This window comes from Equus caballus, chromosome 2 (assembly GCF_041296265.1).
Source record: "Equus caballus isolate H_3958 breed thoroughbred chromosome 2, TB-T2T, whole genome shotgun sequence".
NCBI lineage: Eukaryota > Metazoa > Chordata > Mammalia > Perissodactyla > Equidae > Equus > Equus caballus.
In genome coordinates this window covers 76,467,584-77,545,031 of record NC_091685.1, presented here as the reverse complement: position 1 = coordinate 77,545,031, position 1,077,448 = coordinate 76,467,584, and the positions used below count along the sequence as shown (strand labels likewise).

The window sequence follows — 1,077,448 nt, the reverse complement described above, 5'->3', positions numbered from 1 at the left end:
ATCTAGAAAGATTTTGCTACTTGGTTGAAACTTTAGAAATTATCATTATTAACATATAAAAATGTTTGAATAGTGACAATCTCACGTTTAACCTCATAACAAAATAGTAGAATGCCAATGTAGTTGAGTAATTTATTGAGTACACACTGCGTGTTAGGTTTTTTACTAGAAGTTGCAAATACACAGGTAAGCAAAACAGATCTGGACCTTAATTTAAAAGTTAATTAAATTATCAAAAAATTGAATACACAATTGTGAAATGGGCTAGGTGCTAAGAGTGAAGAAAAGCTGGTGCTGAGACTATGTAACAAAGAGACCTGATTTATTCTGGGGTGGGAGTAGGAAAATTTGCCCGAGGGGATGAAACTTGAATTGAAATCTAAAGGCTCAATAAGAATGAATAAAGCAGGGGAGGTGGGCAGGATGGAACGGAACAAAGCGAAGGGAATGAAAGAGAGGGAAGGAAAGGCAGGAAGATAGGAAGGAATAAAAGGGAGAGTTGTAGGTGGCAGAGAAAGGCTTTCCAGGCAGAACCAACAGCATGTGCAAGGATTCTGAATTCAGGAATATACCTATTGTATTTGAGAGACTGAAAAATACCAGTATCTTTGTGGAAAGTGCTGTAGAGTGTGGAAAACTTCCAGAAGAGAGAGAGTGGGGCCAGTTAAGGATGTGGGGATTTATGACAAGAGTAATGGGAAATTACTAAAAAGATTTAGGGAAGCAAGTGATAGGATTAAATGTACATCGTTACTGCATTAAGGATGGACCTTGTAAAACAGACTCTGCCCTCCATCGGGATAGTAGCATAAAGGTCAATTCCATTCCTGATGGAAAACCCAAAATACATCATTAAAATGACTAAAAAAGTATCTTAAATCAAAGTTTGAATACTCATAAATCCTTGAATCCATTTAAATAGTAAATTTGTTCTGGCTTCTGTAAATAGGCATATATATGATACATAATATGTAATCAAAGTATTATTAAATTATGTTGAAGAATAGATTTTTAAAAAAGGTAAAATTATGACTCCAATACAAATGTATAATGAGCACATCAAAGATTTTATTTTTAACTCATCAACTGATGATTAAATCAATAAAAGGCTATATAAAAAAATTTTCGGGGGCCGACCTGGTGGCGCAGCGGTTAAGTTCGTGTGTTCTGCTTCTTGGCGGCCCGGGGTTCGCCGGTTCGGATCCCGGGTGCAGACATGGCACCACTTGGCATGCCATGCTGGGGTAGGCGTCCTACATAGAAAGTAGAGGAAGATGGGCACGGATGATAGCTCAGGGCCAGGCTTCCTCAGCAAAAAAGAGGAGGATTGGCAGTAGTTAACTCAGGGCTAATCTTCCTTAAAAAAAAACAATTTTTCAAAGAACTGTACTTATATAGGCAAATAAGGAATGCTGAAATAAATTTACCAATAGATGCACAATGGGTCTATCCACAAGCAATAATCAATTCCATTGCACCTCACACAACCAATTTGCATTTCTATGGATAAGAATCTTTGCATTTTTATTAGTTACTCACAATGTATAGGGCTGTAAATAGTGCAAAGACAATGAAAGAATAAGAAAATCTGGAAGGGTGTGTCAGAGGAACACATTTTTGATCAAAGTCTTTCAGAATTTTCCCTACAATTATATAAATATTATAAATTTTATGGCTTATAAAAAGGCTGCTCTGATACTGGTCTAAAAAATACTGCCCTACCCTGTGGTAATTTGACCTAAAATCGATGCTTTTCTTTCTGGCAAAGCGCAATGGGCTCCTGGAGCGCTTCTCTTTTAATCTTGATGTAGGTCAGCTTCAGAACCTATGAATCCAGACAGATTTCAGTCACATGAGACCCTGATCAGAGAATCCAGCCAAATGACGCAGGACTCCTGACCCATGGAAACTGCGACATGATCAATGTGTTGTTTTAAGCCACTAAGTTTGTGGTAAATTTTTACACAGAACACAAAACTAATTTAAATACATTCAGTACGATTCCATTTATATACAGTTCAAAACAACGCAAAACTGAACTGTGGTGTTAGATGTTAAGACAGAGCTACCTCTGGGAAGAAAGGAGGGGTAAAAATTGAGCGGGGGCAGGAGGGGGCTTCTGGAATCTGATAACACTGTATTTCTTGATCTGGGCAGGTGTGCTCACTTTGTGAAAATTCATTAAGCTGTCCACTCAGGATTTGTGTACTTTTCTGCATGTATAGTTCAATTAAATATTGACGAAAGAAACAATTTAGCTTTCCTATGAGTTTATATTTCTGAGTCCATTGCCCAAAAATACCAGATAATATTAACAGCTATTGAGCCCTTAACGACATACCAGGCATGTTTCCAAGAGCTTCACATGAATCAACAGGTTTTATATTTTAATTTTAGTTTTGGTACCTTTTTTCACATAGAAGTTTCTTAATTTGGTACAGAAAATGTAAAAATACTTGCCCTTTGGGCTATATTTGTATCTTGTTTAAGAATCTTCCCTAGCCTGCAATGTTTTTAGAGTTAAATCAACACAGAATTGATTATACAGCTTTTAGGAACAAACAAAGCATTTCCTATATATGATATTTAATATACTCCATTTAAAAAAAATAAGTATAAAGTCTTTGGTGTGTATGAAAGGCAGTATCCTGTCCCACGCAGACACCCATCATTAAAGGACATTTCATCGACTATACTGAACCTATTTTTTCCATCTGCTTTTGATAAGTGACTTCACTTATCAGTCCTCACATTTATTATAAGACCAATCTTGGCCACAAGAAGAATGGAATATTTTTACATCTAGACCTAGTAGAAAGATTTCATTTACAATTCTCTAACAAGCCTCAAGTATAAAGTCATGGCCATCTAAGCCAATCATTCTTGCTGTGTGGTTCCTGGTTTTTACTATTCTTAAATAAAAACAAAATCTGACTTACCCTTTAAAAATATTAAGTGATATTGTCCTGAAATTATCTTTAAATAATCACTTGTAGATGCCCAGTACATGTCAGAGAAAACACGAAGTGGTGATTTCTGAGTGGACTCTGATCCTGGACTCTGTAATAACTAATTCTGTATTCATAAATACCTTAAGAATCGATGTCATTCTCAATCACACGGGACAGAAGGAATAGTTCTTATGCGTGAATAGTCTTTGTCAACTTTCACTAGTTAAATGTTAATGTTCACTTAAATATAAATTATTCAAGAAATAGTATGATAAAGATGAAGTGTATGAGCATTTCCAAAGATGTTTATTGCGTGAAAATATGAAGGCTATTCCTACTAGAGGATGAAGAGGTGAAAATAAAACCTACAAACATAAAAGGAAGACATTTTTTGTTTTGTTTGTTATATTTTCCACAGAAATATGCTAACAATTTTTATTTTCCCATAAGAGACCACTGTCCACAATCATTGAGTGTCTTTTTGCATGATGACAAATAATGTTCTTTTAAAAGGTTTTTTTTTTTTTTTTGGTGGGGAAAGATTCGCCCTAAGCTAACATCTGTTGCCAATCTTCCTCTTTTTTTTTTTTTTCTCCCCAAAGCCCCAGTAGCCAGCTGTATATTCTAGTTGTAAGTATCACCAGATTCCCACATGAGCCGCTGCCACAGGCAGTGACCAAACCCAGGCCACCAAAGCAGAGCATGCCGAACTCTAACCATCGGGCAATCGGGGCTGGCTCAAATAATTTTTTAGTAATTGTTATTTTCTCATTATAGTCTTGGTTTAAATGCTTTTTCCAGTTTGACATTCCAAACAATTTTAATTATATTTATTTATGTTTTGAATAAGTAATATATTCTTTTGACTCAAAATTCAAAAGCAACAAGAGTGAATACAAAGAAAAATCACCCTCCTACTTTTGTCTCCAAGACCCCAATTCTCCCCACAGGCAACAAACGAGGTCGTTTTCTTGTGTGTCTTTACAGAAATATTTTATGCACATACAAGCAAATATGTACCAATTAAACACACACATATATAATATATTTCCTGTTACTCAGAAATGATCAGGCTGTTTTTAACACACACAATAAGCTCCTTACGATGAGAGTCTGTGTCTGATTCACATACGTGATCTCCGTAGCATGTTGAGAGATATATATACATGTACGATTTCCTCTCTTTCTTTTTTGCTCATGGTGGCATACATACCTACTCTGCACTATACTTTGCTTTTTAGATAACAGCATTTCTTTTTTTTTTTAAAGATTGGCCCTGATCTACATCTGTTGCCAATCTTTTTTTTCTCTTCTTTGCCCCAAAGCCCCCCAGTACATAGTTGTATATTCTAGTTGTAGGTCCCTCTAGTTCTGCTATGTGGGATGCCGCTTCAGCATGGCTTGATGAGCGGTGCTAGGTCTGCACCCAGAACCCGAACTGGCAAAACCCTGGGCCACTGAAGCAGAGCGTGCAAACTTACCCGCTTGGCCGTGGGGCCAGCCCCATAACAGCGTTTCTTGTAGTGAATTCCGTATCAGTACATAAAGCACTTATCTCTTTTCATGATGGTATAATGTTCCATTATATGTAATATTCCATATACATATATAATTTTCTTCAATAAATCTCCTCTAGATGCATATTTAGGTTATTTCCAATTGCTTGTCTTTATAATGTACATGTGACCATCAAAGAATATTTCCTTATCTTTCCGTCATTTATTAATAGCTAAGTTCAGTTGAGCACTTAGTATGATTCTGGAATCATGTGTATACATCATCTCATTCGATTCTCAAGCTGACGCTATGAAGGCAGTGCTTTTTTTATTCCTACTTTGCAGATGAAAAAAACGAGAGATTGACTAATTTGCTTAAAGTGAGAAAATGAGTAAGAGGAAGATTCAGAATCTGATTGCTGGTGTGTATCCAAAAATCTTATAAAAGAAAATAATTACATAGATAATTGTTGACAACCTGAACGTATGCAATGTGCTGGGGAGATCACACAGATGAAGCAGACACAGTCGCTCATCTTAAAGAGCTTATTGTCTGTCAGTTTTAAAAACAGCCTGATCACTTCTGAGTAACAGTAAGTCAATTAATTATAGTAGATTTCAATAAAGTGATTTGACAGCTCAGTAACAAAGATGCTCCGTATACACAGAAATTACCGTTTAAAGTCATATTCTCAATTTCAAGTTCTATGATTTAACTGAAGAGTACTAGATTTATCAAGAAGTAATTACAATTTTAATAAAACTCCAAATCTGCTTCTGATGTAATCACAGTAGGGTATAAACTTAAGAATTAAATTTCAAAGACAATCACTTTTTTAGAGGTGAACTAGGAAACATTTCTAAATCATTAATTACAGCTAGAAATAAATCTTCCAACAGAGGAGAAATTGAAACAAATATTAAGACAACGAATGGCTTGGGAAGAATTCTGCAAATGGCTTGCCTGTTTCTAGGACAGAAGTTAAACTTAATTTGATTATTGGATTTTGAAGAGTTTCATCTTATTCTTTTTCACTGCCAATTTTCTTCAGGGACAAAGATTAGAAGTGTCGAAAATAACATGTAACAGACATTTCTTCCAAATGTTGGGGTTTGTGTAGGGATGGAAAATGTAATGAAGAAAACTGCTTTCAAATTTCCAGCCCAGTTTGGAATGTCAAGAAAGAAAAAGGAAAAATACAGTATAGTAAGAAGAGAAAACATAGTTTGTAGAGAGGTACTTACATCCAAAATGTAGTCTTGACAATTAAATTACTCCTCTCACCCTCATTCTGCAGCTCCCCTTGAATTTACTCCTAAGACTTCAATGTTTGGCCATCATATTCTTATCTGATGACTTCTATAATTTACATACATAAAATCAAAACATTAAAGTAGAATTAGGATACCGGGGAAGTTTCAATTTTTTGAACTGACAATGGAATCAATAGATATTCCTATCAAAATGGAGATTCCTTGACTCTGATCTTGAATTTTTTTTTTTGAGGAAGATTAGCCCTGAGCTAACTGCTGCCAATCTTCCTCTTTTTGCTGAGGAAGACTGGCCCTGAGCTAACACCCATGCCCGTCTTTCTCTACTTTATATGTGGGATGCCTACCACAGCGTGGCATGCCAAGTGGTGCCACGTCCGCACCTGGGATCCAAACTGGCGAACCCTGGGCCTACGAAGTGGAACGTGCGCACTTAACCACTGCACCACTGGGTCGGCCCCACAATCGTGACTTTTTTAAACAAAGTACCCAGGAATCTGCATTTTGGTAATTCTCATGCACTCAAGCTTTCGAACCACTGCATTGAGAGCAAGGAGACTACATAGATCACCTACGACTACTCTCTTCCCTCATGCACTTAGATGAGGGAAGTACAATGATAGAAAGTGATAGAAAGTGCACCAATTTAAGAGGCTGGAGAAGTATGTTCTGTCTTTAGTTCTGCTACTTCCTTGCGGACTGACTTTGTATGAGTCCCTGAGCATTGATGAACCTGAGTCTTCCTATTCCTCTGGGTTATTGTGGGCTTAAGATAACATATATGCTGGCTCTTTATCTTCTGCCATAAAAATGCATGATAGGGGCCAGCCCTGTGGCGTAGTGGTTAAGTTCGGGTGCCGCTTCGGTTGACTGGGGCTCACAGGTTCGGATCCTGGGTGCGGACATAGCACCGCCCATCAAGCCATGCTGTGGTGGCATCCCACATAAAATAGAGGAAGATTGACACAGATGGTAGCTCAGTGACAATCTTCCTCACCCAAAAAAGTGGAAGATTGGCAACAGATATTAGCTCAGGGCCAGTCTTCCTCATGCACACACGCACAAAATGTATGATATTAATAGTTTTATTTCCATAGTCTCAGAATGGGGTAAATAATAATATATTTTAAATATATCCATTTCTATTTCCAACAATAAAAGAAAAGAATTAATACCGAAAAAGGAAACAGATACATGTTAACTATTTGTAAATTTATGGTAGTATTAAATACCATTTTTTTCATGATTATTACAATTGTTAATTTAATAGCTCTCCCTGTGTTACTTTTTCCCATGGAAGCAAAAGACACTTTGCTTCCATTGATTAAAAATGGACAAGTTTCACAGTATAAAACATTGCCTACTTTTTGCTATAATTGAGTTTCCATCAAGCCCCTGGAAATCTTTTCTTGTCGTTGAACCATGTATGCCTTGGGGATTATAGTATCTCTTGGTTTTTATTTTAGAGAAGAAGCATGACTTAGTCTGACATGTGTGACTAATACTATCACAACCCTTGGGAAATTAGATGGTTTTCTGGAGACACCACTAAAGAACACTGACTCAAACTATTCCTGTCTGACAGATGAATTGCTCTATACACCAAGGCTACAAACTGTCAGAATGAACAAATACTCAGATGAGAATTTTGAACTAGTTGCTCAAACTGGTCATATCACTGATGAGTCAGTAGACACATCTGCCTCTCACCATTTTGGTGCCTCAGGAATCTCGTGACAAATGCAGGGACAGGCTTGGATAATGAAGGCACCATCCAGGATCAGGGCTCTGGGATGTATCTGATATCAACGTGACTTGAAAATAGCGATGCTTCAGCCAACAACAAAAGGTTGAGAAGAAAAACAGAAAGGAAAAGTCTAAAAGTATAAAGAAATGAAAGAAAATTATAAAGTCAAAGTGCTGTATATTGCTATAACAGCAGAGAGAGTTGGGGGTGGGGGTGAATGGCCTAGGGGTGAATCATGAGGTCTTCAGAGCCAGGTTGCCTCTTTTAGAATCTAGTTTTTGCATTTCTAGCTGTGTGGCCTTGGGCAAGGGACCTAGCCTCTCTGTGTTTCAGTTTCCTTATCTGTAAAATAGGAATAGTGCTAGGTAGTGCCTGCCACATAGAAGCACTCAAATATGAATTCTATCAATATTGTTAAATGGATCATACAGTTAATATTTAAAGTTACCCATGAATGATATCGATTTGACAAATGATTGTTGATTTAATTAGTGAGAAAATAAACTATTACTTTTAATTTGAAGTCTCAGGCTCTCCTAAGCTTTGTTCTAGAAGTGAGTTTACAACAAGTTTGAAAATAAACATACATTTGATTTTTCAATATACTTAGAATAGGAAGAAAGAGAAGGTATTTTCCCCTTATTAACCTGCCGTGTTCTTACTCAGAATTAAATTATGTATATATTTTAATATAATTACTCTCAACCTTATTCTAGGATGGCACAAATAAAAATTAAAGGTATCAAGGACATATTTTAAAATTCTGGATAGGGTGGTTGATTTTATCATTTCATTTAGTTTAGCTTTCTTAAGGCTAAACTCGTAACTCAAAGCCCTCTGGGTGGCTATATGACATTTAAAAAGTAGCTAATTAAATTAATCAATGTGAGATATGTAGACTTGCGATTAACCAGGCAGATTTTTTTTTAAAAAAATAAATGAGACTATATTGTGAGACCTACATTGTAATTTTGCAGCTGAAATATTTCATCAAGCTGATGCATTCAGAGAATTCTTAACGGAAGCCTAGGAGAGGATGAGTGTAATCACTCTTGGCTTGATTATAGAGATGTGATGTGCAATTTAGAAGAGAAACAAGGAAAACCAGAGCTTGCTGCCATCTGATCCACATTTTTAGTTTTCTGGCCACAGTTTTGTGAACATTGCAGTAACTCCACTTTCACATGCCTCAGGGTTATTTAACGACTGTGGGCTGAATTCAACAGCATTAAGGGGTGAGACTGACAGGGATTCAAAACACAATCTCTTTGGCATTAAAAGAATATGAAAGGAACATTGGCATTGCACCTACCGCTTCTCTCCAAGGACAAAATCAAGAGATAGTTGGACAACCCACACCACCCACGGTTCCCAGGTGGCTAACAAATCAATGGATCATTATTGGATAGGCTTTCAGAGTTTCATGATATGTGAAACAAATTTTCCATGACTATTTTTCAAGTTTAGAAACATCTAGGAGCTCGTTCTTTGACATTTAAAAGAAAACTTTAGTTAAATTATTTTCAAAGGAAGAAAGTAACCTAATGTGAAATGCATGTAAAACCATTTCTTTTGTTTTTGCTGCTGTTGATTTTCTCTTGGTCTTGGAAAAGCAAATGGTTTATTTTGAAATTTAGAGTGACTGAATTCTACTTTACATCTTACACAATTTGGTTAGTATACTTCTAAGCTGAACAGAATTGTGGTTCCATTAATTAATAGGAATTTGTTGCACTTTTTGTTAAAGTTAATATATTTCAATCTGTTTACACAAGTTTTTGGTCATGGTTTGACAAATTTGACAGGTATGATTGTCAAACAGAATTAAGAGAATAAACTTTGATTTATTTTAAAATCACTTAGACATAATTATATGGACAAAGTGGCTGGAATAATCTGCAATGGGTAAATGTATGGCAGTTTAAAAGTTAAAAAGCACGGTGTTAGGCAAAAAAAAATTTACATGGTTATAAAAGTTTTCCTTCCTCTTTAGCTCTAGTCTACATTCTACAATTCAATTGTTTTTTAAATAACAGCTTTATTGTAGCATATATCATATGAGTACTTAATTCCTTTTTATTGCCAAATGATTCCTTTATTGACAAATAATGTTCTCATGCATGGATACACCACATTTTGTTTATCCATTCATCAGTTGATGGATGTTTGGTTGTTTCTACCATTTGGCCATTATGAATAATGCTGCCATAAACATTGTATATAAGTTTTTGTCTGGGCATATGTTTCCATTCTCTTGGCATATACCTAGGAGTGGGTCTTGCTGGATCTTATGGTATCTCTATGTTTAACATTTTGTGGAACCTGTAAAGTATTTTTTAAAGTGGGCACGCTATTTTACATTTCTACCAGCAATGTATGAGAGTTCCATTTTTCCATATCCTTGTCAACACTTGTTATTGTTTGTCTTTTTTATTTTAGCCATCCTAGGGGTATGGAGTGGTATTTCATCTTGGGTTTGATTTGCATTTCCCTAATTATTAATAATGTTGAGCATGTTTTTGTGTGCTTATTGACATATGTATATCTTTTTTTGGTAAAAATACATTTTCAATTCCTTTGCCAATTTTTTAATTGGTTTGTCTTTTTTTTAACTTATTTTTTTTTAGAGCAGTTATAAATTTACAGGAAAATTGAGGGGAAGGTACAGGGATTTCTCATATATCCCTTGCCCCAACACAAGCATCACTTCTCCCATTATCAACATCCCCCAGCAGAGTGGTACACTTGTTAAAATTGATGAGCCTTCATTGACACATCATAATCACCCAAAGTTCATAATTTACATTAGGGTTCACTCTTGGTATTATATATTCTATGGATTTGGACAAATGTGTAATGACATGTGTCCATCAGTACGGTTTCATACAGAGTATTTTCACTGCCCTTAAATCCTTTGTGCTCCACCTACGCCTCCCTCCTCACCACGCTAGCGATCACTGATCTTTTTATTGTCTCCATAGTTTTTGCCTTTTCCACTACGTCGTATAGGTGGAATCACACAGTATGTAGCATTTTCAGATTGACTTCTTCACTTAGTAATATGTATTTAGGGTTCTCTCATATCTTTTCAACGCTTAATAGCTTACTTCTTTTTAGCACTAAATAATATTCCATTGTGTGAATGTATCACAGTTCATTTATCCATTCACCTACTGAAGGACATCTTAGTTGCTTCCAAGTTTTGGCAGTTATGAGTAAAGCTGCTATACACATCCATGTGCAAGTGTTTGTGTGGGCATAAGTTTTCAGTTATTTGTCTTTTTATTTTTGAGTTTTGTGTTCTTTATGTATTCTAGATACAAGTTCTTTATCAGATATATGATTTGCAGTTACTGTCTCTAATTCCATGGGTGTCTTTTTGCTTTCTTGATAGTATCTTTTAAAAAGCTTTTGAACTTGATGAACTCCAATTTATTTGTGTTTTATTTTGTCTTTTGTGCTTTTGGTGTTATATCTAAGAAAGTGTTGTCTAACCCAAGGTCACAAAAATTTACTCCAATGTTTTCTTCTAAGAGTTTCACAGCTTTAGCTCTTACATTTAGATCTATGATCCATTTTGAGCTAATTTTTATATGTAGTTGAGGTAAGGGTCCAACTCCTTTCTTTTGCATGTGGATAGCCAGTTATCCCAGGACAATTTGTTAAAAAGACTCTTCTTCCCACATTCAATTACCTTGGCAGCCTTGTAAAAAAATAATTGAAAATAACTGAAGATTATAATTCAGGATGCTCAATTCTATTCCATTGATCTATACGTCTAGACTTATGACAATGTCACGCTGTCTTGACTCTGTTGCTTTGTATTAAATTTTGAAATCTGAAAGTATGAATCCTCTAACTTTGCTTCCTTTTCAATATTTTTTGTTTTTTCTGGACCCTTACATTTATGTCCAGGTATATTTTAGGATCAGTGTTTAAATTTCTGGAAAAGTGCACCAGTGATTTTGATAGGGATTGCATTGACTCTATAGATCAGTTTGGGAAGTACTGTCATCTTAACAATATTAAATCTTCTCTTCTGTGATCATAGGACGTCTTTTCATTTATGTAGATCTTCTTTTAATTTCTTTCAATAATGTTTTATAGTTTTCAGTGTTTAATTCTTGCACTTCTTTTGTTAAATTAATTCCTAAGTATTTTATTCTTTGTTGCTATTATAAACGGAATTGTTTCCTTAATTTCATTTTTGTATTGTTCATTGCCGGTATATAGAAATCAATAGATTTTTATGTATTAATCTTTTATTCTACAAGCTTGCTGAACTCATTTATTAGTTCTAATGGTTTTTTAGTAGATAAGATTTTCTATATAAAGTTAATGTCATCTGCAAGTAGACATAGTTTTGCTTCTTCCTTTCCAATCTGGATAGCTTTGATTGAGATTTATCGGCTAATTGACCTCCAATACAATGCTGAATAGAAGAAGTGGGAGCAGACATCTTGTCTTGTTCTAAAACTTAGGATGAATGGATTCAGTCTTTTACTATACAGTGCGATTTTAGCTGAGTTTTTCCATAGATGCCCTTTACAAGGTTGAGGACATTCCCCTCTATTCCTAGCTTGTTATGAAAGGTTGTTGGATTTTGTCAAATGTTTTCTCTGCATCTCTTGAGGTGATCATGTGGTCTTTGTCCTTTATTCTATTATTATGTGTATTGCATTGACTGAGTTTTGTATATTAACAAAATTTGCATTCCTGGGATAAATCTCACTCAGTCATGGTGTTAATTCTTTTTATATCCTACTGGGCTTGGTTTGTTCATATTTTGTTGAGTATTTTTACATCTATATCCATAAGGGATATTTGTGTATAGCTTTCTTTTTTTGTGACGTCGTTTTCTAGCTTTGATATCAGGGTAATATTGGCTTCATAGAATGTGATGTGAAGTGTTTTTTCTTCTTCTTTTTTTTCTGAGGGGGTGGGAGAGCTTGTGAAAGGTTGGTGTTAATTCTTCTTTAAATACTTTGTAGAATTTACCTGGGAAGCCATCTGGTCCTAGGTTTTTCTTTGTGGAAAATTTTTTCATTACTATTTGAATCTCTCACTATATAAGCCTAGTTAAGAGACTAGAATAAATTTTTAATCTTTAAATTTCAAGGGCAATATTACATTGGAAATGAAGAATATGTGATAGTATAGAGAAATACCATATTTAAAATTAATAAGATAAAATGAAGATTTGTTATTTTTGGCTGACTGGCATCCAACCCCTTTTCTATTTAAGGGAAATCGAATAGATGGGAGGCAGAATCTCACATCCCAGCACTGAAGTCTTAGACTACAGACTTGAGCTTTGTCAGTTGAATTCTCCTGCCTGGGACTGAATCTGGAGGTAATAAGGCAAAGACACAGACACTCTGATATGTCTACTTTGGGAGTGGTGAGATATGGAAATAGTGATGAGAGAGGGTGCAAGATGTCTCTAGACACTTGGGGTAAGGGGGAAAGTTGGGTAAGTACACAGAAATGTGACGGGGAATGGCTCACTTTGTCTATTTCACAGTTTTGAGTTTTGGTCCAAATTACTCCTGTTATAAGCTTTATAAACTTTTCATGAAACATGACAAGAATAAGAGTTCAAATCTTCCAGTTTGTAAAGGAGTTTGAGTTATTCAATATCTCATAAGAACTTTGCAGACACAGGAATTTAGCAAATAGGTATCATAATTTGGAATAAAGTATCAACCATGAGATGCTACTTTTTATAAATCTTATCTTCTCCTATGGCAATTGTCAGGCTAATTCCTTATATCTTATTCAACTTACCCAGTCCCATGATTCTTTCTAACACTCTCTTTGATTTATCTGATCAATAACAAAATTCTAGACCAAAGTCTAATTTTCGGTTCAAACAAATGAGTCTTTATGGAACTTGTAGCCATTGCAGAGACACCATCATTAACAATAGAATCCCCAACACCAAATAATTTGTTATCTTGTAGGTAGAGAAATGCACAATTATAAATATAACGTTATACAGAAAATTACCACTTGTATAAATTAAGTATGGATGCATAGTGGAAAAGAACAGATTTATAACTATTGGGACTTAGAAATAAACCTTAGAAAAGGTATTATTTGAGCAGACCTTGATGGATAGTAAGGTTTTTCTAAATTAGATTTGAGGAGAGTGGCAAACTTGATGAAGTTACCTGCATAATCAAAGAAAGGAGGCTGTGAGTATGGCCAAAGATTTGGGTTGATTTAAGTTTATGACACATGAGCAACAATAAAAATAATTTTTACTGAGTTCTATAATATGTACAGGCACATTTCTATAAACATATATTAGCTAATTAGCTGATTTAATCTTCACAAATCTGTGAGGTAGGTACTATCGTTATCTTCATTCATCCTTCCATTTTATATATTTAAAAAGAAAGATACGCAAATAAGTTGTGATTTATTTTGGTAGACAGACTCTTAGATGATCTCTTGTTATCCTTACCACTTGTTATGAGTGTCGTAGGGCCTGTGACTTGCTTTTTATCAATAGACTTTGGCAAAGATGATAAGATATCACTTCTGTGATTATGTTTCTTAAGATTATAACTTTCCTCTTCCTAGCAGATTCTATTAGTTGTTTCTTATACTGGCTCTGATGAAGCAAGCTGCCAGAGGGAGAAGTCCATGTGGCAAGGAACTGAGGGTGGCCTTCAGCTAACAACTATCAAGAAATTGATGTCCTCAGTCCAATAACCTGTAAAGAATTGTACCCTACTGACAACCATGTGAACTTGGAAGAGCATCCTTCCCCAGTCTAGCCTATATGAGACCCTAGGCCTGGTTGAGACCTTGAGCTTCAGCCTAGTAAAACACCCTGAAGCAGAGAACCAGTTAAATCATATCCAGATTTCTGACCCAGAGAAACTGTGAGATAATAAATATGTGGTGTTTTAAGCTGCTAATTTTGTGGTTATTTTTCACATGGCAACAGATAACTAACACATTCACCCAAGGTCATACAAGTGGTAAGTTAATGAGTAAGGATATGAAACTTGGCAGTCTGGCTTTGATTTAGGAAGTTTATGTTGACAGCTGCAATTTTAGAAGCTTTTTACATTAGGATGTTTTTCTTTTCTACACTTCAGTGGTCATTCCTGTAATAGCAATTATAATTATGAAATTTCTGATGATAAAACCAAAGTTAATGGGTGAGATCTGGGACTCAGATGCTTCTATATGGTGGAGTCATTGGCTATCTATTTGCCTCCACTGATAAATAGATTTTGAAGATTGTCCTGGGTGGGAGCAATACTTGGGCTTTCCTCATAACCAGTATTCATACAAACCCAAGTTTAATAGAGGCCCTGGCAGCAGTCAATGAGCACAGGACCTGACGGGGCTTCTGATATTGGACACGCGTTAAGAGAGAATAGCATCCCACACAACCATCCACATTTCAAACATGGCTTCAGAGTTGAAGTAAAGTGGTAATTCAGGGGCCAGCTCAGGGGCAGGTACCAGTTCTGATGGCATCTGTGTGTTCTTTGACGAAAAGGACTTTGTGGGAGTTGAAAGAGCTATTGTCCTTGACTCTGCAGCATTCTGGCACTTAAGCAAACTTGCCATGGGACCCAACTGAGTGTAAGACAAAGGATAGGATTTTTTTCACTTGACAAGTGATAAGAGAGAGCCAGAGCACAAATTATGCTGCCCCCAGTGGCATCTTTACTGGCATCAGGAGCAGACGTCCCACTTCTGGTGGTGTCTGCGGACCTGACTGTGCCTGAGGCAGGAGAGTCCAGTCGAGTGAGCTGTGGCAAGAATCAGCAAGCAGTACTCAGGAACATTCGACTGGAGGGAAAGATGGGGAACTTTGCAGTCAAGCAGAAGAGAGTTTAGGGATTTGAGTGTTAATGTAGATGTAAGGACATTTTCTGTGTAGGCCGATGAAGCTAGGACATGTAGGCTACATAAACATTAAAGAAAATAAATAAGCTATGAAATGCCACAGCACAATCACTCACTTGCCTGTGCGTAATCTCTCCTGTGTACAATTGGTGATCGCTTTCTGAAGAGACTTGTTTTTGAATATTTTATGCTGCCGTGGAGTTATCTAAGAATACTAAATAAAACCATGTAAATTATTTTTGAAAATGAATGTGTTTATGTCAGTCTACAGTCACTACTGACTAAGTGCCTCTTTGGAGGAGAAAAAGAAAGAGAGAGAGACAGACAGACAGAGAGAGAGAGAGAGTGAGAGACAGAGAGAGAGAGGAGAATATTGAAGGCTGAGTAGATATGTAAATATCCCCATTAAGAAGTTTCAAACTGAACCAGACTGAAACTTATGACTTGATCATGATATTTGTCAAGTTAATGTCTAAAGACTGTAGTCTGTGAAAGACAGCAAAGCAGTTATGCAAATTTATGCATAAAAATAAAAATCCCATATGTGCCTAGAGGGAAAGGTTTCCAGCCAAAATGCTGACAATATGAGATAACCATACTTAACATCTCTACAGATTTGAATTCAAAGAGCTCAAAATGTATTACAAATTTATTATCTGCTAAATGAGTGAAGGTAATGTTATTTTCCTCTGTTGTAAATTTTGAAAGTGACTACATTTTAATTGAACAAAAATATATACATAATAATAAAATCTTTGACACAGAAAACACCTAAAATGAACTTTTTAGGATTTAAAAACATCTCAGTGACCCATCTGAAGCAAATTCATGATCAAAACTGCATGCAGGATTTTGGATCAAGATGGTAGAGTAGGAAGATCCTTTAGCTCATCTCCTCCCACGACAGCGAAACTAAAACTATATGGAGAACAACTATCACAGAGAACGACCTGAAGGCTAGCAGAACAGATTTTCCACAGCTAAGAATATAAAGAAAAACCACACTGAGATGAGTAGAAGGAGTGGAGACTCAGTCTAGTCAGGACTCACACCCCCAGTGTGGTGACCCACAATGGGAGGATATCACAACCACGAAGGAACTTTCTGATGAGCAAGGGATCCAAGCCCCACTTGAGGCTCCCCAGCCCAGGGGAAGATAAGCACTGGGAAGACAAGCCCCCAGCAGACCTGGCTTTGAAGACCAGTGGGACTTATATCAGTGAGAGCTAGAGGGCTGTAGGAAACTGAGACCCTGCTCCTAAAGGATGAGCATGCAAACTCACTCCCTCTGAGTCCCAGTGCAGAGGCAGCAGTTTGAAGGTGAAGGAGATTCATTGACTAATTATAGAGCATATGTCAGAGGGGAGAGGATCTGTTGGAACTTTTTCCAGGGACAGAAGCAGTGGCAGGGCACTATGTTTTTTTCACTTTCCTTCTACCTAGCTGGCCTATCTCTGGCAGGTGCCTTTTCTGACACTCCCTATCTAACTTGCTAGTACTGCTTGCCCCTCCCCAGCATTCCCCTGTGGACCTGGCCTGGTTGACCTCCCACCAAAGCAGCTCCTGCCCTACCCCACTCAGCAGATGGCCCTGGCCAGCACCAGAGACTCTCCAGAGTGGCTTCTGCCCCAGGAGGTCAGCCTCACACACCAGTGCGCCTACAGCAATTGTGGCCCAGTCACACAAGGAGAGCACGTCTAGCCTACACAGGAGACACACCTGGAGTACCTGGTTCTGGTGACCACAGGGGATTGTGCTACTAGGCTGCACAGACCAAATTTTACATAAGGCCACCCCTTCAAGACAGGAGATGTAGCTGATCTACCTAATACATAAACACAAGCACAGAAAGTTAGGTAAAATGAGCAGACAGAGGAATATGTTCCAAACGAAAGAATAAGGCAAAAATCTCAGAAAAAGAACTAAATGAAATGGAGATAAGCAATCTACCAGAAAAAGAGTTCAAAGTAATGGTCATAAAGATGCTCATCGAACACGGGCGAAGAATGGATGAACACAATAAGAACTTCAACAAAGAGGTAGAAGATATTAAAAAAGACCTAATCAGAGCAGAAGAATACAATAACCGAAATGAAAAATGCACTAGAAGGAATCAACAGCAGATTAGAAGAGTGGATCAGCAATCCAGAAGACAGAGAGGGTAGTGGAAATCACCCAATCAGAACAGCAAAAAGAAAAAAGAATTTTAAAAAAATGAGGATAGCTTTAGGGACTTTTGAGACAGTATCCAGTATACTAACATTTGTAGGATAGGGGTCCCAAGAGGAGAAGAGAAATAAAATGGGACAAAAAACCTATTAGAAGAAATAATAGCTGAAAACAGTCTCAATCTGGCAAAGAAAATAGACATCCAAGTTCAGAAACCACAGAGAGTCTCAAATAAGATGAACCCAAAGAGAGTCATACCAAGACACATCATAATTAAAATGTCAGAAATTCAAAAGGGAATCTCGAGGCCATCCCAGTGGCATAGTGGTTAAGTTTGAGCACTCTGCTTTGGCAGCTTGGAGTTCACAGTTTCGGATCCCAGGTGTGGAACTAGCACTGCTAGTCAAGCCATGCTGTGGCAGCACCCCACATAAAATATAGGAAAACTGTCACAGATGTTAGCTCAGCAACAATCTTCCTCAGAGGAAGATTGGCAACAGATGTTAGCTCAGGGCCAATCTTCCTCACAAAACAAAAAAGAAAACAAGAGGGAATCTTAAAAGCAGCAAGACAAAAGTAAATAATTATGTACAAGGGAACCCTGACAAGACTATCAGCTTACTATTCAGCAGAAACTTTACAGGCCAGAACAGAGTGGCATGATATATTCAAAGTGCTGAAAGGAAAAAACTTACAACCAAGAATACCTTACCCAGCAAGGTTATCATTCAGAATTGAAAGAGAGATAAAAAGTTTCCCAGACAAGTAAAAGCTAACAGAGTTCATCACCACTAAACTGGCCTTACAAGAAGTGTTAAAAGAACTTCTTTAAATGGAAAAGAAAAAGCCATAACTAGAAATAAGAAAATTATGAAAGAAAAAATCTCACTGGTAATGGCAACTGATAGTAAAGGTAGTAGGTGAACCATCTGTATAGCTAGTTTGAAGGTTAAAAGACAAAATTAGTAAAATTATCTATATCTGCAGTAATTAGTTAAGGGATAGACAAAATAAAAAGATGTAAAATATGACATCAAAAACACAAAACATTGGAGGGAGTGACAAATGTAGTGCTTTTAGAACATGCTCAAACTTAAGTTATCATCAACTTAAAATAGTTGCAATATACATAGGTTGTTATATATGACCTCATGGTAACCACAAACTAAAAACCTATATAGATAGACAAAAAGTAAAGAGAAAGGTATACAAACATAACACTAAGAAAGTCATCGGATTACAAGGGAAGAGAGCAACAGAAAAAGAAAGAAACGGAGAAGAATTACAAAAACAACTGGAAACCAATTAACAAAATGGCAATAAGTATATATCTATTAATAATTATTTTAAATGTAAATGAGCTAAATGCTTCAATAAAAAGATATAGAGTGGGGCCGGCCCCATGGCTGAGAAGTTAAGTTCTCACGCTCTGCTTTGGGGGCCCAGGGCTTCGCCGGTTTGGATCCTGGGAGCAGACGTGGCACTGCTCATCAAGCCATGCTGAGGTGGCATCCCACATGCCACAACTAGAAGGATCCACAAATAAAAAATATATATATACAACTATGTACCAGGGAGCTTTGGGGAAAAAAGGGAAAAATAAAATCTTTAAAAAAAAAGATATAGGGTGGCTGAATGAATCAGAAAAGAAGACCCCTATATATGCTGCCTACAAGAGACTCATTTCAGATCTAAAGATACACACAGACTGAAAATGAAGGGATGGAAAAAGATATTCGATGAAAATGGAAACCAAAAGAAAGCTGGGCTAGCAATACTTACACCAAACAAAACAGACTTTAAACAAATAGTGTATCAAGAGTCAAAGAAGGGCATTACATAATGATAAAGGGACCAACCCAACAAGACTTATAAATATCTGTGCACTCAACATAGGAGCACCTAAATATATAAAGCAATATTAAGAGACATAAAGGGAGAAATTGACAGTAATACAATAATAGTAGGGGCCTTTAACATCTCACTTACATCAATGGATAGATCATCCAGAGAGAATATCAACGAGAAAACATTGGCCTTGTACGATGTATTGCACTAGATGGACTTAATAGATAGACACAGAATGTTCCATCCCCAAACAGCAGAATAAACATTCCTTTCAAGTGCACATGGGATATTCTCCAGTGTAGTCACATGTAGTCACAAAACAAGTCTCAATAAATTAAAGAAGATTGAAATCCATCAAGCGTCTTTTTTGACCACAGCAGCATGAAAGTAGAAATCACTTACAAGAATAAAACTGGAAAAAAACACAAATACATGGAGGCTAAACAACATGCTGCTAAAGAACCAATGGTTCCAAAAGAAATCAAAGAGGAAATCAAAAAATACCTTGAAACAAATGAAAATACAGTGTTGCTAAATCTATGGGATGCGGCAAAAGCAGTTCTAAGAGGGAAGTTTGTAGCAATACAGGCAATAACCATCTGATTTTACACTTAAAGGAACTAGGGAAAGAAGGACAAACAAAGCACAAAGTTAATAGAAGGAAGAAAATAATAAAGATCAGAGTGGAAATAAATGAAATACAGACAAAAATCCCCAAAAACAAAAGATCAATAGAAACTAAGAGTTGGTTCTTTGAAAAGATAAACAAAATTGATAAACCTCTAGCCAGACTCAATCAGAAAAAAAAGAGAGAGGGCCCAAGTAAATAAAATCAGAAATGAAAGAGAATATGCTATAATCTACACCACAGATATACATAGGATTGTAAGAGATTACTACAATTTTGCTCCAACAAATTGGACAACCTAGAAGAAATGAATAAATTCCTAGAAACATACAATCTTCCAAGACTGAATCAGGAAGAATTAGAAAATCTGAACATATCAACTACTAGTAAGGAAATTAAATCAGCAATCAAAAATTCTCAGCAAAAAAACTTCAGGACCAGACGGCTTCACAGGTGAATTCTACCAAACATTCTAACAAGAGTTAATAGCTACTCTTCTCAAACTATTACAAAAAATGGAAGAGGAAGAAATGTTTCCAAACTCATTCTATGAGGCCAGCATTAATTACCCTAATATCAAAACCAGACAAAGACATTACAAAAAAAGAAAATTACAAGCAAAAATCCCTGCTGAACACAGATGCAAAAATTCTCAACAAAATATTAGCAAACCAAATTCAACAATACGTTAAAAGGATAATACACCATGATCAAGTGGATTTATCTCAGGGATGCAAGGATGGTTCAACCTCTGCAAATCAATCAACATGATGTACCACGTTAACAAAATGAAGGATAAAAATCATATGATCATTTCAACAGACGCAGAAAAGCATCTGACAAAAATTCAACATCCATTTATGCTATAAACTCTCAACAAAGTAGGTATAGAGGGAACATATCTCAACATAATGAAAGTCATTTATGAGAAACCCTGAGCTAACATTACACTCAAAAATGAAAAACAGAAAGCATTTCCTTTAAGATCAGGAACAAGACAAGGATGCTTGCTCTTACCGCTTTTATTCAACAAAATATTGAAAGTCCTAGAGAAAGCAGTCAGAAAACAAAAAGAAAAAAAATTCATCCAAATTGGAAAGGAAGAAGTAAAGCTGTCACCATTTGCAGATGACATGATATATACATAGAAAACCCTAAAGATTCCACCAAAAAATATTAGAACTAATAAATGAATTCAGGATACAAAATCGATATACAGAAACCTGTTGTGTTTCTATACACAAATAATGAACAATCAGAGAAATAAATAAAACAATCCTGTTTACAATTGCATCAAAAAGAATAAAATATCTAGGAATAAATTTAACCACAGAGGTGAAAGACCTGTACTCTGAAAACTGTAGGACATTCATGAAGGTAACTGAAGACGACACGAGTAAATGGAAAGATACACTGTGCCCATGGTCTGGAAGAATTAATATTGTTAAAATGTCCATGCTACCCAAAGCAGTCTACACATTCAATGCAATCCCTATCAAAACACCAAGGGCATTTTTCACAGAAGTAGAACAAAGAATCCTAAACTTTGTATAGAACCATAAAAGACCCTAAGTAGACAAAGCCATCTTGAGAAAGAAGAAGAAAGCTGAAGGTATCACGCTTCTCGATTTCGAACTATATGAGAAAGCTATATTAATCCAAACTGTATGGTACTGGCACAAAAACAGACACATAGATCAATGTAACAGAATAGATAACCCGGAAATAAACTCACACTTATATGGTCAATTAATCTATGACAACGGAGGCAAGAATATACATCGAGAAAAGATAGTCTCGTCAATAAATGGTGTAGGGAAACTGGACAGCTACAAGCAAAAGAATGATACTGCACCACTTAATTACGCCACATACCAAAATAAACTAAAAGTGGATTAAAGACTTGACTGTAAGAACTGAAAGCATAAAAATCCCAGAAGAAAACATAGGCAGTCAGTTCTTTTCCATCGATCTTAGCAATACATTTGGATCTGTCTCCTTCGACAAAGGCAACAAAGGCAAAAATAAACAAATGGGACTACATGAAAAATAAGAAACTTTTCACAGTGAAAGAAACCAGCAAGACACAAAAAGCAACCTACTGAATGGGAGAAGACAGTTGCCAATGATATATCTGAGAAGGGGTTAGTGTCTAAGATATATAAAATCTCACACAACTCAATAGCAAAAAACCAACCAATCTGACTGAAAAATGGGCAGAAAATCTGTATAGAGATTTTTCCAAAGAAGACATAGAGATTGCCAACAGACATGTGAAAAAATGCTCAACATCACTAATCATCAGGGAAATGTACATCAAAACCACAATGAGGTATCATCTCACATCTGTTAGAATAGATATTATCAAAAAGACAAGAAATAACAAGCGTTGGCTAGGATATGCAGAAAAGTTAACCCTTGTGCAGTGTTGGTGGGAATGTAAATTCGTGCAACCCCTGTGGAAAATAGTATGGAGATTCCTCAAAAAAATGAAAAAATAGAACTACAATATGATCCAGCAATTCTACTTCTGGGTGTTTATGTGAAGAAAACAAAAACACTAACTGGAAAAGATATATGCACCCCCATGTTCACTGAAGCATTATTTACAACGGACAAGATATGGAAAAAAATGGATAAAGAAGATGTGGTACATATATAAACAATGAAATATTTCTCAGCCATAAAAAAGAGTGAAATCTTGCCATCTGTGACAACATGAATGGACCTAGAGGGTATTTTGCTAAGTAAAATAAGTCAGACAAAGACAAATACCGTATGATTTCGTTTATATGTGGAATCTAAAAAACAGAACAAAACAAATGAACAAACAAAACAAAACAGAAATAAACTCATAGATACAGAGAACAAACTGGTGGTTGCCAGAGGGGAGGGGACGGGGGGCATAAGTGAAACAGGTGAAAGGAATCAAGAGGTACAAACTTCCAGTTATAAAATAAGTAAGTCATGGAGATGTAATGTACAGCATAGGAAATATAGTCAATAATATTGTAATAACTTTGTATGGTTACTAGACTTATTATGATGATCATTTCATAATATATATAAATGTCAAATCACTATGTTGTACACCTGAAACTAATATATTATTGTCTGTCAACTATATTTCAATTTTTCTTTTTAAGATTGACACCTGAGCTAACAACTGTTGCCAATCTTCTTTTTTTTTCCTGCTTTTTCTCCCCAAATCCCCCTAGTATTAGTTGTATATTTTTTTTAGTTGTGGGTCCTTCTAGTTGTGGCATGTGGGACACCACGTCAGCACAGCCTGGTGAGCGGTGCCGTGTCCACGCCCAGGATCCGAACTGGTGAAACCCTGGGCCGCTGAAGCAGAGGGCACAAACTTAACCACTCAGCCATGGGGCCAGCCCCTATATTTCAATTTAAAAAAATAAATAAATAAAACTCTATTGAGAAAAAAACTGCGTGCAAATTTGAACACTGTAAACATTTTAAAGACTATTCTATTCCACAGCATTTACGTTTTTACCATATAAGCTATAACAAAAATTTTTTAAATAGTGTGAATTCTAGGTCATGTGGACAAAATATGGCTGATGCCTTAAGGAGTTTCCAAATCTAATGGGAGAAATAAAACTTGTGAATTGTTCTAACATTAGCCAATGTTATGTGCTAAAGAGCTCAGAAGGAGACACCTTGAGGAAACTGAAGAGGAAATAATTATCTATGATTCACACCGCAAAGGGCAATTGAGCCAGATTTTGAAGTATATGTAGAATTTCTCAAGTCTGTATTGGAGGAAGTAAATTTCGGGGGTAATAAAATAATGTTTATGAACTGCCAGAATGTGAAGTGTGGTAATCGGAATGGTGGGGCCATACTGAAAAAGCAGATGAAGGTCAGACTAAGGTGGGATTGTTTTCTTCAGGTAATGAGGAACAATGAAAATGCTTTAAGTATGACAGTGACAAAATTATGTTTGATTTTTGAATCTGTTCTCATAGAACCAATGTTATACATCTTAGATAGGAAAGACAGGAACAAAAGCAATGTGTGAGAGGTGGAGGGGTGATAATTTTTGTTTTGGATGTGGAGTAAAAAAAATGTTAGTACAAAGTCCTGTAAGTTATTTTCTTAAACCACGCTTACCACCCTTAATCTGTTTTCTTTTTTATTTTAACTGCAGAAACTGAGAACTCCAGATATATCTAGTGTTAAAAAGGAGACAACAGACCCAAAATGGAGTCACTGATGTTAAGCTCCACCAAAACTTAATACCTAACCTAATTACAGTTTCAACCTTCCCAGGGATGTGACCTTTAACCAGTCAACCTGGAATTTCCTGGTCAGCACTGGGAGGTAATCCATAGACAGAACTTTTCTTCTTTCCCCAAGAGGGCAAGCTTGCCTGAAGCAATGCATTGTTCCTTAATAATTTCCTCTTATCTACTCCCTCTCTGCCTTTAAAAACTTTTTCTTCTCTGCAGCTTAACAGAGCTCCCCTCTGTTTGCTAGATGGGATGCTGCCCAATTCATGAATCATTTAAGAAAGCCAATTAGATCTTCAAATTTACTTGGTTGAATTTTATTTTTTAACAGTAGTTATTCACATGCCTAAATCCACATTGTAAATCAATTGTGTTCTGAGGTGCTCATGGGATGTTCCTGTGGAGACTTCTATCAGGAGGCTGGAAATGTGAATATAGACATCATAAAAGAGTTGAGAGTTACACCTACAGATTTGGAACTCTTTCTCAGAGTTTAAAACACACTCTGTTGGTGGGCAGGGGGGAGGCAAGAATAAAGGATAAAGATAAAAGATCAATTCTACCATGAAAAGTAGCCACACAAGGCAAGTAAAAAGGTATGATTTTAATCAGTGGAAAGCTACTTTGAGCTAGAAGCCCTGAGGCTGCATCGGGAGATCCCAATTCTGAACTCAGGTGCTTCATGCTTCCTGTCGTTTAGTCTTTGAGTTCTTTGAGACAAACAACTCCTTATTTGGAGTTTTCTAAGTATACTACATGGATTTTCTTTTTTAGTGCTCACAAGGATTCTATGAGGTAGCTACTTTTATTATTCTTATTTTATAGATGAGTAAACTGAGGGATAGAAGTTTGAGGAGCTTGCCTAAAATCACAAAGTTCGTGAATTGAATAGCTGGGATTGCTTTGCTCCCTGTTCGTTCTGATCACTGGGGCCCATCCTTTTAAATACCAAGTTCCTCTTCCCATCACCACCTCTGTTCTTTTGTTTTCTCCTGGGATTCACTATATTTATGCTTATACCAAAAGACAAAAATCTTACGTATATAAAAGATATAAGAGGGAAAAAAATCAGTCACTTAACAAAACTTATTTTGTTTTCTTTTTCCCTATAGAGACATATATAACAATCAATTCATCTACTTTTTAATATAAATAACCCAAAACTTTGATTACATTAAAAAATTAATATGTTCTATTTTTGTATGTCAATGAAAATAATCCATAACCAATCTATAAATGAAAATTTGGGTGACTTCATTCTGAGCTGAAATCTGAGGATTATAACCCGGGAGAGTCTTTCCACAAAGGAACAGAGCACTCCAAAGAAGTGGGGGTACACAGGGTGGTCATATACCCTCAAAGAGGGTGTTTCACATATGATTGAAATGTCCCTCCCACAATAGTCACAAGATTGCCCTGTGGGCACCGCACTAGATGGGCACAGCAGGTAGTGGTCTGCTATCTCGGAGGGTGTAGCAGGAGGCAAATCTATTGTCTTGAGCTGGGTGGTTACAGGCAATGGGCGTACCACGAGGCAAGTCTATTGTCTTGAGCTGGGTGGTCACAGGCAGGCATCGCAAGCAATCAGTTCCTAGCCTAAAGAAAGATGGTTAATCCTTAAAGAAATGCCAATGTTGGGAGGGAAAGAGAAGTTGCACCTTTATCTCAAGGGCCTTTGTTCTTGCCATGGGGAATCTCTAAAGCAGATATACAATGCATGCTCAATGCCACCGTCAGGCCCTTTTGAAAAGACAAGGTCAGGCCGAATTAGGTTTACACAAAATGGCTTCCTCGTATACTCCAATATATCCTATTACTTGCCACTTTTATTTGTCATGTATTATGAGCAGAAAATAAACAGGTTTAATGAAGAAGGGAGGAAGTAAAGACAAAAGAAAAACAGAAACAAGAAAATCAGTTGAGAGAGAAAGAAACAGACATAACGGGAATTTGAAAGCTAAAATTTATTGAACTCCTACTATGTATCAGGTATACTGCATATTACGGTAGCACCTATTGGTTTCCCATTCAGAATCAACCCCCACTTTCCCTGATGCCACAGCTCACCCCCTACAAAAGAGGCTAAAATTGCCAGATACTGTTACTGAACCAAAGTGGGTTCCCTCCTGGTGAGTTAAATCAGACTCTACACCAGAAGCAGTTGTCTTATTAAGTAAGGTATATTTGCAGCAAATAGGAGACCATGAGGAGTCATTTCCAAAGTCATGGCGTCCCCGGACAAAGGGAAGCAGGGTCTTTTATTTTGGATGGGGAATGAATATTCAAGAGGGAGAGGTGGGTATTTGATTGCGCAGGCTCAGCTGGAAAACATGCTTCCACATCCACTGCAGGTTATGGTAATAAGGCCTAAGCTCCTCCTAGAGAGATCTTAGCATTAAAAATAGGGCAAAGGTCATAAGCAGAGCTCTCGTGGTGAGGCTTGGTCAGGTTCAGGGTGGTTGGTGACTGCATCTCCTTAACATAGCAAAAGGAGAAAGAACAATTTGGAAAAACAGCTAAAATATCCAAAGCCTCCCTTGAGTTCCTCAGGGTAACTAGTCGGTGACCATGCTAACTTTTCCAAGTACCCTGACAGTTGTGGCATGGTTATGTAACCCAACCTTGGCTAGAAGGCTAAGACAGAAAGAGATAGAAGGGGAGAACTGACCTTCCTGCTTAGTTGCTATTGTGAAGACCATGCTTGGCATTTTGACAGCCATATTGCAACCACAAAGGTTCAAATCTGAGGATTAAAGCAGAGAGAAATATGAAAAACCTTCAGTTCTTCATGACATTAGGGAGCCGCTGAGTTAACCAATTCAATAGCCATCTAACCCCTAGGATCCTTGTCTAATAAGATAATGTATAGTATATTCATTGCTTTAGACTCTTTTAATTAAGTATTCTGTTAGTTGCAGCTGAAAGGTTCTTAATCATCTTAATCTCACTGACGTTCACTGAATTCGTATTCACTGAATAGGAAAACACATATTCATAGCAAATCTGCACGATTCCCCCAGTTCTGGGAATGTTCCTCCTCTGCATTACCCATAGGCAGCTTGCTGCTGCTCCATATGGGGGTGGGGAGGGATGAGGTCGGCCCTGAGGTCACTCACTTAAGCCCCTCTTTCTTGATTTTGATGGATAGTGCTGTAGTCACAGACTGAGAGGGCCAAAGACCCCTCAGTGATGAGAATCTGTGTCACAACAACAGGCTACTTACCCCTGAGATGAGCAGAGGCGAGAGCTTGGGGTGAGAAAATCTCAAATAAATTGTACAGGAGGAAGACAACGAAGAGCAGATGTGGTCCTGAGACGTGCTGCAGCAGCAGGGACTATGGCTTGCCCGCTGATCTTCCTCTTATGAGTTTACTTCCGGAAAAAGGGCCCACCAGAACTTATATTAATAACTGGATGTGAGTGGTCCAAGGGGTAGACTTGTGAGTGCTTTGTGTGCTGCCCAAATCCCTCTTCAGGACTGGAGGACTTGGTTGTAGCAATGGCTGCTGAAACACACCCCAGCTCTCAGCCTTCTCAGCAAATTGCCTCCGCTAAAGATAGTTGCCAAGCCCGAGGTCACGCCCCTTCCCAGCACAGCCTGCAGCCCATGACTAGTCATGTTAGAGGTGAGAAGGCCCTGCTCCCTCACTCCAATATAGGACCATCTCGGCCTCAGTAGGGTCAAGTGAGGCCTTTGCTGAGTTAGCACTGCAGCCAATGTCTCCTGTCCACTCCTGTTCCATCCTCAGATGTTTATCCCCCAGGGCACTCTATAATAAACTGCTTGCACAGTGATTTCAACCCGGGAGTCTGCTTCCTGGGGGAACCCATCTGTAACATCTGGTCTGAAATCAGAGAAGGCTTTTCTGAGGAAGTGACTGTGGCTGCTGAGTTTTGCAGAGTGAAGAAGAATAAACCAAAAGAGGAGGCCAGAGCGTTTAAATCTAAGGCAATGGTTCTCAATAGGAGTGACTCTCACACCACTCCTTGCCCCCAGGGGGCATTTGGCAATGTCAGGAGACATTTTTGTTTGTTAAAACTAGGGGTTGCTACTGTCGTCTATTTGAGTAGAAAGGCCAGGAATGCTGCTAAACATTTTCCAATGCACAGAAAAGCCCTCCACAACATCGAAATATCCAGTCCAAAATGTTGATAATGCTGAGGTTAAGAAACTGGCCTAAGGGAATGGTATATGAAAAGGCTGTGAAGTGGGAAGGAGCACAGAGCATTTGAGAAATTAGACGCCTAATGTATCCGGAACACAGAGAGTGACAGGGAGGGGAGAGGACGGAAGCTGCAATGTAGGCAATGTAAAAGAGGTTGATTTCTATATTAATGGAAAGCCACCAAAAGTTTCTACACCAGGGACTAAAGTGATCAGATTTATGTTTTTAGGAAATCACACTGTCTGGTAATGGGTAATAGACTGGAGGGAAAAAGAGGATGTCTGAATATCCTGTGAAAAATGGTGGTGGCTTCAATTAGCGTGATGGCAGGGGAGAAAGAGAAAGGATTTGAGAAATATTTATGGGGAAGAAGTAACAAAACTTAGTCACTGTTTGGAGAGGCAACACGATGTCATGTTTAAGTGCATAGACTCTGGAGCCAGAGGACATGGGTTCAAATTCCAGCTTTGCCATTTACTAGCTTTGCACCCTTGAACAGTTTATATTTAATGTCTCTATGCCTTGGTTTTTGACCTGTGTTATGACTATCAAATGAGTTAACTCTTGTAAAGTGCCCAGGAGTGCCTGGCACATGATAAATGCTATATAAATCTTCTTAATTAAATCAAATAAATACAAAGACACAAGGTGTCTCCAAGAGTTCACACTTTTCTGATTCATGTGGCTGATGAACAATTATGCCATTTACTGAGCTCAAGAACCAGAATGAGAGTCTTTAGGTTTTGCTTTTGCTTGCGAGTTGGAGGGGTGGGACAGGAGAGTGTTGCATCACAGAAACATTAGAAAAATGGAGTTGCTAATGTAGTCAAAACTGCTGAGAAGTCGAATAAGATGACAGGGGACATAAAGGACAATTTTTAAAAGTACATCTTGAACGTATTCCTCCAAAATAAGATTTGTACTAAACAAATCACTTTGCTGTAAACCAGGAACTTCAAGTAAATATTGCCTCCCCAACCTTGCAGTGCAACAAATAAGATGTTCTAGGCTTGGTTTCCCTTCTTCCCAAGAGGTAATTCAGCAGTGAGCTACCGCACTTTGTGACATCAACTGTTATTAGTGTGGATTATCAAACAAACTAAAGAAATTCTACCAACAATATATCGAGAATTCCATGAACTCTGAAGACAGTTTGAAGTTTCCATGTTAATAATTATCTTATTCTTGTTAAAAAACAATGGTTTTAATTTTTCCTTTCCTGCAGATGTATTGCCACCTTACACTCTGCAGCACCAGGATTGTAACAGAGTAAATACAAAAAAAATAGTATTTGCAAATATTATTGCACCTGGGTGTTTGGAGGCAAGTCTAAATTTGCAAATGTATCTGTCCATGTGGAGACATGAAAGAAAGATACATTTGAAGCACAATTATCCAAAATAGTGATGCTAAGGACTAAATAAATCAGCTCGAAATTTCTTAGCACAATGAGCTAAGAGTCTTTGTTTTTTCCAACCGGTTATTTAAAGCATGATTTTTTGAAACAAGGGAAAAGATTTGCAAAAGCATTGTCTTTGGCAACATTGTTTATTTCTCTACTTTCACAAACACATTGGATTAATTGCATGGACCGTTCATATGAACTGTTTTTAAAAAAGAAAGTCACACAGCTTGGAGAGCTTGTTTTATGTACTGCAATCCTAAAATAGAAAAAAAGAAGGCCCAGTGGTAAATTTGAAGTGTTAATTGCATAGAGGAAAATAGAAAATGTTTTACTTGTATAAGGAGTCTAACTCTGGAATTTTGTGAATTTGCACAAGGTGAAAAAAAAAGAAAATTGCTTCCTATATTCCCTTGAGCATAAGGTGGATCATTATTGCACAAGCTACTATATTTACATCCTTATATTTTACATAGATTTTTGAAGTTTAACAAGTGTTTTGTAAATATTATCTTACTTGGTTTTCAAAAAAACCCAATGATGCAGATATGGCAAGGCATTATGGCTATTTTACAGGTGCAGTAACCGTGAATTAGATGTGAAGGTCACAGAGCAAATAATAGATACAGCACACATGTGAACTTAAGTTTTCTGACTCCAGGGCCAGAGATATTTTATTCCACCCTGATTTTCATTATGCACGTTTTCTTCATTTGATTCATGGAGCTGGGACCTTCTAAGAGAAGCCCAAGGACCTGGTTAGGTCACCAAAAACATCTGTATTTATATTTTTGGAAACATCTCAGAACTAAATGTGCAGTCCAGGGCCAGTTCAAATTCAAATCCTTGTCGCTCTATTTTCTGATAATTTTTTTTTTCAAAGTAGCAAATCTTTTTTTTTGACATTTTAATTAATCTTCCAGAAAGAGCTACCTGTACTGTGTATGGGTACATTTAGCCTACCTTGCAGTTCGTGAGGCATGGTGGTAAAATGTTTCCTCACAAACTGCATGAGTTGAAACACCTGTGCCTCAGGCGTGGTCAGGTTACGAGCCTACCTCTTACAGCCTCAAATCTCAATGATGAGACAGCTATTACGCAGGACTGAAGTCATTCTTGTTTTAAGGGTCCTTTGAAAACCTGCCTATTGAGGTCAGGGGCCATATCTGGTTCAACATTGCATATCCTGACTGAGTACAGTGTCTGGGGCATAACATGTACTTAGTAAATATTTGTTGACCAAATGAATAAATTGGTTTAATCATTCTCAGCAGGCCTCCAACAACCATAAAAGACTATGTACCCTTTAACGTCCAATTCAGCAATCACCCATGCAGCCAGTCAAAAGGTGATGAGTATCTTTACATGTCAGACTGTTTTAGATACTGAGGGCACATGAGTGAAAAAAAACAAAAAAACTCATTGAATTTATATTCCAGTGGCAAGAGGCAGAAATAAACAAGATAAAAAATCAAAGTATAAAACAGATGGTGATAAGAGCTAAGGAAAAAATGAGTCAAAATATGGGCATGGGGATTGCTGGATTGGTTGACATATTTTAGGCATGATAGTCAAGAATGTCTTTAATCTATGGAAACTGTTGTTTTCATTTCACATTTTCAGCCACTAAACTGGGTATTTTGAAATTCACATCCTTTTCTATTTTGCAGGCTTGTAATTGAATGCTGATCTTGTACCAGGCACTGTGTACGTATATAAATGTCATAGAATTTGTCATCTAAGAACTTCCATTTTAAAGGCTGCCCCCTAATAATGGTGACAGCTTTGTAGCCACCTCGTACCCGTTAGAAAACTCCTGATGTTGGGGTGGGGTCCAGATTAAAGCTTTGGAAGCTCACAGTTGCAAACAGACAAACCAAACCCTCTGACGATAAAGACCTTAGATTTTAACTTTAAACAATTCATTTGATTCTGTTGAAGAATTAAAAAACATAAAATAATTCAGAATGTAAATTTCTGAAGGTTCTTCCTCACCATTATATTCATGATTGCCATTCCGTTTATTGCTTCCCTTCTCATTCTTCAGTGTCTTAGCTCAGGTTGCCATAACAAAATATCATAGACTGGGTAGCTTAACCAACCGAAATTAACTTCCTCACGACGCTGGAGGCTGGAAAGTCCAAGATCAAGGTGCTGACAGGGTCAGTGTTTGGTGAAGACTCTCTCCATCGGTTGCACATGGCCACCTTCTTGCCATGTCCTCACATGGCCTTTGCTCAGTACATGCTCGTGGAGAGAGAGCCAGAGCCCTTTCTTCCTATTCTTATAAGACCACCAATACCTGTGGATTAAGATCCCACTCTTATGATCCTCATTTAGGCTTAGTTATATCCAAAACTCTATCTCCAAATGCAGTTACACTGGATGTAAGGCTTCAACATACGAATTTTGGGAGGACACGATTCAGTCCATAGCAATACGAGAACAACTTTTGAACATATTGCTTTTAAAGGGAATGTATACGATGTATTCAACCAATTTTTATTGAGCATCTCATTCGCCAAACTCTATTCCATGCATTCGTATTATACAGATGGACAAAGCAAAGATCCCTGCCCTCCTGGGGATGTACGTTTTGGCAGGCAATATTTTTAAGTGGATTTTAGTAATCTGAATTATTTAAAGCCAGATGACATTTTTCATAATCTCTTACTGAAGTCTTGCCTGATAATAAATAATTTTTTAAATGTCAGCAGAAGGGAAAAATGAGACACCTTGCAAAAGTCAAACATTACTAAAAGTACCGATGACAAGAGATAAGGAAAATTTGCTAAATATCAAAACGTGTCACAGAACGTCAACAAAATAAACTGGGTTTTTGGAGCCACGAATTAAGAAAAAAAAGTTTTCCTTAGTCATGAACTGGACAGTATTTTAGAGCATTTTTCCAACAGGCACAAATAGTATTCGAAAGTTCTTGGGAGGAAGGAGAAATAAATAGCAATGAAATGTTACATTTGGAAATCAGGGGACCAGCCCAAGAATAACAGTGAAATAGCAAGGGAACTTTTAAAGTTTTATTTATTAGGGATTAAAAACATTTGAAATGCTTATTTTGTTATGTCACAAAGACTCTAACAAGGCATTTAATCCGAGAGAAGTAAAAGCAGAAAGAACACATTTTTTAAGAGGAGGTTTTCTTTAAAATCAAGCTATATTGCTAATAAATTGCATAACACTTAACAAACAATATTTTACAACAATATATATTTAAATGTCATAATACTGTTCCAAATCCATTTCTAAACATGATTGGTTAAACAAGAGGAAAACAACGAGTTTTGTCAAATGTATTCTTAGGTAGTAGTGTGATTTAAAATTTTAAGAGTTCAACTGATAACCAGTCATATTTCTTTACTGGAAAAGCTCCTTCCTAGAGCCAGGATCTGTTCCTGAGTGCCTGAAGAGCTAACTTAGCTCTGAAGACCCATGGCACTAGGTAAAACCCACTGAGAAAGAAAAAGGAAGGAAGGGAGGAAGGAAGGAAGGAAGGAAGAAAGGAAGGAAGGAAAGTAGAAAGGAAAGATGGAAGGCAGGCAGAATATAAAAACAAAGAAGCAAAGAAAGGGTCTATAGTATCCCCTAAGTCATATTTCTTGAGATTTCCCTTACTCCCATGGCTTTGATACCATCATCACTATCCCAAGATACCTAATACTTAACCAGCAGTATTGCACACTGTGAAACAAATGTTTTCATATATGTTTCCACACTAAGGAGGACTGTAGGGATGGTGGTGTTTATCTCATACACCTTGTACACAATGGTTCTCTTATTTTATTTGGACGATTAAAGCCACCTCTTCTTCCTTTCCAACTCGCAGTATTTTGACTTTAGGGTAAATATTCCAGGGTCTATAACTCTCCATCATTTAGAGAATTTAAAAAAATGGTTGTAGTTCATTGCCTTTTCTGTATTTTCTCTTGAATCATCCCATATCACTCACATTATGGTCCATCTTCTGAATAAAAAAAAAACTTGAAGTGTTGTAAAAAAAACTTAGAACATGCTATGTTTACTTTGTATTCTTTCAATTATGCCTCCCTAAATAGAATTTAAACTGCAGATTTGGAATGATTGAGACATTTTGTCCAATGAAATTTAACTTACTTTTGAAACCATTTCTCCCCTCCCCCAGCTTTATTGAGATATATTTGGCATATAATGATGTTGTGTAAGTTTAAGGTGTACAATGTGATGATTTGATACAGTATATATTGTGAAATGATTACCACAATAAGGTTAGTTAATACATCCATCACCTTACATAATTATAATTTTTTGAAACTATTCCTTTAGTACATCTTTTCAATATGAAACCAAATACGAAAATTATGTTGCACAAAAGTAACTCAATTCCCTCTAATTAAAAATAAATCCCTTGAGAATCCAATTGACAAAAAGAAAAATCACAGTCTCTTATGTATCTGTTAATCAGTTGCTGTGATATTTTCTAGCGAGCGACTATTTTGATCTCAGATCATGAAAAGCAGAGAATTATAAATGAATTAATGGAGGACCTTTGAAAGAAAAGGTTGTACTTACTAAAAACTGAATTTTCCCTAAAACTTCAGCCAAGATGGTGCCTAGGTGCCTACTCACATGTTAGATGACATTTGGCTCCTAGAAGTGCCCTCTGGTGGTATTAGGACTACATCCACTAATGACTTCATTGTTACAGCTCAAAAGAAATACTGGAATGTTCTGAGTGTGCTGTGTTATCTTCCTTTATAAATTTACTCTGAATTTACTGTTTAATAGCATTGACTCAACAAATTTTATTTGTATCATTATAGACCTTATATATTTTAATTGAATTGTTTTGCTTAGAAATATCACCCACGCCTTTTCACTGGATAGGGTGTTATTAAACTGCAAACACAGCTGCTTAAATGGAGTAGGATGATTTGAGTTGATTCTGCGGAGAACCATGCTCTCTAAAGTTCCTTCACGTTTTTCCTAAAATTTTGTTTTTACCAATAATCCCTCTAGGTTCTCATTTCTAAAGGTAATAAAGTGAATTCACAAACACTGGAAATACTTGGGTGATTGATGGAGTTTAATTACACCAATGGAACGAAAAATCAACCTGAAGCAATAGGAGCTGGTGGCTGGTATGGAACACCCGGTCAGAGCATGCAGCATTCTGGAACATGCTGATTTAACAGTGGGGAAAACTGTAGGCACACTACGCAGGGAGAAGGGACCCAGCTGCAAAGAGCAACAACACTCAAAAAAGATGGCCTCAGAGCCTGTGCTGTGAGGAGGAAAAGTTACCGGCCATCCAGGAGATCCTTCTTCCCACATGGCGGCAATTTCAATCAGTAGGGTTATTTCTACATTGAAAAAAAAAAGTAGCAAAAGGGATAAATTGCATACACTTAATTTTTATTTGCTGCCTAGTCAATAGCAGGGGTTTTTTTTTTCCTGAGAAAATCAAAGCTGAGTTTCTTTTCCTTTTTGTTTGTTTTTAAAGAAAGTGGGGGAAGTGAACAGTGTGTCATTTAGTTGGATTGTTGACTAGAACCATGACCTTCTACCCTGATCACTTTCGGATTCACATTTTATGATATTTATCAATTTAGCCTCGTCATAACCTCTGCTACTCTGTGCCTAGTTATAAAAAGAGCAGTCAATTGTCCTTACAAATATTGCAGGCCGCTCTAAGGCAACTTATCCTAAAAACTAATCTCTAGCATTTAACAAAATAGAACAATACTGGGAAAATATAGCCCCCCAAATAAAATTCCTAAACACTGACTGCTTCCTCTCTTCTCTATTTTTCCATATTTTCATTTTCCTATTCAAATTCTTAACTCAAATCGTTCTTCCTCCTTGTAGTCTTCCCTAATTTCCCACGTCAGCATTTATTCCTCTCTCCTCAGTGTTCCTGGAACACTTAGTTTACAGTTCTATTATGATATTTATTTAATTCTGTCTTAACTCTATCATATTATAAAAAATCGACTCTTACAAAAGTAACCAATGACTTATCTATGATAATACCCAAGGCCGTCTTCATCCTCATCTAACTCAAAAATATTTTTTCAGGACTCAATCCTGTTTATCACTTTTGCTCTGTATTTTTCACTGTCATTTTCTTTTCTCTCATTCTAATCTACCTGATTATAGTATCTAATACATAAACATTTGTAATAAATGGTTCTGGGGGCCATTATGTGGTAATTCTATAATATAACATTCAAAATACAAAATTAGGAGTCTTGAGGTGTAAAATTGCCCTTGGCTAAATGAGGACTATACAAAATAAAGCATTGAGTGTCTAGTGGAATTTCACAGTCTCCTAAAAGCATAAAGCTATAAAATCAATATCAGATTCTAGAGGAACTGAATTGAAAACTCAAGTAATAGTGGTCAGCAAACAATTCTCTGGTCTGTAAGAGCGAAAAAAAGAAAGAAAAATGAAGACTTTAAGGGAAGTCAATACTTCCAAATCCTCTCATCTGTGTATAATGTTAGTGAAACCATAGAAGCTGCTTTTTCATATTGTAACAGTGTCTAACCCTGAGAGGCAGTGCTGACCCCGAAAGATATAAACAAGAAAGAAAGACCTCTGATATTATTCCAGTTGGCGTAGATATTGACTAAGGAAAGATTCACGTGTTGATATATGTTTTGATTCTACCTCTCACCATGAATATCATAGGTTATGGTTTTATATTTTGACGCCAATGGGATCATCTGGAAATGATGGCACTCCATACTTGAATGGTCTGTATGTAATTACAACTCAAGTGATTTGCAGAAGTATTATGGTTATAGCTAACACATCCCTGTGCACCTTGTTACTCATTCATCAAACGTTTATTGTTTCCTTTGTATGTAGGACCTCGGGGCACCAGGTTACACAGGATGAAAACAAACAGATCAATACACGTGTTCATAGGAGGAGTAGCAGAAGTGATTGATTTTGTTTCGAAGAAAGGCTGGGAAAAGTAGGAACAGCCTGACAGTTTCAGAAATGGTTAGTTTATCAAGTAGGTGGAGATGGGTGGGGAAAGAGATTTTCCAGACTGAGGCAATGAGTACAAAGGCCCAGAGGTGTGAAAGGATCGGTATGGCCAGAGAGCTGTAAGTCGAAATATTTTGCTGGAGCACAAAGTTCAACGGAGGCAAGTGTAATTAAGGGAAGTTTGAAGATGTAGGCAGGAGGCGTGCATACATGGAGGGCCTTTTATTTGAAGCTAAGGAACTGGACTTTATCCTGCTGGCTAGTGGTTCTGTCTAGTGTATGTAAGGGTCACCTGGGCAGCTTGTCAAACTGTCCCACTCCTGAAAATTCTGATTCAGTCAGTGTAAGGTGAGGTCCGGAAAACCATTTTTAGCAAAACTTAGTTACATTTTTGAAGGTGGTTTTTGTTCATACCTTGAGGAAACAGCTACAGTAATTTGGGGATGTTGAGGCATTCTAACCAAAGCACAGCCTTCTGCAGGATAACTTAGCATGGGGAAAAGAAGGAAATTGGGTGCACTTGATTTGATCTGACGGCACAATTTTTTGTAAAATCCTCGGTCTGCAATCAAGGAGACGTAGACCTCTAGTTTCACTTCCTCACTGACTAGCTGTGTTTCTTTAGAGTAGTTATCTAATTTATCTGACTCTCACTTGCATCTTTTGTTGAAGAGTGTAGTATTATGAACCTTCCGTCTAAGTAGATAAGTAATAAAGCTAAAAATGCTTTAAAAATGTTTATGCAACTCAAATGGAAGTTTTATGACTATAAACTGTGCAAATGTTACAGGCTGACTAACTCAAGGATAGGACCCAAATTAGAGAAGAGGCAGTATTAAGAAATGCCAGCTAACACTTGCTTATGTTTTTGAAAAAATTATGTCATTCTTTTCTACTCCTACACATCAATGTAGACTTTAAGAAAAAGAGTGCATAATAGCTTGTTCTAGTTAAAAATCAAGGTAATCTTTTCTCCTTGTTTATTTTATTATCTTTATTTCATTTATCTATTGTAAAAGGTATTCATTTTAATTATTTGTAATAATTTTTTAAATGCTCCAATAGTTTTGCTGCAGTAGCTCTTAATGATTTATCAATAATGTGTAGGCATATAAAGACTATCTTCACACCATTATCAATATTGCTTACTCTTTCTGAACGTTTGGTTCATTTTATAGATTTCCTAGTAGTCTGCAGAATAATGTTTGATTTCAGGCCTTGTGAATATATATGAAAATATCAAGAGACTGCCTCTTTCATGCCTAAATAAAAAGCAGAGAATTCAGACTTTTCACTGAAAATTCCTGTTAACACGTTGATGTAGCAAAACTGATGACTAGGTCTTTTTACTTAGAATAAGTGGTTTAACTTCTCAGGACCTCAGTGTCTATTTTCACTTATTTGTAATTGAATAAGCTTCCCGTGTTTCTTTCTTAACTGTCTGATTTAGTTATTTGAACATCACGTTAATGGGGTTGAAGTCACAATTTCTTAAATCCTATGAAAGGTGTTTTGGTCATTTTTTCTCTTTCTTTCAAGGCCACAGATTGCAACCTGGTTAGCCATCTTGCAAATACATCTATTGTTTATCAGAAGAATTAAGACAAAAAAACTCCACTGGGGAAATGAGCGAAAATCCTTTGCCATTATTTTTGCAACAGCCTCTGAGTGTACCCTTAATAATAAAGCTGGATGCTTAGTATTTGAATATAGATTCTCAAACCAAAAGAGGAAAGATGTGGTTAAACTTACCCTTAGTCTCCTCCTAATAATTTCCTTACCATTACAAATTCAAACAGCTAGCAGATTTTTATGTGCTATTTTTCAGGAACTGTTGTAAGCATTTTGAATACATTACCTCATTTAATTATCTCAAAACCGCTATAAATATGAATATATCTCCAACATTTTAGTTGGAGACACTGATGCACAGAGCTGTCAGGGGACTTTCCTAAGGTAATGTTAGTAGTTAGAGAGCAGAGCTGGGGTTCATACTAAAGAAGTCTGACTCTAGAGGCAGCGCTTGTAACAACATCTCACTAAACTCAATGAGTCTCTCTTCATTTGGACATGCACAAGCAAATAGATTTCGTCATTGATCACCAACAGTTGCTCAGATTTTTACTAACGTGAAGTTCTCTGTTTCAGTGATCTCTGCAAGGTGATAATAGTGGGCTGTGAATTATGTAAAATGAAATTATCATCTCTTTATTTTTTGCACAAAAAAAGAAAAGCTTCTTCAAATCTGTATTCATACATGTTGAAAGCTTTCAGAAGCCCATTTCAAAAGAAGGAATTTAAATGGATCCACATAAAGACCAACTACTGTTCTCATACATCAGTTACCGGAATTACTCGACTGGATGTCGGGAAACCTGATTTCTCGAACCAACCCCGCCACTAACCACATGCGTGCTCTGAAGAAAGCGAGTTATCCTTCTTTTCCTTAGTTTTCATTTTCTCCCATTAGAGTAGCACAAGACTGGACGAGGCAGCCTCCAGTATCCTTATCAGCTCTGAAATTTTATGATTCTATAATTAGAATAAAAAATGTTACCCATCATTTGAGTTAAACATGAATAATGGACCATCTCAGGTCTGAAAAATATGCCTTTAATTTCATGTAACACCTTAGGCTCGCGGTATCACAGGAGGGCCAAACCAATCACATTTAGCAGCCTTGCTTATATGGTTTATGGCCAGAATTGGTTTGCTTTAGATAACACACTCTTGTGCTGTGTCATTGTTGCTAAGATACAATTTTGTAAACAAAAGTTATTTTAAATATATATCCCGCTGTGGGGAGGAAAAGAACATAGAAAGTGGTTGGCCAAAGATTTAAACTATCTTTTGAGAGGACTGCTTTAGAGAAATCTTTAAAAGGCCCACTTTTAAGTGCATCCTACAATTATTTTGGTTTACACTGAAACCGAGTGAAGAGAGGGTAAGGACTCAGAGAGAGAGTGAGCAAGTCTAAGGTTAATAACAATGATGAGATGTTTTGCAGCTAAGGGATTTGGCCAGTTTGAAAACATACTGATATTGTTGCTACATGGCTCTGTAAGGATATTTTGTCCTTGTCATTAGTGTCTCAGTCTTTTCACCAAAAAGAAGGAGAGGATTTGATTGTCATCATCCACAATAGATCAAAAAAGATCTTATCTTAGGAATCACTATTGAAGGCTGAAGGTATTCCAACTGGACAGCTCTGCCCCCAAGAGCAGCTGGCACACAGGCTACCTGATGGAGAAGATAGAGTAAGTCGTTCCCCATGTGCTGGACACTGACAGGCAGAAAAGCCTATGTTCTTCAGATAAGTCCTCCACCACAACCTGAAGCCCCGCCATTAGATATCCATGTCTTCAAGCCCCAGTGACTTTCATTCTTCCGAAACCCCTCAGAAATGTGCAGGAGTGAGGCACAATACCTCTTCAGCTTCTGCATTTGAGGGAGGGGGATTTCTGGGCAACTAGCTGTCAATGGGATAAGAGGGTGATAAAGAGACAAGTGGTCTGGAGGGTACCTTGGCTGCCAGGCGAGGGAGAAAAGGAGCTGGAAGCTTATTGCAGGGTTTCAAAGTCAGATTTTGCTTGGTTCAACCATTTTACCAAGGGCCAGCCCAGCTTATATTATATTATTTTATATATATATATAAGCCATATATATAAGTTATATGCCATAACTTATATTTGGCTTTGTGAGTGAGGCCTGTTCCATTAGCCTAGTTCATGTTACTTTTATGATTCTAGGCAAAATTCTTATTAGCCACATTTAAATTATTAGGCTTTACCTAATGTACCTCCTTTCTTCATTCCCATTCTGAGCAGACTTGTCCTGTCTCCCAGCCTGTGTATATTCCAGAACTGGAAGTCGATTTTATGTTTATTAATCAAAAGTCCTTTAGCATCCCATGAGCTTCTGAGAGGGACTTAGAGCATCACCCCTGCCACTAGGCCTTGTTAGGTCTTTGTAATATTGACTGACTCAGAAGGGCCACACTGAGAAAATGTTCTGTCACCCGTTCCCTCACTCACAGCAGCCCAAATCAGGAGCTCTTTTATCATCAGGGCACCACAAGCAACTCTTTCCTTCCACCCCTGGGATCACTGCCTTCTGTTACCATTATCACTATTACTATTATTATGATTACATGCCTAAGTCCATCACCAGACTCTGGACATCATTTGTCTTAGTACCCCCCACCTGCCCCCACCACAGTGTCAGTCTCAGTACTCGGTACAGGGTTAGCTTTTAGTAAACATTTCTTAAATAAATGAAAATAATAAGAGCAGCAGATCATTTCACCATATTTGAAATAATATCTGAAAGTAATGGATATTCTTAGTACTTCTCTCAGTTTCTTAGAGGGGAGAACAGGGCTGAGAACTTTGACCACAGTCTGGCTGGTTTTGTAAGTGCTGTTCTGAGTAATGAGGAGCATGGACCCCTCTCCCAGGAGATGGAGCTCAACAATGGTAGCGATGAGCATTATTCAACCCAGAGGGTTTGACTTACCTTTGCTGCCCTGGTTTTGCCCCAGTAGATCCTTTACTTTCTTTTCCTTTTGTCTGTCTCAGGGTCACTTACCCTCTTGTCTTTCTGGGTATCTCCCTTGTCCAGGTCATAAAAATAAATGAATAAAAGAGAACAGTAAAGAAATTACCCCGCTAGTAAATAAAAGGTTAACTTGGAAATTACTCATGTCTGAACTGCTTGGCTAATAAAAGGACACAAATCATATACTTCTCCTGTATGTGCCCCTGGGAAAATCCTAGAAGGGAGTGTTGGACTGTGGGATTCAGACTGTTTCACAGAAATGGAACTAAAACCAAAACAAGTGGCCCTTGCTGCCAAAGAAAAATGAAGAATAGAAAGCTTGCCCAAGAGGGACACCAAAAAAGTATGCGAATGCAATAACAAACTCAGGAGTTCAAACTTATTATCTTCAAATAATTCTATGATTCTAAAGATTCAGATATGTTACGTACAACCATTTCCTAGAATTTTCAATAAGCTACACTTTATGGTATGCATACTTAAAATACAAGGTATTTGCAGTCAGCCATACCTGTGGTTGAGATGTTGTTCTACAACTTGCTAGTCTTATGGCTTTGGGTTTCTGAGCTCTCTAGCATCTAATGAACATGCAATAAAGGGTAGTTGTTTTATGTATAATAGAATTAAATGCTGATTGAGCCCTACATGTGCCAGGCATTTTCCTAGTCACTATACACTATACATATTGCCCCATTTAATCCTCGTATAACCTTAGGAGATCAGGACCACCATTTTCACCCAAGGTGACACAGATGGTAAGTGGAAGAATTGGGATTTAAGCCCAAGATAAGGACTTGAGAACCCACACTCTTAACCACTATTCTTTAAATCAATGTTTGTAAAATCTTAGAAATGGTAGGCACTTTAGAAAGAGTTTGGTACAACTCATCACTTGCATATGAGGACCCTGGGCCTCAGAGATTGGGTCAGAGTTGCCAGAGAGTGACAGATCCAGGAAGAGGAGCCAGGTGTCCTGAGTCTTCATTTGCATCCACACCTCGAGCCTCACTCTGCATCGAAGGGCTTCCTCCACACATGAGAGACGCTCACTGGGCTGTCTGAGCATTTTCAAGAGAGCAAACAAAAGAATATTTATTTTGAGAAAATGTCTTTATATAGTATAGTTTATATAAACTAATAAAATAAATTAAATTTGGCCTGCAGGAATTTCATTTCATCTTAACCATCAGTATAAAAGAGCCAATAAAGCAGAAGGGAATAGACAAGAGCGAAATGAACAGAATTAAAGCTGGTTTTGATTACTCACTGGATCTCCAAATATGAGAAAGTATGGCCATTGGATTTTTCATCCTCAATCCACCATTTACTGGGACTTCCCTCTAAAAAGTCACTCCCTCTAAAGAGGAACTTTTGAGGTTACGGATTGGAATGCATAGTTACTGTGGACCTTGTCACTACAAGTGCTATCAACGTCTATATATACCCACAAACTCAAAGGAAAACTCAGAGGCAATAGGTGAATTATTTAATGACTGTAAAAATATGTACCAGCTCGAGATAAAGATTAACAGGAAAGTTTTCAATCACAAATTTATTAGGTAGGTATACATCATAAACTAGACTTAAACTTAATTCACCCTGAGACCTCCGAACAGCGTTATCAAGGAAAGGAAAGAAGATACACGTATGAATGGCATCAGTGCAACAAATCAGACAAACTCCCATGATACAATATCGGAGGGTAAATTTCAGAGCAGTCTCCATTTTTCTCTAGAAATCTTAACAGTTTTTGACAGAATTCCCCTAACGTACTGGTTACTTAAGTACAGGAAAACAGTTGTATCTGACATAACTAATTAACATTCAAGATTGTGTTGGGTCCTTAGAATAGTCTTGTTTTGGTTTGACACATTAATTACTTAAATAATTTTTAATATGGCATTGGCGTTATTTTGGGCACAGGCGAGGTTGCTTTAATAAGAACACCCCAAAATACTTAGAGCACTTCACTACACTCATAGATACTGTGGGTCAGGAATTGGGATAGGACAGAGCAAAGATGGCTTGCTTTGGCCCCAGATGTTTGGGGCCCCACCTTGTAAGATGTGAAGGTCTGAAGGAGGTTCAAATGATGACAGGCAGGATTGTCTGGAAGCTTCTTTGCTGCCATGTCTGTACCTGGTCTGGGAGGACTTCAAGGCTGTGCTCAGCTGGGGCTATCGACCTGGCAGTACACACAGCCTCTCCATGGGGCTTGGGTCTAACGCAGCAGGGCAGCTGGGTTGCAACAGGCATCCTGGGACTGAGCATTCTGAGAGAACTAGGTGGAAGTCACATGGCCTCTTCTGGCCAAGCCTTGGAAGTTACATAGGGTCATTTTTGCCATTCTTCCTACCTCATAGTTGAAGTCACAAGTCCTTGAAAGGGAGTGCACATATACTCCACTTCTTTATGTCATGTTTTAAAAACTGTCACAAGGTGCCTACATAAATAAACACTCCAAAAGTGAGCATTGCAGGGCTAGGGGTGGCTCATTTGTCTTCAACTTATGGTTTCCAAGATTTCTCCAATTGTCATCATTTTCTAGGCAACAGAAAGGGTAAAGCGCAGAGTCAGCATCTGTAGAGATGACCTGGAAATGGCACACCTCAGATTCTTTCATATCTCACGGGTTTGAACTTAGTCAAATGGCCTCACAAGACTGGAAGAGAGCCTGAGGGGATAGTGTATAGCCTGCAGATGTGAGGGGACACATGTGCCCAGGTAAAGGTTGGGGATGCCATTACTAAACAGAAGGAGAGAAGGCTGCCTCAGTCTGCCCCTCTGTCCTTCCCTCTTCCCCAAACTCCACACACTCTCTTCTTTCTATTAATACAAGTCTCCCTCTCCCCTCAAAAAGACAACTCGAACTTTCATCCTGTTTCTTCATGCAGCACAAAGTTAAGATTGCTGGGTGATATTCTGTCTTCTCCATCAGATTTGCCTATGGCGCGTCTTGGTTTGGCAGACATCAGACAAGAACCAAGCAAAATGTGTGGACACAAAGCCTCAGATCCAGCTCTAAGCAACTTATCTCTGGCTATTACATGATTGAGAAATAAAGGATCTCTTTTTGTTTTAATTCACTGCATCTTTTTTGTTTGTGTCTGTCACAGCAGCTTAGCTTCTACCCAAACTAATATAGCATATATCACAAAACCACTTGAATTTTCTACACTTATTTTCAACACGACTACGTATTTTAGCAATTTAGGATTCAGTGAAGTGGAGGGTAGTTTGCTTATTCTCAGTTATCTTGTTCAATGATCTCAACAGACGCTACAATACCGAGCACAAAGAGAAGAGCAGATGGCCTAGAAAAAGAATCAAAGCAAATTTGGCACTCATTGTTACTATCATTGTCACTTCTTTTGCATTTAAACAAGAAAAATCATTATCGCTAGTTTTTGGAAATTTCCCTACAGACTCAGTGAAACCCAGGGATGTTCTGAGATAAAGATCAGAAGGAAATCCTCTCATCCTTGTGCACTCCTCGTCCAATCAACTGAATGAGGCCACCTGAAAACGACATGTAGAATAGTTAGGTGGGAACTATATATTTGTTAATTGACTTCTGCAGCTCCTACTCAACCCCTGACTATCTAGGGACAATTCAGACACAGGAAACATGTGACACGTGTTGAAAGAAATTTCTAGGCCCAAGATGGAGCCACTTCCACCAGAGTGCTGTGTCAGCAAATAGAAACTGTCATGTTCCTGTAAATGCTCCGCTTAACCAGAAATTCAGTACATCCAGTCAGCCCAACCCCAAACACCAAGCCACTCCGAGCTCTATATTTACCTCTTTTTCCTTATTCATTTTCTGATTTTCTCTTCCTTGTTCCTTATTCTTTATCCTACAAAGGTTTCGTGCCTTCTGCCCCATTTTGCAGTTCTCTGGGCCCTTGGGAATGGTCTCCTGCTTCATGAAGTGCTGAATAAAGTTTGTTTGTATCCCCTAAATTGTCTCCTTTAATCATTTTCAGTACAAGTTATGTTTGTTTTTTTGGAAGGGTTTTGTGTTTCTTGTTCTTTTTAAAGTCCTCCAATGTTTATTTTAGAATTCTGAGATCAAAATGATACAGGAACACTTCAGTTAATCAGCTTGTTTGGGTAAGGGATAGTCCTGGAAACTAGAGTTTGAGAAAATAAAACACATTATTTTCATTTCAAAAATAGTCAGTCAAAGATATTTAGAAATTTGTTAGTGACTCAGGGTTCCCATATAGGACCTATTTCCAGTGAGCCTTTGCTCTAAACCTACCTGGGGTGGTGGGGGGGTCTATCCAGGGTCCAGTTACAGAAAGCACCAAGATTCCGCACCATAAGCAACTTATCCCAAGAGGAAGAGACCATCAAGAGCATAGGCCAAAGTCTGAAAAGAAGGGTGTTTCTGAATACAGTTCTCAGAGTTCTGTCTCCGTGAACTCACACCTGAGTCCTACAGCAAAGGAGTTGCAATAAAAATAGAACAGAAAGAAAACAAGATCTGAGAAATGTCAGGCACATGTTTGGGCTTCGGTAAGAAATGGGGCCAGCATCACTAACATCAGCACCCTTCACAGTGGGCACCTACAGGTGCTGCCTGGGCATGAGGGGACATTAGTGTCAATGAGGGCTGCCTTAAGGTTTCTAGAGGCCTTGAGACTGAAAAGATCATGATGATTCTCCCAAACAGACATTCAAAAACCATAATAATTCCAGGGGGCCGGCCCCGTGGCCGAGTGGTGAAGTCTGTGCGCTCCGCTGCGGCAGCCCAGGGTTTCACGGGTTTGTATCCTGGGCGCAGACATGGCAATGCTTGTCAGGCTACGTTGAGGTGGTGTCCCACATGACACAACTAGAAGGATGTGCAGCTAAGATCTACAACAATGTACCAGGGGGATTTGGGAAGATAAAGCAGGAAAAAAAAAAAAGATTGGCAGCAGTTGTTAGCTCAGGTGCCAATCTTTAAAAAAAAAAGAAATAAAAAAAAAATCATAATAATTCCAAACTGTTAAAAACAAGTAAGAAAGCGTCAATAATTGTGTTTTGCTATAAAAACTAAATCAATGAAGTTTTTGATTAGCAAATAAATTATTTATAAAAGTTTTTCTGATGTGTATCTTTTGTTAAAGCCCTAAGCTGGTGTTTACCCTGCCTATTGGGTAATCCAGGCTGGCTTCAACGGCAGTCTCTTTGGAGGGGAGAGGGCTGGTCATTAGTGTTCTTGGCACAGATACCATCTTGCTCAACGCAAAGACCCTCGTTACACAGAAGGCTTCAGCAGAGATAGAAGGCACAGCCAGGGCAAGCTGGCGCAGGAAAAGAGAAGCATGGCAGGTACCACAGGTGGGCCAAAGCACTAGTTTATCCAGCACACACTTGGGAATCTGCTTGAGGTCTCCCAGAACTATTCGGGGGGAATTTGTGAGAAGTCTAGAGGTTCTGCAGGGCAATTTAGAGAAGACTGAAATATGAGTTTATAATAATAATTGTGATTCTGTTTCTACTTCCAGGCTGATGTGATCTAGGTTGCATTTACAAATACATATATGTGCACATAATATCTGTGTGTGACAGAAGATAAAGTGTACTGTCAATAATTGAATCTTGGTGGTTCAGAGTCTTGAGGTATCATAATCAAAACTCTTTGAATATTGCTTGTGTTATAAATCAGCATGGATACATAAAAAGAACATGGAGGCCACTGGATCTAATGTGCTAAATGCCTCAACACGCCTTAAAAGTTGTTTCTGTTATTTCAATATTCCATCATTTCGCTTTTGTTCTTATTCCTCAGGGAAGCCAACAATATTTCTGTTTATTGTTAATCACAATTTTAGGGCATGTATTAAAATTTCAGTTCAATTCAACAAACATGTATCGAGGGCTTAGAATGTGTCAGGCATCATTAAGGTGGTGGGCTACAGAGATGATGAACACAAAGTCTCTCTCTTCGAAAGCCTCACACTGAGAAGATACACCAGAAAAACCAACAACAATAATTAGACTGTATGATTAAATTCCATCGTATACAAACAGAGTAAATAGAAGTGCAGAAGTAAAGTATCAGCACATGGAAACAATTTAGTCAGGGGATGTGGGTTGGAGGATGAGACACTGCTAAAAGGAGCTAGTGGTTGATCTGTCCAGGGGGAAAAATAGAAGTTAGCGAGGAAATTAAGTGGGAGATGGGGACCACGGGACTGTAACAAAGTCGTGGTTCATTTGACTTAGTGAGAGACCCAGTATGTCTTGGTGTGATTCAAGTGAAAGGCGTGTATGGACATTTGGGGAGGTAAGCCTGGAAGGGTTGCAGGAGTTTGAACTTAATTCTGAAAGTATGAGGAGTTGCTAAGAAATGACGCAAATGAGTAGGATGACAGGATTCGCTGTTAGGAAGTTCATCTGCAGCTGTCCAGAAGGTAGACTGCAAATGATAACTAAGACACTATGAGAGAAGGCTAATCGAGAAATGTCAGAGTTTCAAGTAAGGCTTTGGCCTTGACGTAGAAAGAGAGGAAAGAAAGTATGTCAGAGGTAATGTTTGGAGTAAAGGAACATGAAAATAAAGATAATTATCATTTTGTCTCGTAATTGGTGGTTCCACTACCTGAGACAGGGAAACTTAAAAGAAAAAACAGATTTGGGTTTGTGTGCAAGATGGAAGCTGGTGGGAGCAGTCATGGAAGGAGATCTGCAATGCTTGTGAGCGATCCATGGGGAGATAACAAAGAGGCATTTAGAAATGGGGATTTAAAGAGAAGTCTGGGATGGAGAGAGATCTATTATAATTGATCTCATTGCATCTCACGTAGATCATCTTACACACGACATTTAGTCATCTATTATCAAAATGTAACATTTCCTTACTTCCTGTTCTGTTGACTATGAAACACCCTATCATGTTTTTAAAATATGAGTAAGAACCAAATACCCAGGATCATAATAAAAGACTCAATTTTACTTTTTTTTTTTTGAGGAAGATTAGCCCTGAGCTAACATCTGTCAAGCCTCCTTTTTTTTTTTTTTTTTTTGCTGAGGAAGACTGACCCTGAGCTAACATCCGTGCCCATCTTCCCTCTACTTTCTATGTGGGATGCCTACCATAGCATGGCTTGCCAACGGTGCCACATCTGCACCTGGGATCCAAACCGGCAAACCCCAGGCTGCCAAAGTGGAATGTGCAAACTTAACCACTGTGCCACCAGGCTGGCCCCTAAAAGAGTCAATTTTAGAAGTCAAAAGTGCAAAGGCAATGGTGAGAATGAATCCTCTAGGAGTTGTATTTAAACACAATATTTCCTTAAAAGAGATATTTTCAATTATTCTATGCATTCCTCTCGTTGCTGAAGAGGCAGTGTGGGATTGCAGTTAAGGGCACGCTTTCTGGAATGAACTGTATGTTAAACTCCCAGTTCTGCCCGTCTTGGGCTGTGTAACCTTGAACACCTCACTTAAGCTCTCTGTTCTTTAGCAATCTCATGAGCAAAATGAAGATGATAATTTGAGGATAACAAACCACCCAGGACTTTTGTAAGAATTAAATGAGATCTGACAGGCCAAGCATTTAAAAGAGAGTCGGGCATGTAGAAAGTGTTCCATAAGCATTATCTGTTAGTATCTTAAATGAACGTAGTTTTTTTTATTCTTCTGACATATTTACCCACAATGGTGAAGAATGGTCTCAAATTTCTGTATATATTTATATTAAGTGAACCCAAAATTGGTACATCACCTAAGTAGAAGCTGTGTTTGATACTACTTTCAAAAGAAGTTTGATACAAGGGGAATACCTACATTTTTCTTCTAGAGAAATGGAGATCTTTTCTACATTAAGGAAAATAAAAGCATATTCAATATTTTAAAAAATATATGCCGTTTGGGGAAATTTAACTGTTTGGCATTGTTTACAATAATCCACCAGTTAATAATTGCAGTTTTTCCTAATAATGCAAATGCAATCCTAGTCTTAGTAAACCAACTGTGTGAAGGACAAAAGGGAGAGATTATAAGAGCTGGAAACCCAAACAAATGCAATTAATAAGACTTAATTGCAGAAAACTGAGGGTGATGTATTTTCTTGGGTGTTCTTGTGATGCATTCCGAAGCGGAGCAAATTAGCATGGAAAGCCAGTTCCCCATGCAGAGGCGAGGGTGTGGGCGAAATCTGCAGACCAGAGGGAGGGGAGGGAAATTTTAGAAAATGAGAAGAGTAAAACATAAAGAGCATCAAATCAACATTTTCAAATCAAAAACAGAGAAAGAGTACCCTACCTCCTTCCCCTCCGAAAATCCCGAACCATATATCTTGAGTTAAAGGAAAGAAGAGCTGCGAGAAGATAATTTAGGAGCAGTGTCAAGCTCTGCTACGTGGCACTCGATTCAGCTTCTGGACTATAAAGATGACCTAATTCTTTCTCTTAACTTTCTACATATTTGTATGCCTTTCTCTGAATAGTCAACAGTTCTTTTTTAAAGCTTTGTTTATGTCTTAGATTATAGTTTTTCGAAATAAGCACTGTGTTGTATATGATGCATATTAAAATGCAACAAGGCAGCCTCTCTCACCATTTTCTTTTCTACATGCATATATAGTGTGCATTTGGTAGATTCATTCCTGATTGAAGCTTTACTAAAAAAAATATGAAACCTAAAAGTGACAAGTTACGACATGGAGGATGTGGAAGGGTGAAAACAGAAGAGGACACTAAAAGCATATTTCAATCTATTTAACGCAGCTTCCTATATAAGGCACAACAATTAGATACATCTTTTGGAGAAAACAGATTAAAAACAAAGAAAAATCCCACCACGTAGTACATTTTGCTCCCAGGAAACCACCCACACTTCTCGGTTTGGAAATATATCTTTAGGCTATTTTTGCCAGAAATAACTTATCCTTTTCCATATTCACATGTTCAAAGAAGCCTTTCTCTTTTTTCCCTCTATTTTAGAAACAAATTTATACTTATGAGACATACCCTTGATTTAGCCTGTGTTCTAATGTGTTTTTCCATTGGCAAAATACAAACTCAGTATTCGTTATCTTTGGCTTCACAGAAAATTGGTCTAAGTGGATTCCAGGAGTGTTGGCTAAAGATGACTTCCACACAGTGACAGATTTGGCTGCCAGGTTGCTATGCCCCCAGGATGACTAAAATGTTCTAATTCAGATTCCAAACTCCTGGGAAAGACAATAGATTAGGAAGAGCTAAGGTCACACATCCATCTCTGGTCCATCCACCTACGGCCAGGTTTGAGGTTGGGAGTGGGAGGAATAGGGTTGCATACTGAAAACATGGCAGCTTTCAGGGAAGTGTGACAGTGGGCTAAGAGCAAACCACCAAAATTATCTACTACGGGCTCCAAGCAGAGTTTATTCATCCATGAGATTAAAAGCAATCAGGGAAAGAAATTGTTTGGAAAAGATATACTTGGGTTGTCAAATTGCTTTCCAGGTTTGAGGACAGAGCACTGAGACAATGACAAAACAGAAAACCCAAAGGTATTCCTCTCAGCCACAGGCCAGATAGCTGATTCTTTATCTAAGTTCAAGGAATGGCAGGACAGCTTAGATGAGACCATTCCTCTCAAAAGGCCACTGAAATAGAAAACAGCACTTTCAGATAACTATGTTTTTCTACCGAGTTTTGCTGTGCTTTTCTATGATGTATGTCCACATGGCCAAAGCTAGATTCCATGATTAACCTTTTCTGTACCCAATCTTTCACAGACAAGTGGCACCATATGTGAGATGCTACTGAAATTTTACATATTCCTAAGTGCTTTATTCTTAATGGCAGATCTACAGAAATAATAGCACAAATTTTGTTTTTAATAAGGGTGATTGCTATATTTAGTTGCAATATTATCTTCTATTTAGTAATAATAACTATAAAAAAAGAAAGGGAATGTTTTATGCTTAATCATTAATTTTAAATAAACATTCTCAGCAAGTAAAAATCTATAATAAGATAGACAAGCTTATTCTAAAATATATATTTAGTGGTACAAACTAGCAAAGCTAATCCAATCTTGAAAAAGAAGAATAAAATGGAAGGAATCTCTCTACCTTATATTAAGACTTACTATATAACTACAGTAATCAAGACAACGTGGCGTTGTTGAACAGATAGATGTCTCAATCAATGAAACAGAATAGAGAACTTATAAATAAACCCACACAAATGTGCCTAACTTATCTTTCAGAAAGCATTCAGGGGAGAATGATAGTCTTTTTAAAAAAACATTGCTGGAAAAACTATACATTCATAAGCAAAAAAAAGGAAAAAAGGATATGACTGCACCTCATACTTTATACAAAAACTAACTCAAAGTAGATCACAGACATAAATGTAAAACATAAATATAAATCTTTCAGGAAAAATAGGAGAAAATCTTCAAATTCTAGGCAAAGAATTCTTAGACTTGACACCAAAAGCATAATCTATAAAAGGAAAAATTAGTGTATTGAACCTCATCAAAATCGAAAACTTTTACTTTGCAAAAGACCTTCTCAGGAGGATGAAAAGACAAACTACAGACTGGCAAAAATTATTTGCAGACCACGTATCTGACAAAAGACTAATATCTAGAATACAGAAAGAGCCCTCAAAAATCAACAGTAAAAAATACCCCAAATGATGCAGTTAAAAAACAGGCAAAAGGCATGAACCGACATTTCGCTGAAGAGGATATCCAGGTGGCAAGTAAGCATGTGAAAAGATGTGCAACTTCAGTAACCATTGGGGAAGTGCAAATTAAAACCAGGATATCATTATACTCATATCAGGACGACTAAAATAAAAAATAGTGACAACACCAAATGCTGGGGAGGATATAAAGAAACGGGATCACTCACACAATGCTAGTGTTAATGTAATATCAGACAGCCAATCTGGAGAAGAGTTTGGCAATTTTTATAAAACTAAACATTGAATTACCGTGAGACCCACCAATTGCACTCTTAGACATTTACTCCAGAGAAGGAAATTTAGTTTCACATGGAAAACCTATACACAAATGTTCATGATATGTTATATTAACCCAAAACAAGAAACAATTCGTATCCTAAAATAGATGAATGGTTAAAGAAACTGTGATACATCATACTAGAAAATACTACTCTGTAACAAAAAGTAGTAAATAAATGATACACAAAACTTCCTGGATGAATCTCCAGGAAATTATGCTCAAAGAAAAAAACTAATCCCCAAAGGCTTCCATTTATATAATATTCTTGAAATGAAAAAATTATAGCAATGGAGAACAGATCAGTGGCTGTCAGGGGCTAGGGATGGGGTGGGGAGAGCAGAAGGAAGTGAATGAGGTTTTAAAAAGAGACACAAGAAGCATTGTGTGACGGAACTGTTTAGTATCTTGACAGAAGTGGTGGTCACTCAAATCTACACACGTGATAAAATTGTATAGAACTAAACACCCATACACACACACACAAACAAATGCATGTAAAACTGCTAAAATCTGAATAAGGTGGGTGGATTCCTGCAATGCCAATTTCCTGGTCGTGATATTGTACTACAGTTATGATGGATGCTACGATAAGGGGAAATTGGATAAAAGTTTTGTAAGCTATCTCTGTATCATTTCTTATAGCTGCATGTAAATCTCAATTATCTCAAAATACGTAAAATTAAGAAAAAAAGATAAAACCCATTTCCTCGCAGGAGAATCTATAGCAATGTTCTAGCAGAAGAACACAGAAATTCTCAATTTGCAGATATGTGACTTAAGGCACATTTATGTGAAACTCAATTATAGATTTATAAACTGGATGTTTGGTACTTAAAGTAAAAGAAAATTGTATCTTTGGAGATACTTAAGTTTTATTTCAATTCAGTAGACTTCCTGGCCAAACACTGGATTCTATGGACCTCTATCATTCATTACCACTTGTTCTGTTCACAATGAATGGACAGACATTTTGGACACTGGTGGTCTCTCATAGAGTTCCAGAACCTCACACTGGATCAGAGAGCTGGCAGTAGAATTATTTGTTCATTGGTGGGCCTGCTTCTTCATTTGCCCAGGCACTAGCTAAGGACAGACCATGCGGTTGGTGATTTTCGTTTTGTTCTTTTAGGTCCTGAAGCATTTCCTTAAGTCTTCTAAGTTGATGTACCTCTCAAAGCTTCTTCCTAATTATTAGAAAATTATTTTAATCTAGGCTGGGGGTGGGGGAGACCATCTTAAAATCTCCATTTTCTTGGTTCAAAGTGAACCAAGGAAAAGAAGTGGAGATTTCAAAGCTCAAGGTAGAGCTTCATTCATCTAATTATTCTTCATTAGAAACTGAGGAAATCAGGTGAATGAGCACCCAAGGCATGGTGTCTGAGAGACGAGACTGGAGGAGCCAGTGAAAGGAGTGACGCAGGAAGGGACTGGTTTCTTAGAGCATGAATTTACCCCAGAGTCATGGGATTCCATTGGACAGTTTTGGCCAGGGGGTTGACACTATTAGATATGCATTTTAAAAGGTCACTCTGCCTGAAGCTTGGACAGTGACTGGAAGAAGTCCGAGAGTGGATGTGGAGGTTTTTGCGGTAGTCCTAAGAAAACAATGAGACAGAAAGTGAGCTAGACTTCTGTACAGTTTTTAAAAACCTAGAGACATTTGGAAATAATAAAACTTAACATTTTTGCAAATCTAACCCTGTATGGTTAATACTCAAATAGAAACAAATCCTTCATTTCACTTCTTTAGGATTTTTGCAGACTTACGTTTGCTCCTGCTTTTTATAAAATTGTACTTACATGGTGCATTTGGCTTAATTTTAAGAACGTTTAAAATAAGCAGTCCTTTGGAAGATCGTTCTCAAAAATAGTATTGGTAGAATATTTTGGAGGCATGTGCATTTCATTTGTTACTCTAGGGAATCTTTATCCTCGTACACCACACCAGCAAAGACATGTGTGCCTGCACCACAAAATTAATAGCATTTGTGGAAGCGCCCTTATTCACGTGAACGTTTGCATTATGGCAATGTTCTACACTGACGAACATTGTAAGAAACCATTTTATGAAGCTCATTGCTAAGCTTATTGTGAGGATGTTGTTGCAATTATTGTTTCTTATGATGTGCAATGTCCTTTTTAAGAGGACTGTAAGAGAAATTTCTCGTTGGTCTCAGCACAATAAATGAGTTTCTCTTAAAAACTAGTTGCTTTTGTTTTATGGACCTTAAATCACAACCTAACTATTTTTACTGCTGGACACTTTCCTACCTTTTCTATCAAAGGTACAGAAACTTATGGAATAATTATAATACGTTTACCACTCTCTACTAAGGAAGTGAATTTGAGTCTGGGCAGGGATTCCAGGGTCCTGAGAACCTGGAGAGTGGTATAGAAGGAGGGGCATGGACTCGATGTGGGCGTGTCCTTTTGGCCTATAGACTCCTTGCACTATGGGTAGTGCACGGCTGGGTTTTCTTCAGTGAGGGCAAGACCTGTCAGCACCCAGCTCCTATGAGCTGAGGGAAATGAGAAGAGTCGTGCAGGAGAGACCATCTGATTGGCATACCAGAGCACGCACTTCAAGAACAGATCAATACCAACATCTCTAAAATACGTCCTCAGTGACTGAGAAAACAGGCTTCGTGGCTAACACCCACACCTCAGAAAACCATGGAAAGATACCATTACTAATTCAAATCCCCTTTGTGAAAAATAAACAATTCCTGAAAATCGGCAGGAGTTAAATAAACTTCAGAACAGAAATCTGAAGCAGTTCGCTTCTTTGTTTATAAACCAGCTATTTGGATTCATTGATCCAGGTATTAGGAAAATAATCTGGATGTATCGCTGGAGTATTTGTAGATGCCTTTTAAGAGGCAATTTGTGTTAGAGGTATAGAACAAAATTTATGAATCTCTGTAACATCAAATGAAGTTTAGTTTAAAAGGCTAAGTGGGTATATTTAATCCACTGAATGTGAATGCTTAGCCTTTGATTCAAAAGCTAAGATCAGTGAGAAGGAGAAAAATACTTTCTTCTGAAGGGAAAAGAATACATATAAATGGTATACATTAGAACTGTGTTCAATGTGGTTTTTTTTAAGTGTAACTAATTTGAAGTGAGTGTGTTACTCTACCAAGTGGTTCAGACAAAGCTGGAAAAACTAAAGCCACAGATAAGTATTCCCAATTAGCCCCAGAAAAGAAAACTAGGGTCAAGTAAGCCAGCCTCCTTAAAATTTTGAGATTAGAGACTCCATTGAGATTTCTGGTAAAAGCTATGAACTCTCTCTTAAAAAATACACCTACACTAAAATATTTACATGTAACATGCCAGGGGCTTCTGCATCACTGGAGATATTTCCATGGACTCTACCATTTCAAGAAGGCCAGATTGGAACTTCTGGTCATTTGTTATTTTCTATTCCCAGTGTCACTCCTATTCACAGGGTCACACAGTGAATTAAGCTTGGACTAATTCAAGCCAGTTGTAACACTCCTGCTCTATGTTATCCTCTGCCAATCTCTCCTGTTGAGTTTATACTTCCTGTTGAATATGTCACTATCCAGCTTAAAATTTTAAATGGTTTTCCCTTACCACTGAACAAACTGTAAACCCCTCAACTATTATTCAGATCTCTCTATGATTTGATCACTGTTTATTTTATCTCCATATAAATTATACTCTCCTACCTGCTTTATTTCCTGGATATACCTAATTGAACTTTTCCATATCCATGTTTTTACTTGTAATGTTCTGACTTTTAATGCCTTCCTGTCTGACTCTGCCTATCAAACTTAAGGTTCAATTCAAACATCAAGTACTCTTTAATGTTGCCCTCACATCTTTCCATGCTCTCTCTATATTCCCATGGCATTCAGTTTACCTCTTTCATGTGGCATTTGGCAGCTATTTATTTATATTGCAATCATTTATATACCTGATTTATCTCCTTTTCAGACAGTCAATGCTTTGGGTTTGGGATGTGTGTTGTATATCTTTTTTACCCACATTTACTTATTTAATAAAATTTTATTGATATCAATTATGCACTTGGGATCCAATATCAAGTCATTAGCGAAACATACATGCTCCTTGCTATTATAGGACATACAGATAAAGGGACAAAAACACAGATAATAAATTAGCAAAGAAATAAATAATTTAAAAATGTAAAATTCTACAAATGCACCAAACAGAAAGCTTAGTCAAAAATTAACAGAATGGGAACCCTCTTAGAATAGTAAGGAAAGGCTTTCCCAAGTAAAAGACACTGAAGTGAGAGCTACAGAATAAGAGGGAAGCTGCAGTAAGGAAAGCCTAGGAGAGAGCATTCCAGATCAAAGGAACAGCATGAGCAAAAACCTTAAGATGAGAAAAAGAAACCCCTTGGAATGCTCTCAAGACTGAATTAGTGTCTACGTGACTGAAACATAGTGAGTGAGAGGAGAGATTGCATTAGATGTGGTTGTAGAGATAAACAGAGGTCAGATTATTTAGAGTTTTACAGTCCATGACAAAAACTATGGATTTTATACTACATGTCGGGAGCAGAGGGGAGACGTAATTCAATTTGTATATGAAAGCTCTCGTGAGCTCTTGTGTGGAGAACAAACTGAAGGTGCAGGGAAAACAAAGAATCAGGAAAACCAGTTAGAAGGCCAGTGCTCTAGTGAAGTAGTAGAGAGAGATGGTGGCAGCAATGGAGAAAGTGCATGGTTTTGAGATGATTTATGAAGGTAAAATTAATGGACCTTAGGGATGGATTTGAAATGGGGGTGAGAGAAAGAGAAGAACCAAGGATGATTTCTAAGCAACTGGATGATTAAGGATTAATTCCAGTCTTCTGGAGGAGAAATGGATTTGAGGAATTAATAATTTAGTTTCTGACTTCTTCAAAAATCAGTAGAAGATTCTAGGAAGATTATGGCTTGAAGATGACTGCTGATTTCCCATCCTGCTCCAGTCCAGCTACTAATTGAAACCTGAAAGAAGCAGCTGTTGGGGCCTGAGTACAGGAGAGGCCTGAGTACATGGAAAGTGAGAGCCATGTCCAGGCACTGGTGGGTCCTGATGGAGAGTGAGGGTATGGACTTATGCCCTCGGGGCTGGGCAAGAATTATGAGATGGGAAGCTCTTGGAGAAGACCAAAATGCTGAAGAAAAGCTACGAACGGCTGCCAAAACAGGGGGAAGATTGTTTCTGAGCGGACTTGTGACTCTCCCTAACTTCAGCAGAGAGAAGCAGAATTTTGGCCAGAGTCATCGTTAAACCTCCGAATCTGGATGAAGAAGAGTGGATGTTAGACACAGAAACAGTGGTGTCTGCTATGGCAATGAATCTTGCAGTACACATATTCAATTTTGAGGTGATAATGTGTCACATGATAAATAATGGTTCTTAGAAAAGACGTACAAGAGGCATACTGATAAAAATCAAGAATATCTAGAATTACTAGTATAAAATCACCTCAGCTAAAATCTAGCATATTTAGAATCGAAAGTATCAAACTGCCTTGGAAAGACCTCAACAACTGCACTATCAGTATCCCCATGCTACAGATACAGAAACTGAGACACAGAGAGAGTAAATAACTTGGCCAAAGTCACAAAGCTATAAGGTGATGGACGTGATTTTTGAACTCAGGCAAACAAAACCTGGCAACAAATGGTTTACAGTGGTGAAGACAGGCCGGGTCTTTCAGTTATAAGTGCTGGCCTTAGCTAGCAAGTCATTTGATCTTACTAAGCCTGAGGTTCATCATCTATAAAATGTGGCGTATGGATTAGACGACTCTTACGGTCATTTCCAACCCCATTCCGTGAGAAGCACGTAAAATATCCTTAAATAAATGAACATTATGGATTTGACGTAGGAATCATGATCCATTTAGGCTAAATTTAATAAAATTAAAAATTTCTTAGATCAGGCTTTTTGCCTGCTCAATCAAGAACAAAATTTTAGTACAATGTGAGCATTGAAAAGGATACTATCAACACTGACAATCTTTAAATAACCAATACGGAGCCCTTTCTGCTGTGACTTGAGATGAATGAACTTTTCTTCTTGAATGAATAGTATCAGGCAAAGTAAAAGATAACCAATGTGAAGGTTTAGGTACCTAAATAGTGCAAATAATGGCCTGGATTAATGGAAAAATATATTTGGCATTTAGTGAATGGCTTGTGATGCTGATATTAGAAATGAGTCTCGCGTGGATTCCTGATAGTGCTTAACTTAGGCTAAAAACTAAGCTTGTAACAGTAGAAGCAAAAGACCAAGGGCACACTAGCATAATAACGAGTGATCAAGATACTAATAGGTCATGAAATGATGTGTAATGAGTTTGCGTTATTTTTTATTAATTAACTTCCTCAAGAGTCAGTGGCTTTTTAAAACTTTTTATTTGGAAATATAATGCATAGGAAACTGCCTTTCACCAAGTTTTGTCCAACGGTTACATCTTATATGACTATTATACTATATCAAAATTAGAAATTTGACATTGGAACAATGTGTGTGTCTAGTTCAATGTCATAAGAGTTTGTTTTAAACCTTAGAAAACATGCCATCACTTCTTCAAAACCAAGATGCCGTTCCACCTATGCGGTTGGCTGAAATTTTCACTTTGGGCTGAAATTTTAACAGGATAAAGCCTGTTCTTGAAGAATGGGCTTACTTCTTGCTTTTGTTGCCATATTCAGTACTGCTTAAAATATTTTCAGCATTAGCGAAATTATATCCTCATTTGTTCAACAGCCAGATTTTATCCTATTTTTATAGGTAAAGTTGCTGAAAAGAAAAGAAGTATTTGAGTAGTCTATTAAAACATATTTTTAAATGGTAGAATTAGTCCCTGAGAGTGGTTCTACCTGAAGTCAGGTGTTTCAAATTCCATATGCTCTAAATTTACAATTTTCTTTTCCTCTAGCTGCCCTACCATCTTATCTGCTTTAGGATTGTTTGGAGCACTTTTCTTTGTACACCCTAATCTTGTGACAAGTCTATTATAAGCTCATTTTATTGTTAGCATTGGTCTTTGACTCTGGTGGAAAAGGCAGTGCCTGAGTTCCCTCCTATAAACAGAGGGGGTTACCAACTCTCGGCTCCCTCCATGCGTGGTGTGGAAGGACTGTGTTGCAAAAAGGGCGGACTAGAGTCCAAGGGAAAACTGTTGGGTAGACTAAGCCCAACAACAGCATCAGCTAAATTGTACTACTTAGACTGCCGAGCTCCGTTTCCCCCCCTCTAAACCGTAAGCTATAAATTCAAGGACTTCTAAGATGCTGTCTACATTTAAGTCAATAATTCTGTGATTTCTCCAATTCAGTGGGGGCATTTAAATTCAATTCTGTAGCCAGCATTTCCTAATGTAGGATGTTATCATCAGGAACATAGTTTCATTTCTTTGAAAGGATATAGTTGATAGGCTGGACGCAGCAATGTTAGCTTGGATGATGGGCCAGAGAATCTTTTCACCTATGACAGTCTGGCTCGGCCACAGCCCTGACCTTTGCACACTCCAGGCTAGGCAGTCTTTGCCAGGCTGCGAGCTGTACCAAGACAGAGCAGCAACAAACTGAAATTCCACTGCTCAGTTGCCAAAAATCTAGGATGATGGATGATGTGTGGTGTAACAGGAACGTGAGATTTGGAGCCAGACCTTGATTTGACTCCCAACCCACCTCTCATTGGCGGTATTAATAGAGAGATAGGTGAATCAGCCCCTGGTGGTAGTGGGTAAGATTCGGCGCACTAACCACTTCCACCTGGGTTTGTTTTCTGGTCAGGGAACCATACCACCAGTCTGTCAGTTCTCATACTGTGGCGGCTGCATGTTGCTGGGATGCTGAAAGCTATGCCACCCGTATTTCAAATACCAGCAGAATTGGCCGTGAAAACCCTGTGAATAGCTGCAGAGCATCGTCTGATAGAGCGCCGGAAGGTGAGAGGATAGTGCAAAAGACTCAGAGGGTTCCACTCTGCTGTACCCAGGGTCACTAGGAGTCGGAATCAACTCAACGGCACAACCAAAAAAGGCAGATCAGGACTGAAGGAGAACCAGGGTGGGTGAACTCTGGACAGAATTCTATAAACAAGGACGGAAATCGTTTTGCTCTCTGCCTCATTTTAAACTGCCTTCTGGACAGAGATGCTCCTGGATCCAGAGGTGTGATCTCCAGCCAGGCAGGAGTGAAAGCTTGAGTGCGCATCGTGCCCTTCAAAAGTAAAGTCAAGAGAGGGTAAGACGACCTCACAGCAGGTAAGTAAGAGCCATGAGCACAATGAGTACATGAACGTTGGAATCATAGACCTTAAGATTTGGAAAAAGACTGTAATCAAGGCCTAGTCCTCACTGTCCTACTGTATCCTGACCAGTGGTAGTGAACTCTGCTTCAGTGTCTCCAATCGTGGGTAACTCACCATCTCCCGAACAAGCCATTTAGTATTCTGCCTTCCTAATTCAGTCCTTCCTAATTAAGTACTATCCTTAATTTTCCTATGTTTTTCTTGTGTAATGGGTTGAGCAGAAAGTAAAAGGGAGAATGGAAGAAAAAACAATAGCTGTTCTTGCTAAATCTTGGCCTAAAGATTTGACAGTATCACAATTTCATTGATTTCTTTTGCAGGAATAATTTAACCTCAGAATCCATGAATTGCAATGGATAGGCAATTCTTGGTGAGCATCTATTTTGGACTTAATTTGAATTTTCTCACTTTAGAGAGAACTATTTTATGTTTCTCAAAATTTCACATTATTGTGACCAAGTTTTAGAAAAATGCCAGAACAAGTGGTTTCTTTTTTTATATCTATTTCAAATATATGGTTTGATGTTTTCCCCAAGCTCTTGCTTGAAGTGTGAAATTGTTCCCACTGCTCTGGTAATGCTCCTTGAATTTCTCATTAAAAACAAAATACAGAAGCTTACTGTATAGAAAAAAATCAACGTTGATAAAAACAGCTGATCTTAGATGGAACCAGACCTACAATGTCTATATCACATTTGTAGCCTCCCAAATGGTTAATGGGAATCATTTTCTTCTTTCCTCAAACTAGAGTGTTCTTTTGCATCATTCTCTGTTTCATTAAAAGACAGGGATTATATTTGAGGACAATCAGAACTATTAAAATACAGTGACTATATCTCAGAAGAATAATTCGTGTTTTCTGTAACCCCATTACCATTATATTTTAAAGTCTAATACACAATCAGCAGGAACTTGATTTCACTACTCAGCACTTCAGTCTTTGAACTCAGAAAGAACAAGCATTACTAATTTCTTCATGTATGCAGTCACAGAATAGGGTTATAATGAGGTTGAAGGGTCTAACTCTTAAGGAATCATCCATCTAGGAAATTAAAGATATTTCAAGAGGACTATTTATATATACTAGCCTAAACTGTGAAGATTATAATAAAGTCATACAAAAAAGAGAGCCTACTAGACTAAATTTTTCTAATAAAAGTTACCAATTTTAACACATGAGAACAGAGCAGTGCAGAGTTTGAGAGGAAAGATTCCAGAATTAGACAGTCCCGAATGTGGATTCTGGCTTCACCATTATTACCTATGTGACCCTGAGCAAATGATTTGTATTTAAACCTAAGCCTATAATTATATGCTTAATGATAAGGCTAACGAGTGTTTCACCTCATTAAATTCGAGTGAGGAATAAATGAGATAATACACAAAAACTATCTCCTATAGCGCCTAGCACACAGTAGTGCTTAAGAAATAATAGAGACTGTTACACTATTGCTTAATTTTGAATTCTAGAAATATTTATCATGTCTGTTATATTCCAGATCCTGTGTGAGGTCCTGGGAATATAAAAGTTTGAAGGCGCTTGCTTTATTGTGTTCTCAAAATCTGGTGGAAAGGAGAGGAACAGACACAAATGGCAGTAAAATGTGAAAAGTGCAGGGATGGAGGGACATGGGAACACAGCCTGGGGGGTTAAGGCAGACATCACAGCTAAGACAACATTAAGCTCTTAGATGCTTTATAGTTAAAAGTCTTTCCGTTGATGTAGACTTCTAGAAATGCTTCTGATCCTTTATCAGCTATGCTGGATTCTCCAGGGATAAGATTTCTGGGAGTAAATTATGTGCTTCTAAAATCTGCCATAATTTCTTCAGACTGTTAAGGATGCTGTCCAGGCACTATTCTAGTGGTTATCATTAAAGCAGAGCATTCAGTGCATTTCCAGAAGCATCAGGAAGGTCTATGAGGTTGTTCAGGACCCTTAGCTGATGGAGGAAACATGTCATCTCCTCTGATGGAATGGTTTAAAGTGTGGCCACTGGAATGATGCTCCTGAGGTTGAAGTCTGACTCTTTTGCCAGCACAGGTTTGCTGTGTGCAAAATACTGTTTCTCTAAGCCTCAGTTACTTCCCCTATCGAATGAGGAGCATAATATTGCTTATTTTATGAATTTTGGTGAGGATTAAAGGAAATAATATATGTAAGGCACTTGACAGATGTTAAGTGATAAATGGACGTTAGCTGTTGCACTTGGTTGAAGAGCTAAAAACTACTTTCATTTCAGAAAAGTCATCATTTTGTATTTGATTTGTTAGGACTGTGACCTATTAATCAGAATAAAAAGGGAGTATATCTTTTGGAAAAAAAGGAAAAATCTAGAGATGCTGGAAAGAAGACCTCTGTTTGTAATTCAGTTCTTTTCTATTTCCCTGGATGGTGAAGGGTGAAGGATTCTCTAAGTGTCAAATTAGATAAGGGCTGGTTTCCATTTACATTGTTGTGATGGCTCCATTTTCCGTGTGCTTGTTCATAATGTTCTCATTTAATGTGTAAATATGCTTTAGTCCCGACATAGTGTGCTCCTGGTTTTATGACCAAATCTGTTGCCATGCTCCCATAGTTTTATTTTCTATATTTGAGTAAGAATTCACTGGTCCATCCTTTTTCTCAGATTCTTCTCATGAAAAGATTCATGTGAGAATCAGCTAAATAACAACGTTTTCCTAAATACTAAAGACAATCAAAAAGAGAAAAGCAGGGTCTTGGAAAGGAAGACTGTCGCTCACAGAAATATGAAGAATAGACTCTGGACACAGGAAGTGGTGGGAGTGTCATTCATACTAAAATAAGCATGCTGATTAATTAAAATCGCACTCACCATGCCTTGCCTGCGGGCGCTTCATTGTTAGTGTCACCAGCAGCAAAGCTGTGTTGTGATTCTCTGATTTCTACAGTTTTTAGTCTGAAATGCTTTATTGTAACTGAAAAAGCAGCTCCAGAATCGTCAACTGCTCCCTGCCACATGACAATAAAAAAATAACCATTCGATAGGTTCTAACAATTATCCGTATGTATAGCGTTTCAGCAGTAAGCCAAGCTTTTTTCTTTTTCAATTCCTAACCCCAAATACTTATTGCATTCAAATTTATGGTATTTATGTGAGGTGTTCTGCTTAAGCAAGCTTTTTTAAGCCTTTTCAAAACTGTGAAATATAACACTCATACAGAAAAGTCCATAAAGCATAATTGAAGAGTTTAATGAATGATTACAAGAGAACATCCGGCATGAGAAATCAAAGATGCCCCTCTCTGAGAAGTCCTCCACCTCACTGTGCGTCTCTTTCAGATGCCGCTCCTTTCCTTTCCCGCTGGAGGTAGCCATTGCCTAGATTTTATAGTAACATCTTCTCTATAGTTTTCCCAAATATGTGTGTGTCCCTAAAAATGTAGTTTAAATTTGTGCTTGTTTGAAATTCATATAAGTGGAATCACACAAAATGTACTAATTTTTATTAACCTTTTTTATTGAGGTTATGATAGTTTAAGACCTTGTGAAATTTCAGTTGTACATTATTATTTATCAGTCCTATTATAGGTGTGCCACTTCACCCTTTGTGCCCACCCCCCTTTCCCCTGGTAATCACTAATCTATTCTCTTTGTCCATGTGTTTGTTTATCTCCCACATATGAGTGGAGTCATACAGAGTTTGTCTTTATCTGGCTCGTTTCACTTAACATAATACCCTCAAGGTCCATCCATGTTGTTGTGAATGGGACGATTTTATTCTTTTTTATGGTTGAGTAGTATTCCATTGTGTGTGTACATACATATATATACACCATTTCATCTTTATCCAGTCATGAGTCAATGGGCATTTAGGTTGCTTCCACGTCTTGGCTATTGTGAATAATGCTGTAATGAACATAGGGGTGCATGGGTCTCTTTGAATTGCTGGTTTCAAGTTCTTTGGATAGATACCTAGTACTGGGATGGCTGGGTCATATGGTATTTCTATTTTTAATTTTTTGAGAAATCTCCGTACTGTTTTCCATAGTGGCTGCACCAGTTTGCATTCCCACCAGCAGTGTATGAGGGTTCCTTTTGCTCCACGACCTCTCCAACATTTTTATTTTTTGTCTTGGTTATTTTTGTCATTCTAACGGGTGTAATGTGGTATCTTAGTGTAGTTTTGATTTGCATTTCCCTGATGATCAGTGGTGATGAGAATCTTTTCATGTGCCTATTGGCCATCCATATATCTTCTTTGGAGACATGTCTGTTCATATCCCCTGCCCATTTTTTGATCATGTTGTTTGATTTTTTGTTGTTGAGCTGTATGACTTCTTTATATATTATGGAGATTAAACCTTTGTTGGATATACGATTTACAAATATTTTTTTCAGTTGATGCATTGTGTTTTTCTTTCAATCTTGTTTCCCCTTGCCTTGTAGAACCTCTTTAGTCTGATGAAGTACCATTTGTTTATTCTATCCATTGTTTCCCTTGTCTGAGAAGACATGGTGTCCGAAAAGATCCTTTTAAGACTGACATCAAAGAGTGTACTGCCTGTATTTTCTTCTAGAAGTCTCATGGTTTAAGATGTTACCTTTAAGTCTTTGATCCATTTTGAGTTTATTTTTGTGAATGGCATAAAGGAATGGTCTATTTTCATTCTTTTACACGTGGCTGTCCAGTTTTCCCAACACCATTTGTTGAAGAGACTTTCTTTTTTTTAGGAAGGTTAGCCCTGAGCTAACATCTGCTACCAATCCTCCTCTTTTTGCTGAGGAAGACTGGCCCTGAGCTAACATCCATGCCCATCTTCCTCTACTTTATATGTGGGATGCCTGCCACAGCATGGCTTGCCAAGCAGTGCCATGTACGCACCCGGGATCCGAACTGATGAACCCTGGGACACCTAAGCAGAACGTGCACACTTAACCGCTGCACCACTGGGCCAGCCCCTGAAGAGACTTTCTTTTCTCCATTGTATGTTCTCAGCTCCTTTGTTGAAGATTAGCTTTCTGTAGATGTGCGGTTTTATTTCTGGACTTTCAATTCCGTTCCATTGATCTGTGTGTCTGTTTTTGTACCAGTACCATGCTGGTTTGATTACTATAGCTTTGTAGTATATTTTGAAGTCAGGGATTGTGATGCCTCCAGCTTTGTTCTTTTTTCTCAGGATTGCTTTAGCAATTCAGGGTCTTTTCTTGCCCCACATGAATTTTATGATTCTTTGTTCTATTTCTGTGAAGAATGTCATTGGGATCCTGATTGGGATTGCATTGAATCTATAGATTGCTTTAAGTAGTATGGACATTTTAACTATGTTTATTCTTCCAATCCATGGGTATGGAATGTCTTTCCATCTCTTTAAGTTGTCATTGATTTCTTTCAGGAATGTCTTGTAGTTTTCATTGTATAAGTCTTTCATGTGCTTGGTTAAATTCATTCCAATATATTTTATTCTTTCTGTTGCAATTGTGAGTGGGATTGTGTTCTTGAGTTCTCTTTCTGTTAGTTCGTTATTAGAGTATAGAAATACTACTGATTTATGTAAGTTGATTTTGTACCCTGAAACTTTGCTTTAATTGTTGATTACTTCTAGATTTCTGTTGAAATTTTTAGGGTTTTCTATATATAAGATCATGTCATCTGCAAACAGTGAGAGTTTCACTTCTTCATTGCTTATTTGGATTCCTTTTCTTTCTTTCTACTGCCTAATTGCTCTGGCCAAAATCTCCAGTACTATGTAGAATAAGAGTGGTGAGAGTGGGCATGCTTGTCTTATTTCTGTTCTCAGAGGGATAGCTTTCAGTTTTTCCCCATTGAATATGATGTTGGCTGTGGGTTTGTCATATGTGGCTTTTATTATGTTGAGGTACTTTCCTTCTATACCCATTTTATTGAGAGTTTTTATCATAAATGGATGTTGGATCTTGTCGAATGCTTTCTCTGCGTCTATTGAGATGATCAGGTGGTTTTTGTTCCTCATGTTGGTAATGTGGTGTATCACCTTGATTGACTTGCGAATGTTGAACCGTCCCTGTGTCCCTGGTAAAAATCCCACTTGATCATGGTGTATGATCTTTTCAATGTATTGCTGTATTCGGTTTGCCAATATTTTGTTGAGGACTTTTGCATCTATGTTCATCAGTGATATTGGCCTCTAGTTTTCCTTCTTCATGTTGTCCTTGTCTGGTTTTGGGATCAGGGTGATGTTAGCCTTGTAGAATGTGTTAGGAAGTGCTCCATCTTCCTCAATTTTCTGGAATAGTTTGAGAAGGATAGGCATTAAATCTTCTTTGAATGTTTGGTAGAATGCTCCAGAGAAGACATCTGGTCCTGGACTTTTATTTTTGGGGAAGCTTTTGATTACTGTTTCAATCTCTTTACTTGTGATTGGTCTATTCAGATTCTCTATTTCTTCTTGATTCGGTTTTGGGAGGTTGTAAGAGTCAAAATGTACTATTTTTGTCTAATTTCATTTATTCAATATTGTCTGTGGAAGATTTGGAATAGTGCCAGAATTTGTTTTGTTTTGTTGCTAAAAAATATTCCAATCTATGAATATATTATGATTATTTATCCATTCTACTGTCTTTGGACATTCAGATTGTTTCTAGCTTGAGACAATTAAGGACCATGATGATATAGACATTCTTTTACATATAATGTGTCCTAGTCCATATGGGCAGGAGTACTATCCTAGGGTTGAAATTGAAATTATAGGATGTTAAGATAGGCAGTTCTACAATTTTACTAGCTAATTTCAAATTGTTTTCCAAAACCGTTGTTCCCCTTTACATTCCTACCAGCAGTGTATGCAACTCACACAATTCCCATTTTGGCCAGTCTTATGGGTGTCTAGTGGTATTTTAGCGTAGTTTTAATTTGCCTTTTCCTGATTAATAATGACACTGAACACCTATTATATGTTTAGCAAAAACTTGAATTTCCTTATTTGTAAAATTCAAATATTTTGCCTATTATTCTACTTAGTTTTCTTTCTTTTTCTTAACAATATTTTTTATAAAATCTGGATACTAGTACTTTGAGATGGTTTTTTCCCAGCTTTATTGAGGTATAATTGACAAAATTGTAAAATGTTTAAAAGTGTACAGTGTGGTGATTTGATATACATATACATTGGGATAGAACTTACCCCCATCGAATTATTTAAGATATCCATCACCTCATATATTTACCTTTCTATTATTTTTTGTCAGACATTTGAGTTCTACTTTCTTAGCTAATTTCAATTATACAATACAGTGTTACCAACTATAGTCACCATGTTATACATTAGATCCTCAGACTTAATTCAACTTATAACTGAAAGTTTGTACCCTTTTACTAGCCTCTTCCTGAATTTCCCCCCACCCTCAGCCCCCAGGAAGCACTGTTCTATTCTCTGTTTATATGAGTTTGACAATTTTTTTTAGATTCCACATATAAGTGGTACCATGAAGAATGTGTCTTTCTTTGTCTGACTTATTTCACTTAGAATATAATGCCCTCCAGATTTATCCATGTTGGTGCAAATAACAGGATTTCCTTCTTTTTCAAGGATGAATAACATTCCTTTGTATTTATACCACATTTTTTTATCCATTCATCCATTGATGGAACTTGGGTTGTTCCATACCTTGGCTATTACGAATAATGCTGTAATGAACAAGGAGGTGCAGATTTTATTCCCTTCAAGACACTGATTTCATTTCCTTTGGATATATATTCAGAAGTGGGATTGCTGGATCAGATGGCAGTTTTATTTTTAAATTTTTTGAAGAACCTCCATATTGTTTTCCATAGTGGCTGTACCAATTTACTGTCCCACCAACAGTGTACAAGAGTTCTCTTTTCTCCACATCTTTGCACTTTTGTCTTTTTGACAATAGACATCCTAACAGATATGAGGTGATATCTCATTGTGGTTTTGATTTGCATTTCCCTGAGGATTAGTGATATCAAGCATCTTTTCATGAGTTAACTGTTGGCCATTTGAATTTCCTCTTTGGAAAAATGTCTATTTAAGTCCTTTGCCCCCCGCCCCCTTTTTTTTGGTGAGGAAGATTGACCTAATTTCTGTTGTCTATCTTCCTCTTTTGCTTGAGGAAGATTGTTGGTGAGCTAACATCTGTGACAATCTTCCTCTACTTTGTATTGTCACAGCATGGCTTGATGAGTGGTATGTATGTCTGCACCCAAGATTCAAACCCATGAACCCCAGGCTGCTGAATCACAGTGCATGAACTTAACCAACTATGCCACCGGGCTGGCCCCCCTGCCCATTTTTTAATTGAGCCATTTGGATTTTTGAGTTGTATAAGTTCCTTGTATATTTTGGATATTAACCCCTTATGAGATATGTTGTTTGCAAATTTTCTCCCATTCAGTAGGTAGGCTTTTCATTTTATTGATCATTTCCTTTGCTGTGAAGAAGCTTTTTAGTTTGATGTAGTCCCACTTGTTTTTTTGTTTTTGTTTTTGTTTTGTTTGCTTTTGTTGCCTTTGCTTTTGGTGTCAAATCCAAAAAATCATTGCTAATGTCAAGGAGCTTACCCCCTACATTTCCTTCTAGGAGTTTTATAGTTCCAGGTCTTATATTCAAATCTTTAATCTGTTTTAAATTAATTTTTGTGTATGGTGTAAGATAGTGGTCCAGTTTCATTCTTTTGCACTTGGCTGGCCAGTTTTCCCAACTGGATGCCAGTACTTTGGTATATATTTTGCTAACATTTGTTTTCAATTCTGTGACTTATATTTTTAGTCTATTAATTATGTCTTTTGGTCGACAAGAGTTCTCATTTTAATGTGGTCAAACTTACCAATTTATTTCTTAAATATGCTTTCTTCTGTCTCATTTAAGAAGGAAATCTTTTCCTAACCTCAAGGTTATGAAGATAGTCTCCTAAAGTGTCTTCTAAAAGCTTTATAATTTTGTCTTTTACATCTAGTCTATTATATACCTGGAGCTGTTGCTCTTTGTATAGTCTGAGGTGGGAGTACAATTTCTTTTCTGAGGGAGAGGACACCATTTTTTCATACATGTGACTATATTGAAAGACTATGCCTCACTCATTGCTCTGTAGAATAACTTCTGTCAATAACAGTACTAACAACAACAATAATAGTAATAATAGTCATGGCTAATATGGTGCTCATTTTATATACTCAAATATATACTCATTTAATAAAAACGTGGTTCTCTGTAGACTCTCTCTTTAGTTCTATTGGTGTATTTGTCTATTTATCTATTTCTGCACCAATTTTGTCTTAATTGCTATAACTTTGTAGCGATTAAGACTTTTTAAGTAATTACAGTGTAAAACTATATTGCGGGTATTACAGGATAGTAAAAACTACACATCTCTTAGTCAAGTTTCATAGTTATTAGTGGTCAAATTGATGATCAGAATCTATGTAAGATGTTTAAACGTAGTTAAATCCAGTTTAACTTGATTTAGTTAAAGTTTAACTTTAAATCAAGTTAAATCAAGTCGTTTTTAAAACATGTTGATTGATTCTTGATGATCTAAATCTAGTTTTAGAAGATAATTTATAATGAAGCAAATGGGGAAGCAATGGGTCTTAAACAGGGGAACCCATCAGAATAAGTTGTGGAAGTTTTCAAATTCATGTGTGGTCGCTTAGTCCCAAGGAAGTCTGGGATATAGGGTGGATGTGTATTTTGATAAAAACTATGTGACTTCAATCATCATTGATGGTGATAATTACTCCAAAGAGTCAAAAATTTGACTTCAAGTGTCAAATCCACCACTCACGAGCTTTATGGTCTTGAATATATTACTTAAACTATGCTTCCTCAACTGTAAAGTGGGGACACCTACCTAAAAGGATTTTAAAGGCTAGTAGGCATCAATAAATCTTATTTCTCTTCCTCTTTTAATCTTCATTTCCTGATCTGTAAAGCGGAGCTAATAATTGTTGAATACAAAGAGTTGTTGAAAGTATCTAAATAAAGCAAACTGTATAGAAGTGGTTTGTGAACTGGAAAACATGATTTAAATATGAAGTATTTTCATCTAAAAAGCTATCAGGTCAAGGAAGGGCTCAGGAACAAGTGTAGTGATTTACTTAGTACAAGGTCCGATGCAAACTTTAAGGGATTTAGTATCAGGCTTTAAGCGACACTGAAAATAGCTTTTTGTGCTTCTTCTGAGGCACCATCTTCTTGTGCATGTGGTCCTTTGTCAGGTAATATAAAATAGCAGGGGGAGGAGTGGGCAATGGTGTTCCCTTAGCCCAGATACCACGTCAACCATATTGCTGGGTCTCCCTAGTGCCACTCACTTACAGGCCATGCCCACTTGAGCTCCCCTTACTTTACTTGGTTATTGTTCGGCAGCCAAAGTAACTTGGACAGCAAACTGGAATGTAATAACATTATCAAACAAAAGTTAGGAGCAAGTCAAGACAGCCAGAAATAATAACCTGCTGCATACCCACAGACATCCCCAAGAGAGCCTCTTCATCCTGACTAATAAAACGGCTTCTGTTTCCAAAGCTGATTGCTTGAATAGCAAAGAGTTTCTGCTTAAAATAAATGAGAGTGCACTTGGGTGTCACATGTGTCTATCACCTTCAAATTTCTCACTTATACCATAGATAAATCCACAATAAAACCACACCTTCCTCAGTAAGCTTAAATACCTTTAACAAACTTCTGAATCTCCAGGACTATCAAAGATGCTACCCGTGTGCCAACAGCTGCATTCAAGGAAGAAACATCCCATAAACAATGAGATTTGGAACCAAGAAGTTAAAGAGAAGCCTGGTTCTTAGCTATGTTAATTATTTTTCCAGCACTGTGAACATCAACTGACATTTTGTTTACACTTATCTTTGATTATCTCCTTTCTCAGATAAAATACGTCTTGTTCTTATTAAATGTTTAAAAGTGACTTTTGTTTTGAATGCATAAATTATGTATAACATAGGCAAAGGGAAAAAAAAGCAAAGGAATTCTAATAATTTTGTTGTATGCTATCTGACCCGGCCAGATGGAGTTTCTCTGTAATTCTTCCTGTCAAGTAGCAGCCTGCCTTAAAGCCTGTAACGCTAGCTCTCACTTTCAAAGCTTGCTTCAGGTGTCTTCAAGAAACTCCCTTCAGTCTTGTCTGAGTCAGGTATCTCACAGAAACCTGAATATACAATAAGGGTTACAGTCACCATCTGCTGTATGTTAAAATAATACATTTCTGAATATGTCTCCCATTGAACTTAACGTCTGTCAAGGGTAAGGACAGTCTTGTTTTCCTGCCAGCATTTTCCACAGGACTTCGCACCATTTGAGTTACTCATTAAATGTTAGTTGAATGGAACTGAATGGATACTACCTTTTGCTGAGACCCATTCTTCCCTTACACAGATAAACTGATACTGAGATGATCGTATTCTGCTAAACAAAGCGTGGATATGAATTCTTAACTATGGAGTCTGCTGTTTCTCTCTTACCCACTCTCCAGCCGAGAACACTGTGTTTTAACAAAGCTGGCTGGGAAAGGAATATTATGTCCAAACTATAGGAAGCACAAAAAGTAAATAAAAGAATTTATTTAGAAGTGTTAATATGACTTGGAAACCAGGAGCTATTGAAATATTTTCCAAGTGCAAAGTGTGTGATTCCCTCAAAAGTAACATATTTGAATGCTTAGCTGTATACTATTATATGGTTTCTACTTTATCAGCTTACTTTACTTTTACTCCATTCTTATTTGAGTGACTTTTTTTTTTTTTTTTAAGATTTTATTTTTCTCCTTTTTCTCCCCAAAGCCCCCCGGTACATAGTTGTATATTTCGTTGTGGGTCCTTCTAGCTGTGGCATGTGGGACGCTGCCTCAGCGTGGTCTGATGAGCAGCGCCGTGTCCGCGCCCAGGATTCAAACCAACGAAACACTGGGCCGCCTGCAGCGGAGCGCGCAAACTTAACCACTCGGCCACGGGGCCAGCCCATTGAGTGACTTTTTTGAAGACTCTCTAGTAATGCTGAGGTATTTAGAGTACTATCATGGCTATTTAATTATAAATTATAATTATTTTCAAGATATGACTTTTAAAGTTTCAAGATGTGACATTATTTAATTATATTCAGGTACAATTTTCCCCTAAAAAATACTTAAATGGTAAAATATTTCCTTGAAAAATGCACTTTTTTTCAAAATTATCTTGGGTTCTTATTTAGCATTAAACATAGGCTAATCATAGTATCTTGAGATTGGAAAAAAAAAAAAGACTAGCTGCATTGCTGTGCTCAAGCTGCAAGCCATGTACGTATTTTTTAAAACTCCTGTTTGGCTGCTGGTGGGAACTGTAATAATCCAGTGTTTAAGTGGACATGCTTTGGAGTCACCCAGATACGGGATTAAATTCAACTTTTGCAAATTACTGTGATTTGGAAGATACTGTGTAATCTCTGTGAGCTGCACTTTTCTCATCTGTGAAATAAGACTGTCTAACTTATGACGTTCTGAGGTACTCAGTGCTCAGTCGGTAACTTAGTATAGCCTCTGTGAATAATTTTTATTACCAGTCACGTCACTTGATTCAAAGGATTTCTTTGTCTTTAGCCCCTTTCCTTCGTTCAGAAGGAGGTTGTTTTATTGCTGTTGTTATTGTTGCTTGCTGTCATTTTGCATTAGTACTTTCTAATCGAATGTTTTCCAATTTCAAAATTTTTATTGGAAAGACAGGTCACTGTCTTCCTTTGAATACTTACTAATTGCTAATTTTCTCTAGTTCCTTGAACCTCCCCACAATCTCAGGGTCTCTCTGATCCTATGCTTAGTGTAGTCTGTATCGCATCTGAAGTCCATCTTGCATGTGGTCTGTTAGTTTGGCCAATTTGCTTTCCTCTCCCCAGCTGTATTTCTAAACGTCTTGTTCTCATCCCAACTGCAAAATGTCTTTTATAGGACCTTTAAAAATATTGTCCACTTTGAAAATTTGGTGCATCCCCCCGGTCGGCTCCTCCATACCCCCTACTCCCCCAGTCTGCCTCAGTCTTATATTCTGTTCCAGCCAAACTCATCTGCCTTTGGCCACATGCTTCAGCTTCTACATCTTTCCCCAGTCTGTCCTTATGTGCAGCACAGGCTTCTCTCTGACTTTGCTGTACCATGTCTCTCCTTCTTTTTCAGGGTACTTCCTCTTAGAGGATGTATTATAGATAGAACATTTTATCTACAAATAGCCCCTGACCAGATCTCCCCTTTCTATTAGCGCATTCCTAGACTTACTTAAATGGAATCACGTAATTCTGGAGCTGATATCTATCTTAGGTTTTATTTAGTCTAATTTCCTCATTTTGCAAATGAGGGTGCTGAGGCCCAGAGAGACTGGTACATAACAAGCACTGCCTGTCTTTTCTGTCCAATTAAAATCACTCTGTGAAAGTAAAGATTAGATTTTATGCACATTCCTGAGTGTCTATAAAATCTAAGTATGCTTTGGTGCTGAGAAAATAATTTAACATTATAAAAGATTTTGATAAAATTTTACCGCCTTATTATCAAAACACTGTGTCTGTAACAGGTGATGCTTGTAGTCAGTGCTTAATGGCAATGGCAGAGGGTGAACGGGAACTCTCGCCTCTGCTGTGGTTCTCTGGTTGTCCCCTGCCATCCATTAGGCCTTTGGATAAACTCAATGCCTATAAAGGGCAGGGTGTTGTGTGTAGCAAAGAGTTCATGGGCTTTGGGGCTGGACAGATCTGGATCAGAATTTACTACTTACTAGCTCATGGCCTTGGCTAAGTCTCAGAACATCTCTGGGCCTTAATGGGAACAATAATACAAACCTGAAGCGAGAACTGGAGATAGATGATGATAAGCACCCAACACATAAATATTCTGTGTTTGGCCGCTATTATTATTAAAGTCAATTCCTTATTGTCTAGAGGGAATGCGTGTGTAAGATAGATGCAACAGTCTCCAAAGTAGTCTTCCAAAAGACAATAAGCAATAAAACAAAAGGAATGAACTAGAGAAAATGTTTGAAAGGGATGCTCATTCATTTCATTAATTTTTTAAAAGCTGTAAAATACTAAGGCTCAAGAAGAAAAAGAAATAAAAGCGTGGGGGCCAGAAAAACTAGTAAAATTTAGTTAAAAAAAAACAAGAAAAACAAGTCACACTTTTTTTTTTAAGCACAGTCTTTTGCTTAATTGCCTTTACTCCCTTTTCGACCAGCAGTGTGGGTTACATGAAGCACAGGCAAAATGAGTAAACCGTATGGTGTCATCCACTTGCTCACTGGTGAAGACGTATAGAAGAAACAGCCATGGATTTTGCAATCACACTGATCTAGGTGTGAATCCTATCACCTCTTATGGACATCAACCTACTCATTTATAATATCATGAAATAATGTAGAAATAAAAGCATCTGACAAAACACCATGAGTCAAACACATATTTTAATGCAATATTCCCAACACACAATTTTAATCAACAAATCTTTCTCTTCTATCTTCCTTAGTAGAATAAAATGCAAATGAAAAGCCTGACATCAGTATAAGTCTGAAGATCTGTGGGTGACATTGTCTCTAGGGGATGTTTAGTGCGTATCCAGTGAATACATATGGGCACTAATGCAGCAGCTCTCAGTGGAAGACGTTGAAATATTGCACAGAATTTTCTCATTAAAGGCAAACAGTAATCATCTGAATAATTTTGTTCTGACCAAGTTGAGGAATGTTTAGAAAATGAGGGACGTAATCAGATAGACTGGAACTGGCACAAGTGTTAGAGTCAGACATCAATTAAATGCCTTCTTTGCCCTTTATGGACTCAAGTGAGTTTGGAATGCCCTTTAATCTGTCTGAGCCTCAGTTTCCTTATTTGTGAAATGAGGGTAAAAGAGGCTACTTTGCAGATATTTTTATAAAGACCAAATGAGATAACATATATCAAATTTCTGGCACATAGTAGGTGCTCAGATATCATTTCTCTTCTGGTTTTCTGTACCTTTTCCTCCCCTTTAGAAACCACTGTGGAGGTGGGCCCGGTGGTGTAGTATTTAAGTTCCCATGCTCTGCTTCAGGGCGCCCAGGTTCGCTGGTTTGGATCCTGGGCGTGGACCTACACACCCATCAAGCCATACTGTGGAGGCATCCCGCATAGAAGAACTGGAAGGACTTACAACTAAGATATACAACTATGTACTGGGACTTTGGGGAAAAAAAGAAAGAGAAAGATTGGCAATAGATGTTAGCTCAGGGCCGATCTTCCTCACAAAACAAAAAAGAAATCACTGTGAAAATGAAACTAAAGTTTGATAGTCATTCAAATGCTTCTAATGTCAGTTTTCCTCCTAGGAATTTACTTTTTAAAAAAATTATTTTATTGAGGTCATATTGGTTTACAACATTGTGCAATTTCAGGTGTGCATTATTATATTTCAGTTCCCATACAGACTGCATTGTGTTCGTCACCAACAGTCCAGTTTGTATCCATCACCATACATATGTGCTCATTTATCCCTTTCACCCATCCCCAGCCCCTTTCCCCTGTGGTAACCACCGATCTGTTATCTGTATCTATTTGTTTGTTTATCTCCCACGTATGAGTGAAATCTCTCTGTCTGACTTATTTTACTTAGCATAATTCCCTCAAGGTCCATCCATGCTGTTGCAAATGGCACTATTTTGTCTTTTTTGTGTGTTTGAGTAGTATTCCACCATATACATACACCACATCTTTTTTATCCCTTCCTTTGTTGGTGGGCACTTGGGTTCCTTCCAAGTATTGGCTATTGTGAATAATGCTGTGATGAACATGGGGTGCATGTATCTTTTTGAATTGTTGATTTCATGTTCTTAGGATAAATAGTAGTGGAATAGCTGGGTCGTATGGTATTTCTATTTTTAATTTTTTGAGAAATCTCCACACTGTTTTCCATAGTCGTTGCACCCGTTTGCACTCTCACCAGCAGTGTATGAAGCTTCCCTTTTCTCCACATCTTCTCCAGCACTTTTTATTTCTTGCTAGGAACTTACATTTTAAAATTAAATTTAGAAAGGCAACTCATAGAATGAAAGAAAATATTTACAAACATATATCTGATGAGGGACTGAAATCCAGAATATATAAAGAACTCTTTCAATTCAAAAAGAAAAAGAAATAACCCAATTTAAAAAATGGACAAAAGACTTAAATAGACAGTTCTTCAAAGAAAATATGTAAATCCCCATTAAGCACATGAAATCGTACTCAACAAGGTTAGTCATTAGGGAGATGCAAATCAAAATCATGGATGTCACTTTGCAAACTCTAGGATGAGCATAATCAACATGACAGACAAGAGTGGAGAATCTGGAAACTTCGTACATTGCTGGTAGGAATGTGCAACGTGCAGCTGCTTTGGAAAACAGTTTGGCAGTTCCCCAAACGCTAAACATAGAGAGAGCAGATAATCCAGCAATTTCACTCTTCGCTATATATCCAAGAGAAATGGAAACATATGTCCACACAAAAATTTTGTGCACAAATGTCCAAGCAGCATTATCCATAATAACCAAAAAAGTGGAGACAACCCAAATATCCATCAACATATGAATGGATAAGAAAAATATGCTATATCCATCTATTGGAATACTGCTTGCAGTAAAAAAAATACATAGTATTGATACATGTTACAACATGGGTGAACCTTGAAAACAGTATACTAAGTGAGAGTCAACTCACAAAAGGTCACATATTCTATGATTCCATTTAATGATGTGCCCAGAATTGGCAAATTCCTAGAGACAGAAAATGGACTAGTGGTTGCCAGGGAGGAGGAGGATAAAGGAATGAGCGGTCCTAGCGGGTATGGAGTTTTTTTCTTCTTCTTTTTTAAAAAAGATTTTAATTTTTAGACCAGTTTTGGTTCACAGCAAAACTGGGTGAAAGATGTAGAGATTACCTGTATACCCCTTGCCCCACATATGCACAGCCTTCCCCACTATCAAAATCCCACACCAGAGTGGTACATTTGTTACAGTCAGTCTACGCTGACACATCATTATCACCCAAAGTCCATAGTCTGCCTTAGAGTTCACTCTTGGTGTTGCACCACCTATGGATTTGGAGAAATGTATAATGACATGAATCCATCAGTATAGTATCATACAGAGTAATTTCACTGCTGTAAAAATCCTCTGTGCTCTGCCTATCCATCCCTTTCCCCTTCCTAGTCCCTGGCAACCACTAATCTTTGCTGTCTCCAAAGTTTTGCCTTTTCTAGAATGTCGTTTAGCAGGAATTATACAGTAGGTAACTTTCTCAGATGCTTCGTTCACTTAGTAATATTCATTTGTTTCCTCCATGTCTTTTCAGGGCTTGATATGTCATTTCTTTTTAGTGATAAATGATATTCCATTGTCTGGATGTATCACCGTTTATTTCTCCATTCCCTTCCCAAAGGACATTTTGGCTGCTTCCAAGTTTTGGCAATTATGAATAAAGCTGCTAAACATTCATATGCAGATTTTAGTGTGGACATAAGTTTTCAATTCTTTTGGGTAAATACGAAGGATTGTGATGGCTGGATCACATGATTAGAGTATATTTACTTATGTAAGAAACAACCAAAACGTCTTCCAAAGTGGCTGTGCACCTTTGCATTCCCAGAGCAATGAACGAGAGAGTTTCTGTTGTTCCACGTCATCAGCATTTTTGTGGTGTTAGTCTTTTGGATTTTGGCCACTCTAATAGAGTGTAGTGGTTGATATCTCTTTGTTGTTTTAATTTGCAATTTCCTAGATATATTATGTTAGACATCTTTTTTTTTTTTTTTTAGGAAGATTAACCCTGAGCTAACATCTACCACAATCCTCCTCTTTTTGGTGAGGTAGACTGGTCCTGAGCTAACATCTGTGCCCATCTTCCCTTACTTTATATGTGGGATGCCTGCCACAGCATGGCTTGACAAGCGGTGCATAGATTCACATCTGGGATCTGAACCGGAGAATCCCGGGCCACCAAAGCGGAACGTGCTCACTTAACTGCTGTGCCACTGGGCTGGCCCTGATGTTAGGCAACTTTTCATGTGCTTGTTTGCCATTTGGTGACTATTCAGGTCTTTGGCCCATTTTTAATCAGGTTGTTCATTTCTTATTGTTGAGTTTTAAAGGTTCTTTGTATATTATGGATAACAGTCCTTCATCAGATATGTCTTTTGCAAATGTTTTCTCCCAGTCTTCGGCTTGTGTTGTCATTTTCTTGGCAGTATCTTTCACAGAGAAGAAGTTTTTAATTTTTAATGAAGTTCAGCTTCTCCATTATTTCTTTCAAGGATTGTGCTTTTTGTATTGTATCTCAAAGGTCATCACCAAATAAAAGGTCATGTGGATTTTTCTCCTATGTTATCTTCTAGGAGTTTTTTAGTTTTGTGTTTTACACTTAGGTATTTAATCCATTTTGAGTTAATTTTTATGAGTGATGTCAGATCTGTATCTAGATACACTTTTTGCATGTGGAGGTCCAGTTGTTCCAGCACCATTTTTTGAAATGACTGTCTTTTGTTCATTGTATTGTCTTTGGTACTTTGTCAGATATCAATCAACTATATTTATGTGAGTCTGTTTCTTGACTCTCATTCTGTTCCATTGATTTCTCTGATTTTTCACCGATACCACACTGTCTTAATTACTGCAGATTTATAGTATGTCTCAAAGTAGGGTAGTGTCAGTCCTCTCACTTTTGTTCTTCTGCTTTAATATTGTACTAGCTATTATGGGTCGTTTGTGTCTCCATATAAACTTTAGGTAATCAGTTTGTCGATATTCACACAATAACTTGCTGGAATTCTGATTGGGATTATGTTGAATCTGTAGACAAAGGTGGAAAAAACTGACATCTTGATAGTATCGAGTCCTCCTCCTGAGGAACATGGAATATTTCTCTGTTTATTTAGCCGTTTTTTGATTTCTTTGATCAAAGTTTTGTAGTTTTCCTCATATAGATATTGTACATATTTTCTTAGATTTATACTTAAGTATTTCATTTTAGGGGGGGTGCTAATGTAAATGGCATCGTGTTTTTAACTTCAAATTCCATTTGTTTGTTGCTGGTATATAGGAAAGCAGTTGACTTTTGTATACTTACCGTGTATCCTGCAAACTTACTATAATTGTTTATTGGATTCACTAGTTTTTTTGTTGGTTCTTCTATGTTTCTACATAGACGATAATATCGTCTACAAACAAAAAACAGTTTTGTTTCTTCCTTCCCAACCAGTATACTTTATATTTCCTTTTCTTGTCTTAGTGCACTTGCTAGGATTTCCTTTATGACGTTGAAAAGGAGTGGTGAGAGGGGTCATCCTTGCCTTGTTCCTGACCTAATGGGAAAACTTCAAGTTTCTCACCATTAAGTATGATTTTAGCTGTGGGTTTTATGTACATAGTCTTTATTAAATTGAGGCAATCCCCTCTATTCCTAGTTTGCTGAGAGTTTTCATTATGAATGACCCTTGGATTTTGTCAAATGCCCCTTTTTACGTCTGTTGATATGATATTTTTCTTTTGTCAACTGTTGATGTGATGGATTACATTAATTTTTGAATGTTGAACAAGCCTTGCATACCTGGGATAAATTCCACTTGGTCGTGGTGTATGATTCTTTTTATATATTGTTGGATTCAATTTACTAATATTTTATTGAGGACTTCTGCATGTATGTTCATGAGAGCTATTCATCTTTAGTTTTTTTTTTTTCTTCTAATGACTTTGCCTCATTTTTATATGAAAGTAAGGCTAGTTTCATAGAACGAATTAGGAAATATTCACTCTGTTTCTATCTTATGAAAGATATTGTAGAGATTTAGTGTAATTTCTTTCTTAAATGTTTGGTAGAATTGACCAGTGAACCCCTCTGGGCATGGTGCTTTCTGTTTTGGAAGGTTATTAATTGTTTATTCAATTTCTTTAATAGATGTAGACATAGTCATATTGTCTATTTCTTGTTGTGTGAGTTTTGGCAGATTTTGTGTTTCAAGGAATTCGTCCATTTCATTTAGGTTATCAAATTTGTGAGATAGGGCTGTGCATAGTATTCCTTTATTACTCTTTTTAAAGTCTACGGGATCTGTAGTGATTGTACCTCTTTCTTTCTTTCTTTCTTTTTTTTTTTTTTTTTGCTGAGGAAGATTAGCCCTGAGCAAAATATCTGTGCCAATCTTCCTTTTCTTTATATTTGGGCCGCCAGCACAGCATGGCTGAAGAGTGGTGTGAAAAATGTTGTAGATCTACACCTGGGATCTGAGCCTGCAAACCCCGGCCATCAAAGTGGAGCATGCCAAACTTAACCACTAGGCCATGGGGCTGGCCCCAACCTTCTTTCACTGTTAACATTAGTAATTTGTGTCCTCTCTCTTTTTTTGCTAGTTAGCCTGTCTAGAGGCTTATTGATTTTATTGATCTCTTCAAAGAATCAGCTTTTGGTTTCATTCATTTTCTTTCTGATTTTCAATTTTATTGATTTCTGTCTGATTTTCATTATTTCTTTTCTCCTACTTACTTGGGATTTCATTTGCTCTTCTTTTCTAGTCCTAGGATGGAAGCTTGGATTACTGGTTTTAGATCTTTCTTCTTTTCTAATATGTACATTCAATGCTGTAAATTTCCCTATAACCATTGGTTTTATTGCATCCCACAAATTTTGATAGGTTGTATTTTCGTTGCCACTTAGATCAAAATATATTTTAGTTCTCTTGAGATGTCTTCTTTGACTTCTGTGTTCCTTGGAACTGTGTTGTTTAATCTCCAAGAATTTTGAAACTTTCTAGCTATCTTTCTGTTATTGACCTATAGTTCAATTCTATTGTGTCTCAGAGCAGACATTGTATGATTTCTGTTGTTTCAAATTTGTTAAGGTGTGTTTTATGGCCCAGAATGTGGACTCTATTGGTGAATGTTTCATGTGAGCTTGAGAAGAATGTGTACTCTATTGTTGTTGGATAAAGTAGTCAACAGAAGTCATTGTTTCCAGTTGATTGATGGTGCTGTTGAGTTCATTTATATCCTTACTGATTTTTGCCTACTGAATCTCTTCATTCCAGATAGAGGAGTCTTGAAGTATCCAACTTTAATAATGTATTCATTTATTTTTCCTTGTAGTTCTATAATTTTTTACCTCATATATTTTGTTAGGTGCATACACTTTAAGGATTGTTATGTCTTCTTGGAGAATTGACCCTTTATTATTATGTGGTGCCTCTCTTTATCCGTGATAACTTTCTTTGCTCTGATGTCTGCCCTGTCTGAAATTAACATAGTTACCCCTGCTTTCTTTTGATTAGTGTTAACATGATATATGGTACACACATTTCTCTATCTCTTAATTTTTTCCAGTTTTTTTATTGTAGTGAAATACACATACCATAAAATTTACCATCTTAACCATTTATAAATGTACAGTTCAGTGGCATTAAGTACATTCTTATTGTTGGGCAACCATCACCACCATCCATTCCAGAATTCTTTTCATCTTGCAAAACTGAAACTCTATACCCATTAAACAATAACTCCCAACTGCCCTCTCCCATAGCCCCAGGCAACCACCATTCTACTTTCTGTATCTATGATTTGGACTCCTCTAAGTACCTCATATATGTGGAATCATGCAGTATTTGTGTTTTTATGACTAGCTTATTTCACTTAGCATAATGTCCTCAAGGCTCATCCATGTTGCAGCATATGTCATAATTTCTCTCCTTTTTAAGGCTGAATAATATTCCATTGTATGTATCTACCACATTTTATATATCTATTCATCTGTCAATGGACGCTTGGGTTGCTTCCATATTTTAGTTATTGTGAATGTTGCTGCTGTGAACATGGGTGTACAAATATTTCTTTCAGACCCTGCTTTCAATTATTTTGAGTATATACCTACAAGTAGAATCCTGGATCATACGATAATTCTATTTTTAATTTTTTAGGAACCACCTTACTGTTTTCCACCTCAGATGTACTATTTTACATTCCCACCAAAAGTGCATAAGTGTTCCAATTTCTTCACATTCTCATCAACACTTGTTAGTTTTTCTATAGTAGCCATCCTAATGTTATGAAGTGGTACCTTATTGTACTTTTGATTTGCATTTCTCTAATAATTAATAATGTTAAGTATCTTTTCATGTGTTTATTGGAAATTTACATATCTTCTTTGGAGAAATGTCTATTCTAGTCCTTTGCTCACTTTTGAGTTGGGCTTTTATTGCCATCCCCTTACTTTCTATTTAATGTTGGTTTCTTATAGACAACATATATTTGGGTCTTTTTTCTTTTAGTCACTCTGATGATCTGTGTGTTTTAATTGGTGTATTTAGACCATTGACATTTAAAGTGATTATTGATATAGTTGAATTAATATTCACCATATTTTTTACTCTTTTCTATTTGTTGCCCTTGTTCTTTGTTTCTATTTTAGTCTTCGACTCTTTTACTGTCATTTGTGGTTTTAATTGAGCTTTTACTATGATTCCATTTTCTGATCTTTCTTACCATATCATTTATACTTCCTTTTTTTCACTTTTTTTAGTCATTACCCTAGAATTTGTATGTTTACAACTAATCCAAGTCCACACTCAAGTAACACTATGTCACTTCATAGGTACTGCAAGTACATTATAATAACAAAATAATCTTAGGGCCGGCCTGGTGGTGCAGGGGTTAAGTGCGTACGTTCCGCTTCGGAGGCCCTGGGTTCGCCAGTTCAGATCCCAGGTGTGGACATGGCACCACTTGGCAAGCAAGGCTGTGGTAGGTATCCCACATATAAAGTGGAGGAAGATGGTCACGGATGTTAGCTCAGGGCCAGTCTTCCTCAGCAAAAAGAGGAGGACTGGCAGCAGATGTTAGCTCAGAGCTAATCTTCCTCAAAAAAAAAATAAATTAAAAAAATAAATAAATAATTTTAATTCCTCCCTTCTGTCCCTTGTATCATTGCTGTCATTCATTGTGCTTATATATAAGCATATATATGTATATGTATATATATCCATATATGTTAAATTATGTGTTTATATATGTAAATTAATAGTAGCAACAATGTATTCAATTAATGTCTGTTTATTATGTATTTTTTGTTATTATTATCCCTATTATAATTTTGAACAAATTGCCATCTATTAGGTCAATTAAGAAAATGAAAAATAAAAGCTTTTATTTTATCTTGACTTATTCCTTCTTTGATGCTCCTCTTTTCTTTACATAGATCTGAGTTTCTGACATATCATTTTTCTTCTGTCTGAAGAACTTCTTTTAATATTTCTTGCAAGGCAGGTATACTAGCAATAAATTCCCTCAATGTCTGTCTGAGAGAGTCTTTTTATTTCTCCTCCACTTTTGAAGGATAACCTCACAGTGTATATAATTCTATGTTTTTTTCTCCCAATACTTTAAATATTTAACTCCCCTCTCTTCTTGGTTTCTGAGAAGTCTGACATAATTCTTATCTTTGCTCCTCTATAAGTAAGCTGATTTTTGCCTCTAGCATCTTTCAAACTTTATCTTTGATTTTTTGAAGTTTGACCATAATATGTCTAGGTGTAGGTTTCTTTGTGAGGTTTTTTTTTTCTTTAATTTCATTTGTCCTCCTTGGTGTTCTCTGATCTTCCTGGATCTATGGTTTGGAGTCTGACATTAATTTGGGAAAATTCTCCCTCATTATTGCTTCAAATATTTCTTCTGTTCCTTTCTTTCTTTACTCTCCTTCTGTTATTCCCATTACAACTAAGTTACACCTTTTATAGTCGTTCTACAGTTCTTGGATATTCTGTTCTGTTTTCTTCAGTCTATTTCTTTGCTTTTCAATTTTGGATGTTTCTGTTGATGTATTCTCAAGCTCAGAGATTCTTTCCTCAGTGGTGTCTAGTCTACTAATGAGCCCATCAAAGCCCATTCATTTCTGTTACAGTTTTTTTGACCTCTGGCATTTTTTAATTGTTTCTTATAATTCCCATTTCTCTGCTTGCATTGCTCATCTATTGGTGCATGCTGTCTACTTTATCCATTAGAACCCTTAGCATATTATTATAGTTATTTTGAATTCCTGGCCTGATAACTCCAACATCTCTGCCATATCTGAATCTGATTCTGTTACTTGCTCTGTCTCCTCAGACTCTGTTTCTTGCCTTTTAGTATGCCTTGTAATTTTTTCTTACTAGCTGGACGTGATGGTCTGGGTAAAAGAAATTGTGTGAATAGGTCTTTAGTGATGTAAAGGTAAAGTGTGGGAGGAAGAGGATGCATTCTAGGTCCTTAGATTAGGTCTCAGTGTTTTAGTGAGCCTCTTAACTGTGAATTTCGCAAGTGCTTCTCAGTTGGTTCCCTCCTCCCTGCCTTTCCCCGCCCCCCGCCCCCAGCTGTAGTAGGATAGGAAGGCTAGAGTGGGCTGGATTTGAGTATTTCCCTTCTCCCATATGGAGGCCTAGAGGTGGCTAGAGTTGGGTATTTCCATTCTCCAAGGTCAATTAAGTTTTGATAAAACCCCAGTAGATTATGCTTTGATAAAATCGTTTCTCTTAAGGGAAGGACTTGTTATGAAGAAGAGAATGCTCTGGTATATTTCAAAATGGTTCCTTTTCCCCTCCTCCGGCTGGGCGCAGGAGGGGATTTTTCTCTGATATTCACTGTGAGAACCTGGCCAAGCTCTTGGAGGTAAAACACACAAAAGTGTGGGGGCCCCACTATAATGGGTCCCTTTGGAGTCTCTAACTCTTGGACTAGCCTACTCTAAGTCTCCATCAGGTCAGCAATTCCAGTTCAGGTGTTTCTACCCCAGAAGGAGTTCCCATGGACGTTTCTGCTTAGTGGTTTCTGCTCTAGTTAGTTGTGATTTTCTGTATCTGCCTATCTGTCTCTCCAGTTTTGGGGGTATCAGTCTTCCTCGTGACCTCACTTTTCTGAAGGATCTAAGAGGAGTTATTGATTTTTCAGTTTGTTCAGCTTTTTACTTGTTAGGACTGAGTGACATCTTCCAAGCTCCTTACTTCCCAGACTGGAAACTGGAAGTTGGGGTTTCTTTTTGGAGTGATGAAAATCCTCTGGAGTTAGATAGTGATGAGGATTTCACAACTCTGTGAATATATTAAAAACCCCTGAAAAACACTTTTAAAAAGTGACTTTTATGGTATGTCAATTATATCTCAATAAAACAGTGAAGGAAAAGATTGGCCAGAAATCCAAACGACCGTCACAATTTTCATTCCTGATGTGAAAGTAAACAGAACCTTAGGCAAGGCTGTTTTTGACAAAGGTACTCCTGTAATAAAATATAGTTTTTGTTTAAAATATGTCAAAAAACACAGCCCATAACATAACGCTGCTAAATGAAGAGGCAGTTTTGTAATTCCATCAATAAACTTTGCTTCAGTATATTTTTTGGCTTCAATGAAACACTGTTCACCTTTAGTCAACAATTTTAATTGATAGCCCTTTGTGTTCTCTCCTAGGCAAGATTCAAGAAGTAGAAGTCAAGCCGTCCTTGTTCTAAGACTTTATTCAATGGCAGTTCCCCAGCCTGTGGGCCAGAGAATGAGACCATAAGGTAATGCTTCAGGCTCCAAAGAGGAAGCTTGAGAGAAACTACTCAGGTTTCAAACCTGAGCCCCTAACTAGGAAAATGATCCTAGAAGATGACCCATGCACTGACTGGGAGACTGGAAAGACTAGGGATTGTATAAACCAGGAGGGCAGAGGAGACAGAGACCTGGAGAAATGGAAAACTGATTTGCGCTGATAATCCTTGGGGGGGAACAGATCTGTGTCTCAATCCTGCAACTGCACCCTTGAAAAATATCTATTTTCTATCTTTCTGAGGTCATTTAGGGTTGGGGCAGGCCTGGTCTGTAGATAGAGGTCATGAGTAGATCCAATAATGGGAAGATAGGAGAGACAGAGGTAGGGGATTTCAGGCAAAGTCTGATATGTGGGCAAAGTTTTCACTGTATGTTAAAGACTCACCATCACTTTGAGACTCAGGAACCAAATTGCCTGGATTTGAATCCTGGCTACATCACTTGCTAGCTGTGTGACATTGGACAGGTCACATAACCTCTCTAAGCCTCGGTTTCTTTGTGAAATGAGGAAAGCAATAGTTCTACTTTATTAGGGTAGTTTGTGATAACTGTTATATAGGTGATAGTCTTTATAAGAAATTAAGAAATAAATAGCAATGAAAATAAACCCACTGAAGAATTATACAAGTTTTAAAAATATAGATTCATACCCATGCAATGTGTGACATTTATAAACACACTTACACACACACACATTAAGAGAGAAATCATTAAATAACAGAAATTTGGGAAATCTTATTAATTTGCCCTAGAAAGCTGTGCTCTCAGTCTCACCGGCTCAGACTCTTAAGTCCAACATGCCGTTTGATAGGCCTCAGGGATAAGTAGATAAAGAAAATCAGGAGACTGTGAAAGAATCCATGTTCACTGAGAACCTACATTTTCTAGCAGAATCCTTGATTGTTAAGGAAAGCAATCATGGCTGTGACAAAAGACCTAGCAGTGCCCCAAAACTCACTGAATTGCATTGAGAGAATGAGACCAGCGTTATTCCTGAAACCCAAGCTTAAATTTGTCTCTTTCCACCAGTTTTACTGTGCACGTGGAGCGATACTTTCATTTCTAAAATATACATTTTTTTGGCTGTCAAATTTTGAAATTATAGTATGATATGGATTTATATTTCCTTGGAAATTTGTGTAATAGCAAAGGGGATGAGAATATCCAGTTAACAAAAAAGAAACAAAGCTAATATGAATAATCAAATTCTATTTTTAAGTAGAATTCTCTAAGTCAGAAGGTAACTATGGATACATTACGTAATCACAGTGGCCATTTTATCCCCAAATCTTCCACTTCACACCCTTCCTAACTGCAGCTAAAATCAGGAGGAAGGTGAATGGTATTGTTATGCTCTAATAACTAACTTGTAAAGGGAGAAAAACAAATTATTTTCTAAAACTCTGTCATACGTTCAGCTCATTGATTAGTTTAGTAGCTCTTGACAGACCTTGGTCTGATTCCTGCTGCACCTGTTACTCAGTGTGGGGCTCAAACTTTTCAACTTGAGCTTCAGTTTCCTCTTATATGAACTAGTCATAATATTAGTCACACATCCTCACAGGTATTCAAGTTCTTGACATAGTATTTGGCACACGCCAAGTGTTTAAAAACTCTAGCTATTATCATTTGATTCTAAATTTATATAAGCTACATTATAATTATGCTCCTGTAATAAACCAATTAATTGGCTTTTGTTCTTGGCTTGAAGAAAACCCAATGGTTCCATAGTTTGCATTTAACATAAATGTTTCTTCTTGAATTAGAATGGATCTGTTGTTGACCCTAGACCTTACCAGCATTAGTTCATCAACATCTTTGGATAAAAGAGAAGAATTTGGTATCAGTTCATTATTTATGTAAAGTTAAGGAATCAGCAGCCTACACAGCTGAATGAGAAGCTCCGAAATGGCCATCTCAGCAAATGCACTAACAAAAAGCACCTACGTATTAAGGCTGTTCTCAAGTAGCAATTTGTTTCCATAGCACCTAAGTAGAGAAAGACAAAATTTCCCAATATTCCCCCAAAACAGAAAAACATCAAGTAGTTTAAAAAATTTCAGGTTTTGGTAAGGAAAGATGATGATAATTTCCAATGTACATTAAAAGTTGATTTTAGAATTTTTTTTCTTTGTTCACTTAACAGAAAGTCATTCTTAGGATCTAATTTGAATTCATATTATATTCAATGTAAAAAAATTTGATATTTGTTTGACTTACAAGACTAATCATGCAAGTTTCTAAAATCTAAAGTGTCATTTTTGCTTAATTTAGAAGGGAAAAGCATAATAAATACCTCCTTGGTAAAGATGAACTTAGGAGGAATCCAAGAAAGATTCAGGATGTGAAGTCAATATGATCATAAATGAGAAGAAAGGAAATTTGGTCATTATTTATTCATTCATTTGTTTTAGAAATATTTTTTGAAAATCTTCTAAGTACCTGGCACTGTGCAAATGCACTGGGGACAGAGAGTCACATAAAACAGTCCCCACCTTCAAGAAGCTTAAAGAATCACAGGAGGGAGACTGGGCCATCCATGGTTGTACCACACTGTAGAAAATGTTCTATTATCAAGCAGACATAGGATTCTGTGGGAACATCATGGGAGGGAAGGCATGGGACCATAAAAAACCAGAAATGAAGCTGAAGAGACACAAAAGGGACTCCTTAGAAAAAGCAAAAACAATTTTAATAAAGAAAATGTCTGCTCTTCTAAAATCAAACACATTTAATACTTTGACTGTATAATACATCGAAGATACATCTTGTTCTTTAAGTTATCTTTTCTCCAAATGATTCTGAGGCTCGATCATGATTACAGGATACATGAAATTAAGTATATCAACGTGACACAACTACTCACTGCTCTATGTAGTGCATTACTTATAAGACTCCACAAGGCACACAGTTTATACACGTTAACACGGGCTATATGAAGTGTTCTCAGCTTTCAGGTATTTAGCCCTGCTAGCCAGGGTGAACATTCTTTTAACATTGTACCTTGGTGTCCTTCTTTGAAAGATGGACACTGAAAGTTAAAAATAAGTTTTACTATATAGGCACTGATGTATGGAAAATACACTTTGTGTTTTTATATACTGTAAGCTGGAAACGCTTTTTGAATTACGTGTGTATTATGCTAGAAAGCTTGACAAACACTGAACAGTCTGTGAAGAATGGAAAACCTCTTGACGATCAATTCAAAGGCCTACAATTCAACTATTTGCAGCAATAATAATTTACTTGTTAAACCAATTATTCTGAAATCCTTTGGTTGTCAGGTACCAAAATAATTTTGAAGTTAGGGAGCTGCTTTGCCACTTAATTCTTGTGGGTGGCCCAATTCCCCATGTTATTCACAGCTGAGAAGTATTTTTTTAATGCATTTTTATCTTAAGTGATAATCAATTAGGAGCAAATTAAATCCTGTCTTAAAATTTAAAAGAAAATTGTGAATCACACCTGAATGACTTCAGACTGCAGGGATGCAAAACATAGACTCTCTTTTAGCTCCACATCCTGAATGTTGCTTTTGCATGCTGTCGCCTCTGTAACAGATTGAAATGATGCCTATCATTAGGTCAGGATTGCCCAATCTATTGACAGTCTAATCTAATCAGGATGGCCCAAACTAATGAGAGTACCAGATGTAGGGCTTCTAAAGTCAGTTAATAGTAATACTTTAAAGAAATTTCATTCCAATAAATACAATATAAAAGCCTTTATATTATATGCATAAGTTTACAAAAAGCACTTCAAGGCTGTCTGGTCAAAACTATTACCAGAAGATTTCAAAACCCATAAATTTTGTTCCAAATGTAATTATGACAGCTACAACAGAAGCAGTAAAAAGAAAACAAGAAAATCCTGGTCTTTCTTTAATGATTTCAATCCCATTCCTTGGGAGAACAGGTTATGAAAGCATGTTCCAGGTTGTGCTTGTTTTCAAACGGATGTCATCTGTGACCATCTACTACAGCAGATTCAGATTTTGTCATTATCATCGTTGTTGATTTTTTTAAATGCGACTGGGCTTGCTTGCTTTAAAGAAGTCTTGGAAACATCTGTGTGCATGGTAGACATGGCTATCGTCTCATAGTCATCATCCCGAGACCGGAAATCACAAAAGTTAAAGAAGAATTGCAAGTCTCTCTGAAAATTTTTGTTCAGGAATCCGTAAAATATGGGGTTGACACAGGTGGATATCATTGCTGTGAGGTGGCAGAGCAGGAATAACAGATTGTGGTTGCAGGTAGCAATGATCTGATGATTCCAATCGAACACAGTGTTAAAGATGGTGAGTGGCAGCCAGCAGACTGCAAATGCCACCACGATGGAGAGCAGCATGATGTTGACTCTTTTGGTTTCACTGGACCTGTACTTACTGTCTCTCATCTTGTCCATCATGTTGTTTCTCCTTTTTAAGCGTATATATATCTATAGAAGAAAAAACAAAAAGTTCAAATAGAACCACTCGTTTAATGAGGAATTCTGTGGAAAAAGGTAAAAACAGAAATGGTAAGGGGAAAAAAGCTTTCTTACCTTGAAGTAGCAAATAAATATAAAACAGAGTGGGCCAAAATACTGCAGCACCAAGAGCAGAGTGGTATAGGACAACCTATGAGAGTCCGATGGAAATTTATCAAAGCACACGTATTTGTCCTTGTACGTTTCGAGTGTTAGATTTTGGAACGGTTCATCAGTCAGTACTTGATAGATTAGGAAGGGTAGAGAAGAAGCCACAGCAAGGACCCAAATGACAGCAATACCTATGTAAGCATGTCGATTATTTGGTCTCCACCCTCGTGGGTTGATTATTAGCTGATGTCGTTCCACAGCAATGAGAACCAGAGAGAAAATGGATACAGTGATTGAAACACATTGCACAAAAGGATTCAACTTGCACATTGTCTCACCAAAAACCCAATGGTCCATTAATGTGTAGACAAATGTAAAGGGGAGACACATGATGGCAACAAGCAAGTCTGAGAAGGAAAGATTCACAATTAAGATGTTGGTAACATTTCTCATCTCCTTTTGTTTCAAGATGATTACGATCAAGGCCAGGTTTCCAGAGACCCCAAGAATGATCACAGCTCCATAAGCAAGAGCTAATGTAAATATCATGGCCAAAGGCAGATGACAATCATCATTTTCAAAAGCCAAAAACTGAGAATTCTTGTCTGAAAAATTATAGTATATTGAATGATTTTCAACCTGCGAAAATAATGTTGAATTCATTTTGATTGGTTTGGTTGTTATAGATTACTTTAGACAAGTGGACAGTAGGTTTCTTCAAAGCAGGTCAAATATTCAGCTTATTCTTATTCCCCATATTGGAATCCATTTATCAAAGTTATCCTGAATTCTTCATTCCCTTGAACTGAACAATCTGTAAAGAGAAAATGACCAATTGCATTACTAATTTTATTGAGGGCAGTTGAAATGAATTCTGACTCATAAAACTATTTAAAGTGAAGACATTGAAATAAATAAAATGTAATCTGTATAAACATCTTTTTAAAATAGCAGAAACGGTACAACATTTTGAAAAAAAGTCATAATGTTTTTAATTGGACTTGCTTACACATGAGTTTTGGCAAAACAGAGTGGTCTGTAAAGTAGTAAGGTGTGTGTAAACCTCACGCCCCAAATCTTGTATAAGCAGTCTATCGGTATATTTTCTAAAAACTGTAAGAATACAAAGATGTAATCAAATCTTAATGCACAGCTTAAAAAATATATGAAACAAGCAAAGCAAAACAAAAAAATTACCTAATTCTTCCTCTTACTGTAGAAATGAAAGAATTCATTGCAAGGTCAAGTTGTGGTAATAGTTCCACCATACACTGAACTGCTCCTTAAGGGAGACATTATTTAGTACAAGTATATTCAAAAGGACATGATCAATAAAGCGAAACATCAAAAAACTTTGTCATGTGAAGTACTATTGAAGGAACAGAAGATGTTTAGTCCAGAAAAGACATAATAGGCATGGTAGAGACATCTTCTCATATTTGAATGGGTAGCACGTGGCCTAGGGCGCTGGGCTTAGAATAGTATGTCAAACTACACAAGTTTGAAGTAGGACCAAGGAAAGTCTATTATATTAAAAAAAACAAAACAAATTTCACATCATTATGAGAAAGAAAAGTTTAATCAAATGAAATGAACTGCCAGCAAAATTAGCAAGTACTCCATACACAAAAGATGATGACTACTCGTTGAAGGACTTTCTCGGAGTTCTTGCATCGCGGAGGAGAGTCAACCGGATAACTCCGAAGTTCTCCTCTAACATTAAGATTCTATGATTTTATTAACATGTCAGAAGCTTCCAAAGGATTTCTAAAGTTTTATTCACGTACACATCTTCCCTCTCCACCAGACTGTATACAGATAAAATGCAGGGCTCTAAATTAGAGTCATAATTTTAATTTTTCACAGCATTTTGTGATATAATCTTTTCTTACCAACAAGACAAATGACAATAGCGTTGTGGAGATTAAAAGCTCCTTTTTAAAAGATCTCTGATTTCCCCTACATTACTAAGTCAATTTATAAGACAGGATATCTCGTGTTAATTAACAGGCCATTGTGTCTGTGTTACGAAAGAGAATTGCGTTGCTTTCTTTCTTGTGTGAGAACAATACGGAAAATCATGCAGATTTTCTTCCATTGAAAAGGAGATAAGAAATTTAATGAGAAAAAAATGCACTTGCCTTTTAAGTGGTGCCTCTAATGAACCTTTCCTTGAGTGTTTTTGCTTTCTAGAATATGGAGTGTTTTTTTATTATAAAACCACAACTCGGCTTCATAGCACTGAATAAGAATAAAAAGAAAGCTTGCTAACATTAAGTGAGAATGAAAGTATTAAGAATAGGAAGGGTAGTGGAAAGATTTCAAGGGTGAACATTGTATGAAATATGGTTCTCCCCTCCTCTATGCAACGACCTCTAATGATTCCTTAACTTATGCGGCAATCAACTTTTTCTCTCAAGAATACCAAAGGCAGAGAGAATGACCTGTGTCTCAGTGTCTGAGAACAAACCTTGAAGAAGCAATTAATAATTTAAAAATTCTTCGGAAATTTCTCACTGAATTCAAGAAAATTTTGCATCATACTTCACATTCAGGTTGCCATCAGGATATTTAACATTACTTTTCAGTTAACTGTGAGTTTTTCTTCATTATTTAAAGGAAAACTAGCATGATGGGAAAGTGCATCTTCTTTAACTTACAACTTCTCGTGGCTCCCTGTTACCACCACCACCTCCCTGTACCATCAGCCGAATAAGCATCCCCGTATGTAACAGAGGAGGTATGGACCATTGAGTACATTCCTCAGCCTGCCACTTGAAGACCTCTACATTGTGCCTTCCTTCTGCCTTTCACTTCCTGCTTTAATAATCCCATTGTGAATGCTCTGTTCCAGGCAGGCCAGTCTCTTCACAGTCCAGCAAGTGTGCCTGACCTGTTTTAGCATCTCCATCTGCGCCACTGCCATTCCTATTGCTGGGTGTTTTGTCTCATCACCATTCCAAATTCTACCCATTTTCAAAGCACTATTTAGTCCCTAGAATCCTTGATTGGCTCCTCTCAATTATAACACACCCTCTTCAAGGTAGGTACTGTGTATACCTCACAGTACCTCGCAAATATTAGATTTAGAATAAGAATGCGTTGACTGACATAGTAGATGCACGGTTGGAATAGTAGGCTCTTGTGTGACTTCACCTTAACATCAATATTTCAATTCCATCACAGTCCTTTTGCATGCAAAATGGATGCTAACTGCAATAGTCATTTTATTAGGTCAGGTAAATAGGGAGAAATGTTCCACTTTGTGTAAAAAAACAAAAAGGAATCGTCTCTGGAGGAAAAGTCATTCATTAAATAAATATTTATTGAACCCTTATTTTGTGTCAGGTGTGGTTTTAATGGAGACAGCAGCAACCTTTTCATTGAGTTTTGTCTTGGGGGCAGAGAAAGACAAGAAAAAATAAACTAGTAAAAGAGATAGTATGCCAGATGATAATAAGTGCTATGGAGAAAAATAAAGCAGGAAGGGGGAACTGGGATTACTGGGAGTTGCAGTTTATTCCTGGGTGGTGGGGAAGGCCTGAGAAGATGGCATGTGAGTTAAGACCTGAAAGGAGGGAGTGAGGGAGCCATGCGGTTATCTCGGGGAACCACATCTCACACGGAAAGAACAAATGTAAAATGCTTAAGGCTGGAGTGTATCTGGTGTGCTAAACAGTAATGAGAAGTGGAATAAATAAGGGAGAGGCTAGTAGGAAATTAACTGGAAGGGGTAAACAGAGGAAGAACCCACTGTGTAGGGCCTTATTCCACGGGACAGTCTGACTTTTACTCTGAGAGAGAGAGGAGTCGCTGGAGAGTCTTTGGTGAGGGCATGAAGGTACAGACTTGTTTGAATATTATTACTCTAGCTGCTGTTCTTAACAAATTAAGACAGGAAAGAGAAGAAGTAGGGAGAGTCATTAAGAGGCTAGGGAAATAATCCAGGTGAGACATAATGGAAGAACAGACCAAGGTGTTAGCAGTGGAAAGGAGGAAAAACAGAAATTTTACATCCACTGACTGACTTTGGCAAAATTCAATACATATGTGAATTAATGTAAACATTTACTAAATCATTATAATGTATCGGGTACAGAGACGGCTTTCACGCAGATGAGTTAGATAATATACTGACACTCTATTCTGATACCTTTGAAATTATATTTGATAAACACGCCTTGTGAGAAACAGCAGTTTTCCTACTAAGTAGAAGTTAACTTAGCTCCACAGAAAATGCAAACTTTATCTTTTTTAAGTGTTTGCAAGCTTCCTGCTAAGTGCACATTCGGTAGCCCTTCCAGTTGGATGAAATAGTTCTGCCTTGGATAAAATGTGTATTTTCAGCCTACGTTAGTATAATTTCAAGAAAGAAGAACTGTCAGAAAATAACAATACTAAGAGAGGAAGAATTTACATACATTATCTCTGCAAGAGAAAATAATTTGATATTTACAATTCCAATATATATTTCTAAAATAGGGTATGCAGCTACAGACACTGAAAAGTTACACGTTGCTAAATCTCAATATAGTTGTCGCGCATTTAGAGACAAATTAGAGACACTACATACATCACCACTTGGCAAATAAGCCCCCTTCCCATGGGAAATTTTCTTGTTCTTTCCAATTAGCATGTTGGCCTTTCACTGCTTGCTGTTGTTAGCATGTTACTAACTGAAAATATAGCTTTCTGGTCATAACCTGCTGCAGATAAATTTTTTCATATACTCAGAATGGCTGGTCACCTCACTTGTTTTGGAAAAGAAATGTCAGCCTTGTGACACGCAGCCTCCCAAAGTTACTGTTAGTTTATCTACAGGAGTTACATAATTCTCTGTTCCTTCCTGTCCGGGGAGGGCTTGTTCAACAGACAGCCGCCTTAAAACAATAAGGAAAGACTAATAAAGCAGTAGCCACCCACCGAACAGCACTCAGTCTTTCGTCATGGGTGGGGAACTGGGCCAGACAGCTTTCTGCTCTCTCTTGCTTCACCGGGGAAGCAGCCTAGAGTCTTGGGATTGACAGCTCCTGTTTCTCCGTTTCTGTCCGGTCAGAGACAGGCATAGTCTGCGCTTCCCCCGCCCCGCCTGTGTGTGCCACCTAGCAAGTTATGCTTTCTCGTAGCCAAATTCGAGACCAATGGGGGGAAAAAAGAGTGGAATGTTAAAACACACGCCTTCTCTCTTCCCTCTCAGGTTTTTCCCGTGCTCCAGGAGTTACCAAAGAATGAAATGGGGTGTGTTAAACAAATGGGCATGCTTACGCGCCCACCTTTTTCATGTTGTGTAGCTAGGTGAATCGTCCCCAATTTTCCCCATTCCTAACCTCGCGCCCCCCTCCCCCATTCGCCTTCCATCTATTCGGCAACGTCTCTACCCAAGATGATGAGAGACTGGCAAAACAGAACACATCCAAACCAACCAAGCACAGCGAGCAGAGCCCAAACTCAGTCAATTCTCTATCCCTAGCCCAACATCAGTCCTTAAAACATCCGCCTCTCTCTCGTCTACCTGGGGACCAATGGAACACTCTTAAACCACCTCCGCCTCCTGTCTATCCCTAATAGCCAAACCTTGCCAGGCTCCATCATCAATCTTCTAAAAGGAGCTAAAGAGTTCGATGATTAAAACTCAGAAATAAGACGGTGTCTACCAGGGCGCAGCGACAGACTGGGAAGGCCCTGCACAGGGGGAGCAGGGCTCGATTCCAGCCCAGTCGCGGGGAAGCCACAAGGGTCCCGGGGGCCACGCCTGCTGGGGTCCGCGGCCCCCGGGGCGAGCCAGCGCCTCCGCCCGCTCCCCGCCGGACACGTGCCGCGCGAGGAGGACGAAGGCGGACGATCCTCCAAACCCACCCTTCCCAGCCCATGCCAGCGCTAGTTCCTCCGCGAAAACTCCAGCGCAGCCGTCCCCAGCAGAGGCTCCAGCCAGCTCCAGAAAAATGCGAAAGATGAGAGAGATGAGGGCAAGACCAACTAAGGGCACCTTCCTAGCCCACCGGCTTTCTTACCAGAGAACCCGACGAGAGAACTCGGATCCCGTCCAGAAATCCTCCGGGGGAAGCGTTTGCGGATGCCGCGAACTCCCGGTTACCAACATCGGCCCCACACCCTTGGGCAGGAGCCCTGGAGTTATCCGATCAGTCGGAGCATCCTGCGACCTGAGCTCTCGGGGAATGAAACCTTTTGAAAGGCTGACTCCACACCCCACCTCAGTTCCCCGGAGTCAATTTCGGGCACTCGTCTGCTTTTTCTTCTTCTCTCATCCTTCACCTCATCAATAAGAGATTTCTCAAAAGTCCCTTCAAAGGTGTAAACTTGAAACTTACCCTCTGTTGGATTTGTCTTTTTCGCCCCTGTTGATTAAAGCGAGAGGGGTAGTAATGGAAGGGAGCAGAGACGGGAGAAAACATCTGCTAGTATTTCTCCTGCTCAAATCCCAGAGATTGATGAAGATAGGAAGAGACGCCCCCTTAAAGCCTAACTCCACCTCATCCCGGGATCACGTGAGGGCGCCTCGCGAGTAGCGCCTAAAGCTCCCCCACAAACTCCTCACCTTGGATGTACACCTCGGGAGTGCGTTGCCTAGGAATTCTGGAAAGAAAACCAATGAAACATATCCACACATTGTTAGACATATACGCACGGTGCAGAAGGAAAGTACGCCTCATCCCCATACAGTCCTTGACTCCGGGAGGGCTAGGCAATTTTTCAAGGCTTTTAAAAAGTCAATGCCACTGTATCTTCCTTTGTTTGCAGGTCAGTGCCATCTTGTGGCCGAAGCCGTACCCGGCTGAAAAACTGGAGAGTAAACCCAACTCAAGAATTGAAAGGGGTTATTGACGGGAAGAGGAAACGTGAAATTCACCGCAACAATGCCACTAATATGTTTTTTATTTTCTTTTGTGACGTTCAAATATTTCTCATGCCAGTACCGAGAAATTTTTTCCCTCATTTTAAAAGTGAACAAAGAGAAGATCTTAAAAAAAGTAGAAGTATAGCCTGGCCTTTTAGTCCTCCTTTCTTTCCACTGAGAACATGCTTTGAGTCAGATTTGTTCCCAGCGCCCAGCTGCTTTTTTTAGGGGAGCACGACGAACCGAGCATTTGCCTGGCGGTCAAAAAGAGTCAATGCCATTTCCTCGGTGCTTAATCTACTACAGTACTGAACGTTTTGAAGAAGAGAATAGAATGTACAGGGAGTACATTGATGGTGGCAAAACCATCATGGTGCCCGATGATTCAGGCTAATTACTGAAACAGTGATCTCAGATGTTTTACATACGTAGCTCTGCTCTGCTTTGAAAAGTCAAGGTTGTGTAATTCACATGCACACACAAATTATTTACTGAAGTAGATGGACAAAACTTCTGCCAAATCAAACCATCAGAAAATAAAGTCTTCCTAGTACAGCTATAGGACACCACCTAGGCTATGCATAAAAGTTTTATTACATAACAACTGTGATTGTATTCTGTCCTCAAACTAAAAACAAAACAAAATCCCAAGACCTATGGAATCGCCTAAACTTTATACTGTTAAGAAATGTTTTCTTTTTTCTGGTTGTTAGGCTGAATAAACACTATTTAAAGCTCAGTATAAGCCAGAGCTCATTTATTTACATAGATAGGGATGTACACTATCTCTGATTTATTTTTTCCTTAGGAAAGCTTTCTAAAATATTTGTCATTAGACATATTTTTATATAGTTGGAAAGGGATTATGATCAAGAACTAAAATATCATGGTCATGTAAGAAATGTACTATAAGAATATATATGATCATACATTAAAAAATCCTGTAATAGAGTAAAATGACATATATATTTTCTTTTTTTTTTTTTTTACCAGCGATGAAAATACAAGGCATAGTTCAGCATTTCAGTTCTTTTAAAGAGCAATAACTCGTTTAGGTTTCTATTGACCCTCCGCTACTCCAACCCTCAAGTCACATTCTGTTCCTAGAAGCAAGTTAACCCTAAGGGCTTGATCATCGAATTGGCTACTTTTAGCCTGCTGCAAAAACTACAAATGAAGTAATTTAATTCTTTACTCAGAGTACATTTTTACATAAGCATTTTTGCTATATCAGCAAGTATTTTGGGCTTGAGAATATAATTTGGACTCATTAGACACTTTCCTTTCTGTGTTTTCAAAGGATGCTAACAAAGGCATGTCAGCAACAATGCCTGAACTACTGGGGCCATTGAATTTTGTCATCTTATTAACTTAATTTTTATAAAGTGATCCCGTAAGGCAAAATTATAAAGCTACCTTCTGGAGATATTAATATCAGTTATCAGTCTTCGAAAGATCACTGGCCTCAAAAGACTTTTTTCTATGCCAAATTTTATGGTACAAGGGCAAGTTTTGAAATGTTCAAGAAAAACAGCAAAATTATATAATTCTCTAGGAATATCATTTACTAAGGACTCTTTGCAATGTGTGAACTAGAAAAAATAAGCATAGTATAATAACCAAATACAACATAAGATCCTCTTATAACGTAATCTTATGGAAGGTTTCGAATAAAGTAATCTGAGTTCCTCAGAAGACGCGTTAAAGAGAAGATATGTGTTAAATACAGATCATTTCTTTTTCCACTCTTGAGCAGTCAGTTGCATACTTTCGTACTTGGGATACAAAGTAGATAAAATCTCACCTTTGCTGAGGAGAGAGAACTTTTTTGCATTCTGTGTATTTCCTCCTAGAACTTCATAGCAGCCTGACCTATAAACCATGACTAGGAGAATTAAATTAATGACCTCTTCTCATATTCTCTTCAGCAGCAGTCTTGTTCTGTCATTTAAACAAGGAGATAAATCTACTCATTAAATCTCTGTAGATCTTATCATCTAAAAATTAGAACATGATTGTAGTCTGGCCCTTCAAATTCCATGATTCAATAACTGTCTAGATAAAAATGCGTCACTATACTTGCTACTAGAATTTATCCACTGTAATTACTTTATCGGTCTCCTGATGAATTTCTGCTGCAAGGGTTAAAGCTCCTGAAATGCTCTTAGACCTTGATACAGGTGAAGCATCCTAAATTATCATTCAGAAAAATCTTGATAGGCATTAATACTATATGTGAAAACTTGAATGGACATAATATTGATAAGGGGGAAATTGCATCGAGGTAGAATTTACTATGAAACATGTTGGTAAATCAGTTCCTATTCTATGAATTAATTATACACCAGTTTTTCCTTTTTTCTATGACTTAGCTACTGCATTTCTTTGAATCTATAAAGCCGCAGAACGTTAGTTGTGACATTATTTTATGAACCACCAAGAAAGAAAAAAAATATTTCCAGTAAAGCAGTGACATACAATCAATTGTAAATGAATCTCAAAGTTGGAGTATCAAAATGTTAAAAAAAAAAAAATCTCCATCTTGGAACCAATGAAATATAGTAGGTTAAGAGTTTTGACTAAGGGCCGGCCCCGTGGCCGAGTGGTTAAGTTTGCGCACTCAGCTTCGGTGGCCCAGGGTTTCGAGGGTTTGATCCTGGGCGCGGACATGGCACTGCTCATCAGGCCATGTTGAGGCAGCATCCCACATGCCACAACTAGAAGGACCCACAACTGAAAAAAAAAAACAACTATATACTGGGGGAATTTGGGGAGAAAAAGCAGAAAAAAAGAAAAGATTGGCAACAGTTAGTTCAGGTGCCAATCTTTAAAAAAAAAGTTTTGACTAAATTGGTTCGTACAGTTAGTCAATACAATCACTTTATTCAGTTGTCTTTTTGAGAGAATTAACTAGCAGAAAACAATAACAATTTACTTAAAACGTTAGTATACAATTATATAGACAAACAACTCAATTATCTTCCTTGTGTAGAAGAAGACAAATACTATTTGTGGATTTACTCTTGATTTTAAATGGGAATGCACTTCAAGAAAGTCTTCACCTGATTACATAAGCTACAAATTTAGGGCATTAAAAAAAACTGTCAGAAGAAGACTCTAGAAGACTAGGATCTTAAAATTATTTAGTAAATATCCAAATATTTTCCCACAGATCTCATATTGTCAGACACCCTTTAGACATTCAAGGAAGTGTAATGTTAGGTTATAAAAGTATAACATTATGCATTTATTGCATGGTATAATAAAAAGAGCATTGTGATTATTACTATTACTGTTTTTGATTATAATTCTTATTATTTCTCTCATATCTCCTTTCAAGGAGATGGAATAGGAATAGCTGGTAAGAAGGGCAAGTATGAATGCCACCACTGAACCTTCCATCATCTATGACACTCTCTCTGACTGTTCATCTTGCCTCATCCCACCCTCAAAATCTCAGGCTTGGCATTAGACCCTTTCACAACACAGTGCTTCAGGTAGCCAACATCAGTAGATCAGACTTGGTCCCATGATGTACAGCTATTTCACACTCCTGAGATAGGGCAATTTTTCCCAAAGATAGGATAAAAATTCCTTATGCGCAGCTACATAATATCACAAATGGGCACACAGGTGGTATGAAGGGTTCCCAGGTACACTTTGCTTAGGTTAAGTATCCTTTCTTTATGCCTTTGTTTCAGCTCTAGCTGTTGCTTTTCTTTCCCCAGATACATATAAATCTAGAAAGTGGGTAAATATCCAAGGATGAGCTGTGGTATAATCTGACTATTCTCAACCTAGGAAATTGCTCAGCTACCACTTTCTGCTAGCATAGCAGCTAGTTGAAAATAACGCAACCAAACAGACTTGCAGCTACAAATTCAAGCCTTGAACATTACCCAGAAATTCTTGGGCTTGGGTGACAATCAATTCTTCTCCTGTTAGAAGTTATGTCAAATTATCACCCCTTTCCCCCAGCCACCTACCTCATATTCTGTCTCAGTGGACTCATTCTTCCTTCTAAGATGAGTAAAAGCCATAGGGCGTTCACTCCCTAACTTTCATATCCCTCATTTTAGCAATAGATCCCCCTGCTCAGCTGTTTCAGCACCCAGGCTTTGAGTGACCCTAGCCCACTGAGTTTTCCCAGCTGATGCCCCAAACATCATGTGACAGAGACAAGCCATCACTGTTGTGCTCTCTCGATGTGCTGATCCGCTCAATCCATCAGCACAATATCTGAGTTGTTTTATTCCCCTGAGTTTTGTGAGGTCTGTTACATAATAAGATGACTATAATACCTGTTTATTCAATGATTCACTTTTTTTGGCTCAAGAATAAAATCAAAACAAAACAAAATTGTTCAAGTCTTTCTCATTGTAACTCTTTCACCCATGTCATCTTCTCTAGCTGACTTCTCTTTCCTGGCTAGCTTCTCCAAGAATAAGGTACATTTATTGTCTTCTCATTTGCTCCTCAAATAAGGCCCACCTGAGACTGCTTCTGCTCAGGACACCAATGGCCAAGGTCAGCAGATACAATTCAGACTTGACTTTATTCTTTCTGTTGCATTTGACTCTCTTGACCATCCTCTCCTCCTGGAATCTTCTTTTCCTTTGACTTTCCTAATTCTACACTTTAGGCTTTTCTTTCCTAACCGGCTGTTCCTCATTCTTCTCCCCCAGGATCTATGGTCTCCATCTACTTCTTAGGTGTTTTTTCTCCCTAGGATCCTGTTATATAAATGGGCCAGTGATGGCTTTTGTATACTAGCCTAAAATGGTCCCCATATTCCTTCTTCATGGCAGGCTAGGACTATTAGCACAAAGCCGGACAGCACCAAACTCAAATTCACTCACATCTAATTGCTTTAAATGTAGTCCAAATAAGTATATTTTTAGCCATTTAGAGCCTGCCTACTTTACATATCCTGAGAGACGGCACCCGTCACCTGCCAACCATAGATAAGACAAATGCTGTAGCCACAGCAGACACCAAACCACTGCTTTCCTTCAGAGCTCTCTGATCCAAGTCTCTCCACCGTGCTGCTGAGTTATGTCACCTAGACAGGTAAGCTACCTCTCTATTTTCTCCTTCTCCCCTGAGAGTCCCCTTGTCCTACCCCCCTTCTGTGTGGCAGCTCCACACTGTTGTCACTGGAAGCTCTCGCTGGGAGAGTTCCCTGTCATGCAACCTGGTCCAAGACCACCAGAATGAAGCTCACGTGTCCTGCTTTTTGTACTCCTGTCTCTTCCTTGCTCAGCCCTGAAATCCTCCAATTTACCAGAGATCTCATTCTTAACCTTCACCTTTTTTTCATTTTTAATGCATAATTAAACCCTCTGCCATCAATTGCATGATTGTATGCTCATAAGCCTAAATTTCTATGTCAATTACAGAACTCCCTCAGATTTCCTTGGCAAATATGCTTTTCAGCTGGTGGACCTAATCTCAATCAATGACATCATCTCTATCACTCAAGCCAGACCTAAGAATCGTCCCCAGTATTTCCCTCTTTCACACGCTCAAATTCGATTGGTCACAAATTCAATTGGTCCATTGGGAACCGATCACAGATTCTTGTTGATTTTACCCCCCTAAATATCTCTCAAATGTGTTCTTTCAGATCTACCAAGCTCTACTTATTTCTCTACTAAATGATCTCTCTGCCACCAGCTGCTTTCACAGCAGTCCAGTTATATCCTTCCCCAGCTTACATCATCTAGTCGCTCTCCAGATCCTTCAAGTAAAGTGCAAACAATGTTTTTTTTAACCGACATTTTCAGTATCATCCTCTACCACTTCCACTTCCCACACACTTTCGGTCATACTGAACTATCTGCACTTCTCTGAATGCTACACTCTCTCTCACCTTCATGCTATTCCCCCACTTATTTCCTATCCTCTCCATCTGCTGGTTTAACTCACCATATCCTCAAATTTCAGTTCAAGTACCTTCTCAACTCTGAAGCTCTCCCTTCTATCTCCCCAGCTCCCCAAACCCCTGCGTAGGCTGAGTCCGCATTCTTATTTATATTCCTACAACATTCCAAGTTTATTCTAACACAGAATTTATCCCACTATATTGCAATTAATTATTTATTTGGACAGATTGACAACTACACTGTGATCTCTGGAAGGCAGTGACACTTTTTTTCACTTGTTAAACTTAGAGCTTAGAATAATATCTGGCATATCATAAGATACTGAAAAGAGTTTTGTTGAAGAATTGAAGAACAAGAAATAGAGAGGATTACATAAATTGGGAACATCACATATGAAGCCCATTTGTTCAACTCAAACAATAAAAAAAATGTCTTGAGCAAAGTTGTGATGGATTATTATTTTTATACACACACATAATGCATGTATACATTTTAGACATGTATATGCTTACTACTATACTCCTCTTGATAATTCTCATATTTTTAGATTTTCTTACGTGTTGATTCTGCTTTCCCCATTAGGTGTAACCTTGAAAAATGTGCCCTACTGCCTTTGAAAATGTGTATAATGTCTAGTAAAGGAAATGTCTCATATCTTTTCTACCTGCTGAATAATATACTTTTAAAAGCTGAATTACCTGTGAGGATGATAAGAGTAAGAATACGGTAACACATGCACTTTTGAGGACCATATTATTCAATCATATCGACTTTTGATTCTGGGCTTATGCTTTGAACAGTTCTCTAAACATTGTTTTCAAAGACTATTCAAAACAAACCAACATACCAAAATTAAATAAATAAACTGTTCCTCTTTCATTTCCACTTAGCTATATTTAGACTTATAACCAGATTTAAAATATTAACCACGAAAAATTAGCTAAGAAATGGAAATTTACTTTAAACAAGCAATATTGGGGGGATACTTCCTGACAATACCACTTTTTGTGAGGAGTTTTAACGTACAAAAGGGAAGAATATGTGGCCTACATATGGATTTACATGGTAGAATATTTTGCCTCCAAAGGAATCCATGTTCTCTTCTTTTATATTTTTTTGCTGAAATTTTAAACATAATATAATGAGATAAAGAATGATTTGTTGATATGTATGACACTCACAACTTTTTAAAAGAATGAATCAAATATCACTATACAGTTATTAAAGCTGCAGGGAGGAGAATGTGCCAGTAATAATGGGAAGCTATCAACAGTATTTCTTTCTTCTCTTTTTTCTCTAATACGGAGGGGAGACAAACAATTTATGTGACTATTAAATTTTTCTGAAGATCAAAAAAGGTTCTTTTTCTACAAGTATGTCTGCCATGCATGCTTGTTAATGGCATAAAGTCATAGGTATTCAGAGCTGAAAGGAGGCTCCAGATCTGCCAGTCAAAACATTTCATTTTACAGACAAAGAAAGTGAAGACTAAAAAGATTAAGTGCTTTGCCTAAAGCCGCACCATTAATTTGGGATAAAATCTGGCTGCAATCCAGGTGTTCTAACAAGTGTCCATTATACACATACGTATGCGATATGTGATTGTATAACTATATCTGTGTGTATCACCTATGAGGGTATGCATTTTTAGCATGGAAAATTTACTTTAAAAAATGAAGTGTAGGGGCCGGCCCCGGGGCCGAGTGGTTAAGTTCCGGCGCTCTGCTTCGGCGGCCCAGGGTTTCGCCGGTTCGTATCCTGGGCGTGGACGTGGCACCGCTCATCAGGCCACATCGAGGCGGCATCCCACATGCTACCACTAGAAGTACCCACAACTAAAATATACAACTATATACTCGAGGGATTTGGGGAGAAAAAGCATAAAAAACAAAAAAGATTGGCAACAGTTGTTAGCTCAGGTGCCAATCTTTAAAGAAAAAAAAAGAACTGTACATTTTTTCTCTGAATCAGTCATTGCTTTATATTTAATGATTTAATCATTAGGGAATCAAAAGGAGAGAGAAAATTTTGCTAAAGTAGCACTGCGCTTGTCAGAAGAAGGTAATGAAATGCTTATAGCTCCCCCTTAGGACCTCAAACTTATCATTGAATTGTCTGGGAAAATAACTCTATGCACACAATACTTTGGTTTAACTATTTAAAAAAAAAATAGGTTTTGTTCCTTAAAAAAAGAATTTCATGTATCTCACAATTATAAGTTAGTTCCTTGTTTTAAGTCCTAAATATTGATTATATGACAAACTACTACTATTCCAAATAAATCAATGCAGCAAGGAACATCATAAAAATATTTTTGATGACACACAGAAATGGCCCTTTCCACATCTTTTAAAAATTAAGAATTTAAATTTACCACGATAGAAACACTGGATAAAGAAATGTTTACTCTTAATGAATATAACAAAAATTGTCACAGAAAAAAAAATACGTCAAATAAAATGATATTATTTTCTCTAGTTTATTTATCCTCACTGTTCCTATAATTAATATATCAAGATCACAAATCATTTGAGATTATATCAAAACACTTCAGTAGCTGTCCTTCACAAATGGTAGCTGTTATTAAAATGCAGCAATAACTTTGGCAAAAACAACAGGCATGTTGCTCAGAGAAACGTTACCCACGGCACTGTTTGGAGATTGTTTTATTATTCTAGAATTTGTCTTAGGAGCCTCTAGTGATTTTAACTTTCACCTTCGTAGATAGCGCTTTCTTTCATAACTGATAAAGAACCATAAGAAGTGGGAAATAGCCAGTTTAATTTTGTAACACACATAAAACCCAACTTAATTTCCCAAATGCGTATTTTATAAATACTGAGTAGGGACAGCACACAGAGCAGAGGCGGACATTACTATTTCTGTTACTAGGAGGAGGAGCCCTCCTGCCTCAGAGTTACTCCATAAAATAGGAACAAAATTACTCTTAGGTTCTACAAAGAGTGATGAAGATCGGTCTGGAATCTCTCCTGGGAAATTTGAAGATAAAAGCACACTTATTCTCATATCTCCCTCTTTGTGTAGCGTATTGTTGGAATTTTCAAATTGACAGTATCTTCAAAAAAAGGATTCTTAATAATTTTTGCCATGTATATCGAATGTGTACTTAAAGAAGAAATTCTGCCTGTCTTTTTGAGGCTTGCATGTATGTGTGAGGGGTGGGAAGAGAAACGCTGGCTTAATAAAAATTTTCATCTCCATGACATGCTGGCCTTTTATACTTAATACTCTAATAAAAAGTTACTTCAACCTAAAAGTTCATATTATCAAAAGAAAAAATAAATTTGTGGAAAAGAAAAAATGAAATTCATCTTGAATTTTAAATATCTGAAAGCCCGTACCATAGACTGGTTGTTTGGAAGACAATCGCAATGGGGTTCATTTGGAAGTCGTTTTAGAGCCAATGGTATTCCAAGTAGGTGTGTATTATAACTGTGCATGGGATGAAGGATAGAAATTTATGTGGCAATGTGTAGTACATTGACTGCACAGAGGTTGGAGTTAAGAAAGTCTAAGAACCAAGCTTTACTTTCTCTCTGGCAACCCCTTCTTGACACTCCCATCCCTGCCCTCACCCAGGCAGAATCCCATGGGCCTGCTCACATTGGCTATCTGTTAAGCTTTGGGAGAGAAGACACTACTATTCCAGAAGGAAAACAGAAAAGAATGAAATAGGAACTGGACTGACTTGAGGTATTTAAAAGCTCTTGGATGACTCTCCGGCAGATACAATGACAATCTATACAGACCACCTGAGGATCAAATGGTAAAATTCAGCAGAAAAAGGGCACAAGAAACTTTGTCTGACTTCTGGGATAACAGCTAATGTTTGCTGTCCCCAGAAATCAGATTGACAAATTGCACTGCCCCCAAAGGATACAGCTCTCTCCAGTTTACAGAGTGCCGGTCCCACAGAATTGCACTCATCACCGGACACACGAGGTTGTGACTGTCACTTAGTGTCCAGCTTGAAAGTGTGCAATAAATATACGCTTTCCCTGGCATGGCTATGGTCAAAGATATACGAACCCCTCCCCAATCTCTCTCTCTTTCTCTCTCTCACACACACACTCACTCACACAAACACACACACTACAAAGAAGCCTAAAGTACCTGCCAACTAATGACTAGCTAAAAGAAGGCAAACCTGCGCAATACATTTTTGGAAACACTGGGAATGGAAATCACGTTGAGGAGAAACAGGAGCACAAGTTTTGTTGTTTATTTTTTAACCTATGACAACTCTTTTTACCCCCTCATCTTTTCTCTCACTGAATATAGACTTGAGACGCGCTGATTCCATTTCACCCTCACTCCTGGGCTCCACGCCGCTGGCCATGCCCACCACTCCTGCTCCTTAGCACTGGGAAGAAATCCTTTTCGCCTTCGCGGTGCATCACCCCGGACTCTCTTGCATCCCCGACACGTTCAGGTCCATCTCTCTGCCTACACTTCTCCCTTCCTCCCTCCAAAGAAGGTGGAGAATAGAGCAGTCTTCGATTTTGGTGTTGTTTTTAATTCTTTTCCGAACAAAGAGAAAACCTGGGCTTTCAAGCTTGTTCTCAGGGAGTCTAAGCTCTTAGAGATACCCCCGTAGCCGCACACCAGCCCAAGCCTCCTCCGAGTTCTTCACGGGCTGGGGGCAGAGCGGGCAAAAATCCCACTGTCGAGTTAACTTGGCCTCTGCGGGGACCAGAGGCCGGGGAGACGGGGTGCCATCCCGGGGGCCTGCAGCTTCTCCCTAGGGTCCCCAACAGCAAGGCAGGGGCAGAGACGCTCCAGCCCCGGGCTTTGGGAGAGGCTGGTGCGGAGCAAGCGCTCTGGAGCAGGGGCTCGGGGGTCGCGGGAGCAGTCACGTGCTCCCGAGGCGCCTCTAAAACCCCCGCGGCTCCCCACCCCCTCCTCCCCGCCGCCAACTCCAGGTCCACCTCCTGCAGCTGCCGCCGCCCAGGCGAAAAAGCCACCGCACTCGGCCGCGTCCCCCGGAGCCGATGCGCCGGCAGCGGCCAGGGCACCCCGAGGTACTGGGATAGGACTCTCTCCGCCGATCCCCACTGCGCGGGGGTGGGCCCGCAGGGAGGGATCGTGGCCGATCCCGGCGCGGGCGGTGAGTCCGCGCGGGGCCCCGGGAGCCGCACTCCTGTCCCCTATCCCCGGGCGCTGTCCGTGCTCTCGAGAGGGTGGGGTGGGGAAGCCAAACTGGAAAAGTGGGGGTTTGAGTGGCGGATGAGGCAGTTGTTTGGCGTGAAGGGAGATGGGGGGAAGGGAGCGGGCAGCATCCTTTGGTGCGGGGCAGGTACTCACCCAGGGTGGAGCAGGCACAGGCCGAACCCGGGAGGAGAGTCCGGGATCCGCGTGGGAGCCTGGGCGCAAGGCGCTGGAATGGGGTAGGGGGGCTCGGGGAGGACGAAGCGCGCCCCCTTCGGCGGAGCGAGCCCCGGGTGCGCCAGGCTGGCGTCCGAGACTGGGGAACGGCTGCCCGCTGGGGGCCCTGGCCGGTGCTCGGCCGTGGCCGGGCTCCGGCGTGGGCCCGGGCGCAGTCCACCGGACGCCTCTCGGGCCATCCAGCTGCCGCGCCGTCCCGCAGCTGGCCGGAGAGCCGGAGGCAGCTGCGCCTCAGGGGCTACGCTCTTCTTTGGAAGGTGGCCTCATTTGACAAATGCGGGCAATAACACACGTCCATAAACCTCGAATTTCAGAAACAGGGAATTTCTATTTCCAAGTTTACCGACCTTTAGTTATCTTTTAAAGGAACGGAACCATCGTGTTGGATCGAAGCCAAGAGACTTTACAGTAGACTACGGAAATAGCTTAAGGTTCTTTCAACAAAATTTTGCAGCCCTATGCGATTTGAAATTGCGGATTTCTTAAGGGAAGAGAAACTCGGCACTTAGAATTGATGAGAAGGTGGCGCGTGCCTGTGTGTCTGCTGCAGAGCTGTATTTATCTTTCCAACTCAAATTTTGCCAGATTCTAGCTTTAAAAGTAAATCGTGGGAATATTTGAGAACGTGGAATCTTGCCATTGTTCCAGGATCACAACAGTTGATAGTTTTATCATTGCAAAAAAATTACATGTGTTTTATTCTTTTGTGTGATTGGCATCCTTTGTGAGAAGAAAGAAGTGCATTTTCATAAGGCAGGAAATTATCCTAACAAAGAAACCTTATTCAAATGTATAAGCTCAGTCTTTTAGTGTCCAGCTCCCTGCAGTTCCTCCTATTATTCTTTTTAAGGACTGTCTACTTAAAATACTGAAAATCTATTCAGAAAATTTCGTTTGTCTTGGTGTCAGATATAGATCAATTTTTTTTTTTTTAAAGATTTTATTTTTTCCTTTTTCTCCCCAAAGCCCCTCCAGTACATAGTTGTATATTCTTCGTTGTGGGTCCTTCTAGTTGTGGTATGTGGGACGCTGCCTCAGCGTGGTCTGATGAGCAGTGTCATGTCCACGCCCAGGATTCGAACCAACGAAACACTGGACCGCCTGCAGCGGAGCGCGCGAACTTAACCACTCGGCCACGGGGCCAGCCCCAGATATAGATCAATTTTTATAAGAAAGTTGCAATATAAGGAAATTACAATGCTTTTACAAAGACCTTACCTTTAATTTAAAGTCGCCACAGTTTGACCAAGAACTTTTATTTTTTCCACTTTTTCTGGGAATTCTGATTGTGGGAGATAAAACGATGCAAAAGAAAAGAAGGGAATCTGTTAATAGGCACAACATGGGTTTCACAGAATCGGTATCGGATTTCTTGTCAAATAATATTTCATATTTAAAACATTCTTTCTGGTTATATATCATAATTTCTCTAATAATCTGAGATGAAGTAAAGTGTATGAAATTACTATTATGTATAAAATATTTATGTTGTATAAAATAGTGCAGCATCCATTATAACACTTGTTGAAAAGCAGAGAATTATTCAACAGATTTACATTCCCATTATAGGTTTGCTTATTGTGCTTTTCAGGAAAAAGGAAGTGAAGACATAAGTTTAGGAAAGAAATCCTTTGTGCTTTTTTTCTTGCATTTTAAGGTAGTTTCTCTACCTTAATTTTTCAATTTAGAAAACAGAAGACAAATCTTATTGGGTAGAATTTTCCTAATGTTTAAAATATCTTCTAGCTATAAGGAGGCACTTTCATCCCCACCCAACCCATTTGCAGTATCTGTTATTTAGTTGTGAGAGATCATTCATTGGAGCAGAGATTCATGGAATGCTCATTTTGTGCAGAGCACGATATTGGGTGTTAGGTGTCTATATGTTTGCAGTAGATGGGGTGGGGTGAGGTAGAGGGAAAAGAGATTGACTATGTAGTCACACCAAAATAAAATGAATAAATGAATCTTAGAACAGAGAAAAAGCATGTGAAAAAATGATAATTTATCAATCTATCAATAGGTACAAATTAGTATCCATTATATTCAGCAACAGGGCAAGTGTCCAGGCTCTAATGAAAAGAGCACATCACTGGCAGTCAGGAGAATGCCAATCATTTATTCATACATCATCCATTTAGGGCCTTTTATATCTCTGGCACTTGCAGTCTGCAGTTACTCACTGTGTAACCTTGAATTAATCTCTCATAGAATATTCCTCACATAGCACATTTTATTGGTTATCTCTATGCCCCCAGAGCCTAGCAGAGTACCTAACATATTAGGTTTCAATAAATACTAGTTGAATGAATAAAGAAAAGAACAACTCATCTTTCTTAGCTATTCATTAATGAGAAGGGTCTCCCCTCTTTAAAATTATATATAAATTAGTGGTTTTTAGGGAGGGAAAGAAATGTTGCTCTGTTTTTCCTATGTCTGATGAATATTCAGGATGGCATTTCTTTCACTTTCTTACTAATGATACAGTAGATTTTATAATTTAATGAATTCAATATTTTATGTGCATATATTATAATAGAAAAGTTTTAGTGACAAACTGTGAAATCTGATGTACTTTTTCATTTAAATAAAAACATGTTGTAAATATTTTTTATTTTAGTTTTATGTTGCTTATGTGATAGCCTTTATCAATGAAGATAATCTAATTTAAAAATTTAAAGTGCTAAACTATCACATTTGTCTTGTCAACTTAAAAAGTAAATTTGCCTATTTTATCTCCAAATGAGTTTATTCGGGAATAGCCAAAAGAAGTTCAATTCAGGATGTTCATACTTCGACAAACCATAAGCAAATCCAGAAAAGAAAGAAGGGGGGAGTTACTTTTATAGAGGAAAAGAGGGAGTAGGGAGGGGCTGTTCTAAAGGAAAGTACTTTGGGAGAAAGTACCAGTTCAGGGCACAAAGGCTTCTCATTAGCTGAGCTGCACCATTGCTCTTTGGCTGGGCTGTTGCCAGGTGGGGAGAGAAGTCTTCCCTCAGTAGAAAAGTAGTTTTACTTCCTGTCCAAGATGCAAGCTTCCCTCTTTTCCTGTTTGGCATAATTGACACGTGTGATAGGGCATGGGAGCTCCCCCTATTAGTTAATGTTTCTTTTATTAGTTTCCACAGTCTGTGTGGGTATCTCTTCATTTCATTTTGGGCCCTTTGGAAACTTGTCTAATTTCAGTGGTTCCAATGTATATGTATATATAAATAGACATACACATTATATATTCCAATATATATGGATATGTGTATATATGTATATGTCTGTTTACTCAGACATATACATATATATACATACATACACACATAGTGATACTCTATCCTGAATTTGCCCATAGTTCCAGGATGATTAATTTCTATTATTTTAAAGCTGGGAAAATTAAACTACTTTTCTAAAATGATTAGTAACAAATATTTATTTAGCATCCACTATGTACAACATACTCTATTAGGCACCATTATTACCATGAAAAGAATTAAGACATCTTCCCTTATCTCCATTAGAGTCCACTGGAGAGGACTGACCACATACATTGGAGGCAATCTGAGATTTAGACTCAAAACCACATTGTTTCTATTACCACAAATTGTGCTGCATTTCCTCTTCAAAAAGTTCTGTACGGTAATGTTTTACTCCAAATGAGTGTCATCCTAGAGTTCCATGCCCCAAGAAAGCACAAAGTCCTTGTAAGATCAACTATCCAATGTCTCTCTTGTCCTTGCCTTTGTAGCAGAAATGGCAATCGGTAATTACTGATCTACAACAGAAAAGGATACTTTGAAGAAAGTAAGTCAAAAGAAGAATAGCTAAGCAGGGTCACAGTAATGAATGGCCTGGGCACGTTGTAAATATAAATGGGATCATGAACAAGCTGCACGGAGCCAGGTGGCCATCAGAACTCAGGAAATCAGGCAGAAAGGCCAGGCAAGGCTGCTTTGATTAGAAGCTCACTGACCTATCCAGGGAAGTTGCAGGGGAGCCATTGACTAGTAATATGATGAATAAGATGATCCAGTAGGCCACATGAGTCACTTGTACAAGTTATGCTTTCTAACTTGAGATGCTATCAACGTAAACTGTTGGTTAAGGTCTAAGAAAGAATGAATGAGATGCTGAGCTTTTTGAATTAATTTATCTTTAAAGGGATGAAATTAGCTTCCAGAAAGTAATTCCATTAACAAAGAATCAGTTGTAGAAGTGTGAAAAACTTAAACTTTCAGATTTTCTCATAGCACGATGATGTCTGTATCATCCTGTTTGAAACTTACTGTGCATAAAACTGAAGTTAAAGTTATTTATAATGAATGTATGTATACAATAGGATTTCCTGTTTGGAAATTTATTGGACCACGACCTATAAGTCCCTTATAAATTGAAGATAATAGTATTTACTATTAATTTAAATATATATTTTTTTATAGTTTTAAGTCTAATTACCCAACTATAGATCTAGAAATAGGTAGATAAATATATATTGCTCTTAGTGAAAATGCTTTTTTAAGCTACATATGTATCAAGATCTCTATAGCAATGTGTATTCATAAGAATTAACTATTGCTGTGCTGGTAATTCTGTAAGAAATTCTTACTAAAAAGGTGACAGGGATTACTTTTTTAAAGAGGAGAAGGGATTCCTTTTGCCTCATTGAAATTTAGGCGTTTTTGTGCTTCATGAGATGGTACTGTCAAATTTCTAATATGTAGAGGTAAATAAGTAATACCATTGTGTTATTAATAATATTATGTTATTAATTTCCTTTGAAATAAGAAAACTTATTATGGGGTGTTATATTAGTATCACTTCTACCTTTATTTATTTATTTTAAAGATTTTATTTTTTCCTTTTTCTCCCCAAAGCCCCCCGGTACATAGTTGTATATTCTTCGTTGTGGGTCCTTCTAGTTGTGGTATGTGGGACGCTGCCTCAGCGTGGTTTGATGAGCAGTGCCATGTCCGCGCCCAGGATTCGAACTGATGAAATACTGGGCCGCCTGCAACAGAGCACGTGAATTTAACCACTCGGCCACGGGGCCAGCCCCTACCTTTAATCTTAAGATACAATATTTTCCTTAAACAATGTGAGTACATTGAATCTTTTTTAAGCTGAGATCTATTTTCAGTTTTTTTTTTTAAGGAAGATTAGCCCTGAGCTAACTACTGCCAATCCTCCTCTTTTTGCTGAGGAAGACTGGGCCTGAGCTAACATCCATGCCCATCTTCCTCTACTTTATACGTGGGATGCCTACCACAGCATGGCTTTTGCCAACCAGTGCCGTGTCCGCACCTGGGATCTGAACCTGTGAACCCCAGGCCGCCGAGAAGTGGAACATGTGAACTTAACCCCTGCACCACCGGGCTGGCCCCTCAGTTTTTAAGTTAAAAAATAAACAGGTAAATTTTGTTGATCATGGAATGATTTTGCCGTCCAGCATTACATTCACATACTCATACAGCTTGATAAACTGAGTGCCTATTATATACATTTAGGTCCTGGGATAGTGTTTCTCCCCTTGAGAGGCTTAACTTTGAACACTGCGTGAACTGGATAGTATTTAGAATACTAGGTTTTTGTTGAATTTTTCATTTTCTTATCAATATTTTTTTAACACCTGCAATGGTGAAGTTACTGTGTCCTGTATTGTGGTAGATACCATGGTGAATGAGGGACAGTTTCTGCTTTTGCCGTTACATTTAAATTGATAAGGCAGACGGGTATGCGTTGTCATTGCAGTGCAAAGCAGACTGTGACATGTAGCATCAGATCACTATAAACAGAAGAGTATGGGCTTCTGAAGAGGAGCTTGCATCCGGCAGAATAGACAAAGGAATAGTTTAGGACAGGTGACTTTTAAGTTAGGCCTGATTCAAGTAGGAAAGGAAGGAATGTTTAAGGCAAGATTAAGCGACTATACCATGTATCAGGTACCTTGACTAGAAAATAACATTAATGAGCTATTGTAAATTAGGTATCTTGAAGTTCTTATGTACATTTACCTTTTCCGTCCCTTATGTTATTTCCTACACAAATTTAACAGAAGTTAACACACCGTAGAAATGATAGACTTAAACTTACTGTAATTGTTATTGGCTGATACTTGCACTCCACTTGGAACCAATTAAAACCTCAGGAAAGGGGCTGGCCCATGCCGAGTGGTTAAAGTTCCGTGTGCTCCACTTCGGCGGCCTGGGGTTTGCAGATCCTGGGTGTGGACCTTCTCCACTCGTCAGCCGTGCTGTGGAGGCATCCCACATACAAAGTAGAGGAAGACTGGCACAGATGATAGCTCAGGGCTAATCCTTCTCAAGTGAAAAAAAGAGGAGGATTGGCAATGGATGTTAGCTCAGGGCGAGCCTTCCTCACACACACACACACACACACGCACGCACACGAAAAATCACTACACTCTCTTCAGAGATTAATAAGGTAATGGGAGCAAATTGTCAAATTTAGTTTCCCTCTCCGTGGATTAAATTATAGTAGTCATGTAATTTTTTTCAAGTTGTTAACTAATGTCTTTTTATTCCAAGCAGGATTATAATATGGATTTAGAGCTCAAGGACTATTACAACAAGACTCTTGCCACAGAGAACAGTACTGCTGCCACTCGGAATGCTGATTTCCCGGTCTGGGATGACTATAAAAGCAGCGTAGATGACTTGCAGTATTTTCTGATTGGACTCTATACATTTGTAAGTCTTCTTGGTTTTATGGGAAATCTACTTATTTTAATGGCTCTGATGAGAAAGCGTAATCAGAAGACTACAGTAAACTTCCTCATAGGAAATTTGGCCTTCTCTGATATCTTGGTCGTGCTGTTTTGCTCACCTTTCACACTGACCTCTGTCTTGCTGGATCAGTGGATGTTTGGCAGAGTCATGTGTCATATTATGCCTTTCCTTCAATGCGTGTCAGTTCTGGTTTCAACTTTAATTTTAATATCAATTGCCATTGTCAGGTATCATATGATCAAACATCCTATATCTAATAATTTAACAGCAAACCATGGCTACTTCCTGATAGCTACTGTCTGGACACTAGGTTTTGCGATTTGCTCTCCCCTTCCAGTGTTTCACAGTCTTGTGGAACTTCAGGAAACATTTGGCTCCGCATTGCTTAGCAGCAGGTATTTATGTGTTGAGTCGTGGCCGTCTGATTCATACAGAATTGCTTTTACTATCTCTTTATTGCTTGTTCAGTATATTCTGCCCTTAGTTTGTCTAACTGTAAGTCATACCAGTGTCTGCAGGAGTGTAAGCTGTGGATTGTCCAACAAAGAAAACAAACTAGAAGAAAATGAGATGATCAACTTAACTCTTCATCCATCCAAAAAGAGGGGGCCTCAGGAGAAACTCTCTAACAGCCAGAAATGGAGCTACTCATTCATCAGAAAACACAGAAGAAGATACAGCAAGAAGACAGCATGCGTGTTACCTGCTCCAGCAAGACCTCTTCAAGAGAATCATTCAAGAACACTTCCAGAAAACTTTGGCTCTGTGAAAACTCAGCTCTCTTCATCCAGTAAGTTCATACCAGGGGTCCCCACCTGCTTTGAAATGAAACCTGAAGAAAATTCAGATGGTCATGAAATGAGAGTAAACCGTTCTATCATGAGAATAAAAAAGAGATCTCGAAGTGTTTTCTATAGACTGACCATATTGATATTAGTGTTTGCTGTCAGCTGGATGCCACTACACCTTTTCCATGTGGTAACTGATTTTAATGATAACCTTATTTCAAACAGGCATTTCAAGTTGGTGTATTGCATTTGTCATTTGTTAGGCATGATGTCCTGTTGTCTTAATCCAATATTATATGGATTTCTTAATAATGGGATCAAAGCTGATTTAATGTCTCTTATACACTGTCTTCATATGTCATAATTCTCATTGTTAACCAAGGAAAGAAAAAATGGGATCATTTAAAAATATATTTATGATAACTATGTATGTATAATAAACAAATTTTGTTAACATATGGAATTTAATTTATGTAAGCGTTCTGGATTTGAATGTCAGTTCATGATATATGGAAGATAATTTTAGTGTGTTATAATACAAAGAATTCATTTGGTTGTATTAAGTCAGTGTCAATCCAACCTGTAAGGTTAATTTAAAAAGTAGTTATATTACCTTTCATTTCATCTTGTCTTGTAAACAAATGAATTATAATTTTTTGTTTAAAATAAAAGCTATGCCTAACCAACTCAGTATTTTTTGTTCAAAATTATAAGCAAACTATATCTTTCCTGAGGAACATTTAACTTCAAATCTGAAGAATATTTATCTTTATTTCTATAGGCTTCTTACTGTTCAGTTTGTGAAAATACAGAAAATGTTTAGTATGCCCCAAAAATCTTAACTAAATGACACATGTATTCCCAAGCCATGATTATAATTGTAAATATTGAGGACAGTTTTGGAACTCCTACAGGAAAATTCTTATCTTCTTTTATGGATAATTGATCAAATTGTCAACTTAGCCCCACTGTCTTAGTAATATACAATTAATTTACCAAATAAAAATGGATATTAAATCTTTTCGAGGCTTATACACATTAACACTATCAAATAAAGATTGTTTTCATATACATCTTTTACATTCTAAAATGTGAAGTATAGATGGTATCTGTGTTTCCAAGTATTAAATAATTTTAAAGAATACTTAAGAGTGTCCACAGTGGGGAAAGAAAAGATAGTTAATTTTTTGGGCCAAGATAGAGAATGATTAATGTGCTTTAAGCTATTTCGGTACTGAGATCTCAGTTGCTATCTTACTAAATTGAGGTCAGTCTTTTCCCTTGGAAATTTTTGTTTGTTTTAGCCAGTTATCTAAAGAACAAAGTCCCCGAAAATAATTGAATATTTTCACATAATGCTCAGATGTGTAATATAACATTGCTGGCTTAAGTTCCTATAACTGATTTAACCATCCCTGGTATTGATTCTTTCATAAGGGGAAACAACAAAACAAAACAAGAAACTTTTTAAGTTTGCAAATAATTCGTAATTTTTGTAGTTAATGAATTGAAAGTCCAAAATCTCTTTCCATTCCCTTGTTCCCATCCTCCTTCCCTAGCTGATGTCCACACACAGGGGAAGCTGAAAATGGTGCCGGTCCACACAGGGCCCTCTGCTGGCTCCTGCTTAACTCCAGTTAAGGAGTAATCATCTTGCCTGGTCTCCATGTGACATCAGCCTCTGCCTGTGCTGTATCATGTATGATCTGAGAGTCTAGCCTCAGAATCCTCCACTGCCGCTGACATTGTCCGATGTAAATTCTCGTTGACTATGTGGTTACTCTGAGTCTCAGCCACATCCTCCATTTTGTTCTGAGCCTAGGCTGTCTACTCCATGGGATCTTGCCCTTGCCAACTCTGGGGACTATTCTGGAACTTTAAATTCATCTGCAGGAACTTAGGAAATTCTACTCCTCACATAGGTCCTGCAGAATTGAGACAGGCAGCAAGGCCCTACGCAGGCCTTCTCTGTTCAGACACTGTGAGCTGCCACATCTCCGCTGTTGTGTTCACCTCATGTGCTACAATAGCGCTCTGCTTTTTAATGCCTTTCTAGATTTTCAAATATGAAATGGTACAAGCCCTCTTGGCTTCTAGCTTCCCTCTGATCTCTCTGGTGCTATATGAGTGTCCTCCCCCAGTTTTTATACTATAGCAGAAAGAAAAAGTGAAAAAACTTGGTTCACTTTTGCTTTTCTCTTTCTTTCCCTCTCCTTTTTATTCTAAAGGCTTCTATTATTTCTGTCTACTAGGAATGTCCCCTACTAATAATGTCATCATTTTTCTCTGCACTATGGCTTACAGTAAAACTATGTTCAGAACATCAAGGTTTGCTTTTGGAAAAGGAAGCTTTCATGATTTAAGACTTTCTCCCCTTTCAATGCTTGGATTCGAGACTATTGTCTCACCATGGACCAAAACCAAATAAGTCTTAAACTGAGGAAAGATCTCTTATTTAAAAGCAATAGGTTATTTTCACTTTCACTGGGCAATCAACTTCAAGGTTTAACTTTAGTGGCTCAAGGGGACAAAACTCACTGATAAGGGCAAATGTAACCACATAGGGAGGTATTTTATCCTGTCAGAGTAACTTACATTAGCAAATGTACAATAACTGTCAAACTTCACCATTTTATGGTTGCTGATAGATGAGTTTAGTTACACTGGATAAACCAATTTGGGGCTCTTCAACTATTGAACTCCAAGGAAGCAATTTATCTTCCCTAACTAGAAATGACTGAATGTTCTTAATAATTGAAAGTTGAAAAGTTTGAATGGATCGGTGGATAGACGTCATTAAGATGAGGATTAATGGTTTTAGAAGATTATTATGAAGAATAATTTCTTTCATGTAGACTTGCTTAGTGTGTTAAACAATTTATGTTTGATCAACTGGCTATTATTCAAGAGCTAATTATCTACCTTTTTTTCCCATTCTCTCCTGGTGTCTGACTTGATTACTTGTTCCATTGCACCTTTGCAAAGCACGGTTAGGGGAAATAAATGGAGATAAAATTATAAACAGTCAACCTCATTCCTTTTTAACAATTATTTTAAAATATTTTATTCAGGAAGAGATTTAAATTGAGTTTTAGTGGTTATTTAAATTATTCCTGCTAGCCACGTTGCCCATTACTGTGAATAATAAATACTGTAAATAATAGAAAACTAAATGGAAAAAAAAACTAGGAAAAGCAGAAAGCGTAACTAACATGATTAAATGATGAAGAAATGTATATGAGGATTATTTTATTCAGATATCAATTCAATACTTGTCGTGTACCAGGAACTCCTCTAGGTGCTTGGGATATAGCAATGCAAAGATCCCTATTCCTTTGATGTTTGCCTTCTGGGAGGGGGCTGGTGGGGGTGGGGGTGTCAGTGGCAGGAGGTGGACAAACAATAAGCGATAAGAACAATAAAAAGTGAATTCCATAGGAATGATTTGGTGGTCCTTGCAGGCGCATAACTAATCTCTGCGTTTGTCATCAGGTGACCTTCCCCCTGTGTCTGTGTGTCCAAACTTCCCTCTTCTTATAGGGACACCTGCCGTGTTGGAGTAGTTCCCCCCATCCCAATAGTATCTTGTCTTAATTCAACTAATTATATCTGCAACTACCCTATTTCCAAATAAAGTCACATTCTGAGTGCCGGGGGTTAGGATATTAGCATATCTTTTGTGGGGGGCAGTGGGGATACACAACTCAACCCATAAGAATATACTAGTGATAATTAGTAATGATAAGAGCCTGAGTGCAATACAGAGCAGAGTCAGGGTGTGTGTGTACATGTGGCAGGAGAGGGAAGAACGCTGGATGTAAGTTCTAATGGGATGGTTCCATAATCCTCATTGAGAAGACAGCTTTTGTGTGAAGATGTGAAAGAGGTGAGGGAGTTAGCTGTGCAGCAATCAGAGAAAAGAGCATTCCAGGAAGAAGAAAGAGCCAATGCAAAGGCCCTGAAGCTGGAGCACACTTTGAGCGTCAGAGACCAGGAAGGAAATCACTGTAGCAGGAGTGCAGTCAAGAGAGAGAAATTAGATAAGGAGCCAACTCAAGGACAGTTCTTACATGTCCTTATAGGCATTTGTAAGGATGTCAGCTTTCACTCTTGGGAAAATGGAGAGCTATTGTGGATTTTTGATCAGAGATGGGATATAATCTGATTTATACTTTAAAAGGATCACTCTAGCTATGAGAAGAGACTATGTTCCTCTCTTTTCTTTTATGATGTTAGCAAACATGAATGCTTAATGCTTCTCTCTCTCTCTCTCTATATATATATACACACACACGAAAATACACATGCTTAGTGCCATTTTATTCCTATAAATACGAAATTAAACATATCTAGGCATTAAGCATATATATGTGTATATATACATACACATGTATATAGGCATTAAGCGTATATGTATGTGTGTATAGAGATAGACATTAATCATTCATTTTTGCTAACATTTTGACTGTATATGTATACGTATATGCATTAAGGGGGTTGTAAAATGGTGATGTTTTAATTCTATCATTTCTTTTACATTTATTAGATTAAATACATTAATGAAAAGATACTCTCCTTTATCCGTTATTTGGTTACCCAGTTGTACAGTTCTTTCAGAAAAGACAGGGTGAATGTTTGATACTATTTATTTATTTACTGGTTGTCAGAAAGTGATCAACTCATGGATTTAAACACATTTATTGGGTTTTGACTCATTGCTTTTATTGTCATTATTGAAGAAACTCAAATAGTTTCACCTTCGGCCAGTGGAAGTCTTTTGAAGTTTGCTCTGGGTCATTTTCATTTTTTTTCTGACCTAGTATTTATAATTGTTATCTATGGGAGGGTCAGGTCCAGTAGACGCTGCTCATCCACATTAGAAGTGGAACTCCATTATGTACATTCTAAATCATGAATGATAAACAGAAAATTTGAAAGAATGAGAGTTTCTTAACCATGAGATTTCAAATCTCTCTCTCTCTTACCAAGGGATTGAATATCAAGCACTGGGCAGTATAACATAGAACCCAGATAATCTTGAACACTTAATGACTTTATTGTACCCATTTAATTTGTTCATAAGTCAGGCATGGGACTGCTACTGACACAGTCCAATGTAGATTAGACACATTCTCAAAAGAGTTAAAAGCCAGAACTTTATTGTGGTGGATATTCAGGAAGTAATTTAAGAGGTAACCTTTTTGCACAGTATGGTGGCCAGAGTCCTGCGTTGCTCTCAGATTTACTATAGAAGTGTTTTGAGGACAGTGATTAAAGGAAAACTGTTTCTCTACCACAGAACACTTTGACACCAAATATGTGGTGTTTTCCCTCACACCAACAAGAAATTCTCCAACTCCAGCTGGGTGTCCTACAATTTAATTCAATTCTAACACTATCTAGAGCTAGCAGACCCCACAGGCAAGGACTCAGACCCACAACACTGCCCCTACTTCAGATATCAGTCGTTAAGTCCCAATGTGTCAACCAACTGGCTGTAAATCTGGGGTTCCCACAACCTCTCCTCAGGTTTAATAATTTGCTGTAATGGCTCACAGAACTCAGGGAAACTCTTTACTTACATTTACCAGTTTACTATAAAGGATATAGATGAATAACCAGATGAAGAAGTACATAAGGAAAGGTCCAGAACTGTCCCAAGCACAAGAGCTTCTGTCCCTGTGGAACTGGGTGTGTCACCCTCCCAGCATGTTGATGTGCTCACCAACCCAGAAGCTCTTCAAATGCCATAATTTAGGGATTTTTGTGGAGGCTTCCTCACATAGGCGTGATCAACTATTAACTTAATTCTCAGCTCCTCTCCCCTTCCCAGAGGATGGGAGGTGAAGCTGAAAGTTCCAGGCTTCTAATCATGGTTTGGTCTTTCTGGTGACCAGCCCCCCTCCTGATGCTATCTGGGAACCTACCAAGAATCATCTCATTTGAACAAAAGACATTTCTATCATCCAGGAAATTCCAAGAGATTTAGGAGCTCTGTGTAAGACACTCCTATGACCCCATCACTCAAAAAATTACAAGGGTTTTAGGAGCTCTGTGTCAGGAACCAACAGCAGAAACCAAATGTATATTTCTTAGTATTTCACAGTGATAACAGGATGCCAAGATATTACAATTGTACTCCTGTAAATTATACATTAAAATTCTTCTTGTTCCTAGTATTCCCTCATAAATGCAGGCCAATAAACCCTTATCTCTAATTACTGACCTGAGATGATCTAAACTCACGTGAAGCTAATTATGGACTTTATTTATACCACTTAGGAGATATAGTCAGGATTTTGCTGCAGAAATATTAATGTTTTTGATTATAGAATACTACTCCAGACCATACTTGGGGTAGTAAATAATATATGGTATAGATATCCTGACAGTAATATTTTTTACACATCTGACCCAAGTTTTGGATAACGGCTTGTGTATATAATCTATAATTTGTATATCTACTACTTACTTATTCCCCATCAACCACATTTTAGTAAATATTTTCCTTCAGTAATCTTTCTATGCCTTATGCATGTATGTATGTATCTAAAAGGAGTCACAGTAGATCCATCACACAATTCTAAATTTCCTAGTTCTAAACTTTATGCTTCCCTTGGATGCTAGTTTGGGTAATCTACTACTATTCAAACTCCCTAATCCTTCAGAGAAGACCTTTAGAACAGCAATAGTTTTTGTCAGGCATAGCAACTCTGATTAGTCTTGGATGCTTGGACACCATGTAGCGTGGGTTGTAAGGTTCCTCTGGTCTCTGGACAGAGGGGTGCTATGACTGAAGTTCAGTGTCTTCCCTGGAGGGAGAGAAGCCAGAACAGAGAGCAGCATAATTATGGACCACACTCCAGTCCATTCTCTAATCCAGGCACAATCTGTAGTCACTCTCTAAGAAAAAAAAAAAATTGAATTGACACATGATACCAAGAAAGCACTATACTTGTCATTAATGTGATTAAAAAGTACAGTATTCATGTATCGTCAACATCATCGGCATCATCGTCAACAACAGATGCTTTTTATTTTCCAGACATACTGGAGGCGCTCTACATGAATGATCTCATTTGCAGCCTCCTCTTCAAGGACAGTGCTATCTAGCACTGCTTTGGAGCATTGTTTCCTTACTGTGTTCTATAAACCTTCACGGAGCTCATGGAAGTGTTTTGGGATATTAAAATCCCAAAGGCACAAACAGATGCTGTTTAAATGTCTATTAAAATAATACTTATTATTTAATCTCCTTTCTTTGAACAGAAGAGTTTTGAGAGTTCCCATGTGCATTTGGGTAATGAGTATAGGCCAGAAGCGCATGCTGGTGACACAAGCTGAACTTAAATAAAGCACATAGCTGTACACTTAAACCGCAGCGGTACTTTTGACCATTATAAAGTTCATAATTGTTTTTAGTCATGAACTTCTGCTGTTTAATACAGACCGCTGTTTCATAAGAGACATAAGGAACACTGTGTTAAACTACAAGTTCATGAGGAGGATGAACATGATGATAAGTTTGCAAATTTGTCTCAAGATGCTGTCAACGAAAATAATCCATATCCAATCTATAAGTGAAAATTTGGGTGAGTTTATTCTGAGCTTAAATCTGAGGATTATAACCCGGGAGAGTCTTTCCACAAAGGAACAGAGCACTCCAAAGAAGTGGGGGTATAAGGGTGGTTATATACCCTCAAAGAGGATGTTTACATAGGATTGAAATGTCCCTTTTACAATAGTCGCGAGACTACTCTGTCGGCACAGCGATTGATGGAAATAGCAGGTAGGTCTTCTGTCTCAGTGAACACAGCAGGGTGGCAGTCTGTTGTCTCCAGCTGGGTGGTCACAGGTGAGCTGGGAGGTGAGTGCAGCAATCAGTTCCTAGCCTAAGGAAAAATGCTAATGTCAGGGGGAAGTTGCATCTTTATCTCAAGGGCCTTTGTTCTGGCCATAGGAAATGTCTAAGCAGATATGCAATGCGTGCTCAATAGCCAGTCAGGCCCTTTTGGAGGAAAAAAAAGAGAAGTCAGGCCGAATTAGGTTTATACCAAATGGCTTCCTCATATACTCCAATATATCCTATTGCTTGCCATTTTTATTTGTCAATGCTATTCAGCAGCTTTAGAACCTGCATTATCTAATTAAAAACTTTATATAGCATATTAAGATGTCTTTATACCTAATAAAAACATTGTTGGGGCCGGCCTGGTGGCATAGTGGTTAAGTTTGCACGCTCTGCTTCAGTGGCCTGGGGTTTGCAGGTTCAGATCCCGGATGTGGACCTAGCACCATTGGTCAAGACTCTGTGGCAGCATCCCACATAAAACAGAGGAAGATTGGTACAGATGTTAGCTCAGGGCCGATCTTCCTTACACACACAAAAAAACGTTGTTAAAATGAGAAAATAGCTGGACTTCTTTGGTGTTTGATTTATTGGTAATAAAGATTATGCAAATTTATGATAAAACTTTGGAGTGAAGTGCTTTATAAATAGAAGTCTAATTTCCTTTTTTTTTTTTTTTTGAGGAAGATTAGCCCTGAGCTAACATCTGCCGCCAATCCTCCTCTTTTTGCTGAGGAAGACTGACCCTTAGCTGACATTCGTGCCCATCTTCCTTTAATTTATATGTGGGATGCCTGCCACGGCATGGCTTGACAAGCAGTGCATAGGTCCACATCCAGTATCTGAACCTGAGAACTGGGGGCCGCCAAAGTGGAATGTGCGAACTTAACCACTATGCAACCAGGCCAGCCCAAGAAGTCTAATTTCTAATATATTTAACAATTTAGAATCAAAACACACAAAATATTTTTATCAAAAAGTTGAATTTGTGAAGTGCTAATTGAAACAATTCCTAGCATCAAGTTATGAAAGCAGGATTTTCTTTTTATATTATTGACTTCAAAAACATTTAGTTGCATCTAACTCTATAGTTTGATATACTACCTATCATAAAACATATAATTTTCATTTGTAAATTTGTGAAGTTATTCCAACTTATTTTAAAATAAGTGAAAATATTAGGTGTTAGATGTAAAAAAATCAAAATCTCTCTAGAGATATAGTGAACATTGTTAAAGTTCATTTAAAATAATATCTTTCCTCTCCTAACATAAAATAAAACATGTTAAGCAGCAGCTTCAGCAGTCTCTAGAAATACTTTAGTTGTGAATACGTACGCAGTACTGAGCTAAGAGTTTTGGTGGCAATTCAGGAGATAGGAAAGAAAGGGGCTCGTAGGGTGACTGTAATCTCAGGTTTTTTGATTATTTGCTCTTTTCTCTGTTCAGGTCTGCTGCCTCAGGCTCCCACACTCAATAATACCAATTTGAAGTCCTCTTCCCCAATTAATCTGTCTCACCTGTTTTCTCCTCAAGTTAACCAAGCATCTGTCACGTTTGTTTTTTTCTCTTGCTTTTTCTACGTCTTTTCCTCTTAGTCTATTACGCATGCTGATTAAAACTGTGACAGATCGCTCTCTGCCCTCATTTTGATGATTTTCTATAAAGAATAATAAGATTCTTATCAGAAAGTTTCCTTCTTTGACTTATTAGAACAAGATAATGAAAAGAGCAGTTTCTTATTTGAATCTAACTCTGTTTTCATAGATCTCTGTCAGAAACAGTGACATTTTTCAGGTTACCATATTGGTGATCTCAGAATTTAGACAGTAGATACCTGAATTTAGATCTTTCTTTAATTCCTAAATCCTTTAAGGAATGTATGTACACTCTTTACGCCTCTGTTATACCAAAACCCAAGTTTCTTTGCTTCTTGTTTTCCCATAAGACAAGAAGTCCCATTTCAGACACCCATAGATAGCTGGAATTTTTCCCATCCTACTTGTAAATATTTTAGAAGCTGTAGTAAGTTGATATGTAATCAAAAGGAATAAGGATGGGGAGAGATGACATAGAGACACAGATAATCCAAAGAGAATACCTTCTTGACTTTGTTATGCCTTTTTCGCTTTGGAAAACTTTTTTTTTAACATATTCTCTTAAACTGTTGATGAAATAGGTGTGTTTATTAGCCTGAGTACACTATGCTAGGTAACAGTAAGGAGTGGCAAAAAAAAGGTCCCCTACTGCTTAGATGGGTATGAGGGGTTTATTATGGTGGTCAACACCAGAAACTGGTATTTCCATTGTATCATTTTCAGGAAGCTACAGAAAGCTTTGAATTACCTATTAGAAAAAAGTCAACTCACCGGCATTATACTCCTTTTACTCCTATTCCAGCAATCTGATTAAGATCTATTTTTTATAACAGCTTTATTGAGATATAATTAACATACTATGAAATTCACCCTTTTAAAGTGTACCGTTCACTGGATTTTAGTATATTCACAGAGTTCGGCAACCATCACCACTATCTAATTGTAGAACATTTTCATCACCCTAAAAGTCTCTGTACCCATTAAGAGTACTCCCTGATGCGGGATCGGTGAGCCGAGGAGTCGAAAGAAAGATTTCTTAGACTCTCAAGATCTGGCAGTAGTGCTCTTTTATTTAGAAAATAGTGTGGAATAGCATGGGGACAGGACCCATGGGCAGTCAGAGCTTCTGCTGCTGCCTCTGCTGCCCCCGCTGGCATGGGGACAGGACCCATGGGCAGGCAGAGCTGGTGCGTGGGGACAGGACCCACGGGCAGTCAGAGCTTCTGCTGCTGCCAGTTGAGGGTTAGAGCTAAATTTAAGGCATGGGCATGTGAGTTATCTCTTTACAAGACAAAGAATATGTAAAAAGCTAAAATGGTAGATAAGAATCAAACTGGATTGAGTAAATGGCAGAAGTCACCGCTTGAATTTTATCCTCAGCTAAAGACAAAGGAGGATTTGTCTGGGGGAGGGTCAGTTACACGAGGTTGCCAGACAGTAAACAACTTAAGTTCTTGCCTTCCCCATTAAGAGTTTCCAGAGATAAGGCCATCCCCCCTTCCTCCTGGCTCAGAGAGGGAGGCATCTTCACAGATAGAGGTTTCCCGTAGAAATGTAAATGTTTCCCAACAAAGGAGCAAACAAATTCCAGAGAGGGAGGCATGGAGATTTCCTTCACAAATGCAATTGTCTCTGATCAAAGGGCAAACAAATTCCACTCCTTGGAGCCTGCTTCTTATCTGTAGTTTTAAAACTAACCAGCCTAAAAATCCTCATCATAAGCCATTTTAAAATTAAGCAGCCTAAAAATCCTCATCACTCCCCACAACCACCCTCATCCCTTCCTCTGGCAGCCACTAATTTACTTTCTCTTTCTATGGATTCGTCTTTTCCGGACATTTCATATAAACGGAATCATACAATCTGTGGTCTGCTGTGATTGGCTTCATTCATTAGTATATGTTTTCAAGGTTATCCATGTGGTAGCATGTATCAGTACTTCATTCATTTTTAAGGACAGTTAATATTCCCTTGTGTTGATGTACTAAACTTTATTTATCCATTCATCTGTTGATGGACATTCAGGTTGTCGGCATGAAGCAGTATCACCTGTAGTTTGGATTTGCATTGTCCTAATGACAAATGATGTTGAGCAACTTTTTATGTGCTCATAGGACATCTGTATATCTTCTTTGGAGAAATGTTTATTCAAATTCTTTGTTCATTTTTTTTTTTTTGAGGAAGATTAGCCCTGAGCTAACATCTGCTGCCACTTGTCCTCTTTTTGCTGAGGAAGACTGGGCCTGAGCTAACGTCCATGCCCATCTTCCTCTACTTTATATGTGGTACCCTTTGAAGCACAAAGCTTTCTAATTTTTATGAAGTGCAATTTATCTTGTTTTTCTTTGTTACTTGAGCTTTTGGTGTCATATCTAAGAAACCATTGCCCAACCCATAGTCACAGATTTACTTCTAAGTTTTCTTTTAAGAGTAGTTGTAGTATTTACGTTTTGTTCTCTGATTCATTTTGAGTTAGTTTTTGTATATGGATGAGGCAGGTGTCCAACTTTATTATTTTGCCCGTGGATATCCAGTTGTCCCAGCAACATTTCTTAAAAGACTTCTTTCCTCATCGAACTGTTAAAAATCAATTGAACATAAATGTAAGCTTTATTTCCGGACTCTGAATTCTATCCCAATGATCTATATTTCTGAATAGGTCAATACTACACCATCTTGATGACTGTAGCATTGTAGTAAGTTTAGAAATCAGAAAGTGAGTTGTCCAACTTTGTTATTTTTCAAGATTGCTTTTGCAGGGTTGGCCCCATGGCCGAGTGGTTCAGTTCATGTGCTCTGCTTCAGTGGCCCAGGGTTCTCTGGTTTGGATCCTGGGCATGGACCTATATACCACTCATCAAGCCATGCTGTGGTGGCATCCCACATACATGAGCTAGGATGACTTGCAACTAGGATATACAACTATGTACTGGGGCTTTGGGGAGGAAAAAAAAAGAGGAAGATTGGCAACAGATGGTAGCTGGGGGTCAATCTTCCTCACCAAAAACAAGATTGTTTTGGATCCTTGTATTTACATGTAAATTTTTTGCCCTCTCTTCTCTTTCTGGAACTGTCATTACACCTCTATTGGTCTCATAGTAAATTAAGTTTCTTTTAGAAAATTTTCTATATTTTAATGCATTTATCATTTTCCCCATGCTGTTTTTTGCTATTTCATTTATTATGAAAAATATTCTTGTTTTATCCTTATGCTTATAAGTATTGCTCCTTTTGAAATCTTTTGTGTATTTTCTTTGATTTACACTTTAGATAAGTTAGGTATTACAGAAGCATACAATTTCTCTTTTGTGGTAATCACAAACAATTTTCGTGATCACTTGCTGCTCAGGGTAAGCCCAACTCTCAGGTATGAGGACAAGGGTAGGAAAGGCAAGCTAAATAACAGACACCCAACCCTGGGCATCGTGCCCAGAGCACTAGGAGAATGAGCCTCTGCCTTTTCCCACACCACAGTTGCATCGAAATATCAGTGCCAACTACATCATGAAACAGGTATAGTGGTCGTAACTGTCTTGAACTGAAGAGAGCTGATGAGAAGGAGGAATTGTCCAGGACCTGGAAATGCACATTGAGTTTAGTTTTATTGTTATTGTTCCTGTTTTGACTCTGACCTTCCTTGAGGGGTTTTCTTCTGCCCTATGGGTGCAGCCTATTTCAATGCTCAAATTTGGACTTAGAGATCCACCACTTATAATGCAATGCCATTAGATATAGAGAGTAGCAGAATCGCTAATACCAGTTTATTTTCTTCTAAGTGTGAACAAACTACATAACCAAAGACAAGATGTTTGTTTTCATCATTATATAGAAACCTACTGAAGTGTTATATTGCTCCGTCTAATTTTTCAGTGTCCTTTAATTTTTTGATGCTATCCTTTCCCCCTAAGATCAAGTTAATTTTTCTAAAATGTTATTTGAACATATTTTTATACTATAGTGTCAATTTGCATTCACCACATTTTATTCCTCAACAGTAGGAATTTATTATTTCATACTCTTTCCTTTCAAAAGTGCTTCTCTCAGGTAATTTTGATTTCATTCAAGTATTTTTATTATTTAGCCACTAGCATGTAATCATATTGAAAATGAATTTTAATGTTAAGAGTTTTAAAGAGGAAATTTCTTCTTATAGTAATCTGCAGATATAAAGAAAATATATTAAGTTTAACACTATGGAATGGCCAGTATTCAATCATTTTGATCTATAAAAAATGGTAATACCATAAGCTTCAACCTACAAATAAAAGCCTGGGAGCTGTCCAACACTGGCAAGGTATAGAGCTTTAAGACTATTCCAAGAAGGAGATTTATTTTTTTCTATTTGTTTATCTTTGTATAATGTTTGATTTAGGTTTATTAGTTATAAAAAACCTAGTTATATTAAATAAATGGGGTTCGCTGTAAGGGTAAATGTGACAAGAAGGAGGTGAAGAATCTCTTGAGAACATTCTCTGTGAAGATAAATCCCATGAGGGCAGAGATTTGCCTGAGGTATTCATCAGTATATCCTCAGAGTGTATTACAGAGCCTGACACAGAGTGTATTACAGAGCCTGACACAGAGCAGGTGATACATAAATCTGTGTTGTAAGACCAAATCTATGAACAGATGTATAGCAAGTCCTCACAAAGGATTAAATATATTTTGCGAATTGAGTGTGTCCATGAAGCACTGGGGTTCTCAATCACAAGACACCATGAATCTTCAACCTAAGGTTCTGCTCCTGAGGTGATTCAACTATGTGTCTGCTTCTCTCTGTGTCACTATCAACTCTTTAGGCACTCAGTCTCCTCCGTATATCATTCCCTCTGATCATTTCTTGCTTTCTCCAAAATTCAGCTTGCTATGACTTTCTCCTCTTCCCAACCTCAATTTCACCTGAGGATCCTAAATGTAATATCTAGCATCTCATAATTGCACTCTCTTAAATTTGCTTACATTGCTAACTGCTTTATATTTTCATAATTGGGAACAAGCTTAGTAGCTGCCTAGATACATGGTATTTTTAGACACTGTGGGGACTAACAAAATAGCCACAAACACATACTCAAAGATGTTTTGGACATCCTTTATTACTCTTGGTCTAGAGGTAAGAGCTCCAAAGTGGCAAGTCGAGAGATGAGGAGAGAAAAAATTTGATAGTGACACAGTCCCCGTGGCAAGGGTAAGGAGAAACTTTAGGCTAATGAGTGCCATGTTCAGTTTTCTACTGCCAGCTCTGCTGTGCTGTGATCCTGCCTTCTTCCTCATTATCCTGCCCCATTTCCTCAGGAAAATCTACAAAACATAATAATCTTGCTTAAAGCCTTGTTGAGGGGATGAATGAAATGGCATTGGAATGATATTCCATGTGAGGGGAGTCCTGGATGAGAGAGAGGGCAGAAGCTATAGGAGCAGAGCACAATAGCTTGAAGACAGATAATAATGAGAACTAATGTTCAGCATGTATTAACTCAGGAGCAGACGTGAGGGGGAAAAAGAAAACATGTCCCCCCAAAATATTAGACAAGTTGGCTGTTGAAAGGGTTTATGTTAAGACTAAATGCTTCTTGTGTTTCTCTCTGATGGTGACACAATTTTCATCACTCCTTTGTCCTATTTTGCTTCAGCTTTCTCTGTTCCTCCTCACCCCTGATGTTGTTCTAATTGGGGAAAACAAAAATAAAATCTCCCACCAAGCCAGCAAATTCTTTCTACAAAAGCAGTAAAGAATTTAGCAGTTTTATTACTGAACAAGCATTAAACTAGACTTGCTGTGCATCACAGGGAATTTGCTAAAGAGATTGTAAAGATGGAAAGAAATTATTTGAAAAAAATACTGATAAATATTTGATAAAAATAGCCAGGCAGGCGCAATCCGTTACCCACACATTCTCAGATAAATGCTAACTAGCCCACTGGTAAGAGAACTTAACAGAACCATTTACTCTGCATAGTTCATCCTAAATTCACTTGGTACTGGTGTGTTAGCTAGTTATCTTTATCTGACAGAAAATCTCTGCAACAAGCAGATAGTGACTACTTGGAGCCAGCCACCCAGGATAAACTCCCACAGACATGGGAGACAGGATGTTGGCTCCTTTGATGTTTTCAATTCAAAGAGAAGGCTCAAAGTTGCTTAAGAAAAACTTTCCTGGATTGTAAAATTGGCAAAAGGCTTTTTTTTAGCTTTTTAAAAGACTTATAAATCAAAGGGACAGAGAAGGAATTTACAATGGCATTTTTAAAGGAAAGAATCTAAGAAAAGAGGAGACCTCTTTCTCTTTTGGCACCAGAGAAAATTCCACTTTTCTTTCTTTTGGAACTGTTTTTACCCTTATACTGTATGGCAGTGGTTCTCAGAAGGGGGGTAGTTTTGCCCCCCAGGGTCATTTTACAGCACCTGCAGGCATTTTTGGTTCTCATAAATTGGAGAAGGGGGCTACAGACCTCTAGTGCGTAGAGGCTGCAGATGCTGCTAAACCTTCTGCAATATGCAGGACAGTCCCCCAAAACAAAGAATTATCCAGCCCAATGTATCAATAGTGAGAGGATGAGCAAGCCTGCTCTGTAAGGAGAGTGACCACAGAATCTACCATCGAAACTGGGACACTTTCTAGAATGAAAAGCCAGTACTGTTAATTAGGCTGGGAGAGCAGATATATAAATATGATATATAGTACTTTGTCTGTAAATCGATTTCTAATGATTTGACTGTCGAGAATTATGCTCAGAACACTTTTATCATTGACAGAGTCTCTCAGGATACGCTGTTAAACTGAAACGGAGTGGGAAGGCCCTGATTTGTAGGGCTCGTGATTTATGGAGTGTGAATGCCACCAACATGGTCGATTTCAAGCTATCAACATGACCTCACTAACTGTGGAGCTGGGAAGAGACGTGCAACAGCACACCATTGAATAGCATTTACACCATACAGATACAAAAGATGTAGATAACCTCAAGAGCAAAGAAGATAGCAAAGAACATTAGGAAGTGATGAATTTGGAATACTTGTCTTTGTTTTTAATATGATTTACAGTAGTGCGCTAAATAACGACATTTCAATGACCGATTGCATCTACGACGGTGGTCCCCTAAGATTAGTACCATATAACCCAGGTATGTAATATAGGCCAATACCATCTAGGTTTGTGTAAACACATCCTATCATGTTCACATAATGACAAAATTGCCTAACAGCGCATTTTTCAGAATGGTATCCTTGTCGTTAAGTGATGCATACCGTATTTAATTTTAAGTTTATGTATTTTTAAATAATGGCTGTTTTTAACAACTGACTTGCAAATTCCCTGCAAATTTGACAATAAGCTTTCATGAGATGATACAGACTGGCTCCAACCCACTTCTATTCCTTGCTTTATGATATAACTTGAAATAAGAATTCACTTCTCAGCTCTTAGAGTTTGTAAAATAAATACAAAGGGTGAGGATTTGCTTTTGTTCCTTTTCTTACTGCAAGCACCCTGCTGCCCAGATCCTTCCCTTTCTCCCCTTTCCCCTCAAAAGAGAAGAATCCATTAATTTCATGGTTTAGAGCTCAGGGTGTTTGTTGAACCATACTTTCTCAGTGAAAAGGGTACCTCAAAAGCAGGAATCTAGGCTCCACGTCGTCTCTGATGCATCTAGCCTCTATTCACCAGTTAAACCCTGGTCTAGACAAACTGGCAAGTTCAGAGATAAGGAGAGAAAAAGTGGGAAAGTGTCTGTGGCAGGATCTGAATTTCACTTTAGTTGGAAAAAGTCTTCATAGACTGTAATTGAGATTGTGGCACTAGGGTTCTTCCAAGTCTTGGCTGTTGTGAATAATGCTGCAACGAACGTAGGGGGTGCATATATATTTTAGAATTAGTGTTTTCATGTTCTTTTGAAGAATACTCTGAAGTGGAATATCTGAGTCATATGGTATTTCTATGTTTAATTTTTTGAGAAACGTCCATACTGTTTTCCGCAGTGGCTGCACCAGTTTGCATTCCCATCAGCAGTGTAGGAAGGTTTCCTTTTCTCCACAACCTCTCCAACACTTGTTATTTCTCATCTTTTTAATAATAGCCATTCTAACAGGTGTCAGGTGATATCTCATTGTGGTTTTCATTTGCATTTCTCTAATAATTAGTGATGTTGAACATCTTTTGATGTGCCCATTGGCCATCTGTAAATCTTTGGAAAAATGTCTGTTCATATGCTGTGTCCATTTTTTGATCAGGTTGTTTTTGTTGTTGTTGTTGAGTTGTATGAGTTCTTTCATGGATAAAGAAGATACGGTATATACATACAATGGAATACTACTCAGCGGCAAAAAGACGAAATCACGTCATTTGCGACAATATGGATGGAGCTTGTGGGCATTATGCTAAACAAAATAAGTCAGACAGAGAAAGACAAATACCATATTATTTCACACATATGTGGAAGTTAAATAAACAAACAAATGTGTACATACAGAAAACAGATTGGTGATTACCAGAAGGGAAATGAGCTGAGGGTGAGCAAAAGGGACACATATGTTTGGTGACGGATGGAAACTAGACTTTTGGTGGTGAACATAAGGCAGTCTAAACAGAAGCTGAAATATAATGATGTACACCTGAAATTTACAATGTTATAACCCAATATGACCTCAATAAAATAAAAAATGTAAAACAAAGACTGTCAACTTCCTGGTTTCATCATAGGACAAGCCCAGCATTACTATGGTGTGTTAATATCGTCAAACATGATTTGCTTACGTTTCATTAGTACCCTTGTATTTCATCATCACACCTGTATTCTGTTAGTTCCATTTTAATTATATTTTTATTTCAATAATTATTATGTTTGGCAAAAGAATTATGAAAAAATATTTAAAAGATAAAAATATCTTATGATTTAAACTATATTATTACTATATTGATTAAAATCAATTCCTTATAATACTTTCCATAATTTTCTGTAATGTGCTCCTTTAGACTGTATAAAACCATACATCCATCTAGACCACGCCCCATTGAAGGGGTTGATTTTCTTTTTTTTTAAAGATTGGCACCTGAGCTAGCAAGTGTTGCCAATCTTCTTCTTTCTTTTTTTTCCTGCTTTATCTCCCCAAATCCCCCCCTATGTAGTTGTATTTTAGTTGCAGGTCCTTCTAGTTGTGGCATGTGGGATGCCCCCTCAACATGGCCTGACGAGCAGTGCCATGTCGGGGCCCAGGATCAAACCGGGGAAACGCTGGGCCTCTACAGCGGAGCGCGAGAACTTAACCACTCGGCCACGGCGCCAGCCCCTGGGGTTGAATTTTTGAACACTTGAAGGAGTTGATTTTTTACAAACTTTTATATTTTTTTTGGTTGTAGACTATTTAGATTTTCTCTCAAGCACATTTTTTAAAAAGACTAGTTTTAAAAATATATATTTATGTGAATTTATATATTTTTTCTTACAATTAAAATTTTTTCTGTACATGATTATACTAACTCCTTGCCTAATATTGTATATATGTCTTATCTAGTTTATTCTATGTCAAACACTCTGGAGAATTTTCCATCTTAAAGGACCAAATTCTTGGTTTTCTTTCTTTAAATTGACTTGAGACTTGTTGCTGAAGTCTGACATCCATACACAAATCATGGGTGTACAGTTCATTAATTTTCACAAAAGGAGTACATCCATGTAATCACCACTCAGATCAAGCTAGAGTACATTTCCGGCACCTAGAAGCTTACCTTGTTCTAGTTACCACATCTGTCTCCTCCTCTAAGGCAAGCGCTGTTCTGGCTCCTCAGACTACAGATTAATTTTATCATTTTTTTGAACTTTATATAATCGGAATCATATAGTATTACTTTTTTGTGTCTACCTCTTTTTTCACGCTATATATCTGAAATTCATTCATTTCACTGTGTATTAGGAGTTTATTTATTTTCATTGCTATTGTATTCCATTGGATAAACATAGGGAAATTTATTCATTTTGGAATTGATGGACATTTAGGTTGTTTCCAGTTTGGGCTATTCCAAATAGTGCCGCTGTGAACACTTGTGCACCTGTTTTTTTGATGACTATATTGTGCACATTTTGGTTGAGTTCATACCTGGGAATGGAATTGCTGGCGTAGGCTGTGCGCATGATCAGTTTGAGCTGATATTGCTCAAGAGTTTTCCAAAGCGATTGTACAAGTGTATGTTCCCACCAGTCCAGCAGTGTATGCGAGTTCTATTTGCTCCAGATTCTTGATTGCACTGGATGTTAGAGGCTTTCTAGTTTTATGATTTTATTTTTAAATTTTAGCTATTCCTGAGGGTGTTTAGTGGTATCACATTGTGGTTTCAATTTGCTCTTTTGTGATGATTAAAAGAGTAGCATATTTTTTCATATATCTATTAGTTATGTGGATATTCTTCTTTGTGAAAAAACCGTCCACATTTTTTCCACTTATATATTGGGTTGTCTGTCTTTATTTATTGATCGGTTGTTCTTTATATATTCCTCATACGAGTATATATCTTCTTTGTTCTCCCACTTTGTGGTTTGTCTTTTCACTCTTTTATTTAATAGACATTCTTAATTTACTGTTTTGAATTGATCAATCTTCTCCTTTATGGTAGGTTGCTTTCTATGGTCTGATGGAGAAATTTTGCCTCAAGGTCACAAGGATTTTATATATGTTTTCATCTAGGAGCTTTATTGATTTTCCTTTCACATGAAGAACTACAATTCACCTGGAATTGTTTTTGACTATAGTGTGAGATTTTTTTTCCCCATATGGATATCCTATTGTCCCAACATCACATATTGAAAAGACCATACTTTCCTCACAGCTCTGGTAAGAGTTGATGTTTAGTAGGTAAGTTCTTCAGATCTGTTCTTCACCTTGATTCTTCTTTGCATTTCTCTAATAAATTTTACAATTTCCACACCAGAATACAATAACATATTTTATTATGCTATTATGAATAATGAATAGGATTCCTATAAATCAGTTCAGATTGAATCGATATCATTACAATATTAAATTTTCAAATTCATATATATTTACTTAAGTAGTCTTTAAATTCCCTCAACTATGTGTTGTAGTTTTCTTTTCTTTTCTTTTCTTTTTTTTTTTTTAAGGAAGATTAGCCCTGAGCTAACATCTGCTGCCAATCCTCCTCTTTTTGCTGAGGAAGACTGGGCCTGAGCTAACATCCATGCCCATCTTCCTCTACTTTATACGTGGGATGCCTTCCACAGCATGGCGTGCCAAGCTGTGCCATGTCCGCACCCAGGATCCGAACTGGTGAACCCCAGGCCGCCAAAGCGGAACGTGGACCCTTAACCGCTGACCACCTGGCTGGCCCCTGTAGTTTTCAATACAGCAGTTTTGCACATCTTTCAGATACATTCCTAAGTATTTGTTGCTTTTGAATGTCATCTTAAATGTTAATTGTAAAATTATAGACATTTCATTTTTGAATTGTTTATTGCTAAAATATAAAGATATTATTTTTATGTTGACTTTCTAACTAGTAAATGTACTAATTTCGTTTATAAATTCTAGTGATCTGTATGTGGATTATTTTGGATTTTCTGTAGACACCAATGTATTGTCTGCAATACTGACAATTTTATTTCTTCCTTTTCCATCCTTATATGATTTACTGTCTTTGACTCATTGCCCTGGCTAAGCTCTCCAGTATAATGTTAATAGATCGTGTGATTGCAAGAATCTTTGTCTTGCTGTCAATGTTGGGGGAAAAGTATTCATGTTTATTTTCTATGCACACAGCAAAACCTATGCTTGGCATACAAAATCTAAAATTAGGTGAATAAAAGAAGACTTGTCACTTACTCCTGTAACGCTACAGACCAGTGTCCAAGGTATCATTCTGGTAAAATACACTTTACGTGCTATTCACTTCACCTGAATTTGCGAGGTGAAATTTGAGGGGTATTTTAATCATAATCAAGCAGGTTTTAATGACTAGCAGCAACTAAATAAGGCGAGATTAAAGTGTCAGCACCAGCACTTTGGTATTTTGTCTTTGAATGTCAGTGCAGCTTATTTCACTATTAACATGATTATCTTATTAGTCTTAGTTACAGATTAATCTAACTCTTATTTTAACTGTGGTACTAGATATCTGTATACCTAAAAATGATGCAGTCACCATTATTATTATTTTTTTTTCCCCTGCGTGAATTCAGCAGTCGAGTTTAATGGAAAGACCATAGACTTTGGATCAATACAGGCCTGGATCAGTATGTCACCAGAGTCGTTTGATTGATGTGTAACCTTGGTCCAAGGGACCCAATTCTCTGAAACCCAGTATCTTCGTCTATTAAATAGGGATAAGATCAATAATATAGGTAAACATGAGCATTAATCAAGATACTATAATAAAGTGTCCAGTATAACGCTTCATACAATGAATAGACCCCAAATACAAATGATCTATTATTAACGGCAAAGGCAATAATGAAATATGTCTGAATAAAACAATATCATATAATGATAAAAACCAGGCTAGGGTGTGGAATCGCATAGTTGTTCATCCAAATCTTAGCTGCACCAATTGCAAACTATATAAATACCAGAATACATTCATACTTCTGCTAAGTTACTTAAGTTAACACCTCTGGAAATAAGTTCCCACATCTATAAAGTATAAAATAATACAAACCTTATAGAATTAAAATAACAGTTAAAGGAGATTGTGTATTTAGGAAACTTAGCACTTAGTTTCTATACCTGAGAAGCCTGCAATCAATGGTGGCTACTGTACTAGCACTGCTGTTAAACACCGTGCAGATGAAGTGAGCTAAGGCATGGAAAGCGCCTAGGAGGGTGCCTGCGCTAGGAAGCATTAAGACTGTACCCTATTACGATGACCACCATTACTACCTCCACCACTACCGCTGAAGATTGACTCTGCAATCCCAAGCTTTCAAAGGCCAGAAATGAACAGAAGAGTACAACGAGTGGAGGATGCGTATAGGACAAAAGAATTCCGGAAATTTCCCAGTCTCTGCACACTCACCTTTATCCTGTGGATTAACATCTCATTAATAAACTTACCCTCTCAAAATACACTTACTTTTTGTTTTTAAGTCAATGCGCAGAACCCAGATCTCATATATGTTTTGTCATCTCAGAAATACTACTTGGACTTTTCTACAAAAAGCTGCTCAAATCTGGCTGCATGAGTGTTCTCACCACCCCCCAGCAAGGCTAAGACTACTACTGTTCAGAAATCTGAAAGCCTCTGCATTTTCTTCTCTTCAGCATCTTTAATCTGCTGGTAATCATATTGTCTGGACTCCAGTAAGCTTCCCTGCCTCTTATTTAATGATCTAGGACCTTTGTTTCCTGAACAGGAGGAGAGGCACATGAATCAATTTTGCCCATTAAGACACATTGCATTATTTTCCTAAGAAACAGCTAGATTCGGTATCTGAGAGAACCATAAAAGACTTCTTCCTCTTTTGTGCTGTGAAACTAAATGCAGCCTTTTTTACTATTAAGTTAGGAGAAGACTTACTCTTAAGAGTGACTAAAGGAGAGCATATTGGCCTTCAAAGAAATAATCTGTCCCAGAGGACACAGAAATGGACTGGGAGGTGGGAAACACAGTTTACTTTTCTGGATCCTACCTGACCATCTCGGTAATCTGATTTAAGTTTCTCACTGGAGATATGTCATATTATTTTCTTATGAGTATAATGGGATTAATCAGAAACCTGAAGAAAAGGGAGATTAAGATGAATTAGGAATTTCAACACTTGTTCAAATTATATTTAATTTTAACATTTGTTGCCCAGGTTAATTGTTGCAACAACTTAATGTGGTGTTAACTGATGTGGATTAAGGCTGCCTCAGCTAGAGAAGCCCAAGGTGACCTGGCCTACATGCCAAACTATACGACCCAGTGGACTTTTTTTATGGTATGAATTAGGACCGCTCCAGGGAGAGAAGCCCAGGGCATCCTCACCTACATGCCGATCTATATGGCCAGATTCGTATCTAAAGTTATATGACCGCACAATAACCAGACCCCATCTGCACTGAAATCGTTTAATGACTTTTTACATCATCTTTTTCTTTTTCTTTTTTTTTCCAGTAAAAATAAGTCACGTACCCATGCCTTATAAAATTAGCCCTAACCCTCAACTCAGGGCAGCAGCAGCAGCTCTGCCTGCCCATGGGTCCTGTCCCCATGCTATTCCACACTATTCTCTAAATAAAAGAGCACTACTGCCAGATCTTGAGAGTCTAAGAAATCTTTCTTTCGACTCCTTGGCTCACCGACCCCGCATCATTAACCTCATTTCAGAGACGAGGAAACAAGATTATAAAACTAAGTTACTTATACATGTCAACAGCTGGGTCAATTGTCTGAGTTCGAGGTCACTGCTCTCTCTTTGCTCCACCCTATATTGCCTCTTTTTTTTAAAACCTGGCATCTCTTATCCTAAATAAAACCACTGACCTTATCCACCTCTGCCTCTACAGGAGGTAATTAAATTCCGTAAGGATTACAGGCAGCTAGTGAATAATCTACAACCACCCTAACCCACTCACGTACCGGAGAGAACATGTTGGAACAAATAAATAGAAAATCATGCAGATGGGTTTAGATGAACATGGTGGGGGGTGGGGGGGTGCAGTTAACACTTAGGCCCAAGAGCCCCAACTCAAGCTCCATTTTAAAAGGGTTGCAGTTAAGCCGACATGCTGATTGCTGGGCATGAGAATGTTGATTGCTATTACCAGTTGGAACCTATGCTTGTTCTTCATACCTGGAAGGGTTTCTTATTTTTCAGTTTTATATAAACAACATGGAAGATTTATTGAGATGCTCTGGGCAGCAGACTATTTAGATCCCTTTGTTTTAGTTTTATTTGATGTTCACACGGAAAGAATGGCAATTCTTAAGATGACAATCAATGATGGAAGCTTATTACCTTGTGGGCTAGGTAAGATTTACTAGGCTACATCTATGTATGAGGATGTTCTCTAAAAAATATTTTATTTGAAGTGCAAAGTCATATGTATTGGGTAGGGAAAGTATGGGATAGTGTTCATTCAATGTTCACACAAGTTGTGTGTAGTTGATAAGATTTTGGTGAAGTTTTTATTTTCTTATTGTGGTTTTCCGTACTATGTGAATTCTTTATAATAAGCATGTATTGCTTAAATAACCAATATAAGGTGAATCTTACCATAAAAATATAAATGAGGTCCACAAAATTCGGTTTCTTAAAGTTTATGTTGTGTTCCAGAAATAAGTAAAAATATGCTATTTTTCAGATACTGTATTGTCATAAATGTACAAAGATAAAGATGGCGAAACTTATAGTGTACACATATGGCCTTACATTGATCTGAGAAATCTCATCTCAAATAACCACAAGGCAGTAACTTCCAAACAACCCCTCACACATTAGCCTATCCCCATTTAAGCAAAGATGCTGGGTACACGATGTGAACAAAATGACAGTCACATCATATCCAACCTTGCATTACAGCAAATCATGCTATAAAGTGTTGTACTGTATTTATTATGCTAAAACAATAATTTTTAGATGAATGAGGATGTGATGTCTGTTAATTTAATTTAGAGACTCCCCACATCCTAAAGAGAATGTTTTTACTAACTTGTACGTGTGCTCTAATCTCTACCTCAAGTAATGTTATGTATTTGCCTGCTTTTTTGTGTATGTGTGATGCAGAACGTGTAAAATGAATAGAGCTGAAAGATAATTAAGAAGCAAGTCTAACAGGCTAAGTTGACCTTCACAGCAAAGAGGGAGAAGAAAGACAGACAGAAAACCATACAGGTGGGTTTAGATGATCATTTGGGGGGTTTAACATCTAAAAGGCTCCAAAGGACATATATATGTTATATACATATGTGTGTGTGTGTATATACATATGTATAATACAGAGTAGAAACAAATGAGATTTGAAAAGTATTATTGGTCGTGAATTAATTGCCTTTTGTGTTCTTTAAGGAACTTGAGTAAATGATAGTATTTCCTTCTTAATATTTTTGGATGTCTGGACTGTGCCTCTTACATTCTCGCTTTGTGAAAGCCTGAGTTATGTGCATGCCTAGCTTATATGCCATTTTAAATTCAATAGCAATAAAAATACTTTGCTGATATTAGCGATAAACCTTATTTAAAAGAGAAATAGTGATATGGTTAGGCGTGTAAAACTAGGAAGCATTTCTATTCCGGTTTCCTTTGGATCCTCTTATTTATTCATCTATTTTGCTAAAATTCTATGATGACTGCAATTCTTCATTAGGAGAGTCATTTCCTTTATTAGGATTTTCAGCTGAATTCCAGAAGCTCTGAAATTTCTCTCTGCATCTCTTACGGTAGACAATATTTTTCTCCTGCCTTTCTGTAACTCTAATTATTGTTGACAATTAGCTGTTGCAATGATCAAAAGCCTTCAAGATGGAGAAGGCCTTTCAGCTTTAAAGAGGACAGAAACTTTGAGGAGAAAAACAATACTAGTGACTACTAACCAAGACTACAAAAGCACGGCACTATCAAAACACGACAGCTGGGCCTCGCGTCGGGACAGAGATGAGAGAAGAGGGCGTCCCAAACAGCTTCCATTAAAAACTAAAATAAATACACAACTAAATTATTTACTTACTGGTCTTTTTCAAAGAACCACTCTTAATGCTGTGTTTCTCTAGAGTCATGAACTTTTCTCTCCAATTAATTTCCAAGTCCAGATGGCCATGTAGAAATTTTGGACTGAAAATCTGCATTTTATATTCATTTGGACATTGTCATGTTTGTTGTTAAGAGAATAAATATAACTATTTTAATAGATGGTTCTTTCTGTAAGAAACAGAGAAAATACAGATCTATTGAATTCTATTGCTTTTATAAGAATTTGACTTGGAGAACATACACTGTTCATTAAAAAATAAATAAATTTCTCAGGGCTGGCCCCGTGGCATAATGATTAAGTTCGGCCTACTCCGCTTTGGCAGCCCAGATTTGCAGGTTTGGATCTTGGGCACAGACCTACATTACTCATCAGCCAAGGTGTGGCAGCGACGCACATATAAAGTGGAGGATAATTGGCACAGATATTAGCTCAGGGCTAATCTTCCTCAGCAAAAATAAAAACAAATAAAAAAAATTTTTAAATAATACATTTCTCAGTTCCTTCACTATTGTTATCAAGTGATTTTCCCAGCAACTTCATTTTAACGTTTCAAAATAATAATTGCTTCACCCTTATTATATTATTTTTATTATTTTTCTTTTGAGACAAATGAATTCCCAATAGGGTTTTGAAAGTGTGTATCTACAAATGAGTAACATGTCTAACATTTCAATTGGATATATAATGGTTGAAAATTAAGTATCTAGTTCAAAAGTTCAACTGGACAGGGGCTGGCCCCGTGGCCAAGTGGTTAAGTTTGCGCGCTCCGCTGCAGGCGGCCCAGTGTTTCGTTGGTTCGAATTCTGGGCGCGGACATGGCACTGCTCATTAAGCCGCGCTGAGGCAGCATCCCACATGCCACAACTAGAAAGACCCACAACAAAGAATATACAACTATGTACTGGGGGGCTTTGGGGAGAAAAAGGAAAAAATAAAATCTTTAAAAAAAAAAAAAAGTTCAACTGGACATAAATCAGTTGCTTCTCACAAGCTCTCTTGTTCAGTGTGGATGTTTTTGTCTATTTGGAAACATAAAGCATCAACTATTACTCCAAGCTTGTTGTTTTTCTTGCACCTTTCATCTCAAATTGTTCTTATGCTTTAAAAACAGTCCTGCTGGCTTTAGTTCACTTCTTTGGCTTCACAGCTTAAAGGAAGTTTTTAAAGAAAAAGGTCACATATCACCCTAGCAACCTGGTTTGAGGGAAGTGAAGTATCTTAAAACATAATAAAGCAAAACCAGCATCTGGCAGGTTTATTATTGCTAGCCACTTCTTTTTAACTGGTCGTTATCCTGGTGAAAAGTGAGCCATGCCAGGACTTAAAGAAAGGTGTTAGAAGTGTTTCCTAAAAGCACTGTGTGCAATGACAAGATCTTCTAATTATCTCAGTGTATTGCAATCTCAGTGTATATGCATTGTCTGTTTTTGTTCATTATTAAAGAAAATGAGCTCACATAAAGTAGCTACACACAGACGTACTCACAAATAATACAAAGACATTGTGTTCTCCTCTGTCTTGTGCTTCATTTGCAGTACTGTGTCCCAGATATGTGTGAGTTTTCCCATCAGTGAAGGATTTCCAATAGTGGATTAACACTTTCTTCCTTTATCTTTCTTCTGCAATTTCCAGAGCAAAGCTGAAGCCAAAAATATTTACACACTTCTGCATCAAACATGTAGCAGAAAAATCAGGAAGATTAAAAAGAGCTATTAATTCAAAGGCAGAAACATTTCTTAACATTGTATACTATTCCTGTTAGTATTTTTTTCCTCTTTTATCATAGGATTTCAGCCTGGTCCAAGAGGAAAAAAAAAAAAAGAAAAACAAACAAAGAAAATTTCATGTAGATGAAAGAGGCATTTTGGGCTTGTGACAGGCATATTATTGCAAAGCTAGCAGGCACCAGCTCTCTGGTAGTTTTCTATATAAATCATCCCAAAGTGATAATTGTCCAATTTTCCCCACACTAAGGAAAGGATTATGTTATAGCAGAATCTCCACTGAATTCCAACAGCAAATTACTTTTGGCCAAAAGCTAAATGGACTCTTAGCCACCATCTTATCTAAATAGCTTCAGTACTGACGGAATAGCTTAGAAAAGAGGACTAAGGGAGGCTCGTGGAGTCTGGTTTCTTAAGAATAAAATTTAAGAGTGAGTGCTCACATCCTTGCTTCCAGGACAATTACATTTTGATTATTATAATGTTATAAGGTAGGACTATTAAGAGAAAAAGATTTTCACAAGAATTCAAGAACACAATAAATTCATAAACAGTATGCTCAGCCTGTGTTCTCTGCAATTGGAAGACCAATTACACGTCTTATCAATGTAAGGCTTAGTACTCACTGCCCACCTTCCCTCCAACTCCGTTTTCTTTCTCCCATATGTTGGTATCTTTCCTTTGTCTGACCGATTAATCCTTAAACACTACTAAGTGATGGTTTAAATATTATCTGATAACTTCCATGCACTACTCAAAGGACTATAAATCCATGCAGCCTTTCGGAAGTATAATTTGGAAATATATTTCAAAAGGCTTAAAATGTGTGTACTTTTTGATCCAGAAATTTTATTCCAAGAAATTGTCTAGTAAGGCAATAATCAGGAATGTACACAAAATTAGTAAGAGGATATTCATGGAAAGTTTATATAATAAAAAATGCAAATGACCGAAATGTTTACTATCAGGGGATTGTTAAAATTAATTTTGGGGAGGAGATGACATCAGCAATATGACAGAACAGGAAACCCTGGACTTCCCTCCCTGCCCACGACTCCCCAGTACACACCTCAATTCGACAACAATCTAAGTACCAATCCCCTTTGTGCAAAATCCAGAAACCAGTTGAAAGGCTCCTGCACCCCAGGTGAGTGGGAAAACTGAGATGATAGGAAAATCTGAGACACTTCTTCATCATAATCCCTCCCCTTGGCACAGAGTCATAAGATTTGGAGAAAAACCCCAGCTCCCAGATTCTCCCTGGGGAGGGAAGCAAAGGATTGGACCACACATTCAACATTTGGATTTTTCAGAGTGCTACCCAAGAGACTGGTTTCTGTCTTGGCTGAATCTGATCAATGGCAGGAACTCTAAGGTTGGGAGTCACTGAGAACAAAGATGGTGATTTGGACTAGTGTGCAAGCACTCACCATGGCTCCTCCTCACAGCTCAGCACAGAGTAAGAAGGTGATGAACTCCAAATCCAAGCTTCACCCTGGGGAGAAAAAGAATGAGACAATGCATCAAAAATTCATTTTCCAAGGGCTGCCCAAGGGACTGGCCTCATCTTGCCTGTCTCAGAGCACTTCCAGGATCCAGTATACTCTAGACACCTGAGAGCTACTGAATAAAAAGATGACAGTCTGGACCAGCACATAAGTACTTACCATTGCCCATCTCCTAGGCTCAGCACAGAGCAAGTTCGTGAAAAATCCCAGATCCTAGCTTCTCCCTGGGGAATGAAAGATTTGGACCATGGGTTCAACATTCCACCTTTTCCTGGGGTTGCCCAAGGGACTGGCTTCTGTCTTGCCCATCTCACAGCACTGATGGGATGTGGCATACTCTGAATGCCTGGAAGTCACTGAGAACAAAAGCAGTTTGGACTACTATGCAGTCATCTACCAGAGCTCCTCCCCTATCAAGACTCCAAGCCCTTGGTTCATCTCTGGGGAGGAAAAGAGAAGATTGAATCGTACATCCACTGTTTAAACTTCTCAGGTGACCACCCAAGGCACTGGCTTCAGTCCCTCCAGAGCATGGATAGGACCTAGCATACTCTAGATGCCTGGGAGCCAGTGAGAACACAAAAGGAGCTCGGAGAGTGCTGCTGCCTCAGAAGACGTGTGGTAGAGCAGACAGGCACAAGAGGAAGCAAGAGATCACAAACTATTGAGAAAACCAGTTCAGATCATGGGTGCAGACCTATGCACTGCTTATCAAGTCATGATGTAGCAGGTGTCCCACATATAAGATAGAGGAAGATGGGCACGGATGTTAGCTCAGGGCCAATCTTCCTCAGCAAAACGAGGAGGTTTGGCAGCAGATGTTAGCTCAGGGATAATCTTCCTCAAAAGAAAAGAAGAAGAATTACCAATTCTTCTGAAACTATTCAAAAATTTGGAATCTTTTGCAAACTCATTTCATGAGGTCAGTATTACCCTGATACCAAAGACAGGCAAAGAAACTATAAAAAAAGAAAATTACAGGCTAATATCCCTGATGAATAAACATGCAAAAGTTCTCAACAAAATACTAGGAAACTGATCCCCTTAAAAGGATCATACACTATGACTTCATGAGCTTTATTCCTGAGATGCAAGGATGCTTCAACATATGAAAACCTACTAATGCAATACACTACCTTGACAGAACAAAAGAAAAAAATCATATGATCAACTCAATAGATGCAGAAAAAGTATTTGAAAAAATTCAATATCCTTTTGTGTTAAAACTCTTAAAAAGCTAAGACTAGAAGGAAATTACCTCAAAATATGAAAGGCCATTTACAAAAAGCCCAGAATTAGTATCACACTCAAGGGTGAAAAATTAAAAGCTTTTCTTCTAAGATCAGGGACAAAGCAGACATTTTACCTCTTGCTCTTTCTATTCAACAAAGTACTAGAAGTCCTAGCAAAAGCAATCAGGCAAAAAAAATATATATATATAGAAGACATCCAAATCAGAAATAAATAAGTAAAATTATTACCGTTTGTAGATTAAATATTCATACCCTAAAGACTCCACACACACACACACACCTACCTGTAAGAATTAGTAAATACTTTCAGTAAAGTTGCAGGACACAAAGTACAAAAATCAGTTGCTTTTCTATACATTAACAATAAACTAAACTACCAGAAAAACAAATTTAAAAAGTCCCATTTATAATAGCATCCAAAAGAATAAAATACTTAGAAATCAACTTAAGAAGCTAAAAGACTTGTACCCTAAAAACTAGAAAATATTGATTGAAGAAATTAAAGAAGACACAAATAAATGGAAAGATAGCCCATGTTCATGGATTGGAAGACTTAATATTATTAAAATATCCATGCTATAAAAAGCATTCTACAGAATCAGTGCAATTCCTATCAAAATCCCAAGGGTACTCTTTTTTTACAGAAATTGAAAAAACAATCCTATAATTCATATGGAACCACAAAGGACCCCAAATAGTCAAAATAATCTTTGGGAAATAGAACAAAGCAGGAGGCATGACGCTTCTTGATTTCAAGATATAGTGCAAATCTTCAGCTATTAAAACAGTATGGTACTGGCATAAAGATAGACATACAGACATTTGGAACAGAATGGAGAACCTAGAAATAAACCCATGCAATCTTTGACAAGGGTACCAAGAATACACATTGGAAAAAGGGCAGTGTCTTCAACAAAGTTGGAAAAACTGGATATCCACATGCAAAAGAACGAAATTGGACTCTTACACACACACCAAAAGCAACTTAAAATGGACTAAAATCTTAAATGTAAGACCTGAAACTAAAACATTCTTAGAAGAAAACACAGGAGAAAGCATCACGACATTGGTCTTGGCAACAATTTCTTGGGTATAACACAAAAAGCACAGGCAACAAAAGCAAAAATAGGCAAGTGGGACTACATTAAACTAAAAAGCTTTTGCTCAGCAAAGGAAATAATCAACAGAGTGAAGAATGAGACAATATATGTGTAAACTGTTTGTCTGATAAATAGTTGCTCTCCAAAATACATAAGGAACTCATACAAGCCAATAATAAAAAAAACCCTGATTTTAAAAATGGGCAAAGAACTTGCACAGACATTTCTCCAAAGAAGACATACAAATGGCCAATAGGCATATGAAAACATGTTCAACCTTTAATCATCAGGAAAATGCAAATCAAAACCACAATGAGATAATTCATACCTGTTAGAATAGCTATTATCAAAAACAAACAAACAACAAAACCAGAGATAAGTGTTGGTGAGAATTTGGAGAAATTATAACACTTGTACATTGTTGAAGGCAATGTAAAATGATGCTGCTATGAAGTTTACCCCCAAAACTAAAAACAGAGCTACCATATAATCTAGCAATCCTACTTAGAGTTATTTACCCAAAAGTATTGAAGTCAGGATTTTGAAGAGATAGTTGCACTCCCAAGTTTATTGCAGTATTATTCACAATATCCAGGATGTGGAAACAACCTAAATGTCCATCATCAGACAAGTAGAGAAAGGAAATGTGGTATATAAATACAATGGGATATTATTCAGCCTTTTAAAAGAAGGCAATCCTGCACCATGAGTGACAACATGGATAAACTTTAAGAACATCATGCTAAGTGAAATAAGCCCGTCGCAGAAGGACAAATATGATATATTTCCACTTATCTGAGGTATCTAAAATAGTCAAACTCACTTAAGCAGAAAAAGGTGATTGCTAGATGCTAGGGGAAGGGAAAAATGGGGAGTTGCTATTTGACAGGTATGAAGTTTATGTTATGCAAGGTGAATAAGTCCAAAAGATGTGCTGTACAACATTGTGCCTATAGCTAATATTGTATTGTACACTTAAAAATTTTTTAAGAGGGTAGATGTCATGTTGCATTCTTATAACAATAAAAAAATTAATTATGATATGTCAACACAGTGGAATATGATGTAGATAATAAAAGGATATTGTACTGATTATATAAGATTCTCATATAATTGCATGAACAAAGCATGTCACAAAAAGCAATACACAGTATGTTTTTTTGGAATAATAAAATCTATGTATATAAATGCAAAGATAAGGAGCAATAACTAAATGAATACACACCCCAAGGCCAATAGTGGTCAAATATTTGGTAAGATTATGACATACATATATATATATATAGTATGTATATAGCATATTATATACATACAATATGTGTATATATACACATATATAATATACATATATAAGCATATGTATATTATATACTGTTCTTTAATTTTCCTGATTGAATAAACATTACTTAAGTAATTAATAAGTTGCTGTTTTAAAGTTAGCTGATAAACACAAGTTAAATCTCTCATAGACCACTTAAATTTAAAAAGAATCTGAGTCTAGAGTGGCATCATCATCATGACAGAGTGAGTTGGTCCCTTTGTCTCTTGCCCTCTAAGTTACAACCAGTAGGACATCAATAGTCCAATAAAGAATCCTCTGCACAGCAAAGCAGAACACCTGAGAGATCCATACATCTGTACCTCTGAAGGGTGGACTGGACCTCTGGGAGGCGGTGGAACTAAGAGAGAAACAGCAGCAGCTTTCTACCAGAGGCTCCATGAACTGTGGCCATGCTTGTGATCAGAGGCTCCAGGAACTGTGGTAATGTCTGTGAGCAGAGGACCCAGGAACCAGGACAGTCCATGCTCCCAAAGGTTCCAGGAACCATGGCAGCACTTGCAACTCAGCTTGTTCCCCTCCCCCTGCAGTGGTGGTAGTGCCCACAACCTGAGGCTCCAGGAACTGCTGCAATGCCCAAGATCAGAGGCTCCAGGAACCAAAGTGGTGCCTGCAACCCAGTCTCCTCCTGCTTCCCCAATGGTGGTACCTTCGACACTGACCCTCCAAGCAGCAAGGGCTGCATTGAAGACCACAATACCCCCAGCAATGGTGGTGGTGCCTATAACCAGGGGTTTCATGAACCACACCGGTGCCCAAGACCAGAGTCTCCAGCCACAGTGGCACCTGTGACCCAGGTACTGCTCCCCCTGTGCTGGTGGCAGTAGTGCTTATAACCCTGGCACCCTTGGTGGCAGTAGTGACACCTGAAAACCCAGTGCCCCCAGCAGTGGAGGTGCCAGCACCCCCAGAAAACCTGGGAGTAGCAGCTCTGTGGTGCACATGGTAGCTGCACCCAAGCCTGCAGAGATCCCAAGAACAGTGACCCTGCTCCCCCACCAGCTGCAGTGGCATCTGCAGCTCTGGCCCTCCTACCCATGGAAGTTGCACCTACAGACCAAATAAACTTTGCAGTGGCATAGGTGCCAGTGACCCCAGTTCCTGCCCCACCATCCCCTTCCCTTCCCCTGACTGCAGTGGGGGAACCCACAGCTTCAGCAACCGTGGAAGTAGCAGAGGTACTCACCAGCTCAGTGACCCTGGTGGCGGTGCAATGACTGCAGTATACTTTAAGCAGCAAGGCACCAGCAATCTTGGAGGACAAGCAGCACAGTGAGGGCACTGATGATACCTCTGGCAGAGGCAGTAGAGGGTGGAAAGCCCTGGCTCTGAAATACAAGCAGAAGTAGCTCAAAATCAAAGTCAATGAAGACTTACCTAATCAAGAAAGTGTTTTGCTACCACTAACGCACCAGCAAAGGAACTACTCATCAAGCACCATGAAAAGCTAAGGTAGCGTGGTATCACAAAAAGAAAATGACAATTCTCCAGAAACTAGACTTAAAGTCATGGGAGATTGTGATCTAACTGACAGAGAATTAAAATAGCTGTCATGAAGAAGCTCAACAAGCTACAAGAATACTCAGAAAGACAATTCAATGAGCTCAGGAATAAAATTAATGAACAGAAGGAGTATTTCACCAAAGAGATAGAAATTCTAAATAACAATTAAGCAGAAATTCTGGAGCTGAAGAACTCAATAAATAAGATGAAGACTAAAGTAGAAAGCTTTGGAAACAGAGCAGACCACATGGAAGAGAGAATCTAAGTTTAAAAGATAAAAACTTAGAAATGATTCAAGTGGAAGAGGAGAGAGAATTAAGATTGTTAAAAAGAGGAGAAATTCTATGAGAAATATCCCATGCAATTAGGAAAAGCAACATAAGGATAATGAGTATCCCAGAAGGAGAAGACAGGGAGAAGGGAGGAGAGAGCTTATTCAAAGAAACAATAGCTGAGAACTTCCTAAACCTGTGGAAAGAAATGGACATACAAGCTAATAGAACTCCTAATTACCTCAATGCAAAAAGAGCTTCTTGAAGACATATAATATTAAAACTGTCAAGTCAATGACAAAGAAAAAATATTAAGGGCAGAAATAGAGAACAAAATAACATACACAGGAACTACCACCAGGCTTTCAGTGGATTTCTCAGCAAAAACCCTACAGGCTAGGAGAGAGTGGAATGAAATATTAAAAATATTGAAAGACAAAAACTATGAACCAAGAGTACTCTATCCAGTGAAATATTATCCTTCAGATATGACAGAGAAATAAAGCCTTTCCCAGACAAACAAAAGCTGAGGGAGTTTATCAACACTAGTTCTGCCTTATAAGTAATGTTGAAACAAAAAAAGCAAAGTTCTATAAAGCTTTGAGCAAGGAGATAAATAGAATCAGAAAATTTTAGCTCTATATAAGAATAGGTTGGTAAATAATTATAACATAAAGGTTAACAGAAAAGAAAGCATTAAGAATAATTATAATCACTTCAATTTAGTAACAAACTCACAAGACAAAAAGGGATAATTTGTGACAACAAAAATGTAGAGACAGAGAGGAAAAGAATGGAACCTCCATAGGCAAATGGAGATAAGATGCTATCAGCAGAAAAAGGACTATACCGTCTATGAGATCTTTTATGAAAACCCCATGGTAATCACAAAACAAAAATTCAGAGCAGAGTCACAAAACATTAAAAAAGAGGAAAGTGAGAAACACATCCCAGAAAATCACCCAAATGAAAGGCAGACAGAAACACAAGAAGAAAGAATGGAAATATAGAACAACCAGAAAACAAAAGCTAAAATAGCAGAATTAAGTCATCATATAACAATAATCACCCTAAATGTAAACAGATTGAATTCACCAATCAAAAGGCATAAAGTGGCCAAATGGATTAAAAAACAAGACCCATCAATCTGCTATCTCTAGAAAACATGTCTCACCTCCAAAGACAAACATAGACTCAAAGTGAAGGGATGGAAGATAATATTCCACGCAAATGACAACCAAAAAAAAGCAAGTGTAGCTATACTTATATTGGAAAAAATAGACTTCAAGACAAAAAAGATAGCAAGAGACAAAAATGGGCATTATATAACAATAAAGGGAACAATCCATCAGGAATACATAACCTTTATTAATATATACGTACCTAACGCAGGAGCACCAAGGTATATAAAGCAACTATTAACAGACATAAAGGGAGAAATTAAATGCAACACAATAATAGTAGGGCACTTTAATACCTCACTTATATCAATAGATATACTATCCACACAGGAAGTCAACAAGGAAACATTGTCCTTAAGTGAAACACCAGGCCAAATGGACTTAATAGATATATAGAGAACATTCTATCCAAAAGTAGAATACATATTCTTCTCAGGTGCACGTGGAACATTCTCAAGGATAGACCATATGTTCGAAAATGAAACAAGTATCAATAGATTTAAGAAGATTGAAATCACATAAAACATCTTTTCCAACCACAATGGTATGAAACTAGAAATAAACGACAAGAAGAAAGGTGGAAAAGTCACAAATATGTGGAGAATAAACAACATACTACTGAACAACTATTGGATTAATAAGAAATCAAAGGAGAAATCAAAAAAATACCAGGAGACAAATGAAAATGAAATCACAACATCCCAAAATCTATGAGATGTAGCAAAAGTGATACTAAGAGGAAAGTATATAGCAATGCAGGCCTACCTCAAAAAACAGGAAAAATATCAAGTAAACAATCTAACACTATACCTGAAAGAAGTAGAAAAGGAACAGACATAGCCCAAAGTCAGTAGAAGGAAGGAAATAATAAACATCAGAAGAGAAATAAGTGAAATAAAGACTGATATGACAATAGAAAAGACCGATGAAGCTAAACGTTGGTTCTTTGAAAAATAAACAAAATTGAGAAACTCTTACCTAGATTCACTAAGAAAAAAAGAAAGAAGCCTCAAATAAATTAAATCAGAAATTAAAGAGGAGAAATTACAACAACAGATACTTTAGAAATACCAAGGATTATGAGAGAATATCATGGAAAGAAATATGCCAACAAATTGGATAACCTAGAAGAAATGGATAAATTCTTAGAATCATACAACCTCCAAAAACTGAATCAAGAAGAAATAGGGACTCTGAATAGATAAAGCACTAGTAAAGAGATCAAAACAGTAATTAAAACCTCCCAAAAAACAAAAGTCCAAGAACAGATGGCTTCTCTGGTGAAATCTACCAAATATTAATACCTATCCTCCTCAAATTCTTCCCCAAAAATTGAAGAAAAATAAACAATTCCTAACTCATTTTATGAAGCCAGCATTACCCTGATACAAAAATCAGACAAGGACAACATAAAAAATGAAAATTACAGACCAATATCATTGATGAACATGGATGCAAAAATTCTCAGCAAAATACCAGCAAATCAAATACAACAATACATTCAAAGGATCATACACCACAATCAAGGGGGATTTATTCCAGGGATGCAAGGGTGGTTCAATATCTGCAAATCAATCAATGTGATACACCACATTAACAAAATGAAGAATAAAAATCACATGATTATCTCAACAGATACAGAGAAAGCATTTGAAAAGATTTAGCATCCATTTATGATAAAAACTCTCAATAAAATGAGTTATAGAAAGAAAGTACCACAATGTAATAAAGGCCATATATGACAAACCCACGGCCAATATCATACTCAGCACTGAAAAACTGAAAGCTATTCTTCTGAGAACGGGAACTAGACTGGTATGCCCCCTCTCATCACTTTTATTCAACATAGTGCTAGAAGTCCTAGTCAGAGCAAGCAGACAAGAAAAAGTAATAAACTGTATCCAAGTTGGAAAGAAAGAAGTGAAACTGTCACTATTTGTGGATGATATGAATTTATATATATGAAATCCTAAGAATCCACCAGAAAACTATTAGAAATAACTAACAAATACAGTAAAGTTGCAGGGTACAAAATCAACATACAAAAATTATTTGCATTTCTATATACTAACAACAAAATAGCAGAAAGAGAAATCAAGACTACAATCTTGTTTACAATTTCAACAAAAAGAATAAAATACCTAGGTGTAAATTTAACCAAGGAGGTGAAAGACCTGCATGCTGAAAAAGATAAGACAGTGTTATCAAAGAAGACAAAAAGAAAATGGAAGACGTTCCATGCTCATGGATTAGAAGAATTAACATAGTTAAAACGTGCATATTACCTAAAGCAATCTACAGATTCAATGCAATCCTTGTCAGAATCTGAATAACATTTTTCACGGAAATGGAATAAAGAATCCAAAAATTCATATAGACTAACAAAAGGCCCTGGATAGCCAAAGCATTCCCGAGAAAAAAGAACAAAACTGGAGATATCGCACTCTCTGATTTCAAAATGTACTAAAAGCTATGGTAATCAAAACAGCTTGGTACTGGCAACAAAAACAGACACATAGGACAATGGATCAGAATTGAGAGCCCAGAAATAAACCGACATTTATGGACAGTTAATTTTCAAAAGAGTAGCCAAGAACATACAATAGAGAAAGAAAAATCTCTTCAATAAATAGTTTTGGGAAAACTGGGCAGCCACATTCAAAAAAATGAAAGTAGATCCTCATCTTAAACCATATACAAAAATTAACTCAAAATGGATTAAAGATTTGAATGTAAGACCTGAAACCATAAAACTCCTAGAAGAAAACATAGTATGCCCTCTGACAACCATCTTAGAGGTATGATTTTGAATATCTTGTCTCCTCAGACAAGGGAAACAAAAGAAAAAATAAACAAATGGGACTACCTCAAACTAAAAAGCTTCTGTACAGAGAAAGAAACCATCAACACAACAAAAAAACAACCTAGCAATTGGGAGAAGATATTTGCAAATCAGATATCTGATAAGTGGTTAACATCCAAAAGACATAAAGAACTCATACAACTCAACAACAAAAAAAGAAACAACCCAATCAAAAAATGAGCAGAGGATTTGAACAGACATTTTTTCCAAAGAAGATATACAGATGGCCAACATGCACATGAAAAGATGTTCAACATCACTAATTATTATGGAAAGGCAAATTAAAACTACAATGTGACATCACCTCACACCTGTGAGAATGGCTATTCCTAAAAAGACAAGAAATAGCAAGTGTTGGAGAGGATGTGGAGAAAAGGGAACCCTCATTCACTGTTAGTGAGAATGTAAATTAATGCAGCCACTATGGAAAACCGTATGGAGATTCCTCAAAAAACTAAAAGTAGATACACCATATAATCCATCTTTCCACTTGTATTTATCCAACAAACATGAAAACATTAATTCAAAAAGATATACGCACCCCTATGTTCATTGCAGCGTTATCACAATAGCAAAGACTTGAAAGCAACCTAAGTGCCCGCCAACAAATGAACAGATAAAAAAGATGACATATATATATACCATAGAATACTACTCAGCCATAAGAAAGATGAAATCTTGCCATTTGCAACAGTATGGATGGACCTTGAGGGTATATGCTAAGTGAAATAAGTCAGAGAAAGACACTTACCATATAACTTCATTCATATGTGGAAGATAAACAGACAAACACATAGATAAAGAGAACAGATTGGTGGTTATCAGAGGGGAAGGGGGTGGGGAGGGCAAAAGTGGTAAAGGGGCACATGTGTCCCATGGCAACGAGGTTTTTTGTGGTGAACACCAAATGTAGTCTATACAGAAGTTGAAATATAATGATGCACACCTGAAATTTATACAATGTTATAAACCAGTCTTACCTGAATAAATAAATAAACAAAAAGAATCTTAGCACCAGCAAATTGCTACTCTTTGTTTAAAAATAAAAGCAATTGTTAAGAGAGAACTTAGATCCTATTCACCTTTGCCTCAGGAAATAAAGAGAAAATTTGACATATGAAAGTACTTCAGAGAAATCGCCAAATCTAACTTAGAACATGCAGATGGGATAAGCTACATCCTCAGCTAGTGATCATATTTGTTACATCCGTGTCAATGTCAGAGTATGTTTTTACTTATTTACTTACTTATTTTCGTGGGCGAAGATAGTTATATTTGGAGGAAAAGAAGGTCCAAATAAAGAAGAAAAATGGAGTGAGAAAGAGATCAAACCTGAGCAATTAAACTTTTTCTATTCCCAAGAGGCAAACACAAAATACCCACAAATTAAATTATAAAAATATAAAGAGTGAACTACACACCTATTAGAATTGTGAAAACCCAAAAGAGCCACAACATCAAATACTGACAAGCATGTGGAGCAACAGGAACTCTCATTTTACTGGTGGGAATGCAAAATGGCACAGCCACGTTGGAAGGCAGTTTGGCAAGTTCTCACAAAACTAAACATACTCATTCCATATAATCCAGCAGTCGTACTCCTTGTTATTTGCCAAAATGAACTGAAAGCTTATGTCCACGCAAAAACTTGCACATGGATGCTTACAGCAGTTTTATTCATAACTGCCAAAATTTGGAAGCAACCAAGATGTCCTTTAGTCGGTGAATGGGGAAACTGGGGTACATTCTGACAATAGAATATTATTTAGTACTAAAAAGAAATGAGTTACCAAGCTCATTTGTGGCCCAAATGAAAAATGAAAATGCAAGGCCCTGGACAAGGGTGCAGAAGTCAATCTCCCCTTCCCCGGAGCTGACAGCTCCGACCTATGGTGGATAAGTATATTAGTCAGGGCTCTCCAGAGAAACAGAACCAATAGAACATTTATATGTATGAGTGTGTATCCATAGATATATAAAGAGATTTATTTTTAAGGAATAGGCCCACACGATTCTGGAGACTGGCAAGTCCAAAATCTGTAGAAAGCCCAGCTGGGAGCCTGAAGACCCAGGAAGAGCTGATGTTGTTGTTCAAGTCTGTGATGGGTAATTTAATCTGTTGACTTAACTGGGTTAAGGGACACTCAGACAGCTGGTAAAACCTTATTTCTGGGTGTGTCTGTGAGGTGTCTCAGGAAGAGATTAGCAACTGAATCAGTCAAATGGGTAAACAAGAACACTGTCACCTTTGTGGACCAGTAGCATCCAATCCGTTGAGGATTCTAATAGAACAAAAAGGCAGAGGAAGGGTAAATACTCTTTTTCTTCTTGAGCTGGGACTTGCATCTTCTCCTGCCCTTAGACATTAGACGTTGGATCTGGTTCTTGGGTCTTCAGTTTCCAGGACTTACACAGCAGCCCCCTGGTTCTCAGGCCTTGGAAACTGGACTTCAGCCCACCGGCTTTCATGGTTCTCCAGCTTACAGACAGCATATCATGGCACTTCTCAACCTCCATAATTGTATGAGCCAATTCCCACAATAAATCTCCTCTTTTATATCTTTATATGTCCTATTCATTCTATTCCTCTGTAGAATCCTGACTAATTCAAAGTCTGAAGGCCATCTGCTGGCAGAATTCCCTCTTGCTCAGAAAAGGCCAGTCGTATGTTCTATTCAGGCCTTCAACTGATGGAAAGAGGCCCATCCACATTTTAGAAAGCAATCTGCTTTATTCACAGTCCACCAATTTAAATGTTAATCTCATCTAAGAACACCCTCACAGAAACACCCAGAATAATTTGACTGCACCGTGGCGCAGTCATGTTGACATATAAAATAAACCATCACAATGGGTGACCCCTCAAGAGATCACTGTCTCCCCAAGATGTGCCTAGGTCTGGGATCAGGAATGGGCTGGAGGCCTCCTGCCTAGTTGCCTGTCAAATGAGCTGTGGGGCTGCCAGATCAGCCACTGCCTTTCCTTGCCCCAAGATGTCATGGGGCGTGGACCCAGCCCTGACCCACATTGCACCTGTTCCCAGGTGTTCTGCCTTGGGTGAAGGCTGACAGTGGAATGTGGACAGCCAGCCCAATGCTACTTGCAGTCCTAGGTGGAGAATGGCAGGTGTGGTGGAGTGGAGGATCATAGAAGAGCAAGAGTGGGAAGGAAAGGCTGGAGTCAGAAACTTAATGATCAAGAACTCATTGGGAGGAGGTGGAGTGGCAATGTGGAGCAGGGCCTGTGTTCCAAGCCTCTGAGCCATGCTTCATTATCTTTTTGGATATCACTTACAAAACACAAATTCAAAGATAAAATTAAGAACTATATTGTAAGACAGGGACCACAGAGCATTAAACTCCAAGAGCGAGGTCTTTCTGTTGTGAGTCCCTGTGTGCCTGCATGAGCCCCACACCCAGGAAGCATGTTCCCACCCAGATGGAAATAGATGAGCAGATGTCTTAGTGGAGTTTGTGGGATTCTTCTGATTGCTTTCATTTTCTCAATAGAATGAGGTTATCAACTGAGAGTCAGAAGGGAGAAGAGATGGTGGTGGTTTCAGGAGAGAGAAGAAGAAATTAAAAACTCATTTAGGAAGAGCGGAAGAGACAGAAAATGAGCCTGGTAAATGTGCTTGGATTGCTGGGCAGCTCAAGGGCCCTATGTGAGTTTAACGGTCATGAATCTAAAGAGAGACCTAGCAGCACTGTGGTGTGATTTTCTCTATCAGCATTCGGCTGTGTGGGTGCAACAGGGCATATGAAAATAGTTGGATTAACCAGTGCTGGAAGTTTTCCAGGCAGACATGATGAAGCAAAAAAGGGTAAAGGAGTTGAGTTTCTAAGTAAAGGAGTGATTAGAATGTCGGGACATATCAATCAATAAAGAAACAAACAAATAAATAAATAGTTTAGTAAATTCCAGACACTTTGTGCCAGATAGATTGCTTTCATTATCTCATTTAATCTCCAAAACATTATGTGATATCATATTCATTTATTTTACCCAAGAAGTATTTGTTGAGCATTATTATGCACAAGACACTTTTCTGCAGCTGTGGCTCATTCGCAGAGAAGATATGTGCTCTAATGGAGCAGGAAAATGAAAATAACTATAAATAAACGAACAGGATAATTTCAGGTAGTGGACAGTGCTTTGAAGGCAATATAATTGGGTAAGAAAGTGGAGCTTGCCTGAAGCCAGAGAGGATATTAAATCAAGTAGTGAAGGAAAGTCTTTCTGAGATGACCACTGAGTTGAAACAAGGATAAGGAGACACGCATAACACACACACACAAAGCTAGTATGAACAGAGGATAAAGAGATATAAGTCTTACATTTACAAGAGCAGCTGAAATGCAGTTAAGCAAGTGTACTCACAAGTTAGTTTCTGTCTAGCATAGTCTATGTGAATGGCGCCCCCTAGAGATATGCACACAACCAGCACATACAATCCTGAAGGGAGAGTACGTCTTCTGCTGAAGTCTCCCTCCCAACTGAGAACACATAATTAGTATAGATGTTGAAATCACTACAATATATATACATATAATTACCATGAGATGCTGATTTCTGGTTCTCTAAGAATTTGATAAAACTCTTGACCAAGTGAGGTTACAATAATTGCTTCTGATCTGTCTGGCACTTATTTTTCTCTTCTTTTGTTGCAGAGCTCTGCTGATTCTTGTGTGTGTTCTCCACTGTTCTTCTCCCACACCTGTCTGTGCTTGAGTGTAATTTACTTTTAAGAGAGCTTATTTAACTCTGTAGAAAATGACTGGTTTCTACTTCTGCAACTACACAAAGTTCATTTAAAGTATAGAGTCATTACTTATTGTATTGTCTAGAGTCTCCTGTTTTCCTCTCTACGCTCTGCAAAACACCTCTTGCCAGCTTTACATGTGAGCTCTCTATTTGCGAGCTGCTGTGACTGGTTAGTTTTCTCTACTCTGAGTACCTTCTGTTCTTTGGCCAGATGCCCCAGTGTTCTCTGTTCTTTCTGTGCTGCTGCCATAAGAAGACATTCTATTCTCCCTTCCATTATGTCAAAGTTTGGCATAAAGAATAATTTTCTGGGGCCGGCCCTGTGGCCCAGTAAGTTCGCCCGCTCCACTTCGGTGGCCCAGGGTTTCACCAGTTAGGATCCTGGTAGCAGACCATCACTGCTCATCAGGCCATGCCAAGGAAGCATCCCACATAGCAGAGCCAGAAAGACCTACAACTAGGATGTGCAACTAAGTACTGGGTGCTTTAGGGAGAAGAAGAAAAAAAAAGAAGATTGGCAACATGTCAGCTCAGGTGCTAATCTTTAAAAAAAAAGAATAATTTTCTGATTGGGTATGAATTGAAAAGGAATCTCCATTGGGTAAAAACATGGATGCCATAATAGTTACAATGTAATACAGTTTATATCCTAAATTGTTACATCATCACGTGGATTTTTTTGGCTAACCATTTAAAGGCCATTGTATCACAAAGTACAAAGAAGAATGAACCAAGAATCATAAGGTCTGGGCTCCAGTTCTATTGCTGATACTTACTAGGAAGCTATTAATCATTGTTGATCCTTATTTCTCCTCACTAAACGGGCATGGTGATTTGGGTCTAGCTTACAGTGTTCTTCTGAACATCAAAGAGAATGTCAGTAAAAATGATTTGTATATCAAAAAAATGCTTTATAAACCTAAGGCATTATTATATAGATAATTTTTCTGTTTGCTTCTCTATAGTACACTTGTTTTAAGATTATAATCAAGGTAGGTCATAAAAAGATACAAATGAAATGATATCTCTGCATGAAGAGAATATTATGAAATATTTAAATACAACAGTGTCACACGTCAGCAAAAAGATTTGCCCTGGAAAACTTACTGTCTAGGAGACAGGGTTAAAGATGTTCACAGTAATTGATTTTTTTTTGAATGTGAGTCTGAGAAATTGAATTGTCCTAATGTACTAATGGCTTAAAAGCCTATTAACTGACCAAAATACACACTTGCACATGGGAAAGAACATTATGACCTTGTAAAATACTGAGGCCACATAGCTACCTTAAAAAACACCAAAGTGGAAGAAATCCTACAGTCTTTTTTTTTCTATTCATTGGAAGTTTCACTAAGAAATTATTTCTAAAATTAAAAACTACAATGAAAAATTGACATGGAGAAAGAGGTTTATAAGGATCGTAGATATGACAAGAGTTCAAGAAAAACAAATAAGAAGAAGAGATGATTTTAGAAATGAAATGACCCCTTTAAGTAAAATGAAGCTGAGAACTTTCAACAGCGGCCATTGATTGGAGAATCAACAGATGGAAAAGAGTAGCTGAACCAAGTGACACCAATTCTGTCCCCTTGATTTTCACCTCTCTTGAGTTCTCTATGATTGTCTATGATTCTGCAAAGAATATGCTAGTTCCCAGGGCTTCCCCTTAGAAAACAGTCTTGCCTTGATTCTTTCAGCTTGAATCTAAATCTGTGGAGCTTTGGTCAAAACTGATATCTGAGTTAACTTTGGAATCTCAGAAGTAACTATCCCCACCATTCACATTCTTGACATCATTGCTCACAATGCAAGCACAAGCTCCTAATTTATTCTTCCATCCATCTATCCTTCCTACTCTGCCTGAGGAATCATTCATTCATATCCTAAACCTCTTCACAAAATACTTCTTTTATTGTCTAGAAAAATTTCCTCTCCAAGAGCACCACTTGCCCTGTAACCATCTCAAGTGGAGGTGGTTCATTTTTTCAGAGTCAATATAACAAATATGTCAAAATACCAAAGCGTGGGGAATTTGTGATCTGAGTAAGATTATAAGCCAGAGGGTTTGGGCCAGAGAAGTGATATGATCTGTTAAACATTTGGGAAAGACCACTCTGGATTATGTAAGGGAGTAAGAGTGAAAGCAAAAGGAAGCTATTGTAATAATCCAATTGATTGATAACGGTGTCTTAGACTAGAATGATAATGATAGAGGTGGTGAAAAGTGGTGAGATGCTGAATATTTTTCAAAAGTAGAGCTGTCAGTATTAATATTGAATTGGGTGAGGATGTAAGAGAAGAGTCAACTATGTCTCCAAGTTTGTGTGTGTGTGTGTGTGTGTGTATGTGTGTTTCTCCAAGATTAGATGGGTATCATTTATTGAGATGGGGAAGACTGGGGAGGGGGGAAGATTGGTAGGGTTGTTGGATAGGAATTCAAAAGTTTCACTTTGGACACTGAAGTTATACAATGTTATAAACCAATATGACTTCAATAAAATAATTAAAGAAAAAAAAAGGGAAAATAAAAAGCTGCTGAATTTTTAAGCCTGGAATTAAGGAGAGAGGTTGAAGATGGATACATAAACTTGGGACTTTCCTACTTGTGGGTGGTATAAAGCCATGAGACCAGAGATATCCAGAGAGTGAATAAATACTTCTAGAGAATATTAGCAATGTAAGAACTGTACAGACACATGTAGAGCGGATGTGGCAAAATGACAAAGGAGGCTGGGAATGAGCAGTTAGTGAAGTAAGAAACCCAAGACAGAATGGCATTTTTGAGGACAAGTGAAAAAAGCATTTGAAGCAGGAAGTAATAATCCATTAACGCTGATGGAGCAATATGAAGATGGAGTGATAGATATTTCCAGAAAATATTTCTTTGGATTTGAGGAGCTTTCAGTGCAGACAGCTCATTTCTTGCATTTAACTGAGGATCTTTAGGGAACCCAGTCATTGAATAAGGTAAATATTTTCCTAGTTACTGAAGAACCCACGTTAGATAGCAATCTAAGTATAAACAATAGTCAGCAACAAAAATGACAAAGATAACATAATTAAGAATAAACAAAATAAGAAAAGTATGGAATCTGAATGAAAGGAACTTAAAAACTTTACTTACGGTAGGCAGAATAAGGGCCCTCTAAAGATGTCTCTGTCCTGTTCCTGAAGCCTATGAACAAATTATCTTACATGGCAAGAGGGACTTTGTAGACATGATTATGGTAAGGATCTTGAGATGGGAAGATTATCCTCGATTGTCCGAATAGGCTCCATATAACTATAGGATCTTTATGAGACGGAAGCACGGGCATCAGAGTCAGAGAAGATATGACGACAGAGGCAGAGATCAGAGGGATACAGGGCCACTAAGCAAGGAATGCAGGCGGCCTCTAGAAGCTGGGAAAGGTAAGGAAACAATTTGTCCTCTAAAGCTTATAGAAGGAACACAGCCTTGCCAATCCCTTTTAGACTTCTGATCTCAAAAGCTATAAGATAATAAATTTATATTGCTTTAAGCCACTACGTCTGTGGTAACCAATACAGATTTTAAAAGACTTGAACCAATGAGAAGAAATCCCTTATCATATATACATAGAGATAAATCTGTATATGCCTGGAAAAGTTTCTAGAAGGATTCCCAAGACTTGGAATAGCTATAGGGAAGAACATTTTACTTCATCTTTGCCCTCCTGTGCTTTTGGAATTTTTTTTAAATTAACCAAATGCATGTAATACTTTCCATAAATTTTTCAAACATGTCACAGATAGGATGAAATTGAACCAATTCCTTTTCAGTTACTGCAGAAGGCAGCTTCTCTCACCATTGGTGGGTCAGATTGTCTCTGCCACTGGGAGGATAAGAAGGCTTAAGCAAGAAATGTATGCACAGTTGGTTTGTTCTTAAAGATAAGCAGCCCAGTGGCCTAGTGGTTAAGTTCAACGTACTCTGCTTCAGCGGCCCAGCTTTGCATGTTTGGATCCCAGGCATGGACCTACACCACTCATCAAGCCATGGTGTGGTGGTGTCCCACATGCAAAATAGGGGAAGATGAGCACAAATGTTAGCTCAGGGCCACTCTTCCTCAAGCAAAAAAAAAGAGGAAGTTTGGCAACAGGTGTTTGCTCAGAGCCAATCTTCCTCACCAAAAAATAGATAAGCGGTCATGCCTTACATCTTAGCATAGAAATATACAGAACATAGACTCACAGAGAAAAAATATAGCTAAGGTTTTCAAGCTTTTGCCACATACTCTGTAGTCCAAATAATAAGGAATCACCAAATAATAGTGTTCTCTTACACTCAGAAATGATAATGGCTTTCAGGCAAATTTCATATGTCTGTTTGTTATTATTTCTTTCATCCTAGAAAAAGAATTGAAATCAAGAACACAAAAAGAATGATGTAAAGATTCACGAATAACAGCTCAACAGCTTTGATAAAATTGGATTTTCAGAGAGACTTGCTATTATTCAGTTTGTTAGATTTTGCCTGAATGATAGTGGTGATATGTGAAAGGGCACAAATGTGGTTGTTTAGCAAGCGACACGTTTTGCTTAATGCAAATTACTAAGACGTAAATCCTTCCTGTAAATCTTTGCAAGTCCATTTTATTATAAAATGACGTCACTACAATGATCAAAGCAATAACCATGTGTGCGACTAAGAGGAAGAAGGTACAATCAACAGGGCTTTGCTATTTTGGGACAATGAAATCATTTGCAAAACTAATATTTGGTTGTTCTGATCAACAGTTGTTTCTTGCTTTTCTTAACCACAACTCTTCCGATTGCCGCTCATTCACTATTAGGCTAAACACCGCCATCCTTTCTCAGAAGGTCACACGTATATGACATCCTTTGCTGTTGTACCCTTCTGTTTTCCTCTGGTTACCTCAGTTTGGTTCCATATAATACATTATATCAGATGATATAAGACTTTAGTTTTATTTGAGATTATAAACATATACAATACAACAACTTGTATTCTCTAATCACTATTTCTTTAAAATTCCAAAGCCTAACAATGTTTCTAGCAAACAAACATAATTTTGGCATTTTACCCTTACACACTAAAGTAAACCTTTTTGTCTGGACAAAAAATTTTTAGCGTATTTCATAAAATTGGCCTAAAAACTAGAAATACTTACTTTTAAATATGGAGAGTTCATTTGTCTAAAAAGTGTGTACTTCTCTGTTCTTTCACAGAATTTGAGTGTAAGTATATTTTTTTGAAACTTAGAGTGTTTATCACAACAAAAGAATATCTTCATTTTTTCCTATTGATAGTAATCTTTTTTTAATATTCTCAGAAGTTTTAATCTAAAGTTAGGAGTTTTAAAAACTATGAAATAGCATTTAAGTGTTATTAGATAGTAATAGAAGCTGGGAATGTGAATTCAGAAGATAATTATTGCATAAAGATAGTGTTTGAGCCCTTAAAAGAATGCATTTTCTACTCTTTCTGCAGTGTAATTCCAAGAGAAGGTAAATAATGCAGCTGGTGCCATGCTCACATGGCGGGTTTTTTTCCATGATACTCGTTTTACTTTATGAATTTGCCTTGGCAAAACAGGCACTTAGTGCTTTGCTAGTGATTAAGATGTGCTGCCGCCAGGGGGATGGAGCCTGTACCTTCGTTATAATCCACCGCCAGCATCTACCATAAGAATCTTACATGCTTTCCACGCAACAATGTTAAACAGAAACATGGATCATTTAACAATAGCCAAATATATTATTTTTCAGAAAATTATACTAAAATGTGGAAATTTTTAAACAAATGTGATTTCAAATTTAATGTTTTTCTCAACATTACCAATCTTCGCTAATGGGATATTTAGTTTTTCGAGGCAGAAATAAATCTTATTAATGCGGCATTCTGCAAAGAGTGATCTTTTCTTGCTCTGCCCACTTGAAACAACACAACATTGACTGCAATAGCCATCTGGGCTTCTCCTCGTCTCTGTATTTATGAATGAGAACCCCGTGTTCTGTATAGGATAATTCACTTAGTGGAACTGAATATCAAACAACATAGAGTGGGGCTGACTTTGGTTTAGAGTTCTCCACACTAAGGAAATGGTGAAACCTTGAAGATAGATATAATGCCTTCCATGCTGGCCTAGGTTCATTGTCTATGTTTTCTACTCAATTTTGCCTGTCTCCTAATTTCTGGGTATAACCTGCTTTTTTGACAGTTCTCAAAAGGAGATGGGGAAATTCCCAATCTAAAGAGAGAGCAGGTGTTACTGTGGCCTAGGTACATTCAATCAGCTTTCTGGGATGGAAAGTCTGTCCTTCAATGTGAAAAGGAGAGAAAAATAAGTCTTGCAATAAAGGTCCAAATATGTGATCCTGAATGAAACATGTCATTTCCTCTCTCAATCAGAGGAAACCTTTGAAGCTACCTGACTATTTTTTTTAACCTGAGATCTTTGTCTTAAAGCTTTTTAAAAACTGTTGTTTCCAGTCTATATTTACTAAATGCAGAATTTTGTTATATTTCAGTCTTTTTATAAAAATTTAGCCATATTGATATTTATTAATGAATTTCTTCACGCAATATTGTGCTAGGCACTAGGGATACAGAGTAGAAGGCTGACCTGGTTCCTGCTCTGTGGAGCTTTTTCTTCTAATCATCTTTAAATATGAAACAACTGCTTTACTGGCCTTAGTGATTCTGTCTGCTAAAGACTGCCCTGAGCTCTTGAGATGCAGAATTTTACAACTAGGAGCAAAGAAAAACCTCTTTTTTCCTCTTTGCATTTCTCTTTGTTAGAAGGGTCCCCAAGTAGTGTTGCTTGGGCCTCAATGTATTATACGAATTAAGCAGATATTTTAGTACTGGCAGTCTTCTCTTTGCATGGTTCTGTTACATGTAAATTTCAGTTATCATGGTTTAGTTACATAATACTCATTCCCCAACAACACAGTTCAAATTTCAACTACCATGGTATATTAACTTTGAGTAATTGCATAAAATACAAACGTCGCTGCTAGCTCTCTAGTCCACAAACCACAATGTAAATGACAGACGTGCATGATGACTAGTGAGCAATCACATCGCTTCTTGGAAAGTCTATTGGCGAGGGGTCGCTGCGCATCTGTTATTCACTTGGTGGCCAGACAGCAAAGCATTTAGTTGCTTTGCCTCCTTGTCGCCTGGTGATAAATCCACCTGACATTGTACAAACATGGATAATTGAAAAAGGAAACCGGCCAATACAGATGCAAGTACAACAAAGAAACGAAAAATGATAAAGCTGAAAGAGAATATGAAATCAAACCTAAATGGAGTCATAGAAGAAACAGCTAATGATAGAAATGCTACCACTGCGCCTGTTTGAGAGACTCTAGATACAGAACTAGGAAGACTAATTAAGGTGAACTTACTGACATAAATGAGGAAAGGGATTGTGAGGAAAATTCCCAGTGGGAGTGACAATAGCAACAAAATTCACATTAAAGAGACAATCAGAGATATCTCATGACATTGAAAGTAGTAAGGATAAAATGCTGGAAGCTGATCAAAATTTAGAAAGAAGTATGAAAACTTGCAAGGCATGGAAAAGATGCCCCGTTTGTATCATTACGCAGTAAGAAGTTATACGAGAAAAAGACAGCAAGCACTTTTCAAACTACTCTTTATAGGTTTTTTCCAAAGAAATAAAACACATTCATTCTCAATGTTTCTAATGTTTTACATTACAGTGTATTAAATACATACATATGCCCTACACATTTAAAACCAATGGTAAAAGAAAAATCTTTTTAATGTTTTAACAATTTTTTTTTTGAGGAGGAGGATTAGCCCTGAGCTAACATCTGCCAGAAATTCACCTCTTTTTGCTGAGGAAGATTGGCCCTGAGCTAACATCTTTGCCCATCTTCCTCTATTTCATATGTGGGACGCCTGCCACAGCGTGGCTTGATAAGCAGTGCTAGGTCTGCACCCAGCATCCAAACTGGTGAACCCCAGGCCGCTAAGGCAGAGTGCATGAACTTAACCACTAAGCCACTGGGCTGGCCCCAAGAAAAATTTTTAAAGATCACAAAACAATTGTAATTTTTACCATTAATTTCTAAGAATTCTTTGCATGATTTCAGCTTAAAGTTTTTTTACGGTCCTGCACAACCGTGCAAAGCAGAGACTGCCTGTACGTATTATATCTTATTCTCTTCATAAGATCCTGGGTACATGTGAGGTTGGTCCAGGAATGGTCTAAGTACTGGCCGTCAAACTCAGAACTCATACTCTTCTTCAAGGACAAAACGCCGACAATGCTTCTTAGCCCTTCTGCAAGGATAGTTTCAATTGGCAATCTCACCATTTTGGTAATCATGACAAAATGTGCCTGAAATGTGGAAGGATGTAGAGTTTAAATGATTCTTCCAGGCAATACCTCAGCCCCTATGTACATATAATCGATTCTTAGAGTCTCTGAGATAATAGGACCCATCTCAGTTAGCCTCTAAACATTTCAAGTTATGACGAAATCCACCAATCCACCATGGTGACACTGCCCCAGTTGAGATCCTTGCTCCACAAGAAAAATTAACATAAAAGAAGAAAGTATTCAATACCGTAAAAATATGTTAGAATCCCAGCTATCATTGCAGAATAGTTCCAGTCATATTATTTTCAGAACAGTGGAAAAATATGTTTATTTCTATGACCTAGGGCAAAATAATTTTGATTTTTTAAATGTAGTATAATTAAATAGAAAATATTGTCTCTTGGAAAGAGATAGTCTATTCATATCTTCTCCTGACTCAAAAACACATTTGTATCACACTGAATAGATTTTTATCTTCTTGGTCAGCACTTGAATACAGTTTATTTCCCATTTCTCAATGTCAAAGCACAAAAATAAACTCTAAAAAAGAGAGATTGTAATTTCTTTCCTTTTTTTTGGTTTGCCTTTCATAAAATGGAGCAAAAGCAATGTTTTCTTTTCTCTAGCTAAGAGATGCTCGCACAATTCAGTTTCTGACATTTCCAGAGAGATACCACTAGTCACTGTCTTACTGAAACAGTGACATTTATTTGCTTGATTTTGAATGAGTGTTTGGATGTGCAGCCTTGAAAAAGATTACATATAAAACAATTTCCAATTGTGATTTGATGATGGAGGCCACATATTTTGACTTCTGAGTTTTGAGGCTCATTGCTACAGTCGGAGGGACTGGAAATGAGTTGCACCAGCTGATGGCTGCGTAAGTGGATAAACAAGGCTGGATCAGTTCATCAGACACCAAAACACGAGCAAAAGGACAACAAAAACAGCCTCAGCCATCCAGCTCCTATTTAGCAGCTGGAAGGAGCACAAGACCTCAGGTTCGCTCTCATCTGTGGTGGCATAAAGTCCTTTTTTATAGGAAGTATTCTTACCCTGCATCATAGGTAATAAAACATGAATCCAAATAAGCGAGCTGTTCTTTAGATAATCTTTTTAATTTTAATACTCTTCTAGAATTGAAGCGTAAAAGGCATTTTGGATTAAACTATTAAACATCAGCTGAAGCACATGCACATTAAAAGAAAAAAATCTGTCTAAAATTTGGAGCCCATATGTACATTGAATAAACTCACTAAATTTTTAAAATGAAAATTAAGCTAAATTAAAACACATAAAAGTCTTTCTTTAGCCAAATTCATTACATTTTGGAACTCCCTTTATTAATAACATATATAGCTTAAACTAGAGGAAGGATCTTGGAACAAGGGAGCGATGAGAAGATTCCAAGTCTAGCCCACCTTTGCCACTAATTGGAATTCTGGAACAGAAAAAAAGAAATATCTGTTGCTGAGGACTTAACCCATATCAGGCAGTCAGACCCTTTGCTCATACATCTCACTGAGTTCTCACAATAATCCTGTGAGATAGGTATCTTTATCTCATGTTACAACGATCAGGCAGAAATCCAGGGCTTCCCAAAGCAAAGGGTAAACCCAGAATTAAAACTCAGCTTCGTTACACTCTAAAATCCACGCCCTTCCCAATAGGTTAAATGTCATTCCCTCTCAAACAGTCCAAAATATAGTGGCTTCATTTTTCCTCTCAAAGCAGTTTCAAAGATACATCCAGAGTTTCTCTTTCGGCTTTGAAACAGCTCCCCATTCTCATTCATGATCTTTCCACTGCACTGTGCCATCGTCATTTTATGATCTTAGTTACATTTAAATCATTGCATTTTGTATTTTATATTTTATTTTCACCCTAAGTAGCAAAGAGTATCTTAATATTTGCTTCTGAGTAGTAATAAGAAGGTCAATTAAAATAATCAGTGTAAAAGTCTTTCAAAAATTTAAAGGTAGTAGACAAACTGAGGTCGCGATTATGCTTCCGTTATGGAACAGCAAAAAAATTTGCCTCCCAAACCTAAAAATACTTCAGAAGAGTGTGTAGCCATAACTTTTATTCAATACCAAGAAAAACCGTTAAAAAGACCATATTCATACGGGAAGAAACAGAAAGTCAGCTACTGAGAGTGTATGGGCAAATACAAACTAAAAATAAGAGGCTTAATCCTTCCTGTTGAAAACAAGGGAAGAAATTTTCCCCTCTCTTGAAGCATTTACTTTAGAAAACCTGTCATTGTGAGTTCTTGCTTTGTCCCTTTAAAATGTATGAAAATCTCTTCAAAGCTAAATAAAACTCTTGCCAGCTTTATGACCCAGAAAAGTCTTTCTTAAGGACCTAGGAAACATCTCTTTGAAATGTAACAGCCACGGAAGAGAGAGTCCACATCTCCTTTCCGTGGGAGGGGCGGAGCCTAACTTCAGCAGGCTCCTCCATCCAAATTCCAAAACTACATCCCGTCACACTTTTTCTTTGGATAAAGCCAATTAGCTCACATAGATGGTCACCCAATTACCGCGTGAATTTAGATTGAGCTATGTGTGACAAATGGTGCTGTGAAGTCCTCTTACTTGAAGACTAGTTGTTGTTTCTTTTGGGAACATGTGTATAATGAGTTGTATCTGCTTGGCTATATACAAGGGCAATATTTCTTTCTATCTTTGTAATCCCTTAGCTGATTGTCTGTGATGTATGTCACATTCTGGTTTAATGTTTATTCAATAATAAAATTGTTTTCTTTCTCTTCTACCTTTCTGGAGAGGGTTCCTGAATTGGCAGGAATTTTTTCCCAATTATTTTTTATTATTTTTTTAATTGCATTTCCCAACAAGAGAAAATAAGTCTTCAGAGAATCATGCATCCTTATAAAACTTGAATCTTGAGCATAATCAGAAAATGAGAAATACAAGGGCAATAAGCAATGAAAATTTCATCGGTGGACATTAGAAAAGATGTATGTGACTGACTGGTAAGAGAAATTCATACTGAATTATTCTTTTGGGATTAAAGAGATGTGCTTTGTGCCTTTTCAGAGGAATATCAGCTAGTCTAATTTTTCTATAAAAGATTTGAATTGTATTAATGGATGTATTGGGTATGGGAATATGAAGGATTACATATTTAAGTGCAAAATTGGGGAGAAAAGTGATAGTTGGCAGATACTATATTAAACTATGGCAGTGTTCACCAATGTTCATTCTCCTGAATCCCAGCCCATAGGATGTTCTGTTAAAAAAATAGGGAGAGAGTCGCCGGTTGGGGGGCGGGAGCCGGGGAAGAGACGGTCCTGTGAAAAAAGAGTTGAGTTCACGTACTCCACTTTGGCAGCCCAGGGTTTGCTGGTTCAGATCCTGGGCATGGATCTACGCACCACTTATCAAGCCATGCCGTGGCAGGTGTCCCACATATAAAATAGAGGAAGATGGGTGTGGATGTTAGCTCAGGGCCAATCTTCCTCAGCAAAAAGAGGATTGGTGGTAGATATTAGCTCAGGGCTAATCTTCCTTAAAAAAAAAAAAAAAAAACAGGGCGAGAGGGAGGGAAAAGTTTTGGAGATTGCATACTATATTCTGTTTTAAAGGTTCATAACAGTCCATTAGCATATTAAAAGGTCTGAGATATCTTGCAGTCAAGAAATTTGTCTCATTTTGTTTGATCTAATTTCTCTAAATTTATGTGACCTCTGAGAACATTTGATAAATTACTTGTTAATATCCCTAGTGATGCTCATGTTCCACAGAACTAAGCTCTAAACTGTGAAGAGTCACTGAGGACTTTTTTAAATATTGAAACTGACTACATCAGTGGAACATATTTTGGGAAGTGCTGATTTAAGGCCAGCACTGAAAATTCAGATCTTCCCATTCCCATTTTATCATTTGAACAGAGAAAAGAGACACACATTTGATCAATCATGAAATGATGCTATAAAGCAGTTAGCTTCAGAGTTTAGCAAATGGCAACAGCCATAATTCAAGGTTTTCGGTTAATGAGGATTAACAAACACAGCTGGAAGCCTCTGTTAATCATTCAGAAAAAGGAATCTGGGGAAGGAGCTTTAAAAGTGCTTTTCTTTTCTTGAATGTTTGGATCGTGCCTCCTTTAATGGAAATGGATTTCACATTAATCCTTGGGAAGTAAAATTGACATAATCCTTTCCTATAATTAAATGAATTATTTTAAATCGAATCTACTGCTGATGCAAGCATTTTCCCAAGCTAAACAGTGAAAAAAATTCCTTTTGTGCTCAGATGGTTGTTTCCCTAAGTTTAGTTTTCAGAATGAGAACCGAAACCATCTCCCCCTATATTCAACCTGGACACTGAGGACTGAAACATCTGTGCCAGAAACACCTACAATAACGTGATTTGACTACTTCACTGTCTTCATTAACGTTACTTTTATTTTCTTGCCCAACCTTAGGGTTTGATTGTTCTTTACAGGAACTTCCGGAGAGACCCATCAACTTTTCAATGGAGAGTATCAACAGTCACACCTCAAGATCCTGGCCTTGATCTTTCTTCCAATCCTGGATGGTTGTATCATGGTCCTATCCAATTCCAATCTAGTTCCCTGCATTGAAACACTCACCTTAAGTGAGACTTTCTAATTCTCAATAAATTTTGACCTTACTTTTTGTTATGGATTGAATTGTGTTTCTCCTCAATTCATGTTAAAGTTCTAACCCTTAGTACGTCAGAATTTAACTGTATTTGGAGATACCATCTTTACAGAGGTAATCAAGTTAAGATGAGCTCATTAGGGTGGGCTCTAGTCCAATATGATGAGTGCCTTGACAAAAAGAGGAAATTCAGAGACAGATGCACATAAGGAGAATGCCACGTGAACAAGAAGGCAGAGATCAGGATCCTATGTCTACAAGCTAAGAAACTCCGAAGATTGTCAGCAAACCACCAGAAACTAGGACACAGGAGTGGGGCAGATTCTTCCTCACAGCCTTCGGAAGGAACCAACCCTGCTCTGACACCTTGATGGCAGACTTCTAGCCTCCAGGACTGAGAAAATAAATGTCTGTTGTTTAAGCCTCCCAGCTTGTGGTACCTCGTTATCCTAGCAAACTCATGCACATTCCCCACTGTGAGACTCTCCCAATGCTCTACAGAGCTGGTGTTCTTTCCTGTAGTAAGCAATAAATTCAGCCTTGTCTTATCAATAGGTTGTATTAGTTATTTTTGAGGTGCCAGCATTCAACAATAGCTGGCTACTGGCTACAGTTGGTATTTATTCTGATTCTCTTAGATTGAGGCTTCCTCAAATCCAAGAACTTTTGACTCAGCTGTTATGTTGTGAATCATTAGTATTGAGGGGTATATCCATGATTCTTAGGAATGCCCACAAGTGACGACAAAGGTGTGCCAGGAGATGACACCAGAGAAATAATTGGCAGCCAAATATCAGATGCGCTTGAGGCATGTTATGAAGTTTGGAATTTATCCTAATAGCAATGAGAAATAATTAACGGATTTAAATGAGAGGAGAAAACATAAATTACACATAACCCATCAACTCAGGGATAATAACTATTAATTTCATTTTGGGACTTCTTTGTGGTCTACCATATATACCTGAATATATGAAGAAAAAAAATTAACCTAAACTTTGTTCTCAGAAAAACAGAGTATATGTATGCTCTTGCAACACAGGTGAAGTAAAAATGAGATGTATTAGATGATTTAAAATATAGCACTAGTGAAAATGAAGATACTAAAGTCAAAGAAGCATGTGAGTAGCATGAAAACATTGTGAAATGTAAGACTGCAAAAAGAACTATTTAGAAATTATTGTTTTATATAAAAATGTGGCTTTAGGGGCCAGCTCAGTGGTGCAGTGGTGTAGTAGTTAAGCTCACGCATTCCACATCAGTGGCCCTGGGCTCACCAGTTTAGATCCCGGGTTCGGATCCTATGGTGACATCCCACATACAAAATAGAGGAAGATGGCCACAGATGTTAGCTCAGCGACAGTCTTCCTTGAGCAAAAAGAGGAAGATTGGCAACAGATGTTAGCTCAGGGCCAATATTCCTCACACACACACACACACAAAAGTGACTTAAGCATACATGGATAAATTAATAAATTACATAGAATAATAATCGAATAGTTCTTCTACATCTGGAAAAGATTATATAGTAAGGTTGGCCAGAAATTTACTTGGAAGGATCTTATCTTTGGGAAAATAGGGGACCACCTTAAATCCAGATAAAAACTGTTGGTAATAGATAGGTAAATGGAGAGACAGACAGATATTAATCACATATTCTAGCATGTTCACAAAGTGTTCACTCTACAAATTACGTCTATATTGCATGTGATCTTCCTCCCTCAAATACAGAGTAGCAGGGAAAAAAATTAAATTTAATCCAATCCAGCTAAAAGTTAGCCTATTTAGATTTAACTTAGGTTCTTCACAGTAACTGCCAAGCCTTGCTGGTTTTCATACCTCCCACCTCTTTCTCCTCAATAAGTGGAACCTGATATTTGCTTTGGGCGGAGATGTACATGACACCATGGCACTGAGAGAGAGGAGGACCCTGGCTTTCTGCTGATACTCCAGGGTGCCCTCACTGGTGTCTATGGAAGTACGAGTGACCCAATCCTTTCCTTGAGGGTTTTGCTAGAATCTGCTATTGGTGGAATTAATGGTCTATACTTCCTCCATCTGGTCACTGACCTCTAGTCCCTCCCTAATGTTTGGCCTCACCTTGGATGCTACTGACACTGCAGATCCGGGTTGGACAGGGTGAGCATTTTCACAGATGCAGCAGATTGATACGGATTGGTCAGCAATTTAGTACATGGCTTTAGCCTGGAGTCTCACTGAACCAGAGATTAAGAATTGCCAGTTGTCTAATAAGCAGTGAAATACCCAAAAGATGGGCACCAAGAGGAGAGGGCCAGGTCCAAAAATAAACCATATTTAATTACACCTTTAATTTCATAATAATAGCAAATCTATTCTCAGTAAATAGAAAAGAGATACTCTTAGTAAATGTGATAATAGATATGAATAACCAGAGTGAATCTTTTCATGAAGGGAAATTCACATTAACAAAATGTCACTAAAGGTCATACTGCTGACTGTTAGAATGGCTATTACCAAAAAGACAAGAAATAACAATTGTCGGTGAGGAGGTGTAGAAAAGGGAACCCTTGTGTACTGTCAGCAGGAATGTAAATTGGTGCAGCCATTATGGAAAACAGTATGGCGGGTCCTTAAAAACTTAAAGAGGAATTACCATGCAATCCAGCAATCCCACATCCAGGTATATATCCAAAGGAAATGAATCACTATCTTAAAGAGATATCTTCCCTCCCGTGTTCACCAGAGTATTATTTACAATAGCCAAGATATGGAAACAACCTAAGTGTCCACTGGTGGATAAAGAAAATGTGATATATATATACAGTGGAATATCATTCAGCCATAAAAAAGAAGGAAATTCTGTCATTTGGAATAACATGGATGAACCTTGAGGTCATTATGCTCAACTAAGTCAAAGACTGTATGATCTCATTTGTATGTGTAATCTAAAAAAAGTCAAACTCATAGAAATAGAGAGTAGACTGGTGGTTGCCAGGGGCTGAGGGGTGGGAAAAATGGGGAAAGTTGAGTAAAAGGGTACGAAGTTTCAGTTATAAGATGATTCAGTTCTGGGGATCTGATGTATAGCATGGTGAATATTGTTAACAATACTGTATTGTACATTTAAAGTTTGCTAGGAGAGTAGACCTGAAATGTTCTAACCACACACACACAAAATGGTAACTATGTGAGGTGATGGATGTGTTAACTGAGCTTATCGTGGTAATCATTTTACACTATATATGTATATCAAAACATCACGTTGTACACTTCAAACTTACACAATATTATTTGTCACTTCTATCTCAATAAAACTGGGAAAAAAGAACTGGGTGGAGGATGGCCCACCCGGGTCCCGCATGGTGTCCCAGACCCCCACGGCTGAAGCTACAAGTCACAAAGCAGGGTACGAGAGGTGGGCCTGGCAAAGGAGTGTTACTTGGGACTTTGGAGGGTACTGGGCAGAGCTTCTGGTAGGCAAGCCCCAGGCAACTGGGCCTGTCGTAAGGGGGCAGCATTAGAAAACAAATAGCCCAGCCCCAGAATATGGAATGACTCTAGCATCGTTTACTTAATATTCAGTTTAGTTGCAGAGAGGTTTACTGAGGAATGAACGATCAGGAGAGCATCAGCTTGACCACTGATAACTTTACAGCAGCTGAACCAAGATGGTTACTTGAGACTTTTTTGCTTGAGCTGCAGACGTGTACATTTTAAAATGAAAGAGTTCGTGGTTTCATTTAAAAGACTAAAATTATATGCAAATTAAAAATATTCTGAGAAAATATTATGTAAAACAGTGTCCTCGCAAGCATGCTTTAAAGGAACATGATGAGGCACTTTCCTTGACTTCGGGAGGTTTAAGAAGAATGTTTTCATACCCTATGGCTAATTCTTCTGAAATTGGAGGCCAAACATAGTCTAAAGTAGAACATTTCAATGGATAACTTTCTTTCGTAATAGGTTTTGGTTTCCCCAGTTTTCGTAGTATTTCAGCACATGAAATACTATTAAATTTATATCACAAGAAGTCTTCAAAATTGTTTCAAAAACGTGTTTGACAATTTTCAACGTGACTGAATATTATCTCCTGATGATATAAAATTTTCTGATGACTTCATGATGTGAAAGCACATAATTAGGTTCAAAATCTGAGTGACCACTTTAAAATTGATTCTTAAAGTGGATGAGAGTCTGGCTTTAGGAGGGGCCCAAATCAAAGGATGAAACTTTTCAGATGAGGTCCAACATTTCTTTATCCTGATCTATATATCCAGTTTAAGCTTCTTCAAAATATGGCCTTATCATCTTTCCCCCAAATCCCCAGGTTTGTTTCTTGCTTTTAAATAAGGTAGGAATAGAATAGGGAGAAAGACATATCCTAGGTTAATGTAATTACAAAGCTGAAAAGTCTACTGAGGTGGTAAGATTGAAATTACATTTATCCACTAAATTTTTTTCACATTCTGATATTTCAGAACATAAAATTCACAAGTGAATGCTTGGCAAGAAAAAAGTGACAACATATACTTCATGCCCAAACATTTGAGTATATAACAAATCTTTTGTGGGAAAAAAATTCCTGGCACATAGAATGTTAAATCAATCAATGAATGAATGAACACACGGGGAATTGGGGGATGGGGCATTGTCTATGTAAGTTTATCCTAACTTGTGGAAAGAATATACTAATGAATTCTACTGTCTCTTGGCATGTTTATATCGCTGAATATGATCTTGGGAAAATACTAATGGAACCTACCCTCTAATTTAATAAAATGATCAATCTTTAAGTGGATTACTCTTCTAAATCTAGCACAGTTATGACATCACACAATCAACGAGATCTTTTCTTAGTTTTTATTCCTTGAGAATCGAATAATCATCTGGTGTGGAAAGAATTACTGATCCTTAATCTAAAAGAAAGAGAAATCAGATTTGGCAATTTTCAAATTCAGCTTCTTAAAAACTTTAATGGAAATATGGATTTGGTGAAAGCTAAAAATTAAAGTTCACAGCCACTTTCCAAACAGCTTATTCCATCTCTTCAACTCAGTGGAAGCAATAAAGCTTGCAAAGTAAATATTAAACTTTGTAATTGAATCCAAAAATGACTACATGGTATGTGTGTGGGAACTACAGCCATGCTTCTACAAAACAAACTGCTCCTGTCAAATTTCACTGAAGACAGATTCACCCTAATTCAGGAGAATATTGAATTAACATGACTGCATGCTTTATTCAGGGCACTAAGGAGACTGAATTTATGTGCTTAGTGGAAAGGTCAACTGGAAGTTAATTAATTAAGGAGTGTTGGAAATGACTTACACTGTAGGCTTCTGGTTAAACCATAGTAGAAAAGAAGGATCCATAAAGTAGACATAAATAGTTAAGAGAAAGAATGCATGAGGCTAGAATTGATTAAACACAAATTTTAGTGAAAGAAGGAAAAAATACATTTTCTGAGATAGATATATCCAGTATAGTAGGAGAGGAGCTTAAGTTGAGACCTAGCTTCAGGAGCAAGATAGATCACTGCCTGGTGTCCAAAAGAACTGTAGTTGTGAATTTGACCATTGGTTCTTGTACTTTTCCATTCACAAGAGTCAGGTGACGGCAAGCTATCCATGTCCTCACAAAAGGACAAAAGGATATAGAAGTAAATTAAAACGTTTAGTTTTAATTTAATCATAAGCAAGGCAGACTCTAATCTGACATTTAACTCCATCAGAGTCTTAGCAACTGTCTAAACAGATGAAACTGTGCAAAAATTTTCCATTTCCTGATTTTGATAAATTGCCTATTGTAAATGTTGGAAAATTTGGTTTGCACTAATGTTTTAAAATTATTCTTTTATAATTTTTTTGCCTCTAATATGAATCAATAGTTGATACTAAGATCAACTGATTAATTATCCAGTTAATATCAATTAATAGTCTAACAACTACTAATAAATGAATATCACAAACTAAACAGCTGTTTATCATTGGTAATTTTATTCCAAATTAAATTATTTAAAGAATGAAGCCTGAGCAACAAGGCTCGGAGAACTAATTTAATACTAATAGTCTGTTGTTAAAATTTTGACGTTTAATTGTTTTGCTGCCCTCATTTTTCTGTTTAATGCAGTGTTCTTTTCCCTATTTTTAATGAAAAAAGAAATTAGTGAAAAGGAGTGAGCTTAGACATGATACAAATCTGCCAAGAACTTGAATATTTGAAATACTTTGGAATTAATCTCACATTCAGAAAGGAAGTTCAAAAAATTTTTCTTATGAAATTATGAAAACATGTTATATCATAGGCTTTAGAATCAAATACAGGTTTGAATCCTTTTTCCACCACTTAATCACTAGCAAATTTATGTGATTTACTTATTTTCACCGAGTCCCACTTGTAAAATAGGATGCTGATACCTCATTGTGTTGTTGGGTGGCTAAATATGGAGAAAATGTATTTAAAATCACCACTGTAAACCTAGCCTCAGTCATATGTGGTAGCTATTATGTTTCTATATTTTAATAGAGAGAAAGCTTTAGTCATTTTTTAAAAAACTAAATTCACGTAAAGTTACAAAAATAACCAAAAGGGAGAAACATATTGTATACTTAACACTAGAAAATTATTTAGATCCCTTTTGTGCAAATTCTTTTTTCAGCTAAGCTGATAGCCTTTTGGAAATATTAATAGGTATATTTCCAAAAGAAATTCCCCATTTTAGAAACAACAGTTGCTAGCATGTTTTGGAACTTTAGAGTACCAAGGAAAACAGTTCAGGAAAAGCTAATTTAGAATATTTGGAATTCTATTAGCCAAGTACTACAAAAATATTTAATCATTTTAATATGTATTTAAATTATATAACTACTGCATTATTGTGTCGGTCAGACTCCTAGAAGGAAAAAGATGGTGGATTACAAGCTAGCACATGAGGATATTTTAATAAGCGGAGTTTCTACAAAGACACGAGCAAGATTTAGAGAAGTCACTTAGAGATAATGCAGTGCCCCACGGCCAGTAATGGCAAGGAGCTGTTATCACATCTAGGCTTGAAGGTAGGGGGAATAGAAATGGGAGAGTACCACTGTGAACAGAGCTACCTAAGAGAAGCTTTTGGTGAAGGAACACTACCAACCTGCAGCAGTCCCACAGAGAAAGAGCCACAGCGATAAGTATCCAGACTTTAATCGCATCAAACCCTCCAGTCTCCTGCAGTGTGTGCCATTAGCTGAATCCAACTAGAAGCTAGAGATGCCATTAACGCTGTCCACACCAGTCAGTGTCCCAGGTACTAAGTGAAGTAAAAACAAGTAAAGAGTGGATCTAGAAAAGCATGAATAATATTCACTGTAATTGTAATATTTCTGTTTTATAAGGTTTAAAGTTTCTTTTGATGGAAGGACACAACTTAATGACACTTGGATAGAGAAAAGGCAGAATGTTTAGTTACAGCTCCAAATGAGATAAGACTGCCAGGCAGAACCACACAGAGGGTTGTACTTGGGGCAGTGTAAAAGCAAGCTGCAGCTGCAGCTGCAAGAGGCACTTTATGTGTGGCAAGTAGGGTTGGGTTAGCTAGGTTTCTGGGGCTTCCCATGGATTGGCTAGTTAGAATAATTTCATGGGCTGTTAGGCATAAAGCGTGTCTCTAGCTGACTTTTTAAATATTTTTAAGTGATTTAATTACTTAAATCCCAATTTATTCTATAAAAATAGATTGAGATAACTAAAATGGAATAAAACAGATCATGAATAAGAAACTGAGCATATTTTTTGAGAATATAAATTTACATTTGCAATTTAAAAGATGTTAAATAATACCGTAGAATTATTTTGTAAACTTTCTCATTTATAAGTCTGAACATTTTTCTGTAACATTAAATATACTTTCAAAAAACTCTTTGATGGTTGCACATATTATTTTGTATGACTGCCCCCTAATTTATCTAATTTATCATTGGACATTAAGGTTATTGGATTCCTTCCTTTCTTTTTTTTTTAAATATGATGCTATGGTGATATTCTTTGTATATGAATCTTTTAAATGTCTCAATGCTCTCTTAGGATAAATTTCTAAAAGTTACCATTTTTGATGTTTTTTATTCATTCAGTAATCCATATTACCATCTAATGTCATTTTCTTTCTGCCTGAAGTATTTCCTTTAACATTTCTTGTAACGAAAGTTTGTTGGTGATTAATTTTTTTAATTTCTGTGTGTCTGAAAAGATCTTTATTTCACTTTCATTTTTGAAAGATATTTTGACTGAATATAGTGTTCTAGATTGACAGGTTTTTTCCCTTTCGGTTCTTTAGAAATGTCGCTCCATTTTCTTCTTGCTGGCATCATTTCTGAAGAGAAATCCGCTGTCATAGCTATCTTTGTTTCTCTGTAAGCAGGACGTTGTTTTTCTCTGATTGCTTTTAAGGTTTTCTCTTTACACTATTTTGAGGAATTTACAATGAGTCCTGATGATGTTTGCTTCATGTTTAGGTCTTGATTTTACCATTTATTAGGCAGAAACAGAGCAGCATTTAATCTAGGGATAATTATTCCCCACTACTGAGGCAAGACCTTCATGAATAATCTACTCAATGCTCCATGAATTATAAGGATTTCAAGCTGACTGGTGGCACCATTTCCAGCTCTACGTGAATGCTGAGCATTGGTTCTCCAATCCTCTGATGCTTCTTTCCCCAGCCATGGGAACTTTCCTCATGTGCACACACTGATCAGTACTATGCTGAATACTCAAGGAGGAGGAGGTCTACTCAGCTCAATAATTCACTCTCTGTGCAGCTCTCTCCTCTCCCATACTTTGTGCCGTAAACTCTAGCCTCTTTGATTCCTCTGGATTCTTGACTCTGTCTCCTCAACTCAGAGAGTCTGACACATTCTACCTGGCTTCACTCTCACTGGAACTCAGACTGGAGATTCTGTAAAGACAGCAAGCTGGCCCAATTATTGGGCTCATTTCATTTGTTTCCTGTCTCTGAGGGTTGCTATCCTTCTTTGACTGATGTCCATTATCAGGAAAACCATAATTTCATATAATTTGTCTAAATTTTTATCATTTCAGGTGGGAGGGTAAATCCAGTTACTGTTACTCCATATTGCCAGAAGCTAAAGTCTCTCATAGGGTTTTTTTTTAAATTTTAATTTATTTTTATTTTTATTTATTTATTTTTATTTTTTGAGGAAAATTAGCCCTGAGCTAACATCTGCTGCCAATCCTCCTCTTTTTGCTGAGGAAGATTAGCCCTGAGCTAACATCTGCTGCCAATCCTCCTCTTTTTGCTGAGGAAGACTGGTCCCGAGCTCACATCTGTGCCGATCTTCCTCTACTTTATATGTGGGACGCCTACCACAGCATGGCTTGACAAGCGGTGCCATGTCCAAACCCAGGATCTGAACCGGCAAACCCCAGGCCACTGAAGCAGAATGTACACACTTAACCACTGCATCACCTGGCTGGTCTCTGATAGCTTTCTAAAAACTATGATTTTGTCACTTATCTGATATTTTCCATTGTTACAGTGGGAGGGATTATGTCTTATGCTCTCCTCATTCCAATTGACAGAGAAACTAGGGCATCTTTGTTTTTTTTCTTTATTTTTCCTGTTCCACTTTTCCATTAATTCTCAACTTTTTACCCCCCTCCTTTTTCTCTCTTTCCTGTTTACCTGGTGATAAGACACAAAAGAAGCATACAAATCATTATTTTAAAGTTTATAGAAGTTAATGATGTTACATAAGTAGTTAACCATTAGCACTAAATTATGAAAAATGAGTATAGATGGATACTTTCACATTGTGATCTAATAAAAAAATCCATAAAATTTAGCAAGTGAGTATCATGATGTTATTATGCTACATAGTAATAATCCTGGAATGAAAAAGTGCTCAAATAACTTAGTTACTTTTATTTGGTCATAGTTTTTCCAGTTTGCTATATTTTTTCTTTAATATTTCTTAGCAGTGTTATTGTGGAAATTTCCTTTAATGCCACAGTCAATGCAGTTCCTGTTGTGAATATCCCTTGTACACATGCTTGATCCTTGTCTCAACACCAGAGTTTTCTATAGCCATTCTTTCCCAACTTGGCCTGAAGCACTTCTTTCTCTGTTATGTATGGGTCAGCTCAGACTATCTTCAAATGCGGATAAAATAAATCAAATGAGGCAGCCTATTTAACATCATGTACATCTCGGTAAAAAATTTAAGGATATTTTTATTATGTCACTGATAAACATTTATGTTCTATAGTTTTAAATAAATAGTAAGCTAATATTCAATATTTCTCTTTAAAAACCTAATCAACATTAGTAGCAGTTTTTTTTACATGCAGCTGGATCCTTGGTTAACTAATTTTATGAGTTTTAGCCTTTGAAAGGAAGAAACCTATTTCCCATTCCGCATGGTAAAGTAATCCTCCTTCTGATCACATTCTATAGAGAAAGAGTGACTCATTTTTATCTCGACACTGTCGTATGGCATCATTCTACTTCAGTTATAAATACTACTTTGGAGGGTTTACATCTTGAGTAGGCTCTCTGATATCTCCTTTCCTTTTTGGAATTTCCATTTGTATAATTTGCTTTCTCTCTCTGTGTATCTGGTCATTTGTATCATTTTCATCATTAAGTTATTTTCGTTAACAAGTCTGATAGAACATTCTGTGCCACTTGCTAAATACCAAAGTACACATAAATCGTTGTTTCCTAACAGATAAAGAAAAGCTTCAAGCATGCTAATATGTTTTATCAAATCTTACATTTGCTTGTTCAGCTCCCTCCCTAATGAAACAGGGATGGGGTACTATGAAAATGACTTTGACTTAAGTATGAAAATGGCCCTGCCGGGGTTGAAAAGTAAAGTTTTTTAGCACGTTGATTGCTGTCAACTAGGCACAGTAAGTAGCAATGCTGCTAGATGGGAACAGAGGAGAGTTTCATAGAATCAAAGAACGTTTCCTCACAGCCATTCAGATTTGATTCTGCTGATAGAAATCCTTATCTTTCCAGTTCTCTTCTTCTTACTAAATCAAACCAGTAACCTGGAGTCAAGAGGATCAATCTTACTTACTACCATCAGCAGGGAGCTGGAGAACCAGCATTAGAGAGGGAAGAATAAGATCACTTTTCAATGCTCTGAAAGTAGGGTTCTCACTGTGACATTTCTTTTTTTTTTCTTCTTTTTCTCCCCAAATACCCCCAGTACATAGTTGTATATTTTAGTTGTGGGTCCTTCTGGTTGTGGCATGTGGGGCGCCGCCTCAACATGGCCTGACAAGCAGTGCCATGTCCGTGCCCAGGATCCAAACCAGTGAAAGCCTGGGCTGCCAAAGTGGAGCATGCGAACTTAACCACTCAGCCACAGGGCCAGCCCCTCACTGTGACATTTCCTCCAACTTACGGTACAGTCTGGAGGTGAGGCTGAAGGAGCAAAGTACCTGGATAAGGAGGGGGCGATGATTATCATTGTGTACATATAATATATATATGATATGTGTGTATATATATCTCAATTATTTTTTCAAAGAAAGAATTTCCTTTTTTTGCTTGAGGAAGATTGTCACTGTGCTAACACCTATGCCAATCTTCCTCCATTTTGTTTGTGGGACACCACCACAGTATGGCTTGATGAGCAGTGTGTAGGTCTGCACCTGGGATCTGAACGTGTGAACCCCAGGCCACCAAAGCTGAGCATGCAAACTTAACCACTATGCTACCAGGCTGGCCCCAAGAATTTCCTTTTTAAAAAAATGTTAATTCTATTTTGTAGCAACCAAAACACTAGATTTGGTAATTACAGTCATTGACGTTTGAGGGAATTCTAAAGTATACTTTTAAGATTTAAGCTAAGTGTTTTACCTAAGCTTCAAGATTTATTAATTTCAATTCTAAGAAGCTGACAGTTATTTATAGTTAATGATTGGTTTGTAAATCTGAGCATAACATTCTCTTCACAGTATTTCTTCATTTACAATTGTCTTCCTCAGAACCTTCAGGAAATAATTATTTTAAAAATATATATTCCTGGGTCCCAATCCACATCCTGAGAAGAGTGGGTGGGATGGAGGAGGATGTAAAAATCCGTCTTTCTAAAGTACCACAAGTTGTTCTTATTCATCTTAAATTTTGAGAATTTGTCTCTGACATTATAATACAAATATTAATTTCATAGGAGAAATGTAACTTTTAAATTATTTTAAAAACCAGAAAATAAGAATTGTTTCTTATAACCAATTAAATAACAGTAAATTCAACATGAATGTTTGCTAAACTCAGAAAAAGACACAGTTCTTTCCAGTTTTGAAATCTACTCTTAGAAAGTAGCTTATTGGGTCTCTGAAGCTCAACCATTAGCATTGCATATATTCACTAATAGGAATTTGCTTCCCCAGTCTATCCTTAATTAACTGGACCAAGTTAGCCATTATTTATATGGGTCTGGCTCACTTATTTCTTCCTTCTAGAAGCCATCATTGTCAGCCTGAGAGTCTGTCTGTAACCTTCATCAAACTCACTCACTTTGGCTAAAAAAACAGGCTTAAATAAAGATTCTCTTAAAAGCCTATAAACATATATTTCCCACTAAAATAAACAGCTTAATAATTTTCAGTAGCACAGATTTTCATTTAAAAAATAAAATACATTGGTTCAGTCAAGCATAAATCACTGGTTTAGGAGCAAAGAGTGATTTTAAAAAGTTAACGATGGATTTTCATTATACTAATTTGAAAGCCTCTCTCAACTTATAAGTTTCTTCTCAACAAACCTTTCAAAAATGAGCTCTGCCCTCATCTCTATCACAAGCAAGAATGTCTCTAGGCAACCTACTCAAGCTGTCTAGCTCACTTTCTTCATTGTTACATTGGGAACAAAAGAATTTCACATTGTAGTGACTGTGTGATACATGCTCCCCCCAGATACCCCCACTTTAGGTCAAGCCACTCACTCATTCCCCAGCCGCTGAGGGCTCATGGCTGAGTCCTTTCTCTGGAATTGCCCTTGCCTTATCCAAGCTTGTACCCCTTCCCAAGGACAGCCCTCATTCAATGATGGGTAACGCTGGGAACAAAGTCCTCACCTTCATTCCTCAATTGGCGAGAAATCTGAAGGTCCATCCCTGTCTACGGAATTTATTGAAAGCTTTATGCACTGCAGTTTAATTTCTTTGTCCTTGGCCCCATCCCCTGTCACCACTCACTCACACACAGGTTTTGTTTCTGAGAGCACTTCCCAATAAACCTGCTACACACAAATTGTCATCTGTTCTGTGGGAAACTTGATTAAGACAGATATTATGTAACATCTGTAAAGAGTTTCAAAATAATTGCGTCTTTGAATGGTTGATAATTTTAAACGTGAAAATGGCATATTTATAACTGAAAATAGATCATAAACCTAAATGTAACATCTGAAGTTCTAAGACTTTTAGAATAAAATCTCTGTGATCATGAGTTAAGCAAATATATTTTAGATACAACACCAAAAGTACAATCCATAAAAGAACAAATTAATAAATTGGGCTTTATCAAGTTTTAAAACTTCTGTTCTTCAAAAGACACTGTTAAGGGGCAGGCCCTGTGGTGTAGTGGTTAAGTTTGGCATACTCTGCTTCAGTGGCCTGAGTTCACAGGTTCAGATCCTGGGAATGGATCTACACCACATGTCAGCCATGCTGTGGTGGTGACTCACATATAAAGTAGAGGAAGATTGTCACAGTTGTTAGCTCAGGGGTAATCTTCTTCAAGCAAAATAAAAAAGAGGAAGATTGGCAACAGATGTTAGCTCAGGGTGAATCTTCCTCAAAAACAAAAAAACACTGTTGGGGGGCTGGTTTGTTGGCAGAGCAGTTGGGTTCCCACATTCCACTTTGGCAGTCTGGGGTTTGATGGTTTGGCTCCAGGTGTGGACCTATGTACTGCTTATCAAGCCATCCTGTGGCAGGTGTCCCACATATAAAATAGAGGAAGATGGGCACGGATATTAGGCAGGGCCAATCTTCCTCAGCAAAAAGAGGAGGATTGGCAGCAGATGTTAGCTCAGGGCTAATCTTCCTCAAAAAAAATATACTGTTAAGAAAATGCAATGAAAAGCTGCAGACTGGAAAATAATCTTTTGCAAAGCGTATATCCAAGTGTATGTATCTAGAGTATGTGAAGAACTCTGAAAGTCAATAATGAGAAAACAAAGGACCCAATTTAAAAGTGGGCAAAAGATCTGAATAGACATTTCGTCAAAGATATACAGATGGCAAATAAGCACAAAAAAATGTTAAACATCATTAGCATTAAGGGAATGAAAAACTCCAGTGGGATATCACTGCCCACTTATTAAAATGGCTAACATTAAAACGACTGATCATTCCAAGTGTTGGTGAGAATTTGGAGGAAGTGGAGCTGTCATACACTATTGGTAGGAATGCAAAATAGTGCAAACACTTTAGAAAACAGTTTGGCAGCTTCTTAAAAATTTAAACATAAACCTACCATATAACCTAGCCATTTCACTGTAAGTACCTATTTAGGAGAAAAAGAAAATATGTCTGTATAAATACTTGTACATATGTATTTATAGCATTTTTAGTTCTAATAGCCAAAAGCTGGAAACAACCCAAATATCCATCAGCCGATAAACGGTTAAACAAATTGTGGTATATCCATGAAATGGAATACTATCCAGCAATAAAAAGCATTTGTTATTGATATACATGATAGCATGGATGAATATCAAATTAATGATACTAAATGAAAGAAGGAAGACAAAAAATATATTTATATACTGTATGATTCCATCTATAAAACTCTGGAAAATGAAAACAAATTTATAGTAACATAAAACAGATCAGTTTTTGATTGACTATTGGGGAGCAACCAGGAGAGGGAATTACAAAGGGGCACAGGAAAGTTTTTTCTGCTGATGGATACATTTTTTTCTTTTTGCATATTTATTTTCCATCTTTATTGAGATATAAATGACAAATAGAAATTGTATGTATTTTAAGGTATACAACTTGATGTTTTGATACATGTTTATACTGTGAAAGAATCACCAAAGTCAGGATAATTAACATATCCATGACCTCACATAGTTACCATTTTCTACAAGACATTAATGAAAGAAATTGAAGAAGACACAAATAAGTGGAAAAATGTTCTGTGCTCATGGATTGGAAGAATTAATATAGTTAAAATATCCATACTACCCAAAGCAAGCTACAGATTCAGTGCAATTCCTATCAAAATTCCAATGATATTTTTCAAAGAAATAGAAGGATTAGGATTTCACAGAAATCTTGAAATTTATATGGAACGACAAAAGACCCTGCATAGCCAAAGGATTCCTGAGAAAAAAGAACAAAGCTGGAGGCATTACACTCCCTGATTTCAAAATATACTACAAAGCCATAGTAACCAAAACAGCATGGTACTGGCACAAAAACAGACACACAGATCAATGGAACAGAATCCAGAGCCCAGAAATAAACCCACACTTTTATGGACAGCTAATATTCGATAAGGGAGCCAAGAACATACGATGGTGAAAGGAGAGTCTATTCAATAAATGGTGTTGGGAAAACTGGACAGCCACATGCAAAAGAATGAAAGTAGACCATTATCTTACACCATGCACAAAAATAACTCAAAATGGATTAAAGACTTGAACGTAAGACCCAAAACCATGAGACTTCTAGAAGAAAACATAGTCAGTACACTCTTTGACATCAGTCTTAGCAGCATATTTTCAAGTACCATATCTGACTGGGCAAGGGAAACAAAAGAAAAATGAACAAATGGGACTACATCAAACTAAAAAGCTTCTTCACAGCAAAGGAAACCATCAACAAAGCAAAAAAGACAACCTACCAATTGGGAGAAGATATTTGGAAACCATATATCAGATAAGGGGTTAATATCCAAAATATACAAAGAACTCATACAGCTCAACAACAAAAATCCAACAATCCAATTAAAAACTGGGCAAAGGAATTGAACAGAGATTTTGCCAAAGAAGATATATGGATGGCCAGTAGACACATGAAAAGATGTTCAATGTCATTAGCTATCAGGGAAATGCAAATCAAAACTACAATGAGGTATCACCTCACTCCCGTCAGAATGGCTATAATTAACAAGACAGGAAACAACAAATGTTGGAGAAGATGTGGAGAGGTGGGAACTCTTGTACACTGCTGGTGGGAGTGCAAACTGGTGCAGCCACTATGGAAAGCAGTATGGAGTATCTTCAGAAATTTAAGAATAGATCTACCATATGATCCAGCTACCCCACGGCTGGGTATTTATCCAAAGAACTTGAAAACTCAATGGCATAAAGACACATGCACCCCTGTGTTCATCGCAGCATTATTCACAATAGTCAAGACTTGGAAGCAACCTAGGTGCCCATCAAGGGAAGAATAGATAAAGAAGACATGGTATTTATACACAACGGAATACTTCTTAGCCATAAGAAATGATGAAATCCGGCCATTTGTGATGACATCACGGATGGACCTTGAGGGTATTACGCTAAGTGAAATAAGTCAGAGGGAGAAAGTCAAATACCATATGATCTCACTCATAAGGAAAAGATAAAAACAATGATAAACAAACACATTGCAACGGAGATTGGATTGGTGGCTACCATAGGGGAAGTGGGGGAGGGCAAAAGGGGTGATTGGGCTCACATGTGAGGGGATGGACTGTAATTAGTTTTTGGGTGGTGAACATGATGTAATCTACACAGAATTTGAAATATATTTATTATGATGTACATCTGAAAGCTATCTAATGTTATAATTCAATGTTGCTGCAGTTAAAAAAATAAAAAATAAAAAAAAGAAATAATCACCAAAAACAGGATAATTAACATATCCATGACCTCACATAGTTACCATTTTCTTTTTCTTTTTTTTTGTGGTGAGAACACCCAAGATCTACCCTCTTAGTAAATCTTAAAGGCATAATGCAGTATTGTTAATTATGGTCACACTGCTATATATTAGATCTCCAGAACTTATTCATCTTGCGTAACTGAAACTTTGTACCCTTTAACCAAAATCTCCCCATTTCCTCCTCCCCCCATATATTCATTCTTTTCATTGTGGTGATGGTCTCACGGGTGTATATATATATACGTCAAAACTTACCAAATTGTACATTTTAAATATGTACAACTTATTTTATGTCAATTTTGCCTCATTAAAACTGACTCTCTTTTAAAAGTGTTATGTAGCCCTACTGTCTGCTTCATGAGATGGACAGTGAGTGCTGAAAAACCACAAAGGAAACATCCTGCAGCTCTGTGTTATATATTGTTAATGCTGGAAGAAGTTCAGAGAGGCAACTGGGGAGAAAGATTCACAAAATATTGGAATCTCAAGGAACAAAACCTTGTGGTAGGCAAAAAATGACTTTAGTAACTACTGCACAAAGAATGATAAAAATTCCTAATCCTGGAAAAATATTGGCGATAAAATAAGCTATGAAATCAAAATGCTTCTGCAAAAGAGGATCTGAATTCTCAGATAAAGGATTATCAAAATCAGTAACAAGTTAATTCAGAGTCTCTTATGGGGAAGAAATTGGATACAAATTTGCCTGTCTGAAAAATCTTAGAAGTAATAAAGGATAGATGGAGTCTATTGCTTGTTTTCTCAGAACATGACAGCTAACTGGAGTAAGCTAGGACAGCGGACCTGGCTCCCAAACTTGATTTTGGCCCTTTTTAGCTGTATAAACATGAGACAGTCAGCACCTCCCTAAACCACAGGTTTCTCATCTATTAAAAAAATGAGATTAGTGACACCTAACTCAAAATTTGTTGTGGATATATCTTTACGTAAATGGAGGTTCTGTTTCACAGTAGGCACGAAACAAATGTTGAAATAATCCTACTGCAAATTTTTACCCTGGAAAGTTGATATGTGGTATTATTTTTATATAATATTTATATTTTTCTGACTATATGTATTAGTCAATGTAACTAATATTTAGCTATGATGCAGTAGCCAATTAATCTTAAATCTCAGCAGCTTAAAACAACTAACATTTATTTTTCAGTCTTATGTTAAGACTTTGAGGGACCCAGTCTACTTCCATCTCGTGATGACTGATATCTTAACACATGCCAACCAAAAAGAGAGAAGGCAAAGCTAGAAGACTACATTTAAATGCTCAGCTCAAAAATAATTCACGTTAGTTTCTGTCAGTTTTTGCAGGCCAGAATTAGTCACGTGACCCAACTAACTGAAGAGACCAGGAAATGGTTTCCACCTGTGTGCTTCAGAAGCAGAGAACCCGGTGTAGCCGAGCACGAATGGTCCATATCACAGAATATCACTGGGTTTATTTTTAGATGCCTGAAATGCTGTTTTAATTACTTAGGACCATGCTTCTTGGCATGAACAAAAACGTGCACTGCTTATATCCTCTAGCACTTAAGAAATCACTGGACACTTCAACAGAAAATGGTTACTTGATTAAAATATGACTTTAAAATAATCTATTCCTTGTAGAAAGAGATGCTGCTTTACTTTACCACTTTTTGCCTGAATAATGCGGTCATCTTCAGGAGACACATGAATCCATCTGCTTCATTCTGTCTCCATGGATCACACCCAAGTCCGTGGCATCTGCATCACGTCTCATGAGGAATTCTGTAAGTGTGTCCTAACTGATCACGCTGCTGCCACTTTTGTCCTCTAACGTACACTGTGCACTGAAGTCATGGTGACCTTTTAAAAATCTAAATCAGATCATGTCACTCCTCTGCTTAAAACCCTCCAGTCCCATCATACTTAGATTAAAATTCAAATTTTTTAATTTGGTAAGAAGAGTTAACATGAGGTCACTCCTCCTAACAGATTTTTAACTGTCCTAACAGATTTTTAACTATAGGCACAATGTTGCACATCGGATCTCTAGAACTTATTCATTTTGCATCACTGAAATATTATACACATTGATTAGAAACTCCCCATTTCCTCTTGACCCCCAGCTCCTGGAAACCACCATACTGTTCTTAGCTCCTATGAGTCTGATTATTTAGACACCTCTCATAACTGGAATCATGCAGTATTTGTCCTTTTGTAACTGTCTTATTTCATTTAACATAGTATCCTCAAGGTTCACCCATGTTTCACATATTGCAGGATTTCCTTCCTTTTAAAGGCTGAATAGTATTCCATTGTATGTGTGCACCACATTTTCTTTATCCTTCATCTGGCAATGGATACTTAAGTTGTTTCCAAATCTTGGCCATTGTGAAGAGAACTGCAATGAATCAAATTTTTTACTTTGGCTCATAGAATCCTGCATATATTTCAATCGTATCACCTTGTACTCCTGCCCAGTCTACCCCCAACTCTAGACCTGATAGGCATGTGTGCACACACACACATAAATATACCCCTCAAAATCAGCTCTTTATCCACAGGCCAAGGTTAGAGAAATTAGAAAATTAAATAAATGGATTGCATGTCTAAAATAGATAATATTGGGGTCCTGGAATCTCTACTGTCACTGAAGTTTTAACACAGAGAAAAGGCTTATGTATAACTAATTAATTCATTAAGCATGAAATGTATTGGTAAAGGTCAGACAATATATTTTCATATTGTTACTTATAAAAAAGAAAGAATGTGATGTCACTGTAGAGTTACCTTGGGCCAGTTATTCCGATATGCCTCCTTTATCCTCTATAGACATTTTATCACTAAATAAATAGCAATGGTTTTCCTTGTGCCCCTTATATTGTCTTACAAAGTAGTATACTATTTATTGGTAAATTCTAGAGAGTTCCTTAGCACCTCTCTCTCATGTAAAACTTCTGCTTAAAATGCACCTGTTTTGTTTGGGTTCTGTGATATCTATTGTAATCTGAAGCGTATTTTCCTGTTGGCAAGTTTACTGGACGTCGTTAGAAGGAATTCTCATGAGGGCTGTTTGATGCATTTGGAACTCTTTCCCAAAACATTACAAACTCTCTAAAATAAACTTTCTTTGGCATAATCAGGCATCTTTTTATAAAGGGGAACACAAAATGGAGTTTAAACAAATCAGATTTACTTTAATTGTAGTGGGACATAAATATATTTTAGATCTCAGTAAATTCACTTTCTCCGTGTAGCTTTCCCTTACTCCTGCAAATTTGGTAACCCTCCTTATCATATGCTACAATTTTCAAATCATAACACTTGTCACATTTTATTGTAACTGCCTACTTACTGTTTATCTCCTCACCAGACTATAAGGGTCAAGAAATATGTCTTGCTCATTGCTGTTTGGTGTTACGCTAAATACATACATGTGGAGGGTGACCGAGGTGAATCATTTAGTAAGTAGTGGAATGTACACAACAAAAGGCCATTTTACATGCCATTGGCAAGAATGACATCAAGGTAAATTCAAAGTCTTTGCCTTTTATCATATATTTCAGTGACCTTTCCCTTTTTAAAACAACATCTGACGAGCAATTTCTCTCTTTTCACTTAGTAATTTATTTTTAATTACTTTTTGTGGTCTATACTCCCCCATAGATTCTAAGTCCCTTCAGAACAGGAATCTTGTTTTGTCTTGTATTTGTTTGTAACCCATAAAGGATCTATTTATAATGAACATTATACATAATAGTTTCTTAATAGATATTAGGTGATTGCTAGTTTGAATGGGTACTAACCATGCAAAACTGATTTAGAAGAAAGTATAGTCTCAGACAGAATTTAGAGAGGAGCAAGAAAGCAAACTGATAAACTATCAGAGCTTTTAGCCAAAACTTCATCTGAAAATAGAAAACAAATTGTCATTTTCTGTGGCATTCAAGGTCCAAACCCCAGGGCTACTGAATTAGATAGAATATTTTGGCCTAAATTAATTCATATTTTTCTTTCATGTATTAATTTATTTTGCTTCTGGGTCTAGGAAAAACAAGAGGAGGAGAATCTTTTATATGAATTTTCGGCAAACACAAGTGTAAACACTGAAATGACCTGATTCACTCCCCATTGTATATAATTGCAACACCATTCACTGAAAACACAGTACCAACACTGCAGATAAAGGGTTAAAATTAGAACACTCATTTTGTAAAAACAAACATGAAAACTAAAGAAAATTATTGCCAATACGAATGATATATTTGAAGTACAGATTTCGTCTCATGAAAAGCTGATTCATTTCCATTACCATGGTGACCTAGGAGAACATGAAATTGCCATGGATTAATGGTTTCAGTTAGGGGTCAATTTTCAAACTAATAGACATGTGTCCCTTTTTGTCCCTATTCTTGTTAACATTTACCAATGGTCTGACATCAAGTTTTAGGACATATCGTCTCATTTTTTATCAGATGACATGTCCAGGAAACTGAAACAGAGCAAGTTGTATGCCTCTGCCAAATCTCCCAAAAGTAACTAGTGAATACAGAAACCATTTTAACTAAGTGTATTTGTCTTAACATTGACAAATGGAGCAGAGATTTCATTAAAATCTATTGTCCTCTTCCTTCTTGGCACAGAACAAAACTCCATTTCCCCGCAGTCGGGTTTGGCTATGTGACCTGGATTTTACCCAATGGTCACATGTTTCACGTGCAGAGATGACTCATAAAGTCTACCACATGTGTTCCTCCATGGTCCTTTCCCCTGCTGACTGATTAGGATGGCAATTCCCTCAGTGAGCTTGGATGCAACATATCAAATATAACGGAGAGGCTGTCAACCTGGTCAATAAATAATTACATAAAAGAAAGCTATTCTGCTGACTTAGATACCTGCCTTGTACTTTTATAGAGCAAAGTAATCATCTTCTTATTCTTTAAACCACTGAATTTTAAGGGTCTGTTTGTCATTGCAGCTTAGCCTACCCTAATTTTGACTTCAGACTTAGTGTGGGATAAATGTACGTATGTGTGACTCTTACAGTCATCATAATAAATTGAGAAGAAATTTAATTATCAGGAACTTAAATTATAAGATCCAAAAGAGGGAAATAGTACATCTTTACAAATGACTTGGCCTTGCAAAAAAATTAGACATAGCAAAAAGTGTGTTTTATAGTTACATCTTTTGCTTAGCATAAATTAATCTTACAAACTTCCAAATGAAGGGCTTTAGGAATTTAACCATAAATTCTCTAAATTGTATCCATACATTTTCCTGAAATTTAGGATTTTTGTCATTATTTTGGGTTTTCTATTTTCTTATTAATGTGGATCCATCAGAATTTGACAACTGGCCAATATTTGGTTACCATAGCTATAACTTACAAGGCTCAAATAACATCATTTTGAAATACTCATAATTCCATTGCCATTTTGGTAATAATAATAAATTTGCCACTAGGTAATAGCGATAATGATAATGTTAAGGGCAACTCTCATAATACTCATTACTTACTACAGTATAAATTTAATCTTCACACCAAATTTGAGGTTGATATTATTATCCACATGTTACAGATGAGAAGCTAAGGCTCAGAGAGTTAAATGACTTGTCCAAAGCTCTAGAAAACATAAGTTGCTGGATCTAGGATTTGGACCCAGACTTTGACTCTAATGTCTGTGCTTTTAGTTCCCCACTACACCATCTCAGAGAGCAGAATACTCAGCACAATCACTTCGCCAATTTTCCTTGGGTGTTACTGTCTTATGAACAATCACACGTACCAGCAAGACCCTGAGACAGCTCTGTATGGTTAAGACACAACTAGACCCTTAAGTCTTTAGCTTTGTAGACGATCCCTTCTGAATCAAGCATAGAGTAACATAATTTAAAAATGATGGAAAAATAGTCTTCAAAACTAAAATAATTACATCTTTCAAAATGTTAGAATTGTAAAGTAACATCTTTGATTTTTCAGTATCTACAATGGAAGCCACGTCTGATATCACATCCATTATTGTTTGTGCAACAACTATCTGAAACTTTATCTTTGACTTCTACTTCTGACCTGGGTTTCATAATGTAATTTTGAGTATTCACAAGACAGTTCCACCTGGACTTTATATTGAAAACTTTAACTCAACAGCTCTGCAAATAAAACACACAATTCCCCTCAGAACTTGATTGCTCATCCTGACAATCCCATTCATGTCCCCAAAGAAAAAATTAATTTCTTGCTGATTTCTGCCTTCATGTTACTTAGTTTATACTGTACGTATACCACTTATCAAATTTAAAGATTGTAACTATTTTTATACATAATCTACCTCCCCTATTTGCTTGTAATACATGTTGTTTATGCATGTATCTTTTGTTTAGAAGAAATTGACTTTAACATTTCAAAGTTTAGTGATTTCTTTAACTACAAATTTACTTCAAGAAATGGTCTCCTTAGAACTAGATAGGAACCATAGCTTAGTATTCATCTTTTTGTTTCCAAAAGGATCTGGTGCAGGGCCCTGATTTTAACTGGATCATGACAAATATCTGTTGAGTAAGAAATCAGATATAAATACATTAATAAGGAACTTTAGTACTAATGGGTAAGATGAATTCTGAAACAAGAAAGGGCAATTATATGAAACTAAAGTGCACACGAATCAATTCCCAGTGGGCATGGAGCGGGCAAAATCCATCTTATGTTATGATTTGGAGAAATCTTACTTATAAAATTAGGGTGGTGAATAAGCACCTACCAAAAATATAGCTGATGTACAAAAAGCTGCAATCTTGGAAACTGTAACATTTTACAAACATGATATTTTGTAATGATAAGAGTTTTTGGAGATTAGTAAGGAAAAGTAAAAATGAGGACAACTGAATCAGTATTTGTCAATGTTGATCTAGAAGTATGCAGATGACACTCTTACTTATTTGACAGACCTAAATATTCAAGTCATTTTTTTGGAAACATATTCTTTAAAGAGGAGCCAGAGCAGTCTCCAGACTCAAACAGGTAAGAATATTCATAACCATTTGCTAAACCTTCTCACATCTTCTTTCATTTATCAGGTACATTAATGCTGAGAATTAGGTATTGTAGCTATTGGATTTGAGTATCAGAATTACTGGAAGCATTACAGTTATTATCTTCCATTTAATAAATTTATTAGTATGAAAAAAGGCAGGTTGTTGCAGCATGTGCTGTGGAGTCAGAATTTATATGAAATCTTGGTTTTATCACTAAGAAACTATATAATCTTCAGTAAATCACTTAATCTCTCTGGTTTCCACTTACCCTATCCACCAAATGAAGAATTGGGACTAATGTCCTTCATTGGTTTAAAAAGAATCTGTGGGGGCTGGCCCCGTGGCCAAGTGGTTAAGTTCACGCACTCTGCTGCAGGCGGCCCAGTGTTTTGTTGCTTCGAATCCTGGGCGCGGACATGGCACTGCTCATCAAACCACGCTGAGGCAGCGTCCCACATGCCACACCTAGAAGGACCCACAACGAAGAATATACAACTATGTATTGGGGGGGGGGGGGCTTTGGGGAGAAAAAGGAAAGAATAAAATCTTTAAAAAAAAAAAGAATCTGTGATTACAAAAGAATGTATTATTAAGTAGGACTATTACTCTCACTAGTCAAGAATTTTCTGGCAAACCACATCTTTATTGTGATCAGGACATTCCAAGGGAAAACTAAAAATTTCTTAAGAGAAATTTGTTCTTAAAAGATTTGAACCCATTTGTCTCTTGTTTACATGGACTTAATTTGATGCTTGTAGTCAGGGAATATGTTCCTTCAAAATAAGTTTTTATTCAAAATATTAATCTATCCTATGGTTATTAGACTGATATTGCTTCTAATAACAGAGCAAATGTCCACCTGATGTTAAAGACAAATGATAGTTACAAGGAACTGTGACAACTGCCAAAATTGTGGTCTTGTCTTCTTTCTACAGACTTCTCTTAAAAAAAATCAGGATGATTCCGTTCATTTTAAATGGAATTCATTTGGTTCTGGATTTGAGTTAGTGTAAAACTGACCCTATTCTAGAATTTTCTTTGAGTTTAGGTGTATTCCAGAGTAAATTTTAGGACTTTTGAATCCATCATACTCTACAATAAAGCTGAATTTCCCAGGATTCCTAAACTGAGAACCAGATGAAAGAGAATTGCACCATATGAATTCTCATTACTTTAGACCACTTCTGACTCAAGGTTGGTTAATAGAAATATCATACCTGAATAGCTCATTTCACTAGGCTATAACATCAATTATCAGGGTAAAATAAGGAACAGAAGGAGGCAGCAAGCTTAAACGCAAATAAAGAGGAAGCCTGGGGCAATTACAAAAAACCTCCCAAAAAGTCCCCTAAAGAGGAGATTCCCTAATCAAATAGTTTCTTTTTGATGAGCAAAGGCAATTTGACTGTGTTCGTAACTATTATAACTGGCAAGCAGATTCCTCTACATCTTCAACTATTTTTTGGCTGAGATCAACATTATCTTTCATGTTAGTTTACCCTCAAAAATAATAACGTCATCATGAAACAAGCAGGTTTTAACCCCAATGTTTGAAGCCAAATATGCCTAATGCACTTGAGACCCAAAAGTCTGTTAGCTACACGTAGTTGGGTTTTCATGAGGCTGTGTAGACAAAAACGATGTATGTGAGTAACTTGAGAGATACATCCATCCATCAAAGAAGGTTAAGAATTGGTACTATTAAATTATTCCATTGTTAGTGAAGACTCTTTTAGGGGACATTTAATTTAGAATTTCCTGTAGTGAGTCAAAGGAAGAGTTTGAACAAAAATGTCCGTGCTTTAATATTTGTTAATCACAATTCAAAAAACATTTTATGAGTATATATATTGTAACTATCCTATATATATTTGATCTAAGCCAATTATAGCAAATCCTGTTAGAGAACATTTAATCAAAATTAACCTGGCCTAACAATTGGAGCCAATTATCTTAACAGGCTAGTTCATTCCTGATTATTCTGGAAAGTAAATTTTATAGAAAAACGTTGCTTATTGAGCTTGTTATTATAACCCACAAGGTAAGATCTTCCTAAGTCACATCTGCCAAGTTTTATACTCATAAAATTGATTTTCTGTATTTTAGAGATAGTTATATCTAAACAACGGAGACCAACTATCCAGAATTAGAGAACTCCTTCCTTGTCACACACCAATTTCCACTCTCCACACTGCCTTTCTGATATTCTTTATCAGTTACCAACATTTCTCTGATGACAACACTATCTCAGGAACAAATTAGAATTTCAAAGATTATACTTTATCTTCTTTGATTTCTGGGATCCGAGGCTTCCTGGCTTGTTAATTTAATCAGTGACCTATCTCAGGAGCATGATCCAGGATGATTTATTTCTGGGAAGTTTCCTAAAAATAATTAAATCTCTCTGCATTTTGTTGGCTCTGTTACCTTTTACTGAGAGTTCAATGTCTTTTCTTGACTTTTATTCATTCACTTCCTCCATCTGTGTGTTTAACCAATACTTTGGACTTTACAACATACAAAATAGGCTGAATCATACTTGTGAATGTGTATTATAAAATAACCATTCTATTATCCAATATTTTAGGAATTTTGGCATTAGCGTCTAATATAAGAGAAAAAGCCAAGCTTTTTCTATTGTGTTAGATGAAATAATTATCTTTAAGAATAAAATAATTTTGGCAGACCAATATTATTTGAATGAAGGATGAACATAGTTTGCTTTGAAAGTGACTATATTACATTCTTTCCTACCCAGCCCATTTACCCCTCAATGTAAAATATCATTAGAAAGTTTAATAGAAATTATGTAGAAAGTTAACAAAAGAAGCAAAATATTTCACTTCAACTACTGACTTCCTCTATACTATATCAGGAAAAAAGTACCTATTGACTGTGTTACATTGTCTAATATAGCTTTAAAATTGTATAACACCAAGAAGAAGGAAATATGGCATGGAGGAAATGCCAGAGACTTTGAAATCAGATCCTACTGCCTTGCAATAATAACTCCTGTCATTATTGGAGTAGATGTGGACAAATCCTTGATATCCTTGATATTTGGCTTCTGTATCTATAAGTAGTGGCTCTCTTGATAGGTTGTTTGGGCATTGTAGATGATGTGTATAAAATTATGAAGTAATTCCTATTTCTTTGGGGTTTTATGAGATTAGATTGGAATAATGTCTGGCATATTATGCATATTTCATGGGTTATATTGGCCATTATAATAGAGAAGCTTACTCTGAAAGGTTACAGACATGTAGACTCTTATTACTGGCCTACAGTCAACAATAAATATCATGCTTGGAAAGATAACTGAAAGCTAAGAAATCATTGCATAAAATAGTATCAGATAAAAAGAAACGAAAACCAAAATTTGGAAATAATATTAATATAGGCTTGTGTCATGTTTCTAACTTTTCAAATAATTTGCAGATAAATTTAAAAAAGGAATTTAGGGGGCCTGCCCCATGGCATAGTGGTTAAGTTTGGCATGCTCCGCTTCGACAGCCCAGTATGCAGGTTCAGATCCCACATGTGGACCTACACCACTTGTCAGCCATGCTGTGGCAGCAACCCACATATGAAGTGGAGGAAGATTGGCACAGATGTCAGCTCAGGGTGTATTTTCCTCAAGCAAAAGAAGAAGAGGATTGGCAATGGATGTTAGCTCAGGGATAATCTTTCTCAGCAAAAACAAAAATGAATTTAGTCAGTAGGAATTAAGCTTTTATTTCATGTCCAGCCTCAAAATAATGAAGGAGTGTGGTAAAAAGATACACATGGTATAATTCTTTCCATTAAGTTAATCACGGACACACCAGGAGATAATGGAAAAAAAACTCTTTTTAAATGGAGACACTTTAAACTCTAAAGGGAAAACACAATAAGGAAGCAAAATGATGGTAAAGGTAGTAGATCTGAAAAGAACTCAGGAAAGCAAGAGACTGCTGAGTAGTCAGAGGAAGAGGTAGAGAGAGACGGGTCATGAAGATAGGTGAGATATGGAGATGTGGATGTGAATAAAGAGGGTGGAGAAAAGAAAACAATCAGTAAAACCATTGTGGCAGGAAGGAGCACTGTAGGTGTAGGGAAGATGAGACGATGGAAGGTAGGAGTGAGAGGACATCAGGGTCAGAATTAATTGTCAGTGTGGGACCAGTTGGTGGAGCACTTCAGCGCTAAGTTGACATGCCTAGTTTAGATCTGCCAAGCAGTTAAAAACAACTCTTTTGCCATCAGATCTCAGTTCAAATGCTTGCTCTGATATTTCTTGGCTATGTGACTTTGGGGTTGTAGACAGACTTCTCTGGCCTTCTGTTTCTTCATCAGTTATATGTGGAAAAGAATTCTTAAGTCAGAGGATTACTGTGCAAACAGGGACAGTATAGTTCCCAGATTATGATTCATAAAAAAAGTTCTTAAAAGTAGGCCAAGGACTGAAAAGTTTAAATGGTATGCCTCATTTCACAAAGCAGACTTGAAAATCAAGAAAGCAAACGACTTTGAAGAAATTCCTTCTTTTTCTTTTAAGATTTTATTTTTCCTTTTTCTCCTCAAAGCCCCCCGCTACAAAGTTGTAAATTTTTTTAGTTGTGGGTCCTTCCTGTTGTGGCATGTGGGATGCCGCCTCAGCATGGCTTTGATGAGCAGTGCCATGTCTGCACCCAGGATCCGGACTGGTGATACCTGGGCTGCCCTATGCTACGTGAACGAACTTAACCACTCGGCCACAAGGCCTGCCCCAGAAGAAATTCTTAAAGCTGAGCTATTGCCACCGGCTCTCTTAACTCTCAGTCCTGTGTCCCTTCCATTAAATCACATTTATTTTGCCAATTTTGCAAAATCCCTACACACATGGAGAAATTTGGAAATCACTGAGCTAGTAGGAAACTGTAGAAAAAATAGAACTTTATATTGTATTTTATACACTCTGATTATATTACATATTATTGATAACATATATCAAGAATCACAAACCAAAATAAGGATTTGAGCATATGGATGGTAAGTTAGATGGATGGTATGTCAAAGTTAGATTTAGTGAAGTTGGAAACTGTCCTGTGGTTATATAAGAAAATACCTTATTCTTAGGACATCATACTGAAATATTTAGAGGTAAAGGAAGGCAATGACATCTGCAACTTACTCTCAAAAGATTCTGAGAAACTAATAAATATATATGTTAATTCTGTCTTTATATATACACATATGTGTGAGCGCGTAAACATACAAATAACTGTGAGTGTATCTAAGTATATGGGGATTCTTTGTACTGTACTTGAAACTTTTACATAATTTGAAATTATTTCAAAGTTAAAAGTTTAAGAGAAAAAGCAGAGAATAGTAAATACAAAATTCAGCTAATGTGTGAGAGGCAGAGAAATCAGGAAGGAAGGAGTACACAGATGGACGCAAGGTGTTCGTGCTCGCAGTGACAGATTCATGTCTGTTCCTCTTATTAAGATGCTTTTTAACTACAAATATGTTATAGATACTCTTGTGTGTATACAACAGTACATTCCAAAGGAGAATAAAGAAAAAATATTTCTCTGTATAAAAGTAAGGATTTAAGCAAGAAAAAGTACAAAATAATTCTGCCTATAATTTTGCTCAAATGATGTAATATATAAGCAATATATTTAGAAAAAGTGAGGCAATTGATGTAAGATAATTGAACATTTGAGAGAGAACTTTCAAGTCACCTGAGCTGTAATAAGACTTTCAAGGTTAAGGGTTACATTTATCGTGTTAGATGTCTGGAAAGTCTAAGGAAACCACGGAACTCGTTTGCTTCACAGTGACAAATTCCAGGACCTTGAAAGACATGCTTTACTATGTTGAGACGTGCACTGTTCAGAGAAAAATATCTTTCTGGAGTTAAAGACTTTTCGTGTTCATGTGATTTTCAAATTTTAAAAATCAAGATATAGATTCACCAGCACTCCTGTGAACTGTATTAGGAGATGCGGGGAATAAATAAATACTAAAAGCATGATTTTCACCTTAAGAAACTTACATCATGAACAGAAATAACTGTGTTATGATAGAGAACATGAGATGTCACAAAAGAATAAAGCATGAGGGACTTCTTAGGAGGAAAAAGTGTTTGGGGTCCTCAAAACAGTCAGTGGATTAAGAAAGGATTATGAGGGTTGCTTATGAGTAGACCCTGAAGTTTGAGTAGGATTGCAACAGGTACGTTTTCCTGGAAGAACCATGACAAGAAATTCACGCCAAGCAGCAGGGGCAGCAGGAGAAAGACGGAATTAACGCACAGATGGTGCATTGTTTAGACTGATGATGAATCGTTCAGTTGACTGGGGGTTTAGAAGAGCCACGTGAGTTAGGGAGACCAGGCTAGAGAAGGGAGTTAGAGCTGGACTTTGCCAGGCATTGCTGGTGGGCTGAAAAGAATATTTTCCAAATGTGGTTGGCACATACCCAGCAGGATGGGCAGACATCTCAGTGGTGTGGCGGTCAGTGCTCTCCTTCTCCCCTACCTACATCACACCCGCTCTGCAGTGAAGAAATCGATTCCAAGCGGAAGTTCTCCGTATTGCCCACATTTGAGTCACACCCCAAACCCTAAGGCCTTCAAGTCTGGCCATCAGTAGGATCTTTCTGAACTTCTTCATTTCTGGCATGTTTCTCTGGACTTAGAGATTTGTATATCTTGAAGTTGTTTTTCAATTTGGTCCTAATTGTTTTGTATGAGGCAGACATCATTTGTTTGTATGAAATTGTAGTTGTTCCGTGATTTCAGGATAGAAAATGTTTCTTGTCCAGTGTTTTTGTTTTATTTTATTTTTTTGCCTGTGGGCTTAGAGTTCAGGTGGGGGAGTTCATGCTCTACTTTGTCATCTTATCTGGAAGCCACGTATCTTCTTGGATGAAACTGCAGAGGAGACTGGGAAACATTCTTAGTAAGCCTGTGGCTAAAATTTAATTTTATCAGCTTCAGAGCATAAAAGAGAATTTCCTGCTCAGTGTGTTACTGGGTATGGAATGAAGCATTCCCAGAGTTTCTAAATTAAATTAAATCAAACTCTCCTTTCTCCCTCTCCGTCAGGTTAAAAGTTTTTAATAGATTGCCTAATGAGTCCAGGAAGGAATTATTCCGACAGTTACAGAGATCAGTCCAACAGCCCTAAGTCATCCAGTTCTTACCCACATCACAGTTTAGAATACACTAACTCTGTCAAAAGTACAAGTCTTAATAGAATGTCTCACTTCAGGGTAGCACTCTGTCTTCTAAAGAAAAAAGAAGTGATTTTCATTAGATCTGGTAGCATTTTCCTAAGTTGTCATGATTTCCCCTCTGTGAAAAACCTCTTGGTAGCAGCCTCACAACTGGGTAAAGAGAAAATATGACTAATCTGAACTATTTAAAGTAAATTTTTTGTTAGAGCAGACCCCAGACACCATTACTAAAAGTGTGTTGAGTTAAATGAGGAATCATAAAATGGTACACCTAAGAGGGTCCCTATGGGTAATCATCCAGTTTAATGTTTTTATTGTGTAACTTAAATCAGAGAAATTGAATAACTTGATCAACGTTGACCAGAGCTAAATTAAAGAGACAAGACCAAAACTCAGGCTTCCTGACTGTGCTCATTTTTACTTCACCATTCACAACTCCTGAGAGTAAAAGAATGCACTCAGCATTTGAACCTTCTCTTCCTTGGTGAATTCCCTAAATAGACTAAACATAAATTTTTTAAAAGCCAAACATTTTTAGATGCTTGAAGTAACCCCCAAAACGGGGTAAACAATATGAAAACGGAAACAGTGGCTGCCTCTAGAGAAGGAAATTTATTTGTTAGGGTAGGAAGGGATAGGAAGGAAATTCATGTTTGCTATATATTCATTTTATGTCTTTTAAATTTCACACTATATGAGCAAATTGTTTTTCCTGAAGTAGTTCTTCACTAGGATAGACACATTAAAACTGATACAGAGAGAAAATGTGTGTGTATGGATTAAGGAGATGCATATGGGTGCCAAGTTGACAAGTGTGAATTTACAATGGTTAATTTTATGTGTCAACCTCACTGGACCACGAGGTGCCCAGATATTTGGCTAAAACTTTATTTCTGGGTATGTCTGTGAGGATGTTTCCTGGTGAGACTAGTATTTGAATTGGTGGACTCAGTAGAGCAGATTGACCTCTCCGAGGTGGGGGGGCATCATCCCATCCATTGAGAACTGAATCGAAAGAACAAAAGATGGAGGAAGGGAGAATCCACCTCTTCTGTCTGGATGCTTGAGCTAGAACGTTATTTTTCTCCTGCCCTTGGACTGAGACTTACACCATCAGTTCCCCTGGTTCTCAGTTCTTCCAACTGGGACTAAATTACATCGCCAGCTTTCCTGGGTCTCTAGCTTGCAGACAGCATATTGTGGGGTTTCTCCACCTCCATAATTGTGTAGCTAATTCCTCATAATAAATCTCTTTTTCTCTTCTCTCTTTCTCTCTGTCTTTCTTTATATATACGTAGATAGATACATAGATACACAGATACATAGATAGACACATAGATTCTAATGGTTCTGTTTTTCTAGAAAACTCTGACTAAAACAGTGTACTTATTATGTGCCAGGCACATTATACATATTATTTCATTCACTCCTCATAGTAACACTGGAAGATTTCTGTGTGAGGTGGAAGAAATTAGAGCATTGGTCTGTGATTCTTTCCATTTCTCCCCTTAATTAACTGGAAACACTTCCAGAGAAAAGGAAAAATGTTATGAGACCCAGTGTAATCTCCTTGTAAATATGTTAACTGAACCTCTGAGTAAATAGACTAATAATATTTGCTAGGAGGGGGATATTTATCTATAGAATGTTTTTAACAGGATGTGTTAAGTATAATATGTAGTAAATGAACCCAAAATCTATGGTTTTATAGACATGGCTCTGTGGAAAATGTCACACACACTGGAATATAAAATGGAGATTGCTGTGTGTGGCAAACCCACAATACCTTACTCTGAAACCTCATATATTATTAGGGGTCAGAGAGTATGTGTCTGATGCAGGAGGCAAAAACTTGGGGAGACAACTCAGTGTTCCAGAACTCACTGTGCATTGACTTGGTTTGTCTGCCTCCAAGCCTTCTTGCCTCAGGGCCTCTCAGGAGAAACTCACTAACTCCTAAACAGATCTTTTATGATGATTTGCAGCTAGAAGTTTTGTTAGATAGACCTACCTACAAATGGGCACTCCTCTAACTGTGAAAGAGACAGAGAAGGCAGTAGAAAGAGGTGAGAGAAGTCTGAAAAAATATATATATAAATAGGCACCTAATGAAAGCTGACCATTCGCGTCATCAAAAGGTGACTTGGTCTTTTCTTTCAAAATATAAAAAGAGTAATATTTATTTGTGTATGGCTTGTGAAAGCCAAACGTTGAATTAAGATAGATGTATCATCATCATCATCGCTGGAAGCCACAGAGTCTAACAGTTGAGAACTTAGCTTCTGGAGCCAGGCTGACTAGATTTGAATCCTGCTCTGCCACATGTTAGCTATGAATTTGGCCAGGCTACTTAACTTCTCTGTTCCTCATTTTTCTCATCTGTGAAATGGGAACAATATTAATAGTGCTTAGTTCATAGGCTTGTTGTAAGGATTAAGTGAGATAATACATATAAAGGGTTTAGAACAATGAGTGGGACATAGTAAGTGCTTCATAGATATTAGCTATTGCTATTCTCAGTGTTACATCTGAGGTTCAAAAGAACAAACATCTTGCATGAGCTCAGTCAGTGATAGAGTTAAAATTCTAATCTTCCTTTTTCCAAAGCAATGTGCTTCAATAAAATACAATTCTATCTTGAAAGCTTTTGTGAATAGTTTTTAAATTAAAACTATGCTTCACTCTCTAGCCCCAGAGCATTTCATGTACATATCTATTATGCCACTTTATGGACGGTATTGTGGTTGGTTTTGTTCTTTTGCATCCTTCTCTACCAAACTATGATTTCAGAGCAGAATCATGGAGTGTTCATCTGCCTTACCAGTGCCCTCCCTAATGAATGCCTAATGAATGCAGTGCCTTTTAATAGATATTTGGTAAATAAACACTAAATGCAGCAAATAACAATAAGTATACTATTAGGTCTGCAATTTTCTAACTCTTCAACTCATGTTACTCGAATTTTTATGTTTTATTGTATGCAGTCACACTGGAGAATATCTTTGGCAAGTCATTGCCAAAAATTGTAATGATATTTAGTAGCAAATAATAAAAGACATTTCTCAAGTTGTATTTACTTCCTTTAATCTAACAATAACCTTCCACTTAACAAATGTCACTTATGACTCCCAGAGTAGTAACTCAGATTTATCTCATCACTTGATCAAGGGAACATATTATCCAGTGTCCAATAAATATAACTTCCCAACAGTTGAGCTCTTGGATGCCTTAGTTACGTTACAATAATTTAACTAAGGCTGTGACTCTCCTCAAAAATAAAGAAATAAAAATAAACATGCAGATTCCTTTCCTTATAGAAAGTGTCTTCAGTGGAGAAAAAATAGGACATTAATACAGCAGGTCTTATTAGCATGATTCAAATATTCTCAAACTTGTTCATCATGGCAGCTTTCTGTTTTATGGAAATTGCACAGGTACACACATATGCACACACAAACACAGATATCCCCCAAATTATATAGAATTTGAAACTACTAAAAATTAGAGAATGCTGACTCCCTGATTAATACAGGAAAACTTGCAGGAATGACGTGGTGACAATGTCAGCAAGGACAAGTCAACACGAAACATCTCAGGGCTGTGGCTCAGTGTTCCTATCATTGTTGCAGAACATGTCTTTTTTGTAACTCACCATGTCCACAAGTCCAGTAAAGCTGTAATAGCGCTCAGGGGCTTTGACATGCAAAATCCATTCCTGTGTGACTCTTACGCCTGAGTCTACTTTCTTGGATAAACAATCGCACTTAGCCTACAACTTCTCATTAGCGAAAAAGATGTGTTTATTGGATAATCAAAATACAAGCAGAATCCGTGATTAGAAGGTGTAAGCAGACTCCATGACTGAGTGGAACACACTGATATTTTTAAAGTAAGGCTGTAAAGAACTTTTAAAAGCACTAAAAAATCTAACGCCCAAATATCCCCACCTTGAGAGGCAACTTGCGCATCAAAGTAGAATATTTTTGCTTAAATTTCTGAGTTTTCAGGTACTGAACATAATAAAACATATTTCAATCTTTCTCTAATTAGTCAGACATATATGTTTAGTCTATGCATGTAGCTCTATAATTAATTACATTATACCTGCTTATTAAGGCTTACTGAAGATGGCTTTTAAGGAATAAAGTGAAAAAAGATGAAGAATTTATACTTTATTGTAAAATAAAAATTTTTTCCCTAAAGGATATTTTTATCCCCAAAGGATAAAAATATGTTTTGGAAGGTAGTCTTTCAGCCTCCCATAAGCCTTTATAGCATATAATTCTTTCCTTTTGTTTTGGATTTCAAGGACATAAGCCTGCATATTACATGAAAATGTAAAAACTATTTTATTTAACAAAAACCACAAATGATTAAACCACAACATATTCAAAACGCATTTAGATGTTTTTCATGTAACAGGATATGTACATCCTATTATGTAAATTGAATGCAACTCTTAGACAAGTGTTATATTATGTATCTATAAGAAGCCCATTGCTTAATAAATATTAAAATAAATCATGACAATATGTTGAAATTTGAAGGCACACAGAAGGATTTGTCATGTGTCTATGAATATCTTAGTGTCTAATGTTGAGCAAAGTGGCAAATCTCATAATATAGATTTCTGATAAAGAATGTCCATAATTCGTTTATTTCAGGTTTTTTTTTTTTTTTTGGTGAGAAAGATCAGTCGTGAGCTAACATCTATTGCCAATATTCCTCTTTTTGCTTGAGGAAGATTGTCCCTGAGCTAAGGTCTGTGCCAAGCTTCCTCTATTTTGTATGTGGGACTCCACCACAGCATGGCTTGATGAGTGGTGTGTAGGTCTGCACCTGAGATCTGAACCTGTGAACTCTGGACAGCTGAAGCAGAGTTCTCAAACTTAACCACTTCGTCACCAGGCTGGCCTTATTTTATTTTTTAGTTAGTAGCTGCATAATAGAAAAAAGCCAATACGGTTGTATAATTACAGAGTAATAGCAAGTTCCTTGACCCATATTGGTCAATGGGAATCATACACACACATGCACACACACACAAAAACACTAAAATCATAAATCATTTCTTTCTGCTATATGTATACAGCAGGAATTTTTAACCTGCAGTCCAAGATCATGGGTGAAAATAAAAATTATGATTTTTCTGCCTTAACCTTGAATTGAAGTTTAACATTTCCTCCAATTATTAATTTATATAAAAACCAAAAAAACCCAACACTATTAGCAGTACATAGAAATTATGGATATTTTCATATCATTAACAGTTGCAGAAAACACTGTTTATGATCTTTATTACTTTGAAATTATTATAGTTATTATTAGCCATTGCAACTATTATGTAATGCAACAATTTTAAAAGATACATATTACTATAGCACACATTTATTTTTAATTATTTTGATTATTGTATTTCAATATGAGTTTTTTCATTGTAATCTTATGTATTTTATTTTATGAATTTAAAAACATTATTCTGAGAAGGAAACCATAGACTTCACTAGACTACAAAGGGGTCTACGTATGAAAGACAGAATAACAGCCTCCCAAATATGTCCATGTTCTAATCCCCAGAACCTGTGAATATGTTACCTTAGATGGCAAAAGGGCCTTTGCAGATGTGATTAAGTTAAGGATATTGAGGTGAGGAGATTATCTTGCCTAAGTGAGCCCAGGATAATCACATGAAGGTCAGGAAAAGGAGATGCAATGAATGGAAGCAGAGGCTGGAGTGATCTGCTCTGAAGACGGAGGAAAGAGCCATGAGCCAAGGAGAAGCAGAGGAAACCAAGTTGTCCTCTGGAGCCTTCAGAAGGAGTGCAGCCTGATGACGCCTTGACTTTGGCTCAGTGAGACGCATTTTGGACTTCTGACCTCCACAATTCTATGATAATAAATTAGGGCTGTTTTAAGCCACTAGATGATAAGAATTTGTTATGGCAGCAATAGGAAACTGATACACTGTGGCATCAGAAAGTCAGGAACACCTGAGGGCGGTGTCGATCACTTGTCTCACCAATGACACCAATTTTCCTGTCACTTAGAAGAAGTGACTTTCCTGTTTTCTATATAGGAACATAGTGTTGGTGAAATGGACTAAGAACAAGTGCTTTGTTTTCCTGGAATGTATTTTAGTACCAACTCATTTTTAAGATTTTTAGCACATTTACATTGGCCTTACACCAAAATAAAAGGGTAGACATATTTTTCTGTTATTTGGGGAATAGTAATCACTTTTCAAATCTCAAACTGAATATGTCTAAGACCTAGTATTTGCACAAATGACATTCTTTACTCAAAGACAATTTATTTTTTACAAAAGTAATTTTAAAAGCCTTGATAGTCATTTGAATATAATTGTAGCAATTTTTTCAGCTGGGAAAATTCCATAGTGTTTTGATGCTTTATTCATGTTCACACAGAATTGCAACAATAGCTTATTAAGGGCAAAGACCGTGACCTGAACTGCCCTTGTCACTCTTCAGGGTATACTGACCAATACATACAATGCTATATAATTAATATAAGCTTGTGACACCTCCTTGGAATGACATATTCCTTGCCCTCACCACCCTGATATACACATTATAAATCCATAATGGTTGATAAAATTGAATATTATTTGTTATTTTTAGATTGCATAAAAATATACTATTGTTTTATCTACCTGCTAGTATCAAAAAAAATCACCTATCTCTTTTATAAAAGCAGCTTGAGGAAATAGCATAATTTTGATAATGGGAAGGTCCTTGTTTTATGAGTTAGTGCAGCTCTTTGTGGAAACAGTTCAGAGGCCATTCAATCATTTGTAAACATCATCTTTATACCACCATAGCTGCTGTTGCTGTTTAATTCATTTTAAATCACACTATTATGATATCTGGTTCTTGGCAGCCAAAGATTTTTTCTTTTTTAATACAAAATGTGGAAAGGAAATTATCCTTTAATGACACAAGATAATTGTATATGTGCAAGCTTTGAAATCATTCCAATAAATCACAGGTTCCAAACCGGCCTCGTGTTGTAAAAACCTTTTTATATTCAAGGTAATTCGATAGACCCCAAGTTCATTGTATGAATTCTACTTAGATAAAGCTTGATAAATTATACTCTTATTTGTTTTTAAGTCAGTGTGAGAGATCTGATCTCCTTGGGAAATATTTGTGTTCATAGCCAGATCTCCTAGTTAACCCTTAGTGCTTGAGCAAAAGCCTTAATATCAATGACCACTTTGATTTTCTGAGCCACGAATGCATCACTGCTCTTTATACAAATTATAAAAACTCAGCTAAAAAGGTCAAGCCTGAGGCATATCAATCTGAATCATTAGGTATTGATGCTGAAAGTGATGTTAGAGATCAACCAATACCTTCATTTTTACACATTAGGAAATGAAAATATACAGAGGTTAAGAGACTTGTACAAATGAATGTAGTTAGCATAGGTGAAGCTAGAAAGCTGGGTTTTCTGCCTTTTGATATCATATTCATTCCATTAGATCACATTAGCTTATCTTCAAATCAATTCAGCCCAAGATATTTGACTCAGTACAATCACACATCATCATGTGTCAGGTACTGTGCTGAGAGATGGACACAAAAAGAATAAAAGATATTATGTACTCTTAAGGAGAAAGAAATGTGTAAATACATAGACGGTATTGAGATGGTGCTGTAATAAAAATACTGGGAGTTCAAAGAGGGAGAAGTCAGTCAAGGCTTCACCAAAGAGTTAATTCCTGAGTTGAGTTTGAGGTGAGGTCGATTGTTTGTCAAACAAAGTGGGAGAGTATTCCTATCAGAGAGAAAGAGAACGAGCATGGGTGAAAGCAAGAAAGGAGACATTCTTTTGTGTGACCTTCCCCTGCCCACCACACCTCCAACAGTAGAAATTACAGAGGGAAAATAGGGACTTCCGTATGCCAAGTAAGGCTGCCCTACCCCTAGCCTCTGTGACTCAATTGGCAGGAATTAGGTAGGTGCCACAGAATGTCTCCTGTTCTGGAGGTAGGGGAGAGACTCACAGATACAGGGGTTCTATGGGAGACTGCCCTGCCCCTGGCCTTCACCTCGCTGACAGAGAGAGTGAACAGGGGGCCCAGGCTCAGCATGATCCTGGCAGAAGGCATCGCCAAATCCAGTAGCCTCACTGCCACATTCTGCTTGAGACAATTGGGTTTGAGGATATCGTAAATGTCATGTGTTTTATCCCTGATTACTTCAGTCAGTGCACGAAGCCCAAGACTTACAAATCCACCCTTATTCCCATAGAATTCTGTCCCTCTCTCTCCCAAACTTATGGTGAGTCTACAGCAAAATCTTTTTGAACCTCATGAGTAGCACAGCTGTCACACTATGCCACTATGCAATTTATCAAAGGTTCTCCTCTCTCCCAGTGTGAGAGTTCCAGGTCAGGGCACACAGTTGGCTAGTGGGATCTGGTCTGGATTTTTAGCTTCTCCTGCTCCCTGTGCGTAAGGCCTTGTGGCAGAACACAGCCTATACAACTGTAAGTGGTGGCTTGGATCCTCAGTTATTTTTCCTTTATCTTCACACTTTAAGTGAAACCTATCTCTGTCCTGGGGATATTGCCTCTCTTGTATCTCTTCTAAGAGAGTCTGTTTTTCTCTCCCTCACGCTGAGTAATGTTTAATATTTGCAATAAAGTAGTGTAGATGCTTACTAGCCAAAGACCACAAGAAACACCAGAGTCAATGTTGGGCTTACTACTTATTGGAAGGGAGACTGCATACCATGGGAAAATAATGAGATATCTCAGTAAGAAGACATTAGGAGGGGACTGTTATAGGATTGGGGCTTGGGTTAGCTCATTTTGGAGAGGAATCAAAACAGTGGGTTTTGCTCTAGAGTGGGTGTTGTCAGAAAGTGAGGGAAATTCAATGGATGTGTATCTTAATTTTTATCTCGAGGATAGGTGGAATGGAGTGGGACTAAAGCTTAATTGATAAAAGAAATAGCAGTAGCTCATATAGTGTGCAGAGGGGGATGCTTGGCTATTTTCGTGAAGGGCACAGTGATCTTCTATTTTTCTGTGCTCAGATTGATTGAGGAATAGGCTTGGTTTCATTCACTCTATCACGGGCATTCACAGAGTGACCTTGGCTGATGTGGATGTTCTCTGAAATTGTTTACATTGTGGAAGAAACAGCACAGCCTTGCTATGAGCGCTGGGTCAGCAATCAGCTGATAGCTGTCAGGTCTGCTTCTTTTCTTTCTCAGTAGGCATCCTTGTCGGATTTTTATTCTCCCATAATGGAAATACTTTTACATTTCATCACTAAGTATGATATTTGCTGCGATTTTTCATAGATACTTCTAATAAAGTTAAGAAAATTGATTTCTATTCTAAGAATTTTATCACAAATGGATATTAACTAACCCACTATAAACAATGATTAAATGAGGAATAGAAGCATGAGAGCAGCATGAAGACCTAGGTGACTCTCTCTAATTTGTACTATTTCCTAGGCTTCCCTTCCTTCAGGTTCTTCACCCTCTAACACTTTAATCATATTTCTAAAATATAAATCATCACATTACTTTAAAGCTTATTCAGTAATTCTCCACTACTTACATAATAGATTCCCAAATCCTCTGCATAAAAATGCCTTCAAGTTATGATCCCCTACTTGTATCTTTAACCATATCCCTTATAAATCCCTCATACATCTTTCAATTTATTTATATCTAAATATTCATTAACTCAACAAATATTTGATTAAGTGACAAGCAGGGTTCTAAGTATTGTAAATACAGCAGTGAATAAAATTAATTCTTTACCCTCACAGAACTTACAACCCCCAGAGAGGGAGAGACAACAAGAAATAACTCCTATCATCTTTCTCTTTAATGTTTCTTTTAGACAGTGTGAAAACTGAATGAATATTGAAATGAAAATTGATGAATATTGAAGAATGACAGTGGATTATAATAAATTTAATCTGATAGTCACATGCCAATTGCTGCTGCTGTCTTTACTGGGGCATATCATCAGAGCCCATCACAGCTTTTGCAAACAATTTTTTTCTCTTATCTGAGAAACAGACAACTCTAGAAGCAATTTGCTTTTACCTGGGAGGAATGGTAGGACATTGTAGCACTTTATGTCAGAATCATGTCAACTCTGCTTGCTGTCAATAACTAAACAGAAACTTGGGTCATCTCACCATCCCACAGGACATCTTACTATACCAGTGACATCATGCTAACTGAACCTGGAAAGGAGGAAATGTAAATATTCTAGATGTTTATTGAGATACAGAGAATGAAAGATCAATACCTGGAAAATACAGGTGTCTTGTTACTTTAGTGAAGTTTCTGGGGGAGGGGGTGGTAAAGTGGTCTTCAACGTATCACAATTTCACCTATCAAACGAAGTAACATGTTCCTGTACCTTGTAACCTTTATTAAAAGACCTCAATGCTCCGTATTTGGAAGCAACATATACCACATTTACTTAATGATCCAAAGACTTGTCAACTTTTAGTGGAGCCTAAAGAGAAAAGACTCTCTAGATAATACAGGCTGAAGTTTAAGCAGCTTCTGTCATCTAGGAGATTCAATGATGCTTAAATGCACTATGGAGACTGTGACCGGCTTTGACAGGAAAATCACAACAAAATCTCTGAATTCTGAAACATATTCAAACCATTTTTGAAAGTAATTCTCCTTTCTGAGATAGTGTTCTGGCTTGAACTTCTGATCACTGGACACTGGGAGACATTAAGAAATGAGATACTCATTAAGACCTCAGCATTATGAGATCAATTCAAAATGCAAATTATATACAGTAGCATTCCATGTTAACTGGAATATCCATTTGGACTATCTTCTGAAAGCCCAAGGAAGTTACGTAAACAGGATTTTCACGCTTCTGCTGGTCCTGCTCTTCCTTCAGCCCACATCTAAGCCTTCCTGAAAAGTTTCCTTCACCAATTTTTATAGAAGAGGAAATAATTAGAATCTGGCTTACAAATTATTTAGCATGATATGCTGGCATTAATTAGAAGTGAACTACTGTGGTAGTGAAGATATAGAAGATATGAATAACATCATCAACAAATTTGAGCTACTTGACATTTATAGAATGCTACACCCAACAACGATAGAAAATACATTCTTGAGACAGAGTTACAACTAGGATAGGAGTGTTCCAGAACCTACCTTTTCTATATTGCCAAGTGTCTAGGGTAAATGGATATATGTATCACAATCAAAGAAAAAAAAATACACTCTTTTCAAGTGCACATGCAACATTCATCTGGTTAGATCAAACGGTGGGTTATTCAAAATATCTTAATAAATATAAAAATAAAGAACTAAAATCAAACATGGTATATTTTTACTAATATGGTATTAAATTACAAATAAACAACAGGATATATCTGGAAAATCAAAAAATACTTGGAGATTTTCAAATACTTGATGTCAAATTTTGCATGATGTAGCTGAAGCACTTACTATAAAAATATTATAAAATATTCGAGATAGAGATGCAAAATTAATCATCTAAGCTCCACCTTAAGAAACCATAAAAGTAAGAGCAAGTTAAAAAAAAGTACAGAATAAGGAAAAAATAAAGAATATGAGCAGGAGAGCAATGGAAGTCACAAAGAATAGAAAAATAAATAAAATTAAAAGTTGGTTCTTTGAAAAGATTAGTATAATTGATATGGTTTTACCAAGATTGGTTAAGAAAACAGATAATACAAATACAAATGAAAGATGAAAGAGGAGACGTAATTATAGATTCTTTAGACATTAAAAGGATAATAAGACTATATTGGAAGAAGGGTAAAATTTAACACCAATAAATTTGACAAGTCAGATAACATGGACAAATTCTTTGAAAAAAATAAAATTGACACGAGAAAAAGTGGAAATCTGGAAAATAGTTCCATATCAATTATAGGAAGATAGTCCTATATCAATTAAAGAAATTGCATTCACAATTTAAAACCTTTCCACAAAGAAAATTTCAGGCCCAGACTACTTCATTGATTATTATCAAACATTTAAAGAATAAATAATATCAATCTTACACAAACCATTTCAGTAAACAGAAAATGGGGAAATATTTCCCCACTTATTTTGTGAGACCAGAATAATCATAACATGGAAATCTGACAGATATATTACACAAAAAATTAAAGACCAGTATCCCTAATGAAGACATGAAAAACTCCTTTGAAAGTATTAGCAAATTGGATTCAGTGATGTATAAAAAGTATAACACATCGTCACCAAGTTGGGTTTATCTCAAGAATGCAAAGTTGGTTTTGCCTTAGAAAATGAGTCCATGTAATTATTCACATTAACAGAACAAAAAATAAAAAATGATTATGTCTATGGATTTAGGAAAAAAATTTTTACAAAATTAAACATCCTTTCATAATAAAACCTCTCATCAAACTAGGAACTGAAAAGAACTTTTTTCATATAGTAAAGCCCATCTACAACAACCTGAAGCTAACATCATACTTAATGGTAAAATATTAAATCTTTCTTTTTTCCCCAAGGTTCAGAACAAGACTAAGATGTCCATTCTCACTACTTCTATTCAACATCATACTGGAGCTCATAGCCTGTGCAAGAAGAGTAGAAAAATGAATAAAATACATAAGTATTAGAAAAAGAAAGAAAACTCTATTTATCCTAAGATAATATGATTGTGTACACAGAAAACTCTTGGGAATCTACCCCTAAAAAATCTTATCAGAACTTGTTAGTAAATTTAGAAAGACTTCAGGATACATGGTAAACATAATAGCAATAAATAACCAGAAATCAAAATTTTTTAAAAATCTGTGTCATTTACAACAGCATCAAAAAAAATTCAAATGCCAAAAACTAAATCTAGCATATAGTTTCTAACTGGAAGTGATCTTGTCCCTGCAGGGACATTTGGCAAATGTCTGAAAATAATTTTGGTTTTTAGAACTCAGGGAGTACTTCTGGCATCTAGTGGGTAGAGACCAGAAAGCAGCTAAACATCCCACACTGCACAGACAGCACCCCACAACAAAGATTTATCTGCTCTAAAATGTCAGTCATGCCCAAGTTGAGAAACCCTGATCTGGCATAAGATGTGAAAGATCTCTCTGCAAAACCCATAAGGCTCAATTGAGAGAAACTTTAAAAGACTTCAATAAGTTGAACATTACAATAATTCATGGATTGTTGTGGTGAATATTCTCTCTAAATTAACTTATGGATTCAACATAATTTCTATTAAAATTGCATCAAGTATTTTTTAAAGAAACAGAGAAGTTCATTCTAAAAGTGTTATAGAATCATAAAGGATCTAAAATAGCTAAAACAATCTTGAAAAAAGAGAGCAAACTTAGAGCTCTTACACTACCTGATTTCAAGACTTACTACAAAGCTATAGCAGAGTACTGGCGTACAAATAGAGACGGGATCACTTGAGCTAGAATCACTGGATCACTAGAACAGAGGGTCTAGATACAGACCCACACACACACAGCCAATTCGTTTGCATCCAAAGTGCCAAGTTCATCCAGTGAGCAGAAGAAAGCCTTTTTAACAAATGTTGCTATATCACAGCTAGATATCTGTATGCGGAAAAGAAAACAAAACAAAGTAAAAAAAAAAAAACTTGTCTCCTACTTCACACCAAACACAAAAATTATTTTGAAATGTCTCATATATCTAAGCATAAAACCCAGAACTATAAATTTTCTAGAAGAAAAGAGGAGACTATCTTTGAGAAATTGGAAAGAGCAAAATTTATTGGACAGGACACAAACAGCACTAACCAAAAACTTGGAAATTAATTAATTAAATTCCATAAAAATTTAAAATGTATGCCCCTCAAAAGGTATCATTAATAAAATGAGTAAACAAGACACAGAATGAGGCAAAATATTTACAACACATATAACAAACGGTTTGCATCCATAATACATAAAGAAACCTACAAATCAATAGGAAAAAAACCAAACATCCCAATTTTTTAAATGAACCAAATATTTGGACACTTTACCACAGAAGATGTACTAATGCTCAACAGACACATGAAAGGGTGCTTAACGTGTTTAGTCATTGGGAGTCTGCAGATTAAAATCTGTATATATGAGATACCTTTTCACACCCACTAGAATGGCTAAAATCAAAAGGATTAACTCCACCGCCTATTGGTAAAGATACAGAGGAACTCACAATGGCACCTTAGATTTCCCTGAAGAACTGTTCCCCTCTACTTTCAGGCTAAATGTTTCAGGTGGAGTGGAATCTACCTGCAGACTTCAGGGACAGGCAGAAGCCTTGAGCCTGGCCAATTAGAATCATGGCAGATAATTAAGAAATATTACCTGATCCAAGCTGACTCAAGTAAAGTCAGCCCTGAGTCTTTTAATTCTTGGGAAAGATATGTTTCTATTTTGTGTTGGGACTTAAGTGGTAGAATATAAACCTGATACAGTTTGTGGTCATTGTGATCATCGCCCAGCAGAGCCTTTATGAAAAGGAAGCTACCACAGAGTTATACGGAGCCCAAAGATGGAAAGATGGATCATTTTGGCACTGAATCCAGCGATACATGAGCTTCCTCTAACTCTAGACTTGTCAGTTAGGAAAGGCAACAAATTCCCCTTTTCCTTAAGCCTGTTTGAATTCTATTTTTTACTTGCGCCTGAAAGAAAATTGATTAAAACAGAAGTAAATCAGATTCAATTTTTTCCTTGCCAGTAAACAAAATCAGTCTAGAATATATATGAGAATCCATCTGTGTACTATACTCTTTTTGATGCAAGACTGGTGAGGATTAATTTTTTTCTCCTTTATAAGTAAAATATTTCAAAAATCTTCTTCTAGAAAGATATGACATACTATAATAGGCTACATCAATTTTAAGCTGAGACTCACTTCCAGGGGAAAAACATCAGTATTTAAAATGAACATGCCTACTTGATTAAACTACAAAGGAACCAGCAGTGCCACAAGAAATGAAAATCCATTATCTAAAGTGATTGGGATGGAGAATGAACAGGAATATGGTGGTGTATACGTTCAGGCAGAAAACCAAAGTATAACCAAGCTATTCTTGCTACTGGTCAACTGAAATTGCTGGATTTAAAAAAATCCAATTCTATGAAAGTCTGAGAATGTCTGCAGATGGCAAACTAATATAGAAACTACTCAGAAATTTAAGAGAAATACTCATCAAGAAATATTTGCTTAAAAGCATGTAGTGGTTGTATCTACCATCTATCACAAAGACATTTCAAAGTGAGAATTATGCATGACATTCAGCATATCAACTTAAAGTCACCAATCAATTGACTGTAGTCCAAAAGTTTCAGAACTAAAATATAATAAATAAATAAATATCAATGGTATTATTTTTGGAGTAAATTTTAAAAGAAAAAAACAAATTAGGTTGAAATTTTAATATTAAAACACAGTGATACTTTTCAGTCCATTATATATCATCCTTGTAATAATCTGAAATTTCTTTTTTTTTGAGTTCTAAATCAAGCATACAGTCATTATCTATCTCAGATAATCAGAAAAATTTTTAATAGATTTTAATAATAGGTGCATTTGTTTAAAGCTTATTATTATTAAACACTATGCTATTTTCTTTAAATGCATTATTGTATTTAATCCTTACAATAACCCCATGTTATAGGTTTCATTTAGATCACTGTCATGGGGGTCGGCCCCGTGGCCCAGTGGTTAAGTTCGTGTGCTCTGCTGTGGCGGCCCAGAGTTTCGCTGGTTCGGATCCTGGGCTTGGACATGGTACCCCTCATCAGGCCACGTTGAGGCAGCGTCCCACATGCCACAACCAGAAAGACCCACAACTAAAAATATACAACTATGTACTTGAGGGATTTGGGGAGAAAAAGCAGAAAAAAAAAAAAGAACATTGGCAACAGTTGTTAGCTCAGGTGCCAATCTTTAAAAAAAAAAAGATCACTGTCATGATGAGGAAACTAAGAATTACCGAAGTCAAGTGAACACCTTGTCACAAGCTAAACAGCATATGTGGGCTCGGGTCTGGCTCACGTCAGATCCCATATATAAGTCAAAATAGCATAAAATTCTTTGGAAATAAATCTAGGCCCATGAGGTAAAAGATCCTCGAATTTAGGAATTACAGAAATAAAGATATACTGAATCAAAGAAAAGCCCAGTTCTCAAATTTCTGTAACTGGCTTTAGCTCAGTTTTAACAGATATCTCTCTTGGGGAGTGTAATCTGCATATGCGAAATCTTTAAAAAATAATTTTTTCAACTTCATTGGAAGAAAAAGCTCAACTTCCACTTGAAATAATATTTTTAGAAATCTCAATTAAGTCTGATATAAAAATGAAATAAAATTATTGGCGATCATCTCGGAGAATATTTGTATAGCCTTAGATTTGGGAATAGATGTGGAGAAAGGTAGATCTTCTTTACAAAGACAGCACACCAGAATCCATAGAGGACGAAATAAACATATTTGATTGCATTGTTAAATTCAACAATATTTACCATTTCTACGTGCCCAGTGCTACTAATGCTTTTACCATCATTTTCACTGTAATTTTTTACTGATTCTATTGTTTGTCTTTTAAATTTGTTTTAATATTTAATATTTCCAATATACAAAGGGCTCAATTAATATTAAGAAGGCAAAGAATTGAAGAAAATAAGAATCAAAGGATACAGACAATTCATAGAAGATAAAATTCAAACATTGACAAGCATATAAAACTAACTTCAACCTCCCTAATGGTAAGGGAAACACAAAATAAAGACATAATGAGATGCTATTTTTAACTCATCGGATTGGCAAAAATTAAAAGAGTGAAAGCATCCCCTGCTGAAAATGATTCAGAAAAACGAGAGGGAGACTTGCTGAAATGATTGTTGGAAAGTAATGTCAATAACTGTTAACATAAAAAGACACATAGCCCTTGAATCACCAACGCCATTTTTTAAAATCTTACCTACAGAAAGTTTTTAAAAAACCCTTTAGATAAAAATATGTATACAAAGCTGCTTACTGTAGCATGGAAGCACCTGAATGTCTACCAATTGGGGAGTGCTGAATAAATTGTTACACCCATGCCTTGAAGCTAGAAAAAGTATAAGTTATATCTATATCCACTGATCTGAAGAGATGTTTATAGTATACCATAAGTGAAAAAAGAAAGTTTGAATGTAATAGGTAGATAATGGTTTCATTTTAGTTAAAACAAAAAAATTTACAGGTGTTAGATATCCTAATAAGATTAGGCCTATTCTCAGAAAAGGCCGTTTGTCTGAGTATGAAGAAGGCAGACGAGATAAGAGATGAGTTGGAAAGTGCGAAATCAATAATGTTTTAGTAATAAAACTCTGTATTACTTTTTCCATTAAAATAAGTATGCATTGTCTTTTTTAATTTTAAAATCTCAAATAGAAAGACAAAAACATCGAAGCTGTTGTGTTGATATAAGGCCAATTTTAACATTGAAAAATTCAAGATGATATGAAGTCAGTATGATGAGTAAAATATTGTGACTACAGAATGAGTCACACAAGTGGCTCCAGGGGCCTTACAATTCTGCACTGTGGGTGGGCCTGTGGCAACTGCAAAGCACTCAGATTTGAAAATTTGGGAACACTTTGTCAGCTCACCTCCAGCTGAATTCAGTATGAGGTCTTATCTCAGTATGAGAAGAGAGTTTCAATATCCTTGGGGAGAGACAGAAGGCATTGGAAGAAGAGAAAATTGATGAAGCAAAATTGCCAAGGGTTAAGGCAGGAGATGATGCGATTAGACACTTCCTGAGAAGAGAGCCTTAGAAAGGGGGTGGGACAGATCTTCTTCAGGAACGCAAGTTAAGAAGATGAGGGCTGGGGCCAGCCCGGTGGCCGAGTGGTTAAGTTCAAGCGCTCCGCTTCGGCAGCCAAGGGTTTCATTGGTCCAGATCCCAGCCATCAGACATGGCACCGCTCATCAGGTCACGCTGAGGTGGTGTCCCACATAGCACAACCAGAGGCACTCACATCTAGAATATACAACTATGTACTGAGGGGCTTTAGGGAAAAGAAGAAAAAAAAAAGAAGAAGAAGATTGGCAACAGATGTTAGCTCAGTTGTCAATCTTTAAAAAAAACATGAGGGCTGTTGAACCTTTATTCTTCAACAATAAGGACTGACATTGACATAGTGCTTGCTTTTTGCCAGATATCATTCTGAGAGCCTTGTAACTCACTTAATCCTCCAACAAGCAAGTGAAGTTGATCCTGTTATTATCTTCATTTTACAGATGAAGTAACCAAGGGACAGAAATCTTAATAGCTTATGGTCTTACAGCAAGACTGTGGTGGAGTAAAATTTGAACCCAGACTGTCTACCTAAGACCTCTCAGCAAGAGGCTTCCTATACTTCCTAGAATATGTCAATTTACTTGACATCTTCAAGTCTAAAAGGTTTTCTCTTTGTATGAATTATACTCTTCTGCTTATCCAGTACAGATTTTCCTCAGCTTACATCGGGGTTACATCCCAGTAAACCATCATTAAGTTGAAAATATCATAAGCCAAAAATGTATTTAATACACTTAACATACGAAACATCATAGCTTAGCCCTAGCCTACCTTAAACGTGCTCAGAACACTTACATTAGCCTATAGTTGGGCAAAATCACCTAACACAAAGCCTATTTTATAATAAAACCTATTTTATAATTTTTAACACAAAGCCTATTACATGAATACCTCATGTAATTTATTGAATACTGTACTGAAAGTGAGAAACAGAATGGTTGTATGGATACAGAACGGTTGTAAGTGTATCAATTGTTTACTCTCATGATCTCATAGCTGACTGGGAGCTGTGGCTCTCTGCCACTGCCCAGTATCACGAGTGTATCAAGAAAAGATAGACGCAAAATTTGAAGTATGGTTTCTACTGAATGCATATTGCTTTTGCACTATCATACAATTGAAAACTTCTAAGTTGAACCATTGTAAGTTAGGGATGGTCTGGATTTATGTGGTTTACTTAACTGGACGGTCTATTCTGTTCCACTGATGTATGTATCTCTTTTTATGCCAATACCATACTATTTTAATTACTATAGCCTTGTAATATACTTTGAAATCAGGGAGTGTAATGCCTCCAGCTTTGTTGTTCTTTCTCAAGATTGCTTTTGCTATTGAGGGTTTTTTGTGCTTCCATATAAATTTTAGGATTTCTGTGAAATCCTAATCCTTCTATTTCTGTGAAAAATATCATTGGAATTTTGATAGGAATTGCGTTGAATCTGTAGATTGCTTTGGGTAGTATGGATATTTTAACAATACTAATTCTTCCAATCCATGAGCACAGAATACTTTTCCATTTATTTGTGTCTTCTTCAATTTCTTTCATTAATGTCTTATAGTTTTCAATATACAGGTCTTTCACCTCCTTGGTTAAATTTGTTCTTTTTTGATGCAATTGTAAATAGGATTTCTTCTCTATTTCTCTTTCTGATAGTTTGCTAATGTAAAGAAATGCAATAGATTTTTATGTGCTGATTTTGTATTCTGCAACTTTACTGAATTTGCGTATTAGTTCTAATAGTTCTTTGATGGAGTCTTTAGGGTTTTCTCTATACAATATCATGCCTTCTGCAAATAGTAACAGTTTTACTTCTTCCTTTCTAATTTAGATCTCTTTTCTTTCTTTTTCTTGCCTAATTGCTCTGGCTAGGACTTCCAATACTATGTTGAATAAAAGTGGTGAGAGCAGACATCATTGTCTTATTCCTGATCTTAGAGAAAAAGCATTTAGCTTTTCACTGTTGAGTATGATGTTAGCTGTGGGCTTGTCATATATGGCCTTTGTTATGTTGAGGTACTTTCCCTCCATACCTACTTTGTTGGGAGTTTTTATCATAAATGGATGTTGAATTTTGTCAAATGCCTTTTCTCTATTAAGATGATCATATGATTTTTATCCTTAATTTTGTTAATGTGGTGCGTCATGTTGACTGATTTGCAGATGTTGAGCCACCCTTGCATCCCTGGAATAAATCCCACTTGATCATGATGCATGATCCTTTTAATGTATTGTTGAATTTGGTTTGCTAACATGTTGTTGAGGATGTTTTACACTATGTTCATCTGAGATATTGGTCTGTAATTTTCTTTTTTTGTGGCATGCTTGTCTAGTAATGCTGGCCTCATACAACGTGTTTGGAAGAGTTTCCCCCTTTTCCATTTTTTTGGAAGAGTTTGAGGATTGGTATTAATTCTTTTTGAAGGTTTCGTAGAATTCACCAGTGAAGCTGCATGGTCCTGGACTTTTCTTTGTTGGGAGATTTTTGATTATTGATACAATCTCCTTGCTAGTAATTGGTCTGCTCAGATTTTCTATTTTATCATGATTCACACTTGGTAGTTATATGTTTCTAGAAATTTACCCATTTCTTCTAGGTTGTCCAATTTGTTAGCATACAATTTTTCATAGTAATGTCTTATGATCCTTTGTATTCCTGTGGTATCAGTCATAACATCTTCTCTTTCATTTCTGATTTTATTTATTTGAGTGGTTTTTTTTTGGTGAGTCTAGTTAAAGGTTTATCAATTTTGTCTTTTCAAAGAACCACTCTTAGTTTCATTGATCTTTTCTGTTATCTTTGTAGTCTCTATTTCATTTCTTTCTGCTCTAATCTTTGTTATTTCCTTCCTTCTACTAACTTTGAGCTTTGGATTTTCTTCTTTTTCTACTCCCTTGAGGTAAAAAGTTAGGTTATTTTAGACTTTTCTTGTTTCTTGATGTAGGTATTTATCACCATGAACTTGCCCCTTAGAACTATTTTACTGAATTCCATAAATTTTGGTATGTTACATTTCTATTTTGATTTGTCTCAAGGTATTTTTTTAATTTCTCTTTTGATTTCTTCTTTGACCCATTGGTTATTCAGTAGCATGTTATTTAATCTCCACATATTTGTAAATTTTCCAATTTTCTTTGTGTAATTAATTTCTAGTCATACCATAGTCGGAAAAGATACTTGATATAATTTCAAATTTTATATCATCTTTAAAACTTTATTGTATTCTTTCTCCATTGATTTCTAAGCCTAATACAGACCTCTGTCTCCACCAATCTTAAAAACTTATTTCCATAAACCTGTTACCTTTTCAAGCACTGCCCTATTAGTAGTGAAAATTCTCAAAAGGCTTGTCTTATATCCCTGGCTTAATTTCCTCACTACTTACCCACCCTTACCTGTAGTAATCCAGCTTTCATCTTCCTTTTGCTGCTGCATCTGCTCTCTTGAAGGTTTCAGAAAAAAAAGTAAGGATAGGTAACCAAGTAAGGTCCCAGAGAACATGAGAAGTAGTGCAAGTAAAGGGATAAGGTACAAGTAAGCCTGGAAATGGGGGAACACTGTCAAAATTATGGGAAATTGCCTGGAGAACAGAATGGAGAGAAAAGCTATGTCAAACCATGGCCAGGAAAGACTATTGCCAATCAACCTGTAATGAAACGGTATTTGGAAACAGTACTGTAGAAAAGATCAGATATTTGCTGGGCCCAGCAAAGGAAAGACTGAAGAGTCAATGTCTTGACTGGAAATTAATGAACTACTTTCATAAACAACCAAAAGAAGCCTTTATCACAGTAACTGAAGGTATGGTATCTTATATAATAAAGTATACACATGCTAGAGGACATCCTTTTACTGAATAATTTCAGATATTTCAGTTGTGGTGAGTGTGGAGGAAAGTAGAAAAGAGAGAAGAGGATAAGCACCACATGCAGTATGTAAACTGTGGATGAGAGATAGTATTCTAAAGATTCCATGTGTTTAAGAAGGCTCTATTATTTGCTGTCCTGAGGCTAGGAATCCAAGTCCGAAAAACTTTCTTTTCCAGGGGCTGGCCCCATGGCCGAGTGGCTAAGTTCGCGTGCTCTGCTGCAGGCAGCCCAGTGTTTCGTCAGTTCGAATCCTGGGTGCGGACATGGCACTGCTCGTCAGGCCACGCTGAGGCGGCATTCCACATGCCACAACTAGAAGGACCCACAACTAAGAATATGCAACTATGTACTGCAGGCCTTTGGGGAGAAAAAGGAAAAAAAATAAAATCTTTAAAAAAAAAAAACTCTCTTTTCCAGTTCTTACCATAGTATCTAAAAACTGGGAAGAATTCTTCTTTTCTCACAGGCTCCAAATTTATTAAGGTTCCTTAACTTCTTTACCACCTATATCAAGCCAGTTTTCCCAGAAGGACTTTGTAGACATTGGCCTCAGAACTGCATTAGTATTTGTTCTTTGAAATGGCTTATCACATCTGATTTGATGACCACCATTCTCACATAAGACACTCAAAATAAAGCTTTGGTTGCATAATATAACCAATTATGACTTGGTAAGAAAGAGGTTCGAAGATAACAAAGATACAAAAAGAGATTTAGTAAGAGTTTTCCAATTCTGGGGAGACCACAAATAACCACAATAAATTTTCCCTCATCAGTTCATTCAGTCATTAATTGTTGTCTCGCTGGATGTTGGGGTAGCAGTCACAGTAGGCCTTCTATTCTCAACTAAAACTGAGTTCTGGGCATCCTGATCCAGTCCACAGATATGGTCTAAAAGTTGTCTAAATGATGTCTGCTCAGAAACCTGTCCTCAGAATCTATTCTCTGAATTGTCAATATTAGTCCAAGGTTTTAAGTTACCTAGAGATCCTGAAAATTATCTTTAAGCTGACATACCACAAAATATGATTAGCTTCCAAACAGAGCTTATCAGAACAATGATTCAATTAAGGTGAGTAAGCTTTAATTTTTTATAATTATAAACACTATGTAACAGTAAAGTTGGCCTATCTGATCAGTAAACCTATTTAAGTTTAGAAAAAGCAAACTTCAATAGAATAAAATATAAGCTTGTTTTATACTTAACATTGATAAATCAGAAGACATAGCTATTTTTATTAAAGTAAAATTAATAAAGTGATCTTATTTCCTACAGAGTTATCTTAATTATGTCAGTTTGGAATCTTAAAATATTTCTGAATTGGTTTTTGTAAGAAAATAAGTTTTAGATTTATTCCAACCTCGGGTTCGAATAGGATGACTTTCGTGGGCTGGATTCATCCCTCAGGCCAGCAGTTTGTCTTGTCTATCTGGTACAAATGGGCCCCCAATAAACAAACCAGTGGTCTTGAAATCTTTTCCTCACATATTCCCAGAAAATTTAAGGTTGCATCTAAATTTTTATCATTATTTTAAGGATGCAATTTCTGTAATATTATTAATATTACCTTTTTAAATAAATTGTTGTACTACCTTTTTAACATATCCAATGGAATTAAAATGACACAGCATATCACTCTCAGATGACCACTTGCTGGCCTTTGCTAGCACAACCATAAGCAAGACAGCTGTAGTGGTCACAGCTGTCCCTGGAATGTCATCAGGCTCTCTTGATAATCTAGAAGACCTTTTTCTAGGCAAAACAATGAATAAAAGAGCAGAATTAAACCAGTGATCATGTTGTTTATCAAAGTCAAAACTGAATCTTCACAAGCTCTAGTGGTCAAGGTTTAGTATCAGTCAGAACGATTTCCATAGACACAAGACCTCCAGGCTGGAGAATATTCAATATAACAAAATGGGACTTGATTCCACCTTACTTGAAGAATTGTACACACAAGAAAGCTCACCTCTTATTTCTTCTTTCTGGAGCTGATGGCCACTGGTCAATGCCTCATGGAATAGAACCTTTCCAGGAAAGATTCTTAAGGGCTTCCCCATCCTCCTAAAAAAATATTTTTCGTGGCCTCTGAGATTCCGTTAGTCATAAAACAAACCCTGATCTACTTCATTATTAAAGATGTGTTTATGCATCTTTGGTTGGAAACAGACCATTTTTCACTCCACATTCATGCTACAAGCCATAGGAGTTGAAGCCTTGCCCAGTACGCACATTCAAATTACAACAAGCAATTTTGTGTCAGTATTTTATCTACTTTACCATGTGTGTGGTATCAATGTTATCTCTAAGGTTTGAAGAATCTGAGGATGGGGATTTATTATTCAATACTACCCCAGTCATGGATATATGTAATATTTGGTTGATGTTACTAGATGAGAATGACTGTTTTGGAAGATCTACCATTATAGGTCTTGTGCTAGCAAATACAATTAAATGGATATTTTGTGTGTGTGAGATAAGGTAGATTTTTTTGCCTATTTGCTTTTTCTAAATTTCTACAATGATCCTAACGCAACTGTTTTTATTTTGAAAAAATCATTTTTAAACCTTATGAAACAAACAATTACTATGCCCCATTTTCAAGAGAGGAAACCAGAACCAGCTCAGAGAAAAGAATGAGTGGGCCCCAGTTTCTCCAATTCACAGGTTAGTATTTTTTGGTCTCTATCACACTTTCTAGAACAATAATTCCTGACACAAATTGGTTATGCCTCCAAAGAACGCAATGAGGGTACTTAATGAAGGCAATAAAAATAAGGAACTAACTACCTGACATATCAGACATAGAATAATTTTAAATTTCGTTTTGAAACTTGGATCCATCTTGAATTTACCTGACTGGTACTTTTTTCTTGTATTTCAGCCATATAATTTATACAATCACAGGTAAAAATAAGGATTCTGCTTAAGAGATGGTTTTTCAGTCCGCACATTTTTCCCTGGTGATTTATCTCAAGCTCAGACCTTTTTTCAGGATTGCTGTTGGATGAGATGCTTCTTTCTGCTTCTGGTTTAGATAGAAGTTTCTTCCTTACCAGGCACAGACCAAATCACACATAGACGGTACAAACTAAACAAAGCTGCTGGTTTTTAAATGCTTTATTACATTGACTTGAGTATCCTTAGTAGATGAATATAATCATGTTAGCACTCTGGTTTGGTAACTGAGAAAAGGAAACATTTCTGAAACCTCACAAAACAGTGTAGTGTGCAGACTATAACTAGTCATGCTTTCATCTCTTTATAGAACAGTCACCACAAGTGGTATGGTCCACCGTAAGAGCTTTCACTGCCGCTCTATAGCTTCTAAACAGTAACTGAGAGAGGTAGGCAGACTTTAGAGGAAATTCCAACGCAATCGCACTCAAACATTACCCCAGAAGCCACAGGTAGGATGGCATTATATGAAAGCTGGAACTTGCTTCAAAACCTGGACTATTGAAATCTACAATTAGATACACATTTTCTTTACGTACAAACAAATTACACACACTTAAGAAACTGATACATCTACATTGACTTCCAACTCGTCAGTTATTTGTAGTCTTATCAGAAAACCTTGTATTAGGTGGTTGTTTTGTTTGTTATTATGGTGTGCGTGTGTGTGTGTCTGAAGAGATTGTCCCTGAGCTAACATCTGTGCCAATCTTCCTCTATTTTATACGTGGGACACTGCCACAGCATGGCTTGATGAGCAGTGTGTAGATCCGTGCTTGAGACCCAAACCTGTGAACTGAAGCAGAGCGCACAAACTTAACCACTACACCACCGGGTCGCTGCTTGTTTGTTATTCTGTTACTTAAAATGTTATAACCTACTTTAATGATTCAAAAATGAGAATGATATTTGTACACATATATAGTCATGGTTTATTAGAAACGTGGTTAACTTGAATTTCTGAATTAGGAATGAAGAAAGGTGTTAAATGGGTTCAAAAAAAACAAAGCACAACAGTACAGCTATAAACGATAGTTTTGTAATAACAAGTATAAATGTAATATAAAGATACCAGAGTTTTAAAACCAAAGCCAACAGACTGACTTTTTAAAGAAATCAGTTATTTTAGTTCATTAAAGTGTATTTCACAGCAGCTATGATGTGTCTGGCACTGATTCCAAACATATCCAGCAATTCACCAGGTTTCCCACTTTGGGGCACTCCTGACACTGCCAGCTGATGAACAAGGATGTCAGGCTCCCCAGAGACAGCTGTACACACAGCTTCTCCAAGGCCACCTTCTCGGTAGTGATCCTCTACTGTGATAACCCGACCACCTGTAGCTTTTGCACTGGAGATGATGGTGGCAGCATCCAGGGGTTTAATGGTAAACGGGTCAATGACACGGATAGAAATGCCTTGTTGAGAAAGATCAGCAGCAGCTGCTAAGGCTTCATGGAGAGTAACTCCTGCTCCAATAACTGTAACTTTGTCATTGACACTGTGGCGGATGACCCTGGCCTGTCCAATCACAAAATTTTCTTGTGGGGTATAAATAACGGCAGTTTCTTGTCGGCTGGTCCGAATGAAGCACATTCCTTTGGTACTGGCAGCCAGATAAACAGCATGCTCTGCCGAGATGGCATCACTTGGATAGAAAACGGTGCAATTGGGAATGCTTCGGAACATGGCGAGATCCTCCAGAGCCATCTGGGAGGATCCTTCTTCACCCATAGATACCCCGCAGTGGGAACCAATAAGATTGATATTGGTTTGAGATATGGCTCCCATCCGGATCTGATCAAATGCTCGGGTCAAACAGGCAGCAAGGGTACTAATAAAAGCAACAGTTCGATCACGTGTGGCGCAGCCCAGTGCCACACTTACCATGTTTTGCTCAGCCATAACACACTCAATGAAACGCTCAGGGTATTCTTTCTTGAATATCTCAGAAAAGGTGGAGTTCTTTGCGTCACCATCCAGCACAATAAGTCTGTCATTTGCACGTCCCAGTTTAACCAGAGCCAAACCATATGCTTTCTGAGTAGCTATCTTGTCACCAACTTCATAATCAGGCAGACAGGTCATTTTTATATTCCTGATGCTGACTTGCGGTGAGTCTTCAAGAGGGGGTTTCACTATGAAATTTCTATTGGTCTGTATCTGACTCTCAATTAATTTGATGATTGCATCTGCTCTTTCTTTTGGCATTGGCTTTCCATGCCAATTTTCTGCATCCTCAATGTCTGGAATACCCCGGCCCTTGAAGGTCTTGGCTACTATGGCAGTGGGCTTGTTCTTCACTTGAGTTGCTTGCCAGAACGCATGGCACAACCCCTCCACATCATGGCCATCCACTAAGTAAGTATTCCACCCAAAGGCTTCACAGCGATTCTGATAGACGTCTGTGCAGTGCTCAAGGGGCGTGACACCACTTTGTCCCAAACGGTTCACGTCAAAGACTGCCACGAGATTGTCCAAATTGTAGTGGGAAGCGAAGTCCAGAGCCTCCCAGACTGAACCTTCCGAGGATTCACCATCTCCCATAAGGCAGAACACTCGGTAGCTGGCCTTGTCAAAGTACTTGCCAGTATAAGCCATTCCGCAGGCGGCACCCAATCCTTGCCCAAGCGATCCGGTTGCCACATCAACGAACGACAGTCTTGGGGTGGGATGTCCCTCTAAGTCACAGTTAATTTTCCTCCAGTTCAGCAAGTCGGATTCACTGATGATGCCCAGCTCTGCCCAAGCCGCATAGAGGATGGGAGCAGCATGGCCCTTGGAGAGGATGAATCGGTCGTTGTCAGGGTGTTCCGGCTCTGTCTGTTTATACCGCATCGTGTGGAAGAACAGCACGGACATGATCTCAGCTGCGCTGCAGCACGACGTGGGGTGGCCGGAGCGGGAGGCACACGTGGCCCTGATGGAATGGATCCGCAGGCGGTTGGCCATGTGCCGCAGCACCTGCAACGTATTCGCACGGGGCTTGGCGTTGTCGGCCATGGTGGCTGTCCTGGTGGTTTCTGCGGAGCAATACCGCCTGCGCTTGCGCAGCCGGCGGCGGTTCCGTCACGTGACCACTGCGCCGTTGCTTGGCCCCCTGGTGGAAATCAGCTCAGCAACTGACAGGGGCAAGCGCGTGCGCCACTGGTTATCGCGAGAGTCGGGGAGGAAAAGATACGCCGTGCCTGCTCCCTCCGCGTGCGGCTGTGTCCTTCCTCGCCCAAGTGAATGGATTTTTAATATTTAGTTTGTCACTTGCATGTTCAACATTATTAAAAATAATTAAATTTCTTTATACTTCTCTTCATGTTGTAAATTCAAAAGGGTGCATTCTTATATCCATGTATTATAGGAAGCTATTTGTGACGTCGTGCTTTTTTTTTATGCATTAATGCTGTATCTAAGACATCTTTTACTCTTCACAGCATTTCTATTGATAGAAGTGATCCAAAGTTACTTTCAATCTAACCAACATGGCAGCGCTACGGCAGCCGAGCTTTCCTCGGAGCAACTGAAAATTCTTACTGTGCTGTAGAAAGAGAAATGCAAAGACTAATTTGACCAAAACTTGCAGTAAGAAATCTGAAACCACTCCATGGCAGAATATCTAGAACTGCAATTTTCCCAGTATACAGTAAAATACTATTACTGTTACTACAAATAATAATTTTTAAAACATAATTAATTTACTTACTTTAGTTGTAAAACTAAATTTGTACCACTGAGCTCTTCTTGTGGGCAAGAATTACAGCTTGTCATCGAGAAAACAAAAATAGAATGACAGTATGTCATCTCCCATGGTGCGATGTTACAAATCTTGATTCTTGAGCAGTAATTCTTAATGTTGACTTTACATTGAAATCATGATTCTGAAAAAACAAAAACAATGCGTGAGTTCCACTCTAGGCAAACTGAATTTGAATCTCTGAAAGTAGTGTCTAGGAAGCCATATTTTTTAAATGAATCTGTTGATTCTAATGTGTAGTCAAAGTTAAGAAGAGAGAATCTGCAGATAGACGAGTGGTTCTCAACATTGGTGGTACATTAGAATAATCTGGGGAGTTAAAAAGAAAAACAACTCATGTCCAGGCTGCACTCCTAACCAGTTAAATCAGAATTTCTGGGCGACGGATCTAGGCATTAGTAATTTAAAAAACTCCCCAATTTCAATGTTTACAACTCACAGGGTCTCGCTACTCTTACTGTCTTTATGTCTCTTACATTGCATCTCAGAAAAATATTTTAAATATTTGCCATTTAAACTAATTCCATCCTTTTAATTTTTAAAGGATACATATTAAACCATAATGGTATGACATTAACAAGATTTTAAGACTTGTTGAAGGAATGTTGGAGTTGGAAAAGTTTTTAAGAGGCCATCTTGTATTCATTATTCCCCTTGCCATTTGCGAAATAATGTTTGCTTATCCTTTTAGACAAAAGAAAGGAAAATAAAAACGGTCTAGACTAGGGCAAAGATGGGAATTAGAGAGAAGAAATATTCACAGCATCCTAGTAGTACACTTACTAGGGACTGACAGGAAAGCAGTTAATATAAGACACAGGTAGCTCATTATGATTTTGGCTGAGGAGAGCTCTAATAAATCCAAACAATTGGTAAAGATGATCATTTAAAATGATCTACGAGGCAGTGTTCACAAGAAAAAAAGATGGGACAAGTAAGAAGTACTTAACATTTCTTTTCAAGTCCCCAAATTCTTCCATTCATTTAAAGTATTGCACAACTATTTCCAAAAGTATTAAATAGAAAGTTTTTAACATTAGTAAAGGTCAGTTTTGTTAAGAAAAGAATGTAGTCTTGGAGATTTAATACTCTATATAGTGATTATGAATTTCTCTTTGTGATTCTCTGAGATGGTGTGGATTTTTCAATACTATGAAAAAATAATATTTTGTAAATTAAACTGTTGGCTCATCTGTTCCAATAAATCTGCGTCATATGTTTTTCAATTTTATTATTTATTTTAAAGTGTTCTGAGTTTTTTAAAGGGAAGTCTGAAGTTATGTGTAAATGCTTAATAATATTTCCTTAAAATGTTAGTATTTCAAAATAGATTTTAAAATATTCAATTGAAAATAACCATATAAGTATAAAGTATGCATAATTTGATAACACAAAATTACCCAGTGTGGCTTTAAACACAACTCAGTCAAATAAATCAAAGATGTGATATCACATTCTAGTTTCCCCATTTAGAAGAGGCTATTACTGACAAAAGCCCAGCCAAAAATTTTTAGGCCAACCTGCCAAAAATTTAATTGTCTTGGAGAAAAGTCCATTGCTCATTTGAGATCGTTTTGGAAGACAGTCAAAAGTTTTTTGCGAATAGGAAGAAATTATTTATTAATTTGGTTTATCCACATGAAGTAGGGAATGGCAAACTCAAGCGCCTGCTACTTGACTAGGGAGGTACCACAGGTACCTGACAGTCAGATGTAACATAGGAGGGTTGGAGGGGCCAATGACAAACTGGAGAACACAAGTACACTTAAAAGCATTCAGAATTTAAAAATGTGTAGTACCAACCCTGGCATTCAACTTGGTCCAGCATTTATTTTTATAATAAACTGAAAGAAAAAAATTTGAAAAATTTGTGAACATTTTATGCAACAAAAGCAAAAACAAAAAGCATATCTTCAGGCTGCCAGTTTTAACACCTGACTTAACACCTGTTAAAAATAAATAAATAAAAGTTTTCTTTTACCTTTGTTTGAATTTTTCACTATAACTTTTTTCTCATAGTATGGAAAAGTATTTATTGTAGTGTGCACTTCAAGTGAAAAAAAAAGAAAACCCTAGCAGCATCACTAAAACAAATAGCTACAGAGGGAAAAACATAAATCGCAGGAATTGTTAAGTGCAATTTCTACTGGGCTGCAGTACAGCAAACAGAGCACTCATATTGGTTACTCAGGAGATTTACACCAATTGGAGAAAATATATAATTTGCTATGTAAGGGTGAGTTATATTGGGAGGTTGGAACTTGTTTTATCTGAACTGTGTTGAATTTTGTTAAAACGGAATTATATAAAAGAAAGACACAAATGCTAAATTGGTCTTTTTTCTTCTATCATTTGAATTTGGTTAGTTCAGTAGGCTGAGTATGGAGCAAGTGAAGGTAAGATTCTTATCTAAGACAGTAAGTTTCTTGGGGAAAAAAATGCGCTCTACCTTCCTGCATTATTGCTTTGAAAATTACAGCAGGTGAAATGTGCTCTACCTTCCTGAATTACTGCTTTGAAAATTACAGCAGATGCTATTATTGCCTATCATATTTTCCCCATAGTTTATAGAGTCCTTATTTCTGGAAGGAAAGGGGTGAGCACTAACATATTTCGGAAACTCGGCCCACCTGCCAAGGTGCTCCTCAGATGAATAAGTTCTGGGGATCTGATCTGCAGCATTAGATAACAACAGTTATATAGTTAATAATACAATATTCCATATTTGAAAGTATCCAAGACAGTAGTTTTTAAAAGTTCTCAATACACATACACAAAATTGTAACTATGTGAGGTGATGGAAATACTAACTAACCTTATTGTGGAAAGCATTTCACAATATATATATGTATCAAATCATTATGTTGTATACCTTAAACTTACACAATGTTATATGTCAATTACATGTCAATAAAGTTGGGAAAAAAAATAAAGTGCCTCTCTGCTAAGCCCATTATCTCTGTCTCTTTTTGTCTGTTTCTATTGACAGATTTTTATTCTGGTAATGAGTTACACTGTTGTGTTTTTTGATATAGCTAGTAATTTTTTTATTATTAAATGCTGGACTTTATTTTGAGGTGCTGGATTGTATTTTTGTTAAATTCTTTTAAAGAGTGTTAGACTTTGTTTTAACAGGCAGCTTTGTGCTTTTATGAATTTTCACTTAGTTGAGGCAGATATAATGTATGCTTTACTCTGGGGGTAGCTTAGCTCCAATACCAAACATCCCCTCTCTGGGATCTCCCCTAAATGCCCTGAGAGTTCAACAAAGACCCTCCAGATTCTGGCTAGCCAAGACTCAACTGTGTCTCAGCCCTATGTGAGCTCTGAAACTGTTTGATGTACTGCTGCCAAGTTGTCATTCGCCTGGTCTTGTAGAGGTATACGTTATGCAAGGGCACCCCTTTGAAGACTTCTGGAAGTCTTTCTCCAGGCAATTCCCTCCTTGTAAGCATTATCCCTCCAAAATTCTAGCCAATTCAGTCCTTCTGAGCTCTGGTCTCTGTTCTGTTATCTCAACAAGAGACTGCCCTGCTCTGTGTAAGATACCCTTCCCTGTAGCAGCGTCTGGAAAAGTGTCCCCAGGAAGAAAGCCAGGATTATGATATGATTCATTTCATTTGTTTTTCTTCTTCAGGGGTCATAGTCCTGTGCTGCTTGTTTTCCAATGTACAAAAATGTTGCCTTGTATAGTTTGTCTGGTTTTCTAGTTGTTTATGGCTAAAGGGTAAGTCTCATTCCAGTTACTCTAGCACAGCCTCAGAACAGTATTTTAAAATATTTTGAATGTTAAGACCTTATATGGGGCGTATACTCTCCAGATAACTGTAGCCCATACTGCACTGTTCTCTATCGTCTTTCACACGTTTACATTACCACTCTGACCCAAGAAGACTCTCAGGAGCTTGGGATTTCTAACGACACCAATTATTGCTAACCTTTTTGGTGTCATTTTAAAAAAATGTCCAGGGCCAGCCCAGTGGTATAGTGATTAAGTTTGTGCGCTCCACTTCCATGGCCTGGGATTTGCAGGTTCGGATCCTGGGCACAGACCTACACCCCACTCATCAAGCCATGCTGTGGCAGCATCCCACATACAAAATAGAGAAAGATTGGCAACAGATGTTAGTTCAGAGCCAATCTTCCTCACTGAAAAAAAGAGTCCCCCAAAGTACAGTCTAATGAAATCTTTTTTTTTTTGAGGAAGATTAGCCCTGAGCTAACTACTGCCAATCCTCCTCTTTTTGCTGAGGAAGCCTGGCCCTGAGTTAACATCCATGCCCATCTTCCTCTACTTTATATGTGGGATGCCTACCACAGGGTGGCGTGCCAAGTGGCACCTGGGGTCTGAACCAGGGAATCCTAGGCCGCCAAGAAGCAGAACGTGCAAACTTAACCACTGTGCCACCGGGCTGGCCCCTAATGAAATCTTAATTGTTAAGAACAATTTAAAAAATCCCATTGTTATGGTTAGTTGAATTTTCCAGAGAGATTTAGTACTGCTCTAGTAAACACAAAACCCTTTTGCATTTGAATGATTTTAAATTAAACTCTCTAAAATGTACCAAATATCTGCCTTTCTTCTTATAAAGGGTAATGAAGCATTAACCTTTTCTTTGATGACTAATGCTTATCATTATAAACACTGGCTATTACATTCTATTGAAATTCAATCAAATAAATTAAAATAAGTATTGAGAATGATGCCTAAGGAAGGTTATTCCAGTATCTTTGTTCAGAATAAGTGTTCAGTTTTTATTACTGTATTGTAAAAGGACTTTTCAGGTTATATGGCTATGGTAATAAAATGACCAACGGGGGGAGGGGGGTAAAGAAGTGGCTCAAGCAAGATTTAAGTTCATTTCGTCGGAACGTAAATGTTCAGAAGATGGTGGAAAGTCCAGGCTTGCCAGGCAGCTCTGCTCAGCAGGACCTGACGGAGCCCCACTATGCTGTGCTTTCACTCTCCCCACAGGAAGGAAAATAAAGATGGAAGGGAGGTGATCAATTTCTTTTTCAGGAAATGACCTACACATTGTAAACTTCACTTCTCGTATTCCATTGGTGAGAACTTGCTTGCCTACCCACACCCAACAATAAGGGAGATTGGCAAATATAGCAATGTGGCCATTGCTCTGTTAAATTTTAGGGTGGGGGGACCTAAGACACAGGGAAGAATCAATACCAGTAGACAATTCACCATCTCCACCATGTATTATTTTAATATTTAACTTTGGTTGTACTGTGTAGACAAATAATCTTGTTACATTGTTTATTTATAGTGTTTTCAAGTTCAAAACAGTTCATCTTCAGAGCAATGTTTTGTATGTTTAACAACCACAGCAGATTTTTTAAAATAAAATAGTAATAATTTATTCATTTCTTCACTGTATACTTGATAGACAACAAACTTATGTAATGTTCTACAGTTGAATCAAAGATGGTTCTTGCCCTCCAGATACTGAACTGAAATCTAATAGGGAAGACAGGTAGGCAGACACATGATTACAGTAAATGCCCATTGGTGCCAAATGCAATACCAGGGCAGAAGAACAAATGCTTATGCTTAGCTAGTAACTAGGGAAGGAATCATTGAAGAGGTAATATTCAACCTATGCTTTGTAGAATGGGTAGAATTTTGGTTAGTGTAAACAGGAGAGGAAGCCCATGAGCAAAGTTATGAGAGCAGAAAAAGAGAATTTCTAATCTGACGGGAAGGGAAGATTCATGCTGAGAAACAGTGAGGGGGAAAGCAGGAAGCCAGATTTCAAAAAAGGCCTTGAAGCAGAGCCAAGGGTGTTGTTTGTGAGTTTTGTTTTGTTCTCTCGCTTTTGGGTTGAAGGTGAAGTGCAATGGAAAGATCTTCATCTGTGAATGTCTTGATTACAGTAGTGTTTTGGAGAATTGTTTTGATAGTGTTAGGCAAGATAGCTGGAGTTGGAGAAATAAATAAATGTAGAGAATGATGCGGGGTCGGTGAGCCGAGGAGTCAAAAGAAAGATTTCTTAGACTCTCAAGATCTGGCAGTAGTGCTCTTTTATTTAGAGAATAGTGTGGAATAGCATGGGGACAGGACCCATGGGCAGGCAGAGCTCCTGCTGCTGCCGCTTCTGCTACCCCCGCTGGCATGGGGACAGGGCCCATGGGCAGGCAGAGCAGCTGCTGCTGCCCCCGCTGGCATGGGGACAGGACCCATGGGCAGGCAGAGCTGGTGCGTGGGGACAGGACCCACAGGCGGTCAGAGCTCCTGCTGCTGCCTCGAGTTGAGGGTTAGGGCTAATTTTATAAGGCATGGGTATGTGACTTATTTTTACTGGAGAAAAGAAAAGATGATGTAAAAAGTCATTAAATGATTTCAGTGCAGATGGAGTCTGGTTATTGTGTGGTCATATAACTTTAGATACGAATCTGGCCATATAGATCGGCATGCAGGTGAGGATGCCCCGGGCTTCTCTCCCTGGGGCAGTCCTAATTCATACCATAAAAAAAGTCCACTGGGTCGTATAGTTTGGCATGTAGGCCAGGTCACCTTGGGCTTCTCTAACTGGGGCAGCATTAATCCACATCAGAGAAGGTGAGGCTATTGCAAGAGGGCAGAAGTCAGATAATAAAGGTCTTAACCAGGGAGTTCTTTGTCTTGTTAGCTCCATAAAAAAAATATAGGTATATATAGTGCTGAATATTAAATTTAATGCAAGCAAGTAGAATTATTTGACAAGCTTGAGAACAAGTGGAGAAGGCAGTGGATCTGCTTTGGTGAGTGTTTGATAGGTTTACTGTGACAGAGACCCACAGACTGGGTGGCTTAAACCACAGAAATTTATTGTCTCACAGTTTGGGAGGCTAGAAGTCCAAAATCACTGTGTGAGCAGGGTTGGTTCCTTCTGAGGCTGTGAGGGAAGGATCTATTCCAGGCCTCTCTCCTTGGCTTGTAGATGGCTGCCCTCTCCCTGTGGCTCTCCATATCCTCTTGCCTCTATGCATGTCTCTGTGTCCGAATTTCCCCTTTTAACAAGGACTTCAGTTACATTGGATTACAGCCCACCTTAATGACCTCCCTTTAACCTGATTACTTCTGGAAAGATTATTTCCAAATAAGGCCACACTCCAAGGTAGGGGTTAGGACTACAACATATCTTTTTGGGGGACACAATTCAACCCATAACGTTTGGCTTGTTGCAGTAGAACTCCAATATTCACATAACATTCTCCCTGTGTGCACGTCTGTGTCCAAATGTCTTCTTTTTGTCAGGACCCCAGTCATGTTGGATTAGGAACCCAGCCTCCCCCAGTAATGACTTCATCCTAACTAGTTACATCTGCAGTGACCTTATTTCCAAATAAGGTCACATTCTGAGGTACGAGGGCTTAGGACTTGCCCACTTGCAGCCCAAGCTTGATCACCAACCACTATATTGTTGTTTGCATTCACATATCTCTACTGACACCACAATCTCTGACCACTTGGATTATCAAATTCAGCTTTTCTCAGTCTTCCTTTATTTAAATTGGAAAAAAAGTTATAAATATACTATTTTGAAAAATTCAAACACTATAAATGAATAGAGTGAAAAGTTATTTTCTGAGCTCCCCCACCTCAACCTAATCTTGGAAACTATTAACAGTTTATTGTGTATCCTTCCAGATGTTTTCTATGCACAAATAAGCATACACATGTCTTCTTTCCACAATGTTTTATTCTAAGGGAGATTTATAATGCACGCTGTTTCATAGCTCATTTTTTCTACTTAACAAGTCTACAACATTTTCTCACATAGGTACATATAGATTTAAGTAATTTTTAAAAACAACAGCAAATAATTGTTTGTAACATTAACCAGTGTAGTGAGTTGGAGGATATAACCATGAGACGGTACTAGCATACAATGAAATTTATTTGGGAGGTGCGTTGAGATTTGCATGGGGTGGGTGTTGGGAGAGTGACTCAGAGCATGATACCTTCCAAAGGCACTGGTGGAGGCCAGTACCCAGAAGGTGGGGAGAGTGGGGGATTACAGAGGGAGTTTGGAGGGGGGCTGTGCGTCTAGGTGATGTCAATCAGCAGCATGTGGGGTGACTCTGGGCTGGAGAACTCTGAGATGCAGCAGTGGCTTGGGGTCTTTTATGGCCCCAGGGTTTATCTTACCCATGGCTAACAGATGCTGGGTGATGTTCCTAGGGTATGCAGAGAAGGGAGGCTCCAAATGGCTAAAATTACGCTTTTGGAGCTATATTTCAAACAACTGGATGTGTAAACTTTGAGTTGTGCCCCAGCAGGCTTTTGAGTTACCAGGTCCCAGCCTGCTGTGAAGAAGTAAACGACATTGGGCTTGTGTACAACTTTAGATGGGCCCATCTCTAACTCACTTACATAACAACTAGGTCCCTATTGAAAGACATTTTACAATTTCTCCCAGTAAAAATTGTCAGAAAAAGGTCAAAAGAAAAATTACCAAGCAGTTTACATCGTATATGACAAAAGGCTAATTTGACTAAAATAATCAGGACTTCTAAAAATAACTGGGATAAAATGTTAAAGTAACACAGGCTCCTCCAAAATCAACCCTGAAAAATGACAGAAACAGGAAGGAATTAGCAGTTGGACGTAAAATTACAAGTGTGAGAAACCCCTGGGAAGATGGGAACTAGCACGTGGTGGGGTGGGAGGCAGGCAAAGAACACAGCAGTCGACAGGGAGGAGGATGTCTGTGGCAGCTGAGGGAGGATGGGGAGAGGCTGTGATTTTAGCTCTTGTCTCTGTTGCTTCACCTTAGGAATGGGGAACGTCGCCAGCCTCCCAATATTGTGAGGAGTTCATGAAAACTGGTACCAGATGACAGCTGCTCTCAGACATTCACGCTGCCTGCTCTCCTTGTCAGCAGAGGTTCTGTAGGCCCTGGAGCTCTCTCCTCCCAGCCTGGACCCTCCTTGTTCTCAAATCTTCCAAGAACACAGTTGAGGGTGTGAGGTATTGAGCACTTCCCCAATACACATTACAGGACAAAACAGCTGACTCCATCAGTGAAATGCAATGCTACAAGGAAAATACATACATGAGGAGTACAGCTACTCTAAAAGAAAGTTTAAAAAATAATAATAAAATTGAAAAACATATGATGCAGATTTATTGGAACAGATGAGCCAACAGTTTAAAATAAGCACTATATATATTCAAAAGAGTTAAGGAAGAATATAGTAATAAAGCAAAGGGATGAGAAATTACTTTAAAAAACAAATGTAAATATTATATATTAAAAATAAGAGAGTTGAAATGAAGATGACAATAGATGGAATATACAGTGGGATGATTATGTCAAAGAATAAAATAGTAAACTGGAAGATCAAATTAGGAAGCGATAGAAAATATAAAAGAAGGACTAAAAGATAGAAAAACAGAATTATCAATATCCAGATAATTCAAATCCCAAAAAGAAATCGAAAGGGCCATAGAGTACCAAGACATACAAGGAAATATCAATACTTAGACACACTATAGTGAAATTGAAGAACAAGGCAATAGAAATTATTAAAAGATTCTATACAGAAAAGTAAACTACCGACAAAGGAACAAAAATTAGTGCAACATGAGACTTCTCAACAATAATACTGGATTCGAAAGATGATGGAGTAATATATTTGTGCTTAAATTTTTTTTAGCACTTCTTATTATGAAGTACAGCCTATAAACATACAGGTACATAAGACATAAATGTGACACATAAGGAAAAATTATAAGCAAACACCAAGATAACCACCACTCGAGTTAACAAATATTGCTGGCCACTTATGAAAGTATTGTAAAAAATGTAGTATAGCTCACTTTGCCTGTTTTTGAACTTTATATAAATGAAATTATACTGTATGCAGCCTTTCATCTATTACTTCTTTTACATTATGATTAAAAATTTATCCTTAGCATAGCTGGAGTTTGTTCATTTCATTGCTATATAGAATTTGCCACAATTTAGTTTTCTATTCTCTTGTTAACTAACAATTAGGTTTTTTTTCTCGTTTGGGCTATTATGAACAACAGTGCTATGAATATTTTTGTATATGGCTCCCGAGAGACATGTGCTGTAGTTCCTAAGGTATATGCCTGGGTTTGGAAGATGTACACATTTCGACTTTCTAGATAATGTCAAAGTGGTTTTCCAAAGTGGTTGAACAAAAGCTTGCTCTTTGAGGTCAGGAAGAAGACAATGATACCCCCTATCACTATTGCCAATCCACATTTTTATCATATGAAGGAAGTGCTGTTCTATTTCTATGTATTTATAAAATCTAAAAAAATCTGGACATGTAATTTTATCGTTAGAAGATATTTGAGTGACCGTTTATTAAAATGATTATGGGATTATTCAACTTTTCTAGTCTTCTGTGTCAGTTTTGATAGGTTATATATTTCTACAATTTGTTCTTATAGTTCAGCCCAAAATATTTTCTAATTTCTATTATGATTTCCTTTTTAACCATGACTTATCTGGAAAGATAATCCTTAATTTCTAAATACTTGGGAATTGTCTAGCTATCTTTTTGTTGTTGATTTCTAGTTTAATTTCATGGTGGTTAGACAGCATATTCTGTAGAATTTCAATCCTTTCAAATTTGTTTAGACTTGCTTTCTGGTCCAATATATGATCATTTTTGTTAACTATTCCATATATATTTGAAAGCACATGTATTCTTGAAAGCCGTATTCTAAATAGATATGTTAGGTCAAGTTGTGTTGTAGTCAAGTCTTCCAAATCATTTTTAATATTTTATCAGCTTGTTCTATTAATTACTAAAAAAGTTTCTATTAATCACTAAAAAACCACCAAGGCAGTTGGTTTTCCTACTTCTTGAAATTTTACCAGTTTTCTAATCTATATTTGGAGCCATATTACTAAGTGAACATATATTTAAAGTGGAAACCTTTTATTAGTTTCAAGTGATCTTTTGTATATACCATAATACTTCTTGACTTATAGCCTATTTTATATAACGTTAATAACTACTTAACCATTATACATGTAAACACACATCTCTGTATATTTCTTAATCTCTCTAAAGATGTCTCCAAACTATCTACTGTGGTTATTGGGTGGTGGGGGTGTTGGACTGGAGAGGTGGAGTGGGGCAATTCATTTTGCTTATCAAAGTGGTGCATGTACACATTAAATTACAACCAAATATTAGTAACCATTATTGTTATTTTTACTTTTACTTTGCATAACTCATTTGTGCATTTGCTACAGTGTATTTTGATTATGGCACCTTGCCCATAATCAATATTATTTAGGGGTTAAATATGAATGGGGAAAATATAAAGTCTTTTATTTTCAAAACCCAAACTAAAAAAAAAAAAAATTCAGGATATCAGTCTTGTTAAGTTATTGGCAATTCGAAATTTAGAAATAGGGTAGGAACAGGTAGAGATTCTGTGATCAGCAGAGCCATTAGTAACAGCTCAAACAGCCAGAATGAGGATTTAATATTTACTGGATTTGCAGTAACATAGAACACAGGAAGCTGACTTGCACTGGGCCAGACTCAGAGAATGGATTAGGGTGGATTTAAGTTGGCTTCCCAGGAAATGGTTAGAGTAGAGAAGTATGATGTAAAGATTCTGATTAATTGGAGTCATCAATAGAATAACGTCTCCACAGCATAGATTGCAAATGTGACCTTCACTGTGTAGATTCACACAGAAAGCACTTTCACACACTTAAAAGCCATGTGAAAATGCCTTGCCCCTAGATTCATGGATCTTCTGGTCACATGTTCCTGTTTACAATTTAATCTATTTTTAAAAATGGATATATTTGTTGATTAAATACATGTACCTGCACACACATATCTAGGCACACCTAACCTCACCCTGCCTGTAGCTTCTTCCCATGCCTAGTTTTCTCTCTTTTTTTTTTTTTTTGAGGAAGATTAGTCCTGAGCTAACTACTGCCAATCCTCCTCTTTTTTTGCTCAGGAATCCTGGCCCTGAGCTAACATCCGTGCCCATCTTCCTCCACTTTATATGTGGGACTCCTACCACAGCGTGGTGTGCCAAGCCATGCCATGTCCGCACCCGGGATCTGGGCTGGCGAACCCCGGGCCGCCCAGAGGCAGAACGTGTGAACTTAACCGATGCGCCACTGGCCAGCCCCTCCCTAGTTTTCTCTTATCACTTAGGTGACAAGATTCTCTCCTTGACCAAACTCTACTCAGGTTTCCCTGAACTCTTTTTCAAGTAGGCCTGTACTTTTGGATTTCGTGTTCTTTTCTGCATTGTCCAATTTTAACAAGAAGTCAATTTAGCCAGAATCCCCAGTTCTCCATAGCTCTTCAACCTCCATATCTATAGCCAATCAAGCTCCTGGTCCTCCACCATCTCCCAAGTGATATCTGATCACTCTGGCCTGTCTTCAGCAAAAATTTTGATTGCTTGATTTAGTCAGAATGTCCTCTTACCCCTGATGATTCCTCTCAGTAATTTTCCATCCACTAACCCCCACCCTGGTCCTTGGCTATAAATGCCCACTTGCCCGTGCTGCATTTAGAGTTGAGCCCTATTTCTCTCCCCTCTGCAAGACCCCATTGCAGTGATCCCTATACCTATGGTGACGGCCCCCCGCCCTGTGAATAAAGTCTGTCTTACCATTCTTTAACAAGTGTCTAGATAATTTTTTTCTTTAATATAGGTCTCCGGTTAACTATCATTTCCATAAGAGGGTTTCAGAAACTACCAAGTGTAAAAGCTTTCCTGCCAACCCACCAGTTTGATTTTATTCAGAGTACTTATACTATTTGAAATAATATTTATTTTTATTTATTTATTTTTTTGACATATCCTACTGGATTTTGGACAGCATAACAAAATGGAGTAACATGTCAAGGCTTCTAAAATGCAGTCAGGAGGCAATTAAGGAAATGAGGCTTGTGCAAGGACACCATTCTCTACCCTGATGGAATGTAACTTTTGAACTATGCTTCACTGCTGTCATCTTGACCTTCTTTCAAGAAATATGCTTGAGATTTCTTATTTCTCATAGATAAGAACTTTCTGCCTTAGAGATGGCCTTAGCAACCAATCACGCAGAGGCAAGAACTCACAGTTGTTGCCAGCACCAGTCACAATTTTTGCAAAACAACCTGTTTAGTTGTCTCTTTTTTTCTTTATAAACCCTTGTCTCCTTTTCTTCCTCGGAGCACATTTTGAGTTTCTGCCTAGATCTGTGTTTCTGGAATTGCAATTCTAATTGCCCAAATATATGCCTACTGTATACATTGTAGTGACTTTTTTCTTGGTGAACAGGATTATGAGCTGGGCGAGGGCCCGGATAGTGTCAGAATACCCCCAAAGCAGGGCACACAGTAGGTAATCAATAAATATTTGTTGAATGAATATATTGTCTATGGAATTCTAACAAGCAAAGGTGAGACAGACGCTCTTACACATTGTGAGAAGAAAACAAAAACCGAGTTGTAAGAGGGGCTTTAATATGTGGAAGCGGCCTTTAAGGATGAAGAACCTAAGACGCTAGGGGGAAAGCCTCGCTCAAGGTAACCTGGTGGAGGGAAGAGCAGAGGGTAGGGCCATTTGCCTCATTAGGACGCGAGCCTCCTCCGAGCAGCCCTCCCCGGAGGTAGCCAGCCTCTGCGAGGCACGATCCCCCAAAACGGGAGCTTTGTTCAGCTCTGGAGCAGATGCCCTACATCCGAGTCCAGGCCTGGGACGCCACTGGCCTGGAGCCCCGGGCGTCGGCAAGCCCGTCTCCAACCCCTCGCCGAGCACTGGCGCGGGGCCAAGCTCACCCTCCTGCCCCAAGCTCCCTCCCGCCATGCCTCGGCAGCACGCAGGGAGGCTGCCCGCTGGGATAGGGCTTAAAATCCAAGGCGGGCGAAAAAGACCCGGTCTCGCTTCCCGAGGACGTTTTAGAGAACTGGACTCGCCCCGCCCTTTCCGGTCGATCCGCCCCAGCTTTCCCGGCCCCACGTGTGTTCGGGCTGGAGTGGTGTGGTGAGCTGCTGTGGCTGCTTTTGGTGAGGTTGCCGGGGTCTGGAGTGCGGCGGTCCCCAGGAGCCACGAGGACGTCACCATGGTGGGCCCCCTCCCGCTCCCTTGAACAGTTCGGTTCCCTGGAAGCTCCTGTCGAGCAGAGAGGGAGGGAGGGGGCGGCTTTGGAAAGCTGGGAGAAGGGAGGCTGCGAAGTGGTGATGCTCGGCGGTCCACGGGGTGTTGGGGGGCAGGGCGAGGCAGCCTGGAGGTGGGCCCCGGGCCAGCATCCGGACGGTGAAGTTCTGCTTCTGAGTTCTGAAGTGCGCACGGGGCACCCTGCCGCTTCTCGCCTTGAGCCTCATTTCTTCCCGGCCACTGCGCCTCGGCGGGCGGCGGGGGGAATGCACCCCTTTATGTTCTTGCTACTCACCAGTGCATGGGGGTGGGGCGGTGAGCGGCAAAACTCGGAAGAGCTCTCCTTGCACACACCGGTGCCCCCTCCTGCCGCCGGTGTAGACTCAGTCGCCTTTGTCTCGATGTCTGTTCACCGCCTCCAGTGACCCACTCAGGCCCCACATCCTACCTTTACGCCCCTATTCCCGCCACGGCACTGAAACAGTTTTGTTGTTTTTTTTAGTGGATGCGAAAGAGTGTTTGTATAACACGCAAGTATAAAGGTTAGCAGTATAAGGAACTCTCGTTTATCCATTATCCAGTTTAAGGAATAAAACATAACATAGCTCTTGAAAGCGTCTATGTTCCCCTCCTTGAACTTAGACCCTTCAGGAGGATCTCAGAGGTAGACGGTATCTAAATTTTGTATTTATAATTGTCTTGCATTTGTATATATTACCGCTTATGTTTGTGTTCCAAAACTGTGTTGTTTCTTTTTGCTTTTTCACTTACCTTTATGTTCTTGAGAATAATCCTTGAATAGGAACATGTTTTATAAATATTCATTTTTGAACTAGTTTTTAATAAAAACAACGTAAAGTTTGTAAGGTGATAAAAAGTTATGTACTCTGGTCACAATGTCTGTTCTCCTCTTTGTTGCTTTTTCTTTTTTCTCCTATTCGTTATATGGCTGTCATTTTTGTCTTTCGTGTCTCTCTACAGTCTTTTTGCTGTAGATTATATATGTTTGTAAATTCGGTCTTTTTGCTTATTTTGTGCTATTTCTAACCCTTTATAATATAATTTTCTTTCATAACTTTTCAGAGTGGAATGTTCAGACATTAATGTGATTGTGCCTGAGTGATTGGGGGATTGATTGACATTTGACTGTAGTTGTCCTTGACTATTAACACTTCACTTTTGTCAGGCTGTGTAGTAGGAGTATATTGCCCTGTCGTAAGAGTCCAAAAAGTGTCATATAGATCTGTTCTCATTGGCACATTTCTTGTCCTGTTGTTTTTCTGGCACATGAACAGAGGCTCTGTTGCATCCTCTCTTAAATTTAAACTCAGCTTGGCACTGGAGGTTTTCCGTATAGACTTTGACATCAGTTACTCTAAACTTCTTTCAGTAAGCTCACACAGTGGGCTATGGAGTCCCAGAGGACTGAGTTTGGCACTTGTCTTTGCTAAATTATGATCTTGATGAAATTACTTAACTCCTTTCAGTCTTAGTTGCCCAATCAGATTGTAATAACCATAGTGCCTACCTTATAGAATTGTTGTGAAAATTAAATGTAAACCACTTAGCCCAATTTCTGGTACTTAGTAAATGTTAGTTGTTGTAATCGGCTTTAGTAATAGTAGTAAATAGTAACAGCACAGCTTAAGTTGTCCACTTTTGTTACTTTGTTCATCTATTTTCTCTTAATGTGGATCTTTCTTGGAGTGTCCCACCTTCATATGTTTTTCTTACAGCAAAACTTAATTCAACTAACGCGAAGAATGTTTTCACACTAATCCATCCCACTCAACACTTCTTTATTCTCTATTTTAAAAAGTTTTTAGTGCTTTTAAGTTTGGTGTGTACTGTACTATGAGGCACTCATGGGTATGCACCTGTTTTGTATAAGCCTGTTATTACAGCATTTGTTTGCTTGTTTTTCCCACTAGCTATATTATAAACCATTAAAAAGTGTGCCATCATCCCTCCCTTGTCTTATCCTTACGTATTACTGTAGACATTAACTGTTACTGACAACTGCATATTCCTTAATGACAAGAATTATGTGCTGTTGGCTTCACACCCATAAATGTGAGCAATAACAACAAATCAGCTTGTTTTTTTTTTAGCGAATCTTGTTTTTAACAACAAATAGTGTTTTTTTCCAGCTGTACTGAGATATAATTGACTTAGAACTTTGTGTATAATGTGATGATTTGATATACATAACACATTCTGAAATTATCACTACAGTAAGCTTAATTAACAATCCCTCACCTCTCATAGTTACCATTTTTTTTCCTGTCGTCAGAGCTTTTAAGATTTACTCTTTTAGCAACCTTCAGGTATACGATATTGTTGTCTATAGTCATCGTGCTGTACATTAGATCCCCAGAACTTACTCATCTCATAACCGGAAGTTTGCACCCATTGACCCACCTTCACTCATTTCACTCATATCCCTGCCTCCCCCCCCAACCCCCCCCCCGCCCCCCGCAACCGCCAGTCTACTCTCTATTTCTATGAGTATGGTGTTTTTACATTCCACATGTAAATGAGAACATACAGTATTTGTCTTTTTCTGTCTGACTTACTTCACTTAGTATAATACTTTCAGGGTTCATCCATATTGTTGCAAATGGCAGGATTTCCTTTTTTCTTACGGCTGAATAATATTCTATTATGTATGTGTGTGTGTATATATATATACACACACAGATATATATGTGTACACATATGTATGCATATACCACATTTTGTTTATCTGTTCATCCATCAGTGAACACTTAGATTGTTTCCATGTCTTCTCTATTGTAGATAATGCTGCAGTAAACATGGAGGTGTGGATAGCTCTTCAAAATAGTGATTTCATTTCTTTCAGATCTATCTAAAGTGGAATTGTTGGTAATATGGCTTATATGGTAATTCTGTTTTTAATTTTTTGAGGAACTTCCATATTGTTTTCCCTAGTGGCTGCACCATTTCACATCCCCACCAACAGTGCACAAGGGTTCTCTTTTCTCTACATCCTCTCCAGCATTTGTTACCTCTTGTCTTTTTGATAATAGCCATTCTAACAGACGTGAGGTGATATTTCATTGTGGTTTTGATTAGCATTTCCCTGATTAGTGATGTTGAACGCTTTTGCATGTACCTGTGGGCCATTTGTATATCTTCTTTGGAAAAATGTCTATTCTTTGGAAAAATGTCTATTCAGGTCTTCTGCCTATTTTTTAATTGGATGATTATTATTATTGCTGTTGTATGAATTCCTTATATATTTTGGGTATTAACTCCTTATGAGATATATGGTTTGCAGATATTTTTTCTCATTCTTTAGGTTGCCTTTTCATTTTGTTGTTTCCTTTGCTGTGCAGAGCTTTTTAGTTTGATGTAGTCTCACTTATTTGTTTTCGCTTTTGGTTTTAGATTCAAAAAATCATTGCCAAGGTCAATGTCAAGGAGCTTTTTCCCATGGTTTTTTCCAAGAGTTTTATGATTTTGGCCTTATATTTAAATCTTAATCCATTTTGAGTTGATTTTTGCAAGTGATATAAGATAGGGGTCCAGTTTGATTCTTATGAATTGTTTGGCCATATATGCATGGGTTTATTTCTGGACTCACAGTTCTGTTCCATTGGTCTATGTGTCTTGTTTTTATGTCCGTAAGCTTAATAAATATTAAGATGATTACTTGCTAGTAAAAACTTGCTCCTGAAAGTTAGTAAAACTGCACAAGACATTAATGAAAATGTACCTAGTGTACCAACCTTTTTTGGAATAATATTACATGTATATGGTTTTAAAAAAATCAAATAGTAAAAAATAGTTGTCTATGAAAGGTGTATTAATTTCCTATTACTGCTGTGAAAAATTAATACAAATTTGATGGCTTAAAACAATACAGATTTAATCTCTTACATTTCTGGAGATCGGAATTCCAAAAATGAGTCTTACTGAGCTTAAATCAAGGTGTAGGCAGGGCTGACTTCCTTCGAGAGGTTCTAGTGAAAAATCTCTTTCCTTGCTTTTTCCAGTATCTAGAGGTTGCCTATGTTCCTGGGGTCTTGGCCCCTTCCTCCATGTCCAAAGCTGGCAGTGTAGCATCCTCAAATCTTCTAGAGAAGGCCACATCTACTTCTCTTGACAGTGATCCTCCTGCCTCCCTCTTATAAGGACCCTTTTGATTATATTAGGCCCAGGTGGATAATCCACGATAATCTCCCCATCTCAAGATCTTTGATCCCATCTGCAAAGTCCCTTTTGCCGTGTTTAGTGATATATTCACAGGTTGAGGGAATTAGGGCATGGACATCTTTTGGGAGGGAGGGCGTTATTCTGCCTATCACAAAAAGTAAATGTTCCTCCAATTCTGTTACCTAATGCCCCACTTTACCTCAGAAACAAGCACTGTTGTCAGTTTCTTAGATACCTGTTCAGATATTTTATATGTGTGTACCAGCATGTGTATATGTCTTCTAACCTCCGTTTTTATGTAAATAGCGTAATAAACACACTCCTGCCCCTTGCTTTCTTTGTCATACCGGATCTTAGAGATCAATCTGTGTAAGTAGATACAGAGCTGCCTCTTGCTTTTTACAGCTGATATCCCATTGTTTGCTTTTACTGTAATTTGTTTAACCAGGCGTCTGATGGACACATAAGCTGTGTCCATTCTTTTACTACCACAAGCACTGCTGCATTGATCATTCTTACAGTTTTTGTACATGTATAAATATGTCTGTAGACTAAATGAATAGAGGTAGCATTCCTTGGTCAAAAGATGTGTAATTTTTATCTTGATAAGAACTATCAAATTGCCCTCCAGAAGCTTGTCCCAATTTACGCTCCACTTATTTATGAGACTGCTACCTCACCTACACTCACTAATGCAGTGTTCGTAATTTCTGTAAATCTTTTCAGTTTTATACGTTAAAAATTCTGTCTTATTGAAGTTTTAATTTACATTTCTTTTAAAGTAGACCACACATTGTTTCAAAATTTTAAAAACATTTGTGTTTACTCTTTCTATGACAAATTTGTATTCCTTTTCCCATTTTTATTTGAGGTTGTTGGTCTTTTTCTTACTGATTTTATAACTGTCCATTATGTTATAGGTGCTCATTACATGTCTGTACTTCATCTGAGCTTAGCCCTCGGCCCGTTTCTTTTCTTACTCTTTTACTGAATGGAATCTTGTTATCTCTGGTGGCTTTAAACTACCACCTATAACCCTAAGTCATTGCAAATTTGTATCTTCTGGCCAGACCTTTTTTCTAAGTGCTGGACTCATATTCATTTACTTGCTTCACATCTCTACTTAACTGTCACCCAGGCATCTTAGACTAATATCTAAAAGTGAATTCTTGATGCCCCTGTCTCCATGCCATTCCTGTCTTACTAAATGGTACTTCTGAACATGTGGTTGCTTGTGTGGCAAACCTGATGGTCATACTTGATTCCTCCCTTTCCCTCACTCTCCGTATTCAAGTTGTGTCATTCTCTCTTCAAAATACATTTCAAACTTTGCCATTTCTCTTCATCTTCACTGTCACCACCCTTAGGCCACTCAGCTGTCATCTCTTAATGACTTCAATACTTCCGGTTGTCTTGCTCCTTCTTACGCTACCTCCTTCCAAACTATTCTTTATACTGCAGCTCAGGTTGTCCTTTTAAAAAACAAATAGGTCTCAAGGCACTTCCTCAGGGAGGCCTTTCCTGATTTCCCAAAGTTAGGTCCATTTATATATGGTCTCAGGACCCTGTGCTTCTGGCCATTTTCTGGTCAGCACTTATTAAATGATGTAGTTATTCATGAGCTAACTAGATTGCAAGCTCCGTGAGGGCAGGTCCATATCTGTTTTTGATCCTGGAGCTTCACTGCCTATCCTAGTACATGGTAGTATGTACTCAGTAAATTTTTTTTTAAATAACGCTAGTATAAGGTAGAGGTGTAAAGGGTGATAGCAGAGAATGTGGAAAAAAAGGTTAATTTTGACTAGATATTGGTGGCTGAGTTGAGAATAACATAAAAGAAGAAGTTGAACTTGATGTTAGATTTTTGCATGAACAGTAACATTAAAGTCTACATTAGAGAATTATTAAGATATTTTCTTAATGTTAAGGAGAGCATTGTTTATGAGCTATTTTAAAAATTACTTTTATGTGAGATATTTCACACTGGTTTAAAGAACATTTTTAATATTTTTAATTCATAGTAGCTCAATATCCAGTATACAGAGGGTACTCAGTAAATGTTCCCTTATGGCCACATCCTACTTTTATTTCTTTCAAACTATTATTTTCAAACTCATAGGGCATATTTGCAGCCTTCAAGGAGCCGCTGTTGAGGAGACAGAACACAAGTGTACAATTAAGTGACTGGTCTATGCAGTATGTTATTCGGTGCTAAGTGGTAAATGCTACCAAGAGAGAAAGGTTACTAAAATCTGAGATGGTTATTTGTGGATAGTTCAAGGAAGAGGTGAACTTGAATGTGAAATGGCCCTTGCAAATTGGGCTTTAGAAAGGCTTACGTGGGGAACCATTAAGTTCCTACTGGAAGCCCTAACTAATTGTCATTGACACTTGTCATGGCATCATATTTATCTGTTGAGCAAGGAAAATGTACTGGAGTGCATTAAGATTCTCTTAATTAGTGCATCTCATTTCCATCATGTTACTGATGTTAAGTGACTTAGTATATTGTATTCTATAATTTATTTTGGTGTTTAAGGTATGATACTGTAAGCTTTCTCAGTTGTAGGCATGGCTTTAGGCTTATATTTTTTTTTCCTAAGTGTTCGTATGCCTTCGTGTACCTTGAGTATATTAGGTAGGATGATCATTCTTCTAGGTTTCTAGTTACACTGGATAGTCTAAATGGCATTTCTGTCTCTAGTTGAGCCTAGATTCTATGATGACTTTGATGGTCTTTTAGGAAAAGTTTCTTTCTGTTATTTATAATTTTAACAAAAATAGTTGAAGTATATTACCCCTTAAATACCTCTTTCTATCACTGTTGTTTGAATAAACTGTTTATGTGTTTACTTCTGTTACTCTCAATTATGAATCCAAGAATAGTTTAGAATGAATTTTCTGAATAATCACTAAAGATTGTAGGAAAGAGATACTTTTTCTTGATGAAGATTAGCCCTGAGCTAACATCTGCTGCCAATCCTCCTCTTTTTGCTGAGGAAGATTGGCCTTGAGCTAACATCCATGCCCATCTTCCTCTACTTTATATGTGGGATGCCTGCCACACCATGGCTTGATAAGCGATGTGTAGGTCCGTGTCGGGGATCTGAACTGGTGAACCCCAGGCTGCCGAAGTGGAGTGCGCAGCCTCAACCACTGCTCCACCAGACCGGCCCCAAGAGGTACTTTTAATACTAGTTTTCTGACTGGAATATTCCTGTGGTGCCAGAAACTTTTCAGAGTAGGCATAATTATTCAAAACAGTATATTAGTTATACCTGTGAAAAGAAATGCTGTTTTTGCTGTATCTTTGAAAGTTAAATTTGGTGCTTTTTAAAACATAAAATATTAATCTAGGGGCCGGCCCTGTGGCATAGTGGTTAAGTTCAATGTGCTTTGCTTCAGCAGCCTGCGTTTGCAGGTTTGGATCCCGGATGCAGACCTACACCACTTGTCAGCCATGCTGTGCTGGCCACCCACATACAAGATAGAGGAAGATTGGCAATAGATGTTAGCTCGGGGTGAATCTTCCTCAACAACAATAACAACAAAAACGGGGGGCCAGCCCCGTGGCCTAGTGGTTAAGTTCGGCACACTCTGCTTCGGTGGCCCGGGTTCGGTTCTGGGCACGGACCTACACCACTTGTCGGCAGCCGTACTGTGACAGTGACCCACATACAAAATAGAGGAAGATTGGCACAGATATTAGTTCAGGGTGAATCTTCCTCAAGCAAAACAAAATAATAATAAAATAAAATATTAACCTTCCATAGAACATACACTTTAGATCCTCTCCACAGTTTTGTTATTTGTTTATATTCTATACCATTCATAAACCATCAAATGCTCTACAAAATAAATTTGGAGAACCCCTGACTGATAGGGATTAATTTCTTTTTGTTTAAGAGATATTTAGCTTGAATATACTGCTTAATAGATTACCATTTTATTGATAGGGTTTTACTTAAATTTTCCCCTATTGAAGCATTTTTTTATTGTAATAAATTGAAAAACATGAAAATGTTTTGAAATTTAGTGTTATTGTCCATATTTCTGTGCCTTCTTATATATTCATATCCTGCCTTGAGGCAACCTTTTCATGAATAAATTATTATAAGGAATTGTAAACTACAGTTGAGTCAGAGTACAAGTTTAGTTTCTTTGTACCTTCTTTGTACTGAGAGCTTCTAAAGCTGTGAGAACATTTTCGTACTCCAAGGGTATCAGACTATTTCTTGTTCTAAAGAAAATTTTTAAATCTTTAAAGGAAATTTTTTATAGACTTGGACGTATTGCTGAAACAGTGTTTCAGAGCTGTGTAACTTTAGTTAAGTTTTAGCGGCTTCAGAGAGCATCTTTTTTTCTTGAAATTTTTGTGACCTCATTTTTATAAAGCATTTTATTTGCTAGGATATATCGAATAAAGATATGTTTTCAAAGAGCACACCTTCGCTTTGTTTTTCCGTCTTGCATTGGCTGTCTCTTGCTGTGTAATAAGCTATCCCAAAACTTACTGGCATAAAGCAACAGCATTTATCATCTCAGTTGCTGGGGTCAGAGATCAGGCATGGCTTACCAGGATCCTCTGCCTCAAGGTTTCTCTCTCACAAGGTTGTAATCAAGTTATAACCCGAGGCTGTTCTTTCATCTCAAGGCACAACTGAGGACGATCCACTTCCCAGCTCACTCATGTGGTTCTTGGTAGGATTCAGCTCCTCATGGACTATTGGATTGAGGGCTCAGTTCTTCGGTAGCTGTTGGCTGGAGGCCTCCCTGTGTTATTGGCCTCTCCTTAGGGCAGTTCATTTCATTGTGACAACTAGTTTCCATGAGAGTGAGCCAGGTAAGAGAGCGTAGTGAGGCTGGAAGCCAGAGTCTTCTCATAACCTAATCTCAGGATTGATAACTCATCGCTTTTGCCAAATGCTGTTCATTACAAGTGAGTCACTAGGTCCACACTCAGGATTACACATGGGCATGAACATCAGGAGGTAAGGCTCATTGGCGGCCATCTTAGAGACAGCCTACCACAAGTTCTGAAGTGTGTTTGCTGGGTAAACTTCATGCACAAAAGTCCCTATCACACCTTCCTTTCTTCCCCTTGCCTCCACGTGTGCGGAGAGAAACACAAAAGAATGCACATACTGTTATATGATGGTTTCACTCTTTATTCCTTTATATCTGTAACCAACTTCCAGTGCTATTCTGGGTTTCAGACTTGAAGCTATCTTTTCTGGTCAGGTTTATCAAGAAGTGAGCAGTAAATATTTGTTGAAGGAATGAATACATGTGTGAGTGAAGAATTGGTGGTCATTTTAATTAATTCTGCCTGGGGAGTTTTACAAAGGAAATGGCTGAGGTGTGTGTTGAGCTGTGTCTTTGAGGTCCTTCCTTGAGAACAAGTAAGGAAAAGGATTTTGCAGGCAGGGGTAACAAGTACAGTCTCAAGAAGTTATAAAGTGGCAAGATGTGTTCTGGAAATGATGGGAAGTTCATTAAAATGGCATGAAGGATGTTTTGAAGAGTGAGAAGGAATGCTGGAGAAGTAGGTTGGGGGTAGATTGTTTTCCATTTAAGGATCTAGGACCCAAGAACTCTTTATAGCAGGGGAGAGGGACTTTACTAGTGTTGTACAAAAATAAGCTCTGTGACTTCTGTGAAAAAAGGACTAGCAGTAACAGCCTAATGACCATACCTATCATGACAGATCATGAGGCTGAGTTAAGGCAGTGACAGTAGTTTTGAAGGGAAGATTCTAGAAACACTTGACCTTTTTAAGGGTTAGATATGTTAGAGACTGCCAGCTGTTCTCTAATAGACTCTTTTTCTTCTATAGTAATGTATTATTTTCTGAGAATAAAGATTATATTCCCTACTCTCCCTTATATAACCCTCTGATTACATTTTGGTCAATGGGATGCAAGCAGATGATTACAACTTCCCAGATCTTGCTCTTAAAGGAATGGGGTTTGCCTTTTGATTTTCTTTTCTACTGTTACTGGCTGGAGTTTGGACCTGCTATTAAGGTATCTTGGACTATATGGAGATATAGGAGGTTATAGTCTAAGGATAGTAGATAACAAGATGGAAGGAGCCTGGATTCCTGAGGGCTTTGTGGATAGGTCAAGTAAGATAGAGAATTATGTAGGAATAAAAAAGTTACTGAAATGTCTAGTTTTCTTTCCTTTCTTTTGGACTGAATGTTTGTGTCCCCCTAAAATCCATATGTTGAAGTCTAGTCACCAATGTGGTGGTGTTTGCGAGTGGGGCTTTTGGCAAGTGATTAGGTCATGAGCGTGGGGACCTCATGAGTGGGATTAGGGCTCTTAGAAGAGGAAGCCAGAGAGCTGACCAGCCCTGTCTTTCCACCATGTGAGGACACCAGGAGAGGTCCGGCTGTCTGCAGTCTGGAAGAGGACCCTCGCCAGAACCCACCCACTCTGCTCTCGGACTTCTAGCCTCCAGAACTGTGAGAAATACATTTTTATTGTTTAAGCCACTCACTCTATGGCAATTTGTTATATTAGCCCAAGCTAACTAAGACAAGGATGTCTGATCACCAGAATTATCCTACATATCAAGACATCTCTAGGCAAGGCAGTTCTAGAGTTAATTATGAGGATCAAAGACACTGAGGCTCTCCAAGTTTCAGTGGCTAACTTTTGTCCTTGTATTTTTCCCTTTGAGCTCAGAGATGGTTGTGACAGCTTCAAGCATCAAGACATCAACATTCGCAGAAAAAATAAGAGCAGGAATGTTATTTCTGAGAGCCCCTAGCAGACTTCCCATTATGTCCCTTGGTTAGAATTACGTTGACCAGTCACTAACACGGGCAATGACATTACTATGATTGGTTTTGACCAGTCGAGACTCACCCCTCCTTTGGGGCTGAGTCGGGGTACAGCCCCACATCACGCACTTGGTTATTAGGAGAGTGAGTAAGATTGGAGTTCTGTTGGGAAGGAGGAGGCAGTGAGTGGTTGTTGGGTAGACAGTAAGAGGGCCTGCTGCTTACCCACTCTGGCGGTATCTCCCATGTGGGATCAGTTGAGAGGCAGAGCAGGGAGGCAGACATTAATAATCAATAGAGTACATGAGCCATTTGCAAATAACCAAGGCCTTCTGGTATCTATACATGTGATTATTTAATGTTACAAAGATCCTTTGTGTCTTTTATCTCCCTAGATCCCCACAACAATCCTGTGAGATTGGCAGCACAGATATTAGGGTCCTCCGAAGCATCCAGCATCCAGAGGCTGAGATGCCAATGGCTGTATCCAGTGGGGAGGAAAACTGGGGCTGAGAGTGGTTAGTAACTTGCTGTTGATCCCAGAGCTGCTAAATGTTCAAGAAAAGGTTAGAACTCAGTTCTCTCTGACTCCATGCTATGCTATGCTGATTTCAAAAGTCAAGATTTTTTTTTGGGTGGAGGTCAAAGGGTATAGGAAGTAAAGGACAAACATCATTTATAATTGGGTTGGGAAGATGATACTGGTTGGGGCTGTGAACCATACCTGGAACTTTATATTCTTCCTCATGTAAGATAGGATTTTGGAATGTAAGTGCCAGAGAGTGATATTATTAGAAAAACAACTTGAATCTATGTTTTTTTCTTCTTTTTGCCTTTTGACTTCCTTCACCCATTTCTTCCACCCTCCATGCCCTGCCTCTGACAACCACTAATCTGTTCTCTGTATTTATGAGCTTTTTTTTTTTTCAAAGATTCCACATGTAAGAGACATCATACAGTATTTCTCTTTCTCTGACTGACTTCATTTAGCATAATGCCCTCAAGGTCCATCCATGTTGTTGCAAATGACAAGATCTCATTCTTTTTTGTGGCTAAATAATATTCCATTTCTGTTTGTATTTCTGTGTATGTGTGTGTGTGTATGTGTGTTTCTTTATCCATTCATCCATCAGTGGACACTTAGGTTGTTTCCATATCTTGGCTATTGTAAATAATACTGCAGTGAACATGGGGGTGCATGTATCTTTTCGAGTTAGTGCTTTGTTTTCTTGGATAAATACCTAAAAGTGGAATTGCTGGATATATCGTAGTTCTATTTTTAATTTTTTGAGGAACCTCCATACTGTTTTCAATTGTAGTTGCACCAATTTACATTCCCACCAACAGTGCCCAAGAGTTCCCTTTTCTTCACATCCTTGCCAAAACTTATTTCTTTATTTTTATAATAACCATTCTAACAGGTGTGAGGTGATATCTCATTGTGGTTTTGATGTGCATTTTCCTGATGATCAAGGATGTTGAGCATCTTTTCTTATACTTGTTGGCCATCTGTATTTCTTCTTTGGAAAAATTTCCATTCAGATGTTCTGCCCATTTTTGAATTGGATTGTTTATTTTTTGCTGTTGAGTTTGAATTCTTTATATGTTTTGTGTACTAGCCACTTATCAGATTTATGATTCACAAATATTTTCTCCCATTCAATTGGTTGCCTTTTCATTTTGTTGATGGTTTCCATTGCTGTGCAGGAGCTTTTTAGTTTGATGTAGTCCCGCTTATTTATTTTTGCTTTTGCTTTGGTGTCAGATTAAAAAAATCATCACCAAGACCTATGTCAAAGAGCTTACTATCTCTCTTTTCTTCTAGGAGTTTTAGGAGTTCACGTCTTATATTCAAGTGTAATCCATTTTGCGTTAACTTTTGTATATGGTGTAAGATAGTGGTCAAGTTTCATTCTTTTTTTTTTTTTCCCCCAGGAAGATTAGCCCTGAGCTAACATCTGCCAATCTTCCTCTTTTTTCTGAGGAAGACTGGCCCTGAGCTAATATCCATGCCCATCTTCCTCTACTTTATACGTGGGACGCCTGCCACAGCATGACTTGCCACGCAGTGCTATGTCTGCACCCGGGATCCAAACAGCAGAACCCCGGGCAGCTGAAGTGGAATGTGTGCACCTAACCACTGCACCACCGGGCTGGCCCCAAGTTTCATTCTTTTGCATTTGGCTGTCCAGTTTTCCTAACACCATTTATTGAAGAGACTGTCCTTTCCCCGTTGTATGTTCTTGGCTCCTTTGTCATAAATTAATTGACGGTACATGCATGGATTTATTTCTGGGCTGTCTATTTTGTTCCACTGATATATGTGTCTGTTTTTATGCCATTAACATGCTGTTTTAATTACTATAGCTTTGTAATATAGTTTGAAATCAGGCAGTATGATGCCTCCAGCTTTGTTGTTCTTTCTCAAGATTGCTTTGCCTATTCGGGGTCTTTTGTGGTTCCATACAAATTTTAGGATTATTCTGCTTCTATGAAAAATCTCATTGGAATTTTGATAGGGATTGCATGGAATCTGGAGATTGTCTTGGGTAGTATGGACATTTTAACAATATTGATTCTTCCAATCCTTGAGCATGTAATCTCTTTCCATTTATTTGTGTCTTCAATTTCTTTCATTAATGTCTTGTGGTTTTCAATATACAAGTCTGTCATCTCCTTCGTTAGATTTATTCCTAGGCATTTTATTCTTTTTTGATGCAATTGTAAATGGGATTTTTTTAAAATTTCTCTTTCTGGTAGTTTGTCATTAGTGCATAGAAATGCAACAGACTTTTGTGTATTGATTTTCTAACCTGCGACTTTACTACATTTGTTTTTTGGTGGGGTCTTTAGGGTTTTTGCATATTATATCAAGTCATCTCCAAATGGTGGCAGTTTTACTTCTTCCTTTCCATTTTGGATGCCTTTATTTCTTTTTCTTCACTAATTGCTGACTAGGACTTCTAATACTATGTTCAATAAAAGTGGGGAGAGTGAGCGTCTTTGTCTTGTTCATGTTCTTAGAGGAGAGGCTTGCAGCTTTACACTGTTGAGTATGATGTTAGCTCTGGGCTTCTCATATATGGCCTTTATTATATTGAGGTACGTCCCCTCTGTACCCACTTTGTTGGGTGTTTTTTTCATAAATAGATGTTGAATTTTGTCATGCTTTTTCTGCGTCTATTGAGATGATCATATGATTTTTATCCTTCTTTTTTTTTTTTTTTTTTTGAGGAAGATTAGCCCTGAACTAACTACTGCCAGTCCTCCTCTTTTTGCTGAGGAAGCCTGGCCCTGAGCTAACATTGTGCCCATCTTCCTCTACTTTATATGTGGGATGCCTACCACAGCATGGCGTGCCAAGCAGTGCCATGTCCGCACCCAGGATTGGAACCGGTGAACCCTGGGCCGCCGAGAAGCAGAACATGTGAACTTAACCGCCGCGCCACTGGGCCGGCCCCTATCCTTCATTTTGTTAATGTTGTGTGTCATGTTGATTGATTTGCAAATGTTGAACCATCATTGCATCCTTGGAGTAAATCCTACTTGATCATGGTATATGATCCTTTTAATGTATTGTTGAATTCCATTTGCTAATATTTTGTGGAGGATTTTTGCATGTGTGTTCATCGGGGATATTGGCCTATAATTTTCTTTTCTTGTGGCATCCTTGTCTGGTTTTAGTCTCAGGGTAATGCTAGCTTCATAAAATGAATTTGGAAGAGTTCCCTCCTCTTATATTTTTTGTAAGAGTTTGAGAAGGATTGGTATTAATTCTTGGAACGTTTGGTAGAATTCACCAGTGAACTCTTCTAGTCCTGGACTTTTCTTTGTTGGGAGGTTTTTGATTACTGAGACAATCTCCTTACTAGTAATTGGTCTGCTCAGATTTTCTGTTTCATCCTGATTCAGTCTTGGTAGGTTGAATGTTTCTAGAAATTTGTCCGTTTCTCATAGGTTGACTAATTTGTTGGTGTATAATTGCTCATAGTAGTCTCTTATGATCCTTTGTATTTCTGTGGGATCGTTTATAACAATATATTGCTGTCTTCAAAGTTTCTTTCAAAGGAATCATTTTTGACAGAATTCACTTATGTATCTGACTATGTGTGTCATATTTTTTCCTACATTTTAGCCTAAAGCACCAAAGGGAAAAAGTGTGGGACGGGAAAAAAAAGTCATCCATCCATACAGTAGAAAAGCAGCTCAAATTACAAGAGAGGCTCACAAACAAGAGAAAAAGGAAAAGTAAGTATCTTTTCATTATTTGTATTATGCATTGGTGTAAAGCCCATTTATACATTTATCCTTCATCAATATTCCCTTCCTTTTATTTTAACAAGTATTTGTTAAGTGTGTTCTATGCACTGAAGGTAAAATGATGAACAAGGATTCAGCTCTTAATAGAGGTTACCTAAAACAGATACATAAATTTAGATAGGTTGTGATGAGTACAATGAAGAAAAACTAAAAAAGTTTATGGGATGGAGAGTAAGGGAGAGGTTCTGTTTTACATAGGATGGTTATGGAAGACTTCTCTGAAGAAGCTACATTTGAGCAGACTGCTAAAAGATGTGAGGGAGTGAGCTATGCAGATATATATTGGGCATATAGGTTAAAGTGCCTATTAGACATATAAAAGGAGGTATAGAATGGACAGTTGGATATGTGGGGTCTAGTGTTCAGTGAGTAGCTTAGGGATGTAGGCACAAACTTGGGAGCCATCAGCATCTAGGTGGGATTGCAAACCATGAGACTGGGTAAGATCACCTGATGGTTAATTAAATAAGTGTAGATAGGAAAGAAAAGGAAGCTAAGAATTGAGTCCAGAGGCCCTCTCCCATTTAGAGGTTGGAAAAAGGAAGAGGACCCAACAAGTGAGAATGAGGAGGAGGAAAAAGTAGATTTCAAAGAGAAGGTAGTGGTCAGCCTATGTCATTTGCTGTTGATTAATACGAGGACTGAGAATTGGTTTAGTAATTTGATTTAATAATGTGAGTATCATTTAGTAATGTAGAAATCATAGGGGGGGTTTTATTGGAGTAATAAAAAGTGAATATAGCCGCAAGATTGCATTTTTGTATACTGTTTTAATTCCCTTGTTGGTCCTTTAACTATATATTTTTTATGAGTTATTTTTGTAGTAGTTGCTCTGGAAATTACAACTAACAACTGAAAACAATCTAGTTCTGATTAATGTCAATTTACTTTCAATATTATACAAAAAGTTTGCTCCACTGTAACTCCATTCCAACCTTCTCCTTTGTATGATTATTGTCATATAAATTGCATCTTTTTTTTTGATGAGGAATATTAGCCCTGAGCTAACATCCACTGCCAATCTCTTCCTCTTTTTTAATAAATAAATTAATTAATTTTTAATTAATTATTTTATTTTAATTTTGAGGAAAATTAGCCCTGAGCTAACATCTGCCACCAATCCTCTTTTTTGCTGAGGAAGACTGGCCCTGAGTTAACATCTGTGCCCATCTTCCTCTACTTAGTATGTGGGATGCCTCCCACAGCATGGCTTAACAAGTGGTGGGTAGGTCCGTACCTGGGATCTGAACCAGTGAACCCTGGGCCACTGAAGCAGAATATGTGAACTTAACCACTTCGCCACTAGGCTGACCCCCCAGTCTTCCTGTTTTTGCTGAGGAAGATTGGCGCTGAGCTAACATCCGTGCCCATCTTCCTCTACTTTATATGTGGGGTGCCTGCTGCAGCATGGCTTGATGAGTGGTGCATAGATCCGTCCCACATCTGAACCTGCGAACCCTGGGCCACCAGAGCGGAGTACGTGAACTTAACTCCTGGGCCACCAGGCAGGCCCCAAATTACATCTTTATTTATTACATCTTTATACATTATAAACCCATAAACACAGTTTCATAATTATTATTTTTATGCACTTGTTTTTTAAATTAGCAGAAGAAAAGTGTTACAAACAAAAATATATTTGTACTGTCTTTTATATTTACCTATGTAATTACCTTTTTACTGGTGACCCTTATTCCATCATGTGGATTCAGACTAGTGTGCTACATTTCATCCTGAAGGACTCCCTTTAATATTTCTTTTAGGGCAGGTCTGAAAGCGACAAATTCTCTCAGTTTTGTTTATTTGAGAATGTCTTAATTTCTCCTTCATTTTTGAAGGACCGTCTTGCTGGATATACAATTCTTGGTTCAGTCTTTTTGTGTTCAGCACTTTGAATATGTCATCCCTTAGCTGGCTTTCTGGCCTCTGAGGTTTCTCATAAGTCAACTGTTAATCTTATTGAGGATCCTTGGTGTGCTATGAGTCACTTTTCTCTTGGTGCTTTTAGGATATGCTCTTTGTCTTTCAGTAGTTTGACTAAAATATGTCTAGGAGTGGACTTTGTTTCTGTGTATGTGGCATTCTAGATTCCCAGGAATATGTTGGAGCTAGTTTTTCAAAGCCCTCTATGGACCTCCATTCCTGAGTTTTTCCTTTTGAATTTTTTGGTTTTGCTAGCCCCCAACTGGTAATATCCCTCAGGCAGCTGCTGTGTTAAAAAGTTGCAGGTGATTGTTTTCTAAAAACACCCTGGGGGTAGGGCCCACCGAGAGAGCCCTGAGTCAGATCAAATAGAGACAAACTAACTCCCAGAATGGAGCTTTTCAGTATGCTGCCTGTCTGGTCAAATGGTGACAGTTCTCTGGGGGTGGAGCTTTTGAGGAATTCCAAACATGATCTGTTCTAGTGGTTGCTAAGAGGATGGTTTCTATAACTACCATGAGTTGCTAGTCTGTTAGCTTTCAAGAGTAGTGCAGAGCTGGCGAGAGGGAAATGGGATTAGGGCAAATTAAAACATTGCAAAGCTTGCTACTTTTAGTGAGACTGAGCCATTTTTCTGGAGTGAATGCTCCTCGAATTGTTACAAGCCTTTGGTTAATTTCCATACTTCTGAAAAAGTTGATTTTGATAAGTTTTGTTAGTGTTCTCTTTGCTTTTATGGAGGAGTGGATTCATAGGTCCTTATTCTGCCATTCTGAAAGTTGGTCTGTATTCTTGATGTGAAGAATTTATAGGAGAATTTGAAATATGTGTATAATGTCTCTTCTTTTCCCCTCTTCCTGTCCCTTAGTTGTCCTTTTCTGATCAGCAGCCCACACTGTATAATTTGCCAGTTCTCCCCTCCATCTTTCACCTGGGGGAGTCCCCAAGAACTGCTGTAGTAACAAATAGAAAAATTCTTAAAATGAAGTTATGAAGACAATAAAAATCATCATTTTGACTATTTTAGGATAGCCTTACCATTTTAATAATGCTAAATAAATTTGCATACTAGCTGATAGAAACCATCACTTTCATTGTTATTTATTGATTCCTTGCCTAAAACCTAAAGCTATGTTTAGTAAAGGTTAACTGTTTCACAGTGATTTGGTTGGAAGTTTTCAAGAAGAGAATAGTCAAGTTCTATGATAGTGTAGTTAATTTTTTTTCTCTTTTTTTAAGGAAGGGTCTTTTTTTTTAAATAAATGGTATGATGATGACAGCAGTGTTGCTTTGAAACAAATTTTCAAACTTCAAATATTTATGTATCACTTTTGTGAATTTTGCTATGTTCTTTTTTGACATAACATACTACTTCTATGATTTTGCAACTTCTACTATCACCTATACTAGTATTTTACAAACTTTAGTGTATATCAGAGACACGTGTAGGGTGTGTTAAAACAGTTTTTTGGGCTCCACCCCTAGAATTTTCCATTCCGAAGGTCTAGGACAGGGCCAAGATTTTCCATTTCTAATAAGTTTCCATGTAATGTTGATGCTGTTGCTGCTGTTTCAAAGACTACACTATAAGAACCACTGACCCTTAGTATTATTTATTTAATATTCTTTTAAAATCTTTTCCCCTTAAATATAATTTTTTTAAAGGAGGCATTTTATCTCTGTTAAAACCAAGTAAATCCTGTTGCATGTTTTCAAAAGATGATGACAAGGCACTCAGATTGTTGGAACAACTGTAAGATGACAGAAAAGGTACCAGGAGGACTTAACTTGAACTTCAGGTGCCTGTGGCTTTTTGGAATAAATAATAATGTAAATAATAAGTAAAGTAGTTATCAGATACTGCTTTAGTTATCTATTGCTGTGTAAGAAATTATACCACAACTTAACAGCTTGAAACAGTTTCTTGGTCATGAATCCCGTTGCCACTTAACTGGGTGCTTCTAGCTCAGGGTCTCTCATAAGGCTACAATCAAGATGTGGGCTGGGGCTGTGTTCATTTCAGAGCTTGATAGGGAGAGGTTCTGCTTCCAAGCTTACTCATGGCTATTGGCAGACCTCAAGTCATGGCTGGCTGTTGGCTGCAGACATCAGTTCCTTGCCACGTGAGCTCCTCCATAGGGTTACTCAAAACATGGCGGCTTGGTTCCCCCAGAACAAGGGCTCTCAGAGCCAGAGGGAGTGACCAAGTTGGAAGACAGTCTTTGTAACCTAATTTTGGAATGACATTCATCACTATTGCACTGTTTTTTGTTAGGAGCCAGTTACTAGGTCTAGCCGTACTCAAAGAGTTCAAGGACGTGAATATCAGAGGCAAGAATCAGTGGGGATCATCTTAGATACTACCACCTTTTTGTAGTATCTGCCTATCAAAGAATACTTGGTTTTCTCAGGAACAAAAGTAGCCAGGTAGTTTGGAATATCCACTTTCCATACTTTTCACCAGAACCCAGGATTCTTTGTACCACCTCCGAAGGTTTCTTATTAGGCAGAAAGAGAGGTTGGGGGAAGATCAGGGAGGGTGTCTGTTAGGGTGTAGTGCCTTTAACCAATGCTAGAGGATACAAAACTAGACCTGCTGAGTTGATCAGGTTGACTCTTAGTGATGGACTGTGTTACTTAAAGATACTTCAGGAGTCAGTGATAGCGTAGAGTAAGAGTTCGAACATGTTCTTCATCTTCAGCATTTGAAAGTTCTGATTCAGGACTATGAGAAATATTGCTTCTTTTCAAATTAAAAGAAACTATTATGGTTTGAAGACTAGCACATTTCAAGTGGTGCACAATTCAGAGGCAGCAACTGGCTATTCTCTATCATGATTTTAGCTTTATTTTGTGATTTCTCAGCATAGTGGTATTTTGTTGCTATGTACCTGTCATGTCTTGTCCTGTTGGGTATGTAGCCAAGAACTCTGGATACCAAATGAAAATGACTTTGTATGGAAAATTAATGAAGAGAAACTAAGCATAATGAGTAAGAATGTAGGAAACAACTACTTTTGATAATTAATCTCAAATCTCTCTACTTTTTTTCATCCCGACTGAGAACCACTCTAGTTCAATCCCCGTTGAGTTCATTCAGAATTATTGCAACTTGACCTCTAACTACATTCTTCCTTCTAGGCTTATTTGAAAGGAATGAATTCCTCTCAGAGCCATTCTTTACCTTGCAATGAAGTGTTCTGTATTTTTTTAAATCAGCTTTGAGGTGTAAATAACATACAATAAAATGAATGTATTTTAAGTGTGCAGATTTGGGATTTTGCCAATACATCGGTATAACCACCATGATCGGTATATATACTGCAATTTCAATCTCTCAAATGATTCACTTGTGCATCTTCCCAATCAATCCTCATTCTCCGCCCCTAGCCTCAGGCCACCCCTGGTTTGCGTTCTATTTTGATAGGTGAGATTTGTCTTTCCTAATGCTTTATATAAATGTAATCATACTATATATAATTTTTTGTGCCAGCTTTTCACTTAGCATAACGTTTGTGAAATTCATCCATGTTATTTCATATATTAGTTGCTTTTCTCCTTTATTACTGAATGGTATTCCATTGTATGGATATGCAATGCAGTTTTTTTATCCATTCAGCTGTTGCTGGTCATTTAGATTGTTTACAGTTTTTTGGCTTTTTTCGAGGTCTGCAAACTAAGGACCCAGCCACCTGTTTTTATCAAAAAGTTACATTGTAAAGCAGCTATACCCATTTCTTTCATATTGTCTGGCTGCTTTCAGGCTATAATGGCAGAAGTGAGTAGTTGTGACAGAGACTGACCACATGGCCCACAAAGCCTAGCATGTTACTGTCTGTCCATTTAAGAAAAAATTTGCCAACCTCTGCTGTTATGAATAAAGCTGCCATGAACATTCACACACAATGTTTGTATGGACATGTGTTTTCATTTTTCTTCCAGTTTCTAGAACTGGAATTGCTGGGTCATATGCTAGATATATGTTTAAGTATATAAGAAATTGAGTTTATAAGAAATTAAGATTTTAAAAATTGCTGATCATATGGTAGGTGTAATGTTTGAGTATGTAAGAAATTGCCTTATTCAAAGTGATAGTACCATTTTGTATTTTCACCACCAGTATATAAGAGTTACATTTGCTCCATATCCTCTCAAACATGTTGTAGTGTAGGTTTTTTAAAAAAATGTTAGCCAACCTAAGAGATGTATGGTGTATCTCAGTGTGGTTTCAGTTTGCACATCTTGATGACTGACGATGTTAGCTATCTTTTTGTGTGCTTATTGGTTATATGTATGTCTTTAATTTGATGAAAAATCTGTTAAAATCTTCTGCCCTTTTTGGTATTGAATTGTTTTTTTATTAAGTAGTAAGAACTGTTTACATATTCTGAATGCTAGTTATTTGTGTTGTGAATATCTACTCCCATTCTATGGCTAAAAAGTTTTTATTAGAAAGTCTTCATTTTATTTCTCCAGTTTTCTAGTTGTTTAAAGCAAGAGGGTAATTCTGGTCTGCTTTGTTAGGGCTGGGCCAGTGGATTTTTTGTTCATTGCTGTATCCCCAGTAGCCAGCATAAAGTGTAGCAAAAACTAGCTACCCAAAGATCTCTTCTGAAAGAATTAGTATTGAGGATATCAACAATAGGAGTCATATTTTACCTGGACTGTTTTCTGAGAATAAATGAGTTCTTTTTCTCTGGTATAGTTGTTTCCAAGTTTATGAAAAGTGAACGTTGTTTTGTTCTTGTGGAAGGTTAAGAGGTGACGGTAATGCGTTTTGGTCTTGGTGGCAGCACTCAGTCTTCTAGCAGGTATTCATTACTCTTTTATACACATGTATTCTGCATATTGCAAAACCGCCTGAATATTCATAACCCAATCAAGCTTTCACTGGTGTTTTCAAAACTGGTTTGTTGGGGCTGGCCCTGTGTCTGAGTGGTTAAGTTTGTATGCTCCGTTTCGGAGGCCCAGGGTTTCACTGGTTTGAATCCTGGGCACGGACATGACACCGCTCATCAGGTCATGTTGTGGTGGTGTCCCACACAGCACAACCGGAGGCACTCACAACTAGAGTATACAACTATGCACCAGAGGGCTTTAGGGAGAAGAAAAAAAAGAAAAAAAAAGATTGGCACCAGCTGTTAGTGCAGGTGCCAATCTTAAAAAAAAAGAAAAACTATTTGTTCTATAGGTGTCCTTTAGTCATTGAAGAGCTAAAAAAAAGTTTCTGACAACATTTTGTTCTAGTGATTTAAGAGAGAAGCATGGTGTTCAATGTTTCTCTGTTAACAAAATTAATTTCATGTGCATAAAAGAATATCCTTGAATGAAGGTTCTTTGGGCAACTTTTCTTCCTATTATTTTTGACAGATTTTTAAAACTTGCTTTGGAAATTTTCTAACACGTTATGCACCTTTTCCTCTAAGGCTGAAGAATGAAAAGGCGTTACGTCTCAACCTTGTCGGTAAGTAGATTTACTTATTTGAGATTCTGGGTACAGTACGGTGAAGTTTTGCGCTATACCTGTTTTTCTTTTGACTCTCCTAGTGAAATACTATTTTTATCTACATGAATTTTCTTTACCAGATTTGATTAAAACAAAACAAAATAAAATCAGTCATTAAACTCTTAGAGCAAATAGTGTTAATATCTAGCTCAGTTTTCCAGAAACTGTGTAGTTTATATTTATCTACCTACCTACCCGTCTACCTCTATCTGTCTATCACCTATCTGTCTACTCTGTCTACTTACCTACCTATATCTGAAGTTTAATTCTAGCTCCCTAACAATTAGAATTATGAAGGATTATGGTCTAAGTATTTTGGAAACGGCAATTCGTATTTAATGATGTGGATACATACATCCTCAGTCTGTATCTCAGTGTCACAATCTTTTTTTGGGAGGTGTCAAATTACTGTTAGCAAAAGTTTTATTGATAAGCCGGAGATTTCAAAATAGTGACTATTAGACTTTATTACTAAAATTAAAGGTATTTGAGCCCTGATCTTTAATGCTTCATCAGGTAATAGAATAATATTTCTAAATGGGTTATCAATATCTCGAGTAGGGCCATTTTTTGATCCGTAATATTGAGAAATCTAACTGAAAGTGACTTTGATGGTCAGATTATTCATGTCTTAGCTCTTTGGTAATAAATCTCGGTCACTCTTTGCACGGTATCTGGCAGATCTTGTCTGCTTAATGTATTTATTAATTTTGAGGCCCTGGGCAGGTTGCTTAACCTTTCTCATCTGTACATGGGGATAATAACAGTACTAATCCTCAGGATTGTAAAGCTCTTGACATCATGCCTGCTGCTTATTAAATGTTCAGCAAATACCATTTTCATCATTAATCTAATTAAATTTTCATTTTATTTTAGACAAGTTTTATCTCTTGCTTTTTAACTACTTAGAACTTCATGTTGTGTTAAAGTGTTCTTTTTAAAAAAAAAAATTTTGCCTTCTTATTGGGTAAGAAAATACATACAGAAAAGCATTTCTTTCACCCCTGTCTCTTTCCCAAGTTAAAATGTGACAATTTAGTTTCTGACAGACTGGTTTAATTAGCTTTGACCCCACACAAGGTTTTATATTTAACATTGAAATAAATTTTGATACTGTTAAACACATTGATGTTGAAAATTATAATGAATACCTCTTGCTTAAATGATGACTTGTGGTGTTAAACTATCTTGGTACTTGTTGTTACAGGTGAAAAACTGCAGTGGTTTCAAAATCATCTTGATCCCAAAAAAGTGGGATATTCAAAGAAAGATGCTTGTGAATTAATCGAAAGGTAAACACTGGGCATGTTAGGAACAAAGGGTCAGAAAAAGGAATTCTCCAGTCTGATTCTTCAAGAGACAGAGTTCTGTTCTGGATTTGTAGAAGAGCAAATGGGCTTTGTTATCAAAAAGGCTTTGGATTCCTATCGTAGCCTGGCCGCTGTAGTAGGTTTGTAACCTTTCTGGGCCTCAGAGTCGTACTTAAGCCAGTTTCTGGTGATCAGGAAAGGTTTCCTGGAGAGATATCCTCAAACTGATGCCTGAAGGATAGGGGTTAGCAGATTGAGGTAGGGTGGTTGGAAGAGCCTCTAGGCAGACAGAACAATATCTAAAAGGCCCAGAGGTGAGAGTGACACGTTTAGTGATGTGCCAGACATTTAATATGACCAAAAGAACAGGGAGGGAATTGTGACAGGTACGATAGGTGACAACCAGCTCATGAAAGACCTCAGGTATCACCGTAAGAGTTTGGACTTCATCAGAGGACATTGGGAACCACAGGAGGCCTTTACAGCAGGCGCTCGAGATGAGCACAGCTAAACGTTGGAAAGGTGACAGAGTGAGAATGAGGATAATGGCCTGAGGGGGCATGGCTTTGGCCAGGAGACTGTTGAGAGGCTGGTGAAGCACTCTAGGCAAGAGATGACGGTGACCTCTGCTTGGTTAGTAGCCGTGTGGTGAAGAAAATGAAGGATTACAGAGTTGTTAAGAAGGTAGAAGTTTCAATCTTTAGTGAAAGCTTAGATGTGGCATAAAAGGGTCAGAGAGGAGTCAAGGAGGACACCTGCATTCCTCTCTTGGGCAACTAGATGAATGATTGTACTGTTTCCTGAGACAGGGGAGCCAAAGAGATGGAGCAGGTTTGCTGGGGGTTGGATGGGGGCAGGCGTGAAGACAAGTTCAGTGTTGATGTGTTAAGCCTCTGCAGGACATCCAAACGGAGACATCCAGGGGATGGTGGAATGTGAGGACCTGGAGTTGAACAGATACTTTAATAGCAGGCAGTGATTTGGTCCCTGAAATTTTGGACAAGGGTGAATTATCCAGGGAAAGTCTGAGGTCTGAGGACTTGAGGAGCTTAGAGGAATGTAAGAATTTAAAGGACAAGCAAAGGCTGGGGATTATGTTTAAAATGAAGTACTAGAAGCCAAACATATAGACTTTGTTACTCCACTCATTGTCTTATTTTTCAGGTATTTAAATCGATTCAGCAGTGAGCTGGAGCAGATAGAATTACATAACAGCATCAAAGACAGGCAGGGGAGGCGGCACTGTTCCCGGGAGACAGTCATCAAGCAGACGATGGAGCGGGAGCGACAGCAGTATGAGGGATATGGCCTCGGTGTGTTCACTGTGATTTTCCTTTTTTCCTTCTAAAATACATAGCGATATCAGATTTGTAATTCATTTCAGTCGTTTAATTTTATTTATTCTATTCAGTTTAGTGTGATATTCTGTCTTTGATTTCTTTTGTGAGTGTATGAAATAATTTTTTAATTCATTCTCTTTTCCCCCTGCATTCCCGAACTTATCAATTGTGAGAGTGACATCATATCTTTCTGCTGTGACGCTAAAGTTATTCTCTCCCTCTGGCACATACCTGATTTGCTTTGTTATAGAGTTATTACCTGCCCATCTCCAACTAGGTGCTGTGTCCTCATCTTTGTAATTCTTGTAGTACCTACTTGTTGCAGTCATTCTTGAGAAACTATAAAAATTCAATACTCATTCTTAGATTTGTGGCATTTCTTACCATTCCTAAAGACAAGTATGTTATTAGTTTACCCACACCATCTGAAGAAAAGCACTTAGTAGGAGCAGGTACTTAAGGCTTGCAAAGCCCACAAACAGGTGACAACCCAAAAGCTACATATGGCCTACATGTAGTATTTGATTGGCTTATTAATTGTCATTATAAAAAATATCATTTCACATGAAAAATGTAGATTTCTGGCTTCTCTTAAAAAATCAGATGGTCTGGCAACATAATCTGCTAGAGTGGAGTAGCAGCTGTCCTGTTTGGACTTGCCCATATATTCTCAAGCTTGCCATAGTCCTGAACATTCCTTCATTCACATTCCCTGCCTGCTCCCTGTAGGCATTTCTATGATGTGGATTTGTTTGGAAAGTATAATAAATGAAATATTTAATAACAAAATTAAATTTTTAAATTTTAATAATAACAGTAAAGTATAAGACTCTAAAGGAAATAGCCTGTGGGTAACTGTTGTGTCGGTCTCAGCCTGTTGATGGTGATGCTGTCTGCTAGAAACGCCTGAGGCACTTGTCCAAGTCTGTACTACTTGTGGCGAGCCCCCACAGCCATTTCCTCAGTGGGAGCCACTGTTGTGGCTGGACCGGTCCTTGTCATTCTCTTTATTTTTACAGGACACACCTCGGTAACGACCAACAGGGAACTTTGGAAAAAGCAAGATTTATTACTCATAAGTCCTGGAGGGTACACAGCACACCAGAGGGCCACACAGCGAGGTCTTGGGTAGAGAAAGAGGGAGGGAGCACATACTGGGGGTCTGCCTTTATTACGGTCTAAGGATAGTGTGCCTAGGGTTTCGGGGGTTCACTCTTTATTGGCAAATTTAAAACATGAGAGTAGGAATTAGGGCTTGAGAAGGGAAGAGGGTCACTCAGGTGGTCAGTTATCTAGGTTACCTAGGGCTTTCTAAAAGGGGAACTTTAGGAGTGGGGGTGGCCTCATTCCTTACCTAGTCGTTTTCCTAGTAGCTATGTGATACAGCTGGAAATATGTTTATTTGAGATGGACGTCTTAAATGGATGTCTCAGCAATCAGAAGTTCAGAGTCAGGCACTTATATTACAATCAAAAAGCTTAATGTCAGGCACTTACACTATAGTAACCCTAGAAACCCTGAAGTAGATGGCAGTTCCTTTTCATCATTCCTAAGAAGTGAGTTTCTTAACTGAGAAAACAGAGGATAGCTTTAGACCTAGATAAATCTGGGCTTAAACCCTTAGAGTTTACTGTATAACAGGGTAAGTTACTTAACCCCCCAAGGCCTTGTTTTCATTAGCTTAAAAATTGAGATAAATAGGGGCTGGCCTGGTGGCATAGTGGTTAAATTCCCACACTCTGCTTCGGTGGCTCGGGGTTCACAGGTTCAGATCCTGGGTGTAGACCTGCACACTGCTCATCAAGCCATGCTGTGGTGATGTCCCACATACAAAATAGAGGAAGATTGGCACAGATGTTAGCTCAGCAGCAATCTTCCTCAGCAAAAAGAGGAAGCTTGGCAACAGACGTTAGCCCAGAGCCAATCTTCCTCACCAAAAAAAATAAATAAATAAAAATTGAGATATATAGCATATACCTCCTTCCCCCCAGGTCGTTTAAAAGTTAAATGAGATTTAATTTATCAAAGTGCCTGACATAGCACCTAATGCAGGAGGTTGAGGGAGTGATTCAGTCAGTCCCACGTCCTTTTCACCTAAGTAGTTACCTTCTAAGAGTGTAAAATTTGTCTGTACTAGTCTCTCTTTTCTCATTTTCCATTTTTTTAGGAACCCACTTTAATTAGGCTTTTGTCCCCACCACTCAACTAGAAGTACTCATCCTTGATGACCTTAAGTTGCTGAGACAAGTAGTTGCTATAATGGGCATTGATCACTTCATTTTCTTGTCACATTTTTTATTTGGTATAGAAGACCCCGACCTGTCCTACTTTTCTTCCTAGTTCACTGCCTATGACTTTTCAGTTTCCTAAGTTGAATCTTCCTTGTCTTCACAAACTAAATGTTGGCCCAGATCCCTCGCCTTGAGCCTCTTCTCTTTTCTTTTTACACCAATTCCTAAGTTGATTTCATTCAGTCCCTGTGGTTTTAAATACCATTTAAAGGCTGATAACTTCCAAATTTATATTGTCAACACTGACTTGTCTCTAGACCTCCACACTTGCATTGCCAAACTTGGGTTTCTCAAAATCTCTATTTGACTGTCTTATAGGCATCTCAAACTTGACATGTCCCAAAGCAAAGTCCAGCCTGCCTCCTAAAACTTGCTCCTCCTGCAAGATCTGTATTTCAGTCAGTGGCATCACCACTTGCCCAGTTGCTCAGGTCAGAAATCCTGCAGTCGCTTTCGCATTCCACATCCAACTCATCAGCAAAATATGTTTAGGATCTGATGACTTTGACTGCTACTACCACCGTCTCCTTAATTCCAGCCACTGTCATCTCACCTGTACCATTGTAACAGCCTCCAGTTGATCTCCATACTTCTGCTCTTTCCTCCTAAGGTCTATTCCACATGTAGCTGCCACATTAACTAACAGTAATTAACAGAGCACATCCAAGGTAAAACATTTATTGGTGATAGAGCCAGTACTAAAACTCAAATCTGGTGTTCTGCCAACTCTGCCACAGTGCTCCTTCCGCAGTCAGGGAATGTGGTGAAAGAAGGTTTGTGATCTCTAACAAGTTCAGAAGTGTGTAGAAATGTAGGCACATTGTTTGTCACCAAAATTCTATTTAGATAAGGTTCAGAAAAGACTAGATATTAACACCTCCTCCTCCTTGCCACATGGTGGTATAACTATTTCTGACCCATTTGATTAGGATTTCTTTTAAAAAAAAAACTTGTGCTTAATTTACACCCTTTAATCACCTGGCCAAACATTCTCTTATGTTCTGAAACTGTTGTAAAACAATGATGTCAAACATTTTTATTTTCTCTTTTTTATTAATTGATACTGGGTTTTAATTAATATTTTATTGCGTTGCCAGAATTTTTGCCACAGTGTTCCCATTTTTGTTACACATGCCTCTGTGTTCCTGCAATAAGTATGACTATGCATATTGAATTTTGATAAACTTTCTGATCATGGTAAGGAACTGTCGTATACCTAGTTTTTATTAAAAATGGGCCTAAAGTTTTTTAGCTTTTTTAAGCATCTATTGATTATAGTTTGTCTTTACATTTTTTTCACATTTTAAATAGTGTGATTTTTTAATACTAAATAATGTTTGCGTTCCTCAGATGAACTCTCCTTTGCCAAAGTGAAGTATATTCTTGAAAAAAGTGTACTTTTCACCAAGAAAATATGTAAAACAACCTAGCATGTTGTTTTAAGGGAATTGATAGTTAGAATTTGCCAGGTATCTTTTATGGTTTAAAAGGACAGGGTTTATTTTGTTAATAGGTTTGTTTTATTTTACAGATTCTGTGCTAGAATTTATTATTTAATAGCGTTCTTAAATCACCTTCTTTTGAACTGAAAAATGAAGAGCAAGCTAAGTTGAAAGTTAGCAGAATATGTATCTCTCTATTTTTTTTTTTTGAGGAAGATTAGCCCTGAGCTAACATCTGCTGCCAATCCTCCTCTTTTTGCTGAGGAAGACTGGCCTTGAGTTAACATCTGTGCCCATCTTCCTCTTCTTTATATGTGGGACGCCTGCCACAGCATGGCTTGATAAGCAGTGAATAGGTCCGCACCCAGGATCTGAACTAGTGAAGCCTGGGCCACCTAAGCAGAACATGCAACCTTAACCACTGCACCACTGGGCCGGCCCCCTAAATCACCTTAAACTAAGCGCTTTATACTTGCAAAACTTAACTTTTCATACAGCATTATAACAATGCTTTGAAATTTTGTCTTGCTTTGAATGTTCTTGCTGTCTGTCAATTATTATTTGTTGTATCTGAGATAATAAAAGAGGAACTATGAAATGTTGTAATTTAGAAAACATTGCCTAAAAGATATAAATTATTTTCTTTCCCAGAGATTCCAGACATTGTAGATATGGGTAATCTGAAAACTTTTAGGTGAGTCTGTCCTTTTTATTGTTCTTTGAAGCTGTGTGTGAAATACAGGAGACATAAACTTTCTTCCTTTTGAGTCTAGATATTAGAGCCAAAACCAAATTAGGGGTTTCTTTTGGACTTTTCTCTTTCATCAGTGGAGGAATTTTCCCAAGTTGTGTTTATTTGAACATCTTATATACACTGAAATGATAGTGATATGGTGCTTTTATTTGTTTTTCAGAGTATTTTAAAATACTTTAATGTAGTACTTAAAAGAACTTGATCTCACTGTTTCTCCCTGGTCTTATTTATTTATTTTTTTATAAATATATATATATATTTTTTAAAGATTTTATTTTTCCTTTTTCTCCCCAAAGCCCCCCGGTGCATAGTTGTATATTCTTCGTTGTGGGTCCTTCTAGTTGTGGCATGTGGGATGCTGCCTCAGAGTGGTATGATGAGCGGTGCCATGTCCGTGCCCAGGATTCGAACCAACGAAACACTGGGCCGCCTGCAGCAGAGTGCATGAACTTAACCACTCGGCCACGGGGCCAGACCCCCAGGTCTTATTTTTTATAAAGGTAAAATAACGGCAGCAGACTTGATGGTTCAGAGTCCCATCCCCAGGCTGTTCGCAGCACCCTTTTCTGGAGAAGATGCTTAATGGGAAGTGATACCAGGGAAAGGGCTAAGTCATCAAGAGCCAGTTGGTCCAGTGATCTCTCTACTGTACACTTTTGTGACCAGAGAGACTGCTGGGTAGGATTTCAATTTTTTAGTTTTCAAACATGGATTATCTTTTTTTTTTTTTTTTTTTTGCTTTTTCTCCCCAAATCCCCCCAGTACATAGTTGTATATTTTTTAGTTGTGGGTCCTTCTAGTTGTGGCATGTAGGACACCGTTGCAGCATGGTATGATGAGCGGTGCCATGTCTGCGCCCAGGATCCAAACTGGCAAAACCCTGGGACGCTGAAGCAGAGCATGTGAACTTAACCACTCAGCCACGGGGCTGGCCCAAACATGGGTTATCTTTAAAAAATGGTTTTTATTAATCATTTTAGTCTTAATTAGACTATGTTGATGGGTCTGAAATTTTATGTTAATTGAAATTAGATAAATTTAACTCCATTCATATTCTTTGAAACCTTTAAGCTTATTTTGTGCTTATACTTAGGAATTCATAGAAAAATATTTAATATTTAATCATAAAGGATTAGCTCTAATAGAATTCATTAATCATATATAAGATTTAGTTCATTTTGTGGCTCATGTACATGTATTTATAATGTAATTACATGGAATATAATATTCTTTTTATACCTTAATTTTTTTTTGCCTGTAATATTAATTAATCAGGTACATAAGCGTGCTCCTTATTTCTAAAACAATGTTTGTTCTGCCTGCCCCCAAAAAAGCCAGAAATGAGTGAAGAAATTAGCAGAAACTGTTAGTGTTGCTGGTTAGAGTTCTATCTTCAAACCAGTCTTCACACTGCTTCTAAAGTAAATGAACATAGGATTGTCACAGAAAAGGCTGAGGTTGAAAAAGTAAGTTTTCTATTATAAGCCTAAAAATTGTTTGATTACTGAAACTTAACTGTGGCTTCCACTGTGTGTGGAAAGAAAAGCTTATTCTGACTATGCATTTTTCAGATTTGCCAGGTCTGATTTAGTTCCTGCTTCTGAGATTCTTGATACCATATGGCCTGATAGAGAAGGTTCAGGTTAGGGAGAATGAAAGATTGCAACAGAGTCGCCTTCTGACTTCTGCCTAGTATTCCCTATATTGCTTGGGAAGTTTTGAATATGTCGGATTCTCTCTGTAGTTACTGCTGTTGTACCTTAGTGAGAAAATGCAGTAAGTATGGGAAAAGCAAGCCTCGGTTCTTGGGATTTTTTTTTTCTGATGCATTTATATTGTTTCTTTCTAGTGCATATGAATCTGCTATAAATTTATAAACTTTCTTCTGCTGCTTTCAGTTTTGAATGTTGACTTTCTCCTGCTTCCCCACCTCACCCTCTGCCAAACCTCTCTCTCTTTCTTTTGTCTAGGGAATGGGATTTTGATCTGAAGAAATTGCCAAACATTAAAATGAGAAAAATTTGTGCTAATGATGCACTTCCAAAGAAGTGCAAGAAGAAAACTATTACAGCCATAGACAAAGATTTAGGGGAATTGGAACTAAAAAATGACTCTGACTCAAATGACTCGGATGAGGAAATGACAGCAGTGGCATAATTGTCCTCTGCTTGACTTGAAAATAATGTGAAAAGGCTTCCAGTTACACCTGAATTGATTATGGTAAATAATTATCTGGCTGTAAGAATTTGTTATTTAACTTCTCTTACTTGATGAGAACCCCTTTTGCAGTTTCAAAAACAGTGTTATGATTTTATTTAAAAATGAATGTTGCTTTTCATTTACATTAAGTTGCTAAAATAGATATAGTGAAATAAAATATCTTTAAAATCCATTTAATCTGAATTTCCGGGGTGGAGGGAGCAATATGAATGAGGACAAAAAATGTCTTAATTTTTGCCCTCCTGTTTACTCAGGATCACCTGATCTCACTTGGGGGCAGGAACGGCAGCCAGCTTTCTAAGAGGGCCGGCCCTGTGGATACTTCTTGAGCAGTCGCGATAGCAGAGTTGTCTTTCAGTAATAATATTTTAGTAATCTTCCTCTTAAACATTAAACGTCTGTCCTTTCCTTATAAAATAGAGAAAATGTGATATGGAATGCATATACACTGTTGGATTGTACATTATTTTTATCTTTGAGCCGCAGATAAATGGTAAGAAAAATAAACAGTGACTTATGTTGCTCTCCCACACTTAATCTTGATCTTTTGATAGGGATAAATGATTTCAGGTTAGCTCTTTTTGTTTGCATCTTCTGCTTTCTCATTGTGCAAAGTGATAGGTTTTACTTGTGGAAACAGAGCTAAAGATTAATGAACCAGTTATTTCAACTGTGCTACTTTTTCTTCTAAGAGAGAAGTTAAATGACATATGACTCAGTATTTCAAGTATCGTGAAAAACACGGATGTGGTAGAATGTTGTTCTTCACAGAACTTGTTAAATGCAAGTATCTTTTAGTCTGTTTTCTAAAGGATGTCATTGCAAGTGTATTTGAGTATTTTCAAGAAAAGAAAAATAAAACGTTAATGCTGTGTAAGGGTAACTAGATATCTACTAAGTCTTGTTAACAATTTATTTTAAAGTCTTACAGGTTTTTACTTCTGAAAATTAAAATAAAATTTATTTCCATAATTTCACTTCTTATGGTTCTAATTCATTTTCAGTGATGCAACTGATGCTGATTTGCTTTTGCTTTAGTCATCTGTGCAAAAGTATGGTTTTTATGGTACCTAATAAGTTTCTTTCTCTTTAGTCATTGGAAAATTTCCTTCTTTTTTTTTTTTTGGTTCCTATTTAGTCTCAAAATGGCTATAAAAACTGAGTCATAAATTACAGTAAAGAGAATAAAAACTGGTTTATCTGGTCTGATATTTAAAAAGCCATACTGTTAGATGCGTAACTTGTGAAAATGGCAGATCTCCTCCCCCTCAAACATTTGTCCCTCGTTTTTCCCCCATGCTATCAAAGCATAAAATATAACAAGCCAAGTGCTTGGAACTAAAACAGATAAATTTTACTTTACCATTTAGGACCATAATTGTCCTGTCACTCCTGGCTGGACCACAGTAGCCTAAGAGAGAGTTTGTCTTTAGAGTAAGGCTTTTAAATGACATCTTTAATCACTGTCTGTAGAACGTGTTCTTCTTGCGGTGATAACTTGTGCTCCCTTAGCCAGAGCTCTTTCGGTCAGCAGTATATCTTTGTAAGATAACTTCTGCGGGCCGTGGCCATGGAACAGAGTAAAAGTAACTCACTTTCTTGGTACTTCTTCTCTGTAAACTAGGGACTGGCAAACTTTTTTTGTAAAGAGCCATAGCAAATATTTTAGCTGTTGCAGGCCAAATGCTGTTTCTTGTGCATTTTCGTGTGTGTGTGTGTGTGTGTGTGTGGTATTAACCACCCTTTAAAAATGTAAAAACCATTCTAAGTTCATGGCCATACGCAAATAGGCCACAGGCCGGATCTGGCCTGCTTGCCATAGTTTGCCAATCCCTGGTCTGAATCAGTGAGGTGAACTTCATGGACATAGGCTAGTGATATATTTCTAAGCTCAGAGCAGCTAACTCTACATTTGTGGCCTCTTTTCCTGATGTCCTAGTCACTTCCTTCCCTTACGGATATAGCTGTCCTTTTAGGACTCTGTTCACTTCAAACAGAAGCTTTTTCTACTCTGATGTCCCATGTATGTCAGGGGCAGGAGATTGGATAGGTGTCCTTTTTGCTCTACTGCCACTTGCAAATAATTTCTCCCTTAGTTCTTTGAGCTCTATCATTGTCTCCCTTTTCTATCTTCCCAGAAGAGCCTTCTCCTCATTCATTGAAGACTGTAGCTTAGCCAAGAGCTCAATCAGTTTTCTTCTCTCCTATTTCAGTCATTTTAGTGATTACAGTAGCCTTGTGGATAACGAATCTAACAGTATAAACTTTCATTTTCCCAGTCTTTTTCTCCATCCCCTCAGAGGCATCTGAATGACACCCAGATTCTTATTAACACTTGAAATTCCTTCTACAAACTTGATTTTGAGCATTCCACTCTCCATTGCTGATTTCTGCCCTTTGGCCTCATTTTCTTGTTATGCATCATCTGTCTCTTGTCTTCAGGTTATTTCTCATTCAGCTTAGATTCAGAGTTCATAGTTGCTTCCTTGCGGAACTCTCAATTGCTCTGCCCTGACTACATAGTATTCCTCTCTCAAAACTCAAACGAGGTGACGCTCAGTTATCTGTCTCCCTCATACCTCTTCCCAAGCAGCTTAAACCTTCATGTTTGTAAATCTGAAGTGAATTCTCAAAACTGCTCGGCAATTTTATTATGTTTCCCATTAAGTTCATTTTCCAACTTTGAGATAATTTTACTACTTTTTCATACTTTCTATCTTGACTTTTATACTAACTTCTTCAACAACTGTTAACTTTTTATACATCATTGAGAAAATAGAAACTTATCATCTTCCTTTCTTTCCACTTAACGGATGTAGTAACTTTTTTGCTTTCAAAGGCAAATACTCATACTTGTGATCTGGGTCCCACTTCCTGTTGTCTTCTCAGGAACCTTGATTCTCCCCAAGGTTTTCATATAACTTCTCAAGCCAGACAACTGCCTATAAGTCATCCTTGATTTTTCTCTTTCTCTCTTCCACACCCTCCCCCAGTCTAATTTAATTAGTGAGTATTTCTGGTTTCTATTTCCAAGAAGAAAGTCCATGTCAGGTCATCTCCGCTTTCATCCTCACCTAGGCTAACATGTCTTGCCTGTCCTGCTTGCAGCATCCCAACTGGCCTTCATGCCCCAGTTCTTGCTCCTCTTAATCCATTCTCCAGAATTGCTCATGAATTTTTAAAAATGCACACTAAAATATGTTACTTCTTTGTTCAGGTCCTTATAATAACATCCCATCACATTTTTTTATGGTATGTTTGTTTATTTGATGGGGTATAATTTTGTTTCCAATGATTTTTTTTTTTTAAGATTTTATTTTTTTAAAGCAGTTTTAGATTCACATCAAAATTGAGAGGAAGGTAAAGACATTTCCCATATACCCCCTACCTGCACACATGCATAGCCTCCCCATTATCAACATCACCCACCAAAGTTGTCCATTGGTAACATTTGATGAACACACATTGACATCCATCATATTTTGAATAAAATTCATATTCCATACCATAGCCAAAGAGGCCTGAAATGATTTGACTCCCGACTGCTTCTCCAACTTCAGTTTGGACCCACTCACCCTTGGCTTACTGTACTTCAGACACTTTGGCTTTCTGTCCATTCCTAGAATGGCCCAGCTATTTCCTATAACAGCTCTGTGCTGGCACCTTGATGACTCAGGTCTGTATCCACTTTAGGCTTGGTTGCATCTGACCCTGAGTCTTAGAGGAATGCCCCGTGATCTTCCTGGAACACAAGGATATGGGATACTTGTAAGGAATTACCAGAGGCCGCTTCCCATTTGCCTCCCTATCTTAAGATGTGAGGCATTTTTTTGTTGTCACCCAGGTTCTAATGAAGTATGAGACTTTCCACCTCATGCCTCTTTAGGGTGTAGCTGCAGGCTATGGAATGGCTTGGATACACCATGGAGTCAGCATCTCAGCAAGAAGGTGTTCCATCCCTTATGCTGCATTATCTTCTGACCCTTTTTCTTTTTGTGTTCTCCTATAGAGCAAGACTTGTGGGGAGCTGACACCTTTGTTCATCTTTCTTTTGCTGTCTCTATAGGTGATTCACTGCCTGATCCTAACAAGGCTTGTTTCTTTACTGGCTGAGTCTTGCTTGACATTTCCCATTCAGGACTTTGGTACCTACTGTGCCCTCTGCCTGCATTGCCTTTTCCCTCAGTGAAGGTATCTCTAGCCATACTCTTGCTGCCCTGGGTATCTCCATCACAGCTTCCAGGTTTAGAATCATTAGCTGAACACACAGTGCCAATGATTTGTGATCTAGGAGTGTTTGCTGTAATTTGGGAGGTGGGAGAAGACTATAAATTCAGATGTCCAATTGGGCAGAAGAATGAGCTTGTACAATAAACAGTTTAATAGAAAGGCCTGTGAACAGCCTGGGCCCGGCAGTCTGTCTATTCTGAATTCAGGTTCAGAAGTTGGGGCTTTGGAGAGGGACGTTTTCTTCACTAATCACCAGACCTCTTGGAATAGAAATAATTTCAAAATCTTCCTCTTTGTATTTATTACCTATGAAATTTATCTGAATCCACTCTTCTTATCTCTGAGAAATGCTGTTATAATCTTATGCATATCCAAGCTTTATTCGCAAGAAAATCCTTTCTCTGCATTGTGATTTTTCTTAAAGTTTTTTTCCCATTATTTTTTAAACTAAGTTTGAAAGTCTGTGTAGATTATTTCCAGTGGTTTCCTCTTATTAATGCACCTATTTATTTCCTTCTACAATGTCAGCCTATGTTGGCCTTAAAATTATAAGTATGTTCAGGCCCTGCTTAAAAACTCAGACCATTGTAAAATGTTAAGAACTCAAACCTGTTTGGATGTTGCAGATACTGATACCAGCTCAACACAAGGTTGCAAGATTGCCAGATTGTAGAAAAGAGACCATATTGTAACTTTGAATGACCTCTGATTAACCCACCCAGCTGGATATGCACCTTCCAGTAGATATACATGCTCTGTAGATTTTATGGCCTCTTCCCGATGCGGTAAGATAACTTTGTTCTTTTGAGTTCCCTAGGAATGTGATGACCCCTGGACACAGATTCTGTGCTGATATACATGACAACTGAAAGATCTGGTGTGGAGACTCCCAGTCTGTAACACCAGAGGGTTAACATTCCTAACCCCTCCCCTAAAACCCACTGGCCTATATAACTGCTTCAAGATTCTGTGCCCCCCTTGAGATGGTTCTTTTGGGCGTTAGTCGCCCCATCTTCCACCTTGCTAGCAAGCTGTAAGAAAACCCTTTCTCTCCAATGACCTTGCCTCTTGACTATTGGCTTGACTTGCAGCAAGTGGAAGAAACCCTTTTGGCAGTAACAGTAGAATTCTGCAGAAATCCTGGTAGGTTAAGACAAAAAGTATAGAAACAACAACAAAGGTTTGGGTCACTTGTTTAATATACAAAGTCTTTCTCTCACAGATAATTAGTTCCTTTTCCTTAATTTTTCTTAGTACACATTATTCACAAAACAGTAAATTGTTAATGCAAGAGAATTAGGTAAAACCAAAAAAGTACAAATACTCAGTCTCAAAAATTGCACACAGTTAAAATAGTTTTTCCTTGTTTGTTTTAATGCAATATCCAATTTCAAAATGGGCTTTCTTCAGACATAGAGGAAACACTGCAGCCCAAAATGACAGTACTTCCTTTCAGCTGTATTGATATGTAAAATAGCACCTTTGGGCTGACTTAGGAAAGAAAAAAGGTTTTCATCTTTCTTAATTAAAGTGTAAGTCCTACACAATTATATAACCTCTGCAATAATGATAGTAAGTTTTAAGAGCTCTGCTTTGTTCCAAAATGTTCATAGGCAAGGAAAGGTAAACTATGTCAGGCGGATGGATAATTTTCCCCACCTCACCCATGACACCTGTAATCTGTTAGTGATGTCATTGCTCTAAGGAGCTAAATTTCCAGCCAAAGAATAGATGTTTTAGGGGTACCCAAGGACTCTTTGCAAAACAAGATAAATGTAACTATGAGGCCATCTCTTAGGGGCTCTAATCACAGGTAACAGCAGCTCAGGGTGAGACTGAATCCTGGGGCATTTTTCAACACTCCTTCAGTATGGACCCTTTTTCCTTTAATTTCTCCATTACTATATCCCAGGTTGATAGGATCATTTTTGTTTTGATTTTTTTTTGTTTGTGCTTAAGCTTAATTGCCTTTTGGGCTCCACTTTTTCAGTATGTACCCTTTTTCCTTTAATTTCTCCATCGCTATATCCCAGGTTGTTAGGATCATTTTTGTTTTGAGTTTTGTTTTGTTTGTGCTTAAGCTTAATTGCCTTTTGGGCTTCCCTTTTAAAAAAATACTGGAACTTCATTGCTTTACAGTTTAATCTTTGATCCTATACAATAAAAGTGACAGTTCTTTAAAAAATTAACAGCATAAATGTCTGTGGTTTATAGTATTGATAATACCAGAGACTCATGATTATAAAAAGCCAAGGTTTTTAGCAGAACTGTAAGTTCATTCTTCAGTTTCCATCTTTTGTTTCCATTGCATTTTATTTCTTACTTGAGCAGGTAAACATGCTTCAAAAATTGTCTTTTTGGAGAGCAGTTTTTGTTTTCGAAGGTTATATCCAGTTCACGAAGTGTTGTCACAAAGCCAAATCCTTTCCTTGAAAAGGCAAATGTACTATTGCCACACAGAATATAAAAAGAAAATAATCAACATTAGGTTTAAATGCACATAATTATTTCAAATTGTTTGAACCATAAACAGCTATTATAAGAAAACTTTTTAAAAGACTTAAATTCAGGAGTTCAAGGTTTAAAAGAGCTCAGAAGGACAGCAGAATTAATTGTTGACTTTTAGCCTGCTAAGAAGCTATATTATATTCTCATTTCAAGAAAGTCAAAGCCTATACAAGTTAATTTTGAGAATTAAGGTATAGTTTTAAAACACCATGTCATCGTGTATTGTTAATACAGTAATGCTTATCTTTCCTTCTCATTCTAGACATGTTTTCTTAGTGTTCAGTGTAGCTCTTAATAAAGGATGCCTTATTTTAGCCAATCATCTCCCAGTGTGAAATGAGCTCTGCACTTAGCTATCTTGCTTAGGTTTGTACAGAATTTAAACAGTATTTTTGGTGGCAATTAAGGAAAATAATCCTTTTCCTTCCAGAGCAAACAAAAGAGAAATCAGTATTTCTTTGGCTGGTGACTAGATTTTCCCCCCAGTAATGTTTGTAGACAACACATTGCCATTGATAAACAACAAGAAAAATGGGTTAGTAGAAAGCTTAGGGAAATTAACAGAAAAATTTAATCAAGATTAATCCTTGGGGGAGGTGCCATGGTTAAATCACTCAAAGCTTTGTTATCCATGAATGTCTTTATCCTAAACCTTTAAACTGGAAATATAAGAGGAAGTTAATACAAAGTCTAGTTTGTTTAAGGTTCATGTGTTTTAAACACCACTTATGTCCTTATTTGTGCAGAAATTTTGGTCCAGCTTAGTCCCCTCAACTCTGTTTTCCCTATGCGTTTACTCCGTGCCCCTACAACAAGTTTGAAGAAAGATGTTATAAACCTTTTGTTTCCTGACTTACTGAAAACCTTAACATTTTTCTCGTGTATATACAGGAATACACACACACACACACCACACACACACAAAGTTGACATTGTTTACCTTTTCTTTATTTCTAGGAATTGGGACTATTTGGACTCACTGTCAGCCACTACCAATATTCATGTCATCTTTTTTCCTTGTTAAAAGATTCTTTCTTTTTCCTTTTACCTACACTATCTGTGAAGAACAAGCACACTGATAATTACAAGTGCATCAATGTGATACCCAGATTTGTGCGATGTGATACCCCTGCTTTGGTTCTTATGGCCATCATGGTTGCCTCTTCACGGTAATAAATATGACAGCTAACAAAAATAAATCACCTTTTTAATGTAAGACATCTTTCTTTGACAGCCTACTATATCTATAATCATTAATGTAGCTCACTGCAATATCATTCACGCTTCAGTTTTACATGAATATGCAAAGAACACAATAATCAACTCAACTGTCAAACCTAAACAACTCAAGTTATTACTTATCACAGAATCTGTTGAGTATTTTTGCTTGCCTGCTGAACAGGGGAAATACCGTCAGCTTTTTAAAATTGAGTCTAAATGCTTGATCATAACTACTCATCTTTCAAGGCGACACCTCATGTGGATTAAAAAAAAGTTACATGCTTGATTTAATAAAAATGTTAAATTTTTATTTTCCCTATCATAAGTGCTTCATAGTAGCAAACAAGTTAATTTCAGAACTTTTCCACAGGTAGATTGCTTTATCTTTCTGTACTTTTGTTTTTTCACCTTTTGAGAAATTATATCTTCATTTAAGACTTCAACTAGGATATTTAATTTGATTAATTTAGCGTTTTGTAAAATCATAACATTTGTGAGACTTCAAGTAAAAGGATGTATGAAGCTGCTGTTTGGAAATGATTCGACTGTTAAATGAAGCAGATTTTAGGGCTGCACTATCCAATATGGTTAATTCAGATTGAGATATTCCATAAGGATAAAGTACATACTGGATTTTGAAGACTTGGTTCATAAAAAAAGATGTAAATTATCTCAATTTTTTATGTTGACAAATTGAAATAACTTAGATATATAATGTTAAATAAAATATATTATCAAAATTAATTCTACTTATTTACTTTTACTTTTCCTAATGGGGCTACTACAAAATTTAAAGTTTACATATGTGGCCTGCATTTGGGGCTCATGTTATATTTCTGTTGGACAGCACTGTTTAAGAGGAGCCAGATAAAATATAGACTGATAGTTGATTGCAACTTCTGTGGGTATTGACCAAAGCGAATTAAACCCAAAAAAATCTCTGAAAATCTTTTGTTCATTATTTAAACATAATTCCAAGTATTAATATCTTCAAATGTGTATTGCATCTATTTTCAAAACATGCATATGTTAAAACAACTGGACTCCACTGTAGCCATAAAAATCTCAAAGTATGAATATCAAAATATGCATCCTCCAAGTTCGCTTCTGATGTGCCCTAGGGATAATGCAAACAATTTCAAGTTTACAACCAAATGTTCGTTATTCTCAGATGAGATAGTTAACATTACGAGGCCCTAGAAGAAATACACATTGCAATTCAAGTCTGTGTTCTTGAACTTTCCCCTGCGACTGTGAAGACTCAGTGTGTCCTTTAGTCTTTTGTCATTGCCTAAAAGCGTTCCTTACTCCACTGGTTCTTAATTGTCTTGGAAATCATTCTCTAGGAAACTTGTCACATTTCCATATCACACTTTAGACTCTGCTTCGTGGGATCCTGGTCATTTGGTGTTTATTTTCTCCTTTCCTTTTTGAGCAAAGTAAGGAAATCGAGTCAGCAGGAGAAAGAGGAGAAGATAGAGTGAATAATTCAGGATCACTTCTGTCATTTGTAGTGACTGAGAGCTAGAAAGATACGCTTCAGTGAAGAACGTCCCAACTGGTTCCATCACACTGGTATAACTTCAGGGGGGCCACCCTCTGCAGATGGCAGCGAATTTGTACCCGTCTGTAACACAGGCACTACCACGGCGTCCTTGATGTCCGTGTTTACATTACACGAGAAGTTCTTCTCCAGTTTTTTGGCGGTGTCTGGGCAATTTTGCACAAAGATCACACGGTTGTAGGCCTTCAGCCTGCGCCACAACTGAACGTAGACTTTACACTGTACATACATGAAGACGAGACCTCCTGTGAAGCCAATGGCCACCACAACCAGTTTTGTCCAGAACGGCCACTCAAGGACACCTTTGAAATAAAAAAGAGAGAATGTTACCACCACGTTGTCACGAATGGATTTGGTAATTTTTTCCTATGGCTCCTTCAAAAGACCGTGCTTTCCTGCCAAATTTCAAGGATAAAGAATATATTGTAAACTAGTGGGAATTATAACCTGAATTCACTTCATTGCTTTCAAATATTCTAAAAGTACTGTTAAAATTGTCTATGAAGAAATTCTCTCACCTACAACTGTAATGATCTTATTTCTCCTCCTAGCATCAAGTGCCTACTATGATTAGCAGATACGACATTAGACTTTTGATACTTAGTGCAACATTTATTCCTTCTAGCTACAGCTGTACATACATTTAGTGATACGTGTATTTCAGTATATATGTACATGTATGGGATTGTACATACAGGTCCTCCTCCCCACCCTCATTTGCTTTAAAATTAAAAAAAAGAAGCTGCCACATCTCACCAGAGAGAGAAAGAATTTCTGAGTACAGATATCCATAAGATTTAGGATTTTAGTCATTTGTTTCATTAATCTTATATTTTGTCACTGAGAACCATCACTTTCTTAGATGTCAATATTTTCTCTTAATTTCCATCACCATAACTAGAAATTGGCTTTCTTTCACAAATAGTTTTTAAAATTTTCACAAGAGTTTCTGTAACTGCAACAGTATTTATGCCACACATAATTATGAATGTTTAATATATGATGGTCAAGAGTCCACCTCTTGCTGACCTGAAGTTGGTGGGGGGGAACAGTAGCTGCCTTCACTCATATGAAAGGCTGTAAAATAACAGAGATAGCTCAGTATGGTGGACCAGGAAGGGTTGGTTAGAAACCACCGTATGAGTGTCTGATTCTCCTTTGAGTTTTATTTACTTTTACTTATAACACTGAATAGAGTTCTAAGAAATATCCTAACCGTATTTTGTAATAGTGACATTTGCTTTATTCTTCTGGAAGCAAAGCAGACACTAAATGCTGAAATGGGGCCAAATGGATTTTTCAAGAATGTTTTCATTGGTAAGATGTGTCTACCTCCTTTTACTGAGACCTAGCAAACTGTCTTCCTACTCTGTTTTGTTGGACTGGTCAGTTCTCGCTTCTGTAAAGAAGAAAGAATGTACACAATGTGGGGGCTGGGGGTGTGGTAAAGAAGGGAAGGCACAAAATTTTGCTCCTTGAGGATCCTTTATGTAACCCAAGGAATTCTTTCTTCTCACTAATATACCTTTGAAGCTGGAGCCTGCACTTGGAAATGCCAATAGCACAAAGTTATCTCTGCTTGCCAGTTCGGGAGAGGAATTTGGAAAATCTGACTTCAGGCAATTCAACCATCTGTTCATTCCTCTGAAGCTCAAGGATCTCTCTACTTCTGCCTTTGTGCTTTGAATCTTTCTTGAGCAGTTTCTGTAGGTGTAGGAATAAACTCTGCCCATCCCTACCTCCTAAGCATTAATGGGAAATACTGCTTGGAAATTCTTGGGCAGGAATTGGAGGTGTAGATATTCTGTCCACTACCATTTTCTAAGAAAATGGGAATATTCTGTTGTCCTTCATAATAGATAAATTTAACTGATTCATTCACTTTCTATATCGTCATGCCAATCCCATAAGAATGGGCAATAAATTCTCAAGCAGTCTCAATATAGGATTATTAAAATAAATTCTTTCAGGCCTCCTTTCTATAATTGCATGCATGTGATTTGGTACTTGAGCGCTACAGTATCTTCCATGCCATCCCAAAGCAATCAACATGCTAATAGGTTCTCCAGGAAAGGCTGAAGACAGTATGTAGATTTGTCATGCGGTATGATATTGAAGACTTCACAAATTAGAGATAGATGAATGAAAATGCTACACTACATCTGCCTGAAAGTGGTGCCACTAGAACCACAAAAAACAGTCCACAATCTGTATGGGAATTTAGAGAGTGGATGAAAGCACTTTAGACAAAAAAAAGAAGATGGAGCTTTTGGCTCATCCTAGGCTCTTGGGAGTCTGAATTTGGTAAGATTTTTCTAGCAAGCCAATGAGGGAAACGGGTGACTAGGTAAAAGTAACTATTTATAGAATTTGAATGAAAAGGTAAAAATGAAAGAGTAAAATTTGCAAATTATTTTTTCACATAAAAATATCTCCCATGTCGTCTTCACCCCTTTATTGGAATTGGGTCAAGAGGGAGAGTTTGGGGTTATCTAAGGGCATTTTCCTCTCAGAACCTCAGACTAGAGTTAATCCATAAACAGGACCGCTGCAGCCAACTGTCTCTTTCATCTCCTTTCAGCCACTATCTCCTCATCTTCAATCCCAGAAACCCCTTCCTTCCTGCCTAAGGAAACTCCCACATCCCAAAATATTCAGACTTTTATTCAATTTCTTTGCAGTCCAAACCCTACTAGGATTTCCCTTACTATGGTTAATGGCTGCTCAAGGGATGTTCCCCTGTGCAAAATCTCCACTCATTCTTGAGGGTTATGGGTTTTATTCCTAAGAATCAGCTACTTCACTCTTGACATCTTTATCCATCCTAATTCAGGCAGCTATATCGGTTCTTTGAGGTGTTGGGCCTGTTATCTGGTATTCTCTCTGCTCTCAGTTTTCTCATCTCTGGTAGCTTGTTGTAATAATGGCCCCCAATTGGCTTATGCCTCCCCGTAACCATGTCCTCGGGTGTCCCCTCCCTTATTGATGGTGGCCTTGGCCACAGGACTTGCTCTGGCCAATAGGACAACAGAAAATATGACAGCAGAAACGTCAACAGTGTTCACATATTGTGGTTTGCATCTCTTGCTGCTCTTGCAACCGCCGTGTGAAGAAGCAGGGTGTACAGACTAGATGCTGAAAGACACAGAGCTCAGTTGCTCCTGCCATCTGGCCATAGCATGCCCACTGCCAGACGTGTAAAGGAGGCCATTGTTGATTGTATAGCAGCCAGCTGATATGCTGAGTGAACCCTGCAGAAACTAGCCAGTTTGGCCCAGACCAGAAGAAATGCCCAACTGACCTACAGAAGTGGGAGTGAAATAAACGGTTGCAGTTTTAAGTCACTAAGTTTTGGGATGGTTTGTTACACAGCAAAAGGCAAGTGGTACATCACTTAAAAATGGAGGTATTGATAATAGCTGCCTCATAGGGTTGTTAGGGTGGAGTAAATGAATACTTGTTGACACAGAGAAAGTGCTATAAATATTAAGTAGTTGTTATCTGAGTGATTTAAATGCTACACATCTTTGGCTGATTGCTTTGTAGTTTAAGAGCAAAGCTTTCACTGGTGCTGACAACTAAGACCTTTCTAACATCATTAGACTTCAACCTTTGGATGACCCACATGGACCCTGAGTAATGAAAACCTCCAGAACCCAGGAGAGGAGAAGGGCCAGTTAGCTGCCAGCCAGGTCACCAGCATTTAGTGCAATCACCAGCACTACACAGCCTCACCCTGTGTGAGCACCTCTTGCACTTGTAATTCCCATCATGGGGAAAGGCTGAGAAATCTCCCCAAAAATTAAGTAAGAGGTCCTGAAATGCTGGAGTGGTAACTGTGTGGATTGTACCTTTCAGGAAATATTTCTGCCAAACTTTCAGACCACCACGACAGTGGCTTGTAAGCTGGGATATATCCACTGGCCCCTTTTGGACTGTGACTCTCCGGCAATACTGTTTCTCTGAAATGTATTTCCTTGGTAATAGAATAGGGTCCCCATCCCTCTCCCCTGGGGGCACAGATGGCGGTCACCTGTAACATCCTGCTTCACTGTTTCTAAGTCGAATTGGGTAAACCACAAGATTCCCGGTGGGTGTTTGTAACATAGTTGTAGATCAAGCAAATTGCTTATTTCCTTATCTTTAAAACAGTGGTGTCTGAGGTCTCTTCCAGCTTCTAAATTCAAATTCTCAGAGTATTCTGCATATCTTATCTGGCAGATCATGTGACTGGAGACACCTGGGTTGTGTCTAAAGAGCTTTTTAAAATCCCCAAAAGCAGAAGAGAACCTGCCTCATTTAACAGCTGCAGCAACAATGTATATTTAGAAAAAGCATCTCAATGCTAAGCTGGGATATTTTTGGCTGGGTGCTTAGGTTATGCAGTGTCACAAAATGTGTTTGTTAAGGGCATGTGTGAGGGGTGGCACTGGGGAGGTGGTTTTCTCCTTTACTTTCATCCTAGTTACTTTTGGATAAATTATTTTTTTAAAAAAGCTTGTTCACATATTTATAACCTTTGCCCTAACTTGTTTTAATGCTAATATTCACTGTGAGTAAACAATGTATGATAATATGTGCAGTATTTGTATAAACACAATGTTTCAATTTGTCTGATGCAAGGTCAAGTTCACGGTGTCTTTGAAAAATGAATCACAGAAAGAACCTTTGGAGAGTATTCAGTCCAACTTAGTTTTACAAATAGGAAATTGAACTTCAGAGTGATTATTTTATTTGCAATAACTAGCCAATGACCAGGAACTAGAACTAGGCAGAACTAGAACCCTGGCCTTCTGATAACTAGCCCAAGTAGTGTTTATCATATTTGAGTTGTTAACAATAACAGCACATGAAATTACTTTCAAACAGAATGTTTAAATAACACTGCTGAAAAGGAAAATATTATATAGATTGCAGGGCAGTATTTTTTTTTTTTTTGCTGAAGAAGATTCGCCCTGAGCTAACATCTATGCTAATCTTCCTCTATTGTATATGTGGGTCACCAAACAAAGTCAATTTGTCATTCTAGTCACTTGTGATGTATACATTTAAACAGTTCTGGGGCAACGTTAAAATCTGCATCTACAGTCTCTTTAATAGATAGTGTAAATTGTTGTGTTTTCTCGGTCTATATTTTTGTGTTTTGTTTTCAACAAACAAAGAGCATACTGGAGCATTCTTCTAGAATATGTAAAGATAAGGCAGGAAGAGCAATTGTTGCCAAATTAGAGTTGGCATCATGGGTGATTTACGGCGTTAAAGTTTCAAGTACCATGTATTTGACATTTTTTTCTTTGTGTCATCATAGGCTTGAGAGGAAGAGAGTGAGGTAAGAGAGCTATCTGGGACATCATGCGTATTTAATCTAAAGGAACAACCATTTAAAAACATATGAAGTCTCCTTCCCGTACTGTTATTACAGTTCAAAAGATTTTGCTGTTTTATATTCAACCTCAATTCTAGTTGAAGAAGGACAATTTGTTCCTCTTCAAATATTTTTGAAGGTTTTGAAGATGGATGTAAAATGTTTGACTTTAAAATTATGCAGTTTTTTCAACAACTTTTAAAGTAAATTCAGGATCAGCACTCAGTCTCAATGCCAAAGGAAGATTAAAATAATAACAACTCCTACAGATGCCCACACTACCTGTAGATGTGTACTTTGGCAAGTCAGATTTCAAATACAATTTGAACATAAGTAGAGACGATACCCTTTACAAGCCACTGTGGCTTCCATTTGAAATGAACTGAGTTAGGAGCTGTCCCTTTGGCAAGTGGCTCTGCAGAGAGCACCTCGGGCACTGCTTCTTGATAAATAGCCTGCTTCCTAATTCAAAAGCTCTGAACACCAATGATAAAAGTTATTTCATTTTCACTGGCCTTTAAGAAAAGGAAAATAATTTTTAGAAAGTATATGGTAGAAAGCTGACCCTTGACTATATACATATTTTAGGAAGAAATATATAGATGTCACGCACTATATAAGTGTCAGGAGCTGAATATGGAGGTCCTGCCTAGTGTGATATATATAGTGGGAAGCCGACCTTTGATTATCTTGCCCTTCTGTTGGAAAATCTGACTGAGGGACCTGAGTGACAGTCCACTGGGAGACTGCGGTCTGAAATCCTGCATCTACCCAGAACTGAGAAAGGAAAAAAATCTTTTGAAGAAAAATGCAGAAAATGAGATACAAGGTGGAAAAGTTTGGGTACGAGGCATTCACACTTCATCATTCCTTCTACAACATTGACTAGGCCAGCTGCCAGGTCCCAGACACAGTGTTCAGCACCAGGGACGTGCTGGTGAGCAAGACCGACATGGCCCGGCCTGCTCTGAGCTCAGAGGCTATTGGCGAGGGGAGACAGACAATTAATCGAGCAATTGTGATAACGTGTGGTAAGTCTCATGGTAGCGCAGAGCTTTTCAACATGACTACACGATAGAATCCTGTAAGGGATAATGAAATCTAAATCTCTGGGGATAAAACTCAGGCTTTGTAGTAGCATAGAAACTCCACTGTCAGGGGTACATGCAGGATGCTATGGGAGCACATGGTCCCCAACACTGAGAGGGCATCAGAGTCACCTGTAGGCTTCTTAAGCACAAATTGCTTGGCTCCACCCTCAGCATTTCTGATTACTAGGTCGAGAGTTGGGAGAGGTCAAGAATTTGCATCTCTAACAAGTGTCCAGGTGATGCTACTGCTGGTCCAGGGACCACATTCGAGAACAACTGTAGTAGCAATAATTATCCTAATTCAGGGAGCTTAACTAGGTTTCCCAGAGGGAGTGATGTTTCAGGTAAACTGCAAAGGCTGAGTAGGGGTTAGGGAGGTATGTGAGATTACGCGAGTGTTTAAGTGAGTGTGTGGTGGACAAGAGAAGCTGGGAGGAAATGTTTCACATAGAGAAAAAAGCTGAGAAGTAGATTTCGGGGGCTGAACAATGTTCAGCGTAATTGGCTACAGCAAGGTCACAGCGGGTTGCACTGTCCCTTTACAGACTTTAGGGTGTATTTTAAGAGTAATGGCTAAGTGGGGATAGGACATGATCATATTCGTGTCTTTGTAAATTTGCTGTAATTACATTATTGAGTATGGGTTGAAGGTGGGCAGAACTGGAGAAAGTCTAGTTAAGAAGCTGTTGCAGTTTTCAAGTAAAAGATATGATAGTTTGCACATGGATGGTGTCAGTGGGGAAAGAGAGAAACGGACAGATTCCAGAGGCATATGAGACAGAACAAATAGGATTTGGCAATTAAGGTGGAAGTGACGGAGTGGGAGGAGATCAGGAATTAAAGGTGATGTCTGGGTTGGTTCCTGGTTGTTAGTAATGCCTTTCCCACAGGTGTTAGAGTAGGAAGTGGTAGTAAATTCTGAGCTTGGACACATTGAGTTTAGGTTGCCTGGAAAAGCTTTAAATGGAGAAGTTCAGAAGGCAGGCAGACACATGAGTTGGAATGCAGTATGAGCTGGAGATAAATTTAGGGAGTTAGCATAGAAATGACAACTGAAGACATAAGAATATCCAAGGAGACTAGAGAATGAGCAGGGAGAATAAGAGATAAATGGAAGGATGGAAGTATTGGGCCATGGATTCCATGGGTTCTGGAGAGACTGGTGGCTGAAGTTGAGACAGTCATGTTCATTGTAGAATAAATGATCACTGTTGACTCAGATGTTTCAAAAGCGAGCGAGAAAAATGAATATGAGTTGTTCTGGCCTGTCTGCATTTGGAGGATATGAGATTGCTGCTTCTTGTTCTGTCTAGAAGAGGTGCCCTTAATCTTCCCCTCACACGTGGCCAGAGAACGAGAACCCTGCAGTCTAGCACAGCTGGGCCAAGTCAGGGTGGCCACTGGGAGAGGGCGAGGCTGCATTGGGACGAATTTATGATTCTCAAATACTGAACTCTAGGTTAGTCATCTGAAAATATTGTCTCTACCTATCAGGTCTGCCCTTAATTGCTAGGAAAAGACTTGAGTCCTAAGGTCTTAGGTTGGGTGTAGTAAGGTGGGGATGTGGGGGGTGCCTCTGTTTTTCCATGCATACATGATTGCAGAGTTTATGGCCCACTTTCTGTTACTTGGCTTGGGCTAGTACCTATATCTATAGGGGACATAGATTAAAAAAAAAAAGTTCCTATCCTCAAGGAACTTATTTAATAGGAATGTAATACACGTTTCTTAATCCAGCATCTCAAGAACAAGGCATAATGTAGTTGTAAACAATGTGGTTTGACAAATTTTTTATAGATGAGTTAACATTGAACCAAAAAACTATCAAAGCCCCTCCCTACCTGATTTTCTATAACGGCAGCGCTTTCATTCTTTCAGAAAAGGGCAGGGGGATCCGCAACTCTGTCACCATCTCTCCTCCCCACCTTCCACTTGAACTACATAATCCATGGCCACAGTGCATCTGGCGAGTCCTCACAAGTGCCTTTTATGCGCTCAGTCCTCAGTCCCGTTCTGCTTCCAGAACGCCCAGGCGAGCACATGCGGGGCTCACTGCTGCCACCACGAGGGCGAGCGTGAGAATGGAAGAGCCTTCCCTTCTGTTTTCACGAACGCCGGCAAAGAAATACGGAACTAACAGACCCTTCCCTTTGAAAGTCTTTACCTTCTTTCCCTCACTTCCTCTCACCTTTTTCTTTCTTTCATTTTCTTCTGTTTTTGAGGGGGCACATAAACATTTTTCATAACTGCAAATTTACAACGTTATCCTCTGAACAATTTTTCCTTTCAAATTTTCCAGTGATTTAATTATTATTATTATTTTTTTTACAGGGGAGAGGAGTGGTTAGGGGATTATTTCTCACTGTTCTGCCAGTTGTATGCTAAAGCTGGTAGAGCTCAATGATAAACAGGCTGGGTACCTTCAGCAGTTAAGCTAAACGATATTTTATAGCCATTGGGCTTCCTATTTTTGTTTGTGTTTTAAACGACCTATCCATTTTAAATGTTAGAATATACTTTAATGAGTTTAAACATCTTTCTTTGTAGACTTCACACCATCCTTTACAATCCAACGTAGCATGGCTAAAATTTCAAACCATAGTGTTAACGTTAATCCACTCTATCAAATTATGCAGTACTGACTAGTAAACTATAGCACATTCTTTAATAGGGTGTCACTTACTCATGTTTTAAAAGAAGCAATGATTAGAGTGAATTAAATAAAGTGAAAAACCTTCCATTTTTACAACTGTTTGCCTTTTCACATCAGGCAGAACCTGTGATCCTTATTTAGTTCCTGAAAAGCTTGAAAAGTGCTGTGTGACATCTATCTACTCCTCTCTACTAAGGTTCACATGGACTTGACAAATCTCACATCTCAGCTTAGAATCCCCTTTGGTCAATGCTTGATAGCCACAGTATTAATCAGTAACATAATTGGGAGGACTCAGCTGCCAATACTGGTTTTTGCTAGTGTATCAAACATAGAGACCTAAACTGGGAAACAACTTCCCAACTCACTGCTGGATATCGTCATAGAATTCAAAAAAGAAAAAAAGATGTGCTCTTACCATTGTCATTGCCTTGCTTTATTTCCTCCGCGGTCCGATCTATTAATACATACAAGGACCAAACCACACAAGTGATGGCGATTACGTGGAATGTGACGGAGCAGAATATTTTCCTCCTTTCGCTCGTGGTCATCTGTAGTTTCTCCCACTGCAATCATAAATGAATCACACAAAACTGAGTTTCTAGCCAGGAAATTTCACTCCCCTTTTATATCCCAAACAGATCACGAATGAAAGGGAAACATCAAACATTTGCAATTTCAGATGACACTATTATATTCAAAGAAGTCATGTTCGGGAAGATATGAAATTCAAACCTGCAGAGTTATATAACAAATCTATGTTAAAATGAAAACAATAATTTCCTCTAAATGGATTAAATCAAGTCATTTATGTGTTGCCAACCTGTGGTTTCCTCATCTGTAACATGAATGAGAGAGTTTTAATACTGTACAATTTTTTGAAGATACTTCCTTTCAGGTTTCTGTGTATCACTTCTTAGTGGTACTAGGTTATAAGCAGCAACAAGTAATCTCTTCTTAGATTAATAGATAACCTGACATAGTGTTGTATTCTCGAATGTATGCATTTAACAAGTATTTGAATGGCTGAATGACAGCTATGAGAGAAAATCAACATCTGCTCACAACTGATCTCCTAGAAAACACATTTTACCCTGTGGGCCATGGGAGAAAATTGGCAGAAGCTCCTATTAGAGCAGTCTTGATTTGCTGCTGCCACTGCAGTCATAATCATTGTCCCTTAGTCACACTCCTCAGAAAGTTGAGGGCTGTTCCCTCATTCTGGGAGAGGAATAGGACCACAATTTTTATAGTTGTAAGCTAAGGTTTGTATGCGGGAAAGTGTCCGTTATTTACTTTGAAGAAATAGACTCTCAAAGGATATTTGAATGCCTTGAAAGCTCGAGTATCACTTCATTTCTGTGTTAGGAATTGTGTCTATTTTTCTTTGTATTATTTTGATAGGAGAATCAAATCACTGTAATCTTCTGCGAGGTGAATTGATGTACCAAGGTTTCCATAATCCATGATCCTTTACATTCTTTACACTATTATGCTTTTGCTAAAGCAAAATCTTTAGAACTTCAGAAGACCCCACTCCTTCCCCACCCCACCCCCACACATATAATTCCACACACAATTCAGTGGAGAACAAGAGGGCACACATTATGTTACATAAAGTCCTGGCTCTGGCACAGGCTTTGAGACATGGGTGAAGTCGCTTAACCTCTCTGTGCCCAGTTGCCTCATCGTCATAAGAGCAGATTGTGGCAGAGGTTGTAACAAAGAGGTTTGGGAAGAGGACGCCATTCTTCTCTTCTTCCTTTACTAGCAGACTAATTCTATGAAGCCGGGCATTGCGCCCAGCAAAAAGCTCTCTTCCAACCTTCCTTCACAGAGGGGGACACTGCCTGTTTTCCACCAATGAGATGTGAGCGGCTATCTACTGGGATACCGAATTTTTGCCTTCCTGACGCAGGAATTGCCCCTTCTTTCTCTCCTTCATTTTCTCTTCTTTGCTACCTGGAATTCATAATTAATGGTAAGAGTGCCAACAGTCATCTTGCAACCTCAAAGAAAGTCTCGAGACTTGGAGAGACCTGAGCCCAGTCAGCATCAGCTCACCTCCTATAGGGGAGGAACATAGAGCCCCGTCTAATTAAGCCATTATTTCTCAGGATTCTGCTACTTGCTGTCAGATGTACTTCCTGATGAAAGAACCAAAGAGATACTTCCTAACTTCCCTTCCCATCTGCCAATTAGCATCCTATAATTTCCTCTGTAGGAGAACACAATACTTAAAGCCTGACCTTGATGCTCAAGAAAGCTTCTTAAACATTTTTGAGAAAAAGACGTTTTATTTACAAACACCATCCATTCCTGTTCTCTTCCTGGCCAGTCAGCACATGGTTTTCCTTATAGGGGTCTGTTAGAGTGAATTAACAATTCGTACTTCATCCTGTACTTTCTTTTTCATCAAACTATATTTTATATATTGTTCCAAGTACATAATGGAGAAATCTTAGTAATGCAGGCTGGGGGAAAAACAGTTGCTTCAACTTAGACTCTATTTTTAAGTACTCAATATTGAATTGCGAAGATTTGAATTGAATTTGGCATGTGTATCTTGGCTTTTATCAACACTTCACAGCATATCTGTGAAAAACTGATTTTTAAAATTTCATTTTGTTATTGATTTATTGTAACGTTAATGTGAATAGCCTGTATAATTATAGAATAGAATATTATCATTTGGCAACTGTATTTTATGATTTAATAAATATTTCTTGAATTACCTCAATCTTCATATGACCAAATAAAAAGTACAAGATAGTGCAGAAAAGCAGCTTTACAAAATGTTCAAATCTCCTAAATGTTCTAAGTGGATGAGAATATCTTCAGCAACAAAATATTCATACCAAATCAACCCTCAAATATAAAATCCGCTTTTAAAAAAACCGTTAAAAATGGGGACGTCTTAAATCTAAGGAGCAGTTTGATGAAATGGCTGGAATATATTCTTCAAAATTAATGAGGCTCAAGTAGAAAAATATCAGTGGGACTGACAGAGATGCACCAAATCATTTGTCAAGACTCCTTCTGTTCCAGACAATAGAAGCTCTGAGGTTTTTGCTTCCTAACCTCAGTAGCATTTTAAGGAGAAGTGTAAAGGGACCATTAAAGCTTCCCACTCTGCTTATAGAGACCGTTCAGAAATTCACTAGCCTGCGCACAAGTAAATGTAATGCCACAGCGCCCTCTTCCGAATGATCACATTACTGCATACCATATTCAACACAAGGTACCAGCAGAAATCAACGTCTTATAAAATGTTCGTTATACCCTGTATATTCAGGTTTATATACAAAGTTTGAATAAGTTTTGCAAGGCTTCACAGTGGGGAATGAATTGAGAAAGCAAGGATAGAAATCTTCTTTTAACAAAGCTGTCATGAAAAGGCCTTAATTTAATATCCAGAATGCTGAAATTCAGTACCAGTTCACAAAAGATTTTGGAATAGGAAACTGATAATTTGCCCAAATACACACAGCATCTGTGCTTCCCTGCCCAGTTTTATAAACAATGTTGTGGGTTATGCCCACATGACCACGTGTACACAGTTTACCACTGTGACGCCTCCAGAGGGGGATGTTAGGGAGGAGAGCCCCCCTGGGTGCTCAGAGTGGTCCCCTGCTCAGCAGCAACAGTGGCACTTGTTAGAGATGCAAATTATCACGCTCCACTTTTGAGATGACTCTGTTGGCTTTGCCCACAGGGCACACAGAAAATCTGGACTCCGCTCCATCACTGAGGAAGCGCAGCTCTCTGCCAGGGGAGCAGCCTGACTTGTGCCTCGCCACCTGCAGGGCCGCAGGGCCACTGCCTTTCTCTTTAGATTATTCAGGCCTGAGTCAAATGTCCATGTGAAAGCGACACAAGTGGTCTCAATGAAGCTGGTGGAAATGATAAGACAGCGATTCTCTTTCCCTTCCCCAAGGGGCAGGGGAAAGATACACCGCAGTGCACCACCAGGCTTTTGACAACTTTTTTTTTTTTTTTTTTTGAGGAAGATTAGCCCTGAGCTAACATCCATGCCCATCTTCCTCTACTTTATATGTGGGACGCCTACCACAGCATGGCTTGCGAAGCGGTGCCATGTCCGCACCCCAGATCCGGACCAGCGAACCCCGGGCGGCCAAAGCAGAATGTGTGCACTTAACCGCTGCACCACCCGGCTGGCCCCTCAGTCATCAACTCTTTACACTGCCAACTCTCCCATCTCCCCCCATCGGTCTTCAAGTTCACTTTCACATCTTCAAACTGGGGGATGAGCTAAGGTGGGCAAAACCAGTTTCACAAAATCTGAGCACCTCCTCATAGGTGGTCTTGGACCTCGCTTTACTTTTCTACAATCTCTGGGTCTTTGATATCTGTTTTACTGTTCCTGGCCTTTGGTCCCTTGTTGAAACTGAAAGAACTGAACTCTGTTACTCAGAAATATACGACTAGAATTTTTCTGGAAAGACTTCCAAATTGGAGTTTAAATTGATGAAAATATTGTTTCTGCAAAATTTTCCATTTGCTGTAGCTAAATCAAATTGTGTAGGTTTTCTAATTTGAATTACTTGTCCTGTATTCATATTCTGTCCTAAAATATGAATTCAAAAATGCTGCCTAATAAGAATGCTTTGTACCAGTGAAGAATAAAGGCAGTTTATTTGTGCAATATCAAAATACACGAGGTAGGGACTGCTTTACTAAATCCATTTCCTTTTCTTCCTTGACACGGTCCCGCTACATTTTCCAACTCTCTAACAGCCATAGGAACCAGAACTATGAGCAAATCTATATAGTGATAAAGCAAACAACCGCCACCAGGTGGCGCCAGGCCCAAACAGCAGCTAGTACCAACAGCGTTTTTCGGATACAACCGGACAACACCCCAGAGCTCCCAGCCAGCCAGCTGCACAGGCTTTTTCTGTTATTTCGTCAACGCAGCATAAATGCAAAACCACATTTTAGCTGTTTAAAACGTTCTGATCCTGGTAGCGGGGTTTTACCACATATGAGTGAAAATGATACCTGGAAACAGCAAATTCAAAGTTTATTGTGTTAGCTACAAGTGTAAGATACGTTGTGCCAGAAGATAGTATGTAAACCTTGCAAACGTTGTGGGGCTTTAGAGTATTCGTGGTGTTTCTAGAGGGCTCGTTGATCTGGGACAGTGTCTCTGAACGTTACCCCAGGGGCATCAGCATCACCTTGGGACTTGTTGGTGTTTAATTAAAGAAGGAGGCCATTAGGCTGAGGTGGCTCCACGTCATGCAACCCATGTAAGCAAAGCCAAGTCTAAGCCCGTAAATGTCTCAAGGTTATGAAGTCAAAATGCTAAGGACAACCATTCGCAAGGAACCAACTAAGCTTTAAGCAATACCCATCAAATGAGTCCCTTGCTTTGCTTCTGCGCTTTCTCTCTGTGTCTTTCCCCTGGTTCCTGTGGGTGGAGCACTCCTAACCACTTCCGGTTTGGCGCAGCCTGAATGGAATGGATTTTTGCTCAAATAAACTCTTAAAAATGTTATTGTGATTCAGTTTATCTTCTAACATTAGAAATGAAATATTTTGGGCCCCACACCAGACTTACTGAATCAGAAACTCTGGAGGCGGGGCCCTACAATCTGTGTTTTAATAAACCCTCAGGTGATTCTGATGCGCGCTAAAATTCGAGAACCACCTGCCCAACGAATGACACTTGGCAAAGCTGTAGGGTGACCTCAACGGAGTCTAGATTAGAAATAACACTTGTTACTCCTTGTCATCAACTAATTAGTTCTAGGAAAGGGAAATCAACAAACCAGTTTGGTTACCTGGCTGTGATGTAAATATTTCACGTTGAGTGAAAAATCACAAAATCAGTGAATTTGTTTGAAATAAAATAAAGTTGTTTGGAGTTAACTCATAAATCACTAAAACGAACTGTTTTATTTTTTATTTCACTTTTCAAATTAGTGTTTAGGTACATAAGAGCATTAAAATCTAATTTTATTGGTTATAATTGGTTTTATTGGTTATAATTTCAAATTCTTTGGGAGACAGTCAAACAAGAGACTCTAAACATTTCTGAGGTGTAACTCTTGAGACCGTGATGAACCCCCAAGTTCAGAGATATGCCTACGGTAAATAATTTCCCTCTTAAAAACGGATGAGAGAACATTGGAAGGAACAATGTAACCTCTGCAGGCTTTTGGTGACATTTGCTACAAAACTGATGCTGAGTAGGAAACAAGACAGCCAGGTTGAGATGTAGATGATGGGCAGTCGGTTAAGTTCACTGATTGGCTAACACGCTCACTTTTGGACACAAGTCAGAAAATATACGCTATGCAAACCTGTCTCTTAACAGAATTGTAAGTAACCATGTAGACGGATCTCCTGGCTTTCTTACTAAAAGTCAAAACCTCAAACATTATATCCACAAATGCTCTGAATCTCCTGGAAAAATCTTTTTTTTTCCCTTAGTTCTCCTTCTACTTTTGGTCCAGTGAAAATATTTATTTGGCATCGTTCATGGATGGTCCAATGTGGAGGGACATTATACATTTTTGGTTGAATGCAGCCCTTCTCTTTCTCTTGACAACAGGACAAGAGGAGATGGTGCTACACTGCGGCAGGGGTCGGGGCCTCCACCCAAAGAAATCACAAGCAGGAACAGTGAGGAAGGGGCGTGTGTCCGACGAACTGAAATTTCAGCGGAGGATTGACAACTATCATCTTGCGACAGTTCGAGTGCATGTTGATTTGGAGTTGGGGGAAGAAGTCACTGATACCCAGCTTGGTGTAAAGATATCTCTGATACCCACTTAGGGTAAGATAACACTGTAAGCAATTGGCAGTCTGACTGATGAATGGTTTATAAACTTTCCCATAAAGAAGAGGAATACCTGGGAACCTGAAATCAATGGCTTCATTTTGTTCCCTCTCAGTCTGTCTCCTTTGACATTCAGAGCCACTGAGAAAGGGGATCACCTGAACATGGAGGGGAGTAATAATAAAAATCATTCAATTCTGGGAGTGCTTCATAATTAGAAGTAGTTTTCAGCCCTGGCTGTCTAACAGAGTCCTCTGGGGAGCTAGTTCCCAATATATACACTCAGGTCTTGCTGAATCCATCACTGAGGAATGAATTACGCATTTTCACAGTGTACTCTATCTGTGATCCAAGGGGTACTTGTTAAAAATGAAGGTTCTGGGTTCAAATTCTGACTCTACCTCGAAGTACTGTGTGACCTTGGGTGAGTTATTTTAATTCTCTATCCTTCCATTTCCTTATCTATAAAATGGTGATAAGAACAGCACCTACTTTACAGGGTCAAGTTTAAGAGAGTGAATGCACAAGTGCAGAACAGTATCAGGCACTTAAAAATAATTCCATAAAAGATTATCATAACTTAGAGCTTGCAGCACTACATCCATTTAGACTTGGATTGTCTTTACCTTCTAGATCAAAGCATCATGTTGATAACATCACCGAAGGATGAAGAAGGGATAAGCTGGGATTTGTTCACAGGGAATTAAGGCAGCTAGACCCTCCACCCCCATCTGTTTTCCAAGTACAAATACATTTTTCTGAATATGGACTCTCATAGCAGGGAAATAAGTCTGTTTGGTTAACTATTTGAACAAATAGAAGACTAAATGGATGAGTTATTGTGCATATACTAGGTAGAATCATTTAAAAGACTGTACAATGATAGCTGCTTTTCTGTTAGGGTTGAAAAAAAAATCACAGATTGCAATATATGCCCCAGGAAGTTTTCATTCTTTTTGTCTGGAAGCTGAATTCAAAATGTTATGTTAAGGCTTCCCAAAGAAATGCTGTTCTGGGTGACAGTTTTCACAAAAGGTTAAAGGGACTCAAACATTTCAAATAAACTGAAAGCATTAAGGTGGATGTTTGTTTTTAATTATATCTTCCCTGAGTAATGGAGAATGTGAAAGGTAGCCTGATCAGAAAGGTCCAGAAACATGCCCCAGGGCTGCTATTCTATTTTAGTGATTGCAAAACTCAAGAAGCTACCTGAGAATGGATATGTAAAAGAAATGGCTCTTTTTCCTCAAAAGGTAATTAATTTGGATTTTGATAGAAGACGAATATTGCTTTTCAAAATTTTTTTGAGGCCAGCTGACATCATAATATTTTACCAAGAAGAGCTCCCATTACTTTACAGTGTTTATAAGAGTTCTTGGAACAGCCCAGTTGAGTAGAAAAGTAGAGGTGTAAATTCAGAGCAAATTCAACTTATCACAAAAATCCAAGCATCATTGAAATACCATTTTAAAGTTCTAGGAAAAGGTGCACTTATTTAAAAGCAATAGTAGTAGAAATAAATTATATTGATATGATTGTCACACTAGTTGACAACGTGAGGAATAAGTTACTAAGAATTGTGACTCAGGGCTGATGTGGAGAGGTGTCAATTACCAGATGAGATATCGTCCAAATGCAAACACACCAGTAGAATCAGAGGCCAAGAGAACATAGAAGATGTTGGAAAGAGCCAGGGGAAGAAGGGAGACCTGGGGAAGGAGCAGGGAGGCTGGGGGATGGGTGAGGAGAGGAGCACAATGCAGCGGTCAGGTGGAACAGGCCAGAAGCCACATGCTCAGAGAGGCAATGAAGGTAAATGACTGGGAACATAGACTGGATTAGACTGGCTCAAGCAGAGCTGGATTAGAGCCCCGGGCAGGACATCTCAATTGTCTGACTTGGGGCAAATAACCTACCTCTTTAAGCCCTAGTTTCCTGATGGGTAAAATTGGGATAATGATACATTCTCTTGTATTGGGTAGTTGGATAGCACATGGTAAGTCCTCAAGTAAACCAGGGGTCCCTAACTAGTTTATGAAGCAAAGTTTCATACAGTTCACAGATGTTTTATTAGGCCCATAGTGTGCTTTAAAAAATTATCATCTTGAATTCCTTGAAATGTAAGAACCTCAGTTTGCCTTAGCCCCGACCACTCTCTTTGGTTTATACCCTGCCCACTCTACTCATTTATATTACCTGCTTAGAGTGGGCCGCTGAACTTGTGACCCTTGAAGTATTAGTACCAGCAAGCAAAGTTTTTCAGAGAGACAGAAGCCATGAGGTGCAAAACAAACACCCAAATCTTTCAGAATCTTGAAAAGAGCTGTGGATCTTAGGAGCCAACGTGAAGAGGTGTCAGAGGAGCCATCAGGTACTAAGAGATGCCCAGAAGGGAGCAATCAGGAAGATCTAAGTTACTGTATGGATGTGCTCAAAGGAGTTTATGGAAAACTGGTATGTGAGAATATCAGCCTTACAGGTATTAATAGTCAAAAAATATTGTGACCAGTAAATCCAAAGGAGCTAAAATATTTTTATAAACCAGATTAGCTATATTATATTCAATCAACCTTACCAAGATTAAAATTGTCTCTCTATAAAGTATATGTATATTACATACTATATGTATATCTAAGTATACATGAATCTGATGTTATATTAATCAACCTTTCTTATAAACGTTTTCCTGATCTCTAATTGTCTCCTGTCAAGGAGGTCATGAGAGATGGGAGTTCCTAAAATCCTTTTGAGCAAGGTATTTGTGATACACTATAGGGAAAAAATTTGCTGAGTAAAATCATCCACTAGAGGGTGCAAAGATACCACACATGAAGATGATTTGAGTGGGGGAAAAAAAGAAAAAATGGACAAATGCTTATTTTAAAGGTCTGTCTAGAGGGGAGATATCCTCTGTGGTACTTAGGCACACCTGCACTGGAATTGCCATGGTAACAGTTAAAATGGCAAATTCCTAGGCTGTGTCCCAGAGCCATATCTAGGGGGCGGGACCTGGAAATATGCATTCTTAATAAGCACCCCAAGTGATTTTTATGTACGCTCAAGTTTAAGAATTACTCCCCCGAGGAAATAAAAATTTACGGAAATATATTAGAGAGGAGCTGTAGTCTCTAATATTTTTTCACAAGAGTGAAAATAATTCCACCTCCCTCCCTCTTGCCAAAAGAAAAAACCCAGCCAAATCTGGGTTGCTTAATACGCTGTCATGTAAAAATACAAATTTCTTAAAGATTTAATTAATAGATGCATTTAAACAAAGTTTCTTTTAAAATATTTAACCAAGAGTTGGTTGTCTGTTTTCTCTTGAAGGTTATGTTGAAAAATATTATATCATACCCTCTAGAAGAGATATCAGTATATTACTGCTTCAGGCACAGTTGAACCAGTGGAAAATCTACGGTGCTGGATCATGGGATCCTTAATTATGGACTGTGACTTTAAGAAAACAGAAAGAATAATTGGATTATATTTCATAAGATGGCATATTCCCTCGTCTCTATAGATTTAAGCCCTTGTCTAGGACTCAGAATTGCCACTGCCATCCGTGATGTTCTTCCCCAGAAGCCCATTTCTCACGTTTATTTCTGTTGTGTGCCTCTCTTCCTTCCTCTTCAGGGACTATCCCCAGCACGTGTGGGGTCTACACAGGCCGGTTGTCAATCTTTGTGCCTGAAATGATCATGGCCTTGCAGTTTAGGAGCAAGAGCCTATGCACTACGCAGAATCGTAGAGACAGGGAATACTAGCAGACATTTAAAAAGACCAGATTTTACCCCCTCATTTTCTAGATGAAGAAACTGAGGCCCAGAGAACTGAACTGATTTGCCCATAGTAATACAGGAAGTTATTAGCAGATTTTTGTTTCTAGCTTTATTGAGTAGTAGATGCTTTCCTTCAGGAGCTAATTATTGAAGCATCACAACATATCAGATATTTTCTAGGGGCCAGAGAACAAGATAGCCAAGACTCCTGCTTTCATGAAATTTACATTAGTATCATCATTGTGGAACTTTGTGTATTTGTTACAACAGGGGACTATATAAATGCCCATCAGTGAGGGATAATGGGCTTTGATTTAGGAAGTGCCTCTATCTCTTTCCCAACTGTCTTACTATCTTTCATTATGTGTGTGTGAGAGTGTGTGTGTGTGTGTGTATGTATGTGTAGTTATCTTTCTAAACTATTCCTTTGGATGGCAGTAAAGAAAAAGAGAAGTTTCTCCGTGGAATCTCTATTGTACCATAGGGCAAGCCCAGTTCTACTGACAGCCCACTGTCAATGCATATTTTCCTGGGTCAAAAAACCCTCTTGCATCCTAATTCCAACCTGCTTTAACAGTAACGTCACATCTGAATACTGTGTGCAACGTGATGGAGTGGAGGGTTTGTTGTTGTTGTTTTACTCTCAGAGTCTTTTAACCACATACAAATTTGAAATAAATCTGATAAATAAATATATATTCTACTCCAGCTTAAATGGCAGCCAATGAAGCTTTAATCCCTCTAAATATTGATCCAGATTTTGCATACAATAATACAAATATAATATAATAATACAAATAAAACAGTTTTAGTTAATACATTTAAAATCAGTTTTATTAATGATTTGATATCAAGCATAATTAATTGGCTCAATAGATTACCTTTGAACTTGTTTTTGGCATTTTAGAAATTCAATCTTTGCTAAGAATTTTGTCCTCAAACTGAAGACTTTTCTTTAAACAGAAGGGATCTTCCATGTTTCCAAGATTATATAAATTCCCGAAATTGTATGTAAAATGTTGTGTGTGTACTTTTTCTGGAGAGAGGTCTACAGTTCTCGATAGGTTCTCAAAGAGGTCTGAGACATTTTCAAGGTTAAAAGCCCTTGCTTGGAACTGCTTTCCTGTGAATTGATTTAATATTAATATCTCCACTTCCTGCAAAAGAAGGAAGCACTGGACCCGGGTAGGGCAGGAGGTACATACAGTCTCTACAGGCTGGAAATGAGACTTGTGGTTCAGGGACTTCACAAGTTTGGAAAACAAAAAATGGCTCTGCAACCACAACTGGCCTCAGTTCTGCATTGGCAGGACTTAGAATGGACTCTGAATCCCAAATGCCGAATCTCAGCCTCCTGGGAGGCAGGAAAGCATGTGTAACGCTTGTTCATCTCTACATGGGAATGTTCAACTGTGTTCCAATATTTTGCTGTTTAAGAAAGGCAACTGTGTCCCATCCTAGCCTCCCCAAATCTAGTTTTCCTCTATTTAAGAAGTTGCTTTGAACCAAGGGGAGCTTCTGGGTGGCTAAGCATCTCATTTCAGTGCAGAGGACACGAGAAGGATTTGTTCTGGACCTTCAGGAGCCCTTGCCAAGGAGTCTGTTTCGTGTAATGATCCCTTAGGTCTTATTGCTCTCTGTGGAATTTCTTGAGACAGGTAATATTCTAGAACAAATTCCAGTTTTCTTCCTAAAGCTTGAGAAAGAAGTGAATATGAGAGGAATGCTTAGTCAAAAATTCTTATTTAATAGTCTGTCATTTTTTCCCTCTGTCTCTTTGGAAATCTAATAAAAATGGGTTGGCCTTGTTTCTTTCTCTATGTCCTTCATTCCCAGTTATTAAAATTCAGATAATAAAGACCTTTTTCCTCTGTAGATTCAGTTGTCAGTTTCTCTAGTACCATTGGATTCCTGCAAAGGGATAGAAATTAAATGATAACACAACCTAATATTATTCTAATAATTTATTCTTATAAAAACGAAGAGGTGAAGTTTAGTTATCCAACATTGAAAATGGATAGGTTTAATTTTCCCATTTAAATATACCCTTTTTATCAAAGGTCATAAAAGGCTTCTGATGCTTGAGCTGAGTATGATAAAAGGGGGAAAGAGGAGAGGGTGGACATTGGGTTATGTGAAAATTTGTGGGGTTGTGTGGGATAGAGATTTGTCTGTGGAAATTTCAAAGAGTGAGGAGGATCATGAGAAGGAAGGGCAGGAGGTGAGGCAAGAAGAGTGGGCAGGACTGGATGATGAAGAGCCTTGATTATCAACCCAAAGCTTGGGAAGATGGGGCATGGGATTGACATGGACAGATGCATGTGCAGAGAAAAGTAGAAAATGGTCTTCCCAGATTTCCTTCATGGAATCGGTTCAAAAGAAATTTCTTTATGACTAGTTGAGGTGAAAAGCAAGACCACAAGGGACATGAAGGTGGGCTGACGTCTTTCAGGGAGTGAACAGGAAGAGCGTCTCTGTTGTTCTGAGGAGAGGAGGGGATGGAGGGCTTGAGAGAGTTGAGCAGGAGTTGGGTTGGATGTGGAAGGCTCTGGCTTCGTGATGGAATTCCTCTCCTGCTACTGAACTCACTAAATGTTGAGGTGAGTGTATTTGGGAACAAAATCTACAAAGTGACAGATCTTTGAAATAGATTTACACAAACAGAAGTGGGACAGCCTATATGGACACAGTATGTAGAAACAGAGAAAATAAGTCATAGGCACTTTCAGAAAACAGGTGCAAGATATAGATTGTCCCAGGCCATGCATTTGGAGTTTGGGCCAAGTTTAAGCAAATTGCCAAGCACTAAGGTAGGAAGGAGTTTGGATTACCAGGGTTTTAGAAAGGCATTCTTGCAGCTGTATGGAAGGTGAGAAAGGGTGACTAACTAGTAGCTCCTGCTACTAGGTTTTCCCTCCAGGGGAGGGAAAGAATTGATGTCTTGATGGTGGGTCTTCTTAAATATGACTTCTACTTTGGAGAACATTGATAGTCTCATGGGTGAACTCCCTTAACTTCCTGTCTTCGGACTAAACATGTATTTATAACTGCTCACACCCTGCTTACTTCCTTCCCTCTTATCTAAGAGGACAAAATTTTCCTCTACAGTCCAAATTAATCATTCCTCGTGGGCCTTCACCCTTTGATTGTATCTTTTCAGTTGTTTTTAACTCCTCTCCCTTTCTCTATAGCCCCCTTCCCTTCAACATGAAAACCTGCTTCTGTGTGCCCCCCAGCTTTTATTTTACAGTAGCTCATCATTATTATTAATTGCATGTTCATTACAGGAAATTTATAAAATACAGAGAAGTAAAACAGAAATCAAATCATTTTTAATCTCATCTGCAATGTATATCTTTGATCTTTTTTCTTTATGTGCACATAAAATAAATTAGAATGTAAACTTTCAGGCCACTGTAAAATGGAAATTTAATTCTTGTATATCTTTATTTCTTTGGAGCACTACAGAATGGAGGTGGGGAGATATGGGGAGTGGTTGACAATTAGGAGAGTATAAAGGCAGGTTCTTTTTGTGCTAAGAAGAGGTCAGAGGATGGGGTGAGGAGGAAAAACATACCCATGTTGGGAGCCTGGATGACAGTTAGGGTCATCTAGAAGCTGCTCTAGCAGGCAGAGGTCTCACTGCTCAGGAAGAACTTGGAGAATGAGTCTAACAAAGGACCACTTTGAGAGACACTGTTTAAAAGATGGGAGCCATGTAGGGTCATAGTCACCTCTCAAAGACCATCCATCCTTTACTTAAAAACCTCTGATTACCTGCACTTGTGTCCTAGGATTGTCATTCTACCATCAGTGGAGCCTAAGAGGACTGGAATTTATCTCCATCTGTTGATTCACCCACTATCTCCCAAGCAGGAGTGTCCCTTCTGTGCCACAATGCTTCTCTCAGAACCGATGTGCATAACCAGCATGGGCACTCCCTTTTACAATGTCCCAGGACATTTGTACATGTAGGGAGGGGAGTCAGCCTTGGATATCTAGTGGGATAACAATGGGGCAGCCTTCCACTCTGTAATTAGTGGGGAGAAGCAAGAACTGAACAATTGCGTGACACCAAGCCTCAAATTGTTCTCTGTTTACACAGTTTTTAAAAACAATTTTATTGAGATATAACTGACATATGTACTGCACATATTTAAAGTGTAAAAATTGATAAATTTTGACAGATATTATATACCTGTGAAACCATCACCACAATCAATAAGATGAACACATCTATCTTCTCCCAAAGTTTCCTCTTATCGCTTTGTAATCCTTCCCACCCAGTCTCTCCATATCCCATCCCCAGGGGACAAGTGATAAACTTTCTGTCCCTGTAGTTTAGTGTGCATTTACTAGAGTTTTACATAAATCGAATTATACAGTATATGCTCATTTTTGTCTGGCTTCTCTCACTCAGCATAATTATATTGTATCATGTATCAATATTCATTTCTTAAAAGGAATTGCTGATAGTGTTCCATTGTATGGTTATACCACAATTTGTTTATTTGTTCACCTCTTGATGAACATTTGGGTTGTATCCAGTTTGGGACTATTAAAAACAGAGCTGCTATAAACTTTCATATGCAAGTTTTTGTGTGAACTTATGCTTTTATTTCTGTTGGGTAAATACTTAAGGGTGGAATGGCTAGATTATATAGTAGGTGTATGTTTAAATTTTTTAAAAACCACCAAATTGGTGTCCAAAGTGGTTATACTGTTTTCTATTTCCATCATCAGTGTGTGAGGGTTCCAGGTCTTCCACATTCTTCCCAATTCTTGGTATGATCAGTCTTTTTAATTTTAGCCATTCTAATAGGTACGTAGTGGTAGATCCTTGTGGTTTTAATTTGCATTTCTCTACAATGTTGAACATCTTTTTATGTGATTGCTTGCCATCTATATATCATATTTGATGAAGTGTCTATTGAAATTTCTTGCCTATTTTAATTTATTGGGTTGTTTGTTTACTTATTGTTGAGCTTTCAGAGTTCTTTATATATGTGGGATACAAGTCCTTGATCAGATATATGATTTGGAATTTTTCCCCAGTATGTGGCTTATCATTTCATTATCCTGATTGTGACTTTTGAAGAGCAGATGTTTTAAATTTTGGCAGAGTCCAATAGCAATTTGTTCTTTTATAGATCTTGCTTTTTGTGTCATATCTAAATATCTTTGCCTAACCCAAAGTCATAAAAGGTTTTCTCCAATGTTTTCTTCTAGAAGTGTTATTGTTTTTGGTTTTACATTTGTAAGATACATTTTGAGTTAATTTTTGTGTGTGGAGTGAAATACAGGTCATAATTTGTTTTTTTGTATTTATTAAAAAGACCATCCTTTCCCCACTGAATTGCTTTTGCACCTTTGTCAAAAAATTATTTGACTGTGTATGTGTAGGTCTATTTCTGGGCTCTCTGTTCTGGTCCATTGATTTGTTTGTCAGTCTTGACAGCTATACTACACTGCCTTAATTCCTATAGCTTTATAATAAGTCTTTAAATCAGGTACTGTTTTCCTTCAATTTTATCCTTCTTTTTTAAAGTTGATTTGGCCCTTCTGTTCATTTGCATTTTTATATGGATTTTATATTTAGTTTGACAATTTATTTTAAAAGATGCCTGCTGGGATTTTTATTGGGATTGGGTTGAATGTATAGATCAATTTTGGGGAAAGAATTGACCTCTTCACAATATTGACTCTTCCAATCCATGAATACAGTTGATCTCTCCATGTAATTGTCTTTAATTTCTCTCGGCCATGTTTTGTTGGTTTCAATGTGCAGGTCTTGTGCATCTTTTGTCAGATTTATCCCTGAGTATTTAATAATTGTAATGTTATTGCAAATGATATTTTTAAAATTCTAATTTACAATAGTTTGTTAATAAATAGAAATAGATTTGATTGTTATATATCAATCTTGTATCCTGCAATCATGTTAAATTCACTTATTAGTCCTAGTAGCTTTTTGAAGAGTCCATCAGATATTTCTACATAGATAATCACGTCATCTGCCAAAAAAATAGTTTTACTTAGTCTTCTCCAATTTGGATTTTTTTTCCTGCATTATTACACTGGCTAGAACCTTCTGTATGATGTTGAATAACAGTTTTAATTTTAAATAAAAAAACAGAGATTATACTAACATACTTCACTGAAAACAATTTTTTAAATTTAACAATAGATCATGAATATCACTGTATTTCATCTTTCATGGCAGCATATATGCTATCATATAGCTCAACTGAAATCTATATTATCAGCCCACTATTAGAAATTTTCCTTGGTTTTGGTATCATAACTAAATATTTTTGCCTATCCCAAAGTCATATAGATTTTCCCCTATGTTTTCTTCTAGGAGTGTTATTCTTTTAGGTTTTACATTTTGTTGTTCACTGTTATAGCTAATAGTATGACAAGAGAGAATTCATGTAGCAAAATATTGTGTACATCCATGATTACTACATTAACGTAAATTTTTAGAAATGAAATTTAAGGAAAAAATTGCATGATATATTTAAGACTTCTGATACATACAGCCAAATTGTCCTCCAGGAAAATTATACCAAATTATCTTGCTATAGTCATGCACCTCATCTTGGTCAACAACAGACCATATATACATTGGTGGTCCTGGAAGATTAACACCATATAGCCTCGGTCTGTAGTAGGCTGTACCATTTAGGTTTGTGTAAGTGCACTCTATGATGCTCACACAGCGATGAAATCACATAACGATCCATTTTTCAAAACAAATCCCCTTTGTTAAGTGACGCATGACTATACTAGCCTGTTTTAAATGCCAATTTAAGAGGATAAAATTGGTGCGAGACTGTTGTTTAAATTTCCATTTTTTAGATTGCTTATAAGGTGGAATTTTGTGTGTGTATGTATATGTGCTTACTGACCATTTGTATTTCTTTGTGAATTGCTTTTTTTCCGTATTTTTTTTCTATTGGTTGCTCATCTTATTGATTTTTAAGAACTCTTTTATGTTTATCTGCAGTAAACAATCCATCCCTTGGCTCTGTGCTCCATCTATAACTACTGGATTGCTTACTGCTTCAGAGGCAACATTTTGGAAAGCATATTCCACCTTTCCCCAAATGTCAACACTTTCTCACTGAAGGGAAGCAGAATTTGCCACCCCTAAATATGCCTCTTTGGCAGAAGGATTAACTTGAGCTGGCTATTTTTAAGAAACAGCAGACATGGGAGGAGCTCTGAAAATCAGTAGAAGTTATCCTTTTGTAAGGGACATTTACATTTACAAGGGAAATCTCCACTTGTAAGGTTGTCTCCCTCTCTGTACCAGGAAGAGGAGGATAAATCTCTAGAAACTCTTATCAGTGGAGAAGGCAGGGACTGAAATCTGGATAACAACCTTACCCTTGTTTATTGTGCTTTTCCCGGTAATCTCCCATAACTGCCCTCCACACAACATCTTCTTTTGTCTTTAGCTGGAGATGGTATTTAAGGTGGGGGTTTGGGCCATTTCAGGGAGTTACTCAGTTTTCCTGGGTCTCTCCCATATATACAGGAGGTATACATGTTAGCAAACTTCTGTTTGCTTTTCTCCTGTTAATCTGTCTTATATTACACTGGGGTCTCAGTTGAGAACTTAGAAGGGTCGAGGAAAAATTATTTTTCCTCCCCTATATCACCTTCCATTGATTATTCAAGTATCTGAAATCCAGTTGTCAAAAATGTTACCCCACTGAAAGTACTCCTGCCGAAATTACTAGTAATCTCCTAATTTTATGTTTACTGTCAGTTCTGTCTGTAGTACCTGACACTATTGGCTCTTCGAATTTCTTTTAAACCTTTGGTTTCAAAAGTGTCACTCTCCACTGGTCCTTTGCCACTTTCTGGCTGTTGCTCTGTATCATTCTCTGCTGGTTCCTCTTCTCCTCTTACCCTTCATCTTAGTCCCAGGGCCCCATCTTCACATTCTCACGCACTTTCTCACTCTTCACATCTGAGCCTGAGGCTTCCACTACCAGTGACTTCTGCCCACACTTCTCTCTGAGTCCAGACTCAACCTCTCTCAGATTTACCTGCTAGACCTGGTGGGCCCATTCATGTGTCCTGACTGGACTTATGTCATTTCACCTGATTTGCTTATCTGCATGTATATTGTCCCCCAGGTAATAACGAAATCCTTCACCCAATCACTCAGGCCAGAAAGCTGAGATAGTTTCCTAAACCTCATCCCTCCCTTGCAATATAGCTCAGTAACTGAATCCTACCAAATGCCCTCCTCTCCGTCTCCTTAGCTCCTGCTTTAATTGAGTCCATCTGTTTTCTAGTTCGCACATTGTACCTGGCTTACTCACCTGGGCAATTCATTCCCTACACATTGCTGCAGAGTGACCTTTCAAAAATACAGATATATTAATTCCTTACTTAACACCCTTAAATGTCTTCCCATTTCCTCCTGGATAAAGTTGACATTCTTTAGCAAAACATCCTATATAATCTGACACTTGCTTTCCATTTAATCTTGTCTATCATTTGTCTTAACAATAACCATAGTATTAATAGTTTTATATTGTTAATTTAATTCTCACAACCTTTCTATGATGGATGTGGTTTTAGAACTTCCATTGTGGATGAGGATGAGAGGTTAAGAAACTTGCCTGTGGTCATCTTTCTCTGGCAAAGCCAGCTTTATTCAATGTATAGATTATTCATCCTCTGAGCACTTAAAATGTACTGTTTTCTTGCCTAGAATGTCCTCAACTCTCTCTATCTCACTGGGAGACATCTAATCACCATTTATAAGCAGTTTCAACTTCCTCCTCCCTGGGAAATGTCTCCTAACCATCCAGATAGACATGATCCTTCCCTACTCTGAACCAAAGAGGCAGTAGAAGATAGTGCTTAAAACCATAGATTTGGGCATAGCATTGACTTAAGACCGAATCCCAGCTCCATCGTGTAAAAACTGAGACCTTAGACAATTTACTTAACTTCTCTAGGTGTCAGTTATCTCATTTGTGAAACTATGATAAGAACACCTATTTCATGTTTCTTGGTAGTGTTAAATGAGATTATGTGTATAACAAAGCACGCAGCACAGTGCTTGGAACCAGTAAGCAATCAGTAAATTCTAATCATCGTGGCCATTGAACTAACGCATGTTAGTGTATCATCACTGTAAATGATCTATACCTCTACCGAATGTCCTTAATGGTAACCCCGGAGGAAAATTTACCAGGGACCTCACTGACCTGATAATCTGTGCATTTGCTGAAATATTTAGATTTAACTACTATAAATTATTTAATTGACCATGTTTCCCTCTTCGCTTTGGCTGCTAAACCTCTTGGAAGCAGATAACTCTTCCCATCTAACTAGTACACAGGACCCATGGTACACGTCCTCCTTATGTGTGCCTTATGATTCACTCCATTCACTTTCTTTTACTACAACCTCCTTAACCATTCACCTTTTTGGTATGTATTTCTGTAAGCAGGCTCAAATCATTTGTGCATTGTGATGGAGCGCTAATGATATTTGAAGGATATAACAGGGGAGGGCTGAGCTAAGCAACTAAAAGCCTTTGTAGGCTGGCTGACATCTGAATGCCTGATCTGTCAGATCACAATAATGGAAGGGAGATAATGTCAATTCTTCAATAGTAGATATGATAATTTGTATTATTTTATAGATAAAGTTCTTTAGTTCATTGAAATAAGAATGGCAACTGAAAGGAGCTGCGGTATGTTTTGTCTAATAAACATGCAACATGAAAATGCTCTGAGCCATTAAGACCCATAACAAATCCTCATTGAAAGCCACATATTTGTGTTCTCCAACCTTTGGGAATCATGAAATAAAACATGGATACGTTTTATGTAATCAACTGTTGCACAAAAATGTAAGGAGTAGGAAGTCTTATAAATATTTGAAAAACTAACTGGAAATCCAGATCAATCATACTGGATGAGAGACTAAGGAATACTTCCAGTTACTATTGGGGTTAAATGCACCCTGTGAGTTGTATTACCAAGATTAGGTTTGAAAACAAAGTCTTGAAATCTTCAAACATCAGTAAGAATCTTAACCTAATTCAGTCTTCTTGTAAATAGTGAGCTAGCAAAAAGAGTAAAAAGATCCTTACTATCTTTTCATGGGGATTTTTCTTTAAACCAACCACTCAATCTCTGGGAAGACACTTTTCCCCATGATGCTCGTCTCTGAATTCAGGTGTGATGCTGTCCTAGCTTCTCAGAGAACTGTGGAGTTCACCCACTTACACGGAAAGAACGCTCAAAACTGGGCCTTGACTCTTAAAAAGGGGGAAAATCCATAACAGATGGATGATATTAACCCCAGAAAATACTTTGTCTTTTAATCTAAATTAGGATTTAATTTCGCAAACCATGAAAAAGCTGTTGATTGCAATCAATTCACATAGAAATTAGTCAAAACATACCAACATTGTTACTACAGCTTCAAAAATGTAACTGCCTGTAGTAAACAACCTCACATCTCCTGGAAATGCAGAGATAGGACATAAGTGCTAGGGGATTATTTTAACTTTAATGCTTTAATATACACATTATTCCTCAAGTCAAATTCTTTCACCGTAATGACATGATATCTTATAAAAAAAAGTAATAGCTTTGTGCATATGGGGGACGTGGTTGACCCTGCGTATTATAAGAGATGACTGTGACTTAGGGTTTGCAATATTGGAAATGTTTTCCAGAAGGGAGAAAACAGTGAAGTGGGTTGCCTTGACAACACGGGTTAGTTGCATCAAGAAATCCATGGCAATGCAGGACCTTCTGGTACGTCAAGATTGCAAACTATCTACCAAATTAGGATAAAAGAAAAGTAACCTCACTGCAAGGCAGTGTTACCTGACCTATGAAATATTAGTTCTCACTTTTTATCACAAACCTTGTTAGAAAATAGATGAAAAATCAAGGTGGCAAGACAGTCCGGAATGCAGGAAGAAAACAGACAGAGCAAGGGTTTTATTCCTGAGTCTGCCCACCTCTCCTCGAGACCATGGCACCCACAACAGGATTTCAGGAGTTCCTGAATATTCTGTGAAAGTTGATTCTGCTAAGAAAAATATCTCTTGCCCTGATTCTGTTGATTTCCCCAGCAGTCTCCCACAAAGCTTCTCTATGGGGAATATCAATTGCCCTTATCGCATATTCTTAAATAATGAGCATAATAAGGATTACCACAACAAAGCTAGTTATTAGTTGAATAGAAAACAAAACCTGTTAACATATGTGCCCTCTAGTCCAATTATCCTGGCAAGGCGGAGGAGAGAGTTATCTGTGAAGTAGCCTCAAACTCAAAGCCTATTACAAGAAACCTACATTATTGAACAATCTCGTTTCCTTCCTCCAGCAAGCGCCCCTTTGTGGCACTGTTCTTAGCACGCAATTTTGATACTCTGCTTCTAAAAATCACCATAAAGCAATTTTGAACAAGGAGCTTGGATTTTCCTTTCACAAATGATTTTTTTTTAAAGGTAAGCAAAGCTATGCTTTTCTTTGGCTTAAACTGCAGTATGAGTTTCATTTTCAACATGGTCGCGTCCCGCAATTCATTTATTTTTGGAGATGGGCCCTGAGTGAAGGAGACATACTGTGTGGTTGTTTGACCTTCCCTTTTGTATTTCCTGGCTTTAAAATTGTGGAAGGGAATTGGGACCGGAAGGACACATGCTAGGAACAGAAGAACTGCCTCTGTAATTACAAAGTTGAGACGCACTAGCCCCAGCTCTATGAGTACAGACAGTATCAATGGCAGATGGTGACAGCTCCAACACGGCCAAGGCCAAGGTAACCTAGCAGAGTGTGCTATTGACTAAGAAGACCAAGAGAAAAGAAAGTTTTGTTCCAAGTGGCATTTATTTCTTTTTCTCCTGAATAATAGAAGGAAGCCTAGTAGATGGACCCATCACCTACGAAGGGCCAGCGTTACTCTTGAGGCTTTGTGTCTCTTAGAGGAAAAACTATCACGCCAAGCCTATGAATCATTTCTAGGGTGCCAATGGATGAACAGAAACATTGCTTTTTAGAAGTATCTTTAGAAGTAAGAAGTGAACAGGCATGACAACAACAATGACTCACTGACCGACTAGGGAGAAAAATAGGCATATTATTGGGGAAGTATGACATAGAAATAGTCATGGACAGCTTCTGATTCAGTCCTAAATGTTAGGATTTCTCAATTAAGATAACAATATAGAGAATCTAAGCAAATGCAAAGCCATCATGTGTGCTTTTAGCTAAGTCCTTTAACCTTATCAACTGACAAGCTACCTAATGGATCTTTCATGCAAATACTCTTACAGGACCATAGGAAACAGGAATTTTATCCAAGAAGACAGAAGTCATCATTCTGAACATCATTTCTCATGGGAAGTGGGTCATCTGTCTTTTGTCTACTTAGCGTGACCACACTTAGGTCAGTCTCATGTGGGAGCTATCTGGATGAAACATGTGAGTGTATCTTGTGGTCATACTGAAGAAAACCCCTCTATTTTAGAGAAGAAAGTAGGCATGTCTAAGTAAAACCTATAGCTGGTGAAAAGCAATGAACATACAAGGAAATCTTGCATTCTGGTTATAATTTTACACAAGCATGCAATTTTGAGAAAGATGTTTAACAATCTGTAGGTCTTGTGTTTTTTCCCCCTTATAAAGTAAAATGTTCGAGTAAGTGTTCGTAATCTTTTTCTTTAGAGACCAAGGATTTTTCAGAGTTCCAGCAGCTCTCAGAGGTCAAAGGGGATCAGAGAACAGGAAGGACTCTGGGTCCCTTTTTCTTTACTTTTCTCACTAGTCTAACCAGAGTATTTCAGCTTTTACTGCTTTTATTATTTCCTCTTTTATTTAACATTTTTAAACAAACTTTTAATTTTGGAGTAATTTTAGATTTATAGAAAACTTTCAAAGATAATAAGGGCTGTATACACCCCTTGGCCAGTTTCCTCTAATGTTAACATCTTACATTACCATAATACATTTGTCAAAGCAAAGAAACCAACATAGTTCACTAATATTAACTAAAGTCCAGACTTCATTAAGATTTTACCAGTTTTCTCACGAATTTCCTTTTAAAGTTTAGTGAGATATTGTTCCCTAACGAAAGTTCTGAGACTATGTCATTCAAAGAATTTAGAAAGTATGGGAGAGACATAAAAGATAATCTAGTACCTAATTGAGGCTTTCTTTTTGATACGATCAGAATTACTGGAAGACCTGAGTTAGGAATAACTTCCTGCTTTTGCGAGTCAAAGCTACAGAAACTATGGTTCTGCACCAGCATCACTCAGAGCTTGTTAGAAATGAAGAATCTCAAGTGCTCCTCAGGGCTTCTGAATCAAAACGTGATTCGATTTTTGAGATTATTTCCATAAACCCACAGAAAAAGCTCATTTTAAAGACTATATAGAATTTCATTTTACGACAATCTCCTGCTCTATCCTTCTGCACCTTTCTTTACCATTATTTAGAGGCAATCACTTTTAAACATGGGAGGTGACGTTTCTGACATTTACCTCCATCATTTTATATAGCATGCTTCTATGCTTGACAACTTAGTGATATTACACATCATCTATTGATCTCTTTTTATTGTTGTTGGTGATTTAATGCTTACGGTCCTCCTCATTCACATTCCCATAACCTCCCACTGTAAGTGTATGGCTATTTTGGTTACATCAATAGAAGAACTTATATTTTCACTATATAAAATGGAATTCTTTAAGAAATCAAGTGTTACTCTAGAGCAGTGTTTTCAAAGTGTTATCTGGGAATCTTTCAAGGGACCACTGTGGTCAAAACTATTTAATAATAATTATTGAAGACTTTTGTATGGTAGGATTTTCCAGAAGCTCCGTGATGTATGGTATCACAACAGACTGAACACACACACAGATATGAGATTTCAGTTGTCTTCCATTGGGCCAGACATTAAAGAGATTTGCAAAATGAAAAACAATGCAACTGTTCTTATTAAATATTTTTTGTTTTGGAAAATAATTTTTTTCATAAAAGCATATTACTAATCTTAACATGCAAATGTTTCTTATTGTTACTTTTAAATGATTTAATAAGTACATATTTGAATATTTCTCAGTTTCAATTCCTAATATGATGAATATTGATAGATATAACCCATTTGTAAGAGTCAAAGAGTCTCTAAGACCAAAAAGTTTGAGAATCGCTGCTCGAGGGTAATAATTCACCTTGTCAATAAATTTCTCTTGCATTTTAGAGATAATCCTCTTTTAATTATTTGCTTAGGATGTACCTCCCTTAATTTTTTTCTATATCCTTCATTGCACCTATCCAAAACCCCTCAATCTTATTCCTCAAGCAAATCAAATATTCTAGCAAATTGATTTTTTCCCAGAGACCTCTGATCCTGAGGATTCTATTTTATTCTCCAGTCTAAGCTAGTCACTCTCTTGGTCTACATTATCTTTTGCTCTGCTCTACTCCTCTGCAGCCTCCCTAGGGGTGATCACTTTCAAATAGTTTAGAAATGCTGGGTGCACAGCCCTTGTGCTAGGAGCTTCTTTGCTCCTCTGCTATGTTGCTTGCTGTGCTTCTCTAATCCTAATTTTTTTCCTGTATCAAGTCCCCTACTTTGCTCAAGCACTCCCTTGAAAAGTTTCCTAAGAGGGCATGGGAAGTAAGTTTTTAGTATCCTTGCATTGTCTGAAAATCTTTATTCCACTCTTAGATTTTATAGGTATATTTGCTGAGTATTAGAGTTGTGGTTGAATATTCCTTCAGAATACTCAAGTTATTACTGCACCGTCTCTTAGGATGTATTGTTGGAAGAACACCATAATTCTGATCCCAATGGAATTCATCAGAAGCTTTTTGAAAGATTCCAAAATTTACTATTACTTATTCTTGTTATTCTGAATTTTTATAGTAACGTACCTCTAAGTCTTTATTCATTTGTGCTGGATAATCATGCCTTTCATTTTGCAGAAGCTCTCTTGCATTATTTCTCTCACACTTTTCTCTTTTTCTCTTCTCAGTATCTAAAAATTTTCTTAACCTAACTCTAGACTACTTTTACTAAGACTTCCAAAAAACTGTTTTATTCCTCTTGTCCTTTTAGTCTAGTTTCTGGAATATTTGCTCAATTTTTGTTTTCAAGTCTTTTCTTGTATGTTTCTTATTAGCTGTCTGATTTCTAAGGGATTTAAAAAATCTACATTCTTCTTTTTCTTAATTGATGGGTGCCTAAAATATAAATATACAATTTAACCAATTGAGCTTTCTTCATCAATTTCTGACACCAAGTCATGGAAGCTTCCTAAAAAATATTGGAAAAGTCATTCTTTCCCTCTCCAATGGAAGTGTTTAAATAGCACTGGGGTTGTATGTTCTAAGTTATAAGCCCTGATATCCTCTAATTTCCACCAAAATCAAAATGTTTTTTGAAGGAGATAAATCATGGCCTGTGAAGAGCAGGAATTCTTAAGTTGTATGACTTTGGCTGGGTTTCATTGAGTTAAACTCAAGGGGTAAGCCAGGAGCATAATTTCTGCTATTCCTCCAAAGTAACCTGATAACTATGATTCAGAAATTTGCATTAGGAGACACTCAAAGGGAAGACAGAAGGTGTCAGCTATGAGGAAAGGTGGGAAGATAATTTTCTTATAGAAACAGATTAACCCCTGAGCTTGGTCTTTTTTGATTTGAGTCTACTCATTAAAAGAGTTTGGAAATATCTTTCTGATGATCAGGGCTTGGATCACAAACCTTCCTCAGGAGCTGTGTGAAGATTAGTACCAGCCAAGCCCTCTTAGCTAGGGCACCTTTAGGAAGAGATACTTATCTGGGCTGCTGGGATCATCTTCCCCAGGTAAGGCACACAGTTGCACAAATTGGTCTATAGATGTCACAGGAAACAGGGGTCAAGGAGGACCAGAGACTCCCATGGCACCATGAAGCTAAGAATCCATGACGAAGGTCAAGGTACCAGTTGCTCAAGGTTTCTCAGTGCCAGAAGGCTCAGGTGAGTCAGGTGCATAGGCATTTGAATTCCAGGACTCACAGGACAGGTATTGACAGCAGTTGTAGGGAAGGGAGTCTCTCCTTTCACTGAAATAGTATGGATTGGTGCTCGTGTTGACAGATGTTGCTGAGTTGTTCACAGCTGCTTCTTCCATTTGACATAATGGTTCTTGAACCTAACCAACACTAGTGGCTCATCAAGGGTGGGGGTTGAAGTTATGTACTCAATCCGTGCACATAGTCTTTTGGAACATATCTTCCAACACTCTAAACTGTTCCAGGGTACCCTGTGTGGCTCCAGTGAGCACATCTTGGCTTTGCTGATATGAGATCCTTAGGGAGCACCATAGTTTAATCAGCTGGGTCACACCATAGGGTTTCAGTTAACTCTGCGTCCTTTTACCTTTCTTACATTTTTGAATCCTAAATAAGACTGCATTAAAAAAGGAGGCGAGGGGGCTGGCCCGGTGGCATAGTGGTTAAGTTCGCATGCTCCGCTTCTGTGGCACAGGTTCAGATCCCAGGCATGAAGCTAGCACCACGTGTCAAGCCACACTGTGTGAGCATCCCACATAAAACAGAGGAAGATGGTCACAGACATTAGCTCAGGGCCAAGCTTCCTCACACACACACACAAAAAGGACAGTTCTACTGCTTTAAACAGCTTTGGAAAGAAGTCATAAACTCAAAAGACACTTGTAACTTAAACATTTTAGGACTACCAAAGACGCTGAAAAGTTGAAAAAAAAAACCATTTAAAACTTACAGATACTAATAGTTAAAGTTTATTCTCAACATGTTCCAGATACTGTGCTAAGTGCTTTACATGTATTATCTCACTCAGATCTCCTAACAACCATGTAAAGGGCATATCCTTTATTATCTCCATTTTGCACATGAGGAAATCCAGGTGTGGAGAAACCAAGTAACTTATCCAAGGCCATAAAGCTATAACGACCACTTTCAAAGACCCAAACCTTGGCAGACTGACTCTGGAAATCAAGCTCTTAATCATTACGCTAGTCAGATAGAGTAAATAAAAATAACTGGACTATTGGATTACTTTGTAGAAGTCTTTAAAAGGACTATTTCAATGCATCTATAACAATGATTAATTACTCTATCAGGTGTTCATATGCCAATGACTGCCTGGTCTACTTAGCAGAACACTTTAGAAAGTAAGCACAAAATAAATTTTGTTCAAATATGCCAGACAAGGCTAATGATTTTCTTTATTTTCTTTAACATTTTTTATGAACTCCTGGAAAGGTTCCAGTATGTTAATGACTTTCCTGTCTTAATCTTGCTTACTTTATTAATTTGGTCAGCAATTCCTTATAGACAAACTAGGTTGCAAACTTAAACCAGCATAACTCTTATCTGGATGACTACACGTTCTGAATCACTGGACTACAAATTAATTAATGCAGATATCCCTGCAATCATCCAGTGCTCTCTAGTCAGTTCCTTGAAAAGGTGCATGCTACTCTCTTATTGGCCTTAAAGTGGATTCAATGCTAAATATTGATTTAGTAAGAACAGAAAGTGAATTTGCTACAGAGTTGATAATGGAGAGCTGGGAAAGAATAATATCTCCAATTTATAGGACTTTACCATTTACAAAGTACTTTTACTTGCATTATTTTATTCCTCAACACCCTGAAAGGTTGGCAAAGTAGATATTATTCCTACTTCTCCACCTTCCTCCTCTTTTTTGATAGACAAGGAACCCATCTCAGGTCACAGGACTCACCTATGGCCACAGGCCAACTACACTGGGGTTTGAGTGCGGTTCTTCTGCACATTCAATCTGGGCTCTTTCCACTGCATTATGCTGTAGCCCACTGGGCAAATATTTGCAGAGATATATGGACATTTCTATCCTGCAGAGATCATAAACTCTTGGTCTGTGGGCTGAATCAAGGCTTCAGATCTGTTTTGCTTTGCCTGAACAGTTTTCAAATTTGAATTTGTTACTATTACTTAAAAAAATTGGAAGAGATTAAATTAAATCTAGAATTTTGGCTTCATATGAAAAAGTAGTTAATTTGGCAACAATCAATTAGAGCTGAGTAGCTACTTCTTCCTTTGAAGTAGGCACATCTATTTCAGAATGTCACAGTCTCCACCACTCCTTATTATAACCCAGTACTGCGTTATTTGCCATTTATCATCATAAAGCCAGAGTGCTTCTTCATTCATTGATATTACCTATCTGGTTCCTGATAAAAAGGAAATTACCTATGGGACTGAGCAGATACTGTTGGTAATTTTCTCAGCCATCTTGAAAGGGTTGTCTTCTTCATCTTTCTAGCTCTGGTTCCCGACATTCATTTGACAACCATTTTGTCTTATTTTTCCTTATCAAATTGTTCCCCTAATGGAACAGAGGTAGTTGTGAAATTGAGGATTTCTTCTCCTAAAAATTCCCATAAGTTTCCCTGGAGTTATAATTTAATAGTTGAAATTATATTAACCCTGTCTGGAGTTACTAGAATTATCTCCCATACTGTTTTCAAGTCCATTTAAAAATATTATGACTAACTCATTTTCAAACTCCCAGCCTCCATCCCCATCCCAGGAAATTCTCTGAGATCAGAAGTTTAGTCTGGTTCATCACTATAATCTTCATGCCAGGGATGGTGACTGGCACATGGCAGGTGGTCCATAAATATCTCTTGACTGAATGAATAAAGCAGGAGTAGGGAATCATAACTGGCATTACTGGAACCCTCTCCGTGTGGTCCTTCAGACACAGCTGGCTGTTGGTGTGGTCTGATTTATGAATAGAGTCCAATAGGAGATTATCAGGCTTGTGGGGAATAAGCCATTTCTCAGATCCAGAAAAGAATCTAGCTTCAAAATTTGTTACCTTGTTTATTGATAAAAATACTTCAAAAAATATAAACTTTTGTATTAAACTAGCTCTATATTTACAGAAATTCTAACCTTTAAGAAAATAGAATATCTTTCTTAGACAACTAAACTGATTTGCTTATATCTTCAATCCACACTGGTTTCCTTTACTGTGATAAGGAGAAAATGGCTTTCAGCCCAGCGTGCCTCTATTTTTAGGGTCAGAAGTTTTCTGTGTATGTCTCAGGGCTGCTGAACAGCTTTGCTGTCAAGAATCACTTGAATTTACTTCACTTTAGTCTTTAGCCACCTGCTTACAACTTATAAGAAGAAAAATTGCGGCATGGACACTTACACCCAGCTTCCAGTCACTTTTCAGGATGCCTTCTTGATACTCAACTGCCCTCAAACACTCTCCTTTCCTCTCTCTGCTTCTTTCCTCCTCTTACTCTTCCTTCTTCCTTTTTTGCTCCTTTCTTTTTCCCTGTCTTCTTTTAGTCATGCCCCCCTCCTTTTATTTTTGGTGAGGAAGATTGGCCGTGAGCTAACATCTGTTGCCAATCTTCCTCTATTTTATATGTGGGATGCCACTTCAGCATGGCTTGATGAGCAGTATGTAGGTCTGTGCCCTGGATCTGAACCCATGAATCCCTGGCTGCCGAAGCAGAGTTCATGAACTTAACTACTACGCCACTGGGCTAGCCCCAAATCATGCTTTTCAATGCTTTTTCTTTTTAAATATAGAGAGACTATGTCTTGTTTTCCTCACCATGGTGTGCTTTAAAGGGCAATAACAAAGCTTAAGGAAGCACACAGGTTATTTCTTCAGCTCTCAGACCTTGGACTCCTTCGTTACTCAGCATCCTGTCCCACACAACCTAAGCTACTTTAAACATGAAGGATTCTCTCTATACCCATTTCCCTTTTTTTCTGAACATTTAAAATACATTTGAACTTGAGGTGTCTTTCTTTTTTTAAAAAAAGTGGGTTCCTCACTTTGCTTTTCATGATATCACAGAATTTTAGGTTCAAAGAAACTTAAAAGATAATCATGTTCAGTCGCCTCATTTTACAGATGAAAAAACTGAGACAAGGCTCAGAGGGATTAAGCTTCAAAACCAGAACTAAAATTTGATGTTCTGACTCTTAGCCCAGTACTCTTTTCTTTACTATTTGAATTGCCTATTTGTCTTTTTTTATTTAGCTACTTTCCTTCTATTTCAGTTAAAAGAGGATTTCAAAATATTTATCATTCTTGGAGAGTAGGTTTGGTTCTGTGTGCTAGGGGAGGGAAGTATGCGGTGCCCTGGAAGGAAGTCCATGCAATAAAGCACTGCTGTCTTCTAGCTAAACCTCTTTTTTTCTTTGCTTCATGTTTCCCTGTGGAGTAACACAGCTTGCCTCTCTCTCTGCTCATCACTCACTCTCTACCAGGGAGAATGAGATAAAGAACTGGGTGTGGATTGCCCAACCTCTCTGCCTCCTGTCCCGCTTCCCTCACATTTTATAATCTTGCATGCTGTACATTTCACGGGTTCTGCTATACCTGTGCTGAGTGGGTAAATTGGCCTAATTCAGGGGAAAACATTCACATGCAAGATAATAGCATTGGTATGATTAGGCTGTGGGTGGTATATCCGTGAGGGAAACAAGAGAAGAGGAGCCACTTGAAGGCACCATGTAGAGGAAAATAGAAAATTGGAAGGAATCTGGCTTGTGAGAGATTAGTTCTCTTTAGGAGTGAAAACTTTCAGCTGCCTATCTTATTATAATGATGATGATTTCACACAAACATGTTGATGCATGTACGACGTGGCTAGACACCATCAGTCCAGATAGATCATACTGAAGTCTTCCTCATTTCTCTCCTACTTGTCAATCCAAAAGAAAATGGAATTTGATTTGGTCTAAAATATTTGCTTTAAAAAAAGCCATGCTGATTTATAATGTTTTATGGTTCAAATAATTAAAAGGAAATTTTTTCTGATATTTGATGCTAAGATTTGAGAAATTGGAATAATGAATTAGGAAAAAATCCCAGCTGAGAGAAAAAAAATCTTTAGCTGGAGGAAAATTTAAATGTAAAAGTAACTTAAAACTCAATCACTATATCATCTTAAGAAAAATTAAAATGAAAGAAAAATATAACTTCATTCCCATTAAAAAAAAAAACCCAACTCTATCAGAAGATGATGCTTTGGGGAAATCTTTATTTGTAACTGTGTGTATGTGTGTGTGTGCGTGAAGATGCTGCTTTGGAGAAATCTTTTTATAACTGTGTGTGTATCTGTGTGTTCTGCACATTCTAATTTGATGTTTTTATGTTTTCCACATGCATCATTGTAATATTGATTCCATCATTTTAACCATAGTTTATGTATCAAATATCAAAATAAACACTACACAAAAGAAGTTCCATTTTGTATGTCCATAGTCCTTGTCAAAATAAAAATGGATTTTCCCAATGGTGAAACTGTATCCTGTTAAAGATTTAAGTAGCAAATCTAATGTAAGTTAAGTGTTTCTTTTCATATCTAGAATAGTAACACAAGGTGACATTCTTACCAAACAAGTGAGGTTATGTCCTTTAAAGGATAACTTTCAAAGAGAGAAACAGAGCTAAAGTTGTATGTAATTGGATCAACTAACACGGAAGTACCGAAGAGAAATGTCCCAGCCAACAATGATATTCCGGGGTTGTTTATTTAAGTCTCCTTTGTGACATTCTTTATCAAATTCTGCTCTATATTCCCTAATTCTCTCTCTCCAGTCTCCTTGATGTCCAATTGCTAAGTAATACCTTCTTGCTTAGCCTAGCTTCTGTGAAGCATGGAAAACAAAAGAGAAAAGACAGTCATTTTGCTATGTGTTTATAGTTATTGTAAAAAAAACCACATCTTTTATATGGATGATCTCACAATTAAAAACCAAACGTATGATGGTGGCTTGCTCTCTTTGAATTACATTTACCATTCAACTCTCAACATCACCACTCACCTTGAGCCCCACACCACCACCTACCTACTATCCTGCCTTTCAAATTTATTACAAAGTATTGTCAGTAATTCATCCTTTTCCATCTTTCTGCATTGGACTATATGTTCTCTGAGAGCAGAGTTTTTTTCTATCTGGTTTGCAACTGAACTTGACTGGCACATAGTACATAGTACAGTGAGCCGACTGAATGAGTCAACTGGGCTTCATTAGAGCCCTCTCAGAACAATCTTCAGAACACAGTTTGCTGCTTGTGTGGGCTCAAATCTGCCTAGAGGGAGGACTGTGTTTACGGATGGAAGCTTCACAAAAGAATAAGCTCTTCTGCTGCTCAGAGAAGAGTATTTCTATTTTGAACAAACTATTCTATAACACTGATCCAGTTAACTACACAACTTTTGTAAATTGCAAAGACAAATGGACCTACCAGTATTTCCTCAAAAGACAAAAAGATGAAGGCCATATGATAAATTCCAAGTACCTACTAGAAAATATCATGAGACACTTGTATTTTCTACCTCATAAGACATATTGGCGTTGTTATCTACTCAAACTGGAATATTATTTTAATTGAAATATCAATTGTAGTTTTGTTTTTTGCTGAGGAAGATTGCCCTGAGCTAACATCTGTGCCAATCTTCTTCTATTTTTCAGTATGTGGGCCACCAGCACATCATGGCCGCTAACAGAGTGGTGCAGGTCCACGCTTGGGAACTGAACCCGGGCTGCTGAAGTATAGTGTGCTGAACTTAACCACTAGGCCACCAGGGCTGGCCCTTCAATTGTAGTTTTGAGAGGATAAATATGTTAAGGCAATAAAACAAATAAAAACAACAAGAAAGACATTTCAGTGGAAAGGAGAATGTTCCAATTGAGTTGAAACAATTTTCTTTTAATGGTCCTCTTTTTGTTGTTTTGGGGTTTCCTCATCCTTTCCTTTCCCACAACAATCAGCTAAGTGGCCTGCTGGGCTCCTGCTTCTCACTGAATGAAGCAGCAGGAGTGAAGGGAAGTGTTTGGCTGTAGACAATACCACCGTTGGACAGTGAGAAATTTGTTGTGGAAAACTCATCTAGCTCATTTGGAGAGAGTGAGTTTGAAAACAAAATCATTTCCTAAGGGTATTCTAAACCGCTTAGACTGCCGTTAGGGTTCATAAAATAATGGAACTGAATCAGTGCAAGAAGATGAGAGCATGAGTATGCATTGCAAATTATGAGTGTGGATGTTTTTGCAAGAAGTATAAAGAAAGCTTTGTCTGGCCGCATACCAGGGCAGAGATTTTCATTCACTCCAGGGTTATATATTTGTGAAGAAATGAAACAGCAAACTTACTCCCCAGAACCAGGCTCTAATTATGGGGGAACAGCCTGAGATATCAAAACTTCATTTTCTGAGGGTTTTCTTATCATGTAATCCCAAGTCATTTGATAAAATTGAGAATTAAGGAAGATGGGAAAGAGAACGCCAAGAATCCTAGAATGATTCTTGAACGCCTAGAATCCAGAATGTCCATGCCCACTAAAACTTGCCAGCGCTCAAAAGAGAATCTTGCAGACGTTCAGGCGGAACCGACTTCAGCCTTTTATAGACCCAATTCTGTAACTCTTGATTTTTGTTGTTGTTGTTGTTGTTTAAAGTAAAAAAGCAGTAGCTATGTAAAATGTTGAATAAGGGCTATTGGAGGAACAGAGAAGTGACAGCAGATGCTCTGTGAGCAGGAAAGAAAGAGAAACAACAGGCAGAGAGAAGGGCTTTTAAACACAGCAAGCTGGCGGAAGCAGAATGAAGATAAGCAGCCTTATATGTGTTTTCAAGCTATTGAAGCTGTTAACGTTTTCAGCTTATGAAATAATTGATGTTCATATAATGATATAACTAGTTATTAGAAGATATTGGATAAAATATCCATGTTTATGAAGGAAGACCTCAGAAAATTTTTATTTTAGAAAGGTTTATTTTGAAAGATTTCCGTTATAAATGGTTTAAATAAAAACTAAAGTTTTGGGGCTGGTCCCATGGCCGAGTGGTTAAGGTCGCGCGCTCTGATTTAAGTGGTCCAGGGTTTGGATCCTGGGCGTGGACACGGCACCGCTCATCAGGCCATGTTGAGGTGGCATCCCACGTGCCACACTAGAAGGACCCACAACTAAAATATACAACTAAGTACTGGGGGGATTTGGGGAGAAAAAAAAGCAGAAAAAAAAGAAGATTGGCAACAGTTGTTAGTTCAGGTGCCAATCTTTAACAAAACCCGAAAAGCTAAAGTTTTGATGCTTACAGAGAGAGGCTGTCAGCTATTTATGGTAGTGTGGCACAGTGCAAGGAGCACAAGCTTTAGAATCGAGGAGCTTTGGGGTGTGTGATACTGAGTAAGTTTGACACTGGGTCTCATTTTCCTCATCTGTAAAATGGGCTTCATATACCTACCTAAAATAGGGTTGTAATGAGGATGAAATTAATTAAGTTATATATTCTGAATACCTAGCACATAGCAGAAATTCAGTATCTGGTAGTTGTATTAGTGAAATTGCAAATCCCCCACAATGGTAAATAAACGATGCATTTTGAATTTCTCTTATGTGTGATTAGGCAACATTATTCAATAGGGTGCTAGAAATCTCTAGCTAGGAAGCTGACCTCAGTCCCTGCTCTGTCCAATTTGAAGGTTATGAACTGCAAGACCTCCAGATCAGCAGAGCATCAATCATAACCTTTGGGCAGTTGGTAACTTGCATTGGCCTTTTTACTCTTCTGAAAGATGGACGTGCCATCGAATTAAGGAAAGGAAGAAATAAACACAGTATTTGTCAAATACAGTTCTTTATTTTTTAAAATAAGTATTTCAACTAAAGCTTTTCAACCAAGTCATTATGGTGGAAATGTAGCAATAGCAAAATGATTATTCCTTTTCATTTGGCCTAATAAGTTCACGCAGAACTTACGTATTAGGAACTTTAAAATATGCAACTATTTTTGATCTACAAAAATGACAACTTCTGTGGTTCAACCTAATCATTACTAAAGCAAAACTAATTGATTCAGTGCCTCATTTTCTTTGTAGAAATGAGACAAGAATAAAAGGATGCCTAGAGTTGAATATTTTGTATTATATATTTGTCAAATGATTTATATATGGAAAACTATACAAGGAAGTATTTCAGGGGAGGACATAAAGTTGTCTGTAGTATCTGCTGTCCTCATAAGCTTGGCTTCATAGCCAACAACTGGTTTCTCCCATTCAGGTGTGATTCAAATCTGAACTCCACGCAATTCTTCAGCTTCAGAACAGGAGATTAGTTTATGCTTCCTAACCGACATTGTATGCATTTCCAAATTGCACTGAGTAGCCACTGTGCTTTCTATATTTGTGACTTCTTGACTTTCCTGGGCCCTGAGAACTATTTCTGGCTCTGGGTAACTCAGAAGACTAATGGGACTTTTAATGAGTGTTATGAAAGTAGCTGAGCTACTGACTTAAAGATGATGAAAATTGCTTTTCCTCAAATAAGCCCTTGATTTTATTTAGACTTTAAAGATTTCTTCTGGAAACACTGGGATACCTTGATGAATTTGCTAACTGTAGATCCTGGTGTAGTAACACCAGCAATTAAAGAGGTAACGTTTTACAGATATCTTTAGAGTAACTATTAAGCCCCAAGGTTCTTCAGACTGAAGATTTGCACCTTTCTTCTTCAAGAAGCCATTTCATCTAAGCAGAATCTCCTGCCTCCATTGGCTAATGGTAGAAATTCAGAATCATTAGCTAAATTAATTGTTTCATGTGGTTGGTCTTTGGAACATTATAACTATAAGGGAATTACTGAGTTGAGAGCAATTAACTGGCTGTACTTCAAATATATTCTAACCAAATGGTATACCTGTCATTCTTAACGACCACTTAAAAACCACCAAAAGAAAACTGTTGATGAATCTTTGTGCCATCAAAATAAATAATCTAGAACAGTTTAAAATGCCTCATATCTGTATAATTCATATCACCTCAGAATCTGAAAAGTCATTTTGGATACTGCCATTTAAGTATTACCCCAGTGACCCATAGTTTCAAAGGAGAAAGTAAAAATTAGGAATACCTTTTCTAGGTTTTTAAAGCTCAGAAATCATAGAAGCAGGAAGAGAATGCATGTGACTGATGTCTAGGACTCATATGTTAGACCAGGAGTTGAAAATTCAGACCCCTGAACTAGAGCTGCAGAGGTACTCAGATGAGTGGAGATGGCACAAGGTCTCAGGGTCAGAAGGACAGGCGGCCTGAGAAATGTGGAGAACTTGAAAGCAAAGAGCCTTTAAAGGGGCTAGCCACCACTTAGCTCCACTGCTTATGGTCCTATGGGAATGTGGTCCCAGTAAAGCCAGATACTGTGATTTTAACAAAATAGAGATGTGTGGAATTTTAATGAAATAATCACATCTTTAAATGTTGGTAACTAATTCAAACGCTAAAGCCTGTGAGTCAAATAAAACACATCTGTGGGCTGTCAGCAAGCCACCTCCGGATTAGACTCTAACATCCTCTGTAGCTGTATAAATGCTATTAAAAGTGAAGGATGGTGACATGCTGTCCTTCATCAATATTTATGACCAGTAAAAGCAAATGTTTTTAGAAAGAAACTAGGGTATTTCATTAATCAACAGATAGTATGTACCCACTAGGTTGCCACAAAATATTCATTATTAAGAAGATTAAAAAAGATAGATGTGTTAGCTCACTTTCTCTGGTATACAAACAGGTTAGTTGAGAAAAAAAAGTATTTCCTGATAGGGTTGCTAATTATCATTATCGAGAATGGAATACTAAGAAAGGATCAAAGTTGTATATAACAGGTGATTCTATAAAAGCTGAAGGTGGAAGGAGACGACTTTTCAAGTTCCATCAGGCATTGTTTATTATACAAAAAAAGGGGAAGGGAATAGATAGCATGAAGAAAAGAAAATATGAATTTTTTTATTATCCTAGATTGTTGGCCTCATGTATGTTTGACAAGGCTGAAATAAAAATTTTATATGGATGTAGGTTAAAAAAAAACTATGGAGAAATGTACAGATGCTATGAAATAATTTGTAGTTCCCCGAGGGATAAGAAGAGAAATGTACAGAATCATAGAGCACCATGTGTCATTTAGCTACTCCAGACAGCACACAGCATCTGCTCAGTGGATAAAGAAACGGCAAGGAGTTAAGGGTCCATTTCTATTTCTGGCATTGATTGCTCTGGGACTTGGAGGAACAGAGTGTCACCTTTTGGCAATCAGGTCACCCTGTATGTTAAAAAGAGACAAAGTGTATCCCAAAGGCATTTTGTGCATCGCTTTGACATCTATAAACCATTTGCAGATTTTTAAAATGAAGTCTACCACAAAAGCCGAGAATGCTATTCTCCCTCTCCCTAACTGACAGACTTAAGGAAGAAGTGCCATGGCCAGCCACCGATCAGATGTCTATTGGAATATTCTTGTTTGCCTTACATCTCTGTTCATCCTAGAACCCATCAGGCTTATAGCCAAGCAACATTCTTTTTATCCACTTTGGCTATGCATTTAATTTAAATGAAAAAGCCGCTCTAGGCAGATTCATTATTCAAATTGTTGTCTCCACACTCTCCTTTGGAAATCGAGGCATCCATATATGTAAGGCTGCAGTTAGGCAAACAGATGAGTAAGTTACAGGCCCAACTATCAAGCATGAATTGCATAAAGTTCACTGTCTTCATTTTGCACGCTTTACAAGTTGGCCTTTGCTGGCTTTGAGTGAGACGCTAGCTTTATTTTTGAATCATGTTCTTACCTTCATTCTTTAGAAAAATATAACATAAATGAGGAATTTGAAGATTAAGTTTATAGATAAAAATATACTTACCTCTCTCTTACAGCTTGATGCACAATATGGAAAATAACACTTTTTCTTCCTATCTAATTATGCATGAACCATCAAACCAAATCCCCAAATAAAGGCAAACACAAAAAATTATCCACACTTCACAGAAGAAACCATTCTCTTCTATTACCTAATGCCTGGCTTTCCAGAAATTACATGAGTTCATGTTAGTTAATGTAATCTATTATCTAACCTTCTTGGGAATTGACCTTAGTAAGTACAAAGTTCTCTCAGTTCCCATCAATTCAATTACATTGAATTACAAATATATTTGGTTTATATATATATGTATCTGTATATACACACACACATACACATACACATGCTTCTTTTGATTTCGAAGTGTGATATAAAAATCAGGGTCCTAGAATATAAAACAGAGAAGAAGGAAGGGTTATCTTGCAAACACTTGGCTGCATTTCACACATGGAGCCCAACACAAGACATGTACTCTTCACAGATATTAGCACGTTAGCAATATCTGACCGGGGTAAGAAATGGATTTTTAAAACAAAACTGCTTTGCAAGTTGTCTCTCTCAAACCAATTCCTGCAGATACGTACCTTCCGGAGAGGTTTGAGCTTGGTCTCCATGATGAAGTCATACTTGCAGAGCTCACAGCAGCGCGTGTCTGAGCTCTTGATCCACTGGTGGAGGCAGGACTGGTGGACAAAGCGCAGGGTGCCCGTGCAGCGACAGGGCGTGATGAGGGGGCTCTCTTCATCCCCTTCGCAGTGACAGATCCTGGGGAAGGACACAGCAGCCTGGATGAGCTCTCCCAGAGAACATTTCTCACGAGCGGATTTCCTCTCTCACTCATACCAGGCAGTATCAGAAACTGCAAGCTGAGATTTAGAACGCGTGCGCATTTCACTCCAACTTGATGCTAGAACTGAATCTATGCCCAATATTAATTTTCTTTCATTTGTGTGGTCCTTGCTGGAGTTTTAAGTCATGTCATAGACCATTAGACACTAGTACGTCAAACATGTACTATTTCATTCCTGCACTGAAGCCAATTTTAACAGCACAAATATTGAGCTATACCCCAGGGTAATCTATTTAATAGGTCAGTGTCTATGAGTTAAACTTGCTTTCATGTATAAAAGCTATGACTTATAAGTATTCTAGAGAATGTTGTAATCTGATAACTTCATTGTTTTATTTTGATGATCGTTTTATAGGGCATGGTGTATAATTTAATAGTATGTTATTCTACCAATGTGAAAGAAATCTGAAAAATTTCAATATGTTAGCAAAGAATAAAATGAATACAGAAAGTCTCAGCTTGGAAATATTACAAAGATTTCCCCAGGAACATGCACACATCTTTGGTCACAACAAATGGCCTAAACTGTCAATAATCATCATTGTTTAAAAGTCACAAAAATTACTGGTTACATAAAGTTCAAGTACAGTAAATCCTATTGTTTTAAAATGTTAATTACTACATCTTCCAAGGAATTCAGAGTTCAACTAGTTTACTGAATTACTGTGAATTCTAGTATCATAGATTCACAGTCTATGAAATCTTCATTATTCTCATCTTCAAATTTTTAAAAATAATTTGTTTTCCTCATTGGGTGAGATAAGGGTTTCATATCTCAAGGTTGTGAACTGAACTCTTAGCGCTTCAATGATTCTTATGGTTTAACCAACTGATAGAAGTTCTTAATAAATTTGATTAGAAATATTGCTTGAAATCTCAGAAATACGAATGGAACATTAAAAAAAATATTTGTATAGTTACTTTTCCGAGCTGTCATGGTGGCAGGCTGGAAGAATGAATGAACAGCTGCTGCTGCCCTTGCCTTTTAGGTCTATATGCCTTATTCTCCAGAAGCATGAGTTTTAAAGAGTGAATTTTAAAAATGTATTTATCTTAGCTGTCTCCCCAGGGGAAATGAAATGGTTGCTCAGATTGCTACTGTAGTAAGATACAGGAATTGAAACCCAACACTCCCCTAACCTCAAAATAAAGAAGTATAACAGTACACTAGGACGTGAGTCTCTTTTTCATAAGTAAAAATAAAGTAAGCAAAAAGGAACATTGACTTCTAAAGTTCTCCAGGTGTGAGCGGTGGGATGAGAGCGTAGGGAATTCAAAATCAGTGTCTGCTTTCCCCTGGACTGAGGTAGGAAGCAGTGAGCTTGGACGTAGCAGCACATATAAAAAGCTGATATGGTGGGGAAAAACTAAAAATTATCTGGGAGCTTATTCTTTAACACGAGAAAATATCTCCTCTTTCCAAATGTGTACGTCCTAGGGAACACGGCTTAGTATACTTGTACCACACGTATTGCCAATAGAGTGTTGATTGCATCATAGGTGCTCAGTAGATGTTTGTTGAGTGGAGGAATTGTTCAGTCAACAAACTATGACTTATCATAAAAGCAACCATTGAAAGCAAATCTGAGTTTCTATAACACTTCATTTTGTTGTAATAGTTATTTTTGGAGCCATTGAAACCTAACGAATTGTACAGCATGAGAAGTTGATATTACTCAAGTCCTTGAACCTCTTATCTCCCTGCCTCCACACAAAGATACTCCCTTAGATCAGGGGTCAGCAAACTATGCCCAATTTTTCCTGCTGCACGTTTTTATAAATAAAGTTTTATTGGTATACGCCCAAGCACATTTGTTTATGTACTGTTTAGAGGTGTGTTTGTGCTATAAATGCAGAGTTGAGAGTTGCTGTGGGGACCATCTGGCCACAAAGATGAACATATTTGTTATCTGGCCCTCTACAGAAACATTTGCCTACTCCTGCCTTAAACAAGGCAATTCTGAGTTAAAGACAATGTATGACTATTATCAACAATAATGAAAACAAAATTTACGAAACAATCACTGCGACCTCTGCAAATAACAAAAGTCGAAGTAAAGGTTAAATAAACAAGCAAGAAATGAAAATGAAAGTCCCTCCTGGCTGGCCCTGAAGCCCAATGATCCATGAACAGCCTGCAGGGATGGGGGGCAAATTTCTCATTTGAAAAAGAAAAATTTGCCGTTAACACCATCTGATAATTCATCGCTAAAACAAGATACTGTCAAATGCTGCACAGCTGCTGAGATCATTCTGAGGCTCTGATTTTTTACGGACATGAAAAAAGTAACGTATTCATAAGCAAATTTAACAAAGATCTTGCTGATTACTGAGTTCCAAGTGACCCCTGAGCAGTATACTGACCGTCACCCAACTTCCTAGACCTTACAGATTCCTTTTTAAAAATTTCTGCTGAAACTGTTACCTGAAGCACCGCCAGCAATATCATTTTTTCCTAAAATTAAGCTTATTTCTCATACGGAAAATCAAAAGCTTAGTTCATTTTCATTCCCATTTCACAAGATTTAGTTTTACATGATTTTAACATTTTGAACTTTTTCTACATTATCCAACTCAAGTTGGTGCCCAAGTGTCTTCTTCAAACCATGTTGAGATTGTTCTAAATGAATTTAAGGGCTAAATATCAACTTCAATATCTACTGGAAATAAAAAATAATATGATAATGTCATTACAGAAAGAATTAAACAATTCTTAAATTGATATACTTCACACAAACCACAATTGCCAAATTATAAATGAAAACATAAACATGTTTTTTCCAACAGAATAATTGTGCAGAGAAAATGATTTTAATACTAAAATAAAATTGCACAGTAAAATATTCATAGTTTCAATGTATTTTTACCTTATGGGAAATGGACACTTGGAAGTGAGTGATTCTGTAAATTCATTGGTGATCTACATTGATATCTGTCACCCAGTGACAGGAAAAAGCTAAATTCACAGATTTTATTGACATTTTAGTATTTTAACTGGCTGCTTACAATCTAATCAGCATATGTTGAGACTTTCACCATTTATGACTTGAATAAACTTTGACTTCCTTATAATTTCTAGCTTTCTGTGAAGACCAGACTGCAAATGCTATTTAGCAAATTAAATTTTGGAAATGTGTGTGTGTGTGTGTGTGTGTGTGTGTGCTTAAAGTCCTTTCCTTAATGTTTGAGTTTTAAGAAAAGTAGGCTTTTTTTTGGTCTTATGTATCTTAAAATGATTTCCATTCTTCCCCAGCCCCTCCCATGCCAAGGTTTCTTGGCTCTGGCAGAATATTTGCTTTCCATAGTTTTTCTTAAATAATTCATCACTAAAAAAAACTTTATGAAGGCTATAGTGATTATGTAAGTTTGGGATTTTTTTTTTCATTCATTCATCCATCATTTCATTCATTCACATTTTCTTAGTTCTTGCTATAGGCAAAGAAAATCAGACAATAGCATCAGCATATTGTGGGAATTGAAGGGAGAGAAGAACCCGGAGGCAGATACCTCATTTGGCCAACTATTACAATCATCTAGGGATTAAGAACCTAGACTGAGGTGGTGACTTTGGGAAGGAGAAGGAAGATTCTCAGCTTGCAGAGTATGCAGAAATCTCTGAGAACTTTCCTTGGTTTCCATGACTAGCTGTGGCAGCAAAGCGCATTTACTTATGCGACTCCGAAAGGCGGGCATCCCTGTGACCTTCAGACAGCATCTCAAGTGCAGGCCTGTGACTCTCTCTTCCTATATTCCATGCCATTTTTTCCCCTTCTCTTTTGGCAAATCTTTCTGATCTATCCCCTCAATTTTCGACCTACAGTTTTCTCCATTCCCCTCTCCAACTAAATAATTTTTAAGCACAGTAATTACGGATACTGCTATATTCGTAATATTTTAATTTGACTGTTGATCTTTACTCAAAATGAATCATCATGCTTCAGAGTTTGGCACTCATTCTTAGCATTCACTTTACTAAGTTAAAAAATGATTAGAATACATGTTGGACAGAAGCCATATTGAAAGATATTTGCAGTAGATGAGAAATTAGCGCTCAAGTAAATGAGTGAAGAGAGCTAATCTCTCTCTCTTTTTGAGAAATATAGCATAACAGTTAAAGGAGAGCAGATCAGGGAAAATTTTATTTTTAACAGGGAAAACTTGAACTTGTTCATAAGCAGCAGTGAAGGTGTCACAGGGAGGTAGACATTTAAAAACACAGTCAGGCAAGAGAATGCCCCATTGTTAAATGAAGGATCTCGAGAAGTCAAGAAAGTCTGGGGAAAGAAAGTATGGCAGACGAATATCTTTGGACAAGTGGAAGAATACACAGGAGGGAAACAGCCATCTTTTTCTGTGAGCAAGAGATAGAGGGAAAATGATCGGTGAAGATGAAAAGCTAGTGAAGGCAGAAGAAATTGAGTTAGCTGGGTCTGCGAGGTCTTATTAACTTCTGTGATATAGAAGACAGCACGTATGCTAAACAGAAGGCAGGAAGGCATGGGGTTAAGGTCTTATAGAGGCTGTAAATAATTAGAAAAAGCCACTTGGAGAATGTGATGGAAAATTAACCAAGCATGAATATTAGAATTGTGGAGCAGCCGTGAGGTCCCTGGTGAGATTAGACAGCACGAATTTATAGTAGACGCTGTTAACATTGCTTTGTGACCTGGCAGTGTTCAGCAGTCAGAGAGCAATCCTACAGTTGGAAGCACAATCTCACAGTCTTCAGATCACTAGGTCAGAAATGGGAAGGACAAAGGAGTGAAGGATTCCTGTGCATTGGAGGATACAGTGTGAAAACAGTTGGTCATAAGGTCTAGGCTCTAAGGGAACAGTTTGGTGAGTGAAACCAGCTGGTGGGAAATGGATGGATTTGAGAGACCGTAAGTCACAAGGACGCTGAAGAATTGATATTGAAAGAGGAAGGAAATGGTAAGTTGGTTAGAGCAAATGCTTGTAAGGCCAAAGTCATGAATTCTGACTCCATACAGGTGAGTTAGCTTCTGACACATTTAAATCCCCAGGTCAGTCCAGTCACAGACATGTCTCAAGGAAAGCGAGGTGAGGGAGTCTATTTAGATCTGTATGCCGGCTGGCCTCAGACAAGGTTTGACACAGTTGCTTTTCTCAGCTGTGAATTTTTATATGGCTATTATGAGGCTCAAATAAGATACATGAGAAAATACTACAAAATATAAACACTATTCCAAAGTAAGACATTATTGCCAATATACAAATGATCAATAAAATCAACAATAATTGCTGCTAGGTAACAAACGTAATGCATTGCATGTTTTTATAAAAGCAATTTTTCGTGTTTGTCTTTCAGTTTATAGGACTCTCTCATTTTCCACCTCGAAGAACTGTGATGTAAGAAAGGGAGACATTTCTTCCATCCACCTTACTACTGAGATTACTTTTCTGTTAAGCTACCAACACCCTCCTTATAGTCAAGTCCAAGGACCTTTTCTAGCTCTTCATCTCTCCTGATGTTTTTTGGCATTGTCGACTAACCCTGCCTCCTTGATACTTCTCCCTTTTTGGCTTCTGTGACACTTCTCTTATATTACTACCCTTAAAGTTGGGAAAAGTGGAATCAGAACAGCATATAAGATGATTGTAGGGATTGGAATAGTGACTACTTATGGAGGACAAAAATGTTAGCATTCTGGAGCCTGGAAAGGTGAGAAATGATAAGGGAGATACGACAGATGAGATGATAATTTGACATGGTAGGATAGATGAGAGATCATGGTGAGAGACGATAGGGGAATAATATAGAATTTAACATAGCTAAGTTTATGGCTGAGACTCTTCCACCATAATTCAAAATTGTAGGTCAAAGGGGCACCTTTTAAAGTATGAGTGTAGTATGTTAACTACTCTTATTGTAGTGATCATTTCACAATATACACAAATATCAGATCATTGTGTTGTACACCTGAAACTAACATAATGTTATATGTCAATTATATCTCAATAAAAAAATAAAATGAGCATAGTAATTTGGGGACAAATAAAAAGAAATGCCAATTTCCATATCGGATATCTTAGAGGGACAAAAAGGCAGGGAAGGGGAAATTATATGACAGCTCTGTTTAGACATGTGAAAGGCTATTCGGTGAAAGGGCAACTGATCTTGTTCTGTCCCACAGCTGGATCCAATGAGTAGAAGTTAAAAGAAACAAATTTCCATGAAACATATACACATATATACCCAGAGCTTTCCAAAGATGAAATGAACTGCCCCAGGAGAGTGTGAATTTCCCAACATTGAAAGTATTCAAGCATAGCGTAAAAGGAACTCACCACACAGGAGTGATTAAACTACATGACCTCATATTTCTTTTCCAATGTTGCAATTCTGTTATTCTTCCATTTCCACAGACTGATTTCTACACCTCTTCCCCCCATTTCTTTGTCAGCATTTCCCCTCTGCTTATCCTGGAAGTTTTGTACTTAAGCCTTTTATTTTTCCTTCGTCCACTGACTACCCTAGGGAGGCAGTCTAGGGCTTCAGCTTCAAGTATTACTCCCAGACTTGTGGTTTTAAAACATCCATCTCCAAAACCAACCTCTACCTCTTCAATAGCAAAAATGTCAGCCAACTCCAATAATGTCCAACTGCAGTAATGGGGTATTCCCAGTGAGACACTACTTCCTACATCTCACCATCTCTAAAATAGCTTTTCTTCCCAAAGATGCCATTCCATAAGTATCCCATTCTCCCAGCTTGCCTTTATCTGAACCTTTCATGTACTTCAGACTCTATATTCAAAGTTTCATCAATATTCCAATATTTTTATCCCTCGCTGTTTTTCTTACCTTGTTCCTTTTCATCCTCACTGCCATCTCTCTAGTAGTTTTGAATTGTCAACAGGTACACAAACTGTCTTTAAGATTTTGCTCCTTTAAAATCATTCTTAAAACATAGTTTTTCAGGCCCTCTTAAAATACTGCCACTCTCCAAGAACTCTATAATAAATCAAATAAAATCCTAATTACTTCATGTGGTTTTCACATGACCTTCCATAATTTGGATTTGTCTTACCTATCCTACCATATTTCCCTCTAACGCCCAACATACAGGCATAGGGGCATGGTACAGAACTTACCAGCAGACAGACTGTGAGTTTTGCCACAAAGAAGTTTCTGCTGTGCCAAGATATTGATTCCTCTCAGCTTAGAGAGCAGTTTAAGGCTCCTAGGTATGTTGGCCATTAACCACAGTTGACTCAGAAATGTTATCATGTTCTATGTGTGTGATGAAGTAGAAAATGTTGGGAAACACTGGTGTGATTGTTAAAACTACGATCAGCATTTGGATCATAGTTCTGCCCATCTACGTCTGTTAAATTACTTAATCTCTTGTATTTTCAAGTTTCTCATCCATAAAGTAGGAAAATAGTAGTGTCTACCTCATAGGACTGTTTATAAGCATTAAGTTAATTAGTGTCAATAAAGGTTAAATAGTATTTTTTTCAATTAATGCTCAGATGGTTATTTCCTCACCCTATTGGATTCTGGAAATGCGTGCCTCTGGTAATCTCCTGGAACACCATCTCATACCCATGATACCCTCCCTCTCATGATAACACCTCATCTAAATTTAAGCTACCCTAAGACTTAACACCTTTAATGAGATAGACTCTAGATCTTCTTTCCCTCCAATGCTCCCTCCATTTCTTGAGGTTTTACTCCTCTTAAATCTTATACCACACAAATCTAGTCTTTGCTGTTTATTAACTATATCACCTATGCCAGTTCTGCTATTATGAGCTGAATAAATTGCTGTTTATTAATATTTGGAGGCAAGGTCTTCTTTGTATGGAAAGAATAACATGATACTAAAAGTGATTTAAGTGATGAGTGTTAAAAAATCAGAGTAAAGATGGCTAATTATTAGACCATAAATGGACTGCGAATGCTACACTTTAAGCTATTATTTAAATATGTACAGAGCACAGACCAAAAGAGGTAGCTTAGTGGAATGGTTTGGCAATTCTCGGAAGTTTTTACCAACTACCAGTGTTTTGTTTACCTTTCGGGAAAATTCACTTATAATGAAAGTGAGAAATGTATGATCCTTACACATACCATGTGCTCTTTAATTTGCATTTGAGGAACTAAACTGAAGTGTACCAATTTTATACCCTATCTGAGCATCAGAGGAAGTCAAGCAAGCTGATCTGCTGTAGAAAGGAGAAGTAACTCATTTAATAAGCAGAGAAGAAGATGGACACTATTTAATATTATTCCTAATAACAGCTATTTCCAGCAACTGTGACTGATATGGAACTAGCACACATGTTTGGAATTAAAAGAAAAAGGCCTTATAAATCAGATTTCTAAGATTTCCTTTATAGAGATGAAGATAAGTACTACAAGCTACCATTCAGCCTTAGATGAAAAATATCTTGAAAACTTTAATTAAAAATACAATTATGACATAAGAATCAAAATATTTTATAGTCAGCTGATACAATTTTTGTAATCATAAGACTGGTCATTCTGAATCTATACACAATCTTCTTAACATCTACAGATGACTGACATTTCTTCACACACAAATGAGTTTTTAAAGTGTTTTGTTTTCTCAAAGGAATATTTCAACTTAAAAAACCCTGGTACATAGCATGACTTCCTGAGTTTAATTTCATGCCTTAATTTGTGACCACTGACTTGGTCAAAACCTCAGACCATCTGCATAGAGCTGTAGGGAATGACCAACAACAAAGATAGCAACATAGCAATGTCCCTGGCTCCTAACTTGACGCTGGAGCTGATCCAAAGTTGCAACTGGTCATCTGCATTTTCTTCCCACTAGACATCACACTGATAGAAAACAGCAGAGAAGAAGATAATCACCACTTGCTGTGCCCATAATGGAAGCAGAGGAGGCCAAGTCTTATGCGAATTCATGGATATTTTGGTCATATGAGCTGCAACAGATTGGGAAGATTCTACTTGAGCTTCTCCTCTTGTGGCCCTTACCACCTCTGGTGATGGTTCCATCCTATTGGTACCAGGAGTTGAAGTCTTCATTGGGATCGAGGATTCTCACAGGGATTCCTCTATTATGATCTAGCCTAGTGATTTAGTTTCATAGTGGGCTAGGCCCTCTTCAGGGACTCAGAATTCTCCATGGGTTCATGGGGTACGTTAGATTTTCTTCCTTGCATGTTGGCATGTGTAGCTCCAAGAGTCCCAGCCCCAAGTATACGTAACAAGAGAACAGATCTTCCTTGTTAGTTTTAGGACGAGCTCAAACTGTCCAAATCCTCCAAGTCAGGAGAGACTAAAAGACAGATTGTGCCCTTTGGGATAATTGCTTCCCTTTTAAACATCACTTTGCTGCCCTATCCATATTCTGTTAGTGAGCTCAGAGTGCAATCTACTTCTGGGTAAAGCAACTGATTTTCCCCAATAGCATTTACCTTTCCAGAACTTACTTTATAATTTTGGTGACATATAGATGAGTAAATAGATAATAAACATTGAATGAATATCCCAATGTAATGATTGTCTCTACATTCTCACACGTCACAAAAATTCATTTTATGTCAGCTTTAAGGTCTTTAGGTTTGTTTTTAAGATTGACAAAATTAAACTAGAGCTATTTCTAAAGATGTATTCTTAAAGTTATTGGGCTCAATTTTTATTAGCTGCATGCACTGAGGTGAAAAGGAAAAACAAAAGGACAGATAACACAAATTCATTTGCTTTATGTGTAGATATAACCATATAAATATGTTTGGTCAGACAAAGAGTAAGTCTTTCGTACACACATAATAACAGAGCTATCAGAAAAAATTATCATTATAATTTTTTTGTCTTTTTCTTTTCTGCAGGTGGCAGAGATTCTTAATTCAAACTGATTTTGTGATATCTCTTTCTTTGTGATTGCTAAGTGTTTGAATCTTCATAACCTTATTCTCAACCATGACTTCTTTCCATTTTTTGTCCATTCATTAATCTTATCTGGCTGAGCATTACATCAAAGATAGTCTCAACTTGCCATGGATAATTGACAAAGCAGATAATTTATTTATAGATAACCAAGAATGCATTGAATGAATTAGAAATATGCTTCTGCATATGAATTCTCCTACACAGGCAAGTAAAGTCCCTCGGCAAAGTATTGATATTTTACAGCAGTTCCAGCCACTTTGAGTGAAGAATGGTCAATCTTCAATTATTCACTTATTCATTCATTTGTTCATTTATTTACTTAATCACTCTCTCAACAAATAATTTGTTGCATATGTACTATGTGAAATGTTATACATGGTGCTGTGAGAATTACAAAGACAAATAAGTCTCAGTCTTTGCCCTTCAGGGAGCTTATACTTTGACAGCTTATACATTGGATAACTGCACAACTAGCTAGAATCCAAGTTACCATGTGATGTGTGCATATCAAGTGCTGCTGTATGCAAGGGAGGGAAAGATATATACAGATTGGGGTGGGGGTAGGTGGTTAGAGCCTAATGGAAAATGTAGTGTATGAACTGGAATTGGAGGCTGGGTAGAATTTTGACAGACACAGATGGAAGTTTGTAGGATACTCCAGACATAGAAGATATATTCAGTGAATGCTTAGAGGTAGGACTGACCAGGTAACCGAGTCAACTATACAGCCAAGTTTGAAAGGAATGTGAAAGTTTGGGTAGGATTGTGGTGGGATGTCATGCTGAAAAATAAAGAAAGATTATGGAGAGCTTAAAATACATTTCTGTCATCTAGTGCCAACATTTATACACACACACACACACACACATGCACACGCACACAGGCACACACACAAAAAGCTTTAATTATATTCGGTTGGAGTGGGATTTCACTAAAGAATTTGAGTAAGAAGGTAAGATTATTAGAAAGTAGTCTGGTGTGTTACCTCAGAGATTAATAATAAAAAGATGAGAATATTATAATAGTCAAAGTCAGTAGTAATAAGAACAAGAACTAGTGTAATAGTGGGCGAATGGAAAAAGAGAACAAGAGATACTGTAAAAGTAAAGTTGGTAGAACTAAGACATCAACTGGGAAAAGGAGATAGGGATGAGCTGTGGGAGAATGGGAGTAAAGGACACACTAAACTGACTTCAGGGTTTAATTAAGGCTCCTCGGGAGAGATGCTCAAGATTAATCTGCTTACAGGGCCTCTGAGCATTTGTCAGTCACCACAGGTACCACTTGGAAACCATAATGTTCATAATTTAATTTTTAACTTAGTTATACTGTAAGGGGACAGTCACTGTAAAAAGCAAAAGGAAGTAGATTCATACTTTCTCATGAGCAGTAATACTATCTTGGATTTGAGATATTTCAATGATTAATCCTGTTAGAAAGATATTTTTCCAAATAGTGGTAGAATTTCCAATAACAAATAATTATGTCAAAGAATTATATTTGAAATACACCGTTCCCACTAGCAGGACAATTACAAATATATAATAATGTGGCTCCTTACTTCCTCTTTCCAATTCACATTTTCCTAGTGTGCAGTATATCCAGAATGATTCTGATACCATTTGGTTATCCCAAACATTTGTTTTGCAATCATAGGACAGAAAGCACAATTTTGGGGAGCTAAATTAAAATTCCTTATAAAAATAGAATCCTAAAACTTTTATTTTATTCAAAAACCCGATAGGATAGAATTTCCGTTTAAATAAAGACATCAAGGTATTTTTCTGATAGGTTTCATTCTTCAAAAGCTATGCCTATGAACTTATATCTTGTCATTAAGAGACATAACTGAAAACACTATAATTCTATTAAAAATTATTCGCATTAAAAAAGATTAGAAGGAAATATATCAAAATCCAAATACTGATTATCTATCCAGCTAATTAAGTTTAAATTAAAATAGTAGTTTTCTCTGTTTTTACAATTTGTTTACAATAACCACAACTACTGTAATAGTCACTAAAAGAAATACTAAAATAAACTAAAAAAAATACAAAGATTTAAGAACACTTTTCCAACTATACTCCACTTTCTTTTCTCTCATTCTCTAATAAGTTAACAAATTCATAAATATTTGATGGATTTATATGTTTGAACAACTTGGAAAAGTGCCATGTTTTATTCTCAGTAAATATGAATTGCTTTCCTGTTCTCTTCCTGTCCAGCCTCAGGAGCAGCCCTTGTCACATTTTGGTTACATAGCAACTGAAAGATTTATACTTACTGTCATTTATATTTTAGTATAAACTTGCAGGTGTAACCCTATCAGTTAGAGTCACCATTCTATGCCCAATATACTTCTTCATTGGGAGGGTGGAAAAGTACTAAGAATAGGACAAACTATCCTATTGTCCCACAGCTCAATCCCACACACATGCACCAATGCCAGGGATATCTTGTATTGTCTGAATTCTAAGTATATAAAACATGGTATTTCATGCCAGCTATGGTATACTTGTATGATCTATGCAAATATGTGTATTCGGCCATTCCATTTAGGTATATGATCTTTCTGCTTCAGTTTCTTTGAAGATAAAACCAATTTACCCTGTGGTTTGCTAGCTCAAAGGGGTCTCTTCAACTGCATCATTAGCATTTTCAACTGCTTGGATTTGTGGGTGTCTTTGAACTTTCTCAGTACTCATCACTGTCCATTGAGTCTTTCTCAATGCCTGGCCTTCATTTTGTATTCCTGTAATTCATCACCTTTTGATCTTTCTCCTTTTTGGACAGAATTTTTCACTATGAAATAATCTAAATGATAAATTGAGATCATTTTTCCTCCACACTCAAAATGAAAGAATATCATTAATTATGCATGCTGATGTAATCATTTTGAATATCTCTTCCCTGTTATCTTTGCCTTTTTGTTACATCTCTGAAGGAACTGTCTTTATTTGAAGATAGGAGCAATAAAAATTTTTTAAAAGTATAACTTCAACATGGAGTTTAATGAAAAGTAAAGCAGAACATTTTTGTTTTGTTTTGTTTTGTTTGGGCTGAGGAAGATTTGCCCTGAGCTAATATCCGCTGCCTATCTTCTTTTTGTAGGGGGGCTGCCACCACAGCATGGACACTGACAGATGAGTGGTGTAGGTCCACACGCGGGAACAGAACCAGGGCTGGTGAAGTAGAGTGTGCCAAACTTAACCACTAGGCCACTGGGGCTGGCCCAGGTAGAACATTTTTTTCGTGCATAAACTACAAAAGAGCAAAATGCAAGTTCAAGTGTGAAAATCTCAGGGATGGTGTTGCATTAAACATGATGCAAGACCAATACAATAAAGAGTAGATCACTGTCATGACAAATTCTGTTTATTTTGTTTTTTCATGATTTATAGCTGATACGAAACGATAGTAATATTCCTTCACTTTCTTGATATTGAAGAAGAATGTGTATTTTTTTTAATGCACAAGGAAAGGGAAAAGGCAAAATTCTGTGCTTAATATTTAGAAACCTCTTGACTATTACTATAAGGAAAGCTGCTTTTTATTTTTAAATTATATTTTAATTTTCAAACATCTTAATGTGGATATTCTCTAAAGAAGTACTTGGTGAATATAAACTGCTAATACTTTCAGTTTGATTTCATACAAATAGCACTTTATTTGAGCCTAATTATAATAGCTTTAACTGTTACAGAAGAGTACATATCTATACACACATATACATATATGTTATAAACATCAACATATATATTTCATATCATTAAGAATATTCAAATTATATTCATGGATCACATTGATTCAGGGTTTGCTGGTTTCCATGCTTGATGCCTTAATGGCATTTGACAAAAGGCAGGGGAATGAAACCATTGTAAATGGAGCCACAGAAGTCTGTCTTTACTGCTGCAGCACATCACTGTGATAAATATATTTAAAATTAATCTGTGTGCTAACTCACCACTGGCAAAGGTATGAAGGGGGTGAACAACTGAACACATTTGTGAGCCTTGTTTTTGCACAGAGTAGAATTTGGCCTAAGATGTCTCCCAAGGGATGGTGAAGGATATAGCTGTGAGGTCAGGTGGGAAATTGGTACGAACGCTCTTCTAACTGGGTAGCACCAACCTACGGTTGTACTTTGTCACATTAGCTCAGTGTTTGGGAAGGTGGGTGGGGGTGGTGAGGAAGAAGAATCATATTCTCTTTTTTTCCTATTTTTCTGAGGCTCTTCCTAAGCAAATTTAAGATAACTTTACCCCAACCTTCTCTCTTCTTCACTAACAACATATTGTATATAGTAGAGCATGCAAAATGATCAAAAATATGTAAGCCATGACTTTTATGATACGTCTCTGTATTTCTTATAAAATCAATAGGCTCTTGCAATAACGCATTTTATTTAAGACTAAAATGAAAATGAAACAAAACAAAATAAAAGCAAGCGTGATATAATTTTTAAAACCATCCTTGCAAGAATGTGCAAATTTTTATATATCATCATGGGAAATTAAGCATTTACACAAGAAAGGATTGATGTTGAGCTGTTTATCAAGAAAAAAGTGCAGGTTGCCAGTGAACACAGACATTTGTTTCTTTGACGTTCCCTTCACCACAAATACTGAATGTCCTGGGAGTTTTGGAGTTGGAGAAGCCATCTTTCTAAGCACTTATCTTGATGTAGCTTTCTACTTTCATGATAGCGTCATAACCCTGTCCTCTGCCAACACTTGATTGTCCAAGAAAGCGGACTGCCATGCAACACGTTTATTACCTGCAGGTAGCCAAGGATGTCATCCACTATATTGAAATGTTCTCATTATAAGGACTCATGAAAGAAATGTTGCTTAGTCCTTCCTCATTACAAGCAAAAGGTGTGTTTCATCTGACGACTTGGTTTGCTTTTCTGTGAATCCTGTTTCTTTCTTTGCTTTAGCCACTGTGCCTATGAAAATTAAACTTGTAGTAAATCTCCATATATGCATTTTTGTGGATTTAGTATTTTTCTACCCTTATTTTCATGTGTCCTAATTTTCTCAATTTCCTATTTTATCCTTTTGGAGTGTGTGTGTATAAATATGTGTGTGTGTATATATAGATATACATACATATACATACACACATATATACGTATATATAGTATGCCAAATCATTTAAAATAGAAAATCACCAAATACAAACTTATGCCATCTTCTTTATTTGCTTTGTATTTTGCTGTCCCTTTCGCACAGACTTGCATCAGGCTCCTTTTCCCTATACTCTAAACGCCCTATATGTACCCCATTGCAGCATGCACACACACTGTTACAATTGCCTTTTTCTTATCTGTAGTCTCTACCTCAGTGGCTCTCAACTTTAGCGTGCAGACTCACATAGGGGCCTGGTCAGAGTAGATGGCTGGGTCCCACTCCCAGAGTGTCTGATTTGATAGGTCTGAGTTGGCCCAGTAATTTGCGTGTTTAACATGTTCTTGCGTGATTCTGATGTTACTGGTGCAGGACTATAGTTTGAGAATCATGGATTTAGTTGTGGTGTTTTTCCCCTATAGTGTCATTTGAAAGTGAATTGCAACTAGATGAAAAATTTCAGGTTTAATCCAAGATGAAAGCTATTAAGAGCAACCCTACCTTCTATTTCCGCCAATAAAGTTGTCAAGTTTGAGAACAATCATCCCAAATGTTTTCAGGAGCTGAGAGGAAATAATTTGCGTCAGTTGCTCACCCGTAGGCTCCATTTTAGTGTGTTGAGATTTTAGAAGTTCTGCCAAGTGGACCTCCTGCCTGAAGTATGGTTCTTGCAATATGTGTATCTGCTGGGTGTCAATTTGTTCAGCCGAGATTGGGAAAAAATCAGTGATTCTCAACGCTGGCTGTTCATCAGAATCATCTGGGACCCTTTTAAAAGTGTACCCACGCTGAGACATCATTTCCAGAGGGATCTGGATGGGGTCCTGGCAGCGACTTTTTTTTTTTTTAAATTTCCCAGGAGAGTCTAACATATGGCCCAGATGGAGAACCACTGAGTGAGGTGATCTCTCTGGTTCCTTCCAGCTCCAACAGGTAGAATATTAAGGCCTTCAAATATTGATTGGAACCAGGACTCCTTTGATGCATGGGACATTTTGACAGTGTAAATGACAGTGTATATATGACAGTGTATATTTATCTAGTATCCTAATCCTTATTGTCGTGCATACAAATAAATCTGTTTTGCATTATTAAAAAATTCTATTTTATTCTAATTATTTTTTCTTTCTTTATTCCTTCTTTATTTTCTCCATTGTTACTATCTCTTAGTGTGACAAAATAATTTAATTTGGTTACCCCCTCAGAGATCTGTGAGTTAGCTTATATCAAAACATCTCTAGGGGCTGGCCCAGTGGCCGAGTGGTTGAGTCTGCAGGTTCCGCTGCGTCGGCCCAGGGTTTCGCTTGTTTGGATCCTGGGTGTGGACATGGCACTGCTCATCAAGCCATGCTGAGGCGGCGTCCCACATGCCACAACTAGAAGGACCCACAACTATGTATCGGGGGGCTTTGGGGAGAAAAAGGAAAAATAAAATCTTAAAAAAAAAATCTCTAAAATAAAGACATCAGAATTTGTTAAGGTGAGGCTCAGAAAGACCAAATAAGAATAAAGTGGTGCCAGTTAGGCAGGAAATAAGGAGCTTTTCATTACCATTTGTTAGATAACCATGAAGGAAAGATGAAAGTTTTCAGTATAATGTCTAAAGTAAAATCCATCGCCAAGAAGCTTCCCAAACGCAGGAGCTCCTGTATTATGGCATTTTCAGTTCTGCATAAACCTAGGAGTGAATGAAGGGGAACTAATAGACTCCGGGGTCCTCCTTGCACCTGACAGAGGTGGGAAGGAGAGCATCGTGCTGAGTTTAAGACTGTCAGGGTGCTATGAACAAAAGACAACTCACCGAGGCTGTTCCAGGGGCATTTTAATTTCAGAACCAAATTAGACACCGGTATTTAAATTTACCTGATTTAAATTAAGATTTTTTGTCTGAGGACAATTGCAGAAGATTTGAAATGAATGTATAACTACTCTACAGCAGTTATAAGGAAGATGAGAACCTAAATGTGGTAATTAGAAATGGAGGAAATATTCAAGCTATAAATAAATTCTTAGATATAAATCATGATTTGATAGCAACAAGCACTGTACCCAATATTCATCAGTTTATATACACAGTGTTTATACTCTGTTAGCAAAAATGTATGTGTTTAAAAATAAATTTATGTGACTGAGAGAAGAGATAGAGTGTTTTTCTCCTTCTTTGTTTTTTTTGAGACAGAAATAATTGCATACTGCCAAACAGATATAAGTTCATTAAAGGAAGCACTTAGTTTAAAATAACTGTAATCCTGAACACATTTTCTTTTTAAATTAAGAAGTAGACAAACTCTAATTCCTTCTTATTCAGTATTTTGCACTTTGTTATAATTCAGTAATTAACAAACTTAGAAATTACCAAAGCAAAGATAAATGTAACAAATAGAAATAGCTTTATAATATGTAAATACTGACTTTCTACCTGAAGGAGCATCATACTTCTACTGACTTTTGCCTGAAGCTTTCTGAGGTTCGAAAATTCCTAGTTGAGATTCAAATCCACTTTAAGATGGTTTTAGGAGCAGAGAAATGTCTATTGTTTTTTCCTTTCTAAAAGCACAACTTGTTAAGTAATTGGCCTACAGAAGACATGCTATTTCCAAAAATCAGAGTGACTTGCTTAGCCAGATTAGAAGGTAATTAATCAATCCACTTGGTTTTGGTCGTATAAGATAATTTACTAGTCAAGACAATCAGTATTATTGATGATACTGTCATTCCATTCCTGGAAAGATAATCTCTCAAATTGAGAACAATTACAAAAGAAAACCTGCTAAGAACAAAGCATGTCTTTGAAAGGTATATATATAAAAAAGACATAAAACACTATGTCTACAAGCCTTTCAAGTTATTTTTCTCATAAAATTTCGTGTGTGTGTGTATGCATATACATACATATATACACATGATATATGTATATATATATCAGTGTCTTAATTCATTGTTTTTGCTTATTCAAAATACAAATTAGTGAGATAAATGCTGATAGACTGTGTGAAATCACACTAAACATTTATAACATTAAAATATGGTGTTATAAACTTTTTTCTTTCTTTTGTTGGAGAAGCTTTACTTTGTAAAATAAAGTAGTATAGTGTATATCTGAATTTTTACGGAGGACTGCAATGAATAAAATTATTCATTTCAAGGAAAAAAATTAGTTCTAAAACATAGTGTCATACCAGTTATGTATACATTTGCAATACACATCATTTTTCTCATTTTCTGATCATACAAATGAAGAGAGGGCCATTTTACCCTTCCCAAGTTTGACCACTCCAGATAGAGAGAAAGGAAGAGTTGCAAGTGAGACCTTGTGACTCTATCTTGAGTAACCGCAAGTAACTCTCGTCTGGCAGGTTACCAACAGTGTTCCCACCTCTATTTCCTACCAACTCAGCTGTTATTAAAATGAAGAGGAGAAAAGTTGTTATTAATTCCTACAAGACTCAGGACTCAGCAAAACAAAGGCAAAGGCATAAGGAAGAGAATAAATTTGTGAACTTTCTTAAGAGTCTGTTGCTTCTTGGAAATGAATGCTTCTCATTAGGTCATTTAGAATGACCTTCCTTACCAGAATATTGAAGACTCTGAATGGACTTTGACAATACAACATCAGTCTTGTTTTTGTACAGAAAAAGAAATAGAAAGAAGTAGCAGAATACACAACAAAAGTAAGAAAAAAATCTATTACCGAATGAATATAAATCTGGGACTAATAGGTAGAAAACACAAGGACACAGGCTGATTAAATATTAAAAAGAATGTTTTCACAATTAGAGACTCTGAGAGGAAAGAGGCTTCCCCAGGAAATAATATGTCCAAGGAAGAGACAGATGATAACATGTGCTGATGTTCCAAGGCTCTTCAAAGAGTAGATGGGAAAGTGACCTGCACGGTCTACGGATCTATGAACCCAGGCTTCCCAATGACTATAATCCTTGCCTGAAAGGTTAAGATAAAGAGAAGTACTTTTTTTTTTCTCTGAATAAATATTGAGAGCAAAACTACTCACTGAAATGTTATTTTACTTTAAATATCTTATTCGTAAAGCGTACATCTTAGTTTTTAAATTTCAAGTTTATCTGGGGATACATATAGAAAATTGTACTAAACGTGAAATGTGGATGTTTCATGCTATCAGCCCCTTAGGTTTATGTTCAGTTACCTTCTTTGGTTGTATCTGCATTTAAATGATGCACTGCAGAGGTAAATTACACTTCCTGCAGTTTGTGGTCACATAGACTGATAGTTATGAACTTCAACAGAACTTTCAATAATGCTTTTCTATCTTGCTATGTTTAGCATTGACAGACTTAGCAAAATATACAGGATGCCCAGTGAAATTTGAATTTCAGATAAACAACAAATACTTTTTTAGTATGAGTGTGTCCCAATGAAAAATTATTTGTTGTTTATCTGAAATTCAAATTTCACTGGATGTTTGACCCTGCAACCAACTCCTTACTCTACAAGACTATCAAAAAGAAACTTTTATAATCTGTAGATTTACATTTGTCCACGTCTATCATTTCCTCTTTTACTTCTTTTGCAAAGAAAGACATATCTATTTTCCTTGCCTTGGCAATACTTCTATTCTGGGCTTTGGGTCCCATCCTTTCCTACCTTCTCTGTGGGAATTTAATAAATAAACAATCTTCTCAGTTTTTTGCATCTTCAACTTCTCTCTCTGTCTCTCTGAGCTCAAGGATTCTCTAAATTGAAAACAAAAACAGGGGGCCAGCCCCGTGGTGTAGTGGTTGTTTGTGAGTTCTGCTTTGGTGGCCCAGGGTTCATGGGTTCGAATCCTGGGCACAGACATATGCACTGCTTATCAGGCCATGCTGAGGCGGCGTCCCACTTAGAAGAAGATTGACACAGATGTTAGCTCAGTGACAATATTCCTCAAGCAAAAAAAAAGAGGAAGATTGGCAGCAGATGTTAGGTTAGGGCCAATCTTCCTCACCAAAACGAAAACCGAAAGACAAAAATAGGCTCCCTAATTCATCTCTCCCTCCAGTTATCACATTCTCTTTTTCCTTCACACACTCCTGGGTTTTCATCTGCCTTTTGGGCTATTCTGCTCCTTCTCTCTGTTGGCTTCTTTTCCTCTTCCAGGGCCATTAAATGTTGCTATTCCACAGGGTCCTTCATCTCCTCATCCTTTCAGTTGACAAATTTTCCATGGGAGATATTGACAGTCACGACCTATGTGCTCAAGACTTCCTAATCTTCATCTAATGTCAACTCTAGACCCTTCTGAACTCTAGATCCTTATATACACCTGCCTTCTGGATATATTTCTTTGGATATTTGTCTTGCACGTCAAAATATCATGTCTAAAACTGAACTCACCTCCTTTTAAATCTGTCCGTCAAACAGTGTGTTCTCTCAATAGTAAATGGTACTATAATCTACCCAGTTGTCTAAATAAAAAACTTGAGATACGTATGTAATTTATCATCAAATCTTGTTTAATTTCCTTTCAAAATCCATCTACTTCTTTTTATTCTCACAGCCTCCAAAACCTCTTCCCTGGGATACAGCGATGCCTTCCTAACCCATTCCCTTAGGCTTCAGTCTTGCCCTCTCCAATTTATTTTCCCAAAGCAGCTTGAGTGATCTTCCAAAACACAAAAGTGACAGTGTCATTCTTTCACTTAAGTTTCCCCTTGTCATTAGAACACAATCCAAACTCCTAACTGTGGTTGATAATGAACCTCATGGTTGGCTGCCATTCCTCTCCTGCCGCTCTCTGCTAGAACACACTGAGATCCTTCTGCGCCATATCTCACTCATCTCTGGGTGTTCACACTTGTCATATCCTTTTCTTGGAACAGGTTATCTCTTCTCTTTGCTTGACTTACTCTTACTTCTCCTTTGGATTTCTCTGTAATTATTACTTCCTCAGGAAATCTGCTTTGTTCTACCAGATGCAATGTGTTACTTCAGCTTCACTTATGGATTTTTTTTCTTTTACATCTATTTATTTATTTATTTGTCTTACCAACTGGAATGTAAGTTCATGAGGGATGGAACTAGTACTGTATTTCTCACTGTATTTGTAGCTTCTAGAACATTGCCTTGATATAGAGTAAATTCCCAATAAATAGTTGTTCAATATGTGAATGAATGAATAAATGAGGACACAAGTATGATGGTATGGATAAAAATGGTCCATTGTAGGCACAATTTTCCTAGGAGCTAAGGCCTATTATTCAAAAATTATCTAAATCAATCTTATAAATGCTAGTGCTTTGTCAAAAAGCCTGATCCTGTTGCTCTTGAAAAGTAGTCTTCTGCTATGAACATTTTGAGTTGTAGAAATTTTCTCTACTTTCCCACACCTAGTTTAAAGTTATTGCAACCGTCAAGAATTAAACAAGTCAAAATATAGACTATTTTTAGTATTTTCTAATCCAATTTTTCCTCAAAAATTTTTCTTAAGGAAAAAATGAGAATATGCATATTGAAGGCTATAGCAAAACAATATAAAGTAAACCTTCAATCTCACCACGCAACCCACGCTAGAACTAGAACATTAACAGGAGTTATTATTTACTTTTGGGATCTTCTTCTTTTAAAGAAACCATTGGTGGAATTCAGTCTTCCTGATTTGTTTTACCCTGCAATACCCAATTCCCATTATCGTCCCCATGGTTTTGCAAGTCTTCTCTCTTAGCAATCACTGATTACAAAGCCATTCCAAAAGTTGTTTGAGCAATTGCTAAATGCTAGAACTCTTCTGAGTAGTGGATGTGGCACAAAATAGGTGTAAGATATGATTCCTATATTCAAGGAACTTACTCTAAAGGGAAAAGAGAACTAACACATGTGAACTACTAGAGAATAACTGAGTAGTAAATATGTAATATTGACTATATAGGTGATGATAATTCCAAGGAAGAAAAGGTCACTGTGGATCAGAGTAGTCTGGAAAAGCTTCATGAAAGAGGATAAAAATGAAGTGAATATTGAAGCATATTTAAATATGGGCATTTGGAGAGGAAGAGAAAGACATTTAGGAGGGGGAAAGCTGCATTTGATGATAGTTGAGTGCTACTGGGTTTTTTTTTCTGCTCCTAATTCTTTTCTCACTTCTGGTACTGGTACTGTTCTTTTTGCTGTTGAAATGTCCTTTCCACAATTCATAAGGTTCTAGAGGGGTTTCTAAGAGCCACATTTTAAATCCAACCTTCCCACTCAAGGACTTGGTCCAAGCCCCTGGTGACAGTGATTAGCTCAAGGACGTAACCTAGGGCAGGCTAATTATAGTCCATCCCTGGGATTTCATGTGTAACTGCTTGCAGAGAACATTTCCCTTTTCTGTTAAGCCGCTACTGGTAAAATGTAAGCCCGAAGCTACCTCTGTCCACACTGTCTCTTTTCTCAACTATACAAAGAAAGCTTGTCTGCAGTTGGGAAAATGAGAAAAACACACAGAGAAGGACAGAGAGAGTGAAAGAACCACACTGTTTGAATTTCTGGAGCCCCTGAAGCCATCTGTAAACCTGGATTTTCTATTTCTGTGACTAATACATCCTTTTCTTGCTTAAGCTCATTTGAATTGATTACCGTCAATTTTAACCTGTTATAAGAGTCCTGACCCAAACAAGTAGCAGGCAAAAGTGTGGATGCGAAGAGAGAACAGAAGTGTAGAGAGGGACCAAACTGGGACATTGGCAACAAGAAAGAAGGCAAAGATCAAAAGCAGGATCTGGAGGAGGAAATGCCAGGACTGGATTGGAGACTGGATATATCCTATGCAGAAGAAAAGTAGTTAAAAACTGGAAATTCAGGGGATCTGTGGACTCACTGACAGAAATGGGAGTAGCTGGGAAGAGGAAGTGGGTTTGAAGGGAAATAATAGCCAAACCCCGACATCTGAGTTCTTGGTAAATTTTGGACTTTGTCAGTCTCTGGTTTTAGTGAGACAACCCACACTACACTGGTATGACAGTATAAAATATGGGAAAGGAATCTAATTATGCTTTCTGTCAGCATTCAATAGAATATGACAGAAAACGATAATCATGCTTCCCAAACTCATCCTTTCAATGACTTTTTCTCTTTTCTCTTCCCACTTAAAGCCCGTGGAGAATTTGTAGTATAGAACAGTGGTCCTCAAAATGTGGTCCCTAGATCAACATCTGTATCTCCTAGGAATATTTTAGAAAGGCAAATTCATAGGGTCAACTCCAGAGGAAGGGAATCAGAAACTCTGGGGGTGGATCCAGCGATCCGTATTTTAACAAGCCCTATGGTGGATGCTGATGTCCACTAAGGTTGTGAACTGCTGGTGTAGAGTATTCTTTACATGTTGCCTCCATAGCAGGTGAGGTAATCCACCACTTAGTGCTATGATTTCACATAGTAAGAATGATTCCTTTAGAAAAATTCATTTTCCCTAAATCTATTCCTTCAGAAACTGTGTTGAGTATGCGCTATCTGCCAGGCACTATTCCAAGCACTGTGGACACTGCAGTGAACAAATCTCATACAGTCAATCAAAAAAATACCTACACGTTAGCTAGTAATAACAAATTATGCTCTGGAAGTGACTCCCAGGGGACCTGCGTGTTGGTTAGGGAATCACAAAAGTATCCCTAAAGAAATGACATTTAAATCAAGAAAGAATGACTGGAAGTTAGTCTAGAGAAGGGCAGAAGGGGTAATGTGAAGGCATTCTAGGCCCTGAAAGGGGCAGGCTTGGGTTCTTTCAGCGAACTGAAGACAGACCAGCATGAACAGGTCATTGTTAATGATGGGCGTTGAAGCTGGAAAGGCAGATTTGATAGATAGATCATGCAATATGACTTGTAAATCATGTGGAAGATTTTGAACTTTTCACTGAGAGCAATTAAGGGGCCATTGAAAAGTCTCAAGCATGGGCTAACATGATCTAATTCATGTTTTTTTAAGGTAATTTTTTTCTATTAAAAAGGCAAAGCCTTTCCCACTACACAACTGTGGGTGCAATAGCATGATGATTTAAATTCCCTGTAAGTCATGATTGGCTAATAGAGAAATGTTGTCTGAATAAGGCTTTGATGAGGGTGGGAAAGGGGGTAGAGTGTCCACGTGGCGACTAAGTGCCAGGAACAGAAAAGGAGGAAGGGCTTAGGAGCTTCTTCTGCTTTGTGGTTGTGGCTGAGACTGGTCCTGCCTATGCATGTCTGAAGCAGCAGGAGTGCAAGTTCACAGGCAATTGCTGCTTCTCTCATGGGGCATCTTCCTCCTCTACACAGAGGACCCTGGTGCTCAGGCTGTGTCCATCTGGAGGCTTTTTTCCTACAGAGGATCTCCTTTAGAGATGTCAATCACTTTCCAGGCCTCATGGTCACCTCCCTGAGAATGATACCCAAATCTACATGTCCTCCTGGCCTTTACAAGATTTTCATTTTTAATACCTTTGTGCTATTGCCCTGTGCTAATACATCATGTTAACAATAAATGTAAATACGCAGTTGTTTAGTGTTGGCCTGTGTGTAGTTCACCAGTGCTTGAAAATTTATACACACCCAGCCCTGACTGCTCTCTTGCGTTTCAGTGACGTGTCTCATAGTGTCTGCTGGACAGCTGACCCTAAAATGTCATTCTAACTACAGATAGCCTGCCTGTCATTGAACTCATCATATCCTTCCCAAATCAACTTGCCTCTGACCTCTTCTGCCTTTGTCCGTAACATCAGCATTTACTGCCTCCCAAGTTCCAAGGTTTGGAGTCATCCTTGACTCCTTTGTTTTATCTTCTCACCAATTCCAAGCACTAAGATTGTTCTATTCACCTGGTGGAATGCCAGTATGCCGTTTGTTCCTCTCTTTGATTAACCTTTATCATCCTAGTCCTACTTACCTCAAAGTGGGATAGTTCTACCATATCACAACTAGTTCTCCTAACTTGAAGTTGCTTTCCCAGTACACCCTCAGGGACGCTGTGACTACTCTGCATATAATATTCTTCATCTAGCCAATTTTATTTAGCAAAGGCTGTCTGTATTATTTCTTGCAGTGGAATCTTCTTTTTTTTCTTAAGGGAATATTATGTAGACTCTCATTATATAAAAGAGATAATCATGAAGCTTCTCTGGTTGAAGATGGGCTAAAAGGAGCACAATCCCCTTGATCTGTCCTCAGGTTTTGAAGCAGCCTCTTTGGCACCAAGAGGCTCATCAAGGCAGTTTGAAAACAAGGATGCACAGAATAGAGTTAAACCTCTTGGGGGGATATATATGTTTTCTTCATGATGTCTTTTTTAAAAAAACTGTAGTTGTTATCAATCTATGCTAATCCTCCAACCTAGTCACACAAGTTTATACAAAATTCTTAAGTGCACAGTGTCATTCCTTCATCCCCGTTTGGGCTCATGGTATTTCCCTTGCTTTGAGTGCCTGGAGTGCCAGCCATTCATCTCTGCCAATCTAAATTCTACTTTTCTCAGTCCCAATCCCACTTCTTAAGGCATTCCCGGATTGTTCCAGCTCTCAGTGATTTTTCTTTCTCCAAATTCCTGCAGTATTCTTCTGTTGAAATTCACTCTGAACTATCTTGAACTTTTTATCTTTTCAGGTGTGCATTCAATTTCTCCCAATAGATAATAGGATGCTTAAGGGAAGAATCAAGTCTTTTGTCACTTTTTATCATCGGCATCTAGTATTATACACTACCCATAGTATTTGCTTTGTGGGTGTATTTTGGTGATAATCCACAGCAAGAAAGAATAACTATAGGCCCATTGATTCCACTTTCATTAATAGAAGTCTGAGTTAAATATCCTGTCTTTGAAATGTCCCTCCAAAGCAGTGTTTCTAAGTTAGGAGAACCAGACACTATGACTAACTGCAAGCATTACTTTTTCCTCCAATTACCATTAAGTCTACAACTACCTTCTTTGACTGTCTTTCATTAAATTATGTTGGAAGTAGATCTGGGGAATAACAACAGATGGGTACAAGTTGGCAGTTCTTAGTCTAGACTAGAAAGGGTGTTTTATTCCATCCCCCAACAAGTAGATCTGGGGAATAACAACAGATGGGTACAAGTTGGGAGTTCTTAGTCTAGACTAGAAAGGGTGTTTTATTCCATCCCCCAACATTCTAGCTAAGTCACACTTAAATTATATTAAAAAGATGACAAGAAACTTATATTAATATGTAAATCAAATGGTGTTGTTTCTCTTTTAAATCCTTTGGCATGTTTTCCATGGCCCTCAACACTTGTTGATCCTCATCTCCACCACCCATCCCCCTCACTCACCACACCCTGGCCACCACAGCCAGCTTTCAGTTCCCTGGATTGCTAAACTCCTTCCCTCCTCCTGGCTTCATGTAGTGGCACTCTGCCTGGATGCGCTTCTCTGTTTTTCCCTTGATCAATTTCTGTCATTCTTTGAGCCTCAGACATCTTGTCACTTCATTAAGAGAGTTCTCTGATCTCCCAGAATAGGTAAAGCTTCCTTGTTATGTGTTCTCATAATCCTTATCACAATTGTAACTATATATTAACCATGAAATCATTTGTTTTGTGTCTGTTGTCCCCATCAGACTATAAACTCTAAGATGTCAAAGACTATACAAATCTTATGCAATATATTTCAATGCCTAGAATTAAGCCTGATGCATAATAGATGCTTGAATGAATAAATGAATGAGCATTTTAATAAATGAGTAAATGAAGGACTGTCTTATAAAACTTTCAGAGACACAAACCATTCTAATATTATGTAAATTCACAGCTTAATTCTCCTTCTTGTCCTGCTCTGAATGGACATAGGCAGCATTCTCTGGGTCACGTGATTCACAGGAAACACACAGTTTTATAAAGTAACTTCAACTTTCATATAAACAAGCCCAAACAACCAAGCATTATGCAACAAAAACTTCCCTTGTTCCCAAACAGAATCCAATCAACTTAAATGACTGAATATAATAGTAAAACTTAAAAGCATTTGTTTTGTTTAAAATTGTCTCATTTGTGCATCCTAGCGTGGATATTTCTATAATTCTTTTTAACATTGTTATTTTGAAAATGTATACAGTTGGGTAAAACATATAAGAACACAGTCTTATAGCTGTGAAATGTCTACATGTTGAAACCTTTTAGTACATGATTATTTCTAAAGTTAATGTGGTCTCTTTCCCTGAAGGTTCCAGCACCCCACTGATACGTCCGTGACCTGTTTCTGTGTCCTTGCAGTCTTGAATTACCCTGCTGAGTCAGACAACTGGAGAACGAATTAGCACCGACTGCAGAGGAGATTTTTCTAATACAAAAATCTGACCTTAAAACTCCAAGCCTTGAATATCTTTCTGTCAGGGTGCTAACAGTTCACCAAATTTGCACTGAAGAGTCTAAGGTTTCACACTCTCATATTTCCTCCAGTCTTGTCTTAACTAGAACAAGTGAAAGATTCAACTGGTTTATCAGTTCCTTTACCAGGACAAATCATTATTCAATTAAAACAAGGGGAAAGGGGAAATCTAATTCCATTCTGGAACAGCTTTCAAATCCACAGACATTTCCACATTGTTCTTCTCAAACCCACCTTTTCTTGTTTTATCACCTCACATGCAATCAGACAATAGTATGAATAAACGTCATGTTTTGAGGGTAGGGACCAAACACACAGCTCACTCACGGCAGGAGGAAATATATTTGGATGGCATCAAGTTTTCCTCTACAGTGACTGACCTGCATACTTTTAAATTATCAGACTCATCATCGTAGGCGGCAGGAGGCTTCTGAACAGAGTTATTCACCTGGAACCCCGCATCATCCACATACTTGCCGCCTTCCATTACTGCCAACATTTCAGGGCTGGAATCTGCTTCTGAAAATCTCTTCTTGATTGTTTCGTTTTGCCTAAGACTATGCAAGAGCTGAGGATCCCTGTGGTGGTATCTGCCTTTGCTTTCCACATGGTTCCTTGAGGATTTCTTAATCTGAAAGGATTCTCTCGGTGGGGAGAGACTGTCTTCTGGGTAGCTTGTGCCTTTTCCCCTGCAGAGATTTAAAGAGCAACTCTCACAGTCAATCAGCTCTTGTGGCTTTTTGCCTGTGGATCCCAAATCTACCAGATCAATTCCACTAGGAGCAGAAGATCCATCCAAGTTTCCATATGGTTTATGATTATTTCTCCTTCTTCTTCGTGACATTTGGAATTGAACATGGGCCCTCCTTTTTGCCTGAATCCAATGACTCTCATCTGCAGAAGATGAATCTGAAGAATCTGTGTAAAGTTCACTCCATTTGGGGCTTGAGATTTGGAGGTGAAAATCATTTCTTTTCCCCTTGGTTTGTTCTTCTGCATGCTCATATCTCTCAGAGGCCCTTCTCCTCCTTCTAGGCCTCTGTTTTACTAATTTCTTACCCGACTCCTTCCTAGCAGGGCTCAGCGCCATGACAGGGGTACAATGCTCAAATGCATCTTCTGACATGTCATGCAAGATGGCAGATCTAGACAGAGCAGCAGGCAAAGGATGGGAAATGGGAATGGAGAGGAAAGTCATGGGAAAACAGAGAGAGAGAATGATGAAAATGATAGCATGGCCCAGAAGTTGGTAAATAAAGATCAAATGAAGAAAATGCACTAAAGGAAAAATAAAATCAAGCCAGCATAAATTAATGGACAATGTAAGGCAGAAGCAACAGCCACACAGTCTCAGAATGTAAAACAAGAATACAAAACACTGTTCTAAAGATTTTTGAATAGGATCATTTGCTGAGCACTTACCTGCAGATGTCCTGAGTGGATGGACAGACAGACAACCTTGACTGGCTCCTGGGAGCTGTCCCTGTTGTTGGGCTGCTTGCCTGGAGAAACAAGTTAGATAATTTGGCATCTTGGTTAAGGTAATACATGGTCGATATCTTGCTTTTTTTCCACATATTTAAAAAATTACAACAAACGTGGCTGCCGGTCATGTTGCTCATAAAGCAGCTCACAGAATATAGGAAGTTAGAGGGTTCGTTTTGCAAAAGTAAAACTATTTTGAGGAACTTGGAACAGCTGAGATGCTGTACCACTTTGCTATTGCTTCATTTATGAGAGAGGAAGATGATTCCACAAGTTTCCATTCTGTTTACAGTAAACATTTGAGCGGAATGGCTCAATTTGCCTTGGAAACAAGTGGGTAACACATGGATAGCCTATGAAATAAAGGACATAAAGGCTGTTTTGTGACAAGGGTGATAGTAATCTGAGAAGCCTAAATAATCAAATCACCATTAGACTGCTAGATACTGCCCGGAGTTAACATTACGTCACATAAGTCCCCATGAGAGAATATATTTGAAAACACTTTGTAATGTTTAAAAGCCTGAAGTTATTATTATTTCATCATTGAAACCAATAAAATTTATCCACTGCAACATTATTGATCTCTCACATCTTTTAACTCTGTGACCATACTGAGCCTGAGAATAAACGAGCCTGAAATAATTCAGATTGTTAGCACAAAGTCGAGAACATTTCACTAAACTCCTACCTTTGAAACACAGCATTTTCTTGACTCTATTTGACGTCTTTAACCTGTTGTATTTAATACAGATGATGATGATAAGTCAAAAGCTAGAAGGTATTGAGAATTTACTGCGTGCCAGGCATTGTGCTGTGGCTTTATCTATTGTCTCTTTAAATCTTTAATAATCTGACAAGTGGGAAGTAACAATAACTAACAGTTTTGAGTGAATATTATGTGCCAATCACTGTTTAAGTAATTTTTATATGTTCACTCATTAATACAAGAAATGTATGTGGTAAATATTATAATTTTTTCCGTGTTATAGATGAGGAAACTGAGAAATTGGTGCTGCTCCTTACGAGCAAGTGTTAGAGCAGAGATGAGGAATCTTGCTCCTCCATCTGTTCTTTTATCCACCTGGCAAACCAGTTCTCTTCCCTTACACAGGAGGAGGCCCAGGGAGTCCTAGCTCCAGATTCAGGCCAGTCTGACTGCACAGAAAAAATACACAATTCTGCCACCAAGAAAAGAACAGTACAGGTAGAAAGATGAACTCCAAATTTCAAAGTAGTTTTAAAACTTCCTGTATTAGAGATATAGAAAGACAATTGTAGGATCCAGAGAAAGAGAAACTGATTCTAACTCAAGAGATCAGAAAAACTTTCAAGAGGAGGCATGGTAGGCTGAATAATACTCACCTCCCTCCCCGAGAGGTCAACATCTTAATCCCAGGAATTTGTGAATATGTTTCCTTATGCAACAAAAGGGACTTTGCAGATATGATTTAGTTAAGGATCTTGACGTGGGGAGATTTGTCTTGGACTATGTTGGTGGGCTCAATGTAATTATGAGGATCCTTATAAGAGGGAGGCTGTAGAGTTAGGGTCAGAGAGAAAAGATGGAAGGATGGGAGCAGAGGTCAGAGAGGAAGGAAGATTCTACCCTTCTGACTTTGAAGAAAAAGCCAGGGGGCCCTGACCAAGAAATGCAGGAGGCATCTAGAAGCGGGAAAAGGCTAGGGAATGGGCTCTCCTCTAGAGTTTCCAGAAGGAATGTAGCCTGCCAACATTCTGATTTTAGTTCTGTGAGATCCATGTTTGACTTCTGACCTCCAGAACTATAAGGGAATAAAGTTATGCTGTTTTTCTTTTTCTTTTTTTTTAAGTTGCATTGTTTTAAGCCAACAGATTTTGAGGTCATTTGCCACGGTATTCATAGGAAACTAATAAAGCAAGTGACACTTCAGCTAATCTTAAAAGGCAAGTAGGAGTTATTAAAGAAGTGATTAAAAATATTCTAGGCAGAGGAAACAGTGGGCCAAGAGAGAAGGATGGCATTCTCAACAAGCTCCAATAGACTGATTTACATCTGCACACTTCTCACTTATAATTTTCTCAGTCTTTTCTATCCATGAACAGTGTGTATTTTTAAAATCTTTGAACATCGTCTTTGAATACCAGTCTATGTTTGATTATCTTCTTTAATAGTTGTATCAAAATTCACTTATTTCAAGATTTTTAAAATTTTAAATTAACTTCATCTCTGCATCCGTTGAACAAGTATATAAGCAATTTTTGTAAAATATAAGCACTTCTGTACTCTAAGCAGTAAGCGGTAAGTTTTGCTAGATTTTCCACCACTTATCCCACGTACATCACTGAGACTAGTAGGGAGTTCTGCATACAGCAGACACTGAGTAAAAGCCATGTGTGAAGTTCACTACTCATTCTCTTTTAAAAAAAAAAAGCAATACAGCCCAAAGAGACCTCAGATCACTGATGATATTATTATGAATGTGAACCATAAAGTGTTGAGCATGATAATGGATATCCATTATGATGGATGTGCTACTCGATGTCTTGAAACCAGTTCTATGAAGCTGTACAGGCAAAGATGTTGAAATAGATATAATCATCATAAAACAAATTTTATCATCCCACAGGTCTGAGCAAATGTATGTTCTACTGATTTATTAGTGAATAATAACACAGAACATTAAAAAATGTGCACCTTCCCTTTGAAGAGTTTTTCGGTCCACCATGACACTGATCAAGTAGTGTTTATGTCTACAACCCTTAAGTACTGTGAAAAGAATAGAAATCATTCCTTGTTGCCCATCAAGAGTCTTCATATAACTCACAACCAATATTAGTTTATACATGTTCAGTTTGCTGGTAGGTTACTATAAGCAGATGCTGTAATGCCCACCCTGTCCCCTTGGTCCTATTCTGAGTTCACTTGCATGCTGATTGCTTCCCACTTGGAGCACCTGTACTTCTTGGGTTCTCTGCCCTGGGTCTTTTCTGGTACTACATACTTTTGCTTAGCTGCACACTGGCATAACCTGGGAATGTGGGACAAGTTAAAACCCCTGGGGAAAACTCTTGGATTGGAATCAGTCAATAAATGCTCTATTTTTTCCATTCTCCTGAGGGGCAGTTCTGAGGTGCTGTCCAGAGGGTCTCAAAATGTCCAGAGCTGGATCAAGACTCAGCTGTCACTAGCTCATCAACACACCCTTTACTGGCATTCCCCTTTTTCTGTCTTACTTTTCCCATGCCTGTAGTGCTTCCCAGGATGACCTCTCGGAAAAACTACCTGCATCCAACTTAGACAGTATCTAAATTGACTGGAATCTATTTGAGCAGCTGATTGATAGGAAACTAACCCTAGCTTGTGTCACTTTTGATTCATTTGCTCAGCAAACATGAATTAAGGGTCTATTATGTAGTAGATACTGTGGTGAGTTCTGGGAATAAAGGAACAGATGGCATCCTGAAGGGGCTTCTCATTCAGTGGAGAAGGGATGTAAATGAACAGGCAATTTTAATGCAGTCTAGTATATCCTGATAGAGTCTCCTAATGGGAGATCTGATGAAGGAAGGGCACCTAATGCAGAATGGAGCAGAGAGTTAAAGTAAGTGTCCCGGAGGAGATGACACCTGACCTAGAAAGGATGAGTGTGAGCAAAGTAGAAGAGGGCAATCCAGACAAGGAGAAGGATGTGCAAGAGCACAGAGGAGAGAGAATGTAGAGTACTATGGGAAGCATAGAAGGTTTTGTAATGATTGGAGGGAAGGTTTTGAGTGAAATAAGAAGTGATACAAAGTCAGGAGAAAGGAGTAGACAGAGGACCTGTATGCCACATTGAAATACTTGGGTTATATGCTCAAATGAATGGAAAGTTGTTGGCAGATATTCAGCAACAAATGGAAATGATTAAATATGGGCACTAGAAAGCTTACTTTGGCAGATGAGAATTGAAAGATCCAGGACTGACTGAACGCAGGGAGAAGAATTAAGATTCAATATATCCAGGATACAGAGGGGATCAAGAAAACGGATAGGCTAAGCAATACAATCCCAATCAGTTGTTTTATTTTTAAATATGATAAAAATTATTTGAAAGATCAGGTGAAAGAAGTAACACAGGGAAACATATAGGAAAATTCTTTAACAAAAGCTAAGTGGGACCAGGGGCTACAGTACTTTTACTGGATATCAAAACATAGCATGAATCTTCAGGAATTAGAAGAATATGTGGATGGCATAGGACAAACACATCATTAGAATAGAAATCTATTGTAGGGAATCAGAATTGGCCACCTCAAAATGTGTCTCTTTGGCTTGATTATTTTTAAGAACAAAAGACTCTGAAAGAAACTTTGACCTTCCCCCTAATTATCTAAAAGAACTTAATATAAAAGCCCTGTCCCCAGGACAGGCCATCACCATAGATAACTCTGGGTATGGTAGACTGTGAGGATCCTTGCTAAGCCCATTCTTATCAAAGTTCTGCTTACCAAACATTTGCTTTTCAATTTCCATGTAAATTGCCTTCCTCTCCCTTGAAGCTCCAAACCACTACTCCCAACATCCTCCTTTATCTTTAGCTAAAGATGGTATTTAAGGTGGCAGCTCAGCCATTTTGGCAAGTTACTCAGTTTTCCTGAGTCTCTCCCATGTACACATGTTATAAAGCTTTATTTGATTTTCTCCTGTTATTCTGTCTCATGCCAATTTAATTTGTAGCCTGGCCAGAAGGACCCACCGGATAAAGGATTTGTCTTCCTCCCCTACACTATTATCTATCAATCTGTTATCTGTCTATCTATCTATCATCTCTCTTTCTATACCTTAGTACATAAGAAAGTTGCATTTCAAATAAGTGGAAAAAGGCTAGGTTATTAAATAAATAGCATGGGGAAAAATGACTAGTCATTTCAAAAAATGTAAAGCTGGATCTTTTTCTTATTGCTTACAGTAAAGTTTATGTGGGTGAAAGGCTTAAATATAGTAAAATAAACCATAAATGTACGAGAAGGAACCATAACTAAACATGTTTATAATATTGTGGAAGGAAATCCCCTTCTTAAGGTGATAGCAAACAAAAAATTAATATAGAAAGAGACAGATAAGCATAACAAAAAAGTAAAAACTTCTAATTTATAAAAAAGAAACATATAGACTCACACACCAACACAACCTCACACAAAAGTCAAAGTCATAAATAATGCCATATTTCATAATATATATGATAGCCAAATAGCTAATTTCTTTAGTATTGAGAGGTCTTTTACAAATCAAGAGAGAAAAGTTGATTGATCTTAGAGAAAAAGGAGTAAAACACAGAAAAGTAGTTCACAGAGAAGGAGTTACCATGACCAAAAACCATGTGTAAAAAGATGCTCAATCTCAATAAAATGCAAATAAATGCAAATTCAGTTGCCAATGGTATTTCTTTTTACTTACCAGATCAGCACATTTAAAAAAGATTGATAATACTCAGAGTACCTGAGGTTGAGGAAACCAAGCATTGCCATACATTGTTGAAGTAATTGTAAATTGGCACAACTTATTTGGAGGGCAGTTGCTAACCTATTAAAATAGAAAATGTCTATGCTGTTCAAGTGAGAAATTCTACTCATGGGAATCAATTTTGTTAAAATACTTGCACAATTGCCCAAAGATATGTTCATCATAACAAGAATGTTCATTATAGCGTTGTTTGTAATAGCAAGAAATTGGAAATAACTCAGATATTTAGTTATTTACAATGAAATACATAAGCCATTAAAAATAATGAGATATACCACATGCATGCACACACAAACTCATACACACACATTTGCGTAACATATTTTTGAGTGAAAAGTCAAGTTTCAAAATTGCATATAGTACAATCTCTTTTGGGTAAATAATGCTTCCATGATGTATTAGTTATCATATGAATAGGACACCTTTGGAGGAGTATACACCCAACAATTAGTAGTGATCATCTTTGTGAGGCAGGATTATGAGAAACCTTTATTTTTCAGGTTATACATTTCTGTAATATTTAAAATCTTTAATAAAGAGGAAAATAACTTTTTAATCATATTAATGATGATGTCATAAATGACAACTATTAATATCAAGAATCAAGATTTGTGGGTTTTTTTCCTTCAATATTTGTGATAAAGTCATTTCTTTGTTTTTTTTTTTTAAAGTATGCTTTTTAGTGAGGAAGATTGGCCCTGAGCTAACATCTGCTGCCCATCTTCCTCTTTTTTCTTTTTTCTCCCCAAAGCTGGAGTACATAGTTGTATATCTTAGTTGTAGGTCATTCTAGTTCTTCTGTGGGATGCTGCCACAGCATGGTTTGATGAGCGGTGTGTAGGTCTGCGCCCGGGATCCGATCTGGCGAATCCCAGGCTACCAAAGTGGAGTGCACAAACTTAACCACTTCACCACGGGGCTGGACCCAAAGTCACTTCTTATTTAGCCTCTCTGAGCTCCATTTCCCTCCTTCAACTACATGTAGTCAACATGACATCTACATAAAGAATTGTTAGGAGGATAACATGAAATCATTAATCAGATAACTGCTTTGTAGAGTGTCCAAGAGTTGTAACAGGACACTAATCTAGAAATTTAGAATTCCTTTATTCATTCCCAGGAAATCATGTTTTCTCCCTCACCAAAGCACTCAATAGTATCCCCTCATTCAGAGAAAAAATACATAACAGCCTTCAGTCAATGATTCTTAATCTTGCCTAAAAATTAGAATCACTAGGGAAGTTAAAAAAAAAAAAACAAAACCTCTGCTCCAGGGACCTGATTCCAGAATCTCTGAGGAATGGGACTCAGGGTGCAAGACCTGACCATCAAAATTCTTAAAAGTTGCCCCAGGGACTCAATGTGCATCCAAAGTTAAGAAGCACTGGCTTAGGTCAAAGGGGACACCATCCTACTCCAAATTGCATATTAGATATTTTTTCTGAAACTCCAGTGATAATATTCTTGAAAGCTTGATAATTTTGAGAGAGAAAGGTGTTTTCTAATTTCCCAAATCTCACTTTTATATATCTAGAAGAGATCTTGGACTTCTGCTCATAGTTTTACAAACTACAGTGCAGAGAGATAAGGGGTATAACTTAAAGGAAATTTACAAGATACTGAGAGAAGAATCACCCTCTTCTTACTACTAGTTGTTGCTGAAAAGCAGGACTGGAAGAGAAGAGCAAAGCATGAATTCCAGCATCTTCTCTCCCCATTTATGATCTTGGGTTGAAAGTGGTTTGAGGAGAGGGTGTAGGGGCAGGGCAGGGAACGTGGATGGCTCACAAGGATATGCATGTGGGGAAACAAAAAGCATGATGCTTGTTCTTCCCATCCCTGGAAAGACTGTATGTCTTTCAGGTCAGCTTCTCAGTAGGTAAGGGCACTGCCTAACATCGCACCTGTGAGGTAGGGTAGAGGTGACTGAGGCAGGTGGACCTGAGCCAGTTCTCCCATCCCCCCAGCCTGGTGTGGGGTAAGGAAATCCAGATGTCTTCTTGTGCCTTTGTGAGTGTGTGAAAGATAAGTGAGACTGCTAGCTTGAGGAAGTCAGCAAGGGTCACCAGAGTTAAAGTTCATGGGACTTTATAACAGAGGGACACGGAAAAGACTACCCGGGCAAGAGGCCAGTGAAAACCCAGATGGGTTGGAAAGTCAGAGCTCTGCTTAAATGTAACAAAGAGCTGGTCACCAGGTCTACTAGCCATGGGTTGGTGCTTTAGCAATAGGCCTGGTAAAAACTTGCAGTATAGAACTCTAAATAGAGATTCCTGCCCTGGTATACTCTGAAATTTGAAGGGAAACGAGAAGGCATCTTGAAAGACTGAATATATTAAGTTCTGGACTGGTAGAGACTGATGCCTTTTTTTGAAAAAAGTCCAACATTTCCCACATCAGCAGTTAAGGGGGCTCAGGAGGAAGATAAGGGGACCGAGATTATTTTTAGAAAGTCACATTTTTTTTTCCACTATATTGTGCAAAATTTACCACACTACGTGCTGAAGGCCATGTGGGATTCCTAAGAAACTCTATGTAGCAAACCTCTTCACCATTGACTGATTACAAAATCAAGATGTCAGACAAAGTGATCTTGAAGCTGAGTCTATAATTCTGTGAATTAAAAATGGCGCCTAAAGAAAGACAGGCCAGACAACAAATAGGAGGAACGAGTGGTGTGGTAAGTTATCTCAATGCATCTTTCGGCACATCAAGTTTTGGAAGGAATTGAACATTTTTCAAAAGGGGAAAGCCAGATCTAACTTTGGCAATTCACATCATGAGGAGAGAGGCTTAGAGCAAGGCTAAATTCTTTGGGCAGCTCTAAAAGAGAAGCTGCAGCTAATGGTGCAGAGTGTAGCCTGCCTTGAGAGGCCCTAGAAGGCCAGCACGTGGAGCTGCACTGGTCTGCAGAGGCCAAGCTAAGACAACCTACATGTCCTATTGGAACAGACAGTTAAAAACTGAGATGGGACAGTGATTGCCAACAGGGGGTTTATGGCAGGGAATTTGCTTTGAAGTTCCAGTTCACGTCATCTCCCTACTTCTCAAAAACTATCCACTCTATTGATATAGATCAGATGCAAGATAACTTTGGCAGCAGTCAAGATTGAAGCAATGGGACCAGGAGATGATAAGGGTAGTTCTGAGAGCAAAGACCATCTCTTGGAGGAATGAATAGGGACCATTCTGTGAAGGAGTTGAGGAGCCATTATAGTACCCAGGCTACCTAGCAAAATGTAGGCATTCTGGAAGCTGGCTAGAGAAACAGATTGAGGCAGTTGTCTCTGGCATCCTGCATCACATCCCTTCAGTCCACTTCTGATAGTTGCATCTCTCGTGAACAATTCTTTGTGAGTGTCAACTGACCTCATGGTAACAATGCCCCACGTCAAGTGAGTGCCACTTGCTTTCTACTTTCTACTCCTAATTCCGTGGGAATTTACCTGGTCTTGTACGAGCTTGAATGCAAGAGAGTTAATACCTTTAGAGGCAACCCTGAAAAAAATGGGGGCCAGAAGCTTGTAGATAAATGATTCATCCTCCTGTCCCTCAGGTAGAAAATTCTAAGAGACATTTTGGATATTTCTCAGGAGTCCCACTACAATCAAGGCCCTGTAACTGACTTCCAATACACCCTTAAATTGACTTTTTGCTTGGCCTTGTCTCATGTTCCCTAATCTCTCATTTATGATCCCTGGGATGACTTCTGAAATATACCACCTGCACCAAAAGTCTTGCCACCAGTACCGCTTTGAGGGAAACCGAAACTGAGAGATGGTTGGTACCAGAAATAGTGCTAGAAAGCAGACCCATAAGATAGAACTTAGGAGTCACTCATGGTCAGAATTACAGGGAACGTTTTTCTGGCAGTAAGTGGGGTGGTGATAATGCCTAGCGAGGCGTAGCGTCACAATTACTGGGTTGGCTGAGGCACAGGTGGATGGCGAAGCATGCAGTAGCTCTAGTGTTTGTATGTAGGGGACAATGGTAATTACAAAGATAGGCAGTTGCCTGGCTTTGTCAACTGGAAGCTTCTATAAAAGAGGATGTCAAGTTCAGCTTGGCCAAATATCAACCCACTTATGAAAAGCTGTGTACAAATATAGCCTAATGTGTGGAGATGTTACCCCTAGGCAGCCTTCAACCAAAAGTGGGCAGAAGTCAGAGGATAAGCCCCCAATTTTTCAGTTGCTTAGTTCTTGGAGACAGTCTTTACATGTCATAGGAGATCCTGGTGGAATCAAGCCTCGTTGCCACATCAGTAACTCTTTACTAAACCTTTCTATTGGTTTCTCCTCCTTTTCTGTCTCACTCTCCTTCTCCCTCACTCCTGCTGCCTAGGGAACACTTCCAAAACAACTACCTGTACAAGTCCTTGTCCCAGGCTCTGTTTTTGTGAGAACTTAAACTCAGACATTGGAGGTTCAGAGTGGGCTGTATTGGCAGACAAATTGGTCAGCTGCTGCCACTGCACCTGTCAGCCTAGACTATCTCCCTGTTCCTGGGGTTGTATGTATTCCCCATTAAGTAGAGGACTTAAGTCCTCTAGCTGCAGGTGTAGTGCCCAATCTAAATCCCCCTGCAAGAAGATCAAGTTCAGATCCCAGCCCTTCCTGCAACCCGATGCAGTTAATTGTCCAGAAAGGAAAATATTCTCACAGTTCTCACTGCCTCCCATTTTTCTCTGTTTTGACCCATATTCCACAGAGCTTTGAGACTTATCTTCCTAATGTATAGTCTCAGTCATTTCCTTTGCCTTATCAAAAGGCTTTAATGGGTCCTGACCACTAAACAAATTAAATGCAAAGAGACAAGTTTGGGATTTTAGGGCCTTTGTGTTCTGCATCTCATCTACTTTTCTTCTGGCATTAACTTGAGTCACTCCTCTTAATACATGTGTTCCAATCTAACTTATTTGTTATTATCAAATATGTCCCATACTTTTGTTTCTATGCCTGTCTTTATAGAGAAAACAGCAAGAACAAAGGCTTGAAATTTTCTTCAAGGCCCAGTTAAATGTCCTAGCTTTATGCACAACCATTTTCCCTTGAACTCCTAAAGCCCTTTTGGCTTCTCGTATGGTATCTCCCTTGCTCTAGCATTTATTTTATCATCTGTGTTCCTGTCTCACCACTTCCAGAATGCTACAATGTTCTACAGTTAATCTTTTCTTTTTTTGCTTCCCTACCAGATGGAGAAAGGAGGCTATGTCTTACTCATTTTGGAAATCTTCATAGTGTCTTGTACATAACAGGTAGCTAATAAAGAGTTGTGGGGCTGAATTGAGTTCAGTAATAGTTGAATTGAGTTGAACTGAGCTTGGAAATAATCAGACCAGGTTGAATTGACCTTGGTAAATCCTGTCCCGATTGCCATGGAGATAGAGATGACAATCACATCCCAGTGAACCAAGAAGAAAGGGCTCTACTCTCCTCTGCAGAAGAGGCAATTCTGTTCTGTAACAAAATAAATGAACTGAGGCCAAAGTTTTACATAAGTCTTGAGAACTTTTCCTTTCACATTGGAGTTAAAAAGCATATCAGATGAAAGATTCATCTTCTGCTTTCTTTTAAAGCTATAGATTTCTATTTAGGAAATGGCGTAACTACATTGTGTAGAGAAGAGTACCTCTTTCAACAATTTTTAAGCTGGCAAGGTCTATTTAAAAAGAAAACATGGTAATTGAGGATAAAAATGAATTAAAATCTTTTAAATGCATGGCCCTATTCAGCAGCAATGAATTGTTTTAATTTGCTAGTTGGTACATTATGGGAGCTTGGAAATTTGTTCATCCCTTTAATAGGTACGAGATTGAAATGTGGTTGGGGAGGGAGAAATAACAATTGGCTGGATGAGCAGAATAATATGTTCTTTGAAACGAAGCATTCTTTGTAATGGATGTTTATTTCAGATGATTACATTGTACAGTGCATTCAAATGGGAAAAACAAACAGGAGGCCAGCTGCACTAATTTTATCAAAGTTATTTATATCAGCAGTATAATTAAAGGCAGTAATTTCAAATTAGGTTTTCTGAGAATCCATTTATAGGCAATGCAACTTGTCTCTATGGCATCTAGGCCATGATTGTGCTCTGGGGGCAATGTTAACTATTGCCAATTGGCCTTGGCATTTTGAAAATTAATTATTGTCTTGAAAGATGCTAAAGTTGTTGCCGCCTGCTGCCCTCCCCAGTTTTAGATCCACTCTACTAGGAGAGCTGATATATAATTTATGGTTGTGACAAAGAATAATCATGCATAATCATTTACAAATGGCTTCTCTTATTTAGTAATACATTAATAATACCCTATGAAGAATGATTCTAGAACTTCAGATGGGAAATGCTGCTGCAGAAGCTTCTTTTTTTTAAAAAGCTTCCATTAATTTCAGAAGTAGTTCACGAGTAACATATCGAAGAATTAAGTATTAATGAAATATTAAACTGGTTCTAGGGAACAGAAATAGGTCAAAACAGTATGAAAGATTCTTTTTGGTTGGGAGTATGATATTTAATGACTAAAAAGTCAATAAATTTAGAGAATGTATTTATGCAATCTCAGGACTAGAGGGAACCTTATAAAGGTGACCTGGTTTACCCTCCATCTGACACCATTATTCCATTTATAACATTCTCAATAGATGATCATCCAGCCCCTGCTTGGCCAGTAACAGAATTCACTATCCTCCTGAGAACGTCCATTGCATTTCTCTAACTATATCATCTAACTGTGTCATCCTAGTATCAAATAGAAGTCAGTCTTTCTCTGTGGCTTCCAGCACTAATTCTAGTTTGACTTTCCAAAGTCACACCAAATTTGCTTAATCTCTGAGTCTTTCTTCTATATCATAGCCTTTTACTACTTATTGATCCTAATATATACTGTATTCTTGCACCCCATCCTTGACCCTTTTCCCATCTTCTGATGCAAGTTGGAGTATACACACACAGTTATATATGCAAATTTAGAGCATGCATTTAGGGCAGTGTGTAATTAATTTTATTTGAAACATAGGATGTCGATGATAAATCTATAAAGGAAGATTTTAGACAATGATAGGCCTTCAATGCCAAGTTAAGTGGTATTCTACATTATTTGCTATGTAATCAGTGAAGGTTCTGATTAGGAGATAAGGATGATGACAGGTGTCCTTCGAAAAGATTAGTCTATTGAAAAAGGAAGTTAAAACAATTCTATTACAATAGCACCAAAACCATACAATACATATGAATTCATCAACGGGACAGAATAGAGTCCAGAAATAGACCCACATGAATATGATCAATTCATTGACAACAGATTCCAAGGCAATTCAATGAACATCTTTCAAACAAATGGTGGCAGAACAAATGGATACCCACATAGAAGAAAATGAATCTCAATCCTTACCTTCAACATATTAAAAAATTACTGAAAGTGATTGATAGACTTAAATGCAAAAGCTAAAACTATAAAACTCATAGAAGAAAACATAGAAGAAAATCTTTATGACCTAGGAGTAGCAAAAGATTTTTCTAGATGAGATGCAAAAGGCACAAATCATAAAACAAAATGCTGGTGTATTAAGACTTTATAAAAATTAAAAACTTTGCTCTCAGAAAGCCATTATAAAGAAAGAGAAAATGCAAGGTTCATATTGGATAAGGAACTTGTATCCAGAATATATAAATAATACTTACATTCATAACTCAATAATAAACAAACACCTAATAAAATTAAGCTAAAGATCGGATCAGCCACTTAAAAAAAAGGAGATATGAATTTCCAATAAACATTTGAAAAGATGCCCCAAATCGTTAATCACCAGTGAAATGCAAATGAATTCACAATGACATACCACTACATACCCATCAGAATGGCTACGATTAAACATATTGACAACATCAAGTACTGACCAGGATGCAAAGCAACTGGAACTTTGATACATTGCTGGAGAAAATGGAAAAAGGAAGACCATTTGGCAGTTTCACATAAAGTTAATACACCTACCATATGACCTACTTACTACTTACCTGCATACATTCTACTCCTATGTATTTACCCAAGAGAAATGAAATCACATGTCCATCCACACCAAGACTCGTATATGAATGTTTATAGCAGCTTTATTCACAACAGTCCCAAATTGTAAACAATCCAAATCTCCATCAATAGGTGAATGAATAAACAAATTGTGGCATATTCATACCATAGAATACTACTCAGAAATAAAAAGAAACAAACTACTGATGTATGCAACAACATCAATGAATCTCAAAATAATTATGCTGAGCAAAAGAGGCAAGTTACAAGAGTATATACAGTACAATGTCATTTACAAAATGCAAACTAATCTATAGTGACATAAAATAGATTAGTAGTTGCTGAGAGCAGACGTGGAAAGAGGGATGGACAACTCCATAGGAGTCCAAAGAATCTTTTGAGGGTTGATAGAAATGTTCTGTATTTTGGCAGGGTTTTAATGTCAAAACTCAGTGAACTGAGGAATTTAAAGGGATGCAATCTATTGTTTTATTTGTAGCAATCTAAATTTCTCCTAAATAAACTTGATAAGAATAAAATGTCTAATTTGGTAATAGTGCAAAAAGTGGATTGAGATGGGAAAAGACAGACTGAAAGCCACAAAAACAAAGAATATTTCTATCCTTGAGGTAAGAGATTATTAATGTCTGCTATAGAGTATAATAAAGAGAATGCAGTTAAAAACAGGGAAGGGCAAAAGAAAGTGGGAAAGGAGGGATGTGTGAAGAGAAAGAGGAAGATAAGGAAGAAGTATGAAGTTAGGAATGGAGAAGAAACTGGAAAGGAAAAAGTTGAGAGAAGGTCAGAAAAGGAGCAAAGAAAAAGGACAAAAAAGAAATGAAATAAAATACTAGAAAAGAAGGAAGGAAAGAAAAAAGATATTTATATTCATATATACCATATGTTACGGAAGAGTCTTGGTTTGTATGGTTTTGAAAAGTTTATGCACTCTAGTCATGATTCCACAGTTTTGTAGAAAATAGAACTCTTAAATTTAGCTATTTTGTTATGTTATTGTTCTAAACTGGATCTTCTTAGACATGAAGCATTTTAGGCATATCTTAAATATAGAATAAATAGATACGCGGGAAGATTCAAATATATAACACAAAATTAATTGCAGGACTTTCTTAAATATGTAGCAGGACTGCTTGTTGGTTTGAAGAGGGTTTAAGCAATGGCATCAAAAAAGAGTTGGGTAATTAAAAAAAAACCTATCTGAGGCCATCCCCAGTGGCAGGTGGTTAAGTTTCATGCACTCCATTTTGGCAGCCTGGATTTGGTTCCCGGGTGTGGACCTACACCACTCATCTATCAGTGGCCATGCTGTGATGGCGGCTCATATAAAAAATAGAGGAAGATTGGCAACAGATGTTAGCCCAGGGCAAATCTTCCTCAGCAAAACAAAATAAAACAAAACAAAACAAAAAATAAAAAACTATCTGTATATCTCTTCTGCATCTTGCTCAAGAGTGAATTTAAGGTAACTTATACAACATACATAGAACATAATCAACAGAGTGAGAGGCAACCTATGGAATGGGAAACAGTATTTGCAAATCATGTATCAATCACATAAGGGGTTAATATCCAGAATGCATAAAGAACTTCTACAACACAACAACAAAAAACAATCCAATTAAAAAATGGCCAAAGGACTTTAATAGACATTTCTCCAAAGAAGGTACGCAATGACACATGAAAAGATGCTCAACATCATAAATCATTAGGAAAATGTAAATCAAAACCACAATGAGGTATCGCTTCACACCCATTAGGCTGGCGACCATCAAAAAATCAGAAAATAAGGTGTTGGTGAGGACAGGGAGAAATTAGAACCCTCATGCACTGTTGGTGGGAATATAAAATAGTGCAGCCACTATAGAAACTAATATGGTAGTTCTTCAAAAAGTTTAAAATAGGATTACCATATGATCCAGCAATCCCACTTCTGCATACATACTCCAAGGAATTGAAAGCAGTATCTTGAAGAGATCTCTGTACACTCATGTTCATAGCAGCATTATTCACAATAGCCAAAATGTGCAGCCCATGTTTCCATCAATGGAAGAATGGATAAGCAAAATGTGGTATATACATAAAATGGAGTACTATTCAGCCTTAAAAAGGAAGGAAATTCTGAGAAATGCTACAACATGAACGAAGCTTGAGAACATCATGCTAAATGAAATAAGCCAGTTACAAAAAGACGAATACCATATGATTCCACTTATATGAGATACCTAAAGTAGCAATATTCTTAGAGACAGAGTAGAATGATGGTTGCCAGGGGCTGTGGAGAGAGGGAATGAGAAGTTGTTTAATGGGTACAGAGTTTGAGTTTTGCAAGGTGAAAAGGGTTCTGGAGATTGGTTGCACAACTATGAGAATGTACTTAATGCTACTGAACTTGTACACTTAAAAATGTTTGAGATAGGGGCCGGCCTGGTGGCCGAGTGGTTAAGTTTATGTGCTCCACTGCAGGCGGCCCAGTGTTTCGTTGGTTCGAATCCTGGGCGCGGACATGGCACTGCTCATCAGGCCATGCTGAGGCAGCATCCCACATGCCACAACTAGAAGGACCCACAACTAAGAATATACAACCATGTACCAGGGGGCTTTGGGGAGAAAAAGGAAAAAATAAAATCTTTAAAAAAAAAATGGTTAAGATAGTACATTTTATATTATGTGTATTTTAGCCACAATTAAAAATTTAAAAAATATAATAAGAAAACGAGGGGGCCAGCCCCGTGGCCGAGTGGTTAAGTTCACATGCTCTGCTTCAGCAGCAAACTTGGTTCTAAGTTTTCTAGTCTGTGATCAAAGAATCATATGATTTGTACTGTCCATAGAAAAACAAAGGGAATTATTAGAAGAACAATTGCTGGTGCTGAGACCAAAGAGAATTTCCATCTCTGGGTGATCATTTAAGAGAAACAGTGATGAACATTTATGCTTAACATTATTTTTATAATGAATACAGTAACAAGTTTCAAACGCATGTCCATTATTATTTTCCGATGACATAACGTCAAAGTAAAATTCAGTGTGACAGGAAAATTTTTACTTTGACATTATGCCATCGGAAAATAATAATGGACGTGTGTTTGAAATTTGTTGCTATATTCATTATAAAATATTCTTAGCTCCTTCCTCTATGTTTTCCCTTTTTAAATCTTCGCTGTTTGTCTGCCAGGTCTTTATCAAGTTATTTGGGTTGGCAGATAGTGATACTGCAGGGAGAAAGAGAGGTGGGATAGATTTCTCTACAAAAGAAACACTTGAATAGGAAATAAGATCTAATAAGGAGACGGAGTAAGAACAGACTGATAGACAGGGAGCTGAGAGCAGTTTAGAGTTTTGTGGATGAGACAAAGATGAGCAGCTGTTTTAATGAGTGAGAACTTAGGGGATGGAGAGAAGGAAAGGAGCTTTAGGAATCCTTAGTGTGTGTTCTTTGACCTGATTCCAGCTTCATCTCCACCTCTACCTCCAATCCACAGACCACTCCAGGAAAACCTTACGAAAGAGTTTACTAGAGCTTTCGGAATTGGAACTGCATTCCTTCTGAATGACATTTTGTGTTGACACAGGACCTAAATTGGGATCAAGAAGGCCTGGATTTATTTAGGTTGTATCAATGAAAAGCAGTCCTATAAGAGAGCAAACTATGGGACCTAAAGTACTCTTTGCTATCTGGCTTAACTCAGAATGCCTGGAGGAAAAGCTAGCGATCAGGTAATACTTTATAAATGCTGTGTCTCTCAACAGGGTTGTTGATAAAGAGTTGAAGTGAGTTAAGAGTTATATATTCCCAGTATATGCTTCCATGAAGCTATTCCATGTGGCTTTTAAGTGTGGAGTCAGATGAGGTCAGGGAAATATAAGCATCATCTTAAGTATATTGAAGATCCTATCTAAAATGCGTGCATAAATAAAAAGCCGGCAAACAATCACAAGGAAATTAGTTAAAGATTTACACACAGGCAGGGCCAAGAGCTATCAGAAGAAACCTTTGAGGCTGGACTCATGTGCACAGATAAAAGGACTGTTAAGAGCTCAAATTTCAACACCATGGGCTGTAGCTATAGATAATTTTAGCCTGGAAAATTTTAAAATATCTCCAATCATATTTCTACCATGTTTATACAAAAAATTCAGCATATCACCTACAGTATATTTAACAGCCTGAGCTGTCACCTTGTATTATATGAACCAAATTAGCTTGCCAACTTCATGCCTAAGTAACTCCATAAGTTGGATTTTTATAAAGAATTATTGAAATTTTATATAAGCAAAAGCACATTTAATTTTGGGATAGTTGATTTGTAGATCATCTGACAATTGGGCTCCCTGTCTGTTAAGGTGGCCATTTTTCATTAAAATTCTATTATCTATATCAAAGACAATGTTTACTTCTATATTTCAAATGCCAAAGGGGTACAAATGGGCAATAAGATGAGAGGATGTCAATAAAGACTTTACAACACTAGTCTCAGTTTTCATACTTCCTTCATTTATAATTTGTGTTTCTATGGTTTTAACACAAAATCTCATTATCATGCCAATCTATAAGTGCAGTCTCTCTGTTGTTCCTAAAATCATTTTTAGCATCTGGCAAATATAATGCATTTGCTTGATGTTACAATATGTCATTCTTGCACTTCCTACATGTTAATTTCTAAATAGTGTCTGGTATAAGAAGCTAAAGAATATTTCTTAACATCTAAGTTCTTACTTCATCAAATCTGACACTTTTCAATAATAAAATGACAGTTTAACTTTGATTGAGAGAGGATAGGGAAATCAAGTAATAACACTGGGAGAAGAAAGACAAGAACTGAAGTTATTGCTATGCCTGTAATTTAGTTATTATGACTAATAATAGTACAAGAAAATGATGGCTGCTTGCAGGAAAAAAAGAGGTTTCTAAAGGAAGGAAACTCTTGTGATATTTATAAATCTGGGGTTTACTGAAGGTCTTGGGATGTACCCCTTCTGAAAATGAAGGGTCTATTCTATGCAATTATCACATATTAGATCAGGGGTAGGAAACTACAAGGAAAATATTAATTCCTGAACTTATGCAGGAGTTAATAAATATCTTTGTTTATTCCAATGGAAAATAAAATTTGCACGCAAGTGGAGTCCAGGACATGCCACCTCAAAATATGTTGCTTTGACACGTTAATTATTTTGAGCTAAAGGCACTTGAGAAACAGCAGCTGCAAGAAAGGCACTCTGAACTTCCCTTTTCTTCCTGAAAGCAGGAGATGAAATTCCCACCTGAAAGATGCCCTTTCTATACCAGGAGGAAGGAGACAGTCTTACCACCAGGCAAGCAGAGCAGAGGCCAAGAAAAATCCACCTCAGCAAATAGACCTTGCTAAATAATTCTTATTTTCCTTTAGTCTCCCCATATATTTTATTTATTTTTCCACAATTGCCACTCTTTGTTCAAGATTGTACTTAAGTACCCAGGCCTAGCCACTTCTTTGCGTCTTCACTTTCCTGTGAGGACTCCCATGTACGTATAAAATTTCATTAAATAAAATTTGTATCCACTTCTCTTGTTAGTCTGTCTTATGTCAGTCCCAGCTGGAAACCCTAAGAGGGTGAGGAAAATTCTTACCTCCTCTACACTAGGAACAACGTGTTCTCTTCTTGGGCCCAAGAAGAGTGGAACTTTTGTTAAGAAACATAAATCCAATAAACATATTTAGGAACCCCAAAGAATTCTAAAAGGCAACTTTCTAGGCTAGCCTCTCTCTCTTTGATTTCCATTTATTTTCTTCTTTTTTCTTATTGTTAAGTTCTTCTTCTCCAGACTGGTGTTGTGATTTGTGGGACCAAGACAAAGTTGGTTTATCTATGTCGGAATTAAATATCATCCAAACTTTTGCAATTTCTTTGACTTGATTGGCACTGTTAACAGCTGCCCAAGAAGCTGCTGAATTGAGAGTTAATATAGAATTTATATCTCAGTTCCACCAATGGAAACGTTGTGTTCTTATTCTTACGGAAGTCTCCCTATCCTCCACCCCCACTCTCACAATGCTAACTAACACTGCCTCATTTTCCAGTGGTTGTACTGTCCAGGCCAAATGCCTCATCTGTTAGATCAGATCACAAAGAGTTAGTACTTTGACTTTATATTTAGATCAATTACTCAGCACATTTAACTGTGCTTAGGTGTACGAGTTGTCATAAATGAGTATGCAGCAGTTCTAGTGATTGCACTCATTTTTGCCTTTCTCTGGAAGGTAGTTTTGAGAGTTGGTTTTAGGTTTCTCTTGTCCTCCAGGAAAGACAAGTAGATGAATTCATTTTTGTTCTTTTATAATAAAGACAATAAAAAGTTGGTTCTCTTTTATTAACACTTAATTTCTTGAAGTCTCCCCACCTCCTTTTAATAGTCAAACAGCGTTGAAATTTCCTAGAATACTGGATCACCTGGATTTATTTTCCCACTAAAGTGTATAGTTGTCACTGCTTAAAAATGTGTGCTTAAAAGTCACTTCAGTTCTGGATGAACCGTTGCCACTGGATTTATAAATCATTGCCTTGCATTCTAGTTGACTTGCTTGGATGTTTGTCTTTTGACTAAGGAGATGAGTTTGCTAGGTCTCTACGTAACCTTGTTTCCACAGCTACTGTTGCAATTAGATGGCCTCATTTGCTCTAAAGCAAATGGACTGGAGATTAATGGAGGCTAAGGAGATATGCTATTTAACCCTCTGGTTTGCTCCTCCAGCACTCCAGGTTTGCTAAACATATTTTGGAGACCTAGGGTATTATGCTTCTGTGGGCCTGTCAAAATAATCCTCCTAAAACCCCTCTATCTATGGAGTGCTACAAGAATTATTTGACTACAATGAATGGAATTATTTAATAGTATTATTAGTAAACTGAAAGGTCTTAGATTAAGAATAAGAAAAAAAAATCTTCTTAGTGTGGGCTAAGCACTAATTGAAATACTAACTGAAATATTGTATTTCTATATCTTGTTGTTTTCAAAGATGGTTTTTTGCCAAAAATGGGGGTGTCAGGAACAAGAAAGAAGTACATTTATATGAATAAATAATTCTCAAATATTGATTTTGAAATAGTTAATTAAAGCAGAAAATTGCTACAGTTCCTCTTTCAGTAACTCCATAAGTGTGACGGTTAACTTTATGTGTCTATTTGACCAGGGAAGGGGTGCCCAGACTAAACATATTTCTGGGTGTGTCTGTGAGGGCGTTTCCTGATGAGATTAGCGTTTGATTCTGTGGCCTTCTAAAGTAGATTGCTTCCGCCAATGTCGGTGGGCATCATCCAATTTGTTGAGGACTTGAACAGAACAGAAAGGTGGAGGAAGAAGGAATTCGCCCCTTTTTGCTTCCTGCCTGCCTGCTGAGCTGAGATATTGGTATTTTTCTGTCCTTGGACTAGGATTTACATCGTCAGCTCCCTAGTTCTTAGGCTTCAAATTCAGACTGGAATTACACCGCCAGCTTTCAGGTCTCCAGTTTGCAGAGGGCAGATTGTGGGACTGTGCAGCCACAAGAGTTCATGAGCCAACATCTCATAATAAATCTCTTTCTATTGGTTTTGTTTCTCTGGAGAAGCATGACTAACACACTAGGGTGGGTTCTGAATAGTTAGCAATGATTTTAATGATTTAAATTCTTTTTGGGGAGGGTAAGCAACTCTTTGTTTTTTCAAAATAAGCTTTTAATTTATTTTTGTTATTGTTTTGTTATAACAGAAAGAAAATGGCCAGAGGGGAAATATGTGGAAGAAAATTACATATTTTTTTAAATAAATAGAGTGAGATGGAGATGGTACTAATGACGAGAAGAATGTAAGAGCAAAGATGATCATGTTATTGCACAATGTTTCTTTTAGGCTCTCTTAAAATTCAAATGTTTTTCTTACATCATATATCCAATATGTTTTTATAAGTGATACTACCCATTTTTCTTCAAAAATTTTTTTAAAATTACGAAATTTTTAAAAATTTAAAAAATTTAGGTAAAGCCAATATTTGTATATGCTCTTTTGTACCACGTTTTCTTAAGTATGTTTTAACCATTTTGTGTAAAATATTGTTCTCAGAAATGTTCTTCAAACTTATGTTCTCCACAAATTTGTTGTTGCTAGTGATGATAGTTGATTCTGACTCCTGGTGACCCTGCGTATAGCAGAGCAGAGCACTGCCTGGTCTTTTTGCGTCATCCTCTCATCTTCCACTACTGTATCAGACAATGCTTTGCTGCTGTTCATAGGGTTTTCATGGCCAACTTTTTCGGAAGTGGGTGGCCAGGTCCTTCTTCCTAGTCTGTCTTAATCTGGAAGCTCCACTGAAACTTGTCCACCATGGGTGGGCTGGTATTTGAAATACCAGTGGCATAGCTTTCAGCATCACAGCAACACACAGCCACCAAAGTATGAAAACCCACAGACAGATTGGTGGTGTGGTTCCCTGATCGCGAAATGGGCTAGGGCCAGGGCAGTGAGAAGGCTGAATCTTAACCACTAGACCAGCAGGGCTGGCTTCTCCACAAACAATGACACAGATTCAGGAGGTTGTTTGATAAATTTTGATCTACAAGAAAAGAGTATCAACTAGTAAAGTTTTTCTGCTAACATGAAGTAAAACAGGATTTTCCCCTTTACTTTAGGGACTTCTTTTTTCTTTTAAGGATTGGCACTTGAGTTAACATCTGTTGCCAATCTTCTTCTTCTTCTCCCCAAAGCCCCCCAGTACATAGTTGTATATTCTAGCTGTAGGTCCTTCTCATTGTGCTGTGTGGGATGCTGCCTCAGCATGGCTTGCTGAGTGATGCCACACCCAGGATTCAAACTAGTGAAATCCTGGGCCACCAAAGCAGAGGGAGTGAACCTAACCACTTGGCCACAGGGTGGGCCCCGGGACTGATTTTTTAAAAAAATCTATCATTTAGTTAATGAAAATGTTTCCAAACTACCTTTAAAGGAAAATTGTCTTTCTGAGTCAAAACATAGGAAATTGAGACTAAGTAAATATTTACTTTCATACAGATCTTAATTTCTACATATTAGGCTTAACTGTTAGACAATTAGTGAGACCAATTTTAGACAATGAATATATTACCCACTGTGCATAATACTGCCTAAGAATTGAGTACTGTGTTCAGTTTATTCTTATTATGAAATTTGAGGAGTCAGCAAATTTTAAGGCATATCTTCTGTGTCCAAACTTTTGAAGTTTGGTGCATGAAACTACATAGGTGAGTCATTTTTGCATCTCTTCTAGTTAATTGTGAAGATTTTATTCGCTTTGTCATTCTATAGTCTATATAGTCAGCAAACTATGGTCCACAGGCTAAATCCATCCTGCTGCCTGTTTTTGTAAATGGCATTTTATTGGAACACAAACATCCTGATTCACATACACATTGTCTGGGGCTGCTTTCACACTGCAAGGCAGAATTCAGCAGTGGTGATGTATTGTGTGGCCCGAAAGGTTGAAAATATTTATTATCTGGTCTTTTACAGAAAAAGTTTCCTGAATCCTGGTCTATAGTAAAGGTAGAAATTCATGAGAAAAGCCTAGATGGCCACTTTCAATGCCAGATTTAAAAACAAAAAAGCCTGAGAGAAAACAAAATATGTAACATTGCAGGGAAAATAAAAATAATGAAGGAGCTGAAAATTATCATGGAGGAAAAAAAGGAGAAAATATATAAATAACAATGAGTATATATTAAAACTACAACCCTATTACTAAATAGCAACTCAAAGAAGAATGCATTTGAAAGGAAAAAAGAAGAATATAGAACTTTAGATGTTTGGGCAAAGTAAAGGAAAACACGCAAACGCATAATTAATAACAATTTAAAAAAATCTCTTTCTGTCCTTCCCTGTTATAGTCTGAAGTATTGTTACAGAAACCATATTTGGTAAAAAAAAAAACACCATGTAATAGCACAGGGAGTTCGCAGCACCTTTTTTCCCAGTGTGACTATTTTTTGGCTTTTCTCAAATCATCATGGTTGCAGGAGGCAAACAGTGCTATTTAAGTTGAATGCATAGCACAAGATCCAAGCCACATGTGATTCATTTTTCTAAATATGCTGAACTTAACTTCATTTCTGGTAAATTATGTACCTGGTTCAGCACATCCCCGAGAATGAGTTTTTCTTTGAGCACAATATGCTCCATTAGACTGGATATTCCATTAAAACGAATGGATTCTCTGCACCAAAATAGGCTACTGGAGCCCTCACGTTGACTTACATCATACAGAAAGAACAGCTTCTGGGAGTATTTTTGGAATTTAAATTCTCTAAGCTTAATTTCCTTTAAACCCACAGGAATGCCTAATACTACAATGGAAGAGAAATTTACAGGCAGAGAGATATAAATCAAAACATATTGCACAAGGATATCAGGGAAAATAACTGATGATAATCAATGTTTTTTGTTCCTAAATCTATTTGTCAGACAGATTGAACTGGTGAAATTTTAAATAGATTTTTTAGGATCTAAATAACATCTGCAACTTAGAAGCTAAGCCTTGCTGGTCCCCAGCAGCCGGGGCTTTAGGGTCTGTCCACACAAGGGCCTCGGAAGCAACTTATCACCTCTTAGCCTGATGTCAGTTTAAAGTGCATCATGATAAAAACAACAACAAACACAGCAGTTTTCCCGAAACACAGCTCATTGAAACTCCCCTTATGATACACTGTGGAGTCCCTCTTTGTTTCTACCTGGTTCTGTCATTGTGTCTTTGATACAATTGCTCAATGGCTGTAATCTAGTTTCCACGTCAAGAAGACAGAGAGAGGATGTCTCTGTGAGGATGAATGCAAAATGAGGAGCTGAAGAAGTACAATCCACTTCCTGATTATTAGAGAAAAAGAATGCACTCCAATTCACTTTATGAGAAGGTTTGAACAAGGACTCAGCAAGCCAGGAGGGCTTCACAAAGAAGAGAAATAAGCAGTCCTTGGGAGATCTTTAAGGTGAAAGATCTGATTAGTGACAAGGCGTGGGTAGATATTAAGGTCAGCATGTTAGAGTAAAAATAATGAGTAAGCATAGAAGATATTATAAAAGGCCACGGCATATGACTTTTACAAAAATATTGGCTATCATTCTTTGAGGTCACTGAGAAGCATGAAGTTGGAATATAAAAAGCTGTGCTGAAATCTCTGAGAGAAACATAGTCAAGCACTTCAATCTCTTAAGAGTAGCTGTTAAACTAATAAAACTAATAAAAAAGGATAAAAAAGGGAAAACAAAGCCATTTTCTAAGTTTAATGTTAGAAAAATATTTATTCAATAGAAAAGATTAAAATATCCAGAAAATATGGGACTATGTGGCACGAGCTCTGAAGCCAGAGAAACTTGTGTTTGAATTCCTGTTCTCCAACTCACTAATCCTATGCCTCCAAGCCCCCGAAAGTTGCTGAATTTCACCGAGTCTTAGTTTCCTTGTCTGTAAAATAGGAGTGATATTGCCTGCATTATACGTGACTATAAGGCTTACATTAAGTCAGGTGTAAAGTGTTTAGTACACCTACCATGTTAGTTTCCTTCTTTCCTAAATATGTTGATGGAAATTAAATTCCACAGAGCAGTAATACAATGCTAATTAAAATCTTTTCATTCATTTATTTAATCTGAAAACAGATATTAAATGAATAATTTCACAATGGATAATCCATTTTCTCCATAGCGTTTACCACTCTCTGAGATTTCTTCATGTATTTATTAGTCCTTGGGAGACCTGCTGTCTTCCACCCTAGAACGTCCATGAGACTGTCTTTTTCTTGACTATAATTCCAGAGTCTGGAACAATCAGACATGTTGTAGTAATAGAAGGAGAAGCAAATACCTCGTCATGCTTATTACATGCCAAGAGCTTAAAAATATAAATTTGATCTTCATAACAACCCCATGAGATGGATACTTCTACGGCCCTATTTTATAAAGGGACATTGAAGCAAAGAGAGGTGACATATTCTATCTAAAGTCACACCAGTAACCAGTATCAGAGCTGGGATTTGAAGCCAGGAAGTCTAGTTCCAGAGTTAATGATCTAATCATCACCTTACACTGTGTAGATGCATACTTGAATACATAGATACATGAACGCATGGTTTGTTTTGGGTGCCACTTGAAACCAGCTGGGAGTGGTTCCTTAGAGTCAATTATGTTTTTGAATTTTTATTTGTTAGTCTGTTTACTTAGAAGTTTCCTCTCAGTATATTCTACATATTAGTTGAATTTTTCTTTCAGTACATTCAAATACAATGTGATCTGAGGGTTTAACTGCTTCTAAAACAGACTTTCAACCAGTTTTAGTACTTTCATCCCAAACTTTGCCCCTCTCCCAAGGTCATCCGTGGACCTTTTGGGAATTCTTTGTTGTAAACTGAGTAGTTTCTTAGTTTTTTCCACTGAAACCTTAGGTGTCAGCTTTCTTGACTGCGTCTTCAATTCTCATGGCTCCATCTGCTTTTCAAATACCACAAGTTTTTTACTGTGATGTTCTTTCCTATTTTTTTTAACAGTTTTATGCTTTGAAAAATTCCTTTAGTTTTATTTTAATGGCAGTCTAAAAAAAGTAGAGGTAAGCAGATGGGGTCTGCCATACCATCTTTAATAGAAAATCTAGGTTTCATCTTTCACTCCTTTACACTGTCTTCCACATCCAAGCAATCATCAAGTTCTACTACTTTTTCCTCATTAATATCTCTAATCTATCCACATTTCTCCAGTCCCAGTTTTTTTTTTTTTTAAAACTTAGTTCAAGGCATTATTTCTTGAGGAAATGACATTAACAGTCTCCTAATTGGATGTTTTTCAATGATACTCCATTTTCCTAAAGAACAAGTCATGGCTTTTTATTGTAGCTAACTATGCTTTATGATCTAGCCCCTGGTTATCTTTACAGCCTTTTCCCTCCCTCCCTTACATCCTATGCTTTACTCTTTCTGAGCTAATTGCAATCTCATGATTACTAGTCTAGGAAGCATTCTCTGATTTCCTTGGACTTTTACATATGCCTCTCAAGTTGCTCCCATCATATTCTGTGCTTACTCCTAATATAGTACTTCTCACACCAAACTGACATCATCTCCCCTAATTAAAATATTTCCATGGCTTCTCATTGTATTTAGAATAACATTCAAACTCTTTACTATGGGCGAAAAAGTCATACATGAGGTTTATCTTTATGACATCATTTCCTACAACTCTCCCATTGTCCATTATGTGCCAGCCACAATCACTTCCTTTCCGTTTTTTCAGTACTCTTGAGTTCTTTCCTGGAAGGGTGAATTTGATTTTCCTCTTCCTTCTGACTGTGATGCCTCTCCTCCAATTCTTGGCAGAGTATGTGCCTTCGACTCATCACTCAGTTTCCTCTCAAGGCCCTCCTTGTTGTATCTAAAACAGTACCCTTCTCCAGTTATTCTCTGACATATAACTCTGCTTATTTGCTCACAGCACTTATCACAAATTTCAGCCACAAGAGCAGGAATCTTGCCTTTATTTTTCAACACGTCTTTTATTTCTTCTAAGTATTCCAGAGGAGTCTAAAATATTTTACTCTCCAATTAAAGGGCAAGGTACTAGGTAACTTCACATTTGTGTAACATTTCCAAGTAGTATTTTCTTATCCAACTTTTAAATTGTGTCAATAGCTTATCTAAACTTCAAATTTGTTAATTCAGCAAACATTAAACAAACATTTATTGTGCTCTGATTATGTTCCTGACACTGCTATAGGTATTGGGGACATAACAGTGAGCAAAAACAAAGTCTTTTCCCTAATGGAGTTCATGTATTTTGGGGTGATTAAATTTCTCAGAGGCTTTTTTTCCCCCTTGTACACACAGAATTCAGGCTAAAACAAAGGACAAGCTTCTTTTTTGTCTCTCTGTGTGGGTGTTTGGATTGTCTTTTTCCTAGCAGACACTTTCACTAAGACAGTAGCTTTTTAAAGAGCCTTTTTTTCTCACCTCTACATTCCATGGAGGCTCTTTACCTTGTCTTCTGTTTCTGAGTGGGCATTGACACCCACTAGACGGTCACAATTGACCAGCTCCCCGGTGTGGCCACACTGTCACTAGACCATTACAATTGACCAGCTGCCTCGGAGAGCCACACTGTCAACTCTCAGGCCAATTTCTCTGGTTTATGATTCCCTCTTCCTTTCTGATTCCTGGAGCTTTCTCTTCCCTTCTTGCTGGCATAGCTAAGCATTGATAAGGATCTTTGCTATATTTTTATCTAGTATTTCTAAGCTTTACTATTAGAAGTGACTTCAGATTATCCCATCTACAACATGGCTAGTCTCTAATTGTCTTATGCTCATCTTTGCCAATAATGGATTTTACAGGCAAGGAAGCAGAGGTTTGTAGAAGCTAAATCACTAACCCAAGAGCAAGCAGGAAGTGGCCTTACCGGGGTCACCACTCCCCTGGTGCAGTGTTCTCTCTAACACACTGTGTCCTCAGATCTCTTCTACTTCTAAAACCTTCTGAGTTTAATATATGCTAATATATGCAAGGTAAGGGTTCTGGACCCAATTCCAATGTGTGTGTGGGTTTCCCCAACATCGGATACACAATTCTCTGACACTAGCTGGGTGTCCTACAATTCAGTTCAATTCTGACAATATCTACCAGAAGATAGCATCAGACTCCACAGGTTAGGAGCTCAGTCTCATAAGACTGCCCCCACTTCAGATGCCAATCAAAAGTCCAGGTTGCTACCTGTACTTCTGAGAGACTGGCTATAAATCAGAGGTTCCCATGACCCCCTTGTTGGGTTTGACTAATTTGCTAGAGCAGCTCACAGAACTAAGAAAACCCATTTACTCACTAGATTTCTGATTTATTACAAAGGATATTAAAGGATATGTCAACAGCCAGATGTAGAGATACATGGGGCAAGGTCTCCAACAAAGGAGCTTCTCTTCTCATGGAATTTGGGGTCTAGCATGGTGGCATGTGGAAGCTTTCTGATTCACCAACCTGGAAACTCTCCAGACCCCATCCTTTTGGGGTTTTATGAAGGCTTCGTTCGTTACTTAGGCATGATTGACTAAGTCATTGAGCTTGATTCAACCTTTAGCTCCTCTCCCCTTCCCAGAAATCATGTGGTGGGACTGAAAGTTCCAACCTTCTATTCAATATGGTTGGTTTGCCTGGCAACCAGCCTTCATTCTTAGGTGCTTTCCAAAAGTCACTTCATTAGCATAAAGTCAGGTGTGGTTGAAAGGGGTTTGTTATGAATACCAAGACACCTTTATAACACTTATCACTTAGGAAATTCCAAAGGTTTTAGGAGCTCTGAGCCAGAACTGGGGATAAAGACCAAATATATATTTATTATAAATCACAATGTCACACAAGTTCATGCTGACATCTCTTATCTTATTTTCAGAAATAAGTATCAAGTACATAAAAATTAATAGAAGCTAAAAATCCTTAGGATTTCATATTTATCAACTTATCTTCCACTCTGCATCTCTTATCTCTTCTAATAATCTCTTGCTACTAGATTGTTCATCAGAACTTTGAGCTCTTAACACAGCTAAGTCAAGGCTTCAATGTACTTGCCAAAATAGGGTAGTAAAAAAAGACAAAAAACCTGACAAAAACACCAAACAGCTGACAAATGCAATCAGCTGTGATACACGAATTTGCATTGTTTAACTGGAGATTGGACACTGAAAAATAAATCAACAGAGTAGTCTCACTACCTTATTTTTCACAGACAATGAAATTCAAAGGCAATTACAATGTTGAAAAAGTCTGACAAAAATGGGTTTTTAATAAACCAAAGAAAAAGGAGTTTAAAGCAATGAACTTGGGTAATACCTTCTCTCTTTGTCTCTTCCTAGTAAGAAAATAACGTAGTCTTTCCTGTACTTAATATTCACAACATATGGAAGATTTACTGAGCACAACATTGCCCAGTAAGTTCCAAGATGTATACAAAAGGTTAAACTAGTTAAAAGATATTTTGGAATACAGTAATCAACTTCTATTTGTTAATATATAGATTCCATATGAATGAGTTTCAAAGTTTTTAAAAAAGCAATACGGCCCCTTTTTCCAAATTAAGTACTACAAAGAATCATAAAATAGATTAAGAAGCGGAGGGGATCTCGCCGCCATCCTGCCTGGTCCGTGCAACATCTCCAAAGAACTAAGGTGTTTTCAGAAATAGTTATGAACAAACCCAGTCCTGTATGGAGGTGAACTGGATCTAAAAATCATGCTTGAAATTCCTAACATGACGGAATAAACACATATTCTATCTGCAGGGCCAATTTATCCAACAGGCAGAGTAGGTACAGGATTTAAGGCCTACAACATTTTTAAGGGCTTGCAAAAATATTTTGATTTTAGTTTCTTTAAAATTAATAGAATAAAAATGAACGTATAATCATGAATACAGACTACATTTGCCTTTACAGTAACATGGTCATAAAACACAATTTTAATATTTTTTTTGGAAGAAAGGGCCCAGCAAAGGCAAATGTGGCTTGGGCCCATGAAAGTCATAATGGAGCCTTGTCCATCTGTCCCATTGGTTGGGGACGTGATGCTATGACCCTGATCCCAACAACTTCAGAACCTTCTGCAGAATTAAAGAGAATTGATTCTGCTATGTGTCAGTACGCAGGAGAATTCCCATGTCTCTCTAGATGTTATAACGTTTAGTAGTACTGAGCAAAGTAATTACACAGATACAAATTACAATGTGTTTAAATTGCTTAAAAGGTTATGTCAAGGATATAAGCAAAGAGAGATGCTGAAAATGCTGCCAAAACGGAATACTGCTCTGGGAGAGAACTTTGTGAGCTGAAGCCTCTTCCTTAGAGGTTCAGATGCTCATGTGACAGGATGACTTAAAAGAACTGTCCAGGGGCCAGTCCAGTGGTGCAGTGGTTAAGTGCGCATGCTCCACTTCTCGGCGGCCCGGGGTTTGCCGGTTCGGATCCCGCATGCGGATATGGCACAGCCTGGCAAGCCATGCTGTGGTAGGCGTCCCATGTATAAAGTAGGGGAAGATGGGCATGGATGTTAGCTCAGGGCCAGTCTTCCTCAAAAAAAAAAAAAAAAAAAAAGAACTGTCCAGTCTTCCTATCTCAAAGAAATCCTTTCAAAGTGCATTTTTAGGGGGTAAAGATGACTCATGATGTTCTTTCACTCAGCTTATAATTTACTTTCATTACAACAGTTTTTATATGTGTGATAAAGATATTCAGTATTCCTTGAAGTTATTGATTGAGACCATAACACTGAAAGAAAAAACTCTGTTAAAAAGCTGGTTTTATGCTTGAAGATTATTAAGGTGAAGTGTGAATTCATTCCCTTTATCTATCCTTTCTCCCTTTGTTATGAGATTTCTTTTCTCCGTGAAAAAGAATGCTGCAATCCTGAGTAGAAAACTCTAACCATTGTCATCCCCTGCCTGAGAAGGAATAAATTTGTATTATAGGATAAAACTCTCAAAGATACTTTGCATTTTATTATGTCTTTCTAAAAACATATTAAATTACTATTTAATAACTAAAAGTTACCAGTTTTAGCACCCCGTTGAGCATATGAAGACAATTTCTCAGAGGTGAGGGTTTTTTGATGAATGCTGAGTGGAGCCAACTGTGCCCCAGGGGTTTGACATGGGAGCCACCCCATACCCCTTCAGGCAAATAGTCACGTTTATGCTTCACGCAAACGCTCTCACTAAAATTGCACATAGTAAGTTAACATGTCTTATTTTACTTAGTTTACTCTTGAGTACTTTATCCACATCATCATTCTAAACATTGAGAACAAATATCAATAAGTGGCCCAAGTCATTAATATCTCTGCATTTATCCAGTTCTAAAGTAAAGAATGAGGTTAACCAGAGCATTTGAACCGTGCGTCCACGTGTCTTCTGAAAATAATAAAATCTGTCATCTGATAGTTTCACTTTGCTTGAGAAAGCTTTGGCCATTATAACACACAGCTTTATGCTATTTTTTTCTGTTTCATGAGCTTCATCTTGTAGGTGATTCTGAAACTGAGTTTGAAGCAATATTTGAGCATTAAAAAAGTATTTTTCATTTTATTGTTCCTAAGCAATTCTTCCTCTTTTTAGTCACAATACACACACACACATGCACGCACACACACCCCATATAAAATCCTCTCAGGTTTTGTGTCAGTGCTGTGTAAATGTTACAGAAAGAGTGGTTATTTCGTGAATTTATTATCATGAATTTGTCAAAGAAGTACACATTGAGATTTAGACCATTTGTATCTCCATGAATGTAACACTCATTAAAATAGCGACGGTCTAATTCGTCCTGAGTTGACGCCTACACTTACTTCCCATGAATGGATTGAGCATCTATCCACGGTCTTCACTGTCAAGTTTATTTTCAGGGAGCAGTGGAATCAGATGGGAGATGTCATGTCACAAGATAGAACTTTCAGAACTTTTTTTTTTGCCTGTTTTCATAGACTTCAAGGTTCTGCTTTACAGTTCCTGTTTCTAACCGCTGTTATATGTTCCCATTTTAAAACGTAATTTAAAAACAGTTGAAAATTCTACTTTTAAATTGGAAAATAGAAATGACAATAAAACCCCAAAACCTTGAATTTTTGTCATCCTTGTGTTATACCTAGACTCCACGGACTCTAAATTTTTTGAGAGAAGCGATCATTTATATTTTGTGTCCATACACTGCCTTGTCTTTTTTAATATTTGGTGACTAAAATAACATAGGGGAAGTTTTATAAACAAAAAATTTGTTTGATGCCATTTTTTTTAAAGCCAGTAGTTTGTTAGGTGCAAAATACTTTTTAAAAAATCCAGCAGTGTGAATACCTGCAGACATTCTGACAAAGCACACTGTGCAGTTCATGAACTCCAGGGGGCGAATTGAGGCCGTGCTGCAGAGGGACATTATCATAAATTGCTCGTGCTGTGCTGCAAACTTGGCTGAAGCTGAAGGGCTACTACCACAGGACTCACCAGCAAGAGAAAAATATTGCACTTCTCAATCATCATCTACATATAATTTTCCTCCCTACATTGCAGGCTTGAACAAAAACAACAAATAATGCCCCATAAATTAGAAGATGTTGCAAATAGGGTTCTGCTGATTGGGTCATAAAACCTTTTAATGATATCAAAATACACACACTTATTTTCCTTAATCTTCAAGTAAGATTGGAATTATGTGAGAAGACTCCAGAATAATGGAGAATTCCTGAGGATATCTCTGCTGGTTTTAGGATATTTTTACGTTATACAGCATACTTAATGCCCATTATTATAAAAACTTTAAAATTTGATGGAAAAGTAATCTTTTTACGGGCCTGCTTTTTTAAAAGCTTATTTTGGAGAGGCCTATGTTAGAATGAATGCACACACAGCCCCTATCACAATCTGTCAAACATTTCCAGGTAGAAACACTGGTGGCACTTTAGTGACTGAACTATGCCGTCTGACATAAATATATGACAAACTGATCATGACATTGTTATGTCACTCTGTGTGGTATAAACAAACATAATTTGGAGAAACTTTACTATAGTTTTTCAGGAATATTCCAAACAAATACAGATTTCACAAGTTCACTGGCAAGTTGGCCATGAGCTAGTGAATTACATTCGACAAGATGGCTGAACTCCCAATCTCAGTGAGACAGTGAGCTAGGTGCTCCTAATAGAACATGAGTAAGACGGTAAGTACCCACCCTCAGGAATGGCCACAATCTTACAAGTGAAGCAGATACGCAAACAATGAATGCATATAATATTTGATAATATATCAATAGGATCATGCAAATTACAGAGAATAGCAAAGAGGAATGACTATTTCTAAGAAGGAAGAGGAGAAAATGGAGGTAGAATAGACAAGGAAAGGTTAGAGCCTATAAGAAGTGAGGTAGTCTTTAGGGAAGACCAGGACGTTCCAGATACATTTGGGAAGGAAGCCAAATTGGAGGCAGGTAAACAGCAGAGCACATTTATTACTACTGAAACATGGTGTCAGCACAGGGCTGAGTGGCAAGAATAGCGTAGGCTAAAGCACAAAAGAAGGTAAGTTGAAAGGGTAAGTATAATTTGGGATAATGTCTCTGAAAGGCAAAACCAAATGTATCAGAAGCAATATTTCTTTATAATTTCTCCCTAATCATTTCCCCACAGTTGACAGTACAGTGAATGAACTGTAAACGATAGTGCCAGAACTCTAATATGTAACTTCCTTTTAGTAGTATATTGTGCAGAAAAGTCACCAAAATTAACTAGAAATTTCAATGAATTATCACAAAATGAATCAGGTCAAGAGATAGAACACTATCCCCATTTTAGAAGCAGGCTTCAAACCCCCTTTTAGTCACCTACATCCTTTTCCACCATAGAGAGAATCATTATTTTTGTCTTCTATAGTACTTACCTTCTTTTTAAAAAACAAATATTTTCAGCATCCTCTATATGTAGTCCTAACAACTATGATATAGCTTTGCCTGTGTTTAAGCCTTATATAGACAGAACCATGCAATATGCATTATTTTCTGACTGATTCTGTCTTTCAATATTATATTTGAGATTAATTTAAATTTTTATATGTGTAAGTAGTTCATTTATTTTCACTGCTGTGCAAGTGATAATTTCTTGATAATTTCCCTGATTACCTATTAGTTTGAATATCTTTCATATGTTTATTAACCATTTGGATATTCACTTTTTTGACATACCTTTTGCCATTTTTCTATTGGGCTGTCAGGATGATTTTTCCCCCTTATTGAATCATAGTTCTTTATATATATTCTGGATACAAATATTTGTCTGTTATATATGTGAAAATATCTTTTCACACTTCATCTTGCCTTTTTACTCCATTACTGATGTCTTTTGATGAGCAGAATTTCTTCATTCTAATGCAGTCTAATCAATTAATCTTTTCTTTTGTGGTTAGTGCTCTCTGTATTATGGTTCAAAGGTCTCTCATTCTTCTGAATTCATCAAGAAATTCTCCCATGTTTCTATACATCTTCTAGAAACCAAGAAAATGAGACAAAGATTACAGTTCTCAAAAGTCCCTTCACTGCATATTTCTAGGTGACAGACCCTTGGAAGTGACCTGGAAGGCAGAAGAAGACATTTTTCTCCAGAGACTTTTGCAGCGAAATGTTGGGCTGACCTGAGATTCACAGTGGCTTTCTGATGAGCCCTGAGATCCACCCATTTCACTTCTGCAGACTGTGGTAGTTTGTGGGAGCCTCTGACAACTTTTGAGAAGTCCTATTTTGGTGTTTCCAGCTGAGTGCTGCAATTTTCAGTGGTAGCTTCTCAAATCTTCAGTCACTCACATCTTCCAGGGATGGTATAAGCCTTCACTGTTTATGTTAAATGCTCTATACCTGGAATGCATCCCATAGCTCCTTTTTTTCTGATTGAATCTTGACTGGGCTTTAGTTTTTTTGTCTTGTCTTTTTGTATTCCTAGTTATCTCTTATTACTGGACATTGTATTCATAACAGTGCTTCTTAGAAATAATTTGAGGCAAAGTGAGAATTTAGGTTTGCTCATTCCAAGCACCTAGTGTTACTAGTAATCCAGAATCTCCTTAATTTTGTCCAGGCATTGAGATGACCTGAAATGAGCTACTCCTGCTCACACTTACTCCTCAGGGTTAGCCTTGAAGGACCACCAAATCATGGGCTGTTTATGGGGGTCCCGATTGGGTGGGTCCTTGCCTCCTACTTTGGCTTCTCAGATTCTCAGCTGCTCAGCCACTTCTGAAATGGGTAAATACCTCTAGGGAAAAGTTGCCCCAAATATCAAGCTCCCCACTCCAGATTGTTATTCTTTTATGCATCTTTGCCTGCTATTTCATTTCTCTTATGTTAATTTTCCAAAGTCTTCAAGGAGATGATTTTTAAATAATTTTTCAGCTTTTCTAACTCTTTTTGGTGGAAGTAATGATCCAGATTATTTAATTTGCTATTATGAGAAGGAGAAGGGACCATACGTAACTTCTTTTAAAGTTTATTTTTTAATATCATTCGTTAAACACAAATCTCTTATCATGCATAATAATAAATTTCAGTTGGGCTGAAGAGATTTGCATAAAAAACTATAAAAGAAATGAAAACAATTTATAATCTTAGTATGATAAGGGCTTTTCTAAGTCAGACATAAAAGCTAGAAACCAGAAAGAGCAAAAAGAGAGAGAGAGAGAGATTCTAATATATAAAATTTAAATATTTCTGTGCATTAAAAAATAAAGTTAAAAGGTTACAGACTGAGAACAAGTATTTGATATACATATACATAAGAAAAATTATTCATATCCATCATTTGTTACCCCCTCAATTGCACTTTTCTTTTAAATTTTCTCACTTTGTACATTTCCCTTTCTTTCTTTTGTTTTTGGTCTCAGCTTATTCTCTCTATAGTTTTACATTCATGCTTTATAGATTTAAAGACTTCTTGCTACCCACTGAGGATGTAGAATTCTTTTCTAAAAGATTTATTCATTAATTCAGTAAATATTTATTGAATGTCCACTGTCAGTCACACAAATGTTTTAGGACCTGGGGATACAACGGTTAACAAGAAAGACAAAATTCTTATTCTAGTTGTAAGGGTTCTATTTTTCTTCTGAATCTTCAGATATTTCCTTTCTCTTGTCCTGCACTACCTGGCAATTATGTTTGTTTTTATTTCTGTTTATTAATCTTTGAACAAGAGGAGGGTTAGGCAGGCCTAGGGTATGCCAATGGCAAGACCATCAAATTATATTTGACTTCATCCCTGCTGGGTTCACTTGTCTGCTGGTTAAATGCTTCCCCTTGCACTTAACTGGATAGTTTATGGAGGATGTAGCTGCTTGCTTAGCTCCTTGTCTAGCAGGTAGATGGATAGGGGTTCTTCCCCCACACCTACTACCTAATCTTATAAATGGATGAGATAAATGAAAAAGCAAAATCATCATACTTACTGTTACAAAGGCTCTTGTGTCTCATCTCTTTCTATGGCTCTAGTCATTTCTCTGTAAATCTGCCTTTTTGTTTTCTGGGAAATACAATTACCAACAAGATTTACAAAAGCTCAGAGTGACTGGAGGTTTGTAAATCAACACTGGCTACTTCAAAAAACAGAACACTCATAGTAGAGGGAGAACTGCCAAGATTTGCTTGAGTAGAAACTTCCTAATTTGAGTAAGGGATCTAGTGGAGGCAGAGTCTGACAGCTGCCTTAGTTTCAGCAAGAACACAGTGCAAATCTTTCACCCATCACATTTTTAAGCATGGTTCTAGTCTGGTAGTTTTTTGTGTCTTTGTAAGTACTTTACTTGTAAGTGGTGACGGGGTGGGTCATATTAGAAGCTAATTTGATGCCATTTTCCCACTAGGGTTAACTTTTTTAGTTCAATTTCTTATGCTACATTTTCTCCTATCTATCTTTATTGGTACTTATAAGTAAATGTATTGGTATTTAAATATGCATATGTTAGATTTGCAAAACTCTGAATGGTATGTAATCAAGTAGGTCACGACATAATTTCCTTCTCTAGACAATTACATATTTAAGTAAAATCCTCATAGCAATTTAGTTTGAAATAAGAAAGGTGCTATGCTTTTCTAAAAATAAAAATGAGAATTGGAAGTATTTTTCTGAAGATCATCTCAACAGATTTTAAAACTTTTATTTTGGATTCTTTTTTAAATTTATTTTTTCTGTATTTCAAAAGTAACTAAAGTTTATTGTTCAGAAAAAGAAAAGAAGAAAATGAAACTTGCCTGTTTTCCACCACATAGCATTACTATGGTTATATGAACGTTTGCTTTGTTTCCTGTCCAGGATTATTTATGCAAAGAGGTCTCATATCAGGTGTCTCGTATCCTAGTTTCAAATCTGTCACTTACTGTGTCAGCTTGAGCACATATCTTAACTTCTCAATGCCTTATTTACCTCATCTGCAAAATGGGGATAATATTATCCACTTCATAGGAGCAGTAATTGAGATCATACATGTAAAGCCCTCTAACATCTACTGGCACACAAAAAAGCAGGTAAAAAATGCAGCTATTTTTATTTGTAATTTCTTTGTTAAAAGTGAGTTATTTAACGTTTTGTTTTGTAAGACTTTTTTACTTAATAACATAGTATTAGCACATAAATAGTGGTCCTACAACAGAATTTCAATGGCTTCATAATAAATATTTTTGATGTGTCGTTAGTTAATTAACTTTCTGCAGTTGATTTGTTATTAACTTTTTACTATTATATACTTTATCAGTTTCCTATTGCCGCTTTAACAAATTACAATAAATTTAGTGGCTTAAAATAACCAAATTTATTATCTTACAGTTCTTGAGGTCAGAAATCTAAAATCAAGATGTTGGCAGGGTTGTGTTCCTTCTGAAGGCTCCAGGGGAGAATCCACTTCCTTGCCTTTTCCAGTTTCTAGAAGTCACTGGTATTTCTTGGCTCATGCCTCTTCTATCTTCAACGTACATCACTTCAGCCATTGGTTCTGTTGTTACACGTCTTTTTTCTGATTTGACCTTCTTGTCTCCCTCTTATATGAACCTTTGTGATTACATTGGGCTCACCTAGATTTTCCAGGAAAATCTTCCCACTTTAAGATCTTTAACTTAGTCATGTCTGCAAAATCCCTTTTACGATGGAAGATCAGGGATTAGGATATGGACATCGTTGGAGAGCCATTGTTCAGCCGACCATACACATCAAACTGAAATAAACATCTTTAGAAAAAGTAATTTGTGTGTATTCCTTCATTATTTCTTAGAATGCAGTTCTAGACACGAAGTTGCTGGTCAAATAACACGTCCATTTAAAGATTTTTGCTCAATATTTCCCGATTTAACATTTAGCAAAAGCCTAATTGAATGAGTACTATCTAATTAATACAAGAATGTTGTATTAATTTACACTCTGACCAGTATTTTATGACGGTTGCATTTTATTTTAATCACCTTAATCATCTTAAGCACCTTTTAATCATCTTAACACTAAGCTTTTAGTTGTTATTTTTCTTATTTGTTTAGTCAGTTTCCAATAACAAAAACAGAGGAATTCCCTAATTTTTCTATGTCTAAACAAAACAAAGACATCCCATTAAATAAGATTTGCTCTTCTATGAATTTTAAAATAGCTATTCTATGAAATGTAGGTGAAAAAATACATGTGATATTTCAACATCTAAAAAAACAGAAGAAATAAAGTTGTGATTTCCTAGAGAAATCCATAAGCAACATATCATAAAAGGCAAGAGTTTTTCTTTTGTAAAGTGTTTGCCATGTGCCAAAGACTTTGATATACAGCCATGGGTTGCTTAATGATAGGGATATATTCTGAGAAATGCGTTGTTAGGTGATTTCATCGTTGTATGAACATCATGGAGGGCACTTACACAAACCTAGATGGCACAGCTTACCACACACATAGGCTATATGGTACTAACCTTATGGAACCACCATCATATATGCGGCCCATTGTTGACTGAAATGTTGTTGTGCAGCGCATGCCCGTGTTATGTATTACTTTAGGAATCTGTCATGAGTATACTTCATGAATTGGAGTTGGAGAATAAGGATAATATTGATTCAAATCAAAGAAATGTGAGAAAAAAAACTGCAAAACAAAACTCCAACTCTGGTCATGATGGTAAGCTAGCATGGGTTCCTAGCCACCTCCTCCAAAATCAAACCTAGAAAATCCAAAGATGAGAGAACGAAACATGAATCATAAGAGTTCCCTAAATAACAAAGAAGCAACTTGACTTGATCCACCCCTAGGAGACTGCCCAAGGCCTTGATCTGGGATTGTGGGAAGTGGTGAAGGAAGACCTTTAGGGATCTTTCAAGTGCATTTTTTGCCTTCAGACAATCACTACTTTCCCTTTCATCATCAAACTCATCACCAATACCCAGAGGATAGTGATTTAAGGTACAATCAGGGCTGTAAAGACATAACAGAGCAAAACACAAACAACACAAATAACAACAAGGAAGCAAAAGCTATGGGTGGAGGAGTTGAGGAAAACATGTGGAGCTGACCAAGTGCCCTCATGCATTAGAGCTCCTCCAGCCTCGCCTTTTGAAATCCGCAGGGCAATTAGATCACTATCTAAGAAGAAAGACTCCTCCTCATTTATCACATTTCATCTCAAAAGCTGAGGTGAACACTTGGGTTCTTTCTATGTCTTGGCTATTGTGAATAATGCTGCAATAAACATAGGGGTGCATATATCTTTTTGAATTATTGATTTCGAGTTCTTTGAATAAATATCCAGTAGTGGAATAGTTGGGTCATATGATATTTCTATTTTTAATCTATTAAGAAATCTCCATACTGTTTTCCATAGTGGCTGCACCAGTTTGCATTCCCACCAGCAATGTTTGAGGGTTCCTTGAAGCAACCCAAGTGCCTATCAAAGGATGATGGATAAGGAAGATGTGGTATATATATACAATGGAACACTACTCAGCCATAAAAAAAGAAAATTGTGCTATCTGCGACAACATGGATGGACCTTGAGGGTATTACAGTTAGCAAAATAAGTCAGACAGAGAAAGACAGTATCATAAGATTTCACTCATATGAGGATAGATAGGGAGAACAGATTAGTGGTTACCAGAGGAGAAGCGGGTATGGGGAGGATGAAAGGGTAAAGAGGCACATAATTATGGTGACAGATGAAAACTGGACTGTTGGTGGTGAACATGATGCAGTCTATAAAGAAGCTGAAATATAGGGATGAACACCTGAAATTTACATGATGTTGTAAGCCAACATGACCTCAATAAAATAATTTTAAAAAAGAAAAAGAACAAAGCTGAGGTGAAAATCTGACCAATGAGTTTACCCAGAAGAGAGACAGCAAATGGAGTTTATCAAGAGTAGTTTGGGTGTTTGGGGCTTTCTGCCTTGTCATTTATCCCCACCCCTGGCTTTCCAGTGGCCCTGACCAGAGTAACTAACATCTCCAGGGAAACAAGCTCACAAATCAAATACTAGACCCCTGGGTAATACAACTATTGTAAAGAAAGGTTTAAATTGAACAACATACACCATTTGAAGCACAATAATTGGAGTCATAATTTAAAATAAGTTTAATATTTATACTTAAGCAGAAAAGGTAAGACACCAGCAATATGAAACAAGAAAAATGTCATAAATTGGAAACATTAAGTATTAAAATGTAATCGTTGAAATAAAGAACATAACAGAGGTGATTAATATCAGGCTGGATACAGATGAAGAGGGAATTAGTGATTTGGAAGATAATATTGAGGAACTCTTCTATAAGACTGCTCTAAAGAATAAAGATATAGAAAATGTACATAAAATATAATATTAAAGATAAACTTCATAAGATGAAAGAAACATGGAAGATTTCTAGTTGAAAGAGTTTATAGAGTGCTAAATAAGGGGGAGAAGGGAAAACCATTACCTAACATACTTAGTGACATTTAAGAATATCAAAGACAGTGAGAGTGTTCCAAAAATGTTCGGAGAGAAATAGCAAATCTCCTGTGTAGGAACAAGAATCAAGTTGTCAAACATTTTGATGTGTCATGTGATTCAAGAAAAATGGAGTAAAATTTTAAAGTATTGAAGAATATCCAGTTGAATAATTCTTCAAATGGGAGGACAGAAAAATATTCTCAGGCATCTAAAATTTCAGAACTTTTGATAATGTCATACAGTGAAATCTCTCTTGAAGTAGGTTCTCAAATAAGTAAAGAAAAACAACAAAAAACCCCACAGAGATGCTACAAGTCTCAGGGGAAGAAGGGTTAGTTAAATTCTTCAGTAACATTTAGTGTGTGTGTGTGTGTGTGTGAGAGAGAGAGAGAGAGAGAGAGAGAGAGTGGGAGAGAGAGAGAGGAGAAGAACAAGCACAAATAGGTAGGACCTAGTTAAAAAAAAACTAGAAACTATCCATAACAACCGAAAATTAAGTTCTAGAAAAAATTAATAAAATAGGGGTTGGGGAATAACAAAGAAATATAAGCCTGTGCTAGAGTAGTGGTTTTATAATGGAGAACATGTGGATTGGTCCGTTTAAAAATTCACAAGATTAAATAAATACACTATCGTTCTTCAGCTGGGTTCAACCACCTTAAGAACAAAAAGATAATGTATACTTTAAAATTAGAAGAACTAAACTATACCTATCAAAGGAAAGCAAAAGAAAAGACAGAAAACAAGAAAAAGAATTAAGGTCATATATAATTGAAAATAGAAACAACTATAGATACTCAGATGGATTAAAAAATAAGATTTGATATGGGGCCGGCCCCGTGGCCGAGTGGTTAAAGTTTGTGCACTCCGCTTCGGTGGCCCAGGGTTTCGACGGTTCGGAGCCTGGGTGCGGACATGGCTCTGCTCATCAGGCCATGTTGAGGCGTCCCACATGCCACAACTAGAAGGACCCACAACTAAAAATACACAACTATGTACTGGGTGGTTTGGGGAGAAAAAGCAAAAAAGTAAAATAAGATTTGATAATGTTTTCTGCAAGTGACACTTGTAAAACAAAAAGACAAAGTTTTTTTGAAAAGGAATATATGAGCAACAAGGAAAAAGGTGGGGTAGCAATTTTAAAACATAACAAAATAGAATTTAAGGCAAAAATATCACATGAAATCCAAGGATTTTATATACTGGAAAAAATAAAAAATAGAAAAAAGCCATGACATTATAAACATATGTGCACTTTTATAATACACTCGAAACATAAAATCAAAACTTTTCAGGGATAAACAGGAAAATTAACAATTGTTGTTTTAGATTTAACATATCCTGTTCAGAATCTGCAATCAAGTAGACATAAAATAAGCAACTCTCGAGAAAGAACCTAGAGCAATTTTTTAAAGACATAAATTAGACTATGTCATTTTCTTACCATAATTCCTGTATAGCTTCCCATTATTCTCAGAATGAAGCACAGAAGTTTCTACAAGTTTCTGGATGACTTGGATTATGATTTGTTCCCATCTTATTGCACTCTTTTCTCCCCCTTATTTACTACATTTTTGCCAAATTAGCCTTCTATTGGTACTTACTTGGAAGATGCCAAGCTCATTCTTGCCTCAGAATTTTTTAGTTTAGTGTTCCCTGTTACAATAGTCTTTCACCTATGTCTGGTGCCTTTGCATCATTCAGGTTTCTCCTTAAAATATCTCTTTCTCAGAGAGGCCTTGCCTATTCACTGAAAACAAACAAACAAAAAATACCGCCTTTCCTCTCATACTCTATGCCAACTCTTTATTTCTTCAGCAGCACTTACTACCATCTGATAACGCCATCTTGTTTATATCTTTATTTGTCTACTGTCGGTCGCTCCCACTATGTGAAAGCTCTGTGAGGGATTATGACTTTTTACCCACTGTTTCTTCTCACCCTTCGGCAGAGCGCCTGGCACACACTGTGCGCTGATATATTACTGAATAGGGCAGCCTGCTGGAGAGGAAGAAATATGGCCTCTGGAATCCCAAATTTCTAACTCGCCAGGTGTGTAACTGAAACGCTTCTGGCCTCAGTTTCTTCATCTGTAAAAAGTGTGATTTTTAAATAAGCAGGCTAGGTTGTAAGGATGAACTCACTTATGCATTAATTCATGTGAAAAATGCCTAGAATGGTGCCTGGCATTTAGCAGATAAGTAGGTGATAGTAATGGAGAAGATTGGATGTTTGACCCTTCTTCCTTAGCTCAATTGCCCTTGATACAGAATTATTAGTACAGTTACAAGCTAAAACTGCCACAGCGGAATTCTCTGGTTCCCTGCCTTTCCTTATTTCTTATAGTAAAACACAAGTGTTACATTCAGGTCAGAAAACCACCTGAACTTCATTTTGATTATTATGACAATGTTATCAGGTCTTCCAGATTAAAGTAATCGCCATCTCTGTATTGTTTCTACGCTCAGGCAAAGTGGATGGTATGCATTATGATTAAATAACGCAGAATCTGTTCTACCTCTTGCATAGAATTAATTTTGGTATAGCTTCCATTTCATTAGAGAAACACTTTAAAACAGGTCAAGTGTAACCAAGACTAAATTGAAAATGCATTATTCTATTTTGGTAGGCCCTCCAAGCTGATACATATTTAATGCAATTTTATAAGGAAGTTCAAATGTCAGGCAGACTCCTTTAAGGAAACAGATGTCTGAAGTCTCACACTAGGTAATTTTAGAATAAACACTCAATATATCTCTTCTACTATCCCAGAGCGTTTCCTGGACAGAAAATAAGCTACTTGTGTGAGTTATGTGGAATACAGCTGACAGCAGTATACTGAATACTGTTCTCTTTACTGTCTGTGTCTCTTTGGGACTGACTTAACGCTTTTAGGAATACCTTGGATTTTTCTACATTTTCTTTCTTGGTTTTGGGTTCTTGGAACTATGGGAGCTTAATGAAATTTAGGTCCATGCCTTGCACATATTAACATTTTTATTTATCAGGTTGTTCCGTCAGCTAGACAAACAGAGTGACTTTTAACTTTTCACTAAGTGTAAAGGAAGCTCCTTTTAGGTGAAACCACTTTCTGCACTTGTCAATATTGCTTAAAAAATGCACATCTTACTTCTCTAACTAACTGTCCTGATTTTTCAAAAATGAGCGCATGGACTAATGAGTCATGTACTTTGGGCATGAGCATTTGGCATTGTGGTGTGGGATCTGGGCAAGAGGAACGAAGTGTGCAGTGCAGTTGTGAGATGTGGCTATAAATCATCAAGTGTAGTGTTTGGCTCTCAAAACATCCAAATCCTTTGAAAGAAGAGAGGATTGAAATTACTTCCCTTCCTGCCAGAGTGCTTTGGGAGAAGGTGAAATGAGAAATCTGGGGCTTTATGTTTATACTTGTATTGAGGATTTCAAAAGATCACTGGATTTTCCATGAATATGTCTCCAGACTTAAACATACCCTAATTGATCATTAACCGGAAGAAATCTCTGAGTGTTTATGCTGATATGTCTATTTTTTCCCACAGACCAGATCACCCTGCCTAGACCCTACTTCCATTTAGAAAACCCTAGGATACCTCAACTCATATTCTACTCCTGTGTCCTCTTCAGCAATAAGTGGCAGTATATGCCCCACACTTTCATCCTGGTAATAAGATGAAAACCTGAACATCATCCTAGACTCCTCCCTCATTTAGTCCCCAAATGCCAGAGTTTTCAAGTCCTAAATATTTGGCCCTTTAAAGGATATTTCATATTTATCTCCACTTCTTAAACTCCCGTATTTCACTTGGGTCAACTGCACTTGCCTTTTAACTGATCTCTTGCTTTTTGTCTGTCTTTTTCTAAATTGATCAACCTTACTTCCAAATTGCTCCTACTAAACCTCAGATCTCTTCACCTTATTTTCCTGTTTTAAATCTTTCAATGTCTCCCGTAACTTTCATTGTAAAGCTCTACTCCTTAACTTAGTCCAAGGATCTTATGCGATCTGCTCACTACTCCTCTCACTACAGATAAGTCATTCTCTGTCATTCTTTTAAAAGCAACCGTTTGTTCCAAACTACTAGTAGTTCTGGAATACGTCATGCTCTTCTGTTTCTCTATGGCTTAGCACAAGTTGTTCCTATCTTCATTTTTTTCCTAACCATTACTTTACCTTTAAAGCTCAGCTTAGGCTCAACCTACCTAGGAAGTCTTTTTTGGAGCCACAGCCTAATTGGAATTCCTCTTCTTTGTGAAGCTGTAATATCCTCCTTGTGTCTTTATCATAAAACTCAGGACCCTTTTCTGAAGTTGAAGTTGACCAATACTTGCATGTTTGTCAAACCTCATAATCTTTCCTCAGTATCAATCCTCCTTAAACTGTCTGAGGTCGTTGGCTTTCTAGAACACCAGCTTATTTTTAAACATTCTCCTTTTTGATTGCCTGTACTCAGCACTGAGGTTTGTTCCTGTCTCTCTTGCACTTCTTGTGTTCTTCCAGGGCTCCTTGTCCCCCTTCCTCTGTGGAACTAGGGGTGTTTCTCACAACTCTATCATTAGACTTCTGATCTTTTTTTCATACATTTACTCTGGGTGAATATCATTTCCTATATTTAGAGCCACCATCTCTGCGGCATAAAGCCTGAACCTCTGCTCTTAATCCAGACCTGTGCTCCGAGATACTCCACTATGATTTAAAATTCCTTCATAACACTTATCAAAATTTACTGCTAAATAATTGTGTAATTTTATGATTTCTTGAATAACTCATTATGCTATAAATTTCATGGCTTAGCCTTGTATTCCTAGTGCCTGGCACTGTGTCTGATATGTGTATATATATATATATAAGATCAATAAATACTCGCTGAATAGATGAATAATAATCAAATGTTATTGGGGCTATGTTAAATGGGACTATTCTTGTTTCACAAACACACCTTAGAACAGGTAAATAGCATGCCATATATTAAAGGCCATGCTATTGCGTCTATGTAGGGCTTGGTAAGAGATGGCCCTTGCAAACTAGTTTTGTGACATTTCTAGACCATTAACCATCTTTAGGCTATGTAAAGAAGAAAAGATGGATAGGAAAAAAGTGCTATTCAGTATGGTTGAAAGACTGCTTCCATCTGTCTCAAGTCAAGTAAAGGGAAATTAAGAATTTTCAGACTGGCCTGTATAGTTGTGAAGGTTGTACACTGTCCTCTACTGGTGCCGTTCACAGCACAGACATTATAGCTTAGCAAAGTAAAATAATTTTCAGTCAGGCGGTAGTAAAAGATTTTGTTCTAATAAAATCAGTATATATTATGGCAATTTTATGACTGACAGAAGAATAATATCCTGAGTAAGTGGTGCCTTTTTCTACTTTGCACAAAGATGACGTACGGACTGGTGGTAGGCCTGAGTTTGATATTTATCATCTAGATTTTGGAAGCTAGAGATTGCTGTCTGTCTCTCATCTAGAATAATTTAAAGATAAGAGACTAATTGATTCTGGCCACTCCTGTGGAATGAGGAGAGAAAACTAGTTGGAATAAGATGTACTTCCACTGCTAAGGAGCAAGTATTCATGTTTCCTGTGGGTTTAAGTACTCTTGAAAGAAATCAGGTCTTCCTGCTAGGAAAAAGTGACCTCAGTGGCAAAAGTCTGTGTGTATATGTTCTACTTATGATGGCTGGGTAACAAATCATCCCAAAACTTAGTGGCTTAAAATTATGACATTTATTTTGCTCACAAATCTGTAATCTGGACAGGGCTTAGCAAGGACAACTCTCTTTGCTTCACTTGGTGTCAACTGGGGAGGCTTCAAGGCTTGGGGCAGGAATCACATGGCAGCTCACTCAGTCATGTGTCTGCCACTTGGGCTGTGAAGACTCCAACCGCTGAGTCTGGAACAGGTGAGACTCCTTGGGCACTTCTCTCTATCTCATGTGAATTCTTTATGTGATCTCTCCAGCATGGCGGCTTCAGGGCAGCCAGGATTCTTACATTATCATTTCAAAGCTTTCAAGGAGTGTGTCAGGAGAGAGAGAAGCAGGCAAAAGTTTGACCCAGCTTTAAAAGACATTGTATCACTTCTGGTATGTTCAATTGGTTGAAGAAATTACAAAGGTCCACCTAGTTTCAACGGAAGGAACATAGGGCCTTTCTCTTGAAAGACGAGTATGAATGCCACATTAGAGGAAGAGTACATGGTATGGGATATACATTGGTGTAGCCAGTAAAAGAAGCTCTAGAAGGGCATGAGATCCCAATTGAAAAGTATGTTGCCAATGTTAGTGAGAATTCCAGTTTTGTCAGTCTCTAAATAAAGCTGCTACAGAAGTGCCTCGAAAGAATGTCAGCATTTGGGCACCTGTCACACCGAGGACCTTAATGCCAGGTTATGAGAGCACCACCATTTGTTCTTTTTACCAGGCTAGAATATCTCAATAAGATTCATCTCTCTTTATTTCATCTCTTATTACTAATTTTTAAAGGGTAACTCATTTCTTTATTTTAAATATTAATCATGATCAAAATTTCTTCTTTCCCATTGTCACTAACTTGTCCAGATACTCAACAGCTCATATCTAGTTTACTGTAATGCATCTGAGCTGAGCATTACTCTCTGCTCCTCCAATCTATCCTACATACTGCTACCAATGTTTCTGTTTTTTTCTAGAATTTTGATACACAAAAGTTGAAAGGATTATGCAGTAATTCCCGTATATAAATATTCAAATTTTTAAAATTTTACTAATTTTACTTTATCACATTTTTATCTATTTATCCATACTTCTATCCACTCACAAATCCATCTTATTTTTATGATTCATGTCAAAGTAAGTTGCATACCACTACATTTCATTCCTAAATAATTCAGAATGAATATCATTAATCAGCACTCCGTATTTGTGTACAATACTTTTTTTTTTTTTTTAAAGATTTTATTTTTTCCTTTCTCTCCCCAAAGCCCCCCGGTACATAGTTGTGTATTCTTCGTTGTGGGTTCTTCTAGTTGTGGCATGTGGGACGCTGCCTCAGCGTGGTCTGATGAGCAGTGCCATGTCCGCGCCCAGGATTCGAACTAACGAAACACTGGGCCGCCTGCAGCGGAGCACGCGAACTTAACCAGTCGGCCACGGGACCAGCCCCACGTACAATACGTTTTTTAGGTAAAATTTTACATACAGTGAAATGCACACATCTTAAATGCAACATGTGACAAGTTTACAATGCATTATTATTATTTTGTGTGTGTGAGGAAGATTGTTGCTGAGCTAGCATCTGTGCCAATCTTCCTCTATTTTATGTGGGATGCTGCCATAGGGTGGCTCGATGAGTGGTGCTAGGTCCACCCCCAGGATCTGAAACTGCAAACCCCGGGCCACTGAGGTGGAGCCCACTAACTTAACTTAACCACTACACCACTGGGCCTGCCCCTGCATTATTTTTTTAAGCACCATTTTTATTATGCTCTTCCCCTTCTCAAGAAACCCAAAGCACTTCCTACTGTCTATCAAAAGAAGCCACCCCAAATCATTTCTTAATACAACCACCTTAATCTTCCAATTATTTTTGAAATCACTTCCCTTTCCTTCTATAGTATGAGTCCTATACAGTCTGTGATGGCCATTCACACTTTTGTGTGTGTCACACTGAAAAAAAGTCAGAGAGGAGTGTGGGAGTGGTTTGGCACAATAGACTATGGATGAGTAACTCTTGGAGTACAACGCCTAGGTTAAAAATCCAGGCTCTCCCACTAACTTGCGACTTAAGGTAAATTACTTAATCCAAGTTTCAGTTTTCTAATCTTTAAATTGTAAATCGGTATAAAAAGGTTCCTGTCAGGGGTAGTGATGATATGAGTACAGTACTAACTAGGATGCTTGACACACAGCAGGTGCTCATTAAGTATCCTTATTAACATTAGTAAGACATTGTGAAGTTCCAACTTCAAGAAACTTAAAATCCAATCTTGTATTGTGCTAATAACAAAATAACATTCAATATGAAACAATGCTTTTACCTCAGATATAATATTTCTAAAAAATATAATTTTATTATGTATTAAGCAGCAAACAAAGCTTCTCTTTATACTTGGGAAAGATGATCTACACATAAATTATATGTTGTTCTATTTTCTCACTTGGGTTCAGATGTGGGTGAATGAACGTGGCAGGGGATAAAGTACGTGGAAAGATGGATGGATGGGCCGTATTTCTGTTAATATTTTTCTCCAAATCTCCTTCAAATACCCTGAATATATATACTCACTGAACTACCTCTATCATAAGGTCTGATTTTCTGAACACCTACACTGAAAATTTTATCTCCCGGGTTAAGGGTTGAGCTCAGTGTTGGACATACAAATTTTCAATAAATGTTATTATTGTTGTGGTATTTTTCCATTTAGAAACAAAACAAGGCAAGTCAAAGACTCAGTTGGCAGGAGGAAAATGCTTTTTCGTACAGTGTATGCCTATGTAGAAAAGGAATCTGCCATTAAAATTCACTGTGAAAAACCTAGGAATGCAGTAATCAAATGAAATATTTGTGGAACCATTAGATAATTACTACAGTTTTTATTATTTTTAGTCATTTTCTTCTGTTGTCAGAACAAAGACTTTTTACTGAACTCTTCCTTTAGAGGTCTTTGCAAACCATGTACAATTTACCTTGTAGTACAGGGATTAGGGAAGAGCAAATTTGTTATTAGCTTTTTGGCATACATGTTTTGCCTAAGTTTTCAGATGGGAAGGCACGAAAAGTAATTTTAGTATTTTGCTTTCTCTTATAAATAAAATCATCTTGAAATAGTGGAAATGTCAAGTTGGGAATTAAAAAAGCACTTAATATGAAATATAATCACTGAGTGACCCATCTAACAGCCTTTCAAGTTCAATGTACATCCCAAGATGTAGGAAGCTATATTCTTTTCACCCAGCACAGAACAGGTACAAAAGATGCTTGCTGAATAAAAAACTGAAACACTAGTTTATTGTAGTTTTGTCAGCAAAAATTTTCCTTCCAGCAGACTGAAGGCCTGTGATGAGCCAAAAAGTAATGACTTATTCTATTTTCATTTTTAAAGGTAAAAATAAAAAGTTATTAAGTCTGAGATTTCAGTATGTTTATGGGTTTTAAGAATAGTGGATGTAGAATTCCCTTTATTCGTCCTTTTCCTGGTGGCGGCAAGAAAGATGAATTCTCATAATTTTCTCCTTTCGTCACTTCAGCAGAAAGCTGAGATGGAAGACAATGCAAGTGCTTAGTGAATTTCATCTTAAATTGCTGCTATTTATATGTCACTATTCCTTCATAGAGCTTTGATTGTAAATTTCAATGAAATGAGAATCAAATGAGGGAATACATGATGTGTCTCTGTAGTAATTACTGAGATACAGATTTGACAATTATCCAGTTAATCTGATCAACAAAGACAGCCAAATTGGGTAGTTTAAGTCTCAAAGTGGATTTATTTGGCCTAGTCAATCCAAATTGACTATGCACATTAATTACATTAATATCACAGCTGCCAACATTCTCCTCACTGTAGGATACATGGAAAGAGCTCAAAAGTAGGGGGCGGTGAAAGACTCTGAAAGGAAAAGAATATTAGGTAATAGCGAGTAACCAAATAGATGTAGTTACAGAAGCAAAAACAAAAAGCAACAAAAAAAACCATGATTCAATTGTAACCTGAAAAAAAGAGAACAAAAGCCAAGGCCACAAAAAATTTAAAAAGACAGTTAATATCTAACAATAAAAGAAATAACAGAAAAGGGGAAGGGCAATGAGAGGAGATGTTAGTGTGGTCCTACAGACAACATGTCAACATGTCATCTTTTAATGGGTAAAAGTTGATCAAAAACTCTGATTTCTTTGACTTTTAGTGACTTAAACAATGCCTCTTTTATTTACTTGTAGTATTTGAGCTAGAATATGTCCAAGTCCTTGACTGATCAATCTTTACACTTGCTGGCACTAAATGCAGCCCATTGTCATGAGGGAGGAAATCAGCAAAATTAAATTATTTCCCAAAATAAAATAATAGGTGAAAAATTCAAGCATGCAACCATCAAACTCCATGTCAAGTAATATGAATTTAAAGAAATTTTGTATAGTTTATTGAACCTTAAAGATATTCAAAGAATAGAAACACCAATTTGGCTTCGGATCAGTTTTTCTTGCACTGAAGTTTTAGTTGAGGAAATCCAGAAGGAGAAAGTTATCATTTCCTAGAGTATTAATAGACAGCATTCACTTCTCTTATTTACACCATCTCCTATCTGCACCTCCCAACATCCCAGAAAACTATTAATTCATGGCTAGTTAGACTTTGAATGTATGCTCCTCTTTCTCTGAGATTCATCACATTGAAATATATGAGTATCTGCAAAAATTAGAAATAACTTGAGTGAAATCAGTTTCACTTAAAATAAATCCCTTCCTTTGGACAAGAAACTACAACTGCAAAGCTGTTTTTTATTTCTGCTCTGTATAAAATAACAGACGATCAGTGGTGAGGGAGGATTTCTCCCCCTGGCACCACAAAACCACATGTTATTCATTCCCTTTCACAATTATTATGGGAACCAAATACTGGTTCACTTTAGTTTTATGACTTAGTCTGGAAAATCTTCCAATATTACTATGGTGTCACAGTCACAACAATTAGAGCTGTGTCTTTAACTCCCTGGGACCCGTTCATGATCAATAGTTCTTGATCTTCAATGTTTCTTGTTATGAGAATGTTACCTTCAGTCAAGCAAGGCTGAATAACAGGTGTCAGGATTTAAGAACTTGAAAATTGACGTTTTAAGTATTATCACATATCGTCCACATTGAGAATATTTTTCTAGCTATGTTGAAAACATCCAGGCACCATTCACTTACTTCTTTCCACAGAGGAGTTTAACATATTTTCTAGAGAAGCAGTGTTGTCTGATACAAATTTCTCTGATGATGGAAATATTCTGTACCTATGTTGTCCGATATGTCCAATATGGTAACCACTTGTAACTGTTGATCACTCGATGTAGCCAGTGCAACCAAAGAACTTATTTTTAAATTTTATATAATTGTAATTAATTTAAATTTAGATAGGTACCCATGGCTAATGGCTACCATACTGGATAGCACTGTTCAAGAGTCAATAATCAGCTACTCACTCCTGAAAATTCACCTGTGTAGAATATTCTTTTCTATATATCATAAAACAACTCTTTTCTTCTTAACCTGAAGGATACAGACTCTTGGAGAAAGACTTCCCCTTTCATCTGTAGGATGGGTGAGAACTATTCACGTCATTAGACAGACATACAAGACATAAGATATTAAATTCATCTCATGAGTCTATTAATTTATATTATGCTAAAAAAGGAAATTAACAAAATATGCAAGGACAATATTGAAGACCTTAAGTTAAATTGAACTGGTCCATCTGATACATGTTGAGTTAGCCACTGCCACTGTTGCTTAATATATTGCTTGGCACTCTATTTTCCTGCTCTGCCTATTTTCTCCCACTAAGTGGTTGGCATGACATATTTTTCTGAGTTCTTTAGGAGTCTGTACTTGGCTGGGCATTGGATCAGGAGATCTGAGCTGTCAACATTTCTAGTGACAGCCAGAGATCTTCAGCTGAGGAGATCCGGGGCATACAGACTAAATGCCAACAGTAATCCCATGCTTTATTGTGCCTGATTCATGAGCCAACCTGCAGCCTTGTTTCTGAATTTCACCTCCACAAACATAGTGTTTATTAACAACTAAGTCTGTTTTCAGCTAAAATTACTTTGACTTTGGACTTTCCTGGAAATAAGTCATCTTCTTAAGGGATGCTTAGAGAGCCGATAGAATGCAAACTGATTAAACACTGAAAGACTACATCCATCTACTAAGTGTTGGAGGAGATAAAATGTTATTGATCCTAACTTCTTAGTGGGTGCTCTGTTCAGACATTTCATCATGGACAATACTTAAAAGTGAAATTAAAAGCAGACCTGAGATACTGTGAAGCCAAATTTTCTTGTTTTAGAGATTAATCCCTTTCCCCACCAACCATCCAAATGTTGGTCACATTAAAGTACATGAAAAAAGTACCTCCAACTCTTCCAGTTATCAGAAGGCTGAACAAATTAAATATGGTACTAATGTTGAAAGAAACCACAACTAAATAAAGATTACATAGTTTAAGGACCATATTACCAAAGGAAAAAGTAGAGTGTATTTCAAACCCTCCCATACCTATCATTTGCCAGAATAGACATGAGGCCTCAGACATATTTAATTGGTTAACAAAAGCTAGCTAGCGTTACAGTAACCAAATCAAGATCCCTGCAGGTAGTTGCCCTTTATCACCTTTGGTTGTGGTCACAGAGGTCACCTCAACCAATGATCCATCAGATCAACAGCTTTCCCCATCTGGTCCCCAAGACTAGACCCCCTCAGATCCTCAAAATGCTTTAGCTGAAGGCGTGGCTGACCTGTTGTGATACCCAAAGCTTCCCAAACTTAGGGCTTTTCCTGGTTCTTGAGATCCAGGAGGGTTACTGAGACCCATCCTAGATGAAATTCTGAAAAAAAAAACAAATCCAAAAGCCAAAAACCCTTTTGGCTGGAGATAATAATCCAGAAAAGTGTGCAATACTCCTAGAATATATGTTTCATACTGGCAGTGACCTTAGTAGCTCTGATAGCTTTGAATGTCTGGCATCTACAATAATTTCTTACATACAATAAATAGGAGTTCTGTAACTATTCAATACATGAGTGAAAAATCATAGATGCTGTCATATTTTGTTTTACAAAAAGTAATAGGGCAGATCAAGCCAGTTTTAGCAAACAAATGAAGCTCATCATCATCTGAAAGACTGATCTTTTATGTGCATTTCTCTATAGATACAGGAAGACATAATTCTCACCTTTGTAAATTTTTCATCTGATGAAAACCATGTATTCTCTCCCAAAAGGCATCAATATACACACACTCAAATTAATCTAAAATAATTTCAGTTTTTGTTTTCTGGACCCTAAAGCACTCTAGGCAATTTAGAAATCTGGACTTTCTAAAAATATATTAGATGCCCAAGAGCAGTGCTTCCCAAATGATCTTTGGTGAAGGACTAGTTCTCTCTCTCTCTCTCTCCAATCCTTTAAGAACAAATATTCAAAAAATGCAGTTAAAAACTAGCATGTGATTGGATGTTGTAAGAATGTAGAATTGCTATAACTGTTTCTAAACTGCTTAGGTCAGATTCCCTGGAAGCAGAGCCTGAGACAAGAATTCTTGTCCAAGCGATTTACTAGGGCAGTTATTTTAGAAACAGGCAGAGGGAAGAAGTTACAAAGCAGGAGCTGCAGAGATAGCCAGAATGTTGTCTTGCCTGGGCCCTAGCTTCAGCTGATCCCATACGGAAGCTCTGGCACACAAATTGCACCAAGAGTTATTCCCACCTTGAGGCAAGGGGGTCAGTGCCCTGCTTCCTGTCAAGCGTCCCCTGACCTGCTGGAGTAGGGGAGTATACAGTCTCCCCGGTGAGAAAGTCCCTCTTTGGTCAGTGGCAGGTCCCTGGAGACGGAGCAGCTGTAGCTGTTATCAGCCAACACTCACAGCAGCTGGCTGATGAGATGCTGGTCTGTAGCAGGGATCTGGGAGGGCAATCAACAGCATCCACTCTAGATGACTCCTTGTACCACTCAGATCCACTTGTGATTCACATCATGTTCATTCCACCATGACAAGCTTCTTCAAGATTCTGATTGGTTACAGTTTCTGGAACAACTTACAAGAGGAGGATAAGTGAGATGAAATATAGCCCCCATTGCTGCATTTGGTTCCGAGGTCATAACTGATACTCATCATCTCCCTCGCTGCACAACCCTTCTAGATTCCTTTCACTTTTTGTCAACTCTTTTGCTGGTCTAGGTAGCCTGCCTGAGGGATCTGAGTCACTGGGTACCATGCCCTTATCAGGCTGTGGTTGCTATACTTGCCCATTTACAGTCACAACAGTACAAGGGAAGGAGCCACCCTGCTATATCACTTGAGGAGCAAACATATTTCTCCCCATTACCAACATGTAGAACGTTGTCATGAGGATAAGAGTTGATTGATCCTGCTAGAAATGTAACAGATTTCTTTACTTGCTAGGCTACTAGCAGGAGGAGCTCAAAGTGACCAGGTAGCAGTCATAGCTTACAGTTTAGTGGGACTCTTACTGTGTTCTCAGGTGGAAAGGTCCCCTCTGTGAACCAGAATTTATAAACCCACAGAGCCTAAAGTCATGGCTGTGGGAAGCACAATTCCCCAAGTGGATCATTGGGAGTAGGGTGATAACTGGTGAGCCAGGTAACTCCTACCTCTACTCCTTAGTTCCCCCTAAGTATTCAACCAATAAGAGGCAAAGCACCATTTAATGGCTGTTGGTTTAAAAACCATTTTGCATCCTATAAGACAGTGCCCCATTCTCCCAGGACAGCTTTTCTAAGCGGATACCTCTGAGGCATCTTCAAAAGGCTATATAATTGCTGTATTAGTCTGGCAGCATCTGGCTGATAAGGTAGGTGTTAAGACCTGTGGATTCCATGGCCACACTTCCACCGCCACACCTTTTTGCTATAAAATGAATCCCTGAGTCTAGATGATATTAGGCAGAATTCTCAGCTGTTGGTGGTGGCTGAAAGCTGTCACATGAGGCACAGGGTCAGGACTAGAGTGAGGGAGTGAAGCAGTCACCTCAGGTACATAATGTAAGGGGACACCAAAAAACTCAGTAATCAAGAGAAAATATTTTAAAGCAATATTTTTAAAAGATCAAAATTAATGCAAAAAATCCATGATGAACAAATATCAAAAATTTAAGTAAATACAAAATCAGTATTATAGATTTTTCCTTTTGCCTCTGGCTACATATGGCCTGATATAGCACTGACCCTGTTTTTATTTAAAACTTTGACATTTTATTTATCATGGAGTTTTTGCATGACATTTGAAACAAAATATTGCATCAAAATTTATCTTGATTACTGAATTTTTTGGTACCTCCTTAAATTTTGTGTCTGAGCCCAGTGCTTCACTTACTCCACCCTAGGTCTGGCCTGACATGAGAGGCAAACCCAAACTGGATGGAATATGATGCAATCAAGTTGCTGTTAAGTAGCTGCTTGGTCCTCTTCATAAATGGTACTAAACTGGGGCACTCAACATCAGTCTGTGCTTCTGACAGGTCAGGTATTCATTGAACAGTGGAGGTAGCTAGATTACCTTTGGTAAGAAAGAGACTATGGTATTGATGCCCATGCATAGCATCCTTCTCTGCCACCACGGCTACTCCATGTATGGACCCTGGTACAGGAATGGAGGTGCTTAGGATAGAGCCTACTGGATGGGTCATCCTTTCCACCCGATTATTTAGTGCCTCTTCTGCAATAGATGCTCTTTGGTGGGTATTAAAGTGTGATTAAAAAAAATGCTCACATGTTATGTATCCAAGGTGAAAGACTGCCATTTGACTTAGGGAACATCTCTGGAGAGGGAGGCAGCTGGTGAATTATCTGAAAACATTCAGAGAAGGTGGGAGAAGTTGGCTGGTTTTGAGCATCTGGGGGGGGCCTCAATTACATCTATTATAAACACTTATACCTTCTATCTATCTTGAGGGTATTGGCGGCAATGAGTTCATGGACTGGCCTGGTCCAAAGATCACTGCTCTATACATCCACAGATTCCATGTTGAGAGCCTGTGTTCTAAAACCAACAAAACAAAATAGGCACCATTCAGTCAACACATATTCACTGAGTGTATATCACGTATCGGTCACTTTTCTGGGTGCTGAGGAAGCACTGAACAAAGAAAGTTCTTGTTCTCATAGAGTTTGAATTAAACGACTAAGAAAATACATAATTTTGCAGATTATAATAAAATCCTTAAATAAAAATACAGCAGGAAGGGCGATATCAGTCCTCACTGATAAGGTGGTATCTGAGTAGAAATGTAACAAAATCATGGAAGCCAATCCTGCAGATTTCTGGGGGAAAAGCATTGGTGCAGCAGGAGCATGGAGGCAAAGGCCCTGAAGCAAAAGCGTCTGTTTGAGGAACAGCAAGAGGTCAGTGTGTTTGGAGCTGAGTGACTAGGAGGAAGAACGATAAGAAATACAATTTGAGAGAGAACGCAGGGCCAACTTGCGGCTTCCCGGTCAATATAAGGATTTATGTTTTACTCTGAGAGCTATAGGAATCCATTGGAGGGTTGAAACAGGAGCAAGACACTATCTGACTTATGTTTGAAAAGGATCATTTTGGCTGTTGTGTAAAAAAATAGAATTAAAAAGATATGAAAGTGATTGTTTTCCTCATGTCCCCATTTAATTTCTCAGTCTGTTTTCTGCAGAAAGCTGGTGGGTCAGGTAAATGGCAGTAGACTCTGGCCAATGTGACCAAGTAGTGGTTCTACTGCAGCTGCTGTGCCACAGTGATGTCCTTATCGGAGCAGATCAACACAATATTTGGCATGTGGTATGAAGCTATTACCCTATCATGTGTTCTTTTCAATATTCATCATAAATGAGCATCAAAAGAAGTGTGCACTCACCTAGCATGAACATCAGTATACATTCCTGGTCCTGCCCCAGGGATATGTCACAATATAGACTGGAGGGGACCTTGATTGTCTGACAATTGTCAAACATCAGATTAGTCCATTGTATTAATGATATCCTGTTAATTAGATCTAATGAGCAGGAAAGGCCAATAATCTGAGTGCCTTCTTAGGACATGTGTGCTCCTGAGTGCAGGAGAAAAATCCTACAAATGTTCAGGAGCTGGCCAAATCAGTGAAAATGTAAGGGCTCCCACTGTGTTGTGCAGGTCAATACACTCCCTTTAGAGTGAAGGACAAATTTTGCATTTTACCTTACTATTAAGAAAGACCCGGAGTGCTGGTAGGATTCTGGGTTTTAGAGGCAGAAAAAAAATCACTCTTTGGAATAATACTCAGACCTTTTATCAGATGACTCAGAAGGCTACTAGTTTTGAGTGGGGCCTAGAATAAGAGAAGGTTCTACAGAAGTTCCAGCTACAATACAAGCAACCTTGATGCCAGAGCCATAATCAGTGGCAAATGTCATACTATTAGAGGTACTGTAGTAAATAGGAATGCAATGTGGCTTCTCTGTCAAGCCTCAAAAGGAGAATTGCAGTGAAAACCCTAGTGTTCTAGATACTGTTCCATACTGTTCCAGCAGAGTTCTCTTCATCATTTGGACAACAGCTCCTCATATGCTACTTGGCTCTAGAAAGACTGGAAGGGCTGACCATGGACATCAGTTGACCGTGTGACTGGACCATGTGACCCGCATGAGCTTGATAACAAAAGTTAAATTGTCTGGTAAGAAGAGCAGCAATTCACCGAACAACTGGACTTGCCCATTAGGGGGAGATAGGGTTGCTGCTACATAATGAGGAAGGAAGAAACATTTTAAAACTTGAGAGATCCACTGCAGCATTTCTTTTGTTTATCCACAACCAGGTTTAACTTCAAACGGTTGATTACAGCAACCAGAGCCTGTTAAGGGCATGGTAATCAGGATTGGAAGTCAGAGACACCTCGCCAGTAAGCCACCTAGTCTAACAGAACTGATAATCAAGAATGAGGGATATTTGGAGTGAGCGGTAGAAGATGATGAATCAGTTACAGCTTTGGCAGCTGCAATAGCAAGAGCTCATTCTACTAACCTGTGTCTTTGAGTTGTTTCCTCAGAAATTGTGACCAATCATCTTCTATAAATATCCATGACAGAATGGAATGAGTTCATATGGATCTGAGTGGTGCAACGGATGGGCCATAGCAGATGCGGCCAGTGTTCTGCCAAGATCCACTCTGGTCCCTTTCACCGTTTCAATACATGGCTCCTTCAGCATCTGGGTACTTTTGTTTCTAAAGTCCTGCACCTATGATTCTCTATGATTCTCTTTGGAAAATTGTCTTTGGCTTCTTAGACAGCTTTAACTGCATGTGAAGAGAGTTGAAGTGCCCAGAAGTTTCCCTCCTTCTAAGCTACCCTGAGCCAGTGAATGGCTGGTGTGGGAGGATGAAAGCCCTGTTTCCATGCCTCAAGTGGGGACAATCTCAAGTTCCTTTTATACTGCAGACTCCCCTTGCGGGTTCAGGAGAAACTTCTTGACTTCTTCCTCTTGCCTGTCCTGCTTCTCCTACTTCTTTAATGGCTTCTCCTGGGAACACTCCCATCGTAAATCACTGCAAAACATTCTCATCTAGGGATCTGCTTCCGGGAAACCTGACCTAAGACAGATTCCTAGTACACATTTATGTGGAAAATTTGAGTAGGCTATTTGAGTCTGGAATTCATGGCGGAAACCTGGGCGGGAAGTATCTATGTGAGGGTTGTTGGTGCATTGATTCTATATACTCATGAGACCTAAGGAGTGAGTGTATATAAAGAAAAAGCCTCAGGATGTAAGTAGGTCTCAGGCTGTCTTAATCTTCCATCACCACCTTTCCTAATTCAACTCAAGTTGTACTCATTTACTCAGCTTTGGTCTCAGGACAGACTCTGACTCAGGCTCTATGACAGTTCTCAAATTAGTCCACCTCATTTCTAGTTGTTTCCTAATTCTACACCCCATTTTACTTCATCAACCTATCAAACTTACCCCCTAAAGGTATGTAGTCTGAGGGTATTGCTGATTTATAGGTCCCTTGTATAAGCAAACCAAGATGGATCTCTCAATAAATTAGAACATTTCAACACCTGTTCAGAGATGTAAATGCTTGGCTCAGGTTCAGCTGAAAGAGTTCCCAGTAGATTTACATTTGGGAACACTTTCACCTTGACCTTGCTAGAAAATAAGTTGCAATTTAAAGGCAAATCTGGCAAAATATGGAGAGATGAAGATTTACGAAAGTTAAATTCAAGGTATGTGTTTGATCAAAAGAAAACACTTACCTAAAATGCTGTAATTCATAGAATACCTTATACATAGTACATTCTTAAAAAATGTTTGTTGAATAAACTGTATTGGCTATACCAGCCATCTTCATTTATTGCAGAATAAACTAGGGTACACAGACAAGAGAAAGCTTTAGGACTAATATTTTATATACTATATACCATCTTTGCCTTAACGTTATATATATTTTAAGGTAGACAGCAACTGAACAATTTAGATGAAGCTTTGTCAAGCAAATAAAGTCCCTGGAATGTAATAGGAAATGATGGAAACTAACTGAAATATCATTTTGTTAACACAGTGGCTTTTGAATTTCTTTTCATAAGTAGATTAGGTTTTGTGAGCTGCTTCCTACATAGACCAAAAAGCATAAAGTGCTTTGTTTAAAAGAAAATTCTAGATGTTGATTTGAATTGAGAGTACAAGGCTTTCTTTCCTTTTGACAGTTTGCTTTTGAAAGATTTTTCTTGTGAAATACACAATATACTGTTGCTACTTGAATATAATGATCCCTCACCCCAGAAGAAATAAAAGTAAGGCCAAATTTAGCTAATTTTGCATCTTGAGGAACCTATTTGTGAGCCATACAAAAAGCAGCAACAAGCACTAATATCAAAAGCACTTTTTCAAAAAATAAAAAAGTGATGGATAAATGAATGCTGCTGTGTTCACACTGAAGATATTTTGACCATCTCACATACATTACTTTAAACCTATATAGCTTCTCCATAGCTTTTAGATCAACTTTAACATCCAAGGCACACAAATTTTATTAGAATAAGAAAACAAAAGAGAACCATAGGTCTAACTGGCTTATATGTCCTCAAACAAACTAGAAACATAAACTAATAAAAAATTAAAAGTTGGGAAGACTAGAAAACTCAAAGTATAATTGCAATTGAACAAATAGAGTAAAAAGATTCAGAGGTACAGATCTAGGAGAAAATTTATGTTCATTAACAATTCAACACTTGTTATTTATGCCACATTTGGGTATGTCATATCCACAACAGCAAGATCATGTTTCTACAATCCTGAAGAGCAAAAATAATAGCATTCAGTTTCATACATATTTGCTAAAAACCTCTCAAGGATCTTGGTGGGTTCTAAATCCATCTGTATGTTTCCAAGCCAAATAACACTTGTCTACTGGACTAAAGAGAATGTATCTTATTATTCAAAATTCCATCTCAAAGTCCCCTAAAAACTATTTTATATACCTTTTTCCTTATAATCCATGTTTCCTAGCTTCCATGCCTTGTACTGATATCCCTTTAAACATATTTTCCTGGCAGTTGATTATGTTACACCCACTCTTCAAGTCCCTGTTTGTATACCATTCTTCCAAGAAGCCTTCTCTGATGCTATCCTATGCTCACCAAATAGAAGGCATCACTCTCTGTCTATACTTTTTGACTAGTACACCAAGGGTTCCCACGACCATGCCCAGGTTCAGTGATTTTCTAGGACAGCTCACAGGACTGAGCTTATGGTCATACTCATAGCTACGATTTATTACAGTGAAAGGAAACAAAGCAAAATCAGCAAGGGGAAAAGACACATGGGGTGAAGTCCAGAGGAAACCAGAAGCAAACTTCCAAACTTGCAAAAGTTTACTCCCAGTGAGTATAGGATATGCTTAATTCCTGCAGCAATGAGTCATGTCAACAGATGTGAAGTGCTGTCTAGCAGGGAAACTCATTAGAGACTCAATGCCCAAAGTTTTTATTGGAGTTGGTCATACAGGTACCCGCTGTCTAGGATGTTACCAAAATTCCAGACTCCCACAAGGAAAGCAGGTATTTATGATAAACCATATTGTTTGCACAGTTTAGGCACAATGAACCATTCCTATCAGTTAGGGTGGGACTCCACTCCTGAACCCAAGTTCTCAGATGCCAGCCAAGGGCCAACCTTGCCAGTAGGACTTTCTAAGGATAAGAGTCTCAGGCTTGTCTTGTTATCTTTTGTGCACAGACGGTTATACAATTCTACTTAATTTACGTATATATTATATGTATATGTTGTATCTCAACTCCTTCACTCTAAGTTCTGCTGTCTCATTCTGGATAGAGTCCTCTGTAGTAGCTGTGATTTTCCTGTATCAAAAGATTGGGGATGGTACCAACTTGATAAAAATTAAGGAAGACGCCCGTTATGAGTAATACTGCTATTGACTTAACTTATTATTGTTAAATATACATACACTTTTTAAGGAAACGGGAATATGCAGTATTTTTGTTTTCAGTAAAATTGCGTCAGATCACTAACATTTCACTTAATCCTGTCCAGTCTGTTATCTATTCTTATTCCACTCTGGAAACAATGCATATATTATAAGCCATGTCTCAGATTCACTTGCTGGCAAAGATTTACTGAGCACTTATTTGCTGCTGTCACTGAGATATAAATTAAGAGCCCCTTAATAAGAATAGTGAATGCCAGGCGCTGTTCTAAGCACCACTCAGAGAGGTAGATAAGTGTTAGCTAGTCTCCTTTCACACACAGAGTCACTAAGAAAGTTAAACAACCCTCCTAAGCAGTTACTGTGGAATGCATGCTCTTAACTACTCTGTTATACTGATGATCACACCCTTGAAAAGCTCACAGTCTTTTTTTTGACATAAAAATTATTTTGACAAAAGTAGAGAAAAAATATCCTTGTTCCACTGTAATGTTTTCTTCACCACTCTAAAAGGTAAAGGACTCAAACATTGCCAGATCTTCCCATTTCGTACTTGGTAAGTTACATGGTCTTAATGAAGAGTTTATCACTTTGTAATTAATGACAAAGCAGTGAGGCCTCAACCATGTATTTAGCATTTGTGACTGTCATTCTGAACATAAATAAAAGGAAAGTTATATTGGCTTAACTAAAATAAAATCTTTTTATCTCTACGGGTGGGTGATTGTTGAGTTTTTGCAATTTTAAAATTAGAGTGACTGTTTAAGAAGAGAGCTTCTCATTTTTCTCTGAACATAATGAATTTTATCATTAATTATCTCCCACACAGGGATGCAATTAATACTATCAGAGCCTGAAAGAACTCACAGAAGGGAAACTACACTCCTGACGTTTTTATTTCTTAAAGAATAAATTAAAAGGCTAAAAGTTATAAACAGGCTGCATTATGTCAAACTCAAACAGCCGCTTGGAAATGCAGATAAGATTTCACCCCCAGATCATGAAACAATATTTGGTGTGACAAAAGAGTTGTGAGAACCGTTTACAAGTCTCTAGGTCAACATTAACATCCACCTTCAGAATGATGACAATGTTCTGCAGGTGCAGGCAAGGCTCTTCATGGTGTGACTAAGATGACAGACATTTGAAAGGTATTGCTTTAATTTACAACTACTTCAGAAAACCTTCAAGTGACTGATATCATCACCACCGTGTCACAGAGGAGACAACTGTGTCTCAGGGAGGTTAAGTGAATGTCTCATGGCCAAATAAGTGAGAAGTGACAGAGCAGCAACCTACACTCAGATCCTCTCCTGCAAAGTTAGTGTCCTTAACCGCTAAGCCACATACCTATGAAGGTACCCAGATTTGAACGTAATTAGAAATGTTCAGTACTAAGTACTGAGATACAATTCTCTATGGGTCTCTTGCATCTCTGCATGTCTGGTAAGCAGAAACGTTGACTGCTTTTGCTCTGCACTATCGTTTTAAGGATGTGTGTATAGTGCACAGCATAGATGATATTGTCTCCCTATGGAGCAAAGGACAGGTGTGCTTACTGTCTATCAAAAATATTAGGGTTTCCTAAGAGTACGGTTCCACTCCTGTAACCAACGCAGTGTGTTTGCAGGTGTCACCTGATGGTCTTGGCTTTGTCTCATAAGAGATGGCCTCAGGAAATCAGCTTAAGAAAATGCTGATACTCTAGCTGCTGATATTTTTCAATGAGTAATAAGGTCTTTTGTTTCTGAAAACAAAACAAAAACTTCTCTAAACTGGAAGTGGATCTATGTTCTGTAATGCCTATAGTTTATTACTATTTGGGGGGGGCGCCCTCTTGAAGGAAAATAATGTAAAATGACAAATACAAAATTAAGTTCTGGGCTGTGGAAGGGTGCTGGCATCGAGGAGCCCTGTAACAGAAGTTTTATTCATGGTACATCCATCTTTGTCTGAATTATATTTTTGGAAGTCATAATTTTCCAATTTGACAAATGGTTCTAAATGACTTTTCTCTCCCCAAGCACCAAGTCTATACATTGCATAGTGTGTCATTTTAGGTAATGGCTCTCAATTTCTGTTTTCTAGGCAAAATAAAAATCTAGAGTATCTCTCCCATGTTATAATCTTTTCAACACTCTGGTGTCTTGCTGGATTTACAGACAGTCTGGGGAGTATTTTGTTTTCTTTATCCATTGACTCTATAAAGTAAATATGTCCAAATTGATGTCTTAAATTAAGTTGATTTCTAAAACCTGTCCTGGTTAAATTCTAGCATAGTTCAGCCCAAACACCTGAAAAAATTGAATTCATGGAAATTGTACCATGAATGTTGATATACTTTCAATTTGTGTATGTGGCAGTGCTATGATGCTTGCAATGAGAGAAAAAACACACTTTGCATGACACTTTGAAAGGAGCAAATTATCTTTTGCATACAGCATTCAAGAGGAAAAAAAATCTCATTTTTGCTGTGTAAAATCATGGCTTTTTATCACAGTAAAAGTTTAAAATTGTTAAAACCATTAACAAGTCCTATTTGTGTATTGTTCATAAATAATAATTACAGGTTAAACATTATAAAATATTTACTTGAACTCATAAAATGTAGAACACAATAAACAATTAAGAAAATGAATACAGTTCACCTACTTTTGAAATATTACTTGATCGACTCGCAGATCGCCCTGGGGATTTGTCATTCTGAAAAATAAAATTAGAGACATTGATTACAAATATAGCAATAGTCTTTACTGCTGAGAAAAGAAAGCACAGCACAGGCCAACGTGTAAATGCTCTCCATAATATTGTTCTGACTGATTGACGTACAAATTGCTTACAAAGGATGGCTTTGTCTTACCGAATTTTATTTTTCTAGTACATGTCAGTGTCCTTTTGAAAGTGTTGCAATTAACATCAGGGTATATATCAGTCTAGGAGTATTTATTTCCAGGAAATGCTTATTTCTCTAGAAAAATGTATGTGTTTCCTTTGAAATAAAATTAGAAATGGAAATACAGCCAATTATTTCCCCTTTTGCTACCAGGAAATTCTGAGTAAATTCTGGTTCTCAGTGTCAGTAAATATTGCATACCAGGTACGTGGTATGTAATCTAACTCATGTTTTTCTGAACTAAGCATTTTATTGGTCTATTCTGTTATTTTACTTTTAAAAGTTTAAAAATTTAAAAGGAACTTTTAAAATTTAAAACATTTAATTGTTTAACTTAAAAATACGTTTTAGCACAACCAGAAGGACCTACAAGTAGAATATACAACTATGTACTGGGGGACTTTGGGAAGAAGAAAAAAAAAGGAAGATTGGCAACAGATGTTAGCTCAGGTGGTAATCTTCAAAAACAAAAATACTTTTTAAATTATTTTAAAATTTAAAACAAAAATAAGTTTCAAAAAAATTATACACACATTTCTTGCCTCTTAAAGAATTTCCAATTTCGCAGAAAAAAAGCATGCAACAAAGCTTTTGAATAGATGCTTTTTAAAAAAGTCGTACAATTTTAAAGTAGAAAGGGACGTCGCGGAGTGGCGCCACCTCGTTGGAAGCCCCGAGGCCTTCTGTTCCCGGCAATCATAGCGCTGGGGCCCATGCCAGGGTTGGCCCGAGGCCTTCTGTCTAGTCTCGTCTGCTTGCTCTTTCCACTCTGCCAATTATCTTTCGGTGGATAGCTGACTGACAAATCAGAACGCATGGGTATTATAAATTTTATATGCACCAAGAGATCATAGTACACCTTTTCTTCTGTAGAGAAAATGTTGGAAGAACCTGTTCTAGAGACCAAAATTTGTGAAGGATCTGAATTAACATCGCCACTGAAATACTTTAGGACTCTTTTTTTTCCAGATTTTTTGAGCATCTGGACTCAGCACTGAAGTGGACCTGAGTAGACAACTACGATGCGTTTTGACAGAGGTCATTTTTGAGAACTAAGTTGTTATAACAACCTGCGAGTCTGAAATTGCCCCAAGATGACTGCTTGAGACAGTTTCGGGAACACAGTGATGACAGGCTATGACAAACGTGTTCTTGTGAAAAAACAGTAGCTGCATTCACTGTAAACTGTCACTGTGTCATGCACAGGCTTGCAGATATTCCAGCTGAATAGTACTTTTTCCTTCACATGCAACATCCATCTCACACAACCCCTGATGTCACTGTGGAGATGTTATTACAGACTGAGATGAGTCACACCAATACGATTAGTTACACCTCATAATGGCCTCATGATTCCTCTGGAGATTAATATATATGCTACCCACAAACATTTTTCCTTGCTTAGCTTTCTCTGGTGATGGAGAGAGGTACTTTTCTACTGACATCTCAACCCTTCTTCTACAGACTAGAAAACAAAACCAATCTATCTTTCCCTCTCAGTGAAATTCAGGACTTTTGACACACTATTGCATAGGACACAAGTAAATAAGCCACATAACATAATAGGCTTTGGGGGCAGTTTTGTTGTGGTGATTGTTTAGTTATGCTTTCTCTATTAACATCGTATTTGAGAACATGATTAAGGAGCTAGAATTGAAATGTCTTTCAGCAAGAACCAAGAAGTACTATAGAAATTCAATTTGGCACCAGATTACTTAATTTTTCAAACCAAATAGGACTTTGTGGTGTTTTCAGATAAAAACAAGGAGGAGAGTTAGGTTCTCTCCACAACTGCGAATGAGTCCAGCACAGGGTTATAATAAGCAGAAAATTCCCATGCTCTTCACCAGCATCTCCAAGCTAACAAGGAGGACTGTAAGGTTATATAATATTTCCATTATTATTCACAGATAGAGGAGACACCCAAAGAGCTCCCTCAAAAATCACAATGATCATCACAGGTTACCAGATTCGTAATTTTAACACAAACATTTTAGTTTCTCTGCCCTGCAATGCTGTCTCTGTTGTGGATTAGACTCTGGCACATAAAATTTAAGAATGAAAAATCAGATTTTTCTGTACCCACAGAGATGAAGGCAGTTTGGTCTGCTTTACCTTTGAAGCAAAGCACCAGAGCACTTTCTCTCCTGGAACACTTCCAAAGCAATCTGTGCAATTTACTGCTAATTAATTGGGTGGCTTGTCCCATTACTATTGAAGTGACATATTCTTCTTTGTAGATTAGTCAAATACGGTTGTCATACCTCATTATGATCACTTTAAATTCTTTACTTTACATTAAATAGAAGCTGTCTTGGAATCTCACATAACTTACTGGTACCCAAATTTTAGTGACCTTGTAGGTCACTAAAAGTTGGAACCAACAAGAGTTCCAGACAAGTCTTCATGAAAAACATGGGATCATCAAGCAGTAATCTTAATGATCTATCTTAGCAGATCACTCACAGTACTCAGAGGAAGAGACTTCTAGTTCCATAAGTGCTTTTTAATACCTTCAAGAAACTTCTAATTTTTGGCTTGATGTGAATGTACCTGATATTGTTAGTTTTATTTTGTGATTATTATTATTCATAAAATAATCATTTTTAAAATTTGATCTTACTTAACATGGTTGGATTTCTATTTCTAGTAAGAAAAAATAATTACTAAATGAGAAAATCATTACTAAATTGTTTTAACATAGTTTTGATGTTATAATCCAAGGAAAGGGACATAGTTCTTTGAAAAAGGAATGGTCCATGTTAAAGAATACACAATATGGCTTGACATGTATGTATCTACATATGAATTCTCTCTGTATTATACCATTGATCATAAGAGGGCAGTAAGGAACCTTGAAGGAGGGTTTTTTTTTTTTTACGTAAACTGAAGGAAAAAGCTAATTGTTCCTGAGTGAAGAAACCAGAATAAGATAATCTCATGCAGACCACTGATAATGACGCTATTCTGTAGTGTTTTGCCTTTGTTGCTGTCTGCACCTCCTGCCTCCCCCCTACCCCCGTCCTCACCCCCTGGGCTAAAAGTCAAGAGTATTTGAAAGGAAAAAAAAATAAATTAATTTTGAGGGTCATCTGCAGAATTCTAAGTAGACAATGGAACTATTTTTGCTAGGTTAATTAAAGCTTGGAATAAAAGACAAGTCTTTCAAAGCAATGTGGTTTATAAGCAGAAAAAAAACAAAGACATAGAGAAACTGAATAATGCAATAAAAACTTGATTAATAGATGTATAAAAAATCTCATGTTCATTAAATGAAAAATGCTCTTTTTAATGTCTATGAAACATTTAAAATTTTTTTGGCCTCAAATAATACCTTAGCAAAAGTCTTCAAGTAGAGACTTTCCAGGGCATTTCTTTTGATATTGAGCCAATAAAATTAGAAATAAAAATTTGAAATGTGACTAATAAATCTTAATCACTTGAAAATTAATTAAAACATTTTCTTTTTTTAGATTTTTTCCTTTTTCTCCCCAAAGCCCCCAGGTACATAGTTGTATACTCTTCATTGTGGGTCCTTCTAATTGTGGCATGTGGGACGCTGCCTCAGTGTGGTTTGATGAGCAGTACCATGTCCACACCCAGGATTCGAACCAGTGAAACACTGGGCCGCCTGCAGCAGAGCTCACGAACTTAACCACTCGGCCACGGGGCCAGCCCTGAATTAAAACATTTTTTGATAATGCTTGGTCTAAAGAAATGAAAACTTTCTGGAAAATTATAGTCAGAAACTAGAAAATATCATACTAAGACATAGAGAATGCAGCAAAAGCTATATCCAGATAAAAATTTATAACTATAAATGCCTTCATTATTAAAGAACACAGTAAAAAATACAAAATAAAATAAAAGAACGTACTAAAAAGAAAATAATAAAATATAAAAGCTAAAACATTAAATGAATAGAAATAAGAAGGATAAAAAAATGTTTTCTTATAGCAAGTCCTTGAAAATAATTACAAAATAGATGAATTGCCTATAAGACTTATTATGGGAAAGAGAGAGCAGAAATACATAAGAAATGAGAAGGGATGCACAACCAGACACACAGAAAAGACTAGAAAAATTGGAAAAGAATGCTACATGTAATACCGTCTCAATGAATTTGAAAACCTAGAGGAAATGAATTATATTCTAGCAAAGTAAAAGTTGCCAGAACTTGTTCAAGAAGAGGAAAACTTAAATAATTAATTAACAAAGAAGAGATTGGATAATAAATGTCTCTATGCCCTAAAAAGGATAAGGGTATAATGATTTCATAACTGAATTGCATATTACTCTTAAAGAACATATAATTCCAAATTTACTTGTGCCCTTCCTGACCATTAAACATAAATTTCCCTAATTCATATGATTGATTTTGCATAAATGAAACTCTAAATGTGTTAAGATAGTACCCAAAAAGAAATAAGTAGAAAAGAGAATTATACCCCAGTCTTATTTGGGACTACAGATGAAAAATTTCTTTAAAAATATTAGCACGTATCTAAATAGTAGCATATATCTTCGTTACACCAGTAGTGTGTCAAAAAAATGCACAAGGAATAGAATAAATAGGACTTATTTCAGATATTTCCTTATCAAGAAATCTGTCAATAATTCATTAGATTAATACATTAAAAGAAGCAAACAATATGATCTCACAATTAAATGCTGAAAAGATATTTGACAAACCTTGGGCATTCTTACTACAATGTAAACTCTAAGTAAAACAAAAATTGAAGGAAACCTCTTAAAGCGATCGTGACAATATTCTAAAACCCAATACACATATTATCCTAAACGGTAAAATACTAGAACTAGGTTAACTAAAGAAATTCTGTTAGGGATGCTAGCTCTTATTATCATTATTCAGCTTGTCTCAAGAGTTTCTAACAAATAGAACAACAAGAAAATGAAACATTTGGTGGGAAAAATATTGAAAAAGAGGCAATAAAACAATCTTTTCTTATTGTATGATATTACACAAATTCCAAGTGTCTCTTGTTAAAAAAGAAAACTACAATTGGGGCCAGCCCCATGGCCAAGTGGTTAAATTTCCATGGGCTCTGTTTTGGTAGCCTGAGTTCTTGGGGTCCAGTTTCGGGTGTGGATCTACTCCACTCATCAGCCATGCTGTGGAGGCATCCCACATACAAAGTAGAAGAAGACTGGCACAGATGTTAGCTCAGGGCTAATCTTCTTCAAGCAAAAAAAAAAAAAAAAGACGAGGATTGGCAACAGATGTTAGCTCAGGGGGAGTCTTCCTCACAAAAATAAAAAAAGAAAACTACTACAATTAATGAGATTTTAGTACAATGGCTAGATACAGGATAATTATACCATGGCAGGGTCTATTAAATTTCCTAAAATCCCTTATCCCTTCTTCTGTAATAACACAATAGTAACTGGCTATACATCTTCCCAGTTACATTATATCTCCCACTGCTCCTTCCAGTTACAGGTTGCCTATGACTAAATTCCCTCCAGTGAGGTGCGAACAGAGCTAACAATTGTCAGTTTCCTGCCTGTCCCATGAATCTAAAATTTCTTCCATGTTCTTTTTCTATTGCTCTGTGCTAGGATGGTGGCTATCAGAGCAAGCCAAGAAACCACATATTAAAGACAGCAGAGCTGAATTCTCCTGAGTCCTTGAATGACCACATGGTGAAGGGCCCTCTGACAGTTTGAACATACACTCTAAACTGTCATGAGAGAGAAATAAACTTGTATTTCTTTGAGCCATCACATTTTTGGATTTATTTATTATAACAGTTTAGTCTCTGCTAAGGGAAATACTGCAAAATCAACAGCTTTCTCTCTTCTAGTAAGAAACATCCAGAAATGTAATAATAAAAACAAAAACTATAAAACAACAAAGAATAAATTTAACAAGGAAATGATAAAATCTTATTAAAAATATAAAGTATACTGATGAGTTAAATCATGATCTGAACAAATGAAAGCACCATCCTTTGATGGGAAGATAATTTCATAAAATATAAATTCTCTTCAAATTGACATATAAATAGAATGTAGTTCCAATTAAGTTCCCAATTGAGTTTTTTCTCTTTTGAAATAGAGAGGAGATAGATAAAATGATCATAGAGAACATATATAGAAAAAGAAAGGCCTAGAATAGCCAAAAAATAGTGAAAAAAAGGAGATCTTATGCTAGGCATATTAAAAGTCCCGGTGATTAAGTCAATATGGTATTGGCATAAGAATTAACCAAAAGGTCAGTGAAATCCAGACTAGGAAATCCAGAAAGAGATATAAGAATTTCACAGATAACAAAACTGGTATTTCAAGGCAATATTGAAAGGATAGTTGATATAATAAATGCTTCTGGACAACCTGTTATCTGTGTGAAAGCAAAAGTCAAACCCATATCAAATGGCATATACAATCATAGACTTGAGATGGGACAAAGTCTTACATGTGAAAAACAAAAAAAGTCTTTGAAATAAGCCTAAATTATACATTCAGTCTTGGGGTGGGGAAGATCCATTTAACTAATACAGGGACCAGAGGCTTTAAGTCATATTTGATTTTATTATGCCTGGAAAATATACAATAAGTGAATAAACAAACAATAGTTAGAAAAAAGTACAACGCAGAAGACTGATGAAGTTCATTTTCTATACTTTTTAGAGGTTTTGTCTATTCACAAAAAAGGCAACAGAAAGAAACATAATGGAAAAAAATTAAGCAAAAGATAGGAATAGAAATTCACAAAAGAGGAAGCACAGACTATTAATAAACATAAGACAAGGTGCTTAAAATCACAAGCAATCATGAAAATGCAAATTAAAGTAACAAGACATTGTTCTATACCCATTGTGCTAGAAAAATTGAAGTGATGCCATCTGTTGCTTGTGGGGACAAGAAGAAAGAATACTTAAAAATTGTCGGTGAATTTTTGCATGATCATTTGAAAAAAAAATCTGACAACATCTGCTAAATTACAAATATCATTTTATGCAGTAATCTCACTCCTGGGAATCTATCCGAGAGAAATAAAAGCATTGTACATAAGGATTTGTGAATAAGGATACTTAAGACAGCTCTGTTTTTAATTGAAAAAAAAAATCTTGGCAATAAAGACGTGCCAGTTGTTAAGTTAATGTCTCAAAGCTGTAAGCCCACCCTCCTGAATTCTACTCTGGAGCTGGGACTCTGCAAACCACATTTCTGTTTCGTTACCTGGCCTCGCCTGAAACTCTGCGAAGAGGGGGCAACACAGGAAACTGGAAGGTTGAAGGAACACGGGATTTGCTTTGCCCTATTTGCTTCCTGGTGGCTGCTTATCTGCTTCTTGTGTGTGTGAGCATCATCCTAGAAATGCTTCTTTACCCTGGAAACTGCACTTCTCCCCCGTAGCAGCAGCTGAGTACCATGCGAGGTTTTTTTAACACACAGTTTTCAGAAACAGACTCGTTGCACTTTTTAGACACCAGCACCAGCCACCTGGCTCCCTCTTTAGAAGTGTGAGTTTCAGTGCCATGGGATCCCTCTTCAAAGCTTTTAATAATTCCTATTTCTTTCCTTTGTTTATCCAGACCTGCAATTCCAATTTGTAATATCTTGGTGTTCTTTCTTCTTTTTTTTTTGGCCTTTTCTGTTACCTAGATAACGATCTTTCATAGCCAGGCAATAAATATTTATATTAAATTCTCTGTGTTAAAACAAAAAGTCTGGTTTCTCTCTCCTCTCTGGATCCTGACTGGTAGAGTAAACAATGCTCATCAAAAGAGAAATGATTAAATAAGTTATAGTAGGACCACACTTTGGAATATTACGCAATTGTAAAAGAAGAATGAATTAACTCTGCCACTTGACATACAGGGATTCCCACAAGTAGGACTGAGTGTGAAAAGTAGAATGTGAAGTGGTATAAGGTGGTTATCTTGTAAAACAAATAAGGACAGAATCTCTATAAGTATCTAAGTGTGCACATATTTGTGTGTAGCTGTGCATTTGTATATGGCTATATGAACATGGAAAAAGTCATGGAAGGATATACATAGCTATGTTAACATGGTGGGGGGATGGTGGGAGGGCAGAGGGAGAGCCCAGTGGAAGAAGAAAAAGAAGGAGAGAGGAGATAAGGAATAAAACATCCTTAAAAAGCAAAAGAGCATGCTGAATACCTATTTATGTAAAATTATATATGAATGTGATGTGCATACAGAAATATAATACAAAGTTTATGTCTAGTGGCAAGCGGTAATATCCATGATATGAATCATTAAGGTAAAAAAGAGAGTTAAAGGACAATATGGGGGCAGTTTCATTTCTTTAAAAACAAGTATCCAGAACCTCTAGATGTTTATGTGTTTACGCGTATATTTTTGACTGAACAAAAATATGCTGACTCAGCATTGGCTATCGAAAAACCAATCTATTCACAATGGTTACCTTTGGGCCCTCAGCATCGTGAAACTAAAGGCGAGCAGACAGGTGTGTGGGGATATTTTAGCTCTTTCTTTAAACGTCTTTGCGTGGTGTAGTTTCACTTGTTTTTCATAGTCTTCTTGGCAAAATATCACATTAAGAAAATTAAAGAAATAAAAATTGCAAAGTTAGTCTTACTTATCAAATATTATGTATCATAAAAGCATGTGTGTGTGATCAAAAAGAGCTGCAAGAAACATTTCATGTTTATATTCCTCAAGACAGTACACTACCGGGGACATGAAGGCACCAAATTAATTATTGAGTCAAGTAGGATTGGTAGGAAAAAATCACAGGATTTGTGGTTACAACACTTAGATTAGAATTGTAGCTTTATGATTAACCATCTGACCATAAGAAAATCATCTACCTTCGCTGGCCCTGGCTTCCCGAATTTGCAAACTGAGCAATGAGGACACACGATGATTACCTCACAGAATAACTGTAGAAGCACATACGATAAACTTTGAAAAAGCGTATTCCAAATTGTAAAGCCCTGTATAAACATAAATTAGGAGTATTAGGATTATTAAGCTTGGATTTTCTAGAGTTAAAGAAAGATTAGTGAAAATGACACTTACTTGTAAGCAGTCACATTTGTAATTAAATTTCACATTATATAGAATTTTCTGAAAAGACTTAATTTTCTGAATAACAAACATCATTTCCAAATACCAAATTTAATGAAAAAACTTGCTAATCTTACGAATTATGATAATGAATAAAAGCTTTATTTGTATTCAGACAACCCAAACCATTGGATTAGCTAGGAAATAAAGAATATAAAAAACATGTGATGGAAATCTTCCTCCCTCCCTGAGAAATTCATGCAACAGCATGCCCTTTATGCTCACACTTCTAAAAGAAAGACTGTCTGCCGCAGAATGACATGTCATTCTGAACAAGTCAGTAATTACAATTCCTAGCATGAAAACAAAAGGAAATTTTTTTTAAAAAAGTCTGCACACTCCAGTACTGAAAATATTTCAAACTGAGTCTTATTTGGATGGAAAGTAAAGGAATGTAGTAAAGTGATCATAGACTAAATTGCCAGAGCATGGGAAAGAGTCTGAGAGTTTAAATTCACACATCTTTATAATTATGAAAAAATAGAAAATGAGAAGCAGTGAGTGGTGGCAGAAATGCAGACGGTGATGATTTCAGTTCAGGGGTTTGTGTCAAAAGGTGATTACTGCCACTGTTTTTTTTTTTTTTTTTTTACAGTATATAGATCAGGTCAGTACAAGCTTTTACTGTACAACAGTTGAACCCTTATAAGAGTGAAACATATGTGGCCGGCCCAGTGGCACAGCGGTTAAGTTCACATGTTCCGCTTCTCAGTGGTCCTGGGTTTACCGGTTCGGATCCCAGGTGCGGACATGGCACCGCTTGGCACACCATGCTGCGGTAGGCGTCCCAAATATAAAGTAGAGGAAGGTGGGCATGGATGTTAGCTCAGGGCCAGGCTTCCTCAGCAAAAAAAGAGGAGGACTGGTAGTAGTTAGCTCAGGGCTAATCTTCCTCAAAAAAAAAAAAAAAAAGTGAAATATAAGCAGTTTTATTTGTTCCCACAATTCTATACCATATGACTATGTTCATATTAAAAACAGGAAGGTCACTATACCTCTAGTATCCAAAGAATATACTCGTAATTTACAAAACTTGTATTTTTTATCGATCCATATATAAAATTATTTTTGGTCATATACTTTCTCTCACAATAATCTTTTTACTTAATATTGCCAAAAGGAATATCTATATCATCAACTTCCTTCCAAAAAATTTCTTTTTTGAAAAAACAAAATATAAAGACCCATTTCTTATTAATTGGTTATTTTTTCTATGAATGCTTCACATTACACTGATTTTTAGGCTTTTTTTTCTGTCTTGGAATCTCAGAGTTTCAGTAGTAGTTAAAGACATCATGTTTATTTGAGTTCCAAATGTCATATTCACAGGTGTGATAGATATCTTCATTTGTCCCTTTAAAACCATGTCCCACTCTTCTCCACACTGCTGTGCCCTGGAGGCACACCTGGATGGATGTCATCTCAGGCTGCTGTGCTCTCTGACTTCCAATTTCATTCCAGTAATGCAGAGCCCCAGTAGGAGATTACGGGAATGGAGGATAATGAGATCAGATAATTATCCCCTCCCTGAGACATCACCAGAAGCTGACTGTGTCCCTAACCTGAGGTTTCAGCATTTGTCAGGTAGCCCTCTCCACAAAGTCGTCTCTATCTCTGGGTTCTGGAAAATGCTTCTTCTCCTTGCCTTTTCAAGCCTGTGGGTCGTAGCTACCCACCGCTGTTTCTAGCCAGGGGGTTACTGAACTATCCCTTGTATTTTGTTTCTATTCTGCTCACACCTGTTGTAAATAGACTATTAATTCTCCCCATATTATCCAATTTGGAAGTGCCATCTGTTTCTTTCTAGACTGATGGATAAAAGCCATCTTTAGTATTCTTTTTATAGCCTTACTAATTTTTGCTATTTTTATCAAATTAAGATCTTAGAAGGTTACTCTGGAGGTATAGTCATATTTTATCAACCACAGTCTGCAGCTACTAGAAAATCTATCAAGTAGCTTTAAAATCGCTTTTTGTATATAAGAGTTATATATTTTCTTCTACAGGTTGAATTTAAGATTGGAGACATGTTTGTAAGACAGACCACACATTAGAGACCAACCATTTAACTTGTGCTGCATGGTGGGATGTTTTAATTAACATTTTCCATCTTCCATTTTCTTAAAGGTAAATATACAGTGTGTGTGCGTGTGCGTGTGTGTGTACATCACAGCTTTGGTGTGAGAAAATAGTTGTATTTCTGTGAGAAACAAGATAATATATCCCATATCTGAAGGCATAAAATTTAAAAATATTAAACAAATTGCAGTCCAAACAAATGTATGTTTAGGCAAATTTATGACCCATGCAAAGGTTGGTAATTCTTCCTCTGTACTTGTGGAAGAGCCTCTCTTCCATATGATGTAGCTTCTTCAACCCTTTAGTCCATTCTTGTGCCTGGCTGCTCCTTTTCTTGCCCCTACTCCATTAGTCAACTCTTTCTCCCGCCTTCCTTGTGTCAGTAATATATAAAGAAATACGATGAAATTTTATCCTTGGGTATGTAACTTCTGATAAGTAAATAGCTGAGAACACATGAAATTTCCCTAGTTGAATGAACAGGCACAATGACCTGGATATGGATCAGAACATCATCCCAGGAAAGCTGATATTGCCTGAGTTTCAGGCCTCTCCCTCATTGTCATTTATTTACAGTCCAATTTTGACAATCTCTTATTATATGATAATATTGGTCCACTGGGGAGTCTAGAGTTACAAATCTGAAGGCAACATTTCCTGGAGATCTTTTAGGAAGACAGCCTGAAAGTCAATCTTAGTTTGCATGAACGCAAATCTCATGCGTGCATGAAAAAGATCACAGCCAGATTGTTTCCAAATTATTAGAGCAGCTTTAACATATCCTTTCTCCCTTTATCTTTCTCTATCTCTCTCCACTGCTACAGAGTAATTTCTTCTTTAAGCTATTTTTTTTTTTTTGAGGAAGATTAGCACTGAGCTAACATCCACTGTCAATCCTCCTTTTTTTTTGCTGAGGAAGATTGGTCTTGAGCTAACATCTGTGCCCATCTTCCTCTACTTTATATGTGGGACTCATGCCACAGCATGGTTTGATGAGTGGTGTGTAGGTATGTGCCCAGGATCTGAACCGTGAACCCCAGGCCGCCATCGTGGAGATGTGAACTGAACTGCTATGCCACCGGCCCAGCCCCTTCTTAAGCTATTTTAAAAATAAACAAAAAAATTTGAACTCACACTTTAGAAAAGAATTTCAGGATTCTTGCCCACTATTATTAGATTAATTATTAGACAAATGATAGAGGATAGGGGAACAAGTGACCTCACAAAGGCCAAGAGTAAAATCAAACTTCATTTTTCCACATATGCAGTCTCTTGTATCCAGGAGGAAGTGATTAGGAGTGGCACTGGAGAGTTATTACTTAATGTAGTATTCTAACTAATAAATAGTAAATTTGCCAGAATGATTGGGCTCAAATTCAACTACACCACATACGGTGTGACCTTGGGCAAGTTACTTATCCACTTGCAACTTCTGTTGATGCATCTGCGGATTGCTGATAATAATACAATCCTCTGAAGGTTGTTGGGAGAATTAAATCAGAAAGTGGAGGTAAAGTGTTTAGCTTGGAACATAATGGGAAAAACAAATGGTAACGTAATTAATCTTTTATATAAGCTTTAAATTTTATTTAGATACAGCCTGTATTTCATTACATTAGAGGCATAATCTGTTAGAAAGAGAAGTTCTGAATCCATTTCTTGAAAATTAGAAAAATTAGTTTCATAAATATGTTATGAAGCATTTCTTCATAAAACTGAAACCCCCTTCAAATCTCGCCTATGGATAGTAGCAGAGGTGTGAGACCTTCACCTGTCCAATAGGACAAGGTCAGTGCATGGAACAGGTCTGCCTCAGACTCTCACCTGACGACACAACTAATAGCCTCAGTGGGCCTCACTCACTTCTAGAAAAGTCTCAACAAGTTGGCATACTGTAATGCACAACCATGAGGAAATGTGAATATACCATAAAGAGATGGGAAAAAATGCTTTATGACTACCAAATAAGATGTTAAATAGAAATACATAGTGAGCATAGTAATAATAATAAGCCTAAGAATGAATTTGCAGTCAGATGTAGTTGGTTCAAATTCTAGATCAGTTCACTACTCACTAGCTGTGTCACCGTGGGCCTGTCACTGTACTTCAGGGTCTCGTGTTATTCTTTCGTTGGGTTTTTAATGATTAGAAATATTATAAGTACTGAACTGGGTAGGATTTCTGGCACATGTTTCAATAAACAGCGATAGAAGTGGCTTGAAAATAAAAGGTTTTAGCTACTCAGCTACCATAGACTCCCCTATTCCCCAGTTCTAACTAGGTTACTGTCCTCAAACTTCTTTTACATAAGAATTCTGGAAACTCATTGTATATAAAATAGCAATTATTAATGAAATTGATTTGGGGGTAAGTGTATATGTTTTATTCTACTATCATTACTTGACACAGTGTTTCTCAAGGAAGGGACTATATTTCAATTGCATTTTAATTCTCTTTAAATCCAATCTAATATCTGCCTGGAACATCACAGATATTTAATAAATTTAATGGAACTATTAAAAATCCTCTATGCTTGTTTCAGAGAGATATTAGCATGGGTATTGAGAATAATAGATAATAAGTATACAATGGCAATTTACATGATATTTCATTTGTGAATAATAAAATATGCCTTTATTTTATGTATTTATAATGGAAAAATTAAAATCTATACCTGTTTTTAAAATGTGGCTAAATTATAAATACAAAGCAACATTGGATTGATTTGGTCATAGTATATTATCTTTTGGATTGTATTTACAACATTACCAACTCCTCCATGTGGTAATGCTATTTGTGAATGTGTGGTAGCTGTCCTGGATTAATCAGAAGAAATCATACTTCGACTTAAGATGACGAGCCGAAATTTTAAAAAGAAGTAGAAAGCAGTGGCTTTGTCCCCGCTAAAAGTGCTTCCTGGAATCCTAGTATTATAACCTATATTGCATCTACTTTAGCTGACTCTCCCCCAGCAATGGTATTAACTTCAAAATATTTGGACATCTTTAGGTTTATAAAGTGTTTACATGATTTCAACCACCAGATGGGAAAATCTGAAGGCACTAACCTTTAATCTCAGTGGAAATCACTGAGATCCAAAACTCGCACATATGTGCCCAAAGGAACACGAAGTAATGACTATTTATTAAAGACATTTGAATTTCTCATAACAGAAATAATCTCTATGGATAAAATATAATAAAATAAGCGTTGACATATCTGCTGAAAATTCTCTACTTCAATATCAGAAGTTCAAAGGCATTAAGACCTTTGGCTAGAAGTAGATTCAAAAAAATTAATGAATTTTCAACCACACTCTATGGGATGAATAAAAATCAACACTTCCTGGATCTCCACTTATAATAAGATAGTCCAGGGAACAATTTAGTTTCTAAAATTTTTGACAAATATAAAAAATGTAAAGTACAGAAATTTGATTAGGAATATAAGAAGATAGATACGGGCTGTCATCAAAATGTTAGTAAATTATTGTTTATCACCAGGAAGATTCACATGCTTATGTAACTGGGTTTCTGAAAGTCTTTATGGAAGAACAAAATTGGACTTGGATGATGGCTCTTTACTAGGCAGCAGGTTCCAGGAGGCCTATCAAATCTGGTAAATGTGATTCGATTTATGTAAAATAACAAAAAACACACATCCAATAGATACAGTTATTTGGCTTTAGTCCTAATTTTTAAATTTGTTTCAGAGTACAAGATGCAAATTTTATAAATGTGTATTTGTACAGAGTAACTTGCAAATTGCCTTTATAGTCATAGGTAGGAGTCGTTCACGGTCTTCTAGATGATAATATAAGATGTTAGTGCGAGACAGAATTAACTTGAAGTCAACTTAAAATCAAGCAACCTGAAAAGCCATACAAATCCATTATTTCTAATAAATGCAAGAAGCAGCTTAACTTATAAACATGTATGTAGAATTTATCATGTTAAAGGATTATTAATGTGCTCCCTTTGCATACGAAATTCAAAGGACATGCTGTTCCATTTGTTCTCGTAGCGGCGTTCACTCACTTGTCCTAGGGCAGCTCCATGCCCAGGATGAGTCCCTTGGGGATCATGGGTATATCACCTGTGGGCAGGGCTGGAGTGCAGTCACATGCAAAAGAGCATCACGCAAAAACCAAAAAGCGCAGAGAACTGGCAAAGTTTGAGTTAGTTGCTAAGCAGCAACTCTAGGTCCAAAAGCTATTACAAATCTAGAAAGATTTTATCCATAGTTATTCAAATGGGCAAGCTAGCAAATCTTTTCACAGAAGTTAATGGTCACGTAAGAATAAATGTTTTAAGTTAATAAGATATATTCATTTATAACGTCTCCAGAAAAAAATAAATGTCCTGAGTGATACAATGTTATAGTTATTGATTCATTTATTTTAGCGAGTTTATATTTCAAGTAGCAGAAAGTGGGTGATAAAAATAGTGGCACAAAAGAAGAAAACACAGACAATGTATGGTATGAGAAAATAAACAATGAGAATTTAAATGATAATAGATAATACATTTTCCATCCAATAAGTGCTTTAGAAAATTAATTTAAAAATAAATCCTGTAACTTTTTCATAGTCAGTGCTTGTGAGGCAGCACAGAACAGCATGTATAGGCACAGAATCTCAAGTCAGAAATCCCACAGCTCCAGTCCCGGCTCAATCACTTGTTGATTAACTGGGCAATCTTGGGAAACAGCCTCTCTGTACTTGTTGCTGCAATTTTAAAAGGTAAATAATAATAGTACCTATCACTAAGTACTTTATTGTAAGAATTAAATGAGACACTTTATGTAAAAATTTTAGCCTCTATCCAGTTAATATCTGTTTTTCATTTTTCTCAAACAATCTTGTTTAGAATAACATTTTGCTGTATTTTTCATGGCTCCCAATGATCTTCTTATGTGAAATTTTAAAAAATGATGAGAAATATACGTGATCATTTGTCATTAACTTTTAAGATATCATTTTATTGTATAGAATAGCACATTTTGTCAAATTAATATTTTAAAAGTAACACCATATGGAGAAATGTGTATCATGAACAATCAAAGCATGATCAAACACCAGATCATAGAGATACCTTTTGAACCTTGTATTTTCACAGATGAAATAGATATGAATGAGTGAAGTAACTCACTCAAAGCCCCAGTTAACTTGTAGCCCTTCTGTTTCTGTCACAAACTCTCCTTTAAATGCCATAAGCTGAAGTGTTTATTCAGCTGAACTCACTCAATATTCTTTATTTCATTAATTTATTCATTCAATCAACAAATACTTATTGCTACTATATGCCAGACATCCAGCTATATCTCTCTATTGCTTATTGACAATACAGTTAGTAAAATGCAAGTTTAAAGGGCATAAAAATAATTAAAATTTATAATATATATAAATTTTATGTGACAAAGAATGTTTAATAAGTGATCAATGGGGTTATCAACCCGACCTTCACAGAAGTAGTAAATAATAATTTAATTGCTTGTGTAACTGCTCTTTTTTCTTTCTTTCACATCCAAAGGATGATTTACGCCTACTAATTGTGGCTTGATGAGTTCTTGGCATCACACACCAATAAAAGTCAATTATTTTTTGTTGCTTCTTCGTCTCCCAATGCCACCCTACCTTCATTAACTACTGTAAGTGTCTTTTTGCTGATTCTTCTCCTTTTTCAGATCTCTAAAAGTTGGAGTGCCCTAGGGATTAGATTTCTTTTAGAAATCTAGATTTATAAAATTAGAAAATTAGATTTCTTTTAGAAACCTTTTAGATTTCTTGCCTTTTCTATCTATATTCACTCATTGGACAAACTCTTCTAGTTCTATGGGTTTAAGGATAAACAATAGGATGAAGGCATCTGAATTCGTAACTCCTTGTCTGAGCTCTCCTTTGAATTTCAGACTCATCTGTCCATCTTCCTTCTCATCATTTCCAACTACCTACTTAGCATCTCTACATTGGTATCTAATAGGCAACTAAAATTTACTTGTCCAAATCTAAATCACCCCTAGAATAGTGAGGGACAAGAGCAACTCAAATAATCTAGGGCCCTGGAGAACTGCATTTGAGAGGAGATATCATTGTTCACATCTTTCATGGAACCCTTGGTATATAATTAAAGGAATAAATTTTGAAAAAATTTTAATTATGTGCAGAAAAAAAGAGTAAAGTAAAGCTCCCTATGGTCCAGCATACTCCTCCACATACATAATCCATTATCCTCATGGAAACTAGATTTTTTTAAAAAAGTAAATCAGGCTACCCAGCAATAGGAATCCTGTGAGCACTTCCCACTGCAAAACTGCATAGTCAGAATAAATTGAAATTATTCAGCCACCTATTTCTGGCCAAGTTGGTGTCATGGGGACAAGATTTATCATCCCATATCAGACAACTAAAAAACCCAACAAGGCACCAGCCCAGTGGTGCAGTGGTTAAGTGCGCACATTCCGCTTCGGAGGCTTGGGGTTCGCCAGTTTGGATCCCAGGTGCGGACATGGCACCACTTGGCAAGCCATGCTGTCGTAGGCGTCCCACATATAAAGTAGAGGAAGATGGGCACGGATGTTAGCTCAGGGCCAGTCTTCCTCAGCAAAAAAGAGGAGGATTGGCAGCAGATGTTAGCTCAGGGCTAATCTTCCTCAAAAAACAAACAAAAAAGTAAAAACTGCAACAACGTATAAGAAAAAATGTCTCTCAAGACAGTGAACAACAGAAAACTGTGATCATGAGAGTTGAAAAATAAATAAAATCACCCTACATTTATCCCTGTACCTGGAAACTTTCCAGGTACTAGCACAGCAAGGGAGAACCCAGACAGAAATTGGCAGGCTCTCTGAGTTGAGGAGATGGTGGTGGGGGTCCAAAAAAACCAAAGAGGCTAGATTTCATACAGCTCAGTAACAGAGAGGAGATAACGGCACAGTGAGAGCGCTTCAGAGATCCTCAGGGGGACTCTTCAAATATTCAACTGAGTATTGATCAGCTGTGGAATGTGAGGAAACTATCTGAAGGAACCAGTCAAAAAATTTAGTGGACACATTGCCCAGATATCATACACTACCAGGAATAGTCTTTGTAACTAACACCCAGTGTGGATAACCTTATAATTCACAGGGTATTGGTTAGAGTATTAAGAAAGTCTTGCCTAGTAATGGTGAAGAAAATGACCTAAGAATGAAATCTGTTCTTATCTGGCCTAACAAAACCTCACAGCAAGACCCAAAAAGATCAAACTGTTTCCAAGTAAACCACATCCCTGAACAAAGTTGAAAATATTTTTACAAATACAAAAATATCCAGTACACAACAAAGTAAAATACACAGTGTCTGTTATCTAATTAAAAGTTACCAGGTATACAAAGAAGAAGAAAATACAACCTATATTGGGGAGAAAAATCAATAAATCAAAACTGATCTATAAATAATAAGGATAAAAGAATTATACAAGGGCATTAAAACAGTTACTATGACTATTCCATATGTTCAAGAAGCTAAAGGCAGGACTGAACATAAGAAGTAGATATGAAGGAGCTAAAAAGATTCTAATCAAACATCTAAAGATGAAAACTATGAAGTCTGAGATGAAAACTGTGCTGGATGGAATTAACAGCAGATTACGTTTGCAGGTGAAAGATCAGTGAACTTGAAGACAGTAAAAAAAACAGTTAAAAATTAAACACAGAAAAAAGATGGAAAAAATATAGAGAGCAGCAATGAACTGGAGGACAAGTTCAGGCAGCCAAATACACATGTAATTGAAATCCCTAGTGGAGGAGAGAGAGGGAATAAAGAATATTATTTTCTAAATTTGATGAAAATTATAAATGTACAGATCCAAGATACTCAACTAACTCTAAGAACAAAATAATGAAACTATATGAAGACACATGATAATTAAATTGCTTCAAATCACTGGTAAACCGACAATTTTAAAAGTAAAAAAAGAATTTTAATAGGAAAAAAGATACATTATATAGAGGAACAAAGATAAGATTGTCAGTAGATTTCTCATTGGATACAATGCAGGCTAGAACCAGTCAAGCAACATCTTTAAAGTAATGAAAGAAAAATAAAACTTTCAACTTATAATTTTACCCAGTGAAAATATCTTCCAAAAATGAAGGCAAAATAAAGACATTTTCAGACACACAAAAGCTAAAAGAATGCACAATCAGTGGACTTGCAATATAAAAAATGTTAAAGAAAGTCCTCCAAGCAGAAAAATGATGCCAGATGAAAACCTGGATTGACACAAAGGAATATAGAGCACTGAAAATGGAAAATCTTATTAGGAGAAAGAAAGGAAGGAAAGGAAGGAAAAAAGGAAGGTTGGTTGGATGGAAGGAAAGAAGGAAGAGAAAAAGGAACTTTAATCTAGCTTTCATGTCTCGTTCAAAGATTAACTCATAATGAATCATAGGTATGATGGAAAACCTAAAACTGTAAAATTTCTAGAAGAAAAGATGGGAGAAATCTTTGTAACCCTGGGTTAGGCAAAGATTTCTTAGGTAAAATACAAAAAGCATAATCTATAAAAGAAAAAATAATGATAAACTGGACTTCACCAAAATTAAAAAACTTCTGATTTTCAAAAGACACTGATAAAAGAATGAAAACACAGGGCAAAATATTTGAAAATATATCAGATCAAGGACATTTGTTCAGAATTTACCAAGAAATTTCAATACTCAATAATAAGAGAACAAACAACTCAAATATGTGCAAAGATTTGGACAGTCGCATCACCAAAAAAGACATACAGATGGCAAACAAGCACATGAAAGATAGTTAACATCTTTAGTTCATCATTAGAGAAAGGAAGATTAAAACCACAGTGAGAAACCACTAGAAAGCAATTACAATGGCTAAAATTTAAAAATAAAAACTCAACTGATCATTCTAATTGTTGAGATGATATGGAGAAGTGGAAACACTCATACACTGATGGTGGGATGGATAATGGTACAACCACCTTGGAAAATAATGTGTCAGTTTCTTAAAAAGTTAAATGTCCGCCTATCATATGTCTCAGTCATCCTACTCTTAGATATTTTATGCAAGAGAAATTAAAGCATATGTCTATACAGACACTTGTACACAGATTTTCATAGAAGCCTCATTTATAACAGCAAAAAACCCTGGAAACAATCTAAATGTCCTTTAACAGGTGAAGGCATAAACAAATTTTGGATTATCTATGCAACAGAATATTATTCAGCAATAAATGGGATTAAACTACTGATGGACACAACGACATGGATGATTCTTAAAAAAATCACGTTTAGTTAAGAAACCAGACCAAAAAAGTACACATTTTTTGTAATATTCCAATTCTAGAATGACATGTCCAAATTCTAGAACATTCAAACCCATCTAGAGTGATAGAAAGCAAATAGTAGCCGCCTGAGGATGAAGGTGGTGTGGAGGGGCAAGAGAGACAATTACACAGGGATACAAGGAAATCTTTTGAGAGAAGGTTATGTTCATTATGTTGATTGCATTAATGGTTTCAACAGGTTTAAACAACTGTCAGAAGTTATCAAATTTTAAACATTTACAATATAGCATATGTCAATCATACCTCAATAAAGTTGCAAGAATGTATTAAATCAGATCATAAAACTCTTCTGCTCAAGGTCCTCTCTTGCTTTCCCATTATTTTTAGAATAAAATTTCAAGTTCCTACTAAGAGTTGATAGGTTCTGCATGATCTGGCCCCTGGCTAGCGTTTCATCCTCTTTTTATAGTTTCCTTTCCATCACTAACTCCATCTAGTCTCCCTAGTGGTCCTGACCATGTCAAGCATGTTCCCGATCAGGAGCACTGGCCATTCCCTCAGCTGCATGCACCGTCCCTACAAACACTAACAAATTTTGCTTCCTCATTTTCTTTAATTCTCTAATCAAATATCAGCTCCTGAGGCCAGCCTGGTGGTGCAGCGGTTCAGTTCGCACGTTCTGCTTCTCGGCAGCCCAGGGTTCGCCGGTTCGGACCCCGGGTGTGGATGTGGCCCCACTTGGCAAAAGCCATGCTGTGGTAGGCGTCCACATATAAAGTAGAGGAAGATGGGCATGGATGTTAGCTCAGGGCCAGTCTTCCTCAGCAAAAAGAGGAGGATTGGCAGCAGTTATCTCAGGGCTAATCTTCCTCAAAAAAAAACAAATACCAGCTCTTCAGAGAAGCCTTTCCTGACCACACAATTTACAGTAGCCCCCACATAATCATCACGTTTCATTACCGATCCTGTTACCCCAACCAATTTATCTCACTCACTATTATAACCAACTGGTATTATATTAAATAACTATTTATTTGTCCATTTTCCCCTCACTCACTATTATAACCAACTGGTATTATATTAAATAACTGTTTATTTATTTGTCCATTTTCCCCATTAGAATGTGACAGCTATGGCAATGGGGAATCTGTCTGTTTTGTTCAGTGTGACAACTACATCACCTGGAAGAGTATTATGCACTCAATAAAAATATATTAATGTAATTATCCAGATAATGCTAAACTCTTCTTGGTATGCTATTGTCCTGGAATAGCCTTTGTCACTCCTTTAAAATTTTCCTTCCATTTTCTTTTTATTCTTGTGATATGCTTCAGTGGTATATGTGCTAGGATCAGAGTCTTAAAACAAATGTAGATACTGCTCCCAACCTAGCTTTTCCCAGAGTGCAAAGAATCATGCTGAAGTGGGTAGTGACACCTAAAACATAAAGGATGTTATGATGCCTATGGGACATAGGGTAAAAAAAATAGGCTATTTTAAAGAAACTAAGAGCTGTATAAAAAATCGATAGTAAATGACACTAAGTTATATCACATCTGAGAAATAATAATAAGAAAATTCCAAAGTACTCAACTAGAATGCTTCTACTCTATTACAGTCAACAAATAGTTTTTGTGCACGTATGAGCAAGAAATTGTTTTTCATTCCAAATGAAGTCTGGCATAAAATTTAATTTACTTTGTTCATACCTCTTTAACCCTGCATCCTTTTTTAGTTTTCTGTCTTAGTACACAAAAGTGGCAGGCTTAATAAATTTATGATGGACCTAACACATCCAGTGGCACATGAGATATGAACACATCGTATCTAATGTAGGTGAAAGCAGAGAAGCAAGTCTAGGTCTGTGTTGAAATGTTTTAAACCACATCATTGTAGCTCGGGCACAAAGGCAGAGCCATCTGTGTTCACAGAGAGCAAAACTGGGATGTGCAAGGGAAGTTCGTTTGTTTGTCAGGCCACAAAAGTAGAATCCTGGTGCTTAAGTGTCCTTTAATCAGACTACTCCTGTGGTTGTGGCCATTCTTTCAAGTCACCTCCCAGCACTCAGAGCTTTCTTCAATTGCCTCTGGAAGCAGTTCCGCCTTCCTGGAGGTCTGGATGTGCACGCATTGAAGAAGACGGGGTAGGATTTCATGCTTATCTGAAATCAGCAGGCTGGGCCCCATACACCTGGTGTTAACAAAGTGGTTCAGTTCTGACTTGTGTTGCTTCAGAAAAGGCTGGAGGAGACTTCCGTCTGTTTGCAAATCAGTCTTAATTAATAGAGTCAACAGAAAAATACCAAAGATATATTTAAATCTGATTTCAGGCCGTGGAAACAAACATTTGTTTCTCAGTCTCTACCAAAGTTTCCACCAGAGAAGCAAAGCCTTCTCTGGGGCCATTTGAACTACGTGACAGAACAGAGCCTGGTGCTTATGAGCATGGAGTTCTGTTTCACTCGTCTGTCATCAAATCCCAAAATATATTTAGCGTCAAGGAGCTTTTGCATATTTTTTATAAGAATATTTTCATCATCTGTTATTGCCTCTTCGGTAATATGACACATGAGAGTTTACATTTTTATGTAACAAAAGCCTCTTCAAATTGAGAAGTAATGTATTATCAGCCACCTGGTACATTCACATTAGATACCAAAATATGCCCAAAATGTCTTTATGTGCCTAGTGAAAGGCTATTTTTCTTATTCAAAATGGTGTTTTAAGGAGTACTTTATGCCAGGTAATTAACACTCTCCCAAACTGTATTTCTCACAAATGCCAAGCAGAACAAAATTTCATTCTTCTGTTCAGGAGTTAGCCTGGGAAAAATATTTCAGTGCCATAAACACAAAAACCACAGCTGGATGGATGGCAAAAAAGTGCTCATGAAACTTTAAAACCTGAAGCATATTTTAAATTACAAATTACTTCAAACATCAGAAATATTCGTAATTTTTAGGCCCCGTAGTGAGCCTCTACCCGCCTCCTAACTAGTTTCTAATTGAAATGTCAGTTGCTGCTGATAAAATCATAGATGAAAAAAGGAACAAAAATAATTCCTTAAGTCCGTGATTGAAATTTCAGAACCTTTCTTCTTTTGGTCCAATTCTTTTCAGGTTAGTAATATTTGCTTTATGGAAGAAAATATTAGTATGTCATAGAAATCAAGCACTCAATACAATATTCTCCAAAATAGAATATAATAGAATTTTGATTTTCATTATTTTACTCTAAAGAAAGTTTACATGTGGAATAAATATTTGTTCCTATCTCAACTATCCCACAAGCCCTTACAACAAATTGAAGAGTAAATGGATTTTACAGTCTTCCTCCATGTGACACATTACGGAGACCCCTCATAGAGTTGTCACTGATTCAGCTCTATCCGTGAAATAGAAGGACGACTAGACAAATCATAAAAGGACACAGTAGGCTAGTTTATTGGACAAGTGATTATTCACAAATTATGGAGGCTGATTGTTATATATGAGAAAATTCAGTATGATGAAAAGGACATCCTTACTCTTGACATTTACGCCAAGTAGAATGCAAAATTATATGTGTGGTAAGAGTGAGAGTACAGTAATTTCAAAGTATACCACATCCTTAAAAGACCACTAAATTGAAATGTCATGAACTCAAAATCCCCTCTTTTAAAAGCTTTAAAGAACACTATTCAGTTTTTAACAACTAAAATATTGTAAGAGATAATCATGCAAAATTTGCTAACATCAATTCAGAATAAATTCTCAGGAAGAAATTTTCAGTTATATGCAATCATTTAAACTTCCCTTATGTGCTAATTTTCAGAGATCATTTTTACTTGACACTTTCATGTTAAGATTAAAGTACATTTTCTTTAAAATATGGCAACGATTATCACTCTAGGACTTCACAAAATCTTGTCCTGTGGTAAAAAACACTACTTTTCTCATTGTGCGTCTTGTGGTAGAGTCTAATTCTCTCTGATACGGCATTCCACCCATAGGTTAGAATATCTCAGTGATGGTAAAAGAAACAATAAATTGTGATTCACTTTTTTCTTGTTGCAGTCACTTTTTGTCATTTACTTGCCAATATGTAAATTACCTGAATACAGGCAGGCTGCATGACTGAACTAACCTTGTTTCACAGTCATTTGAAATGGGAGACTTGGTGATCACACAGCAGCTGAGAGAGAGTTGAAACAGTTTTATAGTTTTAGTCCTTGATAAAGACCGATAGCTTCGTAAAACCTACCTGTGTCCATCCCCGCCCCCTCCTGCCAAGTTGCTATGCTCTCACCTAACTTCCTTCAGTGCAGGGCACAAGTGTTGTTATGATTACATGGTTTGGTCTCCATACAGGTCCTGTTTCACTGACGCAGGCAGAAGACATAAGACTTGTGCATCAGAGACAAGGACAGTTAATATTTATAGCAACAGCAGTAGTCAGAGTATAAGCATTTGTGCTGGTTCTTTGTGGCCCAATTCACAATGGGCAATGGAGAGAGAGCCAGGTGATGTCGATGGGCTGTGTAAGCGGGAGGGAAACCCTGAGTTTAGGGAACTCAAATCAGTTATGATGGCCAGTAAGCATGCCTGTCTGGTGCTATAGAGGGAGACACTAGCTCCCTTTTCCAAGGGTCTTCACTACATAACATCCTTGGAAAAACACTATAGAACACAGTGCCTCTGCTAGCAAGATGTGCAGAAATGCAAGAGATTCATGGCGGATTGTATTCCCACAGTAATTCCACTTAATGTAATGCATTTTGGGTTGTTTTCACTGACTATGTAAAGAGTGGAATGAAGAAACTCTAAAGCAGGTAGTACACAGAAAGCTATGCATCTTGCTCTCAAGAGCTACCAGAGGACGCAGCATGGCAATCAGAGAAGAGGAGATTTCCACATTACCTGCTGCAAAGAAGAGCCTTTCCCATTTCTAACATATAACATCTGTCAGAATGGACATCTCCTGTCTTCCACTTAGATCCTTCAGACTGCAGGTTGTGCATTTGGGAACTATCCTCTCTATTGCTTTTTTCTTGTCTATGGTACGCTTTTATCTACTACTTTTTATAGGGCAGAAGGTGTGATGTAAAATACACCGCCTGAGTGTGAGACAACTGGGTTCTAAACTCAGTTCTTCTAGCTACGTGACCTTGGGTAAGTCATTCAAAATTGCCGAGTCTTACTTTTCTTCAATTAAAACGAGGGGTCACATTTCCAGCACTGTTCTGTTGCCCCTATGGAAAACCCAAATCTTCACCTATTTATTGACTACTTATTATGAAGCGTATTATAAAGAAACTGTCAAGCAGAGAGTGTTCAAACAGGTTCTATTCAGGCAAGTAATTGTGCATAATACATTACCTTGATCATTTTGCTTAATCTTCACAAAGACCCTTGCAGGTGAGCATACCTCCTACCACCTCTAGGGGGTGGAATGAGGATTCGAACTGAAGGCAGAGACGTGGATTCAGATTCCGAATCCTCTTGGTAACAGGGTGATCTTAGATAAGTTACTTAATTTTTTAAAATCGTTGTCTTCTCATTAAAAACATCTGAATAATAATCTATATTATGAAGCTATGCTGAGGATCATGAAATGTTTAATGTAAACTAATACATATTTCATACAAATAAAATGTAATTTTTTTTTTTACCTCCCACTAAAAAATTAGGAAACCTAACATCAGGATGTTTAAGTGACTTGCGCAAGATTACATAGCTGGTAATGTGCGTCTGTTTTTCTCCAAAGTCATGGACGTTTCCTGATGGACATCTGACTCCCAGGAAGTCTATCCTTTAATAGTGGGGTCAAGGAATGTGGTATGCTCACCCTTCCTTTAAGTTTCTCTCATCTCTCCAGCCAACTACCACAGGGCACACCAGGCATTGTGGATTGATATGTTAGAATAATATTTCTACACACATTAAAAAATGTTTTTTTATTATGGTAAAATATACATAACATAAACTTTACCATTCTAACCTTTTTTTTTTTTTGAGAAAGATTAGCCCTGAGCTCTGCCGCCAATCCTCCTCTTTTTGCTGAGGAAGACTGGCCCTGAGCTAACATCCGTGCCCATCTTCCTCTACTTTATATGTGGGACACCTGCCACAGCATGGCTTGCCAAGTGGTGCCATGTCCACACCCAGGATCCAAACCAGCGAACTGCAGGCTACCAAAGCAGAACGTGGGAACTTAATCATTGCACCACTGGGCCAGCCCCACATTCTAACTATTTTTAGGTGTACAACTCAGTGGCATTAAGCATCTTCACAATGTTATACAACTCTACTTATTTTTTATCACATCCTTTTGAGTTTCTATTTTTGTATATGTTTATAATCTATATAATAAATTAATACTGTAGTATATGCATTTTTGAACTTTTTAAAAAAAATAGGCACATTGAGAGTATGCTTACAAATTTTTTATGATGGCTGCATAACCAAAACTCATGGAGACCACTGGCTTAGGGAAATGTTCTTAATGGAGAACAAATCCACCAATTGAGCTGTACTCTCCAATTGTGTTCTCTCTCTTTTCTCATCCCTTGTCCTCAGGCTTGCTGTGAACACTGGATGAAGTCAAACAAACATGACAGTCAATTGACCAGTCCTAAAACGGATTAACTTTCTACATCCGAAAGATTAGGAACTGTCACCTTACATAGGAAATGCTGAGACAGAGAGACAAGTGCTGCTTTCGCAGCTATAGTTTGACTGCTCTGACTCTAGCCTTCCATGTAAACTGAGTTCTTTCAGAGGAACTAAGAAGAGAAAAGAAAGCAACAGGCTATGGAAAGGAGAATCCGGGCGTTAATTATAATGCCTTCTACTTACAGGAAACTGTACGGTTCACTAAACAGCTCACTTACATTATCCCATTCCACCCTTAAAGAATTCTATTTTAAGAATGAATTAATTAAAATCAAGGAGGACAAATAATTTGCGGATATCCACACAATTACTGAGGGCCAGAGTAGGGACTGGAATCACAGTGTTGCATCATACTTTTGCCTGGAAGCTAGTTATCTCCCATTTACATATCAGCTGCACTTAAGGGGAGATGCTTGAAGGAGTCACGCAGGCCAAGGTGGTTGGTCAGAGCCTGAGCTGCTCTATTTCAAGCAGGTAAGTCTCATAGTGATTCTTAAACTTCACTCAGAATCAGAATCATCTGAAGACACTCATTAAAAATACAAATTCCAAGTACTGTATGCTAAAGATTTTTAATCCATTGATCTAAGGTGGTAGTTAGAAATCTGTATTTTAAAACATCTCCCATGTGATTTTGTTAGGAGTCAACCATGGTCTAGCTTTTAGATATAGAATACACGGATGGGACAAAATGCCATTTTGAAGCTGACAATAGTTTCCACATATTGGGAGGAATTAGATTCCTCAAATGATTGAAACTAGAAAACTGGCAGTTGACGAATCAAAATATTTTCTGAATTTTAATGAGCAACTTGATGAACTTTTTAAGTGAAGCTAATACAGGAGAAGTATATACTCATATAAACGAACAATGTCTGCATTTGTGAAGTAAGAGAAATTCATGTCTTTAATCTTTTTGTTATATATTATGTATAGTAACATAAATTAAATATGTCTGTAGATCAGAATTAGTCCTCAAATCTTTAGAATTATGTTTAGTCTAAATATAGATCCTTACTGGACTGCCATGCCCCAATTTTTTAGATTGAATAATTGAGACCTTGAGGCATGTGTTGTGGATTCTAGTGACCATCTTTACAGGCTTTAGGGAAAATCAGACCATTCCATACACGTAGGAATGAGGGCAGAGGTGGGAGCAGGGATTTCCTCTGAGGGAAATGGATGCCCTCTCCACCTATCATGCTGGAGCAGGAAGGACTGGGACCTGTCGTGGGCTGAGAAGAACCCTCTTCACAGCTGGTGTTAAGGAGAGAGTTTGACTTTAGATCCTGAGAAGACAGAACAAGGTCAAAGAAGATTCCAATTAATGGGAGAGAAATTGGCCCTTGAAACATGGCAGTAGGCTAGGAGCAATGGTAGGAGATGGCCTCACCTCTGTGAACATTATGGACAATGAGCTCAAGGAAAAATACATAATCTTTAGTTTAAAGTTCTATTTTTCTTTTCTTCTGTGGTAATTCCTATTGCCATGCTCTCAGTACTAAATGTGATAGTCTGGTGTTTGTTCTGCTTTATGGAAACAGGAGAAGGATCCATTTCTTCCTTTGTGTTGGAGCAGATTGAGAACTTCAGTCGGATCATGAGGCAGTAAGTGATCTCTACTTTCATGTCTTTCTAGTCACCATGCCCACTACCTCATTCCTTACTCTACTGACATTTCCAGTAACATCTTTGGGACTGTTAGTGTAGGCATTAACTCCACGGGGATCTCTTATGAGAAATTCTCATTTACTCCATTATTCCTGGAGAGCAATTGCACCATACTAAGAGGAACAGATGGGAATAGTTTGGATAGGATAGCTCAGCTAGTAAAAATTTAGGACTAATAAAGTCAAGGTCAGGAGATTGTTCTCTATGGTAATCAGGGAACAATTAACTTAGAAAGAGAAATAATTTTCCAAAGGCAGTGATTAAAGCTGCACCTTGGCCAATGCCTGTTTCATCACGAAGCCCAGGTGAGACAGGGAGGATGTGTAATCTGTCCATCAACAGACTCATTAGTTCAAAATGACACATTAATGCCTGTGGGTGCCTCTGACAGGTCTAGACTGGGAAGAAGGAATTAAGGGCAGAAAAAGGACAAAGAGAAGTAACAGAAGAGGATTGAAGGAACACACGTGTGTTTGTAGGGATGCAAAACTACAATTTACAAGCTATGCAGGATGGAAACCACCTGTATACATTTTACATCTGAAAGGAGAGTACTTCTGGAATCCCTCGATGCTACTATTGTTATGACGACTTATTTTTACTCAGCATGGAGCAAAGAAACCACACCAAAGTTCTTAGCCAGATGATGGTGTGTTGGTAGTGACATCTTCACTCATAGGCCAGCATGGTCATAGGTTCAGCTCCGGTTAAAAAGGGGTTTCTGAGGGATATGGACTCTGAGCAGTATTCAGAAGAGGAAGGTTAACTATGTGAAGCAAAGATAAGATTATCTGTGTGTGTGTCTAGTTATACGCAGGCTTTAATGACGAAGGAAAGGGAAAAGACACAATTGTTTGAATTCAGTGTTTAGATCCTTAGTCTGTAGAATCAGCAGGATTGAGTTAACCACCTGAACAGTGTGGGACAACGTGGGCTATTCCTGGAAGATGAATCAGAAGGCTGAGACCCTTTCTGCACTTAAAATTTCTTATTCACCTATCTCTAGTTCATCTATTTTTAGTAGTACTTGCTTTGATAAGATTTCAGTGTGAAGACCAGATCGATGGTGCTATGGGTGAGAAATAGTATTTTGATTTGACTTTGTCCTGTAGCTCTTTTTCTTTTACAAAACTATTTGCTCTCATGACACACAAACACCTGGTCAGTTAAACGTACCTGACTTAAGCAGACATTACATCAAAGTTATTCTGGTACTTTAAGCCAAAGAAGAAAGAAGTACTATAAGAAATAACTATCATGTTATGTTCACCTATTGTTATTTTAAGAGTAGTTTTAAAGCACATGTTCAGGCAGAGCTTATCTGCTCTTAATTGTGGGAAAATAAAACATTCGTTTTAAACAATACCCTTGACTCTCATTCTAGAAGAATTATTGGGAGAACAGAACAGAGGTGGACAATCTTGAATCTGGAAGGAAGCAATGTCAGAAACGGACTCTAGAATGTTGTCTAACATTGTGCATTCAGTAGAGGTTCTAAACAAAGATTATTAAATTATCTGATGTTATTATATAATTTATACAGATTATAAAATTATCTGACATCAAAGTAGCCAGAACTATTCCTCTGCTCTTACTCATTCCACTGGCTATCACCTGCTGGCTACAGACAATCACATGAGAAAAGGTTTGTTCAGCAGAATTTCCAAGCATCTAAAGATTGTTCTCAGACTAAGCCAAATGAACAGAGATGCACAAATAAGATGGTGTGTGAGAGAAATATAATGTTTAGGCTCTTATTTCTGTGGCTGATTATGTAAAGTTAACATATAAAGAAACTGGACACTAATTACCACACTTAATTTGCTTTCCTGTTTAAATAGATTCAATTACAATAACAAACAATGGAAAGATGATACACTATCTTTCACAGAATAGTGCTAAACAATTTGTTGAAACTGGTAATCTCTCTTAGACTTTAAAAAAGTTTAGCAAGTACATACCCAGAAGTTGGTGCTGAAATATGGATTTTGTATCACAACTTAGACTCCCAATTGTGTGATAACACATTGTGACTATAGCTGCAGCTTTGGTCGAGTGTTTGCAATAAATCACCTTAGTTTTAGTAAGAAGTACTGCAAATAGAACTGTTCCATAAAAGATCAATTTAAATTTATAAACTGACCTCTATTTTTAAATCAATTTCTATTTCATGAGCAGGTGCTGGAGCAGTTTTCAAAGTGACTGTACTTAGCTCATTCTCAGGGAGCATTGATTGATTTATTACTATGTGCATGTTTTTGTTAAGACAAGAAGACTCCAAGGACCACTCGGTGACTTTTCACAGTATTTTATTTGTACGATCAAACCAAGCTCTTTTTTTCCTAGAGGACAATCGGAAATATTAATAATAAAAAATTTTTACTATAATAAAATCCCACACACTCCATGAATGGAAATACAGCATGTTATTCATCAGATTTCAATGGGTTTTCTGTATAATAATCATTTTTTCCTAAAAGTTCAGCACCATGTATTGAAATGAGCCTTTATTGTGGAGTTAAGATTTGCAATTATTTAAGCTCTCTGATCTTCACTTGACTTGTCTGCATAATGGAAAGAAAAATACCTAATTTACTGACAAATTCTGTATGAGGGTCAAATGAATAAGATATAAAAGTGCGTAGAATGAAAACCTGGCAGGTAAGGAAGTAATATTTATAGAGCATATTTTCCTCCTTGATTGGGCATTGTTTATATGACAATTTAAAGAAGCAAGCCAAGCTATAATTTGGCTCATTATACTTTCTGCCCTAAAATAAGAAATATTTATCCTTTTATGTATGTATATACACGCTGCCTCATTTCACAAAAGATCGAGACAACTTATAAAAATATAAAAACGATAATAAAATTGAGACAGAAAATATATCTATACACTAAAGATATAAAACTGGAGAGAAAGATAATATACAAATTATGAAAAATAGATTTTAAGTTCCTAAACATTTTTTCTCCACTAAATAGTGTTGAAACTTTGGCTCTGAGCTCTCAAGTGACCAAAGCAAAAACAATAAAATAAAACTAGTTTCAAATTTGGATTATCTATTTTAAAAATCATAGTAATCTCACACCAGAAATAAATTTTTTCATAATACTTAGTTCTCAAATGTGTTGCATGGCTTATTTTTCAAGGGACATCATAATGTATTGGGTAATGTACTCAATCACATATTCAAAAGTGTAGAAGGTAATGGGATCTGGGAAGGTGGCAGAGGAGGAAGCACCAGGAAGCTGTTTCCACAACTAGACAACAATTACATTGGCAGAATCTGTCTGATGTAACTATTTTGGAACTCTGGAGCTATTGAAGGCTTAAAGTTTCCAGGAAAAGGATTAGATGGGAAATTGCAAATAATTTTGGTCAATTTGGCTGTCAGTACAGTAGACACCACCCAGGGTCCGCTGGTTTGGATCCCGGGTGTGGACGTGGAACCACTCATCAAGCCACGCTGTGGCAGGCATCCCACATATAAAGTAGAGGAAGATAGACACAGATGTTAGCTCAGGGCCAGTCTTCCTCAGCAAAAAGAGGAGAACTGGTGGCAGATGTTAGCTCAGGGCTGATCTTCCTCAAAACAACAACAACAACAACAAAAACAAAACAAAAACAAAAAAAATCCTGACAAACCCTGGGGAAGGGGGGAGAATCTGATTTCCAGAGTTACCACATGATTAGGTTTAAAAGTCCAGTTTTCAACAAACTATCACAAGGCATACAAAGAAATAGGAAAATATGGCCAATTCAAATGGCAAAAAAATCAATGGAAACTGTCCTTGAAAAAAACTGGATGGCAGATCTACTAGATAGACTTTAAAACAACTGCCTTAAAGATGCTCAAAGAACTAAAGGAAGATGTGGAGAAAGTCAAGAAAGTTATGTATACACAAATGAGAAATATTAATAAGAGAAAACCTAAGAAGAAACCAAAAAGAAATTCTGGAGCTGAAAAGTACAATAACTAAAATGAAAAATTCACTAGAGAGATTCAAAGGCAAATTTGAACAGGCAGAAGAAAGAATGAGCAAATTAGGAGTTAGGACAATGGAAATTACCAAGTCTGAGGAACAGAAAAAAAAATACTAAAGAAAAGTGAACAGAGACTAAGTGACTTGTGAATCCCCATGAAGTGGACCAACATCTACACTGCAGGAGCCCCAGAAAAGGAAGAGAGAGAGAAAGGCACAGAGCAAATATTTGAAGAAACAATTGCTGAAGACTTCTCAAATTTGCTGAAATTATGTGACCATAAACATCCAAGAAGCTCAACTAACTCTAAGTAAAATGAATTCAAAGAGATCCACACTGGGACACATTATAATCATATTTTTGAAAGCCAAAGACCAAAAAAGGAATCTTGAAAACAGCAAGCAAAAAGTTATTCACTACATGCAAGAGATCTTAAATAAAATTACTAGCAGATTTTTCACCAGAAACTTTGGAGACCAGAAGGCAGTGGACCAATATATTCAAAGTATAAAAGGAAAAAGACTGTCAACCAAGAATTCCATATCTGGCAAAACTGTCCTTCAAAAGTAAGGGACAAATTAAGACATTACCAGATAAACAAAAGCTGAGAGAGTTTATTAACATTAGACCTTGCCTGAAAGAAATGTTCAAGGGAGTTCTATAGGTTGAACTGAAAGGATACTAGACAGCAAATTGAAGCTGTAGGAAGAAACAGAGATCTCGGTTAAGGTAAATGCATGGACAATTACAAAATTTAGTAATATCATAACAATGGTTTGTAACTCTAATTCTTATTTTCTAGATGATTTAAGACACTAATACATTAAATAAAAGCAATTATTAGTCTAAAAGCCAGCACTATTATAACTTTGGTTTTTAACTCTACATTTTGTTTTCTACAGAATTTAAGAGACTAAAGCATTTAAAACAATCATTTGTTTGTTTTTGGACACACAATATATGAAGATGTAATTTTGTGACATCAACAACTGAAAGGGTGTGGGGATGAAGCTAGTTGTAAAGGAGCAGAGTTTTTCTATGCTATTGAGATTAAGCCGGTATAAATTCAATTAGTGTGTTACATGTAATTCCACAAAAAATTATTAGAACTAATAAATGAATTCAGCAAAATATTAGGATACAAAGTCAACACACAAAAATCAGTTGCATTTCTATACACTAACAAAGAACAATCCAAAAAGGAAATTAAGAAACAGTTTTATTTACAATAGCATCAAAAAGAATAAAATACTTAAGAATTAATTTAACCAAGGAGGGGAAAGACTTATACAATGAACACTACAAAATGCTGCCGAAAGGAACTAAAGAAGACAAATAAATGGAAACACACCCCATATTGGACTGCAAGATCTAATAATGTTAAGATGTCAATACAAAGTGATCTTCAGATTCAACACAGTCTCTATCAAACTCCCCTTGATGTTTTTTCACAGAAATAGACAATCTTATCCTAAATTCATATGGAACCCCAAGGGGTCCCGAATAGCCCCAATAATTTTGAAAAAGAAGAACAAAGCTGAAGGATTCACACTTCCCAGTGTCAAAACTTACTATAAGCTATGGTAAGTGACAGTGTGGTACTGGCATAAAGACAGACACACAGACCAATGGAATAAAATACAGAGTCCAGAAATAAACCCTTGTACATATGGTCAAATGATTTTTGAGGAGGGTGCCAAGACAACTCAATGGAGAAAGGATAGTCTTTTCAACAAATGGTGCTGGGAAAACTGGATATCCACATGCAAACGAATAAAATTTGACCCTTATCTAATGCCATACAAAAAAATTAACTAAAAATGGATCAAAGACCTCAATGGAAGAGGTAAAACCATATAACTCTTAGAAGAAAACATAGGGCAACAGCTTCACAACATTGGAGTTGAAAATGATTTCTTGGGTATGACACCATAGGCACAGGTGACAAAAGAAAAAATAGACAAATTGGATTCATGAAAATTAAAAAAGTCTCTGCATCAAAAGCCACCATCAGCAGAGTAAAAAGGCAACCCACAGAAAGGGAGAAAAGATCCGTAAATCATATATCTGATAGAGATTAGTATCCAGAATATATAAAGGAGTCCTAAAACTAAACAACAAACACAACAAAACCTGATTCAAAAATGGGCAAAGGACTTGAATAGACATTTCTCCAAAAAAGAAATACACATGGTCAATATATACATAACTTTAAAAGATGCTCAACATTGCTAATCATTAGGGAAATGTAAATCAAAACTACAATAAGATACCAACTTACATCCATTAGAATGACTACTACCAAAAAACCAGAAAATAACAAGTGTTGGTAAGGATGTGGAGAAATTGGAACCCATGTGCATTGTTGGTGGGAATGCAAAATGGTGTAGCCTCTGTGGAAAATAGGATGGCAGTTCCTCAAAAAAATAACCATAGAATTACTATACGATCCAGCAATTTCACTTCTGGGTGTGTGCTCTAAAGAATTGGAAGCAAGGTCTTGAGGATATATTTGTACAGCTATGTTCACAGTAGCAATATTCACAATAGTTAAAATGTAGAAGCAATCCAAGCATCTACTGATAGATGAATGGATATGCAAAACATGTATATACTACAATGGAATAATATTCAGCCTTAAAAAGGAAGGAAACGCTGACATATGCTACAACATGGACAAACCCTGAGGACATTATGCTAAGTGAAATAAGCCAGACACAAAAAGACAAATACTGTATATTCTTCTTATGTGAAACACTTAAGAGAAGTAGAAATCATAGGGACAAAAAGTAGAAGGGTGGTTGCCAGGGACCAGGGGACTGGAGGAATGGAGTGTTATTGTTTAATGGATATGGAGTATCCGTTTTACAAGATGAAACGTGTTCTGGAGATTGATGGTGGTGATGGTAGCACAATGTTATAAATCTATTTAATACCACTGAACTTTACACTTGAAAATGGTTAAGGTGGTTAATTTCGTTATGTGCATTTTCTTACAAAAAAATAATTGAAAAAAAAAGCACAAGGACGATATCTTAATGAGGCCATAATGCTGGGGCAAATACCATGAACACACTCCGCTGGTAGGTGGGCACGCTGACACCTGATACACAGCTCTCAAAAGGCTTGGTACAGACCCTACTCATCTCCTCACCCTTTCTGCTCAGAGTACAGCATCTAATCAAAATTGACCCTCTCTAATTGTTCATCCCAGCAATGCATCAGGAGAAAACTCCCAGGAGCTAACAATGAGAAAGAGAGTAAGCATCACGCATGGATGACATGGCCTCTTTTCCTCCAAGGAGTTTAGGAACTTCCTTTCATCTTAGAGAAGCTCAGAGCTGAATTGTGCAGCTGGGAAGGTTCAGTAATGCACACTCTAATTTTTGTAAATAAATTTTATTTTGTAAAGCAATTTTAGGTTCAAAGAAAAACTGAGCAGAAGGTAACGATTTCCAATGTACCCCTTGATCCCACACATGCGCATCTGCTGTACTATCAATATTCTGCACCAGAGTGGTACATTTGCTACAATCAATGAAGCTACACTGACACATCATTATCACCCAAAGTCCACAGTTTACTTAGGATTTACTCTTGGTTTTGTACATTATATAAGTTTGGGCAAATTTACAGTGACATGTATCCATTATGGTACCACGCAGAATATTTTCAGTGCCCTAAAAATCCTCTGTCCTTTTCCTATTCATACCTATCTGCCCTCTAACCCTTGGACACCACTGATCTTTTAACTGTCTCCACCTTTTTTGGAAGGTCATATACTCAGAATTATATAGTATGTAGTCTTTTCAGATTAGCTTCTTTCACTTAGTAATATGTACTTAAGTTTCCTCTATGTCTCTTCATGGCTTGTTAGCTCATCTATTTTAGCACTGAACAATATTCCATTGTCTGGATTTACCACAGTTTATCCATTCACCTACCGAAGGACATTTAGTTGCTTCCACATTTTGGCAACTATGAGTAAAGCTGCTATACCAATCCACGTGCAGGATTTTGTGTGGATATAAGTTTTCAGCTCATTTGGATAACATCATGGAGTATGATTGCTGGATGGGATGATAAGAGTATGTTTGGTTTTGTAAGAAACAACCAAACTGACTTGTACAGTGGCTGTACCATTTTTTATTCCCGACAGCAATGAATGAGAGTTCCTTTTGCGCACACCCTCATTTTTTGCTTTCCTTTTTTCCCTGTTTCCTCTTTTAACTTCTTCTTATTTTTTTGAAACATACTTTCTGATAATGTTTAGCATATACTATTTTGACTCAGGCTCTGTTTCCTCAAAAACATGTGCTAAGGCAACTGCCACCCATATCATGCTTCTCATAAGCTAGCAAAGTCACTGCACCTCAAGAGCCCTCATCCTCACCATTGTGCAGCAGCAGTGGGGGAGTTTTGCAGACTGAGGGGTTTCTTACTCAGAGGCCAATCAAAATGAAGGCACACATCCAGAGACATAAGTAAACCATTGAAAATGGTCTTTGGTCTTGAGCACATTCGGTCAACACTTTCTAATATCATACTTCACTGAAGTAAAGGAAACAAAGTTCAAGGTCTGTCAGTTGTGCAGTCTAATTGGAGAAGCACGTATAATCGGCAACATTAAAGAATTATACTGTCAGTGTCATGAAGAAATAGAAAAATTTCATCTCCTTTCAGGGAACTATAAAGAAAATTGTCTTTCATGAAGCACAGCACTTAGAAGAGGGAAAAATACCTTCCCCTGAGAATTTGTAACCATAGCTAGCCCGAATTCACATTACCTGGCTGGACCAAAATATCTCAAGCTGAGAATTTATTTTAAAGTGATCTCAAGCTGGTAGGGCCCTGAGGTACTGGCAGAAGCAAATATAAATTTTCTCTGATGGAACCTACTTTTAGATCTCAAAGCAATTCCCACAGGTAACATTCCAAGATATATGAGCTCACAGTGAAAACTCAAAATACACAAGAAAACAAGGTATCGTATATGAGAGTCAGCAAAATAACTGACAGCTGAATTTGACATGCAAAGGCTTCAAATTCTGAAAGTGTGAGACAAGCAATATGTTTAAAATGTTTAATAAAATACATGAAGGAATTGAATATATAAGTCGATAAGAAAAGTCTATTAAAATTATCAATCAGAATCTAGGACGGACCAAATGGAACTTCCAGAACTAAAATAATGCAATCATATATTCTTTTCTGTGCAGTTGTCCACAGTTTTAGGTGTGCAGGTCTTGTGCATCATTTTGTTGAATTTATTCTTGAGTATTTTATATTTTTTAATGCTATTGTAAATAGTATTGATTTTTTATTTCATTTTAAAGTCATTTTTATGAGCAAATAGAAATATAATTGATTTTTTTTGTACAATGATTTTGTATTGACTTTTCTAAATTCACTTATTCATTCCAATATTCTGTTTTTGGATTCCTTAGGATTTTCTTTGCAAACCGTCAGGTCATCTAAAAATAAAGTTAGTTTTGCTTCTTGTTTTCTGATTTTTATGACTTTTAATCTTTTTTTTTGCCTTCTTGCCCTGGCAAGGACCTCCAGTAAAATGTCGATTAGAAGTGATGAGGGCATTCATGCTTGCCTTTTCCACATCTTAGGGAGTTCTATTTTCACTACTGTATATAATGCTAGCTATAAGTATTTGTGGATGGTTTTTATTAAATTGGGGTGATCTCTTTTCCTAGTTTGCTGAGAGTTTTTATCATGAACAGTTATTAAATTTCGTCAACTGTATCTTCTGAACTTACTGAGTTGATGATACTACGTGGTTCTACAGCTTCACAGGGACTACTTGGTGAAACCAGCCAAGCAGGAGCTCTTAGTGGCCAACTCAATAATACATCCAAATATTGGCTCTCCATCTTTCTCTATGTCATTCCTTTTGTCCCTCATTCGTGCTTCTCGTGAATAAATTGTCTTGGACTATTCTGTTTCCTAGGGATCCCAGGCCAAACACTTTGTAACTAGTAAAGACACTGAATCAATAGTTAAAGATATCCTATGAAAAGAATATAAGACCCAGAGGGCAGATGGCTTTACCATTGAGTTCCCCCAAACTTTTAAGGAGCAAAGAGTTTCAAATCCACACAAACTCCTCCAAAGAATGAAAAAGAATGACTCTGCCTCATTTTATGAAGTTAGCATGACCTTGATACCAAACTAGGATATTTAAGAGAAAAAAAAAGTCTAACTCATAAACATAGATGCAAAATTCTAAACAAAATGTTAGCAAACCAAATCCATCAATATAGAAAAATATAATAAAATTGACAAATTTGTATTTCTCTCTGGTTATGAGTAGATTAAATTTAGAAGGACAAGTTGTATATTTCACTACATTTACAAAGTTAAGGAGAAAAGTAATACATTTATCCTAAAAGATATGGAAAAGAATCGACAAACTTCAGCATCAATTCATGACAAATAAATTCTTTATAACCTAAGAATATAATGGAACTTTCTGTAATTGATATAAGAACAGTCAGAAAAAACCTAGAGCATATTTATATTATACTAATTGTATAATACCAAAAACATTATTTTCAAGATTAAGAACAAGACAAGGGTGTCAATTGCCACCACTTCTACTCAACATTGCTTTGGAGTCTAAGCCATGCAATAAGGCATGACAAAAGAAATAAAAGGCAGAAGAGAGGAGAGGAAGAAAATCAAACAGCCCTTTTTTAGAGAATGCAATTCTATACAGAAAAATTCAAAAGTATCTATGAATAAATTACAAAAAGGCTTTAGAAAATTTCTGGATATAAAATAAACATACAATTATAAACTGCAAATTTACTACCAAAAAATTATAATAAATGATATAAGAATATATCTAACTTCAAGTGATCAAGAGATTTATGAGAAAATTGCAAAATTTTATTGAAGTAAAATAGACTTAAAGATACTTAATATTCATGGCTGAAAGATACAATATTGAAGGATATCACTTCTCAATTTGCTATTAGATTTCATGTAATTCTTTGGCCTCAGTTGCTTCACCTTCAAATATTTTTGGGGCATCGTTAGTGCTATATAAGTGTTAAGCACTATTATTATAAAAAGGAGAAAAAAAACAAGTCACAAATGTGCATACCTTGTTTACAGAACATATAATTGACATAGGAGTAATACGTGTTCATGGAATACCTAAAAGTTAGCGAAAGACAAAAACAATATCTGGAAAAATTGACAAAAATAGTTTAAATAGGCACTTAAAAGAAGAAAAATCACAAATGTTCAGTAAATATGTGAAAAGCTGTTCAACTTCATTTGTAATCATAAAATATAAGCAAAATCCATAAGATAACATTTTATTTCCATTAAATTGGCAAAAACTAAACAGCTTTACTATACAAAATCTTGTCAAAAATGTATAGCTATTGCTAGTACCTGCTAGTGGAAATTTAAATTGCTACAACTACTTTGCAAAGTAATTTTTCATTATCAATAAAGTCAAAGGTATGCAAACTTTATGGCAATGTTCTTCAACAGAATGATGAGTATGTGAGGTTTTGTTTCCATGTATTCTTTTAAGTACACACACATATATTTCATGAATTCTTTTTGCATCTACTCATTTATTGAGAAATAGAATAATATAAAATGACTCCTTTGAAATAGATTGATCTCTCAGATTTCTTCCTGCGTAAGGATATCATGGGTTTTAAAATTTTAATTTAACATTTCACTTATTTAATGTTCAGGAAAGTACCTTTTCACTGAGCCTGCTATTGCTGTTTTCTTGTCTGCTTTTATCACCTTAGTTCCATTTTCATGAAATGTTGATGGCCGTAAGAGAGAATATATTGTCATAAATACCCTCAAGAGACCTGGGGATGGGGTATAGAGGAAGCCTCGATAGCCTCTAAGCCTTGAACTCTGAGACTTACTAGCTCACGTCTACCTCCCACGGCGGGAAGGCCTATAGACAGGTGCTGCAAAGGTATTTTCATTAGAGTCTCTGTGAGACAGAAGTAACACTGCTTCCACACTGAGAAGATAAAGTGTGACAAAGACAGAGTGAGCAGGCTGGTTTTCTCCTTACTCTATTATGGTTATGATGCAGCCAGAGAAGGTAAGGCCTTAGGATTGATGTTTGCTGGTTTGGGAAGATTGAGCAATACCTTCTTTTGCATAGACATTGGTGTTACTGTGTCATTGCCAGCACTAACAGCAATGACAGGAGAACAGCAGACATCACTTAGGCTACTAGAACAGAGGAAGGTAAGATTACTTGTAAACAAACAAGAGACAACTCCAAGTGCTATCAGAAATAACTGAATGTTTCAGTTAAGACTCTTTTGGTTGCAAGGGATGGAAAACTCAACCTGAACTGATTGACTCATAACTGGAAGGTCGAAGTGTTGGGCTGCTCTCAGAGGGTGAAAGTTGTCATCAGGAGCAGGTTGCTCCCCTTTTTGCTGAGCTGTGTTCTCCTTCATGTCTGGTTTCATTCTTAGACTCCATATAGCTGTGATAGTTCCTGACAGCTCCAGCCTTACGTTTTTCCTGATTCAAGTCCAGCAGGAAAGGAAGCCTTCCTCCATCTCTATAAACCCAGCAAAGTTCCTACTCTCATTCGATTAGGTCTGTCTTGTGGGCATCACTCCTCCAGCCAGAAGCTGAGCCCCTTTTAGATCACCTGCACCAAGATTAGAAGAGAGGTTCATCTAAAAGTAATATTTGTGGCGCTTGCTGGAAGAAAACAGAACAGAAAGTTGGGAAAGAAAACAACAAATACCTACTGGGTGAGATTCTCAAGTCTAGACAACCTAGGTTTTACAGATGGAATCATATACCAGTGAATAAATTGGTTATTACTAATTATATGACTTCATTAATAATGAAAAGGCAACAAGGTCTAGATTGCTCAGATTATTGGCTTCAATCTGAAAATGATCTTTTGGGAAAGTTAAGTCAACCTTTTTTGTGCTATCTATTCCCACTACCAGGACCTTGCAAAGGTTCAACATCTAAAACTTCACAATTAGAATTTTGTTGCTTTTGTTTTTGCTCCTACATAGAATGTAAAATGTCATTTCACACTTACACGGGAACAAGAATTTGGTTTGTAGAAGCATTGAGACTAGGGGGAGAATGGGAGGGGTAAAGAAGCAGAAAGGGAAAGCAAAGATCCCAAGAACAAACTGCAATCTTGCCTCCAGTGTCAATATTCTCTTTATTTTTAGATTAGCAGTTTTCAGCCAATGGTGATTACCCACCACCCCAGGGAAAAATTCGGCAACATTTGGAGGAATTTTTGGTTCTCCCAACTGAGTAACGGTGTGGTGGTGGAGCTACTGGCTTCTGGCAGGTAGAGGCCAGAGATGCTAAGTATTCTACAACGCAGAGAAAAATCCCCTAACAACAAAGAATTCCTTCCACTCAATAAGTCAATAGCACTGTTCTTGAAAAACCCTGGTTTTAGACTTATAACAGATTTCCAATCAACAAATTGCACCGAGAGTGCTGTTCTCTCCTGGCTAGCTGATAGCAATCAGGAAGTTATATATTATAATTAATGAAGTTTTTGCCCTTCAAATAATGCTACATCATGGGATAGTGTCCTATGTGACTTAGATTTCTAATAGCAGGTAAAGCCTGCCATGCTAGCTTATGCTAGCTTACCTAAAAAGTTAGGGCTGGCAGACACCAACTTAAGTAGATGTTGCAAGTTGAATCTGTGACAATACTGAGGCTCTTGGTTTTCTCTGTCAGTTGAATTTCCAAACTTAACACCAGCAATGAACACAACTGCCTCGCTGTGTCTGACAGTGTCATTTTGGGCACATCATGCAGAAAGAAATAAAAAGTGAACCACAGAGCAAAGATCCAATTTTCCTCCTGAAAGAAAAGGATTCAAGAGGTGAAACAATTTGTTCAGCTGACCCACATACCTTGGAGTATTGAGCATCTTAAAAGGAAAATAAAATCACCAAAATAAGTAGGGAAGCAGTTCTGTATTTCTGTTATAACAAGGGAGCTAGTAAAGAATATAAACCCTTGATGATGGTTTAGATTGTGGGAGCCAGCTCAATATGGTTGGGGCTGAATGACAAATTTCCTGGAAGACATAGAAATCTATGTAAAGGTGCACACAGGCTTTGTCTTCCTGGGGAAGCAGGAGTATCACCAATGATACATCATCAGCTGAATTCAAATTACTGGGCCTTACCTACTATCAGAGATATATTAGTGGCAACCTTACCCCTTCCAATGCGCATGAGAGAATTTTATTCTGCTATGTAATCTGACCTTGCCTACATATGCAGCAATTACCTAAGTGGTCCTGAAACTGGCTCAATACAAGGTTGACATAAGGGAAGCCATATTGTAGAAAAGAGACTGTGTTGTAACTCCGAATGACCTCTGACTAACTAACCCAGCTGATTTGCACCCTCCAGGAGATCCACCTGTTCTGTAGATTTTATGACCCCTGCTAGTGCACATACCTCCCAGCTACGATAAGACGGTAACTTTGTTCTTTTGAGTTCCTTAGGAATGTGATGACCCCCCAAACAGAAATTCTATGCTGATAGCCATCATCAATGAAAACTGAAAGATCTGGTGTGGCAACTCCCAGTCTGTAACACTAGAGGGTCAACATTCCTAACCTCGTCCCTTGTAATCCATTGGACTATATAACTCCTTCCAGATTCTGTGCCCCTCTTAAGATGGTTCATTTGGACATTAGTTGGCCATCTTTCCTCTTGCTAGCAAGCTGTAATAAAATGCCCTTTCTCTGCCATCATCTTGCCTCTTGACGATTGGCTATTGTCTCGTGGCGAGCAGATCATGTGCTTGTGTGCAGTCCAGATGCTTTTCACTTCAAAGCTACTTGTGACTCTTTCAAAGCAACTCAAACACTACTTAACAGATATAGCAACATTGAGCTTACTAATACTTACACATATAGTTTATATTTAGACCATCACAATAGCCCCTATGCAAGGATGAACACTGAGACACAGAGCAGAAAAATGCTTTATCCAAAGTTCTACAGCCAGTAAAGAAAGAGCCACAATTCAACCCTACTTGTCTAATTCCTATTCCAGGGCTTTTACTACCACCCCAATGTGGCTTCTACTTAGAGAGGAAAGCGGTATAAAAGGAGGTTAATTTTTAAAATTGAAGAAGAAAAAGAAATATTTTGGACTCTAATACTACCTTTTATGTGTTCTGAGAATGACAATGTGAAATTTGAATGAAATGTTTTATCTTCAGGTGTCCAATATAAATTCACTGTTTATGTTCAAATTCCTAAGGTCAATTTGTTTAGGATTCTGATATTGTGTGATACATCTGAAGAAAAAGTTAGCAGAAATGTCTCAAATGACAAAAGCCAGTATGTGGCAAGAAAAAAAAATGGAGATGATTTTCCAATGGTCTTTAAATTCCTTTCATCAGAGACTTGCAGGCCAGAGAGGCCACAGAGGATGGAGAAGAAATGGGCTGCCCATATTTGTTATGTTGAAGTCTTACTTGGATTAATAATCACACTTCAGATGAAAAGAGAAATTGATATTTATTGCAATATCTTTTCCTTAAACTCAACTCTTCCTACAATCCAAATCTTTGTTAAATCAGTAACGTTTGCAAATTTAAGTCTTGAGGGGAAAGTCATTGTATTTACTGGAAAACACACAAACTCATTATCAACATACTTTCTGAACTAGAGAGATCACAGATGTGCTAACTCAGTCTCCACAGTTGCCTCTTCTGGGTATTGATATTATCTGGGTGTCTCTCCTACATAATAGACCTCGGGCCTACATGCGAAGAGATTTGAAGCACCATGAGGCTAGGGCAGAACAAGGTACGTGATCCAAATATTAAATTATAATAGCATAGAGTTACTGCCAATGAATTTCCAAGTAAACTGCAGGGGAAATGGGGCACAATAAGCATTAGCATGTTGGCTGGGCTTCAATCCAGCTTGTCTTTTGGATCCCCTGCCCATTCCCATCTTGAGTCCGGAATAACGACATCACTTTTTGCATCCTAAGAATGCCAGCTCAGGCAATACTGAACAGAACATTACCTAATAAGACAAGTGCTTTTCTGACTGTTAAGCTCAGAAGCAGCAAAACATTAAAAAGAAAAAGTGAGTTCTTCCAAAAGACTAGAACTACAACAGAAATGTAACTTAGTTTAACAGCTCCTTCAGAGCTTGAGAAACAAGTATTTTAAATGAATTAAGGGTTCTGTTGGCCAACATGATCCTTGGCTTTTCAGAATTTATTTTACATTGTTTGACTAAATGGCCATTGATTCACATGGTCATTTTGGCCTCATGGACAAATGAGTGAGTGGTTCTTACACCAAGGACAAGCATTAACATGCCACATTATGCTCAAAAAGAACTCGTTCTATTCACGATAAAAGAGTCTTGAGTCCCGCCTATTAAAAGGGTTAAAGTGATATTTCAGAGAAATCACTCCTGCACTGAAATTTATTTATTTAGTTCTTGACGTAATTTTTCCATTTAGTTATAGGGAAAAAGGCATAATGATATTCTAGAGAAAGAGATGATAAAATATGAATTATTAAGGGTAACAGTATTATTCATTTTCTGTTCTAGTATTTTTTTCTCTTCTTATTCATTTTCTTTTCTTTTCTTATTAGTTTTCTCTTTCTAGAAAATCTTTTTTTCAAGAATAAGCATTTTCAGGACCAGATTTCCTGAGTCAGCCACGTTGCTGGGAGATGGGGAAGCCAGGAACCCCAGGGCCCCAGCTGGGGGGTCATTGCTGCTGTCCTGAAAAAGTTACACTTAGGATGAGCTGGACTGAGCTAGGCTGGAGGGCTGTGTGAATTTTCAATCCAGCCTCAGGGGGCTGCATGTAGAGAAATGTGACAGTATGAGTGGGACTTCAGGCTCCCCAGCCCAGCTCAAGTTTAACTAAAGACATTCCACCATTATCTGCGTTAAACACTAGAGTTGCGTATGAGATATTTTTAATTAAAAAACAGGCTTAGGTACTAATTACAATTGGAAATTACTCGTTTCTCTGATAAATAAACTGAGATCCAGAGAGCTTAGGTGTCTTTTCCATGGTCACTTAGGGAGCTAGAAGAATCCTGATTTTCTGTAGTAGGTAAATTATCACACTTGAAGGACAGAAGCCTAAGTTGCAATTTCAATTCATTCAGTGAACGTTTTCTACCCAGGTTAATAGACATGCTGTGACTTTCATGAGTTAAGACGGAGTGAATGATGGAATGCTTTCCACCTTGACACCTTGAAAGACACATTGAATAATTTGAGCTTGGTTCTGACCTCCTAAAACGCTACTTTGTATTGTCTCACAGCCTGAGATTTTTAAACACAGATAACTCTTGTTTTTTTCTGCGATATTGAACATATTATAGTAATTTAATAACTGATAACAATAGAAATATTTTACACATTGACTTCCACTTATAAATATTGGAACAAGCAAATAAAAGGTTTTAAATATTAGGAAAGGCTTCTTATTACTAGCGTTTTTAATTACTAGAATCCTAGTTACTAGAGTTACTAACTACAGCTTGAAAAGAACTGAAGTAAACATTACTTCAAAGAGTAAGTTGTATAAATATAAGCTGTTTTGTCTTTCTATTTTTAATTATTTCTCTTTTATGTTTCATTTATAGTCAATTTTGTTCTGTTTCAGACAAATTAGTCATGCTGATAATCTTTTTAAAGCGTAAGCATTTGGAAGGTAGGGACTTTATTATTCTTGAAGCATCAGATATAAATTGGAATTGTTTGATGGTGATGAGGAAGAAAACCTGTTAGCAAGGTAAGTTCTTTCTTTCAATGATGTATGCTTTCATTAATGAATGGAAGCTTAGCTTCAGAAAGTATATGACTGTTTTGGAACTTAATAATATACCTAGATCATTATTTTATCATGCAAATATTTCCTTTAATTTATTCTCTCAAAAGGTACATGATAATGTGCCTTAGATACACTCAATAGCCATTTATAAGCTTTTTGTTCATTTGGTCAATAAAAGATTAAAGCATTTTAAGGTTAATGATCTCGTGATGTGATCAGCCATTCTAAGCTACAATCTGCAACCAGGGCTTCTCATTTTGCTGAAAGCAAATGATTCCTTGATAATGATCACAAGAAGCACATCTGTATGCTGGTTGAAAAGTTAATTAAAATGTGATTCCATCTGGTAGTCCAGTTGGGAATGTCACTATTCAGTTTAATCTACATTGAGCTGAAATGAACTCTGCATAATCAAAAGATATAATGCAGTAGGGGACATAGAGATGTAATTTAGTCAGTGTTGCACATGTTAATTTCAATCTTTTTTTCTCTTTCTTTCAAAATTTTTTCTTTTATAAAAGTTAGAAACAGAATTTCCTTATGATTTTTTAATATGGATACACTTCCTTTTATGTAAATTTTGTCACATTTATTCTTATTTTCCTGCTTGATTTTCAGTAGCATGGAGAGAACTCATGTGAGCACAAATACATTCTTTTGAAACTGTTGACTTCAATGGCTCATTTTGTTCTGATACCATGTGTATTAGGTTCCAATTGCTGTTGTAAGACATTACCACTAACTTGGTGTCTGAAAACAACACAGATTTACTATCTTACAGTTCTGGAGGTCAGAGGTCTGAAATGGGATTGTGTTTCTTCTGAGGCTCTAGCAAAGAGTCTGTTTCCTTGCCTGTTCTAGCTTCTAGAGGCTGCCCACATTCCTTGGCCTGCAGCTCCTTTCCGTCTTCAAAGCCAGCAATGGATGATCAGATCTTTCGCATGATGCCATCTCTGGTTCTGTTTCTTCTGCTTCCCTCTTTGCATTAAAGGACCCTTGTGATTATGTTGAGGCCATTCAGATTGTACATGATAATCTCCTTCTCTTAAAATCAGCTGACTAGCAAACTCAGTTCCATCTGCAATTTTAATTCCTCTTGCCGTGTAACAAAATATATTCACAAATTTTGGGGATTAGGATGTGGACATCTTTGGGAGGCCATTATTCTATCTTGCACACATTGTAACTAGCTTATTCTAGTTCTTATGCTTGAGTAGAGAGTGATAATCTTACCTTCCTCTCAGAGTACTGGGAAAATGTTTCCCTTTTGGTTTGGCTGATGTTTACCAGTTTGCACATATGCTGATAAGTATTTCTAGTTATAGATTTTCCCAAGGGATGAAAACCTAGAGATAAAACTTACGTTAAAAGGTGCTTCCCTTGGGTATTACTGCAATGTAGAATTGAATACACAAAAATTCTACTTCTTTGCATAGAAAAGCAGAAGTCTTTTTTTTAATAACTCAGAAATTCACTGTGGGTCTTATCATTATGGTGTACTCAATTTTCTAAGCTACTAAGTCAGTTATTATGGGTTTGCCAATATTCTATCTTATAAATTTATTTTCCATTTTATTTTTCTTTGGAAAGTAGAAAATGTTTATTTTTCATCAGTTAAACGTATTTCTGCTAAACTTAAATAGGTAGGAAGTTACACTTTGCTTGTTGAGATTGCAGCTTTGCAATTATTAACCCAACCCTAAGTTCCAGACTCCATGGAAATTGTCTAAGACTGCGTCTGTGCAGACACCTGCAAATAAAAATGCACCCAATGAGCAGCCAGCCCAATGGCACAGCAGTTAAGTTCGCACATTCTGCTTCAGCAGCCAGTGGTTCACTGGTTTGGATCCTGGGTGCTGACCTACGTGCTGCTTATTAAGCCATGCTGTGGCAGGCATCCCACATATATAGTAGAGGAAGATGGGCACAGATGTTAGCTCAGAGCCAGACTTCCCCAGCAAAAAGAGGATGATTGGGGGCCGATGTTAGCTCAGGGCTAATCTTCCTCAAAAAAAAAAAAACAAATGCACCCAATGAGATAACCATAAAGGATTACTATTAGGATAGTGATGATGCAAGCATAAAATTATTTGCATTTAGGAGACAATCCTTTTAAAACTAGAAAAATATAAGAAGTTCTAATGCTGCTAACATTATTTACTCTATCAATCAGTAAGATTTTAATCATACAAGCAGAACCATTAGGATATATATTTATATATGAAGAGTTTTGTCATATAGATTTGACATTACACATCGAGGAGCTGGTTAAGAAGTTTCTTTTGACTTTTTGCCTGATGCTGGAGCTTAAAATCTACAGCGCAGGAAGTAGAGAAGGGAAGATGGATGTGAAGTAGGGAGGAGCAAGGATAAACCGTAAGCCACAAGCATGAATTACAGCCCATGAGGACAGACAGGAACCCATGTCAGCTCTTGCTGCCTCTGATCTTGAAGATATTAGTGTCCTGCAGAAGCTGAGACCCTTTGTCATTGAGTCCAGGAGTTGAAGCTAAAGGAGGATCCATGGGAAGAAGCAGAAATCTCAGGTCTGGATGTAGCCTTTTTCCAATGAGGAGCCAGCAGATGTGACACCATGTCTGAATGATAGAATGGCCACTGCTCCACTCTGACCTCCATGAGTCCCATAGTCTCCCTTGTTGTCCGTCTTAACTGGAAACACACAATGAAGGGAATTCTGGGAAATGTTGTTCAGCCTAGGCAAGTTGATACATTTCAAAGCGACTACACATAGTCTGGGAACATTTATGATCTAACAAAAATATTTATCTCCAGTAATTCTCCAACCATCAAGAACAACACATAACCTTGCTCTTCCCCGTTCCTTCTCCACTCACTTTGGGTATTGAGTTTATTTATTGAAATATACATTACAGAATATTTTTTCTTTGGGATAAAAAACACTAACTGAGAAAGACTTTAGATCTCTCATTTTTCTTTCTCATAATAGTGTCAGATATCATTGGTCTTTTCAAGCCAAATAATAATTTAGTCTGTTTCAGCAATGGAAAATAAGGGAATAGGACCAAAGGTACTCTTTTTTATAGAAGTCTCTCTCATTTGAATTTTATTCCTCCAAAATAGGCTTTCTTACTTTGTAATATTCAGAAATTTGCATTTATTCATTATTGTATTTCACATTTATGTGTCTAACCTATATGAGTAATACTCAAGCATTTTATGAAACCAGCTTTCATAAAATCCTGTTTTAACAAGTGATGAAGAGAAGTATTACTTGTACTTTGTTTAAAGAAATTTGCAAAAGTAACTATGAATGTGTCATACATTAAGAGAAGAATTCTAGCAATTACCTGGATCATGCGTGAAGAAAAAAATACGTGTTTTCTTAAATGGATATTTAAAGAAAAATTGCATTATTTGGGCTACTTCATCTTCAAAATTGACCTAATTCTCCAAATCCCTTTATGTGTACAGAAAGTTGAAAAGAAATATATATACCAAAGTCAATTTAAATGTAAGAATGGAAATTTTTACATTCCAGAATTTTTTAGAAGAAATTGCATCCCTTAACATCACTTCATTAGCCATTATAAACATATATTAAAATGACTTAAAATTATCCAAATAGCATCCTTACCTTAATTAATAATTAAAAAATCTAAATCATGTCCCTCAAATGTATTTGCTGAACATGTGAAATCTTGGTGTAGTCTTGCATGTATATTTTGTCTAGACAGCTAACATGTTTTGGAGCTACGTTTCTTATTATAGACTTCCCTAATGTTCATTATGAATATAATAATAAAAGTAGGGCCTGTGGAAATTAATAAAAGAAACCTTAACTAAATTTGAGCCAAGAAGGCCTGTAGGGGGAGCTCTCATGCCCTATCATACATGGTCAATTACACCAAACAGGAAAAGATACACGCTTGCATCTGGGAAAGGAAGTAAAATCACTTTACTACTGAAAGATAATTTCTTTCCCAGCCCCACAATAGCCTAGCCAATGAGAAGCCATTGCTGCCCTGAACTGTTACTTTCTCCCAATGGACTTTCTTTTGAACAGCCCCTCCCTGCTTCCCCTTTTTCTCTATAAAAGCAAGCTCCCCTCCTTGGTTTTCTGAATTTGCTTATGGCTCGCCATAGCATGCACATCCCCAATTGGGATTCCTTTGGCTATTTCCAAATAACCTCATTTTGAGGGTAAAATAACAGGCAAATTTGCTTTTTAAGTTGACAGTCCATAATGAAAACATAAACGGCCATTTCATAAGCTTACGTAGTCTTCTCCATTATAGAGTAATTGTGCATCTTCCTACTGTACATAACAAGGCTCTAATTATATAGCCATGTTCTGGGCACAACATAAACCCAGAGGCAAAATGCAAGTGATATGCTCATGGCATTGGATCATAAAATGTGCTTATAGCATTCTGACCATAATTTAAACATTTATTTTTTTTCTGTGTGTAGTAAAAAGAGAAAGCTTCGATAATAATACTTTATGATTCCTATTTCAGTCTAAATCAGTCAGGAGGCAGTTCTTCTCTGTTACAATTTATTCTATCCTTAAGGAAATCTGAGGACAGAAATCCAGGGAGGCCCTAGGAAATCCCCTGGTAAAATAAATGAGTCCACGACCTGCACTCTGTCCTTACTTCCATACCTGTTCTGATGTTCTTGTTCACTGAGCAGGAGCATGTTTATCTGCAGGGCTGGACATTCTTGTGTCGTTCAGGGATGAATTCACCCTCCCCTGCCTTAAAGTTAATCAATTTTATTTTCTAAGTCTTACACAAACTGAATTTCTCTGGAGCACTGGTATTTAACATGCAAACTGTAAAACTTCCCGAAATTTCATGCAAAACTGGTTTTTATATGTAAATATCCATTTTTCTGGGAAGAAAAATCCAGACCTTTATAATATTCTCACTGGGAGCTATGACCCACAAAAGTTTAAGGATAACTGCTTTAGAGGATTTCTGAATGACTTCCTCCTTATCATTCTACAGTCTGCTAAAAAAAAAAAAGTTAATAAGAAGAGAAACACTTCAGCACATACTACCTGGCATTTGACAGTAGTTTCTTGTTTGGGGACATTTTGTACTGGATAGCAATGAAGACTCTGACATTAAGGACTCTGATAGCTCTTCTTCTTAATTAATGTCATGCTGTCATACTGGCAGTGAATTATTTAGGCCCAAACATCACTCATTCTATTCTAGGATGTACTATGCAAGCAAGTAAATTAGATTAAAGAAAAAAAAAACATTAAAATCTATTTGAAAAAGTTTTATGATGATACAGCTACAAGGCTCAAGGAGTCGCATAACATCCATTTCCCTTTTTTAAAAACTTCTCATTTTAAATTTTTTATGAAGAACTAAACACCATGCCATTCTATGCCAGTGCAGATGATTAAGGCTAAAAATATAAGGCTTAGCCTGTCACCACAGGGTCTAGACCCATTCATTTCCGTGTTTTTTTTTGGCCTGTGCCTGAGTCAACTGATGAAGCCACACATTTATTAAAAGAGTTACTGGGGGCTTCCTAGCTATTGTTCCAGCACTTTAGATAGTAATAGACTGTAGTGTCATACAGAAAGAAGAAACACCAGATCTTGGTGATTTATAAGTTGTGAAAGTGAGTAAAAAAGAGGAACCTAATATGACATCCAGGTTTCTTACTTTGATAACGACAAATGGACGTGTAATTTAATAAGACAAGTAGTATAGGAAGAAGAATATGTTAAGGGGTAGAAAGCACATGCAGACGCTCCTTGAAATACTTTCAGGGGCTGAAATGCTTACTTTATTGCAGTAAGAGTTGAGGCCATCTAGCACAGAAGAAAAATCTCCAAGGTTGCTATATTTTCTAATTCTTTGGAGAAACAGTGGCATACATCCTTCTATACGTCCATAGAAGGACGTAATAGAACTTCACAGCTAGCCATGTTTTACTTTGAGAAAATTTGTCTTTGTAGTGAAAATTATTCACTCACTGGGATTAGAGAAATTCCTGAGAAGTACGCTTCTCTGAATACTATGTGGTCTCATGGTCTCAAATTCCCTGGTGACAACTCCAGCCACCATGTAACTGTGTCAACAGAAAACCGAAGATGGGTTATAAGGTTATAATCTCTAATGGAGATTAGACATAGATGAGTCAACAAGTGAGTATTATTAGTTTCAACCATTTCTTACATTGTCTGTTTCAGGTTGTCACTAAGATACCATAACCTGGGACCAATAGTACGTTGGAGCTGGCTTGTACTGGCTCATGAGAGCCAATTGTTAAATCTTGGGGAATATTGTACCAGTTGTTAATCACAGGCACTGTTAAGAAGTTAAATTATATAAAGTCACAATTAAATAAGCTGTATTAAAAACAAAGATAAACACTCAAACTCATTACTTCTTAATTATCTTACTACATTTTACAATTATCTAAGCTCTTGAAGTTATTTATGTCTATTGTATCCATGTGGTAGTAACACTATATAGTCATGCGTCGCTTAACAACGGGGGTATAGTCTGAGAAATGCATCGTTGGGTGATTTCGTCGTTGTGGGAACATCACAGAGTGCACTTACACAAACCTAGATGGTACAGCCCACTGCACACCAAGGGGTATGGTACTAATGTTATAAGACCACAGTTGTGTATGCAGTCTGTCATTAACCGAAACATCATTATGTGGCACATGACTGTATATCGTTATGCTGCTATGCATCTTTTCCCAATTCTTCATTTAATGAGATCACAATGGTAGCTTGATATCACCCATGGTGAGAGTATACCACTGAAATCAGCAAATGCTATAAATCAAGGTTCATTGTTAGCTTTAAGATTGCAAAGAAAATGTTAATAATGGAGATTAGATTTAAAAGTGCATTTTGTCTTTAGTTATTATAGTTTAAGTAGTATAAAATATTGAGAAAATATTCTTCTAGTATTTCAAGACTATTATCCAGTTTACCAAAGAACACGTTCATCACTGACCATTGATGAATGAGTGATGCTCCAATCTACATTTTTGATGTTTCATTTTCATCTTCCTGACAAATAAGACAGAAAAATCAACCAGTATTCTTGTCAGAGCAACACTCATCTGTCAATTGCAGCCATAGGTTGGCTATGGATATAGCATATCACAAAAATCAACTAAAGCATTCTGTGAAAATTAAATGACCAAATGGAATTTACAATAAAGGGTATTGCATATTTTATTATTCTTTGTAAATGATGTTCCACATATCCTTGATATCAGTAAAGTTTATAATAAATGTATATAGGAATGTGTATGCTGATTTTTTTTTCAGTGAGTACTTGTTAAATACCACTGTCTCAGCCATGGAAACAATGGCTTTACCACTTTCATGGTGTCCAAGTAGCAACATTTTGGGGTTAGCTGGCTGTATCTTAAAATAATTCAATGAATATTCACAGAATATTTCCTAGTTCTGTAGTCATAATCTTAAACTGATAGATTGGAGGCAACTGAGATGGGTAATTAAAACTAAGAAAATGATATTTATATGGCATTTTATTGATTTTACTTATTCTATTGTGTTATATAAAGTTTTCTTAAGTCTAATTTACTTTTCAAAATGGAAGCTGGAAGAGATACTTTATAGTTATATGGAATTTTCAGTTCTTACACATTTTTACATATCATCTCATTGATCCCCATAAAATTTGTGAAGAGATAAGAAAGTCTTATTGTCTTAAGAGACACAATTGAGGATACTGAGGTTTATAGGGTTAACTTTTGTTCAACGTTGTACCGCTGTTCCCTGCCAGAGCTGAAACTACAATTTGGAACTTTCAGTGGACCTACCATAAAAGACAGCCATTGCCTCTCTAAATAGATTCTCCTTTTCACTATAACAGCTGACTGTGTGCTTGAAGCCTTATTTCACTCTCCCAGGTAAGAGAAATACAGTGGACTAAAATGGTAATAGCAAATGGCATTGGAGAAAGGAGGTCTGCAACGTATTTTAGGGAAGGATTATTTTTTCTCTCTGTGTTCTGAATCCTGAATGACATGTTTAAGATTGCTTTTTGCCTTAATTTATGTTGTGAGTTTCTTTTTATGATTATCAATGAGTTCTCACATGAGTATGCAATCATAATGAGTCAAACTCCAGCAATTTCCTGACAAGTTATAAAACAATAAAGTACTCGTAAGTGGTATATCACAGAAGACGATATTTTTATACCCAAGGTGTGGTGACACCTATAAATCATCTAAGCATTCCTCTTGAGATTTTTATTCTCAGTTAGAGAAACTAAGGGAAAAATGCATAGAGAAAGTGTTATCCAGAGAAAGCAAATGTAACTTTGGAAAAAACAAAAAGATCCAGAAGTCTTATAGTGCTTATGTAAATTAGAGAAGAGAATGCTTATCTGTCTCAATTCTTCTCTTCCATATTTATGCCTTACTTATACTTCTACAGGTCTGAAAACTTAGCACATGAAAATAAAATATAATGGCTGATTACATCTTTTCAAGAAATATCTTTATTCAAATATACAATCTAATTGCAGGTACAATATATTTGCTATCATGTTCTAAAATTAACCCCTGTGGGAAGGGACAGGATCTAAAGTTTAGAAATTCAATCTCATTAGGCAAGTCAGAGCTTAAGGAGGAGAAGAGGTAGGCTGGAACCCTACACCCTTCTAATAGTCCTTACACACTGGAACGTTGCTGTGCTTCTGAGCAGTTGAACATTACCACCAGGTCCACTATCAATGTATAGCTGTCAGAATAGGTTTACTCTGGATATTTTTTACGCCAAGAATCCCAATTGAGAAGGGTTGTAGGGGGATACTCTTCTTTGTTAAAAAAAAAAATAATAACAGCCTGGAGATTGGATCAAGATGGTGGAGTAGGAAGATCCTTAGCTTGCTCCTTCCCACAGACACACAAAACGACAACTACATATAGGACAACTATCGCTGAGAACAATCTGAAGACTAGCAGAACCGATCTTCCACAACTAAGGATACAAAGAAAAGGTCACATCAAGATGGGCAGGAGAGCTGGAAATGTGGTCTGGTTAGGATCCACACCCTGCATGCAGCGACCCACAAGTGGGAGGGATATGACAAAGCTGGAGGGAGGTCCTCCTGGAGTTTACAAAACAATAAAGTACTCCTAAATGGTATATCACAGAAGAGGATGTTTTCATACCAGGCATGTGGTATAAAAACATACCACACCTGTGGAGGTCCTCCCGGAAGAGCCAGGGGCCTGAGCGTCACATCAGGGCTCCTCAGCCTGGGGGGGACTTGCACTGGGAAGATGAGCCCTCAAAAAGTCTGGCTTTGAAAACCAGCTGGGCTTACGTGTGAAAGAACTGGAGGGCTTTGGAAACCAAGACACCACTCTTAAAGGGCATGCACAAACTCACTCACTCTGAGCCCTGCACAGAGGCAGAAGTTTGAAAAGTACCTGGGTTATATGTGAAGGAAATTCGTTGAATCAAATTAATTGAATCAAATCAATAAACGTGATACACCACATTAACAAAATGGATAAAAATCATATGATCATCTCAATAGACTCAGAAAAAATATTTGACAAATTTCAACATCCATTTATGACAAAAACTTTCAACAAAATGGGTATAGAGGGAACATAACATAATAAAGGCCATATACAACAAACACATAGCTAACATTAAACTCAATGGTAAAAAGCTGAAAGCATTTCCTCTAAGATCAGAACAAGACAAGGATGCCCACTCTCACCACCTTTATTCACAATAGTATTGCAAGTCCTACCCACAACACTCAGAGAAGAAAAAGAAATAAAAGGCATCCAAATTGGAAAGGAATAAGTAAAACTGTCACTGTTTGCAGATGACACAATACTATATATAGAAAACCCTAAAGATGCAATCAAAAATATATTAGAACTAATAAATGAATTCAGTAAAGTTGCAGGATACAAAATCAGTATACAGAAATCTGCTGTGTTTCGATACACCAATAATGAACAATCAGAAAGAGAAATTAAGAAAACAATCTCACTTACAATTGCATCAAAAAGAATAAAATACCTAGGGATAAATTTAACCAAGGAGGTGAAAGATGTGTATTCTGAAAACTATATATAAGACATTGATGAAAGAAATTGAAGACGGCACAAGTAAATGCTCATGGATTGGAAGAATTAATATTGTTAAAATGTCCATGCTTCCCAAAGGAATCTACAGATTCAAAGCAATCCCTATTAAAATATCAATGGCATTTTCCACAGAACTAGAACAAAGAATCCTAAAATTTGTATGAAACCACAAAAGATATCAAATAGCCAAAATAATCTTGAGAAAGAGCAGAGCTGGAGATACCACATTCCCTGCTTTCAAACCATACTACAAAGCTATAGTAATCAAAGCTATCGCACTACTGGAACAAAAACAGACACATAGATCAATAGAACAGGATAGAGAGCCCAGAAATAAACCTACACTTATATTAATTAATCTATAACAAAGGAGGCAAGAATATACAATGGGGAAAAGACAGTTTCTTCAATAAATGGTGCAGGGAAAACTGGACAGCTACATGCAAAAGAATGAAACTGGACCTCTTTCTATATCACATACAAAAATAAACTCAAAATGGATTGAAGATGTAAATGAACGACCAGAAACCATAAAACTCCTGGAAGAAAACACAGGCAGTCAGCTCTTTGACATCGACCTTAGCAATATTTCTATGGATCTGTCTCCTTAGGCAAAGGCAACAAAAGCGAAAATAAACAAGTGAGATTACATCAAACTAAAAAGCTTTTGCACAGCAAAGGAAACTATCAACAAAATGAAAAGGCAACCTACTAAATGGGAGAAGATATTTGCAAATGATATGTCTTATAAGGAGTTAGTATCCAAAATACATAAAAAACTCGTGCAATTCAATATAAAAAAAATCTGGTTAAAAAATGGGCAGAGGACCTGAATAGACATTTTTCCAAAGAAGCCATACAGATGGCCACAGATGCATGAAAAGATGCTCAACGTTGCTAATTATCAGGGAAATGCAAATCATAACCACAGTGAGATAGCACCTCACAGTTGTCAGAATGCCTATTATCAAAAAGACAAAAATAACAAGTATTGGTGAGGATGTGGTGTAAAGAGAACACTCACAAGGACACTCTTGGTGGGAACCAATACCACCTTTGGTGCAGCCGCTATGGAAAATAGTAAAGGGTTCCTCAAGAATTCAAAAACAGAACTACCATACAAACCAGCAATTCTACTTCTGAGTATTTATCTGAAGAAAACAAAACCACTAATTCAGAAAGATATATGCACCCCTACATTCATTGAAACATTATTTACAGTAGCCAAGTTATGGAAGCAACCTAAGCGTCCACCGATAGATGAATGAATAGAGCAATAAGGCTGTTTTGCTTTCTCATCATTCATGTGTTCACTTGAGTAGCATTTTAATTTCCTTCAAGAACTTTTCCTTTGCCTTCACAGTTTGGTTAACTGGTGCAAGAGGCCCAGCTTTCAGCTTATCTTGGTTTTTGACATGCCTTCCTCACTAAGCTTAATCATTTCCAGCTTTTGATTTAAAGTGAGAGATGTGCGATTCTTCTTCGACTTAAACACCTAGAGGACATTGTAGGGTTATTAATTGGCCTAATTTCAATATTGTGTCTCAAGGAACAGGGAAGACTGAGGAGAGGGAGAGAGATGGAAGGATGGCTGGCTGGTGGAGCAGTCAGAACACACAACATTTAGCGATTAAGTTTATTGCCTTATATAGGCATGGTTTGTGTCTCCCCAAAACAATTACAATAGTAACATCAAAGATCACTGATCACACATCACTATAACAGATATAATAATAAATAAAAAGTTTGAAATATTGTGAGAATTACCAAAATGTGACACAGAGACATGAAGTGAGCAAATGCTGTTGGAAAAATGGTGGCAACAGACCTGCTCGATGCAGGGTTGCCACAAACCTTCAATTTGTAATAAATACAATATCTGCAAAGATCAATGAAGGAAAGCACAATAAAATGAGGCACGCCTGTACATGCTGCTGTGTTATTTTTCAGATAGGGAGGCTGAGACGTGGAAAAGTTAACTGTCCTTCCCAAGGGTGTTCAGCCTGTCAGTGTTGGAGAGCTGCCTGATTCCACAGTTTCCTTCTTAGAAATTCCACTCATTCCCATTGGGAAGCAAAGGCTATCTGGACAGAGGAAACTTATTTTTTCACAACCTGTGAAAATCTGATTAATTTTGATTCTGTCTGGTTATCAATAGAGAACACACATTGTACTGTCTTCAGCCTCAATATTGCCATTTTTGACCCAGCAATGACACCAAATATTATACTGGCCTTTTTTCATGCCCTTATTTTCTGATCTACTCTCACCTACAGATCAAATGATTTTATGTATTCCCTCAAGTTAACATTGTAAAATTTGCTTTTACTTCTTGTATTTCATTTTGTACTACTACACCTTAAAACAATCTTTTATTTAAAAAAAAATCTAAAAGAACTTAACGTTATGCAATTGATAAATGTTACTACTAGTGAAGTAGTACAATGAAGCTCTGTGTTGCCATCATGCCCATTTACCAAGCAGGACACCTGGATTTTCTCCCTGTTTGGACTAAAGTTTCAGTTTGGGGCTCTCTGTAAAGGAACAGCCAGATTTACCTAGAAAGAGCGCATTTATTTAAAAAAAAAAAACTTCAAAAAAAGCTCAAAATGAGCTATCATATTTATTATAAGATTTAAGGGAAAATTTAAAAAATATAATTCTAAGGTTTGATTTTCTTGGTAGGTCAAAGTTGAACTAAATATTCTCTAAAGTGTCTAGGAGCTTGCACAGTGTATGACAATTCTGCTTTGAAGCATTTTGGCTGACATTTTTTCTTAATTTCATTATTTTTATTAATTTGCATCCTTTGCTTTTAATTTAGGATTTCCTCTCCAGTTGAAGATCCTTACTCTGACTTTTAAATCACAGCAAACCCTCAGACATTCAAATCTGTCTCTCTTCCAAACAAAACAACATTGTCTTTTAAAATGTCATCTTCATTATTTTAAAAGGACAGATACTTTTTTCTCTTTAAAAACAGTCCAAATGTTACCAACAAAAAAACAGGATTTCAGTATCTGTGATTGCTTAACTGATCTCCAGAAGCCTGGATCCTTTCTCCACATAGAACAAAAGAAGAGAAATCTCTTACAGGTTCTCCCCGCTGAGACATTCTGAAGCCCCTGATCATCTTGTTTTCTCCTCATAAATAGGAATTCCTTAAAAAAAAATTACAAGTAATATATGGAATAATATTTAAATTGGTTAATGTTAGCAAACATTTTAAAATCATTTCAACTGCCACTTATTCTCAGATTAAAAAGAAAACCAGAGGGAGCGGCCTGGTGCCATAATGGTCCCTGTGCTCCGCTTCAGTGACCTGGGGTTCGCTGGTTGGGATCCTGGTCATGGACCTACACATCGCTTATCAAGCCATGCTGTGGCAGGCATCACACATATAAAGTGGAGGAAGATGGGCACAGATGTTAGCTCAGGGCCAATATTCCTCAGCAAAAGGAGGAGGATTAGTGACAGATGTTAGCTCAGGGCTAATCTTCCTCAAAAAACAACAAAAAAGGAAAATCAGAGAATTTGGTAAAAGGATACAAACTATCAGCTGTACGATAAATAAGGTCTAAGGGTCTAATGTACAACATGGCGATTATAATCGATAACAACGTTTTGTATAATTGAAATTTGTTAAGAGAGTAGAAATTAAATGTTCTCACTAATTAAAAAAAAGATAAATAGGTGAGGTGATGAATGTGTTAATTAACTAGATAAGGGCGATCCTTTCACAATGTATAAATATATCAAATCACCATGATATACACTTTAAGTATCTTACAATTTTATTTGTTCATTATACTTTAATAAAGTTGAAATTTTAAAAAAGTAGAACTAGAAAAAAAATCAGAATTGTCATTATTAAGTGTTTACATCACCTCTTGTTGAAGAGAAAACTGTGAACTTCAATGAGTAATTCACAGAGATACTTTGAATTGGCTTTATTACAAGGTTATAAATATTTTACAGATATAATGCAAATTAGTTAGAAGTATGGGTAGTTTTACTCCAATTTTGGGGGGAAAAACAAAACAAGAAAAATTCTGCCCAATAGGGAAGCTTATTTGGTTGCCCTAAATCCAAAAAGCCGGGCAAAAGAGTTTGAAATATTTTATTATCACAATGCTACAGCAATGTCTGACTTTTTTAAAGGAAATAGATAATTATTATTTTGTAGGAGCTTGAATAAATTTCAAAGGCTGAATGAATCATCTATAATACAATGCTAATTAGAACTCTGTTGAGTGTAACCTTTTGTACTTTGCAGTGAGTTTCTGAAAATTCATCTGTGTAAAACAAATCAAATCTCCTTTTTTTGGTTTGAGTTCTGGCAGATAGGTAGCAAACTTTAAGTCAATAATTATTTTACCTACAGGACTGGGATTAAATTTCCTATCTATTCTCTTTCTTTAAGCCATGAGGTCTTCAACTGACAGTAAATGATTTTCTCTTAAATTTCTGGATGTCTTGGTGCCTACAATAATGCTGAAAATATACAGTGCGAATATGTATCTTAAATTGCATATCATGTGAATAAGTCCAGCTAATAATACCTATTTTTCCTCAATTAGCATAAGGCCACTGCAGAGACAGTTCTTCTGTTATGCTTTTTAAAAAGCAGATCAACATATTTTAACAAGTGACTTACAGCTATATATAAATTTATATGTTAAATATATATATTTAAGAATTAACATGAACAAATTTCTGATCTAGCCATGCCTACTTGTCTACACTAATATTAAGGAAAACAAATAGCCAGACAGGCAATAGCTTTGGAGAAGTAAAATAATAATATGATAGATACTACAAATTGAATATTTCCATGGGCCTAGTCCTGTGCTAAGCGTTTTATATATTTTATCTCACTTAATCTTCACAAGAAATCTACGAGGTTGGTTCATCCCCTTTACAAATGAAGAAACTAAGATTTAGAGAATTTATTTGCCAAAGCGGTGCCTCACAGCTAGAGTCAAATCTATCTTTGTCCAGCTCTGAAGAACCTGTTCTTATACTACTCTGTGGCATTGATTTCCTAAACAAAAGCTAAATGATTGACATGAGAATGAATGAGCAGTGTTCAGGCCAACTTTAACAATACTACTACAATCCTGTTCAGCAAATCATTTCCTCCCTGACAGCCTTTGCATTTGAAAAGTTAACAGTAGCTGGGATACACTTAATTTAACATGCATCATAATCACCTAGAATGGCACATACCAGACAGACTAGATTACCAACTACTAGAGATCAATGGTCACAGGGTGACTCTGTACATATTTGAAATCATGCCCTAAGTGATTTTAAACTTAAAATTGTGCTTAAAATGCTTACATGGAAAATAAAGAATTGTGTCTGGATGGCAAAATGACTAGTTGAAGTTATACATGGACACACAGACACACATTGGCTTAGTTGCTAGATGCCTTAAGAATAAACTTCAGCATATCATAATAAAGTTCGAAGGAGGTGTTGTTATTGGTATGTGATAGAGAAGCGCGGTTGTCAGAATAAGTTTTCTGTCGCTGAAACACACACACACATATACTCACACACTCTCTCACATAATAACAATAAGGATTTACACAGACCCTGAGAAATTTTCAGAATCAGATACTTATTTATCTGTCTTCTTTGCACAGAAAAGGGTGACTTACTATTCAGCAGAGACATTTGCCAGAAGCAAAGAAACAGTAAACTGGATAGGGAAAAAAAAGGCAGAAAGGTTGAAAAGAAAGAGTACTTCATTGTTCATAGGAAATATTAAGAGGACAAAAGATTAAGAAAAAACTTTTTTTTAATAGTTCCTTTCAGACAGTTATGGTCTTTTGAAAAGTAGAACTACTCAGTCTTATAAGGGCATGAGTATTAACTAGGATATTACAAATTGAAGAGTAAATTATTGTTAAGTTAAAACAAGCAGTGATTGAAAAAAGTTGCACTTAGAAATAAAATAGTCTCTACTTAGACCTTTTTAATTAAACAAGTTAAACCATGCTATAACTTTTATAACATAATTTTATGAATATACATTTATTCTATGTTTTAAAGAAAAATAGTGACTGAGACCTTTGCAAATCTGTGAACTTTCAGTTACCCCTTTCCTAGGTCAAGCCTAAATCAGTAATCCCTAAACTTTAGAGCAGAGATTCTCAACCAAGGGAGATTTTGCCCCCCAGGGGGCATTTGGCAATGACTAGAGATATTTTTTGTTGTTACAACTGGGGAGGAAATGTCATTGGCCTCTAGTGAGTAGAGACCAGGGATGTTACTAAACATTCTACAGTCCACAGGACAGCGTCCCACAAAAAAGAATTATCTGGTCCAAAATGTCAACAGTGCTTAGGTTGAGAAACCTTGCTTTCAAGTAATGTAAGAGTCATCTGAGCATCTTATTAAAAATACAAGTTCTTGGGCACTACCCCAGCAAATCTGATCTCAAGGATAGAAATGGAATTCAGGAATCAGCATCAGATTATCTCCCCACCCCCCGACCCGTTCAGGTTGCACTTTGAGAAATATCAAACTACACCAGCTATTTCGGTCAAAGTCTAGTCAATACCACTGATCATTATCTAACTGATAAGAATGGTGCCTAAGACAAATTACTCATATCAATCAGGCTAGTCTTGCAACTACAAATTCTAGTGAATTTCTTGAATTATATCCACAAATGAGGGTTTAGATCAGAAGCAGAGGCATCACCTGGGAATTTGTTAGAATCTCAATCTCCAACTCAGACCACAGACTCACAATCTGCATTTTCATAAGATCCTTAGCTTTTATGAAGCTTTAAGTGAAATAATCAAGCTAAAGTATTTAAATATACTGTCTGGTATAGTCAATCATATTTAGAGATAGTGGTGGTGGTCGTAATAATGACAGTATAAATAGGGCAGCAAGGACAGGTTGAAGACTGGAAATAGTTTAATAAAAAGATTCCTAAAAAGAGATAAGAATAGATCTAGAGTGTATTAGTTTTCTATTTTTATGTAACAAATTGCCACAAACTTAGTAGCTTAAAATCTCATAGTCCTGTAGATGTGACTGGGTTTTCTGCTCAAGTTATCACAAGGCTGAACCCAAGGCTTGTCTGGAAGCTCGAGGGAAAAATCTGCTTCAAAGCGTAATCTTGTTGGCAGAGTTCAGTTCCTTGTAGTTGTAAGACTGAGGTCCCTGTTCCTTGAAGGCTTTCAGCAGGGGGTGGCTCTCAGCTTCCAGAGGGCACTCACATTCCTTGCCTATGATCCCCTCCCTCTTCAAGTGAGCAATAGTTCATTGAACCATTCTCATGCTTTGAATCTTTGACTTCCCCTTCTGCCGCTAGCCAGAGAAAAGTCCCTGCTTTAAAAGGACTCATGAGATTAGGTTAGGTCACCCAGATAACTTCCCTATCTGAAAGTCAATCATCCCACAAAATAACCTCATCGTGCAAGTAAAATCCATATATTCATATCCCCAGGGATTACTCAGGGGGCAGGGAATGTTGGAGGGCATCTGAGAATTCTTCCTGCCACAGGGAGACACTGAAGGGAGTCTCAAGTAGAAGGGTAACCCCCAGGGCATCAGAAAAAGGAAGGAGGTAGGGATGTGTGCTGCTAGTTTATAAATCCAGCTGTGGGGGATGTCTGCAGACCTCTATTTTATTTGTCAAGTAAGTATTTAATTTGCTAAAAGCGAATGGGAAGGTTTCAGCTTCAAAGCTTTAAGGCGAATGGAAGTTTTAAGACAGCTGCTACAGACAATGGGAGAGAAGTTTAACAGAAAAAAGTAAACGAAGCATTGCTGCTCAGGGCTGATTCCAGCAGAAGACGGCACGTGCCTCAGGAAAGCAGAGGTGTTCTGTACAGTGGTGGGGCAGTCATGGACTGGAAGTTTCCTGACATACATGGAGAGAAGAAGAAGCAGCTTCTGTTTCAGTGGGCTACCCAGAAACCAGCCTTCTCAAAAGGGAGCCAGGTTCCCACCAAGCTCAGGCAAATATCTGGAGAACAAATTTGCTAACTTATAGTTTCCTTTGACTATAAAATAAATATGAAGTAAAGAGGATCCTGCATCCTTTGAACCTCAGGATTTTAAATAGGGGGATAATACCACTGAATTAATTTTTTTCAGGGATTTTTTTATAAGCCACAGAATGGCACAGTTTTATACATTCCATGGGACTATCAGGCAAACGCTGCAGTTGCCTGAATAATAGTGAAGCCTCTCTCGAAAGATTCATGGTGATGATGTTCAAACAATACAGAATACGGGAAAATCATTTTCTCTCTCCTCCCACTTTATTACAGACAAGAGATTGTGAAGTATGAGACTGACAAAATCAGTGGGCGACACCTCATTTGTCACACGTGTCCCAGGTTCAATAGCCTTGGGAGGTTGCTATTGTCCTTCACACCTTTCACCCTGCTCCACGTGGCTTCACAGCCAAGTAAGAGGGAAAGGTTTAGATCCTGCTCACGTCACCCTCCTTAATATTAGGGGCTCTACATTAATGCTGTGCTGTTTCTTTTTGGGCTTATGTTAATGTTCTGCTTTTGTTTACTGTATAATAATTTTAGAAAATGTTAAAAGTTTCCATTATATAAATGTATTCTTTCAATGTAATAAAAAAATCCCGTAGTTGAGTTTCAGTAAAACAAAAAATTAAGTGGGTTTAAAGAATGCAAGTTTATTACAGTCTTATACAGAATAATCTCCATCCTTGGGTTCAAATTTCTGCCAAGAAACTCTTAAAAGTTGTTTTAAGACTTTTTACATAATGTCTTGAAGAAAAGGCTGTCATTTGAAAATTAATCAGTGAGGAATAGTAAGACTAAGATTTTCCATGTCTTTTTCCCTTAAGATATGTTCATGAATGTATTTACAATAAAAAAAAATACGTAAAGCCATGAATGGTTCCTCTCAAGTCACATAAAACAGGCCAAATCACTATTCACAAGAAATTAGAATCATACTTGGTTTTACTGTCTTGCCTTAAAACCAGATTTTTTTGGATTTTTCTTAAATTGGTTTAAGATTGCATATATAAAGCATAATGAAATGAATATCTTTGGCATTTATCCAAAGTTTCCATGGTTGCTTAGATGTGATCCCGAGAAAAACATTATTATGGAAAGAAATAAAGCTGATGTTGACAAATGCAAATTAGATAATGTTGAGTACTTTAATAAAGTTTCACCATATGTTAGGCATTCTGGTAAGTCCTCATTTAATCTTCTCAATTTGACAAGACAGTTATTTTTAACCCGATTTTTTAAAGGAGGAAACTGAGCCTCAAAAATGTTGGACTACTGGGGTCAGCCTGGTGGTGCAGTGGTTAAGTTTGCACTTTCCGCTTCAGTAGCCCAGGGTTCGCCGGTTCAGATCCCGGGTGCAGACCTCCTCACTGCTTGTCAAGCCATGCTGTGGCAGGTGTCCCACATACAAAGTAGAGGAGGTTGGGCATGGATGTTATCTCAGGGCCAGTCTTCCTCAGCCAAAAGAGGACAATTGGCGGCAGATGTTAGCTCAAGGCTAATCTTCCTCAAAAAAAAAAAAAAAAAAAAAACTTGGACTACTTTAGCATAGTTTAGTAAGAGATTGGGAATTTGTATCCAAAGTCTGCTTCAATGTTTTTCCCCCTAAAGAAAAGTCATGTTTTGCTGCTTCTCAGTCCAAAATCCCTCTAATGGATTCCTCTCTCTCTCTCTCGCAAGAACATCCCAAATCACTACTTCCAGGTGAGATAGGTCCTGAGCTAGCTCTCACTCCATCTCTACCACTTACTTTCTTGACTCACTCAACTCCAGTCACTCTCAAGCAAACTCCTGCTTTTCAGCATTTGTATTGCTATTCTGCCTTCTTGAATTATCTTATCACAAATACCAGCATGGCTTACTTCCTTTTTTCAAAGTTTTACTCGGATGTCAGCTTAGACAGGCCTTTAACCATTCTTCCTTTCCCTTGCTGAATATTTCCCCACGGTACTGATTTATACATTTGTTTACTTGTTTGTGGTCCATGTGTCCCTCCTTTCTCTCTGCATGAGAACGGGATATTGTTTTGTTCCGGTGCTTCAGTGCTGACTCTCTTATGCTCAGAACAAAGCCTGTCATGTGGCAGTCATTCCAATATTGTTGAATGATTACATTATGAACATTTTACACATCAAAGGGGAACATGCATTACGTGACTGGGTCCTGATGGTCTCAAATTCAGTTCAGGAAGATTTAAGAGGAATTTGTAGCCAACTCTCAGTTCAAGGAGGGCTTTACAGAGCAGATATAATTTCAGGGACAGAGTAAAGGGCTTGATTCCCTGATTTTAAGATAATAAAAAGGGCATGAGTAAGATCAATATTAGGAAAAGCACTCAGATTTGGATGAAGTAGAATGTTTCCAAGGAGAAAACAGTGAGCAAATTTATCTGAGTTGAATAGAGAAGAAAAGAGTGGGATAAAAAGGAGGCCAGAAATGTGGGATCATTTACAATATCCTGTGATGGATGCTCAGGAAGAGGGAGAGGAGTTTGTGCATGAACTAAAGTGCTATGAGCATCTATAGGTGGACAAAGTAGAAGCTGAAGTGACACAGTGAGAATGCAGATAAGCAATTGCCCTGGCAACTCTGCTAACAATTTCCTGGAAAGGGTTCAGCTTTAAGTTACATTTCTGTCAAGAAGAGTCTGATAGGCCATGGATTTGAAATGACATGGGGAGAGGGAGAGAAAAAAGGAAACTAGTAATTTGTTTAGGTCCTACTACAAGAGAGACACTTTTCAATCTTTGCATACATTATCTTTAAATTACTACAAACACCCAGAAGAATGTATTAGTTGATATGATTATGACTTGCAAATAAGGAAATTAGGGTTCAGAGAAAATTAGGGAACTTGCACAAAGTCACTTAGTTAATAAGGTTCATGTCTTGCGTTCAAAGCCAGATCTGCCACTTTCCAGCATCCATTGCCTCTCTCTCTGTAGCCCATTCAATTTTTTATTGTTGTTTACGTAATTTGAATTTACCAATGCAACACGGTAAAAGAAGAAAATTCATAAAATATGTATCCAAGAAAAAGCTCAAATATTCCAATAGCATTTAGCTTTTATTTTTATTCAAGTATTGAGTGCATTTTGCCTTTTGTAATACTTGATTGTTCTCATGTCTTCTTCCTTACTAGACCATTCATCCATTGGAAGCTGACTGTCGTTCTCACACATCTCTATGTCTCCAGCGCTTGGCACGTTTTTCATACACAGAAGATATTCAAATTAGTTTCTGTGAAAAATAGTTAAATCATATAAGCAAGGCAATATATAGAGGAATTATGGAGAGATCTTACTAATATCATCACTGTCGTAGAATGGTTAGTCCTGGTCATAAGATTTAGAATATCTAAAAAGATTTGAATTGAAAGTATATATCCTCTCACTACATGTAAATAAAATAGGTAATTTTGAGAATATAGAACAATTTGTGGCATTTTTCTACCCTCAAGATACTCTGCCTTTGTACTCTACCAATTCTTTTACTCTAACCTCTTTTGCTTTTTAGTTCAACCCCTTTGCAAAGGAAGTCATTTGTATTCATATTTAAAGAGAAAATACATAGAATTTCAATCCATGTGATTCAAGTCAGAGCGTTTTATGATTATCTGCATCTGGGTCAAGACACTGTCTTCTCAGAAGCTTTGGTCAATGAATCATGTCGAAGTTGCATGCTAATCTCCATGAGGATAAGGTTGTGCCTTCTCTGAAGATGAATGGATCTTTCAAATGGTAGCTTTGCAGTTGGAATTTACTGAGAATATAAACTCCACAAAAAGATATTTTCTTTTGCTAATGATGGAACATTTCACTTATCTTTTTTTTATGATGAATGGCTGTATCCGTAAATTAAAAACATGGCATAAAGTTGCATATCTATTTTTCTCTCAGATGGCTGCGTTGCATTATTTTCAAGTCCCTTGTGGCTTTTGTGGATGTTTTGGGTTATGCTTCAGGACTTCTATTGTAATGTATTACATGCTCATTGTGGAAAAATTTCATATGGGTTATTATCAATTGATTCTTTCAAAAATTATTTTCTAAATACCATAGTGATAAACATTGAAAAACCAAGTACTTAGGATCAGTAGAGAGACCATAAGTTTTCTTTGGGAGTTATCTGTTTATTTGTTTTGGCAGGCTTGTGTTTTCATTTTCTGAAATATTTTTCAGGAGTATAAAGATATCAGGTACAAGAGGCAAGCCCCCCCAAACAAGGGATGATACCTTCGCTTAATGATTTTTTCTTCTCTATTTTATACTGTTTTTCTGTCCGTTTTATTGACATATAATTTACATACAATATAATTAACCAATTTTAAATGTGCAGTTTGATGAGTTTTGACAATTGTGTACAGTTGGATAATGACCACCGCAATAATAATTCAGAAATTTACATCATCTCAAAAAGTTCCCTGGTGTCCCTTTGCAGTCAGTCTCCTCCTACCCAATTTAGTGGACACTGGCAACCACTTAGCTGTTTTCTACCCCATAGTTTTGCCTTTTCTAGAATGTAATATCAGTGCAGTCATATAGTTTGTACCTTTGTGTGTCTGGCTTCTTTCACTTAGCATAACATTTTTAAGGTTCATCCATGTTGCTGCATATATCAGTTGTTCACAACTTTTTATTGGTAAGCAAGATTCTATTATGTGGTTATATCATAATTTGCTTATCTGTTTACCAGTTGATGATCATTTTGCTTTTTTCACAACTTGGGTATTATAAATAAAGCTGTTACAAATATTTCAACATGTGCTTTATGGGCACACATAGTTTTCTTTCACTTGTGTTAATATCTAAGAGTGGAATTGCTGGGTTATATGGTAAACGTATGTTTGACTTAGAAGGAACTGCCAACTGTTGCTTCACATGTTCACCAATGTTTGGCATTGTCAGTCTTTTAAATGTCCGCCATCTAGTGGGTATGCAGTGGTATCTCATTTTGGTTTTAATTTGCATTGCTCTAATGAATAACGATGCTGAGCATCTTTTCATGTGCTTATTTACCATCTATATACCTTCTTTGGTGAAGTGTCTGTTGAAAGTGCCCAGTTACAGGAAATATTTGCCTTCTTACATCATTTATTTTAAAGCGATTCAGTAAAGCAAAGAAAGCAATGTAAATTTGACTTCAAAAGATTGACTTTTACCTGCCTGCTAACCCTTAGGGTCTGTAACCCGAGCAACAAGATCTGGTCGCTGAACTCCCAAGACCTAGACTAACTCTTGAGTACAATTTTGAGAATTAGATAAAATGATAGACTTCTTCATAGGGCTTTTTAAATACGCATCTAATTCTCTCCTTAAACCTAAAACTATTTCCAAGGAACCCCAGAGAGGGTAGCTTTTCTCTCCTTTCTTGCACCATGACATATCTGGAAGTAAGGAGTGGCTTCTATGCAAATTTTGTTTATTAATTTCTTGAGAATACTTCAGTGGCTCATTCGTCTATTCCTTATAGTTTTGTATACCTCAGATTAGCATGACTTCTGGATATAATATGCTAATGATTTCTTATAAGTAAAGCTTCAAATTATATACTGCCCAGAAGCAAGAATAGGGCAATCAAGTAAAAAACCAATAGGAGTTTCTTGAGTACCTAGGCCAGTAAGAAGTATAAAGCAGGCTGCCCCAAAAAAAAAAAAAAAAAAACATAGAGTTTCTTTTCAATAGGTTGATGTCAGAAACCTGACTCCTCAGTACAAGGAAGCACTGGCAGTTTGGTTAGTTCAACATTCGAAACCAAAGTAGCTAAATATAGGAAGGTTCTAAATAACATGTAAATGTAGGAATGAAAGATTATTTTTTAAAAAACTTTTTTATACCAATTAAGCTACAAGCCAGGCAGGTTACAGACTATTGCATTTAAACTGCCCTGGATCCATTCTACCAATGGCAACCCTTCCAAAGTCATTATTTTTCTGAAGTATTCTGTTAGCTTCACAAAAAGAATTGGAAAGCTACCTTCTGTCTCTATGCCCTGAAACAATTGTTTCCCTCATCACCAATCCACCTTACAGCCGCTTTAATGTAAAAGGTCAGATTCGAGAAAAGGTCAGATTACAGAAAATTGCATCACTTCCTAAGGATTACAGCAGGCAAACTGACTCCGAATAGAAGAATAGATCAGATCAGTCCATTTCTCTTTTCTGATTCACCTTTGTTAAGCAGTTGTTCACTCTCATTCACAAATAAGAGGACACATTGTTAGATTCTAAGTAACATTTTGTAAACAAACTTTTCTACAATTCAACTACTAAAATATACTATAGGCTTGGCTGGCTGTTGGTATGTCTTTCTAGATACCATAGGTCATAGTTTCATCAAAACATAGTTTATAGCTTTCCAATTTGCAGTGTCTGCTCGCTTGCTGCTTGCAGCCTGCTGCATGACCACTCAACCAACGCTAAATATTTTAAGTTTTTGTTAAAGCAGCACCTTAACTCAGATAGTAATTTCTGTATTATGATTGATGAGCATATAATGGTTCAAACCAGCAGAAGTTTATTTCTCACTCTCTAGGGTGGACAGGCCCAACTGAGAGGAAGTTCTTTTCCATTAAGTCTTTAGGGACCCCGGAAAAGAGAAGGTATTCTGTTTTCAACATATGGTTTCAAAAATTGCTCTAGTCATTATCATCCCAGTCTCAAGAAGTGAAAAAGAACACAGAGCCAGTTTCCTGGGAGGTTCACTGGGCTTGGGCAAGAAGTAATCCCACACTTTTTCTCACATTCTGTTGGGGAGAACTTATTTACATTGCCGTCTTCAACCACAAGGGAAGTTTGGAAATACAGTCTTACATATATAGAAAAAGAAAAGAGTAGTTTTGTGGAAAGCTAGCTATTTTTAAGGTAGTGTTAATCACATAATTTAACTAAATATTATGTAAATTAACTATAATTGTAAAAAGGAGTTTCTTACATGAAAACTAGGCCATATTTTTGGAAAGATACAAAAATGATTAGTTAATAGTTACAAAAATACTGTTGAATAAGGTGTGTATAAAGAAACTATAAAGACTGGATTAAACAATGTTAATATGTAGAAGAATTTGGATCTCAAGATGGGTTTTTCAAAATAAATGTCTTTGAACGCGTCTCTCAATTTGAAGAAATTGAAATAACAAAATTACAAATTATAAGTGGTCTAAACAAGATGGCAAAGAACTCTAAGTGGAGGCTCTGTATTCAAAGGAAATGTGTGTCATCCAAAACTTAGTAAATGAATATGCACTTATATAATTTTAGCTATACTAAATATATGTATAGATAATTTGTATTGTTACATCGTTAACCAATTGTTTCAATGAATCCACGAAACACTGGTCTTGATTGTATTGGTAAAGAGTACATTTACTCTAATCAACAGACATTAGTGTTCTTTATTTTTGTAAAATGAATGTTTTTGGCCAAAATTTCAGATATCCTAAAATGTTTTGTCTTAAATGATAAAAGAGCACAGTAAAAGTTTCATTTTGGAAAGTATCATAACATTAGCTAATCTATATCCATAAGAAAAATAAATTCCTTCAAATGGAGTAACATTTTCATTTGGGGTATTGTTTGATACTCTTAGGAGGTAGGTGAAATGTCTGATGGATGGATGAATATCTTTATGCCTTGAGGAATCCTAAGTTTATCAAACTTTTTTGGAGCCCCAGGACAAGTTTTTCATGGAGGAGCAGGGCAATTTGGCCAAGTCATATAACGAAAACTCAGCTGATAGGTCTGTTTCTATCCACGCTATTGACATGCGATCTTTGATAATTTGCTTACTGTTTGACTTTCCATTTCTGGAAAAATAAAAACTGGGAGATAATGCTATTTCATAAGGACTGCTGAAATCAGTAACCGTTAAATAGTTCAAATGCTTAGCAAATAAAAACATGTAATAAATCAATAGATATGTTCTCCTAAAGATGAATTTTCACATGAGGTTCTTTTCAACCAAACAGCAACTTTTGATGGAAAATCTGTGGTTCTCACAAATATATATTCCACTTTAGATATTCTTGATTCTTCTGTCTCCCAAGCACTTACTGAGAAATTCAAATCCTGCATTCAAAGATTTCTATCTGACTTGTAGACTTGTCAACCTCATTCTTGTAAAACACTGCCTGTTCCCAATCAATATTCTTTTGTAACAGCCAGGATATTGACTTCAGAATGGAGAAATGTGTTCATAGCCACATTGCGACAAGAGAAATGCTAGAGAAATAATTAGTCTTAAAAAACTGTAGAATAGTTACATATGAGGTGCATTAGGTTTGTAGGTTTAGTGTTGCTAGAAGGCAGAACCACAGATTTCAGAACTTAATGTGATTAAAAATTAAATACTCCAACTTGCAGTTCTCCATCATCACATAGGAAAAATGACATAAATGGTATTAGTTCCTCAACTCTGTCAAATTGCAATTTGAAAATTTCTCCCAAAGTTTCTCATACAGAAGTCTGCAATTTACTTGCTGACTTCTATAGCTTGTTCTGATTCAAAATATGTCACAGGCATTTCATCTAAAGGAGCTGATATTTCATACCCTGATACACAATCATAATTAAGGAGTCTTTCCTAATAGAGGTACTGTCAAATATTGATCTAAAATTAAGCTTCTATTATTCTCATTTAGCCAGAACCAAAACAAAATTAAGACAATGCTTTTCATTATTAAAATAAATTTACTTATGAAACACAATGTGAGAATATATGGGAGAACAATATTCCATTGTTGTTAGTGGCTATTAATTGAAGAATAAAAGTAAGATTCTGCTTTACAACTTTGTTAGAAGAGGCAAATAATAGCTAACACATTCCCACAGTATCTGTCAAATATATTCCCACAGTACCTGATTAAAAGTAACAAGTTTTCCAAATGTCAGAGAATGGAAAGTCATGTGATAGAGTAACGGTCCCCTAAAGATGTCCACATCTAAATCCCCAGCACCTGTGAATATGTTACCACACATGGCAAAAAGGTCCTTGCACATATGAATAAATTAAGAATTCTGTGATGGTGAGATAATTCTGGATTAGTTTCATGGGCCCAATATAATTAAAAGAGTCCTTATAGGAGGGAGAAAGGAGGGTCAGACAGAAGGGAGAGATGCGAGGATGGAAGCAATGGTCATATTGAGAGAGAGTTTTGCAAATGCTATGCTGCTGATTTTGAAGATGGAAGAAGGGTCCTGGAGTTTGGAATTCAAGTTGCCTCAAGAAGTGGAAAAGTCAAGAAAATGGATTTTCCCCCAGAAACTCCAGAAGGAATTCAGTCCTAGTGACACCTTGATTTTAGGACTCCTGGCCTTCAGAAATGTAAGATAATAAACTTGTGTTGTTTTAAGCTACTATGTCTGTGGCATTTGTTACAGCAGCAACAGGAAACTCATACATTCACTCTATCACTCCTCTACTTTTTGAATTTAAATATTTATAAATCTCTAATGGAAATTAAATTGCTTAGGTGTGTTAAAATTCATATTAGATTGGGATAAATTTGAAGATTTAGACAACAAAAATTATTCCTAAAACGGCACTTCAAACTAATTATAGCAATTACATAGAAACTTTCTCATTGTCTCTCTCTCTACATATATATAAAATTATATATAATTTACAAAATTATACATATATATTTTCACATAAATAACAAATAATAATAAAATAGAAATTATTAAATTTGCTTTTTAAACATTGACAGTAGTACGATATTCTAGTAAATATACAAAATGAAAAGAGTAAATAGTGTTCATAAAATCACGAGCTTTGCCAATATTCCTGGAAAGCTAAATGTTAAACTTATTATATATTAAAAAACTTTTTGGTTTTGTAATAATGTTAGATTATAAAGATGATACAAAGAGTTAACAAAGATAACAGAGTTCCTGTGTAATCTTCATACAGCTTAACCTAATGTTAACATTTTACCTATGCATATTTATCAAAATGAATAAATTATCATTGGTACAATTATAGTAATTAAACTATAGACTTAATTCAGATACCACTAGTGTTTCCACTAACATCTTTTTTGTTCCAGGATACAGTCAGGGATACCATATTGCATTTATTCATCAATTTCCCTAGTTTCCTCTGATGTGTGAAAGTTTCTCAGTATTTCCTTGTTTTTCACGACCTTGACACTTTTGAAGAATACTAGCTAGGTATTTCGTAGAATGTCAGTGAACTTTGGTTTGTCTTGTTTTTTCTCATTATTAGACTAGGACTATGGATTTGGGGAAAGACCACCACAGAGGTGAAAGTGCCTTTCTCTTTGCATCAGGTCAGGAGGTACATGCTATCAAGGTGACATTACTATTGATGTTAACCTTGATCATTTGGTAAAGTGGTGTCTGCCACATTTCTGGAGAGTATGTTTCCCTAAATTCAGCTTGCACTCCAGAGGTGGGGTGTGAAGCTTCATCTCCTGCAGGGGGTAGAATCAAAGAATTTGTGGAAATAGGTTAGAATCATCACATAATTAATAAATATTTTGGAGGAGATACTTTGAGGCTATGCAAATATCCTATTTCTCCTTAAAGTCCTTCCCACTAATTTTAACATTTATCAGTGAATTTTACCTGCAGCAATTACTACTGGCAGGTTCTAAAGGTGATTTTCTATTTCTCTCATTCCTTCTGCATTTTTCCTTTGGAATTTTTCTACAAAAATGTTTGTCTCTTTTCCCCCAGTTATTTATTTATTCAAACATTTACTAAAATCAGTATAGATTTATCAATACTTATTTTATTCTCTGGGTTACAATGTAAAAGTATTTTTACTTTGTTGCTCATTAACCTTTTGTTTTAAAACATGCAAATATTCTGGGATAGAAATATAAATGACTTATAAATCATTTCTGTGAAATACGGCAAATAAATAGAAAATTATACATTGAAAAAAGTATAAAAAGTTTAGGCAAAATTTTTCAAGTTTCATGCATATCAGAATCAGCTGAGAAACTTGATAAAAACTCATATTCTTGGCCCTCCCTTCCTGTATTTGTATATTTAGCAGGTCTGTGGTCAGTGTAAAATTGGCATTTTATCAAATATACCAGGTGTTTTGATACATGCACATGAAAAAATGTATATTGCTTGAAGTAAACATGAATAATATCACCCATCATTATTTATTACATGGGAAAAATATAGTACTTGAACTTCCTTTTTTTCTTTTGCTTGAGCAAGATTAGTCCTGAGCTAACATCTGTGCCAATCTCCCTCCACTTTATATGTGGGTCACCGCCACAGCATGGCTGACAAGTGGTATAGGTCTATGCCCAGGATCCAAATCTGTGAACCCAGGCCTCCAAAGTGGAGTGTGCCGAACTTAACCACTACATGACAGGGCCACCCCCTTCCTTTTTGTTTTATTTGTGAATAAATGGATTTGTAGGAACTTAATTGGAGAACCCTAAGGGGAAACGCTTTAAAATAGTCATGTATTAAGTAAAAACTTAAGAATGCCATAAAGCTCAATGTTGCATCTGTCTTATTTAATATAGTCATTATCTATGTAAGCAAAAATGTTATATATCAAATGTGAAAATAATATGACACTGAAGAGTTCTAGGAGCATCAATTCAGAAGAATAACCACACTAAAAAGAATATACATGATAAATACCTAGGGTGAGAAGCATTTTCATCTTTTCAAATATTTTATTGATGCCCTCCATTTTACTGATCTCATTACAGCACTTTGTAGGTATAACCAAAGGATGGTTGCAAGGGGTAGTCATTCACTCACAAGAATTATAATTGGGATTTGAGTTCTAGCTCTGCTTTTGCTAGCAGTATGACAATAGAAGAGTTATTTTACCCCTGTAAGTTCTGGAGAACAAAATAAAACAATGCATTTAAATCTTGCACCAAAAATCCAGTAAAAAACAAGTATTTGGCAAATTGTTATTATTACCATTACTATTATTTCTTTTCCCTATGAATCATATACATAACTCAGTGTCTCAGACATAAACTTTACTTTTTTAGGCATATCTAACTGTAACCAGAAGACCCAGAACAGAATTTGCCACCCCAGAATATGCCTCTCTGGAATAAAAATTATTTGGGGCTCATTATTTTTTTAAAAAATAGCAGACACAGGGAAATTTACATTTAATAAGAGAAATTTTGATTTGTAGGGGTACCTTCCTATCTCAGCCAGGAAGGAGAAAACAATTAAATCTCTAGAAACTCTTATCAGTAGAGAAGGGAATGACTTAAATCTACACAACAACTTCACCCTTGTTTTCTGTGCTGACCTCATCTTAACAAGAGGATGTTAAGGCTATTTTGGGGGGCCAGTGGAGCCAGGCAGTAATACGTGCAGAAGAGAAAATTTTGATCTGCCAATTAAAACTCATCCTGCCAGCATTTCTGCATACCAGCCAGCCCTCCCTGATCCCTTAAATCTTACCCTACACCCTGGATTGGGGAGACAGATTTGAGAGACTGACCTCTTGTCTCCTTGCCAATCAATTGCGTAATAAACTTTCTTCTCTCAAAGACTGGTGTACGTGGTATCGGCTTCTGTGCACACAGGCAGAGAGAGCCCTTGCTCAGTAACACAACCAGAGACAAATTTGTTAGCACATATTAGAAACATCTTAGACATATTTTTTAGCACTTATATGCATAAGGTAACTACCTCAAAGTTCACTTAATGTACAAAGACTTTATGTAGTTTGCTAAGACTTGTCAGCAGCCAATGCTAAAATTTAATTCATGTTAAAATTGTAGACTAAATCCACACTTTACTCAATTCAAGAAGTTCATTAATACAACGTGAGAATGTCTTTCCTATAGTTGGTGCTGAAACGATAGTTGGTACTGAAATAGCTTCTGAAATATATTTTGGCACGTATGTGCTGATGTATGTAAAACAGGGTAAAAATCCTTAACAGACGGGTAGTCATAATCTTTCCTTTTGTCCCAATTTATTTTTCCTGAGGAAGATTAGCCCTGAACTAACATCTGCCACCAATCCTCCTCTTTTTGCTGAGGAAGACTGGCCCTGAGCTAACAATCCATGCCCATCTTCCTCTACTTTATATGTGGGACTCCTGCCACAGCATGGCTTGACAAGCAGTGCATAGGTCTGCACCCGGGATCCAAACCAGCGAACCCTGGGCCAACAAAGCAGAATGTGCAAACTTAACTGTTGCACCTCTGGGCTGGCCCCTTGTCCCAATTTTTAAGAAGCAAAGAGTCAGCTCCTGGGCTTGATTTGTTTTGAGAATTTTGATTAGTGGGTAAATCCCAGAGAAAAATCAAAGAAGCCAGAAATGCTAATTTGATGTACCTAATAAAGGTAGAAAAAATATAGGTAGTAAGGATTGGCAGAAAGAGGAAAAAAAGCATCATGACGAGTGTGGAGGATCATTTTGACAAGGAGGTAAAAGTGAATCATGAAAAGAGATAGGCTTTGAAGTAGCTTTGGGCTATTTGAGATCAGAAGGAAGGAGAAAAGAAAGATCTTGAGAAATGGTGATGGAGTTTTATATTAACTCTCCATTACTCTGCCTTGAGACAGTCAAATAAAAATTTATTATTTTTACTTCTGGTTGTTATTCTTTGAACAAAACACAAGTGAAGATTGACCCGTGTGGAGCCTGGGGATTCAGGTTACGATGTCTATATTTCACCTTTAATGTGTACATTCAGAGACCTTTCTCATTTTAGCACATTATTAACTGAGATTACAGTAAATTTCTTGTACGTAGTAGTTTTTGTGATCTTGGCATTCTTGGGCCATGATGATATTAAAAAATCTGAGAAAGAAATGTATAGTAATTACTTGCTCACTGTGTTTAATAAGGAAATTTAAAAAGAAGCACGCAGTTTGGTGTTTTATTTTCCTACCGTTTTAATCTTTCCAAGAAGGTTAGATGCATCTTTATTTTTGTTATTCTATAATCATCAAATGCTTTTAGCTCTGAAAAGATAGATGGTACTGGCTCTTTTAAATTACCCAGTGACATAGACAGAAAGTAACCACTTGATAGAAGAAAGGCGCTGAAATGACAAAAACCCATGTCTTCCACCTAATGTAGTTATTAATAGGGTGGATTTTCATAAGGTCTCTGAAGGCAGAATATTTCGTTAGTTTATCCAAATTTCACTTGGGTACTAGTGACGTCTCTTCAGCTGTACAAGGGCCTGAAATAAAAGCCACCTGCATTAGAGTAAAATCAAACTCAACTTATCCTAGAAATTAAATTGAAAGATTTCTTTGAAAACGGACCCACAGAAATGATGAGTCTGAACCTGTCTGCAGTGTGAGCATAAATTTTTCATCCTCTAATAGCACAGATGACTCAAAACTAAACCAAAAGTGCTGGGGTCTGGGGGTGAGGGAAGGAGGGTGTCTTCTTAGGCAGCATGGAATGAGAAGGAAAGGAATAAGAATGAGAGCTACATTCCCAGGAATGGCAGGAGGGTTGAAAACAGAATTTCTATGGCTGCTAGGTGACCTGGCTGAAGGGGTTGTTAGCATGCAAGGAATGCAATTAAGGGGCGAGTATTCACATCAAGAAGAGTCTCTCATTAACACTTCCTAACAATAAATATACTTACCATGTTTTCAATTTCTTTTAATGTATTTTTGAAAAAAGGGCTGAGAAAATCATTCATTTATTGACTCTTTGGTTTAGCATGGGAGGCCATTCCAACAATGAGTTCAGAATAAGAATGTAAAAACCACGCACTTTAAGAGTTCCAAAGGCACAATAAAGAAAATAACATGGTAGGAGCACGTTTAGTCACCACCTGAACTAAGGCATATACTAATGTGTTTTCTTCTCCTAGTTGAAAATGAACCAACTCTGATTTAGAGACTTATGACAACTGTGTGCATATATAGCCATTGTTATGCATTTTATATGTTTCCATTACAGACAGGTTTCTATCATAATACGCCTCATGTAAAATCCAAACCCACATATATTATTATTGAAATCCAAAAGAATATCACAGTGAAATTATCTTGAGAGCTCATTTAAAGGTAATTATGTATTAGACTCATAACATCTTAGCCTTTTCTGTGCTCTGGAAATTGTACATATTCATATTAACTTTTCAGAATAATTTGTCAATCAAAAATCTTTTTATGCTAGAATATGACATCATACCAGTTCAAAACAGCACCTCTGATTGACAAGAGTGGGTATTACAGGGTGGCATAATGAGAGTTGAGACTTTGGCTCCCAAAGAGTTCCCTCCTCTTTACAAGGCAAATCTATTCACCCAGGGATCTCTCCCGGGCTCCTTTGAAGCAACATAACTTTTCCAACTTAATCTCACATCTTCAATTAGTTTCTTTCCTTTGATTTCCTTCTGATTGCCTGTGAACAAATTAGATTTCCAGTGTCTTAACAACTACTCTTCACTCCACCCTCGCTAGACTTCTCTGTGCATCACTCCTAAACATCGTTCCTAAAGCTTTCTGCTTTCATAGCCCACTAGTCCATAATAGCTTCCTCTGCCTTAATGCCCATATTACGCTAGGAGAAATTTTCTTGCTTTCAATGCTAATGTCCCTCAACTGCCCAAATAATAAGTGTTTCTGAGCCTTTTTCTTGGTGAGAATCAAGAGGGAAAAAGAAAAGATGTGTGTTTAAGTCATGATGTCACTTTTTCCTAATATCAAAATACTTCCTTTTGCTTGCTACTTCATAAAGACAGGATCAATGAACAGGATTTTCACTGTTTCAATCCTGCATTTGCCACCAACGCTTTTAGATTAACAACATATCGGTCCAAAAATATGTAAATATCTCCTAGAGTCTACTACAAGAGAATTTTTTCCTTGCCTTAGTCTTCACATTTTTTTATTTGACAAAACAAAATGTAAAAAACAGATATCCAATTTTTAATAAAGAGAATATTTAGACTCTACTAAGAACAGAATGATCAGCTTAATTTTAATTCACTGACTTGTAGATATGATTCATGTCTGTTCCTTTGCTCTTCTGATCAGCATATCCAAAATATAATCCAACACAGGTATCTCCTTGTGTACAACAAATGATCACCAATCTTCAGAATCTAATATTTGCAATGCATATTTCACATTCTCTATCTGTAAATTTGTATTAAAATGTAGATATAATTCTTTCATAGTGATGTGGCTAAATCCCCATCACGTGTACAGCTAAATCTTAACTACTTAATTGGTATCATCTTCTTGCTTTCATCTTCCAATGCACATGGCATGCAATTAAAGCATCTGAATAACTATTTAAACTAAAGAGTAAAACATAATCACTCAACTCTGATTTAGACGCAATTTTCTATATACGGAATTTAGAATTAAACACTAAGAAGCATACACTTAAAAAATGCATATTGCCATGTACTTACTGGTATTTCATAAGGTGGCAGTTGTTTGTTACAGGGAGGAGTTAAACTGGGAGCCTGAGGAGGAAGTATGGAGTAATGAAAAAAGTACCAGCCTGGGAATTAGGGACACCCAGTCTAATAGACACTAGTTTTATTGCTTTATAACTTATGACTTTAAGCAAAGCAAGGCACTGAAATTCCTCTAAGTCTCCTCTCTAAAATAAAACCTCCTTCCCAGACTCCTTGGAGGGCTAAACGCAACGGTGTGTATAAACAACTCAATGCAATGCCTGACATATAGCAGATGTTAAGTAAATTTTAGTTTTTCTTCCTTTGTGTGCACACCCACTTGTTTTTTTCAATTAAAAAGCAGTAAAAAAATGTTATCCCTAAATGAAAACTAGAACTACACAGGCAAAAATGTCATCTCAATCTAGAGATGTAAGACACAAATACCATCCTACTATTTTCTCTAGTTAGGTAGTAACAGGAATATATTTCACAAGATGAAAACAGCATTTAGAAAAGTCTCAAGTGTTCCTGGCATTGGTGGATTTATAAAATCACTTGCTGAAGACCACATCCAGCCCAAGGCCTGTAATTCTCCCCAACTTGCTGTAGGAAAAGATATGAAGCTCAGGGGAAGAATTTCTCAACCTTTAAGAAATTTCTCCTTACTCTCCCTTGAAATACTACTCATGCTATTTCCTGGCTTTGAAGATAAATTTGATTTTACTGATAAAGTGAGAGAACAGTGTAGAAAGTGTTTGGTCATACTATTAAGTTCAACGTTATATCTTCTCTCTCAGTAATTGTTGAAATAAATTTTGCAAACTCTTAACAACAAACTCTGTAAGGGAATTGCTGAGGAAAACACTTTGTACTTCATTTTAATAACTAACAAACTGAGTAGCAGCTATGGTGCACAGTATTGATGGTTCAGAGTGACATCAGTGTATGAGATGCATATTTCCTTTGTCTTTCCCCCACTTTTCCTTTTTTAATTACTGAAAATATACACTCCCTACACATTATATGTCTTTCAGGCTATATAATCTCTCTCTGCTGCATTTTCAAGGTTTAGTCTCTAAAATACTGTTATTTCTGATAAGAATTGCTTGACTAAGCATATCAGTTTCAACTACACCTTCTTACAAGAAAGCTGTAGTTTTGCAAAATTCCTAACACATTAAATAATAAATTAGTACTGGCAAATAAAAGTTTAGCACAAATGGACACATAATAGAATAGTAAATCTGTAAAACTTCACAAACAGATGCACACGTTAGCACAGAGGAAAAGACTAGAAGAGGTATAAGATATCCACAGTGTTTAAACTGGAGGTAAGCGTCATGAAAGTTTTTATTCATTTCTGTGTATGTTCTGTATTTTCCAAATTTTTAAAACTACACATGCATTACATTAATATTAAAATATATTTTATTTTAAAAAAGTGCATAACAATTAGTAAGAGTTCTTTACAAAAGTAGTGAAATATCCTAGTTTTCAGTTGTGAATTCTGCAGAGCCATGAGCCTTAGATTTACATGATGTTAGTTTTTTAAAAAATGTATTGTGAAATACAGCATACGAACACAAAAAGTATAGAAAATAATTTTGAGGTTAAAAACAATAAGTGGATCACCAAAATTAAGGAATAGAACATTCTTCGTCAGTAGTTTAAATGTAGTACTTCATCTTGTTCTTTTCCCAACTTGTCTTGACCATGCTTCACCTATTTTCTTTCCATATATGTTTGGAACTCAGTTTATCAATTCGCAGGAACATCTCAGTTGATTGGAGTTGAATTGTCTCTATAAATTAATTCATAAAAATGTCAATTTGTGAAATTGATTTTTCCCATCCAATCACATTTATTTAGTTTTTCAGTGTCTTTCAATGAAAGTTTGCTGCATAGATTCTGCGCATTTTTGGTTGGACTAGTTCCCAGGTATTGTAATAATATTTTCTAACTAATTTTTAGTTGTATAGAAATGCAATCTCGTTGCATGTTCACATTATGTTACTTAGGTCTTTGTAACTTTATTAATTTTTGTTCTTGATCTATCATTTATTGATAGAAATATGTTAAACATTTTCCATTATGATGAGGATTTATCAATTATTCCACGTAGTTTTGTCAAGTTTTGAGGGATATTTCATGTATATAAATTTGTAATTATCATATTCTTGTAGGAAATTGAAACTTTTATCAATGTAGTCCTAGGCTTTATCTCTAGCAGTAAAATTGACTTAAAGTCTAATTTCAATATTACTATAGCTACATCAGTTTTTGTTTTTGTTTTTGGTTAGGCCAGGGGCAGGAGAATGGTAAAGCAGCAGTGTGGGCTTTCCATACTTCTTTCTATCCTTTGTCTTTTGATTTTTCGGAGTCCTTAAGTTTTAGGTGCAGCTCTTAAAAATAGCATATTACTATATTTATTATTTATTTATTTATTTATTTATTTTGAGGCAGATTAGCCCTGAGCTAACATCAGCCACCAGTCCTCCTATTTTTTTGCTGAGGAAGATTGGCCTTGAGCTAACATCCATACCCATCTTCCTTTATTTCATAGGTAGGATGCCCGCCACAGCTTGGCTTGATGAGCAGTATGTAGGTCTGCACCTGGGGTCTGAAGTGGTGAACCCCAGGCTGCCAAAGAGGAACGTGTGAACTTAACTGCTGTGCCACCAGGCCAGCCCTATTTATTTACTTTTAATACAGTCTGATAATCTCTTTTAGTTGGTGAGTATATTCCACATATCTACTGTGCTATTTTCAATTTATTCTCATCGTTTTTCTGGGCTTATTTTGGATTGCTCCTCCCCTGTTCTATTCTTTTCCCTCCACTATTTTGGTATATTCTTTACGCTTATTTTTTTAGTAGTTATATAGCTTTTAACCTTTCTATTTAAAAAAGTACGAAGTATAGCAATATACTTGCTTCCTCCTGAATGATAAATGGCCCGAGAATGCTTTAAGTCTTATAGCATTTGAATCTGATTGCTTTAAGATGATCACATGTCACGACTTTAATGCTAGTTTTGTCCAATACGTTGGATCTGTTTATTCTTCACCTCACAAACTGGGTACTGATATCATTATTTTAATTTTTATTCCCTTTTCCTTCTCACATCTCAGATCTTCTATTTAGGATTATTTTCCAATTGTCAGATGCATATCTTAGAATTTCCTTTCCAATGGTCTGTTGGTAGTAAACTCTGGTAAGTTCCATCTTTTATTTCTCTTTGTCTGTATTTCAGCTATTCTTGAAAAGTATTTCATATTTTCTGAGTTGTCTGTTTTTTTTTTTTCTCCTGATATATTGAAGATATTTTTCTACTACCCCCAGGCTTCCATGCTTGCTATCAGGAGGTCTGTGGTCCTTTATAAGTGATCTGTCTTTTCTCTGTGGATGCTTTTAAAGATTTTTCTGATTTTGGTGTCATGCAGCTTCACTATGATATGATTGTGTGCGTGTGTGTGTTTATTCCATTTGAGATTATTTGGGCTTCCTGATGTGAGATTGATGTTTTTCAACAATTCTTGAAGTTGTCAAATATTCTCTCTTCAAATATTACCACATTCCTTCTCTCTATTATTTCCTTCCGGAACTCAAGATAGATATATGTTACACATTTTCACGTTATTTTCAGTTTTGATTAACATCTCTTTTATAATTTACATTTCTTTTTCTCTGTGTGGCATTTTGTATATTTGATTTGATGCTCTGGTTCATGGACATTCTTGAGCTACATTTAATCTGTTTCTTAACTTGTCCATGGGGTTTGTAATTTTAATTATTATTTTTTATTTCTAGAGTTTCATTTGATTATTTTCTAAGTCTGCTGATCGTTTTAAAAATCTCTTCTTACTTGCCCATAATTTCTTGTTTCTCTTTTCCTTCTTTTAACATATTATACACAGTTATTTAATGTTCTGTGACTGATAACTTCAACATCTTAATTTTGTGGGTCTGAGTCTGCTGTCTCTTGTCTCTTGTTTCTTGGTTTTTGCTTGCATTCATGTGAGAGCTTGTGTGTTTGTGTTTGTGTGTAATTTTAAACTCTAAGCACATGTTTCTTTGAACTTTAACCTGGAAGTTCTTGGAGGCCTTGGTTGAAGCTATATTCTTCAAGAGAGGGTATGCATTTGCACTAAGGGAGCATTAGCAACATAATACCACTTTAAGTTTGATTCTCCTTTTGACGGGGTTTTTGGACCACTAAGCTACATGAGGTTGGGGATATGGTTGCATATATTCAGGGCAGACTTAATCTCTCTGAACTCAGTGCCAAATTCTAATCAAGAAAGTTCATTCCCAGGTCATATTTATACTCAGGAGAGATTATTTTGGGAACGAAAAGTAATTATTGAATAGCCTTTCCCACCACGAAGGGAAGGAGAAAACAAAAGAGTGGAAGAGTAGAAATAAAGGTAAGATAATAGAGTTCAATGGATGGAATGTTTAGTTAAACAAGAAGAGAGAGGGGCCGGCCCCATGGCCGAGTGGTTAAGTTCACGCGCTCCACTGCAGGCGGCCCAGTGTTTCATTGGTACGAATCCTGGGTGCGGACATGGCACTGCTCATCAAACCACGCTGAGGCAGCTTCCCACATGCCACAACTAGAAGGACCCACAACGAAGAATATACAACTATGTACCAGGGGGCTTTGGGGAGAAAAAGGAAAAAAATAAAATCTTTTTTTAAAAAAAAAGAAGAGAGTGAGAGCAAAGATAGAAAAAGAAAGAAGGAGACACATGCACAGAGAGAGAGAGCAAGAAAGACAGAGAGAGAGAATTTTAGAAGGAGAACATTAAGGGAGAAGAGGAAACAAACTATAAAAAGTAGTGGAAAAGTCAGCTAATCTCTGAAAGGAACAGCTGACTACATGGGGAAAAGGAAGGAACGTTACTATGTACAGCACCTAGTATGTATCAGGCACTATCTATGCACCTTATGAATGTTAGGCCATTTAATCTTCTCAATGGTATTGTCAGGTAGTCATTACTGTCTTCATGGAGGCCCTCTACTTGACTTTTTATAAGTCTAAAGCTGTACTGTCTGATACAATAGTGAGTAGCCACATGTGGATATTTAAATTTAAATTAATGAAAATTAAATAAAATTAAATATGTACTTCCTTATTTGTACTAGCCACATTGCACATGCTCAATAGCTACAGGTGGCTAGTGGCTACCTTTTTGGATAGCACAGATAAAACATTTCTATCATCACAGAAGTTCTATTGGACAGCACTCTTCCGAGTGTTCCTTTGTAGAGATTCTTAGTAAAAAAATTCTGATGATTCTGACAAAGCATTGTCTCTGGATGTTCCTTAATTTCCAAGCTTTACTGAAGAAAGGATGCACATTTTCTAGCATGTTTGAAAAATGTTCAATGTAAGCTCTAAAAGTGAATATGATGTCTAAGAATATTTGAAAAGGCAAGAATAATTTAAATAGATTTAATTCCTTGCTGAATCAGGCAAGTGTAAACTAGCATGCAGAAAGGTATATAAGTTTAAGTCAACTGAGTTCTAATAATAATAAAAAAATGTACATACCTACAAATATTTGATGTTTCTTAACTAGATTCTGGAAAAAGAAATCTCTTTAAAATGTGATATCTTTATAGATTTAAAAAATAAAGCACTAATCATTATTTCATTCTTTAATAGTGAAGAACTGGACTAAGAAATGTAATAGTCAATTTGAATTTTCATTCTTTAATTCTAAATTTTTAATTATGTTATTAATTATAAATCAGTATTTTATTTTATTGGCACATATGCTGTCTTTTCTCTTCAACGTCATTTTCCTCTGCTACTCTATTTTATTAAAACATCCAACATATAATTCCTAGGGGTCTTTCCTCTTCACTACAACATCTCAAATACAAATTAATAGGCACTCAGCGACATAACACACCACTCTCCCACTCCCTGTCAATATTCGTATATAGAGAGAATTCTGCTGACTACAAAAAGATATGGAAACATAATTCTAGGCTATATTCTATGATAAAATATATTTGACTTCCTTTTCACTATATTTAAGCAAGAAACAACAAAGTAACATCCAGTTTTGAGGCTTTAGATCATTATTATGACATGCTTTACTTTTTAAAATGGTTTCTCAGAGATAAAGTCTTCAGACTCTGTAGAACATCAAGAATCATTGCAATAGGAAATTGCAAACCTTTTAAATGAAAACACCATTGTGGATGTTCCATCAGGGAAAAGATGTTGGGCAAGATGTTGTCAGCCTCTCGAAACTCCAGGTAACAAGCTCAGCTTTCACATCAGTGAACAAACAGATAATAACTGAGAAGTTCAAAGTATCTCTGAAATCAGTTATTTGCCTCTTAAATCCTGTAGATTATCTCTGTACCATAAACCAAAATCGTCATGGGGAAGAACACCAGGTACTGAAACTGTTCATGTCTATAACGGGCACTCACGGAAGACTGCGTCTGACTTTCATGTGCTTTCCATTGGCAATTCTTAAAGAATTTGTAATACCCTTACCATGTCACTCGTGAACTGGCGACAGAACAAGGACTGTGTTTTGTTTTTAAAGAAAGCCAAAATATATGTATACACATATATATGTATATATCTGCATATATATACACACATTTTAGTTAATCTTCTACCCAGAACTTATAAAGGATGAATCCTGAATTTCCTGTGTTTAGTCATGGACAATCCATGAATTTTTGATCTTGTGAGGATTTCAGGCGGACTATTTGGAATCATTCGAAAGCCATACAAGGACAGACGTAATATTTTTTGCGGCATTTCCTGAAAAAAATTGCCCCTGGACATCTACCTATAAATTTCCTAAATTTCTCTAAGTAAACACTGATTTTTCCTCTATTTGTTTAAATATTTTGAGTTGTGCTACTGAAATAACTTGAATTATTTACAGTGATTTGTTTTTACTCATTTTTTATTATGGTACAACAAAGTTGGTGAGGTGTACTAATCTTAAGTCCAGAGTACAGTGAAATTTTACATTTGTATACACTCATACATGCACCCAGAGCAAAATATACATATTCAGTATCCTAATAAGCTCTCTATTTTCCCTTCTCAATCAATTCTTCTTCCTAAGAGGTAACTACTAGCAAGACTTCTGTCACCTTCCATTAATTTTGCCTGTTCTTTTATTTCTTACAAATAGAAAAACAAAGAATATCCTTTTTGTGTCTGGTTTCTTTCACTCAACATAATGTTTTGAGATTCACCCATGTTGTTGCGTGGATACGTTCTTCATTCTTTTTTTAAATTGCTGTGATGTATTCAGTATATAGTTTATCAGTTACAGTATTTTTAAGAGTATTTCTTTGTCTTGAGAGAAGGTATTTGAAATTGGAAAGCAAAAGTAATTTTGAACATAGATTAGATATATTCAGTTCTTGAGTGGAAACCATTGACCAAATTTCACTTGATTTGCGCAGAGCCTGTACTCTGTAACTTTGCATATATTACTACCAGGATCTTATTTCATTTATATAGGGAAAATAAATTTTAAAAATGTAGTTCTTTCCTCTGGTGAGGACGATAAGCTGAATCAGTTAAAGATATCAAGGTGCTTTGTTCCGACTCCAGTGAATGCAATGTTATAGAAAGTCATTATCTCGACTATCCTAATACTGATTTTGAACTTCTTTCTCACATAGCAGAGATGACTTCTTGTGTCACATTCAAGTGACAAAAGAAGCACTCATTTTTTACCTGACTCACCTCATTAAGCCTCATTTCTCTGTTCCCTAGACTTTTAAATCTGTTGAATTCTTGCCAAAATACCCCTGTTGGAATTTTTGAAAAGAGTGGTCTTTATAGCCATATGTCATTTGGAAGCAAAGTTATTTCTGAATAATTTAAAATACTATTTTCTTAATGTAAAACATGTACTTGAAGAATATACCTATTCCCTCTCCTGAATTCATAGGTGCCTTTAAACTGCATTTTAATTAGATCCACTGAATGTAAATAGCTTTTAGCTTTGCAGTCCCACTCTCCTTCATGTAATACTTTGTATACAGCTCAAGCTCAGAGCCCACTTGAGAGTATTATATTGTTAGTAAAAGGTGGTAGGCATTTTTACTTGAAGCTGAAGTCATTTATTTTTTTCCCCAATGTAACGTTCTTTCACATCTTTCCATTTCAATTCCATGTGAGTTAGAAAAAAAAAGGTAAATTCAGTCTTTAATCTCAGTTGCAAAGTCAAGAGTGTATCTTAGCAAAACATTTCTATGTAGGTACAGTCTTACACTTACACAAACATAGGAGATCATTTTGGAAGAATTGTTTGAAATCACTTGTTAATCCTTGAATTTCTGATTTCTGCAGCTGAAACAATAGCTGATTCATAGAGCATGCTTCTGAAAACACTCAACACTCAACATGGCAGGCATGTTTTTATTTATTTATTTCCAGTATGTCCTTCCTTTTCTAGACATGTTAATGCTTAAAATCCACTCTTGATTGAGAAAAAATAATCTGAGAAGCAGTTCTTGAATCAAACTGAGATCATAGGGAAATGACCTATGTAAAGAACCGTCATTATACGACAACGGCACTGCTCACAGACCTCTTCCCTCACTGATAAAACTGTATTCCCACGGGCCCTGCAAATTCTCAGCTTTAAGCAACCAACATCTAGAGAGACACATGGTTCATTTTAGAACCAAGAATTGAAATATCTGAAAGGTAAGCACATCCAGTACCACTATTCTTGAGTCACAATCACTTTTCTACAGCACTGGCTCCCTGAGTCTGGTTCTCAGACCAGCATCATCAGCATTACCTTGAGAACTTGATGGGAATGCAAATTCTCAGTTCCATCCTAGCCCTGCTCAAGTAAAGACTGTAGGGTCAGGAATAAAAGGTCTGTTTTAACAAGTTCTCCAGGGGATTCTGATGCTCATCAAAATTTGAACACTGTTCAACAGAAATATTAAACTAAAAGAATACGAAAATATCTAGAAGAAAAATCAGTGGTCAGTAATTAAACTTCTAATTAAATTAAGCAAGAATCACCAGACTAAATCAATATAATTAGAACTGTCCTGTTTTGCCACCTCTTATGAGAAAATAAAAGAGGTTTTATCTCCCAGAGATCTACAGCTATAATAAAATAACATATCGTGTAAAGTTGAATGAGTCATTCATAGAGCAGAAATCCAAAGTTTGCACTAATGCCTGAGAACTGGTTCATTAAAATAATTTTTAAAAAATGTAGAAATGACTTACTTGCATCTCACCATTTTTCTTCAAATTATTCCCTTTCAATCTACTTCCTAACCTGTTCTGATCTTCAGCTGTGTGTCCAACTCTCATTGCCTCTTAGTCTCTTGCGTTTCAAATTACTCGTTTTAAAAACACTACTCTTTTGGAAATTTCAATGACTCCAATTTTGGAACGAGATTGTAATAAAGTTATGTACTCCTAAGTAGTCTTTCACCTTTGGGTAATGCCCAGATGTGCTGGCTACCTGCGTTATCCATGAAGACAAGAGGGAATTCTGTAAATATCAAACATACACACCTTTCTTTAACATTAGCAAGTTTGTACTTAATAAAAACTAAAAATACAGTTCTAAAAGCTATAAATTCAAACATTCTTCAACTCAACAGCAAAGTTGTTGCAAATCAAAATTTGACATGGCATTTTTGAGCTCCAAACATTAAATTTAGCTTTTCTTACTGTGTAATAGCGGTAGCATGAAAAAAAATCGTGTTAAATTTCTATTCGATTTTTCTAATTGAAAAGTAAACATGTGATGACATTAGGCTCTAGAGACAAGTCATTAGGCTCCAGATTTTCTTTCTGTCGGTGAGGAGACAGGTTTGAAAGCACTGGAGCGCGGCGCTCTAGGAAGAATTCCAGCATGACTGAATTCTGTGCCGCCACATTAGTTGCTATGGACTGACAGAGTGATGGTGATCAGTGGGTGGGTCTAAATGATCACAATACCAACACAAACACAAGGCTCGCCTGCAGAAGCCTGTCTTTCCTTGTTCTTCTCTTACCTTGTCAAATTGCCCTACCCTAATTTTTCTTTTTGAGGACTCTGAGGATTTTTCTTCTTCTATCAATCCCTTAAATACCGTGATTCTTCAGAGATCCTCCTAATTCTAGTTTCATTTTATTCACTTTCTCAGGAAAAATCCCCTCCAGACTTGGAAGCACCTGTCCTTGAGGAGATGCTTGGACTCTCTGCTCATCCATGTCCTAGGCTCACCCGGGGGACTCTCCCCTTCCTAGGAGCAGGCCTGTAGCACGGAAGGATGGGTGCAATTTAGGAGTTACACCTTGAAAACCCAGTTGTCGAGCAATAGGCATGCTGTTTTCTCTAGTCAGCATTACAAGCAATATATTAGTGTGTTAATTACCATCTGTCTGATGTCCTTGTTTTTTTTCTCGGTTGGCTCCACATTCTGGGTGAGTGGAAGGAGTGGGAGGGAGTGGGAGGGATGAGAGCTCGATTAGCAACCCCCACAAACTCCAAACAGGGAAACAAATTCAAACAGATCATTGAAAGGAAGTCTCACTCCCACCTCAGAGCCCCAATCCCTTTTTGTCCATCTAGCACCTCCTCTTTTCCTGTCAACTGCAGCACCTTCCTTTTTGGGGTAACTATTCCCTTCCCACTCCAGCCATGTGGCTCAAGTGGGGACAGCTAATCTTAGTATCCTGACCTCTTTGGATGCTGGGGTGGATATGTGACGCGTGATGTGACAACTGATGCTTTTTCTTAAGAATGCTTTAGCAGGGTGGGACTTACTCTCTGGTGGCAAAGCAGTGAGGGTATATATAGATGGTCACCATTTCCCCACTGCAAAGAGAAGATGAAACTAGTATGCAGAGGGAAGGAGAGATGTGAGAAGCAACCTGTTGTCTGATTCCATCCATCTTATTCTCAGGTACAATGTTTCCCTTCCCAATTTTATAGACCAATAAGCCTGCCCACCTTAGTCCAAAGCATTGTGATTACTCACAATAAAAAAATTTCTGACCAATAGAACATTGCTCAACCAACTAAATTCCCGATGGATTAAGGAGATAAATGTAAAAGAAAATAAGATAAAATCCAGAAGAAAGCAAAAAGGTATATCTAACAAATATCAGGGTGAAAAAACATTTTCTAAGCTTAAAATGGAAGGTGACACAAAGGAAATGTCAGGTAAAGTGGAAAAATATATTAATAAGAACTTCAGTTTTGTCAAAAATCCTAAATAAAGAAATGTATTTGGAAAAAATAAATGTAGCACGATATTTGCTAAAATTTTCACAGAGATTACTATTTAAAATGCTTATATAAACTGATAAAGGATAGCAATAATGTTCCTAGTAGTAAAGAGGGTCAAATATATAAACAGACAATTCACAAAAAGAATACATAAGTAGCTAATAAAAATTTTAAAAATATATCACTGAGGGGCTGGCCCCGTAGCAGTTAAGTTCACGTGCTCTGGTTTGGCAGCCCAGGGTTTGCCACGTGGGATCCTGGACACAGACCTATGCATCGCTTATCAAGTCATGCTGTGGCAGGCATCCCACATATAAAGTAGAGGAAGATGGGGATAGTTGTTAGCTCAGGGTCAATCTTGCTCAGCAAAAAGAGGAGGATTGGCAGCGAATGCTAGCTCAGGGCTAATCTTCCTCAAAAAAAAAAAAGTATCACTGATAAAACCAAAAGCAAGATAAATTACAGCTTTTGGTCAAATGCTATATGCTCTGTGTGTGTGTATTATTACGTATACATATACACATACTTACATGTGAAATGGGTATTCATACACATTTTATGGATATGTAAACGGCTATTTTGGAGGGAATTTCGTACTTTTTCCAAGTAGCTTTTACAATCTTCATTCTATTTATCATCTTATAACTTCATTTCTAGAAATCTATTCCAAGATAATAATCTAAAATTATCAAAAGAATGCTTATGCCCAAAGATGTTTGTAGAAGTGACAAACTAGATGTAATCCAAATGTATTACAATAAGGGCACTGTTAAATAAAATTTCGCATGCCCATTTAATAAATATTATTAAGCTATTAAAATAATGCTAATGAAGAATTTATTAGTAAAGTTATGAAAATGGCTCTCTTTCGATGTAAAGAGGAAAAATGTAGTATTTTACACATGGAATTATTTCAACTGCATTAAAAATAGATACAGAACAAACTGGAAATAAATATACCCAAAATTTAATGGTACTTATCTCTGGGTAATAAAGTCACAGGTAATTTTTGTCTCCTTATTTATGCTTTTCTGTATTTTCTCCAACAAGTATTTATTATTTTTATTAGAAAATTGCTATATGCAAAGGTTTAACACTTTTCTAATGCTATTTTTAAAATTTTTGCTTCTGATTTACAGAATCGGCCCTGAAGCAATTAGTCACAGACTCTCTGGGGAATCATAGCAAAAGTCAAGCTCTTCCCTTGGATTCTGTCCCCTCAGTGCTACACACATTTCCTGCACTGCTGGCTTCCTGTTGTGCTGTTTTGTGACACAGTATTTTGAGAGAGAGAGAAAAAAATTACTTATATGCAGATACTGAGTGACAGTTTATTTCTAAGCTGGCAACGTAACAGCAACAAAAACCACAGCTAACCAAAACCCAATAATAACTCCTGCTCACATGACATAAAATGTCCATTTCACTAATCCCATGCTGCCTGGAACGTCCCTTCTCCATGGTAACTACCTGGCTTTTCTAGATAAGCATTTCTGATGCAAGCACACAGTCGGCAGTCCTGCCCCAGCCTGACTGACCTAGTTTAGCAGAAGTTCTGCAGCCTGAATGTGAAGGGCTTCAGCTGAAAAGGAAATTTCAAACTGAAGTGTCAATTAAAATGTCTTTTCAACGTATGTTGTGGAAATTGAATGTTGGTTAACAAAGGTGTTTTTCAGTCAGAGATACTGATGTCACTTGTGGGAGGCCTAGGATATGGAAATGGGAATGTGAGGGGAAGGGCACATGGAAATGCATTTTAAATCCACTTTTGTACTTAAGGGAAAAAATGAGATTCGTTGCTTGGGTGCAGGTTAGATTACATCGTCTCGTCTATTTCACACAGATTTGGGATTTCAAATCCCAGAATCATCTCTATCCGCCTCAACCCAAACACAGCAAGGCCTCTTTCTGCTCCTTTCGCCTGTTTCCTTCTCTTCTTGCATCTTTGCAAGTGATTTCCGCTTTCATTCCACTATCCTCTTCTTACTTTATCTAATCCTCTCCTGCAAATGACAATTAACATACAATTTTAAATTTAAAAATGCTTTCTTATTGTTTAGTCAATTAATATATATTCCCAGGGAAAGTTTACAAAGGGGTCATGATTTGTGTAAGACAAGCAGAGCTATGGTTTATGCAAAGTGGCTTATTAATACTAAGAAGACAAAATTTACCAGTGTTTATCTTTATAAAATAATAGGTTCAAGAAAAACCCAGCTGAGACCTGAACACCTAATCCACTCTGCTGTGATATTTGCATTTTATAATGGCATCTATAATATTTCACACTTTTCCTGTTTATCTCAAAATAACACTTTAGTCATAAATACCATTTCTGCCCATCTCTTTGGTAAGAGAAAATTTCCAGAAGAACCGAAAATGTTAAATTGCTGTTTGGTTCCCTCTCTGCTATTATGAAGTCCTCCATGATTTCACAGTAAGTCAGAAGAAAGGTCATAGTTTATACTGAAAACCAGAACTACATGAAACGAATAGTATCCGCTGAGGATATCATTATGTGCAAAAGATATCATTTCTTTTTCTTTTTTTTTTGCTTACTTTACTTTTATATAACATATATACGTATGTGTATACATACATATGAGATACACAAAAGTCAAATACAGACATACATATATAAGATATATGTGGTCAGCTTTTGGTCAAAATAAAAGTACTTTAAAATAAAAATATAATTCAGGGGCCTGCCCAGTGGCGCAGCAGTTAAGTTCACATGTTCCGCTTCTTGGAGGCCTGGGGTTCCCCAGTTCGGATCCCGGGTGAAGACCTATGCACCGCTTGTCAAGCCATGCTGTGGCAGGAGTCCCACATATAAAGTAGGGGAAGATGGGCATGGATGTTAGCTCAGGGCCAGGCTTCCTCAGCAAAAAGAGAAGGGTTGGCAGCAGATGTTAGCTCAGGGCTAATCTTCCTCAAAAAAAAAAAAAAAATATATATATATATATATATATATAATTTAAAAATGTTAGGGACTGATTTGTATTGTAGAAATAATGAAGCACTGGAAAAAAGAAATGCTATAGATTTTCATTGAGTTCAGTAACTTTTTTTTTATTGCAGTAACATTGGTTTATAACATTATATAAGTTCCAGGTGTAAATCATTATATTTTGATTTCTGTGTAGATTACATCATGTTCATGCCCCAAAGACTAATTACCATCCATCGCCACGCACATGTGCATGTAATCACCACTTTTGTCCTCCTCCCTCCCCACTTCCCCTCTGATAACCACCAATCCAATCTCTGTCTCTGTGTGATTGTTTGTGGTTGTCTTTATCTTCTACTTATCAGTGAAATCATATGGTATTTGACTTTCTACCTCTGACTTATTTTGCTTAGCATAATGCTCTCAAGGTCCATCCATGTCATCAGAAGGCTGGATTTCATCGTTTCTTATGGCTGAGTAGTATTCTATTGTGTATATATACCACATCTTCTTTATCCATTCATCCCTTGATGGGCACTTATGTTGCTTCCAAGTCTTGGCTATTGTGAATAATGCTGCAATGAACACAGGGGTGAATGCATCTTTATGCATTCGTGTTATCATGTTCTGTGGATAAATAGCAAGCAATGTAATAGCTAGATTGTATGGTAGTTCTATTCTTAATTTTTTGAGGAATCTCCATACTGTTTTCCATAGTGGCTGTACCAGTTTGCACTCCCACCAGCAGTGTATGAGAGTTCCCTTCTCTCTACATCATCTCCAACACTTGTTTCCTGTGTTGTTAATTATAGCCATTCTGATGGGAGTGAGGTGATATCTCATTGTCATTTTGATTTGCATTTCCCTGATAGTTAATGATGTTGAACATCCTTTCAGGTGCCTATTGGCCATCTGTATATCTTTTTTGGAGAAATGTCTGTTCAGATCTTTTGCCAATTTTTAATTGGGTTGTTAGTTCTTTTGTTGTCGAGATGTATGCGTTCTTTATATATATATTAACCCCTTATCAGATATATGGTGTGCAAATATCTTCTCCCAGTTGTTAGGTTGTCTTTTCATTTTGTTGATGGTTTCTTTTGCCTTTGTAGCCTGATGTAGTCCCATTTGTTTACTTTTTCTTTTGTTTCCCTTGCCTGAGTAGACACGGTATTTGAGAAGATACTGCTAAGACCAGTGTCAAAGAGTGTGCTGCCTATATTTTATTCTAGTTTTATGGTTTCAGGTCTTACATTCAAGTCTTTAATTCACTTTGAGTTAATTTTTGTGTATGATGAAAGATAATGGTCTACTTTCACTCTTTTGCATGTGGCTGTTCAGTTTTCCCTACACCATTTATTGAAGAGATTTTCCTTTCTCCATTTTATATTCTTGGTTCCCTTATCAAAAATTAGCTGTCCATAGATGTTTAGGTTTATTTCTGGGCTCTCAATTCTGTTCCATTGATCTGTGTGTCTGTTTTTGTGCCAGTACCACACTGTTTTAGTTGCTATAGATGTGTAGTATATTTTGAAATCAGGGAGTGTGACACTTCCAGCTTTGCTCTTCTTCCTCAGCGTTCCTTTGGCTATTCAATGTCTTTTGTTGTTTCATATAAATTTTAAGATTCTTTGTTCTATTTCTGTGAAAAACGTTGTTGGAACTTTGATAGGGATTTCATTGAATCTATAGATTGTTTAAGGAAGTATGGACATTTTAACTATGCTAACTCTTCCAATTCAAGAGCACAGAATATCTTTCCATTACTTCATGTCTTCCACAATTTTCAACAATGTTTTATAGTTTTTGCTGTACAGATCTTCCACCTCTTTGGTTAAGTTTATTCCTAGGTATTTTATTCTTTTTGTTGCAATTGTAAATGGGATTGTATTCTTAATTTCTCTTTCTGCTACTTTATTGTTAGTGTAGAGAAACGCAAGTGATTTTTGTATGTTGATTTTGTATCTTGCAAATTTACCGTATTCATTTATTATTTCTAAAAGTTTTTTTGGTGGATTCTTTAGGGTTTTCTCTATATAAAATTATGTCATCTGCAAATAGTGACAGTTTCACTTCTTCTTTTCCAATTTGGATCCCTTTTATTTCTTTTCTTTCCTGATTGCTCTGGTTAGGACTTCCAATACTATGTTAAATAAGAGTGGTGAAAGTGGACATCTTTGTCTAGTTTCTGTTCTTAGAGGGATAGCTTTCAGTTTTTCTCCACTGAGATTGATAGCAGCTGTGGGTTTGTCATATATAGCCTTTATTATGTTGAGGTACTTTCCTTCTACACCCATTTTATTCAGAGTTTTTTTTTTTTTTATCATAAATGGATACTGTATCTTGTTAAATTCTTTCTCTGCATCTACTAAGATGATTGTCTGATTTTCATTCTTCATTTTGTTAATGTAGTGTATCACATTGATTGATTTGCAGATGTTGAACCATCCCTGCATCCCTGGAATAAATCCCACTTGAAAATGGTGCATGATCTTTTTAATGTATTGTTGTACTTAATTTGCTAGTATTTTGTTGAGGAATTTAGCATCGATGGTCCTGTGATATTGGCCTCTAACTTTCTTTTTTTGTGCTGTCCTTGTCTGGTTTTGATTTAAGGGTAATGTTGGCTTCATAGAATGAGTTAGGAAGCTTCCTCTCCTCTTCAGCTTTTGGAAGAGTTTGAGAAGAACAGGTATTAAGTCTTTGAATGTTTGGTAGAATTCGCCAGGGAAGCCATGTGGTCCTGGACTTTTATTTTGGGGGAGGTTTCTGATTACTGCTTTGATCTCCTTACTGGTGATTGGTCTATTCAAATTCTCTGTTTCTTCTTGATTCTGTTTTGGAAGTTTGCATGATTCTAAGAATTTACCCAATTCTTCTAGATTATCCAATTTTTTGCCATATAGCTTTTGGTAGTATTCTCTTATAATCTTTTATATTTTTGAGGTGTCCGTTGTACTTTTTTTTCTTTCATTTCTGATTTTATTTGTTTGAGGCTTCTCTCTTTTTTTCTTGGTGACTCTAGTTAAAGGTTTATCAATTTTTTTTTTTTGAGGAAGATTAGCCCTAAGCCACTGCCAATCCTGCTCTTTTTGCTGAGGAAAAGTGCCCCTGAGCTAACATCTGCGCCCATCACCCTCTATTTTTATATGTGGGATACCTACCACACCATGGCTTGATAAGCGGTGCACAGATCCATGCCTGGGATCTGAACTGGTGAACCCTAGGCCACTGAAGTGGAGCACACAAACTTAAACACTACACCACCAGGCTGGCCCCATGGTTTGTCAATTTTGTTTATCTTTTCAAAGAAGCAGCTCTTGGTTTCACTGATTTTTTCCTTCTTTTTTTTTTTTTTTTGTTTCTATTTCATTTATTTCTGCTCTGATTTTTATTATTTCCTTCCTTCTACTGATTTTGGTCTTTGTTTGTTCTTCTTTTTCCAGTTCCTTTAGGTGTACTATTACATTTTTTGAGATTTTTCTTGTTTGTTGAGGCAGGCCTGTATTGCTATAAACTTCCCTCTTAGAACCACTTTTGTTGTATCTCATAAATTTTGGCATGTCATATTTTCATTTTCATTTGTCTCCAGGAATTTTTTGATTTCTCGTTTGATTCCTTACTTGAGCCAATCGTTGTTCAATAGCAGTTTGTTTAATCTCCACAGATCTGTGGCTTTTCTGATTTTCTTCCTGTAGTTGATTTCTAGTTTTATACCTTTGTGGTCAGAAAAGATTTTCAGTATTATTTCAATCTTCTTAAATTTATTGAGACTTGTTTTGTGGCCTAATATGTAATCAATCCTGGAAAATGTTCCATGTGCCTTTGAAAAGAATGTGTATTCTGTGGGTTTTGAATGGAATGTTTTGTATATGGCTACTAAATCCATCTGGTCTAATGTGTCATTTAAGGCCAATGTTTCCTTATAGATCTTCTGTTTGGATGGTCTATCCATTGGTGTAAGTGGAGTGTTAGGCTCCTCTACTATTATTGTCTTGCTGTCTATTTCTCTTTTTATGTTTGTTAATAAATGATTTACATATTTAGATGCTCCTATGTTGGCTGCACAGATATTTATAAGTATTATATTCTCTTGTTGGATTGTTCCATTTATCATTATGTAGTGACCTTCTTTGTCCCTTGTTACAGTTTTTGTTTTAAAGTCTATTTTGTCTGAGATAGGTATTGTTACCCCAGCTTTCTTTTCATTGCCATTTGCATGAAGTATCTTTTTCCATCCCTTCACTTTCATTTTGTGACTGTCTTTAGCTCTGAAGTTTATCTCTTGTATGCAGCATATATATGGGTCTTGGTCTTTTTCCCAGTAAACCACCCTATGTCTTTTGATTGGAGCATTTAGTCGACTGACATTTAAAGTAGCTATGTATGAACTTACTGCATTTTTGTTACTTTTTTTTCTGGGTATTTTACTAGTTCTTCTCTGTTCCTTTCTTCTTCTCTTGCTCTCTTCCCTTGTGGTTTGATGGTTTTCCTTAGTATTATGTTTGGGTTCCTTTCTCTTAACTTTTGCATATTTATTATAGGTTTCTGGCTTGTAATTACCATGAGGTTCATATATAATAGCATACATATATAACAATCTATATTAAGTTGATGATCTCTTTAGTTTAACCTCTTTCTAAAAGCTCTACTCTTTTATGCCCTTCCTACCACATTTTTTACTTTTGATATGATATCTAACCTCTTTTTTTATGTTTGTGTATCTATTACCCTTTTATCATGGAAATAGGTAATTTTAGTACTTTTGTCTTTTGATCTTTATATTATCTTCATAGGTAGTTGATCTACTACTTTTACTGTATTTTTGCCTTTACCAATGATTTTACTGCCTTTTTTTTTTTTTTTTGATAATTTTCTTATGCCTATTTGTGGTCTTCTCTTTCCCTGTTAAATAAGGCCCTTTAGCATTTCTTGAAAAACTGGTTTCTTGGTGATAAACTCCTTTAATTTTTGCTTGTCTGGGAAACTCTTTATGTCTCCTTTCTTTCTGAATGATAACCTTGCTGGGTAGAGTTTTCTTGGCTGTAGGTTTTTCCTTTCAGCACTTTAAATATATCATACCACTTCCTTCTAGCCCCTAAGGTTTCTGCTGAGAAGTAAGCTGATAGACTTATGGGGTTTCTTTTGTATATAACTTGTTGTCTTTCTCCTGTGACTTTTAGGATTCTCTCTTTATCTTTAATTCTTCACATTTGTCTTGGTGTGGGCCTCTTTGGGTTTCTCTTATTTGGTGTTCTCTGTGCTTCCTATACCTGGATGTCTGTTTTCTTCTTTAGATTAGGAAAGATTTCAGGTATTGTTTCTTCAAATAGAGTTTCTGCCTCTTTGTTTCTGTTTTTCCCTTCTGGGACACCTATAATATGAGTGCTAGCATGCTTGATGTTGTCCCAGAAGTCCCTTAGACTGTTGTTGTTCTTTCTATTTCCTTTTTTCTTTTATCTTTTCAGCTTGAGTCATTTCCTCTAGTCTCTCACCCAGCTCAATGATCCATTCTTCTGTATCATCTACTCTGCTATTGAGTCCCTCCAGTAAATTTCTCATTTCCAATATTGTATTCTTCATTTCTGATTGGCTCCTTTTTATATTTTCCAGTTCTTTGTTGAAGTTCTCACTGAAGTCATCCATTCTTCTCTCAAGATCAGTGAGCATCCTTCTGACTTTTTGCTTGAACTCTGTCAGATAGATTGTTTTTGTTTGTTTGTTTTTTAAAATTGGTCCTGAGCTAACTTCTGTTGCTAATTTTTTTTTCTTCTTTGCTCTACAGCCTCCCCCCCCCCCCCAACACATAGTTGTATATTGTAGTTGTAGGTCCTTCTAGTTCTGATATGTGGGATGCCACCTCAGCATGGTTTGATGAGTGGTGCTAGGTCCACACCCAGGATCTGAACCTGTGAAACCCTGGGCCACCAAAGCAGAGCGCATGAACTTAACCACTCAGCCATGGGGCCAGCCCCAGGTAGATTGTTTATTTCTGTTTCATTTAGTTCTTTTCCTGGGGTTTTGTCAAGTTCCCTTACTTGGAATGTATTCCTTTGCCTCCTCATTTTGCCTCTTTCTCTGTACTTATATAGATGTATCAGGTGGGTCAGCTGTGTCTCATGATCTTGGAGAGAGAGGCTTATGTAAGAGATACCTTATGGGGCCCAGCAGTGTGCTTCCCTCTTGTCACTAGTTCAAAATGCCCCAGGAGTGACTCCTGCGTGGGCTACATGTGTCCTTCTGTTGTAGCAGGGTTGCTTTTGCTGCAGCTGCCCTGAGAAGCTAGGCTGTCCCCCTGGTTGGCTGGTCATAATACTCAGCTGCATGTGGTTGCTATGGACCCTTTAGTCACTTTATTGGGCATGGGCTGCCCCAGCACCATTGATTGCAAGGTCTAATAGCACATTCTTGTTGCAGTTTGTCTGTTGAGTGAGTAGGCCCTCAGCATGGCTGTTTTCTAGGTTCAGGGGCTGATAAGTGCTGTAGGCCTCCAGCCAGCAAGGCTCTTGTCAGCTCTCTCAGGAGTACAGCTGAGAGGGGCTGGCCCCAGGCACAGGAGCATCCAGTTATTTCAGGCTTTGGAAGGTGGGGCTGATGCCCTATGAGGCTATTTGAGAAACACAAGTCTTCTGCAACTGACAAGCTCCACTGCCCACAGGGCCACACACACCATCAACACATCCTGCTCTATGTGCATGCCCTGTCACCCTGAAGTGGACCTAGTCACCCCATTGCAGATGCCTGACATACTCCACCAATGCCCCCCATGCCCCACCTGCTCCTTGCACATGCCCTGCCCTACAGACATGGACCCACTTGCCTGGCTGCAGAGGATCCACACACCTAGCCTATGCAGGCCCACAAGTTGCCCAAGGGCTTGCTGTTGGGTGAGGTAGGTCCCTAGGGCAGACTGTGTGCCCTGGCTGAGCTTGATTAAACTGATGTTCTTTTGGATGGGGCAGACCTTGGGGTAACAGGCCAGGGGAAGAACTCCAATGGCTTCTGCCAGAATCTGTGTCAGCACACCTGTACTCGGTCATAATAATGGCTACCACCCATGTCTCAGTCTCTGGAGAGGTCTCACCTCTCACCAAGATGCAACCAGAGCCTATCAGGTGAGTCTCTTTTCACCAAACGACTGTGCACATTTCTTTCTAGTGATTTTAGGTTGCTTTCCAAAGTGGATGAATTTGTACATGGGCCCTTTAAGACCTGGCTTTTTTTACCCTTTATGTCTGATAGCTTTTCTAGGGGTATTCCCCATTGTACCCAATAGCCAGCAAAGCCAGATATCATGATGCTCATCTCAGTTGTGCTGAGTCAAAAGATGCTTATAGCACTAACACTCCCTCACTCAGGTCCCCTACTCCTCCAGGGGAGGCTGCATACCTTAAGATTGCTCCCAGTTGGCTGTGAAGTGCCGTGGCTTGTAAGGGTGGCTTTTTTTCTCTCTGGAAAGTAATTTTTGCCTCTTCCACCTCAGTCAGAACTGTCTCTTGTTGAGGGGTTTCTTTTTATCCAGTTTTCAGTTCTCTCTCAGGGGTAATTGTTCGTAGGTAGTTGTAAATTTGTTGTGTCTGTGGGAGAAGGTGAGTTCAGAGTCTGCCTATACTGCCATTTTGACACCTCTCCTCTAGGCTGATTTCAAACCCCCTGAGCTCAGTAACTTCTATATACCTTTTTTTTTTTGTCTTCAGATATTCCTCAGTAAGGTTTCTTGTAAATGGTGCCATTTAAAAAGCTCTAAGCAAAAACTATCAGGTTGAGAGACATCTCCAGTCTGAATGCCTGGCCACTAAGATACAACTGGGAAAGACTGATATGAGGGACCTGGCAATGAACAACTGAACCTTTTAGAGTAAACTTCTAGGATTGCTCTCCTAAGCTTGGACTCCATCATTGATCTAGACAACTGAGGTTGCTCAGGTTGTACAAAATGAAGAAGAGGAGGATGATGGAGAAAGTTCAGTGTATAGGTCTGAGGATGCCTCCTCTCTGAGCTGACACAAGATCTCCAGCAATGTTAAGCTCAGAATGATAACGGTGTTTTCCACAGTCTGTAATTCAATAGTATTTTTAAAAGTTATTAATCATAAATAGATTTAAGAATGCCCAACAATATTTTGAACTTTTCCATGATGTCTTCTTTTACCTTTAATGTTCTTTTACAAAGTAGCAAACTCAAACTTCTATCCAAAAATAATGAGGTTCTGGGTATAAAGTTACAGTTATACAAAGTGAGAAAGTATCAGAGATCTGCTGTAAAACCTAGCACCTATAGTTAACAATATGGTATTGTGCACTTAAAAGTTTGTTAAGAGGGTTCTTACATAAAAAAATAAAATGAAGAGACACAGGGAAACTTCTGGAGGTGATGGCTATTTTCATTACCTTGATTATGATAGTGATAATGTATACATAAGTCCAAGCTCGTCAAATAGTTTATATTGACTATGTGCAGTGTTTGTATACCAATTCTGTCTCAATAAATCTTGAAAAACATTCAGGTTCTACTGCTTCTCTGGGGCCTAAGCATAAAAATCTACAGGCAAATCCATCTCTGTCTTTGTGGCCCACAATTTCCTGGGTTTACAATGTCCAGATGGTCCCTGAAATTCTTCAGCACATTATTCATATGACAACAATTTTCATGATGGTATGAAAAATTTTTCTGGATTGAAATTAAAACTGAAGTTCTCATCCTAAACAAAAATCCATTGACTGAACAAAGTACTGGTTGAATTTAAAATTAAAAATCACTAGGTAAAATTTTGATTGTTTTATTATTTTTATAAATCTGAAATGTTAGTGTTTTAAAGAAACGTCTTTCAATACTTTCTACTATTTAAGTAGAATATAAATAAGACATACCGACGAATACAGAATTTCACCCATGGTTAAGAAGTCACTCTGAAGCCATGCTCCTCCACCTCAGCTCCAAAAACACCCACAAAAGCCATTGAATTTGCTTCAGTAAACCTTTAAGAAATAGTGACTCAGGTGTTACTGTCCAATACCAAGGAGTGGTAGTAAATATTGCTGTTCTTAGTTTTTGTGGTCACATCTGGTTAGCTCAATGAAGTTTCGCTGAAGTAAAGGGCCATTTTATTGAAAACCTGTCAGTTTTTGCCTGTTATTCTTCTTTTGGACAGACTAGATAAGACGTCAAGTTTTTCATTTGGTCACATATGCAGCTATTCCTTTCTTGACTTTTTCAAACTCTCTGGACGCGTTTTGTCTAATTTTACAAACTCTATTCCTTTGCCAAAAATAACATTATCATTTACACTTCAGATGGGCCAAAGTTTCAAGATTTTCAGGACCACTAAACAGGCTATTCTGGAGATGCGCTAATTGCTTATAAAAGGTTCCTAAATATTTTTAGTATTTAGAAAACCAAAACAGAGAAGGAGGAGGAAACAGTGAATTCAAATTTCTGATCCCTTGGTTGCAAGAGTACATTGGGAGGAAATAAGAATATAATTCAATTACAGATGAAAGTAAAGCCTAGAAAATTTTATTAGAAAAGAGCAGAAAATCTGAGGCATTGAGAAAGCTTTAATATAATTATAATGATTCATATTTATTCAGTGCTTACAATTTAGTAGGCACTGTGTTTCACACGGATTATGCTGTTTAATTTCTACAACTTAGTAACTCAGGTATGGTTCTTGTTCTCATTTCATAGACGAGGAGTTGAGGCTTAGAGATAGTAGGCATAGGTCCACAATGTCTGCTTAAAACATTTTGGAACTGAGCTTTGGAATTCAGATTTTTTGTATTATTTATTTTAGATTAGAAGGCAATATGATACATGAACCATAAGTTATATAACATCACAACAAGGTATAGGGTGAAACCAGCAGCAAAACTAGACTCCATGCTAAGTGGGATAAGTAAAGTTATAAACAGCGCATGTCAGCACAGGAGGGATATTGTAGTCGAGTGAACTATAAAAATCATTGGGATTTCAGACTCCTACGGATTTAGGAATTGTGGACTTATCACATGCTGGAAATTACATGACTAGCCATTGATGGAGTTGAGTCTTAACACTGTCAAGTTGGTTTCTAAGCCCGGGCACTTGCCACCATACCCCTTTCAATGACTTCAGAGAAGAAGAACCTATGGACCAGAGTGGTTAAGTAACCTTCATCACATCCATCACAGAGATAATGGGTAGAGAAGCTGGAATTCAAACCTATATTTGTCCGACTCCAAAAGTTGACTCTACTCTCAGATTCTTATGTCAGTTTCCCTGCATGTTAGTTATTATCTTGTCTTGATTCTGGTAAACTACTTTATTATCCTGGTTGGTCACCTGTAAATAAGCATCATTATTCATGAGACTGTTCTGCCCTCAGATTTCCTCAGGACAATGCACAGCATGCATTCTTGCTAACCCAACTAGAATGCTATATTAGAATATTATATAGATACAATTCCATAAAGCTTCCTGTAGTCAACTGTATTTTATAAAAGAGATTAAGGAAGAAAAACTGAAATTGCATTACATCTGCTTATATTTTAGTAAACGAATTACTTTCATTCACTTAATTTTGTTACATACAATATTCTGGTTACTTTATTATAGTTTCAGTCAAAAATAAACCTATAAAATGATTAAACTAATTGCAAATACCACTCATCCTTAGAAGCCAGTAAGTAACATATGTGAAAAAAAAAATCACTCTAACATGACTGTAAAATTGTTTGCCATAATTCCAATTATTTAGGGGGAAGAAAGTTTGCAGCATTCTATAAAAGAAATTGAAATGAATCTAAAAATAGATCCAGAAAACTTAGGATATATTTCTGATTCAACACAGATATTGTTTAACATTGGGCAAATAATTTATTTTCTATTTTAATTTTCTTGTCTGTAAAAAAACTATCAATAAACACTACAGGATTTTGAGATGTTGAAATTATATTAAGTTAAAATAATTTTAAAATTCTATACTATCATAAAATGTCAGTATCTCTTTTTAGAATTTCACATTTATTACAAGAATTACAATAAATTTGTAAAAGTTTGAAAATTTGAAGATTTTTCTCTACTGGTTTTTAAAATTAGAGTAAGTGTATTTATGCTAGAAAAGGGTCAGCATCAGTTTTTCACTGAAAGGCCACAGTTGCTAACCAGATATATTCATGAATAAAGAAAATATGTTTGGCTAGTTTGCAAGTACAGTTGTAATGGCAACATTATTATGATAAAGTACAAGCTGGCATTCTACCTTAAATCTGACATGAATACATGCTTTTGCCTCCAAACAAGAAGAAGAAAAACTTTGGATGTTTTACTTTTGTCATAACCTGTCCTCATGAGTTTTCCATTTAAACTAAGACTGTAAAAACTCCAAAGATCCTAGTGATAATAAATGTACATATTTGTAAATAAAATGGTCTCCATCCTTATTCCTTTAATACCTAAATAATTATGTTGCAATTTTGAAAGAAACTTCTTTTGCGGCAGATCTAGAAAATTGTCAAGTAAAACTGTGCTACATGTACTTATTGATAAAGAAAGGAAGAAGTTTAACAGGGCACGTGTTATCAGTAATGCACTGCACTGGCTGCATCACACACACGATTGCATTAAATCTTCACAACACATCTTGACGGGTATTATTAGCCCCACTTTATAGAGGCGCAGAGAGAGGAAATAGCTTGATGATGAAGCCACAGCCAGCCGGTGGGAAGGCTGGGATTCCAGCCCTCATATACCAGGCTCAAGGCCCAGCTTCTTTGCCTTCCTCCACAGCTGATCTTTCTTTGCTTTTACTGTTCCATATAGTAAGACCCTTTTCTTCAAAGATGTCAAAGGATTAGGGCTTTCTAAGTCTTCCAAGAATTTTAATAATTTTAATGCCTGTTCTTTGTAGTTTGTATAAGATCCAAGAATATTGTATGAGACATTCCAGAAAGGTACCTTGTTCTTTCCTCATAGAAAAATTGTGAGAACTATCTGCTTAAAAATTAATGCAGAAATGTGGGGAAATGAGCCAACCAAATAAAAATAAAAATTGCATCCATCTTTTTCAATCATTTTAACTCCCTTCATTTCTCCTTTTTGTGGCTAGAAAAAGTAAATACTGTCTTCAAGTAATATGTTCAAGGGAAATATGCATGTATTTACCAAGAACAAAGTAGGAAACATTGTCTCTCTGGGTTGCCAGAAATTACTTATTTCACAGCAACCATATTGCACTCAGAGTTGCCTCATTTCTACTAAATGAGCAATAAAATGCTACTTCTGAAAAGAATATCTGGAGCTTGAGCAATAACGCTGTAAAACTAAGGGGACGTCAGTGGGACCAGATGTTTGTAATTACATCTAAACTGCGGTGAAGTCACTGAAGAATTGGCCAAGAAAAGGGAGTAAAACCTGGGGCTGATCAATAAGCAGCAGACTACATCTCATACAGTCCTATGTGCTTTCTTGGCAGGACATTACCATGAATTACATTGATCTTCAAAAAAGCATATAGACCATATCAGATGAGTAAAATAATACCTTAGCGTGATTTTTTAAAATAACATGTGGTTCAACTAAAACTATTTACCTACACACATTTTCTCCTTCTTGACTGGATACCCTAACAAAAGGTCCTTAAGGATAGTACTACTAATAATTTCTATTAGTTAATACTATTTTATAATTAATTTTAATACAATTTTTACAAATAAACATTCGATACTTAATATGCATCAGGCTGTGTTCAAAGAGGCATAAGTTTATTTGATTATGATAACAGCCCTTTAAGCTAAGTGGTGTTATTATCTCCATTTACAGATGAGAACACTGAATTGCAGGAAGGGTAAGAGACTTGCCCAAAATTACACGGTTAGCAAGTAGCAGAGTTGGGATCTGAAACCAGAGGTCTGGTTCCCAGCGCATGCTCAGGGATTACACTGACTGAAGTGTGGGTCAGGTACTTTGTCATACACTAGCCACACAATTTCACTTAACCCTCCCAGCAGGCTCTCAGTAGCTATGATGATTTATATTTTACAAACGGGGAAACTGAGGTTCAGAGGACTTCACTAACCCGGTCAAGGCCCACAGCTACTAGATGGTGAAAGCAGTCTAGGACTTAGGTGTTTCTGACTCCAAACCTATTCACTGTCTACTCACCACTCTTTGGCTTTGTCTGTTACTTTCTCAGAAATTTTACATGAGTTGCATGATTTCAAATGGCAGAATATTTTGAAAACAGTCATAAGATGAAAAACAATGCTAGGCAGCTCCTCGATAATTATAGCTCACTCAAAATGACGATAAAACAATGTCTCCCCAATTGTACTACTCTTCACTTTGTTACTCTTCAACTCCGGAGGCTTTCCGGGCCCCAGTCTTTTATGTATATCACATATTTCAGAAAGCACATCATCTTTCCTTGGTGTAAAAGTGTTCTCACACTATCTCTTTACTCTTTAACGGAAGCGAGTTTTACACGACTGTAAACCAGGTTTATGATCTGTTGCACTCAAGGATATGTCTAATAGGACAGCACCCAAATAGTGTGTACATTCAGTTGAATTAAAAATAAAACTTCCATATCAGTCAGAATTCAGTGGCATTTCTGTCAAGGGTTTACACACTTTTTAGAAGCCACTTGGAAAGGTACCTACAATGAAATTATTATTCAGATGTTTTAGTTTGTTTTGGGTTGCTTCATTTAATAATATGTCAATTGTTTCTTTTTATTTCACTGCTTTGTTTTAATCTGCTTCTTTTTAAAAAGAAAGACAAGAAAAGATTCTTTATCTTGTTGATCCTGAGGGATTTTGCACAATATCCTGTAATGTAAATGAATCCTGTTAGACATAAAGGATGCATGCCATAATATTTGCTTTTTAAATCAACGTGAATTACCATTTCCTTTTGGTTAGAAAATTCTTTTCTGATATCTCCTGATACTACTGGAACATTTCAAGTCAAGTATATCATTCCCATATTGCTCTGGCCTTCTTCACCCCCAACTCAGTCCTAATCCCTCTCCGTCTTCACAAACCCTTCCACGTCATCCTCTGGAACTGCCACTGCAAAATATGCAAAGCCGCCCCATGTCCTCTCCATGTCTTAAATGAGTTCTAGTTTGCCTCTCAAGACACCAGTTTTTCATTATTGGCTATTTTCTCACCATCCCATGAACTTCATGGTCAAGAAGAGAAATTGGCTTTCTTCTTGCTCCCCATCAGAGCTCCCATATGGTTACTTCTCTTTTTGAAGCACATGCCGTCACATTTACCACCTTCTCACTGTTAACATGTGCAGACATCCTGCTTGCTTCTCTTTTACTAAAGACTCTGGCACCAGGCTCACAGTCTTCTTTTCTGGCCCAGAGCCTGCTATTTGTCTGTCTAGTGACAATATTCATTCTAATGATCCATCATCACCATAGCCTCCTTATCCCCAGTGATCTTCTCTCTCTTTCCACTTCAGCCATCTCCTTCAGAGTCACAGGGTGAATTTGTCACCATTTCTAATGAAAGCACTTCCAAATTCACCTTTACTATTTAACTATACCCACCACCACCATTTTTAAAACACACTTAGATATCATGGCCCTTTATCCTCTCTGCTTTCTTCACTTCTCTTCTTATCAAGCTGATAATCCAGTTTTTTATTTTAGTAACATCCTTTCTGATGTCCCTGACTCTTGGTGTTTTCATTGCCCTTGGATGGTAGAATGAAACTACTGTGCCTCTGTGTTCCCTAAGGCTTCCCCAGAGCTGAGGAGCACTGCTTGAGAGAGTGTCACAACAGGTCAGATTCGTTCCATCATAAAGTAATGATTACCACACTCAAAAATGCCCTGAATACTTTCTATAAACCTTACTTTGTCTCTCTGAAAACCTTCTCTCCAATTTGCCACAATGACTTCAAAACTTTTGGAGTCTCATCAGATCTTTGATACTGTCCTACCTCTCCAAATCCCTCATATTCAGCAATGATCTCACCTCCTACTTTACAAAGAGAATAGAAGCTCTCAGATGGAAATTTCTTCATCTTCCCAATACCCCCCTGACATTTTTGACAGCAATCATACAAACCAACTTACATATGTATCTACTCTTTCTGTCATTGCTCCTATTACAATCGAGAGGCTGTTTTTCCCTACTTAAAGCCATTCTCTCTACCTGTGCTACAGCTTTCATTCCCTTCTGCCTCTGGAAACCATAAACGAGATGGTTCCTTTGTTGAATTCTATATTCAGACTCTTCCTCTCACCTGAAACCTTCTTATCATCTTTTAAACAAGCAAAAGTCTGTGTATTCAAAGAAAAACACTAAATAATTTTTTTAAAAATATGAAACTATGTTTTGCGGCTATTATCAAAGACAAGAAACAACAAATGTTGGTGAGGTTGTAGAGAAGAGAGAACCCTTGTGCATTGTTGGTGGGAATGTAAATTGGTGCAGGCAATATGGAAAACAGTATGGAGGTTCCTCAAAGAATTAAAGATAGAACATGATCCAGCAATTCCACTTCTTGATATTTAGCCAAAGAAAGTGAAAACACTAACTTGAAAAGACAAATGCACTCCCATGTTCATTGTGGCATGATTGTCTATGAATTGATGAATCGATAAAGAAACACACAATGGAATATTATTCAGCCATAAAAAAGATGGAATCTTGCCATTTTTGATAGCATGGATGGACCTTGAGGATATTATGCTAAGTGAAATAAGTCAGACAGAGAAAGACAAATACTATATGTCTCACTTACGTGGAATATAGAACAAACAGACAGACAAACAAAAAACTGACCTCATAGGTACAGAGAAAAGATTAGTGGCTGCCAGAAGTGAGGTGGGGAGGTGAGGAATGGGCAAAAAAAGATAGCTAAAAGGTATATACTTCCAGTTATAAAATAAATAAGTCATGCAGATGCAATGTACAGCATGAGGCTATAGTGAATAACACTGCATTGTATACCTAAAAATTGCCAAGAGTTCTACAGAAGTTCTCATTATAAAAGAAAAAATTAGAGCTATGTGAGGTGATGGATATTAATTAGACTTATTGTGGTGATCATCTTGCAACATATACAAATACTGAATCATTATATTGTACATCTGAAACTAACATAATGTTATACGTCAATTATACCTCAGTAAAAATAAACACATAAAACTGACCCTATGTTCCCCTCCAGCTGGTGCTCTCTCTCCCTCACAGCCAAATTTCTCAGAGAAGTTACCTGTACCCAATGTCTCCATTTTCTCACCTCCCTCTTATTCTCCAGGTTGTGCCTAATAGCTCTTGGTAAGGTCAATGCTGACATTTCCATCATCAAGTATAATAAATATTTTCATTCTTCTTATCTGACCTCTCAGCAACATTCTACAATGCTGACCTCAGTTGTCCTTTTGAAGCACTTTCTTTCATACACTTCCGTGTCACTGCACTCTCCTAGTCATTATAACTGTCCAGCTGCTCCTTCTCTGTCTCCTTTAGAGGTCCATTCTTCTCTACGTGGCCATTAAAATTTACAATTTCCCAAGCTCTATTCTAAGCCTCCTTTTCTCATTTCATCCTTTCTCACTAGAAAAATCTTTCATGCTCAAAGATTCAATGACTTACAAATATATATCTCCAACTCAGACCACTCTTTAGGCTGCAAATCATTTATTCAAAGTCTCCTGGCATTTTTTTTAATTGTAGCTACACTGGTTTATAACATTATGTAAATTTCAGGCGTACATCATTATATTTCAACTTCTGCATTATCTGTATAGACTACAGTATGTTCATCAACAAAAGTCTAATTGCCGAGTCACCAAACACATGTTCCCCTTTACCCCTTTTGCCCTCCTCCTAACCCCTTCCCTTCTGGTAATCACCAATCTGTTCTCTGTATCTATGTGTTTGTTTGTTTATCTTCCTTTTATTTTGGAGGTTCAAAATACCTTCAGAGTCATAATGGCTAACATGAATTTTATTGTCTTCCTTACAGCCTACGCAAACCCACTCTGTTTCAGTGTTCTTTACTTATAATAACAGCAACCTATTCATCAAAATATGTTAGCTGGAAAGGTAGTGCAGTTTTGTCTCTCTCTGTTCCTCTCACTCCTACATTCAATCCATCACTAAATCCTAGAAAACTGACTTTATAAATCTCTTACACATCCACTTCTTTCTATCCCCAGACACAACCTCCCATGAATTCTAGCCCATGCTATCATTGTCTTTTTCCTGGGGTATTGAAATAGCCTCCTAAGTAGTCTACCCACATCTTTTCTTGTCCCACTTCATTTTCTGTCCTGCAGGCTGCACTTAAAAAAAAAAAAAAAAAAAAGCAAACATAATGTAATCATGCCGCCTACCTGCTTAAAATTCTTTATTGTTTTCAGGGTAAAAAGAAGGCTTATCAGGGCCAGCCTGGTAGCGCAGAAGTTAAGTTCGCACATTCTACTTCAGTGGCCCCAGGTTTGCCAGTTCGGATCCTGGGTGTGGACCTATGCACCACTTGGCAAGCCATGCTGTGGCAGGTGTCCCACATAAAAAAAGTAGAGGAAGTTGGGCACGGATGTTAGCTTGGGGCAAGTTTCCCTCAGAAAAAAGAGGAGGATTGGTGGTAGATATTAGCTCAGGGCTAATCTTCCTCCCAAAAAAGAAAACAAAAACAAAAAGAAAGCTTATCAACCCAGCCTCTGCTGTCCAGCATGGCCCTGCCCCTACCTCTCCCCTTTATCTTGTAATGCATGTGAGCAGCTCTTTCTGCTCCAACCTCACTGGCCCTCTAGATCTTCATACACACTATGATCTTTGTTACCATGGGTGCTTGTACATAGTTTCCTCATTGTTGGGCACTCTTCCCCATTTTCTTTGCTCAATTAGCTCTTACCCTTCAGATCTCAACACAAGTGTTGCTTCTCCAAGACAGTCTTCTTTTCTAATTATATGTACTTTTACCACAATTACCACACCTCTCTAGCATCTATCACAATGTCAATTCTACATTTTGTGTGTGTTTGGTTATTTAATTAGTGGCTATTTCTCCAACTAGACCATGAGGTCAAGAACAATGTACGGTCAGTGCCTAGTATAGGGTTAGTAAGAGTAGGCATTCAATAAATATTTTTAGAATAATATTAAATATAAATAATTTCAATCATCCAAGCTGAGAAATTTGTGGTAAATTAAATCACTGACACTAGAAGGAAACTTGAAAAATACTATGGGACAAAATTTTAAAGACTCAAAGAAGGTAAACTAAAAATTAATCATAAAAATTTTGTTAGCAAGATTAGAAAGCGACTGCCTTAATTAGTTTTAGGTTCTCTCTAACTTTTCATTTCTTTCCCAATTTAATTGAGAAATGACTAATTCTACAAGTCAAGGAAAAGCTGTCTTTTGCAGAACAAAAGTCCACGAAGGTGGAAAATTGCAACTTCAAATTCTAAATCTCTCACTTATTACCAAGAACTGGGAAAAGAGTTTCTCTTTTATTAGTGCAGAAAATAGAACTATTCAGTTACAATCCTCTCTTGGGAAAACACCATCTGTGGCTCCAGTGTCACAAAACAGCACAAAACAGAAGCTTCTTTGGCAAAAGAAAGCATGGAGCAAGGTTCCCTCTGTAACTTTACTTCCTCTTACTGCCACTGGCAGCAGACATGCAAGGAAATTGGTGGGGTTACGAGGTAGTGTCATTAGATAAAATTAATAAATGCATAATTTTGGGTCAGTCCCAGTGGCCTAATGGTTAAATTTGGCATGCTCCACTTTGGTGGCCCAGGTTCAGTTCCCAGGTGTGGAACTACATTACTAGTCAGTGGCAATGCTGTGGCAGAGACTCACACACAAAAACAGGAAGATTGGCAAGAGATATTAGCTCAGGGTGAATCTCTCTCAGCAAAGAGGAAGATTGGCAACAGGTGTTAGCTCATGGCGGAACTTCCTCAGCCAAAAAACAAAAAGCATAACATTGCACGATTCTCTATGCTTTGCAAAGACTTAATTACTTTTGAATTATCCTGTTTTTTTTAAACTGTGTTCTTAACTTTGAATGTCTTTTTTGATTTGTATCTCAAAAGACACAAATCTTTTGTTGTTTGATTTCTAAGTTGGGAATCTAAAGGAATATGTAACTATAGAGACAAATGATTCACATTCCTTTTCATGAACATCCACTCTGTGCACTAGATCACATGATTTATTTATCACAGGAAAGGCTCACTCCTTCTTTTTAAGCTTCCATTCTAAAGCTCACCTACCCTATAATTATTTAGACTCTTTGCAACGTGCATACACAACCAGGAAATTGCAAGAGTAATTATTAAAAACAACTTGAATCTATATATTTGCTAATTATTCAAATTGTAAGTCAAAAAAAGAAGAGGTGCTAGATTTTAAATCAGTTGTTTGAGGTGTGGGGGTCATACATGTCATTGAGAATCTGATGAAATTTGCAACTCCTCCCTCTGGAAAAGTACACTTCACATACAATTTTACATAAAATTCCAGGTGACTTGTAGTGTTCTGAATTCTATTCATGGATCTGGGTGGAGAAACCCTGTTATAAGCTGTGGTCTCTAAGACTATAGCTACTTAAAGTCCTATCCTCCTCTTCCCCCATTGTTAAATCTGTTCTGGTGCCAACACAAATACTCACTTTATATTCTTTAGTCTTATGCCACCTGCGTCCATATCACTTACAAAATTGATAGAATTTCAGACCATCACAATTCAGAGGAGTGAGGGAATGGATGAAGAATTTCCTTCAAATTTCCATATTAATGTAGCCCTCCAGAAGTGTTCTGATGTCTGAAGTTTGGGTCATAAAACACAATTACAATGCTATGTGCTTTGCCAGCTGCTTTGTATAGACGCTCTCACAGCTACCCAGCAAGGAAGGTACTATTGCCTTCATGTTACAGATGAAGAAACTGAGTATCAGGGAGTTTAAAACAAGTTGGCCTGAATCAGGCAAGTGATAAGTGGCAGAACCAGAATCTGCACCCAAATCTAATCAATTCTAAACACCTTGCCATGTCCACTACTTTGATTTTATCTAATGGAAGATAAAAGGTAGGCATTAGGACAGTTGAGATTTAAGAGAGCTATTACTTTTCTAATTTTACAGCAAAAACAATTTCCTAACCAAATCCAGGTTATCAAATATAAAGCATTATTGTTGTTTGAAAACCATATCAGTGATCATTAAGTTAGTCTCGGATGATTAACTGAGTTGATAATTTTCCATCATGATTGAACCATTTTATCACTATCACCGCTGGAGCATAAACGTTCACAAAGCAGAATGATCAGAAGAAATAATTAAAGTATGCTGAAATAATGTAACCTAGAAAAAATTAATAAGGATGATCATAATGCAAGTCTCCAGGAAAATTATATTTCAGTTTTCTAAATTTCATAAACCCAATCAATGTACTTTGAGCCAAAATACATTTAAAATTAAGTTATTTTAAAGATTTAGCAGCAGAAACTGAGTGAAAGAAATTATAGACAGTTTAGATAATATATTCCCTTTTTATGGAAATTTAAAATTTATAAAATCCTTTCATATAAATTGTCTTTATCTAAACAGCAAAGTTCCAACATCACAATATCTGGAAAAGCAGAAATAAAAACAAACTATAACTTGAGGGGATGGGATTACCAAAAAAAGCATAGAAACAATTGAACAAATTAGACTTAATTAGTACACAGGATCAGTTTCTGATGATTTCAATAAATACTTAATGTCATCACTCAAGGCTGGCATACATAAATATGTATTATATATTAATTTTATATTAAAGTTATATATATTTAAATAAAAATTCCAGAATTATTTTATTTCCAAATCTATTATATCTGTATGTATATATATAATATACGTTTTATATTGATAATACGTATTTCGTTTACATTTATACGTATATCGTTTATCTTTATAGATATATATTTAATTAAGGTTCTATGCCTAATGTTTTTTTTTAAATTAAGGTTCCACATGGTCTTTTCTGGAGGAAAGGGTTATTCTTCCACTCAGAGCAGTCTTCTCTCTGAGCCAGGAGAAACTATATTCTCTTTCCATGTGTCTTTGCTCTCCTGTCTTTCCTGCTCAGGATCTCCCATTGATAACTGCTCTGCTCTATCGATCTAGCATTTTTCCTTTCCAGTTGTTCCATCAGATCATTATGTGGAGTCAGTATTGACTTATTAAGATGTTTATAGTAGGGACTAAAGGATGTAAGATTGGTATAATGAACACCTGTCCCAAATTAGGTGTCAAGGGGCTCAAACTTGTTACATGAGAAACAGTAACATTTGACTCTGTGTATTTATGTTACCATATGTTCTCAGTATCTGTATATTTGGGTGTACTTTTCTTTTTCTACTTTTTTCTTTTTTTTTTGGTGAGGATGATTGGCCCTGAGCTAACATCTGTACCAGTCTTTCTTTATTTTGCATGTAGGACGCCACCACACCATGGCTTGATGGGTGGTGTCTAGGTCCATGAACCCATGAACCCAAGGCCACTGAAGTGGAGTGGGCAAACAGGCTGGCCACTGGCTGGCCCACTTTTTCTACTTTTTAACAATACTGAACCTTATTTTGTTGCCTGTCATTTGTTATGAACAGCAGTAGTTAATCTAATCTAGATGTTTTACCTCTCAGAAAGGTGCCTTATTATTTATTTTTATAATACTTCTCGCTTATGTAGGATTTTATGTTAAAGCAATGAATTATCTTTGAACACAATCTGTCCTCTCAGTTTATAAACTCTTCAATTCTAAAATCTTGAATGAATATAAATGCCTACATAGCACTTCATATTTATACGATAGTTGATCACTTTAATTATTCCTCACCAAAATATTTTTCCTTTAAGTTATCATAACTCATTTCAGAATTTCAGTGAAATAATGATGTTGATCAGCTCCTAGCAGCACATCTTTCACCTCTTATATATGAACATGGGCTTTATCAAAGCTAATTATGCATGGCCACCCAGACGTTGAATGCACTCTCCTGTACACCTCCAGTGGAGATCATGGAAGTGTATTGGCTATTGTCATACAACAATGAGTAACACTATTTTTATAAAACTATCCTCAGTGAGTGAGCATAGGAAGTAACATATTTTGAGTCCATTCTATGCATCAAACACTGATAGGTCTTCGGTTTGTCACGAAACTTTTATAGACATCAAATGCTGATAAATGAACTAAGGTTGGCAAGTAATATGGTTTTATGAGATGTTAAAAGTAGCTGATGAAAAATTTTATTCTCTAGTTAATTTATCTATTACTTTACCTTGTTTAATTATCTAGATTATTGTCTCATAATTTAACAACTTATGTAAGGCAATTTGCAATTTTTAGTGCAATCTGGCATTGGCAATTTACTTGCGCATTATAGATCCAACAGTTACAAAGATATCTTTGGAGGGTATTAGCGTCCAACAACCATCAATGAAGATATTTCTTCTCTCTTTGGTTTGGGAAGAAGCCAACATTAGAACAATAATCACTATTAATTATGTAAAAATTTCATTTTTGAAATTTTACTTGTTGATTTTCCTTCCAGACGGAAAATTTTAAAATTATTTTATAAAGTTTTTCTCCAAATTCATGCAGTTATGAAGATGAGTTACCCTAAAGTTGCACATAAACATAGATTTCATTGAACTACAGAATATTCCATTGTCATTTATTGATTTAATAAATATTTACTGATTCTAAACATGTGCTGTATTAGGAACTAGGGTACAATATTCAGCAAAATCAACATATACCCTGATTCACAGAGTTCACAGGGGAAACAGACAAAATACAAGTAAATAAATACACTGATTAAATAATTTGAAAACATAGTGCTATGAGGAAACAGCAGGTGTTATACAGAATAAGAAGGGAGGAATTACTGTGAAAGGGTCGAAGGTTGCTATGAAGATGTAATACTTATGCTGAGCTCTGTATGTCCACGGATAATTCAGTGTATGGCGGTGTTTCCAGCAGAGGTAAGAACACGGTCAGAGGCAGCACAACAGAGAAATAATATTAACAAACCTAACTTATAAATGACAATATTTAGGTATTTTCCACAAAGAAAAACTGGGTAAAATTTATGGTTTCTTCACACCTATCTCTGCAGAATTAATGAGTACAAGGTATGTTCTATAGTCTAAGATTACATAAACATGGTCATTTTTCATATAGAAAATATGAACATCTTCATTTTTTAGAATGAAAGAGGGAATCAGTAAAAAAACTTTTTTGGGGGCTGCCATTCCCAATGGAAACTGAAAGTATTTATATTATACTCACTCTCATACCCTCTCTGAGAGGCAGAAGTAATGAATGTCTCCTTGTAGCTTAGGCTGAATGGAAGATATGTATTGGTATAGAACAGTTTATTTATTAACCTCTTCTAGCTTTAGTTGTCTTTCACTAATCAGATTTCTGATGAACACATTGACTTTTTCCCCATTGGATTAGGAGAGCCTTGGGGAGAGAGAACCAACCATTTCAGGGATCAAAAACATGCTGAAGGGGGCCAACCCGGTGGCAGAGCCATTAAGTTCCCACCTTCCACTTCGGCGGCCTGGGGTTCACTGTTTGGGATCCTGGGCGTGGACCTACGCACTGCTTATCAAGCCATGCTGTGGTAGGCATCCCACATATAAAGTAGAAGAAGATGGGCACAGATGTTAGCCCTGGGCCACTTTCTCAGCAAAAAAAGGAGGATTAGCAGCGGATGTTAGCTCAGGGCTAATCTTCCTCACACACACACACACAAAAACAAATTACTGAAGATTACAACACATGACACTTTTGTAAGATTATTCTAATCAATAACATTATAAAAATAAGAAGCTAGGTCAAATAATGTCTTTGCAATAGGTAGATTAGATTTCTACTTTAATTGACGTGATTTATAAATTCATTGAATAGATAAGTTGGTTAAAATAGTGATTAGTGAACTATTTCTGACATTGAATTGTTTCCTTTTAGATTGTAAGTTCCTTTAAGGCAAGAGTCTTCATAAAAGCAAAAAGTGCCCTCAGCTTAGCCCAATGCTTGTCACATGGTTAGCGTTCAATAAAACGCGGCTGAACAGAAAACCTTTCTGCTAGTTACAGCCAATGAAGTTAATCCTGGACATACTCCAAGGATGCTTTGTGAGTTACAGATAGTTGTTAATTCTTTGTATACTATGCATAAATTGAACCTTATTTTTCAATTTTGCAAAACTGAAGTTTAACGGACCATGCAGTTAGACATATCATCAATGAAAATAAGACCTTTCTTTTTCTTGACTGGAGACTTTTAAACCAATACAGCTAAACAAGCACAAATCTGAACTAAAATGTGGCCCTAGTCTAAGTGTGTTTATAGAATGCATGTCACTAGTGTTGATTCAGCGGGTCTGAGATGAGGCACAACTGTGGGTATTCCGTCCCCAGTAAACATAAACACACACACACACACACACACGGGCACACACACACACACACATTCTTCATGTGGTCTTGATATCCATCCTGATTGAAAACTTTCGCTTTCAGTTTATTTTTTAAATGTTCCTTGTTTCTTTAAAACTTGCTCTTAACTTTACAGAAGCATCTTGAATGATACTGGAAGAGTGAAATAAGTATGAGAAATAATTGAATCTTGATATTCATCTGGTTTTCATACCTACTTTTACCTTTTATATCATTCTTCCTTTCCTCGTTTTTCAATACAATCTAATGCTTCAGTCACTATGGAATTTTGCTCTGTAGTTATTTTGCTTATATAAACATGACTTCCAAATAATGCAGCTGAATGGAGGCACATTTCAAGGGATTAAAATGAATAATTTTAAGAAACTAACATAAGAACATATTCATTGATATGCTTAGAGTTCTTGTAAGTCAAGTAAAATTGATGTCGAGAGGGAGAAATAAGAGAGTACTTATATTAAAAATAAGAAAAATATATATTCAGTTTTATATACACAAACACACAAGATCTCAAAGACCATTTAGAAGGAAAAAAAATGGTTGGTAAAGTAACTCACTGTGGACAATAAAACATCATTTTAATTTCTCCCTCAGCCCTAAACACTGGATATTCTGGCCATGTTAATACATGTTATGTATTAGGAGAAAACGGGTCAAAAAAACAAGTACTATGGGTTCTTTTATTTGAAGACAAATTCATCAGAAACACTTATAACTTCCACATCTTGAATCTCCTGTTAAATAAAAGCAGAAGACAGACTGTGGAGGTGCTGGACAGGGAGTAGAGAGCTACTTAGACATTTGATTGAAGAAGAGAAGCACAGGCCCCTCATCCTGGTCATTCTCTTCAAATGAACATACAGGAGTGGAGAGATGCACAAGGAGCAAAGGGTTTGGGAAGGGGCACCTAGCCAGCCAGGCTAAGCAGCTCAATCACCCCTCACACCTGGGAGTGCTGGATACCACAGCTGGAACCTTTCACACCCAAAAGGACAAGAGGAAAGAACACTCAAAAAGAAAGAAACGTTTTTATCAGCATGATTTCTGACCACTAGATGCATATTTCCTCATTCTGTGTCTATTTGCTATGGATTTCCTAAGAACTTAATTTACTCGGAGAAGCTCAAAACACTTTGTGAAACACCACCACATCTTGAAAATAGTTAGATGATAAGAAGCTTTCTATCCTTACTCTGCAACATGGACGCAAAGGAGACTACAAGACCTGTTTCAGTTAAGATAAAAACCAAAATTCAAGCTGCTGGAATATCATCACATAGAGCCTAGTATAGCCACCCTGTGTCACTAGAATATTTGTGACTCTCCTTTTTGACTTACACATTTTCATACATGCCAATTTAAGCTACCCTCAGAGCAAGAAACTTCAATATGCAGAAGTTGCCAAATCTCCATACTGCTCTTTCTGCAGTGCACAGTGGCCCCTCCCTGGATTTATGGGCAGTGCACACAGGCCCAGAGTAAAGGGAAGAAGGGATGGAGATCGCTCTTCTCCCTGGACCATATGGTAATCACATATATGCCAACATTAAATACCCAAGCTTCCATTTGTAAATGCTGTTTCTGTCAGCATCACTTTTGGAAATGCAAATGTACATTATGAATTTCACTTTTTCCTTACAGATCTGTCCTGAAGAGAATGTGAGCAGCTATGTTTGCGTGTAAATTAATTAGATAAACAATTGGACCAGAGGCCCTAGCACACAGGAGATAACCCTCTCACTTTTTCCAATAGACAGGTTAATAACTCGGCCTTGCCTGACTTCCTAATTTCCTAAAACTAATTTTTCAAACAGCACATAGATTGTATCTGGCCAGTCCAGTTTTTGGTTTGGTTTCAAAAACATATTGCGTATAGCCTGGAGCAATGTGGAAATGTCAGGATTTTGTGGGTAAGTTTGAATTGTGAACAATTTAATTAAAGCCTCCAAAAGTTTAATTCAAAATGTTTGAGCACTCTGGGAATGGGATTCATTTTATAGTTAGCTTCGGTTTCTTATCTGCTTTAATGCTTGGAAGATAAATGCAGACTAGATCTAACAGCGCCTGATAAAGTCAAAACTTGTCCTAGATTACCTAGGAATATTTCTTCTTCTTTTTCTTTTTTTTTTTTTTTTTGCTACTTGTCTTTAAATATACATATATTTTTATCAACGTAATCATAGTATATTGATGGGTCACGTTGGACTAAAAAGCAAGAACAGAAGGGAGCAGAAAGGAATGTTGCATCTGTCAGAGAAAGAGCATAGGAGGCGGAGCTGGAAGGGTGCTGAGGACTCTGGCCCAGCTGGCTCAGCCTCCATCCCTCCCTCCTTCCAGATTTGGAAAGCTAAAAACTGCTTTTCCCAGATTCCCTTGCAGCTAGGGTTCTCAATGCAAATTAGCAAATTACGTGCTGTCCTGAGACTTAGAAAAGTTGAAATGAGGTCTTCTTTCTTTCACTTGTGTGGCAGTTGCTGATCTCAGTCAAGGTTGTGAAGATGTTAAGGGTCTCCAGCAGCAGCAGTGAAGCATCTGCTATTAGTTTTGTAGATGTTGAGAGGCAGTTGAGATAGTATAGGCGGGGGCTCTTGCTCCAGCATGGCCTAGGACAAATACTGATCTCAGACTTAGTACTATCCTTGGTGGGCCAGTGAGTGTAGTTCTAGGAGTACTTCCAAAAAGCTCAGGTGAAAAGTTCTTCAGCCCTTCCAACAAACTAATTCCTATTTTAACTGACTTCCTAGAGTAGTTTCCGTTTTCTGAACTAAACCCTGACTGATAAAGGGAGCGAAAGCCTGATGCCTTTCAACTTAGATCGCCTCTCCTTATAAGATCCAAGGAAATTTTCCAGGCACAGCACCCAAAGGAGCTGCCAGGTTAGAACCGAGGCTAAAGTCCAAAGTCAGGCTATTTACTAAATTCAAATCCAAACAGAAGTAAAGGAAAATAAAAAGCCAAACTGCCAAAACAAAGGTTTCAGGGAAAAGGGAAGCAGGAAAGCTAATCCATGAAGACAAAGGAAGATAACAGAAAATGGTCCAGAGGAATTTGTCAGCTGGTATTCAGCACTTCCGTGGTCTTTTTTGCAGCGTATGTGGCAATGCCTTGGTGTGGCAGAGCTTGAGCCACTTAAAGGATTCATGATGGTAAATACAGAGCTTGAGTGTGAAGATCCTTTCATATACCACACTAACAAGCTTGGAGTTTGTGTTACGGATAATGCTGAGCTATTGATGGTTTTAGAGCACTGGGTTCTATTTATGTTTTGGAAAGGCAACCTTTTGGGTGTGAGTGTGAGGAAGATTGCCGCTGAGCTAACATCTGTGTCAATCTTTGTCTATTTTGTACGTGGGATGCTGCTACAGCATGGCTTGATGAGTGGTGTGTAGGTCCATACCAGGGATATGAACCTGCAAACCCTGGGCTGCCAAAGCTGAGCACATGAACTTAATCACTACACCACCGGGCTGGCCCCTGGAAAGACAACTTTTAAGCAAAGTTCAAAACAGATTAGAAACAGTAATACCTTACAGCAAGACAATAAGACATGTCTGCAAAAAGGCAAATTAGGAGTTTACTGAAATATTACAGGGCAGATATGATGAAGGCATGAAATGAAGTGAGGACAAATTGAAAAGACGTACCTGAGGTAGATTTGATAAGACAATGATTAAGGGAGCGTAAGTACATGACCAGAAGGAATTCACTTTCTAATTTGGGCAAATGGATAAATTGTGATGCCCTTCATAAAGGTATACAATAGGCACAGAATTCATGATAATAAAGAACAAGTTAGGATTCAGCAAGGTAGAAAGTCAGGATTACATGATTCCATCAGAGACATGGCCTTGTCCCTGATGAGTTGAGATCTTGAATAAATCCCTAAATCTTCAAGCTTCTCTTGTTGGTATAATGAAGGTAATAATTTTCCTCCATAATACGTGTAAATGACGTGAGAATAAAATGAGCTAATGTTATGGTGACATAAAAAAATTAAGTTGCTTTTCTCATTATTACTATAACTCACTTGACAAAACTGAAAGGCCTAGTAAAAACTCCCAAAACTTGAAAAATAAGATATCATTTCTTTCATCTAGCTCAGCTTAAAGTTTGATCCAAAATATTATTTACTGTTTTCACCTCAGACCTAGTGATCTGGGCTACTTTTGCAAGAAAAAAAATAACATGGTGTGGAGCATGTTATTTTATTTAGGAAGACAATTGAATAAAGTAAATATAATTCAGAGCTTTCATTGGAAATGGGGACAATTACTATGGAATAATGAATTTCAGTTCATTGTGTACACCCTGGTATAACATCAGTCAGAGCTTTCCCAAAGCAATTAGAAGGAGAATACAGTGAACTGCAATTTCACCATTAGGACCATGCCCACAAGTGAGCAACAGGAACAATTGGGAGCCCTGTCTTCACTTTTCAGCCATTGTGACAAACAAAAGACAATGAACATAAGCCGTTTTATGTGTTGTCTTGTTACATTAAAAAAAAAACAAAACTAAACAGTTGCACCACGCTTTTGTACTTCACTCCTTTGATTTCAGAGAAAGAGACAATATGTTCTCTACCAGGAACAAAACAAAACATAAAATTGTACTTGTAAATCAGCACCTGAGTTAATTTCATATTTGACGTAGAAATAAAAGCATGTGAAAAACACCCTTGTTTTATGTGCATCCAAGTTGTAACTTTAGAAGAATGGTAGTGGGAATTGGTCACTTCATAAAAACCTGCCAAATAACCTCTCTAATTGAGAAATTATACAGATTGATTTCTGTCCTTCCAAATAATTTTTGTGATATACATAAATAAAATAGGACACACAAGATTTATAAGCTTGCTCAATTTCTATAAAGCGTTCTGAGAAAATGAAACTCTTTTTCACATATTGGATCCTAGTCAATCTCTTTATAGTTATACCTTGTCCTCACAGGCATATGCTCAGATCAGTGAAGCTTTCTGGATAGGCAGACCTGTGTTATTATTGTAAGTGCACATAAATACTTATATTAGTTATATTTATAGCAAATAAAAGTCCTGTATAACAGCTAGGATAATATTCTTCTCATTATTCACAATAAATGTAAAGGAATAGGTAAGACGACATCCCGAGTTCTAAAATCCCAGAGTCAGAAATCTTTCTAGACAGGCAGGCAGATGAATAGTCCAACTCGTCTATGGGTTTTGGCTATATATCTCAAACTTGAGGATTTCACATGTACTTTACAAAAGCATATATAATTAGTTTATATAAGAGTTAATATAATATGATTAGAAAAAGTTTCTTTTTCTTTATTATTACCTGGGTTAATGACAATGGAAAATTTGCTTGTAATATCTTCATCTCAGCTTTCCCATCTGTGAGATGGGAAAAATAATATAACAAAGTGTCTCTTGGAAGAAAAAATAAAAATAACTGGACTTGGCACAGTTTCCCTTGGAGTAGTCTGGTGATATACGGTAACATAGGACGGTCTTAAGCAAGATTGAATGAAACATTTATTTTGCTTCCTAGTGCCAGGCATTAGCGTGAAGCTCTCCAGGATGTTTCCAGTGATAAGTTTCCATGTAATTGAAAGGAGCTGGCTTTATAGGGACCCATCTTCAGAGCCATACCTATATGATAGTTATAATTTATTTTCTGATGCACACTTTATCTTCATCCTGTACTTCAGGGTTTGTTAAAAGATGTATCTTGTTCTATCCACTATGAGGAATAAAGTTCCACCTTTGGAATAAGGTAGACAAAGACAAGGAATGAAAAAGGTCCATTTGGTCAAGCTAACAGAGTGGTAGAAATAGTAATCATCAGGAAAGTGTCCTCCACAAAAACAGCGATACCAAGTGGACCATTGGCAACAAAGAGCACAGAGGTTGCTTGATCACAGGGCTATAACAGAAGAACATGAGAGAATTAATACAAGAAAATTATTTCTGAACTCATGAGAATTAGCCTCCTGGAAAACTCACAGAGTAATTAGAGAACAATTTGAAAAGGTCGACTTTTAGGTAGGCAAGTTGAAGCAAACCATTCTAATATGGGTTTCAATAATTGCTGTAAATATACCATAGGACTGTTTTGGAGAGATAATGAATTTTTGGTGGGGAGGGACATTAAAAACACCATATGCTTACAATCACAGAGAAGTTAAGTATCTAACTGAAAGACATACCTCTAGTTAGTGGCAGTTTCAGAATTGAAAATACCATGAATCACAGTTAGAGGCAGTATTAAGAGCTGGAAGGACTGAATTCTTGATCAAGTGCTATTAGACTTGGTCAAATTACTTAAAAATTCTGAGCCTTAATTTGCTTATGATTACATAAATAGAAGGTGGCAGAGCTAAGATTCAAATTAAGGTAATAGGAACAAAAAAATAGTTGGTGCACACACAAAAATAGTAAGATAGTAGATTTAAACACCAAAATTAAGTCATCAGATTAAACTCAATTAAAAAACAAATATTTTTCATGTAGATAAAAAAGTACATCTATTAATAAGCTACATATAAAAGACACAACTGACATATAATGATAGAGAAAAATGAAAGTATTAATAATGCAAAAAAAAAAATGTATCATACCAAAGCCACCAAAGAGAAAATTGGTGTAGCTAAACTAATATCAAAGTAGACTTCAAAGAAAGAAGTACTACTATGAATAAGGAAAAACATTTTATAATGATAAAATAGCCAATACACAATGAAGATATAAATAAAATTTTATGCAACCAATAGCATAGTTTCAAAACATATAAAGCAAAATTGACAAAATTAAAAAGGTGAATTTATAATCACAGTGGAAGATATTAACAGACCTCCCTGGAACTACTAGAACAAGCCAGCAAAAAGAACATCAGTGGGGATATAGAATATTTGAAAAACGTGATTGATAAACTTGAGCTAATTGATTTTTATAAAACTGCATTTAATAACTGTAAAATGCACATTCTTTCCAAGTACATATGGAACATTTACCAAAATTACCATTTAGTGGGACATAAAACAATCTAAACAAATTTTAAAGGATTTAAATCAATAATAAAATAACTAGAAAAATGACTGCCCAAATTTGAAAGCTAAGAAATGTACTTCTAATAGCTTATGGGTGTTAAAAAAATCTCAATGGAAATATGAAACTATTTGGAATCAAATGATAATTAAGGACCAACGTGTCCTATATCACATAAGTGATAAAGGAATAGTGACACTCAGAAGGAAATTTATAGCTTTAAAATGCCTTATATTAGAAAAGAAGAAAGCTGACATTCAATGATCTAAATATCTGTCTCAAGAAATTGGAAAATAAACAACAAATTGAACCCAAAGTAAATAAAAGAAGGAAAATAGTAAATCTAAAAGAACAAAATAATTAAATTAAAACAAATATACAAGGGCCAACACAACTGAATAGGGAAAAAATAGTTTTTCTATTTAGTCTTTCTAGTTAGTGGCAGATGGGGATAGAACAACTCGACTGCAGGAATATCCACATTCAAAAGAATGAATGTAGATCGCTACTTCAAATCATTCACAAAGATTAACTCAAAGTGACTCACAGACCTAAATGTAAGAGTTAAAACTGTAAAACTCTTGGAAGAAAATACAGGAGTAAATCTTTGTGATCTTTGGTTAAGCAGTGATTTCTTAGATAGAACGCTAATAGCAAAAGCAATAAAAGAGAAAATTGAACTCAATCAAGAAGAAATAGAGAATCTGAATAGATCACTGACAAAAAAGAGATTGAAACAGTAATCAAAAACCTCCCCCAAAAAAGAAAAGTCCAGGACTAGATGGCTTCTCTGGAGAATTCTACCAAACATTCAAAGATTTAATACCTATCAATCTCAAACTACTCCAAAAAGTTGAAGAAGACGGGATGCTTCCTAATTCATTCTAATGAGGCCAACCTTACTCTGATACCAAAACCAGGCAAGGACACCACGAAGAAGGAAAATTACAGGTCAATATTGCAGATGAACATAGATGCAAAAATTCTCAACACAATATTGGCAAACTGAATACATCAATACATTAAAAGGATCATACACCATGATCAAGTGGAATTTACACCATGGATGCAGGGATGGTTCAACATACGCAAAACAATCAATGTGATACACCACATTAAGAAAACGAGGAATAAAAACCACATGATGATTTCAATAGATGCAGAGAAAGCATTTGACAAGATCCAACATCATTTATGATAAAAACTCTAAAAAACTGGGTATAGAAGGAAAGCACCTCAACATAATAAAGGCCATATATGACATACTCACAGCCAACATCATACTTAATGATGAAAAACCAAAAACCATGCCTCCGAGAACAGGAACAAGAAAAGGGTGCCCACTCCCACCACTCCTATCCAACATAATACTGGAGGTTTTGGCCAGAGCAATTAGACTAGAAAAAGAAATAAAAGGAATGTAAATTGGAAAGGAAGAAATGAAACTCCCACTGTTTGAAGATGACATGATTCTATATATAGAAAACCCTAATGAATCCATCAGAAACCTATTAGAAATAATCAACAAGTACAGCAAAGTTGCAGGGTAAAAAATCAATTTAGAAAAATCAGTTGCATGTGTATACACTAATAGTGAACTAGCAGAAAGAGAAGTCAAGAATACAATCCCATTTACAATCACAACACAAAGAATAAAATATCTAGGAATAAATTTAAACAAGGAGGTGAAAGACCTATACTCTGAAAACTATAAGACATTATTGAAAGAAATTGAAGAAGATATAAAGAAATGGAAAGACATTCCATGCTCATAGATTGGAAGAATATATATAGTTAAAATGTCCATATTACCTAAAGCAATCTATAGGTTCAATGCAATCCCAATCAGAATCCCAAAGATATTCTTCATGGAAATAGAACAAAGAATCCTAAAATTTATATGGAACAACAAAAGATCTTGAATAGCCAAAGCAACTTGGAGAAAAAAGCACAAAGCTGGAGACATCAAAATCCTTGACTTGGAAACATACTGCAAAGCTATAATAATCAAAACAGCATGGTACTGGCACAAAAATAGACATACAGATCAATGGAACAGAATTGAAAGCAAAGAAATAAAACCACACATCTATGGACAACTAATCTTCAACAAAGAAGCCACAAACATACAATGGAGAAAGGAAAGTCTCTCCAATAAATGGTGTTGGGGAAACTGGACAGCCACACACAAAAAAATGAAAGTAGACCATTATCTCACATCGTACACAAAAAATTAACTCAAGAGGCCGGACCGTGGCCGAGTGGTTAAGTTCGCGCTCTGCTTCGGCAGCCAAGGGTTTCGCTAGTTTGGATCCTGGGTGCAGACATGGCACCGCTCATCAGGCCATGTTGAGGCAGCATCCCACATAGCACAGCCAGAAGGACCTACAACTAGAATCTACAACTATGTATTGAGGGGCTTTGGGGAGAAGATTAAGAACATTTTAAAAATAAGAAATAAAAGAAGATTGACAACAGTTGTTAGCTCAGGTGCCAATCTTAAAAAAAAAAAAATTAACTGAAAATTATTAAAGACTTGAATGTAAGACCTAAAACCATAAAACTCCTAGAAGAAAATATAGGCAGTACACTCTTTGACATCAATCTTAGCAGCATCTTCTTGAATGCCATGTCTATTCAAGCAAGGGAAGCAAAAGAAAAAATTAACAAATGGGACTACATCAGACTAAAAATCTTCTGCAAGGCAAAGAAAACCATGAACAAAATGAGAAGACAAACCACTGTCTGGGAGAAAATATTTGCAAATCATATATCCAACAAGGGGCTAATCTCCAAAATATATAAAGAACTCATACAACTCAACAACAAAAAATCAAACAACCTGGTCAAAAAATGGTCAGAGGACATGAACCAAAATTTTTCCAAAGAAGATATACGGATAGCCAACAGATGTACAAAAAGATGTTCAACATCACTAATTATTAGGAAAATGCAAATCACACCTGTCAGAATGGCTATAATCACCAAGACAAAAAATAACAAAGGTTGGAAAGGATGTGGAGAAAAGAGAAGCCTCATACACTGCTGGTGGGAATGGAAACTGATGCAGCAACTATGGAAAACAGTATGGAGATTTCTCAAAATAGTAAAAATAGAAATGTCCATGATCCAGCTATTGCACTACTGGGTATCTATCTAAAGAACTTGAAATCAGCAATTCAAAGAGATTTACATACCCCTATGTTCTTTGCAGCATTATTCACAATAGCTAAGACATGGGAGGAACCCAAGTGCCCTTCTATGGATGAATGCATACAGAAGATGTGATATATATATATATATATATATATAATGGAATACTACTCAGTCATAAAAAAGACAAAATCGTCCCATTTGCAACAATATGGATGGACCTTGAGGGTATGATGTTAAGCAAAATAAACCAGACAGAGAAAGGCAAATACTTCAGCATTTCACTCATATGTGGAACATAAACAAACACATGATAAAGAGAACAGATTAGTCATTACCATAGGGGAAGAGGGCTGAGCAGGGTGGGTGAAAGGGTAAAGGGGCACATATGTATGGTGACAGATAGAAATGAGACTACAGGTGGTGAGCACAATGCAGCCTATATAGAAATTGATAAATAATAATGTACACCTGACATTACACAATGTTATAAACCATTATGATCTTAATCAAATAATTGAAAATAAAAGGAGCTGGTCAGGTGGGAGAGTGGTTAAGTTCACGCTCCACTTTAGCAGCCTGGTGTTTGTGGGTTTTGATTCCTGGCATGGACCTACCCACCATTTATCAAGCCATGCTATGGCAGCATCCCACATACAAAATAGAGGAAGATTAGCACAGATCTTAGCTCAGTGACAATCTTCCTCAAACAAAATGAGGAAGATTGGCAACAGATGTTAGCTCACGGCCAATCTTCCTCACCAAATAAATAAAAAAATAAATAATTGAAAAAAATTTCTGAAAAAAAGGGAAAATTACTAAGTTGGATTTCATCAAAATGAAAATCTTTTGTGTTTCAAAGGATACCATCAAGAAAGTGAAAAGACAATCCACAAGCTAGGAGAAAATATTTGCATACATTTTGATATATAAAATCATATATGTAAAAGGAGATTTGTGTCCAGAATATATAAATAACTGACAACTCAGCAATAAAAAGACAATTGAATAGACATTTCTCCAAAGTTATATGGGTGGCTAATAAACATGAAAATGCTCCACATCATTGGTCATCAGGCAAATTAAAATCACAGTGACCACATCACACCCACTAGAATGGCTATAATCAAAGACAGACAGTAAAAAGTGCTGAAGAGAATATAGAGACAATGAAACCCTCATATGTTCCCAGTGGGAATTTAAAATGGTAAAGCCACTATGGAAAGCATTTCGTCAGTTCTTCCAATTGTTAAATATAGAGTTACCATGTAACCAATCAATTCCACTGGCATCTAACCAAGAAAATGAAAATATATGTTCATATAAATTCTCCTACATGAATGTTCATAACAGCATTATTCACAATAGCCAAGAAGTGAAAACAGCCCAAATTAACTGATGAATGGATAACAAAATGTAGTGTATTCATACAATGGAATACTATTTGGCAATAAAAAGAAATAAGCATTGACACATGCTACAATGGGATGAACCTCAAAAACATCAAAGAAGTCAGTCACAAAAGAACACATATTGTACAATTCCATTTGCATAAGATATCCAGAGTACACAAATCTAAAGAGACCAAGTAGATTAGTAGTTGCCTAGGCCTGGTGGGGTTGGTGGGAGGGCTGGTGAGTGACTGTTAATGGATATAAGTTTCTTCTGGGGATGCTGAAAATGTTCCAAAATTAGATTATACTGATGGTTGCACAACTCTGTAAATATACTAAAAACCCTTGAACCGTACACTTTAATTGGGTAGACTTCATAGTATTTAAAACAGATCTCAATAGAGCTGTTAAGAAAAAACCAAATATATAATAGAGAAAATTGACAAAGTATAAGATTTGTTCTTTGCAAAATCATGGTCATAACTAGCAAGAAACATCATGATAAAAAAGAGACTAGACAAAAATACCAATAATAGAAGGAAAAGATGGCACCACTATAGACATTAAAAAATAATATGACCAATTTTATTCTAATAAATTTGAGAATCCAATATCATTTTGAGAAAATGACCATATTCCTAGAAAAACAGGACAACAAAGTTGATACAGAAATGAAATAAATTCTGCTTCCCACATTTCTTAAATTTGTTGAAATCTTTTTGTTTTTGTTATGGATTTATTCCTTTTTGTATTTTTACATAACCCTTTTTGGGGATCTCAGGAAGGAAAAGAAGTGAATCACTACCCTGAGAGGGAAGTAGATATTTGAGTAGGAAGGCAAGTAGTTAAGGAAAAGAAGATGATTTGGAGAGACCCTTTGAATCTAATAAGAAAACATCACTTGGTCTCTTTTAAATAAGAAGGTAGAATAAAATCATTTTTTTATGGAGAAGCAGACTTATTTTTAATCTCCACTCTGTCTTTACTCATAAGCAGCAAAATCAAAGTATTATAGTAATACAGAGATCAGCAAAGACATTGCATAAAGACTAGGTAAAAGAACATGTTTTCTTAAATGTCTTTTACTAAGTGTCTCTGTAAAAAACTTAACATAAGCCAGTGGCACTCGAGCTAATCACAAGACATTTCAGAAAATATAGTGAATAATATGGTTCTGGGCTTCAATAAAACACTATGCATATAACTGCACTAATATTTAAGTTTATTCCGGCATAGTGAGAAGCAATAACAACATGAGCAATGTTATGCTCTTTGAATAGTGCTGGTTTGTCTAATTTCCATTGGTGAAATTACTCAACCCATGAAAACAAGACAACCAATTTTTGTTTGCAGTCTCATCGCAATATGTGTAATAAAATTTGGTTGGTGTGACAATGTGTCTGTGAAAGTTGACAAGTTGGTAACTGCAGTGTGAAAGCTATTGCATTTTTTATCTTTAAAGAATTACTGGATCGTTAAATTAAATTTTATTCCTGTAGGCTGCATTGGACACATAAAAACCAGGTGTCAAAGTTCCCATATCTGTATTAGAGTTGCTGGTTTCCTAATGTGGAATCACAAAGCTGTACTCATGGATTATGTCACCTAATAATTACAGTTCCCATTTACTATGATGATATAAAAATAATTTAACAGGCCATCAAATAAAGGTTGCTTTTGGCTTTTAACCTAAGGGATTTGCTTCATATGTTGAACAGACATTTTATTGGATGATATTGTGCTAAACAGTTAGAACAAATTAAGCCTACACAAGTGAAGCTATTAAATAACCTTATCCCTTCCTCCAGAAATGTGCTTGATGATTATTAGTACCCATGAGGACAATCACTCAGTCAATTATTTCAAATATGGATTGCAAAAGTAAGTTTTTCCTCTCCATATTCATTTTAAACACTATTTAAAATTACACTTCGTTTGAATTTAGTAGGTGCAAATAAAAATCTTAGACAAGATTACCACTCCAATATATAAATACACTAAATTGAGCTATTTCAGAGCCTAACGAATCCCCTTGGATAAGATGTTTAGCCAAAACCTAAGCTTTTCTATCTGTGAAATGGGGAATATAACATCTATAGCAGAGGGCTGTTTTGAGAATTAAAAAAAAATCTGTCTATATATACTGCTTAGAGGACACACACACATATAAAATGTGTTCAAAAAAGTGCACAAATTCAGATTTAAATATGAATCAGAATTAAACTTATTCTTAACAATCAGCATTTTTATCTTTTCCTGAATATATATTTTGAAGCACAGAAGAGTGTATTAGAGCACGGGTTCTAGAATAAGATTTAGCAGCAGGATAAATTGGGCAAGTTATCTCTTTTTTCTGCAAAATGGGGATTTTGCACATTTTACAGAGCACTGCAGTAAGGATTAAATGAGTAAACCATCAAGTGCTCAGAACAGTGCCTGGTACATAGTATGTATTTAACAAATGTTAGCTTTTGTTGTATTATTTTCCCACTGGGTGTTTTGCCAAGTGAGCAAGTACAAATACATTTACATGTATGTGTTTCCTTCCCAAAGAACATGTTTTGACGCATGGCTCCTCTTCACTGTTCACTGGGAAGGCTCATTGTTTTCTCAATAGAACCCACTTTTATGTGGCCACTTAATTATTAGAAGTGCTGCTACAGCCTACAAATATAAGACTACAGTACATGTTGGATATTAAGGTGGAACAAATTACACAAAAATATTTAGTTCTACTAACTGTAGAAAGTAAAATCTTGTATTAGTTTAAGTACATTTCGCTAAGTCAATTCCTGAAGATGATTCTGTTGACTTACTACACCAAATAAGTAATAGGTCTTTAAAAGTAAACATAACACAGAAGTTTTTTATAAATGGTTTATGCAGGGTCACAGAATGCCCCTTCCTCTTCTCTCCTAACCACCATCCTCTTTACATCACCAACTCTTTTTATTTTTTTTTAAAGATTTTATTTTTTCCTTTTTCTCCCCAAAGCCCCCCAGTACATAGTTGTATATTCTTCGTTGTGGGTCCTTTTTTTTTTTTTTTTTTTTTAGTTGTAGCATGTGGGACGCTGCCTCAGCGTGGTTTGATGAGCAGTGCCATGTCCGTGCCCAGGATTCGAACCAACGAAACACTGGGCTGCCTGCAGCAGAGCACACAGACTTAACCACTCGGCCACGGGGCCAGCCCCTACATCACCAACTCTTAACAGTCTTTGGGGAACACTTGAACTCCCACAGCAGGGTTAGGTAGCCATCCAGGGGCTCTTCTAACACCTTAGTCTACTCCTCAGCCTCCTCTTGACCTATTCATTCGTCTTTTTCACTAGATTCTTGAGGATAAGGATTATATCTTTTTAAAAAATATCATATATTTGTTACCTGGTATAGTGCTTGGCACAAAGCTGATTCTCAATAGAGAGTAGTTAAATGAATAAATGAAGATACTTCCTAAACTGGGTGGTTACTATGATTCAAATAGTTCTGAATATGTCCAATCACCCATTTCCTCCGTGATTCATTTACCCCTGTTTTGTTCCATAATAAGAGACAGCTCTGGAGTTCCAAACTATAACTCAAGAATGTACAACCCTGGATACCAAAGAATTCATTCACTAGGCAGTGTAAGAACTATAATGGAGAGTTAGTAGAGTCGTTGTTCTAGGTGAAGAATCATCGTGTTATATCATGTAACTGTCAAATACTTATATGAACAGAATATTCTCTGCGAACTGGCATGGAGGAACGGAAACATTTAGGACTCTGGATTCCTGCTCTGCTCCTTTTCTAATCTTTCCGAACCTTAATTTCTCCGTTTGTATAATGCAACACCTACTTTTAGAGTCACCATGAAGTTTTAAGACACATGTCTAAACTCTTTGGCATAGAATAGGCATTAAAAATATTACTACTGTATTATTAATTATAATGCTTTGACATATAAATTTACCTTAGAACTCTCTCATATTTGTCTTTTGAATAAGAAGATTGTTACACAGAAATAGCTCTGGATTCTTTAGTCCTACTCTGACATATTCCACTTATTTCTAGGTACAATTTTTATTTATCTATATATTTTTATGTATAAGGCCTCTCCTATTTGGGTACATACAAGTCTGCCCATTGGTCTTCAGATAATAAAATTAGGATATCTAAAAATTAATATGCTCTAAATACTATACAGATGATAAATTAAACTACTGAGAATTAAGTATCTTTCTGAGGAGCTTACAATTTAATTTATATGTAAATTAAACAGGCTTGACACATTTTGACAAAGAACACCTGTGAACGTGATCTTGTGATTTACTCCTGAGAGGAAAAGATCTCTTCGCCTGAGGAGCATTTTTAGATCAATCATTACTATTGTGAATAATCATGTTTTGACATTGTTCAGTAACTATACAATTAAAGTTAATACACTATTTTAAGCTAGCAAATGTTAATTTTTCTTCACGGTGTGATGTTCAAAGCATCAGTCTCCTCTTTGCATTCTTCAATTCAATCTGTTTCCATGACAACCATTGAGAGATATTTTTAATGATTTTATTTTCTTACAAAAACAAAGCTCTTGAAAGGCAAAATATCTTTTATTTAATTTTCTTCATTTGTTTTTTACAGTTATTCTAATAAAAATTAAGATTTCATTCATTATGGCCTTTGGCAGTACACAGAAAAGACTAAGTAATAGTGATTAAAAACAATAACTGAAAAGAATCAAATAAGAAAGAATTAAAAGGAGGAAGAAAATGAGGTAAAAACAAAAAGACAACTTCAAACTCTATCTGCTCTGACAATTTATTTTCAGAATGCATAAAGGCCATTGTGCAATAAACAGCTGGTCCACTTGCTTAGAGGCTAAAAGAAATAAGGGTGAGCCTGTTGAAAAAAAATCAATAGGTTTAATGAGAAATTTAATATACTCAAAGTCCTCTTTCTATCTACCTTTTATTTGGTTTCTGAGAGAAGTTATGTTTGTGGGGCAATACCCATCCATTTGCTATAGGCAGATGTATGATTTCCTTTAGCCTGGTAAGACTAAACATAGATGGTGAGAATAAATGGGAAGAGAGTGAGGAAGACGACTCAGGTAAATACAGACTGGTGCATGTGATTTCTTAATAAGGACAAATTTACATTTCATTGTCTTCTGTGCAGGGAAAATTATCTATAATATTTTAAACTTTTACCAAAGGCAGAATCTAATTACTACAGAATGTACATTTTATAATCATGATTTCAGTTTCCAAAACTTTACCTACGTATTTTGGTCACAGAAACCATCTCAGAATTGTTTGATCTTTAATATCAGTTCTTTCACATTTTCAGGCATATGGCATTCCTGATAAGCAGAAGAGATTTAATATAAGAGATACTGCACCTAATAGAGTTTTATAAACAAAAAACAATCTCGCTTTTGCTCAGTTCATGCTCTCTGTTCAAGCTGTTTATCCATTCCACACATTTTATTAAGTTTTTAATATATTCCAAAGACCAGGGATATAGAGGTAAATAGGACAGATCTTCCATTTTTCATCTTAAATCCTAGTTTGGAGAAACATAAAATAAGCCAACATGCATTCATACTTAAATAAACATTTTCAGATAAAGATGAGTCTATGAAAAAAGTAAGAAATCCAGAATTAGCATAGAGAGTGAATGGGTGAGGCACGGGGGGTGCAGTATTAGGAGCAAAGCTAGTCAAGGTTGTTATGGTAGATATGTCAAGTCCTGAACGAGGGAACGAGACACAGAAATATCTAGGGAAAGAAACTTTTAGGCATATAATCTAGATCCATTAGGAATACATATATGGTCCTCACTCCCACCTCCTTAATTTACATAATAAACATCATTTCCATATTACTAATTTATGAAGCAGACTACTTTCCCTCTTGGTTTAATTTTGTTAACATCTGTGCATCAAGATAATTGACTTGGATCAAATTTTATGGTCATTGATCCAAAGGATGTAATTCTTCACTCCAAATTGGTGATTAAATATTATATATTTTATTTAACATACTATACTATAATCAATTCAACCAATTCCATTGGTGAACGTTATGAACAGAAGCAAATAATCTGAAATATTTTGTTAATTTTTAATACAAATAATTCAACCTACTAGATTTGGATATGGCTATTTCCATAGCAATGATATTCATTCTACCTCATTTTTACAAGTTTTGGTATAGAATAAAGAAAAAAATCTTATCTTCATCTATTTATAGCAAAATAGACTTACTACCTGACTTACTTTCCCGTAGGTTTTCATTAAATTTTGCTCTTTTGTGATATTATTTTAAATGATAAGGTCACTTCTAATTAATTGAAGTTATACAAACTCTATGCATTTATTCATTTTCTGTAGGACATCCAGGGGATGTCAGTGCTCATTAAATCATAAAGAGTGGGATTCTAGACAAAAATGTCTCAAGGGGCTGATTTCTTCTCTAGCACACAAATGGCCAAGTGGGCTGGTTTAATATAAAACAAAGGAAATAATAGTACAGCCTACGAGCAATAAGAACAACAACAAGGAAGCTGATAATAACATGATTCCTCAATTAAAACATGTAATCAGTTTAAGCACTTCTAAAAGAAGTCAAAAAGAAAGCACATCACTTTCATTCCTGATTTTTCATATGCTAATAAGTATGGACCTGAAACTTCAAACAACTGTATTAGTTTGAAAATAAGTGCTTATAATACAATTAAACATGAATCTTTTGAGCTGCTTGTTTTAGTAATAAACACTCATCAGACTGTATAAGGAGGCATTTTGTCCAGTAGCTGCAGATTTATTTTTAAAATGTGTATTATCAATAAATTATGCCTTGTTACTAGAGAGAGTTTACAGCAAATTGGAAAAATCTCGGGATTTAAAACCAGACAGAAACTAGATCTCACTAATGCTCCCTTCTTACTTGCTACTGAGGAGAGTTACTCAAATTTTCGGAGTTATGGTATTTTCACTTGTATTATGTGAACAACAGTAACAACCTCCCATAGCTGGTCTGGTGTATAAATAACCTAGAAATTAGAAGAAGTGGGTCGGTCTGATTGGGAGTGAATTACCTAAACTCTTAACAATGTCTCCATTTCATTACCTATTCGGATAATTAAGTTTGTGTTGTGTACATCTCAGTATGGGTGGGAGTTATAATGAAACAATGGACATAAAGACTGCTTTGAAAATTATAAAGTTTTATGAACATATATCTTATTAAAAATCATTTTGGATTTGAGTTATATGCATATATATGTATTAAATACTTGTCCTTGAAAGTTTTCTTATCTAGTCTCTCCTCTGTAGTCTTTTCTAGAGCAGCAAGCACCTCACTCCAGGCCATGGTCCTAGAAGAATGGAAAATGAGCCCTGAGATAAAGAATACATGTTTGGAAGTGGCAAATCACCTCATCAAACATAGAGTGTCACTTGGTTATTTTCTACCTAACTACAGTCTATTTATAGCCTCAAAGAATCACCATTAATTATGGGAAAGTAATTTTCTCTAGACTCATTGCTGAACACATAAAATGACGTTTTTTGATCTCCCTATTTTGATTTCCATAGATTTTTTTCAACTCTATTCCTCATAAAATCCTTGACCTTCTTATTTCTGATTCTTATTATCTCCTTTGTTCTCATTTTAAACTTAATATTGGAACTCTGATTTGATTTGTACTACTTTCAGGTAGAGTTGGCATTAGGTGTTTTGTTTTTGTTTTTAACACGTAAACTTGTGTTACACAAATTTAAAAGAGAGGTTTCTTCCCTGGCACACAAGAGAGGATGCTCCCCAACCCCTTAGGTTACAAATTGAAGATAGTTGCTTAATAAGAAAAATCTCTCAAACCTCTCAATGTTCTTATTCAATTTGAAAGATTTTAAACTAAATAAATGTTTTCAGAATTTAAAGAGCAAGTCATCTGAATTGCCTTATAGATAAAACAATAAAACCCTATTATTTTTAATCAGGTCAGTTATTGAGGATGCAATGGTGAAAATGGCTATGGAATTGGCCATATTTATATATCAGTCAACGCAAAGCAGAGAATAATCTAACAGATACATACAATCATGGGATTATAAAGAAAAGGTCCTGTTTGTCTTTATGCCGCATTATAATGTATTATTATCTCATTTACAATCTTTGTGGTTAGCCAATGTATGCAATTCAAATAGTGACTGTGTTTTTCCCATTCCCAACCTAAGAGAGACATGGTAGAGTGACCCTCTAGATTTAGACTGTTGGAATCTCAGCTTCATTAGTTATTGCCTAAGTCACTTTTGGTAAGTTTTTAACTTTATGCCTCAATTACCTTCTCTGTAATATGGGGATAATAATGATCATACCTATCTCTTCAGATTGTTGTGACTATTAAAAATGAGAATACGTGTAAAACGCTTAGAAAAGCTCCTGGCACATAATAATCAGCCATCATCCTCATCCTCTTTCTTGTCACCATCCTCATAGCATCATTTTTGGATGGGAGATGATTTTATGGGAAAATTTCAAATGCTCTGGGTGCACAAAATGGAAATGTAGCACAAAAAATGCTACCTCTCAAACAAGGAATGCATTTATGGCAGAAGCTAGCTAAATATTCCCAATTTTGCTATTCTGGTCATACAGGAAATTATATTTCCATCTTTCCAATAGATACATTGGGGTATGTCATTGGTTTCTAGTCAACAGCATCCGGTAGAAGAGATACATACTACTTCCAAGCCTAACCAGGTATCTCCATGATCACCCACTCAGATTCTTTCCTTTATCTGACAAACTCAGAGGTCTTGTGTTTAAGGGAGTAGCCCTACGAGATGAGAGGAGCAGGGTTCCTTGCATTCACTGTTGGAGAGTGAAAATGACCTGAATCAGACTAAGTCATGAGCAAAAGCAAATCTTTAGCATGTGAAACCTTTGAAGTTTCTGAGTTTATTTGTTAAAGCTCCTATCCTTCATTTTCTGTACTGATTACCAAGCGAATATCTCTCAGCTTTAAATCCATTCTTCTATATTCTACCTCAAGATGCTGGAGCTTGGAGCCTTCAAATGAGATTTCTCCTTTGACATTGACCTCTTCGTCAGGTTCTGCCAATGCTAGTATTAAAGTGAACTAGAAGTCAGGAGCAGAGAGAAAGGACAGTCTCCTTCTTGCCTACCCTCTGTTTCTGTTAGTGTCATCCCAGCAACATTTCTTTAAGTCAGCAGTGGAGGGTCGGTCCACTTTCCAAGTTTTTTTTTCACACTCCCTGAACTATCTTCATTACACCATCTCCTCCCTCCCATCTGAATAGATAAGGATAGCGAAGCACATTCCCTTCAGGGGTCTGGGTCTTAGATCCTCAGGGTCCCTCCTCTGAACTCTGCAGTTTCCTGCAGCGGCTGAGAAACACCTCTCCGTGGAGTCTAGGGTGCAGTTCTGAGGGGCCTCACCTCTAGCCCTTTAGGTTCAAATAACACTAGCCTCCTCCTTTGGTTACTCTTCCTTTTGGGTGTTTGTTACTTCTCAGAGTTACTAAATTTATGTACCTTTTTGACTGTTCAGTTTTCTAAGAGCGGATTAATAATTTTCCATGTCATATTCTCTCTGTTAAAATTACTGGTGTGGTTTCTATTTTCTTGACTGTATCCCAACTTTTAGAACTATCCAAATACAGAAATTGGTAGCCAAAGCCTGTGCTACCATAACAAAAATCTGAAATACACGGCATTAGTTAATGGTTGGACAATGGGCAGCAGGGAAACTGATTTCAAAGGTAGAAAGCCATGTGTCTGCATGACGTTTTGGCAAAACTCTTGGCAAAAGTGCTATTTGATTTAACTTGAGAGGCAGACAGTGGACCTGCTTGGCTGGCAACACTCAACATAGACTGAAAAATAAAACTTAATAATGTATATTCACTGTTATTCGTCAGATTCAGCAAGGTGTTACAAGGGAAACAAGGGCTCAGGAATTAATTAGCCAGTGTGAAAGCAAATCTGACTGGCAGTAGAGAGAACCTAGAAGTTTCAGGGCTTATTGGGCAAAATGTCTGGCTTCTTCTAAACCCCAAATAGTGGGACATGACATTGATGCAGGTGTTGAGTAACAAAGGCCCAATACAAATCTACATTTGAATAAAGAGATTCAAGGCAAATACGAGATTTAGAGCTGACACTCAGTAAAACTTCTCAGTTGAATAAAGTATCTCTGGACAAAGATAATGTTAAGGATGTGGTCTTTCTGCCTATTTTTTCAAGAGTATGATCTTAAAAGAGAGACATTGGAGAAGAGAAGGCAAGGGCATCCAAGAAAAGAACTTTCCCAGGCACGTGGACCATCGGGAAGCAAATAGATTAGAACCCTACTAAGATTTCAGAGAATTGTAGTACTAAAATACCATGATCTCAGAATTAGGAGCTTTGAAATATTTAGGACTTCAAACAACTCTTTGTCCCCAATTTTTTCCCAAACAGGAAAAATTATTTTAAGCCTATACAACCCTGAACAGGCCCTTCAAAGTTGGATATGGAGAATGATAGAAAAGGAAGAACTTCCCAGAGGGCATATGCAGATGCTGGAGCGAACTATGGACAAGGGAGGTCTCCCAGCAAGCAGGGTCAGAGCCTATTCAAGGATTCTCCTCGACCTCTAGCTTAGGGGACTTTAGACTGTCAGTCCAGCAAGATTTCACCTCTAATTGCAATGTGTATCTGATTCTTTGTCTTTCCAAGCATGCATGTTTATTGTGATTTCCCTCTTCCTACTCCTCTCTTGTATATGGGGTATATCTGTATGTTGGGAGCTGGTTTCAAAATACAGATAATTTATTCACCATCATCATCATTTGATGAGGACAATAAATAACCAAGAGTCATTAGGTTTTCATGGATCACAGATTTGAGCTAAATCCAGTGACTGAAAGAATTCTGAGTTATCTCTCTTGGAAAGTAATAATCATTTTTCACGAGAGAGTGGAAACGTAACATGAATATTTGGTGACCAGAAAGGTAGACTGTGGTAGAGATGGGCTAGATGCTCACTAGTTCCATCTGCTTTTCCTGTTCAGATAGCTTCCTAACATTTATCAGTCTCCCTTGCAGTTCAGATGGAGCCATGAGACTAGGTTTTGGCAAATGGAAGGATATCCACACATTCAAGCCTGTTCCATAATAGCCCACACACGATGGCCCACTAAGTCTCTCCCCTTTTCCTCAGTGACCTAAGAGGTCATGAACTTAAGAAGATGGCATCAAAAGATGAAAAGATTCTGTATCTTTGAATCGTCATTTGGCAGTGAACCTCCAAGGAGAGCTGCCCAAGATACATGGGTCATGTCATAAGATAGACATATTTCATTTTTCCATGTTATAGAAACTGATATTTTGGGGTTATCTTATAGTGGCAGGAGGTTACTCCTTTACTACAGCATTAGCTTTGAAAAGATTAATTACTAGATTTAATTAAATTGGTAACTTGATGCCTTTTTATTTCACTAGAAGTATTTGAATGGGAAGAAAACACCATTAAGAAAGTGAGACAGTGTGGTGTAGTAGAAAAAGTCTTGCCTTTAGAAGCCTGGCTTCTACTAATCCTTTTATCATTTACTAATGAAGTGACACTGGCAAAGCAAATTAATTTCTCTGGGTCACAGTACACATCTGTAAAATGAAGTTAATATTAGGTTACCCAATTATAGGAGAAAACCAGGCCAAATGTTTGCTCAAGATTCTTCATGGTTTTGATCTATGGTTCTATGAAATAGAAATTAAGCCCCAAAGCCACTCTAATGAAAGCACAGAAGTAATTTTTTATCTTAAAATTTTTAGCTTGCATGACATCTATGAAAGTCCAGCTTTATATATAAATATTATGCAACACACATGTTTAAATGGTGTTAACTCATGCCAAGCAGTTTTATTGAAAATAACAACTCACAAAAGATCATGTTGGAGTAAGATGAAAGAGTGCAGATAACAATTTCAAAGAATCTATCCCGGAGAACATTGACTATCCAGTCATGTTGCACACATTCTGCATACCCTCTGCCCTTCCCCACAATCTAAGATGACAGAATTTAAGCAGGATTCCTACTTCTATTTCTATGTTTTGTCAACCAAAAGCCTTTCCTTTAGATGGTTTCTCTTGATATTCACTCAATAATGTTTGCTCAGGATCAGTATTTCTACGTAAAAATAATAGAAATTATCCCATAACTCAAAAATAAAAGATATATCTAAAATCTTTGCTCATATTTAATTATATGTTCATCAACTAACAAATGAGGCTAATGAAAACACGTGTTCGTATAAAATGGTAAAACAATAATTAAAATATATCTAACGTCAATTTAAAACTTAGAGACTGAATGGAATTTTTCTTAAGTAAAATCAAAGAATGTTCCAGCCCAAATCTAAACAAAGAACGTGTAAAACTCCTCTTGCTAATGAGCTCTCTTTTCCGGATCACTGGGAAATAACGGCTAGCAAAAGCCAAGTATGTAAACCCAAAGCAGAAAACAAAACATAAAAGAGGATATTATTGATTTGGTCTTCAAATCGTTTTTGCAATTATTTAATTCACAATTTTATATGAAAATTATAATTTTTGAACCCTTTTTTTCTGACAGTTTTTAAATATATACAGGAAAATACCGAAGTTGTGATTCTGATTTTTCATTATTTTTGGATAACTCTGTACTTGATTTTCCTTCACTGACTCTATTACACAGGTATAGAATGCAAGATATAAACTTTAAATATCTCTTTAAGGTCACTAACATAATGGAAGGGCAATGCCCAAAGAAATAGAAGGAAAAACAAATTGTCGTTTAATCTGAATCAAACTCAAATATTATATTACATTACGATATTTTTATTAATATCCATTAATTAAACTCAATCTAAATGAACAATATAATACATTGCAAATATCACTATAAACAAGAATAATGTTTACTTAGAAAGCCATGTCTCTTCCCATTTCCTTAGTGTCCCATTTACATACAAGCCATTTTGAGGTAAAATAACTTTTGACTCACCAATGTGGAGGTTTGTGAGACATCAGCCAAATCCCCTGAGATCTCGGGTGTTCGCGTGTTGTTTGGGATTCTGTGAGGGTTACGGGCTATCGCTTCACACCAGCCCAGCATTTTCTCCTTCCTCTTATCCCTTTTCAATTTCTGAAATGCTGAAAACAATTTACATTCCCTGAAACAGGTCACTCATTTTAGTCGTCTGTTTTTGGAAAAGGTACATATTTGAAATGAAATAAGCAATTTAATGAAATACCAATGGAGACATTTTATTTTAACCAGGAGTCATAAGGGGAAAAGAAGGATATGCCAATTATTAATATTAACCCAGAGCCACAGAACAATGGAAAGAGTATGCTTCTCTTCAAAAGGCCTAACATCTTTTGTACCCCGATTTATGGCACTTCTAGACTACGGGAACTCCTTGCAACAGGTTCTAAGTGTCATTTTCAGGGATCATTTTATAACAAGAAGATCTTACCTTGGGAGCTAAGAACAGATCTAGTTCCTGATATATCTACATATTTCAATGACATCTAAAATTTGGCACAGATCTTCAACTGAATGCTCTACACATGCAGAATAAATTGAACACAGGCCAGGGATAAAGATTACTCATTCTGGCAGCAGCATGATTATCTCCTTCATAAAGTTCTGCCAACTAGAGGAGAAATTTTACTGCAAGCACAGTAAATTTAGTATATGACATCCATCACCAGTATAGTCTACTCAAAAATAATAATTTAACAAATCTCCTTACTCTATCATGAGTAAAAATATTCCACAACTCTTTCCAGCTTTCCAGAACTTCTCATTTGGGGGAATGTTTTTTTTTTTCCTTGTCTCTGAAAAAGTTATATCAACAATGCCTTTTAACTTAATGGAGAAAAGACTGCTTCCTTTGTAAAGTTTTACAGCCTACTTTTCCACTCCACCACCCTCCGTAATTAGAAATAGTTTATTGCAGGTCTTTAGTTAAATGCATTACACTGTCAATTAAATATCAGAAATAATGTGGAGTAATTATTTTTCACAGCATCTAAAGCAATTAGCAATCTGGTGGTTTATAATATTTTAGGGATTCAAAATAGCACATTTCATAGCTCTAAGAAAAGTAACATAAAGAAAGGTTGCACTAACGGATTGATGAGTTATTACTCTAAATGACAAAACACTCAAGTTAAATGGATCTGAGCAATGTAAATAGGGAAATTATAAAAAAAAACTTTCATAAAAATTAAGTCTAAGATACTCAATGGAATGGATTTCTTAATGAGACTGGCAATCTCATACGGGTGAGTCATTCATTCGACATGGAGGGAAATGGTGAGGGGAGCTTAAAAACAACCGTTTGAAAGAGCAACAAATTATTAATGCTTGCCTTTTTGAACATATTGCTTGAGATTTTATTGAAAATTCTTATCTATGTTATACAAAATCTGCATATCCAACTAATTTGCACTCCACAGAAAGTAAATATTTCTGCATTCTCAGTATACAGTATCTTGGTTACTCATCAGCTTTTAATTACATTTCTTGAAGTGTGCTAAGAGTAAATGAAAATGAGTATCTTTATTCAAAGGCAAGGAGTGAAATGATACATAATGACCAAAATAGTTTAATCAAGTATAAACAAATGTTCTACTTGTAAGTCATTTGCCTATTTTTAAAAAAATTTTAACTCTATAATTAAACATCACTTTAGTACTTAAAATAAAATATTGAATTCAGGCATGAATAAAAAGCATAATAAAGTGGCCTACAAAATTGTGATATTATCAATACCCATTCTGGAATAGGATTTTAAAGGCAGCCAACTTCGTATTTCCCATTCAGTTTCTGAGACTGAATAAGACAGTTTAATTTCATTGGCAGCACGCTTTTGTGGTGGTGATCATCATAGCTATGTTCCTCCTTATTCAGTCAATACTAAACCATAAGTATTTGTTGAGCCCTTACTATATTATAAGTACTGAAGTAGGCATGGAAGAGCCATACGATGAGGATTACTATCATTTTTTATTTGAGTTGGATTCAGTGCAATATTCTAGAGAATTTTAAAATCCGAGAACAACTAAGATCTTTCTGACTCTCTAATTTTTTGACTTGTAAATTTATTTGCTCAAGTATGAGGTGCCTGCCTGCTCCTCTTGATCTTAGACGTGTTCCCTAAAGTTGGCTTGTGCAAATCATCTTTTTGAACTGTTTTGCGGAACTGCTATCAACACCTCACCATGAAAAAAGCTTTTCAACTTTTGGCTATACCTGCTGAAGTAGTATTATAAAATGTCAACTGCATTCTAGTTTTCTTTTGCATGTGACAGTTATTATCTTAATTCTAGAATGATTAGATAGGCTAAATAATTCAACAAGTTAAAATACATACTCTTTTTACCTAAATAATATGTTCATAATAATCATAGAGTATTCACCATAGACACTGTACTCTTTGTTGTGGGAAAACAGAAAAGAAACACGATACTCGGTTATGGTCTGGAAGACTGGAAACCTTATAATTTAACTTGGGCATATTCATAGGAATATTTATAAAGAATGTTAAATGTGTGAAATGGTAAAAGCAATTTAACCACATAGCTTCACTTCAGCTTTTTATAATATGAATGAAGAATATGTGAGAATATAAAAAAGGCCTAGGGTGGGTACATTATTACATCTGGACATTCACATCATATTGTAAGAGAGAAATTTTGTCTAATGACTTGTTCTGTATGATCTGCATCCACTGACTACCTGCTGCTTTAGAATCAGAGAATCATCCAGAAGAAAGCAATATATTTAAATGGTCTCCAAAGAAGCAGCATGGGTGTAGGCAAATTGAAAGGGGGCGAGAGAGGAAAAAAAAGGAGAGATCCATTGCCTCATCCCATAAATTCCTGTGGTTAAGACTGTAATAGTTGCTCAAGACAATATCTTATTTTCCGTTGTCACAAAACACTCAGACATAGGCCACACTTTAAAGAAATCTCTTTTTGCATCATTGATAATAAAGTAGAAATTCCAGGAATAGTTTAGGTGATTTAAGATAACTGAAGGGTTAATAATGTTGATTGCTGAGCCTCTGCAGACCAGAATTCTTCCTACACAGGTCTAGAGTACTTATCATATTCTTAGGCATAAGAATGTACTATCAGTCAGAAGGGTAAGCAAATTATGAGCATTTATAATTAACCCTAAAGCACTTTAAACTGTAAGTATCATTAGTAATATATCAGAATAAGAAAGTGGTCATTAAGCATTCATGTTAATTGCTATCTAACCATTGAACCAAGTTAATATGAGATGCAGCAATGAGCAACTTATATAATGATCATGGGAAATTGAGATTTAACTAAGCTTAATTTTTAATATGCTACTTCAAGCAGATATTTAATTTAATAAATAGGAGCACAGTGCATTCTCTGTGAACTAAATTGACAACAAATTAAAATTAGGAAGAAAGAAGTGCAAGGCAATTGGGCATATCTCACGGAGAATAATTTACTTTTAACTCAGGAAGCATTTATTGAACACTTCTTTTGTGCCAGACACAGTCCTTGGAACTATTGGGACAGGGATCAAAGAGATCCAGAGCTTAGAGCTAATAGGGGAAACTGATAAGTAGACTAACTTTTGATGGTAGTGCAGAGTACTACGAAAATTCTGAGAAAAGACTTTGACTTAGTATGAGCTGAAGGATAAAGTTGATTCTGGATGACTCTCCAAAAAAAATAAAATTACAAATAATTTATATGAAAATTAAAATTATTACTATTACAAAGTCTTCTGCCACTACCAGCTGTGTTGTTCAACTCCAGGAGGCATCATTCACATTGTAATCCATGTAAATGGCACTGTGCTCCAAGAGATGCTCTTCACATAAAACGCCATGTGAATGGTGCGCCTGGAGTTGCACAACCTGGCAGAAAGAAAGCCTAGCTGATTTCTCTAAGTGAAGCTTACTACACTTACCTTACTGCATCCCAAGTCTAATGTAATTTAAACTTAAAGTAAGAACTTTGTGCTCACAGAAAAAAATGCAGTTGCCTGCTTCTACCTTGCCCCTCTGCCTCCTCAACTATTTCCTTCCTAAAATGTGCCCACTCCATATCAAATTCAGCAAAGTACAGTTAAAGCCCTCGTCAAATGCTCCCCTGCTTCACCACATACTTGTAAGTGAGAAAGTTTCCCCCACCTCCTCTCACGCAGACAACCACACTCAAATTTGAGACTTGAGAATACTGCTTGTCTAAAAATTTGAAAGGACTTTTCAACTGAAAATTTTAGAGATTTGGCTGTATACTTATTTAGCTAAGTGGTATTACGAAATATAAGTCTCAACTATTAAACACTTTCTTCCCCCAGCATAATAACAAAGTTCAGTCTCCATTATGAAAGAAACAATTTACAAATAAGAGGAGTGGGCACTTAGGAATATGCTTCCCTTCCTCATTGGACTGTTATATCTCTGAGAGCTAATGTTTGTTCCTTGGGAGAGTGTGTGTGTGTGTGTGTGTGTGTGTGTGTGTTCCAAGAGTACTCCTTACACACTCAGAAAACTATAACATGCAAGCCTAAAACTCACACCGACTGCTACTCTGGAACCCTGGGTGGATATTTTGAAGTGCTCACACACAACTACGAATTGTTCTTAAACACTTGGAGTGCTGAAGACTACCAAGGACTACCTACTGGAGATGAATTTTGGAAGTCTTTAGACTACAGAGTCTTTAGACAGAATAACGGTATTTGTTAAATTTACTGCTATGAAACGGAAATGTGTGCTGGGGCCTTCTGATTTCCATAAGTAGTTTGTGAGCTTTCTCAAGTGGAGAGAGAGGTTCATAGTTGTATTCTAAGATGTGGAACACTAACTGACATAGAGTCCAATAAATAATTGTTGTTAATAAAATGAATGATAAGAAAAAAATGAGCTCTCCTTCTTTGAGTAAAGTTAGGAAATGGGAACCACCATAAGGTGACTTGTAGTCAAGGTTTAAATTCCTAAATGCTTTTTGCTTGGACTATAGGAAAGATATATTTACCTATGCAGTTTTCTTTTTAAAAATTCTCCCTCTACCTTGTAATTCATCCTAGAAGCACTGATCTTTCTGTGAAGTCTTCTCATTTACTCTAGCCTGTGAGGAGGCCTGGTGGTGAATAAAGAAATGACACAGTAAGATGAAGTGGGGCTCCCATTCCCTCCTCTGTTGAGGAGTGCGGAGAGAGAAGCTTTTGAAGAGACAGTTCTGGTAGTCATATGAGCCATAACACTAAAGAATATTAGGAATAGGAGAAAGGGGCAGCTTCTAGGTAGACAACTTTGGGAAAATTATAGTAACAGTGACTCCTTCAGTCTTAACATACTAAGGGAAGTGACTCAGGAGATGAAAGGAAAGTCACACACAAATATCCACACCAGAGATGGGGGAGTTGTTCTTCAGCGAGGACTAAAATGCTTCTTCATGAAGCTGATTGTGCTAGTTCAACAATCAGCACGTATGCTGGGCCAATCTGTTAGACATAAAAAATGAAAAGTGAGTGACTTCTGGTTTAAGATCTGACATGAAAAGAGTTGGGAAATCATCACAGCCATCCTTACAAAAAGATAAAACTGAACAAACTGAAAATCAACGATTTTTCTCGGAACCATCAGAGAATGAGGTTGTAGAACAAACCAACACCCCAAAATATGGAAAGACAGGTGAATACAGAGAATCATGGGCAATTTCAGAATATTACATGGAGAGAAGCCGCAGGAACCATAAACTGGTGATAACATACAGTAATTTTGAAGTATTATTGAGGTATGATGTGAACTAGCTGGAGAATGAGAACTTCCCAGAGGCTGCAATCTTGCTGGAGGCCCCATACTTTCCTGGGTTTAATCACCATCAAATTCACCTAGATCTAGTGATGAATAGCAGAGAAAGATACCACTGAGGCACTAGTAGGGAGAAGGGAAGAGTAACCATAATCAGATGCTCCTAAACCATTCTTAGAACAAAGAGTTATTCTCTGGGGAAAATATCTTAGCAGAGTCTAAATAATTTACCTGAATAAAGCATATTTCTCCCAGCACAGGCTTTTCTAGCCTTCCTGACTCACTTAAAGTAGGAAGGAAGCTAAGAAACACTTGTGAAGGCCATAGTCCAGGAACACAGGCCCACTGAAAGACTAGATTCAATCATAAAATTATGGAATAATTCCTCTCTACTGTAGCTTACGACCATACCAACAGGGCTTCAGGATAATGACAGCAGATTATTACAAACTATCTTTGAGGAAGAGTACTTGGAGAGGCTCAAAGTCAACAGGGAAGACAAACATAAAGACACCAGAAGAACATGAAGCATCCGGTAGCTATAGCTACAGCAAACATTAAATACGGTCCCATTTCTAGTCAGAATAACATAAACTCACATTAAAGGTACATTTACCTAATTTTCTATTACCAGATACACCACATGAGGCTTTCAACAAGAAAATTAGACAGCATACTAAAAAGCAAGAAAAACAATGTAAAAAGACATAAAAACATCAGAACCAGATTCAGATATGACACAGATATTGGAATTATAGGGAAATTAAGATATCTGTAATTGATATGTTAAGGTCTCTTATAGAAAAAGTAGACAACATGCAAGAACAGATGGGTAACATAAGCAGAGAGATGGAAAATCTAAGAAAGAACCACAAGGAAATGCCAGAAATCAAACCACTGTAACAGAAATGAAGCATGCTTTTGATGGGCTCACCAGTAAGCTGGAAGTGTCCAAGAAAAGAAACAATGAGCCTGAAGGTAGAACAACAGAAACTTCCCAACTGAAATGCAAACAGAATGAAGAATGGAAAAAGGAGCAGAGCTTCTAAGAACTATGGGATTATTTCAAAAGACGTAACATATGTATAATTGGAATATCAGAAGGAGAAAAAAGAGACATAAAAGCAGAAGAAATATTTGCAGGATACAAGATTAATATACAAAAGTCAATCACTTTCTTATATACCTGTATGCCTGTATGCCATCAGTGAACAATTGGCATTTGAAATTAAAAAAGTAATACCATTTTCAATAGCACCCAAAAAAGAAATTTTTAGGTATAAATCTAACAAAATAGTTACAGTATCTATATGGAAAACTACAATATTTTGATTTAAAAAATCAAAGAAAATCTAAACAAATGTAGACATATTCTGTGTTCATCGATAGGAAGACTCAACAATCTTATGATGTCAGTTCTTCCTAACTTAAGCTGTAGATTCAGCACAATCCCAATCAAAATCCCAGCAAGCTATTTCACAGATATTGGCAAACTTATTCTAAAGTTTATATAGAAAGGCAAAATACCTAGAATAGACAACACAATGATGAAGACTAAAGCTGAAGGACTCACACTACTCAGTCTCAAAATTTACTACAAAGTTATAGTAACCAAGTAAGTGTGGTATTAGAAAAACAATAAACAGATAAAACAACGGAACAGAAAAGAGAGTCCAAAAATACACTTACAATTATAATCAATTCATCTTTGAAAAAGAGCAAGGGCAATTCAATGGAGAAAAGATAGTCTTTTTCAACAAATGGTTCTGGAAGAACTGGATATCCACATGTAAAAAAACAAATCTAGACACCTTTCACAAAAATTAACTCAAAATGGATTTTGAGCTAATGTAAATGCAAAACTATAAAACTTCTGGAAGAAAGCAAAGGAGAAAATTTGGGTGACTTTGGGTTCAGCAATGAAGTCTTAGATACAACATTAAAATCATGATCCTTGAAAGAAAAAATTTCAGAAGTTAGAATTTATTAAAATTATAAACGTCTACTCTGTGAAAGGCTCTTAAGAGAATGACAAGTCAAGCCACAGACTGGGAGAAAATATTTGAAAAATGCATATCAGATAAAGGACTTGTATGCAAAACATACAAAGAACTCAAAACTCAACAATAAGAAAACAAACAACCCAGTAAAAAATGGACAAATGAGCTGAACAGACACTTCACCAAGAGACTATACAGATGACAAATAAGCATATGAACTTGCCATCATATGTCATTAGGGAATTTCAAATTAAAACAATGAGATACTACTATACATCTATTTGAATGGCTCAAACCCAACAAAATGATAACATATAATCCTTGCAGGGATGCGAGGCAACAGGAACTCTCATGTGCTGCTGGTGGGAATGCAAAATGGTACACCCACTTTGGAAGACAATTTGATAGTTTCTTACAAAGGTAAACATAATCCTACCATACAATCGAGCATTGCACTTGTAGCTATTTGCCTACCTGATTCAAGAACTTATGTTTCCACAAAAACCTATACACAAATGTTTTAGTAGCTTTATTCATAATTGCTGAAAACTGGAAGCAATTAATATATCCTTCAACAGGTACATGGATGAACAAATTGTGGTATATCCACAGAGTGGTATATTATTCAGAAATAAAAATGCACTATTAACCCATAAAAAGCCATGGATGAATTTTAAATGTATAGTTCTTTTAAATAAGCCAGTCTGAAAAGGGCTACTTTATGTATGATTTCAATTATACGACATTCTAGAAAAGGCAAAACTATAGCAACAGCAAAATGATCAGTGATACGGCAGTGAAACTATTCTGTATGATACTGTAATGGTGGATATATTAGACCATTCATTTGTGAAAATCTGTAGAACTTCACAGCACAAAGGATAATGTGAAAAATACAATCTAAATATATTACAAATGTATGAAACGAACTCACTGGAGAGTGTGAGGGAAAATGTGCTGACCTAAGTAACTTTAGAAATGAGTGGTGTCTGTAAGATTAAAGCAAAAAATATCATACATAGGCATCGTACTTTAGTTCATAAAATTGTTCCTCATGGAAGGACAGGTTAACAATTCTGATACAACTATACACAAATACTGGAGTTATGCACTGATTACATATAGAAATACCCATAAATATGTGTATATACATGGGTTACTATACATACATATATCTCCTTGTTCTGCTGGTTGAGAGGGCCTAGAAGCAATGACACTTCAGTAGCAATGAATCTACTAGTGCCCAGATTTTGGGTTCTAATACTACTCTCCAGTCAAAGGAACCACGGATGCTTGGAGAAATGGCTGATCCCAGGGCTGGGACAGGAAACATACAAGATGAGCCTGGAGCAACTTGTAGTGCCAGAAAGTAAGATAATGCTAAGAAACAAAACAAAACAAAACAACCAAACAAACCAAATGCAGTTGTGGATCTATGCCAAAGGGACACAGGAGCCAAACAAAATAACTCCCAATGGCCAAAGCTGGAATAATTTTAGCAAGAAAATAAAGTAGTATCAAATTATAACCCAAAGCATAAGATAAATATCCATGAGTTTATACTGATATAAGTACATGATTGAATAAAGAAATAAATGGAGAACAGAGAAATCTCTCAGGCAAGATTCTAAATAATTTATGTAGACAGTCCACCCTCAAAGGCTCAAGAGGGGCATAACTCCTCACTCCATTGCAGATTGTATAGAGTAACTTCTTTCCAAAGAGTACAAGATGGAAAGATGGAAAAGAAGAGTAACTTTATGGTGGGGGAACCTGACAAACCCCACCTCAGCCGGGTTATTAAGGTCAACATCAATAGTGATGTCACATTGGTGGTATGTACTCTTTTAAGCTGTGATGAAAATGGTACTTTATCTCTGGGGTCTTCCTCCCCAAAACCCATAGCACCAGTCCAACAACCAGAAAAATTATCAGAAAAATCTCAGTTGAGGAACATTCTACATAATGCTTGACCAATAATTCTCCAAACTGTCAAGGTCATCAATCAAGGCAAGTCTGAAAAACTGTCACAGCCAACAAGAGCCTAAGGAGACATGAGGATTAAATATAATGTACCCTGAATATGATACTGGCAAAGTGACATTAGGTAAAAATGGACGAAATCTGAATAAAGTGCAGATTTTAGTTAATTTTAATGTATTCATATTGGTTCACTAATTGTAACAAATGTATCACACAAATGAAAGAGATTAATAATAGTGGGACTTGGGCACAGAGTATATAGGAACTCTTTGTATTATGCTCACAATTTTTCTGTAAATCTAAAGTTGTTATAAAATAAAAAGTGTATTTTAAAAAATGAAATATGGATTCTATCTTTCAGGTCTGCGAAAACTACACTTTATTTCAACATACAGTTCTAATGAACAGGCAGTAGAAAAATGCACATATCCGAAAGCTAATGATTTAATGACTCCAACAAATTATTCTAAATTATATGGTTCAGGCATTTATTACAGAGAAAGATTTAGATGAAGTTAGAAATTTTGACTGCAGTTATTTTTACCTTGTCAGGAGAAAATAAATAAATAACTCGAAGAGACTGGCAGAAGAATATGTATTACTTGTTTGGGATTCAAAAGTGACCAAATGGATTTTATTCAAAGTTCCAAACTAAATAATCACCAGTGGGCTGAAAATAGGATAACTACTAGCCCCATCTCTCTCAGAAATGAGAGAATTTAGTGAAAGTACGAAATTCATAGAATTTAATGAAATGCCTTTGAAGAACACATTTTGTGATGTGCACCAGACATGTCCACTTCCTTAATATTCTGTTTACCAAGGGCATGAGAGTGTGAGCATGTAAGAAAGAAAAAAAACCACACACACACAATGTATTGATATTGATTCACTAAGAAACTTGGGTTTCTTGACTAGTTTTACAAACACACTTAAAGGCTTTTGATAAAATATGGGTTTCCAATTTTTCCAGTGTTAAAACATCTTTTTATCATAAAAAGGTTAGCAGCCATCGACTTAATAGTAAGTATATTTTAAATATAGATTTATTGAGAAAATGCATTGCCATGTGAATTTAAGTTCTGGTTTTAATAACTTTGTAATCCAACCCAGAGATTTATATCTCACATCTTGAAAGTCATTGGAATGTCTACATCTTTTTACTTAACATTTTCATATATATAGATTTTACCATTCACATAGACCCTGAAAATACGGCTTCCAGAAAGATTGGTTTTCTTTCTAACTCTCTTGCTCTTTGAGCTGATTTCAAGATGATTGTGTCTCTCATTACTCAAGGCAAGTTTCCGAAAGGCATATGCTTTTATACCAGACAGATGTGACTGAACATTTCACATCAATTTTCTTCCTTTTTTTTTTGCTGAGGAATATTTGCCCTGAGCTACACATCAAATATTTTAAACACCTCTCATTGTCCCACTGAAAACCATAACAGCTAGGTTATTATTTAATATAAATGTGAAATTCTGCTTAGCTAACAGATGAAAAAATGTATGAGAATGTAAATACAAACTTACCTAAATATTTATGTTTATTTCAGGGACCTGGATCATTTACATGAATACAGTTTTTTTCTGGTAAGTTTTGCAAAACTCTTAAGATTAAAATATTTCATAATCAACTTTCCCTCTGTTTTGTCCATGCTAAGGGACTGTGTACCTCTTTTCCTTCCCTTTCCTATACTGCCAGCTGAAATTTCTACTAAATTTCTTACAATCAAAGAGAGATTTTATCTTTTTGACACTGTAACTCTTCTAAAACAGCTACATGTTTCCCTCTTTACATCGGCCCTGAGGGAACTAGAAGTCAATTAACAACATAATTTGATATTTTCTGATGTTCCTAGTATGCATTTTACATACTTAATGTAACTCTGAGCATTTGTTAATGCTTGAATATCATCAACCATTGGTGTTCATCTTTTTTGCCTATTTTTAACCTAATGTTCCAAAGATATCTTTGTGGTTCTCTCAAAATTCTTTTGCACATTGTAAAGGTTACATTCATATAAAGATGTTTCTTAGCTGCAAGTATATAACAAGAATCAGTAAATTCTTTGTACTCACTCCTAATGAATCTCCCACTTCCCTCTCCATCTAGTCTCTAATTGTGATACTTACATCAAATGAAGAAAAAAAGGCGATGTAGTTCTAAAATTTTATTGTTTAAACTTGCCATCTGGTTTCTTTAAGTTTTTAAATAACTACTAATAATTATAAGTTTTTAAACCAAATTTTGTAATACTAATCACATGGAAGCCTATTTATGGATTTCCTTCCATATGAGGCTATTTGAACACAGGATAATATTCATAATATAGCAGAATTTAGTTACTGTTAACATTAAAGTTATTGTGTATGACCGCATCAGAATTACATTTCAGCAGCAAAAATATGATGAATTTGCTATCATATATGCAATCTCACTTAATCACCGACACTTGACCTGACCAATAATTCAGATGTCTACTACCAAGATTTTTCTTTTTGTAGATCACTTATTTGCCACAAACTACTCTTTGCCACTCCCAGAAATTACATGGTCTAAATTCCAAAAATACTGACATAAATATTCAGTAATATCTAAGTTTTAAATATCACAGTTTAATTGATTATAAACCAATACCCAAAATTCAAAGTGATAGAAAGTGTATTAATTTTCAATACACTACTTTTTCATTTTTTTTTCTGAGAAGCTTATCCTTCTGGTAAGCCTTCTTGTAATCTCCTGTCTGTATTCATCTCCCTGTAATGGCTCTTTCCTGTTCTCATACTTTCGTCATGTTGTATATACTAGACTACTTCATCAATAGCCCTGCGGTATCTTGCCTGGTTGTCTACCTGCTCCTCTGTTCGTGTGAACTTGGTAGCTTATTTACTCCATTATCAGAGTGCCTTTTGCATTGCATTATTATTATTTGTGCACTGTCTGCCTCCCCACCTCCATTGCGAGTACTCTGAGAAGGGATGAGGGTGTCCTCAAATAATTCTCTTATGTCTCCTGCTCCAAAAACAGACCACAGCACTCAGCAGACACTCGATAATGTTCAATGAATATTAAAAGAGGAAGAAGAAATGTAGAATATCAAAATAAAGAAAATATTTCCCATATATAATGAAAAGCAAAAACTTATGACCCAATGCTGAACCTTCTTTTAACACTGTTTACATACAAATGTATTAAAATGCTGTAAAGATGTAAGTTAAAATTAAAATCATAAAGAGAGAAAGTCATTTTGTGAGCATATGACAAAAACTGCAAACAACTTTAATGACAAATAGGATGTTGGCACCAAACCAGTGCATATGAGATATATTGCGGAAAACTATTCAACAGTTGATGCTAAAAGAGAAAAACAAAACAATTTGAATGCACCAAAAAAATGAGCTTTTGCAGGGTTCTAATGTCACTGTCTAATTTCACCCCAAAAGAGAAAAAATATACATATATACACACAAACAAATGTGTAATTTGGAACTGATTCCATGAGAACCAAATTTGGATATGTGAATAGTAACTTTTAAAACAGCATCTGCGAACATCCATCTGAAGATAAATTCGACATTTAAGATGTATTCTGTTTTATTGTGGAGAAACAACTTGAACTAGTAATAAAAGAAGAAAGGAAACTTTGTTTTTTGACACAATAAAAAGGGACTTTTGTGAACCTTATAACCCTCCAAAGACTGCCTGTGTAATGAAAAGCAAGTAGTATTCAACCTCAGAGGATTTTTTTCCGGAAAAGATGAATAGAGTCAGGTGAAATAGACAGAAGGCTTTAATGTGACACTATGCCCTGCTGCCATATTCCTGACGACACCTTTTTCAGTAACATTTAATGGGTCCTTTATAATGTGTTAAACAGCTTCTTAAAATTTGATCCATAATTCACAAGAAATGTCTGAAGCTTTAAACAATAGGCTAGAAGGAGCAAAGTTACTGTAGCCAACGAAAAAGATTTTTAGAGAGGCAGAAGAAAATCAGGAAGGAATGGTGTAGTTCAGGGATTACATGAGTGAGTTCAGTAACACTGAAGTTGCAAGCTTTATTTCCCCAACTGTAATCTAGATCCGTGATAATTTGAAGATTTATGCAAGCTTAAGTAGGGCCTCTGAGCAGCCAAGTATAAATAGCAGCCTGTTCTTTAGAGAATTTGTTATAAAGATGCTTCACGACCTTTGGCAATGGTAAATCCCAATAACAAGAGCAATCCAATGGATTTGCTCAGGCGATGAGCAAACAGACTCAATTTTGCACATACAGTAGGTTGCAGGAATGAAATCCTGACCTGAGAGACTGTAATTCCAGAACAGGTGTAAAATCTGCCTCAGGGCCATTAATGTCTTGCTTTTTTTGACCCCAGAAGTCACCATCAAATAAAAACACAAATTACATATTACATTTTGCTACTATTGAAAATTATCTCCATAGTTTCTGTCAGACAACCCAGAGGGATAGAAAAATTCTGAAATAAGAGAGCATTTCAAGCAGTTTATCTATTAAAGAACATTATAAAAGTCTATTTTTTAAGATAAGGAAACACTATGGCTATCAAATAATGTTAAACCGATGATTATATTACAGAAAATTATGTAGCTATATTCGTAAATCACCTCATGATTTAGGTAAGTTTACATAATAACTTGTCCAGATTTTATACTATTAAAAATCAGACTTGTCATTAATATATATTGTCCATGCCAAAGTGTACACCAAAATCTCAAACTGATATGTTAGTCAACATGTAAACAGATTGGTGGACATAATATTGGAAAGTGGCATCTTGTGAAATAGTGAACTCTCCCAACACTATCTTTGAATATGAGAAAAATGTAAAACCTAAGAAATTTACATACTTAAATATTGCTCTTGTTCTAGGAATTTGGAACTCAATTTAGTTACTTAGTCAAAGGTCCAACACATAAGACCTCACATGGTTTAACAGTCAATTTTCTGGCTAAACAGGATCTCTATGTTGTTCAAGTTCAATAATATAAGGAAAAAATAATGACTCATAATAGAAAGAATTATTTTTCAATTTTCTATATAGAGTTTTTCTAAATTTCTGTATCATACTCAAGGAGTCTAGTTGCTTCAAATGACTATTGTCATTAAGATGTGTCACAAACATTTTCCATTTGAAAAGTTTTATCATTCAAACCAATCCCACTTCTATTATCCTTGCCATTTTCCAAACATACTTAGGATACAAACAAAATAGAGCAGAGATACTGCATTTCTGCCTAAGTACCCAGGTTTCCTAATTTGCTTGGTTGTGTTTGTTGGCACATTATAAATAGTGTTTTACATACTGTAGAAGAGAAATATTATTTAAAATTAATTAACTTATATGACAAAGAATCTGAAGTGCACATTTCTTCCCTGATTGCTGTCACAATGACCTAACAGTGTAGTGAAGCAAAATGGGATGGATTAAAAGAAACTGTCAGTCTAGAGATAGTGCCTTTCCATTGTAGCTCAGAGAAACATTAAGATGGCTTGAAACCAAAGGAAGCAATCAATAGAGTATAAATCATGAGTTTCATATGTGAGACACAGAGTACCTTTTTTTTCTTATGTATTGTGGTAAGATTCTCATTCACAATCATATTTAGAGAAGTGGTACAAAGTAGCATTGCTTTTTACACAGTCTGGCACAATTAGAGGTATTTAGTAAAAGATCTAACGGGGGAAAAAAACAAATTGTTTCAGTAGAATATAATAGTGGGATCAATATTTGACTGGCATTATGCCTAATACTATCTATCCCAATATCAAAACTGTACTTATTAAGTACCTTCTTGCTCATGGTGTTGTGTGAGACTCATTCAGAGAACGTTAAATACAAGTCTTTGCCCTCTAGAGGACTTCATAGTAAAATGGATAGAAAAGTAGAGGCAGAATAGAAAAATGAACTGACATGAAAAACACAAACATTTTTAAATAAATACATCACATTTGGTTTATTGTGTTAAAGTATATGTATGTGACTCTACAAAACCAGACATAGAAGGAAATAGTCACAGGATGTGCTTTTGATATCTTCATCTACATTATATGAAAATTTTGTGCTTATTCCTTTATTATGTAGTTCAGTACAATACCTCTTTTTTGTTAATATTTGAGCCCAGGGATTCCTAGTTAATGAGTAATCCAAAATGAAATGCCGGGAAAATTTTGTTTTAGACAGTTTATTAAAATGACTAATTTCATGACCTTTAATGTCCAAAACAATTGACTTTATTAGCCAAGGAAGAATATTTGATACTGGGGTTAGTTATTTATTAATTTAGTTAAGAAGCAGCTTAAAGATTTGAAATGGAGACACTTAAATGGAAAAATTTAAGAGCAACAATATAATAAGATCAACCATTAGATGGAGTTGGATGTTTTACCAAACACAGTTAGTGGAACTAAATTCTAAATATGTCAGTGTAAGTGATTTTTAATTCTAATTCAAAATAACCTTAGGTATTCTGCATTGCTCTGGTCAGTCTTTTGGTCATATGTAAAGTGAATATTTTTGGGCGCTGTCCGAACTAGTGTATCATCTTGGAGTGAAACAAAGTGGACTGCCAACCAAAGAGAAGACGGAGTCAACTTGAGAAGATTGAAATGCCAAAGAAAACGCAATTTTTCATTTAAATCTATACAAGTGGACCCTTGAAAAATGGTAAATCTGTACCCATCATAGAAGATGAAAGCAAACTCTTCAGAGAATTGATTGGAAGATAAAAGCTCTCAGCAAAGAATTACCTGATATTAGAAATACTTGAAAACCATGCCTGCTTTTTCTACAATAAATAGGTAGTGTGGTAAGTAACTTCTTTGCTTTTACATTAGAAGAGATTATACAACAGTAAAGCCATATCTTTTAGTATAAGATAAATATGATCAACCATAATTTACCTGTATTCAAGGAGAAGTGTTTTTGCTAAAACAAATAATCCATATTTTACTTCCAAGAAAGAAAAAGTCAAACTCACAGAAACAGAATAGAATGGTAGTTGCCAGGGACTAGGGGATAGGAGAAATGTGGAGATATTGGCCAAAGGGTATAAACTTTCAGTTATGAGATGAATAAGTTCTCAGGATCTAATGTACAGCATGGTGACTATAGTTAATACCGTATTGTATACTTGAACTTTGCTAAGAGAGCAAATCTTAAGTCTTCACAGCACACACACAAAAGTAACCATTTGAGGTGATGGATGTGTTAACTTGATTGTGATCATCATTTCCCCATGCATATGTATAAACCATCACATCGTACACTTTAAACATACACAATTTCATTTGTCAATTGCATCTCAATAAAGCTGGAAAAAACAAAAGAAAAAACAAAAAACTTGTTTAAAAAAGATACTTTCAAGGGCCAGCCCTGTGTGGCGTAGTGGTTAAGTTTGTGTGCTCTGCTACAGCAGCCCAGGGTTCACAGGTTCGAATCCCGGGCATGGACCTACACACTGCTCATCAAGCCATGCTGTGGCAGTGTCCCGCATTCAAAAAAAATAGAGGAGGATTGGCACAGATGTTGGCTCAGGGCCAGTCTTCTTCACATACACACAAAAAAGATACTTTCAAAATATTCTGTACCAGAATACCAGAAAATACATGGTTCCATGTTGTGATATTTCTCAGAATTTATTTAAAAATAGTAAAGTCATATTGGTAAGACCAAATTCATTAGATACTAGAAAATAATCAACTTCTCCAGCTAATGGACAATCTCCCTCCTTCTATCAGACTGACGAAATTGAAACTTAAGTAAAATTCCCTTTTAAGCTTCTCATCTAGCAAGTTCACAACTTGCTGTTTCCATAGTGGGGGTTATGGTGTGGGGAGAGGGGACCAAGTTTAAGTGTTCAAAATGAAAAGCCTTTTAGAAACTGTACTGGTCCTTATTTCTATGTCAATCCAGACTCGTTTAGCTTCTGGGACTTGATCATTTGCTCACAGCAGAGCCCCTTGGCCTCTGCTGCTATTGTCTCATTTCCTAAGACCTCTGGTTATCTCATCTCCTTTCAAGAGTCAGGCTTTTGTCAGGGCTGGGCTTTGGCATGGCACCCACCAGGCTTCTCGTGGTGGGAGCTGCAGCTGCTATGACAACCCTGTGTTACTTGATAGTAAGTTCATTGGAGGTCCAGCTTCCCCAGCATCTGCCTTTAGTGGCCTGGTAACACAATCCAGAAGTGCGTGGGAGTTAACTCCCAGTAGGGAAAACTAAAATCAATGAGAGACATAAAATGGAAAAAAAGGACATAAAATTATTTACCCTTCCTCCCTGCTCATGGATTATTCTAAGGCGTAGATCTCCCTGTTCTGTCTGGACACATCCTCTTTGTACAAGGCAACTGGTCGTGTTTTCTTATGAAGCTAGGGGAAGAAAGATAATGCAGTATCTTTTATGTGTTTTCCTTCCGCTGTGCTGCTCCATAATTGGCCCTCTAACAAGAATTAGCATGTAAGCCTTGCCCCAGCCCCTTTTTTCTAAACTACTGGGGCTAGGACAGTATTGGAAACTGAATATTGGTTCAACTCTTATTTTTAAAGAATTTAAAATAATTACGCATTCCTTTTTATATCCCACACACTGAAAGTCCATAAACATGAGTATAGTCTAGGCTGAGATCTTGTGGAGATCTTAGTCTAGCAAAAGAGATAGATATAGGCATCAGAGGGATAGTTACCAGCTGAGTGGCATTCAAAATATTTAACAACCAGTATGGCATAGGTACTACCAATTGCATCAGATATTACCCTTTTGGTTGTTGGATTACTAGAGATGCTAGAGCAGCCAGGTGACAAGAGTACACACTCAGAAGGCTAAGCTCTGCCTTAATTACCAACTGGAGTAGAAGCACTGTAATATTTTAATAGCTGGTATGTTAGTCTTGGTGTGTAGCATCAACTCCCATACCAAAGGGATACACACGTGACTGAGATTTTTTATCAGTGGAACACAAAGTCAGGGTATTGTATATTGTGTGGTAACTTCACTCACATTCGATCTTTTGCTGAAGTATAGTCTTCTAGCTATTAAAGTGTAAATTTTTTGTAGCAACAGAAAATCAAGTTTAAAAAATTAAATCAACACTATTAACATAAAATTGTGTGACTACATGCATATCCTAGGTATAGACTGATGTTGAGAAAATATTCAGGTAGAAATGCCATTTTTAATAAGGTAATCATTGGAGGTTATGTTCGTTGAGGGCCTAGCTATATTTTTTAGTGACATTTTATATCACTGAGGTGGCACTTGATCCTAGCTTACAAAAGTCTATAAAAGATAGATTTTTAGACAAACAGCAGCATTGGATTATTGAAATTCTCAGAAAACTTCCATATTTTATATACTCACCTTTGGGACATTTCATCCTTTTTTTTCTTTTTTTTTGAGGAAGATTAGCGCTGAGCTAACATCTGCCACCAAGCCTCCTCTTTTTGCTGAGGAAGACTGGCCCTGAGCTAACATCTGTGCCCATCTTCCCCTAATTTATATGTGGAACACCTGCCACAGCATGGCTTTACAAGCGGTGCCATGTCCTCGCCCGGGATCTGAACTGGCGAACCCCGAACTGGCGAACCTACTGTTCCTCCTGAAACAGATCCAGATGTATAGGAAAAAACCACATTTCACACGTACCCTGAGGTTTGCACTTCAAACACAGGGACATGAAGTATTTTTTATATACAATAAAATTTCTGAAGCTCTCCAAAAAATTTTACTTCATATCTATATAATGTCTCTATAATTACCCTCTCTCTGTAATTCTAGTCAGTTAAGGACAATTCATAATGGTGGAATGAGCTCAATTTTATTTGCCGCGTTAACACACATGTTGAATTTGATTTTGAGGGCTGTGCTTCTTTCTAACACATCAACGATACTCTTTTTGAAAATATTTCTTCAATTAGTCTTCAGTTAAATGTGTTCAGGAACCTTTGTGACATATACAATTTTGAGTTTCTTAGAACTTTTTCCTTCCAAAGTCATTGATGTGGAAAAGCAACTCAGCAAGACTCAGCAATGAAATATACTAAATCTCAATAATCTGTCACAATTTCTTCCAAACTAACCTTAAATTGGTGATGATTAAAATCACAATATGAAAGAAATTCAGTCTGTAATTACATTCCCCATCACACCATGCAATGAGAACTACTCACAAATTCCACAGCATGACCTATCTTGCTCAATGCCAGAATGGAAATTGGGCTCATGAATCTTCTCTTTTGATTTGAATAAAATGTTGCAATCTTTATTTATCCCCTTTTCTTGCAGGTAGTAATGTGTAGAAACTGAACCCGACTTTTCCATGTTTAAATCAAACTACAAAATCTTTACGGAAGTGAACTGCCTGATTAGGATTTTGTAAATTGTTAAGACTCATGCAAACAGCACTACAGGGTCAAGTTACTTCCACTTGTTCAACAGGCTGTTTGGGGGATATTGCGTGGGATATAGGGAAATGATTACCTGATTCTGATCAGGGGTACTAAGAAGAGGTAATTCACCTTTGAAGGCTGAGTAATAAATTGCTATTTGGAAAAGAGAAGAAAGTAGATTTCAAGCAGAGAGATATTAGAGAATTAGAGAACACAGAACCATAAAGACATGTCTGTAGAGTAGATACAGAAGAGTAAAATATTAGAATTGAAATTAAAAAAAATTATTAGACACAATCTCTTCATTTTAAAGATGAAGAAATTCCCAGAGAGACTGTCTCTTGACAAACTCTGAATAGTAAAAATTGGCACTTGACTATTGAATTTATAAATGTAGCCCTTACCTGTTTCCTCAAATCCAGACTCAAAAGCCAACTGCAAGTATATCCACCCCAATGTCCTATAGAAACAGCAGAATTACTATGTCTAAAATGGAACTTATCTTCTCTTCAAAAATTGTTCTGTCACCTAAAACTTCCATTTGTATTAAGACTTCCCATCCTCTCAGTTTCCTAAAATAGAAATGTGGGTGTCATCCATGGTTACGGTCCCCCCATACTTCTAGTAAGCCACCAGGTTATAAATAAAGATTGACTTCAGAATGTATCTCAAATCCAGCTTCTTCTCTCCATCTCCCACTCCCACTGGCTTAATTCAAATTCTTCAACTCTCATGCGGACGATGACCACAGCTTCCTAACTGTTCTCCCTGTTCAGCATGTGGAGTGTGTGATACCCGTAGGGCCTCTATACAAAGCTGCTCAGCTGCCAGTGAAGCATCCTTGTAACCAAGACTAAGATTAGGGTTAGGGTTAGTAGATTTGGCAGTGATTGATATAGAAGCAATTTTAGAAATCATCAAAATACATGGTATTACCCCAAAAAAAGAGGGTGAAAAACAAGTGAGAATAAAAATACAAAGTGATCTTTTGCTTTTTTTATAGTCTACTGCTGACTATTTTTTACAATCTTGCATGTGGATGTGGAATATGTTTTCATCAATTCGCTGGCTAAGTCAGAAAATTAACTAGCTAGACTTTCCAAATAATTACAAGAAGAAATATTGACAGTCAAAACGACTATGGAGAGCAAAGTGTGAAGCTAATAATGCTTGATGATTAATTAGTCAGTCATAGGAAAATAACTTTATGGATTCAATCATAAATTTAATTGCGTTAAATCATTCTTTAATTAGTACCAGTTCTTTGAAGTTTTAGGAAGCAGAAAGTAGCCCAAAAACATATTTTAAAAACTCCATGGGATTCTGAATAATAGCTATTATCTATGCTTAACTATATGGAGACCGTATTAAGAACTGTACTGTATAAATGATAATGACAACCTTATATTATAAGCTCTTTTTATCTGCATCACTTGTGATCTCAAGATCAGTTATTTTCATCGCTACAGAAATGTTCTTGATTAAATGTCTAAGTGACAGTGGCATTGGTGATTTAATTCAATATGTTCACCATTTATCCTTTTCTTTGTACATGTCCAGAGTTGATTTCTCTTCTCTCTCTTCAAAATGTTTCTCAATCCTCACTGTACATCAGAATCAACTGGAGAATTGTGAAAAATATCATTGCCCCAGTCCCATCCAGGACATTTTTATTCAATTAGTTTATACTTGGATGTGGGCACTGTTATTTCCTCCAATGAACGGGAAAGGTTGGGAATCACTGATCTACACTCTTCTCCCACTGTCTGGAAAATAATCTATACTCTCAAATTTTATTACCACCCCAACCTTTTACTTTCCTCAGCCATAGATTAGTATATTCAAATCCCTATTCAACATCTCAACTTAACATGTCCAAAAGTAAGCCCTGGACAACTCCTCCTCTCACAAGTTTGCTTCTCCTCAACTCACTATTCACCTTACTTACAAAATATCTAAAAAACATGAGACCTACTTACACTGCTGCCATCCTGCTTATATTCTTACCTCCCTGCTTATATTCCTGTCCTCTTATAGCACAGGGTTCACAGAGCAGTCAGAGTAAAATTTGCAAATGTAAATTTGATAATGTCGCTTAAAACTCTCCAATGATTCAGTTATACTTAGAAGGAAGCCGAACCTCTTCCCATGGCCTTCATGTATGCACATGCAAGCATGTGTGCACATGTCTGTGTGCAGATATGCACAGACATGAAAGTGGAGGCTAGGGAGCGGCGGAGATGAATATGTACTTTCAGATGTGGATTCATAGGAGGTTTTCCAAGCTATCTGAAGATGTTCCTATGTTTCTCATTTTTCTCTTCCAGCTACTTTGTCAGGGAACAAAGAGCCCTCTGCTCCCTTTGCTTGCCCTCTTTCTCCTTGACCTCACTTGGCAAGCGTTTGCAGGAATTCTGCCAAATGCTCTGCAGTCACATACACCTTTAGCAGACACTTTCCAAGTACAAGTTTTCTTCTGCATAACACCAGCTTCTTTATCTGGTAAGCCTTAAGGAAGAAGTAAGTAGCAGTAGAGGTAAGCGGGCAGACGTGGGAGGTATTGGTATGGAAAAAAAAAGAAAAGGATATTTGCTCACCCACATGAATCTGTAATTGTTATGGTTTTGATCTGTGCTCAGAGAGTAAGTAGGAGGACTCTGTGCTCTGCCAGTCAATCAAGGGGGCATTGCTTTGAAGTTGCCTGGGTTTGAAGGGTTTGGAATTCTCTTGGGGGTTTTAGGGCATCATCCTGCCCTGCCAAAGGCTTTCCTAACTGAGGATCTGGGAGGCCCTTCAGCCCCTTTTTGGATTCAGTCTTGTCCCAGCCCTTTGTTCTTCTGGAGTTTAGGCAGGACTGAAGGCATGACCTTGAAGCCAGCAGCACGAGTGTGAGTCCATTTTTCTCTTGGGTGCTGAGAGGACGGTAGGAGGTTCCCTATTAACATAACTGAAGGCCTCTTCCCTGAGCCATAAAATAAACTTCAGTAGTTTGTGGCTCATGCAGAATTAAAAAATAATTTATAGGTACCATTATCTGTGTACCATCTCAAGCCAGCTTTTTGCACCAGCAATTGTAGGCTAATTACATATGTTTATTCTGGGTGCCCTCTGGAGGCCCTTGTTCCACCCAGGAAATGTTTAGGACTGGTCCTGGATAGCAGTGTGAGAGTTTCATTTGTGCAGCACTGTGTAATACACATCCAAGAGATCTGTCCTCTGAGAAATTACGATGAACAGAGGACAATCTGTTCCCACAGTGAAACGATATTAAGCATTCAAGTACTAAAAGTAAAGAATTTCAGATTTTCACCAAGGAAGAATTTTAGAAGGGAAACTCATCTTTTAGATGATCTTGAAAGAGCTATCCTAAAGAAAAAGCTTCCTCAAGATTCTGTATAACTTGAGCACATTGTAACAGAGTCCTGGAGACAGCCTGTGGGCCAGACATCACCTATGCAGTTTCTCTATTAGGGGGAGATGTGCAGGGTCCTGGGGTTCAGACTGGGGAAACTGAGGCAACCTGACAGGATCCCTGGGTATGGGGGTGCTCAAGACACTAGCATGGTTGTCAGGTGGCACAATTTTACCCACATATACCAGTTAAATTTATATAACATTTATATAAATATAACTTTCATGGTAGCAATATTTATAATTATAAAAAAGTAGAAACAATATAAACACCCTTCATGGGATACAATTAAATCGATTTTTCATTATAAACAAAGAAAGAGGCTGATGCCCTTGATATATTGTTTAAAGTGAAAAAAGCAAGTTTCAGGCTAATATATACTATCATCCCCTATGCTTAAAAACAGTGTTGTGTGCACACGCATGCATGTGCATGTGTGTGTGTTACATATACATGCAAAAATCTAGAAAGTTTTATATCAAACTGCTAACAATACTTACTGGAAAAGTGGACAATGGGAGGGGGTGGAGCAACTGAAAGGAACTTCATGTTTTACTTTACATGCGATATACTGTTTGCACTTTACTACCAGCATATGTAATTTAGTAATTCAAAAATAATATATTAGAGAAAGGAATTGGAGGGGTGTGTGTGTGTGTGTATGTGTTGTGTGCATATGTAGTTTTTAAAATCAGAAGTTGAGGATAAGGGGCTGGCCCTGTGGCAAGGTGGTTAAGTTTGGCACACTCTACTTTGGCAGCCTGAGTTTGTGGGTTTGGATCCAGGGCACAAACCTATACCACTCGTCACCCATGCTGTGGTGGGGACCCACATACAAAGTGTGGGAAAATTGGCATGGATGTTAGCTCAGGGCTAATCTTGCTCAAGCAAAAAACAGAGGAAGATTGGCAACAGATGTTATCTCAGGGCTAATCTTCCTCAGCAAAAAAAGCAAAAAAAAAAAATGTTGAGAATAAAAGGCAGTGGATATAGTACATGGACTATCTGGAAATTTTACTTGTCTTTAATTTTCAATTCATGGTGCTTCAGATAATTACTTATGAGCAAGGCATTTGCAACCGTTGCGCATGGTGGAAAAGGAAAATTTTGCAATATTAAACAATTTATAATATTCTTAATGTTAATACTACATATATAGTACTATATATTGTAGCCGCCCTGATGCAGGAAGGGTTAATAATCACTGGAAAAGGCTTGCCAACAAACTGTGGCCCAGAGGTAAGAAGGCCAGTCAGCCAATGACGGGTAAGACCTCCAGGGGGAGGCAACCTAAGACAGGCGCAGTTGCTTGGGGGCACAGATGGAGACACGATATCGATATCGAGAGCAGGAGGGGTCGTTGCCTACGAGACCTTGCCTGCTCTGAGATAAAAATATACGAGCACAGCAATAACATGATAATATCAAAACAGAGGCCAAGGGAGGGCTCCTTGAGAAATCACTAAGAATTCTTGGCATTTGCTAATTACCTCATCCAGAACACCTGTGTATGTTTAACAGATGTAAGCTATGTATATACTGAAACGCTGGTTATAATAAACTCAGAGTGGCCATCAGCCCTCTCTACATCTATCCTGATGTGTACATTGGATTGCGACACCGACATATATAAGTATTATATATACTTTAAATACTTATATGAATAAATATATAAATATTATATATTATACATATACACTATATATATAGACAGTCCCTGACTTACAATGGTTCGAGTTATGATTTTTTGATTTTATGATGGTGTGAAAGCGATTCACATTCAGTAGGAATTGTACTTTGAATTTTGATCTTTTCTTGGGCTAGTGATATGCAGTAGGATACTGTCTCATGATGCTGGGCAGCGACAGCAAGCTGCAGCTCCCTGTCAGCTCCCGATCACGAGAGTAAACAACTGATACACTTACAACCATTCTGTCCCCATACAACCATTCTGTTTGTCACTTTCAGTAAAGTATTCAATAAATTACAGGAGATATTCAACAGTTTATTATAAATTAGGCTTTGTGTTAGATGATTTTGCCCAACTGTAGCTAATGTAAATGTTTGGAGTACATTTAAGCTAGACCAGGCTCAGCTATCATGTTTGGTAGGTTAGGTGTATTAAACGCATTTTCGACTTACAATATTTTCAACTTAGGATGTCTTTATCAAGACATAATCCTATTGTAAGTCAAGGAAGATCTGTATATGGATCGAGTTATAACATATATGAAACCTGATGCTGATCAATACGTTAGCAACTAGTGCACACAGAATTGAAAATACTTTTATTTTTACAAAATTATTTAATAAAAAGTAAGAAACTTTTAAAAAAATAAATTTAAATTTTTCACCTTTAAATAATTTTGCTTTCAGATTTTGATGTTTATCAAATATAATTTATTTTTTAATTAAATAGATAACTGAATACTTAGAAAAATAATTCTTAATAAGTAATATGAAAATAATTTAAATGTTTTATATTTTACATTTACGTTAGTGGACATTGTTATTATAACATATTTGAATTTTCTGTATTTTGAACATAGTTAATTTTTTACTCTTTCAATCCTTTAGATGATTACTTTTGCTGGAATCCAAATTATATAAAAAATATTTATTGTAACCACATAATTAGTTATTTTGCTAAAATGAGAGCAAGAAAATAACTTTTCTTGAATAAATATATAATAATATATGAATTAGTAAGATTTTATTGCATCATTCCACCAAACTTTCTTGATCCATTGGGACACACATACACACGAGCAACAATCATTAATATATCTGTGAATTTTTGTTAATTTGTAGTTACGTAACAATATAGCTTTATACTTTCTAAAAGCAATTTATTGCATAAAGGTATATTTTTCAACATAGGAGGAGAGAGCATATTTATTTAAATGCATTAGCTTGATTTAAAACTGTTAAATATTCAACATATATCCTGAGTTTCCATCCAAGCGTCCTGTTCATGCCAATGTGAGCGACCCACTGTCATTCCACACTGACAGAAATCACTTGAGGAAGACAGAAGTATGTTTACTGCAGAACAAATTAGAATTACAGAGAAAAAGAAAGGTTTCAGGAGATTGGCATACCGACATCACCATAGGCAACAGCACAGAGCAGACACAGGAGAGCTGGACATCACTACAGCTTCACACCCTCAGGATCTCATCACCTTCAAGTGCACATTTAAGCTCACAGAACGTTTCTGATTCACTCCGTGAAGTATGAGGAATCAAACCATCCAACAAACATCTATTTGGCACCCACTTTGTGCCCTTTGCTCAGCGCTGGGGGAGAATAAATATGATGTTTCCTGCTGTCAAGGTGTGTCATCTACAAAATAGCTGAATGTATAAAAAGGGATAGGGGAAGAGAAGTAATAAAGCAAACAGAGTCAGTCTGGTTGGGGTCTGGTGGGAGAAAAGACAAGGGCTATAGGAAGTAGTATACAGGACTCTATGGAAAGATTGAAGAACGGAAACACATCTGTGAACTTTACTTGGCCACATAACACCAATAATAACAGTCAAAGACGTGTGGACGGGCACCATTTATTAAATCTGACAGCAGCCTGAACTCTAGTTCTTCTGCATGAGAAACATGGTAGTTTAATGTTTCTTGACTGTCACTCCCTTAAGGGAGTGTCATGAAAATGAAATATCTTGATTATGAGTCTACCCCAGTGAAAATATCTATAAATAAGTTCTTTGTCACTTCCTGAAGAAAGCTACATAAAAAAATGAATTGTGGGTCCTGTCTGCAGTATCAGATCCTATTTACTGGTGTATTTTCATTTTCTACAGGCCATGAGACTTGCTGCTCATTTTAATTTGCAGAAATGCAGTACTTCACAGCGCAGAGATGAAAAAGAAAATTTGGGGATGTCTCATTTTGAAAGTGCTGTTAAAAGAGTCCACAATAATGGGAAGCATTTGTCACGGAAATAAACATAGGAATGGGATCACTGGGACTTGCGGGTAATAACTGAGCCAGTTGAGAATTCACTTAATCTCTTTTTGCCAAGGCAAAGATGACACAATAATGTTAACTTCCACTATGGAGGGCTATCGTTATAGTCTGAAAGCTCCCGAGACCCACGGAAGATGGAATCTTAGAAGCGATTTAGTCCAGGCCCCGGCCTTCAGGCAAAAATGTGCCATTTTAGTCAGCTAAGTAGCTACAATATTATTATGGGGATTATGAATGTGTAAGCAAATTTCCCTACATTTAGGTTTCATCATTCTATAGAAGTTATCTAAGTTGTCTTTTTATTTTGACTCCTGTCTCTTGGGACTTCTCACACAGCCTGTCGAAGACCACCGGCAGCTCACTTTTTAATAGGTTTTCTTTTTGTTCTCTCACTATTATGATATTAGATGTCTACTGTTGATATCACATTAAAATATTAAAGAATAATTTTGTAAATACATTTTTATATGCCGGAGGACCTGAAATATACATAATTCAGCACCTGTGAGCCAGCTGTGCGGAAAACAAGCCGACAGCACTTTTACCTCACATCGTCACTTATTTCTAGTTGTCCTAGATGCATAGGAGCTGCTCCTATTGCTATCATTTTCTCCTGTCTATACAGCTCCTCATCACTGGAAATAAATGAAGACACCTAATGATTAGAAAGTAACTTTAATAAAAGGAGGCACAGTCAACCACATATCATTCATACAAACCAGGATGCCCAGAAATGCTGGCATCTGGACCGCATTTAGTTACGTTGCATGCATGAGATTCCACTCTTGACATCTGGACTTTGGGTACCTTTCTACCTGATCTGCTGATTTAACAGGAGAATTTGAGGCTGGTGAAACCTGAGGGTCAGATCTGCTGCTTTCCTCCAAACAATCCATTTTCCTACCTTTCAGGATGCACCGTGTGGCATACGTGCTTTACCTAATCACCTCTGGAATGCATTTTATTTAATTAATTAATTTTTTGTTTAAAGATTGGCAACTGACCTAACATCTGTTGCCAATCTTCTTTCTTCTTTCTTCTTCTCCTTCTCCCCAAAGCCCTGCCAGTACATAGTTGCATATTCTAGTTGTAGGTCCTTCTGGCTCTGCTATGTGGGATGCTGCCTCAGCATGGCTTGATGAGCAGTGCCATGTCCGTGCCCGGGATCTGGAACTGGTGAAACCCTTGGCTGCCGAAGTGGAGAGCATAAACTTAACCAGTCAGCCATGGGGCTGCCCTGGGGATGCATTTTTTTAACTACACTTGAATATGGATAGGTCCGACCTTATAGGAATTCAGAGTATTTTAAACATAACAAAAGTCAAAAGTAAAACATATTTGAGATGCTTTGCAAAGATATCTAGGTGGAAAAGGGTAATTGCCATATCGCAGATAATATGATCAAAGGTAGGAAAGTCAATTAAACATTTCACTCTATATTTTCACATGTTAAGCCTTGTTTTTATTTTTATTTTTTGCTGAGGAAGATTTGCTCTGAGCTAACATCTTTTGCCAATCTCCCTCTTTTTTTTGCTTGAGGAAAATTAGCCCTGAGCTAACAACTGTGCCAGTCTTGCTCTATTTTGTATGTGGGTCACTGCCACAGTGTGGCTGATAAGTGGTGTAGGACCATGCCTGGGATCCGAACCCACAAACCTGGGTCGCTGCAGCAAAGCATGCCGAACCCAACCACTATGCAAAGGACTGGCCCCTAAGCCTTGTTTCTGAACTGAGATTGGAAAAGGGAAACAGATGTTAATATCCTTTTCCTTCCATCTTCTATCAGAGTATGAACAATGATAACACATTCCATTCCACTTAAAAATATAAATAAATTCCATTTAATTTATTATTGATCCTTATTAAAAAATTAAAAATGACATACAGAGGCATTTTTTCCATTTTACAAGTGAAGATACAAAGGCTCATAATCACCAAGTCATTAAGGGTTGTTATTAATATTTTATTGTCTCTTAACTTGCTGAAAGATTGCAGTAAGTGATGCAGCTCTTAATTAAGGAGTCTTAAGATTTGCTCTGAAAAAATGATCAGATATTGTACTATATGGTAACAGACTACAGAGTGCCTCTACTAGAGATTTTAGAAGAATATTATGGTTGAAATATTTTTTCCCTGAGCTTATATATAGCGTTGCCAGATAAAATACAGATACTCGGTTAAATCTGAATTTCAGACAAACATTGAATATTTTTTTTTAGTATAAGCATGACCTAAACTTTGCATGGGACATACTTGCACTACAAAATTATTTTTTTTATCTGATACTTATATTTAACTGGGTATCCTATATTTTTATTTGCTAAATATAGAACTCACTTTATAGAGCACTGCTGGTAAATATTCAGCCAATATACCACCATTTTGAGCTCTTTGCCTGTCCCAGTCTGTATCGAATCTAGGGCCATTCAATAAATCTGTCACAAAATAGAAAATTAATGTTCTTAGATCTTTGTTTGGTGGATGAAGATATCAACAAGCCTTTGAAATACATATACTGTGATTACTGACCATTTCCTCTGGCAATTACTATAGTGGGATAAAGAAATAGTTCTTCATTTATTCAATGATAGAGCAAACTCTGATTTACTGGTTTTATAAATAGTGTCTTAAAACTAGTTTCTGAACAAAAGGGATTGATGGATGATTGCCAGATGTGCCCAAGTCCCTTAGTGGAGTAGCCCAGGGAACCGTAATGGTATGGAATGGTCTTACGTGGTCTCCCGAGAGACCCTCATATAGGTAACTCACCCCTGAGACCTGGAGACCAAATCCTTGCTTAAAGTACTTCTAGAAAGAAAGGGAAGGGAGCTTTATATTAAGTAAACTTAATACTTATAAAATAAACATATCTCATCTGAATATACACTGTTTCCTTTTCTATCTTAAAAGGTAATATATTTTATGGCCATATTTGGGCATTCATTCATTTTTTCTTAATATTTTAAATACATAAATTTTAAAATGAAGTGAGCCTAGCCTCTCTTCCCTCTGAGAGGTTGTGGAGACAAATGTAATAAAATAGCACTGGCACCTCCATTCCACTCCCCTCTCTCTCATGTTGACTGAGATCCTCAGTTGTAAGATCTCTTGGTACCTGGGAAGGTCAGATGTGTGGCTGAGCCACCAGGTTTTGAAACATAATCATCACAGTGTTGACTGATTTCAAACTACCCTAAATAAGTTTAATGAGATCTCTTTTATCTTTGACCTGAAACTGCAACCCTTAAACTTGCTTCTCAAACTTACATAAACATAGTTACACAGCAGCAGATAGCCCAAGCCAGAAGGCGGACACGACATCCATTTTAGAAAATGGTTAGTAATTGAAAAAAATACTTTATCTAAAAACCAATATGGTCGAATTAATGGGAAAGCTGTTTTTCTTTTTAAAGATTTTTAAAGATATAACAAGAAAACTCCAAAAAAAGTTTAGTGTCTGTCACTTTAAAGCTAATGCCCCTATCTCCAGGAATGTGAATTACTTTCCTCTGCAGTTAGCGACATTTGGGGATAAACTTGGAAAAGTACCTAATTTAAATCAATGGAAGTCCAAAGTAGAATAAGCAAATGAGGCAGTGTGTAGGGCTTAGGAAGAAAATATATATTTACATACATGTAAATAGAAAGAAGACTACGCTTTACTAAGCTTTAATGTGCAATGACTGTCACCTGCGTCCTCACTCAGTTTGCTTCACAGTTTTTTCTAGGCTCATGGAGGGGAAAGCGTGTACCCCTCGTGAGGAGGAATGGACAGTGGCTACCTCATCCAATCATTTATTTTCAGCACATTTCAAGCTTGCTTAGTTTAGACATGCCCTGTTAAATGGATTTTAAGATTATTTAATTTAGTTTAGTAAATTGATCTTCATTCATTGGACAAATGGCTTATAGCTGCCTTAAAAGAAACACTTGATGGAAGATAAAAAATAAAGTAACACAAGTCAAAAATAATTATGAAAAGGGATAGCAAGCTTTTCATCAGCCACATTACATAGATGAAGTAATTATGATTTAATCAGATCTTAAATGGAGTCATAAATAACAATACAATTTTTAAGATTACTATTTGAGGGATGCCTCATGTCCTCTATCATCCGTGGTGTACCCTGCCATCGTCATGCTTTGGGCTTTACAATGTTGGCTAAGGATTGTATGAAGCCATCACAATAGATAACATTTAAAAATATAATATAATAAATTTTAAAAACACGTAATTTTTTGAGGTCTATCTCAGTTTTTTTGAATTTCTGTTTTTATGTGTGATTTATGCAATATAATGATTCAGTATATAGCTAATTGTATATAACTTATTAATAAACATAGCAAAATGAAATACTTAGGAAATGTGTGCTAATATTTTTAAATAATAAAGTATCTCAATAAAAAAATATTGGAGACCCATGGCTTAAATTATCGTGAAGCAGTTTGTAAGGAAAACAGATGTTAGGGAGGCATTACCAAAAATCATCCAAATCCTGTGACTTGGTGAGTTCAATATAGCAAACAGGGAAAAGGATGGGGTCGGAGATTCTTCTGTCCATATAAGAAAAAAATGCAGAAAGTACAAATATAATTGAAGGAGAAAAGATTTTTTGTGATTGGAGGAAAGCTACATAGGATTTCTCACTTCCAAAGTGAAAATCATATAGCATTTTCCTTGGTGACGGTTTAGAAAAGAAAAGGCTTTTGGCAGGAGAAAATCTGAAAGACCGTTGATGCCAACAAATTCCAAGCCTAGAACAACATCACTCTTTGGGTCAAGGAACCTTCCTCCTATAAAGGTGGAGAGGCATTTTTGAAAGATAGGATGAAAAGGTCAAAGGTTATCCAAAGTTTGCCTTGAATCCTCTTCTCCCCCTGCCTCAAATTCTCTTGCCTAAGAGACTTTTCCATTCCAAATACAAAACTTTCAAATGCCACACTTTCCACTCCTTGAGTTCTGGATCCCCATTTCCAAGCGTTACCTGTGTATTTCTACCTTGATGTATTATTTACTCAACACGTACTTATTGAAGGGGCTCCTGAGTTGTGTCTATATTAGCAAGAGAATGTACTGATCATTTGTACTTTGAATATTCTTGTCTGAGTGAGAGTCATTTCTCACTGTTAACTACAAACTGCAGTTTCTGGTTTCATACATCTGTTTAATTAGGTCAGAGTCCATTCCTGAGAAATGAATCACGTATTGATGTGCAGGCCAAATCATTTTCTAACCTCTTCAGGCTGAAGACCACACAGTTGGAAATTCCTCAAGGCTCAGGTCCTCTGAAGGTTTCTTGGGTGGCAGCCTGAGGTCCTCTTCTTAGAGAGCATGACATCTCTCCTCTATCCTCACTGTTTTGTGCAGCAAGCACTGTTTTCTTGTTGCTGTTTAATTTCCGCACTACGTGACAGACACTGTGCTAGATGCTGAGGGTGCAAAATAGCTCCATATGGTCCCCGTGAGTTGGAAGCATGTATCCAAGTAAATAATTTACACAGTAAATTGTATCAATTATTTTAGCATAATAAGTGATATTTGAGTTCTGAGTTGATGCTTGAGCTGAGTTTCAATAACAAGCTGAAGTTCAGTGAGGAATCAGAGGATGACACGTATGAGATAATAGAAAATATATGTATTAGTCTCTGCCCCCGGTTCCTGGCACAGAGCTCATAAAACTCTTGTAATTTCGTAAGTGAAAAGAGCACTAGAAACATCTCTTGTTCTAATGAGGTGACTCAGGATGGGCTCCTAGATGGCCCCTGGATGGGGGCTGGTCACCAGAAATACCAAGCCATGATTAGAAACTTGGAATTTTCAGCCCCAGCTTCCATCTTCCAAGGAGAGGAGAGGGGCTGGAAATGGAGTTAGTAATTGATCACGCCTATGTGATGAAGCCTCCATAAAAATCCCAATAGTGTAGGATTCTGTGAGCTTCCAGGCTGGGGAACACATCTATATACTGGGAGGGTGACACACCCCAACTTCACGAGGACAGAATCTCTTGTGCTTGGGACCCTCCCAGACCTTGCTTTATGTATCTCTTCATCTGGCTGTTCATCTCTATCCTTTATCATGTCCTTTAATAAACTGATAAACATAAGAAGTGTTTCTCTGAGTTCTGAGAGCCACTCTAGTAAATTAATTATACCCAAGGAAGAAGTCATGAGAACCTCTAATTTGTAGCCAAGTTGGACAGAAGTTGTGGGTAACCTGGGGATCTGAGGCGGGATGGGATCAGTCTTGTGGGATTGAGCCCCTAACCTGTGGGATCTAATACTATCTCCAGGTAGATATGTTAGAATTGAGTTAAATTGTAGAAGATCCAGCTGGTGTCACAGGGAATTGCTTGCTGTGAGGAAAAACCTCCACACCTCTGGTGTCAGAAGTGTTATGAGTGTGCTAGTAGTGTAAGAGTAAAGGAAAAACACAAGAGGAGAACTGTAGGTTTCTCCAAAAAAATGTTAGGAAGAAGGAAAAGAATGGAGAAAACAGAGAGATTTGAAATGAAATGCCATATTCTAGGCACACAAGTAGTTTACCATGACCATGTATATTACATTAACATAACCAGAAACATTTACAGAGTCTTCACCATGTGCCAGGCACTGTTCTAATTGCTATAGACCTATCAAACCATTTAACCCTTTACCAAACCTATGAGGTAGATATTCTTTTCATCTCTATTTTAAGAATGAGGAAACTGAGGTACAGAAAGATTAAACACCTTGATCGTGGTCACACAAGTAATATTTTTGTAACCAGGACCTGAGCCCAGGCAGTGGGAATCCAGAAGCTTCATCATTAACAAAGAGGCTATGTAACATGGTAATTTCTTAAGCATTTCTACTAAATTATAAATGTAATTGGGGCAGGAACTATGTCATATTCTTTGATATCGTCTCATTACCATGTAGTACAGCCAAACATATTCAACAAATAAATGTTACATGATGAAAGAAAAAAGGTAAAGGCAATAGATTAAAGATTGACAAAAGAGATCCTGATCAAATTTCTCAGACCTTAGTCCCAGGATTGCCCGAATATTTCCAGAGTCACATGTGCTCACCCCTCATGTGCAATGAGAATCACGTCCTGATCCTGTTTCCCTTTTCTAACATATTTTATAGACCAGAAGTCATATACTCCCATATACACCATATCACCCTCTTATTTTACTTCTGCCTATACCCTTACAACAAATCTTTCTAGTAAGTGATTATTACCAAACTCCTACCTACAGACCAAAAAACCCTCTTAATGACAAATACCATTTACTATTTTTGGTGCAGTTTTAAATGTAGGAATGTATGCTGCAATTTCTGATGTTTTAGCGTCAAAATAAGGAAAAAGAATGTTCTGTGTTTATATCACAAAATATTCATAGTGTTTTGAAATTTTAAAATGGGCTCGCCTCCTCCTCATTTTTATTCTTTTTGTTTGTGGTTTGTTTTAGCAGAGATGACAAAATGCCAGAAATAAGAGTGGACTTTAGAGTCAGACTAGCTGCGATCAAACACTGACCCTTGCCCTCCATTAACTGTGTGACTTTGGGCAAATTACATGGTCTGTCTATGCCTCAGTTTCCACACCTGTGAGATGCAGTGATAATGATATCTGCTTCATTGCATTGTTAGAAGGATTAAATGGGTTAATATATATAAACCCTTACAACTATGTCTGCCAAACAGTAAGCACTATTTAAATGTTAGTTAGCATTATGTTCGTTTTTAAAGTATAACCAGATTTATTCCTTCATTCGTTTAACAGATATGTATTAGGAGCCTAATAGATGCTGGACATGCTTCTGGCAATGAGAATGCAGCAGCGAATGAATGAGAAAGCATCCCTACCCTTAAGAAGCCTACATTCTACTGGGGGACAAAGGCACTGACGAGAAAAGCAAGTCAATATCGTACATCAGATGGTAATAAGTGCTGTGGGGATAAATCAGTGCCTATAAAACAGGAAATGGGGATAGGAAATGAGGGTGCAGTTTACTATAGGACAGGGTGTACATATCTGAAGGAAATGAAGAAGGGAGGAATATAGCTTTGAGATGAAGTCTATTTCTCTGCAAAGAGCATATGTCAGATATCACTCAGGAAAACAGAAGCCATTCCTTGTATTCCAAGAATGAATGTCTTCATATAGGGTATTAGAAATTTACATAAGCTTTGGAGGGGCTGGGGAGGCAAGGTCAGGGAACCTGCTGCCAAAGACCTCGGCCATCAATATTGAATAGCTTTTTACAAATTGAGGTTCTTAAGAGTTTAAACCATTGCGAATCTCAAGAACCTCCAGAAGCTTTATTGGTAGAATCTAATCCAGAGCCATCTAGGGCAAGATGTTTTAAGAAATATGATGCTGAGGAGTCCTTAGAAGGGGATAGTAAAGATGTGGAGGTAACAATAGACATCCCTCCACACAGAGGGAATGGCAAATGCAAAGGAGCACATGTCTGATAACGGCCCGGGAAAAGCAGGAAACCAATGTGGCTAGAGCAGAGGAAAGATTTGAGCGTGGAAAGAGATGAGGCTTGAGAGATAGGGGTGGGGAATGAGCTGAGGAGCATAAGTTTAACTGGGTTTTAGAAGGATTGTTCTAGCTCCTTTGTTGTGATAAGACTACAGGAAGACAAGGGCAAATTCAGTAAGACCAATGAAGTGGCTCTTGCAGTAACCTTGTGAAAAGACTATGATGGTTGAGGCTAAGGAAATAACACTGAAGACAGGTAGATAGATTCTGGATTTATTTTTATTGCTTGGATGTAGTTTGGGGGAGGAGGTAGGAAAAGGGGTGAGAGGAGAATAAAGGATAACTCCAAGGTTTTGGACTAGAGCATTTAGGAAAATAGAGTGGTTATTCAATGAGGTGGGGGCAATATAAAATGTTAGTTTTTTGAGACGAGGAGATTAGAAATTTGGTTTTAGGCAAATTAAATTTGCAATGTTTATGAGACTCCAAATGGAATGTCAAGAAGAGCGTTAGAATAATGAGGATGGTTTTCAGGGGAGAGTCCTGGGATGCAGGTATAAATTTGGTAGTAATCAGCATGTAGATGGGTTTTAAAACCAAGAGACGAATGCAATCACTTAAGAAGTAAGTGAAAATAGATAAGAAAGGGAGTTTAAGGATTCAGTCCCAGAGGAGTCCAAAATTGATAAATAAGGGGACTATGCAGAACTGTAAAGAAATCTGAGGGAAAAAATGGCTAATGAAGTAAGTAGGAGAAAAGGCATGAGAGTGTGACGTGTCCTGGAAGTCAACTGAAGGGAATGCTATAAGGAAGAGGAAGTAATCACCTAGGTCAAATGTGCTGTCAAAAGAAAAACCGAGACTTAGTCAGTAAATTAGGAAGGTGAAGGTCACTGGTGAGCATGACAGTGCAGTTTTGGCAAAGAAGGAAAAATGCTTGTTTGAGTAGGCTTGAGAGAGAAAGGGAAGGGATTAATAGCAAGTATGGACAATTTTCTCAGCATTTTTGTTGCAATGGGAATCGAGAAATAGAGTACAGCTTGAAGGGTGTGTTTGATTATGAGATTTTTTGTTGTTTAAGGTGGCAGTCATGACAGAATGCTTGTATGCTGATGGGAATGATAGAGTACAAGGGAAAAATTGATGATTTCTGAAAGAATTTCTCCAGTGACTTTGAGTAAGATGGAGGGAATTGTTTCTAATGCACAAGTCAAGACATTGCCTTAGCTAAGATCATGGACACTTAATCTTCAGGAAAAGGAGGGAAAGTGTCAAGTATATGGGCACAAATCAAGGGATGGGTAAATGACAGCAGAAGGGTTTATGAAAGTTCTTTTCCAATTGTTTCTATTCTGGTGATATATGAAGCAAAGATATCAGTTGACGGGGAGGATGAGAGAGGAGGCCTCAGGGGTCTCAGAACAGAGGTGAAAGTATGAAATGTTTGATCAGGTTAGTGAGAGAGTGAATGAACTAGAAAAACAGGGATTGCCTAGGAGTTCTATGGATCTGCTTGCGGTAAGTGGCCAGGAAGTTAAAGAGAGACATCAGGAGGCTTGCCTACTCTTTTCCAGCCACATTCAGGGAACAGATGAGTGTCCAGAGTAGGCAAAGGGTTAGATCTAACTAGACTTGGAGGATTCCAATCAAATACCTAGAAGGGCAAAAAGGATATAAGCAAGATGAATGGTGCATACAAGGGAGTGATTACAATGATGGATCATGGAACCCAAGCTGTGCAAGGAGGATAATGAGAAGCTCATTGGGCTAAAGATAGTGCAAAGCGGTAAGATCAATAGATTCAAGGTCTGGGGGAGGATATTTAAAAATTGGTGGAGATGGGTTCTAGAGAAAGTAAGCTAGAAATATAGGCAGGGTGGTCAGAGAAGGGTGTATATGAAAATGCGATTATGGAATGGGCAGAGTTATTATTAATGACAAGGTCTAAACTGCACTATATAAAATGGTAGCCATGAGCCACATGTGGCTACTTAAATTAATTAAAATTCAATAAAATTAGAATTCACTTCTTCAGTCACACTAGCTACATTTCAGTGCTCAATAGCCACATGTGGCTACTGGCTACTTGTCTTACTCTGTTTGGGCTGCTGTAACAGAATACCACACACTGGGTGACTAATAAGCAATAGAAATTTCTTTCTCACAGTTCTAGAGTCTGGGAAGTCCAAGATCAAGGCACTGTCAGATTCAGTGTCTGGTGAGGACTTGCTTTCTGGTTCATACCTGGCCATCTCTTTGCTGTATCCTCACATGGCAGAAGGTATGAGAGAGCTCTCTGAGGTCTCTTTCATAAAAACAGTAATCCCATTCATGAGGCCTTCATCCTTGTGACCTAGTCACCTCCCAAAGGCCCCACCTCCAAATATCATCACATTAGGGATCAGGTTTCAACACTTGAATTTTAGGGGGACACAAACATTCAGTCTATAGTACTACTGTCTTGGACAGCATCGGTACAGAACATTCTCCTCACTGCAGAAAGTCAACAGAATTGTCTAAGGTATGGACATAGGAAGGGATGGCTTAGTTAGGATGGAGGCAAGGATACTGTAGAAAAGAAGGACAAAGAAATGATGAATAAGATAATTTGAAGGATAAATATAGGAATAATTTTTAAGAAAGATATCAATTTTGAACAGGAGAGAGAACAATTTCGAAGGTCACTATCCAGGGGCTAACATTTTCAGGAACGACAAGGTATTGATCAACGGCCTGTAGATAATTATAACAAAGAGAGGTAGTAGGCAGTACAGTTTGATAGAATGAGCTTCGATGCTAGTGTTTTTTAGAGAACAGGGAGGCACAGTGATCTGAAAGGAATTAGAAATTATATCAGATAACATATAGAGGAATGAGGAACGGTTATCAGCAATTCCGTTACCTGTGGAAGCAGCTCCCTGCATTACACTCCCCCTGCTTAAATACTCAGAGCATTTTCTACTTTCCTGATTAGACAGACATATATTCTTATTTATATACTTATTGTTTTTATTATTTACTTTTTTATTTTTCATTGCACTTATGGTCAATATGTTCTGTGATATAATAGGCTTGCTTTTTATAATAATTGTGTATTTTTGGATATATAATATTTAAATTCTGGAAATCTCATTAACCTGAGAGAAGCCAGTTCTCTGTCATCACTGGTAAAATTTCTGCTAGATTCCAAACTTGACCTATTTTTGGCTTCCTAGTACAACATCAGGAACAGACTAGCATCTAATAAATGCATAAATATTCAGGGAATTATGTTATGCAAGTCTGAAATACATTACCGTTGTTCATAATCATTTTATTTTTCTGACTTCATACTACTCAGTATAATTAACCTATATTTCAAACACCAGAGACAGAAATAAGCTTCAAAGCTCAGGGGACACCTTGTGAAGAGAAAAGAGGTCACCAAAATCTTGTCAGGTCACAGTTTTGAGAGCTCCATTATATATGTTTTAGGAATAATTTTTTCCGTGCTTTATCTTGGCAGCATACAAACAGTAATTAAATTTTCATCCTGAGAAGGTGAGTAATTGTCTTCCTGATTTCTTAGTTAGATCCCATGGAGATAAATGACTTTACTAGCTCACATGGTGAGTAATTTTAACACCGGAACTTGTAAGCGGAAAACCTAGAATAAAAGGTGTTATCTAAAGATCACAAAGCGGAGATTCCCGATTAAATTATTCGAACATTGTTCCTATTTTGTGTTTTGTTTTCTCATTTTTAAAGGTCAACACATTTCTTGTGGATATAGATCCACAGCATTTATTCCACAATATGTTTGACAAAGGAGTATTTTTGCCATGGAAATTTATGAAGTCTTTCGACTCACAGCAATGAAGGGAAACAAAAGGCTAAAAGAGTTGCCATCATTGCGCAAGAGAAGCAGGGGCTCTGGGGTCCATTCCCATGAATACCGCACCATTCCCTGAGGCTCCGGATCTCTTTCCCCCTGACTTGGGCGCTCCTGTCAATTGGTGGAACATTGATTCCTTTTACCATCTAAGGCTTAACAGGAGCAAAGCAGGTTACAGTGCAAAACAAATTCTCCTGCACTTCTGTTTTCCTTCCTCTAATATATATTTCTCGATAATTGTCCTCCTGGAGATGATTAATAACATACATGATGGCTTTTTCTTTTATTAGCAAATAATTTTGGTAAAAGATTGTGTCCTGCTTTGTATTTTACAATCATCAAATGATACTATCCAGTATTAACCTGTCCTTTTCAAGAAACAGGGGAGGGCTTCCACAGAGAAAAACAACGGCAACAAAAGACAACGCCCTCAGCCCATTGGCATTTTAACAGTTTATTTTAAACAGGTAGAAAATAAAAAATAAAAACGTCAAATGGCCTCATCTAGTCACTGAGTTTCACATTTTAAGTTAACAAAGCAAACAGAGGAAAAAAGTATGAACACCACGTCCTAGCTAGTTCTTTTCCAGACTAGAAATCTTTTAAATGCATAATATAGAGCAGTGATTTAAAATATGTCCTTATTATATATTACTTCATTCATTCATTCTTTTTTTATTTCTTTCAGTTATTCATTTATTGCCCCAAACCTTAGACAGATATCTAATACACAGAACGTATAAGAGTGGAACTGCTGCTTGAAATGGGAGCAGACCCTTCAAGCTTGCTCACAATCCAACTAGATGGTCTACTGAGGTGCTGTATAGCTTAGTTCCAAAAATACTTCTTAAGAAATTTGCTGCTTGAGTTGGGAAGGTACAAGCTGCTGCAGTTGTCATCATGTGGCAAATATCTGTCATAAAGAATACAGGTAGAGGGGCCAGCCCAGTGGTGTAGTGGTTAAGCTCACTCCCTCCGATTCAGCAGCCTGGGTTTCGCAGGTTCGGATCCTAGGTGCAGACCTACACACTGTTCACTAAGCCACGCTGTGGGGTGGTATCCCACATACAAAACAGAGGAAGACTTGCGCAGATGTTAGCTCAGGGCCAATCTTCCTAATCAAAAAAAAAAAAAAAAAATACAGGCATAAATACAAAAAGTATTATAGGGGCCAGCCCAATGGTGTAGTGGTTAAATTCATGCATTCCACTTCAGTGGCCCGGGGTTCACCAGTTTGGATTCCAGGTGCAGACCTATGCATTGCTTATCAAGCCATGCTGTGGCAGGCATCCCACATATAAAATAGAGGAGGATGGGCACAGATGTTAGCTCAGCAGTAATCTTCCTCAAAAAGAAAATTATATTAAGTAGGTTCCTTAATAAATTATATTAAGTAAAGAATTATTCATTCATGTATTTATTTATTTTTTTCACCATAAGGAAAGAAGATGATGGTAGAAGAGAAGCAACTTCAGAGAACATTATGGCAAGAACTGCGAAGGGTCTGAGATTATACCCTAGTTTCATGTTAATTAGTTAGCCACCACAGTTTCATGGATGCTGACATAAGACATGAGATTCCAGGGTCAGAGAAAAATGACTTTATTACCCATAGCAACGGCCATAGCCAGAGGATTAACATTTCTGCCAGTTCCTTGAACCAAAATTTCCACAAGATAATGCAAAGAGGGCTTGGTGAACCTGCATGCACAGTGGGTTGTATACAGGAGAGCAACTCTGAGCTTAGGGAACCCAGATCTTGTAAAGGCCAGTAAGCCCACGTGAACTTTGCCCTGGAGAGAGACATTATCTTTATCATATTGGACAGTAAGCAAACCTGTCTTTGCTTTGATGGAGACACCATCTCTATCTTCCAAGACTGTTTGCTATACAGTACACACATCTTTGAAAAGACAGTTTGGAACACAGACAGTCAGTGCCTCCACTCACAAGATGCGCAGAAACGCAAGACAACCGTGGAGAACTGCCTTCCAACACATTACGCAAACAAATGAAAAGGGGAACTGGGTAAATAATTATCAAAAATTTACATAGTATTCTCCCCAGCTTTTTGAATAGCTAATTACTATTTCTAAAATTTATGTGAGAAAATGTTAAGGAACTGTACTGAGCCTTTGACACATAGTTGAAGCTTAATGAGTGTCTTTTGAATAAATGTATAAATTAATTGCAATGATTTTTCTTTTAAGTCAAGATAAAGGGACATTTAGTAGCTTCCCAAAAACATTCACTGAAGCCTCATTATAGCATGTAAGAGTGAGCCAGAGAGCCACCATATGTCAGGCAGGCAGGAACCAAGACTAACAAAGAAGTGCTCACAGGCAGCAAGAATGACTCAGCCAGAAAAGAAACTGATTACCTACTTGACATTTGATCTCTAGTCAAACAGGATATGAACATTCACCATGGTCCTCAATAGCTCGGATTAATGCCAACTTTTACATCAATTAAATCGTTTCACCCATTTCCTCATTTTTCTTGCATCATCCCAGAAAATAAAGCAGTGCAAGATGGTGATTCAGAACTACAAGGCCACTGAAGTCTCAGGTATAAAGTAACATTATTTCCCATTAGAGTCTGTCATCCTTCAGGACTCAGCTAACTGTGAGACGAAACTTTCCTCCAAGGCTGCATAGGTTTAGTAATTTTCCTCTATGTTATTATAGCATCCTGATTGTAGCATTTGGCACTTTATATTGTAGTTGTCTATTTACCTGTGTGATTCTCCACATAGGTATATAAGAACATTTAAAGAAAGCATTGAACCATAATCTCGGCTATGTACTCAACATGCTCAGTACAAAGCTATAGATTTATAAGTATATAGAGAATCAATGAATGAATGATCAATTAATGAAGAGATCAGCTTCATTGCCAACCTCTGTAAGAATGGAGACAGGTATACACTGAAGTTTCTTTAAAATCAGCTTGCTGAAAGATAAGTACTCTCATTCACCCATGCATACACATATGCAGTTCTACCTACAAACGAGCGAGTATAACAATGCATTTGCAATGGCTAGAAAGTTTGCAGCACCAAAGTTTGCAGCAGTTTAAATGATTAAGATGTGTACTCATGCAATTAGGGTAACAGTGACTTGGAATTGTTTAGCTTCATTATTGCCCTTCCTGTGTTTCCTCTTTCAAAATGTCAATTAAACCCTCCTGTACATAGGAATAAATCATATTAGGACAAGCTGCTTTTCTGAGATAGCTACACTTCCTGGGTGCTTGATGAACTGGCTCAAACGGTGATGACTGGCAGATGATAAGCACCATATTTGCTATAAAAAGGTAACTATCTCAACCTAAACATAACACCTGCCACCTGAACCGAAAGTGAGGGTGAGCACATTTCTTCACAGTTAATTGCTCATGTGGTTAGCCACTGCCCTTCCAAAGTCTGAGGGGCATAGTGCAGGGGGAGGCAGAAAGGACAGGTAATGCTTGAGGGTTTCTATCTGTAAGCCTGCTGTCCCACAAACTTCAGGAAGTCTCCTGATGGATGCTGTGAAAGAAGGCTTCTGTTCTGGTTGGGCTGCATATGGAGGGTGGGGGTAGCTAATTTTTGCTTTTTCTTTTCTGAGTTTACTGATGAATAAGTAGAGACTTTAACTGCATATATTGCCAGCAGGCACGCTGGGTGAGTGCCTGAATTATCACTTAGATGCAGGTAATGAACAGACAATGCCCCTCTCTTCCCTCAGAACTAACCCTTGACCTTCCTGTTGGACATCACTGTTCAGTCATGCAGTACACAGGACCCCGACCACCCAACAATAAACACATACGTGACTGAAAACAGGAAACGAAAGCTCCCAGAGGAAGTGGCTCAATTACTTCACTGTGAGCAGCACTGATGGATGCTTTGAAATCAGTGTTTTGTAAAATAAAAATGATTTTCTAAAACCAATCATAAAATATTGTGTGCAAACATTTTCCTCTGATTACATTTTCATATTTTTCTTTGATTGTGTCTTCTTGTTTTCTGTTGAATTTATGTTAAATATATATTGTGCTGAAAAAGAACCAAGAATAATTTCTTGTTCTATTCAAGTTAGGATTTATTAGCATGCGATTAATTATAACAATAGTAGTGATGATGAAACCAAGAACAGAAACTACAGGATTCTGTTGGGACTTCGTTTTATTGTTTGACCATAGCACTGTCTGGAAGTCAAGAAAGCTGAACTCTGGTGCCAGCTCTACCGCACTGTAATCAGTCATGCCACGTGAATTCATCATTTTATTTCTTTGTGCTTCAGTTTTCTGATCTTTAAATGGTCAATATAAGGCATTCTATCCTTTCTGTTTTTAGGGCTTTCTGAGAATCTAAGGATGTCCGTACCCTTCTTGAAGTTCCTTCCTTTGACTGTGTTTTTCTTCGTTTTCCTCCAACTGTCCTGCTATGGCACCCCTTCTTCCCAAATTCTCGTAACTTTCCACCTAGACTTGTATAATAGTCTCATTTTTTATCTCTCTCCTCACTTCTCCTCTGTCTCTAGTCTGTTGCAACTACAGTTGACATACCAGTGTTCCCAATCCCTCTCTCTGATCCTGGCAGTATCCTCATCAAAAATAGTTAATTTTCCCAAGTGCCTGAAAAAGGGAATTGAACAAATAGAAAGTTACTACCTTACATGATGACACTTCCCTCCCACAGCCCTTGTACCACAGGATTGGGAGATGGGAGTCATTCATGCTCCTCATAGCCATTTCTAGATGATTCTTTTGCACCCCTCTGAAACACCTCAGTTTTCAAATGCATGTCACCAAGCTACATTATCCCTACTAATTCAATGCAGCCAATTCACCCTTGATCTACTCTCCTTCATTTCTTGATTATTTTAGCTCTTATCTCATTGCGCATTCTCTCCACAACTCCTGAATAATTCTTGGTAATTTCAGCACTGCAGCCTGTAATTCCATTGATCTCAACTCCTTTACCTCACCATGGCCAATCTCTACTGAGTCACAGTATATATATACACGGTGTCATTACCAGCAACTGCATTACATCCTTAATCTCCAGGTCAAATATCTCACTCTTTTCCCAGTACTTCATATCTTTCTAGCTCTTTACCTCGGTATCTGACTCCAACAATTCTTTAACCCACTGGCATATATAATTTATTGAACCCACCATCTTTTTCTGTCCATTGTCTAACTTATGTTCTCACCTTTATCCCTACCAAACTTAAATTCCATAGTCCATCATTATAATCACTTCCTGTACTCATCCTCACATTCTTTCCATTCTCATGACTTTTCATGCCTGGAAAAATTCCAGGATTGGTAAACTCCATTTTGATGCCTACTCAGTACCTGCCTATCTGAAGATGCTAGAAAAAACTTACACAACTATACTAACTGGTCTACATCGATATTATGACTACCTACTTTAAGTGGACCCAGCAATCACATTGCATTTACAACATATCTTCTTTCCTCATACCTCTAGCAATTCCTCCCCATCCTTGTGCTCAGATGATGACTTGGGTTTCTACTGCACTGAGAAAATATAAGCAATCAGAAAACAACTTGCACATATTCCCACCACCCCATCTACCCAACAAATTGCAACTGTGTCCATGTAATCTATCTTCCTGCTTTTACTGTGGACAAATTCTCCCTGATCCTAGGTAAGCCCATGCTCTCTAGTGCTCTACTTGGGCACTAGAAACCACCCATCTCCTCTTGCCTAGAACATTATTCCAACAATTTTCTGCTTTCTGTTGTATCAATATTGTTTTCCTGTCTACTTCACCCTTTCCATCAGTGTACAAACATGTTTTATTTTCTCCATATTAAATTAACAAACTGTTTTATCCTCTAGCAGTCACCCTATTCCTTTGATTCCCTCTCCTCCAAAAGTTGTTCCGAATCCCTTTTCTCAAATTACTTCCTCTCCCCTCACTTCATTATCCAACTGCAACTAAACTTTTACTTCTACTATTTGACTAAAATTTCTCTTTTCAAGGTCACTTATGACTCCACATGGTTAAATTTAATGGTTGGTTGTCAGTTATCACTTTATTAGCAGCACTATATACGATTGATTACTCCCTTTGTCTTCAAAACACTTTTCACTTAACTTCTAGGACATAGGACTTCCTCATCGTCCTCCTACTGCCTTGTCCTCTATTTCCATCTTCTTTTCCGATTTTGCTTCATTTTCGTTCCTAAACATAGGAATACCCCAAGGCTTTGGCCTCAGACCTCTTCTTTTTATCTAGGCTTAGTTCTTGACTGACATCAATAGTCTCATTGCTTTAAATACTACCTAAATGTAGGTGCCTCCCAACTGTCCATATCCTGGCCCTCTCTCTTGAACTCCAGATTGATATTTACCACTGAATTCTTGACATCTTCATCAGGATGTCTAATAATTAGCTCAAACATAACATATTCAAATACAGACTCCCAATCTCACCCACTACACACACACACACACACACACACACACACACACACACACACAGGCCTGCTTCTCCCTGTTTTCCCTTCCTTACTAAATAGCAACAAGGTGGGTTTTGCAATAATTCAAGCTATGCTATTTTTCATGCACATGAGTCTCGCTGCAAGTCAGGGCCTTAGTAATTGTCTTTCCTCAGCCTTGAAGTTGCTTCCCAGTATCAACATACCCTGCTCCCTCATGTCCTTTGTCACCTTCTCAGTGAGACCTCCACTGATCCCCTTCCCCAGGAATCCTTACCTTTCTTCCCTGCTTTGTTTCTATCCATTGCCTTGACTGACATTTTCCTTATAAGTCTTTGGTACTAGTTTTTATTGTGTTTCTACTTCCACTGGGATATAAGCTCCATGAAGTTTTGTTCACTGAAAAACACCATGCTCAGAATAATGACTGTACATAGCAGATTCTCAACACATATTTGTTGAATGAATGAATGCTGACTGCTATTCTATCATATTTAAAGATTTATTTATGGAGAATTGGCAAGCAGACATCATTATATTCCTATCCACGGGATATATTTCCTAAAAAAAACCCTTCTTTATCAATGTTACGACGTGGTGACCTTTTTGATCTAACAATGGATCTTGCTTCTATAACCTCTATCCCAGGAAATGCAATGCCCACATACAGCACACAGGCTCAGGCTTAAAAAACAGCACTTAGGTGCTTGTCCTGTAGTTGGCTACTGGCAATAAGTCTAGTAAGGTAAAGAAAGACAAGGTTAAAGATCTTTCTTCAATCGTTTCTAATCACTATTGATCTAAATCTGTCTTCAGTCATTCAACAAACATATACTGAGAGTCTACTATGTACCAGCCATTATTCTGAGCATGGGGTTTTTTAGTGAATAAAACCTCATGGAGCTCATATTCTAGTGGGGGTGGAAAGGCAATAAAAATTAATATCAAAGACTTATCTAAATCTGACAGTGAATATCTTTTTGAGAGCTTTCAATGGGAAGGCCAACATATCATAAATATATGCATCAAGGAACCAATGACACCATAAATTTCAATACAGTAGCTTAATCATTAACATTTAATATTAAGAATGGTTCCAAGGTGACACTAATAAAATGCTTTAAGTAACGCTAGATATTTATGGCAGGTCCTGGTCTGTCTACCACCAAACAAATTAGATACCACTTTTGCCATCTTCTAGTTCATCACATGATTTTATGCCAAATTGGTGAGAACCTCTCTAAGCATATTTATTGATTGCAAATGATGCATAATATAGAGTAGTAAATAGACAACCTAGGGTTCAAATTCAGCTTTAGCAAAGATAAACTAGATGGATGACCTTTGTTAGGTAAATTTGCCTCTTAAAATCTTACTTTTCATAGTCAACTGATCTTGACAAAGAAACAAACACAATACATTGGATAAAAGATTGTCTTTTCAATAAATGGTGCTGGAATAACTGGACATTCACATGCAAGAAAATAAATCTAGACACAGAACTTAAATCCTTCACAAAAATTAATGTGAACTGGATCACAGACCTAAATGTAAAACAAAACTACAAAACTCCTAGACAATAACATAGGAGAAAAATCTAGATGTCCTTGGGTATGGTGATGACTTTTTAGATACAATACCAAAGGCATGACCCATGAAAGAATGAAGTGATAATCTGGATTTCATTAAAATTAAAACTTCTGCTCTGTGAAAGACAATGTCAAGAGAACAAGACAAGCCACAGACTGGGAGAAAATATTTGCAAAAGACATATCTGACAAAGAATGGTTACCCCATACAAAGAACACTTAAAACTCAACAATAAGAAAACAAACAACTTGATTAAATAATGGGCCAAAGACCTTAACATACACCTCACCAAAGAAGATATAGAAGGCAAAGGAGCACACACAAAAACGTTCCATATCATACGTCACCAGAGAAATGCAAATTAAAACAATAATGAGGTACCACTACATATCTATTATAATGACCCAAACCTGTGGCAATCACAACACTCAATGCTGGTGAGGATGTGGAGCAACAGGAACTCTCATTCGTTGCTCGTCAGAATGCAAAATGGTACAACCACTTTGGAAGGCAATTGGGAGGTTTTTCAGAAAACTAAGCATACTCTTGCATACAATTCAGCAGTAATGTTCCTTGGCATTTACCCAAAGGAGCTGAAAATGTGTGCCCATACAAAAACCTGCACATAGATGCTTATAGTAGTTTTATTCATAATTACCAAAACTTGGAAGCAACTAAGATGTCTTTCAGTAAGTAAATGGATGCAAAAACTGTGGCACATCCAGACAATGGAAGACTATTCAGCACTAAAAAAAAATGAGCTTTTATGTCATTTCATGACATGGAGGAAACTTAAATATATATTGCTAAGTGAAAGAAACTAATCTAAAAGACTAATCACAGTATGATTCCAACTGTGACATTCTGGAAAAGGCAAAACTATGTAGAGAATTAAAAGGTCAGTGGTTGCCAGGGGTTGGCAGGTAGGGAAAGGGGTAAATAGGGGAAGCAGAGAATTTTTATAGCAATGAAAATCTTCTATATGATACCATAATGATGGATACATGTCGCGATACATTTGTGCTAATCCGTAGAATGTACAACACCAAGAGTGAACTCTAATGGAAGCTAAATGCTTTGGGTGATGATGTGTCAATGTAGGTTCATCAACTGTAGCAAATGTAACCACTGGTGGAGGATGTTGATAACGGAGGAGGCTATGCATGTGAAGGTGCAGGGTATAAATGGAAAATCTCTGTACTTTCCCCTCAACTTAGCTTCTAACCTTAAACTGCTCTTAAAAAGTAAAGTCTTAATGAAAAAGAATTTACTTTTCCCCTTTGTCAATTGATGATTATACCACCTTAAGGAGCTATGGTAAAGATTTAATATAGGGTAAATAATTTGTCTCGTATACAGAGGATTTCAGTGGTAGTTATCATTAGTAGCAGTAGGGCTAGTGTATGTCCTCTTCTTGGTGTAATAAGCTTATTAACTGATGGTGAACTTTCCATTCAGCCTGTTTTATGAATGTCGGTGTCTTTATTAATATTTGGTCACCTGTCTTGTAAACATCGTCCTTTTTATTTGCCTGTGGCTCTCATTAGATTTATTGCCAGTAGGGGTTGGACCAGCCTTCTCTCTTTCTGCAGCTCTGTAGGGCACCCAAGGCAGCATACTTACTCCACACAGAGAGTTTTAATAAGTTTTTGGCCCTGGGGATATTTTTTCAGGGTTAAAATTGTTAGAGAAAAGCACAGACTGACAAATGGGTTGTGAAAGCATGGGCAGTAAGGATTTACAGCAGAAATGGCATTTCTCTTCCCGGTAGAGCAATCGCTGTGTTCTATTTCAGATATTCAGAGGTTTTGCAAAATTTACAGGAACGACCAAGCCATCTGTAATCTCCCCCTTTATCCCATCTACTGAAGCACTCATTTCAGGAACTTCAGAACAAACAACAGTGCAAATACAGCTCAGCCTCGAGTGTCTGGCTTCTGTTGTCTTTATGTCTAAGGTGCTAGGTCTTTAAAATTAATATCAAATAAATTACAAGCCTTGTGGAAAATGGAATTACACCACATCACTTGAGTGAGAAATGCTGCAGTAAAACTGCTGGATGAGCAGAAAAATGTTGCCAGTGGGAAACAAACCCTGCTCATTAGTATTTTTCATATCGCCAAATACCGCCTCAAAGAAGGATAATGAAGTCTGTGGGAATGGATGGTAACATGTCAAAAGCACTGTTAGATATACTTGACAATGTTGTAGAACAAGATATGATGGAGGAAACATCAAAACACCATCGTGGCTAAAGTCAAGCACACCCTCAGACCCTACGGGGGTCTCTCCATCAGCCCTAGCAACTGTAATATGCCTACATTACTATCAGAGAATGCTAATTTTTAAAATCTAATTAAATATTAAGAAGGCAATACACAACCTTTCAAGTGGTTTGATACTATAATTAGAGACAGTTGATCACACAGACCAAGAGAACGCTATTGCTGACTCCCAGAGCACCTTAAGTGGCACTGAAACAGTGAATATATCAAACTGCAGACTTGGAAGTGTTTTATATGTACTGATTCTTGGCCCTTCTCTTAATGAGAAAATCTTTGAGACACAATTTCCATAATAATGTACTTTGCATACATTTGTTAAAACCACCTATTGCATCCTTTTTTTTTTTTTTTTTTTGCTGAGGAAGATTGGCCCTCAGCTAACATCTGTTGCCAATCTCCCTCATTTTGCTTGAGGAAGATTGTCACTGAGCTAACATCTGTGCCAATCTTCCTCTATTTTGTATGCGGGACGCCACCACAGCATGGCCTGGTGAGCAGTATGTAGGTCCATACCTGGGATCTGATCTGAACCCATGAACCCCAGGCCAGCAAAGCAGAGCATGCAAACTTAACCACTATGCCACTGGGTCAGCCCTCCATTGCATCTTTAATGCCTTTTTCACCCCTAAACAAAGAGCTTCACTTAGGAAATTCTTAGTGTACTATTCTAGAAAAGTAAAAATTGTTGTATTCCTGATTCTCTGACTGGGAGGGAATAACTGTAACTTAGTCTTTCTATCAAAAAGAAATAGTCATAATTCTCTCTCTTTGTTTCTAGAAAGCATCCCATTGCCAGTCACAGCAAACAAACATACTATGATTACCTCTGCAAATAAATGCTCTTTCTAGCCTCTGAATATCTTATCTCTTAATTCCCTGCTGTACCTCCGGCTACATTGTCCAAAACTATTGTTGACTCCACCATCACTGCTGCTAAAGCAGGGCTCCAGTAAGGGCTGCAGTGTAGTCTGGGCTATTGTCCCCTTCTCCAATGCCTTCCCATCCCCCTCTGCTGAGAGGCATGTGGTCTTCTCCCACCCACTACCTCCAAACTTGTACGTCCAAATGCCCCTCCTCCCTTCACACTCTATAGACTGCTCCCAATGACCTCCATTTCTAAAATGATTCCTAATGACTACTAGATCTTCAAAATAGATTGAAGAGCCAGAAGACTCGGATTATTGTTAATTCAGGCAAATCACATAATTTGTAAGGCTTACTTGAAGCTTCTGAAAAAATAATCTCAAATATTTAACTCCTGTCAGTAAGTAAAGTAATTTTTTAATTTTTAATTTATCCCTTATATATCTTCCTTCCCTTCTGCAGGTAAACACACACACACACACACACAAACTCACCTGGAAACCATACTGAGAAAATAAAATACTGTATAAACTACTTCAGGGAAGAAACCTAGAGACCGGAACCTATTGATATAAATGTTAAACAATTATTTGATACTTTGGAATAGAGGCTTGCTATCTGATAACAGACTTTCCATAATATCACTGTGCCAAGGGCTACATCACCAAATACGGATTTCCTCCAATTGTGCCCAGTCTCCCCAGCAAACACCCCATTTTTCTGGTTAGACCTTCCTGATGTCCATAGGCAGTTGATCTATTTGACACACCCACTATCTTGTTCTTCCTGGCTGAATTTCCTTTGACACTCAGCATCTGCTCCATTAAAGTACAGATTTCTTATTTTAAGGTTCCCCTATCTAGTCCCCTTCCAAGGATCTTAAACTTTAAATCCTAATGCTGTCCTGACATAATCATGATGAAGGAGTTATTCTCACAAGCTAAGAAACAGACAGCATTCCAATTTAACTGAACATTTCAGCAATTAGTTAATTGCAGGTTAACTTGAAATTGCTAGTAAGTCATTTTTGGGGGTTCTATGATTCTAAACATTTTTATAAGATTCCAAGGCTGAATTCTAAATGGGTTGCACCTGCAAGAATTTGCCTCAAAGTTGTAATTTTTATATAATTTTAGAACAGAAAATATTAGCCAAATAGAAAACAGTTTAGTGATTCTAATAAGCATGACATATATTAAACAAAAAACAAGTGTGTCTGGGTTATGCTCTTCAGATGATCTATATTTGTACTTTTTGAATAGGACAGATATGATTTAAGTACAATCATTTCAATCACTAGTTTTATTTAAATCATTACATAGTAAGAAGACATTTTAAAAGCTTATATAGAATAAAAACTGTTATTCTACTGACTGTTGAATATTCTACATAAACTTTATGTTCATTATTAATTGGGTGTTTTAGGTTTTAAAAGAAACAATCCATCTGTTTTAAAATAGTGATACAATTTTCAATGACAACAACAAATTGAACAATTGTATGCTTATTTCCTTTTATTTGAATAAGTTAAAGAAGTATTTCTGACATCATCACTAACTAAACCATCTCTAATTAACAGATTAAACAGAGCTATCTTGAGATAAGCTGCATCCGAGCTTCCAAGGCTGAACTAGAACTTTGAGAAGCAGGAGCAGAAATGAGTAAAGCTCAGTTCTCGTCTACTCACCAAGGCTCCCCTCGTTGTCTTCAGTGCCGCTGACACTGAATCCAGAATGATTTGTGGTGTCTGCAAAGAGCAGACAACAGTTTACCTTGTAGAGTTCCCTCTACTGCTGTGAAGCAAACAGTCTTATACCTTATTCCAAGTGAAGTAATAGTTAAATACACATCCTGGACATTTTCAAATTTAAAAAATGTATTGTGTGTGAATATGCGTGCGCATGCACATTTTAACTCACTTTGAATCACCCAATTCTGATTCTTTTGCCTTGGTGTTAACAGATATGTGCAATCATATAGTGGACCAGTACATATGATTCCTAAATTGTATTTCACATTGCTTAAGGAAAGGAAATAAATAAAACCTGCTTTACTACAAAAGCAAAAACATTGTTTCTATTATGCCTCACAATTATTTCTTCCTATATTTTATTTAAGAGATATCATTAATGAGAATTTTATGTTTCATCTTTTAGAGCAAATATGTCACATATGTTGGATAGTGATTTGAAGTGCCTTATGGGGAAACTTCTTTAACAGAGGTACAATCATCCATCAGGGTAGGTAGGTGTCTCTCCTACCACAGAAGAAGAAACTGGGGCATAATGAACATTATTGTACTTTAATTTTGAAACAAGGAAGAGAAGAAAATTATAAAATAATTCTAAATGGCAAGCTCATTGCAATTTTCAATTCCACTCAGCAAATATTTATAAGTGCCCATGTGGACTTTCACTGACATAGTTAATGATGTCTTTGAACAATCTACTGAATCTAAAACAAACATAATATGCTTTTTTACTAATTCTACACCTTTTATCTAAGCTTAAAAACTTAAACTTTGGAAATAGAACATGACCACCCCAATACTGAGCTAACTTCAATCTCAAGTTTATTTTGCATGTATTTTCAAGGACGTATATCTGAGTTATATCACAGAAAAAAGAGAAAATAAAGTATTTAAAGGAGGAATTTATGCTGAAAGTAGGGGTAGGGACAGTTCTGCTATGTTAACGATGTCCAGTCCATATCCCTGAAGACATCGTCACAGATCAGGTAACTTGCACTGTTGCTTTACCTCTGAGCATCTTTTGACACTAATTGTGAGGTGTTTGAAGGCTAAGATGATCATCAGACTCTTAAGATAATCCTTTAGGTGGAAAGATCTCCATTTACCAATGCCTCCTTCTCCACCTGGTCTCTGGAAGAGCAACCTGAGAACAGCATGGCTGAAGGCACTTCTTGTGTCGACAAAGTATTCCAATTATACAGTCAACTTAACCAGTTACCATCAGAAAACTCTATCATTGGATCCTCCAGCTTACACGGAAAGCTCAAAAATGTTTTTCATACTTTTCCTTGTAAACATATGTGGCTGAATAATTCAGACTTACTCCATGTCTTTCAGACAGAAAAGAAAATGATGCTAAGATGCTAAATCTCTGTGGTATTCTGTGGAAAGCTTAAAATTTATCCAATGGATACATGGAGCAATATCACTACATTTTACCTATGAAACACCAGAATTATGGATAGTTTATTTAGCACAAAAGTATTAACGGATGAGTAGTTATGCTTTGTTCCATCTTCCACAGGAGGATTTTCTTGTTGACCACTGGCTTTCACTCATCTCCTCCTGTCGACCTCTAGTTACAGGGAATTAAGCATCTCCCCTGGGCCTTAATGTGCAACTGGGGAAATGAACTGGGTATGGAGGGAGAATCTGAGAAGTACCCAGGTTCATTACGATTTACCTTGGCGAGGTGGAATATTGCTGAAGTTGAAGGGATAAAAAAGACTAGAATGGAGATGAGGGGATCTAGAAGAGAGAATAGAAAGCTTGTCATGAATCTGGCTAGAATTCAAATTATATGTTCCTTCCTTTATCACCAATGTAGCAGGTTCAGGCCATGGACAGGAAGTTTAACGTTGAATTGAGGACTCTCTAGATCCTGTCAAAGTCCTAAGCAAGAAAACTGGTGTTTGACAAACACTGTTTAAGGAACATACTCTCTCTGTTTTTTGAGAGATCAGGTATCTAAGGCTTGACTTTGATATCAGGTGGAACACGCGCACGTGCACACACCCCAAATTACCAACCTATGTTCATTCAGTATTAATTTAATCACTTGCTTTGGCTTTCATTGAAAATCATTAGATAGAATTTTTTTCTTTTGAGGAAGATTAGCCCTGAGCTAACATCCGTGCCCATCTTCCTCTACTTTACGTGGGATGCCTGCCACAGCACGGCTTGCTAAGTTGTACATAGGTCTGCACCCAGGATCCAAACCAGCAAACCCTGGCACTGAAGCAGAACATGCAACCTAACTGCTGCATCACTGAGCCGGCCCCTAGATAGAATATTTTTACAAATAATATTTTTTGCAATGTTTACAAAATCATTTTTCAGATAGTATTCTATATTGTCTTTAATTCTTGTTAGATCCATGTGATAAATTCCTTTATAGACTTTAATGCCAGAAACACTGGCATTCTTTCGATAATTTATGTATTTTATACCATCTGATATTAAGAATTACATAAGCAGTCCTTTTTCCATACTTGCCTTGCTTTTGGAAGCTCAGACCTAAATTTTATGTGCTATTTTATAAACTATATTTTCTTATATATTTGCATTTCTTATTTTAGATGATTTTTTCATTCTATATTTCTGTTGTAAAATCTTTGTTTTATATTTTTCTTAACAAAATAAACTGTAAATGAATGGAATATACTTTTTATGTATCAGTACAAGCTTGTTGGTTTTCTGTGTGTGTTTGTGTCATTTTGTTTAGTGTTGTTTGAAGAGAAAGTAAGGACTATACAGGTGACAAATGAGTTGTAAGAGTAATAATAGGTTACAATATCAACCTCAGCAATGCTTTGAAGGAAAACATACAGGTTAGGAGACGTTGCCTACCTCATTAGTCTGTCAATGTTTCCATCTAAACAAAGTACCCAGATCATAACAAAACATTTCATTCTAAACCAACCAGCTACATGTTTGTACAGAGTTCTGAGATCAGAAAATTCTGCAATAACCTTAACTTCTAGATTGCATTTTCAATCAAATAAGATAATAATAACGTAGGAGGGAAAAAAGTTTGGGTGAGTTAACAGGCTGAAATTAATTCTAACTGTAATTTCTTATTTGATCCGGTCAGTCTGCCCTATCCATTTTGATTCATTTCTCCTATTTAGAAACTAAATCAAACTGAACTATGTCAGTTACTAAGAAAGTCTGACTCCTACATAATTTTGCCACTGTTCATTAATTCAGGATAATACATGTGGAAGCTCACCCAAGAGTTCCTAGCACCTGGCTCACCCATTATATTCCAACACCAATAGAACTGAGATAGCTTGAGATTACTAGAATCTGGGAGGTTGGTGTTGAAATATATTTGTTGCATCCCTTTAAAGATCGTAACTCAATTGGCTACTCATAAGAGACTTCATTCTCAAGACATTTATCCAAATGCTACTACAATCTGATGCCTGAATATGGTATGCATATGAGAAGACATGTAGCCTTGATGGTTCATTTTACAGGATTAACTCAGCAATATAGCTTGGTAATCAAGACGAAGATCGAAATTCAGCCTTCATCCTACTTACACAGAAGATTTTAATTAGCCGCTAATATGAAAATCTACAACCATCATCTTGCCATAGATAATAGCTCTCAGTCAACAATATTAACCATGTACCTGTGACATTCAAAATGTTTGTTGCATGAGTTACTTAAAGATACTCTACTGACATGGTCAGAGACAGAGACAAAGAGAGACAGAGCATCAAAGAGACAGAAAATACATAATGCTAATACATATTCTCAGAACTGGAAACCTACAAGCTAGGAGTGAGGTCATCAAGATGGCAACACAAGTCATTCTTGACTTCAGTCTCCTCACAAGAAGACCAAATAACAACTATTGGTAGACAAGATACCACTGTGAAAATGCCAGAACCTGGGAATGAGGATGAAGCATGCCCCTGGGCCACAGAGAGGAGAAGGACTGCATTAGAATAATAAGAAGAGCAGCTACATTCTGAAGGCATTGCCCCTCCCTTAGGCTGGCACAGTCTGCATAAGAGGAACCCCCGGGCCTGTGATTTCTCCCACGAGAAAAAGAGCCCAAGATGAACAGCCAGCTTCCCTAGCATTGTTGGGCACTTCCAGGAGATCCACTTGGGTCTTACTTCCCAGGGATCACTGGGGAAATCTGTGGGGCTTGACCACTGAAGAACAGAGAGAAATGAGAAGCGAGGCAGGGCTTACAGTGACCAGTACTCGGATTTTGGCAGATCACATTTCTCCTTGAAGCTGCACCTGAGGAGAGATCCTAGCCAGTGACTCTGCTCATCTGCAAAGCGGAGCCAGTAGCCTTGTTTGGCCAGGGAGGTCAGTGGTAAGTTTTGCCTGATTCAAGTCCCTAGCCAATGGAGCTGTATCTGCTAGGGAGACTGCTCTATGGTCCCATCTGGGCAGGGAAGCAAATCTGCAGCCCTGTCCAACAGCTAAGTATAGCCTCCAGTCCCATGTAACAGAAAGCCTGATGGGAGAATCCAGGCAGCTGCAGAGCCATCCTACAGCTACACTTGGGCAGGGAATTGAGCTAGTAGCCTGACCCAGCTGTTAAGTATATCCTCTGGCACCACTTAACTAGGGAGACTGAACAGTGACCCTGGGCAGCCTCAGTACACAGTCTATGGTACAACTCACCCATGATGCCCAGCCTACATCCTTGCTCTGCAGCAGAGCCCAGCCAATAGCATTTCCTGATTGCTGAATTCAGGCTGCAACCTTGCCCAGGCAGGGAGCCCAGCCAGTGACTCCATCTAATTGTGGAGCATAGCATGCTGCCCCACCCAACAAGGAACTCCAGACAGTGTTCCCATCCAACTGCAAAGACATACAAAAGATTTTGATAAAGGAGTGAAAGTATACTGCTGCAAGTAGTAATCAAACCACAAGGATGGCAAGAGAGGAAGCACAGAATAAAGAATTTACAAAAACAGAAAACAATTAGCAAGATGGCAATAATAAGTCCTTACCTATCAATAATTACCTTAAATGTAAATGGATTAAATCCCCCAATGAAAAGACATAGAATGGTTGAATGGATAAAAAATAAGATCTTACGACATGCTGCCCACAAGAAACTCACTTTAGCTTTAAAAACACATATAGATTGAGAGTGAAGGGATAGAAAAAGATATATTGAGCAAATGGTAACCAAAAGGAAAGAGGGGCAACTATACATATATAAGACAAAATAGATTTTAAATTAAAAATGGTCAAAAGGAACAAAGAAAGTCATTATATAATGATAAAGGGGTAATTCACCAAGAAAATACTACAATTGTAAATATTTATACTCCTAACTTCAGAGCACCTAAATGTATAAAACAAATATTAACATAACTAACAGGAGAGATAAACAGCAATACAACAACAGTTGGGGACTTTTAATATCCTACCCCAATAATTGATGGATACTCAGACAAGGATTCAATAAGGAAACAGGGGACCTGAACAACACCATAGACCAAATGGACCTAATAGACATATACAGAACATTCCATCCTATAGCAGCAAAATACACTCTTTTTAAGCCCACTTGAAACATTTTTTAGAATGTATTATATGATAGGCCACTAAATAAGTCTCAGTTAATTCAACAAGATAGAAATCACATCAAGTACCTTTTCTGATCGTAATGAAATTAAACTAGTAATCCATAGTAGGAGGAAAGCTGCAAAATTCATAAATAAGTGGAAATTAATCAACATACTCCTGAACAATCAATGGGTAAAAGAAGAAATCAAAAAGGAAATAGAAAAATATCTTGAAAAAACAAAATGGAAATACAAATACCAAAACTTATGGGATATCACAGAAATACAAAGGGTTATAAGAAACTACTAGGAATAAGAATTTGCCAACAAATTGGACAACCTGGAAAAAAAATGGATACATTCCTAGAAGAATACAACCTACTAAGACTGAATCATAAAGAATTCGAAAATCTGAAAAGACAAAAAGTGAGTAAGGAGATTGAATTTATTATTTCAAAACCTCCCAACAAAGAAAAGCCCAAGACCAAACAGTTTCACTGGTGAATTCTACCAAATATTTAAAGAATTAACACCAATCTTTATCAAGCTTGTCCAAAAAACTGAAGGGAAGGGAATACTCCCAAACTCGTTTTATGAGGCCAACATTACCCTGATACCAAAGCAAAATAAGGATAACACAAAAAGAAAAGTAAACTAAAGGCCAACATTCCCAACATATAAATGCAAAAATTCTCAACAAAATACTAGAAAACTGAATTCAACAGGACATTAGAAGGATCATACAGCACTATCAACTGGAATTTATCCCTGGGATGCAAGGATGCTTCAACATACACAAACCAATAAATGTGATATGCCACAGTAATAGAATGAAAGATAAAAATTGTATGATCATCTCAATAGAGGCAGAAAAAGCATTTGACAACATTCAACATCCTTTCATGATAAAAACTCTCAACAAATTGGTATAGAAGAAATGTACCTCAACATAATAAAGACCATATATAACAAGCCCATAGCTAATACTAAATGCAATGGTGAAAGGTTGGAAGTTTTTCCTCTATGATCAAGAAAGTCTTGCCTCCAAGGCAAGAAAAAAAATAAAAGGCATCTGAATCAGAAGAAAAGTAAAATTATCTCCTTTTGCTGATGACATGATTTGATATATATAGAAAATCCTAAAAATTCCACTAAAAAATTATTAGACATAATGAATGAATTCAATAAAGTTTCATGATACAAAATCAACATACACAAATCAGTTGTGTTTTTATACACTGACTATGAATTATCTGAAAAAGAAATAAAGAAAATAATCCCATTTACAATAACATCAAAAACAATAAAATACTTAAAAATAAGTTTAACCAATTAGGTGAAAACTTTGTACACTCATAACTATAATACATTAATGAAAGAAATTGAAGAAGACACAAATAAATGGAAAGATATCATGTGTCCATGGATTGAAAGAATTAATGTTGTTAAAGTGTCCATACTACCCACAGTAATCTATAGATTCAATTGTAATCCCTATCAAGATCCCAAAGGAATATTTTACAAAGAAATTCTAACTATGTGACGTGATGATTGTGTTTCTAACCGTATTGCAGTAACAGTTTTGCAATATACACATATATCAAATCATTTTGTTCTACACCTTAAACTCACACAATGCTATATGTCAATTATATCTCCATAAAACTGGGAAAAAAAGAAAAAAGAAAGAACCTTACAAGTTGGCTAAGAAGAATGTATTAGAAACTAAAACATAGAAAATATATCAATAAAATTCCAACTCCATGTTGAATGGAATAAAATGAGTTGTGGTCTATGTATATATTATCCTGTAATTTGACAATTTTGTGCTGGATTTTGAAGGAGGTTAGAAACATAAATTAGGTGATAGGAATTCTGGGAAGATGGAGTAACATGTGCTAAATCACAAGGGTCAAAACCAGTAAGTTGTGTAAAGGAGAAGCCAATGAATTTCCCTTACCCAGAATGGAGGACCCATACCACTAGGTATCCTTACATGAGTCTGATGAATTACATGACTAATGGCGAGTCATGATATCTGGGGCAGGGAATGCATAAAATGATCAAAAGTTAATCCTGTGATCATCTCCCTACAATCACACTAAATACCAAAAGTTAAGATTGGATCACTGACCAGAAATGTTTGGATTCTAGCCAGGTGTATTTAACATAAAAAGATTCTCTAGTGCAAACTGGCAAGACTAGACACATGGATGATAAATAACCTATCTCAACAGTATCTACTGGTAACCAATGGGATTATGAGGATATAGAACTTTTAGTGATAAAATCAAGTGTCCCAAGAAGCCCAGGATGGTTGGTAACCTTAGACTAAAATAAAAACCACCAGTTGTGATCCGTTAGGAAAAGACAGAGTTAAAGCACAGTCTCATACATACAGTATAAGATACTTATCAGCGGAATTCTGGGAAATGACACCAAGGACATTGGTTATGAGTTATGTTGGTCCTTTCAAACAAAGACACAACCACCCAAGTTCTCAGTTTCTACAGCTGTAAATAAGAAGAGAAGAACAGATAATTAAAAAGATCATTTCCAGCTGCCAAATTGATTGATTGTATTAATTTTTTTTCCTGAGGTGAAAAGCACATCACTTTAAAATGCTTCGATTTCTGTAAGTGATTGACATGTCAATGAAATGCTCACTATATGCACAATGCATCTTTCCTGCTGCATCTGAACAGATGTAACAATCACTGGTTCAAAATGAAAGGACAATTGTACATAGATGACTAGCGAGTGTGTTTCTTACATCTCTGTGAGTTTGAACTGGCCAGGTATATCATAGCCAAAATCCTGTCCTACATAAAGCAAGTGTTCCTAGAATTCTTAACTGATCAATACTTTTAAATTTTGAATGTATTTCACAAGTGTCTTATCCAACAACAAATATAATACATGGTCACTGAAGAAAATAAGGAAAATATAAAAGAGAAGAAAGAAGAAAAAATGTAAACACCACAACCCAGGGATAACTACTAAGCATTTAGTATATGTTTATATATGTATATCTGTGTGTGTGTATAGTTTGGTACTTATCATTTTATGATAATTTATTGATTTAATTAAAATTCATATTAACCCTCTTTTTAAATGGCTGTACAATATTTTATCATAGGACTGGATCACAATTGACTTAACATATTACCAAAGGTTGAAACTTATCATAAATAATCTATGATGGGCATCTTTCCATATAATCTTTGCATTTATATTCCTAGAAGTGGAATTAACGGGTGTCTTTACTTAGCATGTGTTAATAAGTCTATTTAACAAAAAAGCATATAGCTTTTAAATCCATAGTACTCTACAGGGAAAACAGAGACTATAAAATCAGTGGAACAATAAAGTTTATCTTTATCTGTCAGAATGTAACATTAAGAAAAGAAAATCAATAACACTCTTCATTATTTTCTCATTTTTAACATTATCATTTTTCCCAGTAATATATTTTGTTGTGGAACTCCTAGGCTTAAAAATTACTTTTAATAAGTATTAATTGATACACTGTAGCATAATATCCTCTGTAAACAGCCCATCCTGGATTAATTTGATTTAATTTAAATTGCTGTATAATGTAATTAAATTGTGTTCAGGTAGTGGTTACTATGGAAAACTACCAGCAATAATAGAAATGGTAATTGTTTGAATGTGAGATGATAATAAACTCTTGTAGCACTCCAGGATTCTGACTTCAGAGGCTTAACATTATCTTTCATATGCATAAACATAAGTATTTCTGTCATTGCAAGCCCATAAGTTGTATCCTACTGTGGTAAATACCAGTGACACTTACAATCATGTATAATCCATACTTATACTATAATTACCATGAAACACTACAAAATATTTTCCAGGGAGAGAGTTCTATGTCTGTAATTGAAAACGTTTGCTTTCTATAAGGGAGTGGGTTCAACAGTCCAGTGGGGGGGCATATTTTATAGCACAAAAATAAATCTCATTTCTCTTTCTTTAAGCAGCATTCAATCAAAAGTTTATTTGGATTTCTGAGCTAAAAATAAAGGCTTATCTTCCATAATCTAATACATTATACTCTTATTGAATTCTGAATAAATTTTGAAGAATTAAAGAGCTTTAATTTCATAGAAAACAAAATTGAGTAATCCAGATTAAATTATTTCAAAGATTTTCTTTTATCATGCACTGGGAAACAATCAGGTTATTTGCATACAGATATTTAAAAGATGGTTATCTAAGAGTTAGCTTGTATCTGATATTAATGAAACTCAGACATGTTAGTAAATAAGTATCTTTACGTATTAATACACTGAGAAAAAATTTCACTAGCTACTCAGTTAAATCTATTAAAAAATTATCAACTCATTTTTCTCATTAAGATGTACTGGAAATAAATAAAGTTATCTAATTGTATCTTAACTAGAATACTGGTCCTTAGCCTAGATGAAGGGGCATCATTATTTTCTAAGCATAGGAAAACATTCTACAAATAAGGGCCAAATAAATCCTCAGTTTGTAAAGAAATGCAGAATTAATTAGTATATATCTGAATTAATCCATCAAAATTTTCTATGAATAACTAAATTATATATAACCAATTCTATTTGATGATTTAGCATTTAAAAGAAGAAAACTCAGAATTATCTTGATAAGAAAGCCAGATAAAGATGCTATCAGAAGAGAAAACTACTGATGACTATGGAAGCAAAAATCTCAACAAAATGTTAGCAAACTAAATTCATATTAAAAGGATCATTCACCATGATCAAGTGGGATTTATCCCTAGAATGCAAGGATGGTTCAACATATGCAAATCAATCAATGTGATATATCACATTAATGGAATAAATCATATGATCATCTCAATAAACATAAAAAAATTTGACAAAATTAAATATCTGTTCATGATGAAAATGTTTAACAAATTAGGCAGAGAAGGAAAGTATCTCAACATAATAAAGGCGATATATGACAAGTCCACAGTTAACATCATAATGGTGAAAGTTTGAAAGCTCTTTCTCTAAGATCAGAAACAAGACAAAGGTGCCCACTCTCACCACTTTTATTCAATATACTACCAGAAGTCCTAGATAGAGCAGTCAACCAAGAAAGAGAAATAAAAGGCATCAGAATTGAAAAGGAAGAAGTAAAATTATCTCTATTTGCAGATGACATGGTTTTATGTATAGAAAATCCTGAAGACTCAACCAAAAACTATTAAATCGAATCAATAAATTCAGTAAAGTTGCAGGATACAAATGAACATACAAAAATCAGTAGCATTTCTATACACTAAGAGCGAATCTTCTGAAACAGAAATAAATTGATCCCATTCACAATAGCATCAAAAATAATAAAACACTTAAAAATAAATTTAACAAAGGAGGTGAAAGATCTCTACTCTGAAAACTACAAGACATTGATGAAAGATATCAAAAAAGACTCACAAAAGATGGAAAGGTGTCCCATGCTCATGGATTAGAAAAATTAATATTGTTAAAACAGAAAAATTAGTATTGTTAAAATGTCAACACTACCAAGTGCTATTTATAGGTTCAATGGCCTTTTTTTACAGAAATAGAAAAAACACTCCTAAAATTTTTATAGAATCACAAAAGACTCTGAATAAGAAAAGAAATCCTGAGAAAGAAGAACAAAGCAGAAGGCATCACACTTCCTGATTTCAAGCTATACCATAAAGCTATAGTAATTAAAACACTAAGGTACTGGCATAAAAAAGAGACAGATAGACCAATGTAACAGAATTGAGAGCCCAGAAACAAACCAAAGTATGTATAGTCAACTAATGTTTGACAAGGAGCCAGGAATACTCAATGGGGAAAGGACAGTCTCTTCAATAAATAGAAAAAGAATGAAACTGGAATGCTATTTTACACGACTCTCAAAAACTAACTTGTAATGGATTAAAGACTTAAATTTAAGAACTGAAACCATGAAACTCCTGGAAGAAAACATAGGAAAAAAGCTCCTTGACTTGAGTCTTGGTAATAATTTTTGGAAATCACACCTAAAACACAAGCAACAAAATCAAAAATAAACAAGTGGGACTACATCAAGCTAAAAAGCCTCTGAACAGCAAAAGAAACTATCAACAAAGTGAAAAGACAACCTATGGAGTGGGAAACCATTTGCAAACCATATATCTGATAAAGGGGTAATATCCAAACTCCACAAAGAACTTGTACAACTCAATAGGAAAAAAACAAATAATCCAATTTTAAAAAGGGCAAAGGACCTGAATAGACATTCTTCTAAAGAAGATATATGAATTGCTAACAGGTACATGAAAAGATGCTCTACATCATTAGTCATTAGGGAAAAGCAAATTAAACCCATAATGAGATATCACTTCACAACTGTTAGAATGTCCATCATCAAAAAGACAAGAGATAACAAATGCTGGCATGGATGAGCAGAAAAGTGAAACCTCATGCACTGTTTGTGGGATTGCAAATTGGTACAGCTACCATGGAAAATAGTATGGAGGTTCTTCAAAAAATTAAAAATAGAACTACCATACGATCCAGCAATTTCGCTCCTGGGTATTTATCCAAAGGACATTAGAATATTAACTTTAAAAGGTATCTTCACCCCAATATTCACAGCAGCATTATTTTTAATAGCCAAGACATGGAAAGAACCCATGTCCATTGATGGATGAATGGATAAAGAAGTTGTTGTGAATATATAATGGAATATTATTCAGCCATAAAAAATGAGGAAATCCTACCATTTGCAACAACATGGATGGACATTGATGGCATTATACTAAATGAAATAAATCAGGCAGAGGAAGACAAATACTGAATGATCTCACTTATATGGGGAATCCAAAAAACAAATAAAATAACTCCCATCAAACTCATAGAAAAAGAGATCAGATTTGTGTTTACCAGAGGTGGGGGGATTGAGGGAGGGGGAATTGGAGAAAGGTGGCAAAAAAGTACAAACATCCAGTTATCAGATAAATAAGCATTAGCGATATAATGTAAAACATGAGGACCATACTTAACACTGCTGTACGGTATACAGGAAAGCTGTTAAGAGATAAATCCTAAGAGTTCTCAGAACAAGGAGGAATTTATTTTTCTTTCATTGTATCTACACAAGATGATGGATGTTAACTAAACCTATAATGGCAATCATTTCACAATATATATAAATCAAATCATCATGCTGTATACCATATATAGTGATGTATATGTTAATTATTTCTCAATAAAACTGGAAAAAAGATTACTATAAAAAAAGAGGCAAACTAATGGCTACAAATTAAAGTATTTCAGATCACTCTCGTCTATGCCCAGGTCGGCAAATATTTTCAGGAATGGCCATATAGTAAATATTTTTGGCTTTGTGGACAATACTGTCTCTTTCATATGACTCAACTTTGTTGTTTATCACAAAGCAGCCATAGATGTTATATAAACAATGTGTTCCAATAAAACTATTATGCCAACAAATGAACCAAATCCTGAGAGCATGTAATTTCCAGTGGCTTCAACATTTTCTCAATGGTATGTTCTCTTCCTTATATATCGTAATTTAGTCCTATAATATACCATCTCAAGTGTTCCATATTTATTAAGTTTCCCAATAAGTAATTTTCAAAAGTTTCTGGTGAAAAGTCTCTCCTACAAGAGAGAGTTTGAGTAATTAATATAAATTTTGTAAATTTATATGTCACATGCTCAAGACTTCTGGCTTGCAATAAGTTATCAGCCTTTAATAGAAAATTGGATGCAAAATAATGTGAAAAAATATCAGTAGTAGCAGGTACATGAAAGGTAGTTTATTCAGCATTACTACTGAGAGAAAAGTCATTCCCCCTTGCTTCATGTTTCCATGTGGAGAATTTTTAATTAAGACCTCAGGTCTGTCTTCCTCTTCTCATCACTTATCTTCAGAGGATGGGAGTGATTGAGTAATCTATTTGGTGAATTCAAGAGAAGAAACAGCTCACATATGGGTTGGTACCTTACGGGTCTATCTCTTGGAACTCAGGATGAACATTTTCTGTTTGCTCTCTGCCATGCAACAACAAGCTTTGTAGGATAGGTTTTCCCCACCAGGGGGAAGTGTGTGCCTGAGACTGCGTGGGAAGTCAGTGTTACTGAGTGGAAAAGTTCTAGGAAGCCTGCTATGTACACACATCTCAGCCAGGTCATCTAATGGTCCAACTTCCATCAGCTATCATAGCATTTGAATATCCCCTACATTGTATCAGTTAGGAATGTGCTCAGCTACAAGTTAACAAAAAAAGAATGTGTTACGAGCTAAATTGTGTCCTGCCGAAACTTCATATGTTGAAGTGCTAATCACCAGTACCTCAGAACTCTATTCGTATGTGACTGTATTTGGAGACACAGCCTTTAAAAAGGTAATTAAGGTAAAGTGAGGTCATATGAGTGGGCCCTAATCCAATATGATTAACTTTCTTATAAGAGGAGGAAATTTGGACACAGACATGCACAATGGAAAGACCATGTGAAGACAGAGGGAGAAGATGGCTATCTACAAGCCAGGAAGAGATTCTCAGAAGAAACCAACCCTGTTAACACCTTAACATCAGACATCAGACTTCCAGCCTCCAGAACTGTGAGAAAATATATTTCTGCTGTTTAAACCACCCAGTCTGCTATGGCAGCCCTAGCAAACTACTACAGAATGCCTTAAGCAAGATAAATATTTCTTCTTTCAGGAAAAAAATAAAATCCTTAGTCTAGAGCTTATAGATGAGCATCATGACGTCCTCAGGAATGCAGGTTCTTTCCATGTTTCAGATCCAGCCATCACATCTGCATTTCAGCCAAGAGGAAGAAAAAATGGGAGAGAAGCCTGGGCTTTCTTCTTGTAAGAACATTTCTGCTTACAAACCATGGGCAGAACTTGGATACATTGCCACACCTAGTTGCTGAGAGGGAGATCAGGCAATGTAGTCATTATTTTAGGAAGTCTTGTGTGCAGCTAAAAACTCAAAGTTCTCTTACTTAAGGAGAAGAGAGTAGATATTGACAAACAAAGAGCTCTCTCTCATTTGGATCTGAACCAACTAAACAAAGAAAGATGTGTTACGTAATTATCCCCTAAACAGTCAGTGACTTTTAAATGCAGATTTATCCAGAGTACTGTAGGTAGCGTCACGGAAGGCGGAAGGAAGTGACATTTGGGATTGCCTTCAAAGACAGATATGAGTGGAAAAAGACATTTGCATACAAGAAATTATCCTTAAAATCCACCAGAGCTGGCTTTTGAATTGGATTTAAGCATGGCTAATTTGATTGTTTTGACCATTTTCCTGCTTATTACCATTTGCTAGCTTCAACCTAATTATGTGGTGATCCACATTGATCATTAAGACAGCCAACATTCATCCTTCTTGTCTGCTTCAGTGGAATAGGCAAAGCAGAACAAAACAAAACAGTCACATGGCCTGTCAGTAGAAGAGTGGCATTTTCAATTGTCTAGTGGCTCTAACCCTAGTCTAAAATCCTTGGAAATAAAAATGAAATGCTGCAGGAAGAAGAGAAAATTATTCAGGAAGTCACTAGGGATAATGTTATGTGAAATAAAGCATGCAAAAATACTTTGACAAATATAAAGAACTATGTAAATTAAAAGATGTATTATAAAATAAGTCACTCATTTATTTAAAACAAAGCTTTTTCTAAATAAATGATACATTATAAAAGTTAAATTGTTCTATTATGATTTGCAATGAAATGTAAGTTTTCTTTGGAGAACAGTCTGTTGATAAATAGTATCTACTGATTTTTGAGGCATTTAGAGATGAAAGACTTGGATTTTTTAAATTACAAAGTTATAAAAAATGGAAGATCTTATTACTTAGTTTTTCTCCTTAACTAGTCAAAGTGCCTGACAGTGCTAAAAATCTCCTTTATATTTTCCGCATTTTGTGTGAACACACACGTATAATGGTGTTCAACAACAGCTTGGGGGCTTGATGTTCAATTCTCTATCTTTGATGGTAATAGGGTTCTTGACTAATTTTTTGTGCCCCAAAGAGGGATTTGCTGCTGCTTTAATTTGTGATGAAAATAAACTACAATGGCTTTTACTTAGAACATAGCCTTCTCTGGGATGGTGCTGTGTAACTGTTAACAGTCTTTTCCACTGATATATTCTAATGTCTAGAACCTCTTCCTTTATCACGAAAACTTTCGATGTTCCCTACATACAAGTCTTGAAATCCCACTACTTCTCTGGAATCTGACGTTACTCAGGGGAAGGACACAGAAATTCCCCTCAGGTCCAGAATTTGCACTAAAAACTAGAGTATTTAACCTGTACAACTTGCTAGTCAACATTTAATACGTTTTTGATAAAGAGGAAGATAATTGAGGGGAAACCGTGTAATGGCCATACTTGTATCAGACACAGGAAGCTGTCATAACACCAATTCTACTGCTTTCTGGACAGGGGTGCTCTGGTGTCCCTCCTCCTGACACTTCTTGCTATCACTTATTGTAACTGTCACCACAGTCTACATGCACAAACCGAGCATATCTTGGGCATTAATAAATGCTAATTGATCAGACTTTCGCCTTTCATTCCCTCTGATTATATGTTTCTTTAACATTTGCACAGCAGGTGATGACAATTTTTTAAAGCAGATAAGAGTTTGAGTAACATGATTTGTTCTTTGTGTATTTGCAGAAATAAATGATAGCTTTTGATAGTTATTATTCAAGATTTACATGACTTACACAGTGTGTGGAAAAATTTTTATTCTCTATTTAGGAGAAAATAGATATGAAAACTTATGAAAAAGTCAATTTAAAAGTGACTTTTTACTGCCTCCTTAAACATCATCTAAAATGTTTCTTAACTACTGGCTAATTTTCTTTTCTTTTGCAGACATTCTGATCAAATCCTTAGTAAAATACCATTTCATGGAAGTGACAATTACTCTTTTTATAATAAATATAATCATGATAAACCTGTGAAAAAAATAGACTTTTCCTATGTAATTCTTCCCTTCTCTATGCTAAGAGTTTTAAAGCTCCCTGGGAAATAAATTGCTTAACTTTTACCAATGTTTTCAAAAAGCAATGTACGTAAGAGAAGAATAATGCCTGTAAACAGTCATAAAACTTTAATCCTCTCTCTACTTACTACTAAATAAATACATGCAATAAAACTGTATATAATGTCTGCTTTTCCAATATTGAAAAAAAAAAAAAACCCAGAAAGTGAAAAGAATAGAGTATATGGTTTTATGGTGATTAAGATTAAATTCAGAAAAAAAAAATTGAGCTTTGTACCTTGTTAAGAGTACATGTCAAGCTATGCCAAAAATGTATTTAAAAAATCACTCAGGGGCTGGCCCCATGGCCCAGTGGTTAAGTTCACCTGCTCCACTTCGGTTTTGCCGGTTCAAATCCTGGGCTCGGACATGGCACCACTGCTCTCAAGCCATGCTGAGGCGGCATCCCACATGCCACAACTAAAAATACACAACTACATACCGGGGGCTTTGGGAGAAAAAAGAAAAAATGAAATCTTAAAAAAAAAAAAATCACTCAGATATTCTGAAAAAATTCCCCAAATCAGAAATTATACATGCATAATATTTTAACAATATAGTAAAAATCAAATTTATATTACATTTAAAAGTCTTTTTCTTAAAAATATTTTTGGTTGAAGAGGAAACAAAACTTACAGATTTTTAAGAAAATTATGATATCAAAAAATTACAAATAAAACTTAAGGGAAATAACCAGGCTAAAGTTAGAAGCAAATTTACTTTTTGAAAAGTTTTTAAATATATAAGAATGAATATAAATAAACTAAACGTTCAAGAAACTAGGAACAAGTCTAAGGAAGATACGAGAAAAGAGAGATTAACAATTGAAAGCAAAATTAATATGTTGAAAAGAGAAACAAATATTATTTTGTTTCTCTGTTTAAAAATAATAAAAGTAAAATTGATAAATAAATCAGACTGCCAGGTTTTTGAGTAAGAGAATTAAATATACAACATTCTGGCAAGTACAATAAAAATATCAAATAGTTCAAATTATTTTATAAACATAATGTAATTCAAATCAAAATACCAGAAGCGTTTATTTTGTTCTCTGAGAAACTCATGAATTTCTAAAGTTTATGTGGAAAACCAGGAGATAAGAACACCCAAAAATTTGGGGGGGGAATAAAAGAACAGTGAATGAAGCTGGTAGATAATAAAAATCTTAACAGACACATACTAGTATGTTTTATTCAGACTTCTGCTTCACTGCTTCTGTCATGTTTGTTTCATGTAGGTGTCTACTATTATTTAGAGACCGTGTGTACACTAAGTATTATTAGTGAGTCCTTCGGCTGTTAGTGCATTATAAGTACGTTGAATAAGTTGAGCTGGTGCTTTAGGAAAGCATGGCTGAAGCAAAGGAAGCAAGGAGAGTAGCCAAAATAAGGCCAGAAAGATATGCAGGCACCAGATCACTGCAGGGCATTGCACAACAAGGTGACGTGTTTGTATATTTTATTTTAAGAGCAAAGGGATGCATTTGGGGGGGTTTAAATGGGAACATGCTTTGTTTTACTTACAGAACAAAAAGTACGTTTTGCTCTTATGCCAAGATTAAAATGTGAGAGGGCAAGATTGGAAAAAAAAAGGAAGAAAAGATGCTTCCTTGATACGATGTGATGAAAATGGCCCTTTATCTCTGTGATCTTCCTCCCCAAAACCCATTAACCCCAGTTTAATTATGAGAAAAATATCAGGAAAATTTCAATAGAGGACCATCCAGGAGAAGCCTAAGGATTCATTACAACTCAATGTAATGTGGCATCCTTGATGAGATGCTGGAACAGAAAAGGGACATTAGATAGAACGTAAGACATACCTGAACAAACTATAGACTTCAGTTAATAATCATGTATCAATAAACGTTCATTAATTCTAACAAGTATACCATATTAATGTAACATGATTTCAATAATTGGGAAAACTGCTTTAGGTGATATATGGAAACCATCTATACTATCTGCTCAATTTTTCTATAAATCTAAAACGGTTTTAAAAATAAAGTCTCAATTAAAAAATGACTACATAGTTTATTGAACCATATTTATTAAAATAGGAATGATTAGAATAGTCATGGGGCCCCTAAATATTCAGCTGGTAGAATCAGTCAAGGCTGACCTGAGAGATGTTTACTTGATTTCCTAGTTGACCAGTGGTTTGATCCAAAAACCTTCTGCTTTAAGAACCTGAGCATGGAATATTTAATTCCAGTACTCCACTGGGTGGCTTATGAAGAGTGGAAATTAATTCTCCTACCACGGGGATAGTTAGGTCTTCCACTGAACTCTGTAAGAATCTGCGTTGAATCTGCTGTAAACTGCCTCAAAAAATGCATGGAGTTCACAGCCTGACTGAATGCCAGAGTCAGGCAGGATTTTCTGTGTCTCTGGAAAATACACGTATCAGTACATGTAACTGTGACCTAGACCAGGGCTGGTAGAGAGCAGAAATTGCGTTTTCTATTTAATGTGGTTTCCCATAGTCTTTCAAAATATGGATGCCCATAAATTGCTCCAGATTCTAATATGTTTGTCCCAGAGCCAGGAACCTTCTTTACTCCACCCCTAGATACCAAGGTAAGGAAAACTGGCATCAAAATTGGGAGTTATCTCACTCTAGCACAATAGAGGTCATTTAAGAACCATGGCAGGCCAGAATCTGAGACAAGAGAGGCAAACACAGATGTGTGAGGGCACGAGAGGAGAGAAGAGTGCCAGCAGAAGGAATTCAGAGAAAACGCAATTCTGAAGATATGGCTCCAAATGGCCACAAGTATGATCCCTGCTTCCCTGATGGTCCCATGAGTCACAGAAATTATCTTACTAGGCCCAGATACTAAGTAGGCTAAATCCTCTAAGCACCATCAGACAAGTCACGCTTCAGGTAACGTCTCTGTGCTATTCTTTTTTTATAGACTTTATTTTATAGTTTTAGATTCACAGCAAAATTGAGCAGAAAGTACAGATTTCCTATATTCTCCCTGCCCCTACATACACATGGCCTCCCCTACTATCAAAGTCCAGTACCAGAGTGGCACATTTGTTACAACTGATGAACCTACATTGATACATCACTGTGACCCAAAGGCCATAGTTTACGTCAGGGTTCACTCTTGGTATTGTACATTCTGGGTTTTGACAAATGTATAATGACATGTATTCACTATTCCAGTATCATATAGAATAGTTTCACTGCCTTAAAAATCCCCCCTTCTTCACCAACTCATCCCTCTCATCCTCACCCCAATCCCTGGCAACCAGTGATCTTTTCACTGTCTCCATGGTTTTGCCTTTTCCAGAATGTCGCATAGTTGAAATCATCCAGTAGGTAGCCTTCTCAAGCTGGCTTCTTTCACTTAGCAATATGCATCTGAGGTTTCTCCACGACTTTTCATAGCTGGATAGCTCATTTCATTTCAGCACTGAATAACATTCCTTGATCTGAATGTACCACAGTTTATCTATTCTCCTCCTGAAGGATATGTTGGCTGCTTCTAAGTTTTGGCAATTATGAAGAAAGCAGCTATAAATATTTGTGTGTAGGTTTTTGTGTGGACATATGTTTTTACTCCTTTAGGTAAATATCAAGAAGCACCATTGCTAGATCTTATGGTAAGAATATGTTTAGTCTTATAAGAAACTGCCAAAGTGTCTTTCATAGTGGCTGTACGACTTCACGTTCCCATCAGCAATGAATGAAAGTTTCCGTTTCTCCACATCCTCACCAGTATTTGGCATTTTCAATGTTTTGGATTTTGGGCATTCTGATATGTGTGTAGTGGCATCGCATTCCATTAATTTACAATTTATAATGTTGAACATCTTTTCATATGATTAATTTCCATCTACATAGTTTCTTTGGTAAAGTATCTTTTATTTGGTCCACCTTTTAACCAGGTTTTTCATTTTCTTATTTTTGAGTTTTAAGAGCTCTTTGTAGGGGCCAGCCGGGTGGTGAAGTGGTTAAGTTTGCACAGAATGTGCTTCGGCAGCCCAGGGTTCGCCGGCCTGGATCCCAGGTGCAGACCTATGCATCGCTTGTCAAGCCATGCTGTGGTAGGCGTCCCACATATAAAGTAGAGGAAGATGGGCATGGATGTTAGCTCAGGGCCAGTCTTCCTCAGCAAAAAGAGGAGAATTGGCAGCAGATGTTAGCTCAGGGCTAATCTTCCTCAAAAAAAAAAAAAAAAAATCCAGAGATAATTTAACCAGTCTCTTGGACTAGAAAAATGATTTTAGCCCTAAGTCTTAAGGGCCCCTCCATTTTTTGCTTTGTTATTGAAGTAATGTTGTTTATTAACATTATATAAATTTTGTATACATCATTATATTGATTTTGAGTAGACTCATAATGTTCACCACCCAAAGACTATTTACCATCCATCACTGTACATAAGTGCCCTTTCACCCCTTTCTTCCCGCCCCCCTTCCTCTGGTAACCACCAATCTAATCTCTGCACCTATCTGTTTGTTTGTTGTTGTTTTTATCATCTACTTATGAGTGAAATCATATAGTATATGACTTTCTCCATCTAACTTACTTCACTGAGCATAATACCCTCAAGGTCCATCCATACCATCACAAATGGCAAGATTTCATCTTTTTTTAATAGCTGAGTGATATTCCATTTTGTATATATACCACATCTTCTTTATCCATTCATTCGTTAATGGGCAGTTAGCTTGTTTGCAAGTCTTAGCTATTGTGACTTATGCTGCAATGAAAATAGGAGTGCCTCCATTTTAATGACAGTTAGTAGTAAGTGGATGACAACAGATCTAGCAATCTACAGGAAAACATACATGTCTTTAAGGAAAAGAGCACAATCTGATTTGAATCCAGCTCCTTCTCCTCACTTGAGGGTGATCTTGGTAAGTAATTAAATCTTCATAATTGCATATCTTTGCCTTAAGGAAGATAATGACTAATATTTCATGGGCTTCTTAGAAAGATTACTAGAACGATTAAACTAAAATGAGATAACCAGATGTGTAGGATCTGGCACAGAGATGGTATTCAAAAGATAGAACTACTTTGTGGCTCCCAGATTAGTTGGGAAATGTTAGATGGTATAATTAGAAATGTTCTGAGGTCAAGATCTGTTTTCTTTCCCCACTATAAACACCCTATTCCAGACGGAAACACGGAATTAGCACAGTTCCCATGTAAGTACCAGGATACCCATGATTTCCTCACCTTCTTGCAAGAATCAGTTATATAAGAACTCTCCTCATTGGTCAGGGACACTAGGCCTGGTATTGGTGAACTGTGATGCTGCTTTCTTGGTCCTTTTTCCTATCGGTTTTACCCTTCGCTTTCACCTCCAATGACTCTTATGTCTCTTTTTAGGCTTAGAAGGCTGCCTTCCTTTGCCTTACTTATTCTACAATCTGCAGATTCTGGAAGAATGGCATTGTGTCCTATAAGGTCTGCCGGTTCTCTGGAGGTAGACCACCAGCCCTATGTTACTATGGCTCCCTCGAGCCTCTCTCAGTGTCCTCTCGCAATGCTCCCTGGCGTTATGCTTTCAGTACCCTCTGAAATGTGGACCTCTGCACTCACCAGCACTGCCTGCAGTCCTGATGACACAGGATGGGCTGACAGAGATAAAAAGGTCAGAGGCTTGAAAGTATTTTTGCCATAACTTCACATTTTAATTGAAATTTTGGAATATGTTGAGTGAAATGAGTTATTGAATCTTCTTGCAGAAATAAGTCTTAAGGATAACTACACTTTAGGGCTGAATTTCCAGGGCTGAATAAATTCTTAATTAGCATAATCTGAACAACGTAAACAAAAATTCATAAAAAGTAAAAAGGGATTCAACCAAAAGCTACCAAATTGGCTACAAATAAATAAGTAAATGGAAAATAAAATCTATAAAGTTTTAATAATGTCAAATTTGGAAGGAAATATAATTTGAAAAGGGTTAGCATGTTCAAATCTTGAATTATATCAAAGTACTTTTCTCCAAAGAAACTGATAGCAAATGTCTTTGTTTCTAAGGAGAACAAACAGGCTAAATCAGTTTAAAATACCAAATAAGAAATTTAAATGAGAAGAAGAAAACATAGCCTGGTGGAAACGTTCTTAAACAGCCCATGATGCTATGAATTATAGAATCTAATTCCTCTGGAGATGGTTGGAAATTGAGGAGGCTGTTATTCATTTGGAGCAGCTTAAATTTAAGCTTGCCTGAGGATAGAAGTAAAAATCCTTTCAGGGGATCACACTTAAGATGTTTATGAGCCTATATTCGGGCTGACTTAAGTCATCAGCTCAAAAGAAAGCATGTAGATCTAGAGGTTTACGTTTATGTTATATTTTTGCCTTAAATCCAAGGGCAATATGTGGTGGATTCTAAGAAAAAGGAGAATCATCATGGACAGTAGTTTTTATAAACCATTTGACCACTCCTAGAACCCTCTCATGATGACTTGGAATTGTAAGAGAGCAAAGTAAGACAACGTAATGATCTTTAATAAGGTGAGAAATAATAAGAAGATATTGCAGAGATTCTTCAAGGGTTGTATATTTCTTCTCAGAATATTAAAGCTGTGTTGGATGAAAAAAGATATAAAGGTGATACTATTACAAAGAAAATCTCTATTTATGATTTATCAGAACTGTTTAATTCTCAGGACAACCAGGATTAAATTCTTGGAGAAAAAAGTGATTGTTGTTTCTTTTATTCTTCCAAATTAGTTAATATGCTTTAGGTTGGGAAAAAATTCTCAGGAATCTTGAACACTTGAAAAAGTACTTTGCACCTCCTACACCATAAAAAAAGAGCATAACAATACTGGGATTTTCTTTTTAGGCCAATTTTCTGTGCTAAACAAAAATGGTTTCCTTTGGTGTTTGTATAGTGAGTCATACAGGCCCGTTGCACTTTACCAAAACATCTCGGGCAGTCAGGCTTCCCATAACATACAGAAAGGCTATAACATAAATTTAATTCACCCATCTGTTACTCACATACAGCTATTGCAATTTGCAATTCTGTGAACAATCGATGACTTGGGTGTTGAATTAGTGCTGTTTGGTTTTATATCATTTGAATTTCAAATGTGTCTCTCTAACGTATTTTCGTAACTACATTGGATAGACATTTCAGCTAATAAAGCAAGTTCAGGAAGAGCAATTAACTCTCCTTTTAATGCCAAATGACACACATCAATAGATGTTCCTCACTGAGCAAACAACTCTTTTGTTTCCATTTTATTAGTGTGGAGTTGTTTCTTTCAATAGATATATAACAAATGCACTTTCTTTCAACAAACTTTTTTTCAGGGCTATTTTAGAGAAAAACTCACTCACCAATAAAGACAAACTGTCAAATTCTGCCAACCAAGTAAATCATAAGAAAATTTCATCCTAAGAAAAGCTACAGATAGAGGAAATTTTGTCAAAAATAAAGGAATTCTTTAAGTAAACAAAGGTACATGTATCAGGTACATGTATTTCTCACAGGGCTTGAAGAAAGCCCTACTGAGAAAAAGATGTTAAAACATATGTTTGAAGAGCACATAATGGTGACCCAGCATTGCTTAACCTCACAAGATGATTAAACAATATCATCACTTGGAAATAAATTTTGGAAGATCAAGTGAACTCACTTCTAATTGCTTTCTTCAAATGATAAATATTTTCCCTTAAAATCAACAAAATATATATCCATTATTCCTTTATATGTGCAGCACAACGAAATCCATTTTCAAAATGAATCCTTAATCATTCTAAAGATATGTATCACCAACTTCCTTTTCAGCTCTCTATAGGTATTTCTTAATTCCTCTCTACATGCTTTTTGCTTTCTGTATGTCTAGAGCAAGTTAAAAGTACACTTTGCTTTCAATAATTAAACAGTCTGTATGGAAAATATTCAGCAGTTCTTTTAAGATTTCTTATTGAAAATTACTTTTTATTTATCTAAGCTGAATATTCCAGTTTTTATTACAAACTAGTTATTGTACTTGGAATAAGCAAGAGAGAGGGACACTATCTTATATGCTACCTCACCCCAGTGAGTCTAAGATCAACATGCTGAAAGCCAGAAGATAAACCCACCAAATCTATTTAATCTATCTAAATATATTTAACCTAAAGTTAAACTATTCAAAGATGACAGTGCATTTCTCTTATTTCTAGATTAAAGTAATCTTATTTTTATATAGGCATTTATGCTGTTGCAATATTAAGCTTTTACGATTATAAAGGTAATGTATTGGAATTGTAGAAATTTTATCAAAAAAGTAAAAGAAAATTCTAATCACTTGCATCCTATAATGCAGGCATAAATACCGTCAACGTCTAGGAAGTTTCTTTGCAGTCTTTTCACAATAGATAGGTGTAGATAGTTAGATAGATAGATAGATAGATAGATAGATAGATAGATGATAAGGAGGTAGATGGATAAATAGATATTTTATTTTAGAAAATTGGAGTCATACTGCAACACAAAACAGAAAGAACTTAAATGCTACAAAAGAACACCTTTTACAATTCCAGAGGAGGAAGAAATTAACATCCTCATTTGGAGAGTGATGAAAGGAGGAGTCAATACATTTGAGCTAAACCTTCAGGGCTGGCTGGACAAGGCTCTGGCATTGTGAGATGAGAAGAACAAGCGTTAGAAGTAAGGAAACAGCAATGAGCTAAGGAAAAGGAGTAGGATATGCATATCAACAGGAACAAAATATCTCAGAAAGTGGAGTATAACACATTCACATTTGTGTGCGTAGAGGTCTTATAGAGCAAGGAACAGTGATAGAAAAAAACAGTAACAAAGTCAAAGGCCATGTCAGTGGTGGGGCTATGGGTGATTTTCTCTTTTATTTACTTTATTTCTTTCTAGGTTTTCCTTATTTATTTTACTTACCAAAGCACGTATAGTGCCAAAGATTTCTCTTACAACTTTACAAACATAAATTCATTTGATCATTTTGACACTCTGAAGTGAGTGTAGATGTTACAGATGAGGAAACGGAGGGATAGAGAGGATGAGAAACCTGATCGAGGGGACACAACCAGCAAGGACCAGAACTGTAGGTCAAACCTGGACAGTTTCACTCCAAAGTCCAAACTCGTAAGCACTGTGCTGCACTGCCTGTCTTTTTCCCCCCATCATTTATAATTAATTCATAATTGAGTAAACTAGAGGAAAAAGAAATTAAACAGCAACATAATACATACATACACTAAATTTATTTCCATAGATAATTTTATCTCCATGAGCCAATTTATTCTTGGCCCAGCCCTATTGGTACAGGTATAAAATAACATGACAGTGACTTATACTCATGAGCAAAACTCTGCAGAATCCTAAATCTCAAAAAGTTTTCTGGGGCCGACCCGCTGGCATAGTGGTTAAGTTCGTGCACTCCACTTTGGTGGCCCAGGGTTGATGGGTTTGGATCCTGGGCACAGACCTGCTCACTGCTCATCAAGGCATGCTGTGGCAGTGTCCCATACACAAAATAGAGGAATATTGGCACAGATGTTAGCTCAGGGCCAATCTTCCTCACACAGACACACACACACACACAGAAAGCTTTCTAAGGTCCCAGGAGAACAGTTTCATTCCTCTAATCTTGCTCTCCACTGGATTTGAATTTGGTCTCTTCATGCAGGGCTGCAATCACTGAGAAACTTCTTAAAGAACTTGTCATGGGGAGAAAAATAAAGGCTTTTTCATGGGAAATGATTGTGTTTGGTCAAAGACTGGCAGTTCTGAAGTGTTTTTCTATTTACCTGAAAATATATTGGCAGTCTATTCAAGAGAGGGGAGGAAAAGAATAATAAGGAAAAACAAACAATACAAGGTTTTGCTCATAGGAAATCATTCAGACCAGAAGTGCAGATATGCAGCATCTGTTGGGGACGCAAAGGCCCACCGTTTACCTCACTTGCAAAATGGGCTGTTTCTCAAACATCCCAGGTAACTAAGTAACTGAATGTTCTACGTCCCCCCAAGTGGAAATGTTCTCTAGTTAACACCTCTATCTTTAATTACTGCTAAGAAACATTCATCTGGAAATGGAATCATTCTTGTGAATTAATCCATGGCTGCATTACTTTTTTTTATTCAACACAAACGTAAGATGCTTTAAAATATAAAAGAGGTCAAGTGAGATATATCCAGACTTTCGTTAAAAAGAAATAATTCTCTCTGAAAATTTGCATCTGTTAAAAGTTCAAAGAACCTCAGAGATTAAAGTTGAAGAAATATCTAATAATTTTGACTTGAAAATAAAGGATAAATAGTTGGGTAGAACATAAGAAGATGGGTAAGATTGACGTTTAAGTGTGACAGACCTTTATTAGACTGAATCTCTCATAGTTACTGTTTATTTTGGGGGAGGAGCATAGTTTAATTATTAGTGAATAACATATTACTTGCTTGCTAACTAAAATACGTGAACAGAAAATCTGACATTAATAAGTGCATCCCAGCAATGAAAAAAATAAAATTTCTAATATAAAAAGGAAAGTTAATGATTAAAATTTATAAATACTTTCCCACAGCTTCCCCTACCCTAAAATGTATTTAGCTTCAAAGTATCCTTAGTTTTTCTAGTTCCTTTCAAGTTCAGTATGCAAATAATAACTAAGTCATATAAAATATATTTTGTAAACTTTTTAATTGCGGTATCACATATATAAAGGGGAAAATTCTTAATTGTGCCCTTGTTGCATTTAATAAATTAGCATGACTATATAAGTAGCATCTGGGTCAAGATGGAGAACCCAGTTAACATCGCCCACAAAGGTAATGATTATGCTGGCTGCAAATAACCATAGGTTAGTTTTGTCTGTTTTTGAAATTAATATAAATGGAATCATACATTATGTATGTTTTAGTGCCTGGATTCCTTCATTTAATATTTTGTGAGGTTCATCCATATTTTTTCAAGCAGTTGTAGTTGTGTGTGTGTGTTTAATTTCTGCACTGTATGAATATAATGTACTTATCTGTTGATTGCCAATGGATATTTTGTTCATTTCCTGCTAGGGACTATGATGAATAAAGCTGCTAGGAACATTCTTGTACATGTCCGTTAGCAGCCATATGTACTCCTCTCTGCTGCGCATATACATGGAAATGAAATTTCTGGGAAAGAGTGTATGCATATGTTCAGCTTTACTAATTTTGTCTAACCATTTTCCAAAGTGGTTTTTATCAATTTATACTCCCATCACACTGCATGAGAGTTCTAGTTACTCTGTGTCCTCATAAATACCTAGAATTGTCAGTATTTTTTTTTTTAATGTTAGACACTCTGGTGTATGTAGTAGTAATAGAATCTCACTCAGGATTTAATTTAAATTTCTCTGAAACTAAGACATTTATATTTTAAGGAGATTTAAAAGAGAGAAAAAGTTTGCCACTTACAAACTAAAACTTGGACAGGTATCAGGATAAACTCCTGAGAATCCATGAAAATGTCTCTCATGGGAGATGATTAACTTCATTATTATTCAGAGAGTTCTAGCAAAATTAAAATAGACAAAGTCCTAGAATAGAATGTACTGTAGAGAACAGCTAAATATAACTAAAAATAATAGGTTAAAAATCCATTTTGGCACAATCAATGCTAACTTTAAGCCATCAAAATGCTATATTGTCAATAACTCCCAAATTGAGATACACAACTTAGATTGGGAAAGAGAAGGTTTCAAATATTTTTACAATCTTGTTTTATTTAAGATAGACCTAAAGGTTGGTGTTTCCTTCTTTTTTTTTATAATGAGACTTCACACTTTTGTTGTGTAAAATGGGACAGAGTAACTTGGGGTGATGAGAGCTCCCTTCTTAGACTGTGCCAGTTCCAACTGCCAGTCAGATTTCATGTTGCAGATGACTCCAACTAAGACAGGACTAACCAGATTTATAATTCAGGCCTTGCAGCTGAGAGGAATTTCAATTTTAAATAAACGGCTAGTACTATCCTTGTAAAGAACTGGCAGAGTAGTTACACTCATTGAAACTCAAGTTTAGTGTGGGAATTTGCATATTATATTCAGCCAACAAATATTTGCATGTGAGGGGGACAAAAAGAGGAAAGATGTTGTTTTATCCTAATAAAGCCATGCAAATTTTAAGTTATAGAAGTGCATCCTTTATATTTTCAAAGGGAATATCTAGAAGATTTTTATGTATGATTTCATGATTCCAATATTTCATTTTAAATGATCTTAACGAGTTCAAGAAGTAATGCTTCCATTATTAAAATGAAACAGGTTTGCTGGTCAGTGTGCAGAGTAATTTTACACTAGACTATATACAAAGTGAAAACAAATAATATAGAAATTGTCCTCAAGAAAGAAAGATGGAAGATCTTCTATGGATTTTTGGTAAAATCAGAAATGTACCCTGGAGCTAACATATATCCATTTTAACAGGATTCTAAGATGAAATAGGAGATCAAGCTGATTTTTCTGATTAGCATTCCATTTGAATATGGAATATGTGCATTCATGCAAGCAAAGATTCATGAGCAAAAAGTTTTTTGTACCAATACCAAGTTTTAAAAATTTTTCTCTCTGCTAAACGAAACATGAGGAAGGGGAAATTGTACATTTTCTTTCTCTTATATGTTGCCTAAGGGCTCCTCTTATGATTGTCCACTTGCAAACTAGGCATTTGATGTTTGAATGGTGTATGTATAGCTTACTCATGTTAGAAAAGTCTCCATGAGATGTTCGAGCCCTTGAATGATCTCTTCTGTGATTCTTTTGTGTAATTCTCTACAGTAGAGAAAATTGAAGCAAATTGCCTTTACCAATTTCATCCATTCACTCTTTTTTCTTTCATTTATTCTTTCTCTCCATGAATATTTACTATTATCTATATGCCAATCATTCTGCTGGGTCCAAGGAATTAAAAAACAGACACCAACATAGTGTCTTCGCCTCGAGTGAATATCCCAATGGCTTAGACATAACAAAAATATAAGACAAAACAGTATGACAAGTGCTGAAGGAGAGGCAGTGAGAAAACGAATCAGGAAGAAGAGCTAGGTGGAGGCAGAGGCGGCTTCTTAGCATTTATGTGAACTTTACAATTTTTATAATCGTAGGGTAGTTGGTATTATGACTCATGTTTTACAGATGAGGAAACTAGGACAGAGAGAATTTAATTGACTTGGGGTAATCTTGATTGCATAATCACAACTTTAGAAAGGTGAGTTGCTATATTCTTTTTGAGTAAAAACTGCATAGAAATGACATTTAAACTATGTTTGTAGCAGCCTTTGAACAAAAACGTTAAAATCCTGATTTAAGTTTTATATTAATATTATGAAGGCTGGCTATAAAAAAGTAATATGTAAAGTAACAAAATCAAGGAAAATTGCACATGTGGAGAATGGTAAAATCTGTAAGCACCGTAATTTGTAATTTCCTTTCACTGAGTTTTTAATTTTCAGTGTAATACAATGTAAAAGACATTACTGCTTTAATGTAACTTTCAAATTTCACTACTCTATTATTTTCTCAATTGTCCTCAAGATACCAGTGGGACAGAGGAAAAAAAAGAGCTATATCTGCTTCTGTTTAACTTCATAAGCTTGAAATACAGAGACCACATAATTTATGGTCCAAACTGGCACATTTTTGAGATTGAGAAGATGCTCTAATAAAAATTATACCAGCATATCAGGTGTAAATTGGGATTATTCTGAACAAGCTTGGACATGTGGTCAGTGAGTGCTATGGGCTGAATTGTGTTCCCCAAAATGCATATGTTGAAGTCCTAACCACCAGTACCTCAGAATGTGACTGTGTTTGGAGATAGGATCTTTAAAGAGGTAACTAATTAAATTCCGATGGTTGGGGACCAATATGACTGGTGTCAATACAAGAAGAGGAGATTAGGACACAGACAATACAGACACAGAGAGATTATCACGGGAGGGCACAGTGAGAAAATGGCTGTCTGCAAAGCAAGGAAAGAGGCCTCAGGAGAAACCAAATCTGCCATCACGTTAATCTCAGACTCCTAGCCTCCAGAATTGAGAGAAAATAAAACTCTGTTGTTTACGCCATCCAACCTGTCTCAGTTGTTGTGGTGGCCCTGGCAAACTAACACAGTGTGTCTCTCAGGTACCTCATGGCTTTCTTGATATTTCAAAGGCTATAAAATAGTTTCTTTCAAACTTTAGGGTACAAAACAACGACTCGGAATGTAATTAAAATGCAGATTTCTAAGCCTCACTTCAGGCCAACTGAATCAGAGTATCTGAGGATAGGGCCCTGGAATCTGATGATTCCTTTTGGACAGGCTAGAGCCATATACTCTAAGAAACTCTGATCTTGAACAGGAAAGTTTTCCACAATTCCAAAAAAGAACAATCCACGTATATTTAACAGAGCTTAAGTTGAAGATTTCTTCTAATCAAAGCTGCATTGTAATCGTATTTCTTCTGCATCTAGCTATATTGATCTTTTTTTCCAGCTTTACTGAGATATAATTAACATTGTGTAAGTTTAAGGCATACAACGTGTTGACTTGATACACTTATATAACGCAAATTGATTACCATCATAGCACTAAATAACACCCCCATTATGTCACCTAAAGCTATATTGATCTCAATACTTAAATTATGGTATAGAAGTTATAAAACTACACCACTGAGTACAATTCTCAGTATCACCACTTCCTTGCTATATATATTCAAAGAAGTTACTTAACCCCTCTGAATCTCTCATTTATAAAATGAGGATAATAGTAATGCCTGCCCGACAGAATTATTATGAGTTAAATGAATTGTTACATGCAAAGCACTTAAATCAGTGCCTGTACAGAGAAAAAAAAAAATCAGTGAATGGTAATTACTAACTTTTATCTATAGTTGTATGTACATTAAAATTATCAAATATATTTATCTTTCCTGCTGCAATAATTCTGGTGTTAATCAGATTTAACAATCCTTTTTCAGAAAAGCTCTCCCAGTTCATCTTTCCCTATCATATTTTTTCTCTTCCTCAGAACACTGCTCAAAATTCATATCTCTTCTGGCACCTTCTAATACTATTCAGATTTATGTCAATATCTCAATGGTAACACATTTAGGTATATATGGGCAAATTGTACGAAAGTATCTCAAATTATAAGATCTAAGAGTTTGGGAGGTGTAATAAATGGTAGAAATAGTCACCTACTCCTCAGGTTAAGTGATTTGCTCAAGGTCACATGCATTTTTTACAGAATCAGGACTAGATCCCAGGTGTCCTGATTTCTAGCGCACAGTTCCTTATTTTTAGCATGATCACATAATTTATTGTTCAACTAGGATACTTTAGAGAGTGAAAGAGGGTACCATTAAAAACACATTGGAAAAATAGATATAAATTAGGATAGTCCCAGGAAAACCAGGATTATCACAATGCACTGAATGTTTGTGTTCCCCCCAAATTCGTACGTTGGAATCCTAACTCCCAATATGTTGGTATTAGGAGGCAAGACCTTTAGGAAGTGATTAGGTCTTGAGGATGGAGCCCTCATGAATGGGATCGGTGCCTTATAAAAAGACACAGAGATCTTGCTTCCACTGTCTCTGCTTTCTGCCGTGTGAAGACACAGCAAGGAGATGGCCAGCTGTGAACCAGGAAGAGGATTCTTCCAGAACCTTACCATGCTGGCACCCTGATCTCAGACTTCCAGCCTCCAGAACTGTGAGAAATAAATGTCTGTTGTTTATAAGCCATCCAGTCTACGTTACTTTGTTATAGCAGACTGATCTAAGACATTACGGTATATCAGCCATGGTCTAATAGATAAAATAGAAATGACATCAGATATTTTAATATGGAGAATTTAACACAGGGAATTTGTTAAGCAGTGTTGGGAGAACTGAAAAAGCAAAAAGAGAGCACTAAGTTAGACAATAACTCAGGCATCAACTATCATTTCCTGGACTGGGGAAATTAAAGAAAAGACATGGAGGTTTTCAAACCTTAGAAGTTCAGAGGAGGGGCGCCACAGACCTGAGATTCAAACCCTTTTGTGACCATCTGGTTGCTGCAGACACCTCAGACACTCAAAGGAGGGCTCCAGCAGAGTAGGGACTCAGATCTTCGAGGAGGGCTTGAGGTCTGTAATGATCAACTTGGTCAACTTGGCTGGGCCACAGTACCCAGATATTTGGTCAAACATTATTACGGATATTTCTGGGAAATGTCTGTCTATCTTATGCCTGTCCTATCCTCATATTTTGCCACCACATAACTTATCTGGTGTCACAGGTTTACCGCTGGAGAGGAATTTTGCCTAAGTATGAATCATACTTCAAGTCTGACCACATCTTATTTAGATAATTTCTAAATGAGACTTTGAACTTTAGAGTTGATGCTGGAATGAGTTAAAACTTCGGGGGCTGTGTGGATAGAATGAATATATTTTGCAAACAACAAGGACATGAGTTTGGGGGGGGTCGGTGAATTCTGTCGATTAAATTTTCTCCCCCCAAAATTCATATGTTGAACCCTAACTCCCCAATGTAACTCTATCTGCTGACAGAGTCTTTAGGAGGTAACTACAGTTAAATGAGGTCATATGGTTGGAGCCCTAATCAAATGAGTGGTGGCCTTATAAGAAGAGGAACAGAAAGAGATCGCTCTCTCTGCCATAGGAGGGCACAGAGAGAAGCCAGACATCTGAAAGCAGAAAGAGACCTCTCACAGAAACTGAATCAGCCAGAACCTTGATCTTATACTTCCAGCCTCTAAAAATGTAAGAAAACAAATTTCTGCTGTTTAGGCCACCAAGTCTATACGTTTTGTTTTTTGTTTTTATTTATTTATTTTTTATAGCATCCAAGCTGACTAAGACAGTGTTTTTTGGATGAGATTAACATTTAAATTGGTAGACTTCAAGTAAAATAAATTACCCTGCATAGGATGCATGGGCCTCATCCAATCGGTTGAAGGCCTTAATAGAACAAACAGCAACCTTCCCCGAGAAGAAGGAATCCTTCCAGCAGACTTCCTTTGGACTCAAACTGCAACTCTTCTCTGAGTCTTCAGACTACTGGCCCACCCCATCAGCATTTAGACTTGCCAATCCCCCACAAGTGCACAAGCACTTAAAATTCCTTAAAATAAATCTCTCTCTGTATATATACACATCCTGTTGGTTCTGTTTCTCTGGAGAACCCTGATTGATACATCTGGCTAATACGAGAATCTCAGGAACTCAGAAAGGAACACTAGGAACTCGGTCTTAGATCTCTGAGGAGGCTAATAATGGCACTTCAGCTCAGAGGATGGGCACTGCGTAACTGGGGCTGAGACCTGTGGGGAGCAGATGCTGCCTACCTGCTCCTGTTCTCTCTGAGTGAGCATGTTAAGGCTGGTTCTGGAAATGACTAAAGAAGCTTGAGACGTAAACCAACTCCTGCTGACTGAGCGAAATGCCATCTGCTGGGATGATACTAACAGGAGCAAGATTCCTCTTAACGTCTTCCCATCTCCTTCCAGTGTCCCCAGTTGGGTGGACTCACAGGGAATCGGCTGACAAAGGAGAAAGTTGTTTTCAGAACCTCAGGCTCAGCCTCTCGAAACAGAGCACATAAGAGTGGGTTTGGAGCAAAGTTCATCCTCAGTCAAAACAGGAGCAATTTTGTGCTTCTGTATAACAAACTTGCAAATAGATTTCATATAAATGAAATAACTCTCACCTTCTTCCTAAAAAGGAAGTACAAAATCCAAACCAAATATTCTATAACCTAAAGACTAAATTTTGAAGTAAACCACCACAACCAAGTCTTAAATAAAATAAAGGATATGAAGGCGGGATAAAAAAGAAATTGGCGAATACATACGTACAAATACATATATTTTTTTCACACCCAAAATATATAATTAAATATTCACATTGATAGAGTTCTCATTTTGTGACAAAATAGCCACAAAGCTATAACTGGTTTTTGTAAGTATTTTATTCTACTATCAATTCCATATGCCCTTTGTCATTAGCAGCATGTGGGGTAACCTAAATCTTCATTCTTAAAAAATCTGAATCCTCAGTGGTCCTATATACAAATACTTTTGAGGTTGCCATAATTTTCCACTAACTGTTGCCATTGGGCTTGGAATCATCACAATAATCTCTGGGCTTGCTGACATATTCCTTCAGCTCCCATTAGTAGCAGTGACCCAAATTCTCCTTTGTAATCAAGATCAACCATGCCAGCCAGTGCAATAATCTGCTTGTCGGTTTAATGGCAGGAGAAGCACAAAACAGCCAAGTGGCAGTCTCAACTTCTAATTCAATAAAACTGCTGTTGTGTTCCCTGATGAAAGGCTTCTTCCCTTAGGAAGTAAGAAATTCAAATCAGTAGAGTCTAAATTATGAGAAAGAAATGCAAAAGCTCTGCAAAGGAGTTGTTAAGTGAAATAGTGAGGGATGCCCCTCCATCTTCCGCCCCTTGCTTTCCAGATGCATATATTCTAGCTATAGACGAAATGACATAATACATTGGTCACTTGTTCAAAACAAATTCTCCATCCTATAAGATAAACTCTCACTTTTTTAAGGGCATAATCTCATAAACTGCACTATAATTAAGTTTCAATAGACCATTCCACTATTCTATCAGGTCACCTGCTTTACAGTGATGAAATGGATAAATAAGACCAGACAATTTGAGGGACCTGAGCCCATCAGCACACTTCTTTTGGTGTGAAATGAGTTTCTTGGCTCTAAGCAATGTCCTAGGAATAAAATGAAGGTAAATAAGACCATCGATGTTGGTGCTAGTAGAAGCATTTTGGGTATGGAAATACATATGCAGACATATCTACAAACATATATGCAGAATGCAATCCTGTTCCAGTGAAGGGAAATTACTGCCTCCTCCCTGTTGGAAGGTGTCCAAAGTAATAACTCAGTACAAGGTGGCTGGCTAGTTCCCCTTGAGAAAGGTGCCATATTGGGGCCTTGTATTGCTCTCTGCTGTTAAAAGAGGCACCCAGCATTGGTCGTAGTCAGATACAGACTGTGAGCTTTAAGAGTGAAAAGAAGGGCAATCTCAATCTTAGTTATGTCTGTCAAGAAAGGCTTTGTGAAGGAGTTAAGATTGAGCTGGGCCCTGAACAGAGGTGCATAACTCAAAGAGAGGAGAAGGATATTCTCAGAAAGCATGAACATGGAAGAACATAGGCAACAGCTGAGGCAGAAATAAACAGGACAGATGTAGCACCAGTTAGGAAACATAGCTATCTGATTAGAACCAGTTATGTACGTTAGATAAGCAGTAAAGGATAAATATTTGGATTCTGGAGGATCCCCTCCCTTGCTTTTGAATTGTGGCCCTGCTACTTCCTACCTGTGTGACTTTTTTAGGTATTTCTCAATCCAGACAAAATGACAACAAAATATACTGCTCCAAATTCTGCCTAATCTGCCTAATCTGGACAGATTTCTCTTTATCACTGATTTTTCAGAGACAGTCCTCAGTTTTCTGGTTGTCCCTGAAAAACAGTACACCTAAGGACCCAGTTTTCTCATTTGTGGAAAGGCGATGATGATAGCATCCATGTCACAGAGTTGTTGTGGCGATGAAAGGATTCAATATATGTAAGGCACTTAAAACAGTGCTTGGCTTACAGTAGGCACTATAAAAGTGTTTTTAAATTACTGTTTAAATTTATGATTCAATTTTAAAAAGTGTTAACTTACACTCACAAATACTTCATTTAAATAAAATAACATAAAACCGTCTACTTCTTTCTGTATTATGTTTCCTAAGCCAAAGAACTTTCTTCTGTGTTTACTTTTTGGTCAAAGTCAAATATACAATACATGAAATTTAGTGTGAAGGGGTGGTTAAACTAGAAATACTTTCTCAGTAAAAACTGTTCTATTTGGTGTCGTGAACAATAAAACAGCATGTTAAAATATTTATTTTCTACTGCTTTATGTTGCATCTTTCATAAGTCACAGTCTGACTTGGTGAAATATCTGTGAAGCTGTAATGTTCCATATCAGCATTGGCCTGGAAAAGTGGTCAAACCCACCACGGCCAATTTGGAAGTCATTCTCAAGGTGCAGTAGCATAAAGCAGTCAAGCAAGGAAATTAGTCAGGGGTTTCAACTTTCCTCTTCAGATCCAGGAGTTCTTCTGGAAACACAGTTTTCTGGATAGGAGTGTGGTTCTCTGCCTAATCATAACTCCTGTTAAGACTTACATCAAGATGATAAAGTGATTGTCCTATAAGCCTCTGGGGCAGCTTCCTGACTTTGGGCTACCTATGTTGACAAGCCAGTGCTTCTAAGAACCCGAGCTGATGGGATAAGTAAATTATCCTATGTGCAGAGACATTCATCAAAGTTCCTGTCCCTGACAAGTAATTGGACAGTGATGAGAGAATTGAAGGGAAACCCATCTTCACCAACAGTCTTGCGAGAAAGAAATTATTTTCCTCTATTTTTGTCTCCCCATAGGGACTTACAGGAAAGAATTCATTACCTCTCCAGATCTATTTTGGATAGCTCTGTTTGATCAAAAATTCTCCCTTATAATGAATGGCAATTATTTCCTCTCAAATTAGCTTTCTCTTTGTTTTCATTAATTAATTCCTTTGGATTCTGAACCACCCACCATTACCCCCTTTCCAAAGTGAAATTGTGTTTATTTGGTAGAAAGTTCTCCTTTGAAAAAGGAACAAAATAGATACACTGGTTCTTTCAGCATTGTCGTCTCAGAAATCAACTCACAGAACATAATACATAATAATAATTATTATCATCATTATTATTTTGGATTATCTTGGGTACCATCTGTAGAAGGTTATTTTGTAAGCAACCCAAACCAACTCTGGTTACCTAAGAGAAAAAAATAAGGCATTTGCTGGAATACTATTACATAGGTCACAGAATCAAAGCAAAAATTTGATACTCATCTCAATCAGGGCAAGACCAGGGAAGCACTGAGGCTTCAGGGCAGTCTCTTCAGGCAGCTGCCATCTTGATGAATCAGCCCCAAGGATTTCTTTCCTACCCCTGTCAGTCATCTCAAAATTCAAATTCTAGGGAAAATGCATCTCATTGGCTGAGCTAGGTTTAGGTACCCACCTCTAGGCCAAGAGAGAGCAGAGCACTTGGCTACAACAGGAGGAGAGCAGTGGTTTTCCGAAGGACAATAAAAGTTCTGTTCAGGAGTTGGATTCTAGACAAACAAAACTCATAGAGGGTCACCAATGGACACACCGGCACTTATGTTCTGTAAGTGCTCCTAGCGTTTCAGACTGTACCTCTCTCCTTGTGCTGGTTCTACAGCCGTCCTAGGAATTTGATACTGGGCTTATTATGGCCAGAATCACAGATTTATAGAATGTTAAATCTAATATTCATTTTATGATTCATCCATTACCATTCATTCAAAAGGCCTACCCCAATCCTGCACTACAATGTGCCATTTACTGACTCTGGGTGGTAGACACAGAAATATACTGTCCTTTATGGAAGGATTCACCCAGCTGGGAGAGTCACCAGCTGTCACTTCCTCTGCATCTACTTCAGCTGCCGAAAGCTACCTCGCCTGATGGCATGCCCTTTCAGGAGCAGTCCACATCCAGCAACTGAGTAAGCAAGGTAGGAGGAGAAAGATCCAGTGATTTCAGCCAGTCATGGGGCACCCTAATGTGCAACATTTTCTCCTGAGCTCCCAGCTTGGCCGGCCAAAGCTGTATTGGTTTTGCAGTGCAGTTCAAATTCTTCCTCAACTCAATCCTACTTCCTCCCACTTTTTTCTGAAGTGTTGATGTCTAAGACACATCTTGAACCCCAAACTTACCTTAACATCTGCTCCAGAAAACCCAATTTGTAATGATTGGAAACAGAGGTCTACCCATAATGTAACTTGCCCAAAGTCACATTAATTAGAGGCAGAGATATAATTAGAACATGTATCTCTTGACCAGAAATCCAGTGTTGTTTCTACTCTTCCATCCTGCCTCATGTCCACAGACAGCCGTGACAATTTAGTTGATTCAGGTCTTGCAAAGATTAGTATCAATCTAAAGTGATTAGACACAGCTTCAAGATAAAATGATGAAGTCACCTGTATCAATTGACTATTTATATCCATGGGACTCAAAGCACAGGTTGCTGGCTCACCTTCTATCTCCATAAGCCAGTTCATTTATGGTGTAGTCCCAGGGGTACGGGTAAAACACAAAATGACATTGTCTAACACACATCAGCAACACCGACAAAAACCGACTCTTGGGTATATGACATGACTGTATAATTCCTACATTAGCCTCTGCTCACTAAGATTTCAAGAAAATAACAAGTCTCACTTGTTATCCTTATCTTCATAGAAATCTCTAGTTTTCTCCTAATTTTCTCTTAATTCCTGGTTGTAGGCTAGACAATTTTTTTTTTTTTTTCTGGGGTTCTTTGTTGTGAAAACTTATGAGTTATTTTAGGTCACTAATCAGAGAGTAGGTGCTGCAAGGAGAAAATAAGGTAACCAAAAATTCCTGCTATTATATAAAATGAGATATTTTATGATAAGCATAATATCTATGATTGTCAATATGTTTGGCATTGATTATGGTGGGTAGGTAAAAGCAGGATAATTTTCAAATGGTATGAAAAATCATCATGAATAATATTTCTAAATTAGCTTGTCTAATAGTTAAGTGACAAAAAAAAAAAAGCCTAGGTCTTTGAATTATTGAACTCAGCCCTAGTAATGTTACAATTATAGATCTTTACATCAATTGCAAATCACATTAGTTCTATAAACTAACTTATTATTAGCAACTCAATATTTTGGACATGAATTTAATGGAAAATTGCACTTTCCCTGTATACACCTTATTCATTTACTGAGTCATCTTGATATTTCAAAGGATAAAATAGTATAAAGAAAAAACAGGACAAATCCACACATATATCATGGAAGTTTGTCAGAATGTTCTGCTTCTTAGTCAGTTTAAGGAAAAGGCTTTCCTCTAGAAAAGTCTCTGTCTGCCTTGGAGATTCTGAGGACGGTTGGGCCTTAGAGAGGAGCCTGAACAAAGTAATCTTTCTATTGTCAGGTGGATAGTCCACTGTCTCACAGCCTCCCTACTTCTTAGGTCTCTGTTATGGAAAATATGAAACCAGCTCCTCATCCTGTACGTTTAGTACATCTAGGGAAAAAGAAGAAACCTAATCTATATCCATACAGCACCAAATTGATGTCATATCATTTATACTAAAATATTAAATTTAAAGTTGATTTTTTACAAAAATGTTACACGGAAAATTAATTCAAGTAGTTCATTCATTCAATAAAATTCAATAAATATATATTAGGCATTGTTCTGGGCACCTTGAATATCAGCGAAAAGAACAGACAAAAATCTCCATCACTGCCCCTCAACAGCCCAAAGCATATTTTCTAGCGTGTGCTGTGGTGTGGGGAGACTGTGCATTCTATGGTTTTCTTTGTTTGATTTGTTGATTTTTACATGTCCTACAAATTACCAAGTCTAAATTCCTCTACTTGTCCTAAAGGATCTTTTAATCTGATCCCTCTGTACGGATTCAAAAATAGACCCCTCAATATCATCTCACTCCAGCCCTGGTTTTCTCTTCACACCATTGTTTCTAATAAACTCCATATTGATCCATGGTGTCATTTTTGCCTATCCAATGCATCTGTATGGCTTAATTCAAAATCGCATCCACCAGAAAAGTTTCCTGACTCCTCTAATCCAACAACCATGCTCATTGTTCGATTTCTAAAGAAATTTAGTTTACATGAATAGACTATCTACCTAATCTTCCCAAATAGACAGGTAGAAAAGGTCATGCTTACATTTATTTTGTGTTACCCAAAAGGTTTCAGATTATGCTGAGCACAAGTGAACAATTACTGTTGATTAATTTATTTTTAGGTAATCTTGCTAACTTAACCTGATGGTGGCCATGCTTTTAAAGTGACAGTGGCATCTTAATAGTCCCTCTCAGTAATTAAAAAAATGATTAAATTTCCATGATCTATTTTCCGTGGGATGAATTTACATTGTTTATAAAAATGCTCCTTAAATATCACTGAGACATTTTGTTGAGATGTTACCTCTATATCATTAGAAAGTTCGACAAACATAATGAAATTCCAGATCTGTATTTAAATACAGGGTGCTTATTTACAGAACTTTTAAAATGTAGGCAGCATTTGCCTTTTATACAAGCTTGGGGGATATGAATGAAAATAGCACATTCAGTGAACAACAAATAATTATTTGAACATTTTTGAATCAGCACACGTACAAAGAAATGGTATAAATGAGGAACAATACATTATAAAATTCTGACTTGTGAAAATTCTCAACCTAAATTCATTTGCAGAAAGGTATTTCACTTTACATGATAATTTCCCAGGAATATCGTCTAAAAATCCCAGATTTAAACATGTTTTTGTTACTCTTTTCCATGTACTTAAAAGTGGGAAGATGATGAGCTGCAGTCTTAATATGTTTGTACCTATGATAGCCAGAATAATGTCCCTGCACAGAGTCACTGTCCAAATCCCCAAAACCTATGAATCTGTTACCTCATATGGCAAAAGGAGTTTTGAAGATATGATTAAGTTAAGGATCTTGCGATGGAGACATTATGTTGGGTTATCCAGGTGGACCTAATATAATCACAGGATCCTTATAAGAGGCAGGCGGGGGGGCCAGAGTTTGAGAAGGAGACATGACAATGTAAGCAGAGGTCAGAATGATGTGTGGGCACAAGCCAAGGAGAGCAGGCAGCTTCTAGAAGCTAGAAAAGGCAAGGAAATGGGTTCTCTCTTTGAGTCTCCTGAAGAAACACAGCCCTATAGACCAGTTTTAGATTTCTGACATCCAGAACTGTAAAATAATAAATTTGTGAACAAGTCACTAAATTTGTGGTAATTTTTTTTTTTTTTGGACGATTAGCCCTGAGCTAACATCTGGTGCCAATCCTCCTCTTTTTGTTGAGGAAGACGGGCCCTGAACTAACATCCGAGCCCATCTTCCTGTATTTTCTATGTAGGATGCCTGCCACAGCATGGCTTGCCAAGCGGTGCCATGTCCACACCCGGGATCTGAACTGGTGAACCCTGGGCCACCAAAGCAGAACGTGTGAACTTAACTGTGCCACTGGGCCAGCCCCTGTGGTAATTTTTTAGAGGAGAAATAGGAAACTAGAAAGCAACATTCAAAAATCAGATGCATTTCTATACACTAATAATGAATTAGCAGAAAGAGAAGTTAAGAATACAGTCCCATTTACAATGGCACCAAAAAGAATACAATATCTAGGAATAAATTTAACCAAAAAGGTGAAAGACCTACACACTGAAAACTATAAGACATTACTGAAAGAAATTGAAGAAGACATAAAGGAAGGGAAAGATATTCCATGCTCATGGATTGGAAGAATAAACATAGTTAAAATGTCCATGTTACCTAAGGCAATCTATAGATTCAATGCAATCCAATCAGAATCCCAATGACATTCCGCATGGAGATAGAACAAGGAATCCTAAAATTTATGAGGAACAACAAAACACCCAAATAGCCAAAGCAATAATAAGAAAAAAGAACAAAGCTGGAGGCATCACAATCCCTGACATGAAAATATACTACAAAGCTATAGTAATCAAAATAGCATGGTACTGGCAGAAAACAGACACACAGATCAATGGAACAGAACTGAAAGCCCAGAAATAAAACCACACATCTATGGACAGCTAATCTTCGAGAAGGGAGTCAAGAACACACAATGGAGAAAGGAAGTCTTTTCAATATATGGTGTTTGGAAAACTGGACAGCCACATGCAAAAGAATGAAAATAGACCATTATCTTACACCATGCACAAAAATCAACTCAAAATGGATTAAAGACTTGAATGTAAGATCTGAAACCATGAAACTCCTAAAAGAAAACATAGGGAGTACCCTCTTTGACATCAGTCTTAGCAGTATCTTTTTTGAATACCATGTCTACTCAGGCAAGGGAAACAAGAGAAAAAATAAACAAATGGGACTTCATCAGACTAAAAAGCTTCTGCAAGGCAAAGGAAACCATGAACAAAACAAAAAGACAACCCACCAGGTGGGAAAAAATATTTGCAAGTCATATATCTGACAAGGGGTTAATCTCTAAAATATATAAAGAATTCATACAACTCAACAACAAAAACACAAACAACCCAGTCAAAAGAATGGGCAGAGGTGGGGCAGGCCCCATGGCATAGTGGTTAAGTTTGGCATGCTCCATTTCAGTGGCCCAGGTTCACAGGTTCGGATCTTGGGCATGGATCTACTCCACTCTTCAGCCATGCTGTGACAGCAAGCCACATATAAAAAAAAGTGGAGGAAGATTGGCACAGATACTAGCTCAGGGCTAATCTTCCTCAGCAAAAAAAGAAAAAAAATAGGCAGAGGATAGGAACAGACATTTTTCCAAAGAAGATATACAGAAGGTCAGCAGGCACATTCAAAGATGTTCAACATCACTAATTATTAGGGAAATGCAAATCAAAACGACAATGAGATACTATCTTACACCTGTCAGAATGGCTATAATTAACAAAACAAGAAATAACAAACATTGGAGAGGATGTGGAGGAAAGGGAACCCTCATACACCACTGGTAGGGATGCCAACTGGTACAGTCACTATGGAAAACTTAAAAATAGGAATACCATATGTTCCAGCCATCCCACTACTGGGTATTTATCCAAAGAACTTGAAATCAACAATTCAAAGAGGTTTATGCATCTCTGTGCTCATTGCAGCATTATTCACAATATCCACGCCACGGAAGCAACCCAAGTGCCCATCAACAGATAAATGGATAAAGATGTGGTATATATACAATGGAATACTACTCAGCTATAAAAAGACAAAATTGTCCCATTTGCAACATGGATGGACCTTGAGGGTACTATACTAAGTGCACGAAGGCAGACAGAGAAAGACAAAACACCGTCTGATTTCACTCACATGTGGAAGATAAACAAACACACGGATAAAGAGAACAGATTAGTGGCGATCAGAGGGAAAAGGGGTAGGGGAGGGTGAAAGGGGTAAAGGGCCCCAGATGGATGGTGACAGATAAAAACTAGACTATTGGTGGTGAACATGATGCAGTCTACGCAGAAACTCATACATAATAATGTACACCTGAAATTTACACAATGTTCTAAGCCAATATGACTTCAATAACCACCTGCCTCTTAGATAACTTAGTTTCCCTTTGTGTATGCTAAGTTACTTTTAGTTTGTAATTATTTCTCTTAGTTTTCAATTTCATATCTGGGGACTAAAAATTGCTTTGTAGTTATTATAGTTTCTTAGAAGGAAAAGAAACACATGATTTAACCGTTTTTATTTCTGTTGACTACTATCAAAATTCTAAAGGTATAGTAATATTGCCCAATGCAGATGTCTCTATGTTCATCCCCAGCCATCACTAATCACTACTCTCTCTCTCTCTCTCTTTTTTGGTGAGGAAGATTGGCCCTGAACTAACACCTGTGCCAATCTTCCTCTATTTTGTATGTGTGCTGCTGCTACAGCACGGGTTGCCGAGTGGTGTAGGTCCGCACCCAGGATCCAAACCTGCAAACTTGGGTCGCTGAAGCAGAGCACTACAAGCTTCACCACTACACCACCAGCCGGCCCCTTCCTCTTGATTACGTTTTGCTTTTCACCATTCTACCTAGTTTCTTTGCCACAGTGTGTCTTTCTGTTACAGCACAATGCAAACCTACATAAGGTACAAAATCAAAATCTAGCTATAAAAATAAAGGCATAAAACATACAATAATGGCATTTTAAACTAAATAACCAATGCCTTAAAATGGTATTACATGGTGCATTTTATGTTTTAATGGTTCATTAGCAATATTACTGTCAAATCAGATAGTATCATTAGCTACATTTTTTTTCATATTAAGAAGCAAATGCTTCGAGGTTAAATTAATTGTAGCTGTCCTGATACCGTACAGAGAGCACATGTATTTTCATTAGAAAGAACAGTCTTCTAAGAATTTGCTCATGTCTAGTACTGTCAGACTTTGTGGAGCAAAAATTTTAATTCCTTACATTTATGAAATTTACAATCAAGTTAGGGAAACAACACAAGTTAGTGAAAAAAGTCATGTATGATTAATTGCCAGGTATTTTAGTCGAGATCATAAGCACAAAGGAAATTAAAGACTGATCAAGGAGCGCCTGTTTCTCAGGAAAGGGTTTATGTAAACAACATGAGCTGGACTTAAAATCATGTACACGATACAGCTAAGTGTTGAGGAGAGAAGACATTCTAAGCAAAACAAACAATGAGAGTAAAGACACAGAAGAAAGCCTAAGTACAGCACGGGATTGTGCAATAGGGAGGAAAAGTGGAAAATAAAAGTAAACAAGAAGAGAAGTCCACAATTAAAGGAGCAGTCAGCAGCAGCTTGGAAATACCATGGAAACTTGAGCAAGTGAAATGGCGAAACACTGAAAAAACAAAGATTAGAATAATGGGTTGAAGACTGTGAAAGCCAAAAATCAGAATCAGCACGTCCAGGGGAGTGTGAATGAAGAGTAAGATGTAATCCTAGAGCCATGTGACCCGTTCATGGGCTCTATAAGATGCGAAATATGAAGCTCCCGTAGTACATGCTATGATGCTTAACTATTATGAACGATTCCTTAGGGGAGGAAAACATACTAGTTTATAGGGTTATTTGGATTATATGTGTGTACATTTATTAAAAGTGCATTTTAAAGAAATAGATCTAAAGAAATCGATTTCTCCTTGACGTTAGAAGGAATCTCACCTCAGTGTCAGTTCTGTACAAGGGAGGCAGTGAGCCTAGTGACTTTTAATTAGAGACTACTACGGTTACTGCAAAAGCATGAGAAGTCATATTCTTGGACAGTCAAGTCATGTAGACTGAACAGATTAGCTATCAAAGAAAAATAATAAAAGTACATAGACATACTACCTTACCCACTTTGATGGTATTCTGAAAACGGAGTTAAACTTCAACTGAAACATTAGATGAAATGAGGAAAATTGATCTTAACAGAGGCAAAAAAATAAAAGGAGATAAAAGATAATTACTTCTGAAAATAGGCTACTGTATTTGCACTTGTCCTTAACCATAGCTGTAATTTTGTCGTTAAGTCTATCTATCAGCAACTCCCACTCTTCCTCTGCTGCCTTTCAGCAAACCCTTGTCCTGAACTCTCACCTATGAAGCAGGCCACAATCTAGATGCGAAGAACCATGAACATAGATATAAGCCTGTGTTAGAGATAGAAGAGTTAAAAATATGCCTACTTAAGTGAACAGGATTCTTCCTTGTGGAGAATACACAGGCCAAAACTAAAACCAAAGCCAATACCAGGAAGAAAAGTACAGTCTTGGCAAATAAGAGAGAGAAAATCTGCACGACTGACTGAAGGTAGTCCTGAAATGAAGGCTCCAAGGGAGCAAGGGCTGGAATCTGGGAACTAAGAAAGAGAGAGCAAGAGAAAAAGTAGAAACATAAAGCAGAAAGGCGACCAGGATAATTGTCAAAGGCAAGTACTGCAGCTCACAGCTTGCTTTCTGGATCCTGCCTGGGTAGGTTGTGTGGATAAGACAGTTGGCTTTAAAGATCTAGGGGCAGCTTAGATCAGCCAAAAGTATTATTTAGGAAAGAAGAGTTGGACTCATGGCTGTAGCTTCCCCAATGCATGCTATTTCAACATGTTATAGCTAGAGGTACTTTAGGATGATATTGTCATAAGCAGACAGTCCCCAGGTTACTATTTCAAAATATGCTGCATCCTGTGAATTACAGGAGTCACCACTTATAAAATGTTTCCTGACGGTGTTTCCTCTTTTTCGTTTCATCATATAATTTAACAGTTATAAAGGACAGGACATTTCTTAAATCTTGGAAAATGGTCTTTAGTAGCAACAGAGACTCTACTGATCTCTTACCTCTTTAAGACTCCATGAAAACCGCTTACTTTTCCCTAAATAAACATTAGGACATGAGAAACATATTTGAGTTTGACCCTCAAAATACAAAGTCATGTCTTCCATCTCCTGCATAAAAATCGAACACTGTTTGATACTGTAGATTTTCTTTGTGAGAGGTTCTTTCACACATTTTTTTATTCTTTCTTTATCCTATAGAATCATGTGCACTGTAGAAAATGCTAACCCAAAGACATGGGGAACCTCTGTTAGGGTAGAACTTTCTCATATCATTTTTCTAACATTTACTCTGGACTCTAGCGCAGATGTTCTGTACTAACTTCTAATTGTGTTACCTCAGCTCTTTGGGCTATGAGGGATCCCTGAACAAAGAAGAATTAAAGTGCCTAAAAATTAAACACATATTACATATGAGACTGAGTTATTAAGAGGAAAATGCAGATTATGTTTCTCAACATTCTCACCATACAACAAATACAGAGTCTGTAATAAGGTGCATAGTTGTGTCAATGAAACAGGCACCACTCTACCTATGTAGTAATTATTATCTAGCTCAAATACTGTGACCAGATATAATTTGCATATCATCTAAATAGCTATGCGGCTGTAATCTGCTTTGAGAAAGTACAAAAGGCGATGGTGTGTGAAAGACACAACCTCTACCAGCTACCTCCTTAGTCTTTTATTACAGCACACTGCCAAGTACAATTGGTGGAAATTGGAGGCTCCTTCTGAAATTTTTCTTCGGGACACAGAATTGCCAGGGGAGCAGCAATGAGTTTACTTTTTGAAAATTTGGGTCAAGAATAGAGACAAATAAGTAAAAAGAAGAATGTGAATCAATTCTTTTTTATCAGGCTACAAAAGCTGAAAATTACAAAGAGGAAGAGGCAGAGAAATGAAGGGGAGTAAGTTAACAATGTCACATCCACTGGGAATTCAAAAGTGGTCTTCCATCTGCCTACTTTTTAACCTCGAACTTCTATCTTCTTAGCTTTGCCCCTGTATTTGGAATGCCTCCCTCTACTTTCCTACTGCTTGTCAGAATTCCACCGCAAGGTTCCAAATAAACACTACATTCTCTGTGACACTTTCTCTCATCTGACTCAAAAAATAAATCTTTTTAGTATACAGCATGCATTCCTGTTGGTGAGTCATTGTGGCCAATGTGTTATAGTGCAAACATCTCAGGATGTGAAGCCAGACTTGGATTAATTCTGCCATTGACTTGCTGCGTGACCTTGAAAAGTTATTTAAGCCTCAATTTTTCTTGTGTAAAATGGCAATGATGCTACCTATTTCACTGGGATATGGGGGAGTTTAAATAAAATGAAACATGGAAAATGCTGAGCACAGTGTTTAGTACATAATACATTCTCAATGATTTTTAGTTCTCTTTACTTCTATCTCTGTCTCTGGTTTTCTTCTCAAATCAACAAAAACATAATAGCAATGTTATAGCTTAGATACCAGGAACTCATCAGGTTCCTATTAAATCTATAATCAATAGTAAACTACCATCAATATACATTCATATACTCAATGCGTTCTATCAGATGTCAGCCAACTATAGCCTGCGGGCCAAATCCAGCCCACTGGCTGTTATGTTTAGCCTACGAGCTAAGAATGGCTTTTACAATTTCAAGTGACTACAAAAAAAATCAAAAGAAGAATAAGATATAAAGTTGAAATTTCAGTGTTCATGAATAAAGTTTTATTGGAACAAGTTCATGCTCATTTATATATTTATTAGCTATGGCTACTTTCATGCTACAATGGCAAAATTGAGTAGGTAAGACAGAGACTGTATGGGCCACAAAAGCTAAAATGTTTACTATCTGGCCCTTTACAGAAAGTTTGCTGATCCCTGTCTTAGATTAATAACAATAAATAAATAAATGAATCAGAATTATTCATGAGCAAGCTAGCATCCCAGACTTTGATGCTAATTTCCTGAAGGCAAAAATCACTGTAGCTCTAACAATACTTTTGTATATAATAAGCCCCTAACCAGACACTTTTAAATATATAAGGAAATAATTTGAAAAGGGCATAGGTCCTCTGAAAGGTAAATTATTTCTATCTTTCATTTATTAAAATTTCACTTAAAATACAGTCGGGAATTATAGTTCTTGCAGAAATCACAAAGAATACAAAGATATTATACTTAAATTCCCAAGAAATTCAGAATTTTATAAAAGTCATATTAAAGCTTGACATAAACCCAAATATTTACGTGGTAGGTTAAAGAATTCAGCATTTAAAGTTACATATCTAAAACTTTCTTGCAAGATTGATATAGTAAATTTCACTCAGTCATTAAAAAAGCAGAATCAGAAGGAGTGAAATATAATGAAGTAGCATTTAGAGATGCTTAAAAACAGTGCTCCCATTTGTCCCTGCATGCTGTTAGGTAAAAATAAAACGCATATTCAAAAAGATTGATAGGCACACACAATGTTCTTTCCTTTCTAGAAGAATTTTAGCAAGCACATTGTCTTGACAAGTTTTCTTCTTTTAAAAATAAACTACAGCCGTGATTTTATTTATGGCTATCACATATTTCTTCATAAAAATTTAAAAATCTAATAACCAATGTCTTAAGTTAGTGCTTCTAAAACTTGAATGTGCATACGAATCACAGAGGATCCTGTTACAAAAGCAGGTAGTGATCCAGTAGCTCCCCGGTGATGCTGATCATACATTGAGTAGCAAGGTCTGAACAATACTGGCTTCTAAAACAGACAAAAAACAGCCTGGCCTTGCTTGAAAATGTATAATTTTATCCCCTGTGCCTTGTATAAATTCAGAATAAAATTCCTTCCTTTGGTGCTTGACTTGGCGATTTCAGCAAACTATTAAGTTGGGATTTAAAAATGTTCATTCTTTTATAAAATTAACAACTTTTTTCCACATTCAGAAAACCATTCCAGGTTTGAGCAACATTCTTTGTGTTCTTCTACAGCCCTCAGTTCTGTCCACATCCATTAATTTTTTTTTTATTGAGATATAGTTAACATATAACATTTTATTAGTTTCAGATATACAACATAATGATTCTATATTTGCATATATTATGAAATGATCACCACAATAGGTCTAGTTAACATCCATCACGTCACAGTTAAAAGTTTTCTTTTCTTGTGTTGAGAACTTTTAAGATCTACTCTCTTATCAACTTTCAAATATACAGTACAGCATTATTAACTATAGTCACCATGCTGGACATTACATCCCCAGGACTTATTTATTTTACAACTGGAAGTTTGTACATTTTGACTATCTTCATCCACGTTGCCCACTCCCCACACCCTACCAGCAATCTATTCTCTGTTTCTACGAATTTAGGATTTTTGTTTATATTCCATATATAAGTAAGATCATACACTATTTGTCTTTCTCTGTCTGACTTATTTCACTTAGCACAATGCTCACAAGATCCATCCATGCTGTCATAAACAGCAAGATTTCCTTCTTTTTTATGGCTGAATAATATTCCATTGTGTATATACAGCACATCTTTTTTATCCATTGTCCACTGGTGGACACTTAGGTTGTTTCCATACCTTGGCTATTGTAAATAACGCTGCAATGAACATGGGAGTGCATATATCTTTTCGAATTAGTATTTTCTTTTCCTTCTTTCTTTTCCTACTTCTGGATAAATACCCAGAAATAGAATTGCTGGATCATATGGTAGTCTATCTTTAACTTTTTGAGGAACCTCCATACTATTTTTCATAGTGGCTGCACTAATTTACATTACCACCAAGAGTGCACAATAATTCCCTTTTCTCTACATCCTCTCCAACACTTGTTATCTCTTGTCTTTTAGGGGGTGAGGTGACATCTCATTGTGGTTTTGATTTGCATTTCCCTGATGATTAGTGATGTTGAACATCTTTTCTTGGGCTTGCTGGACATCTGTATGTCTTCTTTGGAAAAATGTCTACTCAGATCCTATATCCATCTTTTTTCATCGGATTGTTTGTTTTTTTGCTGTTAAGTTGTATGAGTTCCTTACATATTTTGGATATTAACCTCTTACCAGATATACAATTTCCAAATATTTTCTCCTGTTTGGTAGGTTGCCTTTTCATGTTGTTGATGGTTTCCTTTGCTGTACAGAAGCTTTTTAGTTTGATATAGTCCCACTTATTTATTTTTGCTTTTGTTGGTTTGGATTTTGTGTCCCACTACATTTCTTATTTGTAGGAAAATATAGAAAATTTGGACAATAAAGGTGAAATGTAAGTATGTTTTCATTGGTTGTTACTAAAATTTACTTATGAAGAGAGAGAATGTCTAAAAAAGTTTATGAATGATAGCCTTTGTCCTAAAGACCCTCCTAATCCTTATTGAACATTAAGGGAAAATCAATCTTTGAGAAAACCACACTGTACTGAATAAAAATCTAGTAGACAGGCATAACTCCCCAGAATGATCTAATGATCTTATAACAATCTCTGTCACATAATATAGGGGAAAATCTTTATAGATTCTGCTTAAAAAAAAATTTAGTGGCTCTCATTGCCTGAGAAATGAAGCCCACGTTTTTTAGTAGAACATATAAGTCCTTTGGGATCTGACTCCCCCTGGTCTTTGTATTCTCTTATTACTCACTCATTCACTCCACATGCCAGTCTCGTCAGTCACTATGCTGTGTTTCTCACCTCTGTGCCTTTGCATATGCCATTCCTTGTCTTGAATGCTCCCATTTAACTGTAGAAGTCTCATTCACTGTCCTTGAAGATCTAATCTAATGATTCCAGTGGGAGTCAGATGGTTTTCCTTATATCCTCACTATTCCTCTGTTACAGCACTTATGTCATTGCTGGAATTATTTGCTCACAATAGATTATGAGCCTCTCTAAGATAAGAATATTCTAGTCATGTCTATTTTCTAGTGCCAAGAACAGTGTATTACGATAGACACTTAATAATCGATGAAAACACAAACTCTAGACATTCAAATATTTTGGACATAGATGTCAAAAGTCTGCTCAAAAATTGTCATGGGGAGAAAGAGATAAGGAGACATGATGATCAATGCAATGTGGTATCCTAGATTGGATCCTGGGACATAAAAATAGACATGAGCAGAAAAACGGTGAAATCTTTAAAAACAGTCTGTAGTTAATAGGATAGGATCAATGTTAATTTCTTAACTTTAACAAAAGCAATATGTAAAAATTACAATTATGTAAGATGTTCAGTTAGGGGAAGCTAGGTGATGAGTATATGACAACATTCTATCAAATCCTCATAATTTTCCTGTAAATCTGAAATTATTCCAAAGTAAAAAACCAAAGGAAAATTCTGCTCAAGTCATAGTTATAAGACAGATTTCTTCAACTCATTCCGTTATTTGACAAATATTTGTTGAAGATGTCTACCATATCATAGGGGCTCAAAAATATTTGTTGAATGAACTAGTGTCACATCAATAACACAGGATCTGATAACACTCTACCTTGGAAATCCCATAGTTAAAGTCACTATTGAATTAGCCAACAAAGGAAGCCAGTGCTGTTGCCAGAAAGCTGCAGAACAGAAGTAGGTCTTTATCTCACTAGTAAATTATTACTAAGATTTGCACGTTAGTTAACTGTTCCATTGAGCAACAAATAAAGATGATATAAGGAGAACATTTTCTATAAGGGCAACAAAATAAGGAAAATGTCAGTAAAGTAGACCAAATTCAATACAAAATTTTAATATATGATCCACATATTATTTTAAGTAAATAGTGTAATTTATGTGTTGGGACAATGGATAAGCGATTTTCAGGGAAATGAACAAATAGATATGGAATGGCAAAATGACTTTTTATAGTAAATATCTGCATAAGCATTTAAATAGTATGTTTATCGTTCCATGTGAAATAGCCGCTATAAATTTATGTCTTCATCAAAGGATTTCAAAACTGCACATACTGGGATGGTTGTATATTTAGCCAAAATAAGCTAAGAACTCAATCAACAAGAACCCCTGATGCTCACCCATATCATTTATCCCAGAATATTTATCTATCTTATTAGAAAACTCCAAAAATGATTATTTTCCTGCAAATACAGAAACTTTATGTGACTTTTATTACTTAAATAACTATTTTCAACTGTTAAAGAATTGTATTAAGGTAAATAGAATTTGCTAATGTTTTAGCACACCTTTAAACTTGAATTTACCAACAGAAATTTCATAGTTACAGCTGAAAGTAGTTTTTCTTTAGAAAAAAAATATAGCTGTGTAACGAAACCATAGTACTAAATTCTAAATGATTTTTTAACCTCTACAATCATCAATGTACTATGACAAATTTCTTTCTGAAATTCTGTGTACATGTGTAGTGACTGTCATGAGAAATTAATCTTAGCAGTGGCTTTAGGGTTTCTTTTGGTTAAGTTCATGCAGTCTAACCAAACTAGCATGAAACTGAGTGGATGACAGTGTATTGCCCAGGAAGCCATCCCATTCACTGACATCAAATTTACTCTGAATATATGAAAATTCCTAGCTAGAATGCTCTGTTTTGCTGTCAAGAGCTTGGCTCTTTTTTGCCCCTCCCCCCTTTTTAGGATACTTTTTATTGTGTTGTAGAAATAAGGTTATAAGGGAGGAATAGAAAATATCAAATGGACAGAGCTTCCTCTTAAACATGTGCCAGATACAGTGTTAGGTACTTTACATATAAACTAAACTCTTGGTTTCCTTTATACCAAAACTTGCTCTTTTCCCATTGCTGCCAATTAAGGAAATAGCTCTTACTCTTCAATGAGCTGCTCAGGCCAAAAAGCATTGTCATTTTTTACTATTAGTATTTTACACCCCACTTCTTATGTAAGTAGATCAACTCTGCTTTCATTGTATACGGTGAATCTGACCAGCTCTCTGTACAACCTCAAGTATCACCCAGGAACTCATCTGTGTTATTTTTTTTCCCCAGAATCCTGTAACAGCTTCCTAATGGGTTCTCTGTTCAATTTGTGTTTCCCTACAGTTTATTCTCCACACTGCATGCAGAGAGCTTTTTAAAAACTAGAATAATTTCAATCACACTCAGAATGAAATAAAGTCTTACAATAGCTTGAAAGACTGTATGTCTGGCCCTTGGATACTTCTCAATTCCATCTTTTCCCTCACTGTGCTTCAGCCATTCTTGCTAGAATATTCCAGAACATTCCTGTCTTAGGGCCTTTGCACAGAAGGATCTTCCTCCAGATTTCTGCATGTCTAATTCTCTAATTATCTTGAGATGTTCAAATTTTGCCTTTTCTGACAGCTTTAACCTGATTATTCTATTTAAAATAGCAAACTTTCCCTTACTCAATTTCTTTCCAATCACTTTCTCTCTTCTTCTGTTTTGTTTTTTCCATGTACTCACCACCTGACTTAATACATAATTGTTTGTTTGTTATCTGTCTCTCCCCACTAGAAACTTAAAGCTCTGATGACTTCGTTAGGGACTTTCTTAGGGATAACAAAGTTAAGGCCTCTGTTAGTTCACTACTGTATATCCAGTGTCCAGAAGCTCTCATAGTAGGTAGTAAGCATTTAATAGACAATTATTAGGTTTTTAAATTAATGAATGGATGTGTTCTCTTTTGATTCTTATACATACTTACAAGTTGTTTCCTTGTCCATGTAAGATATTAACTATTTTACATACTGAGCAAAACCTGGGATCACACAACATAAAACAGATAAAATTTAGCGTTTGTTATGATAAAAGTAATATTCAGTCAATTTTAAGAAGATTTTCTTCATCCTGTTTTTTTGCTTTATCTTATTTATGCTGCTTAGTGACCTAAGCTCATCTTTTAAAGTCTACTGTAGTCTATAATCAGCTGAAATTATTGCAAAAAGGAGAGCTCACTCTCAGAATGTTCTGTTTCATTTTACCATGCACAAAATCTCCCAGTCGTCTCAGACTATTTGGAATGACTTGTTTTGACCAATGGAAAATAGTGAAAGTGACATTCTGGGAGTTCTGACTCCAGACTTTAAAAGGATTTACAGCTTCTACTTTCACAAAAAGGGAACCCGTCTGCCATGTAAAGGAGTCTAGGCCATTTTATCACAGGAGAAGTAGAAATAATGTGGAAAGAGAAAGGCCACATGAAGAAAAACTGTGGCTCCCCAGCCAACTGCCAGCACCAAGACCCCAGATGTGTGGATGAGGTCCCCTTGGAATCTCCTCACCTTGCTGATCTGCCCCATGCAACACCACATGGAACAGAGAAGGGCTGTCCCTGCCAAACTGTACTCAAATACCTGATCCTCAGAACTGAGCAAATACTCATCATGGTTGTTTTAAGCCAATAAAATTTGGAGCGGTTCATTCAGAAGCCATATTAGTCTTCTCAGGCTGCCAAATACCACAGGCTGGGTGGCTTAAACAACAGAAATTTGTTTTCTCACATTCTGGAGGCTGGAAGTCCAAGAGGAAGGTGCTGTCAGGGTTGGTTTCTGGTGAGACCTCTCTTTCTGGCTGGTAGATGGCTACCATCTCACTGGGTCCTCACATGGCCTTTATTCCATGTGTGTGGCGAGAGCTCTCTGGTATCTCTTCCTCTTCTTATAACAACATTAATCTTATTGGATTAGGGCCCAACTTTACAAGCTCATTTAACCCTAATTATCTCCCTAAAGGCCCTATCTCCAAATATAGTCACATTGGAAGTTTTGATTAAAACTTACGAACTTTGGGGGATGCAATTCAGTCCACAGAAGCAATAAGAGAAAACTTATACACTCATCTATAGAATAGTTGCTAAATAACAATTACTCAATCCCATTTTAACTTCCCATATAATAAAGATGCACATGCTCTCTACTGAGCATTAATAGTCCTAGGGAGGACTAAAAATGTGACATTACTATTTCTTATATTTAAAATGAGTATAATGCTTTCATTTAAAAAGATAAAAGTCAAATACAGTCATGTGCCACATAATGACATTTTGGTCAGTGATGGACCACATATACGTTGGTGGTCCCATAAGATTAGTACTATACAGCCTAAGTGTATAGTAGGCTATACCATCTAGGGCTGTGTAAGTACACTCTGTGATATTTGCACAATGATGAAATCACCAAACAATGCATTTCTCAGAATGTATCCCCATCATCAGAGATGCATGACTGTATTTTTCTACCATTTTTAATATGTGAAACTGGCTGAGTACCACTGATTTTTAAATCACTAGTTTACTTAAATGGATGCAAAAAAAAAAATAAAGTTATATGGTATAGCATCACTAGACCATTCACTTAAAACTTGTCATGTGCTACCCTTCCCCACAACTGGTCTCTTGTTCTAGCACAGTTTGCCATTAGCTGGAGCAGCATTACATGATCAAAGGGACACTTAACTGGCATGGTCAAGAAACTTGCTTATTGTCCTTTCTTAGCAAATGCCAGGACTATTCTCTGATCTAAAATTTTATGTAACTTCTCTTTGACTCCTTTTCCCCAAAGTTTAAAAACACTTCTCTGACACAGTGAAGTTAAGGTACTACTGCACTGAGGGCAACCGTTCTAATTTTCCTTAGCATCCTTGGAACTCCATGATGAAAAGCTGTAGCTAGCAGAACATATTATCATTTGCTAGAAGAGAATAACTCACTGTTTCACCATGCTCTAGTGATTTACATTTGTGCCATTCGTTTTGCTGTTATGACCCAGTTTTCTGAGGGCAAAATGGAAAATTCTAACATTCCTTTTTACTTCTAAATTAAGAAACACTCAACTGTTAAAATGTTTAAAATGTGATTTATACGAATCTGTAAAATAGGACATTTTAAATCTTAACACTAAATATAACTTGCTAGTTTCTATGCTAAATTTTACCCTTTGTATTAGTATTATAATTTAGTATTTATGTTAAATTTTACCTACGTTAGATTTCTACAAAAGGTTTTCAAATATTTTCACTCAAAAAAGCCAGTCACCTTTGAGAATTGGGAGAACCTGCACTTAACAGACTCATGCTTAGTCTAGGTGATCTTAGAAACCCAAGGTTCAAGTTGAAGTCATTTGGGACCGGGAATGTTTTCCACTCAATTAAGGAAACAAAGGTATTCATTCATTCACCAAATAGTCATTGTACATCTTCATTATGCCAGGCCCCGTGCTAGACGCTGACCAGCAATAAGATGAGTTGGGGAGGTAGGAGAGGGGCTGTGGCTGACTACTTATACAGAGTGGTCCAGGAAGGCTTCAAAGTGAACGTGGCTGGATAAGAAAGATAAAGCAAAATGTTTTCTATGCAAATTCACAGGTCCACATCCCCTAATTAACTGATGTAGAGAATAATTTAAAAATATGCTATGACTGTGACCTAAATTTGAACAGCGGGTAGTTCATTGTGTACATACTGTGTACTATAAATGTGAAGAAAAACGTTCTGCTTAGGCATTCAAACGTAAATAGCATAAAAGAAGAAACTGTCTAAGGCATAAGGTATAAACATTTCCAATCACCTTCATTTTAAAATTTTATACACTATAGTAATATATTACGGAAAAGATGTTTTTGGCATCCTAGCAAAGAATAGTTTATAAAGATTTTACTATAGATTCAAATCTTGTAAAAATCCTGTACTACATTAAGAGAACAAGCAATTTAAAAGTAATTTTTAATGATTTAGAGCTTAGAATTTTATTTTGCTTCTTTGGTAAAACTTTAATGACTTTCATACAAGGATATGGCATCTGGTTTGATCTCTCGAGATAAATACTCTGAGCAGTAGAGCCTGTATACTCAAAAAATTCTAAGAAAATCCACAATTATTTCCACTCAACAGGAATTCCTACAGGACATCGTATTTCTCTACAAAACCTTGTACTTCAAAACATTTGGATCAGAATAGAACCATTATGTTATTCAGGAACAACAATTTTAATGGGATAAAAGTTCCCAAAAAACCCTCACTAAAGTGAATATATAAGGTATTATTGACTTTAAAAAAAACTTACATACACCAATTCATTGGTTATATATCATCACTTTGAAATTGTGTTGTAGCCTGGTGCCTTAGTGTGCTCTGACTGCAGAGAGGAAACTAAAGCAAAGATGCTTCATCAGCATTAGAGATATATTTTTCTGGGAGGCTGCTAGTAGCTTTATAACCTGAAGAAAAATTTCTTTGGTTTTTCTTATGAAACAGCCCATATTGGTAACCAACTGAAAATAAAATGCCATGGGAATAGAAAATTGATGATATTTATTCTGGATATATTTTACTGCTCTCCTTGGTGAATTACAATGTACTGAGGGAAGTTTTGTGAGCCATGGAAAGGTGCAGCTACTTGCAAGAACATGCCAGAGATCTTCTAAGTTAAACCCAACATTTTCCAGAGATTATCAGTGAAGTGACTTGTGGTACTTGGTCTCCAAAAGATGGCTCTCCAATAAACCGTGTCTCCAGGTGTTCACACCTGTGTATTCCCTCCTCTTGAATCAGGACTTGATCTGTGATTGCTGTGACCAACAGAACAGAGCAGAATTGATAGGGTGTCATCTCCAGGTCTTTCAGAGGCCTTGGAGTTCCACTTCCTCTCTCAGAAGCCAGCTGCATCATAAGATGAGCACCTCTCTGAAACCGCTACGCTGTGAGAAGCCCAAGTCATGTGGAGAGACCCTGGAGGACGAGACACTAAGTGCAGACAGAAAGAGGCCAAGACTGTGAGCGAGGAAGTGCTTGCTGATATCCAGCCAAGCCAAACCTTTGGAAACTCTATCCCAGCTGAAATCAGACTGCAACTGCAAAAAGAGATGCAAGCAAGAACTTCCTAGCTGAGCCCAGGAAACCCCCAGAACTATGAGAGAGAACAATAAATTGTTGTTTTAGCCCACCAAGTTTGGGGTGGTTTGTTACTTAGCAACAAACAAGCAGAAGGCTCATCTAGGAACCCAGAGCTAGAGCAGGACGGCCCACCTCTCCTGAACTCCTGACCCTCCACAATGCCCTGCACCTGTGGTTATGGCTGCTTTCTCTGAATAGCTATGGTATTTATTATTACGAATAATCATCTGATGTTAAGCAAATACTGCTTTGTATTGTGAGCTGTCTAATTATGTCATTTTTATCACTAATGAGAAAGCAGAAAAGAACTACTTCTTTATCTTCAGGACTGGCAGAAACACATGACTCCCATATGCAGTAATTATTTAGAGATCACAATGATGATGTTTTAAAAAATGTTTCATTACTGTTAACTTAATAGGCAGTGAATGTAAATAATTATCTACATGCAGTCTGGTTAGGTGATGACAGAGGTTCCACATAGAGGGCCTGTGATAACCAGATTGCTGGGCTCCATCCCCCAGAGCTTCCGACTCAGAAGGCCTGAAATACGGCCCAAGAATCTGCATTTTTAACAAGTTCCCAAGGGCTGCTGATGCTGCGGGTCCAAGAGGACATTTTGAGAACTCTTAGGTTAAGATAATCCCAAAACCCTCTTCCCTAGGACTGTTAGTCCAAAAAAAATAAAATCAGGTAAAACTAAGTTTATCTACGATGCTTTTTATTCTCTCACCCTCTGCTTCTCTCTTTTGTGATTCCCTTTTCTATAACCCTCTCCACAGGCGGTGCCTTCAGGTTCATCTCTGCCTTCCTAGAGCCACTCAATGTAAAGTCTCTCACAGCTCTGACTTCCTCCAAACATACAGAAAATGCTAAAATCTCCCATTGCCTCAGGACTTTTGATTGAGAATATTGCATTAAATGAGCAACTTTGAGCTCATCCTGGGTTGAGATCATGCTGGTATTATTCTCGTATCAGTAGTGCCCAACAACATTGTGCCTGACATATATAGTTGGTACCCAACTGTTTTCTGGCAAAATTAAACAAAAAGTCAATCTAAACTGTGAATTACTGATAGTTTTGCTATAGTGTTACATGGCAAGGATTCTATACAAATATAAGAATTATGGCCAGCCCTGGTGGCCTAGTGGTTAAGTTCAGCATGCTCTGCTGTAGCGGCCCAGATTCAGTCCCCAGGCGCAGACATATACCACTAGTCTGTTAGGGGCCATGCTGGGGTGGCAGCTCACATAAAGAAAAGACAAAAAGAGGAAGACTGGCAACAGATGTTAGCTCAGGGCAAATCTGCTTCAGCAATAAATAAAAAGAAGAATTATGCCTGAGAACTGAAAAGGAATGAAACACCAATGTTAGATTTTCAAGTGGTTCAAAAAACATACATGTCAACAGACATTTATTAAGCACCTATGTTAAGTGGAACCAGAAAAAATGATGAATAAGATACAGCCTCAGCAGTCCAGGTACTTACAGACTAGTAGAAGACAAGTGAGAAGGATGAGATTTTGTTTCAAACTATGGAGATTCTAAGCACTCCGTTCAATCATGGAAAGGGTCTCTCCTGTTAGAGAGAGATGTCCAGACATAGTCCTGCCATTGTGCTAGACACACACTATTCTAAGCACTTTACATGTGTCAGCTCGTGAATCCTCATGATCACCCTATGTAGTACGGACTATTATTTTCAGCATCCCTGTTTCACAAATTAGGAAGCTGAGCCACAGAGAGCGTGTCAGTGGAACTCAGCTTGGGTGGTCTGGTTCCAGAGTCTGGGCTCCTTGTGACTAGGCTGCATTGCTCTCTGTTAAGGTAATGAGATAGTAAAATTTTAAAATAATTTTTTTTTTTTGTAAATGGTCATTTATTTCAATTCATAGCTTTAGAAAGAAAGTTTTCTCCCCCTTTGTAGTAGAAGAGTGATATAGGTACATCTAGACTGTTACATAGCTCAGGTATTTTTAGGGATAAATGTTTAAACGTAGAGTATATGACTTTAAAATGCTGTAAAGTTACCACAGAAATAAAACAACAACAACAACAAAATAATACTGCCATCACTCTACCTTCTACCTATCTCTCTACCACCCCTGACTCTGCAACTGGGATGGGGAGCTTTGCTTTATCACTCAAAAAGGTGTCAAGAATAATGGTCTCAAGCTTAAAATTTAATTAAAATTTTAAATTAAATTTCTAATTTTTTTAATTTTTAGGATCATAACTCTTTATTGCCATTTGAAGAAGAGGTTGCTCCAGATTTCAAGTTTAAGTCAAGGAGGGGAGAAGCTGTTCTCCCTAGGGTCAATACCAACAGACTTTCTTGTGTTTCTAAGTCCCCTGGATCCCCATTGCCTCCACTGCCTCCTCTTCCAGTGTCTTTAGATGGGGCATACAGGTTTGTTCTAGAGCATCTTCCACTGATGTGTTCTTGGTGTCATCAATCCATGTTTCAGGGACAATGCCATCAGCTCTGGGAAATTCAGGTTTGGGGATAATTCTTCCTGATCTTGTGATGACCCATACCTCATCTCCTGCCTCAGTGAATCTCCACTCCACTTCAGTAGGTTTTCTCTCCACAGGAGCCACAAGTTTGACCTGGCAGTGGAGCAAGGGGGGTTTCGCTAGGGATCACGGTTCCCCGGTAATCCTTGATCTTGCCAATGTAGTGGTAAGCATGTGTTCAGCCCATCCAGGCCCACCCAGTTTCACTGCCAAATAGCAGCATTAAGAATCCAGACCCATCTCTTTCTTGACTCCACTCCTATTGTATATGACATTTTTATCAGAATAGTTGACACGTTCATCTCTAAAGTAGCACTGAATTTATAACATTTGCACTATTAGCCTGAAAAGACTATAACACTGTGCCATTAAACCAAGTTGATCTATGTCAGTTATCCCCAAATGGACAAGTTTAGGCATCTGAAAACCACATAATCAGAGCACATAACAATGAGTCTGCTTTGTTACTAAAGTTGCATATGTAACACAGACTGTGGTTGTCTCAATCCATAGTTTCTACATTTGACACCTAAGAATGTGTGCGTTATCTTTATGTGGGAAAGGACATACTTTCATTTGTGTTTCTCACAATTTTGAGTGTGATTTATAATATAGCAGGGACTGAGAGATGTTAGATACAATAACATAAAAATTATAAAATTTAAGTATATTTGCATTTGAGATTTGTGTTATTACCAACAGCTAATGTTATATATGTAGCTCTTGCAAAGTTATACCGATTTTGTTTCAAAGAGTTGAGATCATTAATATTTCAAAAGTTAAATTTATATCTAATTATACTAAAATTTGCTACAGTACACTAAGACAAAAATACCTAATCGTACTATTTATAAATTGCTGCTTCCAATGTAATTTCATAATGTGTTGTCTTCATAAACATAGTTATTTTGCATACAAGGGAGATAGTATTTCATTTTAATTAGGTTATTTAAATTCTCGACCATTAAGGAAAGCAGCCTAAGGGCATAAAGCATGTTTTTCATAGCTATAGGCTGTATCTTTTTACCTAATAAATAGAATGAAACTGAGCATCCAATTTCCTAATGCTTAAGCCTAATGACCGAAGCAATTCTTACATCGATAAACATATAATGAACATCTATGTGACATTTATTGGGCTAGATGTTCAGCATTCAAAGATGACTGTGAACTCAATAATTGTAAGGGTGATGGTGATAAACAATGCCTGGGCCCGTAACAGGCACTCAGTAAATATTTCTTGAAGATCGATAGATAAATGAATTGAAGTTAATATTTTAGAGCTCTTTCTATATGCCAAGCACCAATCTAAATACTTTCATGTATTAAAACATTTAATTTTCCTAATAGTCCTATTATTTTCACAATTTCCCAGACAAGAAAATTGGGCCTTAGTAGGGAAATAACTTCCCAGTGTCACACAGTGATCAAGGAACACAGTTGACATCAGAGCTCCAGCAGGAGAGTCAGACTTGCACGCAGCAAAGTCCACTAGAAACTGGTGTGATGCTGTGCTCAGGGACAGGTCAAAAGTGCTCTGACAGCAAAAAGGAGGAGATTTTCTGATTCTATAGAATTGAAACTATTTTACAGCTGGGTTTCCTTTTCAATTGGGGCTAAAAATTCAGCCACCAAAGAACAGGAAAAGCACATCAACGGTAGAGGGCAAACAGCAGCATAGTGGCATATTCACGCACTGATGAGCAGATCAGTAAGTCTCCAGCAATCAGAGAGGGAAAGACCCTAGTGAGACCTGGAAGGAGAAATGTCTTTTGGAATCGGATCTTTAAGGCACCTTGTGTACCATGACAGGCAAATTAGATTTACTAATAAGGCAGTGGGAAGTAATCAAAGTCACTTCAGCAGAGGAATGATATTGTCAAATTATCTTTTACTCAGTTAACCTGTTGACAGAGTCAAGCGTAGTCCTTAATAGAGATCAGTCAGGAGCAATAAAGGACAGGGGGAACAAGTGATCAGTGATCAATACTTGATCTCGCTGTGCTACTGCACTCCTTGTGATCCATTTATTTATTTATTTTTAATATGCTTTTTAGTGAGGAAGATTGGCCCTGAGCTAACATCTGTTGCCAATCTTCCGTTTTTTTTCTTTTCTCCCCAAAGCCCCAGTACATACTTGTATATCACAGTTGTAGGTCATTCTACTTCTATGTGGGATGTCACCACAGTGTGGCTTGACAAGCAGTGCCTAGGTCCACGCCCAGGATCCAAACCAGGGAACCCCTGGCCGCTGAAGCAGAGTGCATGAACTTAACCACTCGGCCATGGGGCCAGCCTCTCCACTTATTTTTAACTTTAAAGACATGTTTTAAGAAAGGCAAATCACTTTGGCAATCTGCATAACTAGCTCAATCAAAGCATTATAAGAGCAGTGTTTCAGGGCCAGCCCGGTGGCACAGCCGTTAGGTTTGCATGTTCCGCTTCTCTGCGGCCTGGGGTTCGCTGGTTCAGATCCCGGGTGCGAACACGGCACCACTTGGTAATAAGCCATGCTGTGGTAGGCATCCCACATATAAAGGAGAGGAAGATGGGCATGGATGTTAGCTCAGGGCCAGTCTTCCTCAGCAAAAAGAGGAGGATTGGCAGTACTTAGCTCAGGGCTAATCTTCCTCAAAAAAAAAATAAAAAAATAAAAAGAGCAGTGTTTCAATCCACAGCTGTCAATGTTTTTCTTACTCTCTCACTTTCTGCTCCATCACCCAGCTAGTTTCCCAGGTCCCCATTCCTTCCTTTGGCAAGAAAGAGGAACATTCAAAGGCTGTTGGTGGTTGTATTCATCAGGATTCTCCAGAGAAACAGAACCAACTGTACAACCAACAATTGGTTGTACAAATACAACCAATATTGTATATAATATGTGTATACACAATACAATAATATATATAAAGATATTTAATATGAAGAATTGACTCATGCAATTATGGAGGCTGGAAAGTCCAAAACGTGAAGAGTAGGCCAGCAGGCGAAGACCCAGCAGAGCTGATAGTGCAGATGAAGGTAGAAGGCAGCCTACTGAAGAATTTCCTCTTGCTTGAGTAGTCCACTCTTTTTGTTCTGTTCAGGCCTTCAACTGATTGGATGAGGCCCACCCACATTATGAAAACAATCTGTTTACCAATTTAAATGTTAGTATCATTCAAAAACATCCTCCAGGGGCTGGCCCAGTGGTGTAGTGGCTAAGTTCCCATGCTCTGCTTCAGTGGCCCAGGGTTTGCAGTTTAGATCCTGGGTGCAGACCTAAACACTGCTCATCAAGCCATGCTGTGGCAGCATCCCACATATAAAATAGAGGAAGATTGGCACAGATGTTAGCTCAGCGACAATCTTCCTCAAGCAAAAAGAGGAAGACTGGCAACAGATGTTAGCTCAGGGCCAATCTTCCTCACCAAAAAAAAACCAAAAAACAAAAAACCCTCCAATTTGACACACAATCTTATTCCATAATATCCTCCAATTTGACACACTAAATTAGCTATCACAGCAGTCATTCCTGGACAGGTCTCAGAGTACATTTCTAGCTGATGGGATGCCCATTAAGCATTCATGAGACTCACCCCTGGATGGCTGGAAATGTCTTTTACCCCTGTGGCAAGTATGGGCTGCTGTAAGCATTCATTTGCTGCAAGCATTTCCCTAGTAATAGCATCAAATTCAAAACCCCTCGTATCCATCTCCATGAGAATCCTTTATTGCAAATAGTCTCTTGTACGTTCCTTAGACCCTATTCACGGTACCTTATGTACCTCATGTATTCAGGAAAAATGAAAATCTTATTTTGGTTTTTTGGAAGGCATTTCTAATGCTCACTTAAAGACATTCCTGTTATGTAAACAAGGCAAAAATAAATGATGTGAGAGGAAAGTTTACACTTGAATTTCTACCTGGGCAATTTCCAAATTCAGCATTTGGGAACACGTTTTACCACTTGTTGCAAAGACAATAATTACTACCACATATTGTGTTTTTCTCTAAAATACAAAAAAATTCAATCATCTTCCATGTATTACTGTTATTAAATAATATTTATAGCACTTAATGCATACAAAGAGCATTAATCAAAAACACCAGTACACCTCGCCAGCATTTGCTGAGCTCTTCCTCTATGCCGAGCACTGAATCAATGCCTTCTGCCTTCCTGCCGTTCCAGGGCTTCCTTCCCAGTTGGGTACACTATACTATGTGCACTTGAGAGAAGCATGGGATTGGAGAGGTAGACACCCAAATCCTAATACTTGGCAATCGTTTCCTCTCTCACTCAGCACCACTCCTCTTCCATCTGCCCCACATCCAACAAACATCCCTCGGAAGTGGAAACCAGCCCTAGAAAATAAAATGTAACAAAATGAAGAGTAGACTTCGTGGCTCAGGAATTGTTTATCCAAACTCACTGCGTCGAGCCACAGTGCATTAATTAGGAGGGCTAAGCTTAATTCCTCCCCCCGCCTGTGTAAAGTAGGGAGAGAAATGGTGCTGTGGCAGCGCTTGATCTACAGGGCTGAGAGGTCCTAGAACTAGCCTGGATTTCAGAGCTCACAAAGGGGATGCAGCCAGGCATTGCAGCTAGCCATAGGCACACGGCTGGGATTTGTGTCAGCAGAGACCCTGTGGGCAGGTTGGGCGGGTGCTCTCCTTAGTGGTCACCTCTTCTCTGACGGCTTTGACAAGAAAGGAAGGGGAAGGCTTTCCTAAGAGAGGGCTGGAGCTCAGACACTACCAGAGACACAGAGGTCACATTTTCCCTCTTCGTATGCACAGCTGGTCAACTATTCGCATTTTCACATCTTGTGCTAAGCTCAACATCTAAGAATACCATTTCAAGTAACAAAAATCTAAGAGAAGGGTCATGAAACTCAGTGTGTTTCTTATGGTATTTTCTACAAGTTAAAGCAAATTTTGCGCTGGAATGAGGATGCTTTAAAATGTGTTCAAAGAGATCTCAGTCCGTGGGTTGAGAGATTTCAGGGAAGAAATAATGCTTCTTGGGGAACTGATTCTTGACAATAAAGTTGGTACATAACAGCACAATAGGAATATTTATTTTAACATAGTCTCCTGCTTTTACAGAAAACTAAATTCAATTTAATGTAAAAGTAAAAATGATTTTCCTCAGACTGTAAGTTCATCCCTCCATTATTTATCTTTAGTGATCAAAGTGGCATATGTTGTAGTCCATCTGGATGGGCAACAGATCAAAACAAATGACATGAAACAGAAATATATGCGATATACAACATGTTTCTGTGATCCAATTTTTCTTAAACCTGATGCAATGTAGCTTAATAATCAATGCATTTATCATTCAACAAAAATATGTAGATTAGAGTGGAAATTCAGAACGGTAGAGAAAATGACGCCATTTAACAGACGGAAATTATTCAGTTCATAATGCATGTTTAGGGGAACAATTAAGGAGAATGACAAAAAATAGTCTCAAAAAAATCTGAAATGTGCAACCACTATTTAAACTAACAGACTTACTTATATTCAAAGAAGCATATTTTTCATTAAATCACCTCACCAAAGTGACACTTGGGAAGGAGGAAGGCAGGAGGATGATAATTAGGACAGAGCAGGGGCTCAGTAGCTCTCACACACTGCAAGGGCCTAAGAGGGACAGCATCTCCAGTAGAAGGCACAACGACTTAATCCCTCTCATGATACGACATCTTTCAAGGTTCTGTTCATGACATCTCTTCAAGTGTTAGGCACATGATAGGTGTTTTAAAAACACTTGTTTGGGAACAAGCTACTAGTTTGAAAAGTTATAGTATGCTGTAAAGCTCTACTTTTACCATCTTGAAAGTAACCTGATGGGTAACAGGGACCCAGCTGTGCCCCAGGTCTGCATCAAGCAATCTGAGTGGAGAATCTTCAATGACTCTGTGTCCCATGGGTCCTGGAGGATCCTGGGGCCAATCAGGCCCGCTGGGGACTGCACTGAATCTTCCATTAACTCCTTCATAACAAATTAATCGTTTATGTGGACATATTTCAAAATAGAGCAAAGCAGATTCTAAAGGAAAAGGAACTTGACTTTCTCCACATTTGGAAGTTGAATCTCTTCTAGAACATTCCCTCCTAATCCTCTCTCTGCCTGTTCGAACATCTGAGTGACTGAGGAACTCTTCTCCTGCTTCACACAGTAGTCCCTTTTGTTTTCAGGCCAAAATATCCAGTTCTCAATATTAATACGATCTTATGTACAGTGCAAAGATTCTACCTCCTTGCAAGACTAATTCTGACCTCAGTTATTATACTTAGTCAAATCCCTCTTCCACCACATGAAGGGATGTAAATTCTATGAGGACCAGGCATTCATCTACGTGAGTACACTCTCCCTAGCTGAAAGAACAGCTACAGACAGTTAGTACTCAATAAGTTTTTGTTTAATAGGCGAATGAATGAATGAATGCGTGAATGGAGCCTCAAATACTTTCAAGTGTTTGAGAAAACAATGATGTTTGGTGAAAAGGAAGAAAATTACAGTGTAAAGAAAAATGAGTGAGAGTCAGGAAGCCTGCATTCTAGTTTTACTGCTGCATCACAAGATCTGTAACATCTTGGGGGATATTTTGATATAAACATTCTAGGGTCTATTTTTCTTCATCTGAAAAAGAGGAACTCGGTTACTTTTAATCTAAGTTCTCACCCAACTCTGACACTGTGTCCTTTTAACTTTAGGTTATGTATTCCAGTGCTATATAGAACATGGTTAGGCCCTTTCCACTAACTCAATTCTCCAAATAATTCCAAAGATTGTGATTTTATGTAGAATACTTATTCTCTAAGACATACCTATGTACGCTCCTAAGCAGACTTTTATAGAAAAATGGTTTCCTGCCTCTTCACCTACCTGGGCGGTCCTTTTCTTAGAATGTTTTAGTTAGTCAATAGAGCTCTTAAAATGCAAAAATTGGAACTAAACACAACTCTGCTGGCAAGTTCTGAACAGAATAGACTAGAGTGAGACTATCATCTCATTAGTTCTAAACACAATTTCTTTATCCCACACATATTTACTGTGAGGCTGTAACAAGCCCACACTGCTCTGGGCACTGTGACTATAACCAAGGAGAGAGACAAAGCTCCTCTCACTTCTGTGTCTTATTGCCAAGTAGGAGTAGACAGGGCAGGTAACCTCAGATTGTGATCCACATTAATGAAGCAAATAAAACCAAGTAGTGAGATAGAAAGTGGGGCAGGAAACTGCAGTACCTTTTAAGACAAATTCAGATAGATGGGTAGAGCCAGACACATAAAGTATTAGAGGGAAGCATTGCAGGTAAATGGAAACAGTAAATTCTAACCCCTGAGGCAGAAATGAGCTTCATGTGCTCAAAGTGGAAGAAAAGCCAATGGTCACTGGCCATAGAAAACCGGAGGGACATTTCTACTACATACAACAGAATTGCAGTGTTTCACAAGTGAACTAGTTCAAATTTATCACTTTAGATTTGCCAGTCAGTTTAGCTCTGTTAGTGAAGGTTCCACAGAGCCAAAGCTAGGGGAGGGATTGTCTCTCCAAAAGGAACTATCAATGGCAGTGAAACCAAGAAAGTGAGCAGGGAGCAGACGTTTGAAGCTGGCACACTAGGGAGGTGAGATAAAACGTGTCCCGAGGCATGGAGGCTGAACTAGGGTAGAGCTGGAGAAACTAAGGTGAAAGAAAGGAAATCAGAAAGCCAGGGAATGACTGAATGGACCCTGTAAAAAATTAAAACAGTCTTTGCCCATGTATTTTTTAAAAATATGTTCTCCATGGTAAGATATATTGGAAAGCTACTGTATTTACAGCTCTAGGGGCTAGATGAAAAGACTCAGTCTCTTAGGATATCATCTAATATTATTGAGCCTTCCAAATACAATATAACATATTTAAGAAGTATGTACGCCTTTTATGTTATCATTCAAAATATTATCAAAAGAGTGAAACATGAATTAGCCAAGGGAAAGAACCTTGTCCAAAGGATTTTGCAATTTGCATTTGAAATTGTTCAATTTTAAAAAATTAAAGTATACTCTACATTTAAGTATTAGATTTAGTTATACTAAAGCTATTTTTTGACCAAAAAAACCCCAAAAGTCTTAAATGTACGTTTTAAGAGCTCTATTAAGTATAGACATCTAAAGGGCTCTATTTAGAAGAATCAGAATTAGTCACTATCAGTGTAATTGTTAAGGTCGTAAAGTTAATTTAGCAGCTGAAATTAACCAATCTAGCAACGGCGAAGATGATTTCTATATGTAAATGTGGCATTAAAATAGATTGTCATATCCTTTCAAAAAAATAGTGTAGCAAGCATAAAATCTGTCTTTAAGTTCTTCAGGGACTATCAAAATGAGCTGTACAAATTTATCAAGAGTAAAGTCTCTAGAACAGAAAACATGAACATACGTTTTAAAGAAGACCACTGTATTAGTTTCCTATGATTGCATAACAAACTACTGCAAAACTTAAAACAACATCCATTTATTTAGCTCATGATTCTGTGGAGTAGTTATTAAGGCCTGGATCTGGCTCAGATCATCTCAGCGAGGCTTGTCCATACATCTGCAGTCAGCTGGTGATTGGTTGGCCTTTGGCAGCCTCATTAACATGTCAAGTGACTGGCTATCTGTTGGCTGGGGGCAATGACATTGACTGCACAACATTTCTCCCATGGTCTAATAACTACCTTGGCTTTAACCACTTGCAAGAAAAGCAAGAGGGCAAATGCTCATGCACAAGTATTTTTCAAGGTTCCGCTTGCACTGTTCTTCCTACTGCCCCAGTGGCCAAAGGAAGCCGGATAGCCAAGCCTAGAAACAGTCTTGGGAAGCACTACCGAAGGGCTTAAGTACAGGGAGTCAAAATAAATAGGGGCCATTACTGCAATTAATCTACCATAGCCACATTGAACAAACCTACAGTAAAAATAAATCTTGACACTAAAAAATGACAAAGATCTATTGCAAGAAATAACAAGTATTTTGAGAAAGATAATGAGAAACTAGATTTTATGCTGGATTAAGACAGAAACCATGCCCTTCTTATTCACCACTGTATCCTTAGTACCTAGGCTGTGTCTGGCTCTTGTTGGCACCACTAAATGTTTGCAAATAAATGAACAATTTTAAATGAAAGTGAATTCCCTCTTTAAGGTCTAGAATGCTAAATCATACCTTCTGCATTGCACAGTGGGAAGAAGCAAGGTAATATAGTGGTTTTAAACACGGCCTCTGGAGTCAGACTGCCCGGGTTTACATGCTGGCTTTGCCTCTTAATAAGTATGTGTGGTTAGAGAAAGTACCAAACCTTTACAAGCCCAAATTTCCTGAACTACAAAATGAAGATAATGACAGTTCCAACTTGTGATGTTTTTAAACATGGCTCCCAAGTTATTTGACATGACTCACTTCAGGAGGTAGTGTCTGTGACGCCTCCTCTTTCAATAGTGTGAGCTTGTGACTCACGTCAACCAACAGAGTCTAGTGAGAATAATGCTGCATGACTTTCAACACTCAGTCATAAAAGGTGATGCAGCCTCTGCCTTGACTGTTGGAATACTTGCTTTTGAAACCCGGAGCCTCCATTTGAGAAATTTGACTATCCTGAGATGACCACGCTGTGAAGAAGGCAAGTGACACAAAATGGCCATGTGTAGGTGCTCCAGTTGGCATTCTTATTGTTGGAGTTATTTTAGCCCACATACCAGAAATGTGAGTGAACAAACCAACAGATTATTCCAGCTTCCAACTTTGAGTTATTCTCTCCAACCTTCGAATCTTTCCATTGAGGCCTCCGGCATCCTGTAGCAGGGAATGTTGCTTTGCTGCCATGTTCCATCCTGCTAAGCCCTGTCTGAATTTCCAACTCACAGAATTCATGAGCATAATAGTGTTTGTTGTAAGACACTAAGTTTTAGGGTAATTTGTTATATGGCAATAGCAACTGTAAAAGAAATATGGTGCCTGGAAGAAAGATGCTACCAGAAAAACCCAAAACATTTGCCTCAACTTTGGGAGCAGGTGTCAGACAGAAGCTGAAGGACCCTGTGATGATTAATTTTGTGTGTTAACTTGGCTGGGCCATTGGGTACCCAGACATTTGGCCAAACATTATTCTGGGTGTGTCTGTGAAGGTATTTCTAGGTGAAATTAACATTTGAATCGTTAGTCTGAGTTAGGCAGATTGCCCTCCTTAAGATGGGTGGCCTTCATCAAATCAATTAAAGACCTAAATAGAACAAAACGGCTGAGTGAGACTGTATTCCTCCTGGCTGCCACTTGAGCTGACACATAGGTCTTTTCCTGCCTTCAGGCTTGAACAAAAAATTGGTTCGTTTTGGGTCTCAAGCCTGCTGGCTTTCAGACTGGAACCTATACCATTGGCTCTCCTGGGTTTCCAGCTTGCCAACTGCAGATCTGGGTAATTCTCAGCCTCCTTAATCACGTGAGCTAGTTCCTCATAATAAATCTGTTTCTTTCCATCTATCTCTCCCTATTTCTGTCGATCTATCTCTCCTACTGGTTCTGTTTCTTTGAAGAACCCTACTAATACAGACTTGAGGAAACTGCTAGGAAGGGCTGGAAAGACATCAAGAAGACAGCTGATCAAGGATAGAAAATTTGGGAAGAAATTGTTATTGGACTTTGAAAAAGAGGGTGACTATTGTTAGTGGCAGAAAGTTTGGCAACACTCTCATGATAGAAAAAATAGCTAAGGGGATTTGCAGGCTGTAGATGATAAGATACCAATGTAGAGACAAACTGAAAGAAAACTTCAGTTTTTAAGGAAAATTTAGAGGAAATATAAAAGAGCCAGGATTTGCTCTTTTATTTAGAAATAAAACCATTTCCCCATCCCCATCTCTCCCAGAACAGTCTCAAATTAGGAAAATGCCTCAGGGCAAATATCAAATCCTGTTTCCTCTCAGGTAAACATCTCAGGGTTAAGAGGAAGTCAAGGGAATGAGTATAAAAATTCTTTGGTAAGAGCTTAGAAAGATTGGAAGTGGTGCCTCATAAACCCTTTCAAAGAGACAAAGGACCTCTAAGGATCTTGAGCATCCTGGTAAGTTCTTTCTTTTAAACAATAGAGATTCTGAGAATTTTAAGAGCTTTATCCCCAGTAGCCTCACAGGAAGCCAACGTAGTTGAGTTTATCTCAAAGAGAATTGTGGGTATGACTTTTGTCTAATTAGGAGGATTATAAATTGAAACACAGGAAATCCACAAAATGTTTAAAGAAATTGCTCAGCTTTGACTGAAAGGGACACAGACAGTCCAAAATAAAAAGAGGCCTTTGGACCTGCCACCTTTTATGTGCAGGAAGCAAGCTTGAGAGGGCTTCTCACTTGAAGTACAGATCATATCCTATGGAAAAGAAAGAATAAAGAAAGAGAATCATGAGGCGTCGGAGAACAGAACCAAGAGACTCAGGAAAGTGCTTTTGGGACATAGGAATAGACTCTAGTCAAAGAATTTGCAATAAGTACCCAGCTGGATTTTAGAATTGCTCTGCACCAGTGACTGCTGTGTGTCTCTTATTTCCCTCCCTTTGAATAGGAGTGTCTACAGAGGCTATTCAACCACTGTATGTTAAGTGTGTGGTAGACAGATAACTTGTTTCTTTATTTGAGAGTTCTTCAGACTGAAAACATCCAGATACCAGAAGAACTGCACCCAAGCAGCCCCGCCTGCAGCTGGAAAGTTTAGATGCCAAGATCCTGGACTTGTAGCTGATGACCAAATGGGACGAGAATTCAAAGGACTTGGGGAAGGGAATAATTGCATTTTGTACCCTGGAATTCAAAGGAAAGAATGTAAGTAATTGTGGCCACAGGTGAACCGTAGTTGTTTAACAACATGAGCCCAGAATTATTTGACATTACTTTCATCAAAAGGTGGGATCTATATCCACTGTCCTTGCATCCAGGTAGGCACGTGAGCAACTGTTTTGACTAATAGGCTACTGCTTAAGAGACGCTGGGTGGTTTCTGAGGCTGGGTCATTAAAAGCAATGCAGCCTCTCATTTTTTTGTTGGAAAACACTCCCTTAGAACCTTGTGTCTCCATGTAAGAATTCTGGCTACCCTGAGGGACCATGCTGTGAGGATGCGAAGACATGTGAAGAGGTCACATGTAGGTTATTCGGTTGGCAGTCCTAGTCTTCTAATCATCCCAATTCAGATGCCCAACCTCTGAGTGACTGAGCTGTCAGATCATTCCAGTCCCTAGCATTTGAATCACCTCCAAGTCACAGACTTGGAGTCACAGCCACTCACTATACTGTCAAATTTCTGACCCACAGAATTCATACGCATTATAAAATGGTTGCTTTAACCCATTAGGTTTGGGGGCAATACATTATAGAAATAGCAACTGGAATATAATCTCCCAGAGAAGTTGTGAGTTAGCATAAAAAGCACATAAAACAATTGTTATTGAACATGTACTAAGTGTTCAATATTTATCAGCTAGAATAATAAGAATACTGATTATAAATATATAAAATATATATTATACATATTATATTAGTACCAGGATTAGAGAAAAGCTGCCTTTCCTTCAGAGAGTATTCGTTTATCAGGTTGGGCAGGGAGATTATCTGTCAATGCTGATTGCCAGAAATATATGTATGAAAAATCCAGGGAGAAAGGAAAACCTGATTAATAGCTGATATTTAGCCATCCACATTTAGGGCCATTAAGCCCAGGATTTCTACAATTTGAGGCACGTAGGGGAAAATGTTCACCTACTTTGTGGACATCATACAAAAGCAGAGGGACTGATGACCATTAAATATCATCTATAGCGTCAACCAATTCATGTAAATAAACTCCCAAATATCTCATATTCTGTTATTCCAATTCAAATTCAGTGCAGTGGCTTTTCCTTAGGCATTTCTCAATTACTTGAGTCATTTATTGATGCTGTAAACAGTGATATCCCCAAAGAGTATCAGAAGAAAAAAGACTTTTCACAGAGTAATTCACATAGAATTTACCTGAGGCCAATACCTCAGGTAAATGCTGTAAGTTCAACATTTATAATAAAGTCATCATTGTGCAGTTGAAGACCAATTAAAAGCTGTTCAACACAATGTTATTTTGTTAAGAAAAGTCTTATTGTGATTTAGAAAAATTTACAAAATTATCCTTTTCCTAAGGGCTCAAAAATTCACAAAATAATCATATGCAGGTAAACTTGCAACAAAGTTTCCCTTTTCAGTATCATGGGTTATGTTAGTTTTTCATAGTGTGGCCTGTTCTTTATAAAACCTGAAGAGTTGATGAAAGAAAAGGCAATTAAGAGTGTTACTACCATAAAGATAAAGTGAAAAGAATTATCAAAATAACAGATATTTACAGTACTCAAATTTAAAAGCCCATGAAATGTTGAAAAATACTTATGCTAACCTAAGTAAAGAACACTTGCAATGTGTGCATGCAGCAGAAGTGAAAGATAGCGTGTATTTCTCTATAAACTTTTGACTCTAGGAAATTCTTGGTTCAGCAGCTATAAGATTGAAGTAAGATGGCAAAGAAGAGCCATAAGGTTAGGTTTTACTTATCTAAGGTAAACAGACATGGTCTATAGAAGTAGAGGTCAGAATGTTGGCAAACTTCAAATAGCAATGAGTTAGCTTTTTATTTTCATTATTTTTATCACCATTATTGTAAAAGTCTCCATCTATGATGCCAACCAACCTTAAATATTTCTTCACCACTTTATCATTAATGGAAGATATTAGAGTCATATTCACTATGAACAATAAAATATGTTGATAAAAATATAGTCAACATAAGGAATTGTTTCCTTTAGCACTTTCATTTAGCATGTACTTAATGGTGTTTATTTTGTCCCAACAAATCTGCCTAGCACTTTAGAAATATTAACTCATTTTAATTCTCACAACTTCATGAGGTAGTCCTCACATTTGTCACTATTTTACACATGAGGAAACTGAGGCACAGAAATGTCAATTAATCTTGCCCAGGTCCTAGAGATAAAAAGTGGTAAAGCTCAGATTTGAACCGAGTTAGTCTCCTTCCAGACACATGCTGTTAACTACCTCACTCTGTTGCTTCGCAATCTAGGCAGTCACGTAGCAAGCAAGAGAGTCCTTCTAAATCTAAAGAATCAAGTTTTACTATATTTCCATTGGAATGCTTGCTGTAAAGGTGAATCTTTTTTGTGTAATTAGCTAATTGTATGCAGACACCACTTCTTTTAAAATCTTAATGAACTACAATAGTAGTTTCATAGTAAATGATCAAAGAGAAAGCAATTTTGCTACCGGCCGGGTGGCTAAGTTCGTATGTTCCACTTTGGAGGCCTGGGGTTCGCCTGTTCAGATCCCGGGTATGGACCTACGCACCGCTTGCCAAGCCATGCTGTGGCAGGCGTCCTACACATAAAACAGTGGAAGATGGGCACGGATGTTAGCTCAGGGCCAATCTCACTCCACAAAAAGAGGAGGATTGGTGGCAGATGATAGCTTAGAGCTAATCTTCCTCAAAAAAAAAAAAAGAGAGAAAGTAGTTTTAGATTAAAATAAAACATACTGCTGGAATTTGAAATTTTAAAGCTTTGTAAAATTTACACTAATAAATCTCTTTCATATTTTGTAAGTTGATGAAAACTAATTTTGCATAAAATTGTGTTACAAATCTAAGTTGTCTAACTTACACATACAGCTTTTGCCAGTAGCATTCCTAGCCACACATCACTGTACAGAGCTTGCTTGGGAGTAAACCTGTGCAGGTTTACAGGTAGGAATAATTACAATCTGTAAAAAATGTAACCATTTGTGAAAACATACAGCTGGTGCCTCACTTAACAAATGTTTGTTCGCTCTGTATGTCACACACGAGCTTTTCTGTGCCTTGCAGCACTGCATGTCCAATGGATTCCTGGTGCCAGAATTCTTTTCCTAAGAAACTCTCTTTTTGATGTTGACATCAAAAGTACAAATCCAAAAGAATTCAAAGTGTTCCTTTGTATCAGAGAATGTGTATTCTTTGGCAGTGGTTGGGCAAAGAGATCCCTCTGCAGTTGTCATCTTTGCCTTCCCTATCCAGATCTGCACAATTTGATGAATGGGATAATCAATGTGCAAAGTGAGAGGCTGAAAGCCACAGGGCAGATGCCCAGCACCCTGGGGCACTCTGTCCCTTTCTCCAGTCTCCTTTTCACTCTTTTAAGACCTAGTCTTACCCCCAGTTCTACCCTCGTGTCATGCCTATTTCAATTATTTAACGGGGTTGCAGAGGCAGCAAGAGAATGAGTATCGAATAGATGTCATTTCTCAGCCTCACCTGGAGGTTATGAAGGCTGCTGCAAGTGGCTCAGGGTGACATTCGTAGCAACGAGCTGGAGGAAAGTAATACTCAGACTGCGATCCTCCCCCTTAAGCAGCACCTTGAATTGAGGGACTCTAAATTCACGTTGGCATTGGCAGCTCTCGCTTTGTGCTGCAAAGAATCGAGTTAAATGTTGTCTAATCAGAAGTTCTAAAAATCCTGATTAATAAAACATGTGTAGCTACACCTGGTCTTCCCATGCTCCAAGACACTTCCACATCAAGATTTTTGTTCAAGAATCTCTCAAACACAATGATCACATTGAGTCTCATTAAATCACCCATGAATTTGGAATAATTTTTTTAAAATACACATCAAGGAAAAGTTTTAACAATCTACCTGCCTAATTGAACCCACAATTTTAAAAACACTGACCAGAGTGTATCAGCAATTACTAATTGTTTTCATTTAATCGTCAATAAAATGTGTTATTCAGTCTTACTTACTAATGCAATTACCCACAACATCTGTTTTAAATAAGAAAAATTAATGTGAATTATGCTAATTTCATTGCTAAAAGCAAATAATAATATGGAAATTTTCTGGGTTTCATTATATAAAAGTATTTTAATACTATTAGCTTACTCAGTGGAATTCACTCTAAGCACATGGGACTCTAATACTCAGTTTAGACTCGGGAGAGTAGTTGGAAAATGCTTTTCTGGAGAAATGAAAAAGAGAATTAGCCTTTCTACCCCCCCCCCCCCCCCCATCGGCATTCTCCCTATAATGTCGGACTCACACCTGATAAAGACACATTTCATTTGGTTAATACAGAGAATTCTGGGTAAACGTGCACGGGTTATTCATAAATTAATGTGTGTGATTGCTTTACCTGGATCCCAGCTATTTCCAGTCTCAGAAGTCAGTGGTTGAACAGGTGACACTGCAGGAAACTACTGTAACTACACTTTGGCAAAGAATTATTCAGGGCCCTGTCACGTTGTAAGTGATATCCAACAACAACAACAAAATGGCTTAAACAATAAAGGACATATATTTATCACTTCATTGGAAAGTTGTTTAGTTTTGAACAAGGGTTTGTTTCAAGCAAGGATTGACTTGGTGGCTCAACCAATATCACTCAGAACTTATTATTTTTTTTGTCTCTCTGTCCTATCTAGTTACAAGTCAGCTTCAGCATTAGGAGCATCTCGGGTCCCCTGGAAGCTCCAACATTTTCCCTCACAATATCCAGATCCAGACCTCATGTCCTCATACAAACCATCCAAAAGAAAGTGAGTCTATTCCAGAAGTTTCTAGGAGCAATAAGATTTCTCTTCCTAAAAAGTCCAGAAGTCTCAGTGTGTGCTATTGATTCTGATGGAGTTATGCGTCCATTCCTAAACCAATTACTATGATGAGTATTGTGATAGACTGACCAGTTTTAGCCAATCAAGGCCGATCCTGAATCATATAGCTGAAAATGGGCAGGTTGGTTCTCCAAATTATCAGTGTTACCAGAATGAAGGGTGGATGATGCACAGCAGAGACAACAGGTGTCCACTCAAGGTGAATCTTTACTGCTCAGTCCTATCCTGCCTGAGTTAAACATGCCTTTTGAAGACAATCATGGTCTTTGTGTGCCCAGAGTGGATCACGGCCACATGATTATGTTAAAGGAGTAACAGAAGAAAATAAATGCTCTCATTTTTGAAATGAAATCTAGTAAATGTACTTTTTTCTGCATTTCCTAGTAAAGATGCATTTTTCTCTGGGGGACAAGCTGGAGAGGTTAAATGACTTACTCAAGGTTAAAAGGCTTAGTGAAACCAAGATTCCATTTCAGGTCTCCTGAATCTCAGCTCAATATCCTCCCCACTAAACTATTTCCTCCATTATTATTTAATTTTACTTTATTTTCTAAATTTTAATGAAATTAATTCTAGCTGTATTCTATAAATAGGATCCATTTTATATCCCACCTGACCTTATGAGTCATAGACAGGTAACTGCAATAACAGAAACCCAAACTCCCCCATTCAGAGTCACCAGCTTTGGAATCACATTAACCCTTCTATGTTTTGGAATTATAATTTTGTGCCACGAAAAAGTGCAGTAATAATATAAAGGGCACTAAACTGGCATTCAGAAGTTTTTGTCCCACTTTATCACTAACTAGTCATGTGACATTGGCAAGTTATTTATTCTCTATGGGTTTCAATTATGGAATTAAGATAAAGAATTTTTAAGAGACTTTGTGATTCTGGGATCCTTTGATTCTATCAATTTTGCTTAAGGAAGGTGAAAAGGTTATGGTACCTTAATCGTAAAGTAACACATAGAATTTGAAATTGGATTAGTTAATCTCAAATTAGACTCTGACCCTGAGATTAAATGTATTATTTAACTTTTATGATTTTCTACTAAAGAAATAGAATTAATAAATCTATAACTTATCTACTATGGTCAAAGCAAAGAATATATATCAAAAATCCATATTTTTTTCAATTCATTGAAGTTCATGAAAGGATTGCTGAGTAACAGATCAGCAGCTATTTTGCGGAAGGAAAGGTGTCCCATTGGGCCATCATTTGAAAGGCAAGTAGAAGATCTTGAAAAGGATATCCTAGGAAAAGCGGAGGAGAGTTAAACATTCTTTTTGGGGAAAAAAAAGGAAAAATTGAAGTAGAGAAACTATGATAAAATCATGAAAGCAGTAAAGGAAAGTGTACATATAAACAAAAGTTTTGTGGGTTTTTTCCCCCAAAAAACCTTCTAAAGCACAGTTGCCCAGCATGGTCAGTTTGCAAGTGAGGAAGGGTTAGAAGCATGAGGCTCAGGTCCTCTTTTCCCCTCTTACGCAGTTCCCATCATCTGAGAATGGACTGTGCTGATGGAGTACACGGCAGCACGCAGTGCAGGTGGCAGCAGCATCCCTGCTATGATCCCTAGTTCATCTCTACATTCGAAACAGAGTGGACCTTAGAGACATCTGCTTAGAATTATCAGAGAATTATAAGAAGTACGTGCTAGAGGTTGACTTAAGACTGGAATTTACACAGTCATTATGATTTCCAGTTATAGAATATTAAACTAAGTTACCCCTAGAGTGCTAAGAATATTATTGCTCTTGTAAGAGACAGATATCTTGTAGACCCAAATCCATAACATGAATTAATTGCTGACTAATAAGTGGTGTTAACATATCTAAAAAAGAAGGAAAAAAGGGATTAATAGAAGCAAAGTGGCACACTTAGAAGAGTAGACGATGAGATTTAAAGAAGCTAAACTGGTCAGTCTTTCTGCTCAACTAGAGAATGAGAGATCTGGAGAGACCTAGAGCTGAGAAGCTCGTTAGAAAGGTCTCTTTCCCCATTGTTTCCCCAAAGTTGTGGCTGTCCCAAGGTGCAGGTGAACTATCCTCCACCCTAAGCCATTGAATTTCCCTCGTTGATTCGAGGGATTCCATGGATTTCCAAAGAAAGTCTGATTACTAACTTCCTTTCTCAAACTTCCCTGCAGCTTGCACTGAAGCATTCCATCGCTAAAAAAAATTATCTACAGGCATAAATTAATAAATTGAACCAGCTACATTGAATGTAAATCTATAACTTTGATTAGTCTATCCACTTCAAAAGAGATTGATCATCTCCGGTTGTGCTAATAAAATCTTGCCTCTGGAATGCAAGTCTGAGGCACTGTCCTTTAACTGACCAAACAACCCGTAGAGTGGACATCTCTGGAAGATATATATGCAGCCTTCCCCTAAACATCAATACCAACTGTATCCACACTGAATGTAATGTGTTGTTTTGTTTTATGCACTTCCAGGGTTATTAACCAAATAGATAAACAGTTATAATGCTATGCCATGCAAAATATGTCAAAACGTTGGGGCAACCTCATGGTGTAGTGGTTATGTCTGGTGCATTCCACTTCAGTGGCCCGGGTTCGTGGGTTCAGATCCCAGGAACGGACCTATACCACTTGGCAAGCCATGCTGTGGTAGCAACTCACATACAAAATAGTGGCAGAGGTGTTAGCTCAGCGCTATCTTCCTCAAGCAAAAAAAAGAGGAAGATTGGCAACAGATGTTAGCTCTGAGCAAATCTTCCTCATCAAAAAAAAAAAAGACGAAAAAAGTCAAAATATATATCCATTATAAAGCTTGGAGTTAGAATTATTATTTTTTCTTAAACCTTAATGCAGTTATTTTTTTACTGCTTAGATACTCTGGAGTGTAATAATAGTTAATAATTTCCCTATTTTCCCTTTTTTCTTTATGTGCCTTAAAAATACAAAAAAAAAAAATCTAGATATAAAATGTATAGATTAGTATATGCAAGAGACTCCAAGCTTCTAACGGAACAAATTAAATTGGCTCACATTTAAATTAGCAAATCCTTAATTCTGAAATTAGATCATTTGCCCCATAGGCACATGCATGATTTGGATAACTTTAAGACAAGCAAAACACACTAAAGAAACTTCAAAGGAGGATGTGTCCCATTTGTTCAATCAGGAAATGTCCATATGTGTACAAGATGCTTTTTAACCTTCCTTTAGAGAGAATCAGCACTTGAAATTACAGAAATCATTGTCCTGAATAGATTCTTCTTGCTTTCCAACACACAGGGTGTATGTTGTTTAATTTATCCACCTTAAATGGCATTTACAACTCTTTTAGACTACTTATTTAGTTCATCAAAAGAAGAGATTTAGTGGCCTGTGCAACTTAATATTATTATTTCAAATATACTCTTTAAGAGAAACTTTTAACTCCATCCTATAGAAAACCAAGAAGTATTTGAAACCTGAAAAATAGTTCCCTTTCTGGTACTCAGAACTATGTATATTTTTTAAAATAACATGTAGGCTGGGAGTTTCCTTTCTTTTTCTCATAATTAACCTAACTTCCTTTTTTTTAAGAATGCCCACTGACTCACATTGTGACATATTAAGGTGTGTTTGCCCCTGAAAGAAAGGCAGTTGTTCATAAATGGATACTTCTTTAAAAGATTTGTGAGGATATCTGAAGATGTGGCTTAACATCAATATCTGGATAAAGATTGTGGCTATTTTTATTTGAGATAAAATAGTTTCATTATTATTTCTGACATTGAAAAAAACAAGTTGGTTTTATTTCTTTCAAAAGTAATGTAAGCTATCCCAGCTTTATCTGATTCATCGCCAAGTAGACATCAAAAGCAGGAGATTTCAGTGACATGATGCCAAAGAAGGGGGAGGGGGCACCTGGAACTGAAACAATGTTTTCATTTCCAAATATCAGTCAGATGCTGATCATTCTGGATATCAAAATTGCCACCCGATATCTTCATATGAAGTTTCCTCCAAAATTATCTTAAATTCATACAGAGAATCTAGATGATGAGTAAGTAACGTACAACTTTTATAAATCTTGCTTTTAGCATTTCTATACCTATTTTCAGAATTAATCAGTGTCCCCCATTTCCCCCCCCATGCCAATAAAGCTACGAGCTCTTTGCTGTTCTAATAATCACATTACCAAGTCAAAGGAGAGAGACATATTAAAGAGAATATTTCCAATTAATATTAAGCTAATAATTTTCCTCATTTTTACAAAGAACTTTCATTCTCAGAAACTCCAGAATTACAGAACTAGAGGTAGGGCAAGATATTTTCCACAAAACTACTGAGACCTCAGGACTAGACAACAGCTGGGCTATGGAGACAAGAGGATTACAGTTTCTGGCATTCTATCTCAAGCTCCCTTTTAGGGAACACAACAATATTTATAATATTTTCACCCAATATCCTTGGTCTGCTCAATCTCTTTCTTAAAAAGCTTTGAAATCAGTTCCCAGCATCCAATCTTTTCAAGCAGTTTAACTTAGAATAACAGCTGCTAAATTTCACTGCCAAATAAAGCCTAAATGTCATAAGTTGAATATTATATTTCTCTAGCCCATATAAATTTCAAATAATGCTTTTTTCATGAAGAAAAAATACAAGTGAAACAGACATCAAGCAAAAGTAATACACATGCATGCACTGAATGAATACCGGGAGCAACAGATCCTATGGGGCAGGGAAATGTCATCCTAATTCATGTTATGTATTCAGTGACACGGCTGTCATATCTCTGGCTTCTCTGTCACTTTGTCAAGAAAGTTATTTTCAAACATTCTGGCTTAATGGGCAGTGGGCAGAATTAGCAAACATCAACATCAACAGCCCCACTGTCTGAAAACGGGTGACAGCAATGTCCACGGTCATCCAGGACAGACAGGTTGTGCCCCATGAGCCATAAAAGTCCCAAGTGACTCTGTAGAATGTTTAGAAAAAGAGGCATAAGTTTTTCTCTGCCGAGCAGCAAGTGTCCTTATGGATTTAGTCCCTTTCTTCATTCAGAAAATAAAGGTTACGTTCAGTATGTTCCTGTTAGTTACAAATGATTCTCTTCCAATCCACTATTATACACTGAAGGGGGAGCCCAGCTGCTCTGAAACCTTAGCCACATCCTGAGGCTCAAAGAGCAGCGTTGGCTGCTGTTGGCTTGGCTGTCCTATTTTATCAAATCAAACCTCCTCTTACCTCGACTTCCTTGTTCTTCTCTTTGTTTCTGCCCATTGCACTTCTCCCATTGCTGGCAGTCTCCCGGGCTGGGATTACGGAACTCTGGTGGAGGGGCATACTGGCGGGGTTGCAGGTTGCCAGTCCCTGATTGGCTGCCTTAGCTCTTCACTCGCCCTGAGTAGCCCACCTGCACAATTGTTCATATCCTTGCTCTGCCAAGCTCAGTTCTAAACAAAAAGGGGAAAAATAGTGTTTGAGACACTGTGCAGCAGAAGCCAGGGTCTCTGGCCAAAATGTCAAACACACTGAAAGGGAGTCTAAAAGAAATGCTGGAGCAAATAATCCAGGGAGTGTTGCATTCTCAAAAGGACAATTTACTGCAAGTCATAACTGCACTGCTTTGTCACTGGAGCACCCCCCTCCCCTAAGAGCATTGTGGGAGACAATTCAATTTCTATGGTACCTAATAACTGTCATGGAAACCAAGGAAACCTAGGTCTCACAGGCCCTTATTAGCAACTGCTTCCTTTAATGGCACAGACTCCCACATTTGCAGCGGCTGCCACTTCTGCTTTTGTTTCTCCTCTGATTCCCCAGGAGTCCACTAAGCACCCAGAGACACTGGATCCTGCTGACTAGGTAAACAGCAGAAGGCTGAAAAGCTTAGTGTCCTATTTGGAGCCAAATCTCTTCCTTGAAAAGCGCGGCTAGTTGGCTGTGTCCTTCATGCATCCTCAATAATCTGCTTAGGTCAAAGAATCTGCCTTGAAGTCAAGAGCATCGAATGAGGTGTTAAAAAATAAGAGGAGAGAGAGACAGACAGAGAGAGAGAGAGAGACGGGGAGCAAGTGCAAATCCCTTTCTTTGGCTGATTGTAAAGGAGAGCTGATGGTTCCCTGTACCTTCCTTAGTGAGACATCAGCAACAGGAGTCAGAAGACATCATCATTCTGAGGCACAGAGCGCCACGCTACCCATTTCATGTTTATTGCAACTCCTATGCTCCTTGAAATGTACTTGTTAGAATCAGTAGTAGCCTCTCCTTGTTTTTCCAGGCAGGAAATAGACTCTGCTAAGGACTTTATTGTCCTCTTAATAGTTACACAATTTGGAGAAAATAAATGGTTAACCCAAATTTCTGCCCCTCAAATAAAAAAAAAAAAAAAAACCAGTGGAGTGAATTCTCAAAATACATTAACTTTTAAAAAATTACTTCTCTCCTGTGATCTTTTCTTCTTTGTTAGGGTATTTGGTATTCTGTCTTTAAAAGAACAGTTTTCTTTTCTCATTTTAGATGCATGCCCTTTATATTTTCGGGATATTGTGAATAGATCAGATCTCTCTCTATCTCTTGTGTTTCTCCATGTCAAAAGAAGGAAAATTCTGGAAATCTGCTGTTTTTACACATCCTCAGGCACTGCTTATATGTTCTAATTAGTCCCTAATCACCGAGGAGATCTTCAAAGTAGTTTCTAGCTGCAATTCATCTCTCCCTAGCTTTGTATACTACTACAATAAGGCCGTTTTTATATGACGTTCCAATTTGTTTAAACTCAGGATAGAGGTAAAAAGTGAAAATAGTTGGTACTCTCATTGGCACCTAAGACAAAAATAACCAATGCAACAGTCGCTAAAAAGTCTTGAATTTAAATATTTGCTGAAATAAATACTTCAATGTACTTTCAAGTTCGGTCTAACTGTGTGCTCTTTTTAACGTAAATTCACCCCCCTCTGGCAGTGGCTCTCGCCCACCACCAGGCTCACCCCGGGAGATTTCATAACATGGAGATCCCTCAGCATCACTTTATCAGAGATTCAGGCTCAGTAAGGCTGCAGCAAACCTGACGGGGACACTTCTTTAAAATATCACAGACGATTCCAGTACAAACCAATTTCAAGAATCACTGCAGTATATCAATAAAAGAACCTTAGACAAAAAACAAATTAAAGTTTGCCTAGTGACAAATCTCTTGCTTTAAAATAGCAAAAAACAGTGTTAGGTAGCCCTAAACCTGGTGTTTGCTCATCGCCATTCTTAGCTTACGAAGTGTATTTATGAAATATAGGAGCTTTAAGGAAGGGACTAAAAACCAGACTTCCAAAAATGTCACGTCCAAAGTTAAGTGGATAATGCTTAAGAATTTCTCTAGCTTAAGAATCACATCTGTGACCTGTACATGTGAGGTGGGCGTTTCCTTACTTTAAAAGTAATCGTTAATCCCTCTATCTAGAAGGATTGTCTTAATTAAGGTTGGAAATAGAAGTCTGTAAATTCAATAGCGTGTGATGAATACTAAAACGTAAAGTATGAATCTGTTTAGAAAAGTGTCAGTGTTTACCTCCACGAAAATTTCTATGATAAACTAAGGCAGCTTTCCAGATAATTTAAACTTAAGTACTTTTGCTTAAAATATTCATCGAAGTTATAGGAAAGCAGATTTTTAGCTTGAATTAACTAAATGGCTGTCTTAATCCTGTACCTCATTATGTGTGTGAGGTTATCCTTTGTTTACTCTGAGATTTTGCAAAAATCAGATTTAAATTTCAAGTTAATTTGATTTGCGTGGTTGAGTTATTTCAATTAGCCTTCTTGTATTTTAAAATTTAGGATATAAATTGAATTTCAGGAAAAGGATATTTACTTCCTAGAGTGTTTTACACACTAAACAAGTGAAGGTTTATTATGTCTTTTCAAGTAAATCCTTCAGAAACAACAAGGAAAACTAATAACGAGGATGTTTCATAAACATTTAACTAGGATTGTATTAGGTATTGCTACAAATTAAGCTTTTAAAATTTTCAAATTGCATCAGGGAAAAAAAAACAAGCTTTAACTCTTTGTGTTCTAATACACTGCCGGCTTGGAACAATGGAACATATGTCAGCTAATGTCGATGACTCGCATTTATGTAACACCTTTCCTTAAACAGTTCCCAAAGTGCTCTGCCGACTAGGAGCAGAAGTCTCTCGGGGATGACTTCTTATGTAACAATCCAAAACTAGGAAAACTGTTGTGGAATGCATTTCTCCTATGGGAGCACGTCTATCTTGTGCAGAAATTAAACCCTATGGAATAAACAGGAAGGAATGCATCCAGGACCTGAGTACCAACCAGGCACTGGCCATGCTACCGGAGAAAAACTGTGGATTCTGGAATCATTCAGCTAATTTGTATCTACATAGACATTCACAATACACGATGGAGACTTCCAAACTTGATTTTTGTGGAAACTATTGACTAGAATTATTATTGAAATCATTCTGGAATATTCTCTCTCCACCTGGATACTATTGCATACACATGCTTGAATTACACGTGTTTTGCTTCCACCTTCTGATTCCAACCCTCTGGCTCTGGGAACAATACCTCAGTTACCGTCTCTGGCTACTAAATTTGGCATTTGCAGTTGGTAATTCTAATGCTAGGACCTCAGCTTTCCCAAAGAGATTCTGATTTGTTATTTCTCCTTGCTCTCAATGGCCTAGGTTATCCCTAGTTTGAAAGGAAAACAAAACAAAAGAAGACCTACCTCAGTCTTTGACAGGTTCAAGAAAAAAATGGGCCTCTAAGGAGTTTATTTATTTTGATTGGTAATTAATCAAGAAAAGAAACACAGTATCAGGCAAAGACAAGAAACCAAGTAAACATATGTTAATGCATTAATTGAACAGACTTATAATTCAATTCAACAAACACTTATTATGCATCTTCTGTTTTCTGAATTATGCTAAGAATTAACGGGGCAGGAGGTAATAGTATACAAAATTATGTAGGGCAGTCTCGGGAGTCAAAGAGTTTGCTATGTCATTAGAGAGATAATACTTACACAGGTAAGTCAGTTCAAAAGATATATGGCACATAATATCTGAAACGTAATATAGAATATTAAATGTAAATGTCAAAGAAGGTTTGAACACCAAGAAATCACCATAGGTCTAAATAGTTCATCCTAAGGAGGAATTGGGGCCCAGGTTGGGGCTTAGCAGAGATAAGGTGATTAAGTCACTTCAAGGCATGGAGATGAGTCTGAGATTGGCATGTGCAAGTTCAGGACATTACTTTAAATAATGTGGGAAATTACTTTAAGGTTATCAATTGCTTTCAGCCCTGTATGGCCACTAGAATGTGACAGTGATTGAAACGTGGGAGAGGAGGGGGAAGAAACCAGTTCAAGGGCTTCAAAGAAAGGGAAAGTCTATGCAAAGCAATATCAAAGTTATAAATACATTGATAGAGGGCATAGAAGTAATAAAGATAAGAACTTTAAGAGAATTCTGAAAATGGAAACAAGGCATTCTGAGCTGGGGAAAGGATATTTTACAACATCCTTTGTAAGGAGGAAACCTAGATCAAATGGGTTTGCAATGTGCCATTGCACAAGGCACTTGATGGCCACTGTCAGAGGTTATTGGGAAAAACAAGACTTTATGATGTATTGTAAAAGAGAAGGAGAAAGGAACTTGAATTGAAAAGCTATTTTTACTGGGGAAATGCTGAAGCATGTACTTATGCAGAGCTAGGGAAAAACTCAAACAAGCAAAACGAGATCAATGGGAATAACGTGAGGAAAAAATCAATTTAAAAAATAATTAAAATTTCTGGTTCTGAGTTTACAAAAACTCTGCAATGTAATTAAGCATTTCTAAAAGGCTATGTTTTCCTGGGTTCTGTCTGATTGTTGGAATCCAATTGTGATTATATTTGGCACGTGCAAGCATCTTTTATAATTAGAAGAACATCCTTTTAATGTAGAAATTCTGCCCCTGAAGATCTTTCAGAAGCAATTGGATGACCAATTTTTAATACTGAAGAAGGATGAGGGATAAGATAAACTCTCAAGATCTTTTATTTTGTTCTCTGGAAAGTACTGGTCCTAGTTTTAGACACATCTACTCTCTGAGGTTGAAACAGATCACAATGGAGCAAAGGAAATCATTCCAGTCTTTTGGAGAATCAATAGCAATCTTCACAGTCACATAAAATGTGTGATAATTATAGCAGGCACTGGAGTAGTCGCTTGTACTAGTTTCTATTTTTATATTATACTCATGACAAAAGAATATCATCAGATAGAGAATCTCCTTATTAACTTCATAGGACTGATCTTTGCTCCTTTCCAATTTGCTGAAGAAAAGAAAAAAAAAATCATTTTATTCTATTCTCTAAAAAAAGACATGTTAGAAGTAATCAAAAATCTAAGGAAAGTAAGCTTTAATTAGCTTTGTGGACATAATATAGAATTAAATAAAATCAAGTTTTTATGGTCTGTTTTACTTTCTTGGCCAAATGGACTTAAAATTTTGTTTAAAAAACAAGATTTACTTTGGCAAATTAAGTTAAACAGCCTTGCTCTCTAAGTATAAAAATCTGCAAGTTAATCTTTGTTAATGTTCTCTATAACTTTCGAAATATTAGTATATCTGGCTGAACAAGGAGCTAATAGGAAAAAACAAATCGCTTGGGGCAAATATCTATTTTTTCACGTATCTTCAGAAAATGTAAAGCAGTCATCCCAAAAGGATGGACTGGCATTTATGAGGGAAGGGGAGTCATGGTAAAAGGGGTTCAAGTCACTTGTTGCTTCAGAACCTTTCCACCTTTATCTCTGAGGAAGGCAGGTAAGGGGGGTATTTTCACCCAGGGCAATGATGCCCTCTCCCCTTCCATATTCTGGAGCTTCACCATCAGCAACTCCAGCGGTCTCATAAAGCCCAGCCTTCTCAGAGCTTAGCAGTATAGTTCCCCTCAGCCTTTCAATGACTTAATCCATCAGAAAATTAAAGAGTAAATTTAATTAAGCACTTCTTATGCAGTTTTAAGATATTAAGCTTAGGAGATTTGGCCCTGACATTCCTAGTCAAGCACACACACACACAGATGCCCACACACATGCACATGAGCACATACACAAAACACAAAACAAATAACATTATGTTGGATGCCTGACTAAAATTTGAGTCCAGAAGTACAGATATATGTATCTGCTCAAATATTATTTATTTGTATTTCCTATAAATAAATTCTTCTTACTAGTCTTTATTCAGTTTAAGTGGAAAATAGAATCATAGAATTTTATATTTGGAAGGAAAATGAGAAAGCACTCTACTGTTTTACGGATGACCAGATAAAGTCCCAGTAGACTAAATGTTTTGACATAATTGAAGACTAGTTGATGGCAGAGTCAGTGCAGAATCATCTTCTGATTCACAGGGACTCCTGCCCTTCACCATGATCGGACCCAACGTGATGAGTATAAAGTTTAGACATGTTTTAAGTAAAAAGAAGTTATGTAATGAATACATTTATTTATGCACATTATGCATTGATTATTTCACTGTTAGCTGCTCTGAGAGAAATACATTTTATCGCATAATTGTGAATTACTCGCATCTCCTCTTTGGAAGTTGATTTTTACTAATAGTTTTTCTCAAATTTCTGCAAGATTCAATTTTTTATTATTCAAGAGGTAATTATTACATTTGAAGACTACCGAGTTTTTTCCCATATTTTTCACTGTCATGGCCCACTGATTGTGAAAAATATCAAGTTTCATTAACCTAGCATTACTGGTAATTATTTTCAGAATACATAATAGTTATGACAAATGATTTTTTTGACAAAATAATCAGTACTTTGGAAAGTTCTATAAGAGATAACAGGTCAAAATTCAGAACATAAATCTGGTAAATTTTCATAATGACAGAATTATTACCATAAGATCACATTCTGTATTTTCTGCCACTGAACAGCCTGTATTTGTAACGTTCTAAAAATAATCGGCAGACTTAGGAAATTTGGTTAATTTTCCACGTAGCCATGTATGGGCATAGTCAAAATGCCATCTTAATATCACTGAAGGAATAAAGACGTGGTTTACTATAAGAAAATTGGCTTTCACAAGTTGTTTATAGATACACACTTAGATTTTTAGCCAAACCCCACACAACATTCTCCCTAGGGAGAATATCTTCAATTCATAGTGGTCCTATCGGATACACATTTATCTATTTTATTTCACCCAGAGTTTTTCTCAGTCAAACATAAAATTTATTAGTGTTTTTTCACTTGGAAAATATAACTTGGAAATGAGCATCCTTTGATAAAACTAGTCCATAATTTATTTTTCAACTTTTAAAAATGGAAATTATATTTACTCACTTTACTAAATAGTTTTATATGCTAAACAAAGATTTTACAAGTTGGAAATTATGCTACTTTCAACAACAGGTGACCACTAATTTTCCACTTTTAGTAGTTTAAGGATTTGTTTTTCTACACAAAATAATATAATCTAAGAAATAACTGGGTATAACTACACCTAAACAACATATTTTATGAGACCATTCAGTACACAAAAATCTTTCTTGACTTTTTTGAGAACAAAATTGCTTATTCCTATTTTTTCAAACCAGCATGTATATTCCTTGCAGGCTTTTAGAAATGAGACATGGAATCTCATCAGAATTTATAACACTTCTTTCAATGAGCTATACTACTCCCTGTTTTGGGTTGAATTATGTCTCCCCAAAATTATATGTTGAAGTCCTAGCCCTCAATACGTCAGAATACGTTTGTATTTGGAGAAAGGGTCTTTATAGGAGTAATCAATTTAAAGTGAGGTCATTAAAGTGCAGTACATAACCCAGGACAACCGGTGTCCTCAAAAAAGGGGAAAAATTTGGAGACAACGACAGAGATACACATAGGGAAAATGTCAAGTGAAATTTGGAGTTATGCTACCACAAGCCAGGGAACTACCAACAGCCAGGGCCTGGCACAGATGCCTCCTTAGTGACTTTAGAAGAAACAGGGCCCTGCTGACACTGTGATCTCAGACTTTCAGCATCCAGAGCGGTGATACAATAAATTTCTGTTGTTTAAGCCATTGCATTTTTGGTACTATGTTACAACAGCCCTAGGAAACTAATTTACTCCTATAGACAGATGCTTTGAATCATTTTCACTATTAACCATCCCCTAACAGAGTATGAGCAACACACTTTCAGTGAGCTGCTAAAAAATAACTGGCTATAATCCCAACTAGACAACGTATTTTAAGAGAACATTGAGCATATGAAACTATCACTTGATCCTTTTGAGAACAAAATTACTTACTCCTATTTTTTAAACCAGCATGTATCATCCTTGCAGACTTTTAGAAACAAGTAAATTAAATAAGAAACAAGCTACTCGTTAATTTTGAGTAGCTAATACAATGGTCCCAGAGAAAAAAGTGTGCTAAATTCAAGAAATATTCTCTTTGTATATATTGTTATTTTTAAATTAATATTATTTTCTAATTCATTTTCTGACATAGGTGAAAATATTATATTAACATTTTAATTTACCATTATAAAAAGCAATATCACTAATGGAAAATAAGGAATAACTGAAACCTTAACTGCTTAATTTGTTGCTTATATTTAAAACTTTTTTGGATGAATTAAAGAAATTCTGGTTAAACATTACCTAATCCATATTCAGACAGCTAAGATAAGTATGATCTCTTTCTAGAAAAGAGGAAAGTAACATTCAGAAGGATAAATCTACATTTCTACATTTCAAATGCTAAGAGAATTAGTAAAAGCACTCAGCTATTCCTGTTTTTAACTCTATACAATAGACTCTATTCCTCATCTAATCTAGTGAAATGTTTCTTCAGATAAGAAACGCTTTCCAGTGAGGGGCAAATAACAGGTGTACAAAAATTAGCCAGCAATTTCCTGAACCTGAGCATTATGAAAGCCATGCTGCTCAGATAGCCAGGGAAATGGAGATGATATTCCAGTAGAGGTCTAGGCTTCCACAAGCAGGCAGGTGAGCTCCACAGGAAAACGACCCACGTGAGAGGCAAAACATATGAAAGCCTACGAGGCGTGAGACTGAAAATGTGAGCACGGATAAAGGACCAGTGAAGGTAGAGGGTCCCGGGGATGGAGTCTTAGCAGCAGTATCTACTGGGTATCTTAGAGTAGTATCCATTGGGTTCTAAGCTGGCATATCTTTTTAGGAAATGAGAATAACCATCGACAAGAGCCAAGACATTAGTCAAATGATAAATGGGCATCAAGTCCAAGGAAACAGCTAAGGATAGAAAGAGAAGTCAAAGGATGGTGTAGTGAGAGCAAAGAGCAGAGAAAAGCAGTTAAAAAATTAGCCTGAGAATGAAGAATACCCATCAGTGTCTTCATTTTGTGTGTTACTCTGTTTGGTTATGGGGCCTTGGAGGAGCTAGAAAAAAGGATGGGAGCGGGTGGTGAATGGCTAAACTTAAGTGGCAAGTCAGGGGTATTTTGAAATAATAGAACATGCATTCCCTGTCTAGAGCACAGTCTAACAGTTAGAGGTCCATCTGAGTCAGTACAAAAAAGAAAATCATCACAATTAGAGCTCTCTGAAAATAAAAACAAGCTACTCTTTTAATCGAAAGTTTAGGAAGAAACTTTAATGTTAAAGTAGGGAATATACTACTTTATTGGGACAATTAAAGAAGAAATTAAAAAATCTTTCTAAGGCTGAATTCAATAACTTCTTAAGTACCTTTTAATTTGGGGATTCTGTGACATTAGATTTTGTGTTTATCCTTTGTACATAAGATTGGTCCTTGTATAAAGATAGTAATGCTATGGGGCAATATACTTTAATAAAGTAGGAATACACAGAGAGTCCGCCACTGTTGATAACTTACCATAAAGAATAGCAGAAAAAATAGAAGAGAAAATTACAGAGGATGAGAGGTGTTAGATCTTATCAAGAAGACTCAATCATCAGCTTGTGGCAACAAATATGAAGAATTTTTCTGTATAGTTATTGACTACATTGCCTGTCAATTACACATTCTTTAACTTTAGTGACTGGCTTAGACACACACACACACACACACACACACACGGATTCTACACGAAAATGTCTAAAAGGAGGCATAAATAATAGAACAGACTCCTAATATAGTTAACTTTGAAGTACCAAAGATTTTTTAAAGTTCTTAGTATAAGAAAATTTCATAGAGAAAAGACACTCAATAAAAAGATTAAAGGGCATAAAATGAAGTATAAAATATTTGAAAATGGGCTATTGAATATTTAAGAGTATCACTATAACTACTTTCTAAGAAGAATAAATCAAAAGATTTATCAGATATATCTGACTTATATTATACGTCATTTTTATAGGATGTTCTCTATATTCATGATTAGGTCTCTAAAATCTAATGAATTAGAGCACTATAATAATCATTAAATATTTTCTTTATTTTTAACAGTACTAATAATAATCAAGATTTTTCAATTTCCTAAGGTAGTAAGATTCTGTTTTCATTTTATTCTATATAAATAGCATCAATTATTAACACAGGAGTACTATGGTACTGCTTAAATTAAATAAAGGAGATAATGCATGTAAACTTCTTGGCAGGCGGCTAGTCATGGAGTAAACACTACGTAAGAGTTAACCAACTATACTTGAGGTTTAAAATTACAATATATAAATTATATACAATTTATGATAATATAAAACATAATAAATGTTTCAGTTATAAAACTATACTTATATTTAAAGAATAGTGAATATTAAATATAGTTTAAAAAAATAATTGGGTATGTTCCTTCAAACTCTCCCTAAGAAAGTATTCAAGCACACAGCAAAACCTAGTATCTTCCATGTAAAGAGATTATAATATATATTTCAACAAGAGGAAATATTATAATATATAGAGGAAAGATTATAATATACATTTCCTTTTGTTGATTAAATATAAATACGCATGTTATACTGAATAGCACTTTTTAAAAACTAAGCCTTATAAGAAAATAGCAAATACTTGTACCCAAACTTTAGTTTACACAGTGTAACCTTTTGTGATCAGAGGGTTGTAGTAGTTCACTATCATTATTATAAATTTGTTATTATATTGTAGAAAATAATAATGATGACAGTAGTAATTACTATTTGTTGAGTCATCTACTAACTGCCACACAATGTTTCAGGTACTCTACATATATATTATCTAATTTGGCTCTCACCATAATCTTTCTAGGCAGAATTACTATCTTCAGTCAACAAAGAACAGGTCTGAGGATCTGAGAGATATATGACTTGCCCAAGTTCCCACATAGAGTCAATGACTGACTTAAGATTAAATTTAACACTGCCTGACACCAAACACCTTTAAAACAACATGTTAACGGACGGTACTGATTGATAGAATGCAGAACAAATGCAATATTGATTGTGTGACATGCTGATAAGATTCATCGTGGTACCCTGATTATGCTGTCCTTGCAGTCCATGCCACAAAGTCAAACAGTCCATGAATGTTCTCAAGGCTTAGCAACAGTGACACCAGCTCAATGTGCTTTATAATAATGTCTTTGCTTTCATAGTAGTGGGTTAAATGAGTATATCTATCACAGCTTCTTAGACTGTTTGATCATTTCCCCAAGAATGTAGAGTCATTAGAGTACTAACAGGTCAAAAATATAGAAAATTGACTTTAAAATGGTTGAGAAAATAATTGAAACATAGAGGTTCTAAATTATTTTTATGCCAGATTATGAATCATTGAACTGAAGAGATAAGGGTTAAGCAAGACATTATTTCCTGAATATTTTCACAGATGGCAGTCACCATAGATGCCAAATAATCATAAGAAGCACCTAAATTTTAGAAAACAAACTTAATTTACTACCGTAAGAGGACTGTAGGCATTGGCTGGAAAATTAAATAAAATACTCAACGAACATAAATGTATAAAGAAAGAGAAAAGGACAGAGAGACACACATATATGCACAGAAACTGAACAACTTTATCTAAAATACTTAAAAAGAATAAATTGGATCATTGGGGCTGGATTATTTGCTGATACAGCTACTGAGTTAGATAGAATTTAGTAATTATTTTTAGTCCCTGTGGAGGTTACATTAAGGAAGAAAGAACATTTGAGTAGAATATTAAGAGGAACTTATTCCCAGACCATATGACAATGGTCATATATATATGGTTGGTTTGAAAATAAAATGCAATCTGAACTATATGATTCTATTATGAAGATTTTACAGAATTTTAAAATTGACATCTTTTCCTTCATAGAAGAACTATATTGGAAAAATGTTTACTTTTATATAAGAGAATAGCATCAATATAACAAAGCAATAAAAACATAGATCTCAGTTTAGAATTTTAAAATTAACTGGTGATTTTTCATCTGTTGTAATCGTTAATCCCTCTATCTAGAAGGATTGTCTTAATTAAGGTTGGAAATAGAAGTCTGTAAATTTAATAGCATGTGATGAATACTAAAAGGTAAATTATGAATCTGTTTAGAAAAGTGTCAATGTTTACCTCCATGAAAAGTTCTATGATAAGCTAAGGCAGCTTTCCAGATAATTTAAACTGAAGAAGACAAATCTACAATTATAGTTTATTTCCACGCTCTTCTTTCTGTAATTAACAGTAGAGGTAGAAATAAGAATATTCTAAAAAACACTGTCAACCAATTCTGCCCAAGAACTTCAGAACAGAAATTCTTTTCAAGTACATATAGAACATTCATGAAGATATGTCACACCCTGGGCAATAAAAAATACTCAATAAATTTAAAGGAGGTGAAATAATCAAATACATGTTTTCTCATCACAATGGAATACAATTAGAAATCAATAACAAGGAAATCTAGATCATCCTCTAATAATTGGAAATCAATTAATATATTTTAATAGAACCCATGAGCGAGAGAAGAAATCTCAAGGGCAATTTAAAAATATTGGGAAATGAATGAAAATGAAAACACAGCAAATCAAAATTTGTGAGATGCACTTATATCAGTGCTTAAGGGGAAATTATCTACAGCTTTAAAGATTTATATTAGAGGAGAAAAAACGCTTAAAAATAATGATCTAATTTTCCACTTTAAGAAGTGATAAGAGTACATTAAATGAAATGTAAATTTTTAACAAAAGGAAATAATAAAAAAATAGAGAATGTTGGTAACTTAGAAAAAAACAGAGAAAATCAATGAAACTAAAATCTGAATATTTGAAAAGATAAATAAAATTGATACATCTCTAACTAGACTGATCAACAGAAAAATAAAAAGGCTCTAATTTACCAATAACAAGGATGAAAGAAGAGACATCATTACATATTCAACAGACATTAAAAGAATAATAAAATAATACTGTGGACAATTTTATGTCATTAAAATTGACAAATTAGATAAAATATTTAAATTTTTTGAAAGACACAAATTAATAAAACTGACTCAAGAAGAAACAGAAAATCTTAATAACCCTATTTCTGTTAAAGAAATTGAATTCATAATTTAAAACTTTCTAACAAAGAAAACTCTGGGTCCAGATGACATCACTGAGGAATTCTACAAATATTTAAGTTAGAAATAAATACCAGTCTGACACACATTCTTTCAGGAAATATAAAAGGAGGGCACATTTCTCCAATCAACTTTTTTTTTTGATGAAGATTAGCCCTGAGCTAACATCTGCTGCCAATTCTCTTCTTTTTGCTGAGGAAGACTGGCCCTGAACTAACATCTGTGCCATCTTCCTCTACTTTATATGTGGGACACCTGCCACAGCATGGCTTGACAAGCAGTGTGTAGGTCCACACTCGAGATCTGAACTGGTGAACCCTGGACCACCAAAGTGGGACATGCGAACTTAACTGCTGCACCACTGGGCTGGTCCCTCTGACTAATTTTTTACATCAAAACTATTCCTATACCAAAGACATTCCAAAGGAAAAAAATTACACACCAATATCCCTTATGAACATAAATGCCAAAATCTTTAACATAATTTTAACACGATGAAGCCAGCAATATTTATAAAAAGTATAATACCTCACAACCAAATGAGGCTTATCCCAGGTAAATTTGTTAGTTTAACAATAAAAACTTAATGTATTGCTCCATAGTAAAGACTAAGAGAAAAAAACATGGTTGACTCAATAAACAGAGAAAAAGCATTTGATAAAACTCAACACCTGTTAACAATAAAATGGTAGCAAACTAGGAAGAAGGAAGACACTCCCTCAACTTGATAAAGGATATTTATAAACAATTTCTAGCTAACATCACACTTAATGAAAGACAAGCAAACACTCAAGCTGAATGCTTTCCTCCCTATGATCAGGAACAAGACAAGGATGATCATTCTTATAATTTCTAGTCAATATTGTCTTTATTTTCAGAAAACATGACCAGGTAACTAGACAAGCTTTAGGAATCTCACAAAAAACAATTAGAACTAAGTGAATTAAGACAAATTACAGAATTGAAAGTCCATATTAAAAAAAACAATTGCATTTATATCTACTGACCACAATTACAAAATGTAACTTTCAAAGACATCATTTACAATAGCATCCAAAAATAAGAATATTTAGGGATAAATTAAAGTGTACATAAGATCTGTACATTGAAAACTACAAAACATTACTGAGAGAAAATAGAGAAGACTTAAATAAATGGAGAAATAGATTATGTTTTTTTAAGTATCAAAATTGTTATGTCAATTCTCCCAAAATTTATTTATAGATCCAATGCAATTACAATCAAAACCCCAGTAGGCTTTGTATAAAAATTGATAAGCTAATTATAAAGTTTATACGGAAATGCGAAGGACCCAGACTAGCAAGGCAAATTTGAATAAGAACAAAGTTGAGGCACTTGGATTACCAGATTTCAAGACTTAATGTAAAGCTAAGTAATCAAAACTGTGTGGTATTAGTAAATGGATAGACAAACGGGCCAATGGAAACAAATAGGGAGTTTTCAACTATACTCATACATCTCTAGTTGACTGATTTTTCTACACTATGTCAGGTTGATTCAACAAAAAGAATTACATATTTCTTAACAAATGGTGCTGTAATATCTGTCTGTACATTTGGAAACAAATGAATATTGATCCTTACCTCACACCATAGACAAAATTTCACTCAAATTAGAACAAAGAGCAAAGTGTAAGGGCTAAAACAATGAAATCTCTAAAAGGAAACAGGAGAAAATCTTTGCAACCTTGGGTTAAGCAAATATTTTTAGCTAGAAGAAAGCCATGAATATACAAGAAAAACATTTGATAAATTTCATTCAAATAAAAAACACTGTGCTTGACAGACACTATTAAAGAAATGAAAAAGTGACCCATGGAATGGGATAAAATATTATATATTACATATATAAAATACATATGCAGATATATATAACATACAACATATATTATATCAAAATATATAATAGAATATTATATATATTGTTTCTCTCACTCCATGGCTTACCTTTTCATTTCACATATACATGATTCCACATATATTTTTTATATATATTTTATAATTTATAAATATTTATACCTATGTCTACATATCTATATTTATACCCAAACCTCTATTTAGACAGTTATATATTGAAAATATGAAAAAGAGCTCTTATTACTCAGTAATAAGAATTGGCACTCAATGTTACTCAATGTAAATTTGGCAAATCATTGTAATGGATGTTTTATCAAAGAAGATATATAATTGATAAGTACGTGAAAAAATATTCGACATAATTACTATTTTTGAAATGCAAATTAAATCACAATTAGAAACCACTACATATGCACTAATAAAAACATACTCAAAGAAAATTATTATTAAACTTAGATTTATTGTTATTTACATACAGTTGTATAATTGCTGTGGACTTCCTGGTAAAATGAACCTTCATTTTATAGCTGTTTTTGCTTACCATAATAATGCATACCAAACGCAAATACTTTGTTTACCAAAATAATAATGGATTCATCACAGAATGACATGGTGGTTTTCAAGTCATAACACTTTTCATATAATAGAACAGGGTGCTCTTAGATGGCATCTAGGTTATACTGCAAAATCCATTTACTAAGTTAGTTCCTCAAAGTTTTACTTTAAGACCTGTAGTCACAAGAGAAGTTAACATACTGATCTTTCAGAAATTACCTGAGATTCTTTTAAAGTGTTTGTGCTCATTATTTCCTGTCGGCCTCTCCTATTCTCTGTCCTTCTCTGCTCTGCTCTGTATCCTAAGATATAATACAGACTGCTTCAACGAGACTACTTTATTCTCTGACTTTGGCTGCGTTCGGTAAATGCAAAGCACCAACGAGGAAATGGAGGGTGGGAGGAGAGTGAGATCAAGGTATTTACTCTCCCAATCCCTTCCCTATTTCATTACACTATTAACAGCAGCTGCTTTCCTCTTTGACTATAGCACCTGCTGAGTGGTTCCTCAACTTCTCTAGGTCTCTCCAGATGCCCTGTGTTTTCTCTGCTGTTCCTTCCAGGATTCCCACTGTAATCACCCACTGGGTGCGTCACCATCTTCTTTTGGTTCACTTAGCTCCATCTTCTTTAAATTCCTTTTAGTAAAACTATTTTGAATATGCCACCTGTTTTCTGCCACAACCCTAACTGATGGAATAATTGGTATTATGAGCGGGATTCTGCAATTAGTTTGCTCTCCTATATAAGACCAGACTGATAACCTGACAGAACAACATCACAATTTTCTATTTTGCACTAGAATGACATGAAATCAACTACTGACTGAGCACAAATCATTGAGTGATCAACTGTCTTTGGCACTCAGCGGCTGTAGAGCCTGGGCGTTGATTGCTCAGCAAGAGCCCACCAGCCCATTGCAACCATGTGTCCTTCTGGCCCCCTTTTGGGAAGGACGCCCAGCTGCTGGGATTTGTAGTGCTCCAGGGCCTGGCCAACCTGGATCTTACCTTATCTCACTCAAAAAACTTCATGTCTTAAAGGAACACAAAGCCCCTCCATGTGAGTTACTATTCCTGAGAACGCTGGTCATACCAGGGACAGCCCCTCTTGGTAAGCATATAGCCTTTGTGTCCCCCACCTATATAAGCGACCCCCTCCCCACCTGCAGTGGCAATCGCACATTTCCATCCAGCCAGCTGCCACTGGAAATCCCTGTAAGTAACTCCCAATAAACCCATATGTCTTATTCACCATCTCTGGGTCTTTTTTTCAGTCTCTCCGCAACCTATCCCGCACTGCTCACCTAACTGGGCATGCAGCCAGACAGTGGATAGGGCAAAAAAAAAGTGGTGACTGCTAAGATTATGAAGTGGAATTATTGCTTATGACTATTCTGGAGAATTTATGCAAAGATAAATATACGTTTAAAACACTGAACTCCTAATTCATGTCACAGGTGGAGATTCAGAAAATCTTAAGAGCAGCCTTAAAATAATCCCTTACTTGTAGTAGCATAGGACAGACAAGGCTGAGAACCAAACCCAAGATCTAACTCTAGGGGCTACAGAGTTGCAATGCCAGTGAAATGTACAACTGCCAAATCATTTGTCCTAAGGAAATAAAATTTGTTGGGAAGGAGTAGAAGCATAACATTAGGGGTTTAGACACTGGGCAAAACCAGACAAAGCTGAAACTTTGAATCCAGAAATCCTCCTGAAATGTTCTTGCCAATGGAAGCAGCTCCCCTCCTTTAGCTCAGGGAACCAATGTTCCTTGCAAAGAAATGTTTCAATGACTTCACTTTGGGCACTTGCCTCAAATTAGCATGTTGATTATTCTCAGAATCCATCTTCACCACTCCTCATCGCCTCCAGTCCCAAAATGAGACATATCTGAGTATTAGCCAGAGGAAAAAGCGCATGGACCCTTTCCAAAAGGAGAAACAGTATACCCTGAAGGTGTTGCAGGACATTTGATAATTTCACTTGGCAAGAGGCAAGGAGGAGTGCTGGGAAATATTCTAAGGATTTTATTCAAAGGAAGAGGAATTGTAACACCGGACTAAGCCAGAATTATGAATATGGGAGTATTCACCAAGGATTCTAGATAAAATGTGAGATAAAGCATCTATGCGCGGTGGGGATAAATCTAAATCAAGTCACACTGGGGTTTCACAGCCCCTTAACCTAGTTCTTGACCTAAATCAGTTTACAGATCTGCAACATATTGATTTAGAGAGACGGCTGGTTATTTTGAAAAACTGTAATATAGCAACAAGTGTATATTATAAATCTTCCCCAAGCTTTCTCTGGGGTAGTTTTGCCATTTATCAAGGTGAAAAAACTTTGGGATAAAGCAAAATACCTAGACCTTCTGTACAATCTAAGATGCAGGTAAGATTATGACAGAATTGACCTTACTCTGCAAAGATATGGCGGCTATGGGACTTTATATTTCTTCTGCATTGGGAATGCATTTTTAGGAAATTAATCAAAGGACAAAGATAGAAGTTGACTGGTAAAGAGAATGGAATCTGAGGGGTGTTCTCCCCATTCCACTTGCTATTCTTCTCCACTCTCTTGTGCGCCCTGAGAGGCTGACCTCTATAGACTCTATCACCCGTGCTCCCCCACCCTCTGGATTCCACCTGGGAAGCAGAAGTAGGATAACTGAGAGAAGGTGGTTAGAGGTAGATTATTTATTTCTAGGGCTATCTCTTGCCTCACTGAAGCTTTGCCAGTGGTACTTTCCTCACCCAAGGAAGCTTCTCTTGGGTGGCCCCTCTTCCAGGGTTTTAGCTCCTACTGGGTTGTGGTAACATCATTTGATTCTCTGGCCCTGTCAACTCTGGGTAAAATGACATCATGCTGTTACTAGTCTCTGGGATTCACCTTCTCTTTTTTATTTCCTTAACCCCTGTACCTACTTTGGTATATGGGTCTTTCCTTGAGTCTTAACAGTTAAAATTTTTTGAATAGCAAAATATTTTAATTGTGATAAAGTCTAATTTATTTTTCTTTTCTGGATATGCTTTTTATATCATACCCAAGAACTCTTTGCCTAACAAATGGACAAAAAGATTTTCTCCTATGGTTTCTTATAGAATTTTTATAGTTTTACAATGTAAATTTAGGAATATGATTTTTAGTTAATCTTACATAAGCTGTGAGGTATATATCAAGGTTAATTTCATTGCCTATGGACATCCAATTGTCCAGCACCATTTGTTGAGAACTAACCTTTAGACCAGTCTTTTTTGTAGTATAAAAGCCTTACAATAATTCCCAATTATTCCTTCCCATCCTTTGTGCTATTCTGTCATACATTTTATTTTTACATATACTGTCAAAAACAGCATATTACCACTATTTTTTTCTTTAGTTAAATCCTGTTGAACGTACAATGTGTTACCTGCCAGGAACTTGAGTAATACTGTGTGCAGTCTTCCTTTTCTCTAAGACCGCACTGTCCAAGACATTAGCCACTAGCCACATGTGGCTAATTCAATGAAACTAAAAATCTCTTTCTCAGTTATACTAGCCACATTTCAAGTGCTCAGTAGACACATGTGGCTAGCAATCACCTGGTTGTACCCTGAAGAATAGAAAATTTCCATTGTCTCAGGAAGTGCTGTTGGGCAGCACTGTTGTAGAAAAGAGTCTGTGGTCACATATTGTTGGGTGTATTAAACCTTATTAAGTTTTACCTTCTTTGTATTGATTGGAAATAACTTTATTATGTGATTACTAAGTGATAAATTTAGGGCTGCTTGAATACGATACTTAAGGTAATTTTTTAGTTTACTCTAGGATTTGTAGGTAGAAGCCATTAAAGTCCTTTGAGAAATGCATCAGGGGTTTTATAGTTTCAAATGCTGTTTTTAAATCCATAGATATTTCTTATCTGGCTTTATTTCTCAAGGCTGAGAGATTTTTTTAAAATTATATTTCTTTTATCATTGAATTCATTTGAGAAAAAAGTTTTTGAAAAAGTGTCTTCTTATCCTTTCTGGCTCCCACCTTTCATAGGGGTGTTACAGGTGACAAACTGACAACAGTCAGTAGCAAAAATACCTGGAAAAGGGAAAACCAATAAGAGGACAGCTGTATTTTCTGAAAAGCAATATACAATAATACATATCCGTTACTGTTTCCTCTATTTATAAATAATAATTCTCAATACTTTTAATCATCTTTTACAAAAGGCCCATTTTAAGTTTAAAATTTGAAAAGAATATTATTTTAATATAATAACAAATGGAAATATGTCATAGAACAAAGACAGAAAACTCCCTCCCCCAAAAAGTGGCTTTTTGGAGAAAAATGAGAATCTACCTTGTTGTTTAAAAATTTAGAGGACAAAGGGGGAAGAGGTGTACCCACAACATGACTAACAATAATGTACAACTGAAATCTCACAAGGTTGTAATCTATCATAACATTAATTAAAAAAAAAATTTAGAGGAGGAGCTAACGCATCTTTTCTATTGTTTTATAAGCTGCAAAAGCATTTTTAATATTCTTCCTAAAAAAACATTTATTCTTATCATAAACTCTGTCAGTGAAGGTGAAAAATTGCTGTACAATAACCTTGTATGATAGTCTGCCATCTATTTTTGTATCCTTCTTCAAGATCCAACTACCTGTTTAGAGAAACATTTTCTGTGACAGATTTACCTTAACACAAAAGAGTCACCCTAATCATAAAGGACATATGAGAGTGATCATCTTTTAATTACAATTAAAGAACTTTGTGGGATGTTTACTGAGTGTCCAGAGTGGAATTAGGCGCTGTGGGGTATGCAAGAAACCATGAGGAAATAGCATAGTGGAGGAGTGAAGAGCTATAAAACAGGCTCTACTTATTGATTAAGATAATACAGTATCGCACATAAATCTGTGTGGCATTGATAATAACTGCAACATAATTTTCAGCATGAATGAGTCAGTATATCTTTGAAAGGGAATCTTTTGCTGAGAGAGATTAGAGTGGTGGATTGAAAATGTTCAGAACAGGATGTAAGTGGATGGAAGAGAAGGAGATTGTAAGAGAAGAAAATTTTGAGCAGATGAGAATGCTATGCTATTCTTTGCTTTACAAGAAACAATGGGGGAAAGAAAAACAATTCCCACCACAAAAATCTGTATGAGAATTTCATGGAAAGGTGAAGGGGTATAAACAATCGAGTTCAGAGTGGAGGATACAAAATTCTCATGTTTTGTAGTAAAGAGCCAAAAGTTAATGTGTGATGTTTATGAACAAGAAATAGAAGATTCCATATATATATTTATAGTTACAAAGTTTTCAAGAGAATAACGAATCACAATAATCTCACTTAAAATATTAGAGTTGAGGTGACTAAAAACCACGAGAGGGGCTAAATACGTGAACTAAATTTCATCTACGATTCTGGGAGCCAAAGAATACTGATGAGAATTAAAAATGTAAGTAATGAAGATTAATGAATGCAGTCACTAACAAAAGTAAAGCAAGAATGGTTTCCAGTGATTGCTCTGGAGCAAGAGACTGAAGTGGAATATTGTTTTAGATTATGTGCACGGATTATGTTAATCAAAATCCCATCGTATGTATACTCCCTGAAAAATGAGTATACGACAGCTAAAAGAAGTTCAAATTCAGAGATATTTTATTGAAAGTATTTTTCTCAACATCATATTTACTTTAAAAAAACAACTGAAATATGCACAAGAGGCACAGTGATTCCATATGGCAAATATCTTGAGAAGTCAAAAATATGCCTTTTAATCTCACCTTACTTTTGCACTTTTCCTTATGTTCCATTGTTCATTTTTGCATTCAATTTTAACACATTAAAACGTGACTCTATCTATCAGCTTTGTCAAGAAAATGCCTTCCGAAAATATTCAAAATACCAAGTACAATAGAAAATCATTTTGAAGCCACAAGACCCAGGATGATTAAACAATAATGTAATAAGTCTGCACTGCCCAAATAATTATTTTTTTTGGTTTGCAGGATACTATTAATGTCATAAAAATGGTTGCCAATACAAAAAAAGAATAATAGTAAACTTTTATTGAGTCCTTTGTTGCAAATTTTTTCTTGTGATGAGAACTTTTAAGATGTACTCTCGGCAACTTTCAAGTATGTAATACAGAATTACTAATTATAGTCACCATGCTGTACATTACATCCCCATGACTTACTTTATAGCTGGAAGTTTGTACCTTTTGATCCTCTTCACCCATTTTTGCCTACCCCTACACCCTGCCTCTGGAAACCACCAATCTGTTCTCTGTATCTATGAGCTTGTTTTTTCTTTTTTGTTTGCTTGTTTAAGATTCCATATAAAAGTGATATCATATGGTATCCTTCTCAGCCTGACTTACTTCACTTAGAATAATACCTTCAAGATCCATCCACGTTGTCACAATGGCAAGATTTCATTCTTTTTTTATAGCTGAATAATATTCCATTGTATATATAGATACAATATATATATATATATACAATGTACTATACACACACACACATGTACACACCACATTTTCTTTATCCATTCATCCATCGATGGACACTTAGGTTGCTTCCATGTCTTGGCTATTGTAAATAATGCTGCAATGAACATGGGGGTGCCAATATCTTTTCGGAATTAGTGTTTTTGTTTTCTTTGGATAAATACCCAGAAGTGGAATTGCTGGATCATATGGCAGTTCTATTTTTAATTTTTTGAGGAACTTCCATACTGTTTTCCATAGTGGCTGCGCAGTGCACAAGGGTTCCTTTTTCCCCACATCTTCACCAACACTTGTCATCTCTTGTTTTTTTGATAGTAGCCATTCTAACAGGGGTGAGGTTACACCTCATTGTAGCTTTGATTTGCATTTCCCTGCTGGTTAGTGACATTGAGCATCTTTGTTGAGTTCTTAGTATGTACCAAGCACCATGCTAAGATCTCGACTCAAAATATTTCATTTAACCTTCACAGAAATTCTATAAAATAGGCAATAATATTACCTCCATTTTACAAAGGAGTAAACAAAATTTTAGAGCAATTACCTAATTTGCCTATGATTTTATAGCTACTATGTCTTAAAACTTAGATAAGAACTCTAGCAATCTAACAGCTGTGTGTTTAATTACTTTAGTGATCCCTGCTCTTCCAAGCTGCAAGCATTGCTAGTAGAAGACTTACCTTCCTACCTATCTTTCCCTAGGCTCCAACTGTCCTGCCACATTTGTGTTGATTATAGACACTGGTAGTTATAACTGCTTTTTGTGTGTGTGTATTTTTATATAAATCATAGACAACTTAGCCTGATTTTTTAAAGTCTCTCTAGTAATCATGAAATTACAATAAAATTATGTTTCGTATTCAAAATTTGCAAAAATTTTTATATAAGTGGAAATATCCAATAGGGGCAAATATTCAGGGAAGTGGGGCCTTGGCTGTCAACTCCTGGTAGTAATTAAAGTTGATAAAACTTCCCTAGAGGGAAATTTAATCTGAAAGGTAAAAAAAAAAAAAGTTTCTAGCCTTTCACTCTGAAATTCTACTTCTGGAAATTTTTTATTAACTATAAGTAAGTTCATTGCAGTTTGGTTATAATATTGAAAAGTAAGTATGCTAAATATTTAACAGTGAGAAGACTGGTTTAAAAACTACAGTGCTTCCATTCAATGATGTAATATCCAGCTATGAAAGGTAAAGCTGTATAAGAATATTTGATGACATGATCAATGCCAAGAGAAAAGTGAATACCTCTAGATGGGACTATTAGAATGTTTCTTTTACATTTTTGTGTATTATGAACTGTATCCAGTGTTTAAGTATTTATTTTTTTAAATAAAAAGTAACTACTCAAGCAAGATACCCTAATATGGGCGCCATGAATCTATGGACTTCAATAGGGATCCAGGAATCTTCTGAAACCTCATGCGAAATTTCCAGTCTCTGGGAATTTTCAAAGAATTCTTCTTTGGAGAAGAACAATATCTTACATCAGATTCTCAAAGGTTCTGAAATTCAACTAAGTCTCAGAACTATTCATCTAGATACGGCATATGAATAAATTTAATTTAATCTGCATTTCTTTGATTATTACGGACAACCCTAAAGTTCAAGATAAATTCTTTATACACTATAAAGCATCACCAGCTACTAATACAAGTCTTTTAGTGTCTATAGTCACAATTAAAATGTCAAAATATTTTTTGTGGCATTGCATTTCTTAAACATTTATGATAGTGTATGTTTAATTCATTTATATTCAGCTACTACTGAGGAAAATGTATAATAAAAGCATTCTTTAAGAAATAAATAAGACCAGATTAATAAATCTATTTAACAGAGTTCAGATTTCGACAAGCTTAAATAACCAAATGTATGAGTATGTGCATAAAACCAAGCCTCAGGTATGTGGCAAGTTGTTATAAATTAGAGTAAGATCAAGAAATATTGCATTTAGTAAAATCTAAAATGCCACCTGCAAGATTTTACTGTTTTTCTCTCAAAGGATGAATAAATAGAATAAATATTACAATTATCTGATAATAGCTTTATTTGAACTTTTAAAGTAGATTTTATGGAATATCACGTACAATAAAAATCTCATTTAAGAAAATTAAAGTGGCATAGCCCAATGGCATACAAACAAGAATAATATTTCAATTTACAAAGCTTTTTTTGCATACGTAGTACTTCTTTACTTCTCAAAGTGACTCTTTGCCATTATTAACCCAGTTTTACACACAAGGATACCAAAGTTCAGAGAAGTTAAATGATTTTTATTAAGTCACTGAGACAATAGGTAATAGAGCTAGGCTTCTCAAACACAGTTTTCTTGCTCCCAAATCCAGAGAACTTAAGAAAGATAGGTGTTACAAATTGACTTCCATACATATACTTCTAAATACATGTAACATGTCACATTAAGCAGATGTCAAAGAGAAAATGCCACTGATATCCATTAATTTTATGCACGTGACTATATTTTTCTATTTTAATTAACATTTCTGACCAAAAGAATGGTATTTGCATATGTTTTCATATAAAGTATTACTTGGACATATAACATTACTATGCCTAATCAAAGAGTCTTAACTAGCTTAGTGAAACCAGATGTGTGAAAGCTTCACCAAGGATCTTCTAAATGTGTGCAAAAGCATAAATGGGTATAAATAGAGAGGAGCAGTGGTATTACTCTGTGCTCACAGGAAATAATTGATTCATCAGTAACCTGACAACCATCACTTAAATCCACAGCTTCTCTTTAGATTTATATAAGATATTGGTTCTTTTAAATGAATAAAATTTAAGTAGTCCTCCATTGGTTTAGAAAAATAACAGGCACTACCCAAACCCTAACTATGAAATATATAAACAAGTTCTTTAGACTATTTCCGGAAATTGACAACCTCCTATAACTTTTAGAAAGAAAATAACTACTCATACTTTTCAATATAAAGTATATAAAATATGCTCTTTTGTTGCCTATTAATTGAAACCTTTTAGGGAAGCAAAATATCTATGTAACCCAGTATTTCCATGTAAATAGACCACCAGAGGTGTGAAAAAGAAAGAAAGAAACGTTGACATTGACAAAAACAATACAAAACACTTTTAATGAGGGTACTGATATCAAACACAGTAGATTCTCTGGTTCTAAGTAAACTTTAAATAGATGAAAAATAATGAAATTAGATCTAGTTAATGGGTTTATATTAACAAAAAGAGAACTGTTAAAAATGACTTAATGAAAGGCTATATGTTTTAGTTCGGATTAATGGTAATGAAGTTCTGAGAGCTTAGTTATCTACTTCACCTGTAGATAACCTCCCTTAATTATGGTTTCTAAACAATCTGACAGATATCTCTGGTTTGTTGACATTGTTTCTACACTACAGTTTCAGAGGGGGATTGAAAGACTGCAGAAAGCTGCCAGGAAGATCTGTTTTCTGATACAGACAGTTAGAGAAAAGCGACTTTGATTGAAATGGGAAGCTGTAAAATTAACCTGCAGAATTCCTTCTAGTGATTCAAATGCTGTCTGAAAACATATGGACTATAAACAAGTAGAATGCATAAATTGATATTAACTTATAATATAAATCCAAGGGCTCCAAGAATGGAAATGTACACAATCTGTTTTTTGCTATATATTCAAATTTAGTTTTAAAAATAGCACACACACAAAATTTATTTTTATTTCATTAATCTCAGCAAGTGATACTATTACAGAAAATTAATCAAAAATGCTACACAAATGGTGAATAAATAGATGAAAAAACTGCTCAACCTCAGTGATCAGGGAACACAAATTAAAACCACAATGTGATACCACCATATACTCACCAGAAAGACTAAAACTTAAAAGGCTGTTGGTGAGAATATAGAGCAAAGAGAACATTCAAACATTTCTGGGGAAGGGGGAGGAGAACGTAATTTTGGAAAACAGTTTGACATCATCTAATGGTGAATATATGCATGTCTGATGACCCAGTAATTTCATCTCTAGGTAAGATGATATCTCAGAACAGAGTGTTAGCAATGGAGTTAGTGATAAGCAATTAGATTTTGGATATATTTAAAGGAAGAGATACTAAGATTTCATGATTGCTTTAATATGAGATAAAGAGAAAAAAGTAAAACAAAACCCTAAGGTTTTGGCCTTGAGGAACTGAATGGATAATTGACTGTTCAACTAAGATAGAGAAGACCACAGGGAGAGCAGGTCTGAGAGTGGGGAGGACATTTTGAATTTGAGATGTCTACTAGACATTCATCAGAGATATTCAATGGGCAGTTGGATATATGAGTCAAATTCAAGAGAAAGGGCTGGGCTAGAGATAGAAATTTTGGAGTTGTTGGCATATAGATGATATTTAAAGCCATGCCACTAGTTAAGATCATCAAGGAAATAAATATAGAGACAAGGAGTGACGGAATACAAAGCTTGATTACAATGACAGCCAATATTAAGCAGTGTGAATCTACTACAGAAACAAAAATGTAAAGTGATAAGCAACACATCTCAGTCACCTTCCAACTCCTACTTTGGAGCCCTTTCCCAGCTCAGGTAGGTGTCCTCACAGTCTTCCACTGGCTGGGTGCTGCCATAATGTTCTTTGGCTATCTAAGTTCTTCTCTCTGTCATCCTCACTCTCCACTCTTCCTTCATGCCCACCTTACTAGAACTGCTCCCATTTTTTTCTCCAAATTACTCTCAAACCCTCATAAAATCTATAATTTTTAACAGATATTGGTTCAGGTCATTAAAGTTGAGCCTCACTGATGTACCTGTGAATTTCCACTGAAAAAAAATCTACACAAGTTGTCTGTTTTCATATGTAAATAAACTTCATGTATAAGTCCGCAATTTATATGAACTAATATAAAATAAATGAACTAATATAAAAATAGACAATAATATTTTGTGATAGAAGACCATAAATTTAAGATCCATAGCTTTCACAAGATTGTCACGTATAAGAACCACAGTATTATTGTATCTGAATGAATATAGTCACATAAAATTGTGAATAACAAGTACAGCCACATTCTCAATGCTTAATGTATAAATATATTAGAAAAATAACCCTAAATATAAACACTTGGTGTGAGAGGCAGGAACTCGGCCTTTTCTCTCTATTTTCTATTCTTTTACGGCAAGTACTGCACGATTGTTGCATTCCCTTCTCTGTGAATGCATTCTCTAGTTTGTGAAGCACAGGGAAAGAAGGCTACTGGGAGCTAAACTGTAGTCTATGTTTACTTACCAAACCCTGCATCCAGGCATGGCATTAGACAGAAGAAAGAGATGTCTTTTTTTTCCTTTTTTGAGGAAGATTAGCCCTGAGTTAACATCTTCTGCCAATCCTCCTCTTTCTGCTGAGGAATACTGGCCCTAAGTTAACATCTGTACCCATCTTCCTCTTTTTTATATGTGGGATTAGTGCCACAGCATGGCTTGATAAGCAGTGCATAGGTCTGTGCCTGGGATCCAAACCAGAAACTCTGGGCTGCCGAGGCAGAGCACGCGAATTTAACTGCTACATCACCGGGCTGGCCCTGAGAGATGCCTTTTTATTAGTACAAACTACAACTCTTTTCACTAAGCTGGGACTTGCAGAGCTATTCCTAACTAGGAAAAATGTGTAACAGGGTCCCAGCAAGAAATAAAAAGGTATATGCATAGTGTAATTGAAGATAGTTTATTAAGGGGACTGTTTACAGAAGTATGTACAACATGCAAAAAATCTACATGGGATGGGGAACACCCAGGGGGTAGAAACAATGGGAATTCATAACAACTCCTAAGTACAAACAGACAAGGTGAATGTTACCAGAGATTGGTAAAAGTAGAACTGGTGACTGAAGGGCTGCCTGACAGGGGTTATAATTAGAAGTAGGACAATGTCAGGAGGGAGCAGGAAGAATGTAAATATTGAGACCTATTCTTCCCACCTTCCAATCTCTGGTGGTTGTCTCATTGCTGAGTCCAACTCCAAGCCAGGAATGAAGAGAGCTAGAATGATGCAGTACGTTAAGATCAGCATCTCAGTGCCCAGAGCAGGGTCAGAGAAAGGGAGAGATTGGGTCTGGCGAGCTAACCAGAGTAACTAGCATGAGATATAACTTTCTAATTCACCTAATGTATTAACCATGTTTCTGACTTCTGTAAACTTGCTGCTTTAACTTTGCCCTACATGCATATCCTGGACGCAGCTTGTTTCAGACAACCCAACAATATGCCTGAGCTACCTTGTCTTGAGCTCCTGCCGCCATTATCTCCCCTCTCCCAGCCACCATGTCCCTTCCAAGAGAATCCCTCTTCCTGGGGACACACTATTTAAAATCAAAACCAACAAATCCACAGTCCATACCCCCATCCACCTCCTTTACTGAGTCTTGCACTCTGGTCCTAATCACCCCAGGGCCAGGGACCAGACAACCAGGGACAGGCCCTATGCCCCAGAGCCTGCCAAATTCATTCACAGTTGCCAATCCCCAGCCTTTCCACGTTACCTCACTAGCTCCTGCCTGTGGAAACCACAATAAAGTCTCCTCGCCAACACCAGTGCTTCCTTGTATGGCCACCATGGAGTGGCGTGGTCCCCTAACCTCGGGAACTGTGAGTAATAAATTATCTTTTTAATAATAATTATCTCCTGATCTGTTGGCCTTAATATACCTCAAGTTTTCTATTACTATAGTATGTTTTAAAAATCTAACTTGATGGACCACCTTATTAAAATTTGTACAGGAGCTGTATAAGCTAGAGATGGCTATGGGTGGTCCTTTTTTTCTACTTGGACTCTCTTGCTTGTTTAATAGTTTACTAGCTCTCCACTCTGAAATCAGTTAGGAGGAGCGATTAACAAAGCATAGGCTGCCCCTTGGAAAACTGCAGGGTAGAATGACTGTCTCTGGCAAACTCCATTCTCTTGCTCCGTCTTTCTTATGTCCATCGGTCTTAATTTCACTCTGTATCGAGATAAGTGTTGGCTAGTTTATAATTGGTACATTTATTAATCCTCTAGCATTATTTTACATTAAAAATGATTTGTTATGAGTTGAGATTATTAAACCTTACTTATATTAGCAAATTTATTATCTCCAGTTGTATGATTTCAAGTGATACAATCAATAATTTGTACAATTGACTATGAACAGAAATTTAAAATAAAAGGACAATAAAATGTAATTACAGGAGTCCATTAAGCTGAAGTAAGATGAAGGAAAACATTAATTTAATGCATATCTTCAAATTTTTAGTCAATATGAACTTCTAACATATGGAATTTGAACAGATACATATACACATAGGTGTGTATTAGATTAGGGAGTAAAATAATCTATTCATCTCTAGTCATTAATTTGGAGAAATGGGAAAAGCTCTGTATATTTGTTTTACTTTTTAAATTCAACATACAGTGACAGTTGCTAATCCAGCTTTTTAAGATGCTTCGAAAAGCAATAGGAGACAGGCTTGGTAGAAAACTTGACTCTCCTTGTGGAACTTCTTGCCTCAGAGTAGCAACATGTATTGATTTTGACACGCCAATAAAGTTACACAGAAAGAAACTGGGTTGAAATTTCATTTGCCATGTAACAATAAAAACCTAAGCAACAAAATTAAGTGAAGAGGTTTTCTTAATATAAGATGTCCTTTCTATGTGCTATTACTACCAAAGATGCAAGGCTCATGTAATCGCAGTTAAAATAAAGTATCTCTCACCCTTCCCAATTCACTCAAAGACACCTACTCACTGGAAGTTGCATTAACAGAAAGAACTGTGAAGAGAAGGCCCCTGAAGTGTGAGCTCTCATCTATTATTCACTACGGCTCAAGTTAATCTTCTGCTTAAGACATTGTTTCTTTCCACCTCTTCACATCACATACAGATAAATAAAAGGATAGACATGTTAGCTTCCTATTGTAGTACAATGCCACTCGATAGCAGAGTTTCAGGGAATGTTAAATGAGGACTTCCAGAATTCTTGACATCTGATTTAAGAAAATGGAAGTGGTCTCTACTGTGCAGTATTTGAATGGATGGATTCTTCCCACACTGAGTACTGCAAGCCTGAGTTCTACCTTATGACGTCTAATACTTCTAGAAACAAGCAAGTAAAACAGACTGGGAATACGCATATTCACCTTAGATAAAATAAAGCCCACCTCATGAACTTTTACAAACACACCTACATACATATAAAATTATAGATTTGAAAATATATTTACAGAATTGAAAACTTTAAAGCTATTTTTGAATTTTTCTTTAAATTAAGGTTCTAAATTGGGATGAATGTGTATTGATGGTTAATAAGTAGATTTTTAGAAGACATGAATGCTAAATATATTTTAAACATCAATATAGTTTTGGATTTTGCCCTAATATACACATGACAAAGTTTGCTTGTTCCCTCCTTAACACTCAAAATAAGAGTTTGTTCAACACAGCAAATATGTTTGTTGTTACTTACTTCTCTCCTGTATTTAAAGGAGTGGCTTTATTTTGTGCTTGGAGAGCTTCCAGTGTACAAATTGAATTTAAAAAGTATACTAACTGTTTTTTAAGCTAAGGATTACAGAATATACCTGGAAATCCTGAATTGTTTAATCTAAAATCAATCCGAAGAGTTATGCTGAAAGACTCTGTCTTGCTAAAATTGTGTGTCTATTTTATCAAATATATGATAACTACTACCTTTCCTGAAAGTGTGCAATTTTATTAGCTCTCCGATACTAAATTCAACCTGATATCTCACAGGTAATGATACTGACAATGTTAATAGGATAACAATATAATAAAATTATTACCACATATTATATCATGAAGCCAACCAAGCCAACTAGCTCTGGCTCTCAGTATGTGGCAAATATATCCAGATATGTGTCACATAAATAGACAGAAAATTGCATGGCAACATCTGAATGTGTAAGCTAAATATATTACTTGCGGCAAGAAGAGAATTTAGCCCCATGGATAGAGCTGTGAAGGCTATCCTAGTCACCAGAACCCCTACACTCTTTAGACCTCTGTCAGAAACCCTTCTTCACCCACCATAGCACTAAATCCACACTTTTTGTTATGGCACTTAGTCTTTCTATTGGAAATAATTGTCCTCTACATGCCTTATCTCTTCTTTCAGCCTGGAAGCCCTTTGCGGATGGGATTCATGACTACTTCATCAATTTTATGTGTTACAACTACTAGCATAGTGATTCCTTAGTTGATGTGCACTTAGCAATTATTTGTTGAGTGGATGAAGACATTAATTACAGAGCCAAGTTAGTATATGTCTTATAACAAACAGCACTGTATTTTAGATTAGAATATTTAAATGTGCTTTCTCTTCCATTCTACCAACAGCCTGGACCTGTGGTTTTCAAAGTGTGGTCCTAGGACCAGCAGCATCAGCATTACCTGAGACTTTATTATAAATGCTAGTTCTGACTCTGATATACCGACTAAGAGTTTCTTAGTGAGGCCCAGCACGCTATGTTTTTACAAGCCTTCCTAGTGATTCTGATGTACGCTACGGTTTGAGAACTACTGGTTTGAAGATTCATGGCAGACTTACAATCTTTCATTTGCTTTTCTTTGTACCTCCCATAGTACACTAGGTAATCTTATTTCTTAGAATTAAGATGGGTGTTGTGTAAGAAAAAAATGGTCCTGTAATCAGATTTAAGTGATCAATCTGGGCTTAGAAAAGGAGACACTTGTCCCCACTTCCATGAAGTATATCATTTATTGCCCCTGCTCTCTAGAGATACCAATACTGCTGCAAAATGACACAACCAACAGTTCTCAATTGATTTTTCTTAATTAATATTATCTTCTAAAAGAGTGAAACATATTTATCATTGTCTTCTATCTTTTGTCCTCAGAAGCTGTTCTTCCTGGGCCAGGATCCAAGACCGAGCCCTCTGAATCTCCACCTCGAGTCTCTCCAGCCTAAATGAGTAAGAACTCATATCCTAATTAAAATAAATCATTCTATGAGAGGAGAGGTTAGACTGTGAGGGAACAGATGGCGGATGACTGGAATTAGGCCTAGGAACCTCTCTAGTAGCTTTTTCCTCTCTCCTCGTCAAATCACCTATAATATCCCTGTTTTTTTTTACATGATATTTCCCTCCCATAAGCCTAAAATGACTCTCACAGCATTGTCTACAGGTAGATAGGGGATGGAACTGAGGTTCTAATGCTCAGCTAATATAAGAAAAGACGACCTTTCTAGTAATTCAGAGAAATGGAAATTAAAATAAGGACCTTCTAGGAGTTTTTGGGTTACGGAACCAATGTGGCTCTGGTTGCACATATCTAAAGTCATAGAAGAGTACACTGAACGGAAACGGAGTCAATATGACTGTATGACAACTAAAAACAAAAATCAAAGTATTCCTAGAAATCTCCCCAAAAACCCCAATCAATCAACTAAACAAGCAAGAAAAACAAGGACCTTCTAAAGGATTTCAAACTTTCTAAATGAGTGCAACTTTGATTAATTTAAAATTAATGTTGCCTTAGTAAATTTTAAAGGTTATACGATTCAGGTTTAGTTTAGTTTTTTTTTAATGCAGAAATAATGGAATGACACTGATGAAAGTATTGTGGTTTAGTTTTAAAAAAACAGCAAAATATACTGAACTAATAGGGAAAAAAAATGGTCCTGTAATATACTTCCACCTTCTGATTTTTCTCTCTGTCATCCTTGTCTCAAATAAAAGCAGCCCAACATTATTATTAGATTATTATTAGATTATTAGATACACGAAGGCAAGGATATAGTCTATTTTATTTTATACATGAACATAATGTCAAGAACCAGGAAGTGTCTGGGATTTTACCCTATTCACAAGCTAACATGCCAGCCTGCCTCAGTTTCATAGACTCTGGCAGAAAACACAAGATTCCTGAGTCACAGACAACAGGCAATTAATTACTCATAGCAATAGCAATAGCCAATGTATGATCATTTTCATGCACTGTTCCCTACGCCCCAATTATCTCAGGTTGACACAACAGAAGAGAGGTGACATCTGCATATGCAGTGGGTTGCATTACAGGAGAGGAACCTCGAGCTTAATCCTAATGTTTTATAATGGCTTTTGCCCCAGAGGGACACATTATCTTTACTATACTGGACAGCCAACAAATCTTCCTTCTTTCCTGGAAGAGACACTATTTCTATTTTCCAAGGCTGTTTGCTCTACGAATGCTCGTGAAAAGATCATCCAGAACAAAAGCTGTCAGTGCCTCTGTTCACAAGATGTGCAGAAACACAAAAGACCCCTGGAGAACTATCTCCCAACACTCCATAGGAGCTCATTTCCAGTTTTTGATTAATTGATGTAAATAATGAAAATTATTCCAATTACAAGCACTATTTCACAGTATTATTGAACACTAATTATTGGTATAGTCTTAAATGACCAATGTGAACATAATAGTTTTCATCTTTCCTATCAAGATAACTCATGAAATGTCTTTGCTTTTCACTAGAAATTATGGTTTGTTAGCAGAAATCACTGTAAACTCACTGTAATGAGTTTATAATTCAAGATAAGAAATATTAATCAAAACAAATATATTAGACCTACAATACATGAGTGAACATGAAGAACATTATTTTCAAGACACCACTGCATTCTATGAATGAAAAAAACCTGAATTGCATAATTAGTGCTAGGATTAGTGAAAGTAACTAGATATATGATCAGCTAGGACAGGGTGAGGGGAAGCAGCCAGTTATTTTGAGGAAAACTGAGAGAAAAAGTTGTATAGGAAAGGAAATATTTCCAGATCTGTTTAAGAAAAAGGTCTATCTTGGTGGAGAATAAAGAAATGTATATTGAATATAGATTAATATTTTTATAAAAAGGTTAGAACAGTATGTTAATTTAAACCTCAGGACAAAATCACTGCCACAAACTTAATTACTTTAACTAAATGAATAGTCCTCAAGGAAATATAATCTTTCATAAGTGTTATTCAATATAAATACATATATTTGAAATAAACTAAATTTGTTTAAAGGCATATCCAAATATATTTTTCTAAAACATGGTTTGGTAATTCTGCTCCTAATCTCAGTGACATCCATATAAATAAAGCCCTGGCCAGAGAACGCCTAGAAAAGCTGAGAATGACCTTCAGGTGACAGGGAGCAAGGAAACAGACCTCAGTCCTACAACCACATGGAAATGAGAATTCTGCTCTGAGTAAGCCTGGGCTGACCTTCCTCCAGAACCTCCAGCAATGAGCCCAGGCAGACCAGTACCTTAAGTTGAGTCTTGGGGCATCTGGAGCAGAGAACCCAGCTGAGTCCTCATGGACTTCTGACCTACTGAACTACGAGATGATAAATGTGTTGTTTTAAGTCACTAAATTTGTGGTAATTTGTTAATACAAAACAAAACAGTGACCTTCTGTGATCACATCTCAACTTAATTTTGCAAGTTTTACCACCGCCCCCCATATTTGACCACATAGATATTCTAATTCTAATCTGTTCTTCACTTTTTTGTTTTCTGAACAGATGTATGTTCTTTCGGCACTATTATCTGGTTATGAACTCTTCCAGAAAGACCACTGTGGGCCATTTCTGCCGAATAAGATCACATCCAACCTTCAAGGCTTAACCTAAATCCTTAGTAAAATAATCTCATCCTTGAGCATCTAGGACTAAAGAAATTTCTAATCTGATAAACTCCAATGTTCATATTATACAAATCCGTATGTGGGCAATTAATTGGTGCCTTGTATTTGTAATTATATTTTCTCACTTATTTACCTCATTTCCCAATTTAGATTTGTAGCTCCTACAGGGGAGTGACATCTTTTCACCCGTCCAGCAACCATCCTCTCTCCCAAGGCAGTGCCTATCACATCCAAAATCCTCTCAAAAGATTATGATGCTTAATATATTTTGGTTCTTTCCACTGAAAAAAGCAAAAGCCAAAACAAAACAAAATCTCCGTAGATATGGACTATAACCTAACGTTAATAAAAATTAAACTGTAAGAAAAATGGTCCCTGATCTTCTGTCAGATGCCATATTCTTCAGTCACCTGAAAAATATATTATTACTCAGTCCCAATTTTATAAATAGAAATTTTAAAAATCAGCTTAGACACATATATACTTTCATTCCTGATTTACACTTTAAATCTACTAGGCACTTCCTTCAAATTCAGTACATAACCTCATAAATTTTGATGTTATACATTGTTAATCAGGGCCTAGCCCAGTGGCATAGCAGTTAAGTTTGCACACTCTACTTTAGCAGCCCAGGGTTCTTGGGTTCGGATCCTGGGCACAGACCTACACACCTCTCATCAAGCCATGCTGTGGCAACATCCCACATACAAAATAGAGGAAGATTGGCACAGACGTCAGTGTCAATCTTCCTCACACGCACACAAAATATATATTATTAATCATTCTAAACGAACGCATGAAGCACATCATTGCACAGTGCAAAATTAAAATTCCAGAATCTAATACATAAAATAGTTTATTCTATGCAGAGAAAAAGTTATAGCTAATAGGATGAGTCCAAATAAGTGACGTCTGATAACTTTAGAGAGAATTTACATTCATCCACAATGACAAAAACTTAATCAAACCATCTAAAATATAATTTCTATATTACCCTCCAGCTATTTTTTTGAGCACTTCTGCAAAAATGCAAGGACTAAAAGGAAGCCAAAGGTCAAACGACCATCCTTTTGTTGTATATCCTCACTTACTGCACCCTGGACAGTTTGTTCTTAGCATGTGTTCACTTTTTAACATTTTTTTAGAAAACAACACAGTACACGACTAATTTGTACCTCTAAAAAATTCACTACGACTGGCGTTTTCTCTTGACATGTGTAGCATCATAGCATTTATGGACCATCAGAGTTCCATTTCCTTTACTGCTTCTTGTTTTCTTATCTCAGTCCTATCCAGTCATGACATGGAAAGGGTTTCCTTTGCCTTTGACTTCTCAAAATTTGCAGATCTCAATTTTTTTAGTTTAGATCTTGACCTTATTATGTTGCAAAATTCTTGTAAAAACTTCCAATTTCCTTGGAACTTTTGTCTTAGTTATTTTTCCTGCTGCAATATTCCCATCAATACCAAAGAGCTATCGAAAATTCCTTTCTAGAATCAATTTTCAGGGTAAGTTTTTTCATCTTCTTTTCCTTAAATGTGTTAAATCTTATCATCTTTTAGCTGCCTTCATAACAGATTTCATGCATCTTTACTTCTTATCTAATCTATCCCTACCTATCAGGGAAGAAAAAGCACACACAAAAAATCAACTCGATGTCATTCTCTTATACAAAAATTCCTGATCTAGTTAATAAATATCCTAATTATTAAAAGCCAATATTTATTGAACATTAGTTAATAGATAGCAAGAACCTAATGTATTAAGTATCAATTATTAGTTTAAAAACACTTTCTGGTTTATTCCTCCCAACAGTCTTGGGGAACATGTATTTGAATCCATTTTTCACAAATTTTAATACTGGAGATCAGAGAGGTTAATTAACTTGGCTAGATTTACTCAGCTATTAAGAATTAGAGCAGTTATTAAACCCATGATGTCTGACACAAAACATAATGTCTTAACCTCTATATACCACACTCATTTCCTTATGATACACTAAAAACATATCCTTGGTCACAGGTATTCATCTCTTTTCTAAATAAAATTAACATAAAACATCACTAAAAATTATCTCACTTATTTTTTCCTTTTAAACTGATGAATTAAAACATAGCAGTTTAGCTCCAGAAAGTAAATTTTACCATCTAATTCTTATCATACATACTCACACATGTGTGCACATGCCCACACAAATTTGAGATGCCTAATAAAATTATATTTTTATTGCCACTGTTTCCTTGCATCTTTTAAGATAGGCACATATTTATAGTATGATGAAGTCCCAAATGTATATATCTATCTTAGAACTCTTCCCTGAATTCTGCGCTTACATTTTCAAGTGCTACTTAACATTTCCACCTGGATGCCTACTAGGCAACTCAAATTTCATGTGTCAAAACATAGAACTCTTATCTTTACCCCCAACTCATCCTCCCACTGTGTTCCCTATCTGCATTAATAGCACTTCCATTCCTTCAGTAGCTCAAAGACCTAAGAGATATCATTCTATCTTCAAAATACATCAAACATCCACACTTCCATTGCAATGCTCTGATTTAAGCCACCATGATCTCTCATTTCAATTATTGAAATTGTCTTCTAACTTCTTCCTACTCAAAACATGGTCCACAGACCAGCAGGCAGCATCAGCAGCACCTGGGAGATGGCAGGACATGCAGGGTCACGGGCCCACTGCAGACTACTGATGAGAATCTGCATTCTAATGTTACCCATGTGACCACAGGCACATTAAAGTTTGATAAGTACTATTCTAACTCACATCACTGTTCCTCTCATGCCCTCCTATTTCTACACAGCAACCAGAGTAATTCTTTTCAAAATGAGAGGTTATGTCACCCTTTTGCTTAACAATGGAGATCAACTTGGCCCCATGTTTCAAAAAATTTTAATGTGCTCACTCCCTTTAACCTTCCAATTCTACTCCTCAGATTTTATCTTATGTATAATGGTGTTCATCTCAGAGGTATATATAAAAATGTACATATATTTAAGTGTGAAAACAGACTAAATGTCTGTTAGTTGAATTATAATACATCTAAATGACGTAATGATGTGTAGCCGCTGATAAGCATGTCTTTCTATCGAATATTTAGCGAACTTGAGAAATGTACCTGACACGCTTTTAAGAAGGAAGGGTAGTTTAGAATACAGTATATACGATGTGCTCCATATGTGTGTTTATGTATGCGTGTGTCTTTATATGCTCACGTAGCAGATAAACCTGAATGTTAACAGTACGTTTTCCCGGTAGGAAAAAAAAATTATTTTCTTATTCATGCTGTTCTATATGTCCTAAATATGTGTTCATACCCTAATAAGTATCATTTTCTATGTTAAAAATGTGCTAAACACTCTAGTAAAGTGTCAAAATTTGATGAGATAGCTTATAATACTTCCTCCCTTTCCCGAGGACATAGCCATGACTTACAGAGACCATACAACTAGCAAGCAGCAAAGCCAGCATTTATCTTGACTTTATCTCATTCCAAAGCCCAGACAATTAATTGTCATACTATTTTGTAATGTTCAGGGGAAAACAAAGCAGACAATGCATTAGAACTACAGAAGTCTTTCGAGATAATACAGAATTTATAGAAAATTAGCCTGATTCCTTCAAAATAATGGAGAACTTTTACATTACCTTAGAGGACACTTCTGCTTTTACCTACATAGCCCTTTCCAAATGCAAAAGAATTTTCATTTGCATCCATGGAAAGTGAATATTGCACCAATGAGATTTCAGATATTGAATACATCAAGATACGTGTGTGTGTGTGTATAGGCATGACTCTGACCTCCAGACAACAAATAGCCGAGATCAAATGACAGTTCTTACTATCTTATTTCTACTAAAAAAAAAAAAAATCTAGTACCAATGTTATAAGACAATTCTCTGAGGTGTTTCTACACATCTGGCGACAGCTTTTTTTTGTTTTGTGTTATCTTTTCTTTTCTTTTTTTTTTTGAAGATTGGCACCTGAGCTAACAACTGTTGCCAATCTTCTTTCTGTTATTTTTCCCTGCTTTTTCTCCCCCAATTCCCCCAATACATAGTTGTATATTCTTAGTTGTGGGTCCTTCTAGTTGTGGCATCTGGGACACTGCCTCAACGTGGCCTGATGAGTGGTGCCATGTAGGTGCCCAGGATCCGAACCGGTGAAACCCATGGCCGCTAAAGGCAGAGCGTGCGAACTTAACCACTTGGCCCCGGGGCCAGCCCATGTATTATCTTCTCAAGGATGTTTGCATAGCATCACCCTTGAAAGTTAGAGACTGTCTATTTCTCAAATTAGGATAATAAAGACAATGCCTTCCTCCCGCGCAGAGATTGGATATGCTTGCTAGAAGTGCCTTGTAAGGTTAAAGCTTTCCCAAGCTCAGAGTTCCTTGGCGGTGACATAAACCTACTACGTGCACAGTACCCACCTGCGATACTCCTCATCACTCCCGTGAAGTTTAGAGAGAAAGGGAAACTGATGCACTAAAGCTCATCCTGCAGTGAACAACAAAGTCTTCTGTCTCTGACCTAGAGGTCTTGTGTCTTCTGCTGGCATCTATGAAACTGGCCGGGTAACTTACCTTGCAAGCAAGGTAAAATCTTAGGTCCATGCCAGTTCCTGACACCAGGGTGGGGAATCACAGTGGTCACCAATAGGGAATAAAGACTAATTAGGAGAGTTGGAATAGAGGTATTTAAAATTATCCTAGAGTAGAACCATGAAAGGAGTCAACTCACTGTAGAACTCTCCTTCCAAATCATAGTTTGTACATCCAGATGGCTCTTTTCTTTTAGTGACTGTCTCATACAGTTTTTTCATCTTTTCTACTTGTAGAGTCCTTTTAAAAGAGAATACAATTAAATCTTATTTGACAGTGAAAAATCAACAGAATTATTAAATTCTGTAAAATATTTAGTAAATTATTGGGAGAAAAAGCATATTGATTTAGAGAAACTTTGTGATTTATAGCACACAGGATACAGTGAAAAACCTTTTTAAATTCTGTGTAAAGAAAGTCTATTTGAATGCATAAGAAAGGAAAGATGTCCTTTGATGTTGTTTTCAAAGTTATCAATGACTATGTCTCATGGTTTTAGGTTAAGCCATATGAAATTCCGGACATTTGAGCATTTTTTAACTATAATATTATAATATTATTTCATATTTGTCAATATAATTTGAGAAATGAAAATTAGGAGTCTAATGACATTTATCCTTCAATGGTGCCATGTTTGAACTTAGTAATAGCCTTTGCGCAGTTTGTGATGCTGGCACACATCATGGTGACCGTGATGCCTGACAGGGTAATGTTTGCATGTGATTGAGAAGGTTCAAGGATAATCCAACTCCTGGTTGTCTAATTTGTCTACAGTAAATGTTTGTTTGACTAGCAATACTTGGATCTCAGCTTTTTAGGCACAGGCCACAATTTCTCCAAAAAAGATGTTCTTCCTAGCTGTGCCTAGCCATTAGGAAGCATTTAAGGCAGTGCTTTACTGTGTTTTCCACACGCTTCTTCTATTACCTTCTAAAATAGCCCTGTTTCAGCCCATAAAGAAACAGCTCAAGTACCTCACCATTCTTCTTTGCTTTATTTTTTATTTCTCTTTCTTCTTTTACTGTTTTTCTTTTTCGGTTTCTACTCTCAAGATGAAAGTAACCTTTAAAGATATCCCACTCAACCTCCTTTTCTAATTCAGGAATCATCTCTTTGACATCTTAAGCGAATACTCAGATTCTGTTTGAAAAAGTGCAGTAATAAACAACTCACTGTGTCATGAAGAAGGCCATCTTGATTTGGAATGGCTCTAATTGTTAGCAAATTCTTCTTGCATTGTGCAATATGAAAGGTGCAAGTCACTTTGGATATTATCTAATTCAATCCTCTGTTCAGTCTGTTGGGGGCTATGTAAGTGGGAAGGATGAAAAAAATAAATAAGCAAGCAAATGAAAAAGGTACAGTAAGTTGGTGAAAACTACAATGAAGGAAATAACCCTGCACAATGTGATAAGACATTAGGGGTAGGGAAGCCCCTTGGATTGGCGGGTCAAGGATACTTCTCTCCCAGAATACAGGCACTAGGCGCTAATAAATATTCATTAGATAGATAAATAAGTAAAGTGAAAAGGACAGTAGTAATAAATAATTATAGATTTATATTGAACTTTTAGTCATCTTAAACATTCCTCTTTTTGGCTTAACATATGTCAAGTAAGTAGCATGGATTAGGGAAAAGAAGACAGTCCCAGAATAATGGTCCTCTGGGGACCATTGCTTTGAAACTTGATTAAATTTATAGTTACTCTATATAAAAATGCACACATACATATGCATGCAACACTCCCCATCCTCTTTTTTAATATCCCCATTATCAACTTTGCCAGATGTGGCTTGTAGCAGAAGAACTTAATTTCTTGAAGACCTTTGAATGGTAGATTTGAATGTTAGTTTTTCATTCAAGTCAATTTGTTCTTTTTTAGTCAAGTTTGCATTATTGATGCCGCTCATCATTGTCACCAAGGAAAAGTGCGAACATTCACCTTGCAGAAGTAACTTTCAAAGAACTTTGCACTGGTTCCAGTTGTCTGTAAATATCTGCCACTGTAGCCTGCAGAAGCAGTCCTTCAGTTCTGGACAGTCACTGCAGGACACGCTGTTGGTGCTCAGGCCATATCCCTTTGACCCTTTTACCGTTCTCTAGTGCAGCAATGCTCCGGCTGTGTGTGCTTTCTCTCCCACAGTCAGTACCTCCGCATGTTTGTTAAAGGGCTCTCTTCAGGCTGCCCAAGTCAATGTTGGCTTTGTGCTTCTGGAAGAACAGAAAGTTCTTCAGAATTTATGTTCCAGGGGACTATCCCTTAATTGGCAAGTGTGGAGGTATAAATTTTCTGGTTCTCCTACTCTTCTGGTCAGGGAAACTCATAGGTGTGACTCGCACTGGCTCAAGAGATCTCCTGAGCATTTGAGACAAAGTTCCCATGAGAATTTTTAGAATCTCATTTCCCACCCCACTCCTCTGTTCTCCTACCATGCTTTTCTGGGAAGACTTCCTAATGAATCACTTTCACGGGAACATTCATGTCAGAGTCTGTCTCTGGAAAATACAACCTAAAAGTGTTAGTAGTGTTGTCTATTTCTGACCTGTTCATTAAGGTCGGAAATAGATCGGGTAGAAGAACTAACAACGAGGGCCCGCTTTAAGGGATTGTTATCAGTGCAGTCACACAGGGCTCCATGTTCAGAAAAGTACCCCAAGCATGGCACTTGGGGGTTTATACTCTGTGGTTGCCATTCTTAAATTCTTAATAATTTTCTTTGAATTTGTGTTTTATTAGTGAAGTATAGGGGACAATGGAACAAGTGGCAGGGGCTTGGGGTCTCAGCTTACAGATGCTCTTGCTTCCTGCCATCTCTTCATCTCCATAGGGCAGACAGGCTCTCAGCCTCTCACTCTCCCACTGATTCAGCAACTCCAGCTACTATGCCACCAGAAGGGGCCTGGGTGTGGGCTTTGGGAGGGGTGCACGGAGTTGCAGAGTGGGCAAGCAGGCACCTGTGAATTTTGATCCTCATCTCAGGAGCATCTTTGTGCCTGACAGAGTACGACATTCAACAGCAAATAAAAACACCATGACATTTCACGAGAGAGACTGCAAAAGAAAACAGCTTTTCCTGCTTTTAAACAAGGGGCCCCACATTTTCATATTGCAGTGGGCCCCACAAACTATCTAGCTGGCCCTGCTCATGCCTTTTTTTCTTGTAATAATTATAACAAAGACTGCAGCACCTTGAAATGATAAATATTACTTCATTCACACCACAAGAATATCACCAAAGAAGTGAAGGTAAGAAGAAATGTATCCAACTAAATTGTTCCGAATCAGTGTGGTAGAAACTGCCAGTTGCTTTCCTCAACTTCAAGTTCCTCCTCTCAAACTTAGGAACAGATACCTAATGATTTTTCCAGACATATTATTTTTCAGATTAGATTTTCCAGTCTCCTTTATATCTGGGTGGGGTCACATGACTAAGTTCTGACCAGTGACAGAGAAATATATATTCTGTGCAGGACTTCCAGGAAAGTTGCCTGAACATAGCTGAAGGAAACTTTTTGCCCATTTGTCTTTCATCCTTTCTAGAGATGACACTCAAACATGAAGCCACCAACCATCTTGGCTCATGAGGTGGCTGTGAGGACAGAATCAACGGGCCAAAGTAGGGAAGCAGAAAGACAAAAGCCTAGATCCTTAATGGAAATGCCGTCCTCTCTGGGTTGTCTACACCTGGACTCCTCTTATGTGAAAGGGAAGGATAAGCTTCTATCTTTTAATCAAGGTGTTTTTGTTTTTTCCCTTATGTGTAGGCAAACTTAACCTCAGTTAACAAAAAAAGGCAATTATTTTCCCCTAAAGAAATGTCTAAAATCTAATCCACCTCTTTGAGACACATCCACTGAAAGCCAAAGTTCATCAATGTAGTAAAAAGAAATTTCAAATTTTATTCAATTTCTTCGTTTAAAAATATACCTGTTGAAAAAGTTGGTTATTCAAATCCCTGTCTCTGATAAAACTGACAACTTTCAGGGCAATGGAAAAGATTTGTTTGGGATGGTTGGCAAAGTCTTTGATGCAAATATTCACAGATATAGAAACCAATGAGTCACAATGATGCCTGTTGAACTCCTTTGTTCCCTAAAATTGCAGATTCAGATGTGTTGCCAAGAACTGCAGGTGCTCCATCTATGCAGAGTAACAAGGTTTCTTTCCAGTTGAAGTCTGTTTTGGCAGAGAAATTTTTCACCATCTGAAGACACTGATGTCCTTAACAGTTTGTAAAAGGGACACACAGGATAGGAATTCTTGGTTGATATTTGATGCATGAACATAAGAGCTGGTTTTACTGACAGAACAACAGGAGCAGTTTCGTCTAGTTCATGTTGAAGGGAAATAACAGCTGCCAATTTGTTCATGGTCTGATTCAAAATATTAAAAGAATATCAATGACTCTGGGGTAAACGATGTCTTGTTATAGAGGCACTGATTCAGTTCGCTTCCTCATAAACCAACCTGACATTTCTAGGGCATATGGCTTCACCGAGAGCTTTCCAACACATATACATTCTTTCTCTTAGCAATGTGATAAGCAATTCTGTAGAACGCTTCAAGAGGCTTTTATGTTGAGACAAATTCAAGTTTGATAAAGTTCCAGCCTTTTCAAACTGATGCTTTTCACAAAAAATTCCACAAGATTGATACATTTTCAGGATGGATAAATAAAACATGCATTTTTAGCTTTCTTGGCATGCTATGTGGTTACTGGCAAAAACTCCTGGCCATGGAAGCAGCATTGCAGCCTTTGTGCACCATCAAGCTTTACAGTGAAAATGAAACTAAACAACATGGAAGCTTTATTGAACGATCTTTGTTTTCCAATCAAGATTAACTCATGTAAATAAATACAGATGTCCATGATCATGATGGTGGGTACGTTTTTGTAAATTCTCATCAAAGGAATCTATTCTGAATGTCAGAGTATGTGAAACTCACAAATTTGCACTATCTGATGATTTACAATCATACACTTGTTTTAAAGTAACAAAAATTCAATAATAAAATTTAACCTTAATATTTTTCATAAAGATGGACAAAATTGAGTAAAAATATTTTTGCAACAAGTTCAAGGTTAGAGGTAGGTAAATAACCCAGTTATTTGAATCTCAGGCCTGTTACCTCGTGTTGATATAAACACTGTCAAGTTGTTTATCCTCTTTGTGTCTCAGTTTTCTCATGTGTAGAATGGAAATTTTGTCTAAAGTAAATTAGATAATTTAGTATACAAGTCAATTTGCAAACAAAATGATTTTAACTTTGTTGCTGGGTCACATTCTACTTATAGTGTTTTTATACAAACAAAATGAGGGCTTTTTAAATCAAGTGTAGTCCCTTTTGCCCAAAATATCCATATTTTGATACTAATTTGGTAACTATAATATAAAATTATAAGAATTTAGCTAAGGATTTGCACTTTAATATTATTATGAATTAGATAAACAGTGGTTTAGAAAAAGCATATATTAAAAAATGTACTGGAGAATTTAATAGATAATGATCTCATTGGAGAACAAATCTCTTGTATGCTTTCAGGCTATATTAACAGAAAATAAAACCCAAATAAGGGAGATGATAATCATACACTATTCTAATTTTATCGGATAATATTTCTTATATTGTTTATAGCCCTGGAATGAGATGTGATAAAGTGCATAAAAATATTTTGTGACCCATGGGTAATAATAAATATTGCATAAAAATGCAAAACCACATCACTTGATAAATAATTGAAAAATTGAGGATTTTTACCAGGACAAAGTGGGAACAATGATGAGAGCTTTCAAATAAGTGAATGGCCTTCATTTAGAAAAAAGGTCCAACATTCTTTATAACCCCCAAGGAAAGGAATCAAGAAAAGGAAGTAAAAGTTATAAGAAGATAAGTTTCCATTCAAAATAAGTAAGAGCTTTTCAATAGTTGTAATTTTCTAAAGATGAAATGGATTTTTATAAGCATCACTGGAGATGTTGTTCTCTACATTTTTCCCGAACCATGTATTTTATCCTTTTCATTCATGCATCATGTTCTGTTTTGCTAAATGTATAAATGATCTCCTCCCCATACTATCACTAACAAAAATAATGGAGAGACAAGTTACATGCTGCTGGAGGGTGGTCCTCAAAGTTACATCAATTTATTAATCAATACTCTGACGATGGTCGTTCAATCACTTACAAATTCAACCAACTAACCTATCATTGTGTTCTCTTTCCTCCACTTGTTTTGCAAAGTCAACATAAGAGACTTTTGTAGTCTTTCCCCATCCACAACAGTCCAATAAATTATAAGTTGAACACCAACAGCCAAAAAGGGACTAATTAATCAGAAGTCATTCATTCACATCAGAATTTTGTTGGTTCCCACGCACAATGCTGTCATTTCTATTTGCTCATAAACTGTTTTTTAAAATAATTTCTTTCATAAATTGTCATGCTCTTTGGGTACTTTGCTTGTGAATTCCAACTTCCCCCACTTTAACCATGTTGGTTTTTCACCAATTCTTTGATTCATCATGTTTTACCAAATATGAATAACTGATTCATCTTGAAATATTCTTTCAGCCTCTTAAGATGGAATTTTTTTCCCTAGACCTTGAATTCACTTTGGAATATTTCTATAGATGTATTCTCAATGGGAAAAAAAAATGTAAGTAAATCTGTACTGAAGTAGCTCAGTTTTGTCATCCGTGACCATTACATCATCTAGCCCCACGTAAAGAGCCTAGCCTCTTATTTTTCTAATCTTCAACAAAAGTCAAATAGTTCTTTTCATTCTGCATAAAGTTGTCTAGCCTTTATTTTGTACTCATAATCCAGATATTATTCTTAAAATTTCAAGCTGCATTTTTGCATTCTCTATAGCAATATAGCCAGATGAACTGAGTTGTGGCAAACGTTGCCTCAAAACATGTAGAATAACTGTTTTAAAAGAATTTTGCATCATGACAGTTAATGTTAAATATGATACATAAGTGATATGTAGAGTCCTTTGATAAGATCCACTATTAATATACCCTATGGTATGGTATGGTATGGTAATTAATAAACCTCTGGTTCCCCCCAGAGGTTTGAGATTGTACTCACAAATTTAAAAAGATCCTTATCTAGAATTTTACTAGAATGTGTGTGTATATATATAAAATATATATATAAAACGAAGAGGGTGTTCATTTAAAAAACTGACTAGCTGGGAATGTGGGGAAGGGTTCAATGTGTATTCTTTGTAGAGTGACCACATATTCTGATCTGCCCAGGATGGTCCACATCTACTCCAGTTGCCCCACCATCATATCTACTTAGTGCTCCTTTCCCTGTCAAAAGTATTCTGCTTTAGATGACAAATTACATGCTTATATCTATTCTATAGCATGGCATTATTCATTTGGAAGGATTTTTAAGGAATGCAAAGTGAATTCTATTCTTTTATACTAATAAGCGATCAAATACTTACAATGCAGGCAGAGTCACAACACCCTATTTATGCCTAAACACCAAATCCAGTCTGTTAAAATGTTCAATTATGTAATATAAGAACCTGCTTTGACCTTGATCCTTGAGCTATAATATGCCTAAACACCAAATCCAGTCTGTTAAAATGTTCAATTATGTAATATAAGAACCTGCTTTGACCTTGATCCTTGAGCTATAAATTGTCATTTTTCAAGTTTAAAAAACTAATAATAAATAAGCAGTATTTTCTCCCCCTTTCAGAGTGAAACATCTTAGTCCTTTTGAATGTGATAATATTCATTTGTAAAAATAATAACTATCAATAAGTATCCTGGAAAGTATTTAGCAGTGTTTTCCAAATTTCAAGGAAACATAGCAAAAAGAAAGCATAATTCTTCTCTAGTGGTTGAGTTTTGGTACGGACCACATAGTTTTCACAAATAAAAGCTATAAATTAAAAATTTATATTTCTCTGATTCATTTCAAAGCAAAAATTAATAGTGATTAAAAATAATCATTTTAAATATTAAGAAAATCCAAAGTATTTTTATCCCTCAAGGAATAAAACTATATTTATTAATCTCACTTGCACCTAATCACAGATTGTACTTTGTTTAATGTTTTTAAAAATTAATGTTAATAAAGCCAACATAGACAAGGACATTTCCCCAAATTAATCCAACTTGTTATAATGAATGTTTAAAGCTCCATTTTGATCCTCTGAGATGCTTTGCTGCTGTTCTTTCTATAAGACATTTCCTCAGGTTGCTACTGACAACACATAGCTTCCTAGAGGTAAACTTTGCTTTTAACATTTCTCACCCTGCTGTGTGTTTCTGGCTCCTATGGTAAGTAAACACTATATAAAATAAAACTTTACGCCTTTTTCTTCCCAACTACCCTACTCTGATTGGAAAGAGAAATGTTTCATTGTATCTGTTATGAATTTTTTAGTGCAGCAAGAAAGTGGAATTCATGTCAAGTAGATAATTCCAATGCCAACAATATGACCATGCATCTGTAGATTTTTTTCAAAAGATAGTGAAACCAGAAAGAGGAGTAATAAAAGCAGTTCTGCTCTGCCCTGAGAGCTAGGCAAAATCTAGAAAAGCAAGTCATTTCTGACAGGAAAAGCCATGACTTCTTTCCTACATTGTGAGAGATACACAGTGAGAGTAAGACAGAAACTGCTAATATTAGCTCATAATTGTTTCTCCTGCAACAAATTAATTCAAAAGCTTTATTATTTCCCAGTGTTTATTCATGTGTTCCTACTACCATTATTATTCACTGCATAATCCCTTTTCTAGAAAGAGATAAATTTTAAATGTTCTCATTATTCTCATCTCTTTGAAAGGAAACTTGAAGCATTATCTCCTTTACAAAAAGGAGAGCACAAAAATCCTAAAGTTAAGTAATCTCTAGTAAAAAAACTTTCTTAGTATCAAATCCTTGGTTTCATAAGTAAACATTAATTGTTCAAGAAATATAGATTATCTATTAATAGAAGTTCTTTTATTAGGCAATAAAGAAGATATAAAAATGTGTGAGACTGTTTGCCTTGGCATATAATTGAACTGGTCAGATAAGATAGACAGGAAAAAATTAACATATGATATCAAATTAGTGGTAGCGATATCAAGTACAATAAAAATTGTTGGAAAAGAGTCTGTGGGTAACTAATTTTAACATAGGAGATGGAAGTGAGTGAGTTTTGAAGAAATGTAGAATTCACATAGAAGGGAGAAGGAATTCCAGAAAAGAAAAAAATAGTGTAAACAGAGTCAGGAACAAAGTTTCTCTGAAGTACAGTGATTTGTGCAGACATTATGAGTTATGATTTATGATTTATGAGTTGATTGTATGAATAGGCAGATGAGTCTTGGATGTACACATGAGGGAAAGAATATGAGTCTCTGAATGTCAGCTAAAGATTTTCACATCATCATTACTATACTGAACATTGTGTTCCCGCAAAATTCATATGTTGAAACCTAATCCCCGATGTGATAGTATTGGGAGGTAGGGCCTTTGGGAAGCGCTTAGGTCATGAGGGTGGAGCCCTCATAATCACTAACGAGATTAGTATTCTTATGTAACAGTACCCCCCAGCCAGAGAGCTCCCTCACCCCTTCTGCCATGTGAGGACTTAGCAAGAATGTGGCTGTCTATGAATCAGGAGGCTGGCTCTTACCACATAATGAATCTGCTGACACCTTGATCTTGGGCTTTCTAGGCTGCAGAACTCTGATATATAAATTTCTGTTGTTTATAAGCCACCCAATCTATGGTATCCTGTTATAACATCCCGAACTAACACAATGATATAGCAAATTACATGCCATTGAATTTTGATAAGGGATAATATGCTAAGTACACAATTTTAGAAAGTTAAACTTAACTAAGTAAATAATAATAGCTGGCATTTGCTAAGACCTTGCTATAGATCAACTATTTTGCCAAGAACTTTCTATAAATACTTAATTTTAAAAGTGATTTTTTTCACATAAATAAAACCACAATGCGAATTAAGCATTTAAGTCTTAGAGGGTTCTTTCAGTATTGAAAGACTGAATATGCAAATGAGCAATGGCCAGACCACCTACAGCAATAGAACTCTGATCAACATGAGAAGTCAGGAAGCCAAACCACAACTTCAACAACCAGGCCAAAAAGCAAACCTCTGAAGCAACTGGCCCAGAACAGTCAGGACTTGACCAGCAGTTTGCATGTGTGTGTATGTGTGTGTGTGTGTGTGTGTGTGTGTGTGTATTTTGTCCCTGCTTCCAACTCAGGACCAACCAGAGAAAGCTAACTATGCTCCCTAAACCAGTCACATAAGAGGCACTGCTTCTGGTTAGCCTGCCTCCAACTTTCACATGCCACCAACCTCCAATCAAAGCATCCCTGAAACCTTCCCTTCCTTTGACTCTAAAGCTTTCCCACTCACCAGACTGCCTCTGAGTCTTTGCAAATGCAAGTGCTGGAGACTGACTCCCTCAATACAGCAAGCTCTGAATAAATATGCTCTGTCTGTTCTCATTGGAGTGGTCTTCGTTCATTTCTAGAGTATGCAACAGGTAAACAACCTTTCTGGAGGCAAATATAGAAATATGTATCACATTCTTGAAAATGGGTATAAACTTTAATCGATTCACTCTAATTCACATAACTTAACCTAAGGAAATTAACATAAAGAACATAAAAATCTTCATGTGAAATATTCCTTTCTACGTTATTTATAATATTGAAAAAAGTAGAGCCAACCTGTCTAAAAACAGGTGTTTGGCTGAATAAATTGTGGCAAACAGCAGAATAAAGTAACATGTAGTCATTAAAAAGCATGTAGTAGAGGAGTATTTATAGACATGAAAAAATTTCCTCAGTGGGTTTTGAAGTGAAATGAAAACAGGTTATATATAGTACAAAGAGCAATATCATATCATTTTTTAAAAATCTATCTTCAGTGGTTTCTTCTAGATGTTTTAGGTTAAGTATGCTTCATATTTTCTTCATTTTATAGGTCAATATGTTCGATTGTCATTATAAGAAAAAAGTCAATCTTTTATCTAATTATAAGAACAAAACAAATGACACCCTGGATTACATTAACGTTTGGTCCAACCAACTCAACCATTTGTAATGGTGACATTATACATGCTTTATATTTGATGACACCTGCCTCAAAATTTTAAAATACATCAGTAATTACAGAAAATTTTAAAAAATAAATCATTGAAAACAGTCTCTGTTCTCTTGGGCTATTCTATTTGAACCATCCATGCCAAGGAAAACAGCAAAAATATTAGTAAATATAAAAACAATTAAATTCTTAATAGCATCACAGAACTGACAAGATAAGAAGAAATTACTGAGCTGTGTTAAATTGAAAACAATACCCCCAATCTTCAACGCAAAGTGTATCCAAATACTTTGTCATGTAGTGACCTCCCACTCTGCCTCTGGTCTCACCATGTATCTTGCTTTGGGCTGATGGGATGGTAGCAAGCATGCTGCAAGCAGGGGCTTGAAAGGTGCTTACATGTTTGGATTTTCTCACTCATCATCATATCTTCTGTGATAACCATGAGAGGAATATACCCAGGCTAGCCCAGTGAGAGGAAGAGAACAATAAGAAATGGCATCAAATCACTCCAGTCATGTCAGCTGAGGCCATCTTCTGCAGACAGCCAGCTGACCCCTACACAGCTAAACAAGCCCCACCAAGACCTTCAGAGTTGCCTAGCTGACCATGTCAGATACATGGGCAATATATGCTTATTTTTTTTGTATATCATTGAGGTACTGTGATTGTTTACTACATATCATTATTACAGTAATACATAACAGATATCTACGCCAAAGTCTAAGTGATAGTCGGAACTCAGATGATTAATTGGAACCCAGAACTCTGTTTTGTCGTGAGGACATTTGCCAAATTCAATGAATTTATGCTTTTCTTATGTGTATATGTTGCAAAATCATTGCCACAATGAGGTTACTTAACACATCCATCACCTCACATAGTTAGAATTTTGAGTGTGTATAGTGAGAACTTTTAAAATAGACTCTCTTAACAACTTTCAAATACACAATACAGTATTGTTAACTATACTTACCATGCTGTATATCTTTTGTTTTGATATATTTACAAAGAGTGAGAGAGAAAGCATTAGATGCCAGGGGGTGCCCCCAAGGTGGGGGTGGAGCCTGAGGCCATCCCCCCAGAGTAGTGCTCGATAGAGGAAGATCAAATATCTCTTTGAAGAAAGATAGCTTTCATCTTAGGATTAAAAGAATTCCAACAAGTAATTTTCTAAAAATAATAATAATAACAATAACAAGCAACTCATGAGAGAAGAAGAGTCGAGTACATTAGGAAAAAAGGAAACATGAACAAGAACTAGAAGAAACAAAGAGCAGAAAAAGACACGAAAACACATTGGATATTAGAATTCAAAGAAAGAGATTAAAAAATAACTATGCTTTGAACTGTGTTCAAAGACATAAAAGACAAGATTTAAAATAACATCAGTTAACAGAAAACTATGAGAAATACCTAACATTTTTGAAAAAGGACTACACAGAACTTCTAGAATAAATACAACAGCTGAACCTACAAATTCAAAGACTGACTTACGAGCAGATTAGACATGATCACTTTACCCTCTTTATTAAGAGATGTTTTTGGTATATTTCTGGGTATAAAATTCTGTGTTGATGTTTAGAAATCATATTTACAATCCTACCACTAATATATGGGTCGGTTTTCTCAAACTCTTGCCAATTTGATGGATGGGAAATTATATCACATTATTACTTTAATTTGCATTTCTTTTATTTTTAGGGATGTTGAGCATCTTTTTATCCATTTATGGACTTTTTCATTTCTTCCTCTCTAAGTTACTTGCTGATATTTTTGTCTACGTTGCTATTGAATTATGTATTTGTTTCTTATTCCATTGTAAAATATATTTTATACTATGATATTAACACCCTGCATGTTACATATGGCAAATATTTTCTCCCTGTTTATTCTTTGTCAAAAAATATGTTTCTACTATTTCTGAAAGGCCTTTATTTTAAGAAAAACAGGGGAAAAGTCACTGAACAAAAGAGAATTTTGTATTTTCAGCCAAACTGAACATTAAAAATGGAAATCAGATGATCACGACGATTATACTTCTTTACCATAAAGTGGTCAACAATTGTAGCAATTGCCAAAGCCAGTGCTTTTATAGAAACTCTATTCTTTACAATGTTAATAAATATGTTCAAGTTTTTTTATAGTGATGTATTTGTCTAGACAACATGTCTTCTTATTTTTAGTAGAGTTCATTATGGAGGGATACTTAAGAAAATATTACCAGAACAGAGAATAAACTTAAAGCCTCATGTAACTTCTAATTTAACAAAACAATAAGGGTTTCCAACATAGCAATTCAATGAATCTTCTAGTCAAGGAGCTTTCCTAATTATTTGCACTTGTCTGTAAAAGGATTAGGGCGTCTTTTCTTTTTGGTCAATTTTATCTACTTTCCTATTTCTATCTATTTACTTTTCAGTAGTCATAATTTGACCATTATCAAAATAAAAAAGAATTTTACAATACACATATTCTAAAAGAAGTATTTACTTGCACTTTAAGTAGCATATCTTTCCATAATATTAATATTACAAGTTTATTATGGGAAGAGTGGATACTCCTTATATATAAACATAATATATTAATATTAATGTGGTAGCCTATTACATTGGTAGCTCACGACAAGCCATAGCTTAGTATTCATGCCCTAGTCTAATATGATTCTCTTGCTTTGGGGCTGTCCCTGTGCCTCACTTTTATTAATAGAATACAGTTAAATTGACTCTGTGCCAAGTCTATGTCACTGTGACACCAGGTAAGTACTTTGACTATCTGGCTGAAGAGGCCATATGGATATGTCATGTGGAGAAGAAGAGGTCCTGAGACTACATAGAATAAGACAGATTCCCAGCCTTTCCAGCATCAGGGCTGAGCCCTACCCATACCTGACCTGCCAACTGACTGCAGTCACATGACTGACCCCCAGCAAGACCAGCAGAAGAGGCACCCAGCTGAGCCCTGACCAGGATGCAAAATCATAAATAAATACAATAGTCAACTTACTTAGGCCATTAAGTTTGGGGGTGGTTGGTTATGCATCAATAGATAAAATCTTTATTGTACTTCCAAATACCCAGCTATATGTCTTCATTGTATTTCTATTATTACAAATGTGAGGGTGGGCAAGGGTGAGGGAGAGAATGGAGCATAGATTTTTCACTAGGAGAAATTCCTGAGGCATAGATTAGATAAACATTTTTACAGAATCTCTATTTTCATTTTTCTTTACTGAATCACAAACTTCTACTAAGATTTATTCTCCATTATCTTTTATAGATTTCAGACTCTTGCTCAGTAGTGTTCTATTATCTATCTATTCTATTTTATTCTGATAATAGTCAAATATATTCTTGCAACAAATTGGCTGAAGAGTCAAAAGTAAAAGATATAAATATTTTAAAGGCATGAGAAACATAGAATGCTCTAAGTTCTCAGAGAATTACATATGAAATCCTGAAGTTACTTTCAGAAAAAAAAAAACCTCTAAAAATTGCTGGACAAAGGTCAAACCAGTTATCATTGGTAAATTTTGCACATCATGATTTAAGCATGTCACACTAGGTAAATATCTTGAAGTTGAGAAATATTTACATATTAAACTACCAAAATCAGTAATGTTTCTGATCCAAAATAGCACACAAATATCATTATTAAGTAGATTTTGTTCTCTGATTTTATTTACACTGGCTATGGGAAGTAATGCTGTTTTAATATGTAAGAACTTTTTGGAATAACTTAGCTAAGAAAAATTTTTGTAGAATAAGAACTTTATGACAAGTCCCTAAATAAAAAATAATACTGTTCTTCCTCGCTCAAAGATATAAACTGAGCCCTCCAAGCAAGAGAATCTTCTCAGAATCCTGGGATCTCCAGGGAAATACAGGAATTGAAACATATTCTGTAAGTGTTCCTCTACTCATCACCTAACAGCATAGCACAAGGTCTTTTCTTAGCTTTTTGGCAAAAGGTAAAAATGCCTCTCTTATTTTCCTAGCTTGGTTTAGAAGTCATGGAAACACTCACACATAGACACACACACAAAAATAATTCAGATCTTGGGTCCTTGTCTATCCTCTTGAGCTATTAAGAAATTTGATCACTAGACCTTTACCTACATACGTGTTAAGCCTTTGGTTTTTTCCAAAATGGGTACATTTCATCCGTGGCTCCACCAGAGCCACACTAGATTAATAGCCATCTTGACAAAGAAAGCTAATGAAGACATCCTCTAAGAACATTGTGCTAATAAACTGTCTTGTACCATCTGGCTGGCAAATGTACATAGACCTGCTCACTACATCCTGTGCATGTCATCTTGTCTACCTTGCCAACAGAGCAAAGCAAGTTATTCATGCCTTAGTGTTTTCCAAATTATGCAAACAGCCCCAAGAGGCTGCTTTCCCCAAAGTCTCTTCCTCTTCATACATGCATATGCATATTACCTGTAACTGTCAAATTCTCCAAAGCATACAAGTTTGTTTTTCTCCAGTGAAGCCTGTCTTCTCATTTCACCTTCAGCAGTCAAGAGTTTCTCTCTTCTTCACAAGGCATGAAATTATGTGTTAGTGAAGTAAATTATCCCCAAGAACACTAGGGACAGATGCTCCATTTCCTATTGCCATCAGCTTAAATATATTAATTTACAGACCCCATTATATCGTTTGCCAAAAAATCTGCATAATAAGAAATGAAGCAACAGATGAAAGAACTTTACAGTAATTCTTAACTGCCCCCCCTCCCGATTTGGTCTTCAACATGTCTTTGGGTTGATTTATGATCTAGAAGATGCCAATTTTACAAGAAATTAAAAAAGAAAAAGAAACAGAAAGGGATAGTAAAATTTTTACTTCATTAAAAAGAACCACACATTTCCTAGAAAGCACACATACAAACATTATCTGTATTTTAACTTAGAAAATGACTTTGAGGCCACTCTACAAAAACATCAAGTAACTGGGCATCGTATTATCACTTTCATTTGTTCAGAGTAATGGCAAAGAAATGTACGTGTTAAAAATAGACCAATTCATAAATTGTATCTCATTTTCAAACCCATGAAGCAAGCACTGTGATCATTCCTGAAATTAGCCAAATTCGATGCCTTCATCCTGCCTTGCAATCCATTTTAAGCAGAGGAGAAACAGGACTGTAATGAAGCACATCCTCGCCAATCACTGCTACAAATCAGCACCAGCCATGTGGGACACTTAAATTAGAATCGACATTAAAAACTCATGTTGCCATAATTCTGCCCTGAATCTCAAATCTCTTCTCACATATTGAGATTTTTTTCCCTACATTTTGCTGGAAAATATATGTAAATGGTGGTTTTGACAGGGAAGGTCTCTCATTTACTATATTTCCTTCTTTCCTTTCCCTCACTAAGAGCACATGGCATTTTAGCTACACTACTAGGGGACAAAAGAAATCACCAATGTGATGCTTCCACTGCCTCTTCTCAGACAATAAAAGGAGGAGCTCAGGTAGGTCAGAGATGAGAAAATCTTGGCTATGTCTCTATGGGGTGGTGAAAAGATTACTCCAAAAAGAATATACCAAGCTTTCTTTTTTTAATGAAGTAAAACAGAATATTTCAGAGCATCCCCCTCAACTCAAAGCTGCATCCCAAGGTCTGGTATAGACAGGTCTTGGTTAGATCTTTGAGGAAACAACCAAAGTGAGCAAATGTTTTCAGTAGCCTTAATGTTGACTCTAGCACCACTAAATTCTGCTTCAGTCACACTTTTTAAAATCTGATTCTACACTTTCACAGAACAGGCTTAAGAGCACCCTTAAGAGTAATTTCCAACGCTACAGTATAAAACCTAAAGTCACAAAAATAGAGGCAAAGATAGAAATCATTTGTAGTACATTTATTTTCTATTTCCAATAGTCATACCTCTTTTAGGTCATTTCAACCTAGGGAGGTGGGTTTTTTTTTAACCTATTTTAGGTTCTGTGATATATTCTTCATTAGCCTCATACAGCGAAAGACCTCTAACTTAGTGTAGAAGCCTCTAAAAATCATTGCACATTTCCCAAATGCTAAGGCCTACGCTGGACACTTTGGTTTGCTTATCTCATTGCATCATCATTGGCTCATCAGGGAGGTGCGATCTCTCCGACTTCACAGGTGAAGAAACTGAGGATCATAAAAACGAGGAAATTATTCTAGGTCATACAGCTAGTTAGGTGAAGCTGGAATTACATTCTCTCCCCTATCAAATTTCCTAAAATAAAGGATTTCTGTCTTAGAAATGTTGAACTTGGATTAGTAACTGTAATTTATTATAATTGATCTAAGGTATGATATCATGGATTATTGCATATTATTTTCCCCAGCTGCTCTAATTCATTTCTTGGATATAAAGTTATACAATAAATATTTGGTGGATTAAACTGAATTTCCATACTATAGATGATATTTTTAAATGCCTTACCTCTACAGTTAGATAAGATATTTAAACAAGGAAGAGATAAAATTTCCATACTTTAGATAAAAAATACTTTTTCATTTGGAAAATAATTTAATTAATAAATGTAACTGCTGCTTCCCAAGCTTGGTAAAATAAGCAACTATTATTTCTTATTCTAAGCTATTATTTTATATAAATTCTAAATTTGCCAACTTCCAAAATTCAAGTGAGAAATATTGCAAAGTAAACATTTTACCAATGCTTTAACTGGGAGACATAATGTTTGTATTTCATGGTTCTTTAAGATTCAGCTTCTTTGGTCATATTACTTGCACCGTTACTAAAGTCAAAGAAACAAACTGCATTACAGATTTTATCAGAGCATATAAAATGAAACACTGCTTCTGTGTAGTAAAAAAGTTTATGATGATTTTTTTAACTAAAGAAATCAAATAAAATGATGGTCATTTATTTTTATTTTATTGAAGGACTTCATCTATTAAGCCCACAAAGCCCAAAGAAGATCTTTCTTTATGCCGTCACTTGCTACATTCTGTTGCTGGATTGCATAATCTTAACATATGGATCATTTAATAAGCTTTCTCTTCATTTCTTCTTTTAATATAGTTCTTGCATCTACATAATCTAATTTGATATATCCAAAATACACGATTGTTTTTCCAGCGATTGAAATGCTTTCCATGTAGTGGATTTTATTATTTGAGTTACAGCAAAATTTGTATTTCACAATTCTATTTATATAGGTCTTCATATCAATCTAAGATATACTTTGAGTTATAATTTATTTAAAATCCCTAGATAAACCAAAAATATTAGTTTTATGATGTTGTTAGAGGCAATAAACTGCAAAGATTTAGTCCACATTAAATTTGCTCTTACATAAAAAGAGATTTTCAGCCCTTTCAAAACCATGTACTTTAGGAGAATCTCTTATTTATCTCACTTTGTACAGTGCCATAATGGAGCTAAAGATAAAAAAAATAAAATTCTGTATACTCAGATACAAGAAGATTATATTCTCCAGCCCAACAGTATAAAATAGTAATAATAACAAGTCGTATTACACTCTTCACAATAGCACTTTCCCTTTTAAACACACCTCATTGTCATTTCACTTGCCAAATTCCCATTGACATTAAGGCATAGACTGAAGAAGGAATATTGTAATTGAAGAGTTTTGTGCATTACAAATAATACATAGTTATCAAGATAATACTCTTGGACACCTAAAGTGAAGCATAGCGATTACAGATTTCTCAAGGGTAAATGCCAATTGAGTTTTTTTCAATATACCTGCAACAATTCTATAGTGCAATTCTAGACTCTGTCTAGGTGCATGGAAATCTTTTACATTATGAAAGATAATTATGATTATGTATTCCTCACCACTTTTCTGGATAGGAGTGAGATAAGAGAGAATATTATTGGAACAAAGTCAGGATTTAATTATGAAAAAAATAAATCTTGTCAAACATCCTGGTTCTACGATTGATTGAAAATTTTTATATGGGAATGAGTTATTTAATAATTACAAGGAATCGATGACTTTGGTTAACAAAAATAACTAAAAAGAAGGAAAAGGCAATTAAAAACAAATGATATGCCTTCTAGAAATACAATCTTCCAAAATGGTGTTTTGCTGGCTCATTTTAAATCTTGGGAGTTATAGTATTATTAAAGGCTAAACACCGTTAGCCCTACAGAATAAAAAATGAATTTTCTTTTTCTAAATATGCTTCTGCTTTTCAAGTGTTGGTTCAGTTTGACACACTGGGGCACATTTTTATTTCCTGTATCTAAGACCTCTATGTAAATTTTACGAATACTAGCTAAAAATATACATTTGCCATAGAGGTGTATCACAATCTTATCAAATGATTATCATTAGAAAAACATATTGCACTATGATTTTTCTAAACTAAACTTTTATTTTAAAATATGAAGCCATTTTTTAATGAATATATAAATGGTCGACACTAACCTTAAATGCTTCATTAATATAATGCACTTCATATTTAGTCATGAAAAATTAAACATGTTTCACTACAGTAAACACCAGTAATTAAGAGTGATAGTCATTCAGTGTTAATTATGTTTTGTTCATTATCTCACTGAACTTTTTCATCTACATTGCAGATTAAGAACTCAAATGTTGAGATTAGCAACCACATAGCTAAAAAGTGGCAGAGTTGATATTTGAGCCCAGAAGAATTCATACTCTGTGTTTTTAATCAGTAAACCACACTGCACTTAAGTTTAAGGAATCAACAGATGTTAAGTGAAAATACTAATCTTGAATGTCAATTATCACCAAGAACTCACAAACAATTTCTACTAATGATTTGCCATCATGATGTGGACTGAAGTAATTTGATATAATTTTTGAAAGATGGAGGGTGGCTTGAGAGGAGGAAAGAATATTTGTGAAGGGAATGAAAGGAAATATGATAACAATAATTACAAAATGAAAGATATTCAAACCATAGTGATATGAAAACTAACTTTAAAAACATTTAATAAAGCACATATAACAATGTCTGGAGCATAGTACGTATATAATAAATATTTATTTAACGAACAGAGGAGTAAATGATTATGTCTCAGCAATTGTAGGTATAGACCAACATTTTGGGGGTGCTGCCACATGACTGAGCCTCAGAAATAAAGTACGGTTAATTTAGCCAACTGGATTTGTATATTTTGGACAATTACTGAGCTTTTATCTGTCTCACTAGAGACTTAAGGATGCTGAAAAAAAGTCAATAACCACAAAAGTAGAACATTTCTATGATTAGAGAAAATATTTTTCCTACCTCTCTGTTAGTGTTGGCCAGAATTATTATTCTCTAGTATGTGTAAAATATATTTCATAAATATTTCAAAGTGATATTGTGTAAGTAAATTACCATCATCTCATTCTTAATAAGAAAAGAGTTTCTAGTCCTCTTGTAAAATAGTTATCATTATTCTGAGTAAAAACATGAAGAAACAGAAAAGAGGCAAAGTGTAATACGCACAATCAGTGAGAAATGTAAGATAGATAGTGGGGTAAAGGAATTCATGCAGGATCTCATAGTGCCCACCAATTAAGTTGTGTCAATGGATTAAAGCCAGAGAAACACATTAAATCAATTAAAATTATATAAGAGGAATGTTCTCTGCTCACAAACAGTTTACTCCTTTGCCCATTTTATCTTCATCCTAGGTTCCCAGCTAGATGCATACCAGCCTAGAATAATTTAATTGTTTAATCTAGCATAAATCCAAGGGATTTTAGACAAATCAACTGTCTGGTATTATCAAGGAACTGAACAAATCCTCATTGCATTCCCTAACTAATGGAGTCTTCTTCTCAGGCTCTACAAGCTAAAGACACAAAACCCAACTGGGATCTGGGAAAAACAAATGAGCCAGGTTTGGCCCTTATCACTCCAATAATTCCAAAGTTGCTATTACATTTGAAGGAGAGGATGTGTGACACTGGAATGCAGCAGAAAGTTAAATAGAGATGTTAAATTGAAAAGTGACCTAGAAGTCGTCTTCTAACACATGAAGTGGTATTAGAGACAAGAGAAAATTATTTCCCCTCCCTAGAACCATAAATCAGGAATCAGGAGCAGTGCTAATGCAGATGTCATAAAAATAAGATAATTAACCAACTTTCTTAAAAATGCATTTTTTTATTTCTCGCAACATATTTAGTCTTTAAACTAGATACTGGAAGTCTTTCAGAATTAATTATTTATACATTGATCACAAATACGTAAGTATTACTCTATTTTGAGATAAGGGTATAGATTAATTGTTTTTCAAAGGTTCCTATGAATAAAGTTTGATGACTCTACAAGTTGAAAAGCTAACTTAAAATTGATTTCAATGATTTAATATTTTCCTTATCAAGATTACTTTATATTTATAAATGTTTAAAATAAAATATTATTTGTAATCTTTTACTACAAATAAAGGTGTAAAGACTCTGAGGGAATCTGTTTAAAGTCTGTAAATCCAAAACACAACTTGATAAAGATAATCACAAAAGAAGAGAAACAAGGTTTTCAGAAAGAAGTATGTTTTATACAATAGGAATTATTTTATTTTTAATTACATGTAAGAAGAGGTATATGCTAAAATGGAAACATATTTGACTTATAAATGTATGGAAAACTTTTTTTAGAGTCTACATCAAAAACAGAATTTTAAGCTGGATAAAAACATGTACCTGATGTAGAATGATCCTGCTAGTACTCCTAGGATTTAGCAACAGACATTTAAATTGCACTTAACTATAAAATCTATTCTCCAAGCCAACAGTGTCCATTTCTTGTAAAAAGCAGATAGTATTCATTTCAAAGTGTTTTGTTTTCTTTCTCTTCTTGAGAAAGAATCAACTAAGTAACATAATACCACTTTAATATTGTCCATGCAACTAAATGTTAGATAGTTTTCTGTGTATACATCTCTAAAAATATGACAGGGTTTTGGAAATAAAATATAAATTAGATTTTTATCTTTATACATGTATTCATAAAAGATGAATACATGCTGATTAGATATAATCTCTGCTAAAATGTTTTGAACAAAAGATATATTTCCATACAAATATAATAAAAGGGCGACTGGGAATTCATACTGAACTGGAGTATTTACAGATAAGAAATATTCTGCAAGTCAACAGATAAATGAGCAAAGCATGTTATCAAACAAGACACTAAAGTAGAAACACAAGGAGCTAACAAAATATGAAGAAAGTACAAAAATCACTAACCAATTAAATATAAATTAAATTAATGAAATACCATTTTTGCCATGCAATTTGGGATAAGAATAGTTTCAATTAAAATTCCAGTATAGCTGAGGATTTTTGAAGCAAAGGCTTTCGTGGTATTGATCTAAAGATAAACTATTCGGAAAGAAATTTTTCACTATATATCAAAGGCTCAGAAATGTTCATACTCAATGACTTAGTCATTCTACTTTTGTAAATTTCTTTTAAAGAAATCTAAAATAGAGATTTCTACAAATAATGTTTATTATCCTATTTACAATTGTCCAATTTTGAAATATTATGATTAAACAATTGGTAAAGAGTCTATCTATAAGACATTATAGTATATATCCATTGAAATTGGTGTTTGTAGAATTTTGGTTGAAAATATCATCTGTTAGCTTTTGAATCACTTCTCCAGCTTCATAATAAAATACTTATGAAAATATTAAAAAGACAAAAACTCATAACACAGAAAGTTCATCATAACAGTCAAAATAGTGGCCAAAATGTGGGTGCAACTTAACTAATCTAAGATTGATAGAGTGGTATTGAGAAACACCAACAGTGGCCCATCATTATTAGGCACCAAAAAAGCAGGGCAGACACTGAGGTGGCAAAACTAAGAGAAAAACTAATCAGAAAGTTTGTGAGGTTTAGAGAAAACTAGCAGGGGAGGGAGTGGCTGTCATTTGAACACTATGAGCAGAACATAGAAGCTAAGGACAGAGAAAGATCCTGAAGAAAAGGACTGTTATCTCCAGAAACCCTCCCTTGATTGGACAGTTCAAGACATAGGCTTTGGGCCAAAGAAATCACCTCATTTCAGAACAGCAGAACAACCCTGAAAATGACCGCGGAACACAGGAGCTAGGGAACCTGCCATCGATCTACACTCGTTCAAATTTTAGAAGGTAACTTACACCCAATACCCAATACCCAAATGGACTGTGAAGGAAATAAGGTCACGCCAAATATCACTCTGGTGACAAATATCAGCATTTGGTAGATTTGGTAGAATGGGAAATTTTAACACATCTCTCTCTCTCAATCATTGACAGATCCTATAGCTTAAAAACAAATAAGAAATAAAAGCTGTAGAGTATTGATATCTAGTTGATTTAATAATTATGCATCAGGCTATGTGTTCTATAACATAAATACACATTTTTTAAAATGCTAAAATACTTTCTAAAGCAAATCCTTTAAGAAGTCATGAAGGAAATTTCAATAAGTTCTAAAATAAATAAATTAAATGTCATACTCTAAGAATATAGTTTAATGAAAATAGATATTACCAACAAAGTTTGAGTAGGCACTCAGAAAAGCACAATCACTTGAAAATTTTAAAAATATACCTCATGGGTTAAGTAATAAATGCAAATATCAAGAACTACTTGCAAGCATTGTCAACAAACAGAATAAAGTACTATGTGACACACAAGAACTAGCAATTAGAGACTCAGAAATAAACAAGATATGGCCTGTCTACAAGTACTTTACTGTCAAATTGGGAATGCTGTTGAGTGGCAATTATACTATAGTGTTACAAATGTTGTATGTTACCAAATACATGATATCATGCGACACAAAAACAGCATCTAACTAATTCTTGGAATTTAGGGAAACTTTGATGGAGTAAATGACATCTAAGCAGAGCCATGAAGAGCTAACAAGGTAGTTTGTTTGTGTGTGTGTGTGTGTGTGTGTGTGTGTGTGTCTATGTGGAGGATCTCAAAAATTAGGTGGAAAAAATAAAAAAGACCCAAAATGTCCATATTTGTCATCTTTTTCCATTCATCTTAGGGTAAAGTAGCTTTGTGGGTGAGGATGGAAGTTATACATGGCTCAACAACACGGTCTTTCCTCTTCTAGGCTTATTTGGCTACTACTGTTGCTGGTTACCTAACTTGCCTGCAGCAAAGACCAGTAATGAGCTCTCAATTATTACACCAGCAAGCCATTTGGCAGTAGACTAGTTACACTGAATCTCTTCCATCATGTTGTGAACAGCAAGTTGTACTCACTGGAATAGACACTTATCCTGTATATGCATTTGTCTTCCTTGACCAAAATGTTTCTGCAAGCTTTAATATCTGTGAACCCACGAAGACCTTCTTCATCATTGTGTATCCCATACAACATTGGTTTTAACCAAAGAACAACAAAAGGCTTATATCAAGGAATTCACAGCTCTTACAATGTACCCCATCACTCAGTGGCACCTAATCTGACAGAATGGTAGAATAGACTATTGAAGGCTCAGTTCAAGAATTCTGTGAAGCTGGCATACAGTCTAATAGGATGTAGTATATAGATTAAACATGTTTACAATTCTCCCCCCTATAGCTAGAAGACATGGATTTAGTGGAAATGATTCCTCTGTTAGACCCACTGACACACTTGCAGAATTTTTACTTTCATTAACCAAAACTTTTGTCTTTAATGGTTCAGAGTTCTTGGTCCCCATTGGTATAATGCTTCCCCCAGGGATAAAATATTGTTTTAATTTAATTGGACACTGAAACTGCTACCAGTCCAATATTGAATTTTTTTCCCATTGAACCAATTGTCAAAGAAGAAAGTAACTTTACTCATTAGGTTGATTGATCCCAATTATCAGAAGGAAATTGGTTTACTGATACACACTAGGACAGGGAGGATTATGTCTATAAGATCTCTGGAGCTTTTCCTGTTATTCCACATCCAATGGTTACTGATCACAGAAAACTAGAACAAATACATAAACACAGGACCATAGAACTTAAGACATTCTGGAAAAGGAGATTTGGATTACTCCACAGGTGAAGAACCTTCACAAGCTGAGGTTCTGGCTAATAACAGGGGAAGATGGAATGCATAGTGAATGAGGAAGTTATAGTTATAGAAATGAGGCTGTTAGCCTCATGTGTATGGATTCTTCCTTATTTATTTGAATATATAAACTTACTATTCCCTCTTCTTTTCCCCTATTAATTTATACGTTAAAATGTGGTTTTAGGTTAAAGTTTATCCAATGGGAATATTCCTAAACTGCAAGAGGAATGACCGTCCCCAGAGATGGATATGACCACTGTTGAAACATCGTTTCTTCCTTTTGGGGAAGAAGGGAAGGGCCTTTTCATTTGTATGAAAATGGTTTTATCATATTAAACAAAAGCACAAACCTGTTTTTATCGTTGTGTAGAAAGTATATATGCATAGAAAGTTGAGAATAGACACTGAGAAACCAAAGGTAAAGACTAGTTTCATCTTTTCTCCTTTTGCTCTCAGCCTCCACTCCTACTCTTCTGTGCTCTGTTGTATTACAAGGAGTCAGTGACACTACAAACTACTTTTCCAAGATCCCCTTGGTCAAGCTTCCAATCAAGGTCTTCCAATAGGAGGCACAAATTGAAAATTAGAAGGCAGGAGAAAGGGAAATGTAACTCCCTTCACTTCAACGTTCTGCTGGCGTCTCCAGCAGGACAGTGTAGCAAAAATTTCAGCACTGAAGGAAGGGACAGCGGCAGTGAGGGCTTCTGGAAGCTGCTTTAGACTAGAATAAGCTCCTGAATATCTGGGATCAAGCAACAGAAGCCCTCTCGATACAATACCCTTAGTGTATGGGAAAGTTTTTGCACCTCCACTCCAGGCCGGAAAAGAAAAAGAAATAGTCACTAATTCTTGAGTTGCCTTCTCTTTTCTTGTTTTTGCCCCATAACTTTATCTTCCCCTTTTTTGCCCCTCCAGCACCTTCAACACTGTTATAACCAATACAGTATTAATATAACATTTTTTCTGTTTGAAATAACTGGAGTGTTTTTTGTTAATCTATTTGACATGTGTCCCAATTCATTCGTCTAGGTTTCAGTCCAAATGAGGGAAGGGCATGCCTGGTATGTTGAGAGGAATACTTAAGATCCAGACATTCCTTTCAGGTCACTATTTTGGACTTCCTTGTGTCTGCTGTTCAGGACATGCCTGTAAGAAGAAGAAAGGCGGCCCTGCATGTTAAAAAGGGCTGGACTGTGGTCAGGTAAAGGAGATGAAATAATTTGTACTCCTACGCCTCTCTCAGTTACTAAATCAGTACACTGACTTTAAAGCCAGCAGTCTGCCATGAGCCCAGCTTAGTGAGCAGTTCACGATGCTGTAGTATGATACAGATATGCACCAGCTGAATGAAGACTTAAATGGATGGAAGAATAAAGAATTACACAGTGCAATACCATTCAAAGTACAGCCAAGTTGGCCCAAGGAGTAGTTACCAGGAAACAAAGTACAGGAAACACAGAGTAATATTGCATCCACTGGTGCCAGTAATCACATTGTAGTAGTCATTAATGTGGTGCCATTGGCCCCAGTGTCACAAGGTTATATAAGCTCTTCTTTCTTACAATCAAGTCTCAGCTAACACAGTAAGGGTGTGGCAATAACAGACCATATGCAAGTATCCCCAAGGACTGAGAATTATTAATATAATTTTGATCTAAAAGCCTAACAAAGATTATACAAAATATAAAGCTATTTTAAGAATATAAATGTAAATATTAAAAACTAACTTCATGAAAATTGAACTCAGAACCACGGCTAAGTCCTATTTACCACTAGATTGCAAAAATAAAAAAACAAAAAACAAAAAAAGAACTATTAAGCTATTTGGAAACATCAATAAAATATATCAAACATCTATAATCATCTTGCAGCTGAAAGTCAATCAATAATATTCAAAACACATTTCTGAGAAACATTCTGAGTTCAATCAAAATATAAGAATATATCTTCACATAATGAAAGATATCTTTATCATAACAATAACACACCCCTCCTAAGAAATTTAATAGTAAATAAACTAAAAGCAATCCCGTTAAAGTCTGAATATGGCTAAAATATACCCATATCATGACTAATACATAGAAATGGCCTAAAAGCTTTAGTTGATACAACAAAACACTAAGCAGAAATGAAACTTATAGTAGTTGGAAAGGAGGAAAGAGAGCTATGAGAGGCCTAACAGCACAGAAGTTAAGAGCTTAGACTTCAAAGCAAGACAGTCTGGGTTATACTCCAGGGTCTATCTCTCACTAGCTGACAATCACTAGCTTGGTGACCTTGAGACAGTTCCTTAACCTCTGTTCTCCAGTTTACTCAGGTGTAAAATAAGCACAGTAATGGAACATATCATATAGAGTTATTGTGAAGATAAATGAGTTAATATAGGTAAAACACTTTAAAAAATGCCTGGGAAGTGGTAATTGTATTTGCAATCATTATACACACATATATATATATACACAAACACAGATACTCGTATACACACACATACATACACACATGATAGGAATGTAAGCCTGGAAACAAAGATTCAACTGATAATCTAGTAAAGTTAATATGTGTGATTACAGAATCTTGCCTAAAGATTTCATTAAAGATATGGAAATTTTTAGCATACTTTCTTATGAGCAATAGCCAGTTAAAAATATTATTTAAAAAGAACTCATTTATTATTTCAGCAAAACTTAAAATATATGGAAATAAACAAGACATCTTTAGATAGTGTATTTCAAAAATTGCAGATCTTTACTAAGAAAAACATGCAATTTGAAAAATAAAAAGTTTTATGATGTTTTTAAATGGGAAAAATAAATATCATAAATAGGTGAAATTTTTCTAAATAAATTTAAATATTTAATAAAATTCTAAAATACTTTTTTCTATTTTCAAACTTGGCATAGGTCAAATTTATCATTTTCTTTTTTGTGTGTGTGAGGAAAATTGGCCCTGAGCTAACATCTGTTGCCTATCTTCCTCTTTTTGCTTGAGGAAGATTGTTGCTGAGCTAACATCTGTGCCAACCTTCTTCCATTTCATGCGGGATGCTGGCAAAGCATGGCTTGATGAGAAGTGTGTAGGTCTGCACCCAGGATCCGAACCTGCAAACTCTGGGCTGCCGAAGCAGAGCACACGAACCTAACCAGTACACTACCGGGCCAGCCCCCAAATTTATTATTTTCAACTTTGATATATATCACTTCTATAATTTCAAAGGAAAGACATATGATTGTTAGTATTATTATCAGTTTGTAATTTGCTTCATAACTTATAGAAGCCAAAAATATGGTGAAAAAAACTGGCTCAGTCTACTTCTGCCACCAGTGATCAAATCTTAGACACACCACAGATCACTGTATTCAGGTTTCTCATCTTTTGAAAAGAGACGATTTAGCGCAACTTAGGCTATGTACATATATGCTCTGAAAGCTAGAAGGGCTAGTACAATAAATAAATAAATTTTTGCTTTTTTAATAGACATTTCATAAAGATTATTCCTCTTAATTTATAGAGAATCACACCCCAGAGAAAATAAATGGATTTTCCAAGAATAAAGTTAGTGGAAAAGCTGTGACAGGGACCTTCATCAAGCTTTTCTTTTTTTTTTTTTTTTTTTTGGTGAGGAAGATTCATCCTGAGCTAACATCTGTTGTCAATTTTCCTCTTTTTTTCTCTTGAGGAAGATTAGCCCTGAGCTATCATCTGTGCCAATCTTTCTCCATTTTTTGTATGTGGGATGCCTCCACAGCATGGCTGATAAGTGGAGTAAGTCCACATCCCAGTATCCGAACCTGCAAACCCAGGTTGCTGAAGTGGAGTGCACAGAACTTTAACTGCTCAGCCATGGGCCCGGCCCCTCAAGTACCTTTCTGACCACAGGCAGTGCATGACAAGATGTTCCAAGACAGAGGTATTTGGGGAGAATTTAACACTTCTGACAACCACTCAGAGACAAAGTAGATCCAAAGTAATTATTTTAACATTATGTTGTACAGAATAATTGCTAGTGACCCACAAAGTATCCAATACAAAAAAGGGGAGAGAATCAATGATACATTGGGAGAATTTATGTCTATACTACTTGGGAAATGACAGTAGTGTTATACAAAACAGGAAAAAATTGGTTAAAGTTAAAAAGACAGGTGAGTAATTGCCACAATCTTTCAAAAGAACATTTTAATTAAATATTTAATAATGTCTAATATATTAAATGCTCATGACATTATATAAAGAAAATTTAATTGGTATTTATTTAGACCTACTATGTACCATGTAAAGCACATAACAATCATGAAAGAGTAAAGACTAATCATTACCATTTTACAAACACGTTCACTTGAGTGGAGCCTGAATAAGTGCTTGATCTAAGGCCCAAGGCCACTCAGTGAGAAAGTAGCAGAGTCAAGATTTAAATTTAAGTTTCACTCCAAAGACTGAGCTCTTGTCATTGGCCATATGACGCTAGAAGGCTTGGGTCAATGGGCTATATTCTATGTACCAGAGTGGTAGAATAGAGTTGGAGTTCCTGACCCAGTCTACCTGGTTTCCAATACAAACACTTTTAAGGTAAGCATTACCTCTACCAAGTTACGTAACTTCTCTCTATTTCACTATGTTCATTTGAAATATGAAGATATCAACAATAATAACTCCCACCCTAGAGGATCACTTTAAAGATTAAATGAATTGATACATAAACCATTTAGAACCCCAGCTGACTCACTTTTGTAATAGCTAAAATGTATACAACATTTCTGCCCCTCGATAAAGGTAAAGAGCATCATTGAAACTATAAAACCACACTGGCTGCACACCTGGAGGTGGTAGAAAACGGGTACTAGGAACAGCCCAGCAACCATGGATGAAGGTGGGACATAAAGATTGAGGAAAATTGCGATGGTAGAGACTTGTCTAACTTCAGCCAGGAGGAATGAAAGATTGGAGGGTTGGGAGAGAAAGAACGGACAATGCTCTGGATGACTGTAACATTTCGGAGGAAAGTGGTGCTCTCACATTCAGAAAAAGCTACTTAGTTCACACAGTATAAATTCCACTACCCCACCCACCGCCCCACCCACCAAAGACGAAAAGTAAAATAAAGTAACTGCAAACAGTAGCAGTCAATCCAACAGGGAACCTCAATACTGTGATGAACAGTCGATCAAGAATCAGACCCCAGACGTTTTTAAAAATCAAACCAAGAAAGAGACACAAAATCAAATTATTAAATAGTTTACACCAAAGAACACAGAATTGATGGAGCAACCAGAATTGCTTTAAAATTACGTAATTAATATCAGGCTACTGCTTTTCCTCTAATTCCTAAGAGCAGATATAAGAATTATGAAGGTTCACAATTTCTTATTAATCTATAAAATATTTTTTATTGTGTGAAATTAAACATGAGAAAATGTAATGTCATTATCAGAGAAAGGTAATATAAGGATGAAGACTTGAGTTCTAGAACAAGCACTATCTGTTTCTTCAATGTGACTGTGACCCTAGGCAAATCATTTTCCCTCACTTCATTAGAGGTTTTTTTATCCATGAAATCAAGAAAATTAAAATTTCCCTCTCAGCACTGTAGTCTCAAGATTATCAAATGAAATAAGATATAATAAAGTGAATTTTAGACACTATGGTAAAATACAATAATAATAGATTATAATTATTAATTGCTAATCATGACCTGTATCTGTTACTGTAAACAAGTAACTCAACTTTCATTGCTATCTCTGATATTATCTTGAAATAAGGGAATAATAGAAAATCAGCCAAAAAAATTAAATACACTCTTTATTAAACATTTGTGCCTCTAGAGCCCTTCTCTTCTTAAGGAATACTCAAGAACAAATTAGGTTGAACACAAACTAAGAAAGGGCGCACAAATTAAGAAAGAGAATGAGATATAAATTTGATATTCTATACTAATATTTAATATTGTTTTACTTTGTATCCATGTAGCAATATCCATTTAATAAGCTGTGCATTATTCTGCAATCTTATTTCATGCAAAAATAAATTTTTTCCCTGTAAGTATAACACAAATGGAAAGAAATTTATTTGAAAACATTTAGTGCCTGCCATCCTCAGAAGCTTAAATGGCTTAAATGGTGCTATTTTACTGTGTCTAAACTATGAAGAAATCCATTGCAGCTTTCATAGCAAAAAGGAAAACCCTGGGGAGCCTACTAACAATCTAGCATTGCAATTTCTGTGGTAATGTTAATTTTACATTCCACAAAGACACGCTGAAATGCTGTTCATTATGATTAAGACTTTGTAACTATAGACATGTTAAAAAAAATGTGAGGTTTATTATACTGCAGACATCATTTAGCATGTAATACCTCACAGCAGGGCATGTAGGTCTCAGAAATGTTTCTTTGAACTTAATACCTTAAAAAATAAGTATAGGTAAGGATCTTTCACCAAGAGAATTTGTGACTCCAAAGGAGGAGCTCTATCCTAGGAGGTACAGATCCTATCTATTGGGTCTATGAACAGAATTCAGATGATTCATGCATGTGGATAGGAAAAAAGCCATATCTTTATTTCCACTAACCTCTAACTGAAAATTTATCATTTTCTTGAATTATGACTTCAGTCAACAAACCACAATAGAATTAGCAATATTTATGAACTTTCCATCATAGGTTTTCATTTCACATTTTGTTACAAATATTGTAAAATATGATTTACATTCATCACAGTTTCAAAATTACTATTGTTATTAAACTTTTGCCTAGATCTTGTTATTTAATGTATTACAAAATTTATTACTATATCACAAATTTGATTTCTCATATTTTGATAAATGTATTTTAAAAAATTGATTCTCTTTGTAATCCTCTGAATTTTATTACATGTATTTAAAATATTAAAAACATTATTCTGATAGGGGATGCATAAATTTCACCAGACTTCCAAATCCCATGGCACGTAGTGGCTCTGTAATGTGTCAACTGGGGTAGGATAAACAACATTTCTCAGAATCTCCTACCCTGGATGATTCCAGTTAGTGTGGGCCATGGAGACATCTTTGTAAGGTCTGTGGGCACAAGTGAAGCAGCAGCCGTATTGCTTTTTATTGGGAAGAGCAGGGCAGAGTCATCGAGTGCCTTTGTAGCTCATGTACTCTGCAGCTTCTCTTCTAGCTCATTTCACTGGTGTGGCACAGAAGCCGAGCCTGCCACTACTTCACCTTTCCCTGAATCTTCCTTCAGCTTCTTTTGGGCTAGACATGTGTTTAGCTCTGTGATGATGATGAGCACCAGCTACTCCTCTATGACATCTATATCAACAAGTTTGAAAGCAACCAGAAGTGAAAACTGACATGAGCTCTAATCCATTTTCCTTGGTTTCAGCTCATGCTTGTGAGTTACAGCTTGCTCTTTCCCACTTTATATGCATCTTCCCAACTGCCTATCCTGTGGATTTCAAACTCTAGCATCACATGCAAAGACACAGGCTTACAGACATATTATAACCAACTCCTGCAATTATGTAAACCTTTATAAAACTCTCCCATAACAAATAGTATATATATAATCCTAACTTTTCAGCTTCTCTGACTGAATATTGAAACAGTACAAAAATTATAAGAAACCATGTTTTAAAACAAATTTTAATATTATCAAAAGACGATGGTAAATATAAGGTTGCCATTTATATATAAATAAATAATATTTATTATAATTTCAAAAGTAAGTATTGGCTTATATTTTCTGGTTATGAGAATGTATATAGATTCACTTCACAATAAAACAACTTAATCACACACTTTCTTTTAGCTTATCACTTATCTAAAAGGTCCTAGCTATATAGGAAAGGCAACTCTGCAATGAAGAGCAGAAGAAGAAAAACAAAAACAGAAAAGATTACCAAGAAGTGTTTGTTTCAAAGGGTGAGAAGGAATTATTGAAGAGCAGTCCTAAAACGTTACGACTCAATTCAGGGGAATGATTTCACTCCCCATCTAGCTGAGTTCATGATACACTTCACTCTTATTCCATGGTGTAATATTCAGTCTTATCCTTCAGTCTTATTCTAGGATTGGCATTTAAAGAATTTAAATTTAAATTTAAATTTGTGATTTGTTGTCTTACAATACAAGCGACAGAACATAATCACCAATATACAGTATTCCCAGCCATTTTAAGAAAAAATGGAGATCTTTACATCCTCTCCTCAACCAGAGAAGAGACATGTACTCAGGTGAAGACTTAAATGTGATGCAAAAATGACTTTGCCTGCTTTTGTGCAATGGCTGAGGCTGAGTATCCACGTTCCTAACTCTTGCGTGACCACAAACATAACGAGAAATGCATTTAGACACATGATCATTTTGCCTTTAGACTAAAAACACTGAGGAGCTACCCAAACTAACCATAGAGAAAGTCCATATAAATGGCCCAATTTTTCCTCTTTTGGCTCCAAAAAATGGAGCATTTTCTGTGCCACTGCAAACCAGAAAAGATTCCCTTTTGCAGATTTAGCATTTGAAATATGACCAATGCTGGACTTATGTGGAGAATCCTCAAACTACAGTGAAATGTCTGCATTTGTCATCATCAACAAGGCTTTGATTCAGTCTCTTCAAAATGCAACAGAAAGTTTGACACCAGTATTCTCGGCAGCATAAAAAAGGTTTGACTTGTTCACGGTCCTCAGCCCACAGAAGACTCAGAGAGGCAAAGATGAGATAATAGTCTGGCAAAGTCATATATCTCAGGAGATTGAGATATTTATCTACTATTTATGTACTATTCTGCTTCCATGTAAATTTGCAAGGAGCTCATTTTCATTTATTTAACAACAGAAAATTGGGATGTTAGAATATTTAATGTTAAGGATATTTGAGGCTATGTGGAACAATAGTATCTATCTGTCTGTCAATCAGTCTATCTACAAAATACTTTTCTCAATTTCTGTAATTTTATATATTTCTTTGTCAAACATCCATGTTGATAATGACCTCTCTGAAACAAAATCAGTTTAAGATAAACTCTATTTCTCGAGAAGGTCTCTCTCATTTTCTCAGAGAAGTATTATACAAGCTACTGTAACAGGACCAATTACCTGAGGTATATTAAGAAGCAATGATGCATAAAACGTTTTTCAATATCAAGTTCAGAGCAGGACAAAAGGTGAATTCATTAATGTGAATGTTAAGACAAATGAAATAGAAAGTCACAGGTGTTAATTATGTTGAGAAAACAAATTAGAGTTTGTCACACTTTAAAAAACTTCTTTTAAAAAAGAAATTATTCAAAAGAGAATTTTGTCAATTTTGCTTCTGAGGTTGTAATGTCAGGAATCTGTGCGTGTCTGTGGGTGTGTGTTATATATACATATGTATATAATTTTTTAAAAAGCAACGAAAAGGGAGAACCCAATGCTTTTTAATTTTGTTCTGTTTTCTATCATGGATGCCCCAAGGATGGAATTGATAGTAATTATGAACAAAGAAGAGGAAATAAGCATCTGTCTGCTAATCAGCAAGGACCATTGCTGCGGCTCATGAGAAAGAATAATGGATACAGTTTTGTTAGTTTGGGAACTGATGCTAACTATGTTGATCTCTATTCTATAAACAAATCTCTAACTGAAAAGAAACTGTGAATTTTCCTTTTACAGACTTCTAATTTTTACACTTATTCGTTTGGACTTACGTTACACATCAATTTTTTTTCCATTTAGAGGTGTTAAGAGCTTTACTCCAAATAACAAAACTGCCACAACTCCCTAGTATGGAACATAGATTAAAAAAAAGAAAGAACAGGGGAAACACACACATTTTCCATCACTCTACTTGGAAATGATGTTTACCTAGAGATTCAGCACAAGGGAGTTTCAATCAAACTAAACTCATGAGGAGAGACACTTAAGCTTTTACAGTGTTGATTGTATACAGTGTATCTTCAAGATCTTGGGTCAAAATCTTTATGACAAAGACATTCAAAACGTTTAGGTATCCTTTTAGCATGCTTTTCAGCATTTAGAGTTCCTTCCTGACAAACACTTTCATCCTGCGCATAGGTACCTCAACTTCTAGTGATAAACAGAATGGGCAGCAACATATGCCAAGTAAATTTATGTACTGTCTAAATGAATGAATTCACAATCTTTAACTTTCACAATGGAATATCTTTATTTTCAATATGCCTGCTATCTATAGCATAGAGGTGATTTTTCAGTCAGGAATAAAAAACGCCTGCCCTTCAGATACACTCTAAAATATTGCTTACGAGTTGTCTGCCGTAAAACTCCTGTATTAAGCCTGCTGGAGACAGTTGATCTTCAAGATAATTGAGGAATAAGCTGCTGACTATTCACTCCTTCAAGATTCTTCAGGCTTTTTCCCTGTGTTTACAGATAATCAGAAAGCTGCCATAATCACTTTGTTTCCTTGTTTAATTGCATTTAAGTTTTGGTCAAGGTGTCTACCAAAGGCTGATGCAAGAGACAACCATATGTGGAAGGTCTTTACCATATTTCACAAAGTTTCTATTGAGACTATATGCCACTATGTTGTTCAAATGTATAAGCATCCTCATAAGACATGGGGGAGAAAGACGTTTCTCTTAATGAACTGTTATCCTTTCTCTTAGCCAAGCTGAGTCTAGCAAACTCAAAGCTATATAGCGAAATGCTATAGCTTTTCCCAACACATTTGATTGTTTTGTTTTGTTCAATTTTGCACCTGGTTCATGACATTCATCATGTATCAGTGGTTTTTGGCTCATAGTCTATATTTTTCTTGTCAATCACCACAAATGCCTTTTAGATTAGACAATATTTAACATTAAAAAATATACTGTGATAAATGGTAAAAACAAAACAGTAAAAATATATCTGAAAACAGATTACAAGATGTTAGTTTGTATGGCTGAAGCTATTGTTATTAATTCTTATCTCTCACAACTGGTTGCTGAGGCCTCCAAAGGGTCCCCATGGACAAATCTCACTGAGCTTCATAATACTCTTGAAAAGTTATTAATAAACATTTTTATTCTAAATTATTCTTCACTGACACTTAGGAAAATACTGTTATTTTTCATCCTTTTATGTCAGCTTCCCTAGGTATCCATGCCATCCATACCACTCTCTTTCATATAGCCTATGTGTATTTTTACAAATATTGCTTAAGTAGCTAAAAAAAAGTTTAAATTTCAGGGAAAGCATCATTTTATCTTCCTCAGAGAATATCTAAGTTATTTCTGGCCACATCATAAATAGATGCCTATTGAGGAATGAGAAAATCAACAAATGAAACATCTAGGCTACCACTTCATAGTTATCCCTTTCTGACCAAGTATATTTCTTTCTTTTAGGAAAGTAAGAAAAGTACTTGTAAATGAAATGAGGTATCAAATCCATCTTGTCACTTCAAAATGTCTATGGTTATAAAAAAAAAACACAAAACACCTCATGTCTTTAATGAAGCAAACAATACTCCTAGATGTCAACTCTGGACCTGAGGTGGGTAAAAACCATTCCAAAATGAATTACCATTCTTTCAACATTTCAAGGACTCCTAAGTTTATTCACTTAAAAATTCACTTTTAGATAAACTAGATGTTCAGTGACAGTATAAGATGAAAATAAATGCAAATGACCCATATGTCTTATTCTAAAAAATGCCAATGATATAAAAAAACAAAAAGAATGGATTTGAGATAAAAATATATGTAGAGATAAGACACCCTTGGAAAATTAAGTTGAGGATGTCTCAAAAATTGGAAGATCCCATTGTATGTATCATCCACACAAACTCCCCCCTGCACAGCAAACTCTCAATTTTCATATTTCCATTCATTGTACTTTTTCTTACTTATTCATATTTAGAAATACGGCATCGTATTTGATTTTCTCCCCATATCAATTATTCAGGAACTGATAGGAGAGGATTTCACTGAAATGTCTCTTGTGACTTCCCCTCCCACTAAAGTATAAGCTACCTAGCATGGAATTAAGACCTTTCATGGTTTAGACCAAACTTATCTACTTAGCTTTGCTTCCGACTACTCAGTTTGTAAAATTCTCTTTCCAATATCTTTAAAGCTGTGATAGATCATCACATTCTACACAAATTTTTGTCAAGTCTGTTGTTTTTACTTTATCCTACCTGTGAAATCAGTCCTTTAGTATCCACCTAAGTTTTATCTAAATTTCATTTCTCAATCTTAATTACACTAATTCTCTGAATAGCTATCACACTTTATTCACTCGTTGGATTTTTTCCTACATCTCTTTGAATATGTACACGGCATGCAAATGATAGAATCAATATGTTGTAGGAGGTCAGAGTTATCACATAGTCTTCATTTTTCACTGACTTTAATCCTACATTAACGTTATGTAATTAATTTTCCTCCACAATGAGATTGTAGCAATTTGGAAGCACTGGTCATAATTTGCACTTTCCTTTTATTCCCACCAGCCCTTAGCACAAATATTCATTTGATTGAACCACTTAAATTTTTAAAAAGCTTGAAAAAATATAGTGAGGATTTCATCTCTACCGCGTTTCTGGGAAAAGAAAGTCTATAAAATAACTAGCATTATAAGTCAGAAGGTAGAGTTATTTCTAAGCTGAAATCACTGATTGTCTAAAATACCAAAAACAAAAAAGGACTCTATTGAGAGGTATTACCTTAGGAAGTACAATTCTTTCTTAAAGGAATAATAATAACAGACAGCAAAAAGATAGCGGTGATTTTTTTTAAAATGTGCTCATTAAAACATTTGCTTAGTTGAATTCCAGCCAGATAAAATCAGCGTAGCTCCCAGAGAAGTTCTCATTCCAAAGGCAGAGGGTCTACTTTGATCATCTTTTACACCCCTAGAGAAAACTGTACTAATTCTCTATCAGGGACTTGACAGTTATTCAAGTGGGACCAAAGCTGAGCAGGAGAAGTTTTGCTAAACTAGTTAGCTTCCTCCTCTGTATGGCCTCAGAAAAGCAAAGCCAATGTTGATTGACGCTAATGGCCTACTGCAGAATGTAAAACAGTAGCTAATTTATGATCATATAATCCTGGGTTTGGAAGATTTCGTGTTGGATTAATTAGCATTTTTTCTTTCTGACAGTCCTTGCAAGATAGGATTCATTTTGTTTTAAAAGGCTCTTCAAAATAAGGGATTTTCAAAGTTCTATCTGTAGTTATTCTAGTGCTTAAACATTCTCATAGCTTCAGGGCTGGCCCAGTGGCATAGTGGTTAAGTTCACATGCTCTACTTAGGTGGCCCAGGGTTCATGAATTCAGATCTCGGGCCTGGACCTACACACCACTCATCAAATCATGCTGTGATGGTGTCCCACATACAAAAGAGGAAGATTGACACAGATGTTAGCTCAGGCACAATCTTCCACAAGTAAAAAAAAAAAAAAAAGAAATTCTCACAGCTTGGAAATCTACACTGATAATAGTTCAGGTTTATTATACTTCAGGTTTTTGTTAATCACTAAAAAATCAAGACTTGGTCACCTTTTCTATAAGACCTTTTCAAATACATGAAGAATAATGTTCAGTTATTTCACTCTGTTTTCTTCTTCAAATGGAATTATTCTACTTCCTTTAAACTTTTATCACAGAAACTATCACTGAGAATTTTTAATCACAATTTTTATTTCTCCCCAGAACTTCCTCCATATATTCCAGATACTTCACTAGCTGAATAGACCACAAGTGCTCAGAATAATTAAGAGGAGTGTGACCATTTGTTCCTGGTTCTTAAAAATCTTTCTTGCATTTTACCAATCTAAGTTCTAATAATATGTCCATGGTTCTCAACTTTGATTTCTTAGACCAGTAGAGATTGATGTCGTAATCAGGAAACAGGAGACTTCTGTGAATCTTAATAGAAAACGTATATTCACCACTGATAAAACTGCATGTGTCTTATTCAACACCAAATTTCTTTGCCATTTTTCATGCATAGGGTTTGATACATTGTAAATCTTCAACAAATATTGCCTATTAAGAAATTCTATAAAGTCATTTAATGCTGTTGCTGTTCAATGATCAAAAAAATCAGAATTTAAAAGATACATATATAGATAGATAAATCTTTACCTAATAAAAAGTAGTGAATCGATCACTTTTACTAAATGCAGTGTTTTAGGAGAAAAACTCCATGGTTTTCATGGCGAAAAATAATAATATAAATGGACAGGATTTGAAAATTTGAAGCTGCTGTGTCATAGTTTAAATTTAAGATGAAGGTTTTTTGCTAATCTCCTACATAATCTTTATGTTTTTTCTTCATGAGATATATTAATATCTGTCTTGATAGGATTGTCCTTTTTTTTATCTGTGATTCTCCATCAGTTTCAAGATATTTTTGAACTGATTTTATGCCCTCCAAATTACTATAAAGGTTTCTAAAATTTGCTGTAACCTTTAAGTGTGCTCTTCGTGTTACCACACTCAGCACTAAGTAAGTTCTTCATAAATACTATGGTAACCACATACTTCCGACGAAGAGCGCTTGGAACGGCTACTGTGCATTGACTACAAATCTTTGGGTACATCTTTTCATCTGATTGATCCTCCACCTGGTTATGATGCGGAGATATAGCATAATTTTTTCTCTTTTTTAGTGGAAGCAGTCTGCCTTAAAGAAAAGAAAAAAATACAAGAAAAAATTGCAATTGTCAAAATAAATGATGTATTACATTCTCTCAATCTACTGGGTCTGTCATAGAAAACTAATTAGAGGCAAAGGGCCTATTTTATCTCCATATCAGAAGGCAGCTTGTAAAAGAGGGGAAAATCTATTTGCTTTATACTGTGTTTTAGAAACTGAAATGGCAAAATTTCAACTTTGAGGTAATCGGAAGGATTATAAATTTACAAGTTCAGGAAACACTCAATTTAATGTCATTCATGACTCTCCACACTGTAGCCTTTGTTTGTTTGCTTTCTGTCATGTGAAACAAATAAGTATTAGACAGATTCTAGTACATCAAAGAAAGTCATGTAGTATACACGTCAACATGATGAATATTATAATGCTTGAATGTAAAATCTATGTATTAGTAACAAGATGAAATCAATATGTTTCCTAAAGATGGTCAGCAGTCAGTTACCTACATAGGCCACATAAGGAAATTACTGCAGATAAGATCAAATATATTTGTTTGCTGAAATGGAGAATATTATAATTACCAATATATTCGCCCAGGCCAAATCAGTATTACTGACAGCACTGTAACTCTAAAATGGCTCAACTGACAAAGTTCTAATCATGAGTCATTAAAATATTGACTAACAGATACGAGGAAACAGAGTTCATCTTTTTAAAAAAAATGCTTTTCACTATCCATTAAATTGAATAAAATTTAGGTAAAAGAAAGCTTGAAAAAATAAAATCAATTAAGTCTTCCATTAAAGCAAGATTTGACTAATGCCAAATGAAAAAGCAGTTTTCTGCAACAGAAAGTCTGCTTTATCTAGGATAAAAATAGATGAACTTACAAAATACAGCAGTGCCTTGTTTAATCACAGCAGGACAACTGAGTATATTCGCTCAGAACTCTTCTTGAGTACATTTCCTGAAAAAGAAAATTAAACAAACTTAAAGGCTGAACTTAAAAAAATAACTATAAGGAAACTAAGTTTGTAAATGGAAGGACCACACAAATATTGTACAAATTGGATCCTATCTAAATAGTCTTTAAACTATGATGTACCAGAAAGTGCTCCTAATGTCATTGTGCCAATATTCAGATCTTGTAAAAGAACTTATAACAATTTCTATACAGTTCCAAAATACCTAATTACTTCTATACGTTATGAACGAGTCAACTGAAATTTTATTTTCTAATAAAAAGTTCAAAACGATCTCTTCTGGTATAAGACCAAAAAGGTTGTTTATGCCATTTATTTGCTTGGGAACAGCTAGGATACTCAGCAATTGCTGTAAAGACAGAGGACAAACTAAAACTCGAGCTAGAATATCTGGCCCCAGTTTGATACAGTCATTTCATGAAGATGCAGTCTGAAATTGACAGAATGTTTTAAACATAATGAGGATGAATAAAAAGATGAAGCAGTTGAAAGATAAACAAAAGAACATTGTGCGAAGCTAAGCAACAGCTTCATTTTTGGATTCTTAAATATTCTAAGCAGCACATTAAGAGGAAATATTCACAAGCCGTGCACTTCACTGCCTCTTATATCCTCATGTATAAAACAGCACCAACTCTTCCACCTCTTGTTTGTTTTAGATCCACTCCAATAGAAAGTAAACACAACTGCAATATTGAGTTGCTTATGTCTGGATGACAGGGCTAAGAGTGCCAATTGTCCCTGCAGTAAACTGGCATCGATATCCTAGAATCTCTCCATATTCTTTTTCACGTGAAGAAAGATCACAACACGGTATTTATTGAACTGGGCTGATAGAGGATATTATTGATCATCTTTCAAAAAATATATGGAGTAACATTGTATCTGTCGAGAAAATACGACATTTACATATCAGAGTTGTATTTATTTATAAAATGAATGTGCATGGAGCTAAAGCAGAGGTAGTGTAATAGTTATTTAAAATAAGCTTGCCCATAGAATACATGAGGTGATTTACAAAAGTCAGCTGCTGCCACTGGGAACACATTGTAACCACATATGGTAGAAAAACTAAGTTCAAACTATACACAACAAATTGAAAACCAGGTAATCAATTAGAGAAATAACAATAATAATAACAAAAATGTTTCCACAAGAGAAGAATACATTATATAGACCCATGAGAATTTCCATTAATTTTTCAATTATTCAAAAATTATTATGAATGCAATTTAAAAAATACGTCGTCGTTATTATTTTTACTTTCACTACATAATTTTTTTACAAATTGTGCATTTTCAAATACCCAAAATAAGTAGGATCTTAGCAATCAAATATCCATCAACAATTGCAAATGACTTCTTTTACAAATTAAAAAACAATATTCTTCTTTAGCTCAGAAGAGTCCAACTACTTTCAGTTTTGCTTAAACTAAGCTGAATAACTTAAAAATTTTCCATATTTCGAAGAATCCCATTTTTACAGATTATGTAATTTAAATGGAATTTAGATATTAAAGTCTGAGTTCCGAATACAAAGTGTTGCGAAATATCAATGGATCTATTAGCATAACGAAAACAAACAAACAGAAACCCTAAGAAGTTATATTGTCATTAATTGAGAGAGATTAGTATCATGCATTCTATTGCTTCATTATTTTAGGTTCTCTAGCTGGCCTTTTGAAAGTTTAATAAATCAGATATTTTCCCACTTCATATGTATCTGCCAACATTTACTTCCTTTTGTGTAAGATGGCATGAGAGAGAACAAAGGAAAGAACAGAGGGAGGAAGTGAGAGCAGCAGGGAGGAAAAGAGAAAGGGAAGAACACAGCTTACGAAAAGAGATATGTCTCTGGGGAAGAAGGGAGTTTGAGACTAAACTGTGGTCACCAATGGTGTTCTTACATATTTGGGCATTTAGTGAGATGGGTGTCAAAATTATCTCTGCCTGAGTGACTGAAGAGAATCCTGAGAGAAAGCTAAGTGAATAGAAAGTTATATAGATAAGTTTATCCCAGAAATAAGGTGCTCAGGCAGAAGTGAGGGCATGTCAAGATTTAATCAACAGATGATCCATAATGATTAGACATGAGGTTACTTTTCAAGTCACTCCCACTATGACCACTGCAGATTCTTTGGGAAAGAGGGATAATGTAAACTAAAGGGGAAATTATTGTTTCGCTAAAAATGCTGGACAGATTTGGTTATTCAGATTGAGCATAGCACATCTAAGGGTGCCCCACTCATTTCAAACATATTTTTATTATAACTTTAATCCAAAAATAGGTGATTTGCATATTTATTATGACAAACTTCCAGTAAATGGGATATAAACTAAAGATTTGATAATTGAACAACAGTGTTGATTTAATAACATCTATGATAATCTACAATCTGTACTGCTAAACAAGTAACTGGGGCTTCAAACTGATATATCCATCAATCTTCTATCTACCTCTTTCTATTCGATCTACCTCCCTCTTTAAGTAATCTATCCACTATCATATGGATGTACATAAATTATATATATACAGTCATAAAATAAAAAGGTCACTCATTCGTGTAAATGCACTGGCTATATTTTATTGTAGTTCATATCATCTGTTTTTTGTTTACTGCAACATAAAGAAAGGTACTTCTGAGTCCCCTATTAAAGTCTAGAAGTTACTCTCATTATGATAGAAATCATTAGGTAAGTGTTATTATTTAATCATTAATATTCCAAAAGTAAACATTAACATAGGCTTAAATTAGAAATTACTGCATAATGATCTACCCATTATCACAATAATTGTATTTTTTAGGTGGAAATTTTGTCAGGTGTTTTGTTTAGGTGCTAAAATTTTCTGTTTCTTTCCAATACAGGCTCTATACTATATCATATCATATTATGTTATATTATTGTCCCTAAGTGTTAGAAAAATAGTAAAATTTACAATAAAATTATCAGAATACAATTACTGTAATAAGCTTATTTTATTCTGATAAAAATTATCATACACACAAAAAAATTTTTTATTTGGAATATTAAAAAAAATTTGGAGAATGAAGATTGAATGACCAAAAAAAGCTAGGAGGGAAGACCTCAGAGCTATTAGTTTTAGCAGAATGTGGCATAAATCATCACTGATGGAACAAGATATGAAATTATCTTCCATCTCCATGCCCACAAAGACTATTGACTTTCAAAAAAACTAGCAGAGAAAAAAAATCCTGAAAAATCCGTCAAACTAACGTGTTCCCTTAAAATCCCAGAACGTAGACATATATTTTAATTTTCATCAATGAGCTATTTTTTCTGAAAATCATCCCTCTCACCAAAGAAAGTTTGACTTTACAGAAGACAGCACAGGTAGGAAGTTTGGAGATGTTTGTTATATTCTGCTTTTTCAAATGAAAAAAAAATACTACATTCTAGTTACTTTATGAAAAAGATCTTATAGTTAATCTGAATTTCTGCAGGCATAGAAGATATCAATCGAGGGCTGGCCTGGTGGCACAGTGGTTAAGGTCGCATGTGCTGCATGGGCGGCCGGCGTGCACCTATGCACTGCTTGTCAAGCCATGCTATGGCAGCCGTCCCACATATAAAGTAGAGGAAGATGGGCACAGATCTTAGCCAAGGGCCAGTCTTCCTCAGCAAAAAGAGAAGGATTGGTGGCCGATCTTAGCTCAGGACTAATCTTCCTCAAAAAAGAAAAATTAATAGATACTTGAGAATGAGCAATGATTAATTATGCGCAGGCAATAAACTTGAATAAAGTAGACTGGAGAGCAATCACAGTGTTAAGTATTTAAAATTAAAATCTAATTTTGAAAAATCAATAACTATTTTTGTTGAAGAACAGACACTAATGAAAATAAGAGATGACATGTTTTGAACATATAATATGCATAATTTAAATTTTGGCAAGACAAATGTGTTCAGAAGATCATCCAAGAAAGTTTGTAAGAGTGATAAAGAAAATATTCTGCATTTGGCAAAGATCATAGTACAACACGATAATATTGTGAAAGAATATTCATTCAGACTACCAACATTGGCATCAAGTAATGTGACACATCATTTAAGAAAGGATATACAAAATTAAATAATTAGATTTATTGGAGAAGTAATGAATTATTCATTTTGAAGGAAATGCTTAAATGTAGCTCAAATTATTTTAGATACAGATCACTATGTTAGCTTTGTGTAACAAATTATAATTATTGAGAAATTGATTATTCAAAATTTTGATATTTTTATGTAAGCATATTTGTGAAATTTTTTCCAGGAGATACAACAAGAAGACACAATTTTTGTAGATTCTTAAAACGCAGAATCTGGGGGGAAAAGTTTTGATGGCTAGGCAGATGTCATAGCTGCCCCAAAATACACGGAAAACATAATAGATTTCAGTAAAATTTTGATTTCAGGAGAAGGTATTCAAAAGAACATTCTAAGGACTAAGTTTTTAATTTTGCTATCCAGCCTGTAACCATGAATACTTAACGATACAGCAAAAATTTCTTTGGATATCACTGATTTTGTCTTGTGAGTTTGAAAATCTCTAGAACTTTCCTTGGCTTCAATTAAATTTTGGATGATATTGAAAATTTGTCAACCATAAACATGAAAGCATTATAAATATTCAATGGGAAAGTTAAATTGATGCCTTCATTCATACTACTAAAACCTTAAAGCTATGATGTAATTCTTTTCATAAATCACTTAATGACAATGTTAGACTCATGTTCCAAAATATCTGCTTTTAAATTTATTTCCTAATTCAGCATGTTGTACTAAGTAAGATTACAATTTTAGAGCAGGAGTCTGCAAACATTTTTGTCAAGGGCAGGTTGTAAATATTTTAGGCTTTGCAGGCCACATATAGTCTCTTCTATGTTGCACATTCCTGTGTATGTGTGTGTGTGGGTGTGTGGGTGTGTGTGTACAATCATTTAAAAACATAAAAAGCATTCTTAGCTCATGGGCCATACAAAAGCAGGCTGTACATTGACAGTGTCTGTTTTAGAGTTTTGCTATCTAATGCAGTGGCCGCTAGCCACATGGAAATTTAAATTTAAGTAATTAAAATTAAAACTTCAGTTCCTCAGGTGTACTAGCCGCATTCCAAGTTCTCAGTAGACATAGTGGGAAACTGAAGCAATGAAAATTAAATCAAATTAAAAATTCTCAAGTACTCATCATATGTGGCTACTGGCTACTATACTGAACAGTGCAGAGAGAAAATATTTCAAAAAAGTTATATTGGTCAGCACTGCGTTACACAAAAAATATACAACAAACTCAGTGTATGTGTATGTGTGTGTATCCCTTAAAAGCATTAGGAAAAGTCAAAGCAATAGTGGCTGAACCTCTTGACACTGATAATAACTTCTGACATGAAGAAAATACAAGAATTAAAAAGAAGACAATATGAGTATGAATTCCAATGTTGGTCCATCTTTTATCCAAAATTAAAAGCCACATCAATGTCAAATCAATGTCTGTTTTAAATAACTGAACAATTTCTTCTTTAAAAGAATATTTTACAATACTAAAAAAAATAAATTCCTTATTATTTTAGTTCAATGCCTATCTCGTTCTAATGGGTAACCGTGTCATCTAGGGACCTTTTTAAAATGCAGGCTATGATTCAGTAGGTCTGAACTGGACTGTAAATTCTGCATTTCTAACAAGTTCCTAAGCGATGCTGAAACTGCCGGTCCATGGACACACTATGCACAGTAAGTTTCAGGATGATGCATGCAATTTGGTGACTTATGATAAATGTAAATGGAAGCTATGTAATACTTCAATTAATATTGACTAAACCTAGTAGTAATATGTATTTATGAGAAATCATGATATCAAGAACTAAACACCTTAAGCCATTCTTTAAAATCCAGCATGATATTCATTGAAGTACTGTAAAATATTTACAGTAATAACTTACCAAATACCTTGAAAATATGCTTTCTCAGAATATACAAAATGTTTTCAGTAGCCTTTGCCAAATGTAAATATAGCTTCTCAAAATTAAAATTATTATAAATTATTTGTCTGCAAAAATACTGTTAAATATACCAACCAAAATTCAATATTTGCATATATTGTATTGAAATTGTCTAAATAATTGAATTGAATTTCTGATTTCCATAACAAAATTACAGTGGCCTGAAATTGAATCTCTTAATACTCCTCCAAAAAATAGATATAAATATAAAGATATAAAATAAAATCACCCATATCCTACAGCAAAACCAGGAGAGAGTTATAAAATTTTCAATAATATGTAAATGAATATTTGAAATCAACACTGATAGCTCAGAGTCCATTCCTGAGCAGGGATAGATTAGGAGTACAGAAGTGGATAAGTGTAGAGGAGTCCTAGTGATGACAGAACACAAATAACATCTATTAGTTTATAATAGTAAGTAGAGAAAAAGAAGGTTTAAGCAGAGATAAATAGGGACAAACAATCCAAAACACATGTAACTGGAGTTACTAAAAAGGAAAAATGATATAATGCAATAGAAGTAATATTTAAAAATATAATCCAAGAAAACATTCCAGAAATTAAAAAAAAATGCTTAAATTTTGAAAGCATCACCGGTACTTGGGAAAATAGTCAACTCCAAGATATATATTAATAAACATCCTAATAAAATTATTAGATTTTGAGATAAAGAAAAAAATTCTCTTTGCACATAGCAAAAGAAGAAATGATCCACTGAAAAACAAAAGAAAAGTCGGTTGACCAAAGATTTTTGGACAGAAATATACAAAGTAAGAAAACATGGGAGAAGCATTATCAATGGATTAGTGAAAGGTATGAGGCAATTTTACAGACAGATGAGTTAAATTTAAGCATTAAGACTTAGGAAAACAGTATTAAACTTGCAAGAACTCAGAGGACACTGTACTTGTGAGCTCTTCCTGAGGTACAGTATGAGCTTCAGCTAATCAAGAGATGAATATGGAAATTTTGACAAATGAACTAGTCATGAGATTTGTAAATATTTATTTGTGACCCTAAAGCAAAAAGATAGATTGGGATATTTGTGGAAGAATAGTAGGTAAAGGTTATGAATTTAAACACAGTAGAAATAATTCAACTAAAACATGGGAAGAGAAGGAAAAGACTAGGCTAACTGCCGCACAGGAAGAGGTAATAATGGATATTATTTAAGACAAGTAAGGGAAAGTAGGAAGAGCATTGTAACAAGTATTAGCACAAATATAATCACTAGAGTAAAGATGCAAACCATGGTAAATATAAGAAAAATACAAAATAGAGTAAATAGAAAGTCTAATGAACAAAACAGTAACACAAAATGTAATACACACAGTAACCTGAGTATGTAAGACAGAACTGAGACCAAAGATATCAGTGACTTCAATAAGTATAAACACGCTTAATTCACCTTTCAATTTATTTCTAAAAAACAAAATTAAATTCTATTCTAATTATGAGAGCAGCAGCTAACAAAATTCAGAAAAGCAAAATATAAAAAGATGTGCAAAGGTATCTCAGCCAATACAAATCAAATGCAATGACAGTCAAATTCAGTAGTTTTAAATTCTGATATGAGAAAGTAAAATTCAGATCCAAAAATACTAAAGCAGGCAACAGAGGACATTTTGTAATGCCAAATGCCAAAAATAGCAATAAAGATATGATTTATAAAAATCTGAATAAAATGATACCACAACTATCTTTAAAATACACAAACTCAAGTAGATTCAAGAAGAAATTGATGGAAAAACACTAATAATACAAGACTCTCAGACAAAGACACAAGTGGGAAAAATATTTAAAATATATAAAAACATATATAGATATAGATAACCTAAACATGAGAATTAATAAGGGGTTTTTTTACACCAAAAGGCACACCTTCTTCACATCAGTAAGAATAGACCATATATTGGTCCTTAAAAAAATTTCAGCAAGTCTCACAGTAGAAATAATACAAGCAATATTTCCTAGTCACAATGCAATAAAACTATAAATTAATAATAAAAATGGTTAAAGTCTCTGTCACATAAAAGTTTAAAAAATCTTACTTACGTGATTATATATTTGAAGGGATAATTTACACCCAAACTGAAATATTTTAAAAAATAATGATAATGAAAATTTAGGATGTCAGACTCTATGGGATATAATAAAAGTATTAATCAAAGAAAATTCACATCTTTAAATATATATGTCAGCACAAATAAAAAATTAAAATAAATGAGTCTGGGGCCAGCTCCGTGGTCAAGTGGTTAAGTTCACGCGCTCCACTGCGGTGGCCCAGGGTTCGGATCCTGGGCGCGGACATGTCACCGCTCGTCAGGCCACGTTGAGGCGGCGTCCCACATCCCACAACTAGAAGGACCTGCAACTAAGATATACAACTGTATACGGGGGGGGGGGGGGGAGGGGGAGGTGGGGGTTGGGGAGATAAAGCAAAAAAAAAAAAGTAAATAAAATACAATAAAATAAAATAAATGAGTCAAATAGTAAATGCAAAGACTTGGGAGAAAAGTAAACCAGAAGAAAGTAAAAGGAAGGAAAAAATAAAGATAATGCAAAAATCAAAGTTAAATATTTTAAAAAGGCAGAATAAATTATCCTTTGAGAAAAAAATTAATAGAAATATCAAAACTATTAATAAAACTAATGACTAGGAGATAGAAATCATAATGACACCAATTTAAAAGTAACAAAAAGAGAATAACCTTCGAAACTAATGATGTTCAAATATCCTAAGACTTTTTGCACAAATTCATGCAAATAAATTTGAAACTCTAGCTGAAACGGATAATTTCACAGGAAAATACAGTTTACAAAAATTGACCACAGAAAAGAAAAAAGCTTAAATGGACCCATTTCTATAGAAGAAAGAAAGTTATAAGACAATACCATTCATAGAGGAAGCAGGCTCAAATATTTCAAAAATTTGTAATCAAACAAATCTTCAAAGACTTAATAATGCCAATACTATTTATTGTTCCTGAGAGAAAACAAAGAAGCATTTCTAAATTATTTTTATGAAGTAAATATAATAGATATCAAAGCTTGATAAAATTACACTACGTAAGAAAACTACAGCTCAGTCTATATATTTATTCATGAAAAAATCATAAGTAAATTATTAGCAAATAGACTCCAACTGCACATTAAAAAGCGTAATGCATCAGTACAAAGTGGGATTTATTCCACGAATGCAAGGATAGTTCAATAATAGGCAATTCATTAACAAAATTCATCATATAAATAGATTTATGGAGAAAAATCTTATGATCATCTTAACTGCTGAAAATGTTTTTGTCATTCAACATCCACTCTTAATAAGACCATTATGAATAGGAACCATAAATACATACTTATCATGTAATATATATACATCTCACCCAAAGTCATTGTAACTCCCACTCTGCATTGTAGGCTCAGAATGATACTTAAGCACATGAGATAAAATAGGCTTTAATCAAGACCAACTTTAAGTTAAGAAAGCATGTAGATTGGCAAAAGGGTACAAATTTTCAGTTATCAGATGAATAAGATCTTAGGATCCAATATATAACATGATGACTATAGTTCATAATACTGTATTGTACAATTGAAAAGTGCTAAGAGATTAGAACTTAAGAGTTCTCATCAAAAAAACAGGTAAAATGTATGAAAGGTGATGAATGTGTTAATTAAATCAAAGGAAGAATTCTTTCGCAATGTATATCAAGTCATCATGTTGTATACTTTAAATATCTTACAATTTTATTTATCAATTATACCTCAATAAAGCTGGAAAAAAGAAAGAAAGAATATAGAATAGGCAACACAGCAAACACATGAAGAGTTTTGTAAATCCCAGACACAGCTTCTGATATCCACAATCACACCTAGGATGCACATGTTTCTAAGAAATGAGACTCTGGAGGTATGGATGGGAATAAAGAGGTATAGACTGTCTCAGCTCAGGGAAGCCAGTGGCTTTGCCAGCCCTTCAGTTTTTGCACTTTGCTCTCATTCTCTTGTGCTGCTGCATAGCACGGATTACTATTTAGAAAAACGTAATTCCAACTACTTGGTACAGAGTGCTCAACTCAGTAAATAATAACCTTATTAGAAATTCACATTTACATTGGATCTGGTATGCTTCTATATATTCCCTGAGTTAAAGTTATAAGGAATTTGAATAAGATCACTTCTCAGTCCGTAGGGTCAAAGAATTAACTGGTTCTGTTCTTAACCCTTTCATTCTGGCAACATATTAATGGGGAATTATTAAGCTTTCTCAGTAAAGTTAAGAAAAAGGCAACTGTGCTCACTCTTATTGGATTTAGTAGCCATAGTAATCAGGTATGAGAAAACAATGAGAAACATAGGCATTGAAAAGAAAGAGATAGATAAACTACTATCTGCAGGTGATAGAATGGTTTGCATGGAAAACCCAAGAGCTGAGACAATGCTAAATCCATTGCTAAAGCAACAAATTTAGGAAGATTGAAAAATATAAACTTGACATTCAAAATCAATAGCCTTCATCTATCTTGCCAGATACAATGCAAGGGAATATCTCACATTAGAAGTAACAACAACAACAAAAAGTTCAAATGGTTAGAATAAATTTATCAAGAAAAGAACACTGCTTATTCGAAAAAAAACTTTACTTATGAAGATGGAAAGTAATCACAAAACAATAATTTTTATTCAAGTTAATATATACATTTTTAATTATCTCCAAAAACGCTTAAAGGTTTTTTGGTTTTGTTTTTTCTTCTAAAGCTAGACAGACTGATTCTAAAATTCAAGTGGAAAAATAGATAATGGAGAAAAGCGAGTAAACCCCACAAAAGAAATGAGGGAGGCCTCAGCCCCAGCAAGCAGTAAGACATGCCATAAAGCTTCTAGAAGTAAAATGGTATTGTCCTGGCCCATAAATACACATGAAGTAGACATTCAAGAACTAGACTGGTCAATATAATTCTGGGAGAAAATGGATGTTTAAGTAAAAATGTATGGACAAATGCATAGCCATCTGATTAAAGTTGGATCCATATCTAACATCACAGAACAGAATTACTTTAATTAGACAGGACACCCAAATATAAAAAAGAAATACATGCACCAGAAGAAAACATGGATTAATTTCTTATAAACTGGAGGTCAAAGTTTCTAACAATGATGTAAAATCCAGAAGCTACAAAAGAAAATACAGATATATTCACCTATATTTTTTAAATACAGATATATTCACTTATATTTTTTAGAATGAAAAAATGTACCATTAGCAAATTCAAAACACAAATTATAAGCTCTTAGACAAACAGCTATGAATATTGACCACACTCTTTCAAATTACAGAGAAAACAACTTAGAACCCTAGTTTTTGTTAGTGCCATCTACTGGATTTCAATTCCGAGCAACCCTATGCACAGCAGCGGAGCCCAGCCCGGTCTTTTTGTGCCATCCTCTCACTTTCCAGCACTATATCAGACAATGCTCCGCTCCTCTTCATAGGGTTTTCATGGCCAATTTTCTTCAGAAGTTGGTGGCCAGGTCCTTCTTCCTAGTCTGTCTTAGTCTGGAAGCTCCACTGAAACCTGTCCACCATGGGTGACCCTGCTGCTATTGAAATACTGGTGTCACAGCTTTCAGCATCACAGCAACATGTAACTGCCACGGTAGGACAACCGACAAACAGGTGGTGTGGTTCCTTGACCAGAAACCAACCCTGGCTGTGGTGGTAAGAGCATGAAATGTTAACCCTTGGACCACCATACCCAATTGAAATGGCCAAAAAGTATGAACAGAGAGTTCACAAGAAATGATATACAAATGACCTTCAAACACATGAAATGAGGCTCATGTACTCATAATAAAAAAAAATACAACTTAAAAATACCCATGAGATACTATTTGTCATCTCTCAGAAAGGCAAAAATAAAAAAAACAATATTGAGAATACACTTTGGCAAAGCTTTAAGGAAGGGATGTACACACACACACACGCATTGCAGGTGAGAACTCAGGACAGTAGAATCTCTGCAATACCCTACAAAATTGTTAATGGATTTACCTACTGACCCAAAAATCCATTCTTCACTGATGATGCTCCTCTGCTAACATGAAATAACATGCTCACTCTCCTCTGATCTACTCCCCATTGTGGACTTCTCTCTCCAAAATCCAGTGTTGGATGACTCCCTTCATGCAGCCACCCTGATCATCTCCCTCAGACACTAATACTTTGTACTAGGTCAACAGCCTAACACCTAGGTTCCCTCTTTACCCTTTTTGAACTCTTACACCCTGCTCTGCTGCCTCCCAGCCCAATGCCCACCTGTACAAATGCCTACTTTGTTTGGTCCTACCTAATGGCTCTTGAACTGGAGTGTCGTGAAAGGGAAGTGAAGGTGGGGGTAGAAAAAGAGTGCAGATCATATTTTTAAATACTTCTGTCAACTAAAAGCCACAATGACTCTTGGGAGAAACAGCTGGCACAGAGAAGTTGAAAGTGTTATTTTAGCAAAATATTAGCCCACCTATGATTTATCATTTGGAAATACAATCTCATAATTGTTAATCTAATTTATTTTAAAACTTGATAAAGCAGTTTTATAACGGCTTGATAATATTCTTTAAGAAAACATAGAGTTCAAAGAACTGATTAAGAAAAACAAATTAATATAATATTTTACTAGTATGAATTTGTACTTTCCTATTTTGTGGTCATAGTTAAGCATAAACAGAAAACTTTTTGAGATTCTCCTAATTTTGAAGGTTGAATGGATTATCTGAGAATTAATTATCAAAAAGGGATAGCATAGCCTCAGAGAGGCGGTCATTGAAAAGTACACTGACAAGTATTTACAACTACTTATACTAATTTTTTTCTGAATTAGTTAATTATATGATTTTATGTACATACGATTTTTTTCATTATATGATTATTATTGTATATCGAAATACTGGCTCAGTGTAGATTTTCCCCACAGTTTCTTCCATATCAGTAATACAATCAAATGTTGAATGTCTTTTAATGAATTATTGTTTTAAATAAATTTCTAGCTTTAAAATTTTTCGAAAATCATCACATTTATTTTAGAAAGTAAATCCTATGCTACTGAATTTTAATCATATGTATTTGTAATGTGCAATCCAGAGTTTTGTAAAGCATATGAAATAAATTAATGTTTTGAATAAGATTCATCAGAATGCAAAAGTCACACATTACTTTTATAAACATTATCATTTTAAATTTAAGCATCGATGATAACATCTGGAAGGAAAAATAGAACAAAACACATTAAAAATAAACATATCTTTTTAAGCACATATGAATTTTATTTTTTATAGTGGTTTATCACAATAGAATACTAAGGCATTTTTCAAAATAATTATGCTTTCCAAACAGCTATTAAATTATTGATGTATATTCAAAGGTACAAAAGCAATTTTCCATTCAAATACTGAGTTAGGGAGTGCTTTGGTTTCATAAGAAAGATTACGCAGGACAAGAGTTTACTCTTCCTTTCTCACTGAAGATTTCAAATGCCAACATTGATTTCATTTAGAACTTCACTTTATTTCATTGCTTTGAATAAATGTGCTTAAAGCTACAATATCATCATGTTTTAACTGTGTAGACAATTCAATTGTGTATACACTCACAATAATAAAATGTTGAGGTAGAGAGTGTAAAAATATACCCTGCAGAGTGCCTTGCCATTAATGAAGAGTTTGCATAAAAATCTCATGTTATCTTCAGACACCCTAGGAAGTTTCACCCATTTTCTAAACTGGAAAATCAAGGCTTAGAGAGATTAAATGACCTCTAAATACTATGGCTGTAAGTGGCCCCACTGGGAACAGATCCCAGGCTGGCTGGTTTTGGCTCACTGTTCTTTTCAGCATGCCACAATTTTCTCAGCATAAATTAACAAGTTAACTGATATAGTCATGTATTATAAATATGCAGTGAATGCACTTGAATTTTTCTCTTCCCACTAAAATTCTAAATTTATGGGTTTTTTTCCAAATAACTTTCTAGGATGGAAAGTTTCCTTTGCATTGATAAAAATGATAATCTGTCATTTCTTTGTCTACAGGCAGGAGAGTAATGATTTTGTGAAATAACATGACTCATTCTCTTCTTTGGGATTTAAACATGATTCACAAACCATGTGAAAATCAAGTATCTTCTTGTAAGGATAAAGGATTGTATATGCAATATCCATCCTCGAGAATGCAAATTGTGGCAGGGATGCTCACAAACCAAACCCCATCCAATTTAATGAAAAATGCGCCCTTGAAGTGCTGAGGTGGTTTCCCCAGGAGAGATGAGCTCAGTTGGGAGACAGGAAGCTAAAATGCCACTGGGGGTTGCCATGGGATACAGTTTTATAAGAGCGTTTGCAGAGCAGATGAAAGGAGGCTAAGTAAAGTATATGCAGGTACGGAGAGAGAAGTTTGCTATCTAATTTGCCATTAAACAATGGAAGAACTTGAAGATTTGTCTATGGGAAAAGATTCCTCCTGTCAGAGCAAATTAGTTTTGGCACTTGGAAATACAATCCCATAATTGTAAACCTAATTTGTTTTAAAACTTGAGAGAGCGGTTTTTATAATGGCATCATAATGCTCAAGGAAAACGATAGTTTCTAAGACCCGATTGAGAAAAAGATTAATATTATGTTTTACTAATAGGAATTTATACTTCCCTCTTATAGGATTACAGGTAAACAAAACTAGGAAACTATTTGTGACCGTCCTTCTAAGATGTGAAACTGGGAATTCTAAGAATTAATTATCAAAGGGAAGAGCAAATCTTTTAAAATTCTACTGATGATGGCCCAGTTAGCAAACTGGTTTCCTGTGCCTGCTACTCTTAGTAGCTTATGGATACACCATTTTGCTCTATAAAATAGTTCCATTTTAATTAACATAGCTCTTAGGTGGCCTTCAGCGAATTAACTAGCTTTACATAAAAACATAATTTCTTACATGAAGTTTGTGTACCGAAGACGTGATGCATGCCATGGAAATGTCTATTTTCAAAGGCAAATTTTTTTTCGGGAATGCATTGACTGACTAGTCCTCACCAGAAAAATTACAAGAGAATATTTACAAATCCTATGTATCATACTAATTTTGAATTACTACTTAAAATGTGCTGACTTCTAACAGCAAGAAATCCTACACAGAACAGCCAGTAGGACAAAATAAAATGCAATAAACGAAAACCTGCAGCTTCCTATGTGTTAGGAGTATAAGTGATTCATACCTCAAGAGAGACAAATTGTAGGGAGGCAGAAATAGAACGATACAATCATCCTTCCTTCCTTCCTTCTTCCCTCCCTCTCTGGATTCCCTCCTCCCTCCATTTCTTCCTCTCTCCCCTCCCTGCCTTCCTTCCTTCCTCACCTTCTTTCTCTTTCTTCCTTTTGCTGGGATCAGGAATGGAGCGCAGAGGCTGTATTAGCCTATTTATTAGTGATTTTCTTTATATTGCATCATATCAGAAAATAAAAAATTATGACATTGCTCTACCATTGGTGATAATGAACTGTAAATGTAGTCATTTGGCCAAGAGACCACCAGTTCTGGCCACTGTACATGTACATTTTTCCCTTTGGAATCTGTGCTGTATTCTTTTGCCAACATTGGAATAACCTGTTCCCCAACGATCATTGATAAGATGGTGTTAGCATTGATTGACCCTTACCCGAATCAGTTATAAATGCTGAATTTCTAATTTTATCATTCCACATACCTTTTATCTAGCGTATCTTCCACAAAAAGGTGTTGCTCTTCTTTCCCTCTTTCTTATTTATGTATGTACATACATATATATGTATGTATTATGCATATATGTATTTGTTGTCATGAATTTTTTTTACTATATGTTACAATCAATTGTAGACACTATCATATTTAGATGCTCAAATACGTCATAAATTTATCCTGTAGGAATGTCTTCAAACTGGGTTATCTTTCCTCTTAACATGATCCCATTAGTCCTTAAACTTTCTTGCTTTCTGGTGGAATACAATGTCCTGGTCACTACTTGTACTATAGTTGCCCCAGATCTGAAATGAACTTCCTAAGGAGGAAGAGGAATAAATTGTCTGATTGGTATATCTGAAGGAAGGAAGAGGGAAAATGCAGCTCAGTGCCTTCAGGGTTCTCTTTCTAAGTAGATCTCAGCAGGATGTACGCATTCCAGGGTGCTCTCATCCACTGCAGTAAGGGATCTGCCCCTGTGGGGGAAGCTTGTGCGTGCCCAATGAGCCAATGACTGAGTAGAAAATTCTACCTAGTGCAGTGTTGGAGGACAGGCCCATTATAGCTGTGGATTAAACCTATCTATCCCAGGGGGCTGGCCCAGTGGCACAGCGGTTAAGTGTGCATGTTCCACTTCAGTGGCCCGGAGTTCGTCAGTTCGGATCCCGGGTGCAGACATGGCACTACTTGGCAAGCCATGCTGTGGTAGGCGTCCCACATAGAAAGTAGAGGAAGATGGGCATGGATGTTAGCTCAGGGCCAGTCTTCCTCAGCAAAAAGATGAGGATTGGCAGCAGATGTTAGCTCAGAGCTAATCTTCCTCAAAAAAAAAAAAAGCCATCTATCCCAATCTGGTTTTTATCAAGAATGAAACCGATATTTTGATCTCTAGTCATTATGACTCCTCTATCTCCATTGATTGTGAACTTGGACAAGGAAGATGAGTATCATTTTATTGGATTCAAAACCACTATAGTGTTTATTTAATTTAAAGTCTCATCACATTAAAATATAAACACAAATACACGTGTACATGCATGCAACAGTGAAATTTTACCTAAAGAAAGATGGATATATGTCTGACCTACATGAACTCTAATGTCCAAAGACTAGTCAATTACTGATAACTTTACCAAAAATAAACTACCTTGGCTGTTGGTAAGGGCAGTAGAAGTACAGCCTAAAAGAGAGCTAAACTTCTTGAAGTTTGATGTGTACTAAAGGAGCATCTGGCTCGTCCCAGCAGTGGACATTACACATCTACCAGCTGCTGCAATTGATTCTCTCAGCGACCTGGATGAGCTACTGCTCTTTGCGAAAGAGAGAGTAGCCCAGGTCTGAAGAGATTATGATGCACAGAGTCCACTTCCACTTAATATGGTCTCACTTTCTAAACAGATACGCTATTAGGCAAAGATTATTTTTTCCACATATTTATCATTTCCTAACTCTACTGAAAATTCCTCAAGGATGTTTTATAATGTTAGCATAATATCTTATAAATAGTAGGCATTCAATTAAAGTTTTATTTTCAAAGTTATTCTTAATCAATAATAAGTTATGAACTTTGCCCTTTTTGGCCATTATATTTTTTTATCTTTCTAAAACCTTTTTAGTTAGATCTTACAAAAAAACTTCATGAATGGGTCAAAGGAAGCAGTTTCTCCTTTAACTTGCAAATTGCTTTCCAAACACGTTAGTATAGGGTACACATTGATTTTACTCCGCCAGAACAATTGATTGGGTACCAGTGTTTCTACAATCTCAAGGTATCTTAGAACTCAGATAATTTTCACTATGCTAAAGTGCATTCTCATTTAAATTTCTGTTGTCTGTCGAAAGCAGTACCTGCTTTAAAATTCCATTTTTTTTCCCCAGAGAGAATACTTGCTTACTTGAAGAATATATAATATTTCCTCTGGTATCTAAGGAACGCTCTGGTGGCAAATATGCTGCTCTGTGACTTTAACTTAAGGCACTAAGTCACTCTTTAATGCACGTCTCTTGCTAATTTAAAATCAAGGGAATTTCCTAACATGCATTTATTTATACTTCTCCTCCCCTCGTCCAATACACACGCCACAATATTCCATAGACTCTGAAAATATACATAAGAAATGCCCAATAGCAGTTGCCTCCAAGGAGAAGAAGGAGAGAACCGTGTGCAAGAGCAAAAGACAGAATCACTTTTGTCTCTCTATTTTTGAACTCTTTGAGTTTCTTTTAGCATATGCTTGTATTACCAATTGGGGAAAAAAAATAGAAGATTCAAGACACAAAAATCAAGCATTATTGAGTCTGTTAGAGTATCAGTCTTAGAGAAAACCTAATTTCCCAAGTTTAATCAAGCAGTTATTTCCCCAAGCAACTAAGCTATGGAGTAAGTTGACCTGAATCTGGATAACACCTGTGAGGTTTAGGCAGGGTAATAGGTACCCTTGATATTTCCTCTCATTTTCCTCATGTGTCCTTTGAAAGAATTCCGTGCGGAATTTGCTTTAATCGTTGTCTCTGAGATCCTCTTATTCAAATAAATGGACAGGGTCCTGTTGGTTGGTTATTAGTGCCTCTCGTGTCTTCTTTCCTCCATGCAGAGTCTCCTCAACTCCATGTAAATCAGAAATATTGGAAATGAACTATGGTTGAATTAAACTAGAATTCCACTTGGAAACACAATTGTCAGCAATGAAGTTACTATATATGGAAATATGGAACACTGTCATTTTTTAAATTTTGACATTTTCTTAGAATGAGTCAGTCAACAATTCAGTAAAAGATCTGCTTAAATTTATTAAAGCCATAAATAAGGATAAGTTACTTAATGAATAATTGTATTTGACACTGAGTTGGGAGATTCTCATCTAGAATAGAATGCTAAAAAATGTGATCCAAGAAATATCTTCATCAGAATCACTTGGATTGCTTGTTAAAAGTGCAGATGCTTGAGCCTTCTCTCAGTCCCAACAAATCAGACCATTCAGGGGTCCATTCTAGGCATCTAGATTCACAGCTAGAATCTTTTTTACACTTGAGCCCCAGAATAATGACCCTAGACTCTTTAAGAGAAGAAAGACTGTATCTGTTTGCAAGTACATAGAGAGAAGATATAGTCAATATACTTTTATAAGATTATAACACATTTTTATACAGCGCCAAAGCTACTTTATAGGGAATTTAGGAAGAAATGTTCCGTGTCATTGAAGTGATTGTATTATTAATATATTTACACATATATACATAAATACACATATATAACTACATATTATGTGCATACTTAAATGTATAAAATGTTAACATAATGTAAATTTAAATATATAAAATGTTAATAAAGATTATTGCATTATGTCCATATATAATGTGACAGATACCATACAATGTTATATAAAGTAATATGGCCCCAAGTGAGTGAAGATTAATTAGACTTGATAAATAAATCATAATGTTTTAAAGAAAAGCAGATAAAAGCATTATTATTTGGGAAATCTTAGCACTTTGGAAGAAGATCCATTTTAGTACTTGTTTGCTTGAATGGAGTGGATTTCTGAGAGAGTTTCAAGTGACTGGTAAGCCACTAAGCTAAGTCTCTTTTTCAGAAGATGTGGCAGCAGATAATGGTTACAATGAGGTCAGAAGGGAAGAGGACGGCACTGAGAAGATACTTTGAGCCAGATGAATCTGAGACATATAAGAAACGTACTTGTAAGACAGAGCCATAATGATTGAAGATAAGCTTGTAACTTTAATCTACTTTTGTGGTTTCATTATAGGGTCTTAATGAATTAACCACAAACAAGTATATCCGTGTAGCACTTCTTTAAATACAATTGAATCAAAGATAAGGAAACTATAAAATGATTTTGTTATATTTGCAATAAAATAAGGTTATTAGCACTTAATAAGCTCTAGAAAATAAACCAATTAAAGTTGAATATATTTTTTTCTCAAAATATTGAAGATTAAAAATATCAAAGGAAAGGGCCATCCTGGTGGCATAGCAGTTAAGTTCATGCACTCCACCTTGGTGATCCCAGGTTTGCTGGTTTAGATCCTGGGTGAGGACCTATGCATCACTTATCAGGCCATGCTCTGGCAGGTGGTCCACATATAAAGTAGAGGAAGATGGGCATGGACGTTAGCTCAGGGCAAACCTTCCTCAGCAAAAAGGGAGAATGGCAGTGGATGTTAGCTCAGGGCTAATCTTCTTCAAAAAAAAATCAAAAAAAAAAGAAAAAATATATTATTAAAATTTTTTTAAAAATAAATCAAAAAATTTTTTTTTTCACTGAGGAAGATTTGCCCTGAGCTAACATCTGTTGCCAATCTTCCTCTTTTTGTATTTGAGCCACCACCACAGCATGGTCATTGACAGACAAGTGGTGCAGGTCCACACCTGGGAGCTGAACCCAGGCTGCCAAAGCAGAGCACGGTGAACTTAACCACTAGGCCACCAGGGCTGGCCAAAAAAACATATCAAAGTATTAAGTGTATCTATAATAATAAAGTACATTAGAAGTGATATATCTGCCTAGAAAAAATTAACGACTATGAGAACCAAAGTGTAATACATATTTATGTTCCTACACATCTTTGGGCCATAAAACTATTTAATCTTCTTATAAATTAAAATGGTATTTTCCAAGTTTTCAATACTTCACTTGAGCCTCTTTTGGTTTTCCCTTGGTCTTTTGGCTTTTAAGTTTTTGTATTAATAAAACCAATTAAAATGGCCTCTAAACATGAAATTGGGGAAAATAATATCATCCATTTTTTTGCTACAACATATATTTTCAATTTTTTAATTAAACTAATAAAATACACTTAGATAACTAGTGTTTCTAAGGCTGGTCCTCTTTAGCTTTCGTAGTCCCTTGTTGTGTGTGTAGAATCCTTACATAGTGTATCACAGGTCTCTTCAAGTGATTATCTCATTTTTCTTGCTACCATCAATAGAAAAGTATTTCCAAACATATGAGATTTTATCATACCTTTGCAAATTTCTAGAGGAGGTTCTGGCCTCCCTTAACAAGAGAATGAACATTTTAAGAGCCTTCCTTTCATTTCAAAGAACTCTCCCCTTTCTGAACTGAATCCTTCAAAGGGTAGTCTCAGACCATTTCCTCTTGTTTTCAGTGGAGAAATTGTCCCCCCTGAAACTCCCATCTGGAATCTTTCATTTCAACCATCAAATTTGCATTTATTTTGCTTGTACAGAGTAGTATCAGTTTAAGTATATCATGATTGGGGATGATGCTCTGTGATGAATAGATATGATGCTGAAATAAGATAACTTGAGCTACTACTGAATAATAACAGTAACAATAATAAGAGGAAGAAAAGGATAAGAACAAGAAGCAGCAGCATGATATAAAAAAATTTATTTCATTAGAAAAGATTTACTTGAGGTAGAAGCTCTTTCTATGTCTAGTTTTTCCACAAACATAGTGAATTCCTTTATATTTGTTTTTTCAAATGGACTGAGTCAAGTTTTAGGAAAAGATATTTTCTGGACACTGAAATATCTCTTTAAAAAAATCAGAAACCTGGGGGCTGGCCCTGTGGCCTAGTGGTTAAGTTCGCGCACTCTGCTGCAGCCAGCCCAGTGTTTCGTTGGTTCAAATCCTGGGCACGGACATGGAACTGCTCATCAAACCACGCTGAGGCAGCGTCCCACATGCCACAACTAGAAGGACCCACAACGAAGAATATACAACTATGTACCAGGGGGCTTTGGGAAGGAAAAAAATAAAATCTTTAAAAAAAAAAAATCAGAAACCTGTAATCAACAGCACATTTGGAAGTAATCAAGAGACAGAGATGTCACCCCAAATAACTTTTGGAAAGTTTGTTTCCAACTTTAATTCCCCTGTGCGTTCAATGAACATACGACTCATTTCAAATTTATTCATCTTGAAAAAGTACATTAAATTAACATCTCTTGATCATTAACAATGACAATTCTAATAGTTCCCTGACTAAAATGCAGGGTGTTTGCTCTTTCATTTATCAAAATAACTATCAAGTTATCAAAATAATTAAAAGCCAAAACTTTCTTTTCTTTAATTTCACTCAAAATAGGGTCTAAAATTATGGCCCAGTGTTACTTGCTGCCTTGACATCTGGCAAAATCAGAGGGTTTTGAATGGTTTAACTACAAGTTCCTCTCCCCACTCTGTTCCCATGGGTAAGGTCCCCTACACAAACAATCCTCCTTATCAAAGGGATGAGGCACAGTCCCTGTTTATCCCTGAGTAGTGGGTTTCAGTTCCCAGCCAGCCCACAGAATTATTTAAACGAGCCAATGAGATCCTCCTGCAGGAACCAGAGGACACCTCTCCTCTTGATACTACAAAGCCTGCCTCCTATAGACCCTGTTTTGCCACTGTTCCTGAGTGCAAGCCCCATATGGCCTTGCATGGAATGCAGTGTCATCTTCACCTGTGCTATAAGTATAGGAGACTAATAAATTGCTGTCAATCTCATCTTTCCATTGTTCAGAGTCGCGTTCAGCCACGTCCAACACCCCAGTGCAGGAATCCTCCCCTCGCCAACAAGACAAAAGAATCTGGATAAAACATATGTCAAATTTAACCTAAACAATCAAAATTTTATATGAGTAGAAAATATTAACTTAAATATTTAAATAAAATACAAAATTTATATTATTAATTTTATATTAATATAAAATAAAAAACATTTATATTAATAGAAGAAAGTCATTCTGGATTTCCTCGGAAACTAGATGAAAATGTTCTGTAACTAGATAATGGTGATGTTCGAACAACTTTGTAAATATACTAAAAACCACTGAATTGCACACTTAAAAAAGATGAATTTTATGGTATGTGAATTATACCATAAAAATAGCTAAAAATTAAAATTAAAATAGTAGTGCCCACAGCCCAATGAAAATGTTGAATTGTCTCCAAACTAAATGTTAATATCCACTTGGAAGATATGATATTACATTGGAATGTACAGGAATGACTATAACAAGTGACGAAATGAGCATTTATTTGAGAGCACCTCATAGCAAATGCTGAAATAAATGTACCAAACCAACCTCTGTTCTAAGAAACATTACAGGATACCCAACAAGCGTATTTACTAGCATAAATCCTGAAGGAAGTGAAACTATTTACATGGAGAATATAATGCTGAATTTTGATTTATCATGATATATTCATTAGTAATTAGAATCAAAATGAATTCATATTCATGTAGGATCATACTGAATTCAGCTTTATAGAATCAATAGTTATTAAACATTTAAGATGAAAAAATACAAATCATTTTTATTTTTGATATAATATTTAAAAACCTATCTCCATAGAATGTTAACATAGAGGAAATCTAGACAGTGCTCTAGCTTCTTCATTTCCAGAAGAAGAAAATGAGATCCAAAGAGGTCATGTGACTGGCCCAAGGTCATACACTTAGGTAGAGTCAGAGCCAGGACCCGAACTAAGGTTTTCCTTCTCCTAGCTTGTGCTTGCTTTTTCTACTGTCCTTTTCTCTCTCAATCACTGACATGAAACCCTAAGTATCATTTAGATTGATGTTAGATTTGGCAAATATTCTTGTAGTCATTTTGACCCTGCATGTTCAGAGTCTTTAGGCATATGTGTCCTATACTTTTAAGAAGTTTTAAAAGGAGTATTTTGTCGATTAAGACAGATACATTTGGTATCTTGGTGAAGAAAATGTAGATAGTCATAATCAGGTCACTGTGAGTTGCTATTTATGAGAATCACTCATGAGAGTCACTTAGAAAAATGTCTATTTGAATAGCATCGTGTAAGGACTATTTTTCACCACATCTATTCACTTTGTCCATCAAAATTTTGGCTTTATGTGTTTTAATGGACCTAATTGATGTTTTTAAGCTTCACTCTTCTTAAAAGAGTTTAACTTGCCACTTTAAGACAAAGCAAAGGTTTAATTGGTCCTGGATGATTATATATGTTACATAAAATTGAGTAAATGGTTAATATAAACAAATGCATAGTACAGCAGAAAAAATATACTTAAGACAGAAAGTGGCTAGAAAATGCCACTTACCTACTTTTTCTAAATCTGGTTACGGATTATTGACTCTAACAGTTATTTAGAGACTGCCACCTTCAATGGGCTAGGTGGCTCACAGTAGTGTTCTTAATTGCTTGCATTCTTTTTGGAATTCTTCCTCATAGTGAGTGTTTTTACAAGAGCAGTCTCATCTTCTTTGCAGTTCACTATGACAGTTCCTGTAAAATATCATTAATGGTTCCCTCAATCTCTAAAGGTCAAAAAATCATAGTAGCCAATGGAAGGCCAGAATACAGGGCAGAGATCCAAGTAACAAAGCATATGTAAGCTGCAATAGGTTGCCTTCAAGCAAAAGTTGGACAAATCTGTTCTTACTTTCAGAGGAGAGTCACCTGTATGCTGTGTGTAGCATCTGGTGCTTACCTGCTCCATATAAATACTCTGCAGCAAAAAAGTTACTTGAGACTATTAAAGCTACATATTTCCCCAGGTACAATCATTACCAAAGAAGCTAATCTATGTGGCATGGAAGAGAAGAAGGATATAGAGAATGCAATATTGTGACATGGGCTACCTAAAGCTGAAAAATACAGTCCCCCCTTATTCATGGGGGATATATTCCAAGACCCCCACTGGATGCCTGGAACCAAGAATAGTACCAAATCTTATACATACTATGCTTTTTCCTATATATACATACCTGTGATAATGTTTAATTTACAAATTAGGCACAGTAAGATTAACACAATAACTAATAATAAAATAGAATAAGTATAACAAGATACTGCAATAAAAGTTACTATAGATCTTAGCAACCTCAGCATTCATTTTTTTTCTTCCATATTAAGACAAGAACTTTCATCTTTTCACTTAAAGGAAGCACTTCACAGCTTCTCTTTAGCATGTCCTAACTGCCAACATCACTAGTCTTGCACTTTGGAGCCATTAATAAGTGAAATAAGGGTCACTTGAGCACAAGCACTGCAATACTGGTCCACAGTCTATCTGAGAACTAAGACGGCTACTAAGTGACTAATGAGGGGGTAGTGTATACAGCAGGGATATGCTGGACAAATGGATGAGTCACATCCAGGGCAGGACGTAGTGGGATGCCAAGAGATTTCATCATGCTACACAGAAAGGCGTGCAATTTAAAACTATGAATTGTTTATTTCTGGAATTTTTCCATTTAATATTTTCAGACCATGGTTGGCCTTGGGTAACTGAAACCAGAGAAAGTGAAACAATGAATAAGCAGGTACTACTGTATGTCATTCTACAACTTGGGAACATGAATGCTAACTTTTGATACATCACTCCCCAGTCACTCAGATATCTCTGGGAAAGAGAGTTAACAGTAGGACTTATATTAAAGGCTTGTTGGGGGTCAGCCCAGTGGTGTAGTGCTTAAGTTCTTGCACTCCACTTTGGTGGCCTGGGGTTCACGGGTTCAGATCCCAAGCGCAGACCTACACACCACTCATCAAGCCATGCTGTGGCAGTATCCCACATACAAAAATAGAGGAAGACTGGCACAGATTGTCAGCTCAGCAACAATCTTCCTCCAGCAAAAAAGAGGAAGATTGGCAACAGATGTTAGCTGAGGGCCAATCTTCCTCACCAAAAACAAAACAAAACAAAACAGTGAAAGGCTTGTTGGCCCCCAAAGGAATGAAAGGAACTAATTGTCTAAATTATGTGTTGATAACTAAGGATACTAGAAACCTTATTTTGAGATTTAACTGCATGACAAATTTTACCTTAGTCAAAAATATTACGATTTTAGTGTTATCTTTCCATTCAATTCAAACGTCTCAGCTCTCATTATTTGCCTAAGTATTATCATAATTTTTACCATTGGCATCCACTTTCTGACACTGAAAATGGCATCCATTTTCCAACTTTAAAGTTGTCAGGACTTCCCTTAAGACTTTTCTTCTTCTTAATAGGCAATCTTGTTACTTACTAGACTGAAACCCCAGAATACGTCAAAAGGAGAACTATTCTGAATAAAATAATTACGTTAATATTTTTCTGTGATATTGTAATAATAGAAGATGATAGAAAAAACCTGATAAAATACATGGTACTATCTTTCACGCAACTCAACAGAGTGACTTTCTAATAGCAGCAAGGAAAATTCAGCTAGCAACATGCTTTCACAATATTAAGTTGCAAGTTTCAGGTTTCTCACCAAATGCTATGAATTAGGTTCATTGGGTCAATATCTAAAAATAACAGCACTTTTTTCTCTTTCAGAATATATCAAAATATGTATTCCTAGCAAAACACGTCACAACAAAAAAGAAATATTTAATATCTTAATTTTGAGAACTGTATTTAACAAAGTACATCATTAATGATGAAAGGGTACATTCCATTCTTGTATCTAATCATTTGTACTTTTTCCAGATCTCTGGGGAATATTTTTCCTCGCTGTGATTGAACTAAAAATCTTTAGGCTACAAATTAAAAAAAAAAAATACAAACTAAAATTTAGGCTACAAATTTATAAAATTTAGGCCACAAAAAAATACAAACGACAAATACAAATTAATTAGGTTACAAATTAAATAAATACAAATACAAATAGGTTAGTAAGAAGAACTGACAGTGTTGGATTTATTACGGAATGGTTTTGAGGAAGTTGTAAAGTGAGCACAAGGAAAACGACTGAAAAGCACACTTGCCCCTGGTGGTAATTTCTGAAATTTACAGCTATTGCTTTACTCCTTGCTTACTAGTTTCCTCCAGGTGTTTCTCACTGTAGTAATGACAAAGCCAAGGAGGACTGCTTAGGGTCAAAGTGCTACAGTGACAGCGAGTAGCTAGTGAACTGTGGGGAGGACTGGAGATGTCTTTACGTTTATTAGAGGACTTATTTGACCAAATAAGAAATTTCCTTATATATTCTTTATATTAGATTAAGTTCTTTTTCATCTAGTTTACTTTTTTTGCTGATCTCTGATATGACCTAGTTTTTCTTTTCTTTCTGTAATTGTAAACTTTATTATTATCTTTTTTAATCCTGGAAAATAGAACCCCCAACTACAAGCTGAGCTTGTGTCAATGGGCTACTTAAGTTCAGGAGCGCACACACCACAAAACTGTAAAATATTTGAATCTCACTTACTAAACAAAATGACAAGCTGTTAACAGAGAAGTCCAGGCTACATACTGTATATATTTTGTATATTTAATTCTTCCCCTTTGGCCTGACTTAAAGAGATACTGTTCTTTCACATGGCCAAGGCTATGTTAATAGCAATAGCTAACCTTTCCTGAGTATGAAGCATGTGTGTCGGGCACTGTTCTAAAAGCTTTTCATGAAATAACTCCAAATAATCCTTACAATACACTATTAAGAAGGTACCATTAGCATCCTCATTTCATGGATGAGAAAACTGTCATGCAGGGAGTGAAGGAAGCTGCTCCCCATCTGACTCTAATCTCTTGCCTCAGTACCTCTCTGTCAATGATCATGACTGTTAAATGTAAGAGCTGTAAGAGTCTATTACTATTTGTTCTAAAGCAGTCATAAAAATTGAGTTAGAGTCCATAACATAAGGCTCTTACTCTTAGAGAACAGTTACACAAAAAGACATCTATTTACCAAAAATGATGGTACAGTGGTGTGGAGCGAGTCACATAGATAAAAATGACTTTGTCTACGTCCTCAAGAGTTTACAATAAAGTATGAAGACAGTGGTACCCAAAGGATTAAAGAGCCAGTGACACAAGAGAGTGTCAAAGTGCCATATGGAATGAATAAGGAAGAAGAGATTATTTCTGGCTGAAGGGATGGGGAAAGGCTACGTACCTATTAACAACTGGGTTAATAGACAACAGCAAAAAATGTATAAGAGGATATTTTTAAATTTTCTGTTTCGTTGGTTGATTGGTTGCTAACCTTGAGGAGCAGGACCTAGGGAGGAGCAAGATTTTAAAATCGTAACTAGTTTGAGCTGTACTTTTGGTGGGATCTGAGGAATGAATCTCTTTAGTTCTGTAAAAATAATTTGAGAAAGGTCTTTATTATCTAAATATAAAGAGGGTCACCTCTCATTGTTGCTGGAGAAAACAAAACATTCAGAAACATCTGAATGCTTCTTTGGGAGAAGTCCTTCTTAGTTCTGTATTAATTTAATATTTGACTACTGCTTGTTCAATATGTGTGTATGTGTCTGTGTGTCTGTTGAGAAGTTACTCTCTGAACAACCTAAGCTGAGGCCCCTAAAACTTCAGCCCATAGCTTTAAAACGACATTTATTGAAAGAAAGACTTTAAAAAGAAAATGGTCTGGGCTTAGGTAAACCCAATCTACACTATAAAATTAATGACCTATACGTGGTGCTACTTAAGACTGGCCCAACTACATTTTGGGAAATGTACTGATGTGATGGTCCTGTGAGGGACATAATACAAGAAGACATTCTTATAGGAAAGATAAAGGGTTTCAAGTGTCAGTGAGCCAAAGAAGAGTTAGAGCCTGAGACCAGAAGTAGAAGCAAGGGAACAAGGCCTGACTCTGAACATTGGGGTCACTGCTCAGAAGTAGAGCCTGGACTTTGACATGTAGGTATTCTTGGAGGATAGCGGTAGTAATGGGTTTGGGGCACTTGCCGTATTGGGGTCAGCCAGGAGCTAAAGGTATAGAAGCACAATTAAAATGGACCCTGCAGGTGGAAGACATGTTTTCTGTGGGAACCAACTCTATGTAGCTACATGTTATCATTGCACTGTATTTCTCTTTCTAGTAGTCCCCGAACCTTTAGAATAGACTTACCAAAAATCCAAAAATTTGAAGTTGTACCCTCCTTGTATTTGGTTAAATAAAGAAATGGACATGTCCACACTTCAGATGAAGTGGCATAAGCAGAGCAGTGCAGAGTATTGGTGACAGTGAACAGTAACAGCAGGAGATAGTCACTGACTTAAGGCAAGTCACCTTGCCTTACCTGGATCTCATCAGGGCTAGAGACTGAAAAGGCACTAGCATCACTTCATCTGGAGGCTCTGCCTGAGCACATGAGTGACATCTCCTTCCCTGAGAGGCTCTCCGGATAAGTAAAACATTTCAGAGGGACTAAATTCTTGTGTGGGTAAGTAGAGAACCAAAGGCTATCATTGCTGGGCAACCTTGTTTTAAAAAATGAATGTATTGTGAGCTTTAGGTGGCTATGGCATAGATTTAGCCATCACACAAATTATAACAGAAAGAAGTAAGAATGTTATTCTCACTTATCTTACTAGAACTCCTTCTGGGCTTTTCTGAAACTAAACTCTTCATCTGTGGAAAGGGTAGTAGAGCCACACTTTCTTTCTCTGACCGAATAAATGAAAATCTAAGAATTCTGTGGAAGTATGAAGTTCCATGGTAAGATGAACATGATTTTCTACAAAATTAGCAGACTTAGCCAATTAATAACAAACAGAAAGTCTCAGAGAACCTGATAATATGCAACCATAAACACACACGAATGCCATGTGCAAGAGGAAATGCTGTTAACATTTTAACATATCTTCAAGAGAACTGGAAAAGGACCTCAGAAAAGGCATTATCAATCTTTCTGTGCCCAAGCTTAAGTAGAAAACCTTGATCTTTAAAAGTTTTCCAAAATCTCATATTCATTAACCCTGTCCTTTTCATGTAAGAAATGGTGACATTATGACAGGTAGTGACTTCCCCTCCATAAAACTTCAAACACTGGTTAGCTGCAGCTGAGCTACCTAAAGCCAAAAAGATGAGAAGGGATGTGTAACACGATGTCTACCTTCTCCTGTCATCAAGGGGCTGGGAGAGTAAAGTGGAAGTGCTGGAGTGACAGAAATGACCTGTAGTATTTATATAAGAGAAAAACAGACCTGAAAGGAGGAGCTGTTGATCCTTGCTGTGAGGGTGGCTAATCAGAGCAGGAGTGGAGAATGCCTTTACTCGAAAATTCAAAGATGCAAGCAGAATGAAAAAACCAATGCTAGAGAATTAAAATTTAAAAAACACTATACACAAGCATGTGTATTTAATGGCTATTGTAAGTGCTAAAAAATAATATTACAATATATATCATGGACTATATTAACCTTTAGGAAAATAAGGAGATACTAAATTAGATTTAGACCCACTGGAATTTCTGGACACAAGATGACATACCTCACTTCATCTTTCTCCCCCTGCCACCAATTCCAGAGGCATGTTAATTATCCTGTTGACTCAAGTATAACCTATGTCATTGTAGGGGAGGAAGACATTTCCTCTACCTTCTCTGGGTTCGTCTGGCCAGAGAATGAATTAAATTCACATGAGACAGAATAGCAGGAGAAAAGTAAACAAAGCTTTATGAGGACTGTGGCCCGGGGCCTTTCTTCACGAAGGAAGAAAGGGCACCGAAGAAGTGGGGTGCACAGAGTGGTTATATACCCCCAAACAGGGTGTTTCACATATGATTGCAATGTCCCTCCCACAATAGTCACAAGATTGCCCTGTCGGCACAGCTCTTGATGGACACAGCAGGTAGCAGGTCTGCTCTTTTGGAGGGCTTAGCAAGAGTCAAGTCTATTGTCTCAAGCTGGGTGGTCACAGGTGAGTGCAGCAATCAGTTCCTAGCCTAAGGAAAGATGCTTAATCCTTAAGGAAATGCTGATGTTGGGAGGGGGAGGGAAGTTGCACCTTTATCTCAAGGGCCTTTGTTCTTGCCATAGTAAATGTTTTAAAGCAGATATACAATGCGTGCTCAATGGCCACAGTCAGGCCCTTTTGGAAAGACAAGGTCAGGCCGAATTAGGTTTATACCAAATGGCTTCCTCACATACTCCAACAAATCCCACTGCTTGCCATCTTTACCCGTCAATGCACACATGGGAGAGGCCCAGGCAAGCAGAGCAACCCACCCAAAGGCCGAAACCACCAGCCCAAACATCACATCCAGCTAAAGACAAAGGAGGATGTTGGGGGTGGGGGGAGTCAGTTACAGGAGGTTACCAGACAAGCACAATAAACAAATGCAGATTTAAGTCCTTGTCTTCTCCATTGATTAAAAGTTTCTAGAGACAAGTTCATCCCCTCTTCTTCCTGGTAGAGGGAGATATCTTTACAGATGGAGAGTTCCTTTACACTGTAAATGTCTCTTACAAAGGGTAAGTAAATTCTACTTTTCAGTTCCTTTCCTGTCTGCAAAGTAACGAGCCACAAATAATCATCATGCCAAAGAGATATATCTTGGGGTGGCCAATTCCAGGCCCCCACATCATGAATCTAAGGGCCAGTTAGCATATCAACATCTCCGTTTCTGAATTACACCATTTATCTTTTGGACTTCTAATAGCACCAACATTTCTCCATCTATATCAATATAAAATATACCCCTAGGGGATAAGGATATAGATATATTTATTTGCTGAACTCTAGTTAAGAGTGACTCAACTACACCTATATCCCTCACTCTCATCCATAAAGGATATCTCTTATTATAGCATCCTTACTCAACAAACCTGAACGTCATTTCCTAAACTTTGTCAAGACTGTGCTCCAGGCAGTTTCTGACAATTCATCAAGTTTAGCAGAAGAATCAAAATCTATTTGCTACCCTCAGTGTCTAGGGGTCCTTTGAGTAACAGGCCCCTATAACCCGACACTATTACTCTCAACAGAAGCTTCTGAAATTGGCTTCACGTAGAGATTTTCTTGATGAGTTTACCTTTAAGCGTAAAGGGAAAGCGAGGGAAACATCACCAACTGCTCCCTTGGTGGTAGCAGCAGGCAACAATGGCTTCCTGGTCTTTCCTTTGGCAAATATGCCCCACTACCAGCCTTCTCTAAGGATGAAGCTTCTAGAATCTTTTCCTGTCTAGCACTATTTTAAGATCTGCAATTTGTCTCTGAAACAGCTATTGGCTCCTTCTCTATGTGATCAACCAGTGTTAACTTTTATCTGCTTCATCTAGAAAACAACCATAGCAAGTTTCATTTTAGCTCTCTCAGTGGCAGCTACTTACAAAGAAAAGCCGTCCAAAGAAACTTATCTACAGAACCATGCCCTCCCCCTAACCAACTCGATTAAGTTTAACGAGTCTGCACCTTACCACACCAAATCACACCCCTCGTTCTTCCTTCATCTATCTTTTGTCCTGTCTCCAGGCAATGTACTTCACAGCAAGGCTGGCTCTTGTAATTTAAAAAATAAAAAGTACACTAATACTTTCAATACAGAGTTCATCATTTGAACTGGCAATGTGAACACTTTACGTAAGATGGCAACAAGGTAAAAGCAAATTCTTCACAGATCCTGTCAAAGGGTACAGGAATAAGTGTTTAAAGCGACTTTATAGAAAACTCTCATCGTCCCATGCAATTACTCAAATTTGTGCAAACTAAATTTAAAAACTCATTCTGGATTTTAGGTAAATATAGAAAAGAATAACCTACAGAATATTCAAATGTGACAAAAATTTAATGAAGCAAAATTAACACAATCATATTTAGTTTTTTTAATAATCAAATTCAATTGAGATATTAGAAAATATCATGCTCCGAGAATTAATACTGGTTCTTTTCATTTCTTATGACCAAAAATACTTTATGGTAATAGCTACCCAGTTGTGATATCCTGAACCCAGGGGTAAAGAAAACACACAAGTATCTAACGAGGACAATCTATTTACCAGAGAACCAAAAGATACTGGAGCTATAACTACCAGTAGGGGATGTTGACATGATGTCAGTCCACTGGATTTTGCTAAATTCTTGAATATAATTCCAAAATGAGTCAGTGTGAAAATAAAGACTACTTTGACTAATGACAGCAGATAATCCTGACGCTTCAGGGAAACGCCATACTCCATAGATCCTGGTTAAGTAATCTATTACTGCCAATGATGGACAGTCATCTTCTCCTCAATTAATCACTACCTCATTCTACCATTTCTTTATCTCTCTCCTAGTTTCATTGTTCATGCTTAACTTTCTCAACAAATTTTTAGTCTGTAAAATCTTTGAGTGAGCAGAGTCACTTCTATGTTTCTTCTATGTAAGCCATTGCCTGAAGCTGGGGTTTCTATAGAATTCCATGAAGGCTCTCAAATAGAAAGAAAAATTATCTTAACAAAAATGCAGGAGGTCGGCCCAGGGGCATAGTGGTTAAGTTCAAGTGTTCCACTTTGGCAACCCAGGGTTCACCAGTTCGGATCCTAGGCACCAACCTACACACGGCTCATCAAGCCATGCTGTGGCGGCATCCCACAGAGAAGAACTAGAAGGACTTACAACTAGAATATACAACTATGTACTGGGGCTTTGGGGAGAAAAAAAAGGAAAAAAGAGGAAGATTGACAACAGATGTTAGCTCAGGGCCAATCTTCCTCAAAAAAAAAAGAAAAAACAGAACAAAAAAACAAATGCAATTAACCAAGCTGACTCTTGTTAAATATGTTTCAAGTCCTTTAGAAAATTCTGGCTAGCTGAGCACTGTGCATTGTGAATTCTTTTTTAAAAGAAAAGATTAACTTCTATAAGTAATTTTGAAGATTCAAGCTAATGTTGCCTTTTCTTCCTACTGACCATCCATAACAATTAACATGGACAAAGACACTAATGTAAAGGTCTCACATATATCTGAGTCTTATATCCTAACAAGATATTTCATTTCCTGTAGGCAAGGACCATGCATAGGACATGTTTAGTGTGTCCTATGGACTCCAGACCCTCTCTGAGCTCTTTGCATTTGAAAAGAGAATTTTTATTAAATCCAGCATATGCCATCTCAGGAAGTATCAGAACCTGGAATATACAGTTCACAGAATAGTGTAGAAAGATATTTTTATGGCACAACAACTAGAGGATGGGGCAGGTTTGGAAAAGTTTATCACCACATCTCAGCTTCCCTGAGAAATGGCTGCTTTTCAGGGCTTTTCTCCTTTTTAGGCAAGAGATTTTGATGATATTTTGCCCTTGTTTTCCAAGTCTGATTCCTTAGCAACAGCTTCAAGGACTTTTTCAGTAAAAACAACTACTTTTAGATTTAAGTCAGTAGTAAAAATTCATATTTTTGTTCAAGAATACCACGAATTCACATAGTTTTGGACATACCTGAAGTCAGATAAATCAGAAGCTTCTCCGGTGTAGTAGGTGTTGGATGAATAATGTAAAGACATTCAGACTGCTTGTTTGAAGTGTGAATTATCTTATGAATTTCTGGATATTTAATAAATTTATGTCAAATTTTCAGACTTCTGACATCCAAATATCATTAATCATGGCTTTTATTGTAGTTATGAGTGTCTCACTTGGGCCTGGCCTGCATGAAAAATAATCTGATTTCCTGATTTATTGATGGAAATCTCTCCATTATTCAATAGGATAAATTATTTGTGCCCAGGGTTTTTCTGTTTAGACACTGCATTATTGCCTCATAAAACAATGTGATGGAACGGTTACTGCCAAAAACACTAAAAAAAATAAGCAACTGTTGGTCTTACCTGCACATATTTAGAACGTGAAATTCCATTGCAAGTTAATCACAGAGATTAATTCTTATTTAGAATCTGTCAGAGAGGTCAAGCATATGACTCTCATTATTAAATTTCACCTGGACTGATAATAATGATTTTAAATGACTTGTTATTAACTTTACTTTCTAAAAACTTTGAGAATGACTGGAGTGCTGTGTTCTTTGCTAACACAGAGCACTGGTTTCAAGTCTTTCCCAGGGTTCACAAGTTCCTGTTAAGTACAATGAGTGTACCGAAAAAACAAAAAACATTGCATAAAAAGTCCTATTTGAGGGGCCAACCCAGTGGCACAGCAGTTAAGTTCACACATTCCAATTTGGTGGCTTGGGGTTCGCCAGTTCGAATCCTGGGCATGGACATATGCACCGCTTGGCAAGCCATGCTGTGGCAGGCGTCACACATATAAAGTAGAGGAAGATGGGCACAGAAGTTAGCTCAGGGCCAGTCTTCCTCAGCAAAAAGAGGAGATTTGGCAGCAGATGTTAGCTCAGGGCTGATCTTTCTCAAAAGAAAGTCCTATTTGAGACCTGAGTCTGCAAATAGGTAGTTACATATAACAAGGAATGCGATTGCTGTCTTCATACAGAGAACAGGCATTTCTTCTAAAGAGCAGAGAAGTCTAATTGGAAAAAATAAGTTGCCACCATGACATTTCTGACTTCACTCTACTCCAGCAACCTTTTCTATCCCAGATTTAGGCCATTCTAACCAGATATGAAAGTAGAATTGTCCCCTTTCTAGAGACATATTCATCTTGGGGAAAGCCCAAATCTTCATAAAGAAAATACATAATCTAGTAGACAGAATGATCTGATCGTCTCCCACAGATGTCTGTGTCCTAATCCCCAGAATCTATAAATATGTTATGTCATATGGCAAAGGAGACTTAAGGTGGCAGGCGAAATTGTGGTTGTTAACCAGCTAACCTTATTCTGGATCATCTGGGCGGTCCCAGTGTAATCACCAGGGACCTTAAATGGGAGGAGAGAGGCACAAGTGCTAGTGTCAGAATGATGTGAGATGAGAAAGACTATCAACCATTGCTGGATTTGAAGATAGAAGGGGGCCACAAGCCAAGGAACGTAGGTGGCCTTTAGAAGCTGAACAAAGCAAGGAAAACAAATTCTCTCCTAAAGCCCTCAGAAGGAATCCACTGCTGACATTCGATTTCAGCCCAGTGAGACCCATTCTGGATCTCTGACCTCCAGAACTGTACAAAAATAAATGTGAGATGTTTTAAGTCAGTAAGTTTGCCATAATTTGTTACAGCAGCAGTACAAAACTAAGATAATGATGAACAGGAAAGCGAAGACAGCTCCAAGAATAAAATTACTACAGAAATTTCTCCATTTGGGTTTTGAGTTGGTGGTGACAAAGTTGACATCTTTCGTTCTTGGGCAGAGCTTTATTCTTACGTATGAAATTTCGCGGGTGAAAAGTCTGAGACTAGAATCAGCTTTCTAGGTTGAACAACAGTCTTTTGCCTTTGGCAGAAGTAAGATTCTCTCACTTGCCTCCGACAGAAGAAATTGTGCTCAAAAGAATTGAGTGCAATTGGGACTCAGAGGTTCCTTATCTCAATTTCTGAATTTTGCTATGCTCGTGCAAGTTGACTGAAAGCAGCTCCATCATCTCCCATAAGGGTTAGTCCAAATAGCGAGAATAGGCCTCCTCTCTTCCACTGGAATCTGCTCCAAGAAAAGAATGCACTGAGTGCTGGCTGGAATGTTTTTTCAGATTATTTCATTTTGTGCTTTCAACTAAAATAGAAAACTAAAACTAAAAGTACTTCTTTCTAAGTCACTCCAAGTTTTATTTCTCAACATCCTTAATTCCCTAATCACTAATCACATTAAATTTTGACTTCACTCGTTTATAAAATTGCAACTTTCTTGACCTTTCCAAATCTTCAGGTTGTATTGGCTCTTGCTCTTCACAACCGTACTGAGAACGTTTTGGCTGAGTGGAAGTTAGCAAATACAGTTCTCACCATATCCATCCATTCATTCATTAAGTCCTGCGGTTGCAATGATGAATAAGAATGACAAAAATCCTTGCCTTTATGGAGCTTTTATATTCTAGTGGGAATGTGGGGAAGACAGGAAGAAAAAATAAACAGGCACTTACAAAGAGACATACATAGTAAATTATAATTTCAGGTGGTGATAAGTAGTAAAAGCAAAACAAAACAATGGGAACCAGAGTGACTTAAAGGAGATTACTTTAGCCAAGATGCTACCAAAATTATTTCTGAATTTTTTAAAAATAGTTTAGTTTTTCATTTATGTTTTAGAATCTCCCCCATCGTTCCAGAGAATTTGAGAAAGTATATATAAACTAGTATTTTAGGCAAAAATAATCATTAGATTAGACATACAGAAAAATACCCAAATATGTATTAACCGTCAAAGCAATAGGTGGAACCATCTTAGACTTACAAAATGAATCGGTTAATTTGTAATACATCTATTCTCTGCTTATCTACTTAGTAGCCACTCCTATCCATTTAACCTAAAAGAAAACTTTCCAAAGCAGTTTATAGAAGAAATAACTTTACCTCAAGTACTCTCGGGGGTGACGGGCAGGGATAAAGAACCAGTGAGATAAAATAAAACTTTATAAGCGTGAAATGTTAAATTGAAAGTTTGAAAATGTTGAAAAATAGCCAAACACTATTATTTATACAATATCACCTGTGTGTAGATACAATACAGATATGATGCTTCTTTTAATAAAGAAAGCATGTCTACATGTAAAGAAACAATTCTATCAACTTTAAGGAAGAATGGCTTGACTTTTTACAGATCAGCACTTATGAATAAATGGGACTTTTATGCAGTAGGGCTCTCCATAAACGAAGCATGCTGACTTTCAGAATATACATTATACAAATCACTGAAACTAAAAGAAAAACCCATCACAGATTATTTTAAATAGCCTCCTCTTCTTGTGCATTTAAAATATAATTTTATTTTTAAAGTCTTGATTTAGACTTCTTAAATACATATACTATTACAAAAATCAGATAAAACTACATGTATGATATATACATATATACAACAATATATAAAATACATGAACCTATTCATGCCTTTTCTTTGAAATACTAAGTTCACCTTAAGTGAGATGATCCTTTCAGAAATTGCTTTGTAAACTATAAAAGGCCAGAGAAGTGTGATTATTCTCTTTACCTGTTCTATATTGTGTTTTGTGCCACTCAAGAGCTAACACAAATGTGAGTTGGATCTATTTCATACATCGTGGGTTATGCATGTGAAATTTGTTGTAAATGAATACACTTTAAAAAACAGTATAATGCTTTACATGTACTTTTGCATGTTTTACGGAGTAAATATCAGCAATAATAAAATTCAAAAATAGCTATTTAAATATGAAAAATGTCTTGTCACTAGGCCAATTTAAAGAAAAGGAATAAATTTCCAGTGATGCGGTGAAATTTGCTAATAGATACCTTAAAAATCACAGATGTACAATTACATCTTTTAGAAATGGAACAAAATCTAAAGCTTATTTAGCCTCTGTTCCTCATTTTACAGATGTAGAAATGGCAGTCTAGGCATGTTAAAGTTCTTCATGATCTCATTCAGGTAGTTAGTGACACAGTATGATTAACTTCATGACCCCTAAATTTGAGCCCAAGTCTTTTCCAAGTTCACCATATTCTGTTGTCCCTACCTGAAATCTCATACCTGCTCATTATAAACAACCAACACCAACTTTTTCTAAAACTAAAGAAGTGCATTTCGTGATTTTTATAGAATTAACATTATTCATTTCAAGAACTCTGGTAATTCATTAAAATTCCACTACTCCTACTGAAGATGTAGTAATACTTAATTTTTTCAATTTGAAAGAAAGATTTTCACGCAGCAAAATATATATTCTCTAACATCTGTTCCCTACACACTTAACAGTTCTTGTTTAAGCTGTGGACTTAAGCATTTCTATTGAAAGGGTTTCTTCATGTAAAACAAATCTTAGTGTCTATAATACCTTTCTCTTCATCTTACTTTCTCTTCAAAAGAATTTCCATCCTTCGGTGTCATTCAAAGTAACATATATTAGTGGTAATAAATCATGATTTTGGGGGGAAGTGTCCATTTAAGCAATAAAGAACCAGCAGAAGACTTAATGGACTGTTTCAATCAGGTTTTGATCATTAAGACCAGAGGTTTTCTCAAAAGTGGCTTGTAGACAACTCGCTCCAGAATTACCTACGGTCCCTGTTAAGACACAGAATCTGGGTCCTACTGCAACCCTACTGAACTTAAATTTCTAGATAAAGCTTCGAATTCTAAATTTTTAACAAGAATTCCAAATGAATTTCACACCAAACCTTCATTTAAGTTCTTGAAGACAATGACAATTTCATATTTGTGTTTAGATATTCAGTGTCCATTAAAAAACTATCTGGGACATAGTAAAAAACTACTGTTGAAGTGATTAAATACAATTAGATCTGGCTTCAATAGAAAAATAGAGGAAGAGTAGTGTTGGTAGAGAAATGGGGAAAAGAAACTCAAATTCTTGTTATTTTATAGGAGGCTGAGAATGCCACATACATCCCTTCCTAATTCAGTAGTCCTCCAGCCTACTGTCTACACATCTGTTAACAGGTCCATTCTGAGCCCTTATGATTTACCAAGAACTATATGAGTGAGGGATGAGGTCTCTTATTTGATCTTGAGAGCATATCAGCATTACACCAGTTTTACAGGGAAATCAGTGAGGTTTGTCCAGAGATTAAATGATTTAAGGACATACTGCATCTAAATAGCAATGCCACAACTAAAAGTCAATTATTTTGCCTTTTAGTTTAAGGTGTTTTCCTCTGATTTTGCTGCCTCTCTGATCCCTATAATTTGCTTTTTATTTCCCTGATTTATACCCACACATAATTCTATTCATTTTTCCATACATGGAAAATCTTCAGAACCAGAATATAATTCTAAGAAACGCACGTAAGTAAAATGATATTATGGGATATATTTACATGTGATATTATATATTTACATATTAATTTGTTTTCACCAAATCTAAAATTAAAATAATACTAAAAATACTAATAGGAATGACTGAAACATGCTTCTGGAGAACCATCGAAAACAGCAGTGGAGGGGCCAGTCCCACGGCCCAGTAGATAAAGTTCCTCATGTTCCGCTTCGGTGGCTCGGGGTTCGTGGGTTTGAATCCCGGTCTGGACCTACTTCACTCATCAGCCGTGCTGTGGAGGTGTCCCACACACAAAGGAAGACTGGCACAGATGTTAGCTCAGGGCTAATCTTCCTCAAGCAAAATGAGAGGAGGTTTGGCAGTGGATGTTAGCTCAGGGAAAATCTTCCTCACAAAAATGATAATAATAATTATAAAAGAATAAACTCTTAAAAAAAGCACTGGTAAACAGTAGTTTATTAGAATTAAAGGAAGATTCACAGTTTGTAAAAACAATGCTAACTGTTCTGTCGAAAATGGCTCTGTCCATCTGATCTATTCCACTGCACGTTGTATTAGTTTCCTAAGGCAGCAACAACAAAATACCACAAACTGGGTAACTTAAGAGAACAAAAACTTACTGTCTCACAAAGCCTGAAATCAAGGTGTCAGCAGGTCCTGCTCTCTCTGGAACCTAGAGGGGACTCCTTCCTTGCCTCCTCCTAGTCTCTGGGCTGTCACTAATCATTAGCATTCTTTGGCTTGTACCTGTGTAACACCAGCTCCTCCTTTGTCATCACATGATGTTCTCCATGCTTGTTTGTGTCCTCACATGGCCTTCTTATAACAACACAAGTCCGCCCTACTCCACTATGACCTCATCTTAACTAATTACATCTGCCACGAAACTGTTTCCCAATAAGGTCACATTCTGGGTTACTGTGAGTTAGAATTGCAACATATCTTTTTTGGAGGGGACACAATTCAACCCATAACAAACATGAAAAAATATATAACTTCAATATTAATTCTATTAGGTTTTTCAATACTTTTTTTTAATGATTCTTCAGAAGCATGTGTCAGTCATTTCTATTCTTAGCAGTTGTTCCGACATTCACTTGACTAAATTCATCAGCAGAATACCGGGAGAGTATATGCCCCTGGTACCATATGCAAAACCCAAAAGAAATGACAAGTTGTGGTCTTTAAAACTGAGGTTTAATCAGTGGCATGCTTAGAAATAAGATAACGTTTTAATTGGCTAAAAAAGACTCTGTTCCTACTCTATTTCAACAGCTACTCGAATGAGTGCTGCACTTTGCGGCTGAGGACAACAAATGCAATTTTGATGACAACCAATTCACTAAAAAATAATGATGCCCACGTATTTTGTACTTTCCTCTAATAAAGAAATTTAAATGAAATATATGGATATAAAGTGTGAAAGAAGGCTCTAAATCTAAAATTCTCTCATCCAACTGTTCCACAAGCAGCCTCTCCCCAGCCAAACTGGCCTGTTTCCACAGCTGCTATTCCTTTTCCTACATTTGTTCCCAGTCATCCTCTACCAGGAATGTCCTCTTCAGCCCACATCCCTCTATTCTTCCCTCTTCTTCAAGACCTAGGTTAAATGACATCGTCTTCATGAGTATTTCTGCTCTAAGAATCATTCCCCCTCCAATGAGAACGTGTAACACTGACTGTACCACGCATCTCTCCTCAGTATGATTTGGACACCAAGCTACTTTTATTAGTCTCCTCTTTGGGAACATATGTTAGTTATATAGGTACAGAAGGGTAAAGACATCTACTGCTTTAGGTTACTCTCCATTCCTTGTACCCAGAAGAGTGTTCGGCAAAATCAAATAGATAAATAAATACCATAAATTGCATGCTTTTTAATAATACTAAGGATAAGCTTACACCCTATAAAATTACTTAAATGTGACATGCTTATATACAGGACAGAATAAAACCACCAAGATGCCTTTTAAACTTCACTGTCGTGTAAGATCCACGAGGGCAGTGACTTGGGCTGTCTATGAAGTTCGCCATGCAGGACTCTCCAGGTCCTAAGCACATTACCTGGCTCAGAGTTGATATTTAGTACACGTTTGCTGAATGAATAAATAAACAAATAAATCACTTCTTTGCTATTTTCAGTGCTTACTTTAGGTCTTTGTCCTATCTTGCTTAGTCTATTAACATAGCTTTCCAATGGAATGGCAGAGACTGGCTAAATGCTTACAAAACCATTTCCCATATTCTCCTGAGCACATGGCTAGACATCCTTTTCTGGATTCCCTTACAGTCAGATGTGGCCTTGTGACAGTGTTGGACCAATAGAATTTGAGTAGAAGTGATCTATACCACCTGTTCCATGACACATATCACTTGGGCTATAAAATCGCCTACAAAATCTTACACATTCATTCTTTCCTGTTGTCTTCTGGTCAGACCAAGAGGAATCAGAAGAGAACTTCAAGGGGCCGGCCCCGTGGCCAAGTGGTTAAGTTCGTGCGCTCCGCTGCAGGTGGCCCAGTGTTTCATTGGTTCGAATCCTGGGAGCGGACATGGCACCGCTCATCAGGCCATGCTGGGGTGGCGTCCCACATGCCACAACTGGAAGGACCCACAACTAAGAATATACAACTATGTACCGGGGGCTTTGGGGAGAAAAAGGAAAAAAAATAAAATCTTTTTAAAAAAAAAAGGAAGAGAACTACAAGACCCTGGATGATAAGGAATTTTGGATGAAAGGAACCTAAGACTCAAGTGATTTCATGGACAGAGCCACGCCCCCACACTTTGCCAACCTGCTTTGGACTATGATGTAAGAACCAAACTTTCAGTGTGTTAGGAGACTGAAATTTTGAATTTCTACTTAAAGTAGTGAACAAATCATAACTAGTACTGAAATTGGTAACTTGAAGGAGAGTATAGCTTTAATAAAGAAACCTAACATTGATTTAATTGTCAATTGTCAGGAGAAGATAATCTGTTATTCGAAACTGAAAAGATGGTAACCAGTTATATGATGGCAAAATATTTATTGACTGTCTCCTGAGATCACTTGAAAGGAAAGACACATGCTAATGAATCTGGAGTTTTGGGGGCATTCGTTGGAAAGAATTATAATATCGTGCATTTGACTTCCATTGACTATCTTTGGCAAGATATTAAAAACAAATGAGCTCAGCAATGACCTGGCCAATGCACAGGCTGAAAATAAAATAGTGTGCAGGTTGAAAAAAACCCATAAATTTGGAGCATTTAAGATTGGAAAATCCATTTGCTTCTAGACCCTCAAAGTATGAAATACAATTTTAAAAGACTGTGAGCAACAAATGCCCAGCAAACTTCTTTTGAACCAGAAGATACAATGTGTCAAACGTCAAGTGTAGCCTTTCCATCTATTGTGACCTCAAAACAGCCTCCTTTAAGTTGAGAGAGACACACAAGGGCAAAGAAATAAATCAGACTTGTAGAAGTATGTCTAAGAAAATACTGGCGCATGTAATTGTCTATAACTTACTACCAAGCTTTAAGGGAATCATATGCCAAAAAAAGAGCGAACTCAGAATAAAAGAGCCTCTCACTTTTGAGTTATAAAACAACTTCCAGGACCACAAGCTTGCTCTGGCAACAAGTAGACTGTGAAGACTGAGTATTCTCCCCTACATCCAGTTCGGATATGGCCAACAAGGATAACTGACAGGGAATGTCCTCCTAGGGAAAGAGACAGAGTCCACAGAGAAAAACTGGATAAAGGAATTTCTCTTAGAAAGTAGAATCAGGATCTAGTTTTCCCCACCTCCAGGGTAGAGAATCTACCTAATGCCTGCCTAGGAAGATTTCACCGTTATGACTGCTGTGTGCCTCCCATTCTTGCATTTTCTGAGTGGGACATTTTATTGATGTTATTCTGTCTTGCCCACCATTGCATATTAGCAGGGGGAAGGTGGGTGGGGGTTAGAGGGGAGGAAATGAGAAGGAGATAACTTGTATTTTTATTTTGGTTAGTAATCCACCATAACACCAATAATCACATCTGTAGCAAATAAGAACAACTGCATATTACTCAGAGAGACTAGATTTTGAACTGTTGCTGTAACTGGATGGGATCTGAGGTTGTATTTCTTGTGAAGTGGGTAAAAGTGTTCTACGTGTGGGAGAAAAAAGGAAAATAGATCTTTGGTGACCATAAAAACCAACTACGGCAGAGACTGGCCAGTTATTCACCAGTTCAGTTGCTTTTTTCTCTTGGCCACACAGCTAGGACACATTTCCCAGACTCCCTTTCAGTTAGGTTGTCATATGGCTGAGTTCCAGGCAAAAGGATATGGAAGGAAGGGACATGGACCATCCTGGTTTAGGCTCACAAACTCTTCCGTGTAATCACCCGTGTAAGGATTTTCTTCCTTGGTGTACCGACTGCCTTCAGAGGCTCCAGCAATTAACTCTTAAGCCCAGGCTTCAGAGTATGTGCACGCCTGTTTGCGGGTGTGTTTGCCCATATGTGGTTGTACATATGTGTTTGTGTACGTGAAACCAATACCTGAAAGACTTTGAGTCCCTAAGTCACCGCAGGGAACAGAAACCCCTGCTGCTCCTCATTGGCCTGAGATATTGGTAGGAAAACACACACACACACACAAACAAATCAACAAAATGCAACAAAACACTTCTGTTGGTTTAATCCACGGCAGCTTGGTATTTGTTAACAAGGTTGGCCTAGCTTGCCTAATAGTCTCTTAGCTACAGCCAACCCCTTCCATTCAATCTATCCTTCACAGTTTGACTGGACTCAAGGTGTATAAAGCAACAGTCTGACCCTGTCACTCTTTTGCTTCAAAAACTCTGATCCTCTAATGCTAATAAAGTTAAAGTCCAAAACTCTAGTATAATTTAGTACATTCAATGAATATTTACTGAACAAGGGCTATGTGTTAGGCACTATGTTAGGTCTGGGAAAAGATGATGAATGGGAGCAAAGAGCACAGCCTTCACAGAGCTCACAGTTATGGCAGAAGAAAGGCATTAATAGTGTTAATCAAATAATCATACCTCTATATGCGTAAAGGACATGCTGATACAAAATGCTATGATGGAAAAGTAGTATGATGCTATTTGAAAAAATTATAGACTTAGTCTAAATGGTTGAAACTTGTAAGGTTACACCTTCCTATCTGAGGTTATCTCATTCTACTTCTCCCCATCCATCATTCCAGTCTGAGGCAGACATACTCTAAGGTGACTCCCAATGAGTCACACCCTTTTATAATCCCTTCCCCTTGCATGAGAGCAGAATCTTGACCTCCTTCAAACCAAAAGAATATGGCATAGAGTTGGGATGTCTCTGCCTTCATTAGATTACATTATATAGCAAAGGGGAAGGGATTTTGCATATGTAATTAAGGTCCTTAATCAATTAATCAAAAGGAAGATTATCCTGGGTGAGCCTGATCTAATCAGGTGACTCCTTTAAAGCGTTATAGATTTCTTTAAAGAAGGTCTAGAAGTCATAGACGCTAAGTATCAGAGATTCTACCTCTGGTTCTGGCTTTGAAGAAGCAAGCAACCACGAAATGGATTTTGCCCACAACCGGAGGGAGCTTCAAAGAGGATCTCTCTTTAGTCAAGCCTCTGGATGAGAATGTAGGCTGGCTGACACCTTGATTTAAGCCTTGTGAGACCCTCAGGAGAAAAGTCAACTAAGCCATGCCTGGACTTCTGTCCTACAGAAACTGAGACAAAAAAGGAATGCTGTTTTCAACTGCCAAATATTTCACAATTCATTACAAAACAATACACACTAATACACACTCTTTCTGACAATAAACAGTCCTTGTTCCTGTCACACTACTCTCTGAAATATGGACTATTTCTTCTCTGCCTTTTATCTACAGTCAATTTCAAAATGCCCTTCCCTATCTCTACCTGGCAAAATCACATTGTCCTTAAAGGATCAGCTTAGATACCAGGAACAGAGACAGACTCCACAGAGAGAACCTGGATAAAGGAATTTCTCTTAGAAAGTAGAATCAGGATCTCATCCTGCTTCCTCCATCCCCTGCCCATCCTCCACACAAGGAATTAATCACGTCTTCTCTATTACTTTGAACTGTCTCAGTACTTTGCACTCTATTCTCGCTAGCTGTTTATGAATTTGTGCACTAATTTATGAGTTTCTTCAGAGAAAGAAACATATCTTATTGATCCGCATATTCTCACCATCTACTGCAGGGCCTGGCATATGGAAAGTAATAAATAAATATCTGTCCTCTAAATGGACCTCGAGGGTATTATGTTAAGCGAAATAAGCCAGTCAGAGAAAGACGAACTCTATATGACTCCACTCATAGGTGGAAGTTAGTATATTGATAAGGAGATCAGATCGGTGGTTACCAGGGAAAAGGGGGGGTGGGGGGAGGGCACAAAGGGGGAAGTGGTGTACCCACAACATGACTAACAAAAATGTACAACTGAAATCTCACAAGGTTGTAATCTATCATAACATTAATAAAAAAAAAAAAATCTGTCCTCTAAAACTTCTAGATTTTTCTAATTTTTTGTTGGTTTCACTCAAACTCTAATAAGCTCTTTTCTGTTTCTTTTCTCAATTTGGCCCATATTTTTTCCTTTATTTTCTTATCCTCTTTGTCAGATATTATGCCAGTAATATTTTCTTTTCACTGTGGCTCTTATTTTTAAAGGCAATTGTTTTGATACCACCTAATTAATTGGCTCACATATGTTTATGAGTTTGAAATCTGAGAAGATTCATTAATTAAGCAGCCAGTTTATGTAATAATTACAGATACTTCTCATAAACATGAGTCTCAATAATAATCATAGTACTCAGAAATGTTACATCTAGATTTCTAGAAATAATTATGCTAGTTTACACCAAGTTTTAACATATTCAGGTTTCAATATAGCATTGGTTAAGAACTCAGGCTCTGCAGTCAGACAGAGTTAGAATCCATTTCAAATTACTTAATCTCTCCAAGTCTCAGTTTGCTCTTATACAAAATGGAGATAACAAAGTAATTAACCTCATAATGCAAGGATTAAATACTGCACACATAGTTCAGGCTAAAAAAATGTTAACTTGAAACTACTGGAAATTAGGAATTATGTGCAATGGTACAAATATTCATTGTATCTCTGTTAAATAAATTACATAAATGGTGAAAGACGGTTTTCTCCACCATAAAACTCCTATTTAAGAAAAAATTTATAAATCTAACTTACTTTAATTTTTTCTTTGAATAGAATATATGTTTCTCTCTTTTTAAATAGATGATATGGACACAAGACACAAATTAGGAAGAGTTGAAAAATAAACAAATTCATTAGGACTTTGTTACTATACTTTAAACGATAACTTAAATGCGTTAGAAATGACAAGTAAAATCATCGATGCAGACTTTGCTCGTCTCAGGCAATCAAGAGGCCTTCCTCACATTGCAGAGCATCACAGAATGTTCTCAACATTAGCTTGTGCATTAGTCCGGTAATACTTGTAAAGGTGTGTAGAAAAGTTTGTAAAATTGGTGTAAAGGAGCTATAAGTGAAATATTTATGAAAGATTACTGGGGGTAATTATTAGAGAAGGTCTCTCTTCTCTGGATCCTATTCTTTATCTGTAACTTGAGCACAGTGAGCCATGGTTATGAGCAAATTGTGACATTCAATGTTTTGACCTGTAAAATGCCTTTGAAACATACTACTTATCCTTCAAGACACCATTTCTACTGAGCAAGGACCTGACACTAGTATCCTTCTTAATATTATACTCAATACCACAACCATACAGCCACTATGATTTTTTTGTTAGCATCATTAAGTGGTATAAAACATCAATTTTATCAGCCATCCAAATTACTTATGGATTCTAAAGACTTTCTTACTTTTTAAGACCATCTTTCATTAGAAATATACAGTAAAATTTCATTATCACAATCTCACTTTAGATATCTGATGTGACTTGAAATTAGAAAATGTTTTACACTTAGAGAACCATAAAATAGCTATTATCAAAAAAAAACAATGCTTAAGAAGTTAACATAAAAAAACCTTTGGCTATAATTCTTTATATGCTACTTTTAAAATATGGGAAACAGCATGATGCAAAATGAACATATGAATTCAACCACTGACAGCTGGTGCTCTTTCCTTCTTCTTTGATTATAAAACCCCAACTGACAGATACACTTTCATCACAATTCAGCTTAAGGCTTATCTTCTCCATAAAACTTTTCAGGAATAACCCAAGTGAAGAATTTTAAAGATCAGAGAACATGTAACAAGATAAGAGAAGGCAGACCAGGCAATTAAAAGACATGAAACCTCAGATTCAATAACAGTAAAATCGGCCCTATGCTTTTAACAAAAGACATACCTGATACAAAATGACAAAAGGATAAGAATAAAATGATGACTACCATTTCTAGTATTTTGACTAACTAACAGACCATTCAACTGAAAACTATTATGAATGTCAGATAAAATTTAGGGAGGCATGTTCTTAAATCTCTCCACAAGATGTTAAAATAATAACAATGATAGTACTATTACTCAGGCCAAAACCTAAGCGAAGATGGGAACTAAGAATGAAGCATTAATGATACCTTTCATCTTGAGGGCAACTGTTAGACCTCATAAACTGGAACTGATATTTTCATAGCCTCATATAACTTAAAGGTTAGGAGACAACGTCTGGAGTTTCTCTCAAGTAGAGTATCTAGAAGAAGAAATCCGCTCTTCAGATGTAGGACACCAAATGGCTATAAACATAGTATAAACATGAATTAGATGCACCTGCCTTGCTGCTAATAATTAGTAGCAATCAAGAGCCATCCCTCAGATGGCCCAAATTCCAATAATGTTTTAATTTATAGTGATCCATGATACATAATTCCCTGAGGGACCTGGCAGAAGAAAACCCAATCCTTTGGAGGAAATTATCTTCAACCCAAAACTCAAAAAATTTCCATAAATTAGATTTCAAGAAATATAAACTCACATTCAAAAAAGCACAAAACACTAAAAGAAACAAAGTATAAGCAAGAGGCAATGAAAACATCTGTCAATGGAATCAGACTCATGAAGACTTCAGATATAGGAGTCATCAGTCAGCATATAAAAGAAATTTGTTTTATATGTTTGAAGGCAAAAAACAAGAAAATAAAATATGAATGAAAACCACAGACTATAATAACTAACTAGATTTCATAAAGAACCAAATAGAACTTTTAGAAGTTAATCATTTAATCCAAAAATCATCATTAGAACAACTAAAGAAATGAGATTTGAACTGGAAGAAATTACATGTAGCACAGATAGACATAGAGATACCAGTTACGGAGAGCAGGTTAGGTGTCATGGAGGACACAATGATCAGGTGTCATAAATGTCTGTATAATTCAGAGTCTGATTGGAAAACAGGAAAGTCAAATTGAGAAGTTTGAAGAGAGGTAAAGAGTGACTATTTTCACATTTTTTACCACAGTTTAAGGAAACTACATGATGTGCCTTTAGTATCCCACCGTGAGTAACTGTGGGGAGCACTATAACCTTAGACCTAGAAAGGAAAGGTAAGGGAAGGGAGTGGCGATGGAACTCAGAGAGGACAGCTATAAGGGCGGAGCTGCCTGAACGGACCTTTAGTAAATGGCCAATCAGCTGGCAATGAGGGAACAATGGAAATAAGTGGCCAAATCCATTCTCCTCCCTCCTCTGATCTGCTGCCTATGCCTCACATTATTTGAACATATCTGGAAACCAGAGGGCAAGGGAAGTGATTAATATAGTCCATACAAGTGAGCCTCTTAAGGGAAGAGTAGATCAGAGGAATTAAAAAAAAATATATATCAAGAACAATATATAACTAAGGTCCCAGGTGAGAAAAGAAGAGACAATGAGGCAGAGGCAAAATTTAAAGAGACAATAGCTGATAATTTTCCCAAATAGATGAAAGACCTTGTTATCAGATACAAGAGTCCAGAAAATCCAAAGCAGGACAAATAAAAAGAAAACAATATTTAGCAAAATTATGAGGAAAGAGCAGAACACATACACATCAAAGAATATAATTTAAATGTAGCTAGAGAGAAAAAAAACATGTCACCTTTAAAGGAGCAAGAATTTTACTGATGGCTAACTTCTCAAGAAAACAATGGTAGCCAGAAAACAGTGGAATATTATTTTCTATGTGCTGCATTAAAATAAATGTCAACCTAGAATCCTATATCAATGAAAATAACATTCATGAAAGAGGATAAATTAAGAAAATTTTAGAAAAATACTGAGATATTTTCCATCAATGGAGTTAATCAACGTTTTAATGAATGTTCTTAAAGCAAACATAAAGTTATCTCACACAAAGGTCTTAGATACAGAAAGAAATGAAAAGCAAGCAAACTGATAAATATGTGACAATATTTAAAAAGCAAAAAAGACTTGATAAAATTATTATAATAATATATAGATAATTAAAAACCAAGATAAAACTAAAATACAGAACCAAAACAGCATACAAGTCAAGAAAAGGTAATTGGAGACAAAATGATTGAAATTTGACTGCAGTGTTTGGAAGTAAGGTTGAGATCCTGATTCATATTTGACTTAAAAGTGCAAATATTAAAAGTTTACAGTAAACACTAAAAAAAACATAGCGCCTATGGACAGCTTTCAAACTGATGAAGGAAAAACAGTGGAACAGAAAAAAAGATTCAATCAACCTGAGAGAAAGGCGAGAAAATAAAAGACGAGATAAACTGAAGCTTCAAAATACATAAATCAAAAACTACATAACTGGAAAGAGAAACAGATAAATCAAGAGCTGCAGTTGAAGATTTCAGTATCTTCTTTGAATAAATAATAGAACAAGTGATCAGAAAATTAGTGAGTACATAGAACGCTTAAACAACTATCAACTAAGATGACCTATTTGACATTTATGGGACACTTCACTAGACAAGGGTAAAATACACATTTTTTTCAGAATAATATGGGACATTTACCATGATAGACCATATCTGGATGAAAAAATAAGTCTCAATATAAGAGATTCACCATAATGCAACGTATGTTCTCAGACTACAAAGAAATTAAGTTAGAACTAAGTAGCACAAAGATATCTGGAAAATTCACAAGCATTTGGAAACCAAACACTTCTAAATAACACATGAGTCAAAGAAGAAATCAAAAGGAAAATTAAAACAGCTGAAAGAAAATGAAACAAAAATATATGAAAACTTGGAAGAATCCTGCTAAAGCAGTGCTTAGAGGAAATTTACAGCACTAAATGCCTATATTAGAAAAGGGAGTTGGGGGCCAGCCCCATGGACGACTGGTTAATTTCACGTGCTCCACTTTGGTGGCCTGGGGTTTGCTGGCTCAGATTGTGAGTGCAGACCTAGTCACCACTTGTGAGGCCATGCTGTGGTGGCATCCCACACAGAAGATTAAAATGAAATAATATATGTAATTAAAGGTTAAAATGAAACAATACATGCAATAATGAATAGCATTATTCTCTAAATAAGAATTATTTCTCTTACTTTAATAAGAAAACAGCAATGAAGTAAGTAAGACCCTCTCTGATTTCCTTCCTTCCTGACCCACTAACTATTAGAAGGAAATATATAGAATATAATGTCAATGTAAGAGAAAGAAGCCTGGCTATGGCCAGAATTGGATTCACCAGTGAGTGCAATGTTGAAAAGGCAGGAAATAACCAAGAGCAGGGGATCAGATGCCTGGAAATGCAAAGAGCACATGTTAGATGACTCAAGGATTCTGTGAATAAGGGAGATAGAATCTTCGGGTTGTGATTCTGGCAATTTTTCTGGTAAAGGCTTTGAGCCAGAGACACTTACTACTATCTATTTATTGTTATGTACTGAACGTTTGTATTCTCCTAAAATTCGTATGTTGAAGTCCCAACTCCAATGTGACTCTATTTGAAGATAGGGTCTTTATGAGGTGATTAAGAGTAAATGAGATCACAAAGGTGGAGCCTTGATCTAATAGGATTCGTGTCCTTTTAAGGAGAGACATGAGAGAACACTCTGTCTCTGTCCCTGTCCCTGTCTCTCTCCAGCCCCTCAAGTTAATATCATCCCCACCCCTGGTCCCGCTGGCCTTGTGAAGACACAAGAAAAAATGGGCAGTCTGAAAGCCAAGAAGGCGGCCCTCACTGGAACTCTATCATGCTGGGACCCTGATCTCAGACACCCACCCCCTGAAACTATGAGAAAATAAATTTCTGTTGTTTAATCCACCCAGTCCATGGTATTTTGTTATGGCAACCCACGCTGCCTAAGGCAACTAAAGTTTTTATTTTCCCTCCATTAAGCAGAATTTGTCTAGTGAATGTGGATTACCTATTAAAGAATCTTTTGAAGAACAAAAACAGAAAATACGCACGAGCTGAAAGATTCTGCATTTGGTGTCAACACTTGGGTGGGCATGAAGGGGATGTGAGGTGACTTGAGCTCTCTGTTGCCCAATGATCTCAAGTTCCACTTCTTCCTTCATCTTTTGAAACTGTCAGCTAAGCTGGAGTGCTCCTCCCTCTCAATTCCCTTCTTTCCTGTATCTTTACCACTCCAATACGTCAAGCGCCTACCGTGTCACCAGAGTGATCATGGACCTCGGAGAGCAAAACAGTAGAGTGAAACACCGTTCCAATTGCTTTTTTCCTTTCATGTCTGCTTGACTCACGTGTGAAAGTACAGAGGCTGAATAGGCTCAGCAAATAATGCAGCAACTCATTTGCAAAACTTTTTTTTAAATTAATTCATACAAGGAACAGAGATTGATAGGCTCAGCTCTAACAAGACACACTCTCACTGGAATTTGGGATAAGAATTTCAAAGAATTTTATGCCTATCAAAAATCAACCTGGGGATAGAATTCCATCAGCCTAATCGGGATTCCTGCCTTTGAAGTGCTCCTTTTGTCTCTTCATGCCTTTTCCTCTGGCACCCTCATTTCATGCACAAGATGATAAATATATAGCCATGTTGGGTGAGCTTGTTCAGTCTAATAAAATTCCATCAAAGTCCAAATGAAGTGTGAAGCTAGTTAAAGGCTTTTCATTATTTCCTCACTTATATAATCAAGTTATCCAAAAAATCTTATATCAAAATGCAGAGTGTTTTAAAAAGACAGACCATAGGTTACAAGGAAAATAACTAGTCTCTAAACTTGTCCTTAATTTTAAAATGTATTCTGCCGGAATAATGACAATTTATAAACCCCCAAAACATAAATGTAAGTTATGCTTTTTAATATATGTAACATTAAAGAGTTATAAAAGCAAAGTGTTTTCAACATATTTAAAAGAAGATGCCTATTGAAAAGACAAAAATTATACAAAACCATGACCACCCAGGACTGTTGGACAGTGCTTGGTGTACTGCGTGTCAAGGGGTCAGTGGCCCAACCTTCCTCTCTTACTATATTTATTTACAAGAATGAATGACTCACTCACTTAGTAACTCATACATCATTTTCAGCCAGAAAGCATAGCCAAGCAATTTAAAATCACCTGGAGAATTAAAGATCTATCACCTCCACAAATATGCATTTACCCTTCATTTAGCAACAGCAATTCGTATGCCATGTCCTAGCCAGTTTTTCTGACTCTTGCTGCTCCCTGTATTTCCAGTCTGCTTAATTGCACTCAGGTGTATTTTGAAAGCCAAAATTCTCAGCTATCTTCCCACAAAGGCAGGCGTCCAGGAAAACCAAACAAAAGGAAAAAAATGAAAGGATAATGCTTTAGGTCTTGCAAAAACGAGCCAGCTCTTATTATGAAAATTTAAATTTTCATATTTTCATGGAAATGGTAAACACATTTTAAAGAAAATTTCAGTGTGCTATTCCAAGAACATAACACATTAAACTACTTTGTATTGGCCACAAAAAGTCTTTGCAGATGTTGCAAAGGTATATTTCTTCATGAAGCTTAACAGGAATTAAACGCCTTTAACTGCCTTTGATGAAAGTATCTTAGAGTTTGTTATAAATGTCAGTCGCACCTGTTAAATGGGTGGTGGCATTCATATATTTATTTTTCTTTTTTTAGTCTGTATGCTCCCATACAGGCTAAAGTTATTGTCATACGGGCTATTATTATTATTGTCATGAATAATACTGTCAACAAATGTTTATTGAGCTTGGGGCAGCGACAGCATTATCTTTCACAATCACTACTGTCCTGAAGATTAAATGAGCTAATGTATGTGACTAGTACGTATGTAGGAGACTAATGTATGTGCCTAGCGCTTACTAAGTGTTTAATAAATATTGGCTTATTTATGGTTCCTGCCCTCGAAACGCCTACAGTCTGTTACAGTTGTACTGACCACAGTGCAATTATTGTATGATTGTGATGGTAGAAGCATGCCCAGTGGTGCTACAGGAGTGGAGGAGGGCAGAGCCATTTAAATCTGATTGAGAATACTCGAAGATTTTATGCTTACAATTAATTTTGAAGGACATGTAAAACTTAGCTAAATGGCAGAAAGAAATTTATTTAAAACTGATAGAACAAATCCCTGTGGAGGTGAGAAGAAAAGTGAACCAGAACACAGAGGGGAAGCCATTATGATGGGACGATTGGCATGAAAAATTTATTCATGCTCACAGCCTACAAATGTTCTTGAGCCATTATGATGGCTCCTATGTACTTTAGCAAAGACGTCAAAGCAAATCTGATGAAATTAACTTTGAGTTACACAACTAATTATTGCTAATTACTAATACAGACCCCAAATTGGAAAAAAAAAAGTTTATCCTTTAATGTAACCAATGTTTTAAGATGTTTATTCTTTCATTCAACAAATATTGCAATTAACTGAGTAGTAAGTATAATTAACCTATGAGGAAAAAATGTCCGATGTATGTGTTTGTACTTCACAGTACTTTTGCCCTTTCAGTAAACATTAATTGTTTTACCATTTATTTCAACTATTCCTTTCCAATGTGAATATTGAAAATTGTAAATTCCATCATCATAAGTAGTACAAAAAGAGAGTTATTATTTATGAGCTTGAGTTTTTCCATTACTGTAATTTACTCTTGACTTAGAAAAATGAGTATACAATGAAGCAATATTAAAAACTATACTCACAATAAAATAATAATATAATAAATATTTATGTTTCTGTTTACATCCACCCACTTGCTTTTAAAACATATTGTCCAGTGGACACAAATTATCACAATGCTTATTATACTGCCATATTAAGTGAATCAAGTGATTAGAAGATCCTAAGAATAGGAGCGATTATTTCTCAAATAAGGGTTAAAAAATAAGAAATTTTATCAGTTATACTATTATGCCATTAAAAGGAAAAAGTAAGGTTACATTATTTTTTCTCAAGGCTTATTAAGAAAGGCAAATTACTAGAATCCAAAGCCTAATAAAAGTTTAAGTACACTTTTAAAGAACAATAGATTAAAAAATAAAGCTTACTATCAAGTTCCTCAGGATACTGACTCTTCCTGTCACTCAAAGGCCTCACAATATGGGGAATGAGTGCTGAGAAAATAAAAATGCATTAGGCCCTTTAAACTTTGCTTTTCAAGAGATTTCCCAACCAATATGCAAGTATGAGTTTAAGAAACCGATGGTGTTATAGCAAATCCAATATTTTTCTAGGATCTCGTCAAGATGGCTGTGTAGGCAGACTCTGAACTCAGCTCCTCCCACAAACACAATCAGGTTACAACTATTTTTGGAAAAACTACCATGGAAAGAAAACCGAAAACTGGATAAAAAGAACCCCCACAACAAGGGACAGTCCTAAGGCGGAACAGGCAGAAATTCCTTCTGGAGAGAAAAAGCCACCTTCAGGAGCAGCAGAGTTTTTCAGCTGGCCAGGCAGGAGCCACCCTAAGGTACGCAGCCCTCCCTGGAGGAGTGAAGTCCTGAGCGGGGCCGATACTGCTATAAGCAGCCTTCAGATTCAGCACAGCTGAGATGAGGGTCTTACTTTCTACCTTCACTGGCTATTAAATGCAGCAGGGTTAGCCCCAGAAAAGCTATCAGATGAAAGCCGAAAAGATCCAGTTCTTAAAGGGTCAATGCACAAAGTCACCCGTCTCAGCAACATAAAATCACCAGAGATAAGGCTGACAGTCCTTTGGTGAAAGGAGACTAACCTGGTAGGCTCTGGGTGCATCTCAGTGAGAGGAGAGACATCTCCAGAGACTGAGACATTGGTGGGGGCCATTGTGACCTAGTCCAGGCGTACTGACATGGACCCCAGCATATGCCATTGAAATTCTTCCCCTGGCCTGTTAGCCCAGGGGTCTGCCAAACCCACTAGAGTTAAGATTTAATCTAGTTTAACAAGGGCAGGCAGCCCACCCTAGGGACCTGCCCTGCCCAACAGCAAGCCCTCAGTCTACTTGCCAGCCTTCATTGGCTGGGTGCCTTGATCCTCTACAGGTAGGCAAGTGTGTCCACCTCTGTGGGGCAGGGCAGGTGTGTGAAGACGAAGTGAACTGTGGGGGCATTGGTGGAGAGGCGGGGGCCTCTGCAGTGGGGCATTGGGGTACACTCCAGGGGTTTGGGAAGTATGCACTGACCCAGGACTGTGTTGACAGTGTGTGTGGTCCCGTGGGGAGTGAGACTTAGCAGCAGCAGAAGACCTGTGCTTCACAAATAGCCATAAAAAGGATCAGCCCCACCTTCCAAAGCCTGAAACAACTGAGTGCTCCCATGCGTAGGGCCAGCCCCACTGAGCTGCACTCCTAAGAGAACTGACAACAGCTGTGTAGGCCTGAGGCCTATCACAGCTGTAAGCCCCTGAGCTTAGCAACCAGCTACACTGGGTACCAACCCAATTAAGAGGAAACCTGCAATAGAAGTGTGCTGATAGACTTTGTAGCCAACAGTGCTGAGGCTCCCCAAACCAGATTTACAAAGGAAAGATTAGACTCTCTGGGTACCTGCAGTAAGAGCAATCCTGCCACAGCAGAAGGACACAAGTAGCCCATAAAGGGGTCACTCCTGGATCTTTTGGACTCATGGTGAGAGGGAAGCACAATGCTGGGCCTCATAAGGTATCTCATACATAAGGACACTTCTCCAAAATCAGGAGACATAGCCGATTCACCTAATACATAGAAATAAGCAAGAAAAAGAGGCATAATGAGGAGACAAAGGAATACTTTCCAAGCAAGGGAACAGGACAACACCCCAGAAAAAGGACTTAATGAAACAGAAACAAGTGACCTACTTGACAAAGAGTTCAAATAAAATATCATAAGGATGCTCACAGATACTGGGAGAAGGCTGGATGAACACAGTAAGCTCATCAGTAAAGCACTGGAAGATATAAAAAATAACCAATCAGAAATGAAGAATACAATACTGGAAATGAAAAATTCACTAGAGTGACTCAATAGTAGAGTAGATGATACAGAAAAATGGATCAGCGAGTTAGACGAAAGACTAGAGGAAATCACCCAAGCTGGACAGAAAAGAGAAAAAAGAATTAGACAGAATGAGAATAGTCTAAGGGAACTCTGGGACAATATCAAGTGCACTAACATTTGTATTATAGGTGTCCCAGTAGGAGAAGAGAGGGACAAAGGGACAGAAAATTTATTTGAAGAAATGATAGCTGAAAATTTTCCTAACTTAAGGAAGGAAACAGACATCCAAGCACAGGAAGCACAGAGAGCTCCAAACAAGATAAGCCCAAAGAGCTCCACACCAAGACACGTTATAATTAAAATGCCCAAAATTAAAGATAGAGAATCCCAAAAGTAGCAAGAGAAAGGCAACAAGTGACATACAAAGGGAATCCCATAAGGCTATCAGCGGACTTCTCAGCCAAAACCCTACAGGCGAGAAGAGAATGGCATGATGTATTTAAAGTGGTAAAAGGAAAAAACATACAGCCAAGAATACTCTACCCAGCAAGGTTGTCATTCAGAATGGAAGGAGAGATAAAGAGCTTCCCATACAAGAAAAACTAAGGAGTTTATCATTAAGAAACCAGTTCTACAAGAAATGCTGAAGGGACTTATTTAAGTGGGAAAGCGATGACCACAAATAGGGATAAAAAAATGATCAAAAATACCCCCCAAAAAACAGGCAATAAAATCATTAGAAAAGGTAAAAATATAGTAAAGGTAGCAGATCAACCACTTGTGAAGATAATATGAAGGTTAAAAGACAAAGTTAGAAAGTTATCTATTTCAATGATATTTGGATAGACACGCACAAAACAAGAGATTAGATATAATTTCAAAACATAAAATGTGGGAGGAAGTGAGTGAAAAAGTAGAGCTTTTAGAAAGATGTCAAGCTAAAGAGTCTATCAACTCAATTTAGACTGCTGTATACATAGAATATTATATAGGATCCTCATGGTAATCACAAATCAGAAACCTATAATAAGTAAGCAAATAAGTAAGACAAACGAAATCAGACATATTACTAAAGAAAGCCATTAAACTACAAGGGAAGAGAGCAAGAGAAAAAGAAAGGAACAGAGACAAACTGCTAAAACACCCAGAAAAAAAAGTAACAAAATGTCAATAAATACATATTAGCTATTGATAAATAGCTACTTATCAATATCACCTTTAAATGTCAATGGACTAAATGCTCCAATCAAAAGGGATACAGTGGCCAATTGGATAAAAAAACAAGACTCATATATATGCTGCATAAAAGAGACACTTCAGACCTAAAGACACTCAGAAACTGAAAGTGAAAGGATGGAAAAAGATATTCCATGCAAATGGCAAAGAAAAGAAAGCAGGGGTAGCAATACTTATATCTGACAAAATAGACTTTAAAACAAAAACTGTAACAAGAGACAAAGAAGGGCAATACATAATGATAAAGGGAACAATCCAGCAAGAAGATACAACACTTGTAAATACCTATGCAGCCAACATAGGAGCACCCAAATATATAAAGCAATTATTAACCGACATAAAAGGAGAAATAGACAGTAACACAATAACAGTAGGGGACTTTAACACTCCATTTACACCAATGGACAGATCATCCAAACAGAAGATCAATAAGGAGACACTGGGCTTAAACGACACGTTTGACCAACCAGATGAACTTAGTGGATATACATAGAACGTTCCATCCAAAAACCACAGAATACACATTCTTTTCAAATGCACACTGAAGAATCTCCAGGATTGATCACATATTAGGCCACAAAACAAGGCTCAATAAATTTAAGAAGATCGAAATAATACCATGCATTTTTTTCTGACCATAAAGTTATGAAACTAGAAATCAACTACAGGAAGAAAACCAGAAAAGCCACAAAAATTTGGAGATTAATCACAACACTACTGAACAACGATTAGATCAATGAAGAAATCAAAGGAGAAATCAAAAAATTCCTGGAGACAAATGAAAATGAAAATACAACATGCCAAAATCTATGGGATACAGCAAAAGTGGTTCTAACAGGGAAGTTTATAGCATATGAAAAGATGTTCAACATTATTAGCTATCAGGGAAATGCAAACCAAAACTACAAGATACCACCTCACTCCAGTCAGAATGGGAATAATTAACAAGACAGGAAACAACAAGTGTTGGAGAGGATGTGGAGAGAAGGGAACCCTCGTACACAGCTGGTGGGAGTGCAAACTGGTGCAGTCGTTATGGAAAGCAGCATGGAGTATCCTAAGAAAATTAAGAATAGATCTACCATATGATCCAGCTGTCCCACTGCTGGGTATTTATCCAAAGAACTTGAAAACGCAAATGTATAAAGATACTTGCACCCCTATGTTCATTGCAGCATTATTCACAACAGCCAAGACTTGGAAGCAACCTAGGTGCCCATCAAAGGATGAATGGATAAAGATGGTGTGGTATGTATACACAATGGAATACTACTCAGCCATAAGAAATGATGAAATCCGGCCACTTGTGACAACATGGATGGTCCTTGAGGGTATTATGCTAAGTGAAATAAGTCAGAGGGAGAAAGTCAAATACTGTATGATCTCACTCATGAGTAGAAGATAAAAACAATGACAAACAAACACATAGCATTGGAGATTGGATTGGTAGTTACCATAGGGGAAGGGGGGAAGGGTGAGGGCAAAAGGGCTGATTAGACTCACATGTGTGGTGATGCACTATAATTAGTTTTTGGGTGGTGAACATGATGTAATCCACACAGAATTCAAAATATATTACTATGTACATCTGAAAGCTATATAATGTTATAATCCAATGTTACTGCAATAAAAACAAACAAAAACACCCCCCCCAAAAAATGTGTATTAAATCTGATGCCATAAATTTAAAAAACAAAACAATATTTCTCTAGTTTTTCAATTACTCTGCTAAGAATGACATTCTGATTTCACCAGGGAACATTCCATTCTATTCAATAGAATTTACTATCAGCTCCATCCACCTGTCCTGCTCCACGGGCTCTACAACACAGCTAGTCTCTCCAACAGCCATCTGGCTCCATGGGGTAGAATTAAGATACCAAATATGAACCCTGTGATCAAATATGGAGCATTTGTACTCATCACTTCTATTTCCCCCAAACTCAGATGTCCCTTTCTTGTCTACCCCATGATCCTCCATCAACCCTCGTTCTCCCTAGTCTCCTAGAGCAGGAATTACAGCTCATCATCTATGTGGCTGCATTCTTTTCTCTAGTGCCTAGAACAGAGGGAATGAGGAAATTAGTTAAAATAAAATCAAAACCACTAAGAAAATGGGATTATTGTCTATGAATCAATAATCACTTTATGGGCAGCGAACACAACATATTTTTTCTCCTAATCACTTAAATGTTTGTTAAGTTAGAACGAATATTAGAAAGTAACATTTTCTGAGCACCAGAGACCTAAGTTAATTTTTCTCTCATAAAGAATATTTAAAACTTTAAGCCTTGCCCCATGCTTCTCAGAATATTGCAAGCTCATTGAGTTTACTAGATGCTTATTCTTTACTCATGTCTCCCAATATACAGAACAGTATTGACAAATTATTTTGAGAATAATAATAGTAAATTCCCAATAAAGCACACAAAACACTTTTTGAGTTAAAATTCAGTTTACCTCCTCCAAGTCTGTAATGTATTCCCAGAAAGAATATTAGATATAGAAGAAAGAATTTTTCAAATTGCAAACTATATAGAGTTATCATATTTTCCCTCTCTCTTTATCACATACACAGGGTGCACAATTTTTCTATCCCTATTCTCACACAAGAATATCTTTTTAAAGAAAATTAGGGACAAAAATTAATGTAAAAAATCTGTATATGAATATCTTAAAGTTCTATTATTTTTGTGGGTTTGATGGATTACTATATAAAGGACAATTTTTTTAAATGTCACTATAATAGTTATTTCATAAAATTCTTAAAATTGAAATCTAATGGAGTGAAAACTGACAAAGTAGAATGTACAAGTTATGAGTAAAAAGGATACCAAATATTTATTTCCAAATATTAGGTTTTGCATCTAAATCTCCATTTAGACTTTACGGAGCAATTTTTTAAAAGTTCCAGAACAGATTAATATTTTAACCTGAAAAGTCATTTTTCTTCAAGTTTATACTAAAAAACTACTGACAAATATGATTAAATTGAAGCAAGAACAAATAAAATGAACAATTGGCTATCACATTGGCTACTCAATTTTATTTGGCCCAAAATACATCTTCTTATGACTGGTTCTCCTAGTCATTACTTTCAAGCCAAAGCTAAATGACGTTGACTATTTGTGCTGAATATCATCAATAGAAATTACTTTTACAATGGCAGATTGGACAAATTGTTATATTAAAATAATAACGGCATGTGCAATCTCTAGCCTTTCCCATCCTTCAAACATGTTTCCCAAGTTTATAACAATTGTCATTCTATGGCTAGGAGAATTTCTTGGGAGGTTTTAAAAAAAAGCAATTACTCTGCAGAAATTATCTAACATTACAGTAACAACCAACCTTCTAAAATTGTTCATTAGAAAAGGCTGGTCAATACTACTTTCTGCATTAAAATAAGAATGCAAAATGCAAAGATAAGTATTTTTCACTACAGCTCAGCACATGCTGAGATCCAAATGTGCAATGTTCGGCCTTAAAATGTGTGACAAACCCACAGCAAGAGGTATAGAAAAACAATAAGGGAAGAGAGCTGAAATGACTGCATAGTCACCTGATCAACACTATACATTTTCCATAGCCTCTTAGCTTCCTGGTCGCCAATTATGCAAGTAAGAGTCCTATATGAGTAAAGGAAGAGATTGAAGGAAAGTAAGTGCAGAGCTAAAAAGTGAAAATTTCTAGGGAATATTCTTTCCTTCCTAACTTCCTTCCTTCCTTTCTTTCTGGCATTATTTATCAAGCACTGCACGCCAGACACTGTGTTAGGCTTTAGAAATACAACTTTGATGTTCAGAAAACAGAAAGAACTTGCGAATGATTGTAGCCAAGAGTATAAAGTGAGGAATGGTGAGAGATTAGAAAGGCTGGCAGAGAAAGCTCAATCTTAGTATTGGTTGTATGAAACATCAGTAGGTAAGTGTTTTTATTAAGCTTATAAGGCTTAACTTTCCTCCGTGAGTTTAAAGGTCAAACTGAAGTAATTTTCTGTTATTCCAAAATATTTCTTTAAAAATTTATACTATTTAACAGTCGTAAATAGTCGTATAGTTGTGCCTATTACTCACACAATCGTTGTAGAAAATATTGACCAAAAAACTAATTTCAACAAATTATTCAGGAGGAAGAAAGAGTCATACTTTTAAAATGGCATTACTAATTAGCTATCTGTTTATAATTTGGAGGAAAGAGAGTTTCTTTATAAAAATTGGCTACAAAGTACTCTGGTCCATGCAGACAGTGCGTGTAAGGACCAGAAACTGGACAGCCTCCCATTTAGGATTTGTTTTGAACTGCGATGGGCGCAGAAAAGCCTTAACACCTGCAATAATTTACCCTAGTTCCACTTCTCACTCTCTCTGTGACCTGGCACAAGTCTCAACCTAACTGAGCATCAATTTTTTCATCTTTATAGTAGACATAAAATTAGTGTCTACTTTAGGCTTGTGAAAATGAAATGAGATAATAAATGTGGAAGACTTGACTAGCAATTAATATCATTACAATTAATATATTATTATTACAAAATTCTCCATGATTTATTTATGTCTATAAAAGCTAAGAAAATGTAAGACTTCAAAGCATAAATCCAGATGTAGGTCTCTACAACCTAGCCCCCTATTTTTCCATAGGTGCCCACATTAGTAGTTCTAATGGTAAAATTTGGGTCTTTTTAATAGTATGTATTACACCTCTTTTTTTCCAAGGCAAAATAAAGTCTATGGCAAAATTCATTTTGAGAAGACCCCACTGTCATGGTTAATTTTACGTGTCAACTTGACTAGGCTATGGGACCCAGTTGTTTAGTCAAACGCCAGTCTAGGTGTTGCTGTGAAGGAATTTTTTAGACGTGATTAATATTTAAACCAGTAGACTTTGAGTAAAGTTGATTACCTTCCATAATACGGGTGAGCTTCGTTCCGTAAATTGAGGCCTTAAGAAAAACACTGAGATCCCTGGAAGAGGAAGGAATTCTGCTTCCAGACTGTCTTCAGTCTCAAGGTTTCAGCGTCAACTCCTGCAGGAACTTGTAGCCTACCGACCTGGACTTGTTAGATCCTATAATCACATGAGCCAATTCCTTAAAATAAAAATAAATCTGTCTCTCCACATACATACACACATACACACACACACACATCCTATGAGTTCTGTTTCTCTGAAGAACCCTGACTAATTCACCCATGGAGCCTTTTCTAAATTATTTTCACTTGGGCCTCAATAACCTAGCAATATTCCTAAAATTATCCATCAGTCCTCATCAAGCCAATCACCAAAAAAAGGTATCTACGTCTGCTGGGACATAATGTTAAACATGATTTAAAATACCAGTCTGTTGATAGGAAATAAAAGGGGAGACCTCTTCCTTATCTCACTCAAGACCAAGTTTCAAGAGACTTTTCAATACCAAGAGGTATTCACAGGACCTAAAAATCTCTCATTACATCTTACTTCCTCAGATCCTGATTGAACATGATTGGCCATTGGGTAAGCAAGGCCATGGGTTGAGTGAGAGACATAATCATTTTTCACCTGGTCTTGACCGAAGTGTTAAACACAGTACATTGGTGTAGTCACATGGGCAGACATAGAAGTAAAATATCCTTAATTTTTTAGTATCATTCAGCACTACCTGAAGGTATCAATATATTTGGCACAGATTTTTTTTTCTGTTCAGACTGACGCATATCCCAAGGAAAAAAATAATTATCCCATTTTAAAATGATTTCAAGTAACGCCAACCCTATTAGCAATCCTAGTATTTAATCGGCCTAAAATAATTAACTCCCTTGGGACAAAAAGGATACAGGACCATGATCACAGAGAATCAAATCATGACCAGAATTAATATATTCCTGCTATAACAGTTTGGGAATCCAAGGTATAGCCTTTCTGAGATGGATAAAAATCACAGAGACAGTCCATTTTTATGTTGCTAATTGTATTTTTTTTCCGCACAGCTGTCTCATAGAGATATCTTCATTACATCCACCGGCAAGGGCTTTAATTTTGCAGCCTTCTATGACACTAAAAACCCAAGAGCTAGGTCTGGTAGAAAATGAACTGAGTTTCAGAAATATAACCTATTTTGTGACTGGCTGTGAGGGCTTCTAAATGCTTAACTTCATCCTTGGATTTTCCATTATTTTTTTTCTTAAATTCAGTTTGATTTATATGTGACTACTTTGCTATATATATTTTGAAAAGGATCTATCAGAATGAAGGCATGTTTCTTATCCCCACGGAACCAACAATTTAATTAAGTGGGCTGCATAAATAAGCACATAAATAATATATTATAAAGTTAGACGGCTTTTCTAATATTTACCGTTGTCTAGTACTTAAGTTTCGAGTTTACTGCAATGAAACTAGACAAGACTAGGAGCTTAGTCTCATTCTGTACCATATCTCCAGCACATAGAAGCTGTTCATAAATCCTGATCAAATGATTAAATGCGTGAATTATTTCACATGCATTATTTCACACAAGTAACTTACCTGTGGCCAAAAGAGGGATCATTTTGTAGGTAATAAAGCCAAGACTTAGAAATGTAAAGTTAGTTGCCAAAATCACACAATTAGTAAAAGGCAGAACTGAATATAGAACCCAAGGTATTTGACTTCCAGTATTGTGCAGTTGCCACGCACCAAGAATTGCCTGGCTTGTAAATGCCAAAGGAGAGGATTACAAAAGAAGTAAAGGTAGTCCAACATTTCAGATTCAATACAGAAACAATTTCTAATTTTAAGGTAAACCAAGAACAAGTTCTTCTCCCTCTAACAAGGTGGATCTTTTAATAAAGAACACAGACTCACCAAATGTGAGTTCAATGAAAGCAAGTTTTAATGTTGACACCTAGTAAGCACCATATTTCTTAAAGAGGAAAATGGATGGTTCCAAACCCAGGAGAAACCAAGGCTTACAATTTTCACAATTTCAAGTAAAATACCATGCTATCACGGTAGATTTGTGTGTGTGTGTGTGTCTGTGTGTATGTGTGTGTATGAGAGAGAGACAGAGAGAATGTGGCTATAAGTGTAGTCCTAGCACTTCTTGGATCATAAATACACACTACAGCCATATTGACTGGACAGAGAGGGACAGTAATTCCATCATCAGAGTCCCTAACATGTAACAATCTGCCCTAGAGGGATGGCCACAGAACACTCTTTTTTATGGACCTAAAACAGGGCATTCATGTGCAGTGATACTTTCAAAAATAACCTCCTAGTTTTCTGTAAAAACATCCTTGAACCCAATCACATTCATTATTCAAATATAGTACATTCATTATTCAAATATAGTTTATATCTAATGAGGTAACAGAGAAACAATTATAATTATTTACGTACCTCCCATCAGACTTAAGGAGCTCAAGCAGTAAGCGATGTATGCTCTATGCCTCCCAGATTAAATCATTGATTACTGATGCTGCTATTTTGTATATGAAAATTTAAACATCACTACAATGTTTAATGCTAGAACGTATTTGGAGAGGTTAGTGTTTTCTCTTTTAAAATGAAGACTTACATCAGATAATAATAACATTTTCACATTTCAAAAACAGTGGTCCATTTAACTATAGGCGTTAAAGAAAGAAATATAGGGGCCGGCTCCGTGGCCGAGTGGTTACGTTTGAGTGCTCCGTTGAGGTGGCCCAGGGTTCGGATCCTGGGTGCGGACACAGCACTGCTCATCAGGCCAAGTTGAGGCGGCATCCCACATCCCACAACTAGAAGGACCTGTAACTAAGATATACAACTGTGTACAGCGGGGGTTTGGGGAGATAAAGCAGGAAAAAAAAAAAAAAAAAAGATTGGCAACAGTTGTTAGCCCAGGTGCCAATCTTTAAAATAAGTAAATAAATAAATAAATAAAAAAGAAAGAAAGAAATATAGCTCAAGGTGAAAAAATTAAAAATGTGATAAGAGGATAATCATACTACAGGCCTAGGTAAAATGAAAGTTACAAAGACATGGAGAACAGTTCCTCCTGTGAATTGGAAAAATTTGCATCATGGTTGTTTGCTGACTTTTTTTTGAAGGTGAGATGATGACACCTACAGAAAAAGTTCAAGACCTCAGTTTACAGAGAAGAAAAGCACACAGCACCAACTTTCCCTCTGCTGCTGGTGGCGTGGTCTAGGAAGAGATCACGTGCTCTTCCCATGTTCTCCTGGGCACTACCCCAGGAGTCCTTTGGCTCCATAAGCGGTTTCTCAACCACCGAGCCACGAGGTGCATAACCCCAGGGAGCAGAAGCAGCAGGTGATGAGTAAGGAGGAAGCCACAGCCTTTTCTTTCTAGGATTCAACAAAAATAGCTCTTAAGCAAATCACTTATTACAGGGTCCTGCACATAGTAAATTCTCATTATATTTAAGCTAAAATTATTAAGAATTAATAAGCTCCACTTGTCACTAGTCCTGTATCGTAATTTCTTTCGGCATCAATTTTTCATAACCATGTTCTCATGGCAAAATATGTAATAGCTGAACAAATAAAGGGAACAAGTAGCAAGTTTTATGAATTAGTACACTAGTATAATAATATTGAATAGTTTCAGAGTCACAATGTTTCCCCAAAGTGTTACAGAAACCATTGAAAAGTACAATTTTCCTAATTCATGTTAGGGGATAACATAAAAGTCAACTATAAAAATGAATTACCTGGAATTAAAACACACACACATACACAAAATAAAGTGTAGTTTAATGAGAAAACTGCACATTCATTCTTATATGCTATTATGACAAATGTCCCTTTTATAAGGTACTATTAATGCGTCTTCTTATTTGCAGTTAATTACTCTCCATCTGGTAAAATCTCTATGAAATTTTTTTTCTCAAAAGAAAATTTTGATTTGCATAAAAGCATTAGATGCTCTCTAACCTATAAAAAGACTGAGAAAGGTGGGAAAAGTACTGAGAAGAAAGTTTTGCTCAACCTAAGCATACACTGGTAAATGTCCAGAGGGAGGAGAACTTGAATACTGGCTAATTGTGTACAGCAAGGACAGACTAGCAAAACTTAAGTCCATACTAGTCCCACTCTTGATGTTGAGTGTTTGCTTCATTCTCCGCTGAATCTCCAACAATGATTAGTATTTATACATTGTTTAGTGCTGTCTGTTTCTTTATTGAAGTCACACCATGCTTATGAAGGTCAAATCCTTTGTAGTGAGAGCACTAAATTAAAAAGATAAATGAAATTTTTCCAAAGTTCACTTGTGAAAAATTTCAAGATTAGGCACATAGTTATATATATATATATTTTTTTTTAAGTTAAGAATTTTTTTTAGAAGTTCATTTTTTTTTTAGGAAGATTGGCCTTGAGCTAGCATCTGTTGCCAATCTTCCTTTTTTTATTTTTTTTCTCCCCAAAGGTCTGCTACGTAGTTGTACATCCTAGTTGTAGGTCCTCTGGTTCTTCTATGTGAGACGCCACCTCAGCATGGCTTGATGAGTGGTGCCATGACTGCACCCAGGATCCCAACCTGCAAACCCCGGGCCACCGAAGCAGAGCACGTGAACTTAACCACTACACCACGAGGCTGGCCCCCTAAGTTAAGAATTTATATTCAGTTAGGGCTTCTGCTCTGGTAAGAATTTTTTTTTTTAAGATTGGCCCTGAGTTAAGATCTGTTGCCAAGCTTCCTCTTTTTTTTTCCTCCCTAAAGCCCCAATACATAGTTGTACATCCCAGTTGTAAGTCTTTCTAGTTCTTTTATGTAGGATGCTTCCACAGCACAGCTTGATGAGCAGTGTCTAAGTTTGCACCCAGGATCTGAACTGGCAAACCCCAGGCCGCTGAAGTGGAGCAGGCAAACTTAACCACTACGCCACTGGGCCAGCCCCTCTGGTAAGAATTTCATTAGACGTAACAAATAAAGATTTATTAGATGAATTCAGCATGTGCTAAATTTGAAAAGATGAAGAATTTTTTGTCATTTAAATATTTACATAAGAATTTGTAAAATATTCTTGCCTAAAATTAAAGATTTATTAGTCCAACTAAGCTTCCAGGAGATCACTTACAAGAAATTGCAATCTAATAGTATTCTAGTATTCTAGCTGTCCATTTAATGTCCATCTAATATTTTTTTAATTATAACTGGCAGTTGCATTGATTGTAAAAATTATACAGCACCTGGTAACAATAAAATAGTTTGAGTTGTAAGTTTTATTAAAATATGATAACTGGCAGGATGCTCCTTTATTTTATAAGGGAGTTTATGTAGCAGAAGAACAGCGATATATAATCTTTAAGCAAATACCAAATATTTTATTTACATTAAGACAGAAAATGTGTGTGCAGTCATCTAAATTCACCCTAATTCTTAGGGACAAGTTAGCTTACTAAATCCCTTACAAGTCACTCCAAATCTTACTATTTTATAACTAAGACTTCGTAAGTAACGGATTAGTAAGTAATAAAATTTATACTAACGTAGAACTTAGTGTTTAAAGGACAAATGCAATTAGAATTGCAATGTCCACTTTCCTCCTCTACTCCCACTGCTCTGGTCCAACCTGCCATCTCTCACCTGAGCCATGTAATAATCTTCTCCCCAGGCTACTTGCATCCATCCTAGGCACCACTTGCCTCCCTAAAACCTGTTTTCAATTTTGCAGCCAGAGAAATCTTCTCAAAGTAAAATTCTCATCATCTCATTTCCTTACTTAAAATCCTCTAGTAGAATCCCATTGCTCTTAGGAGAAAAGCAAACTCTTAGTATGGCCTACTATCTCCCATAAGGCTCGGTCCCCCTTGCTTCTCCCGCGGTCAGCCATCTAAGCCTTTCTTAGCTCCTCCACTCACCAACTTTTCTTCTCCACAAAAGCATCTGCTTGAGTACTTCCTATGCCTGGAATACATTAGCCTCCCTTTTTGACTAGTTAACTCCTACTCAACCTTTAATTTTAGCTCCCAACATGATCCTGTGTATCTCTTTTGCATCACTTTTGCATACATATTTACGTGTATATTACACACACACACATATATATACAAACATATACACATATATGCTATATATGTATACATATATAGCGTGTGTATAAGGTAAGGTATATATACTTGTTATTTGATGATTGTAAATCCACCCTAGTAGACTGTAAGCTCCATGAAAGCAGAGACTGTATCTAGTTTTTGTTCATAATTTTATCTCTACATCCAAGCCTAATTTTTGGCACATATTCAGGCTCAATAAGTATAAGTTATATCAACTATGTGCTGGAACTACGACTAATTCCACAGCAGAGAAAGATGGCCAAATGAACGGACTCCAAGTTAAGCACACAAAAGAAGCATCATAAGATAATTTTGAAATCTTACAAAATAAAACCCCAAATAAAATCACTTCCAAGTTATGTATTTCCATGACAGTTTTTTGATGAATTTTCTATAATAAGCAGTGCTAAATTATGATGCTTCTTTGGGAAGGTGATTATATATTTAGTACCATCAAACAGATGTGCTAAGTGCTGCTTACAACATGACAGTATAGTCCTAACTCAAAGATTTTCTAAAAATAAACTAGAGTATTGTTCCTTAGATTTGTCAACTTTCTCATACATTGCTGCAACACAATTCATGAACTGTTATTTTTAAATTCTGTGTCAAGTTAATGTATTTTAACTAAGGACTATACTACAGATTCTTGAAATTCTGCTTTTAGTGTCACATTACAAATTACCTGAATGTAAACTGAATTAAATCATTTGCCAGGATAAGCTTTCCCTGTCGGGACTTAATTATGCACACAACCTACAATAGACAGTATGTGTTGTATAATTAGGACTTCAGTAAAAGGTATGTTTTCTCTGAAATCCATTAAAATGAACTAAAGAATAAAATCTACAGATATCCCCTTGGCAATGAAATGATTAATAACTATGAAAGACTAAGAAGAAAATCATGAAGACATTAAAATTTACACCAAATCAGAGTCCCTTTAGGTCTCTGTGTACTTCCGTAGAAGGCATTGTGCAGTGAGAGATGGGCACAGGTTAATAAAAAGAATAAGGGAAGGATGATGCAGAGAGAATTATAAAATATAATCTAGCTATATATATATTTTTTCCTCCCCAAAGCACCAGTACATAGTTGTATATCCCAGTTGTAACACCTTCTAGTTCTTCTATGTGGGATGCTGTCACAGCATGGCTTGGTGTTGGTGTGTAGGTCCATGCCCAGGATCCGAACTGGTGAACCCCAGGCCGCCAAAGCAGAGCACATGAACTTAACCACTACACCACTGGGCCAGCCCCTAATCAATATGTTTGACTAACAGACACACAGCAAATTTTTTAATCTACTAACGTTCCCATAGAATATTTACAAAAATAAAATCGACTACCTTAAGGTATAAATAATACATAAATAAATTTCAAAAAGCAAAACTCATTCAGAACATATCTTCTGAGGCAGATGTATAGGTATTAGGAAGATTAAACAAGCCATATTTGTAAATGAAAAAAGCAACCTGCAAAGAAGTATGTAAGTTCATTGCCTTTGCAAAGAAAATCTCTTTCTTTCCTTCCCTCTCTCTCACTCCCTCTCTCTCTCTTTCTATCTATAATATATAATATACACAAATTTTTTAGTATATATATACATTTATAAAAATATCTGATGTGTGTGCAACAAAAACCAATTACAATACCATAATTACTCCTGCGAATAGGACGGAAGTCATTTTTTTCTAATTTTACATTTATACTACCAGAGGTTTGCAACAATTATAAATGTCATTTAAAGTTCAGTTAATTGGAAATAAAATGAAGAAAAAGCTCCCAAAGTCAACTACATAGTAATACTCAATATAGTCAAGACTGCCATTATCAGAAATGGATAATTTGAAATTTTCCCAAACCCAGCAACATACTTTTCCTTTAAAAATTTAAGCCCACGTTGCTTTGTGCTATTCTTAGTGGAGACAGAAAATATCTGGACATGACACTTCTAAAAAAAGCCCTTCATGTCCAATGATAAGGTCTCAGAATTTGAAGTGACCAAGAGATCAAGGTCTAAATCCCTCATTCTGACTGAAGCCGTTAAGCTTGAAGACTATCGCCAATTTAACGTTAACTTCCCTCTGCCTGGTATAAACAATTTCAGTTCTTATATCTTCCTCCTATTTTACATTTTTAATACTTTTACATTTTCCTTTCTCAAATTATTTTATTCTTGGATTTTAATAGGGAATATGACTTCAGGGTTGAAAAACTAAAAAGTTAAAAAGCAGTATACATTGAAAAACGGACCCGAGTCCCTGCTCCCACACAGCCAGTGGGAATCTCACATGATTTTTTGTATATTCTTCTAGAGATGCTACATGCAACATAATCAAATAATGAATGGATAGAGTTACCCCCTTTTATACCTAAGATAACCTGTTATACTGTACACAATTTTGAAACTTTATTTTTTTTATTTTGTTTTTTTTAAAGATTTTGTTTTCCTTTTTCTCCCCAAAGCCCCCCAGTACATAGCTGTACATTCTTCATTGTGGGTCCTTCTAGTTGTGGCATGTGGGATGCTGTCTCAGCGTGGTTTGATGAGCAGTGCCACATCCGCGCCCAGGACCCAAACCAACGAAACGCTGGGCCGCCTAAAGCGGAGCGCGTGAATCCAACCACTCAGCCACGGGGCCAGCCCCTTGAAACTTTATTTTAAACAATAAAACTTGGAAACCTGTCCATTTAAAACAGATAGCTCCTTCATTCTCTCATACACAGTACTTCACTGTAGGGATGTACCATAATTTATTTAGCCTGTGCTCTACTGATGGACAGACGATGTATTCCTAATCTTTTGTCTTAAAAACGATGTTAAGGGGCTGGCCCCATGGCCTAGGGGTTAAGTTCGGCATACTCCACTTCAGTGGCCCAGCTTCAGTTCCCGGGCACAGACCTACACCACTCATCAGTGGTCATGCTATGGCAGTGACCCACATACAACATAGAGGAAAACTGGCTCAGATGTTAGCTCAGGGTAAATCTTCCTCAGCAAAAACAAAAACAAAACAACAATGTTAAGACGAATAACTTAGTGCCATGTCATTCTTCAACTGCATAATTCACCTTTAAGTTAAATTCCCCAAAGTGAGGCTACTGAGTCAATTCACAACTTTAAAAGTTATTGACAAGTCATCCTCTATAGGGAAATCAAATATACACTTCAATATGAAGATGTGAGAAAGTCTCTTTCCCCACAGCTTTGCCAAAAGAGTATATTATCAACCTTAGAAATTTCCCAATGCTGTGTTTAAAAAATGATATCCAAGAACTATTTATTCAAATTCTTTGCTCTCTGATCCACTGAGATGTTGTTCTCTCTCTTTATAATCCTTTGTCTGTGATAAGAGTAGAATACCTTTCTCTGTTTGTCATCCCCTTTTGCTTTGTCTATGGGATTTCGTGTTACATACAGGTTTTTAATTTTTATATGGTCAAAACCATCAATCTTTTTTTTCAATCTTTTCAATTTTGACTCAGAGAAAATCTTTCTCACTCCAAGGTTATAAAGGATGTATCCTATTTTTTCTTCCAGTATTTCTATTGTCACAATTTTTACATGTATACCTTTAACTTTTGGGGCTAAAAGCATTGCAGGTTGATGCCATAAGCCAGGCAATGTTCTGGGTGATGCAGCACTGACAAGATTAGCAGGGACTGTCATCATAGAGCACAAAGTACAGCAGAGAAGGTCAATCATAAGCCCGATGTAAATAAAGTGCAATGAACTTCATGAGAAATAAAGTTCAGGATTTTATGGGACCATAGACCAGAAGGATTTAATCAAGTGTAGGGGAGGGGTCAAAAAAGAAAACTTGATGGGAAAGTGACATTTAAGCAGAGGCAGGAAAGAAAATTACTGGCTATTAGCCAACGAAAGGAGAGAGAAAGGAAGGAGAAGAAAGAAGGAGGAGAGGGCTCTAGGAAGAGGTTCCCTTGCAGAAACCTCCAACAAGTTGGAGGAGAATCTTGAAAGTCAGGTATGGAGTCTGGATTTTTTTCTGAGACTCGTCGACAGGAAACCATTAGGACTGGAAAAACTAAGGTTCAGATAGAGATATCTGCTCAGGGCAACAGGGGCAGAGACTCACTAACACATAAAGCTGGTGTGTTCAACAACATGACATTCTCTCTGGAAACAAATGTCTGTATGGCTGGTGGCAAATCACGTGGATTTTACAATTTTCTGCTAAGCCACTCTTAGTTTTCCAGTTAGGTGTCTGTCTCTCCCCACCTCATACTCATCGTAGGTATAAACTTGCAAGATTTGGTTTGAAATAAACAGAAAATACTATCTCCAGTAAATATTTTCTATATGCTTTTACTGCACACCTAATTTCAGCCTTTCCATATCACCTACTTAGTAATTGAGAATCCACTGTTAGCTTCCATATCAAAGAGAAAGTCACTCTTTCTACCAAGAGGCATACATCCATTGTTACATGCACAGAAGGGGGCAAACTGCACTGAAGAACGCCGACTCTGCCGGAGATGAAAAGGGTTATACCAATGCTAGGCAGCAGGCAGAAGTTTGCCTAGTCAAGTGACAGAAAGCAAAACCTTCCAGAGAAAATAGTTGATAAAAACTCAGTACAGAGTAATATATTTAAGCAAAGACATAATCAAACATTAACTCCTTGGCGTATGGCCCCTGAAGCAACAACGGACTTCTGATGTTGAGCTGACCATGTGGCATACACAAGAGAGAACCGAGCCTGATCAGAGCCATCCCCTTAGTCTTGGCTAACCCACAATGCTGAGAGTTCGCCCAGGGTTCTTAGTGATTATGAATTGGATACTAATATCAAAACCTGCATAGAGCGTGTCATACAAAAATATAGGCATAGCAAGATGAAGGGAGTTCTGTGCATGGATGGTGGTGATAGCAACACAAGTGACAGCACTTAATGCCACTGAACTGTATGCACAAAAATAGTCAAGATGTGATGTTAGGTGTATTTTACCACAATTTTTAAAAATTTAAAAATAAAATTAAAAAACAAAACAAAATTTTAAAATATTGGTATTAGGATAAAATAGGTCATTCTAAATAAATCCTTTTGTTGCCCTCATAAAATTCTTTGAGCATTATATTTAGATATCCAGGATGGGCATCGAGAATGGGCAAAAATACTAGATAAATCCCTCTTAGGAGGCTTATTTCTGTTTGCCTTTGTTTTATGTTGTATTAGCATACTAAATTAGTGTTGACTGAGGCTCTAATGCTGATAATTTGGTGATAAACATATGGAACACATAAGGCATTTGGCTGAATGGTTATTTTTACCGATTTTAGCTTTAATTTAAATGATGCAAATATTGCAATTATTACACGCAATAACTTCATTAGGAAAATTGCTTTCCAAGGTTAATCAATCTCTAAGATCTGCACACAGCAAAGAGGTCTTATCTAATGTTACCATGTATGAGCACAACAGGTTTCATTATAGAAGCATCCACACTTTGAAACAACATTAAGTCCTTAGAGACATAAGGATTGTTGAAAAGCAATATATTTCAACAATTTAACTTCATGCTTGTTTTCATGTCATCCGAGACTCAGTTCTTCTAAAGGAAGAGCTATTTACAAATCTTTGCCAGAAATTCTGGGGAGATTCAAAAATAAAACTTTTTTTCCCCATTGAGGTAAGAATATACCCAGATGATTTATATAAATAAGTCTCTTATTTTCAGGAAAAATAATCACTAAAATTCCTTTCATAATGCAGGAGATAGTAGAACTAGTTACAAAAACATTTCAGGCCACTATCTAAATTTCCTTGCAATAGTCTGTTATTTTAGCTAAGGGCTTCATAGGACAAATGTTGATTTCTAGTTTCAATAATCTTTGAAAACATGGAGTAATCCAGAAACCCCACAACCGCCAAAGTATATATATGTTTAACTGGTGTTTAGCATCATCTCAAGGATAGAAAAATTGCCTTTATCAATTGTTTTATTAGTATATTCCTCCCCCTTTAAAAACCTGTCATCCTAAAAGAATTTATATCATTGTTGGCCACGCTCTACATGACCCACTTGTGTGAAATTCTGAGAACAGACACTTTGCTCACTCCCAACTTCCTGCTACCAACTGTCATCCAAGCAATGACCCAGTCTATGTGCCAGTTCCATTTCTGGGGCCCTTGTTTGGAAGGGAGCTTTTTGCCCCATCTGCCCCTACTGTCACATCCTTCTTCAAAAGAGGAAACAGTACAATCTGAGAAGAGACTAAGCTCTCCCACTTCTAACTAAAAACCAAGATTTGCTCAGTTCTAGGTCTTTGCACATGTTCTTAGCAGGGGAGGCTCACAGGAGTAAAAGCCTCAGCAATGTTGAGCCATTTGGAGACTCCCAGGTTTCAGTTAAATTAAAGATATCACAAGAGTTCATTCTTATCTCCTACCATTTAATTAGTCAAGTGTTATTGTTTTCTTTATAATATAAGGGATAGTCTCCCATATGTTTCCTGTGGACAGGGTATACGGCCAAATCTCAGTAGCAGGATGGGGAGTATATTCAAAGGCTTTCACTTAGACCAAGGATTTCTGAGTGTGTCAAAAGTAGGTTCCATGTTTGTAAGTCAATATAAATGGTGTTTTTATTAAAAATGATATGATTTGAGACAGTTTCAAATTGCCTTCAACTATGACTGAAGCAATTATGATTTGAGTGCAAATGCACATTATCTTCTAATCCTGCTGAAACTCTCAGCATCTGCCCACCATTTATGGGCACTGGATGCACAGGTGTGTTGGGAAATGTTCACCATGGGGCTGGCATTTCCACACACCTGAGCAAAGGGCTTTGATAATTTTGTTCAAGGACATTTGCAAGGCTGCTGTGGGTCAGGCAACAGATTTGCTTCTGTACTGGGATAATAAAGTTAAGTTCCTCCTCTCCCAGGCACGTTCCAGGGTGATAAAGGAAGTATCTCCTCTGAGTCAGAGGGCAAACTGGTTTCCTGACCAGGATATGGATAATGTCTCTCCCAGAAGTAAAGGATGAGCAGGTTTGGTAGCAGTCCCCTTATGAGCCAGGGATTTCTCCTCAGCTGTGGCACAGACCCACTGTGTGCACTATATCTACGTGGGCCCCCTCCACATCCAGAATTGACATAAACATAAACCCCATGCTGGCTGTTATGCTGTGAGGAATAAACCATCTAAATCCTTTGGACCTGTTGCCTCGTCACTGGTCAAATCAACGGAAGCCTGGCAGGCCTTCCTAGCAGCTGTAATAGTCACTGATGTTATGACCTCCTTGAGTGCTTGACAATACGAATCTCAATTGTAGGTACAGGAGTCCTCTCTTATCTACGGGGGATATGTTCCAAGACCCCCAGGGGATGCCTGAAACCATGGACAGTACTGAACCCTGTATATACTATGTTTGTTCTATATATACATATCTATGATTAAGTTTAATTTATAAATTAGGCACAGAAAGAGATTAACAACAACTAATAATAGAACAATTACAACAAAATACTGTAATAAAAGTTATATGAATGTGGTCTCCCTCTCAAAATATCTTGTTGTACTGTACTCACTCTTCTCCTCCTTCTTTTTCTTGTGATGATATGAGATGATTCAATGCCTACGCGATGAGATGAAGTGAGGTGAATGACATAGGCATTGTGAGGTAGCACCAGGCTACTATTGACCTGACAATACTTCAGAAGGACGATCATCAAGCCATGATGATGTTGATGCTTGGATGTCAGGAGCAGACATTGTCGATGGTTGGGGATCCAACAGAGGGATGATTCACGTCCCAGGCGGGATTCAGAGGAACTGTGCAAGATTCCATCATGCTACTAAGACCAGCGCACAATTTAAAACTTACAAAAGTTTATTTCTGGAATTTTCCATTTAATATTTTCGAACTGCAATTAACTGAAGCTGCAGAGAGTGAAACCACAGATAAGGGAGAATACTGTGAATTTAAAGAAATTAAGACAATGTTTAGCAATAAGAATAAAGCATGGTCTTTTAAAATTACTAGTCAGAATTGTTTCATACGATGACAGGAATTATATTGTTTATAATAAATAAATAAATAAATAATAGATAGATCTATTCAACCTTCTTGATGGCCAAGAGATTGTATTGTGTGTCAGTTTCCATCTCTTCTCACTCTTTAATTCTACAAATGGGGAAATCTAATCTCCTAACAAAAATTACTGTAAATGGCAATCATTTTTTGGCACTATAAAGCACTTTAAAATATTCAGATTGAATGTAGATTCAGAAATTATGAGTGTTTTCTCATTAAGGGCCATTTCCAGCACTCCTTCAGATGCAAAGTCAGTGAGCAAGGCACATTCAAAACTAGAAGGCTAAATGTTTTATTTTAGAAGAAAGGGCAGTGTATGGAATTCAAATCTAATTTTGACGGCATACAGCCCTGAAAATTATTTCTCCCTGCTTTTGCTAGATTTTGTTGTGGTTCTTACATATGTCCAAATACATTAAAAAATACTTTAAAAGGAAAAATGTTTTGAAGGAGTACTGTGAGAGTGTCAAATTCTTGATTATTGAGTGTCATCTTCACATGAAACATTGATATACCCACATGAAAAGAAATCTTTCTCCTTCAGTCTTGAAGCAATAGATTCAGGGTTTTAAGTGCTTGGGATTCATTACTAAGATAGTTACTTAAGCATGTTCTTTGAAATCACAGAACTTCTCTTTACTTGTGCTTTTGGTATCAAGAAACAACTGTTTTTTAATTGTTTTTATTTTGTTTGTTTCCTTTCAAACACTTGGGAAATTGTCTTTACCTTGAATGGTCAGCTGACCTCAGGGTAGGTAAGCAAAGTTATATAGTTCTCTAGCATACTGAAAAGAGTAATATTTGGTGATAGTGATTGCATAATAATTTTCACTATTGTCTTCAATACACAACGCAATCAAGATTCAGAGTACGGATTAAAATTCAGTGAAAAACTCTTACACTTCAAAGTAAACCTGTCCTTTCTTACCCCTCATATAGGTGGAGTTGAATCACCATTGGACACTCCCCCCTCATACTCTGTTTGTACATATGCCAAGAGCTTGCTTCAAAATCTTCACATCAGTTGATCAACCCAGCTATAAAATCAAATGTCTGTTAGAATACATATTAAAAAGCAATCACTTTCTACAATGTATATCATTAACGTAGTGTGGTGCTGGGCAGTGTCATTTAACAAAGAGATTTTGTCAATAACTTGTTCTACTTTGTCTCTGACTATAATATTTGTAATTATCATGGCAATTGTTTTACAAATTTCTTGGAAATAGTGCTATTTATTCTTATTTTTGCTTTAAGAAATGCAATTTTGAACAACGACTATAGGGTTTGTCCCTTCTCTACATATAACTGCAGAATTAATCACATTTGTACTGGAAATATAATTTTATAGTTGTTCTGAAAAATCACTATTTGGTAAAGTTTTATAATACATAATATATTTGAGACGAGGCAAATGGATTTCTATAAACCAATATAGTCCAATTTTTTGATAGTGATGATTGTACCTCCTATTTGCCCATATTTAAATGGTTTTCTTTGAAATAACTATGATCACATTCACTGATACGCACATACTCACATTATATATGTCTACTCAAATCCTGGTCACAATGAACATCATATGCGTTGTAACGTTGTGTTATTATTCTTATCATTACAATTATGGCTCAGGTGACACTTTATTTGGAGGAACTGGGAATAGAAAATAATCCAATGGTAAAATACAAAAAGTAAAAACTTAATAAACCTAAACGAAAACAAACCAATGGAAAAAAAAATAGTGAAGAACTGCACCCTGTTAAGTAAACACGAGGGAGGAAACTGACACTGTAGTAAGTTCACAAGGATTAGGTGCAAAGTGATGACTAAAAGCTTAACAGGATTTCTCTGGAAATTATTTTACTTTGCAAATTACTAAGTATAGGATTATATGTCTTCATAGTTTTCCCTATAACCACCTAATGCTTTAAAAAGTAATAAACTTTAAAATTTTAAAACACAAAACTTTTAGTAAAGTTGTCAGAGGTAGATTCAAGTCTAGCCATATTAAGAGTTTCTCTTCCCCATAAGAAATTATACAGAACACTAGTCCACACTAGGGACGTATGTCTGCTATGCCAATGACTTCCATCTTTCACTAGACACTTTTTGGAAGAAGCATTCCTTAAGAAAATTCTAGACAAAATTTTAATTTCTGAGAATGATAAAGGGAGGACACCTCCTCAACTTACTGTTCTTCAATAGAATAAACAAATTTCCCTTCACGTATCAAGACGGCTTCTGTCCTCCCAAGCACTGACAATCTAATGAATGTTCTATGAGGGCAATTACCATGTCTGCTCATTATTTCATCTTCAGTGCTAGAATAATAATCATCACATAATAAACAGTTGGTGAATGAATAAGTGTTGTCATGAAACTTCCAGCACCTATCAAATAGAGTCCTTTAAGTCGACCTATAACATTCAGGCCAGTAGTCCAATGTTTGTCAGATAAACCTCAAACTAAAAACCTTATAATAAACAAGCTACATCTTTAAGAAGCAGCTGGCTCTTGTTCACATATCCCCCAAAATTTGACTTCTGCGGTTAGAAATTCTAAATAAGTGGCTTTAGTGGTATAAAGATTTTGGTATGTACTAGACTAAAACCTGTTTTAAAGATCCTGATGTCCATTGTCCATGATTCACAAAGATAAGCTGTCTCTTGCAAAAATAGGAGAAGTCAATTAGAATCATCATCAACAACAAAAAATATCAGGAAACTAAGGCTGAGACATAATAAGGTACAGCTAATACTCCTAGAGCATTATAGTGAGACATAAATTAAATTGTTTGTCTTCATGACTATATTACACACAAGTTTCTTTGTGAAAAGAAAAAATGATAAGAAACATAATTTTAGTTTCAATTTTGTAGAGTTTTTTTCCTTTAGTGGTTTCTGCCTACGGTGCCAACAAAGCATTAAACTTTAATGCCACAGCAGTATTCTAATTTCTAAAATTACTTTCAGAAGCAGATTAAGGGCTCTGCAGGTGGGAAGTGCATTATGACTTCATTGGGAGAATAATGTGAGAACTACCATGATGGATGAACAAATCTAGCTAATGGAAAACATCCCCTTTCACTTTTCTTAGCATCCTAATATGAACTAAAACATAATTAAATTTTTTAAAATTATTTTCATTTTAATTTTTAATTATCTAGTGTCTGTCAAAATCTTTCAGTTAATTAACTTTTCACACTTACTGTCTACATCTCTTAATTATATGTTGTCATTCTATAATAAAATTTAGCAGGATATTATTGACTAATATCAAAATGTTAAGACCATATTCTATGAGCATTTAGTGGGTTTTCATAAGAAAGGAGAAAAGCATGGTTTTAAACATTTGATATCAAATAATAAAATTCAAAAATTTAATATTTCAGAAATTTTAAAATGAATTATGTTATACTAAACTCTAAACCACCAATGTACACACCCGAAAACTTTGCTGACTATGAAGAGAAAACGTATTTTCCTTACAGTCACTCCATTAACTCTAAGTTCTTTGAGGACTATCCAGACCAGCAGTAAAATTCTACAAACGTGGACCAATGACACTTCAAATATAGCTCCTAGCTTGTTGATCGTAAGAGTTTCTTCTTGTTGGGTTTTAAATTAGTCAAAATTATAAATCATTTTTGGAATTTTTACCAAAATCCCATAGACTTAATTTTACACATGGTGTAACTTAAGTGAATTATTAGGGACTACTGAAATCTGGTATTAATAACTCAGGTTGGCTTATAACTAGAATTTATTGAGGTTTTCATTTCTGTACTATACTAACAATAAAGACATCAGTAAATGCTGAAAATTCAATTTGAACATAGTTGCAATTTTCCAGCAATCAATACATTGATAAATGCCTTGACTGATAAAGGAATCATTGATGATGCCTTGAATTAGATGATAGTTTAATTACTGCTATTTATTACCATTGATTACTGCTATTTATTATTACTTTCTGAGGTTCGGATATCTCTTTTCCATGATGTTTTTGTTAAAACAGATAAATGCATAATGTCCTCAAGGATAATTCATTGACTCTATAAAATTATTTTGCATGATTTAAATAATTTGCAACATGCGATTAAAATAATAAGTGTACTGAGTTTCTTTAGTTCTATAAATCATTGTCTTAAAAGATAAATCAAGCACAAATCACAAGAGTTTTTCCCCCAAAATTACATAAAATTAACTTTACTAATAAATTCATTGTAATTTGTTTTGTCTTTTTAGCAACATCTTCCTTGTAAATTTTTTCTTTCCACTTTTTCTTTTAATTACAGTTTATTTCACTTGAAAACAGGAGCAAGAATTATTAACTGGGTTGTAGTGTCTTTCCTCTGCCTAAGAAAGCTGTGATTTAAAAAAAGAAAAAGAAGACAATGAGTAAAAGAGAAAAGATAATTCATAGAGAACCGTTGTAGAAAACTGCTCTCCTCGTTAATATTCACCAGTCTTATGTGTAAAGGAATTGACAGGTAACACAGATCAAGCAGAAAAATTATTCTAGCGTATAGATCTTCCTTGTAAGAAGCTATGAGTGACTGAAGATGAAAAGAAATCCTCTCTGATGCCCACGTGGATGCTGATTTGTGAATGTACAAGGACCTCCTTCCTCTCTACCCTACTCTCAATGAGTCACTCTTCACAAGTACCCATTTGATGTTTCAATCTTAGAGATCTGAAACAGGATGAGTCTATCTTTGAATCTGTACACTAGATTAAAAATAGCCTGAGAATATGTGTAGCAGACAATAAATAACACAGTGAATAGAAAAAAGCATATTTTTGATGAGATTTCTTCTCAAATGAAAAAATAAATAAAAAGCCGAAATCATCTTCTAAAAAGCTAAATCTGTTCTTTATTGGTGTTTTCCAAAATATCTTATAATGTAGGCTGTCTTTAGATTGAAAAGCTTTCAGAAAACTCACAAATAAAGAATTTGATTTGTAATTGGTAATTAAAGTGTTATAAAATAGCATGAATTTTCCATTTCTCACTCATAATGTGATCTCGGTTGTATTTGTTCTGTCAAATTATAACAAAACCAAACCATTTAACCAATTTTACATATGGCAAACGATACGGGAATAAAATTTAAAAGCCATATATATCCATTTAGAGAGAAATAATTTTCTCCTTTCTGAGACTGCTTTGTGTTTAGTAAGCGAATAAAATAATATTACTGGTTTTAATTAGTTCTTCCACTAGGATCATGAGATCTTTTTCAGCAGGTGCTAGGTATATGTCCTATATTTGTTAAACATCCTGTATGAAAATAATATTTCCCTAAAATAATTTTTTCACAGGTGTATGGAGTTTAGTAGAAAATATTCAGGAAGATGATAAGTTAATACGGTGGTCTATTGAGATGAGTCAGAAAAACAGGCACTAGGAAATTTGTGTCTGAGCCATAATTCCACCAGTAAATACCCCAAAGCCTTGAGTAAACATCGTGATTTATTTTGTGTCTAGTCTGTTATTTTCCAATAAGCAAACTGAGAATAGAAGTATCATTTTGTCCCATCTCATAATATGAACCGTAATCAAAAGGGAAAGGCACAGAACTAAATGGTTACAATTCTAGGCAAATAGAAATACATTTCCTGAAACCCTTACTATAAGGATATGAGCAATAGATTCAAATAAAATGAGAAACAGCAACTAGAAATTATCCCAGATGCCAGCAGTAAAATTTTTATGGATTTTAACAATCCTATTCAGATTGCTGACTTATGTGTACTTAGATTGATCATATGTTCCAAACCCTATAACCCACACATAGCAAGAGAAACAAGTGAGATAATCTAACAAGCTTAAGCAAACTGTCTCAAAAATAAACACCCACAAAATTTGCCTAGTTTACCTCCCCAGTATTTCCACTCTGCACATCCTCATTGTCACTTCCTGGTTTCAGACCTTCAACATTCTCTTGTAAACAGCTGTCTATTAAACTTCTAAGTGATACTGAACTTTATCCTCCTGCTCTCCTTCCCACAAATCCATCTGCCATATTGATACTTCTAAAGTGGAGATATAACCATGTCATTCCCCTGCTTAAAGTTTTAGTGGCTTCGCAACATCCTCCCAATCATCTTATCAGGACATATACGGTCCTCTAGGCCCGTGTATGTGTTCAGTCTCCGCTCCCAATACACTGTACCCCAAGCTGTATGCAACAGCAGAAACAAAATGCTACAAGTATCCTCAAAAGCACCATACTTTTACACCTGTGTGTCCTTGCTCTCGCGCTTTTTCCTGGGACCTCCCTGCAATCCTCAATTGTTTTCAGTTACCGTTTTCTTTAAGAACCAGCTAAGTTATGCCTTCTACAAGAGGTCTTCCTGGGTGATTCCAGATTCCGAAAAGTGCCCCGTCTCTGTGCATATAGACACAGTACGCATGTTTATACCATTGCAGCTAACATGTGGTATTATTTGCTGTGTGTCTGGCTTTTCCTCTAGAATGACTTATTCATCTTATTATTTTTGGGTTTTAGTGCCTGTCATATTATGTATTGACTAGATATTTATGAAATATCATTTTGAAGATTAAATAATCATTTTGAGATGTTTTTCAAAGGAAGCATCAAGGATGGCTAAGTCCTAATATGATTAAAGTAACTAAGAAAATAAGGTGCACTTTACCTCTCCACCCTCTAACGTGTTGTGCTCTGAATCATATTGAGCTGGCGACTTACTATCTTCTAAATATATCTTGGACCTGTTTCCTGTGTATGGACCTCTTCCCTAACTTGTTCGATTCTATTTCTCTTTCCAGGTACAGATCTACAAAATATTTCTTTGTTCATGTCTCCATTGTCTACGAAGTCCTCAAGGTCTTTTGTCAGATACACAGATATTTAACAAATATTTGCAAATTAAATTGCTCCCACAATTACCTTTCTACAAAAATGGTGAAGGTTCATATAGGCAGATGTCTGGAAGCTCTTCCCATGAAGGTGTTGACTGAACTAAGACCCAGTGAGCACGTGGGGCAGAGAGCATTACAAGCAGAGTAAACAGCCAGCAAAGGCAAGAAGCAGAAAGAGGTTGGATTTTTTGGGAAAAGAAAGAAAGCCAGCCCAGCTTGGCTAACAAGAGTGAGCCAGAGGAAAGATGGTGGGAGGAGGTAACGTTGCTGAAACTCATACTGGCCTTACAAATCAAGAAAAAGCAGCTGGATTTTATCTTAGAATGACAGGAACATCTTGAAATCTTCTCAGCACAAAATCTGATTTATGTTTTAAAAGACTACTTTGAGAGGCTGGCCCCATGGCGTAGTGGTCAAGTTCAGTGCGCTCTGCTTTGGCGGCTCAGGTTCACGGGTTTGGATCCCTGGCACAGACCCACCCCACTCGTTAGACATGCTGTGGTTGTAACCCACTTATAAAGTGGATGAAGATTGGCACAGATGTTAGCTCAGGGCTAATCTTCCTCAAGCAAAAAAAAGACGAAGATTGGCAAGCAACAAATGTTAGTTCATGGCTAATCTTCCTCAGCAAAAAAAAAAAAAAAAAAAGACTGCTTTGGGAAAATGGATTTTTAGTAGGACAAGAGTTGGGAGGTTACTGAAATAATGCAGTCAAGGTATGTGAGTGGCTTAGGAAAGGAAAATAATGGTGAATTAGGAGGTGGAGTCAAGAGGAATTATTAAGCAATTGCATATGAGAGACAGGATAAAGAAATAATTAAGAATAATATTTTGATCCTTGGTTTGAGCACCTGGAGGGATGCCATCTCAAAGGGGAAGAACAGGGAAGGAGCAATTTTGGGGCCAGAAATTCTGAATTTTATTTGTGGAAAGGCTAGTTTGGATTTAATATCCAAAGTCCTTAGCATGATATAGAAGTCTTTCATTATTTTTGCTATAAATGCAATATATAATGCATTTCTCAAAATATTAGGGAGAGGAGGGAAATGTAACTAAGGATTATTCTGTCCGCTGAACTAGGTGCGTTCTGTTTCTACTCAATTAAACAAATATTTATTGAGCATTCACAGTCAGAGACCGTGTTGGGTCCTGGGGATGCAGTGATGAACAAAACAAAAATTATTTCAGCTCTACTGGAGTTTGCAACTTGTAGGGAAAAGAAATATACAAGAAATAATTTCATGTATTATAAGGGTTACAGAAGGATAAGTTTCAGTACGGGAGCCAGTAGCTTGAGGAGTTGACTTGATTAGGGAGCCAGGAAAGACTGTCCAAGGAAATGACATTACATTTAGATGATCTGAGAGATAGACAGGAGCTATCTAAGCTAAGGAGATGGTTGAAGGAGAGTTCTAGGCAGAGGAAACCATCTACACTAAAACCCAAAGGTGAGAGAATGCGCTCGATTTCATGAACTAAAAAGGTTCTATATGGCTGAATCATAGAGGGTAATCGGTGAAAGTGGCATGAAATATGGTTGCAGAGTCAGTAAGAAGTTATAGGTTATGGTTATAAGAAATAAAGTTTCCCAACCCTTGTTAAAGAAATGAAATACTTAAAATAGAAGAAAGGTATAAATTGATTTGCATTTTTAAAAGACTAGAATGTGTAAAAACTAATTTTCCAAAAACCTTTATCAGGCAGATATTTCGCAGTATCTCTATTAAATATGTGAAAAAATCACAAAGCTTAGTTTGTTTTTTTTGTTTGTTTTGGGGTTTTTTCTGTTTTTTTAAAATTAATTAATTTATTTATTTTCAGGTGTATATCATAATATATTTCGAATTCTGTGTAGATTACATCATGTTCACCACCCGAAAACTAATTATAGTTCATCCCCTCACATGTGAGCCTAATCACCCCTTTTGCCCTCCCCCCTCCCCCCTTCCCCTATGGTAACCACCAACCCAATCTCCAATGCTATGTGTTTATTTGCTGTTGTTTTTATCTTCTACTTAGGAGTGAGACCATATGGTATTTGACTTTCTCCCTCTGACTTATTTCACTCAGCATAATACCCTCCAGGTCCATCCATGTTGTCACAAATGGCTGGATTTCATCATTTCTTACAGCTGAGTAGTATTCCATTGTGTATAAATACCACATCTTCTTTATCCATTCATCCCTTGATGGGCATCTAGGTTGCTTCCAAGTCTTCGCTATTGTGTATAATGCTGCAATGAACATAGGGGTGCAAGTATCTTTATGCCTTTGTGTAAGAAACCTGTCCAAGGCACATAGCTAGTATTGGAACCAGCATTTAAATCCAATTTTGTCTGATTAAAGTGCATACTTTTCCAGCCTACCTTGCTGCTTTATATCTTGTTACCTCCTTCTGCTGGGCCTACATAACAATAATCATAGTTCCCAAATCCTTCCAACGGTTAGCTTATGTCATTTGCAGAATATAAAAGCATTCAAGATGCTTGAAATTGTCACATCTATCTTCTTTTCAATTTCCTTTGCCAACCTATAGTAAGTGTAGTGAGACAATATTTTGAAGTAGTCAATGTAATTTTCATTCTTTACATTCCTTTCGACCTATCCCCATTCACCATTCAACTAAAACAGGAAAACACACAAATGAACACACATACATGCACACACAAACAAACTCAGAGAACAAAGGAGTGGACTGCGTTTCTGATTTTTTTTTCTTCCCCTCTTGATATGGACAATAGTCATGAAAGCCCTGGATTTCAATGCCTAGAATCAGGCCTTAACTGGGGTTTATGGGATTTTTAGAATTATAAGAGCTTTGCTTTAAAATTTGCATGTTAAAGACTTGCAGACTCAAGCAAAAAGCTTATAATTAACAATAGAGATGGGAGAACATAAGATAATGGAGCCATTTTTCTGGGCACTCAGGAAAGAGGGAACGAAGGAAGGAATGAACAAATGAGTAAGAAAGGAACAAAGGAATGAAGGAAAACAGGCAGCCAGGCAATGCTTTCTGGACTGTAAGAGTCTGGAGAAAAGAGAGGAAGATGCTAGCTACAGAATGGTCATGTGGGACCCTGCTCTCTGCACCCCTCCTCAGGGTCAAGGGGCAAAAGTGAGTTAATATGAAATTCCATAGAAACTTAAACTAGTTAGGAGAGTTGTGTTAGTCAGAACTCTCCAGAGAAAGAGAACCAACAAGATATGTATATATACAGAAAGATTTATTTTAAGGAATTGGCTCATGTGATTGTGGAGGCTTGGTGAGTCCAAAATCTGATGGGATAGGCCAGCAGGCTGGAGACTCAGTGAAGAGTTGCAATTTGAATCCAAAGACAGTCTGCTGGCAAAACTCCTTTGTGCTCAGGATAGGTCAGTCTTTGTTCTTTAAGGCCTTCAACAGATTGGATGAGGCCCACCTACATCATGGAGAGCAACCTGCTTTTCTCAAAGTCCACTGATTTAAATGTTAATCTCAGACAAAAAACACCTTCACAGAAACATCCAGAAGTATGTTGGACCAAATATCTGAGCACTATGACCCAGTCAAATTGACACATAAAATTAACCCTCACCGGAGGATTTTGAGAGTCATAGAGATTTGCATCACTTTCAATCTGGAGCCCTGGTAAAAAACACCCCAACTTGAAAATAAACACGTTGGGGAGAAAGTGGAAGAGATAAGACAACTGAGGCTGAACTATAAATAGAAAGTTCTGAGTTACATTAACTTGTAAAATTTGTTCAACCATCATGTTTAAATACAGATCCACAGATAAGCTAATTTCAATTATAATCAAAAATATTTATATGCTTACGGATTTGTGTTATATTTCTAAAATCATTACTTCACTATAGCGTTTTGAACATAACTCTACTAGCACCTATACCCTCTACGGAGGGAATTACAGAATTACAGAAAATTACCTATTCTGTATTTGTTTTGATGTGATATTTTTTCCCACTAGATATGAAGAACAGGTACTATTATGTTTTATGTGCCCAGGCATGGTTTAGCGTGTAAATAAAAGCCTGTCACATGAAGTCTCATTAAAAGTCAAAAAATTCCCAAATTTTGCACCAGTCCCTCAAAACAAAAGATGATACGCCTTGACTGTTCACCATTTTGAATGCAGCTAAAAGAACAAACATTAGAAACCAACATACAACAGCAGTCATATCAAAAATTCTGCTTTCACTTACAGAAATTGTTTGGGATAAGTAATGTTTTCCTCCTGATTTTAGAGATGTACCTCCATAAGAGATTCTGTTTTTAAAAATCACGATTTCCCTTTTTGCTCTTTAAGATAGCCGGGCAAAGGGGAAATAATATGAGTCCTTTGTGTAAGTCACATTTCACTGTAAGTACAGAGCAGACTTTGCCAGTGAAAAATGACATTAAGTGTGTCATTCACTATTCAGTAGCAATGACCCAGTTTTATCTAACCATTCTGTGTTAAAAACTTTGTGCTTAATAAAATATGCAAGAAGCTTGTCTGATTCAGAAACTCCGGAATCCTGAAAATGCATCCTGTGACAGGCATCAGAAAGCCAGTAATGGTTGAGGCTGTGCAAAGAATGTCAAAGATAACGCTGAAGGTGTCAAAAGACATTCAGCGCCGAATACTACGGATTTTCTCTGCAGCAACACTTCCAGCCTCGTCCTGCTTCATCAGAAGGTAATTTCCTCAAGGACTTGTAAACCGAAATGGGAGTATTAAATATTTAACTTTACATTTGCAACATGAAATTCTCTACCAGTGCAGTATTTAGATGTCTCTGTACAATCAAGAAACCTAATTTCTCTTCGTATAAACAAAGTTAAATAAAACAGTATTCAATTATTTTAAAACTACAATTATGTAAATACAGTGAACAATTTCAAGAAGATTTTAATTTTATCTAGTGTTTTACTGTATTCCTCCCTTCGATTTAATGACTTAAAACCCTGTATTCTTATTTAATTCTGATTGAAAACCTTATTCCTAATCTTGTATAAAAAAATTGATACTTAAGAATTAATTTCATTGTTAGTCATTGACAGAAAGAAAAACAATGTGTGTATAAAAGCTGGCTACGTAAACAATGTGTGCATAAAAGCTGGCTACGTAAAACAATGTGTGTATAAAAGCTGGCTACGTAAAACAATGTGTGTATAAAAGCTGGCTACGTAAAACAATGTGTGTATAAAAGCTGGCTACGTAAAACAATGTGTGTATAAAAGCTGGCTACGTAAAACAGTGTGTGTATAAAAGCTGGCTACGTAAAACAGTGTGTGTATAAAAGCTGGCTACGTAAAACAGTGTGTGTATAAAAGCTGGCTACGTAAAACAATGTGTGTATAAAAGCTGGCTACGTCTTAGGCCAGCCTTGGTGGTCCAGTGGTTAAGTTCAGGGTGCTCCACTTCGGTGGCATGGGTTTGGTTCCTGGGTGCGGACATACACTGCTCTGTTAGTGGCCATGCTGTGTTGGCAGCCCACATACGAAAAAACAGAGAAAGATTGGCACGGATGTTAGTTCAGGGCAAATCTTCCTCCTCAGCTAAAAAAAAAAAAAAAAAACACAGCTGGCTACATCTTACTATTTAGTAATGATGAGAGCTTGTATTTATTGAGAAGTCAATATGTCCCCAAACTGTGCAAAGAACTTTTATTTTATTTACTATTTATAACAACTCAGAGATATGCGCACTATTGTCATCTGGATTTGAAAACTGAAAATGAGATTTGTGCAGGTAAATTGTCTAGAGTCACAAAGAAGAAGGTGAGCTTGACCCTTGGCCTCGGCAGTGGCAAATCCCTGCTCTAAATCGTTCTGCTGTCTCTTTCTGTCAGGGAATGAACTGACATGTAACAAGCAGGGAGTGTCCATCTTCTTAGATTAAGATTGTGGGGACCTGAAATTGACCACCCCAAGATATGTCTCTGGCATCAGGATTATTTGAGGCTGATTGCTTTTGATAAACTGGGACAGGGAAGGAGGCTCTGAGGAATGGAACTTGCCCTTTGTTAGGACACATTTACATTTGCAGGGTAAATCTCTGTCTGTAAAAGGTGCCTCCCTCTCTGTACCAGGAAGAAGAAGGGAGATGACCTTCTCTCTAGAAACTCTTAATCAATACCAAAGGCAAGGACTTAAATCTGCATTTTATTGTGCTTCTCTGTTAACCTCTGTAACTGACTTCCCTCCCCCTCCCAACTTTGGCATTTCCTTAAGGATTAAGCATCTTTCCTTAGGCTAGGAACTGATTGCTGCGCTCACCTGTGACCGCCCAGCTCCAGACAATTGACTGGCCTCCTGCTATGCCCACCGAGATAGCAGACCATTACCTGCTGTGTCCATCAAGCACTGTGCCGACAGGGCAATCTTGTGACTATTGTGGGAGGGACATTTCAATCACATGTGAAACACCCTGTTTGGGGGTATATAACCACTATGTGCACCCCACTTTTTCAGTGCCCTTTCTTCCTTCGGGAAGAAAGGCCCTGGGCCATGGTTCCTCATAAAGCTTTGTTTAATTTTCTCTTGCTATTCTGTCTCATGTGAATTTAATTCGTTCTCCGGCCAGACGAACCGACATTTGGGAAGAGGAAATGTCTTCCTCCTCTACAAGATCATGTAATAAGAATGAAGATTTTAAGTCTCTCACTTAACTGAAAATAACCCGAAGTGTTCTAAATGAGTAATCACCTAGATTACACCCTGTTCCACTGGGGATTTGATGATGGTATGAAGGGATGATTTTTGTTTGTTCGTTTTCTCCGAAAAGCTGGCTAAAAATCTGAAATGTTTCTGTAATCTCGCTGCTCTATCCAAGTAAGATGAGCCAGAATTCTCTACCTCAAAAAACTTTTTCTAATGGTTCCTGAAATTCATTTAACCTAAAGTACTGTGAGATATCTCTACAACCATAAAAAGATAGTAAAAATAAATTGTAAGATAGTCAAAGAAAACTAAAAACTCAACCACCCTACACAATTTGATAAAAGTTCTCAGGATGATATATTTCATGGTAGTATCTTCTGAGGGGATATGACTAGATTCAGACTTCCTCAACAATGACCATTAACAATAGGCTCAGATTTAATAATGTAAATGTAAAAATTAAGTTCAAGACTGAAGAATAAATGACTCACTCTATTCTGTTCTGTATTCTTAGATTTCTGCATCTGAGCACTAAAGGCATCATGACACCCGCCCCTACTTACCTTTGGCAAGAGGTGAAAATGAGGAATAATACATTTTTATGTCATAATACATAGACTAAGGTAAACTTTTATGTCATTTGCTCTCTTTCTATTGAATGACACCAAAACTGCTCCAGAAAACTCATCATTAAAACTAAAACGGGAGCCAGCCCGGTGGCGCAGCAAGTAAGTGTGCACGTTCCACTTTGGTGGCCTGGGGTTCGTCGGTTCAGATCCCAGGTACACACATGGCACCGCTTGTCAAGCCATGCTGTGGTAGGCTTCCCACATATAAAGTAGAGGAAGATGGGCATGGATGTTAGCTTAGGGCCAGTCTTCCTCAGCAACAAGAGGAGGATTGGCAGCAGATGTTAGCTCAAGGCTAATCTTCCTCAAAAAAAACAAAAACAAAAAGAAGCTTCCATCACTAAAAATGTTAAAACACAGTGCTTTGCTTTGTCAGACAGCAAACTAAGAATTAGAAAAGGAAAAGAAGGAAACACTTTGGCTCGTTAATTTATTATAATACAGACTCTACAGTTATCTTTGTTTCAAATAAAGGAAGAATGGCTTTCAAAGATCAAAAACCCACCTTTGAGTCAGTGCCTCATTCCTTTTAAAACTAACTATTACTCACAATTAAGCTATACCTTTTTTATGTAAGTAATCATAAGATATTCATATATTTAATTGGAATATAGTCAATACGTGTAATAATTATATTTAATAATTGCTCAAACTAAGAGTTTACATCAATAATAAAGTCAAATAAATGCTCATATATTCTACATATTTATTGTATAAATTCATTAAGCAATAGAAACTTCTTCTCCTCCTTGATCTTTTTTGGGGAGAGGAAGGAGGAATGGAAGCTATTCTTGAAAAAACTGAAGTACAGTAATCTATATGCCAAAGCAAGTCATCATTATCTTGTTTTGCTTTGTTGTGAGGAAGACTGTCACTGAGCTAACATCTGTGCCAATCTTCCTCTATTTTATGTGGAATGCTGCCACAGTGTGGCTTGACAAGCGGCATCAGGTCCACGCCCAGGACCTAAACTCACGAACCCCAAGCCACCAAAGCGGAGCATGCAACCTTAACCATTATGCCACTGGGCCAGCCTCTATTTTGTATTTTAAAATGCATAAAAATGTCATTTCCTAATACATCTATATAACATGCTCACACTGGGATAGCACTGCGTATCTGGAAATGTTTAGTTGATTGTGGACCAATAAATTTAACAGACTTTTCAATTTTCTGTTTTAATATCATTCATTTATTCATTTGACAAATATTCCCTACTACTGTGTTACAGGAAATGGGAACGAATGCAGATGGGAATAAAACAGGCGACTTTAAACAAATCACCATAAAAGTCTATTTACAAATACAAATTGTAATAGCTTCAATAAAGGAAAACCATGCTTTGATAAGAAAACTTATTAAAAAAAGAAACCAATTTTGACTAGGATGGAAATAGATAAGGCCTCACTAAATAAGTGACACTTAAGGCGAGCCTGGAAGACAGGAGCTTCCGGGCAAAGGTTTCAGGGAGGAGACTGCTAGGCAGGGGGACTGTATGTTTGAATCACCGATTTTGGAGAGCTCTGGGTCTTCAAGGAATGAAATAATCAGTGTAGGTAGAATGAAATAGATCCTGAAAGGAGGCTGGAAGGGCAGGCAGGGGCCAGGGCCTGGTGGGCCACCTCAAGATGTGGAATTTGACTCAAGTGCAATGGGAAGGTAGAAAGTGACAGGATTTAATTTATATCTATAAAAGATGGCTTCTTCTGACACCTTGGGCTAGATTCTTTCTGTCTCCTTCTACCCCCATTGCAAACTGAGAAATATGAGCTTTACTTCATGTCCAGCCTAAAGGACCCAGAAAGGAGTTTGACCTGAAGCTGAACCTTCAGGGACCAACGGCAGAGGTTTAACTAAAGTTAAATGAGTCCTCCCAGATGCCCTGTAAAGATATTTCCCAAGATGACACAGCAATTTTTGCTTCCTCACTTGTATTTGCCCACGTTGTATCAGCCTGGGGATAACTGCCATTCCTCATGAGCTGGACAAATGATCAAGCAAGAGAGAAAAGGTAAGACGCTTTATAGGTGGTATCAGGCAAACACAGTGCTAGTTCACAAGAAGGAAACAAGTGAAAGGTCTGGATAATGAAAAGTAAGCATTTAAAAGCTTCCTTCTATTCAAAATTTTAATTGAAAAAGCTAGAGAATCAGGTTACCATTTTATGGCATTAACATTAGTTAAGGCAACGCTCTTTGCGTGTGTGTGTGTGTGTGTGTGTGTGTGTGTGTATGTGTGAGGAAGATTGGCCCTGCACTAACATCTGCTGTCCACCTTCCTCTTTTTGTTTGAGGAAGATTGTCGCTGAGCTAACATCCGTGTCAATCTTCCTCTGTTTTATCTGGGATGTTACCAAGTGTGGTTTGACAAGCGGTGCTAGGTCTGCACCCAGGATCTGAACCTGAGAACCCTGGGCCTCTGAAGCCGAGCCCCCGAATTTAATCACTACACCACTGGGCTGGCCGCAAGGCAATGCTCTTTTGATGGATAGAGCACCAAAAATTCCAGTGTCTTAACATATTAGTTTCTCTGCTCAAGTCAAGGGCAAAATGCTCTTTCTGATCCAATGACTGTCTTCCACTGGTAATTCAGGAATATTTCTTTCCAATTTACAGCTCTGCCATCTTGAAAATGTGGTTTCCAAGATCTCTACGCTCACCTATATATCAAACCTCAGAGCATGGAGCGTCACACAAAGGAGGTTTATATGGCCCAGGGCTGCAATCTTCTCACAGTTCACAGTTCGTAGTTCACTGGCTAATACTCAGTCAAACCTAACTGCAAGGCAGTCTGGGACAGATAGCCTAGCTGTGTACCCAGGTAGAAGAGGAGACGGGTTGGATTAGTAGCCAGACAGTCTCTGATACTGCAAGGCTGTCTTAGGACATATATTTCTAGAAATTCTGCAACGCCAAGCAACCAACATTAAGGCAAACAGAGGTAGATTCATGGAGAACAAGGAATGGACAAAATAAATGAAACAAAACAAGACTTTTTGTTCCATTTTGTAGCACTATTCTTATCTGATACCGCCTGTAAAGACTCTTAACTTTTCTCTCTTGCTTGACTATTTCTCTAGCTTTTAAGGAATGACAGTTATCCCTAGACGAATGTTATGTAGGCAAATTCAAGTAAGGAAACAAAATTTACTGTCTTCTCAGGAAATATTTTAATCATATCAATGCTTTTAATTATTCCCATTGTATAAATATAGCATTACAAATTGCCTTTTTCCTTTGTGAATCACTGCCTCTTCTCCTAAAATCAATCCTCTCCATTTAACAAGCATCCATAATTGGAATATATTACTGATATGAAAAATCTCTTAATTAATTTCACTGAGTGGCCTCTAGAAGAAAATTTAGGCTTCATGAAAAGTATGTGTCATTTAGAATTAACGATGAGAAGAAACTAGACCACTAAAAGGAGAAAAAAAGTATTACAAAACACAGCAAAAAAAGATAAATAATTAGGCCTTACTGACTCTGAAATGAGTTATTTGAATAAACATCTTGGTTAGGAAAGTTACATACAATTAAATGTTTTTTACTTTTTTTCTTGAAAATTGTTCTTCTGTGAGTAGTGCAAAAGAAAGGGCTGCTATACTATTTCAGTTCTCAGTTACAAATTAAAGAATATGTAAGGAAACACTGATAGATCACTCTGATTGCAGTACGGGGTATTAATTAGAAAGAGGCAAGAGTGGACAGAGAGCGATTGATAATAGAACGATTACACTTGCCTAAGTGTGAGAGGGGCTGGATCATTTATCAGTATCTCTGAAGATGAAGAGAAGGTGATGGCTGAAAGCTACAGAACATTTTAGAAGTAGAATTGACAGAGTTTCATGTCGGGTTACATAGGGAAGATGAGAGAGAGAAAGATATCAAGGCTAATTTCTCAGTTTCTAGCATGAGTAATTGGATGAAGGTAGAGTCCACAAACTGAAATGGAGAAAATTAGAGGAGAGATGTGGAAGAGCGATCAAGAGTTCAGTTTGGGGCATATTAAGTTTGAGATACCTGCATGTCACCCAGCTGAGAAAGTTAAGTAGCCAGCTGTAGATATGGGTTGGAGCTCTGAAGATTCAAGTCATTTGGAGATAGAAATATTAGTATGCCTTGGAATATGGATAGTGTTTGATATTATGAGAGCAGATGAACAAAGCTAAGAAATAAGAGGATAAGTCCAGTACTGAGCCTTAAAAACTTCAGTATTTAGGAGTGTGTTAAGAAGTAGGAGGCAGCAAAGTTGATGAGGAAGAGTCAGAAAATCAGCAAGAAAATCAAATCTAGATATTGGTCTCTGCCCCTGGTTCCTGTCACAAAGCTCCTAAAACCCTTGTAAACATGGGTGCTAGAAGAATCTTTTGTTCTAACATTTAGTCTTTGACTCTGGTTCTTGACACAGAGCTCCTAAGACCTTTAATTTCCTAGGCAATAGGAGCATCTGACATCAAGCTCCTAAATCCCTTGGAGTTTCCTGGGGGATTTTGTTCTGAGATGACTCTTTGTGGCTCCTCAATGGGGGCTATTCACCAGAAATACCAAGCCATGATTAGAAACTGGCAACTTTCAGTCCCACCCCCCATTATCTTGAGAGGAGAGAGGGGCTAGAAATGGAGTCATAATCAATCATGCCTACATGATGAAGCCTCCTTAAAAATCTCAATAGTATGGGGTTCAGGGAGCTTCCCATTTGGCAAATTCATCCATGGGTCAGGAGGGCAGCAATTCCCAACTCCACAGGGACAGAAGTTTCTGTGCTTGGGTCCTTTCAAGACCCCACCCCATGTATCTCTTCATCTGGTTGTTCATCTTTTTCTTTTATCTTATCCCTTATGATATAAAAAAGAGGTAAATGTGAATGTTTCCCTGAGTTCTTTGAGCTGTTCTAGCAAATGATCAAATCCAAAGAGAGGATCATGGAAACCTCAAATTTATAGCAAGTTGGACAGAAATTGTGGGTATCCACAGGGCCTACTACTGTAATTGGCATCTGAAGTGGGCGGCAGTCTTTTGGAACTGAGCCCCTCACCTGTAGTGTCTGCAATAACTCCTGTTAGTGTCAGAATTTAACTGAATTGTAGGACACTCGCTAGTGTTGCAGAGAATTGCTTGGTGTGGGAAAAACCCCACACGTCTGCTGTCAGAAGTATTGTGTGTGTGAGTAAAGGAGAAATACAGCAGGAAAATTTGTCCAACTGCCATATGGGAATGATTAAAGTCAGAAGCGAAAGAAAGAAAGTGAAGGCGACATGTTTAGACAATTATTTGGATAAATTTTGCTTTGAAGGAACATAGACTGTTAGCACAAAGGCAGATTTAAATGAATTTTTTTTTAAGAAGGAGGATACTACAATATGTTTAAATACTCTTGGGAAAGAAAAGTTGGAAAGGGAGAAATCAAGGAAATAATGCAGAAAAATCAATGGGGCATAATCTCTGAGAAGGAAGAATATTATTATGGTGTCAAATGATATTTGACTTCCTTTGAAAGCAGCTAATAATTTGCCTAATAGTGATGATGATGATGATGATGATGATAAGCATAAGCAGAGACAAAAGCAGGAACAGAAGAAGAACAGCAACAACATTTATTGAACATTGACTATGTCCGAAGCACTATGCAAAGCTCTTGGCACACATTTCACTCATTTAATCCTCATGAAAGCCATGTAAGGAATGATTATTTCCCCCATCTTACTAGGGAGAATAAGGAGGAAAACTATGGTATCTTGTATAAGATCATCCAGCCAATGTGTGGTGAGTCAAGCATTGAAAATCCACTGTATCTGTCGCCAGAGCCAGTGCTCTAAACTATTTAATTAAAGATATCTTCCTATTTTTCTATCTTTCCAGAGATGCTAACATATATATTAATTTTAAAAATATGTTTTCTGTTATTTCATGGATTTGGGGAAAGACACACATGTTTGTTTCACCAACTTATTTCAGACTCCCATATATACACATATATATATGTATAGTAACATTATAGTAACACTATATATACACATATATATATACACACTGAGAGATAACACAAAACAACAAAAGGCAAAAATGTAACTGAAGTCAAATAGGCAAATGACAAGCCCACGTATATGTATGTGTGCTTATGTTATATGTGTGTATTTTTATGTCACATAAAAATCCCTAGTATAAGTAATTCATTTTCTAACTTGGATAAATTTTTAATATGCCTTTAGTCACTTTTCTCTGGAATTTCATTTTTAAAACTTACACATAACACATTGACCATAGGCGAAAAAAGGTAATACAAATATATGCTAACAAAATTATGTCATTAATATTTTTAAATATTAAAACTAGAAGCTAATTTCAAAAAAATTTAAAGAGTACATATCAAATATGAGGTGTCCTTTTGGCTCAATAAATTACATTAGCTTAAAATGTTAGTTCTCTGCTCTATGAAAGTACATTTAGAAATTGAAATATGTACATGATAAATAACAAAAGTCTTATGAATTAAAATGTAATTTGGTTCTGCACAGCAAAGGAAACCATCAACATAATGAAGAGGCAACCTATCCAATGGGGCAAAATATTTGAAAATCATATGCCTGATAAGGGGTTAATATCTAACATATATAAAGAACTTGTACAACTCAAGAGCAAAAATAAAATCAATCAAAAGACTGGGCACGGGGGCCCGGCCCCATGGCCGAGTGGTTAAGTTCAGACGCTCTGCTTCAGTGGCCCAGGGTTTCACTGGTTCCGATCCTGGATGCGGACATGGCACCACTCATCAGGCCATGTTGAGGCAGTGTCCCACATGCCACAACTAGAAGGACCCACAGTTAAAAAAATATATAACTATATACTGGAGGGTTCTGGGGAGAAAAAGCAGAAAAAAAAAAAAAGAAAGAAGATTGGTAACAGTTGTTAGCTCAGGTGCCAATCTTTAAAAAAAACAAAAACTGGGCAGGGGATCTAAGTAGACAGTTTTTTAAAGAAGACATACAGATGACCAACAGGTACGTGAAAAGGTGCTCAATATCATTAATCATCAGGGAAATGCAAATCAAAACCACAGTGAGATATCACCTCACACCTGTTAGAATGGTTATTATGAAAAAGGCAAGAAGCAATGAGTTGGTGAGCATATAGAGAAAAGAGAACGCTTCTACACTGTTGGTGGGACTGTAAATGGATGCAAACACCATGGAAAACAGTATGGAGGTTCCTCAGAAAATTAAATCTAGAACTACCACACGATCCAGCAATTCCACTTCTGGTTTTTATCCAAAGGGATGAAAACACTAACTTAAAAAGATATATACACCCCTATGTTCACTGCAGCATTATTTACAATAGACAAGTGTCCATCAATGGATAAATGGATAAAGAAAATGTGATCTGTGTGTGTGTATATACATACCACACACAGAGAACAGAATATTATCAAGCCACAAAAAAGAAGGAAATGGCATTTGCAACAACATGGATGGATCTTGAAGGCATTATACTAAGCAAAATAAGTCAGACAGAGACAGACAAATTCTGCATGATCTCACTTATATGTGGAATCTAAAAAAAACAATTCATAGGAACACAGAACAGACTGGTAGTTACCAGACACAGGGGTGGTGGGTGGAGGAAATATGTCAAGGTGGTCTAAAGGTACAAACTTCCAGTTATAAAATAAATAAGTCCTGGAGATGTAATGTACAGCATGGTGACGATAGTTAACAATACTATACTATGTATTTGAAAGTTGCTAAGAGAGTAGATCTTAAAAGTTCTCATCACAAGAAAAAAAAATTTATAACTATGTGAAGTGATAGATTTTAACTAGACTTATTGAGGTGATTACTTTGCAACATATACAAATGTCACATCATTACACTGTACGCCTGAAACTAATATAATGTTATATGTCAATTATATCTCAATTTAAAAAATTCCTTAAAATGTCAACTATTCCACTAGTTTGCAAGAACAACTTTCAGACAACATGAAATGGAAATTTTAATAAAAAGCTTAAGTCAAAAAAAATGTAATTAGGGCTTTTTGAGTTTGAACCCTCAGGTAAAATGTACCTAGATCTTCATCCTAGTAAGAAATTATATTTTTATATTGTCAGTACTAATAAATATATTCTGATGAGAATATTCACATAAAGATAAATATATGACTAAGCCTGAGAATGATATTCATTAGTTATCATAATTTCATGATATTCTGTTACTTTAAAAAATGTGTGAATTAAAACTAAATTAAAAATGGAACACGAAAACTAATAGAGCAGTGACATATATGATGATAAGAAATGTGTTGTTTATACTAAAAATCAACCCATTAGCAGAAATATTGAGACATAACAGGGCTTTAAGCAATCCAGAAGGACTCTGCGTGTTAGATGTAACTCTACTGTTCACCGCACTGCATATCTTGTGAGACAGACTTAGCTGCAGGTAATAGGCAGCTCTCTGGAAAGTTAGGAAAGTTGGAGAGAGAACTTAACATGTTGGCACTAACAACGGATACACTAAAATGTCTCACAGAACTTTCTGGATTTTTTTCTTTGAGTATTGAAATGATACAAATGAAAATGAAGATTTGTGCCACTTATTAGTGACATCTTATTTTTCCTGTCCAACTGAATTTATTGTGGGGTTATAAAGGATCAGCCAGACGTTAAGCAAGCTCTTTTGAAAGAAATTTAATAGGGTAAGGCCATTCTTATTCAGAAGCAATGATAACAAGTATTGGTGAGAATATAGAGAAAAAAGAGTGCTTATATACTGTTGGTGGGTTGTAAGTTGTTGCAGTCACTATGGAAAATGGTATGCAGGGTCCTCAAAAAATTAAATCTAGAACTAGATTTAATCTAGAATAAATCAAGATATGCTTTGAACACGATTTGACTTTCCATGGTTGGCAAACACAAAATAAAAACAGAACTTTTAAAAATGCTTGTTAAAAACGACAAACATAAAATTAAAGCTAAACATATCTAAAAGACTATCAAAGTAAAAAACTGAATATTTCAAATACTATGCTGAATAAACAAGGAAAAGAATGTGTTTTCAATAAAATCATGCTGGGACAAGAAAAACATATTCATAGAAAAAATGAATTCTGACCCCGTAACTGATTTCATGCACAAAAATTAATTTGAAGTGGATCATAGACCTATATATATCAGCTAAAACTACAAAGCTTCTGGAGAAAAAGTAGACAAATATCTTTACTGATGTGGGGTCGGTGAGCCGAGGAGTCAAAAGAAAGATTGCTTGGACTCTCAAGATCTGGCAGTGGTGCTCTTTTATTTAGAGAATAGTATGGAATAGCATGGTGACAGGACGCATGGGCAGGCAGAGCTAGTGCTGCATGGGGACAGGACCCACAGGCAGCAGAAGCTGCGGCAAACATGGGTGGAGAGTAAGGCTAAATTTAAGGCATAGGTATGTGAGTTATCTCTTTACAAGACAAAGGAAAGAATACGTAAAAAGAGTTGTTAAAATGGTATCAGTGCCAGTAGGCTCTCGTTATTGGGTGGTCCTATAACTTTTAGATAAGAATCAAACCGGATTAAGTAAATGGCAGAAGCCACCGCTTAAATATTATCTTCAGCTAAAGACAAAGGAGGATGTTGGGGGTGGGGAGTCAGTTACATGAGGTTGCCAGACAGTAAACAACTTAAGTTCTTGCCTTTCCCATTAAGAGTTTTCAGAGATAAGGCCATCCCACCTTCCTCCCGGTGCAGAGAGGGTGGCATCCTTACAGATGGAGATTTCCCTTACAAATGTAAATGTTTGCCAACAAAGGGCAAGCAAACTCCACTCCTCGGAGCCTGCTTCTCATCTGCAGTTTTAAAGGTAAGCAGCCTAAATATCCTCATCATTTGCAACTGAAAATTTCACCTTTAACATTTCAATAAGTCCTGATTTTAACACAACAAACTAATCTCAAGAATTTACCACTCTTCTCTCCAAAATAAAAACAATAAGATCCACATCAGTATAGGACTAGAATGGATGCCTTAGATAGGACCAGAAATTGTGACTGGACTGTATTATAAAGCAGGAAGACTCTGATACCAGCTCCACACAAAGCTGACATGAAGGAAGCCATACTGTAGAAAAGAAACCATATTGTAACTCTGAATGACTTCTGATTAAACCTGACTCACCAGCCCTTTTGACTCTTTGCTTTAGTTTGCCTAGATAAGTAAAGATCTGTCTCTGGGGTATTTGCAGGCTCTGTAGATTTTATGGCCCCTCCCAGCTGGTATAAGTCTATAACTTTGTTCTTTTGAGTTCCTGAGGAATGTGATGACCCCTAGGCAGAGAGTGTATGCTGACAGCCATAATCAACGACAGCTAAAAGAATAAAGGGCACTGCTCCTGTCTCTGATGCATATCCAGTAAAACAAAAGACAATCAGGGGCTAAGACCAGATGTCTGCCCCCATCCGGAGATCAGATGGAGGCCCCATCCAGAGACCAGCCACCTCCCCCACCTAGAGACCAGCCCTGTATATAACTGACCTGTAATCTTTGTTCCGTAAGATGGTTTTTTCAGACGTTAGCAGGCTATCTTCCCTCTTGCAAGCAAGCTGTAATAAAAAACCCTTTCTCTCCTACCACCTTGCCTCTCAACTATTGGCATGTCTTGCGTTGGGCAAACCACGCCACCTTGGATGGTAACAATTTGAGCAATAGTAGACAGGGCTGAAATTCAACAGAGGGGAAGGAAGGTACTCTTGGAAAATAGATGAATATCTCCTTCCATTTAAACCTCTGTCAATGAAAATAATCCATAACCAATCTATAAATGAAAGTTTGGGTGAGTTTATTGCAAGCTGAAATCTGAGGACCATGGCCCAGGGCTTTTCTTCCCGAAGGAAGAAAGGGCACCAAAGAAATGAGGTGTACAGAGTGGTTATATACCCCCAAAGAGGGTGCTTTACATATGATTGAAATGTCCTTCCCACAATAGTCACAAGATTGCCCTGTTGGCACAGCGCTTGATGGACACAGCAGGTAGTGGGTCTGCTATCTTGGTGGGTGTAGCAGGAGGCAAGTCTATTGTCTGGAGCTGGGCGGTCACAGGTGAGCGCAGCAATCAGTTTCTAGCCTAAGGAAAGATGCTTAATCCTTAAAGAGACGCCAAAGTTGGGAGGGGGAGGGAGGTTGCACCTTTATCTCAAGGGCCTTTGCTCTTGCCATAGGGAATCTCTAAAGCAGATATACAATGCATGCTCAACAGCCTTGGTCAGGCCCTTTTGGAAAGACAAGGTCAGGCCGAATTAGGTTTATACCACATGGCTTCCTCATATTCTCCAATATATCCTATTGCTTGCCATTTTTATTTGTCACCTCTAAACAGAGGAAGAGGTCTGGGGTTGATTGAGAAGAGTGGTAGATCAGTGTGAAGAGGAAAGAACAAACTTCAGGAACGTCACCAATTTCCCATAGCATTTGTTCCCAGGATGCTAGTCATTTGACTATTTGTAGCTACACACCAGCCCCTTTCTATTCTTCTTTATATCTCAAGGCACTGGAAAACCCACAAATTACATTTCCTAGACTTTCTTTCATGCTGGATTAGTTTGAATTCTACCAATGGAAAGCACCAGAAGAAAGTAAAAATGGGAAGAGAGAAACTTTTCTTCTTTTTTCTGCTTCCAGTGATGTGTCTGTCAGTCTTGTTGTCAGCAGTGTGTGGCCAGAGACTTGAGTGGCCTTTGAAGTTTCTGCAGAGGATCCATGGTTTAGGACAGCAGTGAACTCCCACAGCAGAACTGCTCCTGGACTCTGGTTTCCCCACTCTATTCTTTTTTATCCCAACAGGATAAAAAGAGTTTCCAACAGTTATTAGTTATCAGGAATACATCCACTTCTTTCATCCTCCCACCCTCCCAAAACTTCTGTAACAAATTTTCGGTATTTGTTTGCAAGACTTATAATGGTTTTTGTTTTCCTGAATGGATGATGCATGATACACTAAGATAGTTTTTGTGAAAGGTTACTCGTGTATTTGGGAGAAGAAGAAAAGACAGCACTATTTTAGCTAAATTAAAGCGACATAATTAATACACAAGAGTAGGGGAGAGGGAATACTTCAGCACAGCAGTGACATCCTCATATCTTTTTCTTCATCCCAGGAAACTCTTTGTTTGCTTTCCACTTTTAAATGAAACACAATGGGAGAAATACTCAATTGCTGATGGAATCAATTCCAATGACCACCACTGTTCAGTTCCATCATACTTAAAATGGGCATAATACTAAAAACTTACTTCATAGAGTTCTTACAATATTTAAATGAGCTAATGCAAATAAAGTACTTAGTGCAGGCCCTAAAATACAGAAATAAGAGTAGTGTTAGGAGCAGAAGTTGCGGCAGTAGTTTTGGGTGGTGGCCACCAAGATGTGTGACCTCAGAACTGTGAGATAATAAACAGATGTTGTTTTAAGCTACCACATTTATGATAATTTGTTACACAAATTCCTAACAACTTCCTTTCTGGTTAACATGAAACCATATGTACTTGCAAGTCTACAATCCGTTTTTTAGAATAAACAAAGGTTCCTTCTAAAAAACACCTTTGTTTATATCATTTCACTTCATTGAATCCCCATTATTCTCAAGAAAATGTCTCTACTTTTCAAAGGCCTAATATGATATGATAATTTAATATCAAACTAAGATCAAAGATTTTGTAAATGACAGATCTAGATCCAATTCATGGCTCTACCATAGTATTGTGTCATTAGACAAGGTGCTCAAAATTCTGATCATCAGATTATTTGTTGGTCTAGAAGACATGTCACAAATTGGTAGGCTGTTGGCCAACTTCTGATCAAGGGACTGTTTTCTTTGGTGAGCAAAAAGTTTTAGTTTATTCTCAAAACTTTAGTACATTTTAGGTAGATCACATGTTCTAGGATCCACCACAATCTCCACCAATTCCTCTTATCATATTTCCCATTATTATCTGATTCTTGAAATAATTTGATTGTACTACATCTGGACAAGAACTTCAAACAACAAAATCAAGTGAAGTTGAGAAAGTACCCAAAATTTAAGGGATCTAAGGAGGAAGAGATGAGGCTGAGCAGGAATAGTCAGAACTCTAGAACAAAAATCAAGAATGCTGATAATGGTCCTAAAGAATGGTCTAGCACTACCAATGAGGAGCTGACACATTTTCTAAAATAACAATAGTAAAAACAATTTTCAACCAATCATGCTAAAGAAAATTCTGAACTTTCTATTCTCTCTATAAAAAATAATACAATAAAATTGTTGCAATATAATTAGAAGTGATCAAAGAATATACAGTGAAAAGATGAAAAATATTATTTCTGTGCTTAAGCTGGTTCTCTTATAGGGCCTATATAATTAATGAGGATATGTAGGACACAATTTTGTGTGGCAACACAGAAAGAGGTTCCCAAGGACAGAACAAACCTAAAGTGCATTGAAAGTCTCTGTGAAAAGAAATGTGTTAATGATGATGCCAACATTTAAACACATGGAAGTATTTCCATTTATGACTTGGCCATTTTCTCCCTTGACCTTTATTTAAGAAAGCACCATGAGTATTAACACTGGCAGTTGATTCATTTGTTTAGAAATAAAAATGCGTCTTTCAGGAGAAACTGTCAGGTAGCCAAAGGAAAAATGATGTGCAATTACAGCTCTTTATTCTAAATGTCTTGGAAAATAACATTGTTAAACATTCTTTTGAATCTGAAAGTCTCATTAGTATTTCATTAAATCTCCCAATTTAAGGTGAAAGGGTATGCGATGCTAATAAAGAAAAGGAAGAAAAAAGTATGCTTTACAAGGAATGGCAGCAGATTGAAAAAATAATTATTTGAAAATTTAATTAGTTGGAACCCATTTGCTAACAAAGGAACGATCAAGTTTAGTTAAGTTTTCTATTAATAAAGCGAAGTCATTTCTTGGATTAGATTAATTACTGATGAAGAAAAATATTTAAATTCTAATTATCCTGAGCTTCATGAGAGAACACAGAGTTTATACTCTAAGTTTTTACAGGGTTTGAAAAATAAAGGGACTATCTATGGCCTACAGGTGTCTCATTCCAGAAGAAAACCATGTGAAAGGAGAGCTCTTCCAGGTCTCGGCTGATGCAGGGAAAATTCCTGACTTTAAAAAGACAATATGTCTACCCAGCTCTGTGATCTACAAATGTTATAGCTACTTGATCTAAGAATATTACTAGTTTTTATTAATTTTTCTTTTTTCTTTTCTTTTTTTTTTCCGAGGAAGATTAACCCTGAGCTAACTGCTGCCAATCCTCCTCTTTTTGCTGAGGAAGATTGGCCCTGAGCTAACATCCGTGCCCACTTCCTCTACTTTACCTGTAGGACGCCTACCACAGCATGACTTGCCAAGCGTTGCCATGCCCGCACCTGGGATCCGAACCGGTTAACCCCGGGCTGCCGAGAAGCAGAACACACAAACTTAACCGCTGCGCCACTGGGCCAGGCCCAGTTTTTATTAATTTTTAAAAACATAGAATTACAAATTCACAAAATTATTAATAGAAATATTCTAGAAATATCAGGATATTTTTACCTTGATCAATGGCAGGAAAATAAATATAGCTTGGAGTACAAATGCAGAATTAGAACTACTGGAGATAAACAAAAATCTTCAGAGCAAGCACCTTTTCACTCTCATTTATTAGAGATTACAGTTTGTCAATGTTTCGGCTGCTTGCCAATGACTCTCTTCTGCTGTTGAAGAGAATCCCATTACGGCAGCCTAAATATTATCACTAAATTACAACTCACATATGATTAGCCTAGTTTTTCATATATCCTCATTCAATCAGACCAGATAACATCCCAATACAATTTTGGAGTAGACATCACTTGTCTATATCCTATTGCCTGGAATTCTGATGTAGGCTTTAATAGCTTTAGCCTGGAATAAAAGAAGCCTTCACATAAAGGCAAAAGTTTTGACACATTTTTTAAACAAACAAATAAAAAATTGATTCTGTGTATTCATCTATCATTCATTTATCTATCCATCAAAGGCCAACAGCTCTGTATAAGTTTTGGGAAAAGCACCAGCTACTACTACTAAGGATCGAGGATAGACTATTAGAGGGAAAAATGGTTTTTTTCCCAAAAAAATAAGTCATTTTTAAATAATCACAATGAAATAAGTGTAGGGGAGGAAGACATCTCCTCTTCCCAAATGGGGGTTTGTCTGGCTGGAGAACGAATTAAATTCACATGAGACAGAATAGCAAGAGAAAATTAAACAAAGCTTTATGAGGAACCATGGCCCGGGGCCTTTCTTCCCGAAGGAAGAAAGGGTACCGAAGAAGTGGGGTGCACATAGTGGTTCTATACCCCCAAACAGGGTGTTTCACATGTGATTGAAATGTCCCTCCCACAATAGTCACAAGATTGCCCTGTCGGCACAGTGCTTGATGGACACAGCAGGTAATGGTTTGCTATCTCAGAGGGCGTAGCAGGAGGCTAGTAGATTGTTTGGAGCTGGGCAGTCACAGGTGAGCGCAGCAATCAGTTTCTAGCCTAAGGAAAGATGCTTAATCCTTAAAGAAATGCCAACGGTGGGAGGGGGAGGGAAGTCAGTTACAGGAGGTTACCAGACTAGCACAATAAAATGCAGATTTAAGTCCTTGCCTTTGGTATTGATTAAGAGTTTCTAGAGAGAAGGTCATCTCCTTTCTTCTTCCTGGTACAGAGAGGGAGGCACCTTTTACAGATAGAGATTTACCTTACAAATGTAAATGTGTCCTAACAAAGGGCAAGTTCCATTCCTCAGAGCCTCCTTCCCTGTCCCAGTTTATCAAAAGCAATCAGCCTCAAATAATACTGATGCCAAAGAGACATATCTTGGGGTGGCCAATTCCAGATCCCCACATAAGTAAGGGCATTACTTCCCAGGAATGACTTACAACACTTTCAGTAATAAAAGTGCGAGATGCCAACACTGACGGCCTACTTGTCTCAGGAACACATTCTGCCCAGATCATTTATAAGGGTTATTAAAATAGTTAGAACATAAAACGGAGGAAGAGCAGACTCATCAGCCTCAAAACGCGTCCGTCCCCAGGAAGCCAAATTGAAGCCTGAAAGGTGCTCCCCACACATCAGTACTCCTGTTCTTTGCGCATATACGATGAGAAAACCTCCACAGACCAGGCTGGGGAAATGCCTGCTCACCAGCAAAAACCCCAGCAACTCACCCAGAGTGTTAAGAAAGGTTTTCAGTGGAGGAATAATTTTATAACTGGAAGAACAAGAAAAAAAAATGACTTTTTTCAAGGAAAGATGGCCTGGCTTCTGCTATGGTGGGGAGGGGAAGTACTTTCAGAGAAGTCTCAGGCTTTTTCTTTAAGAATATATTTTAGGATGATCTTTTTGATTGAAAAAGGCAAGGTTCATTGGACAATCAAAGCCTTTATGAGAAACATTTAGGTAACGGGCTAAATTTCCCTGTATCATAAGGCAAAAAAAAATTATAAAGAGGAAATAGGTACCTGGCATTCAATAACAGGAGAACAATACTGAAATATCCGGAGATAATGGAGAGACCTTACCGGAAACAGCTAGTAAGAAATTACTTTTCTGTAATGAGGACGGATCATGAAAGTCTAAGAACTGAAGTATTCAAATTCTAAGAACTTTAAGTATTCAAATTTAAGTGGCATTTCTGCTCCTTTCTATGCTATCATCTGTCTGTCCCAGTCCCAAACCTTTGGGAAAAATCATAAGTTCACAATGTTGCATTAATGAGGTTGGACAATAAAGGAAGAGGGGTGAAAGGACGGTCGCCACAGGAGATGAAACAGTGAGCCAGAAACAGGATTAGGAAAAGGAGGTGACCAGAGACCACCAGCCTCAAGGGAATCTTTGCTAGAAAATTGGGCACGAGCCATGCTATTTTCCTACTAATGTAAAAGGTATTCCCCAGAAGGCTGGAGAACTCAGGGAATCCAGACAGTAGTGATTCGGGTTACGAAAGATGTTACTTTATTCCCTAATTTCCTACTATTTAGTTTCTTCTTGAGAAGTACAAACTTAGCTTTGTTTCACATGAGATTTGCATTTTCCTGAAAAACTCCTCATGAGTATTCCTAGCATCTGTCTCAGCTTGTGCATTCATCGAGGAAGATGCTAATGGTGATGAAGTATATTATTATTAATCATATAGAAGAAGAATATTAAAATTGAATATTTAGTGCTATCGTTATTACTGTTAGTGGTTAAAGAACAACAATAAGATGACTCAGAAACAAATGACCCATTAATAAACAAAATGACACGTTTGCCCACACTCACAAGTTGCTCTTAGCCCATTTTGGAAATCAGTTTTGAAGTTCAAAATGTATTTTTTATCTCTAATCTAAAACCAATGATCTCAAATAAATTTTCTTCAAAGCAATATGGCAATACGTAATACAAAGAGCATGCATCAATTGTATCATAATAATGAAGAACCGATTATAATGTAAAACTTGAAATTCCAGTATATTTTACATTTACGTTGATCCAGTTTTTCATGCTATGGATTTCAGAGGGATGGATCATACAATATTTCCACTCAATCTCCCTGATGAAATCTTAACACAGGTAGAAGGCAGTATCTGGGCTATGCCTTCAGAACACTGAAATGATTTAGGAAGCAAGAGTCATCAAGTCTCAAAGGGAGCTATTTAAAAATTCAGTACCTCTGTACATTTCTAGAGGTTATTAACTGTACAGCGTCTCTGATTAACCCCTTAAAATTTAATTAAAACTTGGAAAAAGGACCAAAAAAAATTGTGAGCAATATGTTCTTTTAATGTTACATCAGGACATAGTTTAACACACCCACTCAGCTTACTTAAATCTCCAGGAGAAGATACCTGTGTTTGATTTTATCATTGCTATTTAATTACAATTAATTAAAGACACTGCAAAGTGACATGTTAATGTGTAGATTTCTGTCCAGTAGAGAAAATACCTCTAAAGGTTATGGTTTTATTGCCGTGTAAGACACAATGACAGCTTGTGTGTATCTAACCTAGCAATCTTATTCTAAAACTTTTTAATACTTTTCCAAATGGACTATTTAATCCTTGTTTCTCAAGTATACTTAAAACCAGGTTTACCATCTTAATAGTCCCTACCTAATAAATGATTTGAATAAAATAGTTATCATCTTGTATTTGTACAAGGGTTATATTTTTAACTTTTTGGAAACTATACTACCTGAAAAGTACTGAAAACTTTTTGAAAAGTATATTTTGTCATCCCTACAGATCACAAAGTTATTACAAACGAAGTCCATTACTATAACAAAAATAAAGTTGCTGGGACATCGAATAATATATTGTTAGGGGCATTGTAGGCCACTTCTTTTTCCTGTCTCAAAATATTTTTGTTTGTCCTACTCTTCCTCCTAGTGAAGTCTGAAAAAATGCAGGGGGGAAAAAAAGAAGAAGAAAGTTAGAATCTCCCATTCCCTTCAAAATTGGTTTCATCCTTCAAAGATGTATTCCGTAACTTTAAACATTAAACCCTAATGGACATCATCACATTTTGTGCACCAGATTTAGAGTATACACAACTACAGGAGTCTACAAATTGGCTGGTAAATTGTTGACAATAAGGAAATCACCTCCACACTGAAACCAGTCTTGAAGACACATGGGAACAGATCTGTATATTATTGTGTTTAACTTATAAATTAGATTAAACATTATGGGGTATCTTGTGCTTCATCATTCAAAACATCAGAGATGATATGTATCTAACGGACAAAACAGATATTAAATAAGGAATTATACAAATAGCATTAAATTATAGCCGAGAAAGAGAAATACATGAAACTATGATAGTGGTTATGGGAGAATGAAAACAATCAGAGAGAACAATTGATACCTAAGGGAAGAGTAGAAAATAAAATTCATAAAAACATAGGATTAACTTAGTTTTCATAGTCCCTTACACTCATGTAAACCATAATTAAGTAAAAACAAATACACAGCATCAAATTTGCATCCAACAAAATTGATTTTAGTTGAAAACAAAGGCAACTGCCTATAGTGTATTAAAGAATTAATGGTTTATTTTTCTCATACAAACAGACATCTAGACATAGAAATCCAGGGATGGTTACAGATGTTCAGTGATGCTTTCAGAAATATAGGATTTTTTTCTCTCTTCTCAATCATCAATATTTTGGTGATTTTTTACTCTTGTATATTGCCTCATGGTCACAAAACAGCTGCTGCTATATTTCTGAATATCAGTGTTCCAAGAAGAAAGAAGAAGGGGTGAACAGCTATGCTTTCCAGCAAACTCTGTTTATATTCTATTGGTCAAAACTGGATAACATGTCCATTCCCAGACCAATCACAGGGAAAGGAAAATGAGCTATCAGAAATGCTTTGGATCAGTTATGATCATTCTCTGAACCATGTTCCCTGAGCTCAAGGGACACATGCCAGTACAAAGAAATCAGGGTTGAAATAGCCAAGAGAAAGACCTAGCAGGGCAAAATGATGGGAAGACAGCAGTTGGTATCTGCTATTAAATATCCTCCAGAAATTGACTCTTTATAATTTAATAAGCTAGAAGGTTTGAAATTTTAAGTAGGTGACCTTTAAATTGATTCAGTGTGTTATGCAGGTACACTTTATTATTACACTCTCTACAGAAGGATAAATGTGAGGTGTTTTTTTGCCACTTTAGTAAAAAAGAAATTGCATTTGAATACCACCTGTCAACACTTTTATTTTCTTTAGAATAGGAGTTGATATTTTTAGAATTTTAGATGTTAAATCAATATGTGTCTTTTCATTTTCTGCTGCCTTCCTGTTCATTTATATTATGGGTTTTTCTTTTCTTTTCTTTTTTTTTTGTGAGGAAGATTGGGCCCTAAACTAACATCCATGCCAATCTTTCTCTATTTTACATGTGGGATGCCTCCACAGCATGGCTTGACGAGTGGTGTGTAGGTCCATGCCCAGGATCCAAACCCCCAAATCCCAGGCCACTAAAGAGAAGTGCATGAACCCAAACACTAAGCCACCAGGCCAGCCCCTCATTTAGATTATGTTTTTTATGCTTTATGTGTTGAGAAAATTAATTTGTGGAAAATATTTCAGAAAGGCATAACCCAAAAAAGGTGCCTCTGGGGGCCAGCCCAGTGGCATAGTGGTTAAGTTTGTGTGCTAGACTTTAGTGGTCCAGGTTTCACAGGTTTGGATCCCAGGTACTGACCTAGCACCACTCATCAAACCACGCTGTGGCAGCACCCCACATAAAACAAAGGAAGATTGGCACAGGCGTTAGCTCAGCAACAATCTTCTTTACAAAAAAAAAAAGTTGACTCTTCAGATATGTGAAAGAAATATATGACTTATGTATACTAAGAAGAAAGGCAGACTGAATTCTAAGTAAAATAGTTTTTTGTTTGTTTGTTTGTTTGTTTTTAAAGATTGGCACTTGAGCTAACAACTGTTGCCAATCTTTTTGTTGTTGTTGTTCTGCTTTATCTTCCCAAACCCCCCCGTACATAGTTCTACATCCTAGTTGCAGGTCCTTCTAGTTGTGGCATGTGGGACGCCGCCTCAACGTAGCCTGATGAGCAGTGCCGTGTCCACGCCCAGGATCCGAACCCTGGGCCGCCGCAGCGGAACACGCGAACTTAACCACTCGGCCACGGAGCCAGCCCCCAGTAAAATATTTTTATAAAAGGAAAAAAAGTCTTACTAGGGTAGACTTGTAGAGATAACAGGAATGATAAATCCTGTCAGCATATGCAGGCAAAATACCTTTCACCCAGATTTTCATAGGTAGCTGTTTCCAGAGGGAGTTCTACAGAGTTTGCCAAATAGTAAAAAGGGAGAGAGAAAGGGAGAGAGAAAGGAAAGAAGAGAAGGAAGGAGAGAGGGAGAGTAAAGGAGGCAAGGGGAGAGAGAGAGAGAGAGCTTCTTTATAACAAATGTCTGACTAACCAAAAACTATAAAGACAGAATGGCAGTTTTACAAATGATGACTCTTCAGTGTTTATGACGTGTGTTACTCTACCTTAAGGGCAGTATTTGATAGAGGGCATGAACTCTGTATCAGTTAACACAGTAGGAATAATAAAGTATGGGGGAAGTGTGAGGGAAGACCTCAAACATAATGTTGTAGAGTTGAACCTATAATGAAGCTTTAGAAATGCAAAATGACAACAGCAAATCTACAGGGAGGAAATAGGTTGTATTGTTTCATTCTGAATTACCCAGAAGAGAGAAGGGAGGAGCTGGAAGCTGTCACGCAAGGACATATGTATGGTGACAGTTGTGGCTGTTAACAGCAACATTTGAGGACTTCAGCATTTCTTCGAAAGGCACCAGGAAAGTCAAAAGATTGAATACTGAGTGCAAAATATCAACTTATTGGAAAAGCAGATGAAGAATATTGATTGCATTCATTCTTCAACCAACAGATATTTATGTGAGCTAGGTTCAACGTTTTGGGAAGAAGATCCAAAGATAAAGATTTCACCATTCATTGTAAACGTGAGCAGATACGCTCTCCCTAGTGACTTTCATGCCCATCGAACTGAGCGCAAATTCCTTAGCGAAAAAATCCTTTCTGCCTTAGCCTACCAATCTCTAAAGTGGGTTTCGTGAAATACTAGTTCTGCCTTTTTAAAAAAGTGTTCCTTGGTAAAACATATGTAGGAAACATATTTATTAACATATAACATACAAATTATATTCTCCTCTTAGAGAATAGTGACTCACATTAGTTTATTAAAGGCTCTGAAATTCCTGCAAAAGTCTTTTTAAATTTGACTAATTTGGGGCCAGCCCCGTGGCCAAGTGGTTAAGTTCGAGCACTCTGATTCAGCGGCCCAGGGTTTCACTGGTTCGAATGCTGGGCGCGGACATGGCACGACTCGTCAAACCACGCTGAGGCGGCATCCCACATGCCACAATTGGAAGGACCCACAACTAAAAGTACACAACTATGTACCGGGGGGCTTTGGGGAGAAAAAGGAAAAATAAAATCTTTAAATTGGATTAATTTGTTCAGTTGTTAAATTTCTGAACTTATTTGCATCCAGAGCACTCTCTAGTGTTACCCACTACTATCCAAAGAAACTAATATTACAGTTTAGGAAATTTTAGTCTTGCCTCAGGACGTTTCTAGCATTCTCTTTTATAGCATCTTTCCATATACACTATCTGTTAGCCAAAGTGGAGAACTGGATAGTCATCATAAATATCTTAGAATTCTTACCTCTGTTGCTATTTTAATTTTATGCTTTTCTCTCTTTTTTGTATTTCTCTGCCCCTACCCTTACCTTCTCTCCCCAATCTGCCTGCGTATCACTAGCATTAAAACTTTTCACAAGCTTTATCTAGTAATCTCTCCCCTAGAAATCCATCCTATAAAAATCTGAAATGTAGGGGCCAGCCCCATGGCGCAGCAGTTAAGTTCGCACGTTCCACTTCAGCGGCCCGGGTTTTGCCAGTTCAGATCCTGAGCACGGACACGGCACTGCTTGGCAAGTCATGCTGTGGCGGGCGTCCCACATGTAAAAGAGTAGAGGAAGATGGGCATGGATGTTGGCTCAGGGCCGGTCTTCCTCAGCAGAAAGAGGAGGATTGGCAGCAGATGTTAGCTCAGGGCTAATCTTCTTCTTCAAAAAAAAAATCTAAAATGTAGAAAATAGCTTTACATGAAACAATGTTCAATATGTAACTTACATTAGCAAAACCTAGGATATTACCTAAATGTCTTACAGAAGGAGGCTGGCTCAGTATTTAGAACATTTACACTGGTAGAATAAACAACCATTAACAATATAATAGCTAGAAAGAAGTTTTAAAATATGGTGCAACTCTAAATTATTTAAGTTAACATAATATTAATTTTAAAAAGCAGCATATAAATACACATACTATGTTCTCAAATATAGGAGGTAAAAGAAAGGTTAAAGTGAAATACACTCAAGTGTTAATTACGGTTTTATTTGAGTGGTGAAATCAGAGATGTAATTCTTTCCCTAAGCATCTGGATTTTCAATACTGTCTACAATAACCTTACTTTTATAACTAAAAATCAAAACAAAATGAACAAACAGAAAAACACTTATGCATTCTTCAGGGCCAAATTGATTTTCTTTGTTGTCACGAAAACTTCCCTAATTCCCCCTAACAGATGTCATTGCTTCTGCCTCCCAACTCCAGGGTTCTGTGGCGTATGTCTCCCATGGTACATTTCACAATCTACTTTGAACCAGAGATAACTGTATAATTGTCTTACCCCGCCTGTACCAAATGACATCCCATTTTGTGTCTGCTGCAACACTTAACAGAATGTCTTTTATAAAGTAGATATTTAAGAAGCATTTGTTCAATGCATAGATTATTTTCTGTCTCAAGTTTATTTTCCTTTGTCAATATGTTTTTAAAGGAAATTTTATAAAAATCAAGTGGCATATAATTACAGGCATTGCAGAAACTTCGTCACTGCCTATTATTCTGGGCCTATGATATCCAAATTACCTGACATCCAGTGACAAGACCGCTATTTTCTGAAGGAGTTTTTGTGATCACTGAAACTGAAGGTTGTAAGCACAGGAAAAAACATGCGAAACTTCACTGTGACTAATAAGCATATCAATTGTAATTATATATTCTCTTCATATTCCTTAGTTATTTGGCTGGTCTCTGATTTCATTATTCCTTCTAGGTCATCCTACTGTCAATTAAAGATCAAATGAAAGGTGTGCCTTTTCTGATTAGGAAGAAGTGTTACTCAAGCCTCCTGTGAGTTATTCATATTCTTATATTTTCTACAACATAAATATTAGAATTTAAGAAGTTTTTTTTTTTTTTTTATTGAGGAAGATTAGCCCGGAGCTACCATCTGCTGCCAATCCTCTTCTTTTTGGTGAGGAAGATAGGCCCTGAGCTAAGATCCATGCCCATCTTCCTCTATTTTATATGTGAGATGCCTGCCATGGTATGGCTCGATAAGCAGTGCATAGGTCCACACCCAGAATCTGAACCGACGAACCCCCGGCTGCCGAAATGGAACGTGCGAACTTAACCACTGGGCCACCAGGCCAGCCCCTTACAAAATTTTTTTAATTTAAATTAAAGAAAGCATATTTTTTTAAACTGATAAAACCAAGTGCTGGTGATAACATGAAGGAACTGAAACTCTCAGATATTACTAGTGGAAACACAAAATAATACAGCCACATGGAAAAACAGTCTGGCAGTTTCCTACAAATGAAACATACTTCTAATTCTTCGCCAAGTTTGTTGGGCTTAAGTGCTCATTTGAAACATTTCCCACTGGTTTTAATGCGTGCCATAAACTTAACCATAGCTATTATTTTCTTCTTTCAATCTTTCTTTATCCTGAATAAATTTCAAAGTCATTCCACCTTGCAGGGAGGTTACTGATGGCAACACTGTTAGGAAATCAAGAAATCGTAGGGGCAGGAGGAGTTTTACACCATCAACTGTTATATAATGCGTTTTACACAACCAATTCAGCCTCATCATTTCTTTCTTTCTTTCTTTCTTTCTTTCTTTCTTTCTTTCTTTTTTTGTGAGGAAGATTGGCCCTGAACTAACATCTGTTGCCAATCTTCCTCTTTTCGCTTGAGGAAGATTATCGCTGAGCTAACATCTGTGCCAATCTTCCTCTATTTTATGTGGGATGCTGCCACAGGGTGGCCTGATGAGCAGTGCTAGGTCCACGCCTGGGATCCCAACCTGCAAACCGCAGGCCCACTGAAGTGAAGCATGTAAACTCGACCACTATGCCACAGGGCTGGCCCCCTCACCATTTCTCATGTTTCATTTTTTGTCTTATTTCTTCTCTTAGAATCTCTTTATTTTCTCTCCCTTTTGTCTTTCTCTTCTGCTTAGGCCAGTGATTCTCAATTCAAATCCATCAGAATCACATGTAAACATTTCTGAAAAGAAAGGCTCCACTGAGAGTCTTCTGAACCAGAAATTATAATGTGTGGACCTTGCACCTCAAAGTTTCAGAAACTCCACATATGGTGGAGTGATGCACACCAGTCCTTGGGGATACTGACTTAGAGTTTGCATAGGGAAGCAAAGTTTAACCACTGGTACTTCATGCTGTAGATGTCGACATTTCTATGCAGGAACTACAAATCTGCTATAAGCATAACACTATACGCTTTACGATTCCTTTAAGTAAACACCAGCTCAGCTTGGGAAAGTGAAAATACTGCCAGAGTACACGAAAACTGAGATAACGGTATGATGCTCTTCCATTTACTACAATTTACCAGCCTCCTCACCCACATACTCGTCTGCTCCCTAGCATCAATTCCTGTTTTCCCCTTTAATCAGTTTTTTTATCTTTGCTTGGGATATTATCTGGAACATAGCAGGCGCTCAACAATTCTTTTGTTTGTGTGTATTGACTCATTTACACTTATTTTACACTTATTTTGTATAGTTTTAACTATTTGGATATAGTCCTATATAATTCTTTTTAAGCCTCCCCCAAACCATGTGTGTACAGCTGAAGCTGCAAGTGTAATTCTGAGTTGGGCACCCTAAACTGGGTCCCGGAAGAGAACAGCGCTCTTAGCTAACTAGAGGTCAAGGGGCCCAGCACTCAGAAAACATGCCACCTGTCTATCCTGCTACCACAGTACCTCCTACCCCTCCAACCAATGAGCAACACACTGAGTTTCTATAATCTACATTTGGACTTTAAAAATGCACTCCAGCTGTCAATACTATTTAATCTAAATTTTTAACCACAAATATGAATAGATACCCTCAAATCACCAAAAAGTTGAAGAAAATTAACATTAAGAATAAGAGAAGTCTGACCAAGCTATTTACGAATTTCACAGAGAGCGTAACTCCTGAAAAACATAATTAATAAAGGAAGCAGAAAAAATAAGTAGTATATTTAATACCCTCAGATATTCAAAAGGCTATCACCTCCATAAATCAACAAGAAAGGTAGCTGGGAGGGGGGACTGTTTGCTAAAATAAAAATAAGAGGAAAACAAGTAAATGAATCAACAAATAGATTGAGGAGTAGACTAAACCAACAGAAAATCACATTACTTAAATAAAAGTTTAACCCAAAAGATTCTCCCAAAATTCAGTGCAAAAATACAAACAAATAAAAAGTGAGATAAAATAGAGAAGTACAAAGAGGACAGGACATAGTAAAATATGTCTAATAAGACATATATATGTGCATTAGATATACATATATACGTGTATATGTATATATATGTAATTACTGCCTTCATCCCCATCCGTATATTATATATGTGCATATGTATGTGTATATATATGTGTGTGTATAAATGGATACATGCATCTACACATACATATGTATATCTATGTAGTGCACATATATGTCTTACTAGACATATTTTGTAATACGTATAGTAGAACCTTGTATAATAGAACATAATATATAGAACTTTGTACTTAGTGGATAGAGAATACAAACAAATACATTTCCAACAGCCATGGACCATATCAAATGACTAAGCATTACATGTCCTTCTCCTTTCCAGCCCTCATTCTCATCTCTCTGACATTTGTTTGCTTTCTGGTGAAAGGCTTGATCCATAAAAGCTGACAGAAAGTGTAGCTAAAAAGCCAAGGAGGTCTATTAATGAAAATATTAAAGTCCAGGTTTTATTACAATACGATTTTCCCCAAAGAATTAGTGGAGTAACTGAAAGTAACACTCAGTAAATAGAGATTGGGAGAAATCCCTCCATTCCATTTTTGTAGGCATCTTAAATATCATAAAAAACAAGGAGCACTGAATAACAAATTTGTTAACAGGGCTCCAAAAACCATGGTCAAGGATATCATAAGGTTTTGAAGAGAATGGCACTTGCTGATATTGGATGATAAGAATACTTCTTCATACAGATTATGCTGGGGGTGGGGGTGTGGATGAAGGCAGGCAGTGTTGACCAATGTGCTAAAACTAGCCAAAGCCACTATATTACCTCAGTGTTAATTTACTAAAACTGATAAAACACCCAGTGTGGAAGAGAAGGACAAGATGAGTGCTCTTGTAGTCTTGGATATTTCCCACCATATCCTGCTGTGCCTATCCAAGGTTGCTAATAAAAAATCATCTATATCTTTACACTCAGCCAATTACAACACTCCTTTGCCAAGGGTTTGAGAAGAAAATAAATACCTTCTTAGGTTGTGATGGAAGGTAGAGGCAGTATTGCTGGTGAAGGCTGTGTCATACATGGTGGAAGCACTATAATATAGGAGGATGACGCAGCATGAAGAGGAATCCTGGATTTGAGTCCCCCTTTACTGTTTCCTAGAAATGTAACCCTGGACAAGTCACTTAATCTCTCCATGCCTCATGTGTCCTCAGAGATACATGAGTGTCCCCATCTACAAAATGGATATAGTAAGAGGACTTATTTATAGACTTGTTTTTATAGTTAAATTACAGAATGTTTGCAAAATATGCTCACATTTTAAGACCTCAATAAAAGTTAACTGATGATGATGATGATGATGATGATGGTCAAGTCCAATAGAGGAAGCAGCCCACTCAGTTTTCCAAACCACACAGTCTAGATAATACAGTGAATCCGGCTGAGTTCAGAGGCACAGACTCCCCTCTTAACGACAGAGGGTTGAATTTTTCTTGTTATCACTATATTTTATTTATTTGGTCGAAAAAGCTTAAAAATCCCTAAATCTATTAGGGAATAACTACACAATGAATTAAACACAAGAGTTTACCTAATTGGGTTAAATGGAATGTTATAATAAGCACCTTTATTCTTGGCTAATTATATTGTTAACAGCCTTTGTTTGAAAAGTTCTCTTTACCAGTTAATCTGCACGTGGAACTATTTGGTTTATTGTGGAGATTACACCAAAAAAAATCACTAGATTGAATGATGGTCAAATCTATAAATTTCGGGAAAAAAATGTTTCCCTTAATTCTAATGCATACACCAGGAATGAAGTCAGAATGTATACCTAATTTTTTCTTATTTTTTAAATTATTAAAACAAGAATATCTGAGGAAATTCATGGCCCTCCACAATTCCTTTGTCTTCAGATATTAAATAGGAGAGGATCCAGTTTTATTCTTTAGTCCCTTTGCTAAGGATTTCTTGAGAAATTTCAGTTCATGTGAACAAATGGATGTAAATCGATTGGCCTTCTTGATCAGGGAAAACAAATAGATGTTTCTGAGGTTAGTAGACCAAATTCCAGTCTTTATAGAGGGAGGAGAGGACAGAGTAACACATGAAAGAAGGCCCTAGTGAAATTAATAGATAAAGAAAAGTCGGTAAGTAAGAGGAAGAAAAGGAAAAGGATGCCACAGCTTTGTGAGCATATGCAAAGGCAAGGGCATCTGTGTGCATCAGACACATCTGAGGTAGAAAGGGAAGTTACAGAGAAGCAGCTTTGTGCTTATAGAGAGCAGTGTCTAATAAATAATAAGCTCTCATTAAATGGTAGCTACTGTCAATAGTAGTGCTATGTAGAAGTTTTTAAATGTCCACAAATTCTTTGATATTTCTCCCTTCAAAATGTAAAGCCTGCCTACCCTCCCCTTGAGCGTGAGCTAGACTTAGTGCATGGCTTCTGATGATGTATAGGATATGGTGGATGTGCTTGTGTGCAATTTCAGACTAGGTAATGAAATGCATCTCTGTGGCTCTGTGGCTTCCATGGTGCTCTCGCTCGCTCTCTCTCTTTGGATCACTCAGTCTAGGGAAAGTTAACTGCCATGTCGTGAGTAGCACTATGGAATGGCCACGTGACAAGAAACTAAATCTGGCTGTCAATAGCCAATGAGGAATTGAGCCTTTGGTCAACAGTCATGTAAGTGGTCCTTGAAAGTGAAACCTCCAGCTCCAGTTCAGTCTCCAAATGGTTGTAGCCCAGACTGACATCTTGACTACAACAGCATGAAGGACTCTTAGCCAGAATCCACCCAGTTATGCCACTTGTAAATTGTATTTGGGAGTAACTTCTTATGCAGAAATGAATAACTAATATACGCTACTATTATTATTACTTTTGGTAAAGAGTTTAAATGGGCATTTTCTTTTATTGCTCAGCGACTTGTGAGACAATAATAGAAGTATTCATTCAAACAAGCATAGTACTGAAATGTTAGAATCCCTGGAATATCAGAATAATCCAATCCTTGAAAAGCATTGCTGCCTAGAAATCTGGGAACAATACTTATAGAAAAAGAGACCACAAATGCTTAAGGAATCCTACTTTCTCCTTACAACTAGGAGAATTCTCGCTTAGTGAACAACATGTGAATGGATAGAAAAGTCTGGAGTGAAAGTGAAGAGCAAAAAAAAATGGTGTATTTTCTTCAGCTTGTCAAATTCTATCTTCACCGCTAAGTCTACGTTGCTTTCATGGAGAAAGACAAGGCATAACAGAGATTTTATAAAGAAAAAGAAAATAATAATAAAATGTTTTGGGGTGGAGTAAAAGTACAGGTTACCCAATTCAACCTCCACAAAAATTTCTTCCACAGTATTCCTGACATATCATAATACGGCTTCTTCTTTCATAATTCCATTTATGGAGAACTGGTCAATTTTTTGAAGCATGCTAAAATTTAGACACTCCAGTTGTTAGGTTCTTGGTAGGTTAGAATCTCCCTTTCCTCTTGCACGTACTTTGGCAATCTGGTTCAAAATAGAACAAATCTAGCATGCAAATCCTTCAAATTTTGTAACAGCTAACATGTCGTTTTTTAAGCCTAGCAGAGAAGTATGAAAAGGACACTCTGAAGTGCTTGGCACACACATTCCTAAGTGGGAGAACAGAATTAAAGTGTTATTAAATGTGTGTAGTCATTTTGATGTGCAGTGGGGGGCTAAGAGCTGACAATCAAAATGCACAGCTTTAGACTGAATATCCTGTCCTTTGCTCCCAGCTCTCAGCCCAAATTACACATAAATACCCAATATTAAACTGTTGAAAGAATGTGTTCTCTTCTTCTATACTCTTTATTCTGAATTTAATATTACAGATCAGACTCATAAAGGTAAAAGTAATACATTTTAACAAGAGTGTAAGGAAGTTCCTAAATCTATAACCCAGTCTATTCAGGCTCTTATGACTGGTTATCGACAACTTAAATGCTTTGATACTACAATTGCGACAAAAATGATTGAATGACCCCTAGTCATACCATCAATAACTGTCAAGTTAATTTATATAATGATATCATAAAATGTATAATAGAATGACTGACCAGCGAGAAATTGTGAAATTAAATCATTATGTTATTTCATTTACATAGAATCCATTCTAAAGCAAAGAAGGCAACCACTTACATGACAAGCTTGATTAGTTCACAAAGAACAAAGTCAGTACTAATTTTAGTAAAACCTAATTTTAATCAAGCAACATCATTTTCATTCATCATCTTTTGGCGGTAATCACTGTCTTCACTTGAACGCTGAGCAAAAATGATTGCTAATTTTTGAAGGTTAATAAAGAGAGTTATCATACTACATTTATGTCCATTGCTATAAAACACCACAAATTCCTCACAGTGCTTAAGTGTTATTCCTGGGATTACAGTTGAATCTACTTCAGTGTCTTTGGGTTTATGAAGTCTTATCATACACACACATACGTAGACACGCACACATGCACACATACACCATGACAGGGGCATACATCATGTCAGAGGAGGATACAATGCCTCATGATGACAAGAGATATATAATAACAAAGAAATGCATCTGACAGGGATCAGGTACACTAATGTTTATATCAGCGAATGATAACCAATAATCAAAAAATACAAATTCTTATCTCATATCCTGAAGGTTAGAAATATTCAACCTTTGCCTATATGCAGCCATCAATTGATTATAAATCAGATTCTTTGATAATAATGTACATAGTATGTGGTTATTCCTCTGACTCATGAATAATATGCTTAATATATTGAATAAAAAGTCCGGGCCTTGAATGGTATCATATCGAACACGTTTTCTCATGTGTTACATTGGACTGTTAGTTAATTAATTTATCCTTTGCTTAGCTGATTGAAGAGTATTTAAGTTTGAGAAACCTTATACACATACAAGTCTAGCTGTACCTTCAATTTCAGTGCAAGATGCAATAGTAGTTACACAACCACACATTCACATACACAGAAACACACATAGACTTGTGCTATATTATTCTATAAAACTTCTTGCATGTTTAACATGAGATTCATTCACCACTGTGAGTAACTAGCTTTGTCAGGCCCTTCTCATCCCCTGCCTCGACAAAAGTTCTCCCTGAATCCCATTTACAGGCTCAGCTCTGTTTTAAAAGTAATCCTGGTATTATACAGGTGGTTTTTTTAAGCACCTAAAAAGTAGTATTCTTGGACTCAGAATCATAACACATTATTTGGTACTTAACAGTATCCCAGTGAGTGTATGCTAAATACACCAATAAAGGAAATCAGCAGGTCTACTCTTTAACTCAGCTTGGAGAACAACTAGATTTCCACTTATCTCTAAAATGTTATTCCTACTGTTCAGTGGGTACTGATAACCACATCCCAGTTTTGTTCACCGTTCTAGAGTTGCTATCTTATTAACCTGCCCAATGACATAATCTGTCTGGGCATAAGGTCCTGACATTTTCCTCAGTACCGTACATCCCTAGAGCTTCCCCCTAGTTAAAACTTAGCATCTAGGGTCTTGCTCCAGACTAGAATCTGTGTGCATGGCTGCCTGCCTGACTCTTCTGTTCACCTCCCTTCTTACATCCATCATGACCTAGCTCTGTTTACCTCTCATGACACACCATTATCCTGGACTAAATTACTCAGGACCAACAATGAATAGGACAGGTGCCTACAGATGATGTCTGTGCCTTTAAAAACCATGCCTTCAGAAGGTTGCCTCCACACTGGGCTTCAAACTGTGGGTCCTATCCCTCCCAGCTGGCCCTTTTTCTCTGCAACAGGCCCAGCCAAGAAGAGCAGATCCTGAGATAATACTTTCCTGGTCAGTTCAATCCGTAGAAAAATAAAGGTCTCCATTTTATATATTTGTAAATTGAATCATGTAAATAATTTGGTGAAATTTAAGGAAAGATATAGCAATACCATATCACCACCAAAAAAGAAAACGGAAACATGAAATCCAAACGTTACCTCTATAAAGTCATTTTATGTCTTAATTTATAAGAAAGTCAAGTTTTCCTTGTAATTTGATGCCACATAAATATTATAAATTGAAATTCAAATCAAATGGCAAATTATTTCTGAATAGTTTTTCAGTGAGAATTCATTCTTACCCACCTTAAATGTCTATTTCTGGAATGTCTCTATCAATTGAGCTCTATTAGTCACATTTCAAATTAAGATGAAGTAGAGAGCCTGTGAGAAACTCACGGTGGAGTTGTCTGCTTTCTAAAATTACTATGAAGGACAAAAATTACCCTCTGGATACTACAGAATGGTTTAACAAGCTAGAGTTATTAGTGTCTAGATAAACAATACAAAAAACTTTTAATTTGACAGCCTTCTAATACCCCTTTCTAGTCTTATAATGTATGCCATGCTGAATAAACTATACAAGAATCATTTACTGTACATCCTACAAAGATGTAATGCAATGCATATGTAACTTTTCTAGGATTTATTTTGCCAGAAACTTCAAATACAATGAACAAGAGACACCCATAAAAACAACAATACAACAATAAAACCACTAATCTATTACTTTGTTTTAGCCAGTGAACTTATTTTATTGACAGGTCTGTGAAAGTCATAATAAATGACCAATACATGGTTTCAACCTACTATCCTTTTTTCCTTGACAAATGCGTTACTGTGCACTTCTAAGGGGAACAGTCAAAGATAAAAGATGAAATTTTATAACGGATTTACTTGGAATAAGCTTTTTCAAGATATGCCCTGGTATTAGAACTAATTCTCTTTAATCTCTTAAATCCAAAGAAATATACAATGAAAATGATGCGATTTTGAGGCACCGTAAGATCTTAAATCAAAGACAGACACAGAATTTTTAAAAAGATTTTTAGCATCAGATAAAATGGGAAAGGTTTCCACTTAAACTATCCTTATCAGAATCCTTATTTACCTCAGCAACTGAATTTCTACTCAGCGGTGTTACTGGTTTAACAGATTCTGATAGTCTTTGCTGGGGCCTTATGAAGAGAAAAAAACGAGAGTTCATACTCAAATTAGTTTTATTACCACTTAAACCAAGCTGGGGTATCCACACTTTTGAAATATTCTATCCTCTGTTTTTCCTGCTGCAATTAGTTCTAATTTCCCTTCCTTCACATCTTTTTCTTCTCATATGTCCTAAATAAGGACATTCCCTAAAACTTTTCCCCTAGGCTTCTCCTTTCTCTCTCCCAAGTCACTCTCTCCTCCTGTGTACATTAAACATTATATCCAGCTTGGTTTCTGCTTTCTCCACACATGAGGACAGTGGGAATAGTCCCTATTTCTCTGTCTCTCAAATTCCAAATCTTAGATATTTCTCTAGAACAAAAACACACAAAAGCATCAACTGACTCTTTAGAATATTGCATTTTGCTTCATGTTAGTTCTAATGTATTAGATCCATTACAAGAGCACAATATATTTCAGGAAAACTCTTGAACCTAACCTAAAATTTAGTCCAAGTGTTTTTCCCTTTCTACGGTAAGTGCTGACATCCGGAACCTCTCCAGAGAAAGTCTCAGTCATAGTTTACTTGCTGAGTTCTAGTTTAACTTCTTTGCTGCTCTTCTTTCTCCAGCAAAGCTACAAGAAACTATTAGTAAAGAAACCCACTTACATTCAGATTTTGGTGTAAAGAAAACACATTCACTCTTTTTGCCTCCTTCTTCCACTTCATGTGCTGGCCTTTTACATAAGGGGAAGCAGCATTGCTTACGTGTCTGTTCTACTTTTGGCCAGTAATTGTCCCCTGATATCTAGACAACAAAGCACTCAGGACTAAGATCTTCCTGATGTTCTGAGAATTCTGGAATTTCAGTACTAAACTCGTTTCAATTACCCCTTCCCACAAATAGCATTGAGCAATACAAGCAAAGATACATTTAAATTCTTGATTCAAAGTAAAATAATACTAACGCGTATTAGTTACTTATCATTGCATAACAAATTGCTCCCAATTTTAGTGGCTTAAAACAACATGCATTTATTATCTCACACACTTTCTGGGCATCAGGAACTTGGAAGAGGTTTGACTGAGTGGTTCTGCAGAGGCTCTAATGAGGGTGAAGTCTTCATCTAACTTCTCCTCTCTTCAATCATTTCTACCTTCTTATCACAGAAATATTCCATTTCACCTTATCCGGTTTGTTAAATGCCTGTTAAAGTGATGAACCGTCTGTGCCTTCCCGTTAAATACTAAGAAGGACCTATATTAAATATTCAGAATGCTGGCATGTGTTGAGTCCTATGACTCAAACAGGGGTAACTGCCACTAATTAATTATGTGATCTCAGTTTGGAGGGCAGCAAAGGCATAGATGCAAGAAGGTTGTTCTCAAGAATTTTTATTCCATAGTTCCTACAAAAACTGCTATAAAGTTCACTGCCTCAAAGTATTTTCCCTTCTCTACCAGGTTTCCTAGCTGATGATACAAACAGTAAGATTATCTCAGAAATGCGTACTGGAAAAACAGACAGTTGAACCAACAAAACAGAGGGTTTAGGAAACATTAACAAACTGTTTACAATATTGATCAAAGTTTAGAAATGAATTTGTACTAAAGACACAAACTCAGATGGAAAACACACATATCAATATTCTATTATCTATGGTAAAGATGATAAAAACACTTAAAATACTTTTAAAAATATTATTTAAAAAATCACTTTTAACACACAAGCCACTTTCAATGGCTCCTTATCTGAAAGATCCATAACAATTGACTATATTGTTATAAAATTTCTCTCAATCAGCTTGGGTTTTTGTGGAAAGATAATAAAATACACTTTCTTTGCTTCAATATACAAACTTACGAAAAACGTTTTGTCAATTACCATGCCCCCTGGTGAAAAAAATATATTATGGTAGAATGAAATACACAACTGAGAAATATTTTAAAAGGATTATCAGTATTGCATTTGAATAATCCATTTAAATATGAGCTATTTAGAAGTATAGTCAGTTCTTGTCATTCCCAGTAGTTAGGTTTTAAACTGTCACTGTGAAAGTTGAATTAGCAAATACTGAACCATTGTTCCAGGGGAAATACTGGATTAGGTCCCGGGGAATATCTGTTCACATTTCCATCAACTGATCAATAAATAACATTGTTTCATGTCTGCTTCTATTGAAAGACACCTTATTTAACATATATTGTTGCCTTATTAATGTTGAATTCACAGTCAACAGCACTATAATTCATGTCTGAAAGACGCTTATCTAATGCACGTATTTTCTCCATAGAGCACATCACAGCCTTCCCGCATTTAGGAATGCTGGACAACACTTCAACACTATGCTTGGGGACATTTTAAACAGTGAAATCACCAACAAAATACAAAAAAAAAGGGGAAAACATGGCACTAAATAGAGTGCAAAAACCAGACTTGTTCACAGCATGAGACTGAAACAAGACTGCAAAATGTTCCTTTGCTTGATCTCAACTCTGAACACGTGCATCAGGCAACTCAAATTTTTTGCTCCTCTGAGTGTGTAGGCAACAGTGAAAGCGCCGAGAGCACTGCTCTTGAGGTTGCAAATAGATTTTAGTGAGTAGGTGAATTCAGGAATACAGCATCTGCGAATAATGAGAACTGAACTAGAACACATTCTGACGCCCGCAAACTGTGTTAATTTGATATATTCCTGACAATGCTTCCTCCTGTTTGAGCCTTCCTCCACTTCGCTGGTCGTCGGTCGCTGTCTCTCTCTGTTAACCGCATGCCAGTGAATCCTCCTGGCTTTCAGCATTACATAACTGCTCCACTTTCATATCTCTCATTTGCTTCTTCACATTTCCAAATCCAGGCACCTCTTTCCAATAGACTCAACTTTCTAATATCTTGAACAACATTTTCCCAGTTGGTGCCATGCTCTTTAATTATTGTTTATTTTCTTTCCATTTTATTTTCAAATCTGTGAATAAATCACTTACATCTGATGACATGACTTCATCTCCCTGTTAGCCCTTAATTCTTTAAAAATCCGGCCATTGCATCCAACACCCAATTAAAATTACACTCTTCACTGACACCAAAAACCTCTTTCCTGCCAAGTCTGATGGCTCCGACTTACATCTCACTTAAACAGGAAGCACTTACTGCCACTCTGATACTTTTGAGCACTCCATGCCTCATGCTTCTCTTGCTTGTCTGACATTGCTGTGTTGTCGCTGCTTCTCTCTTTGTAACCATCTCCTCTTTTTCTTCTTTCCCATGATCTGTAGGCGTTTCTAAGACCAACGACATCTGAACAGTTTGACTACTTTGAAAGAAATTTCTGAGCCCAAAATGGAGCTGATCCTGCCCAGTGGGCTACGTCAGCAAACTGAACTTCTGTGTTCCTGTAAATCTCCACTTGACCAGAAATGCAGTACGCACATCCAGGCAGCCAATCCCCAGATGCCAAGCCAACTCTAGGTATACTTACTTCTTTGTTCCTTGATTTTTCTAAATAAATTGAGACGTGCACTCCTGGCCAATCACGCCCTGTTTGCGCGTTGCCACTTCTAAGGCCTGTAAAACCAGTTGTTGTTCAAAATCCCTTGAGAAGAGTGCTCCACTGTTTGTGAGGCACTGGACTCCCCCAATCCACGGATAGTTTTCCCTTCCATAAAGAACATCAAACTCATTACTAAATTGTTTTAGTTTTGTCATTTGACTACAACCCACAGCATGAAATACATTTTATATGATCACTTAGTACGAAGACACATGATACCGAACCTCTTAATCTCAAGTTCATGTGCCGGGTGCACAGCAAGCCAAACACTGAGACATCCGTGCTTGGAGATGCAGAAAGATTTATTCGAATGGGCCAAAATGAGTAAGGAAGCCTGGGTTCACTCAAATCTGCCTCCCCAAGGACAGAAGGTTTTATGGAGCTAAGGGGCTTCGCAAGAGGAGCTTTGGGAAACAAAGGGGTCACTCCCGAGAAGCCCCTGGGCAATCTGACTTCTGGGCTTCAAGTGCTGCTGAGGACCAGCCATCCAGTGATGGGGACCTCCCTGGAGGCATTCTCTTTCTTCTGCAAAACAAGCTCAGAAATCCTCTAGACCCCTGAGTCACCTCTCAAGTTAAACAGGAAAACAGGAAATTGGCTTAACATCCACAGTACCCCTCGGGTACATGGCTTCACACACACACACACACACACACACACACAGAAACAAGAAAATTACCTGAAATAAAAGTTTACAAAATAATTCTTCCCTCATTAATTGCAAAGCAGTCTGATATTTCTTCTCTATTCTATTATGTTCTTCTTCTCTTTTTTAAAATAATGCTGCTCAAAAAGTGCTTCTTTCTGCCCTTAAGCATCCCTCCAAAATGCAGCTCAGCGCTTTGTGCTCGACTTAGAGTTAAGCCTAACAGTCACCAAACCACAGCAGAAAAAAAATTATAATGAATTTCAGGCATGGAATTCTTACTAACAATGAAAAGGAATTAATGTAAGAATACATATCCTCAAAAAGACTAAAACGCAAACCTATCATTTCTTTTAACAAAATGCTAAAAACTACTTTAGAAAAAAATCAATGAGTAATTGATGCATGCGACATATTTTAAGGGATATTCAAGAAATTTTTTTGTCGTTGAGGAAGATTAGCCCTGAGCTAACATCTGCTGCCAATCCTCCTCTTTTTGCTGAGGAAGACTGGCCCCCAGCTAACATCCATGCCCGTCTTCCTCTACTTTATATGTGGGACACCTACCACAGCATGGCTTGCCAAGTAGTGCCATGTCTGCACCTGGGATCCGAACTGGTGAACCCCGGGCTGCCAAAGTAGAACGTGTTGTGGGGACCTGAAATTGGCCACCCCAAGATATGTCTCTTTGGCATCAGGATTATTTGAGGCTGATTGCTTTTGATAAACTGGGACAGGGAAGGAGGATCTGAGGAATGGAACTTGCCTTTTGTTAGCACACATTTACATTTGTAGGGTAAATCTCTGTCTGTAAAAGGTGCCTCCCTCTCTGTACCAGGAATAAGAAGGGAGATGACTTTCTCTCTAGAAACTCTTAATCAATACCAAAGTCAAGGACTTAAATCTGCATTTTATTGTGCTAGTCTGGTAACCTCTGTAACTGACTTCCCTCCCCCTCCCAACGTTGGCATTTCTTAAGGATTAAGCATCTTTCCTTAGGCTAGGAACTGATTGCTGTGCTCACCTGTGACCGCCCAGCTCCAATCGACTTGCCTGCTGCTACGCCCTCTGAGACAGCAGACCACTACCTGCTGTGTCCATCAAGCGCTGTGCTGATGGGGCAATCTTGTGACTATTGTAGGAGGGACATTTCAATCACATGTGAAACACCCTGTTTGGGGGTATAGAACCACTATGTGCACCCAACTTCTTCGGTGCCCTTTCTTCCTTCGGGAAGAAAGGCCCCGGGCCATGGTTCCTCATAAAGCTTTGTTTAATTTTCTCTTGCTATTCTGTCTCATGTGAATTTAATTCGTTCTCCGGCCAGACGAACCGACATTTGGGAAGAGGAAATGTCTTCCTCCACTACAGTGTGCACTTGACCACTGAGCCACCAGGCCGGCCTCGATATTCAAGAAATTTTAAAATTATTTATCTATACATATGAAGCCATCACTTCTGCTTTAAAATCAAAAACAACTGAACAAAAATAGTTCAATGATTCTAGAATACTATTACAAATTCCCTTCATAAGTTCTAAGTAGAAATTCATAGGGAATCAATTTATCAAAACCATGTAAGCATTGGTAATTTGCCAATTTTTAGACTAGCGATTCCATAGTCTTTTCTTGAAAGTTATTTCCACCCAGTGAATAAGTCTGAGTTTAATTCAAAAGCAGATTCAAAAAACTCAGGCACGTGAGAACCCCTTCTTCTGTGCTTCAGTGGAGACTAAATATTGGAATAGAAAAAGAGAGCCAACAGAGAAAAACCACAGTAAATCCAATGGAAAGATGAATCAACAACTGGTTAGCGTTATTCATACTGACATTTTATAGATTTTGCATACAAAAAGGTTTAAGTTTCCAAATGAGAAACTCACTGTAACTACCACTTAAGCACAATCTGCATTACTTTACAAGGTAAGAACTGAGTCCTCCATAAGACATCCCTTGATGACATTACATTTTGATCACTAATGTAGTAAATTTATATTTATTTATACTTTTAATTCTTCCTCAGAAGGTAGATATGAAATTAAATACCATCTTAAAAAAAGGTTAAAAAAGTTCCATTCATCACATTTTGTGATTTTGACAAAATATGATTAAGAAAGGTATTTTTAAAGTAGCAATATTACAATTGAAACTAGAAAACAGAATTACTAAATGAGTTTCTATGAAAAGAAACCATGTCTTTAATGAAATAATGTTGTTACTGGCACATTGGGTTCTTATTGTCTCCCAGGATGGAAATCAAGAGACACAACAAACTGGAGTAGAAAAGTAAAGGTTTATTAGCTTGCGCACAGGAGAGGCACAAGGGAGCCCACGTGGAAAGGAAAGCTGCAGGTGACCAGCTCCTTAAGGAACAGGGTTTTGGGGCTTTTATCAGGCAAAGGCTGGGGAGGAGCGCCTTGTCATGGCATGTAGAGGTGGGGCTGTGCTTGCACCTGCGCCGTCACGTAGGATGCTACTACATGCGACGCATGTATGACTAGCATGCTAGATCTCCACTCCTGAGAATGATTTTTACTGTGCTACTGGGGCTAGGGTCACCTTCAGTGGACTCCTGGGTGCTAGGGAGCATGCGTAAATCCTGGAAAGTCCAGAGGCTGCAAAATGTGGATCTTGGTAGCCTCTATCTGATTATCCCAGCTTGTCGATTGGTTAGGAGCCCTGTCTTGTTGGGCCAGGGGTCTTGCAGATGGCCCTGTCTCCTTTGGCTGGTTCCTGTCTCAATGTGTATTTGTAAACCTTAATTAACCAAATTCTGGTCAAATTTGCAACTTATTTTTCCAGTTAAATGAGGGATTTTTTTATTAGTATCAAAACTTTCATCTTTTAAAACTTTCCTCTCATCTTTCTTAATTTGCTACCTGAGATTCTATTTAAATTGTGTATCAATAAAAGCGAATAGGCTCTGAGTGAGGGGGAAGTGGCTGTGTCATGATCTAAGTACATTATCTTTACAGCAAGAACTTTGGAACATCTGTTTTGTTTGGATAAAGGCATAATTTTACTTAGTTACTAATTCCTGCCTATAAGCAGATTCTTAGGCTTTAATGTATTTTTAAAAAACATTATTTTAAAATTTACCAATAGCTCAATTTTTTATTAGAAGACTTGTGGTATTTGAGAACATTTTTTAAACTTCAGTAGTACGTTGAAAAAGACACATCCCTAGAGATCTTCCTAATCATGTGGTTTGACGTGACTACAGTTAGGCAGTCCTTGACATCTCCGATATTCCTTCTGGATTACACAGTGTTCAGACTGCTTTGTCAGGGAGAAGAACATTACCGGTAATTCAAACACACGCTGAGTACAAGAAACTGTTTTGACAAAATTTGAAAATGCCTTGTACTTAGAGACTTTGGTAATCCACCTAAACTATGAGCCTGTCAACATTTCCAGTAATAAACCTATGACATCTGCACTCATGTTAAAATAGACTATCTCTTGAAAACTTGAAATCTCACAGAATTTTTTTTAAAAAAAGGTGTGTGTGTGTATGTCATGTCCTTCCTTCCGTTACTTTGACCTCCTCAGCAATTTCACAGAACTTAGTATTGACTTCACATTGATGAAAAGCTTTCTGACAGCAAGAAAGCATTCTTAATTGAATACTATTGTTATGTTATCTTAAAGAAAGCATTTCTTTCCTCTATATCTTGCATTGATAAGTCCATGTTTAAATATAGCAAGAGAGCATCTTCGCTTTAAACAAGTACTGTGTGGCCACAGCTATTCATTAATTCAATAAATGCTCATCTAGCACTTTCTAGGTGCTCAGTATTGAGACAGACACTGGGCTTATATGACAAGTAGGACAGACTTGGTCATTTCAAGGACCGTATGACCTAAAGGCACATACAGAATAAGAACCAGGAGACTTGGATTCCCGCCTCAGCTCTGCCACCAATCAGCCATGTTGCTTTATCCCAATTCCTTCAATGAGGTTCTCCAAGCTCATTTTTAGCTCACAGATTCCAGAATTTTTCTTTTGTAACACAAGTAGCAAACAATCCATTAGAAGTGACCACTAATACCAGCACGTGAGGTAGCCTGAATATGTTTTATCTGGTTTTACTTTGAAAGAAGTTGAGCCATCTTTTAGAAATAGCTTTCCACAATATATATTAGTATTTGAACAAGTTTCCAAGCCCACTTCCAATGGAGACTTCATTCTTCATCTCGCTTTACATGTCTGCATCATTTGAACTCTGCTTCCAGATCATCACTCCCTCCTGGCTTTCTCCCATCACTCCCACTGCTGATGTTTAATAAGAACTATCTCTTCTTCCTCTGCCTGTCCCTTAATTTCCTAGGAAATAAGTGGCCTTTAGCCGTTCTTATCTTAGGTCCCATCAATCACTCTACCAAGAAATGGCTTAAATAATATAAATTTAAGTTTTACTTTTTGCATTTTTATGTGTGTCAAAATTGACTATAGTGGACCCATTTTAAAATAGACTCAGAGCAGCCTTTCCAGAGAAATTGCTTTGCTGTCTTGAACCTTGAACTGGACCAAACCATTGCAGGGGATCAAAATGGCCATTGGTTTAATAAGCAATTGTTTGAGAATTCAGCAGGAGAATGAACATCCTGATCAGAAAGCCTGAGCACTGTGGACTTTCCGAAGATAGAATCAATAGTCAATCAATGTTGAACCAAGACTAGCTCTCACTGCCTCCCACTCCAATTAAAATTCTTTGTAACACAACCTCTCTTTTTTGCCTTTAAAAGCCCCTGACTTTTGCTCCCTGGTAGGACATTATTTGGTTTCTACCTGAACCTGTGCTCCTCGAATTGCAATTCTTTGGTCAGAAATAAGTGCTTTGCCTCTTAAACTGGTTTCTGTTTTTGCAGGTTGGCATGTATTTGTATGAAAGTTTTCATTTGATGTTTTGGCCCAGTGGTCACTCATCACACATTGATGCCCTGAGTTCAAAACTTTAGACTGATTAATGATGCAGGGTCGGTGAGCTGAGGAGTCGAAAGAAAGATTTCTTGGACTCTCAAGATCTGGCAGTAGTGCTCTTTTATTTAGAGAATAGTGTGGAATAGCATCGGGACAGGACTCATGGGCAGGCAGAGCTAGTGTTGGCATGCTGCTGCTGTCATGGGGACAGGACCCATGGGCAGTCAGAGCTGCTGCTGGCATGGGGAGCTGCTGCTGCCGCTGGCATGGGGACAGGACCCATGGGCAGGCAGAGCTGGTGCCGGCATGTTGCTGCTGCGTGGGGACAGGGCCCAAGGGCAGGAGGAGCCACTGCTGCAGCCCCCGCTACTGCTGCAAACATAGGTGGAGAGTAAGGCTAAATTCAAGGCATAGGTATGTGAGCCATCTCTTTATAAGACAAAGGAAAGAACATGTAAAAAAGTTAAAATGGTATCAGTGCAGGTGGGGTCTGGCCATTGGGTGGTCCCACAACTTTTAGATAAGAATCAAATTGGATTAAGTAAAGCCAGAAGCCACCACCCTAAATCAGTTACATGAGGTTGCCAGAGAGTAACCAACTTAAGCCCTTGCCATCCCCATTAAGTGTTTCTAGAGATAAAGCCATCTCCCTTCTTCCTGGCACAGAGAGGGAGGCAACTTTACAGATGGAGGTTTCCCTTACAAATGTAAATGTCTCCCAACAAAGGGCAAGCAAACTCTGCTCCTCGGAGCCTGCTTCTCATCTGCAGTTTTAAAAGTAACCAGCCTAAAACTCCTCATCAATTAATATTTGGCCACAATCTTAATTTTTCTTGACAATAGTCTGTCAAGATGATAGGTGTTCAGGGTTTGGTCAAGAGGCTTAAAATTGAGAAATTCTTCCTTTCTACATTTCTTATACTGGGTTTAGCAGGAAGCAGAGCCTGAAGCATAGACTCGTATCCTACTACTTTAAGAAGAAATGCAAAATATCAAACGAAAACTTTTGTACAAACATATGTCAACCTGCAAAAACAGAAACTTCACATCAAGACATTCTACCTGGGGGAAAAAGAGGAAATTTTTATCTGCTGTCTCCCTTTTCCACTGGTCAAAAGTTTCTGTGATAAACTCTTAAATCCCTCACACTTTTGAGTTTACGTGCATGAATGCTAAGCATCCCATGCTTTGGAATCAACAAAGAAGCCCTTTGGCAGGGAAAAAGAATTATATAGCTGGGAATAAGGTGAGGGGTGGTCAGGTTGTACCTGAGTGAAGTCTACTGGAGCCTACGCAGAGCTGGTTGACTCAGTAATGGTTGAAACAAAAAAGACTGAGAGCATCTGAGATGATATGTAAGGGGTGTCTGATCAAATGTGGAACATACATGTCTTTTAGGAGACCAAGTTTTTAACAAGACAGATCTATGAGATCTATGTTGTAATGGTTTGGTTCTGCTATATTCAGAACAAGAGGGAGAAAGGAGGGAAGGTGAAAGAGAGAAGGAGAGACTGAGAAAAAGAGGCAGAGAGAGAAAGAGACAGAGAATGAGACAGAGAGACAGAGATTTAATTCTCATTTCCTAACCTGCCCTCTCAGCTCTTCTAACTATCCACAGCGGTTACTACCCACTCTCAGCAATGTGGTGTATTCCCTTAAACACTGGTTTTTACTCTTCCACTGACAGCTTTCATGCATGCATGTATGCACAAATATTTTTTAAAAAAATGGAATTATGGTATATGTAGCAATCAGCATCTTGCTGTTTTCTCTTCAGAGGTTTAGTTTAACCCTTTTACTGTTATTTGAATTAACCCTAGGAGGAGAGGTGGTGAAAGAAACTAGATATAGACAGCTTCCTGAGGGATGCTCTAGGTAAGGGTCAGGGACTTCCCCTCCCTCACCCAGGTCACTGTTTACCAAGAGGCTTTGCCTCTGCATCACAATGAACTCCACTCTCTGAAGTTTCTACAAGGATCTTTAATCCCTGTGAGCACGTCCCACACTCAAAGATCACCGCCCATCCACTGCTGTGGGCACTTTACAGATCAGTGCTTACAGTCTCAGTCTTGTTGATTAAAGCAGGCAGAATTTGTAGGGGAAACAAGCAATTTCACTGGGAAGGATGTGTGACTGGTCAGGCTGCTGACAACCTGGGATAGGAGGCCCTGTGCATGAGAATCTCTACGCACTTGACGGCAGTGATGCAGTTACTCATCCATACACTTGTACAATCAAAGTTCTGCTCCAGCAGAGATGTTAAAAGATAGATATTATAACAATTTTTATTTTGTCCAAAGAGTTTATTTTCACCCTCTGTTCAAACTATCTATCACTGTATAGCTAATTCCCAAAATTTAGAAGAAAAAACAAGAAACATTTTATTTTGCTTATGTATTTTGTAGGTCAGAAATTTGGACAGTGTGCAATGTGATGGCTTGCATCTAGTTCAAGGGCTTCAGCTGCTAAAATTTGAAGAAATGAAGGCAACTCAAAGAACTGAGGTCTAGAATCATCGAAGGCTCTTCTCTCACAAAGTCTAGCATTAGAACTGGAATGACTAAAGGCTGAGCTCACTAGGGTTGTCAGTGCTACATGTGGCCTCTGAGGGTGACTTGGGAATCTCAGAATGAGTCGGGTGTCCCAGAGAGAGAATCTGAGAGGAAGAAGAGTGAGTGCTCCAAGAGACCAAAGCAGAAGCTTCAGGGCTTCTTCTGATCAAGCCTGAGAACTCATGCAGCATCACTTTTGGTTACAAGTGAGTCACTAAGATCCCAGATTTCAGGGGAGCAGAATTAGACTCCTACCATTAATACGGAGCACATGCAATGTGAGATGTTCTTGAGCCCATATTGGAAAATACAATCTACCCACATCATCCCATAAAATTCCACACTTACTAAATACATGTAGTCATTAGTAAATAATATCATGCTCTTAAAGATCAAGAAATTAAAATGATTTGCTCACAAAGGTCAGGGCCTAGAGAAAATTAACAATTGACCTATACTATGCCTGCAATACTATCCCATACATCAAATTGTGGCATACAATTTTTTCATTAAACACTGGTGGAGGAGTAAGATCATTTAGTGACCAATATACTGGACCTAGTAATGTAATTTCAAGAGTTCTTTCTCTAACTCTGTTATTAATTTTTTGTGACTTTGAGCCAGTCTCGTACCATCTTGGAGCTTCACAAACTGCATTTAATAAAAGAAGCAAAATATATGCACCAATCCCAAGGTGCATTGCGAGAATAAATGTTCCATTTTTAAAGCTTTTTAAATGTCTGCCAGGTAATGGCTGCACGATGATTGCAATGGTGATGGCGACAGTGATTCTCGGTATAAAAATGATTACAATGCTTCTCTTAGAATTTGATTTTTGTGTCTCTCACAGTTTTCCCTCCATGTTATCAAAGATTTTAACAAACTCTCAAGCTGCTTCTGAAACTCAACCTAGATTTCCATATGCAAAACAATTATTTTACGTCAAGAGGAAACAAACAGAACAAGAATAAATGAATAATGATTTTAAGACAGTCAGTAATATATTCTGCATTGTTTCCTTAGATGATGAAGAGTCCAATGTTTACCACTGGCCATGAAAGTTTAGAAAAGCATTTGTCAAAAAAGTAAAAAATATTAGTGGGGACGTCTCATTTTTAAGGCAATTGTTACTTCTTCCTTTATATTTATTTCTTCCTGCAATCAGGAGGATTAAAAACAGTAAAGGTCACAATATACTATACTATTTTATATATAAGGACTAGGAAATTGTCAATTTCATAATAAATCCACTGGAATATGTAAATAAGCCAACTCTGATTCCCTGAAAAGATGCTTATTTTTGAAAGGCAAAACTATTTACCAAGTGTTGCTGGTATTTTGTTCAGAAATTACCTTATGAGATTAGTGAAAGAACAAATGGCCCCTACCTTAACAGTTCCAAACATAGGATTTATCCTCTCAATTGAAGTTAAACACATTCTCCCCCCATGGTTATTCCCAATTTGCTAACAACAATATTAATAACAGAAAAGCCAAAACCCATAAATTTAATCACAAAGCTTTCTTGTTGGTTTCAAGTACATGTGTGTTACATATCAGTAATCATCATCTGTATTCCATGACTTCCATGTTATTCTCTCATATTTTATATAAGACTCCGGAACAATTTATAAGATAAGAGTTGCTGGAGCACAAGCTACTACCATCAGAATTTTAAGTGTCTTACTTAGAAAGATCATGATTCGTAAATTTTGCCACTATTACATCACGGTACCTTAGAATTTTATGGCATTATTCTGAATTCACAGAAGCTCAAAAAGAATTCAATTACACGATCTTATTTTACCCTAGCCCATTCCTTGGGTTGGGAAGATGCAGCATAGCTTCTTCATTTAACATAAGAGAGGTGCAAGGCACAGAGAGAATTCATGATCTCATGGCCATGGGTTATGGCATAAACGGAAAGGCTAGACCTGGGTTTCAGTGTGGATCCCACTGCTTTCTGTTTGGACAACTAATCTAAGTTCTGGAAGCCTTCAGTCCTTCTTCCTCTTGATTTTAACTTGAGGGTGGGGTTTAGCTCCAGTATTCAAAGTATCTCTGTAGCTCCACGCCCTTCTTAGAGCCCAAAATGGCACCCAATGAATACTTGTTGAATATACGACTGTGTGAATTAATAAATGAAGGAGTACATAAAACACTGAGACTAAAATTCAACACGACTAGCTTTCAGGCCTTCCCTCTGTCCTTAGCCTTTATAAATATAAAAAGCTTACTAGGTAATCTTTCCTCATGATAGAAAAAACTACACTATTATTAATAATATACTAAAACCAAGTAGTAATTATAATTAAGATGTTCAATAATTACTTCAAACTAAATTGAAGAGAAACTACCGATTACTTTTAAGAATTCCACACACACAAAAAAAAATGGCTAACTGCATGTCTTGGGAACTGAAAAACCAAGAATGTGCAATATTTATGTTATGCCAAAATCTTAATGCAAAATTTGTATGGTAAAGCTCCTAATTAGAAGCTTAAATTATAGAATATATTTGGAGGATTGACAGAAATGTTCTTTTTTAAAGGGCAGAATATGTTTTAACTAAATGAATCACTGAAAAGCATATTTTAAAAAACATTTTCAAAAATTCATAAGTTCATCTGTTAGAAAACAAATGCTAAATATATTGGCTAGTATAACCTTTTCTGTATCTCATTAAAACATCTTGAGAACAGTTCATTCTGAAGAGTTTGTTGTCTTAAAAAAATCACAAAACCTAATTTAGTTGAAAGTGTAAAGACTTTTTTGGAAAGTTGTTAAAAATGTAAACCACTATTAAAATATCATTGAATATATATAGCACTAAACTCAGGAAAATCTCAGTTCTGCAAGATATTTATTCAGAAATGAATATTGTCCATGAATTAAAAATTATCATCAATTAAAATATTTTCTCTCCTATGATGTGTCTTACTGAATGGGAAACATCACTGAACTTAGGTAGCTTAATAAATTTCTCATTTAAAAAACTATTTTGGAAAAGAAACAAGAGACTGCTTCTAATATCTTTGACTTGAATCTAAAGTTTTTAAGGTGCAACTGGCTCAGGACTTTTGAACATAACCTCAAAAGCACAGTAAAAATGAATTCATTCAAAGTCTCAAAGTATTTTATAAGCAACGAGCGGCAAATGTTGAACCTATTCTCATATTATAGAAAATCTACTATAGCAAGGACTGCACATATTTTTATAGCTATATTCATTAATTCTATCCTCAAAAATTTTCTTAAATTCTTTTGGGGGTCACATGAGAAATAACTAAGTCACATGAGCTAAACCAATACATACCCATTTATTCAACAAATAATTATTAAGTACTGTATGAAAAGTTCTATTTACAACCTTTGAGTGGATACCAAGATGAAGCTATGGATTCTGCCATCAGGACACTTAAAGACAAATGGGAAAGAGGACATGTAACTAATACAACGCACATACAGATGAAGTGAGAATTTACATTAAGGAATGATTGGATTACCTGAAATCGCTGGGAAGAGGGAAGGCTCTGAGCTGCACCTTTAAAATATGGGTTTGATTTTGGTCGTATGGACATGAGAAGAAAGGCATTCTGAGGCACTGAGTCAGGCAGGAACATAACGACTCTGAGAAAGGAAAACGTGGTGTATATGTGCAATCAAAGCAGCTCAGTGTGACGGGAGGGAAGGTTTACAAAGAGAACAGTAAAGATAGAGAGAGAAATGCTTAGACATCCCATTTTTGAGGGTCCTCAATCTAAAACCAAGTAAGCTGGACTTTATTTTGTAGATATTGGGAAATCCATTGAAAATTTATTAGTAGGGGAAGAACACACAGAACTGTATTTCGGAAGTTTTTCCTAACTATATGTAAGAACTTAGGAAGGAAGGAAGAGGGAGGCATGAGGAAGAACAGTTAAACCCAGCTATGAAATGACCCAAGCAATTAGAGTATAGTCACTTGGGATAAAAAAACAAAATTGATGGAAGTTCATGGATTTGCTGTGGGAGACAAGGAAAAGAGCAAACTGAAAGATGATAATTTGGTGATTGGATGGAGGTTCCACTGACAGAAATGGAAAACTCGAGAGAGGAGATCATGGAGGGAAGAGGTGGCCATAATAGCAAATAACTATTGAGCACCTCCAGACATAATTCTACGCACACTACTTGTATTGTCTCATTTAACCTCCTAATAGTGAAACTGAGGCAGTTCAAGTGATCTGTCCAAGATCACACAGTGCACGACAGATCCAGGAAAGATAATCAGTTGAGTTTGTGTCATGTGAGTTAGAGGAAAGGGTATAAAATTCAGGTGATAGTATTTGGAGCTCCACAGAGAGGGCAGATCCAAGCCAGATTTTGAGTGAGTCATACGCACAGTGTAGGGGAGGAAGACTTTTCCTCTACCTAATCTGGGTTCGCCTGGCTGGAGAACGAATTAAATTTACATGAGACAGAATAGCAAGAGAAAATTAAACAAAGCTTTATGAGGACCATGGCCCGGGGCCTTTCTTCCCGAAGGAAGAAAGGGCACCGAAGAAGTGCGGTGCACATAGTGGTTCTATACCCCCAAACAGGGTGTTTCACATATGATTGAAATGTCCCTCCTACAATAATCACAAGATTGCCCTGTAGGCACAGCGCTTGATGGACACAGCAGGAGGCAAGTCTATTGTCTTGAGCTGGGTGGTCACAGGTGAGCACAGCAATCAGTTCCTAGCCAAAGGAAAGATGCTTAATCCTTAAAGAAATGCCAACGTTGGGAGCAGGAGTTGATCATGGGAGACTACCACACAAGTACAGTAAACAAAATGTAGATTTAAGTCTTTGTCTTTGGCATTGATTAAGAGTTTCTAGAGAGAAGGTCATCTCCCCTTCCTGGTACAGAGAGGAAGATATCTTTACAGATGGAGAGTTCCTTTACAATGTAAATGTCTCTTACAAAGGGTAAGCAAGTTCTACTTTTCAGTTGCTTTCCTGTCTGCAAAGGAACCAGCCTCAAATAATCATCATGCCAAAGAAACATATCTTGGGGTGGCCATTTCCAGGTCCCAACAACAGTAAAAGCCATTATGCTACAGGATATTATTGGAAAGAATATAGCCTTAAAACAAGGAGGAGAGAGAGAGAATAAAAACAAATAGAAGGCAGATATTTTTAAGAGTAAATATTCAAATGAATCATCATATCTTACAGATCTTCATTTGTTATCAGATTTTAGAATTTTTCCCTCACAAAGCCAAGACAGAAGATGCTCTCTGTGGAACAATGTGGAAAATATGAAAGATCAACCCTGAAATTGTGTAGGCCAAGTAGTTTCAGTATTATTTTGATCTCATGTTAACTAGGAAATAAATCTAGAGGAAAAATGGTAACTCAATTTTCCACTCCAAGATTTCTTAATTAATAAAGCTAACATCACATACATCATATTAATAAATTATACTTATTTTAATTATATTTTGAGAAGTTATTTCTCATCCCAGGTCATCCCAGGTTGATTAAATAATTCAATAATTAATCATAAATCTCATAAAACATGATAAATTAGAGTTTGGTTTTTTAATCACTTAATAACCAATAACATTATCCATTACAGCCAAAGTAGTTTAAATTTTTAAAAATTACCACAATCTATAGAAATATTTTAACAACATTGACTACAACAGGGAAAAGGGGAAAATATAATGCAAAGCGGAAATGAAGAAGAAAATGCATCTAGGCCTTCAAATCTATCAACTGGGAATACCTGAATGTGTGCTATCTGAGCTAATTCATTATGCCCTACCTGTTTCATTTTGCTTTTTAAATTTGGGAGGGGAGCACTGAAACGATTTGAGAGATGTCATTTCTTACTAACATTTAATAGACCCACAACAAAGATCAAGAAAAATATTACCACGAACAATTACTATCAGCATAGCAATTTCATATAAATAAATGGTCAACTATGAGCTAATCATTATGTAAAACTAAATAGTTAATATAAGCCTTGTGTTCTTTTCTCTGAGTTATTCATTTGTGAAATGTACTTCCCCAGCAAATTCTATTTGAATTTACTCTTTGCTTAACATTGCATAGAATACCACTCTTTCCATAGTTCTAAGGTATAATACCATTTCAAACATAGAACATAATTATATTTACCCAATTCGAGCTCAGTGTTTTACTTCCATTTTATGAATTGATCAACAGAAAAAAGATACAGTGTCAGCCATGAGACTGAGGACATTTGAGGATGCTTATGTATAATGAAATATAATGTTTGCCCTGGCAGCTTTTCTTTCTTGGCCCTTCTCCTAGTCAAATCCTACACAATCCCACAGATGCCAAATTTTAGCCTCAGGCCAAAGGGAAATTCACAGGGAAACAATGATCACTTTCGGCCTTCAAACTGTTGATTTACACAGTGTGTAAACAGATACTATTTTGCTCTCTATGTATCAGGATGACGGTAAAGGCAAGTTACTTCGTGTAATATCTATAAAACAAAACTTTATGCTGCCTTCTTTATAATTCACAGTGATTTTGAAAAATTCAGGACTCGACTTACATGAAAAAATTTCTGTATTGCCTTACTAACCCTTCCAACAGAATTCTCCACACAGACAACAACACAACACACCATAGCTGTGTGCTAATAAATACCATCTTAACAGGATGGAAATCAACCTAGAAATAAAAAAGATACATTTCAAAACTGACAAAATAACAAGCTGATAACTTAATTTTAGGAAGGTTAAGAAAGAAAAGTAAAAAACAATTTAAATAATTTTATCCAAAAAAGGCACAAAGTATTAATGGATTTTTTAAATGATTGTTTAAAAAAATCAATAGTTTTCATCTTAAATAAATCATGACAAAATAAATGGTTGAGGGAGAGAAATACTCAAATTATCCCAGAGATATGATTACTAAACCTCAAATGGATTTGAATTTTTTTTTTAAGATTTTATTTTTCCTTTTTCTCCCCAAAGCCCTCTGGTACATAGTTGTGTATTTTCAGTTGTGGGTCATCCTAGTTGTGGCATGTGGGATGCCGCCTCATCATGGCCTGATGAGCAGTGCCATGTCTGCACCCAGGATTCAAACTGGTGAAACCCTGGGCCATCGAAGCAGAGCACACGAACTTAACCACTCGGCCACAGGGCCAGCCTCCTGGATTTGAATTTTTTTAAACCTACTTATATACGGAGGCAAAAAAACAAACAAACAAAAAATTCCTAAAAGAGATGGTTAGCCTAACTTAAGCAATACAATGAAAAAGAGAGTTTACTATATTAACTAGGTACAATTTAAGCCAGTGTTACTGTGAATACATCTAAGTCTTCAGCTTACAAGAAAACTAAGCACACGCTGGATCACCCTTCCTGCACTAAATCTCTACAAAAGACAGAATAGACAGTTTTTTAAGTATACAACCTCATACATCCTCAAAAAACAAAAAGACAGAAAAGAAAATCCCTAGAGGTAATCCCAAGGAAAGGGAAGAGACATGGCCCCAGCAATAAACTTCAATGCAGGAAGCACTGGGAAGCTCCCTCCCACTGGAGCCTCACCAGCAGCTGTGGATGTGCGCAGCACCCTCATCGGGCTGAAGAACAGCCTCAGCTCATGTGGTCACGCCTCAAAGCCAAGGCCATTGGGAGGCCAGACACCTGAGAAAGACCAACACTATCAACAAGAATCAACAAATTTTACACATTAAAAAACTTAGACATGAGAAGATGAATTAATAAATCGATCGACATTAACTTACTAAAATAAGTAAGTTAACGTCTTCAGAGAAAGGAGGGAAACGTTGTTTACGTGAAATAAGCATAGAACGTAACGCAACAAAAATCTTCAGTAACAAGAATGATTAAAAACGAGAAAGATAATCGTTATAACACACTCAGTAAATGACTAAAGATGGAAATGGGGAACGAACACAGATTCAGAGTTTCCAAAATCTCTCTCTTAATAGTTTCAGAGAGGGAAAAAAGAGATTATTTAAGTGAGAATGCAAGTTAATCTATATTGGAAGGAATAATGCCCGAGAATTTTCCAAAACCAAGAGAGGGGGAAAAGGAAGGGACTAGTTCTCCAAATGATAGAGCCATGAAAAGGAATTACAAAAGGGCTTTATAATGAAAAGGATTAAAACAGTAGGGTGCAATAACAGAGTAAAATGAAACTTGAAAACAATGAGGATGAGAAAAAAAATTTAAAGCATTCAAATAGAAATGATAGATTATCCCAAAAATGAAGAATATACAGTACTTCAATCTTATGATTTGAAAAATTAAATACAAGAATGATTAAAACAATATCATTAAAATGCTCTGGGAAAAGAGTTTAAATCTAGAAATCTCTAATAATTCAACTTTTATTCAAGAGAAATGAGCTCAATAAAGGCATTTTCAGACATTTGAGTACTAGGAAAGGGGACCACACACAAAACTTTTTCTAATAAAACTATATTCCACCAAGAAGAAAAAAATCCTAGAAGGAAATAATAAGATGCAAAACAAAAAGTAAAGCAACTGAATTAATAAAATCTCTTGTAATACTTAAATAGATACCAATTAAAAGAATGATTTTATTTACTTTTTGTCATTGTTAAGGAAGATTGTCCCTGAGCTAACATCTGTGCCAATCTTTCCCTATTTTGTATGTGGGATGCCACCACAGTGACAAATAGAAATGGCAAGCAATAGGATATATTGGAGTATATGAGGAAGCCATTTGGTGTAAACCTCATTCGGCCTGACCTTGTTTTTCCAAAAAGGCCTGACCGTGGCCGTTAAGCATGCATTGTATATCTGCTTTAGACATTTCTTTTGGCAAGAACAAAGGCCCATGAGATAAAGGTGCAACTTCCCTCCTCCTCCCAACGTTGGCAGTTCCTTAAGGATTAAGCATCTTTCCTTAGGCTAGGAACTGATTGCTGCGCTCACCTGTGAGCTGGCTCACCTGTGACCAGCCAGCTCTAGACAACAGACTTGCTTCCTGCTGTGCCTGCCAAGATAGCAGACCCACTACCTGCTGTGTCCATCAAGTACTGTGCCAACAGGGCAATCTTGTGACTATTGTGGGAGGGACATTTCAATCACATGTGAAACACCCTGTTTGGGGGTATAGAACCACTCTGTGCACCCCACTTCTTCAGTGCCCTTTCTTCCTTCGGGAAGAAAGGCCCTGGGCCATGGTCCTGACATTTTAGTTCAGAATAAACTCACCCAAATTTTCATTTATAGATTGGTTATGGATTATTTTCGTCAACAACAGCATGGCTTAACAAGCAGTATGTAGGCCTGAACCTGGGATCTGAACTGGCAAGCCCCAGGCCACCGAGGCAGAGCATGTTAAGTTTGCTTAAGCACTAGGCCACCAGGCCAGCCCCAAGAATATTTTTATTTTTTTTTAATTTTTTTACTTTTTTAATTTTTAAAAACATTTTTTTTGATGAAGATTAGCCCTGAGCTAACATCTGCCGCCAATCCTCCTCTTTTTGCTGAGGAACACTAGCCCTGAGCTAACATCCATTCCCATCTTCCTCTACTTTATACTTGGGATGCCTACCACAGCATGGCTTGCCAAGCGGTGCCATGTCCATACGTGGGATCCAAACCGGTGAACCCTGGGCCGCCTGAGAGGAACGTGCGCACTTAACCGCTGTGCCACCCGGCCGGCCCCCCCCAAGAATGTTTTCAACAGGAAATTGAAACTAAAATTAGAGGCAATAAGAGTGTTGAATTTCAACAAAAATGCAGTCTACTTAGTATATTCAGTACATTGATTTCGGGGAGAAGATATGAATATTGATTAAATATTAGATATGAATATTGATTAAAAAGATACAAGATTAATTTTGCATTTAAAATTGAAGCATATTCCTAGGCACTTATTCTAGAGAAAAGAAAACACATATTCACACAAAAATCTGTCCGCAAATATTTATTGCAGTCTTTTTGGGTGATAGCCCCAAAACGGAAATAACCCAATGTCCTTCAAGCCAATGTCCTTCAAGGGGTGACTTGATAAACAAAATCTGGGACATTCATATAATAGAATATCACTCAGCATTGAAAAGGAACAAACAAGAGAATCATTGAGAATTTGGATGCAGAGTGAAAAAAAACATTCTAAGTTTACACACTGTACAAATCCATTTATATAACATTCCTGTAATAACACAATTGTAGAGCTAGAAAGCAGATTAGTGGCAGCCAGAGTGAGACAGAATATCGTGCTACTATAAAGCAGTAGTGTTATGAAGTCCTTTGTGAACAGAGCAGTTCTGAATCTTGGTTGCAGTGTTGGTTATACAAATCTATACAGGTGATAAATGTCACAGAACTATACACACACATGTAAAAAGTGAACCATGCAAAAACTGATGAAATCTACAGTGTATTTACTTACATATCAATGCTAATTTGGGGTTTTTGATAATGTGCTGTTGTTATGTAAAATGTTACCATTAGAGAAAACTGGCCATAGGTACAGGGATATCTCTACATTATTTTTGCAACTTTCATGAGTCTATAATTATTTCATAATATGAAGTTTCATATAACAAAAAATTAAAGCAAAAATATAGTCCCTAAAAGAATATAGATTATAACTGCCAAACCAGCAAAGGGCAAAATTCAGTGACCTAACAAATGGCAGGAAAGATGAAAAGACAAAATAATATGGCAGAAATAAGTGCAAACTCTTCAATAATACCACACATGAAAATGATTTATCCTCACAGATTAAAAAAATGGAGAATATCACAGATGAGATCCAGCTTATGTTGCTTACAACAGACCCACCTAAAATCAAAGGGCTCAGGAATGTTCAAAAGAATAAGATGCAAAAGCAATATCAGACAAAATAAAATAGTAAAATAGCAGCTGTTGAATTATTAAAATCAAAGAGGAAAGGTTTTCAAATGGACAAAGATACCAAACGATATGAGTCCCAAATATTTATGTACCTTATAGAAGCACCTTAAAATATATAAAGAAAAATTGATATAAGTTCAGAAAACAGTCAACAAATTATAAATCATATCTGATAACTTGATATAACTCTCTAAGAAACCAGTAGACCAAATTCCTCAAAAACAGGAAATGCATTGGGATTATGAATGACATAATTAACAAATGACCTAATTGCTTTATGCCTCCAATAAACAGAATAAACCTTCTAATTATAAAAAAATATTTAAAAAATTTGACTAGCTAGTAGACCACAAAGGCAGTCTCAAGAAAAAGCTTTTTAATTATATCATAAAAGTCACTATCTAATCATTGACCACAATAGAATACTTAGAAAACAAACAATAATAGTTAAATAAAAACCAAGTATCTGAAAATTTTATAATACAAATACTAAATAAAAGAGAATTACAAACTACTTACAATCAAATGAAAATTTTATCACTATTCTCCAAAAGCTTAGGATAGATCCAAATGGTGCTAAAAATAAAATTTATTTCCCTAAATGCAGTGAGGTCAAAACAAAAAGGCTGAAAATGTGTACTTACTTGTCACACAAGAAGCTAGAAAAAAAAGGAAAAGAGAAAACATCTACAATGAAGATGAAAAACAAGGAGTTGACTAACAAAGTTAAAAGCACTGATTTTTTCAAAGAACAAACTGAATGACAGGAATAACTAGAAAAAAAAGGAAAGAAGGCAAAAATAGGCACTACAAGAAATAAAAAAGGGAACTTGACTACAGATTGAGAAAAACTTTTAGCATTATAAAAGAATATCATAAAAAATATTATTAAAGTAATCTTGAATAACTTTTTAAGAATATTAATCACCAAAATAAGTCCAAGAATAAGTTGGAAACATGACTGGAGCAAGTATTATAAAATAAATTAAAAGAAGATTTCAATAGCTACGCCTAAAAAGGCATACCTAAAGCCAAGAATATAAACTGATGCAGTCAATTTGGTGCGTATTTTGATCATATTTATTTTTTAAAAATATTTGTACCATATCACCCATTAATTCTATTTCCAAGTGTACTTTATTTAAAAATGAAATAATAGGGGCCAGCTCCGTGGCCGAGTGGTTAAGTTTGCGTGCTCCACTGCGGCGGCCCAGGGTTCGGATCCTGGGCGCGGACATGGCATCGCTCGTCAGGCCATGCTGAGGTGGCGTCCCACATCCCACAACTAGAAGGACCTGCAACTAAGATATACAACTATGTACAGGAGGGTTTGGGAAATAAAGCAGAAAAAAAAAAAAGGAAGATTGGCAACAGTCGTTAGCCTAGGTGCCAATCTTTAAAAAAAAAAATAGCTTTAAAAAAAAAAGAAATAATACTCTAAGATGATAAGGCTGTGGGAAAGCCGATGAATTCATAAATTGATTATACTAACTTATTTGTCACAACTCCTGTGAAAAATAACTAAATAGTACAGTTTAAGAATGAAGAATTCCACAACCATGGGAATTTGTCCTTGTGAAGTAGTCAAAAGAAGGAAAAGCTATATGTACACTGTTCACCACATAATATTTACAAATATTGGAAATGTTACAAATATCAATCAGTGGATGAATTCTTGCTTAAAATTACAATGCAGTTACTCAGTGAAACTCCAAATGTGATGCAGAGATGAAAGGCTGCCTATTCAGAATGTAAACCCAAGCATATCCACCCCCCGGCTGATCCACATATCTGTTTATACCTTCAATTTTATCTTAGTGTTAGAAAAAAGAAGCAATTGGATGACTTCTCTTGTCTTTCTTACAGATATAATACATTTTGTAGGTTTTATAGAATTTTTCCTTTCGGTGTGACTATTAAAAACCTTAGAGCTATATTGGAGGCCTAACCATATGAAAAGTATTTGAATATGTGTTACGATAAACCACCAATCCCGTTTTATATTTTCCTTTTTTTCTTTCTAACATATTTGTTTTATATTTTATTAGGCTAAATTTTATTGTGACTTAATAATGGGTTGTCAGATAACTTAAATATTTTTGGAAAAACATGGGATAGCACTAAGTAAAATTTTAAGTGAAAACCATAAAATGTACAATGTACAAATACATAATGTATAAAGTATTTTTAAATATTTAATAAAATGCAGAAATGAAAACTGTAATAAAATTAATTGTGCATATGAATAGGTTCTGAAGGAAAATAGAGAAAAATTAAAATTCTTCACTTTTTACAAAAAAAACAATATTTTTTAAATTTCTCTCTCTCTATATATCCATATATAGGTATTTTCTTTTGGTGAGGAAGATTCTCCCTGAGCTAACATCTGTGCCGATCTTCCTCTATTTTGTACGTGGGATGCCTCCACAGCACGGCTGATGAATGGAGTAGGTCCTGGCTGGAGATCTAAACCCAGGAACCCAGGCCACTGAAGCGGAGTCTGTGGAACCCTAACCACTCAGCAACTGGGCCCAGTCAACTTCTATATTTTTATGTTTTGAATAATATAAGTGAAAGGTGGCATAAAAGCAAGAAATAGAGCCAGAGAACAAGCGAGAAAGAAAGCTTTTTAAGGAAAATAGCCTGGACTCTGCAGATGGTAACACCATTTCACTAGGGGTTAGGAGCTCTGAGTTCTGGTTTCTATTCCACAGTTAATTAGGGGTGTGACCCCCTCTTCCTAATTCAGAGCTCTAATCATCTTCTCTCCCAGGGATTGTAGTTAATATTACATTTGAGTCTTAGAGTTCTTTGCCACTGAATGCAATTGTTAAGATGAGCTTCTTCAATGTGTAAAGAATTACAACATATATCAAGAAAACGTACTTGGGGTCTCATGTTTTGATCATTTTATGCAGACATTTTATAATCCATTCTATTTTTGGCTTCAAAATATAGTGCAGCCCTTTGATTATAAGCATGTATTCAAGTAATGTCTGATTTTATTTTTCATCCTTCCTCTTGCTCACTTTAATAGCTCTGCTTTGATTATTCTGGGGAATTGTTATCTTTAAAGTCTAAGGCTTTTATTAACAGTGAAAAATAATGACATTTCAGAATTATAGAGGCAAATACTAACCTCTGGGACCCAAAATATTTCTCTATTTATAGGCCAACATAAATGAGACTATAAAATCAAGCAGATAGTCATTGAAAATCTGTCCATTCTTTACGTCAAACGGCAAATCCATTAAAAACAAGAGAGAGAGAGAAATCTACTGAGCACTTCCTACACAATAGGTACCACGCTTATAATATTTAAAAGTGAAATCTAGGTATTTTTCCAGCAAAAATTAGCAATAAACAGTAAATCTGTATTAAATTGAATCATTGAGTCTTCATCTTCCACAGTGAAGAAGCTGATCGCATTCCTCACCACTCCATGCCATCCCTGTGCATCACCTACATCAACGCTGGTTGCTCCGTAATTCTTAATTAATGTAGAGCTGCAACAAACATTAGACAGATAACAGTTCAGCAGTGTGCACTATTAAGTTTTCTGCTTTCTTCAGGAGTGGTGAATCTATGTGATCCCCGAGGTAGTGTATATACGTAAATTCTACGTGACCCTTGGAAATAAGTGTATGGACATAACTTCTGGCATTTGCATAGATTTATTCCCTCTAAAGTAACCACCAGGTTTAAGATGTTCAGCTCTTTGGAGATAAGCTGAACTATTTTTGGTTGCCATTCTGTAATTTGCATATCCTACAGCTATCACTATCCTAATTGACTGCCGCAGAGAAATACCCTGTTCTAACAGTGGTTCTCAACACTGGCTGCCGCTGGGCCACCCCCTGCGATGATTCAGTTGATTTGGAATAGGGCTGAGCATATTTTTTAGATATCTCCAGGTGATTCTAAGATATAAGCAGAAGTGAGAACCACTGACCAAGTTGTAAAAAGATAATAGCCAAGAAATGTGGAGGTAAGTTCTTTTCTTCTTAACATTAAAATAATCTAATACAAAGTTTTTATTTTCTCTTTTCTTCTAACTCAGGATCATGAGCCCTCAAGCTTCAGTCTCCTTGTGTTCATAGGTGCTATAAACATGCACAGCACTATTAATATCCCATTTCACGCTATTGTTGCTCACAAAACTCCAGATATTTTTAACCTTATAAACCTCCAGAATAATGAGACTACTGGGTTCAATAAATTGCTTTGTTTTGAAGCAGTGTTAGACTAAGTAAGAGAATATAAGATAAATCTGTCAACAACGTGTCCTTTAAGACTACTTAAATTTTGCAGAACTTGTGGATCATTCTTCACTCAAGAAAGTAGTAAATTAACTCTCTACCCCTGTTCTATTTCTCTCTAGTTGGCACACTTTCTCCAGTAACCATTCCACTTGGTGTGCTTACTTACCCAATGTGCTCCAGAGGCCTCACTTTAGATATTTCTCTTGACCAAGCAAACATGACATACAGCTGAAGTCAGCAAAACCTGGTTGATAATTTCACTCATACTATTTCCCCTTATTCTAGATATTTACTGGAGTAGACATTTATAACTTTGTGTTTAGCCATAGAAACTCACAGAAACATCACCACTATTAGACATGCAGAATCTAATTGTGTATCAGTATATATAGGACTAAAGAGTATTTATCAACTATTCAGTACCTGGAGTATGCAAAAGCCCCAGGCTATCAGCTATAAAGGAGTGGGGACACAAAGATGAGTAACTACCTTTAGCAAGACTACATATACACCAATGATACAAAGGTGTGAATAAATAATGATGAGATAAGATAGACTGAGGGTTTTCTATTTGGAAGCTATTTTGTTAAATTCTTTACATAAATAATTTCATTCAATCTTCATGTTATGGGTTGAATTGTTTCCACCAAAAATTCATATGTTGAAATCCTAACCCCAAGTACCTCAAAATGTGGCCTTATTTGGAAATTGCAGATGTAATTATTTAAGATGAGGCATTAGTGGTGGGCCTAACCCAATATGACTGTGTCCTTATAAAAAAAAAAAAAAAAAAGGGCAATTTGGACACAGAGACAGACACTCAGGGAGAATGCCACGTAAAGATTGGAGTTCCGCTACCACAAGTCAAGGCCCTACCAGAGGCTACGAGAGGGGCCTGAAACAGTTCCTACTCTGTTCTTTCACAAGGAGCATGGCCCTTAATTTTGGACTTCTTGCCTCCAGAACTGTGAGGCAATACATTTTGTTGTTCAAGCTGCTGAGTTTGAGATACTTTGTTACAGCAACCCTGGAAAATACGCCTCATAATCTGATAAGGTAAATACTACCATCTCCATTTTGTATATGAGGAAACTACACCTCAGAGATTGTGCGACCTGTCCAAAATCATACATTCTTGACCCACCCCAATGCATTCTTCTCTCAGCCACTTTTTAAAAAATGTATTGCAAATCATGTTAGGTCCTTGCTTAAAAGCTTCAAATGGCTTTCCCTTTCCACAGAGTAAAATCCAGACTCTTGTTCATAGCTCTACACGACATCTTCCTTGACTGTCTTTCTGACATCCTCTCGCATCCCTCCACTCCTGAATCATCATATTCTCCCCACCTGACTGAGCTTACCATCTTAGGTCCTTTACTCTTGCTGTTCTCTCTACTTGAAATATTTTTCCACCAATTCTAAAGAGCCAGCCCCTTCAAGTTTTTGGTCTCAGTTCAAATATCACTTCCACAGTAAAGGCTTTCTGACCACCAAGACTCTTTAACACATTCCGTAAATAAAACAGAATATATTAATAAATGTATTAATAAAGAATCACCGTTCTTAGAACAACCTAATATTATATTTTCAATTGACAGAAGCTTTTTGTTGACTGTCGCTTTCCATGAGAATAGGAAGAATACTGCATGAGAGAATGAATCTTATTTATTTTGTGCACCTCCCCAGAGGTGAACATATTCCAAGAGCCTGGAATAGAACCTAGTATATAAAAGATGCTTGTTGATTAGGAAATGCACGACCATGTGACAGATGTGGGAAGAAACTATGCCTCAGCCCATCAAAACTGGATTCTCAACAAGCAAGGATCTTGCTCCATCATTTGCCCCCGCATAGCCCCAGCCAAGCCTGAGTCACTTCGTATCCTCAATCAATTAGTTTTTTCCAATTGTACACCCAGTAGAGATGAGATCACTATTACAAATGGCGAGCCAATCACATTTCACAGACCAAGCATAGGTGGACAACTCAGAAACCACCATTGGACTTCGTTGAACTTTGGGCAAGCAGGATGCTAGCACTTGTTTGGCATATGAAAAAGTGACACATAGCATTCAGTTATATTGATGCTAAAGTGTCTGGTGCAATGACAGTTATAAACTCTCGATCATAGAAGAAGGAGGAACAAGTGGGTATTCATTGAGAGAGGGATGAATTTTAGAGTGAATCAAATAAATACCATGCCCTGCCCCCCAGCCATGGGACCCACAAACATCTAGTAATAGTAAGGATAAACAGGAAAAATAAGAGTACTTATTTCCCTTCCTAGTCTAACTGAGTAGGTTAGAAATGGTGGCAAGAAGAGGAGGGCAGAAGAAGAGTGGATGAGAAGGATGAGAGGTCACGAGGGCTGATTTTATTAAAGACTTTCGGGACGCTTTGAGAAAAAGAGAAGAGGCCATTTTTCAAGAGGTATGTTTGTGTGTATGTGTGTGTGTGCTAGTAAGTGAGAGACAAGAGATGGAGGGAGACCCAGGAGGAGAATGAAAGTCTGGAGAAAAGTTGAAGCAGAAAAGAACACATGGACTTAGACAGCAATCAACAGGCATGAGGTGGAGGTAAAGAAGTTTTACTGTGTGTTCTGAATATAAACCACATTGATAGTTTCAAATATACATTTATTTAAAGATTTCAACTTCATTTGATTATTTTATATATATATATATGTATATATTATTTTCAGGAAGATTAGCCCTGAGCTAACATCTGCTGCCAATTCTCCTCTTTTTTCTGAGGAAGGCTGGCCCTGAGCTAATATCGGTGCCCATCTTCCTCGACTTTATATGTGAGATGCCTGCCACAGCATGGCTTGCTGAGCGGTGCCACGTCCACACCCGCGATCCGGACCAGCAAACCCCAGGCTGCTGAAGCTAAATGTGTGCACTTAACTGCTGCACCACGGGGCTGGCTCCTAATTTTTATATTTTTTTTTAAAGTGAAAAACTGCACCAAGACTAGAATGAGGCAGCTCAACTTAATAATACAAACATTTTTGGAAAATTAAAATCTCCTTATCATCTACGAGGTAATATGAGAAACACTGTACTTTTATTCATTCCTTTCTACTAATGAAGAAACTGAAGCGTGAAGACTTAGTGTCAAAATTGAGATATAAGATCTGCCACCATAGTTTTGCAAATTTCACCATTGTTACAGAGTGCAGAGCTGCTCTTAAATCCAGTTTTAATATTGTAGTACTGTTCCTAATTTTGATTTACTTCATAGGTTTGTACTTGACAAATTATTAAGTAATACTCTATTCACTAGTATTATTTTATACACAATCACAACAGAATATATTATCATGCTCCTTTCGGAAATCTCATTCGTAACATAGAGGATAAGTTTGTGACTTTGTTTTAATTGAAATATCAATTTGAAATATGTTATTCAGAATTTGATAAAACTATTGAAGATAAATCTATACATTAAGTAATCAGAAATTAGTATGTAATTAAGAAGTTTTGAAAATAGAACATAAGACTATTATCATTACCTATTTCACAGCCAATTATAATTCTGCAAAGCAGTGTAGATAAAAATCATTCCAGGGGCCGGGGCAGTGGCTTAGTGGTTATGTTCATGCACTCTGCATCAGCAGCCCTGGGTTCCGGGGTTCAGATCCCAGGAGCAGACCTACACACCAATAATCAAGACACACTGTGGAGGCATCCCACATACAAAATAGAGGAAGACTGGCACAAATGTTAGCTCGGGGACAATCTCCCTCAAGTAAAAAGATGAAGACTGGCAACAGATGTTAGCTCAGAGCCAATCTTCCTCAAAGAAAAAAGAATCATTCTGAGGAATTTATAAAGTATCCAGATGACACTGTCATAGACACCCTCTTTGGATTCTTCACTGAGGAAATTCTGCCAATTTAGAATATATGTTTCATTCAAAAGCCCCTGCCTCATTTAATAGCACTTCCCCCTCTCTCACTCTGATCCAGCCACCAGACAATTTTTAGTTCCTAGACCAAGACAACTTCTTCCCACATCCAGGTCTTCTTACCTGCTCTTCCTTGCCTGCGCTATTTTTCCCCTGACAAATTACTAATCATCGATCATAATTCAGCTTAAATGGCAGTGACTCAGGGAAGCCTTCCTTCACTGCCTCCCCCCTCCAATCAAATTAGGAACCACTGTGTGGTCATATAGTATCTCATCACATTTATAATGTTAAAATAATTGGGAGATTGTTTAACATCTGTTTCAGCAGAAAGACTGTAAATCTGTGCAGGAAGGGACCATGCCTATTTTGTTCATTCTAAATACAGTCAAAGTATTGCCTGGAATATGCAGTAAATGCTGAACAAATACTAAATGAATGAATAAATGAACGGATGTCTCATTTTTAGAACAGAGTGCTAAAGGGATCTTGAAAGCTATAATCACACAGGTCAATTGTGAGAGAGACAAATCTAGTGTAGTCTATCTTTGCCTGGATACGTGGCCTTGGTTAAATCTCTTAACCTCATTTAACTTCAGATTCCTCAATGGAATATTATTCAGTCTTAAAAAAGAAGGAAATCCTGCAATATGCAACATGGATGAAATTTGAGGACATTATGCTAAGTGAAATAAGCCAGTCACAGAAGGACAAATACTGCACAATTCCACTTATATGAATGGAATCGGAAATAGTCAAACATAGAAATAGAGAGTGGAATGGTGGTCCCAGGGGCAGGAGGGAGGATGAAAGGGGAAATTACTAACCAATGGGTATAAAATTTCAGATAAGGGGCCAGCCTGGTGGCTTAGTGGTTAAGCTCATGTGCTCTGCTTCATTGGCCTGGGGTTTAACGGTTCAGATCCCAGGCGCAGACCTACACATCAGTGGCTCATCAATCCATGCTGTGGTAACATCCCACATACACAAACATAGAGGAAGATTGGCACAGATGTTAGCTCATGACCAATCTTCCTAAAAAAGAAAAAAAATTCAGTTAAGCAACATAAACTCTAGAGATCCACTGTACATCATTATGTGTGTAGGTAACAATCTGTATTGTATACTTAAAAATCTGTTAGGAGGGTAGATCTCATATTAAATGTTCTTACCACAATACAATTATAAACTAATAAATAAAGACAAGAAAACATGAACAATAGCATTTGCCATCTTGCCCAACTTAAATTGCTAAGGATCAAGTGAGATGTCTTACATGAATGAAATGGCATTGTAAAACCATAAAACACCATTAAAATAGTACTAGCAGATGTGATTATTATTATTAATATTGCCACCAGAAACCAGTTACATTTCCAACTTAAGAAAATTAATTGCTATGACAGCCTTAAATGCACTCACTATTTAGGCCCATTCTCAAAATAAATAAATGTCTAAATGTTGCCTTTGAGATTCTAATCCACAAAGTTCTTGGGGCCCACATTTATCAGTATGGAGCTTAGCAGTACCAATGGATCTCATAACCCACCTAATCCTTTGACTTTTAGATTTATTTATCTAAATTCTCAAATTAAATATTTATTTTCATAGCTCAGAAAAGGAAACAAGATTGATGATTCTTTGTAATGGCTGCCCATTTCAAGAAGAACTTTGCACATGAAAACAGAGGTTAGATATACAAACCAAGAGCTATTGTTCAAACAAAATCTTTTTTTTTTTGGAAAGTTATTTATTTATTTTTTTAAATTGCAGTAACATTGGATTATAACATTACATAGCTTTCAGAGGTACATCATAATATATTTTGAATTCTGTGTAGATTACATCATGTTCACCACCCAAAAACTAATTATAGTGCATCACCACACATGTGAGTCTAATCAGCCCTTTTGCCCTCCCCCCTTCCCCCTTCCCCTATGGTAACCACCAATCCAATCTCAATGCTATGTGTTTGTTTGTCATTGTTTTTATCTTCTACTTATGAGTGAGATCATACAGTATCTGACTTTCTCCCTCTGACTTATTTCACTTAGCATAATACCCTCAAGGTCCATCCATGTTGTCACAAATGACCAAATTTCATCATTTCTTATGGCTGAGTAGTATTCCATTGTGTATAAATACCACATCTTCTTTATCCATTTGTCCCTTGATGGGAACCTAGGTTGCTTCCACGTCTTGGATATTGTGTATAATGCTGCAATGAACACAGGGGTGCAAGTATCTTTATGCCTTTGTGTTTTCAAGTTCTTTGGATAAATCCAGCAGTGGGATGGCTGGACCATATTCTTAATTTTCTGAGGATACTCCCTACTGCTTTCCATAGTGGCTGCACCAGTTGGCACTCCCATCAGCAGTGTACAAGGGTTCCCTTGTTTCCACATCCTCTCCAACATTTGTTGTTTCCTGTCTTGTTAATTATAACCATTCTGACCGGAGTGAGGTGATACCTCATTGTAGTTGTGATTTGCATTTCCCTGATAGCTAAGGATGTTGAGCATTTTTTCATATGCCTGTTGGCCATCTGCCTATCTTCTTTGGAAAAATCTCTGTTCAGATCCTTTGCCTTTGAGAATTGATTTTAGCCTTAAATATTTGTATTCTAGTCTAACAAAATAACACGGAAAAAGCAACATTTAATATAATCAGTCACCAAAACAAAGAGAAAACAAATTCCTCTTCCTGTCAGCGAGAAACAACAGAAGTAAGATGCTAATTCAATTCAGCAATTTAAGAAATAATCATTAAGAGCCAAGTATGTGCTCAATATTGAATACGCTGCTAAGGTTTGGTGGGATAAAATGATGTGCACATCACAGTCCAATATTCATGGAGTTTAGAAGCCTATGAAGAATTAAGATAGTCACAAACATCTAACATACACTAACATACAGTCTGTATGTGATAAGAAAGTTAGAGAAAAATTGAGAGTTAAAAGTATATAGAAGGAAGATTCACTATTAGAGTGACCAGAGAAGAGATCATATTTGAAGCTCTGAAGAAGATATATTCTGGATAAGATATTGTGGTTGCTTCTAAAATGGCCCCCAGTGATCTCTGCCTCATAGTATTCAGGCCCTTATGTAATCCCTTCCTCTTGAGTGTGGGCTGGACCTAGTGACTTACTCCCATTGAGTAGACTATAACAAAAGTAATGAGATGTCACTTCAGAAAATAAGTTATAAAATATAGTGACTTCCCTGCCTCCCCATTGCCCCCTCTCTCTTTCTCCCTCTTGATGGCCCACTTGGATGAAGACAGGTGCCATGTTGTGTGCTGTCCAATGGAGAGGGTCATGTGGCCAAACTGAGTACCACCTCTGGCAAACATCCAGGAAGAAACTGAGATGTTTCTTGGATCTGCCCCAACTCAAACACTGAGAGGACTGCAGCAACAGTGACAGAGGAGACAAAGTCAGGGTTCATACCAAGTACAAAATTAGTTTTGAGATCCTCACTTAAGTGCTATGCACTCAGTGAAAGTGTGAACAAAAAATAAAAAATGGGCGTCTGGGTTGGTGAACACGTGGTGATTCGTGAGGACTGGTTCCCCTGGAGAGGGCATGGAAGCTTCACACCCTTTCCCCAGACCTTGCCCTATGCATCTCTTCCGCGTGGCTGTTCCTGAGTTATATCCTGTTATAAGAAATTGGTGATTTAGTAAGCAAAAATAAATAAACTAGCTAACTCTGCAGGAGAGCCTGCAGTCTCAGCTGTGAGTGGGGGGAGAAAATGCTCCCTGTGGAGTTTGTAACCAGAATTCAGCTCTCAAACAGGGTTCAGCCTGAACTCACGCTATCTGTACATTTCCCTAACTTGCCAGCTGAGAATAATTCAAAATGGTCTCATGTTGGTAACAGTCCAAAATGCCGGGTAGAAATAAAATCAATCTTCTTTGGAAGAATGACCCATGAAACAGGCCTCCCGCGAATCAAAGACCATGAGCCTCTAAGACAAAAATCACAAAATAGATGATAAAACAAGGCAATGAAAATTAGCAGAAACATGGACAGAAAATTCAAACTCGAAAAGACATCAAATATCTGTATCATTAGATATAGATTACAAAATAATATGTTAATGTGGTTAAAAAATAAAAGAAGGAATCAAATTATGAGTAAAGAACAAGAGAAGTACACAGGATGGTCAATTTGCCATCACCGCTACCACTCCCATTTGAGTCTGGGACCCGTGTCGACCAAAGTCTCCCTCCAGGTACACTGCTGCAGGTTTGAATTTGCTAATGAAAGAAACTCATGAAAGTTGAAAGGAGAAGGAGAAGAGGAGGTCTTTATATTCAGGAGGTGTGGGATTAGACATGGCAGATACGATGGCTTGCAGACCCCTTCATGAGCCCTCACTGTTAGTTTAGGCGGGATTTACAGACTCTTCAGAAATCCCTTAAGCTCTGCTTTTTGTACCCACACTGGTCTTTCAGGCTGGGATCTCTGATATAAACCAGAGTTCCTCTAATCTTCTCTAGCTGCATTCCCCATGTCTGTTCCGCTAGCTCTTCCAACAGTAGTAAAAGCCCCTAATTAATAATAAACCATTATTATTGAAACATATAGCATGGCTTCTGTTTTCCTGATTAAACTCTGAGTGACATTAGAATATAAAAAATTGTCCAGAAAGATATGAAAAAGAATCATACATTGAACTTGTTAAAGTGAAAATATAGTAATTGTTTGAACTAGGTTGATTATAGTAGAGGTGTTGAAAAGGGGTTCAATCCTGAATGCTATTTGAAGAAACAGGCAGTCAGAAACCTCAGCAAATTGAAAAGAGTTGCCAAGTACCAGGAGAAAATATTGATGGTGACAGAGAATGTAGTGCAAGTTAGAACTTCTGTTAAGTTTGAGATGCCTATTATAAGGTACTATCTTTGTTACTCATTGCCGGTTTTCTAATGATATTGGGGTTTAGATTCCTGAAAGGGATTACCCTTTAATTTTATTTTCTAGTACTATTTTTATCTAACTTTAATGTGCAGATTATACTACCATCATAAAATTAGGAGAATGTGTCCCATTTTCTTGTCTCTGGGAGAATTTCTGTAAGAGTAACATTAACTGTTCTTAACATGTTTGCTAGAACTCTCCTGTAAAAGTGTCTGAGCTGGTTTTGGGTTTTGGCTTTCCTTTTTTGGTTGGAGAGGAGGAGGTTTAACCTACTGACTCAAGATGAGAAGGTAAGATTCAGATTTTCTCTTTCTCCTTGAGTAAGTTTGGGCATGTCACTTTTTTTATTCATTTGTTCTTTTCATGAAACTTTTTGCAACAGCCGCCCAAATGACCCCTCTGCTTCTGCTCTGGACCCCTTACAACCTATTCTCAACACAGAGCTAGAGTCTTCATTTAAAACATATAACAGATGACACCACTTCTCTTGCTGCAGAATCTCTCATAGTTTCTCATAGTATTGATAGTAAAAGTAAAATCCTTACACTGGCCTGAGGGACATTCCCCATCTGGTATCCATATACTGTCTGGCCTAGTCTCCCCCTTGGCTGGTTCTGTTGCAGTCCTATCGTCCTCCTTGCTGTCCCATAAAACCTCCAGTATACTCTACCTCCGGGTGTTTGTACTTGTGGTTGCTTCTGCTGAAAGATTTTTCTCCCAGATAATAATCAGAATTGCTCTCTTATGTCCTTCAACTCTATTCTCAAATGTCCCATTCTCTGGGAAGTCTTCTTGGCCACCCTATTTAAAATTACTGTCTTATGCTCCCAATCTCTCTCCTACTTTAATATTCTCTCTCTTCCTTTAATATTCTCCAATTTATTTATCCTCCTTGACAAACTATAAATATACATGTTTATTCGTTTATTGTCTGACTACAAATGCCGAAATGTAATTTCCATAACGATAGATATTTCTGTGTGTTTGGTTCACTAGTATATTTCTAAATAGACGTGAATAAATATCACATTGAGTTCACCCCAGAAATTCAAAGTTGTTTCAATAGTTATAATAATTCATAAATGTAATTCATTATATTAAGTAATTAAAAGAGCCAAATTACACAACTACCACAACGAAGGTAGAAAAAACATTGAGAAAATTGAATATTCATCCATGTTAAAAAAAACTCATCAAACTAGGAAAAAAGGTTAGACAAATACACCATATTCATGTATAAAACACTAAAATTGGTAGCCATATCAATTTTTCCCAAATTTACCCAAAATTTAAATAAATTCCTATCTAAATCTTAACAGAATTCTTCATGGAACTCAACAAAATGATTCTAAAATATACAAGGAAGACAAAAGAGCCAGAGTAGTCAAGTAACTTCTAAAGAAAAAGGAAAAGAAAATGGTGAAAACACTATAAGTTTTGAGACTTATTTTAAAGCTGCAGTAGTAAATTCAAGTACCATGATGAATAGAAAAATAAACTGACAGGATAAAATAAAGAAAGAGACAATAATTATACAAATTTTGATAATTGATAGGGAAGTCATTGCAAATCACTAAGTAAACAATGGACAATTTAATCAATGATGTTAAGGCAAGAGAAGTAGTAGGCAGAGTAATGGCCTTCAAAGATGTCCATATCCTAAACTCAGAACCTGTAAATATGTTGCCTTAAAGAGCAAAAAGGACTTTTCAGATGTGATTAAGAATATACTCTTTGAGGTGAGAACATTTTCCTGGATTATCCAGATGGGCTCAATCTAACCACACAAGTTTTTAAAAATGGAGAACCTTGGAGCTGGCCCTATGGTGTAGTGGTTAAGTTGATGCGCTCTGCTTTGGCGACCCAGGGTTCACAGGTTTAGATCCCAGGCATGGACCTACACCCCATGCATCAAGCCATGCTGTGGAGGCTTCCCACACACAAAATAGAGGAATATTGGCACAGACGTCAGCTCAGGGCCAATCTTCCTCACCAAAAAAACTAGAGAATCTTTCTAGACTGAAGTCAGAAGGAGAGAGTTGTGACAGGGGAAAAGGGTCAGAGAAATGTGACATTGCTGGCTTTGAAGAAAGAAGAAGAAGACCATGAGGCAAGAAATGCTGGTGGTTTCTAAAAGTTGGAAATGACAAGGAAACGAATTCTACCCTAGATCCACCAGAAAGAAACCCAGCTCTGTTGATAACTTGATTTTAGTCCAGTGAAATCCATGTCTGATTCTCACTTACGTAACTGTGAAATCATAAATTTGTGTTATTTTAATCTACTTAGTTTGTGATATTTGCTACAGCAGCAACAGAATAAGTGGTTATCTATATGGGAAACAAGTTGAATACCTATCTCACATCATAAATAGAAATCAATTTAACATGGATTCCAAGAAAATATTGAAAACTTTTACGTAAAAATAAATAAGAATTTTTGTGATCTTTGGTAGGTCACAAAATCAAGAAACACAAACATTAAAGTGAAAAAATGCATTTACGATTACATTAAAATATAAAGCTTCCATATTTTGAAGATACTACAATATGGCAACACAAATTATAAACTTTAAATACTTGCAACATATATAAAAAATGAATATATATTCAGAATATGTAATATAATGAATTCTCAAAAATTAGCAAGAAAAAGAAAACAAAATGAAAAAATGAGCAAAACATATAAATAAAAAGACAAAATAATGCCTACTAAAAAGGAAAAGAGGCTCACTCTCATAAATGAAAAGGGAAATGCAAATTAAAACCACTCTGAGATATCTTTTTTCACATCCACCAGCTTGGTAAAAATTAAACAGTCTAAAAATAAAAATTATTACATGTGATATGAAGATAAAAAGAAGTATATAAAGATGTGAAGTAACAGGAACTCTTATCCATTGCTGGTAAAAGTGTAAATTGATGCAGCCACTTTATGAAATATTGCATTATAAAAATAAAGTTGTAAATATGTATATGTGATTATCTAGCAGTTTTGCTGCTAGTATTTACCCAAGAGGAATTTGCATATATGCACCAGGAGACATACACAAAATGCTTACAACATTGTGATAGCAAAAAATTGAAAATCACCCAAATTTCCAGCAAAAGATGTAAAACTAACTTTGAATCTGTTCAAATGAATTACACAAAGCCATTAAAATAAATCAACTATAAATACATACGTGAATACATGCATCTCCCAAATATACCGTTTAGTGAAAAAAACAAGCAGCAGAATATATAAAATACGATTACATTCAAATAAAGTTCAAAAACATGCAAAATAAATGCATTTTTTAGGAATAGATTCATGTGTGATAAAACTATAAGAAAATCAAAGAAAGGAAAAGGCGTGACAATACTTCTGAGTGGTTGAGGGGATTTCAGCTGGAAAGAAATTAGCATTACTCTATTTTTTTAAGTAAGGTGCTGGGTATAGTAGCATCTGTTTTAGCATCATTCTTCACACTTAAATCTATATTGTATATTTTGTATATATTAAACATCACACAATAAAAACTGAGAAAATAAAAATAGTGGAAAATCTTAAATAACCAAAAATAAACCAATGGAGAAACAAGTTATAATCCAGTTGAATAATGGTATATCCCATAGCTTTGTTCCTAAGTGTAGATATGTGATGCAAAGTTGTATATACATTCTTAGTTATATATAAGTGTATATGTACAAATATTTTTAATATAAAATACTAAACAAAATACACAAAGTATTAGCTCCCATATTTGTGGGATAATGTGTTTCAATTATTTGTATTTTGAGCTTTATATCACAGGCATATGTTGAATTTTAAACTCAGAGAAAATTACCAATTAATGTTTTTATAAGAGTCTCACTAAAGAACAACCAGAAAGTGGTAAAGCATCTATGCTGATACAAAACTCATCTGTGTATCTACACGATAGAATGTGGCCTCCTAAGAAAGAAAACGAACTTCCAGCATGTACAAAGCCTTAGAAAAGATCTAAGTGATTGATCTTGAACAGGACTGCTAAAACTCTAACTACAGTAGAATATCCTCAGTAAGACACATGTATGTGTTTCACCAGTAATAGTAACTGAAATTTAACAAAAGTCCATTGTTGGTGTTTTTAATCAGAGAATTTCTGAATATGTGCTAGCTTATTCTTAGACGTAAGCCAAAGCTCTAAAACCATGATAAGAAAGAAGAAAACAGGCAAAGGAGGGCTATTACAAAGTTTTTTTGAGAAAGGAATAAACAAAAATGTACTTAAAAGAGGAATAGAGAAATCCATATTCAGTTCAAACTGCTAGAATTGCAGGTAATTCATCAAAGGTCCCCAACTCTCCAAAATCATCTCTTTTGACATGAGGCTTTACAGTAGAGAAGAAAATGTCTTAGGTAATAAATCACAAAGCTAAATTTACTTAGTCTAAAACTAGACACTGATAGTAAATTATTTTCTACTGAAAGAAACGAGTGTCTTGTTTATTCAAGTTCTACTCTTTCTGGAGCTTTACCTTGGTGGTGAGCAAGTGGGTAGCAAATGATAATATTTATGCACGTGCAACTTAACCATTCTTTCAGCTCATGAAGGTGACTCATAGGTCCTTATCAGCATTTAAAATTTGTTTATAGCAAATAGTAGATCCAATATCTACATCTAAAATCTTTTAAGCCTGCAACATTTCCCTGAACAATTAACACGTAGTTATGTTGTTCTTCAGTGAATTCTGGACAGTTTATTTTTCATAATAAGAAGGATTCATATGGATCACCAAGAAAAAATTATTAAAAGGAAAATTTATCTGAAAGTTCTATTAGATGTGAAAATCATTCTCAAATCCCCTGTCATTCATGGTTGTTTGTGCAAGTAAAGAGCGCTGGTGTTGATTAGGTTTGAAATATCACCAATTGGCCAGGATTTATTAACTCTCCACATGACACACAGCATGTGCTTCAGAGTCTACTTTTAAGAGTAAACACTATTCTGAAAGCTGTAAAAATATGCTAAGAGATAAGGCCAATTTGCCCTTAACCTAAATACAGTAACCGCATATAAACGAAGAGTTCCAGAAAAGAAATGGAGAGTAAGTAAGTATTGGTCATTAATGACAAAAATTAAAAGCTATCAAAAGAGGAATGGGAAGGGATTTTCCCATAAGCTTTGTTTCTTTCTGCTGCTATGCAGACTCCCACAACCAGCCCTTCACTCCCCTGCCTCTAGTAGAGAGCTAATTGACTTATGATAAATGGTAAGCCTGGAAGAGTTAAGGGTTGCTGTAGATATTTTTTATTCTACTTTGACATTAGGATAATCCTTGGGGGAGAAAAAGGTTAAAAACCCCTCTAGATAAGTGTTAACTAATTAATGATGATTGTACTAAACAATGTTTGGATAATTTTTCCTTGTCCCTTGACATAAAGTTGATAAATAACCCAGAAGTGAGAAAGAGATTAATAGTTGATTAAATTCCACTCAGGTACTTAATATTAGCCCCTAAAATTTGGCTATTTATAAACTGTCATGCATTGTAAAGGTAGGTAATATGCAGATTCCATTTATCTTTGGTGAAGCAAGATTGAGGCAGTGAATCACTGACGTCAAATACTCAACCAAGAGAAAGACGAAGCCATTTTCCCTTTTCCTTAAGAAGCAACATCATTCATTAAATAGAGATTAGTTGATACTGGAAAAATACATTTAAAGTGATAACAATAACCAAATTGATTACTCTGATGATTTTTGGAGAGACATTGCCTCCAGAGTTGTGCCTCCACAAAAACTCATAGTATTTGCCAAGTTAAGGTTACCCATTAAACTTAATTATTAATTTTCTCTTTTCTCACTTGTATATTCAATATCTCCATCTCAATTGGATCTCATCAACTTCTAAACACTCCACAGTCTCTGCCTAAAAATAAAATTCCCCAATTCAGCAATCTCTTTCGGATACTATTTTATTCTTTTCTTCTTTTCATATTTTTGAAAAGTTTTCAAAAAGTTACCTATTCTCATACTCTCCATCTCTTGTTTATTCCATTCTAATGGATTTGGCTGCCATTACTCCATCAAAACAGGGCTTAGTAATCCTAAAATCAATAAACCCAAAATATGCTGAAGTTCTTATCCTTACCCCTCAGTAGCATTTACCGATGAAACTACTACTTTCTTCTTTTTCCTTGAATTCCGTTACACAACATACTTGTGGTATTTTCCCCCGATCTTCAGAGCCACTTCGTCTTTCTCCATCCAGCCATAAAATCTTGCCTTAGTCTGTTACTCTTCTCACTCTACATTCTCTCTCTAGCCTATTTCATCCATGTCCATTGCTTAATTTACTGTATATAATATGCACGCACATAAACACGTACGTGCGTGCGTACATCTACTCATTTATAAAGAGAGAGAGAACGCGCGAATAAGGAAGAGAGCGAGAAGCCACTAACCTGCTGTGAGCTGCACAGTATCCAGAGTCAGGACAACTACAATCGTTTCATCTGGTCTGCCTGCATTCATGGGGCTTTTGCATCATTCTTCCCTCCCTGCATCTCCTCACTTTCTTCAGATTCTTCCTTACATGTCACTTCCTCAGTGAGGAATTCTCTGACCTACTAAACATTGCATTGTATTATAAACTGCACGAGGACAGTTTTTGTCTGTTTCGATCCTTGCTGTTGTCTCCAGTGCCTAGAGCAATGTGTGACAGACAATAGGCACTTGATGAATATTTGTTAAATGAAGTAGTCAATTTAATCAGACCACATCCCCCGTTAAAGCACTTCTTTGGCCTCACATTGCACTCAGAATAGAGAACCAATCTTCCCATATAAAAGAAGACCCTGCAGAATGCAGATACCTTCTCCTTCTCCAGCCTCTTTTCAACTCCTTTCCTACTGGCTGTCAATATCCAGGCCACATTAGACTTTTCTTCAGTTCTTTATGTATATACCTTGTTTCCTCCCGTCTCAAGGCCTCTGCATATGCTCCTCTCATTGCCTAGAAGAATCTTCTTTCCCGGAGAGTCTCTTCTCAACTTTCAGTCTCAGCAGAAGATCCATTCCCTTTGCAATCCATCCCTGGCCTCCCAGCCCATTTATTGTATACTCATATGTCAACACGTACCGCTCTCACATGTATCACAATTGCACCTTTACATTTTAACAAGTCACATTTCCCATATTGGACTGCAAGTCTCCCGAAAGCAAGAACTCCTTTTTGCTCACCATTGATCTAGTTCAGTGTCTAGTGCAGTACCTAATACTTAGGTGCTGTCAATAACGGTTTGTGCAATTGTGGGGACCTGGAATTGGCCACCCCAAGATATGTCTCTTTGGTATCAGGATTATTTGAGGCTGATTGCTTTTGATAAACTGGGACAGGCAAGGAGGCTCTGAGGAATGGAACTTGCCCTTTGTTAGGACACGTTTACATTTGTAAGGTAAATCTCTATCTGTAAAAGTTGCCTCCTTCTCTGTACCAGGAAGAAGAAAGGAGATGGCCTTCTCTCTAAAAACTCTTAATCAATACCAAAGGCAAGGACTTAAATCTGCATTTTATTGTGCTAGTCTGGTAACCTCCTGTAACTGACTTCCCTCCCCCTCCCAACGTTGGCGTCTCCTTAAAGATTAAGCATCTTTCTTTAGGCTGGGAACCGATTGCGGTGCTCATCTGTGACCCCCACCCCCAGCCTGAAGCAACACACCTGCCACCCCGCGGCGTTCACTGGGACAGCAGACCTATCTGTCGTTTCCATCGAGTTCTGTGCTGACAGAGCGACCTCGTGACTATTGTAAAAGGGACATTTCAATCACATGTGAAACACCCCGTTTGGGGGTATATAACCACTGTGTGCACCCCACTTCTTCGGTGCCCTTTCTTCCTTCGGGAAGAAAGGCCCCGGGCCATGGTTCCTCATAAAGCTTTGTTTAATTTTCTCTTGCTATTCTGTCTCATGTGAATTTAATTCGTTCTCCGGCCAGATGAACCCCCATTTGGGGAGAGGAAATGTCCTCCTCCCCTACCCAATGAATGAGGAAAAGAACAAAATGATATACCTGCAAATCAGGACAGCAAGGATCATATACAGAAAACAGGCCAAGTTGTTGTAGTCCATTCACATTAGTTTCCAATTAAGGGGAACCGTCATTAAAAGGAAGGATCCAAATTAATAAGTAAAAGAATTTTTAAAAGTTAAAAAAGAAAACTAAGCAACAAATTAGGGAAAATTTTTTTAAAAGCTTTCTCCCAAGCCACTAAATCAAGTTAATTAAGCTGCAATTTGATTCAGCATTCACAAAATTATATGACACATCAAATATATGCCCATTAATCAAAGACTAAAATAATTCCTGAGTTACATAGTATAATGTTAGCTTACGCCAGAACTGAGCTTGAAAAATCTTTCAACTGTGGCTCAGTGAGATTGGAAGTTACCTGTGAATGCATTTTCCTAAGGATCTATCAGCAATGCCTCAGTGTTTTTGAAATAAAATGCATTTGAGTAGCAGCAGATAAAGGAACTCTTGAATCCCCCTTTTGTTAACAAGACATCTCGAAACTCTAACATTTATGACAAAACCCAATATGAAGTAATTCCTTTTGGGAGTCAATCTGTTATACAAAAGAAATGGGGGGGGGGGGGGGCGGGGACGAGCAGATAAAACCAAATAGTTGCTTCACTCTACACACTTGGAGTAATTTCTTATTCACACCGTTCAATTGCTGTATTTTTTTTTTTACTTTTTAATTTTTTTCCACAAGATTTAGACTAAGCCATGAATTAAGAAGGGTAAAAATAAATCCACAAATAAGCTATACACAGATTTACCAAAATCTGCACATGCATATGCATATGCATATATACATAACTCATAGTATATTAGTTAGGCCCACTTATAGTTTTTGTCACTATAGGTCAGTGTTCTATTTTACCTGAAAATTAACAGACATTTTTAAATGGTTAACCAAAATCTGTATACAACTTAAAGTGGAATCAATATACCTCTTAGGTCAGGAGAAAAAAGCCAAAATTTAGAATACATAAAAATTAAAGGATGCAACCAAATTTTCTAACCTGATGAAAATTTATACAAGATTTAAAATATCTTAACAGAAAAAAAATAACTGAACTAATCATTGAAGAAATTATAGAAAGAAAACAAAATAGAGTAGAAGGATTTTTAAAAGATAAGCACATATATTAATCTACTGGAAAAAATAGGAAAATAGAATTGATAAAACAAGCAAGAGTTCTTTTGAAAGAACAACAAAATTTTAACACCTTTGTCAAAACAAATAAGAAAGAAACATAAATAAAAGAAAGGTATTATGTATGTAAATTAACATTTTTCAAAATGAGAGAAATTCAATATAAAATTTTGTAATAATAAAATTCAAACGTTCATAAATTGAACATTTCTAAATAAATATCCTAAATGTAGTTAGGAGGAAATAAAAACTGAAATGAAGTGGGCTGCCTTGGTGGTGCAGCAGTTAAGCATGTGCGCTCCACTTCAGAGGCCTGGAGTTCACTGGTTCCAATCCCAGGCATGGATCTACCCACTGCTCATCAAGCCATGCTGTGGCAGGTGTCCCACGTATAAAGTAGAGGAAGATGGGCTCAGATGTTAACTCAGGGCCAATCTTCCTCAGCAAAAAGAGGAGGATTGGTGGCAGATATTAGCTCAGGGCTAATCTTCCTCAAAAACAAAGAAAAAAACCTGAAATAGATAAAATATGCTAGAAGTAATTTAAAATTTTGTCAAAAAGTTGCCACCAAAAATATGACAGAGTTGTTCTGTCATAAACTTTCAATGAAGATGTAACTCCTATATTGTTTAACTATTCCAAAGCATGGAAGACTATGGAATACTCCCTAATCTCTGTGTGTAACTAAAATTACCTTGATACTAAATATGACAAAAGAGACAAAATCAAAATTCCACAGATCAATCTTAGTTTTGAATAAAAATTAAAAATGCTAACTAGAATATTATCAAATTAAAACCAGTTTTGTTTAGCATGAACCAAATGCCCACTTAAGTAGTAGGTATTATTCTGTACGTTTGAAAATAGTTCATCTTTTGAGAATTGATTAAAATAATTTATTACACCAATAATTTAAGTGAGACAAATATATATTTTCAATAGGTGCCAAAAACACATTTGGGTAAATTTTTACACTCCTGCCCTGTGCTAGAAGTTAGAAACATAGTTAAAAAGGTAACATAATCCTGCACTAATAAAACTCACAGTCTACTGAAATGTTCTTATAGTTTAAATCAATAAAAGAAAGCAAAATAAAAGTTTTATGTTATAAAATGGAAGAGAGAAAATAATCTGTGCACACGACAGTCTATACAAGATAGTCCAGTCAATACAATGGAAAATTTCTTAGAGCTAAGAAAATTCAGGAAGCTGGCAGATTACAAAATGCATATTTAAAAAGCAACAGCTTTTTAATATACAAGCAATAATCAGTTAAAAATAAGATTTCAAAAATTGATCTCATTTTCAAGGACAAACGACATTATTCTATACAGTATCTATAAATATTTACATATTGAGAAATGTAAAGGTTTTCTAATTTTACTGAGGGATATAAAAATAAGAAATGTAACATTTTTCTGGAGAATCCAAATGTTCACCCAATTTACCTATAGGTTTAATAAACTTTAATCAAAATACCAGCAAAACCCCTTTGAAAACTTTACACAATGATTCTTAAGTTCATGTGTTGGCATAGAAGTGAAACAATAGGAAAAATTAAACTTTAAGACAGAAGTTAATTGAAGGAGAATTATCCCATCTCATTTTGAAATAGATTGAGATCTAACAGTTCATTCAATATTTAATGCGTGCCACACATTATACCAAGTACTTTACATAGATTCTCTCAGTTAATCCTCTCAATAATCCTATAAGAAAGATATTATTGTTACACCTATTTTATCATTACTTCCATTTTAGCACTGAGTAAACTGAGATTTAGAAAGTTTATTTCCTCAAAGTCACAAATCTAGCATAAAGCACAATTGAAGTTTGAACATAGGCCCATTTAACTTCAAAGACTGAAGTCTTAATAACAACAAATCACTGTCCACAGTGATTGATGCAGAGATGGGCGTATAATGCAAGCAGAGTCAGAGTCACTTATAAGTGATTGCCAGAGAGCTTTCTTCTAAGGCCACTGATTTTAAACATTGTTTAAGTGTAACGCTATTGAGGAGTCATTCTCACTGCCTGGGAATAATACTCCTACAGAGGAAAATAGAGCAGAGAGATGGAAAGACAGAAGCCTTTGATCATTCTTGGACCTCCACATCCAGCTGTTCTGGATTCTTAGACTTCCAAATTGTGAGACTCAAAAATTTTCTCTTTTGGTTCAAATGAGTTAAATTGTCTTCCTGCCACTTTCAACAAAAAGTGTTCTCACCAAAAGACCAGTTGAATGTTTTTGAGGGAAAAAAGGGCAAGAGAGTTGAGGATGTTTGCATAGGAGTGTTGAAAATGTGGAACTATGTGGAAAGTGAAGCAAGACTGGTGATGGACGGTAAGAAAGTAGGATGGGTAAATGTATTGGCAGGGTTGATGAGATGGAAATACTGCTCCTAGATAAGGGGAGCTGGTAGGTGGAAGTCTGATAGAAAACTTGTTGAAATAGAGATCACAGAGCATGTACAATTATTGGTGGTGATAAGGTTGCAAGTGTAATCATGACAGTAGATGGCTAAGGAGTATAAAGGTGAAGCATTCAAGGAACTAAGAGGCCAGGATGTAGGAAGATAAAGCTGAAAAAGATTCAAGCACAGAGTCACAATTATGGGTGAATTAGAGAGCTGGAGAAGATGTTAATGAGGAGAGTGGTACAACCAGATGGTCTGAGCGTTCAAGATGACAAGGATTGTAGGAGGAAAGAGAACGATTTGAAAGTGTAGTTGGGAGAAAGGAGGATCCTTCCATGAGATATGTGACGTGAGGGAGAAGAAACAAACTCCATGTAAATAGAACTCAGTTAATACAAGAAAGTGAAAGTGACGTTCAGAGAAAAGATTGATTTATGGAATCGTGTGTAAATTAGAAACTAGGAGGGCCACAGAGTAGAGAGAAATGGTGAAGGAAGGAAGCAAATCCAAGACATCGGACCAGATGAGGGAAGTGTGACTGGTGTGGGGATGAGAATCTTGATAATAATTGAAAGCCAGGGAGTCCTGGCCTTACAGGTGTGACTAAGGTTTGCAGAAGTGTGGGACACTTTGTGATTAGTTCAAATCATCTCTTACAAGAAGCTGGACAAACTGACAGCCCACCGCGAGGTGTGTGCTGTGCAGCCTGGACGGCAGACACTGGGGCTGTGGATAGACTCTTGCTTTCTCTGCACAGTGGATCTCCAAGTGTGGTGTGGGACCAGGAGGTAGCATCTCCTGGGAACCTGTTAGATATGCAGATTCTCAGGCCCCACTTCAGAGTTGCTAAATTCACAGAATTTAGGTTACAGTAAACCATTCCTGCAAAATAAAACATCTTCTCAGGTCAACAGCTTTATATCGCCCTAATGATGAAGTTGTGAGTTCAACATGATATATGGGTTCTTCATGATCCAGATCCTTTAGCCTCCTCCTTTGGTACTTCTCAGCATTGCATAAGATAGTCCAAACTTATCAAACCAGTTTTAGTTCCCCTAAATATCCCATATTGTCTTCTGCCTCAGATCTGTATACACATTTTTCTTCTGCTCAAAAATGCCTTTCCCTTTCACTCCACCCACCTCTGTTTTTGGCAGTCATCATTCATGCTTCAACTTTGGCATCACCTCCTCAGGAAAGCCTTTTACTCACTAGTACTGGATTAGTGCTGCCACATCATCTTTTATTCCCATTAGAGTGCTTGCTACACTCCATTGTCTTTGACTTTTAATGTAAACTCTTTGATGGAAAATAGTATGACTTGTATACTCAGCCCTTAAGAAGAAAGGCATGTGGTAGTTATTCAATACCTATTTGTGGCATGAATGAATTGAACAAATTAAAAACCATCATGACATAATTGGGCTTCTGCTTGAATATTTCATGTGGTTGATCTCACTATTTTATGTTATTCATGTATTTTTGCTGCACAATAAATGATACTTATGTTCTTGAAGATTATGCATCACAATAGATATAAGAATTTAACTGAAACATTGAGAAACATCTGAATCAAGATTTCTCCTGAGTATTCAGGTTGATTATGAGTAATGCATTTTTCCATATTGTCCTGTGACATAAATGCTCTTTTGGAAGACATCCCATTCAGTCCTCTCTTCATTCCCCAAAGTATAGTATAATTGCTCAACGATTCTCTTAGAAATCACCAGTCTTTGTTCTAACAAAACCAGGGAAATTTTCAGAACTACAAAATTACAGCCAATATCTTCATATCTAGGTAGAGTCAGCTAGGAATAAGAATATAGAAATATCTACCGATTGACTTCCCACTACCGACTCACTTAGTAAAATGGGTCTAATAATATTAGAAAAAAATAAATTTTAAGAATTTTGAGATGGAAAAATAAAAGTCTGAATTTATACCTTAAAGAGTCCCATAGCTGTTCCCAAAATGTACCTAAATTTGGGAAAACCATCCAGCCTTTTATTTTCTGAGTTAGTTGACATGCGTAATAAAATTTTGTTTCAATATTTGAACATAAATCTATAATCCATCTGGAGTTTATTTTGGTTTGTGTCACAAAGAAAGAACCAATGTTATTCTTTTTCCAAATAGTCAGCCAGTTGTTTCAACACCTTTTCCTGAATAATTCATTTCTTTGCACTAATTTGAAATACCACCTTCATGATGTACTGAAGTGGTTTATGTAATTAGGTCTACTGCTAGGCTTTTGATTCTATTCTATTGATCTTTCCATTCTTGTGCTGGAAAAAAATTCAAATGGATATTCAGTGTTGCCCAAAAAGCCTACTTCTTTTACATAGTAACCTCACTTATCCACTCTTTGGGTTCAGAATGCCACGCTTTTCCTCTCTCCTCAGCATCAAACACACTTTCGCTACCACATTCACAACATATAAAAGCCACTTTAGAGGAACGGCCTCAGATTTTTTTGATAAAGTTTATCTGTTTCCACACTTGCCCTCAAGGAAGAGGCCTGGGAAATGAGGAAAAATGGTGATATTCACTAAGAGATAGAACACAGAAAAAGAAAAAGAGAGAGGTTTGGGGAGCAAGGGTATCATGATGAATCCTCTTTGAGACACTTTGAGCGTCCAAGTGAGGATTTCCAGAAGTGCTAGCAGCTTGGGAAAGCCTTGGGAACTCATCACTATATGCGTACTCTCTGAAGCTTTCGTAGGCCGCTAGATCACCTATAAAGATTGGACACAGTAAGAAAAACAGCATGGAGTCCAGAAGCACTAAGAGAGACATTAAAAGATGTTGCCAAGAAGACCAAGACAGTAGAAGGAAGATAGGAGAAAATTCAAGAGGGAGTGTGTATGGAAGGTAGAGAGGGCGGCAAACATAGAAACCAAGGGAAGAAGGATTTTCAAAAATGAGCAATACTTTGAATTCTGATTTGGTTTAGTGTATTGTATTTATCAACAAGGGACCATTTTATTATAAACAAAAGAATCAGTAGTTACTTCTGGTTCAGACAGAATTATTGAATGTCAAACGCTACTTGTGGTTAAGAAAGAAAATGACTTAAAAAAAGACAACTGGAGTCAATGATAAGATTGATTCGTGATATTTTGAAATCAATTCAATTGGAGGGAATGAAGCAATAAACTGGAGATAAAAGATACTCAAACTGAGGAAGCTTAGGTCCTGAGATGATAGGATTTTAGATGGATGACTATTCAAATCGCCTAGCGGATGGAAAGAAACAGATTCTTAGTTTGAATGTGAAGCAAGATTAAATGTTTTGGATAATTTACTCATTTAAGTATTCTGATGTATATGCAAGTGTAGACCAAATGGAAAGACATTCAAGACCAACTTGCCTTTATTCCAGTGCTTAAGTTAAAGAAGACAAAAAAGAAAAGAAAAGAAAAAAGATAGCTGGTCTGGCTCATTTCACCACAGTAGGAAAACTCTACAGGAAATAGGGTGTCCTATAGTATTTCTGAGCACATACACCTTTATAGCATATCATGACAACTAGGTAACTAAGGATTTGAGTGTTCAAGTCATAGCTGCACATCTTGAAAGAAGCAACTCATCTTGAAAGAGCTAAAAAACTAGTTTGGATTAAAAAAAATCCAACTTTTAAATAGTTTTAAATAGCTTTCAGTCCTGGGAAAACCAAGAACAGATCAGTCTTACTCTCTGACTTCCAGGGTACGCTTTATTGTCATCAGAGTTGGCGATCAGTAATTACCTTGTATGTTAGGGACAAGTGGATCAAAATCACAAAGATATTCAACCATCACAAACATTGTTCCTCCTTGATCGACACTGAGAAGTAAAAAATAGTTCAATAACATATATTTGGCACATTTTTCCAAATATAGCATGGGAAAATTAGATACAAAGTAATACAAATAATTTGGGTTTTTAACTTACACAGAATTAAGTTTTTCTCATAGCTAAAATACATATGCATTTATAGTGTCTGATTTTATTTTTCCTTCACGAACTGATCACATAATAATAGACAAAATGGCAGTCTCTTCAGCAAGTGTTTATTTTACAAAGGAAGTTTTACTACTGCAAGTGGGAATATAAAGTTTTCTTTGCTTGTTCGTTTGTTTTGTCTTTGTATGAGGAAGATTGGCCCTGAGCTAACATCTGTTGCCAATCTTCCTCTTTTTGCTTGAGCAAGATTGTCGCTGAGCTAACATCTGTGCCAATGTGCGAGTCTTCCTTTATTTTATGTGCAATGCCGCCACAGCATAGTTTGATGAGCAGTGCTAGGTCCACTCTGGGGATCCGAACCTGCAAACCCTGAGCCACTGAAGCGGAGAGTGCAAACTCAACCACTACACCACTGGTGAGCCCCCATAAAGTACTTTTTATAATAAGAAACTATTTGACCATGCTGAATAATAACATACTTATGTTTACAGATTTTAAGAATTGTGAGAGCTTCAGAACAAAGGCAATTATAAGATATGTCAATAAGAATTAATATTTCATAACCAAAAAAGAGCCTAAAAATCGAACTGCTATTACTGCTATTACTGCTAAGGATATTCTATTTTTGAGTTAAATATCCTAGTAATTGTTCTATCTTCACTGTATTTTTAAAAAATTTTTTGGAGGAAGATTAGCCCTGAGCTAACATCTGCTGCCAAATTTCCTTTTTTTTTTTTGCTGAGGAAGATTGGCCCTGAGCTAACAACCATGCCCATCTTCCTCTACTCTATATGTGGGATGTGTGCCACAGCATTGCTTGATAAGCAACGCATAGGTCCGCACCCAGGATCTGAACCAGCGAACCCTGGGCCACTGAAGCAGAATGTGCAAACTTAACCGCTGCACCACCCGGCTGGCCCCCTCTTCACTGTATTTTTCAAAAGAGGCTAAACTGAAGCCATAGATTATATATCATGAAAATTAATGATAATTCAGGTCATGCTCTCCTACAACAGAACTTCTAATAAAAAATAGTAATCTAAGCTACTTTGATCTCATCTCACCCCTCCCAGCACCTCTTGTGGGGAGTAAACATGCAAGTTAAATAATGAAATACCAATATAAAAATCTAAATGTAACTGATAGGCAGAAGAAGGAAAATATTCCATAAACTGAAATGACCACAACAAAAGGGCTAGAAAACTTTCTTTTTCAGTATTGAGCAGGAAAGTCTACCTGAGCTCAACTCCCCAAAAGATAAAGAGAAATTGTAGTCATAAGCCCTGGCTGTGTGATTTTTATGAAACTTTTATCAAAAAGTTCATCACGAGAATAATAAAAAACAACCACCACAGTATCTAAGTTCTTAGTATATGCCAATCATTTACCCTGAGTATTTTACATAAATTGGCTCACTTGTCACATACAGGTTAAGATATTTTATTGAAAATCAAAATAAGACATCTGTAATTTGTTTGTGTTTTAACCTTAAATAAAACTCTAGTTTTTACGTATCTCATTATTCCTAAGGGCTTGCTTATTTCAAGTTAACACAATTAACAAATTCCATCAGGAATGGAAAAAAAGAAAACATCCTAGCACAAAACATTTTATCTAAATTACTTTAACAGACTAATAACCTGACAGGACTTATTATTTAACGATTATTGTCTTCTGTTTGCCCATGGAGAATCGCAGTGTTAAAAGGAGAAGCTGGCACAGATGGAGACACAGACTCTCAATATGTGCGTGAAGTCTCTTGGATGACAGCTCCTTTTTATTTCAAACACAATTGAACTTTCATTCTCTCTCTGTCTGTTTCTGTAACTGACAATTTTAAATTTTTGCCTCATCAAAAATTTCTTCACATCACATCAACTTTCTTCCTTGATTCTCCTAGAGAAATAATTTGACACCCAAACCACACTCATTTTTAAGAAAAACAAATTTTGAGTAGAACTCTCAATACATCCTGACACCATTGAGATTAAAAGTAAATATTCATCCCCCAAAACAAACAGAAAATCTAAGCTTTGTGAGTTGATACATGTGGATTCGGTCACCTTGTTGATTTCATTCATATGTTTAGGGAGGAGTTAATGCACTGCGTAATAAAATTAAACCACTGAATACCTGGAAAACACAAACTATACAAGATGCTTACTATGTATGTGAACTCTTATGAGTTGGTTTTTTTACTCCCCTCTCTCTTTCCAAATGTGGGATTTCATCATAACCCTTGTAACATGATTCTTATATGTAGCAATAAGCACCATGGCCATCAAGCAGAGTTATGCAGGTTGGGGTTAAACTCTGAATTCAGTGATTAGACACACTGAAAAATATTAGAAATAAGATAATAATGATAATAATACAATAAAAATACTAAACTATGTGGAACTTACTGTGAAGAGAAAGCCTGCCTAACTTCAGTAAAACTATTCAGAGACAGAGAGAAAAAGTCAGACTGTACCTTCTTTGCTTGTGAATGGCATGTAGTTCCACAGACCCCATGCTTTGTGTAAATAAAACTCAATGGGTTCCCTCTGGTGTCCAGGTTTAAAGCTCTTGAATGATGGCCACTGGAGAGACATCACATCAAGAGAACCCATAACTTGAGAAGAACCGAGGGGAGGGGACTAGAAGGAGGCTGCTTGGCAGGGCCAGGTGCCCTGCAGGGCTTCTAACGGCGGTGTGCAGACAGGCATGATCCTGAGAATTGGTCCAGGCACTTGTTAGAAGCAAAGATTGCTAGGTCTCACCCTAACCCACTGAATCGGAATCTCCAGAGTAGGGTTCTGGAAACGTTTAAGAAGTTCTGCACATGATTCTTATGATAGGCATGTTTGAAAACACATCTCCCAGGCAAGCAACTTTGCAGCAATGGACCAGAGATCATTCTAAACTGGTGAAAAACCAGGCACATGGGTAGAGTTGCCAGATTTAGCAAATAAAAATACAGGACATTCTGTACATTTGAATTTCAGATTAACAAGGAAAGTTTTTAGTATAATAGACCACAAATATTGCATACTTACACTAAAAATTTATTCGTTGTTTATCTGAAATTTGAGTTTAACTAAAAAACATCCTGTATATTATCTGGCAATCCTACCTAGGAAATCAGTATACAACGTCACATTGAAGAAAAAAGTAAAATGTTTCCTGCTACATATGACCACTACTGCATGAAAAATTGAATCCAACAATCCATGAATTGTATCAGTTTTTTCCTATCATCAATCCCTCAACGTCCTTGAAACTAGCTACTACCTATGAATCTATTTACATATTTTAGCAACGTTAGTGCCAATTAATTTACAGTTACTGGATCATTCACTCCAATTATTTTCCTAGAATAATGTATTTCTTTAGAAAATATATCAGGTTCTAGGGAAACACAAAATTGATGCAATTCCTCAGCACCATGAATGATAATAGTTTGTTAAAGAGCATGGAAATATATGCTAGATGATTTCAGGTATTATTATGTAGGTGTGCATATATTATTTATGTGTGTGTGTGGGTGTGTGGTATCTGTGTGTGTGTGTGTGTAATGTAAAGTGGACAAAGCCTACATTAAAGGTCATTTATCCCTCAGGTAAAGCATTCTGCAAAGTCTATTGTCATCGGTAGTCAAGTATATGGAAGGGATTTCATGGGAGTGGAAACAAGGGAAAAACAACCCATCCTCATAGAAAATGAACTCATTTTCAGGGCAAATAGTCAAGGACTACCTGTCATTATTTTTACTAGGAGGTTTCTTGCCTGTCACTCCGAAGGACAGCCTCCAGGATAAGCTAAATGACAATACAGTATAAGACCAAGTTGTCATGTTGTAACAGAGCTCTCAGTTTCAAAGCAGCGAAGATGTCACTGGACATCTTGATTAAGAGAATACACTCCAAGGCGTTCCTTAGAATCAGGAAGTCAAATTTTTAAAAGTCATTGAGACAACATCTCTCTTCCTGATTACTTTTTATGCAATTTTACTAGGATTTAAATGAGAAGTAATCTTACATTCAAACTTTGAGGTCTTCACAATCTCTCTTACTTCAGGACGTGCACAAGAAAAACATCTTTTTCATCATTGTGTGGAAGTGGTGCTGGCACGACATGAACACTAAATTAGCATCTTTGTTTTCATAAGAGATTTCAGAAGGTCACTCGAGAACAGTTAATTGTCGACTGCATTACATAAAATTTTGCATGCGAAAATAAAAGTTCTTAGAAATTTGTTTACTAAACCATTAGATTACAGTGATATACTTTTCAGAGAAGCTGAAAATCAGAGTACACTGAAATGAATTCTACAACTGTTAATATAAACTGGCCCAGAAACACAAAGATATAATTTTAACTGAGGCTGCTATGGGAAGCTTATGAGTATCCAAAAAAGAAATGCTGTGTGGGTGTAGGAAGGAAACAGAAATGTCACAGGCAAAGATTAAATCTATGATCCGTATGGTTGAAAATCCTGGGTTGCAAATTCTCAAGGTAAGAGACTCAATGTTGAAGTCTGAGTTTTCATGGACTTTAGAAGCAGCCAATGCTACCGTGCAAAGGTCAGAGAAAGACAGATGTTTAAAATCTTATCACAAGAGCCAAAACTACATAGAATACTTTCAAATAGATTAAAATTCAGATTTTTGATTTTTAAAAATGAGGATTCTTAGTAGGGATTGTAAAAAGGAATTCACTAGAATTAATTCCAAGAAAGAAAGTGAAAAAGGAAAGTGAATGGTGCCTAGGACGTTTAGTGACAGCCATGTGGATCACAGGAGGTATCTCCCAATGATGGAGACTGGACTGTGTTGTTCGGTATTAGGAATGGAGTAGCTCTATGAACAAGAGATTTAAAAAGGAAATAAGCAGCATGAGAATTTGTAGGTGTAAAAGCCGAGTTAATGAAAACTGTGAGAGATGAAAAAAATGTCACCATACCATCATGTATACTATGCATACATCATAGTATACTATGACATCAAAAATGTCATAATAAAAGATAATGTAGGCCAACCCCAGTGGCCTAGAGGTTCAGTACAGCATGCTCCAGTTTGGTGACCTGCGTTCAGTTCCCAGGTGCAGACCTATACCACTCATCTGTCAGTGGCCATGCCGTGGCAGTGGCTCACATACAAAAAGAGGAAGATTGGCAGCAGACGTTAGCTCAGTTTAAATCTTCCTCAGCAAAAAAGGAAAAAAAAGATAATACAATAAATAAAAAAGAGATTTCCTTCTCATTCAACAATTATCATGATTCTCTCTCCCTGGTTATGTCATTATGTAAATATTAGCCAAATTTTCTTCTTTCACCACATTTCTAGAGACCTGCTCCATTCATGAATGGCATTCTTTTGAAATCTTTGGGAAAGACTCAAGATAAACATGAGGATTTTCCACCATTATTTTCTCAGAAATCATGTAACATTTGTAATTGACAGTCCCTGAAGTATTTACCAGTTTAGCTCTCATAAAGAAAACATAAACAAATCCTATTTCTACAAATCCTCTTTCATTCCTTGACTATCCAAATTGTTTCATTATACTTGCTAGAAGTGATTAGGTAAAAAGTACTTAAATCTTGACTGTCTGAGATTTAAATGCTCCAGATAAAATACTTGTGGTTTTTTGATATTTGCTATGCTCTGTTTTTTTTTAACAAATTCTGTAAGTTTCAATTTATCCTAATTAAGTTAATGGCCTCATTTGTTTACCATAGATGATTTCTAGCTGAAAGTATATCAGTGCTCATTATAAAACAAACACTAGTAACTGGGGCTTTATATATTGGAGCCTAATGATGAATGAACCACAAATGGTGCCCACTCTTGATGCTGTTTGACATCAGCATCAAAGGACCTAGGGAGGTCTGGGAACTTCCAAGTGTGGCCTTGCTCACTGCCACCGTCTAAAGAAGGGATTCTGATGTCGCTTAATATTCTGTGATTTTATGGATAATTTTAGATTTTTTGATATCTGGATTTTGAAGGCTGTTCAAAATGAACCTGAAATACATTGGTCATTATGTGGGGTTTATGATCCTTATGACAGATTTTTTTAAAGTAGGATTTGACTTGAAAATATATTTTCATTGATGTAGCCAGTTTTGTGTGAATAGGAGGCAAGGTGTTGCAGAAGGTAGGAGGTTAGTGAGATTCCAGGAGTGATTAAAGAAAATAGACTTTCTTGTTCAAACCTTCATTTTCCTGATTGAAGCAACAACAGAGTCAAAGCTTGGCTAGTTCATCTCCCATATCTCACATTTGATCAGACTTTCATAGGCTACAGGTCTTTGTGTCTCTAATCATTCTCCACCATTCCATCTTCACTTCTGCTCTTACAAAGACCTTTCAAAAATCTGATCATATCATACCGTGCATTATACACGTCAGTGGTTTATCATCTCTATAAACATAAAGATTAAAATACTCAGCCTTTTTACTTTATGATCCCAGTCTATCTTTCTAGCCTCATCTTCTATCACCGGGCTTTCTCTGTATTTTAGCTATAACAAATGATCTCCTATTTCTTGTTAATTCTATGCCTTCATAGAACTCCTTTGTGTCTTCTCTTATTTCATCTCTTTCTCCAAAATTGTTCTTAAATTCTTCACCACAGACACACATATGTTTCTTTCCCTATGTCCAGGAGCACCTCATACATGTCTCTTTAATAGAATTCACACTTCGGATTGTAACTATTTATTTGCAAATTAATTTTTCCCACTAGCAAATGGACTCTCTCAAGTTGGAGGCTTGATCTTATTCATCTTGCCTTCTCAACACCTTGATTTGTCCTTGGGGCTTGCCAGTCACTCAGTACAAGTTTGATGAATGGATAAATAATGATGTCTCTATAATTACATAAAAAAATCAGGGAGACTCATCCATTATTTCTTACATTATTTGAAGTTTCATCAATTGAAACAAATGAAAAGATATTGCATCACAAGAGTTTTATATATACTCGAGGTTTATAACTTACTGCTTTGCAAAAGGCAGGTACTTATATTCATAACCATTCCTAAAGTTCAAAAACTGATCCTCTCCATTTTAAATTCTTGTAATGTCATTAAATTAAAATCATAATTGGGGAAAAGAAAAAGACAGCTTCAGAAGAAGTTAAGAACCTGACATTATATAATATATATTTTTTATTTACTTACCTAATTTTTACTAATAATATATTGAGAATTTCAGTTATGTGGTTTAAAGATAAAATGCATAAATGAGTTTTTAATCATATCATTCAAAGAAAAAATGCTGTAAAATAAAAAAAATAATTTGAAAAGATTTCATGCTTCATTTTTATGAAAGCTAAGAACTGATTTTATGCTATCTCAAATTGTCATAAAGTAGCCCATGAAGGAAAGATCATGAAAAATAATCCTTCAAATCTATTTCTATTTAACTTCTAGAAATAGACACACTTTTCAAAGACAAAGAAGACAAATCCAAATAACCTTAGTTACAAATATTCCACTAGTATTTTATTTAAAAGTTTTGCATATATTAAATATTTCTGGGTTTATGCATTTCTTAGCAGAAATTTTTTTTTAAATATCACAATTATTTATAATATTAAGATTATTTATTTATCTTGACTTTTAAACTAAAATTTTTAGAAATACTCAGTAGCCCAGAAAATATGGTTAAAGATCAGAGGACTCAAACTCTACTGATGACAAAGGACATCATCAGATTACAACTTTTAAATGCTTGAGAATTTGTGAAAGATTGATCAGAGTTTTTGCATTCTGATTTTATAATTCAATACTATAAAACAAAGTTCTTGATCACTCAAATAAATTTGGATTGCAGTAATAGAAGAGAAAATCTGTTTTGGAAAAGATCTAATGTAATAGATTTTCATTTACATATAATTAACATTGTTTATTACATGTCATTTCTGCGGCTATGAATTTAAATGCAGTAAATTCTCTAAACTACTGGTTCACAGAATCACGGTTTTAGCAGCAAAATTATCTGATTGATAGAGACTGATGTCTGGATTACCATTCAAGTGCAATAATATACAATTATTTATTTGAACTTAATTCTATATTTCATTGATGATTTGGAGTTGCTTTAGATGTATTATATTCTCTTAGGTATTTTACTGTTATTTACACTTACTATAATTTATTAATTCATTCATTCAACAAATATTATTGATATTGTCTCACAGATTTTGCTAAAATACCAATTAACAGTGATTTCTGGTTTACGTACTGCCAACTAAGAGATTTTCCATGCTTGATTGAATTTAAGATGCAATCAATTATAAATATCCCACTATTTTATGGGCCTCTAAGGAACAAAAAATATCACATCTATTTAAATCTTTGTCACTGTAATTTCTTATCAATTAGAATTTTTATTTTAATACTTATTAAAAGATCTCTTTTAGATTTACTTATACACAGATTTCTACCAACTCCCGTTGAAAAATGTAGGCAAAATAAATTGCTTAAGAGTATTTCTAAAACTTTTTCATATTGAGTCTAACTTCTGTGAAACATTTTACATTCAAAGTGATCATTGTTTTTCTTTTCCATGCAGAATTATCCTCTATGCCACCAAGCAAATTGGTGAAGCAGCATTTCTTAAAAAGAAAGTTCTAGAATTGTCTCCAAGCTTCGTATACCTACACTGCAGGTTTTGAGCTGATGCTTTCTTGATCTTAACAGAAAATGTCAATAACCAGTTTTCAGACAACATAAAGGAATCATACTCCCCTCTAAATGGTTTTCATATGGTTTGTTTCCTGAACTGTCAAGATTATTCATATGCCAAGATTACGTTGTATTGTCACCACCAGGAATGACATAAGCCACAACTAAGTCTATTCACGTGAAGGCAATAAAAACTACTTCTCAACTGCCACTGTACAATAGCAACTGCAAGCTGCATATAAATTTCAGAAATGTTAAAATGTGTAAAATATGTGCTCCTTAGAATCAATGAAAAACAGTGGCCATGAATTCGCCTTAATACTAGTAACTGACTTTTTTCAATGTACGTTTTTACTATAATAAAGTCAAGAGTATGTGTATTTCGTAATCATTTAAATCTCTATTGGCAGTGTTTTCCCTACATGTTGGTATATCACTGTCACTCCTCCCTAAAATGTTCTACTAGTCTTGTAAAATTCAGGATACTATGTAACAATTCTTTCTCCTCACCAATCATTTGATCATATTTTCACTTTTGTTTAGCAACACCCATGAAAGTTAAATTTGGTTCACTACCTTCTTCTCTTAAACAATGTTATCCCTTCTCTCTGGGTATAAGAAACCATTTGAACGTGAAAAAAAGTCACATGTTCCTATATGACAGTAATAAATAGTATTTTAGTGTTCATTTATTGAGAAAACCCATAATGACAAGAAGCTACTATACAATTAGTAAATTATTCAGACAAATTTTATTTTTTATTAAAAATCACAATAGCTGGTAGATACACTTTAAAATCACTAATACATATAATTTAATGACTTTTTTTTTTAACTAAAGACAATGTTTGTTGTGCCTATAGACATGAAGAGCCCTTGCAATAATTCTTCCGTCCTTCAGGAATCTAAGACCCACTGGTTGGGAATCATTGTTGGGAAGACCAGCAATTCTCAACCTGAACATCACAACATACTTGTGTTATGATCAATTAAGAGAATCGGAGGCAAGAAATTGCATAGCTAGAAAACCCTCTTGCTTATGCTTCAATCCAAACAGTATTCCCACATAAATACTCGTTCAACATCAAAAGATCCTAAGAACTACTGCTTCACAGGCAACTCAGCAAACTCAAGGCTGGGGCGCTCCGCATCTTTCCTCCTGTGCCCACGGCAACATTACAAATCAATTTTCTCTCTCTTTCCTTCTGAATCCTGCCATAAACTCATCGCTCTTCTCACATGTGACTCCAGCCACAACCAGCTGACCAGAGTCGATGCTACAAGTAAAATCTATTTGTGTCCCAACTCTAGACTGTATTTTTTTCACGTTACATAAACCACCTGGTTCTAAGGTTTCCTAAATTTCTTTCTTCCTCTCCTTTACAATCCTTTTCTTCTTCACTGTGCTCTATGAAATCTTCTCAAATCAAGAATTTTTTTAGCAGATTTACATAATCAATAATATATAAACATTGCATATATTATACATTTCAATTCAATTTAACGTTTATTGAACTTCTACTTGACATGCACAGTATTGTCGAGAAACTGTGAATACAAATAAAATATCTCATGACTCCTAGCCTCAAGAAATTTACAGACCAGTAAGGAAGGCATGTATACTTACAAATAGTTACAATATATTATAAAGGTGCAACAACTTAAATACATAATTTAAATACCTACCATGATCATAGAGAACACAAAAGGACATTTCCAACAAGAAAATAGTATGTGAAATGTCATGGAAGAAGAAAACAAGATTTTATTTGAATTAAATTAGATTCAATGTTGTGGGAGTATAAGATTGCAAGGGAGCAACTGTAGCAATTAAGGTGGTTAAATTTCAAGACATATCCAAATAGGGATACGGATAAGTGGATAAGTTTCAAGTTTTTAATCAACTTGTGCATATATCTTTGAATATCAATTTTGCATATGAGGGAGGCACTGAGATTTTTAAGAAGAAATGTCATATGATCAAGATATTTCTTCTAAGAGAAAAGAGGAAGAGAGTAGAAGTAGGAAGAACAGGTGGTAAGCTGAAGCATTTGCTAAAGAAATGGAAGAGGATGACCTAAACTTATGGAAAAGGGGTAGAGGAGGGAAGTATATTTGAGAGTTAGTTACAATCAATAGCACTTGATAATTGACTAGATAAAGAGAGTGTTGTGGAATGCAGAGGAATTATGGATGAATGTGAAAACACAACTATAACACACACCTTCACACAAACACACAATATCAATCAAAGGAGAGAAATTTGTTCGGTAGTTCAAAAGAAGGGAGGAGTAGCTTAAACAGAAATTTCCAGCCTTGTTTCTGTATAATTAGAAAATCTATAATCATCTCAAGAAGTATTTTGAAATTCTCAGTAAAAAATAATTTCACTTTGACTTAAAAAGTAAGTAGTAAAAACACTAGATTTTTTATGACTCCAGGCCAGTGTCATGAAATCAATCAAACAGTAATACTTATGTGCCCCCAATAGTCTGGGGATCACCGGCTTTGTGAAGATGGTCACACTTCTTCTACATCTGTCATTGCTGTTTATTTTTGTTTAATACGCAGCACAAACATTCCACTGGTGGTCAAAGAAGTTTTAACTGCTCAAAGAGCCTCAATATGTATCTCGAATTTAATATTCATGTGTGCTTGCATACAGTCCCTCTGTCATCCTAAGACCCCACATCTACCTAATATGATTGCACAGCTCTTGTCATGGAGATACAGTGTCTAGAAAAGGTGAATTTTCAAGTTGCATATGTTTTTTCATATTAAAATACTTGCCCCAAATATGTGTCTTTTAATGTAGATGGAACCAGGAAGGCAGAACAAACAAACAAGCATGTTAAAATGTCTCATGGCCAAATTCGGTGAAGTTTGGGATGTCTACCAAGGAGGGAGTATCGCCTAACAGTTAAAAGGAAGTACAGTAACCCCCAACAGACTTGGGTTCACGTTCTTGTTCTGTATGACACTGTCAAATTGCTTAATCTCTGACTCTAGTTTCCACACTTGTAAATTGAAATAATTATCTCTATTTGTATGTTTGTAGTACTAAGAGAAACTATTGATAAACCATGTTTAGCACAGTGGAATGAATATAGAAGGCATACAAGAAATGGTAGGTATTATTAAATTTTTCTACAATGTAAACAATAAGGAAATTTCCTCCATATATTCCCTGAGTCATTGAAAATGGAGAGGGAGCCTTCAGTTTAGGCTGGACTTAATAACTCTCTTGCAGAGAAGAGAGTACGGGAAGGGAAGGGAAAGGCAGCTCTACCGTGGAGAAACCTACTGAGCACGCCCCTTCCCAGGTGATTAAGATTAACACGACAAGTGATAAGTCATACTGAGAGCAGGTAACCCTGATGTGATGAGATGAGAAGGGAACTTCACCTCTGTAGTATTCATCCTAGTCTTTCGTGAGGAAAACATCAGATAAACCCAAATTCAGAGGCATTCTACAAAATAGCTGATCAGTACTCCTCAAAACTGGTAAGGTTATGAAAAACAAGGAGAGATTGAGAAACTGTCAGAAACCAGAGGAGACGAAGGAGATAACATGACTAAACACAACACAGTATTCTGGGTGGGATTGTAAAATAGAAAAGGGACATTAGTGGAAAAGCTAGTGAAGTCTGAATGAAGTCTGGAGTCTAGTTAACAGTAATGCTGTAAGAACTAATTGTTTCTTAGTTCTATAAACATACTTCGGTTATGTAAGATGTTAAACATTGTAAAATGGACAAGGTATATAGGAATTACCTATACTATCTGTGCAACTTCTCTGTAAATCTAAATCTAAAATTATTCTAAAACAAAAAGTGTATTAAAAAGGTAGGGGTACAAAAATAAACTCAAAATGGATTAAAGACTTAAATGTAAGACCTGAAACCGTGAAACTCCTACAAGAAAATATAGGTAGGAAACTCTTTGACATGGGTCTTAGCAGTATTTTTTTGGATATGTCTCCTAAGGCAAGGCCAACAAAAGTGAAAATAAGCAAATGGGACTACATCAAACTAAAAGCTTCTGCACAGTGAAGGAAACCATCAACAAAACAAAAAGGCAACCTACTGAATGGGAAAAGACATTGGCAAACACTATACCTGGTAAAGGATTAATATCTAAAATATATAAAGAACTCATACAACTCAATATCAAAAAACCCAACAATATGATTTAAAAATGGGCAGAGAGGAGGAATTCCAAGATGGCGCCGTGAGTAGTCCTCTTTGTCTCTCGCCCTTCGAGTCTACAATTATTTGGACACTTATCGCTTGACAAAGGATATCCAGACAGCATCTCAGGACGTCTGAGACACCCACGCGACTATACATCGGAAGGCGGACGGACTTTCCTCCGGGAGGATGTGGAAATAGGTGAAAACTCTCCGACCCCGACGGGCAGCCTAGTACCCGCAAGCGGCTTTCTTCCAACGGACGCCCCCAGAGGATCCACACACATCTAGGGCAGGAGCGAGCACACAACAGAGGAGCGACGGTGGAAACAGGTGACCAGAACCCTACTTAAACCCCCCGCAATTACTCCTAAACGCAGAGGGAAACTTTGGAGTTGCACACCTGAGCCCGCGGGGAGAGTCTCTCCCCGCCATTGGCGGGGAGACCCGGCCTGGTGCTCGGGGCGCCCGGAGGGTCCCAGAGAGAGACATGGAGGGCACGGAGGTCTCCCAGCTGCCGTTGCCCGCCCCGTGGGACTAGGGATTGCCGGAGATCTCGGAGAGGACCGGGGCGGGGGAACTTTCAAAGGCGGGTCCGGCGACCCGGTGGGGAAGCGCCGGAGCTCCGCCAGGCAGCAGACAAAACTCTCTGTCTGCCGGTAGCAGAGGGGCCACGCTGAGCACTCAGGGCTCCCGGCAGAGGCCCGGACAGAAGCCCAGAGGGCGGGGCGACTCCCAGCTGCCGTTGCCTGCCCCGGGGGACTAGGGATTGCCGGAGATCTCGGAGAGGACCGGGGCGGGGGAACTTTCAAAGGCGGGTCCGGCGACCCGGAGGGGAAGAGCCGGAGCTCCGCCAGGCAGCAGACAAAACTCTCTGTCTGCCGGTAGCAGAGGGGCCACGCTGAGCACTCAGGGCTCCCGGCAGAGGCCCGGACAGAAGCCCAGAGGGCGGGGCGACCCCCAGCTGCTGTTGCCCGCCCCGTGGGACTAGGGATCGCCGGAGATCTCGGAGAGGACCGGGGCGGGGGAACTTTCAAAGGCCGGATCGGCGACCCGGAGGGGAAGTGCCGGAGCTCCCCCAGGCAGCAGACAAAACTCTCTGTCTGCCGGTAGCAGAGGGGCCACGCTGAGCATTCAGAGCTCCCGGCAGAGGCCCGGAGAGAAGCCCAGAGGGCGGGGCGACCCCCAGCTGCCGTTGCCCACCCGGTGAGGCTAGGGATTGCCGGAGATCTCGGAGAGGACTGGGGCTGGAGAGAGTTCCAGAGACCCAGCTTAGTAGCCTAGGGGGAAACCCTACAGGCTCACAGAAGCCTTAGGGAAAGCCTCTGCACAGCACCAGTAGAAGGCACCCAGCCGCCAGCCACAAGGCTGGAAGACCCCAGGGCAAAAGCAGCATAGCTAGGTGTACTAACCACAGACTGTAGAAGATGCCAATAGCTCTCCTGCGACCCATAGAGGACAAGTGAGATTTGGTGGGTGCCGACAGCAACCGAGCGACAAATAAAAGTGATCCCACCCCTGGCCGCTGGAAAAGACCATAACACCGTTGCAGACCCCAAGGAGAGAGTGCATCTAGGTGGGCAACAACAGTAGGCACCTGCAGCCTGAAGCCCCCCGTGACGGCCCCCACGGCAGAGGAGGGAATCCAAAGGGCCACTGTGGCTACGAAGAGGGGCCCAGGCCCAGTTAGCAACTACGGACAGGGTTCCTGGTTGGTGAAGTATAAACAGCTGCTCCCCCCACCGCAGCAGCTGAAACAAGTGAAAGGAGCAACTAAACTCTATCTCCATGCGGAGGCACAAATCAACATCATCAAGCAATATGAAAAAATACATTAAATCTCCAGAACAGAAAGAAAGTAACAAATACACAGAAAACAATCCCAAAGAAAATGAGATATATAACCTAAATGATGATGACTTCAAAACAGCCATCATTAAAATACTCACTGAGTTAAGAGAGAATTCTGACCGACAACTCAACGAGTTCAGGAGCTATGTCACAAAAGAGTTTGATACGATAAAGAAGAACCAAACAGAAATACTGGAAATGAAGAACACAATAGAGGAGATTAAGAAAAATCTAGATGCTCTGAACAGTAGGGCCGATAATATGGAGGAAAGAATTAGCAATTTGGAAGATGGCAATATAGAATTGTTGCAGGCAGAGGAGGAGAGAGAAGCAAGACTTAAAAGAAATGAAGAAACTCTCCGAGAATTATCAGACACAATTAGGAGATGCAACGTAAGGATTATAGGTATACCAGAGGGAGAAGAGAAGGAGAAAGGGGCAGAAAACCTATTCAAAGAAATAATGGCTGAGAACCTCCCAAATCTGGTGAGGGAGATGGATCTTCAGGTGACAGAAGCCAATAGATCTCCAAACTTTATCAATGCAAGAAGACCAACTCCACGGCATATAGTAGTGAAGCTAGCAAAAGTCAACGACAAGGAGAAAATATTAAGGACAGCCAGGCAAAAGAAACTAACCTACAAAGGAACCCCCATCAGGCTATCAGCAGATTTCTCAGCAGAAACTTTACAGGCTAGAAGAGAGTGGAATGATATATTCAAAAATCTGAAGGACAAAAACCTACAGCCGAGAATTCTCTACCCAGCGAAAATATCCTTCAAATACGATGGAGAAATAAAAACTTTCCCAGATAAACAAAAATTAAGGGAGTTCATTGCCACAAAACCTCCTCTTCAGGAAATCCTCAGGAAAACCCTCATTCCTGAAAAATCCAAAAAAGGAAAGGGGCTACAAAACCAAGAGCAGAGGAGATAAGTAGAAGGACAACAACAGAGAGTAGCAGCTCTACATCAGAACAGATTAAACCATGGGACGAGAAACAAAGGAAACTGAAGAAAACCGGAAAACAAGACACAAAATGGTAGTGGTAGGCCCCCACGTCTCAATAATCACTCTAAATGTAAACGGATTGAACTCCCCAATCAAAAGACACAGAGTGGCAGGATGGATCAAAGAACAAGATCCAACAATATGCTGCCTCCAGGAAACACACCTCAGCCCCAAAGACAAACACAGACTCAGAGTGAAGGGATGGAGAACAATACTCCAAGCTAATAATAAACAAAAGAAAGCAGGTGTCGCTATACTAATATCAGACAAGGTAGATTTCAAAGCAAAACAGATAAAGAAAGACAAAGAGGGACAGTATATAATGATAAAAGGGACTCTCCACCAAGAAGACATAACACTTATAAATATATACGCACCCAACACAGGAGCACCAAAATTTGTAAAGCAACTCTTAATAGAACTAAAAGAAGACATCAACAACAATACAATAATAGTAGGGGACCTCAACACACCATTAACACCAATGGACAGAACATCCAGACAGAAAATCAACAAGGAAATAATAGAATTAAATGAAAAATTAGACCAGATGGACTTAATAGATATATATAGAACACTTCATCCAAAAACAGCAGGTTACACATTCTTCTCAAGTGCACATGGAACATTCTCAAGGATTGACCATATTTTGGGAACCAAAGCAAACATCAATAAATACAAGAGAGTTGAAATAATATCAAGCATCTTTTCTGATCATAACGCTATTAAACTAGAAATCAACTACAAGAAAAAAGCAGAGAAAGGTGCAAAAATGTGGAGACTAAACAACACGCTTCTCAACAAACAATGGATCATTGAAGAAATTAAAGAAGAAATCAAATATTATCTGGAGACAAATGAAAATGAGAACACGACATACCAAATCATTTGGGATGCAGCAAAAGCAGTCCTAAGAGGGAAATTCATCGCAATACAGGCTCACCTCACTAAACAAGAAAAAGCTCACGTAAGCAACCTCAAACGACACCTAACAGAACTAGAAAAAGAAGAACAAACAAGGCCCAGAGTCAGTAGAAGGAGGGAAATAATAAAAATAAGAGCAGAAATAAACGATATTGAAACAAAAAAGACAATAGAAAGGATCAATGAAACAAAGAGTTGGTTCTTCGAAAGAATTAACAAAATTGACAAACCCCTAGCCAGACTCACCAAGAAAAGAAGAGAGAAATCGCAAATTAATAAAATCAGGAATGACAGAGGAGAAATCACAACAGATACCAATGAAATACAAGAGATCATAAGAGAATACTATGAAAAACTATATGCCAACAAATTGAACAACCTGGAAGAAATGGACAAATTCCTAGACTCCTACAATCTCCCCAAACTGAATCAGGAAGAAATGGAGAATCTGAATAGACCAATCACAAGTAAGGAAATAGAAACGGTAATCAAAAACCTCCCCAAAAACAAGAGTCCAGGACCAGACGGCTTCTCTGGAGAATTCTACCAAACATTCAAAGAAGACTTAATACCTATTCTCCTCAAACTGTTCCAGAAAATTGAGAAAGATGGAGAACTCCCTAACACATTCTATGAAGCCAACATCACTCTGATCCCCAAACCTGACAAGGACAACACAAAGAAGGAGAACTACAGGCCGATATCACTGATGAACATAGATGCAAAAATCCTCAACAAAATTTTGGCAAACCGATTACAGCAATACATCAAAAAGATTATACACCATGATCAAGTGGGATTTATACCAGGGACACAGGGATGGTTCAACATCCGCAAGTCAATCAACGTGATACACTACATTAACAAAATGAAAACCAAAAACCACATGATCATCTCAATAGATGCAGAGAAAGCATTCGACAAGATCCAACACCCATTTATGATAAAAACCCTCAGTAAAATGGGTATAGAAGGAAAGTACCTCAACATAATAAAGGCCATATATGATAGACCCACAGCCAACATCATACTCAATGGACAAAAGCTGAAAGCCATCCCTCTGAGGACAGGAACAAGACAAGGGTGCCCACTTTCACCACTCCTATTCAACATAGTTCTGGAGGTGCTGGCCAGAGCAATTCGGCAGGAAAAAGAAATAAAAGGAATCCAAATAGGTAACGAAGAAGTAAAACTCTCGTTGTTTGCAGACGACATGATCTTATACATAGAAAACCCCAAAGAATCCACAGAAAAACTATTAGAAATAATCAACAACTACAGCAAAGTAGCAGGATATAAAATTAACGTGCATAAATCAGTAGCATTTCTATACACTAACAATAAACTAACAGAAAAAGAACTCAAGCACTCTATCCCATTCACAATCGCAACGAAAAGAATAAAATACCTTGGGATAAACTTAACCAAGGAAGTGAAGGATCTATACAATGAAAACTACAAGACTCTCTTGAAAGAAATAGGCGATGACATAAAGAGATGGAAAGACATCCCTTGCACATGGATTGGAAGAATAAACATAGTTAAAATGTCCATACTACCTAAAGCAATATACAGATTCAATGCTATCCCAATCAGAATCCCAAGAACATTCTTCACAGAAATTGAACAAACAATCCTAAAATTCATATGGGGCAACAAAAGACCGCGAATTGCTAAAGCAATCCTGAGCAAGAAAAACAAAGCCGGCGGAATCACAATCCCCGATTTCAAAACATACTACAAAGCTACAGTGATCAAAACAGCATGGTACTGGTACAAAAACAGGTCCACAGATCAATGGAACAGAATTGAAAGCCCAGAGATAAAACCACACATCTATGGACAGCTAATCTTCGACAAAGGAGCAGAGGGCCTACAATGGAGAAAAGAAAGTCTCTTCAACAAATGGTGCTGGGAAAACTGGACAGCCACATGCAAAAGATTGAAAATTGACCATTCTTTTTCACCACACACCAAAATAAACTCAAAATGGATCAAAGACCTAAAGATTAGGCCTGAGACAATAAGTCTTTTGGAAGAGAATATAGGCAGTACACTCTTTGACATCAGTTTCAAAAGAATCTTTTCGGACACTGTAACTCCTCAGTTGAGGGAAACAATAGAAAGAATAAACAAATGGGACTTCATCAGACTAAAGAGCTTCTTCAAGGCAAGGGAAAACAGGATTGAAACAAAAAAACAGCTCACTAATTGGGAAAAAATATTTACAAGCCACTTATCCGACAAAGGGTTAATCTCCATAATATACAAAGAACTCACACTACTTAACAACAAAAAAACAAACAACCCGATCAAAAAATGGGCAGAGGACATGAACAGACATTTCTCAAAAGAAGATATGAATATGGCCAATAGACACATGAAAAGATGTTCATCATCGCTAATCATCAGGGAAATGCAAATCAAAACTACACTAAGATATCACCTTACCCCCGTTAGATTGGCAAAAACATCCAAAACCAAGAACGACAAATGTTGGAGAGGTTGTGGAGAAAGAGGAACCCTCATACACTGTTGGTGGGAATGCAAACTGGTACAGCCACTATGGAAAACAGTATGGAGATTTCTCAAAAAGTTAAAAATAGAAATACCCTATGACCCAGCCATCCCATTACTGGGTATCTATCCTAAGAACTTGATATCAGATATCTCAAGAGTCCGTTGCACCCCTATGTTCATTGCAGCATTATTTACAATAGCCAAGACGTGGAACCAGCCTACATGCCCAGAAACTAATGATTGGATAAAGAAGATGTGGTATATATACACAATGGAATACTACTCAGCCATAAAAAAAGACGAAATTGGCCCATTCACAACAATGTGGATGGACCTCGAGGGTATTATGTTAAGCGAAATAAGTCAGTCAGAGAAAGACGAACTCTATATGACTCCACTCATAGGTGGAAATTAGTATATTGAGAAGGAGATCTGATTGGTGGTTACCAGGGAAAAGGGGGGGTGGCGGGAGGGTACGGAGGGGGAAGTGGTGTACCCACAACATGACTAACAAAAATGTACAACTGAAATCTCACAAGGTTGTAATCTATCATAACATTAATAAAAAAAAAAAAAAAAAAAAAATGGGCAGAGAACCTGAATAGACATTTTTCCAAAGAAGATATACAGATGGCCAACAGACACGTGAAAAGGTGCTCAGCATCACTAATCATCAGGGAAATGCAAATCAAAACCACAATGAGACATCCTCTCACGCCTGTCAGAATGGCTATTATCAAAAAAACAAGAAATAACAAGTGTTGGTGAGGATATGTACAAAAGGGAATCCTTGTACACTGTTGGTGGGAATGTAAATTTGTGCAGTCACTACGGAAAACGGTATGAAAGTTCCTTAAAAAATCAAAGACAGAACTACCATATGACCCAGCAATTACACTTCTGGGTATATATCTGAAGTAAACGAAAACACGATTTCAAAAAGATATATGCACTCCTATGTTCATTGCAGCATTTACAACAGCCAAGATATGGAAGTAACATAAGCGTCCATCAATAAACTAATGAATAAATAAGATGTGGTGTATATATATATACACACACATATATGTGTGTGTGTGTGTGTGTAGAGAGAGAGAGAGAGAGAATGGAATATTACTCAGATATAAAAAAGAACAAAATCTTGCCATTTGCAACACCATAAGTGGACCTAGAATGTATTATGCTAAGTGAAATAAGTCAGACAGAGAAAGACATACACTGTATGATTTCACTTATATGTGAAATCTAAACAACAAAGCAAACAAAACAAAACATAAACAAACTCATAAAAACAGAGAACAGATTGGTGGTCACCAGACGGGAGGGGGGTTGGGGGATGGGCAAAATAAGTGAAGGGGATTAAGAAACGCAAACTTCCAGTCATAAAATAGATAAGTCATGGGGATATCATGTACAGCATAAGGAATATAGTCAATAATATTATAATAATTTTGTATGGTGACAGATGGTAACTAGACATACTGTGGTGATCATTTCATAATGCATAAAAGTATTGAATCACTATGTTGTGTACCTGAAACTAATATAATACTGTTTTGTCAATTACACTTCAATAAAATAAACGGTGGGGGAGGGAGCCATAAAATATAGAAATCATGTGACTCAATTTACCTAAAACACGTTACTTAAATATTAAATAGATGCCATGAATCTCCTCTATTTGAGACCTTATGATTTTGAATTCTGATATCAACTTTACAAGATAAGTCAAATCTTAATCCTCACCTATTTAATCTAGCAATATATCTTAAAACAATGTCAAATGATAGAGGTGAAAATACAAGACTCAGAGTTTCAAAAGACTTCTAACATATTAGGAATTTTTACTCATAATTATAAGTAAAAGCCCTGGATGTTTCAGCATAAATGCATTTTTTCCCTTATGAGCTACCCACTACAAAGCAGTATTTTTATAGTAAATTTAAATATGGAGCAAGTGCATAAAAATAACTTAAAATGTTAAGTAAAAATAGATTTTAAAAAAGGCCCTTCCAGATTGTTTTACATTGCAAAGAGAGAATGAATATAATGAATAAATTAATTAGCCTGAAGTAGCACTTCTTTTTCTGAGTGCAGCTTAAAACAAAAACAAAAACTCTACGACCCAAAAATCTTTCTGCAACAGATACTTTCTTCAAAGTCTGAGCAGTGAAGACCCGTTGGAAGTAATCCATTACCACCTGAATGCGGAAAATTCCTCTCTGTATATTTTAAACAGTTTTCATATTTTGCTTCACATAATAGAATGTACTGCAATACATTTGCACGGATTTGGTTATTCCTAAAACTTCACGAGTTGGTTTCTCTAAAGGCCTCCCAGGTTTGTTTTCTACAAAGTTACACTCAACTCCCACCAGAGCTTAAAACGGGCTTTTCTTTTAGGATGTTTACAAAGAACTAACTCTCTAAGGTTATGGGCAATATATTATTGCTTCTGTGGACAAATGTCACCCCTTGTTTCTAGAAGGACTTGTTCTGCTCAGAATATCTGTAGAAAGAAGTTATACTTGATTATTCTTCAAGTTAAACCAACAGAAAGATTGAAGCCAAGTGAAGCACTCTGCTATGGTTAGAGGGAATTAAGCAACAGAAGATAATTCACTTTCCCTTCAGGGAAGTAAATTATAGAATAGATTATTTTCTCAGGACAAAAAAGTCTAAGTAAAAGAAGGGGGAGAAAGTAAAGGTCCCATAAGGGGGAGGAAAAAAATGTGTTTCAAGTGAATTTTATTTAAAAATCTTGACATTCTAAAAGAAATGCATCAAGTATGCACTTATACTATCCCACAATATATCCCTCCTGACATATTCATACTAATGAAATCTCTGCTCAAAATTATCATTAAAAAATATGTACTAAGTAAGCATTCATCCAACAAATGTTTATTGGGTTTCCACTATGCACTAGGCCTTGTGCAAGGATGTGGCATTATATTCATTCCATTAGAGCTATGTTCACACCATTAAGACAGCTTCCTAGACCAAATCCCTTAACTGTCCACAATAATTTATAGTTCTAAAATCTATGTTTTAATGGAGAAATAAAAAAAAAGTAGTGTTAAAAGTCCTGACAACTTTGACATGTTAAATGGAAATCTTAGAAAGATTGCAATGGAAAGAAATTATTGCATCAGAAAGCAGCAGATCGTAAATAATAAGAAGGAATTTTAGAAATTGCCTTTATTAATGAAATGAGGTATTAGCCTAAGGAAAATGAGCCAAGTAATCAAAAGTACTCAGGCACTTTGTTGGACATTAAGAAACTTGGATTTTTCCTCAACAAAATATTGGCAAACCAAATACGGCAATACATTAAAAGGATCATATACCGTGATCAAATGAGATTTATGCCAGGGACACAGAGATCATTGAACATCCGCAGATGAGTCAATGTGATACACCACATTAACAAAATGAGGAATAAAACTCACATGATCATCTCAATAGATACAGAGAAAGCATTTGACAAGATACAACATCTGTTTATGATAAAAACTCTCAATAAAATGGATATAGGAGGAAAGTATCTCAACATAATGAAGGCCATATGTGACAACCCACAGCCAACATCATACTCAGTGGGGAAAAACTGAAAGCCATCCCTCTGAGAACAGGAACAAGACAAGGGTGCCCACTCTTGCCACTCTTATTCAACATACCACTGGAGGTTTGACCAGAGCAATTAGGCAAGAAAAAGAAATAAAAGGTATCTAACCTGGCAAGGAAGATGTGAAACTTTCGCTGTTTGCAGACGACATGATTTTATATCTTGAAAACTCTAAAGAATCCATTGGAAAACTATTAAAAATAATCAATGATTACAGCAAAGTTGCAGGATATAAAATCAACTTACAAGAATCAGTTGCATTTCTATACTCTAATAAAGAACTAATAGAAAGAGAACGCAAGAATATAATCCCATTTACAATCACAACTAAAAGAATAAAATATCTAGGAGTAAATTTAACCAAGGAGATGAAAGACCTATACAATGAAAACTATAAGACATTATTGAAAGATATCGATGATGACATAAAGAAACGGAAAGATCTTCCATGCACATAGATCAGAAGAATAAACATAGTTAAAATGTCCATATTACTTAAAGCAATCTACAGATTCAATGCAATCCCAACCAGAATCCCAATGATATTCTTCACAACCCCAAATAGCTAAAGCAATGCTGAGAAAAAAAAAGACAAAACTGGAGGTATCACAATCCCTGACTTTAAAATATACTGCAAAGCTATCACAATCAAAACAGCATGATACTGGTACAAAAACAGGAAGACAGATCAGTGGAACAGAATTGAAAGCCCAGAAATAAAACCACACATCTATGGATAGCTAATCTTCAACAAGGAATGAAAATACAAGCGAAAAAGGAAAGTCTGTTCAATAAATGGTGTTGGGAAAACTGGACAGCCATATGCAAAAGAATGAAAGTAGACCATTATTTTTCCCCATACACAACAATTAACTCAAAATGAATTAAAGATCTGAAGGTAAGATGTGAAACCATAAAACTCCTGGAAGAAAATATAGGCAGTACGCTCTTTGACATCAGTCTTAGAAGGATCTTTTCAAATACAACATCTACTCAGGCCAGGAAACAAAAGAAAAAATAAACAAATGGGACTACATCAGACTAAAAATCTTCTGCAAGGCAAAGGAAACCAGGAACAAAACAAAAAGACAATTCACCAACTGGGAGAAAATAGTTGCAAATCAAATGTCTGACAAAGGGTTAACCTCCAAAATATATAAAGAACTCATACAACCGAACAATAAAAAAACAAACCTGATCAAAAAATAGGCAGAGGATATGAACAGACATTTTTTTTCCAGAGAAGATATACAGATGGCCAATAGACACATGGAAGGACGTTCAACATCACTAACCATCAGGGATATGCAAATCAAAACTACACTGAGACATCACCTTTTGCACATTAGAATGTCTATAATCACCAAGAAAAAAATAGCAGATGTCGGAAAGGACGTGGAGAAAAGGGAACCCTCATCCACTGCTGGTGGGAGTGCAAACTGGTGCAGCCACTATGGAAAACAATATGGAGATTTCTCAAAAAAGTAAAAGTAGAAATACCATATGACTCAGCTATCCCTCTACTGAGTACTTATCCAAAGAACTTGAAATCAACAATTGAAAGAGACTTTTGCACCCCTATGTTCATTGCAGCATTACTCACAAAGGCCATGAAAGCAACACAAGTTCCCATCGACTAATGAATGAATAAAAAAGATGTGGTATACACACACACACACACACTGGAGTACTGCTCAGCCACTGAAAAAGACAAAATTGTCCCATTTACAACAACATGGATGGAGCTTGAGGATATTATGTTAGGGGAAATAAGCCAGGCAGAAAAAGACAAATTCTGTATGATTTCACTCATATGTAGAAGGCAAACAAACACATGGACAAAGAGGACAGATTAGTGGTTACCAGAGGGGAAGAGTGTTGGGAGGTGGGTATAAGGGGAAGAGGGGCACATATATATGGTTACAGACAAATAATAACGTACAACTGAAATTACACAATGTTGTAAACTGTTATGACCTCAATAAAAAAAGAAAAAAGAAAGAAAGTTGGATTTTTGCCTCCTGAATTAAATCTGACAAGGTCAGGGTCCGGCCCCGTGACCAAGAGGTTAAGTTCGCACACTCTGCCTCAGCGGTCCAGGGTTTCACTGGCCTGGATCCTGGGCGTGGACGTGGCACCGCTCATCAAGCCGTGCTGAGGCGGCATCCCACACAGCACAACCAGAGGCACTCACAGCTAGGATAGACCACTATGCCCTGGGGGACTTTGGGGAGAAGAAGAAGGAGGAAAAAAAAGAAGATTGGCAACAGATGTCAGCTCAGGTGCCAATCTTGGGGAAAAAAGAAAATCTGACAAGCTCAGTCAAAGCATTCCAGTCAAGGCTGCACAGACTCTAGACACACAGAGGAAAATTTTCTTATTTGATGCAACTGATGAAAATAACCTAGATCACAAACATTGTTCCAATCTATCTTCCACGATGTTCTAACGTCAGACAGCAATTGAGCTGGTTGGCTACTGGCCTACAACTCTATGCAATGCCATATTCAGCTCTTCCAGAGGAAAAGAACTTAGGTAAGTGGCACTAATATAAAGGATTTTATAGCATTCTGTTCTCTGAAACAAAGATAAACATGATTACTCTTTGCTGTAAATTATTTTAAAAATAACCCCGACATGTAATTTATTTATTTATTTTTTTTGGTGAGAAAGATTGGCCCTGAGCTAACATTTGTTGCCAATCTTCCTCTCTTTTGCTTGAGAAGATTGTTGCTGAGCTAACATCTGTGCCCTTCTTCCTCTATGTTTTGTATGTAGGATGCTGTCACAGCTTGGCTGGATGAGTGGTGCATAGGTCTGCACCCAGGATCCAAACCAGAGAAGCCCAGGCCAGTGAAGGGGAGCACTTGAACTTTACCACTATGCCACCAGGCCAGCCCCTTAAATGGCATATTTGAACTTTAACATGTCTTGAATTAAAATTATAATTTTGTAGTTAAAAATCTCAAAACCAACTGAACTTTCCAAATCTCTTTTTTGAGAAATGGTAAATCTTTACTAACCATGGTGTCATGATGCCTAAAAAGTAGAGATTTTTGGTTACAGAAGACAAGGCTGGGAAAAAGCCTGAAAACACAGTTTTGATGTTTTATGTTTATGAGCTCTATTACAAAGAATATTCTAATTAGCACCCTATTAAGGCCTAGAGAAAGAACAGAATCTATGTGCAGAATGAAGGAATTCAGTTAGACATAATTACAAGTCTATTTTCATGTTTACAAATATAAGGCTTCCAAACGAGATCTTAAAATCACTAATAGATGTTTATGTTTCTGGAGCGGGAGTGGTTGGCACTCTCAATTCCACAGGCTCACACTGGGGTCTGTAATTTTATCTCTGCCACAGAGTTGATTCATATTCTCTCTCTAGTTTGGAATAAATCATGACAACGTGTGAACAGACACACTTTCTGCTGCCCAGCTCACCTTCATTTCTCTTCTTTCAATAAGGGGCCCCTAGAACTCAGCAGGCTCCTCTCCGCTTTATGGTTTGTTTCTGTACAATAACATTAAGAAACTCGATCTTTTGAATAAGAGTACACATTTCTCTTCCAAGAAAGGAAGAATGTATTTGTGGTGAGGAAGAAGACACTTTCCAGAAGCCCCAAGAGGAAAGGCAGCTAAAACGTTGGGCCAGGTTGGACAGGTGATTTAACGTTTCTGAGCTTTTGTGTCCTCCCCATCTTTGATGCCTCACAAAATTAAGTGAGGAATAAAGGAGATTGCATGTAGACTATCTTTCATTGTGCCTGGCACAGAGTGGGTGCTCAATAAATTACCTTCCTTCATTCCTACATGGAATTGTGGTCATGCCCTTACAAGTGTTTCTGTAGCATTTTGGAAGGAGTAATATGAGCAAAACATACAGCTCACGGGGTTTGAATCCATTTCACCTCACCCTCACTACCACAGCTACCCATGCGTTCTTCCCACCCTTGCCACCAACACACACACACACACATACGCACACATTTCAGGTCTGGGATCTTAAGTGAAATTCAGAACAGGCAAAGTGAAGGGAATTTTATTTTCATAGGTGCTATTAGGAAAGAGGAAAGTTATAGCCCCTGTGGGCATGGTTGTGATAATGTGAGTGAAAGCTCCCCTATCCTACCCCCCGCTGGCATTTAAGATATCAAGCCGATGTGCTATTCAACCCCTTCCAAACGGACTCCGCCAAGCTATTTCATCCTAAAATACATTCTCTAAAACAATCAAATTATAAATTAATCTCTAAAGACTGGAAGATGGCGAGGCACAAAATATCATAGAAGCTTGCAATTAGAATCGTAAATAGGAGATTGCAGAAGAGATGCCAGAAATACGTTACATGATTAGCTATCACCAAAGGGAGAAAAGCAAAGATAGATGTCCCTGAAGATAATCCATGAACATAAAGCAGTTGCGGGACGAAAAAATGCAAACTCTGAGGCCTCCAGCAATAGTCTATTAAATTCTAAAGAAGCCAATCAAGCCGATAATGGAAAGTGTGTGTCACTATCTAGTAAGCTAAGAGCTTTTACATATACTGCAAGTACATTTTGAAATAAATAAGTCATGTGTGCACCCCCCCCCCGGTCTATCCTCTTCCTAATTCTTCACATCTTGACTCATTTTGAAACTATTTAGTGTCGGTTAGCAGTGGTCAGATCTAGCTCAGAGTTCTTTAATGATAATTTCTGAGAATTTATATAAATTCTCAGAGAGTTACCTAGTTTGGATTTCAAGTGTTAGGTTACTCTGATGGAAATACTTTGTATTGAAATGGGTTGTGGCAAGGCACATGAAAAGATAACTTATTTCCCCAAGATAAAATGAAAACCCTTGTGATCCTAGAACCTGTGAACGCTTCCTGCTAGCTTAAATATTCACATCAAAATTTTGTGTTTTGATACAGCCATGATGCTCGCATGCTACGCCTTTATAAACGACCTTGAAGAGCAGAAGTGTGTCAGTGCCCACCGGGTCCACAGGAGGGTTTTTGCCTGTTTTGTTTTATTTGTGGAAAGGAGAAATCTATATTTAGTAAGTAAATCATTCACTTTTTATTTCGTTTTTTTAGATTTGCTTTTAGATTTTTAGGTGTTTGATGAATCTGAAAGTTTTCATCAAATAGATTTGAGAATGTAGACACAGTCTAAGTTTCCAACATCATTTGCAAAACCCCCAAACATTGCTCTGATCATAGCGGGCCCTCTCATTCATCAGTTCACCCTGTAACTTAATCATTGCAAATTTATTGTGTTTCGCGCCAGGCACTGTCCCAGGCACTGGGAAACGATTGTAGTCCGTCAAAGGCATGACCCCTACCCTCAAATGGATTGCACTTGAGTTGGGAAGACAGATACTAACCAAACATATACAACATACACACAGATAGAAAATTACAAATTATGATTAAGTGCTATGAAGGAAAAGGACAAAATATTTTGAGAAAGACTAACAGTGTTGAGTGGCGGTCTCAGAATGAAGGGTATTCAGCTGAAATCTGACAAACAAGTAGGAGTGGGGGCCCAAAAGCAGAGAGAGAACATTTCAGATAGGAAAAGATGAGATGCCGGAAAGAACTGAAAGAAGGCCAGAGAGAACTATACGACCAGGAGAAAACTGCAATTGAAATCAGAGCACGTGGGCCCTATTCCAGTGGTGCCAATAACTAACAGCATGAACAAATGAGGAGGTTGAGAATAAGGTAGCTTCCAACTCTAAAACCCCATGATTTCACGAGTAATCTTTACCTCAAAGACTAGTAAATTGATGCTTCACAGAAAATAAAAGTATCATTTATTAAAAGTATTTATTTTGTATAAACTACATTTAATACTTGACTAACCAAGAACTAATAATGAAAATTTCTGCATATTTTCCATATGTAGCTAAGATTTTCAAATAACATGCAAAAGAATAATACTGCAGCATGTTAAATAACAAACTCTCTTCCATGTTTAATAATGCTTTGAACTTTTAAAATGTTGTTACTAATTGTTACTAATGCACACGCCTTATTCACAAACAGTTAAATTAAGGTGAAATCATGTTATTGTTACTACATATGAAATAAAAATGAGATTAAAAGAGAAAAACATAGCCAGGAATTTTAATTCTCTGGAATTGATCACTGTCAAAAACAAATTCATTCTCAAGGATGGTAGTCTCCAGATTTGTTTATCTTTCCTTAACATGTTAGGAAGATTATGATCACTCAAGAAAAACAATTGTCAATTAACCTCATCCAAGTCTATAGCATTTTTCTTCAGCTGAAACTCTCTACATTTTATTTGAATTATAGAATTCTGTGAAATCTTGAGAAACTATGTACTAAAATCAACCAACTTCATTTTCTTTAGAGAAGAAACTGCATTCCAGAAAGAAAAGGTGGACATCCAAGTTCACAGCCCAAGTCACAAATGAGCCAATGCTTATTTTTGATGTTGTTGCTAAACTTACTTCCCCATTACTCTGCCACCTCATGCTCATCTCCTTCCTGCAGACAATTCAGCTTTACATGATTCTCTCCCCACTGCAATAAGATTATTTTGTTCAGGAAAACATTAATAGTCATTTGATTTCGGGTGACCTCCAAGGTCCTTCTCTGATATTTCTTTAATTTAGATTATAATCTATACTTACTGTCAGAAAGGTTAATGTATTCCTCCTAAAACTGAGATGGACAAATGATAATTAAAAGGTAAATAAATGTCCTAATAGAATAGTGCACATCCAGAAAGTTTATAAATTAAAACAAAACAACCAGCCCTGTTGTGCCCATCTATCACTCATCTGGAAAAGAAGGACCATATTTAATAAAATAAAGAGAGAAAATATTAATTTAGCCTCTTGTATAAAAGATATTCATTAAAAGTTAGGTACTCAACAAACCATAAATTAATCATCACCAGTGACAACGTTTACTCATTGAGTAATTTTAAATGTGGAGGGGGGGTTAATAATTAGAGATGTTACACACACATTTTCCGTATTTTCTTACACTGTGGCCCTCTAATATTTAATTATTTTCTTCTGAGTTTTTCATTTTAAGCCCTTAGGCTTGGAGGAATAAGAAAAACTCTTGCTTGAACAAAAGATCAAAAGATTTGGGTAAACATAAAAGGAGTAGAAATTAGACTTCCTCGCTACTCACAGCTCATCTATTGCCCAACAAGATCAAAAGCTTTTCTAGATTTTCTGAACTGGGGACAGAACCCCCAGATGAGTTGATAAATCTAGAAAACAGGGAAAAACTGGGCTGTGCTTCTCAGGAATTTGGAAAAACTCAGTATTTAGGAAGACAAAGCCTCTCAGAATTCCTTACAGCCCTGCAAGGCAGTAGCCAAATTAACTCCAATGAGTTTAAGGAGATACTGAAGAGGTTGTGAATGCGGGAATGGAAGGAAAAGATAGCAGCAACCTATTTACTCCTCTAAGGCTGAGACGTCAATAGTTGATAGATGGATATGTGGCCAGCGAAGGTCAGAGCCCTCTCTTCCCCACCCTATGTAATCCCTGTCCTATCTCAGGGGCTCTTACTTCCCACCACCAGCCCCAGGGCAAAAGGAAGGGAAAGCCTGAATCCAATGCCGTTTCATCTTGTCTCATCAGGAGACAGAGTATGGGCGCAACCAAAGTAAACAAAACTATAATGAAACTTGTACAATGTAACAAGACCAGGAAACTATAAGATGGTTGCAACTCCCTAATATGCCTCCTTTCAGGAAGAATGCATGAGCATAATGGTGGAGTCTTCAAAACTACTGTGCTGTAAATGCTTTCAAATCATGTGTCTTCATTCACATTATTGGCCCCTTGAGCCTACTAAACATGTCAAAATTTCAAGTTGTCTTATAGTTGCACTGACTCTTTTCCATCTGCCAGATGGAGTAACTATACACTAATGAATACAGAACAATGTACGAGGAAAGCTAGAGTGACAGGACTAGAAAATCGGCCTCTCAACCTAGAGTAGTTAGATCAAGCACCCTTTCAAAAACCACTAACCTTAATATGACATATTTAATTCTAAGTAGAAAAAAAATCACAATAGTGCTTATGACTTGACATAATTCACAGAGGATCTTGAAATATCATTAAAGCCTAGCATTGAATGTGAGATATGTGAGCAAACATTAACTTAGAAATTATACTTATGTTGAACGAAACAAACAGATGTGGGGAATAAATTATCTGCTATTTTCTTTTCTGGATTCGAGGACAAAGAAATCAGTAGAGAATTATAATGATATCATTGGTGGAATCTCTTGATTTCAAACCACACTCGCTAAAGATGCTGCTCTGTGAGCATAATCATTTTCCTAGAAAATCAGCTCACTTTGCTGTCCTTGTAGTTCTCTGCTTACCCAAGCTCCAGAAGAGCTCAACTAATTATGCAAGATCGCTACAAATGGTATTATTTAAGAAAAAACAAAATATAAAAATGCTTTAAAGACTTGTGGCCTCATAAAGTGATCACATAGGATAAAAAATACTGTTAGAGAAAAAAGAAGGTGTAGCTGAGGGTTATATAAAACTTTATATCAGTAAAAACAGATAGGTAGAAGGCTAGACAGACAGATGATAGATAATAAAAATCTATATTGTTCAAAGAAACAGTCAATTTGGGCATAAAGCAAAAACAAGCTGCAGGAATAAACAAACACGAAAACAGGATAGAATTATAATTATAGAATCACTTGCCCCAGATATTTTTAAAGGTCTATTTTACCATTTGTGTATGTACCAAAAACATTTTCAATCCTTTTCAGCTCTATAATTCTGGGAAGCTCCCAAGTGCTGGTGAATTCATAAGCAGTACTTTGTGTGTGTGTGTGTGTGTGTTTGTGTGTATACATACATAGTATATACACATATCTACACTCTCTATATATGTATATATACTAAAAATGAGTATACGTATATATATGCGTGTATGTATAGTGCATATACGTGATTTTATATATACGTAAAATCTACATAGTACTTTGTGTGTGTGTGTGTATTTGTATCATGACTCTGCTTTTCACTGTGTGTCTGCCCTGTTCTACCCTTCACATTTGAGAAAAAGTCAATGATAATGACACTCTTGACAGAACACTTCCTGTGGACCCCTCAAGAATTGCTGGCAAGTCTACAGATGGAATACTGTGGGTCAAATGCTCAGCTACAGATCAACAACATCTAGCAGAGCATTCCCAAGCAGGGGGCTGGGTACAAGGCAGTATAATTTAGAAGAAGCGGGCCATGGTGGTGGGCATCACAACTGTTACAAATCAATAAAATCTGACTTGCTCTCTTAACACCATTATAAATGTCTTGAGGACAGGGGCAAATCATATCTTTCTGTTATCCTCTCTTTCTGTATTCTAGGTTTAGCATAGTTCAAGAACACAATAATCAAACAATAACTAGTCGTGGAACTGAATCAAGTTCAACAGAATAAGATCCATTTTATGGTATGCCCAAAAAAATTAAGAGAAAAAAAAAAGAACGAAACCAGACAATTGGATACGTATGAGGAATTGCTGGGCAAGTCAGGTAATGGCAACCCTGTGCTTTGTTTAAGAACTTAATGGTAAATCAGAAATAGCAATGACATCACTTGCTCTTTTTCTGATGCTTGATAGCTCCCTTATCAAGAATGATGCGTAAAATCAAACTCATGCAATGCAGGAACTCTTTTTCACAGCAAATCATTTTTTGTTATTCAAAGAAACACATAAAATAATGTTCCTTTTAAGTTCTTTTCCAAATCATTAGGAAAAAAGGAATTGAAGTTTTATTGAACTATTAGGAGAAGAAAGCATTTTCATAAAGAACATGTTCATTCGTGACACCATTAAAACCACTCTGTTTATGAAAATATTTTCTCTTCATCACAAAATTGAAGTATATTTACAACAGTGGACAATATATTATTTCATGGTGTTTAATCCTTTACTGTGTGTAACAATTTGCTCTGAGAGAAATTACATAGTTCCTTAAAGCTACTACTCATAGCTTCTTAATTTTAAATCATTAAATAAAAAGTAAATATGCAGGGGCTGGCCCCGTGGCCGAGTGGTTAAGTCTGTGCGCTCTGCTGCAGGCGGCCCAGTGTTTCATCGGTTCGAATCCTGGGCACGGACATGGCACTGCTCATCAAACCACGCTGAGGCAGCATCCCACATGCTACAACTAGAAGGACCCACAACGAAGAATATACAACTATGTACTGGGGGGCTTTGGGGAGAAAAAGGAAAAAATAAAATCTTAAAAAAAAAAAGTAAATATGCAGTTTCATAAAGAAATAGAGAACAAATCAAACGACATAATTGGAAATACAAAAATATAATTTGTCACACACAGTTTAGAAATTTTCCTAATAACGACAATGGAGAATAAATATTGATTTTTTTCTTCTCCATTTAGCAATTTGTGGGTCTACAATAAAAACTGAAACAGACCCAATTTTGAAAACCTAGTTCTGAGATTGTGTGCTGAAACTTTCCACTTAAAACATTTTCCTTCTTTTGATACTTTGCCGTAGAATTCATCTTACAGAATTTCAGGGAAAAGAAGTGGAATCATTCCAAAAGCACTGTAAATGCTGCATTTGCCTCCAGAGACAAAGACTTTCCTCTTTATCATTTGTTTAATATGCTAACAGGTGAGTGTTCTTGAAACAATTATTCTTTTTAGTTCACCGTGCTCTATACCGAATTGCAGACAGACATATGCTGAGCTATTATTATGAGTATTACAACTCATAACACCCAAGATTCTCTTAAATAAACTCTCAGTCGTTCTCCAGGGGGACCCTGGGGCAGAAAAAAACAAACAATGAATGTCAGTTACATAAACATCTTCTTTAGCTTTATGACAATATGAAGGTAACTAAAATTAAACATTTTGGAACCTTTTGGAATGGGATGTATAGAATAAACTGATGCCTCTGCTATGCATATTTTAAGAAAAAATACGTTTTCTTAAAGATTACTATTCATTGAACAATTCTACAGGAAATCTTTCCACTGACCATCTGTCCAAACCGTGTGTTTAAGTTCTGAGACATTTAAAAAGAGATCCATGTAGTTAGCTCCCAGTTGCTATGAAACTAAGGAAAAAAATTATGGTTCCAAAATCATCTTGAGTCACATTAATCTTGATGATGATCCTTTTTGTGTCAACATTTTTTTTCATAATCTGATTAGATGAAATTTGTGAAGAATTGTCAATTGAATTTGGATTACATCTACTCCCGAAGAATTATTACCGGCAGGTGTGTTTCACGTAAGAAGTACGTATTTGTATGGAGATGAGGAATTATATCACATATAACAATGCTTATTCATAAAATAATAAAGACACTAAATAATATGATTAAATACATCTTGAAGATCTTCCTGGGATGGACAGGAGCTTTATGGCTTTCTTGTTAACGTTTTCAACAATGATTGCCTTATCCTTTATTTTGGACTGATTTTTTTTTCCATTTTGCTTCCGTTTGATCTCCAAGTTTCAAATGAGACCTATAACGATCATATATTTTCACTTTTCTCTGTGCAAGTAAAAAAGTCCATTTTTACCTGTGGCACTACCACTGCCAGAATAGAAGACGGTATTCAAATTTCTTGTTACCCCAGATACAGGTGAATCAGATCTTATATCTTCCAAGAATTCCTATGAGCTCCAAATTGAACTTCTGGAAAAGGTAACTTCAACGTACAGGATACAGATACCCCAGAAGCTTCACAGCCATGATATACAAGTCACATTTGGGATGTTCTTCTAGAGCTGTACATACAGCACTTTCCTCAAGTAACTGTACTTTTGATACTAAAACAAATGAACCACTTGTAAATTATTTTCTTTACACTCGCCATAACTATCTAAGATTGGGAAAAGAAAGTATCTACTATTTACAAAAATTCTTATTCTCGTACTGCTCACAGTAGTTTCCTCCTTCTCCATGCTGAACTCAAAGCAAGTCCATGTTAAAGAGGAAGATATTTTACACTAGAAAAGTAAGTATGTTGACACATGGAGTCAGCCTTGTGTAAGTCCTGTGGCCTCTACAGATCCACAAACTCTAAGACTACACATTAGAACAATGAAGCAGCTGTGGGACAACTCAGGATTTCTCTGAAGATATAATTACACCCTCAACGCTGACGATGTTGGCACTAAGGATGACTTGTCTTCATCTGGGAAACTCAAGAAAACTAGTCAACTGTAGATTGCTAAATAACCATGCATGAATTTGCAGTAACTCATTCAATCATCTGACTTCCTAAGCATTCAGGACCTGCCCACAATGACCTCCCCAATATCTAAGTTCAGAACAGGCTGTGCCAAAAGTCTAGATCCTCTGCAGAGTAAACACATATTTCTCAGATATGTTTCAGAAATACAAGAACAAAGGTCAGGACAGGACAGGAAAAACAGTGAAGTGGGTATGACCTCTGTGAGGCCTCTAACTTCCTCTTTCTTCTCCTTTCTTTCTCCCTAAGTAACAATATCACCAGCTTTAAATAGTTACTAGGCTTAATAAGTTTCCTCTCCAAAATCACGCTTATTCTAAAAGAAAACAAAACCCTTGAATAAGTGAATGCATCATCTTCCCAGAATACTCTCCTCCCTAGATTGCCTAACTTGGTAAATGAAAATTAAATCTACCCAGTCCTCCACACCAACAACCTGAGAATCAGTATGTGCCTTCTTCCTCTCCCACATTCAATCAATTATCAAGCCATGACATTTTCTTCTCATAAATAATTCTCAAATACACCATTTCTATACATCTACTAATCTGCCCTAGTTCCGATCTTCATTATCTTTTGCCTGAAAGAAAACAGGCTTTCCAACTTCAGTTGCATCCATTTTAATCCATTCTCTATTCAGATGCCAGAGGAAGTGCTTCAACAAATAAATCAAATCCTAACACTCTCCTGCTTAAAATCCTTCATTGCTTGGAAGATAAACTTAAAATCCTTCAGCTTCTACAGAGAGCCCTTCATTTGTGCTCATTCATCATGTTCTGTTGATGGTCTTCTCTACCCCAAATTGCTCTGTGGAATTCTCTGGTCTATATCAGAACGGATCATTTCGTTCATCATGACTTCTGTAACGACTAGAGAAAAATACACTTCCTGTCTATAATTATTCAAGTTCAGACCTTAAAATGGAGTGCTCATCACAACTTGTCTATAGAGTTAATTATCTTATTTGTTAGCAGGACAGAGCCATACAATGCTGGAACCAACTGGACTAATCTCATGTATCACACATCTCTAGGGAAAGTCACCTGGGAACAACTGCTTTCTCTCTACTGACCTTTACTGTAGGCAACAGGAGTTTTGCTAGTCAATACTTACATATGCACCCAATGGGGCCAGTAAGATTTTAACCCTGGAGAAATCTGGCCAAACTAAAATACATTAAGAATGATATCGGTTAGAAAATTTACCTTATTCTAGAGACTATATGGTCACTATGCAGTTTCAAAGCGATGCAAAATTTTAAATAAATATTTGTTAATTCTTTGTTAGTAATTTATTAGTGTGGTCCTTGCCATCACATCTTTTCATTCCCATCTCCTATTACTTCTTATTTGTTTAACATATATTGAATCCTTATGGTATGATAGATGCTATGTTCACTATGTTTATAATGCAATGGCTTTTATTGTACTATACTATGTAAAATGTAATCTCTCAGGTCCTTTTCTCTTTGCTCAACCAAGAAAATGTCAGAAAATTTACATTTTTTGATTACTGGCCCTGAAAACTCTTATCTGTAATAGTGGCAATCCAACAACTTTTAGAAATGATTTTAAAAGGCACTTGCCAACTAAATATCTAATATGGTACAAGAATAAAACACAGAAAAGCTATTCCACAGTTTACTCGAGTATGGCAGAATGCTGAGGGAGTTGGCCAAGCTGCATTTTATGCACTAAGCACTAAGATTGTCTATGCTCCATAAAACACTTCAGATCTCATTAAAACCAAGTGAACAAGGCCAACTTTAGCTTTCTTCTGTATTGGGTTAATTTAACCTAAAAAAAATTCTACAGACCTCTAACTTTCAATTACAACGCCATCTTGTGGAAAATATAGAAGCAATCCAAAAGACTCATTAAGATCTTGATACAATAGTGAGCAAACCACCGTGGAAACATTATAGAGATGTGAGAACTTAATACACAAGTAGGCAATGTTTAGATCAAAGTTTTCTAATTCTACAAGGTGAAAATCACTCTGAGATGCAAAACTATGTTACATACCATTAGGATTCAGTCAACCACATTCTCATAAGGAAGGGAGATGTACATACCAATGTGTCACTACCAGATTGCAGCAAGGAAGGAAACATATGGAGACAAGTTTGTCTAGTGTATGAATCAATAGTCCATTTTACAGATGATTTAGAAGTTGCTCTAGTTGTTTCAGGTCAGTTACTGACCTGTATCAGAAAACTGAAGGCCTTCAGTGGCCTCAGGAAATCTTATTTTTCACAAGGTGTCTGGCTGGTGCATTGGGAGGTATTGGGAGACTGTTAGTTATATGAGATCCCTATGAATCATAACTAGATCATATCCAATAATAATCTAGTTACACTATGCTAATAACAAACTCTTAGAAATATAAGCTATCAAAAGGATCAACTAAGAAGCACCCTTATTTTAGAGATAAGTAAATGATATTCTAATGATGTAAATATACTAAGCCAAATAACCTCCCAGTCCTAGCATGCCATGCCAAAGGTAGTAATGATGTCAGGGTTTGGGAGAGAGGGGTTGGGTAAAAATAAGGATGAATAGGTTACACTAGCAACTACTTTTTCAAGCAATAAAAGACTTCTTCTGCCCACTAGTTAGTATTCAGATCTCAGTTGGCTCATTTTTAAGGGATAAAAAATTCATAAGGGGTTTCAGTGCAAGGGATGGAAAAGGAGAGAAAGTAAGGAAAGTTGTGTTTAAATATTAGTACCAACATTGGGTTTTAAAAATTAAAAAATAAAGAACAATAACAACAAAATCTTTCTAAAATATTTTTAAGTATCTGAGTTCTACAATTCTTATTTATCTGTTAAAACAACAATAATAAAACAAAGTTGCTCAGAGAAGTGAAAGATACCTACAAAAGAGAATCAAAGAATACCTTTTTGCTGAAGAATATTTCTTTTATGCTAAAAGTTATTCTAATATTGCCTTGATTATTATATTTTCTTTCTAGTGGATAATATCTTGAAGACATTTTTCTGATATATGCTATTTCCTGTGAAAAGCAAAGTAAGTGAAGTAAATAAATTTCTATTCCAAGATAAGCAACAAACTCTACTCTAAACCACATCATGTGCGAATTCTTCTTAACCTGTTTATCTGATTTTCTATTGTCCATTTGTTCAGTTGGTCAAAACTCATCTCTTCTACTTAGAGAATGTGTCAGTTAAGTTCAGCTATATGATGCAATGAAACCCAAAATACCATTTGCTTAAACAAAACAGAAGTCTATTTCTCTCATATTAAAAAAAAAAAAAAAAGCCTGGATATGTGGTGTCCATGGTTGGTAGAGTAGTTCCTCAAAATTGCATTCAGACCCCAGCTCCTTCCAGCTCCCCTCTCAGCGATTCGTGGAGGATGACCCCTCTTCTCTATGGTCGAGGATGGGGGTTAGATCTGCAATCATAACATCCACTAAGTAAGTAAAAGGGTGAAAAAGGAGACCAGCCTCCTTAAACACCCCATACACATCTACTCTCATCTCATTGACAGGAACTTAGTCACTTGGTCAATCCTATGACAAGGAGAGCTGGAAACCAGTCTTGGCTGAGCAGCACTTTTCCTCAAAAAAGGAGAGTGAATATTGGGAGACAATCAGCAGACTCTGCCTTAGCAAGGAAATCAAATAACGGAGAATAGAAAAGCCATTGCAGGTAGGCAAGATTTTGGTTGTATTGATTGCGACTAGGTGGGAAAACTCTGGACCAAAGGATGAGTGGCTCTTTATAGGCTGTGGGTTGATGGGAGACGTGAATTAAGTGGACTGTTTTTGATTCCCTGTTCGTATGTACCTTCCTGGTGAGGCACTTAGAGTCTGGCTAAAAACTAATTTTCAGGATCTAGTAATCAGCCACAACACCCAGCTGATAACATGTCCAGACTCAGCTCTGTGCAATTTGGGATGGTTTTCACCTAGAATCAAGGACTCCAACCTGATCCATGTTCTTAGTTTAAATATATAGTTAGTATTGACAAGACAGAAATTGCACTTTACTTTTAACTCCAGAAAGAGTGAAAATTCAAGGTCTTAAGGGGCAGTGTAATGTAATGGTTACAAGCGTGAACTTGGGAGCCCAATTGCTTGAATTTCAATCCTGGTTTCTCTTTGTACTAAAAGTGTCAGTTGGACAAGTTATTTAATTTCTCTCTATCCAAGCTTCCTCATCTACCAAAAAATGGGGATAATAACAAGATCTACTTCATAGAGCTGGTGTAAAGACTAAATGCATTTATAGATGTAAAGCATTTGTAACAGGTCCTTATACATGATAACTGTTCAAAAAGAATGTTATCTTTTATCAACTGCAGACTTGTATTTTGGAAAAAGTGCACTACAACTTGCAATCATGTGGATGATGGCTGAAAAGTAAAAACTACAGCCTGAGGAAGTGTTTGATGTTAATGGGGGGGCAGGTTTGGGTTTTGTCATACTCAATTTGGAATTGATTCTCCCTTCTGAAGAGTGAGAGACATAAAATCTTCATACTGCCACAACATAATTCAGAAATGGCTAAGTGAAAATGATTGGATATTATGTAGAAGGACACAGAGATAGATGTCAGAGAGTGATAGTACTCTACAAAGAGAGAGAAAACATTACAGGACAAAATAAATGACAGGCATTTTAAGAACCTGGTAAATATAGAAGGAATTGCCTCAAGTTTCATACAATGAGGAACAAGGATAGTTGTTCTATAGAAACACATTTGAAAGGTGACTGTCTAGAGTATAACCCGTGAGTACCTTCACTGATGGTGGATTCCACGCAGCTATTATTGCATGCCCTGAAGCAGGATGGGATGTGGCAATGTGACAAAGAGAAGGCTGGCAGACCCTGCAGAACCTGGATTACAAAGGACTGCTCTTACATTTCCCTTAGCCATGAAAGTCCTTTTTATAGGAGAAATTAAAATTTAACACCAGAACTCTAATCTACATCACTTGTAATATACTTATATAAGAGAACACATACGCTTTTCTTCTTAAATTAACTATATAATTTTCAATACATCTTGTGACTTGATAATACTCATCTTATTTGGTTGTCACTATAAAGTACAGAGTTGAAGAACCTCTTCAAGTTTTGTTCTAGGCACCTGAATTGGGGGGGACTCCAAAAGACAGCTGTACTTTACTGATGCCTACAAGTAAGCAAACACGAGAAGCAGCATCCCAAACAGAAAGTGCCTTCACTTGGCTGATTTGCCTCTTAACTGTGCTATGTGCAATACTGTTTCCATGGAAAAGTGAGAAAAATTACTTTAATAAAAAACGTTTTATTTTAATAAACCCATGTGTGGTAGAAATGCTTTTAAAATTGTCATTGATAAGGCTCTTTGAAGTAAGGAAAGAACGTGAGAAATGTCATATTCTTAAAGTTTATACTTTAAAGAATTACTTTTCCTCTTTAGTTCAGAAAATTTATCCAAAAAGGAAAACAAAGACATAAACGAGGTAACAGACTTTGCGAATGGCTTATATGTAGCTTGGGGCCATGCCTGGGTCATATTTATATCCTAGAATGAGAATAGTAAAACAATATGCAAAAAATTTATGCATATTTTCTAAATAATCATGGAGAATAACAAAGAAAAATGTTAGACGAGTATTATTTAAAAAACCTGTAAGCTCAAGTAGTTTATGTCATGTTTCTCTAAACATTTTCAGATTAAAATATGTACAGTTTCTTATACTATGAGAAGAATAATATACACACACCTTTATGGTTTATGTAGGTCAGGACAGTCCCTATGATATGTTTTTCACACATTCCTGTGTCTAATTGTGAATTACTGAATCCAATTTTCTATTCAACAAATCTTTATTGGCACCAACTTTATGCCAGTCACTATTTTTGATGCTGGAGAAATAATGGAAACCCAAACAGTGTTCCTATCCTCACAGAGTTTGCACACTACCTAATTTGTCCAGGAATCATGAAAATTTTCTAATGAGCTAGAAGCGACTCATTAGAGAATTAATTCCAGAATTCTCTGTCAGATGATACTTCCCAAGGCAAAGATTACTATCCGAAATCTCTAATGAGAGGAAAGGGTGAGTAGGACACTAGAAGCAGGAGAGCTGAGGAATTACTGTTCCTCAAATGATGAGAAATAGTGGGCAAGATGAATTCCTTCTCATAAGAATGAAGTCAAAGAAGTTACACAGCTCTGAAAGGAAAGGAGCAAGGCTGTCTCCAAGTCCCAATTTTTACCCGTAAGCTGAGAGCCACCATTAAGAAAATACCGGCTCCTTGTCTAATATGGGTTCCTTTGGCAAAAACTACACAATCTATATCCTTTACCATCCAGATATGTATGAGCTTTATATGCACAAACAAACAGAGAGAGAAGATCAAAAACTGAAAATGTATCAGTTAACTATAACCTGGAAAGAGCTAAGGATTCAGATCCTTAAAAGAAATCCAAGCCCTTGGAACTGGTGATCCCACAGTAACAAAGCTTCCCTTAGGGAAAACTATAGACATGTCCTTAAAATATGATTAGGGATATAAAATTTAGAAAAACACAATTGGGAGCCCAAAGTTCTGGGGACACGTCTACCAGACATGGCTCACTATCCCTCCATTCTCAGCTCCAGTCTTGCTGTCTTTCCTCAGCCAAAGGCCAGAAGGGTGTAAGTAGTGAGTGTTAGTTACGGTCTCAAGACAGAGAACTGGTGTGGGTTTTCTCAATTATAGATTAAGTGAGGGCCTGGAGACCAGCTTCGGAGAGTGCAGAGCTGAGGACCAGATGAATTCTGAGGATCTAATACATGTGAAACAACTCCCACTTGGGCTTCTCCCAAAGAGATGATTTTAAAACAACCTGACAGTATCTAATATCAGGAAATCTGATAACATAATCAATTTTACCAATAAACAGATGGAGAAAATCATATAATCGTATCATTAGGGATAGAAAATCCTTTTGGCACATTTCATATTCCTAAAAGGAATTCTAGGTAAAATAGAAACAGAAGAACACTGCTGATATACAATTACAATTACTTAACAAAAATGAACTGCTAATACGATCCCAAATATTAAAACACTAAAACAATTCCATTGATAATTGAGAATTGCATAGGGAATCACAGCATCATTCAAAATTAACTTAGAGGTTCTAGTAAATATAATTAGACAATAAAATGAAATTACCTGTATAAATAATGGAAAAGAATACATGAAACTTTTTGTGGTGAATCAATGGTATGTTTTTATGCTTTGAAAACTCAGGATCAAGTTTGAAAATTATTAAATTTAGGATAATTTGATAAAATTCTTCATGTAAGAATAGTTTGAAAACATCAATCTTTTTCTCTATTTTAGCAATACATAATTTGAAAACAATTGAGAACAAATATTTGCAAGGGCAGCAAAAAATATAAAATCTTTAGAAATAAATTTGACAAGAAAGTCAAAGGATTGATTTGAAGAAAATAATGAAGTGATTTTTGAAGGACTCAAAAGAAGATGTAAATGGAGATGCATTCTATTTTCTTGGATGACATATAGCAAAACATAAATTTTTAAAAATTTAGCATGTAAATGTAATCCAATTCTAATTAAAATATCAATAAATTTTAATTGAATAAAATGATATTGCAACTCATATGGAAAAATAAATTTCCAAGAACACCTAAAAGCAGTACCAAAAAATAATAATAATAATTTTGAGAAGGGAAGAGATTTGCCTTATATTACAAGATAAGTAATCATATTGATATGTTACAAATGTTGGAATAGGAAGAGACAAATAGATCAATGAAAATAAATAAATCCATATTATATGTATACGTATGTGTAGACATATACATATAGACATATACATATATATGTGTGCACAAACATGACAAAAGTTATAGCTCAATACAGTTTTTTTAAAGGATGGGTTATATATAAATGATCGGCATAACTGGCTATGCACTTCAAAATCTTCAGTTGGATCCTTATCTTATTCTATATGCAAAAATGGATTTAACATGATTTAAAATTTAAATTTAAAACAATTTTAATTTAAATTTAAAAAATTTTTAAGTAAAAGAAAACTTGCAAAACCAATATAAGAAGAATTGTACCAAAAAGCTGAGTGTACAAGTATGACCTTCTTGACCAAGAAACCTAGAAAGTATAAAAATGTGATAGAAACATTCCACTTTATAAAAAATTTATAGTATGATATGGCAAAGTTACCACATACAAATAATTGGTACCTAGTAGCAAGGAGAAAAATAAATACAAATAAAAACATTTTTCATGAAGATTTAAAAACATATTATATGGAACAGGGACTATAGCAAGTACTAAAGACACAGTTCATTATTGTACATTTTTATGTCCATTCTAAAACTTTCAGTTATAAGTGCTTGAAACCTCCTTAATTGTAAGAGTATCCTTAATGTTTTTCAAATTCATGTTTTCCCAAATCAGCATATTGTCTCATCAGGCAGCAAAATAAAGCTTGCTATTATTTTAAGTTTCCTACTGTTTTTTACTTCTCACATCTCTCTTCCTTTTTTATATATATATTTTTTATTCTTGCTTCACTAGGATTGTAGCTCCCCTCCAAGGATACAATGATGGAAGTAGCAAATCTCTGAACACTGTTAAATGCAACATAAAAACAGGATGGGCGGGGTCACGGTTACAGGACCATGAGACGCAAAATGGCTGCATCTTTTCATCCAGACTATCTTCTGATCTAGACATCCAGTAGGTCTACATTACATTTAAAAAGAACTTTAATTTTAATAAAAAGAAAGTTGTTATATCAAAGGTATTATTTTTAAAAAATAAGGATCAATTGGCTGCCTGGAGAAATAAATATAATGATGAAAATAATAGAACACATGACTCTAAAGGTAGTCGCTAGCAAAACTCCTGAAGAGAAAATTGTACGAGAGAAGTGGGCAAGGGCCCCTGAGTTGGTAGGCAGAAGAGAAATTTGGCGGTACAGCAAAGTGACCACGGGAAGCTAGTATTTGTCAATATATACAGCAAAGCAATACCTGTTTGACAAATTCAAAGTGCTGTTTGTATAGTTTCATTTACACAAACTAGATTTGGCAATAAGATAACCACAAATTTTCTGCAGTAACTACTAAGTTTTCGATCAAACCACAAAGTTCACTTATTCATACATAGAAGTTAAGAGCACAGATCCTGGAGCCAAACAGAAGACTGCCTGTAGTCTAATCTCAGATTCTCCACTTCCTTGCTGTCACCCCAGGTATTTACTTTATTGTGTCTCAGTTTCCACATCAGTTAAAGAGGGTTAATGAAGGTACCTACTTCACAGTCCTGTTGTAAAGATTAAACGTGAAAACACATATAGTGTTTAGAGCCATCCCTGGCAAGTACAGGTACTAATGAGTGTTAGCTATTATTATTATCTGGTTCTCAGTCAGCCAAAATATACTTGAGTGTCTACTACATGCCAGATGCTATATTAGCCCTAGAAATACAAAAATTATAAGAAATATAGCCTTAACCTCAAGTAATCTAATGAGGAGATGGACAATTTACCAGCAATTATAAGTCATACTGCCAGAGCCTCAACTGGATACATACTGAATCCTCTGAGAAAACAGAGGGAGCAGCATAGCTCAATGACAGTTAACAAAAACCCCCTTCAAGATGTGACTATTGAGATGAGTCTTGACAAATAGAGAAAGAGTGAAGAGCACAGCTGCTGCAAGTGATGAGAAAATGAAGTATCATAGTGTTAAAGAAGGAATCTGCAGTTCTTTTGTAACAGCTGGAGTTAAGATGGGGGCGAGAGTGAGGAATGTGGTGGGATGGTCATGCCTAAGTCAGTGAAATGAGTAGAGGCAAAATAGAAGGATTTTGTATGTCTGGGCATTTGAAAACGATTTTGAAAAGCTTTTAAGTCAGGGAGTGACAAGCTCAGATACTCCCTGAGCTCTGCGTCCAAAATGGACTGAAGAGGGTGACACTGGAAGCAGAGGCCACTTTGAATGCCATCTCAGTAATTTAGGGAGAACTATGATAGCCTATTCTAAAGCAATATCAGTAGAGAGAAAGGGGAAAATAACAGAAAACCAGTCTTTAATAGTAGGTTTCTAATTTGATATAGGAATTTGGGGAAACGAAGGAATCTATGATGACTTTCCAGCCCATGAAGTTTCTGGCTAGTGTAGCTGGAAAGCTGGTGCAGCCGTCCTTTAAGACAGGAGGAAGAGCAGGTTGGGGAGAGGTCTAGCATGAGGCATGTCAAGTGTGAGTTGAATGTGGGACATCCAAGGAAAGGTCTCAGGTTTGAGACTCAGGAGAGAGGCATGGCTGGAGTTAAAAACTGTGTCCCATCACAATGTAGGATATCTATTATCCTATAACTTGAGGGACAGTGCCTGGAATCAGAAGAGCAGACGGCTGTGGAGCATGGATTTTTAAGAGGCTTTAAAAATATTTGTGGAGAAAATTCTAAAGTTAGACGTAGACCAATATTTTAATAAAGGACACATTTTCTCATATCTGACTATGTAGAGGGAAAATGAGCCCAACAAATTAGGTGTGTTCTAAAAGGCAATGAAATGTTAGCAACACTGTAAACATTTACTTTTTATTTTGAAAACAGCAAGAAGTGACATTTAGATTTATGAATTCCACAACTGTATACCAACTGCAAGGAGGTATTCTAAAGCCTTAAAACTATTACAAAAAGAACATATTCACCAAGTCAGGTATGAAAAATTTATTTCAGCCTTAATCTATTTCTTAAAGAAGCCAAATGCTATCAATAATATGGCAACTGAAGAGCAAAGCCCTAGTATCTAGTTGAGTCAGTGTATCAACTTACAAGCAATATATTTAAACAGACAAATATATATTTTTAAAATTGTGTTAATTTACATAATTCACATGCTAAGACTGAAGTAGAGCACAGTAATTCACAAAAGATCCCTAGTTTAAGCATTCTTGCCATAGAATAAACTTCTAGTTAAGAATTCTTTCCTGGCAGGATCACTAATGTATTTCAAATACCTTACCAACCTAAGCAAATGTAATGCACTCTAGCGTTTAGAACTTAAATATCCCTTAACGATTCTCTCAGTATTGTACATCTTTACCTCATTGTGGAAGGAAGGGGACTTTCCACCCAAAACAAAGTTCTGTCATTTGATTCCCGGAACAAGATTAAAAACTGCCAGAAACAGATAAAATCTTCATTATCGTGAGAAATTAACAGATGCGCCTTGGCAAAAATAAACTGTGCTTGACCTCTGTGACAATCTTTTACTTACGGGAATTGTGACATCTGATTCTTTTTAAATTTATAACCCTTTCCTGCCAAAAGTATTAGAATAGTATATATTTCAAATAAAATATAAGAAAAGTAGTCCATGTGTTCCAGATTTCACCAGCTTGAGATTAAAAAAAAAAAAGAAGAAGAACAAGGAAGGAAGGAAAGAGGGAAGGAAGGAAGGGAGGTAGGAAGAGAAAAAAGTCATAATTATATTAATGCCCAATTACAATGGCTCCGAGCCCCCATCTATTCACATCACATTTCCACCGCCTCCTCAGAGGGTCCTCCGGTGTTTCTTGGGGTTCTGATGGGGATGTCTCACATTCGCTCACACACCAGTCTCTTAGCTACAGCGTCTGTTCAGTTTTCCTCCTTTGTTCTCCATTGGGGTGACCACAGAGAAAGCCTCTTTGTGAAAATGCCAAGCCTATGCCAACGGCATTCTCACCTTCTGCTTCTAAAGCCACCTGATTGGCTTCCTGATTCTTTGAGAAAGATGAGAAAAAATGGTGTTTTCACCTGCAAACCTTATTTTGTCACCTGAACAACAACAGTGTGATGTCTGTTCAGAGCCCACAAAGTCTTTCCAGAGAAACAGCTCACTGAGTTGCCGTCTTATCCTCTACAACAGGGTACAGGACGAAGTTAGGAATAGTTGTTTTCTCATTCCCTCCATCACTTGATCTCTCACTCACAGCCACTACTGCTGCCAATGCTCTGTGCACGCACACACACGTGCCTAAACTCCACCGTCAATCACAAGATGAAAGTTCCATATGTTTCAAACACCGCAAATTGTAAAATCCAGGATTATCCAATCTGTCATTGAGGAAATAAAGCTGACAGGGTTTCCTTTGCAAATACGTGGAACAGACAACGTTCAAATGTGGAGATGTAGTAAAACCACTGCAAGAACACGGTAAAGAACATACGCATAGTTGGTCTTCTGCATGGAGGCATTCAGGGGGTCTCTGAAAATGCAGTATTGACTGATACAGGATAGGATTACAGTATGCAAAACACTGCCATCCTACTTGGCAAGAGAGCTCTTCTCTCAATGGTTATGCAACAGCACTTGGGTTTTTCCCACCCTTTGGGAAATGAAGCCATTACCAACCATTCAAACTATACCTATATTTGTTGAAACATATAAATCATATTTTTGCCAAACGTCCCAGATGTAACAGTGATCCACTTCTATAAAAGCAAGTTTGAATGTTACTTACAGACACATACAAGTACATCCATTCCCGAATTACAGCTTTACATTTTTTGGGTGAGATAACTAAGCTGCTTGAAAGTCTGAGATACTTAACCATTAGCTCTTCTGGAGAAAATATTTTTTAAGTAGTTTTATTAGTCCTTTTTATATCACTAGTTAATATTTCTTTTCTCCTCTCTTATTTAAAAAATAATCATGAGATTTCCTCTCCTAAGTGAATAGCATTGCCTTTTATTATGATCTCGGAGATTTTACTGGTGGCAAAGAAACAGAAAAGTAAATAGTGGGCCATTCAAAATAAGTAACATTAAAAAACAGTATAAAATGCAAGAATTAATTACAATGGTGAATAATTAAGGTCCTGTGAAAGAAAGAAAGGAAAAACAGGGTCAGTTAAATCATTCTTTCAAGTGCTTCACAAGGCAACCTGTTAAAACCAAGATTTTCAAGACAAAGAATAAAAGTGCACCCCTCTGATTCTGGACTTCTCATTTGTACAATTGGATTTTAGCACTTTAGTTTCTTTTGTTCAGCCTTTTATGCTTTACTTGCATATATGCATGTCTTTTTAGATATTAATACAAGACTATTAAAATGCCACAGGAGGGCACTTCTATTCTTTCTCTTCAGAATCATTGGCCTTAACAGGTCATTTGTAAGCATTTGAAAGAACGCTTTAACTCACCCAATTTTCCTTCTCTTTTTGTCACATTTATATATAGTATTATGAGTATGTGTGTGTGTATATATATACATATCTATCTACCCATCCATACATATATAATTTCTAATTCTCAGGATAAACTTTATGCACACTGTGAAAGAGAAAAATCTTCTCTGAATACTTCTCTCAATCTTCTCAACCTCATTATCATCTCTTTTATAATATTATATTTATACTTCTACTTATCCTTGTGGTGTAAAATTTCAAACATATACAATAGCAGAGAAGACAAACTTTCACATTCCTATCATTAAAAAAATCGTTTTAATAAATACATGGGTAGTCCTATTCTCAACATTTTTGTTCTTTAGAAATATGCCAGCATCCCACATAGTGCAATGTCCCACAGAGCATTCCTCTCTCTCCTGCATTTCCCCTTACCTCTGTCTTTCTTTTCTACCTTTTATTCTTCCCCTTCTAACTTATTCTTCCTCTTATTCTGTCTGTTCCTATTAAGGTTATGACAAAGAAAAATGATAGGCATGCAGACAGAAAGAGAGGAAGATGGAATAATGGGCTAGAACATGTCTTGTCATGTCTTCTTTATTTGTCACTTTCAGGATGCCCAGAGTTTACATATTACTCAGAACACAAATGGCTGTTGTTCCGGTTCCCATCTCCTCCTACCTTCCTGTTTTTCCTGCCAAAGACTGTTATCAAAAATAACTATTAAAAGGCTGCTTTTAGAAAAATGATTATTTCTAATTCACATATCTTGGTGGGTGGGTATTAGTACAGGTTGCCTTTCTACTGAAATTTACTCTGGAAAGGAATTCTGTAAGAATAGGACATTGCACTGGGGATGAGAGCAGGGAACAAAGTGAGGTGATATGGTAGCAGGCAGCACTGTGGAGGGTAGGAAGAAGCTGGGCTCCCTGCACCACTGTGAGTCCTGGGGGGCAATATGTAGGCAAGAGCCAGGTTCCAGGATGCAGAAAAGAAGATCAGCTTTACTCATTTCAAAATTTACTTTAGGGCTGGCCTTGAGCACAAGAAAGAAAAGCTCTGATTCCAGCACCTAGAACTCAGTGTAATTAGTGCCACACTTTAACAGCATCTTGATTAACTGGGCATCTGTGATACAGTCTGGATGCCAAATAAGAGTTATAAGATTGTAGTTTTCACTGAGGGGTTCTGAAAGCTGACTTAGAAAGGAAACACTCTAACATAGTTTGTTACGAGTTGTCTATATTAACTATACTTTAATGCTGCTAATTTTTAGTTGGGATTGTGGTATTGTGCATATAGTTATTTAACAGTCCTTGCATTTAAAAATATATACTGAAATGTAGGAGTGAAATGAAATGTCTGTAATTTTCTTCAATATGATCTGAGGGAATGGGAGAAGGCAGAAGTAAAAGCAAGATTGGCCATGAGTTGATCATTGTTGAAGCTGGGCAACAGAAACATGGGAGTTCATTTTATTGTCCTCTCTCTTATTGTATATGCTTCAGATTTTACACAATAAAAATAAGATGTAAATATTATATTATAAAATTGTATATATTTGTGTGTAATATGTAATTGTAAGCACATAAAATTATGTGGGTATATATATATATATATTCTCTCTTCCAATCACGAATCAGGCAAGCTTAGTATACTACATAGTATTTTCAATAGAAACTCTTTTCTTTTTCAACTAAAATAAGTAGTTGTGGAAAGAACAGTTACTTGTTCAATGAGAGTTAATGAACTTGCATTTGCTGCACTGAGAGACAACATTAGTATCAAACTTATGAATATAAAATGCTGAGGCAGAAAGTTCACAGCTGTGAAAGGGAAGATTTTCCAACCAGACCATCAAAGGGGAAGACAGTGCTGTCTTCTTGATAGATGAGAGACTAACAACCAAATTGGCCTATTCCGAAAATTGCCAATATGCACGAAGGAGAGCCCATCAGGTAGGAATGTTTAGTAAACAGCAGGAAGTGGTGTTAAAACAGGAAGGTAATACGCTATTTGGATGAGGCAGAAAGAATGGAAATATTAACCAGAAAGGATTTTATCTTTCAGGCTATGTACAGAATATGCAATATCTGTTGTAAAATAAATGACCGGCCTCAAAGGACCCAGAGGTCTCTGCCATCATTTTTTCATGCAAATCAGTTTTCCTACTCCATTTATTTCATAATACATAGCAAGGGTTATAGGACAAGTGTTTTTTTTTTATTTCTTTCTTTCCTTTTAAAGCAAATATTCATATTTTAAAATAATGCATCTTGGAAGCAGCAACCAATCTACTGAAAATTTCCTATTGTGACTTTCTTTCACAGTAGGAGTTGTTTATACTTGTAGTAAGAATACGTTTGCTTTCAGGATAAAATTTGTGAATATTATTAGTATGAGGGTTACTTTCTTCTCACTGTTTTTTGTAGGTGTGGCAGGCAACCCGCCATACTAACAGATTGCAAATGCTTGTTCTTCTGTCCTTATTGGGATTAAAAGCAAAGGATGTGAACCATCACAGAAAAGGGGTAGAAATAAGGCTAGCTTTGTACAAAAATCTTTCGCTCCTACAAGTTAGTGATGATTCATACTAACTGGCTTATTAATGGCTCAGGATAATTCTGTCCATCAATCTTTCACACCATAGTGAGAATCAAATAACCTCCTAAAAGAAAGAGAAAAAAAAAAGAAGGAAGAAAGAAAGAAAGTAAAGCCTTGAAAGGGTAACTTTGTGGAGCACTTGGTTTTGAGTAAATTAATAGTCTTCTATTGACTCTGTGTGTGTGTGTTGTTACTCAGCACCTCTGAATATTAAAATGAAGGGTTCATCTTCAACAAAATTTGATTATTTCATTTTCTATGTCAACATTCTCTTCCACGACTTGGTTGAGAGTGAAACCAAGTGATAAAAAGTAGGCTCACTGAGGATCTAGAAAGGCAACCAGCTTTAATGGACTAGTATACAGAAATGAATTTGGAGTCTGTGAGCCACTTCTCTTCCTGTTGATGCTACTTAACCATAAATTCTGGCAAAATCTAACCTTCCTGTCCATCCATTTGCACATCTACAAAATGGGTCTAAAAATAGCAAGGATGTTGGTTCACAACCTTAGGAGATCCCCCTGGGGAAATTAGAAACTGGCCCCCTTACACGAAGGGTGAGGAGAGATGAAAGAAAGAGGCAGGCCACTCCAGACTGGTAGGCGGCAGGTTTAATAAGCAAGGGAACTTACCTACAGGTTTGTCTTGGGTGGCCACAAAACAAGTAGATCCCCACACTTACCCAACAGAATCTTAAAAGTTTATATAGAGGCCTTAACTGGATTCAGTCAGGTATCTAGTCCAGATGGTCTCAATAACATATGGCTCTTTCAAGATTATGTCCTTGAAATGGCTTGAGCTATGGGAACGGTGGGTGGAAGGTACATTTCAAGGACAGCAGAGAGGGTAAGGAATCATCCATTGCCCACGTACAACTTGTGGGTCAACAGGCGGTCACATCCTCTCAACGACCTCCTCCAACAAAGGAACACACCCATCCTGAACCAACCTACCCAGGCACTGAGAATTAATGAAACCGAAGATTAAAGTAAAGAAGTTTTTTGCTCTCTGTGTTTAAAAAGTTTGGCTCTTCATAACCAAAGTCAATTCATGGACCCATTAGTTAATTTTTCCCTTTGGCAAACAGTAAGCAAACAGTTTTCATGTGCCAAGGACTACACTAGGTACAAAATCTACAATCAATAAGCCACGACTTTAAATTGTTTCTGTAATTCATACCTCATGCAGATGTGAATTTGCTTACCACTAGCCTGTGAATATTGTCAACTGCAAATACTGTCGTTGGGACTTGGCTTCTCTATTAAATACAGTTTTATTATTTTATCATCTGCTGCTATTTTTTCCCAAGTTACTTATTTTCCTCATTTTTGGCAACACTAAAGTATTCCTGAGTTCCAGAACCTGACAACACATTGCAAATATTAGAAGCTCTCTGAAGAGTTTCATAAGAATATACCAAAACCTGATTTAATGATTCTCACAATAATAAAAATCATTCATAATGCCTTTATTAGTAATTAAGTAAACAAATAAGATCAGGGATTTATAGAAAGAGCATTTTTAACAATAACATGAGTTTTATCAGGCCTATGGTTTGATTGCTGCTGAGACAAAGTCCCCATTCCAGCTAAGAGCTGAGATGGCAAGTGTACAGTCAATGACCACACGTTCCCTTGGGTATCAGAGCTGAGACTTTGTTCTCATTAGTTCTGAGTAAATGAGCTAAGCGGACCTAAACACATAATTCCCCAGATATACCAGGATATCGAAAATGAGCCTCTTAGGAGTTGAGCTCAAGTAATAAAGAGACAAAAGAAATACTGGGATAAGTAAAATTTTATATTCTGTAAATGTACAGAAGTCAAATGTTACTGAATAGATAGACTCACTGCTATGGGAAAAAAATTCTCAATACTTTTAAACAGAAGATGTGTTTTACAATTCTCTATAATCTATTATTTTTTGAAGAGAATATATATATATATAAACTGCATTTTTCACAAATAGTTAGTCTTTAAAGAATACATCTAATGGGTGGATCAAAGGGTTCTGGAGACCTGGTTGTCATCTTCTGCCTCTCAGTACGTCTAGTACCAAGTACAGTAATGAATGATTCTGACAAATGCTGATATTGCCAAACCTGTATGTATATGTACATATGCTTAAATGTAAACAGTTGGGCATGTAAAAAGCTTAGTCTTTTCACTTCAGAGATGCTGCTGAATCATTTCAAAAGATAGCTTCATTATGGCACAGTACCTGGCACTAGGGTTAATAACTTGAACAAATGAATGAATGAGTGAATGAATGCAGTTTTACAAAGAGCCATATACATTATAGAGATTTTCATAATGCCTAAATGAGTCAGGACTATCCTTCTTTACATATCCTTAAGAAAAAAAATGTAAACGTAAATCAAAATTAATTTAATTTTTTAATTTAAAAAATTCCTTGGTTTATTTTTTAGACTCACGTACCAGTACTCACATTTCTAGATTTTTTTTTTTAAGTTCCTTCTGTCCTGGGATTCACAAGTGGGATCACCTTCCAAGTGAGAGTATGCTGGGGAGAAGTGGGCCTTTGTTTCTTCACTGACATTTCCTACGCTCCTTGAACTGAGTGTGGCACACAACAGGTGCTCAACTTCTGTTGAGTGAATAAATGGAGAACAAGTGGAAACAAATTGTAAGGAACAGCTTGATTTTGGACTCCGCTGAATGAAGAAGTGATGTGCAGTTCTCGAAAACCTCTTTCGAATCTCTCTCTTTTTGCATTATCAGAGATTCCAGACTTTATTTCTATGTGTCCTTCCAAATGCTGCTGAACGAGAACTGCCGCTGGTGACTCACACAGCTGAGAAATGGCCTGCAGAGCTGTAACAATGAAGAATCATCGGGTAAGTTCTTTTCTTTGCCAGAAACAAACATTTATTTCAGGCAAAGGGGCCAGATGTTGTCCTCTATCATCCAGCTCTTCCAAGGGACCTGCTGTACCTCCTGGGTCATGTTAATGAATGATGCTGAACTTATTTCCTTTGCCTATCCTTAGCTATTTTTATTTTCTTTTAATTTATCATACTGGTAAAGGCAACTTGTCCCATTTCCCAAAGTGGGTTAATTATTTAGTTCTTATATCCCCACTGTGCTCTCATTTTTTTCTTAGAAGAATCAAGGCATATTCCTATCTTAGTCTTCAAAAAGAAGAATGATGAAGCTCTTAATAGCTGTTTAAAGGAGAGAAGTACTAAGAAAATTGTTAATTATGAGTTCTGTAGTCACTAAGGAGCTTCTGTACTTCGTGGACATTAATTTAGAGAAGCAAGAACCAAAATACTTAAAGAAATAAAATGAAAAACACCTATTTTAGAGCTAAAGTGAATAGAAAATGTCTGTGTTCATGACATTTAATACAATTTATTCTATATATTCATTTTATCAGTACCCAGAGTTTAAGATGCTAGCCTTATCCCTAATCTTATTAGATTTTTAAAAATTTGTTTTGAAAAGGAAAGGCAGGAAGAATTAAATAATAAACTAAATTAAATGAATGAGAACTGAACACTTGCCTCTTTGGGGGGGTGGGTGGCAGGGAGTGGTAATCTGATATTTCTGCAATTTTCTAGGAGCAGATAGAAGAGAGAAGATAAAAATCTAGACATTCTGCCCAATAATTGGCATCAAGAGAATTTGCCTGACTTTCTTTGTAGAAGATCTGTCTTACTTAAAAGTATAGAGCTTGCTCAGCAGCCCAGACTGCACCTCAGTCGGTGTTGATTTATAAACCGCCTTTATTTAGGGAGAAGGCAGAAGAGAGAGGGAGTACAAACTGATTTCTTGCAATAAGGCATGAAGAATATAGAGATAATCTTTAATTAAAATGTCAACTTCTTTTGAGTTCTATGGTATGTTTCCATGATCTAGAGGAGCCAAAGACACAGATATATGATAGCTTGCTTATAAGTAGGTGTCACTCTCCTTGGGTCCTCACAAAAGATCCAGATGGAAGAGAACATATTGATATTCTTCTGAGAAGGCTTGGAGCCTGATGTGAGAGCCATGGGGCTCTAAACTCCAGGGGAGTTTAATAACAATATTGTTTCCACTTAGAAATGAAACTATGGTCAGAGAATGAATTAATAATAATAACAAACCAGCATTATGAAGCAAAACAAACAGGAGATATGATTCTTACCAAAACAAAAATATATGATCTCTTAGTCTTTAATTGTATGTGACCACGGCAGGGGATGTTTGGCCAATTTATTCATACATTCAAAAATTATTGAGACACTACTATATTTCATACTCTTTTCCAGATACTGGAGATACCACAAGAATAAGCCAGACAAGCTCCCTGACTTCGAGCATCTTACATTCTAGCAGCGAAGACAGTTCATTTATGATCAACAAAACCTGCTTTGAGTTTCTAACAGTAGGCAAAGCTTTTGTACACCTGAAGATCTTCTTCTATCTGGAAAAGTTTTACTCCTCCTGACACACAGGGGCAGTTACTAATGCACACAGAACAGGCTAGAATAATGATGGGGGAGAAAAAGAAAGCCTCTCCCTGCCACAGCTTTTGAATTAATTCTGGTAATCAATCTACTGTCAGTTACCAAAAGACACCTGCCTCCCACTCACAAGTTCACGTTTAACTTCCTGGTATCTAATGTGCATCCTCTGAAAGCTATACTAGCCACATGAAAGAGTCCATTGTACTTCTCAAAGTGCTAGATAAACTATGAACTATAAAAACATTTTCCAGTCCAACCCTTGAATAGAAGCGAACTTTGAAGTTACAATACCTCTGCATTTTCATTCTCTTCATCTCCAACAGTATTATTAAAATAAAGCACAAAGTTAATAATAGCAAACCATCAGCCACTCAACCTCTCCCAGTTTTGAAGTATCCTTTTTCCATGAGCAATCTCATTCAGAACTACTAATCTTTGTATAAGAAACGCTGGTGATATTTTTTTCCAGTATATCCTGTTTAAAATACAGTACTCATTTTCCAGTGTTTATTCAATATTATAGTTTTTATATCCCTTTATAGAAATGCTTCTGAAATTAATGCAATTTTAGAGAGTAAGGGTTTTCCTAGGACTTCAAATACTCTGTAATTTACAGAATTCGAATATCATAATCAGAACCACTATACTTGGAGGGATGTTTTATCAGTACATGCAGTTATCTATAAAGAATATAATACAAAAGAAGAAACAAGAAGGAAGAAAGGAAAATATTTCTTTAGCATTTGAGGTAAAACAGGAAAGTCCCATGTAAATGATGATATTTCAAACTTACATTATTCAAAAGGCTTCAAGAAATTTCAAATATATAGAAGATAATATAACATGGTGGTTAAATAAATATTTGGCCTTTGGAACCTGAAACACTACAGCTAGAACTTCAACTCTATTGCTATGTGATTGAATGATTTTGGTCAGCTAAACCTCAGTTTCTTCATTATAAAACTGGGATGATAGCAGATATTTCACAGACTGTGAGGATTAAATTGTAATCTTTGTAATGCATTTAAGACATATTCAGATTCAGAAGAAGCACCTGAATATTTATGCCAACACACATACACATACTTTCAATAATCCTGGAAAAGAAAAGGTACTATTACTCTTATTATCATGATACTGTGGATATACAAACTGCCTCTCTGTGCAAATAGTCTACGTTTAAAAATCATGTGTGCCAATCTAATTTCATATCACACCAAAGTACAGGAATATCTTCTCTGTCATCTTTGGGGAGAGGCAAGCCTAAGACTCTCCTTCATACTTATGCAGACTGTACTAGTTTCATATTGTTGCTATAATATTCACCATAAAGTTAGTGGCTTAAAACAACACGAATCTGTTATCTTACAGTTTTGGAGATCACAAATCCAACATCAGTTTCACTCGGCTAAAGTGAAGGTGTTGGTAGGGCTGGTTCATTCTGGAGGACAAAACCTGTTTCCTTGCCTGTTTCAGCTTCTTATGGCCGCCTAGATTCCTTGGCTTGCGGCTTCTTCTTCCATCCCCACAGCACATCACTTAATCTTCTGCTTCTGTCATCACACCTCTTTCTCCAACTCTGATTCTTCCTGTCTCCCTCTTATAAGGACTGCTGTGATTACATTTGTCCAACCCAGATAATACAGGATAATCTCCCCTTCTCGAGATCCTTAAATTAATCACATCTGCAAAGTCCCTTTTGCCATAAGAATTAACAGTCATAGGTTCTGGGAATCAGAAAATGGAGATATTGCAGGGGGCCATTATTCAGCCTACCATATCCCCATAAGACATATAAGAAATGCCAATTTAAAAAAACTATAATGTAATAATAATACACTTAAGAGAATAATTCTGATTATAGTTCAAATTTCAATACAGAAGAAAGTCAGAATCCTATAGTGACAGTGGCATTGTAAAATGAATGTGAGTTATTTTATCTTAAGTACTGAGTGTCAACCGGTGAAAACTTTGTAATTGATAAAAACTAAAAGAGGTTTTTTTGGACCATCCCAACATTGACAAAATAAAACCTTCAGCTAGGTAATAAGTTTGTACAGAATAGATAGCTGAGAAATCATTTTTTCCCAGAAATCTCAGAAGAAAGAAGGAAAAATCCATTTTCTGGAAGGGATCATGGCAGCAGGAAGTTTCAGATTCTCCCATTGAGTCTGTAAATCGCCAGCGCTCAGGTGCCAGGTGGCAAGGTGAGAATCATAAGAAGGAGAGGGAAACACGGTAGAAATTATACACTGTGGCTATTTTTTCCTAATAAATAGAATATGAACCACTCCCCAGGAAGGCATGAAAATCTCCCCCACAACAACTTTGAGCTCACAACAGTCAGTCCACAGTACACAACTAGAGCCCGAGGTGTGAGCCAGAACAGACCTTGTGGAACCTCCTCTGCTAGGGAACATCTGCTCCCTGGACCGTGAGCCCAGGAGGGTTGTGAAGACCTAGATGCATACCAGGAGCCCCCGGGATCTCTTGGAATCACTAGAAATAGATAGAAGTCTCTCTTAAGTGGATAGCCTTGAGACAGCCCATGTGACTGAGGGGCACAAATGCTAAAAAGAAAGTCATTGGCCAACTAACATTGAATATGAGGCACCAGGGAAGTTTCCTTTGCACCACAGAAAGAATTAGAAGATAAAAGAAACCTTGGCTTTGTTTAAGAAAAAAAAACTGTGATAAGAAGCAGAATAGCAAGAATTTCAAAATGAGACTTACTACACAGAGTATCTAAAATTAATATTATAAAAATAAATGACATTTTCAACATGATTTTTGCTTTGGAGACATAAAAAAAGTGAAAAAGAAGCGTAAGCTGATATCACTCTTGGTAAATGGTTAATTTAAGTACTTTATCATTTAAGCAGATATCATGAAGGAAGGAAGTCAGTGAATAAGATCTTCAAGTTATAAAACAAGTTGTAATTGGATTAATATTATTAATACCATCCCAAGAAAACGAAATCTATTTTCTGACTGTTAAACCAAGTTCAGCATAGTTTTTGAAATAGGAAATGTTACTGACTGATATTTGTTACTTTAAGAACTGGCTTTTTCAAAGTATTGATAATATTGGGCATTCAGCAACTGGACATTAAAAAAATAAAAACATAGAAATATAAAAGGAAGCTACAGAGGTCATTTAATTTTTTCCACGTATTTTTATAGGAATGGCATTTTTCTTTAAAATATTTGGAGGAAGATATGTTAATATATTCTGATATCTCAATCCATTTAAAGAAGGAGTTTCTCTAATTATTCCAGAAAGCCTAACCTTAAATTACAAAAAAGATTTCTGTTTTCTTCTGGGGATTCAGAGTAAACACTGCTAGTGCGTTAGGTGTGTTTAATGGGAAAGCAATTCTGTTCCTTCACATCCAGCTGGTAGAGAATTTCTGGCAGACGTGGACATTTGCATCGTGCCCGTAAGCACTCTATTAAGTCCACTGATGTGTGTCATTGCATGCGTGGTGGTTCTGAGAGATAGTACTCTATTCACGAAGTGATGTTCTGGGAGGAATTCACTGTTCCCCTCATTTGCCACTGTTTTCAGTACTGTTGTCCGATGCATTTAAAAGCTGTAAACAAACTTCAGCAGGTCTGTCTGAAGTGAGACCCTCCAATCAAGCTACTATTTCTGCTACCCACCAAGAGAGACCCCTTAGCTGCTTCCTCTGTCAAGAAGAAACATTTTCTAAAGTCTATGATGCCCAGTTAAGCTTCTCTGAAGCCCTTACTCCTGATGTGCTGTAAGTACATCATGGAAGTCCCTAGTCCATATTCTATATATTATAAGGTGGATGTACAGTTTAACCAACTGTATACACAACATAATATTCAGATCATTTTTATCTGCAATTTCAGTGTATTAGCTATGGTATGAAATAAATAAGGCATCCTCTAGAGCTTAATATTTTTTTATAGTGAATTCTTTGCAGTAACAATGTCTATTTTTAAAAAAATATCCTCATAAGTACTGATAATGCTTACATAGAAATCATAACATACGTGCTTACATTTTAGCTCCCACCTGTAAGTCCATCTCTCTGGGAGAGGCAGGCCACTAGGAAAATGACAGGTGGCTGTTCTCACTTAAAACTGTCAGAATCTCTGGGAGCAAGGCCCAGAAATTTGGATTTTTAGCAGTTCTACAGGTGACTGCGATTCACAGCAAAATCTGAGAAGCACTGAATATAGATTTTTAAAATAAAACTGGCATCATTTCGGACGGTGTCATATTTTAGTAGCCAATATGAGCACGACCCCCAAGATCATTCCATGCCATCAGCATGCCACAGAGGTATTAGGCGACCATTGTAGCAACACTTGCCCCAGCTCATCTAGTTAACTGTCCTTGAGTAATCATTAACAAGAAGACCATAATGAAGACTTTGCGACCCAGCAGAATGGCTGGCTTTCCTCCCACCGGCTTCATTTGCAAGATAAAAGCTTCCAGCTTTGTCCACTAGGGGGGAAAAGATCTGGGTTTTTTTCCAAGTTTTGCAATATGTCTAACACAGCAGGTGGCTACTTGTGGTACTTCCAGGGACAGAATGAAAGAAAAATAACACAAAATAGAATGCCCGTGGTAAGACCATGGCATGTGTTCATATTCAAACAGGAATAGGCTTTATTTGGCCAGCATTCTATCAAGTTGGGGCTCATCATATATATGCATCACCAAAAGGGTTGGTTAAATGTGCACTTCTCAGCTCCACCCAAAGAGTTGGTCTGGGAAGTGGTTTTGCATTTTATGAGCCTTTCTAGAAGTTTCTGATGCAGGAAGTCCATGGATGTGCTTGGAGACACACTGCAGTAAATGGCTCTCGGCACTGACGTTCCTGCTATACGCACCAAAATTTCAACTGCGATGATCATTTTCATATACTTATTTATAATAATAGCTGAAAGGATTTTCCAACTCTGAATTTTTATAGAAACAGAAATTCTTAGTGGAGAATACCTGGATCCACAATTGATAGTAAATCATATGCACAGTCGTCCCTGGGTATTGAGGGGGAGTTGGTTCCGGGACCCCCTGGCGATACCAAAATCTGAGAATACTCAAATCCCTTAGATAAAATGGTGCAGAATTTGCATATATAACCTATGCACATCCTCCCGTATAGTTTAAATCATTTCTAGATTACTTATAATATCTAAAATAATGTAAATGCAATGTAAATAGTTGTTACACTGTATTGTTTAGGGAACAGTGACAGGAAAACAAAAGTCTGCACATGTTAATACAGACGCAACCATCATAGGCCTTTTGACCCACAGTTGGTTGAATCCGCGGATGCAGAATCTGCAGGTAGGGAGGGCCCACTGTATACGATTTATTGACGAATTAGGTAACTGAAGCAAACACATATAAATGAACCTAATGCTATGTACTGGTTCTGGTTATAACGATCATTAAGGACGGGTGAAACACTTTGTTAAACACGGCTGAAACAGATCCTAGCCCTGGCTGTATTCTCTTCTTCTGACGTTTTATTGGCTTATCCTCTTCTCTTCCCTGCAAAGTTGTGTTTTCCACACTTGCTTTTTGACATAGGTACTTCCTTATATCAAACCTTTGATATTAACAGAAGAATTCTTATGCTTTTTGTCTACAGTTATTCAAAGTTCAAATTAAGTTAGATCCTTCATCAACCACCATTCTTTTTTAATGCCAGCTGTTGCCACACTTTCAAATTTGCTAATATAAGGATCGGTATAATATAAATCCATAAGGGAATTTGCGTCCCTCCATTATGGACACTAAAAACATCCGCAGTATTTACTGCAACTGCTGCTTATCTGAGAACAGACAGTTTCTCTCTCCTCTTTCTCACTCTGCCTCTCTCCTCCTTTTCCTTGAACTCTGCCTCTGTGATCATTCTCTCATTTTTGCAGACATTTGTGCAACTATGACCTTTGCATTTATTTCCCTACAACCACAGGAAGCTGGTTTTGGTAGAGGGAGTTGAATACACCCAAAAGAATCCTCCACCACGAGGATTTATTGTAGCATAATCAAACATTAACCCTGGTCATGCGTTTCTGAGGTTTGCCTTCTAAACATGTACAATTTAAAAAGAACTCATGAAGGCAGAACTTTGCCTTTAAGGTACACAAACTTCTGGAGTGGACTGTGAAATGACATACACAACACTGTACTATAATGACCACAGAACATGGAGTGCAATTTCATTGACGGAAATGAACACTAACAATTTTAATCATACATCCCTACCTGGTTGGCCCCAAAATGTTAACACAAATCCAGAGTGTTTGGGGCACACTGAAACTCCTGGGTACATTAAGCACTTGTAGAATTCTAAGACTTACTCTTCATATTTTTTTACCCTCAGTAAAACCAAATACATAGTTTAAATTTAAGTATGCCTAGGGTACAGAAGTTTTAAAGACATAGCAGATGAATAAATAGAGAAAACGGCTTATATAGAAAATCTTTTCTAAGGAACAATGAATAATACCTAAAACCTATGGGTAGTTACATGTGTGACTATCTCGAAGACAGAGATAGACATACTTTAAAACATGCAATCCTTCAAACACATGTGAACAATTCTATTTTGTTTTAAAATGGTCAACTCTCTATTATCTGAACTATAGGAGGAAAACAGTGGTGTATTTATTCCACACCAGAGGAATCTAAATGAACGATTGTTTTTACTAGTTCTCATGTCTGAAGGACATATGATTTATGTGGATGAAGGTAAGGCCATTAGGGAGCTCTAGGAAGCTCTGCCTCCATCACTGGCCTTCTACCAAAGTTTATTGACACACAGACACCTAAAACTAATTGGACTGGAAAACAGTCACATTTTACTACCCAGGAAAGGTCAGGAATTTTCCTTTATAACACAGAGTAATAACCAATACAATTGAGGTTCAAATGGTGCACTTTTTTCACTAGTTAAAATTTAAATAGTGATTTGTGATTTATCAAAAGCTGGTCAAGGCAGAGGAAGAAAATACCAGAGCTATAAAATGACAAGGAGTTTATATTACAGTATTTAACACAGTTTAGCAAGCAAAAGAGACAAACTTTTGCTATAACTAGAAACTCATCTACAAACAGTATCATCTACAATAGTTGTTCCTCTGTTCCGATTTTTCATTTTGATATTTTGTTTACTTTTAGTTACAGTCCTAACAGACTGCTTCATTTTTGTTTCAATTATTTTTCTGGAAACATGTTTTTCTATAAAATATAATTGTTAGAATCATTTCTCACAACGACAAAAAAATTACTGATTAGGATACATAGACTCTGGTTGCATACACAATTGCCATAGTCTCTAACAGTACAATACTCCAGGAGGTAAAAGCCTTATTAACAGTAAATCTCACAAGAAAACAATTTAGTATACATAAAACATGCATGTGTTCCATTCTGTTTCAAGCTTCTATGTGGCAAACACATACATACCAACACCAAACAAATACAGAACCAACAAATGATAGAAGAAAAGAATTTCCAAATGAGGCAAAATAAAACACTCATTAAATATAGACTGGATCTGAAAAGAAATGAGAGCAGCAACCAGGTATGTTTAAGACAGGTCAATTTTCTTTCCCCTGAGAAGTAAGAAAATCTGAATACTGAATATTTGACAAACAGTTTAAACCAAATATGAACTACTTCTTATCGTTGAGAGAGGATTCCAGGGTCCCAAAACAATGGTAAATTTTCCCTTGAGTAGCTGGCAGTATAAAAGAGAACCATAGATGTGAGGATAATGTCAATGGTTAAAAGGGACTGACAGGACCCTAAAACAGAACCCACCAAAGTTCATCCTGAGAGTTCCAGAGCATGAAACTTTGGAGAAAGAAAGAATAAACGCAGAATCAGCGCTACTCAAGAAGTAAGAGTTTAAGTGTGTCAGGTATTCACTTCTGAACCAGCCAAATACAACTGCCCTGTATTTTATTGTTTAAGGAGTATATTATTATCAAGAGGCATATATGTATGCAGTTCCCTCTATACTCTGGGTCTACACCATACACCGCCTCACTGACTCCCCTGTTGAGTGGAGAATGTGGAGACGTTCTGGTGTTATCAGTGATGTACAACCCAGCAAGCACAATAACAGGGTTCCTAATACTAAAGAACACTTTCTGCCAACTCTTATTAGAGCAAGATGACTAACCTTTCTAAATAAGTTTCTCACTCATAATAATATGAATACTATCTCCTGCATACTTCTTGGGGTTATCGGTTCCAATGAACAGTCCAGTGGATTTGTACCTGATAATTAATTGTGGCCAGGCAATGTGGTGGGCTCTATGGGTGGGCTCCTGGCTCTTATAAGGCTTACACTCCAGCAGAAGGGCCAGCACGTAAAAGGCTGTAGTCAACTAAACTGAATAATACGTGTGAAAATAATCTTTTAGAAAATTAAATAATAACACAAATGTAGGTAATGTTTTGTGTTGCCATTTTTCTTTTTCCTGTGTTGCATGTGCTCAGGATCATGATAGGCATAGGCTTGTCTTAGATCAACCGTACTAGGCCTTGATCCCTCTACATAGCCATATAACAGATACCATGAGTTTTTGCAAACAGTTTATTGAAAAGATGATTTAACAATATTAAATACTTTTTTTTCAAAAAGAAAAAAATCAAACCATAAGCTTATCTCAGTAGTAAAACATTTACATTTTTGCCTAATACTTGCCAGTTACCTATGTAATCTCATTCATAGTGGACACATTTACTGTGCTTTTTACCACGCTAAATTTTTGTGTTGTATTGTTTTATATTATGAACATTTTACACATTTATTTAAACTTACACGTTATTTACATTTGCAATAAAAATCAGGTTGTTTTTCTTATTTCTGAGTGTTGTAAAGCAGTTTAATTCAAGATAATTTCCTCATCCTTTGTGTCATTACTACCTACCAACCACAGAGCATTTATATCTAAGTTCAAACCACCACACTACAGCAAAGTTGCATCATTTACCTCCTAACGCAAGGCCTACATTTCCTCAGTTCTTTTAGGCACAGTCCTAGTTACCAAAGGGAGAAAATCTTGTTACTAACTGACATCTGTTTGGAGGGCCCAAGCACCACTGGGAGATTTTTCACAGGAATTACTACCATACACTATACCAAGCACAGTCTTATTTCAAATAATGATGAATTTCCCTACTTCTGTCCAAATTTCTGCTTACTGCATTTCCTTGGGTTTTGACCACCACTTCCAGAAAAATACTAAATAATAATGGTGATAGCGGAGATTCTTATATTATTCTTAATCTCTCACAGAAGGCATTCTGAAATTATAACAGGTTAGATATGTATTCATCCATGCTAATGAAATTTCCTTCCATTGTTTTACTAAATAATGGGTTTTAATCAGAAATGCATTTGTATATTACCAAAAGTCAGTTGAGCATCTATTGAAAATCTCTGGTAATTTTTATCCTTAAAATGTTTATTGGATGAATTATATTAACAGGTGTTCAAAAATTAAAACTTCACTATACTCCTAGAAATAACCCCATTTTTTCATACTATTATTTTTTTAATATATCTATATATTATTTTTTCTTGATATTTTATTCTGAGTTCTGGCACCAATATTCTTTTGGTAGAAATGTCCAATTTGTTGGTACATAATTGTTCATAGTAGTCTCTTATGTTCCTTTGTATTTCTGTGGTATCAGTTGTAATGTCTCTTCTTTCACTTTTTTCTTTTTCTTGTTTTTTGGTGAGGAGGATTGGCCCGGAGCTAACATCTGTTGCCAATCTTTCCCTTTTTTTTCTCCCCAAAGGCCCAGTACATAGCTGTATATCCTAGTTGTAGGTCATTATAGCTCTTCTGTGTGAGATGCCACCACAGCATGGCTTGATGAACAGTCTTTAGGTCCATGGCCAGGATCCAAACTGGTGAATCCTGGGCCGCTGAAGCAGAGCACACGAACTTAACCACTTGGCCATGGGGCCAGCCCCCTCGTTTCTGATTTTGAGTCCCCTCTCCTTTTGTCATGATTAGTAAAGTTGGGACCTCTATCTTACATCACACAAGAATTAACTTGAAATGGCTTAAAGACTGAAAGGTAAGATCTGAAACCATAAAACTCTTAGAAGAAAACATAGGGGAAAGCTCCTTGACATTGGTTTTTGCAATGAGTTTTTAGATATGACACCAAAAGCACAAGCAAGAAAAGCAAACATCAACCAGTGGGACTACATTAAGCTAAAAAGCTTCTGCACAGCAAAAGAAACAATCAACAAAATGAAAAGGGAACCTATTGAATGGGAGAAATTACCTGCAAACTATATATCTGATAAAGGATTAATATCCAAAATACATAAGGAACTCATACCACTCAATAACAAAAAGCCAAATAATCCAATTAAAAAATGGGCAGGGGACTTGAATGGGCATTTTTTCCAAAGAAGATCTACAAACGGCTAACAGGTGCATGAAAAGGTGCTCAACATCACTAATCACCAGGGAAATGCTAATCAAAACCACAATGATATCACCTCACACCTGTCAGGATGGCTATCATCAAACAAACAGGAGATAGCATGTGCTGGTGAAGATGTGGAGAAAAGGGAACCTTTGTATACTGCTGGTGGGAATGTAAACTGGTAAATCGTTAGATAAAATACTACGGAGGTTCCTCAAAAAATTAAAAATAGAACTACTATATGATCTAGCAATCCCACTTCCGTGCATATATCCAAAAGAAATAAAATTTCTATCATGAAGAGATATCCAAACCTCCATGTTCACTACAGAGCTATTCATAATAGCCAAGACATGTAAATGACCTAAATGTTCATCAGTGGATGAATGGACAAAGAAAATGTGAATGGTATAATATACCATATGTATATGGAATATTATTTAGCCATAAAAAGAAGGAAATTCTGCCATTTTGTATAACATGGGTTAAAACTTAAGGGCATTATGTTAAGTGAAATAAGTCAGAGAAAGAAAGATACTGTATGATCTCATGTATATGTGGAACCTAAAAAATCCAAACTCATGGAAGCAGAGAGTGGAATGATGGCTGTCAGGGATGAAGGGGTGAGAGAAGTAGGTGAAGCTGGTCAAGGGGTACCAACTCCCAGTTATAAGATGGTTAAGTTCTGGGATATAGTGTACAGCATGGTGACTATAGCTAACAATACTGTATTGTATATGTAAATGTTGCCAAGAGAGTTAATCTTAAATTTCTCACTACTCACAAAAGAGGAACTATATGCGATGATGGATGTGTTAACTAAACTTACTGTGGTAATCATTTTACAATACATACCTATATCAAATCATCACATTGTATATCTTAAACTTACACAATGTTATTGTCGATTATATCTCAATAAAGCTGGAAAGCCAAACAAATTTTTAAAAAATAGAAAATTTTTTAAAATGTGAATGCATGATTAATAATAGTATCTATATCATAGGATTGAAATGAAGATTAAATGACTGACTCCATTTAAAGTATGTCTTTTGAAAAAGTTCTCAGTAATTAGTAATGATTATTATGATTATTTTTACTATACAGAGACAACATGATTATCTACTTAGCCTATAGAACAGAACCTCCAAAAACGTCTATTAGAAGAAATAAAATAGTTTAGTAAGTTTGCTGGATGGAAAATCAACATGTAACAAACAATATCCATCACCAATCAACATTTATAACATGTATCTCTTAAAATATCTCATTCACAATTACAACAAAGACAATAATAATCCTGGGAATAAACTTCTAAAAAGGTAAGAAAGACCTTTACAGAAAAACATTTATAACATCACTGGAGCACATAGAAGAACTAGGTAAATGGAGAAGTGTAACATATATATGGATTGGAAGGCTCCATTGTAAAAATGACAGGTCTCTCAAACTATAAAATCGATGCACTTCCAATCCCAGCAAGGTGTATGTCAGAAGTTTGGAGCAAAGAGATAGCACATCCAAAGAGACTAGATACAGAGATGTGATGATAATTAAAAGAAGGATGCCACTATCTACTATCTTCCCCTTCACTACCACAACCACCACTACCTCCCAGGCCTGATGGGGCGAAGGGAAGGAATGGAGTTACAGAAATCCAGATGGAACTGGAACCTTGTAGTATAGGAGTTGTGGGCATTCAAGTATGCATCTGCTGCCACATTTGCTAAGGGGCAGAGATGGAGCCAGAGGAACAAATTTCCTTACCTCTCTCTCTCCTCTCCCAACCCCAATCTCTTGCTGGTGTCTCCCATTGACCAAACCCAGCTAGAAGTCAGAACCTAAAAGCACAAGGGATGTAGCTCCATGGAGAATTGGTCTAAAGAGGCAAATGAAGAATATCCATCACATAGAATGTTATATGGAATTTAAAGGCAGACTCTAAAATAATATGGATAAAAACTGGACTGTTGGTGGTGAACATGGTACAGTCTATACAGAAACTGAAATATAGTGGTGTACACCTGAAATTTACACAATGTTGTAAGTCGATATGACTCCAATGAAATAATTTAAATAAACAAATAAAATAACAGCCAAGACAATTTTGAAAAATAAGAATGAGGAGTGGAATTCTTCCTAACAGATATAAAGACTGCTTATAATGTTAAAAGGATTAACGAATTAAGTATTGAATTGGCACAGGATTAGGCAAATCAGTGGAACAGAACAGAGAATCCAGAACAGATTTAAATATATTACACTTACAAATGCCAGAGTTGGCCTTACAAATCAGTGGGATAAGTTAAACTAGGACAACTGGCTTTGTACATGGAAGGGGGGTGTCGGGAGGGAGTGTCGATCTCTACTTCAAAACAACTACAAAATTAAATTCCAACCACGCCAGAGACCTTAGTGCGAAATGTAGTAAAGCTTCAGTAGGAAACTAGGTGATATCTTTATAATCTCTAAGAAAAAGTTACACAAACAAGCAAAACCAAAATTCAAAAAGGAAACCAATAATAAAACAGAGTAATAAAATTTCAAAATCTCTATATAATAAATGACGTCGTAATACAATTAAAAAACAAGGGACAGTAAGCAAGAAAATATTTTTCATTCATATAAATGATAAAAAGTTAGTGCTCAGAACGTTCAAACAATTCTTAAAAATCCATTTTAGGGGCTGGCCTGGTGGTACAGTGGTTAAGATCAAGCGCTCTGCTTCGGCAGCCCAGGGTTCACCGGTTCAGATCCCAGGCGTGGACCTACGCACTGCTTATCGAGTCGTGCTGAGGCAGCGTCCCGCAGATAAAGTGGAGGGAGATAGGCACAGATGTTAGCTCAGGGTCACTCCTCCTCAACAAAAAGAGGAGGATTGGCAACGGATGTTAGCTCAGGGCTAATCTTCCTCAGAAGAAAAAAATCCATTTTAAAAATCCAAACTGAGGGGAAAAAAGAACAAAGTATTTAAAAGACAATTTATGAAAGAGAAGACCTGAATGGTCCTTCTAAATATAAAAAGATGCTCAACAACCCCAATCAGGTATAAGAAAATAAAAGACCAATGAGATATTTAAACACACATGCAAAAAATAACAAGTCTGATAATACTTCACACATTGCTGAAAGGAGTGTAAACTAGTACAACCGTTATGAAGAGCAATAACATAGTATCTGTGAGGATAGACAGGTCTAGAAAGATCTGTTGAAAATACAAACCGCTATTTGAACACCATGGCCACATTTTCACCATTTTACTCCATATTTAAGCATCTGTAACTAACATATAGAATTACTTCTTTGTCTATAAAATTTGTAAAAGTTAGGTAACGCTATAATTATCCTTTGAAACTTTCTTTCCCACTCAAATTAAATTTTAAAGATTGATCTACATTGACACGTAAATTTTAGTTCATTCATTTTAACTACTATATAGTATTCAGGTGCATCAAGATACCATAATTTAGGATTTTTAGAAGTTTTAAATTAATACAAATGACACTCCCATAAATTCATGTTTCTCTGTACCCAGAAACAAGAGTTTTTCTAGAAGTCAAACGCTGAATATCTCCAGAAAGGTAATACCATATAGTCGGTAGACTATATAGACATGAAAAAGATATGCAAGGGATGTTATAAAAAGATAAGGCTGGGGCCAGCCTGGTGGCATAGTGGTTAAGATCTCCCGCTCACTTAGGCGGCCTGGGGTTCACCAGTTTGGATCCCAGGCGTGGATCTACACACCGCTCATCAAGCCAACTGTGGCAGTGTCCCACATACAAAACAGAGGAACATGGGCACAGATGTTAGCTTAGCAACAATCTTCAAGCAAAAAAGAGGAAGACTGGTAACAGATGTGTTAGCTCAGGGCCAATCTTCCTCACCAAAAAAAAAAAAAAAAAAAAGATAAGGCACACCACAATATGTATTTATTAAAGTGTGTATGTTCTAATATATCTGAGCTAATTAATGTATATGACTACAAAATGTCTGTATTTGTGGATACATCTCAGGAAGGAAATATTTTTGATTTGGGAGGGAACCAAAGGAGGTCTTTCACTTTTCACACTTGATACTTCTATATAGCTTAAATTTTTTACAACAAACATGTTTTACCTTCTAGTTTTACAGTCTCAAAAACATTGAAAAAATCCACATTCGTTCTCTTATTTTGTATTGTGTTTATTATGCTACTATGGTATAGCAAAAATACTCTTGGATATCAAATTGAATGTCACAAACTAATAATTAAGCCATTAACTTATTTTTTCAAGTAGCTGCCTTTGTATTACTATTATCAAAGTGATATGCTCTCTTTATTGAAAATTTAAAAAATAAAGAGAAAAAGGAAAAACAAAAGCACTCACTGTAAACGAATGCCAATTATTAATACTATTCATTCATTCATTTGGATTTACTTGGAGATGGTGGTAGTTGTTGTTGCCAACTGTCTTAGCTTCTCCTGCAACTAAATCTTCAAATTTTATCCATACACAAAAAGTACCAAGACAACTCAAAGCTTAAAATGTATGACATATATCTTATAAAGAAAACTATACTTGAGTGTTTAAAGAATATATAATTTAGCTTTAATAATGGTACAAACTATTTACATTAAATACCCACTATTTATTAGGGAATTTACCTACTACCATTAATTGTCATAAGAACCCTAGCAGGAAGGTACTATTATCCATGTTTTGAACATAAGGAAACCAATATTCAAACATGTTAAGCATTTTGACCAGTGTCACCTAACTAATGAATGGAGATTCCTAGACAGCTCAAAATGGCTTAGAGTCTGAGCTTTTTCCAACTACCATGATCTTCTACTCCTCTAACAGGGAAACTGAACTTATGCTTAAAATCAATTTTCAAAACTCCTTTATATAACAAATGTTTCCCTAAGTATAATAATTAAAGTATAATAATTTTTTTCTCATTGAGGAAGAATTAACATAAAAGGATTCATCTCTAAAAGCACAGACACCCCCCTAGCATCCACATGGTGAAATGTACATTATCAAATTCACACCACAGTTGCTAAGTGAGTAGGACCCATGATGAACTCAGGGGCTTACGAGTTCAAAGTCTATAATCTATATAACTGTTACCACCATAAAAAGGGGGGGGGGAGGGGAGATACACATTACTCTTCATTTTTCATGAAAATACACAAAAGTAAGATTTGGCTATATTAGATTGTCCTCTTAGTTATTTATTGGAATAAGTGAGTGAGGATAATCAACAATTTCTTTAAAACAACTTACTTAAAACAAACATCAATTCTTGGATCCCAGTGAGAAACAGCCAGACACACATCGTCTCATACTATTGAGAGGCAAATTGCGCAAAAAATTTTAGCATTAGATATATCTCCACAGAGCATAATTTAGCATGAAATAGAAGATTTCTTTCATATCAGTTTTTCCTCTGTATATAATTTTATCACAAACTCTATATATATACATGCAGAAGAGTATTAAAAAATAACAAACACCCACAAAAGAACTATTCAGATTTAACAGAGGTTAAGATTTTGAAGTTTTCCTTCAGATATGAAATTTTTTATTCAAGAAGCATTTATTTACATTTTTATTGTAAAAGTAAATCATACTTATTAAAAAGTATTTGGAAAATAAAAAAAAGCAGGATGAAAAACTAAGCATAGTTCAATGACCACTATCAACATTTTGAAATACTTCCTTTCATTGTTTAAAGAACATATTGTAATTAGACTTCTAAGATCCCTTTTACATGTCCCCAAAATATATTTTTGGGCTTTCTGGGTTACTGGGTAATGTATGATGGAAAAACTTTAACATCTTTTGCATCATTTTTGACTGTTCCTACAAATTGACGACTATGGTTCATCCTTATAACGCAAGTCCACGGAAGAGTGTCTTCTATCATTGCTTTTTAAGACTTGTTTTTTCACTTTTGGTCTACAAAAAATAGGGGAGGGGATTTTCTCTAAGGTTATTTTTCTGAGTCTGTGAGCGATTATCCTCTTCCATGAACACCATTAGTAATAAATCAAAAATTCCCAGACTTTACCTTTTATACTTGTTACTAAATATCTTAATAATCTTCCCAATTAATTCCCCCACTTCTGTCTAATTCCCTGCAATTGTTCATAGCACAAATCTTTCTTTCATGTGGTAGTTATTAAATAAATACTTGTTTATTCATTTATTTATTGTTTTTAAAATAAGACATACTCACGGGGTTAAGAGATTTCAAAAAAGATTGTTTAAAAGTAACCTATAAAAATAAACCAAGTTATCTCATTAAAAAGGAAAGGTAGCTGGCAAGAGCTATTGTGTATGTTATGCTAAATCTTAAAGAGTCGTTTCACACTGTGTCTGGAATATAACTTTGCGTTCAATTAAGTCAAAACTGCTAAGAAGTATTAAAGGAAATATAGCTTTAAGTGGAAAATAATTTGTCTCTAATTCTTTGAATTTCAAATTTGGGAGAAATTAGCAGAACCAGAATCCACACTTGTGTGAGTACATAAGCAATTTAACTTTATTAAAACCTAAGTACAAGAACTGACTTGGGACTGAGTAATTAAATGTCGCTATGCACCATGCTTGAGTAGCATATATACAGATTCTTTTTGTGTTACACTATCAAAGTGAATCTTAAGTAAAATTTTAGTTGAAATACTTTTAAAAGAGAAAAGTCTATCTATAATTTAACCACCCCCAAAATTAAGAGATAACTAGTAAAAATATATAAATTTCATAGCAATGTAGAGTTGCTTAGATATGGACTTGTTTTGTGGCCTAACATAGAGTCTATCTTAGAAAATGTTCCATGTGCGATTGAGAAGAATGTGTATTCTGTTGCAGTTGGATGGAATGTTCTGTACATGTCTGTTAGGTCCATTTTGTCTACAGTGTTGTGCAAGTTCACCGTTTCCTTATTGATTTTCTGTTCGAATCCTCTATCCATGTTGGAAGTGAAGTACTGTCATGTGCCCCATAACAGCTTTTCAGAGACAGACCATACATACCACGGTGGTCCCATAAGATTGGTGCCATATAGCCTAGGTGGTAGTAAGCTATACCATCTAGGTGTGTGTAAATACACTCTATGAGATTCGCACAATGACAAAATCACCTAATAACACATTTCTCAGAACGTATTCCCATCATTAAGCTATGCATGACTTTATAGAACTTAAAAAGTCTCACATACAGTTTTTAAGGTCATCACAAGCTAGGACAAATAAATTGGCAGTAAACGAATAAATATCTTATTCCCTCTTTTTTTTCAAGCCTGTTTATTTAGAAAATCACTCGGTTAAAAAATATCAATTCCTACAATTCTCATAGCCAGCCATGGTGGTCTAGTGGGTAAGATTTGGAGATCTTGTGGAGGCAGCAGAGGATCCTTTCCCTAAGGAACCACACCACCCTTCTGTTGTCACGTTGTGGTGGCTGCCTATTGCTGTGATGCTGAAAGCTATGCCACTGGTATTTCAAATTTCAGCAGGGTCACCCATGGTGGACAGATTTCAGCGGAGCTTCCAGACTAGCACAGACTAGGAAGGACCTGCCTGCCCACTTCTGAAAAAATTGTCCATGAAAATCCTATGCATAGCAGTGGAGCAGTCTGATACAGCAGTGGAAGATGAGGGGATGGCACAAAAAGATGCGGCTGGGCTTTGCTCTGATGTGCACAGGGTTGCTAGGAGACAGAATTGACTCAACAGCATTAACAACAAACACTTCTCATACTTTTCAAATGTTCATAACTCTTCATGTTTGTTAGTCTGCATATTTTATACAATATTCTCCCCAGATCCTTCATATATTTCTTTTTTGCTACTCTATGATCCTGTTTACTTGTGAGGCCTCTCCTCACTGCCACCATCACACATACACACGCACACACACCTCTTTCTTTAATATTCAAAATATTCTGTGACAGTCCCTCATATCTGGTACATCTCTTCAATCCACATCACACTTCCTCCTTTGGGCTGTCTGTGACTCCCTCAAAATTGCCAAACTTCTCCCAGCAACAGGATCTTGAGCACACACCCTTTGCCCCTCTGTCAGAAAACTCTTTCCTTCTCTCTCCAGCTAACTAACTCTTTTTCATCCTTTAGATGGCAGCTCAAGTGTCACCGCCTGAAGGAGTCTTGCCCAAACCTCTCTGCCCAAGTCAAACTCCCCTATGAAAGGCTTTCTCATCACTGTGTACCTGTCCTTCAGTGCTTTCACTCTCACATGTGTGCATTTGTTTGTAAGATTTTTTAACTAATTTCACAGGAATAAAAAGCTCTGAAGAGGCAGGAATCTTGTCACATTTTTACTCATTATACCATCAGGACCTGGCTGAGTACAGGGCATAGAGTGGATGGTCAATAAATAAATACATGCATGTCTCAGTGACACTGTGGGTTCAGTTTCAGACCACCACAATAAAGCAAATATGGTAACAGAGCAAGTCACGTGAATTTTTGGTTTCCCAGTGCATATAAAAGTTAGGTTTACACTATACTGTAGTCTATTAAGTATGCAACAGCATTACATCTAAAAAAACAATGTATATACCTTAATTAAAAAATACTTTATTGCTAAAAAAGGCTAACCACCATCTGAGCCTTCAACCAGTTGTATTTTTTTTTTGCCAGGGGAGGGTCTTGTACAAAACACAGTATCTGTGAAGTGTAATAAAGTGAAATGCAATAAAATGAGTTATGCTGTATCGAAGTAAAAAAGAAAGAAGGGAGGAAAGGAAATTAATCATTAGGTCAAGAGATGACCTCATACTTACTAAACGAATTATTTAACTGGCCTCATTTGGTGACCGGAAAGATGATGAATTTATAAACAAAATATCTTTGAAAAATACTCTATTTTAGCTTCTTCCTTACCATTTTTCTCTCATTGTAAATGGTTGTGGCTTGGGATTTAGTCTTGATTCTTTTTCTTTCTTTGTTTTCATTTTCCTCTAGAGAAAAAAGCTAATTTACAATATATTTTAGCCACATTCCCTTCAAAAGCAGAATGTGAAATAAAAACTTATGTACCAATAGTAGAAGGAGATCCTAGAGAGTAAGAATGAAGCACCAGGTAAAGTGAAATGGGGACAGAATAAGAACCAATACAAGTGTACGAAGCTGGGTCATCACCATGGCCAACTGAGGCTCTATGTGACCCAGACCTTCTGAGGAACTATAGACAGCCTCTCAGATCTGTCCACCCGGTTCCTACTGATAGAGGGGTTTCCTAAGTGGTGTTAGCTCCTCCCCACTCTAGGCTGCACTTCCAGGGACAGAGGCAGACATAAGACATGCCTGTAAAGTCACAGAGTAAAAGATACTCAGCACAGCTCAAGGTGAGAAGAAGTCAGCACAAGTGAGTCACAGCCTGCCTACAATGTTTGCCACAGTCATAGAACCGGAAATGAGGCTGAAAGGATGTAAGACAGGAGACAAGAGGCATATGACATATCTTATGAGTATCAAAGCATTGCTCATCAGAGTGTCAGCCCCAAATAATGAGCCAGCAACACCACAGTACCTAAGTTATCTCTCTCACCAAGCTTCAATGAATTTCCTATGCACGTTAGAACATCAAATGGAAAGCAGGCAAAAAAGTCCATTCCAGGTATTCTCCAACTTCCACTTGATTGTGTCCCAAAAAGTCAGTGGTTTCTACTGCGTCATCTGAAATATTTAATCACTTAAAAATGGCATTATACATTTTAGTTCACCTTGAGAATCCATCCATCAATAGACAGATTCAACAAAAATCCTACGCTAATCCATGAAACGAACTATAGTTAATTTAAGTCATGTTTTCAGTATAGCATTGTCAAAGACACTATTTCTAAAACAACGAAGCACCATTTGTAATATTTCTTCTGGATTAAATATATTCTGAGTTTTATCCATATACCAATAAGAAAAGAAGTTGATCTATTATTGACTTGTTGATTTTATTATATGCATATGATAAGATATCTCCTGTATCAGTTGTTTTTCAGAGTAACAATTTGAAAAACAAAGGACAATGATTTCTAAGAAGAGAGAGGCTTCAGACTTCCCACATTGTTCACTCTCTATATGTGGAATTTATTTGTAAATTAGGACGATTCCTAAATCATAGAGTGCTTATGTTCAGGAAAGAGTGTTATTTTTTATACATACACGTGTGTGTGTGTGTGTGTGTGTGTGTGTGTGTATCACTCCTAAGGAAAAGAAAAGTTTTGCCAATTTATTACATTTAGTTACCATGAACTTGAATTTACTAGCTATTTGAATCATTGGCTTTCACTGATGCTAGGTTCTACTTCAAAAAGGAAATAGACAAGCTGTCTCCAAACCATACTGTACAGAATATAAGTACTTAGTAGAATGTAACCTCTTTTTAAGACAATACTTTTTAAATCAAATTGGTTCAGAGTTAGCTGTATTGCCTAGGAGCCTGTGGGCTGGGATTATTAACACCAGTTTTATCACCAAGTAATGATCTTGCATCGCTATACATCTATTTTTGTAATCAGTGAAAAACAACAACCCACTTCAGCTGAGAGTCATGGTGGAGTAACTCACGGTAGACCAACATTACCACCAAGAACAACTAGAAAAGCCATATATATATATATTAAAAAAAAAATTCTAAAAGAATTGTTGGTGAGCCTTGAAGAAGCCAAGACTAGAGGTTTCAAGATTCCAGATGCAGGAAGCATCAAACAGGAAAGCTGAATTTTTGAGGGTGCTTTTTTCCCCTGGGACAGAGAGTAGGGTCACTTGCCAATCTAGACACACAGCAAGAGCCTGAGAACATGGGCTCTGCCTGAGCAGAAGACTACTGATTTGGGGTAGAGAATCCAGAAGAAATTTTGGCAGCCTTGTGGAGCTAAAGATAAAAAGTTAGAGATAGGAGACACCAAGATCCCTATGAGAAATAAATGACGAAGCACCAAGCTGACACACGCTTGGTTTTACCCACAAAATACTGCTGACATTTGAAGTTCCACACAAGACTGAAGGAGGCTAAGACACTAAGAAGAAAGATTCTGAAAAGAAGAGCAGGATTCTCAGAAGTCTTCCCCTGAATTGTATTTAATACTTGTGACTACACCAGTGGAAGGCTCTGGATATCTATACTTTGGCAGCTGGGTGCCCCTGCAGGTGATGAAGTCTATGAGCACTTGAGTCAACTCAGTCACTGACTGGATTACAACAACTGGCCACCTCTCTATTTAATCTACCTAATAGAAGAAATGCTGACAACTCTTTGGACTTGGATAAAGAGACTTCTAAAATTTTTATACACAATTAATAAAATCAAGAGTAAAGAGAGGCACTGAAAAGAAGCTCACAGTAATCCAGTTATGGCATTAGCAGACAAAAACTTTAAAATAATTTTGATTACTATGTTCAAAGTAACAGAGGAAAGGATGAAGAAAATAGATAAACTGGTATCCATAGAAAGGAATAAAATGCACATTTGAAAACTGGAAAAAATACAATAATTAGAGTAATAACCCATAGACGAGCTTGACAGCACAATAGGCATAGTGTAGGAGAACGTTAGGAAACTGGAAGAAAAGGTCAAAAGGAAATATCTAAACAAGCACAGAAAGAAAGAAAGAGTGGAAAATAATGAAACAAGGGTAAAAGGCATGGCGGGCGCAGTGAAACCATGTATTAAATATACAACTGAGATCTCAGAAAAAGAGACAGCATGGAGGAGAGCTATATAACAAGAATTCACCAATAAATTTCATCTGATGAAAGACATCAGTCCACAAATTCAAGAAGCTCTGCAAACGCTAAGGACAAATAAAAAGAAAACCGTACCAAGGAACATGACAGTAAAACTGAAGAAAAATAAAGGCAAGTGAAAAAATTTTAAATCAGCCAGAGACAAAGACACTTTATCTTCAAAGTAACGACAATAAGACTGACAGACTTGATAGAAGCCAGAGTCAAAGGAATACAAGTTAAAGTGTTGAAAGAAAATAAATGCCAAACAAAAAATTCTATGTCCAGCTTAAATATTCTTTAAAAATAAAGGCTGTGTAAGAACATTTTCAAACACACAAAAAATGAGAGAATTTACTACCAGCAAACTTGAATTAAAAAGATATATAACAACCTACTTAATAATTTTTTTGATAAATTATATTAAATGAATTGTCAAGAATGCCACTAATTAAAACCAGATGTTTAAAAGACAAATCACAAACTGGATTCACCTCTATGTAAATTTACAACTTTAACTGAAAAGACCTAGAAGTTAAAAAGTTAACTTAGAGATAATATTTGTTAGGTAGTTCTTCCTATATTTTCAAAATCACTTTTGCATATTAGCTCATTAACTATGCACCATTCCCTGTGGGAAGTCTGGGCAGACATTATCATCTTTATTTTATGTAAAATGAAAGTAATGTTCAAAAGGTTCAGAGACTCGTTCTCAATTAGACGATAAAGTCAAAACCACAACACATTTCCTACCCAGTGCTCCTCATTCTCACACTGGGAAGTAGCAAATGAATTAATAGTATCATATAGGTCCATTAAGTCGCAAAAGGTGTTCAATATATAACAAAGGGATAATTTCGGTTTCTGGAGATTTTGTCTCTATTTTCTTTAACTTTATTTTTAAGAACTCCATGAACAATATTATTTTACCCTATGAATAAGATATCCTATTCCTGAATATTTCAGTAATCCCCTAACTGTTGCCTTTCACTCTTAACTCATTAATTCCAGAAGAAGCTGAGATGCCAAAACATTTCAGCCAAAAAGATTTACTGACCAATTTCCATATCGAAGGCCTACACAAAAGTTAAAATCACAATGTTCTGGGATCCATAAAGCATCCTTAAACTAGAATTTGAATTACACCATGGAAAAGCCCATAAAAGAACTTTCTGATTGAGTTCAAGATATAATTTTGCCTCAAGAAAAATGAGAGAGTTTCTCTGTATCACAGAGATCCTACAGTGTCTGTTCACTCAAACAACTAGAACGATGAAAGCAAGAGGCTCCCAAATTGTGTAGGTTTGTTCCTTGTACATAATCTTTTCTTGGAAATATTGCAGTGTTCTGATATAATGCTCTTTTCCATGACCTTGAAACATCACTATTGCCTATTCCGGGAAATATACTATAGCTTTGTTTTTGTCTTATAAGGCAACTTCCTCTCATCTCTCCTGATTAAGAATCCTTGTGTAACAAAATAGCCAAAATATTTATTAAATACATTAAAAAACATTATGAGACTATTCTCTAGTTCAAGGACATTATTTTACTTCCTATGTTTTTAAAAATAATATTTTCCTGCCTAGAAAATATATCAAATCACATATATTTACAAAATACACTTTTTAAGGACTTTCCTCACATATCCTAGCGTGTGCAGTGAAGTGCCAGAGCATTTTTGACTTTCTTGGATAAATATTCTTGAAATAAAACATTTCAGACATAAAATACAACCTGTTATCCTTAATGTACATTTTTTTTCTTGCCACATACAAAGGATAAAAGATCCTTTTGTTAAAAGAAACATCGTCTGCCAAAAATCATAGGCCGAATACCACGTGCCTCCTGCTTATCATTGCTGGCTGATTGTCTAACTGGGGTTATATATATTTCATACACATATATATTTTTATGTCAGGTACTCCCCATCACATAAGCACATCAGCAGACCATATGTTCTCTGCGCTAATTTCAAAAAAAGATTTTGTTATTACAACATTTCAGGAAAGCAGCCAGCATGAGCAACAGGTTTTCTAAGAACCGTCACATAAAACTCCTTAAGCTTTACTATCAAGAGATGAGTACAATAAAGTTAGAAAGAAATAAAGCTTTCAAAGAAACAGGTAGGGCCCTTTGTGATAAGAAGTCAGGAAACAAATAATGAAACAAAAATTATTTCTGAATCACAGGAGAAAATGTTGCGCCTAACCCCGGAAGTCTTGAACAAAGACAAGCTCTCTTTGGTCCTATCATTGGTCTCTCAACATAACATAACATAATCAAACATTTAACCTTGCACTTGCTGGAAAGAGAGACAAGCATGTAAAAGCTGCAATGAGCTTTTCCAAAAACAAAACTGATGTGACATCCTCTGATGCCCATTATTGTCCCACCTTTTACACTTAGCAAATCTCCTTCTCTTATCTCTCCCAGTTCCTTTTCCACTTCCACCACATTTCTTATTCCAATAATTTTCTTTTATGTCTGTTCCGAAAAGACCCCAAACTTTATCAGAAGAGCAATCACTAATCAAGAAAACTTACTTTGATACTTCTGTTTTAGAAAAGCTTCATTAGGATAACCTATCTTTAAGGAAAAAGAAACAATCTAAAGGAAAACCAGAAAGCCTTTTTCAGAAAAAGAAAATAAAATGACCATCTGAACTATAAGTGTGATTGTGACTTTCTTATACTCTAATATTATGTTAGATGCTGGAATATCAAACTTGTATATCAAGAATCTCCTTAGTATCCAGGGGTCATTTGCTATACCCTAAATTCATGAATATGAAATAGCTCCTAAAATTTTAAATATTTTAGATTGCAGTGGATGAAACTCTAAAAAGAAAAGGAACTAAACCCCAAAGTAGCAAACTTAGACTTCCTTCCACCTTTTTCAAAAATGTTTATTTGGAAAATAAACTGACATTAAAGTCAAATATTCAAATAGGTATCACCACTTCTCTGTGATCTGAAAATTGGACTTTTCCGAAACAGAAAGAATTCATGGATAAAATATGTCTGGAACCGGCAGGTCGCGAGGAGGCGTGGGTATTGGTATGTTGGCTTTACAACGCTTACACGTAGCACAACTCTCAGCGAAGCGGGTTCCGAATCTTTCCTATTTAAGCCCACAAGGCTCTATAACAGTACAGATACTGAGCTCAACAATGTTTAGCAAGCAACCCTCCTCCGGAACCAGTGAATAACGAAAGGGATCTCCAGAAAAACGTGGATCTCCCTAACTATGTACTGGACATGCCTCTAACTCCATCCACCTGCCACAGATAATCCTCAAAACAAGCGCCTCAGAAACCAGAAAAAAGAGAGCGGGAGGGAGTCTCGTCAAGTTTGCTCTTTCACTCATACCGCTCAGGGACAGAACTTGGGCGTCTTTCTGCCTCGAGTGGTCACTTCACTTCCTGGAGCTTAAGAAGCTTGCTCTGCACCTGGACAACTGCAACACTCACCGGTGGGCGCAGGACCCTTCTCGAGTCTTAAATCCCAGCTCTCAGTCCTGCCTGCAGCAGGAACACAATGGCATCCCTCGCACAGACGGGCGGGTGCCGGGACCCGGATCCGACTGGACAGTTGCAGACAGCCTGACTTAGGTTTACGCACATCAGCCTTAAACCCGAAACAAAGGCTGCCCTCGGTGGTCCGTAGCGCGCCCCCCCCCCCCCCCCGGGTAATCGATGCCCGCCCCCTAAGCCCACACTGGTAGCGCGTGAGCCTGTAAAGTGGCCGTCATCGATTCCGCGCCTTCCGAGGGGTGCGGCTCGGTGACTAGTGAGAAGCCGGCGTAAACAGCGCGCCGCGCACTGGGGATCCACCAGAAACTGCTTGCGCGCAAGGCTGGCGCTGGCCTGCCAATAGAGGTAACTACCCCAAGCAGCCGGCTGGAACAGCCCCCACTCAGAGCGGCGCCTACAGGGCGAGCCCGCCGCCAGGGGCTTGGGTCGCAGCACCCACCACGAACCCCAACCAAGAGCTTCAGCTCCTCCGCTGACCCACTGGGCAAAGGTACTTGCTGCCTGTGCTCCGAGTCTGGTGCTGTGCCAAGCCCTGCTCGGGGTCAGGGACACAGGTGCCCGGGACGGCGAGCCGAGGAGGGTACGGGCTCGCAGCGAGGCTGATAAAAGATCTTTGCAACCACTCACCGGCGGAGGGCGAAGTCGCTCAGGCGGCCGCCGGGCTGCGCGCATCGAGCATCCCGGGGCGCAGGCATCCTCCCATCCTTTGTCAGTAGCGGGCGGAGCGCTCCTCCCCAGCTTGAGGACGTGCAGCCGGATGGCAGGCAGCCCGGCTCTGGCTCGGTTTCCCAGCCCTCTCCCCTCCTCTCCTCCCCCTCCCTTTCTCCGTCCCCCTCTCGGAGCCGGCACTCGCTCGGCTCCCATGATGTCATCCGGTGGAAATCTGCCATGCTCAAAAGACTGGAATAATCCAGCGCTCACGCAGGGAACACGGCACGGGCGGAGGCGGCAGCAAAGCCTTTAGGCGTACCCAGAACCTGCCTGGCCTGGCTAACTGGAGTCAAGGAGGGGGTCTGCGGAAAGGTGGTTCCGAGGGTGTGGGCAGGGTGGGTGTGGTGGGGATAGAGCCCAGGACGAAAAGTGCTGTCTCTGCTGCAAAGATTCCTAACTCAGTGTTTAGACTGACGGCAGATGCCAAGGGTAAGGAGAAAGTTTTTTGACTTCTTGGCAGCTCATGCGCCCCAGCACGTTGACAGACACCTATGACGCAGTTGGGGAAATGATTAGAACCCCTGGGACTCCGGAGCCCCAGCCTCAGTGAGAAAGTTTAGGATGTCTGGCCGGTGGCAGCGTCAATGACAAGCAGCTAAAAGGATGAAGAAAGGCATGTACTGTTTATGGGCGAAAGAATCTGAAACAATGCATGGGGATCCTGGGGGGCCACGACGACCCTATGATACTAACACGGAAAAGACCGCCGCCCTCAAGCTCCCACATTTGTAATTTCCTCGTGGCTTTAGTTTTTTTCTTCCTTCCTTCCCCACCAAATACTAGTGGACATTCTAGAAGTGACTTCCTCGTGGCCTCACCCAAGGATTGTCATCACTGATGAACCATTTAAATCATAAGAAGTTCATTAAAAGCCATAAAAGATGTGATGTCAATTCTTATTGCTTAATATTCTTTATATCAATAGATGTTTTATTAGAGGAATAAACATACAGCATCAATACTTTCGAAGATTCCCTTGTATTAATGAAAACACACATACACACACACATATACACCCCAGGTCTGAGAGCCAATCCTACATCAGTCTAGGGCAGTTTCGTGTTAAAAATTCTCGCTGTAGGTAGGAAGATGTGGTCTCTGCCAGCGGGTTCATACACCATCATCCTTTAGAAGTGTAAAGAAACTTGGACTAGCCTTTATTATAAATATGGGTACAATTAGGAACTCCTTAATCTTTGTAAATACAAAGAGAAGGACTCAATATAACAACAACTTGAAGGCTAGTCACTCTATTAAACAAGCTTGTTAATGGATTATGAAATTCTGAAACTCACTAGGACTCTTCTAAGGGAAAGGTAATAAATTGTGTGAAAAAGTAGGATCAGAAATTATTTTTAAAAATAAAATATCAAAAAGGCCATGATGCATATAGTTTGGAAATAATGTAGGAAATATAAAAATATTGACTTACATTTATTTGTTTTCAAATTAAAACACTTTAGGTATCATTAATATATATTATATATTTTGTAAATATATATTTCGCACCCTTGTTAACATCCTGGCTTTTGTTTTAAAGATTTAAAAAAAATTTTAAGATAATCACTTATCCTTTCGTTCAAAGGACAAAAGAACATATAAATGCATGAACAACTTTTAGAAATGAGTATTTTTAAATATCAAATAATGAAGATTTTTTAAAATCAGGGCTGCTAGGAAATAAACTAGATGATAAAAAACCCTGAGTGGTATGAATTTTGTAACGTAAGCAATGACCGTCTTTGAGAATAGACAAAGGATCTAATTGCTTGAAAAAAAGTAATTAGAACTGCTAATGATGCTGTTCTAAGTATATCAGAAAGTCAAGTTGTAAGCTTTCCCTCCTAGATTGGTTCTCTGATGCCCCATCTATCTTCATCGCTTCTGTTTATCTTGCTCTTCTTCGGCATTCTCTGGACTAATGCACAAGTATGGAGACAAGAAGAAGGTCATCGGGTGTTAGCAGACTGGGGAACTTAGACAAATAACCAGAAAGATCAGAAAGTGTATCCTTCATCATTTTTTTATCACTACTCTAAAGGGTTAAACAAAACTTGTATCTCTTACTGTAAGAAAAATGAAGAGCATTTGTATGTGATCATTTATCTGGTCCTATAGAAAAGTCTTCAGTTACATCATCTGGCCTTCTTTGAGAACTGAAAATACCAGCTGTGGTCTTCGCTGAAGCCCTTGATCTTAGCAAAGTGAATTTACTGCATCTCTACAAGAACTTCTTTCCCAGTGTGTGTTAACCTACCAAGATCCTTGCCTGTCTCACTGACATTTCTTGCTTCTAATGAATGCTTTTCTCTTTATTTGTAATTTTTAAGTCATGCTGTTTGAATATTTTAAGATATTTTTATCCAAATGGTTGGCTATAAGTAACTAAAATAAAACATCCAGTTGTTACTTTGAAAAAAGTATAATAATTCTTAGGAAAAAATACGTCTGAACTCATGTCTTACAAATCTGTCTTACGTTCTAATCTTGTTTAAATGGTGAATATATTAACTCTTGGAATTGAAAATTCACAGTAGAAATATTAACTCTGCCCCAATTATTGATGGTCTGCTACACTGTTTTCATATTGATACATGATTCCCTTCAAAAAACAATGAATATTTTGGTGGGAAAAAACAGACACCTTTTAATATTTTCCCTTGTGGATTTCATGAAATATGAAATTACTCTAGTTTTATCTGAATTAATAAACTCATTACTAGCTAATGACTTTTTAAAAACTTTTTCTTAGCTATGAATTTTTAACCGCTGATAATTAATAAATTATAAGGAAAACTAGTATTATTAAGCCCTTATGTGCCAAATACTGTGCTAAGTGCTTATGTGCATTAGTCTGTTTGATCTTTAAAATTACCCCATGACATGAATGTCTTATTAACTTCTCTTGAAGATGAGGAAACAGACAGCTAGGGAGGTTAAAATGTTGGCCAGGCAACTAAATCAGTAACAAGTCAAATTCAAGATTTTATTCTATCAGCCTAAACACGTGGAGGCTGGTCTCGTAATAGCCTACTAGTAACTTTTAGATAATTCTTCCTCTGAAAAACTGGAAGTGTGGTGAGTATATATATGTATTCCATTCTATATATATATGGTGGAGTGGACATTACACCTTTGTGAACTTTGCCATCAGTTATTAAATCTATCATGAATTTTATTTCCATTATCTCTGTTAATGAAATGCTTCCAAAGTTATTTACCAGGAAAAAAATCTCAGGCTACCAACTAAATTTTAGTTTCTAATCTATCCTTAAACAGTTTGAGACGTAAAGCAAGGTGTGGTGATTTTGTAGTTGGAGACAGATCACTGTAAAATGAAGGAAAAAGGAAAAGTAGCCATAAACCATTAATTTACATAAAGATGAAGACCACCTCAGCAACTGTCTTCTCTGTACAGCTAATCCATTAGTGTGTCTGGGAAGGCAAACTGCATCACCCATCCAAATGAAGCTTTTCTTCCCTACTGTGGATATTAGCAAGGAAAATAGATCATTTTATGTATTGCCTCTCAAAGGCCCCATATGTTTTTATCATGGAAAGTAATATTCCCTGGGCACAAATGTATAACTAAGCTTCTTTAAGTAGAAAGATTTAGTATAGATTTTTTCATAATCCTTTTTTATCTTACCTTTTTGATAATCGGCTGATATTTAGCAACTCTGCTAACAAATTTGAATGGATTTATGGGAAGGTTAAAAGGTACACATAACAGATTATCATCCTTTCAAGGTATGCTGCTAACCCAGCTTTTTGTATTAATTTCTCATTTATGAAGTAAGGTAAACAACAGGAATCCTTATATCCATAAGATGCGTTAGCAGGCATAAATTAATTTATTGCACACGTGATCTAAATATTAATGTTATTTTGACTTTGGCTTCAGTATGTTCTTCCGTCACTAAGCATCCTTATTTTACAGAATAGGTGGCCTGTCCCATGACCTGATGCTCATTTTCCAGATGCTCTGTTGGTAATGGTGGTCGTTTGGCACTAACATGGCATAAAAGTGGTCACAGATGAACTACACTTGTTTAAAGATAGAGGAAAGGATAAGGAAAATTTCTCTTGAAATAGACACACTGCTTGTGGAAAGGAAAAGAAAACTCTATGGATAGCAATAGTAGGCTATGAAAGAATGTATGTATACAATTTTCTCCTAAAATAAAAGTATCTGAAAAGTAGAGATGCTGATGATTTACCTAAGCATATGTCAGCTCCTCATCATCTTAAGTTGAAATTTTTCTTAACCAAATGCTCATGGTCTTCAGCTGTAATAGCAGTGTGAGTGATCTGCCGTCAATATTTCCACCCAGATCTTGTGATTGTGTATACATCCTCAAATTACTTCGATTACCTTGGTTGATCCCATTTATAGGCATGGGATTAAGGACAACACAGAATAAAATACTCACAACAAGTAGATAATTTTCTGATTTTTGAGTCACAGTTCTTGATCTTTGCAGCAAACTATTTTCCCAAGGCTCTATCTTTTTAGCTATAATGAGATAAAACGCTGACAGATATATTTGCCGAGGAAACACCTCAATAGACATTCCTGATTTTCCAAGTCAACTTTCATTCCTAAAGTACACTGAGAGCCATGTGAAAAGAGCTCAGAGGGCTGCAACGTTGCTTCTGGACCTAACTCTCTTAATGATATCTTTTTTGAATTAAGCAATTCATTTAACCTGGCCACCTTATCGTTCTCATTTGGAAAAGGAAGTTAATAATACTTGTCTTGCATACCTCTCACTTGTGAAGATTTTAGGAGAAAAGAAAGTAGAGTGGAAGTGTGATATATAAGTAAGATAAGTTGTAACAGTTCTAAATAGGGCCTTGTGTACAGTTATAGTGGACATTCAGTTATGTGTAGTTGATTATGATGACTAGGGCAAGAAGAGGGAGAAGGAAAAGCAAGAAGGAAAAAAGTAAAATACATTCCGTTGGAGAGCTTTCTAACAGATTTGAAAATGGAGCTGCGGAAAGAGTATGCCTTTGAAAAGGTTTTCACTCCAGTTTTGCTATTTATTATACTTTGATCAGTGTATCTTAATCACTCTGAACCTCACTTTCTCCTGTAAAATACAAAGTCATTTTTTCTCAATTTATTTTAATGTTTTTGAAATCAAGATGTGTGCAATTCTAGTGTACTTTTAATGCAATCTTTTTTCTCATTCCCCGCCAAAAGTTATTTTATTAATTATAACAAGCAGTGATGATGTAGTCTGAAGAATTAAGATGCTATCTCAACAAAGGAAGGAGAAATTAATCTGCTTTGTTAATGAAATATTCCAAACACCCTGAACGGGCCTATTGGTTGAAACTGGAAACTGTTGTTGAATGAATGAATGTATGACTGGACCATTGTGATGATTAAGTAAAATAACAGAATATAGATAATACCTAGGATGATTCCTGGCACTTAACAACTGATCAATAACTAATATAGCCTGGATTTGGGGACTAGTTCATCCTAAAACTTTTTATTCATTTAGAAAGAAAATATAGAGTATACAGTGTATTTTGTATAATATCCCCACTGGTTCAGCAACCTGGAATCAAACACAGCAATATGTCTGCAGTGAAATATATGAAGGCTCAGATCAAGTGTGATAAAATAAGACTCATATCAATTCAGGTCATGTTTTATGCCAAATGAGTTGTGAAAAAATTTTCATTATTCAGAGATTTCTAGATTTTAAAATTCAGACAAGTGGTTGTGAATAATAACAGTTACCATTTATTGAGGATTGTCTGTGTGTCAGCCACTGCTCTAGCACTTTACGTCTATTAATTAAGCCTCACAACAACTTTCCAGGGTAGGTACTATTATTTTTCCCATTTTTATAAAAGAGAAACCTGATGCACAAAGCGGTTAAATTATTTGCTTTATTTGGTATATGAACCAAAATAAGTCTGGAAGGATTTGTGTTAAACATTATAAAAATAAATTAAAATCAAATTAAGAAAAACATATAGATAGGCACTTATCTCATGGGAAAGGAATTTCTAAGATATAAGCAATGAAAGAAATCACTAATAAAAATAGTTACATATTTTATTAAGCAACATACAAATTTTCTTGAATATCAAAAATGCCACATAAAAATTTAAAGATCAGGGGCGCATCGGTTAAGTTCGCACGTTCCGGTTCTCGGCGGCCCGGGGGTTCACCGGTTCGGATCCCGGGTGAGGACATGGCACTGCTTGGCACGCCATGCTGTGGTAGGTGTCCCACATATAAAGCAGAGGAAGATGGGCCCGGTGATAGCTCAGGGCAAGGCTTCCTCAGCACAAAGAGGAGGAGTGGCAGTAGTTAGCTCAGGGCTAATCTTCCTCAAAAAGAAAAATTTAAAGGTTAATAAACTGAATGAAATATTTGCAACATATTCTATATATAGAGTTCATACAAATCAATAAAGAGCACTAAGACCTCAGTAGATGAGAAAGAAAGAGACATAGAGAAATCACACACACACACACATACACAAACAAAATGCCAGTGGCAAAAAAAAAAGCATGAAAATTGAAATCTAAAATTCAAGTTAAAAAATTGAGATATAATTTTTCAAGTATCAAGAAAAGATTTTCATAACTTGTAATACATGCCAAATGCTTTAAGAATTCCCATAGATTTTGAGGTACTGATTTGATTTTTAAAAATATCTACTATAGAAAACTAACCATAGATGCAGGGGAAAAAATATTTATCCACAAAGATGTTCATTAAAGAGTAATTTATCATATCAAAAAAAGAGAGAAAGAAATCAATGCTTTCAAGGCCCAGGGTCATGATGTCAATAAAACAACTTCAAACAAATGAAGTGGAAAAAATATGCCATTTTTTAACACAGTGCTGAGCCTAACAGAACTGTCAATGTCATAAAATCATAGTTCAGTTTCCTAATATCACATTAATAAGCTCTCTCAAGTTGTTGCCAGGGAATCGGAGATCCTGAAGCCATATATCTAGGCAAGAGAGTTTTCTCTGCAGTTGTCCTGATCAGGTGGGAGGGTGATTTTCATTACAGAGATATTTTTTCACAGTAAGTGATGACTAGCTGTGAAATTGTTATGTTTCACTGTAAAGTTGTATGCTGTCACTTTCTCCAAATAAGTTGTTAATACTGCAACTTTAGAACAGCATTAACTTTGAAGCCTTTTGGAACAAGATTAACCCAAGAGGAATATGATAAAACAATTTTACTCCTTAAAAATGAACCTCATGCAACTTATTGAGTTCCTCTTCTTAAGTCCAACTCCAAACCTTCTTCCTTCCTGCTCTGTCTTCCGTAATCCTTTTCTTGGCAAATAATTCCACCATTCATCCAGATTTTCAAGCAAGAAATCTAAATATCACTGCAAGATCTTTTCTCTCACTCACATCCCATTGGAATAATCAATATCTCATATATAAACATATAGCTAATTTTTTAACAAATTATTCTATTTTGATTAATTAAAATTCCAGTTCTTTTAAAGTATGCCTGATGTTATGACAACTCTGTCATTATATGTTTTCAATCAAATATTCTATCATGTGTATTAGTAGAGTCCTATAGGATGTGAGTGACATAGTCACCAAGTCCCGTGGATCCCACTTCACAAAACTTTCTTGTAGCTATTTCTCCTTCTCCACACCCATTGCCACTGTCCTTATTTAAACTCTTTTCATCTTATGCTGGCTATTTTGTTTGCCCCTCTAGATCTAGTCTATATTCTTCTTTGTCTTTCTCAGTGTCCCAGAGAGTTAACCACTCTGGAATTTTTTTTTTTTTTTTTTTTTGCTTTCTGGCTTCTGGTTGAGTTTGGTTTGTAGGTACCAGAAGGATTTGGCGAGTGGAAAGAGACAGAGTTGGGTTTATATTTCCCACATTCCCTCTCTGCTTCACGGTGGTTCTGATGGATACTACTTTGCTTCATGATTACAGCTTCTCCCGTGATTCCAGCCCTCAACCAGGCTCTTATATCTTAAGAGCAGTAAGGGTAATAAGGTTTAAGGGTAGTAATGGCCTCCTCCTCCTCTTGCTAGCCCTAATCTGTTGGCTACTTTAACTTAACCCACATCTCAGTAAGTACTTTCTTTACTAAAATGTCTTTTAATAAATCCCAGCAGATTGCATCCTCTATTTCCTACCAAGACACAGACTGATACATATCCCTTCTTCAAACCATTGAAATGGCCTCTAATTGATTTCATGCCTACACTCTCACCCTCTCCCTCACCCTGTTACAGCCCATCCTTCGACCATGGACAGAGTACCCTTTCTCAAATGCAAACCTGCAAATGTCATTCCCCTGAGCAAAATCTTCAGTATTCTGCATCGTCATTGGCAGTAGTTTACAAACGAGTTGTTACAAATGATATACAATTCCTTATGCACCCAGGAATTGTCTGGGAATAATCAATCTCATATACACGCATACTACTATTTTTTAAAAAATCATGCTATGGCGATTAATTAGATGGCGGCTCATTTAAAACATGACTGACTTCATACTGGCTTTGTCACTATGTGTTTCCCCAGGCAATCAAATCTTCCATCACGTATATTAAAAATATCCTCATATTGAAATAAAGCCTAAACTCTCTAATTTTCTGTTTTATTCTCTTATTGCTTGCCCACATGCACTTACATTTTACTAAAGTCCCATACTCTCTGCGTCTTTGCTGTAAGTAATCTCTTTCCTATTTCTGAAAGGGACGCACCCACACACAATAACTCTTTCATGGCAAATTCTTTCTCATCTTTTATAATAGAAACATTATACTGAACACCAGTAGGCTAGAGTTTGAGTACTTTATATGCATTATCTCATTTAATACTCATTATAATAGCTGAGATGAAGCTTAAGAGGTTTGCACAAGTTCACACAACCATAAAGTGTAAAAACAAGACTTGAAATCAGAACTGACTTCAAACCTACACCTTAAAAACTAAACTGTACTTTCTAATAAGATACTAGTTCAGAAAGTCAAAAAAGTAGATACTCTTTGAAACCTCCCTCCCATGCCTCTCCTCATTTCTATTCCCATGCCGCTTTATACATACCTCCTCTTACTGTATTGCCATAATTTCTCTCTCCTATTGACCTTGAAATTTTTAAAGATGAAAACTTCATCTTGCATTTTGTTTGTTTGTTTGTTTTCTTTTTTGCAAACCAAAATTTAACTGGATGTCAAGGTATGAAACGTAGGATAATTTATTAATCATATGAATGCTTTATAAATGAAAGACACTAATATTAAAATGAAACACTATCTATTAGGAATTGTTGCATTGCAACATTTCCAAAAGTGCCCATTTTGTTTATGTCCCTGATTCAATACTGGCTAGATATTTATATAGTGTATCTCATTTGATCATCTCATTGTGTCAACTGCACACTTGTTTCTGGTTTCTTTATTGTCTTAGCTGCCCAATAATGATTAACTAACTATATGTGCCAAGAAACAGCAATTCTTCTGTTAACTTTAATTGACTTGGTTCATGTACGAATGCTGATAGTGGTTACTTTTCTGCCGTCAATAGCATATATTGTATATTAGCTGTTCAATGAAAAACACTGTTTGTTTGGATGTCTTCATTTGTAATTTACGTTGTTTCACATTTACTCAGCTGCATAGACCAAATTTAGGAGATGAATAGGAGGAATGAAAAAACAGCCAAGCCTCTATATTTAAACAGTAAAATCAATTCATAAGAAAGAAAATTAAATGTTTAAATCATGTCCTTTGGCCACAAAATTTTTGTGAACAAGATAAAGATTTATCAAAAATATCATTGCAGCATAATTAAGGCCATGCAAACATGCAATAATGATAGCAAATGTTCACTGAGGTCTGTTATATGCCAGGCATTTTTCTGAGTATTTGATATGATTAGTTCATATAATTCTCACAACAAATTTATACCACAAGCATTATTATTTTCCCCATTTTATGGATGAGAAAACTGAGGTGCAGAAAAGGAAAGCAACTTGCAAAGGTCATGCAGCTACCAATGTCCCAGGTGATATTTAGACCCCAGGCAGTCTATCCTATGAGCCCACTTAATCACTGTGCAATATTGCCTTTATTTAAATAAATAGCAAATGGAATTGATTATTATTAGTGAGCACACAAAAAAAATACATTAGAATTAAGGGAGTACCCTGACCCCTATTCCTGACCAGACTGGTTCCTGGGGCAGGATTCTGGTTCATCATTTTCTAGATATGTACTTAAAGTTTCTCACTTGTAAAATGAGAGTAATGAGTATTGATTTTATAGACTTGTTGAGATGATTGTATCACCTAATATGTATGAAGCACTTTAAACAGTGCCTGGTATATAGTAAATGCTAGTTATTAGTATTTTCTGACTAAAGTGGGATTATTTATCCTTTGATAAGCATTCATTTAGGTACAATTTATACAAGAATTAATAAACTATCATTCCAGTTTACAGATCAGTCTATTATGTACTTACTAAAATGAGCTTTTTTTTTTTTGAGGAAGATTAGCCCTAAGCTAACATCTGTCACCAATCTTCCTCTTTTTGCTGAGGAAGACTGGTCCTGAGCGAACATCCGTGCCCATCTACCTCTACTCAACATGTGAGACGCCTATCACAGCATGGCTTGCAAAGTGGTGCCATGTCCACACCCTGGATCTGAACCAACGGACCCCAGGCCTCTGAAGCAGAACGTGCAAACTTAACCACTGCACCACTGGGCCTAAAATGAGCTTTGAAGCTCATGTAAGGCTGAGACATGACCTTAGACTTAATTTGATTATTAGGCTTTAATTTGTGAGCCATATACAGGAAATTGATAGTAGTTTCTTGAGTATACAGTTGAGATTCCTGTAGTCACATAAGCGTACAGCAAGAAAAAGCACTTGGCTGGATTGGTGATTAGGCTGTAGCCTTGGGTCAAGAAGCCTGGTTCAGCACCCTGGACAGCACTTTGCACAGCCTAACTGCACGATTGATTCTTAGGGTCTTCTTGGGCAAAGGGACACAATGAAGGGAGACCCGGCATTTTCTAGAAATTTAAGCAAGAATACACACATGTGTACATAATTTAATTAGTTCTTGTAGCAGTATTTATTATTCTATTCACAAGAAACCAAGATCATTATAATGGCTGAACATGTCAAGCAAAAGCTAAACAAAGAAGAAGAAAAAAGAATAGCTAAAATTTCAGCAGCACTAAAATTCCAATAGCACATTGTTCCTATATTCCTAGTTGCTCCCAAAATAATGAATTGGTATATATACGAAATGTTGGTATTTTCCCAAGTTTTCTAAAAGCATTAATCTCTATATTTTTGTACAGGAGCTTATAGTATTTAAAGTGGTAGAATTCATGAGATTGGTACGAGTTGGCAATAATGTTTTATATGTCCCATTTTAATAGCAATTTATGTATTACATAAATTTTATATTTAAAGCACATTTTAAGAATAGCTACACAATCTTGTTCTCTGGAAGATAATTTCACTGTCAATGTATGCTTTCTGCCCCAAAGATGTTTGCTCTCATGTTTTTCAATATTTTACCATAGAATTATAAATTCTCAGTGTGTTTCTTTTATAGTAGTACAATTATTAAGTTCACTTCTGTTTCCTAGCATTTAAAAATAAGGCAAATTAACTTGTAAATTGGCCTTATCACTTGGTAAATTCTCTCCAAGGTAATGGCATTCTGTAAGTCCCCATAGCAGGCAGTTGGCTTTCCTCAGAAAATTTTTATCTTTACATTCCTTCCATTCCTAAATTCATAAAGCCTTTCCAGATTTCCTTTTTGTAAATGACATCTCTCCCTCTTCTGAATCTCTCCTCTATATTCCTCTATTGCTGCTTATTTTTACATTTTACTTTTTTTGTACTATTTTACCTCATATAAACTTTCCTTGCCCTACCAGACATCAGTTCCTTGAAGACAGATTATATCTTCTACACATTTGTAATTTCCACTTTATCTAACATAATGCATTACACATAGAAGCCCCTTAAACAAAGTTTATTAAAGAGCTATCAAATACTTTGGATATCAACTTGTTTAAAGAAGCATGGGCTGGAAGATGCTTTGTGGTATTCAGAACATTCTTCTTTTGGTAATTTTTCAGAAAAACAAAATAAATATGCATTTCTACAAATATGTTTCCCAAGCTGTATTACAGGATTAATAATCCTCAAATAGAGCAGCCAAACTAACATTGCTATGATGTTTGTTAGTCTTGCCTTAGAATATTCCCTGTTATGAAGAAAATTGTCATAAAGTAGGTTATCTTGATGCAATGGTATCCTCCAAGTACACTTGCAGGCAAGATCCTAAATCCCACAGAAGAGAAAGGCACAGAACAAATTAAAATGCTCAAATGATATGGTATATTTAAGCAATTAAAATACATAGTTAGAAACAAAGGGGAAAAGATGGCTTGAGATAGTGTGCAAGCAGAGTGGAAGATGACACTAACTTCTGGATAATACAATGTGCATATGTTTCTCTCTCTTTCTCTCTCTCTATCTCTTTCTCTTTTGAGCCACACTGTCCCACTAATGGTATAGTTACAAGCATTAAAGTTGAGGTTTGAACAAACAGAGTTCATAGACAGAAGTAGCTTGGGACCAGCACACATACTTGTTGTAACAGAGAGATGTAGGACAAGTAAACCTAAGCAAACACTGGACTGACCAATTAGCCCTATGAGAAGCTATGGATTTTATCTGTGTTTGTTAAGTAGAAGACACATTGGGCCAAAATTGACTTTACCAGTGAGTGATCAAATTAAAACCTTATGAATACTCAAGGGCTTACATATAATCGGTGCCTCATGAATACTATGTGTCTCCCATACTTTTAGAGTATCACACAAATTAGGTGTCTTTTGATCTTTCTATCTTTTTGTAGCTATGTTAATCTTACACAGGCTCTGCTTACTACCTTTCTTATCTTTACTTAGATCATCTTATAAATTCTGTCTATATCTCACAAGCTACTTGCTTACTCATTATATATACACACCTAACACATCTTATGAGTGTTGCCTATGTACTCCTCTTTTATAGTATATTCAAATATTTTCAAATAATACGTTAAAAAAAAACCTCTGTAGAAATACTAAAAATTGTGCCATTAGGTTCAAAATGTGTTGTGTATTTAAAACTTTCAGGGGAAAGTAAATATACAACAATTTTAGCATGTGTGTCATGGCAGAATTTGTATGTATAAAAGCAAACAAACACACAAATCTTCTGGGAAGTCATGGTAGTAAAACAAAAATTATTTTAATACAGTGAAATAGTATTAGAAGGGGTTGGGGATATAAAGACAAGGAACTAACTTTCAGGATTCAACAAATTAAAAGATACTGTTAAGACTTAGTATAATGGTCAGGATAAGCTAAGTTATGTTGTGTTTACAAATACCCCAAAATCTCACCCTTAAAATTACTTAGGCTCATTTCTCACTCACTTGTTATGTCCAACACAGATTCAGCTAGGGACAGAAGTCTACCATCTTATAATGTTGCCACCTCAATACAAGACTTTATGGTTTATCATGGCAGGAGATGAGTAAATGAAGAAACTATGGTAGCTTTTAAGTGCTTCTGCCCAGAAGTAACACACGTCACTTTCACTCACATTTTATTGTCCAAAGCAAGTCGTTTTGCCACACCCAGTTTCAAAGGCGTGTGTGGCAAGAAACAAAGAAAAACTGAAAGTTTTGGGAAATACTGTTAAAGTTTTTCATGGTAATTGTTAACATTAAAGCCAGAATCAGAGATTTACCAAGTTGGAAGGCAACATGAAATAGTGAGAACCAAGTATTATATCTATATATCTACATACACATATATATACATACATACACACATATATACATATATATGCATATGTTTGTGTGTGCACACATATATTTATATACATACGTATATCACCAGAATGAACTGAATGCAACCTCATCCCCAGCCAGCAGAAAGTTTGGAATCAAAATAGTCTGCATTGGGATAACTCCACCTATACCAGATGGTTCAGAGTCATTCATAGCCAATGAGGTGGTCTTTGTAATATAAGCAGGCTCTGCAGTTTGTCAAACGCTCATTAGAAAAATGATGTCAGTATATTCATTTGAAAGTAGGACAGCCTAAGTCATATTAATAGTATAAACAAGCCTTCCTCATATGATGCTACATTTGTAGTTGTCAGCCTAAACAGAAACCAGTTTAAGAGGCAAAGTGTTTATTCAGAATCAAAGAATTGCAATTTGGGGAGCACAGATTCAGGTAGGAACTCAAGTAGTGTCCCAGTTACAGAAGAGGTGCTTAGGGTTTTTATGGGAAAGAGGGAGCAAGATAGGATAAGTTGTTTGAAAGAATATTTCATTGGTGCTAGATGACGTAAGGCTAGTCCTCTACTTCACTGATTGGTTAGCAATTCGGTCATCAGCACAGTCCAATTTCATCAGCCCTTATGAACAGGATATTGTTGTGTTGCTGACTTTTTGGAATACTGATGGTTTGGCCAGGTTGGAAGACAAAGAAAGCAAGATGTGCAAGGCAACTCTTCTGAAATGGCTGTTCTGGCTCTATTTTAAGATGGTTCCACTCATGTCATCCTTCACAGTCTTTGAAAGAAAATTCACATTCATCTTTTGAGATGTCATAGTTTTAGGTAACTGTGAGAAATGCAACATTGACACTTGTTGGGGAAGTGAGGAATACTGAGCTGGAGTGACAATGCCCACTGACTTTTCAGAAAAGAACCCATCGCGCTTTCTTCACTATCAGGAATGAATGAGCAGAATAAGTTCCAGTCAGCCTCTAGATCTAAACTGAAATTCTTGAATTAACAAGACTCCAGAAATGTGCTTTTTTTCCTGAGAGAGATGGAGAGGTGGAAGAGGACTCTCGCTGTAAGACCTGAAGAGGTGTCTTGGAAGGAGGAATGGGGAGAAGAAGTGAGGAGCCATGAGTGAGAGAAAGGGTCCACCTTTTAATTATGAGAACTTCTCTCCTTGTGTAAAATAGAAAATATTATTAGTAAAATCAACACTCTTGTTTTTTTTATTTTATATTTTTGTATGATAGAAATCTTACACATCAAGAAAAGAGCTGTGTGTCTTATTCTGGGGCAAGCAGTCCTGAAAAAGATGGTGTCTGGGCCAGCCCCAGTGGCCTAGTGATTAACTTTAGTGTGCTCTACTTTGGTGACCCAGGTTGGGTTCCCGGGTGCAGACCTACACTGCTCTGTTAGTGACCATGTTGTGCTGGTGGCCCACTTACTAAAAAAAAAAAAAAGAAAATAAAGAGGAAGATTGGTATGAATGTTAGCTCAGGGCGAATCTTCCTCAGGAAAAAAAAAAAAGATGGTGTCTGATTTCTGATCCTCTTGCAGGTTTCCAGGCAAAAAGAGGCTGAGAGATCTCTAAACCCTCCAACCTCATCTTTGAGGATAAGTGAAGGAAGCTGCCATCGTTTACCAGCAACTGCAAACTACTGGCCTACACATGGGCCTCCCAGTTTGAGACCCTAAGACTGAATTTTCTCTTCTTAAACTTCCCCATTGTATGCATACAGAGCCCACAGACACACCAGGAGATTGGGAGGAGCGATGGGGGAGGTTGTACATCTGCATTACTCGTAAGTCCTTAGAAAATGCACTGTACCTCTCTCACTCTCATTTTCCTCCTTTGTAAAACAGAAATAGTAATATCTGCACTGTTTCTTTCACTAACACATCATGCAGATCAAATGAATAAGTACATATGGAAGGCCTCTGAAATTGTTAAGAGCTGGTTTTGTCATTAATAATCTGTTAACTTTGAATATTTAAATTAGGTAGTCTAATTTCTATTTACACAGTTCTTTTTAAAACAAGTCATTTTCTAGAGGAAAAAATATCTAATCTGATGTGTGGATTATGTATTTTATCCTTAAAGTAAACATATCTTGTGTAAGCCTACTTCTTTCAGATTTTCCTTTGTAGCAAGCAATCCCACCTGTGGATTTAAGAAGATGAAAGGGTTTATTTTAAATATTAAATCCTCTTAAGGGGAAAATATAACACTAATTTTTTGATGGTCAGCATACCAGTCATTACATAAACTTCTGCTGATAAATGTTTATACTTTATTATTACAGCTATTCATAACACAGCTGATATAGCACTGTAATTACTTTGTTATCTACTTTTCATAAAAATTTTGACACAGCTTGACAACTTCATATAATTTTAGAATATTAAGCTCAAAAGGATCTCAGAAATCATTTAGACGATACCTTGTAAAGTAACTAAGGCCCAGAAAGGTTAAGTGGCTTTTATAAGATTCTGTAGTTAGCCCTTACCAGAATTATAACTCTGACTTAGAGTCACTTTACTAAATAGTGAATTTTCAAAACCTTTATAAAGAACTCTTCTAATTTTACTTAGTAGATAGAATATATATACTATATTTTACTTCAAAACTAAGTAATACATTAAGTTAAAACGTATATACCCATAATTAGTCAAGCAATATTACATTGAGCTTTAAATACTCATTAATTCCACAATGTATTAAAAAACACACTATTTTTAAAAATAAAGCATGAAGAATGTGTGATGCATCACACAGTACCTGAAACAGTTGAATGTACTACATAAAGTATTTATCTTCTAAATTATCTATTTATTCTAAAAGGGAATTAATGAAAATTGGCCACTAGCAGGTTTCTATGTGTCCAAAAAGCATCAATTATATTTGAAAAAAGTGTGTAGGGGCCAGCCCTATGGCCAAGTGGTAAAGTTCACGTGCTCTGCTTCGGTGGCCCGGGGTTTCGCCAGTTAAGATCCTGGACGCAGACATGGCACTACTCATCAGGCCCTGCTGAGGTGGCATCCCACATGCCACAACTAGAAGGATCCACAACTAAAAAATATACAACCATGTACCAGGGGCCTTTGGGGAGAAAAAGGAAAAATTTTAAAATCTTAAAAAAAAAAGTGTGTATACACATATACATATTCTGTAAAATAGCTGAGTCAACTTATACGTAAGATTTCTGTTAAAAGAGAACTACATTAAAATAAATATTATCAAAATAGTTTTTAAACATGATTCTTTACAATTTAACATGCAACTATCTCTTTCAGACTACTACATTTTTTATAGCCAAATTCTTTGGTTCTTAACTTGTCTCATATGTATTCAATGCTTTTGATAAACAGAGTAATTTTTTTTCTTCTTTTGGAAAGTAATCATCATTCATCTGCCACCAAATCATGTTGGTGGAAAAAAGAAGGTTAGTAGGAAATTTAATAAAAGTTTTAATAGAATTTGAATTCAGTGACACCAAAATAAGAATTAGGAATTCTATGTAGCAAATTATACAGGATAAAGCTCATACAATATATAAGCAGAAATATTTTCATAGGCAGAAATGCCTCATAGGAGAAATTCACAATATGTGAATCAATTTCACGGTGTTGATCTAAGAAACTATAAAATACTGAGTTCAAATTATCATCAAATTCTACTATGTTGGGAGCTGATCATTCAGCACTGCATTTATTGACAAAGAAACAGAAAATTACATGAGAGTTACCATCTTCTTTGAAGGACTGGTGCAAGCAGCATCTATAAGGCCTTGACCTCTAAGACTAAATGGAAACCTACAATAGCGCTTTGGCAGTTCCCAACACCTTACACGGCTAGGTAATGGGATGTCATGTCTAGTATCATATCTGTCCTCCCTCCCTTGGGCCTCTAGAGCACCAGGCTTTGCTGTAATCAACAGTGTAAAATATCTGTACTCTTAGGAGCTCTCATAGGATTTGAACACAAATTAAATGAGCTCCAACACCTGTGCAAAACTCATTTATGATACTTGTAATTTGAGAGCTGTTTCATAATGAGTGTGTTAATTACTCACTTAATAGAGAGGTGTCACGTTCTGACATTGCTTTGAGCTTGACCATCAGGAACAAAGTTTCTGTGCAAATTTATCTTCACTTCTCACATCTTTGCCTTTGCTTAGTTCCAATTCAGTGTCAAACTCCCTATTTTTATGGAGAATTGATTTTAAAAAAAAACAGATTGTACAGGCTTTCCTTCCTGATCATAAGACTGTGCTTAAAGACTCTGTACCCTCTGTCATTCACTGTTCTCTATCCAAGGACGCACGTGATCAATTTGTGCTTTAGTTTAGTTTAACAAAAAGAACATCTTTATAGATGGATGTGCATGCTTTCAGTTGTCACAAGATAAAGGCTGTGTTTCTTTTCTGAATCTTAGCTGAATGAAAACAGCATCAAATTTACTCACCAAACACTGTAATTCAAATCTGGTCCTGAAAACATTTCACTTTTTCTGCTAGTTTTAGAGGCACCTTCAGTTTCATGTTTCCTAAAGACGATTTCGAACTCATTAATCCTTTTCAATCATGCCTTTTTTCTGCCTCATTTATCTGCCACCATCTTGGCCCTTCAATGGAGACCCAATCCCACCTGGACATTGAGCCTAACCTGACCAAGAGGAGAAATATATTAGGAGGCCCCACTGAGTCAGAATTCCTGGTCTGAGACAAGATTTACTATATTAGATTCAGGATCCAGTGAGCTGAGTAGATCTGGATACCTGGATTCCTTAGCAAAACACTCCTCTCTTCTTTTCTTCTCATTGTGAAGGTTGGTTTTTTGCCTCAGTTTATGGAATTAGCACTCCACGTTCCTTGCTTGGAATGGAGGCATACTCTAAACACCAACTGGCTTTGTTGAAATCCTGATAACAAATGTAAAAGCAGATTGTCCTCCAAATCAGAAAAGTGCTCAAGAAACTAATATAGTCATTTACTCAGGCTTAAATATTGTGGCTACTCAGAGACCACAGCTGCCAGACTCTTCACCTATTACATTTGATTTGCTCATATATTGGCGTTTGCCCAAATCAAACTCAAGTTTATGATTTGCTACTTTTATCCCAGGCTATTCCAATCTCAGTGAACTCTCCTCACTGCCTACAGTCCTACTACATTGACTTAGTCAACTCATTCTCTGACTTACTGGGGCCATTATTTCCTATCTTCTATTCTCTCCCAAACCCCTCAATAACCCTCCCCCTTGTCACATGCAGATGAAGACCTTCTCATTAGGTAACTTCCTTATCCTCACATGATATCATCTGTACAACAAAATACGCCTGCTCCTGCTAAGGCATCAACTCTTCTTATGCTCTAGATCCTATTTCCTCTCATCTGCCCCAGAATTACCCATCTTCAAGTACTCTCGCTCTCTTCCGCACTATTAATTTTTTTCTTTTTACTAGATCTTGTGGTCAGCGTACAAATGTACTTTCACTTCTTCTATCTTAAAAAAATCCCTCTTAGTGCTATTGCCTTATTTTTCTGTTCTTCTTTAAAGAAAAACTTCAGTTGTCCACACTCCCTGACTCAACTTTCACATTCACTGGTTCTGTCTCACTCCAATCAGGATTTCATTCCACCTACTCTACTAAAACAGCTTTTATCAAGTTAATCAATGATCTTCACAATACTTCTTCCAGTGTTTCATTTTCGGTCTTTATCTTATATAACTTCTTGGAAACTTTTGAAACATTCAATTGTGTCCTTCTTGAAATGCCTTAGTTGGACATTTGACTTCTGAAACACCATGCTTTCTGATTTTTTTAACATCTGATGCTTTGGCTTCCTGTGTCAATTCCAACGTGTGCATGGGTGGTGGCTTCCCACACAACACCAAGCAATTCTCAGACACCAGCAGAGTATCCGAGAATTTAAACTCAATTCAGCTCACTTCTGACACTATCTACCCAGAGATAGCATCAGATTCCATGGGTTAAGGGATTCAGTCCTACGAGACTGCTCCCCCCAATTCAGATGCCAATTGCAAGCCCAGGTTGTTACCTGGGCTTCTGATGGACAGGATTCAGATTGCAGGTCCCTATGACCCCTTCCTTGGATTTGATTAATTTGCTAGAGTGGCTCACAGAACTCAGAGAAATATTTTACTTACTACATGGCTGGATTACTATAAAAGGATACAACTCAAGAACAGCCAAATGGAAGAGATGCATAGAGCAAGGTATGTGGGAAGAGGTGCAGAAATTCCATGCCTTCTCCAGGTGTGCCATTTCCCCCACATCTCCAAGTGTTCACAACCTGAAAGCTGTCCACATCCTGTTCTCTTGGGTTTTTATGGAGGCTTCATTACATAGGCATGATTGGTTAATCATTGGTCATTGGTGATTGATTCAACCTCCAGCTCCCTCTTCTCCCCAGAGGTGGGATTGAAAGTTCCAGTCCTCAAATCACATGATTGGCTCCACTACCAACTAGCTCCCATTCTTAGTAGCAGTCCAAAAGTCACCTCATTAACATAATAAAAGACATCTTTGTTGCTCCCCTCACTCAGGAAAGTCCAAAGGTTTTGGGAGCTGTGAACCAGGAGCTGTGGACAATGACCAAGTATACATGAGAAATATATTTTGGTCATCTGAATGACCAAATATATATTTCTTATAAATCACAATATCACATGACAATTCTCTATCTCCTGTGACGGATATCTTTCCTTTCCTAACTTGCAAATGCTGAAGTGTCCTGGGGGTTTATTCATTGTGTCTTGTCTCTACCTTAATTCTTTGGGTGATCTCTTCTAATTTCATTGACTTTAAATATGATCTTTATGCTGAAGACTTTAAAGTTTCACTTCAGACTCAACTTTGATGAATCTCAGATTAATATACGCAAAAGTCTTCACTTGAGTAAGCATTACAAACCAAAGTCTTAGTCCCAATACTTCTCTTTCAAGATTCCTCACTTCAGTAAATAGTACTGTCATTTGTGTACCATCATCCTTGAGTCTCATTTTACGTCACGTCCCACCTCAAGTCTATCAACAAATTCTGTTAAAGAATAAGGCAAATCTTAACACTTCTTGTTTCTTCCACTGCTATCACCCCATTCCAAGCCATCATTATTCTCACCTAGAACATAATCAAAGCATCCTGAGTCCTTGCTTCTTCTCTAAGTCTTTTCTCCACAGAGTAGTCGTAATAATTCTTGTAAGACATTAAAACTGATTATTCCTCACTTAATACCCTTCTGCAGCTTCCCATCATACTTAAAAACAAATTCAGTTTTTGCCTTAAATTTGCAAAGTTCTGCAGTTACATGACTTGGCCTGGCTAACTTTCCTTCAGCATCTCTTATCACCCTTACGCAGAATCACTAATTCCTGGCTTCTGGGTATTTCTTCAATCAGTCAAGCGTGCTCCTACCTCAGAGCCTTCGCATTAGATGTTTTCTCTTCTTAGAATGTCCTTTCCCCAGCTATCTTCTTTGTGACTTCATTCAGGCCTATATTCAAATTTTATGTCCTCCAAGAAGCTTTTTCTGATAAAACCATTGAAAATAATACCTCATGTCACAATCTATTTCCTTGAACTCTTTATTTATTATCATTAACTGGGACAAAAACAACCACAGAAGCCAATAAATTTTGCTTAAAAAATATTAGCCAGCTTCATGAGAAGCTCAACTTTTTATTCCTGGCATTGTATAAACAAAAACAAACAAATAGACTTATTTTAAAAGATTATTTTGGCATTGAGAAGACACAGAATGTGATCAACATTATCTCCAAACTCTCTCTTTTAAAGAATATGTGAAAATATTATAAAATATATTATGTGAAATTCACAGTGTTGTTATCTGGGAAACTCACAGATAATTGTCAGAGAGAACAAGGGCGCACTTCTCACATATTTTGACACAGAACTGACAGTATTTTTTCAGATGCTAAATATGCTTATACTACATGTTAAAATTATCATTTCTAACAGACTCATCTTACTCATATCATTCAGAGACAGTTTGCCGGAAAAGTCTTGCCTTTATGGTTGAACTCATGCACAACTTGAGCAGTATATTAAAATATTCATATACTCTTGCTTTGACATGAGTGTTAACAGAAATATGCAGAGACCAAAAACCAGAGCTTGAGTCTTAGTTCCACAATCTACTTTATCTATGATCTTTTATTTATTTATTTATTTTAAAGATTGGCACCTAAGATCTGTTGCCAATCTTATTTTTTTTCATCTTCTTCTTCTCTCCAAAGCTCACCCTAGTACACTGTTGTATGTTCTAGTTGTGAGTGCCTCTGGTTGTGCTGTGTGGGACGCCACCTCAGCATGGCTTGATGAGTGGTGCCACGTCCATGCCCAGGATTCCAATCAGCAAAACCCTGGGCGGTAGAAGCGGAGTGCGTGAACTTTTAACCATGGGGCCGGCCTCATCTATGATCTTGAGTGAGTTATTCAATGTTGGATCTTTAGTGCTGTCACTGTTACAAAGAGAAAAAAAAGGAGCAGATATTTTTGAGACTTTTAAAAATATATAGTGAAATTTGCTCAAACTTGGAAGTTATTAGTAATCTAAAATAAATCTTGATAAATTTTACACCATGTTTGTTGGATACAAATGATGGTATACAACTTGCCATAACTATTTAGAAATAAAGTCATATACTGGGTATATTACCACAAAATGAGATTATAGGATTTTGGAGGGGTTAGTATGTTTATCAAGTTCTTATGTTACTACCATGCATGAAGGGAATAATATAAAAGAAAGAATCTGTTGCATATCCAGAGAATATAGGCTGATATAATAAAATAGATATATATATATGGTTATTCATTTGCATAAGACTTGACTTAAAGTAGCTTCAAAATCCTGATATTCATGTGACAGTTACACCAAGGAGATTCTAAACTAGTAAGGGAATTATTCTTTTACAAATTTCACCATTTATACTCTAGCTGATGTCCATCAATTTGCCTAAAGTCACATGATAAATCAATGATAGATTAAAAATATGAAGAAAACAATTGGAGCTCAACATTAGTCTTAAGACAGAAATTTAATTTTTCAATCACTTTTAATGCCTAATGCTCTTTACAAATGTTCCTATGATGTGAGTATATTAACACGTTCCTCCAAACTTGAGTTATTAAAAAATGATCTCTGATGATCCCAGTGAGTACATTCTATTTAATTGGCTGATAAGTAGCAAAATCATTCTATCACTGAAAGAAAATAGACAAGTTTTTAAAGACTATTAAACACAATATTAATTTTGAACTGTATCATCACAAAGCCAGCATACATGTGATATGCAAAAGACATTCCCACCTTCTAGAATGGCTCTTTCAAGTGTCCAGTGACACACACAACATAGCACATCATCTGTGTGATGACACACCTCTGCCCCTTTCCTTCTCTTCAGAGGACACTCAAACCATTACAATGTCCCTCACAGCACCTTTGATGCTGTTATGGTGAGATAATGAGCTTTTCTCTTCCGATATAAGAATTTTACTCACATACTTACAGATTATGCCGTGGCTTTAAGGCATGAAAAGCTGACAGCTACTCTAATTGGGATATATTCTTGAATTCAAGGAAACTCATACATTTAAGAGATGATGTGATCCTTCTGTGAGCACATCTAGCTTAAAGGATGATATTCTTATGATGCAATTTATTAACCTCTTTTCACCTTTTTAAATATATCCTTGTTGGGAGTCTTGAGAACATTAGCATTTGCCCAGGGGATAACCACTTTTCAGTTTGGCTTCATAATCAATTCTATCATGAACATTAAAATTAAAGTAATTAAAATTCAACTTATCTATCTACCTTATGCATTCCTACTTTTTCCATGGTATTTTATGTGATTTTCCATTTTCATTTCTTACACTAAAAGAGAATGAGCTGATATAGTATGCAACAATTCAAGTATTTTCTTATATAGGATTAACTACGTCATACTTTTCTTGAACTTACAACTTCCTCTCTTTGAGTAACCTATGGAAAACCCTCTTATGCTATTTACTTGACTTGGCTTATACTCAAAATATGAAGGAGGCAAAGTTGTTGTTTCAAATTTGGTCAGACTCCATCTACGAAACTTCTTCCTTCTAGAACTCCATGGCAGGTTGATTTCTTCATGTTACGGTCCCTTCAACAATGCAACATCAGGGCAAGTAGAACTTCAAATTCTCAATCTTTCCTGTCTCCCTCTCTCACCATTAGAAGTTACTTTTTCCTGTGTTCCATTTGCTCCAGACCCTTCTTACTTCAAGAAGCGAAGAAGTTAAGGAAGAGAAATGTTTGTGTGGTGGTGGGAGAGGAGGAGTAACTTCCTCAGTGGTCTTCAGACCATACTACGTATGTGGGTGACTAAGTTGCTGGTACATAAACGCCTTATTTACTTAGCTTGTAAGGGAACTGGCAGCAGCTAAAACGTGCTTTTTAAAGAGGAACTTTGAAGAAGATATTTGACCAGGAGATAGGAATGCATTATGATCTCTTATGATTACCATATGGAACAAATTTTCTGATAGCTCCTTTTGATTTTAAATAATCTCGCCTATGACCTCAAAAACTTAACTCATAAGTTCATATGTTTCAATTTTTATTTCAGAACAGATATTAGGGAAAACATTACTAAACTGATGATTCACTATTAATCCAGATTCTTGCATGACATTGTTACTGGGAAATATTAATGGCTGTCTTTTTGATACCTCCATTTCCTCGTATGGAAAACTAAGAATGTTGAAACTGAAGATATCTCACATCGCTTAACTGACTCTCCTAGAAAAATATTTACTTGATTGACATTTCCTTGAAAAGTGTCACAGTTAATCATTGGTCCTTAAAAACTGGATAATCTGTCCATTCATTTGGTAATGTGTTTATGAAGTAAACTGGCTTAGCATTTTGTTTGAGTTAAGTTACTTGCCTTGTTTTGTTTTTTTTCTTTATTTATCTCTGATTGACAGGAAGAGGAAATCTTAAAAGCCAAAAGTACAGGTAAAAAAAATAGAAATGCCTTTAAATCCATTTAAAATAGTCAAATAAATTAATAGTCTAGTGGTTAATATGATCATTTTCAATACTGATCACCTTAGAAAATCAATAATACATTAAGTAAAATTAAAGCATAAAGTATACATACTTAATTTTAGTTCATTTGTTGAATCATTCAGTAAATGTTTAGCGAACAGTACCTGACATTGTTTCAGGTGTTGAGGATATAGCAGTTAAAAAAAGAAAAATCCCTGTTTGGGCCGGCTTGGTTGTGAAGTGGTTGAGTTTGTGTGCTCTGCTTTGTTGGCCCAGGGTTTGCCAGTTCAGATCCTGGATGCAGACCTACGCACCGATTATCAAGCCACGCAGCAGGCATCCCACATATAAAGTAGAGGAAGATGGGCATGAATGTTAGCGCAGGGCTAATCTTCCTCAAAAAAAAAAAATCCCTGCTCTTGAGGGTTACATTCTTAAAAGGGCATATATCAAAAATGAATCAATGAAATAAACAAAATTAATAGGATGTTAAAATATAACTCCACAGGTAAAATAAGGCATGGGTAAGATGTGCCAAGGAATGAGAATATAGTTACAATTTTAAATAATGTGGTGTGGGCAAGTCCTCAATAGAGAAGATGGCATCTGAGAAAGACCTGAAGGACATATGGGACAAACAGTGTAGATATATTGGCAAAGAGTGTCTCGTGGACAAGGGACTGCAACAGAGCAAATAAGAGTGAGCGTAGTGGGAGATGAAGTCAGAAAAGGAACTAGGTGCTAGATATGGTGGAGCCTTCGAGACATTGTAAGGTCTTTGGTTTTACTAAATCAGATGGAAAAACAGAGAATTTTGAGTAAAGGAGCAACATGACTTGACTTGTGTATTAACAGGATAAGTCTATCTGCTGTTTTGAGAACATTTTTATGAAGCGAGGATGGAGGCAAGGAGCCCAGGTAGGAGGCCATTGCATTAACTCAGGAGTGACTTGCACCAGGCTATTAGTGGAAGAGTCAATGATATCTCCAACAGTTCTAACTGACAATTGAAAACAGAGATTTGTCATTTATGAGACTAGAAGAAAGGAGTGAGAGTGACAGTTTTGAGGTTGGAAGATCAGGATTTCAGTTTGGGGTATGCTAATTTTGAGCTTCTTATTAGAAATCTAAGTGAAACTGTAGACTATCAGACATTCAAGTGGAGGTAGTTGGATACAGGGGCTGGAAAATGGAAGAGATGCCTAGCAGGTGATGTAAGTTTAGGAGTCATCAGTATATAGATGGTATTTCAACCCGTAAGATATGATGCAATCACCAAAGAGTTTGAGTTTAGACAGCAAAAAGAAGGCAAAATACTGAGTCCTAGGACTCCCTAAAGTTTAGAGATCTGAGAGATTAGAAGAAACCAGGAGAGGAGAGAGAAGGACCTTCCAGTAAGGTGAGAGGACAACTAGGAGAGTCATGTCCTGAAAACCCAGTAAAGAAAGTATTTCAAAGAAAAGGAAATAACACACTATGTCAAATATTATGCAGATGTCAAGGAAAAGAAGACCTGAGAATTGGCCTATGGATTTTGAAACATGACATTGTTGACTTTGACAAGAACAACGTTGTTGGATTTGTGGGAGTGTATTCAAGAGCAAACAGGATGACTAATTTAACTTATAAACATAAAATATTTACAATAAAAGCACCATTAATTCTATTTTTTATTCTGCCATCAGACAAGTTGAATATAAAATTTATCTGAAAGAAAAAATAATCAGGAATAGCCAGGAGAGTACCAAAAATAAAAGCAACTGGGGGTTGGGAAGTATTTTGCTGTGCCAGATATTAAAACATACTATACAGCTTCTGTAATTAAAACAGTGTGGCATTGGAGTATAAATAAGCTGGCAGGCCGATGGAATAGAACTGAAAAATGCAGAAGTAGAACTAATCTCATGTGAAAATTTAGCACATGATAAAGGCTGCATCTTAAATCACTGGGGAAAATACAAACATTTTAATAAGTGGTTTTGAAATAACTGGATAGGAAAATAACAGAATATAAAATTGAAACTGTTCCTGTACACTACGATAGATTCTAAATAGATCAAATATTTAAATGTAAAAAATAAAGTCATTCAAGTATTAGAAGAAAACATGGCTGAATTCTTCTATAACCTCGGGCTATGAAAAGCTTTTCTAACTAAAATCAAGATGCAATAATAGAATGATTGATAAATTACACTAAATAGAATGCTAAATTTAAATAAATTTAAATTCCACACTCTTGTGTATGAAAAAATGTTATATTATCATGATCAAGATAAAAAAAATCAAAAACTAGAAAAATATTTTCAAGTTATATAACATTTTTCAACTTATATATCATATTTTTTAACTTATGTATCATATTTTCAACTTATATAGTACTTTATCAATGATAAAGTATTAATAATCTTAGTGTTTAAATAATCTTTTAAAACAGAAGGAAAAAACCAACAATTAGAAAAATGAGCAGGATATATGAACAGGCAATCTGTGGAAAAAGAAATGCAAATGGCCTTTAAACGTGTAAAAAGATGTTCAGTTGATCTTGAGCACTGATAATGGAAAATGAAATTTTAAAACTACTCTGAAATACCACTACTCCTCTATCAGTCTGTCAAAAATATGAAAGTCGGACAAAGATTTTTTGTTAAAATAAGCTCACATTTGATAAAATAAAACAACATTGCTGGTAATGGTAAAAAATTGGAGGCAATACAGATGTCCTTCTGTCAACAAATGGTATGATCCATTTATTCAGTGGAATAGTATGAGACCATTAAAAAGTGAAATAAAAATAAGCAAAATCACTGGATTTCTAACTTTTAAGAAGTGCCATTTTAACTGGAATTTTCTGCTTAATTATCTGCTCACTCACCCAGAGAAATGTATAATTTCTAAAAGAATATTTTAAATAAAGTTGAAAAATCACCATTACAAAACCGATACATATTTTGCTTTTGGACTTTCTAAAAATCACTCTTAAATTTCCTAAATAAACTGCATTTAGCTTTCAGTAAGGTATACAAAACCATGTATGGAACCTCCAAACAAACTTAACATGGTGAAAGTACAGACTGAGAGAGTTATTCATGATGCAGAAATTTAAATCAGATAAAAAGAACCTTGATTTGTCTAGAGACCTGAATCTATAATTTACATTCAACAAGACGAAAATCACCACTGCCAGTAGTATTATAATCAGTAACCTAGAGATTCAATAACTAACTTCAGGGTAAGGAAAAGAATAGAGAGAAGCAATCAAGCCATCAATACTTGTCTTAGTAACGTCAATCTTAGAAGCACATTTTCTTGAAAGGAAACATTAAATAAGAAGCATTCATATTTCTATTACAAAGTCATGCATTTGTATTTCAACTTGAAAACTAGTGATAGAAATATGACAAGGAAAATGACAGTCTGGCACAAGAAAATCAAGTGCTGCCACCCATTCGTTCATTCACAAGCCAACCGATTGGTGTATATGTAAATACCATCCCAAGGGTCAAGCTTTGGGCAAGGGACTGGATATTTGAAGTTCACTGTTGTTAACAAAAAAGGTGATTGTAATTCAATGTGATATGTTCTAAATAAAAATACTTATAAAAGACTAAGAGGAAAAATGGAAACTATCAAGTATGACTTCACAATGCAAATAACATGTGAGCTGTGTCTTAAGGAATGTTTCATTCCTTGATCTATTCCATAACCAGATGGATGAGAGGAAGAACGCCCATGCAAATAGATTAGCAAGTAGAGGATATGGAGTTTGATGTTACACGGTCTATCCATGAAATGCAGAATAGTTCCATGGTAGTAGTATTAATTGCAGTGAAAGTGGCTGCAAATGAGGCTGAAATGTACTGTGAAGCCACATTGTGAAAGATGTCCTTTCTATCAAACTCAAAGGATTTATGAACTATTCAATGGAGGATAAGAGACCACCAAAGGTACTTAAGTAGGATGATTAGATTTCAGTTTTACAAAGAGAACTCTGATGGCAATATTATATTTGGATTGGAGAAGTGAGAGACTAAGGATATTTTCCTATATATCTAAAGTTGATATTCGTCACTAATATCAACAATTAGTGACTAATTGAATGTTTAAAGTAATAAAAAGGAAAAAGTCAAGGATGACTCTGAAGTTTCTATCTTGTATGACAGGATGAATTCATACTGGCACAGAGTAGGGGTAGGAGGAAAGCAAGTTGGGGGAAAGAAAAATAAAATTGGTGTTACATGCTAGGAACATCCAAGAGACACACAGATTACAGCTGAGTATACCACTCAATTTTAAGCTTGAGAAAGAAATAAAGACTAAACACAATTGGAGTAAACAACTTGCTGGTGATATAAAACCTGTGGGAGGGGCCGTCCTGGTGGCATAGTGGTTGGGTTTGTGTGCTCTGCTTTGGCTGCCCAAGATTTGCTGGTTTGGATCCTGGACACAGACCT

The 1,077,448-nt window shown here is 36.7% G+C and overlaps 5 protein-coding genes across 27 annotated transcripts; 2 read left to right on the top strand and 3 right to left on the bottom strand.

Moving 5' to 3' along the window:
• Nucleotides 1-88,846: 88,846 nt before the first annotated feature.
• On the bottom strand, nucleotides 88,847-109,925 carry NPY1R (neuropeptide Y receptor Y1). Of its 4 annotated transcripts, none has more exons than XM_070257339.1 (3): nucleotides 108,824-109,925; nucleotides 90,722-91,571; nucleotides 88,847-90,616 (listed from the first exon to the last, which is right to left on the bottom strand). In XM_070257339.1, the coding sequence occupies exons 2-3, from the start codon at nucleotides 91,418-91,420 to the stop codon at nucleotides 90,164-90,166; spliced, it is 1,152 nt and encodes a 383-aa protein (XP_070113440.1). In that variant the 5' UTR covers nucleotides 91,421-91,571; nucleotides 108,824-109,925; the 3' UTR covers nucleotides 88,847-90,163. The 4 variants fall into 4 exon arrangements, with proteins under 4 accessions (XP_070113440.1, XP_005607808.2, XP_005607809.2 ...); XM_005607751.4 differs by lacking the exon at nucleotides 108,824-109,925 and adding an exon at nucleotides 97,314-97,454; XM_005607752.4 differs by lacking the exon at nucleotides 108,824-109,925 and adding an exon at nucleotides 96,769-97,449.
• NPY5R (neuropeptide Y receptor Y5) lies at nucleotides 108,036-117,112 on the top strand. Of its 4 annotated transcripts, none has more exons than XM_005607648.4 (2): nucleotides 108,036-108,540; nucleotides 115,441-117,112. In XM_005607648.4, exons 1-2 carry the CDS (start codon nucleotides 108,511-108,513, stop codon nucleotides 116,788-116,790), a joined length of 1,380 nt encoding a protein of 459 aa, XP_005607705.1. In that variant the 5' UTR covers nucleotides 108,036-108,510; the 3' UTR covers nucleotides 116,791-117,112. The 4 variants fall into 4 exon arrangements, with proteins under 4 accessions (XP_005607705.1, XP_070101901.1, XP_070101902.1 ...); XM_070245800.1 differs by having other exon boundaries at nucleotides 108,263-108,540; nucleotides 115,438-117,112; XM_070245801.1 differs by having other exon boundaries at nucleotides 108,473-108,626.
• A 111,857-nt stretch (nucleotides 117,113-228,969) lies between these two features.
• TKTL2 (transketolase like 2) lies at nucleotides 228,970-231,943 on the bottom strand. Its single transcript, XM_014737835.3, has one exon. The coding sequence runs from the start codon at nucleotides 231,823-231,825 to the stop codon at nucleotides 229,948-229,950; it is 1,878 nt and encodes a 625-aa protein (XP_014593321.2). The 5' UTR covers nucleotides 231,826-231,943; the 3' UTR covers nucleotides 228,970-229,947.
• Nucleotides 231,944-246,397: 14,454 nt separating this feature from the next.
• On the top strand, nucleotides 246,398-305,272 carry TMA16 (translation machinery associated 16 homolog). Of its 8 annotated transcripts, XR_011436706.1 has the most exons (10): nucleotides 246,506-246,648; nucleotides 261,785-261,897; nucleotides 269,319-269,356; nucleotides 270,606-270,690; nucleotides 271,873-272,021; nucleotides 274,658-274,770; nucleotides 276,433-276,475; nucleotides 278,506-278,755; nucleotides 283,612-283,770; nucleotides 286,451-287,458. XR_011436706.1 is itself a non-coding variant. In XM_023636357.2 (8 exons), the coding sequence occupies exons 1-7, from the start codon at nucleotides 246,646-246,648 to the stop codon at nucleotides 276,448-276,450; spliced, it is 519 nt and encodes a 172-aa protein (XP_023492125.1). In that variant the 5' UTR covers nucleotides 246,506-246,645; the 3' UTR covers nucleotides 276,451-276,475; nucleotides 278,506-279,732. The 8 variants fall into 8 exon arrangements, 4 of the variants coding, with proteins under 4 accessions (XP_023492124.1, XP_005607804.1, XP_023492125.1 ...); XR_011436704.1 differs by lacking the exon at nucleotides 274,658-274,770 and having other exon boundaries at nucleotides 246,398-246,648; XR_011436705.1 differs by lacking the exons at nucleotides 283,612-283,770; nucleotides 286,451-287,458 and adding an exon at nucleotides 279,010-279,732.
• Nucleotides 284,167-1,048,140, bottom strand: MARCHF1 (membrane associated ring-CH-type finger 1). 10 transcript variants are annotated; one of them, XM_070261416.1, is made up of 10 exons: nucleotides 1,047,991-1,048,129; nucleotides 790,693-790,769; nucleotides 710,560-710,768; nucleotides 574,847-574,995; nucleotides 430,210-430,260; nucleotides 365,340-365,419; nucleotides 364,298-365,062; nucleotides 336,305-336,485; nucleotides 297,806-297,953; nucleotides 284,167-288,580 (listed from the first exon to the last, which is right to left on the bottom strand). In XM_070261416.1, exons 4-10 carry the CDS (start codon nucleotides 574,955-574,957, stop codon nucleotides 288,282-288,284), a joined length of 1,635 nt encoding a protein of 544 aa, XP_070117517.1. In that variant the 5' UTR covers nucleotides 574,958-574,995; nucleotides 710,560-710,768; nucleotides 790,693-790,769; nucleotides 1,047,991-1,048,129; the 3' UTR covers nucleotides 284,167-288,281. The 10 variants fall into 10 exon arrangements, with proteins under 10 accessions (XP_070117517.1, XP_070117522.1, XP_070117520.1 ...); XM_070261421.1 differs by lacking the exon at nucleotides 364,298-365,062 and having other exon boundaries at nucleotides 1,047,991-1,048,140; XM_070261419.1 differs by lacking the exon at nucleotides 574,847-574,995.
• Nucleotides 1,048,141-1,077,448: the final 29,308 nt, after the last annotated feature.

Excerpts from the sequence above, each read along its gene's own strand:
- TMA16 (XM_005607747.4), top strand. Across the intron at positions 261,898-269,318 it reads AAACAAGAGAAAAAGGAAAA|GCTGAAGAATGAAAAGGCGT; the intron begins GTAAGTATCTTT and ends TTTTCCTCTAAG. Across the intron at positions 272,022-276,432 it reads GTATGAGGGATATGGCCTCG|AGATTCCAGACATTGTAGAT; the intron begins GTGTGTTCACTG and ends TTTCTTTCCCAG.
- TKTL2 (XM_014737835.3), bottom strand. The coding sequence starts at position 231,825 with ATGGCCGACAACGCCAAGCCCCGTGCGAATACGTTGCAGGTGCTGCGG.
- NPY1R (XM_070257339.1), bottom strand. The coding sequence starts at position 91,420 with ATGAATTCAACATTATTTTCGCAGGTTGAAAATCATTCAATATACTAT. Across the intron at positions 90,617-90,721 it reads TATTTATTTGCTACTTCAAG|ATATATATACGCTTAAAAAG; the intron begins GTAAGAAAGCTT and ends TTTCTTCTATAG.
- MARCHF1 (XM_023636355.2), bottom strand. The coding sequence starts at position 679,082 with ATGAGACTTCTACAGTTAAATGGGAGCATTCAAGACAAGGAATGGCAT. Across the intron at positions 574,996-679,018 it reads GCATATGCAAAGGCACAGAG|CATTTCAGAAATTGAAAAGG; the intron begins GTGAGAAACACA and ends AATTGTTTTCAG. Across the intron at positions 288,581-297,805 it reads AAAGCAAGGCAATGACAATG|GTGTCCTTGAGTGGCCGTTC; the intron begins GTAAGAGCACAT and ends TTTATTTCAAAG.
- NPY5R (XM_070245800.1), top strand. The coding sequence starts at position 108,511 with ATGCGCCGGCAGCGGCCAGGGCACCCCGAG. Across the intron at positions 108,541-115,437 it reads AGCGGCCAGGGCACCCCGAG|CAGGATTATAATATGGATTT; the intron begins GTACTGGGATAG and ends TTTTATTCCAAG.